General features: G+C 42.3%; 3 protein-coding genes and 2 non-coding genes across 5 annotated transcripts; all 5 read right to left on the bottom strand.

Annotated features, from left to right (window-relative positions):
* Window positions 1–104,989: 104,989 nt before the first annotated feature.
* On the bottom strand, window positions 104,990–105,066 carry Trnas-cga. The gene has a single exon. It is a non-coding gene; the product is annotated as a tRNA-Ser (tRNA).
* A 655-nt stretch (window positions 105,067–105,721) lies between these two features.
* LOC124710110 lies at window positions 105,722–131,177 on the bottom strand. The gene is made up of 6 exons (XM_047240896.1): window positions 131,052–131,177; window positions 126,175–126,229; window positions 117,346–117,410; window positions 117,215–117,250; window positions 106,040–106,163; window positions 105,722–105,893 (listed from the first exon to the last, which is right to left on the bottom strand). Exons 1-6 carry the CDS (start codon window positions 131,133–131,135, stop codon window positions 105,787–105,789), a joined length of 471 nt encoding a protein of 156 aa, XP_047096852.1. The 5' UTR covers window positions 131,136–131,177; the 3' UTR covers window positions 105,722–105,786.
* A 47,802-nt stretch (window positions 131,178–178,979) lies between these two features.
* On the bottom strand, window positions 178,980–203,205 carry LOC124709320. Its single transcript, XM_047240830.1, has 6 exons — window positions 203,086–203,205; window positions 195,712–195,778; window positions 189,824–189,888; window positions 189,701–189,736; window positions 183,037–183,160; window positions 178,980–179,168 (listed from the first exon to the last, which is right to left on the bottom strand). The coding sequence occupies exons 1-6, from the start codon at window positions 203,182–203,184 to the stop codon at window positions 179,068–179,070; spliced, it is 492 nt and encodes a 163-aa protein (XP_047096786.1). The 5' UTR covers window positions 203,185–203,205; the 3' UTR covers window positions 178,980–179,067.
* Window positions 203,206–241,648: 38,443 nt separating this feature from the next.
* LOC124740341 (potassium voltage-gated channel subfamily H member 8) lies at window positions 241,649–853,667 on the bottom strand. The gene is made up of 15 exons (XM_047248622.1): window positions 853,174–853,667; window positions 701,640–701,668; window positions 698,684–698,920; window positions 601,993–602,130; window positions 583,940–584,070; window positions 508,451–508,679; window positions 462,288–462,451; window positions 450,849–451,062; window positions 396,778–396,957; window positions 360,458–360,657; window positions 334,669–334,918; window positions 293,812–294,089; window positions 287,969–288,129; window positions 262,520–262,748; window positions 241,649–242,239 (listed from the first exon to the last, which is right to left on the bottom strand). The coding sequence occupies exons 1-15, from the start codon at window positions 853,665–853,667 to the stop codon at window positions 241,649–241,651; spliced, it is 3,525 nt and encodes a 1,174-aa protein (XP_047104578.1).
* Window positions 853,668–881,686: 28,019 nt separating this feature from the next.
* Trnat-ugu lies at window positions 881,687–881,761 on the bottom strand. The gene has a single exon. It is a non-coding gene; the product is annotated as a tRNA-Thr (tRNA).
* Between the last annotated feature and the right edge of the window lie 271,672 nt (window positions 881,762–1,153,433).

Raw genomic sequence — 1,153,433 nt, 5'->3', positions numbered from 1 at the left:
CGAACCCTAAATACCAGTGTCACAATGCGATTCAGTTACGAAGCCACAAGAAACCCGTTATCACGCCAAAACATCCTGTGCATACCAGCGAAACGACGGCTTAGTGAACAATAAACGCTTTTAACCAAGTCGCATTTTCTTCCACAGCTAATAATCTTTATCCTTAAAGACAGTACACCATTGTGGAATATTTGTTTCATGCGTTGTGACGGGGAGCCACGCGGAGAAGCAGAGACAGGTGCCGTGCCGCCAGCCAGCCGGTCGCGGGAAACCACTGCAACACGCCGACATTGGTGAATGGTTCGGCGCGGTTCGCGACTGCGCGGGCGTCACCCCAACACTCCGTCGCTGTTACAACGAGCAGGTCGTCGACCCCAGCGGTCGTTGGCACGCCGCGTTCCAGACGACGCTACGCAACAATTGCTTCGCGCCGCCCGCTCAGTACGACATTGTCGACATCCAACCGAACATTACCAACTACACTATTAAAGTACTAACATGAAAATGATTTATTGGACACGAAATTACGTGAAAAACATTTTTTCTTTAGTTTACTGTGTATAAACGCAAAATATTATTTTGATGGATGTTATTTGTTTTCGTCATATTAGTGAAGCAAACTGACACGAATGCCATACCATGGTAGAACATTTGTCGTGAGTAAGTGTGGAGACAATCTATTACACTACTGTAAAACTATTTAATGATTGACTTTCAGTGTGACACGGAACACAAACATTACCAGGAATGTGAAAGCGTGTAGAAAGTACATTTTCAACAAGGGGACTAAAAGTTTAACATTTTGTCATAAATAACCTTTGTTATCTGTGAACATTTGATAAATGCCAACTTTTTATGATGAACAATCAGACTGCGTTTTACTACACACCAGGCGAGATGACCATGGCTCCGGCGCAGTTTTACCAGGTTTCCTGACCGCACATAGCCCAATGGGGGAGCCAGAAAACTGTAATGACCCTGGGACTAGATTTACGGTCACCTCGCAAAGTGTGAGAAAACCATAAAGAGTGTAATTAAAACTATAGTGCAAAGAAGTAAACAAGTGAATAGTGAATATTCCAAATAAGGTGACAATCAATGACGAAACGGCCGTTAGTGGCAGCATATTGCCGAACATTCTTAACGTTAGTCAGTTGCTGCCAGAGGACATTGTAACGTCTCTTAGCAAAACACATATTACATGTGGTTAAAAGAAAGGGGAAAAGAATAATTGAACTGGATGATGGTAATTGCGTGGACAACGATTGTGTGAACTTCATGTAATAAAGAAAAAGCATTATGTGTCATGTTTTGTTATTGTAAACAATTATGTACTGATTTTTTTAATAATATCTGTGTCGGCGAGTACTGAAACCGCCATAGACAATACTGATTAAATATCAAACAAAGATGAGAATATGTGACTGCTATAAATAGTAGTACCAAACATTAATTTCTCTGTCGTCTTCTTGTAGTTACGTGAGTAGGAAGAGCCGGTGACGTTATATTGTACGCTTGCGTAGCATTCATTTGTCAAGATTGAGGCAGGGACGCCATTAGACATAGATTTGGAAAGGTGTGTGATAACTTAATCTGTTTAAATGTTTTGAATAGAGTTATTTAGTGAAAACTTGCATTATGATTTGTAATAAGCTTACCTGGCATTTTATCCCATCCCTTTAAGACATTTTCAGTTATTTAAATATTATTCGTGGTGCAGAGCTGCGCTACGAACGAACGAGCCGCTGCCGCGGCGCATTCAAACTGCGTTAAATGAAACCAATCATACCGCAAAGAAGAGGGAAGGTAATAGTGAACTAAAATTATTTCTTTCAGCTTCCGGAATTGCAGAGCAGAGCAGCAGATTTTATGATGTGTTTTACAGGTTGACGCGGGCTGCTGACAATATATTATTAACTGTGCAAAACGATAATTTTCCTTCGTAACATAAAAGAAATCTTGCTGTGCGTAGTTCTGGTCTGGCAAACCTTATAGTAAAAACATCTTTTTCTCTGATAATAGTTTCATGTTCTCGTGTTAGTCATGGAACTTATTGGTGTTTTACTGTTAACAAAAATCCACTGCAAAATGTTGATGTTGAACAAACATTGCGTACTGATAACGAAATAATTTTCAGTAACCTTCTCAATATCTGTAAAGTCAGGAAGATATGTTGGACTTTATGGCGAGTTACAGTAGCGAAAAAATGTTCCTTTACTAGAAAGCCAGATCCAGAACAATAAGAACATAATCTATTTTGTTTTGTTGAAAATAATGATCCAAAGAAAGTCACAGCACAGCATCACTAAAAGGTATTTCGGGGCTCTTTTCGTAGCAACACATTTTATCCATATATTAGTTGTTACGCGAGTAATAATAAAACAAAGCAAATAGTAGAGCCAGCGAAATACTGCATTCGTGAAAACGTGAGCACACGCCTAAAATTAACGCACAAACGAATTTCGGGCCTTCTACACCCAGTGGATTTTGATATACGAGTATCTGACAGTGAAGTGAAACACGAAGTTAATAAATTCCTGCATACCATGTATGGAACGACAGAAGGCTAACATCAGTAAATTGTTCAGTGGTAAATAACTTTCAAAACTAGTCCAAAAGTTAAAGTTTGAAGATCGTATAAGTAAACTTTGGGATTTTAAAACAGTTTAACCAAGAATCCAGTGTACTAAGAAAACACTTCAAATACGCTCCATTACAAAAGTTTCCGAAAAACAACTGGAAATAATAAAAATACATCTAGAATGTGCCTCAGTTGACGACATCTCCACTGAGTAGCTCGTTGCCGCGAAATGGAAATATCTACTCCCGTTTCTAGTGGCTCACTAACTAAAGAACAACAGATATTAAACAATTTCAAGGAGAAATTGACTGACAATAATGTTACAACTGTCCAATCAGACAAAGGAAACAGTTTTGTCTTAACGAACAAACGTGACTGTGTTATCAAAGTGAATGTTTCCTAAACTGCACCAACTCCCAACACATGTATCCTATAGCTCCAACACTTTATGACCTCCCTAAACTCCGTAAAGCTAACATCACAGTCTGTCCGTTTGTGTCTTCATTCTCAGCCCCATGTTATAAATGAGTTAAATGACCTGATCAAGACCAAAACCAAGCTTAAACCTAATCAAGATATTCTTAATTCAGCTGAACTAGTGAACAAGTTAAATGACACGGTATTCCCCCCCCCCCCCCACCCATTCCAAGCTAGTTTCTTTTCATGTTAGCAACTTATTCATTAATATACCTGTTCAATAGGAGCTGAATATTCTCACAGACTTGCTAGATGAATCAGTAGTTATCCCAGGTGTCCAGACGACGTAAGGTTAGCTGCACAAACTTTCCTAACACAAAATTATTTCCGTTGGAACGGCAGCATATACAAACAGTTGGATGATCTTGCTATGGGATGCCCTCCCAGACCAGTCTTTGCTGAAATCTTCAAGAGAAGTTTTGAAAAAAGAGTTTCTGACAAACTCTCTTTCAGGGCTGGATACTGGCTTATGTTTATTTATGTTGTGTTGTGTTTATGGACAGGTACTACCAGAAAAAATTAAAAAATTTCTCCAACAGCTAAATTGTAAATGTAACACTATAAAATTCACAATGGAGTTTGATGATGATCTCATAATTTATTTATGTCTAACCATGAACTCAGTGACGGGAGTTAACGAGCATTTCGCTCTCATTTAAGTATTTGAGTCAGCCTTCAGGAATTGTGAAACGAACCCTGTCGTCCAGGACCGCGTCCCACAAAGGGCGCAGATTCACCACGAGATGGGGAAACTCACAGGCGCCTATTTTTTATTGAGGCCTACGCGCTGTAGTGTGCGGGTGAGACAGACGAGAACCTACGTCACAGGGAAACCCAGTAGAAGACGTTTGTGGCCGGGGAGTGTTAAATATGGCGGGCCTAAGATCGGCCATAAAGGGAAACATTAATGAAAACTATTTAATTCTTCAGTAATGTAGGGAATGACGCCCCAGTAATTTTAATCTACCATCCCTCATAAAATTTCATTGTGATACCAATAAAACTTGTATATCGATCATATCTATAATAGTTTAGCATTTACTGTTAAAGTGAAATGCACAAGTTTTACAACAAAGACCTGAATGCTAAAATCTGGACGCTTTAGTTGATCTTAACGATCGATGTTTAAATTAGAAGGGCATAATTAAAATGTCACATGTCGTAAATATCAACTCTGTAACTTCACTTCTTTAAAACATACACTAGATTTAATTTATCAGTATTTTCAGTTAAGCATCAGATAATCATTTCCTCCACCAAAAACACATTGAAGGATGACAGCATGATAACTTATTGAATCATTAGGTAATAGAATATTTGTTGTAAAGTTCAGTGCCTAATACTAACTTTGGTTCTTTATTTATTTATCAGAAAGCACATTGGTGCCATGCTACTGGCCATGATATTCAAAGCTAAGAAGGAAACTGCACTGGTTTTATGCAAAAGAATTTAAGATTTATTACGTCATGGATATTATTGTTACTTTATTTAGAACATGAAAGTGGTCAAGTTTTGATTATTTAAGTATGTTAAAATTTAAAATAATGTAGAATAAGCTGTAGCCAACCAGATGGATAGCTTCGGGAAAAGGAACTGCCCTAGTCAGTTGAGCGAGGATATTCTGCGCGCGTGAAACGCGGCTGGAGACGGGCAGAGGGACAGTGCTGGGGCAGACGCGAAAGCAGGCAGTTCGGCTGGAGACACCAGACGGTACAGTTCGGACTGAGGCGCGAAAGCGGACCGTCAGGCTTTAGGCAGCGAGGAAGCGAAATAACTTGAAAAAGTTAGCGTTATGTGGTATCGCGGGAATTGGTCTCTGAGCAGTGAGCAGCCGCGCGCCTAGTGTGAACTCTTAACTTTTCGCGTAGATAACTTGTATTTCGAGATGGGATTGTGAATGATCGAACTGTGTCAAATGGATGTGCCCTGGAGTGTAATAGTAATTCTAAACACAACCTCTTTCGCTATTAGTTTTCTTTCTGCATAAACATTATTCGAATCAAATTGCAACTGTGTGACCCGTATTATTAATGGGTCGTTAATTTAGCTCTCGATATTATTATTACTATTATTATATGTTACATTAACTCCGTTTCATACAATTTCGCGGACTTGTCATCAGCCAGACAAGTTAACCAAAGAGTCACAAGTGTATAATTTAGGGTGTGTAATGCGACACGTGCGGTTCGACCCCCTGACGAGTTTGAGACGAGACATGTCGGCCAAGAGGAACCGCATGTGAGCCCGAACATCTTTGGGATGTTAGCTCGCAGCGATCATATTCATACTTAAACGATTTATAGGAAACCTACCACCACAGATATCGCTATACCTGCCAATTCTCAACAACCCATGACTCATAAACATGGTGTCTTTCATTCAATGATGCCTCGCCTAATATACATCCCCATGAATGAAGACGACTTCCAAATGGAATTAAATGCAATCAAACAAATAGCACCAAACAAGGGCTACCACCCGTCCTTGGCGGACTCCATAATGCAGAAAAAGCAGAGACTGTACGTGTACTCTCTTCTTTACACTATTCTCGACCTACCACCTCAAGATCGCAATAAGTGGTGCATACTTCCGAACTTAGAACAAGTGTCATTGGATGTAGCCAAAACCCTTAACTCCAGGAACTTATGAACATTATTTTATGTGCACAACACTGTTGAATACGTGTTGCCCAGCGGTACAGATAGCATTTCAGCTCTGAAAAAGAGTGGAACATATAAAATTACTTGTAGCTGTGGAAAATTCTATATAGGTCAGTCTGGCAGGGCAATACGCTCCCACTTTAAGGAGCACCACACAAGTTGGAAACTTAGAAAGGGAGACTGCTTTTGGAGACCACATGCTTAAAGAGGCCATAGTTTCATGGTGCAAAAAGAATTATAACACCACATCCGTAAAGGAACGAAGATAAACTTTCTTGAAATAATGGAAGTTGCAAAATGTGTGTGCATCTGCCCAACCGTAGTACGGTATGACCAAACACCGTCCCTTCCTCGTCATTCCTTATTACTCATAGTCTCATTCAGGCCACGTTATAAATCAGCCCTCTTACTCACATGCCTCAATTTTCCTTTATTTCTGTTCCCATAATTTCTCTCGTCGTGTTAATAAAAATTTACTTTGTATAAACATGTCTTCTTCACCTATCTGCTTAATCTCACTAGTATATCTTCCCTGTTCGTAATTGAGAACCTATTAAGGGCAAGCAACAGCTTTGAAACATTTCACCAAAGTTTACTATTAAATTTACTTCATTCTGTGAACAACTGTGTTAATTTGCACATAGTTCATTAGTTAATGTGTCACATATTTTGTCTTAGCTGTATAATCTTACATCGCATTTAGGCTTAAATAATTCCTCTCGTTTTATTCCTAAAAATAACATTAAAATTTTCATATCGGGAAATGAAAGTACACCAGTTCAAAATCACTGATCCTACAATATTCCACTGCATCAAATTTTTACCTTTGTACTTTATGATTGCGTAATATACAACGTCCGGTTTATGATATTGTAGAATTTAGACCATTGTTGTGTAGTTTTTAATTCATAATGTATAAAACATTCCCCCAAGAACAGAAGGATACTTTCTTTCCAAATAAGCAATGAATATATGCACTTATATGCGATGCATACAACACGTCAAAAATGATTTTATTTCTTCTAAGTATTACAACTAGAACTACGGAACTGGCTTAGGAAAAAGCACGTAGGATATTGGACCAACGTCCATAAACAAAAACATGGTAAGGTAATGATGCCCAAGCCGTGTTTTAAAAGAAGCTCTGTAATCCTCGGATTAAACAGGAAAGAGATCAAACTTATGACTGGGCTGATGACCGGCCATGGGAATTTCAAAAAACACCTACACACAAAGGGTATAACGGAAGAGAATCTGTGATGACGGTGAAGAAACTGCATCACACCTAATCTTCGAATGCATGGCATTGGAGAGTAAAAGATACAGAATCTTCGGGACAACTAGACCTGAAGAAACTGTCTCTAACAAAAAACTGGTAGAGGGACTCCTTGCCATGTTTAAGGGCTCTGTTTGGCTTTACTAGATATACAGAGAGCGATACCGCACAATAAACTTAGTAACTGTGCTGACAGTGGCGGGTTAGACCTGAGCTGTTTTAGCTTCCCTGTTAAAATCAAATTAAAAAAAATCAAATCAAGTATTACAAAATTGCGGAATACATATACAATACTTCAAGCGGACATGTTTTGTGCACTGTGAAACTATATTGAGTACGACAGTTGACAGTCCTGTTACTAACAGAGAGACTTCATTTCTGCAGAAAAAGTGACCGTAGTTAGCAAGGAGTCCTTAAAATCATTATATCTTGAGGAATGCTCCGTATATTTTAGCAGATTTTGAAACTGAAGGCAGGAAAAAGTAGTGTACTAGTATCTGCAACTTCAGAATTTTGTCACGGTTATAGACTCAAAACTATTCTGAAGTGTCCATAATAATTTTCTACGTAAATGGTCTGTAATCTTCGTATTCCCGGTCTAACGGTTAAAGCACACACGTCATACCCGGTGGACTCTGAAGTGCCCATACATCTTTGTCAGTTGAATTCGAAATTCGAGTGGTAATAAGACATAATTCTTACGATCTAACCAAGAATCTAGAAGAAGAGACGTCCTTCCACGAAACAAAAAAAAAAAAGTGACACTCATGAAAAATGCGCGATTTCCCTTTCCCAATTCTCTACACTTTAATATATCTACCGAAGGAATTCTGTTTTCTTTCCACACGTGGTCCTAAGTTTCAGGTTGATTTTAGATGAGAAACAAGTAACATACGTAACAATGAACTATGCAGGCCGTTCATGGACATGATTCCATATGAATGTGTAGATACAGGCATGGATCCCGCAGTCGTCCTTTTGTGTCTTTCACCTTCGACTACAGCGTTCTTTTACGTTCCATTTTATTTTCAAAATTAGACTGATCTGCAATGTACAAACAAGATGCACGAAAATGAGGGTTGCGTTCTTTGCATCTCGAATAACCACCTTCCTTCACGTACCACGCTTTATCTTTGTCTAATGAGGTAATTTTAGTTTCTGACTGTTCTTTCGGGAGAAGTGTTAATCCAATGTGGCATTATGACTTACAGTTTCTTCATGAGTATAGCTATCTTTCTGCATCTACATCTTCATAGATACTCCACAAGCCACCGTAAGTCTTCCTCGAAAATCCCTCCAGGGATTCCCATTCGAGATCCCGAAGTATCTCCGTGAGACTTTCGTGTTGTTCTAACCTACCGGTAACAAGTCTAGCAACCCGCCTTTGAATTGCTTCGATGGTTTCTCTCAGACCGACCTGGTACGCATCCAAAACACTCGAATAGTGATCCAGAACAGGTCGCACAAGCGCCCTATACGCCGCCTCCTTTGCAGGTGAACCACACTTTCCTAAAATTCTTCCAATAAACCTTAGCCGGCCATTCGCCTTCCCTGCCACAGTTCTCACATGCTCGTTCTACGTCGTATCGCTTTGCAACGTTACGCCCAGATATTTAAACGACTTGTCTGTGTCAAGCAGTACACTAGTAATACTGTATCCGAACGTCACAGGTTTGATTTTCCTACTCATCTGCATTAACTTAGATTTTTCCACATTTAGGACTAGCTACCATTCATCACAGCAAGTGGAAATTTTGTCTAAGGCATCTTGTATCTTCTCGCAGTCATTCAGCTTCGACACCTTACCGTACAACATGGCATCATCAACTACCAACGGATCTGCAGCCTGTAACATCGAGTACTTACTTGTTTCTAACCATATATCTAATGGATTATATGGAAATGGAAAAGGACATAAATGAAGATGAAATGGGAAATAATATAATGCATGAAGAATTTGGCAGAGCACTGAAATACCTAAGTCGAAACAAGGCCCCGACATAAATCTCCATCTGCCGAGGAAGCTGTATGGAATAGGTGAAATACTCTCAGATTTCAAGAAGAATATAATAATTCCAATCCCAAAGAAAGCAGATGTTAACAGTTGTGAAAATTACCGAACTATCAGTTTCATAAATCACGGTTGCAAAACACTAGCACAAATCCTTTACAGATGAATGGAAAAATTCGTAGAAGCCGACCTCGGGGAAATTCAGTTTGGATTCCGTAGAAATATTGGAACACGTGAGGCAATGCTGACCCTACGAATTCTCTTAGAAGATAGGTTAAGGAAAGGCAAACCTACGTTTCTAGCATTTGTATATTAAGAGAAAGCTTTTGACAACGCTGACTGGAATACTCTCTTTCAGATTCTGAAGGTGACAGGAGTAAAAAACAGGGAGCGAAAGGCTATTTACAATTTGTAAAGAAATGAGTTGGTAGTTATAATACTCGAAGGGCACGAAGTGGAAGCAGTGGTTGAGAAGGGAATGAGACAGGGTTGTAGCTTGTATATTGAGCAAGCAGTAAAGGATACAAAAGAAAAACTTTCTGTAGGAATTAAAATCCATGGAGGTTTGCCGACGACACTATAATTCTGTCAGACAGCAAAGGACCTGGAAGAGCAGCTGAATGGAATGGAAATGTTTTGAAAGGAGGATATAAGATGAACATCAACAAATACAAAACGGTGATAATGGAATGTAGTCGAATTGTATCAGGTGATGCTGAGAGACTTACATTAGGAAATGAGACACTAAAAATAGCAGATGGGTTTTGTTATTTGGGGAGAAAAATAACTGATGACGGTAGTAGTAGAGAGGATATAAAGTGTAGATCCTATGGCAGCTAAAGCGTTTCTGACGAAGCGAAATTTGCTAACATCGAGTATAGATTTAAGTGTCAGGTGGGTTTTTCTAAAAGTATTTGTATGGAGTGTAGCCATGTATGGAAGTGAAACTTGGACAATAAACACTTTAGACAAGAAGGGAATAGAGGCTTTCGACATGTGGTGCTACAGAAGAATGCTCAAGATTAGATGGTTAGATCACGTAACGGGACATTACTGAATAGAATTGGGCAGAAGAGGAATTTGTAGCACAACTTGACAAGAAGAAGGGATCGGTTGGTAGGACACGTTCTGAGGCATGAACGGATCACCAATTGCGTACGGGAGGGAAGCGTGGAGGGTAAAAATCGTAGGGGGAGACCAAGATCTGAATACGCTAAGCAGGTTCAGAAGGATGTAAGTTGCAGTAGTTATTCGGAGATGAAGAGGCTTGCACAGGATAGAGTAGCATGGAGAGCTCCATAAAACCAGTCTCTGGACTGAAGACCACAAGAACAACAATATCTGTACTATTTTAGTGTTGATCTCGATGTTTAATAACCACTTAGTACATGAAATAATCTTCTCGTGTGTAGTGTCGATGGCTTCAGTTAATGTTTGTTGTATATCTCCATAACAAGAAGTAGAACATTCGAGGTTTATCATCACCTACGTGGTGACACCGGTAGTACAGATCTTTTTATTTTTTATTTTTTATTTTTTTAAAAACAACGTGATGTGGCCACAAATGTGTTTCCATTTTTAAAAAAGTCTTGAAGCACCGATCTTCTTCAATGAGCACTATGCCCTTCCTAAGACGGCCACGGTTTCCTGATAATAGCCACTAAGCGTTCTGTAATGATAACTACTGATATCCACAGTTGTCCATCTCTCACTTACAAGCCCCAAGTCAGGAAATTTCAGTTTTCGCGGATTTAGATTACTTCTAGTTTCTATCGACAATTGTAAACTGGTTTGTGTATTTCAAGTGGATTAACTACAGGCGGAGAAAAAATTACGTCGTGTTTCGACATAACAAATCTGATCGTTGAGCCGTTGGTAACAATTTAATGCCTGTCAACAATCTGCGTAATAGGCCAAGTGACGATTCGTAATAAGAGAGGCAAAATTCAGTTCACCAAAACATCTCTCAGAAACTTTATTCAATAGGATATTACTGTACATGTACACTTTATACTTCCGCAGTCACGTTATTCTTCACCAAAATACAGATACAAGCTGCAGAATGCTGGAACGTGCTCTCCACTGATTACCTGATCCCAGAAGTCGTCAGTAACCGTTATAATTCTGCTCATGTGATAGATTGAGGGTGTACCTGGTTATACGCCTGAAGTAAAATCTATACCTATAACTAGAACATATTCTCAAAAATGACAAAGAACTTTATTTAGCCATAGCTATGTGTTAAGGATAGGCATATGAAAATTGACTTCCAATGTGTTGTAGTTATGATGTAGTCCAGAACTTTGCAGCATCTTGTTTTTACTCGTAGAATTGAAAAACACATTCAGCAATGGTAAACCGTAATATTTAAAGAACGTATCATGAAACAACTAAAAGCTTCTATAATAGGTATTTATATGTCGACAACCGGTCTGAGTCAAGCGTTCGTCTTCACGACAGGAATATCATTACTTGAGGTTAATGAAAGGTTCCTCGGTGTCAAGTACATACATTCTCGCACATCCATTGTCCTACTAATTTTCTATTAGCTGCCCAAACGGACAGTCCATTGCACTATTCCACGTATTGTCTCACCAAAGTCGTAAGATCTCGCCACTACAACTATCTATCATGTGTTGAAAGAAATTGTTACTTAAATTGGCGGTTGTCAATCAATTGAAAGTGTTTGTCCACCTGGATTTTCCTTCAGGTACTGCTCCGAATTGATTCGTGCTTTTCAGAAAAGCTATTTCGTTAAAGTCAATTTGTCGCCCAGGAGCGTGAATAATTATTTTAGCATGTATTCGTGTGAACTCAAGAAAGATGGCCGACATTATTACGAGGAGAATTGCCCAGGAGTGGGATCGACTTTTTGAAACTATCTATACATGGTTTAGGTTAGGGTCCTAGGTATCATACCCTGCAGCCATTTATCAAAGCAGGTCCTCGTTTTCAGTAATCGATGAAAAAGAATTTAGAGTGATGCTATAGGTCATCGGTCTCCAAATTCATGAAGTTCTGAGTGACCGCACCGTTTTTAGATCCTAATGTAAGTTACCAAAAGAAGTAAGGACAGAGATTAGAACTTTAAAAAAAACTACGTTTGTTTATTGCCTATAAACTTTCAATTGTAGTAAATGTGAAATGAATTTTAATTAAACTGTATAGAAAGAAAAGAAATTTAAATTTCATTCTACATAATAAAAGTGAAATGCAGTTAGTAACAAACTAAAAATTTTACAAAAACTTTTATCAAGCACTTTTTTGTCATGAGTAACTTTTTTAATGTTGGGAGACAGGTAGTGGCTGTTCATTCGAATTCATCTGTGCAAATGTTTATCAGTCTGTTTCTGTACTGAATTTTCTAAATTTCAGACTGGGAAAAGAAATTTCTCATCGACATGTCGAGCTGAACCTTGTATTCACTTTGAGAACATCCTGGACTAAAACAGGGGACTTTTTCTTTAGGAATAGAGGCCAAACATTTTCCGAGCTTGAAGAAAGTGATTTTAAATATCAATCATTTTGAAAATCTATCAGTTTCGGCTCCACTACACCAGGCCTTCTTGAAAATCAAAACGCTCCATGACACAATTGGAGATCGCTTCAACATCAATCTCTCTATAAAAGGCGATTTGAGAAACTGAACAACAATCGAAATGCTTTGAAAATTCTGGAAACTTTTGTTGAATTGACTTATCAGATCTGAAAGAATTGCCATTTATTGTGCTGTTTTAAGGAGGCGTTGAAGAGCCTTGCTTGTCGAGAGTTTGTTTCAAGCAGGCGAAGTATTTGTATTCACAGTGGATGAAATTTTTTCCCTAATTTTCATTTTTGAGAATGGGGCTTCATCTAATATTTTTCTGCCAGTGTCTTTGTCCTTAACAATAAGCTGCCAGTTTCGGTGAGGTCTGATAGAAATGCAAAATGCTGCAGCTAAACCAGATCTTCTAGTTCACGGAATGATTCGGCTCGATCTTTCAAAAATTCTTCTAAGGCAGGAAGCTACTTTTTAAAACGTTGTAAAACTCAGCTTCTAATAAACCAGCGAACTTCCATACTGTACTGGCAATCTACTTCCTCAGCCCGTGCTCTGAACTGCACGGACTCCAACATTGCTCACTGATTTCGTAACCGTTTTCATCGGATTATTCATTCTTAAAAGCTTGACACATGGTGATTGCTGAATTATTACACAATGGTAAGACATAAATTTCGGAAAGATGCTGTCTTTACAACACATCGCTGTGGATTCCTTCTCTCTGCCTACCATGGCAAGAGCTCCAACAATTGCTAAGCCCTCCAATTTCTTTGCAGGAATATTTTGAGACATGGTAAGATCTGAGACGCCCTGCTAAACCCGCAAGACAGGACAAGTAGTTTAAGCTGTGGAAAGGGGCCAAAATAAGCGGCTGTCAGTTACACTCGAACATACAACATTTTATTTGATCATTACAAGAGCAAAAAAAAATTGAAAAAACACAGCTTTAGTTTTGGGACTTAGCGGCTGAAAGCGCCGTACAATCTCATGCCTTAAGGGCAAGACCACTGTAATTTATAAACGGCTGAAAGCCAGTAACTTAAAGCTCAACCAAAATCAGAAATTTAAAAGGCAAAGCCTTATCTTAAAACACTTCCTGAATTAGGCTGAAGGCCCAAAAAATCTGACCCTTTAAGAGCAAACAACTTAAATTCAAAATCGGCTGAAGGCCCAACACTTCAGACTCAATAACATTAATTTTAAAGATGCTAAAGGCTTTATGTACAACAGTTCTCAAAGTAGGCTGAGGGCCCAAACCATCTAACACCTTAAGAGCTGAACAACTTTGATTCAAAGTCGGCTGAAGGCCACAAGAATCTGACACTTTAAGTGCAAAACAATTTAAATTCAAAATCGGTTAAAGGTCCAGCACTTAAGACTCAATAACATTAATTTTAAAAATGCCAAAGGCTTTGCGTAAAACAGTTCTTAAATTAGGCTGAAGGCCCAAACCATCTGATGCCTTAGGGGCAAAACAACCTTAATCTAAAAATCGGCTAGAAGCCATACAAGTACAAACAAGAAGAACAAACAAGAAAATGCAGTACACCCAAGGGCGCCCAGAGGTTCCAAGGGCCGGCCTGGAATTCAAACACTAACGCTCGCTGAGACAGGCAGTCGGCCCAACCATCGTCGATCCGACGACAACCCAACTGACAGACAGTCAACGGACCCACCAAAAAGATAACCTCTGCTTCACCTGACCAGCACACAACAGGGAGTTCGATGGAACAACATAGAAGGCATTGGCACCCACAACCAATTATACATTGAGGAGTCAAACTACAGACCGTGCTGGACAGCGACAACACGATGAGGAAAATACACTGCCTGAATTTACGTCAACGGCCAGGGTACGTAACCGGAACGTTAACGGCCACAAGGAAGAAGATTCCGCTGGTGCACATCAAATAACCAAGCACAGTTAAAATCCACCAGAAGGTGGCTAAAATTTGCCAACTTGGGAACACACATTGTTGCTCGCGGGAATATGAACGTGGACAGTCGTGACTTGCTGGTAGATTAAGTCAAAAATCAACTTTCATGTCCAGGATCGGTGAGCCACGATCCTCGTAGCAATGGGAACAGCACCACACACACCGACTGTGTTTGGACGCCGCCAGTGGCCTCGCCCAAACTACGCACCTTAGAGACTTCCTCGCTGCTCCACACCAACCGACCAAATATACGTCGGCCAATGAGACGACCAACTGAATGACAAACCAACGGTCGTCCCGCTCCAATCTCCCTCCGTCGGACAGTTCATGTGTGCCGCCAGCGGTCGGCGAGCACTGGCTGTCGGCGCCTCACCAGCGCTCCGTCCCCGACTTCACTGCTACTGCGCCCCGACTGCACTGCTGGTCCGTCCCGAACTGAATGCCAGACACACTGCGACCCGGAAATACTATCTGTCGCTCCAGAGATGGCACGACAGTGCACTTATCGATACGCGCTGCTGCAGCCGCTCACGGGCAACTATGGCAGGAAGTTAGTGACGCCAGTAAATGGAATAAGAAAACGAGACGGCAGTACCGTAATAGAAGATGACAAACAATAAACGGGATCTTTAACTATTAAAATTATGTCCTTTCCTGTATTGCAACCTATTACTGGCATACTCTTCACCAGCTCCTTCCTTATTTCGAAATTATCAAAAACCATTCTTGGAAAAACGGCCAACTGAGCAGTACCTACTATACCGGTCAATTTGTCAAGCTGTGAGGAAAAATTGCTGCAGCGATCAAATACAGCGTGAAGTAACGTCAGAACTCATAATCTAAACCCTCTTCATTGCTGTATTTGCAAAAAATTGTGCAGATTTAATTGTAGACATTATCACAGTGTTACGAAACCTCCAAATAATGAACCAGCACCTTCTAAAACTGCAATTTCGATTTACTCACGGTATTCGTACATTTCTGATTTTGTGAAATAATTTTTGAAATACGTAATGAAGCCTAAGTTGCTGCTTTATTCTTACCTATATATATATTGTTGAGCATTAAATTTGGATTTTAACTGCCTTGCCTGTTGTTTCCTTGTATCAGAATACAATGGGAAATCCTTTTTGAACCCAGCACAAACAAAGTGACGTTCTGCGTTCCATTTCCTCCCATTCCTTCTCCCATCTCCCTTGGGACGTTTTTAATGATGGATTTGTGGGAGAAGAGAGAGCCAGAAGATATATGCTTGTATACTGAACAGATTATGTGATCTCTAGAAGGCTATTTTAGAAACGATTATTTTTTCTGTGGGAAAACTGGAATCCATTTGGTCCAGCGAGTTTCTCACATAAATTATTTTAAAATCTCATTGTGACAAATCGACAGGGCACAACCTAAATTATGTTGAGATATACATTTCCGCTTTTGGAAAAAAACTGTTATTTCACTTGTTCTTGTCTTTCGAACTGGCTCATGGAATCATCGAAACCGAACGATACCGGTCTATTTAACCCACGAAGCCGTAAAAATAGTGGACATAAACCACTCATTGAAATCCGCTATGTGTACAGAACAAGCCATAAGAAGAATTGTAGTCATTGCATTACATCAAATTCACAACCACCTGGGGCTACACTGCAGAGTAGCCTTTCACCAGTGCTTACATCCAAAAACTACTACAGAAGCAAAATTAAGCTTGTCAGTGTTATTTTCTACTTCTCTAAATGTGAGGTCCAGTTTTCTGACGAAATTTTCCTGGCTCGTTTATTTATGTTTTCTCTTTCTTTTGATGTAATTAATATCATCTGTGTACCCTGAAATATGTAAATTTCCACCCGTAAAAGGGTTAAACTTGTAAAGTTTGCCGGCTGCGGCGGCGGAGCGGTACTAGGCGCTTCAGTCCGGAACCGCGAGACTGCTACGGTCGCAGGTTCGAATCCTGCCTCGGGCATGGATGTGTGTGATGTCCTCAGGTTAGTTAGGTTTCAGTAGTTCTAGGTTCTAGGGGAATGCTGACCTCAGATGTTACGTCCCATAGTGCTCAGAGCCATTTGAACAGGCATTTTTTTTGGAAGGTTTCTGCTCGGTTGTGACTACGACAGGCATATTAACATCGGAGTAAAATTAGAGGAATAGACAGTTGAAGGTAAAACGAGTAAGTAGAGAGAGAACAACAGCGTGAGCTCCTCCGGACATCGAACATATGAATGTTAAATTCTCAGCGATTAGGTACTGATAGTGAAAAATATATGTGTAAAAATGATGTCTGATTCCAGATAATTTAAGTTGGAATTCTGTAAGCGATTTATGAGTTTAGAAAAGCTGATGCGTGAACTATAACTAACGGATGAACGTGGCTTTTCACTAATTCCTTAATAATACTTTTGTGAAGGTATAATGCATCTAATTGCTTGATGTGTCATTTCAGATCATTATTGGATGGTGCCGCATTCAGTTGCGTGTCGGGTGTATCAAATATGACTGAAAATAGGTGATTGTGAGAACAATGAAAATATTAGTCCCACCTGTATATCCTTCAGCATACTGTTCTGTACTTATTTGCGCTTTCCAGAAAAACTGTTTGATTCGAGCCACTTTGTCAGCAATAATGTCAAATACAATTTTATTGTCTATTCGTCTGTGGCGTATGCTGGGATTGTGACTTGGGCTATCACTAAGCCGATTAGATTCAGACAATGGGGTTTCGGGTTCCGCTGGATAGGTCAGGAGTCCACTACACGCAACAAGCGGCTACACGGGTAGCAGGGGTTGTGTGGCGTGGGATGGACGATTTTTTAGGTTAGATGGCCTTGGGCAAGTACAGAAAGGGCAACAGCCTCAACGGGTGCGGGGCAAAGTCAGGACATGCGGGGACCAAGCAGCAATCGGTATTGTAATTGTAAACTGTCGAAGCTGCGTTGGTAAAGTGCCGGAACTTCAAGCGCTGATAGAAAGCACCGAAGCTGAAATCGTTATAGGTACAGAAAGCTGGCTGAAGCCAGAGATAAATTCTGCCGAAATTTTTACAAAGGTACACGCGGTGTTTAGAAAGGATAGATTGCATGCAACCGGTGGTGGAGTGTTCGTCGCTGTTAGTAGTAGTTTATCCTGTAGTGAAGTAGAAGTGGATAGTTCCTGTGAATTATTATGGGTGGAGGTTACACTCAACAACCGAGCTAGGTTAATAATTGGCTCCTTTTACCGACCTCCCGACTCAGCAGCATTAATGGCAGAACAACTGAGAGAAAATTTGGAATACATTTCACATAGATTTCTCAGCCTGTTATAGTCTTAGGTGGAGATTTCAATTTACCAGATACAGACTGGGACACTCAGATGTTTAGGACAGGTGGTAGGGACAGAGCATCGAGTGACATTATACTGAGTGCACTATCCGAAAATTACCTCGAGCAATTAAACAGAGAACCGACTCCTGGAGATAACATCGTCGACCTACTGATAACAAACAGACCCGAACTTTTCGACTCTGTATGTGCAGAACAGGGAATCAGTGATCCCTGAATATGGAAGTTAATAGGAATATAAAAAAGGGAGGAAGGTTTATCTGTTTAACAAGAGTAATAGAAGGCAGATTTCAGACTACCTAACAGATCAAAACGAAAATTTCTGTTCCGACACTGACAATGTTGAGTGTTTATGGAAAAAGTTCAAGGCAATCGTATAATACGTTTTAGACAGGTACGTGCCGAGTAAAACTGTGAGGGACGGGAAAAACCCACCGTGGTGCAACAACAAAGTTAGGAAACTACTGCGAAAGCAAAAGGAGCTTCACTCCAAGTTTAAACGCAGCCAAAACCTCTCAGACAAACAGAAGCTAAACGACGTCAAAGTTACCGTAAGGAGGGCTATGCGTGAAGCGTTCAGTGAATTCGAAAGTAAAATTCTATGCACCGACTTGACAGAAAATCCTAGGAAGTTCTGGTCTTACGTTAAATTAGTAAGTGGCTCGAAACAGCATATCCAGACACTCCGGGATGATGAAGGCATTGAAACAGAGGATGACACGCGTAAAGCTGAAATACTAAACACCTTTTTCCAAAGCTGTTTCACAGAGGAAGACCGCACTGCAGTTCCTTCTCTAAATCCTCGCACAAACGAAAAAATGGCTGACATCGAAATAACTGTCCAAGGAATAGAAAAGCAACTGGAATCACTCAACAGAGGAAGTCCACTGAACCTGATGGGATACCAATTCTATTCTACACAGAGTACGCGAAAGAACTTGCCCCCCTTCTAACAGCCGTGTACCGCAAATCTCTAGAGGAACGGAAGGTTCCAAATGATTGGAAAAGAGCACAGGTAGCCCCAGTCTTCAAGAAGGGTCGTCGAACAGATGCGCAAAACTGTAGACCTATATCTCTGACGTCGATCTGTTGCTCGAGTATCATGTCGTTTTTGGAAACCCAGAATCTACTATGTAGGAATCAACATGGATTCCGGAAACAGCTATATTTCAGACCCAGCTGAACACATAGTGCAGTTTTTTTTTAAAGTATGGCGAATCACAATATAGTGCTCTGACGTGTATAGACACAATGGGTTGCTGACGCAACTAACGCTACTACGTAGGTCTGAAAATGCTCCAATTTGATCGAAACTAGTCATATTGTAAAAATGTGCAAATGGGTCTGAAAAATAAACGATACATAACTTTTTTAACTTTTTCTTTTCTACAGAAAAAAGTACCAGCAAACTCGCAAGTGCAATTAAATAGACAGTTGATGAATTTATGTGATTGTGCTGTGTTACATAAAAAGACCACATAGTTTGGAACCAGTAATCATCTAATTAATATTTTGCAATATTACCATTTTTACTCTCAGGTCGTTGATTGTAAAATTTCACAGGTGTTGATGTTGTGTATTTGATGTTCATATGTGTGTCGTCATTGTAATTTTGACTGTGAACTAAAGATAAGTACAGGGCGGCGCACGAAATATGTTAGCATTTGTTTTTGAATATAAACTTTATTGTCAATACAATCTGAAAGGAACATATACTACAATGAAGAGCTGTCCATGTAGATTTGTTCTAACTCGGCACATGCTCAATATGTCCACCATTTCGTTTCCTAACTTCCTTCAAACTAACACTGAAGTTAGTGATTATCCTACGCCACATGTCTTCCGTAATTTCTCGGCAAGCTTGAAGAATAAGTCTTCTGAGCTCCATTAAATCACGTGGACGTTTCGGGAAATTTTTTTGCTTTGGGTACCCCCAAAGAAAAAAGTCACATGGATTGAGGTCTGGACTATTGAGGGGCCAATTTTTTCCGGCATTGAAGCGACCTGGGAACCTGAGTGAAATGATCAGCATGCCTAAATGCTCGTGTAAAAACTCCAACACAGTGTTTGCAGTATGTGGCCTTGCTCCATCTTTCATGAACCACTGCGTGTTGAAGGGGCAAGGCAGTAGCAAGAAGCTGTGGAATGAAGCTATTGCGAAGCATGCTCAAATAACGCTCGCTGTTCACAGTTTATTCAAAGAAGAAGGGTCCAATAAGTCCATGACTGGAAATTGCTGCCCGCGCTGTAATCCTGGGAGCATAATGTTGTCGTTCATGAAGCAATTGTGGGTTTTCAGTGGCCCAAAAGCTACATTTTGTTTGTTAACCACACCGTCTAAATGAAAATGCGCCTCGTCTGAAAACCAAACGTTGAGAGTTTCTTCCCTATCCTCCGCCCACTGAGCAAACAATAGTCTCTGCTGCTACTGTTCTACAGTGAGCTTCTGTGCACAGGTCATCTTGTATGGGTACATATGGAGGTCACTTTTAAGAATGCGTTGAATGGAGCGTCTGGATATTCCCAGTTGCACTGCTACCTTTCTACACGATTTCCCGGGACTTCTCTGTGCAGCAACTCGTACCGCTTCAATATTCTCTGGCGAACAAACAGGCTTAGGCCTAGGTCGCTTCGCTTCCAGTACTGTTCCTTCCCGTACAAATTTATCGTACAACCTGTGGATGGTCTTGCAAGGGACCCATCGTGTGTTAAATTGTTGTCGGAAACGCCTCTGAGTCACAACAAGGCTCTTCGTTTCATGAAAAAGTAACACAATTGCCGATCGTTTCTGTGTCGTCAGCCTTCCATTGTCAGCCATTGCTGCTTACTAGTGTCCTAGCGGCAGTATCGTGAATTACACGTCATTTCGTAACTCATTTGTTTTTCCAAGCTCTGCTGGTACTGCTGTAGAGACCCCAGCGGGATATCTAATGTGCGTCGTAAATTGTGAAAGAAACGATTGGTAACACATTTCGTGCGCCGCCTTGTAGTAAGAGAACATTATTAAAGAAATGGAAATGGTAAGAACTCCGATACTGTTACAGTATAGGTAGGTTCAACTTATGGAACAATCATCAATAATCCGACTTTGGTACGGGGAATTACAAGTAGGCCACACGTTTAAGATTTTCGAGACTAGCAGCTAAGTTTCTCCCTCGTACTCTCCTAGCGCCTTAACGCTGCGCCGCGTTGTTAATCCGAACAGTGAACGCAACGCTCGCGTCTACTCTTCCTCAAACTTGCTGCAGGCTAGTACAATAAATTACTGCACTTCCCTGCTCGTTCCCTTCCAGCTCTCTCTCGCTCTCTCTCGCTCTTTCTCTCTCTTTCTGTATCTCATCAACGGCTGCGCCTCAGTTTCCCCGTTTTACTACTCTCTCTCGTCCCGAAAAAGGACGGGGATTAAGGATTGTCCTGTGGGAGATGAAATGGCAAGTTGGAAATTAGTTTTACTGGTTTGCCTTCGCTAGCAGGAAGCAATCTGCGCCACTTTCGCAGTATTACGTAAAAGTTCGAAGAGGCTGTGTGCGTCTGTTTTACTATTATGACACTTTAACGTTTCCATTTACGTCGGAACTTTTTCGTACGGTTGTACTGAGTTTCGCTTATTCCCTGACAAAATTAAAATACTGATACTTTGGTGGAGAAAGGTATTACGACAAAGAAAAGAAATTATTCAGAATCTAGCAATTCTGACAGAAGTAAAATCCGAGGTAAGTACGACCGAATCATTATCGTATGAAATCTTCGAAGATAACACGATGTGGTTTAACATGTGCTTTTTCTTATGTCGCGTTTTACTTTGTCATCAACTCCCGCTGTAGTGCAACAACAATTAGCGATTGAGTGATATGGATTAGATGCAAACCCTCGTCGCAGATAACAAGGTTGGTTCAGATCGGCCACTGTTTCGAGTTTCTCTCTGTAAACTTTCTTCATAGCTTATTTGTGACCTGTTCTATTTGCCGATTACTGCAGATTCTTTTTAAACTCTGGTACAATTAAGTTAACGCGAGGAGGAATTTTCTATTATTGATATTCTTGTTTTCCAGGTTTTCAGTACTTTTTATAAGCTACAGCGACGCACAGTATTTCTCTGATTTTCCTTTCCGAAGATACTCCACAGACCAGACATTGCACCTGAAGTGAAATAACAGATAATTTAAAAATAAAAGAGAACAAAGAAATAAAAACGACATCATTCTACTGATTGGTTTGATGCGGCGATGCGGCCCGCCACGAATTCCTTTCCTGCTTAACCCTTTAATGTCATAACAGCACTTGCACCTTACGTCCTCAATTCTTTGCTGAATGTATTCCAATCTTTGACTTCCCCTACAGCTCTTACCGTATTCTCTGAAGTCTTAACTCGTGTGTTGTCATTCTGTCGCTTCTATATGTTAGTGTTTTCCATATTTCCCTTCCTTCGCTGATTCGGCAGACATCCTCCTTATTCAGTTTTCTACATTCTTCTGTAATACCCCACCTAAACACGAATTCTCTTCCGTTCCGTTCTTCTCACTGTTCATGATTCACTGCGATACAGTGCTGTGTTCCGCACATCGATTCTGAGCAAAATCATCCTCACATTAAGGCCTATGCCTGACACCAGTAGACTTCTCTTGGCCGGGAATGCTCTCTTTGCCTGTGCTAGTCCGCTTTTTAAGTCCTGTTTCAATCGTCCGTCAAGGGTTTTTCCACTTCCAAGGTAGCCGAATTCCTTAGCTCCACCTACTTCGTGATCATCAATTTTGATGTAAAGTTTGTCGCTATTCTCATTTCTACCTCTCATCACTTCCGCCTTTCTTCGGTTTACGCTCTGTCCATATTCTATACTCAATAGACTGTGCATACCATTCAACAGATACTGTAATTCTTCTTCACCTTCACTGAGGATATCTCATCACTGACATCACATCGTCCTGAATTTTAATTCCAGTCTTGAACCTTTCCTTCATTTCTGTCATTGATTCTTCGATTTATAGCTTGAACAGAAGTTGCGAAAGACTGCGCCCCTGTCTTACACCGATCTTTATTCGAGCACTTTGGTTTTGGTATCCAATTTTCTTTTTCTTTCTTGCTACTTGTACACATTGTATATTACCCGTCTTTCCCTATGGCACATTCCTATTTTCTCCCGGAATTTCGAACATCTTTCACCATTTCACAATAACAAACGCTTTTTCTGGGTTTACATCCTATGAGCGTATCTTTGTATCTTGATTTTTCTTCATTTCTTCCATTACCAACCTTCTCTTGTACCTTCAACTTTCCTAAAGGCTACTTATCGTCATACAACGTGACCCCTCAGTTATCTTTTCCATTCGGTTGATATTATTATCAACAGCTAGCACGCATGAGCTCTTAAGCAGACTGCGATATTTTTACCACTTGTTGGCCCCTGCTGACTTCTGACGATCATTCCATTTCCAATTTCTTCACATTTTCCTGGAGCTATTTCGCCTTGGCTGTCCTGTACGTCCTCTTTCTTTCATTATTAAGTCGCTTATTTTCCTGTATTCCTATCTTTCTTTCAAGATTTTTGTGCTTTTTCATATCGTTGATGAACTGAGGTATTTCTTCAGTTACACAAAGTTTCTCCACAGTTAACTTCCTTGTACCTACCTCCTTGTATGTCCGACAACTGTGATTGCTCTTTGTAGAGATGTCCACTCTTCTTCAACTGAGCTGCCTTACTGTGATACTCCTTATCGTAGTATCGACACCCTTAGCGAACTTCAAATGTGTATCATGATTCCTCAGTAGTTCAGTATCACACCTCCTTCCACGGGTGGTTTCCCGAAGGATTCTCTTAAATTTCAATATACTCTTCATCATTACTAAATTGTGTGCTGAGTCTATATTTGCTCCTGGGCACGCCTTGCAAAGCAGAATCTGATTTCGGAATCTCTGTCTATGTAGTAAACCAGCTGGAATATTTCTGTATCTCCAGGTCTTTTACAAGTATATCTCCTCAGCTTATGAATTTCGAACACAGTGCCCACTATTAACATCCGAAATTTGTTGCAGGACTCAGATACTATTTCTCCTCTCTCTTTCCTACCGCCAAGTCCATGTTGTCAGGTATCCCTTTGTTCTACTGCTTCCTCTCCAAATGCGCTCCAGTTCCCATGATTATTAGATTTTCATCTCCCTTTACATACTGAAGTACCCATTCAGTGTTCCCATTTACTTTCTCCACCTCTTCATCTTCCGCTTGCAACTTTGGCATGCAATGTCGAACATTCATGTGACCAGATATGTTTGTCTTAGATCTATTTCACTGACCCCCACTATATCTTTAGATTTCCCTGTTCAGGTTTTCTAGTTTTCCTGTTACGTTCAGACTTCTGACTTTCAGTGATCCGACTCGTGGAATGTTATTCCGAGTCGTAGAATGTCTTTCGTTGGTTATTCATTCTTTTTATGATAAACTCCCCCTTGGCTGTCCTCTCCCGGAGAATCGAATGTCGGCTACTCCACAATCTTTTACTAATGGAGAGATTATCATGAAACATTTTCCATTTACAGGGCACATGTCCTATGGATACTTCTTACGTGTTTTTAAACGCAGCGTTTTCCATTGTCTTCTGCCTCCTCATGGCATTAACCGTTGCTGATTCATCAGCCTTTTGATGGCATTTCTTGTGCAAAAGGCTACCAGATTACTCTGTAGCTCTGTCCGCCTATTGGTTCTCATTTAGAAAGTCGTTGGAATAAAAAGTGAGACTTCTTATGCTGGAAGTCCTCGGGCGCCATTACTGATGATTTTCGTTCAAAATTTAAGCAGTGGAAATTTTGATTACAATTCAAGGCCACAACCTATACACCGCAGATCACATAAGATGAAGAGACTGAATCGCGTCCGTATAAGGCGCTTCATGGTTTTCAGGGTCGGTCGTCGCTTTACACTATTTAACAGCTTCGCGTATGTGTCGGTGCTCCCGTAATTTCAAACTACGTACTATCGTCTTATTTGCTTGGAAGCGTGCTTGTAGTTTGCTTGAGTATCTGTATGTGTCATCGGACGTGGGGTAAATTTCTCTGAATGTAGGGACCGCTTAACCAACCCCCTTCGTAAAGCTAAGGGAAGCTGTTCTGGGTCGCAGAGAAACCGGCGACCGACGGTCGGTCGCTGTGCCAAGGTTGGTACAGGTAGAATGTGCATATTATCCATGGCAGTTTCCGGTCTGCCACAGAACACTGGCGGGGGAGCGAGCAGCTTCACTGCCCTGGAACTGTCGGAGAAGTAACGCCCACTTTTAGTCCTTACTGTTAGCAATATTATGTATGTGTAAATTCAGCTTAACTGAGTCACTAATTCATCTCTTATAAGGTTTCAGATATTGTAAATTAGCTCGGAATAACTTACATATGAACAAATTCATAGTAATTCGCGTATTTAGGAATTTGAAAGATCCTTTGTGGTCTATAACTCTGCGATAGACGGGCGTGAGGCAACTTGAATGTCATATTACAATCCCACTCTGCTCTGTGGAGGTTGATTTTCACTGTGCGTGGCTCGCATAGCCGATATCACTTGTTTGTTCCTGAGATTGTGTTCACGGTATTCTGCACTCACTAATGAACCGGTTTTCGCTTTTAAATAAATTCTTATGTCCTACACTTCGGATTTGTCTTATCTCTTTGTCGTGATTTTGTAGTTAATGGGCGTTTCCTTGCTGGAGGTAGCCATGGGGGTACTACTGTTTTACGGTAACTCCAAACTTCGGAAAAACTGTTCACAGTACGTAGTTTCTTTTCACTGTTTTGTAATTGTTATTCCGAATATTTTTACTATAAATTTCGATGTAATTTTGTTGTCCGAATACTCAACCATCGAGCCTAGTTTCTCTCTGATCTACTTTAGGTTTTGGTTCTTTCTTGAATTTCTGAATAACTACTTTCTCTGTGGTGAATAGTTAGTGTGAATGTGTGCGTGTGTAATTCGTATATCTCACTGTAGTTACAATTCTCAAACGGCCGCATCAACGATACATTATTCCCTGTTTTATTCTAGTGATTTATATAGTGCTTACAAATACGGCACGATAGTTCCGATAATTTGGAATTCAGGATGGCGCTCTTCGATAAGCTTTCGGTTGAAAATCAGAGCACAGGACACGTGATCTTGTCAGTCAATCACAGCACAGAATCAGAGCACATACACTTGATGTAATCAGCCAGTCACATCATTATATTTTCAATGCGCGAATACTAAACAGGATAATGTAGATATCCTAAAGTAATTAACGAGTACAAAGTGCACAGTACCAAGCTAAGCGATGCTACAGCATCCTTTAAAGGTGAGGAAATCGAAGGTACTGGTTTCGCCGAAAGGCAAGGAACTGTAGTCGCTAGTCGTGCTTGCACCATTCTTCGACAGAATTATTGCATCACCGATCCACCACGCGCTTCAACGAAAATGTGACACAATATTTCCTTCGGGCAATATTCTTGACGGAACATATACCCCCTTGGTGACGCACGAAATGTTCGGTCCTTCTGCTACGTTACTGGTGGTGGTACTTCTGACGCCCCCCCCCCCCCCTCCACGTTCTCTCCACCGATCAATCCGTTGGATCTACGAAGTTCGGACTATCGTTCTATTTAAGGAGTTGGATATCTTCAGTACCTGGAGTGTTGTGTGAACTGATGCAGTCGCTCATGGTCGTCGTCAAAGGGAAGATCTTTTGTTTGATTATTCTTATCAAGACTTCGTTGGTCCGAAATTCAACAAGTTCGAGGAAGCATGTTTTTCGACCACCGTTGGAGTAAACCGAACAAACAACTTGCGACTATTTCACGACCTATGTCGTGATTCCTTTTCCAGAGATTAGCCTCGTCTACTTCAGTGGCGATTACCGGTCGCTATAAGTATCGTGAATTTTTTATCAACCTACTCGATACACATTCCACAACAGAAGGAAGACCAGTCAATCACCGTACGCATAGACAAGGTGAAATTTTTGAAAAGTCTCACCGCCTTCGGACAACACAAGCAGACCCAACATTACCCACAAGTTGGAGACTTTTTGGATCGTCTTTCGCCAGTCACCCAACCACTGCACACTAACCATGCAACTATCCCTCCGCACATTCCGTCGGTGCCAGCAGCGAAAAGAGACGTCCTTCGATAAACGTTACATGGCGCAAGGCATCTAGGGCAGTCCATTGCCGTGGTAGAATGTGATGCTCCGTCGACCACGACCCTGGCTCGACTTTGATTGGTCTATGAAATGCAACTTCACCTAGAAGGCATGCACAGCTGTCTATTTTCAAGGCTGAACGACAGATAAGAAAACGACACTCGCCTTCGAATGGGTCCATATTCGACAATACGTCAGAACGCTCGATAATGTATTGACACTTGTGAGTTAACGAGCATTTCGCTTTCATTTAAGTATATGGCCGAAAGAGTCAGCCTTCAGGAATTGTGAAACTAACCCTGTCGTTCAGGACCGGGTGCCACAAAGGTCGCAGATTCACCACGGGATGAGGAAAAACAGGGTGTTCAAAATGGCTCTGAGCACTATGGGACTCAACTGCTGAGGTCATTAGTCCCCTAGAACTTAGAACTAGTTAAACCTAACTAACCTAAGGACATCACAAACATCCATGCCCGAGGCAGGATTCGAACCTGCGGCCGTAGCGGTCTTGCGGTTCCAGACTGCAGCGCCTTTAACCGCACGGCCACTTCGGCCGGCCAAAACAGGGTGTGTATTGAGGCCTAAGCGCTGTGGTGTGCGAGAGAGAAAGGCGAGAACCTACGCCATAGGGAAACCCAGGGAAGCATAGCAGTGTTAAATATGGCGGACCTAAGATCTGCCATAAAGGGAAATATTTACAAAAACTATTTAATTCTGTAGTAGTTCAGGGAAATAAGCCATAGTCATTTTAGTGTACCATCCTTCATAAATGTTCATGATTATACCAACAAAACTTGAATATTGATCATATCTATAATAGTTTAGGATTTACTGTTAAAGTGAAATTCACAAGTTTTGTAACAAAGACCGGAATGCTAAAATCTGAACGCTTTGGTCGATCTTAACGCTCGCGTTATTAAAATGACAAATGTTGTAAAAATCAACTCTGTAACCTTATTTGCTTAAAAGACATAGTAAATTTAAATTATCAGTATTTTCAGTTAAGCATCAGATCATCATTTCCTCCACTCAAAACACATTGAACGATGACAGCATGACACCTTATTGAATCATTAGGTAATAGAATATTGTTGTAAAGTTTAGAGCATAATGGCTACTTTTGTTCTTTATTTATTTATAGGAAAGCACATTGGTGCAAGGCTACTAGCCGTGACGTTCAAAGCTAAGAAGGAAATTGTACTGGTTTTATGTAAAAGATTTTGACGTTTATTATGTAATGGATATTATTGTTACTTTATTTAGAACGTGAAAGTAGTCAAGCTTCGATTATTTAAATATGTTAAAATTTAAAATAATGTGGAATAAGCTGTAGCCAATCAGATGGAAAGCTTCAGGAGAAGGAACTGCCCTAGTCAGTTGAGCGAGGATACTCGGTGCGCGGGAAATGCGGCTGGGGACGGGCAGAGGGACAGTGCTGGGGCAGACGCGCAAGCAGGCAGTTCAGCTGGAGACACCAGAGGGTACAGTTCGGATTAAGACGCGAAAGCGAACAGTCGGTCTTTAGCCAGCTAGGAAGTGAAACGATTAAGAAAATTTCGCGTTGTGTGGTATCGCGGGACTTAGTCTCTGAGCGGTGAGCAGCCGCGCGCCTGGTGTGAACTCTAACTTTTCGCGTAGATAACTTGTATTTCGAGATGGGATTGTGAATGATCCAACTGTGTAAAATGCATATGCGCTCCAGTGTAACAGTAACTCTAAATACGACCACTTTCGCTATTAGTTTTCTTTCTGAATAAACATTATTCTACACCATTTATGGGTAGTTAATTTAGTTCCCAATATTATTATTGCTGTTATTATATGTTATGGTTCAAACGGCTCTGAGCACTATGGGACTTAACTGCTGAGGCCATCAGTCCCGTAGAATTTAGAACTACTTAAACCTAACTAACCTAAGGACATCACACACATCCATGCCCAAGGCAGTATTCGAACCTGTGACCGTAGCGGCCGCGCGGTTCCAGACTGTAGCGCCTAGAACCGCTCGGCCACTCCGGCCGGCTTATATGTTATGTTATCTTTGTATTTCGCAAACTCGTCATCAGCCAGACAATTTAACCAAAGGGTCACAAGTGACTAATTTAGGGCGTGTAATGCGACACGTGAGGTTCAACCCTTAGACGAGTGTGAGGCAAGACATTTCGATGGAAAGGAACCACATGTGAACCCGAACATCTATGGGATGTTAGCTCGCACACTGGTCAAACAGTAGCGTCACATTTGACTCGTGCGGAGCTAGCAAAAGGGGTATGCTACGAACTAGCCACAACAACCTGTAACTCTACTTAAAAATTGATAGTTTCGTAAATTAATAAAATTATAACCTAGGTTATACCAATTAGTTGGCTCAATCAGTTGAAGCTGTGCTCCTAGTTTCCTGCCTACCACACCACTGGAAATAGTGACATACACTGGTGTCCAAAATTAAAGGAACAAATCGAAATTTTGCAAGGTTGTACTCGTACTACCATAAAACAGTATAATCAAGTGGTAGTAAAGCAGAAACAATATAAAGAATACTGAACGTAAACAACTGCAACATGCATAACGGTAGGCAAAAACGTTCTTCGTTTCTCCCAACTTAACGTATTTACACTCATATTCTGACAACTGGTTAATGCGTTCAGTGTGGGGTGAGACCACCTCTGGAGCAACACAGGTCTGACAAAGGACAGGGCGTTCTGTGGAGGATGTCATCAAACTCATGTTGAGGCAACAACGCCGAATCTTCCTGCAGCACAGTCCGTAAGCCTTGGGGAGTTGTTGGTGGATGCTGATGTGATACAACCCGTCTCCCTAGTGTAACCCAGACGTGCTCTATGGAATTCAAATCGGGAGAGCGAAGTCATGCCATGTGTGCAATAACTTCTGTTTCCAAGAAAATAAAACATCAAGCACTCGTGCTCTACGAGATCGACTATTATCATCCATCAATACGAAGTCTGGGCCCACAGCAACTCACAACAATCGTACATGAGATCCCAAGATCTCGTTACGATAAATGACAGCGCTTAAACCTTGCCGATTTAACCCTGCAATTTCTGAAGAGTTGTTTCAATGGTCAACATAATCCCTGCCCACACCATTAGGGATCATCCTCGATATCAGTCTCTTTCCCCAGTGGTTGGGTCCAGAAATCGTGTTCCATGTTGCTTCCAGATGCGAATCCGTCGAGAATCACTCTCCAGACCAAATCCGGACTCATCTGTGAAAAAAAACATTGGTCCATCGTTCGACCGTCCAGGTCACATGTTGACGGCTCCACCTTAGACGTTCCTTTGTGTGAAGACGCTTCAGAGGTAGACACACAGCAGGTCTCCTACAATAAAGGACTCTGCCGAAGCCTTATGTACATCGTTTTTCTCGCTACAATACGTCCAGCGGATGCTACGAGGTCAGATGTCACTTGCCGTGCGGTTCTAGGCGCTGCAGTCTGGAACCGAGCGACCGCTACGGTTGCAGGCTCGAATCCTGCCTCGGGCATGGATGTGTGTGATGTCCTTAGGTTAGTTAGGTTTAATTAGTTCTACGTTCTAGGCGATTGATCACCTCAGAAGTTAAGTCGCATAGTGCTTAGAGCCCTTTGAATCATTCACTTGCCGTGCAGTACTAAGGCGGTATCGTCGTACCCTTACAGCCAAATAACGGTGGTCTCTTTCCAGTGTTACACGCAGTCAGCCCCCTCCTGGTCTTCAGGATATAGTTTCGGTCTCTCGCCACATTCGAAAAACAACAGAATGATTCACATTAAGCCATCGGGCCATATCAGTTTGCGACTGTCCTGCTTCCGTTCTTCCCATGGCCCTCCATCGCAGAGTGCCTGGGAGGCGTCTTCTCTGCGCCATGGTACACTGTGACTGTGGGTGTGGGAGTACCCGGCAAACGCTATCCCGTCTGACAGGTTCCCTGACATCATCGTTGGCATGGTTCTCCGTTGACCAGAATGCCATCTTCCGTGCAGGACGCGATCGCAAGAACATCTATTGATAGTTTGTACGATTATATCGTGAATTAGACACAGGAAAAGGAAATAGTGGTTTGTTGTTTTAATTTTAGACACCAGCGTGTTTGGGAAAATATTCGTGACACGCATGATTATACTTTCACTGCTGCGACACAAATTACAGATAAGTCTGTACCACAAACATGTTTTTCGACTTTACATTCGTTGGCCTCGCCATCTCACAACCCAACTGTTAACTTCCATCCTAACCTAGACCTCGGGCTACGCTACAGATCAATATGCTACCACAACCCGGTTCTTTGTAGTAATTCAAGCTGTCCACTTGTATCCCAGCCTATCCGCAACCTCAGAAATCACGAAATGTTCGAAAAAAAAAACCGGAAACAACATAACAGCACTCCTGAAAATGTGACCTATTCACAGAGCAACAGCCAAATGTTTGTGTCAACGAAGAATATAAATGTCACTACTTCAATCCCAGTATTTTATGTTATGCTGTTAAGTCCAAGCTAAGCTTCTTCTTCTTCTTCTTTTTCTTCTTCTTCCTCTTCTTCTTTCAGTAAATCTGTCCTCAACAGATATGAAATGGACATCCTCCATGTAACTTTGTCCTGAGTACCCCTCTTCCTATGCAATATGTGTCCCATCCAAAAATTTTTCCTGTTCTGTACTAACCTCTTTAACTTCCTCTCCTACCCTTCCCTGCACCTCCTTGTTTTCATTCTTTCGATCCGTTTCACTTTCTACGCTCTTTTCCATAGCCACGTTTCAAAACTTTCTAAAGGTTTTCGTTCTTTCTGTCTGACTGTCCCTTTTCAGAACATAAAACACCACATTCAACACAGAAGATTTGGCGAAATTCTTCCTAAGTGTAATGGGAAAGCTCCTGTCTATCAGCAAACCTTTCACTCTCTGTCTCATGGAGATTTTGCATCTCACTTCCTCTGTACAACATCCACTATAAGTTATCAAGCTTCTCAAACAATCTGTTCCAAAATTTGTTCCATCTAGTGATTTACTAATCGTGTCATCTTTTTTCCGATTCTCATCACTTCGGTCTTGCCGATATTCACTTTCATTCCAAATTCCTTATCCGCACTTTCAATATCCTCTATCGTTACCTGGAGAACTTCTTCCCCTTTCCCTAGCACAGTCATATCGTCAGCGTACTTGATGGTTTTTATCCGTTCTCCTCTCACTACAAGTCCTTTTGCTTTTTGCAAGACCATATTCAAGAACTTTCCAGCATGTATGTTTAAAAATCCTTCTAACACAAAGAAAGCCCGTCACTCACTCTTTTAACGCCCTCCTCTCGAGTTTCAACTTCTTCTACTCGAAATACCACCTTCCGTCCCATATACAGCTGCTTTATCAACTTTCTATCCTTCTAACGTGTACTAACATCTTTCAGAATTTTCTACGACATACACCGTGCCGTGGGAAATTGTGAAATATTAGGAAAAAATAGCCAAACATTTCTCGATAACAACAATAATAATGTCATTACTTAATTCGCAGCAATGTAAGCTGTGATCTTACATCCCAGCCTAACCACATCCTTGAAAAATAGCGGCCAATATCTGTGGCAGCCAAAGTTATATGTGAAGGCATAGCTCTTCCTATTTCTGTAGTGTACATACACTAAAGAGCCAAAGAAACTGGAACACCTGCCTAACATCGTGTAAGGGCCCCGCGAGCACGCAGAAGTGCCTAACACGACGTGGCATGGACTCGACTAATGTCTGAAGGAGTGGTGGAGGGAATTGACTCCAGGAATCCTGCAGCGGCGTCCACAAGTCCGTAAGAATACGACGGGGTGGAGATCTCTTCTGAACAGGACGTCGCAAGGCGTCCTAGATATGCTCAATGATGTCCATGTCTGAGAAGTTTGGTGGCCAGCGGAAGTGTTTAAGCTCAGAAGAGTGTTACTGGAGCCACTCTGTAGCATTTCTGGACGTGTGGGGCGTCGTATTGTCTTGCTAGAGTTGTCCATGTCCGTCGGAATGCTCAATGGACATGAATGGATGCAGTTTATCAGACATGATGCTTATGTATGTGTCACCCATCAGAATCGTATCTAAACGTATGAGGGGTCCGATTTCACTCCAACTGCACACGCCCCACGCCATTACAGAGCCTCCACCAGTTTGAACAGTCCCCTGCTGACATGCAGGGTCCATGGATTCAAGACGTTGTCTCCACATCCGTACACGTTCATCCACTCGATAAAATTTGAAATGAGACTCGTCCGACCAGGCAACATGTTTCCAGTCATCAACTGCCCAATGTCGGTGTTGACGGGCCCAGGTGAGGCGTGAAGCTTCGTGTCGTGCAGTCACAAAGGGTACACAAGTGGGCCTACTGCTCCGAAAGCCCATATCGATGATGTTTCGTTGACTGGTTCAGACGCTGACACTTGTTGATTGCTCAACATTGAAATCTGCAGTAATCTGCGGAAGGGTTGCACTTCTGTCACGTTGAACGATTCTCTTCAGTAGTCGTTGGTCCCGTTCTTGCAGGATATTTTTCTGGCCGCAGAGTTGTCGGAGATTTAATGTTTTACCGGATTCCTGATATCCACGGCACACTTGCGAAACGGTCTTACGGGAAAATCCCCACTTCATCGCTGCCTTGGAGATACTGTGTCCCATCGCTCGTGCACTAACTATAGAACCACTTGTAAACTCACTTAAAGCTTGATAACCTGTCACTGTAGCAGCAGTAACCGATCTAACAATTGCACCAGACACTCGTTCTCTTATAAAGGCGTTGCCGACCGCAGCGCCGTATTCTGCCTCTTTCTATATCTCTATATTCGAATACTCATGCCTATACCAGTTTCTTTGGCGCTTGAGTGTATGTTCATCATTCCGTGTGTGCGCGCTACGAAAATGTCAGATTGTTATAATTGGCTGTCTATAATCCGTTCATCATAAGGATAAACCTGATGTAAATTTACACAGATGCAATGATTGCTCAGAAAATGTAGCACACGTACACTGGTGTTGTTACACTCTTGGAAGTAGGTCCTACTTATGTATTGGATATCTTATTGCTATGTTACGTTAAATTAAACTTTAAGATATTCAAATGTATTAACAGCCATCAACGTTTTTCTTAATCACTATGCTATTTAATTTTTATTTCAAAAATCGGGTACAGTCACAACCTCTGCAGCGTTGTGTTCTGAATGTCGAGCTGTTAATGCGCAGTATAAAATGGCTGAGGCTGCTTTCTGCTCCGTAGAGAAACACGTAGTTAAACAGTGCCGAGAAATAGTCCGTTCTCAATGTTTTTCATAAATTTCCGGAGATAATCGGCTTTGAAGGTTTCCCAGCGTTGTATATACTGCAGTTGATAAATTATCTTACGTTGAACGTGTAGCACAGTTGCTGGCGTAATGGAGTGTAAACCAAACGCAGTTGTTCGTGCATTGGTTAAAATCTCCCTATTATCTTTTTTTTTCCTCGTTCAATTTGAAATACCTACATCTCGTGATTATAAAGCTCATCATCATTTTTTATGAATAATGCGCGTCATCTTGTTTGTAATTACATATTGGACCAGAAATTCCTGTTTCCGCTTCAAATACAAATTCTTAATCATCGATGTTTTGTGGAAGACTGTTCATAAAAGTTGTTTAAATTAAGAAAACATAACAATTTAATTTTTAAGACAAAAATGAAAAACCAAATCCCCTTTATTTATATGTCCATCGTTTTTTACCACAGAGGTAGATGATTATCGTAGAAACATGAAAAACAATCATTTTCATAGCATCGAGCACATCATACAAATGCTGCATTTTTTAATTTGCTACTGTACCATTACAATATGAACCCAACGGAACTGCTATGGAGCCAAGATGCGGGATTTGGCCCGAGAAGTAACAAGACTGTTAAGCTGCCAGACGTCCAGGAACTACTGCACGCAGCTTTTTCACACGTCACTGCACGTCACTGGCGAACGCTGGCGGGATATAGAACGGCTCGTCATAAAAGAAGAAGAGAAAATGCTCCGCCTGGCTGACTTCGTGGATTCTGCTGATGATAGGCTCGTTATCACCGTAGCAGGTGACACTTCCAGAACTGAAATGTACTGTAAGGCAGGAGCTAAGAGATTACCAGACGACTCACTGTAAGTAATACCTTCAATGGCTTCAACATTTAACTTTACGGTGAAATCCTTCAGTACTCTCTTACGTTACACACAGCTTATGCAGAAAAGTTGCCCTGTGGCTAAGTCAGGAATTTTCATCATTCTTGTTTTTAATTACAATAGTACGTTAGCTAAAGTGCCCGCCCTGTTGGCCATGTGGTCTAACGCACGGCTTTCCGGGCAGGAAAGAGCGCCTGGTCCCCGGCACGAATCCGCCCGGCGGATTTGTGTCGAGGTCCGGTGAACCGGCCAGTCTGTGGATGGATTTTAGGCAGTTTTGAATCTGCCTCGGCGAATGCGGGCTGGTTCCCCTTATTCTGCCTCAGTTACACTGTGTCGGCGATTTCTGCGCAAACAAGTTCTCCACGTACGCGTACACTACCATTTACTCTACCACGCAAACATAGATGTTACACTCGTCTGGTGTGAGACGTTCCCTGGGGGGTCCACCGGGGGCCGAAGCGCATTATAACCCTGGGTTCGGTGTGGGGCGGCGGAGGGGTGAAGTGGACTGCGGTAGTCGTCGTGGGGTTGTGGACCACTGCGGCCGCGGCGGGGACGGAGCCTCTCAGTCGTTTCCAGGTCCCTAGTTAACATACAATACAGTACAATACAATACGTTAGTTAAAAATGATAACTTGTTGCGGTTTTGGTCTAGTCGTCTAAGGAGCGTATTATGGGAGATTTGCATGTATTATTTCATTCTGCTTAAAAATTAAATGACATTGCTCCTCTGCTCGTCGCTTTTTATATGTGAACTGCAATTGGCCACGTCACTGCAGGCTAGCTGTACCAGCTGACCAGCCAGTGCTGTCCAAGTTAAATGCGCCGGTAAAGCCGTTGTCCCGTATTGTCGGTAAGTCGATGTGCGCGTAACGCACAGCAGAAAACGTACCCTTATTATCGTACTTGACAGTACTCGAGACAGCTTGGCTACAGTCCCACGTGAAACGGAAATTCAATGAGGTTCCAGCAACCGCGTAAGAGTACACAGTGCAATGTCTACGTCAGGTTTACTCTTATGACGAACGGATTATAGATCACCTCTGCTGTGCTCGCTGTAACTGGCTGACTAGTTCACATGTCATGTGCTCGCTATGACTGGCTGACAGCAGCAAATACTGGAGCTGCCATTTTAATTCCAGTCTTTCACAAGCTAACGGACCGTATCTAGTAGATACCGTATTCATGCTCGCGTATTTCAAAAATATGCAGTTTCAATAATCTAATCCGTAGGACGCAAACCACGATTAAACTCTCAGCTTCACAGAAGTTGCTGCGGAATGTTACGAAAGATATAAACTATATCCTTTTGTAAAAACGCGCGCGATGGCCAGATCCAAAAAATGGCTCTGAGCACTATGGGACTTAACTTCTGAGGTGATCAGTCCCATAGAACTTACTTAAACCTAACTAACCTAAGGACGTCACACACATCCATGCCCGAGGCAGGATTCGAACCTCCGACCGTAGAGGTCCCGCGCGGCTCCAGACTGTAGCGCCTAGAACCGCTCGGCCACTCGGCCACCGGCACCAGATCCTGAAAGGACCTAAAGAATTAAAGTAAGGTCACAAAAAGTGGTATTCCCTCTCTGTAAAATAGCGCAATACCGGTAGATAGTTCAGGAACCTCAGTAAAGAAAGTAGATCAGTCGAGAATATAACACTTCTTGCAAAAATATCACTTCTGCATTTTAATCGTAAATAAACTGTCACAGCTCCGCAAATCGAAGATCGGAACTAATGCTGTTCACATTCAAGGTTAGAAAGGTGGAGTATCACAATCCATAGCAGAGACAACGGATGAATTTGAATCTGAAGTAGGGGATCCCTTTCTTCCATCACCTTTATGTTTCTTTATTTTTATTTTTTATTTTTTCTTGATGCCGTACACTCGTGTTAAAAACGCTGTTCGTTGCGGCTTTGCGAAAAGATGACTGCCGCGTGGGGTATCGTGGATGGAAGAAGGAGGGAGCGGACGTGGGGGGGGGGGGGGAGGGGAGGGTGCGGGTTGGTGGTCCTGTGGAAATACGGTGTTGAGTGCAGAGGACAAACCACGTTCTTCCTCAGGTGCGACGCCTGAGCATGATCGAAACGAAGACTGGCGGTATGTCTCTCACCGTCACCACATGTTCCACAGGCAACCTTTCGGCTTTCTGAGTCTAATAATATGCACTCGTATCAATCGTATAACCGCAGCTCCTGGCACGAATTATGCCGGTGTTAAATTAATTGCTAATTCCAACATCACTTGATAATTCAGGGTCATCGTTGGTCTGAGGCATGCTTTCCCCATCGCGCGCCGCAGAAGAAGGTTGGGAATACGTTACAGATTCAGCGATGCTCGGCAAGTTCGTCGGTATAGTACGGATCTCGAGAACACGACTATCCTCATGCGACTCAGAAGAGACGGTCTCCGTTTCGGGTGACGCATCGGAGGGGATGGTGGATGTTTTCGAATCTTGAACAGCACGGTCTAAGGCGCTGCAGTAATGGACTGTGTGGCTGGTCCCGGCGGAGGTTCGAGTCCTCCCTCGGGCGTGGGTGTGTGTGTTTGTCCTTAGGATAATTTAGGTTAAGTAGTGTGTAAGCTTAGGGACTGATGACCTTAGCAGTTAAGTCCCATAAGATTTCACACACATCTGAACATTTTTTGAACAGCAGCTGACATGCTATCATCCGGTCTAAACTCGTTGAGGGGAGAGGCATCCCCCAACGTAGACTTTCCAGTAGGGCGGAGAAGGGAAGAGGAATCGCCTTACTCTTCCCCATCTTGCGTCTGTCTATGCTTGTTTTTAATATGGCAACAAGGCGAAAGCTACAGCGGCAGAGTCCCTACGCGAGGTTAACGGTACGAATTCATTAGAGCCATCAAACAATGGCTCGCGTTGCTGCTCAGAATGGTGGTAAGGAACAATAACTGTCACTTGGGGGAACGAGGTCCGCTGAAATTAGGATTTTACAAAGTTCAATGTGGTTTTCAAGAGCGTGACAGGACACGGGTAATTTGTGCGGAATGTCCACTCTCATTACATACAGAACAGATACCTGCTTATCCAGTAAAAATTATATGCACCAGATATCCTGCAAATCAGAAGGGACATTCCCTTTTACCAACATGTCCACGGGATTAAACACCGCTATAAAGGTGTAAACGATTTGAGCAGTCCAGAATCCCTGCCGTATATGCTGTATGCCCCAAACTGAAGCCGGAAGGTTTTGAAGAAACTGTCGGCATCATCGCGCAGAAGATTAAACACCATGACGTTGTTATATTCCACTCTGCATTTACCAAATAATCACACTATTAGAACCATCTCAATGAACGAAAGGATCTTGCTCTCTGTGGCGCAAAAGCAGCCTGTCTACCTGAAGCGGGTCTAGAAACTTAGCATAAACTACCTACAATTCAGAACCTAAGTAAGTCGTGTGAACCTGCTCTGGAATTACATTACTAGTGAAACTTCCTGGCAGATTAAAACTGTGTGCCGGACCGAGACACGAACTCGTGACCTTTGCCTTTCGCGGGCAAGTGCTGTACCAACTGAGCTACCCAAGCACGACTCACGCCCCGTCCTCACAGCTTTAGTTCCGCCAGTACCTCGTCTCCTATCTTCGAAACTTTACAGAAGCTCTCCTGCGAACCTTGCAGAACTAGCACTCCTGAAAGAAAGGATATTTCGGAGACATGGCTTAGCCACAGCCTGGGGGATATTTCCAGAATGAGATATTCACTCTACAGCGGAGTGTGCGCTGATATGAAGCTTCCTGGCAGATTAAAACTGTGTGCCGGACCGAGACTCGAACTCGGGACCTTTGCCGGAGAGCTTCTGTAAAGTTTGGAAGGTAGGAGACGAGGTACTGGCAGAAGTAAAGCTGTGAGGACGGGGCACGAGTCGTGCTAGGGTAGCTCAGTTGGTACAGCACTTGCCCGCGAAAGGCAAAGGTCCCGAGTTCGAGTCTCGGTCCGGCACACAGTTTTGATCTGCCAGGAAGTTTCATATCAGCGCACACTCCGCGGCAGAGTGAAAATCTCAATCTGGATACATTGCTAGTGTTTACAAGTCTACGAACGTGGCTGCACATGCCGCGTGGACTTGTCAAAACTAAAACTGACGGTACCTGTAGGTGGAATGGACGACATCTACATCTACATTTATACTCCGCAAGCCACCCAACGGTGTGTGGGGTTGAGGGCACTTTACGTGCCACTGTCATTACCTCCCTTTCCTGTTCCAGTCTCTGGGACCGAGCGACCGCTACGGTCGCAGGTTCGAATCCCGCCTCGGGCATGGATGTGTGTGATGTCCTTAGGTTAGTTAGGTTTAAGTAGTTCTAAGTTCTAGGCGACTGATGACCTCAGAAGTTAAGTCGCATAGTGCTCAGAGCCAACCTGATCCAGTCGCGTATGGTTCGCGGGAAGAACGACTGCCGGAAAGCCTCCGTGCCCGTCGAAACTCTCTGACTTTACATTCGTGATCTCCTCGGGATGTGTAAGAAGGGGGAAGCAATGTATTCGATACCTCATCCAGAAACGCACCCACTCGAAACCTGGACAGCAAGCTACACCGCGATGCAGAGAGCCTCTCTTGCAGAGTCTGCCACTTGAGTTTGCTAAACATCTCCGTAACGCTATCACGCTTACCAAATAATCCTGTGACGAAACGCACCGCTCTTCTTTGGATCTTATCTATCTCCTCCAATCCGATCTGGTACGGATCCCACACTGATGAGCAATATTCAAGTATAGGTCGAACGAGTGTTTTGTAAGCCACCTCCTTTGTTGATGGACTACGTTTTCTAAGGACTCTCCCAATGAATCTCAAACTGGTACCCGCCTTATCAACAATTAATTTAATATGATCATTCCACTTCAAAACGTCCCGCACGCATACTCCCAGATATTTTACAGAAGTAACTGCTACCAGTGCTTGTTCCGCTATCATATAATCATACAATAAAGGATCCTTCTTTCTATGTATTCGCAATACATTACATTTGTCTATGTTAAGGGTCAGTTGCCACTCCCTGCACCAAGTGCCTATCCGCTCCAGATCTTCCTGCATTTCGCTACAATTTTCTAATGCTGCAACTTCTCTGTATACTACAGCATCATCCGCGAAAAGCCGCATGGAAATTCCGACACTATCTCCTAAGTCATTTTTATATATATTGTGAAAAGCAATGGTCCCATAACACTCCCCTGTGGCAAGCTGGAGGTTAACGTCTGTAGACGTCTCTCCATTGAGAACAATATGCTGTGTTCCATTTGCTAAAAACTCTTCAATCAGCCACACAGCTGGTCTGATATTCCGTAGGCTCTTACTTTATTTACCCGGCGACAGTGCGGAACTGTATCGAACGCCTTCCGGAAGTCAAGGAAAATAGCATCTACCTGGGAGCCTGTATCTAATATTTTCTGGGTCTCATGACCAAATAAAGCGAGTTGGGTTTCACGCGATCGCTGTTTCCGGAATCCATATTGATTCCTACAGAGTAGATTCTGGGTTTCCAGAAACGACATGATATGCGAGCAAAAAGCATGTTCTAAAATTCTACAACAGATCGACGTCAGAGATATAGGTCTATAGTTTTGCGCATCTGCTCGACGACCCTTCTTGAAGACATTTGGAACCTTCCGTTCCTCTAGAGACTTGCGGTACACGGCTGTTAGAAGGGGGGCAAGTTCTTTCGCGTACTCTGTGTAGAATCGAATTGGTATCCCGTCAGGTCATGTGGATTTTCCTTTGTTGAGTGATTTCAGTTGCTTTTCTATTCCTTGGACACTTATTTTGATGTCAGCCATTTTTATCGCTTGTGCGAGGATTTATAGAAGGAACTACTGTGCGGTCTTCCTCTGCGAAACAGCTTTGGAAAAAGGTGTTTAGTATTTCAGCTTTACGCGTGTCATCCTCTGTTTCAATGCCATCATCATCCGGGAGTGTCTAGATATGCTGTTTCGAGCCACTTACTGATTTAACGTAAGACCAGAACTTCCTAGGGTTTTCTGTCAAGTCTGTACATAGAATTTTACTTTCAAAATGACTGAACGCTTCACGCATAGCCCTCCTTACGCTAACTTTGTCATCACGGTGCAAGACAACGCCGCGGCAAAACTGAGTCACAAACAGGAGACGCTGATAGAAAAAAAATGATGCTACGCTCACAAGGACTCACACAACACTGAAAGGAAACAATGGAGCCCTCGTTGCGCTACAGCATAGGCGGGAACAGACAGAACCTACTGGTGCGAAGCAGGATTGTGAAACGCGCTAAGCCACTGTGCCGCCTGCGTCAGCTACTGCCGAGTATCTGTCCGCCCTGGGGTGTGTCACAGGGCCTCTCTCACCCCTAACTCACGGGACATTCTGAGTTAGTAGTGTAGCTAAACATTGCTTCTATCTGCGAGGACACACAGTTGTGCGGAGATTTAAATTGAGCATCTCAATAGAAATCGGAAAACTAAATTTGGTAACGTTTGCAAAAAAATGTTAAAATGTGTGTGAAATCATATGGGACTTAACTGCTAAGGTCTTCAGTCCCTAAGCTTACACACTAATTAACCTAAATTATCCTAAGGACAAACACACACATCCATGCCCGAGGGAGGACTCGAACCTCCGCCGGGACCAGCAGCACAGTCCATGACTGCATCGCCTTAGACCGATCGGCTAATCCCACGCGGGAGGTAACGTTTTCAATCACGCCGATGTTCACTCCATCATTCTCACGATGGCTTGCGGAAACTTGTATTACAAAAAAAGCCTCTTTTCGCTGAAGTGCTTTTTTCGAGCTGTGTTTGTTAATCGTTTACCTAGGGTGTTTGAAGAAAGTGTCACCCATTCCTACAGGAGGTTTTGTGGGCTGGTACTTATAATGACATCAAAGTTTATAAATAAAAACAACCCGGTGTTGTAAGCAAGTTATTAAAATTTTAAAATTTGCTAATCAGATGACCGGTTTCGATGGTGGTACGATCATCTTCAGACCATTAAAACTCTACGAATAGGGTAATACAGACTTTCAGAAGACAAGACTTAGGTATAAACTAATTAAGATAATAAAACTAATTTAAAGTACACTTCCATATCTACCAGTGAGGAAGGTTGGAGAGAGAATGCTGAGACACAGCCCGCAGTGTGGCACCGATCGCAGTCGAAACAGTTCGCTTGTGCCTCATTGCCATGGCAACCAGTTGTTTTTGTGATGCCAAGCTGTATACAAACACTTAAGATGATTTGTGACAGCTTGTCAAACTTTTTATTATCTTTTATTGCCCTTTATTTATCTGGTGGGCCAATAGCCACCCAACGCTAAATCCTGTGATTTTGCTGATTGAAAATGAAACAGTTCAATTATGTCTCATTGCCTAGGTAACCAACTGTCGTTTATATGATGCCATGCTTTATACATTCGTACTGATGCTTGTACATATTTTACTGTATATGTTCTGTCAATCAGCAAGAAGCAATATACCATCTTAGTTCTTGTTTCCTAAGTAACTATTTACATCTTAGTCATTTCTGTTATTGCCACTTCTTATAATTGTAATATATTAAATACTCATGTATACTTAATCAAACATATTTTATTAAATTGACAAAGGAATATGTTAACCGTATTTCTGTTTATAATGTTACAGATAAAATTTTGGCTTACGAAACATCACTTTCATAGTGTGTGCATGGGGGCTTAATTAAATATTTTTGAAAATAATTTTTATTTTTCGTGACTGTATGTCCGATTACGCTGTGTCTCGTAAACGGTTGGCCCTGACTAGTATTATTACGCTATCTGACTGCATAGAACCACAACAAAGAATGAAAGAAAATTTTCGTTAACACAATTAATTAATTAAGTCCCCAGCAACTATAAAACCTACGAAACCAAAGCACAAGTGTAATTGTTCTGTGTGTGGGAGTGTGACTCAACGTACACATCTGGCACGGTTCTTCTTCAATAAGGCAAGAAATTTTAAATATCATTTATGCTGAAGTAATTAAAAAATAGAAACACTATACTTGCGTAAGGAAAGCAGAAATACAATCTAATACAAGAACACAAGCCAGATGCTTTGTTGACTGAACCTGTAATGACGCATTATTCAGGACATTGAAATAATGAGAAAAAAAAGGAAAAGTAGTTTGTTACCTTAATTTACACTCCTGGAAATTGAAATAAGAACACCGTGAATTCATTGTCCCAGGAAGGAGAAACTTTATTGACACATTCCTGGGGTCAGATACATCACATGATCACACTGACAGAACCACAGGCACATAGACACAGGCAACAGAGCATGCACAATATCGGCACTAGTACAGTGTATATCCACCTTTCGCACCAATGCAGGCTGCTATTCTCCCATGGACACGATCGTAGAGATGCTGGATGTAGTCCTGTGGAACGGCTTGCCATGCCATTTCCACCTGGCGCCTCAGTTGGACCAGCGTTCGTGCTGGACGTGCAGACCGCGTGAGACGACGCTTCATCCAGTCCCAAACATGCTCAATGGGGGACAGATCCGGAGATCTTGCGGGCCAGGGTAATTGACTTACACCTTCTAGAGCACGTTGGGTGGCGCGGGATACATGCGGACGTGCATTGTCCTGTTGGAAAAGCAAGTTCCCTTGCCGGTCTAGGAATGGTAGAACGATGGGTTCGATGACGGTTTGGATGTACCGTGCACTATTCAGTGTCCCCTCGACGATCACCAGTGGTGTACGGCCAGTGTAGGAGATCGCTCCCCACACCATGATGCCGGGTGTTGGCCCTGTGTGCCTCGGTCGTATGCAGTCCTGATTGTGGCGCTCACCCGCACGGCGCCAAACACGCATACGACCATCATTGGCACCAAGGCAGAAGCGACTCTCATCGCTGAAGACGACACGTCTCCATTCGTCCCTCCATTCACGCCTGTCGTGACACCACTGGAGGCGGGCTGCACGATGTTGGAGCGTGAGCGGAAGACGGCCTAACGGTGTGCGGGACCGTAGCCCAGCTTCATGGAGACGGTTGCGAATGGTCCTCGCCGATACCCCAGGAGCAACAGTGTCCCTAATTTGCTGGGAAGTGGCGGTGCGGTCCCCTACGGCACTGCGTAGGATCCTACGGTCTTGGCGTGCATCCGTGCGTCGCTGCGGTCCGGTCCCAGGTCGACGGGCACGTGCACCTTCCACCGACCACTGGCGACAACATCGATGTACTGTGGAGACCTCACGCCCCACGTGTTGAGCAATTCGGCGGTACGTCCACCCGGCCTCCCGCATGCCCACTATACGCCCTCGCTCAAAGTCCGTCAACTGCACATACGGTTCACGTCCACGCTGTCGCGGCATGCTACCAGTGTTAAAGACTGCGATGGAGCTCCGTATGCCACGGCAAACTGGCTGACACTGACGGCGGCGGTGCTCAAATGCTGCGCAGCTAGCGCCATTCGACGGCCAACGCCGCGGTTCCTGGTGTGTCCGCTGTGCCGTGCGTGTGATCATTGCTTGTACAGCCCTCTCGCAGTGTCCGGAGCAAGTATGGTGGGTCTGACACACCGGTGTCAATGTGTTCTTTTTTCCATTTCCAGGAGTGTATATTGATGAAAAGCACTCTAAACATTACAATCTCTCCACACCGACTCGCTACTACCACATCTCAACCAGAACTCCTCAATATCACATCTCAGCAAGCACTCTCTGCTAGCACATCTCAACAAGCACTGACTACTACGAGTTCTGCCCACGCACTGACTACTACGAGCTCTCCCCAAGCACTGTGGAGGCGGCTGAATAATACTCTTTGGCGCAATCTCTGGCGCTGTGGCTCAGTGTAGCCACCTTTCATGCGTTATATAAGCTATTTTGATATATCAGGTATTTACAGCTTGGATGGCCTCGTACAGTCATATATGATGGCGAAGCATTTCCTCTTTATTTTAGCTCGTGTCAGGCTGTCACTGAGTCCATAATATCGCTGATCAGTAACGGCATGTATCGATTCAGGTGTCACCTCCTCGGTAATCATCTACATCCCGTGAGCCATCTCTGGGCTACATACAGGTATTACAAGCTCCTAGAGAGAAACACCGTATGTTACGGAATATTTATTCTCTGTTATAATTTTCAACAGCTCACATGTGATCACAGACTGTTTTTATTTAAAAATTTTATTTTGATTTTGATCGCTGTTTTCCCAGGAACAGTTTTCCGCAGGATATTCATAACGATATGTCCAGAAATCTATACCTGTTGAGATATTCGCCATTTGATTTCAGCGAGTAATGCCCATTTTATTTACAAATTAGGCATCTACAGAAGAGATGGCATAGTAACGTATCAATATAAGCATGTATTGGTAAATGCAAATCCTCGAGCATTCACGGAGGTGAGTCATCGGGATTGTTTCACGGTCAATGCATGGATAGGTACTGACGGTGACGGATCGTTTTACCAAACACTGTGCATCTGCGATTGCTGTGTGACGATTTGCAGGAGTTGTTGGAGAATGTTACACATACAGGCATACAATGCGGCACCAACCCGACGTGCGACAGTATCTCACCGCAAAGTATCATTCTCTATAGATTGCGCGAGGAGGTCCGGTAACATCGCTGCCCCATTCATAGGATCTGAATCCGTGTGATTTCTGTCAATGAGAACATTTAATGGCATTGATGAGTGACTAACCCATCGATAATGTGCAGATGTGATAGGAGAGCCTCAGCTATGCTCGTGAGACAGTCCTACTGGAGCCAGGCGTATTTGAAAGAATGCGTGCTTCTCTGATAAGAGGGGCTGAAAAACGTGTCAAGATGCGGGGTAACAACATGCAGCAGTCTCTGTACCGTCTGCTTCTGTCTGACAAGCAGAAAGGAATGAGAGGACAGATTGGATCATATCTCAATAGGCAATGGCTACCCGCCGTATTATAACGGGAACTTTTCTTCTAGTTTCAACAAATACCTTTTTGTAGGAATATGTGACGCCTCTTTAACACCCTGTACGTCAAATATCTTACAGCAATTCTCAACGCAAAGCTTACTATAACAGACTTTCTTTACAGTTGCTGAAAACTGCCTACAGAGGGATACTGAAATTGCATACAGAGGAGTGATATCACGCCATCTGGTAGTTTTTCGGGCTGCCACCATTTCTTCAGACTGCTCCGTTTCCGAGATATAAGCAAAAAACTCTAGAAAGTCCCATTTTTTTCAGTTTTTACCCATTTACAGACCGAAAATTTGGTCAAACTTACAACATTCGGATTCAGTTTCCTCGAAAACATATAGTAAGCGTGTGAAAAAACTTCTACAAGACTTTTCGCTATTTGATCTTTCTGAGGACCATTTGTACGTCCAGTGTTCTGTAGCTTGTAGAAATTGTATTAATATGTCTCCTTATTAATTAACTGTTCGATTTAAATTGCTTTGTGTTGATATTTTCTTTCAACGAACTTGTGTCGGGTGTTGCCCATCATCAGTGGTATCTGTTTTACACAAATTTGTAGTGCATAAATTGTAATTTTATTGTGATTTTTCAGTTCATTGTAATTTGACTTTCCTTATATGTATTCGTCTCTAGCATATCCCAGTGACAATATTTCATAACGATCACGTAATAATACAATTATATAATTTATATATACGTATACGTAATCGGTATAGGCAGTCTTTAAGATACACACGCAGTTGTCGTTGGCAATCCCTGTTCTTGCAAATATTATTTTTGGTGTACATCATACAATCCACATAATGCTACTTCTAATCTGTATTACCTTTGTTAACAGAACAAAACAATAAGTTGTCGTTTGAGTATACTAACTCATTTTTCGATAACTTTTTGTTTTTTAGGTCGGTCTGTTCTTTTTAAAAATGCCGTGTTATTTCGTCAACATTGTGAAAATTCCCATTTCTTCCGAAATGTTTAGTAAATAAAAAGAAAAGATAAAAAGGTCTGAAGAACATCTGAACCAAACTGGTACGAACCTGTTTTCATTTAGTGCACACGTGAAAGAACAAAACCACCCTGTCATTGTCAAGACAGAATGACTGTCGGTCCTACATATCACCGAAAAAGGCAATTTCCTAAATATTTTGGAGGAAATGGACATTTTCACATAGGCCTATACAACGAAACATACTGACATTATTTTAAACAAACAGACCGATGTAAAAAACGTAAAAATCACTACAAATTTTGTTAGTATATGGACAAAATTAAAATAGCACTTGAAAAAAACGAAAAATCTTCTGTATTATTTACCGAATTTCGTTAAGATTTGTTCTATACCAGTAAAAAAACACATGTGGCCCATTTGATTGACTCTGCTGGTGTAATTTAACGTGCACTTGGCGTCCAAAACACTAATGTGGTTCAGTCTTTGTATGCATATGACGCTTGGTGAAGTGAAGCATCACTGTTTTCGTAGTTATAATTGCATATTACGAAAATGGATCATATACAAGCACAGTAGACCCTCAAGTTAAATGCCACAATGTTGTTTCTACGCCTCGCCCAAACACACGAAGTCGCCCTCTCTCAGAATCTCCAAAACCGTAGAGACATTTTATGCGGTGCATCACTTAAAATACAAATTTTCGAGACACGCAAGAATAACTACGAAATCAATAATGCCTCACGCCATCAAGTTCCATTTCAGGGGAAAGAAAATAATGCATCATGTTCTGCAGTAGAAACATGTAACCGAAATTACTGAATGACTAATAAAACCAATGTACTTTAAACATGTCAAATATCTAAAAAAAAAAAGATTATTAACAGTGCTATTAGTGTCACTTTGAGACGATGGCAGCGCTCAACGCAGCACTGCACCAAATCAGATAGAAACGTACAGTTAAATCTTAATTTATCTAGTTTGGTTGTTTTATACAATTTAAATACTTCCAGCGCCTATACTAACTCTGGGGTTAGTGCCTGCTTCAGAAAGAACGCCACCAGGCGTCGCTAAGTATTTCAGCGTTTCTGGAAAACAGTCCGTAAATAAAAAGCCTATTAACACAGGAACAATTTGTGAATAATTAAAAAAAAACATGCGTGTTTGAGTTTGCTACTATTGAGCGGAAGTCATCAGTAGAAGTAATTTTAATACAGAATGCATGAATACTTTGCAGTTGTATCTATGAATGTTAGTTCCACATCTTCTCCTAAACCACTTAACCGATTTTAATCAAACTTGGTACACGTGTCACTTACTGTCTGTAAAGAATCGCTGTAGAGGTAAGAATCACCTACCTATCAAAGCGGTGGTAGTGGAAGGGAAGTATAGCCCACGATGAGCGAATACCAACAGTTTATTCATCTTATATATGAGAATGAGAGCAGTTAATGACTTGCAACAACCTTTAAAAGTAATTTCAAACTTGTATGATACTTTTTCTCGCTGGCAAGCCCCACAAAATGGTGAAAGGAAAATATTTTGTCGCTAAATAAATTTTCGTTGTTCATCAATAAAACTGGCACATCAAGCATGACGTTTCACGTTATTTCCTCTTTACTGCTAACTGCATTCGCGATATGCTTCGCAGTTAGTATTCACATATAGTACTGAAAGTGTCTACTAAACTACATTATTTTACGACTCATAGTTCAGGAGAAATATCACGTCAAAAACACTGAGATGCTTGAAAAACTATCTCATCCTAAACCACTGGATCGATTTAAACTTGATACACATATTACTTACTATCTGGAAAGAAATAATGTGTGGGTATTAACCAGCAATTCCGCATTAGGCTGTGGATGTTATCTTGGAGAGAAAACAGGGGAAGGAAGAGTTGGCAGACAGAGGGGGAGAAGGACAGAGAGGGGGAGGAGGAGATAGAGAGGTAGGGAGGAGGAAATAGAAGGGGTGAGAAGGAGATAGAGGGGGCAGGAATAGATAGATTTAGAGGTGAGCGGAAAAAATGGACAGAAGGGAAGTAGATAGGGTAGGGATGCGCAGATGGACAGAGGGAGTGGGAAGGAGGAAATGGACAGAGAAAGAGGAGAGTAGCAGATGAAAACAGAGAGAGGGACAGTGGTAGATGGACAGTGTGGCGAGTGGTGGAGGTGGACAGAGGGATAGAGAGGAAAAGAAGATGAATACAATGGGTGGCGAAGGAGATGGACAGAAAATGAGGGAAGGAAGAGAGGACCAATAGAACTGCAATAAATACATATCCAGGCAACGGTGAGTATCCAGCTAATATTGGGTAAAAATGAGTCACAGTATCTTGAATGAATTTGAGTGCGGCATTTGCGAATTGTGTGAAAAGATTAGAGATTGATCACAAAGATTTATTCTTATGAACAGAGTGCCTTTGGATCTATTTTAATCAAACAGAATTTACAAATTTCCAATTGCAAGAATTTCAGAGTGATTACGAAGGAGTTAAAAATAGTGGTCGCTACGAGACAAACTGTAATGTTAGGTGGACTTGGATGAGAGCTGTAGTGCATTCTACTGGGCGCTGATCAGGTTGCTATCGGCGCGGCCGTAAACCTACGGCAGGCGGCTGTCAGCGCCTCGTGACACCGCGTAAGTGGCGGGCAGGCCTACTGCAGCCGGCTGGCATATCCAAGGCGACACGTATGTGGTGGGCAGTGAAGTCTCGAGCACAAGTGTCTTTTTTCCAATCCCGTTAAGATGCTGTCCAGGTCGATTATTTTCGCGTCATCTACAGTTCTCTCCCGTGACATGACCTCTTGGTTACCTACGATTTTTCTTCCAGTCAATCAAACTTATTGTTCACCATACTTGTGAATTGTTCTGTGTCACATTTCCCATGGCCACACATAGACATTATTGTAGGTGGCATTAATTCACTGGGCAAGCTTCATGTCGACAGTTAAACATAGATACCGTGTGTTCTGCCCATTTGTCACCCTTTCCTCCTCCTCCTCCTCCTCCTCCTCCTCCTGCTCCTCCTCCTCCTCCTATGCTAAAATCTGCTTCCACTTCACTTGTTGGTAGGAGAGTTGTAGACTGGGAATTTTTCACGTCTGCTGTCAACGTTGAATCTCCCCCATATGGTACCATCGATGTGGTAGTTGAGCAGGTCACTAGAACGATCGTTTCTGCGGTGGAAAACACGATCCCTTGAGCTTTAGGGTGCCCCAGCGAAAGTCAGTATCTTGGTGGTCGCCGGGAATCACTGAGGTTATGAAAGAGCGTCGGCGAGCTCTACAGCGGCATGAGCGGCACCCTTTCCTAGAGCACCTTACAGCTTTGAAACGGCTCCGTGCCCGCGTTTCCAGCTTATAAAAAAACGGGAATAGTCGTGTTGGAAAAGGTACGTGTTGACCATTGGGTGCCATGCGTCACCTTCCCAAGTCTGGACGAAGATCAGACGTGTCTGTGGGTACCAGTCTCCATCAGGTGTTACTGGCATTAACATCAATGATGTGTTATCTACCGACGCAAATGCAATTGCCGAGCACTTGGTTGAGCACTATGGTCGAGCCTCCGCGTCAGACAATTATCTCCCAGCATTTCGCATCCTCAAACAGCGGATGGAAAGGAAAGCCCTCTCGTTCACTGAAAGTCACAGTGAACCCTGTAATGCTCCATTTACCGAGTTGGAGCTCCTCAGCGTCCTTGCACATTACCTCAACACAGCTCCTGGGCCACATCGGATCCAAAGTCAGATGATCAAACATCTCTCGTCTGACTACAGCCGAAATCTCCTTGTCATCTTCAACCGGGTCTGGTGCGATGGCTTCTTTCCATATCAATGGTGGGAGAGCAGCATCATTCCAGTGCTCATATCCGATCAAAACACACTTTATATATATAGCTGCCGGCCCATCAGCCTCACAAACGTTCTTTGTAAGCTGTTAGAACGTGTGGTAAGTCGGCGGTTGCGTTGGGCTCTAGAGACACGTGTCCTACTGGCTCCATGAGAGGGCGGTTTCCGCCAGGGTCGCTCTACCATTGATAATCTAGTTTCCATCGAGTCTGCCATCCGAACAGCTTTTGCAGACGCCAACACATGGTTGCCGTCTTTTTGATTTACGAAAGCTTATTACACTACCTGGTCACATCATATCCTTGCCACATTGTATGAGTGAGGTCTCTGGGGCCCGCTCCCGATTTTTATCCAAAACTTACTTTCGCTCCGTACTTTCCGTGTCCAAGTCGATGGCTCACATAGTTCCCCCCCCCATATCCAGGAGAATGGTGTCCCGCAGAGCTCTGTATTGAGTGATCTCTACTTTTAGTGGCCATTAACGGTATAGCAGCAGCTGTCGGGCCGTCGGTCTCACCTCCTCTGTATGCAGACGACTTCTGCATTTCGTACTGCTCCTCCAGTACTAGTGTTCCCGAGCGACGCCTACAGGGAGCCACCCGCGAGGCGCAGTCATGGGCTCTAGCCCACTGCTTCCAGTTATCAGTCGTTAATTCGTGTGTCATGCATTTCTGTCGCCGTCGCACCGTTCATCCAGAACCAGAACTTTATCTTAATGGTGATCCACTCACTGCAGTGGAGACTTATCGATTCTTAGGACTGGTTTTCGGCGTCCGATTAACTTGGCTACCTCACCTTCGTCAGCTTAAGCAGAAGTGCTGGCAGCACTACAACGCTCTCCGCTGCCCGAGCAACACCAACTGGGGTGCAGATCGCTTTACACTGCTACAGCTCCACAGAGCCCTCGTTAAATTTCGCCTTGACTATGGGAGTCTGGTTTACGGTTCGGCAGCGCCCTCAGCGTTGCGTTTCCTCGACCCAGTGCACCACTGTGGCGTTCGCCTAGCGAGAGCTTTTAGAACGAGTATGGTGAACAGTGTCCTGGTGCAGACCGGAGTCCCTCCATTGATGGTTAGGCGTGTACAACTGCTCGCCAGTTACGTTGCACATGTCCGTAGTTCTCCTGCGCATCCGAATCATCGTCTCCTTTTCCCAACCACGGCAGTTCATCTCCCGCGTCGGCGGCCCAGGTAGGGCTTACGATTGCGGTTCGCGTCCGATCCCTTCTGTCTGAAGTGGAGTCCTTCCCATTACCACCTCTCCTCGAGGTACATTCACGTATACCTCTATGGTGTACTCCTAAGTCGCGGGATTCTTCTGGACCTTTCACATGGTCCTGAGGACTCGATCAACCCTGCGGCTCTCCACTATCACTTCCTCTCGATTCGCGAGGTGTACCGTTGCCATGAAGTGGTTTACACCGACGGCTCGATGGGTGATAGTCACGCAGGCTTTGCGTATGTTCATGGAGGACATACTGAACAGCACTCCTTGCCAGATGTCGGCAGTATTTTCACTGCAGAGCTGGCGGCCATATCTCGTGCTCTTGAGCACGTCCGCTCATACCCTGGCGAGTTCTCGTGTGTACTGACTCCTTGAGCAACCTACAAGCTATCGACCAGTGCTATCCTTTGGTAGCGTCCATTCAGGAGTCCGTCTATGCCCTGGAACGGTGCCGTCGTTCAGTGGTGTTTGTGTGGACCCCAGGACACGTCAGAATCCCAGGCAACAAACTTCCTGACAGGCTGGCCAAACAGGCTACGTGGAAACCACTACTTGAGATGGGCATCTCCGAAACTGACCTGCGTTCTGTCTTACGCCGCAGAAGGCCTGGAGTTTGGTCCCTCCACTCCTCTTTTCAACCAACAAACCAACTAAATACCAATAATATGCAACGACCAGTAGCATTTCATAGTAAGTGTACTATATTACGTAATTCTCCGTAATTCTGTCTGGTCCGATGTTCACATAATCTTGAACATATTTAATAACTGTTCTTTACTGATTACTTTTCAAATGATGCCGTAGAAACTTTCAGTCGTCGAATCAGCTGTTAGTCTATAATAACATTACGTAGAAACATGTTCATAATATCATTTACTGAATACAACATGATATCATCAAATTACTTTGACTACAAGGGCGCCAGCTTACTTTTGTCATAAAAGTATAAATTGCGTTTACATTACTTTTGGTTTGAACCGACTGTCTGCAGTAGTAGCGCAACACTACATGAACAGCAGCTGCTGCTTTGTTTTACAATAATTACTTAATTAAACATCAACTGTAAATTTAACAGAATCTGATTTCTTTTAACCATTCGTTTCACTCATGACTTTCTCGAAATTTATGGTGAAAAGGATAGGATTCTGCTGATGGTTAACGACTTGGGATAACATAGTTCCACTGGCAAACTTTGTGCTTTGTCTAAACACACTCTAAAAGTTCCAAAAATCTTACTATTACTCTGGCATGCCTATTACACCAGCCAAAAATTACTGACTTTATTTTATTTTGCAAAGAGTTGTTTGTGGTGCGATGTAATGCTTATTATGACATTCATTATTGACAACAGACTGTCCTTGAATAGCGAGCAGACTGAATAAATTAGGTCCACATGGTATTCTCCATTAATTCAAAAATTACCTTCCGACCACGTATGGGGCTCATGCATGTGCTCGTACACTCATTTGCCTAGCCACATATTAAAACAAAATTTTCAGTGCAATCTTCATTCATCGTCCTCCAGAATGTTCATCCCTTTCAGCGCCCCCACACCCTCCAACAGATCTCCCTCGCCGCCCGTTCCATTTTACACCTTAAAATGTACGCCACCTATTCCAACAACCAGGCCCATTTCACCTTCTCCCGTCTTGACACCCTCGTCTAAATCCCTGTCATGGCGCGACAGCACCGTATCCTTTTCAACAATATCCGCTTCCTTCCCGCCAACAAGAACCTCTTCCTGCACACCCTTGCTACCCACCATGTGGACGCCTTCCTCCTCAATGAAACCTTCCTCCAACCCCACCACTCCATCCACACCTCCCCCTATCTCCTCCACCGCTCCGATAATCCCCTCCCAGTTGCGCGTGGCGGAGTTGCCATTGGTCACCACCGCCAGATCCCCGTTCGGCTCCAACCTCTCCTTCCCGACCCCACTGAACACCTAATTCTTAGTCTCTTCTTCCCCGGCCTTACCATTACCTGCGCCACCATCTATGTCCGACCCAACGCCCCTCTTCCTTTCGACTTCCTCTCCCACATCGACCGTACTTTCTCCTCCTACGTGATCGCCACCGACCTCAACATCCATAGTCGCTCCGCTGCCCAGTTACGGCGGTGGCATCGGTTCCTCTCCTCCCTTCAAGGCGACCTCATCCCCATCCCCCAGCACACCCGTCCTGAATCCAACTCCACTCCCGATGTTATCTCTCCTCCCCCAACCTCCTTGGTCGCATTACGGTGGATGTCCTGGAGCCTATTGGTAGCGACCATCTCCCTGTCCTCCTCACCGTTTCAGACGGTCGTCGCCCCCGCCCCAACCCTCGTAATGACCCTCCCCCTAAGTACATCCGTGACTATTCCCGTGCCAACTGGAATTCCTACCGGGATACCCTCTCCACCCAGGCCGATAGCCACCCTCTCACCTACCGCCATCCCGATGATGTCACCCATGCCGCCTCCTTTCTCCAGCAGACCTTGTCTGAGGCCGTGGAGGCCCACGTCCCTACTGTTGCCATCCACCCCCACAGTCCTACCTTACACCCACAGGCCGTCCTCCTCCTCCGTGAATCCCGCCGTCTCTACCGTGCCTTCCTCCGCACGCGTGACCCAGACACCCTACGCCGCCACCGACAACTCCAGCGACACATTCGTAATTTGCTCGCCGCCAATAAACGCCGGGACTGGCGACAGACATGCACCCATTTAAATGCTACCCTCCCTATAAACTCGTCCAAGTTCTGGTCCGCCTTCCGTCGCCTTACCGGAACTAAGCCCTCCCCCTACTATCCTCTTCTCCATGATGATCACCCCTTCCCTGACGCCCTTAGTAAGGCCAATCACTTTGCCTCCTACCTGTCCGATGTGTTTTCCATCCCCGATGATCCCCGGTTCGATTACTCCCTCTTCCCAGATATCCGCGATCGAACTGACACCTCTGACCCTTCCCTCGCTCCCGGTTTCCAGTACTTGGACAACATTGCACATACGGACCTTAATACTCCTATCACTACACAGGATCTCATTGCTACACTCCGCACGAAACGCAACACCGCTCCTGGTCACGATCGTGTCACCTACCGTCACCTTCGTGAAGCTCCTGTCTCTTATCTCTCCACCCTGGCCAGGCTCTACAATGTAGTCCTGTCCACCGCTTACTACCCTGACCTGTGGAAAACCTCCCGTATCCTCATGTTCCTTAAACCTGGCAAATCGCCGTCCGCCGTCTCCTCCTACCGTCCCATCAGCCTTACCTCGGTCTTCAGCAAGGTCCTGGAGTCTATCCTCACCCGACGCATCCACCAGCATCTCCGCCAGCACCGCCTCCTTCCCATTACCCAGTGTGGCTTTTGGCCGTCCCCTTCCGACGATCTTCTCCTTCACCTCACTCATCTCCTTTCCGAACAGCTCAATTCCCGTCGCTCCACAATCTTCCTCTCTCTAGACCTCGAACGCGCTTATGACGGCGTATGGCATTCCGGTCTCCTCTTCAAGCTCCAAACCTTCGCCCTTCCCATTAACTACGTCCGTCTGATCGGTTACTTTCTCTCCCGCCGTCCTTCCTATGTCACCACCCATAGCACAGATTCTTACACCTTTTTCCCCTCTGCCGGTGTGCCCCAAGGCTCCGTCCTCTCCCCCCTTCTGTACCTTTTGTACACGGCGGACATGCCGCCGCCGTCACCCCCCGTCCACCTTCTCCAGTTTGCCGATGACACTGCCTTCCTTGCCCTTGCCCCCACCCTGCAACGCTCCCAACGCCTTCTCCAATCCCATCTTGACCGGTTCACTGCTTGGTGCAACCAGTGGTTGCTCAAGGTCAATCCTTCCAAAACCCAGGCGATCATTGTAGGCAAAACCACCCCTTCCTTCCGCCTCCTTGATTTCTATCTCATTGTCTATGGCCGTCCCATTGTCCTCACTCCCACCCTTAAGTACCTTGGCGTCACCCTTGACCGTCGCCTCTCCTGGACTCCCCATCTCCAGACAATCCAAGCCAAGGCATGTTCCCGACTCCGTCTCCTCAAGCTCCTTTCCGGCCGTACGTGGGGTCTGGACCCCTCCACAATCCTCCACACCTATACATCCCTCATCCGCCCTATCCTTTTATAAATCCCTCCAAATCCTTGAACGCCATGCTCTCCGCCTTGCCTATCGCATCCGTCTCCCCTCCCCACGTGGATCCTGTATGATCTCATCCCCTTCCCCCACCTCCTCCTTTTCCTTGAAAGGATATGGATCCTGTACACCTCCCGTAAACTTGATCCTCCTCACCTGCTCGTCTCCCCGATCCTCTCCCACCCCCGCCCGCTGCCGCGCCTGTATTCCCACCTCCCACTCGGTCTCCATCTCTCCACCCTCCTTACCCTCTTCCAAGGTGGCTTCCGCCAGCTCCCTCTCCCTGATGATGTCCTCGTCCCCTCCATCTACCGCTCCTATCAACTTTGACCCTGCCCTGCCCCCCACTTCCGGTGTCCTTTCCTTTCGGCACCCTCCCTCCCATCTCTTCTCTTCCCTTCTTTTTCCTTTTCCCCGTCCCCTCCCTCCCCCCTCTTCCCCTGGGCTTCCTCTCCCCCCTATCTCCCCTGCCCGTGGCATCTCTACTCTCCCCTCCCACTCCCCTTCCTCCTCCTCCTCACTTGGCAGGTCCTCGGACTCGCACACGCATAGTGAACATTCGCACGCCGGAGATCATCGCCTTCTGTGTCTCGTGTGTGTGACGTCGTTTAGTGTTTTTGGTGTCCGCCGTCCCACTACTACGTTCACTTGTGCCGTCGGATTCATCAGTGTTCTGTGCGCCGTGCCAACGTGTTTTCAGTGTTGTTATCGTCACGTGTGAACGACTCCGTGTTTTTTGTGTCTCTGTGACCTCTCTCTTTTGCCCGTCACTATGTTAATTATCATTCTCTGTTCTTATACTATTGTAAACACTATGGCTGCAGAGCGGCGTAGTGTGCCACTGCCAGCCTACCTGATTTGTACAGGTATTAAAATAACAATAAAGTAAAAAAAAAAAGCAATCTTCATTCAGCATTTGCGTGGTGACATGTCTGTATCACACTATAAATACTTCGCAACCCCACTCTGCTCTCACTTGCACAACTGCGTGCGCTCGCGCCAATGATGTTATTGTTATATTGTAGGTATTCTTTGTGTTGCGTAAAATGCAGATACCCTGACACATCCAGCGTGTTTACTACATTATTTGCCATAATTATATCCTACTTATTCTTTCAATGTGCAGTGCATTTTCATAACCATTAACAACCAACAAAATTCATAAATACATAAATAGTTACAAAAAATTGTTTTAAACTCATGATGTATAGTAGCAAAAAAATAGGTGAGGAGCTGGGTTGTAGTGTTACACACGCCCCCATTTCGTTTGTTTGTATTCTAAATTATACATTCAATGGAACGCCCACCATGCAACACAGTGACCGGAGTTATTCGTATTTCATTGGTAAAGATCAAGAAATAAAATATAATTATCTTTGTACTACACTTCTGAGCAAACAGCTTGAGTTATTAACAGCAGACATAGCTGTGTGTTGTGTTGTGTAAAGCATGTAATAATTAATGATTTATACAGATAAATCCATGAAACAACATTCATCAATTATCATTATCCTAACAGATTCTGTGTAGCTGTTACATACATTATAGCTAGTGTCACAGTTTTATTACTCTTTCCATAGCAAAATCCTGAAATTTATTTACATAATCGTAACACCGTTATATACTTAACAGGTAAAGCAAATTTTACATTTCTGACTTTTATTGGACCATTATCCTCCGTATCGATTTTACATGAATTTCATCTTCCTAGGAAGAAAGGTAACTAGTAGTTAATTACCACCAAGTGAACTCTATCCATCTCTTTAATACTTCTGTAGTAGCATGTTTATTCCACTTCAAATCGTTCCGTACGCATGCTCCCAGATATTTTACAGAAGTAACTGCTACCAGTGTTTGTTCCGCTATCATATAATCAAACAATAAAGGATCCTTCTTTCTATGTATTCGCAATACGTTACATTTATCTATTTTAAACATAGCTGCGCTGCAGCAATGGTTCCACGTAAATCAGACTAAGGACAGCCGACCAATTGCAAAGGATAAAGTAATCTTTACCTAGGTTTCAATAGATATAAATCTATCTTCTTCAGAAGACACCTGGGGACAATGAACATCGTAATATATATTAAGGTATGAAACATGAGTCAAGAATAAAGTTTGACATATATTAGGAGAATATTGTATTACAAGATGTGAGAAAGATTCTTGGTACTTACAATATTATAACGGCATGAAGTGATATGTCCTTATCGTTTAGGCAAACACCTGCATAGTTACATTAATCATATAAAATATAGCCCTGACACCAGGGTTTGTCAAACAAATAAAATAGGTACATAGAAGTTGCAGAGCGCCTAAGCGACTGAGTAAAATCGGCCAGCGTAGTAGCACAGCGGCCAGGGCAGGTGGCGCTCATGTCGCGAACTATGTGCCGATAGGCGTACTGAAGTAACATTTGAAACATCAATTTTAAATGCGTTCTTAAATAGAGTGATAATAAATAAATTGGCAAGCATTTGACACTCCCGTTATGACATTGTGGGAGGTATAGGAACAATAACGTAGATACATACATCAAAAAGACAGGTGGCGCTTCCGCCGTGAGTTACATGCAGTGGTCTATATAGCCAAAATATAAAGTTATATTACCATATAAGTGAAGCCCATAGAACGTATATAAGTCAAACCATCAAGAACAATCAATAATGGCTTTTAAGAAAATTACGAGACCTGGTCTACAATCCAGTTACTACGTAATAAAGAATAAGAGAAAATTACATGAGGGCCGCTGTAGTGGCAGCCATATATCGTGAAAAGAACACATTATATAAACGATAGTAAACTGGAGGATTTGAAAGTGCATTATAGCTTCCTGAGGAAATAGACTACTGAGGTTACTAACATTAATGTCATATATTACACAGTATGGGTTTAAAGCCTTCGAAAAATTGTTTACAGGCAAGGTTCAACTGATCATTCAGAATATTGCCGTCTTTGAGCTCTAGATGTTTAAAAATAAATAGCTCTTCCCACAGATCTAGTCTCCGTCCTTTGACCTGTCTATGTAGGATAACCGTGTCTTCTAACTGTTTAGGCGTATGCCCAGTTAACAAGAGGTGTTCAGCAAAGGTAGAGTTGCGAATATTCGTTCCTTTTTTACCTAACAGATGTTCTTTATATCGTGTTTTCACAGCTCTGCCGGTTTGACCAATATAATAAGAGGGGCAGTTATCACAGGTTAGCTTGTAAATACCTGAATTAGAAAACCAATCGCTGGCAATCTCTACTGACTGTACAAGATTTCTTTTTAAACTGTTATCTGTAGAAAAGGAGACGTTACAGTTATATTTTTTATTCAGAAGACGTTTAATCCTATACGATAGGTTACCCAGGAAAGGGATGGAAATAAATTTTTTAGTTTCTGTGGTATCCGTGGGGAGAATATTTCTCAAAGTCGAACATTTTTGGGAGATTTTCTTATTGAGCAGGTAATCGATCATATTCTGGTTATACCCATTATTAACCGCAATCGCTTTGATGACATTCAATTCCTTTTTTTGATCCGCAGGTGATAAAGGAGTGGTTACCATTCGGTGAATGGCGGAATGAAAAAATGCCAATTTATGAGCTTTTGGATGGGTTGAGTCAGCAGGAATGACATTATCAGAGTATGTTTCCTTGCGGAAGATATTAAAATGGAAGGAATTATCTACTATAGAAATTGTTAAATCGAGAAAATTAAGTTCACGTTTATCATTTTGAAGTTCTTTTGTGAAGGAAATTTTTTCATGTAAACCGTTGAAAGTGTTAAAGAGATGCTCTAACTCATGATCAGTGCCATCAAAAGCAATGAAAATGTCATCAACATACCGTGCATAATAGCGGATTTTGTGGCATAATTCTGAACTTGAATTGAAGAACGTTGTTTCTAGGGCGTTAATGAAAACCTCTGCTAGAATACCGGCGAGGGGGCTACCCATTGCTAGACCATCTGGTTGTACATACATTTTCCCGTTAAATGTGAAGTAATTGTATTTTAAAATGACCTTGAGCAAACCAATGAGTTCGGCAATCTGAGTTTCACTTAATTTTTTGTGTTTAAGAAGATTCTCTTTTACAAGGTCTATGGTTTCATCAACCGGAACATTTGTGTAAAGGCTGACGATGTCAAAGGACACCAGTCTAGTGTCAGGTGTACAACTTATAGATTGAATATTGTGAATTAATTCCTTACTGTTTTTTACAGAAAAATTATTTTCAAAAGTGAAAGCATCTTTAATTTTAAAATGGAGGCGCCTAGCAAGTGTGTGATGTGGACTGCCTATACCATTCACTATAGGGCGGATCGGGTGATTTTGTTTATGCAGTTTAAACTGGCTTCTAAGCACTGGTGGTTTAGGGTTCATATTTATAAGCCCTTTCTTTTGGAACTTATTGAACAAGCTAACGGAATTCGTTAAAGTACGCCGGATTTCATTTTACAGTTCAGTAGTAGGATCTACAGTAACCTCAGTGATGTCGTTTTCCTCAAAAAACTTTACAGTCTTCTCTATATATTCATTTTTATAAGCCACGACCACGGTGTTCCCTTTGTCACTCTTAGTGATTAATGCGTCGTGCTCTGTAAGTTTATGATTAATGCTTTTTATTATACTATATTCGCCCGATTGCTTATTAGGAGATAATTTAATTTCTTTTTCTGTTATGTTGTTACATTCATAGGCACATTTGACTTGCTCCGTTTTCTCTAATTTCAGAGATTCTAAACCGATTTTTAGATCTACAATGAGATTACAAATAACTGGATATTTATCGAGTTTAGCAGGCAAGTTATATTTAAGGCCTTTACACAACAAGTCATTTTCGGCCTGCGTAAAAGAGATATTGGTTTTATTTAGTACTCTATCGTAAAATAGGTGCTTAACACTATTGTTTGCTGTATTATCACTTTTACTTGTGGTCCTATTACTAAACTTTAAAAGCTTTCTTTCATGTCTGGCCTTGATGATTTCTTTACGATTAGAGAGCCATTCATTAATACTATTCCACAGGTGGTCAATTTGAAAATTACAAAGATCTTTAAAGGCTTTAGTTAAAAATAGGTGTATACAGTAGGCTTCACTATTAAGGACATCTTTTTTCTTGTACAAATTTACTGTGCTCTCGGAAATGACTAAATGCACTAGCTTCTTTTTAATAGAAGGCACCCTGTTACACTGTTTAAAATTTACGTACGCCTTCACATAATCAGGGATAATGTCTTTCTCTAGGCACTGGTGATTAAAGTCAATAGCCATACCTGCTTTCACAATTTTTAATTTGATGTCCATATACCTGGATGCAGCTTTTGATACCTCGGCAGGCATGAATTTCAGTATTTTAAACATAGCTGCGCTGCAGCAATGGTTCCACGTAAATCAGACTAAGGACAGCCGACCAATTGCAAAGGATAAAGTAATCTTTACCTAGGTTTCAATAGATATAAATCTATCTTCTTCAGAAGACACCTGGGGACAATGAACATCGTAATATATATTAAGGTATGAAACATGAGTCAAGAATAAAGTTTGACATATATTAGGAGAATATTGTATTACAAGATGTGAGAAAGATTCTTGGTACTTACAATATTATAACGGCATGAAGTGATATGTCCTTATCGTTTAGGCAAACACCTGCATAGTTACATTAATCATATAAAATATAGCCCTGACACCAGGGTTTGTCAAACAAATAAAATAGGTACATAGAAGTTGCAGAGCGCCTAAGCGACTGAGTAAAATCGGCCAGCGTAGTAGCACAGCGGCCAGGGCAGGTGGCGCTCATGTCGCGAACTATGTGCCGATAGGCGTACTGAAGTAACATTTGAAACATCTATTTTAAATGCGTTCTTAAATAGAGTGATAATAAATAAATTGGCAAGCATTTGACACTCCCGTTATGACATTGTGGGAGGTATAGGAACAATAACGTAGATACATACATCAAAAAGACAGGTGGCGCTTCCGCCGTGAGTTACATGCAGTGGTCTATATAGCCAAAATATAAAGTTATATTACCATATAAGTGAAGCCCATAGAACGTATATAAGTCAAACCATCAAGAACAATCAATAATGGCTTTTAAGAAAATTACGAGACCTGGTCTACAATCCAGTTACTACGTAATAAAGAATAAGAGAAAATTACATGAGGGCCGCTGTAGTGGCAGCCATATATCGTGAAAAGAACACATTATATAAACGATAGTAAACTGGAGGATTTGAAAGTGCATTATAGCTTCCTGAGGAAATAGACTACTGAGGTTACTAACATTAATGTCATATATTACACAGTATGGGTTTAAAGCCTTCGAAAAATTGTTTACAGGCAAGGTTCAACTGATCATTCAGAATATTGCCGTCTTTGAGCTCTAGATGTTTAAAAATAAATAGCTCTTCCCACAGATCTAGTCTCCGTCCTTTGACCTGTCTATGTAGGATAACCGTGTCTTCTAACTGTTTAGGCGTATGCCCAGTTAACAAGAGGTGTTCAGCAAAGGTAGAGTTGCGAATATTCGTTCCTTTTTTACCTAACAGATGTTCTTTATATCGTGTTTTCACAGCTCTGCCGGTTTGACCAATATAATAAGAGGGGCAGTTATCACAGGTTAGCTTGTAAATACCTGAATTAGAAAACCAATCGCTGGCAATCTCTACTGACTGTACAAGATTTCTTTTTAAACTGTTATCTGTAGAAAAGGAGACGTTACAGTTATATTTTTTATTCAGAAGACGTTTAATCCTATACGATAGGTTACCCAGGAAAGGGATGGAAATAAATTTTTTAGTTTCTGTGGTATCCGTGGGGAGAATATTTCTCAAAGTCGAACATTTTTGGGAGATTTTCTTATTGAGCAGGTAATCGATCATATTCTGGTTATACCCATTATTAACCGCAATCGCTTTGATGACATTCAATTCCTTTTTTTGATCCGCAGGTGATAAAGGAGTGGTTACCATTCGGTGAATGGCGGAATGAAAAAATGCCAATTTATGAGCTTTTGGATGGGTTGAGTCAGCAGGAATGACATTATCAGAGTATGTTTCCTTGCGGAAGATATTAAAATGGAAGGAATTATCTACTATAGAAATTGTTAAATCGAGAAAATTAATTTCACGTTTATCATTTTGAAGTTCTTTTGTGAAGGAAATTTTTTCATGTAAACCGTTGAAAGTGTTAAAGAGATGCTCTAACTCATGATCAGTGCCATCAAAAGCAATGAAAATGTCATCAACATACCGTGCATAATAGCGGATTTTGTGGCATAATTCTGAACTTGAATTGAAGAACGTTGTTTCTAGGGCGTTAATGAAAACCTCTGCTAGAATACCGGCGAGGGGGCTACCCGTTGCTAGACCATCTGGTTGTACATACATTTTCCCGTTAAATTAAGTGAAATTTCCCAAAAAATTAAGTGAAACTCAGATTGCCGAACTCATTGGTTTGCTCAAGGTCATTTTAAAATACAATTACTTTACATTTAACGGGAAAATGTATGTACAACCAGATGGTCTAGCAATGGGTAGCCCCCTCGCCGGTATTCTAGCAGAGGTTTTCATTAACGCCCTAGAAACAACGTTCTTCAATTCAAGTTCAGAATTATGCCACAAAATCCGCTATTATGCACGGTATGTTGATGACATTTTCATTGCTTTTGATGGCACTGATCATGAGTTAGAGCATCTCTTTAACACTTTCAACGGTTTACATGAAAAAATTTCCTTCACAGAAGAACTTCAAAATGATAAACGTGAACTTAATTTTCTCGATTTAACAATTTCTATAGTAGATAATTCCTTCCATTTTAATATCTTCCGCAAGGAAACATACTCTGATAATGTCATTCCTGCTGACTCAACCCATCCAAAAGCTCATAAATTGGCATTTTTTCATTCCGCCATTCACCGAATGGTAACCACTCCTTTATCACCTGCGGATCAAAAAAAGGAATTGAATGTCATCAAAGCGATTGCGGTTAATAATGGGTATAACCAGAATATGATCGATTACCTGCTCAATAAGAAAATCTCCCAAAAATGTTCGACTTTGAGAAATATTCTCCCCACGGATACCACAGAAACTAAAAAATTTATTTCCATCCCTTTCCTGGGTAACCTATCGTATAGGATTAAACGTCTTCTGAATAAAAAATATAACTGTAACGTCTCCTTTTCTACAGATAACAGTTTAAAAAGAAATCTTGTACAGTCAGTAGAGATTGCCAGCGATTGGTTTTCTAATTCAGGTATTTACAAGCTAACCTGTGATAACTGCCCCTCTTATTATATTGGTCAAACCGGCAGAGCTGTGAAAACACGATATAAAGAACATCTGTTAGGTAAAAAAGGAACGAATATTCGCAACTCTACCTTTGCTGAACACCTCTTGTTAACTGGGCATACGCCTAAACAGTTAGAAGACACGGTTATCCTACATAGACAGGTCAAAGGACGGAGACTAGATCTGTGGGAAGAGCTATTTATTTTTAAACATCTAGAGCTCAAAGACGGCAATATTCTGAATGATCAGTTGAACCTTGCCTGTAAACAATTTTTCGAAGGCTTTAAACCCATACTGTGTAATATATGACATTAATGTTAGTAACCTCAGTAGTCTATTTCCTCAGGAAGCTATAATGCACTTTCAAATCCTCCAGTTTACTATCGTTTATATAATGTGTTCTTTTCACGATATATGGCTGCCACTACAGCGGCCCTCATGTAATTTTCTCTTATTCTTTATTACGTAGTAACTGGATTGTAGACCAGGTCTCGTAATTTTCTTAAAAGCCATTATTGATTGTTCTTGATGGTTTGACTTATATACGTTCTATGGGCTTCACTTATATGGTAATATAACTTTATATTTTGGCTATATAGACCACTGCATGTAACTCACGGCGGAAGCGCCACCTGTCTTTTTGATGTATGTATCTACGTTATTGTTCCTATACCTCCCACAATGTCATAACGGGAGTGTCAAATGCTTGCCAATTTATTTATTATCACTCTATTTAAGAACGCATTTAAAATTGATGTTTCAAATGTTACTTCAGTACGCCTATCGGCACATAGTTCGCGACATGAGCGCCACCTGCCCTGGCCGCTGTGCTACTACGCTGGCCGATTTTACTCAGTCGCTTAGGCGCTCTGCAACTTCTATGTACCTATTTTATTTGTTTGACAAACCCTGGTGTCAGGGCTATATTTTATATGATTAATGTAACTATGCAGATGTTTGCCTAAACGATAAGGACATATCACTTCATGCCGTTATAATATTGTAAGTACCAAGAATCTTTCTCACATCTTGTAATACAATATTCTCCTAATATATGTCAAACTTTATTCTTGACTCATGTTTCATACCTTAATATATATTACGATGTTCATTGTCCCCAGGTGTCTTCTGAAGAAGATAGATTTATATCTATTGAAACCTAGGTAAAGATTACTTTATCCTTTGCAATTGGTCGGCTGTCCTTAGTCTGATTTACATTTATCTATGTTGAAAATCAGTTGCCACTCCCTGCACCAAGTGCCTATCCGCTGCAGATTTTCTTGCATTTCGCTGCAATTTTCTAATGCTGCAACTTCTCTGTATACTACAGCATCATCCGCGAAAAGCCGCATGGAAATTCCGACACTATCTACTAGGTCATTTATATATATATTGTGAAAAGCAACGGTCCCATAACACTTCCCTGTGGCACGCCAGAGGTTACTTTAACGTCTGTAGACGTCTCTCCATTGAGAAGAATATGCTGTATTCTGTTTGCTAAAAACTGTTCAATCCAGCCACATAGCTGGTCTGATATTCCGTAGGTTCTTACTTTGTTTATCAGGCGACAGTGCGGAACTGTATCGAACGCCTTCCGGAAGTCAAGGAAAATGGCATCTACCTGGGAGCCTGTATCTAACATTTTCTGGGTCTCATGAACAAATAAAGCGAGTTGGGTCTCACTCGATCGCTGTTCCCGGAATCCATTTTGATTCCTACAGAGTAGATTCCGGATTTCCAGAAATGACATGATACGCGAGCAAAAAACATGTTCTAAAATTCTACAACAGATCGATGTCAGAGATATAGGCCTTTAGTTTTGCGCATCTGCTCGACGACCCTTTTTGAAAACTGGAATTACCTGTGCTCTTTTCCAATCATTTGGAACCTTCCGTTCCTCTAGAGACTTGCGGTACACGGCTGTTAGAAGGGGGGCAAGTTCTTTCGCTTACTCTGTGTAGAATCGAATTGGTATCCCGTCAGGTCCAGTGGACTTTCCTCTGTTGAGTCATTTCAGTTGCTTTTCTATTCCTTGGACAGTTATTTCAATGTCAGCCATTTTCCTTTTGGAAAAAGGTGTTTAGTATTTCAGCTTTATGTGTGTCATCCTCTGTTTCAATGCCATTATCATCCCAGAGTGCCTGTATATGCTGCCGCCATCAACTTACTGATTTAACGTAAGACCAGAACTTCCTAGGATTTTCTGTCAAGTCGCTACATAGAATTTTACTTTCGAATCACTGAACGCTTCATGCTTAGCCCTCCTTACGCTAACTTTGACATCGTTTAGCTTCTGTTTGTCTGAGAGGTTTTGGCTGCGTTTAAACTTGGAGTGAAGCTCTCTTTGCTTTCGCAGTAGTTTCCTAACTTTGCTGTTGTACCACGGTGGGTTTTTCCCGTCCCTCACAGTTTTATTCGGCACGTACCTGTCTAAAACGCATTTTACGATTGCCTTGAACTTTTTCCATAAACACTCAACATTGTCAGTGTCGGAACATAAATTTTCGTTTTGATCTGTTAGGTAGTCTGAAATCTGCCTTCTATTACTCTTGCTAAACAGATAAATCTTCCTCCCTTTTTTTATATTCCTATTTATTTCCATATTCAGAGATGCTGCAACGGCCTTATGATCACTGATTCCCTGTTCTGCGCTTACAGAGTCGAAAAGTTCGGGTCTGTTTGTTATCAGTAGGTCCAAGATGTTATCTCCACGAGTCGGTTCTCTGTTCAATTGCTGAAGGTAATATTTGGATAGTTCACTAAGTATCTAAGTATAATGCCACTCCATGCTCTGTCCCTACCATCCGTCCTAAACATCTGCGTGTCCCAGTCAGTATCTAGTAAATTAAAATCTCCACCTAAGACTAAAACATGCTGAGGAAATTTGTGGGAAATCCACTCCAGATTTTCTTTCAGTTGTTCTGCCACTAATGCTGCTGAGTCGGGAGGTCGGTAAAAGGGGACAATTATTACTCTAGCTCGATTGCTGAGTATAACCTCCACCCATAATAATTCACAGGAACTATCCACTTCTATTTCACTACAGGATAAACTACTACTAACAGCGACAAACACGCCACCACCGGTTGCATGCAATCTATCCTTTCTAAACACCGTCTGTGCCTTTGCAAAAATTTCGGCAGAATTTATCTCCGGCTCCGCCCCCCCTCCCCCTCCCCCACCCCCCTCCTCCGACTCGAGCTTTTAAGATAAGACATCAAAAATTTTAAAAAATCAATTTTTCAAAAATATGTTCATTTTGTATGGCACATGTTTCTGAAGAGTATGATACATAAAACACATGTGTTCGAGGAAGTGTAAGACATGTTATCTGGTCTTAAGTGTGCCAAAGTACAGTGCCACGCCTCTTCACACTGCATTTTTCTATCACATATCACTGTATTTCGCTCAGTGGAATTCAGATGTGTATAGATTTTGTAATGGAAACCATCAAATCTATATTCAGGACAGTGGAAATTAAAGTGTCCACTGGTGCCTCTCCTACTTCCAGTCGGTTGGTTTGACGTCATACCCCACTTAAAAAGAACAATTAATACTGGGTGGGATTATTTGTGACCAGGAGAATACGAACTCTCCAGAAAATTTGTTCTCCTTATTGCCTATTAGCTAATAACTTTCTCTTTTGTGTGACATAAAACTAAATATAAGGAACATAAAACCCGTAAAGTCAAGTGACAAGTAAGACAGTGCACATTTCTTCAACCTTTACGTCCCAGAATTTTTTTCACTCTAACCTTTCTACAGCTTTACAGGGTGTGCTTTCCTGTCTGCGAAAGAATCTATTGGCTCAAATGGCTCTGAGCACTATGGGACTTAACATCTATGGTCATCAGTCCCCTAGAACTTAGAACTACTTAAACCTGTCTTCACTAATTCTGTAACTATTCCTGTCATTGTCAAAACTTATTCTACCGTTAACTTCACTAACCCTACAAGAATCACCGGTTTAGTTACCCCGCGTATCATTTCCGGTTACGCGTTATTACATGTTCGTACAATGCGTTTTACGCGCTATTGCAAGAATAGAACTTGAACGGTTGCTAACCGGTTTCTGTACAACTACCCGTTAGTAGTATAGCGATCTGGTAAAAATTTTCTATCAAAATTCCATTTTCTTGCATACATCGAGAAGGTTGATACATAATGTTTCTTACCTGTTACTCCTGTTAGTTGTTTATTTCCACTCCGGTAGTCTGAATTAATGGATTTCGCTAATAATTATAACAATGCCTATCATTCGCACAATCAATAACAAAACAAACTGCGATTGGTATTCACCCCTTGGGGTTTATTCGTCTCAGATCGTACAGCCCCGACCCCTTTTGTTTTGCGGGAAAGCTTTTTATTTCTTAATGCGACGGGGAATCCGCTGCTAGAGGCATCACGTACACTGTACACGCATTCAAAAATCAACTTATGATTCTTTCAGAAATAAACTTAGAATTTGTTCAGATATGTTCAAAAACCAACAGGGATACGTTTTAATTCATGTGAATAATCGACAGACCATCCTGCGCTGGATTGTAGGTGATTTATGAATCAAGGATTCTTCTTCAAGAATGTGAATTTGGCGCCCCAGAAAATTTTCGCCCGTGGCAGATACCCCGGATTGCTTCTCCTATCTCCGGGCCAGATTTAAAACCTGATCATTATCGCTTGCATGTTTACTGTGTACAACGACGATCGGAATGTAAAAAATGGGTAACTGGTTTCATTGTAGTCTGCCATAATTCTGTATGCCAAAATTGTTTTAATGAATTTAGGTTGCTGAATAAAAACGGTCGCCAGCTCCAAAACGAACTTAAGCTAAACTTGGTAAATGACTACAATGACTCTGAAATCACGCAAATGCTGGGCTAGATTGATAATGCAGCAACTGATCAAAATACACTCACGCGAGCATAGATGTAAAGAACTCATGTAACATAAAAACTACAGGCTTTAATCTGGAAAGCAATGCTGTTAATTATACTCACGAAAACCACTTATGAGTAACGACTAACAACATTTCATAGAAACTGTACTGTATTACGTAATTAAAGACAATGCTGTCTGTTTGGATGTTCACATCTACATCTGTAACTACATATATACTCTACAAACCGCTGAGAGGTGCATGGCAGAGGGTACGTCCCATTGTACCAGTTATTAGGGTTTCTTCCCGAACGTTCACGTATGCAGTGCGGGAAGAATGATTGTTTGAATGCCGCTGTGCGTGCGGTAATTATTCTAATCTTAGCCTCACGATCCCTTTGTGACCGATATGAAGGGTATTGTAGTATATTCCTAGAGTCATCACTTAAAGCCGGTTCTTAAAACTTGCAAACTGACTTTCTCGGGACAATTTACCTCTATCGCAAGAGTCGTCAAGCTCAGTTCCTTCAGTATATCTGTGACACTCTGTCACGGGTAAACTTAACCTTTCTCCATTCGTGCTGCCCTTTCCTGTACACGGTCAATATACCCTCTTAGTCCTATTTGGTAAAGGTCCCACACATTTGTATGATATTCTAGAAGTAGTCGCACGAGTGACTTATAAGTAGTTTCCCTTATGGACTGATTTCACTTCACCAGAATTCTACCAATAAACCGAATTCTGCAACCCGCTTTAAGCACGATTGAGCATATGTGATCATTTCTTTTCATATCTCTACAAAGTGTTACACACAGATATTTCTATGAGTGGACCGATTCCAGCTGTGACTCGTTGATGTTATAGTCATAGGATACTACGTCTTTCAATTTTGTGAAGTGCGCCATTATACATTTCTGAACATTTAAAGCAACTGGCACCATTTTGAAATTTTTTTAAGATCTGACTGAATATTTATGCAGCTTCTTTCAGACATTACTTCATCATAGATAAGTTCGTAATCGGCAAAAAGTAAAATAATTATGAGTTAAATTCTTTAGCTGCAGATCTCAGTGAGAGACGACGGGAAACATCACCCAGCAAATTTTATAGCAGCATGCAGAGATGGTTTTATAAAGGGAATATCTGACGAGGCGAACATAAAATTCGTGAAAAGACATTTGGAAGGCAAGAAGCAATCGTGAGCAAATATACACAGTGATACGTTCACTACCTACGAAATTTTGAAAGCAGTTTCTCGAACAAGTTCTGGAGTGAAGCGAAGCAAACGCGACTGCAAAATGAGATTCTGAACGGGCCAACATTCCAATACCGGAACGGGTCGATGCGAGAATTATGAAAACATGAACTTGCGAGATTAAAGCATGTGAAACGTCCTTTGAGAGTGCTTAGCGAAATTACGTCGTTGAAAAGGCGGTTACCGGAAAAATTGCTGTGGGATCTAGTGCACAGTCCTAGCAACTAAATAGACGAATTTTTGGACTTTGTAGAAAAATTAGAACGGTCGCTGAAACTTTAAACCGCCAAGTAAGCAGACAAATAGTTTTCAGAGTAGAAATCCTAACTACAGTCCGACTGATTACTATGAAAGGCCTCCGGGAAGTTATCAATTGAATGCAAACAGCAGTTTCGTTAAGGGAAACGGTAAGAGGAAAACATCCAATGATAAATTTCAAAGGGATAGTGGGAACGGATACTTTGGCGGCAGGGAACGACAACAAGAACGTAGATTTGAGGGACCGGTACCTAGCGAAATGAACCAGCGTAATGGGAGATCGGGAAACTAAGTTCCGCCACACCTCAGGTCCGGAGATGCCAAAATAATACGACGCGAGTAAACGGGAATGTGATAGGTGTCAATAAATCAGCAGAAAGGCGTCAGAATATTGAAATAAAATTAGTAAGAGATGAGAATCAAATAGGTAAATTTTCAAATCAGATCGTACATAAAAGGCATAATCCTAAGATAATGAAAGATAACGATAAAGGCGATGACGAGGATTTAGGGCTAAATTATTTGTTTAATGAATGTGAGACGAAAGAGTGTTTGAATGTTAATACAATGAAAGATTCTATGTGTCAGGAGGAGGCTGAGGTGGAGCTGAATTTGGTGGGGTTAGATGGTACAGAAAATTCGAAAGAGGTACTAACCAGCGGTAACGATTATAGCGATGAAGGTGAGGATGTTCCAGTTGATATTGTGATGGCAAAAGTTGTTAAGAAGGTTAATAAGGGCGGCGTGTGTGTATCAGCGGATATTGATGAATTATTTTTGAAGCAAGGTAGTAATGGTGTTTTATGTGCTGAAGTTACAAAAGTTGAAGCTGCTGATAGTGATACTTCAGAGGAAGAAATCTGTGCGTATTTTTCTACTAACAGAGGTGAACACAAAATTCTGGATGGATCTGTGGATCTTGAATGTTTTTTTGAGAATGAATGTGGATCTGAATTTGATATGCGACCTGAAACTAATGTGGCGCACAAGCGTGTAGGAGAGGAAAAGGTATTACGCTCAGGTTCAAATCCTAACGCAGCGGAATTTAATGGTACTGTTGATTTTGAAATTTCTCAACGCTATAGATATACCTTATGTGATGTAACGGCAGAGGATGGTGAAATCTTATATTGGTGACTTGTCGACGGAGTTAGATGAGGTTTCATGTAGCGAGTTGTATGATGTATCAGCGGCTGTTGAAAGTGCTGTTTGTGAAGGTGTTTGTAATGACGTGGAAGTAAAAAGTATTGCTTAATTTCACGATAATGATGATGTAGCTACTAATGTCGATAATTTTAAGGGAGAATACAGTGAGTCTGATTCTAATATAGAAAGTGGTATTTGGACAGAACGGTATCATAAGGAGAAAATTGATTTTACTGTAACTGAATGGGGATGGTACGATAGGACATTACGATCGTTATTGCCTCCTTTGTGGAATTGAGAGAAATTTAAGATAGCGGGAAGTCTAGAAGAGAGAAGAAATGAAACTTGGGTGAAGGAAGAATTTAATGAATTATTTTGGGACAAGTACGAAATTGAGGGGTGCATCAAACATGATAGGTGTACTCTAGAGATGGCAGAGAAGGGACAAAACATCTTCTTCTTCTTCTGGTTCCTATCTGTTCCGGATGTTGACAGCCATCTTCGCAATGTTTTTCCTGTCACTTGCAGCTCTAAATAGCTCTGTAGATGCTTTAGAGGTCCACGTTCTGATGTTCTTAAACCGGGATACTCTTCTCCCTGGCCAACACTTCTCTTCTCTGGTAGTTTTCCTTGCAGGATGGTCCGCAGGAGATGTAATCTGCTGTTGTTCCACATTATGTGTCCCAGGTACTGGATCTTTCTTGCTTTCACGGTGGCCAGTACTTCTTTCTCTTTCTTCATTCTTCGTAGAACCGCAACACTTGTGACATGCGCTGTCTACGGTGTTCTTAACATTGTTCTGTACAGCCAGTTCTCAAAAGCCTCCAGCAGCTTACCCAATAATTCTGCCAGAGTCCATGTTTCAACACAATGGAAGAGGGTGGAAAATGCGTAGCAGGGTAGAAGTCTGATCTTCGTCGTCATTGCTAAGCCATGATTCTTGAAAAGGTTACTCATCTGATCGAAGACAGCCCTGGCTTTTCCAGTTCGAGATCTCACCTCATCAGAAAGATCCCACTGGTCATTTATTGCAGTGCCAAGGTACACGTATTTAATTACTTGCTTTATGTGATATTGGTCTATCTTAATGTGATATACAATTACTCTGTTTTTACTGATTATCATTGTTTTCGTTTTTTGTAGGATGACATATTCAGAACTTTTTTGTGCAAGCCTCTCTACAAAGTACTGCAAACTATCCTATCAGAAAATATTACTGCGTTGTCAGCATGTTGTTGGTATATTTTCCGTTTAAGAGCACTCCAATCTCTACTTCATGAAGAGCTTGCTTAAAGATGTGTGGGGATAATATACAGCCCTGCCGTACATCTCATAGAATGTCTATGTCTTCTATATTTTCTCTGTCCAGCCTCACAGAAGCCGACTGGTTCCAATATAAGTTCACAATTATACATAGGTCTTTAAAATCCAAGCCAATGCTTCTTAAAATGTCAGCAATCTTCTGGTGTTTTACTCGGTCGAAATCCTTTTGATAATCAATAAAGCAGACATAAATGTCGCAATTCACTCTCTAAACCTTTGAAATAGTACCTCAATGCTAATTAATGCTTCGCACGTGCCAAGTGGATTTCTGAAACCAAACTGTGTAGAATAAATTTGTTCTTCACAGAGATTGTAAATTCTCTGGTGAATGGCCCTTAGAAAGATCTTTAGCAGGTGACTCATGAGGCTGATGGTACTGTATTCACCACAAGTCTTAGCCCCGGGCTTTTTGGGCAATGTAATAAATTCGGATTTAAGCCATTTCCGTGGGCTGTTACCGGAATCTTAGATGTCACTGAATATTGCAGTCAACCATTTTAAGTTATCCTCACAGAGCAGCTTGAGAATTTCAGCATTCACATTGTCGACACCAGGTGATTTACTATCTTTCATTCCATTTACCGCAGCTTGTACTTCTTCCAGCAGAATTCTAGATCCTGCCTCGCAATATATTTGAAGATTTCTGGCCGGTTGTCATAAAATAGTTGTTCTATGTATGTTTTCCATGTTTCTTTAAGCTCATCTTGCTCAACTATTATTTTTCCTTCATTATTCACCAACCTGTTTCCTGTCCGTTTTCTGTAATTTCCTGTCACTTCCCTGACTTCTTTATGAATACTGAAACTATCATGCTTCAATTGTAATTTCTCTATTTCATTGCACTGTTCCTGTATTTCTCTTTTCTTAGCTTCTCATGTCCGTTTCCTAATCTCCTTGTTGATATTCTTGTATTCATTAGGTTTACTTTTCAGTTTCCTTCTTCTGTCCACCATTTTAAGTATCCCTTCAGTCATCCATGACTTTTTGATGATATTAGATTTCAGATGCTCTTCTTTATCTGATTCCAGTATAGAGTTTATCCTTTAATTTTAACTTTGGTGCTCAAGTTACCTGACAGAGACTTTAGTTTATTATTAAGATGGACTCCTACATTTTCTCGTATGGAAGATTTTTTCAGTTTGCGGTTATCATGCATTTTGACTTTTCTCTTTTGAACTCTCTTCATTCTGATTTAAAAGACACCAGCTAGGGGAACGTAGTCTGAGTTAACGTCGGCACCTGAATAGGTTTTCGTTGAGAGACAGCTGTTTCTATATCTTTGATTTATCAAGTCATAATCAATCTGATTCCGGGTCATATTTTCGTCTGAATCTCTTGGGGACTTCCAGGTGTCTGGGTGGTAGTGTGAAGAACGTTTTAGTTATTACGAATCTCCACTCTCCTGCAAATGTACTGAGTAGATCACCTCTCTCATTCCTTGCACCGAGTCCATAGGGACTATACTGTCGCCTACGGATCCCTTCCTATTTTGGCATTAAAGTCTCCCATAATTATTGGCAGATCTTTCTTCGATAGTTGTTGCAAAACATCTGAGATTTGGTAATAAAATTCAAATTCTTCATCACTATGGTCTGTTGTTGGAGCGCAGACCTGAATAATCTTCAGTTGTGCGGGTAGAGCACTTATTTGAAGTAACATCACTCTCTCTGAAACAGGTACACAATTAGTGACACATTCTGCGATTGCTTTTGATACTATAAATCCTACTACAGACTTATACTGTCCATTAGATGTTCCTGAGTAGTAAATTCTGTGTTCATTGATGTTACAAGAGCCTGAATCTGGCCATTGTATTTCACTAATGCCCATGATGTTAATGCTCATTCTTTCCATTTCTTGGATTGCATTGTTGATTTTTCCAGCCTGAGCCATCGTCTTCACATTCCATGTGCTTATCTTTATACTATATTTCAATGATAATCTCTTCTTTCTGACAGCGTTGCTCAAAGTGCCCCCCGCCCCCCCTTGAAACTCCGGAAAATTTGGTTTTGAACGTAGCCATTATGTGTAACTAGAAATACCCATAGTCTCTTTATTGTGGTGGTTTCTCGTTGCCTTCCACATTCTGATGCCGTTGACCAATCTGGTTCTTCCGCCTTCAGCGACGATTTCTCATCCCAAGGAAACAGAGTTGGTTCAAATGGTTCAAATGGCTCTGAGCACTATGGGACTTAACTTCTCAGGTCATCAGTCCCCTAGAACTTAGAACTACTTAAACCTAACTAACCTAAGGACATCACACACATCCATGCCCGAGGCAGGATTCGAACCTGCGGCCGTAGCGGTCGCGCGGTTCGAGACTGAAGCGCCTAGAACCACTTGGCTACCCCGGCCGGCGGAAACAGAGTGTTCTACCCTTACCCCCTCATCAACCCTCCAAGGAGGCCGTTGGCACTTGGCAGAAGGGGACCACTTACACTGGTGGTCACTCGGTTTTAGACGCAGTTTAACGTCATGCACGGGATACGGACGAGACTTAGAGAATGATTTATTGAGGGAACAGTGTTTAGAACGAAAAGAAATGATTAATGTTCAGTCTATCATTGAAATTAAAGTAAATAACGAGAAAGTAGACGCACTGCTCGATTCGGGAAGTAACGTGTCGGCAGTGTCGGAAGGTTTTGTACATAGGATAAAGAGTAAGAAATTAGTATTACAACCTGTAAACAGCGTAAAAATTAAAACGGCAGTTGGCCGTTTAAGTAAGCCGGTAAGGCAATAAGTGGTCTTGGAATTAAAGTGCGAGGAGAATCATTTTAGTATAGGATGCTCTGTAGTGAATGGACTTGTGAAAGATGTGGTGCTGGGAACAGATTTCTTATGTAAATACAAAACTTCACTTCGTGGGAAGGTTCTTGGATTTAGAAATTGAGGGTGAAAAACGAAAGTAAAATTTAAGAATATTTTAAGAGAGGACAACCTGTTTGCCCACGCCATAATTACACATGGTTGGGATGAAGAGAACAATATGTATGACAAGATAAAGGAAACGGTAGAAGCAGTCCAGCGTATATCGGAGGTAGATAAAAGGGAGTTATGTGAATTATTGTGCCGTTATGAGGACATATTTTCTGATCGTCCCGTTAAAGTAACAGACTTCGAATACTCCATTAAAATGAAGACACACGAGTCGATTAAGTGGAAGCCTTATATAATTCCTATTGCTGATCAGGAAGCTATCAGGGCCAGGTTAAGGGAAATGCTAGACTGCGATATTACAGAACACTGTAGCAGCGATTATTTTAATCCCATTGTAATTGTAAAGAAAAAAGAAAAATCGGTTAGAATCGTTTTAGACGCGCGTAAGATAAGGTAATTGTGAGAGAACTCGACCAGCCTGGTAATATGGAGGAACTGTTGCAGAACTTCAAGAACATAAAATTGATGTCTAATGTTGACTTGACCTCAGGATTTTGGCAAATCCCATTGGCAGAAGAAAGCAGACGTTACACAGCTTTCTTATTCGAAGGACGAAGCTACCGGTTTAAGGTCGCACCGTTCGACCTTATGATTTCAGTGGCAGTATTTGAGAGAGCGCTAAGCCATGTCTTCGGAGAACGCTTAATGAGTAAGTTGGTGATCTATGTGGACGACATTTTAATAGCGACGAAATCCTGGTACGAACACTGTAAATTGATGGAGGATGGAAGAACGAATAACCCAAATTTATGTTAAGTTATTAATGGAAAACTCATCTTGGAAATGGACCGAGGAATGTGTGTGAAAAAGAATTTCAGAACGTAAAGGATAAATTGTGTGCGAGCAAGATGCTCTATTATCCCGACATGACATTTCCGTTCGGTTTGTCGTCGGACAGTTCAGATTATGTGACATGCTGCGAAATCTTCCAAGAAAAACAAATCAACGAGAAGATAGAACACCGGAGTGTGGCTTTCGCCAGCCGCATGCTCAACAAACATGAACGCGGATACAGCTTATCAGAGAAGGAGCTGCTTGCAATCGTGCACCGATTCAAAAAGTTCCGTATATATTCTTAAGGTAGGGAGGTAACAGTGCTATCCGACCATAAGGCCCTTAGCTTTCTGCAAGACTGTAGAATACTAAACGACCATTTCATGCGCTGGGCAATGTTACCGCAGAAACTTTTTTACCAGATACGCTACATTAAAGGGACCGAGAATTGTATTGCGATGCTCTGTCGCGGCTACCCGTTGGAGATGAAGACAATGAAGGGGAGGAGACAAAGAACGAATTTCAGCTGCTGTACATGAAAGGGGTACCGGGGGAAAAGGTCATTCGTGCGGTCTGCAGGGATATGCGGAGAGTGCAAAATGATGAGCCTGAACTGAAGAACATGAAAATCAACTTTGACAGCAAGGGCTACGAAAAAATACCCCGCTATTTCAACGTACACAAGGGTGTGCTGTTTCGCGGAAGAGGCGAGAAGAAGGATCACTGAAGACTGTGCTTCCCAGACCAATAAGTGGAATAGCTGATAGATTACGTCCATGTAAGTCACGGTCATTACGGGGCCCAGAAATGCACCGAACTCATAGAGCAATACATCCACATTAACAACCTCGCCAGACGAGTACGTGCACAGCTGACTGCCTGTGATCGATGTCAGCGGGTCAAATACACTCCTGGAAATGGAAAAAAGAACACATTGACACCGGTGTGTCAGACCCACCATACTTGCTCCGGACACTGCGAGAGGGCTGTACATGCAATGATCACACGCACGGCACAGCGGACACACCAGGAACCGCGGTGTTGGCCGTCGAATGGCGCTAGCTGCGCAGCATTTGTGCACCGCCGCCGTCATTGTCAGCCAGTTTGCCGTGGCATACGGAGCTCCATCGCAGTCTTTAACACTGGTAGCATGCCGCGACAGCGTGGACGTAAACTGTATGTGCAGTTGACGAACTTTGAGCGAGGGCGTATAGTGGGCATGCGGGAGGCCGGGTGGACGTACCGCCGAATTGCTCAACACGTGGGGCGTGAGGTCTCCACAGTACATCGATGTTGTTGCCAGTGGTTGGTGGAAGGTGCACGTGCCCGTCGACCTGGGACCGGACCGCAGCGACGCACGGATGCACGCCAAGACCGTAGGATCCTACGCAGTGCCGTAGGGGACCGCACCGCCACTTCCCAGCAAATTAGGGACACTGTTGCTCCTGGGATATCGGCGAGGACCATTCGCAACCGTCTCCATGAAGCTGGGCTACGGTCCCGCACACCGTTAGGCCTTCTTCCGCTCACGCCCCAACATCGTGAAGCCCGCCTCCAGTGGTGCCGCGACAGGCGTGAATGGAGGGACGAATGGAGACGTGTCGTCTTCCGCGATGAGAGTCGCTTCTGCCTTGGTGCCAATGATGGTCGTATGCGTGTTTGGCACCGTGCAGGTGAGCGCCACAATCAGGACTGCATACGACCGAGGCACACAGGGCCAACACCCGGCATCATGGTGTGGGGAGCGATCTCCTACACTGGCCGTACACCACTGGTGATCGTCGAGGGGACACTGAATAGTGCACGGTACATCCAAACCGTCATCGAACCCATCGTTCTATCATTCCTAGACCGGCAAGGGAACTTGCTGTTCCAACAGGACAATGCACGTCCGCATGTATCCCGTGCCACCCAACGTGCTCTAGAAGGTGTAAGTCAACTACCCTGGCCAGCAAGATCTCCGGATCTGTCCCCCATTGAGCATGTTTGGGACTGGATGAAGCGTCGTCTCACGCGGTCTGCACGTCCAGCACGAACGCTGGTCCAACTGAGGCGCCAGGTGGAAATGGCATGGCAAGCCGTTCCACAGGACTACATCCAGCATCTCTACGATCGTCTCCATGGGAGAATAGCAGCCTGCATTGCTGCGAAAGGTGGATATACACTGTACTAGTGCCGACATTGTGCATGCCCTGTTGCCTGTGTCTATGTGCCTGTGGTTCTGTCAGTGTGATCATGTGATGTATCTGACTCCAGGAATGTGTCAATAAAGTTTCCCCTTCCTGGGACAATGAATTCACGGTGTTCTTATTTCAATTTCCAGGAGTGTATTTCACTACAACTCAATAAGGGGAAATGCAAAGTATAATAGCGACCAAGGTAGGAGAGTTACTGGCGATTGACAATTTTGGCCCACTGCCCTCAGGACGTGGCGGTATGAAGTACATATTTGTTGTTGTGGACCTCTTTTCTGAATTTATTAACTTTATCTTAAACGGAAAGCTAACAGCAAGACGCTGACAGCAAAATTAGAGAAGGATTTCTTTAAAAACGTAATCCAACCAGAAAGGCTGTTATCTGACAACGGATCTCAGTTTACGTCAAACGTTTGGAAAAAATTTATGAATGACCAGGATATAAAACACATTACGATATCCGTGTACCATCCGACGAGTAACCCTTGAGAGCGGTATATGCGAGAAGTTGGACGACTGTGTCGTACTTAGGCGAGTGATAGACACTCAAAGTGGGTGGAATATGTACGTTCATTTGAGGACGTCCTAAACAGCGTGAAAAGTAACGCAACTGGATATTCGCCCTTGCAGATGATGACGGGAGTCAAACCGAAATTTCTATTAACGGAAATTGTGGAGTTCCCGCAGCGCCTGGCTTAGTCGGGCGCTGAGAGGGAGCAGGCGGTAAAATCCCGTATGAAGAAGTTGGCAGCGGAAAGGAAAAAATCGCACAAGGGGCGGCACATACCTATTTGATACAAAATAGGTGACAAAGTCCTAGTACGTACAAAAGAAACGCCCAGCGAAGTGGATGGAGAAATAAAAAAGTTGTCTGAGCTGTACTATGGGCCATTTGTAGTGGTAGAATGTCCGCAAACTAATGCCTACCCACTCAGATACACTGTTTCAGGAAAACTTCTAGGATTAAGAAATGTGACAGAATGGAGACTGTACACTGAAAAGGGGCAAGTAGGTTAAAAAATAAATTACAATGAAGGTCAGCGTTGGCCGTAATATTGATGGTTTATTGATAGCAAAATCGATTTTCAATCACATAGTGATCATCTTCAGTGCTGTGGTGTACAAATTAAACTCATAGGCTCTGGTGTCAAGTTACTATTGTGATCCTTTCTCAGTTGTGGTTACTGATAATAACTTGATACCAGTGCCTATGAGTTTAATTTGTACACCACAGCACTGAAGATGATCACTATGTGATTGAAAATCGATTTTGCTTTCAATAAATCATCAATACCACGGCCAACGCTGACCTTCCTTTTAATTTAACAGATATGGTCGTTGTGCAGACAGCACTCCGTGGAGTCGCCAATCAATAAAAAATAAATGTATCTGTGCTTAGACTATAAGATTATTTGGAGGGCTAATCTGCAATGTTTTATTTCAGGATTTATTGTAGCTTGTTTGTTGTTTCGTCGCATAAGGATCTTTTTGACACAAGGTCCGTGCAATTATAAAGAGATAGTTTAGACGCACATCTGAGTGCAAGGTGAGATAACTCAATTATTTGGTGAACGGTATCAGGTCAAACATCAATGCACAGTATGCATATAAATTAGGTTTTTAGGGGTATATAAGGGACTTATTTATATGTATGTATGTGTTCGGCTTAAGGTTTTGGATGGTTTTATGTTTGTTGTAACTTCCAAAGTATAAGTTATGGGCACGCCGATTTGGGTGCATGAAGGTCGGAGAAATTTGGAAAATGAAAATTAATAATGCTTATCTAAGAAGACAAATGTATGTTTATCTTCTTATCTGAGAATATTTCGGGGGAATAAATTATTGCTGTATGGAGTTTCGATTTGTGTACACAGATTCACTGCACCGAATTAAACGAGTGGTGAGATTAGTTGCAATTATTTTGTTAGTTTTGAGTCTAAGGGAGTTATTTAAATTAAAAGAAAATATTAATTTGCCGATGAAGTCGATTGGGAATCTGTCACGAGATGCACGTCTCTAGAGGGCCTTGAATAACGTGTTAGAATCATCGAAGAATTTGCGAGCATCTTGCAAACGCTGAAATCAATTTTTTTACTGTGTAGTTCAGATCTATTTGCATCGATTCCAGTGGGGGAAGTGTTCAGTGCAGATCATGGGTGGTTTCGGAAAGTGTTTGTTTACCGGTATCTACACCCTATTCGATTTTCAACAGATTTGTTCCCGAAAAATGTTTTCGATGGACTGCAGGGCCAAACAGAATTTCGGCGGGGTACTCGGGTCCGAATCTGTAGAGCGCCTCTGGAGACTTTCTTGTGACGAAACGGTCCTGTGAAAGTGAGCGCAGTGGCGCTTATATTTCTACGGCATTTCGATAGTCAGTTAATTTGGAAAAATGTATAGTTTTATTTGGCATTTAATTAATATGCTGCAATTCATAATTTATATTAGGTATAATTTTCTTTAAATTTAAAGCATGCTGCATCAACATCACAACAAATAATCACACTATTGATGTGGCAGTTAGTGTATTTATGTTGTTGCGTTATAAATTTGTATCTTGTAAATTTGAGTCTACTTCGTAACATGTATGGCATGCCAACATGTTATGAAGTGGAGGTGTGTGAGTTAACGAACATTTCGCTCTCATATAAATAAATGGCAGAAGGAGTCAGCTTCAGGAAATGTGAAACGGGTCCTGTCGTCCAGGACCATGTGTCACAAAGGGTGCAGATTCGCCATGAGATGGGGAAATTCACAGATGTCTTTTGTGCTAAATGAGGCCTAGGGGCTGTAGTGTGCGAGTGAGACAGACAAGAACCTATGTCATAGGGAAGAAACATTTGTGAAAACTATTTAATTCTGTAGTAATTCAGGTAATGAAGCCATAGTAATTTTAATCTACCATCCTTCATAAATTTCATGGTGATCTCAATAAAACATGAATATTGATCATATCTATAATAGCTTACGATTTACTGTTAAAGTGAAATTAACAAGTTTTGTAACAAAAACCTGAATGCTAAAGTCTGAACGCTTTAGTCGATCTTAACGATAGACATTTCATATAGAAGTCCATCATTAAAATGACAAATGTTGTAAATATCAACTCTGCACCTTTATTTGTTTAAAAGATATTGTAAATTTAAATTATCAGTATTTTCAGTTAAGCATGAGATCATCATTTCCTCCACACAAAACACATAAACGATGACAGCATGACACCTTAATGAATCATTAGGTAATAGAATATTTGGTGTAAGGTTTAGTGCATAATAGTTACTTTCGTTCTTTATTTAATTATCAAAAAACACGTTGGTGCAAGGCTACTGTCCGTGACATTCGAAGTTAAGAAGGAAATTTTATTGGTTTTATGTAAAAGAATTTAACGTTTATTATGTAATGGATGTTACTGTTACTTAATTTAGAACGTGATAGTGGTCAAGCTTTGATTATTTAAATATGATAAAATGTTAAATAATGTACTATAAGCTGTAGCCAATCAGATGGACGGCTTCAAGAAAGGGAACTGCTCTAGTCAGTTGAGCAACGATGTTCGGCACGCGGAGGACGCGGCGGGAGACGGGCAAAGGGACAGTTCTGGTCTAGACACCAAAGGGTACACAGCTGGTGGAGACGCGAAAGCGGACGGTCCGTCTTCAGGTAGCTAGGAAGTGAAACAACTTAGAAAATTTCGCGTTGTGTGGTATCGCGGGATTTAGTCTCTGAGTGGTGAGCAGCCGTGCGCCTTGTGTGAACTTTCCGCGAAGATAACTAGGTGGAGTATTGGACTTGTATTTTGCAATGAGATTGTGAATGATCGAACTGTGTCAAATGGATATGCGCTCGAGTGTAACAAGAACTCTAAACACGACCACTTCGGCTATTAGTTTTCTTTCTGAATAAACATTGTTGTAACCAAATCGTAACTGTGTAGCCTACATCATTTATGGGTCATTAATTTAGTTACCGATACTATTATCGCTGTTATTATATGTTGTGTTAACTTTGTATTTCGCAAACTTGACATCAGCCAGACAATTTAACCTAAGGGTCACAAGTGTCTAATTTAGGGCGTGTAATGCGACACGTGCAGTTCAACCGCTAGACGAGTTTGAGCCAAGACATTTCGAAGAAGAGGAACCGCATGTGAGCCCGAACATCTTTGGGATGTTAGCTCGCACTACAAATGCTACAAAAGTAAGTTTGTCTTTCCTTAACCTATCTTCTATGAGAAGTCGTAAGGTCAGTATTGCCTCATATGTTCTTTCATTTCTCCAGAATCCAAACTGACCATTCCTGAAGTAGATATCTAGTAGTTTTTCCATTCTGCTGTAAAGGATTCGCGATAGTATTTTCCAGCCATAAGGTATTAAACTGATAGTTCGGTAATTTTCACACCTGTGAGCATCTGATTTCTTTGGAATTGGGATTATTATATTCTTCTTGACGGCTGACGGTATTTCACGTGTCTCATACATCTTACTCACTATATAGAATAGTTTTGTCAGGACTGCCTCTACCAAGGCTATCAGTAGCTCTAACGGAATGTTGTTTATATCTGGGGCCTTGTTTCGATTTACGTATTTAAGTGTTTAGCCAAATTCTTCTCACAGTGTCACATCTCCCTCCTCATCTTCATATATATCCTCTTCCATCTCCATAATATTGCCCTCAAGTACATATCTCTCATACAGATCGTCAATGTACTTCTTCCACCTTTCTGAAAAAGATGGTTCAAATGGATCTAAGCACTATGGGACTTAACATCTGTCCCCTAGACGTAGAACTACTGAAACCTAAGGACATCACACACATCCATGCCCGAGGCAGGATTCGAATCTGCGACCGTAGCAGCAGCGCGGTTCCAGACTGAAACCCCTAGAACCGCTCTTCCACAGCAGCCGGCCTCCACCTTTCTGATTTCCCTTCTTTACTTACGACTGGTTTCCCATGTGAACTCTTGATATTCATACAGGTGGTTCTCTTTTGTTCAATGATCTCTTTAATATTCCTGTAGGCAGTATCTATCTTACCCCTAGTGATATATGCCTCTACATTTGACCTCTGGCCATCCCTGCTTAGCCATTTTGCACTTCCTGTCGATCTCATTTTTGAGACGTTAGTATTCCTTTTTGCCTGCTTTATTTACTGCATTTTTATATTTTCTCCTTTCATGAATTAAATTCAATATCGCTTCTGTTACCCAGGGGTTTCTACTAGCCCTCGTCTTTTTACTTACTTGATCCTCTGCTACCTTCACTATTTCAGCTCTCAAAGCTATCCATTCTTCTTCTACTATATTCCTTTTCTCTGCTCCTGTCAATCCTTCCCTAACTCTCTCTCTGAAACCCTCTACAACCTTCGGTTCTTTCAGTTTACCCAGGTTCCATCACTTTAAAAACCTGCTTTTGCAATCTATTCAGTTTTAATCTGCTGTTTGTAACCAATAAACTGTGGTCAGAGTCTACATCTGCCACTGGAAATGTCTTACAAGTTTAAATCTGGATCCTAAATCTCTGTCTAATCATTATATTGTCAGTCTGAAACTGTCCGGTGTCCTCAGGTCTCTTCCACGTATATGACCTCCGTAATGATTCTTAAGCTAAGTGTTGGATATGATTAAATTATGCTCTGCGCAAAATTCTACAAGGTGGCTTCCTCTTTCATTCCTTTCCCACTGTAGTCTTACTGTGTTCTGGGGATGGCCTGGCAGTCAACGATTGCGTCATGAAGATGCGGTGGTCTACACTGTGTGCGGGCGTTGCGATGGTGTAGACTGCTGGCTTGCGGTGGAGCAGTCGTCGATGGTTGCTTGCTGACAGGACGTCACTGGCTGCTGCTCGCTTAGGCGTTCATCTATTAATTTTGCTTGGCTTCGTTTTCCTACTATCGAATTCCAGGCCCCATACTACTAAATTTTCTCCTCCCTTAACTATCTGAATAATTTCTCTTATCTCGTCATACATTTCCTCAATGTCCTCATCATCTGCGGAGCTAGTTGGGACATAAACTTCTACTACTGTGGTATGTGTGGGTTTCGTGTTTATCTGTGCTACAATAATGCATTCACAATGCTGTTCATAGCAGCTTACCAGAGTCATTATTTTTTTACTCTTTATTAAACCTACTCCTGCATTACCCCTATTTGATTTTGTATTTATGACCCTGTATTCATCTGACCAGGTGTCCTGTTCTTTCTGCCTCAGAACTTCACTAACTACCCCAATATAAAACTTTAACCTGTTCATTTCTCGTTTTAAATTTTCCAACCCACCTGCCCGACTAAGGGATCTGACGTTCCACGTTCCGATCTGTAGAACGTCAATCTTGGTTTTTGTTGATAACGACATTATCCTGAGCAGTCCCCGACCGGAGATCCGAATGGGGGAATATTTTACCTCCAGATGTTTTATCCAAGAGGATATCATCATCATTTAATCATATAGCAGAGATGCATGCCCTCGGGATAATTACGGCTGTAATTTCCTCTCGCTTCCAGCCTTTCGGAGTACCTGCACAGCTTGACCGTTTTGGTTGATGTTGCAAGGCCAGATCAGTCAATCATCCAAACTGTTGGTCCTGGAAATACTGAAAAAGCTGCTGCCCCTCCTCAGGAACCACACGTTTGTCTGGCCTCTCAACAGATACCCCTCTGTTGTGGTTGCACCTACGGTATGGCTATCTGTATCTATGAGGCACGCAAGCCTCCCTGCCAACGCCAAGGTCCATGATTCAGGCGGAGAGAGGAGGGGGGAGGGGGGGAGGATGGATTTTGTAAGAACATTTCCATATTCACTTCTGTTGACATTTTCCTTGTTATCACTGGCATAAACAAGCTCACAAATTTTACCCAATCATCGCACTACACCCACAACAACAATTATGAAATGAAATGCTGGTGTAGCTCACTGTAGTCTTACTGTGAGCTGGGGATGGCCTGGTAGTCGACGATTGCGTCATGACAATGCACTGGTGTACACTGTGTGCGGGCGTTGCGATGGTGTAGACTGCTTGCTTGCGGTGGAGCAGTCGTCGATGGTTGCATGCTGACCGGACATCACTGGCTGCGTGCTCGCTTTAGGTGTGTCCTCTACGTTTGCGTGTTTCGTCGGTTTAGACGGACGCTCTTAGGAAAGGCGCATGTTGTCCATGCTCCCTGCTACTCTTGGCAACACGTTTTCATTTTCCTGATTTATTGCGGAATTTCTTCCTTTCTGTCTGTTTTTCTGCCGCTTTCCGCGTATGACCATAGGGTCGCTTCGTGGAGTGTTTATTAGTGACTGCCGACTGTTGTACTTAGCTAGTGTGGCGATGTTTTGACTGCTTCAGCAACATCTGTTCCAGACCTGTTACTCAATGGAGTTATACCTAAAACCGTCACCTTAAGACTTACGTATTAGATTGGTGTAGATATTCAAAGTCGCAACTCTTGTGATCTACCTGTGCGTACAGCTATACCTTGCTTTGTTCTTCCTCGAACTTCTTTCTTCCGAGCAGATTTCTACAAATGAAGTGACTATAAAACAATATACTGCTTCTCTTCTTAAATAAAGTGTAGTCTTGTTCCAATTAACTTTGTGTATTCTCGCAAACTTTTACAAAACGTTACACGTTACATGGGAAACAAACTAATATTACTGTCTCAAAAATCTCTTCTTTACATTGTGTGAATAGTATGTAACAAATGGCTCAGCACTATGCGACTTAACTTCTGAGGTCATCAGTCGCCTAGAACTTAGAACAAATTAAACCTAACTAACCTAAGGACATCACACACATCCATGCCCGAGGCAGGATTCGAACCTACGACCGTAGCGGTCGCTCGGCTCCAGACTGTAGCGCCTAGAACCGCACGGCCACTTCGGCTGGCCAATAGAATGTAACAACGATCGCTTATATACATCATATTCGTTTTCCTTGGAGTTTCAGATCTTCCATGTTACCAGTGCTCCTTCGTTCCTCCTTGATCCACGGAGATTACAAATCCTCTCCAGCAGGTAGAATCCGCACCCGTTGAGTAATTTTTTCTCACAGTAGGTGGGCCGATATTTACCAACTGATTGCGATCATGCACATCTTTACTCTGAGCTCTATATTTGACGTGATCCAAATCCTTCCATAAATTGCACCCTAAAAACTAGCTATTCCGTTTGTGTACAGCACCCTCAGCGCTCAATAATCAGTTATATGTGTCCTTGGTATGCCTCTTCCCCGTTAGTGGGGTACCCGTCGACACCGATCCGCGAGAGGATACGTACGCACCAGTGGACTGCGATGCAGGGGCGTGCTCGGCAAGCAGGAGGATAGTGGACTGCTGGCCGCAGTATGGGCAGCTGGTGGACTGGGTTTACCTGGGACGCGTGAGCGCTCTGTTGGACCGAACGTAGCTGGAAAGCGGCGGCCTACCCTTTAGACTGTTCTTGGGGCCATGACGCCGGTCCGAGTTTAATAGTCAGCTATTGTGTTGCTGGAGAAAGAGAGACTGGTGGGAGAACCGTCGTATGACCACATAGTGGAATACACGGTGATCCTTACTGCAACGGGCAGTAATTTTGTTCTCAACTGAGGTGTATCCTACTGGCCGCGCGGGATTAGCCGAGCGGTCTTAGGCGCTGCAGTCATGGGCTGTGCGGCTGGTCCCGGCGGAGGTTCGAGTCCTCCCTCGGTCATGGGTGTGTGTGTTTGTCCTTAGGATAATTTAGGTTAAGTAGTGCGTAAGCTTAGGGACTGATGACCTTAGTAGTTAAGTCCCATAAAATTTCACACACATTTGAACATTTTGTGTCCTACTGCGTCCTGGTTCGTATCAGGTCTGTTTGGTATTTGTGATCGTTCCTCTGATTTACTGTTCTGATTCAAAGGCGGTAGTTTGTATTTTTCTATCAGGCTGTGTTTAGCCTATTTTCTGGACAGGCATTCGCGATTTGTGGCGAACTTGTGCTAGAGCTTGATTTTGTTCTCTACTCGCCACGTTACTGGGTAACTTGGCTAGGTTGTTTGCGTACGCAAGCCCGAGCTTTTTGTCAAATCTTTTTTTAAGTTGCATGTCTGGTATTCATTTATTCAGTGATTGCCAGCCTTCTTTAACGCATTGGGGTTTTGGTGATTTGCTAGATTAGTGTTTAACTTTTAGAGTGTCAAACTGATTTAAATCATTGACGTTTTGTATTTTGTAAGAATACTATTTAATGCTTTTACTGCTTGTCAGACATGTTTTTATTCATTGGTGTTTTGTATGTTATCAAAAATGTTTTAATTCCGCTTATACACGTGTGCTACAGGACAGATTAGCCATTATGTTTGCCTTACTTGTCGTATCTAGGAGAAAACCCTGAAAGGGGCCTCACTGTTAGCTTTGGTTCGTCTTGCGACATTCATCAAATTATTTTCCAGTGTGAACTCATAAATTTGTGGAAAAATAATTTATTCTGGAAGGACGGCAGGTCAGATGGTTCTAGTACATTCACATTACTTGTCATCAGGTGTTTTCTGGACTATCTGCCTGTGTTGTAGCTATCTTATGTTTTTTTCTTTTGCCGTTTCTGTCCGGAAATGTTGGATGATTTATGCCGTATATTTTGTCAGCTATTGCAGTTCTTTGCTTAACTGTAATCCCGAAAATGAAGCGTTTACCTTGCTTTGGTATTCTATATTTAGGTCGTACAAGGTACAGCAAAAGGAATCATTATAATTAACTTTCGTTATGATTTAATGCAAATGGTGTCCTCTAAATCCCGCTTAAGAGACGACCTGTAATATATGTTCAGCCTAGTATTTTAGTCGGACTTTGCGCCGTAAAGCACCCTGTGCTTATAAACCCGGTAACTTCTCTACCCGTTGAGGTATATTTAGATATAAGATTATGATCTCTCAAAGCAGTTAATAATGATTTTTTTATTTTAACCAAGCTTCATGTAAGAATCCTCATCAACTGGAAAACTAATTTGTATGTCCGCCGACCGTTAGTTCAGTTATTCTATATTTGTCTTAAATGTTATTTAAGTTCTCTGTAGTGAAATTCGGTTCACTTAAGGATGCCCTGTGTTGCTGTAAACTGCTCTTTATGGCTGAGTCATCGTGTTCTTTAGTGAAATTTGTGTGCGAAACTTAAGTATTTGAAATTATTTTGGCTTCGTTGTGGTAGGCATTTGTCATCTGGTCTTAAGCCGTTTGGTTTTTTGTTAAGTGTAATTACTTAAGTAGTTGATTTTATTGACCTGTAATTGTCTGTTACCGAGCAACGCAGTATGACAGTTAATAATTTGCCTGCAACTACTTAGTACTTTGATAATTTTATTTTCGCCCGCAAACGTTTGGCGATCTTTGTTCTTTTTTTAAGTTACGATCTTGCTCCCCTGCATTTCAAATATTTTATTTATTGGTGTGGTGAGCCTTGACTTTACTGCCTTATTCACTTCTCATCAGTGCTCCCACTATTATATTGTGTACTTTCTTATTTTAAAGAGTTCTGTTGTTTTTATTAGTAAATTGCTGTTTAAGTACATTTCTTTTGATGGTCCCAGAATCTTAACTCTCACCGACCAGTTCCAACCATTGGCGACTGTCCATCGCTGTCTACTGACCATCATTGTTCACTGACCATCACTGTCCACTGATCATTATTGCCGACTGACAGACTTCTCCACTGATTGTTTCACACACTCACCGTCATTGATCGCTAACCATTGTTGTCCACTGACAGTCACTGTCCATTGACCATCACTGTGTGCTGACTATCATTGTCCATAGACTATCATTGACCCACTCCCAACCATTTTCGTGTTTGAGATGGATAGCAAATGATCCGCAAATGATTGGAAAATGGCAAAACAGGGTATCAGGGTTTATCTGTTTGAAAGGTTGCAGAAAAACTTTCATAGTGAAAACGAATTGTACCCAATCTTAAGAAGGAATCTGACATGTTAGGGAGCTAGAACTTGCCAGTGGTAAGGTGCTGAGCATAAAAGAAATATCTTTTGAACGTATTTATTTATCTCAGACGCCGTGTTTAACATAGACAACTTATTGGCAACAGTGCTCAAAATTTAAATTACAGTTTCTATTATAGCAAACAAAATTTTAAAACGTAAAAAGCTGAGAAAATCTCCTCAGATCTTCCGCTGCGTCTCACTATATGATACTTGGAAATCGGTATTAGAAAGGCCAGACTGTGCACTCACTTTAATCATTAAGAAAAAAAACTTTCAAGATATCAGAATAGGCAGAGAAACAGATATATCGGTACAACCTTTAAAACAAGAAAGTGGGTATTAGAAAATCAACAGGCATAAACAATTATTCAAAAGAGCAACGAAGGACAAATCCTAAGTAAATAAGGGAGCTGAAACGCATGGATTAACGAGGAAGTTGTGACCATCTTGAGCTCGGCCCGAGCCAAAAGCTGTTCCTCGATTCAGAACAGAGTAAGAAAGAAAACATTCACAGAATTACATTAAAGTTGCGTAAAATATAAATGAGAAGTAGTACATTGACATTTTAATCTGAAATGACAATGAAAAATGCTAAAGAAACCTAATCCTGGAGAGTGGAAGCACCAGTAAGGCAGTTGAAGGCAAATGTTTCTAAATCAAAGTTATCTGACAATGAAAAATTTTAAAGATACCTAAGTGCAGAAAATACGGGCACCAGTTGTTCAAGTAAAAACTAATATTTCTATATCATAGTTAACGTGGAGAACAAGATGAAATGAAAGCCATCTTACAATTGAATAAAAGTTTAAATCTGGCATCTCCTTATTATTGTGAGGCTGATTCACGTGAAGAGATTCAGCTAAAATAATTTCCAGCATATAACCTTATGGCAAGAACACTAAATGAAATTCGGTAGCCAAAGCGCAGGTATTTTCGCGAACCACAGTGGATACCTTACAGCATGCAAGAAACGGTGCTCACCGTTATTCCTCCGTCACGCCTAGAATGATTGAAAACGGCGTATGTGACTATGTCTCCAACCCAAATACCAAAAAATAGGCCTATTCGACCTCCAGAGAACGACCCGCTACCGCACAGGCAGGGGCGAGCGTCGACTCTCCAGTAGGTGTAGGCACGCTCTGCACAGTCAACCTCGATCATCCAAACGCGGCGAGTGAGCCTCCATGACTAGCAAGCACAGGCTGCGATCCAGAGACACTCCTTCCCACACAGTGCATCTCCAGCAGACAGTATGCTAGTGCGAACTGCGTGCACGCCTAAATCCTGCTCGAGCGCATATACAGCTTAACCTCGTTCCCTTACAGAAAAGCAAGAGAAGATAGAGACGGGGAGCAGACCCTAGGATTTAACGGACAAATTAGGGTTCAGCATCCCGATTACCATACATAATTCTGAGCTGCCTTAACGACAGTTGGAGCGTCCGACACTGACAAGGTTAAACGTAATTAATTGACTTTCCTGTATTTCAGAAGCCACTTTAGCAGTGGACATGAAACTCTTACAGGACGTTATACTTTATGTTCTTAGTGTACTGAATAAAAAACATTGCATTTAAGCCGGAGGATTGGGGAAATTTTGTATAATTGTTCGTTTTTTTCAAAAATAACTTTAATTATAGTCAATATTATGTTTTTATTTCTGTTCAATGGACTCACTTTATCTATATTGCAACTATACGAAAATTTGTACACTTTAATCTAAGTGGTTTCCGAAGATTTAGGAATTTACGCAACTGAAAATAAGAGTTTGAAAAAAAATAGGTTCTAAAGTTTGAAGTGGCTGTGTTTACTCACTCAGAATCATCCAGCACCTTGCTGCGTATCATCCTTTCCATAATTTTTATAGGTTTCATTCTTTCCACTCTTCTGTACTCCTTAGTGGACATTTCTACTGCACACAGAGTTTTATCGCTGCGAACCTTGTCTATCTGTTGAAGCCCTCTGATGCAATTTACACTATGAATAATTCGCATACGCTGTGTAGCTTCCACCTGTAACGCCGGAAATGCATATCCTCCTATTTCCATCTATTGTACTATAATTTTTTTTTACTTATTTTGTTACCTGAAGATATCACATTTCTTTGTCTTTATATATTGTAATTGTTCCACTATTTGTATATATATATATATATATATGTGTGTGTGTGTGTATGTATATACATGCATTTACGTCGATGTATAATTGGTTTGTTTTGTAAATATTGTGTGGCCTAGGGAAAATCGTGCCATCGAACGATTACATCGATATGTCGTGTGCAGAACCAAAGTGCTTAGGATCTTTGGTAGTGTTAACTCTGCCGCATGGAGCACGGACAGAGGGAGTCTGGCTGGAGTAGGGCGGTGGAGCAGGTGTCTTGTGTGACGCTCCCGGGAGTTGCCGCGCTTTCGGGGTTTGGCAGCACGTAACTGCGCTCGACTTGCTATGAACAAGTGCTCATACCTCTTACAGCATTCGTTTTACCATATTTTAGCTTACCTGTGACTGCAGCTCAGCTTGGTACGTACTAAATTTTACTATTGTTAATTGTTCAGAATCATTTAATTCAAGTTCAAAGTTAAATCTTTTATTTCTAAATCGCGTAGATTCAAGTAGCTTTTGAAATGATTGTTGAGGTAGCCCAAGACTAACCTTATTTATTGAATTTCGTAGTGCTTCAGAAACAAAGTTCACTATTAATTACAGTCACTAAATTATCTTTCAATTTTCCAGTTTTATTAATTCTTTTGCTAAATTAAGTAGCAAAATTTATTACTTCTAACAAACATTCAGTTTTCACACAACACGTGTCAACCTTCAGTTGCCACGCTTTTAGTGCTAATTATATGTGCATTAATCTTTCATTTTCAGTTATTATAGTAGTTGTCCATAGGACTGGTGACCGTAATTTTCCCCAAATCTCAAATATCTAATTAACGCCAATTAATTGTTAACATAACGACCGCACATTTACTTTCTTTATTAATTTTACCCTTTTCTCAAAATTAATTTCCACCAATTTCATTTGCATTTTTCCTTTCATTTAGATGTAACCCTTTCCTCCTTCTTTACCGACAAATTAACTTCGGTGACGATTGCTTTTCCCAAATCTCCATTAGGTGCACACGGTTTAATTTTTCACTGTCATTAAGGTCTATAAGTGAGGGGGAGGTTACACACCCTACTACTATTGCCATCATTAAAAACAATAACTGCATCACGTAAATCCCATTTTTAGTGTTTTCTTTCCTACAAAAAGAATTTTGGCATGCAAGTTAATATGAGACTGTCGAAAGACTCATTTCGATTCTGAATCTGCCCATGTAGACACTTATTCAACAAGTCAGCATCTGCCATATCTTTTAAATGGTATTTATGACTTCCATGACTACTACGATGGAATGTTTCTAGTTGTATGAAGTGCTTGAGTATTGGGCGTTGCGTTACGTGCACCATGAATGTGGTACAGTAGGGCAAAGATTTACTATTTTGACTATATCTTCTTTTTAATATACGTTTATACCCCACATACAAGCACAGGATGGCGCAAACTATGTGTCAGAAAATATTTGTCTACTGTGGTTTAATTGTATGCCGTATTGATTCTCCTTGTTATATTTCATCCTCCTTGTTAAATTTCTAAAAATTCTGTAGCGTACTCATCGATATCTTAGTTTAGATTTCAGGAAGGAAGCATTAATATTGGAACAGCGTTTGTTGATGGTTAATACATTTTACACAAATTCTGGTCCCAATTTTGTGACAAGATGCACATTCAACATCATATTTGCTCCGAGAAAAGCACCGTCCGGAATGACCAATGCTCGGTGAGATTACAGTACTGAACTGCCGTGAAATTGTAATGGCAAAACTTAAGCATCCTCTGATATAGATTCTGCGTAATGTTTTCTTTGCTTTTGCATGTTGATGACATGTTTTGAAAGTAACGGATCTCTGTATGCTTCCAGGTAGGGCAAGTCAAGATGATCAGCCTCAGATGTAACGAGAATCTTTAACGAGTGCAAACCTTATTCAATGAGTAGCCCACTACATAAGTAAGACATGCAGCACAGCAGCTGAGGATGTCACTATAATCTCTCCAGAGAATAAATAAAGAGGAACTTAACCTTCTCCATCCAAAAATTCAATAGTGCCAACCTTGAAGGGCAAGGATGTGGATCGGCGATTTTTTAAAATTTTTAATGAGATGAGTAAGGCCTTTGAAAATGGAACAGTCGATACCCGTCATATCGGGGTCAGTGATGAGGCACACTTCCATCTGCATGGGTACGTCAACAAACACATCTGGCGCCACTGGGCTACTGAGAATCCACATGTTCCAGCTGCTGCTCCATCTCATCAACAATAAATCACTGTTTGCTGCACAGTCGGTGCACATCGCATTATTGTTCCCATTTTTATTGAAGGATTTGTTACAGCAGACGCGTACAGACAGGTACTGGAACACGAATTTGCACCGGTTGCGCGACGCGACGGAATGCTCCGAACCTGTTGATTCATGGAGGATGGAGCACGTTCACACTCCACCGCGGATGTCTTTGATTGTTTTCAGGAGATACTGACAGATCATATTGTTGCCCTGAACACCTTATCATTCACTGGAGGTGGTGTAGAATGGCGCCCTTATAATCCTGAGCTCAACTCGTGTGATCATTTCTCATGGAGTTATCTCAAGAACAGAGACTTTATAAAGATGCACCTGCATCACTCCAGTAGGTTGGTACCGTAGTTTCCGGAGAGGTTCCTCCAGATAGTCATCGCGGAATTCAGTTTACAGCTCTACTCACTCTTTGCTGCAGAACGAAAGCACTTTGAATACCTGCCTTATCAAATTTCAGGTTGTCTGCTATAGCACAAATATGTAACAAGAATCTATCAAACCATATTACGTTGTAGGCTCTAAATTTTTTCTATTGCACCACCTTGTACTTCATTTGTTCTTATTATTTGTATTCTGTTGTTACATTTAAACATCATATCATTTACGCCACAGTACAATTTTTGAGACTTACGTTTGCATTGTACAGCCGAGGGTAGGGACACATTTCACTCTGTTCCATTGTTACTGTTGACGTCTGGCTGCTACATTACACCCTGCATAAAGGAATTTGTATCTAGTTCGTAATTTGTCTTAGCCTTATGAAGTGAGTGATACATCGTAGGTAGTCATGTATAATACGTAGGTGTCCGAAAAAGGTGGACAAACTTTAAGTACAGGTTCTGTATTCAGAAATAAATAAAAAATATCGAGTAAACGTGGACTCTAAAACGAATGCTGTAAGAGGTATGAGCACTTGTTGATCTTTCATACTGTGAAACAGATCTCTTCCACAGCATGCTCTTTGATTTCATATGTTGGGAGGAGGCCGTATCGACCAAAATAAGATAAACGTTCAGTAAACATGTAGCCTAAATTGCATACTTTAAGAGCTGTGAGCACTTATTCATCTTAGATAATGTGAAACACATCTCTCTCACTGAACAGGTGCTCACAGCTCTTGGAATATGCATTTTAGACTCCATGTTTACTAAACATTTTGTTCTTCTTTTGATGCATTCTACCTTCTCGCAAAGAGCTTTCAGAAAAAGAGAGATGTGTTCCATAGTATCGAAGATGAACAAGTACTCGCATTTCTTAAGATATGCACTTTAGATCCCTTGTTTACTAGAATTTTTTTCTTGTTTTGCTGTAATGAACTTGTCCCTAAAGTTTGTCGGTGTTTCTTTGGGGCGCCCTGTATATTGCATCAAAAATATTATTGCTGTCCTACAGTGGTAGATTTTTTATATGTGACTTTATTTTAAAGGATTTTCCTATAGATATTGGACTACAGGCTTACAACCTACGCAATTTAGATGACACATTACGCATCCAGCGTTTTATATGTCTTATGTGTACGGTACCAGACGAATGCGATTCTCATAAAGTTGCTTTAGCCTCATAGGTTTTTAGGCAATATGAAATAAATCTATGTACAGCTTCTCATTAATATGTATGTACTCCTCTTACTACACTACTGGCCATTAAAGTTGCTACACCAAGAAGAAATGCAGATGATAAATGGGTATTCATTGGACAAATATATTATGCTAGAACTGACATGTGATTACATTTTCACGCAATCTGGGTGCATAGATCCTGAGAAATCAGTACCCAGAACAACCACCTCTGGCCGTAATAACGGCCTTGATACGCCTGCGCATTGAGTCAAACAGAGCTTGGATGGCGTGTACAGTTACAGCTGCCCATGCAGCTTCAGCACGATACCACAGTTCATCAAGAGTAGTGACTAGCGTATTGTGACGAGCCAGTTGCTGGGCCACCATTGACCAGACGTTTTCAATTGGTGAGAGATCTGGAGAATGTGCTGGCCAGGGCAGAAGTCGAACATATGTTGACCCAGGGATCGAGACATGGCTGCACGATCCGTTACAGCCATGCGGATAAGATGACTGTCATCTTGGCTGCTAGTGATACGAGGCCGTTGGGATCCAGCACGGCGTTTCGTATTACACTCCTGAACCCACCGATTCCATATTTTGCTAACAGTCATTGGATATCGACCAACGCTAGCAGCAATGTCGCGATACGATAAACCGCAATCACAATAGGCTACAGTCCGACCTTTATAAAAGTCGGAAACGCGATGGTACACATTTCTCCTCCTTACACGAGGCATCGCAGCAACGTTTCACCAGGCAACGCCGGTCAAGTGCTATTTGTGTATGAGAAATCGGTTGGAAACTTTCCTCATGTCAGCACGTTGTAGGTATCGCCACCGGCGCCAACCTTCTGTGAATGCTCTGAAAAGCTAATCATTTGCATATCACAGCATCTTCTTCTTGGCGGTTAAATTTCGCGCCTGTAGCACGTCATCTTCGTGGAGTAGCACGTCATCTTCGTGGTGTAGCAATTTTAATGGCCAGTAGTGTAGTATAACTATTGTGCAGATTATCTGATTTTCAGCAACTATTACACATATATGTTATAGTGGAGCACAATCTGTAGGTGTTATCTTTTACAGGTTTAATACTATCATAGACATACTCAGATATTTAATTATAATTGGCCTGGTCTAATTTAGTTAACGAATAGTGTGGTAATGATATGTCTGTTGTATCTATATATGGGTTCAAGATAGTGGACATCACAAAGCTGGTTGCAGTTCAATCTAATATACAACATAACAGCTGTTGTTCCGTTATCCATTATAAGAGGGATGTGCGGAAACAATGAATTAGCATTTTTCTGTTTAGTGTCTGTGATAGTATAAACCGTCACCATGTGCCCAGCAAAAGGAAATTCCAGCGGCTACTCGCCACGTCTGAAGAGCACGCGACTGTAACTAACGCATGTGCCGCCTTGGAGGAGCTGCGACGAGGTGCTTGTCATCGGCGGTGCTGTGGCCACCTGAATATGTCTCTTGCGTCAGCAGCGTGTTAAGGATACAGAGTGGAAAAATCGAAAATTTTTTATGACTTTATTAAATTCTACAGTCCTTCCTGATTACATTCATATATACATTATAGGGTTTCGAATGAAAAACGACCTATATATACCAAATTTTAAAGTTACGGTTATGTATGCCGCCACGCCCCCTTTATCTCTGTTATAGAAACCAGTATTATTTCAAAAATAACTGTGAACTTTCTGTTTCCAGCGATTGTAAGTATGCTACATTGTATATGTTGGTAACAGTGCAGGTTTCTAGTGTCTGTAAATGATTACCTTTGCTAGTATTTGCTTTTTTTCGCTGAAGCAGTTTGTTCACGTGTTACTGAATGTCTGTTGGCCAAGTGCTACATATATTTGTGGAAGTACATATCCTTTAGTGAGCAATAAATACGAACCATGCCACACATCAAGAATTTCAATAAAAGGAAATTCCGTGGTAACCAGTTTACAAACAAAGCAAGCCACACTGTTGAAAGTAACGTATGTATCAGTTCTTGAGGGAAGAAACTCCCACATGGCACGCCTCCTGGTGATACAAATTTTTGTTTTAACAATGACGCTGTTTGTAGGGCAATTGTTGTTGCTGATGTGGGCATCTTATCTTCTTCGATAAAGGAAGTGGCGAAATGTAAACAATGTGATGGTGTAGGCTGTCTGGAAATAAATGAACAGCAAAGTAGCAGGCAGGGTTTAGCGTCAAAATTAGTTGTTCTGTGTAGATTCTACAATAAATCCACCTCGAAAATGACTTCGAATATTGTGCATAATTCATATTACTTGAATTTGATGTTAGTGTATGCAATGTGTGCAATAGGAAAAGGAGAAAAGGTTGCTCAGACGTTTTGTGGTTTGAGCGACATTCCTCCTCCTCCCAGTACGTTCAGCAAGTACATAAAAATACTTTTAGGTACCTTGACGGTTGTGTCCAAAGCATCTAAGAAACGTGCAGTAGAAGAAATTGTAAATATTAGTGGAACCAGGGACATTGCTGTTGCACTTGTGGGACATGGCAACGTCGAGAGCATCGTTCCTTGAATGTTGTTGTAAGTGCTACTTCTCTGGAGAATGGAAAAGTTGTTGATGTTTAGTTCTTATCTAAGTGCTGCCAAACCTGCCATGGTAACACTGAAGGACATATTAAACATCAGTGTTCTAAGAATTATGGTGGTTACAGTAGAGGTATGGAGTGTGATGGAGCTCTAAAAATATTTCAGAGGTCGGTGCCCGTTTATAACGTTGGATATATGAAGTACCTAGGCGATGGGGACTCTAAAGCTTTCAGTGAATTTGAGTTCAATGTTTATGGTGATACCTTGACAATAAAACTGGAGTGTTGTGGACGTGTGCAAAAGAGGATGGGTGGCTAGACTGAGGATGCTACGAAGAGAAATGAGAGGAAAGTTGCTATCCGATGGAAAATCTTGGACTGGCTATTGCACGAACTGCACCTCTGAATGATGTTACATCAATTATAAAAGCTGTATGAGCCACATACTTTCATAAGTTCTTCACAGATGACCACCCTGTTCACGGACTTTGTCCTAAAGGAGCAGATTCTTGGTGTGGTTACCAAAAAGCAAAATAAAATAAATATACCATCAGAAGCATTGTCTTCCTGAGCCTGTTATGAATGAAATAAAGCCAATTTTTAGAGACCTGAGTGACCTGGTTTTGCTTAGTAAATATCTTCATGGGGGCATTCAGAGAATACAAATGAAAGTTTCAACCACTGCATATGGGGATGATCACTCAAGAATGTTTTTGTAGGATCAAATAGATTAAAAGTTGGTGTACTAGATGCAGTGATATGTTTCAATGATGGAGTGATAGACGGTTGGAAGTCCTGAGAGATTTAAGCATAAAATGTGGCTTTAATATGGAAGATCAATTGCTTGCATGTGACAGACAACGGGTGCATGAAGCTGAAAGATTCGCTCTTCAAGTTACCAAAGAAGCAAGAAGTGCTGAAAGGAATGCCAAGAGGAAGCTTGAAGATGAAGAGATGTTGCAGGATGAAGACTATGCTTCAGGAATGTTCTGAGGCACTGTTTAATAGGACTTTCACCTTCTTTCGCAATTTCGCGCAAGTTCTATTTTTCAGAATTCAGGTACAAATATTTCCTAAAGTTTATAAAGCATTGCTCTAATTTTTTTCTGTAACTTGCAATAGTCCATACTTATGTAGTAGACCTAAGCATTATTGGAGAATCAACTAAATTATAGAAAAAAAATTTATTAGGAAAAAATTACAAAAATTGAAATGTAAGATGTGATAATTTTTATCCTTGTAATATACGTAGTAGGTGAAATTAAATAGTCTAGTATATGAGCCATTATGTCATGCCTATCTGGTAAAAAATTGATAATAGGTGAAATTAAATAGACTAGTATCTGAGCCGTTATGTCATGTATATCTGGTAAAAAATTGGCCTACTTCAAATAAAAAACATTGGATTAAATGGTACCTCAATTTGAGGAAGCATTTTGGGAAAAAAATTGCATCAATTTCTTTGTAATTTTTTAATAAACCTAAGCAGGTCCAAAAATATTCAAAATACTTCTAATTTGTTTAGAAAGTGTGCTGCGTCGCCTGATACCAACAAAAAACCTGCAACATAATACATTATAAACAGTGCCTGAAAGAAATAGGTGCTGATTTTTACATAATATTGAGCCGCAAAAGTATCCTGTATCCTTAAGAAGAAGCATCAAGATTGCCCGTAAGGTCGAATATGACTAGCTAATGACGACTGTTAACCTGGGGGGAGACAGGCAGCGACTATCGAGCTAAAACCGATGTGTGGCGATCGTTTGAGCAGATGGGCCTGTGTGACCTGCGAGTAATTCTAGTTCAAGATTGTCTACATTTTGCTTATGTTTAGCCTCACCTCGTTCCTTGGTAGTAACTTCAGTGCTTGTTTGAAGTTAATTCAAGCTGGGCCTTGATCAGGTTTGTGCCTTGAATTAAATCTGCTTGTGTTCTTCACAGGTCATGTTAACTGAGGCTGGAACTTGGCCAGCCGTTATTTTAGACGGACTTGTATTTGTGTCTTGAAATTTTCTCATTAATAATGTTGCTACTGTCTGAACAATGGGATGGATATATCGTGTGTACCCGCGAATGGAACTGAGCCTCACTATCTTGAAGTGTTATTTTTTTCTTTCGATGGCGTTTTGGAAAATAAAGATGTTTTTGGAGGTGTGTACACGTCTCTCAGTCTAGCACCACCTCTCCCCAAAGACCAGTTCCGCTGCAGTGTTCCTACTACTCCTGGTGGGTTTATGAGGGGCCTGGACAACGGCAGATGACGAGTCATCACTGTGCAAGACAAGGAGATACCGCGTAATCGTCTGACACAATGTTACCAGCGCCTGACAGTCTGAAACGGAGCTCACTGTGGTTCTCCATTTGGCCTGCTGGTCGAATTGTGTAATATCCGGATTTGGTGGGCACTGCGATGTGCCAGTGGCGTGATGTTGGACTGCGTGGGAACGTGGGTGCAGGCTAGCACGTCGTCAACGTTCAGGTCGACCACGTCTAACCACCACAAGGGAGACTCTCCGTTTTGTGCACCAAGTACACCGTAACTCCTTAACGTCTGCGTCTGCCGCCCAAGAAAAAGCAGCGGACACCTTGCAAAACCCTGTGCCATCCCACACCATTGGTTGGAGACAATCAGTAGCCGAAACAGGGAATTACCACCCAATGCGAAGGCAGTCGTTAACACCACAACTGCAGCCGTTGGTGTAGTGCTGTGACCGGGAAGCATGGCCTGCTGATCAGTGGCGTCACGTTGTGGTCAGCAACGAATTGCAGATGTGCACTACCCCGGATGACCACTGCGCAAGTACGGCGGCGACCTGTGGAAAGGTCTCATTCTTGCAACGTTTCGGAGAGGTTCAACAGTATCACTCCTGGCGGCGTCATGTTGAGAGCCATTGGATGTAGCATCAAGTCACGGATCGTAGTGATTGAGAACACTCTGACTGCACGATGATACCTCGCAGACATCGTGCATACTCGGAAGCGTATCGTACTGCCATATTTCAACAGGACAATGCTTGCCCATGCATGGTACGTGTCTGTACGAACTATCCGCGTGATGTTGAGGTACTCCTGTGGCCAGCAAAACGCCAAATCTGTCCCTGATTTAACGTGTGTGAGACCAGCTCGGACGTAAACTCCATCACAGTGACACTATCCTGCATGTCACGGCCCAGCTACAACATTTGTGGTCCAACTTGCCGCAGGAGAGGAAATGCAAATAATTATTTTTGACTACCACAAACCATCGTTTCTATCTGTCATCAACTACAGACTGGTTTGATACGGGTCGCCACGAATTTCTCTCCTGTGGCAACCATTTTGACTTAGGCTACCAATTACATTCAGCGTTCTCAATCTTTTTTTTAATTTGCATCCTCTACAGCTCTGTCTACGATCATTGAAGTTACTCACTGCTGTCTTAACACATATCCTATTATCCTCTTCCTTCGTCTTATCAATGTTTGCAATACATTTGCCTCTTCACTGATTCTGCGGGAAACCTCCTTATTTCTTACCTTACCAGTCTACTTAATTTCCAAAAATCTTTCTGTAGCACTACATCTCAAACACTTCTATTCCTTCTTTGCCGGCCGGTGTGGCCGTGCGGTTCTAGACGCTTCAGTCTGGAACCGCGAGACCGCTACGGTCGCAGGTTCGAATCCTGCCTCAGGCATGGATGTGTGTGATGTCCTTAGGTTAGTTAGGTTTAAGTAGTTCTAAGCTCTAGGCGACTGATAACCTCAGAAGTTAAGTCCCATAGTGCTCAGAGCCATCTGAACCATTTTTTTTATTTCTTCTTTCTGGTTTTCTCTGGGTCTATGATTCACTCTCAGGCAGTGTTGAACTCCCAGCGTATGTATTCAGAAATTTCTTCTTTAGATTATGGCCTATTTTTCATACTAGAAGTCTTCTTTTGGCCAGAACTGACTTCTTGTGCTAGTCTGTTTTTTTATGTTCGCCTTGCGTCGTCCCTCATGAGTTATTTGGCTTCCCAACTAGCGGAATTCCTTCACTTCGACTAGTTTGTAGTCCTCAGTTTTGGTGATAAGTTACTCACTAATTTCATTTCTACCACTCCTCTTTACTTTCGTCTTTCCTCAATCTGCTATGTAGACCATATTCTATGCTCAGTAAACTATTCATTCCACTCAGTATGTCCTGTAATTCTTCCTTGCTTTCACTGAAAACACCAAGTCATCGTCGAACCTCATCATTAGTTTTCATCCCAATTCTACTCTGCATCTCGTGGTCTAGTGGCTAGCGTTTCTGTGTCTGGATCACGGGGTCCCGGGATCGATTCCCGGCCGGGTTGGGGATTTTCTCTGTCAGGGCACTGAGTGTTTGTGTTGTCCTCGTGATTTCATTATCATCATCCTTTGTGAAAGTGCCTAGAACGGATTGTGTAAAAAAAAAATTGGACTGCGTGAAAATTGGGACTGTGTACGGGCGCTGATGACCGCGCAGCTGAACCGAACATCATCATCATCCCAATTCTGAACCTTTATCTCATTAATGTCATTGCTTTTTCTTTGATGTAGAGATTGGTCAGTATAGGAGAAAGCTTACATCCGTCCTTTAAACCCTTTTTAATGCGAACACTTCATTCCCGGTCTTCCATTCTTATTTATCCTCCTTCCTTCCAGTAGTATTGCATATTACCGGACTCTCCATATACCGTACGTCAATATTTCTCAGAATTTCGAAAACCTAGGACCATTTTACAGCACCGAACGCTTTTTAAGTCGGCAGATCCTAAGAAAAATTCTTGATTTTTCTTGCTTCCATTATCAACCACAACGTTAGAGCTTCCTTTCCGGTGCCTTTAACTATCCAAAAGCTGAACTTATCATCCTACAAGAAATTCTCATTTTTGTTTTCCGCTCTTCTGATACATTACTATCATCGGTAATTTTTACGCATGAGCTCTTATGTTGACTGTACAATGGCTCTCGTCTTTATCTGCCCTTCTTATCTTCGAGATGGTGTTGATGATGGTTTTCAGAAAATCTGATGGTGCGTCTCCAGCCGTATAGATTTTACAAACCAACGTAAATAGTTATTTGGTTGCTATTTTGCCCTTTATGATTTTAGAAATCCCGAAGGAATTACCTTCCCACCGTATCTGATAGCACATCTTCCTAAAATCTGTTAAACTCTGACTTTAATACTGAATCGCTATGCCTACCATACCGACACCCCATCTGACATGTAGTCAGACAGTTCCTTCTCCCCACAGAGGTATTCGATGAACTATTACCACATGTACACCGACTCTTCTGCGTTTAACATTGAATTCATCTTGAACGCTTGATATTAACGCCTTTGCTTTTCATTTCAAGCAAGATATTTCCTACACACTGAATCAGTCCTTCCGAAAACCATTTTTCTATTTTTCACATTTTCTCTGCACCGTTTCATCTTAGCTTTCCTGTATTTTCTATTTATTTTGTTCCTAACTGACTTGCTGTGTTCCCTTCTTTTCGTTAACATTCTTGCACTTACTTCTTTCATCGAATCATCATCCCAGCAATACCTTAAAAAGTAAGTCGAAACTCACAGTTTCAAACTCGTTTTCCAAGACGTTTTCTTTGGCTGCGTAGAAAAAGTTTGAACGTCACTTACAGCTAGTTTCCACTTAGGTGCTCTTACTACTGTCCTAACTGTTCGATCCGTCTGGAAAGGATAGAGTGCTATAACGGCTTATGTGTAACTATTGAAATGTACAAAAATGCCGTCCACGGATTGTGCAGAGAAATAAATAGTCAACTGATTAGAAGAAATATTAAAATGAGTGTGAATTCCTAATGGACCAAACTGCTGAGGTCATCGGTCCCTAGACTTACACACCACTTAAACTGATTTATGCTAAGAACAACACATACACACCCATGCCCGAGGGAGCACTCGAACTTCCGGCGGGAGGGGCCGCGCAGTCCGTGACATGGCCTCTAAAACCGCTCGGCCACTCCGCGTGGCAACTGATTTGAAAATTCATAAAAATGCCTTCTGCTGTTCTAACGTAAACGTCAGTAACAACGGTTCCTCAACTCTGACGTGGTTGCACGATACCTTGCCACCGTGGACCCCTGGTATTTGTTACGTATCTGCTCTTTTTTCTCTACTTTAACCAACGCATTCAGTTCTGCTGACGGTCATTGTTGGTCACGTGGGGATAGAAGAAGATCCGAGATAAGATGTGGGGCCTGTCTCACACGCTGAACACGAAGAAGAGCAAATAAGAGGAAATCACTTGTTGAGTTGATATACAAAGTCAACACAGAAGTCAGTTATTGAATTGAAACTTCCTGGCAGATTAAAACTGCGTGCCCGACCGAGACTCGAACTCGGGACCTTTGCCTTTCGCGGGCAAGTGCTCTACCAACTGAGCTACCGAAGCACGACTCACGCCCGGTACTCACAACTTTACTTCTGCCAGTACCTCGTCTCCTACCTTCCAAACTTTACAGAAGCTCTCCTGCCATGTGTCCGCAATATCCTTTCTTTCAGGAGTGTTAGTTCTGCAAGGTTCGCAGGAGAGCTTCTGTAAAGTTTGGAAGGTAGGAGACGAGGTACTGGCAGAAGTAAAGCTGTGAGTACCGGCCGTGAGTCGTGCTGCGGTAGCTCAGTTGGTAGAGCACTTGCCCGCGAAAGGCAAAGGTCCCGAGTTCGAGTCTCGGTCGGGCACACAGTTTGAATCTGCCAGGAAGTTTCATATCAGCGCACACTCCGCTGCAGAGTGAAAATCTCATTCTGGAGTTATTGAATTATCCGTACGAATTTTCCGGTTCCTTCCTTCGGCGGTACGCCAGTCCTCGTAGGTCACGTACTAGTGATAAATGAGTTCTCTTGCTTTCACAATGAAAGGTGAACCCTACACATTTCACTTATCGTACCTCAGCTTTTTCATGATTATTTGTTGTACAGCTAAAAATCATATTCCCATGTCATTAATGACAATTTGTTGCCACTTCGTCGATATAAAACAATGAAACTGTTGAGTGAATCTGTATGGTAGTACGTTTATTATGTCGCCAAAATGTAAAAAAGTAACATTTAATTTGCTGAATTATTTATTACCCCAATAAACAAATCCACACACTGGATTAAGTATTGAAATCTACAAAGATCGATTATTAAAGATCGATGAAGATGATGAGCTGGCAGTAAGACCCTCGGCGGTGCACTTTTTGATCAGGTACGCTGTCATACACTGACCTGTCCCAGCTAAAAACAAAAGACAGAAAGAAAGAATATCTAAGTGATAACGTGATCATCTTATATACTTATAAGGTTACCAGTACATGCGAGCTAATCTATAGTGTATCACATGTTTCAAATATATGTGTTAGGTGAATTTTAATCATACTTACACTTCGACTTGCAATTTTCGATTATTTTCTTCACAGACTCGATACCAATCTGGGATATTTTTGGATAGTAACTTGTCAACAGAGATACAGTTCTTTCCACATTGATCGTTCCATTGCTGTATATCTTCGAAAGAAGAAAAAATGTGTTAAATTCTTTGAAACACCACAAAAGCAAGGTAAAGCAACAGAATCTGGTTTTTAACCCAAGGTTAATGTGTCGCAGGCCCGTCAGTATCGATGTGTAGTACCGAGACTATTGTTAAAGACGCATTTAGAATAATCTAAAACCTTTGCGTGATATTACTGCCAGTGACGCACGGAAGTAAGACATAAAGAGTGGAGTCGTCCATCGAGGCAATGGAACGTAAGACAAGAGATTTAAATTTTGAGTGAGAAAGTAATACAGAATATTCATCACTACTTGTCTCCATGTTTACTTGGACAATAAATATGTTTTGAGTATTGTGAGCCAAACATGACTTCTGCATCTCCTCCCTTCACTTACACATGTTTCTCCGTTCTTACACTATCGCCAGGGGCTTTCTCTACATTTTACCGCCATACAATAGCAGACAGTCTCATAAACGTCAAAAACAAACAGTAAAAATAATGAGCATAGCACGTTTGGCAATAGAAATGATAAATAAACCGACTCTAAGCAAAATGACATTAGCAAAGTGAAAAATAACCCAAACACATATAGTTTTATTATAGCCCTAAATTATGCTCTTCATTCAAAAAACAGTACTTTAAAAGATTTCTCCGTTAATTGCAGATAACAAACTGTATTGAAGGGAAATGTGTTGTGGGGAGGGCCCCCGGCGGGAAGACCTGATCGCCTGGTGCAAATCTTTTAAGGTGACGTCACTTCGGCGATGAGGATGAGGATGAGGATGATGAAGACGACACAAACACCCAGTCCTAGAGCGGAGAAAATCTCCAACCCGTCCGGGAATCGAACCCGGTGGGTTAGCATGACAAGCCGGCTCGCTGTCCACTCAGCTACGGTAAACATGCAACGGTGCAAAAAGGAAAACAAGAGCTGTATTTAGAAGAAATCTATATTCCCGCAAAATTAAATTTATTGTGGAAGTTAAAATATTCTGTGTGGAAATTTTAAAGACGGGTGACAAGAAGTTATAACCAAAAATATAAATGTTCAAGGAAAAGCTATAGGCAATAGAAGCTAACTCTACCGCCGGCGTCTTGGTGAATATAAGGGATATTGACAGAGACACTACTAAAAAAAAATGGCTCTGAGCACTATGGGACTCAACTGCTGAGGTCATTAGTCCCCTAGAACTTAGAACTAGTTAAACCTAACTAACCTAAGCACATCACAAACATCCATGCTCGAGGCAGGATTCGAACCTGCGACCGTAGCGGTCTTGCGGTTCCAGACTGCAGCGCCTTTAACCGCACGGCCACTTCTGCCGGCAGAGACACTACTATGAGAAAATACGTAACAAGTGGAGCGACACGTACATTGAGTAATGTTTTAAGAGCGATTATTTAAGCAGTCAAGTCTTTTTAACGCATGAGTCCTAAAACGAGTACAGCCGCACGACAGATTAGTGGAAGAACAACGGAACGTTTTAGTCAGTGTCGTCATAGCGCCACACAGGCATAAGTAAGTACACAAAGCCGCGCGAACGCTTGTGTCTTCTCGTTTTCCATTGTACATCGTGAGTGCCGGCCGCGGTGGTCTCGCGGTTCTAGGCGCGCAGTCAGGAACCGTGCGACTGCTACGGTCGCAGCTTCGAATCCTGCCTCGGGCATGGATGTGTGTGATGTCCTTAGGTTAGTTAGGTTTAAGTAGTTCTAAGTTCTGGGGGACTGATGACCACAGCAGTTGAGTCCCATAGTGCTCAGAGCCATAGCCACATCGTGAGTACAGGTAACAGCCCCGTGGCTACGGTACCGACTACTTGTGGATGCCTAGTAAGACTCTGTGAAGCGAGAAATTGATATGGAATAATTGTTATGTAGCATATTCTGATAGTTTAAACGATCAGTCTAACAACAAAATCTAGAAGAAGCGTACATTTTGGAAATCTCGCGCCGCTCAATATCAGAAAGAATGATGATGTTTCATTGCTTCCCCATCATCTGCACAAGATTTGGTTCAAATGGTTCAAATGCCTCTAAGCACTGTGGGACAACATCTGAGGCCATCAGTCCCCTAGATTTAGAACTACTTAAACCTAACTAACCTTAGGACATCACACACATCCATGCCCAAGGTAGGCTCGAACCTGCGACCGTAGCAGCCGCGTGGTTCCGGACTGAAGCGCCTAGAACCGCTCGACCACAGCGGCCGGCCAAGATTTCGTACGTGGACCATTCGCAGCTGAGATGCGTTTCTACCATGCGGCTGCCCGGTGGCGTCCCGTTTCCGCCAACATGCAGTGATTGGAGCTCTTGCACTGACTTGCCCGACCCTCTGTTGTGTGTTACCAAATACGATAATATCATACACCTGAAGATGGGATTTTAAAATCCCGAAACCGGTCTTGGTTTGAGTAAATAATTAATACAAATTAAGTAGATCTCTTAATTATTCTCCAAGGCCCTTCTCATTTGGGGACCGCGCCTACTCGTCCTCACCGATTTCCTCCAAATTTGTGGTGTATGCACGGCTTGGCCGGAAATGAAAGTAGCACAAGTTGGAGCCGCAGATGGCCAGGCGTTTCGAAAAAATAGCGTTTCTGATACGGGTCGGGCGATGCATACGAAATTTGTTTCAGTCTTGTGTTAACTAGAAATCCAGACCAGAGCTCTTAAATCTCAATGCTAGCCATCTAATTTCAAAACATCAAGGGTTTAATTTTAGTGCAGATGAATTCAGATATATATTCTGTCACATGCAATCAACAACGCGCCAGGGTATATTGCATATTCCATTAAAGACATTTTTGTTGGGTAATTCCCCGTTTTCCGCTGAAGAGTAATTTCACATAACCGTTAGAATTAATATTTCAAGCTACTGTATAATAAACATTTCCACTAAATACAATAATATTCCGTAGTGTTAATCCCCGGATTGGACTTAAAGGAAACGTACATCTTCGACTACTTTCCACATTCCACAGACCTGAGACAGTTATAGGTGGACAGAGAGATTCATGGAATACGAATAGTGATAACAAATATAAATAACAACGTGCGTACTTCAGAAGTTGTCCTGCATCTGTCGGTAAAAAGGAAGGAAGGTTAACTGAGATGTAAGCGTCTGGGCCGGCCGAAGTGGCCGTGCGGTTAAAGGCGCTGCAGTCTGGAACCGCAAGACCGCTACGGTCGCAGGTTCGAATCCTGCCTCGGGCATGGATGTTTGTGATGTCCTTAGGTTAGTTAGGTTTAATTAGTTCTAAGTTCTAGGGGACTAATGACCTCAGCAGTTGAGTACCATAGTGCTCAGAGCCATTTGAACCATTTGTAAGCGTCTGGTCTGTGCCTGGGATTCTGATAGTTACCGGGCGTGGTCTCCGGTACCAGCAGGGAAACGAGACCTGCTGAGGTACATTTAGGAAAACCTTCAAGTAGTCCATTACCCTAGTGCGCACCATTTCCGATACAACGCTATGATCACTGTTAAGCTTTTTTAATAACTTTGTTGTTGATGCTGTAATACTGTAATATACAAAGCGTCTTTTTAAAGTTAAGTACCGTTTTGAAATATGGCCGTTAGAGCTTTGCGATGGCTCGCGAAGTTCCTTCAGCTGTTGGATATCCACAAACGCCATTACAGTAACCTTCCCTTGCATTAACGTTTATCATTATTGCATGCTGTTACTGACGTGTCAAAAAGATATCTGTATCAAACTATTACAGAATGCGGACAGCGTCGGAAAGCCTGCACATGCTGAGTTTAAAAAATGCTTAGTTTCATAACAAAAAACGGTCGTTTACTTGGAGAAATGTATGATACACACTGTGCTACATCTCAATACATTTATTCACTGCCAGTTTCTATCATGCACCATCTTCACAGTGGAAAAATATCTATTGCGACAACTTCACATGGCGTAATGCTATTTAACGAGGAAAGTATAAGCCATTGCTGATTCGAAAAAGTAAAATATTGATACTTAACGGCGTAATTTTCATACGGTTTCAAATAAGCAACGACGTATATTTTTCTGATTAAATAGCATGTATGCCATGTGAAATTGTCAGTAAATATTTTCCGCTGTGAAGATAGTCCGCGACCGAAACCGGTACTGAATTGATGCAGCGTAACACAACACATTGTTAACGCTATTTTGTCGAAAGTCGACATGTTGAGAAACGTGGCTGTGGTACTTAAGGTTTATAATTTATATAAAAAACAGCTACCAGCCATATGTATGGTTTAAAAAGGTTTATTATCTTCAGACCATGACCGGTTTCGGATTTTTCTTTACAAATCCATCTTCAGATGGCAGATTACAAGCATTCTTAGTTGGACCTAGTTTTGTTTGTGTTATTAGTTTGCTGCAGAGCTGTGTAGTTCTGCCTGACAAAATATTCGTGCGTTTATGTTTTTGAACGCAAGCTTAATACACTTTTCAATATGCACTATGTGAGTGCTATTCCAGTCAATGGACGTCACTTTCAACCTCATCATCTTAATTGCACACGCAGCACACACGAATAACGTTTACAAAACGTGGCCCAGCTTCACTTTACAAACGAATGTAATGTGAAGCTGGGCCACGTTTTGTAAACGTTATTCGTGTGTGCTGCGTGTGTAATTAAGATGATGAGGTTGAAAGTGACGTCCATTGACTGGAATAGCACTCACATAGTGCATATTGAAAAGTGTATTAAGCTTGCGTTCAAAAACATAAACGCACGAATATTTTGTCAGGCAGAACTACACAGCTCTGCAGCAAACTAATAACACAAACAAAACTAGGTCCAACTAAGAATGCTTGTAATCTGCCATCTGAAGATGGATTTGTAAAGAAAAATCCGAAACCGGTCATGGTCTGAAGATAATAAACCTTTTTAAACCATACATGTGGCTGGTAGCTGTTTTTTATATAAATTATAAACAACACATTGTGTATCGTGCATTTTCCAAGAATATCGATGCTGTTGACAGTCCGCTGCAAAAAATTTTTTTTAAATCACTTAGCCAGTGCAATGACTTTCCTACAGATGTGCTATGTCACAGGGAATGGCCTACGTTTCCAAGTCAAATAATCACAGTTGACGAAACTTGGGCTGCTCGCGTTACCCCGGAATTAAAACAATAGTCCTCGGAAGGAATGCAGCAACGCCAAACTAATCGTTTCCCAGTTTGGTGCTTTGGTTCTTTCCCAATACAGCTACGACAATTTACAATTACAACACCGATCGTTTCTACAAGTAACTTACTGTGTTTTACCTGACCCTTTTAGACGAACGCCCTTTCTGTGGTTCCCTGGGACCCTCTAACCTAAAAAACCGCCCGGTCCCTTCCACATAGCACTCCCTACCCGCGCAGCCGCTTCCTGTGTTTAGTGGACTCCTGACCTATTAAGCAGAATCCGGAAACCCACCACCCGATGGCGCAAGTCAAGGAATCTGCAGCCTACACTGTCACAGAACCGCATGAGTCTCTGATTCAGACCCTCAACTCGCAGTCGGTTCTATCGACGATGCGGCAGATTGTGAGCTCCGCCTTAATCTCGCAAGCAAGACTCGCAATCTTTACCGTTTCCGCTAGGCGTCCGTAACCAGAGAGAATCTCCACCGATCCAAAGCGACACACGTTACCGATACCGACATGAGCCACCACCCGCAGCTGGCTGCACCCTGTACTCTTCATTGCATCCGGAAGCACCCTTTCCACATCCCGAATGACTTCCCCCCCCCCCCCCCCCGTATGCACACGGAATGCACACTGGCTTCCTTCCCCTCTTTGGCAGCCATGTTCCTAAGAGGCCCCATTACTCACCTAACGTTGGAGCACCCAACTACCAGCAAACCCACCCTCTGTGTATACCCGGTCCTTGCGGGCCGAGAAGCTTCCTCTGGAGAAGTGTACGACTGCATCCGGCTGTGGTTCGTCCGCAACAGATAACGCCCGAAACCTGTTCGTCAAACGAACCGTGGAGGCCCTACCAAAAACAAATCCAGCTTCCAGCGCTGCTGCATTGCAACGTTTTACTAGGTCACCTCAAAAACCTTGGGAGCAGAGTGTACATGAGAGCGGGGTAAGTCGATCAAGCGTACGGCGAATACTGGAGGCTGCAAAGTGGAAAGCATAAATTCCAAGATCACTTCACGCTATGAACGAGGACGACCCGGTTCGAAGGATGGAGTCCACGGCGCCGCAAGAGGTCGCTACAGCCGCGGACCTCTTTCCTTCCGCTCGACACGTGACTGCAAATAGAGCCAGCCATATCCATGCGCCAAGCAGTATTTAGGCTGGCGCAGGAGGCTGGAGAGGCAGTTCACGCCGAGCGAGCCCACTGGTGTCATCGTAGCCACCGCGTCGTCGTCCACCGCCGCCAGCGTACAGGAGCCATCCTCGCAGGGCCTCTACTCGTCCTCGTACTCAGGTGACGGCAACGTGGACTCCGCGCCGCTCTTCACGAGACGCCCGGGGCTTGGTTTGGTGAAGTTGTATGGTTACTACAGATAGTTTATGTTTGGAAGAATCTCCGATTTAGTTATTGGTAAGCTTGGAGGATCAGTCCTACCTCCCGAATATTGTTTTGTAAATTTTAAAGAAAGACTTTAGTTTAAATAAAAACGCTGTTACTCACACTCTGAGATTTTCCTATCCGCGGACGGCGGATATATTAGTGTATCTTCATAAGCTAGAAACATGGCTTTTACCTGTCATCCGAGAGGTGCTTGGAATGAAAGATTTTACCTCCAACAAGATGGCGGTCCACCTCGCTACTATAGAGATGTCAGAGCCTGTGTGGATGAAACTCGACCTCGACAATGGACAAGTCGAAAAGGAGCTGTTAAGTAGCCACCACGGTCTCTACACCTTACACCGCTTAACTTTTACCTTGAAAAATGATGTTTATCAACAGAAGCCATCTACACTGAACGAGCTACTAGAAATCATCGAGGCTTCCTGTGCAGCTATCACACCGGCAACACTTATACCCATAGTCGGTCAAAAGATCAGCGGCATCGACGATGTTTGCCTGCTAATGGGCGTCACTTTTAACACACAGAATTACCTTACCCTACGTGCAATAATTCTAGCGGTATATCATTTGGCTCCATTATTATCGACTGCCTACATTTTTCTGGCCCCCCTGTCGTGCTATAATATGCCGTGTGATCATTTCTTAACACAAGTGCCTGGCAGACATTCTTTTGGCCAGCCGGTAGCCAGCCGGCGGCGGGGCTGGTGGGGAAAGTATTTCCTCTCCAATGCAAGGTCCTTTGTTTGTGTAGAATTGTTGCGAAGGTAGCGTGAGATTGTCAGACGACGGAATACAGTGTATTGAATGAAAATGTTTAAAATGGAATAGCTAAATACAAGTATTCTGTCCGCTAAGGAGTATTCTTGTATGATTCTTACGTTTGTACAGAATCAGTGTGCGTCATAGGCAGATTATATCAAGTGGAATTTCCAGATGTTCAAGATCATAATCGTAGTACTATTCACCGACTGATAAATAAATTTCGCGAAACGGGAAGTGTTCTTCGCTGGAAACATAGTCTTGTACAGTACTCACAGAAGAAACTCTCGCTAATGTCGGGCATGCTCTGGATAGGTCTCATACAAAACCAGTTGGACATATTTTTCAGCGAGTGGTATTACCTATGGGTCTGTTGAAATGAAGTTACGGCCCTATAAAACAACTGCAGTATAAGAACTTAAATCGGGTGACCCTGTAGAAAGGTTACAGTTTTGTGAATGGATTTTGAATAGGGTCCGTGACAGAGAAATTGACCCTCACCTAACTTTCTTTATGGACAAATCGTGGTGCCTCCTCAGTGGATACGTTACTTCACAAAATAACCGTTACTGGAGTTCTGAAAATCCTGACGTACTGCTCTAGGCACCCCTGCATGTTCAAAAAACAGGAGTGTAGTGTGCTATTAGCAGTGAGAGAATAATAGGCCTTTTTTTTCAGGACTTAGTCAACAGCGAGAGATATGCGGGAAACATTTTCCGGCCTTTTTTTTTTTTTTTTGATCAATTAGCTGAGAGAGGATGAGCTTCCGTGGCCTTTCAACATGACTTTGTGCAGGCACCTACAGCAACTTCTCATTACAGGAAATTCATGACGGGTTTCAGGATAGAGGTATCACTAACAATATCCCCCCGATTTAACCCTCTGCGGTTTTTGCCTCTGAGCGGCCATTAAAAGAGGAAGTGTGCAAATCAAATGCACACACTTGAATGAACTTAAAGCTAGCATTCGTCAAGAAATTGCTGCCATTTCTCAGAGGGAACTACAGAGTGTAATGAGCTGTTTCCTAAGCAGATGTCAGAAATGAACAACAAAGGGAGGCAGTTGTAGCACCTCCTTATTTAATAAAAGGGGTAATTTATTTTTCTTTTTTCGGTGCTTGTTAATTATGTTAGAAATAACTTAGGCGACAAACTCTACTATATTTACTGTAGACCACCTGTCAACCGAGCTGCGGTCACAGCAGCCGCCATCGCCTAACGGCCGCACGCGGCTAAAGCAGTTGCGTTAACGAGTGATCACCCTGTGCGTGAGTATTGCGAGAATCTGTGTCATTGCTAGGCCAAGTGGAAATTCGTCTATATTGTTAGAACTTTATTAAACACATTTCGCAACAAAAAACTGATGAATGAAAGTAATGGTCAAATAAGGTGTTTAGTATCCAAGATCTTACCTTAAAGTAGCTCTACGCTGCATATATATATATATATATATATATATATATATATATATATATATATATATATATATATATATATATTACTTTGGAAAAACAGGATTGTTGTGAAAGAATTTTCTTACGAGTGCGAGTACTTGTGTAGACTGTACATAAATGAAGCACTCAAAATTCTTTTTATATTTAGAAGGACATGAAGAAGATAACCAAAATGTGTAATAGGAGCGTACAATTGGACGGATGTGTGAAACTAAAATTTCTTAAAGTACTACGACTTCTAGTGTATTTACAGTCCGTCGTTTGATTAAGCATGCGATGTGGTTGTGTAAATTTCATTTCTGAAGTTATCTCGTCACCGAGTGACGCTATCACGGTTACCAAATAACCCTGTGACGAAACGCTTCCCACAATTGATACATATGCTTTGTAACGTCATGGCACGCTCTCCACGCGGGGCTCTACTGCAGTGATTTCATTACTGAGAAAGAGACGCCTGGAGATAGAGCCATTTATCTCAGCTAATGGTCTGCAGTTAGTGACTCCAATCCACGCCTGACATGCTTCGCAGGAATCAGATTCGGTTATCTCGCGTATCCTGTGAGTGACTCATTGAAATGTACTGATTACGTTCTGACTACATCAGGGGCAAATGTAAAGAGAAATTATCCCATAATTTGTAGTACGAATAGTGCAACCTAGGCTAGTAAAAATTGGCTAAAAGAGGAATGTGATGGAATTGAAGAAGTGGACCGGAAGGGAAGATACGACTTACTATACAACAGAGGAAAGACTATGACATGGGATCAAAACAGATCAGGAAGTGCTCTTCTGTACATATTGAGTAAAGACGAAGAGATAGTGCACAAAGATCGTGACGATGTCCTCCAGAGATAGGAAGACTATCTAAAAGAGCTATATAGGACACAGATCGCAGACCAGAAACTCTGGAACTTGAATCACTCAACAGTGAAGTGATGACGAGAAAGTACCAACCATCAACTTTTTTACAGACAACTCTGTTGGGAGAAAAGTTTATTGAAGAAGGAAGAGAGCCATACATGTGCATCCTCGATCTAGAAAAGGCTTTGGTGGTTTGACACAAGATGGCGACTCTAATGAGGGAAAAGACAGAGGACTGGAAAACCAGAAGACTTGTAAACTCATTATATGTTAATCAAAAAGCCTGAGTTAAAGTGAGAGGAGAAAGTACAAACTGGATCGGACCTAGGAAAAGGAGTAAGACATGGATGCTCTCTATCACCTACCCTTTTCAACCTCTACTTGGAAAATATGATTGATTAATGCCCATTAGATGACAAAGGAGAAGAAATTGGAGGAAGAAGAGTAGGGTGTTTTGAGGTTTGCTAATGACATGGTCCTTCTAGCCACAGGGGAAGGAGAATTACAGAATTCGGTGGACACCATTGAAGCTAACGGAAAAAATTGTAGAATGAAAATCAACACAAAGGAAACGAAAGTATTGCACTAGGAGGAAATAGAGAAATAAAAATTATGCTGAATGCAGAAATATTAGAACAGGTACAAAATTTTAAGTATCTTGGAAGCAGGATAGACACCGACTGGAATTGCGCCACAGAAATTAAAACAAGGATAAAAATGGCAAAAGAGGAATTTTATAAGAAAAGGAAAATTTTCTGCAGCAGTCTGGACGGAGAATTCAGGAAGAGACTCATAAAATGTATGGAATGTTCTTCTGTGTGGCGCTGAAACATGGAAGAAAGAAAGAGAAAGGCTGGAGGCTTTTGAGATGTGGACATGGCGGAGGATAGAAAGAATAAGTTGGATGGACAGAGTAAAAAATGAAGAGTTACTGAGAAGAGTGGGAGACAAGAGACAGTTACTAGACGTAATAAAAAGAAGAAAAAGAAATTGGATTGGGCATATATCAATAAAGAATGACGGACTGAAAAAAACAGTTTTAGTAGGTTATGTAGAAGGGAAAAGGAAGCGAGGAAGGAAGAGATTTCAGATACTGGATGACGTAATGAACCGCACAACATACAGCAGCCTTAAGAAGGAAGCAATGGATCGTAGAAAATGCAAAGGACCTGCTAATATAGCAGAACACTGATGATGACAATGATTCGGTCTTCCAATATCTCAAAGCATGATGCTTCAGAAATGGTTCAAATGGCTCTGAGCACTAAGGCACTTAACATCTGAGGTCATCAGTCCCCTAGAACTTAGAACTACTTAAACCTAACTATCCTAAGAACATCGCACACATCCATGCCCGAGGCAGGAATCGAACCTGCGACCGTAGCGGTCGCGCGGTTCGAGACTGTAGCGCCTAGAGCCGCTAGGCTACCTCGGCCGGCGCATGGTGCTTAGCAGAACACTTACTGTCCCTCCGAGACGGTCGTAGCACTCCAGGTAGCACTGCAACAAAGCAGGGAGGGAGATACCGTTAGTTCTCCAGTTCATCTATTTTGATTAGCGCATAATTTTTAAAGACTTTCAACACCTATACTTACTCTGGCGTTAGCGTCCGATTCATCAGAAAGAATGCCACCGGTACTTGCTAAGTACTGCAGCATTTCTGAAACAAAATTGGTTATTCATCCACAAAAAAGCCTCTACATACAAGTACTGTTTGCGAAAAATTTAAAAATGTGTATTTGAGTTTCATTGTACTGAGTGGAACTCTTCAGCAGAAGCCCGAACTTCGGACATCCCTGTGAACACCGATACCACGTTGTTTAACGTTGTTACCAAAAATCTCAAAAAGTCTTGATCAGTTTACTTCATATTTTTACACGATTAATAAACGTTCGGACGGAGGTAGAAAATGTTGTTAGCAAGCATCTCGAAAAGTCCTTGACTTCATATTTTTACATTGTGCTCTAAGGAACATAGGTTATTTCTTTCTTTAAATAAACAGGGTGATTATAGTTGAAGTTCCAGTTTCAAAACACAGTAAAAATCTGAGAATAAGATTAAATTCGAACGGAATATTATAAACGAAGGGAGAACCTTTAGACCAAAAAATTAACTAAAGTTTCACCAATAATCGGCACTCTAAAGGGCAGAATATATGAAATAAAAGACGCAGGCTACATGGCTGTTCCTCAGATTGCGTCTGAGACGTGTTTGGCAGGCTCGCGCTCTGCTGTTAAAACAGTTTTACAAGAACGATGACTGTGGGCCAGTAGCTCTGAAGGAGTTTCGGTTACTCACGGTCACGAATGAAGGCGTTGGTCCGATGTCTGCAAAGGATTTGGAGAAAATGATTACGAAATTCGAAAAGACAGGTTCTTTTGAAATGCTATGTCACACAGGCCGCAACATTGCAGGAGCGATCGTGCTGTCCGTTATACATGGGTGTACGGAGAATTTCCCGAACTTTGGAATGTCTGTGAGCACGGTGCATAAAATTCTACGAGACATCCTGCATTGTTATCCATAGAAATTTACCCATGCTCAGGAGTTTCTTCATGCTGACCTGCCTGTAAGATAAACCTTTGCTCCAGAATTTCTTGCTCGCGTGGAACTAGGCAATGAGTGCCCATGGAACCTCCTGCTTACAGACCATTTCTAACTTCAAGGAAATGTTCATGCACAGAATTGCAAAATATTGGCAACGGAAAATCCCTTCATACACCAGTCGGTACCGTTTCATTCCGCAAAGGTAACTGTGTGGTGTTGGTTGGCGGCATCGTTTATGGAAGGGCCATATTTTTTCGAGGAGATGGATCCTCCTAGTTCTGTTACCTGTACCGTCACCGGTAAACGTCATGAGTGTCTTTTGAACACAGAAGTATTCCAACTCTTCAACAATGTAGATCTGTAGATAGGACAACTTTTATGCAAGATAGCGTTGCTCCGCATACTGCACAGCCATTGAAGCACTTGCTGCAGAGGCATTTTGGAAAGCCTAGAGTTGTCAAAGCGTCATTTTCGTGCAGCCTGGTCGTTCAGATCAATTGCTTTTAATCTGTGTTACTTCAGGCTATGTGGTTATCTGAAAGCTGCTGTGTTCATTGCTGCGACTGTACTGAAGGCACGCATTGTGGAACGCCCTCTGAATGTGATCCCTGAGGTACTTCTGTCGTGGAACACTTTGTTTGTCGAATTCAGATAAACTTGCCGCAGAAAACGATGTACAGCATATTGGACACATGTTGCGCCAGTCTCACAACATTTAAAAGCAGACTTCATTGTTTGTTTGTTTTTTTTTATTTTGGCTCAGGACAGTTAAAAACCAATTTTTCTCTTCCTATGTGGATCCGTCCTTGCCGTGGTTGATGAGCTTACCTAACCTAACTAATAGTACCACAACTGTCGAGTACGAAAGTTGCACAGTACGGGTGGTTCCATGTGCAACTCGCACCAAAGCCATCGTATTGCGATTCATCATTCATTTGTAGCCGAATCTATTTACCATATGTCGCTTACAGCGACAAGTAATGGGAAAATTTTCATTAAGTTTTTGTTTTATCCCATAACGTTTCATCTCTCTTCGATAATACTCCGTTCAAATTTGACGTCATTCTGAGCAGTGGTCTTTTTTTTACAGCGCTTTGGAACTGAAACTTTAATTGTAACCCCCTGTACGTATTATGTAAATATATAGCAAAAATTTCGAGGCGTTCTTGACCAATTTACTTGACATTTTTACACAATCCTTTAATTAACATTCAGAGGGACATAAGTTATATACTTTTATAATATGTATATATAATATATAGAAATGGGATTGGCTATAAAATGGCTGCTGATCTGGGCTAAACTAAAGGTTTTTACCCCTTGTTCCGAGCTGAAATGGGAACCGAGCACCAAGACTGCCAACCGTCATTCTGCACACGGCCTCTTCAAGCACATTTGCTACAGCACTTCCAGGTTGTAACGATAATAATAGATTGGTGCATACATTTGCAGCGTTTCTGTCTTGCATGATGGTATTCTGGTTTCTAGGGGTTAATTTATCGATTGTCATTTTTTATTTGTGCTTTTCTGTTGCTATTTGATTTTACATATATGTCATTTTGTTATTTGGAGATAGGGAGTGGAGCTGTGGACGCTAGAAAATGGAATTCCAAGTGGAGAAATCACAACGTTTCTGGCATATTCTTCTGTCTGAGTTCAGTAGAGGGGTGACAGCAGTGGAGGCAGCCAGAAACATTTGCACCCTGTCCATAATGCCATTGGTCAGAGCACGGTAAGAAAGCGGTTTACTCGTTTTAAGGAGGATGGTTTGCATTACTGGCTCTCCACGTTCAGGAAGACCTTCGGGGTTTGACGAAGATCGTTTAAACTCATTAATCGACAATGATCCACGTCTTTGTACTCTAGAACTGGCAAATGTGATGAACTGTGATCATTCCACCATCGTGCGACAGTTGCATGCAACGAGGAAGGTTCCAACACCGGATGTATAGTTACAGCATTCTCAGAGCCAAAATCACAAAAATCAGCGGATGGTCGTGTGCACATCTCTCCTTCCTCGTCAGCAACTGTTCCTACCATGTATTGTTACTGGTGACGATAAATTGTGTCTTTATGCTAACATACGGAAAAGAAAGGACTGGTTCATCTACATCTACACGGATACCCTGCGAATCACATTTAAGTGCCTGGCAGAGAGTTCATTAACCACCTTTCACAATTCTCTATTATTCCAATCTCGTATAGCGCGCGGAAAGAACGAACACCTCTGTCTTACCGTACGAGCTCTGATTTCCCTTATTTAATGGTGGTGATTGTTTCTCCCTATGAAGGTCGGTGTCAACAAAATATTTTCGCATTCGGAGGAGAAAGTTGGTGATTGGCATTTCGTGAGAAGATTCCGTCGCAACGAAAAACGTCTTTCTTTTAATGATGTCCAGCCCAAATCCTGCATCTTTTCTGTGACGCTCTCTCCGATATTTCAAGATAATACAGAAAGTGTTGCCCTTCTTTGAACTTTTTCGATGTATTCCGTCAGTCCTATCTGGTAAGGAACCCACACCTCGTAGCAGTATTCTAAAAAGAGGACGAACAAGTGTAGTGTAGGCAGTCTCCTTAGTAGATGTATTACATTTTCTAAGTATCCTCCCAATAAAACGCAGTCTTTGGTTAACCTTCCCCACAACATTTTCTATGTGTTGCTTCCAATTTAAGTTGTTCGTAATTGTAATACCTAAGTATTTCGTTGAATTTACGGCATTTAGATTAGACTAATTTATCATGTAACCGAAGTTTAACGAATTCCTTTTAGCACTCATGTGGATGACCTTACACTTTTCGTTATTTACGCTCAACTGCCAATTTTCTCACCATTCAGATATCTTTTCTAAATCGTTTTGCAATTTATTTTGACCTTTTGATGGCTTTATTAGCAGATAAACGACAGCATCATCTGCAAACAACCTAAGACGGCTGCTCAGATTTTCTCCCAAATTGTTTATGTAGATAAGGAACAGTGTCAAAAGCCTTCCGGAACTCCAGAAATACGGAATCGATCTGAAATCACTTGTCAATAGCACTCAACATTTCATGTGAATAAAGAGCTAGTTGTGTTTCACAGGAACGATGTTCTCTAAACCCATGTTGACTGTGTGTCAATAGACAGTTTTCTTCGAGGTAATTCATAGTATTTCAACACAATATATGTTCCAAATTCCTGCTGCATATCGACGTTGACTATATGTGCCGGTAATTCAGTGGATTACTTCAACTACCTTTCTTGAATATTGATGTGCCCTGTGCAACTCTCCAGTCTCTGGGTACGGATCTTTCGTCAAGCGAACGGTTGTATATGATTGTTAAGTGTGGAGCTAATGCATCAGCATACTCCGAAAGGAACCTAATTGGTATACAGTCTGGACCAGAAGACTTGCTTTTATTAAGTGATTTAAGTTGCTTCACTACTCCGAGGATATTTACTTCTACGTTACTCATGTTGGCAGCTGTTCTCGATTCGAATTCTGGAGTATTTACTTCGTCGTCTTTTGTGAAGGCATTTCGGAAGGCTGTGTTTAGTAACTCTGCTTTGACAGCACTGTCTTCGATAGTACCCACGTCAATATCCCGCAGAAAAGGCATTGATTGTTTCTTGCCGCTAACATACTTCACATACGACCAGAATCTTTTTGGATTTTCGGCAAGGTTTCGAGACAAAGTTTCTTTTGAAAACTGTTATAAGCATCTCTCATTGAAGTCCGCGCTAAATTTCGAGCTTCTGTAAAAGATCGCGAATCTTAGGGATTTTGCGTCTGTTAAATTTGGCATGTTTGTTTCATTGTTTCTGCAACAGTGCACTAACCCGTTTTGCGTACCAAGCAGGATCAGATCCGTCGTTTGTTAATTTATTTGGTATAAATCTCTCAATTGCTGCCGATACTATTTCTTGAATACAAGCCACATTTGGTCTACACTTATATTATTAATTTGGAATGAGTGGAGATTGTCTCTCAGGAAGGCGTCAAGTGAATTTTTATCTGTTTTTTTGGATAGGTATATTTTTCGCTTATTTTTGGAGTATTTGGGGATTACAATATTCAATCTCGCTACGACAACCCTGTGTTCACTAATCCCTGTGTCAGTTTTGATGCTGGTTATTAACTCAGGATTATTTGTTGTTAAGAGGTCAAGTGTGTTTTCATAACCGTTTAATATTCGCATGGGCTCATGAATTAACTGCTCTAAATAATTTTGAGAGAATGCTTTTAGCACAATTTCGGATGATATTTTATGCGTATCTCTGGAATGAAAGATGTATTTTCGCCAACATATCGAGGGTGATTTAAAGTCACTACGAACTATTATCGTATAAGTCGGATATGTGTTTTCTTTGAACCTTTCAGCAATTGTACCATCTGAATTGGGAGTTCGGTAAAAGGATCCTATTATTAATTTATTCCCGTTGCCAACAATGACCTCTGCCCATACAAACTCACAGGAAGTATCTACTTCTACTTCGCAAAGTCAAACTAGTTCTAACAGCAACAAACACGCCACCGCCAACCATGTTTAGCCTATCCTTTTGGAACACCAATAGGTTCTTCGCAAAAATTTCGGCTGAGCTTATATCCGGTTATAACCAGCTTTCAGTGCCTATAACGATTTGAGCATCAGTGCTTTCTAAAAGCGCTTGGAGCTCTGGTACTTTCCAACACAGCTACGACAATTTACAACTGTTATACCAATGGTTCCTGTATCTACGTTCTTCCTGTGTTCAGCCTGCACACTTTGTGACTGAAGTCCTTCTTGTGTTTTCCCGAGACCCTCTAACCTAAAAGAACCGCCCAGTCCACGCCACACAGCACCTGCTACCCGTGTAGCCGCCTCCTGCTCATAGTGGACACCTGACCTATTCAGCGGAAACCGAGACCCAGCCACCCTATGGCGCAAGTCGAGGAATCTGCAACCTACACGGTCTCAAAACCGTCTGAGCCCTTGATTCAGGCCCTCCATTCGGCTCTGTACCAGAGGTCCGCAATCGGTCCTGTCGATTATGCTGCAAATGGTCAGCTCTGCTTTCATCTTGCAAGCAAGACTGGCAGCCTTTACCACTTCTTTTAGCCGCTCGAAACCTGAGAGAATCTCTTCTAATCCAAAGTGACACACCATCATTGGTACCGACGTGACCAACCACCTGCAGTTGGCTGCACCCTCTGCTCTTCATGGCATCCGGATGGACCCTCTCCACATCTGGACTGACTCCACCAGGTATGAACACGGAGTGCACGCTGGTTTTCTTTTGCTTCTTGCAAGCCAGCCCGAACAAGGCAACAATTCCCCGTACAAAGACCTGCGCGAATCCACAAAAAATGGTGAAACAGTGACTGTGTGGTGTGCTACGAATTGCTTGCCGGAGGTGAGGCGTCTTGCTGATGCAATCCAAGAACGACCAGGAAGGCTGAGTGAAATGACGCTACTTCGCTAGACAAACTCTGCTAGACAAACAAAAAAACACTACACAGAGGTTGGGCTGGAAAGTCATTCCGCACCCACCTTATTCATCTGATTTTGCGCACTCAGACTTTCGCCTTTTCCGCTCTCTACCGGACAACCTTCAGGAAGCTTCCTCTCCGGATGAGAATGCGCTCCGAAACTTGGCTCGACAGTTCTTTGCATCAGAACTAAGTAATTTCTACAGTCGAGGAACCGAAACGTTACCCCACCGTTGGCTGATTTGTAAATAGTGAATGAGAATATATTTGTGACGACTCAAATCTCTTACGTGTATCTGTTGTGTTTACTAAAACTTACTGAAAAACGCTACGAAATTATGCACCAACCCAATAAATAAATAGGAAGCACTGTTAGCAAAACTCTTGAGAATTTCTTGAGTGATTTGCTTCAGATTTATACACGATACTCTAATAAACATTCAGACGGACGAAGGCGAGATACTTTTTTCAGAAACATCAACAAACAGGTCTCCTGTTAAAACCGACTGAGAAATGTTGTGTTGTGCTGTGAAAAGGTGCGATTTAATTTTCTTTCTCGCAATCAGTTTTCACGACAATACCATGTCATTTAAGCCATTAAACAAATTCTTCCTCTATTATGTATAATTTTAAACCAAAATTGTATACACAATAATAAGCTGTTTGGTTTTCTTCCTCGCAGTCAGTTTTGTCGGAAAACAGAAAAGTTATATTTGTGATTTAGCGGTTTAGGATTGGAATCTAAATCGTACGAAACTTTGTAATCTGTCATTGAAGCTACTGCCCTCATAGATCTAGCAGCTGGAGAGCCCAGATACCAATGGTCCTAACCGATTTAACGTATCATTTTAAGCGACTTAAGTTCCCAATCAAGGTTTCGTTTGCAATACAGAGAAATAGGGCTAAATGTCAGAGAGATGGGGGAAGAGCAAGTGGAGAGAGAGAGGTGGAGGAAAGAAATGGAAAAAGAGGGTGAGGGTGGAGTACATGCAGAGAGAGAGAGAGAGAGAGGGAGAGAGAAAGGTTGGGGGCGGGGGGGGGGGGGGAGGAGGATAATAACAAAAAGAGGGCAGGAGGAGGAGGAGGTAGGACATACAACCAATTTCCATTCATATTTCGTAGTTATTGTCGGGTTCGCTAGTCTCTGTACAAAATGAGCAAAGGGTTAATAAACATTAATGTTATATGATGCTGTTGTCAAAAGTAATATTTACGACAACTACCTTCTTCATCAGCCTTGCCATATGAATCGGTTTTGATATTGTGACAGTGTCAGCAACAGATTAGTGTTTCCGCGGAGTGTGAAAAATGTAAACAGAGAGGTGGTGTCGTCCTGTTCCACGCGGGAAATGGCAGACATGGCTCTGTCGGTGATGTTGACTGACATGCACGTGTCGTGTAGCTGAATGATATCCTCAACGCCTCATTCTATTTGAAAAAAATGTCCTGCAGGTTGTTCCAGGGAACTGCAAATGTAAGGTCGTTTGGAATAAGGAGGAGGGATCACTGTACAACGTCCTACAGTTCGCACAGCGGACATGGTGGGGAGTTTTGGGAAAATGACGCTGACGCCAGTAACTGGATCTGTTGTGGGCACACCTCACGCTCTTTCGAGACCAATTGTGCACGAGCAGTTATTTCATTCAAGTCATTGACGCCACACCTCATACGATAGCACTTAACGCAACCGTTTAATGAGCCCGGTATTATTTTAAGAGATTCAGTACCTTCGCCTGCACTTTCACTAGACCTTAGATATCTGGATGTGAAAACGTTTAATGCCATTCGTGTATTCATTACCCATAGACGACGTGCACACGTTACAGGAGTTTGCGTTTCAGATACACGTTCGTACGAGTTTGTGTTTCTTTGGGAAGAAAGATTGGTTGGTTGGTTGTCTTTGGGGAGGGGACCAAACAGCGAGGTCATCGGCCCCATCGGATTAGGGTATGATGAGGAAGGAAGTTGGCCATGCCCTTTCGAAGGCACCATCCCGGTATTTTGCCTGAAGCGATTTAGGAAAATAAGGAAACCTATATCAGGATGTTTTTTAACCGTCGTCCACCTGAATGCAGTCCTGTGTGCTAGTCACTGCGCCATCTCGCTCGGTCTTCGAGAAGAAAGGCTGAAGGCCTATGTTTATAGGATTTCCCTGTAAGAATATAGGACACTTTTTTTAACATTTTGTGGCTATTGTCTGTTCCCTATTATTTAAGCCTCCAATCAGGACATGTCTTATCTCGAAATAAATAAAGACGCTTAGTTAGTAATGACACTGTAAGTCGCTATAATCGCTATTTAATGGGACGACTTGTAATTAAAAACCTGTCAGAATATTAATTTTTATATGCAATAGAGACATTTAAAAAGCAAAGTTGCGAAGAAGACATTCATAGGACGTATTAAACACTTTACAAATGGCAACCTTACCTTGAGAAATGGGGTAGCTCTTGTTACATGTTTCTACCCAATGGAGCATGACATCCTGAAACACCGACAGACATCAAAATATTAGACTTTCTCATATACTAAAGTTAAGGCTGAATTTAGAAGCAAAGGGCTCTGTCAGGAAACGGGCATTCTACGTATGACATTAAATTCTACTGCAAACAAACAATCGAGTACAATACCTTAACGACTAAGTCTGTTTCGAATTATTTCAACAGCCCATGAATAATTCTTGACATAAGGTTCAGGCAAAACATATTGGGCGCCATTACTTTTGTGAATCTGCTACTAGTAGATTTCAGGAAGGACAAACTAAAATGAAATTTTTCGGGAGATAAAGATAAAAATGGTTGCTTTATGGTTTAATGACAACTCTAAATTGTTTCTAAAAAGTTATGTTTATTTTTACTATTTTGGTAGATTCTGATATGCAACAGATCATGAACAGCCGTATGGAATTCTCTGCTGGATAAAACCCTCCTCGAGGCTTTTCAGAGCTGCTCCTGCGCATTTTCTAACGTAATGTACCCTCCTTCGCATATATCGATGGGTTGGTGTCTTCTTATTTCTTGGAATCAGTGAAGAGGTGTCTTTAGTCATCTACTGTTCACCCCTCAGGTATCCTTTTTATTCTGATTACAGCTGTAATTACGCTTTACCTTCCAACCCATACACCGATCTTCCATTTTTTCGTATCTGTCCTGACAATTCCCAGTATTCATCTCTTCAGTGAATGCTAAGAAACACTCAGTTTTTAATGATTTTTCACACTAAAATACCATAGTTCACTGCACGTGATCGAGATTTTTTAGTTCATTACACATTGGAAGCTTCCTTTCTTTAAATTATTTAGTTATAGTTTACTAATATAATTTGAGCTCATTTATACTACCATTTATTTCTTATGCTCTCCATTCAGTATTAGAAGTCATCAGTTGTCATCCACAGTAAATAACAATAGTAACTTTATTCCGGTTTTGAAAATCGACAAGTAAATGCCTTCTTACTAAGCAGTATTTCCAATCAGTGTAGCGAGAGTCAAATTTCGTGGATTTTGCGAAAATAACGAAATGCAAACCGATTTCGATAAAACAGAGTTTTCATTACTTTGAAAAAAGGTCGATGGCTAGTACCTATTGTTACCACAAGAACGGTTAAGAACGTAACTACGTGGACCAAACATTACGGGTGTGAAACTGGCTTTTAGATTCTGGTAGCAGACAAATCAAAATCGATGAACCGAATAAAATAGAAGCATGACTTTGCTGAAGTTCATGATATCAACCGTCTGCTTTTGTCAACGATGTCATCAGAGTGGGTGGACATAACCGCCTCCTCGAAACCCAATATACATAACACAAGCACCGTAACATTAGTATAGTAATCTTCAAGACATCAAGTTCGGTGACGCGTCACACTGCAACGTAAAACAGACCTCGGGTTACCCTGCAGCTCAGTATATCACCACAACTGATATACTGTATTCACATTCGTTGGCTTCACCAACCTACAACACAACCTTCACCTTTCAAGTTAACCTAGATCTCTGGCTAGGTTAGAGACCAGTCTGTCATCACGATCCACATTCCAAAAAATAATACATAAACGAAACAAATATTGTCAGTGCTTTGTTCCCTTTCTGTTTCGCTGGTATGACGCACTCCACAATATCAATACGTCGCCCATTAAAGCCAACGCCTGGTATCGGTTCAATTGGCCCATTGGCAAATCCAAAAAATATAAACAAATAAGAAAAAATTTATTCTTGAACCAGGAATCAATTTTTTCTTATTTGTTTATATTGTTTGGATTTGCCAATGGGCCAACAATCATGAAAGAAGGTTGTACACATGGAAGAACCCTGAAGATACTAAAAGGTTTCAGATAGATTATATAATGGTAAGACAGAGAATTAGGAACCAGATTTTAAATTGTAAGACATTTCCAGGGGCAGATGAGGACTCTGACCACAATCTATTGGTTATGAACTGTAGATTAAAACTGAAGAAACTGCAAAAAGGTGGCAATTTAAGAAGATGGGACCTGGATAAACTGAAAGAACCAGAGATCGTACAGAGTTTCAGGGAGAGCATAAGGGAACAATTGACAGGAATGGGGGAAAGAAATACAGTAGAAGAACAATGGGTAGCTTTGAGGAATGAAATAGTGAAGGCAGCAGAGGATCAAGTAGTAAAAAGACGAGGGTTAGTAGAAATCCATGGGTAACAGAAGAGATACTGAATTTAATTGATGAAAGCAGAAAATACAAAAATGCAGTAAGTGAAGCAGGCAAAAAGGAATACAGATGTCTCAAAAATGAGGTCGACAGGAAGTGCAAAATGGCTAAGCAGGGATGGCTAGAGGACAAATGTAAGGATGTAGACGCTTATCTCACGATGGGTAGGATAGATACTGCCCACAGGAAAATTAAAGAGACCTTTGGAGAAAAGAGAACCACTTGCATAAATATCAAGAGCTCAGATGGAAACCCAGTTCTAAGCAAAGAAGGGAAAGCAGAAAGGTGGAAGGAGTATATAGAGGATCTATACAAGGGCGATGTTCTTGAGGACATTATTATGGAAATGGAAGAGGAGGTAGATGAAGATGAAATGGGAGATATGATACTGCGTGACGAGTTTGACAGAGCACTGAAAGACCTGAGTCGAAACAAGGCCCCTGGAGTAGACAACATTCCATTAGAACTACTAACGGCCTTGGGAACGCCAGTCCTGACAAAACTCTACCATCTGGTGAGCAAGATGTATGAGACAGGCGAAATTCCCTCAGACTTCAAGAAGAATATAATAATTCCAATCCCAAAGAAAGCAGGTGTTTACAGATGTGAAAATCACCGAACTATCAGTTTAATAAGTCACGGCTGCAAAATACTAACACGAATTCTTTACAGACGAATGGAGAAACTGGTAGAAGCCGACCTCGGGGAAGATCAGTTTGGATTCCGTAGAAATGTTGAAACACGTGAGGCAATACTGACCCTAGAACTTATCTTAGAAGAAAGAGTAAGGAAAGGCAAACCTACGTTCCTAGCATTTGTAGACTTAGAGAAAGCTTTTGACAGTGATGACTGGAATACTCTCTTTCAAATTCTGAAGGTGGCAGGGGTAAAATGCAGGGAGCGAAAGGATACTTACAATTTGTGCAGAAACCAGATGGCAGTTATAAGAGTTGAGGGGCATGAAAGGGAAGCAGTGGTTGCGAAGGGAGTGAGACAGCGTTGTAGCCTATCCCCGATGTTGAGCAAGCAGTAAAAGAAACGAAAAATTCGGAGTAGAGACGAAATAAAAGCTTTGAGGTTCGCCGATGACATTGTAATTCTGTCAGAGACAGCAAAGGACTTGGAAGAGCAGTTGAACGGAATGGACAGTGTCTTGAGAGGAGGGTATAAGATGAACATCAACAAAAGCAAAACGAGGATAATGGAACGTAGTCGAATTAAGTCTGGTGATGCTGAGGGAATTAGATTAGGAAGTGAGACACTTAAAGTAGTAAAGGAGTTTTGTACTAAAGGAGTTTACTATTTGTGGAGCAAAATAACTGATGATGGTCGAAGTAGAGAGGATATAAAATGTAGACTGGCAATGGCAAGGAAAGCGTTTCTGAAGAAGAGAAATTTGTTAACATCAAGTATAGATTTAAGTGCCAGGAAGTCTTTTCTGAAAGTATTTGTATGGAATGTAGCCATGTATGGGAGAGAAACGTGGACGATAAATAGTTTAGACAAAAAGAGAATAGAAGCTTTCGAAATGTGGTGCTACAGAAGAATGCTGATATTTAAATTGGTAGATCACATAACTAATGAGGAGGTATTGGCTAAAATTTTGGAGAAAAGAAATTTGTGGCACAACTTGACTAGAAGAAGGGACCGGTTGGTAGGGCATGTTCTGAGGCAACAAGGGGGGTAAAAATCGTAGAAGAAGACCAAGAGATGAATACACTAAGCACATTCAGAATGATGTAGGTTGCACCTGGGAGATGAAGAAGTTTGCACAGGATAGAGTAGCATGGAGAGCTGCATCAAACCAGTCTCAGGATTGAAGACCACAACAACAACAACCTACCCGAGTTATCCAACTAAGAGAAGAAGACCTAAAGCTTAACGAAGAATCCTAATCAAATGTTGTTTCTGGCTACTCCTTCGTCACTGAGAGGCGAAGGTTAAGTTAAAACGAATACTGATAAATCCACGGTCCGCTCGAGATTCGATCCCACGACCTCGCGCTCTCCATGCACGCACTTTAGCGCCCCCATCCCCCTTTTTTATCATTATTGCTGTCAGTGTTTGGTCTGATTGGACGTCACATGGCACCGGTTGAGGTTGATCGTTGAATACTTAAGTCAGTTTCTTTTTTTTATTATTATTATTACAGAGGGCAGACAGCTAGCGCACCGAACACATTGAGCTACAGTGCCGGCACCGCTAGATCACCAGCCCGACAAGTATAATGATAGTTCACCTGCAGGTTTTGGCGAATGAATTTGGGAGTATAGTACGGAACCCTAAAAATTAAAAACAAAAAATAAGCAGAACTGTTCACCTCATTAACTTCTTGGCTTAATCGGAAATGAACAAAAATATACGAAGTTCCTTAGTTTCAGTATTATGGAAGTATTATTTATCAGTCTGAGTTTTATAGGAGTTTTAATGTTTTGTCCAAATCTAAAATTTAGGTAGGTGTCTAGCTTTGTTGCGGTAACACCTGATATCTGATCTTGTTCATGGCCTTTATCTCTGGACGGTTGGGGCCACTGCTCTAACAGAACCTTCACTGCAGTGAATGAACCACTTACCAGAGAGAACGCAGTTGTGGCTCATTCACTGCAGTGAATGAACCACTTACCAGGGAGAACGCAGTTGTGGTTGTGCTAGCAGAAGCCCCTGCTACGAGCCAAAGGGCGCACACAGTCGTGAGGAAGACCGCCATGATGTTACGCTGGAGACTGGGCGCTGATCGCCGGCCCGGCTGTTTTCATGACTCGCCTCTACGACCCTGACTTGGTTCCGGAAGACACTCGTGCCCAACGCCATGGAGCGGCACTTCCGGCCCTCCTGTCCGCACTGTCGAGTGCGTTCCACCATTTATCACTCGAGATCATTCAGAATGCTCGCTCTGTTGGCACCAAGTGCTGTGGGCTGGCCGGCAGCTGCGCACAGATTCAGCAGTTGTCCTCACACAGCGTGCATCCGAAACCATCAACAAAACGTCGGCTGTACTTTCATACACATTATTTTCCCGCAACATACAAGTAGTTTCCTTTGATTTGTAGCAGAATAATTGAATTTGATTTAGTTTTATTTCTTATTGCTAATTACCTCTGTATCTGTATTGCGCTGAAAATATCCGCACAACAACGCAAAAGTTAACAGTTTGCGCTGTATTTTGTTCCTGGAAACAAACTTATTTCGTTCACTCATGGTACTTACTGTTGACAATATGAAACGCCTGCCTTACTCTTCCACCTCAAGTTTACATTTAGCAGCATTGGCTCCTGCCTCAGATTTTTTTTTTTTTTCCTGCAATGTTCGTGTGGATACTGCTGTGTTGGCTACTGTGCGACTCATCACTGACACAAACAAGGAAGGAGAGAAGGTGTGACGGCCGGCGGCAGGAATGCAAAATCATCTGTACAAGACGCTTCAAGATTAAACGCTTTAATTCTAAAAACAAAAGAACTTAACTTCTCTTGATTCCTGTGCCTCCTATATACTTTAGTCGCTATTACTACTCACAGAATGCATGCTAAGTATCGTCTTCCTATTAATACTGATGCTCTCAAAGTTTGTGACCGAACTGGGGCCGATCAGCGATGGGCGACTGGTTATATCGGCGTTGACAAGAAGCGCTAAACTCTTGTCTTACCGGAGGTGTGGCGCTGCCCACTCGTTCGATTGGAGCGTTGGTCAGCGCCTTCTATATACCGTTTCGCCGCGCTGCGCTGGTCGGCGTGCGGACGATGCCTTAGGACTGCACAGATAGCTTTTCTGATGAACAGCTGGCCGACATGGGCCTTGTGCATGGGTTTCTTGAATGCAATGGAACAGCACGGTGACAGCCACCACATATTAGTACTTTTGTACCCGTACATAGGTGCATACGAGAAACCAAATCCCTCTTTGTTAGAGTGGAAGATACTGACTGTGCGACACATCCTGCTAAATTTGCCTCATATTTTTCTGTCTTTTCCACATGATAATCTCAGTGATTATCAATTAACGGGAAGGGAGTGCCACCCAAAAACTGTAATTATTATCATCTCTGACGTTGGTGTTTTTCTACCTTGGCCACCATCGGAAGAATAACGGAAGGGTGAATGCTACATTTGCTCGCTAGCTCTAAGGTCAACTGGAAAGTGAAGCCTTTACTGACCCTCCATTCCAATCTCGATGGAGGCCACCTTTTAACCTCTTCTGTGATGCAGCTACAATCGACAAGATCTAAAATCAATAGGGATGCTTTAAGGAAATTTTTCCACCATGAGATTTTTAGCTACTTTCAGTAATCACAGTATATGGGTAAAATACTTAACGATAATACAAGCTTGATAATGTCTTTTTCTGCTCCTATCAACGTAACTCAGATTTTTTTAGATACCCCATGTTATTAATGAAAATGTTGTACTGAATAATTTATTAACTATATTTCTTTATGTGTATACACTACCTGCCACATTTCCATCCTGCCTGAGTATGATATAGGAGAGCACATAATACTGACTAGTCTGAAATTCAAAGTCCGTAACATGTCATAAATTATTGTCGATTTAGATATGCTCTTGTTACAGATACTTCATGTTTTATTAAAAATAGCCTCTCGTAATAAGGTTATTGTGATGAGTTGTATTTTATTTGTATTATTTTAATGCATGTTTTAACTGCAATTTCTATTACTTTATTGAATAAAACACTAACCATAAAAAAGAAATCAATAACCTTATCATGGAATTTGGGAGAAGTGCGATTTGGGCAGGGAGTTGTGCTGGCATGAGCTCAATTTTACCAACGATTTATTAAACGTAATTTATTCTTATTGGTCGTAGAAGAGTGATAATAAAACAGAACGTAATTTACGGCCCACCACAGTTCTCGAAGGCAGTGCTCAACAAAACAATAACAACATAAAACACCTTTAGAACAATGAAAAAAAAATCTTCAGAAGATTTCTTCCAGTAGATAGAATCGGGCCAACCATAATAACTTACAATATATGGCCCCTGGACAAGGCACAAATGTGGCCATAAAATTACCTTCTACAGTTAATTGCAGGGCAAAAAAACTGGAAGAAACCTGTCTGACTTAATTAAGGCTACTTACATTAGCACTTAACTAGATACAGATTTATGACCACTCCAATCAACAACTAGTTACTAAACCAAAGCTACTATCAACCATCTACAGCATTACCTACCCAAGTTTCTCAGTACAGTTACCCATACAGTGTGACATATAAATAGATCACAGGGTAAAATAATAAGTTAATTTTTGCTAAATCGGCATACGTAAAATTAGTCACCCTGTCAGCAGGGTACTAGAAAGATCAGCTTCCCTGCAATGGCACATAAAAAATCAATTACGCTAACGGTGCCTAAAATAACAAAATCAATATTGCTCTTGGTTTCAAAGAAAACACACACACACACACACACACACACCGTACCACCATACAGCATCCCTAACATGCCGCATTGTACGCACAGACCTTCCATATGAAATATTACCAGTCATCCTATCATTCGACCAACGACCTTGCCGCAGTGGTAACACCGGTTCCCGTCAGATCACCGAAGTTAAGCGCTGTCGGGCTGGGCTAGCACTTGGATGAGTGACCATCCTGTCTGCCGAGCGCTGTTGGCAAGCGGGGTGCATTCAGTCCTTGTGAGGCAAACTGAGGAGCTACTTGATCGAGAAGTAGCGGCTCCGGTCTCGGAAACTAACATACGGCGGGGAGAGCGATATGCTGACCACATGCCCCTTCGTAGCCGCATCCAGTGATGCCTGTGAGTTGAGGATGACACGGAGGCTGATCAGTACCGTTGGACCTTCATGGCCTGTTCGGGAGACGTTTAGTATTAGTTTAGTTTATTCTATCACTCAGTGCACCGCCATTACATTTCACTGCTGATTGTGTTACGTCACTTAACGAAACAAAATACTGTTGACGGCACCAAGTTAGTGCTTCTCTTGTAATCCAGAAGCCTGTCTGCATCTCCACTGGAATTTTCCCCTCTTGCCCTGGAAACGACATCAACCGTTCCTCTGGGTTATTTGTGTCCACACAGTAGCAACGCCCCACACTGACTGTTAAGAGGTCCAGTACAAAGTTCCTTAGCGTACCAACTTGGAGTAGGCTCCCTGTTCTTTGGCTCTCCATCAACTCTACGCTGCTTCAGGCCCATCATACCTTATGGAATGCATGGCATCAGGAGCGTCACATGCAGTCTGCAAGATAACTCCGGATGTCCGTCCCTTTCCGCCACTTGAATGAAGTCCACCATGTGCTGCCACTCATAGTCCAAGGCCGGACTGCTATGTCTGGCTTGCCTGTTGTCCAATTCAAGACTCCAGCCTGAGTGCTGATCATCCCACGACTCAGCCAGCATCGACACAGATTACGACTTGTGTGCAAGCACCAGCGCGAGAGTTGTGCTAATGCGGCACACCATCAGTGACATATTGTTTCACATTATCTGAATCAGACTGACTATTAACAGCAGTTTGCCAATTTTGTGTTGTAGAAACCTGCTGGTTTCGTCAAGCCAGGTTGGAGATCCATTTTCGTCTGGGAAGGAATTTTCTTGACAATTGTCTTTGTTTATAAGGGGAAGTATTAATGTCGATCATCCACAACCAGTTGGAGTCATACCTCGCGATGGAACTTGCAGACATCATTATCGAATACTGGCAAGCAAATGAATGAGACGCCCGCAGTACTCCATCAGTGCTCCATCGCTTGCATGTGAAACAAATGTTTCGCAGAATACTGTTGCAACCCAGAGAACTGAGGTCACATTGTGAACAGAAGGTGAACAGAAGGCCAAGCACAGAGTGTGGGTCAGTAGTACTGTTCGCGCCTTAATGAGCCATTGACATTGTGGTAGCTGTAATAACATTTATTTATCTTGTAAAGTATACAGAGTTATAAGTATCTTCAGAACTGCACTCAACTGTCAGAAGTAAACGCACATGGCACAAAGAAGTGCTGATGCCTCGTCAGATAGATGTGGTGTCGGCCTGCAGGCCAGTGCCACAGCCGCAAGCTGTGCAGGTGGCAGAGTAGAAACAAGAGGCTTCGCCTGTCGAACATTCTTCGCTACAGTAGAGACTTTCACCTCAGCACTCTAAAAGACAAGAAGTCTGATAATCAGGTGGAGACTGCCAACTATATTCCAGGAAGTTGGCTGTCATGCAACTACGTCCTGGTCACCCAACATGGATCGACAAAGACTGCGATAGATGTTCACAAATCGGCAAGGAGGCTGTGAGAACGCGCCACGCAAAGTCGGTGCACAGAGCACAGCTTTCAAGTCATACGCAGTGATCTGCACGGTGAAGGTTTGGCCACACCCCAGTGCTCTCATCCGCGATGTCCCAGTAGGTAGCAAAGACAGACCATGGCTGTGGTGTGCATCAGCTTCGCTGCGCCTCAGTGTTGAAGTGGGCAAGCAGGCATACGGAATGCTATCATTGATCAGTTTGTGACGGTTTCGCTGAAGCTCAGTTAGCTGTCATTGCCATTCTGTATAGTTCTAGAGCTGTTGACATAATGGCAGCATGACTGAATGTCTCTTTGAGCCATAACTGTATGTCTCTATGAGCCCTGAAGGCCTCGTTATTTAAAGGCCCAGCCTGCGAGTATGACGCAGTACCTCTGGGTGCATGAGCAAATTTGCCCTTGTTTATCAGATCCGTCACCTTTCCATACCTCGCTCTAGTAAATAAATAAATATTCTGGTTCACTGAGTTCGGTTCTTTCTGCCTATTTATGTTCGTTTCTTCAGTGGCGCTCAGGCCTTAAAGTTATGTAGTTCTACCTAACAGTGCCATGTTATGTAGCACGGCAAGATTTGCGTTTCTGCCTGCCTCTCTCTAAGGTTGTGTGATAATACATTGACGGTACGCCTTGTTGACATTAGTTTTGGTGTATCAACCCAGGGTAATCCTAACAACAAAATTATTCAGCTACGCAGCAATACTGTCGGGTAAGTATTACAGGAAACGTAGCTACACCTCTACAACCATAGCAAGTGCATACTTGACTCCTTTTCACTTTGGACATCATGTCGATTTCAGCAAGTGATTCATAGAATGCATTGCAGTCGATTCTCAGTTTTCTGCTTTTGTACTTTTCATGGGTGAAGCATGTTTCAGAAGAGACAGCTTGTTAAGTTGTCGCAGTATTCATGTTTGGACCGATAACAATGTCAGCGTTACAGCTGTGAACAGCCATCACCACAGGTTATCAGTCAACCTGTGAGCAACCATAATCAGTGATTCTGTACTAGGCCTGTTTCTTCTTCCTCCCCACTTAAACGCACCACTGTACAAGCTGTTTATCAGGAACATACTGCCCATGCTCCTGGAACACATCCTGCTTGTTGTTCGTCAGCTGATGTGATTCCACTATGATGGAGCCCCATCTCACTTTGGAGTCAGGATTCGTAGACACCTGGATCAGACATTCCGCGAAAATAGGATGGACAGATGAGGTCCCATTTCGTGGCCAGAATGTTCAACTAGTCTCATCCAGTTTTATTTCTGCTTGTGCGGCCATGTGAAACGTCTTGTGTACGAGATGTCTGTCGAGAATGAAGAGGATCTCCTGGCAAGTGCAGTGTGCAGTGTGCTGTCGTCCAATGGATAATGTGTAAACTATAATTAAAAGAGACACCAGAACTACGGAGCACATGAAAAGCGTATCTGTAAGTTATCGCCGGCCGAAATGGTCGTGCGGTTCTAGGCACTGCAGTCTGGAAGCGCGAGACCGCTACGGTCGCAGGTTCGAATCCTGCCTCGGGCATGGATGTGTGTGACGTCCTTAGGTTAGTTAGGTTTAACTAGTTCTAAGTTCTAGGGGACTAATGATCTCTGAAGTTGAGTCCCATAGTGCTCAGAGCCATTTGAACCATTTTTGTAAGTTATTGCTTCATAGATCTCGCGTGGTTGAGTTAGTAGAGTTTGAGGTTGTCTTCCCAAAGGTCCCACGATCAATCCCAACTGATGACAATTGCTACAGAACGGCACACGTATCTATACTCTATAGGTTTGCTGCTTTCGGCTAACGAAGCGAAAGCAGACTACCAAACGAACATTGGTATAAACTCCGAAAAGTCCTTTTGCATGTCAGGAAAATGTTCTCCCATGTAAGAATTGCACGCGAAACAGTAAAAAAAAGAAAAGACTTGTCATCATTCCAGACCGAACGCGGGACCTTCGCGACGACAACCTCAAGCTCTACCAACTCACCTATGCGATATCTACAAATCAACAACTCATAGATGCGCTTATCGTCTGCTCCGTAGCTCGGATGTTAGTTTTAATTACAGTTTACGGATGTTCTGCTGGACGACAGCACACAGCACGAACTAAATCGGTGATTTGGTTGATACTCTATTTACATACAAAGTTTGTTACCGATCTGAGCGTTGATATCTGGAAGTTTGGGTGTTAGTGTGTTCTAGTTTTGCAGGCGTTAGTGCTACGCTTTGCAGGAGATGACGCCCTTCTGACGGTGTGGGAGGGCCCTCGTCTCTGCAACAACCAAGCGACGATGGTTCTGCAAACCGCTCACCGAATCAAGAGTTACATAAAGCAGTCTGTACACATTTGCAAAATTGTCTCTCAAATGGTTGCTTTTTTCCTTAAGTGGTTAGTACTTGAAGAGATTGAAGGAAGGATTTTAGTAAGTTGTTGGAATCAAACCAAGAGCTAAATTCTAACCACTTACTGTCATTTTCTACCTGGACGTCCACTTCTCAACCTAGAAAACTCAACATCGGACGCTCTGACTGGAACGCCTACAGAGAAGATATTACTCTATCGATAGAGCCGCATCTCGACGCAGAAAACCACGACTTTGACGCAGCAGTGGAAGCGTTCAACGACGCAGTTACTGCAGCGCTGATGGCATCAACACCGCCGTCCAGAGGTCAACCGAAACCTAGAACAGGGCTGGCACAGGATGTACTTGACCTCATCAAAGTCCGCAACGGACTTTCGAAGGAATAGCACATCATGAGAGACCCTCTTCTCAAGTGGCGTATTTACTAGTTATGACGCGACATCAAAGTAGCAACATCGAATCACAAGAACCAACAGTGGGCGCTGAAACTCGAAGCCTTCACTCCCAGTCCTGAAGCTTAGGATACTGTGCGGTTCTTCATGAAGAGACGCCTAACAACTCGACCATTAGACATACCGAGTGGCGTGGCATACACTCCTACTGCCAAGGCCAACGCCCTCGCCGACGTGTTCCCAGCCAATTTCATCCCAGTAGACGAGCCGAAAGATGTGCAGCACACGCGAGAAGTAGAAGAGAATATCGCGGCATATCTGTCTGAGGAAGATGACGATAGAGAGACTGAAAGACTTCCAACCCGCTCCTCTAAAGAAGTATCTCGCTTCATCAGAGCCATGGACAGTAACAAAGTGTCAGGGACAGCTGAAATTTCCGGAAAGGAACTCAAGCAACATCCACAAGATGCATTCCTTCATCTCGCAAATATCTTCAACTTCATCTTGCGTCAGAAGAAGTATCTTGCTGCCTGGAAGCACGCTGTTGTCGTGGCTGTACCAAATCCTGGTAAGAATAGGAAGAACCCAAAACACTACAGACCCATCATCCTGCTTCCACAAACCAGCAAACTCTTCGAGAGGACCCTCATGAATCGCCTGAGGACAAATATTGATCGTCCGCAGCTACTTCCTCCAGAGCAATTTGGATTCAGGAGCGGCCACTCCACTGCACAGCAGTTGATACGCGTTTCTGAAGAGACGGCCTTCAGTAACAAGGAATACTGTGAAGCTATCTTCCTGAATGTTCCGAAGGCCTTTGACAACGTTTGGCACTCAGTGCTACTCTGGAAGATGCGAACACAAGACTTTCCAAAACCAGTTGTACATCTCCTCAGCTCCTACCTGCGAGGGCAAGAACTTTGCAGTGCGCATGGGTGACTCTCAATCGACGAACCGACCCATAGAAGATGACGTACCACAAGTATCGGTGCTAAGGTCGATCCTTTCCTCTTTACACGTGTCCGATCTCCCGAAATCGCCTTTACTGGAACGCTCGATCTATGCAGTCGACACGGCTATCTTTACAAGAAATAGGTGGCCGGAAGCAACGCACCGACGCCTTAATGTCGCCTACGTTGATCTTGAAGCATGGGCTCGACTCTGGAGAGTTCGTTTCAACGCTCAAAAGAGCCACGCCATCACGTTCACCCGGAAGAGGACTCAACCCCACGACCAGCAGCTACGCCTCTTTGAAGAAATCATCCCCTGGAAAACGGCTGCAGCCTAACTAGGAGTGGTCATGGATCGACAGCTGATACGGCAACAGCAAGTCACAGAAGCTCGCCGCAAAGTCGATCAACGACTAGGAGCGCTTTACCCACTCCTGAACGTGCACTCAGTGCTGTCAGTGAACAACGGACTTACGATTTATAAGATGCTCATCAGGCCTGCGATGGATTACGCTTGCGCTGCATGGGGCAATGTAGCCAATAGATACCTACGCCGACTGCAGACGCAACAAATAAAGGTCCTCAGACGAATTTTTCATGTGGACCCTCAGTCTCCAGCGTAGTACCTGTACGAAGCCGCTCAAGAGCAAGAAGTCCTCACAAGATTTCAAGACACCACAAGAAAATTATGCCTGCGGGTGACCACTTCAACAAATCTTCTCATCAGAAATCTTGGATCTCCCACAGATGAGGGAGACCTATACAGTTGACATATAACAATGCTAAGCAGGTGAAAACAAACAAAATTAAATCAAATGTGCATCAACAGAAGTAAGTTTTAAGGCCACAAAAAGAAGCCCTAAACACAAATAAGAAGCCCTTTATCTTTTCCTGCCCGCAGCAACGGTAGTAAATGCCTTCGGGTAAATCAACTAGAAGTATTCAGAAGAACATGGACTCTAGCTAGAGAGGGCGTTGGGATTGTCAGTTAACAAAAGCCTTTATTCTCGGAACTATGTCAACAGAATTCTTCTCGGTCTGTGACCAGCGAAAGGAACACCATGAGGAGTAAGTCCAGGCAAATTAGAAAAAATGAGAGAAAAAATTTATAAAGTTTTGAAACTTTGGGAAGACACTCTTAGGGGATGTAGAAGTAAAAAACCAGAAGTTCTCCCCCCCCCCCCCAATTGGGACTGCTTTCCCCTCCCCCACCCTCAATGTAATTTTTTTTCCTTTACATAAAATCATTATCCAAATCTTCTGTCAAACCTCTGGGAGGCACATGAGTGCAGCTTTGTCCACGACAGGTTTTGCACATTTTCTCTTGAGCAGGTAGTCGTTTCATGTGAATCGGGATGAGGGACGAGTTTGATTCCTTACAGCCCCAGTGTCTGGTATCCAACTTGTTCCCCAGCCATAGCTGGACTTGTTGGTAAACTGAGTAAAAGTGGAGGCATCCTGCAACAGTAGTGGGTGGCAGAAGAGAGAATATGACAGCATTATTTGCCTGGCCAACGAATAAATTAAAATATTTAAATTGAATGGCATTTAAGTTGTCATCGCCAGGACCCTCTGCTGTTTTTGTGTAGAGAGAGTATAAATTTCTCTCCTGCTTTTGCAGTTGCATCCGGAGAGGAACAGGATCGTTGAATATCTGTGGAATTTTAAGAAGTTTTGGATACCGGTTGAATAGTTGGAAAGCTTGCAGCTCTCCTTCCCCAAACGAGGATGCAGTGCTGTCGCAACCTCTTACTGCATGAGGAAACAGTATTGAATTCTTGCATTCATGAACGAGTGGGAAGTTACGTATATGTTTAGAATTGTAACACCTTGTTCTGATGCTACCTTTACCTTCCTTCATCAGGATCATGTCTGTGTTGTCTGGTGCAAGAGCGGTAAGTAGCACAAGAAGATCTACATGTTGACCCACTATAATCACTTACTGGTACAATTTGAAGCATTTATTGCTTTTGCAACAATTTAAACATACGCGTCGACATCCGCAATCCTTGTTTCAACACCAAAAATGTCTCGTTTTTACACAATCTTATTGCTGAGGTTACTAAGAAAGGCGGACTGTGATTCAACACACAAGTCTCGTCATTAAAGAAAATTTCTCGTGAGGTCCGCTTCATCGTCCGCCTTTGGCGTTTAATAGTTTTTATGTTCAGAGAACATTCTGAATATCCGTCAAGAACAACAGTAACATCATCTTTACATGTCTCTGAATATAGGCTATTAAGGTTTCATAAATGTCATCAAAAGTTCATTCTGCAACAAAGAACTTCGATTCATTACTGCCAATATTCCTTTCAGGTACTTGATTGAAAAGATTGTACAGCGACGACATTTTTGTTTTCCTCATCAACCCACTGCTGCCAAACAGACACATCGCTTCACTCGATAATTCGTAAATGAAGCAATCGTTTAAATCATCAGGTGAATCAAACGTGCACAGTATTCTCTGAAATAACTGCGTTGTATCTACTTATATTTTTTTCAAGCGTTACAGTTGGGATGCACATTGTCTTAACCATGCTGGATCGCTTAAGCTTTAGAGAACCAAATTTCGGCGAGACAGTTGTAAGTAGACTGTTTATGTGTTTGTATGTTGGCAGCGATATGTAGCGCTCTGTATTAAATCTCTGACTGCGCTGTGGCAGTCTGTAAGAGACTCTCTGTGGCTGGTCGGACTTGCAGTTGGAGGTGAACAGCCAGCAGTGATTGAGGTTGGAAGTGAGTAGTTAGCATTGATGGAGGTTAGAGCCCTAAAGTGTTTGCGCAAGCTGAGGATCTGGGACGTGTATCTGTCATGGAAATGTAATATTGTTGATAATTATATAATTTTAGAACTGGATGTCGTGGACGAATATATATTTTTTGAACTGGTTGTCACATTATTAAGGTAAAAACATTGTTTACTCTGCAACAAAATATTTCCTTTGTTAACCACATACCTATCAGTAGTTAGAGCCTTCAGTAGTTAGATTCTTTTATTTAGCTGGCAGCATTGGTGCTTGCGGCATTGCTGTAGTTCCTGTAATGAATATTTTTGTAAGGTAAGTGATTTATGAAATGTGTACGTTATTGCTAGTATTTCTTCTTATCCAGGGCCATTCTTTTGAGTTAATTTGAAACCAGTAAGATCGCGTTACCGTTGAATATTGTGGGTAATTAATGTATAGGAAAAGTTTGAGTTCTGTTAGTCAGGCCAAATTCAATAGGTTAGTGTTGTAATGATAAAGACCAGCAAAGTGACACTTGCATTCAATCTCACTCAGCAGTTCCAGAATAAAATAATGTAGAAGTTTCACCATCTCAGTGATCTCAGTTTAAGTAAAAGTTTAATTAAATTACGAAGTTTCACAGTAACTATTGTTCGAAGAGATTCATCACCAGCTGACGCAGCTTTGTAGCAGTTTACTTCCTGAGAAGCTACTAATCCAGATCCTAACGAATGCAATTGTTTCTTATAAACAAATGGAGATGAAATGTTCTGCAAATTTTATCGTTAATTTCTATCCTCCCAGTCCTCAGTTCAACATGTTGATCACTCGAAACCGAAAGTAAATTGCAGAACTGTTCCATAGCTTCATATATGTGATGGGCTATTGGTATACCGCAAACCCATCGCTTCAACACACTATCGGTGGAACCTCTTCCGTGTGAAACAACTCTAACACTCTTCAGGTTCTACATAAGCGTTTGTTTTATCGTCATGCCAGTCCACACTCCACATCAATACTTAAAAAAAAAAAAAATAGTGCGTCGAACCGTGAAGAAGCTGTCCTTGGTGAATTTACCGAACTCGGCGAGTTCCATGGTTTCTTTCAGTTTTTCCATGTCCTGGAGGTACAAATGACACGCCTTAGCATAAGGAAAGTGTCCAGTTGCATGGAATATTTGGGGCATAGCTCTCACACATTCTATGCGGAGCTCCCAATTCCCCATACGCTCTGCCTGGATGGAATGAAATGCCCAGATGAGAATCTGAATGTATTGTATACATAACTGGGAAGTTTTCCCCTCTTCGCTTAATATCATCCATTGTGTAGACAAATTTATGTTTCAGCTTTTAAAATCGCCGAAGATGCATTGTTTCCACTCGAATATAAATACAGTCTTTAATATGTTGCTTCTCCTCCTCCATGACTGTAATTTCCTCCAGTATTATGATGGAAAAAACATACATGACTGCAGAGTGAGCCTGAATTGCCCTCGTGTATGCACGACCAGAAAATATATCGGGAATAGAAGTTGCACCATATACAGTCTCCAAAAGTTGAGAGAGTCCATTGTCTCTCATTAAGAGTCCCATTGCTTGCAGAAAAGACATTACCAAGAGAAAGTCTCCTAATCGAATAGCTACGTTAGTGAATAGCCCATTCCCTCCATTAGCCACCACTGCAACTATATCTTTAGCTTTCATGTATAGTTGTTGATCAAACGCCACGATACATGTTTGCTGGGTGGTCTTCTTGCTCTCTGTGGTGGCATAAGTTCAAGCAGTTAAAGTAGTACTATAATCTGTGCACGGGTTGTTGGTGAATGGAAGTGCTAATACATTTGATTGCGTGTAAGGTTCTCCAGTTGTGATTTTCTCCATAAAACCTTGTTTCTGTTCTGAGTAGATACTTTGCAGAACAATTTCTTCAATTCCAACTCTATTCTGCCTTTGGAATGTTAGCAGACTAATTTTTTGGGCACTTGCTGTTTCAGTAGAACTCGGCATGATAGTTTCGTTACTTTCTGATGTTCTATCTCACTCCCAGGAGTCACACACCTGATCCCTGATTCCACCCATAGCATGGAATGTACCTTTTCCTGTCATTGTTGCAATACTAAAGTCATCATAATCGAAAACGAACTGCGGAAACGAATCATTTGATATTTGATTTCCAGAAGTGAACGGCAGAAGTCTCAAATAAAGCCACAGTGCTATATGAAGAGCAGAAACCCATATTCAAGACAATTTCAACAAATTTTTTCATCCCACTTTACGAAACAAGTACGCTGCAAGACCAAGTTGCAGTGGGAAGATAAATGAACGAGGAATGGTAGCTGACACAATCGCATGGGATATTGCCGTACATTTTTTAAAAAGGGGACTGATCACTACCTTTCCTTTTTGACAAAACCACACACTTCAAAAATTCGTGTAAAGTGTCAGGAATCATAACTTCAGAATTCTCTGTCAAGCCACTGATATCTGGACAATCGGCAATACTCTAATGAGTCACTCTTATTTTTTCAAGAATGACAGCTGGTGCTGCTTCTACTAATATCCTTCTCTCATCTTTTTTAGTAACCGCTCGTTCATTGCACCATTGATTCAAAAGTCTGTGACCTCTGCCACGAAAACATACAACTGGGAGATTTTTTTGACGTGACAAACAAGACCCCATCACCGAAGTGGTCAGTCAGTTTGTTTTTCAGAGTTTTTGTAGTCATTGTCTCTCTTTTTGGGAGACATTCATTAACCTTCTGCAGCAAATCGAGCAGCGAAAATTGACATTCCTCTGAACTAATTTGCATAATTCTTGAAAAGCGGCATCAAAGTTGCTCCCTTGATGGCGGGCTCTTTTTCGAACAGAGGAGGGATTCGACAATAATTTAGCTAAGGAATCTTGATGATAGCGGACTTCTGCAGCTACTAAACACGAAACACTGTTGATGCATTCGGCAACCTTTCTACCGAAATCATCATTGCGTTTCTCTGCTTTCTCAAGCAACGTATGTTTCACAGTTAAAGAGCGAACTTCAAACCCTCCACGGCGTTTGTGGAATGATTTTTTTTGTTTCCGGCTCTATGTCACCCTTTTCAGCACATATGAAAGAGTCCCTTTTGGAATTGAATGGATAAGAGGAAGACGATCTCAAATTTTTATCATCTGCTTGTGCAACATTCTGATTAATTAGTTTCCTTATAATACGTTCCTTAATATATTCACGTCGACATACTTTATGCACTTCAATCAGTCCAGCTTTCTGTCGAAGTTTATGAGCCCATCCTACTGATGATGCGTATGGGACTTTCCAAGCCCTTCATCACTATTGATGTCTCTCCTTCCGAAACAGATTTACCACAAATAAAAAAGGTATTAGGGACCAGATTTATAGTTTTCTCAGTCCAGACAAAAGAAATGAGACTAACTTTAAGCATTTCATAACACCACAAATAGATAAATATTATCACAAAAACAAAACTCTCTGGCACTACTTTGACAGTTCACCACATTAACTCAGCTGAACTGGACCAGATAGGAAGAAACGGCAGTCACTGTAGTAGTGATAGGGGAGCATTGAATGAACGGGAAGGGGAACGTTTCCATGTACTCCTGCTTTCAACAATACTGACTGTAAAAGAAATATCATGAAGTAGAATATATAGGCTATGAAATATTTCCGTACTTTTAATTACGCTTTTCACTTAAACACCTTGTTAAGTAACAAAAACTGTAAACTATTACGTTAACAGAACTCTTTTCCAATTCTTATACCTCAAATACCATTCGTACAAATGGAAAAAAAAAATGTATGCCGCACGGAATTAGCCGAAGGGTCTGGGGCGCTGCAGTCAGGGACTGTGTGGCTGGTCCCGGCGGAGGTTCGAGTCCTCCCTCGGGCATGGGTGTGTGTGTTTGTCCTTAGGATAATTTAGGTTAAGTAGTGTGTAAGCTTAGGGACTGATGACCTTAGCAGTTAAGGCCCATAAGACTTCACACACATTTCTCTTTTTTTTAATGTACACCATCTTTTTCTTGCACAGTTTTGCGAGAAATATATTTACTAAAAAGGGATCTGTTCGAAAAATAAGCCTCTTTTCGTATTAATTGAAAATATGGTACAACTTTTCTGTTTCTTATAACTACACTCCATATGAGTATTTTCCCGAAGTTTCAAACCTTTATACATTTTTTCCCCATTTGCTGATTTTCTTACTAATTTGCCTGGGGTAGAAGGCCACTTCCAATTATGGAAGAAACATCGGAATTTAAACACTCACAATGTGGTCACAAATCCAAAAGAATTTTATTGACTGTGACAATGGCCACGAAAATATACGCTTACATATGTTGAAACAGTCAAGTCAGTTAGCGTGAAGTTTTTATTGTCTGTCATCCGAAATCCAAATGGTGATCACTTTCGCGTGGAAAGTGGAGTGCTTTGTGCAGTGAACAGCTTTATACTATTATATCTATTTGATATACTCCACCTTTAAGCGAATAACTTCAATGACTGAAGTTAACCGCCAGTAACTTACCACTTCACTCTTCAGCGGTATATAAACGGTAACGTTCGCAAGTTCTAAAGGACCACTGCTAAGAAGGTAAGTGTGTATTACTTCAACTTTAATCCAGATGGTATAGAACTTCGTCGTCGAAAATGTGAAACAACTTATTTAAGAATATAATCACCTTTTTTCAGAGGAGTATGTTAAAACTGTTTACTAGGCAGTGTTACTTGGTGTCCTAGAATGAGCTTGTGTTACAGGGCTCCTGCGACAGTGAAAATGCAAATTTCAGGTAAGACACCTGAAAAGACCCTATAGTGTGACGTCGCACGCATAGCCTCCCTCCAGGCATGTGTTTTATAGTTATAATTGAAACCGTTCTCCTTGCGGCGATCGGGCTTGGTAAGTGAGGTTTAACGGAGAGGATTAGTTTCGTGCCTAACCTGGCCTTGTCGACTAAAACGGAAACGTTAACAGGTATTTAATTTTAAGTGAAAAAGACTGCTTTGAAAGGATGACAACTCATACTATTTACTTCGATTTTTGAGCCCTTAGCGCATTTGCTAACAATGGCAGGGCCCAGGAATACATATTTTAGCAGATAATTGTTGTTCCACTTTCACACAGAATTTTGCCAACGGACGCTGCTTAACTAGGAACGGCGATACTGATTGGTCCATTAATTTCGAAAATAACTTGATTAATCGCTGTCTGTTGCCCATAGCATTCGACAGAAAATGCAAAAGTCAAACTGATTTTTTATCAACGTGTGGTAACGGTTCATACATTGGCGCGCAAAACTTAAAGATGAAATGCAAAGCAACATAGGTCGATAAAAGTAGGACCATGGTCAGGAAGAGCTACTTCAGTATAGTCCAGAAGGTAAATGAAACAAACACTCAATGAGGCAATAATTACACTGAGATCACTGCGGTTTATGATGACCCCCTGGACAGTACAAAAGACTGGACATGGTTCTCAATAGGGTGTGAGATGACCACGGACGGTAATGCATGCTCTACAACGTGCTCCCACGCTAACCACACGACTGGTACGGAGTTGTTATGGGAAGATGTTCCATTCCTCCAACAGAGCGGTTCACAACTACTGAATCGTGTCTAGTGCATTTAGACGTACTATCATACGTCTCCCCAGCGCATATCACTCGCCCGTTATTGCATTTAGGTCGGAAGAATGGGCTGACCAGCCCATTTGGCAAATATCCTCTCGTTCCAAGAGCTCCTCCAACAACGCTGCTCGACGTGGTCGGACATAATCATCCGTAAAAAATAAGTCAGGACAGGTTGCTCCCCTTGAAAGATGGACATCGGGAAGGAGTACGTAGAGCGGCGACTGCAGCGTGTTCAAAGATTTGGATATCTGAACTCGCACGCAAAATTATGCTTCCCCATACTATAACATTTGGATCACCAAAAGATCATGTTCGACAATGTTCGTGCATGCATTACTTGTTCTCGCCCCTCGCCATGTGAGGGTACGACGAGAATCACTACTCAGATTAAACCTACTCTCATCCGAGAAAAGCACGTGACATAGCTCCTCGTTGGTCTACTCCCTAAGCTGTTACCACCATCGCATACGGTGTCGCCGATGGTGCGGGTGTCAGCGAAATACAACTCCACATAGAGACACTGTGCCACGATGGAGTGTGGTCACGCTCCTTACAGACTTGCTAAATTGGTTGCAATTGCACCCGCTATTTGAGTGGGTCCCTTCTCACCTACTGCACAACGTAGTGCTCATCTATCGCTATAGTTGAACGTGGTCGACCATATCCTCTCTTTCTGGCAAAGTACCTTTGGCTTTGACCGCTCCTCATGCACAATGAAACCATGTTAGGAGCAATAACAAACTCTTGGGCTATACTCGTCACACTTCGTCATTTTTTCGTCACTTTTCCAATGATTCTTCCCCGTGTGAAGACATGTGAAGGTTGCCTACTGGTCATATTGTAATGAAGATCACTGCCAAATTGTACCGTAACTCCTCGCTGATTGACGCACGCTGTCTTTTCTAGATCCTTCAACTGCCACCAGCTGCGGCGCCAGCCCCATTTGGCGCTACAGTTACACTGACCTCAACCCACGTGAGGTCTAGTTTTCTGTGCACGACTGGGAGGCCTCTGGCATCACGCTCCAGCACTTTCACTCGTTTTCTACGATTTGTTAGTACGTTCCGTTACTTTATCTACCACGTCCTTAAATTTTGCAGAGCAGTGAAATTTTTGGTGCGACTTGACTACATACAATGTTCCACGCGAGATCTGAACAACGACTCCCCTCGCCTTGCATAAAGGTGTCTAAATAGATGCGCTTAGGCATTGATGAACGGAACAACAACACTAATCCTGCTGAATACATCAGTGGTCTGAAAGTATTGATAAATACCAAAAAATTTACTGCGTCAGTCACTCTTTTTATTTTCCCATTACCCGTCTCGATTTTTCACAACATCGACTTCACATAGAAAATTAAGTAGTTACATGCTTGGTGTTAGGGCAGAGCGCAGTGTAGCACACAAAGTGTAAGGCAAGTTACGTTTCGTCCTTTACTGGTGACAAAATTGGTTTTTCAGAAAAGGCACGTTTACAGTTAAAAATGAATTTAAAAAACTAAATGTATGTGGATGGGTTGCAACAGAATATGTTCTTGTGCATGAGTGGAATTGAAAGTTACCAATGATAGATGCAAAATTAATTTAAGTTATTGAATTGTTACCGAATTCAGACATTTTCCTAATTATGAATGTACTAGCATTTTTCCCGTGGCCTTACCCACGCACGCGTATGTTACATACATTGCACATATCTCCTCCTCCCATCTCTGACTCTGTTCACATCCTTCTCCCATCTCTGCCTATCCCCACCCTCTCTCTACCAATCTGTTCCTTCTGTTCCTATCTGCTCCTCGCCCAATCTCTGACCATCTCCTCTTCTCACCGTTCGTTAATGCTGCAACTCATTGTCGTCGTTGATAAAAACTATCGCAAGAAGTTAAATAGTTTTTTATAGAAAATAACATTTGAAAACTGACATTTTGTGAGACCGTCTTCTTCTTCTGCGAGATATACTGGAATAAGTGAGTGTCAGGCTAGGGCTCAAGTTATACATTTTTGTTCCTTTACCACTTAACCATGCATTACGATACTCTATTCTTTCGCATTTAGTGATAATAATATTTACAATCGTGTAGAATGTATCAAACTGACGTATGTAGTGTTGAATTATGTATCTTTTTATGTGATTTATTCGTAAGTTCAGACTGTGTGAATGTTTCTTGGATGTGATCTAAGAACTTTATGGTAAAAGTGCATTCCATCTCAAATGATGAAAAATTCATTCAATTATTTCCTCCGGATGTACTGTACAAAACAGCACAGAAAACGAAGTTGCCTTAAGGGGGCAGGGGGGGAGGGGGGACGTTCATGAAAAACACACACTGTTTGAAAGATGCACCAAATCCACAATTTTGAAGATACGGAAATGAAATTTTGTACATTTACTCTTCAGATCATTGGACAATACATATATAACATTTTTACGAAATTAAAACATTTTGTTTTCAGAAAATACGATTTGTGATTCTTTCTTAGAAACAATTCAAGATATTTCTACAAAAATTACTCTCTTTGATCTCTTTGCATATCGTAAGTACAGTGTAGTTTTTTGAATATACTATACAAGATAACTTCATATTTTTTTAATTTTAATTCTATAAGTACAAAAACAAGTTCATGCAAAATTCCAAGCACTTGCCCATGTCTCATCTTACACTCAGAAATTCAAAATTTTCTATTGAGAGAACGTTTATTGGATGTACAGAAATGAATGTACCAAATTTCGTAATTCTATCTTTCATAGATTCTGAAAAACAAGTACAAAAACTTTAAAAAACATCATTTTCAGGAAAAGCAATTTGAAGTTCAAGCTAAAGTTTTTTCTTACATCACCTATTCAGAAGGCCGCAGATTGGCTCTTAGGGTCATTTTTCCTGTCGAGACTTCTCATCTGGTTTCTTGTTTTCCGCCTTGTTCTCTTTACAAGGTCTTGAACTGACTTTTCAGCTGCAGAGAGATACTGTAAATCTATTTTTTCTCAGGATGTCTTGAGTGAAATTTGCTATCTTAACTCAGCTCTCTCTAACGTCGCCATCCTCCTTACGTTCCCATCATTAAATACAAGAACTGCATCAGAAGTTGTAATTCTGGCAATGGTAACAGATGGAAAATGTGATTTTAGGACATTGCTTCTTCGTAACCAACGCACCTTGTTTGTTATTGTTGCTACGATACGGTTCAGAGCTACAGATCTACAAAATCAAAGAGTATATGAAGGGCTTATTTCAATAGTGGTATAAGTCCATTTTTGCTCATTCTGAGATGCAGAGTCCAAGAGTTATATGAACGCTGAAAAATCTGCAGTTGAGATATCAGAAATATTGAAGTGTATATACTTGAATATTTCTGATATCTCAACTGCAGATTTTTCAGCGTTCATTTAACTTTAGGACTCTGTATCTCAGAATGAACAAAAATAGACTTGTACCACTATTGAAATAAGCCCTTCATATATCATAGCCTTCTAGATCTTCCTGTCAAGTTTGATTGAAAGTAAGCCACTGAATCGTTGTCCACCAGGCTAGTATTGAAGTGGGCGTGTCACGGATTTAATTATCATTCAGGCACATCGGATACAATTTCATTATTGAAACTCTGGGAACTTATTGTCCATGAGTTTACTAATAAATAAAAGAGAAATTGAAAATTGACATTTTCTATTAATTTCATGAACATCCTCCCTTAACATTTACTACAATTTCGTGTTATAATCTCTACTTCAAAAAAGTAGGTATACTTTTCTGATGGTATATCACCATAAAAAACTGTCAGTTTGGAGCTACACTTATTACTGAATTTTTAGCTTTTCATGAAAAAAAAGAATTTTCGATGCAGGGAGAACACAAATTATTTTACGATTAACAAAATATTTCTAATCTGTTACGATAATTTGAAATAACTGATTTGACAAACGTAATAGATGACTACAACTTCTTTAAAGTGTGTATTGAAAGAAGCAATAATATTTTGACGATTTACACAAAAGCTGATTGAAGCAAAAACTACATCATTATGGAGAGAGCACTGTAGTCTATTCCATGATTTGCTTGGTTATACATATTTAATTTCTATTTTTATCTACTGCAATCTGCATAGAGTTGTTGCAGGTCTGGCGAAGGGAAAAATGTAAGCTTTGACTTCATTCTAATGATGGATTAACCCTCTCCGCACATGATGCTGTAAGTGTTTGTGGTTAAAAGTGCAAATAAAATTTACCACAGATAATCACATTTCTATAGTGCAAATATGTTTCAGACTGCATAAAGGTGTTATGCAGAACAATACTGTGAAAAGTTCCAAGTAGAATATAGCGCTCAGTGTAGTCACCCTTTACATAATTCCATTCATTAATAAGACGTGAAAATACCACGTAAGCTCACATTGCACAGCTATGGAAACCTAGATATACAGGGCAATTAAAAATGAATACAGCTATTACATTTGGCTATGACAGTTTAATCCTTAGAAATAGACTGAGAGAGTCATAGATAATATAAAAAAGAGTTCACAGTTTCGATTTCTGGGCAAACAAAAACCATTCGTGAAAGCATTATTTCTAATGATGTACTTCGCTTCACCTAGTTCAGAAGATTCGTTTTTCCTGTTACTGTTTATTATACAGCCACGCCTGGGAAAAGAGCTGAGTAGGGGACCAATTTAATCGACTTTATTTCGTCTTTATGTTGTATCACCGTCCTATGTTACCCTTTACTCACAACCGAATAACGATTACATCTCTGGTGTATGAATGTGTGGTTGAGTGAAAGTGCATGTGCGATTGTAGAATAAGACTAGCTTTCTTCGTTCTCATTTTTTTGGTTTATTTGGTCCCCAGACTTCTATTCTATTCAGACAGCGAAAATACATGTTTCATTGAATGCATAATTCCATGGAGAAAATAAATAAATCCAGAAGCGCGAGAACTCCACTGAGTTTAGCTTTCAAAGCCGGCTTGCGGAGTGACTATTGGAGACAACATTTGTTTAGCTCTCTGAAAATGTTCGTCTTGCGACTGGTCAGTCGGACCAGTGCACAAATTGTTGGATTTTCCACTAAACTTTTGTGCAACTTTTTTTCTTTTTTAGCACAGGAAACTGGTGTGTGGGGGGGGGGGGGGGTTGATGAATGGTCACTACCATTTTTAGCTTCTACCTTATTAGGTAAAGCGTTTGGTACCGCAATGTAGTTTTTCTTGAGGACTGGCTGTCTGTCTTCCTCACTCAGAGATGTTGCATCAGACCATAGCATCTGAGTAGTTCTAGAATGTTTCGTGATCTCTTAGTCGTTGTCTGACTGTGAGGTGAGTAACGTATGCTGCTTCTGAGTGGCCTTAGGATAAAATATTTTGCTTGGCATTCCTGTTAGATATTTAATTTTATCTGTGCAGTAGTTAAATTCAGTTATCAGAGGAATTGCATGGTTATATTTTGCATGTGTAAGTTTTATCGGGCATCAGCTTAGATTTTGGAATGCGGACTTGTTTTGTGTGTCTCCCTAAGTTATCATTTTTCCTTGTGCTCTATAGATTTTCTTGAGCAGGAAGAACGATCGTAAGGCAGGTTTGACGGCAACCGCTCACAGTTAACAGGAACTATTAGGATTTACTATGATAGCTGAACTTATCTTCTAGTGAATTCTTGTCACAGTTCTGTCGAATGTTTGAGTTTTAATGAGTTCACAACAACAACCACATCGTTTCATTCTGGCCACACGATCCTTTCTAGATACATTCAGCTGCATATGTGGCTACCGTCTGCGGAATGTGTTGCGAATACATTTAGTAGTAAGGAAGTAGTAAATTAAAACCTCAATCATGATGCGACAGTTTCTCACCCATCTCAGTGTTCCGTTTGTTAAGAAATCAATCCCCATAAGAAATCATAATATTAAGATGATTTTTGGTTTTTCAAATGAATGCTAAAATTCGTGGAGAGAATGCCTCTTGCCAATATATGTTCATTTTCAAGGAGTATAGTTACCTGTATGCCCAGTCCACGACTCCTTTCCACCTCTTGTGAGGATAGCGCTCCTGCTTGAGAAACATCTTTTTTATTTATTAATGAAACTAGCTGAGAAGCACGACATTCCCATGTATTTACTTATATCAGTCTTCCATAAGTTCAATTTCTCCTCCCTCTTCTCTTTGAGAGTCTCTTCCTTCCCCCTTTCTCTGTTCTTCTTCTTTAGCAACTTCTCTCTATCTCCCCCTTACCTCTCTCCATAAACGTCTTCTCCTCCCCATCTGTTTACCCATCCTCTCTATCTCTTTATCCATCTCTCCTGGCTCTATCTGTTCCCCCTGTCCCTTTCCTTCACCTCCACACTTCCTCTCTCTGTCAGCCTACTCCAGCCCCATACTCTGTCCAGTTTTTCCTCCCATCTGTTTGTCCATCTCCTTTTCCCTTACAGCTGTTCATCTCCTCCCTTTTCCCAACTATATCCATCTTCTCCTCTCGTCCCTCTCTGTCCATCCCACCATCTTCCCTTTCTCTGTCCATTTACTCATTGCACTCTGTCTGTTTCTCTCCTCCTCCCCCATCTCTCTGTCTGTCTCTTCCTCCCCCTGCCTCTGTTCATCTCTTCCTCTCTCCTTCCTCTGTCCATCTCCTCCTCTCCCCCCTCTCTGCCTGCCTCTTCCTCCCCCTGCCTCTGTTTATCTCTTCCTCTTTCCTTCCACTGTCCATCCCTTCCTCTCCTATCTCTCCACCTGTCTCTTCCTCCCCCTGCCTCTGTTCATCTCCTCCTCTTTCTATCTCCTCCTCTCCGTTCTCTCTATCCATTTACCCCTCCCCTATCTCTATCCATCTCCATCTCCTCTATCTCCTATTTGTGCCTATCTCCTCCTATCTTTTCTCTGTCTGTTCATCTCCTCGCCCTCCCTTCTCTCTCCATGTTATCATTCTCATCAGAATAGTAGGCTGGCGGTTCTTACCCATAGAGTATGTCTTTTCATATTGTAACCAATATGAGTACCAAATTTGATTGGAATATTTCCAGGGTGTTACGATGAGCTTCTTACCTGTGACTTTGTTCGCATACGCACATGTAAAATATATTTCATACATATTTAACCTATTCGACACGTATTTCTACAAATATTTCCTCTGTATGTCTAGAGAATTTCACCGTGCAGTTTCATTTTCACGTATTTTAATGTTTATGACGTCATATCTCCTGAACCATGTAGTGTATAATGATACTATTTTGCAAGTACTTCCAGTGGTAAATGCACCTACTGTCTGCGAAATTTGTTGTGAATAGAATTTGTAGTATAGATGTAATAAATTAAAGTGTCGTGCATGATGCGGTTGTTCCTCATGCATTTCAGTTTTTATGATCTCATATCTCCTGAACCATGGGTCGTACAAAGGTATATTTTCTATGTACATTCAGTGGCGTAGGTGGATACCGTCTGGGAAATGTATTTCGAATAGATTTAGTAGTAAAGAAGTAGTAAATTAAATCGTCAGTCATGATGCGACAGTTTCTCACGCATCTCAGTGTTTATGACATCATTTGTCTCGAACTATGGATCGCAATTGATGTATTTTTGTAGGTACATTCAGTGGCAAATGTGGACACTGTCTGTCAAGTTTTGCGAGCTGACTTAATAGCAACGATGTAATAAATTTAAAGGTCTTGCATGAAGTGGGAGTTTTTCACGCATTCAGTGTTTCTGAGGTCGTATCTCCTAAACTACATGTACAATAAAGTAGTTTTTTATGGTACATTAAGTGATATATGTGAATTTTCTCTGCAAAATGTGTTGCAAATACAGTTACTAATAAAGAAATAAGAAATTAAAAGGCAACAGTGAAAATGTAATAAGCGATTAACTTTTATCGTTTCATCATTTTGCAGTGATTAGCAGCGAGAAAAAAATTCGTTAAGGGTTGGAGTTATGTGTAAAGTTTGCTGCAAGTCTCTAAGTGCTATTCCCGCGTAATGGGCTACAATGCTTTTTCACTTCCACCCCAACCCTTTGATAGGTGAGTGGTTCTTAAACTAACAGCGATTCTTTGCAAACAGTAAATGATACGTGCACCAACTCTGGTTGAAAACGCACCACTGGTTTAGGAAGAGATGTGGAACATACATACATTTTTGTAAGTTGTATTGATTCATTCCTTAATCAGTCGTATAGAAGTCGTTTAGTCAGGTTCTGTTATACGCTATAGATATATCATTGAGCCAAATGTCATTGAAATGGTCAATGAACAAGGTGTTTTGGGAGTGATAGGGCAAAGCTGTCTAATAAACGTCATTCGGACAACTACTTTATTAAGATAAACCAACAAAGCGCTCATAAATAAAGTACAAAAGATATTGCGAAGACTTACAATTTAGTTTTAAATGCCAGCAGATGACAAATTCAATTCTTTTTACAATAATGTAAACGTGGGCTGTACACAAACATGGCACCAGTTCATAATACTGGATGCATTGTTCTACAGAATCTGTCGGACCCTTGCAGTAGCAGATAGTTCTAAAGCATGTAAATAAAATACATGTAACAAAAAAACAACAATCAAATCACATAGCGGGCAGCTTTTCCATGTTCCAGAAATAACATATTTCACAGCCTTTCCCCAGCCACATATTTAAAAGACCATTTCGTGATACTGATAAATAATCCAAACCCCACAATGAAGAAGAACACAGTGAAACAAGAGTAATTGTCCCTCACGGCCGTAGTTATAGATGTTTTAATGATAAACCACCAACAACAGGCCCTGGTAAACACAGCACAAGCCTAATATAGAGAAGTTCAAACTTGCATGGACAGAGGTGACCATGGAAGCAAAGGAAATGTATACGGCGTCAACTAAAACAAGTTATAAAAAATTCATGTTATATAAATCTTAAAACCGGATTCATAAACTGAGCAATATCAAACCAGCTGCACCACTCAAATGTATTGCCCCCTTTCAGCGTAATACTCAAACTTATAGATGAGCAGTTTAAATCTTAAGACAAAAACATTTAATTCTGACCCACGATCACAGGAGCAAATTATTATTTCACATGAAACAATGTATAACCCACTCTTCTCAAGTCTCTCAGTACCAGTAACGGTCACAAAGTGATAAAACGACTGCAACTCAGTGGGAAGTAAGATCCGGCAGGTGGCAGTAAACAGTTTGAACTGTATGTTGGAAGCAGATCCGTAGCACAAGTGCTCAGAAACGTACTCACCAAGTATAGGTCTTTTTGGCTGAACAGAGGCTTTCCCAAGTGGCAATGGGCACACCAGTCTCCCTCCGCTCGCAGTATGCCACCCGATGATTCTTTCATCCGATGCACAGCTGTCCTCTTGGGTCGATTCTAGTGTCCGATTCCACCTGCCGGCTTTGAACAATGATGTAAAACGTAAGACAAAGGCTCTACACAGAGACAATCTTTGAAAGCAACCATCATATTTTTAAACAATCCAATGTAGCAAACTATTAAATTGCAATCACTATTCACGTGATTAACTACTCAGCCACGAATTATATCGGAAAGATATGAAGGTAATTAAAGTAAATAAGAATAAAAAAGAGGAATACACATGTCTGAAATAAATTATTATTGTAATTTATGCGAGTGAGAAAAGTACCTAGAACCTCTATATTCATTACAGTACATCACATTGTGAAGTCGTAATATTGTGAAATAGCGTTTATTTACTACTAAATAATTATTGAATTAGCAGGTCTGTTGCGTGAAAGTGGGGATTTTGGGCTTGGAGAAACTAAAATGTAACACAACAACAGGAAAAATGAAATAAATAATGACATACATGAAAAATTAAGAAAACAGGAGCTTGAAATCCTAAGGGAAACGCCGGTACACAAGTGTTGAAAATACACAAAATGCCACAAATATTGGAATCGGTAACTAGAATCAAGCTGTGTTGGTCAGTTCTAATTATCTATTCCAACCATTGTACGATTCGTTATTTAGACCATTTTTGCAACAAGTGAGTGCACTACAGTGCTACATATTTTCTGCATTCGGTATTACTCTCTTAACTATTTTTTACTTTTTCGCAGTAGTTCAGTGATCAATTAGAACTGTACAAATCCTACAAAAACTGAGTTCACACATTTACTGCAATTGTGTCCAAAATTGTGAACCATCGAACGGTTGTAATCGGTAACTAGAATTGACCTCTTCAGTAGGTCAATTCTTATTATCGATTCCAACATTTCGATGGTTCATTATTTAGATCATTTTTCTAGCAGGTGTGTACACTGATATGTAATAGGCTTTCTACTTTTGTAATTGCTCTCTAAAATACTGGGAAAGGTGATAAATATTGGAATCGGTAACTAGAATTAACGTGTATAGATCAATTCTAGTTATCGATACTTGTTACTTTTTGTGAATTTTGTTATTTGTATACTGGCTTTTTCTTTATGATATCTGTGTCAGTTTCTCCAAATTTCGTGATACTCTTTCATATATGTTATTATTTGTTTCATTTTCTCGTAGTTGTGTTACATTTGAGTTTTCTTTCCCCCCCCCCCCCCCCCCCCCCCCCCCCCCCGCCCCCCCCAACCAAGAAAAATACCCACTTACAAACGGTAGACTCGTTGTTCAATAATTATTGTTATAAATTTACGTTACTGTATAATATTACGTCTACATCCCGCCCCACGCTGCAGTGAATGTTATTCAAAGGTTTTCTGTGCTTTTCCTGCTCACATAAATTACGGCAGTAATTTATTTCACGCATAAATATTTCTCTTTGGTTTTGTTTTATTTATCAAAACTATTTTCAGTTTGTGGCGTGTATTTCGTGACTTTAATTACTTATAAATGATATTTCAGGTAGAGCAAAAAATATATAAAACCAATTACCTATTGTCACCGTAACAATTCGTTTAATCTTAAAAATGATTATCCCGGCTAATATTTGTCACTCTGCTAAAGAAATCTCCACTTGACGTTGTGTAGAAATGTTGTCTGTAAAGTAGTGTGAGTGGCACTAAATTGCATATCATTTATCAGAATTTATACGACTGTTACCTAGAATGGCAGCACTTTTCTCTAGAAAATGGAACATTTAGTCACAAAATACTACCCACGCACAACACTAATGAATGTCTCCTATTAAAATATTTCGTGTAAATCGTCCGAAATAATTAGGCTTCATACATCAGCAAATAAGAAATTGATATTACGTAATGTACTGTTAGCACTATTTTTAGAGACTCAATCTGATTTGAATTCTGTCTTTTGAAGTAGATTCGGGACCACCGGTGCACATTTATTTTCTTTCATTTATATCCAACAACACTTATGTTTGTTAAAATTCTCGATTCGAAACTGTCACGGAGATATTTTTGCTAAGATGGCGGCAGACAGACGATAGTCAATTTGTCTACTGTTATTCTCGATTCCTTTTATATAAAGTTAATATGTTCAGATAAAAGTCTTTAAGCCTTTTGTTCTCTATTCTTTAGCATTTAAAATTATTCTCAATGAAAAATGTTTCATATTTTTTATACCAGCTATTAGTAAACTCCGCTGTAAGTTACTAGCGGTAATAGCTGCGCTCCTAATTGCGGATCTGAAAATTAACACTTAAAACATTAATTAAACTGGATTACAATTGAAATAAATATAAATCCACGACTAGACAATAGCGACTCTATTTTTAAATAATAATTAACAATATATACAGTTACAGGTCTTCTCTTCGCAGACCTCCACACGTCCCACGTCAGGACAGTTCGTCGGTTAGCACAGGGAGAACAACTGAACCACAATTATCACAGGTAACAATTAAAAAAGATTATAATTGTCGTTGTCTATGAATGTAGTACTCTGATAATAGTTTTAATTCACACAGAAATTAAATTATTACAGAAATAATGAAATAATTATCGCCATTTTTACACCATACAGCCTTTTTTATACGTAGTATCGATAATACTGTACTTGTTGAAGTTTTTACACTTAGCTTAACATCGTGGCTAGAACATAGTGTCGTGGATATTACAAGTTCGGTTTGGTATAATTCGTGTCTAAGTAAATAATAGCGTGAATTGTGATTGTAATTTTATCGTACGCTATATTCCTTTGTTTACGAATATCAACCATTGCTTTCAAATATTGCCTCTGTCTAGCGTTCTTACCTCTGGTATGACGTCATTGCTCAAACCAGACGAGTGGGATCGGACACTAGAATTTATCCACCCGCTTTGCTTCCTGTATGCCGATTTTGTGCACTCAGCTTGTCCGCTGGAAGTGTAGACAGCTCTCTTGTTGCCAGCGAGAAACTTCCTTCTTGACTGCCAGGCCGAGAGACCCTCACGCGAACCTGGTACATCTGTAAAATGCTCGGAACTCGCCACGGAGTCGTTGCTTGGTAACAGTGAAAGAGCGTATCCATTTGCAATATTGATAAGAGCCAGCACAGCTTGCTCATTGTATTCCGACGTGAGACGAGATTGCACTCAACGTAACTTACCAATAGAGAGGCATTGGCTGCTTTTCATAAGAAGCACAGTAGCTTCATACGGTCCGTTAGATACGGCGAAAGATGTATCCTGTATTTTCTATAGAACCGAACAGAATCAAATGATCAAAGCGTAATGTGAAATCTAATTGAATGAACAATGGACATATTTTACCTCGCGATGCATTCCACAACTTTTTTTTAATTTGATAATATCGAAATTCTCATCTGCTGTTAAATTTAGTGAAGTGACTGTTAGGTAAAATTTCTCTTGCAGGAGCTACTCAATTCTGTTTTGCATAAAACAGCGTGTTGAGACAGTTTTTTGTCTTATTTTTTACATGTGAATTCAAAAATTTGTTTTAAATGAATGTGAATCTTTAAATACCTTCAGTCTCAGTGAATCAATGTGGGAAGTAGAGTTTTCATGAGTATCAGTGTAGTCAATCAAGAGGAAAAATTTTTGATTAGGATTCCCTCTGAGTTTTCCCATAGTCTTATTTTGTGTTTCGATATGTGGAGATGCACTTTGTCTCAAGTCCGTACGTGACCACCGCTTTTCAGAATCCAAGTGCACAGTAGTATATCAGAGGAACGATAAAGAGAATTGAAGCACAGAGTAGTTGATTAGAGACGCTATGAAAGAAAATTGAAGCACAGAGTATTTTGAGAAGTCTGGAAAGAACCTGAGCAATGTGGAGAGTAAGATAGGGGAAATGATTGAGGTACAAAACACCAAATTAAATGCATATATTGCCGAAAGCAAAGACACGAGAGAAGAAATCAGGAGGAAGATAAGTCAAATCAGAGTTAGAAACAGTGTATCAGCTGCGCGAAGAAGTAAGCAATAAGGTAGCCGAAGAGGTGGCAAATCACGCGAAGGCAGTTGAAGGGATAGAGACTCGTGCGATAAATCGAAGCCCTGCGAAGGCGCTCTGCCTAGAGAATGGCAGCCGAAATATTCCTGGTTGAACCGTTGGGCCGACTCCCCAGCATCTGTAAAAAAAATTATTTCTCGGCTCGAGATCTCCATGAAAAACCTCAGAAAAATAACAGGATTAGATCATCACAGAGAAGAAAATGGCTACTCTCGCGTCCGTCGGCTGTCGTAATTTAATTTATTATTTACTACAGAAATTGATTGGTAATGGTGATTGTTGCCGACTCACGTGGCGGGCCTGAATCAAAATGATATTACATTCAATTTTGATTTACAATTAAATGCTTTTGTGAAGTTCTCTTTTTAACAATATTAATCTTCAGTGGAAATTATTTGTTATGTTAATGAACGTTAGACTCGCTGAATCTTAAAACATGAGCCTATAAGTTGAACAATGGAATAAACTTTTCATATTAATTTCCTCGGCTAGTCAGTTCACTTTAAAGCAAAAAATCTTTAGTTATTAATTACAATTGCGGCCCACACACGCGGGAGAGTATTTCTTCTTACCTCTGTTAACCATTGCATTGTAGTCGGAGGAGTCCTGGCTCTGACTCTCGGCTGTTGTACTGAAAATAAGAATCTTAAAGCTACGTATCTTCTGCAACGTCGGGCGGTTGTGGAGAAAAATGTATATTATGTTGATAGCGGGCGAGTTTTTCGCTTCCGCAAATTTTTATAAGTTAATGTCCCACGTAATGGCGTCGTTGGCTGGATCGGCTGCTGCGATTGTTGCACTGTAAATTACTCCAATGCAGGTTAATTCAAGGAAAGCGGACATGAAATCGGGATCACTTCTTATAAATTAAAAGTGAAAAATAATGTTAAATCAATATATTATCTGCTTAACTAGTATAAATATGCTTACATGTGCCAGCACTCGCAAGATGTTCGTCAACACGCAACCAAGACAAGAGAAGAAGTGAAGACGACTAAAAAATTAACAAAAGAGCGTATCTTGTCGTCTCGTTAGATCATTTTCTTTCGAGTGCTCTGTATATTTCTTTACCCTCGAAACTTAACACAGAGAAATTATTACAATTTTTAAATGTCCTTTCTTTATAAATACTGTTTTTTAAGTATTTTCTTAGTATTTCACTTTGGACTGTATACTACGGAAAAGTACCCGTGTATAACAATGGAGAATGTGAAGGGTTTGGGTACAAACAAAACAACAGTGTTCCAGGAAACAGGGAGGTTGAAGGTAGATGCGTTCTAAGGTTCTCATATACTTTTCTGCTGTTTTAAATAATTCACCTTTTCTGTGCTGGGATAAAGATGAATGAGCGAATTGTAGGAGTAGTGAAATAAGATCCTTGATTTTGTGTTTAGTTTTATGTCTGGTTGATTTGCTAGTCAGTCTGTTCTGCAGCGCTGGGGCATTCTTATTTGAGTGAGACCTGTTGTCTTTGAATCTGGGAGAAGCTATCTAGAATACTTTATTGTGGAGCTGACAACCTATTTATAATAATTTCTTGTTCTCTACATTGATGGAGAAGATTTTCGAGGTATTTTAAAGGTATGCTTATAATTCCTCTGTGATGAAAGAAGTTTGTAATTGTTAGAGTCTTCTTATGTTATACGTCTTTTTGTCAATAATCACATTCTAATTTTTTAGAAACGATTTTCTGTAAATTAAAACCCACCTCCATGATTCATAGTAAAGTTGTCGTGTGTGCATTGCTCCTTATGCCAAGCAAAGTCATAGACTGTTTCTGATAAACAAACAAAAATTTGGAATAGATCATTGATCTCTAGTTGCTGCATCTACTGATTTGTATTTGTTATTGATAACGTCAGTACTCCAGATACAAAAAAAAAAAAAACAGCCTGCTGAGCATGAGCCAGCTCACTTTTATTTCAGAGTAGATCTCACCTTGCGTCTTGAGCAAACAGCGTGTAGTCAGGACTGTCAGGTATCGTGTTCACTAGTACATTAATTTTTAGTGAACTGTGCTGGTAATTTCAAAGAGTTATTTTCTCATGACTAGAGCAGTAATTTATTTTTGTGAATTTTCCAAGTCTAACATTGCACTTCAGATCACGCAACGTAATGTACTTCAGTACTGAGTTTTAATTATATAGTTTTTCATTGAGCACAGAATTAGTTTCTTTTGGCATTCAGTTAGTTCATTTTTATTTGTATCAAATTTTGTGTTTCATGAAGTTTGATGAATTATTGCTCGACACTTCCCACATGCGCAACAGATGGCCAACCAACAGTCAGTTTTGCTCAGCAATTGAATACGTTATCTAAAGCACACGTTACAAGAGCAGAAGGTTTTTGAAATCAATGTGTTCAGTTCTCTCATATACAGACAAAATTTTTGTAGAAAGTTTACAGTGTGTGTCCTCAGTGTAACAAAGGTCAATACGAAGGGAAATGAAATATAGCAGATTATATTCATTTTTACAGTTACGTTAAAAAGGAGCAAAAGGGCAAGATAGAGATTTCAATACCCGTCCATAAGAAGTACAGAATGTACTGGGAAGAAAACTGATGAGAGAATGAAGATCATAGAAATCTCAAAATATGACCACAAACTAATCATGGCCGGGGCTCTCATGTACTGCCAATTTTAAAGGTTTTTTTTTCCTCACAAGCAGATCCGCTGGTATATATGGGAGAGTCCTTCCAGAAATATCGGTTCAGTAATAGACTATATTGTTCAAAATAAAAGTTCATAAGAACAAATGATGTTCGAGTCTACAGGGGTGCAGAATGTGGCTCAGACCGCTTCCTCTTAGGCGTAAAGATGATAGTCACATCCAAGGGCCAAAGACAAATTAAAAAGGCAAATAATGTCACAAGGACAGTGGATACTATGAAATACAACTTCGACACCTTGAAACAATAGTCTTTAAATTTCTTTATAAATCACCGTTGTCAAACAAACTGAGGCACTTAGAAGAAGAAACAGTGGAGCGTATGCACGAGGGCTATCCACAAAGTACATTACGTTTTTGGAACTAAAAATAAATAAAGTATTAGAAAATTTTTTTATTATATACAGATGAAAGCCACACTTAAATACTACTTTTCTACATAGTTGCCATTTAAATTAAGGCACTTACGTAGCGATGGACTAGCTTTGGAAATTCCTTCGTCGTATAATTCGGCCGCATGCGCCTTCAACCACGTGGTTACCTCTTTTGGGACTGAAAAGGTGTGATTTTTGTGGATTTCCTGGAAAGAGGCACTACAATAAACCCTCAAAGGTATTGTCAAACTCTGCACAACCTCAGAAGAGGCAATACAAAACAAGCGCAGGGAAAGTTGGGCTCAAAGATCTTGCTGATTCACGACAACGCCCGGGCCCACACGGCAAATGCCACTCGTGAAGTTCTCGAATCTTTTAAGTGGGAGTTGTTTCCTCAACCGCCGTACAGTCTCAACCTGGCACCGAGTGACTTCCACTTATTCCCAGCAATGAAGAAGTGGTTGGCTATGCATCGTTTCGGTGACGACGCACAGCTTCAAGAAGAGGTAACCACGTGGTTGAAGACGCAGGCGGCCGAATTTTACGACGAAGGAATTTCCAAGCTCGTCCATCACTACGATAAGTGCCTTAATTTAAATGGCAACTATGTAGAAAAGTAGTATTTAAGTGTGGCTTTCATCTGTATATAATAAAAAAAATTCCAATACTTTATTTATTTTTAATTCCAAAACGTAATGTACTTTGTGGATAGCCTCTCGTACCAAGTTATTAAAAAATGTATACATGAAGCTGCATTAGAAGCACTGGGGCAGCAAGAGGATGAAAGAAAGCGGGGCCCACAATAGTGGACTCAATGCATTGAAGCAAAAGTGAACCTAAAAAGGTGTTCTGTAATAATTGATTGAGAATACAGGACGAACATGATAGAGGCTTGTGTGTTAGAACGAACAGAGAAGTAAAAAAGGAGATCTGCAAAAGAAAAAGCGAGATCTGGGAAGATAAACAGAAGAATCCGATTGATGCATTGGGGAGGGGGGGGGGGGGAGGGGGAACGGCACAAATGTGTGTGTCAGCAGGGAAAATTATAGCAGGGCTGATGAAAGAAGTAAAAGAAAGAGCAAATCTGCCGTTTATAAGTGTAGTGGTGTAGAACAAGCATATTTTAGGCCTGTTAATAGAAGAAAGGACAGACTACAATGGAATCAAGTGGGAGATTCGGAAGAACCAGTAAGATGAATAGGCAGTGAAAATAACTACGAAAGAGGTGCAGAAGGCGGCTACACAAATGGAAATTGGGAAATCACCAGGGCCTAGAAACGCTCCAACAGAATTAATGAGGTATAGCTCAAGAATTCTGTATGAATGTTCTTGCAAGTTATATAATAAATTTATGTTGGATGAGTAGAAAATTCCAGAATATTGAAACTTAACGTATCTGAGCCCGATTCAAGGAAATAGGAAGCGCGAAAGTATATAGCAGTTATCGTGCCATAAGTATAAGCAGGCTTCTGAGATGATTTTAAAATCATCAATGAAGAAGTTTGTAAATCAAATAGAAGAACAAAGCAGCTATAGAAGAGGCAGGTCACGTGTAGATAACATCTTTACCCGGAGACAGATCATGAAGAAGTGACTGGAAGGGAATCTAACAAGTCATTTGGTTTTCATGAATCATGAGAAAGCATGTGACACAGTGTCACTGAAGCTATTGTTCGATGCGCTGTGCTCAAGGGAACTGCCAAAGCTTTATGTAAAAAGTATCATAAACCTGAAAAGTATCAGAAACCTCTACAAAACAGCAGACTGTGTTATTAAAGTAGGGAGGGAAATTTCTAGAGAAGCCTACAGAATAACTAAAGGACTGAAGTAAGGATGCGGTCTCTCACTCCCTTTAAGAAGTATGTACAGAAGACATTGGATCGGATCTGTGGTGTAGAAAGTTCATGGACATGGGGATTGAAGTAGCGAAACAGTGTATGTACACACTTTTCTATGTCATGACAAGGTTGTTGCACCAAACGATGAAGAGGATATATCCTACAAGCTTAGGAAGTTGTTGGAACGGTATAAAAAGTGGGGTTTGAAAGTTAATTTTCAGAAGATAGAATATCTGCGTTGCGAAGAAGAGGGAAATAACCTGGACATTGAAAGACATCTTAATAAAGTGTGTTAAGAGTTTATGGACATAAGTATACCCTGTAACGTGACGGAAGATGTAACAGAGTTATCTACTAAAGGATCAGGCAGAGAAGGGCGGCTATCTAAAAAGTAAACTCTCTATTTTGCTCCCCAAAAAATGAGTTTAAAGGTTCAAATGCATTTATAAAAATTCATCGTTGAACCAATAACAAGCTACGGAATTGAGTGCTAGGACATAACAGAAATAAATAAAAACAGACTTAGAGCTTTAGAAATGGATCGCTCGAGAAGAGCCTGTAGAATTTCCCTACTTGGCCACGTACGAAGTGAGGAAGCAAGAGAAAAGACTCAATAGAAGAAAGACAGCTGGAATGCTTTGGGCAAGTCAAAACATTGGATGAAGAGAGATGGCCCAAGAGAGTACTTCCACGGAAACCTCCTGGAAGGAGAAGAAGAGGAAGCGTGGCTAAGTGGTACCCAAAAGGCGCTGGGGTGAAGAGGAAGAGGACGAGGAAGAACGGCGAGATCGAGGCATTTGGCGACAGAGATACGGGATGAGGCAACAGCAGCAGGGCCGCCCGCGACGAGGAAGAAAGGATGATAGTTTTGAAATGAGAGTTGGCTTTGAAAAATGGTTGACCAGACACAAGAATGAGAAATCGTAAGTGAAATTACCAGAGAGCAGATTAAATTGCTACAGAATGTGAATCAGCAAGTTAATCAGCACGATGAGGCATTAAAGCAACGAGCAGAGTAGGTAGTAAAAGTTTTGGAGAGGCTGCAGTTGATAACCACTGTCTCTCCGTACAGATGAGGACTCCAGTCGCACTAGTTGCATCGCAATAAGCGACAGTGTGGAAGTCGAATTGCTGTTGTAATTTAAACAGAATGTTTTAATTTAAACAGAACCAAGCTGAGATAAATTAAAGGCATAGGGAAGCGTTTCATGAGCTTCAGTGGATAGTGGACTGAAACCAAAATATACGAAGCAATGCTATATTCAGTACAGGAAACAAGTGGATGCGTAATGAGTCAGCGGAACTCGATGAATTGCAGGAAAGTATACGTGAACATTGTGAGGTGCCCATGCAGATTAGAGTGAACGAACCAGGCGCGTATTTTGGCGAAGGAAAAACTTATCGTCACTTGGTGTCATTTTTAGTTCAGAAGCATACCTTGTTCACTGATCCCATGACTGGCCCACACGCGTTATGTGGCTGGATAATTTTGATGAAATATTGTCCAGATCTTGAATCCAATAGCATAATATAAATATCGTATGTGGACATTCAGTAGGATGCACTTAATCATGCGAGATTGTACGAAGTACCAACATTTGAGACATAAATATCTTTCTGAGTTTTTGTCTAAGAGCACCGAGCACCAGGCAAACATGAGCGTATTGATGATGAGATGTATAGTGAGAAAGATTATTATAATTCTATCCAGTATTTCAAAGAAATTGTAAGGCAAAACCAATAGCTTGACTCGCCGTATGGTCCAGCGGAGCTAGTGGGATATGCTTGACAAAGCATCGCCTTGCCTCCAATGTGAAACAATCACAGCTGGGAGGAGCATGAACAATTTAAGTGCTTTCCAATGTATATTACAAGAACTGGTCTGTGACCATGGTAACGAGGTACGTGCGCAGGAGCAGTAAGACAGAATTTTTTCGATTTCGACCCATCGTTCAGAGAGACGAAGAGGTTGGCATTCATTAATCAAACAGGAGTGGTAACAGGCAGAACAGTGATTCCACGAGAGCCCACTGGTCTCCAAGAGGCCCCTAGAACGACCAGCCTGACTTTGCGAGATGTGAGAGAGGAGAGAGGCATGACATGCCATCGGAGGTTGTAGAACTGCGGACGGCTGATCCAATAGTTTATGGGTCAAGCACAAATGAGGCCAGTAATACAAGGAACTGCCTGGAGATATGTAGAATAGGTAATAGTATAAATAATGAGTCCTTCCCATGTCAGATATTAGTTTTAAGGGAAGTGCTGTTAATACAGGAAGATGATGTGGAGATTCCGGGTTATCCTGTAGTTAGAGTAAGACTTAGTAGTATAGAAATTCACTGTATTCTTGACACTAGCAGTTGAGTGTCCATGATGAGTAACAGTGTCTTGAGGACTGCCTGTAGTAGAAAGCATGGCCTGATCTGCCGTTTCAGAGACACGAAAAGCAAATCGGAAGGGAGTTCTTTGCTGTATAAGTTTGACTACAGGGGATAAGGTACTGATTAAAGTCCATCGTTCATCCAGGAATCAAAAGTTCCCTTGTAACAAATTCTCTAATGTATACAATGAACTGTACTGGATCTGCAAAGTTCTTCATCCAAATGATGTTGAAGTTGTGACACTTTCCATGAAAAGATCTCAAGACATACGTCATGTGTCAAATATCAAGGAACTTCGAGAAAAGCCTGATGAGATGGCATCATATAGGCAAATATCTAAAATAGGTATATCATCTACATCATGCGGTGTCCATCATACTATAACGAGTTGTTGGAAAGTTATTAGCAGTTTTTTTTTTTTTTTTTTTTTTTTTTTTTTTTTTTTTTTTTTTTTTTTTTTTTGGAGGTGTGAATAGAAAGTTGGTTTGAAGTCGAAGACGAGTTGTGGTAATGGAATGTTCTTATGTGCTGTTTCCATTTGGGTGGTCGATGACTGGAGGATATCTGAAACGAGATTATGTTATGGATACGAAGAAAGGGTTTCATTGATTTTAACTGCCATTAGGGAAGAGAGAGATATGTTGATTTTTTAGTTAAGTTCGTGCAGATAGATGCAGAGATGAACAACATTTTGTAGCTGGGATAATTAGATTCATGCCAGAGCAGAGTTGAATCGTAGGATCGAAGAACTTTGAAAACTTATGACTAACATTCATGCTTTTTTTGTACCACCTTAGACAGAGTGAGCATGTGCGATGGGCCACTTGAGATAACCGCGACCACAGCACTCGAAGGTAAAAGATCCAGTAGTAATCAATAAATAGAATTAATCCATGGTGTCACGACGTGAGAACTATGGGATGTAAGCCTGTCCACATCTGTTGAGAAGGTATCAGGAAGAGTAAGGAACGTACATCATTGGAAAGCGTATAATACAAGCAAAGAAAGTTATTTCGACAATCTGCTAGCAGGTGTGAGTTGCTGTGGTTATGACAGTTGTGGACGTTTATTATAGAGTTTATTATTTTATGTTGCGTTTAGCCATAAATGCAGTTTCTTCTGAGTATTAACAGATCCGAAAGAAAGAGATACGTCAGATGAAGACAGAACAAGACTGCGAAACATACGAAAATGGATACAATATTTTGCTCTTATATTTTCTTTGTGTAACTTTTAATGTTGTTCAGTAGTAAAAGTTTTGATTTGTTTTTGATTTTGTTTTGTAGAGTATGATTCATCATGTGCATTTTAGATAGATCAGTTAGTTCTTGATTTTTTACATCTGGTAGAGGGCAAGAGTGAAGAACAGTAGCAACGACCATGTAATGGTAATGTAGTCTGTGACTGTTCATCAATGTGAAAGGTACAAGGAAGATATGACCCACTCCTGTATCAGCGGAAGTCAAGCATGTTGCAGTGTCAGAGTCTGCATATAGCTTTTTGTCTTGTTTTTCTTTATTTACGGTGAGTTACATGCTAGTGGTATTATGGCTTTCTCTAAAGTGGAGTCTCACCGTCCAGAGTCCTAAAATGTTTATTGGTGTACAACTAGTTTTTAGAAATGTCACGCATAACTCCACTCTAAAAGTAGTGTTTGTGAATGGAAGAATGAGAGTATGTCTTGAGCATGGGTTACAATCAAAGGAATATGAGAGAGCACTCAGTTTCAGCTTGTAAAAACTTTGTGATTTTGTTAGTGTGTATCGAAAATAGCTTTGAACATTCTGTGTAAATATATTCTTCTGATATGTACACTAAATATTGTATTCGTATGTTGAGATAAATTCCACATCGCTACGGCGAAGTGGCGCCACTCTATGGGACAACAGCAACAGAAGCTTCCACATGGCTCACGTCAGCTTCATTCGGTCGAGAAGAGCTGTACGGGGGACACATTGATCCCCGTTGGCGGCAGTCATGGAGGCTACTCCATCCCAATTACAGGGTACTGTTGCTGCTCTTAATGACAAGGGTCATTCCTACCTTAGTCTGTTGTTCCAAGGTGAACCTCGCTGGCGACATGCCAGCCACCAAAGGATGTTTCCTGTTGCCTTCAGATGCTGATGGGTCCTCCCATTGCTGATGCCATTGGCTCACCCCACTATGGGAATCCTCCTCATCAGAAGAACATACGACACCACTCTCTAGGTGAGGAACCAGACCTCAATACAATATTGTCTGCAGATGCAGATGGTTCCACAATGTTGGTCATGCCAATAAGAACTGGTTTATAAATCATTTTTTATGTTACATCAACACTTTACTAACAGGCCCATGTAATGGCACTGGTCTGAAATCATGGTGCAAGAAACAGACTCGTATTGGGTTGTTGTGGCATGCAATTGTACTTGCATCTTAACGTGACCACCGATGCATGTAATAAGAACATTGACTGTCCATGCCATCAGCGTCTGAAGCTTAGTTCATTAAGACCTAATGAACGTTTCATCACCCGTCTCCCACTTCCCTTTACAGTTCAGTGATATGTGTATGAAAGGTGCTGTCATGTGAAGAGAGTAGGACAGAAATTGCATTATGGCTCATAATGACTGTAAAAACTGTGTTGATTTTGTATGGTTTTCCTTTTGCGGGGTAATCAGTGAACTCTTATGTTTTGTGTTATTATCTGTTTACAAGTGTTTTTTTCTGCAATTTCATTCAAACGTGGACTATGTTTTTGTGAACTTTTTTTTTTTTGGGTTGTGCCTGTGTCCCGCAATGAAGCAGGGTTAAGTGAAGGGGTGGCTGGATGCCCTTCCTGCCGCCACCCCATAACCCCCGGTACAGAAGTAGTGCACCCCAACTGTTTGTGTCTAGAGTTCAAAAATATGGTTCAAATAGCTCTGAGCACTGTGGGACTTAACTTCTGAGGTCATCAGTCCCCTAAAACTCAGAACTACTTAAACCTAACTAACCTAAGGACATCACACACATCCATGATCGAGGCAGGATTCGAACCTGTGACCGGTCGCGCGGTTCCAGACTGTAGCGCCTAGAACTACTCGGCCACTCCGGCCGGCCTGTGTCTAGTGTAATCCATGGAATAGTGCGAATGTGTTCAGATGTCTGCGAGCCATGTAACTAAGGCGGGACGTGAGGCCAGCCCAGTATTCACCTAGGGGGATGTGGAAAACCGCCTAAAAACTACATCCACGCCGGCCGGAACACCGGCCTCCGTCGTTAAGCCGCCGGGCAGATGCGATCCAGGACCGGATCGCCTACCCGAGTCCAGGAAGCAGCGCATTAGCGCTCTCGGCTAACCTGGCGGGTTATGTTTTTGTGCACTAAGTTTAATACTAATTTTATGTTAAGTTTCCATAATTTGAAAACAATTCATTGTTAGAGAATCATTTTCACACTACCAACAGATTTTTGTACAGTGAAATATGACAACGTGCATGGACACATACATTGATATTTAGCCTGCTTATGTAGTGACTTAAACACATTTTTAATTGGTCATTATTAGTACCATGCTGAATTTATATAACGAAGAAAAAATTGTCAAATATTTGGTAATTGTAAATTTTTCTTATTTGTCTGCTATGCTATTACGCTGAAGAGCCAAAGATACTGGTACAACTGCCTGATAGGCACTTCAGTCTGGAACCGCACGACCACTACGGTCGCAGGTTCGAATCCTGCCTCGGGCATGTATGTGTGTGATGTCCTTAGGTTAGTTAGGTTTAAGTAGTTCTAAGTTCTAGGGGACTGATGACCTCAGATGTTAAGTCCCATAGTGCTCAGAGCCATTTGAACCATTTGAACCAAATGCCTGATATCGTGTAGTGCCAACGCTAGTACCCGGAAGTGCCGCAACACAACGCGGCATGGACTCGACTGATGCTGAGGTATTACTGGAGAGAATTAGCGTCATGAATCCAGCAGAGCTGTCCACAGATCCGTAAGAGTACGAGGGATGGAGATCTCTTCTGAACAGCACGTTGCTAGGCATCCCAGATATGCTCAGTAATGTTCATGTCTAGGAAGTTTGGTGGCCAGCGGTAGTGTGTAAACTTAGAAGAGTGTTCCTCGAGCCACTCTATAGCAATTCCGGACGTCTGTTGTCACTTAGTCCTACTAGAATCGCCCAAGTCCGTCGGAATGCACAATGGACATGAATGGAAGCAGGTGATCAGACAGGATGCTTACGTACGTGTCACCAGTCAGAGTCGTAACTAGACGTATCAGGGTTCCCATATCGGTTCCGGCGGAGGTTCGAGTCCTCCGTCGGGCATGGGTGTGTGTGTTTGTCCATAGGATAATTTAGGTTAAGTAGTGTGTAAGCTAAGGGACTGATGACCTTAGCAGTTAAGTCCCATAAGATTTCACACACATTTGAACATTTCTTTTTTTGGTTCCCATATCACTCCGACTGCACACGCCCCACACCAGTTTAAACAGTCCCCTGCTGACATGCAGCGTCCATGGATTCGTAAGGTTGTCTCCATATCCGTACATGTCCATCCGCTCGATACAATCTGAAACGAGACTCGTTCTACCAGGGAATAATCGTCCAGTCATCAACAGTCTAATGTCGATATTGACGGGCCCAAGTGACACGTAAAACTTTGTGTTGTGCAATCATCAACGGTGCGCGAGTAGGCTTCCGTTCCAAAAGCCCATATCGATCATGTTTCGTTGAATGGTTCGCACGCTGACACTTGTTCATGGCCCAGCATTGAAATCTACAGCCATTTGTGGAAGGCTTGCACTTCTGTCACGTTGAACGATTCTCTTCAGTCGTCGTTTGTCCCGTTCTTGCAGGATCTCTTCCCGGCCCCAGCGGTGCCGGGGGTCTGATGTTTTACCGGTCTCCTAATATTCACGGCACACTCGTGAAATGGTCGTAAGGGAAAATGCCCACTTCATCGCTACCTCAGAGATGCTGTCCAGCGACTATAACGCCACGTTCAGACTCACTTAAATCTTGATAACCTGCCATTATAGCAGCAGTAACCGATCTAACAATTGCGCCAGAGACTTCTTGTCTTATATAGGCGTTGCCAACCGCAGCGCCGTTTTCTGCCAGTTTATATGTCTCTGTATTTGAATACTCATTCCTCTACCTGTTTATTCGACACTTTAGTGTATAAGACTGAAGCAGGTCTCAAAATGCTCGTTAACATATATTTTCAGTGACACACGCTACGGAACATAGGCACGCGGAACATTGATATATGGTCTGGAGTACAACCTTTCATACATAATCAGATTGCTTGTTTCTGATCTTACAGCCGCGCGGGATAGCCGTTTGGAGTTAGGCGTCTTGACTCGGTTCGCGCGGCTTCGGAGGTTCGAGTCCTCCCTCGGGCATGGGTGTGTGTGTTGACCATAGCGTAAGATTAAGTTAGACTAAGTAGTGAGTAAGCCTAGGGACCGATGACCTCAGCAGTTTGGTCCCATAAGACCTTACCACAAATTTTCAAATTTGATGTTACACTCAAGGTACAGTTTATCAGTACGAACCATCGACCCCTCCTTGAACTGATGCATCAAGTCCCTTTCCTTCAGTGTGAATGATGATTAATTGTTGTTCTTTAATATTACGAAATGAGTAGCGTTTTATTCTGTTTGTAGATTGAGTACGGCCTGAGTGAGAACACGAACAAATCTCATTTGGAGAATATTTCACGATTAAATATTGTAATCGTTCTGCTTTTCAAGATTTTTTTGTGGTTTGTAATATCTGCTCTGTTAAAACAATAATTAAAAGTTTTGTAGCGGTCCACCAGGGCTAAGGTTCCCCCTTGCTTCTCATTACCGAGATAAAAGCGAAAACAGAAAGAAATCGCTAGATCCTGATATTATATTGTAATTACAGGCTCAGCATGATTTAACATAACTGTTTCCAAGCACACTGACGATAAAAAATTTCGTTCGGGACTCCAATTAGAAATTTCGTTTAATACAGGTAATCTGTGTAGTAATGAAATTCATTTATCAAGGGAATTGTGTGGCCAAATTTCGTGTGTGTAAATTTTATACTTTTTCAACTTATTTTAGGATTCAAAGAAAATGGTTCAACTGGCTCTAAGCACTAGGGTTCAAAATGGCTCTGAGCAATATGGGACTTAACTTCTCAGGTCATCAGTCCCCTAGAACTTAGAACTACTTAAACCTAAGGACATCACACACATCCATGCCCGAGGCAGGATTCGAACCTACGACCGTACCAGACGCGTGGTTCCAGACTGAAGCGCCTAGAACCGCTCGATTTATGATTCCTCCTTGTGCTCTACGGACTATCTCGGGCAGAGTGGACGGTCACAAGCCAGGCTTGACAGCAACTATTCGCAATTAATAGGAATTAGTTTCATTTACTTTGATTGGTGAATTTACGAGGGGGAGTTGGAAAATAGGTTTCCCATTCGACTGTGGGCAGAGTTGTGTGATATGGGCGAAAGACGGCAGGTGAACGGACACGTGCAAGACACGGATACACCATTGGGTAGAGGCCGACCGCGATCAATCAGATGGCGCTGTTGCAGTGCCTGTGCAAGGCGGAGGCCAGCCGCTCAGTCTTTTCCCGGAGCTATGGAGAGAAGGTGCGTTTTGGAGTCGTGGTCAAAGACGGAAGTGAGAGCTGTTATCCGCTATGAATGGGCACATGGAGAATGAGGCACAGAAATTCATAACCGCCTTGTTGAGGTGTATGGTTCAGATGTGATGTCGAGGCAAATGGTGCGGAGATGATACCATCAATTCAGTGGTGGATGTCAGCAAGTGCACGACATACCGAGACCTAGACGGACGCGCACGGCCACTACAGATGCAAATTCCAGGAAGCGAACCGGCGTATAACGATCGATGGGGTAGCGGCAGAACCTGGAATCGGACATGCGTGAGCTCACAAGATCGTCCACGACATACTTCGATACAAGAAGGTGTCAGCACGATGGGTGCCCAGCCAACTGACCCCGACACACATGGAACAACGCATGGCGTTCAGCCTGGAACAGCTCGTGCGTTACCATTAATCTGGCAATGACCTTCTGTTTCGTATCGTGACGGGGGATGAAACGTGGGTCAACCAATAGACGCCTGAATCGAAGGCCGCATCCATGGAGTGGAAACATCCGTCATTTCCTGTCAGGAAGAATTTCAAAAGCACTCCGTCTGCAGGTAAGGTGCAACTCACCGTTTTCTGGGACGCCAAAGGAGTTTTGCTGCTGGACTTTCTGGAGGATTCAACCATCAATGCTGCGTGGTACTGTGCCACTCTGTCGAAACTGAAAGAGGTGATTCGGAAAAAGCGGCGTGGCCTTCTCAGATCTGGCGTTCTGCTGTTGGATGACAATGCGAGACCACACACGGCGACGGCCACACAAAACCATATTGCAACTCTCGGTTGGGAGCGCCTACACCATCCGCCTTACAATCCGGATTTCGCACCAAGTGACTTCCATTTGCTTCCTGCTTTGAAGGAGACTCTCGGTGGAAGGCGCTTTGGCAGCAATGCTGACGTCAAACAAGCCGTTCAACGCTTCTTCCGTATTCAACGCCCTGATTTTTCCCTGGAAGGCTTTTTTAAGCTTATAAAGCGGTATGACAAATTTCTCAATGTACTTGGAAATTATGTAGAAAAATAAAGATATGTCTTACCTTTAATGTGTCACTGTCTTTTATTTTCCTTTCACACACAATTCTGACTACAGTCGACAGGGGAAGCTTATTTTCCAACTCCCACACGTATTTTCTGTCGCCTTCCTTTCCCAGTTGTTGTGAGTCTTTGATTTTAATACGTTCACATGAGAAAAAAGTGTACCATGCTTCCAACGACACGATCGTTTGTTGACAGAATAATATCGAGAGAGTCTGGTAAGATGTCAGTCCTCATAAACGTCGAGAAGAGAATCTCTAGAGTCAATAATTGTTCTTTTCCATGGAGCATAGTTCGCTAGTCATTTTCGTTATGTGTTTCCTATCACTGCTTTCCAGCTTATGTGATTAGTGACAACAGTGCTACTAAATGAAAAACGTCTTTTTACTTGTGTATCTGGACGAACAGACGTTGTTAACGATAAACAGTCATCCGAAATGACTCCGAAATAAATTCAGAATTTATGTAGAAAAATAAAGATATGTCTTACCTTTAATGTCTCATTGTCTTTTATTTTCCTTTCACACACAATTCTGACTACAGTCGACAGGGGAACCTTATTTTCCAACTTTCACACGTATTTTCAGTCGCCTTCCTTTCCCAGTTGTTGTGAGTCTTTAATGTAATACGTTCACAAGAGAAAAAAGTGTCCCATGCTTCCAACGACACGATCGTTTGTTGACAGAATAATATCGAGAGAGTCTGGTAAGAAGTCAGTCCCCATAAACTTCGAGAAGAGAATCTCTCGAGTTAATAAGTGTCCTTTTCCATGAAGCATAGTTCGCTAGTCATTTTCGTTATGTGTTTCCCATCACTGCTTTCCACCTTATGTGATTAGTGACAACAGTGCTACTAAATGAAAAAGTCTTTTTACTTGTGTATCTGGACGAACAGACGTTGTTGACGATAAACAGTCGTCCGAAATGACTCCGAAATAAATTCGCTGGGTACAAATAACTTGGCATCGCTGTGTTAGAAATAGATGAACTATCATATTGATGACATATGAAAAACTGTATCTGACCGGACTCGTATCCGGCTTTCCCATTTATCGCGAACTGTCGCGTTTAACCATTAGGCTATCGTTGCACGACTCCAGACCGAACAGTAGACCGTACATCTATACCCAACACAGTTGAAACCAAGTTATTCAGATTCAGCGAATTTATTTCGAGAAACTATTTTTTAATTTGTTTATGAAATTCATTCCCTGATCAGTCGTGCTGAAGTCATTTAGCGAGATACTGCGAGGCGTAACGAATAAATCGTGGGTCAGATCTCATTATATTATCTTACAGGCTTCAGACGACATTCGAGTATACCAATAAAGAGGCAGTGGCTGCTCTTGATAAGAAGCACAGTAGCTTCAGAAAGACCACTACGTATGGCGTAAGATGTAGGTCGTATTTTCTGTCGTTCTAGAGTTCAAAATTAAACAGAACATAATTAAAGGAACAATAGGCATATTTTCATTTTTAAACCAACATCTTTGCAATCATTGGATCGGTCACATCGAACATGACGATGCTGTGTTCTGCTCTTGGTCACCTAGATCTACAGACCTGACATCCATGATTTATTTCTGTGGGGATAAGTGGAAGATTTTGGGTAGTTGTGGCGGAAAACAATTCCAGAATTCAAAATGCTCACTTGTAATATGCTCGCGTCGGTGATTCTATGTATGCTGCAGAAAGAACGGTGTGAAATCAGTTGTGGTTTACATGCCGTTCCTGTGACCAATGAGGGTCGTATGGAACACCTATAAAGTGTGAAGAAATTGAAATACCGCTTACATTTTCTGTAATTGTCCATCTGCCACTAAGTGTTAAATAGATATAATCGTCCATAATCAGTATAATCTTCATTCTTATAATCATTTTGAGTTGCCCAGTACATTTCTCTCTTTTATTATTTGATAAGAGCTTTGTCACAAAGAGAAAAGGATTTATTTTAAACCGTTCTGATTGGGTTCAGTAATTTATTTTATTAATTCGATTTACACCTTTGCACATAACAGTAGACATACATAACCTTTTACCTTACGGTCGCATAACAAAATCATGAAGGCTATGCATTTCTCGGCGAAATGAAATGATGTGCTGCTGTAAATGAACTTACTGTGTTCCCCTCATCATGTATTTCTCTCTATTTCTGCTGTGTCTGTTTTGATTGTGCAACATATCTTTTACTTTTATCATTATACTACAAAATTTCTGCATATATTTTGTTGTCCCTGAAAGTAAATACGTTCAAGTGGCGAATCATGGACGCAACACGCCGCCCTCCCCCCTACTTTTCTTAAAATGTAATGTACGTCATAAAACTTCTGTAGTTTTTTGACACAATAGCTATAGTCTGTTAGGATTCTAACTGGGACAAGTTGAACAGATCATTTCCGCCAAGGCCTACCATCACTATTTGTGTTGTGTGACGAAAATACGTTCTGTAGCAGGTAAGTCGCAGTCAGGAGCGGAGCTTATAAGGATACAGTATAGATAATGAAGGCAGAGTGAAGAATTTTAAATTAGTAATCTAGAGATTAGAATTACAGATTATGCCGTAAAATGGTCTAGGTGCTAAAGCTAAATTCAGCATAACAGAGGAGTGCATTGAGCTAACTGTGTTATCGATTGGTTTACTTTCAGGTTTATATTAATATAATGGTATCTTTTTAACGCATCTCTACAACACGAAGAAGAAAGAGTAATAGAGAAGCTTGTATAAGGCCCATCTACTTCACAATTCCGGTTCACACTGTTTTCTTTCCTTTTTCACTTTAAATTAATGACAGTGTCATGAGAGAATCTATAGGTAGGTTATTTCATTACAATATTGTACCTTAAGGTTTAAGGCTTTAAATAATCTGTAAGATATGTTATTAGTCCAAATAATATTATACGACGATTAATTGTCATGCCAATCAATTGATAACACATACTACTACAGAAGTACATAAATAGCCATTAAATTACTTTTGTCTACATTTTTTTTATTGAGAAACTACATAACAATTTTCTGATGCCGGATATAACAGTGGTTGACAAGTCAATGTAACCTCATTCATGTTTATCAAGTTGAAAGGGTCCTCGTAAGGCAGTTATTCTGTTGTCAATGCATTTCTTTATCAGGTAGACTGTCATGCAGGAACCAGAACCCGCTGTGAAATAGAGGGGCAACATTTAATGCAAATTGGCTTAAACTTATAGTTAATAATAAAATAATGTAGTAATAATAAAATAATATAGCAATAACTCTGACATACAGAGGAGGAAATGATATATAGTGCAGAAAGATCTCAAACCCGGGCGGTATGAAAAAACTGCTTCATGATATACTTCTTGAAGTTTTTAATCTGAATTTCATAGTCAGTTAATAAAAAATTTCATTATAAAATTGTTCTGTATTTCAAGACAAAAGTTATCGTACACCGAACAAACCGGGTATTTAGTAGACATTTTCTCCTTTGCCTCTGTTTCTCTCTCTTTCTGTCTGCCGGTGCCTCACATATACTATGTTCGTGCACACAAACACAATCCAATAACTTTACAAGTAGCGTCATCAAATACACTGTGCCCCAAAAGGCAGAAGAATCAATAATAATCAACAGCATGAGGATGCAAAAGGCAATAAAAACCATTGCATTAAAGACACATAACGTCTATCCACAGAACATATAGTTTGTAACGGAAGCAGTTTCATGGTGATCTCTCCACTGCCAAAAGATTCCGGAATAGTCCCCGGGAGGGGGATGGAAAGGGAATGTAACCATGAAGAAAAGGATGACAACCAACGAAAGTATAACTTTTCACGAGTCGGGATGTGGAATGTCAGAAGCTTGAACGCGGTACAGAAGTTAGAAAATCTGAAAAGGGAAATGCAAAGGCTTATTCTAGATATGGTAGTGGCCAGTGAAGTGAAATGGAAAGAAGGTAACGATTTTTGGCCGGATGATTGTAGGATACTATCAACAACAGCAGAAAATGGTATAACGTGAATAAGATTCGTTATGAATATGAAGGTAGGGCAGAGAGTGTGTTTCTCTGAACAGTTCAGCGATAGGGTTGTTATTATCAGAATCGACAGCAAACGAACACGGACAACGATATTTCAGGTACACATGCAGAAATCGCAAGCTGAAGATGAAGAGATAGACAAAGTATATGAGGATGTTGAAAGGGTAGAAAGGGTAGAACAGTACGTAAATGGAGACGAAAATCTAATAGTCATAGGGGTCTGGAATGCAGTTGATGGGGAAGGAGTAGAAGAAAATGTTACAGCAGAATATGGGCTTGGGACGAGGAATGAGAGAGGAGAAAGACTGTAATAAATGTCAGCTACTAATACAAAATACTCTCTTCAAGAACGAGAAGAGGAGAAGGTATACTTGGAAAATCGGGTAATATGGAAAGATTTTAGGTAGATTACAAAATGGTCAGACAGAGATTCGGAAATCAGATACTGGATTGTAAGGCATACCTAGGAGCAGATACAGACTCAGACCATAACGTAGTAGTGATGAAGAGTAGGCTTAACTTTAAGAGATTAGTCAGGGAGACTCAATAAGCAAAGAAGTGCGATACAGAAGTACTAAGTAATGACGAGATACGCCTGAAGTTCTCTGAGGCTATAGATATAGCAATAAGGAATATCTCAGTAGGCAGTAAAGTTGAAGAGGATAGGACATCTCTAAAAAGGGCAATCACAAAGTCGGAAAGAAAAACTTAGGTGGAAACAAGGTAACTGCGTAGAAACCAGGGGTAAGAGAAGAAATACTTCAGTTGATCGATCAAAGAATGAAGTACAAAAATGTTCGACGAAATATTAGAATACAGAAATACAGATCTCTGAGGAATGAAATAAATAGGAAGTGCAGGGAAGCAAAGACGAAATGGCTGCTTGAGAAATGTGAAGAAATCGAAGAAGAAATGATTGTAGGAAGGACTCACTCAGCATACAGGAAAGTCAAAACGACCTTCGGTGAAATAAAAAACAAGGATGAAAACATTAAGAGTGCAACGGGAATTACACTGTTAAATGCAGAGGAGAGAGCGGATGGAGAAGATTTGTGTGATGTCTGATGCGGTAGAACAAGAAACAGGAGTCGATTTAGAAGAGACAAGGGATCCAGCATTATAATCAGAATTTAAGAGATCTTTGGAGGACTTCAGATCAAATAAGGGAGATAGGATAGAAAACATTCCATCAGTATTTCTAAAACCATTGGGAAAAGTGAAAACAAAACGATTATACACGTTGGTGTGTAGAATGTATGAGTCTGGCGACACATTTTCTGACTTTCGGAAAAATATCATCCACACAGTTCCGAAGACTGCTAGAGCTGACAAGTGCGAGAATTATAGCACAGTCAGCTTAACAGCTCATGCATCCAAGTTACTGACAAGGACAATATACAAAAGAATGGAAAAGAAAACTGAGGATGTGTTAGATGACATCAGTTTGGCTTTAGGGAAGGTAAAGGCACCAGAGAGACAATTCTGACGTTGCGGCTGATAATAGAAGCAAGACTAAAGAAAAATCAAGACACGTTCATTGGATTTGTCGACCTGGAAACAGTTTTCGACAGTGTAAAATGGTGTAAGATTTTCGAAATTCTGAGAAAAATAGGGGTAAGCTATAGGGAGATACGGATAATATAAAATATGTACAAGATCCAAGAGGGAATAACAACAGTGGACGACCAAGAACGAGGTGCTCGGATTAAAAAGTGTGTAAGACAAGGATGTAGTCTCTCATTCCTGCTGTTCAACCTGTACATCAAGGACGCAATGGTGGTAATAAAAGAAGGGTTCAGGAGTGGGATAAAAATACAAGGTGAAGGGGAATCAATGATACAATTCGCTGATGACATTGCTATCCTGAGTGAAAGTAAAGAGGGATTACATGATCTGTTGAATGGAATGAACATTCTAATGAGTACAGAGTATGGATTAAGAGTAAATCGAAGACTAACGGAAGTAATGAGCAGTAGCAAAAATGAGAACGCCAAGAATCTTAACATCGGGGTTGATGGTCACGAAGTAGATGAAATTAAGGAAGTCTGCAACCTAGGCAGTAAAATAACCAATGGCAGCCGACGAAAGGAGGATATAAAAAACTGATTATCAGTGGCAAAGAGGACATTCCTGGACAAGAGAAATCTGCTAGTATCAAACATTGCCCTTAATTTGAGGAAGGATTTTCAGAGAATACACGGCTGGAGAATGGCATATATGGTAGTGAAACATGGACCATGGGAAAACCGAACAGAAGATAATCGAAGCATTGGGGGTGTGGTGCCACAGAAGAATGTTGGTAGGTATTAGACCGATAAGATAAGGAATGATTAGGTTCTGCGCAGAATCGAAGAGGATAGGAAAATGTGGAAAACACTTACAAGGAGAAGGAACAGGATGATTGGGCATCTGTTAAGACATCAGGGAACGACTTCCACTACACTAGAGAAAGTTGTAGAGGACAAAACCTGTAGAGGAAGACAGAGATTGGAATACTTCCAGCAAATAATTGAGGACATACGTTGCAAGTGCTACTCTAAGATGGAGAGGTTGCCACAGGAGAGGTATTCGTGGCAGCCGCATCAAACCAGCCACAAAACTGATCACTCAAAAAAAAATCACTCTGGGTTATATCTCTGCAACAGCAGTAAGAAGAATAAAGCAGTGAGATATGATGAAAGTAAGTTTCGTAAGTGTCGCGTAGAGAAATGAAAAATACTGATCAGCATATACAAAAAAATGTAATTAAACTGTTAAAAGATCCTTACCAAAATCCTAACGTACATCATAATCAACAATATGTTATGCGAGGAAGAGAGAATTCACAAATCAGTAATCAAAGGAACAGATACTCAATAACGAACCTATCAGATTCTACGAAAACGCATGTCTACAGGCTGAGGAATAAAGGAGACCACTTGGATACCTGTTTTGGACTGTCATCACACGTACATGTGAGTACTGATGCTAAAATTAACAGATTAGCATTGTTACCGTATTAATAATACTTACTCATTGTAGTGCACTCTTCCACGATCTTCCTGATGTCCTCCGTGTGGTTTTTGCCACGCGCTATGGAGATGTCGGTCTCAATCTGCTCTGCAAGCGTTGTGTTCCATGTGCCATCGGTGTTTACCTGTGCATGAATGTATATCTGGAACTTCCACATGAAAAATTATTTCTACCATATTTCGTAAGTGAAAATATTCTCCTGTAATCAGGATATCATGGTGGCTGTCAAAATTGACTAAAGATGAATGGAGAAATGAAATAACAACGAGATTCGTGAAAATTCAGGGCATCTTGTTTCTATTGGTACCAGTCGGTTATGCAGTCTGTACTAATGAAACTCACAACAACGTGAAATAACAGCTGCATTTTACAGTCTTATGAACTATCTAAGTGTCATATTTTGGATGATCATACTGTCGATATCATACTTCGTTTCTGATAAGATTGGACGAAATTCTGGTCCTCATCTTGCCTTTAGTACAACTATGTTCACCTATGACATTACTTAATGAAAGATTAGCCACTGATTCAGTCACTTCATAATGGTACATGCAACACAATTCATTACACATTTATAAACGGTACCCACATTGTATTACTTCTTGTTTCCACAAAAGCGGTATTGAGATGAATACTCGTTTATGAAAGCTTGACAAGATATCAGCGAGAACTATGTCGAATTATTTTATTGATTTTTATTTGAGCCTAGTGATTGAAGAGCTACGTGACCAGTGAGTGGTAGCAGCTCCAGGCCACAAAAACTGAAAATGGCTGGAAGAGCAGTCTGCTGACCCCATGCCCTCCACATTGTATCCAATGACGCCATTGACAGAGGATGACACGGTGGTTGGTACGCCCTGATGGGCCTCTGGAAGGAGATCATGTTTATATTCACTACTGTGTTTATAATCATTACAGGTTCCAATCCATTCTACAGTTTCTTCAGGTCCGTTAATCAAAAGACATGGTAAATTTTATCTCACATAATTAATCTAAAACACAGATGTGATAAACAAGAAAGTGTAAACGAGACCTATTGTAGATGCAGAGCAACCTGTCAATTATATGTGATGTGCTTCGCATTCGAAAGTCTCTAATTTACACAATTACGATGACAGGGATTATAAAGGAGCACGGGCAAGAATGTTATGATGTGCCACTTTCTATATGTGGTACATCAAGAAGTTATTGTGCTGAATATATATATATATATATATATATATATATATATATATATGTGTGTGTGTGTGTGTGTGTGTGTGTGTGTGTGTGTGTGTGTGTGTTGTTGTTGTTGTTGTGGTCTTCAGTCCTGAGACTGGTTTGATGGAGCTCTCCATGCTACTCTATCCTGTGCAAGCTTCTTCATCTCCCAGTACCTACTGCAACCTACATCCTTCTGAATCTGCTCATTGTGTTCATCTCTTGGTCTCCCTCTACGATTTTTACCCTCCACGCTGCCCTCCAATACTCAATTGGTGATCCCTTGATGCCTCAGAACATGTCCTACCAACCAATCCCTTCTTCTGGTGAAGTTGTGCCACACACTTCTCTTCTCCCCAATCCTATTCAATACTTCCTCATTAGTTATGTGACCTACCCATCTAATCAAAAATAGGTGCCCTCTCTTTTCTTATCCATCCCCTACTGCCCCCCTCTCTCTGTTCATGCACTCCTCTATCCATCTCACAATCAGCCTTCCCCCAGCCATGCCCAACTGCACGTGTAGCCCCTGCAAAACAGATCGATAAAGCAGACCGATAGTAATGCAAAACATTGCACCTGTTGTGCAGGACATCCTACATGTTAGGGGCTGAAAAAAACCACACACACACACACACACACACACACACATATATATATATATATATATATATATATATATATATATATATATATATATATATATATATACAAACTGAAGACATTGAAATATCTCGAAAACTACACATCAAATCAAGAAAAGTTATAGTTCCAATTTGGAGGGGGACATCCAATGATACCACACTCGATCCCCTCTTCACCCCATGTACGTTGGGGACAGGACCCAACTTTGAAATCTTCAGTGGGAACCACCTCTTTGTATTGCAGATTGCGATTCAACCGCAAAATCTACACATGTTTTGTATGAAGTATTTTCTTTGTTTGGTCACAGATGGCGCTGTAATCGGAGGAATAGAAATGGGTACACAATCGTAATTTACGACATGCTACTCAATGGCACTTGAATATCCAATGGCATGTGGGACCCCACATACATGCTGTGAAATTCGGACAGGCCAGTATTTCATAACTTCTGATTCGGAACCCCATTCGTAATGTTCTATTTCTCTGACATATCGAACAGGAAACTACTTTACGCGCCATCATGAGCATGTAGCGAATTATGATGCATCATGACATAGAAGCTCTAAACATTTCAATACCTGCGCAGTGTTTTTTGTCTGCACACTTACTTATAGTTTGGAGAACAGACGCGTTTTTAAGAGAAAGCCCGCTCTCGTTCGCCCTTTTATAAGGTTATGAACGCCTTTATGTCTGATGGCAGCGTACAGACCAGCAAAAGAAAACCAAGCAAACTCATTGCAGTAGAAGATAATGAAATGGCTGTGCCATCAGCAGTGCACCCAAGCGGCAGTGTATCAAGAACTTCATGGTGTCGATTTCCACAACCAGGCAGTGTTTTGTGAAAAGGCAAGTAAACAAATGCAGACGACCCCCAAGTTCTTTACTGAGATCCTATTTTCCGATGAGTCTACATCGACAAAGCTTGGTAGTGTTAACGGGCATAACATGCATTACTGGAGTGCAAGACAATCCGCACTGCTTACGGCAAGTTGACCATCAACATACTCGGTCAGTTAACGTATGGTGTGGCATCATGGGGTACAAACTCACTGGTCCGTATTTATCAACAGCACGTTGAATAGGAAAAAACCGGTCAGTTAACGTACGGTGTGGCATCATGGGGTACAAACTCACTGGTCCGTATTTATCAACAGCACGTGGAATAGGAAAAAACATCGAACATTTATAGAACAGAAAGTACCAGTATTAATGTAGGATATTGCCCTTGATGTTCAGCAACGTATGCGGTTTCAGCAAGACCGTTGCCCAGCGCATTCAACAGTTGCAGCACGAGAGATATTAGACCGTTTTTCCGGTATGCAGGGAGGTCCATTGATCGTGACCGGACCAACTATCTCACGAAATAATCATCAAACGAAAATACTACAAAAAACGAAACTCGTCTAGCTTAAAGGGGGAAACCAGATGGCGCTATGGTTGGCCCGGTAGATGGCGTTGCCATAGGTCAAACGGATATAAACTGCGTTTTATTTAAATAGGAACCCCAATTTTTTGTTACATATTCGTGTAGTACGTAAAGAAATATGAATGTTTTAGTTGGACTACTTTTATCGCTTTGTGATAGATGACGCTGTAATAGTCAAAAACGTATAAGTACGTGGTATCGCGTAACATTCCGCAGTGCGGACGGTATTTGCTTCGTGAAACATTACCCGTGTTAAAATGGACCGTTTATCAATTGCGGAAAAGGTCGATATCGTGTTGATGTATGGCTATTGTGATCAAAATGCCCAACGGGCATGTGTTATGTATTCTGCTTGGTATCCTGGACGACATCATCCAAGTTTCCGGACCGTTCGCCGGATAGTTACGTTATTTAAGGAAACAGGAAGTTTCAGTCACATGTGAAACGTCAACCACGACCTGCAACAAATGATGATGGCCAAGTTGGTGTTTTAGCTGCTGTCGCGGCTAAACCGCACATCAGTAGCAGACAAATGGCGCGATAATCAGGAATCGCAAAAACGTCGGTGTTGAGAATGCTACATCAACATCGATTGCACCTGTGCCACATTTCTATGCACCAGGAATTGCATGGCGACGACTTTGAACGTCGTGTACAGTTCTGCCGCTGGGCACAAGAGAAATTACGGGACGATGACAGATTTTTTTTTTACGCGTTCTATTTAGCGACGAAGCGTCATTCACCAACAGCTGTAACGTAAACCGGCATAATATGCACTATTGGGCAATGGAAAATCCACGATGGTGGCGACAAGTGGAACATCAGCGACCTTGCCAGGTTAATGTACGGTGCGGCATTCTGGGAGGAGGGATAATTGGCCGCCATTTTATCGATGGCAATCTAAATGGTGCAATGTATGCTGATTTCCTACGTAATGTTCTACCGATGTTACTGCAAGATGTTTCACTGCATGACAGAATGGCAATGTACTTCCAACATGATGGATGTCCGGCACATAGCTCGCGTGCGGTTGAAGCGGTATTGAATAGCATATTTCATGACAGGTGTATTGGTCGTCGAAGCACCATACCATGGCACGCACGTTCATCGGATCTGATGTCCCCGGATTTCTTTCTGTGGGGAAAGTTGAAGAATATTTGCTATCGTGATCCACCGACAACGCCTGACAACTTGCGTCAGCGCATTGTCAATGGTGTGCGAACTTTACGGAAGGCGAACTCCTCGCTGTTGAGAGGAATGTCGTTACACAAATTGCCAAATGCATTGAGGTTGATGGACATCATTTTGAGCATTTATTGCATTAATGTTGTATTTACAGGTAATCACGCTGTAACAGCATGCGTTCTCAGAAATGGTAAATTCACGACGGTACATGTATCACACTGGAACAACCGAAATAAAATGTTCAAACGTACCTACGTTCTGTATTTTAATTTAAAAAGCCTACCTGTTACCAACTGTTCGTCTAAAATTGTGAGCCATATGTCTGTGACTATTACAGCGCCATCCATCACAAAGCGAGAAAAGTGCTCCAAGTAAAACATTCATATTTCTTTACGTACTACACGAATATGTAATAAAAACTGGGGGTTCCAATTTAAAAAAAAAAAACGCAGTTGATATCCGTTTGACCTATGGCAGCAGCATCTATCGGGCCAACCATGGCGCCATCTGGTTTCCCCCTTCAAGCTAGACGAGTTTCGTTCTTTGTAGTTTTTTCGTTTGACGCTTATTTCGTGAGATATTTGGCCCTGTCACGATCAATGGACCACCCTGTATAGCAAACACAGTCTAATACCGTATATATACATGTGTGTGTGTGTGTGTGTGTGTGTGTGTGTGTGTGTGTGTGTGTGTGTGGTGTGTGTGTGTGTGTGTGTGTGTGGGTGGGTGCGTGTGATAATTGACGGTCTGTATATAAGTTTGTGTTCAATGTCATTACCAATATTTTTGTTTTCACAAAAAAGTGAAAACCATGAATTTAACTCTATGATCAAAAACAAGTTATATAAGACTTAAGGAGGTTACCACTTATTCAAACAGGTGTGAGGTATATATCCACTCAGCATTCTATGAGAGCACATTAAATTTCATGCACGTAATGTAGTGAAGTTTAAGACTCAATTACAGAACTTTCTGTTGGGCAACTCCTTTACTGCACTGAAAGGCGTATTCACAGGAACTCTTAAATTTAATGCTGTAGGTTAATTTATGACTACAGTAATGTAAAGACAACATTAAATGTGCTACACACGCGGACATAAATGTCACTACATCCGGTCGACGCAAAAGAATGCGATATTAGCATGTGGTAGGACGGGAATTGAGCATTGTGACTCGTCTCTGGGAAACAGGTTTGTCATAGCATGACATTTAGGCTCTCAGATGGCGTTCTGCTACGAAAGTTATGCTTGTGTGCGCCAAGTGAACACAATTGGGTCTTACCCAGTGACAGACAGGTACGAGACTAAGCACCATGATTATACCATTTGATGGCCGACTTCTTGGACGCATCTTCGTAATGGAACATACAGCTTTTTCTGCAGTCCGGCTGTATGTTGAATTAAATCAGCAGGTGTTGAGCTTCCCGCCACGTAGGTTCGGCTCCATTTGGTTCAGTGTGGACTGGTGACAAACATGTCACTGAGTCGTTTTCCAATGTCCAGAGCCCATATGATGTTATATTCCCCAGAAACGTATTCAGGAACTCTTTGATTATTCCTTGCCACACGTTTAGGCATCATACCACGATAAATTTTCTAAATCAGAGACGATATGAAGGTACATAATTTTAATTATTTTTACATTGTCAATATACCTAAACCTGTACTGTCTCATTCATATTTGTACTTACTGGAGTCACAATTTCTACAATAGCATTTTTTGCTGGTGGGGAGAGAGGTCTAAGATCTCTCTTCTTTGTGGAGTAGAACTGTTGCTCTAACATAGGCTTCGGCCCACTGTTAAAATAAACATATCACCTCATAGGCTAAAAACGTGTGTGGCTTACATATACCACCTGAGGAACACACTTTTTTTCATCACGTTTCTGACTGGTCTGACGTGGCATGCCAAGATTTCCTCCTCTGGGCTAACATCTTCATCTAAAAGAAACAGTTGCACCCAGTGACTTCAGTTGTTCGTTGGGTGTGTTCCAACCTATATCTTCCCCTAAAGCTCATGCCCTCTGTTGCTCCATCTAGTACCACGGAAGTTATTTCCTGACCTCTTAACACATGTCCTATCATTCTCTTCATTCTCCTAATCAGTCTTTCGCACAAAACCCTTTCTTGAGGGAAGGAAGGGGACCAGCCACATTTCTCACTTTCTTACTTTATTATAGGGAGATTTAAAACTGAAAAAACTACTTACCGTTCCCTTCTGACGTTCCATGCATTCTATAAAGCACTGGAATAAAAATTTCCCCTCTGTTAGTCAAGAGAATCCATTTATTTTTATCTTAAATGAAACTGTGTAGCAAACAACTTTACTCACCCGGGCGTTCTCATTTGTTTCATCCGGTAATGTGCCATTGTTCAACATACGTAGAATCAGAGTTGCTGAAACAAATTTAAAAACAATACTTCAAAGAAAGAACAATCGAAATATTAACAATGATATAGAAATATAACAAAAGTATCTTCCAAGATGAGTCCTTGTACGGAATTGCAATATGTACGTGTATTTCATCATAATTTCATTTAATGTATTTCAGAGATCAGAATATTATTTAAAATTTGTGCTGATGAGCAATAAAACAATGTAGTTGGTCCACTACTATTTTTGCCAGTCTGGAAAATTTCTAAATGACCAAGGGAATGTACATAATCGGTGTTATGTCTTGTTTAAAAGATGAGATTTAAGAAGGATTTTTCGATTTATAAGTCATCTTGTATATCGTACGAAATTGGAATACCCGTGACAATCATTCAATAGTGTAGAAAGACTGTCACCGATTAAGTCAGAAACGCTAGCTAGAATACGAATAGGTCAGTTAGCATTTAGCACATCCTCAGAGAGTAAAAGAAATCAGAGTAACATAAGAGTGATATGAATGTTTCCTACAGATGGTCCCTTAATTACATGAAAGCCTATCATCCTGTTTGAGCAGGAAAAACTGAAGATCGTTCGAACGAAACGGGAGTACCATTACATGCAGTAATGGAATCGGATTACTGTACTCCGATAGTTCAACAACATTCCTACCACTAGATCGAAGCACAGATTACAGCAGTATCCGAATAAATCATCGACAAGTTCACATTTTCTCATTATTGGTATTCGACATGTACACAAAGAGAGGTAGGCAAAAGATTAGCAGTCTCCGTTGTCTTCTCATCAGAAGATAAAAAAAAAATGCAAAATGACTTACACCCGATATCTGAATGATACGCAAAGTGACCATCGTCCCTCTGTAAGGAAATATACTGAGTCATCCAAATATGCACAAAAAGAAAACCATTAAAATTCAATTACAAGACAAATCACACAAATTTAAAGCTGTCAGATCGACTAAATAGCTACGAATTATAATTATGAACAATTTAAGTTGGAGCGATCGCGTACATAACATTGAGGGGAAGGAAAATCAAAGACTACGTTTTATTGGCAAAACACTTACAAGATGAACAGGTCTGCTAAAGAGACTGCCTACGCTACGCTTGTTCGTCTTCTGCTAGAGTATTGCTGTGCCGAATGAGGTATTTACCACGTAGAACTGACGGAGGACATCAAAAAAATTCAAGGAACGGCAGCTCGTTTTGTATTATCGCGAAATAGAGGAGAGAGTATCACGGATAGGATAAGCCGGTCTGGCTGGCAATCGATAAAACAAAGCCGTTTTTGGTTCCGACGAGATCTTCTCACGAAATGTCAGTTGCCAGCTCTCTCACCTGAATGTAAAAATATTTTATTGTAGTCAGCCTACACAGGAAGAAATGATCAACGTAATAAAATTAGAGAACTCAAAGCTCGTACAGAAAGATTTAAGTGTTAATTTTTGTCACGGGCTTCTACAGAGTGGGAAGGCAGAGAAATAGTCTGAAACTGGTGCGAAGAACCCTCTTCCATGCTCTGAAGTGTGAACTACAGAGAAGTCATCTAGATGTACACTATGTAGATGTCTCTTGCTGTCAGGAAAACTGTAAGTAGAGTGATTATCTGATAATGTGCTGATGACATAATTTCGACAAATATAAAGTGAAGAAGCATAGGATGATAACGTTCGCACTCGACCTCACGTTGCAAGATTCTAATTCACAATATTTGGAAGCCAAGGGGTGAACCCCAGCACCTACAAGCCTGGATCGAAGACATTTTTCCACTGGAGTGACTTATCATTTTTTTGCCTCCTTCCCCCGAAAAATTTTTTCCACTCAAGTGACTTATCGTTTTTTACCCCCTCCCCCATTTTCCCTTGTACACCACCCTGTCAGTTTTCGCTTCTGTGATACACCCTAGCACCCCTCTCCACTTGGCGCCCAAGCGACGGTTTGTGTCACTTACGAATTAAACCGGTCGTGAGTAACCGGTAACTAGACAGATTACCATTGTCAACGGATACATTCAAATCTATTACACGCTGGATGCTGGTAACGATGATTTTTGCGTCGGACAATCCCCTGGCGCTGTTAGAGAGAATTTCGGTACATGTTAGTACCGGCTTTACATCTTACTTTTCCAGATTTCACCGTGAGCAGCAGTATAGAGCACTAAATTCTAGAATCACCAGTCATATACACTTAATAGTTATCCTTTTAGTAGTTAAGATTCAAATGGTCCTGATTCTGTTTCAACAGGTATTAACCACTCGACCGAATATCGAATCCAGTTATCTTAGTGCACTACTGGCCATTAAAATTGCTACACCAAGAAGAAATGCAGTTGATAACGGGTATTCATTGTACAAATATATTATACTAGAACTGACATGTGATTACATTTTCATGCAATTTGGGTGCACAGATCCTGGGAAATCAGTACCCAGAACAACCACCTCTGGCCGTAATAACGGCCTTGATACGCCTGGGCATTGAGTCAAACAGAGCTTGGGTGATGTGTACAGGTACAGCTGCCCACGCAGCTTCAACATGATACCACAGCTCATCAAGAGTAGTGACTGGCGTATTGTGACGACCCAGTTGCTCGGCCACCATTGACCAGACGTTTTCATTTGGTGAGATATCTGGACAATGTGCTGGCCAGGGCAGCAGTCGAACTTTTCCTGTGTCCAGAAAGGCACGTACAGTACCTGCAACATGCGGTCGTGCATTATCCTGCTGAAATCTAGGGTTTCGCAGGGATCGAATGAAGGGTAGAGCCACGGGTCGTAACACATCTAAAATGTAACGTCCACTGTTCAAAGTGCCGCCAATGCGAACAAGATGTGAACGAGACGTGTAACCAATGGCACCCCATACCATCACGCCAAGTGATACGCCAGTATGGCTATGACGAATACACGCTTCCAATGTGCGTTCACCGTGATGTCGCCAAACACGGATGCGACCATCAGGATGCTCTAAGCAGGACCTGGATTCATCCGAAAAAATGACGTTTTGCCATTCGTGCACCCAGGTTCGTCGTTGAGTACACCATCGTAGATGCTCCTGTCTGTGATACAGCGTCAAGGGTAACCGCAGCCATGGTCTCCAAGCTGATAGTCCATGCTGCTGCAAACGTCGTCGAACTGTTCGGGCAGATGATTGTCGTCTTCTAAACGTCCCAATCTATTGACTCAGGGATCGAGACGTGGCTGCACAATCCATTACAGCCATGCGAATAAGATGCCTGTCATCTCGACTGCTAGTGATACGGCGTTCCGTATTACCCTCCTGTACCCACCGATTCCATATTCTGCTAACATTCATTGAATCTCGAACAACGCGAGCAACAATGTCGCGATACGATAAACCGCAATCGCAATAGGCTACAATCCGATCTTTATCAAAGTCGGAAACGTGATGGTACGCACTTCTCCTCCATACACGAGGCATCACAACAACGTTTCACTAGGCAACGCCGGTCAACTGCTGTTTGTGTATGAGAAATCGATTGGAATCTTTCCTCATGTCAGCACGTTGTAGGTGTCGCCACCGGCGCCAACCTTTTGTGAATGCTCTGAAAAGCTAATCATTTGCATATCACAGCATGTTCTTCCTGTCTGTTAAATTTCGCGTCTGTAGCACGTCATCTTCGTGGTGTAGGAATTTTAATGACCAGTAGTGTACTTTGTTGTCTCCCTAAATCAGTTAAGACAAATGTCGGTATAGATCCTTTAAGAAGACCATGACCACATTCTGTCCAAATTACCAGGGTGTGCTGAAAAGTAATACCTCCGGATTTTTTATGTGAAAACTCTTTAAATCTTTGAAAATGAAACAAATTTTATCAATATTGTACATCTTTGTTCTTCATGTATATATGTTTGCAGCCCTCTGCCTGTAGAGGGTTCCGAATTGCGGCTTGTAAGGTGACAGTGCATAACGTAACTATGTCGGTGCGTGGGACACGGCGTGTTGCAATCGAGTTTCGAATTCGACGAGTTCGTTCGCACATGGAGCAACCTCTGCTTCAGTATGGCAGTGGGAGACCATACACGACCGCTGCGACATCTTCATCAATCTGACGCCTTGCGTTCACTGTCGTCGATAGTCTTCCGTACAGCCCCGACTTGGTCCCATTCGATTTTCATCTTTTCCAGACTTCACTCTGATAACGTTGAAGAGGTGCAAGCAGAGGTGAGATTGTTGCTCGGTCCTCAAAGTCAAAAATTCTTCAGTGATGGTATCAACAGACTGGTCTCTCCTTGGGAGGCATGTTTTCGCTGCCAGGGTGACTATGTCGAGAAATAACTAGGTAGACATGAAGAATAAAATGTATAATATTAATAAACTTTGTTTTATTTAAAAAGGTTTAAAAGTATTCACATAAACAATTCGGAGGGATTACTTTCCTGCACGCCCTCGTATTCCCAACTGAACTACTGCTAATGATTTCAATGATAACGGATCATTAACGTCAAGTCTTCCTTCACAATAATACCCCCAGGTTAGAAATGAAAATTCAGATGACATTAAAAAATGCTGGGAAGTTTGTAGCAAAATGTGGAAAAGCGATAACATCAGTAGGTTAACAATGTGCCATTTCCAAAAGTCCATCCTTCTTGTAATCATCACTCCTAGTTATAAACATGGATCCCTACGAATCGACATTAAGAACATTCATCCGAGAGAAAGTCATAGTGGATGACGCCTGCTGTTGACTTCGTGGATGCGCTAGCGTTAGAGTAGATTAATTCAAAAATTTTCTCTGAAAGCAGGAAGATGACACTAATGGTGGGCTATTTTGGCCATACTGTGAAAAAAAACTGTCCTGGGAAAGCACGGCATGTTACAAAGGCGAACAATTAAAACGAAGCTGGTAGTTTACGACTGCATCGAGTAAATGGTATTACAAGAGATACTGGCACTGCAATTGATGAAGCGAAGGAAGAAGTTGGGGTGGAACTGAATACATGGACGATGTTTCCAGAATGAGATTTTCACTCTGCAGCGGAGTGTGCGCTGATATTGCAGAAGTAAAGCTGTGAGGACCGGGCGTGAGTCGTGCTTCGGTAGCTCAAATGGTAGAGCACTTGCCCGCCAAAGGCAAAGGTCCCGAGTTCGAGTCTCCATCAGGCACACAGTTTTAATCTGCCAGGAAGTTTCACATGGACGATGTTATACTGACGGTGTTACTCTATCGCGACGTTGAAACAACTACAAGCACCGGAATGTGTAATTACACTGCGTCAAGCCGGCCGGTGTGGCCGAGCGGTTCTAGGCGCTTCAGTCTGGAACCGCGCGACCGCTACGGTCGCAAGTTCGAATCCTGCCTCGAGCGTGAACCACTGCGTCAAGCACCTTTGCCAATTAGCAATGCACCAGAAGCTACAAAAGATATGAAAACTTTCTGCTGCGGACTCTTTTTTTTCTAGATGAAATTTTCCACCATATACTATTAAACGATGAAGAAATATATGATGGGAGCGAAGATATGATCGAAAAAGATCTCACCATACAGACGTAATCAGCGGTTTAACATCGAAACCACGGCTACTGTCACACAATATGAAGAAAATAAGGAAAACTACTTCAGTAAGGCCTCCAGCGTCCTCTGAGGGGAGTTCCCTCTGAAGTAGGTGATTTCCTTGCACGGGATCGAAACAAAACCCTGACATCTCGTTCTGGGTGTTTCTACGTCCGTCAGAAATGTGGTGCGCGCTGCTTCCAATGAGCTGTAATTACCTTTAAGGAACAGTGGCAATCGGTGAGCGAAATAATGCAATCGCAGTAAACAGGACAAATTTATATGTTACTACACTTCATAATACATAAGCTTACCCAATGAAATCGGATATGTCTTGTTGCAGGTAGCGATCGATTCATTGAAGTTGCTGTGACCCGTAACCTGGAACGAAGCAAATCAAAATTCCTGTATGAAAAAGAATCATCTAGACTTTGATGTTTTAACACTTTCTGGTTATTTTATTCTTATCATTGTTCTAATTACTTCCAACTTAACAATATAATTTTTTTTTTTTTTTTTGCTTTCATGATGTCGACATCTAAGCAACTGACACTCACAACTGTTTTATTCTGAGACTTGAGCTTCTGCTGGCGTTTGGAAAGTTCTAGTAACTTACGGGAATGCAGCCAATTCTTGTAGAAGTAAACTCCCGTTGCTTTCTAGGCATAAATGCGACGCTGTGGATTGTAAAATAAACCTTCAGTGGACAAGTTTCACCGATTTTAAAACCAAAATACGGCAAATGAAGAAAGACAGCACACATCTTCAGCAACCAGCGCGATCACACAACCAGAGCTATCTAACGACAGACGTTACTTATAGCGAAACAGTAACCAACAATATGTGAGCAGTTAGCATTGACTCTGTCCCACTATTGTATATGCAGGCAGAGATCAGGATTTCAAGCACATACACTGTGTCTCTGTTTGTAGGGTCACTTGCTCGATTACTCTCAACAGGTACTTTAATTACATTATCTCTGTAAATGGAGGTCCGTGCCAGCATCTGTGGATTGTTGCATTCCGTATCATGATTGTACAAAGACAATTGCAGATTTTCCCGGCTCTTGTATGCGTATGTGACGACTACTCTCTGTACAACGGTACTGCATGTCTCAAACGGATTGACCGAAGTATGACAGGCCACAACTATAGGGGTTTGATAGACACTCGCCATAGACAAACCAAGGCTACCATTTACAGACCCTAAAAGGGTCTTAATCTCATACGGTGGTTGAAGAACACATTTCACATCTTGTTCCTTCAGAAAACGTCCAGTCCTATTGCAAATACTGATCGCGTAAGCCAAAAACACGGCAAACGTACGTGCCACGTTATTGTTCTCATGATTCACTCATTTATAGGATGTCTGCTCACATTGAGATGTATCTTCAGCTTGATACTTGTTACGATCCGGCTCAGCGTGGAGGGGTTCTTGGCACCATGTTTCATTGAAATAATATCACTTGAGGCCCTGGTAGTTTGTCAGAAGATTGGCTCGGTGCGGACTAGTTGCGGGCGAAAAACAATATCCTAATTGCATATTGCATACCTCTGCTATTTACGAGATACCCAAGTTGTGTACCTCTATGAATACTGGACATTCGAGATCCGTATAACACATTTTTCTTGCCACTGTGGAAAGTGTTCTTTTCAAGAGTCGCACCTGTTACATCACTGTCAAGACATGCTTTACATGTGTTTTTACAGTATAATCATCGCTATACTTCACCGCCTGGAGTTCGATGGAAACCAAACGTGTATCCCTCTGTCACACGTGTTACCAAACAGCGTTGAAGGCCTACTCCACACTGTACTGCAACTAACCAAGGAAGTGTACAAGCCTAATATGTTTACGGTTACCCGTGTAACCGCAACTCGGCTGTTTGTTGCACTGCCTCCAGTGGATGCGTAACTACACTGAAGCGCCAAAGAAACTGGTGTAGGAATGCATATTCAAATACAGAGATATGTAAACAGGCAGAATACGGCACTGCGGTCGGCAACCCCTATATAAGACAAAAAGTGCATGGCGCAGTTGTTAGATCGGTTACTGCTGCTACAATGGCAGGTTGTCAAGATTTAAGTGAGTTTGAACGTGGTGTTATAGTCGGCGCACGAGCGATGGGACACAGCATCTCCGAGGTAGCGCTGAAGTGGGGATCTTCCCGTACGACCAATTCACGAGCGTACCGTGAATGTCAGAAATCCGATAAAACGTCAAATCTCCGACATCGCTGCTGCCGGAAAAAGATCCTGCAAGAACGGGACCAACGACGACTGAAGAGAATCGTTCAAAGTGACAGGAGTGCAATCCTTCCGCAAAATTGCTGCAGATTTCAGTTCTGGACCATGAACAAGTGTCAGCGTGCAAACCATTCAACGAAACGTCATCGATATGGGCTTTCGTAGCCGAAGGGCCAATCGTGAAACATGATGACTGCACGACACAAAGCTTTACGCCTGGCCTCGGTCCGTCAACACCGACATTGGACTGTTGGTGACTGGAAACATGTTGCCTGGTCGAACGACTCTCGTTTCAAACTATATCGAGCGGACTGGAGACAACCTCATGAATCCATGGACCCTGCATGTCAGCAGTGGACTGTTCAAGGTGGTGAAGGCTCTGTAATGGTTTGGGGCGTGGGCAGTTGGAGTGTTATGGAACACCTGATACGTCTAAATACAACTCTGACAGGTGACACGTACGTAAGCATCCTGTCTGATCGCCTGCGTTCATTCATGTCCATTGTGCATTCCAACGGACTTGGGCAATACCACCAGGACAATGCGACACCCTAAACGTCCAGAATTGCTACAGATTCGCTCCAGGAACAATCTTCTGAGTTTAAACACCTCCGCTGTTCCACAAACTCCCCAGACGTGAAGATTATTTAGCATATCTGGGATTCCTTGCAACATGCCGCTCAGAAGAGATCTCCACCCCCTCGTACTCTTACGCATTTGTAGTCATCCCTGCAGGAGTCATGGTGTCAATTGCCTCCAGCACTGTTTCAGACACTGATCGAGTCCATGTCATGTCGTGTTGCGGCACGTCTGCGTGTTCGCGAGGGCCCTACACGGTATTAGGCGGGTGTACCAGTTTCTTTGGCTCTTCAGTGTACAATGTGTCAGCGGAAGTACTAAAATTAGATTTTGATTATTAAAGTCGCTTAGACTGTATGGCCTTTGACTCATATTTACAGGATAGTTACTATTACACTTCCTCCTGCCGCGGTAGTCTAGCGGTTCTAGGCGCTCAGTCCGGAACTGCGCGACTGCTACGGTCGCAGGTTCGAATCCTGCCTCGGGCATGGATGTGTGTGATGTCCTTAGGTTAGTTAGGTTTAAGTAGTTCTAAGTTCTAGGGAACTGATGACCAAAGATGTTAAGTCCCATAGTGCTCAGAGCCATTTGAACCATTTTTGAACTATTACACTTCCACTACCTGAGAGAGGTCTCATGAAAAACGAGTGATCGTAATTTAATGCAACTTTTTGAAAACGTTTGCGACGACATGTCAAAGAGAAAAATTGAATAAACCATTGAAAGAAACGCATTTTAGGTTCCACAAGAAAGAGTAAAATGGTTCCAATGGCTCTAAGCACTATGGGACTGAACATCTGAGGTCATCAGTCCTCTAGACTTAGAACTACTTAAACCTAACTAATCTAAGGACTTCACACATATCCATGCCCGAGGCAGGATTCGAACCTGCGACCGTAGCAGCAGCGCAGTTCCGGACTGAAGCGCCTAGAACAGCTCGTTCACAGCGGCCACCATGAAAGGGTAACATTTGTTAACTGCGTAACATGATATGCTCCAGGTTACAAATGTTGCTCAATGTGACGACCATCTGCATCCACGACAACCTGGAACCGCACTAGAGGTTGCTCTGCTGCTGCCCGAAACGTCTCATTCGAACTTCACAATCATGTTCTTCAACCCCGGTGAGGAAAGACGACGTCTCCGTATTCCCTTAATGCATCGATGCTCGCGAAGAGTAGCAGCACTGTTGCTGTAGTTTTGATAAAACAGCTTCGCTAACAAAGCCCTGCTCACCTTGCAGCTACCCACGTTTCCTCTTTTTTCCTTAGGCGAGCGCAAAGCCAGCCCAAGATCCACATTAACAAGCTGGTCCATTTGACAAAAAGTTTACGCAATACCACTTCACTTGCTGCAGCCAAACGTCAATAAATTGAACAATATTATTGATAGTCAAGGGACCGCTTAAGCCTCCAAGTTCAGTGTGCGAGTAAAATCTTAATGCGTGGCAACGCAGTCTGACCACGATTCCCTGCAACGAGAGCGACGTGAAAATGCTATTAAATAAATATAAACCGTGTGGTTATAATGAAAGCACAGCTACCCACAGTGGTCCAGTGTGGCCTGTGGTTACCATATGACAGCGAAACTGTGTAGGTGGGTAGGAATTCTGATGCGTGAATTTACGCTGGAAACACAATTAGTTCCAGGTTTGGCCAACAGGTGCAAATCTGGCGCTTTGAATGCAAGAAAAACGTACATAACTTTTCCACATGGTGTGAATTACGAACGGGACAATGGCAGGATAGGTCAAACAAGCGAGAAACTTATAATGTTGCTTTTGTTATTGTCCTCCACTTAACGCAGTTTTTCAGTATAAGCACCGGAGATGTCGACAAGACGCTGCACCCATGAAACGAAGTCTCAACAGCTGCTCGCAGCAGGTCCAGTGGATCTGAGCAACGTGTTCCAGTACATTGGCCTACAGATCAGGTAGAGACCGAACGTGATCCTAGTGAGGGCATTCTTTCGCAAATCCCCAGCGCCAAAAGTCGCATCAGCTGATGTTGCGGTATGCGTCTGGAAAACCTCTGGAGATGACACGTTTCTGGAAGGTTGCGTTAAGATATTTTAATGAGCGAGCAACGTGGGTGTTGTTCCATCTCGTATGAAAAGTGGTTTGCATACAGTTGTGCTCTTCCAAGTCAAGAATCACATTCTGTGCAAGGAGGTCTCGATTACGTAGCGACGTCACGTGACACCCGACGGTTCCTCTGGGTGTATCTTTTTCAAAGAAGAAAGAGAACAAAAGGGCTTGTGCATCCACACCACACAGTCACATACGAAGAGTGGAAATGGCTCTTCGTGCATAACGCTTGGTTTGACACTACCCCAAATTCGGCAATTTTGTGTATTCACTACATCCTTTACTATAAAATGTGCCCCGTCACTGCATAGAATATTTTCCGACCATATGTCATCAACTTCAGTCCGTGCCAGAAACCAAAGAGAAAATTTAGAACGTTACTGCGGATCTTGAGGTTTCAGTTCCTGCACCGTCTGGATCTCATATGGGTACGGTGTGATGGGTACGGTGTGAAACAGAGCGCAGAACTTCCCATACTGTTGAACATTGGATGGATTATTGTCGTGGCACCGCACGAACACTAGCACTACTCGGGTCACGTGCTGCATGATCAGTTACAGCAGCAGCAACCTCGCCAATAACTTCCACCGTGATAGGACGCGTGCCTCTTCCAGGTGTTAAACCAAGCTCATCCGTATTCTCGAACTTCATTATTATCTACTGTAAACCGTTTAATGATATTGAGCCACTCCTCTGACTCTCTCAATGCAGCACTACAAAAGCTGTCGTATATACACTACTGGCCATTAAAATTGCTGCACCACGAAGGTGACATGCTACAGACGCGAAATTTAACCGACAGGAAGAAGATGTTGTGATATGCAAATGATTATCTTTTCAGATCATTCACACAAGGTTGGTGTCGGTGGTGACACCTACAACGTGCTGACATGAGGAAAGTCTCCAACCGATTTCTCATACACAAACAGCAGTTGACAGGCGTTGCCTGGTGAAGCGTTGTGATGCCTCGTGTAAGGAAGAGAAATGCGTACCATCACGTTTCCGACTTTGATAAAGGTTGTATTGTAGCCTATCACGATTACGGTTTATCGTATCGGGACATTGCTGCTCGCGTTGGTTGAGATCCAATGACTGTTAGCAGAATATGGAATCGGTGGGTTCAGGAGGGTCATGCGGAACGCCGTGCTGGATTCCAACGACCTGATACAACTAGCAGTCGAGATGACATGCATCTTATCCGCATGGCTGTAATGGATCGTTCAGCCACGTCTCGATCACTGAGTCAACAGATAGGGACGTTTGCAAGACAACAACCATCTTCGCGAACAGTTCGACGACGTTTGCAGCAACATGGACTATCAGCTCGGAGACCATGGCTGTGGTTACCCTTTACGCTGCATCACAGACAGTAGCGCCTGCGATAGTGTACTCAACGACGAACCTGGGTGCACGAATGGCAAAACGTCATTTTTCGGATGAATCCAGATTCTGTTTACAGCATCATGACGGTCGCGTCCGTGTTTGAAGACATCGTGGTGAACGCACATTGGAAGCGTGTATTCGTCATCACCATACTGGCGTGTCACCCGGCGTGATGGTATGGGGTACCATTGGTTACACATCTCGGTCACCTCTTGTTCGCATTGACGACACTCTGAACAGTGGACGTTACATTTCAGATGTGTTACGACCCGTGGCTCTACGCTTCATTCGATTCCTGCGAAACCCTACATTTCAGCAGGGTAATGCACGACCGCATGTTGCAGGTCCTGTACGGGCCTTTCTGGATACAGAAAATGTTCGACTGCTACCCTAGCCAGCACATTCTCCAGATCTCTCACCAAATGAAAACGTCTGGTCAATGGTGGCCGAGCAACTGGGTCGTCACAATACGCCTGTCACTACTCTTGATGAACTGTGGTATCGTGTTGAAGCTGCATGGGCAGCTGTACCTGTACACGCCACCCAAGCTCTGTTTGACTCAATGCCCAGGCGTATCAAGACCGTTATTATGGCCAGAGGTGGTTGTTCTGGGTACTGATTTCTCGGGATCTATGCACCCAAATTGCGTGAAAATGTAATCACATGTCAGTTCTAATATAATATATTTGTCCAATGAATACCCTTTTATCATCTGCATTTCTTCTTGGTGTAGCAATTTTAATGGCCAGTAGAGTATAAGACTTTACAGTAGCCGGCCGGAGTGGCCGTGCGTTTCTAGGCGCTATTGTCTGGAACCGAGAAACCGCTACGGTCGCAGGTTTCAGCCTGGAACCGGGCAACCCCTGCCGTCTCAGGTTCGATTCCTGCCTCGGGCATGGATGTATGTGATGTCCTTAGGTTACTTAGGTTCGAGTAGTTCTAAGTTCTAGGAGACTGATGACCTCAGATGTTAAGTCCCATAGTGCTCAGAGCAATTTGAAGCGTTTGAATAACGAAATAAACACATTGGCCCCAACTAGAGTTCTGAAGTGAGCATTTAGAAATTCCTGACTGTATTACATTTGAACAACCCGCTTTCGACACCATTCTTGGGACTCGTGTGTGTCCACAATGCTGAATGTTTCACAGTACACTAGCGGTTTTTCAAACAACTTTTGACTTGGCTTAAAAGTTTTATGAGTATCGTACCGCGTCATAATGTAAAAAGTTTCGGCCACGTTTACAGTGGTCTTCTTCTGGGTCCATCCCATCAGTAGCCACTATAAACGTGGCCGAAACGTTGGTTTCCCACTGCAGTTTCCTACATATGTTACGGTACGACACTCACAAAACTTTTGTGCAACTGACTCTGGCCGCGGAAGCCTACGCAGTACCTGTACTTCGTAGCGGTCAGCAAGCTGCGTGAGCACCCCAGTCGCAGCCGCCAGGCAGAGCGCAGAAGCCAGCAGCAGCGTCCCAGCGTTGGCCGCCATCTCGTCGTCCCCGGCGGCCGCAGAGGCAGACGCGTTTATACTCAGGCGCTGGAGCCCTGTTCTGCATCACGTGAGCGTTTCTCCCGGAACTAGACCCTCCAGCCGGCGGCACTCGGAAACGCTATAACCTGAAAAAGCTACAGCGCAGGTCAACCCGCTTTGTGTGCACCATTCAGTGTGAATCGCAAAAATGTACGTTTGCTGCTGATGTCCTTGTCACTGCACTTCCCCAGCCACCGAACAGCCAGTTCCCTTATTTGCAGAGTACTCGTGCTAAATAAATAAAATGTATAAGATGCGATAAAAATGTTTTGGTTCGAAGGCAGTGCAGTCCAGAATCGACATGCCAGTCAAGCAGAATCGCTGCGAGCATTGAGGCAATCATCCTACCGGCGATCCAGGTTGAAGATACCTCTTTGGTGAAACATCTTGCCGCGCGGGATTAGCGGAGCGGTCCGGGGCGCTGCCGTCACGGACTGTGCGGCTGGTCCCGGCGGAGGTTCGAGTCCTCCCTCGGGCATGGGTGTGTGTGTTTGTCCTTCGGATAATTTAGGTTAAGTAGTGTGTAAGCTTAGGGACTAATGGCCTTGACAGTTAGGTCTCATAAGATTTCACACATATTTGAACATTTTTGAAACATCATGTCCTGCTGTGTGAAAAAGTTCGTAACTCCATGCTGCACATCCTCGTCCGACAGGAATTGTTAGCCTTATAGGCCTTTTTTTAAGAGATCGAGGGCTTGATAATCGCACAGGGAGAGATAAAGGCTATAGGATGGCTGCTTCAGTGTTGCCAACTTCAGTTGGCGTAATTTCTGCTTTAAGATTCAAATGGTTCAGATGGCTCTGAGCACTATGGGATTTAACATCTGAGCTCATCAGTCCCCTAGAACTTAGAACTACTTAAACCTAATTAACCTAAGGACATCACACACATCCATGCCCGAGGCAGGATTCGAACCTGCGACAGTAGCAGTAGCGCTGTTCCGCACTAAAGCGCCTAGAACCCCTCGGCCACAGCGGCCGGCACCACATAATCACTCGTCTACACCTGGTACTACGTTGCATAAACGCTACAGCAACGCCCTCAAATGGAACCTTTTTGATAACCCCCATATATACATTCGGACATGAAAATAAATTCGTGGATGAACATATATTTTTAGAATGTAATGAAAGTGTAATTTCCTTAGTTTTTCTATAGTAACTGCCACTTCTTACAGCTCATTCTAATCAAGCATTGCGTTTCGTTTCCTTTTCCTTCCTTTCCTGTCGTTTCCTTCGCCTACCTTTCATTCTCTTTCCCTGCCTTTCTTTTCCATTCTCTACCTTCTGCTCCTTTCCTTTCCCTACCCTTTCTTTTCTTTACCTACCTTTCTGTTCTTTGTTTCTCTATCCTTCTTTTCCATTCTCTAGCTTTCTGTTCTTTTCTTTACCCTACCTTTCTTTTCCATTCGCTACCTTCCTGTTCCTTTCCTTTTCCTACCTTTTCTTTTCTTCACCTATCTTTCTGTTCGTTTTCTTTCCCTACCTTTTCTTTTCTTTACCAATCTTTCTGTTCCTTTTATTTTCCTACCCTGTCTTCCCTTCCCTTTCCGTTCCCTACCTTTCCCTATCTTTTGTTTCTTTCCTTCCTCTATATATCTTTCCCTTTCTCTCCCTTTTTGTTTCTTTCCTTTCCCTACAGTTCATTTCCTTTTCTCACCTTTCTCTTCCTTTTCTTTTCTTAAATCTCCTTTCCTTTCCCTCTCTTTCCTGTCCTTTCCTTACCTTCCTGTTCCTTTCCCTACCTTTCCTTTCTCCACTTCTTTCTCTGCCTTTTTTCTTTTTATGAAGCATTCCTTTCTTTTGACTATATTTGCTCTTCTTTCACAACCCCTCTTTTCCCTATATTTTTTTCTTTCTCTTTCTTTCCCTTATCTTTCCCTTCCCTCTTCTTGGATACGTATGCATAACAGCTGTATGAGGTGTGGCAGTATTGTTTTAGCACTTTGAAACTATTGTGTAGACCAGTGTTCTGCAACTGGTGTCCCATAGCACACTGGTGTGCGGTCATAAAGTTAACAGTGTGAGGCAACACCTACATATCACTCTTAGAAATTAAGGGATTTCGGTTTTAGACATGTCGCGAATGTTTATAGTTTTAAAGAAATTACATCTAATTTGTTACCTTCAAATTTCATGTAAGAAGGTCCTAATTTATTATTTAGAATCTGTTATATGCTGATAACAGTTATATTTTAATATAAATTAAATGTGATTTATTTACTCAATATTGTTCTTATACAAGGTGTCTGGGCTAGAGATATACAAAAACATTAGTTTATATTTCAGTACTTATTAAAGTTTAGGACTTTATTTGAACAACATTGTACATAATAGCTGAAATATTTTTATGCATGTAGGTACAAATCGACATGGCCATTGTTTTTGTATCTCAGTAGATACCAAAATGGAATTCCACCTCTCGCCACATCTTCGTAATCATGACAGGTGTTATGACCTTTACTGCAGTATAGATTCGTTGTCACAGATCTACCAGATCTCGACCTCTTGTTCTGTAAGCAATGTCCTTGATAAACCCCCATCCACCGGAATCCAGCGAAGTGAAATCAAGAGACCAAAGGGGCCAGCCAGTGGGACTCCCCTTCCAATCCAACGCTCAGGAAACATGTCATGGAGAAATGTAATAACGTCCTCATGATAGTGGGGTGGAGTACTATCCTGCTGCAAAATTGAAGCGGGCGTCATCTGTGGAACTGCATAGTTCACCAACATGTCGAGAAGCCTGTCACTGTCGAGCTTGTGCCATGCGACTCAGTGCTGTTCACGAAATGGTGAGGGTCACATCTTGGACAGTGTCTCTGTCGCCTGCGTATTTACCCAACAACATAAAATGTCAAGTTCTTTCGTCATAAGCATCTGTTTATGTGTACCTCTAGCCCAGACACTCTGTACTTTGTTAATCTTAAATTCATTGTATTCTCGCCAGCACAATTGCACCGGTTCGCCACTGTGGTGAGAATCGCTGCACCCTGAAAAAACTGTAAATTGTATATTTTTTAAAGCTGTTTCCAGCTGCATCCAGGAAATAGAAACCAGCTCAGCAGATGTGCTACTCAAGTAAGCCACTTTGCAATGTTGTTAACACTACATCAAAACACTCTGGACAAACGCATTTCATGACACCTGTCATGGCCAAGGTGAATAGAACAGCTGGCACCACAACACAGAGTGAAGAGGTGTGAAGTAACATTTTGCCACTAGGGGTACTTGCATTCTACCGCGAAACTCACAACTGCAAACTTAAGTTGGCCTAGCAACCCATGCTTGGGGCAGAGTGAGCTAGGGAAAGCTGACAGGACAAGTATATGACAATCCCACTCATTCCCCTTGCCCAGTAGGACTGTATCAGAAGCGTAGCTATAAGGGCGTAAATAATCGAACGTAGGACATGAAGGCATTCAGTTATGTCGCCATTCTGTCTGCATCCTGAAGCAAAGAAAGTGATGGTGTTCTTTAATAAGAGAAACCATGGCTAAAGCCTAGTTTACACGACGACATTTGGTTACACCACTCGTTGCGTAGAGTGAGTTGCACGCAAATGGTTTCATAATTGACTGTAGACAGGGCGAAACCACTATACACTTCAGTTTCGTCGTTTTATGGGTTTCTGAGTCGTGTCTGAAATGAAAGTTTTGGCACCTGCAGGTCGCACGAGTTGCGGTGGAGATAAGGCTCGTTGCGTGGAATCGCTGCTTAAGAAAAAAAATGAGAAACGTGTTTGGATTCGTGACTGGATAAGGAAAACACGTAAGCTCGGTTGCTCAGCATCCTTACTGAAATAATTTTTAACTGAAGACCCAAGAAGTTCTTTTAAGTATCTTAAAATGTCACCAGAACTGTTAACGTTTCTTCTAAATAATTATGCGATAAGGAATAAAGATATTATAATGCATGAAGCACTGTCGCCAGAACTGAAATTACATATCATATTGCATGCATTACAATGGAGAACATTCGGCATGCTATAAGATGCGGTTTTAGTTGGTGATGACGCTTTTTCATTAACACCAATAATCATTAATAGTAATAATTATTAACATTAACTGCAGTAATTATTCGAAGCAGGCCGCATTAAGATGAGAATGGTTTGCAAACTACTCTCTTGAAGGTAGATGTGTACAGTGGCAGTATTTCAATATTCATACATATGTGAATGGGGAGCACTGCTGCGACGTTTTAAGTAGACGAATAAGACTGTAGCTTCTTTATTTGTGTAGCCTTCCCTCCGGTCAACAATATTCCCTAAAAAAAAAAAAAAAAAGAGTCGGCCAATTTGAACGATGGGATTTTAGTCTTGTAGACAAGAGCATTTCTACAGCTAGAATTACATTTGCTTGTATTTTTCTTAATTCAGTTGTATATGCGCTCATAATTCAATAAATTTAGCCCTGCAGCTCAGATATTATAAAACTAACTGTGTTCTGATCGCACGTGACGGTCTCAGGAGCAGCAATATGTTGCTTATTTTTGTAATCAGCATCAATGAAATCCCACAAACACCTATGCAAAGCATAGATATTCAAAAGCGAACATTATTCTCCGTTCCCCACTTCATATTGCAGTTTGTCTACACTCTACGAACACACATAACCTCAGAACTCATTCAACTAATGTCGCCAAAGTTGGAACACTCCGACGAGTTGCGCAAACGTGCGGCGCTTACGCGCAGTGGCCGGTAGCGGAGTTGCCTGCAACCTAGTGCCGTCGTGTAAAGTAGGCTTAATGCTTGGTGATGAAGAGCTACTGGCTGGCTGTCCACTGATCAACTCGTCAAGTTCTGGCATGAGGCTCGCCATACCTGTGGCAGAATAGCTGTGGGTCTTGGGATATTTCACAAATGTGTAGAGCTGATGTGTAGCCAGCCCTCCCCTCTGAGGGACTTCAGCCATCAGACTGCAGGGTGTCTATGAGGTGGCTGGAAGAGGCACGCCCTTGTGGGCTCCTAGCCAACTAGATGTCATTGGCCATCGTCCTGGTCGACTCCTGGAGGGTGACTGGGGCATTGCAGCTCGGCATTTGGCAATTGTGCCATCCGTCACATCCAGTGCATAACGTGAGGACCAAGGACCACACGTGTGTACAGGGTTGCCTAGCCAGCACAACTGTCTTGGCATACGTGGCACCTTGGTAGCTGCCAGCCACAACCCAGGACAACAGACGTCACAGGCTCCATCTGTGTGTCAGCACAGAGCAATTTCATGTGATAAAAAACTAAAATTCTCGTTAGCAGCAGGAGCACGAGGAACTCCTTTGCAGATTTGAGACTTTCGAAGTCACTCATGTTCAGCACATTCTAAGTCAGGGGAAAATAAGGCAGAGTTGTGAATTGCTTTTTCTTCTTTTGATCTGTCTGTAGCCATACTTATCAGTCCCTTTTCCGATAAATTAGTGACTAATGTGTCGGTGTTCATTAATGATGTTACAGCTGCCATTGCAATGAGTAGTTGGTCAGACGAAATAATCCTTCATGTGGCTAACTTGTGCTTAACAGGGATAGCCAAGACATAAGTGTTGTACTTTGAGACCCTCAGTAAAGCAGAATGGTTTCAGCAGTTGGTCGCTGGACTATGACAACACTACCAGAAAGAAAACAGCACACTGTTTTCTTATTAGAAGCTTAGAATTTCGTCTTTGAAACGTAATAAGTCATTGGAAGTTATTTCAACAGGATTCACAAAGTCAACACAGACAATGGGCCTACCCAGAACATGGGGGTGAATAAAATGTTACTAGAGGAAGTAGAAAACAGAGCATTAGATTTTTTCCATCGTGGAATACCCACAGAAATGTCACGAAGAGCTTGCATTGCGAGTCTAAGTGATTTAACAGTAGCTCTTAGAATTTCTGTGCAATTACAGGGTATAGATTTTGCCACAAAGCAACGGATGGATCACTGTGTATTCGCCTCAGCGGAAAAATGTTACTGGTATGGACATAATGTCTATATGCAGAAACAATGTAGGCAACTGGAACATTAATTTTGTAGGAAAGTGTGCCACCGAGCATCAGCTTGTTGGAACAGGATGCACGAAAAGCAACGTCAGGAGAAGCAGCCATTAAACTCGAATGAGAATGCTTTGACCATCAGAAACCAGTCCTCACAGACCGTAAGACTGCACAAGTTAGTGTACAGGTGGAATGCTCCTTAGTGGAGATAGTGATTGGTGTGGAACAGACATTTATTGTAGACGTGGGGGCACACATATCTGTCATTAGTCTGGACCTGGTGAGCACGAGAAGACTTGGCCACCATGATACAAGATAGATGGGGTTGAGACTGACAGCGTTGAGTCGTTGAATACGACAGTACTTGAGTTTATTACTGGGAAAACTGAGTTTACTGAAGATATGAAAGTTTTACCATGTCTGAATGAAGGATATTCAGTGATTCTCACTCTGTATTTTCTAGACAAACACCATGATAGGCTCTTCTCTGGTAACACACAGTTGAACTCAGTAGAGCTTCGTTGCAGTTGAGTGATACTGTTGCAAATGAAGGCATGTCGCAAGGCTAACCTTAAATGAAGATGATGGCAACCAAACAGCAGTCGAATTCGTTAAAGATTGATCAACAGCATAAAATACCGACAGATACAAGAAAATTAATGTAGTTTTCAATGGGTAACAATTTGCCTTGTGGTGCTTTGTGTATGATTGAGCCACTCTCAAGTAATGAAGAGTTGGATGATTCACATTGTTTTGTGCACAAAAGTATAGTGCACATAGTGATGTTAATATGGAATATGTGGCTCCAGTTGGCATAGATAATTTTCGGTGAAGTTAGTCTGTCGACAGGTGTAGTTATAGCTGCTCTAGAAGTATTAGAAGAAGAAAACTTCAGTAGGTTGAGTCTGAATGTAAACCATAAGCAAGCTGTTGACACAGCTAAATTACACGAGAAGATGGGTCACTTGAAGGGCAGTAATCACACAGCTGTGGAAGAAGTAAAGTGGAAGTTTAGTAGCTTGTTTGTACTGCTGGGTGGTTACCAGCAGCTCTGATAACTGAATGCTGTATACTAGTGGAGGATAGTACACTGACTCACAGGAAACCATATTGCATAGCAAGATTTTTGAAGCCATTGATAGAGGAGATCACAGAACAGAAAGTATGAGGTGGGATCTTAGAAGCTAATGACACTCCCTGGAGCGTATATATACTGTCCCTTAAAATAATTTGTTGGAATGAAGAAATATATATAGCTGTGATTATGGATTTTTGAATGTACACATAGTTACAGATGCTCATCCAATCATATTATGGAAACCTTGAGTAACTTCGGTCAGTGTCGTTACTTTACTGCAGTGGATCTCTAATGTGGTTGTCATCAGTTAGAAGTAGCATTTGAGGATCGACCTAAGGCAGTGTCTACGGCACCATGTGGCATGCACACATTATCAGTACAAGTGGACGCCTTTCAGTTTAAAAAAATACACGTGCTACTTTTCAGCAGTTCTGGAGAGTTAAAGCCTTAAACCTATATAGTGTATTTAGATGACATAATAGTTTATACAAAAGATATAATAGAGCATGTAAGATGATTGGAGGATATGTTTAGTAGATGATGGTCAGCATATTTGACACTGAGCTTGGGCAAGTGTCATTTTGATCAAACTCGAGTTAACTTTTTTGGATAAATAATTAGTGAATGTGATTCAACGTTTTCCAACACCGCAAACAACCAGTTAGATACAGCTATTTGTCGGTTTGGGGACTAGCACAGTAAGTTCATAAGGGATGTCTCAAAAATAGCTGAACTCTTAAACTCTCGTACAGTGCTTCTAATGCAGCAGTCGGCTGTATTTTGAGTCATATGGTTAATGAAGAGTAGCATCAGGTAGTGCATGCTTCAAGGGAGTTAAACTAAATGGAACTAACAACTCGACAATTGTGAAGAAATGTTATTGGTCTTATACTGTATTACACATTTCTGGTGTCACTTTTGTGGTAGAAGGTTTGAGGCTGCTACTGATCATGTGTTCCTGAATAGTTGCTTGGTCTGAAAGGCCCATTTAGTCGTCTGAGATGTCAGGCTTTCAATCTTAGTGAATCTGATTATGAGATCATCCATTAACCCAGGCAGAAAACACACAAATGCAAACATATTAAGCCACACAGTGGCCATGATGATTCCACTGAGCAAGAGCGTGTTGGAATGGTTACAACCACAGGAAGAGTATAAAGACTATTAGGCTTTCAAGTCACAGCTGCAAGGTCATGAAATGCAGACCACAAGTTGTGGTTCCCCAGCAGGTTTTCGAAAGGAGGTATTTCAACAGGCCTATGACCACTTGTTGTCAGGCCTGAGTGACGAAAGAGCAAAATATAGGCGTGTTGTGGAATAGTTTTGGTGGAGGAATAGGAAGCACAACTTGGAGCAATATGTCAGGGGTTGTGAACCTTGTTTACAAAGAGTGGATATTTCACATTAGAAAATCCCTTTGCAGGTGTTACCAAAGGTGTTGAAGTAATTTCCAATTTTTGGGCTTGACATTTGGGGTACATTCAACAAAACACCTGCAGGGAATAGGCATGTGCTTATCTTTATCAACCATTTTTCATGGTTTCTAGCAACGTTAGCAACTCCAGACCAACAGACTAGTACTGTGGCACAGGCATTAGTTAAAAGTTGGATATTGAAGTTTGGATATCTTAGTCAGGGGTCAGGGTATGAACTTTGCTTCAGAACTTATGAAACTGCTACACTACGTGTTGCGTGTTCAGAAATTGGAAACAATCCTCCTCCAACTTTAATCCAATGAAAGAATGGTGCACATTCATAAGATCATTTTGAAATTGCTAAGCTTCTACATGATTGCTAGATATGATGACTTGGATACCTATTTTCTATATGTGTTTTGTGCATACAAATAAAAAGCTCATTTGGGGACAGGCTTGTCACCATTTGAGGTAGTATATGGAATGAAGATGTCATCCCCTTTAACGTTTTAAGTCCTGAATTGGGATCAGATTGCGGATCAGTAAAGAAGTTTGCAAAAAGAGTAATGAGGAAACGTACAAAAGGCAAACACAAAGGCTTTGGAATGCCTAGAACAGGTAGGTAAGTGGGCAAACTACCACATTATTGTGTAGGGCAGTGGGTATTAGTCACTAATTCCTATACAGTCAAGGAAAAGATGAGGGAGTTCTGAAAGAAATATCACGGACCATATGGAGATGACCTTGTAGGTTAATGTAAAGATATTTGTCCTTCCAAAACTTCTATTGTTCATATCAGTTGAACGAAACCATTTTAAGGTGTAGCAGCTGCGGTCCCGCACTTATCTGCGACTAACCCGCGATGCAAAGGCGCAATAAGCTGAAAGAAAGACTCGCCAGCAGCTACACAGAGAAAAGTACATACATCAAAAAAAGTTTTGCATCATCTCGGTTCCGAGAGTTTCGGAACTTGTACAGAAAATTGGAATAGAGATCAATATAAACACCATTTCTGCCCTTTTTATTGCTCATGAAAACCGCACATTGAATGTTGTACCACCATATAGCGAGACCTTCAGAGGTGGTAGTCCAGATTGCTGTATAGGCCAGTACCTCTATTATCCAGTGGTACGCCCTCTTGCATTCATGCATGCGTGTATTCGTCGTGGCATACTATATACAAGTTCATCAAGGCACCGTTGGTCCAGATTGTCCCACTCATCAACGGCGGTTCGGCGTAGATCCCCAGAGTGGTTGGTGGTCACGTCGTCCATAAACAGCCCTGTTCAATCTATCCCAGGCATATATGATAGGGTTCATGTCTGGAGAACATGCTGGTGACTCTAGTCGAGCGATGTTGTTATCCTGAAGGAAGTCTTTCACAAGATGTCCACGATGGGGGCGCGAATTGTCGTCCATGAAGACGAATGTCTCGCCAATATGCTGCCGATATGGTTGCACTATCGGTATGAGAGTGGCATTCACGTATAGTACAGCCATTACGGCGCTTTCCATGACCACCCAAAACAGCAGGTTACCTCCACCTTGCTGCACTCTCTGGACAGTGTGTCTAAGGCGTTCAGCCTGACCGGGTTGCCTCCAAACATGTCTCCGACGATTGTCTGGTTGATGGCATATGCGACACTCATCGCTGAAGAGAACGTGGTGCCAATCCTGAACGGTCCATTCGGCATGTTGTTGGGCCCATCTGTACCGCGCTGCATTGTGTCGTGGTTGCAAAGAAGGACCTCACCATGGACGTCGGGAGTGAAGTTGCGCATCATGCAGCCTATTGCACACAGTTTGAGTCGTAACACGACGTCCTGTGGCTGCATGAAAAGCGTTATTCAACATGGCGGCGTTGCTGTCAGGGTTCCACCGAGCCATAATCCATAGGTAGCCGTCATCCACTGCGATAGTAGCCCTTGGGCTGCCTGAGCGAGGCATGTCATGGACAGTTCCTGTCTCTCTATATCTCCTCCACGTCCAAACAACATCGCTTTAGTTCACTCCGAAACGACTGGACACTTCCCTTGTTGAGAGCCCTTCCTGGCAGAAAGTAACAATGCGGACGCGATCGAACGGCGGTATTGACCGTCTAGGCGTGGTTGAACTACATACAACACGAGCCGTGGAAATGACCGTCTGTCGAACCCCCTCCGTCCAATAGGCGCTGCTCATACATGATTGTTTACATCTTTGGGCGGGTTTAGTAACATCTCTGAACAGTCAAAGGGACTGTGTTTGTGATACAGTATCCGCAGTCAACTTCTATCTTGAGGAGTTCTGCGAACCGGGGTGATGCAAAACTTTTTTTAGTATGTGTATATGAGATGCTTTGTGCTCTTAGGCCACATGTGCATTTATGTTGTTAGACTCTTTGCAATGTTTTATCGGTGTTAGATTTATTGTTGATTTTTTATGGATATATTTTACATTGTGTTGTGTTTTGATGGATGTAGTGTTTTCATGTCATTGTCCTACGAATTTAACTCTTTTCTCTTCATTTGCATTTTTAACTATCATCTGCCCTTGATCACAATCTATAATTATATGGTTTTCGGCTTCCAAAATTATTTTGACATATAATTTTTGGTATCACCAGAAATACACTTTCAAAATCCACATTGCCAATTTTAAAACACAAGAACACCTGTCTTTTAATAGGTTTACTTAACTTACCTGTAGCACTGATAATTTTCAGTCCTGATACTGACACATCAGCTATCTCATTCTTCTCCAACAAATGTTTCCAGAGTACTTCTGATATGCCTGTTACTTCACTTCCCATATCCAACAATGCACTTTCCTGAACCCCATATAACTCTACATTTATTAACGGTAGTCTTTTATTTTCAATTGGCTCTATATAAGGTTCGTTAAGTAAGTCCTGTTCTACAGCTTCATGAGTCCAATCCGCTATCATTCCCTGTACTAACCTTTTAGTCTTGTCCGGAGGTTTTTTTCTCCTCCCCTGTCTGTACTGTCCTTGCAGTATTCGTTTATTACTACCTATCTGTTTTAATTCATCCGACTCGAATTTTATTGTCTTACCTGGCGATTCCTTCCTCCTACCTTCATCGAATTCCTTTGCTGTTCTTTTTTTCTCCTCGTCACTCAAAAATACTGCTTCTACACCTTCCTCCTCCTCTACTTCTTCATTTGTTTCGTCCTCACTATTTGCTACACTCTGTGTGTTTTTCTTTACTAAAAATGTATGTATTTCACCTATTCTATTAACTCTTCTCCCTCATGAGTTGCTAAGTTAACTTCAACCCCTTTGGTTTCCTGATTAATTATTAGGGATCTTTCACTATTCCTGAAGTTTGAGTTCGCCTCTGTAAAACTGTCCTTTACTACTTCTACCTCTTTTTCCATTAATATTTCATGCAACTGTTCTTTCTTGTGTACCGCCTCATCTAACTTTTCGTTAAGTTCCTGTCCTTTATCAACTTCTATTATTTCTTCTTCATTACTAACAATACTGCTATCACTGCTACTATGATCACTGTCACTAGCTATTTCGTCTTCTTCTTTGCTACTTAATTATTATTACTTTCAACATTTTCTTCAATAACTTCAATGTCTACCTGACATCTATCTCTCATTTTCTCCTTCTATTCCTAAAATTCTCACCTTTTTGTACTGCATATTCTATGACTTCCACTCCTGACCGACATAACTCCCTTGACCAGTGATCATAACTTTCATTTTCCTCAGTATTGCTCATTCTTTCTCTTATTATACTACCTACCTCTCCATTCACTTTACCACCCTTTTTACTGGAACTAATACCCCCTCATTAGGTACACTTGATTCTACAATCCCATTAATATTTTCTTCCTGCCATTGTTCTTTTAGCACAACATCATCTACATCAACCTCATACCTAATTCTCCACTTCTTGTATCGGTTCAACTCTTTTTCCCTGATATTTATTGGTAATATTTGTACCCATTTTAACTAAGAATCCCATTCCTTTTTACCCCACTGCTTGATGTCTTTTTCACACTATCTCTATCCTTTATGCCTTTTGTAATTTTTTGCTCAAAATGGCTTTGAGCACTATGGGACTTAACATCTGAGGTCATCAGTCTCCTAGAACTTAGAACTACTTAAAGCTAACTAACCTAAAGACGTCACACACATTCATGCCCGAGGCAGGACTCGAACCTGCGACCATAGCGGTAGTGCGGTTCCAGACCGAAGCGCCTAGGACTGCTCGGCCACACCGGCCAGCTATTTTTTTTTTGCTTTTTTTTTTGTTTTTGTTTTTGCTGGTTTACTTTGTATCATAATTGGGGCCTCTCCTTATCACCTGCTTCAGCTTGGTCCTTCACTGTTGTGGCCCTCCATTTTCCGATTCACTGTTTTGGTAACGAGGTCTGGCATGATTACTATATTGCCTTGAGCTCTTTCCCCTCTTCCTCTCATCACTCTAACATTCTAATTCCCTTCATTATTATTATTGTTGTTATAATTTTGGTTGTAGTAAATCTGTTATATTTCTGTTTTGGTTTGGGAAGTGGCTTTCATTCACCCTATTCCAAACATCCATTTCTCCTACTCATCTCAAGAATGTAGTTCGGTTACAATCGCCTAAGCTCACATACCCTTGAACACTCCATGGTAGCTTATGGTGCAACACATGCAACGGATGTTCTCCTGTCACTAAACCTTTAACATGTTCCACCTTCCTACATAGATCCTCACAATATGTCCACATACTTCTATCTTGAGTATATCGATATGATGGTAGATTTAAAAATTCTTGATTTCCTTTACTTTGTTTACTCTTTGACCAAAACTCTTCCTCGAATTTGGTCAAAAACTTGTCCAACGTCTCACAATTCTCACTTGCCTTGACAGCATCTCCTACCAATTTGGATTCCGCTATTACAATTCTGTTCTTTTCAATCATTTCTTTGAGAATCAACCTCCTACAGGCGTTAATAAACCTCATAGGATGGATGCTGCCTTTTGGGTCACATTTGTCCAACTCGGTTCCTATTTGATTTCTACATCCCCCTCCTAGTGGTAAAATGGTTTGTAAACCTTTCACACTCTCCAACCCTTCAATATGTTCGACAATACTGTTCGTGGTCATCTGTAATGCCTGTATTTCTTTCATATTAAACTCTGTGTATCCCTTCAGTATTGTCTTTACAAATTTTATCTACTTTTTCAGTAATGGTTTCATGGCCTTGAGCTATCTTATCTAATTTCTTACCAATATCTACAATTTCACCTTCATAAGTAGTTATTCTGCCTTCCACAGTTGATACTCTACTTTCTATTTCAGTGAATTTAGCTCGGAATGCCTCTACTAATTTTTTTATTTTCCTCATTAATTCTTTTCACCAGTGCTTGGCCTAAAATAACATTCTGCTTATTTACTTTGCACTGATTTATTTTTGTCTTCCATTGATTAGTTCAGCCTATCATGCATTTTCTCCATTGATGCATTTACTTGGCTAAAACCCTTAGTTATCATCTCCACCATTGCCGCTAAAGCGCTACATGGGTCCCCCTCAGACCCTGTCGTTGTATGCAAACCACTGTCTTTGTTCACAAGCAGATCTACTGACCCTCTTTGACTTCCCTCTTCTATTTCGTGAGTGAACTCACTTTCGTCCAACTTCCGAAGTCAGAGTGTTTCATTTTCACTACTTCTGATCTTTGACGTACTAATTTGGGGACCTGTATCACCTGTTTCTTTGGCCTTCTCTGACCTTTCAAACAACCTTGCGTCTAACGCACCCTCTTTCGGCTTGTCACCCATCTTGAATTTATTATATCAGTGACTAAACAATTACTTCTCCATCCAAAGATATTTAAGTTCGTGGACACTAATTTCTTAAAATTAAAGTCCTGGCCTTACGGTCGACATGTGTGGCGGTCATGCCCTCCCCAGGATTATTCCATCAGTACAGCTTAATTATTATTTTTACTCATTTACTTATTATCTATTTTCATTACACACTATCTACAGTGTGTAAACTTTTAGATGGCAGAACTCTTCCTAGTCCTGAATCGGTAGGAGTCGGTAAACGTCGGGAGGCTTCGGTAGGCTCGCAGTTCCGACTGCTGCCAACATTACGTAGCTGACTGTGTTGTACAAGATAGCCACTGTCGTCTGCTTCGTTATTGTTTTGCGCTGTACTGTTCTGCGTGTTTTTATTGTGCAGTTGTGCTAAACATTATCATTATAATCAATAGTTTAACATTATCAGAATGAGTGAAGAGGCAGTTGCTTGTCCATCTCAGGAGTCGCCAACAACCCCTACGGGTAGGTCTACATTGCGGGAAAAAAAAATAAAATAAAATAATACGAGCAGTGGGAATCGAACCCGGGTCCACTGCATGATAAGCCTTTACCTAATCAAATTAATTGCTCTACGTATGCTGCCTGTTGTAACATTGTCCATTAATCTTTTTAGACGTTCGGAGAACAACTCACCAAAGTTTCATTGCAATCGGATGAATGGTTTGTGAGCGTTTAGTAGAGAAACATATATACATTCATTTATATATATAGATTTTAATGTACATGACGATTTCAGTTTCGTTTACGAACATCGTTTAAAGCGAGTTTTACTTCCAAGCCTTTCGTCTGCTTTCGTGTAAGCATGACGCGCAATTTGTAGTGCCAGCACTGCAACTGCTGGTAGGCGTGCCTTGTCTCCCCCCCCCCCCCCCAACGGCTCCACCCCCTCGCCGGCCAATGCTTGCTTCCTCCTCTCCCCGCACTCCCCCACAACTCTGCCGTCTTACAGTTAACACACTGTACATATTCGAACGGGGAGTACAGTCCCCACTTAAGGCTAGCAGTACCGTTTCTCTTTTAAGGCGCTAGACGCCTCTAACTGGCTGTCTCCACTCCCTGCTGCCCTCTCTCGACTTTGTTTTATGTTAATACTACCGCTTAGCGTCATCTTTTTGCTGCTAGATGGCTCGCCCTGGCTGCCTCCAGCTATCGTATTGTAGCGTCACATACTCATCGAGAAGAGACGGCGGCAGTGCAGCGCATCGGCCCACACACCGTCCTAGCGGCAGCACACTTGTAAAACCGCGCGCCGCATATCGCGACCGAGCACAAGCAAACGCAAGTAACCAGAACTGTCACCGCCCGTCCCTATAACTTAAGATGCTGCCCGTAGTTTCTGTTTTGCAATTTACTGTTTTATACTTCCTACTTTCAATGTTTCCACATTCTGACTGATAATATTTAATGACACTTCACGCAGTTCTAGGTCCTCTACATTATTCCACTTCTGTAATATTACGATCTTTATGTCTGTCATTATTTATACATCCACTGTTCTAAGCCTATACTTTTAACATTTTTCTCATAGAATTTTGTTTTTATACCTTCATAGTGACTACTTATGACTTTATACGTCCGAAGTTTCACAAATTGAATATCTTCACTTGCTTATTCAGTTTTCGATACCTTATTTTCAGTTTAAAATCTACTATTTTATCTCACTTTTATAGTTTTATGCGTCCATTCTGGTACCTTAATAGAAGGTTTCTTAATACTGATTTTTTTAATTTAGTGTAAGACCCTCTATTATCGAATCCATAACATCCAGAATGATCGAAACACGTAATCGTATTAAAAAGCGCGCAATTGAGACAGAACAATAAATTAGAAATTTCTTAAATATCTAATCGAAAATTATCTTCATGATCCCTATTGGAGCGATTGTAAGAGGTTGTAGTATATTCCTACACTCATTATTATAAGCTGGTTCTTCAAACTAAGTTTGTAGACTTTCTCAGGATAGTTTCTACCTATCTTCAAGAATTTATCAGTACAGTTTTTTCAACATCACTGTGACACTCTCCCATGGATCAAACGAACCTCTGACCATTAGTGCCGCCTTCTCTGTATATGTTCAATATCCCCTGCTAGTCAGAGTCCCACACATTTGAGTAGTATCTAAGTAGGCGTCACATGAGTAATCTGTAAGCAATCTCCTTTGTATCCTGACTACATACTCCTACCAATAAACCAAAGTCTGCTGCCTACTTAATCCATTATTGAGCCTGTGTAATTGTCCAGTTTGATGTCCCTACTGATGTTACTGATTCCAACTATGACTCACTGATATTATACTCATAGGATACTATGGTTTTTTTTTCATTTTTCGAAGTTCACAGTTTTACATTCACGAACTTTTAAAGCAAGTTGCCAACTTTTGCACCGCTTTGAAATCTTATCAAAGTCTGACAATCTTTTTGCAGCTTTGTTCAGATTGTAATCCAGTGTAGACCATTACATCATCTGCCAAAAATCCAAAGTCACTATTAATATTCTCTGCAAGGCCAATAACATACAACAGGAACAGAAAGAGACTCTACACACTACCCTGCGGTACAACGGAACTTACACTACTGCCCATTAAAATTGCTACACCATGAAGATGACGTGCTACAGACGCGAAATTTAACCTACAGGAAGAAGATGCTGTGTTACGCAAACGATTAGCTTTTCAGAGCATTCACACAAAGTTGGCTCCGGTGGCGACACCTACAACGTGCTGACATGAGGAAAGTTTCCAACCGATTTCTCATACACAAACAGCAGTTGACAGGCGTTGCCTGGTGAAACGTTGTTGCGATGCCTCGTGTAAGGAGGAGTTTTGCGTACCGTCACGTTTCCGACTTTGATAAAGGTTGTACTGTAGCCTATCGCGATTGCGGTTTATCGTATAGCGACACTGCTGCTCGCGTTGGTCGAGATCCAATGTATGTTAGCAGAATATGGAATCGGTGGGTTCAGGAGGGTAATACGAAACGCCGTGCTGGTTCCCAACGGCCTCGTATCACTAGCAGTCGAGATGACAGGCATCTTATCTGCATGGCTGTAACGGATCGTGCAGCCACGCCTCGATCCCAGAGTCAACAGATGGGGACGTTTGCAAGACAACAACCATCTGCACGAACAGTTCGACGATGTTTGCAGCAGCATGGACTTTCAGCTCGGAGACTATGGCTGTGGTTACCCTTGACGCTGCATCACAGACAGGAGCGCCTGCAAAGGTGTACTCAAGGACAAACATGGGTGCACGAATCCTGTTTCTGTTTACAGCATTATGATGGTCGCATCCGTGTTTGGCGACATCGCGGTGAACGCACATTGGAAGCGTTTATTCGTCATCGCCATACTGGCGTATCACCCGGCGTGATGGTATGGGGTGCCACTGATTACACTTATCGGTCACCTCTTGTTCGCATTGACGGCACTTTGAACAGTGGACGTTACATTTCAGATGCGTTACGACCCGTGACTCTACCCTTCATTCGATCCCTGCGAAACCCTACATTTCAGCGGGATAATGCACGACCGTATGTTGCAGGTCCTGTACAGGCCTTTCTGGATACAGAAAATGTTCGACTGCTGCCCTGGACAGCACATTCTCCAGATCTCCCACCAATTGAAAACGTCTGGTCAATTGTGGCCGAGCAACTGGGTCGTCACAATACGTCTGTCACTACTCTTGATGAACTGTGGTATTGTGTTGAAGCTGCATGGGCAACTGTACCTGTACACGCCATCTAAGCTCTGTTTGACTCAATGCCCAGGCGTATCAAGGCCGTTATTTCGGCCAGAGGTGGTTATTCTGGATATTGATTTCTCAGGATCTATGCACCCAAATTGCGTGAAAATGTAATCACACGTTGTGGTGTGTGTACTGTAAGACCTTCGGTACACACACCATCAGATTATTTGACTTGTCGCTGTAACGAAGTAGGCGAGTGTCAGCACTATGTCACGTGGTCTTATTGTGGCGTGTTTATCTTCTGCCGTTAGGTCAGACGATAGAAATGCCACTTGCATGCTTAGAGTAGCAGATTGACGGTGACCAATTTTAAACAGAACTTGATTAATTTTCACACACATTTATTAAAATAATAACAAATATGGAATTACTTTAATTGATTCTGGATGATATTTACAACTGACAATCTGAAGTTCCTTTGGTCTTGGTACGTTAATCTTGTTCTCACACATCTCTGATACTTGACAAAGTGTCTATTCATTTATCTTCATGGCTATGTACAGGAATATGGTAGTCTTATCAGGCGCAGACTGAAACTTGACTATAGACTGGTACAGACTAATGCAGACTGACTAATCGGAGGTCTGTACACTCGTTATAATACCTCGCACATTCATGTATCACTGCACAAGTGTGATCCGCGAGGAGAAAAAGGTTCTACGTTAGCAGCAATCTCATTGGCTGCGTTACATATTAATACGCGGATCGGCGGAAGCAGAATTTGGTCCGTCTCTAAGACAGCGCCATCTCGTAGTGCGGAGACGGACGAGTGCTGCGTTTGCGCTGTTGTGCTTAGCAGGGCGCGCCTATTGGGAAAATTGTGTACGCACTGACTACGCGGAACTATGTACACAAAACATGTCAGTTCTAACATAATATATTTGTCCAATGAATACCCGTTTATCACCTGCATTTCTTCTTGGTGTAGTAATTTCAATGGCCAGTAGTGTATTTCCACATATGGCGATGCCTCTCCTTCCCAGATAACGTGCTACAGTGTCCTCCCTACCATGAAATCCTGAATCCAGTCTCAAATGTCAGCTGATACCCTGTGTAATCGTATTTTTTATACTAAGAGTTGTGTGGTACTGAGCTAAAGTCTTTTCAGAAGTCGAGAAATACTGTGTCTGCCTTGATCCATGGCTCTCAAGATGTCATGGGAGAAAAGTGTGAGTTGGGTTTCACGTGGTGCATGTTTTCGAAATCCGTGGTGGTTGGCATGGAAGAGCTCGTTGTGTCTGAGGTACCCCATTATGTTTGAGTGCAGAATATGTTCTAGGATTCTACAACAAATAGATGTCAAGGACACTGGACAGTAGTCAGATGCGATCATGCTTTCTTCCAACTACTGGGCAAAGTTTTTCGTTCGAAGGAACTATGATAGAGTATGGCTAACAAAGACGCTAACTCACCAACAAATTGGCTATGTAACCTTATAGGGATTCCATCAGGTCCTGCTGCTTTGTTCAGTTTTAAAGATTTCAACTCTTTCTCAACATCACTCACGATTTCAGTGGTACAAAAATTAAACTGGGGCAGTACTCCTTAGTTCTTCTTTGTAAACGAACATTTGAAAACGGAGTTAAGCATATATGCTTCTACTTTGCTGCTCTCGATTTCAGTTCCTGTCTTGTTCGTGAGTGAATGGGAATTAACGTTGGCGTCACAAACTGCTTTTACATACAACCTGAATGTCTTTGGGTTTTGTGAAAGATCTTTTGACAGTTTTCTTTGCTATTCGCTGTTGCTATAACTGTAGCTGTCTCATGGTCACTGATACCAGTTTAGATGTGGACTTCCTACTGAGAACAGGTCTGTTTGTTGCAATCTGAGCTAATATACTTCAATCATGAGCATGGTTCCAAATTATCTGTTCTAGGAAAGCATTTAGTAATGTTCCACAGGATGTCCTGTCACACTTACCACTAACAAAACTAAAAATATCCCAATTGATTGATGGATCTCCTCCAATGACTGCAGTATAATTAGGGGAACTTGTGTGCAACGTAAGTGTGGTTTTCTCTAAACTTTTTAGTTACGTCAGGAGATAAGTCTTGTACGCAACACAAGGATTCAATTACAATTTAATGCTCACCACTGTTCTTCAGTCTATTGTAGGATACAATTCGTGTTGAATCAGTTCCAGCACTTCAATATTTTGTTTTTGTGCTTATGTACATATATGGTTGTTTTAATAAAGGAAAAAAAGGTAAAAAAACTATTATTAAGTCTTACCTAAATAACGTCACGTGCAGCCCATTTTTTATCTCTGTAGTTTCATCTTGCTTGTCTACAGCAACTAAAACACCACCTCCATTTGCGATTTCCCTGTCCTTTCGATATATGGTTCAATTTTCCCCAACCTATCAACTTCAGGTACCCCTCAGGGAAATGGCAGAAAAGTACAGGAAGGTATCTGTTATGTATGAGGCGGAACTATGTGCCTCATGGAAAAAGGGTGACCCGACTGAGTCACGCAATTTCACTCTTAGTCTGATCACGAGTTGTGGCTATTAATTGCACGCGTTGATCACGTAGGCTGACGTGCGGATCAATGAACTATACTTGACGGGATGTATCTGGAACATCTTAAGTGATTAGAAAGTTAGTAGACAGGAATACCATTTAATATTTTTCTTCAATTCAGCATCAGCGGTGAACGTCGATCTTGACCTTGTACAATAATATTTGCAAGTGCAGTTATAGGCTGAACTGCGAATACTTCTTTACAATTCTGATTGCTTCACACATATAGATCAATTGTCAATGCATAAACTGTATGTGGCGCCTTGCTAGGTCATAGCTACTGACTTAGCTGAAGGCCATGTTAACTAGCGTCTCTGCAAATGAGATCTCTGAAGCTATAACAAGTGAACCATTCCTATTAAAGTCGTCTGTAAAACTGGCCAGTGCGCTAGCTTGTCTCGTAAGACCAGCCGAGTGGCGGCGCTCGGTCTGCTAGCGTCGACAGTGGCGACTCGCGGGTCCGATGTGTACTGACGGACCGCGGCCTATTTGAAGCCTACAACCTAGCAGTTGTGGTGCCTTGCGGTGACACCACAGTATCTGTGCCTGTTATTATATGAGATTCTGTGTTTTTAGGAATTCTTAAAATTCTGGTACTTTGTTGCAAATTATTTGGCAATTCTATACTAGAATTTTAATAGTTCCCCTGTGGAAGGTATTTCTCTGGATTTTACAGTGGCAGTAATGGGTTTTCTACGGCTGTCGTTATCTGGACTGGATGGAGAGTCATCTAATGTCAAAAACACTCGTGTGCACACCACCCACATTAGCTGCCTCTGATGTGTACTGCGTACCTAACCCATCTTTTGGGACCCCACAGCTCTCAACCCTATGACATAACTCTAGAAAGTAACAACCTAGCTTGTCACAAAACCTCTGGAGCCGCTGGTTCAAGTCTTCCACTGGACTCAGAGGGCCATGACCAATTGTGGGGACAGTGCTGCACATTTTGAGCTTCATTGAAACTCCGTGTGCAAGGCTGGTATTGTCAGTCTTCTGTGCTAGTTTCTATAATGGTCCAAGTGTGACTTGGAGCCCAGACAGGCATCATTTGTTCCAATGTGCACCACAATCTGCGGTTGGTTGCACCCTGTTCCTCCGCTGGATGCCAGAATAACCTCTTCAGCACGCTGAATGAGGCCTCCAGCGATACACATTGAGTGCATATGGTGTTCCTTCCTGTACTTTTCTGCCGTTTCCCTGAGGGGTACCGTTATTCACCATACATCTTAACTGCCAACAGTTAATAGACTCCTGCCGTATTGAATTCACTGGCTTGTGACACTGGACATAGCATGTTTCCCGTCGGATGAAACGAGTCCTATTGGCAAAGTTTCGGTTTCAGTGGAAGAGAGAACCCGGAACCTGCAGATCAGTCGAATATTTGCAACATCCTGAGTTCTCCCTCATCCCACTCTCCCTTGTACGGAATGCCAAGAGCCACCATTGACATGCCTTTCACAGTCAACTGGATGAATAACAATGGGTTTTGTATTTACTGCAGGGAGACACAGGTGAGGACAGTACCTGAGCTACTTTTGGTATCTGTAGTACACAACTCTTTATAGCCCTCCCAACATACCAGATCACAGTAGCTTCTAATTGCTTGACAGCAATCAGGGCAGTTACTAATTAGCAACCAATTCATTCCCTGCCCAAGAAGAGCAAACACGGTGGGGCTGCGATATGCCTAATGCAATATTTTACATAACAGTAAATAAATAACTTACACTATGTACAGTATTATACAGAACACAAAACAAATCACTTTATACTAAGCTAGCTGATTCTCCTTATGAATCTGACACGCAGCAAGTATCACCAGCAGCCTTTTGGAACCAAAATGATTTACAGACAAACATAAGATATCTTTTATGACAACAGAAAACTTTATACAAGTTTTAGAGTTTCTCTGAAACTTTCTTCAGGTTATAGTCACTACCAAAATTCCACAGTAGCATTATTTTACCATAAATGCAGGCAATGTACTCTCCTGTTAGACGAGAGAACTATAGTGACACAATATGTTTCTTATTTACAATAAGCCCCAACCATAAATCACAAACAATGATTAATTATGAAACAAGTTATGCAACACCCTCCTAATTTACAAAAATCTTTGCAAGCATCTGAAATTTCTCAAAAATATACTTTTTCGTGTAAATGTATAATGAAATTTGGGAACCGTTAACTGTGAACAAGAATACTGTGACCAAAGCACAGTTAAGTTTACAGCTGGCAATGTAATGCTTCAGTACACAATACATCAAGTTCCTGAAAACCACAGGTTATGTTTACAGTTGACAGTTTAATACTGCACAATATGTTATGACTCCATATGAGTTTTGATAAAATCAGCACAAAAAACACACATTTTATGTCCCAAGTTTTGTAAAGGAATTTATGAGATGCACATGATGTTACTCCAAGACAAAGGAAATGCCGAGAGTTCGCTTCCATATGTAAATATAAGTAAAGAAACTTGCGAATTGCACCGATTTTGCCACTTAGTTATTTTTGTGTCCAGTTTTACACTAGGGTAAGGTACCAAAGATGAATCAGGCAACTTCAGTATGTCTCACAAAAACTATGTGGAATGCAGTGGCAGCTGATTAGAGGAGACAAAAAGGATGGGGCCTCCTCACTTTTCTGCATTAGAAGTGGTAGTAGTTGCAGCTATAATTATTTTTACAGTAAAACTCTATGCACTTCTGTCAGTGAGTACGAAATTCGTTAGCTTCTTGAGTAATTGCTTCTATACCGCCATCACTAGACAGCAAGTCAAAGTGCGAAAGTTTAACGCTAACCTAAAGCAGACAAAGGTGCAAAGCATATCGCCATGAGGCCAGACATTTTCCAGGCCGTCTCTGAAAGCTCAGTGGCCACGGAAAATGTTACGTCGCTACTAGAAACTGGAGAGGAGATACGGGCTGCCTTCACCATCCTGCGGTGTGTCTCCGTGCCACAGGAGGTCAGTTGCCTTGGTGTCGCCTCCATACGTTGCCCTTAATTCACTATTGATAATGCCTTACCTTGCAAAAGTACTGATGTAACACTTTCAAGTCATACCATCATTACTGCCTTGCAAGAGCAAGGACGTAGCCAAAGGGAGGATCCGGAGGATCTGCCCCCAATCATTCAATGGAATAACACACGGCCATTGGCTAGGAGTGAAATTGAAAAGCCGGCCAATGTGGCCGAGCGGTTCTAGACACTTCAGTCTGGAGCCGCGCGACTGCTGCGGTAGCAGGTTCGAATCCTGCCTCGGGCATGGATGTGTGTGCTGTCCTTAGGTTAGTTAGGTTTAAGTAGTTCTAAGTTCTAGGGGACTGATGACCTCAGATGTTAAGTCCCATAGTGCTCAGAGCCATTTGAAATTTAAAAATATTTTTATTTTCAATCACGCGATGAAAATGGGATATGCACTATTGATAGTCAACAAGCTCATCAATCCGTTCTTCCTTGCAGTTAAATTTAATGTGAGATGTGCTGTTTGTTGTGTGCTGTTGTGATAATTTCTAATTAGCATTAATTTTGTAGCAAGAAAGAGGAAGAAAACCGGTTTTGATCCGTATACCAGAGTTTCAGTAAGTGAAGAAGTTTTATGCACTGCTATAACAGCCTTATTACCTATCTACAGTAGTAATGTTAGCGCTTGAGTCTTTAGTTGGAGACTGCTAGAACTTTGCTGTTGAGATATTTCAGTGTTTCACAATGCAGCGGAACAAAATACATCATTAGAAATAATACTAAATTGAAATCAGTGCGTCAAAATAGATTTGGTTTTGCTCGTGACGTCCAAATGTCGCCTCGAACACAGATTATCGCCCAAACGGCAAAATATCACCTATGTGGCCACGTGGGTGCTACTCAATTAAGAAAACCATTCCTGATATGGAATAGTGTGCAGGGGTTTGTGCAGAGCGAAAGGGGTACGTGATGACAGCACGTTCTATATTTCGTTCGTTTCTAAAAGATTTTTTCAGCAGGCTGCTTGAATTCGTCACAGTCGACTGCACGTTGTATCCATCCCCCCCCCCTCCACCCTTTCTACCAGCACCATCACCTTTCGTCTGAAATCTAATTACGCCCTTGTAAAACTGTAATAGCTGTGCCTGGAATTCCATGCACAATTAAATCTAAAAATATGTATGCATTCATGCACAATCAAATGAACAAATATGCACAATTAAAGTAAAATCATGGAATATGAGAATGCCATCTCTTGTAATATTCCCTTTAATTTTTTTTTTCAAGAACAATGTACACCAGTTTTCCATATTGTCCACTCGCTGGGGTAGCTCTGCGCATTTATTTGAGGCGCTGAGTTGACTTGAGACGAATCAGTAGATTCGAGAGGCGAGTTGGTTTTCTGTGATTTCTTTCCCTTTTCAATTTAGACAAATGCTGATATTGGTCCCTTCTATGGGCCGCAGCCAATTCCTTCCGAATTCCTTACTTTCCTGAGAGACTCCAATTCCCTTAAAGATGCACCCTCTCTGCTTAAATGAATAGAGCTGTATCAAAGGACCCAAACACCTCTTCGGAGACCTCTGATACGGAAAGTCATACGATAACTAAGTAATAATCCACATTCTCTTTATTTAGGCTCAAACGTTTAACTGCCGGTTGTTCTGTAATGCAGAAAATGATCTTCCTACTTTGCACGAAGTGACAGATGCATACTTCAAAGAGGAAAGTTGGGGTAGTACAAAGTAGAATAAATCCAAATTTCTTGCATGTTGGCCACGAGAAATTTTTCTACCTTCTGTGTCGAACATAACGCTATCAGTTCTGTTTATTCCAACAGCCCTGTCGGCAATAATGACGGTGTCCCAAACAATCCACACTCCACCATTCCTGATCACTTACTTGCACAAATCGGGATTGAAACAAGAAGAGCGTAAAATGGTCTTGGTGGCTGAGGGGGGGACTGGAGCATGACTGCTTCTTAGTGGTTTGCCAAAATACAGCTCTCCTAAATATCGAGATTACATCTCTGTTTGGTGAGAATTCCGAGAGCATTGACGAATAAAATAGTTTGTCGTTCATTATGGAAGCTCCATATTCCTTTGACACCACGAAGGAACTATGAGAATTGCACGGAAATCACTAGATGTGATGCACATGTACAGAAAAATAAATGATTATAATTTCAGGAATATTAGATGAATTATTCCAGAGAAAGAGTTTCACAAATGGGGAAGTCAGGGAAGTCAATAACAAGTTTTTCTACTTGCGTCCCTTGTGCAAGCAGTTACTCAGCTTGACAGACTGACAGAGGAATATCGTGTCAAATTAGGTCCACTTGAATGTCAAAATCCCGAGCTGGTTGGAGGACCTAGCCCATAATGCTTCAAATGCTTCAGATGTTCTTAACGGCCGGGGGGGGGGGGGGAGGGGTGGGGGGGGAGAGAGAGAGATCTGGCGAACTTGCTGGCCACTGTAGGGTTTGACAAGCACGGCGACAAGCAGCAGAAACCTTCGCCATGTGTGGGCGGGCATTACCTTGCTGAAGTGTAAGCCCAGGATGACTTGTCGTGAAGGGCAACAAAACCCGGCAAAGTGATGCTGCTATGAAAATAAATGGCACACCAGATTATTGCTCCTGGTTGTCGGGCCGTATGGCGGGCGACTCTCGGATTGATATCCCACTGACGTCCGGTGCGTCTCCAGACACTGGCCACTGGCCATCAAGGCACAGTTCGAAGTGGACTCATCACTGAAGGCAATTCTACTCCATTCAATGAGATTCCAGCCGAAAATCTCTCTGGAGACTCCATAAAATGTGGAATGGAGTTTCCATAACGAACGCTTTATTATTTATTTCTCGTTCGATCTGCCAGATACATTTTACAAAGAACAGATAAGATTAATGTAAATCACAATAAACGTTTGGAACTTACAATGTGAAAACAAATTATATCAGTTACTACATTACAATTATGCCATGCAAATTACTCTACTGGCCATTAAAATTGCTACACCACGAAGATGACGTGCTGCAGACGCGAAATTTAACCGACAGGAAGAAGATGCTGTGAAATGCTAATGATTAGCTTTTCGGAGCATTCACTCAAGGTTGGCGCCGTTGGCGACACCTACAACGTGCTGACGTGAGGAAAGTTTCCAACCGATTTCTCATACACAAACAGCAGCTGACGGGCGCTGCCTGGTGAAACGTTGTTGTGATGCCTCGTGTAAGGAGGAGAAATGCGTACCATCACGTTTCCGACTTTCATAAAGGTCGGCTTGTAGCCTATCGCGATTGCGGTTTATCGTATCGCGACATTGCTGCTCGCGTTGGTCGGGTTCCAATGACTTTTAGCAGAATATGGAATCGGTGGGTTCAGGAGGCTATTACGTAAAGCCGTGCTGGATCCCAACGGCCTCGTATCACTAGCAGTCGAGATGACAGGCATCTTATTCGCATGGCTGTAACGGATCGTGCAGCCACGTCTCGATCCCAGAGTCAACAGATGGGGACGTTTGCAAGACAACAACCATCTGCGAGAACAGTTCGACGACGTTTGCAGCAGTTTGGACTATCAGCTCGGAGACCATGGCTGCGGTTACCCTTGACGCTGCATCACAGACAGGAGTACTTGCGATGGTGCACTCAACGACGAACCTGGGTGCACGAATGGCAAAACGTCATTTTTTCGGATGAATCTAGGTTCTGGTTACAGCATCATGATGGTCGCATCCGTGTTTGGCGACATCGCGGTGAACGCACATTGGAAACGTGTATTCGTCATCGCCATATTGGCGTATCACCCGGCGTGATGGTATGGGGTGCCCTTGGTTACAAGTCTCGGTCACCTCTTGTTCGCATTGACGGAACTTTGAACAGTGGACGTTACATTTCAGATGTGTTACGACCCGTGGCTCTACCCTTCATTCGATCCCTGCGAAACCCTACATTTCAGTAGGATAATGCACGACCGCATGTTGCAGGTCCTGTACGGGCCTTTCTGGATACAGAAAATGTTCGACTGCTGCCCTGGCCAGCACATTCTCCAGATCTCTCACCAATTGAAAAATCTAGTCAATGGTGGCCGAGCAACTGGCCCGTCACAATACGCCAGTCACTACTCTTGATGAACTATGGTATCGTGTTGAAGCTGCATGGGCAGCTGTACCTGTACACGCCATTCAAGCCCTGTTTGACTCAATGCCCACGCGTATCAAGGCCGTTATTACGGCCAGAGGTGGTTGTTCTGGGTACTGATTTCTGAGGATCATTGCACCCAAATTGCGTGAAAATGTAATCACATGTCAGTTCTAGTATAATATATTTGTCCAATGAATACCCGTTTATTATCTACATTTCTTCTTGGTGTAGCAATTTTAATGGCCAGTAGTGTACATTATTGCATTACATGGAACAAAAATCATATAAATTGAAGACCATTAATTACATAGTAACATTACGATTATGGAGCCATTTCCTGGCATTGTCCGTTAGCTTGTGGAGCGACATCACAGAGAGCCGTCTCTGAAACCATGAATGTTACAAACCGGAAGATGGTCCACTGTTTGCACCTCACCACAGTCACAACACGATCGTCTGCATAACGCCATTTGGGTGTCTGCTGCCTGCATCGTCCAACTCCCATGCGAAACCTGTTTGGAGCCGACCAGTGTTTCCTGTTGAGATTGAAGCCTTCAACCCTTTTGGTTGGGTCGTGGATTAGGTAATGGTTTTCCATGACGCCTCTTCTCAGACACTGCCATGCATTCTACCATTCAGCATCGAGACCCTCTGTGACCAATGTTCTGCTTCAGACGATAGGTTTCCTGGACTTCAGTCCCGTGGGTCCTCCCATGTTGGTATGTATGGGTAGCCTTGGGTTTACTTCAATTTTTTCTACTATGTCCTGGGTTGCTTTCTCTCTATGTATGGAAGCAGGACCGATGTTTGCCAGCACCGGAAGCCACTCAACAGGGGTTGGCCTGAGAGTGCCGGTGACGGTTCTCAGAGTGGCATTTAGTTGTACATCCACTTTTTTGGCGTGCTGGCTTCTGATCCAGACTGGGGCACAGTATTCTGCAGTGCTCTACACCAGTGCCAGTGCAGCAGTTCGTAGAGTGGCAGCATCACAACCCCAAGTGGTGCCTGCCAGTCTGTCAAGCAGCTTATTTCGGGTCTTTAGCTTTTGGGCAGTATCAGTTATGTGTTGTCTGAAAGTCATGCTGCTATCTAGCTTAATACCGAGATATTTTAGGAAATTCTCGTGGCTGACAGCTTTACCATTTATAACTAGGCGCAGTTCCCTTCTCGCTTCCTTGTTGTTTAGATGCATGACTGTGCTTACTGTTTTTGTCACATTGATTTTTAGATGCTATGTGTCATAGTATTTTTTCAGTGTAGCTAGATCTTCATTTAGTGTTGATTCCAGGTTTTCAAACGAGTTACTTTGCGCTGTAATAGCTAAATCATCTGTGTAGGAAAATTTACGTGAGTGCAGATCAGGCAGATCTGCTATATAGATGTTGAAGAGACAGGGAGCTAAGACTGATCCTTGCGGAAGACCATTTTTTAGGGTATGGCACTTGCTGGTTTCACCATTTAATTTGACCCTGAACTTCCTTTCGCTCAGCATGTTGTTCATGAGCTTCAGCGTTGTTTTGCTTTAGACTATCTTTGCCAGTTTTAACATGAGACCATTTAGCCATACAGTGTCGTACGCTGATGTCAGGTCAATGAGGACTATCCACGTTTTCTTCCTTTCCTGAAAGCCTCGTTCAATGTGTGTGGTAAGTGCCAGCACCTGGTCGCAGCAGCTTGTTCCTTATCTAAAACCTGCAACCTTTTTGTTGCAAACCGGGTTCGAGCAAGTAAGTTATCAGGAATGGATGCGTGGGGATTGTTTGAGACACCGTCATTATTGCCGATAGTGCTATTGGAATAAACAGATCTGATAGCGTTTTCTTCTACAGAGAATCTAGAACAATTTCTGGTGGCGAAATTACAGCGTATCTGGAATTATTGATCTTTATGCTATCCCGAATTTCCCCATTTAAGTATGCATCTGTCACTTCTTGCAATGTAGAAAAATCATTTTTTGCATTACAGAACGTCCCAGCAGATAAAAATGTGAGCCTAACTAAGGGGAATGTGGATTATTATTTAGTTAGTGTATGACTTTTCATATCTGAAATACCCGAAGAGGTGTTTGTTCCTTTGATACAGCCCTTTTCATTTAAGCAGAGAGGCTACATCTTTAAGGGAAGTGGAGTCTCTAGCGAAAGTAAGGAATTCGGAAGCAATTGGCTGTGGCCCGTAGTAAGGGACCAATATCAGCATTTGTCTAAATTGAAAATGGGAAAGAAATCACAAAAACCATGTCAAAGTTGATGGCGGATGGATTCAAACCAACTCGCCTCTAGAATTCAGAGATTCGCCTAAACTCAGCACCTCATTGCACAGAGCTATCCCAGTGGGTGAAGGATTTGGAAAACCGTTTGTTGTGTATTTTTTTTTTAATAAAATCAAACGCATCACAACAAAAGATGGGATTATGATATTCCATTTCTTCTTTAATTGTGCATGGTTAATCATTTGATTGTACTTAAATGCATGGACGGTATATTTTAAGGCTGAATTGTGTGTGTAATTTAATACTATAAGGGCGTAATTAGATTTAATATTTAATGTCTAGATTTAGTATTTCAGAGCTCCTTAATCAACATCACAAACTGATGAAATCAGACACAACAATGAAGTGAAAGATATGAGAGATCACGGAAATTCTAATTGATGTCGCAAGTGTTAAGTAAGATGGGATTAGATTCAGAGGTCATGATGATACAGGAGATTTCTTGAATCCAGGAAATTCAGTGCCGTTTCGAAAAGTGTGCTGAACAGAAATGAAGCTTTGAAAGCACACTGGGAGAAAATGGGCTGTTTCTGGGGATTTTCAGAATCTGTACAGAACGAGCTGATTGAAAGTGTAAGTGAGTCGATTTGCGAATATATACATTAAATTTTGGAAAGAGTCTTACGCTGCATTGTGAACAAAGCAACAGACGTTTTGGGCACCACAATTTTCAATTGTTGATTTGTTGTGCAGCTAGTGTACGGCAAAGGCGACATTTAGAAATATTTTCATGGTTTTCGTAATGTTAGTAATGCTGCTTTATCCAATGTGTTTTAGTAGCGCGTTTCGTAATTATGATATGAAGAACAAACTGGTGGCTGAAAGCTGAGACGAAGCCTCCGTTCTGGCAGGAGAATTAAATGGCCTGCAAGCTGAGGGTAATAACCACAAATTCTTTTTACTCACTGTTTTGCACATCGGTTAAATTTAGTTTTGCGGCAGAGGTGTTCTAGTATTCCTGCTTTCTTCCTCCGGTCTTCCAAATGCACGGCAGTTCTCGACAGTATTGCTGGTAAACGTACTCCTGCGAAGAGTGGAACGAGACGGAACTTTAATGTCTGCTATTCATGAAAATCGTTGGGGAGCATTTGAAGTTCTAAATGAAATATTCGACAGTTCAGACCATAGTTCAATGACTACAAGAGACGCCTGTGGTTTCAAAAATAGCCCCTGACACTTACTTTTTTCTTCTCTCTTTTTTAAAGCACGTAGGCTACTTAAACACTGAACTGCTTTTCAACACTCTTCAGGAAAAAAACAAACAATGATGCACTGTTTTGCAATAATGCTGCCTCAGAATGAATAGCTTATGCGAAAAACAAAAAAATGGATATAAGTTGATCAACTTATTAAATTCTACGAAATGCTCGACCAACTAACAACCTTAAGTCTCCATGAATAGGCCTAGGGCTCAAGTGATGGATGACTAGACTGACAATACGCTGATGTCAAAATTCAAACAGGTGTATTTCGAGGTATTGGATTATAACACAACTGCAAAGTTTTCACATTGTGATACATTGCTCTTCCTTAACTTAGCCAAATGCGGTGCTACTCAGTTCGCCGATTATGCTCAGAATTTCCTTGTAGACGATGTGGATTGATTATTACAAACCAGTGACGCCACCTTCACTTGCAGTTCCGTGTAGAACTGAAGACTGTATTGTCTTCTCAGCGTAAAGGAACATTTCACTCTGTCAGTTTGAGCGATGTAATCAAAACAATGACAGAATGAAGCAGACCAACTTCTTCCTCAGGTTTTCAAACTGTTTTGTCTAATTGCAACCATTCCTGCAACAAGTGCTTCAGTTGAAAGGATTTTTCTTGCCATAAAAGTGTAAAAACGTATTTGAGGAATGGTAGGCATATGGCCCATGATCACTTACCAGCTGTCGCTTGTACCTTACTAGAAAAACCAGTACTCCGAATATTTGAAAGCAAGACACATCATACGATGATGTTACCTAAAGATTCGGGAAGAAGAAAGATCATCAAGCTAACTTGTTTCACAAATAACAACACACAAACACCAACTATATCAGTTCATTTGTAAATAAAAGTGAGTGTCATTATTATTATTATTATTATTAGTAGTAGTGGTGGTAGTAGTAGTAGTAGTAGAGGTTGCGGTGGTGGTGGTGTCGTCATCGTCATCGTTATCGTCGTCATTCGAAACGCGTACAGCAGAAAGCAAGGAAAGGGGACTTTCCAGTATGTTTCCTGACCTCCCCAGAATTCATACGCATCATCCACTACTGGCAGAATGTAGAGCACATGGCAAAAACTCAGCACCCTTGATACCATCTGGTGAACACTCACGTCAATGTGTGCTTTGCTATTAAGTACCTATAACAAATGTCAGATTGAAGAAGCACAGTTTTATTCACGGTGATTGTTACCACATGGTTTCTGTGATGATAGTGTGCAGATGCAAATTGCCAAACATTCTGCTACTGGGAAAGGGTGTCCACTGATATAATAGGAGAGAGAAAGAGTGTATTACATGTTTACCATGTCAGTGAACCAGTGAGCTGTTTTATCACTTGTATTGTATGTATTCCAACACTCATTATCAGTTCTTCTTATTTTCATGCCTATATGTATCACTATTTCACTAGACCACCTTCCTCCCTCTTCCTTCATTTTATGCTACCATCTGCCAACTTCCCCTCATGTGCACTTCCTACGTCATCCTGCAACAACACTTGCACTACCCATTCCATTGTCAAAAGTAGACTGTGTGTGTGTGTGTGTGTGTGTGTGTGTGTGTGTGTGTGTGTGTGTGTGCGTGTGTGTGTGCGTGCGTGTGTGTCAGCACTGAAAAAAAACTAAATTTGAGAGCTGAGCTACAGAGCTCACACCCACATTCTATTATTTATAAACTATTTTGTAAAGTCATTAGTACACCACTGGGCACTGAAATATACACTGATGAGCCAAAACATTAAGACCACCTGCTTAATAGCTTTTTTATCCGTTTTTGGAATGAAATACATCACTGATTCTACATAACAAGCACCCAACAGTTTGATGGTAGGTTTGTGGAGGCATGTGGCATTTGATCTCTCTGCATGGGTCATGTAATTTGCATAAATAATGGGCTGTTGATTTGCGTACGTGGTGATGGTGCCCGATAGTGACTCAGACGGGTTCCATAGGATTTACATCAGGCAAATTTGGTCACAGAGACATCAGCATGAGTTTGCTCTAATGCTCCTCAAATCACTGTTGCATGGTTCTGGCTCCAAGACACAAATGATTAAGTTGCTGAAAGAAGACATCCATCATGGTAGACATCAAGCATGAAGAGATGCAGGTGGTTCATAGCTGTCAGCATGTCTTTGATTATTGCCACAGGTCCCATGCAAGTGCAGGAAATGTCTCCTATAGCATAATAATGCTCCCACCAGCCTGTGCCCATGGCAAGCTGCACATTTCAAGCCACCATTCACCATGATAATGGTGTTTGTGGAGACAACCAGCCACCTAGTGTAGCAAAAATGTGATTCACCCAAAGAGCTGACACTTTTCTGTTGGTCAACGATTGAATCTGAATGGTCTTCTGCTTACTGCAATCGTAATTGATGATATCATTGAGTCAACATGTGAACATATTGGGGTGGTCTGCTGTGGAGCTCCGTGTTCAACAATGTATGATAAATGGTTTGCTCTGAAACAATTGTGCATGCACCAGCATTGTGCTGTTTCAGCAGAGATGCTACAGATAACCATATAGCCTACTTTACAGAGCAAACAAGCCTCTGAATCCCGTGTTCTGTGAAGAGTTGTGGATGCCAACCATTTAGAACTTAGCGGTGGTTTAACTGTCCTTTTGTTTCTTTCCATAGATGCTCATGACAGCAGCACATGAAAATTCAACCAGCTTTGCCGTTTTAAAGATACTTATTCATGAGCTCTGCGTAAAAATAATGTGCCGTGCATCAGAGTTGGTTATCTCAATGGACTTCCCCCATTTGCTGCCCATATCTTTACTAGTCTTATCCCTCATCTGTGTCTGCTCTGGTTACATACTTTTGTTACTGCGGCATGTGCCCATAACGCCACCAGGTGGCATCCATTGTTGCGGTTATATTTGGAGACTGTAAGGAATGCAGGAATAACACAACAAAGAATATTTTTTTATAAAATATTGATCTTTATTCAAAGAACAATTTAGTGTTAGCATGGAATATATATTTACAAGAAACAGCTGCTAAGTAGAAAGTTATAGTATAACAAAATAGTAGCTTTTGTCAATAAAATATACTCATTTTCTTGTTTGAAAGCAAAACAGAGAACACATGCTCTCTTCATACATAACTCAGGACATTTCATAGAACTGCCAACAATATCAAAGTTCTCAGTTCCATGTACGAGATTGATGTAGAAGATATATATTTAAAACACAACATGTCATATACTTAATTTTTGTTCTAAGACATTTAGTTATTTACATAATGGAATGGTGCAGTTTATTTGTCTTTCTGTCGAAGCAGAATTTAACAGTTGATTTAAAATCTTTTAAAGTATTTAGAGCTTTCTCTTGTTAACATGAAGGAAAAGAAATGATGTACACAAATAATGAACTAGGTTCCAGGCAATAAACTTTTCAACAGGGTAAGTAACAGTGATATGAATTTAGTACAACATTTCAAAATAGTTATTTACAACTTTTATCAGGATTAATTTTGATCATGGTTTCTATTCAGCAGATTTTGTACAAAATATGTCACTAATGCAGAAATATTCAGCAAAGTGAATTGTTTTCATGCAAAACACAAATATTAAACCCTTAACCAGTTCAAAATGTTATAATTCTGCTTCTCAGCAGCAGTCTGAAAATATAATAGAGTCAAAATAATATAGCTATTATATTTTGATACTTTCTAAATGTTCATAGCCACAATATGGTAACATGTAAATAGACTCTGGTAAGTGCAATAAAAAAAATATATTCCACAAACATGGAACACTGTTGAAAAAGACTGCTCCGGAAGAGAGAAACAGCTTCAGTTTAATATTGTGGTACAAAGGGAATGTCATTTTTAGACAGCTTACCAATGACAAATGAGATTTCATTCAGTCTTTTAATATATATTCAGCAAATTCCTCTACAACAGAAAATAAAAGTCCAGAAAACCTGGACAAGCAGATTATTTGATAGGTATAATTCATAACAGCACCATATTTGAACTAAATTTACAAACTATAGAGAACATTATTTATGAAAGGATTCATTTATTTATTAGGTCACCAACAAAATAATTCAATCTAAACACTGGAGTGGGGAGCTTTAAGCACTAAATGACAAATTTACTGTCATCCACAAAGTTGCTAGGTGGGTTGACAGTTGCCTGAAGTATTGAATAATATATTAATCAATGGTACTTTAAACAGTGCAGTAAGTAAATAAAATAAGGTGTAAATATCAGTTTTATCTACTTTGTGTTGAGGAAATCCTAAAAGTCTATTTTGATTGAAGGTGTCAGATGCATGAAATTAGAAATATCTTAAAACACAGGTAAGAAATGTGTTTAATATGTACAGATCAATTTTATCATTTCCTCTGAGGCTTCACTGGCAAAGGATACGTACCATAATTAACACTTAGTGTTACATTACATGTGAAATTTTGTCCTAAGATGAATGCTGTAAACTGCGGAAAGAGTAAATAAAAGTCATGTGGTATTGGTAGCTACTTAGATCAAATTGTCTAAATAACATGAAGTAAGAAGTATGAAAGCACTGCTGACAACAGTAATTCAGGAAAATAGGACAAAGTGTTAGTTACTGTGAACACTTCAGAGATTCAACAGCAAACCACTGCTGACAACAGTAATTCAGGTATACATGTTGATGTTGCAATCTTGGGGTAGCGTCTTTCACTAGTAACTAAAATGTTCTCAGTCTCAGGTTTGAAACTAGCTACCCCTTAAATTTTGAATAACAATCATCAGCAATGCCAGCTAGAGACTTATGCATAAGAAGTCACCTTCCTTGTGCCAACAGGCTTGTGAAGGAGGGCAGAGGAGTGGGCAGAGGATCAGAATACCAGCTCTTGTTCTGTGAAATTTCCCCTGAAAGGCAGAAGGATCAGCAATGATCAACAGCATGAGAATGCAAAATGCAATGGAAACCACTACATTTCAGTTGTATAATGTGTATCCACAGGTCATGTAGTCTGAAACTGAAGAAACGTTATGGTGAACTCCCTGTTGGCAAAAGATTTTGGATTAGTTCCCTGTTTGGACCTTTTGGAGGGACTGTCAATGGACAGGCGACAATGAGAAAAATGTGGAATAGTCAATGAGGCTCAGTCTAGATATAGTGGGGTTCAATGAAGTGAAATGGAAATAAGAGAAGGATTTATAGTCAGAAAAATATAGGGTAATATCAGCAGCAATAGAAAATATGTAACAGGAATAGAATTTGTCATAAACAGGAAAATAGGACAAAGTGTTAGTTACTGTGAACACTTCAGAGATGGGATTGTTCTCACCAGATTCAACAGCAAACCACTGTTGACAACAGTAATTCAGGTATACGTGTTGATGTTGCAATCAGAAGATGAAGAGAAAGAGAATGTGTATAAGAATACTGAATGGGTAATTCAGTATGTAAAGGTGGATGAGAATCCAATAGCCTGGGAGACTGAAATGCAGTTGTAGGGGAAGGAATAAAGAAAGGGGTATGAGAGAATATGGGCTTGGCAGTAGGGATGAGAGAGGAGAAAGACTAACAGAGCTCTGCAGAAACATTCAGATGGTAATAGTGAATCCTCTGTTCAAGGAACACAAGAAGGGGAGGTATACTACGAAAAGACTTGGAGCCTTTAAAAGGTTCCAGCTGGATTACATCATGGTCAGACATAGATTCTGAAATCAGACTTCGAAGCGCAACAACTATCCACAGATATATACTGAGATTAGTGTGGAAGGAAGTGGGATAATGAAGTACTGAGAAAGGATGAGATGCTTTTGAAGTTTGCTAAAAATATGGATACTACGATAAGAAATACCACCGTAGGTAGTTCAGTTGTAGAGGAATGGCCATCTCTACAAGGAGCAACCATATATGTTGGACATATAAGGGCAGGTATAAAGAAGAACATACTACAATGTTGGGAGAAATACACCAACGTAAATCACCAAGGAATGAAGCAAATAGGAAGTGTAGCGAAGACAAGGTGAAATGGATGAAGGAATGAACCTAGAAACAGAAAAAGAAATGATTTCTGGGAGGACTGATTTGGCATATAGAAAAGTCAAAACAACCTTTGGTGGAATTAGAAACAAGAGTACACTGGAAATTGTACTGTTAAAAGCAGAGAAGATATCAGATAGCTGGAAAGAGAACACTGAGAGCCTCCAAGAGGGGGAGGAATTGTAAGGGAGGTTGGAATATATCCAACAAATAATTTAGGACATAGGATGCAGATGATACTCTGAGATGAAGGGGTTGGCACAGGGGAGGAATCTGTGACAGGCTGCATCAAACCAGTCAGATGAAAGATGTCTCAGGAAAAAAATTGACAGTGTGAAGCACAGCATTTTAAATGTAAAAATAAATTATTTTATTCTGCAAAATAAAATCATTGCTATGATCTGTCTAAAATGTCTGTAGGAGTGTCACATGCTTTTATACCATTTATTTTTTTAAGAAAACCTACTGAATCACAGTATCAGAAGTAATTAGCAATGAATAATTATAAACATGTGAAAGATCTGTAATGTTATTTATGGTACAGAGTTACGAAAAGAACGGGTGGCAGCCAATGATTTTAGACCTGAGTGAAATTTAAGATCAGTGCAATCCATCTGGTTTGTCAGTGCTGGAGATCGCAATATTTTACATGTAAATATTTGTGACAAGGTAAATTAGATTCCTTTCTCGTTGAGTAACATATCTTTTTAAAATCAGAAGACTGACAGTAATAAATAATTATTTTTATATACAGACTTACAATGTTCAACATTAGGCCAGTTACAGTAAAGCTTCATTTCCGATTCTGAAGTGACTGTCTTTCTGAGAAAATGTTAAGTACCTGAACTGAAATTATAGAATATATTGATGGAAATATGTTACTGAACATTAAAATACAAAAACTGACTTTTTATAATGTGGGCATTTTCTGTTACACTTTATTTTGGATCAAGAGTATTTTTTTTTTCAACTAACCAGTTAAACTGGCAAATAATTAAAATTAAGGGGTGAGACAGATTCGAAACAAACTGTAAACATTCAAACATACCAAGCAACTCACAAGTTAAAATATCATTGAATGTCTTTTTCTTGAATTACACATTACTTTTAAAGTATAACTTAAACAAATTAAAAACTATATCGCAGTTGATCATTATGTACAAGAAACAAGAGTAAATTAAGCCTAAATAAAAGTAGGCATCTATCAAAATTCAAGCAAGCACACTGAAGAGAAATGTACTTGCATTTTGAAGAACTGGAGGATATGGAGAGCCACAGCTCAACTATCAAAAGACTGGAATTTCAAAGATTGTGATGAAGAAAAGGGGTTAGCTGCTTGAAAAGCAGCTGCAGTCACACCTTCCACATCACCTGCACTGAACCTATTCCGTTGGGAATCCACAGCTGTCCGTGTGTGGTTCCAGTTGCTAGGTGTCTGCACGGATCGAAGATCACTTTGAGTTATAATCCCATTCTTATGATGATTTCTCAGAACACATGTACCATTTGTCTGTGGAGCTCCCAACATCCTCTCCTGTGCACTACTACTTCTTAGCACTGCTTCAGCATCAAGTCCAAGTATCAATAGAACTCTGTGAGGATTCTGAAGCACAAAATTCTCAAAAATGTCTACAGGCATAGAAGTTTGTGTTTCCTTATCTGCAAGCCGGCTCAATCTCATTGGCATTTCTTCAGTTTCCCAACAGAACATGTCAGGGGGATGTGATGAACTGCGCTGTATAATACTGCCATCCAGGCAGTTGTATGGCAAATTGGGATTTGAGTGTGCTGGAAGCGGATGAGGATAGCGTGTCGCCACTGTACTGCTACTTGATGCAAGCTCTTGCAGAGCTTGAATAGCATTTCGAACCTGTGCACAACATACAAATATTTTCTATCATGCCATAAGTCTGACAATACTATTGACAACTAATGAATGAAATCAAAATTTTTAGAAATATATCATAAAATTAAAAGTATATGATCATGTCATTCAGAATTAGTTAAATACATGTTTTACATGGGGCAGGTGCTGAAACATGAATTACTCATAATTGTATGTTGGATAAAACAGCACTTTCTTCTATTTCTTCCAATATTTATTGGAAAAAACATGTTTGGATGGAACTGTATACATAGTGGTTATTATGCTCCTACTGAAAGAATTTCTGCTCTTGCTGACCAACATTTAACATTAATTGCCTGAAACCTAGCCTCTCACATCAAATATACTAACAACTTCTTCCAGTGAGTCTCCCCCATCCCCACCCCTTTACCTCCTGGATCCTTACTCATTGCTGTTGATTGCCCCCCATACACAAACATCCCTCATGCCAATAGCCTTGCTGCTCTTGAATACTACCTCTCCCTACGCCAACCTTTTAATGGACCATATAGAAGAAACCTTTCTAGTCTCTTGAAATCCAAAACCCTTGTCTGGTTTAGATTTGTTAATAGTATCTTCATGATCAGGACTCAAGAGTCAAGACACCACATCATTCCTCCCCAACCACAAAACCTCTTTTGTCCTCTTTTCATGCTCCATTTCAGACCAACTTGCCATCTTCTTGGATGAACCACACATTTGTGGCGGCTCTGTCCACACCTCTGCCCATATTAAACACACTAAACACCATCAGTACCTACAGTTTTTCATATTTCATCCCTTCCACACCAAAAAAACACTCCAATACAGCCTGCCTGTGGATGACGTATCTGCAGTGATGAGAACCCCCTTGCCCAGTGTACTGAAGGTCTCTACAAGGCTTTCACAGACCGGCATTACCCCATAACCTAGTCTGCAAACAGATATCCCATGCCATATCTTTGCACATCCCTAATCCACCCACCACCCAAGAATCAGTGACAAAAGAGTACCCCCTCATCATTCAGCATCACCCTGGACTGATGGGCATCCTACCCGAGGTCCTTCCATCCCTCTGAAAGTAGTCCACTGTCACCCAACCAAACTACACAACATCCTGGTCCACCTCTACAACACTCCCACTCTCAGTTCCCAACCTCTTGCCACAATGATCGTACCCCCATAGAAGACCCCCGTGCAAGACCTGGCTAGGCTACTCAGTCAGCACTTCCTACTCCACTTCTGTCACAGGATTATCCAATCCCATCAGAGGCACCCATGATAGTAGCCTTGTCATATACCAACTCTACTGCAAGCACTGCACAGCTTTTTACATCAGCATGACAACCAACCACAATGAACAGCAATGAATGGCAACCACCAAACTGTGGCCAAAAATAAAATTTTGCAACATTCAGCTGAGTACAGCATGCTTGATTTCAATGGCTACTTCATAACCTGGGCCATCCGCATCCGTCCCTCAATCATCAGCTTTTCTGAACTCGCAGATTTGAGTTATCCTTGCAATAAATCCTTTGCTTTGTAATCTTTTGCTTCTGTAGCCCTCCTGGCCTCAAGCTTCATTAATCAACTGTTCCTGCACCCTCCACCCAACAGTGCACTCTTCATCTGTCTTGCCACCCCCTCCCAATCCACACCTCCATGTCACCTTCACCATGCACTATACCTCACTAGCTCCCATATCCATGCATCATGCATCTGGCCTGCACACTTGCCACCACTCCTTTCTGCATTCCTAACCAGCATACCTCCCTTCCAGCCCCTAGCTACTCACTCAACACCTCTACTGGCATTCAACCTCCCTTCCTCTACCCACCTCATCCAACACAATAGCCACCCCACCCCAGTAGTCCATCTGCTGAAATACAGTCCCAGTATTGTCTGTCCAATTGGTTCAATGTAGGGGCGTGGGTGTGTGTTGCATGTGTGTGTTTCATGTATATATTTCTACTCTACTTCAACAAAGAATTTATTACGAAAGCTAGCAAGTTTCCTTTCACTTTTTTTGGTGACTCTCAAGGATTCAATGCTTTTGCAATTCGCTGAGTGGTCTCCTTTACTTCTAAATTAATTACAATCTGGAAAAGGTTTCCTTCTATTTATTTTTGAATTTTATGCTATAACATCAAACAACTTGTGAATGTCAATTATTTATAATAATCCACAAGAATTGCCCTATATTTTAAATTAGTTAAGCCTGTAAACACTGGAAATTATCTAGGAATTTCAAATGTGTACCTTTAACAACATATAATGTTAAAACAACAAAAAAATGCTGTAAAATAGAAAATCCAGGATGGAATGTAACAATACGAGGGAAGGAAAGTTGCTACTCAACATATAGTGGAGATGCTGAGACGCGATAGGCACAATAAAAAGTTGACACAATCATAGCTTTTGGTCATTAAGGCCTTTGTCAGCAATAGACACACATACATACACACACACACACACACACACACACACACACACACAAGTGCAACTTGCACACACATCTGCAATGGCCAAAAGCTATGACTGTGTGAACTTTTTATTGTGCCTATCGCGGCTCAGCATCTCCGCTATATGGTGAGTAGCAACTTTCCTTCTCTTGTATTGTTATATATATAAAATCAATAAACTGGATTTGAGTTAGGTACTGTTAGAGCAAATAAAATGCAGATATTTCTCATTTATGTGATGTCACATAATTCCAAATATAACCGTCAGCTTGGTAGTATGTCTAAGTATGGCACTATTTGCAACTGTATCAGCAATCACTGACTGACTATGCCTACCACATAGTTCCTGGATAGCTGTGACCATCACTACCAACACCAGAATCCTACACATTAACATTCCCCACAGTTTTGGCCATGCCACCATTGACTGCTACCTCTCACAACATTCTGGCAATCCCAAACCTGCCACCTCAGACTCATATATCTGAGTGCCTGTGACAGTAACAAAAAATCTTTTCGTTTTGATTAATGAATAATTACAGAGTCATGTTACAATTCATTACTGTAAAGAAAGTTCTCTTTGAATGTCTGTATCCTTCTACCTACCTTTTCTTCACTAGTCACATCAGATATAAAAGAGAAGTTCAAAGGTTCTCACTGTAGTTCATGCAACAGGAGCAGACACAGATGTAAATTTTTCTATGAACAAAAATGCCATACTGATATTGTTTGAAAGACTTTTAATAACTCAGCTACTGCTATATTTGTTGTCTTTAAAATAACAGTTCATTATTTCAGTATTTAATTTTGAATTTACATGTCAGAGTATTTCTGATCCACAACATCACATCCAAGATTAACAAGGAAAAGGGAGGAACAAGGGATATTATAAACTTGTGGCTATGACAGGATAGTAATATGTAGTCTTCAGATTATGTCCTGTACTACATAAGATTGAAATGGACAAACTGATTTTTGCAGAAAGCAAAAATTAAAAGAACTTCTTAGTGCTATGGCAGCAACTACTGTAGACAAAATATGTCCTCTGATAAAGTTAATGTGACATCAGTTACATAAGGTCAGATGCTAAGTGAAAGATTTAAGGAGCAAAGTGTAATTTTATCCACAAATTTGGGAATGTTGTTTAAAGAAAGGAAAATGTACTGTTGATTGGAATATTACACAAGAGATTTAATGAAGTCACACAACACTATTAGTTTGGTGAATGGCTTAATGAAGGCTTGTATTCTACATCTGACAAGTATAAATGAGATACAGAGGTAGCTGTTAATGAAGTCATCACTTCAAAACTTAATGTGATAAGTACAGAATAGAATGTTTGTGTTAATATTGTTGATGAGAAAATAGAATCAGTTCTATGGACATCAGAGAATTTTTACAGTAAATGATGCAAGCTGTAAAGAAAGAAAGAGGTGAATGATATAAAATGGAACATACAGCAAGAGAGTGGTTAGACTCATCATTTAAATCAATTTTTGATTGTAAGTAGGCAGTGCAATGGTAACACTATGAGACCAAGAGATCCAAATAAGCTATTTTGTGCTGGAAAACATTTTCCCACATACTTAAAATAAAGAACATTATGATAAGACATAGGTAGTTTAATATATTTTTACCAGGTAAGAAAGATGAAAAATTCATTTTTTTGTAAAATCATTGAACACTGTGTTCCCTCAGACATGGACAAACATGCAGAAAATAAAATTTATTGGAGGATATATGCAGTGAGAATCTACTTTGTGCAGAACCAAAACCTGTGATTGATATCAGGCCTATGAAGATTTTCTACGTAATAGTTGTCCCATGGACTGTAGGAGAAACTGCAAAAGGAAATATTAATTCCTTATACTTACAACTGAAAGACAGGAATTTTAAGCAAATATTGCTAAAAGTGTTTCAGTAAAGTTAAATATTGAGACCAAGATTTGCACAATCTGACATATTGCATGTCAAAAGCTGACAGATATTCAGCATTAGAGAAAGTTGATAACTCCCCCTGATAATGAAGATAAGTAGTTTGTACTTGTTCTAGTGAAATACAATGGCCACAACTGCAGATTGCTGTAGAAACTATATGGGGATTTAATGAAGCACCTAAAATGTGTATTTTTTTGTTCTGTATCAGGTGTTTGGCATTTGGTTATATGTTTGTATGGATAGTTAAAATTTCTGAAAGCCAATAAGAGATTTTTGCTTTTATTTGAAATAACTTTTCACACCTTACGAAGTTGATACTGTAAGATAAAAATCCATAAATAAAGGTTACTTTATTATTTATGTAATATGAATTCACAGAGTCACTTTTTCTACAAAAACTATAATTGATCATGGCTTCAGTTATACGATAACTGTTAAATAACGCTATACATGTATTCAAGTTTTAAACCATGATACTAGTCAGGAAAGTTGAATTTGGATGAATGTGTAAAAGACCAATTTCCAGAACTAAAAATACTGTTTTATAAAAGAATATAACATTTAAACAATGGGAAGTCCAGGTTGGAATCTCAATAATTATGAAAATGACAGTTTGCTTCTAACCATAGAGATGATATAATTGCAGAGAGACACAATGAAAACATTGTTATACTCTGAGCTTTTCCTCAAAGCCTTCTCCAGAAAAGAAAAGAAAATGCACAAACAAACGAACATACAAGCAGGTACTCCTCAGACACACATGATGCCTGTCTCTGGCTGCGCTGGCTAGACTGCAACAGTTGCATTGAACAAAAGTAGCAATCTGGAGAGGGAGGCATAGCAGGGTATGGGTGAGAGGAGAGAAGAGTGCTGTCTGGTGAAGCATGGAAGGGCTAGAAGACTGCATGACAAGGCTGCCAGGAAAAGTACTGAGAGACTTTGGGGAAGGGGGGGGGGGGGGGGGGGGGAAGGGGATGGAGTAGGGGGCGGTAGCGTCGCAGATATTACACGACTGCAGATTTTTGCAGTAAGTTTTGTTACATTACGGCAAGCTGTTTTGGAAGCCTGCTGTATAGTAGCATTCAGCAGTGGTTGACTTGTGGCCTGCTGCATGCTTCATAGCCGCACCTGTCGCTATAGTGGACCATGAGAATGTACACTGTGGTATGTACTAAAAACACTTATTCACCTCATTTAAGAAACTAAATAACTATGTTAAACATTATCTGTTTTATTCCAAATTTGGTACATGACCTTTGGTTATTCAGAAGAACTTTGTGTCAAAATTTGATACTGCTACCTATAATAGTTTTGGAGCTATAAAAAAACCATTAAAAAGTACCTAACTGACACTTAAGAAAGTAAATTCAGATAGGAACAATAACAGTTTATATTTCTTTTATTATTTGAAAACAGTAATAGCACTCTCATTGTGCTGATTTATTTTATAAAGATTTTCAATTCTAAACCTTCGATAATTTTTCTTTCGTAATGAAAATAGCAGTTTAAAAGTTAATATTTATATTTTGTGTTAAGGTGAGAGTAAATGAGAGTGCATGTGAGTGTGTGTGTGGGACATAAGTCAAGTTTCAATTCTAGATTGTATTACACCTTACGTAACTAGCAAGTATTCCGCCTCCAGGGTGTCATGAAAACTGTAAATCCCCCTATCTGGTGGATGATGTATGTCTACGAGTGTTTGCTTTTGTAATAAGGCAGCCAGAAAGGTAATAAGAGGATAATCAGTTCTAAAGTATATTTCAAGCATAGTTTTCTCTTAGTTTTCATTTCATTTGGTTTGATGTAACATTTTGTTAATATTTGCAGCATGAAATGACGTAAATGCACCTACAAATGTTGATTGGAGTAAAACAGTTTAAGTGTGAATATGATCTTGAAAGATTGATCTGATTGGCTGTTTTATTTGATCAACCAATGAGAGTAAAGTCTTTTCTGCACATTGGAATTAGTTATATGCCCTGATAGCAATGGCATTCAGGCAGTCATGGACTAGCTGCTAGATGAGAAGGTCATGTTAGACGTGTCCAAAAAAGTTATTTGTAAAATGAAGAAGTGACTGTTATTTCACATTTGGTTTATATCGGCATGCAAACAGATGCATTTACAGACAGTTCTGTGAAGTTTGGGAGATTTTGGAGTGTTGATTGTAGAGTAAACCGTGTGTGAAACTGTCATCCTTTGTGAAGAATTCTGCACTACATAAAATTTTTTGGCAAGCAACTTCCTTTGAAGAATCAACTGAAAAGGACCGAGTGTGAAACTCATCTCGTAGCAGAGTATTGACTCTATTAATCTCATAATATTTCAGGTTGGACCTAGTACACTCCTGGCTGTCTTGCATGTGATATAAGCTGCATGAACTAGTAATAGATGGGCTATCGATGTAAATGTGGGATTGTTGACACCATAACTAAATGACAATAAAAAACATTAGTATCAGGAAGCGGACATTTTCAATGAAGGAAGGAAGCATCCACTTTTGCCTGTTATTACTAGAAATTTACAGGTTTATTTTGTTACATGAGTTACGTAGACTATGCAATCGTAAGTATGGATGATGGTTTTCTTCAACGCTGCTTTTAACATTGTCTGCAAAGTACCCACGAATGCAGAGCAACTGATGGTGAATGAATGCTGTACTGAGGTAGGTGTACATTAATTTGCAGCTTGCTTCACTCAGTGCTAGCAAACTTTTTCACACTTCTTCGCCGCAATTGGTGCATCAGCCAGAAATATAGAATACAATATAGAGTTTGGGAGAATAGGAACTGTATATGAAAAAGTAGCAGTGTTTAATTGGACTCGTAAGGTGGTCACACATGTGTGAAAAAAGGAACTGGAATGTAGGACCAAAGACATGTGTGCAATTGAATGTGCGTCAAAAATACGACAACAAGTGGAACGAGGCGACGAGTGAAACGAAGTGGCAGACTTTGGCAGTGACAGTGGAGCTATGGGAGCTGATGTCATGCTGGGGCAGTTGCAGCCGGAAGGGAAACGGGGGCCCATAAGCTGGCATAGGTGAAGTTTGGTGGACAGAACCGCTGTATCACCTCGCTGTGCAGATCACAAGGAAGAAAAGAGAAGTGTTGTTCTACTTCATTGTTTTGTGTGTGTGTGTGTGTGTGTGTGTGTGTGTGTGTGTATGTGTGTGTCTGCGCCAAAAAACTTTGCATCATGGCAGGAAGTAATCAGGAATTAGTAGATGAAAAACTAAAGGTAGATGATTCCAGGATTGGTAACTTCAGTTTTTATATATCACAAGCAAATGACAGTGGTTTGCCTGAGTCGATGCCTTCTAATTCTGGTCTAAAAAATGAATTCAGAAAGGTGGAAGCCAATGTTAAATATCTCCCTGTAGCTATTCCAAAAGCAAATCAGGAACCAATGTCAGTTGTTGAGGAACCGAAGGACAGTGTGTCGGAAATGTTGGTGAATATAATGGCAAAAATGAATGGTTTGGGTTCCAAAATTAAAATGACGTTAAGTTCTGATATTGATGATAAAATAAATAAAATGGGTACTAACCTTAATGCTAAAATGAATATATTAGTGTTGGAAATAAACAAGTTACACACTGAAGTTGTCGAAATGGAATGCAAAATGGAAAGTAAAATTTCGAATTTGAGGGATTCATGGAAAAATGACCTGACTTTGTTTAATAATAATATTAAAGGCGAAATTAATCAAGTAAAATTCCAATGTAAAACTGCTATTGTAACAGTGAAAAGATAACTAACTTCACAAATTGAGCAAGTTGCTGAGAACAACCAGCAGGTAGAGCAACAATTTCATTCAGAAATAAGTAAAGTTCAGGAACAGATTCACAGGGTAGAAAAGTACTGTGAGGAAATTCATATTGTTTTAGAAAATAAAATCAAAGAAGGAAAAGATATGTGTGTTAATTTTGGTATCAAGCTGCTGGTAAGATTACTAACGCTGAAAATAATGTCCAGCAATTTAGTACTAGAGTGAATGAGCAACTGTGTAACCATGAAAGTATACTAACAAAAGTTGAACAAAATGGTAATAACAATAACATTTGTGTAGTGTCTAATGGTGTTGTGGAATCTTCAGAAACTGCTTATGTTATGCATCGCAAGTTTTTTAAATTTGATCCAAATAAGAATGTTCACCCTAAAGAGTTTTGGAGTGATTTCAAAGATGTGTTACCTAAAGTGCGGAATGACAAGCAAAAGATTTGATTCATCACCTCTAATCTAATGTGAGAAGCTAGAATCTGGGGTAATCGAGATTTAGATAAATATGACAGTCTAGTGGAGTTCCAACAAGCCTTCTTTGAAGAATACTGGGGAAAGAGGAAGCAGATGGAGGTGTTGAGTAAATTTTGGTCAGGGGAAAAATACGATCCCAAGAGAGACAGTATCAAAAGGTTTGTACAAAAGTGTGTGACTACCTTGTCAAATTTAAATGCAAAGGTAGAAAACGAGCAGATCATTATGGGTATAGAGAATAATTTGCCATTCTATTGCCAGAATAAGATCATTTCGGGTTCTTGAGATGATATTGATAGGTTTATCCACTATTTAGAAAGAATATAAAACATTTTGAAAGAGGAGGAAAATAACAGAAGAGAATACAGGCCTCTGGCAAGACCCAATGACAAAAGGACATAAGTCAATGTAAATAGAACAGGCGTACAAAGAGGCAATGGTTACCGGGGTAGGTACAGAGGGAGAGGAGGTATTGCTGGAAGTAGGTTCAATGACAGATTACATTATGGTATTTTGATTGCAGTCAGCTGCGAGCCGTATGATGTAATAGATGGCCGCTACTCATCAGGTGATAGAAAGGTCAGAGCCAACAACATCGCACAGCAGGGAAATATGTAGCAGTCTGTGATGATGCTAACGTTTGCAGACTGCAACCACATAGACTAAACCCGCTAGCAATGCCCTTTGTAAAGAAGGCACCTACTAAACAATGTATTGAATGTGATGTTAATGAAATCAGAAGGGCAGAGGAGAGTGATACTGAGAAGCAATTTATTTCTTTAGAAAAGGAAATAGCATTTCATGGAAAGGAAAGTTCTAGTAAAGATCGGGACCGATGACCGTTGCTGTCTGGTCCCTTAAACCCACAAACCAACCATCTAGTAAAGATCACTGGAACCATGCTAAGAAGGAACTTAATACAGAAGGTAAAGACTCAGGTGAGGAGGTGGGAGTGAATCAGCACTGTGAAACCGAAGTGGGGCTACCTGTAGACAGTGGAAGTAACACTATGGGAATATGAGAGGATGTTGTAAATAGCCTGAATCAAGTAATTTTGGAGAGTGAGGATGAAGGGATGGAAGGGGAAGAAGTAGTAAATTATTTAAATGGTTCTGATGACACCTTGGATGGGGTTGCAGAAACAAAGATTATTCTGGAGGGACAGAAGTTAGAGAAATGTTTTGATTTGTCTATAAGGGAACAGATAGTAAAAGCCACCACTAATAAAGAAGTGAAAGGGGAGTCAGTTAAGTTGAATGTACTTTCCACAGAAGGGGTAGGCTTTGACAGGTGTGAAGTAATGCAAGATTTGTTGGAAGAACCTGAGTCTGTAGTTAGAAGAGAATATGTGGGACAACCTATTGTAGAAGTAAATATTTTTGAAGAAAGGGTTTCTTGCTTGATAGATACCAGATCGGACGTTTGCGCAGTGTCACAGAATTTTGTGACTGCTCTTCCAAAAAGTAAACAAATAGTGATAATGCCTGTGAGTGGGTTAAAAATTGTGGGTGCCACAGGTAAAAGCAAGAAAGAAGTAAAGCAAGAAATATTGTTACCAATCACTGTAGGTGGGACACAGACAGAACTGAAGTTTTTGATTATCAATGGACTCCATGTGGAAATATTAGTAGATGCCAATTTCTTAACTAAATGTGAAGGGTGGGTTAATTTTGGAACTAATGATGCAGTGGTTAGGATAAAGGGAAAACTGGTAACTACTCCACTTACAGGTAAAAGGCATAGTGTAAATAATGAAGGAAGTGATACTCTGATCCGATACTGTAGGACCGCCAAGGTTGTTGAAGGCTATAATGAATACAGCGAGAGGAAGGAAGTGGATCCTTCTGAGGTAGAGAATGTCAGAATTGGGATCAATGAAAAATTAGAGGAATTCACTGATATGATGAATGTACAAAGACAAGATCTGAGGCAAATTTTACATAGGCATTGTGAAGTATTTTCAGACCAGCCTGGATTGGTTTGGAACTATGAGTGCTATTTAACTGTGAAAGAAGATGCACATTTTTTCCAAAAACCTTTCGCTGTTCCAGAAGTGCATAAGGAAGCTGCTCATGATTTGATACAGAACATGCTCAAATGGGGAATAATAGAAAAAGCAATTAGTGTATACAATAACCCATTGGTTGTAGTGCCCAAGAAAAATGGCTCAATTAGACTAGCTTTGGATGCCAGGGCATTAAATAAAATTATCTTACCAGAAAGTGATAGACCTGAAAACGCAGAAGAATTATTACAAAAATTTAACGATGCAAAATTTTTTACTTCTATGCATGTAACTTGTGGTTACTGGAATCTGCCTTTGGCTAAAGAATCCAGAAAGTACACAGCAGTCCTGTTTGAAGGACGATGTTACCAGTATAAGGAGTACCCTTTGAGTTGAACATCAGTGTGTGTGCTTTTGTTAGGGCAATATCTGAGGTCTTAGGTGATTAGTTATTAAGGCAAATAACTGTTTTCATGGATGATGTATTAGTTTCGACTCCCACTTGGGAAGAGCATTGCATATTGGCAATTAAAAAGGGGGCAATGAAATTGAAATTAGACAAAACCAAATTTGTAAGAAAGAAATTAAATTTTTGGGACATATTGTTAGTGGTGAAGGGATTATGCCCAATCCAGGTAAACTGAATGTATTAGAGATTATGTAGCCCCAATTACATGTAAAGAGCTAAAGGATATGCTTGGCGTTTTTGGATATTACTGAAAATTTGTACTGGGTCAGTTATTTAATGAACCTTGTCTGAGGGAAATTTTAAAGAAGAACATGCCTTATAAGTGGACCATTAGTGTCAAACAGCTTTCAAAAAACTTAAAGAAGCACTGGTGAACAGTCAGATTTTGAACCATCCTGACTTTTCAAAACCTTTTTGTTTAGGATCAGATGCTTGTGGTTACGATCTAGGGGTGGAATTGTTCCAAATCAAAATGGTTTATGAAGAACTGGTCCACAAAACGATTGCCTTTGCAAGCTGGTCATTGCAACAAGTGGAGAAAAATTATAGCATTTTGGAACTGGAAGCATTAGCCATTATTTTTGGATTGCAGAAATTTTAGCAACACCTTTTAGGACACAAAGTTATGATCTATACAGACCATGGTGCTCTAACATATTTAGATACTTGTCAGCTTAAACACGGCAGACTGAGAAGGTGGTCTATGTACTTACAGCAATTTGACTATAGATGAAGCATATAAAGGTTTCTAAAAATATCATGGCGTGGGGTGGATCCATTGAGAAACAGGAATTGTGATGAAATTTTGCTGGCGGTTATTTAACCGCATGAAGAGGGAGTGATTAAGTGCATCTGCGAGAATCTTAGATGGGAGCAAAACTAGGACAATAATTTGAAATTAGTAAAAAGCAGGATAGGTCACCCCAACTTTCCTAAGTTAGCTGAATATTACCAGATGCACAGAGATATACTTTTCCGAAGAACAAAGAACTCGTGACAACTGGCGCATTTGCTTCCCTGAACAACATGTGGATTTGTTGATTGATTTTATACATGGGAAGTATGGGCATTATGGAGCCCGTAAATGTATTGTTAAATTGAGTCAAGTAGTGATTTTTGATAACATGTGGCAGCAAGTGCAAAAGAGGCTAGAATACTGTGACCGATGTCAAAAGTTACGAGCAAACAACAGAATTGTGCAGGGACAGATGTATTCTGTGGAACCTCAAAACAAATTAGATTTAGTAGCAGTGGATCTTTTTGGCCCTTTGCCGGTCTCAAGAGGAGGCTGTTTTACTAAGTATGTTAAGTTTTATCTGATTAAAAAGGCCAATGTTAAGGTAATAGTCAGTAAATTGGAAAAGGACTATTTTGTAAACGTTGGGGTTCCAAGAACAATTTTGTCAGATAATGGGCCTCAATTTATTTCTAAGTGTTTTGAGGAATGTTTAAAGAAGAAAAATGTGGAACAAATTAAAATTTCGGCCTATTTTCCACAGAGTAACATGTGTGAAAGAATCATGAAAGAACATAATCATCTCTGTAGGACACACTGTCATAAGAAACACTCTGTCTGAGCTAGCTACTTGGAATATTTTGAGGAAGTGATTAACAATTTGAGACACGAAGCCACTGGTTTTGCGCCAGTAGAATTACTGGGGTGAATTAGAGCTTATAATCTCCTTTTTGATTTAGTGGAATTTCCTAAACTCACGGAAGTAGTGACGGAAGAAAAGAAGAAGATAGCACTTGCCAATATTAGAAAAAAGGCTTTGGAAAGGAAAAGAAGGCACAATGTGAGGGTGAGTCCTAAAAGTTTTCAGATTGGTGATCTGGTGCTCATAAAAACTAAAGAAAAATCTAAAAAACTTACACCTGAAACTAAAAAATTTACGGATGTATATGTGGGACCTTTTAAAATTATAGCCAAACCCCATGCTAATGCCTACCGATTTGAATATGTTAAGTCACATAAATTAATTGGTTTGAGAAACATAACTGATTTAAAGAAATACATACTGAAGGAACCATTAAATAACAGTAACTAAGAAGCCTCAAGGGACATGCATTCATTACGTTGTCGGGTGGTTGACGATCATCAGGCACCCGACTTGTTGACAACATTATTTTCCCTTTCTTTTCATGTTGTCAACCTTCCTCTTCTTCATTCAAAACTTTAGCTATCTTCTTTCCTTCTTTCCTATCAGTAAATAGTGTACTAGTGTAGTACAAAGCATACAGAGAGCTAGTGTCCCAGTAGAAACTAAAACAACTAACCAGAAAGAGAGAGGAATGAAAAGTATGCTTTAATGTGATGATACAATAATATGGCAAGAGATTTTTAGAAGCTTTTGTGACATGTAAAGATGTTGTAAGAGTAATGTGTCAGAGGCAAGAGCATATTGCCTGCCTAATGAGAAAAAAGAAAACAAAGATGATGTGACTTACCATACGAAAGCGCTGGCAGGTTGATAGAAACACAAACAGACACATACATACACACAAAATTCAAGCTTTCCAAACAAACTGTTGCCTCATCAGGAAAGAGGGAAGGAGAGGGAAAGACGAAAGGAAGTGGGTTTTAAGGGAGAGGGTAAGGAGTCATTCCAATCCCGGGAGTGGAAAGACTTACCTTAGGGGGAAAAAAGGGCGGGTATACACTCGCACACACACACATATCCATCCACACATATACAGACACAAGCAGACATATTTAAAGACAAAGAGTTTGGGCAGAGATGTCAGTCGAGGCGGAAGTGCAGAGGCAAAGATGATGTTGAATGACAGGTGAGGTATGAGTGGCGGCAACTTGAAATTAGCGGAGGTTGAGGCCTGGTGGGTAACGGGAAGAGAGGATATATTGAAGAGCAAGTTCCCATCTCCGGAGTTCGGATAGGTTGGTGTTGGTGGGAAGTATCCAGATAACCCGGACGGTGTAACACTGTGCCAAGATGTGCTGGCCGTGCACCAAGGCATGTTTAGCCACAGGGTGATCCTCATTACCAACAAACACTGCCTGCCTGTGTCCATTCATGCGAATGGACAGTTTGTTGCTGGTCATTCCCACATAGAATGCATCACAGTGTAGGCAGGTCAGTTGGTAAATCACGTGGGTGCTTTCACATGTGGCTCTGCCTTTGATCGTGTACACCTTCCGGGTTACAGGACTGGAGTAGGTGGTGGTGGGAGGGTGCATGGGACAAGTTTTACACCGGGGGCAGTTACAAGGATAGGAGCCAGAGGGTAGGGAAGGTGGTTTGGGGATTTCATAGGGATGAACTAACAGGTTACGAAGGTTAGGTGGACAGCGGAAAGACACTCTTGGTGGAGTGGGGAGGATTTCATGAAGGATGGATCTCATTTCAGGGCAGGATTTGAGGAAGTCGTATCCCTGCTGGAGAGCCACATTCAGAATCTGGTCCAGTCCCGGAAAGTATCCTGTCACAAGTGGGGCACTTTTGTGGTTCTTCTGTGGGGGATTCTGGGTTTGAGGGGATGAGGAGGTGGCTCTGGTTATTTGCTTCTGTACCAGGTCGGGAGGGTAGTTGCGGGATGTGGAAGCTGTTGTCAGGTTGTTGGTGTAATGGTTCAGGGATTCCGGACTGGAGCAGATTCATTTGCCATGAAGACCTAGGCTGTAGGGAAGGGACCGTTTGATGTGGAATGGGTGGCAGCTGTCATAATGGAGGTACTGTTGCTTGTTGGTGGGTTTGATGTGGACGGACGTGTGAAGCTGGCCATTGGACAGGTGGAGGTCAACGTCATGGAAAGTGGCATGGGATTTGGAGTAGGACCAGGTGAATCTGATGGAGCCAAAGGAGTTGAGGTTGGAGAGGAAATTCTGGAGTTCTTCTTCACTGTGAGTCCAGATCATGAAGATGTCATCAATAAATCTGTACCAAACTTTGGGTTGGCAGGCCTGGGTAACCAAGAAGGCTTCCTCTAAGCGACCCATGAATAGGTTGGCGTGCGAGGGGGCCATCCTGGTACCCATGGCTGTTCCCTTTAGTTGTTGGTATGTCTGGCCTTCAAAAGTGAAGAAGTTATGGGTCAGGATGAAGCTGGCTAAGGTGATGAGGAAAGAGATTTTAGGTAGGGTGGCAGATGATCGGCGTGAAAGGAAATGTTCCATCGCAGCGAGGCCCTAGACGTGTGAAATATTTGTGTATAAGGAAGTGGCATCAATGGTTACAAGGATGGTTTCCGGGAGTAACACATTGGGTAAGGATTCCAGGCGTTCGAGAAAGTGATTGGTGTCTTTGATGAAGGATGGGAGACTGCATGTAATGGGTTGAAGGTGTTGATCTACGTAGGCAGAGATATGTTCTGTGGGGGCTTGGTAACCAGCTAAAATGGGGCGCCCGGGATGATTGGGTTTGTGGATTTTAGGAAGCACCTTCAGCCCCACTCCCAGATTCAACCAAACAGCCCTCGTCAAAGATTTACTGTCCTACACTCGTACTCTCTGCTGGAAATATCACTTTGCCATGAAGAAAAATGATCCTAATCCTACTCCTATATATATATATATATAACAAAGATGATGTGACTTACCATACGAAAGTGCTGGCAGGTCGATAGAAACACAAACAGACACATACATACACACAAAATTCAAGCTTTCGCAACAAACTGTTGCCTCATCAGGAAAGAGGGAAGGTGAGGGAAAGATGAAAGGAAGTGGGTTTTAAGGGAGAGGGTAAGGAGTCATTCCAATCCCAGGAGCGGAAAGACTTACCTTAGGGGGAAAAAAGGACGGGTATACACTCGCACACGCACACACACACACACACACACACACACACACACACACACACACATCCATCCGCACATGTACAGACACAAGCATACTTTTCATTCCTCTCTCTTTCTGGTTAGTTGTTTTCGTTTCTACTGGGACACTAGCTCTCTACTAGACATTGTGTGTGTTTGTGTGTTTTTTATTGTCTCCTATCAACATACCAACGCTTTTGTTTGGTAAGTAAGAGCATCTTTATTGGCTAGAGGTAGTTGCAGTAACGAGTAATGAAGAGCTACAGTGATTGGCCAGGAGGTTCAGTAATGTTCCATATGGAATATTGTATTTTTTCTGGAATATTGTGTATGTGATGTACAGAACCAAAGAGGTGGCATGGGTTATGTTCAGATTTTTCTACAAGGACTTTTGGTATTCTGTGTGCCAATAATGATGAATATTCCTTATATAATATGTGTCTAATGTGTATTACTTAAGCCACAGAAGCTGGCGTAAAGTACTTTCAGTCTGTCAATCATGATTTCATACAAGGTGTGATCAAAAAGTAATGGGAATTTTTTTTAATTTCTTGGGTTTTATACATCCAATTTTCAAATTCTTTTATCTTGTTGGTACACATGTTCCTGGTGCGCATTTGCATTTTCAGCTGTTTTGAATATTTAGTTTATTGTTGACAGACAGAAATATTATAGTGTTTTCAAGTGCTCATTGAATTTTTACCTTTGAAGTAGATGGAGCAAAAAACTTGCATCAATTTTTTCTTGAGAAGTGCAATAAAGTGCAGTATCAAATTTGTAATGTTGGCTGTAGCTTTTTTGAATAAAACAATCTGAAGAAAAGACCAGAAATGTGGCAAAATCACTCTTGGAAACTGCATCACGATAATGCTCCCACTCATATCTTAATGATTATTCATGATTTTTTGCCAAAAAACAAAACTTATGTTACCTTAGCAACCTTATTCACTGAACATGGCCCCCTGAAATCTCTTTCTATTCCCGTGGTTGAAGAGAATCATGAAAGGATTTTGTTTTGTCATCATTGATGAGATAAATGGAACTGCTGAAGGAGCTGAACATGATAATGAAAAATGAGTTCCAGAAGTGCTTCCAAGATTGGAAAACGCACTGACACAAGTGTACTATATCTTAACAGGATTACTTTGAAGGGAGAAAAGGTGATGTTGATGAATAAATAAATATTCTTTAACAAAAACAAAAATTTTTGTATCATTTTTATCACATCTCATATGTTTCTCTTGAACAAGGTAAAAAAGAGCAAAGTTCATTTTCAAGACATTCTCATGTGAAAGCTAGTGAGAGTTATTACAGTATATTAAGAAGTGTGCTCAACCCTATATCAACACACATTTATTGAAAACATCTTGAATTAAGGATGCTGACTTCAAGATTAGTTTTTCAGTTACTGAGTGAAGAGTTTCATGAGGGACAGTGCCTATGCCTTTTGATGCCTGGACTTCTCAGTGAGTAAAACAGTGTGTCCAAATAACATGAGGAGCCTATTTATGGATCAGAACTTGCATTCCACACTATGGCTTCCATCTGTACAAACACCTACACAATTTTCCAGATTAACATTGCTTCCTTGCATTAAAGAGCTTAGTGTTTCAATGAGGTCTGTTCATTTTGTTCCAAGAGATATTTTGGTTCAGAAAAGATCTTCATGGAATTTGTGGTCATGTACAAAATATACATAAGACATTACAGGCACATCATTGTTGTTGTCTGTAGCTTCTTCCAAGTGAAGGGCATAGTCACCATTACCTTTGAGGTTTTCAAACAATTGATCATTAACTTTGTCAGCCATATTGAATATCTGATGATCAATAGTATTGTCTAACAAAAGGCACACTTCCAGTTGCGTGACAGCTGACTCATCTACCTGCTACATGATAGCCAACTCTGTAATATGAAAGAATAACTTTTGTAGCTTTTTTTTCTTTTGCCTGTCTAATTTCTTTTAACTTGTGGGAAAAGTATTCTCACATTTTGTTAACTGAACTACTGTGATTTGACTCCAGATGCCATTTCATTTCATAAGAGGCATTTTTTTCATGACAGTAAATTAAGAAGTATGCTCAGCCCTATATCAACACACATTTATTGGAAACATCTTCAATTAAGGATTGCTGACTTTATAATGAAGATTACTTCTGCAGTTACTGAATCAAGAACTTCATGAAGGGCAGTGCCTTAGAAGCAAATGACAGAAGATTATCATTCTTTACTTCAAACAGCAGTGCTTGTAAAACTGAAATTCAAGTAACTGTTGTCATACCTCCTGAATTCTTGTTTGTCCACATATTCTGAACTAAACAAAAAAAACTGAAGTATCATAATTAATCTTCAAAATGTCTGTTACTGAATAAAAACTAGTACATTTCAAATGCCAACTACTACAGTGCCATAATAACAAGACTCACATGCTGCTGGCCCACTAGATATCACCACTAGTGCACATGTTTTTCCTTTATCAGAAAGCAAATAAACCAAATTATACTTTTATGAAACCACCACAATACCGCTACAGAAAAACCATGGTGACTCTTGAAGCCACAATGCACAGTTTGAAAACTCCAGCCTTAAATGTAAATATCTAGGAGAAAGATCAAGTTTTATCAGTGGCATGGACTGCAGCAGTTACAACCAAATGGTTAAGATGGTGAGGGACAGAAAAGGACGACTGTATCAACAAGGCAATGCCTTTGGTATTTGATTATGGCACTGTTGTTTTCAAACTTTGGTTCACTATTGACAACAAACTTTTCTAATGGAGTAATGTACTTTACTGTGAGGCTGTTTTCCATTTGCTTAGAGAGTTGTCTACAAAATGTTCTAGACTGGACACCACATATTATCCTTATGATGTGATATGTCTGCTTGTGTCTGTATATGTGTGGATGGATATGTGTGTGCGTGCGAGTGTATACCCGTCCTTTTCCCCCCCTAAGGTAAGTCTTTCCACTCCCGGGATTGGAATGACTCCTTACCCTCTCCCTTAAAACCCACATCCTTTCGTCTTTCCCTCTCCTTCCCTCTTTCCTGATGAGGCAACAGTTTGTTGCGAAAGCTTGAATTTTGTGTGTATGTTTTTGTTTGTTTGTGTGTCTATAGACGTGCCAGCGCTTTCATTTGGTAAGTCACATCATCTTGGTATTTAGATTTACTACATACCTCTGTTCACAAAAAGTTTTTTCTTCAGTTATGAGTTACCACAGAATATAATGTCATAGGAAGTAAATAAAAATAGGAAAACAGGCACAGTAAGTCAACTTTTTGACATCTTCATCTTCAAAAGCTGATGTTATCCTTGATGCAAAAGTTGCAGAGCTGAAGAAGATTTTTAAATGACTTCTAGTTCAGCATCTTACCACAGTCATATCCTACTACAAATAAAGCTAGAAACCTGTGAAAGAAGTCATGTCATATGTTAGGTAAGCTGTAATTTTTTATGTCCATTTTTGTGAACATATTTACTTAGCAGCTGTCCACCCGAATGAATGAACGCTGCCAAATTGCAGCCAAGAGAAAGTTGACTACCCAGTGCATGCTATTGAGCACTATATGTTCAGCTTCAATAGCTGCTCCAAAACCCATGCCATCTGGATTCTTAAACCCCTACCCGCTTCCAAATATCATCTTCTCTTAATTACATAAATGGGACATTGCTCTTACAACACATCCTTCGATCCCATAATTCTCCCATCCTGAGAGTTCCAATCTCCAGTAGTGTCCATCTCACACACACTTCTACTTCTGTCCCCATCCCCCCCACTTCACATCTGCTCTTACTCTTCACAGTTTCCATCTTTCTCTGTCCTATCTCCCACTCCATCTACCCTCCAATGCTCTACCAACTGACTCCTCTACTTCATTGAGGGCCACATGAAAATTCCCTTTCTTCAGCAGGGGGAGTTCACTGAGGTCATGCTACTATTCAGTTCCTTTGGTGCACCTCCTCCCAACCATCAACCATCCTTCCCTCCTTATACCTGGCTCCTCTCATCTCTCACTAATTTTATCAGACACAACCCCTCACCCCAAATTGATCTGTAACACTAAGACAACGCAATATGACAAGACGATGTAGCTCTTTGTATGTCTGTGTGTGTGTGTGTGTGTGTGTGTGTGTGTGTGTGTGTGTGTGTGTGTGTGTGTGTGTGTGATTTTATTATTATTGCAGTTCCTAGAAATGGGGTGAGAACCTACAAATAAGGTCCCAGATATTGAAATCCATATCTAAGTGATAAGCAAAGATGGCAGAAAGTGTGGCTGGTAGCAGTTTTCTTAAATTAGGAGATAATTAATTCGATTATAGTTGTGGTAGATAAATAAAATCATTGTGGTTTTTACTAATTAATCTAAGAAAGTATTCTGTACCTCCTGGCTGAGAGTTGCCACGTCCTGGTGCAGTGATGAAACTTGATTGTCAAGCCTCTCAACACTGGTTTTAGTTTGCTCAACTTCTCCTCTGAGCTCCAGGTTTAGTCCTTCCAGAGAACCTGATTTCTGGCTCAGGCTGCTGATGAGGGGTGGTCTTTGCCTGTCCCTGAGCACAGCCACTCTCGATCTCATAGTACGAGTTGTCACTCCAGCATATTCCTCCACCCTGGAGAACAAATATTTGATTATAGTTTCAGCTAAAAGCTGAGCTACAAATTTTTTAAAAACATTGTTGTGATTATAAAACACTACAAATAAATCTAAAAAACTGCAGACTATATTAAAGCTTATTTCAGTACTGAAGACTATTTTTAAGAAGGCAAAGAAAATAAAAAGAGAAAAGATGAGTCATCACTACAAACACAGCTGCACGCAAGTGCGTGCACACACACACACACAGAGAGAGAGAGAGAGAGAGAGAGAGAGAGAGAGAGAGAGAGAGAGAGAGAGAGTGCCTCATGACATACTTTAGAGCTATACCACTCACAACCGACACTTTCACTGTGCCAAATTCCAAAGAGACTTTCCTATCAACCACTCATGACCACCACATCATAAAAGGTAAGGTATTTCAGATAATGGCTTCATTCCAGAGATAAATTTTTCACTCAGCTATATAACTCATCAGCAGTGTAACATATATGTAAATTGTACATCTGATAATAGAGCTCTTTGCCCAGAATGAGTCGCAGTCTGTGGCATAAACTCTGTTATTAAGAAATTATTTCATGCTGATCATACACAATTAACAGGAGAGCATCTGTCAACTTTGCTACAATACGATTGGAAGACAGCAAATCCTGAAGTTGTGAGGAGTTATACACTTTGTATAGTGAAGCACAATCTGAAAAAACTTCACACACTGTACACATGAAACTCATTTATTTCAATGGAGCACAGCCATTTCAGTCTTCTTGGTCCTTATCAAGTACAGAATAAAGGATACTTACATTACAAAACCACCAAGTGTGTTATATGCAGTCAAATTTCTGAAAAATTGTCATTGCCAAATGAGTGGAATGCTTGTGAAACTGTTGCCAGTGTGCCACAACAGTATTGAATAATATATGAGCTGACATTTGGAATAATCAGGTCTACTGCTGGATGTTTGTGTCGCTGTGGCACAATATTTCAGCCACATAACTCATTGCCTACTTCAGGTGCTACCTGAGACTGCCATATTGTAGGATCTTGTCCAGTATTTATGCCCAGAGGGCGCTGGGTGCCGTCTGCGCCCACCTGGCGCTGCTTGTAATGTGTTGTCTCTTCCCCGGTGCTCCCTCGGACGTCCGCGCCTGACTTGGTTGCCATCTGTGGCAGCTGTCTGAGGCCCGTCCTGGGACAATGCTAGGGAGTGTGAAGGACGACCTGGGGCTGCATAAACCAGGCCAGCGTGGAAAATCATACATTGGCCAGACAACCAGGACGGTGGACATCAGGTGCAAAGAACACCAGAGGCACACCAGACTAGAACAGGCAACAAAATCTGCCATAGCGGAGCACTGTCTGGAGCTCGGTCACTCAATGGACTACAACAACACCTAAATTGTGACACAGAATCCAAGATTTTGGGACAGTGTCATAAAGGAGGCCATCGAGATCAAGGTCACAGACAACCTAATAAACCGAGACAGTGCTTACCAAATCAGCTCAGCATGGAGTCTGGCTCTGCAGCTTATCAGCGCCCAACGAAAGGAACCAAGAAACTCTTCAAGAAGTAGTAACATCGCAGGAGCAGCGCCAGGTGGGTGCGGACCGCAACCACAACTCCCAATGCAGGATGGGCCTCTGACAGCTGCCACAACTGCAGATGATGGACAAACTGAGCGCAAACAACCGTCGGAGTGCCAGGGAAGTGCCAACACCTCAGGAGCAGTGCCAGGCAGGCGCGGACCGCGAATGGAGTGCCCAACAAAGGACGGGCCTCAGAGAGCTGCCACAGATGGAGACCAAGTGGGTCGCGGGCATCCGAGGGAGCACCAGGGAGAGACAACACTTTACAAGCAGTGCCAGGTGGGCGCGGACCGCAAATGGAGCGCCCTACACGAGAAAGGCCTCAGACAGCTGCCACAACTGCAGATGGTGGACGAGGCGGGCGCAGACATCCATGAGAGCACCAGGGAGATGCCAACACCTTAGGAGCAGTGCCAAGTGATCACGGACCACGAACGGAATGCCAAACGCGGGTCTGGCCCCAGATAGCTGCCACGACCACAGATGGTGGACGAGCCGGGCGCGGACATCCATGGGAGCACCAGGGATGGGCCAAAACCTCAGGAGCAGCACCAGGCAGGCACGGACTGCGAATGGAATGCCCAACACTGGACGGGCCTCAGACAGCTGCCACAGATGGCGACCAAGTCGGGCGCAGATGTCCGAGGGAGCACCAGGCAAGAGACAACACATTACAAGCAGCGCCAGGTGGGTGCGGACAGCAGAGAGAGCACCCAGCACCCTCTGGGCATAAATACTGGACAAGATCCTCCAATACGGCAGTCTCAGGTAGCACCTGAAGAAGGCAACGAGTTACGTGGCCGAAATATTGTGCCAGAGCGACACAAACATCTGGCAGTAGACCCGATTATTCCACATGTCAAGATCTCGCAGGGAAAGCCTGAAGCTTGAAGAGTTACAATATATGAGCTGTTTGCTTAGACAAATGCGGGGTATCATGGAAATGGGAGGCAGACAAGTAAATTTCAGGGCTGGTATTATTGCAATTGTTGGGTGGGTTACACATTGCCGAGCTGCAACAGAACAACTTCAGAATGGAATCTATGTCCATTTCTAATCAATTGCAGGGCAAATATGTTTCTTCTAAGAGATGTACATCTGTTGCACTAGTGACAGTGGCCCCTCATGACATGTAGATTCAGAAAGTGATTCCTTTTTTGTCACAAAAGAGGGTCAGCAGAACATTCCTGGCATTGTGTAAAATTTCTTTGGTCTGAGTGATGAGAAATGACATAATTCCCTACTGACTCTCTTCATTTCTAGTCTGTGGTCCAAATTTTATCCATGGTAGCAAATCTTGCATCTTTTTGTTCAAAGTAGGACAAAAGTATCTCATGCATGTCAAGATTGCTGTTTCAGTCAAAAAGACAACAGTCAGGCACACATCTTGCTGATGTTTTGTGAACTTGGAGCACGACATGCAGAAGGGTGCTGAGTCATGGACACTGTTTAAAGATTCTGCAGTATCACTACATGATTTTGCCTCATGGTGGCTCCAATGAATATGGTGTTACATTAAGTCATGATGAGAACATGACTGACTCAGATAAGGAGCAGCAACCACAGATTTCACACCATTTGTTAACTTTCAACTCCACTTGTAGGCTTGCTGCTATTGACAAACATGAATCACTACATTAGACCTTCATCTGTGATGATGTTTCACATTACCAACATGCAGATGCCAGACAACAGAACACTGTTTGTCCTTCATGCAAATTGTTAGTGGAACAGCCATCTTTACATTGTCCCTGTGCTGATGTTAGTGCATTTGCAGAATTCTGCCAGAAAGCAAACAGTAGGCACACCTTTACAAATATGCATACCAACTTACAGACTAGCAGCATCATTTTTCACTTTTTTCATATGTTTATGTTGTTTTTCTATTATTTTACTGCTCTTAGACGGCAGCAGGGATTCAAAATATGCAAAACCAGTCAGCAACCCCACTCACAATTAAAACACAATTAACAGCAGACTACTGCCTTCATCTGACATGACTACAAAGAATGCCATAAGCAGAAAGAAATATGACCAGTCTCACTAAAAAGTATTCATTTCCCTTGGAAAACATTCTGCCTTGATATCTTCATACCAGGACCAGTTTATTTCATGTCATCAATCACAGTTAATTATTTTGGAATTATGTGCAATTCCAGAAAGCAGAAACATAATTATCTTTTAGCAGAATATGCAGTGGTTAGAAATTTTAAAATATTATGTGTATTATGGCTATGAGAAGACCAATTTGTTTCTTTGTGCTGATAACTGTATGGCACAAAATAAGAACAACATCATTACATAAAAAACAACAATTTTTCCTGCCAGTCGGCCATACAAACTTTTGTTGACTGGGCCTTTGGCCTTACAAAATGAAAAAACCATATGACATGTAGTTCTTGGGCTGATATTGCCAGAATGATTGAAAGCAATACCTCTGAATCACAGCTTAATGAATCTATCCCAGAAGGAAATGAAAGTGGCAGTCTATTAGCATATGTATATGACTGGCAAGACATGTTTAATTCCTGTAGCTGGAAGATAACATCTCTGATCACAGTCTTCAACCACTTTTTATGAAGGACATAACAGGAACAACAATGTGTCAACAAAAACTGAATTGGGTAACTGTGTGTGTAAGGATACTTGAAGATAATACTCAGAAATTGAATCTGAGGCATGACTGAAGAAAGTCAAACAATGTTTGTTTGGGGATACTGAAGAGTACAGTACTGCATGGAAGAGACATATGATCGCTTGTACGCAGTGCCACACATCTCCTGAGGTGTAATGTATGTTTTATGGATTATGATGATTAATACCATGTTAATATTATGTTTTTGTAAGTATAATAGAGTTGTGTAGTAATAATTAGTAATGCAACTTTGAAAATACATGAAGAATTCCTTGTTAAGGTTACAGACATCTAGTTTTCACAACACTGAAGATGATTTTAAGTACTGTTACATTAGACAACAAAAGAAAAATGTGATTTTTCCAACTTAGAGTAAAATTTCATGCCTTCGGATTTTGTTGTTGGAAGTTCATATACCAAGTTCACTGAAATGAAAATGGTAAGCCAGAACATGTGCCACTGTAGGGGAAAATGAAGGTGTTGAGACTACTGACTAAGAATTGCTTTGGCAGGAGTCTCGTGTCTCCAGGCACAGGTAGCGATGTGTAGCAGCAGAATAAATGACATTCATAGTGAGTACGTAACTACATAAGATCTTGCTGGCATTGTGGTGGAACTTTGCAGCATCAGACAAGTTTGTCCAACTGAAATTTGCTAGTATACAAAGAAGATGTTTGTAAACAACTGAATGTCACTCACATAAATGCATGTAAAGACAAAGTGACTAAAACATCAGTGAAGAAGCGAATGCCCAGGTCAATCCAACACTAATTAAAAGGATGAAAATCCAACATAAATGCAGAGGATGGAAATATTATTACAGCAACAGATAAGTGGTACCAGTATTCATTTGATGACCTGTCTCAGAATCTCAGTAACATGAATGAAAGTGAAAACACAATAACCCATGAATGTGTGAGACTATATTCATTATGCCCCACTCTTACATAAATAATGTGCATGTAGTCATCTTTTATTACATTAATGCTTTAAATTATGACTATTTATATTTCTGTCACAAGCGCTTTATTGACTACCATCAGCAAGGGTAATATCAACCCACTTTTTCATATTCCTTGACTTGTTAAGGTCTCATTAGTTGACAAGGTGCTGGTAAATGTCACAGGCAGGAACAAGAAGAAGACTGCTAGCAAGTGAGCTTTCAGTCAAAAGGCCTTCTTATAGTTAGATAGTCCACGTGCGCGTGCCCACACACACACACACACACACACACACACACATATTCATGCAAGCCCAACTCTCATATGCATGACTACTATCTCAAGGTAGTGGTCATATGTGTGTGTGTGTGTGTGTGTGTGTGTGTGTGTGTGTGTGTGTGTGTGTGTGTGTGTGAGTGTGTGTGCATGCTATCTACTTTAGAAGAAGGGCTTTTGGCCAAAAGCAACACTTGTTAGCAGTCTTTTTGTTGTGTCTCTCTGTGACCCAATGTCTCTCCTATGTGGTCAATAGCAATCTATTCCTTTCACAATATTGTCATTGTTCTATCCTGAATTTTCATCCTGAATTTTCCATTGCTTAGTGTTATCATACGTTAGGAACTGATAATGTGTGAAATATTTTTTTCAAAAAATTTAGACAATGCTTCTTTTACTTGGGGTGACTTTGTCCCATATGTTCAAATTTGTTCACAGTAAGCCAAAAATGCACTGAGGCCATATTGAACCAATCAAATCTGATCTTATACTTAATATATTGTTACTCAAGTTTCCATGAATCATTTAATTTCAAAAAATGAGTTAAATAACTAAAATTTAAAGAAATTAAATAAACAAGGGAAATACTAATTAGTTGATTTGCATGAGGTCACGCATTTCAAAAGCACAACACAATTTAAATGTTAACAAAACGATTGGACAAATCTATCCACTTCACAAAAAGAAAAAAGATTGCTTTAGGAGACTTTTTTGGGTTGCTTTATACTGCACAACATTCTCTCAGTAATAAATAATTGAATCTGGTCTTTGAGGCACCTTCAACACTTTTAGTCTTTTGTCCATGGACTCAACAACAAAGCCAGTGATATTAAACTTAGAAATTTGTTCCTGGATACTTTTCCCAATTAAAAAGGAGCATCACAAAATTATCAGTAGCACAGTCTTCAGAGTTTACTTTCACACTAGAGCTCAAGCTCTTTTTCTTTTTCTTCATCTGATTCTTCCAGTGCCACATTATCAGGATCACCATCTTCTGAGCAGACTTGCAAATTAACTCTCTTATGTCTTTTCTTCTTGGGTTTCAACAATGAAGAAAACATGGGTGCCTCACCTGCAAGCAGTTCAAGCTCTTTAACCGAGATGATTTTTACAGCTGGTACGTTCTAACTTTCTCCTCTTTTTAGCATCAGTTGAGGATATTAAATGGACACTTATTTTTTCCCCAGCTTTTCTAAGAATGCTTCACCTACCATATCAACATCATTTTTGTTCTCTGGCAAGCTTTCAAGAAGCTTTTGCTGTGTAGCTGGACAATACCACACTTTTCAAGCTTAGAGATAAGGTTTTGGTCCCTTTTAAGCCCTTCATCATTTCAGTTAGTGGCATGACAAACACTTGTCAACCTGATGAGAAATAATTGTTGTTTACAAGAATAAGAAATTTTGAAAATAAGCACTGCTAGGTAACAAAATGAACACAACTTAAGCCTAGGGTTATTCAGGTCAAAGTTACTTCAAAACAAGGGATGATGTTGTCCCAGTGTAAAATATAGTCTTTATTTCATACCAGAATGTTCTCATTTTACAATTAAATCTAAACATACGAAGCAATAACAAAAACACCTTACTAAGATTAAAATTACTGCTATAACAGAGGAACAAACATCACTGTTCCCCCTCAACTAACAGACCTGTTGCAACAGCAGATCCATGAACTATGGAGACAGTGCACCAGCAACATTGCTAGTCCTGCTATCTACCATTTAAGTCAGGAAACAAAGTATTCATTGACATAGGTATAAGCTGCATGGCACATACTCTTTTTTTTCCATCTGGATCAATGTTATCCACAAAGTGTCAACATTACTTCCAATTTACTCAGCTCATCAGAGACTGATGCAACAATGCCTTCTGCATATGTTTAGTATTTTTGTATGTGCACTCTTCATGGCTGCTGCTGGTCACAAAGTGTCTATTTCAGATACAAGTATGCGACATCTGTGACACTCTGTTACAACATGCTGTCTTAATAAAGGGGCATACAATTAAAATTAATGTTCAGCTGTGATGAATAAAACACATTTTAAAAAGCATTTTATAATTTAAATGCAGTATCATTGAGTCTGCATCCTGATTTCTTTATACAGCTCTTTCTTTTTGACAACAGGCTGCATTAATAAAAAGTGTTCATAACTGGAGCCCAAAATATCTTGAAAATGAGCAACTACATAACTGAAGAGAACTGAGTTTGCAACTAACTGTGTGCTATAATGGGTAGGGGATTGCCTTTCATCACAGAGTGACAGTAGATGAAATATGTTGCAAGCACAACGAATCCTCCAGCCTGTATGTAAAATATATCCCATTCTTATTCGAATGACCAGCATATATGTCTGTTGCAATAATTTAGTGAATGCACGCTGATTGCAATTTTTTATTTCAAATAGAAAAATAAATGTAAAAGTGAAAAGATTGAAAAAATTCTGTCACATAAATTATCCCAATTAGAGAGTCACAAGGTGCTCAGTCATTTAATGTCACTCTTTAGCAGCTAAGACAGCAATAAATAAAAATAAATAAAGATAAAAAAAACATGAATCTGTCCTTTCATGGGATATAAAATCATAATGTCTTCAGATATTTAAACTGATATTTATGAAGCTGAATACAACCTCATCTATCATACTACCTCCAATATTTCATTTTCGTATAGGATTTCCAAGCAGGTATGAGAAAACGTTAGACTGTTTGGTCTAAAATGTAGAAAATTTTCTTTTCTTTTATTCATCAGTGTGTTTTTTTAATGGAATATTTGTAAAAGCTACCTATGTCTTACAGTGAGCATCTCATTCTTTTATTGGTCACTTACAAGCTGTTTTCCATTTTCACTTTATATTGATCTATTGTGCAACTGGCAACAAGTATTTCAATTTTCAAAAACAAATACATATTATTTCTGCAGAATGGTGCATTCCTACACATCTGCAGCATTTTTGAAGTCATATTGGTGATTTCACTCAGTACAAGTTATCTATAATGACAGTGTAAATTCCTGGGTGGAACAATATGTAAAATAAAGAAAAGACAACCACTCAGCTATGGCTGACTGACAAGTGGCACAATGAAACAATCAACATATTATAATAGTTACATTATATACAGAGCTGTTGCTCTGTCTTTAGCAAAAATACCTACACAACCACACAGACAACCAAACACACATTTGAGACCACAGTGAACCTTGGCTACAAGACTGAAGGTCTGGGTGTCAGTTGGTGTGGATGTGTATGTGTGTACTATTGTTAGCTTGAAATCAAGTGTAAATATTGTATTTTGTCTCCTCCTTCTAATGTTCTCAAGAGCAACTCAGACTGGCTTCTGTAAAGACTTTTCTACTGAGAAAACAATACACAATCTCAGAAACTCACTTATGGTAGAACTAAACAAGGGAATTTATCCTGTTGGCACTTACTGTAATTTTTCCAAGGCCTTTCTTTGATTGTGTAGATATAAATTTTTACTAACCAACATTGGAATTGTGTTTAAGTCACTCCCATTGCATGGATGGAGTTGTATCTTAAGAACAGAGAATAGAGGATCACATTCACAAAGGATATAATAGAAATCAGTGTAAATTTGGAGTGAGTGAATGTGGTGTACTGCAAGTTTCAGAGATTGACTCACTCCTGTCTCTGGTCTACATAAATGATTTAAGTGGGACACTGGAGGACTTTTCAAAAGCTTAGATGTTTTTTATACCACCAGTGTACTGATACAGTGCCCAAATACATCCACATCAGACATCACGAGGAATAGACTTAAAACTGGTTCCCACCAAACATCTTAATCCTTTATATTAAACAATGGAAACTCCAGGTAAGGATAACAACAGTGTAGAAAAAGACAGATTTCTACTTACTGTAAAGAAGACACATCAAGTTGCAGACAGGCACAATTAAAAGACACTTACATACAGCTTTCGGCCACAGACACACACAGGGAAGCACACCTCATGCCCAGATGACCGAAAAACTCCAATGGGGTTGAATGCTATCTGGCAGAGTGTGCAGAGGGTAGAATGTCAACAGATGCAGTGTGGGGCAACGAGGTGGGGAAAAAAAGGAGCAAAAAAGGAGAGGAGTGGGGAAGGATGGGCAGATGCATTGGCAGAGGGCTGCAAATAAACAGTGTAGGAGACAAGAATGAGGATAGGAGAGTGTGCAAACTGTTGGATGGAGGGTGTGCAGACAGTATGTTACCATAGGTCAAGGCCGGGATTATTAAGGGAGCAGAGAATGTGTTGTAAGGATAACTCCCATCTGTGAAGTTCAGAAAGGCTGGCAGTGGAGGGAACGATGCAGATGGCTTGGGTAGTGAAGCAGCCACTGAGATCATGTTTGTTGTGCTCAGTTGCATGTTGTGCCCCAGTGAGATTTGCTTTGTTCTTGGCTACAAACATGCAGCTGAACACAAAACACTTGGTTTCAATGGTTGATGAACTACCCGAGCCATCTAGATCTTTCCCTCTATCACCAGCTTTTCTGAACTGCACAGATGGGAGTTATCCTTGCAACACATCCTCTGCTCCTGTAATAATCCCAACATTAACCTATGGTAACTTACTGTCCGCACACCCTCCACCCAACAGTTTCTGCTCACCTCTATCCCTATTCTCATCTCCCACCCCATTTATTTGCAACCCTCTGCCAATGCATCTGCACATCTTTCCTCACTCCTCTTCTGTTTTGCTACTTTTTCCCCACCTCCCTACCCCAAAACCTCCTGACACTGAGCCTGTTGACATTTTAGTCCCTGCACACTCCATCAGACTATTTGTCTCTCTCTCCTTAGCCATACACCATCTCTTCCCCTTCCCTGCCCCCTCCAGATTGCAACTTGCATCCCATGTGATTTTGCATTCCAGCCCAAGATGCTGGAGATGGTGGTTTTGTGTGCGCTTGGTTTTTTGTGTGAATGGTGTGTACTTCTCTTTTACTGAAGAAGGCTGTGGCCAAAAGCTAAATGTAAATGTCTTTTAATTGTGCTTGTCTGCAACCTGATGTGCCTACTTGATGGTAAGTAGCAATCCGTCTTTTCCTACATTGCTGATAGTACTTTATATTATAAAGATTAATACTGTGAAATTCTAAACAAGTGAAAATGACTTACAGGTACTAGCAGAGATCAATGGCGTACACTGGAGAATCCATATGTGAATTTCTTAAGCATCCAAGTGGATAATGGAGTAAGATGACATCAGAGCATGGATAAATTAACCAACAAACACAGTTCTTCCTGTTCTGCACAAAAAAATTTCTCTCGCTGTATTGACCTGGAGGTAGGATTGCTTGCACACTTTTCAAATTTTCACTTAGTATTCTCCTAAAGGATAATCTACTGGGGCATTGTAGCTAAGGAACGTAAGGTAAAGCAAAGATGGTATTTTTTCTACAGGAGGGTGCAGTAAGAATGTTATGTAAGAATGTTATGATGAATTGATAACTACCGAATTTACTCGAATCTAAACCACACTTTTTTCCAGTTTTTGTAATCCAAAAAACTGCCTGCGGCTTAGAATCCGAGTGCAAAGCAAGCGGACGTTCTGAAAAGTTTTGGTAGATGGCGCCACAACTAACTTCTGCCGTCGAATATATGTAGCTCTACACAGGGATGCTTTGCAGGAAAAAAGACAAATACTGGCGCAAAAACCTCTGCGTCAGTACATAAATTAAAAAAGAAAAAGTAGAAGAGGAGCGTTTTCCTCCGCCCCGAGTTTCAACCACTGCATTTCATATATTATCCAACGAAGTAAATAGAAGTTCCGTATTGTTCAGCTTCGAATGTAGCAGCCTTTCAAATATTCCTAGCAACACAAATTAATTTCTTTATACAAAAATACCAACAATGCACAAGGCTTTAGCATTGTTGCACGAGTTGACACGCTGGTACTCATTAAGACTTCACGTAACGGCACCTATTGCTTCGTGGAATTTTGTGAAGTGCTTGTTGGTGTTAGTGAACCATAATGAAGCGCTTTTATTATAGTCCAAATTCAAGAGGGGAGTTACTTCTTTTGCAGAACAAAGTTCTAATCGTGCTGCAGGTCTATGAACAGGATTGATGAGAGCAACGCCAGGCGATGACGACTGCAGAGAGACAAATTATTTGAACGTTCAAGTCGCAGGAAAGCATTTAGTGCGCCTAAGTGTGGCCAGTATCATGCAGTAGAAGTGATTTTAAATGAATTTGTTAGGGAACAGCGTCAGAAGTTCCTGCCTGTGAACGCCGAAATTTTAAAAATTAAGGCACATGAAATTGCTAGCGAGCAAAAAATCGAAAATTTTAAGGCTAGTCCCAGCTGGATTGATCTGTTTATGAAGCGCTGGGGTTTTTCACTTCGGAGGCGAACTTCAGTTGCACAGAATCTGCAGAAAAATTATGAAGAAAAACTTGTGGAATTTCTGTGCTTCATAATTAGGCAGCGCACAGAAAAGCAATACCTTCATGGTCGGACAGGAAATGCTGACCAAAAGCCCGTATATTCTGACATGCTGTCAAACGCTTGATGCCAAAGGAAAGACAGACATAAGTGTTCTTACATCAGAGAGTGAAAAACAGTGAATGTCCGCCATGCTTGCTTGCACAGCAGATGGACATAAATTACCCTTATTCATAGTTTTCAACTGAAAGACTTTACCGAAATTGGAAGTGTTTCCAAAAACTGCAATTGTACGAGCAAACGAAACTGGGTGGTTTTCGGAGGACATGGTGCTGGAATGGTTTAGGCGTGTGTGGAATCGTCGTCCTGGCGCCGTACTTGGTTTACGCAATCTGTTGGTATTAGATGCGTATGAAGGCCATACAGCACCTGCAGTAAAACGAAATTTAGAGGAAAGCAAAACAGACGCCGCAGTAATTCCAGGCGAGATGTCAGTTCTGCAACCACTTGACATCTTTTGAATAAACCATTAAAGGACAAGCTCAAACGCTTGTACATAGACAACTGACACCAACAGGACGTGTAAAATGCGCAAGTGTGCCAATGGATGTATGATGCATGGAAGTATGTTCCAAATCAGACTGTGCAACAAGCATTTAAAAAATGTTCGATATCCAATGCACTTGATTGTACGGAGAACGATGTTCTGTATGAAGGAATGAGCAACGAAGAATCGAGTGACAGTGATTCAGAATCATGACTGATATTTTAAACATTTCGTATGAGATGTATTACAAATCTAATAAAATTTTGTTTAAAATTTCAGCGTTTAATTTCTAAGTTATTTTCATTCTTATTTTATAAGTGTTGCTACTCTGCAATGAACTGGATAGAAAAGCGTGGATAGCTGCATCAAACCAGTCTACGGACTGAAGACAACAAAAACACACTCTGCATTTGAAGTTATCACTAAAAATTTACTACGAAAAATCTGTCTGGCAAGACTGTTTGGGATGTATGTCAATATGGCCAACTCTACATTCTGAATTTTTTCCCAACTGTGACAAGAGATGGTTGCTAATAGGAACTTTTATGAAGTGTGAATCATATGCCATATATTCTTTTGTGTTTGCTGCTATCTCATTTAAATCCTGTCTGCCTGATAAATTACGAAACTAGAGTGAGACAACAGCAAGCAAAAATATACATATCATGTCGTGTTTATATTCTTATTATTCTTATGCTGAATAGTGATACAGCCAGAAATGAAACACGGCAACTGACTATATTTTTAAATCTAAGATGACTCTAATTTCTATACAGAATGTAATGTACTAAAGAGGCGTCTGCGAAGATTTTCAAACGGAGAAAAATTTTCGCTAAACTCTCGTTCCGAAACATCTTCTCTCATGTGCAGTCTATTTGGTTCTTGTTGATCATTATCAGAGAAAGCAGCAGTGTAAGTAACAACAAATAGCAGTGTCTTGCCATTGTTTCGCTAATGAGACAATTCCTCTCTTTTTTTTATTGTAAGCCGCGGTAGCGCGCACAAAATCAAGGCATGCCGCGAGCGGCGACAGGTCGTAAACACTCATTATCAGAATGCGACAAACAATGCATGACACAGTGCAATAGTGCATTTTCAGCTTAGAATGACGTAAACACCTATAACAAAGAGAACGGCACTTATCAGTTCTAAGGAAAATAAGCAATGGATTCAAACCAGACGAAGCATATGAAAAAGGAAGGGTACCTGTGTAAATACGGATGGAGCGCCTGACGTATAGCAATGGCTACCTGGTAAGGCTTAATTGCTAAGCTTACGACTCGAACCAAACTGCTGTAGCTGCATCTTCATCCATTCAACCTAAATGGTGTCTCATGTTACAATGGACCAACTTCGTTTCGATTCGGAGGTGCGATCTAAAACTTTTCTCTCCCCTTGAATTTAGAGTCTCAAATTTCAGGTGCAGCTTAGATTCGGGATTTTTTTTTTCCTTCATTTCGAATCTCATTTTTCAGGTGTGGCTTAGATTCGAGTGCGGCTTAGATTCGAGTAAATACGGTAGGCATTCTTGCTTTCTCTAAATCATCAAATTTGGTCATCTTTCCAGTAGCATCAGCAATGACAGAGTCAATGCTGTGTACCAGTCCAAAGACTTCACTAAATCATTCAGTCAGTAGTAATGACAAGTGGTGTGTACACCGGGCAGGGATGTAATCAATGCAAACTTATGACTTAATGGGAATTCCTTATTCATGGGGAACAACTGCAAGACCCAATCCCTAGCATGAAGAGGTTCAGTGTGTTACCCCTCCCTTTTAGCCTAGGAAGACATGCTGATTCCTTCAGTGTAGTACACATCCAGCTCAGAACATCTAAGGACATCACAGACCTGTTATTACTGAAACTTGTGCGGGTGGACGACACCTGTCCCTTTAAGAAGAAAAGTAATTGCTGATAGCTCGAAGGAAGTCATATGACTAGTTAGCAGGTTAGTCTCATTCATTATCGGAATTAACCAGACAATTCTACAGAAGTCTGCAGTAAGAATATTGTGATAAATCGATAATCAGTCTATGGTTCAGAATGGAGTTTGAATTCGGGTCAAAAATTCTATAACAGGTTACTGATAGAGTCATCCAGAAAGTTGAAAATACTCAGATATTAAAAAACAAAGTAGTCACCAATTCTATAATTATCAGAAAAGTTGTAATCAGGGCTTAAATTCCACATCACTCTAATGTTTATATTAAATAGGTTTTGGAGTTTCCAGTATGTAAACAGCTGGTAGTGTTCTGCATTAAGTTACTTAAATTCTTCATTTGACCTAATGACTAAAAACAGCAGTTGAATATTAGAGGAGGGGGAGCAGTAGCTTTTTCAAAAGTGAATGGATTTTTCTTGCAACAGACATAAATATATACAGAGTAATTTAAAAGTAATTTCCTTACACATCAGTATGCTTATATTAGAATTACTAAGAATTTTTCACTAGTATACATTACAGAAGTAACTCACTTCAGCTGCTTCTGCCTATTAATGTATAACTTGACTCATTCCATATTCCTGAAGAGATGTCTTCATGATGGGATTTGCAGAATGAGTGAGTGAATCAGTTACAGAATAGATACAAGATACTGACACATTGAGCTTGAATACCGGTAACAAGAAAAACAGAAACTGATGGAGGAAGACATATCAGAATTATTTTGTAGTGTTGAGAAAAAGAACTTCGTTGGCAATATTTTTGCCTGTTCATGTTGGAAGCAGAGTTTTGTAATATTCTAATTTGTGGCTACACTGCTAGGACAGTTTCAAATTGTCAAAACAATTATATGGTGGCCCTTTGAATGGAACAGAATATGAAAAATTTATATTTATGTTGTGGAACAAACTATAATTTCAAGCAAAGGAAAGTTTGTATAGAAAGGTTGTTGTGCCTGTAGTAAAAATGTTTTAACCAATCAGTGCAATATTTTAATTACTCTGGATGCTGTATCTTGCCACCATTTTAATAGGATTCCTATCAACTGAAATACAATGATAGCCAAACACAACAACACAATAGACCACTGACTGTACTCCCTCAAAACAAAAGTTAGAAGTTCCTTATTGAGATGCGTCTGTATTATTTTGATCTTGAAGAAATTTGTGAATTCTAAAAAATGCTCAACAAATGTAATAATTGCTTATGGTTTTCTCTCTAGCATAAATATGTCTTTGAGCCTTTTCCATTTTCCTTAAATGAAATGTCATCAATGAAATTTGCCTGCTATATTACAAGAAAGTCATACGTATCTCAAAAAGGAAGAGAAAGATATAAAAACTACTGCAATACAATGGAACTGGCTTGCAACACTGAACTCAAAAAAATTCATAGTAATAAAAGAACATAAGATTGAAGAGCTGAATAAACTGGTACACCTGCCTAATATTGTGTAGGGCCCATGTGAGCATGCAGAAGAGGTACAACATGACACACCATGGACTCAACTAATGTCTGAAGTAGTACTGGAGGGAATTTACACCATGAATCTTGCAGGGCTGTCCATAAATCCGTAAGAGTATGAGAGGGTGAAGACGTCTTCTGAACAGCACGTTGCAAGGCAGCCCATATATGTTCAATAATGTTCATGTCTGGGGAGTTGAATAAACTGGTACACATGCCCAATATTGTCTAGTGCCCCTGCGAGCATGCAAAAGAGGCACAACATGACACGCCATGGACTCGACTAATGTCTGATGTAGTACTGGAGGGAATTTACACCATGAATCTCGCTGGGCTGTCAGCAAATCCGTAAGAGTATGAGAGGGTGAAGATGTCTTCTTAACAGCATGTTGCAAGGCAGCCCATATGTGTTCAATAATGTTCATGACTGGGGAGTTCTGTGGCCAGTGGAAGTGTTTAAGCCCAGGAGAGTGGGGAGCCAATCCGTAGCAATTCTGGATGTGTGGGGTGTCACATTGTCTTGCTGGAACTGTCGAAGTCTTTCGGAATGCACAATGGACATGAATGGATGCAGGTGATGGGGCAGGATGCTTACGTATGTGTCACCTCTGAGAGTTGTATCTAGACATATCAGGGGTCCCATATCACTCCAACTGTACACACCCCACACCATTAAAGGGCCTCCAGCATCCTGAACAGCTCCCAACTGACATGCAAGGTCCATGGATTCATGAGGTTGTCTTCATACCCGTACACCTCCATCTGCTCAATAAATTGGAAACAAGACTCGAATGACCAGAAAACATCTCTCCAGTCATCAATAGGCCAATACCAGTGTTGACAGGCCCAGGTGAAGTGTAAAGCTTTGTCTTATGCAGTCATTAAAGGTGCATGAGTGGGCCTTCAGCTCCGAAAGCCCATATTTAATGATTTTTCGTTGAATGGTTTGCACACTCACACTTGTTGATGGCCCGGCATTGAAATCTGGAGCAACTTGCAGAAGGGTTGCATTCTGTCGTGGTGAATGATTCTCTGCAGCCCTGGTTGGTCCTGTTTTTGCAAGATATTTTTCTAGGTGCACCAATGTCAGAGATCTGATATTTTACTGGATTCCTGATATTGAACGTACACTAGTGAAATGGTCATACAGGAAAATCCCCACTTCATCACTACCTTGGAGATGCCGTGTCCCATCGCTCATGAGCCAACTATAACATCACGTTCAAACTCACTAAATCTTGATAACATGCCATTTTAGCAGCAGTAACTGATCTATCAACTGTGCCAGACACTTGTTGTGTTTTATAGGCATTGCCAACTGCAGCATCATATTCTGTCTGTTTACATATCTCAGTATTTGAATACATAAGCCTATACACATGCTTTTGGCACTTCAGTGTATAATATTACTAGGATTATCAACTACAATTACACTGTTTTGGACACAGTTGGAACCCTGTTACACAACACTTGTAAGTGACCTATTTGTGGGATAAATGATAATTACTTTTTATGTTTCAACCAAGAAAAAAGAACTAAGAAGACATTGAATACATAAATAAATGTAATACATTACTCAACTTTTGAACAACTCAGTGATTTCATCTGTATATCATAACAAGCTTACATTGAATTTCAGATATACAGAACATTATTTTTTCATTTTAGTGAGGCTTTTGTAACCGCTCATGCAAGTGCAAAATGTGATTGAATTCTAAATGAATATATTAGCTTGAATTTCTCACTTTACTTTACATGCACTTCCACAGGGTATCAAAAAACAATGTGCTATTCTGCAACTGAAGACTGTTTACTTGTAGGCCTGCCAATAACCACAGATTGTTCACATTTTTGCTGTATTATTGGGAACCAATAAGTGTAAATAACTACTAATGTATGTAACTACATGTTCTAAATTACATCTAACTTACAGAATTGTGGTGTAAGATAGAGTTTTAAAAATGATTCATACTTTATTACAGATATAATAGTGACTTAGAAGGAACCTTACTTCTGTGCAGATTCTTGATGGTTACTATAATAGCAAATAAGTGCAGTGTGCGATTGTTTTACAGTGCAGCTGCACTGTAGTAAGAAATGCCATGCAAGAATAAATCACATCCAGGTTGCAAAGCATACAAGTATGTTTTGTATTATCTATGTCTACAGCTATCAGTATCACAATTAGGAGGATATGTGATAATGAAAAATTGGATAGCAATTCATATAAACAATGGGAACTAATCTCATGGATAGATGTAAAAACCTTCAAATGAAGAAACTTTTGAAATGAACACTTTAGCTTCCAAAAGTCTTAAAGTGTGTAAAAAGAAAGATAAATGGCATTCCAAAACTTCAAATAATGTACAAGTATTTTGAAAAGTAAACAAATTTTCTCTAAAAGATAAGAAACATGAGAAAAGAAATTTAGTGAAAAAGAAGATCTAGGCAAAAGTTATGACATAGTGCCATGTTTGTACATCTGCTGCTGAAAACAAAGGTGGTAATCCACAATGAGATTTTCACTCTGCAGTGGAGTGTGCACTGATATGAAACTTTCTAGCAGATTAAAACTATGTGCTGGACTGAGTCTCGAACTCAGGTAAATGCTCTTCCAACTGAGCTACTCAAGCACAACTCATGACCCATCCTCACAGCTTCAATTCTGCTAGTATGTTGTCTCCTACCTTCCAAACTTCACAGAAGCTCTTCTGCGAATCTTGCAGAACTAGCCCTTCTGGAAGAAAGGATATTGTGGGGACATGGCTTAACCACAGCCTGGGGGATGTTTCTAGAACAGGATTTTCACTCTGCAGCTTGAGTTTCAGTCCAGCACACAGTTTTAATCTGCCAGGAAGTTTCAAAGGTGGTAATGTCACAACTACCCCATAAGTTAGTGGGAGCCAAAGCGGAATATTATTTTAGTTCAGATGCTGCTAAATATAAATACAATGGCTGAACAATAGCATGCCTGCCTATTGTCATTATACCACTAATATCATTAAAGGAAAATATTGCACATATTACACATATCATTTGTTCTTCCTAATTCAGTTTTCTTTTAGTAGAAATAAATATACAGAGACATTTAATGAAACTATGAAACTCAAAGAAGTGTGTATTTGTTATGTAGTGTAAAAAAATCTCAAGTTTACTGGCTGTTGATAGCTACAAATAATGTGCAGTAGATCAGCACAATCTGTGCAAGTTAAGAGGATTGTTGTATTAATAATCATCAAGTGCAAATCATAATATGTCAAGCAGCAAAAGTTTTCCTTCATTTCCTCAATGCAGTTCAAGAAATAAATGAAAAGAAAAAAAGGATAATAAGATCTAGTATATATTTATTAAATCATACATGAGCAGAGTAATCAATGTGATCTGAGTTACTGTCCTCATTGCCAACTGTATCCTTCTCTGGTTACAACATTTGAGTCGCAGGATACAGTTACAACATTTGAGTCACAGGATGCACTAGGTTGACTGTAGTGCCAGGACAAGTCTCAGTAATTGATGCATTTTGGAGATTAACAGTTTGTGGTAGAATGGGAAAGTACTCTCTGCCATGTAATTCATAGTCATTTGCAGAGTACAGATGTAGATGTAAACATGATCAACAGAATGCCATTGAACTGTGGCTCACCACATTAACACAGGTCGCCACACTCACCCCTTTGCATCATTTAAAAGAGCAAAATAGGCAATCAGAAACTCCTGTTTCGTTGTGGTTTGTGGAGACAGGCTGATGGATATCACATACCAAGTTATTACATAATATCAATGTTGCATTCAACAACATGTCCTTAGTGCAGACCAGAAGTTTGGAGGTCCAAAGTCAACATGAACATTCAGTTAATGAACTTTAAATTGCACTCTGACTACTGAAATATATTAAAGTCCTGGTGTCACTTGTCTTGTATTAGCTTTGGTTCTCAGTGCAACCTATGTCTATATATACAACTTCATCCTGCAAAACTCTGAAAAGGCATGGCATAGGGCACTTCTCACTGTTTCTTTCCTTTACATTCATGTGTGGTGCACATGTAGAATTTACTACTTAAATTTCAATGATACAGATAGCTGTACTGTAGGTGCAACCATGACAGAGGGATATCTGTTGAGAGGCCAGACAAACATGTGGTTCCTGAAGAAGGGCAGCAGCCTCTTCAGTAGTTGCAGGGTAACAACCTAAATGACTGATGATCTGGCCATGTAACATCGACCAAACAGCTTTGCTGTGCTGGTACTGTGAATGGCTGAAAGCATGGGGAAACTACAGCCATAATTTTTCCAAAGGGCATGCAGCTTAACCATATGGTTAATTGATGACGGCGTCCAGAGGTAAAATAGTCCCCCATTCAGATCTCCAGGTGGGAACCACTCAGGGGGATGTCGTTATCAGGAGAAACAAAACTGATGTTTTACGGATCGGAGCATGGAATGTCAGATCCCTTAATCGGGCAGATATGTTAGAAAATTTAAAAAGGGAAATAGATTGGCTAAAGTTAGATATAGTGGAAATTAGTGAAGTTTGGAGAGAGGAGGAACAAGATGTCTGGTCAGGTAAATACAGGGTTATAAATACAAAATAAAATAAGTGTAATGCAGGAATAGTCTCAATAATTTATTAAAAACAGGCACACAGAAAAGTTCCTACAAACAGCATAGTGAATGTATCATGGCATCCAAGACAGACTCGAAGCCTAAACTTACTGTAATAGTGCAAGTATACATGCAAACTAGCTCTGCAGGTGATGAAGAGATTGAAGAAATGTGTGATGTAATAAAAGAAATTATTCAGATGGTTAAGAGAGATGAAAATTAATAGTAATTGGGAACTGGAATTTGATAGTAGGAATAGGAGGAGAAGAAGAAGCAGTAGGTGAATATGGACTGTTGGTAAGGAATGAAAGAGGAAGCTGCCTGGTAGAATTTTGCACAGAACATAACTTAATTGTAGCTAACACTTGGTATAAGAATCATGAAAGAAGGTTGTATACATGGAATAGGCTTGGAAATACTAGAAGGTTTCAGATGGATTATATAATGGTAAGACAGAGGTTTAGGAACTAAGTTTTAAATTGTGAGACCTTTCCAGGAGCAGATGAGGACTCTGGCCACAATTTATTGGTTACATAGTGTAGATTAAAACTGAAGAAACTGCAAAAATTTAGTAATTTAAGGAGATGGGACCTGGATAGACTGAAGAACCAGAGGTTGTAGATAGTTTCAGAGAGGGCATTAGGGAATGATTGACAAGAACAGGGGAAACAAAAACAATAGCAGAAGAATGGGTAGCTTTGAGAGATGAAACAGTGAAGGCAGCAGAGGATCAAGTAGGTAAAAAGATGAGGGTTAGGAGAAATGCTTGGGTATCAGAAGAAGTATTGAATTTAATTGATGAAAGGAAAAAATATAAAAATACACTAAATGAAGCAAGTGAAAAGGAATACAAAAGTCTTAAAAATGAGATTGACAGGAAGTGCAAAATGGCTAATCAGGGATGGCTAGAGGAAAAATGTGAGGGTGTAGAAGATGTATCATCAGGGGTAAGATAGATACTACCTACAGGTTCATTAAAGAGACTTTGGAGAAAAGAGAAGCACCTGTATGCATATAAAGAGCTCAGATTGAAAGCCAGTCCTAAGCAAAGGAGGGAAAGCACAGAGGTGGAAGGAGTATATAGTGGGTCTATACAAGGGTGATGTACTTGAGGGCAATATTATGGAAATGGAAGAGGACATAGATGAAGATGAAACCAGAGACATGATACTGTGTGAAGAATATAATAGAGCACCGGAAAACCTAAATCCAAATAAGGCCCCAGAAGCAAACAACATTCCATTAGAACTCCTGATAGCCTTGGGAGAGCCAGCCATAACAGAACTCTTCCATCTGATGAGCAAGATGTATAAGGCAGGCAAAATACTCTGAGATTTCAAGAAGAATAGAATAATTGCAGGTGTGAAAGTTACCGAATTCTCAGTTTAATAAGTCACAGTTGCAAAATACTAACACAAATTCCTTACAGATGAATGACAACACTGATAGAAGCCGATCTCCCAGAGGATGTTATTCAATCTGTGTATTGAGCAAGCAATAAAGGAAACAAAAGAAAAATGTGGAGTAGAAATTAAAATCCATGGAGAAGACATAAAAACTTTGAGGTTTACTAATGACATTGTAATTCTGTCAGAGACAGCAAAGGACTTGAAGAGCAGCTGAACAAAATGGAAAGTATCCTGAAAGGAGGATATGAGATGAACATCAACAAAACGAAATGAAGACAATGAAATGTAGTCAAATTAAATCAGGTGATGCTGAGGGAATTAAATTAGGAAATGACACACTTAAAGTAGTAGATGAGTTTTGATATTTGCAGAGCAAAATAACTGATAATGGTCAAAATAGAGAGGATATAAAATATAGACTGGCAATGGCAAGGAAACCATTTCTAAAGAAGAGAAATTTGTTAACATCGAGTACAGATTTAAGAGTAGGGGAGTCTTTTCTGAAAGTATTTCTATGGAGTGTAGCCATGTATGGAAGTGAAACATGGATGATAAATAGGTCAGACAAGAATAGAGTAGAACTTTCAAAATGTGGCGTTACAAAAGAATGCTGAAGATTTGATGGGTAGAACACATTACTAATGAGGAGGAGAAGAGGAATTTGTGGCACAGCTTGATGAGAAGAATGCATCAGTTGGCGGGACATGTTCTGAGGCATTAAGGGATGACCAATTTAGTATTGGAGGGAAGCATGGAGGGTAAAAATCAGTCAAGGGAGACCAAGAGATGAAACACTAAGCAGATTCAGAAGGATGTAGGTTGCAGTAGTTATTCAGAGATGAAGAGGCTTGCACAGGATAGAGTAGCATGGACAGCTGCGTCAAACAAGTCGCTGGACTGGAAACCATAATAACAACCACATGTGTGCTGTAGTTATTTTAATCTTTTTTTGTATGTATGAAGCTGTATTTCTAGACTCCTTCAAGATTCCTCCCTTCATACTAGTTCTTGAAACTTTAAAAGTTGGCTTTAGTGAGATAGTTGGTGTTTGTCTATAAAATGTCTGCAAGTTCAGGGTTTTCACCATTTCTGTGATGCTCGCCTCTGAGTCAAAAAATCTGTAATTATTAATGGTACCCATTTTTTCTATGCATTCAATATCCCCTTTCAGTCCAATTTTGGTAGGTGGTAGGGGTCTCACACACTTTAACAATATTTGTGAATGGGTTACACAAGTATTTGTAGCCAATTTCCTTTGCAGAATGATTGCATTTTTTTCAGGATGCTACCAATGAACCAACATCTACCACCTGCTTTACTTAGCATCCTCTTGGAAGTTCAGTAATCCAAAACATGGACACTGTATGGTACATAACTCTCTTCAGTGTTGGGCAGTTCTGCTTAATGAGAATTGATTTTTGTATGTCATTACCTTTGGTTCCATGGCCAAGTATCAGTTGGACTTCAAATGGAAAGCTCGGGGGATTCACTAATCAGTCTGTTCTTTTATCACTTACAGCATGATTTGTTAATATGAGAAATGCCTAGTTGCACTATGTTTGCAGTTCACATTACATTGTAGATCTGGGTATAACTGGATGGGTAAGTTGTTTCCAAGATCAGAGCAAGACAAATGCAGTCATCTCCAATAGGATCATGTTTAGAAAGCAACTGTCGGATGGAGGAAAGCTTTTATCACTTTCTCCAATATTGTCTTGAGACAAGTTGCACATGGAAAAATTGATTAGGACTTTGTGTTCCTTATCGTTCATAATGCTGTGCTAACAACACTGCAACAACATGCCCATGCTAAAATTTCAGTGAAATGTTATGGTTTTTTCACCTTAGTTCGCTCAGTTGCTCAGATTTATACATAACACAGCACATAACCTCTTTTTCTGTGAGACAAATGTTAGTCACAATGTACAAATAATGAGTCTTCCTATCATACAAAATGCTTTGTTTCAAAATAATTTCCATTATTTTGATAAACATTCTGAATTTATGTTTTGAGTTTTGTTGTTTTAAGGACACATTTTCATTTACCAAGTTTGTCTCTACAGCCAAACCGTCAGCATGTCTAATGAATCATAGAAGATACATGCCACCCACACTCCCATGTCCAATTGCCAGTACAGCAGAGGGTTCTTATTGGGTCTATTTAGTCTCACAATGACAACAAAGAAAGTTTGAAGAACTAGTAGTAGCCCTTATTAAAGGCTGACACCAACCAGGAGAGTGGCAAGCTGACTTTATTTCCCTCCAAAATGTCTGTCCAGTGACACTTGAAGGAGGGAATGAAACAGTAATCAGTCAGGAGGCCAACATTATGTGATGATAAGGTAAGAAATATAATTTGGTTTTATTTACACCCATCAAAGCCAGGCTCACTTCATGCACTCAACAATGAACAGTTGCTGCATCATACTGTTGACTGGTACTGTTGAGAAACGTGATAACTTCTCTTTGAGGAGAACTGCAGCATCATTACAGCTACATTGTTGTAGCATCTCTATTTCATTTGCAAAAGAATGTGGAAAGGCAACCAGTCTAATGTAGCTAACTCATGGGTGGTGTGTAATAGACATATGTAACAACATAAAAAGTCAAAATCGGATAGATAAAAAAAATTGTCAAAAATTGATTGTTTTCATTGTAACATAAAAAGTCACTTGTTTCTGGGTGAGCTACAGCCCTTTCTCCATTTGAAATACATAAGCTGACATACACATGTGTGTTTGTGGGATGGGGGGGGGGGGGGGAGGGGTGGCAGCATGGAGGGAGGGGTGGCAGCATGGAGGGAGGGGGGGGTGGCATGGGGGAGGGGGTAATTCCTCTAAGTTCTTTGGGTTCAGCTGGGATGTAACTTCTATACCACAATTCTTCTATCCTCCACAACACCTCATCCCACTATGCATTATTCCTTCCTTTCCTACATAGAAAACTACATTTTCATGGTGCTTTGTGCCTCTGCTTGTGAAATTAGTTTTCAGAAATAGAAATAGTTGCATTTTCTTAGGTGACTGAAGCTTTGTTTACCCATTTAAGTCAGAGTCTGTACTTTAAATTTTAAAGTGTGCATATAAATTCCTGAAATCAATTCTTATCTGTGCTATTGCATGCTGCAAATTAGTAACTGATCTAACATGCACTAGCAACATACGACATGTATTTCCTCTATAAAAAAACATTAAAACTTCATATTCATAAAAGACTGATGAAATGATGTGAACAGACATAATGTGCTTTATCTAATACTAATCACTATATCTAAGCTAAACAACATACATTTTCTATATATTTATAATTTACCTCTGATTAAACTTTGCATGCCGTGGACTGCTGCATAAATGAAGAAGTAATTCATTATGATAATGAGTACACAATATTATTTTATTTTTCAGATGAGTACAAGGTATTACTGTGAATATTCTTACCTTGGATTGAATTTTGTATGTCTTGGACTGCTGCTTGAATGAAGAGGTGATCTATTGGGAGGAGATAATGGTGAAGTTTCTCCTTCTTCAGGTATATTTTCATCATCCTCGCTTATAGATGGAAGAGTCATTGACGGAACTCCATTTATTTCTGATTCTTGCTGTATAAACGAAAAAGTAGTTCTATATTTGAAGTTAGGGAAGAAAAAAAAAAAGGGCAGTTTATTGACTTCTTATAAATCTGTATGGGCGACATTCATGAAGTTCATATAATTGAGTATCTGAATGCATCCAGATGTCATTAAAGTAATCATATTTTTCATTCTTCATTTATATAGTTCTCTCTTTAATCATTCAGTGCCCTATTGTAGTAATGTATAAGAAAGTAAAATGGACAATTTATGTTTAATGAACCATGAACAATTAGGTCCTTAGAGATAGAGCATACACTCAGATTAGGATGGATAGGGAATGAAATCGCTCATGTCTTTTGCAAATGAACCATCATGGTTTTGGCCTTATGTGGTTTTGAGAAACCATTTAACATCTAAATCTATATGAGCAGACAGGGATTTCCAATGCTGTGGTCCTGAACGTTCCATTTGCTTTACCACTGTGTCCCATCACTAAGTAGAAAGAGAATATTCATGAGTAAGTAACTGATCACAGTTGAAACTGCAAGATATTGTGAAAAAATTGTTTGAGGCTCAAAAATAGAATATGCAGGTACTCTAAAACACAAAATGATCTTTGAGGGGTGAGCACATGATGAACTTCATGCATTCTCCATATATATGCTTATCCATGCAACTGATGGAGAGTTTGTCACTGATGCTGGATCAGCATTTGAAATGTTGCATGTATATGAATAAAGTCCTGACTGGATGGATCAATCATTTTTTGACAGCTATTTAAAAAGAATGGATGAAGCATCCATTGGACAACATTAAATCTGTGCAAGAACATGAAGTGCAACAAGATAGAATAGTTTCATCTGCTGTAATACCATTCCTAACATAAATAGTCCTTCTTTTCTTTTCTGCTCTCTTTTCCATATGCAGTACATATTCCAACATATTTGAAACCTTCCAGTTTCTTCCCAATTTCTATTTTATTTTTCTGAACACCATTATTCAATGTGTAGTTTACAGGCTGCTGATAATAACATACACATAGTGTGTGTAAAAACATTTTTTTTAAAGAAAAGTTCAGAATTTCTGATTCATGAAAACTGTTTGCACTTGCAAATTTGACCTCACTAATGATGGTTTGTTTTAGGAGTGACATACCTTATTTGAAGAACATCTTCTTTTTCTGAAAACTCTGTATTTACAAAGCTTTACTTATTCAGTATTACTGAATTTGAGAATGTTGAAATTGTAAAATGAAATCTTTTAGCAAATTCAGTGATACTGCCTTGTAGCCTGAATTTTGTGTTTCCAAAAATTTATACTTCTACTAAAATAATGTATTAATTAATGAAATATTTCAATTAGAAAATATGAGTTTCTAAAAAAAATCTTGGTGACCTTTGCTGGATCCCACTCCAAAATGCCACTAGCTACATAAAACAGAACCTGCCATTTTTAAGGACATTTAACCAACTGTTTCTCACAATGACTTCAGTGCCTCTTTACAGGATATATGTATTATCTATCATTTTTATATTATTACTGAAAAGTAATAACTTTGTAAAGTACAGTAATTTTGTAAAAAGAATATTACACATTTTTAAAAAAATAGGTATTATGCACCAAGCCACAGTCAACATTTCTCAAGCTAACAGTGAGATATATTTGTACAATCAGTCTGTGTTTAGCCTTCATCATCCAAGGCACCTTGTCAGTGGGTTGTTAAATGTTAAAGGTTAAAGATTGTACAGAACTGGAATATTCCACAGATAAAATATCCAATGGCGTTGCCTTGTTTTATTAACTAAAGACACCACAAAATAAACATGTTTTTTAAGAGGTTCATTGTCAAAGCCAAATACTTTTGTAGTATTTCTTTTTGTAGTATTTCTTTAATACGTGCTAGAAAATTCGTGTATTTTAATTGAATGTACAAGGAGAAGGAATAATTAATATGTATAGTCCAGCATTATCTTTTTTCACAGACATTAAAAATTTCAGAAGTATAAATTTATACTATCACAACAAATTACTTTTCTAATAAATATATGATGCATGTCCAGAAACGAAATACTGTTTTGGGAAAAAAATACCCATGAAATCATTTTTCTGTTTTCAAACCAAATTTTTTTTTCCAAGAAAGAGCATTTCTTAAACCATTTTTCTGTGTAGCTGCCACCATTTTTCTGTTGTCATAGTGGGAAATCAACTTTTTTATGCCCTCTTCACAGAAAGATGGCACCAGCAAAGGCAGCCACTGCTGAACTCTGTTTTTTGCATTGTCATCACTGTCAAAGCACTCTGCTCCAAAATCGTGCATCAAGTTTGAGAACAGGTGGTACTCAGGATATGCAAGATAGATGCTGTACAGAGAGTGATTGAACTGCTCCCAGTCGAATTGTTGGGTAAGGTTTTGAGTGACACCAGGAGAACGGGGATGTGCACTGTCAGGAAGCAACACAGTGCCTTGTCTGAGCTTTCCACAACTTTTGTTTTGAATTTTGCATCAAAGTTTTCTCAATATTTCACAGTGTTTTACTGCATTGATGGTTTCATGTCTGGGAAGGAAATCAACGAACAGCAAATGACATGAAAACAGTATTCAGCAGTGACTGTCTTCACAGGCAGCATCTTTCTGTGATGAGGGCATAGAAAAATTGGTTTCCTGCTGTGGCAAATGTCTGAACAATGGTGGCAACTATATAGAAAAATAGTTTTAGTTTAAGAACTGCTCTTTCCTGTAAAAATAATTTTTGGTTTGAGAAAACGTTTTATGAGTTTTTCTCCAAAAAAGTACTTACTTTCAAGACGTGCCTCTTACTTGATACTCTTTTTTCACTAAAATCCATTTGATACACCTAAAAAGGCAGGGAAGAACAGAGATTAACATTACACTTACAACAAGATTATTAGTGAAGGAGCACAAACTTTGATTTGGCAGAAATGTGGAAGAAATAAGTTGTGTCATTCTTAAAAGAACTATCCTGGCTTCTTTTTAAGTGATTTAGAGAAATCACAGAAATTCTAAACCCAGATAGCCAGATGTGGATTTCAACAGTACTACTGCCGAAAGTAAGTCCAAGGTCTTAGTTGCTGTTCCACCTATATACAGGGTGTTTGTAGAGGAAAGGTCAACATTTTACACAGTGACAGTATAAGTAATTCTGAACAAAAAATATTATATGAACATAGGTCCACAAATGCTTCGTTTGGAGGTACGGGTATTGAGAGGAACTATAATTCTGCAAAACTGATGAGCACAATGTGAACATATATGCAATATAACTGTACCATAATGTGATTTTCTTGAAAACAATGTTACAGAGAAGTACAGTTATGTTATACATTTTTAAATACTGTTTATTTACTTTGCATTTAGTACATAATGTATTTACAACATGCATGTTACTTGCGTTCAGTTGAAAAAGATGTATCACATCTTTTACAAATGGCTTTAACACTTATCATACAGATGTTGTACAGTTCACAGAACAGGTTTGAATATCCTGCCATGAACATCGTTGCACTTTTGTGCTCTAGTGGTAACATGTTGTGTTGCTTGTTCAATTGCCTGTGGTTGCTTCCTAATCAATTCAGCAGTGTCCATGATGCAACGAAGCAGTTTATCTCGTGTATTTACTTTCACTTTGTGAACCTCTGATTTCATCCAACCTCATGAACAGAAATCTAAAGGTGTAAGGTCAGGTGATCCTGGAGGCCAGTTAATAGCACCACTATGGCCAATCCAGCGATAAGGGTAGGTGCGGTTGAGATGGTCCCTCACACGTAAGGTAACATGTGGAGGGCACCGTCATGTTGAGATGGTCCCTCACACGTAAGGTAACATGTGGAGGGGCACCGTCATGTTGAAAGTATATTCCAGTTTGTTTGGCTAAAGGAATGTCTTCCAATAGTTCCACAAATGAATTTTCCAAAAAATGCAGGTAACTCTCTCCTGTCAGTCACTGATTGATAATAAATGGACCTATCAAAAGGTTACTGATCATGCTGCACCAAACATTTATGGTAAAATGAACTTTAAATTGCTATCCACTGAAGTGTACATATTTTCCCATGACCATCAATGATTACTGCGTGTGTTGTTTATTCCATGTCGTGAAAACTAGGCTTCGTCAGTGAATCGTATGTATGGGAGCCAATGACTATTCTCAATTACCCAGTGACAGAATTGCAGTCGTTGGGCATTGTCACAAATGTGGAGATTTTGGATACGCTGTATGTGAAATGGATACAGGTTTTCCACATGTAAGGTTCCCCATACATGAGTCTGTGGGACATTCATATGCAGGGACATTCTTTGTATGCTCATACTGGGACTTCACTCAGCACTTGCAATAATTCCTTCCTGTTCTTGTAAAGTTTGTTAACGTCCACGATTGGACAAAACATGTCTACTTGGTAGAGAGTCTGTTGCACACAAAGGTAATCATCAAGTTGGAAAGTGCCTGTGGTATTTTTCTCTTCGGCGGTAGCACTACCATCACAGAAGCCATAAACATACACTATATCTGTGTACTCCTCAATACTGTAGATGTGTGGCATTGTCAGCAGCACTTGTATGAACACAGTTAACACCACACACTACACAGCTAACCAATCCATCGCCGGTACACAACACAATTCGGCTTACACAGCACAACTGCACAAACAACGGGTGATTGTACTACATATGTCACATGACCATAATATGTGGTAGGTTGTATAGCATAAAAATGGCATGTACCCATGCATTGTTTGCAAGAAAATCACGTTATGGTCCAGTTGTATTGTGTATATGTTCATGATGTGCTCATCAATTTTTCAGAATTAAAGTTCCTTTCAATACCCATACCTCCATAATGAAGCATTTACAGACCTATGTTCATACATTTTTTGTTCAGAATTACTTATACTATCACTTTTTAAAGTATTGATGTTTCCTCCCCAAACATCCTGTATACATAGCGTTTGTCAGAATTTCCACATTTATCAGGTTAAACAATGTAAAAAGGAAGGTTTACCAAATATTTTTAAGAGATATAAAGATATTTATTTCATAGCATCCATATGCCTTTATTTAAGTCAGATTTTGCATCCTCTCTTCCCTCCCACTGTCACCCTAGTCCTCTTTACTTTTTCAGTTTCTCTGTTAGATCATTACTGAGAGGGCCCAAATCTTTGCAAAATTATCTGACTGACACTTTGCTTCTGCGCAAGTAATCTTGGAGTCCTTGTGATAACTGTGTGACTCTCTCCATGACAGACCATTGATAACACAGGCTAGTACATGTACCACTATCCTATAGCATGATACTTTGAAAGTAAAAAAAATAGTTACTCAGCAAGTTGTTTCTCAAGTAATTCCCCCCAGATATAAAAAGCAATGAGACAATTGCAATATAATGGAACATAAGTATAAAGTTTTATTTCACCTTAAAGTTTTGATAAAGCTGACAATGTTTCTAAGTATTTTGTTAATTATTTACATTTTTTAATTATGATTTGGGAAAATCTGCATGATATTTAGTTTATCTTGTGTCCTCTCACAATTATTTATCTGCATCTACATGACTACTTGGCAATTACTACCTGGCAGTGTGGTCATTTAAATGCAAACTCTTTCTACTGGATTTCATAAAATGATCACCACTTTAGGAAAACCATGTGAACACTAAAAATGTAATTGGTTAAATTAACTTGAATGGTACATACCTCTGCTTCATAGCCTTCACGGAGGTTGTACGTCAGGTCATGCTGAATATCATTTGCAAATTCTTGCTGATATTCAGGGTATAGTCTCAAAACATCTACTAGGCCTTGCATATTAATACACTTTAAATCACAGTAGGTGAGTGCTTTTACATCACAGCTTGATTTCACAACCACATCAGTGCTAGAGGCTCCACCTCCTCCTCCTCCACCACCACCACTTCCATTGCCCGAAGGCTGCAGGTACATAGAAATATCACAGCCAAACAAATCACCTTTACCTGAAAAAAATTACAAAAGGTCATAGACTAGGTACCAGTTTCTGCATTGATGTTCAGAAATTATGCTTGAATTTCTAATTAACATTTTGATTAAATTGTCACCTATGACTTGTGTAGCAGATCTGATGTTTTTAGAACTATTCGAAGTATATGGCTATCAACAATGAAGAAAAAGATAGATTGTTACTTACAATAAAGAAGACACAGTAAGTTGCAGACAGGCACAATTAAAAAACGCTTACATAAATCTTTTGGCTGCGGCCTTTATCAGCAAAAGAGAAAGACACACCATTCATACAAACAAACAAGGTTGCTTGTGCATGTGAATGGTGTGTGTTTCTCTTTTGCTGATGAAGGCTGTAGCTGAAAGCTTTATACAAGTATCTTTTAATTGTGCCTGTCTGCAACTTAACACATATTCTTTATGGTAAGCATTCTGTATTTTCCTACAGTGTTGATATTCCTACCTGGAGTTTCCTCTCTTCAAAGTATATGACTTTATTTTACAGTAATATTGGGCAAATAATTCAGGAAATCTTGGAAATGAATCATATTTCTAACTTCAACAATTGTCGGAAAAGCTCTTGACGGTATTGTTGCTATCAGTGAAAATAAATTGTTTTAGGTCCAAATTAGTTTTCATTTCTAGATTTCAGGAAATCTTTTGACATGTTGCCCATTGCAGGCTTGCAATGCAGATACAACATATGGAATACTTTCCCAGCTAGCAAAATGGCTCAAAGATTTCTTAAGTAATAGAACCCAGTATGTTGTTGGTTGGTCGGTTGTTTTGGGGAAGGAGACCAGACAGCGAGGTCATCGGTCTCATCGGATTAGGGAAGGACGGGGAAGGAAGTCAGCCATGCCCTTTGAAAGGAACCATCCTGGCATTTGCCTGGAGCGATTTAGGGAAATCATAGAAAACCTAAATCAGGATGGCCGGACGCGGGATTGAACTGTCGTCCTCCCGAACAGTATGTTGTCCTCAATGGCAAGTAGCCATCAGGGACAAGAGTATTGTCAGGGGTGCCCCAGGGAAGTGTGATAGAACTGCTATTATTTTCTACATACATAATTGATCTGGCAGACAGAGTGGGAAGCAGTCTGCAGTTGTTTTCTGATGATGATGTGATGTACAGGAAAGTGTTGAAATTGAGTGACAATAGAAGGATACAGGATGACTTGACAAAATTTCTAGTGGATGTGTTGAATAGCAACGTAGAAAAAAATGTAAGTTAATGCATATGAGTAGGGAAAACAAAACCATAAAGTTTGGATACAGCATTAGCAGTGACCTGCTTGACAAACTGACATTGTTTAAATATCTGGGTGTAATGTTGCCAAGCAATATGAAATGGAATGAGCATGTAAGGGTTGTGGTAGGAATGTGACTGGTTGACTTAAGTTTATTGCAAGACTTTTGGGAAAGTGTGGTTCATTTGTAAAGCATATATACTCGTGCAACCTATTCTTGAGTACAGCTCAAGTGTTTTCGATCCATACCAGGTCCGATTAAAGGAAGAAATTGAAGCAATTCAGAGGTGGGCTGCTAGATTTGTTACTTCTAGGTTTGAACAACATGCAGATGTTATGAAGTTGAACTGAAATGGGAATCTCTGGAAAGAAGTTGGTTTTTTTTTTAAGGGAACTCTATTGAGAAAATTTAGAGAACTATAATTTGAAGATGACTGCAGAACTATTCTACTGCTGGCAATATACATTTTGAATGAGGACCAAAAAGCTAAAATACAAGGCATTAGGGCTCATACAGAAGCATATAGATGGTCATTTTTCCCTCTCTTTATTTGTGAGTGGAACAGGAAGGGAGGTGGCTAATAGCGGTACCGTACAGGGTACCCTCTGGTATGCAGTGTACATTGGCTTGCAGAGTATGTATGTAGATGCAGATTTATAGATCTTGTACAGTTTTGGACTAATATGGTGTCTGTGGGGAACTCCATTCATCTGCATAACTTTCTTTATGATTCAAACGTTGTTCTTTATGTTGATCAGATTTCAGTGAAGACATGTCTCAATTGTTTTCACAAGTGGACTTCCCTCTTGTCAATTCCATTCAATTCCTCTATCAGTTTTTCTCTATTTACTGACGAGAATGCTTTCTTACAATTTACAGAGACTGTATGGTACTTAGCTCTGGTGTATCGGGGTACCTGCTATCTGATCTGTAAGTGCTTCACTAACTGTATTGTGCTCCTGTCTTTTGTTGAGTATTTTCGTGAATACTTTGAAGGAAGTGTTTTCTAGCAACACTACTCTGAATGCATCTGCTGATGCTCTGTCTTCCTCTCCTTTGTACAGGTATTTATTGCTGCTATTTCCCAGTTTTCCGGATTCCTTTTTCTGTTTGTAAGCACCTGTTCATCAGCTCCTTCCACAATTCCTCCATATGAACATTGTAGATTTTGAGATGTTCCATGTACATGTTGTCATGTTTCTTCCTTCTTTTATTGCTTGTCTGAGTTCAGCACATGTTACTAATTCAAAGTTGTGCATAGTTTCTGTTGCTTCCATTTCATGTACCTTGTCTTTTTCCTGTTTATTCTATATTTCTGAGAAATGTGTTTCCCATTTCTTCATGTGAATTTCTCCTGTTATAGGTGTGACATTCTTTCTCATTGCAATGAATGAGTCTGATTTTTCATCTACTGCTAATTTTCTTGCCTTCTCCTCAATTTATTCTGCTTTTTTCCTTTTCATTGTAGATTTGTATTTTCTTTTCGTATATGGATACACAGTTAAATCTGCCAGTCTGTCTTCTTTTTTATAAAATTTTTGCTATTTGACTGTAAACTGCACATGTATTTCACACAGTCATGCTTTTGGTTTTATAGCCATTCTCAAGCACATGATGAAATGTTACAATATATTGAAAAAAAAAAAAAAAAAAGAATCTGGTCTCATACACATTGTTCACAACAGCTGATGCACAGAAGAGATGAATGATGGTCGTGGGAATATACTGACTGTTAAATATGCCATACTGTGTGTTAATGGTTATTCATTGCACAATGACATAATGTTCTTCAATATATTTTCACATACTGTAATATGATAACTGGTCTATAAGACCAGAAATATGTTTTTTTAATGATGGTTTGTCACAGATAGGTCAGATGCATTGTGACATTTCAACATGACTTGAGAATGGCTATAAAGCTGAATTTATGATTATGTGAATTAAATGACCATTTTACACTCAACTGGCAGAAATTTCTTTCAAAAAATTCTACATGTCTATGGTTCCCCATCAAGCAAAAAATCATGTCTGTGTTTTTGCTGTGTACAGTGTGTGATGAAGCAAGCTGGGATCTCTTTACTTCCTCTCTTGTTTTGATATCTGCCTCCTTAAATTCATTTCTTCATTTCCATAAAAGAGGAAGGCTGGCCCTCAGTCTTAAGGAATAGAGCACCAAGTCTAATTTTTAGTTTTGTGTGTGTAAGTAATTTCCTAATGTATTTTGACTATTCGTAGTTAATTTCTTTTATTATAGGGTGAAATCAGTAATTGTTTCATGACTTAGATTCTATTGTTGACCTATAAACAAATAAAAACTCTGTACTAATTAAAACATTTGGAAGAAGAACTGCTAGGATTCTTAAAGTACTTATTTGGCTCTATTCAAAAACATATCGGCAAGGCCAGCTCTTAATTAATTCCAAAATAATTACGAGGTTTGTCAGAAGTATTACTTGCATAACTATATCGATTAATTTCATTATTTAAACAAATAATTCAACCTAACCTATGTGATAGAAGAAACTGTTAAAATGAAGGAATTTTTCGATGTATTCAGTTAATTGAATGAGTTATGTTTTAATTGTAATTTCTGTAAATTAAACATCAAACAATGTATAGTTTCAGTGCCTATTATTGCAGGGATATATAAAGGACCAATTTTTGGTCCTGAGACAGTCACTCCGTGGCCGATTTTCAGAGGGAAATTATGTACTTTCCAAGTAACAACAATGCATCATCTTAACCATGGAGTTAGTGTAACATAAATAGGCCATGTTTTAAAACAATGCCAGTGTCTGTTCAATTTATTTGAGAAATAGTGTCACATGTACCTTATTATTCTGCAAGAACTGTGAACTATGTGGTTAAGTGTTTACTGCTCATAGACGTTCAACAGCAAACTATTGTAGCAGTATGCTGATGTTTGCCTGCAATCTATTAATGAGACTTAACATTTATCAGTAGTGAACTAGCCATATAACTGTGCAATATTGGGGGGTTGTGAACAGGGAAAGTAAAGAACTGTGAAATGCAACTGTGCAACTGAGGACTATCAATGAAGAAATAAAGCAGACGAATGTCACAAGTGCTGAAGGGTTTCTTTCCTTTCCCTAAAGCATTCTTGGTCAAATCAGTTTGCTCTTGCCTTCTTCTTTTGATTTTCATGGCTTTGTTTAATACTTCTGTGGGTATTTTCAGAGATTCTTCCAGTTGGCATTCCTCTATTAGTGCCATCAGTCTTTCAATGTTATCTCTGTTTTGCTCCATAATTCCTTGTTGTATCTTTTGGGAGTAGATATTTGATCCAGTTGTCCATTCCTCGGTTGTAGTGATTCAATGTGGAAGCTCTTTATTATGGGTATGTGTGTCCTAATGGGGCCTGCTGCTAAGAATCATAACCCTCCTTGTTTGTATAGCACTAAATTTCCTACTTTATAAAACACTAAAATCATTGTACTGGTTCCATTATGTGCAATGTAGGTTGGTATTTTCATTTTATTTGCTAGCTTGAAACTTTCCTCTTCTAGTGTTTCTAGCAGTAAGCATGAGCATTCATCTTATCAGACCCACAGTTATGATTTCTGGCTAGTATAAGATTTGTGTTGTATTTCAGTTTTTTGGTGGCTTTTGATACAATATCTATTATGATTTCAACCTGTACAGCTGGCTGTATATACACTGTCCAGTCACATTGATGTGACCATCTGTCAGAAGCTAGAATAACCACCTTTTGCAGCACGAACTACAGTGAGTCTCTGGAAAGTACCAGTAGTGACGTGGAGCCATGCTAACTCCAGTGTCATGTCCAGCAGCACTAGATTTCTCAGTTGATGATCCATGGCATATAAAGTCTGATCCCACAGATTTCTGACAAGGTTTTGTTCTGGAGAGGTTTGTGGCCACGAGAGTATGGTAAACTCATCGTAGTGCTCTTCGAACAACACACATACATTGTGAGCTGTGTGACTCATTGCATTGTCCTGCCACAGTGTTGACAAATAAACTGCCTGTGGGGCTGGAGATGGTCCAGAACAATGGATGCACCCTTGTGCTGATCCACTATGCTTTCTAGAATGACGAGATCCCCCAGGGAATGTATTCCAGAATGACCCTTCCAATGATTTTTGCAGGGTGTTTGCTTTCAGATGTTTCATGCCATACAAGCCAATGGCCACCTGTCTGATGGAGCATAAAAAGTGATTCATTTGAAATGGCCACCTGTTGCCTATCGGTGGATATTCAGTTGACCAAAGCAGTGTCACCTTTCTTTTATTTCCTTCATTACTTCTTCACTGTATGGTTTGAACAGCAGGGTTGAAAGATTACATCCCAGTCTTAAATCCTTTTTAATCTGAGCACTTAATACTTTGTCTTCCACTCTTGTTAGTCCCTCTTGGTTCTTGTATATATTATATATTACCCATCTCTCCCTATAGCTACTCCCATTTTTCTCAGAATTTCGAATATCTTGCTCCATTTGATATAGTCAAATGCTTCTACCATGTCGACAATCCAATGAACGTGTCTTGATTTCTCCTTAGTCTTGCTTCTATTATCAACCGCAACAAAACAATTGCCTCTCTGGTGCCTTTAACTTTCCTAAAGTCAAAATGATCATCATCCAATATATCCTCAATTGTCTTTTCCATTCTTCTTATATTATTCTTGTCAGCAACTTTAGTGCAAGAGCGGTTACGCTGATTGTGCGATAATTCTCACACTTGTCAGCTCTTGCAGTCTTCAGAATTGTGGGGATGATATTTTTCTGAAAGTCAGATGGTATGTCACCAGACTGATACATTCTACGCACCGACATGAATAGTCATTTTGTTGCCACACTCCCCAATGATTCTGATGGAATTTTATGTATCCCTTCTGCCTTATTTGTTCTTAAGTTCTTGAAAGCTCTTTTAAATTCTAGTTCTAATGCTAGATTCCCTATCTCTCTTAAATTGACCCTGCTCCTTCTTCTATCACATCAGACAAATCCTCGCGCTTGTAGAGGTCTTCTATGTACTCTTTCCACCAGTCTGCACTCTCTCTGCATTTAATAGTGCAATTCCTGTTGCACTCTTAATGCTAGCACTCTTGCTTTTAATTTCCCCAAAGATTGTTTTCACTTTTGTATAAGCTGAGTCAGTTCTTCTGCCAATCATCTCTTTACATTTTTCGTGCAGCCTTTTCACATAACTTCCCTGCATTTGCTATTTATTTCATTATAAAGTGACTTGCATTTTTGTATTCGTGAATTTATTTGAACATTTTTGTACTTCCTTCTTTCATCGATCAACAGAACTATTTCTTCTGTTGCCCATGGTTTCTTCACAGTTACATTCTTTGTACCAACAATTTTCTTTCCAGCTTCTGTGATCACCTGTTTTAGAGATGCCCATTCCTCTTCAACTGAACTGCCTACTGAGATATTTTTTATTAGAGTATCTACAGTCTTGGAGAGCTTCATACGTATCTCTTCATTCCTCTCATTTTGTTGACATTCCTGACAAGCATTGTTGGTAGATGTTGAAGGGCGTCCTGAGCAAGTGTCATCTTTAACTTCTGTTCGGCCATTTTAAAACCATTTGAAATATTTGTAACACCAAGTACAGCTTAAGCATTCACCACTGATAGCTTCCTGCATCATTTGGCGTGTCTCTGTAAAGGTTTTCTTGAGATTCACGCAAAGTGTGAGGCACAATTTTCTACTCAATACAGCACTGAACGATAACTAACAAACATATAATAATGAAACTTCCACCAGTTACACAATAAACATGGGCTTGTGCAGGGATGCCAACCAAACTTTGACGCAACACACCATTGGGGCAAAATTATGAATGTTCCAGAATTATTTGAACAGACCTCATATCTAGAGTGAGCCTTAGCGTTTCCCTTTTCAAATATTCCAGCTTTACTATGTGTTCAGACTTCTGACATTACATGCCCCGACTCACGGAATGTTATCCTTTTGTTGGTTATTCAATCTTTTTCTCATTGTCACCTCCCCTTTGGCAGTCCCCTCCAGAAGAGCCAAATGGGGGACTAATCCAGAATCTTTTGCCAATGGAGAGATAATCACTTTTCAATTACAGGGCACATGTCCTGTGGATTTATAAAATGTGTCTTCAATGCAGTGGTTTCCATTGTCTTCTACATTCTCATGCCATCGATCATTGCTGATTCTTCTGCCCTTAGGGACAGTTTCCCACTCCAAGGGCAAAAGAATATCATGAAGCTCTGTCCGCTCCTCTGAACCTCTTTGACAAGGCCATTGGTGAATGAGGGGTGACTTCTTATGCTGGATGTCTTTGACCACCACTGCTGATGATTTTTATTCAAAATTTAAGTGGTGGTGGGGTTCGAACCTGATATCGAGGACATTTTCATTACTGATCAAAGACAGTACCCCTTTTTTTTTAAATCTAATTTTGTTTGCTTTCGTTCATTGCATCTGCTCGGGGCGGATGTCATAAGACATCCATTGAAGTTCGTTGTTGATCAGTTAACTCAGTTTCTTTTTATTACAGAGGGCAGCTAACCCTCTGACCGAACATGCTGAGCTACCATGCAGTAGACAGCAGGTGCTAATGTTCCATGATAACGTGTTTATCCTCTTATTTGTGTGCCATTCTCTTTTCTTGTTGGTAGGTTTACTGTCATTCCCCTTCAGTATCCTCTTTTTATCTCCAAAAGTTGTGTCTTCTCTCCTCCTCAGTGTCCTCTTTGTATCTCTGAAAGTTGTGTCTTTTGACAACTATTCCTTGGGGTCACAAGTCCACTCTTTGTTGTGTCTTGTAGATAAGGTGATCTTGAAGGTCTTTGTGAGAACACAGCTCCATGAAGTAACATCACTGGTGGTCCACCTGGTTGCCAATGACCTTGCTGCAGTGGTAACACCGGTTCCTGTCAGATCACCGAAGCTAAGCACTGTCAGGCTGGGCTAGCACTTGGATGGGTGACTATCCAGCCTGCTGAGTGCTGTTGGCAAGCAGGGTGCGCTCAGCCCTTGCAGGGCAAACTGAGGAGCTACTTGACTGAGAAGTAGCGGCTCCACTCTTGTAAACTGTTGTAGGCCGGGAGAGCGGTGTGCTGACCACATACCCTTCCATATCCACATCCAGTGATGCCTGTGGGCTGAGGATGATGTGGCAGCTGGTCGGTACCATTAAGCCTTTCAAGGCCTGTTCAGAGTTTAATTTTTTAGTTTAGGTCCACCTGGTTCCTGCACAGGAAACTCTTTGCCAGCACTCAGTCTGATGAAATTGTCACACTCAGTTGTTTACACTGTTTACATTTATATCATCAATAAAAGGTGTTACAAGTACATGGATCAAGTGATTATCCATTGTAATTGTCTCCTACACTGTACAGATCTACATTGTTGACTTCCAGTGATCATGATCTCTTTCAAATTTCAGCATTCAAGCTATTGCACAGCAACAATGCTACTAGATTGTCCATGTTATGCTATGAAATCTTCTCTTTTTATAAACACTTCTCAAGTTACATCATCAGCTGTAAATGGGTAACACCCCATAACACCCCAAATGCAACTCATGTGATAAAAAGTGACAGTGACACTCTCCTGGACAGTGCTACATTAATGTGTAACACTGCCGAACAGTGGAAGATAACAAACAATTTACTTTGTGATCTTGCATGGGATCCTTTTCTCTTTCCAAACTTGGTTACATGCAAACCATGTCAATCCAACTGATTTGATTCATGCTTTACTGCATTAGAAGAGACATCCATGCCAAGCACAAACATAATTGCTCTGAAGCTCATGCAGTTGGCTGCATCACTTCCCAAGCATCATATTGTACTGCCTGTTCTACCACTATGAATGTCACCCTGGCAATCTTCCAGCCACAGGATGCACCTCAAATTATTGCCTTTCAGGCCAGATTGACCTACTTTGTGTTTTGCCATTGTGGATAATATCTTAGCATCAAATAACATCAGAAATGGCACCAAATTCATCATTTTATGAAGCCACTCGGGGGAACATGGAGACACAGAAAGTGATATCATCCTTACCCTTTTTCCCCAGCAGACAACAAATACAAGATGATGAAAGTTGTGCTACTCTGCTATCTCTTCTGCTTCCTGGAACAACAAATCCATCACATCATTTATGATGAAGTTTTAAGTGACAGGACCCCATTGCAAGTATGCCATCACCTCTGCATACAGATTGACATACATTTTATGCCTGACCACATGTTATGTGCTCTTTTTGTTGTGAATTAGAATTTCAACAGATGTACAAGTGATGGCACATCAGTTACAAGCTGAGCCAACCCTACCTGACTTCCATCAATGGTGATGTCAGTATTCCCAGCCAGAGTGATGAATTTCACATGACATCAATAAATTCTCATCTCCATGCCATCCACACCTGTGCCTGTGCACAACATGGTCAACTGCATCACACTTGCATCTCCCCAACATTTTTCAGACCACTCTGTGCCTGTGTAGAATCATTTTTGTTAGTATCATGCAATATATGCCAATTCTGTCTGCAACTGCAATCCTCCAGGCAGTTTTTCAAACTACACCCAGCTGGAGTTTTAAGTCACCTTGATACCCACGATATCAGCAACAGACTGCATCCAGCCAATCACCTTCATGATAACAGACTTTTTGTACATGACCATGCATGACTTATTTCTTACACAAATCCCTGCCCTTCCACAGACACATTTGATGCTCACTGGCTCCTTCACAAGTGCCTTCACATCATGAACCATATGCAACATCTTCAACAACTCTAGTCTGAAACACATGGAATGAACTTTCACCTTTGACATGACAACAGTGTCATCCAACACAGAATCCAAGATGTCAAGTGGAAACCCCATGCAACACAGCAACACCTCAATCAGCTACGTCAATCACCAACATTTGTTGCCACCACTTTGCTGATACCTGTACTGCCATTCATGGAGCTGCTTACAGCACTACTTTTGGATACCCCTACAGTGGTCAGTACTGCACCAATCACTTGACCACTTGCAACTGAGTCTTTGTGTGCTGTTCTACCAGAAAAATTCAGAGACTGTGCCACTATGAATGGAATAGTGGACAAGGTCATCACCACTTCCAACTCCTGCCCCTGGTGCACCACAGACCACATCAATTACCATAAGGTCTGCTTAGGGCCACCAAAGCAGCAGTGGACTAGCTCTTACAAGCAGGGATAGTTCATCTCTCAGACAGTTCCTGGGCTTTTCTCATAAAACTGATCACTAAAAAGAATAGTTCCTCAGGTTGTGCAGTGATTACAGACTCGTCAATGCTCATACCATTATGGACAGATACCCGGTACCAAACATGCTGGACTTCACCCTTTATTTATTGAATGCCTCTGGTTTCAGTTTCATTGACTATAATAGTCAAAGAATGAACAAACATTTGCTTGGTGTTAGAAATATATTGACAGTGTGCTTTACAATAAATTACCCCTATCAGTAGGAAAAATAGGAATGCATTTAGGAATAAAGTAAAAAGATCTTACTTACACATTATTTTTACATTTATGATGCTTACCTGAAACCCAATGTTGTAGCAGCTCTTGTACTTTTAGTCTACAGTGTGACTGTACTGTAGTACGACTACCCACATGTCCTGATGGTATTCACAAAATATCCATTATCATGTCTTTCAGTATGTTCGAATTTATGTTCCTGTCTTGCAGGCTTAGGAACATGGCACAAACAGGCAATGTTTTATTGAAGTTTTTCTCTTCAAAAACTGATTCTGTAATGCCAGTCTTGGTGTCATTTTAATTTTCTTACTGAATGTGGCATTGATAACCACCTCCAACAAAGTTTTGACACCCTCTCTCACACTGGCAATGTAATCAGTGATGACAAATGTCAACTTCAACTCAAAGAAATTGTCTTCCACAGATACATTGTCAGCACATCAGGCATCTATCTGATACCACAACATATAGACACTATCCAACAACAGCCTCCACTACATGAGCATCAAGAACTATGACAGTTCTTAGGTGTGACAAACTTGTACAGAAGACACCTTTCATACGCAGCCTCTCTGAATGCACCCCTAACACAAGTCCATGATGGAAGAATACCACCAGCCTATCTCAAATGTAATCTCACATGAATGAATGATATGAGGTCTGCTCTGAAAGCATTAAGGCCTGCCTTATCCAGGCTTTCACCTCGACACACCCCTTCCTTGATGCATAGCTCATTGTAACAGCAGACATGAGTGACACTACTATTGGAGCTGTGTTACAACAAGAGTGGAAGGGGTAGGGGTTGGGGGAGGGGGGGGGGGGGTGTTGCATGCAGCAAGCACTCCAATTCTTTTCATGTGAGCTCACATTGTTACAAAGCAAGTGGTCTGCATATGACAAGCAGTTATTGGTGCCCCACAAAACAGTACACTACCGATTATCTACACCAATCATCACCCTCTTGCTGACTTTATTCAAAACCCACCCAAGGACAGTTTCCCCCTGAGGGTTTTTGCATTTAGACTACCTTGTCCAGTTTACCACACATGTCCACCATATCAAAGGCATGAAGAACATTGTAGCAGATTATTTTTCATGCAGCAGTGCTCTGTCATATATCCTTGACTATGGTCAGTTCAAGGCACAACAGCACAATGAACAACTACAAGCCATCATTTATAACATATCCACTAACCTACAGACTGAAGTTTGCCCTATCCTGTTGCTGACCCACCCTATACTCTGTGACACTCCCTCTTACCTCAATGACTCCACTACATAATATTCAATGAGCTCCACAATTAAGCATATCCAGGCATGTGCATTAAGCACACACAGGCATTCGCCAAACACTTTACTAGTGATGGACATTGATGTGGTCAAATATCAAGAAAGACTGTAAACTTTGGGCTCAACTTGTACCACGTGTCAAAAGTGCAACATCTCACACCATGAGCAACCTCACATAGACCATTTCCAAATCCTGGAAGGATGCTTTTAACATGTACATATTGACATGATCGGCCCACCACACATCTCCAACGTCTACTCCTATCATCTCTCGCTGATCGATCAGGTCACAAATGGGTTGAAGCAGCACCTATAAAAGAGATTATGGCCAAATCTACCACCGTAGTATTTGTTGAAACATGGACTTGCACTTTGGCTGCCCCACCGCAACAGACCAGAACAGACAGATCAGATTTGCTCTCTTCCTCAAACTGTACAATATGAGAGGCACTAGCTCTAGCATACCATCCTCAATGTAACAAGCTGGCCCTCCAAGCAGACTTCATGCTCCAAGAACCATCACCTATGTCACCAGACCTACCAGACTTAGTTGCAGATGTTGAGGATCATACAGCACACCTTCTTATATTACCATCCCTTCCAAATTCATTGCCAAAAGCCTTTGTTCCCATAGCACAAGGGATGATACAGTTCAACCTGCCCTACACCCTGACTACTCAATCCCCTACAAATTGCACTGAAAAGATGCTTGAACCTTCCACGCATCAATTAATGGAAAAACTACAACCATGTCTGTCAACTAACTCAAATTCACGGACGCTTCAACATGCTTCACCAGATGACAGTACATGTCAAGCACCTCCCTCTCCAACACTTGCCAACGCTCTCACTAGCAACTCAGCACCATCAAGCTTTATATTGAGACTGGAAAGCCATAACTTCTTCCCCAAGGACCTCCACATCAAGCTAACAGGCAGCAATCTCCTTTGCAAAGGCCAACCACCAGACTGCTCTACCACATGGAACTTCTGCAAGACTGTAAAACTATCACATGACGTCGATACTGCCACCCTCACATCCTGCACTTTCAGCAGAAGTCACTAGTACCACCCAGCCCTGGTGACACATTTTGCTCTGTGACCCCCCCCCCCCCCCCCCCCGCCCCCTCCCCTGTGCACCCCACATGCAAAATGCACCACACTTCCATGCTATGGCTGGCCCCACCATATATTGGTCTGCCTCCACAATTACCACATCTATGCAATCTGGGGTATGTTACTGCCTGTGCCTCAACACTCCATGCAGCCTCCCTCACTGCACTCTACACTGGAGGGAGGGCTCTGTGGGAACACTGTTACACAAAGTAACACTGCTGGTGGTCAACCTGTTTCCCACACAGGAAACTCTTTGAACTCTTTGCCCAGCAATTGGGCTGATGATTTTATCGCATTCAGTCATCTGCACAGTGTATGTTTATATTTCACTAGAAGTGCTACACAGAGTACATGGATCAAGTGATTATTCATCATAATTGTTGTCTCCTATCCCTGTGAATTCAAACCTTTTTCTCTCCTCAGGCATGCAGTTTTTCACATTCTACATTTCCCCCAATACTGCTTCTCTCTAGGAATTTTCTTATACTGTTTGTGTTTTTGTGTTTTTTTTTTTTTCTGTAGAGCCAGGCCATCTTGTCTGCTACTTCCAGCTCAGTCTTCTTTCTTGGATCCTGTGATGAATTTAATCTATCTTAGGCTTTCTGTCTTCTCCTTTCTCCTCGGTATATTGTTTCCCAGTCCCTTTCCTTCTGATAGTTTACTTCTGTTTCTCATTTTCTCGTGGGCCATTTCTTCTTTTCTTAAAAATTATCCACTGGTGTTCTTCTCCCCACCCCTGTGTGTCTGGGTAGGATTTGGGTTCATAGTCTTTTTGGGTCCTTCATTTCTGTTCAGTCTTCCCTTGTTCCCTTCTTTCCATCATTCCCTCTCTCCTCTTTGGTCTAGTGTCTCTCTTGTTGGATACATTCACCTCCTTGTTGGGGTTTATTCCTTCTGATATGTTGGATTCTCTGTGTAGTGGTTTCAGTGATTTTTGTGCTGCTTTCTTAATTTCTTCTTTTATTATTTTCTTGATGTTGTTTGAAATATGGTTCATAATATATTGTAATTTCTGCAGCTGTGAGTGACATAAGAGATGAAGTATATGTCTCTTGATGCTCATTGGTGCTTGACTCATCACTGTTGCTGCCACTTTTCTGTTCTATTCTGGTAGCTCTTGACAGGTACTGGTTCTTGCTTGTAGCTTCGTGTGTTGGCTAAATAGGGTTCTGTGCCTGTGTGTGGCTTATGTGAACTGCTGATAGAGGTCTCAAGGCAGTGATTGATGCCCTGCATTTCACAGTTGTCATATCTGTTTTGCTCTGCTCTGGTAGGCGCACTTGTCCCATTGGGCAGCTGTCTTCTCCCCTTTCTTTATTTCCCTTTGTTTTCCTTCCATAACTTCATCTCTAGGTTCCATGTTTTCCTTACTTTTTACTTTTGAAGTGTTCTTGATTCAACACTTCTTTAATGCCTGATAAACAAAATATTCTTAAGTGCTATGTAATCAGATTTGTAATAGACTGAGTATTTTTTAATCAACACAAGGCTTGTAATGCTGAATAATACAATGTATATAAGTATAATCGACAAACTTAAATCATACAGCATTGACAAAATGATTAGCTTATGTGTCATAATACTCTAATAACTGAGCACAGCACAGTTCATTAGACTAGAGCTACAATTCACAAATTAGTTAACTGCAAATTAGCAACAATAAATTTAAAATTAAAACACAAAATCATAATAGTACAATTCAGAGCGAGTATATACCATCCATTAAAATTATCCATTTAGACATACTATAGTACAGTCACACTGTTGACTGGAAGTACAAGAGCTGCTAGAATATTGGGTTTCAGGTAGGCATCATAAATGTAAAAAGGATGTGTAAGTAAGGGTTTTTTTAATTTCTAAATGCGTTCCTATTTTTCCTAACTGATAAGGGTAATTTATTGTAAAGCACACTGCCCATATTTCTAACACCAAGCAAATGTTTGTTCAGTCTTTGACTATTAATGTGAATGCCTGCAATGAAATTATTATTATGATCTTGAATAGATTTAGTGGTCTCAAACAAATGCAAATTCTTACTAGCAAATGTTACAGTTTCTAATATATAAATGCTGGGAGCAGGTAGCACTTTCAATTCCCTGAAAAGAAGCTTAGCAGAGATGCTTCATTATCTTCAGTGGCCTTTTTTGTATCCCATAAATTTTACCAAACACTGATGTCCCAACTTCGGTTTCCATAAGAGAGATTCGAGTGTACTAAAGCAAAATAAACTTTTTTTAGGCTTCACAGGACTGACCAAGAATCCAAAAGTCACACCACAGACTACTCAATTTCTTTACTAGCTTCTCTTCTAAATATTACATTGTAAGTTATTGTCTATTCACACTCCAAGGAATTTAACCTCATTGACTCACTCTATTACTTCATCACCAATCAGTATGGGCTCCATGGAGGGAGGATGATTTTTGGAGGCACTGAAAAGCATATGAGCAGTTTTGTGTCTCCAGAAAAATTAGCCTGTTGATACAATCTGTTCTTACATTCTTAACAACCTAAAGAGATGGATTTTCCAAAAGGAGATTCGTGTCATCTGCAAAACAATACAGGTAAGGTGTTAGGTAGATTTGCAGATAGATAATTGAAAATAGGAGGAAAAGTAAGGGCGTTAGAACTGAACCTTTAGGGACATCACAACAAATTGGAGATTCATTGGATAGAACTTTAATAAAATCTTTGTTCAAGAATTGAACTGCATGCTTCCTGTTAGTGAGATACAGTTGAAAACCACATACTGTGGTTGTCTCTAATGCCAAGTAACTGGTCTTTCAAGTAGCACAGAGTGAGTGACTAAGTAAAATGCTTTAGTCAGGTCTATGAAAAGACCAGAGACAGAATGTTTATCATTAAAGAACTCAGAACTTGTTCAGTTGAAGGAAATAAAGCTTAATTTATGGACTTTTTTTTTCTGGTATTTTGTGAGCAGGAAATGTTTATAAAGGATTGAAATTACATGGCAATACATTACTTTTCTAGTACTTTCAATATGGCAAAAATAATAGAAATTAGTCAATAACTGCTGACATCATCTGTGTCTCCTTTTTTGAACAGATGAGTAACTTAAGTACTTTTAAAAACACCTGGGAAAAAGCCTGCAATTAGGGAACTGTTAATACATCAGAAAGAGGAATTATACTTTTAAGAACAATATTTTTAATACAAAATCATACATATCATTAATGCTTGATGAACATGAGTTGCTACTTCCTCTGACAATTTTCAGCATTTCTTCTTGTGTTACAGGTGTTAGAGACTGTGATGTGTCTGATTTTATGAATTCAGTGGGAAAGGCAGTGCAGTGAAGGTAATGTGTGATGAAAGATTAGAAGCAATACTTGAAAAATGTGCATTGGAAATTTCACTTATCTCCTTTGCATCTGATGTTTTAGTTAAATTATGTATTAAATGATTTGAATCATTCAATGTAACAGAAGTGCAACCCTTCTGCAAATTGCTGCAGATTTCAGTACTGGGCCATCAACAAGTGTCAGCGTACAAACCACTCAACAAAACATCATCAATATGGACTTTCGGAGCTGAAGGCCCACTCTTTTACTCTTGATAATTGCACAACACAAAGCTTTATGCCTTGCCTGGGCTCTTCAACACTGACATTGGACTGTTGATGACTGGAAATATGTTGCCTAGTCAGATGAGTCTCGTTTCAGACAGTATTGAGCGAATGGACGTGTATGGGTATGGAGACAACCTCATGAATCGATGCACCCTGTATGTCAGCAGGGGACTGTTCAAGCTGATGGAGGCTCTTTAATGGGATGGGGCGTGTGCAGTTGGAGTGTTATGGGACCCCTGATATGTCTAGATATGACACTGACGTGACACATCCATAAGCATCCTGTCTGATCACCTGCATCCATTCATGTCCTTTTTGCATTCCGACAGATTTGGACAATTTCAGCAGGACAATGCAACACCCCACATGTCCAGAATTTCTACAGAGTTGCTCCAGGAACACTCTTCTAAGTTTAAACCCTTCCACTGGTCACCAGACCCCCCAGACATGAACATTATTTAGTATGTCTGGGATGCCTTGCAAAGTGCTGTTCAGAAGAGGTCTCCACCCCCTCATACCCTTATGGATTTACACCAACAGTGCTCCTGAAAATAGCAATTATTCTGGTGGGATTACTAACAGTGTTTTCCATATTAAATGTAGTCATAAATTTGCTTATATCAAATAAATTTAGTGATACTCTGGATAAAGTAACATTTAAGTCACTACATAAGATAATTTTGTTTCCTTTTGGACTGTACACATTCATAACACACTACAGGTTGCTAAAATCATTGAAAAAATGTTGATATGTGATCAGCATACCTAAAGAAGGATTACTTTATAATGAGTAAGTCCAAACGCACAGTGTTAAAAGTGTTTGCCACCATTAAAATGATTTGTTTTGTTTCATTTACAGAAATTAACCCTGTTTTTGACAAGAATTAGGCAACCAACAACCCCTTTACATACCTAACTGCCTGTAGCTACTGCTAATTGCAAAATTTTGTAACTTAGAAATTAATCATCCTTGAGCCACTGCTCAGTGACAAAGATTACAGTTACATTATATTATGAATAACACATGAGCAGAGCACTTCAAATTCCAAAGAAAAATAAAAAAAATTCTTACAGAGTAAGTATTCTGATAATAAATAGATGTGTTATTTGTGGATTTAGATTCTACTGGGTTCTTATAACAATTTATAACAGGTAAAAAGTCTTTACTTTAGTTTGTGCACAATATGATTCAGAAGAGTTATTTTATGAACTAAGAAAGGTAAAAAGTCTTGTCATTGTGCTCTGGTGTTTGCAGGGGTCTGAAATCCAACACTACAGTCTTTCAGAGATTTGCTACTTGGGGAGTGGCAGAAAGACCATCTACATCAAGCATTCTAAGGGGAAATGGCACTAATTTTGAGGTTCATCTTCAGGCTTGGTTTGCTGAGTGTCTAGACAATAATAGTGACATGGAAGAATCTTACAAAATTGAAAGCAGTCATAGCTCAAATTCTGAGCAAGACTTAGATAATGTGCCAGAGATGGAGTATAGGCCTACTGATAGTAGTAATAATGGCAGCAATGATGAAAATACTGTGAACTGAATGGTGACTTACATGTGTTTGATGGAAAAAATAAGTGTTTCAAGTGAAGGAAGGAACAACTTCCATTGAATGTAATGACAAGACACTATAAAATAATTGTTTAAGTCCCTGGACTTCAGCCAGGCTAGTAGTTTGGGAGAAAATTCAGAAGTTTTTGGAAAATATTCTGTCAGAAATAATCACATGGACAAATGCAAAAATATCAAACTGAGAACAAATTATGAGAACCATGAGAGATTGACTTGTCTTCATGATGTTGACAAGACTGAACAGCAGTCATCAGGAATTAGCCATTTCCACACCCTGCCAGTGGATCACCACATTGTGTACCATGATTTGTCACTCCACACAACATTTTCCACTGTTCAATCATCCAATGTTTACACTCCTTGCACCAAGCAAGACATCGTTCGGCATTTACCAGCACAATGTGTGGCTTATGAGCAGCTGCTCAACCTTGAAATCCAAGTTTTATCAACTCCTGCCTAACTATCATAGTACTTGCAGTGGGTCCTGATGCAGTCTGGAATTCCTGTGTGATGATGTGGATAGATGTCCGATTATTACACATTTTGACCCTCTTCAACTGTTGGTAGTCTCTGTCAGTCTACAGACAAAGTCAGCCTATACACTTTTGTGTTGTATGTGTCCCTTCACATTCCCACTTTACTATCAGATTGGAATAAGTGGACCTAGGGATATGGAAATCTTGCGTACAGATGTATGACACAAGTGACACCCAATCACCTGACCACATTCAAAGTCTGTGAGTTCTGCAGAGCGCCCCATTCTGCTATCTCACAATGTCTACTGACTACTGAGGTCACTGATATGGAGTACCTGGGCAGTAGGTGGCAGCACAATGCGCCTAATGTGAAAAACGTATATTTTTTGGGGCTGTCCAGATACTTCTGATTACATACTGTTTGTGTGTGCTGTCTGCACTTATTTTGAATCCATCTGCCTAAAAACTTCATTTCCAGGGAAAATGAGATTTTGTTGGAGTTTATTGTCACACTGATGTTGCATGAATCACCTTTTAAACAGAAATTTAGGAGCATTGATTCATGGTTGTTTATCAGTAGTTTATTCCCCTCAAAGCAAATGTTTAGCTCTGCTGTCATTTTATTTTGAAGCTACAAACAGCTGACTTTACATTAATAAGGATGTTACTCAATGTTTATATCTAAATTATTTATATAAAAGAGAAAGAGGATTGACTCAAGAATGGATCCCTGAAGGACTTCTTTTCTTGTAGAATTTCTGCATCTGAGAAACATATCCTAGTATTTTCCTTTAGTTCATGTTTTATTTGTATTTCTGCTTCCTATTTGTCAAGTACAATGTGAACCATGATAGAGCATGCCTCCAATGCCATATACTTAGAGCTTGTCCAGTATGTCATAGGATTTACTTAAGTCTAAAAAAATGCTAGTAGCACTTCGTGTTTTGTCCGTTGCTTGAAGGGCATTGTGTATAAAACATAGATGGATCTAGTTACTGATTTATTTTTCCTGAATTCATGCTATCAGTGTGAATTTTTTCTCTAAAAATTGCATTAACCTATTGTACATTAATTTTTCTGTGATTTTACTAAAGCCTGGTAATTAGGCATGTGTCCTTTCTTATGAATAGGGACCACATTAGCAATTTTTAAACATTCTAGAAATGTGCCTGACAGAAAAGATCAGTTGACCATATTTGCAAGAGGCAGTGAAAAATGTTACATGAGGCATTCAGGTCTTAAGAGGTCTTAAGAGTTGATGCAACATGGATGATTCTACATGGAGTTGCCCCACAAACATAGACTGAAGAGGAACATGACTGCTCTTTGTCTGTTTCTTTCTAGTATGTGTTTTGTCATTGACTATTAAATTATTTGTGATATCTGCATAACAACACCTTAGAAGATTTGTGATGTGTTGGGAATCAGTTACACTCTTGTTCTCATTGGTCAGAGCAACATTTTCCATTTTAGGAGACACCTTTTTTGCTTCCTTCTTAACTACTATCCATATTGCTTGACTTTTATTAACTTACTCTGCTGTGAACTTAATACTGGCCATTTTTTTACTTATGTATCTCTCTTTTGCAGATTTGAATGTATTTGTGAATGCAGCTGTTCAGAAATGGAGGTATGCTACTGTTTTCCTATATCTAAGTAATTCTCTTTTCCTCACACTTGAGGTTTTGATACCTGTCATTATCCACCTCTTTGCTTTTCGAGTTGTGCCTCTTATTACTTCTGTTTTGAGAGGGAATGCAATTTCAAAGTAATCACTAAAGATGCTAGAGAATTCCTCCAACTTTTTGTTGGTGTCATGTAATAATAGGCAATTGAATGTTTCTAAATTATGTGTATTGAAACTTCTTGCTATTACAGTTCATTTGCAGTTCTGAGTGGGCAGCAAGCAGCTTTAAAGGGTAACAACCTGAGCTTCATGATCATTAAGACATACATTTTGCAGTACAGTTTTTATTCATAAATATCTGATACAGGGCAATGACAGCAGTTTCTGTGATTCTTGTTGGGGTTGTTATACTCTGTTTTAAGTTGAAAATATTTGTGAGGTTGAGCACTAGCTCTTTTCTTTTGTTGGTTCCAAGAAAATCAGTGTTGAAGTCCCCTGTCAGCACTATTGATTTCTTGTTTATATGGAGCACATTCAGTACATATTGATGACTATTTAAAAATGACTGAAAATTTACTTTAGGTACACAATAAATACATGCTACAACTATATTTGCCACAATGACTTCAATGAGTGCCAGCTCAAAGGCTCTTTCCAGATTGAGATGTTGAAACTTATTAATAGATTTATATTTTAGATCTTGCTTGATGAAACTTTAATAACTGTTTCTACAGAAATAATTTGCCAGTGTGTACCATGGCATAGAGAAGGAGACAATTTGGTCAATATTTAGCCAGTGTTCTGTAATGCACAGAACACTGATAAAATGGAGTATTTAGCAAAATCTCTACATCCAAAATTTTGTTTGTTATTGACTGAAAGACCTTTGTTGCCACAATTTATTTGATTATCAGTATTGATTTCTACATTAACAGTGGTGTTCCTTAAGGGCATTTTTATATGATCACTACCCTCATTCTTGTTTTGCAAGGATTTGTCCATAAAAATCATTTGTGTTGGAACTTGGAGTCTTCTTCTGAGTTGTTGGAGTCTGAATCTTTTCTTCCAATGAGCTGTGGACCACTTATACATAAGAAGGAGATGACTGATATTTTGGTGAACAGGGAAGAGGTGAACATGAATCTGTTTTCTTTGATATTGTGTGTCTTATCTTCAATTTCATGATGACACATCTGCTTATTTTTCCCGCCACAAGCTGCTTCTCTAGCTCATTTAAGTGTAGTCAGTGTGTAGTATGGAATCTATGTCCTACACCACTGAGATTAACACCTTCTACATTTTCATATTGTGTGCATATTTTTGAGAACAATATGTTTGAAACATTTACCTCCTTGTTTACACACAACCATGGAGGTAGGTCATATCGGTGTAGAATAGTCATTAACAGGACATTTATTACTCACTTGTTCTAAACATTTCTTTTGTTTGGCAGTGGCTTTTGCTCCTCCAAACAATGAATAAAATCATTAGGAGTTAAATTACTGACTTCATGCAAATGTCTGAGTTTTCCTGTTTCAGGCATGGGAGCACCAGCCTTAACCAGTGCTGTTGCTTTTCCAACTACTCTGTCATTGATCTGAGTTGCAATCCCATGACCTTGACTGTCAGCAAGAACAATAAGCATTCTGTTACATTTTTGTATTCTGCCTGGACTGTACATAAAATAAACCAACTGTTTTCATCAATGGAGTGACAGGTATTCAGTATGTCCTGTCAGATATAAAACAAAGTAGTGTGTAGAAATTTCTAGCCTTCCATCAAAAAAGGTAAAGTTGTTTTCATCTGGCAGGAGGGTGACAAAAGGTTACTGAAATGCCAAAGATATTCTTCTAATTGGTTATTTCAGAGAACAAAAAATGACTGTTGAATATGTCTGCCATGCTTATCACCTGTACTAGAACAAAAATACCTAGAATAGGTCAGGATTTCAAAAGAAAAATAAACATCTTTCACTGGGTTAATGTGCAAGTTGACAAATATTCTTTGCCAATGGGGAACTTAAGGCCCTGAAGTATAAATTGTTTGAATATCTGCACTATTCAGTAGATCTGTCATCCTCTTCCAGTTATTCTTGCATATAACTAAATAGGTGGCAAGAAAACATTTTGAGTTTAGTTGCTAAATACTGTCTTTCACCAAGTCTTTGGAGGGTGAGTTTCATTAAATACATCTAAGAAACAGTTACAGACTGTGTTAGTATGTTTGATGAATTAAGTGCAGGTGACTAGAGACTATTTTATAGCATTTAGTTCATAACAAAATTAATTCTAATTTAAACGATGGAAAATCCTGGATGGAATGTAACAATATTATGAAAAGGAAAGTTGCTACTCACCATACAGTGTAGATACTGAGTCACAGATAGGCACAACAAAAAGACTGTCACAGATAAGTGTTTGAGCAGCAAGACCTTTGTCAAAAATAGATGACACACACACACACACACACAGACACACGACTGCAGTCCGTCGACTGAAGCCACACTGCAAGCAGTAGCACCAGTGCATGATGGGAGTGGCAACTGGATGGGCGTAATGCGCAGGCTCAGGCAGGGGGTAGACGTATCGTAGGGAAGGGGTGGGGGACGGTGAATTACTGCTTGGGAGCACGCAGGTACGAAGTGGATGTTGTGTTGGGCAGCGTGTTCAGCGACAAGGTGGTCCACTGACAAACTGTGGCCATTCATGTGGACAGACAGCTAGTTGGTTGTCATTCCCACATAGAATGCAGCACAGAGGTTGCAGCTTAGCTTGTAGATCGTACGACTGGTTTCACAGGTAGCCCTGCCTTTGATGGGATAGGGGATGTTTGTTACTGGACTGGAGTAGATGGTGGCGAGAGGATGTATGGGCTGTTCTTGCAGTTAGGTCTATTACATTAATATGAGTCATGAGATTCAGGGGTAGGGGGCAGAGGTTGTGTAGGGATGGACAAGTGTAAAGTGTAGGTTTGGTGGACGGCAGAATACCATTGTGGGAGGGGTGGAAAGGATAATAGACAGAACATTTCTCATTTCAGGGCACGACAAGAGGAAGTTGAAACCCTGGCAGAGAATATAATCCAATTGCTCCAGTCCTGCATGGTACTGAGTTACAAGGGGAATGCTCTTCTGGGGCCAGACAGTGAGACATTGGGAGGCGATGGGAGACTGGAATGATAAAGCATGGGAGATTTGTTTTTGTTTAAGGTTGGGAGGGTAATTATGGCCTGTGAAGGCTTCAGTGAGACCCACAGTATATTTTGAAAGTGACTGCTTGTTACTGTAGATGCAGCAACCACAGTTGTCTAAACTGTATGGAAGCAATTTCTTGGTATGGAATCGGTGGTAGCTGCCGTAGTGGAGGTATTGCTGGTGGTTAGTAGTTTTGATATGGACAGAGGTACTGATGTAGCCATCTTTGAGTTGGAGGTCAACATCTAGGAAGGTGGCTTGTTGGGTTGAGTAGCACTAGGTGAAGCAAATGGGGGAGAAGTGGTTGAAGCTCTGGAGGAATGTGGATAGGGTGTCCTCACCCTTGATCCAGATCGCAAAGATGTCATCAATGAATCTGAATCAGGTGAGGTATTTAGGATTCTGGGTGTTTTGGAAGGCTTCCTCTAGATGGTCCATTAATAGGTCAATAGGCAGGCATAGGATGGTGCCATGCAGGTGGGATGTTCATAGCCATACCCCGCATTTGTTCATAGGTAATGCCTTCAAAGGAGAGGTAGTTGTGGGTGAGGATACAGTTGGTCAGGGTGACTAGGAAGGAGGTTGTTGGTTTGGAATATGTCAAGCATTAGGAAAAGTAGCATTCAATAGCAGTAAGGCCATGGGCATCAGGGACGCTTGTGTAGGGATGTGGCATCAATAGTGACAAGCAGGGAAACGTGTGGTAAAGGGACAGGAAGTGTGGACAGTCAGTGGAGGAAATGGTTGGTATCTTTTATATGGAAGGGCAGGTTGCAGTTAATAGGTTGAAGATGTTGATGTATGAAGCAGAGGTTCTCTCAGTTAGGGCACAGTAACTGGCCACAATGGGATGTTCTGGGTGGTTGGGTTTATGGACTTTAGGAAGCAGGTAGAAAGTAGAAGTATGGGGAGTGGCAGGGGTGAGCAGAGAGATGGACTCTAGGGGGAGGTTCTGGTAAGGGCCTAAGGATTTGAGGAATGATTGGAGATCCTGCTAGATTTCTAGAATGGGGTCATTGTTTGCAAGGTTGGTAGGGGGATCTATCTGACAGCTGGTAGAGTCCTTCTGCCTGGTAATCCTTGCAGTTCAAAACGACAATGGTGGACTCCCTGTCTGCTGTTAGGATTATAAGGTCAGGATCAGTTTTTAGATGGTGGATTGCACTGCAGTTCTTTCTGTGCAGATAAGGCTAGTTTGCAAGTTGAGGTATTTGGGAAATGATGATGAGACAAGGTTTAAGGTTAAGAAGTTCTGGAAAATTAACAGTGGGTGATTTGGGGGCAGTGGGAGTTGATCACAGTTGGATGGAGGAATGAACTGAATTAGACAGGGTTCAACATTGGTGCTTGGTTGAGTCTGATTGGTAGGTTTGGTGGCGAGAAAATGTTTCTACTGTATGGACTGGAAGAAGGAGACATGCATGACTGAATTTGGGAGTGTGGCAAAAGATGAGGCCTTTGGAAAAGACTGACATTTCAGTGGGGCTAAGGTTTCTGGAGGAAAGGTTCATGACTATGTTTTGGGTCTGTTTAATTTCTGGATTCTGTGTGATGGTGGGAGGGAGTTTTTAAGGGCGGGATAAATGTAGCAGGTCTGCAAGACAGGTTTGTCAGCTATGAGGGGATGTGGGGAAGGTTTGGAGGTTGTTTTAGAAGTGATGGGCAGTGCTACTCCAACACAGGAGTAGGAAGTGAGCGGGGTGGAGAGCTTTCTGAGGTGACATTGTGCATATTGCTCTAGTTTGTGTTGTATTATGGGTTCCAAGATTTTGGGTTGCATAGCAGGATAATTTTGCGGATGGAGAGAAGGTACTGCAAGATGGTTTGGGCTTGGTTGATATGGTTTTGGAGGACTATGTTGGTGAGGGCTAAGGATTGACTAAATGTGAACAGATGGAAGTCATTGTGGAAACAGATGGAGGGCTCTGTGGAAGGAGGGGTGGCAGCCAGAGACGGGTAATTTGATGGTAAGGCTATTTGTGGCGATTGCACAAACCAAACAAAAATGCAGGAACAGTATGTGGGACTGGGTTCTGGTTAGAGATAAGTAAACTTTTCTATATTGACACAGAGGGAAGCAGCAAGGATCAATGGTGGTGGAAAAATGAGAAAAATTATGTAAATAACGTAGAATTATGTACGAAAAATTGGCAGAAATATGCCCAGATATGTGGGAAAAATCAAGAGAAAGATGAAGTGGATGCAAAAGGGAGTAGCAAGATGAAATCTAAGGGAGTCAGTGACAGCAAAAGATGAAAACTCACTAACATTGGTGTGAAATCACTATAAGTTCGAAGAATAGCACGTCTGAGGATGGATAAGAGTGAAGAAGCTGGATGGCATATGTGACTGATTGAGTATAATAAACTAAAGAAGGCAGAGGTAAACTAGGGTAGGGGAGGACCTGACATGGAAAGAAATGGAAATGGTACTGGCACTGGACAAGATGGAAGTAGAAAAGGCATCAAGCACAGACAAAGTAAGTGTCAAAATAAAGGCAGTAGAGGAGGTTGAGAAACAGCGGCTGTATCATGTGATGAGGGTGGTGTAGAATGAGAAAACTCCAGAAGACTGGATTCAAGAAAGGGAGTAGGAAGGTTGGTTGGTTGGTTGATTTGGGAGAGGGAGAGGGGAGGAGTAGGAAGGATAGTAGAGACTACAGAGGTGTTACAATGATACCACACTGTGCCAAGGTAGATGAAAATATCCTAGGGAGTAGAATATGAACAAGGGTTCAAGAACAAATTGAGAGAGGTACCGCATGGCTTCAGACCTGGGAGGACAGCTGTTGATCTCATACTTGCAGTGGAGGTAGCTCCAGAAGCAGCACTATAAATTTGAGGAAGACCTTATGATGGCCTTTCTTTATGTAAAAAAGGCATTTGATAGCGTAGAAGAAAGGCCTGAGAAGCACTAGAAAAGAAGGGAGTGAAAAATGAGACAACAAGCAGTGTGGAGGAGATGTACTGTGGAAGTCTGAGTTGTGTGAAAGTGAGAAATGAAAGGATGGATTGGTTCTAGCAAACAAGTGGTGTGAAACAGGGCAGTGCATTCCTGCCTCTCCTTTTCACTGTGGTCATGGATGAAGTAATGAATAAGGTGACAGAAAAAAAAATGGAGAAGACACGATGAAAGCAGTATTGTTCACAGATGCCATCATGATCTGGAGAGACAGGGAGGAGGTGATTCAGGAACAGCTGGATGATTGGGAAGAAACTGTGAGACAGTATGGAATGAAATTTAATGCAACCAAATGTGAGATCTTGGTCACAACTAAAAATAAAGACAGACCAACTAGCAGAATAAGGATTGGAGGTGAAAATTGAAGAAAGTGAAAATTGTCAAGTACTTGGGAAGTGTGAGAGTGGAAAATGGAAGAAATGAGAAAGAGATCAGTGAATGTGGTGAACAGGGGAAGCATTCCTGCCATGTGTCAGGATCCTGGTTTGGAACAGAGACATCCACATAAAGGCAGAGTGTGGCCTCAGCAGCCGGAGACTGTGGTCATGTGTGTGAGATATGCATTTGCATATATATGTGTGTGTGTGTGTGTGTGTGTGTGTGTGTGTGTGTGTGTGTGTGTGTTGTTGACTTCCGATTAAGTTCTTGTTGGCCAAAAGCTCACTTTCTGACAGTCTTTTTGTTGTGTCTGTCTGCATCTCAGCATCTCCGCCATATAGTGAGTAGCAACTATCTTTTCATAACATTGTTACATTCCAAAAATGCAAAAAAGTAGTATACCACATGTCAATACTGGCTCATGCATCTGAAACCTGGCCAATGAAGAAAGGAGCTGTAACCATGTAGCAGGTGTGTGAAATGAAGTTCCTCAGAAGTAGGATAGGAGTAACAAGGGAGGTAGGATGAGGACTGAAAGGGTAAAGGATACAGTGAAAGAGAAACCCTTGCAGAGCAGGATAGAAACACCAATGATAAGATAGTATGGGTACTTGAAGGGAATGGAAAACAAGATACATGGAATTGGGATGCAAAGGAAATGACCAAAAGGAAGAATGAGGGAAACATGGCTGAATTGTGTGAGGGGTGTGTTGAAAAAAGAGGCAAGAACTGGAGCAGAGTGAACACGGAAAGTGTGGGAAAACAGGACTACATGGCAAGGCTTATGTTCCAAACAGACCCAGTTTGGGACTGGAAACTGTTCAAGATGGTGCTCATGCTAAAGTACTTATAACAGTTACTACCACTAGAAAAAGTATAATTTATATGGTTTGTGTAAGTTATAGACTGCCCAGTTTCTCTAATAAATTAAAAGAAATATTAACATAAAAAATGAGATTTCTAAATTATATCATTAAATCTGACACACTTTTAGATTTCCATAAATAAATTCACACTGAAGCCAACTGCAATCAAAATTTTCTTTCAGAGATTTTTTTAGCAGATATTGAAAACTGAACAGGAAATTTTGGTTGCATCACTTCTAGGATTTCTATAGCAAAGTATGAAGGCAGTAAAGGATCAAATAGGCAAAACGACAAGGTCCAGTAGAAATCCTTGTGTAACATACATTATATTTGTTTTACCTAATGAAGGAAGAAAATATAAAAATGCAGCAAATTAATTAGGCAGACAGGAATACAAATATCTAAAGAGGAAGGCCAAAAAAAGTACAGAATGGCAAAGCAAGAACTGCTGCAGAAGAAATGGAAAGCTGCAGAAGCATTTAATCTCCATCAGTATTCTGCAAGCCAGCTGGCTGTGTGTGGCCGAGGATACTTCTGGTACCACTGTCTAATCCCTCTTCACTGTCCCATTTTTGCTAATGGAAAGAATAATTGTTGGTAAATCTATGTATTAGCTCTAATTTCTCTAATTTTCTAATTGTTGTCAGTTGCCAGGATGTGTGTGGGAGGAAGTAATATGTCATCTAACTCTTCCTCAAAGGCATTCTCTCAAAATTTCAATAGTAAATCACTCTGTGATGTGCAATACCTTTCTTGTTGTGTGCCATTGGATTTTGTGATGAAACATACTGCTCTTCATTCTCTCTCTCTCTCTCTCTCTCTCTCTCTCTCTCTCTCTCTCTCTCTCTCTCTTCTATTAGTCCCATATGGTAAGGTTCCAGAGTGATGAGTAATACTTAATAATTGGTCAAAAATGTCTAATAAGCCACTTATTTCATGGTACTTGAATTAAGATTCTTCCCACAAATTTATGTCCAGCATCTGCTTTTCCTACTATTTGTTTTATGTGGTCATTCCACTTCAGGTAGCACTGTTTAGTTACTTCCAGCTATTTTGCAGTAGATACTGTTTCCAGAAATTTGTAATCAATGGCATAGTTTTGCATTAGTGCATTTCTTCTTCTGTATATGTGGAATATGTTACATTTACTTACATTCAGGATCAGCTGCTGGACCCTGCACCATTCATCACTTCTCTGCAAGTCCCGTTGTAAATCGCTACAGTCCCATGGCATTGATAGCTGGCCCTGATGCCTTTACACTACTCAGTGACTGAAGTTGCTTTTCGACTCTGCAATCATGTATCTCAGTATACCATTTCAATGTTTGTATGATGACTGAAAGGAGGAACTGTATTACTTACATTCCTCCAAAGTGAAACAGTTTCACAAGACCAAATTCAGTATCTCTGTCATCTTCCATTTTGGTGCAAGTATGGTCCCTGACTAACTGAACAGACGATTCCAATCTGTTTACTGACCTTATGAAAGACCAAAACCTCTTATTGTTCTAAGTCAGATCAGTTGGCAAGAGTTCCCTTCCAAAGTCACAGAACATTTCTCTCAGTGCTCTCTTTATGCTTCTTTTTTCTTTTATTTGCCATCTAAATTTTGACTTTTCTTCAATCTGTGATGAAGCTCACTCTGTTTACCTAGCAATTTTCTAACACAAGTTTTGAACCATAGTGTATGTGTGTTTCCCCTCCTTAAGACCTTGTGTGGTGTACACTTGTCTAAGGCTTATGAATGATGCTTTTGAATTTTTTTCCATTTATGCTCTACATCTTCATTTACAGCACTGAATATTGATGTTGACTATTCAGATAATCAGCAATTAGTACCCTGCCACTCTTGATAAGCAAACATATTTTTCTAGCTATCTTAACATTCCCTGTACATGAAAGACTGTGGGAAGCTATCACCTATAGTATAGTTAATGGAACCTTTGGAGAAAAGGGAAAATACTGTATGAATATTGAGATCTAACACGACAAGCCAGTAATAAGCAAACAAGGGAAGGCTGAAATATGGAGGGAATATGTAAAAGGACAGAAATTTGACAATGTTATGGAAAAACAAGAGGAAGTACATGAAGATGAGAAGGGAGATGTGGCAGTGTGAGATGAATTTGATAGAGTACTAAGGGACCTAAGGTGAAACATTCTCTCAGAGTTACTGAGATCCTTGGGAGAGCCCAACATGGCAAATCTTATCCTCCTGATACACAAGTCATAAGAGACTGACAAAATACCTTCAGACTCCAAGCAGACCGTAACAGTGTCAATTACAAAGACGTAACGTGGCTTTCATTGCAGTTGACAAAAATTTTGTCTCTATTGAAGTTGAGTGTGACAGTGAAGTCATCTGGTCATGTATAACAGGTGTAGATGAAACCAAGTTAATTGTTGAATGTTTTTACATGCCACCCAGTTCTGCTGTGACAACTCTAGAGTCATTCAAAGAACATCTACAATCAATAGCACTTAATTACCCTGATCATGCAATACTGACTGGAGGCGACTTGAGCCTGCTAGGTGTAGACTCAGATGTCCATGGATTTATTGCAGGGGGTACAGACAGACAGTCATGCAGAATACTTCTGAACATGTTTTCAAATTGTCTGGAGCAGCTAGCTCAGAAGCCCACACACAATGGAAATATCTTAGATCTTGTAGCTACAAAGAGGTCAAACCTTAGTGACATTGTCAGTGTAGAAATGAGGATTAGTGATCATGATGTCATTATAGTATCTATGATTATGAAAATTAATAAATCAGTCAAGAAGGCTAGGAGAGTGTTTATGCTAGATAGAGCAAATAAGTAATATTAACATCTCACTTAAACAGTGAATTGTCATCACTTAGTTACATTAAGATGGATCTAGAGGAATTATGGGCAAAATTTAAGCAGATTGTAAAACATGGTCTGGAGAGTTATGAGCCTAGTAAGTGAATCAAGGATGGAAAAGATCCATCATGGATTAATAACAAAATTCAGTGGATGCTGAGCCAGTAAAGGCTGTTATGCTTTTGGTTCAAAAGGGAATGCACAAACGACAACAAGCAAAGGCTGTTATGCTTTTGGTTCAAAAAGGAATGCATAAACAACAACAAGCAAAGGTTAGAAGAGATTTGTGCATCTATGAAAAGATCTATGTCCAAAGCACACAACAACTACTAGTGTCACACCTTAGCAGAAGATGTGGCAGAGGACCCAAGAAAATCCTGGTCATATGTAAAATCACTAAGCGGGTCTAAGACTTCCATTCAGTCCCTTGTTGACCAGGTTGGTGTGGCCGCTGAATATGGCAAAATGATAGCTGAAGTTTTAAATTTCTCATTCAAGATATCATTTGCATGGAGATTCATACAGACATATCATCATTTGATCATAAGACAGATTCCCGTATGGACAAAATAGTAATAAGCATACATGTCATAGACAAACAACTGAAAGATCTGAAAGCAAATAAATCACCATGTCCAATGGAATCCCAGTTCGATTTCACAAACAGTATTTTACGGCATTGGCCCCTTACCTTGCTTGCATTTATTGTGAATCTCTCACCCAGAGCAAAGTGCCAAGTGACTGGAAGAAAGTGTATTTGACTCTTAGTATATAATAAAGGTAAAAGAATGGACCCACAAAATTATGGACCAATATCCCTAACTTCTGTTTGCTGCGGAATCCTTGAACATATTCTCAGTTTGAATATAATAAACTTTACTGAGACATGAATTGGCATGGTTTTAGAAAGCATCACTTGTGTGAAAGTCAGCTTGCTCTTTTCTCACATGATATATTCAGAACTCAGTGATTGTTTGCTGATGAAGCCATTATGTATGGTAAGATGTTGAAGTTGAGGGCCTGTAGGAAGATATAAGATGACCTAGACAAAATTTCCAGTAGTTGTGATGAATGACAGCTAGCCCCAAATGTGGAAAAATGTAAGTTAATGAGGATGAGTAGGAAGATCAAACCTGTAATGTTCAGATGCAGTATTACTAGTGTGCTGCTTGACACAGTCAAATCATTTAAATATCTGGGCATAATGTTGGAAGGCAATATGAGGTGAACGAGCATGTGAGAACTGTGGTGGGGATGGTGAATGGTTGATTTCAGTTTATTGGGAGAATTTTAGGAAAGGAGATCACATATAGGATGTTGAGTGACTTATTCTTGAATACTGTCCAAGTATTTGGGATCCATACCAGATCAGACTGAAGGAAGACATTGAAGAAATCCAGAAGCAAGCTGATAGATTTGTTACAAGGAAATCTGAACAACATGTAAGTGTTATGGAGATGCTTTGGAAATCCCTGGAAGGAAGGCAATGTTCTTTTCAAGAAATATATTGAGACCGAATGATTCTACGGCTGCCAACATACGCTGCACATAAGAATCACAAAAGTAAGATGCAAGAAATTCGGACTCATACGGTGGCATACAGACAGTTGTTCTTCCCTTGCACTATGTGTGAGTGGAACAGGAAAGGAAATGACAAGTAGTGGTACAACATACCCTCCACCATGCACTGCATGGTAGCTTGTGGAGTGTCTACGCAGATGTAGATGTACTGAACCATTAGTTTAATAATGCATGGTTGTAAGATACTTCCACAAATTGATATGAGATCTCAGGCTTTCCCGGCGAATGTGCTGTATCCAAAATTCTCGGGTGTCCAGCAGGATCCGTTCGTTGAAGTTCCATGATACTTCGGCGGATAACCGTTCCGCCATCATCAGGTGGTGCTGATGGAATGATCTGTCTGCGCTGTGTCCGTGGTATTTATGTCCGCGGGGTCCCAAGTCGTAACCCGGCGCGGGCGGCCGGCGGGGCGCCGCGTGGTGGGAGGGGTGGGGGAAGCTGCAGCCACGCCCGGTGGTAGGTGCCGTCCATCTCTGTCTGCCGTGGCGGAAGGATCTCGCGTCTGCTCATGCCGTTGCTCTTTGATGGTGTTTAATAACGATTTCCAGGCCTTGCTAAGTTGAAACCCGGTCTCCCTGTTGACGAGGTTATCTGTTACTCGAATTTCTATGGCCTCCTTGTAGATACTGTCCCAGTAGGCACTTGTGGCAGTCAGGATTTTTGTCTCTTTGAATTTCGCTGTGTGTCCGGTTTCAATGCAGTGTTCTGCTAGGGCCAAATGGCTGGGTTGGCGTAAGCGGGTGTGACGTTCGTGTTCGTGTTCTTTGCATCGGTCCTCGACCATGCGAACTGTTTGGCCGATATAGGATTTGCCACAGCCGCACAGGATTTTGTATACGCCTGCTTTCTTCAGCCCTACGTTATCTTTTGCCGTTCCTAGTAGGTCACGAATCTTTGCTGGTGGCTGGAAGACTGTGTCAATCTTGTGTCACCTTAACAGTCTCCCTACTTTTGACGACACATTGCCAGCAAACGGCAGAAAGGCCAGAGCTTGCTTTTCTTCTTCGGGTTGTTCTTCATCTCGGTTCTTGCTGCACTTCTGTTGTCGCAAAGCCCTTTGGATTTGGCGGTTGCCATACCCATTCTTGCGGAACACGGTCTCCAGGTGTTTGAGCTCCGTTGTCAAGTTCTGTTCATCAGAGATCGAGTGTGCTCTATGTACCAAGGTGTTGAGCATTCCATTAAGCTGCGCCAGATGGTGGCAGCTGGACGCATGTAGGTACAGGTCAGAAAAGCAAGCTCTGGCCTTTCTGCCGTTTGCTGGCAACATGTGGTCAAAAATAGGGAGACTGTTAAGGCGACACAAGATTGACACAGTCTCCCGGCCACCAGAAAAGATTCGTGACCTACTAGGAATGGCAAAAGATGATGCAGGGCTGAAGAAAGTGGGCGTATACAAAATCCCGTGTGGCTGTGGCAAATCCAATATCGGCCAAACAGTTTGCACGGTCGAGGACCGATGCAAAGAACATGAACGTCACACCCGCTTACGCCAACCCAGCCACAGTGAAATTTGAAGAGACAAAAATCCTGACTGCCACAAGTGCCTACTGGGACAGTATCTACAAGGAGGCCATAGAAATTCGAGTAACAGATAACCTCATCAACAGGGAGACCGGGTTTCAACTTAGCAAGGCCTGGAAACCGTTATTAAACACCATCAAAGAGCAACGGCACGAGTGGACGTGAGATCCTTCCACCACGGCGGACGGAGATGGACTGCGCCTACCACTGGGTGTGGCTGCAGCTTCCCCCACCCCTCCCACCACGCGGTGCCCCGCCGGCCTCCTGCGCCGGGGTATGACTCGGGACCCAAATACCACGGACACAGCGCAGACAGATCATTCCATCAGCACCACCTGATGATGGCGGAACAGTTATCCGCCGAAATATCGTGGAACTTCGACGAACGGATCCGGCTGGACACCTGAGAACCTTGGATACTTCCACAAATTATTTACAGAAGAATGGAAAGGCCAGTAGAAGTAGACCTCAGAGGAAGATCATTCTGGGTTCTGGAGAAATTTAGAAACACATGAGGCTACCAACTTACCTTAATAGATAAAATGGAGAAAGGCAACCCTACAGTAATAGCATTTGTAGGTTTAGAGAAGTATTTTTACAATGTTGACTGGAACACTCTCTTTGAAATTCTGGCGGAACCCAAGTGAATGAGACAGTCTGCACACTGAACTAGCAGAAACTGGACTCAAAGAGAAGTTTGGAAAGGTAATTAAAGTTCACGGAGGAAAAAAAAACTAATGACACTGTAACTATGCCAGAGACAACAAACAACTTTGAAGATCACTTGAGGAGAATTGATAGTGTCTTGAAAAGTGTATGTGAGATGAGCATCATCCAAGGTAAGACTAGTGTGATACAGTGTGATACAATTAAGTCATGTGACACTGCGGGAATTAGATTAGAAAATAAGACACTATAAGTTGTGGAAGAGTTTCATTGTTTGGGCAGAAAAATAACTGACAGTGGCTGAAGCAAAGAGGATATGAAATATGAACTGACAATAGCAAGAAGAGTGTGCCATGATGAACACAGCACCATTCCAGTGATACTGGCAAGGATTTGAATTTCCTGCCAGCAGTACTGAGCAATGTTGCCAGATCAAATAGAGGGTGTAGCTCTCCCTAGACTACACCATTACAGTCATGAATATTATGTGCTGACTGTTGTCAAAAGATGCAGTGTAGCTACTTTAAGGCACCTTCTAAGAAATGTTCAAAGGAGTTATGTCATGTCAATTGGTACAGTGCGTAACAAAACAGGTGGATTATTTCCAGTTGTTATGTCTTTCTTCCACCCAAAATTAGTACTAACTTTTCCCAAATTCTATCATGCCTTCACTTTATGGCATGTGTGGAGTAAACAAAAGTCTTGAGTATTGACTCACGGCTTATCCAACTTAACTTTATTATCTATTACATTCCTTTGATTACCAGGAGTTAGTGTGCCAGCTAGTTTGACTAAAAATTGTGCTAACTACAAACTATCAGCAATTCAATAAAATGATTTATTACTTTATATGGGCAAATCTTACAGCATAATCAGTGGCAATTGTCCAACTTTTTGATGCATTAATCACAATCCTTCAATAAGTGCACCCTTAGTCACATGACAGTCATCTGTACAGTAATCAAACTCTCCCCATACTCAGTGTAACATGTACTCCATGATGGTCTGTAGTACATAACCTCAGTCTTTCACAAACCCCCACAGTAAGAGATTACAGACTGTTAAATCTGGCAGTTGAGGTGGCCAGTGGAGAAGGTTATTGTCTGCTGTTGCAGCACATCCAATCCAGCACTGGCAAAGAACACACTTAAGAAGTTCTCATACATTCCTGTGAAAATGGGTGTAATTTCTTATGGAGCACTTTCTTATGGAGCAAGCAGTGCAGTGGCTCTACAATGGATGTGGCATGGGGAATGAACAATCGATAGCAGCTCAGCTGACGTATGACAGACTTGAGATGGGATGCATCTGTGAGATCCAGTAATTTTTGGATGGCAGACACATGTCATGGCGTATGCTATATGCTTGGCATGCTGAAGACATGTCCTACATACTCGATCTGGCAGATGAAAAAAGAACCAGGATTACAATGAAGGTTCACTGCCATGAACATGGAGAACAGCATTCTTTGGAGACAAAACATTACTCGATGCCTAACGTCTGTCTTCAGTGATAAGAACGTCACTTGTTCCTGATCTACCAGGGACATGTCACACGTATTCTAATCAGTTTAAAAAAATCCTCGTTGCCACTGCAAAATATGTCTGTTATCCCTCATTGGAAGAGAGTCCCAGCAGGAGTACAATAGCTGTTTTATTATCCTTCTGAAAAAAAGATGTTCATCACAATTTATAATTACAAATTAACTCTGTTCTTCTATGGTTCTAAACAAAATACAATTCTGTGGATTTGGCTTCAACTAACTCCCTGGAGCCAGAACTAAGTTCTGAAATGACCAACACTTGAAGAGATGTTTTCCAACCCTGAAGCCTTCTTCTCAGCATTACACTGTTTTCATGAATGGCATGTCACTGAAAGCTTAAGTGAATGAATCAGCCAGTTCTAGTTGATGGGAAATGTCGGCGGTGATTCCTGGATTTCCTTAAACAGCTATTCTCCAGAAAGAGATGTGCTACCCCCTCATCACTCATGACTGGATATAGGCATGGTCTTGCAATGCAGCCAGCAACCACTTGCTGTTGCTTGGCAAGAGACCTGGTGGTCCGTAGCTTTACATGTGCCTCCTAGTAATTCGGGGGTGTATTTAAAAATCCCACATGGCTGTTATGACATATGCATCATACTCCTCTCCTGATTTCATGAACTGTCAGTACCACCTCCCTATGTTATTCTTGTGTGACAGGTCTTTCCTAAATGGTACATGAAACTCACACTGCAATGCAACTGCCGTTTGGAACACCTCAAAATGAAGCATGGAGAAAGCCTTTTCTGTTGCAGCACCATCTTGGAAACAGATGCTTCATCTGCACAGTAAACATGACAAGCAAGGAGCGGGCAGCACATCAAGAACTTTGACGGTTGCTGCCTCTTATGATGCAAGGTTTACCCATATAAAGTAATAAATCAGTTTACTATTACTTTTTTAAACTGCACCATACATTTATAAATATCAAGTATAAATAAGTGAGGTATTCCTACAGCCAATGACAAAAGTATGTTTGCAGCTCTTGGCCTCCATCAGTTTCAGTGTAATTAGCTTCCTTAATAAAAATAATGCTACCAAAATAGTATACCATATTCAGACAAGCTAAGCAGTGTAATTTAATAACAATTATCATTGTATCTAAAAGTGTTTTCCAAAATGAATGTCACTCCCTAATTCATTTACTCAGAAATGTAAATCTGTAATTATAATTTATGAAAATCTAGTGAACAACAATTCAGTCCTAATTATTTTAAACTGATATACGTAGACTATTGGAAGCCATTTTATGCCAGTCTGCAGAGAGTTTGAACGGAGGAATATCAGAAAATATGGACAATGTAACCCAGTTGAATTGGTACAAGTTAGAAGTTGGAAAATGCAACAATATTTATCTAGGATTTAGTGTCTGGGTGTTTATTCAATTACCTAATGACTGTTTTAAGTTGTTAATTGGACTGTGAATGTGTAATTAGTATCACGCACAGTATCAAACTTCTATAATTATCATCTACTCTGGCAATAGGGTTAAACTGTGAACTGTGTTGTTTCCTACAGTTATTAACTGTTCACATCGTTTTTGTATTAATATGACCATTAGATTTCAAGGACAGTGATTTAAGAACTTCATACAGAGATTGTGTTAATTGTTCGTTTGCCAGATGTGAACTTCTATGTCACTTCAGTGTTTGGTTATTACACTTGAACAATCACCTTATAGGACACCAACTATGTAGTATGTGGCTAGCTGATCATCTGTATAGTAATTATATTACAAGAAGGAAAATTGCCACTCACCATATAGCGGAGATGCTGAGTTGCAGATAAGCACAATAAAAAGACTCTCACAATTACAGCTTTCAGCCATTAAAGCCTTCATCAACAATAGACAGACAGACAGACAGACAGACACACACACACACACACACACACACACACACACACACACACACACACACACACACACAACTCACATGCACTACTGCAGTCTCAGGCAAGTGAAATCGCACTGCCTGTTGCCTGAGACTGCAGTCATGTGTGTGTGTGTTGCGTTTGTGCGCGTGTGTGTGTGTGTGTGTGTGTGTGTGTGTGTGTGTGTGTGTGTGTGTCTGTCTGTTAATTGTTGATGAAGGCTTTAATGGTAGAAAGCTATAATTGTGAGTCTTTTTGTTGTGCCTATCTGCGACTCAGCATCTCTGCTATATGGTGAGTGGCAACTTTTCTTCTCATGATACTGCTACATTTCATCCTGGATTTTCTACTGTATAGTAAATGCAATTGATGAGACTTGATAAGGCAATACCAGTAGTTAAGGCAGCATCTAAGTGCAAGTAAAGTCTCTGAACTGCAGATATAGTGTGGACCACATTACTAGTAGTATGTTGTCCTCACCACCAACTTATCAGCAAATTTTGATTGAAGTGCAGCTACCGATGGGATACTTGTACAGGTAACTACAAGTGATACATTATTATTTGTTATTTGAATTGTGTTCCAAGGTCAACTGCTAATACAAGGAAGTGAATCTTTATTTTATGGAGGATTACCTCTTGAAGAAATAAATTTACATTGTCTCATTAATGAGTTTTGATCCATCTATTTTAATCATATACATAAATATTATATACATGGAAAGTTTTATATTGTTAACTTCTTGTGCTGGTCAACAGTGTTGACTGTGATAAGACTTCTCTATTTATAACATTTGGAGTGTACCTTATACAGAGTTAAGTGGCTGCCAGCTTGATTTTGTACTGTGCAGGGGTTTTTAATAAATACTGTGAAACATAGTACATGTAATTAGCTCTTTTCCACCTCTCCCCTATTGCTCTGTAACACAAAGTGTTTCCAAATAAGAGAAATTTCATAACTTGTAATGTAAATTTAAGCATTAGGAAGTCTTTTCTGTAAGTATTTATCTGGAGTATAGCTTTATACCTACATCTATAACTATACTCTGAACTGCATGGCAAGAGGTTACTTCCCACTGTAATAGTTATTAGGGGTTCTTCTCATCGCATTTGTGTAAGGAGCATCGTAAGACTGCATGTTGTAATTAGTATAATCTCATCTTTGCTACACCTATGGGAGTGGTAAGTGTGGGGTTCTAATATATTCCTGGATTCCTAAGTTAAAGGTAGGTCTTGAAACTTTGTAAGAAGGCTTTCAAGTTATAGTTAGCATCTATTGTCTATCATCTGCAAGGTCAGAGTTTCTGTACCTCTATGACCTCCCAAGGGTCAAACCTCTGACCACTCACACTCCCTTTCTTTGTATTTGGATCATACTCCCCTTCTTTGCATTTGGAAGTTAAACATGGACAGTAAGCAGTACGTACAAGAAGAGAATAAGAGTTTTTTGAATGTGGAGCTATAGAAAATTGCTGAGGATAAGATGGGTGGATTAAATAACTAATGAAGAGCTACTGAACTGAACTGAACTGAGGACAACAGGAACTTGACAACACAAAGGGATTTGTTGTTGAAAGGACACCTTCTGAAATATCACAGAATTAGAAAGTCAATTCTTGAGAGAAGTACGTGTGTGAGGAGAGGGGAGGTGGGGGGTGGGGTGGTGGTTAAATGGTATAGAGAGAGACTAAAGCTCCTCTTCATAAGCCATGATAGACTAATGTGGAAACCTTCATCAAACTAGTCTTCAGACTGAAGGGCACCATAACCATCACTACCGTCACTATCACCACCACCACCACCACCATCACCACCACAACAAAAACAACAACAACCACTAACCAGCTTTCTACAGCACTTAGTTCTGTAGATTAACACTTAAAACATATTTTTAATCTAAATGGCTCACATGTTCATTAACTTTATAATTTAGTTTTGTATTCAGAAGGATGCAGGGGTGTCCATGAGATTAAGTTAAGAAAGTATCCTGCAGTACATAACAAAACCATAGACACAAGATTTGCTCCTAGACATGTAAGTATTTTTGCAGCCTGTAAAAATAGTTTGATAGTTCATAATCAGATATTGAATTTTAGTGATTTACTGCAAGTAACATGTGTATACATTCTGATTTATAACTTTGTGCTGACTGCTGTAAGGAAATTCATCTTCTAAATGAGACTGTGACTAAAATGTCTCCGGACGGTGTGGCCGAGCGGTTCTAGGCACTACAGTCTGGAACCGCGTGACCGCTACGGTTGCAGGTTCGAATCCTGCCTCGGGCATGGATGTGTGTGATGTCCTTAGGTTAGTTAGGTTTAAGTAGTTCTAAGTTCTAGGGGACTGATGACCTCAGAAGTTAAGTCCCATAGTGCTCAGAGCCATTTGAACCATTTGAACTAAACTGTCCAAACACAGGTAGAAAAATTCTATGTAGCAAGTGTCAACAGAGTCAAATAAACTAAAGGAGTAATAAAAAATTGTACCTTTTGAAACAAAATGTTCCTTCACTCGGCACCTTGTCCCACTTTAGCTCGCTAATTCACTGTGCTGGGTGACTTTCATTTAATCTCTGTTGAAGAACATAATGTCTTTCAACCTAATCTCTCTAGTGCAAGGTGAAGGAACTTCTGGCTGCAAATGCTAGTGTTATTTTTATTAACTTTGTGTTTCTCACTGTAATGTTCATATAGAAGCTCAGACTGAAATATGTCACAAAATACATATACTACTCACCTAATATTGCTACAACCATATCATTCTGTACAACTTCCATGGAACCATTACACAGGTAATATATATATTGCAAAGCATCTCCTTTGTGGATGAGATATTCACCAGGAGCACAGAAATTGCCTCTTATGTGGAGTGACAATAGTTTTAAGCATCCCTGTGATGCAGCCTCAAAGATAGGTAACTGCAGTATTTCACGATGAAGATGCATTGATACATCACCTCGGAGTTCCTCTGGGAATTCTTTCAGTGTCTGGAAATAAGTAGAAAGTTATTTATGATTTAACAATAAAAAAGATTAATAGAAAAATCATTTTGTTGCCACAGTAATGAACGTTATGATCAGTTTCATTTGATTCTCCATTTCTGTCACTCACGACCTATCCTCCTATTAAAGCATAACTACCTCATCCCACATAATGAGTGATTTGCCTCATACAATCATACCTACACCTAATCCTCTGATTCCTTACCTCCATCACCCCTTGAACTACAGTTTTCAATAATAGCTCTTGTCTTAATATATGCCCAGTCATTCTGTCTCTTCAATATACTGTGTTCTTTATCAGCTATTTTTTTCCTGATTTACTCTTTTTAGTATATCTTTATTTCTTTCTCAGCCAACGCATCTGATTCCTGCTGTCTCCTGCACAGCACATTTCAAAGATATCTATTCATTTCATTCCTGTTTTTCCTGTAGTCCACATTTCATGTCAGTGCAGAGCTGTGCTTCAAATACAGCTTGGTATTAACCTTTTTGTGATATCAAGGTTCATATTTTTGTGTTTTAATTGCTGTTTTCTTATTTAATTTATATATTTTTTATTCTTACAGAATGTCCTTTTCCCTTATGCAGTCCTTGCTGCAAAGTATTTCTTACCATCTTCAAACTTCACATTTCTTGCATCTGAGATGGTGAAATTCATCCCTCTCCTCAGGAATCTCTTGTTCAAGTTTAAGATTAGCCACCTGCAATACTCAACTGATGTGCACTCCATTACATTAGTTCTGCTTCTTTTTATTTGCATTTAACAACCATCAGCTAGCACATGCTCCATTTCATTAAGCATTCAACACAGTTCCTCTTCACTTTCAGTGACTGCTGCTATGCTGTCAGTGAACTCTACCTCCTATATTTTTTTATAGCTGTGACAAACAAGTCACAATGAGAGTCATTTACATTCTTCACTGCCTCTTCAGTATGTACATTAAATATCAGTGATGACAGTCCTCCAGAATTGATTCAGGGTTGCCACTAGTTTCGCAAGTGAAGTTCCCTGATATTTCCCTTATTTCCAAACAAGTTTTAGCATTTTTCCCTGACAAATTTTTAGTTCTTGAGAGTAAGTAAAGACATAAATCAACAAAAAATGTAAGGAATTCTGTATTTTTAAATGTGTGAACAACAATCTTAAGCACTAACATCAACATCTTTTGTAATGAACTGTTTTTAGATCGATAAAGCAAACCAAATGGTACATACATTTCAGTAAGACCACTGGTGTTACTATATTACAATAAAGTGAAACACATTTAGTGACAAGAATACTCATTTTGTTGGAGTCATAAGACAGATTTAAGATACCTTCAGAAATAACCTCAGAAAAAAGTAGACCTCTTGAAAGAAGAGTATAAAGCGGGGAAGAGTTGTGTAACCCAACACTATAGGTGACTGTCAATAAAATGTTGGTTCTACTATGTTTGTTATTGTTGGTTATTACCCACTGTGTTCTGTCTATTATTCTATGGGTATTGTGGGATTTTTCTTTCAAGAGATACACGAGTACATAGCTTACAAAATGCCAGTGCCTGCCACAATTTTCTTCTTCTTATCGTCCGTACTTTTTAATACACTCCTGGAAATTGAAATAAGAACACCGTGAATTCATTGTCCCAGGAAGGGGAAACTTTATTGACACATTCCTGGGGTCAGATACATCACATGATCACACTGACAGAACCACAGGCACATAGACACAGGCAACAGAGCATGCACAATGTCGGCACTAGTACAGTGTATATCCACCTTTCGCAGCAATGCAGGCTGCTATTCTCCCATGGAGACGATCGTAGAGATGCTGGATGTAGTCCTGTGGAACGGCTTGCCATGCCATTTCCACCTGGCGCCTCAGTTGGACCAGCGTTCATGTTGGACGTGCAGACCGCGTGAGACGACGCTTCATCCAGTCCCAAACATGCTCAATGGGGGACAGATCCGGAGATCTTGCTGGCCAGGGTAGTTGACTTACACCTTCTAGAGCACGTTGGGTGGCACGGGATACATGCGGACGTGCATTGTCCTGTTGGAACAGCAAGTTCCCTTGCCGGTCTAGGAATGGTAGAACGATGGGTTCGATGATGGTTTGGATGTACCGTGCACTATTCAGTGTCCCCTCGACGATCACCAGTGGTGTACGGCCAGTGTAGGAGATCGCTCCCCACACCATGATGCCGGGTGTTGGCCCTGTGTGCCTCGGTCGTATGCAGTCCTGATTGTGGCGCTCACCTGCACGGCGCCAAACACGCATACGACCATCATTGGCACCAAGGCAGAAGCGACTCTCATCGCTGAAGACGACACGTCTCCATTCGTCCCTCCATTCACGCCTGTCGCGACACCACTGGAGGCGGGCTGCACGATGTTGGGGCGTGAGCGGAAGACGGCCTAACGGTGTGCGGGACCGTAGCCCAGCTTCATGGAGACGGTTGCGAATGGTCCTCGCCGATACCCCAGGAGCAACAGTGTCCCTAATTTGCTGGGAAGTGGCGGTGCGGTCCCCTACGGCACTGCGTAGGATCCTACGGTCTTGGCGTGCATCCGTGCGTCGCTGCGGTCCGGTCCCAGGTCGACGGGCACGTGCACCTTCCGCCGACCACTGGCGACAACATCGATGTACTGTGGAGACCTCACGCCCCACGTGTTTAGCAATTCGGCGGTACGTCCACCCGGCCTCCCGCATGCCCACTATACGCCCTCGCTCAAAGTCCGTCAACTGCACATACGGTTCACGTCCACGCTGTCGCGGCATGCTACCAGTGTTAAAGACTGCGATGGAGCTCCGTATGCCACGGCAAACTGGCTGACACTGACGGCGGCGGTGCACAAATGCTGCACAGCTAGCGCCATTCGACGGCCAACACCGCGGTTCCTGGTGTGTCCACTGTGCCGTGCGTGTGATCATTGCTTGTACAGCGCTCTCGCAGTGTCCGGAGCAAGAATGGTGGGTCTGACACACCGGTGTCAATGTGTTCTTTTTTCCATTTCCAGGAGTGTATATAAACTACTTTCGCAGTGCCAAAATGTGCTAGAATAAATAAAATGTCTATAAAACACTGTACTGTACAATGTATGTGTGGGGAGAGAGTTTCAATTCCTGAAATCCATCACCTGAGGCCTCTGGTCTGCCGAGGAGCACCACAGTCCTGGGTCCATGGATAAACCATGAAAATCGGCTGAATTACACCACACACACAGACAGACCCAGCCTGCGGTCAGATCGGTGAGACTAGATCTGTCACGCAGGGCCCGCACATTAGTGGGAAACTATGGGCTTCAGATTGGTAGGCCCAATCCATTAGAAATACCCCCAGAAATGGCCTGTGGTTTTGGCTCATCATGAAAGTCCACTCATATGGCCACCTATTCTCGTGTCATGAAATGAGACCACACTCATCACCCATGCAACAGATAACTTGTGTACCGTATTTACTCGAATCTAAGCCGCACTTTTTTTCCGGTTTTTGTAATCCAAAAAATCGCCTGTGGCTTAGAATCGAGTGCAAAGCAAGCGGAAGTTCTGAAAAATGTTGGTAGGTGCCGCCACAACTAACTTCTGCCATCGAATATATGTAGTGCTACACAGGCATGCTTTGTAGGCACAAAGATAAATACTGGCGCCAAAACCTCTGCATCAGTAAATAAATTAAAAAAAAAAAGGTGGAAGACGAACTTTTCTCTCCACGCCAAGTTTCGACCACTGCATTTTCATACATTATCCAACTAAGTAAATACAAATTCCATATTGTTCATCTTCGAATGTAGCAGAATTTCAATGTACTACGAAAATCTGACTGGCAAGACTGTTCAGGATGTTTGTCAATATGGCCAACTCTACATTCTGAATTTTTTCCTACCTGTGAGAAGAGATGGTTGCTAATAGGAAACAGATGAAATGTGATTCACATGCAGTATTCTCTTCACCATAAGACTAATATGAATATAAACATTTTGCCATGTATTCTTTCATGTTTGCTGTTATCTCATTTAAATCCCGTCTGCCTAATAAACTACAAAACTAGAGTGAGATAGCAGCAAAAGAGGAAGAATATACGTATCGTGTCATGTTTATACTCGTATTATTCTTATGCCTAATAGTGATACAGTCAGAAATGAAGCACGGCAACTGACTAGATTTTTAAATCTAATATGACTCATTTCTGTGCAGAATTTGATGTACCAAAGAAGCAGCTGCAAAGATTTTCAAATGGAGAAAAATTTTCACCTAACTCTTGTTCAGAACATGTTCTATCATACGCAGTCTATTATTTGGTTCTTGTTGATCATTATCAAAGAAAGCAGCAGTGTAAGTAACAACAAATAGCAGTCTCTTGCCATTGTTTTGCTAATGAGACAATTACTCTCTTTTTTTTAAATTTTTTTTATATTTTAAGCGGCGGTAGCACGCACAAAAGCAAGCCATGCCGCGAGCGACTACAGGCCGTAAACACCCACTATCAGAATGGGACAAACAATGCATGACACAGTAAAGTAATGCATTTTCAGCTTAGAGTGACGTAAACACCTATAATAAAGAAAACAGCACTTATCAGATCAAAGCAAAATAAGCAATCGATTCAAACCAGACGAAGCACGTGAAAAAGGAAGGGTACCCGTATAAATACGGATGGAGAGCCTGACGCGTAGCAGTGGCTACCTGGTAAAGCTTAACTGTTAAGCTTACGACTCGAACCAAACTACTGTAGCTGTATCGTCATTCATTCGACCTAAATTGTGTCTCATATTACAATGGACCAACTTTGTTTCGATTTGGAGGTGCGGTCTAAACCTTTTCTCTCCCCTTGAATTTCGAGTCTCAAATTTCAAGTGCGGCTTAGATTCGAGTGCGGCTTAGATTCGAGTAAATACGGTAAATACTCTGAGAATCAATGAGTATAGGTAGAAACTCACCTTGAAGGTGATTGCTGAGCCACAGACAAGTACATAGAAAAGACAACCGCACTCTCACAACTAAATATTTGGCCATAGCCTTGTCAGAAAATGAGAGTGCACACACATTCACACAATCACTCAGATACAACTCATGCACACATGACTGTTGTCTCTGGCTGCTGTGTCAACAAGCTCTGAGAATCAGATCCAAACAAACCACTCCTCACGCCTCCCTGCCTCTCATTGGCAGCTGCTAGGCTTGCAGCAAGTAGTGGTGGCAGCACTGACTGCAAACTGAGGGGAGGATGGGAAGGGAAGAAGTAGTAAGAATGAGGGAGTAGGGAAGCAGCACATGTAATCAGCTGTGTCCAGCCAGCGATGAAGCATGACATACCAGTAAACGAACAATTTCATGCTACTGAGAAAAAAAAAAAAAAAAAATTTTCCAGTGTTTTTTTCAAATTTCCCTGATATTTCCCTGATATGTTTGAAATTCCCTAACATTCCCTGATTTCCAGAACTTTTGGCAGCCCTGTGATTACTCTAGTCTCCTTGAGTAAGTAAAGTGGATTATCATTCAACCTCTGTAGTTAAACACCACACTTTTTTTTCCTAAATGTGCACTCTGCTGTTGAACCTGTAAGAAAGTATCCATACCTACTTTAATAAAATAGTCACAAAAATTTAGCTGAAATTGAGAGTGTGAGAACAGCATGTTGGATACTGCACAATGAATAATGTTCACAAGGAGTTAAGAAAAACAACAGATTTATTCAAATAACTAAACTACAACAGAAGCATTGAATGATCCCAAATTAATAGTTCTTAGCAGAAGTCACTTGCTCATATGATAACACTAAATAAAAGAGATGCACATTAAGAATATTGTCCTTGGTGCTAATTCACCCCAAAAGTTAATGTTCAACACACATTCCACATGAGTATTGGACACAGACCATAGTCACTACCTTGTCACAAAGTATTCACCAGCCTGAAAATGATTTTCACCAGCATGAGGTGCAGAATGCAATGTCTCTCATGGCACAAATGGCAAGAGCAAGACCTAAAGAAAAGGGACAAAATTCACCTTGAATATATTGGTCATGAAAGGCAGGAGCTCAAAATTCAGTTAGTATCCACATCGGCACAAGTGCTTGCTGTTTGGAGGGAGTGCTTTGCTGTGTGAAACAGTGTTTTACATGCTGAGGTGCATTTCAGTAGTAGAATTAGTGCAGCATGGGTGAGTCTCAATACTTTGCAATAAACATTTTGGAGACAAATCATCATCTTGTGGCATGTCTGTCACAGTGTGTGAGTGAGGTCGAACTCTGATGATGCCATTGTGAGGGGAAGATCTGAACTGAGTATGAGATTTGGCCAGCAGAACCCTAGTGAGGTCCGCAGCTACTGTCTAGGTACTGGTAATCAGTGTCCATAGTAGACAGGTGTCTGGTTGCATGGCAGATGTGAGAGCTGTTGGCAGAAACAGCCACACAAAGAAACAAACTGAGTGTATTAGCAGATGAGTAGAGGAAAATACAGTACAGGCCTTGACTTCTCAGGCAACGTGTGGTGATGGGCCAATGCACATCCCCCGCCCCCTTTCCCTCTTCCATACAGTCCATTGTGATGTGGTGCAGGAAACTGAAAATGGGAAATACATGTGATGACAAAGGTGATGGCTACTGTGATGGATGGGACATCTGGTATTGGCATTGTCTTGGACCAACAGTTTAATTGGTCCCCACCATGGTGAGGAGGTAGCTACAGAAATTGGAGGAACATAGAGGACTTACGATGTCTACATTAACATGGAGTGAAGCAATGCCTGACATCTGGGAAGATGGCAACGTGGATATGGACATAACAGCCAACCTCAGCACTCTGACAGGTAAGGCAAGTGAGGCATATGTCTTGCAGTCCCTCTGAATACTTGGCCACACAAAATGCTGCATCAATAGATTGGTGGAAGTGTGTAAGCCAGGGTACACCAGGTTGTGTAAACAGCTGAATGCGGCCTTGCGGAAGGCAGTAGACAGAAACAGGCAGGGTGAGAATGTGGATATGTTGCACCAGATTCTGCAATGAGAATTGGGGACTGACATAAGTTTAAGTCTAGAAGCAGTACCCAGATGAAGGCAGGTGAGTTCTGGGTCATTCCCTGGGCAGTGCTGGGTGCTTCACAGTCCTAGTGACAGTGCAGATGCAGCTGATGCAGTCATTGATGATTTTACCAATTCCAGCACCATGGTGTATGTCAGTGATAAACTCTGCATGAGCAACTGTTGCTGGAACTGACATGGGGAGCTCTAGTCAGTGTCTTTTGAGAGGGCAAACATTATAGGCTTGTGGATAGTGAAGGCAGTGAAGTGACGGTCCTCTACCAACAGCCGAAAGTGTAACGTAGATGGTGAGGAGCTCTCTGTTGTTTGTGCTCCGGTGCTGCAGGGTGACAGAGAGATTGCAGGACGAAAAGCAAGTGACTGCCATGTGGTGCTGATGTGCTGATTCAGGGCAGCCCTAATGGCTATTTGGCTGTGTTAGCCAAGACAGCAAGTGGGGCTTTGGGGTGGATGTGGACGAGCAGGGTAGTGTCTGACAAGTTGCGCTGGGCAGCAGGAAAGCTGTCTTCCATTTGTGGTGCACATGGTGTCCACCACACTGTTTTTTTTTTTTTTTTTTCATTTCAATAGCAGTGGCAGAAAAAGATTACTACTCTAAGGAACTGGTGAAGGCCCTTGAAAGTCTTGGGCTTTGGAAAATCAAGGATGGCTTGCACCTTGGCAGGCGGGGAAGTGAGCCAATTGTGGAGAAGGTATGCCCCAAGAATACCTCCCTCCTGACATGGAAAATGCCCTTTACTGTGTTGATGAAGATGCCAGTGTAATACAGACATACAAAGATTATGCAGAGGTGCTCTCAGTGTTCTTCAAGTGTGCCAGAAAAAATGAGGATGTCGTCCTAGTAGGCAGAACACCAATGCAAGCTTTGTAATATGCTATCCGAGAAATTCTGCTATGTTTGGCAGCATTACTGAAGGTCATAAAGATGCTCTTTTACAGGCTGAAGGGTGTTATGATCATGATCTTTCACCTGTCCTCAGGTGCAACAGGAATCTGTGTGAAAGCTTTGGTGCAGTCGATCACGCTGAAGATTGCAGCTCCAGCCAGTGCATTTTAGATCCATAGGAACTGCAGCATGTACTGGTTCAGTGCAGTATGAGAGAGTAATGGCTGATAATCACCATCTGGATGCCAGGAGCCATTATTCTTCTTCACAAGGTGAAGGATAGATGCCCACAAATTCTTGGAAGAATGCAGCACACCAATGGCAATCAGCTTGTAACACTCTGCCCTGATGAGAGTTTGTCTGGTGGTAGGAGCCATGGCCACCAGAAGACAGGTGGTCCAGGCATGGTATTGATGCAATGAACCTCTTGATGTGCTGGATGTGCATGTGACAGCATAAAACTGTGCCAGGAGGTCCTAAATCTATATCTACATGATTATTCTGCAGTTAACGATAAAGAGCCTGGCAGATGGATCACTGAACTGTCTTTAAGCTACTTCTCTACTGGTCCACTTAAGATATGTCTTGAATTCAAAGAATTAGTATTGGCAGCAATTGAGAAATTTATACCAAATAAATTAACAAACAATGGAGTTGATCCTCCTTGTTACACAATACAGGCTAGAAAAATGTTGCAGAAGCAACCAAAAATGCATGCAAAATTTAAACAGATGCAAATTGTCCAAAATTGGTGATATCTTACAGTAGCTCAAAATTTAGCATGGACTTCAATGCAAGATGCTTATAATAGTTTCTAAAACAAAACTTTGTCTTGTAACCTGGCAGAAAATCCAAAAAGATTCTGACTGTATGTGAAGTATGCTAGTGGCAAGGCGCAATCAATGCCTTCTCTGTATGAAGCAATGGAGATACTATTGAAGACAGTGCACCCAAAGCAGCTATTGAAGACAGTGCTGTCAAAGCAGTGTTACTAAACACAACCTTCTAAAATTCCTTCTCCAAAGAAGACAAAGTAAATATTCTGGAATTTGAATCAAGAGCAGCTACAAACATGAGTAACATAAAAGGAGATATCCTCATAGTAGTGAAACAACTTAAATCAATTAACAAAAGCAAGTCCTTCAGTCTGATTGTATACCAGTTAGGTTTCTTTCAGAGAATGCTGATACAATAGCTCCATACTTAACAGTCTTATACAACCGTTTGCTTGATGAAAGATCCATACCCAAAGAATGGAAAGTTGCTGAGGTCACACCACCAATATTCAAGTAAGGTAGTAGGAGTAATCCACTAAATTACAGGCCCATATCATTGACATTGATATGCATTGGGATTTTGGAACATATATTGTGTTCAAACAATATGAAATACTTTGAAGAAAACAGTCTATTGACACACAGTCAATATGGATTTAGGAAACATTGTTCTTGTGAAACGCAACTAGCTCTTTACTCACAGGAAGTGTTGAGTGCCGTTGACAAGCGATTTCAAATTGATTCCATATTTATGGATTTCTGGAAGGCTTTTGACACTGTACCGCACAAGCAGCTTGTAGTAAAATTGTGTATGTATAGAAAATGGTCTCAGTTATGTGACTGGATTCATGATTTCTTGTCAGAGAAGTTATAGGTAGTATTAATTGATGGAAAGTCATTGAGTAAAACAAAAGTGATTTCTGGCATTCCCCAAGGTAGTATATTAGGCTCTTTTCTGTTCATTTATCTACATAAATGATTTGGGGGACAATTGGAGCAGCAGTCGTAAGTTGTTTGCAGATGGTGGTAGTGTTGGTAAGTTCCTATGGGACCAAACTGCTGAGGCCATAAGTCATTTGCAGATGAAACTGTCATTCATCAATTAATAAAGTCAACAGAAGATCAAAACAAATTGCAAAATGATTTAGAAAAGATATCTCCATGGTGTGAAAATTGGCAATTGACCCTAAATAACAAAAAGTGTGAGGTCATGCACATGAGTGCTAAAAGGAATTCATTAAACTTCAGTTACACAATAAATCAGTCAAATCTAAAGGCTGTAAATTCAACTACATATGAAGGAATTACAATTAAAAACAACTTAAATTGGAAGGAACACATAGAAAATATTGTGGGGAAGGCTATCCAAAGACTGCATTAGAAAATGTAACAGATTTACTAAAGAGACTGCCTACACTATGCTTGCCCACTCTCGTTTAGAATACTGCTGTGTGGGGTGGGATCCTTACCAGATATGATTGATGGAGTATATCAAAGAAGTTCAGTGGAGGGCAGCAGATTTTGTATTATCATGAAACAGGGGAGAGAGTGTCACTGAAATGATACAGGAGTTGTGGTGGACTCATTTAAACAAAGGCATTTTTCATTGCGGCAGAATCTTCTGATGAAATTTCAATCACTGACTTTCTCCTAGAAATGCAAAAATATTTTGTTGATGCTGACCTACATAGGAAGAAATGATCACCATAATAAAATATGGGAAATCAGAGCTCGCATGAGAAGATATAGATATTCGTTTTTTCCGTGCACTATACAAGATTGTAATAATAGAGAATTGTGAAGCTGGTTCCATGAACCCTCTGCCAGGCACCTAAATGTAATTTTCAGAGTATCCATGTAGATGCAGATGAACAGTGCATGGGAAAAACAAATGCTTAAATCTTTCCATGGAAATTCTCATTTCTCTTATAACCATTTCTCCCTATGTAATTGGGAACCAACAAAATATTTTTGCATTCAGTGGAGAAAGTTCATGATTGAAATTTCATGAGAAGATCTTGCTGCAAAGAAAAATGCCTTTATATTAATGACTGTCACCCCAAACCCCAATTCAAGTATTATATCTGTGGCTCCCTCTCTCCTATTTCCTGATGATGCAAAACAATCTGCCCTTCTTTGAACTATTTCAATGTCCCCTATTGATCCTATCTGATGCAAATTCCTCACCACACAGCAATACTTCAGAAGAGCACAAAAAAGTTTAGTGTACGCAGTCTGTTTAGCAGACCTGTCTTATATACTAAGTCTTCTGCCAATAAATCACCACCTTCAGTTAACTTTCACCACAAAATTATCTATGTGATTGTTCTAAGTTAAGTTATTCATAATTGTAATTACTAAGTATTTAACTGAATTCACAGCCATTACATTTGTGTTATTTATCACATAACCAAAATTTAGTGGTTACCTTGTGTCCTTAGTTCTGACTCCCTAAATATAAATGCTCTAACCATGTTCCACATGAGTAGGGGACACAGAACAAAATCACTGCCTTGACACTGAGTATTCACCACCACGAACACAATTTTCACCAACAGGGGACACGGAACTGAATGTCTCTCAAGTTAAAAATGGCAAGGGCAAGAATCAAGGTAACAGACACAGTTATTACATTAGGCAATTGGCCATGATGGGTGGGAACTTGATACTTGGTTGCTGCCTACATGGGTGCAAATGCTTGCCAGTCAGAGGGAATGTCTTGAAATGGGAAGCACTGTTTTACATTCCAAGCTGTGTTGCAAGAATAAATGTAACACAATGTGGGTGAATGTCAATACATTGCAATGACCATCTTGGATAAAAACTGCCTCATCATGTTGCATATCCACCGTAGCACATGTGCCAGATCAAAATCTGATGTCACTAGGAAGGGAAGATCCAAATTGTGGACGAGGTGGTGCTGGTGGAAGAGCAGCTAGGTATGGAGCTATTGTCTAGGTAATACCAGTCAGCAATTTTAGAAGACAGATCTCCAGCTGCATGGCAGATACGAGAGCTTTCAGCGGAGGTGTGCACACAAAGAAAGAAACTTGCTACATGAGCAGATGGCTGTAGTGAATTAGGCAAATATGGAACAGGGCCACAGTGCAAAGGCCAGTGTGTGGAGAAGTGTTATCACAGGCTCAGTACTAAAATTGCTTTCAAGTGCTTCCTCTTCTCCTAAAGCCAAACTGGTTTTTTCCTAACATACTTTTCTCTTCCATTTTTGGGTATTTTTGATGCGAGTGACATTTGACTAATTTTCACATCTATCTGCTCTTGATTTATTCAAGAACCTAATAACAACGATCTTTTCAAAATCTGATGGAAAACAATGCTGAGCCACATAATAATCCATTTATGAGCTTGGAAAGTTCTCACTTTGCATTTTGCTCTGAGAATTCTGTTGGTGTTCCTTCAATGCATGGACATTTGTTCCTTCTGATTTTGTTCATAACTTTTGGGTATTCATAAATAAATATTAAATCTCTCCTATCAACTTCTTGCACCCTGTTCTCATTTTGTGATTGGTGTAATTTGTTCTGGGTTGCTATAAAGCTTCTCCATTCTCCAAATATTGTTTCCAACTTTTCAATATATTTTTCCTCGCATTTTCAGATACCAAAAATACTCACTTTCCCTCATATAGCATTAGCTTATGTTTTTCTGTTTGAAAAATTTCACATTTAGCAACTTTTGGTGGGCTTTGTGAATCTCTATGGAATAAGAAATAATTTCCATATGATAGTACTTATGATTTTGCCTCTTTTCGGGTATATGTCTTGTAGTTAAAGAGAATTGTTCTTTTGTCTGTAGTAATTTTGTGTGCCCTGCATTTTGCTATAATTTGTGTTAGGTGTGCAGGACAATATGTAAAGTCAGTCAGCATCTAACAGTCAAATTGTAAACTCCTCTGTGCTGCTCTTAGCTCATTAACATCACGTAATCAGCCAGTCCATTTATGTGTTGCTACCTGTTAGTTGATTCATGTGCACTTATCACAGTGTTACCTGATGAGTAATTTGGCCATCAGGAAAGCATATTACTTATCTAGATAGTGTGAGTTTGAGTATTAATCTGCCATAAATGAACTGTGTGATATTGAGTATTTAAATGGATTTACTCACCTGATACATGTATTGAAACTGTTGCTTTTGACAAAGCTTATCATCAAACAGTGACATTGGTTGGAAATTAACAAGAAGAAATCAAAAATTAATTATTGGAGTGTGGTGTACATTACTTCCCATATGTTCATAATGAACTTTCACAACAGGAAGAACATCCACATGGAGTGCCAGAATAGCTACAGGGAATAGAATACCATGTGAACAGACTTACAATCTGATGCCTTCTTTGATTCTCTGGAATCTTGTACACTTATTTCTTAAGGGGGTGACTAACTCACACTGAGCACAGAATTCTGTGAATCTTTGTCCCTGCCCAAAGTAAACACTCATTATTTTATGCAACCTATCTGCACTGAAAACTGTATCCATCTCCAATTACGATATATTTTACAGTTAGCTAATATCATCACCTACTTCAATTTCCCTGTCATCCATAGCTGTGGTTGGAATATATACTTACATTAGGGAATTTTATTACTCATGAGTTTAGTCTTGCACGTTTGGTGTGAGAGGTTTCTGACATTACTCAACAGATATGAAAAAAAAAAAAAAAGTTTTAAATTGCATTAACTGCTGACCTTTTTTTTTTGAATACAGTAAATATCACATTGCTGCTCATGAACAGACTCTCAGAGAGATCAGAAAGGATTAACAATGTAAAACACACATAAAGAATTTGCCTACTCATAATCACCTTCTCTCACAATTTCATAAGTGTCTTACTGACTAAAATGTGCCATATAAAACAGTAATGAACCAGAATGAGATTTTCACTCTGCAGTGGAATGTGCACTGATATGAAACTTCCTGGCAGATCAAAACTGTGTGCCGGACTGAGACTCAAACTCGGGACCTTTGCCTTTCGCGGACAAGTGCTCTGCCGCTTGCCAACGAAAGGCAAAGGTCCTGAGTTCGAGTCTCGGTCTGGCACACAGTTCTGATCTGTCAGTAAGTTTCAGTCATCAACCAGTTGGTATAGATAACATAGATAGATCAAAATATATGGCAACTATCAAGGTAAACCTCAGAGAGGAACATACCATCTGTAATGATGAATCATCAACATTATTACAATGTGCTCACGAACAGAACACAGAACTGCATATGTTTTTGTTCCTAACTTCTAAATTTAAAAAAAAAATTTGTTCAAAGACATGAGTAAGACAGACCAGTGGCTCATAATAGCTAAAACTGATCCAAATTTCAAAGAAGTCTAAACTAATCCAAATTTCAAAGAAATCTAATATAACACAGTGAGAAGCAGCTAAATTAACAATATGTAATGGAACTTGTTCTACCACTTCTTCAATGTACTTGTAAAAAAGTAGTACAATTTGCTTTGTTATATTTTTACCCAACATAGTTTAGTTGAGGAATATAGTTGTCTAACTACAACATAATAACTGTAGCTGTAAGTAGAAAGAGAGTAAAAGTTAAAATTTAATATGATTTTATTTAAAAAACTTCGCACTCAGTCTACAAACACAAAAGGTACTAAGCAGCACTAGACTGCTGCTAACATGCAGTTAAACAATGAACCATGCGTAGATAAAATGACATAATCCACTGCAATAGAATCAGCATGGCCATTAATTTATCCATGTGAATAATGCTATCAATAAAATCATGTTAATTATCAAGCTTACAAGTGTCAACTACTGTACTATACTCAAAATTATTTGTGAAGCCCTGCCTTGCAACAAACCAAAGTTTTTACTAAAGAGCTACAAGGAATTTATTTCAACAGGCTGCACAGATTGTTATGGTTGCCCCATACGGGGATAAGCCAAATATTTCTCTTAGTGGAATTGTATCTATTGATGTAAACATGGGGTAGGTTGTTGTCGTCATTCTATAGATTTCATCACTGATAATCTTCTGGAGCCTGATTTTAAGATTGCACAGTGGTTTAAGTGGTAACATTAGTTGTACATTGCCATGATACTTCCTGTATAGCCTCCTGCCATTTCACTGATTTTGGTTCCCTGGAGATTGAGATATGTGAAGCTGTGGGCCTGGGAGTACAGAGACAAAAAGTGTAGAAATTCTTTTCAGATATCATAAGCTGTAAGCACTGAAAGACTAGAACATGGAAGCTTTGTGATACCTGGCATTGTGCAGTCAAGAAGTTTAAGGGGACAAGAGAGGAAACTCTTTTCTCTAGAATATCAGGGACTGAGATATCATATGACTGATGGTTGTGTCTTTCTAGTGTGTCATTTTTACAATACATTTGACATGGGTGCAAACAGTGGGAGGGATTAACCTGGAAGGGGGCTCTTGGTCAAAGATCTGTTCAGCAGAAAATGATCATTATGGATACACAATGTATTTTTGCTGAATGTGGTCAATATAGTTTGTGTCACCAAATGCAATCCTGCAAATGTTATAACTTAGAAGCATTCTGTGTATGATCTACCATACAACAGACCAAGTTTTGCAACCAAAGCAAGTGAGCACTGAACAGAAAGGGAAGAAGGTCTAATCAGTCTTGATGAAGCCCTGATGTGCATCTAGGGTGACCACTGCTGTTGCTCCAGCCTAAGGCATCCAAACCAATACAAAGATATCAAACTTGAAACTTCAACTTGACTTACTATTGCCACATACATAATTCACATAAACTGGAAATACGTGTTCATGAAAACAGACCAATGAGAAAAAATTAACTGTTGGTAATATAAATTAAAAGATTTTATTCACTACATTAGTACAGAGAATCTGTTAATACTCACCAAGAAAATAATCGTGCTATTTGTTCCATTGTCTAGTGCAATACCTTCTAAGAATTGTATCAGAAAAAAATTTAAAAAATAAAAGCAACAGAAAAAGAAACATATAATGCAAATGCAAAAGAAATGCTCAACATCACAGAGAACCCAGAATGAGATTTTCACTCTGCAGCGGAGTGTGCGCTGATATGAAACTTCCTGGCAGATTAAAACTGTGTGCCCGACCGAGACTCGAACTCGGGACCTTTGCCTTTCACGGGCAAGTGCTCTACCATCTGAGCTACCGAAGCACGACTCATGCCTGGTACTCACAGCTTTACTTCTGCCAGATGTTTTAACATCACAGAGATTTGTAATATGAAAAGTGAGATAACTGATAAAGTGAGAATCAGTAACTATTATTGTGGTGTATCAGATTTCTAACTATATATGGAATGGCTTTCTAATTATTTAGTTTTGTTTAAATTTATTGTGGTGTCTCACAGACCTGGTACTTTCACCATTATTTACAAAATTACATCACTTTTTGATTTACGTAGTGGATAAGCACAAGAAAAGAATAGTTGCTGCTCACTGTATAGTGGAGATGCTGAGTCGCAGATAAGGACAACAAAAAGCCTGTCAGAAAGTGAACTTTTGGCCATCAAGGCCTTCTTCAAAAATAGGTAACACACACACACACACACACACACACACACACACACACACACACACACACACACACACACAAACTGAACTCATACACACATGACCACAGTCTCTGGCAGCTGAAGCCAGACTGCAAGTACCATCGCATCATGGGAGAGGCAATCAAGTGGTGGGGTTAAGGAGGAGGATGGGGCAAGGAGGTGGGATCACAGGGTAAGGGTGGGGAACAGTAAAGTGCTGCTTGTGGCAGTGTAAAGGAATGATGTGGAGAGAGTTTAAGGCAGCTATATGCCACTGGGAGGTTAGACTGCGGGCAGGGGAGGTGGGGGATTGGGAAAGGAGGACTGTGGGTGCATTGGTGGAGTAGAGGCATGTGTAGTGCTGGAATGGGAACAGGAAAGGGGCTAGATGGGTAAGGACAATGTCTGGCAAAGTTTGAGGCCAGGAGGGGTATGAGAATGTAGGATATATTGCAGGGAGAGTTTCCATCTGTGCAACTGAGAAAAGCTGGTGTTGGTGATAAGAATCCTGTTGGCATAGGCTGAGAAGAAGTCACTGAAATGAAAAACGTTGCATTGGGTGGCATGCTCAACAACGTGGTGGTCCAGTTGCTTCCCTGCCACAGTTTGTCGGTGGCCATTCGTGCAGACAGACAGCTTGTTTGTTGCCTGCCCACACACAATGCACCACAGTGGTTGCAACTTAGCTTGTAGATCACATGACTGGTTTCACAGGTAGCCATGCCTTTGATGGGGTAGGTGATGTCTGTGACTGGACTGGAGTAGGTGATGATGGGAGGATGTATGTGACAGATCTTGCATCTAGTCTATTACAGGGAAAAAGCCACGAGGTAAGGTACTGGGAGCAGAGGTTGTGTAAGGATGGACAAGGATACTGTGTAGGTTTAGTGGTCAGCAGAATACCACTGTGGGGCGGGTGGGAAGGATAATGGGTAAGGCATTTCTCATTACAGGACATGAAGAAAGGTACTGGTGGAGAACATAATCCACTTCCTCCAGTCCTGAGTGGTAGTGTGTCACTAGGGAAATGCTCATCTGTGACCAGATGACGGTACTTTGGGAGGTGGTGGCTAACAGGAAAGATAAGGTTAGCAGGTCACTTTTATTACCATTATATATCAGATCATGCACATTTTCCATCTTTTTTATGTATATATGATGGTTTTCCTTATCTTTCCTAGGAAAGATAAGGCATCTGAGATCTGTTTTTGTACAAGGTTAGAAGGGTAATTACAGTACATTTCAAGAGGGACTGCTCATCACTATAGGTATGACAGCCACAGGTGGCTAGGTTGTGTGGAAGAGGCAGCTGTCAAAGTGGAGGTATTGCTGATGGTTGTTAGTTTTGAATTGGACAGATGTACTGATGCATTGGTGCTACAGAAGAATGCTGAAGATTGGATGGGTAGATCATATAACTAATGAGGAAGTGTTGAAGAGGATTGGGGAGAAGAGAAGTTTGTGGCACAACTTGACTAGAAGAAGGGATTGGTTGGTAGGACATGTTCTGAGGCATCAAGGGATCACAAATTTAGCATTGGAGGGCAGCGTGGAGGGTAAAAATAATAGAGGGAGACCAAGAGATGAATACACCAAGCAGATTCAGAAGGATGTACATTGCAGTAGGTACTGGGAGATGAAGAAGCTTGCACAGGATAGAGTAGCATGGAGAGCTGCATAAAACCAGTCTCAGGACTGAAGACCACAACAGCAACAACAACTGATGCAGCCATCTTTGAGGTGGAGGTCAACAGCTAGGAAGGTGACTTGTTGAGTTAAGTAAGACCAGTTGAAGTGAATGGGGAATGTGGCTAGGGTGTCCTCACCCTCGATACAGATCACAAAGATGTCATCAATGAATCTGGAACAGGTGAGGTGTTTGGGATTCTGGGTGTTTAGGAAGGATTCCTCTAGATGGCCCATGAATAGGTTGGCATAGCACAGGGTCATGTGGATACCCATTGCCATATTCTGGAGTTGTCTATAGATAATGCCTTCAAAGGAGAAGTAATTGTGGATGAGGTATAGTTGATCATTGTGACTAGGAAGGAGGTTATTGGTTTGGAATCTGTGAGGCACTGGGAAAGGTAATGTTCAATAGTGATAAGACCATGAGTGTTAGGGAAGTTAGTGTAAAGAGAGGTGGCATAAATAGTGACAAGCAAGGCACAATGTGGTAAATGAACAGAAACTGTGGTTAGTCAGTGGAGGAAATGGTTGGTATCTTTTATATAGGAGGATAGATTGCAGCTTATAGGCTGAAGATGTTGGTCTACGAGAGCCAAGGCACAGTAACCAGCCATAATGGGGCATCCTGGGTCATCAGCTTTATGTACTTTAGGAAGCATGTAGAATGTAGGAATACAGAGAGTGGTAGGGGTGAGGAGAGAGATGGTCTCTGGGGAGATGTTGTGGGATGAGCCTAAAGATTTGAGGAGAGACTAGAGATCCTGCTAGATATCTGAAATGGGGTCACTGTGGTAGAGTTTGTTGGTGTATGAATCTGACAGCTGGCAGAATCATTCTACCATGTAATCCTTGCAGTTCAAAATAACAGTAGTAGAGTCTTCGTCAGCAGGTAGGATTATAAGATCAGGTCTATTTTTGGATGTGGATGTAAGGTCACACTGCATGTTGAGGGTTTTGGGAAATGATGGTGAGGCAAGGTTTGAGGTTAATTCTAGAAAGTTACCAGGGGCTGATTTGAGGGCAGTGGAGGTGGACCTTGGTTGCCTGGAGGAGTGAACTGAGTCAGGCAGGGTTCAACCTTGGTTTTTAGTTGAGTCTGACTGGTAGGATTGGTGGTGAAAAAGTAGGGACCAGGAGAAGGAGAGAAGGTCCTGCATGATTGAGGTGGTCAATTTGACTGACTGTGACTTATCAAATAAGGCAATGGAAATCTCGAGTAGAAGATCAAAGTGTAATCTTCTTACAAAAAGTGTTGATAGGGTTGTGAAAAAAGTGATGGTCGAAGTGTGGAATATTTGTGAACAGAAAAACAACTAGTACATGTTTGTTTATGATTACTCAGCTTTTCTAAAACCCAGTCAGTTATATCTAGATGGCTGAATTTGATAACAGGGCAAAATGTGAGGCCTTTGGAAAGGGCTGAAACTTCTGTGTGGCTAAGGCTTTTGGAGGAAAGAATCTGTTTGGATGCTGGATTCTGTATGGTGGTGAAAGGGAGTTTTTGAGGGAGGGGTAAATGTGGTAGGTCTGCAAGGCAGGGTATGTCAGCTATGAGGGCATATGGGGGAGGTTTGGAGGTTGTAGAGGTGATGCACAGTCATAGCCCAAGGCAGGAGTAGGAAATGAGAAGGTTGGAGAGCTTTTTGAGGTGGCATTGTGCATGTGGCTCTAGTTCCTCAAGGGTCAGAGTTTCAATGATTGTTATGGGATCCAGGAATTTGGGATTGCACAGCAGGAGAATTTTGCAGATGGAGGGAAGGTATTTCAAGGAGGTATGTGCCTGACTGATATGGTTCTGAATGACTTTGTTGGTGAGGGTTAAGGTATGGGAGCATGGATGGCAGCCAGAGATGGGTAATTTGTTGGTAAGATCAGTTGAAGTGATTCAATGAGCCAAGCAACAACACAGGAGCAGTATGTATGTCTGGGTTATGGCTAGGGATAAGGAAACTTTTCTGTGTTGACACAGATGGAAGGAGCAAGGATCCATGGTGGTGGATAAAAATATGTAAAGATACATAAATTATGTAGAATTACATCCAAAAAATTGCAAAAATACTCCCAAACACATGGGAAAAATCATTACCTCCCCTACCTGGTTGCCTGTCCCATCATGCATTGCTGCTCACAATCTGGCTTCAGCTGCCAGAGATTGTAGTCATGTGTGTGAGTTGCTTTTCTATGAGTGTGTTTGTGTATGCTGTCTATTTTTGACGAAGTCCTTGTTGGCCAGAAGTGTTTTCATTGTGCCTATCTGTGACTTAACATCTCTGCTATATGGTAAGTAGCAACTTTCCATCCTTGATTTTTCACTGTGTGATAAGTACAAGAAACCTCCATAAATGTCACTATCAAAATCAATCTTTTCATTAGTTTCAAGGATGCTCACTGTGTGATTGGTTCAAAAATTCAAATTCTGCCACAGTCATAATATGGTTCTTTTACAGCATATTGCAGGGACTTTCCCAGTAACGCTATTGTTTTGTTGATACCAGCTGTAAAAAATGTCTTATCAGATTCTCAGAACATTAACATTCAGATGGTGTCATGCAGCAACTCATACAAAATTCTGTTCACAGCCCTACGAGACTGACCCAGAATGGATGTTTTGAGTTTGGCATTTCCTATATGACTGTTTGGAATATACTACAGAAATATTGCATTTTAAATTATAAAGATGTTGGATTGTGGAAAATTAAGAGAAAAAATAGCTTAACATGGTGTTTTGTGCTGAAATGTTAAATTAGTAGGCTGATACTGTTGGAAACACAATCTCTAGTGATGACACAACTTCCCATGAAAGTAGTAATGAGAACACACACCGCTGTAGGATGAGAGGCTGGGAAAATCTATGGCTGTCTTTAAAATATGTTTGTTACAGCTGAAAACTTAATGATTTTGGTACCTTAAGCAAGAGCAAATTTTATGGCCATTTCCTTTTTCAGTGGTGATAATTTAAGGGTTAAATACATAGGTATGCATAAAGGCTTTTAGTTTAAGAGATTATTGAGTTTAACTGACAACTCTAAATACCATTTTAGAAACATATACTATCTTAATGAAACTAACAATTTCTTCAGTGTCTTATTTTCTTCAAGCTAGGCCCATTGTTTGGTACTCTTTTTCACTGGACCTCTTGATTTTAGTTTTGTTGAGAGAGATGTATAGAAATTTTAAAAAAATAAAAAGTAAATAAATAAACTGAGCTGAAAGTGCAGAAGGAATCACAGCACAACTTATCATGTGTGGAACATGGAAATTATTTCAAGCCTTGACCTGATGTATAAATAGTTAAATGATGCTTTTGCACCAAATCTGTTGAAGGATGCCTGGGTATGGGTATTATCCATTTACAAGAAAAGGAAGTAAACTAAATTGTGCAAATTATGGAGGCATTTTGGTGACAAGTACAATGAGTCATTTGTATGAAAGGATTCTCACAAAGCTAATGGAGTTGCAATACTAAGATCAACAGGAAGGAGAGCTCTCAGAGTTCAGAGGTGGTAAGATCTGCACTGGAAATTGCTTGAAACAAGAAATATAGAAAAGACCAAATATCAACCAAGAATATTTGATAGGGTGAAAATCCGCAAATGAGATGCATATTTATAGAATACTGATCCACTTGAGTCGCCAGTAATTTTCTTAGTTTATTCCATGACTGGTTTTGAAGCTTAAAGTTACAACTCCAGGTGCCACCAACTGCAAACAAGAGGAGGAGCTACTAATGTATAAGTACTATGTGGTTGACATACTAAAATGAAAACTACTGTTGTGAAAAGTGATATACTCACATAATTATGGGAACATACTATCTATAGTGACTCCTTCTACTACACACAGGCTTAATTTCCGTATCGCTCCCCTAGTCCTAGTTTATAGCCCCTATTAATACTCACTTATTATGTCTGGTATTGTGAGGAAGCAAAGTCCTGTCTTATATGTGTACATTGTTTCTCCTGTTGCATTTATCATTTTAAGCCTAACTATGCTTTTTAAATTAATATGTTTTTGCTCTGTAAGTATGCATATATACATGGGCCCAAACCTGACAGTCAGGCATCATCCTCCTACCACACCTCACCTCTTGTTGTCTTATTGCTCAGTTTTTCATCATTAACCAGTCTCCTAGTTGCACTTTTATCATATATATATATATATATATATATATATATATATATTTAATCTGATGTACTCTGTCATGCTGGCTGTTAGGCGTTTTTTTTTATTGCCCATGTTTGTAAGTTATTTTATTACTCTTATATTTCTAGTTTTATTTTGTATTGATCAAGTGGACTATACTTTTGTAAGCAGATGGGCCAGTCAACCCCTGATTCCTGCTGTTTTGCAGCTATTTACTTCAGTTTCCCACCTCATTGCCACTGATTCTGTAGCTGTTGACCCCACACATGAGTTTAGTTATTTATTTACAGTATTATTGAGTTCATTTATGTCCACAATGTTTCCTAAGTTAGCACTTTTGTTTCAATCCCAGTGATTTGTTTGACTTGGGTGTGATCCCCCATGACTGACTGGCCCAACTATTGCACATTTATGTTACCATAATGATGTGAGTACACCACTTTCCTCAACTGTAACTTTCATTTTAGTATGTCAAACCCATAGTATTCATACTTTAGTAGCCCCTCCCCCCCCCACACACACACACGCACACTTGGTTGCAGTTGGTGGCATCTGAAGATGAAGCTTTAAGCTTCAAAACCCTTTGTGGAATAATCTGAGAAAATTACTGGCAACTATCTTATGGATACCATCCAAGATATGCATCTAATGTTTGTAGACCTTCCTAAGACACATGATGCTATACCTATACAAAGGTACAGGATTTGTGTATCAATTATACACTTTAATAAAGGGTCTCAGAAATTTGTATACAATTTAACATCAAGAATAATAGTTGGTAATAGATTATGTCTAAAGTTTCCTCTGAGCAAGGGTTTACATCACGGGTGTTGTGTATCACCTACATTGTTTAAAATATATGTAGTACAACCTCTAAGGTAATGCAAAAGGAAATTCAGAGGAATGGGTATAGATACAGGTAAACCCTCTTCTACACAAAGCAATTTGTGGACGATCAATCTGTGACAGTAACAAGTTGTAAAATTGTGTCAAAGAACCTACAGGAAGAATGTAAGTCATGTGGCTTACAAGTTAACACCCAGAAAAAAAATATCTTCCAGTAGGAGCAGAAATATATAGCATCCAACCTGATACAAAACAGGTTGCAGCTTCCAGTAGTTACATATATGTAGGAGTGGAATTTGATGCCACAGATAAAGATGGCAAAGAAATTAGAAAATGAATAACTTAGGCTAGAGGACTGACCTCTTGTTTAAATGGAATCCATGGGAATAGAAAAATAGAAAAGAAACAGAAATACACTGGAGTGACAAAAGTCATGAGATATCTGCCAATATCATGTTGGTCCTTCTTTTGCCTGACTTAGTGCAGCAACTTGATGTGGCATGGACTGAACAAGTCATTGGAAGTCTCCTGTAGAAATAGTGAGCCATGCTGCTCCTGTTGCCATCCAAAATTAAGAAAGTGTTTCTGGTGCAGCATTTTGTGCACAAATTGACCTCTCTATTATTATTATCCATAAATGTTTGATGGCATTAACATCAGGTGATCTGGGCAGCCACACAATCCTGTCGAATTGTCCAGACTGTACTACAAACCAATTGCAAACAATTGTGGCCTGATTACATGGTGTGTCCATGCAAATTCCATAGTTGTTTGGAAAAAATTAAGTCCATGATGGCTGTGTATGGTCTCCAAGCAGCCAAACATAACCATTTCCAGTCATTGATTGGCCCAGTCTGACCAGAGGTGCTAGTCCATTCCAAATAAACACAGCTCACACCATTATAGAACCATCATCTTACACATACCTCATAGACAATTTGGGTCCATGGCTTCGTGGGGTCTGCACCACACTTGAACCTTACTATCATCTTTCACCAACTCAGATTGGGACTCATCTGACCAGGCCATTGTCTTCCAGCTGTCTAGGGTCAAACTGATGTGGTAACAAGCCCAGGAGAGACACAGCAGTTGATGTCATGCTGTAAGCAAAGGCATTTGCATCTGTATCTGCTGCCAAAGACTATGAATGCCAACTTTTACAGCACTATCCATTAGGACAATGCGGCAAAATTTCCGTGAGGACACATGCGTCTTACATCCCACATGGATTTCTGCAGTAATTTCATGCAGTGTTGCTTGTCTGTTAGCACTCACAACTCTCCACAAATGCCACCACTCTTGGTCATTGAGTGAAGGTTGTTACACACTGTTGTGTCCATGGTGAGAGGGTAACGCCTGAAATCTGATTTTCTTGGAATGCTCTTGACACTGTGGATCTCAGAATATTGAATTTACCAATGATTTCTGAAATGGAATGTCTAATGTGTCTAGCTCCAAGTACCATTCACTGTTCAAAGTCTGTTAATCTGTGTTGTGCATCCTCAAGCACATCAGAAATCTTTTCACATGGATCACCTGTGTGCAAATGAAAGCTCTGCCAATGCATCACCCTTTTATACCACGTGTAAATGATAGCACTGCCATCTGTATATGTGTGCATCACTGTTCCATGACTTTCATCACCTTACTGTACATTATCTATGAAACTCAAACTGAAAATTCATTGTTGCATGGGAAAGAGACATGAAGGGTGTGGAGAATAAGAAGAAGAAGTTGGAGACCACTGAAATGGATGTGTTCAGATGGTCACTGGGAATATACAGAAGAGAGAAAATATGTAACAAAGAGGGTGGAAGGTTCTTTAACAACTGATATCATATGTAAACAATGTAGTATGCTTATTTGCAGCAGGTGGGGGACTTTATCTTACCTAAGAGGATTACATTCTTGATACCGCAGTACTGCAGAAAACATGGAAGGCCAAGAAAAACTTGGAACAAGGGATTGCAACAGCAATGAGATGAAGTGATTTAAGAGAAGATCAATGGGGCCATAGAGAATCATGGGAACTGGGCATCGGACAATGACAGAAGGTAGTTTGAAACCCAATATTACAATAAATATTCTGCAGCAAATTCAGCTAGAAATAGATTCAGCTGATATTACCAGATCTGGTAATGGCATTTGATTAGAAACTCAACATTTTTTGGCTACAGTGTTACAGGTCTGTGAGATATCACAGTAAATTTGAATACAGTTATAAAGTTTTATTGCCCTAACTTAAGCTTCAGTATATTATGAAACAAACTTTCTGTTTAAACACTGATGACAAAATAGCAAAAGTTATGAAATAAAACATTTAAAAGAGTGTTACAAAATTAGTAACTTGATTTTTAAAAGAGCACATATTTAAAACACAATAACATGCAGTTATTGCTGTATGGTACATTCTTTATAACTCATAGTAAAATCAAGTTCTCTAAATTTCCTACAAATATCAAAAAAGTAATACACTGGACAGAAGGGACTTAGTACGTGCACTGTTCCAAATATTACTCAAAATATAATTTAGCATACAGTTAAATAACTACTCTACACTGGGTGCAAACAGAAAGTGAACTTCAAATTATTAACTAAAATCTGTTGCACCCATACACACCTCTCTCACCTCATGTATATCAATTCCATGATTTAGAGACCACATTGTCTGAAAATAGTCCTGCATTCGTTGTTTCATTTCCTTTGGAATTTGGTGAAGGGTTAAGAAGTCCTTGAGATCTCTCCATTTGGTTTGATAAAGGGATCTCCGAGAATACATTCGCTGAATGATAGCCGTCACATTTCCAAAAACCACGGCATGCATCAAAGCTGCACAAATGCAAACAATCTATATACTGACCAAAGTAATTAGATTTCAGTATGGTGCTATGTGATTAAGAACTGAATACCTGTCATGTTGAACTTCTGCTTCCTTTCCTGTTGGTTATTTGTTTACAATTTATTTTATAATACATGTCTTTTTATAATACCATGGCTCAGCCAACAAGAACTCTGCCATATGAATTCATGCATGCATACTAATGTTTCCTTGAGATCATATGAAAGATAAGTCAGCAACAAATAATGCTAAATCCTTGAAGAATTTTGTTGCAGGGTAATTAGGCTGTGGTCCAAGACATATTTATATATCTAAGGTTTTGTTTCCTAATGCTTAAGACATACGCAGAGGCTATAAAGACTTGGACAGCAGTTTCAAAATTAAGTTTGCTGAGAATGGACCACAGCATAATGCCCATAAAACAAAATTCACTAAGGATGCTAATGTTAATCAAGATAATTCAACAGAAAAGTGATTTGATTAACTGTGTGTGCATGGTGGTAGTACTCACTGAAACAAGGGAAATATGTCCAATAGACATGGGCCCAGAAATGTATAATTCCTGCAATGATCATATGTTTACAGGACATGTTCAACGTGGTGTTTATTCATAACGCTGCACCTCTGTGCCCTCTGGCATAGGGAGTGGTGCACGTTTTGAAGTATGCCTGATTGTTGTTGTACCTGATGGCATGCATTGAGGCCATGACTGTGTAGTGTCCACTCAATGTTGATTGGTGTAGCCTAGACCAATTCCTTCATGTGTTTCCATAGCCAAAAGTCTTGGGGATTGAGGTCTGGGGAATGAGCAGGCCAAGATGTTGGGCACCACTGACCAATCCAGCAGGCCTGAAATGTCTGTGTCAGATGTTTGTGAACACTGTGGCAAAAGTGTGCTTGTGCGCCATCATTTGTATTTGCTGCTGTAATGGCACAGTGTCCAGCAAGGTAGGCAATACATTAATGAGAAAGTCCAGATAATGCGCCCCAGTTAATCTTTGTGGTAGTACGTATGGTCCTATTAATCTGTTGCCAAGTATTCCTGCCCATACACTGATTGAGAATTGGTGTTGATGCCCTCTTTCCTGTACTGCTTGGGGATTTACATCTGCCCATACATACTGGTTATGGAAATTCACAACACCATCTCTTGTGATCCCGGCCAGATCAGTAAATAAAATCTTGGATGTGAACAGTGGCTCTACAGCATGCTTTTGCAACAGCTATTGACACAACCTCCATTTGCCATGATGGTCCTGTGGCCTTAGGGCTTGAAGAAGCTGTTGATGATACAAGTATAGCAATTGTTCATGAAGTACCCCCAAATATAAGAGTGAGACATGCCTTCTGCTGCTACTAATCAACACATACTGGTCCCAGGGGTTTCTTACATCGCTTGTAGCATATGCTCCTCTATTTCAGATTTTCAGACTGTGTGGGGCCTTCCGCTGTCAGCCTTCCAAGGTGCACCAGACACTGGAAATGTCTGCTGAACAGCTTGTCTCAGAGCACACTGTGCTGTGGCTATTTTTAAGTGTAGAGGATATGGTCTTGCAGGCTATGTCCATTTGCTAAACCATAGCAGAATATCATATCCACTATTTCACTTGTCGAGTAGTTGGCTTCCATTGCTGACAAATAGTGGAAGAGAGAAAATGTAAATGTACTACACCATTTGTATGAACAAACGGCACAATAACAGTAAACAAATAAGTGAATCCACATTTGGAAGAAGGTAAAACACCATGATATGTACCCTGGGTTGACAGTACTGTACAATAAATCACACAAAATTGATGAAACTCTTCCCATAAACATGTATTTATCTCAGAAAGATAATGTTTCCAGACCCATGTTTATTGGACTTTTTTTTCTTGTTTTGATGAGTACTACCAACTTCAAAGTGTTCAACACTTTATTTTTTTTTGGGGGGGGGGGGGGGGGAACCCTGTATAATGATCACTCTGAATGATTACAGAAAGTGGAACAAACTAACAGATTTGCACAAAACTTACTTTCACACATTTTCAAAGGGATCTTCTTCAGATGCATTTGCACAAACCAACTTAGTGGCATCTGCACAGAAGATCTCCTTGTTAATGTTGTCGAGAAGCATATGTTATACAGTCACATCCAGTTGATGTGACTTAGGTTGGTGTGGATAATTTCTGTAATTTTTGGTTAATAAAGAAATCACTTGTGGACTATAAGATAGGTGGTGAAGTGTTTCTATTTTCTCTGGATTCACTCCCTTTGAGCAATGGAAGGCACATTCCAATATATCAATCACCAGTTACTATTCAGTCCTCTTTAAGTGAGAACGTATTTATGTGGCCATTAGCAGAAAACAAGTGCACACCATTCTGATTCACACTTCTTCACTTTTCTCTGATGAACATCATTGCAGAAATCAACTCACATGATAGCTGCTTTGTCTTTGATCACACTGGCCCGGCCACATTTTACCACTAATCATGGTACTGAATACTGATTTTGTTGCTAATGAGTCTAGTGGACATCATTTTCAATTATTCCCCTAATAAGAGATGAGGTTTATTCCATAATGGATAGTACTGGGTGAGTGGATTATGTCAAATATGTACAAGTTTGTAAAGAAACAAATAATCTTTTAATATCAAATACAGTCAGTAAAGGTACTTACATGTAATCAACATCTTTAGTGAAAATGAGTCATTAAAATGAAATGTTGCAGTCTCCAAGCCATCAAATAAAATGATTACTTCTTAATAGAAACAGTAAACTTTCCAACCACCAGTGTACAACAAAATATACAGTACACTGCCAAGCAAAAACTGTGAAGTACCCTGAAGAGAATGAAGATTCAAAATAAAACTTCTTGGGTTGAGAAGGTATGTGATGTTATTCCAGTGATTACTAATTTGAGTCAAATTTACAAAGAACTTTGCAATATGAGTACACTTATATAAGTTTGATGCTGCACCCTCTGTGGCTTGAAAGCATGGACTTTTTCAGTTGGAAAGGGCATTATAAAGCCATTGTATACTCTCCTGAGGCAAGTTGACCTATAAGTGTTGTAACTGGTTCTCGATATATTAGAGACTGACACTGTGACAGAGTTGACATCCAAGCTGGTTCCACACATGTTCCATTGGAGACATATCTGGAGATCTTCCTGGCCACAGGCTAGCTCAGCAATAAGTAGATATTTCATAGAGGCGCGTGGACAAGCATTATCCTGTTGGAAAATGGCTCCATGATACCGTTGCGTGGAAGTAGCACATGAGGACGCAAAAAGGCCATGATACTGTTGTACTGTCAGAGTTTGCCCATTCACTACCAGCCCTGACATGAAGTCATAGCTTACAGCTTCCCACAATACACCATTAAGAGTAACACCACTGTGCCTGTCTAAAACATTGTATGAATAGGAATTCTACCAAGGTCATCAACATACTCACTGATAATGGTAATCTGAGGTAGTGCAGAGCAGAAATTCATAGCTGAACAATTTGTGGCACAATTCATGTGTTGTCCTTACTTCCCTGGTCATAGCACCACTCGAAATGCAGCCATTTTTGTCATATTAATAACAGCATCTTACACACGAGATGGTAATTCTGTAGTCTGGCTGCTTTTAGTGCGTGACCAATGGTGTGGAATGACACAAAATGCTGCAGGGAGTCCCTTGCTTGTTCTCAGATAGCAGGTGCAGGAACAAAGGAGTTATAATGTGCTTGGTGCACAATATGGGAATTCTACCTTGTGGTGATCAGATGCGTTCATCTGGAATCTTGACAATGAGTATGTCTGCCCTCATGTTCCCATCGAGTCTAACATTGGGTCACTGTCACATCCCAAGGCCCCACAAATCTGTGCTTGGTGCACAATATGGGAATTCTACCTTGTGGTGATCAGATGCGTTCATCTGGAATCTTGACAATGAGTATGTCTGCCCTCATGTTACCATCGAGTCTAACATTGGGTCACTGTCACATCCCAAGGCCCCACAAATCTGTGCTTGGTGCACAATATGGGAATTCTACCTTGTGGTGATCAGATGCGTTCATCTGGAATCTTGACAATGAGTATGTCTGCCCTCATGTTCCCATCGAGTCTAACATTGGGTCACTGTCACATCCCAAGGCCCCACAAATCTGGATATTGCATGTTCAACAAACTGTCCAAATAGAGACCCACAATGAGGTTCCTTTCAAACTCAGTCCAGTACACGACATCTCTGTGTCTTTCAATGCAGTCACTCAACATCTGATGCTCTTTACATTCCTTTATACCATACTACACCTGGTAACAACACAAAACATGAACAGCACTAATACATTATGGTGGTTGTTCTGCCTGTCACACAGAATTGCAACTCTAATCATTTATATATCCACTGATGTGTAAATGTATGAAGTTACAATGACATCTGGTCATGTATTCTGGATGCTTCGCTTCTTTTGTCAGGCAGTGCAGCTGTGTATGATTATCCTTGGCATATATTTGCACAAACCATCAATAGGCATTATTTCAAAAGAAACACCTCTAAGAAGATTAAAAAATCAATCAGGTAACTAACAATTGGCAATTCTGCTTTCTATGATTTGATTTCTGACAAAGTATTAAAATCTACCAGAGCTATCGTAAAGCTATTTTTGTAATCAGTCACTGACTCCATGACTGATTTGAACATGATGTAATAACCCATCTATGACACAAGAGATACTGGTATGCAAACTTCACCAAGTTACAAAGTAATTACACTCATTTATTCTTCCTGGAAGTTTAGAAAGTGGCCTATGGTAATTTTCTGAGCATAACATGTTAACTGCCCTTATAATTGACTTTTGTAAAGGATTCTCCTTAGTTGAAGCCATACAGAACCTCAAAGGTGAAGTTCCTTCAGAACTAAACCAGACATGCTGTTGGTAGATTCTATTTGGGGAAAAAAAGGCATTAATCATATCACTATTGCACAGATGCAGTCTCAACTTCACAACAAAAAGCACTGAATGACTTAATCATCAGAGTGAAACTAATCTCAGAATGGGGAAGATGACATGTAAATTCTGACAATAACTAGTACCAGGTCTGTCATGCTCTTAACCTATGTAAATGATCTTCAAATGAATTTAAAGGAAAATTCAAAACTCTAATGTTTGCTGATGAAACAAGCATGCTAACCAAGAGTCCAAACTCAGATGATAGCTAAACAAACCTTTGACAGGTCCACAGTAAACAGTTTTTCTATATCTTATAAATACATATTAAGATATGCTATTTCGAGAAGCAAAAATTATATGTAATACATGTTCCAATGTAGCAACTCTTTTAAACACTAATATATCTGCAGATGCTACATGTTATCAGTGGTTGTTGCATTTAGTTGACAGTTCATGGTGGCCTAAGAAGGTAAAGGATAGATTGTGAGTACATAAATTATAGATGAAGATTACCTGGAAAGTGTTTCTTTTCTTTATTATTGTCCTTTTCTGGTAAGAACCAACAGAGAATTCATTTGATAATTTCGTGTTCTTCTTATAAACTTTCACGAGAATGCAGAAAGTGTGACTTACTAAGCATTTATCCTAATTCAAAAAAATTATGCTATGGACATCACATTATAAATGTGCATCTAAAAATCTTTTCTTATTAAAAATATACCAATAAAAAGTGCAGTATGTTTCTTAGCATTCATAATAAGGGAAGATGAGTCATTTTTGTACTTGTTTTTAAGCTGCTGTTTTAATTTTTTTCTTCTCAGTTTTATGCCTGTTTAAAAAAATGAATAAAGAAAACAGTAAAGGCAATAGTTTTACACAAGAAATGTTGATGCTTTACTAACTATTACTTGTTTATGTTATTTTTTAAGTGGGCCTATGTTTCACTATGGTATGTTCCCTGCCAGTGGTAGGCTAAAAATTATTTAATATTTTCCTCAGAAACACTAAAAAACTCCTAAAATGTAATACTGTGTCTTTAAATGGGTAAGATAATTAGTAATTACAATGCAACAGAGATCTCCTTAACAAGAATTTTAGAGTTTACTTTAAGAAATTATCACTAGATAAATTTTAGGGGATCAATGATCAATTGAACTAGTTTACAAGGGCCTGATCGTATTTAGGAGTTAGTAATTTCTTTATAGTAAATTATCCTTAAGCTTCTAGTTTCCTGTGAATGCCAGCACTTCCACAAGTATGTGGCATCGATATAAATATTGACCCGCAAACGAGGACTCTCTCTCCACCTGTGAGTTCTTTGGACAAAATGTTTGAGATGATTCAGCCTGTTTATGTGACTTTGTTGTGACTCGCCGATCATTCAAAGACCGCCGCACAATTACGCGCATCATCTACGTGCGGCACTGTCTGCCAGCCATGCAGCAACTGCGCCACCTAAGTGGCTAGCCGAGCAGCGGCCGCTAGACTGGAGACTTCTCCACACAATGCTTTCGTCATGGTCTTGGTAGCCAAACTAACTCTCTGGACATATTCACCATGTCTCCCATGACTGGATTTTCTCCTATTGAGTACAATCCACGTACTACACCCACGTTACATGAGATGTTCGTCTCACCACAATGGCTGTTTGCTACACCTCCAGACAGAACAATGCACTCAGAACATGTATTGCCAGACTGTGTCCATCACTGTGTGCAGTTCAGGTCAGACGATATTCAGAAGTGTTTCTTGCAGTCGTAATCTGGACGCAAAGCTTAGGTTGCCTCCACAGCTGAACATTCATTCACGGCATGCTCCTGCGACCATTACTGTGGTGCCATGTGCAACTCTGCCATTATGGCAACGTGTAAGATCTTTCAATCAACCATCTTCCACACCTGTTATGACTCCTGTGATTACTAGCCAAGGACATATCATCACTAATAGTGCACCACGGGCATACCCCAGGACTTCTCTGCATGCTGTTGACCATAATAGTGCAAGTTCGGTTTACAGTCCAGCACCTGCTGCTAGTGTTGTGCAACTGATGGATGTATACTCCCACCCCCATCCGGTGATTTATATTACTGCACAACAAACTCTGCCACCAGTTTCCACAGCACTGGCTGTGCCTGCTGTGATCGCCTTCTACATTTCCTCCAGAGTTGGACATTTCAGCACGACGCCCCTGGCTGGAGTATCAGTTTTGGAGTCCCTGGCTCCTGCTGCCATTACACCTCTTCATTCCATGGTACTGACCATGACTGCCATGATGGCCTTCCATGATGCAACAGGTATGCTCAGTGATCACACACATGGCAATTGTATTAAACATAGTTTTGCACCTATACCACACTCTGCCTTTACGCCCGTTTTCTCCACAGGACTGCCCATGTCTGCCATGCTGGACTGTTGTGCTACCATTCCTTGGCCAGAATGGGATTTCACAGTTCACAAAGACAATTTGGCGTTCCCGGAGGTTCCTAATTCTCCTCCGTCTCCTCCCCCTGGGCGCCTAAGGAAGTTACCATTGCTGTCAGAAGACAACCCTGTGTATGGTTCGCTTTGATAGAGCACATTTTCAAGCTACACCAAATTTCCAAGGACAACTCCAGGTTCCTGTGCCTCATGACACACCTTCACCACCACTCAGACATGATCTGTGACCTGCTCCTCTCTCTGCCACAAGCTCCGAAGTATGACTTCGAGAGGAGGACAATAATTGAGCGCCTTGCCTGTTCTCCCCAGGAGCTCGTCGTAAAAATTATATTTGAAGAACACTTTGGGGACTAGACACCATCGCAACTCTGGCGCTGCCTATGTGTGCTGGTCGATGAGCATACTGTGCCATATATAATGCTGTTGGTGGTGTGGTCTGCTAAGCTACCCACCGATCTCCAGATACACCTGCTACCACATTCCGTTGAGTCAATCAGATCGTGCTTACTGATCGCTGATCAGTTGTACTCTCTCCTGTGACAGCACCAACCTCCATGTTCTCTGCCACAGTTTGGTATGCCTGCACCAGAGATTCGCATGTTTGCTGGTAGTGGCAGGGCTCCCCCTCCACTGCTCCATCCTCCATGAGATGTGGCAGCCTGCACTCACACTCCGCACTCTCCAAACATTCTGGGATAGTGCACACCCTGTACATGACAGTATACCTACCCAAAGCAATTAATGACGACAGTTCGCCCCTCTTGCTAAGTCTCCACCTCCGCCACATCCAGCTCACCCATACTGCTGGTATTACAAGGTCTTCAATGAGGCAGCACAGAAATGTAGATCACCTTGCCAGCACCTAAACGCTTTCCGCAGGGCACAGTAGACGCCGAAATCTGCGGGGGACCAGACAGGCATCCCCCTACGCGGCACTCTGTACATTCCCCCATTTTTCCCAACGGCCGATTGTACGTTATAGACATTTCTTCCAGACTCAAATTTTTGGCCAACATGGGTGTGGACGTATCTATATAATCCCTACATCGTTGGCTCTGCCCGCATCTTCTCCATCGCCTTCGCTCCTCTGAGCAGTCAACGCTTCAACCTTTAAAACTTCGGGCTCAATGAAAGTTAAAAGTTGGTCAGTGCACCCGAACGCCAATCCCGCTCTCACACACGCGACACGCACACCTCCTCGCGTGTTGATAAACAACCCCACTCTCCCGCGCGCCAGCCACGTGACTCAGCCAACACCTCCGTTTCTCGCGCTCACGCCGGCTTCCACGCGCACTAGTGACAGTCGACGTTCGCCACGCGTCCCTGCTCGCCACTTAGTGCGCTCACTACCTGTCTTCCGGTATTCGCGGCAACACGCGAGCGAGCCAAACATTCGCATTGCCACTCCCTACACTCTTCAATGGTCATGTTTCGACCCATGGGCTTACTCCCCACACGACGGACATGTTTGTTAACCAGGAACCTCATGTGCCGCATTCACTATTCTCCGTCATGGGTGGGACAGTGCATAAGATAGTTACTACTGTCGGCCCTCCTATCCGGCACTAAGTCGGACGCCTCAATTGTATTAAATTATGCATGACACGACAGCAAATTAATGATCTGTTAGCTGCAGGTATACTACAGCTGATGGACTATAATTGATCGTCCCCTAGTCGCCTCGCTACCAAACATGACAGCTCATTTTGTATGTGTGCGGACTACAGACATTTAAACGCGAGGTCCATAGTAGATAATTACCCAGTGCCGAACATTAACGACTTCACCCACATGTGATCGTGTGCCTTCATCTCCAGTGTAATTGACTGTAAACGCGCCTACTATCAGATACCCGTGGCAACGGAGGATATACCCAAGACTGCAATTATCACAAAGACTTCTGGCACAAAAAGTCACCCTCATTCTGCCAACGGCCTTGTCAAAGAGAGCGGATGAGCGGACAGAGGAACAGGGCACTCTCTTGTCCTAGGGATGGGAAACTGCCGCTAAAGGTGGAATAATCAGCAACGATCAACGGCATGAGTATGCAGAAGACAATGGAAACCACTGCATTAAAGAACATAACATGTATCCACAGGCCATGATGATGATCTCTCCATTTGCAAAAGATTCCGGAACTGGCCCCCTTTCAGATCTCCTTGAGGGGACTGCCAAGGGGGAGGTTACCATGAGAAAAAGATTGACTAATCAACGGAAGGATAACGTTCTACGAGTTGGGGCGTGGAATATCAGAAGCTTGAATGTGGTAGAGAAATTAGAAAATTTGAAAATGGAAATGCAATGGCTCAATCTAGATATAGTAGGGGTCAGTGAAGTGAAGTGGAAAGAAGACAAGGATTTCTGGTCAGATGAATATAGGGTAATATCAACAGCAGTAGACAATGGTGTAACAGGAGTCGGATTCGTTATGAATAGGATGTTAGGGCAGAGAGTGTGTTTCTGTGAACAGTTTCTGTGACAGGGTCGTTCTTATCAGAAACGACAGCAAACCAACACCGACAACGGTAGTTCAGTTATACATGCCGACGTCGCAAGCTGAAGATGAAGAGACAGAAAAGGTGTATGAGGACATTGAAAGAGTAATATAGTATGTAAAGGGGGATGAACATCTAAAAGTCACGGCGGACTGGAATGCAGTTGTAGGGGAAGGAGTAGAAGAAAAGGTTACAGGAGAATATGGGCTTGGGACAAGGAATGAGAAAGGCGAAAGAGTAATTGAATTCTGTAACAAGTTTCAGCTAGTAATAGCGAATACCCTGTTCGAGAATTACAAGAGGAGGAGATATATTTGGAAAAGGCCAGTTGATAAGAATAGATTTCACTTAGATTACGTCATGGTCAGACAGAGATTCCGAAATCAGAAACTGGATTGTAAGGCGTACCCAGGAGCAGATATACACTCAGATCACAATAAACTAGTGATGAAGAGTAGGCTGAAGTTTAAGACATTAGTCAGGAAGAATCAATAAGCACAGAAGTGGGATACGGAACTACTAAGGAATGATGAGATACGCTTGAAGTTCTCTAAGGCTTTAGATACAGCAATAAGGAATAGCTTAGTAGGCAGTACAGTTGAAGAGGAATGGACACCTCTAAAAAGGGCCATCACAGAAGTTGGGAAGGAAAACATAGGTGCAATGAAGGTAGCTGCGAAGAAACCATGGGTAACAGAACAAATACTTCAGTTGATTGATGAAAGGAGGCAGTACAAAAATGTTCCGAGAAAATCAGGAATACAGAAATACAAAACGCTGAGGAATGAAATAAATAGGAAGCGCAGGGAAGCTAAGACGAAATGGCTGCGGAAGAAATGTGAAGACATCGAAAAAGAAATGATTGTCGGAAGGACAGACTCAGCATACAGCAAAGCCAAAAAACTTTCAGTGACATTAAAAGCAAGGGTGGTAACATTAAGAGTGTAACGGGAATTCCACTGTTAAATTCAGAGGAGAGCGCGGTTAGGTGGAAAGAATACACTGAAAGCCTATACACTGAAAGTCTATTCACGCTGGTATGTAGAATGTATGAGTCTGGCGACATACCAGCTGACTTTCGGAAAAGCATCATCCACACAATTCTGGAGGCGCAAGAGCTGACGAGTGCGAGAATTATCGCACAATCAACTTAAGAACTCATCCATCAAAGTTGCTTACAAGAATATTATACAGAAGAATGGAAAAGAAAATTGAGGATGCGCTAGATGACGATCAGTTTGGCGTTAGGAAATGTAAAGGCACGAGAGAGGCAATTCTTACGTTGCGGTTAATAATGGAAGCAAGACTAAAGAAAAATCAAGACACGTTCATAGGATTTGTCGGCCAGGAAAAACCGTTTGACAATGGAAAATGGTCCAAGACGTTCGAAACCCTGAAAATAGTAGGGGTAAGCTATAGAGGAGATGGATCATATACAATATGCACAACAGCCAAGAGGGAATAATAAGAGTGGACGACCAAGAACGAAGCGCTCGTATTAAAACGGGTGTAAGCCAAGGATGTAGCATTTCGCCCTACTGTTCAATCTGTACATAGAGGAAGCAATTATGGAAATAAAAGAAAGGTTCAGGAGTGGAATTAAAATTCAAGGTGAAAGGATATCAATGATACGATTTGCTGTTGTCATTGCTATCCTGAGTGAAAGTGAAGAAGAATTACGTGAGCTAATGAGTACAGAGTGTGGATTGAGAGCAAATCGAAGCAATACAAAGGTAATGAGAAATAGCAGAAATGTGAACAGCAAGAAACTTAACGTCAAGATTGATGGTCCAAAGTAGAGGAATTCTGCTACCTAGGCAGTAAAATAACCAATGACGGACTGAGCAAGGAGGACATCAAAAGCTATAGCAGAAAAGGCATTCCTGGCCAAGAGAAGTCTACTAATATCAAATAGCGACCTTAATTTGAGGAAGAAATTTCTGAGAATGTTCGACTGGAGTACAGCATTGTATGTTAGTGAAACATTTACGGTGGGAAAACCGGAACAGAAGAGAATCGAAGCATTTGAGATGTGGTGCTACAAATGAATGTTGAAAATTATGTGCACTGTTAAGGTAAGGAATGAGGAGAAGAAAGGACTATCTGGAAAACAATGATAAAGAGAAGGGGCAGGATGATAGGACATCTGTTATGACATGAGGGAATGACTTCCATGGTACTAGAGGGAGCTGTAGAGGGCAAAAACTGTAGAGGAAGACAGAGATTGGAATACATCCAGGAAAGAATTGAGGAAGTAGGTTGCAAGTGCTACACTGAGATGAAAAGGTTAGTACAGGAGAGAAATTAGTGGCGGACCGCATCAAACCAGTCACAAAACTGACAAAAAAAAAGAACTTTGTTCCAGTACCGAGTTTTGTTTCATGTACCTGGACGACATACTCGTTTTCAGTAAGACAGCCGAGATCCGAGGAGCACGGGCATCACTTATCCACGGTACTGAAGACCTTAGAGTCGAACGGTGCAGGAGTTAACAAAGATAAGTAACAAGTACGGCAGACGTCTGTGACCTTCTTCGGCTACACAATATCTGTCGACAGTATACAATCCCAGAAGCTCGTGTGCCGACCATCTCGTCTATGTCACTCCCTTCGATTTACAAAGAACAGCGCCGATTCCTCTGCGATTCTACGAGGCTGTTAAACATTTCCGCCCTGACGTTTATGTACGCACCTTCTATATCCTCACGGACCACAAACCACTCGCAGACGCCTCCCGAAACCCTCCGAAGGACCCGCCCCTTCGTTGTTTCCGTCATTTTGACTTTGTGTCTCCGTTTATGACAGACGTCTGCTATATAAAGGACGCGGATAATATCGTTGCCGATTTTTTGTCACGCATCAATGTAGTATCCAACACCATCGACTTGTGTAATCCAGCTACTCTTCAGGCAACAGACGAGGGCACCCAAGCACTCCTTACAGACACCTCGCTCGTGTTCACCAAGGCACGATTCCCTAGCGTCGCCGACGAAGTCTGGTGCGCTTCTTCAACTGGGCACTTACGACCGGTGTCACCTGCTCCCCCACACCATCAGCTTTCGATGCCTTACACAACCTTGCACACCCGGGCATTCGTGCCTCTACCCGGATCAATACCGAGGTCTTTATCTGGAAAGATATCAAAAGAGATTGTATCCCTTGCCAGCGCAACAAAGTCGGCCGCCATACGGTCCCCCGCTGGGTAAATTTCGCATTGATCCAGGACGTTTCAGGAACGTCCATATCGATCTCATCGGCCCCCTTCCGCGTCTTCTATTGATCGCTTGTCCCGATGGGTGGAAGCTATACCTTTGCCAAACATCACGCCCGAGACGGTTGCCAAAGGTTTCGTCTGCTCTTGGATCGCCCAGTTCGGCTGCCCTGCCACAATCACACTCAACCAAGGCCGGCAGTTCGAGTCGACACTGTTCGCTTTGCAGTGTTGCATGTGAAGTACCCACCTCGTACCACCCGCAGAGCAACGGTTATGTGGAACGGTGCCACCGTACTTTAAAGACCAACCTCATTTGCCATAACTGCCTTTGGTCGGAAGCTCTATCTTGGGTTCTTTTAGGGATGAGATCAACGCACAAACCAGACATCCTGGGCACCATTTCAGAGGTGGTTTACAGGGAGAGCCCCGTGCTTCCAGGTGAACTAGTCCAGTCCACGGCTCAGGAGGATTCTCCCTTCTCAGACTTCATTAGCTGCTTGCGACGGCATTTAAAGAACATTCGCCTCTATGCACCGGTTAGCCATACCCTGCTGGTCTCGTACGTGCCCGCTCCTCTTCGAGACTGTTCCCACGTCATATTACGGGACGACACCATACACCAATCTTTTTAGACCCCCTACAAGGGTCCCTTCCAGGTTCTGCAACGTGAGGATTCAACATGTGACATTCTCGTCAAGGACACCCCACAGTCAGTTTCACTGTATCGGGTCAAACCTGCATTTGTGGACTCCGATTCTCTGGCATCAGGCTCTCCCAACACGGCTGAATACCTAGGCCCCTCCCATGTTTCGGACTCCTTGAGTGATAAGGCACAAGTCACTCAGGCCCGTGGTCCCTAGTGACTCTCCTTTAGCTGATTTTTCAGACAATTCAAGTGACTCTTCGTTCGTAGATTTTCCAACCCACGCCACACCGCTGAGTTCGACCCCCCCACGATCGCGTTTCACGCCTCAGTTTCGCCGCACCGCGTGGAAGACGTCTCGCTGGTAGTAGATAGCGGCCACGTCCTCGTCCTTCTGATGGACTCGAATCCTCCACTATCAGACGAGCGCCTGGAAGTGCAGCACTACAGTGTTTCGCCCTCCCTCAGCACTGCGACCCCGCCCTCCTACGCGACTTCATTTCTCCACTCGGCGAGACTCGAATCGTTTTCCCCACTTCTGTTCTTCTCCACATTTCGGTCCACCGGCTTTCTCTCGATCCGGCCGTCGTCTCGGCCGACCAAGCCATCTGCAGGACTTCGTGATGGACCTACCACTTCGTGTTCCACCACCGACTTCATCGTCGGACGACGTGGATGTTCCAGTCATCCAGCTCCCGGACCACAGGACGTCCCTGATTACGACGCAGACTTTACGCCCCCCAGGACTATATTGCTTCCCCAATTTATACCTCCCGAGGAGATCACGAAAGTAAAATTAGAGAGATTCGAGCGCGCACGGAGGCTTTCCGGCAATCGTTCTTCCCGCGAACCATACGCGACTGGAACAGGAAAGGGAGGTGATGACAGTGGCACGTAAAGTGCCCTCCGCCACGCACCGTTGGGTGGCTTGCGGAGTATAAATGTAGATGTTGACTAATCACAAGTACTCCGTACCGCGAGGTGGGTGAGTGGGGGAGGGGGAGGGGTGGTGGCTGTGGCTCGCGAGTTCTTTGGACAAAAAGTTTCAGTCTGTTTACGTGACTTCTTGTATATACACGTGTAAATGCTTGTGCTAAAATATACATCGATATCGAAATATGAAGTGGAAGTGTTTCATTTCGGGACAGTAACCCATCACATCCCCACAAGTATAACACCCACATAATCTCGTGATATTTCTTTGCAATCTGGTTCGGTATCAATGTTGGATTCATAAAAGTTACCAAAATGAATGAATTACAAATTGTTGTTAAAGACCTCTCATCAGTTCGGTATGGCATGATTTTATTTTCAAAATGCCAACACATTCACACAGTTTTGTTGTCTTTTTAAAAACAGATTTCACTTTGAAAAGATCAAAAACTGATTATATTATGTCATGGACTTTTAATCTGTTATTGGTGCTGTTAAACTGAAGGATGTTCGTGGCGTACCTGCTACAAATACCGGTAACTGAGAACTTTTTACGATTACACTGGGTACGCCCTAGCTGTCAGTAGGACTAGGAGCTTTGTTCGGAAATTTAATTACATTTCTTGAACCGACATTGATTTAGTTATGAGGTTTATTATGAAATAAACGAGGTGAAATAGTTACATGCTTCTCACCACAATAAATTCATGGATATCACTTATAAATCGCAGACAATACCTCTATGGTTACGTATGAATAGAGTCCGAGGAAATCAATTAATGCGATTGTTTCCTGAGTTTTACCAGACAAGCAGTGGGCCTATACGATGGGGTAGCTATGATATGAAGCAGGAGGAAAAGAAAAAGTGATAGAAGGAGGAGGAAACGAAAAAGTGATAGAATACAGATTCTTCTCAAATTTAGATTACCACTCTTTCCAGCGTATTCTTATGGTTTAGGTAGGAAGATTTAAACTCGACTTTAGGAATAAAAATCTGCCTAGACATCAGTGTGCATCATTGCGTGACTACTAATAATGCTTTTATATTATGTTGACAAGATGGCAAAACCACGAACAATGCAAATGGGCAGACACAAGACCCAATCTGATGAATATTTTCGATTCTTGCCAAAATTTTGACGCTCCCTACATTTTGGCGTCCAAGGCGACAGCCCTGCAGTTTGCCTACGTGGTAGAGCCATTCTTGTAATGTATAAAAACGACCACAAGTATTAATGCAAGCATGATAAGTGATCATGATCAAGCAATTTATGCAAGCATGCACAAGTCTCTTTCGCCACCATAGCCGAAGAAATAGCACTTTGTTTTTCGAATATAATATGACAATGCACCGTCTGATGAGACTCGGGTATACACTCCTGGAAATGGAAAAAAGAACACATTGACACCGGTGTGTCAGACCCACCATACTTGCTCCGGATACTGCGAGAGGGCTGTACAAGCAATGATCACACGCACGGCACAGCGGACACACCAGGAACCGCGGTGTTGGCCGTCGAATGGCGCTAGCTGCGCAGCATTTGTGCACCGCCGCCGTCAGTGTCAGCCAGTTTGCCGTGGCATAGGGAGCTCCATCGCAGTCTTTAACACTGGTAGCATGCCGCGACAGCGTGGACGTGAACCGTATGTGCAGTTGACGGACTTTGAGCGAGGGCGTATAGTGGGCATGCGGGAGGCCCGGTGGACGTACCGCCGAATTGCTCAACACGTGGGGCGTGAGGTCTCCACAGTACATCGATGTTGTCGCCAGTGGTCGGCGGAAGGTGCACGTGCCCGTCGACCTGGGACCGGACCGCAGCGACGCACGGATGCACGCCAAGACCGTAGGATCCTACGCAGTGCCGTAGGGGACCGCACCGCCACTTCCCAGCAAATTAGGGACACTGTTGCTCCTGGGGTATCGGCGAGGACCATTCGCAACCGTCTCCATGAAGCTGGGCTACGGTCCCGCACACCGTTAGGCCGTCTTCCGCTCACGCCCCAACATCGTGCAGCCCGCCTCCAGTGGTGTCGCGACAGGCGTGAATGGAGGGACGAATGGAGACGTGTCGTCTTCAGCGATGAGAGTCGCTTCTGCCTTGGTGCCAATGATGGTCGTATGCGTGTTTGGCGCCGTGCAGGTGAGAGCCACAATCAGGACTGCATACGACCGAGGCACACAGGGCCAACACCCGGCATCATGGTGTGGGGAGCGATCTCCTACACTGGTCGTACACCACCGGTGATCGTCGAGGGGACACTGAATAGTGCACGGTACATCCAAACCGTCATCGAACCCATCGTTCTACCATTCCTAGACCGGCAAGGGAACTTGCTGTTCCAACAGGACAATGCACGTCCGCATGTATCCCGTGCCACCCAACGTGCTCTAGAAGGTGTAAGTCAACTACCCTGGCCAGCAAGATCTCCGGATCTGTCCCCCATTGAGCATGTTTGGGACTGGATGAAGCGTCGTCTCACGCGGTCTGCACGTCCAGCACGAACGCTGGTCCAACTGAGGCGCCAGGTGGAAATGGCATGGCAAGCCGTTCCACAGGACTACATCCAGCATCTCTACGATCGTCTCCATGGGAGAATAGCAGCCTGCATTGCTGCGAAAGGTGGATATACGCTGTACTAGTGCCGACATTGTGCATGCTCTGTTGCCTGTGTCTATGTGCCTGTGGTTCTGTCAGTGTGATCATGTGATGTATCTGACCCCAGGAATGTGTCAATAAAGTTTTCCCTTCCTGGGACAATGAATTCACGGTGTTCTTATTTCAATTTCCAGGAGTGTATTTCCGCAAGGGCGGAGATGCGGTATGAGTTTTTTTTTTAATCGGTCAGGAGTCTCACAAATTGCTAGAAATAATGGTCCGTAATCGTGCTACATCTCATATTTAACACTGTCCAGCTTAACGGGAAATATTGTGGCTTCGAAAATCGTTTTGAAAAGTGTTTTATTGTGAGTTTTTCCCATACAGTATCTGGAGTGAGCATTGCATTCTGCGCACATTCTCACATTAAGCTGGAATTGTCAGCATTTCAAATGGTTGCACTCATACAGGTCATTAACGAACCCTCACGTCAGGTTACGTCACGGCAGATTTTCGCCTCGCTTACTTGTGTTGTGATAGTCGGTTATGTGCTTTTGTGACCTCATAATATTTATTTTTATTATTATGCTTTGTTTTTGTGGAAAAAAGCATCTGTTCCAAGAAGATTTGGATATTTTTTCCACTGAATGGTCTTACACAAATGAGCTCTGATATCTGAAATCAAAAAAATTATTTAGATTTTTATTTAGATTTTACAATAATAGAACAGATCTGACACTCACAATGTACATAAAAAGAACATAAGTAGACGAAGCAATTTCCATTTTATAATGTTTTATGTGAAAGGGTCAGCCTTAATGAAAGAGAAAAAGACAGTTATTTATGGCATTATTAGCTACGCAAGGAAAAAAATGGACAAGGTAAACAGGCTCCATTTATTCCTGTATAGCAATTTTTTGACGTGTTTGTATGTACATACTGCCCCTAGAAAATAAATGTCAATGTTTTGAAATTTTATTTCACTTCTTAGTACTTTACCAAACGAAACTGATAAAGAGCCTACGTTATGAGGTATGCTTTGGCCATTAATAAACTTTGAACCTTTGTCGCCTCGATTCCGATACTATACTCTGATGTTTTGTATCACAGATGGTAAGTCATAACCTTGCTGTTGCTTTTTGTTTCTGGGTTAAGCGAACATGACGGACAATGTGATTACATGCTGACATGACGGTTCCGTGATGCCCGTTCATTTTATTCATCAAAGCTATGGACCCAGGTTATTCCAAACATAGAATGCAAATTATGCAAATGATCAGCTTTTCAAATCATTCACAGAAGGTTGGCGCCGGTGGCGATACCTACAACGTGCTGACATGATGAAAGTTTCCAACCGATTTCTCGTAAACAAACAGCAGTTGACTGGCGTTGCCTGGTGAAACGTTGTTGTGATGCCTCGTGTAAGAAGGAGAAATGCATACCATCACGTTTATGACTTTGATAAAGATCGGATTGTAGACTATCGCGATTGCGGTTTATCGTATCCGACATTGCTGATCGCGTTGGTCGAGATCAAATGACTGGTAGCAGAATATGGAATAAGTGAGTTCAGGAGGGTAATACAGAACGCCGTGCTGGATCCCAACGGCCTCGTATCACTAGCAGTCGAGATGATAGGCATCTTATCCGCATGGCTGTAACGGATCGTGCAGCCACATTTAGATCCCTGAGTCAACAGATGGGGACGTTTGCAAGACAACAACCATCTGCACGAACAGTTCGACGACGTTTGCAGCAGCATGGACTATCAGCTCGGAGACCATGGCTGCAGTTACCCTTGACGCTGCATCACAGACAGGAGCGCCTGCGATGGTGTACTCAACGACGAACCTGGGTGCACGAATGGCAAAACGTAATTTTTTCGGATGAATCCAGGTTCTGTTTACAGCGTCATGATGGTCGCATCCGTGTTTAGCGACATCACGGTGAACGCACATTGTAAGCGTGTATTCGTCATCGCCATACTGACGTATCACCTGGCGTTATGGTATGGGGTGCGATTGGTTACACGTCTCGGTCACCTCTTGTTCGCATTGATGGCACTTTGAACAGTGGACGTTACATTTCAGGTGCGTTACGACCCGTGGCTATACCCTTCATTCGATCCCTGCGAAACCCTACATTTCAGCAGGATAATGCACGACCGCATGTTGCAGGTCCTGTACGGGCCTTTCTGGACACAGGAAAAGTTCGACTGCTGCCCTGGCCGGCACATTGTCCAGATATCTCACCAACTGAAAACGTCTGGTCAATGGTGGCTGAGCAACTGGCTCGTCACAATATGCCAGACACTACTCTTGATGAACTGTGGTATCGTGTTGAAGCTGCATGGGTAGCTGTACCTGTAAACGCCATCCAAGCTCCGTTTGACTCAATGGCCAGGCGTATCAAGGCCGTTATTACGGCCAGAGGTTGTTGTTCTGGGTACTGATTTCTCAGGATCTATGCACCCAAATTGTGTGAAAATGTAATCACATGTCAGTTCTAGTATAATATATTTGTCCAATGAATACCCGTTTATCATCTGCATTTCTTCTTGGTGTAGAAATTTTAATGGCCAATAGTGTATATTGACAACAGAAAATCAATTCTTCTCGTGTGAATGGTCACTCCAGAGATATTTATACTCTATGGGTTTTTCGCGGGGAACTGCGTCATTGTCTCAGCGCAGTGACGGTTTGAAACTGTCTAGCAGTGAAGGTATATAAGCAGCCTTACGGAACACTGCTGAAATATAACCCCCCCCCCCCCCCTCCTCCATCCCCGTTCCCCATTCCCAGCCCCTCCTATCTTTGTTCCGTCGCTTTCTCCAACAACAGTTACTGAGCTGCAGTAAGGGACCTGACGCTCGAATTTCGGCGTCAGTTCCCAGTATAGCACAAATATGGCACTAGTACGCCTGCCCGATGCTGGACTCCAGTTCTTACGAGAACGCTGTCTAACACAACTCCGTAACATCATTCCATGGACAAAGAATACCCCCGATCACATCCGGTGTCCCGAGATATGCGGATACGGAAACTTGCGGGCATTTGAGATTTGTCGATAACGGACATCGGTAGCACATGCTGGTAGTGTTGTTGACGCAATACTCAGAAACTTGTGAACTTGCTCCCACGTGATCAACACGGGTACGTACTATGTGCTGATCAGTTGTTTGCACGGTTGCCTATTCAATTATAAAAGGTTACACGTCTCAAAGGAACCTTGTCATCAGGTTAGAAGATCCCAGTCACAAACGGGTGTGGTTAGCACTGACAGCGGGACAGCGATTAATATCTTGATTCATCAACTTTTTAATTTATTCTTTACGCAGCCCACAAACTTCCACAGATATGAAGTTGGACGACAGAATAGAGAGAACTGATAAAAGATTACAAAGTGCTAGCAACATTGGGTCCTGGAAAAGAAGACATTCCATTTCAGGAGCTGATTATTGCCTTATTATAAAGTTTATTTTTTGACACAACCTCTTTTGTATGACACAGTCATAATCAATCCCGACCGACAACGGCCATCTTCAGATTCTACGGACGGCTCTTGGTGAACTTCATGTGATGTCAAACTGGACTTAAATCTATTCACAAGTAACGCATTAATAAGATTAGAAAGCCATCTGTGTCTACATCTGTATTCTGCAAACCACTTGTGAAGTGCCTGAGAGAGTGTACATGCGACTGTACCAGTTATCATTCATGTATGAATCGCAGGAAGAATGATTATTTAAATGCCTCCGTACATTCTTATTAACCTAATCTTATCATCGCGATCCCTATGAGGATTATTGCATACCCCTAAAGTCATCTTTTAAAATTGTTCTTGAAACTTAATACATAGGCTTTCTCCGGATTGTTTGCATCTATCCAACAGTCTGCCAGTATAGTTTCTTCAGCATCTCTGTTACGCTTTCTCACAAACTGAACAAACATGTGACTATTCGTACTGTCATTCTCTGTATACATTCATTATACCCTGTTAACCCTATCTGGTACAGGTCTCATACGCTTGAACAATATTCTAGGATGGGCTGTATGAGTGATTTACTAACAATCTCCTTAGTAGACTGATTACATTGTCCCATTATTCTATCAGTAAAGCGAAGTCTTTGCATGAATGTACAGATTTCAGAAGTCTGAGATTATTATTAACATTGTCTCCATTGTCATTAATAGGCTATGTAACATGAATAACAAGAGTCCCTGCACACTTCCCTGGGGTACACAAAGTTATCTCTACATCTTTTGATGATTCCCCATGCAAGATAGCTTGCTGTATCAACCCTACCAAGAAATCCTCAGTCCAGCTACAAATTTCTCTTGATACCCCATACGTTTGTTCTTTTGATAATAAGTGTAGATGTACTGCTGAATCAAATGGGTTTTGGAAATCAAGAAATACTGCGTCTGCCTGAGTGATTTGATCCATAGCTTTCAGTATGTCACGTGAGAAAAGTGTAACTTGGTTTACACATGATCGGTGTTTTAGGAATGCATGCTGGGTGACATGGAGGTCATTCTGTTCAAGATGTATCATTATGTTTGAGCTCAGAATATGTTCTAAGATTCTACAACGATTCGATGTCAGGGTACTGGACTTTTTTTTTGTAAATCACTTCTACGAGCGTTCTTGTAAACAGGCGTGCCCTGTGCTTTCTTCCAAATACTGGGTCCGTTTTCTTGTTTGACGGATCTATGGGAGATTATAATTAAAAGATTGTCTAACCTAGTCGCAAATGCAACTACAAAAAAATGCGTATTTTGTTTTTTCACCAGACGCTTTCCGCTTTATTGACGTAGTCTGTAGTCTGTAATTAAGTTATTTACTTATACATTTTGATTTGTTTTAAGATCGAGAACAGTTCGTAAACAATATGTTCGTTTTTACTTATGGTGATTTCCTCTTGATTCTCGCCTACATCGGAAAATGCCGTCTTTTAGCACATCGTTGATGTTTTCTTCTTTAGGCACTGATCGTTGTAGTCTGCTTTTAGTTGCTCGACAGAAGTATGCATTTCTTATGTTTTGCCCAGCACACTTTTCCGCACGCCACTGTTTTATGTTTGTTTTTATACTTCTAAGTAAGTACTGCGGTTCGTGTTTTGTAGCATTGCCAACATAACATTGCCATTTGCTTGTCTTTGACCTACACATTTTTTAGCTTATTTGTTTTTATGTGTGTAATTCTATTTAATTACGTTGCTGTGTATTTATATGCTGTGCAAGAGTAGTGAACAAATAGTGATGTACTTTTTTTTGCGGGGGAGGGAGAAGCTATGATGAGTGGACATAAGTGTATAGTAGTGTGATGAAGTGTGAGTTGTAGGAGAAGGTGAGGAACAAGAAGTCGTCAGTTATTTTAATGAGAGTCTGGTTTCCAATGTTTATTTGGTCACTGAGCAAGTGTTTGTTTTCTGTTAATACTTTTTGTATGTGGACATTTCCTTAGAAAGGGAGGAGGTGTCTCTTTTACCGATGCTTCAGTATTACTTCGTCATTGGTGTTCTTGTTTTACATGATCTGCAAATGTTGAATGTTTTGTACCGTTTTTAAACGCTCTGTCGTGTTCTTCCTATCTTGTATCTAATGTCCCGCCAGACCTTCCAATGTATATCTTTTCAGAATCTCTGGAACTGAGCTGATAGACACCAAATTGATGGTATCTGTCTCGTTTTGATTTCAGTTTTGGAATGTGCTTTTGTATTGAGTTGTTTGTTTTGTAAGCAATGTTTGTTTGGTGATTCAAAACGTAACTGGACTATTTTTAGCTATACACTATACATCAAATATTGAAATAGCCTTGTTTTTGAATATGTTACATATTTTATATGCGAGTTTGTTGTGGTAGGCCATTGCATGCCATTCTTTGTAGTAGGGCGGCTTGTATGTATTGGTGTGGTATCTGTTCCACTCATCTTCTCAGAGGTATGAAAATTTCACTGTGACAGTCGTCCTGGGTTTTCCTTTGTGAGGGAGCATTTGAAAACTAAGGTAAGCATTTTCGATTTTGCTTTGCAACCTGCAGTTTCAGTTCCTGGCTCGTCCGTGAGTGTCTGGACAATAACTGTGGCGACACTAACAGCCTTTACAAATGACCAGAATTTCTTTGGGTTTTGTGAAAGATCGTTTGACTAAATACTGCTACAGTAATAACTGAAGGCTTCACGCGTTGCTCTCTTTACAGCCAAACGCGTTTCATTCAGCATCTGTCTGTCTATAGCCCTATGCTTTGTTTTGCACCAATTACGCAGTTGTCTCTGATTCTTTAAAAGTTTCTTTACAGTGAACTTATGCCATTGAGGTTCCATCTCATTATTAACTGTTCTGCTGGGTACATAATTATCCAGTGCATTGTGAACTGTTCTTTTACATTCGATGCACAACTCCTCTACATGATCTTGTCCTTTGATAAAAGTTTCAAGTTCCTTATTGAGACATACATATTGCTTTTTAATCTGGTTTATTGAACGTATACAAGGTGTTTCAGAATTGACGGTCAATAACTCATACATGGAAATTACAGGGCAAGAGTCGCTAAAAAGATACAACAAACATAGGTCGGCCGATCGTCCGTTGCCGAGATATCACATTAATTCGAGTTGGGGACCACCTGTAAAGGCCTCTGGATACCGCGGTATTTACATTGGTATTTCAGGGTCTGGGATTGACTATCTGTTTACGCTTGTGCAACTATTTCCCTTTCCCCCTCCGTTCACTGTGCCGGCCGGCCGGGGTGGCCGAGCGGTTCTAGGCGCTACAGTCTGGAACCGCGCGACCGCTGCCTCGGGCATGGATGTGTGTGATGTCCTTAGGTTAGTCAGGTTTAAGTAGTTCTAAGTTCTAGGGGATTGATGACGTCAGAAGTTAAGTCCCATAGTGCTTAGAGCCATTTGAACCTTTTTTTTTTCACTGCGCCGTACCGGACTCAGTTACGAACGTGAAAGTACCATGGATAGATGCTACACCAATGAAGAGTACGCTGACATGCACTGCATGTATTGCAAAGCGTATAGCAGTGCCCTTGAGGCTGCACGTTTGCGTGAAGAAGTTTCCCTTACCGCGTGCAGCCCGACAGGCGTACATTTAGCGGTTACATTAGGGCCTTAGAGAAACAGGGAGTTTCGCACACCATGTACGAGAAGGTCGAACCAGATCGATAACACCTCGTGTTGAGGAAAGGGTGTTACGCATTGTACACGGGCATTCAAGTACTTCAGACAGGAGGATTGCTACCGAAGAGTGTGCCCTGAGTCATAGTAATGTGTGGCGGATTTTACATCGGCAAGTACTGTATCCACATCATCTGCAGTGAGTGGAAGCCGTCAACAATGCAGGCTTCCCTCCTAGAGAGAAATTCTGCTAATGGGTGCAACAACAGTGTACCCTGAATCCCCTATTTGTAAGCAGTATTCTCTTCATGGATGAGGCTAAATTTACCCGTGACGGTATTTTCAACTTCCATCAACTGTCACATTTGGGCTGATGTCAGTCCTGATGCAACACACTATCACGACATCATCAGCTTTATTCGTTGAACGTCTCCGCAGGACTGCTCGGAGACCGCATATTGGACCACATTTCTTACCACACAGGCTAACTGGACAACAGATTCCACATGAGATTTCTACGAACTGTACTCCCAGATGTACATGTTGATGTCCCACTGAACCAACGCATGAAAATGTGGTTCATGCATGACATTGTTCCAAGACATTTCATTTCCGAGTGCGCCGGCTTCTAACTCGGTCGTATGGTCAACACTGGATAGGTTCAAAAATGGTTCAAATGGCTCTGAGCACTATGGGACTCAACTTCTGAGGTCATTAGTCCCCTAGAACTTAGAACTAGTTAAACCTAAATAACCTAAGGACATCACACACATCCATACCCGAGACAGGATTCGAACCTGCGACCGTAGCGGTCACGCGTTTCCAGACTGCAGCGCCTAGAACCGCACGGCCACTTCGGCCGGCACACTGGATAGGTAGAGGAGGGCCTGTGTCAGCTCCAAGATCTCTGGATTTAAATCCCAAGGATTCCTGTGTGTGAGATGATGTCAAAAGTCTGGTCTGCGCTACCGAGGTCAACAATGTTGAGGAATTACGCTTGCGGATTGAAGCAGCCTTCCAGCATTTACAGAATTCCCCAGGACTGCCTAAGAGAATTCGCAACTCATTTCAGAGACAAGTTCAGCATTGCATTCAGACGCATGGACAACATTTCGAACACCTATGTTAACGTTTAGAGATGCTGTATGCTTCTACATAGTGATGAACCGCCACAGACAACATAAAATGTGATTTGCGGTCCCATGTTTATTGGAGCCTTTTAGCTACTTTTGGCCTGTACTTTTCATATGTGAACTACTGACGATCACTTCTGAAACACTTTATATATGTTTCTACTGGTTTCAGTTGCCATTCGTATTTTGGTAATCGTTGTTGCCACAATTGTGCCTTGGTTACTGGTATCATGATATCCGTTTCAATGTAGACATTCTCAAAGAGGTCAGATCTATTTGTTGTCATTAGATCTAATATTGAGAAAAAATGCCGCACCTGGCGGTCAGCACGCGATTCCTCACTCCAGTTCAAGACAAAAGTCGTGCCCTTGGGTTTAACACAAACACGATAAAAAAAAATTGCTCTGTCAGCGCTGTGCGTGGCGCGTGGTCAAGAAAAGGTACAACGAACGCTTCACTCTACCGGGGCTATCCCATTAGCTCAGTGAGGAGACCCAACGCCATGGGTAACAGAGGTCTACATCTGACGTTTCCGCTTGAATTGCTCGGTGGATATAGTTCCGCGTAAGTCCTGCAGATGTCAATACAGCCCCTTTGGACTGAGGGGGCAACCGCACACTACTTCCATGACACTTGTTCGAGCGTCGCACGCTCGTATAGGCCGGTCGTCTACTATAGTTACCCGAGCATCGCTCAATAGCGCACTGTCGGATCACGGCGCGTGAACTTGAGATGAAGGAGTGCGATAGGGAAACATGGTTCGAAATAATACAGGGTGATTCAAAAAGAATACCACAACTTTAAAAATGTGTATTTAATGAAAGAAACATAATATAACCTTCTGTTATACATCATTACAAAGAGTATTTAAAAAGTTTTTTTTTTCACTCAAAAACAAGTTCAGAGATGTTCAATATGGCCCCCTCCAGACACACGAGCAATATCAACCCGATACTCCAACTCGTTCCACACTCTCTGTAGCATATCAGGCGTAACAGTTTGGATAGCTGCTGTTATTTCTCGTTTCAAATCATCAATGGTGGCTGGGAGAGGTGGCCGAAACACCATATCCTTAACATCCCCCCATAAATAAAAATCGCAGGGGGTAAGATCAGGGCTTCTTGGAGGCCAATGATGAAGTGCTCTGTCACGGGCTGCCTCGGGTAGTTTGGTTTTCAGCCTAGTCAACAGCGCCTCAAGCAAACAAATGTACAACTAAATGAAACTTTATAGCTCCCTTAATTCGCCGACAGATAGTGCTTAGCTCTGCCTTTTGTCGTTGCAGAGTTTTAAATTCCTAAAGTTGTGGTATTCTTTTTGAATCACCCTGTATATCCTAAGTGCGAAAGATGGTAATTGTAACAATGTTTTGGAGAGATTTTCATTAGTGACAAATGAGGATGTCGGCTACATATACTGCAGCAAGTGCTCTGCTCTCCAGTCTTACATATCAGCCAGCAGACATCTGAATGCACATATCTGCAGAACAAGGCAAAGTGCATGTTTGGAAGCATTAGAAGTTTCGGTGAAAGCTACAGTAATTGAAAAGGTAAGTAGGAATCTGTGCCAGGGACTTTCGTTCACTTGCGATAGCAGTAACTGCAGCAGGCTATAAATATCAATTCATAATTGTGACGTGTAGATATTTCCAACATTTTACCTCACCCTTTGATGATATCGCGAAACACTGAAAGACAATCCGATGAAATACGAGCGAGTATGATGCCCAGCATTATCCAGGACATAGGCACGAAAGCATGAGAATGTGCGGCAGATATATGGATTGATACATGTCGGGAAATGTGTTACTTATTATTGCGCACTTTGCTTATCAAGATTAGTCCCTAAGAAATATGGCAACAATCTATTTTCCTGAGAAGATAAAAAATATGGCGATTTCATTGAAAAATACGTTGAGGAAACATTATTCAAATTTTTAGGAGTGAATCCTCAGAATTTTAATAAGGTTTCATTTGCCACAGACCAAGGCGCTGCAATCCTTCCGGCATTATGCCTCCATTACAGGTGTTTTGAACACAGTCCATGAAACCCATGTTCGACGACGATTATATGATAAATGGCTTTGAGTGGTTTATTTCACGAGTTACGGTGCTAACTATGGTGTCCGTTTCATGAGGAAAACTGGTGACGAGAGTTGGATGTAGACACGCTCGAAGCAAGAAACGGAGAGTATATGGAACAGCGTACTTAGTACGCTTTTTGCACTACAGCAGCATGACAAAATCATCGAACTGCTTCCGTAGAGGCATCTCTGAAAACTGATTATGACAACAGCACTGCAAAAGGACTCGTGACATTTTTAAAGCCAGTCAAAGATGAAATAAGAATGCCGGCAGGCGATAAGTTTCCAACAATTCAGTTTGTTTTGTTACGGGTGCACAAACTGAAACGTCATTTTATTGCAGGGCCCGAAGATACAGAGATAGGTTTAAACTGCGGAAGATACGCCACGCGTCCAGTAAATGAAAATTGTGCTTAATTGCAAAACACTGGTTACATTGTCACCGGTATCTTGGCAGAACACTACAACGGGCCTATTATCATCTATTTACTGTAGATATTACGAATGCCGAAGCATCGCTGTCTCCGCTTCGCAAACGAGAAAACTGAAATTCCGACGTTGCACAGAATAGTAACAATTCTCTGGTCGCCCATCCTGTTACTGGAAATAATGTCTGTTTCCGACAGAGATGAGAAATTAAATACTGCGCATAAAATGTGTGATGAAGTATCAGTTTCTGATAAGCTAGAACAAAATTATAACGTAGAAGTTATAACTGTTACTCTGTTGTTGTTATATCCGTAAATATTTATGTATGTCCGATGGGAAAATGTCGGCCGCACGCAGCGTCCAAAAAAATGAAGTTCCTGTTTTCGGACTGACTAGATTGCGGGCCACGTCGCACTCAATCTACCGACGAAGTTGACTTGTATGTAACTCGAATAGATAGTCTTGACAACGAAAATAGGCTAGATAAGTGAAACCATGACCGTAGTCTCTTTCCCAAACTATCATCTTTAGGAAGAAGAACGGTTTTTGTTCCAGCCTTAAATGTGACTAGCGAAAAAAATTCAGGATGCATGTCGGTCATGACGTCGGCTTGACCCAGACACTGCGTAGATGTTAATGGTACCGACGCCAAATAGGGTGAGGGCGATACCCCACGCAATGGGGAGGTATGCGACATCCTCTGCAGGGAGTCCGTTGCGTAGGAGGATGGCGACGCCACTACCAATGTCGGAGGCGAGAGAAAACGTAGGCGTTGTGCCCGATGGGGACTTGGAAGTCAGCGAAGAACACCTCCTGTAGGAGTGCAATAACAACATCCGCAGAGCAGATGGTGTCTCGGAAAATAGCCAGTTTGTGAAGGGCTCGGATGGTGGCAAGATTAATTGTGGCGACACGATATAGCTGTGTGCGGTCCCATGCAACTAATGGAGAGTGCGTCATGTAAGCATCCTGCAGGCGTAGACCCACCGGGTCTGTCGCAGCGGTCATGGGTACTGGCAGGACGCCGTTTCAGGCGCTCCCATGGGACGCTCTCGCTCAGACACGCTGGTGGTCTGATCCGCTCCTTCTTCAACGTCATCGACCCAGGATGCTGACCCTGAAGTCACGTGACCGTCATTTACTGCCGGAGCAGGGGAAGCAGGCGCTGTGACAGTAGCTGTGGACATCTGTCGTCCTCATGTACTGGCAACATTGAGTTCGTGTTCTGGATTGAGAGAGGATTCGTTACAGGAGAGGCGTCAGGAGTGGTCATACCTTGTGACTGGACGCAATTTGGAAAGTCACCATCAGACACCGGTCGCCATCTCGCAAGGTCATCTGGAGGAGAGCGTCATCGGAGGGTGTTCGTCGGCGTTTCTTGCGCTTCCTGGGCGACTCCCTTTCCTAATGTGTTGTTTCGAATCATAATGTGGTCGCCCATCATCCGACACTACACCCATCTGGATAAAGGCAGCAGTCGGCACGACATCTAGTTCGACGTCCGTGGTTCGAGCAGGGTCGTCCGCCACGGTCCTGAGAGTAAATGTTGCCGCAGAGGGCACTGGGGGTGACGCCATGCTGGTTTCGTCGGCATACTGTGGCGCGGTGGGTGGCGTTGACGAGGCTTCAGGCGTATGCTTAAGTGGCGTGGCAGGGTTCCGTGCTACAGGTAGGTGACAGGTAGGGACGTGAACGTCGATGCCTGCCTCACTTCACCCAGCGGTGTTGTACCAAACGTCGGAGTAAACATTTGGACCGGACATGTCCTCCCTGGCACGTTCGTGGCTGGCCAGCGTACATGACGATGGCCCGTATACCGCCAATCATCAGGTACGATGGAACGTCTTTCGTCAGCTCAGTTTTGATCTGCCGGTCGTTCAAATGGCTCAAATGGCTCTGAGAACTATGGGACTTAACATCTGTGGTCATCAGTCCCCTAGAACTTAGAACTACTTAAACCTAACTAACCTAAGGACATCACACACATCCATGTCCGAGGCAGGATTCGAACCTGCGACCGTAGCGGTCACGCGGTTCCAGACTGAAGCGCCTAGAACCGCACGGTCACACCGGCCGGCGATCTGCCGGACGCCATTTAACACTGGGTAGATCGTAAATGTTTGCCACTTGTCCGCGAGGTGACCGAAAACGTGTCCATACGGCTGAAAAGCGGCAGTGACCACTTCTTGAGGCATCTCGAACGGGAGCTTAAAAACTTACAAAGTTCGGAGATCGAATCCCGCATGGTCCACTGTCACTGCACTTACGTGTCCATCAGAGTGTTTAAATTTTTGTCCGGCGGCGTGTCGTTGGACAACTTCGGCGCATAGCTTCTCCGTCGACATCTTGGTGTATACAACGCTTCCCGTGATGGAAAAATGTATTCCGACCACGTCTAGGGGATTCAAACGCAGATCCTCTCCTATGAACTGTTCAACTTCAAAAGCTCTTGGTCACGGATGTTCGCCCTGAAACGTTACTGTGATCATTGCACGGCGCTTAGAGTGCGCCTGAGGTACGGTAGTAGTGGATTCTAAACACGAGTACCGCGACGTGGAAGTAAACAACGCCGAGAGCAGAGTGCTGAAAGGCGCGGGGCAGTTCCGCACGCTACGAAGGCCGAGTCGACTGACAAGAACTAGGGAACGGACGTCTAGCCGCGCGGGGTAGCCGAACGGTCTGGGCGCCTTGCACGGTTCGCGCGGGTGCCCCCGTCGGAGGTTCGAGTCCTCCCTTGGGCGTGAGTGTGTTGTCCTTAGTGTAAGTTAGTTTAAGTTAGTGTGTAATCTTAGGGACCGATGACCTCAGCAGTTTGGTCCAATAGGACCTTACCACAAATTTCCAAATCTACGGACGTCTAGAAAACGGAATTGGAACCTGATGAGGATTCGAACAATAGCTCCATGGTGGATTTGGGACTGATGTTACTGCAGTCTACTAAGTGAATTGTCACGGCTGGTACGGTAGTGGGATGTGACACAACTTCCTCTGTACACCCTGGTGCACTGCCAGATGTGACAGTATTGCTAGCTCCTCTTTTCCATACATTTGTTTTCAAAGTGAATCGGACCTGATTTTGCTAGGTAAACATTTGTCTTGAATCTGGATGAGGAATCGCGTGCCGACCTCTAAGTGCTGAAATTTTTCTTCATCCTGTATTTTCATCATTAGTGGGGCTCCGAACCATCTGTCCTAATTAATTTTCAGAGAAGCATCTGTTCTAATTAATTTCCAGAGATAAATTTCAGCAATGTTTCACAGGAGGTCTTTACAAGCCCACCCATAACAGAAATATAATTATCCCAATCGATCGTTGGATGTTTAAAGTCTCCTTCGATGCTTACAGTATGACTGGGGGACTTATGTACGAGCGAACTGAGATTTTCTCTAAGATTTGCCGTTAAATCAGGAAGTTAACCTGTTGGTCGATAGAAGGATCCAATTACAATTTTATCTCCACCCTCGATACTGAGTCTTGCCCAAACAATCTCGCATGCAACTTTAATTCAAATAGTTCAAATGGCTCTGAGCACTATGGGACTTAACATCTGAGCTCATCAGAGCCCTAGAACTTAGAACTACACTACTGGCCACCGTAAATGCAACACCAAGAAAGACAAGAGGTAGCACAACAAGATTTATTTTGTAGATAACATGTTGACCAAGTATCAAATGATTACGTTTACAGACGTCTGTGACATGTGGTTCCTGTCAGAATCAGTAGCCAGAGTAGCCGCCATTGTTGGAGATCACCGCTGCCACACGTCTCGGCATTGAGTCAAAGAGACGTTGGATGTGTTCCTGGGGTACAGCAGCCCAAGCAGCTTCCACACGTTGCCAAAGATCATCTGGTGTGGCAGCTGGGGATGTAATCTGGGTCACTCGTTGAGCAACCATGGACCACATGTTTTCTATCGGCGAAAGATCAGGAGAGCGAGCCGGCCAGGGAAGCAATTCAATCTGGTTATTGATGAAGAACCTTTGGACAATGCATGCCACATGTGGTCGCGCATTATCCTGTTGAAATATGGCTGTGGCCGAGCCCTGAAAGTAAGGAAGGACAACTGGCTCCAGCACCTCGGATATGTAGCGCCGGCTATTTAAAGTACCGGCAATGCGTACTAGAGGCGTGCGAGACTAATATCCTATGCCGCCCCATACCATAATACCCGGTGCAAGACCAGTGTGGCGGTGCATAATGCAGCTGTCCAGCATTCTCTCTCCACGGTGTCTCCACACTCGAATCCGACCATCGTGGTGCTGCAGACAGAAGCGTGCCTCGTCAGTAAAGACAACGTCATTCCATTCTGCCGTCCACATCCGTCTGTCATCACACCATTGGCGACGGAGACGTCTGTGGTTCTGCGTCAATGGTAGACGAAGCAATGGACGTCTTGTGGACAGACCACTCTGCTGTAAACGGCGTCGAATGGTACGCGCAGACACTGGATGATGCGTTACAGACACAATGTGCTGTGCTATGGTTCGGGATGTCACTGAGCGATCCGTCACTGCCATGCGCACAATTTGCCTATCAGCACGTGCAGTGGTGCACCGAGGTGAATGCGATCGACCACGTCGGTCCGTCGTACCCTCCTGCATCCAACGGTCACATATCCGCATTACAGTTGTTTGGTTTCGTCCAACACGACTAGCGATTTCTCTGTATGATAATCCACAATCTCGGTAAGCCACTATCCTTCCTCTGTCGAGCTCGGATACTTGATCAAAAGATGTTTCCTGTTGTCTACGAGGCATAACTGATCGTCTTGTGAAACAACCACAAGGTAAACACACGTGCCGAACGTACACTCGTCGAAATCGCCAAGCCTTAAATGGCGCTATGAGGTGGCGCCACAAGCGCGCGTGATGTGCGTCTGCGCTGAAATTCTAATCAGATGCATATCTCATCGCTGCAAACCCATGGTGTAAATTTCACTTGACTCGGATGCTTCCTTCAGGGTGTTGCATTTACGGTGGCCAGCAGTGTACTTAAACATAACTAACCTAAGGACATCACACACATCCATGCCCGAGGCAGGATTCGAACCTGCGACCGTAGCAGTCGCGCGGTTCCGAACTGAAGCGCCTAGAACAACTCGGCCACAGCGTCCGGCTCAACTTTAATTTCTGTCGTTTCAGTATAGTAGGGAAATGCGGTTTACAAAGGAGACTGCTTACAAATCACTTGTGTGTCAGCTCTCCCACTATTTTTGTAGTGTGTGGTACCCATAGCAAAGAAGACTAACAGGGGATATCGAACGTATACAAAGAAAGGGTGCACAAATGGTGGCAGGTTTGTTTGAATCAGGAGAGAGCATCGCGGAAATGTTGAAAACTTGATCTGGCAGAGTCTCGAAGACAGGCAAAAAATTATTCAGCGAAAGCCTACTTAGAAAATGTCAGAAAACAGTATTGAGGAATCTAGAATATTGGTGGCCGAGCGGTTCTAGGCACTACAGTCTGGAACCGCGCGACCGCTACGGTAGCAGGTTCGAATCCTGTCTCGGGCATGGATGTGTGTGATGTCCTTAGGTTAGTTAGGTTTAAGTAGTTCTACGTTCTAGGGGACTGATGACCTCAGAAGTTGAGTCCCATAGTGCTCAGAGCCATTTGAACCATCTATAATATTCTTCAGATCCTTACGTATCGCTCTCGTAGGTATCGTGGAGATCAAATGAGACTAATTTTAGCGCTCACTAAGGCATTAAAGCAGTCATTCTTCCCTCGCCCCATTCACGAATGGAACGAGAAGAAGCATTGACATAAGGCACCTTACTAAGTACCTTCTGCCAGGGACAACTTTACAGTGTTTTTCAGAGCATTTGTGCGGAAGTAGAACTACTGTGTTGCGAGCTGGAAGTCTGAGCATACCTATTGCAGTGACAAGGCACGAATGGTCTTAGGTTGTTTAAAATTACTGAAATTTTATCAGCAAGAATAAAAGAATTTCAATAAAATTGAAAACTTTTCTCGTTATCCTCCAGAAGTGAGATGAATGCCGCAGGCTCGCTTTTCTGTTGGTGAGTCCTGCCCAATTAAAAATGTTACAGCGTCCAGCTCTGTTGATCAAAAGTTAAGCATGAAAGTAACTTTAGTTTGCTTTGTCAGAGCCGAGCATTATAGCACGATGAAACTTGGTCCATACGTTGTAAGAACTGTTACAGTGTGATACAGAAGGTGATTGAAGAAGATAGGCAGTGAGATGTACAGGTGTGACACATTTAGTGAAAGAGAATAACCGCAACTCAGTCACCGCGACTTATGATGGTCCCCTGGACATCACAGCAGCCTGGATCTGGTTGTTAGTAGGGTGTGTGATCACAACCGACAGAAATGCGTGCTGTGCAACGTGCTCGGTCACGATGTTGATAAGAGGTTCTTGTAGTGAGGGTTAACATCTAGCGAAAGGTCATTGGTACATGTGGACATGCCGCAATACGTCTCCCTAACTCATCCCACATGTGCTCTATGGGGATTACGTCGGGAAAACGGGCAGGCCAGTTCATTCGCCGAATATCCTATCGTCTGAAATGCTGCTTCGCCTGGGTTATTCGACGTGGGCGCCCATTGTCATCCATAAAAATGAAGTCAGGGTCGAATGCACCCCTGAAAAGACGCCGTCGGGGAAGGGGTACAGTGTCAGAATAACGCTGACCAGTGATTCGGTGTGGTCCCTATGATCTTGGCACCATCGCAAACGGTGCCGCTGATGTGCAGGTGTCAATGGAAAACAACGAACTGATCGTCAGGCAAAGAACCACCCCAATGCAGTCACCGTGTTACTAAGGATCCCGAGATTGCGTGGTTTGCACTCCTCTTAAATGTGATTGCAATTGTATTCGCTGTCTGACATGGAAACAGTGCTATGAGCAACACCTGGGCTACAATCGTCACACTTCGCCCTTCTTCCATTTCCCCAATGATTCTTCCCCATGTGACGTTATCCAGATGTTGTTTCCGGACCGTTTTGTAATGAAGAACACCACCACGCTGCTCCGCAACTGCTCGTTGATTGACTCACTCTGTCTTTCGCCACTCCTTCAGCTGCCTCGTATCGCGGGCGCAGCCCCACTTAGAGCAGTATTCAAACAAACAAACAAAAAAGCGTGTGACGAGGGCCTCCCGACGGGTAGACCACTCGCCTGGTGCAAGTCTTTCGATCTGATGCCATTTCGGCGACTTGCGCGTCGATGGGGATGAAATGATGATGATTAGGACAACACAACACCCAGTTCCTAAGCGGAGAAAATCTCCGACCAGCCGGGAATCGAACCCGGGCCCTTAGAATTGACAGTCTGTCGCGCTGACCAATTTTTTTTTTCTTTACATTTTGTTCGATATAGTTCGTTGCGTTTGGTCTGGGCGGACGTCACAAGACATGCTTTCAAGTTGATCGTTGATTCCCTGACTCAGTTTTGTTGTTAGAGAAAGCACGCAGCCCTCTGACCGAACACGCTGAGCTTCCGTGCCGGCATCACCCAGCTACCGGGGGCGGACAGTATTCACACTGACCTCATGCCATATGACGTCCAACTCTCTGTGCATCACTGGGAGACGTCTGGCAATACGCAACTTTCATTCATTTCCACCGAGCAGTTAATATATTTCGTTACTTTATGTAGGTAGTTCTTAAGCATTGCAGAGCATTTTATCTGCGTGATACTTAAGACTCAGTAACTCTTATTTTAATAGCTAGATTAAATATTGTCCATCTCTGCAACAGATGAGACTTGATGTTACGAAGGTGGATCTGAATTAGAGTGGGTAATAATCACGACTTAAAAGCACAACCCTCTGTATCTCATTTCGACAGACATCCAGAAAAGGAGGATACCGAAACGATTATTTTCAAAAGAAACCATCACAGTCAGGTCTCATCTACTTTATACACTTTTCTAAAGGTGTACCGCGCATAATAAGTAATTTGGGGAGGAATATAAGTATTTTGGTTATATCTTTTATTTTGCTTGTTTTGTAATTCCGTTCACAGAATCTTTTCCAGCACAACTTGTCCGTTATCATTTAATTACACGAAGTATTCATACGCGTACGGACTGAATACATGGCAGGCAGTGATTGCTGACAGCATACCTCCTACGAGCATGGTGCATATGCTGAAGATCTTCTCGACGCTGGTGTTGGCGGATACATTGCCGAAGCCGACGCTGGTGAGGCTGGAGCACGTGAAGTAGAGCGCCGTGATGTACGACTCGGAGTGCGAGATGTTGGTCACCGGCACCTTCAGCCGCTCCGCCATTGTGTGGATCCAGCCTGCGGACAGACGCAGAACAATGCTTTGTCATGCGACGCTCTTAATACGCACGAAGCATCATGTATTTTTTGTCAGTACGGAGCAGTCACGCGTCCAAGAACACTGGCAGCTACTTAGTGCAAGAAATAGGTCAGCCACATCAAAATAACAGAAGATTTTGAGTGAATCTGCGAAGACGTGCAAGGTTATAGTTTTCTGTCTTCTTTGAAGCCTTTATAAACGGACAAATATGGCGGATCGAACTAGTTATGATATTATTGAAGGACGTATTCTATGATTAAGAAAAACAAAGGAAAATCTGACTTAGAATATTTGGGTGAGATCAGGACTGCTCCTTCTCCTCCCGAAGACGTGTTCCGAGCCTTATGCACAGTGGCATAAAGAATGATGCGGACGTGCACAGTGGCTCCTAGCACGGTTTGCATATTCCACTAAGAACTTGTAAACATATAAGAAGCAACCGAATGATACATAAAACGTAGAAAAAAAGTAAGTAACTTTTTTATTATTTCAAAAGTCATTGCCATAACCGTTTTTCCCACTGTGGAATAAGACGGTCAGTGCCACTGTGGTGTCACCGCCAGACACCAAACTTGCTAGGTGGTAGCCTTTAAATCGGCCGCGGTCCGTTAGTATACGTCGGACCCGCGTGTCGCCGCTATCAGTGATTGCAGACCGAGCGCCGCCACACGGCAGGTCTAGAGAGACTCCCCAGCTCTCGCCCCAGTTGTACAGCAGACTTTGCTAGCGGTGGTTCACTGTCTACATACGCTCTCATTTGCAGAGACGACAGTTTAACATAGCCTTCAGCTACGTCATTTGCTACGACCTAGCAAGGCGCCATATTCAGTTACTATGTCTTCTGAACAGATAATATTGTGAATCATGTACCGTCAAGAGCGACGTTCATCATTAATGGACTAAAGTTAAGTATCAAACTAATTACGTCCGCTTTCTGAATTCTAATTCCTTGTCATGTTTCAGACCTCACGTCAGTATAGTTGTTCCCTCCTCACGCCAGTCTGCGTGAGATAAAACGCGTGCATTTAGGTCTCCAGTCGTAACACAGTGTTGGCTCTTCTACCAACACAATAGCCTTCTTGGAAAATGTTTGTGGTTGCCTACGGAACCGTGATTGCACCAGGCGTGCAGCTGTTCGTCCGAAGCAAATCGATGACCGCGAATGTCTTTCTTCAGGACACCAAAAATATGTAAATCGCCTGGGGACAGATCAGGACTGTGTGGAAGTTCTGCAGCGTAATCGAAACAACCTTGCAACATGTGGATTGGCATTATTCTGCAACAGAATTATATTGTCCTTCAAAATTCCTGGGTGCTTGCACTCGATGGCGCACTTAGGTTTTTGCAAATTGTCCACATACCACTGTGTGTTAATTGTGGTGCCGTGTTCCAGGTTGTCAATAAGTAGCGCGCCATTGAAGTCAAAGAAAAAGGTCATCAAGTTTCCCGGAGCTGGCATGCTAATTGTTGCGGCTACGCTGTGGAAGTTCGCTGGGTAGCCGTTACACATCCTCCATACAGTCCATATATCGCCCCATGCGATATGCAAATTTTTGGAGTCCTGAAGAAAGACAGTCGCTGCCATAGATTTGCATCGGACGATGAGATGCACCTCTCATTCGGGAGGACAACGGTTCAAACCCGCGCCCGGCCATCCTGATTTAGATTTCCTGTGATGTCCCTAAAACCCTTTAGACAAATGCTGGGATGGTTCCTTAGAAAGGACCGATGAACTCCCTATTTGGTCCCCTCCCGCCAAATCAACCAACCAACCGAAGAGAAGCATGATGGGTACAGTCATGATTTCGTAGGCAACCGCAAACATTTTTGCATGAAGGCATTGAACGTCTTGTCTCAAGGCGCGGTAAATGTAGACTCAAAGACAAAAAAGAAGGAAGGAAAAAAAGAACCGACGCACCACGAAGGAATTATGAGAATGGGCCGGAAATCGGTAGATGTGATGTGCATGGAGGGACAAATAAATGAATACAATTTGAGAAAAATTGGATGATTTAGTCAAGAGAAAGAACTTCAGAAACTGAGCACGTCAATAACGCTTTCGTCCACATCGGGCCCTTATGCAAGAATTTGTGCGGCTTGGCATTGACTGTCAGTTTTGTTGGGGGTATCATACCAAATTTTGTCCAACTGGCACACTGGATCGTCAAAATCCCGAGTTGGTTGGAGCACCCTGCCCATAACGCTTCCAACATTCTCAATTGGGGAAGATCGGTGATCTTGCTAACCAAGGTATGGTTGGCAAGCGCGAATACAAGCAGTAGAAACTCTCGTCGTCTGCAGGTGGGCATTATTTTGCTGAAATGTAAGCCGAGAATGGATTACCATGAGAGTCAACAAAATTTCGCGTAATATATCTTAGGCGTAGCGCGACGCTGTAAGAGTCTTGCGGGTGACGACTAAATGGGCCTGCTTTAAAAAGAAATGGCACCTCAGACCATCAAGCCTAGTTGTTAGGCTGTATGAGGGTAGCAGGGGAGGGAGGACACTCAGCTGGTATTCAACCACTGTCTGTGGTGGCTTCAGATTCGTCTTCACTGGTCATCGAGGCTCAATTAAAAACCGGACTCATCACTGAGACAATCGTCCTACAGTCAATGAAATACCAGGCCAAAGACATGTCCGGAGACACCCAGAACAGCGATGGGATAATCAACCTGACTGTCGCTCGCCAAACGGAGAGATGATGTGGCGTGCCATTTACTTTCATAACAGGACCCGTGGCACCCTTACAGTTCAGCGTTACGTCAATGATATTCCACGCCCCCTTTTTGTTGCACTTCATGGCAAACCAGCAAGATAACGGCTACCCGCACACGGCGAGAGTTTCTACTGCTTGTCTTCGCGCCTGCCAAATCCTAACTTGGCCAGCAAGTCCGCCGGATCTCTGCTCTGTTGAGAACGTTTCGAGTATTATGAGCAAGGTCCTCCAACACACTCGGGATTTTGATGATGCAACACGCCAGTTGGACAGAATTTGGCACGATATTCGCCAGGATAACATTCAACAATTCTATCAATCAATGCCAAGCCTAATAACTGGTTGCATAATGACGAAAGGTGGACCAACGTTTTATTAACTTGTTCAGTTTGTGACGCTGTTCCTCTTGAATAAATGATTACATTTTCTGAAATTGTAATCATTTGTTTGCCTGTCCCTGCACATCACATCTACCATTTTCCATCCCTTTCGGACAATTCCTTCGTGGTGAATCGTTTTTTTCTCGTTGAGGGTGTACGAGGGTTCACTGAAAAGCAATGCCTCCACCTTCGTAACTCTTCAACAGTTGGCAGCATTGGTATGCGGCAGGTACTGACTTGTTCTGTATCCTCTTCTCTACAGCCCAAGTTGGCAGGAAGCCTTAGCATTGAACGGTTGTGTTGTTACAGTGTAAAATATGGAACCCTGCGCAGACGGTCAGTCAGTGTGATTTAAGAAACGTGCAGTCAATGAATTCTTGAAAGCGGAAGGTGTTACCCTAGAGGAGGTTCATCGGAGAATGAAAGCAGTTTATGGCCATTGTGTTGATGTGAGTACTGTGCGTCGTTCCCTACAAGGGAAACTCCCCATCGTATCATCCTCAGATTTAGTCGATAGCTCATCAAAAACTGGACATAGATCAAGCATGAAAACAGGAAGAAGGTGTACTGGTCTCTGGAAAAAAGAAGAAAGACAGAAACAGAGAACGGTGGTGTAGAGCTCGTGTGGTCATGGTGTTGGCCTGCGAAGGGGGAGATCCGGGTTCAAATCACACTAACTCAAATTTTTTTCTTTTTTTCCCCACAGAATTACGAACTTTCCGTCCGGTCATTGAGGTGTCTGTTCACTGTATTCAAATTTATGTATGTGTCGGGGCGGAATGTCAGTTTGCAACAGCGACGTGTAACGAAGGGACCTTCCAGACGTACGTACCTCCTATTTGTTCTACACTGATACCACATATTACGCTACTGGCGTTCTGTTTTGGAAGTTTTGACTTTTGAATTCCTTCGTTGTAATACAGGTCACACCCATTTATTATTTGTTTTCATTTCTGTGAGAGGTGTATGCGCCATCTCGCCTGCTCTCACTGTTCATCACAGAATATGAGTCATGCGGTAAGAACATATCACGGTCGCAACTACATGTGATGAATAGTGACGTAAGCGAGATGCCGCATAACTTCTCACAGAAATGAAAACAAAAAGTAAACGGGCGTCACCTATGTTACAACGAAGGAATTCAAGAGTCAAAACTTCGAAAACAGAAACAAATGGTTCAAATGCCTCTGAGAACTATGGGACTAAACATCTGAGGTCATCAGTCCCCTAGAACTTAGAACTACTTAAACCTAACTAACCTAAGGACATCACACACATCCATGCCCGAAGCAGGATTCGAACCTGCGACCGTAGCGGTCGCGCGGTTCCAGACTGTAGCGCCTAGAACCGCTCGGCCACTCCGGCCGGTAAAACAGAAACAACTGTCTCTCTCTCTCTCTCTCTCTGTGTGTGTGTGTGTGTGTGTGTGTGTGTGTGTGTATGTCTACCCATCTCCTGTGGATGATTAGCCCTCATTGTACAGCCAGTGATGTCGAGAAGCTGAAAAAGACGACGGGTGTGATTTTCAGAACGTCCACACCACCGAAGAAACTAATGACAAAAGCTGCCGTTCATCAGTGTGATTCGGGAAATTGTATAGTGGAATAGGTAAGTGAGTAACGTCTGTTTACGGTAGTGCATCAAATGTAAGAAAGTAATTCCCGTAGTTTGCTATCTTTTTATTTATTTTAAAATAAAATCCCCTCGGTTCGTCATCTGAAAATGTGAAGTAATTCAAGAAGAGATGGGTATGTTTAGGTACACTTTAGAAGAAAACTGGTACGTATCCACAAACGCTTAAAATGGAAGTGGTACCCGCACGTTGACGTAGTGAGGGCACAGAGGATGGCAAAAGAACGCCGACCGCAGGCTTCCTTCAAAGGGTGGAAGAGGAACTCGTTTCCGACTTCAAAAGAAGCTGTTGGAAGTGAGCACTTAATGCATCAAGCCTCCAGCTATGGGCGGACCTCTTTCTCAAGGATACGCTAAAAGGGGCCACCATAACGGAAGGAAAGAAAGCATTGCCGGTCACAGGTCTTTGAAGAACCTGCAAACTTTTTTCCCGCAGCTCCTGCGCGAGCGACGGTGTCGGCGGTCGAGTGTTAGCTTTCCTACTGCACGGAAAATCCAAGAACTTTCACCAAGTGCAGAAAAATTGTAATATAGAGGGCAGGTAACATTTCCTCAGGTTATAGGGTGTTCCAATAATAATGCACAATTTAAATTACGCGCCATTTTCGTTGCAATGACAACGCTTGATATCACTCAGATGTCATCTAGAAAATGTTAGAGTTTGTAAAAGTGAATCGATTTACCACTGAATAATACATTCTCATCTTTAAAATTTGTTAGAAATACTGGAAAACTTTGGAAATTGCGTACAGTTTTCGTTCTGAGCTACGTATCCGATTCGTTGACAATCCGACGAATACTTTAAGAATTTGAGAAAAGTGCTTACGTTAATGACCTCAATAAATGAGAGAATTTGTCGACTTGGAAAAAGCCGTCAGCAATGTAAAATGGTGGAAGATATTTGAAATTATTACACAAATAGGGTCAAGCTATAGGGAGAGACGGGTAGTACACGTTATGTACAAGAGCCAAGAGGAAATAATAATAATTGGCGAAAAAGAACGAAGTACTTGGATTAAAGAGGCTTTAAGACAGGGATATAGTCCATCATCCCTACTGTAGTATCTATATATCGAAGAAGCAACGACGGAAATAAAATAAACGTATAAGAGCGGGATTAAAATTCGAAGTGAAAGGATATCATCGATAAGATTAGCTGATGACATTGCTGTTAAAAGTGACAATCAAAATAATTACAGGATGTATTGAATCGAATAAACAGTCTAATGAGTACAGAGTATGTGTTCAGAATAAACAGAAAAAAGGAGAAAGTAATGAGAAGTAGCAAGTACTAGAACAACGAGAAACTTAATCAAAATATCCACGGGTGTGCTGCCGGTCAATAGTGTCCAACGGGCACAATATTTCGGCAATCATACATGTCGCCATCATCAGGTGAACTGACGGACTGAGCTCCTGTGAACGTGCCGGCACGGAGATCCGTACGCTATGGCTGCTCAGAGGGAACTGGGTTCGGTCGCGGCGGCGGCCGATTTAAATACCCTCCGCCCGCGGTACGCTCCCTCCGCCGTCCGCGCCCCGCGAATTTCGATGGACTCTCTAACAACGCTGTCCCAGTATCTCGACGTCTGTACCAGAATCCTCGTGCGGTCATATTCCATGGCGTGATTTTCCGACAAGCAATGTTCAGCGACCGCCGACTTGCTCGGATACATCAGTCGAGTGTGCCTCTGGTGTTCACGGCATCGATCCTCGGCGGTACGCATCGTCTGACCAATATACGACTTGCCACATTGACACGGAATCTGGTACACGCCGGCCTTCCTCAAACCGAGGTCATCTTTGGCGCTCCCCACCAGTGCACGAGTTTTATTTGGAGGACAAAACACAGTTTTGACGTCGTTTCCTTGTTTACGAGGGTACCCCTGTGAGAGTCACTAGAATTGATAGTAGTTTGACGAGAAGACCACTGAACTTTTTAGGCATGTCTTGACTTCCACGTATTTTCTTTTTAATGGAGAATACTACGAACAAACGGAGGGAGTCGCCATGGGTAGCCCACTCTCACCGGTGGTAGCGAATTTGTACATGGAGAACTTCGAGTTGGAAGCCCTGTCGTCATCCGTATGGAAACCTACTTGCTTTTTCCGTTACGTGGACGACACGTTCGTCATCTGGCCACATGGTATGGATAAACTCCTTGACTTCCTTACACATCTAAACTCCATACACCCCAACATCAAATTCACTATGGAGACTGAAACGGAGGGTAAATTACCATTCCTTGACGTCTTGGTCAAGAGAAGGGCTGACGGCACCCTAGGTCATGGGGTGTATCGGAAGACTACGCACACTGATCTGTATTTGCACGCAGACAGCTGCCACCACCCTTCACAGAGGAATGGGGTACTTAAAACTCTAGTACATAGGGCGCGCACTATCTCTGACGCAGAGAGTCTACCCCAGGAATTGGAACATCTGAGAACTGTATTTCGAGAAAATGGGTACTCAGAGTGGCAGATTCAACGTGCTCTCCGCCCAACCACTGCAGGACAACCTGTTGAGATGGATGAAGTCACGAGGGAGGAGGTAGGCACTGCATTTATTCCATACACTCTCGGGGAAAATCGCCCGCATTCTGAAGAAACACCGGGTCGGAACTGTGTTTTGTGCTCCAAATAAAACTCGTGCACTGGTGGGGAGCGCCAAAGATGACCTCGGTTTGAGGAAGGCCGGCGTGTACCAGATTCCGTGTCAATGTGGCAAGTCGTATATTGGTCAGACGATGCGTACCGTCGAGGATTGATGCCGTGAACACCAGAGGCACACTCGACTGATGTATCCGAGCAAGTCGGCGGTCGCTGAACATTGCTTGTCGGAAAATCACGCCATGGAGTATGACCGCACGAGGATTCTGGCACATACGTCGAGATACTGGGACAGCGTTGTTAGAGAGGCCATCGAAATTCGCACCAATGACGACCTCATAAACCGTGACTGTGGCTATAATCTTAGCAAGGCTTGGGAACCAGCGATTGGGTTAATCAAGAGTAAATCGAGCAAACGTATAGTTGTGACGACCACGGCGGACAGAGCCATCACACCGACGTCATCTCAGACGCCGTCGCAATCTGTTCCACCGCGCGACCGTGGCGCGGGGCGCGGACGGCGGAGGGAGCGTGCCGCGGGCGGAGGGTATTTATATCGGCCGCCGCCGCGACCGAGTGGCAGTCAAGGGTTGAGCTTGCTCCTCTTACTCGCACACTGTCAGTCATAGGCCCCCGCTTGTACGGGTGACACACTAGGGGTATATACGGCTTTGCTTTTATTAAAGCATCGGCGGGAACCCAGTCAAGGTCTGCAGCAAGGACTTACGGCGGGCAGGATATTTTTTGGCGACGCCCGACAGCAAAATTGTCGTGTTTTCGTCTTCCAACTGCGGTATGTCGATCTCCAGTGGTGCTTTGGGGTCGAAGCGGTCAACCGCTGTCGACAAAAAGCGCATCTTGTCGTTGCCGCGGGCCGCGTCGTCGGCCGCCTCGAGCGCCCCAGCTGCCGCAGAGCCAGGCACTGCCCCCCCCCCCCCCCCCCCCAAGGTTAGTGAAAATGTGGGCCAGGACCTGGGAGCCGGCCGCGGAACCGCAGAGAAGGTTTCCGCCGCCGCCGATCAGACCACCGCGTCCACAAACACAGTAGGGCCAGCAATGCAGCCGGGATATCTAACGGTGTCAACGAAGGCTGTAACTGGCACCCCCCTGGCAGCAGCCCCACTTTCCGCCCCGGACATGGCAAGAAACACACCAAAAAACGCAGTCATACACAGTACGCCGACAACGAAATACATTGTCAGTACTTGCGATCCTGCCCCTCCTAACCTCGTCCTAACTCCGCTCCTGTTTGCCAACGCCACCGGCACACTCCCCGAGTACATTGCGTCCATGAAGAGTGGCAAGCAGATGACCCGTCTGCCGACAAAAATCCTCCCCAAACCCAACCCCTCGTCTCAGTCTTCCACCCGCTCCAAATACCTTAAATCCCCCCCACTCAAGTCCACCACATCCAACCAGCGGCGTGTAAGAAAGGACAGGAAGGAGAAGCACTCCAAGAGGAAGAAGAAATCCACCATCCCCACCCCAACCACTTCCACACCCTCTGAGGAGCCAGCGCCCCCGACAGCACCTGTCGTCGCACTGGGAGGGGACCAGGAAACACTGGCACTGGAAGGGAACCGCGTAACCGGGCAGGATTCGGACGGTTTCGTGCTGGCGAAGAAAACGTTTCGCCAGCCGAAGCTTCCGCCAGCCCGGGGAGTGGAACCCACCCCGAACAGATTTCAGGCGGTTGCTGATGAGCCAGAGACAACAGAAACCACAACACAAACACAGAACCAAGTCGCCCACCACCTCCCCCCCGATTGTCGCAGAGTTGGCCCAAAGCTATGAAGAGCTCTTCGAGCTGCTGAAGGCAGAAATCGGGGGAGGCAGTTTCCAGGCAAAACCTGCTGGTGGAGACAAGATCAAAATCACACTACACACACTTGAAAACTACACCACAGTCAAAACACTTTTTAAAAACAAAAACATACCACACTACACGTTCCCCACAACAAAAACAAGGAATAGAAACATTGTGATAAGAGACCTCCCAAGACGAGTGTCCCCCAAGGCAATCAAAACAGACTTGACTGCCCAGGGGTACGTCGTCACGGCGGTCCAGCAGATGGGCAACATCAACAGCAAGTGGCCACTATACCAGGTCACACTCCCAGACATCCCCCAGAACAAAAGGGAGATAAAGATGGTACTGGCTGTGCCTGTCACGACTGAACCGCTGCGCCGTAAGAACAAGACGGTGCAGTGCTTCAGGTGTCAGGGCCTGAATCACATCACTGCCTACTGCACCATGCCAGTAAGGTGCAGGAAGTGCGCAGAGGCCCACGACACAAGAACATGTGCTCTCCTACACACGGACCCACAAATAAGGTGCGCGCAGTATGGCAAAAACCACACAGCGGGTTACCAAGGTTGTGAGGTCCACAAACGACACACACAACAGGCAAAGAGCGCAAAGGCCGCCCCCCCTCCCCCCACACAAACAAAACACCATAAACCCACCCAGACACACAAGAAAACAAAACATGACAACACACACGGACAAGGCCTGGGTGAAACCAAGGCCGGACACACCGAGGGTGACTTATGTGGAAGTGGTTTCTCCTCCGAGGAACCATGAAAGCGTAGCCCAATCATCACAACAACAGACACTACCACGAGAACAACACCGGGAAATACACAGCAACAACGACCAGGTCCACCAAGACGGAGGAAGCCCCAGGCAACCCCACACACACTCCCCCCCCATGGATCAGTTGTTAGGCATAATGGTGCAGACCATGAACCTCGTCATGGAAATGATGAAGGAATTCAGGGAAGCCCAGAAGCAGAACACACAGATCCTCGTCGTCCTTCAGGCAACAGTCCAGCAGTTGCTCCCCTCTGCGACTTCCTCAGTAGTATCAAAACCCCATCATGAATAGACGACCGAATATTCAAGGCCTGACAATGTGCGTCTTTAACGCAGACGGCATTGTTAATCAAGAGGTCGAGTTCCGAGAACTCATGAAGGAGTTCTCCATCGACATATGCATGATGGGGGAAACCCACCTAAAATCGGGAATAAAAGCGACAGTTCCCAACTACATTAGCTACCGTAAAGACAGGCCAACCCAAGGCGGAGGAGTGGCCATATATGTAAAAAGAGGGATCCCCCACCACCAGGTATTCTTACCAGCTACCAACAAAATCGAAGCAGTGGCTGTGGAAGTAACCACTGCCACCGGACCCCTAACAATTGTTGCAGTCTACCGACCCCCACATGACCAGATAGATGAAGGAGACATAGCTGCTCTAGGGCAAATTGAAGGCAAACTCATAATAGGGGGAGACTTCAATGCCAAACATCCTGATTGGAATTCTAGAGTAACCTCAAGAGCAGGCGCCAAACTGCAACAACTAGCGCGCACCCACCACTTCGAAACATGGGGTCCAGTCGAGCCCACACATTTTCCGAAAAACGGAAGCAGGCCCGATGTGTTAGACATAGCTCTCACTAGGAGGATCGCAGGGTTCGTGGCCGCAAGGACAATCAACAGAATGTCCTCCGACCACAACCCAGTGATTCTGGAGGTCGATGTGGGAGAATGGGTAGCACTCCAACGATACCAGACGTCGTACAAACGAACAGACTGGGAGCGATACCAAGAAACTGTCGCCTCTGATATCGCTCGCGCTCCGCCACCCACTGCTGAAACAGTAGAACAAGCGCTACAAGACCTAACAGGCACCATCTTGCAGGCAGCGGAAGAAGCCACCCCTCCACAAAGGGACGGCCCACCGCCGCAAATACAGCTCCCGGAACACTTGCTAGCTCAAATTCGACACAAGAACAAAGTGGCAAAAGAGTGGAATATCACCAGAAATCAGGCCACCAGGAGGCTGCTCAATCGTCTACAGAGAGATCTGAAGGTAGCGCTCAATGAACACAGAAACCAGCAATGGCAAAACCGCCTCACAGCTCTCAAAGTAGACGATCATACACTATGGCAAGCGACCAAACAGTTTACAAAACTACGCGCTAGGATGCCGCCACTGCATGGCGAGCGGGGACTGGTCTACAGCCATGCTGGAAAGGCCAACGCCCTCGCCGACTCCTTCGAGAAGCAGTTCCAAGCGGCAGAACCCCAGGATGAAGAGCATGAAGAGGTAGTCAGTCGTCAACTGGCCGTCTTCCTCAATGCCGAGGAGGACCCAGAGGACGAACCCATACTTTTTGCCCCCGAGGACGTGGCAAGAGTAATCAGGTCCCTCCCTTCAAAAAAGGCGCCAGGGCACGACAGTGTCACAAATCAGTTAGTCAAAAAACTCCCACCCACAGCGATCACACACCTCGCGAACGTCCTCAACGAGATTACTCGTTCCCGTGTTTTCCCAGCTTGCTGGAAACATGCGGAAGTGGTCGCGATACACAAACCAGGGAAAGACCCTCTATTCCCGCAGCACTACAGGCCGATTAGCCTCTTGCCAACTCTCAGCAAGATCTATGAGCGCTTCCTGCTAAGACCCATACAAGAACATATTACCAGAGACCAAATTCTGCCGGATTTCCTTCCGGCAGAACCACTCTGCCCCACAACAGGTCATGAGAATGGTTGAAGCAGCCACAGAGGGCTTCAACCACAGAGGCTACTGCGGGACAGTGCTACTAGACGTAGCCAAAGCCTTTGATTCAGTATGGCATAGAGGACTACTCTACAAGTTGTACACACAAGGGTTTCCCGGGAGCATAGTTCAGCTCATTAAGAGCTATCTCACGAATAGGACTTTCTCCGTCAAAGTAGAAACTGCCACCTCCACCAGAAGGCGTATTCGTGCCGGGGTGCCACAGGGATCGGTCCTGGGGCCCGTATTGTACAGTTTGTACACTGCGGACACTCCAACGGCCCCCCTGGTGCACACTGCACAGTACGCTGACGATACAGCCTTCTACACGAGAAATGCGAACAAGGACCTGGTCATCCGTAGGCTACAAAAGGTTTTAGATGACACAGAAACTTGGGCCCGTCGCTGGCGCATCACGATCAACTCCGAGAAGACGCAGGCAATGCTGATTACCCGCAGGCTCGGAAGGCGCGAACCTCCTCAACGTCCCCCCCTCCACCTTCACCTAAATGGAATCCAACTCCCCTAGCGCAGAACCGCCAAGTACCTTGGCGTAACCTTGGACTCTCGTCTTACGTGGAAACCCCACATAGACGAGGTCCACAGGAAGGTCTGCGCCAGAATGTCCATCCAATACCCTATCCTGAACACAAACAGCTCCCTTCCCTGCCCAGTAGCAGTAAATGTTTACCAGGCCCTGATCCGGCCAGTAATGGAGTATGCGTGCCCTGTCTGGGGATATGCGGCAAAGCAGCACCTGGACAAACTCCAGAGGCTGCAGAACCGCGCCCTCAGAAGGGCACTGCACCTACCTCTTGGATTCCCCACAGACGACTTTCACGCCGCAGCCGAAATCCCACTCCTGAGAGAGCGTTTCCAGGATCTGGCAAGGGCCTTCTATGAGGGTTCTTCCAGATCCGGAAACGCGCTCATCCACTCCCTAGGTCGATATGACATGTCCCGCGATAAGCATAAGCGCCCTATGACGATCTTCGACGATTAAGTCGAAGAGAAAATCCCAATACCCAATCCCTAATCCAGTTCCCTCCCATATAACACCAATCTTTTCGCCTACCTCAGGCAAGTACTAGACTCACTCACAACAAACATCACAAGTCACAGACACCAAAAAACTATAGAAAAATCACACACACACGTTCACAGGGGAGTAAAAGCCGAAAGGCTACAAACTCCCCCACACACACTTCCCCAAAGAGGGGAAAGTAACAGATGTGAGCAGCAGCGACCGAACCCAGTTCCCTCTGAGCAGCCATAGCGTACGGATCTCCGTGCCGGCAAGTTTACAGGAGCTCAGTCCGTCAGTTCACCTGATGACGGCGACATGTATGATCGCCGAAATATTGTGCCCGTTGGACACTATATGACCGGCAGCACACCCGTGGATATTTTGATTATCAAATACGCCGGGAGAAACTCAAGAATCACAACGAGAAACTTATCATCAGAATTCGGAGTCACGGAGTGATCAAAGTTAACGAATTCTGCTACCTAGGCAGCAGAAAAGCTCATGGCAGACACAGCGGGGGGGGGGGGGGGGGGGGGCACAAAAAGTAGCATAGCACTAGCGAAAAGGAAATTATTGGCCAAAAGAAGCCTATTAGTATCAAACGAAAGCTAATATAGTTCTTAATTTGAGGAAGAAATTACTGAGAATGTCCATTAGGTGCACAGGTGGTGAAACATGGACTGTGGGAAAACCGGAACAGAAAAGATTCGAAGCATTTGAGATGTGGTGCTACAGAAGAATGTTGAAAATTAGAAGGACTGATAAGGGAAGGACTGAAACTCTCCGCATAATCGGTGAGGAACGGAATATATGGAAAACACTGACGAGAAGAAGGGACAAGATGATATGACATCTGTTAAGACATCAGAGAATAACTTCTTTGATATTAAAGAGATCTGTAGAGGATAAATACTGTGCGGACAGACAGAGATTGGAATAGGTCCAGAAAATATTTGAGGATATAGGCTACAAGCGTTACTCTGAGATGAAGGATTGGCACAAAAGAGGAATTCTTGGCGGGCCTGATTACTCGGGCAAAGGCAGAAATACCCGAGCCTCGACTGGTCGTCTATCATAAGAACTTAATCTGTCGAAGAGTAGCATGCAGCGAATTCAAACAAAAATTTTCAACTAAACCATTGCCATGTCCAACTGACGAAACAACTGCTGACAAACGACAATTTGGAACGGCCTGAATTCGTCGATTGGGTGATGGGAAATAAGCTGTGAATGGCAGTTTTGGGAGGAATTGCATTTCTAACTGGACAGCTACGTCAATAAGGGTAACTGCCGAATTTATAGAGATGAGATTCCTCGCGTAACACTTCAATACCCCAGATAGGCAAAATATGCCACTAGTATGTTGCGATATGACGCCTTCTGAGTGCCAGGAAATCACGTGTTTTTTAGAACAAACCAAACTGAGTGCATTAGGAAAATCGATATAGGAACGTGTGAAAACAATATTAAAATTTTTGTAAAAAGAGGAAGAGTTCATCAGCAAACTTTTGGCGGACGTTTTTCAGACATTGATTTGCACATATAGTGATTAGTTAACGGGTGAAATAAAAATGAAAATATTTGTTATCATTTCAATATACCGAAGTATTTTATTCAAAAGTTAAGTTGTGTATTTTTATTGGGACAATATTTATGATAATAGTTTAGTCCCACAGCGTAAAACGTGTATTTCCAAGAAAAGATATATATCGTTTAGGGCACGGCTTATTAACAAGTGTCTCTGCTCTTCTTAGCGCCTGGTGAAAATTATCTTTGCTTGAAGAACAACGTTTGTAATGCAAATACTTTGTATCACTGACAGTTGTTTCCGTTTTCAGATATCTGTTGTCATTGTAACACGAACACATCAAGTCACTAGTAATTTCAATTTTTTATAAATAATTTTTCACCTGTATTTTGTGTATACTTTGTTAATATCTATGTTAACTTGTTGTCCAGGTATTTTCTCTGCGTGTTTTGTAAACTGAAATATTATGTAGTTTCGTGGTCCATGTACAGGATATAACAGGAAAAGCTGGAGTTCTTCTGTGTTAGGGAGGCAGAAGCGTGCCAAAAGAGAAGCGGAGGTTGGGAAGTCAACGTTCCAAATCAGAAGAAAGAACTAGTCGTTCGTTAGTCATCGGGCCTTATACAAGCCTGTGTGGATGCAGGGATGAATTACTTCAGTTCCAAGGAATTAGAACCTCGGACAGATATTGGTTCTGCTTTAAAGATGTGGTACTCTAATACCATGCTCCATGGCAACTGGTAGTTGGAGGGAGAGCCACGTGTTACCATTGGAAATTCTGAGGATGTGTCTACGTAATAATAGCCAACACCGACGCAGTTCTTTGCATCGTCGCCTCTAGGAAATATGTGGATCAGTGTATACTTTAAGCTTTTGTGTACGTATTGACAACTTACCCTTTTATTGAGACCGTCTTTGATACAAGTCCTGTTATGTATGATAAGATGCGTGTATCAAAGAATGTCAGAGATTAGTACAGGTAGTTGAAGTTCTTGAGAAATAATTTGGAAAGGTGATCTATTGCAAAGTTCAATTAAACCTTTATGACCCCAAGTCGCAGCCCTGCTTCCCTCCAGCAACAGAGGGTGGAGGAGGCAGCGTGCACACCCAGTCGAAGGGAGTTCACGGGCAACAGCGGCTGCAGAGGTCCCTAACAGCGGGGGACTATGTTTCACGTCACTCATCATGTGTGACAAATAGTGTGAAGCTTTAATATCACTACGTACTAGTATACAAGGTGAGTCACGTAAGACGTAACACCCCTTTTATTTCGTGATTGGATCGAGATATCGAAAATAGGTTTCCGACCAATCAAAATAGGCCAAGGGGCACATACTTTGGTATGTAATAAAGAGTCTTAACTCTTATACCGATCCAGATATTGAAACAAAAGTGATTTTTAAAATAGAATGACACACTTTTCTTAGCGGTATCCGAAAGCGTTTGAAAAGATGAGTACAGAGATATAATGCAAGTTACTGTTGAGGCTGAAACTTTTCGCAGAGGAATCCGACAAATGAACTAAAATTGGAACGCATTACGGCCAGAGTTAGCTATTACAGTGCAAACACCGCCAAGACTGCTCTGATGCTATGCTCCGTCGATATACGCAACGAGAGCAGGCCTATGATAGGAAGATAGATTTTCGTTTTCTGCACGACATAGTGACAGGGTCAGCTATGATTTTTGTATGCTAGCTTCTGGAGTGTTAGGTGCGGCTTAGGAAAACTATTTCAAATGTGTGTACGTTTCCAGGTTTTTGTGGAAACAACTACAGTTTCAACAGGCAGTTTTCCATTTACAACGTCCCTCTTGCTGCTTACTTTTCAAAGCCGAAGCAGAAACGTCGCTCAATCATACTTCATAATAATAAACAGCCCTGTTCAAGAGAAAAAAAGTTTTACAACACCCCGGTTCCCAGAACTCCTGAAGAAAGACGTTGACTGTGGATATTGTATCAGAGACATAGTCCCATTGACTGTTAAAAGATGTCACTAAACCCGCCCAAAGATGTAAACAGCCATGCATGAGCAGCGCCTATTACACGGAGGGGGTCCGACAACCGATCAGTTCTTGTCATTCCACCAGGAAGGAGCTACACGGCTCTCCTTGTCTGTAGTTCAAGTATGCCGAAACAGTCAATACCCTGTTCAATCGCGTCCGCATTGTTACTTTGTGCCAGGAAGGGCTCTCAGCAAGAGAAGTGTCCAGGCGCCTCAGAGTGAACCAAAGCGATGTTGTTCGGACATAGAGGAGAGACAGAGAAACAGGAACCGTCGATGACATGTCTCGCTCAGACCGCCCAAGGGCTACTACTGCAGTGGATGGCCGCTACCTACTGATTATGGCTCGGAGGAACCCTGACAGCAACGCCACCATGTTGAATAATGCTTTTCGTGCAGCTAAAGGACGTCGTGTTACGACTCAAACTGTGCGCAATAGATTTTATGATGTGCAATTTCACTCACGATGTCCATGGCGAGATCCATCTTTCCAACCACGACATCATGCAGCACGGTACAGATGGATCTCAAAAACATGCCGAAAGGACCGCTCAGAATTGGCATCGCGTTCTCTTCACCAATGAGTGTCGCTTATGCCTTCAACCAGAGAATCGTCGGAGACGTGTTTGGAGGCAACCCGGTCAGGCTGAACGCATTAGACACACTGTCCAGCGAGTGCAGCAAGGTGGACGTTTCCTGCTGTTTTGGGATGGCATTATGTGGGACAGATGTAAGCTGCTGGTGATCATGGAAGGTGCCGTAGCGGCTGTACGATAAGTGAATGCCATCTTCCAACCGATAGTGCAACCATATCTGCAGCATATTGGCAAGGCATTCGTCTTCATGGACGACAATTCGCGCCACCATCGTGCACAAATTGTGAATGACTTCCTTCAGGATAACGACATCGCTCGACTGGAGTGCCCAACATGTTTTCCAGACATGAACCCTGTCGAACATGTCCGGGATAGATTGAGAAGGGCTGTTTATGGACGACGTGACTCACCAACCACTCAGAGGGATCTATGCCGAATCGCCGTTGAGGAGTGGGACAATCTGGACCAACAGTACCTTGATGAACGTGCGGATAGTATGCCACGACGAATACAGACATGCATCAATGCAAGAGGACGTGTTACTGAGTGTTAGAGGTACCGGCGTGTACAGAAATCTGGACCATCACCATTGAAGGTCTCGCTATATGACGCTACAACATGAAATGTGTGGTTTTTATGAGCAATAAAATGGGCGGAAATGCTGAATGTGTTGATCTCTATTCCAATTTTCTGTGCAGGTTTCGGAAGACTCGGAATCAAGGTGATGCAAAACTTACTCTTTCCCTGTTTGTGGTAAAAATCTTCTATACGGAGCCTCTTGAAACCCCAAAAACTTCGGCTCCGTCGATTACGAAAGAACCTACCGTACCAGAACAACAATCTGCTCGCGTTCGAATTCACTTAGCTATGACATAATGCACTCAAAACTACACAGAACACAGTTCTGACCACAACCGACATGTGCAATGCACCGAGCACACTGCACAGGCGCCGTCTGTGGTCGAGTACAACAGCGCCACATGCAGGTGTGGCTAGCAACTGCGTTTATTTTTATGCGTGCATTTCTTGCGGTTTTCAGTATTTTGTTGTTGTTGTGGTCTTCAGTCCTGAGACTGGTTTGATGCAGCTCTCCACGCTACTCTATCCTGTGCAAGCTTCTTCATCTCCCAGTACGTACTGCAGCCTACATCCCTCTGAATCTGCTTCGTGTATTCATCTCTTGGTCTCCCTCCACGATTTTTACCCTCCACGCTGCCCTCCAATACTAAATTGGTGATCCCTTGGTGCCTCAGAACATGTCCTACCAACCGATCCTTCTTCTTGTCAAGTTGTGCCATAAACTCCTCTTCTCCCCAATCCTATTCAGTACCTCTTCATTAGTTATGTGATCTACCCATCTAATTTTCAGCATTCTTCTGTAAACCACATTTCGAAAGCTTCTATCCTCTTCTTGTCCAAACTAGTTATCGTCCATGTTTCACTTCCATACGTGGCAACACCCCATACATATACTTTCAGAAACGACCTCCTGACACTTAAATCTATACTCGATGTTAACAAATTTCTCTTCTTCAGAAACGCTTTCCTTGCCATTGCCAGTCTACATTTTATATCCTCTCTACTTCGACCATCATCAGTTATTTTGCTTTTTCTTAATCTAGCTTCTGAAATAAGTCGTAGGGTAAGTATTGCCTCACGTGTTCCCACATTTCTACGGAATCCAAACTGATCTTCCCCAAGGTCGGCTTCTACCAGTTTTTCCATTCTTTGGGATTGAAATTATTGTATTCTTCTTGAAGTCTGAGGTTATTTCGTCTGTCTCATACATCTTGCTCGCCAGATGGTAGAGTTTTGTCAGGACTGGCTCTCCCAAGGCTGTCAGTAGTTCTAATGGAATGTTGTCTACTCCCGGGCTACTACTGCTTAGCCATTTTGCACTTCCTGTCGATCTCATTTTTGAGACGTTTGTATTCCTTTTTGCCTGTTTCATTTACTGCATTATTATATTTTCTCCTTTCATCAATTAAATTCAATATTTCTTCTGTCACCCAAGGATTTCTACTAGCCCTCGTCTTTTACCTACTTGATCCTCTGCTGCCTTCGCTACTTCATCCCTCAAAGCTACCCATTCTTCTTCTACTGTATTTCTTTCCCCCATTCTTGTCAATTGTTCCCTTATGCTCTCCCTGAAACTCTGTACAACCTCTGGTTTAGTCAATCCAGGTCCCATCTCCTTAAATCCCCACCTTTTTGCAGTTTCTTCAGTTTTAATCTACAGTTCATAACCAATAGATTGTGGTCAGAGTCCACATCTGCCCCTGGAAATGCCTTACAATTTAAAACCTGGTTCCTAAATCTCTGTCTTGTCACTATATAAACTATCTGATACCTTTTAGTATCTCCAGGGTTCTTTCCGTATTTAAGGGATAGATAACATTCCATTAGAATTTCTAAAATCATTGGGGGAAGTGGCAACAAAACGACTATTCACGTTGGTGTGTATAATGTATGAGTCTGGCGACATACCAGCTGACTTTCGGAAAAGCACAGAATTCCGAAGACGGCAAGAGCTGACAAGTGCGAGAATTATCGCACAATCATCTTAACAGCTCATGCAGCCAAGCTGTTTACAAGAATAATATACAGAAGAATGAAAATGAAAATTGAGGATGCGCTAGATGACGATCAGTTTGGCTTTAGGAAAAGTAAAGACAGGAGAGAGGCAAGTCTGACGCTGCGGTTAATAATGGAAGCAAGGCTAAAGAAAAATCAGGACACTTTCATAGGATTCGTCGACCTGGAAAAAGCGTTCGACAATGTAAGATGGTGCAAGATGTTCGAAATTCTGAAAAAAGTAGGGGAGAGCTATAGGGTGAGACGGGTCATATACAATATGTACAACAGCCAAGAGGAAATAATAAGAGTGGACGACCAAGAACGAAGTTCTCGTATTAAAAAGGGTACAAGACAAGCAGGTAGCCTTTCGCCCCGACTGTTCAATCTGTACATCGAGGAAGCAATGATGGAAATAAAAGAAAGGTTGAGGAGTGGAATGAAAATTCATGGTGAAAGGATATCAGTGATACGATTCGCTGATGATATTGCTACCCTGAGTGAAAGTGAAAAAGAATTACATGATCTGCTGAACGGAATGAACAAGTATGGACCGAGAGCAAATCGAAGAAAGGCGAAGGTAATTAGAAGTAGCAGAAATGAGAACAGAGAGAAATTTAACATCAGGATTGATGGTCACGAATTAGATGAAGTTAAGGGATTCTGCTACGTAGCAGTAAAAGAACCAATGATGGACGGATCAAGGAGGACATCAAAAGCAGAATAGCTATGGCAAAAAGGACATTCCTGGCCAAGAGAAGTCTACTAGTGTCAAATATCGGCCTTAATTTGAGAAAGAAATTTCTGAGAATGTACGTCTGGAGTACAACATTGTTTGGTAATGAAACATGGACTGTGGGAAAACCGAACAGAAGAGAATCTAAGCACTTGAGATGTGATGCTACAGACGAATGTTGAAAATTAGGTGGGCTGATAAGGTAAGGAATGAGGAGGTTCTACACAGAAGCGGAGAGGAAAGGAATATGTGGAAAACACTGATAAGAAAAAGGCACAGGATGATAGGACATCTGTTAAGACATGAGGGAATGACTTCCATGGTACTAGAGGGAGCTGTGGAGGGTAAAAACAGTAGAGGAAGACAGAGATTGGAATACATCCAGCAAATAATTGAGGACGTATGTCGTAAGTGCAACTCTGAGATGAAGAGTCTGGCACAGGAGAGGAATTCGTGACGGGCCGCATAAAAAAAAAAAAAATTCCCCTTTTTCTGGCTTGCACACCTGGTTCGGACTTTACTGTTCTTGTGCTGGCAGCATCGGGAATGTGTTAGTTTGTGCCATCAGTATAAGAACAGCTTTTCGTATGTGCTTACTGCTACACCTTGTATGTGGAATTCGTCGACTACCACATTATATGTAGCTGAGGGTGTTGTTTTGATAGCTTTGAAATGGATAACTACTAGAGGGAAGCAATAAATACTGTTGATTGGCTATAGAAACTAAAAAGGAAGCAAAGAGTTTTTAATTTTAGCAGTAAAAACATTAATCCATTAAGTCCCCATTTTCTCCATCTGTATGGTAACAACAAGAACATATATAACTGCTATCAGTTTTGATGCCTCCAATTTGGTGGCGAAGTGGAAACGCACTGCACACTGGGCTCGTATGCTGGAGGGCAGTAGTTCGAATGTCCTTCCTGTCATCCAGATTCTGGTTATATGTGGTTTCTCAAAATCGCTTAAAGCAAATTTCGGGAGGTTTCGCTCGGGAAGGGCACACTTGTTTTTCTCCCCCATCTCAGTTTGCGCTCAGATTGGTGACCTACACGTCGACGGGACGTTAAATGCCAATATTTCTTCTTCCCTTTCTATACTAAAATCTTTGTGGTTTCTTCTTAAAGTACTTTAACTACCTCTTCATTTTGTTATATTTTAATTGTGACACAAGTTCATGGTGTGCTGATAGCTCCTACAAGCTACTGCAACTTTAAAAATTTTAATAAGCTCATTTTCGGGGAAAATGATATAAGAGCATAAATTGGAATAAGTGAGATAGTATCTGTGTCTTACATGTTATAGAGACAACTTTATTTGTTTTAAAATTATTGTAAGTGTATATACGAGTATGGGGTTTGTGTTGGAGTAAATGCGTTCGTACCATATTCTCCGTATGAAGCAGTTATGACACTACCAATAATGTTTTAACAGTATATCCTTTCAATCTAAACTATAACATTAATTATCAACCGAATTCGGGATGCACAGCAAGATTGCAAGAGGTCGCTAGACACCCAAGGGACACTGCTCCGATCTTGGTTTCGGATCATTAATCAAGCTCAGAGTAAAAGGTCTCGTTTTTTCGTGTCTCCGCTTTTCATTCTCGTCTTCCATCTCTCGGAGGAAGAGGAAGAGGCACACCACAGTGGATATTCTCCGCATGCGAGAGACGCCGGTAATATTTCGCAACGCTACCAGCAAGCAGAAATCGCCGCATCATATTTCAGCCAGCGTATCGACATCGCTCCTTCTCTGGGAATTTCAGGCGTTGCTCTTTCGCTGTAGTAGCATGTGATAAAACGCGCTCAGAGGCCTTCATACGTTTTTCGGTCATTATATTTAGCTATGTTTCACCGGTTACATGGAACTTCTTCGCTAGTGTCAAGACGAAATAAAATACATATTGTTTCATTCATACAGTTCTAAGTGCAGGCTTGGGCAGAAGTTAATTATGGACTCTGGGGAAAACAAAAAAAAGGAGAATCGAAGTGTATGAGAGTGGATCCTGAAGAATGATGGTGAAAATTAAATGGACTGATTACACAAGAAATGAGGAATTCTCCGCAGACACATTGAGGAAAGAATGATGGTTACAATTAAGTGGACTGATAACATAAGAAATGGGGAAGTCTTCCGCAGACCCATCGAGGAAAGAAACATGTGGAAAACAGTGACGAGAAGGAAAAAAAAAGAATACAGAGTTTGGGACGTATCCATCAAATAATTAGGCTCTAGCGCTATGGGATGAAGAATTTGCCAGAGAAGAGGAATTATAGGCTGGTTCGCATCAATACAGTCATAAGACTGACGAAAAAAATGTAAGTTATAGTTGATATTATGATACGATGTCAAACCTCTTACGTTCCGTAATACAGGATGTATCACAAAGTATAGCGAAAATTGACCACTGATGAAAGTATACGATACCTACACCAAACATGGGCCCATAAACCAGCCGTTTGAGATAATCGCAAATGTGTGATTATGAGTTGCTACTGCCTTCAGCATGAAATATTGTCGTACTTAGTACAAAAATTCTTGAAATGTACACTTTGATAAAGCTTAGTCTAATTGGTCTCGATGTCAGCGATGGCTCATGACTGGAAAATCTGTACATTCATAGTAGGGCATCAGCATACTTTGCTACTGATGTAAGGCGACATCTAACAAGCTATCCAAGCTGGATAGGTCGAGCAGAGCCTGTATCGTGACGTCCGAGATCGCCTCAATCCCACGGGTTTTTCTGTCTGGGGTCATCTTATAAGTGAATCCTAAAACACTCCTGTTGATCCAGTTCAAAAAATTGAGCAGCCCCATTGTAGAGGATGTGTAAAGATTCACAAATTGATCCGAGAGTGAAAGAATTCATATCTCGCTGTGTAGACGAGTGCAGTATTTCATCCAAAGGCGAGGACGACAGGTAGAACAACCTCTTCATTTATTATGTTATCAGTCCACTTACAAGCATACGGTAGTTATAATCTATTGAAACAAGTCGATGATTTAGGGTCCGTCGATTCACTGACCGACTGGTTTCGTATTATACATTTTACGCAACCTTGTTAGAGAAAGGATGGGGATAGTACAAAATTGTTAAAGCTTCCTTGGCCACTTGTCAACGAATTGCCTGTTGGCTTCTGTTAAGAGTTCTTCGGCCGACCTTCGTTTGATAATTTTTCTGAAGAGGCCAACAGGCGATGGGAATAATCGTAAATGAGATGAAGAATTGCATGATGAATAATCTCTTGCAGCATCCCAGATTCCGTGTATTATAGCAATGGGTCAGCAATTGTAATCGTTCGTAAATAGTCTGACACCTTCTTGTCAGATTTTCATATGGACGCATTCCGACTTCCTTGAAAGGCTTTCTATCTCTTGAACCCAGCCAAAAACAGTCGGCACCCCTCGTTTATCGAATGTTCACAAAAGATCAGCTACGCCTACCTGGCTAAAGGGGTTTAGTCTTTAGAAACAGCTAGTTTGGCGACGTGTGTGGCGAGTCAGCGGCACGATGGCGCGAGGAGCCATGACAAGGCACGCGTTCCCATTTTTCCTGCCCGAAACAAGTCGGTTACAATTCGAGGAGCTCTAATCGCAATACAGCTGGCGCGAAGTGCTTGCTTGGTCATGCACTAATCGGAAAAGTAAGGAAGGAGGCTCGGTTCCCTGGCAAAAGTTATTCTTCCCGACCTATTCTTCATACCGTCACCTTGGCGTCGACCACACTGCAGCCACACCTACACACGCGATGGCTGTGCGGTGGGACGTCGCTGGTGGTCCCTTTCCTCTGCCGCAAAATAGTTACTGCCGCGACAGGCTGCCGCTGCACAATTCAGTAGAAAACAAACTTTTCCACTCGTCACAGTGATATCTGACTGGTTACTCACTATACTTCGCCGGGAAGAGGACAGACGCTTCTCGTTTCCTCGCCGTTAATCTAGGAAGGTGATTCTGATCGTATTAATGCCGTGTGCGACCTTGGGACAAGTCATGACCTTGTTAGGATTATGGAGTATGTCAATATACACTGAGACCCAAAGCAACTGGTACACCTGTCTCAGAACGCTTAGGACCCCCGCGAACACGCAAATGTGCCGCAACACGACGTGTCATGGACACTTCTAATGTCTGACGTAGTGATCGAGGGAACCAACACCATGAATCCTGCAGGGCTGTTCATAAATCCGTAAGAGTACGAAGGGGTGGAGATCTCTTCTGAACAGCACGTTGCAAGGCATCCCAAATATCCTCAATAATATTCACGTATGGGGAGTTTGGTGGCCAGTGGAAGTGTTTAAATTCAGAAGAGTATTCCTGGAGCCGCTCTGTAGCAATTCTGGACGTTTAGGGTGTCGCATTGTTCTGCTGGAATTGCCCAAGTCCGTCGGAATGCACAATGGATGCAGAAGATCAGACAGGATACTTACTTACATTTCGTATGGCGTTCAGTTCGTAAGCAAGCAGCAGTTTTTGGAATGTTCCGGGAGAGTGTTCACAGAATTCTTCATCTTGATTTAAAATTTCATCCGCAAAAACTACAGATGTTCCAACAATTGAAGGACAACGTTTACCGGTTACGATTAGGATTCTGTCAACAAATGATAACAAAAATAAACTATGGCGCTGACTCAGATGAGGCACATTTTCATCTCACTGGTTATATTAATAAACAGAACTACTGTTACTGGGAAAACACAAATCCTCATGGCGTTCATGAGCACCCTTTACAGGCTAGTAAAGCGACAGAATGGTGTGGTGTTTCATCACATGGGATTATCGGACCGTATTTTTTTGCAAATGAACAGGGAAACACAATAACGGTCAATGCCGATCGTTAAGTGGAGATGTTGCGAACTTTCGTTACACCTGCATTGAACAACTTTCCAAATGTTCAAGAAGCATGGTTTCAACAGGACGGAGCGACATCACACACTGCACGGCAATCAACGGCACATGTGCGAGATTTGTTTGGCAACCGTGTGATCTCACGATTCGGTTACATTTCCTGGCCCCCTAGATCGCCAGATCTGGATGAGTTAAAACAGAGAATTAGGGATGCAGTTCACAGTATCCCAGCTGAGATGTTTCAGCGGTCAATGAGGAATCTCAACAGCAGATTTCTGGAATGTGTCCCGTTTTTCTGTGTCACCCTGTATCGACAGTTATGGTGAGTACTTTTGAAATAATAAACAGTTTACTTACTATTGTTCCATCTGTGTCTTTTTCATTTGACTGTCCCTTGTACAACACGACGTGCTCAAGTTGTTCACCACTAATCTTGTAAACAGATACTAAATGTTTTTTTCTCTTTGTTATAGACATTATCTTACATATATTGTCATTTACGCAGAGATGCCACTCATTACATCACGTGTAAATTCTGTCCAAATACACTCCTGGAAATTGAAATAAGAACACCGTGAATTCATTGTCCTAGGAAGGGGAAACTTTATTGACACATTCCTGGGGTCAGATACAGCACATGATCACACTGACAGAACCACAGGCACATAGACACAGGCAACAGAGCATGCACAATGTCGGCACTAGTACAGTGTATATCCACCTTTCGCAGCAATGCAGGCTGCTATTCTCCCATGGAGACGATTGTAGAGATGCTGGATGTAGTCCTGTGGAACGGCTTGCCATGCCATTTCCACCTGGCGCCTCAGTTGGACCAGCGTTCGTGCTGGACGTGCAGACCGCGTGAGACGACGCTTCATCCAGTCCCAAACATGCTCAATGGGGGACAGATCCGGAGATCTTGCTGGCCAGGGTAGTTGACTTACACCTTCTAGAGCACGTTGGGTGGCACGGGATACATGCGGACGTGCATTGTCCTGTTGGAACAGCAAGTTCCCTTGCCGGTCTAGGAATGGTAGAATGATGGGTTCGATGACGGTTTGGATGTACCGTGCACTATTCAGTGTCCCCTCGACGATCACCAGTGGTGTACGGCCAGTGTAGGAGATCGCTCCCCACACCATGATGCCGGGTGTTGGCCCTGTGTGCCTCGGTCGTATGCAGTCCTGATTGTGGCGCTCACCTGCACGGCGCCAAACACGCATACGACCATCATTGGCACCAAGGCAGAAGCGACTCTCATCGCTGAAGACGACACGTCTCCATTCGTCCCTCCATTCACGCCTGTCGCGACACCACTGGAGGCGGGCTGCACGATGTTGGGGCGTGAGCGGAAGACGGCCTAACGGTGTGCGGGACCGTAGCCCAGCTTCATGGAGACGGTTGCGAATGGTCCTCGCCGATACTCCAGGAGCAACAGTGCCCCTAATTTGCTGGGAAGTGGCGGTGCGGTCCCCTACGGCACTGCGTAGGATCCTACGGTCTTGGCGTGCATCCGTGCGTCGCTGCGGTCCGGTCCCAGGTCGACGGGCACGTGCACCTTCCGCCGACCACTGGCGACAACATCGATGTACTGTGGAGACCTCACGCCCCACGTGTTGAGCAAATCGGCGGTACGTCCACCCGGCCTCCCGCATGCCCACTAGACGCCCTCGCTCAAAGTCCGTCAACTGCACATACGGTTCACGTCCACGCTGTCGCGGCATGCTACCAGTGTTAAAGACTGCGATGGAGCTCCGTATGCCACGGCAAACTGGCTGACACTGACGGCGGCGGTGCACAAATGCTGCGCAGCTAGCGCCATACGACGGCCAACACCGCGGTTCCTGGTGTGTCCGCTGTGCCGTGCGTGTGATCATTGCTTGTACAGCCCTCTCGCGGTGTCCGGAGCAAGTGTGGTGGGTCTGATACACCGGTGTCAATGTGTTCTTTTTTCCATTTCCAGGAGTGTATTTCTGCAGTTCCTTACGACTGTCCATCGAGGAAACTTTTGTGTACAGAACACCTTGTCAGCGAACGATCGTACAGTGCTGCTGATCCTATCTTATATATAGTTTGTATATACTTTATTGAAAACATTAAGGCTCTGTTGCGCTTCCTCGGGGCACACCAGATGTTGCTTTCCTTTCTGTGGTATATTCGCCGTCCAGTACTGGGTTTCGTTAGTTATATATTCCTCAAGCCAATCGCATGTTTGCGACGACATTCCGTATGGTCACGTCTTAGTTAGTAGTAGAGAACATGGCACAGGGTCGACACGGAATCTACGTATTCGCCTCCGCTGCATCTCTCTGATGGTGTAGTGTGATGCTGCACTGGATAGCAATCACGTAATGGAATGTGCGCCTCTTTTGTGATGCATATGGATCGGCATATTTGATCGTACAGGAGCCGTCCTACTGAACAAGTACAGTACCTGTAATGTAGGGAACGACCTCATGCGTGTAGAGTCACCCCCTCGCTGCCTAAACTTTAGTCTAGGGCTCTAGGGCAAATGATGGTACCCGTAACATCGTATACTGACACAATGAATTTAAAAATGCTTGAAAACTTCTCAGTTTTGTTTCGTTTTTCCTATCTGAGTGTGATGTACTTTTAATCATCCTAGTACACGCGCCCTATGAACAATCTAATTAGTTGGCTTGACGTACCGCGCACGCACCAAACGTCACAGCGTCTTGTAGACATGCCAGCTGGCATCGACGCTGCAGCCAGAACTGCAAACATTGGCCCACCGTGCACACTACCAAGGGGGCGACTGATGTTTGCCCCTAAGTCCTTGCTACTCATTTTTCGCACGCACACAGGGCATTTTCCTGCCCATTACACTCATTACTTGCAGTAGACAATCTTACGGAGTACCATAAGAGTGCGTGCAATGCGTGTGCATCCGCACAGAAGAAGGTCAATGGCCGCTTAGCCTTAACTACATGAAGATGGTATCTGTTCTTTCGGACATGTCCGAAAGAATTTAATAGGCAGGAGCACTACGAATGCAGTGTATGGACATTAAGTTGGGAATGTGGGTGTGCAAGGGATAAATCCCTGCAGTCGCACTATCCTATGAGTCCTCAGTGGCTCAAATGGATAGAGCGTCTGCCATGTGAGCAGGAGACCCAGGGCTCGAGTCCCGGTCGGGGCACACATTTTCAACCGTTCTCGTTGATGTATATCAACGCCTGTCGGCAGCTTAGGGTCTTTATTTAATTATCATTTGATTCCAGAGAACTGCACGGTCACCGATGGTATATGTTATTTCGGACATGTCTGAAAGAACAAATACCATCTTCATATCTATTCAAAGGTAGCCGGACACCTGTTAGTGGAAATGGGTGTCCCCCTTTGCCTTTACGATGCCTTGAACTCTATTGGAGACACTTTGAACGAGGTAGCGGAATATCTATTGAGGAATGACAGCCCATTCGTCCTCAAAAGCCGAAAAGAGAGTAGGTGGCGATGTTGGACACTCGGGTTTGGAGCAAGGTTCCAACGCATGCCAGATATGTCACAAAAGATTCCGGCCAGGACTCTGAGCAGACCAATCAATTTCACGAATGTCGAAGAACCATTACCTCACGGAATGACGCTCTATGACAGGGTGTGTTGTCATACTGATACAAACTATCACCTTCTCTAAACTCCTTTTCTACTGTACTCAGAACACAGCCCTGAAAATGTGCTCATATCCTTACGTATTTAGCATTTTCTTAACTATTACCGTACCATAACACCACTTTCTCCGTACTTCGCTTTTGTCGTTACACAGGATGGCCGGTAAAGTTCTCCAGACATTCGTCAGTACCAAACTCTTCCATCAGATTTCTGCAAGGTAGAGTGCGATTCATCATCACTGCATATGAGTCGATTCAAATCATAGAACTTTCCTGTAGCGTCGCTCGTTACTTCATCTCTGGCTTCACTAAGCATCGACTACAGAAATGCTTGGCTTATGAGGAGCTGGCCGACAGTTCTACCTCATTCTTTTTGACTCACTACTCACAGTCTTTGTGCTACCTGGACTGCTAGTAAATGAAACTCATGATGGATTCCTTCCGCCGATTTCTTGAGATTCTTTACAACCATCCTCCGCATTGTTCGACGGTCGCTGTCCGTTAGTATGCGAGGTGTGTGTGGCCCTGGTTTACCTGCGGTTCTTCCCTCCCGTTTCCACTTCGCAGTTGGCTTGGGAAGCTTTAGAAGGGTTGAAATGTCCTTAATGGATTTGTTACTCAGATTATATCCAGTGAATTTTAGGCCTATTAAAATTACTTGATAGTTGACACTTCACGCTGCGGAGCTGGTTTCGTTCGATCAAAAAGCTGAACGTTACGTCCAAGTATTCCCCGTTGTCACACTGCCACAACAAATGGTCAGTTCACTTCCAATTCCATGTGCGGCATTCTTCCTTGATGTGTTTGGATTCCGAATCCTGGATCTGGCTCTTTTATTTCGCACTTCATAACACATGATAAGCACGCCAAACATATACTCTCTCTCTCTCTCTCTCTCTCTCTATCTCTATCTCTCTCTCTCTCTCTGTCACTCATACCTCTCTCTCTCTCTCTCTCTCACACACACACACACACACACAAAACTATGCTAACTTTATACACACTTTTCATACACAGCACTAACCAAACACTAGTGGATCGTTCCGCAGAAAATGCGGTTCAGAGTGACATATGCAGTTACAATAATCACAAAGCTTGGCTTACATTTGTAAGTATCGCACGATATTGGGTAAAGCCGATCTTTTTGAAGAAAAAAAAATGGTTCTGAGCACTATGGGACTTAACATCTGAGGTCATCCGTCCCCTAGAACTTAGAACTACTTAAACCTAACTAACCTAAGGACATCACACACATCCATGCCCGATGCAGGATTCGAACCTGCGACCGTAGCGGTCGCGCGGTTCCAGACTGAAGCGCCTAGAACCGCTCGGCCACACCGGCCGGTTTGAAGCAACAACTTAGCGTTGTGGCCAGGTCGCCATAGTCATATATATAACAACCCAGCCCTACGTCGTGGCATAGCGTAGCCGTTATGGTATCAGCCTGCCGGGAAAGGTAGTTGTAGGTGCAAACTTTAAAATGTTTTGTCTCTAAACCTAATCAAAAAACTTCGATTATTATTTTTGTTTCATTAATTGGTTCAAACGTAATTCTTTCATTTCTCATTCTTTGCCACTTCATTTTCATCATAGTATTGACTTTTTTATTTCCTTTTACTTTTATTCCTATCACTTGTTTCTCGTTTTGGAATCTCCCTGTGTCGTCTACAATCTATAATCAAATGCCAGTCAGGACTGCTCATCGTTTGGTAACACGGCGTGTAAGTTTGAGGATAGTTTCAATTAACTATGATAGCGGGAAACTATGGTTTTCATTTAGCGCTGACACTAAATTTTTTCTGTCTTGAGGTTGCTCTTAAAGGTTAGCTTCAAACGTTGTGAACAAACTGATCGTTATTTTAGTTTTGCCGAGAATGGCTTACCGCCGATTTCTTGGACGCATTGCACAATACGAGGCTATAGTTGGGTCAGGACATGAGTTTTAAATTGAGGGCTGCAGAATGTGTCGTCTGTCGCAGTTCAGTCATTGGTCACTTAAAATCAGTTTTCGACCGAGCACCACGCATTGCCGTTCATACTTCGCGGCGGCCACTTCCAACATTGCTCAGCGTTACAGATAAACAGCATTTGTGACGTTACCCGCCGTTTTTGCGTGTCGCGTGTCGCCTGTAACCGAGCAGCTGCCGGTAGCCGATGTGGCAATACTGTAGCGGCAAATGACAAACGTCACATCTGAAGTGATATTAATCGGAATATAGACCACCTCCAGGGTCACTGAGCTCTCATGGGCGACGCATTCTGCTGTTATTGCATCGCTGCTGACTGTAAATTACTGCCGGCCGTAGTGGCCGAGCGGTTCTAGGCGCTTCAGTCTGGAACCGCGCGACAGCTACGGTTGCAGGTTCGAATCCTGCCTCGGGCGTGGATGTGTGTGATGTCGTTAGGTTTAAGTAGTTCTAAATTGTAGGGGACTGATGACCTCAGATGTTTAAGTCCCATAGTGCTCAGAGCCATTTGAACCATTTTTTTTGTTAAGTCCCATCGTGCTCAGAGCCATTTGAACCATTTTGTAAATTACTCCCCGCCTCCTTTCATACTGGCGCGTCCGCCTCACGTGACATCCAGTGATCAATTACATTTTACATAGTGTGGTGTGCGTACTGTAAGACCTTCGGTACACACACCATCAGATTATTTGACTTATCGCTCTAACGAAGTAGGCGAGTGTCAGCAATAAGTCTCGTGGTCTTATCGTGGCGTGTTTATCTTCTGCTGTTAGGTCAGACGATAGAAATGCCACTTGCACGCGTAGAGTAACAGATTGACGGTGACCAACTTTAACCAGAACTTGATTAATTTTCACACACATTTATTAAAATAATAACAAGCATAAACATAACTTAACTTGGTTCTGGATGCTATTTACAATTGACAATCTGAAGTTCCTTTGGTCTTGGAACGTTAATCTTATTCTCACATATCTCTGATACTTGACAAAGTGTCTATTCATTTATCTTCATGGCTATGTACAGGAATATGGTAATCTTATTAGGCGCAGACTGAAACTTGACTATAGACTGGTGCAGACAAATGCAGACTGGTACAGACTAATGCAGACAAATGCAGACTGGTACAGACTAACGCAGAATGACTAATCGGAGGTCTGTACACTCGTTATAATACCTCGAGCGTTCAGGTATCACTGCGCGAGTGTGACCCGCGAGGAGAAAAGGTTTTACGTTAGCAGCAATCTCATTGGCTGCGTTACATATTAATACGCGGATCAGCGGAAGTAGAATTTGGTCCGTCTCCAAGACAGCGCCATCTCGTAGTGCGGAGACGGACGGGCGCTGCGCCTGCGCTGTTGTGCTTAGCGGGGCGCGCTCTATTAGGAAAGTTGTGAACGCGCTGACTACGCGGAACTATGTACACAACACATAGTGTGTCCGGATATTTGATTATGTAGTATATACGACCGAAACGTTCCGCAACGTTCTGCGAATGCACAAAAGAAGTTGCACGTGACTGAGGAACTTAGATGTGGTTCATAATGAAGAATTCAGTTAATGCAACGGAGCAGGGTCGCAGTGGATTCGCATTCTGGAGAACGACAGTTCAAACCCGTTTCCACCCATCCGAATTTATGTTTTTCGAAATTTTCCTAAACCGCTTAAGGTAAATGCGAGGATGGTTCTTTCGAACGGGCACGGCCGCTCTTTCCTTTCCCGTCCTTCCCCAATCCCAGATTGTGCTCCGTCTCTAAGGGCCTCGATGTCGACCGGACGTTAAACACTGTTCTCCTCCTCTTTTCCTCAGTCAATGTTCAGAACGATTTGGTTCGATGGTTTACGAAGCTGTACGCAGATGCGGCGGGGTTCAAAAACCTACCAAAGGCTTTCCGCAGCTACTTCAATCAGTTTATGTAAGTGCTGGCGACGGTATTTCAGCGAAATCACGGGGAATGCCCTACTTAAACGTTATCTAACCTTCTGAATATCCGTCTCTAGCTACATATGTCTTTGTTTACTCACGCTTTTATTTCATCTAGCAAGATTACGACATTCGAGATCTCCATTACATCTAATCAAGAATCCTTAGTAAATCTGTTTACAATTAGCATTACTATGTGGACAGTGTATGAGCTATTGATAATAATCATAATAGTAGCAGTAGTTTTTGTTGTCGTTGCTGTTGTAGCGGTGATAATGTCACCGTTGAGCGCACCTCAATCACACAGTAATAGTAACACTAGTAGTTATAGTGGCGAATACATATAATACGGCAGTTTCGGCTGTTTTCACATTTTGTTGATTAATTTATCGTTGACGTACGTGGAACGAGTGTAATGGTAGCTTAGCAGGAGTTCATTTGCACGTGTAGGCAGAGAATCGGATCTAGATACGTAACTGGTCCGTCGAAGTTCTGTACGTCGTATGTCGAAAGAATGTCACACACTAACAAATTCCTATCCTACTTCTAGTTTGTGGATGATTGACACCCCGTATTCCATTTCCAATCGGAAATAAATAGCTCATTTCGTTGCGGGAGTAATGATAAGAAAAGAACATTATCGAAATGACTGTGGAAGCCGTGAGTACTGAAATTAGATGGAAAACGTTACAGGGAAAAAGAAAACAGAAAAATGAGTGCGAAGCAACGAGATGGGTACCATTATTTGAAGAGAGAGAAGTCACTGTAGAAAGACTGGGAATATATTTACAATGTTCCTGCGTTCTTGCTACAGAGTTGACGTTAGTGAAATTTAAGATGAATATGTGATGGTGAAAGTTATTCCATGGCTCCCAGCGAAGAATCTTCGTTTCTTATTTATAATCCCGACATGATGTCGTAGAAGCTAGTTGTAAGATTGGTTGGTTTCGAGAGAGTAAGAGTACGGTAAGCGGATGTTTGCGTGCGAGAACAGGAAAAGTAAGCTAACACCAGAAAATCAACAGATTCACGTGCCTGAAGACGTGTCAGCCGAATTCGAGAGAAAGAAAATATTGCGAGGGGTGTTGACAATTGAATCAAAACAAACAGATCGACTTACTTCAACTCTGACACAATATTGACATTTCCAAATTGCAGTGGCTCCCTGTGAAAACTTTTTCCATCTACTATGATAGCAGACGCTCCGCGCTGATAGGAACAAGTGACGGCGGAAACTTAGTGTAGAGTGACACAGTTCTCGTACGCCGCCGGGTGTAGTTTTACGTCTGTCCGATGTTATTTCACAAATTCTTCCAATGAAGAAATTCACGGTTCTGTATACTTTGTGTTTCCTAAATACCAATGATAGACTTTTAGCTTTACCAAACAATTAAGTCATGTATTCGGAACCAGAAAGGGAAATGAGTATAAGAGGAAAACACACGAATTAGAAAGAAAAATTTCATATCCCGGGATATATTCCGATAAAAGATGGAGAATGTTAAGATCTAATGGACATTATTTTTTTCCTATTTTTCTGACTGAATGCATCATAAGTGAAAGAGAAACGACGCGACCAAGGAAGTAAAGCATCAGTCACTTTATAAGCATCACCGGGAATCACGCTCGCAGATCAATATTTTGTTACATATCCCCGGACATCTAGGTGGGTGAAGAATCTCGAAGATATAGGTAATTTCTTTCACATTTATTCCACATATTCGCTTAAGTCATTGGTAAATAGAAAAAAACTTAATTTTTCTTTTGTTATTGACATTTATTTGAGGTATTGTGCTTCTGTAACTCCAACCGAAGAGGTGAAATAACTTTCTTTCCGATGTCGGAAGTAGAGACAGAGAGAGAGAGAGAGAGAGAGAGAGAGAGAGAAGACAGTGAGAGGCAACGAGATGGGAACCACAAATATAAACGAATTACGTCGCAGAGTATAAGCATACTAACAGTGCATAATAGATTAATAGATGAAAAACATGTAGGATGTCGGGGTGTGTGATAGACAATGACCATATTCTGCGGCCTGCTGAATGTTTATTGGTCATGATCACACGGAACAAAACTCGCAGCAAAAGCCCATCCTGCAAGGGACAGGAAAGGGCAGAGCCCTCCTTCGCCAACAACGGTTTGAAGCATATCAGAACACGGAATGGAACCTGACTAGTAGCAAGTGTATTCAGACATTTGTCACGAAATCTCAAATAATTAAATAATTATAAACTACAAAACTAGCACAGAACCCTCCATTCCCCTTCTAGCTCCGATCTTGATATGCTCTTGAACACCAGAACTTTTGTGTATTTTTCGTACACGAATGGTTCAAATGGCTCAGAGCACTATGGGACCTAACATCTGAGGTCATTGGTCCCCTAGAACTTAGAACTACTTAAACCTAACTAACCTAAGGACATCACACAAATCCATGCCCGAGGCAGGATTCGAACCTGCGACCGTAGCGGTCGCGCGGTTCCAGACTGAAGCGCCTGGAACCACTCGGCCACAGCGGCCGTCTTTTGTATACGTAAATACATTACCAGTATTAATTTGTGCGGAGCGATATTGTATTGCACTGTACTGAACTGGGGACCTAGAAACGACGGGGAGGCTTCGTCCCCGCCGTAACCCTCAGTGGTACACAACCCCACAACAGGCTACAGCAGTCCACTCACCCCACCGCCGCCCCAAGCCGAACCTAGGGTTATGGTGCGGTTCGGCCCCCAGTGGACCCCCCTCCCCCCTCCCGGGAACGTCTCATTCCAGACGAGTGTAGCCCCGATGGTTGCGTGGTAGAGTAATTACGGTGTACGCATATATCGTGACTGCGCAGCAATCGCCGACATAGTGCAGCTGAGGCGGGATAAGGGTAAATAATCAGTCAGCATTCGCCGAGGCAGATGGAAGATATGTAAACTCTGTCGATCTCGCTTGTAAAACAAATGTGTACGAAGCAGTAGCTAGTTGGCTGAAATTTATGAAGTTGATGCGGAAATATTTTTATATTCGACAGTTTGAAATGTGTTTTACTCAATGAACATTGGGATAAACTATTAAAAGTTCTTGCCACGTCAAATCGGGATAAAATCTCAAGCTTTCGACGATAGTCTGCATCGTCAGGAGCAAATGACTGTCTTCACTGCTTTTTTTTTCTTCTTTATTGTAATTTTAATCACCTCATACAAGGCGGGCTGGCAGCAGCATATTACGCTGCTCTTCAGCCTTGAGTGGTACAATAACATGACATATAGGTGGCACACATAATACAATAAAAACGGCGGGCAAAAAATGTAGATACGAAAAAAAAGAAACATGAAGCTGTTCATGCTGGACGAGAAAAAAACACTAACACTTGTTGACATGGCGCACAGAACACGGATGACGGCGACGGCACACGTGAAGAGTGGTGGCGTGACGGCGAAAGAACACTAAACACAAGACAAAGGCACACACATGAGACACTGATGGCGAGGGTGGGAGAGGATGGGCGAGACAAGCGGGTGAGGAGGTTCGAGTTTACGGGAGGTGTACAGGATCTGTATCCTTTCAAGGAAAAGGAGGAGGTGGGGGAACAGAATGAGATTGTACAGGATCCGAGTGGGGGAGGGGAGACGGATGCGATAGCTGAGGCGGAGAGCATGGCGTTCAAGGATTTGAAGGGATTTATAAAAGGTAGGGGGGCCGAGATCCAGGCCGGATGGGCGTAACAAAGGATAGGGCGGATGGGGGATTTATAGGTGTAGAGGATGGTGGAGGGGTCCAGACCCCACGTACGGCCAGAAAGGAGCTTGAGGAGATGGAGTCGGGAGCGTGCCTTGGCTTGGATTGTCCAGAGATGGGGGGTCCAGGAGAGGCGACGGTCGAGGGTGACGCCAAGGTACTTAAGGGTGGGGGTGAGGGCGATAGGACGGCCATAGATGGTGAGATAGAAATCAAGGAGGCGGAAGGAAGGGGTGGTTTTGCCTACAATGATCGCCTGGGTTTTGGAGGGATTGACCTTGAGCAACGACTGGTTGCACCAAGTGCTGAACCGGTCAAGATGGGACTGGAGAAGGTGTTGGGAGTGCTGCAGGGTGGGGGCAAGGGTAGGAAGGCGGTGTCATCGGCAAATTGGAGAAGGTGGACGGGGGGTGACGGCGGCGGCATGTCCGCCGTATACAAAAGGTACAGAAGGGGGGAGAGGACGGAGCCTTGGGGCACACCGGCGGAGGGAAAAAAGGTGTAGGAATCCGTGTTGTGGATGGTGACGTAGGAAGGACGGTGGGAGAGAAAGGAGCCGGTCAGACGGACGTAGTTAATGGGAAGGGCGAAGGTTTGGAGCTTGAAGAGGAGACCGGAATGCCACACGCGGTCACAAGCACGTTCGAAGTCCAGGGAGAGGAAGATTGCAGAGCGATGGGAATTAAGCTGTTCAGAAAGGAGATGTGTGACGTGAAGGAGAAGGTCGTCGGAAGAGAAGGACGGACGAAAGCCACACTGGGTAACGGGAAGGAGGCGGTGCTGGCGGAGATGCTGGTAGATGCGTCGGGTGAGGATAGATTCCAGGACCTTGCTGAAGACCGAAGTAAGGCTGATGGGACAGTGGGAGGATACGGCGGACGGCGGTTTGCCAGGTTTAAGGAACATCAGGATATGGGAGGTTTTCCACAGGTCGGGGTAGTAACCGGTGGACAGGACTACACTGTAAAGCCTGGCCAGGGTGGAGAGGAAAGAGACAGGAGCTTCACGAAGGTGACGGTAGGTGACACGATCGTGACCACGAGCAGTGTTGCGTTTTGTGCGTAGTGTAGCAATGAGATCCTGTGTAGTGATAGGGGCATTGAGTTCCGTGTGTGCAATGTTGTCCAAGTACTAGAAACCAAGTGCGAGGGGAGGGACAGAGGTGTCAGTTCGATCGCGGACATCCGGGAAGAGGGAGTAATCGAACTGGGGATCATTGGGGATGGAAAAGACATCGGAGAGGTAGGAGGCAAAGTGATTGGCCTTACTAAGGGTGTCAGGGAAGGGGTGATCATCATGGAGAAGAGGATAGTAGGGGGAGGGTTTAGTTCCGTTAAGGCGACGGAAGGCTGACGAGCACTTGGACGAGTTGATAGGTGGGGTAGCATTTAAACGGGTGCGTGTATGTCGCCAGTCCCGGCGTTCTTAGCCGATGTCTTCACTGCTGCTGTGTTGGCCTTATATAACCCGTGGACGGCTTCTGATTGGTCGGCTTGTGATTGGTCAGTCATTACGTACTGCTGTCGCAGGCGGTGTCAATGTGTGCGCTGGTGGCGCCACCGCTTCCACTGGAACGTAAACCTCGGAAGGAATGTCTCTGTTGCTTCACTGCATCGAGCGCTCGTTTCCACGCACCGCTCGGATAGTATCCGCTATCATGGTTAAAGTTCTTCTCGCTCATTCTCATTTCAGCAGCCACCTTAATAAAACAATCCCAGTATGTGGAGGTATGAGACAAAATTTTAGTTTCATCAGACAGTATTTTATGTTTGTTCGTGAGGCTATGCTCCGCAATTGCCGATTTCTCCAGTTCTCTAGTTTTAATATGCCGTTGGTTTTCGGCACAGCAGTCGCAAACGGTACGAATGGTCTGACCTATATAACTGCTTCCACACTCACAGGGGATATTATAAATTACAGGGACCCTGAGGCCGAGACTGTCCTTAACAGGGCGTATCATATCCTTTATTTTCTTAGGAGGATGAAAAATTGGTCTTATACCCCATCTACCCAGGACTCTTCCTATTTTGCTGGATATAGCGCCACAAAAAGGAAGAACCGCAGTCCTGTGAGTGTGCACCATTTTCACGTTTCCTTTTCTTGGAGAACGCCGCCTTTATATCGCGTGCACCATAGCCGTTCCTTCGGAACACGTACTTCAGATGGTTTATTTCGGACTTCAAGAGGTCCTCGTCAGAAACCGTTTTTGCTATACATACCAACGTGTTCAAAACGGCTCTCTTCTCAACAAGGTGATGGAAACTCTGTGCATTAAGGTATAAACTGGTATGCGTTGGCTTACGGTACACAGTGTGGCCGATACGCCCGTCCGCCTGTCATTGTATTAAAACGTCTAAGAATAGCAACTTTCCTTCCTTCTCCATCTCGACAGTGAACCGGATGTTCGGATGTATGCTGTTCATGTGTTCCATGAATTGTTAGAGAGCTTCTGTGCGGTGTGGCCAGACCATAAATGTATCATCAACATAACGATAAAATAAGAATGGACGGAGGGGAGCCGAATTTAATGCACGTTTCTCAAAATTCTCCATAAAAAAGTTAGCTAATAATGGAAACAACGGAGAGTCCATCGCCATACCTTCCGTCATTTCATAAAATTTATTACCATACAAGAAGTGGATGACATCACAAGCCGGAACAACTTTATAGTTTCAGGAGGAAAAAGATCCGCCAGCATTTTCGAAGTGTCCTCCACTGGAGCTTTTGTGAACAGCGATACAACATCTAGGCTGATTAAAATGTATTTGGACCAACTCTAATCAGTTTCATTTTCTCAGTGAACACCTGGGAGTTTCTGATGTGATGTTCACACCGGCCGACTATAGGAGTCATCAGCTTTGTTAAGTATTTGGCCAGCTTGTAGGTAGGAGAAACAATTGCGCTGACAATAGGTCTCAAGGGAACATTATCCTCCTGGATCTTCGGTGGTCCGTACAACCTGGGAGGTCTAGGAGCTCGGACTCTGAAATTTTGCGTAACATCGTCTGGTAGACGGGAATTCTTCAGTAGCTCCATGGTTTTTCTGCTGTACGTCAAACTTGGGTCCAGTTTAAGACATTTGTATGTACTGCCCTCCAACAGAGATGTCATTTTGCTATTATATTCGGCAGTATTAAGAACGACGGTGGCATTTCCTTTATCAGCTGGTAATACGACAAGACCTTCATCTCTCCGAAGTAAACGAAGCCCCTCCCTCTCCTCTCTACTGATATTATATCTGCGAGGCTTAGCTGAGGCCAAAATGTGACTGGTAATAAGTCTCACTTAGTCGGCGTCGTCCTGTGCAAGATACCGCACAGCCTGTTCTACTCCACTGATAAAAACCACGATGGGTATAGTACGTGGTGTAGGAGTAGGGCAGAGAGGGCTCCCCTGTCAAGATTTTTGTCCAACAGGTTGACAACAGTGCGTGCTGTTTCATACTATGACTCCGATCTTTGCATAGCTGGAAGACGCTCAAATTTCTTTACTTGTTTAGCCGATGTATAGCTAAGATGAGCTCTTTGATGAGCAGCCGTCGTCACATCGACCCATTCCCAGTCAAATGGTGAGAGAACTGTAGATAACAAAAGATGGCAACTATATTAACTTGGTGCGTTAAAATCCAGTTCGTACCTTTTGTGTCGTAACCTTTCTTTGACGTTCGCCCGGCTTGTCTTCCGTAATATATTCTTCACTCTAATCGACTTGGTATGGTGTTTAACTACAGCAAACTTAGGCACAATCTTCTTATCGCGGCAGCGTTGCAGAAATTCCAAATTACTCCGCAACTGTGTATATTTGACGCGCAACTTCTCCAGTTGACGCATAGTTTGTAGAAGCTCATAGAGAAGGTAGAAATGTACCACGGAACCAAAGACTGGAAAAACACTATCAGCAATGACATTCTGAAACCATCGACTAGTTTCCAATGACCTGAAGGCCAGATGATTCGCTACAAATGTGCGAGTGTAAAGGTGAAGACATTACTGGTACAATTTTCACGAATGACGAATCATGACTGTCTTAACATAAGCTCGCCTACAAGTGAGTACATCGAGGATTTTGAATATTTTAGGAAGATAACTTCCCTGGTCTTCGAAGTTACGTGGAATTATTCTTCCAGTAATGATAAGTAAATTAAGGGAGAGTGCACAGTAGAGGGAGACCACGAAAAAGTCGATTAGAGTGCTTCACAGGAGAAGACGCAATGACAAACTACACTTCTTCACCGAAATAATTGACGTGGAATCTGAAAGTAATTCAAGTTCACCTGGCTTCGTGTCTTACACACATCTCATGCATCTTCATGGAAATAAATGATTGCCGAATCTGAAAGAAATTAAAGTTCGCCTGGCTTCGTGTCTAATACACATCTAGTCATACGTTCTAGTCATACGTTAGGTCGTGGTAAGATAACTTTAGTAGGTTTCCAATGCCGTTCACAGATGAAAAGTTGTATTGCAAGAGAATTGTGTAAAATTTTATGAAAAATTTTGTGCAAAGACTGGTAGCTTAGTTAACGCTCAAAATAACCAAATATAATATTTTGTGAAATACCTCACAATTGATAATTTGGAAAGGCCGTTATTAAAACACTATTTTTTTCTTCTGTTATTATTGTAGCTGCAATGACAATAGAGGTCACCAACCGTTTATTTTTCTATACTTTTATCTGGTGATTCATTCATGGCTACTATTGCTAAAGAAGGAAGACAGAAGACAACATGTAGATTTGTCTTATATTTATTATAGCACACAACGTAAAAGAAAAACTGATACCAAAATATTGTCACATTTAATTATTACTCTTCATAATTTTACCTGAATGATCCTTCGTTGCTGCCATTCCTAAGCAGGAAGATTAGAAGCTGTAGAGGGTTGTATCTTATATTTTGTTATACTGTACCGTGTAAAACAAAGTAATATTATATTTGTTGTTGGAACAATTTGTTATAACAACTGTTAACTACTTCTGTGTTGCGAGATATGTAGTAAAGACCTCCCTACATGAACCCAGCCCTTAGAATAAAGAAACGTTAATCGTTCCCTTCCTTCCTGCAATTCATTCATTGCCCATTGTCAGTTTCGTAGGTTAACAAAAACTAATATAATGTTATACGAACAGCACACAGCATATCTTGAACTGATGTGTTCAAAAAATGGCTCGAAGCACTATGGGACTTGACATCTGAGGTCATCAGTCCCCTAGATCTAGAACTACTTAAACCTAACTAACCTAAGGACATCACACACATCTACATCTACATCTACATCTACATTTATACTCCGCAAGCCACCCAACGGTGTGTGGCGGAGGGCACTTTACGAGCCACTGTCATTACCTCCCTTTCCTGTTCGAGTCGCGTATGGTTCGCGGGAAGAACGACTGTCTGAAAGCCTCCGTGCGCGCTCTAATCTCTCTAATTTTACATTCGTGATCTCCTCGGGAGGTATAAGTAGGGGGAAGCAATATATTCGATTCCTCATCCAGAAACGCACCCTCTCGAAACCTGGCGAGCAAGCTACACCGCGATGCAGAGCGCCTCTCTTGCAGAGTCTGCCACTTGAGTTTATTAAACATCTCCGTAACGCTATCACGGTTACCAAATAACCCTGTGACGAAACGCGCCGCTCTTCTTTGGATCTTCTCTATCTCCTCCGCCAGACCGATCTGGTACGGATCCCACACTGATGTGCAATACTCAAGTATAGGTCGAACAAGTGTTTTGTAAGCCACCTCCTTTGTTGATGGACTACATTTTCTAAGCACTCTCCCAATAAATCTCAACCTGGTACCCGCCTTACCAACAATTAATTTTATATGATCATTCCACTTCAAATCGTTCCGCACGCATACTCCCAGATATCTTACAGAAGTAACTGCTACCACTGTTTGTTCCGCTATCATATAATCATACAATAAAGGATCCTTCTTTCTATGTATTCGCAATACATTACATTTGTCTATGTTAAGGGTCAGTTGCCACTCCCTGCACCAAGTGCCTATCCGCTGCAGATCTTCCTGCATTTCGCTACAATTTTCTAATGCTGCAACTTCTCTGTATACTACAGCATCATCCGCGAAAAGCCGCATGGAACTTCCGACACTATCTACTAGGTCATTTATATATATTGTGAAAAGCAATGGTCCAATAACACTCCCCTGTGGCACGCCAGAGGTTACTTTAACGTCTGTAGACGTCTCTCCATTGATAACAACATGCTGTGTTCTGTTTGCTAAAAACTCTTCAATCCAGCCACACAGCTGGTCTGATATTCCGTAGGCTCTTACTTTGTTTATCAGGCGACAGTGCGGAACTGTATCGAACGCCTTCCGGAAGTCAAGAAAAATAGCATCTACCTGGGAGCCTGTATCTAATATTTTCTGGGTCTCATGAACAAATAAAGCGAGTTGGGTCTCACACGATCGCTGTTTCCGGAATCCATGTTGATTCCTACATAGTAGATTCTGGGTTTCCAAAAACGACATGATACTCGAGCAAAAAACATATTCTAAAATTCTACAACAGATCGACGCCAGAGATATAGGTCTATAGTTTTGCGCATCTGCTCGACGACCCTTCTTGAAGACTGGGACTATCTGTGCTCTTTTCCAATCATTTGGAATCCTCCGTTCCTCTAGAGACTTGCGGTACACGGCTGTTAGAAGGGGGGCAAGTTCTTTCGCGTACTCTGTGTAGAATCGAATTGGTATCCCGTCAGGTCCAGTGGACTTGCCTGTATTGAGTGATTCCAGTTGCTTTTCTATTCCTTGGACACTTATTTCGATGTCAGCCATTTTTTCGTTTGTGCGAGGATTTAGAGAAGGAACTGCAGTGCGGTCTTCCTCTGTCAAACAGCTTTGGATAAAGGTGTTTAGTATTTCAGCTTTACGCGTGTCATCCTCTGTTTCAATGCGATCATCATCCCGTAGTGTCTGGATATACTGTTTCGAGCCACTTACTGATTTAACGTAAGACCAGAACTTCCTAGGATTTTCTGTCAAGTCGGTACATAGAATTTTACTTTCGAATTCACTGAACGCTTCACGCATAGCCCTCCTTACACTAACTTTGACATCGTTTAGCTTCTGTTTGTCGGAGAGGTATTGGCTGCGTTTAAACTTGGAGTGGAGCTCTCTTTGCTTTCGCAGTAGTTTCCTAACTTTGTTGTTGTACCATGGTGGGTTTTTTCCGTCCCTCACAATTTTACTCGTCACGTACCTGTCCAAAACGCATTTTACGATTGCCTTGAACTTTTTCCATAAACACTCAACATTGTCAGTGTCTGAAATTTGCCTTCTATTACTCTTACTAAACAGATAAACGTTCCTCACTTATTTTATATTCCTATTAACTTCCATATTCAGGGATGCTGCAACGGCCTTATGATCACTGATTCCCTGTTCTGTACATACAGAGTCGAAAAGTTCGGGTCTGTTTGTTATCAGTAGGTCCGAGATGTTATCTCCACGAGTCGGTTCTCTGTTTAATTGCTCGAGGTAATTTTCGGATAGTGCACTCAGTATAATGTCATTCGATGCTCTGTCCCTACCACCCGTCCTAAACATCTGAGTGTCCCAGTCTATATCTGGTAAATTGAAATCTCCACCTAAGACTATAACATGCTGAGAAAATTTATGTGAAATGTATTCCAAATTTTCTCTCAGTTGTTCTGCCACTAATGCTGCTGAGTCGGGAGGTCGGTAAAAGGAGCCAATTATTAACCTAGTTCGGTTGTTGAGTGTAACCTCCACCCATAATAATTCACAGGAACTATCCACTTCTACTTCACTACAGGATAAACTACTACTAACAGCGACGAACACTCCACCACCGGTTGCATGCAATCTATCCTTTCTAAACACCGTCTGTACCTTTGTAAAAATTTCGGCAGAATTTATCTCTGGCTTAAGCCAGCTTTCTGTACCTATAACGATTTCAGCTTCGGTGCTTTCTATCAGTGCCTGAAGTTCTGGTACTTTACCAACGCAGCTTCGACAGTTGACAATTACAATACCGATTACTGCTTGGTCCCCGCATGTCCTGACTTTGCCCCGCACCCGTTGAGGCTGTTGCCCTTTCTGTACTTGCCCAATGCCATCTAACCTAAAAAAACCGCCCAGCCCACGCCACACAACCCCTGCTACCCGTGTAGCCGTTTGTTGCGTGTAGTGGACTCCTGACCTATCCAGCGGAACCCGAAACCCCACCACCCTATGGCGCAAGTCGAGGAATCTGCAGCCCACACGGTCGCAGAACCGCCTCAGCCTCTGATTCAGACCCTCCACTCGGCTCTGTACCAAAGGTCCGCAGTCAGTCCTGTCGACGATGCTGCAGATAGTGAGCTCTGCTTTCATCCCGCTAGCGAGACTGGCAGTCTTCACCAAATCAGATAGCCGCCGGAAGCCAGAGAGGATTTCCTCCGATCCATAGCGACACACATCATTGGTGCCGACATGAGCGACCACCTGCAGTTGGGTGCACCCTGTACCCTTCATGGCATCCGGAAGGACCCTTTCCACATCTGGAATGACTCCCCCCGGTATGCACACGGAGTGCACATTGGTTTTCTTCCCTCTCTTGCTGCCATTTCCCTAAGGGGCCCCATTACGCGCCTGATTTTGGAGCTCCCAACTACCATAAGCCCACCCTCTGCGACTGCCCGGATCTTGCAGACTGAGGGGCAACCTCTGGAACAGGACGAGCGGCCATGTCAGGCCGAAGATCAGTATCAGTCTGAGACAGAGCCTGAAACCGGTTCGTCAGACAAACTGGAGAGGCTTTCCGTTCAGCCCTCCGGAATGTCTTTCGCCCCCTACCACACCTTGAGACGACCTCCCACTCTACCACATGTGATCAGCCTCAATGCGGGCAGTATCCTGGGCAACCACAGTCGTAGTCCGATCGGGGGATGCGTGGGACGAGCTGGCCGTCCCCGACAAACCCCCATCCGGACCCCCACAATGATGCCCATTGGCAACAGCCTCAAGCTGTGTGACCGAAGCCAACACTGCCTGAAGCTGGGAGCGAAGGGATGCCAACTCAGCCTGCATCCGAACACAGCAGTTGCAGTCCCTATCCATGCTAAAAACTGTTTTGCAAAGAACGTCTGAACTAATCTACAGAGAGCGCAAACAAATCAACAAAATTTAAACGGTTATTAAAATACAAGATTGCCTAGTAAATGCAGTAATGCTGCTACTTGCGCACTGCTGACACTGCTCGGCGGCGGAAGGAGACTACGCGAATTTACACTATTCAGGTACTAAAACGCGATGCTACACTCTCAAATACTATAATACGCCCGAAATTTATGAATTAAACAATGCAAGTACCAAAAACACGCAAAGAAATTAAGAATTAATCTATGTAACAAATGAGTGAGCTAGAAGTATACGACTTGCTGCTCAGCTGCTTATCCAACGGCGGCAGGGGGGCAAAAGATCGGCCGAATCTTCCCCGCCACACTCACAGATTGGTGTGTTACTACATCCCACTGGATGCAGATGTTCGGCATATGGACCATTACCTGTTAATAAGTGTATTGATAGGTGCCCTATACCTGGAGTAGGGGCAACTTGGCGCATACTGAGCCTGTCGTGAATGCATGGGAATATGCTGCTACCCGCCTTGCAGTGCTTCTAATATCCCAGTCAGACTGCTGTTCATCTAACTTCCAGGCTCGTATGGGGTCGTATGCGTCTTTCATCTGTAATATGTACTATTGTGATCTCGTAAACAAGCTCACATTGTTCACACTCCAATGACTACAACGGTGCTCTGTAACGTACTACGATATCAATCGAACATATCCCGAGAATCACCAGTAAACCCATGATAGGCGTAGCGCGAAAGGCATACAACCACTTGAAAAGAGCTACACAGTCGGTAATGTACAGCAGTGCTGATTGCAAAATAAAGATTTTTGATTTAACAATTGACAGCTAGTCAGGCAGATTGTTACTATTCCGAAAACTGTGTTTTAATAGCTGACGTTTATTTTTCCAATGACCGGCTTCATATCTTCAGGACAGTGTTGCTGCATTCAGTAGCCGCATACTTCACAGGTACACGTGTTGTCATACTCCAGTTGCTGCAAAGACTTATCTCCGTAGAATGAACCTTGAAATGCACTTCACCCATGAAGGAGGTCCATACAAAAATAAATCACTTCCGCTCTATATTTTTGTACTCCTTGTCAGTCTGGGAACTTGAACAAAATGGATTAACGGAAGAAAGAAAAGAGATGCGTCAGAAATTGGTATGACAACGCATGTGTTTCTGTGTTACAAGTGTTCTTATGCCGATCTAACGATGGCTATAGTTCTCAGCAGAAAATGGTCATTCTAAAAGAAGAACCATTTACTGTCGTCAGACAAAGTAACAGAAGATAGAAGAAATCCAATACAATGGACAAAATGCTACGAGATCCGTTATTGCGCTATTTTATTAGGGGGAATATACACTATACCGGTTGGTTCTAATTAAAGCGCAGCTACTCACGGAGATCCAGTGTGGGCTGCAATTATCGTATGCCAGCGAAACTTGGTAGATATGCTAATGCGTTAATGCGGGACCGATTTACACTGAAAAAATTAGTTCCAGTCTTGCCCATTAGATGCAAATCTGGCGCTGTGTTGCATCTCGGTCTCCGGTGCTTATAGTGAACCAACCGTGTATCAACATTATGCTTTTCTCACTTGTCTGTCCTTTTCTGGCCACGGGCTGTTCGTAATCCATAACATATGGAAACAGTTCTACGTATATGTATTTCCTGCATCTTGCACAAGGTGCTGGCCAAAATTGGAACTAATTTTTTGCAGCGTAAATAGGTTCTACAGTAACAGATTAGAATATCTACTAAGTTTCGTCGCTTTACAATAATTTTTGTCCACACTGGACCTTGTGTGTAGCTGCACTATAATTTCTGTATAACCACCCAGAAATACTTATTTATTTGTCATTTTTATACCAGCTGTACTAACACAAAATAAGCTACTGTCATTAACACAGACATGCCGAAGTTAGCTACAGCTAAAGCATTGTATAAATATATTTGCCATGCAATAATCGAATGAAACTATGTATCACATTGTAAAAATGGAATACTTAATGTATGAACGTTCTAATGTAAATTAAGGACTATGAAAGAAGAAATTTGAGAAAGAATAATACGTTGACTCCTACGACAGTCGGTCACGACTGTCTAATAGCTATTGGCAGACATCAGAACTGACTGTACATGACACGAGCACATACGACTACCCATTTGGATATCGAGTCTAAATCACCTTCTATGATAGACAAGGATGCCTCATTCTATGCTGCCGGAGTTTATCAGTAGTAGGGGCGGGTGAGAAACGGCGTTCTATTCGCTTGACAAACCATGACTAGATGTTTTCAGTGATTAAGAGATCTGGAGAACGTGAAGGCCAAACCAAAAGTCGATCAAGGTAGATCACGACGTACCTCATTTTTATCTTGCTTCATGATAACGTCATGGACACCTCGAAGACGGGCCACAACAGGCGGTTGCTGCCCGAATTACTGGCTGTTCGAACCGGTCGTGTTTTATAGCCTATGGCACAACATACCATTACTCGAGATGGTGGGTCATATGACGCTGAAGACTGAAATTTTGAAACTTTCGTTTATTACGGTGCATCCACATATCGATACGTTCAACATGATGCTGTATTCAGAATCGGGACTCCTCTGAGGTTTGGCTCCTGTGTTCAATGTTATTATTGGGCGGTATCAGACCGCCTCTCTCTGCTGCAGCGTCAGAGGAAGCCACAACAGCAATATTCATGATGAAAGTCTGTAGTGCTCCAGGCATCGTCACACTGTCCGAGTTGATAATTGAATCGCTGGAAAACGGATCCATTTCCGAACTGAAGTATGTGACGTTACTGTAAGATCCTGCATGGACGGGCGAAAAATTTCTTTTCTCTCGGGCGCTAGTCGCGTGGAGCCGTTGAGATCCTGCATGGCACTGAAAATGGTGCACCTGAAACCGTTAGTTTCACATTTGCATAAAAGTCGTGGAATCCTATCCAACACGAGTAGCAATATTGCGAAACGGTAAAGTGCAGTTTCTATGGACCATGTCCTGGATGTCCTGGTAGGTGTTTCTCCTTTTTACACGATGCATAACATGAACTTCTCATTAAAAAATAATATTCAAATTCGATTTCTCAATAAGTAGCTCATTCATTATACGCAGTATAGGATGTGAATCGTGATGCTTCTTCATACCTCGTCAGTCCAAAAATTTCGAGACTAGGTTAATAAAAAATAAACGGAAATTAAGGGGCTGCTGTCAGTACTTCATGTGTTCTACGTAGTCTCCTTCCAACTGAGTACAATGCACGGAACATTCATACAAACTTGTGGAACGTCAGAAAAGTCATACTTTCGGGACGTTATTCAACTCGCGCATCACATTGACATCCAAGTCTCATTACCCGTGATTATTTCTTCCACAAAAGAATTGTCCGCGTTCGGCATTTTAGTCAAGTCGCGGCAGGCGTCCACACACAACTGCTTTTGCTTAGAATTCAAGGTGTGCAACGTTCTGGAGAATGCCTTTAACACTAGATTTAGAGATGCTGCATCACTGTCATTTGTGACACAACGACGTTGACACACTACGGCCGCACGTCCACTACGTAATAGTGCCTTTTAACAACTGACTGGTCGAATGCACATCTATTGTTTACAGTAGTTATCTATGGCTGTTACAGTAGTTACTCCGCTGGCGTCCCATGTACGCCATGAATAAAATCCGTCTCGGAACTTCTTGGATGGTCGGTGTAGCTTTACCATCGTTTTAAGTCACGACTTATATCCATGTTCTAAAAGTAATATCGCCGTTTGCTTCGCTTATAGTTGTCTATTTGAGGTGTGCTTCAGTTCTTGTGACATCAACGAGTCTGAAAACCTTAAGCTCACCATTTTCTTGTTTATAAATAGTAAACTCACAGTATCGCACTTCTCGGTTCGTAGTTAGATGAAGGCTACCGCTAGAGTTTTTCACGTAACTAATGTAACCGACCTGCGTCTTGAAGTCTCTAGCTGAGCTTGCGAAAGAAATTACATGAACTGTCTTCTCTCTCCTCTCCCCTGTCTCCCCCCGGTATACAGCTGGCTGGCACTATTCAGTCGAAATGATCCAAAAATTTACCTCCCAAACCATCGCCGATTCACGTACCGCAGCGCTTTTGTCGGCTGACGTGTCTGCGAGGCGTGAAGGCAGAATGCACGACATAATGGCCTCATCTCCCGGAAGCTTCACATCTGTCTTGCAGCCGTGAGAGCGCTTGGGCCAGATGATCGATGGCGGTTGCTTGCTGCTACACCACTTCCTCGTGGGAAGCCGGACAGATTCACCTCCACCACCAGCACTGCCTGACGGTATTTGCCCGCTTTCGCGGATGATTCACGAGGGTAACATCTTGAAATCACGTAGAAACGTATTTTTCTCTCAACACGCCGTTGTAAGAAAGACAGACCGGCTGAGGGAAAAAGATACTGCACTCAGTGATAAGCTGTTTCAGCCTCAAATACTAAAGCACAGCCCTGTATCAAAAAGCAAAACACACCAAACAGAATCGTGAAAATCAGCTCATACAAGTCATTAACAACGAATAAAAGTTACCAATCTGAGGAGGAACTCAGATATCAACAAGGTAGTGATTGAAAGTGAGCTACAGAGCAGAGGTTCGGTATTATATGTATTATCTGCATTCACGAAGACGCTAAAGTTAAGTAACTAATTAAGAGATGGGAGAACAGCACATTTGAATTTCACTGTGTAAGTAAAAGGATAACATCTACGATGTGATCTCAAGTGTTTACATATGAAATATTAGAGTGCCTGTCATGGCATTTGGGAAATAATGTGACGCTCACACAGTAGTTATTGTCACAAGGTGTACATTTCTACAGAAAGTAGTTCTTAGTCATGTCTGAAGAACAGTGCAGATATTGCTTTTGTTTATTTTGAACAACAGCTCAATGTAACAGCGTGGGAGAATTTCAGTTTTTTAGAATTTGCTTTGAAAAACTCAACAATAACATCTGCGATTTGCATAAGACATTATCTGAATACAGACGACTGAACATAGAAGTACAGAACTTCAAAATAAAACATAAAACGGTGGATAGTATTATCAAGAGATTACTTCCATAATTTTTAAATAAAGTACTTTTACCACAACGTATTTATTTTACACAATTTTGTAACGTATTTAGTTAATTGAAACTAATAAAAACATGTCTAATGTTTTGGATAAAACTCGCATAACAGAAAGAAACCGTAACTGCCAATGGTGTACACGAAGGAATGAAGCTACATGGTAGATTACAACTGGCCAGGTCATCCCATTACGAATGACGTGCTCTGAGTATTGTTTGCTAGAAAGCCTGCAATACAGTGGCATATCTGTTCCAGAAGTCCATGAGCACATATTTTAATCAGAAATAATACATCAATACATCTCAATAACCATCAGAGAGTTCGTAGTATGTAATATTCAGAGAGAGCATCAATAGGAGCTATTAATTCAGTTAAATATTTCACCAGTATGTACGTACTGAGGGTAAATGTCTGATTTGACTGGATACGCTGGCAAACAATCACAAATTTCTTACGGTGTCGCCAGAAGGGCCAGAATTCTCTAGTAATGTCCTTACATTTCTACTGACACTTGTCTGATGTTCTGTAGTCCCGCTTTCGTGTTATCTTTTCCGTTTGGCCTCAGCGGTAGCCTATATTTTATTTGTCCGCATGGCCTGTGATGGAGGATGCACACACTACAGTTATCAACCAAATCCCTCCCTCCCCACTTCTCCATCAAACTAGCGTCAACTGCGACATACTTGAGAAAGAGCGATTATACTCCATGACTTCTGTTTAACGACTGCTCTCGGAGTTTTAGTATTGCCATGATACACGTTTCCCTTGCTGCTGTCCCACCATGATTTCTGTGATGCTCTTGCACCGACTAAGAAAAGCTCGTCACTAATAGCGAACTGTCTGCATGCCGTAAACTGATCTCGATAAAGATCCCAGACTGACGTATAGTCAAGTACTGGAAAAGTTTCTCAAGCTACCTACTTCGTGAATGAACTTCAGTTTTCTTCTAAGGAATCTTTGCCAGGTATGTGCCTTTCCAATCAACTAGGTTTTTGTGATTGCTCGTCGAATCTCCTCCGGATGCTCAAGGTTATGTGATTTTCAAGCGTAGAATTTAGTCGTATTGAGGCTAAAAATCCCATCTTTGTACAAAATACAGACTATCTGCTTGTCGTTACAATGATTGTCTGATGATGCCAACTTCCTGTATGCAATTGCGTCTTCAGCAAATATCCCCAGAGACAGAGAAGCAGCGATGTTTATATAGTCGTCTATTAGCCTCAATCAAATGAAAACGATGCGGATTGATAACGTAAGTAGGCTGTTTACTATTTCAAAACTAGTTGCTATGACTGTTAATTCATTTATCCCACTGTGAAACTAGACGGTCAGTGCCATCGTGGATAATGTGTGTGGTTGCTTGAAAAACAATGATTGTACCTCGGCATTCTCGTCTTCGTCCGGAGCACGTCGATGGTCACGAATGTTTTCTTAGGGGCTCCAAAAATATGGAAACCACTTAGGCAGGGATCGGAGCTGTGTGGCAGGGATTCCCAGTGAAACTTCTGTAGGCTACAAGAAACAACCTTAGCAATATACAGCATCTACCGTAGCAGTGACAAAAGGGGTAACGACGCGACGAGACTGTCCTGGCCGACAGTTGTCTTTCAGTGACGTCCAGCCTTTACGAAATCCTTTATTCCAAACAAAAACATGCGCATAAGTAGGACGCACACGCGAATCGCTGACCTCACGTAGAGCACGTCTAACAGAGAAATGACACGGCGGTGAATGTTCGCGCTGTTCCTTCCTAATTTTCAATGGAGGCCTCTTCTACACACACCTACCTGCGTTACCAACGGCCGCACTACGCTCGTTATAAAATCTGCCTCGTTTTCATTTGACTGCCACTTGTATATAGAGTCTCTAATCTTTAGTGCCAACAGTTCACAGATGAGAAAGAAGGTCTATAAACCGAATACGTGTCTGAAAATGAATATTTAGTTTTTTTATTGATATAAATAATTTACTCGTTATAGTAACAAGTTAAACTCAAAGCAACTATTAAATGTAAAGGCCGCTAATTTAAATGAATGCATTGAAAACGTGCATTAAATTTTGATATGCTTTGCTCTGGCTTTTGTGTAATGAGACTGGAAGCTATGATACAACTAACTACTTCCTCCTTGACTTCTACTAGAACTGCATACACCAACGAATTCATGTCATCACAAAGGGAAAAAATCCGTGGGAGTGCTATCTGGCGATCATGCTGACCAAGGGGCAGGAATTCCAGTCGAATCCAACGATTATGTATCTGTCGTTCAGGTGGTGACGGACGTTAATACCGAAGTAGGAAAGTGCACCGTTATGTTGAAAACACCTGGTCCAGGGAACGACTAAGTTTACTATTTATTTATGACACGGCATAAAATAAGAGTTTTGGAATCGAAAAAAATAGCTAGACATATAGAAAAAAGGTACTAAAATATTACTTACAACACTTCATCACAGATCTCCACATAATATAACGCAAATGATAGTAGTTATTGGCGAATACTAAGGATTTTTATGTATTTTGTCACTCCATTCGTCACTGTCAGAAAAATTTCGAAAGGGCTCTTGTGGGCACGTATTGGACATGAGCAACTATTCGTCGTTCATCACGACAGTAACAAGATGTTGTTGTCTGTATGGAATTACTTGTAATAATTTATAAAGCAGCCCATGCATCCAAAGTGCGTCACATGCTTAACTTACATCACCGAAATCAACTGGTGTTTTCTACTTCATTGATACCCTCTGGTGGTGCTAAGGAGCAGACCTCGAGACAAATATCTAAAGCCGACTACTATGTGATCGTAAAGGATTTGGACAAGGTATGTCTTCCTAGAACGGTAAAGGTTTTGTCACACTTCCCTAAGTTATATACGACCTTATATTTATTTCCAAGGGCGTTTGCCAATTGAGAATAACATGCCATTGTACAAGGAGACTACAATCCAGTTGTCTGATAGTCTGGTTTTTACTTCTTATGTAACTCGGGGTTACCTTCACATATTTGCAGCGCGTCTGTTTAATAATAACTCACATTAAACTACTGTGATTCCGGAGAGACTTTGCTTAGCTATGTCCGATTCGTAATTATCTCAGAAGCGCTACATCCATATTTGTCAGAAGCGACCTGAATTGTCAACGCTTGCGACTAGGAAGTGGAAGGAAAGCGCTGGCTCGCACAGTAGAGCTAGCGGACGACTCACCGAGGTCCCAGTCCTTCTCGTTTCGTAGCCGCTCCTTCTCGGCGATGACGTACCAGATGCAGGCGAGCCAATGTGCGACCAGCGTGAAGGAGAGCATGAGCAGCGTGAGGATCATGGCGCTGTACTGCGAGTAGCGGTCCATCTTCTGCAGCAGCCGCGCCAGACGCAGCAGCCGCGTCAGCTTCAGCAGGTGGATGTGGCCGTGCCCAGAGTCCTGCGGGGAAAGGTAGCACGTCTAGGAACTCGCGTACCAGTCTCTGTAGCAGTAACACCAACACTGGTGAGGCAGGGTGAGGGAAAGGAATCTGTGAGGTTTTTTTTGAGCGAATCATCCGCGTATTGCCCCACTCAGGGAGACCCAAAAAGTCAGAGAGTTGAACTTCTGTGCAGGCACAGGTGAGGACGTTCTCTGCTGAATCGGCAATGGGAGTAACATGTGGAATAAACTGCAAAGAAGAAGACACAGAATGATGTTAAGACGCCAAGTCCTTTGTACTTGAGGATATTGTAGCGGATAAAAACTGCAGTGAGAGAGAAAAGTTGGAATACATCCAGCATATTGTCGAGGACGTTGAGTGTAGGTCCTACTCTGAGATGAAGAGGTTGGCACAGAAGGGGAAGCTGTGGCGTGCGTCATCAGACCATTCAGAAGACACTATAAGAGTTTAGAAGAAGGGGTGGGATGAGATGGGAGGACATGTGTTGAGTTATCAGGGAATAAATTTCATTGTATTAGAGGGACTCGTAGAGAGCAGAAACCGAAGCGGAGCACAGAGATTGCAACACACCCAAAGAATAATTGATGACGTTGCTTATAAGTGCTGAGACGAAGACGTTGTCACAGGAGAAGAATTCGCAGCGAACCGCATCAAACCAGTCAGAGAGTGATGAAGAAAGTAAAGGTGTGGAGAGTCAGTCTAGTTTGAATTTTCAAAATGTGGAAACTCTTTTTTTGTGTCATAAATCTTCTGAGAGGTAATTATTTCATTGGAAATAGTTATAAACGATATTCACTTTAAATTTTAATCTCACTTCCGAACATTTTATGTGGAAAATTTAACTGGAGTATTTCATTTTTTCTTATTCATAAGAATAAATTTGTTTTCGAACTGATTTTTTATAGTTTTTCCGCGTTTGTTATCCTAACAATCTACCTCTGTAAACAAAAAGATTAACTCGATAAGTCCCATGTTCAAATGAAAACATGAACCTGCGTAAATTAAAACAACTTAATTTCTTTCTTTTTCTTTTTCCTTTTCTTGCGGAAGTGTAGTACTGATCATAATGGAAGACATTTGTTGACCATTTTTTTAAATATATGTAAAATGAATGTTAATCTCAAAACGGCTAAGCAGTGCCAAGGGGCAGACACCTTCCACGTTGCCAAACCATATAATGTGTTGATGTGGACAACAATAAATTAGAATTGTTTCGCCACGTTCTGTGGAGAATATTTTAAAGCCTCCAGAGCTATTCAGACTAAATCTCATTGGCTGCTACGGGTTAATATAGAGGGATGCGCAGAGCGCTTCAGACCTGACAAGGAACGATCACCAACTCGACCTTATATTTTAATTTAAAAAATGCACACTAGGAGGATATCAGCCCTTGAAATCGATATCGCTCGAAAATTTGGGCCATACTTCTAATAGTACACAGTTATGACCTTCTGAAGGTACAACTCTTACAGTTTCGAGGGCACTGGGTGTTTGTCACTCGCTCCACCCCACTGCAGCCGCCTAATGGCCCAGTGCGAAGTAATGTACAGTGGAGTGAGTAAGAGGCTTGCGAAATACTGTTTTGAAACTGATAACTGCTTTGTTCATTGTGTCAAAGATCGCGGTTTTTAATCTATACTTCGTGCCAGATGTGTGTTTGCCTTGAATATTTTTATGTTGCGATTTGCAAATGCAGCGCAAATGAGTGAGACAAATGAGAGTGTCATTAAACAAGTAGCGTAGTTCTTCAACATGAATGACACGATTAAATTGCAAATCGAAAATCATTAACTTCATTTCGTAATAATTCTTCATTTGCTTAGGTATATTCATTTTGATTTTAAGGCGTATGTTTATTTGGCTACAGAATATAAATACGACAATATTGTTAATGTACGAGTAATATTGAGCAAATATGTGTGTGACGTTGACCTATTACGTAATCATACTAGTTACTATTTTTCACGTAGAATAACATATGTTCTCGGACAAGATTTCAGAACACGCTGGAATGGTGCGCCCATCTCAGCCCCTCCTCTTTCCCCGCCTTCAACATCCTACAAATAGAAGGGCTCTTGTTGTCATTCCGCTGTACAGTACTTCACTCTTGGGCAATAGGTGGCTGCACTGGGGCGGAGCGAGTGACAAAGAAACGGTACCCTCGAAAATGTAAGAGTTGTAACTTCAGAGGGTCATAACAGCGTACTATCAGAATTATGGCCCAAACTTTCTCCCGGGATCGATTCCTGGAGCTGATATATTGCAAGTGTGTTATGCTCTTCTAAACATATGAAGTCAAGTTGATCATGTTTCGTGCGATACACCGTCGTTAGTGAAGTGTCCTTGCAGTGGAGTTAATTTTATTGGTAATAAAACAGTTGTGACGAATACTACATATCAGAAATATTCATAAGATTTAAATCAACATATTTCGCTGGCACTAATTCAGTGATCTTCGACTGCGACTTATTTATTTGTCATATGAGCTCAATGCGGACGGGCATTATCTTGCGTGAAGTCGATAGCATTAACCTACACGACGAGGACAGCATTATGTTGCATGAAGAGGACTTCATAGCTTAAAAGTTGCACGTACTGTCTGACAGGCGTATCTCATCTCTGCACTTATGAATCCTAACAATATTCCTACAATATCCAAAATAATACTTCTCAATATCAGAAGCATATCGGAATTTTTCCAGAGGTTCCCGCTATTGTCATGGTTACCACATTCCGTCCAGGCCAGAATCATTCTACGAATTGCTGTGGCACAGTCCTCCATTCACTCACGGCTCAACCTCGATGGTGCTGACCCTGGACACTTCGACGTCCGGCTTGCGGACCAGCCCCTATGAAGCTCATATACCCAATTGTTCGGGCAACTGTAACTCCTGAGGTAGCCGTAGGTGCTGCAGACCATTTTATTACTTATATCTTTAGATTCATCCTGCTCTAAATCCAGACATCGGTCCTCATGGCCGTCCACGTGTTGGCCTACTTACTGTTCTCGTAGTGGCTGCCAAGACAATGACACTACAATCATTGTAGAGACTGGATTTTGTATTTTATATGTGTCAGGACGACCGAACACTAAACTAGAAAACAGAGTCCAAATGGCAGTCCTTTGTAAGTCCTGGTCGTAGCGAAAGAGGAAACACGAGTGAAATGTTATGGGCGTAATGAATGTAATATTTGAAACACTTCCAGTACAATAAATAAAAATATAAATTTCAGCGAAGGCACTGATGGTCTCTTTTAATGAGTTCATGATCGCTGTAAGACAATCGCAGTACGTCTTTACAGATTTTCGAAAGGTTTTAGATTCAGTAGCACTGCAACGTGTACCAATGAAAATACGTTTGTCTGAAGGAATGAAGGAAAATTAAGAGAGTGTCAATAGAACGGAGCATATGCTCGCATTAAGGAAGGATAAGAAGGAAAATCGGCTATACTCTCTTCAAAGGAACTGTTCCGAAATTTGCTTAAAGTGATTTTAGTGATATCACGAAAAACTTAAATCTGGATGGCTTGACGGGGATTTGAACAGTTGTCCTCCCGAAAGCGACGTTTCTGTGGGATCTATAATCGTGTTTACGCTGTCTCTGAGCTATGAATCTGTTATAAGTAGTGGGCATTCCGTTCCTATGCAGGGAACACAAATTCAGTTTGTAGAAACTTTTGATCTTAACTTATGGTGAAAGTACACCTTTTATTGGCTCAGTTTTTCGCATTTCCCGATTGTGGTCAACTCTGGAAACTCTGATAATTATCACTTTCTGTTTTCCCCTTCTGAACTGTTTCAAATGGTTATACCTTGAGAAAGAATGACAATAGAGCATATATGTAAATGTTTTATAATCAGAATGTTCCATAAACTTCTACTAGCTAGAGTTTTGCTGAAGAAAGAATTCCTTATTAATATTCCATATTTATCGATGGATTTCACAGATATAAATGGTCAGACGACTGTAGTGTAATATCAGCAGAAGCGAAAATGGTGTAACAGGAGTAGGAGTGGTTGTGAATAGGAAGGTAGGGTAGAGAGAGTGACTTCCTGTGAACTGTTCAGTGATACGGTTGTTCTCGTCAGAATCGACAGCAAACTATCACCGACAACAATAGTTCAGGTGTACACGCCGACGCCGCAAGCAGAAAATGAAGAGACAGACAAAGGATATGAGGGTAACGAACAGGTAATTCACTACATAAAGGGAGATGAAAATTTAATAGGAATGCGGTTGTGAGGGAACAATATGGGCTTAGTAATAGAAATGAGAGAGGAAGAAGATTCTTTTCTGCAATAAATTTCAGCTAGTAATGTTGAATGGAATGACCAGTCTAATGAGAACAGAATATGGATTTAGAGTAAATTGAATACAGAAGAGAGTAACGAGAAATAGCAGAAATGAGAATACCGAGAAACTTAACATCACAGTTGGGTATCACTGTTTGCACGAGGATAAGGAAAATAACCCGTGATAAACGGAGCAAGCAGGACCTGAAAACGACCCTAGCGCTGGCAAATGCAGCATTTGTAGCCAAGAGAATTCTGCTAGTATCAAACATAGGCCTTGAGGAAGAAATTTCTGAGGCTGCACACTTGGAGCACAGCATTGTGTGGTAGTGAAACTCGGAGTATGGAAAACGGGAACAGAAGAGAGTCGATGTGTTTGAGACGTGGTGCTACAGAAGAATTTTGAACATTAGGTGGACCAATAAGGTAAGAAATGATGAGGTTCTCCGCAGAATCAGCGAGGAATAGAACGGACGGAGAGGGGACGAGATGATGAAGGCATCAGGGAAGGACTTCCATGGTGCTGGAGGGAGCTGTAGACGATAAAAACTGTGGAGGAAGACAGAGATTGGAATACACCCAGAAAATGATTGAGGACGTATGTTGCAAGCGCAACTCTGAGATGAAGAGGGTGGCGCAGGAGAGGAATTCGTGGCGGGCAGCATCAAACCAGCCAGAAGAATGATGACTAAAAAACGTTACACAGGCGGTCCCGAAAATAAGGAGAGCTGAATAAGTTTACCGAAGGGTTGTGGGTAGTGATAAATGTTATTATGGAAGAGAAGTTATTGGATATCCAGACGCTACGAACAGGCGACCCAAGGCAACGTTTACAAGGGCTGAACTTCCCAGCAGGCGTCATCCGTGAAGGCTTGATGATGGAACGCCCCAGTGGAGTGTGACATGCCGCTTAAGTTGGCTGGCACGCTTAGCTGTTTGTCCTGGTAACTAGTTGCGACAAGTTACTGAACCAGCTACGAAGTGATAGTCAGCGCTTACTCAGCAGCGTAGCCTTTACTAAAACTTGCCGTATGACACCTTAGCCCTGTTACATAGATCACGTTGTCGATATTGGGGGATCCTCTACGAAAGCACACCATATGTTTTCGATGGATAGCAGAATATTGGCCTGGAGATACCAAAATCTATGTGAATAGTGAGCGAATCGCTAGAAAGTGTTTGGAGACGAGTAGTTTTAATATCAAATTCATGACCAGGGTTCTTACAATATCATTCACGAATGGAGAGAGGAGAAATTGGCTCTGAGCACTATGGGACTCAACTGCTGAGGTCATTAGTCCCCTAGAACTTAGAACTAGTTAAACCTAACTAACCTAAGGACATCACAAACATCCATGTCCGAGACAGGATTCGAACCTGCGACCGTAGCGGTCTCGCGGTTCCAGACTGCAGCGCCTTTAACTGCACGGCCACTTCGGCCGGCTAGAGGGGAAATTGATTGCTTTTATATGTCTCTACGAGCTCCTATTATATTAACATCGCCTCTAGGGAATTGTCGCGAGGAACTGAAGAATATTCGACGTTTCCGTCATGAAATCTATCGGAAGTTTTTCAAGTGATTTTATACTGCTTTCGAACAGCTGCCTCTTAAGATTTTTCATAATTTCCGTAACTCGCTATCGGCAGTCTAACAAGTCACCCACCATCCGCACTACGCTGTGAATATATTAAAGCTGGCCGGCGTGTGAGACTCACAAGCATTTGTCGTGCATCATTGTAGGTTATTTAAGAGATTTTAGTTCTTGATTTGAATACATTTTGTAGTAAATATACGCATTAGTACCTATTATTTTTTAAAAAAAGTAAAGCTTTTTGAAAAGACAAGTTAAGTTTTTAGGAAATAACTCGTGTTATTTTGAAATTACGATACTCGTGATCGAGGTCTAAATTTTTCCGAGTGATAACTTTTGTGAAAGTTTGTCAGAAGTCCTTGTTTGATTATATTTTGCAGTGAATACACCCATTAGTGCCTGTTACTGCCAGACGAGTGAAGACTTTACATTTTACAGTGATGTTTTACGAAATATCTCGTGTTCATTTTGAATTTCCAGTGCTTCCGATCTAAGCTTAATTTTCCACGCAGTCGTAAGCACACTGCGTTCGCATTAGGGAAGACAATTGTTCAAACCCGCGTCCGGCCATCCTGATTTAAGATTTCCATGACTTCTCTAAATCGCTTCAGGCAAATGCTGGGATGGTTCCTTTGAAAGGGTACGGCCGACTTCCTTCCCCATCCGTCCCTAATACGATGGGACCGATGACCTTGCTGTTTGGTCCCCTCCTTCAAGTCAACCAACCAACTTAATTTACGAGCTATCGATTCAGAATAATTTAGTCAAAAGTGCTTTCTACATTATATGCTTTAAGTGAACGCTAATTCATTCCACTGTGATACTATACCGAAACTTTTAAAGAAAAGGGGTCAAGCGAGTTTTTACATTTTTACCGTTTTTTACAACTGTCAACTCCACTGAGCACGTAAATGTTGCACATTCCCGCACATTTACATAATATAGTACACATGAGGTTTCTTAATTCTTTGAGTCTTCCTTTCAAAATCTTTACCTGTGCGTGGGAGTATAGGAATTGTTATACGGTATGGGGAATGAGATGTACTGTGTACCTTGTGGGAAATAATTTTATGGGGGAGAACGGGTACAGTACGGAGGTCACTGGGAATGCCTGAGAAGTTCTCTCCTGGAACTGCATGATATATCGTAGGACTAATTTGACTAACGAACAAGGAGGGAAAATCTGTGCCCATCAGGCACATTTGGAGGCAACAAGAAAAGAGCTGCTATGGATTAGGGAGACAGGGAGGTGGAGGGTGACTGGGAACTGGGAAGTGACAAAATAGTTGATGAAGAACAGGACTCGATCTGAGAGTTTCGTTGTGTATACAAGAAGTAGGAATCAGCAGCTATCAGAGTTACAGGAAGTGTCGAGGTACCTCAGGTAGAAGGTGTAGGAAATATGCAGCAGACTCCATCAGTTATCAGGAAGATTTCCAGAATGAAAAATGTTAGGAAGAAAAAAGCACCGATGCTAGGAATTAAGGCGAGACGTGAGCCCGCAATTGAAGGAAATGCTTGGGCCAGAGTACCAGGCCACCAACGTTTTCAACCCTGGTGCATGAGTAACTCAAGTGTTAGAGGACTGAGGGTTTTTACATAAGGGTTCAACAAGGGCAGATGAAGTAATGGTAATGGGTGGGGCAAGAAACTGGGAATGTGATATGAGTGTTAACCTACACAGGATAGCATGAAAGTTTCTTTTATAATTTGCCAACTTCTATAAATTACGTTTCACTTGTCTACAAACCGAGAGTAGCCTTTGTTGTCGTATCTGCGCCCACTGGTCGATTTTCTGTATACTCGCTCCTGTTCCTGCTATACCACTTCATCTTGGCTAAGATCTTTCCGCCTAGAGTGTGCTCAGCCAGTGGAGATTGAGGGCACTGTTACGGAGCATGACTGTCAATTTTGAATGGGAAGAAAGACTTCCTCTTCGTTCTATTCCGTTCGAGCCTGTTATGAAGTGATGGTGTGTTTTTGCTTGTGTGTGATATGGAGTGTTGATGAGAAAATCGCACTGAATGGTACTGAGAAAGGTGGAGAACTATGTATGAAACCAGCATACGCTTTGTTTCATGAAATGACACTGGGAATTATACACATCATTTCTCGACGCGTTTGCTCTGGAGCACAAGGTGATGTTTTTTATACACGTAAACTTGGTGAGGCTTATTGGAAGGGTAATATTTAGGGGTTATAAAGCAGAATGAATAGCAGGGTGGTTCTGGTTGTTAAAATTACTGTGGGACAGTTTCCATTCAGTTTGCACACAGTATTTGATCGTAATCGAGTCTAGCAAGCTGATATTTCGTAGATATATTTGTTCGGCCGCTTTCCCTTCGGGAAGAGGACGTCTCACAAGTGTTTTGACAACAGTAGGTTGACCTGCAGTGTGATGTGAGCCTGAAGGACCGCTTTCTTATGCGTAAAACTTTGAATGACTTTTACAGCTATTTACCACAAGAGAAGTATCCTGTTTTGCACTAGCATGCGACCAAAGGCCTCTCAATGTTTGGTTCCACATATATTGGTGAGGGCTTTTTCTGCCTTTTAAAGCTTGCTAAAACTACATCTACGTCTACGTGATTACCCTGCTATCCACAATAAAGTGCCTGGTAGAGGGTTCAATGAACCACCTTCAAGCTGTCTCTCTACCGTTCCACTCTCTAACGGCACGCTGTAAAAACGAGCACTTAAATTTTTCTGTGCGAGCCCTGATTCCTCTTATTTCATTGTGATGATCATTTCTCCCTATGTAGGCGGGTGCCAACAGAATGCTTTCGTAATCGGACGAGAAAACGTGATTGAAATTTCATGAAAAGTTTCCGTCACAATGAGAAACGCCTTTGTTTTAATGATTGCCACTCCAATTCACGTATCATGTCTGTGACACTATCTCTGCTACTTCGTGATAATACTAAACGAGCTACCCCTCTTTGTATTTTTTCGATGTCTTCTGTCAGTCTCACCTAATGCGGATCCCACACCGCACAGCAATACTGCAGAACAGGACGCACAAACGTGCTGTAAGCAGTCTCTTTAGTAGACCTGTTGCACCATCTAAGTGTTCTGCCAATGAATCGCAGTCTTTGATTTGCTCTACCCACAACATTATCTATGTGATCGTTTCAATTTAGGTTATTTGTAATTGTAATCCCTAAGTATTCAGTTGAATTTACAGCCTTCAGATTTGTGTGACTTATCGCGCAATCGAAATTTAACGGATTTCTTTAAGTAATCATGTGAATAACTTCAAACTTTTCTTTATTCAGGGTCAATTGCTACTTTTCGCACCATACAGATATCTTATCTCAATCCTTCTGCAATTCGTTTTAGTCATATGATGACTTTACAAGATGGTAAATGACAGCATCATCTGCAAACAATCAAAGATACCTATTCAGATTGTCTCCTGTGTTGTTAATATAGATTAGGAACAATAGAGGGCCTATAAGACTTACGTGGGGAACACCGGATATTACTTCTGTTTTACTCAAAGTCTTTTCGTCTATGTGACCTTTCTCACAGGAAATCACGAATCCAGTCGCACGACTAAGGCGATGCTCTATAGGTATGCTTTTCGTTAGAAGACGCTTGTGAGGAACGGTGTCGAAAGCCTTACCGAAATCTAAAAATATAGACTCAATTTGAGATCCCATGTCGATAGCACTTATTACTTCATTAGTATAAAGAGCTAGTTGTGTTTCGCAAGAACGATATTTTCTGAATCCGTGCTGACCTATCGAAATCTAAAAATGTAGAATCAATTTGAGATCCCATGTCGATAGCACTTATTACTTCATTAGTATAAAGAGCTAGTTGTGTTTCGCAAGAACGATATTTTCTGAATCCGTGCTGACCTATCGAAATCTAAAAATGTAGAATCAATTTGCGATCCCATGTCGATAGCACTCATTACTTCATTAGTATAAAGAGCTAGTTGTGTTTCGCAAGAACGATATTTTCTGAATCAGTGCTGACTATGTGTCAATAAATCCTTTTCTTCGAGGTACTTCATAATGTTCGAATACAGTGTATGTTCCAAAACCCTACTGCAAATCGACGCTAGTGATATGGGCCTGTAATTCAGCGGATTACTTCTGCTTCCCTTTTTGGGTATTGGTGTGACTTGAGCAATTTTCCAGTCTTTGGGTACGGATCTTTCTGTGAGCGAGCGGTTCTATATAGTGGCTAAATATGGAGCTATTGTATCAGCATACTTTGAGAGGAACCTGACTGGTATACAATCTGGACCTGAGGCCTCGGCATTATTAAGTGATTTAAGCTGCTTTGTTACACCGAGGATATCTACTTCTATGTTTCTCATCTTGGCAGTTGTTCTTGGTTGGAATTCCGGAGTATTTACTTCGTCTCCTTTGGTGAAGGAGTCTTGGAAAACCATGATTAATAACTCTGCTTTAGTGGCACTGTCATCAGTGACTTCACTGTTGTTATCGCTCAGTGAAAGTATTGAATGCGTCTTGCCACTGGTGTGCTTTTTGTACGATCAGAATCTCTTCGGGTTTTCTATCAGATTTCGAGATAGAATTTCGTTGTGGAAATTATTAAAAACATCTCGCATTGATGAAGTACGCGCTGTATTTAGAACTTCTACAAAACTTTTCCGGTACTGGGAATTTTGCGTTCTTTTAAATTTGGCATGCTTCTTTCACAGCTTCTGCAACAGCGATCTCACCCGTTTGTGCACTATGGCGCATCAGTACCATTACTTATTACTTTGTGCGGTATATATCAATTGCCGTTGATACGATCTCTTTGAAATCATTCCACATCATTTCTAAGCTTACGTGATCAGATCGGAAGGAGTGGAGACTGTCTCTTAAAAAGGCGTTAAGAGAATTTTCATCAGATTTTTTAAATAGATGTACTTGGTGTTTCTTTTAGAGTATTCAACCTAGCAGCAACTGCCTTGTTGTCACTAAACCCTGTATTCGTCACGTTACTCACTATTTGTCCAAGATTATTTGTTGCTACTCGTGGATGGACTTAGTAGCCTGCTGTTCCAGGACACCTGGACAGCTGCGTAGTCTCGCGTCACTTCGAGAATGTGTAGTAATAAAAATTGTTTTATGTTATGCGGTGACTTCATATCTGAAAACTTTTGTAGTACATCAAGTAGAGATTTGTGTCAGTCTCGCACTAACGTCACACACAGTGACTGATAGCTTGGAGTCAGCGTATATCGAATGTGGTTACATTTTAACACAAATTGTGGTTGAAAATAAACATGCATATAATTTCATTTACAGCTGAAACTACTCACTCTTCTTGGTTCAACAGATAGCGGTAGTAGTAATGTTTCTGCACTGACCTCACCGCTGTAGAGGTCGGAAGCGTAGAGCAGGTCGAAAGGCAGAGCTGCCAGCAGGTCCACGACGAACCAGCTCTTGAGGTAGTTGAGGGCGATGGAACGCGAGTTGGACACCACTTCTCCCTTGCGGTTCACGTATGTCGTCCGGAAGTTGAGGATGATATCTGTGGAAAGAAGAGATTAACGGACGTAATTTTCTTACTCTTTAAAGTTGCCTAACTGTATCACACTTCATGAGATTTTAATTGCCATCACACATTAAATTAGTAGCGCCTGATACATATCGTCTCGGGAACAATGGCAATCGAGAATTTCGAGGTAAAAATGTGTACATTTATCACTGGTAATGGTTTCTTTGAAGATGTCATCTATCGTTCGAAATTGCTTGCTTACACCTGAAAACGATAACTGGCGATCTTGGAATCCAATGAACCAGTAGTTTTAGTGTGTAATGATGGTACACATCTTTACACAAGATGCACACATCTTCACACGAGATGAACCTGTCGACATAGTACTGGTTTACGAGATGCCGATAAAATACTGTTGTTTCCCATGAAGAATACAAACTTCCTGGTCCTTTGTCACCCCTTTTATCTGACGGAATATTAAAGTTCCTCCCCGTCTTGTGCTGTGTAACCTTTGACTCGCGAAAGAGTCAATATGGATAAATATTTTTAATCAATATTTCAAGCAGAGCATGTTTCCTGAATAAACTGAAAGTTTGTGTTTCAAATGACAGTGCAGTACTACCCCTACATACTACATAAAATTTAAGAGAGCGACGGAAAAGTGGTCGATGAATTCTAATAATTTCATTTTGCTAAAAAGAGATGCCTGGTTTCAGGAAAGAAGAATGTCTAATTCTCCCTTTGGAAGCCCTCAGCGCGTCCCCCTCCCACTCAGCCGTCGCCTCTCACATTTCTCCCACCCTCGCCTTGACCACAGAGATCCACTGCCATCGACCGCAGAATTCCGGAATAAGGAATATTTATTCGCGTTTTCAACAACCTTCGTCTGACGCATGTCGTTACCAGTGTGAATCTTCCTGCTGGACGTGTAATCGATCATCATGTGGATGAAGTACAAGAAATTCTCTGTTAGGTATAACATAGTTCACCTACATCTACACGAAGAACTTACTGCAAGTATCTGTGGTACACCTAGGCGAATTACACCTAGCGTAGCTTGTACCTTCCTTTTTTTGTCATAGGCGATTGAAACATTTGCATGGAATCGATCCCGAAATTGTGTGTAGATAACAACCAATTTGTTAAATGTGCAGCCGACGCACTATCTCACCTCGCTGCTCGAGGCGACAAAATACACATACCTGTGTCTGTTTTACGTCACTCAAACTAACTTTCGCTTGAACCTACTACATGAGGTATGCCACCTTTTTAGTATATCTAATGTTCTAATCTGATTTCTTTGTGCAAAAAAAAGTCTTACCACGCAATGTATCATTTATGCCTCACACATCATCGTAATACTCGCGCTATGAAAGATCCAATTTCCTAATTGTAATTTCTTTTAAAATTTTTTCTCGACAGAAGGAATCGAGTATTTCGACCACTTGCAGAATTCTATGCTGCGACCTTAGTACAGTTCTCACAATATATATACCAGCGGGTTTAGTTTGTGTAGGTAATATGTATTTACAATTGGTTACACTTTAATTACAGTTCCGGCCGGTGAAACTGCAGCAGCGGGTAGGGTGGCAAATAAAGAAATTTTGTTTATTGCGCTTTGACATTATAGTAGGCAGAATATGTGAGTAAATCTTCAGGTGCTTTGAGGATGTATGAAGTAGCGTCTTTGACTAGTAATCGGGGTTGAACCCAGACAGTGCTTAAATTTAAATAAAAATCATTAGCGGCCGAAGAGTTCTGGCATAAGCAGTCATCCTCGTTCTGCCAAAGGCCTAATGAAAGAGGGCGAAAGAGCGGAAAGGTGTATACGATACAGTCTTATTCTCTCGGTGGGAAACTGAAACTCCCCCCCCCCCCCAAAAGCAGAAGAATCAGCTACGATCAACTGCTAGTGGGTGTAGAAGGAAATGGAAACCATTTCATTAATGACAGTTAATGTGTCTCCACAGGTCATGTGAGTGAAAAAAGTGTTATGATGATCTCCCCACTGGAAAAAGGTTCCGGATGAGTCCCCTGTTATGGTCTCGGGGGATGTCCGCGAGAAACAGATTGAATAACCAACCAAAGAATAACATCCTACAAGCTGGAGCGTGGAATATCAGAAGTCTGAATGTCGTAGATAAGATAGAAAATCTGAAAAGGGAAATGCAAAGATTCAGTCTAGATACAATGTAGGTCACTGAATTGAAATGGAAGGAAGACAGAGAATTCTGACCAGACGAAGACAGAGTGACATCAACAGCAGCAAAAATGGTATTGCAGTACCGTTCGTTACGAACAGGAAGGTAGTGCAGAGAGTAAGTTACTGTGAACAGTTGAGTGAAAAGATTGTCCTCATCAGAATCGCCAGCAAACTATCTCTGGCAACCATAGATCAGGTGCACATAACGACGTCACAAGCAGAAGATGGAGGGAGGGAGGGAGGGAGGGAGGGAGGGAGGAAAGGGAGAGAGAGAGGGAGAGAGAGAGAGAGAGAGAGAGAGAGAGAGAGAGAGAGAGAGAGAGGTAGGGAGGAAGGGGGGGAAGAGAAAGTATACATTGATCCTGAACGGGTAGCTGAGCATATAAGAGGAAATGATAATATAATCACCACTGGAGATTGTAACAGAAGACGGAGAACATGAAGTCAGTAATGGGAATGAGATCCTGAACGGGTAACTGAGCATATAAGAGGAAATGATAATATAATCACCACTGGAGATTGTAACAGAAGACGGAGAACATGAAGTCAGTAATGGGAATGAGAGATAAGAATGACTAATTGGATTCTGTAATAAATTACAGCTTCTGATAGCAAATACTCTATTCAGATACCACAGGAGAAGAAGATATACTTGAAAAAGGCCCGAGACAAGGGAAGATTCTAACTGTGTTACCTCATTGACAGAGGTTTCGATATCAGATCTTGATTGTAAGGCGTACGCATGAGCATATAACGAATCAGATCGCAACTTAATAGTGATGAAGAGTAGACTGAAATTTAAGAAAATCGACTGTAAGAATCAGTGTAGGAAGAAGTGGGATACTAAATTTCTAAGTAAGGGTGCGACTGAAGTTTTCTAAGGCTGTAAGCAACTGCTATAATAATACCACACTTTGCAGTTCAGTTGAACGGATAGTTCTAAACAGGGCAATCTTAGGAGTTGGACTGACTGACATTTGTACAAGGAAAGTAAGTTTCAAGAAATCTTCGGAAACAAATGAAATACTTCAGCTGAACGACTAATGAAGGAAGTACAAATAATAAAGAGAGGAATACAACCATATAAATCACTTATGAATGTAATAAATACGAAGTGAAGGTAAGCCAAGGCACCGAAAACGTGAAGAAATCAATGAAGAAATGATCGTCGGAAGAACTGATTTAGCATACAGCAAAGTCAAAATGACCTTTGGTGAAATTGAAAGCAAGTGTGTTGACATGTTACAGTGCAATGGGAATCTAACCGTTAAATGTAAAGGAGAGGCCAGATAGTTGGAAGGAGTGCATTCAAAGCCTCTGCGAAGAAGAGGGCTTAACTGATGACGTGATATGAGCAGAAATGGGGGTCGATGAGGAAGAAATTGGGATGCAGTATTAGAGACAGAGTTTAACAGAGCTTTGCAGGACTTGCGATCAAATACGGCAGCTGGGATGGATTCTTTTACTATTTCTAAAGTCATTAGGGGAAGTGGCAATCAAATGACAGTTCAAGTTGTGTTATAGAATCCACGAGACTGGATACTGGAGACTACGTATTTCTGTATCTGGTAATTTTCCTGAATTATAGTTTTTGTGGGGGGTTGCTGCTGCACTACGGACTTTTTAAGTCGGTGTTGACGTCTGTTGATCTGTGATTCATGTCCATAAGTTAGAACGACAGCCGTTGCTTTTTAGTGGTCATCTGTGTTCTGTGTATCTGATATTGAAGTTTCTGCTTGTCTGTCTTGTATAAATTGGTTGTCAGTCCTGACACATCAGTTGGTAAATACCATATTTGTTGTGTTTGTCTATTTTTGTCCTTAGATTCTATGTACTGAGTTATCTGTTCTGTAGATGTTATTATATAACATTTTTTGAGTGTTTTGCCTGTCTTGCAGGGTACGTTGTTGTAAGTGAGTGTGTACCATTTGCTTGTTGTTGTGGTGATTTCTCTTCACGTGTACTTGTTTGTATGTTCAGCGTGTCTGTGTTTGTGTGTTGATGATTTTGAGTTGTAGGTGGTCCCTTTATTATTTTTTTAATTTTGTGATTCAGTTTGTCTACACCCTATAGCCATTTGATTAACTGTCTGTAATTAATATTTGTAGTTGTCGTCAATGAGAAGAATTTTATTCACTCTGTGAACCATGTGTTGGAAACCGGTTTGTTCATACGTAATCGGGTGAATTGAGTTTAATTGTGTGTCGGTGTACTGATAATGGCGTGTTTCCTGAATATGGAGAATTGGTGTCGATTGTTATGTCTGTTTAACAGACTCAAGAGCTTGTAAGGATGTTTCATGGTAGGTTATTGGCGTTTATTGCGCTGGTTCCGAGATAAATGGGATTGCGCAAGCAAGCTTAAGCGGCCCGCCAGGAGCAGTGTCGCCAAAAGTGTTCTTCGTTTTGTTTCCTAAAACCGAACAAGAGAGCGGTAAAAAAATTGGACGTGAGGCGGTAGGAAGGATCAAACCGCATCCAAAGGCTGAGCTTCCTCGTGCACTGTCATCTACGGTACGAGAACATGTGACTCTAATAAAATGTATCGGGTGTACCTCTTGAATTTTGCGCGCAAAACGGCCTGATTGGCTAACTTCAATAATAGTTAACTCGGAAACGGCGCAATATACCGAACTTTTTTCTTAAAAATTAATTCTCAGCACAACCTACCCCGAAACAGGCTTAGAAGCCTTTTGACCACCTTGTAGGTGTACTTATGGTCTGTAGGTGGGCGAAACCTCGAAATGCATCTTGGCTAAACAGTTTAAAAGCGTGTCTGGTTGCTGTACTTTAAGTTATTCAATCCGTAACCGTAGTGTTATCAAGAATATGTGTCAACTGTCTTTTCATTTGCTTGATTAGAGGACTTGAGAGAATACAGCTGACATCTATTAATTTTCAGCCCTATTAATGAATATTTTGCGTTATTCATATTACCTATTTAGTGAACTACCTGTATCACAGAAACGATAACAGCAACACCACCAGAGGACGTCACTTACCCGTATTAGCCCTCCCGACTCATTTTATCACAAGACGCAATTCGGTCAAGATTTCATAAGACATAATTTGTAAATTATCTAATAGTTCATTTTAAATTATTTCAGTCACTTTTCTTTTCATGTGAATTAAATACAAAGCTAATGATGTTGAACGAAACAAGCTCGAAACGCGTCGCAAAATACTAAATCGTAACAAAATAATGAAGGTAACTGGCAGCAGTGCAAAACAAATAATTTAACAGACTTCATCATGCTCATGTATCGTCAAATACAATTTTTATGATATACATGGAGAATAAGTTTTATAGTAGCTACCCACTGGAGTCTCCCAAATAACAATGTCGTACGATTTAACTCAGTTTCACTTTATACTGTTCGTTTGTAACTACTTTGAACTTTATGTAGAGATGATGCACATCGCGTGAAACTTGAACCTTCTTCGTTATGCTCTCCCATATTTCCTATTACACAGTCTGTGGAAGATGTGAGGCGAAGTTCTTATGCGTGACTCACCTTTCCGTCAGTCTGCACTTATTTCCTGCGACCACTGCATTACTGTGACTTCAACACTTGGCATCGCTATCTAATTTTGGAGTAATTTAAATTCAGATTCAGAACACTTATTCATCCGACCTGGGGAAAGAGAGGACGGAGAACAAATTTAAAGGTAATTGCGACAGGACTCTGTGAAACCTAATTAAACCGCGGAGATTGCAGTACGACGGGAATCTTCTTAGGATTATTGCTGCCGTGGTTGAATTAACTACTTTCTGTATGACAAGTGAAACGCGCGGAAACTCATCGCAATTTGGGTAAAGTTGAAATTAATTTGCACCAATAAAATGAGATGAAGTGGTAAGCTGAATAAATCTAAAAATAGCTGAGCTGACCACATATAAATGTAACATTGCAAATGGAAAAGTCATTTATTTAATCCAGACGTCAGTCTCTTTTTGCTAGCATTTATCCCATCGCAAAGGTTCCGATATTTTAATGATTTGGCGTATTTATTTTATTTTTAAATTTGTCGATGGATGCCCTTCCTCTTGCTGCAGTCGCTAGTTATCCTAATGAAGGGCACTCGTGTGCGCCGCCTTTTTGCGAATTTTATGAACATTGTTGTGTGTGTTGAAATTCTAGAAAACTTTTACGTGCCTTCTGGAGTATATTAATAAGTCTAGCAAAAACGTATGAAAAAGCGGTAAATTTTGACAATGCTTCTCAACATTGTTCTTACACCGCTTTTGTTGGAAGCTTCATATGAACACGACTTGCAGTAGTTAAGCGTCAGCCACTTGTACTTGTTGTAAAAGCTTAAGGTAGAAAGTATGTGCTTCCACCTCTCGCAAAATGAGGATATGTTATGCGCCCAGGAACATTGCCAAACACGATCGTTTTGCTGGTCCAGGGTCGTAGTGTGGAGGGACAACGTTGCGTGGGCGTACTGACCTCCAAATCTTTGAACATGGCACACTCACTCACCAACGTTACTGCGACACTGTATTACTTCCCCATGTGCGCCTTTCTAGGGCTGCGTTCGGTTCTGACTTCATTTTTAGGATTTAGTTCCTCAATCGGTGAAAAAGGAACACTTTTAGGATCACTTAGTTGTCCTGCTGCCTCCCTGCCTACCCATCTGTCTGTCTATCCGACTGATCAAAACTTTTTCTGAGAAACAGGTAATAGTATCACGTTGAAGATTATGTCACATATTGAGGTCTACGTTCCCTTGGCGATTTAAACAAGTTAAGCTTCTAAGTCGATACGATTGAAAGATGTGAAGTTAAGTGATTCGTGATATATTGTTTCATTTACTTGTTAAATTCTACTTGTTTTCTTGGTCGGTCTCTCGTCCGCAGCTTGCTCGTCTGTCTCCCGTCCGCATTTGTTAGGGAGTTAGTGCCTGTCTGTCTGTCGGTCTGCCGTACGTTAATAGCTGCCTCTGTCATGTTTGTCGGATTCGGTGTTAACGAATTTATTTGTTGAAGTGTAACGGCCGAATACCTGAAATATGTTTTTATCTTGCCTATCATCTTGAGAGGTGGTATATGTGTAATGTAGAGCGTGTTTGTATATTTTATGTAAGACTACATTTCATGGGTTTTAATTTAAATGGTCATTTTAGGATATAAGGTTGCCATCTTTCCACCCTAAGAGATTTTTTTTTTTTTTTTAATCAAGTTGCATCTTCGGTGGCAAGTTAATTTTTTTTTAATGTTAGTGTTTTGTACCCATTTCCATCTCTCCTACGGGGTGCATAGTTTATGTGCTTGTATGGGTTGTTAAAATTTGTAGTTTAAGGTAATCTGATGTGTTGCAGATTTGCACCAGTGTAGTCTTTCAGAGGTTGTTGTGAGTGGTCGTGACTACGGCCGTGTCAAAAGGCAGCGGCAAGGTTCTCAGCCAGAAAGCTCATACTGCCTATATTTGTTCTTTCTGCATCTGAGTAAAATTGTAACTTGATATTTTGAGGGTGCTTTCTGCTTACAATTTTAAATCTGTTAAAAAAAGGGCTTTTAGGAATAAAATTTCCATTTGTTGAAAGAAATTTAATTTGTTTTCATCAGTTACCCACTGGCAACTACTTCCACGCTCACATAGTGTGATTAAATGTGTTAATGTTCATGATGAATCGCTAGCAAATAAAGTAAATTCTCAAGAAAAGGTTTTGAAAGTAAATTCACTGTTCGCGGTGACTACAGTGTAATCATCGTCTTTCAATAAAAGTGTCATTTCTGTTTGTCTCATTGAATATTTCTCTCATTTACTTTCTGTTTAGTACTGTAGCAGTTCTTTCTATGTAGGGTCCAAGTTCCGTCGAGCAACTTTACTTGGGAGTGACACATCAAGCGAAAATTACTTTCGTCATTAAGCTTTCCACACCAGTGCACACCGGGTAATATGATAAGCGTGGTAGAAAATGGAGAAAAAATCGAGTTTCAGGCTGCTGTTAGATATTTTCATTTTGGAAGATTCGGCTATTTCGAAGATGAAAAGCGATGAGTTTATGGAATCTTTCAGTCCAAATTCTAGGGAAAGGCTGCTTGATGATGCTAGCTTATTAATACTGTTGCTTTATCGCCGTGCGGAGTGGCCACGTGGTTTGAGGCACCATGTCACGGATTGCGGGGCCCCTCCCTCCGGACGCTCGAGTCCACCCTCGGACATTGGAGTGTGTGTTGTTCTTAGCATAAGTTAGTTTAAGTTAAAGTAGTGCCTATGTCTAGGGACGGATGACCTCAGCAGTCTGGTCCCTTAGGAATTCACACACACATTTTTTTAGCTTTATCAAGGATAGTATAAACTGTTAATTATCACCTGGGAAAATTAGATTATTCGATTAATTTTTTGTTTGTTTGAAATTCTAGCTGCACAATACAGCAGCACGCCGCTACAGGAGCAAAACATAATGGCAGAGCCTTTTGATAAAGTAAACTTCCGTGATGTAATTCGTTTTCTGCTTTTGAAGGGGGACAACCCTACAAAAAGCCATGCTGTCTTGACAGAAGCGTAGAATATTAAGGTAACGTTATGTAATGTGTGACACAGAGGTTAGGTGGCCACAGACACTTTCTTTGTGGTCAAACAAATCTAAAGAATGAAGAATCGGGAATTACAAGCGAAGTGGAGGCCCTGGGCCTCAAAAGATCGGCTTATCACAATCGAAGCGACTGTAGAAAAAGTGGAAATTGCTCATGGATCAGTTTTCGTGATATTGCGCAATATTTTGATGATAGAAGTCGCCTCACGCTGTGCTCTGCGCTTGCTCACACCATTTCAAAAAGCCCACCGAAACGAGATAACAGGGGAAATGTTGCAGCTATGTCAGGATTCTTTAGCCGCGCAATCAAAGTGGAGAAGTGCTCGATATATCATTATGATTCAGAGATAAAGGAGCAAAGCAAGCAATGGAAACACATGGTTTCACCACCGTCGAAATAGGTGACGACACAGTTATCATCATGCAAAGTGATGAGTTTTTTTTTTTTTTTTTTACTGCCCTGGTATGGTGCTAGCAGATGATGCTCGTAAGCGGCAAACCCTCACAGGAGCATCCTACCAAACTCTCCTGATGAGGTTACGAAAGGCTGTCCAAAAATTCGTTTTTTCTCTACGATGCCGCCATAGGGCCTTCTGCACAGGGCACCATCGCATGTGTTGCTTCTTTGGGCTACCAAATTTTGTACCACACCCTGCATTCTCTCTTTACTTAGATGAAGAAAACATTACTGGGCAGGCATTTACAGAATCACTACGAGGTGATTTTCAAGTTGATGGGTTTCCATAACAGCCAAAATGTAAACTTCAACAGTCAGTCTCTGCTGCGTCTCGGCTACCCGGCAAACACCGCGCAGCGGGTGGCATACTCAGCAAGCTGACAAGAGTGAGCGCTCTTCTCGACAGAAGGCGGCAGCAGCATCGCCATCAGAGGTGGATGGTCCCGCGAACCTACTTGCTTCCGCGGAGTCACTGTGCGCGGATAGTTCAAACAGTATCCTGGCGCCTCCATCGTATTTAGGCCGGCGCTCAGTCGTGCCAGTACAGTTTGCTCAGAGAGAGCTCCTTGTGTCAAGCGATGACAGCAGTCACAGTCTTCCTTAGGAACCATCGCACCTGGTCGAGCTTCGACGCCTGTTATCCTATGAGAATCGGCCGCTACGTGAAGCAACCAGTTCCGTCGTTGGATTCCGCCAATGTCTGGCTTCTACTGAACACATTCGTGTTGGGCTCTTAAACTTTCAATTTCTACTGTACTAATGATAGTGACTTCAACTCTGGTTATTTAGCCTTTTGCCTTACTCCAATTAAGAGTAAAATGTCTCTCTTCGTGGAGACCAAGATTGAACAGTGAACTTCGAATTGCGATACTAACTTTAGAACATTCGTACTGAGTCCAGATCTCAAACTTTTAATTATTTCAGCTCTGGCCATCTGCTAGTCAATCATTTATTTCCTCTCTTTCTGTAACTTTAAGAGAACCAAACGAAATTTACGTTATTCGCAATTCAAACTCCCGAAAGGGGACTTAAGCTAAGGTTCAACTCGTATTATTGCTTTCGAACTGAGAAGCGTACTTTTTATGTGTTCGTGAATAATCAAATGAACTTCTTATGCATTGTTTACCTGGGATTTAATCTCTATGTACCGCTACTTAGGCGACAGATATCACTCTCCACCAAGTTATTCGTCATCGGGAAAAATTTATCGCCTTGAAGGGTATATAGGTAGAAAAGGAGCAACACCACCATAAAGTTTTCATGTATACAGTTCGATGTATTTTCGAGTAGATAATGAAACCCTTATGATTAACTTTTGTACTATTCCTGAACGTTATATAAATAAATTAGCTACTATGAAGGGAGAGGGGGCTTCCCTTAACATCTCCATCCATCTGCTCATAAAATTCACCATTAAACCGAAAATAAGGTGCCAGATGCTCAAATAAAGCTGTGATGTTTTGGCAAACTGTTGGCCACTAAGTGACAAAGAATCCTTTAAAGGTTAATTGGTATGTTATGAAACCACGTCAAAAGTCACCAGCACATCCATACTATTTAGCCTGATGTTGCTAAGTCCCTGAATAAAATCCGTAGAATTACGATTGTGGTGACTACATTTTCCTACCAACGGTTTCAATAATAATGTTAAATATACTGCCGGAAAAAGGTAGTACACCAGGTAAGACGACGTATATGGCATATGCCAATAGGGAGATATTAGATGTACTGATGATGATTTCAGCGCCGTCCGCCAACAGGTACCGTAGTGGCATAGCTACCAGAGCGCCATCTGTGTCTATCCATTAATAGGGAATGTTCACGGCCAGAAGGCACAGTGTGGTGCAGACATGAGTAGAAAGCAGTTAAACATGCCACGAAGACGCGCCGTTCTCCCCACAGTCAAATGAGCGTTTTTGTAAGGGGTCAAACTGTAAGCTTCTGAGTGGAGGGATAGCACTTTCCGAGAAATGCAACAGAAGTTGGACGTGCTGTGTCAGTTGTGGAACGAAGCTAATGTCAGTGATTACGTGAATATTCTCACTTGTCGAAACGAGATTCTAGAAGTCCAGGCAACACAGCCGCCCGTCAAGATTGTCGTATTGTAAGGGCAGCAATGGCAGATCGTACAGATACCACAGCCCAGGTAAGATGGCTTGCGAGCCCATACGTGTCAACGTGGACTGTTGCGAAGTGGTTGTTAGCAGTGCGACTACGTGCATGCACACCTCTAGCGCGTCTTACACTCACGCCACAGCATCGACGTGTAAAGCTTACTGATGCCGTCGGAGGATCACTTAGATATAATGATACGCCATGGTCTTCAGCGATGGAAGCAATTTTGCCTTCACGCAAGTGAATGGTTGTCTGCGGGTAAGACGTATAGCTGGTGAGAGCTGTCTCGTAGAGTGCATTCGTCCAAGGCACACTGGCTCCATTCCAGGCCTTTTGGTCTTGGGCACGGTAAACTACAACTTTCATTCCAGAAAGAGATTTTCACTCTGCAGCGGAGTGTGCGCTGATATGAAACTTCCTGGCAGATTAAAACTGTGTGCCGGACCGAGCCTCGAACTCGGGACTTTTGCCTTTCGCGGGCAAGTGCTCCACCAACTGAGCTAGCCACGCACGATTCACGCCCCGTCCTCACAGTTTTACTTCTGTCAGTATCTCGTCTCCTACCTTCCAAACTTTACAGAAGCTCTCCTGCGAAACTTACAGAACTAGCACTCCTGAAAGAAAGGATATTGCGGAGACATGGCTTAGCCACAGCCTGGGGGATGTTTCATTCATCTTTGGTGTTTCTGGAGGAGACGCTAACCAATGCTCGGTACGCGCAGAATGTTGTTAGACCCATTGTTTAGCCGTTTCTACAACAGCAAGGTATAACAGGATAATGCTCGCCCACACGCACTGCCGGTGAAACTCAACGTTCCCCGTAAGAAGTGCGGCAACACCCCTGCCCAGCAAGATCCTCGGACGTGACTCCAATCGAGCACGTATGGGATGTGACGGAACGATAAATGGCTCGTGCCACTCGTCAACCAACAACTCTTACAGAACTACGGGAAGAGATGGAGCAGGTGTGGCTTAAAGTATCCCAGAATAGCATTCGTCAACTGTCCGATCGACTGGATGCCAGGGTCAGCGCCTGGATTGCCGCCTGTGCAGGCATCGCAACGTACTAATATGGGTGCTTCAAGACTGGTCGATAACTAATACCTCAGAAGCGCTTGTTCTGTTGTTCTATAAATGTAGTCATTTCATGTACTCCATATGCGCTGCTGCAACAATAAATCTTGAATGAATTTGAAACTTCTGAAAGGGTGTACTTTATATTTTCTGTCAGTGCATTTGGCAGAACGATTCGTTGGTGATCCAGTACTGCTCGTTACTGACCGCACAGACAAATCCTCTAGACGCTCTTGCTTATCCATCTTGTAAATTTTTCTTCTTTTCTTTTGTTGGGTCATCAGTCCTCTGATTGGTTTGATGCGGCCCGCCACGAATTTCTCTCCTGTGACAACATCTTCGTCTCAGACTAGCACTTGCAACCTACGTCCTCAGTTATTTGCTGGATACATTCCTCTACAGTTTTTGCCCTCTACAACTCCCTCTAGTACCATGGAAGATATTCCCTCACAGTCTTAACAGATGTCCTATCATCCTGCCCCTTCTCCTTGTAAATGATTTCCACATATCCCTTTCCTCTCCGATACTGTGCAGAGCCTCCTCATTCCTTACCTTATCAGTCTACCAGATTTTCAACATTCGTCTGTAGCATCACATCTCTGATGCTTCGATTCTCTTCTGTTCTGGTTTTTCGACAGTCCATGTTTCACATCCGTACAATGCTGTGCTCCTGACGTACATTCTTAGAAATTTCGTCCTCAAATGAAGACTAAAGTTATCTTGGCCAGGAACGCCCTTTTTGTCAGGGCTATCTGCTTTTGATGTTCTTGCTCCGTTCGGTGTTGGTTACTTCGCTGCCTACGTAGCAGAATTCCTTAACTTCATCTACTTCGTGACCGCCAATCCTGATGAGTTTCTCGCTGTTCTTGTTTCTGCTGCTTCTCATTACTTTCGTCATCCTTCGATTTATTCTCAATCCATATTCCATACTCATTAGATAGTTCAATCAATTCAGCACATCATGTAATTCTTTTTCACTTTCACTCAGGATAGTAATGTCATCAGCGAATAGTATCACTGATACGCTTTCACCTTGAATTTTAATTCCTGTATTCCCATCATTGCTTCTTCAATGTATAGATGAAACAATAGGGGCGAAAGACTACATCCCTGTCTTACACCCTTTTTAATACGATCACTTCGTTCTTGGTCTTCCACTCTTACTATTCACTCCTGGCTGTTGTACATATTGTATATAACCCGTCTCTCCCTATGGTTTACACCCTTTTTTCTCATAATTTCGAAAATCTTGCACCATTTTGCGTTGTCGAACGCTTTTTCCAGGTCGACAAATCCTACGAACGTGTCTTGATTTGGCTTTAGACTTACTTCCATTATCAAGCGCATCGTCAGGATTGCCTCTCTTGTGCCTTTACCTTTCCGAAACCCAAACTGTTCGTGATCTAGCACATTCTCAATTTTCTTTTCCATTCTCCTGTATATTATTCTTGTCAGCAACTTGGATGAAAGAGCTGTTAATCTGATTGTGTGATAATTCTCGCACTTGTCAGCTCTTGCAGTCTTCGGGATAGTGTGGATGATATTTTTTCGGAAGCCAGATGGTATGTCCCCAGACTCATACATTCTACACACCAAAGTGAATAGTCATTTTCTTGCCATTCTCCCGATGATTTTAGATATTCTGGTGGAATGTTATCCATCCCTCCTGCTTTAATTGATCTGAAGTCCTCCAAAGCTCTCTTAAATTATGATTCTAATGGTGGATCCGCTGTCTCTTCTAAATCGACTCCTGTTTCTTCTTCTTTCACATCAGACAAACCTTTCTCCTCTTCATAGAGGTCTTCAATGTACTCTTTCCACCTGTCCGCTCTCTTCTCTGTATTTAACAGTGTAATTCCCGTTACGCTCTTAATATTAACACCCTTTTTTTAATATCACCGTAGGCTGCTTTGAGTTTCCTGTACGCTGAGTCAGTCCTTCGACATTCATCTCTTTTTCGATTTCTTCACGTTTTTCATGCAGCCATTTCGCCTTAGCCTTCATTCACTTCCTATTTATTTCATTCCTCATGGACTTGTATTGCTGCATTCCTGAATATAACTGAAAATTTTTCTGTTTCCTACTTTCATCGATCAACTGAAATATTTCTTCTGTTACCCATGGTTTCTTCGCAGCTACATACTGTGTACCTATTTTGTTCTTTCCAAATTCTTTGAGTGCCCTCTTTAGAGACGTCCATTCCTTTTCATCTGTACTGCCTACTGAGCTACTCCTTATTGCTGTATCTATAGCCTTAGAGAACTTCAAGCGTGTCTCGTCAGCCCTTAGTGCTTCTGCATATCAGTATTGGGTATTGATTCTTACTAATCTCTTTAATTTCAGCCTACTCTTCATCACTACTTGATTGTGATCTGAGTCTATATTCGCTCTTGTATACAGTAACTGACTTCGTAATCTCTGTCTTACCATGATGTAATCTATCTGAAATCTTCCCATATTACCCGGTCTCTTCCAAGTACACGTCCTCCTCTTGTGATTCATGACAGAGTATTCGCTATTACTAGATGAAATTTATTATAGAATTCAATTAGTCTTTCTCCTCTCTCATTCCTTGTCCCAAGTCTATATTATCCTGTAACCATTTCTTCTCTCCTTTCCTTACAACTGCATTTCAGGCCCCATGATTATTAGATTTTTGTCTCTCTTTACGTACTACACTAGCCTTTCCACACCCTCATCTATTCTCTGTCTCTCTTCATTTTCAGCTTGTGACGTTGGTATTTATACCTGAACCATCGTTGTCGGTTGGTTTGTGGGATTGAAGGGAGTAGACTGCTACGGTCATCGGTCCCATCGTTGTTGGTGTTGGTTTAGTGTCGATATGATGTGAGACATTCCTGTTGATATTTTTTCTCAGTTTACAGTACAGCTGATACTCGTGATAACTAAAAATATAGAGAGTATTTCCTGCATTTCAGTTAACAGAACTGCGATGAGGACAACGTAGTTCACTGACGTCAGGTTAGTCTGACGTATGCACAGCAGTCCTTTTAGTTCTTGTTATTCTTTCTACTGGTTTAATGGGGCCCATCACGCCTTTCTCTCCTATGTGATCCTCTCGTCTCAGCGCACCACTTACACCAAACGTCCTCTGTTATTTGTTTGGCCTATTCCAATGTCCGTCTTCAACTACAGTTTTCGTCTATTGTAGCTACACATATCCTTACGTCGTGGCCCTCTTCTAGTCGTTTTTCCCTTTCCTCGCCGATTCTGCGTTGTACCTCCTCATTTCTAATCCTATCAGTTCATTGAATTTTCAGCCTCGTACAGCCACAACTTCCTACTTTCGATTGTGTTATTTACCCGTTTTCCTAAGGTGTATAATTTTCTTCCGCACACTGCTGTGCTCGAGATGTACAGTCTCACAAATTCCACCCTCATCTTAAGTGCTATGCTGGATACTAGTAGACTTATCTTTGTAAGCGTGGTTCAATATAAACGGAAAGCTACAACGTCTTTCTTTGACAAAACGATTGCAGATAAATCACTGGGTAATTGGTAGATGACTTTTTAAACCAACGTTAGACTGATTCTTGACTTATTCGTCTGTCTGGAGGCGTTATCCAATTGAATTAATGTAAGGAAAGGGAAGATTCAGTGAAGCGCAGTGCGATTGGTTGCGGGCTAATCAACGTGACAGCGTCCCAGAAATGTTTAACAAAATGAAGGAACGGTTGCAGCCTGTGGTCTGATCGCGTGTATAATCATCAGAGGCGAACCAAACTCAAATAGGAGACGCTAGATAAAAAATACATTGTACATCAGGGAAAGAGCATCTATTAAAATTCAAAGAGGAGACATTGCAAGACAAGAATCATATGCTGGTAAGACTTCAAAAATAGGACCTGTAAGAATGCATACCGATAATAGCTCTTTCTACGCTCCAACCGCAAATGGAATAGGACGGAGGACACAAACAGACTGACGTCGCAGAACGTTATGACTACTGCCCACAGCGAGACTGAATGCTGCTTGAAGGCATTGCGCACACGTGTTGCATTAAGGAAAGTAAGAGTATATGAGCCAGCAGAAACGAATGGGGAATCATCCCGGTGAGGAAACGGGCCGAAAATGTGGAAATCCACTGACATGAGCGACTTTGACAAACGGTCGGTTGCTGTAACCCAGCGCCTGGAAAAGAGCATATCGGAGTGGTTGGCTGTACGGGCTCCACTATCCTGAGCATTTATGGAAAGTATGCATCTTCGTGACTTCGCTGCGCAAACACTGCTCCATTAAATGTCGAGCGTGCAACCGCATAAATTCCGCTTCTTCTCTTTTTAATATTTCTGCCCACACCGTTCGGCTATCTTCAGAGTCAACCGAAGGACTAACGCAACAGCTTTTTTTGTTTTCGTTTTTTATCAAGGTTATTTCATCCACTACGCCTACTGCCGGATACCATGACTTTTCCAAGCTAAAACTGGTAGCTCTATTAACTGAATTCATCACAAAACGAAATTCAACTTCTTATTTCACATCCGAGGTCCAAAAGATAAATTAGAGGCTAAGATTTTGAAACTTTCGTACAGCACAGCGTGACCAGCGAGAATGCAGTGCTCCGTAACGGTCGATTTATGCAGCTGTAAGAGCCGGGTATACCTGCGGTACGTCTTTCATGGACTGCACGAGTTCTCTGCCCGATGTATGAAAGGCCACACTCGCAGGGGATCTCGTAACATCAGCCTCCTGGAGCATCAGATCATCTTTAACGTGACCCAGGAGTGCTGCTGTCTCGTTGGAGGCCGAGAAATAACTTTTACTCCGACGAACCGTCCTATTTTCGACGGATTCCCACATACGGCAAAAAGCCGTGAATTTAAATGTTTCTGTATCTTTTCTTGCATCCCATATGCCCACCTTTGGTTTGCTCATAGCGCCTTGTGTATCTCCGTTGGAGAACTCCCGTTGGCTTGGAAAACCCTCATTAAGAGTAGAAGCTCATTCTCCAGACTGCCCTCGTAATCATTTGCACGTCAATATAAATTCGTATTCGTTATTTAATATTGACTGGCGACTCCATAGAGTGCTGTGTGCACAACGACCATATACGTGACATCAGAAGGAAGGTCAGCGTTGGCCGTAATATTGATGGTTTATTGACAACAAAATCGATTTTCAATCACATAGTGATCATCTTCGGTGCTGTAGTGTACAAATTAAACTCATAGGCACTGGTGTCAAGTTACTATCAGTAGCCAAAGCTATGAAACGATCACAATAATAATTAGTTATTTAATAACTAACTTTTGAAACGTACTAGCGATGTCGCCATGAGTAGTTCCTTTTTCCCTTGGTACGAAATTTGTTTCTGCAGGACGTCGAGGAAAAGACCATGGAATCTGCTACCATGAAGTCCACAGTATTTTTGAGATAATTTGACGAGATGTTTATTGTGTGGCTCCATTGTGAAGATATATTTCATGAATTTTTCATTCATTTGATTCCATCGATACACAAATCCAGTTTACAGTGGAAATCGAAAAGGAGGGTTGTACTCCATTTTTGAATGTTAATGAGACTTAGGGACATGAAATATACATCTATATCACACTCAGTTAAGTCACCTAATAGCGTGTCGCGGCGTGTACTTCTGGTACCGCTAACTGATCCCCCTACCATGTTCTACTTGCGATTGGCGGGTGGGAAGAATAATTGTCGTTAATCCTATATATTGGCTCTAATTTCTCGAATGCTCTTTTCATAGTCATTAAGCGAGATGTATGCAGGAGGAAGTAATATGGTTTTTGTCTCTTCCCGGAAAGGCTCTTCCGAAATTTCAATACATGATGCACAATTCCTCTCTTGTATCTTCTGCCAATGGAGTTTATTGAGCATCTCGTTAACACTCTCTCGCCGGCTAAACGATCGCTTGACGAAACGTGCTGCTCTTCTTTGTAACTTCTCTACTCCATACGTCAGTCCGCCGGCCGCTGGTGGCCGAGCAGTTCTAGGTGCTACAGTCTGGAACCGCGCGACCGCTACGGTCGCAGGATCGAATAGTGCCTCGGGCATGAATGTGTATGATGTCCTTAGGTTAGTTAGGTTTAAGTAGTTCTAAGTTCTAGGGGACTGATGACCTGAGATGTTAAGTCCCATTGTGCTCAGAGCCATTTGAACTTACGTCAGTCCTTTCTGGTAAGAGTCCCAGATTTATGTGCAATACTCAAGAATAAGACAAACAGGTGTGTTGTAAGACATTTATTTAGTGGGTGAATTACATTTCCTTAAGATTCTTCTTAAGAATCTGTCTGGCATCTGCTTTACCTCTCATTCGTTTTATGTGGTCATTCTTCTTAAGGTCGCGTCCGACGAATATTCATAAATATTTTACGGTGGATAGTGTTTCTATCAATTTGTCGTCAATAATGTAGCTGTACAGAAGCGAATTTCTTTTCCTATGTTTGCTCCATACGTTACTTTTGTTTACGTTCAAGGACATGCACCTTTCATCAATTCTCTAGAGGTCAGGGTCCAAACAGATACTGGCTTCTAGCGTTGCTCTTTGTTACAGACAACCGTATCACCTGCGCACAATCTTACAGAGCATCCCTCGCTTTCTAGTGGATCATTTATATACATTGTATACAGTGAGGGTCCTACAGCACTTTCTTCAGGTGTTCTGGAAATTACTTTTACATCTGTCGATTTTGTTCCGTTACGAGTGATTAAGAGCGGCTTGTTGAGTTCTACCTGCAAGAAGGTCTTGAGTCCAGTCGCACATTTGTTGAGATACCCGACAAGCTCGTATTTTTCGCACTGAACGACAGTATACTGGAAGGTGTCAAATGCCTTGTGGAAGTCAAGGGAAACGGTACCAACCCGAGTGCTGTTGTCTACAGTGCTAGGGATCTCGTGGAAGAACAGAGTGAGCTGAGTTTTGCAAGATCTCTATTTGCGGTATCCATGTTGACTTTTATAGAGGAGACTTTCATTCTCCAGAAACGTCACAATTTTTGAGCATAAAACATGTTCCCTATTCTAGAACAGATTGAATTTAATGAATAGGGCTCCAGGTACATCGGAAGCCTATGTATCATTTCATAGCTAGGACACGTCTAGATTTTCAACTGTAGTTTCTTTTGCTTCTATCAAGATATCACATTTTTTGATAGTTGAAGACCTTTTTCAAGTTCTTGAGCTCTGTCTGTGTCGTAAGACGCTAACTACGGTTAAAATTAATTGTCTTTGCAACAATTTAAATTTCTCACAAAGTCTTTATTTTTTGCTGTTTTCCATGCAAGAATTCACGTGCACTGTGTCACTCCGTCTTCAGGCCACGAGTGGCCTGCCGGGACCATCCGACCGCCTTGTCATCCTCAGTGGAGGATGCGGATAGGAGGGGCGTGGGGTCAGCACACCGCTCTCCCGGTCGCTATGACGATCGAAGCCGCTACTATTCGGTCGAGTAGCTCCTCAATGGGCATCACGAGGCTGAGTACACCCCGAAAAATGGCAACAGCGCATGGCGGCCTGGATAGTGACCCTTCTAAGTGCCGACCACGCCCGACAGCGCTTAACTTCGGTGATCTCACAGGAACCGATGTAAACACTGCGGCAAAGCCGTTGCCAATTCACTTGCACGTTACATTTAATTTCTGTGTCATAAACTGATTTGTTTGGTATCAACGACAAATAGCAAATCATTTGCGTTACACCAGAATATGATTAGACGACGGTTGGAGACAGAGTATAATTTGCATAATGATCTGTTACACAAGAATATGTGGATGTTTCCGTTTATGTAATACATTAGGATACTATCATAATGGATTCAGTTTTCTTGTTCGTATTATGAGCTTCACATTGAATCAACTAGATTATATCATTTCCTGCGAGGTTCTTACAACTGGTGTTCAAACGCGCGTGGCATATACCATTTGAAACACAAGTACTCCAATTTGCATTTCATTTAAGCTCACTTATGGTGAAGGAAATTATATAGAACTTGGTGTTCTGTTTGTCAATGAAATATGGTGTCATATGCAAAAATATTATTCACGTTAACAGAAGCAAATTACCAACGTTATTGTGGGTGTAGTGTTCACCGTTATCTTTAATTACTGTCGTGTAACCCGTTTTCATGTACAAGCGTTGCGGAGTACATTGGTATACTTGAACTAAATATGATCTTACTGAGTACTGGACCATATTTGTGACTGGAATCAGGATTTTCCTCTGCTGTGTCTGTGGAACGCGGAACAACATGTACTGTCCTAAATTGTTCGATTTATTATATCGTTCGAAAGGCGGCTGGTTCATTCGATCACGCGCAATAGCCTATAGTATTCGTATTTTAATAAGTGTAACGTTTGCAGACGTGGAAATTTACATTTTAAAGATGTGTATAAATGCGTACCTGAGGCTGCTATCATTGTAACGCTGTGACATTCGTTGAAGTGTAAGCTTGCAATTGATCCACAACCCTGATTACTTATAGGAGTAACATCGTAATGAATGAATAACAGCTTTGTCGCATGTCATCACTTTATGGAATACATACTGGGGAGGCTTAAAGTTTAACTCAGGAAATTGGTATACAGTCTAGTGATCTCATGTTTTGTACCACTATCTTCCTTTCCTTGGTGGTCAAATAAAGACTACGAAAATTTCTTTCATCAGCAATATTTTAACTGGTAATCTCTAATATTTGCGCTACCGTGCAAGCGTCAGTAAGCCTTCCGACGGAGCACAAGAAGATGTCTATAACAAACCGCTTGTTCATTCACAGAGTTGATACGTTGTGATGGGTCAGAGGTAGGACACAGTTCAAAATCAAGATTAGTTCCTTGGTAAATTAACCAGTCTATTGTACAGGGTGTTACAAAAAGGTACGGCCAAACTTTCAGGAAACATTCCTTACACACAAAGAAAGAAAATATGTTATGTGGACATGTGTCCGGAAACGCTTACTTTCCATGTTAGAGCTCATTTTATTACTTCTCTTCAAATCACATTAATCATGGAATGGAAACACACAGCAACAAAAGTACCAGCGTGACGTCAAACACTTTGTTACAGGAAATGTTCAAAATGTCCTCCGTTAGCGAGGATGCATGCATCCACCCTACGTCGCGTGGAATCCCTGATGCGCTGATGCAGCCCTGGAGAATGGCGTATTGTATCACAACCGTCCACAATACGAGCACGAAGAGTCTCTGCGTCAACTGCACGAAGAATTGCCTCGTCCATTGCAGGTGTCCTCGTCGTTCTAGGTCTTCCCCAGTTGCGAGTCATAGGCTGGAATGTTCCGTGCTCCCTAAGACGCCGATCAATTGCTTCGAACGTCTTCCTGTCGGGACACCTTCGTTCTGGAAATCTGCCTCGATACAAACGTACCGCGCCACGGCTATTGCCCCGTGCTAATCCATACATCAAATGGGCATCTGCCAACTCCGCGTTTGTAAACATTGCACTGACTGCAAAACCACGTTCGTGATGAACACTAACCTGTTGATGCTACGTACTGATGTGCTTGATGCTAGTACTGCAGAGCAATGAGTCACATGTCAACACAAGCACAGTAGTCAACATTACTTTCCTTCAATTGGGCCAACTGGCGGTGAATCGAGGAAGTACAGTACATACTGACGAAACTAAAATGAGCTCTAACATGGAAATTAAGCGTTTCCGGACACATGTCCACATAACATCTTTTCTTTATTTGTGTGCGAGGAATGTTTCCTGAAAGTTTGGCCGTACCTTTTTGTAACACCCTGTATTCTTGTCGCTATATGATTAATTTCTGTAATACAAAGCCAAAACCCACGATTGGAAGAAAAAGGAAATGTCAAATAAGAACAGGAGGAAACGTAGCGCTAAGTAGCGACTAAGAACGTGTTTAACACTTAATCGTGATGAGACAGCAAAATGTGATGAAATTGAACTCAGAGAAGAAAAGAAGGCAGAACTACCAGTACTTCAAGGGATGAGTAAATGAGTGACTTCTATGATGTTACGGGGAAAGTTATCCCATAGTCTATTGCTTGCAACACTGAAGGCTGGCGTAAACATTACGATGATTAATTTACTTTTATGAAATGAGAATAGAGTTTCTATAAGTCTTATTGATGTGAGAAAATTAAATTTGGGAACAGATACTTGAAGTTATGATTAACGAGTTTTCGGTCGAGCCGTTTAGAATACGGTAAATATGACTTCTTACTGTACGTCATCAGGAAGCTCTCTGTAGGCAGTTTCAATCCGGCGCGTGTAAGTGGTCTCTCATAGAAATTTAGGGAAAGATTATCATGCTGTGAATTGTTATTGTGGATGCAGAAGATCGAAATAGTCGAACATGGGAGCTGCTAGGACATGTACCGTTTTCCTTTTGATGTTGTTGTTGTGGTCTTCAGTCCAGAGACTGGTTTGATGCAGCTCTCGATGCTACTCTATCCTATGTAAGCTTCTTCATCTCCCAGTACCTACTGCAACCTACATCCTTCTGAATCTGCTAAGTGTATTCATCTCCTGGTCTCCCTCTACGATTTTTACCCTCCACGCTGCCCTCCAATGCTAAATTTGTGATTCCCTGATGCCTCAGAACATGTCCTACCAACCGGTCCCTTCTTCTTGTCAAGCTGTGCCACAAAATCCTCTACTCCCCATTTCTATTCAATACCTCTTCATTAGTTATGTAATCTACCCATCTAATCTTCAGCATTCTTCTTTTGATATCATTGGATAAAAGGTTTCGTGTTCTTTTGTAAGAAGTGAAGTGAAGTTTGTGTTTCTTAGCAAGTCGTGGAGTCCAGCTCGTACTTCCTGGCACACACAGTATTTTCAGTCCAGTTTGATTGTTCACTCAGTATTTCAACGAGATCTCTAAGTGAAGACTCTCTGGGCTTTCTCTGTTGTTTGCAGAGATTTTCTAAAGCGATCCAAGCAAAAGAAATATGCTGAGTCTTTGACAATATATCAGAAATTCTGTCTTTATGGGTTTCTGCTTAAGTCAAATTTTGTTGGCTTGAACATAATTGAGTTTATAGGTAGGATTAGAACGTCAAGTCTGGCGCTGACATGCAATTGAAGATGATTTTCGTTAATATTATAATTACAGTGAGAAAGTACAGAGGATATGCCGTTTATGTAAAAGAAAAATAACAGTGACTCTAGTACGCCTGTGGGGCGCCTGATGGTAGCCACGTTGATTTCTCATTTATTTGTGCTGGTTATGTTTCACTGGTCAAAGACATTTTGCAAATTATTCCTAGCTGTCTAAGAGGATCAAAAGCATGTGTTTGTCTTTTTCTAATTTTTACGATTAGCGTTCTAAATCTAAACTATTTTCGTAGTATTTACTTATGAGGAATTTAATTCTTTTTCATTGCACGGAATCTGACCAGAAATGAGTTTATGATATTAACGATGATGATGCGCACAATATGGACCACGCTCCTCTGCCAGCTACCCCTGAAGTAAAAAAGCGGACGCACACGGGGTTAATCCCGGATTCTGCGACGTGTCCGTCACGAGGAAATGATTAACAGCATCAACGTGCTTCCTCGATGACGTTCCCAGAGGCCTCACTCGTTCATCGCCAGCGTCTGCTGGCCTGTTGCAGGGTGCTACCGCACTCTTTGTTGACAACGAGACAGGCCATGGAGATGCAGCTTTGAGGCAACATTATGAACTCACTCTGCAAGTGACTGACCGTCTCACTGAGGAAGTGTCAGTACGTTTAAAACCACTGAAAATAATTCCCATATTCAAATGTCACCAAGAGGATAACTGCCCTGATTTTTGAACCGACGTGTCTACTTTCGAATGCGCGAAGTTGTCAGAGGAACGTCAGTCAACAAAAGGTACAAACATAATCCAAGAATAAGCTAAACTATCCTGTGGCAAATAAATGCGGTCTTAGACAAAGATACGTACAGACGACTCAAGCCCTTATCTTTGCGGTGGTAAGCTTTGAAACCGCTTCACGTGACGGAAGACAAAACGCCGAGTCTCTGTCGTTACGGGTACATGAAGTGGAATCAACAGTTACAAAGTTTTTCTCATTTATAGCTGAAATCAAGCACTGATTTTAGAAAGTGAACGATTTGTTGTATTAGTGTTACCTAATGTTTACATTTGGCCAGGTAAAAAGGAAACAAACAGTTCGAACCATTGTACTGATAGTCTTTTTCCTTTTTAGAAGCTACAGATTAACAATTCAGCGATTTCCTATGTTTGGTGTGCATGATAGTAATTTATTTCACCGCTGCCACAGAAGTAGAAGACAAAAAGCCAGTTTGACATGAACATTTCGTTTTCTGACGATTGCTCAGCAGTACGTGTGTGACTTTTTTTTTTTTTTTTTTTTTTTTTTTGCTTTTATAAGAAGTGACATCTGTTTCTGTACATAATGTTTAGGTTTGTGTTTAATGACGTTTGGATAAATTAGTGCAGAGGTCGAAACATTATCCATATAAGAAGCGAAACAGATTATAACACATTTTGTAGTTAGAGACTAATATTCTATTTTCTCAAAATCTTCGTCATTCATCGAGTTTTAGAGCCACGGCCAATGTTTGTTTATGAGATAGCAATATAATGACCCAAATGGTTGAATTTTATTATTTTGACACAAATAAATACTCTCAATATAAGACCGTTAAAATTCGCTAGGCAACGATATCTCTCAGCTTCAGCCTGTAAATCACTGTTTTTATCTGGAAAAATGTGGTCGAAAATTTTTTTATGGTTTCGAAACAACTTTACCTGTGAAATGTAAAATTACTTTCTCTCACATATCTTTCGGTTCAACCAAGTGGTATACAATATTTCACCACTGTAATGTAGAAACATTTGCTGACCACACTAAAATAAAGTTAACAGCATTTCACAAGTCACCTGCAAACGCATGCTGCCACCAGTCAGCTGATTGAGACGATGCTTTTAATTTGTTGGCCTCATGTGAGGTCTATGATTGTAGTGATAAAGAAAACCAAACTAAGCATTTTTTAAAATTGTTTCAAAATCTCAAAGACCAACAAATATAAAATGCTACAGTTAATCTGTACTCTGCAACTCAGTGAGACAGACGCATAGTTCTGTGTAACCACTGAAATTCCAAAGCTGAGACCGACTACTGGTCAACTAGTGAGATGATATTAATGAGCAGTTGTTAGAAGAAATACCTTTGGGAAGATCTTGTTGCAATATCAAGATAAATTTGTTTTTGTGGTACGATGATTCGCAGAGGAGAATGCCTTGATTGGAAAACTTCAACATTTTTACAGCCACAGGATATTTAGATTTCCTATAAGAAACTCTGCTGTTCGAGACTCTTAATGTGTTACGTACTTTAGTACTGGTGGGTCCTGTCAACGAGAAACTAACTCAGCGCTCGACACCTACCGAAAACAACTGGGGAAACTGTCGAAATATCGGCAAAGAGACAACTCTTCTGGAAACCCAAGTAAGTCAGAAGGACTGAGACTACCATTGTCTCTTTATCCTTTTCCTTAATTGAGAAAATGCAAATTATGACGTGAAGCATCAGTGGTAGGAAACTTTCACACCAACCGAAAAATGATCGGATCAGATGAAATGTAACTAGTATATAAAGATAAAATTTTGGTTCATTTGTGCCATCACACATAACATGGCATCGTGTCATTTAGAATGTAATATTCTGCAATCTAGTGATGCTTGTTGTCCGTAAATTCAGTCTATATGTCTCAGATCATGAAAGGACTACTTTTTTCCAGCACTGGGACAGTTCAGAAAGACGTGAAGCAATTATTGCTGTTAACGTCCCACTACAGCGCATGGTCGCCACCAATGGCCAACAGCGCTTTATACCCGAAGTTCTCGGAATTATTAAGCTTTCTGACGTGTTTCTACAGTTCATGTTGTTGCTCAACAAGAAATGAAGTCTCCGGATTTGGGACAGTCAACGAATGCATATGGCTAGCTGCAGTATGTCTTCCAAGAGAACTTAAAGCATGGATAAAACGACTCATGTTCAAAGAGCACTCTGGTTACGCATATTGAGTGATAGCTTTCTCTGTAGTATAGTATTTCCCAACTAAGTCTTAACATTACCGTCCACAATGCGAAAAGAGTCTTCAGTGACACATATGACAAGAAGGAATGACAAATGTCATGTATATACCTCCAGAACACCGTAAAACAATTTCAGATGATTTCACGATGGAGATTATGATGCACCATTTATCCAAATGCGTGATTTATTTAATTTGGAAACACAGCACGTTTCTTTAGCACAGGGTCCTATTATCAGGTTCTAAAAACAGGACGTAACTTAGCATTATTACACATATTAACATACAAGTATTGAAAATATTTCATTATTGCACATGTACTATTACGTAACTTAAAATTACTATGTCATCAGGCACAATCCAAGATAACAAGCAAGCAGCAGATCAGCATTGTCCAACATCTGAGACTCACTATTACACGTATTACGGTATAAAGTTCGTAATTATCGATGGCGCTTAACGCTCTCACAGACTTCTGTTTATTATCAAAATTCCGCTGCCAATCACTCACCAAAGTTGGTGCTATCTTGTTAAATATACTTCAGTGCTACCAATTATACGTCTGGTCACTTAAAAGCCTTTGAACGTCTGTATATCATGTTACAGCAAAACCCAAAAGAAATCTTGACGCCATGTCACAACGTTTGCATCCACTGAGACGTGACAGAGCAAAATATTCACTGATATATCATCCCATATACGGAACCGTTGGCAACCAATCGAATCCTCATGACCAACGCTCGATTCACGTCCCAAAACGTACTCACCACTTACATTCTAAATCACAAGCAATATAGTATGACTCTATTTCTTCTGTGCTATTTCGTTTTACTTGCTTATTGTTTCTGAATGTGCCCAATGGTATAATAATTTTATGTTACGTAATACTACAGGGACAATACAAATTCCAATTACATAAATTTTAGTTCGTGCAATAAGCCGAGGTAATGACGGGTGTTTTCCTTGTTTTATAAAATTTGATAATTATATCATGTCTACCGGACAAATGTTCTGTCGTTAAATCTAAATCACACATATGGCCAACTGCTAACTGTTCCGTCGTAATCTCCGTACTGATATCGTGATACAGTTGTACTATGACTTCAGAGTAGACAATGTTCAGATGTGTCTATCTATACAACCATGCTGTGCTGATTCCTACCCAAATATTTGGCCTACCATCATGATGTTTACAAGCTTCGAACACTAATTTTAGGTTGTTGTATGTTCCACTTTTTTATAGTAATGCTAACAGTTTGTCAGGATCACCAATAAAACACCAACGCTGAGAAAAAAAATACGTAAATTCAGTGAGCTCCTATTTTAGTCATTTCTCCTCTTCCTCCATGTTCCGGCCCTGAAGTGTCATCCTATTTGAATGACTCCGCAATGTTCATGTATTTGCATTCCATTCTGCCGTCTATGGCCGACTGAGACCGAGGATCAGTATTTGACTATCTTAGTAATCGTAGACTACGGTAGTTTTGCTAGTAGCTTTGGTCAGTTAAGGTCATTCCCGTATTACCTATACTTTAAGTGTGTTGGATACCTATCAGCCTTTACCTCATAACGATCGCTTTCGTTACATATGTGAATAGTGTAGTGTTAGGTTCCCCTAAAACCGGTTGCGGCGAAGCCTTTAGAAACTGAGTGAGGATATGCAACAGGGTCAGAAAACCTACGGGACGTTTTTGTTCTACATAGTTATCCTCCTGTCTGTAACTTAAAAGTAAACAATATTTATAGGAAAATTGAAATTATTGGTGTTTAATTCAGGTTTTATTCGAGAAACTGTTGATTTGCAAAGTGAAAAAAAGCCAAACAAACATCGCTTTGATACTTCGTCCCACTTATATAAAAGATGTTTCTGTTATTCGTAAACAACTTTCGCATTTATCAATAATAGCTCAAAACTCTTGCCTTTCTTAACTATGAAGGAAGCTGTATAGAATTCAACAAGATATTATGTTTGTGGATGTAAACTGTAGTTGCCGCAAAGTGACTGTTTTGGTTAAATTAAAGTGTAGAAGCTACAGAATCAAATAATTTTTATTACTTATAAATTGCAATTTATATTCTGTAAGGATATAAAAAACACAACAGACTGACAAAGGATGATGTGAGGCTGTGTGCAAAAAGTCGTGATATAAAGATTTTTGTCAGGAGTTCGATGAGTTAACAAAAGGAAGAGAAGCCTTCAAAATCACGTAGCTCTTCAATTAGCTTAACAAGACTAACATCCTGAAACTCCATTGACAGGGAGAAAGACTCTGAGAGTGACGGCGATATGTGTGGCAGACAGAGACATCTTGAGCTGCCACGATTTCAAGTGTCGTGGCACACATATTACGTGGATATGGCCGTTGGCTTTCTACAGGAAATAAATACCAGGCTCTGGGGGTAGATCGGCAGTTAGTTGTACACGTTCGCTACACCGATACCCGAATACAGCTGTAGCCTTAGTTTTGGAAATCGAGATTATAATTTCGAACTCTATTAGATTTAGGGTAAAGCCGGCCGGGGTGGCCGAGCGGTTCTAGGCGCTACAGTCTGGAACTGCGCGACCGCTACGGTCGCAGGTTCGAATCCTGCCTCGGGCATGAATTTGTGTGGTGTCCTTAGGTTAGTTAGGTTTAAGTAGTTCTAAGTTCTAGGGGACTTATGACCTCAGAAGTTAAGTCTCATAGTGCTCAGAGCCATTTGAACCAATATTTAGGGTAATAGATGACTTACGGTTCATTCCAAGCTGTATCTGCGGCAATCGATTTAGCGTAAATCTTTGTGTCCACGCTGTACATGATTAGCGACACTTACCTGCCTAGTCTGTATCCGGCTCCTTCACCTGGGGTACAGAGGCTCCAAGCGGTACACCTTTCTCTTTTCGGTTGCCAGCATGGTAGGTGCTAAGCGGTCAGATGTGACATATGGCTAGCGCCCTAGTTCCGGTCTGGCCTTCGGAGGGCAACATGTTTGCCACCCTACTCTGCATCGCTTGCCACGTGGACGTGTTTGATATCGTTCTTCTCACTGAGTATTTATGTGGGCTGCACGGCCGGACAAACAGAGTCGCCCTCACAATTAATGCCGGCCGCACCCGTTAGGCCCAAGTTCCTCAGTTGCAGTTACGATTGGAGGAATGGCACGACACGGTTGTTCTACACCCACAGCTAAAACTTCAGAATTTCCAGTTCCGTCGTTAGCAGCGTCAAGCGGAGACGATTGCAGGGTCAATCGGCGGGGCTATTTTCGGAGTTGACGCCCAGCCTATGCTGAGAGCCAGCGGACAACAGTCTACAGCTAGTCTTCGACAGTCGAGAATTCATCGTTCTGCGGCGGGACTTAGTGTTTCTCGGAAGTGTCTACAAACCGGATTAGGACATTGATTCAGAGTTGTACCTGTCAAATATTGTACTTGACGTGGATCTCTTCCAAACGAGAGTTAAGTACTGTCTGTAAATGATTCCGTAATAAACAGTGGGAACTTTGAACAGCCAGTTAGCAGTTGTGTATTCGTAGCCATCTCCGTAGATCTCATATAACCACTTTTACACATGTAAAGTATTGTAGTACGCTGATGCCTGTCCTGTTAAAGTGTATCCTGCATTAGAGAACAGTAAGGGAAAAATACTCCGAGTGGCAGTAAGACAGCATACGACTCAACTACAGGGGTAAACAGTATGTTCCATAATGAGTCCCTGACCTACCTGAGGCTTTGAACCATCTTTATGCAAAGTGAGCCCTAAAAGTGACCACCGGCAATGGACATTCATGAACCTCCAGTACTTGAGTACACACCTTCCGTTTCAGTCGTGTATGTAGTTCGTGAGATCAGATCTTTTACCTCTTCCTGTAGTTCTACGATGGCTGCATCACGGTATGTTGAATCATCTAAGTGCTGTACTCAGCTTCTGATGAAATTTTTTGTTTGGTACTTTAAGGTGTGACTTTACGGATCAGGCGAAGTGGAATTATAATACTTCACACGTTTCAACAACAGAACAATTAGTGATTTCGTAGCCTCACAAAATTGGCACACCAGCTTTTAAATTTCCAAAGAGAGCCGTAAGTCGAATATGTCTCTTGGCCATTTGTGATAAAGAGCTCTTACCAGCTTGGGATACGTGAGGACACCTCGCCTTTTGCGGTAAAGTTTCAATTTATATATGTTCCTTTTACTCTGTGTGATTAGATCTCAGAGGAACTTTTTCACTACTATGTAAACCTGGCCCGAACACTGCCTTTGTTGATGAAACAGTAGGTAAACTTCTTTTCGCTGGCGTTTCGATCCCTGAGAAAGCCTTTCTATATGATTAAACGAGTGGAACGATCACAGACATCTACAGATACACACGCATCCAAGCACGCACATACACGAAAATAATGCCAGATTTAATGGGTTCTCCAGAGTTGGATTCCAGTCCGGATCTTTGCTTTCCGAGAGCACCCCTTTTCTTCCAGCTGATCATGTAAGCACACCTCGTGACAAGATAAAGAACCTTCGACTTAACTCGTGTCCTATTTCTCTGGATCAACATGTAGGTTACAGTAAGACGTTGAGGGACTGTTAGATGTTGCATACCTGTTTGGCTTTAGAAAACAATAGACAGGAAATACTGGGATAACACAGAAATGTCATATGATTTCTCGAACTAAAAGAAATCGGCAATGTAAGGTGGCGCAATATATTGGAAATTTACAAGAAACTAAGAAACAACAGAAGACTCAAGAGAGATGCTTCGATTAAAAATGGCGTAAGGTAGAAATGTTCTCTTCTCCTGTATTGCTGAAACTGTATATCGATGAAGTAGTGAAGAAAATAAGAAAAATGTTTCGATAGTGGGATTAAAATTTTGGATGAAAGGATATCAATCATAAAATTTACTGGCTTCATCACTGTTCTCTGAGGAAATGTAGAAAAATTATAGGGCCTGTTGAATAGGATGAAGAGTCTACTGAGCACAAAATGTGGATTTAGAGCAAACCAAAGGAAGTCAGAAGTTTTAAGGAATAGCGGAATTGAGTTTAATGGGAATCTCAGATCAAATTTGGGAACCCGCAGTGGAGGAATCAATTATGATTCCTTGAAAGCAAAATATGACGAGCAAAGAGGATATAAGAAGCAGACTAGCACGGGTAGCAAGTGTAGGCCTAAGATGAGAAAGAAGTTTCTGAAAATTTTCATTTGTGCTGTAGCATTGCATGGAAATTAATCAAGGACTGTAGGATAACAGATAAAGAAGAGAGAGAGAGAGAGAGATTTGAGGTGGTGCATAAGGAAGATGTTGAAAGATAAGTAATATAGTTGAGACATGAACTCTCGTAGGAGGCAGGCGACCATGGCTTATTATTATGTAGTACTGTGTTGGACCTGAATAGGTCGCTTCAAGAAAGTAATGCAGGCGGTGAAAAATGACTTTATTATTCAAACTGCTCAGTTGACACGTTTCGTATTTATTTCCGTCATCAAATATCCAAGTGCACGGAAGGTCACAGGATACGAGGGTTACTAGATGTATATGTAACAAAAGGGGACAGACCTTGTAACGGTCGTATCTTGTGATCCTCTGTGCAGCTGGATATCTGATAACAGAAATAAATCCGACCGTGTCAGATGAACAATCTGAGTAACAAATCATATTTCACCAGGTGTATGACTTTTTTGAAGCCACCTTTTCAGCTCCAATACAGTGCTACATTATAATTAAAATTAAGTTGGCTGATAACATAATGAATGGTGAGATTCTCAGCAGAATCGACGAGGAAGGGGATGTACGGAAAACACTGAAAACAGGACTGGAAAAGGTGACAGGACGTATTACTTTCGTAGTAGCAAAGGAAGCTGTAGAAGGAAAAAACATGGGGGGAGAGACACGTATTAGAGTATATACAGCTTAAATAATTGGAACATTTGTTGTAGATGCTACTCTGAGGTGAACAGAGTGGTTCGAGAGAAGGAATCGTGACAGGCCACAGTAAACCAATCCCAAGGCTGATGACACAAAAAAATGACCACGGCCTCACATTACACTACTAATATACATGTCTTATATATTTCAGCATTACCCAGCTAAGTAAGACTAGGTACGGCTCATATCTATCTCTCTACAAATACCACCTTGAACGTCAAATTCAAGCATGCTTTGTACTTGGTAGTCTTCCCCCCAGAACAAAGTGGCTTAGGAGGCATTGCAACAACTGGTGTTATTCTTAAATTTAGCTCGTATTTGCTACGACCAGTAGATTTGCAATTCCAGAATCTTCTTCGGCACACTGTAAGACGTTCCACATATAGAAAAAAACAAGGAAAACTTTAGAATGACCGAATTCTGTCCACTGCAGATGTTGACATTCACCAAAAGCTTTTTAAAGGACTGAAACAGGGAACCTTCAGATGAAGAAGGTGTTTGCTCACTTCAGTACAGTTTTGCTTTTTGGTTCCTAAAAAATGGTTCAAATTGCTCTGAGCACTATGGGACTCAACATCTAGGTCATCAGTCCATTAGAACTTAGAACTACTTGAACCTAACTAGCCTAAGGACATCACACACATCCATGCCCGAGGCAGGATTCAAACCTGCGACAGTATTGGTCGTGCGGTTCCAGACTGAAACGCCTAGAACCGCTCGGCCACAGCGGCCGGCTTTTTGGTTGCTGCAAAAGGAAGTGCGAAAATGAAAAATAAACTGCATTTAACAGGAGGCATTCATAAAAGAGATATAATTGCCCAATAACGATTACCACAAAATGTGCAAAACGAAATAGGGAAAATAGGAAAAAAGTAAAGCACTGCCAGGCTCATCAGATTTATGGTTTCATTATTCTTCGACAGAGCGCTATCTGTGCAATTACCATCTTCTTTTAAACATGCATGCGTAAATGAACGATTTTGAAACGGCAATGCAGTCTGACCACCAACGTTCCGTTCAAGCGTAAAAATTAAAACGCACTAAAACGAAACGCGATAAAAAAGGCATCATTTCAATTTAGCAGTAACAACATGAATATGTCGAGTAACACGTTCTGCAGTTATTGGATGTTGATGTTTATACTGTCACATAAAACAATCGTGTATGCGTTTTCTTAACTTGATTTAGCTAAATAAATTTAAAATTTTGTCAGAGCTACATTTGAAAGTAATATGAATATGTTATTTCATTTCTCACAAAATTTATAATTCGGAGACACGCGAGCGTGGACATATGAGATTGGTAACAGAGCATAGTAAAGAGCACTTCTTTTCAAACAAAGAAATTTATTTACCAGTAGCACCTTGAATCAATGCGTCGGTCTGGAAAGTTTACGAATTTTTTCAATAAAATTGTTCTGGATTGGTCCGCATTGTCAATATATAAGACTACCAACGTTTCGGTCCCTGTTGCCAGTCTCCTTATTCAGGAAGAAAACACCCTGAAGAAGGTCATTTGCAACAGGGACCGAAACGTCCTAGTTTTATCCATTGACAACGTGGTCACAAACCCAGAAAACTTTTAGTGAATATGGCAGCGATCGCGGAAGTCTTTTTTTTTCCTCAGAAAAGGAATATGTTTCCAACTCTGAACAGTAATAGTTTATAGGGCACGTAACGTCTTCATTCGACGAAAACGTCTTGCAGAAGCCACTTTCTTGAGGCCAATAAAAAAAAGTTAAATGCTGTAAATAGTTTTAAACTAAAGCTAATTATGCTGCTGAAAACAAAACGCTATTTTGTAGAAATCTACTAGAATTACCAGTTTACCCTAATATGGAGTGCTATACAAGTGAAGTAATACAAAAATGAGGTTGTTGACGAAATGAGAGAGCTATTAGAAAATTTCCCAGACTAACGGATGTTAATCATGGTAGACCTCGGCTGTGAGAAAAGGTTTGTCGAAGAAGGGTCCCGAAAAATTAAATTTATAGTAGACAGTTCCGCATCTCTATCGGGACTGATGTTGAATGGCCTTTAAGAAAAACCAAGTACTGCTAGTCACGAAATCCTTTTGTTGCTCACTCGAAAGTGGACCCATATCAGCAGCAGGTACATCGCAAATATCAAATTACGTATACTGATACACTGAAGAACATGGGGTTTTCAAAAAAGCCAGTTTAATATTTTTTTAAGTTGTTCACCTCATTATAAAAATGAAGGAATCATTCTGTACTAAGCACTTCGTTGTTCAAGTGATTGATTTAATGTTTTAAATCCTCAGTTGCTTGCGGTTTAAATTTCCATGTAGCGACATGTCAGTAATTTCAGTTCTTAATTTAATTTATTCCTGGAAGTAGGTTTGATGCTCTTTCAGAAGACAAACAGGACGTCACCTATGTTCTGAGATCTACGACGCTCTTTAGCCATTATCATTGACGTCCGGAAGGCATCAAAATTCGTTGGAGGTGATGATGCAATAAATTTCCGTTGCAATCTATAATCATTACGTAGTTTGAAATATTTACGTTTCTTGTGTTAACTCGAAAAATTATAGTTCCTATAATCCATAATCAGGAGTAATTTGCTTCTGAAATTATGTCCCTTACTGTTGAGAAAGGTGAGCTCGTAGAAAGGTATGTTTTCTTACGAAGTTATGTTTTAAGTCTGGAAAATCTCGAGAAGAGAGAAGAAAAATATAACGGGCTAGGTCAAGAAATTTACCAGAGAAACTGAAAGGCACACACCTTGGATTTATAATGGCGTTAATTGTTGTTAGCTGCAATACACAATAGTATAGTAATTCATTCAGTGAGTAATCTACATGTTTCTGTATGGCTGAAACAGTTCGCAGATATGGTATGCTAACGGTTAATAGGTTATTGTTGGATGCAAAAGCTAAGCTGTAATTATAGTTAAAGTAAGTCCGTAAAATTGGTAAAATAACGGTCAATATAAAAATATACCTACCCACTTAGCATGGATTCATGTTTTATGGTTTCATAGACGTGAATTTCTATGTGATCGAGCAAATATAGGTTTTTAACATTGTGCTAAATATGGAGTACTGCTAGCTCATTTTGGATATTTTTGTATACGTGTACCGCTTCTGGAGTTTAAATCTGATGGAACCAATAGGAATATACACCCACAAAACCATAATCAGCTCCCATGACATGCTGAACGAAAAAGTGTATTTTGTTAACCATAATTAAAATGAAATCGTATACTATTCTTAAATACAGTTCCGAAAACTGAAGATCCATCAAATGTCAAAGGATGTTCCCAGTACCTTCTTTGGGAAGTGTTACGTTTGCTCACTTTAGTTTCAATTTTGCAATTTTTTTCAAATTTTCGGTTTCAAAAATGTAATACATAATAGGCCCGTGACACAAACTTCTCTAATACATTTCGATCAAGAATAGGGATCGTAACATAAGAAGCAAATTACGCGTGGTGATCGACCTGCATGGACAGGAGTGCACCACGTAACACAGTAATGAAAAAACATTTTTGAGCACAGACGTTGCCTATTGTACTTTCAACGTTTTCATTTAGTCACTTCCGCAGCTGCGAGCTATATATAAAACTGTTTAATTCCTTTCTAAGGAAATGATGAAAAGACAAAAGACATGCTTCAGAAATAAGTATCTCAGACAGCCATAATAAAGAGTTTTAAGAACGAACTTGCATAATGTAATAGAGAATTGTTGCAGTGTAATACCGTTTACTTTCCTTTCTCTGTTTAACTTCAATCAACGTTCTTGAATGTAATCGTTTTGAGGGGAAGTCACTCTGCTTTTTTCTACTTTTAACCAGTTATATTTCAGTGATTTTGCATCACTACTTGTTTTTCTTGTTACTGCATATGGTGAAGATACATAAACTGTTATTTTTTTCAGTTAAAATTTACAAAATGTGTACACTATTCTCACATTTGATGGAATACTTTGCAACTTTTCTTACCTGCATGTTCTTGTTTGATAGCTTACAACAATACAAAGAAAGGTCACTGACGACATATGAGTGAGCACTGAAACGTCGATGGGTAGAGTAAAGAACAATCCACAACAAACTGCGTTGTCCTTAAGGCCGTGACAGCAAAGTATATCATTGTTAAGAAACTATTCACTGAACTTCGCTTTAAGCAGTGGGATAAAAAAAGGTAATTACTGCTACACTCAGTCTGAACACATATTGTTTCTATTTTTGAAGTCGCTATAAAGCATTCTTTTTAATTATTTGAGTAATTTTACAAAGGTCCACACACCTATTAACATGGGTATTTATTGTGCTATAAGCGTTAAAACGTAGTCAGTAGTCTGCAATCAAACACATTTTCAATCTAACAACGTTTGCTGTCGTGAGATACTGAATCCTAATTATTTGTTTTGCTGTATATAAGTCCATTTTGCGGCTTACGTCAGATATTCCCACTTTTTAACTTATTTTAACTCTCACTTGCAGCAGTACATATTTCTTGCTGTAACGACTAAACTTTGTACGTTATTTTGCACGTGCAGTGTTGACAACGTAACTGCTGTATGGCTCTAAGTTGTTTCTTGTTTATGTTTCAAGAGAACAAGAGAACGTTTTGAAATAAGAATTCTGCGTACAGTTGCCTCCTATTCTGCTCGACGGCTTGCAATACAATACAGGAAACTGTGAAGGACTTGGATGAAGCTTTGGATGAGCATTCCAAGTGGGCAGCGAATACTGTCGCTCTGTGCCGGCGACTTCCGCTTGCCTCTATACCCATAAAAAGTTTCAGGATGTACTTCCACAGGATGTAAAAAGTCAACTCGTGCAGTCACTCGTTCTATCGAACCTCCACTGTTGTGGCGTAATTCAAAATAAGACGAGTAGTGGAAACACAGGACGGTGAGAGCTAACCGTGTGTACTTGTGTGCGTTATATCTGAAACATCTGTCGATATGACAACGCCAGTGCTTCATATGCCAAGTTAGGGTGGTTGCAGCCAGAGAAGGACGTTATTGCCACCCTCTATGGCTGCTTCACCAGCACATCATTGCATCAGAGATTAAACACTTCCATGCCGTCATAATCCAAACACAACAGCACTACAGTGCTAGTAACGTTGATACAAAGCGGGGCAATGACAATCATAAAGCAAATATTGCATTATATCTACAGCAACAGTTTCCGAAGTTGACATTTTGTCAGAAAGCTATCCCAAGGAATTTCGCAGAATGAGAAGAAGTGACAGATGAAATATTAGCGTTTCTGCAAGATGCGTTAGTGGAATGTGTGGTGTCCTATACGCCTAACTGTGCGGACAATGTACGTGAGGAATACAATGATGATGATACGCGCTTGACAAGTGAATATGATATTGAAACAAGTGTTTAGTCATGTAATTCATCATCCTTGTCGAACACGGAGCCACAAATCCCGTCTCCAGTGGAACTCAGTAAAGGACAGTGTCTAAGGAGTTGTTGCGATACTCGTCGACTAAGCAGTTCAACTATGCTCCGTAACCTCAAGATGTGCTCACCAGTTGATACCTCCAGTCCCGCCGCTGTTTCATTAGGAGCCAATATTGTTGTTGCACGGTAGACACTATGTGGGGCGTCGAACTCCATAAATATCATTCACCTTTTGCGAAGTCGCGCTCAAGGGGTCCCTTGCTAGTATCAATAAGAGAAAACGGCTTTAGTAAATTTACGTCTTTAAGGGTTTGTGATGACAAAACGAAGAAAACAACAGGAATTTTCATAAATTGCTGCGTTTCAGATTGGTTTTTCCTGCTATATTCGATGTTCATTTTATTTATTTATCTGTTTACTTATCTATGTATAATTTCTTTAACCTGGTAAGATTAGGGCGATGAGGCCCTCTCTTACGTTTAACCAGGCTTTGTACATATTTTGTGTTACATACCCGTATATTTCAGTAAGCATGTTATTATATTTAGAAATTAAAAATTAAAATAGTACAGATAAAAAAAGCACATACGCACAGTTCATATTGGTACATGATCAGCAGTTATAATTAGTAGTAACGGCAATGAGGGTTTTTAAACTTATGAGAGGACCAGTGCCTGTAAGAGAAACGGGTGGAGGAGAGAGAGAGAGAGAGAGAGAGAGAGAGAGAGAGAGAGAGAGGAACGTTATATACACAGTTAATGAATACGGCGGAAGAGAAGGTGGCGTGACTCGTAGAGGAAGGAAAAGCGAAAGGGGAATAGACAGGAGCATTGGCTTGACTATTTGACGTAGGGTAAGTTGGCCATGTAAGTTAATTTTTGGGGAAAACGTAATGAGGGTGAAAGAAGGAACTCCTTCAAATTTTTATTGAAAGTAGCAGGTCATTGAATTATGTACAGAATTCCGGGCAATTTGTTCCAGAAGTAGGCAGTAGCTTGCACCTGTGGGAGGCATTTCTTTCTATCTTACGCTAATACTTCTGGTTTCCCTACAGCTGTCGTAATCTGGATTGGATGGCGAGTCGTCTAATCTAAAAAGCCCTAGAAAGCACCCGAAACACGGTCAGCTACCTGAGTAGCAGACTTTCATGTTAAGTGCACACCTGTCCCATTTAGGGGGACCCTATAGTTTTCAACCCTATCGCACAAGTCCAGGAAGTCGCAGCTCAGCTTGTAACAAATCCCTGAAGTCACTGATTGAGTCCGTCCACTTGAGTCATAACCAGATGGCGATGATCACTTCTCGGGAGAATTCTGCAAATTGTGACTTTCTTTGAAACTTTGCGCGCAAGGCTGGTCTTCTCTACCATTCGGTGGAGTAATCCAAGTATGACCTCGGAGACCAAATGGCAGGAATCATTTGTTCCAACGTGCGCCATAATCTGTAAATGGCTGAAACCTGTTCCCTCAATGGTTGCCGGAATAGCCTGTTACACATGTTGAATGAGGCCCACAGGCATATACGCTGAGTGCACCCGTTGTCCTTTCCCATCAGTTGCTGCCATTTCCGTAAGGGGTGTCATCATTCGCCATAAGTCTGAACTGTAGGCGGTTAACGGACCGCTACCCTTTTGCATTTGCCACCCTTTGACACTGGAAAAAACAGCTCAAGTGAGTCCCTCTGGCTCAGTTTCAGTGAAAGACAGCATCTGGAACTTGTTGGTTAGGGGGTTAGGTATAACACCCTAGAACCTCCATGGTGTCTGTCCGTTCTGAACAGGACAGCTACCTGTGCCATTGAAACGTCACCCACAGTCAAATGGGCAAGTAATGACACATCCTATACTTTCTGCAGAGACGACAGGATACACGGGAGAGAATAGTGCTTGAGGTATCTTTATACCCGTACTACAGGTACGTGAGCCGGCCGGTGTGGCCAAGCGGTTAAAGGCGCTACAGTCTGGAACCGCGCGACCGCTACGGTCGCAGGTTCGAATCCTGCCTCGGGCATGGATGTGTGTGATGTCCTTAGGTTAGTTAGGTTTAAGTATTTCTAAGTTCTAGGGGACTGATGACCTGAGAAGTTAAGTCCCATTGTGCTCAGAGCCATTTACAGGTACGTGATGGTCGGAAGCTATTAGAACACAACAATTCGCAGCAGCTGCCAATTGTTTGACAGTGGCCAGGCCGTTTTCCAGCTGCATACGAATCTCAACCAACTCACTCCATGTTCGCGTACAGCATTCACAGCGGGGCTCCATTCTGGCTGGTGCAATATATTACAGGATAGTGAACCAATAATTTGAAACTAAATACTCTGATTATCTTTTAATCTGTTGAGCTAAAAAGTTACTAATTCCCTATAATAATTGAAGCAAATACACAACAGATAAATCTGGGATAAAGATTACTAGTTTCCCAAAACATTTTGAGATTAATTATAGTTGTTAGCCAACTCGAAAATAGAGCTAATGTACGATGAATGTAGGTAATATATACTCATCTATAAGCGAAAACTAGATATATTACAATGTGTTAATTACAATATCTGCTACAATAATTAAGACATAGGCGCCGATTTACTGCATATTAGATTACGCACAGACAACGGTAACTTCCGAAAATTCTCAAAAATGCATGTTTATTTGGATTAATAAAAATTAAATTGAGCGGTGATTTGTTCTTAGGCAGCAACTGTGAATCACAAACGCAGATGTGCTACGAAATAAATTTTCCGAAACACCCGTACCGGCAGTTTACGAAACATTGTTTTGTAGGCATCCGAAAATTCTCAATAACAACTATAGAATGAAATTAGGCAACGATTATTTTTAGCGAGGATAGCCTACTGTTGTCACAAATTTTAAAATATTACAAATAAGCTTACGTAAATGTAAATGTCGTGTGACTAGGGCCTCCCGTCGGGTAGATCGTTCGCTGGGTATAAGTCGATTTGACGCCACTTCGGCGACCTGCTCGTCGATGGGGATGAAATGATGATGATTAGGACAACACGACACTCGGTCCATGAGCGGAGAAAATCTCCGACCCAGGTGGATATCGAACCCGGCACCTTAGGATTGACATTCTGTCGCGCTGATCACTCAGCTACTGGGGGCGGACATAATAAGCTTAAGCCCAAATTTGACGTGCCAGCGTGAGTTTATCGCGGTACTAGCAAATGTTTTAAATTTCGCAGTATATCACAATCCAAATGGGAACTGATACACTCAACTAAAGATTATGCAGAAGCTACACAAACAGTAAAATATTTGAATATCGAATTTCAAATCGGACGCGAAGTTGGCTTTTACATATACATAAACGTGTGAATTGCACGGATTTTTCACTTAAATGTTTCTGTGCACTATCGTGTCAAAGAAGAACATGGCAACGTGGGTTTATCTCAGTCAAAATCTTGAAAATGTGCAACACGAACGAAGTACGTATTCTGCCTGTTACTGCTAACACTGAATCTTCTTTTTATTTTTATTTGGGCCTTTGTCCCATTTTAACACGGGGTCGGCCTTGTTACTACCGATTTAGCGATATTAGTGTCAGAGGGTGGCCGGATGCTCTTCCTGTTGCCTCCTCGTACCCTGTGGAACGGAATTAGTGCACCCAGCTGTCTGTGTCTAGTACAAGCCATGAAACAGTGTGAATGTTTTCAAATGTCTGAGAGTCGTGTAACTGTGACAGGACGCGGGGACCAGCCCGGTATTCACCTAGTGGGATGTGAAAAACCACCCAAAAACCATATCCAGGCTGGCTGGCACACCTGCCCTCGTCGTCAGTCTGCTGGGCAGAGTCGATCTGGGGCCGGCGCACCTACCCGAGTCCAGGAAGCAGCGCATTAGCGCTTTAGACTAACCTGGCGGGTTACAGCTACCATTGAATGTTTACCAGAACACATTTCATTCTGTCGTTTCGCTTGGAAATGTGCAGAACATCTTCAGAGTTGTGGTATTTGTACTTCTGCTACGGTTGATGCCTCTATGATACTTTCGCACCTGTTTATCCATTTTTTAGTTCTTATCGCGGCCAAAGATGATGATTGTCAGAAATTTCTGTACGATTCTCAAATTCGATAGATCATTATAAATATAGAGCACATTGGAATTATAAACAACAAGGAGGTATGTGAGACGAGATTTTTATGAACATAAAAATTTATAACTGTATGGTTGTAATACTAATTGGTTGAACTTCCTTATTTGCATTTATTATATTTTAAAATGAAATAATTATTGAATTATGCGAGCAAATGCGAACTATGTGCAATGATCTAAGTAGGCAGGTATGAGGCCTGTGTAGCTACTTGCATCATACCTTTGGGTGTAAAAAATCTATTTCTGTTGTCGTTAGAAATTGAGGTTGTGAACTGTCATGTTTTATATTTAAAAAGGTCCTAATTTACAGAGGATAATGTATAGTACAGGTCTAGTTAAGTTTTCTGTTAACATATCCTGTAATGGAGCCATACTTAGAAAAGTTTATTATATTTTGTGTTATACTTAATTGTTACCTGTACACCGGCGAGAGCGAGATACTCCATGGAAGAAAATCTATTGTGGGTGACTGAGAAGAGAAAACGTATGATAAGTTCGTCCTGTGTTAAAAGTTACAGCATTATACTGAGCTCCAGCAGCGGCTTATATGGAACGAATCGACTACAAAAAACACTAGAGGTGCTGCTAAAACGTTCCAAGCCTGCACAAGTCGGCTATCTCTTGGAATGCCAATTATTTGTCAACCGTAAATCCACGATTCTGTAGAGAATCGAGGTTCTGTACATAAGACAGCTTCAAACGTATAGATTACTCTACAAAGGAGTTCATGTGTTAAATATTTGACTTGAAGCATGTATAGGAGAAAAAATTTAGAAAAGGTTTAAAATTGCTTTTGAAGCTCGTTGGTAGTCGCTAAGTGCTCTCATTTTCAAACGCTAGATGAATATACTCTGGTAATCTGCGCTCAGTTTTAAGCAAAAGCCAGTTTTTCTACGCATTTTAATGTTTATGATATCGTATTTTCTGAACCATGTTTCGTAAAATATTATAATTTTGCAAGTACATTCAATCAACTATGTGGAAAATGTCTGGAGAATGTGTTTTTGGATTGGTTTCATCTTGAAAGAACAAAATTTTGTCATATTTCTACCCACACGTGTACAGCTGAAGTTGTAGCATTATCATCACTTTTTATTTTTTTATTATTTATTATGTTCATTATTATGTTTCTAATTGTTTAGCAGTAATTGTGTAAGAATAATGGCTGAAAGTTTTCTGAACGAATGTAGTTTGAATGACGAAGCAATTAATAGTTGCGAGAGCAGAATACCATGTTTTCTATAATAGATTTCCTTTCATATAAATGGCAATTGCATCAACTTGAATTAGAAATCCTCCACAACTATTTCACAATAAGATAACACTTGTGAAAGATTATCACTGTTGTGATTGTGTGCTATACCTTGTTTTGTATCTTATACGTAAAAAAGTGGTGTCGACGCGTGAATGTATGTGAATGTGGTTTCATAGCTCTACGAGGCTCCTTGTTGCATACATGTGATATCAGTTCAAGAGTACGTATTCTTTTAAGAATGTCATACACTATCCTTCCCTTGTAACCACATGAGAGATTATTTTTAATTCTCTAATAAATCGGAATATGCACAAGAAAAACCTTTGCAGTATTTAACTTATATTTTCGATGTTTTTTGTACTGTGTTTACTCGTGCATCATGAAAGCAAATATCGCGGCAAAGATACTCATAGAACGTCCAGTTATAGTGTTCCAGATAGTGATTCCTAGTTCGAAAATATGCAGTTACTCTGCAAATGGTGAAAATTAAGGCACAGATATTTAACGCACCTGTATACAACAAATAGGTTGCTATACATGGTGGAAGATTTAACCTCGTATGAGCCCCGTGTTCACTAGCTGGGAACGAGATGAAAACTTGATGAACCATAGACTATCAGACTGGTTAACACGTTATATATGACCAATTTCTTCTGAGTGGACATCACAGCCTTAATATATCTGAAGAAAGTTGAGTGTTCCACAGGACTGTACTTTCAGATTGGAGGGGAGGGTATTGTACCTTGGAATACTTTTCAGACATTCGCCTCCAGCCAGCGTTCTAACAGAATATGAGGGTACTATTAGCGATTCATTTGTTTTCAGGCCACTGTATTTTCCAAGGTATTACACACAGAAATATGACTGAGAAATGAATAGAGCCGTAAACTCACCGAGGTTTCATTGTGCCTACCAAGTGCCGTTACGAGTGCAGTACCTTGACAAAATGGTGACAAAGCAAGAACAGTGTTTTCGATCTGCGAGCTAATATTCAGCGACGAAACAACCTCCCACTTATCTAGAAAGGTTAATTGTCACAACGTGGCAATGTGGGGCACTGAAAATTCTCAAATTTTGTCGAATAAATGAGATTCGCCGAAGGTTAATGTTTTCTGTGCAACGCGGTCGAAACTGTGTGGGAAAGTTTCCTTCTGTGAGAAGAATGTGACGGTTCCTTCTTACCTTGATATGTCGGACTTGTGGTTGTGTCCACAGCTGACTGTTGAGTCCAAGAATTTCATCTTCCAACAGGACAGAGCATCCCCCCCCTTCCCGCCTCATTCTCCCACCCCCTTTAGAGCATCGAGTCTCCTTCCTACCGAAACGGCGAACTTCAGCGTCGCTGGATTGATTCTAGTGGTGAAGGCGATGTTGTTGTGTTCATTTGGGCATCCCAGGTCACGTAACGTAACGCCTTGAACCTTTCCCTACATTAAAGACCGTGTTAACATACATGCACTGCCAACAATATTGGAACAGCTCAGAGAAAGCATCAGTGCTGCTACGAAGGCGCTACATGAAGAATGGAACGAACTTGATTACCACTCGGACATATGTCCGTAGGGACACTCAATGATAATTTGTTGCAAAATGCAAACTTTATGAGTTTAGGGCTATATTCATGCATCAGGCATAAATGTATGTGTAATACTTTGGAAAATATATAGCACTGAAAACTAGTGAATCTTTTATAATGGCCCTGTATTTTCTTATTCCATTTTGAAATGACAGCATTCTCTTTGTGTGTGTTGCAGTTTTTTTATGAAATTGAAAAAGCTACTCCGAAATAACGAATTTTTTTCCAAATGAGAAAAACTTTTCCAGAATACCTCTTTGTCGCGTACCTAGGAACAAATATTCTACACAAATTTGAAAGTGTTGCATTTGGGAAACTTTATTTGGAAATATAACGTGTTCCACGGTAAAGAGACCTTCAATTTCAAGGTTTAAAATGGTGTGCAACTAACAAATTATTGCTTAACTAGTATTAAAAATATACTTAACATTACTCATGAAGCTCTGTAATCGAAGAACTAATAATATCCTCAAATAGCTTTAATATATTAGCAGCACTGAAATATGTAAAATTTGAACTTAAAAATGAACTTCGCCCGTAGGACCTGATGAGCCTTCCGGCACTGACCGACCACCTTGTCATCCTCAGTCAATGGCGTCATTGGCTGCAGTATGGAAAGTCGTAGGATCACAACTGTTGTAAGTTTCTTGATGAGAAGCCGCTACTACGCGATCAAGTAACTCCTGAATTGGCATCACGTTGCCGAGTGCACCCTGTCCCAGACATCCCATCAATGAAAAATTACTGGAATTACCAGGAATCGAACACGGGTCCTCCACATGTCAGACAGCTCTGCCACCCAATCAGCCACGTAGGCAGATACTTAAACATGTAGAAGTCATAATATTTACAAGCACGAAAAACGACGTAATCACATGTACAGTAACAGCAAAAGCAGCAGAAAATGCTGGTAACTACTTATAGTAGTCCCCAGTAAGCATTTCTTCGTATGATACTAAAATCGGTCATTGGATTGTAACACCGGCCAGGAATCATCATGTGTTCCTAGGATGCTGTCTTCGAGGTGCAGCACTGTTATCTACTGCTACGCTCTGCTAGTATCGAATGTGTCTCATTTTCAAGTGCATCTATAACAGATGTAGATAAGTTATTCAGATCAAACAAAAATTTCGTGCCACGCGTGAATAGCATGGTCGTCAAAGTGCATGATCTCGCAATGAATTGCCACCAACCACATTTGTTTATGGTTCTGCAACACGTGACAGACGCTAGAAACTAGTAGTGCACAATAAGGGACAATTTAAAAATACAGCTCCCTCTCAATGCATGTGGCTGATACATGAAACTGAATTGAAATATAAATTATAATCTGTTGGACTATGCTAAACATTGAGAATTCAGATTAAGGAGGAGGCACTTCGGACTACTCACCAATGATGAAGAGCGCCTCGACGACGACGTCACTGACCATGGAGGGTCGGTCCGGATTGACGAAGCTGGCGTTGTACGGTACGACGACAGCGACGTAGAAGGTGGCGATGAGAATGAGCCAGTCCCAGCAGCTCTTGAAGACGCCGTAATGGGAGAGTATGAAGCGCGACTTCTTGAGCGCCGCCGTCTTGTACTCGGGCAGCGGGGCCGCCGTCGGCTGCAGCAGCGTCTGCACACCAATGCACTCTGCTGCACCTCGCTGCCAGCGTCCAGCAGGGCCTCAAGGCAACCCACACCACACCACAACACACCACAGCACATCACAGACTACTACACGCTACTAGCCACCCACACAAAACAAGCAACTGCCACTACAATCACAGACAATGTGAAGTGTGTCGTACTAGTCCATTAGTAATGCGTCAACTGGGAAAACATTCCACGATGAGGAAAAAGACAGAGGTCTTAGGGTGATCTGCCACACAGTTTGACCCTGTCAGCAACCTAATACGCAATAGTAATTTAAAAATGAAACATTCATTGTTTCTTCTTTCCCTTTATTTTTACAAAAGCCCAGTGAATAAAGAAGTATTACGGTTTCCTTGCTTTATAGTTCCAGAGCAAAGACTGAGAAACTGATGGCGTGCAACGTTCATACTAACACTAAAATTAAACTCCGCCCGAACGGGTCATGAAGGTCCAGCAGTAGCGACCGGCCGCCGTGTCATCCTCAGCCCACGGGCGTCACTAGATGCGAACGTGGAGGGTCATGTGGTCAGCACACCACACTCCCGGCCGTATGTCAGTTTACGAGACCGAAGCCACTACTTCTCAGTCAAGTAGCTCCTACGTTTGCCTCACAAGGGCTGATTGCACCTCGCTTGCCAACAGCCCTCAGCAGACCGGATGGTCACCGATCCAAGCGATAGCCCAGCCCGACAGCGCTTATCTTCGGTGATCTGATGGGAACTGATGTTGCCACTGCGGCAAGACCGTTGGCTCATACTGACACTAGGGTACAGCAAAATAAGCCAACATTTCTGTCTTAGAGAACTGAGGACAATTTTATTGTCAGCTTTACTGAAGCAAGAGTAAATGAGATGACTTATTTATGTGAGAGGAATGTGTTCGCGTTTCGCTGACTACATATGTCCTTAGAATTTTTTTGAGAGAAGCTTCTGATAATATGGGAAACATTTAATTTTCGTTAGTGATGGTAACATTAGAGCTCCTTCTCCCATCGGGCCATAATTTAATCGAATGCCTGATCTTGTCACACAGGCTATGTATTTCTCGCAAGGATGCCATCCCTCCTTCTGAAATCGAAAATAAATTTTGCTAGAATTCTTAGAAATTATTTCAATATTGTAATCGTCTTCATACGAGGCACTTACACTCGAAAAATCGTAAAATAAAAGCTATGGGGTCACAACTCAATCCATATGTTTCGTACTTTATGTTGTTGGGTGTTTCCTGTACAGATTAGCATTGGTTTCTTTCGCGTACAGCCAAATTTTTGTCGCCATAGCCGAAAAATGTAGTTCATCCACAGTTTGAGTATGATGAACAAGAAGAGATAAATAAGAAATAAGTTTGGACACGAAGACTACTGTTTTAGGAAATAGGGATGTGATGAAGAGCAAAAGAATGGATGTACCTATCCTGAGAAGTTTCTTATATTTTTTGCCAACTTTATTCACATAAACTAGGACAAACAATAATTCCTTACAATGGCAGGGTGCTCACATAATTCGAAATAATCTAGATTCGGGCAGTTCAACCGCTTATCATCAGAATTTAAGATACTTTAATTTATATCCCAATGGTATACTTGATTAATATTGACAAGACAATGTGAATTAAAGCGTTCACATGTACTCCCATAGAGAAATTTCTCGTTATAAATCTTGCGTATTCCGCTTATACGAGGGAATGTCAGTAAGTAAAGGAACTTCTTTCCACTCCATAGGTTGACGACAGCATCGTCTCAGATATAACATTCCTTGCCTACACGTTTACTATTGTGTGTTAGCTATGTTCGTTCAGGGAATATTTCTGTTCCTAGTTGTTTCAGAGCAGTTTATAATAAGTGGCCCATTGTCCAATAACGAATGAGGAGAGTACTTCTTTTCCAGTGAACTGAGGGGACTAAAGCTGCGGTCATTAATCGGAAACTACAGCTGCAGAACCGTAATAGCTGTATTACTGAAAGGAAAATCAACCACTAGATAAAATGTTTTAAAAATGACATACATATGTCTGTGATGAAAAGATTAAAGTCCAAAACGGACAGGAAAATCGAAACACCTCCGCAAATGATTCGTGATGATCGTTGTGCAAGAAGTGATGTCATTGCTCATGAGTTGAAAGTTTATCACGATTCAGAATTTGCAGACGTTCATGAAGCTCTAAATTACTGCAAAGTTTGTACTCGTTGGTTATCACGTCCACTGACTGACTAACATAGATAGGAGCGATTGGTAGTATCGAAAACAAATTTAAGACATTTTTAAGAGCAAAAAGAAGTTTCTCAGTGAAATGGAACAGATTGTGAGACGTAGGTTCATCACTACGAACACAGGGCAAGCTGCGGACCATGGTGTGGAAACATCTACCGTTACCTGCAGAAAAAAGTTCAAAAGCAAAGCTACTGCAGGAAAGGCGATGGCGACAGTGTTCCGGGATATTAACGGTCGACTGTTGATCCTTTACACTCGCAAAGATGAAACAATGACTAGTGATGACTGTGAGAGACTGCGAAATCTAAGATCCAAAGTCAAAGCGAAAAAGCTAGGCGACGTTCTGCTTCAATATCGTACCGTCGCTCACACAGCTGGGAAAACATTCCAGTTTATTCAAAACATTGGTTCTGAGCTGCTGGAAGACCCAGTTATGACTCAGCTACAAGTAAATTTCAGCCTTTCGCCGACGAAGGAGCACCTGCCTGAATCCAAATTTTCGTTGAATGACGTGGTTGTGGAATCAGTGCAAGAATGGTAATGCATTGTGCAACAAAACTCTTCCAGGACGGAGTTAGAAAGTATGACGAGAGATGGACCAAGTGCGTAGTGGCTGCAGGAGATTGTTGTTGTTGTTGTTGTTGTGGCCCTGAGACTGGTTTGATGTAGCTATCCATGCTACTCTATCCTGTGCAAGCTTCTTCATCTCCCAGTACCTACTGCAACCTACATCCTTCTGAATCTGCTTAGTGTATTCATCTCTTGGTCTCCCTCTACGATTTTTACCCCCCACGCTGCCCTCCAATGCTAAATTTGTGATCCCTTGATGCCTCAGAACATGTTCTACCAATCGGTCCCTTCTTCTTGTCAAGTTGTGCCACAAACTCCTCTTCTCCCCAATTCTATTCAATACCTCCTCATTAGTTATGTGATTTACCCATCTAATCTTCAGCATTCTTCTGTAGCACCACATTTCGGAAGCTTCTATTCTCTTCTTGTCCAAACTATTTATCGTCCACGTTTCACTTCCATTCATGACTACCTTCCATACAAATACTTTCAGAAACGACTTCCTGACACTTAAATCAATACTCGATGTTAGCAAATTTCTCTTCATCAGAAACGCTTTCCTTGCCATTGCCAGTCAACATTTTATATCCTCTATACTTCGACCATCATCAGTTATTTTGCTCCCCAAATAGCAAAATTCCTTTACTACTTTAAGTGTCTCATTTCCTAATCTATCACCCGACTTAATTCGACTACATTCCATTATCCTCGTTTTGCTTTTGTTGATGTTCATCTTATGCCCTCCTTTCAAGACACTGTCCATTCCTTTCAACTACAGGAGATTATACAGAGAAATAATGTTACTTGCAATGTTGTTTCCCCACTACAAATATTCTTTTTTAAAAATGCATTTACTTTTTGAATTGCTCTCGTTCTAGCGATGTAATTTTTTCCCAGTTGTATATACGGGAGCTTGCTATAGCTCGGTTGAGAAAGAAGTAGAATTAAAAACTAATAATAGTTAGGCATTCTACAAGGATAAAATATGACATGGAATTTAACGCGGCAAAAACTTAGGTCTTCTACTCATAACAAGACAAGATGAAACAAACATTTAACCATCTTCATAGACGAAGCCAATTTTTATGTACCCATTAAATCAAGTTCGACGCGTAGGTTGATAAAGTGGTAGTAAAAGCAACAATATAACATAATATTATGAGAAATGGTCATGAGGGCAAATTCACCGGTTGTGAGGTTTGGAGCCAGTTTGAAGCAGCAAAAAATTTAAGGCCTTTTTTCATTTTCTTTGTAGGAAGAAACTTGAATGTAGATACTATGTAAAGGACAATTTCATACAGAATAGAAAGTTCATGGCATACGAACCAGACCCTGGCCTGCGAGGGTGGTACTAATATCTGGGTATGGTCTCAGAGACAAATATCTAGGCTGTTGAGAGAAATTAGAGTCGGCGAAGGAAACTCAAACGTCATCAACACGAGAGACTGTGTATAAGAGTTAACGCTGCTTGCCTACATAAAATGGACGTGGGACAAACAGCGATCAGTGCCAACGGGGGGATGAGAGGACACCGAAAGTTGATGTTGATTAAGTTCTGAATTTTTGTGGTAACTCCGGTTCTGGAGACCGTAAAGGTAGCGTAAGAGACAGCTGTTACAGTACAGAATCGTAGCTTTCGAATTCTTGCAAAAAATATTGCATGTTTATACAAATCACGTCAAACGAGGGCAAGGAAGAGATGAGATGCGACGACGAAGCCATCGAAGATACTCTTGTAGCTAATTCTAGAGAACTGCATGCAGGATAAGATTGTGAAATCTAGGAACAATTGATAGTGGTGAAATATCATCAATTAAAAAACCTTTTTTACCTTCCATTACGTTGTAGGAAGTAGCCGTTTGCGTCTATGATTCAGGAAAACAAGAGGCAGAATATAGCAGTAAAACGATAACGTCTATTATTTAGTGTGATATGGTGTTACATAGTTCACTACAATTTAGGCAAGCATATATTAGAAGAGTTCTTTATGATTACTAATATAGGAAGAAAAGACAAGCGCAACGCATACAAAGATATTTAACAAGCCCCAAGACCCTTGTAAAAATAAAATTAGTTCAATACGAATTTTGTAAAGACGGGTAACCCATCACTGATGTGAACGTCGCTACCACTTAGTAAACAGAAGAATTTATATTGTCGTATGAAACATTCTTGATATCGTGTATGTGCCCAAAATAAGTGATATTTCTGATTGCTGATTTAGTAAATGTGGCAAAAATATCACTGGCCTTTGTGCATAATGCACGGACTGATGCTCGTCAGCAGATCTCTTCTGCTAACGACGAACGAACGAATGAAGATAGCTTGATACAAAAATGCTTCTATATGGCACCTTCGCATTCCAAGTAGTCATTGCCACACGATAAAAAAAACATAACCTGCAAAAGTAAAACAGAAAAAGATGTAGAAAAGAGTACTCGTGGCCTATTCTCAGAATATCCAGAAATAACTTTATGGTATGAACTCAAATGTTTCACGACATATAAGAAAAATTCGTAAGTAATCAGTCTTTTTCCTAATTCGTCCCTAAATGTAATTCGGAAAACTTGTGACAGAAGTCATGTCACAAAAGTTTGGTAACGACAGGTGTAAAACTAAGAATTCTGATGTGTGAAATGTGACTACGACGGCTATCCCAGTCAGCGGTCAGATTCACTAAATGATACTTTTTTGTTTTCCATTTACTTCCTGAGCTAGTCACAAACAAACTGGCCCCCCTCGAATTTATTATGTTTCTCCTGATGCGAATTCCGACAAATTACGATCTGAATTTTGGGCCGTGTCCTTTAAAGCAGGTGTGTGGTTTCTAACTGTGCAAAATGTAAGATCCATCGTCAATTGCCCATTACCTCTCAGGGACATACCTTGATCCACCGAGTCCAGGTAAAGGTACTCATAACGGCTCTTGTTAAAATAATGAAACTAAGATTATTACTGATGGTAGGAGTTCATGATGACCTGCTTTAAATATCGACCAAGAAACATGGCCTTAATTGCTTTGCTTATGATTGTACTGCAGTGAATTCGCACAAGTTACGATTCCGATTACGAGGTACGTCCTTTAAAGTATGGATGTGTTTTCTTATTGTGCAAAGTACAAGACTGATCGTCACTCATTCATTGTTTATCAGTGACATATCTTTTTAGCGAGTGCAGCTAGTGGTTTCTTAGCGGCTCTCTCCAAAATAATGAAACTAAGCTTATTATTCGTCTAGTAGTAGTTCATGAAGATCCGCATTTAACTTCCACATGAATCCCACATTTTCACGTCTTAAGCATGATAATGGTTGTGTTTCAAACGTCCGTCGTGTAAAGTGCTCGATCCATTGACTATATAAAAGAATCAAAGTCGGCGAAGACTTGAGAGCATTTCACTGTGTATGATAAGTGTCAGTGATTTTTCGAAGTGAATGTTGTTCAGAATCATGTGTTGTTCCGCACAGCCACTAATTTTCAATGAAAGTTTGAACATAAGACGTTCGTCTACGGCGAGTAAAATTGATTCTTTATGCTATATTTCTAAGATAATGAATTGCATGTCAAAAATTGTCCTTGGAGTTTAAGTACTCTGGTAAATGCAGCAGTGCTTCATCATAAATCAGAGCACGGTAGGGGAAACCTGTCTATCAAGGACAGAGCGCAACAGCCAGTTGCAGTACTGACGCTGTGCCATAGTAACTGAATTGGTGGGTCACTGAACCATGGGTCCGCTTTGGGTCTGTCTTCAGCTCTATGAGATGTTAGTGGCATACCAGTATGAAACACTATATGGAGCAGCGACTATCTACCAAGGCCGCTCCTCACTCGTCTCCTAGGACTAAAAGCAGATACGTCACCTGCGAAAGTCCGACGAACGGGTCAGACTGTATGCGGCTGTCGGATCCTGTCCTCGTGGTTCTACATCTACATCTACATATATACTTCGCTATCCACCAAGCGGTGTGTGGTGGAGGGCACAATTGGCGCCAGTCATATTTCCTCGCCTCTGTTCCACTTGCGGATCGCGCGAGGGAGACACGACTGTCTGAACGCCTCAGTACGAGCTCTAATTTCTCTTATCTTTGCGCGATTTGAAAGTTGGTGGTAATAATATGTGCTCTACATCCTCGGCGAAGATCGGATTTCGGAATTTAGTGAGCACCCCCTTCCGTTTAGCGCGTCGTCTATCTGCAAGTGTGTCCCTATTCAAACTTTCTGTGAGATTTGTAACGCTCTCGCGATGGCTACACAGTGCTCGGCACAGCTTGCGACATCCGTGAAACACTCTGTGTTGTACTGATTTGTGTGCATAGTCAGTTTAACGGGTACGAGAAAAAGGTGAGCAATAAAAAAGGTGTCGGGGGGGGGGGGGGGGGGGCTAGACCCCAGAGCGCATTTTCATCAACCAACAACTCAGACTGGGTGGTGAGCCACAGTCGACAACCACCTCGACGGAATCTACTGCGGGTGATACGATGACACACAGACTGTCGAAGGCGTTGTTGACTAGAAAGGTGAGGGTTCGGGTAACTTGTGATTACTATTAGACGTGGTCGTGTAGATCCCAAGCTCCGAATTTGAGAAGCCCTCAGATCTGGACTGAAACAGCTGTTGAACCTTGGGGGGATCTTGTAAAACTCTTATAGCCGAGGAAGACAGTGCTGTATGAGGACTGCTGGCACGTGGAAGTTCTTGGAAGGCACTGCGTGAAAGGATATTGGAAATAATGGACTGAGCAAATTCAGGGAAACGAAGATTCGTGTCCTTAGCAACTTGCATGAGCTTGGATTGTTGACTTTTGGGGAGCAAAACTGGCCATGTTCCCTGTAGGAGGTAAAGTACATGGAGCGAAAGGTTATTTACAGCACGTACAGAAACTAAACTGCGGTTGCGATAGTTGAAAGTCATGAAAGGAAGACAGTTGTTGAGAAGGCGGTGATTTTGTAGTCTCTCCCCGACGTTATTCAGCCTGTACATTGAGTAAGCAGTAGAGACAAGGACTTGTATGAGGAGTTGAATGGATGAGATAGAATCTTGATAAGAGTACTTTGATGGACACGTATCACCCAGTGTAAAAACAAGTCTAATGGAATGTAATCGAATTAAATCAGGCGATGCGGATGGACTAGATTAGGAAATGAGACACTAAAAGTAACTGATGAATTTCGCTATTTTGGCCGCAAAATAACTGACGATGGTGAAAGTAGAGAGGATATGAAATGCGGACTGGCAATAACAAGAAAAACGTTTGTGAAAAAGAGAAACTTCCTTACGTCTAATATAACTTGATGTATCAGGAAGTCATTTTTGAATGTACGTGGACTGCGGCCTTGTCCAGAAGTGAAACATGGACAATAAACAGCCCAAACAAGAAGCTTCTGAAATGTGGTGGTACGAAGAATGTTGAAACTTAGATGGACAAATCGAGTAACTGATGAGGAGGTACTGGTTAGAACTAGGGTGAAACAAAATTTGAGGAATTCATTGATAGGACTCATCCAGGAATCGTCAATTTGTAGTGAATGGAAGGGTATTTGTGTGTGAGGGAGGGTTGGGGGGGCGAGTGGTTGGTGATAAAAATTTTAGAGGGAGACCAAGGCTTGAATACAGTCAGCACGTTCAAATGGATGTTGGCTCCAGTTGTTACGCAGAACTGGAAAGGCTTGCACAGTTTAGCGTAGCGTGGAGAGCAGCATCAAATTAGTCTTAGCAATGAATGACTGCAACAATAACAACAAAAACAACAACAATACCTTTGCAGGAATCATTCTAGCATTTACCATATTTAGGAGAACCACGGACTCTAGGTGGTCAGGCAATGGTTTGAATCATCGTTCTTCCGATTTCGATACCAGCGTTTCTGGCGAAATGAGGGAGCTCGGGCAATGCCTTCAGGCCACGGGGCAACTCCGACTATTATGCGCTCGAACTTTGCTACAGGAACTTTGGGTAAATATTACTAACACGAACCTCAGTAACCCAGCTACGTAAACTAATTTTTATTTAGGGGCAATTTATCTGACCACTTTGTGATCACAGTGCAGGTTAGTGGACATACAATATCAGATGAGATAGGTAAGGATTATCATCAGTGTGGAGGAAGAATAAGACTACATAGAATTAAAAACGCATCATATGGTTTATTACTGAGAAGTATGGAAATTTACTTTGTTGTTCAAGTAAGTTAAAATAACATTATAGCAATCGAAGGAGTCTTAGAGAGAATAATAAGTCCGATTTATTTACTTATTTATTTTTTTAATTCCACAGATTTCATCCAGGTCTATACATCAACATGCTCACATTCTGGTAATGAGACAGACCACTACGACGAACTACACAAGGTGATAAAAGACACACAAACCCACTACATGGTGATGACGGAGGATTTTGATGTGAAAGTAGGGCAAAAACGAGAATATTAATACAGTGAGAATCTTTGGAGATGATAACAGAAATGAGGGAGGTCGCCATGCGTTAGTAGAAACTGCGGAGGAGAACAGTATGTTTAACCTTATCACATTCGAATGGCTCTGAGTACTACGGGACTTAACACCTGAGGTCATCAGTCCCCTAGAACTTAGAACTCCTAAAACCTAACTAACCTAAGGACATCATAAACATCCATGCCCAAAGCAGGATTCGAACCTGCGACCGTAGCGGTCACGCGGTTCCAGACCGAAGCGCCTAGAACCGCTCTGTCACAGCGGCCGGCCTACCACATTCGTCCAAAATGAAATACAAAGTGAAACTGGCAAGTACCCGACATAACCAACCGCGAGATTATTCTGCTTGAAACTTTCGGATGAACTATTGAAGATTCGAGGCAACACTACGCCAGCCGGTCGAGATCTTATTTTAATTCTGAATAGCTCCGAAGGATTGCCGATCAAGTTCACTTTTTCCCTTTTGTTTTGCATTTACGAGGAGTTATCTGATTAACAACTTGTTATCCAGAACTATGTATTTGCGGAGACCAGGGTCAATTTTTGTAAGATTACAACCAGACAATGAAATATGAGTAGAAGTCACAAGGAGTAGGCCGTACGGCTTGCACCTCTTAAGCGCAAATTCACAAACGAATTGTCAAAGGACAAAATATGACCAGGCCATCTCTTATAAGAGTACATCAAAATATGTTCTTATTCCGTTCTTTTGATTTCCTCCGATTACGTTCCGTAAATACCAGCTCATCCCTTTAACAATTTCATACAGTTAACTACGTAGTCTCTCATACCGTTTAGAAACACAGGTAAGACATTAGTTGTAACTTGTGTTGTGTGACGTTGCATTTGTTGTGCATCCCATACACTACGCTCCCCATCTTAAGGAACTCTCCATCTATTATGCGGCAGATCTAATTTTTTAGATGCTTACATTTCGCTTATTAAACCAGACTGAGAAGATTTCTCTGATGCTTTGTGATAGTTACAATTTGCGGTGGCCATTTGCCCGCATCTCCAGCTTTCTGAAGCTCATACTGCATGATTCGCTACGAACGTGAAGGATCCAATGATTTGTGATATTCAGCAAATATGTTGATGGACGTTACTGCTGGTTACTTGTATCCTACAGTCACCGTTATTATTGCCAATATCCTCGTCAAATCTGTTTTTAATTTACTGTTGAAAATTATGGACTTGCAAATTCCTTTTCTGCTCTTGATTGCTTCTCAGTTAAAAATAATGTCGTCTCCACCCAGCAGAATGTTTCGTTTCTCGGCAGTTTGTGACAAATATTTCACGGTGTGTGTGGGAATATGATTGTTAATGGCGTGTTCTCATTCCACACAAACAGACGGTTTTCTTTGTAAATATGACTGCAACGTTTCCTGCATTCCGTTCACAGTCACTCGGTGTATATTGACAAAGTTAATCAAACAGTTGTGGGGTGACAGAAGCAGAGGAGGCAAGTCATTGTATTATACCAGAAAAACGTGCGGGTTGCCGAGTGTTTCGTTGCACAGCTGTCGGAACCGTGGCTCAAAAAATTTCACCTAATTAGGTAAGCTTCGAAATAAATATTTATAAATAACTACTTCCAGTGAGCGTGTACCATTGAATACTAGTCATGTTAATGAATCCCTGTAGTATTGTTCCTTAGTATTAATGCCTCAGAAGATACTGTGGATTTATAATCAAGTTAGGTCTGTGTTTCGTCAAGTGTGAAGATCATTTCGGTCTACACCATACGTTCTTTTTACAATCTTAGTGAAAATGTTCAAAGACTTTATTCGAAACAGCAAAGCTGAGTTGATTTACAGAAGAAAAATATCTCTTGCTGTTCAAGGAAGTTTCCTATTGCTTACGAAGTACGTACACTTTTCATGATCTATCGCCTTTTTCACGCGAACATGAGCTTACAATATTTCTTCTGTAGGTAAGTGTATTATAAGGGGAACAAATAAAACGACCGAAAGGTTGAAAGGGTAGGTGAAAGTGCACGCTCGTTATTAGTTTCTTTTACAGCAGCATCTAATTTCATCTGCCCCCAGGAATTACAGACACTGTAAAATCAAGCTAATACAGAGCGCCAGATTTTCAACTTGCTAAAATCACTCTACCACATTTCATGCATTTTGCGGATAAAAAAAGCTTTACATCTGCTTTTGATAGAGGAGGTTTCTAATTGGTCACATGTTTCCAGGCTCTGACATTGGGGTTGGTCACACATCTAATGTTCTCGTGTTTTAGCTACTACAGGAGAGGGTTTTTTGTTGATGTCGCAAGAGTTAGAAAAAAATCTAAGAAGAAAAAAGAGAGGGTGAGGCACTACAAAAAAATCTGAATAAGTTTTGAAATAAGTTAGTTTACAACAATGAAAAAGTAATGTAATAATAAGTTGTATACCTGAGACATACCTCGATGTTTTGCCGTCAGCTGTTAAAAGAGAACAAATGCGTTGGCAACATCATTCTCACATTAACATTTCTCAAACATCAGATACAAAACAGACTGAAAATATATACAATAAATTCACTTTAAGGGTTTGAGCAAAGAGAATACTGACGTCAAAACACTTCTAGTATTGTGACAGAACTTTATGATATACCCAAAAGTCATGTCTTCCCAGAAGAGCGGAGTCATTGAGAACGACTTCTGTATGACGGAATGTTGAAAATCCATGGAAAGATTACAGGTGTTTCAGTCATCATCCTGTTTCACAACATCTTATTTGAAATTATCGCATTCGCTAATGAAAATAAAGAGTTCTGAAACGGGATATTACGACTCTGAAATAATGTAAGATCATCCTGAAGTAATTTAAGGTCGCCTTTTGTACTTCCTGTTAACTTAGTTCTGGAATTTTCTAGGCGGAAATCAGTAACATTAATGCTGTTATTAGAAAAGATATTCAGTGGCACATTTCACACTTTCCGTCGTTAATAAGACTAAAGAGACAAAAACAACAAAATCTGAAGGCATAAAACTCGGAGATAACTTATTAGTCCAACAGTTGCAGCTTTTATTAATCATTTACTGTTTGAAGTTAACACTATATCTTATTTGTTTAAAGTGATAGCTGATCTTATTAAAAAGTAATGACCCTGCAAACCTGAAACCATCTGGTCTGGTTGGAACTAGGATGGGTGGTGTTACATCACACGAAGTATTTAGGGCTAGAGGTTAAGAGCCATAGTTTGGTCTCAACTGTTTTATGGCTGTACTGTATATCGTTCAGTTTAAATAACTTGGATTATGTTCACCCTGAGGCATTAGATTGGCGACAGGGGACTTCAGCACGATCCCTCCATCCAGCCCCTGAGTTTAGGCTAGGGAATCGCCTGTAACCATCCGGCAGACGTTTTCCTGGTGTGACATTGTAAGTTTTGGTCAGTCCCCCCAGTCTCTGGTCTTTAATCTTTTTGTCTGACCAACGGTAAAACGAATGTACGTAAACCACAGAAACGCAACAAGGCTGTTTGTGATCAGAACACACCTTCAGAGCTCGTTGTGGGAAACCTGTAAGTGTTGACACAAGGTCGGCACAGATGTCCTCTGTGGTTAGTACTGAAAGCAAGGCTGTTTTTGAACTTGACAAATTATAAGTAATCTTGTACAGCATATTTTATTTTTAAGCAAATCTCCCAAAAATTTTTGGGTGAGCACCGAAATTTAACAGTTATTTACACTGATGAGTTCCAACGGTGCCGTATTGTCGGTTAATCAGAAGATTTCCTTGACATTGTCTTTAGGATTAGACTACCAGACGAAGTTACATCATTGGATCCAGAGCTCAATACAAACCTAACGGTACTGCAGCAAATGAAGTACAACCGATGGAATAAGGTTTTCGTCCGCCTTGAGTCCCTATGTGCTAACAGATGGTTCAGGAAATACCCATAGCAGGCAAAGTGGTCCAAAAAATAAAGTCACAAGACGTCAAGGGAAGGAAATTATACTGGGTACCGGACAATGTGGAAATACTGGGAAACGAGTAACATCACACGGGAGCGACGGATACAAGCAAGAAAAGTAATCTACCTTGTCATGCTCCCCCTTAACTACTATTGACTCGTTGCCGAGGAGCAAATGTGTGTCAGCGGTAGTGGGAAAATGTATGGCTGGAGGAAAAATTAAAGTTGGTGAAATTTACACTTTAACCATGGTGATTACCGTTGCAGTTACCACTAAGAACAGGACACAGACACACAGCCGCTTCCTCTGGCGGAAAGGATCCAGTAGTGCTTGTGGCGTAATAGTGTCGGTGCGCCACGTGTTACATGATTTCATTTTGTTTTCTGACAAGAAGACAGCAGTTTTTCTCGACACCTAATCTTCCACTGTGTTACATAACAGTGATACAAATGTGTAAAATGTTTTAAAGTCTGAATTGTTTGCTGGACGCCTGCACAAATTGTTGGGTAGGTTATAGTAACGTACCTCAAAGTAGCTTGTTCATCCTTTATTAGTCAATGATCAAACCAGCCACAATATATATATATATATATATATATATATATATATATATATATATATATAGTTTTACAGTTTTGATTGGAAGTTAATTACGCATTATATAAGGTCCGCCTGGGAAGTTCGTGTATGACCACAAAAATGAAGGACATAAGAGTTACAAACAAAACACTTTTATTAGCTCTCAAAGTCATCACCATTCGCTATAAGACACTTCTGACATGTGTTTTAAACCTGTCCGAAACTGACAGCAAATGGTTCTTGTGGACTCACACGATCACCATGGTCACTTGTTTTGGATATCCACAGTGTCTGCGAATTTTCATGAAGAATAGTATTTATCAGGTTACCTTCCATTCAGAAGGCTGTTGCACGCAGCGACTGGTATATTGACTTCTAAATAATGGATTTCAGCCATCAGTCGTCCTTTTTAAATTTTATTGGCAGATCTAGATTTCAGCTAGAAACTAGCCATCCTCAATGCACTATCATTTTTGATCAATGCATGTAATGCCTGTTGGTCGGGCTTCATCCACAGTTCATAGAATATAGTATTTACCATATACTTTCTTATTTTCAACTCTTATCCTCTCAAAGACGGCCACCGATCATCTGCAAGCGTCCTGTCGCATTCGTCCGTAGTTTTCTGGGATCGTGCGTGTTGATCCGAATGCGGCTCAAACTCGAGACCGTCCTTCTCATCTCTAAAGCGTTTCAACCACTCAGCTACACACTTTTGTTCAGTGCTTCATCACCTTACACTTTCACTAACATTCCACGAGTCTCCGTCTCCATTTCCTCTAATTTGAAGCAGAACGTCGTGTAATGCGTGGCTCCATTTTGCAATGACACAAATACGACGGCTGCTTGCAGGATATCGAAGGCTGTCTTTAGGAGTGAGAGCAGAAGCGTTGAAGGTAAGCAAAGACACTGTAAGCACAATTATTAAGGAACGTTCGCAGACGTTGCGGATATCCAGCAATGCGTGACCACGGAACTTCGAACGATTCCCATAAAAAGCCTTTTCTGAAAGTTTGCAACTTAACTACCGATTTCAGAAGTACGTTGTAGCTAATGGTGATTACTTTGAGGGTCAATAGAGGTATTTTCTTTGTAACCTTGTTTCCTTTATTGGCTGAGGCCATATATCTTAAAATGGTATCCATATTTTTATTGAAGCACTTGCAAAATCCATGTATACAATTGTTAACCAACATTTACTTGTACTCACAGTGGCTGCCTCTTTCCATGTTTTTATTAGCAGTGGCTGCATCTTTCCCTGTTTTTATCAGCAATCAGACAGCCAGGTGTTCAGGAAGCAACTTGTTGCACTATTCAGCTAATTATCGTTTTATTTAGTATTACGTCACACCATATCACCATATCACCACCACCACCAACACCACCACCACCATCATTTAAGTGCGACGAAAAGGCATGACCGTTCTTGCGGATGTGCACGCATTTATGAGTGCTTTTTACTATTCATTTTAAAATGTTGATAAAGCATCCACTATTGTCATTGACGGATTGTCTCTCAAGCCTACAATATGCGTACATGCACCATTGTCCCAAGAAGATACGACGAAAGACTTTATTTTCACATAGTATTAAGTTAATATTCTGCAAGAGTGCTGATAACCATATTGTTGAGCTCCCTAAGAAACCAACCAAATAGGATAATACAACATTCAGTAAATAGTGCCTAGTACGATGCGTTACGCACTTATGATGTACAATGCTATATACAGAATTGCTGGTTCAATCCCGCGTCCGGCCATCCTGATTTAGGTTTTCCGTGATTTCCCTAAATCGCTCCAGGCAAATGCTGGGATGGTTCCTTTGAAAGGGCACGGCCGGCTTCCTTCCCCATCCTTCCCTAATCCTATGAGACCGATAACCTCGCTGTTTGGTCTCTTCCCCCAAACAACCAACCAACCAACAGAATTGCTATTTCGTTAAGGTTACAGTCGATGGATGCAAAAGACTTGCGTCCATAATTTTTATTAATTCTGAAACATCAGTACGAGGTATTTCAATAGCGAACAAAAAGTTTGGACGAATACTACAGTTTAGAGACTCTGACGCCGCCTAGTTTCCGCTTTACCGACTGGAATGTCATCAACATCTGTAAGTGATTTGATTGCTGTTATTGTTGTTGTTGTTGTGATTTTAATACTGAAGACTGGTTGTTGCAGCTCTCCACACAATCTTGTTTAAGCCTCATCATCTCCAAATAACTACTGTAACCCACATCCATTTGAACCTACTTACTCTACACGCTTCTCCATCTGTCTCTGAAATTTTTACCCCTCTCCCACACTTCCCTCCAGTATCAAATGATTCTTTGGTGTCTCAGACTGTATCCTATCAACTGATCCCTTCTTGTAGTCAAGTTATGTCAAAAAATTCATTTCTCCTCATTTTGCTGAGTATCTCCTCACTAGTCACGCGATCTTCCCATCCACTTTCCAGCATTCTTCTTCAGCGGTACATTTACCAAGCTACTGTTCTCTTCTTGTCTAAACTGTTAGCCTGCCGGAGTGACCGTGCGGTTCTAGGCGCTACAGTATGGAACCGAGCGATCGCTACGGTCGCAGGTTCGAATCCTGCCTCGGGCATGGATGTGTGTGATGTGCTGAGGTTAGTTAGCTAAAATTACTTCTAAGTTCTAGGCGACTAATGACCTCAGAAGTTAAGTCGCATATTGCTCAGAACCATTTGAACCAAGCCATTTCTAAACTGTTTATCGTCCACTTCTCACTTTCTTTCATAACCTCTAGACAAATGCATTCAGAAAGGACTTCCTAACACTGAAATCTATACTCGATGTTCACAAATTTTTCTTCCTCAGAAATGATTTCATGCTACTGCCTGCCTACATCTTATATACTTTCTACTTCAGTCATCCTCAGTTATTTTTCTGCCCAAGTAGCGAAATTCGTCAACTATCTTTAATGTCTTATTTCCTAATATAATCCCTTCAGCATCACCTGACTTACTTCGACTACCTGCGTTTGCCTTTCCTTGTTTTGCTTTCGTTAATTTTCATCTTACATCCTCATTTCACGCTATTTTCCATTCGGTTCAACTGCACTTGCACATCCTTTGCGGTCTCTGACATAATTACAATATCATCGGCAAACCTCAAAGTTTTTATTTCTCCTCAGTGAACTTTAATTCCTTCTTTGCATTTTTCCTTAGCTTCTTTTACTGCGTGCTCAACGTACTGATTGAACAACACCGGTGATAGGCTATAACATTGTCACAATCCCTTCTCAACCACTGCTTCCCTTTCAGGCCCTTCTACTCTTATAGCTGCGTCTGGTTCCCGAACACGTTGTATGTAACGTTTCCCTCGCTGTATTTTTACACCTACTGTCTTCAGAATTTCAACGAGTGTATTCCAGTGACGACAGTAAGATGCAGTATTCGTATAACTCCAACTCTCTAACAATGTAGATTATACTGGTAGTAATAAAACATGTGTCACACGTGAGACTCATGTTGTATTGCAAACAAGCAAGTAAAGCCCTCAATGATGTAGTTTTTTAGCCTTCTCCTCCGTATGTGCAAGTAAGTGTTATAATAAAAGGGTATTCAAGATTGAAACCTACCTCTTGTTTCTCTAGAAATCCGAGCCCCTATGCTACTTTCAGCTGTTCTGTGTAGTACTGACCTCATATACAATGAAGAATGTATGTGCAAAAGCAGGAAAGGCAGTTGGGAAAAATCCGTTACAACAAAGGCTGAAATATATACTTCAATATCTTTTTGCCACAGTGGTGTCTGACATTACTGGAAACAAATCTGTGTGTGCCTGTCAGATTATTTCGGAAAACAAAATGGATACATGACACTCTTTGATCTTTTTCTGTTACCTCTGTTCCAGTCATTGCACTTGAGAAATGCGGGCAGTTTGGGACTGAGAAGGTTGTGCACATACAGAATTTTTGTTTGCGCTGTGTTGCAGCAGCTGAACTAACACCGTCAACGTGATAGATGTTCGCTGCCCTGCTATTGGTTACTAAATGCATATTGCATTCGAGAACTACTACAGAGCTTATATAATCAACGATGAATAAGTGGGTGATAAGACGCCAGGCGTCTAGTACCTTCAAAACGGATCATTCCCACGTCACCATTATTATGACACAGGATTTACTATGATGTTCCATAGAATCGGCTGTTTGTAGGTGCTTCTGCAGAATCCCGAGGCTCGTTACATAGCGGTAGTTGCTGTTAAGGAGACTGTTCGATAATGGGGTAGTTGTTGTCTCTGGCACCTCCGGGCCTCCACAGAGGCGCACTTGCCTAATTGCTACAATGTTGAGCTAGCCAATCTCGAATCGCCAGACTGGACGTGCTGACTAGCTGGTTAATGCTCTCAAGGGACCTTAGACCACGCATCAACAAAATCAGCAGCGTTTTTACACTCAGCATACGCTGAAACGAACGAAATATGCACAAATGGTTTTTAGACGATTTCATTGACTGTCTACCGGAAGTTGAAAAACAAAGAGCATAATGTAAGAACGAGCGCAAAAAGGTCAACTATGTGAGAAAGGGAGCAGATGCCTGCTGTAGCTTCAGTGACTGGAAATTTGCACGCAATAGTGAACTCAATGAGTATTATCAGGTTAAGAAGTAGTCTAAAGAACTTGCTAAAAATGAAGTAAACAATGTATGAAGAAAATGATAACAGATGGTCCATATATGTCGTCGTATACACCTCTTTATATGTCTACATCTCGATAGACACAAATTTGTTTGGGAGAAAGAAGAAAGATCATGTCTGTATAGAAGGTGTTCTCTCTCGCTTCATACCCAAAGTGACAACAATTTGTTATAACATCAACATCGAATTATGAGTGTAACATAAACATTTTTGACGAACTTAAACATCTTGCCATTGTTCGGCCAACATAATTTCCCGTTCATTAATAATCATAACTTTCTTATTTCTTGTGGTCACAGGATAATAAATTAATGAATATCACAGTCATGCAACACACAGATTTTTTGCATTTCATTGTCCAAATAGGTTTCGGTTCTAATGAACCATATTAGTCTTTGGTAACCTAAAGTCATGGTGATATTTTTTAAAGCGTATACAATATATCATCAAAAGTATGCGGACACCTGGCTGAAAATAACTTACAAGCTCGTGGCGCCCTCCATCGGTAATGCTGGAATCCAATATGGCGTTGGCCCACCATTAGACTTGACGACAGCTTCCACTATCGCAGGCATACGTTCAATCAGGTTCTGGAATGTTGTTTGGGGAGTGGCAGCCCATTCATGATGAAGTGATGTACTTAAGAGAGGTATCGATGTCGGTCGGTGAGGTCTGGCACGAAGTCGGCTTTCCAAAACATCCCAGAGGTGTTCTGGAGGATTCAGATCAGGACTCTGCGCGGGCCAGACCATTACAGGGATGTTACTGTCGTGTAACCATTCCGCCACAGGCCGTGCAATATGAACAGGTGCTCGATCGTGTTGAAAGATGCAATCGCCATCCCCGAATTGCTATTCAACAGTGGGAAGCAAGAAGGCGCTTAAAACATCAATGCAGGCCTGTGTTGTGATAGTGTCACGCAAAACAACAAGGGGTGCAAGCCCCCTCCATGAGAACACGACCACACCATAACACCACCGACTCCGAATTTTACTGTTGGCACTACACTCGCTGGCAGAAGACGTTCACAAGGCATTCGCCATACCCACACTCTACAATCTGATCGCCATATTGTGTATCGTGATTCGTCACTCCACACAACGTTTCTCCACTGTTCAGTCGTTCAATGTTTACGCTGCTTACATCAATCGAGGCGTCATTTGGCATTTAGCGGCGTGATGTGTGGCTTATGAGCAGCCGCTCGACCATGAAATCCAAGTTTTCTCACCTTCCGCCTAACTGTCATAGCACTTGCAGTGGATCCTGATGCAGTTTGGAATTCCTTTGTGATGGTCTGGATAGATGTCTGCCTATTACACTTTTCGACCCTCCTCAACTGTCGGCAGTCTCTGTCAGTCAACAGACGAGATCAGCCTGTACGATTTTGTGCTGTACGTGTCCCTTCACGTTTCCACTTCACTGTCACATCGGAAACAATTGACCTTGGGATGTTTAGGAGTGTGGAAATCTCGCGTCCAAGTGAGACCCAATCACCTGACCACGTTCAAAGTCCGCGAGTTTCGCGGAGCGCCCCATTCTGCTCTCTCACGATGTCTAATGACTACTGAGGTCGCTGATTTGGAGTTCCTGAAAGCAGGCGGCAGCACAATGCACCTAATATGAAAAACATTTGTTTTTTGGTGTGTCTGGATACTTTTGATCAAATAGTGTGTCTACATCTACATACGTACATACATCTACAACATAATCCTCAAGCCACCTAATGGTGTGTGGCGGAAGGTACTTTCGATACCACTATCTGATCCCTCCAACCCTGTTCCACTCGCGAATAGTATGTGGGAAGAAGGATTGTCGGTAAGCCACTGTATTGGCTCTAATTTCTCGAATTTTCTCCTCGTGGTCCATATGCGAGATGTATGTGGGGGAAGTAAAATGTTGTCCGGCTCCTCCTGAAAAGTGCTGTCCCGAAATCTCACTAGCAAATCTTCCGTGATGCACAACGCCTCTCTTGTAACGTCTGCCACTTGAGTTTGTTTAGCATCTCTGTAACGCTCTCTCGCCAGGTAAACGATCCCGTGACGAAACGCGCCGCTCTTCGTTGGATCCCTATCAGTCCTACCTGATAGGGATCCCAGATAGATAAATAATACTCAAGAATCGGGCGAACAAGCGCCTTATAAGCCACTTCTTTCGTGGATGAGTTACATTTCATTAAGATTCTTCCAATGTATCTGGGTCTGGTGTCTGCTTTTCCCACTATCTGTTTTATATGGTCATTCCACTTAAGGTCGCTCTGGATGGTTACACCTAGATATTTAACGCAGATGCTGTCTCCAGCTGTTCGTCATCAATAGTGTAGTTGTACAGCAGTCGATTTCTTTTCCTAATGTGCAATATGCTACATTGGTTTATGTTCAGGGTCAACTGCCAGGGCGTACACCATTCATCAATTCTCTGCACCTTATGGTGCGTGGCGGAGGGGTACCTTGTACCACTATTAGTAATTTCCTTTCCGTTTCCAGTAGCAAATAGAGCAAGGGAATAAATGATTATCTCCATGTCTTCAAACGATCCTTAATTTCTCTTATTTTCGTTGTCCTTACGTGAAATGTACGCTGGCAGCATGGAAATCGCTCTGCAGTCAGCTTCAAATGCTGGTTCTCTAAGTTTTCTCAATAGTCTTCCACGAAAAGATTGTCGTCTTCCCTCCAGCGTTTCCTGTTTGAGTTTATGAGGCATCTCCGTAACACTAGCGTGTTGGTCGAACATACAGGTAACAAATCTAGCAGCCCGCCTCTGAATTGCTTCAATGTCTTCCTTTAATCCGACCTGGTGGGGTTATCAAACACTCGAGCAGTACCCTGGAATAGTTTGCACTATTCTATACGTGGTACCCTTTGCAGATGAACCACAGATTCCTAAAAGTTTACCAATAAACCCAAGTCGGCAATTCGCCTGTTCTGCTACCGTCCTTTCCTGTTCGTTCCGTTTCATACCACTTAACAAGTTACACATATATATTTTATTGACGTGATTGTGTCATTGTTCTGAAACTATTCTGTAATATCCTACGACAGGCTGCAGTGAGCGTTCATGTGCAAAGAAGAATGCTGGTTTTAGTAACTGTCCCAATTTAGTGCTGCAATGAACGTTATTACAGAATTACGACTAAAAGCTGCAGCTGTAACCTGCCTCAATGTTAAATATTTTCTTTCTCTAAATTGTTTAGGAGTATGCATGATATGTTGATTTCAACCATTACATAGACCATCGTGCTTCCAGTTCGCTATGTAACTGGTATTATGACTGCCCGGTGTGTTAAAGGCTATCTCAATGTAACTCAGGTTTTGCGGCTCTACGTGCACATTTTTGATACTATGAAGCTTATACAGAATTACTCAGTTGCACATCTGGTAGCATTCGTATGCATGCGAAACTGGGTGAGGCATAAATTTATTCCACCATCTTGTTTCTCGCTCGTAAGTGGGCTTCGAATACGAAAAAGTGTGTATGTGTGTGTGTGTGTGTGTGTGTGTGCGTTTAAATGCGTGATTTTCTTACTCCAAAAGTAGAAAGGTGCGTGGGGGAAGGAAATTCCAATAGGACAGTTATTTTCAATATTCGCAGTTTCTAACTGGTTTCACTGCTCTGTGAGGTATATGCGTAGATCAGTTCCTTATCTTCTGCTAATGCGTTTTGACTGCGGAAACAGTCAATATGTGGTACCAGGTATTGTTGAACTTCGGAATCTGGCGCTCTGTTTTCTGAGGATGTGGTTACGAGATTACGATGTTCCATAGACATAAGGTGTTTTCATTTTTCACTGGTGTTCGCTGCTCTGAATATTTTGCTTTCAAATGTATGTAAGTCTTTTTTCCTTTTGTACTGATTTATATTTGTGGCATTTTACTGGCACGCACTTGCTTGCTCAAATTTATAAATATTTTAATCGAATTTTTTTATTCTCAACTAGAGTGTATTGGGTGTCCGGGCTGCTATTTTTAAGCCTCCACCACCGATGAATGTTGTAAAATTGTATGAACAGCAATTTAATTTTTTGTGAATGTGTAGCATTTGTTTTTATTTCTTCTGTGATCTGATTAACTCTTTCATGATATCAGTCATAGATATCGTATTAGTTTCTGTGTATAAACTGGCTATGATTTGTGATTCTCATGTGTTATTTAGTTTGTCTGCAGAATTCAGTCACCAGTATTGTAGGTCTAAATGAGAATAGTTACAATAAAGAAGCATTCCACTTTGTACTCTGGCATTTTACTTGTAACACAGACCACAAAATTGTTTTAAATTGCGCATTGTAATATAGTGTCCGACATGAGAATAATTTACAAATTATGAAAAGAGTCAATTTTATAAAAAAGTCATTCCTCTTATCACAAACTGATTGTATAAATAATTTTCAGAATAACAGAAAACATCCACCATAGAATGTGCAACGTCATACGAACATGATTGGCAGATATAAATAATTTTCAGAATAACAGAGAAAACATCCACCAAAGAATGCGCAACGTTATACGAACATGATTGGTAGATATAAATAATTTTCAGAATAACAGAGAAAACATCCACCAAAGAATGTACAACGTTATACGAACATGACTGGTAATAAAGAATATAAACCTTTTGCTGGTAACTTGTTATGGCATGTCCTAAATGATCAGGAATAGCTTGGCTGTGAAATCGTTGTCTTCTCTGACATTATTTAGGCTGATAACGACCCTGTAAATGGACTGTACACACTCTCTCTGAGATTGCCTCCTGTAATTAGTCTACTAGCTGTAATGATTATATAACATTTGTATCCATCTACTTCCTCTATTTTAGTGACCTGCTTCATTTTAGTTCACGCAGTAGGTTGTGAAAACTTTGTGCAGGTGACTAATTCTAACTGCTGTAACTCATATGAAGTTGGCATCACAGTAGGCATTGAATTCAGAGATTCTTTCTTAAGGTCATAATAGATCGATACAGCGTGTAGAAAATGTGAAGGCAGAGATTCAAGTAGCTTGAATGGGATTCTTTGGATGAATGGAGACACTGTTTTCACAAAATCGGGTAGGTGTGTAACGTATCCATATAATTCTGGCATAAGTACATGGCTGAGTTAATGGATCCTATACAGTCATTTTTCTATCTATCAGCACGCGACTAGAGTAGGAAATGTACTGATGCGAAGTAACCGCCGCCTTTTGCTGTATCGTGGCTTGCGAAATGTAAATGTAGACAGTTTTCATTATGCAGCTTCTTCAAGTAGCCCTGCTGCGCGTGTTTCGTTCGTACGGTTAAACTGGAGTAATATCCCGTCATAAATATTTTTGTTCTATTTAACGCCAAAGATGTTTGATTTTTTAAAACTTTCCTTAGTAATTAATCGAATGCGGCTAAGGTAACAGAATTCATTTCGCTGCTTACAATGACTACTAACGTTCAAGGAAAGTAAGTAGTCGTATTCATCTTTTGGATTCACAGCTCTTGCATTTCTTCCGTGATTGCAGTTAAAATTATTGGATGTAGGTGAGTTCGGTAAATGATATTTATTTTGGTCAACGCGTGTATAAAGAAAACTACCAGCTATTCTTTCTGATTACTCCACTTTCATTAAACTGAGGAGGAATAACAATTATTTTACATCGTCATGCAATTGTATAGTTTGTTTGGATATTTATTTACTGAGTTTTGTAGTTGGGAATCTTACTATTTTTTGTAATAATTTTCGGTGGAAGCAAACCGATAGAGTTTGAGCTCAGTTCTCTTTTTCGAAGAAAGAAGACATCATTCCTTCGCCAAAATTAGCTAAAAAATAATTTTCAGAGTGAAGCAAGCACAAATGGTCCTGTGTGAATTAAGCTTCAGGAGAATTCACGTTAAAAGAAGTGTTTCATAGGCATATCTATAGCGTCGTAGTGCAATGGAGGAATAAACAAAATACAAACGAAGACGTGAAAGGCCACGTGAGATAAAAAAAAACTGTATCAAAATTTATTAATAAGCGTATAATGATAGCTTGCTGACGTTCATCGTCGAATCACCGAGGAAGGGAATATATGGAAAACACTGACAAGAAGAAGGGACAGGTTGATAGGACATTTTTTAATGCATCAGAAATTATCTTCCATGGTACTAGATGGAACTTTGGAAGGTAAAAGTTGTAGAGAAAAACCGATATTGGAATACACCCAGCAAACAACTGAAGACATAGGTTGCAAGTGGTACTCTGCATTGAAGAGGTTACATAATGGAGGGGAATTCTTGGCGGGCCGCATTAAGCCATTCAGAAGACAGCTGACTCAATAAATAAATAAATAACAGAAGAAGAAGAAAATGTAGAAGAAGATGGTCTGACTACAGTTTATTATGCAGTGGGCTAAATACCTATCATCGATAACAATTGATTTTTCTGATTTTGTGTAAACATCCTTCGTTGTTGATTGCAAATTTATAATTTTAATCCTTACACAGAATATGTATCATCAGCATAAAATACGAAAAATAGTACAGAATGCCCCAAGAGGAAATCTTTCACTTTCAACAGAACATTCCTACCGACTGAGCTATCCAAGTATAACACAGCTTCATATCTGCTAAACCTTACATTTATTTCCCAGATTTCACAGAAGTTTTCCTGCATGGCTTGCTGGACTAGCATCAAAGGCAGAAAGACTGAAGGGGGTTGCCTAATTTGTATCACTTTTGAAATTATATTAATTTTAGGCTAACCATTCGGTTGCACAATTATCTAAGCAATGTTATCCTCAACTGCAATATGTTGTTCTTGGTATCTGATTTTTCAAAAAATGGAAACTCTCTGAAAAATAAAGAGACGACACTTAATTTTCCAAACGGTTGATAGTGGTTGAATTAGGAATCGGGTTTCGTAATTTGTACCAGTTTGTGAATAAATTGTACCACCCGTACAAACTATGCCTCTGACTTAAAGGAGTGTGATAGATTGAGTTCAAGGAAATTTTGTACTTTTAGTTCTTATATCACCATTTGCTGGCGTTGTAATGCAAGTGTTCACTCTTTTTCCCAACCATGGACACTTCGCATCAATCCACATTTTGCAGTTCACGCATCTGATCATTTCTTCTTCTAGATCCAGCACGCACAAATTGCTATATCATTTCCGTGCTTTCCTAATAAAATTTTGTGATGCCTTCCTCGCAGATTCTCCAAAGCAATTCCTTCCCACATTGGAGCTGTAGCTTTAGATTCCTTCTCCTTTCCTTCCGTTAGTTTCTTTTATAATTTTTTTGCGTCGTCTGTTCGTCAGCTCATTGGCTAGGCATTGAAGGTTTGCTTGTAGCTTTCATAACTTCTCTCAGATTCGGCGATAGTGTTTGGATGGACACCTTCAGCCCACTTCTTGCCTACCATGGCATCATCTGCATCGAAATTACGAGGCATTCCATTATTTTCTGCAATATCGTTTGCGTTTTATTACGTCCGACATGCTTAAACCGAAAAACATCTCTTCAAATGTAAGAATATGCTCTTCCAACTCGTTTTCAGCTGCATCGGAAAATATTTTCCTACGGTGAAAAACTTTAATTTCCTATTTCTTTTTGTTTTTGTTTTCAGCATGCCTCGTCATTGCTGGCTTAGGCACATTGTTTATGCATCCACATTCTGTTAATCCCTGATCCTCATTTAGATATGCTGTTACAACTAGCTGAAATTCATTTGTGCTCCGCTTTCCGTAACGGCTTCCTGTTACCGTAGTGGAGCACAAAATAATCATTTAATTAGTAGCTTAAGATTAAAAAAAGCATCATACCACTTATAAACACTCTGTCGCACTAAAATACTAAATGCATGTTTCAGAGGTCAACGTACGAGTAAGTTTCTTAATTTTTCAGGTACAAAATAGCGGTACCTAATAGGGACGCTGCCATTTTCTATTTGTAACGAACGGCAACGAATACCGATTGACAACTGTCTGAAAACGCAGGTTATGTCATGTGTACACACCCATAAATAAAAATATTACCTTACTACAGTGGTCCTGTTAGTCACGTACACAAAAAGTTAAATGAAATCTCCGAGGGCCTGCTGAAAAATAAAGCCTCTGAATTTTTTATGTGAAAACTCTTAAAGCTTTTTTAAATAAAACAAAGTTTATTATTATTCTGCATCTTAATTCTTCACTTCCTCGTATTTATTTCGCAACATGGTCACCCAGGAGACAAACGCATTTGTCTCAACGAGAGACCATTTTGTTGATTCCGTCACTGTAAAATGTGTGACTTTGTTGACGGAGCGACAACCTCACCTCTACTTGAACCGCTTCATACCTAACAAAGTGAAATCTTCGAAGCTGTTCTTTATGTTTTGGAAACAGATGAACATCGTATGGGGCCAAGTCGGGACTTTATGGAGAATGACCGATGGCAGTGAATCATAGGCGTGGATTGTTGCAGATGTCGCAGCGCTCCTGTGTGATCTGCCGTTGTCATGCTGAAGGAGGGTGTGTCCATGTGTGGACGAACTCTTTCTGCGGTTATAAACTCGATTACAGCAAGCTGTTTCTCACACACTGACGTTACATACTGTACACTCAGCCATGTTACACACTACAGTTCGGAGCCCTCTACAGCATCAGAGACTTGCAACTGGAGTCAGCGATACTGAAAAGTCGACCGAGTAATACGCATGACATGTAATAACTTAATCTACATAGAGAATAGAATAAAAAAATTCAGAGGCATTATTTTGAAGCACGCTATCGTTTAACTAAATCAACCCTGTCTCCAGACGGTCTGATCCTCAACACATAGAACCCCAGCTGACAATATGGCTCCAAGAAGCAAGCAGTTCGCGTTAACGTTACTAAGGGTCTGACAGTATGGGACGTACGAATTTTATCTTACGAGTAGTAGGACAAAGGAGGACTAGCATCTCTGACTAGTAATTTAAACGTCCTATGTCCTGGGTTCGAGTCTCGCCACTGCTTAAATTCTGAATAACACTCATCAGAAATGGTGGTGGAATACTTACGCCGTAAGAAGGCACCCTCATTCTGCCAACGGCCTTGTCAAAGACGGCGGGTGAGCGCATAGAATTGGGGGCACTCTCTTGGGGAGGGAAATCGCCCGAAAAAGGTGGAAGAGTAAGTAATGATCGACGGTATAAGGATACAGAAGACAATAGAAATCACTGCATTAAAGACAGACAATGTGTACCCAAAGAATATGTTGCCTGTAACTGAAAAAGCGTCATTATAATCTCTCCATTGACAAAAGATTTCGGACGAGCTCGCCCATTCAGGTTCCCGGGAGCGACTGCCATGAGGCAAGTGGCCATGAGGAAAAGAGTGAAAAACCAACGAAAAGGCAACGTTCTACGAATCCGGGCTTGAAATGTCAGAAGTTTGAACATGATTGGCAAGTTAGAAAATCTGAAAAGAGAAACGCCAAGCCGCGCGGGATTAGACGAGGGGTCTGGGTCGCTGCAGTCATGGACTGTGCGGCTGGTCCCGGGGGCATGGGTGTGTGTATTTGTCCTTAGGTTAATTTAGGTTAAGTACTGTGTAAGCTTAGGGACTGATGATCTTAGCAGTTAAGTCCCATAGGATTTCACACACATTTGAACATTTTTGAACAGAAATGCCAAGGCCCAGTCTAGATATAGTGGGGGTCAGCGAAGTGAAACGGAAAGAAGAAAGGGATTCCTGTTCAGATGAGTATAGGTAATGTCAAAAACAGCAGAAAATGGTATAACGAGATAAGATTTGTTCTATATAGGAAAGTAGAACACAAGTGAGTAAATGTGAACATTTAAGTTACAGGCTTGCTCTCATCAAAATCGGTAGCAAACCAACACCACAACGATAGTTCGTGCACAGATGCAGAAGGTGGAGAGACAGAGAAAGTATATTGGAATATTGAACGGGTAATTTAGTACGTAAAGGAACATGAAAATCCAATAGTCATGAGGATTGGAATGTGGTTGTAGGGAAGGAGTAGAAGAACAGGTTAAAGGAAAATATGGGCTTGGGACAAGGAATTGAGTTTCGCAATAAATTTCATTGAGTAATAGCGAATACTCAATTCAAGATTCACTAGAGGAGGAGGTGTACTGGGTATCGTCGGGAGATAATGGAAGATTTCAGATAGATTTGCATCATGATCAGGCAGAGTGAAGATTAAGAGGCTCTTCAGGAAGAATCAATGCTTAAAGAAGTGCCATACGGAACTCTTTTTCTAAGGAATGAAGGGACCCGCTTTAAGTTCTATGAGGCTATTGATACTTCGATAGTGTATAGCTCAAGAGGCACATCATTTGAAGAAGAAGGACACCTCCAAAAAGAGCAACCATAGATGTTGGAAAGAAAAACGTTGCCACATGACAGGTAGCTGCGAAGAAACCATAGGTAACAGAAGAAATACGTAAGTACACTCCTGGAAATTGAAATAAGAACACCGTGAATTCATTGTCCCAGGAAGGGGAAACTTTATTGACACATTCCTGGGGTCAGATACATCACATGATCACACTGACAGAACCACAGGCACATAGACACAGGCAACAGAGCATGCACAATGTCGGCACTAGTACAGTGTATATCCACCTTTCGCAGCAATGCAGGCTGCTATTCTCCCATGGAGACGATCGTAGAGATGCTGCATGTAGTCCTGTGGAACGGCTTGCCATGCCATTTCCACCTGGCGCCTCAGTTGGACCAGCGTTCGTGCTGGACGTGCAGACCGCGTGAGACGACGCTTCATCCAGTCCCAAACATGCTCAATTGGGGACAGATCCGGAGATCTTGCTGGCCAGGGTAGTTGACTTACACCTTCTAGAGCACGTTTGGTGGCACGGGATACATGCGGACGTGCATTGTCCTGTTGGAACAGCAAGTTCCCTTGCCGGTCTAGGAATGGTAGAACGATGGGTTCGATGACGGTTTGGATGTACCGTGCACTATTCAGTGACCCCTCGACGATCACCAGTGGTGTACGGCCAGTGTAGGAGATCGCTCCCCACACCATGATGCCAGGTGTTGGCCCTGTGTGCCTCGGTCGTATGCAGTCCTGATTGTGGCGCTCACCTGCACGGCGCCAAACACGCATACGACCATCATTGGCACCAAGGCAGAAGCGACTCTCATCGCTGAAGACGACACGTCTCCATTCGTCCCTCCATTCACGCCTGTCGCGACACCACTGGAGGCGGGCTGCACGATGTTGGGGCTTGAGCGGAAGACGGCCTAACGGTGTGCGGGACTGTAGCCCAGCTTCATGGAGACGGTTGCGAATGGTCCTCGCCGATACACCAGGAGCAACAGTGTCCCTAATTTGCTGGGAAGTGGCGGTGCGGTCCCCTACGGCACTGCGTAGGATCCTACGGTCTTGGCGTGCATCCGTGCGTCGCTGCGGTCCGGTCCCAGGTCGACGGGCACGTGCACCTTCCGCCGACCACTGGCGACAACATCGATGTACTGTGGAGACCTCACGCCCCACGTGTTGAGCAATTCGGCGGTACGTCCACCCGGCCTCCCGCATGCCCACTATACGCCCTCGCTCAAAGTCCGTCAACTGCACATACGGTTCACGTCCACGCTGTCGCGGCATGCTACCAGTGTTAAAGACTGCCATGGAGCTCCGTATGCCACGGCAAACTGGCTGACACTGACGGCGGCGGTGCACAAATGCTGCGCAGCTAGCGCCATTCGACTGCCAACACCGCGGTTCCTGGTGTGTCCGCTGTGCCGTGCGTGTGATCATTGCTTGTACAGCCCTCTCACAGTGTCCGGAGCAAGTATGGTGGGTCTGACACACCGGTGTCAATGTGTTCTTTTTTCCATTTCCAGGAGTGTATATCGACTAAAGAAGGAAGCACAAAAACGATCAGGGAAATTCGGGAATACAGAAATACAAACCACGTAGAAATGAAATAATCAGGAAGTGCAGGGATGCTAAGACGGAACAGCTGCATGAAAAATGTGAAGAAATCGAAAAAGAAATGATTCCTGGAACGACTGACTCAGCATATACAAATGTAAAAACAAGCATTGGTGAAATTAAAAGCAAGGACCATAACATTAAGAATGCAATGGGATTTCCACCCTCAATTGCTGATGAGAGTGAGCATAGCTGGGAAGACTACACTGAAGGCTTCTACCTAGTGGACGACTTGTGGGATGAACTGGATACAGGAAGAAATAGGAGTTTACAGGCAAGAGACAGGGGATCTATTATTAGAGCCAGAATCTAAAAGAGCTCTTAAAGACGAGCAATCAAATAATTCAGAAGTGATAGATAACAGTCCATCGTAATTTCCAAAATTGTTGGGAAAGTGATAAAAAATGGCTTTTGACGATGGTGCGTAAAATGTATGAGATTGGGGATATACCATCAGACTTTCGGAAAAGCATCATGCACACAATACCGAAGACTGTAAGAGCTGACGAGTCAGCTTGATGGTTCATGCATCCAAGTTGCTGACAAGAATAACAGACAGAAGAATGAAAAATAAAACTGAGGACGTTTTAGATGACGATCAGGTTGACGTTAGAAAAGACAAAGGCTCTATAGAGGACATTCTGACGTTCCGGTTGATAAGGGAAGCAAGACTCAAGAAAAATCAAGGCACTTTTATAGTATTTCCCGATTTGGAAAAAGCGTTCGACAACGTAAAGTGGGGCAAGGTATTCGAAATTCTGTGAAAATACCGGTGAGCTATGGGGAAATATAGGTAATATATATGTACAAGAAGCAAGAGAGAACAATAAGAGTGGAAGACAAAGATCGAAGTGCTGCGATTAAAAAGATTGAAAGACAGGGATGTAGTCTTCCGCCACTACTTTTCGATCTGCACGTCCAAGAATCAATGCCAGAAATAAAAGAAAGTTTCAAAGGCGGAATTAAAATTCAAGGTGGATGAATATCAATGATAAGATGCACTGATGACAATCATGAGTGAAAGTGAAGAACGGTCTGTTGAATGGAATGGGCAGTCCACTGTGTAAAGAGTGTGGATTGAAAGAAAATAAAACTAAGATGAAAGTAACGAGAATTAGCAGAAGTGGGAGCAGCGAGAAATTTAACAACGGAATTAGAAATCACGAGGTAGACGAAGTTAAAGAATTCTGCTACCTCTTCTCTTTCGGGTCATCAGTCTTCTGAAGGTTTGATGCGGCCCGCCACGAATTCCTCTGCTGCGCCAACCTCTTCATCTCAGAGTAACACTTGCAGTCTACGTTCTCAGTTATTTGCTGGATGTATTCCAATTTCTGCTTTCCTCAACACTTTTTGGCCTCTACAGCTCCCTCTAGTACGCATGGAAGCCTTCCCTCATGACTTAATAGATGTCCTATCATCCTGTCCCTTCTCCTTATCAGAGTTTCCCACGTATTTCTTTCCTCTCCGATTCTGCGCAGAACCACCTCTTTCCTTACCTTATCAGTCCAACAAATTTTCAACATTTGTTTGTAGCATCACACCTCAAATGCTTCTATTCTGTTCTGTTCCGATTTCCTCACAGCCCACGTTTCACTGCCATACAATGCTGTACTCCAGACGTAAATTCTCAGAAATTTCTTCCTCAAATTAAGACCTATGTTTGGTACTTGTGGACTTCTCATGGCTAGGAACGCCTTTCTTGCTGTTGCTGGTTTGAATTTGATGTTCACCCTGTTCCGTCCGTCGTTGGTTATTTTGCTGCCTAGATAACAGAATTCCTTACCTTCATCTACTTCGTGATCATCAATCTTGATGTTAAGTTTCTCGCTGTTCTCATTTCTGCTACTTCTCATTACTTTCGTCTTTCTTCGATTTACTTCCAATCCATATTCTGTACTCATTAGATTGTTCATTCCATTCAGCAGATCCTTTTCACTCATTTGTTAAGCAGCTCGGGCTGTTCTCATCATCAGATGACGCCCCGATTTGGGATTGGTTTTAATACTGATACTGAATCTTGTTGTACAAGTTCCAAACCTTTCTGATACCTTATGACGGCAGCAGTCGAAAGAGTGTAATAAATTACGAAATTTTTATTAGGAATGTTGATGATTTTATTAACAAAGTATTCCTGATATAAGAAATTCATTTCCTCTATTAACAAATAATGAATATTGACTATTCTCATACTATTGCCTACTTGCATTGAAAAGACTGGTAATCAAAATATATTTTAATTAAATGAGGCACATCGTATGGATACTAGGCATATTGTCACGGCTCTTAGCGCCCCGTGTTTATCTTTATAATAGCTGTACCGTCCGACAAAATTTAATTGCGACTGGATTTAATTAAACTTGCTACCGGTAAAGTACATGAAATGCATTTCGGAGTGTGGGCGGGAGCTTACACAGTCAGGGTGCAGAGGCAGTCTTCCATAAGCGAATATGGTTGGCTCAGCCATGTAATGCTACGTGTGAGCGTTCAGTAATTACTTTCAAGTGTCGATATAGCGTGGGATGCAGAATGTTAACCTACGGGAAAAGATAAGAGCCAAAGCCGGGTGTAACCCATGCGGAGAGTAAAACACTAACGTTAGTACTGACCGGTCAGTATCGAATCCGTGTTAACTCACTTCTCCACAAGCATTCACGCGAGGACACTGTTATCATGATATGGTCATTCAGTAGACAGATAATACAAGAAAATGAAGGGTACTTGTTTTTTACAGCGAATGAAAAGGGTATACGATTTTTTCTTCAGCGTTGGATGCGTAACATTGTAGCCATAGGGAAACCACGGAAAGTAGCAGCAAATGGGTAACGAATCAGCATTTACGTCGTAGTGCATTCTGCCTTCAGAAAAAAAGACAGAGACCAGAAAGAAACCGAAGATAATAGTTATGATGATAATAATAATAATAATAATAGTATATGCACAACTTCAGAATAAAAACCATTTTGGTTGCGAAATTATTTAATGTCATTGACGTGTTTCACTCTTTTGCGGCATGATCACATCGTGTTAAAAATAATAATAGAAAATAGAAACAGCAGTTTTTGAATATGTAATGACGAATGGATTACATATCCAGTTACTGCTGTCTTTATTTTCCATTTTAACATTTTCGCTACCTGATGACGCCCCAAAAGAGTGAAACGCTTCACTGATGTTAAATAATTTCGTAACAAAGACTGTTTTTGTTTTAATTCTGAAATAATTCGGATTTGGTTGCTGTAGCACCCAGCCACAAAGGAATGGAATAATTTTATATGCGCAACACTTCCTCATATTCCATTTTAAATCACACGCCAGCAGCTGGAAGTATGCACCATTACAAGCAAGCAGTCGCTCCTTTACATCTACATATATATTACCGACGCATCTCGAAGCCATCTTGGAGTAAGTTTCGGAGGGTACATCTAGTATCACCATCATTTTCGCATCCTCTGTTCCATTCGCGAATGAGCTCTAATTTCTCTGATGCTTTCGAATGTGGTTATTTCACGTTACATGTGTGTCAGGGAGAAATACGTTACCTAATTTCACTTCAAATATACTCTCCCGTTCCATGATACACAGCTTGTTGCTGTAGCGACTGCGAGAGGCGTTTGTTGAGCGTCCCTGTAAAGTTCTTGCGATACCCTAACGAAAGTGCCGTTCGTCGTTTAGGGAGTAAGGAGCTTGCGGGAGGTTCCCACGCTGGTTAGCAGAGGCGGTTGGTCATCTGGTGCTTTCAGAGCCTGTGAGATGAGGTGCTGACGCAGAAATCACTCTTGACGTCAGCAAAGAGACACGTAGTACATTTCGCAAATGAGACATTAGGAGGAGTCTACAGCTCATAAATACTATCTTTCAATAATTTCACAATGCCAGGAAACGTTGATATTAATAAATATATGAATAACTTTGGGACAATCGAAGATGTGCGATCTTACACAAACTATACCGATTGTACACTCAAGTTACAGACTGTACGCCATAGTCGGCAGTCGTTGCTAATCCTTTCCATCTAGTTATACAGTACACCTTGCTCTACTAACATTAGTAGTTAGTTTATAATCAGTGTGAAATGTTCATTTTACGGTGTTCATTTTACTCTGTTTTTTAAATAAACGCACCATAAAGGCAGCCCGTGTAAAAATTATTTGCGCAAAAAAAAACCTTCTTCCCGCCTCATCATTATGTAAAGTATAGATAGTATTACTGCACTTTCAGAATACGACTCATGGGGTAAACTGAGACATTTCTGGAGGTTTAGTACGAGTGGGAGGGTTCTTGCAATCGTTCGAAGAAGAGTTTTATGAGCCACTTCTTTCGTGGGTAAATTAGCTATATTTCCTTATGATTCTTCCAATGAATCTCAAGTTGGCATCTAATTTTCACTCAGTTTCTTTTATGTGGCCGTTCAACTTTAGGTCTCCCCGGACGGTTATTCCTAGGTATTTTATGGTTGTTACTGTTTCCAGTCACTTTTAAACTAGAGCGCACTGGAATAGTCGTGTATCTCTGTGCCCATTCAGGCGCTATATGTTTACACTCAGGGTCGACAGCCAGTCCACACAACCGTCATCGAGCCTCTGGAGGCCTTTCTAAATTTCTCTACAGTACCTGGAGACGCCACAGACAGAGGTATTTTTACCAACCTGACTGTCGCCCGCCAAAAAACCCGACAACCAGGAATGATGGACTGAGACTTCATTTATTTCATAGCAGGACCCCTTTAGTTATCCATGGCACGCTTACAAGACAGCAGTATGTGGACGATTTTCTGCGTCCCCGTTTTGTCGCCCTTCAGAGCAAACCATTCTGGGCTTACATGTCAGCAAGATGATGCCCACCCGCATACAGGTAGAGTTTCTACTGCTTGTCTTCGTGCTTGTCAAATCGTACCTTGGCCAACAAGGTCGCCGGACCTATCCCCACTAGAGATGGTTTGGAACGTTATGGGCAGGACCCTCCAACCATCTCCGGATTTTGACGATCTAACGCTCCAATTGGAGAGAATTTGATACGATATCAGTTAGGAGGACATCAACAACTCAATGCCAAGCCGAAGAACACCTTGCAAAAAAGGGCCAGAGGTGGACTAACCCATATTGACTTGCTCAGTGTGTGAAGCTCTTTCTCTTGAATAAATTATCCGAGTTTTCTGAAACTGTAATCAATTGTTTTACTGAACATGTACATCCCACCTACTGATTTTAGTCCCAGTCGGCTAATTGCTTCTGGTGCTTCGTTTCAGTTTTTCCTTAGTGTGCATATTGTAAAGGGTAATGCCATATATTGCAAAGAGTAATGGCACTGTAACACGGCCTTGGGATACTCCAGAAATTTTTACATCTGTCGATTTCATGCCGTTAAGAATAATGTAATGAGTTCTTTCGCTTAGAATCCAGCATGATTTGTCTACGTCGCTCTATATTTCAAGGACGAACAGAGGGAGTAGCATCTTGCAAGATCCATTTATCCATTTGGTTTTTATACTGATTTTTTTCACCAGTAACGCCATAAACGTGAAGACAAGCCATGCTTCATAATTTTACAGCTGATTGACGTCAGCGGCATAGACCGACAATGAATTGCCGAATTATTTTTCTGTTAAAGATACTTATTTCTTTTACTATGATTTCTTTTATATTACTTACATTACGTTCAGTGTAATCGACATTGAGTATCCAGCGGAGACGACAGCTTATGTACTGACTTTTACCTGTCCGCTTTATTATAAAAGCGCTCTTATTAACTGGAGCTTATAACTGTTATTTTTACTTTCATGTACTTTAATATATGCTTAAGACTGTACAAACATAAACTGACCCGGCTAGTTATGCGAATGAGATGGCTACAGGCAACGAAAATAATAATTAGCATTACTACGTTCCCAGGAAGCATATATATCATTTTAAAAAAATGCTTAACCTGAAGCAGTTCGAAAATCCGTGCTTGACAAGAGATTGGTGGTGTAGATTTTCTGTTGAAGCATGAGGTACTCGTATGTGGAGGAAAAGTCTCTGGAAAATGGGGACCCGAATAATGCCTACAGGAGTTAGTGGGTTGCACTTAGAAACCCTTACGAGAATATTTTTCTGCAATTACTCGTTGTAGCACACAGCCTAGTTCCGGCATTCTGAGCTGTGCCACTTGGGCAGTTTCTGGTCAGGTGTCTTGCCTGCAACTCTGTTGTATCTGTGACAAGTGCAAGAGTGATGTACTGTGAACTTTGTGCTGCTGCTGTTATTGATGACGATTATGGTGATGGAATACGTTGACGGCACGTGATTGCTGAGCTTGAATAGCACCAAGGGGTTTGTCGAGTTTTACATCCATATAAAGCAAGAATAGAGTTCCGGTAGTTGATTGTTTTGTCACAATAATGCTACAATATCGAAGCTCTTTAGATGAAATAATCTTCAGTGAGCTTGAGCTGGCGTCGAGGAAGGTGGCGCGGTAGTCAAAGACATTGCACACGAACTCGGGAAGCAGTTCAAGTCGGCGTTTCAAGTCTCCGTCTGAACATCCATTACTTTCGCGATTTCCCTAAGCCGATTCATGCGAATGCCGGGAGGGAGAACGAACGAAGACTAGCGTTTAACATCCCGTTCGCATCTAGTTCATTAGAGAGGGAGCACACGATCGGGATGTTTTAAGGATGAGGAAAAAAATCGAGCGTGCCTTTTGAAAGGAACCATCTCAGGATTTTCCTGGAACAACTTGGGAAAGTGACGGGAAACCTAAATATGGATGGCTGGACATGGAGTTGAACAGTCGTCCTTCTAGAATGCGAGTCCAGTGTGCTAGACGGGCCGAGCGGGGTAGCCGCGCGGTCTTGGGAGTCTTGTCACGGTCCGCGTGGCTCCCGTCGTCGGAGGTTCGAGTGTGTGTGTGTGTGTGTGTGTGTGTGTGTGTGTGTGTTGTCCTTAGCGTAAGTTAGTTCAAGTCAGATTAAGTAGTGCGTAAGCTTAGGGATCGATGACATCTGCAGTTTGATCCCATAAGACTTTACCGCAACTTTTGTGATAAATGGTGTGCCACATCGTTTTTGGCAAATGCTGTGATGGGCCCCTTGGAATGACAAGGTCTTCCTTTTTCACATCTGTGAGCGAGTCTGGTTGTTTTGTGAGTTGTACTGATGTTTGAGAAAATATTGTCCTCATCATTCTTTTGCTCCTGAGTGAGAATTTTTAGGAATTCTATTGCAAAAATTTTGTCGTGTATAACTGATGGCGAAAAATTTCTGTTACTGTCTGTTTGTTAGTGTTTACCATATCGGTGATTATACGACTTTTCAGTCTTGGTCTTTCAAGGGCAGAGTCTTTCAATTTCTGCAGTCACGGACTAACCAGAGGCCAGCACATTCATTTGCGAACTCTGACAGTTGCCTGAGACTGCAGTCGTGTGTATGAGTTGCGTTTGCGCGTGTGTGTGTGCGTATGTCTGTCTATTGTTGACAAAGGCCATTGACCGAAAGCCTTAAGTGTGAAAATCTTTTTGATGAGCCTATCTGCAACTCAGTATCTCCGCAATAGGGCTAGATATTATATTTTGTAATGACGCATCATTCTTATTACTGGCCACTGATTCTTCTTCATTTCTACACGTTCTAAACGTACAATGCTTAAAGTTCGGAAAAGTAAGTGAGCCGTGTTCGGGGTTATGTCTATTCCTGTGCTCGCGGAAACTCTTTGCCTAGCATTGCTTAGCGACTGTTTTCTTGACGCCTCGAGTGGTTGCTCCTTGGCTGCTCGGGAAGGGATTTAAACACACGCGCCGCTCACATCATCATGCTGTAGTTTGGGTGACTTTGTGTAGCCTCTAATAGTACAACAGCTTGTACTTGGGAGCCGTAGTTCTCGCTCGTAGGGTCTACACCATTTATGTTTACGTAAGGGCGGAGCATTCGCCTACTGGAGAGAAGCAGCTTTACCCTGCTGGTGCAGTGACGGGCGACATTGTGTAGTAGGACTTCGGACGTGTTCCTGCTGCCTCGGCTGGTGGACGTGTCACATACACTGACAAGCCAAAACATTATGAGCACTGTCCACAGCGTTGTTGGATGCTGCCTAGTGGCGTTGCAGGCACATGACGCGGTAAGAAAAGTATGTAAGCAGAGCAAACACGGACGGAAGACCACCGTGGCGAAGACATGGGTTACAAATGGGGAAATCCACTGAGATAAGCGACTTTGACAAAGAGCAGTTTATTATTACACAGAGTCTGTGAAAGAGAGTCTCGAAACCGGCGAAGCTGGTCGAAGGTTCACGTGCTACTGTGGTGAGAATCTACGGAAAAAAGGTGGTGATGATGATGTTTGTTTGTGGGGCGCTCGACTGCACTGTCATCAGCGCCTGTACAATGTCCTAATCTTTACACAGTGTAATCTGTGCACTTTCACGAATGATGATGAAACGATGAGAACAACACAAACACCCGGTCCGCGGGCAGGGAAAATCTTCAGCTCGGCAGGGGGAGCCCGTGATCCAGAGACAGCAACGCTAGCCACTAAACCACGAGCTGCGCACGCGGAAAGTAGTAGGACAGTGAAACTACCACTCACTGTGCCATCGGGATTCGACGTTTTTGGTACACTGTTTCCACAGTATAACTGTCTGTGTCTCGGAGCGAGAATCGTGCTATAGTGGTTTGAGGAGCATTATAGTGAACTTACGTTGATGTCTAGGCGACCAAATTCGCCTGATGTAAATCCTATGGAACACATCTGGGTCCCTATCGGGCGTCATCACCACTTACGCAAATCAGCGACCCTTTATTTACGCGATTTCCGTGACCTGTGCGTAGACATCTAATGCCACATACCTTCACAAACCTACCAACAAACCTTCGGATCCTTGATACGAAAAATCAACGATGTATTTCGTTCCGAAGCAGGGCAAACAAACTATTAAGCAGGTGGTCAAAATGTTTTGGATCATCACTGCACACCGTTCATGATTCGCCTTGGCCTGATACAGGAACTACGGTGAGCACCAATTCTTGCAGCCGTTAAGTATCGGTCACGATTAAAGAGACACCATCCCCTTGAGCAGTCACTTCTGAATATAGTTTGCTCTTCTGTCAGTGAACTGGTAGTTCAACTGGCCGTGTCTGGAAAATGCCTTTATTTGAAGCATCAACCTGGCCATAAGAACATGCTTAAATCAAATATTTCTTTACTTGTGAGAGGGTTTCAAAACTGACACTTAAATGTCTGTCATTTCCTGAATTTAGGTGCCTTTCTATACGCATATTTTTATTTTATTTTCGATACTAGTGGGGCAGGTGCACTTGTAGTTTACCTTCATCTTTCTGTTTTGGTTTGGAAGCAGTGTACTGCCTGTCATTCACCTCCTGAGTAAATTTTATCCGTGCTCTGTGTTTTCAGAGCCAACCGTCTTGCCGCTGTGATAACACCGGATCCAGTCAGACCACCGAAGCTGTCGGGCTTAGTTAACACGTGGATGGGTGGCTGTCTGGATCTACCGTGCGCTGTTGGCAAGCAGATTGTACTCGGCCCCGTGAGGCCAAGTGAGGAGCTACTTGACTGAGAAGTAGCTGCTCCGCTCACGAAAACTGACAACGGCCGGGAGAGCCGTGTGCCGACCTCATTCCCCTCCATATACGCATTCAGTGATGACTATCAGCCGACGATGACATGCGCTCGGTCCGTTCCGTCGGGCATTCCGAGGCTGTTCGAACGGAATTTGAAGTTTCAGAGGATATATTTTAGAATTTTTCGAACAAGTGTACGTCGCGAATGCTTGGGATTTTGTTACTCATAAAAGACGTGTACATTGTTTTCAGTTTTATGTTCTCTATGTTCGCGGATGTTAGTGAAATGCAATTACCTTCAGCTGCTCCACAGCTGTCTATGTAAATTTAATTCTTTTACCTGTGCGTTTACGTGTTTATTGTTGCTACAGTCTATGCAGCCGGCTTCACAGACGTATACATTATTTCCATGGTCAGTAGTCTGCTACTGTTTTTGATATATCATCTTGTTTCTTAGAACGCCACGATTTACTTTAAAACTTGGCCTCTTTGGCGAACGAATATTACTTTTTTGTGATTTGAGATGTACCTCTGTGGTAAAGAAATAAATAATTTTCTTTCAGATATTATTTTATTTTCGCTCAGCACATTATCACTCCCAGATCGTAACTCCTTACCAGTTCAATAACAATTTTATACAAAAATTTCATTGTAAAATCCTTTCCCTCGGAGAAACAATGTTTATGGAAGTTCTTTGCTTATCAGTCGGGTAATATTGAACGATTTTCCACAGATACAAGTAATTAATCTGAGAGAACATTTGCAACGTTTCGCCAATTACGAAAGCCTTGGTTAATGAAACGAAATCTGCATGAGGCGCGTGATTTCCGGTGCAGATTATAAATAGCGCAATCGCGTCCAGGAAATGAGCTTCAGAAAAACTGGAACGTGAAGTTAATCTCTGTGGCACGCCGCGTGGCTTTACTTGTTTTTCCTTTTGCCGCTTTCATGGCGGAGTCTTAGTTGGAATATTGATGAGAATTTTGCTCAGCTGAGCATCGGAAGAGAAATTCACATTTGTTCAGGAAGAACAGAGATGTGTGTGAGAATGTGTTGCTTGGATTGTTCCACCTTATTCTTGCCAATATCAGTGATTATTAATGTTCGTGGAAAACAATGTCGAACTGCTGCCTCAATACAAGACTTTCTCGTCGACTCCAAATCGGAAAGTTCGAAGCTTTCTCCTCTCAGTACCAGCACCATGTAAGACAAGGAGCAATAGAGAAGCAAATAGTAAAAACTATCATACGTACAGTGAACTGCTTATTTTCTCGATTAATGAAGATCGCCTTGTATAAGAATCTTCACACTGGTTCTCATTTCACCTCGATTATCCAACTGGTCTCAGTAGTATGGCGTTGGATGAACGTTTTGTCACATGACATCAACAATCTTGATGGTTATTCCATCACGCTTCTCAAATGCATTTCCTAGGGCGTTCTTGGTCTGTAGTTAACAAAAGGCCGTTTACATCACTGTCTTTACATCCATAATTCCAGTCCAGATGTTACGTACCTGTTCATGTGAAATCCAGACAAGCTCAACAATCTCAAGAATCCGAGTGTGAATGACTTCCTTACGATAGGATGAATTTTAGTCAGTACTTCTTAAGTGAAAACATAAATCGGTCATCCGGGAGGTGGTCGTGTGGGTACCCATTAACAAAAAAGTTTTGGATAGTACGGAAGAGTCCATGTAAAATCTCTTCAAGGTATCTGAGTTTTGATACACGATTTTAACAGAAAATAATCACTGCAAGATACTCTTGTGTACTACATCATGTACCGCTGGCTATTTGAAGTAACTGCCTAAAGACACATACACATTCCAAAGGCCTGAATATTTTAGAAAAATCATCACAGAAGCAATGCTTTTGAGACTTTATGTCACGAGAATTGTCCGTTCAGCCACGTATTTATTGGTATTAATCTACTAACTCTAAATTTCGGTTTACAACCCACCAAGGTACTTCAGTGGATTTAAAAACTCTGCGTACTCTGCAACGGGCCTCCCAGTGAGTCTGACGACAAGGCGTCTTTGATCACAGATTGTCTAGTTTTATCAAATGGACCATTAAACCTTGAACTGATGAGAGAGCGTTTGCTCGAAACTACATAATCCATTTTGGTCAAACAGTGAATACACCTGTTTTTAGATTCAAGACTAGCAACCGATGTTCGTGATAGGTTTCAAGTAGCCACTGATAAGTTGACAGCAAAGTTTCTAACGACATCTATGGGGAGCAGTAATAACATTTACTTCGAACAGCGCGTATTCGGCAGCAGACTAAAAGGAGAAGAATTCGTTTTTATACCTGAAGGCTGTGACAGGTATTTTATAAGAGATGATTACATCTGACAATTTTATCTGGTGATACTGTCTGCTTCAGTACGAGTACTCGGTCAAACATGAAATTCTGCATTGTCTGACGGAAGCAGTGAACATAATCGGTTGTCAGAGTAAATTCTTACACCAGCAGCAGATATGTGAATGATTAGAATTGCAATCCGGCGTCCAAAATGTATTAGTGTTGTTCACGTTGAATGTTGCTGCTAGGCTTACTAGGATGTACAAGAGGCGTCAACAGCGTCAAAAGTTGAGTGATCCTTGTGGAGACGCCGCATACTCGTGTGAGACGGCGTTATCGGCACCTGACGGGAGTCTGAAATGTGCCTCATTGTAAGTCTTCATTAGGGTGGTTGAATCGCACGATGTGCAGGTTCGTGGGGCATCCAGAGGTGACAGTGGTCAAATGCTGGACTGAATGGAAACGTGAGAGCAGGTATACCCTTCATCAATGTCCGGAACGACGAGATCTGAGCACTGCCATGGAGGATCGCCGTATTGTGCACCAAGCACATCGTAACCCCTTCACATGTGCGCCTGCTATCTGACAAAAAGGAATGTGCTCCTTGCAACATTCTGTGTAATCCTGGACCAGACTAGCAGCAACAGAACAGTCCATGTGTAGGCGTTTGTTAACACCACAACACAAACCATCGGGTTTGGCTTCACGTCACGGTTGGTAGTGATTGAGGAAACTGTGACTGCACGATGGTATGTCACGGAACTTCTACATCGTGTGTTATCTTCATGCGACAGTCTCATCGTTTCAGTTTTCAACAGGACAACGTTCGTACACACATGCCAAGTATTTTTAAATAACTGTCTGAGGGACGTTGAGGCATTCCTGTGGCCAGCAAAATCCGCAGATTGGTCCCCCATACAACATGTGTCTTACAAGGAAAATGTCTTGTAAGACATTTTCATGGGGGACCAATCTGCGGATTTTTGATGGCCACAGGTGTAAGACAAGTGTTGTAACGGCGACCGAAACGGTCGCAGGGTAGTAGTGACGGAAACGCGGCGGGACCCGCGGAGCGGCCCGCGAACAACAACACAACGGGAGAGGACGGACACGAGCAACGGAGGACCTTACGACACAACAAGAACGGACAACAGAGTAACGAACCAAACAAGACAACCACGTCCACTGGAATAGAAACACGAAAGTCAATACGCTGTCTGAGGCGAAATGTCCTGAGACGCACGCGATGTTAAGACTGACTGGCTGAGAGCGAGGCGGGCGCTTAGGTATGCTATCGGGGGCGCCGCTATTGGCCGCTGGGACCACGTGTTCCACTGTGGCGCCCTCAAATTAAAAGCGGGCCAGGAGACGCGCCCGCCTCCTCTTCAAGCTCCAAACCTTCGCCCTTCCCATTAACTACGTCCGTCTGATCGGTTCCTTTCTCTCCCGGCGTCCTTCCTATGTCACCATCCATAACACCGATTCCTACACCTTTTTCCCCTCCGCCGGTGTGCCCCAAGGCTCCGTCCTCTCCCCCCTTCTGTACCTGTTGTACACGGCGGACATGCCACCGCCGTCACCCCCCATCCACCTTCTCCAGTTTGCCGATGACACCGCCTTCCTTGCCCTTGCCCCCACCCTGCAACGCTCTCAACGCCTTCTCCAATCCCATCTTGACCGGTTCACCGCTTGGTGCAACCAGTGGTTGCTCAAGGTCAATCCTTCCAAAACCCAGGCGATCATTGTAGGCAAAACCACCCCTTCCTTCCGCCTCCTTGATTTCTATCTCACCGTCTATGGCCGTCCCATCGCCCTCACTCCCACCCTTAAGTACCTTGGCGTCACCCTCGACCGTCGCCTCTCCTGGACTCCCCATCTCCAGACAATCCAAGCCAAGGCACGTTCCCACCTCCGTCTCCTCAAGCTCCTTTCCGGCCGCACGTGGGGTCTGGACCCCTCCACCATCCTCCACACCTATAAATCCCTCATCCGTCCTATCCTTTGTTATGCCCATCCAGCATGGATCTCCGCTCCCGCTACCTTTTATAAATCCCTCCAAATCCTGGAACGCCATGCTCTCCGCCTCGCCTATCGCATCCGTCTCCCCTCCCCCACACGGGTCCTATATGATCTCATCCCCTTCCCCCACCTCCTCCTTTTCCGTGAAAGGATACGGATCCTGTACACCTCCCGTAAACTTGATTCTCCTCACCCGCTCGTCTCCCTGCTCCTCTCCCACCCCCACCCGCTGCCGCGCCTGTATTCCCACGTCCCGCCCGGTCTCCATCTCTCCACCCTCCTTACCCTCTCCCAAGGTGGCTTCCGCCAGCTCCCTCTCCCTGATGATGCCCTCCTCCCCTCCATCTACCCCTCCTACCAACTTTGATCCTCCCACCCTCCTCCTGTACTTACTCCTCTGGGCACCCTCCCTCCCTTCTCTCCCTTTTCCCTCCCTCCTCCTTTTCTCCCCCCTCGTCCCCCAGGCCTCCCCTCCCCTGTCCCTATCCTCCTGTCCCCGTCTCCTAAGTCGTGGCATCCTCTTTTCCTCCCCTCTCCCCCTCCTCACCCCTGTTCCCCTCTTGGCAGGTCCCCGGACTCGCACACGCTCAGTGGACATTCGCGCGCCGGAGATCACCGCCATCAGTGTATCGTGTGTGCTGTCATGTTTAGTGTTCAGTTTCGCCGTCATGCTCCATTGTTCACCAGTGCCATCGTCTTCTTCAGTGTTTGTGCGTCGGGTCTCCAGTTCATAGTGTGGATTGTCATCAAGTGTGAACGGCTTCTTGTGCTTTTATGTTCTTGTGTCTCCTGTTTTTTCCCGCCGTTTTTCTCAGTGATGTCTCTTCTTTGTTTATCTCCATGTACTCTCTTCGGCTGAAGAGCGGGGTATTATGCTGCTGCCAGCCTACCTGGTTGTTCAGGTATCAAAATTACAATAAAGTAAAAAAAAAAAAAAAAAAAAAAAAAAACCAGCGCGCACCGCCACAGTTTACGGCGCGATGGTGCAGAGACCTCTATGGGTCTTTGACGTCCATGACGTCTGGCGCGGATTCAAATTCCGTGGCGCGCGGTACCAGAACAAGGATGTAGCCTTAGCCTCTACTGTTCAATCTGTACACCGAGGAAGCAATGATGGAAATAAAGGAAAGGTTCAGGAGTGGAATTAAAATTCAAGGTGAAAGGATATCAATGACACAATTCTCTGATGACATTGCTATAATGAGTGAAAGTGAAGAAGAATTACATGATCTGCTGAACGGAATGAACAGTATAATGACTACAGAGTATGGATTGAGAGTAAATCGAAGAAAGACGAAGGTAATGAAAAGTAGTAGAAATGAGATCAGTGAGTATAGCAGACTATCATTGGCATAAAGGGCATTCCTGGCCAAGAGAAGTCCACCAATATCAAATACCGGCCATGAGGAAGAAATTTCTGAGAATGTACATCTGGAGTACAGCGTTATATGGTAGTGAAACATGGACTGTGAGAAAATCGAAGCATTTGAGATGTGGTGCTACATACGAATGTTGAAAATTAGGTGGACTGATAAGGTAAGGAATGAGGAGGTTTCAAGCAGAATTGGAGACGAAAGGAATATGTATGTGGCAAACACTGGTAAGGAGAAGGGCAGCTCGATAAGACATCTGTTGAGACATGAGGGAATGACTTCCATGGTACTTGAGGGGGCTGTAGAGTGCAAAAACTGTAGAGGAAGACAGAGATTGGAATACATCAAGAAAATAATTAAGGGTGTGGGTTGCAAGTGCTACTTTGTCTGAGATGAAGAGGTCAGCACAGGAGAGGAAGACTGATGACAAAAAAAAAAAAAAAGCCCTGAACGTCTGGGACCAACTCGGACGTCAACTTCGTCCCAGTACCAGTATCGATAATATTAAGGACCAGTTACAATTGTGGACCAGTTTGCTGCAGAAAGGATACAATGGTTTTGTAACATCATACTGATATATGAGTTCACACTGATACGTTATTTGTAAACATGACGCGATTTTGTAATCACTGAACGTTCCACATCGTCTGAATTCGTAAAATTTCCCCCTTCCCTCCTAGGCGCTTCAGTTTCTTTGTCAGCCGGCCCAGAGATTTGGTTTGGCTATAAGGGAAGTTCCATAACTCCTCTCACCCACATTACAACGCGGTACGGTAAAGTTGAAAAAGAACAGGTGGATCTGTAGTTTACGCGCTGCTCGCTTAAGTACAAGCTCGAAATCTAATGCGGGGTGTCTAACATATAACCCAAGCGCTGTGATTCAGGAGGACAGCAATCCGAATCCTTGACAGATCATCCAGATTTAACTTTTCCGTAATTTCCCTGTATCACGTAAGTTAATTGCGGGGATTGTGCCTTTAAAAGGGCACGCCCCCTACCTTGTCTTCCTTCAAGTGCTGTGTCTGGCGTTCGACACCGGGGAATCAGGCTCTGATCGCCTTATGCGCTCCAGCTCCTTCCTCTGAATGTGGTAGATCAAGCACGGTTCTGTTAATCAGAGTAAATGAATTCGACGTTGGAATTAAAAATCATACTTGTCATTTACATCAAGAGTCACGGCGTGAGTGAAAAGAGAATACTACGTGATCAAAATCATCCCAAACGGATCTATGTAATACGGAATAGACCACTAGATGACTCGGAGGGGGATTCACCACCATAAAAGGACACGGAGAGTATTGTCAATAGAGAGACAGTAACAACCGGATTGATCGGTTAGGAGGGCTCGGCGACTTCGAACGTGGACGTTACCTGGATAAGAAATCCATCAGGGACATTTCAATCCTTCTAAAATCCAAATTGACTGTTATTGATGGTGAAGTGGAATCGCTAAGGAACAACTGCAGCTAAACCGAGACCGAGAATTATCGAGCATTACGGATGGTGGTTGTGAAAAATTTATTGAAGTCAGCGGAAAGAATTATTCGTGAGTTCCGAAGTGCTGCCAGCCGTCCAGGTAGCCGAATGGCTGTGTGTAAGAAGCTAAAAACAATGGGATGCAATGGTCGAGCAGCTACTCATGAAGTAATATATTTCTTCAGTCAATGCAAAGCGACGCTTGAGGTGGTGTAAAGAGGCACGCTAGAGGATGTCTGGAATTGAGTTACCTGGAGTGGTGGCAATTCAATGGAAGGGTATGGGCTTGACGAATACCTAGAGAACGTTACCTGGCATCAAGTGTTATTACAACAGTGAAGTACATAGGATTTGATGCTAACGTACAGCGCTCTTTCGTAATTAAAGTGTGGTCCCATTATTACAGTTACGAAAACGGTAAGTGCAGATGGTTATGAACACATTTCGCAGCACTGCGTACCAAGCACAGTAGAGGTGTTGATTCTATCAGCGTGTCAGTGCCCTCTGTCACGTAGCAGAGGTGATGCTTCGTGGGCAACATAATTTGTGAAATGGACTGGCCTGCTCAGAATCCTGACCTGAACCCAGTGAAACACCTTTGGGATGAGTTTGAACATCAAATTCGCTACAGACTCTAGCGTCCAACATCACTTTTGGCTCTTGATGTATGAGCTAGCATTCCTCTGCAGACATTCCGATACCTCGTTGACAGTGTTTTCAGGACAGTACAAGTCGTCATAAAGGCGAAGAATGAACACATTGCAGATTAGTGTCCACTAGAAGGTGTCAGGATACTTTTGATCCGATAGTGTACAGATTACAATTTCAGTACGCTATATACGCATTACGACTTCAAGTTTACATATTTTCGATATCTGTAACACTTAGGTTGGAATTTAAACTTCTTCATTTATTTTGGGAGTTGTTAGAATGGAATAGTGAGTCATCAGTTTCTGTTGGATACCATTATCTATAAAAGGGATTATATTATAATTTAACTGTCCCTTTTTGTTCTACTTTATATCTCGCATGTAGTCGACTGTAAAGTTTTTTGATGTTGCATTTTTTCGCTATGATCATGAGTGTGGGAGGGTTGGGTTGATTTGAGGGAGTGACAAAACCGAGAGGTCATTGGTCTCATTGGATTAGGGAAGGATGAGGATGGAAATCGGCCGCGCCCTTTCAAAGGGACCATCCCGGCATTTGCTTGAAGCGATTTAGTGAAATCACGGAAAACTTAAATCAGAATGGCCGGATGAGGAATTGAATCGTCGTCCTCCCTAACGCGAGTCCAGTGTGCTAACCGCTGAGTGTGGGAGACATCGATGTTTTATTGAGAGGCGGCTTTCATGTCTAAAAAGGTCCGTGGTTTTCCTTTTGTTACCTCTAAGTAAGAATTTAGTCATATAATTTACACTATGTCGGCTAATAAAAGCTTTTTTTTTGCATCTTCTTTAGGTCAACTGATTTGTAACCTGAGGATGAAAGTACATGGCAGCGTTACTAGAACTAGTAAGAGATCAATAAATCTTGTCACTGCAACAGCACTTGTGGTCTTTATTTTCTTTACATGGATTTCTACCTTTGTGGTTGCCCCACTCACCAGAAACCATGGGAGGGAAAAGCAACTGAAATCGATCAACACAGGAATTGGACCTGAGGGTTAGCAATACGATTCTACGTAGGGTATACGGAAGAACTTGCTTCTCTTCCAGCAACAGTGTGCCGTATGTTGCTGGAAAAACGAAGCACTATAAGAAAGCTCAGACCATTTCCGTTTTCAAGAAGGGTCTGAGAATGGACGCACAGAACTGTACATCTATATCTCTGACGTTAGTCTATTGTAGTTTTGGAACGGTTTTATGTTCGGCTATTATGACATTTCTAGACACCGAAAATTACCTCTGTTCCTAAAACAACTGTCGTGCGAAACCCAGTTCGCTCTGTCATCCACGAGACTCAGAAAGAAGCAGATACCGGCGCCTAGGTAGATGCCGTGTTCCTTGACTACCGGACCGTGTTCGATGCACTTCCCTGTTGCCGCCTAATGTTCAAAATACGACCGTGCGGAGTACAAGAGCAGATGATTGATTGGATTGAAGAGTTTGTAGCAAGCAAAATGTAGCATGTCATTCGCAACGGAGAGAAATGTTCAGATATAAAATTAACTTAGGGGAAACCCACGGGAGTGTTACAGACCCATTACTTTTCACTTTGTGACCTAGTGAAAAACTTCGTAATTTTTACGAGGCTTCGCGCAGATGATGCTGTTTCACACAGAGAAGCCACAGGTTTTGCGAAGTGAAAGAAAGGCAAGAAATCGACGCTTGGCGCAAGGACTGGTAACTGACATTCAACAGAAACAAATGTAACGTGTTGAGCGTAAACAGCAGAAAGACCCTTTATTGTATTATTACACAACTGGACAATGATCACTAGAAACCGTCACATCCATAATCGCACGTAAAGCAAACGACAGACTGGGTTTCATTGCGAGAATCCTCAGAATACGTAGTCCACTCACAAAGGAGGTTGCTGACAAAATCCTCGTTCGGGCACTACTTGCATATTCCACGACAGTCTGGGAACCCTACGCTACAGGACTGATAGATGAAATAGAGAAGATCCAAAGAGGAACAGCATGTTTCACAACAGTTTTATTTAGTTTGGGCATGAAGGCGTCAGGAGATGCTCACTCAATCCCAGTAGCAGACGCTGGAAGGGAGGCGTTACGAGTCACGGTATGAGTTACTACTGAAATTCCGATAGTGGACCAATATATAACTTGCTCTATGTGTATCTCTCAAAAAGAGCACGAAAGTAAAATTAGAGAGGTCAGAGCGAGACTTACCATCAACCGTTCTTCCGATTGGTCATTTACTGTTGGAATAGGAAAGGGGTTGAACTGATACTAGTACGAAAAGAACCCTCTGTCACGCTTTGTAAGGCGGCTTGTGGAGTACAGACCTAGAATAAGATGCGGATATAGTATTCATGTACTCCAATAAGTACAGTCGCGCTTCATCAGAAAAAAATAGTGTGTGAGAATCGGCCTCTACATCATTCGAGGACCGCAGTAGCCTAGTGACACCGAGAACCAGTTTTTTAGTTGCTCAGTTAATGAAATGTTGTTATTATGTATTGTTTCGCTTTGGGTTTGCACACAGATATGTGGGGAACTCCTACTTCCTTGTCAGTCTGCATTGCCAAATGGTGCGACAACTTTCTCGGGCCTCTTTCCATGGGCGCTCCTACCTCATCTACAGTCTAGTTTAAATTAGGTGACATCTGGCGTTTAAGGTGCAAACATGCGACGTTGGTGCGTAAGTACTGCCTGCAGGCAGCGGTCACTGCGACTCGCCCTCCGGCGATAGAAAATTCGCTTTAAAGTCTCTATTTTCTCCAAGAGTCCAGCAAAATTCATATACAATATAAATCTCTGTAGTATCTCTAAGCATGCCCAAAATCTGTTCTTCATTTTAATTATCGTCAGACTCACGTTAATTTTTTTTGAAACGATGAAACTTCCGTGTTCCAACAGCTTCAAACCTCGCGTCTTATATCTTAAAAGCCATTGAACTCACGCTATTTTTTCCCTTGATTTTCAAAATATCACTCTTGGCGCTGAATCTACCCAAATTTGCATATTCCATTATGTTTCCTGCATGCAAGGTTCTGAAAACGGCGTGTATATGCAATATTTAACCAGTAACAAGTATGAAGTTTAAAGTCTCTGTCATCTACAAAAGTCGTGCAAAAGTTCTGAAATTCACGTATGGTGTCTCTACGAGTGTCGAAACATTTTATTGAATTTTAATTCGGACCGGTTATACGTTTATTATCAAAATGGTAGAAATGAAATGAAATGAGCTTATGGCATCGTTGGCCGGGAGGCCCCATCCGGGGAAGTTCGGCCGCCGTGTGCAAGTCTTATTTCATTCGACGCCACATTGGGCGACTCGCGCGCCGGTAATGAGGATGAAATGATGATGAGGACAACACAACACACAGGTCACGAGCGGAGAAAATCTCCAACACGGCTGGGAATCGAACTCAGGCCCGCTTGCATGGGAGGCATGCACGGTACCACCCAGCTAACCAGACGGACAAAATGGTAGAAATTTCTATTCAGGAAAGGTTTCTTTTTTATCACTGCTTATCTCGACAATTATTGAACTTACAGAAATCAGATGTTCAATTCGCAAAAGAGAGTCATGTAGCTGGAGAACGTCTCAAAGAGAGATCATGATTAAATCGGGTAATTCCGTAGAGAATTAGAAACACTGCTTCCATGTGAATAATGGAATCAGAATCAGGTAAATTACTTCTCACAAACGTGTGTACAAACAGTTTTCTTTTAGTGGTTCCCTTCATGACATTGGACCGGGAAGGGGGGGGGGGGGGGCGAAATTAGCACACATTGACATGAACTTCTCAATGATTTGCAAAGCGTAGGCGTAGACTAGTGCAAGTAAGTCCTCGCGCTTTTCTTTTGAAGAAATTGTAATCATGGCTTCCCGCGGCATTTTAGAGCTCACAGACAACGTGAGAAAGGTTAGTTTTATGTATGGAGGACAGCACAAAGGGCGTATGCGGATTCGACCCTTAAACTATACCCCTACCTACTCATACTTTTGTCTCATTCGGACGTCTCCTCTTTACAACCAACTTTATGAGGTGCCGTAAACTATATGCTTTTAATCTTGAAATTCATATTGCGGCACAGTTCTCACTCAAAAAAGTAAAGAGAGAGACACAATGTCTCGGTTTACTCGAAGTACCTCCACTGTGTGGGATGGCATCAGAATTTAACTGCGCGTTAATTTCGTTATCTGACTACGCCCAATATTGCATTCCAAATACTAAAAAAAAGCAGACGTCAGTATTTCCTGCTTTACAACTCAATGCCTCAAGAATGAGGAAACGGAAATATTTTGAAATTATTTCTATTATCGACAAAAAAAAGATTGATTGCCCCCCCCCCATTTCTCACCTGAGAAATGCGATTAACAGACAAAAAATTCATAGATAATGTGGTCGTCCGAAATAATGAAAGTCAGTTCTATAATTGTGTAAATGATTGCTGTGGCATGCAATTCATATTGTCATGACCGAGCGCGGTGGTGCAGTGCCTAGCACACTGGACTCGCATTCGGGAGGACGGCGATTCAAACCAGCGTCCGGCCTCCTGATTTAGGTTTTCCGTGATTTCCCTAAATCCCTTCAGCCAATGTCGGATCGTTCCTTTGAAAGGGCACGGCCGATTTCCTTCCCTAATCCGATGGGTCCAATGACCTCACTGTTTGGTCCCCTTCCCCAAAATCAATCAACCAACCAAACGTATTATCATGTCTCAAATAAGCACCGTTGGTGTTACATTGAAATGTTAGATGTGCACTCAGCTATAACATTAAGAACTAGAGATTATTTTGTATGTGCTATAAGGGCAGAGCTTGTCACTGAGTCTGTACTCTAGGATTCTCCGTAACATTCGAGAATTTAAATTAAGGGGCCGGCCGATATGGCCGAGCGGTTCTAGGCGCATCAGTCCGGAACCGCGCTGCTGCTGCGGTCGCAGGTTCGAATCCTGCTTCGGGCATGGATGCGTGTGATGTCCTTAGTTAGGTTTAAGTAGTTCTAAGTCTAGGGGACTAATGACCTCAAATGTTAAGTCCCATATTGCTTAGAGCCATTTGAACCATTTTTGAGATAAGGAACAAAGTGACCATGTATTTGGTAAAATGCTACAATCGGACTAAAGGAAAACTAGGGAAGAGTGTTCAAATGTCTTGCTCTTAGTTACAGTATGCACTCTACCACATTGTACGTTTCATCTTTCAATTTTATTTTCATAGTATGATCACTAATACAGTACTGTATTTTCGTATATTTGCAACAAATATTTCGTTCCTTTCATCAATGCTATTTTTCGATTGCCCTTTCGGCGTCAATGAACTTATCATACATATACACTGAGCAGCCGGAACATTATGGACACCGACCTACTACAGGTATAAAACCGTCGAGGCAATAGAAACATCGCGAAGCGAGGAATGACTGTTAGACACATGCACAGTGCATGCAGTATCAGTCAGCGCGGTGTCCTTGCGTAGAGGGGAGAAGGGCGACTTGTCGGGTGTTCAAGTAGTGCTGTGATGAACGTCTTCAACACGTGGCGAAACCAATGTGAAACCACGTCCAGACTTCGCCGGGTTGGGCGACCACCCTCATTAGAGATGCCGGACGTCGTAGGCTGGGCAGACTGATGAAACAGGACAGGCTGCGAACTATGGCGGAGCTAACACCAGACTTTAATGCTGGAAAGAGTACAAGTGTGTCTGAACACGTAGTGCACCTGCCACTTCTGACGGCGGGTATCCGCAGCCGACGAACCACGCATACGCGTCAACGTTAACACCACGACATAGGCAACTACTAGTGGAATGACATGACAACCGGCGCTGGACGTTGGCGTAGTGGCAGAGCGTTGCATAGTCTGCTGAATCCCGATACCTTCTTCATCGTGCCTATGGTAGGGCGTGGATCCGTCATCTTCCAGGGAAACAGCTCTTCGACTCCTGCATTGCGGGACGGAAACAAACTGGCGGCGGCTCGATTACGCTCTGGGGAAAATTCGCGTGGCCGTCCATGGGTCCAGTGGAACCCGTGCAAGGCACCAAGAGCGCCAAGGAATATCATACACTGGTTGAAGGCAAGGTACACCCCTTCATGAGGATGATGTTTCCCGACAGCAGTGGCATTTTTTAACAACATAATGCGCCATCTCACAAGACCATATGATGGTTCGAGTAACACAGTGGCGAGTTCCAATTGATGTGCTAGCAACCCAACACCCAAGATCTGAACATCTGGGATGTGATGGGACATGGGGTCAGAGCTCATCGGCCCCCTCCCCGGAATTTACGTGAGTTAGATGACTTGTGTTTGTGCAGATATGGTGCCATCTTCCTCCAGCGAACTACCAAGACCTCATTGCTTCCATGCGACGACGCCTCGCCGCTGTTATCAGTGCCAGAGGTGGACGTATCGTGTATTAGCTAGGTGGTCATTATATTCTGGCTGATCAGTGTACGTAGAACGCAGTGTAGTCGAATTAAATCAGGCAGTGCCTTTGGAATTAGATTAGGATGTGACACACTAAAAGTTGTCAGTGAGTTTTGATATTTGGGCAGAAAAATAACTATGGATGGATGAAGCAGAAGGGATATTAAATGCATCCTGGGAATAGCAAGAAAAATATTTCTGAAAAGGAGAAGTTTGTTAACATTTAATACTAATTTAAATGGTAGGAACTTCTTATGAAGGTTTCAGTGTGTAGTGTAATATTGTACGGCAGTGAAACGTGGAAGAGACGGGAAAGAATAGAAGCTTTTGAAAAACGGTGCTACAGAAGAATTTAGGAAATGAGAAGGGGATACCGAACAACTAATGACGAGGTACTGTACCGAACTGACGAAAAAGAAATTTATGGTGTGACCAAATGAAAGGGTCCGTTGATAGAACACATTATAAGGCCTCTAGGGATCGTCAATTTAGTAACGGAAGCAAGTGTGGATGATTAAAACTGTGGACGGAGACTCAGGTTCTCACACAGCAAGAAGCTTCAAGTGTATGCTGGCATGCAAAGAGAAGAGACTTGCATAGAACAGACTAGCATGGAGAGTTGAATCAGACCAGCGTTCAGATTGAACACCGCAATAACAACAACAGCAACAACAACAACTCTCTAACTAAATGAGAGGAGCTCCAGAGTTTTGATGGCAGCTGTTGAGCAAGACCGGAATATCGACATTTTTTGAATAGAACAAGCCAGTCAAAAATTATCACACGTTTACGTCAGATTGTGGAATTAAAATTCATAGGTTGATGCAGAGGTCCTTTCTTACCTAACTTGTAATTTTTTTGCTGTGGTTTCATGTAAACCACGAAGAATGAATGACGTTATCCTCTTCCACATAACCGCACTAGGATGTCTCATAAACAATCTGTTCACAAACATGTTGTAAAATGATATACTAATCACTAATTTAAAGTCATTTTTGTTCCATACCATTGCCGGTTTCGAACTTTTGTTCATCATCGGACGGCTGCATTGCAGCATGAACTGCTAATCAGACACTGATTGATTGCTTGCCATGGTGCCCTACAGTGAAAATATACCAACTGAAAAATTTTCATAAATGAAATTTGGAAACTGCTTAGTGGCTGTTTAACACCAGTATTTACAGTGAACGTATCTCGAAAGTTTACAAGACTTGAGTTTTTGATGTTTTCCGCGTACCATGTAGTAGTAGTGTGAGAAACGTGTCTCATTGTTATAAACCTAATCATGAGAACGTAGAGTAATAGATGGGTCAGCGTTAGCACATTTACAACGAACAGCTCTATAGGAAAGCATTGTTAGTTATTTCAGTTTATTCGTTGTGGAAGTTGTGAGGTGACATGTTTTTATTTGCAGTCTTTCACATCTGCTGACAGCTTACAAAACCGCTACAAGGCAAAGATATACATTGCTTACATCAGGCGTCGGACATGGGGTAGAAATGTAAATGTCGGTGGCTAGGGCCTCCCGTCGGGTAGACCGTTCGCCGGGTGCAGGTCTTTCGATTTGACGGCACTTTGTCGACTTGCGCGTCGATGGGGATGAAATGATGATGATAAGAACAACACAACACCCAGTCCATGAGCGGAGAAAATCTCCGACGCAGCCGGGAATCGAACCCGGGCCCTTTGGATTGACATTCTGTCCCGATGACCACTCAGCTACCGTGGGCGGACGGAGATGAGGTGAAAGATATTTTTCCGGCGATAATACATAACTAGTCGACCGGCGGCAAAAAAATAACGAACAATAATTATCATTTAAAGATACTTATAAATTAATGTTTTAAATGTAAGTACCTCTTATGCTTAACATACGTTGCATACATACATTAGCAGGAACACGTAAGGCATATACTAGTATTTGTGTTAGAAACTGTCAGAGTTAATTTTGTGTCCTAGAGAGAATAGATTTTGTAAGCTTTTTAGGAAAGCATTCTCAGTTATTTCAGTTTATTCGTTGTGGATGTTGTGTGGTGACATGTTTTTATTTGAAAATATTTTTATTTGTTCTGTCCGCATAGCGAAGGTTCTGTAGGTCGTTTTCACTGCTTTTTAGAGAATGTTTCTCTTCAGCAACGTAAGCAGCAAAATGTGGAATTGTTTAAGCTGTTAAGCCACGTTGCTTTGATGTGCTCCTTAAATCTTCTCTCAAAGCTTCAGCTTGTCTGCCCAATGTAGTATTTTGGGCAGGATTCGCACACTGGTTTATATATACCAGACTTCCTCTGGGGATGTGTGGAAGTACTTACACTATGAATAGATTTGTGTTGCAGCTTATTGTTTATGAAGAAACTTATTCCGATATTTGTACTTTTGAAGAGACTAGTTATCTAATAGGATGAGTCTCATAGAAAAGCCTTCGCAGTACATTTGATTTTGGGGTTAGCAGCTTATATTGGGACCAGTTGGTTGGTAGATGTGTTGTGTGTGTCTTTTATTTTGCTAGAAGTTAGTCAATAAGGGAAAAGTAGTGACCATTACTCCTGGCTACTCTCTTAATAATATTAATTCTTTTGTGTTGCTCTGTTTTATCAATTTTGATTTTAGTCATGTAGTTTAGTATTGCTTTGACACTTGCTGTTTTATGTTGATATGGGTTACAAGATCTCTGGTTGATACTTTTCATCTGTGGTTTTTTGTTCCCTGGATATGCCCAACTCGTGTTTCTGATTTTTATTAATAATTGTAATTCAAAGAAATATATGATTTTATTGTTTACGTCTTCTACAGCAAAGGTGGCTCTTTTTGTGTGTTGCTGAGTTGATTTGTAAGGGATTATATTTCATCTCACTGAATAAAATGGTGGTATCTTTACTCCAAATAAAATGCTGTTATCATCAACATACCTCTTGTAATAAAGAACATTGTCACTGAACTGACTACTAGTTGAGGAAAATTGATGCTGTAGGTTCATTATGCATATATCAAGTTAGCAGGCCACCTAGACTACTACCCATTGCCAGGCCATGCCGCTTTTTCCACGATTTATTATTGAGACTAAAATAATTATGTAACAGGATGAATTCCAACAATTCTATCTATTTATATACTTCTGGTAAGCTAAACGTTATAAATTTATTCGGATTATTTTTTATTATTTTAACAGTTTCTTCAACTGGTATATTTATGTATAATTGATTGTTGGCGGGGGTAAATTTTGATGTTGGTGGTATACGCGTATTTGTAACGTATTGTATCAGTTCATAGGTGTTTTTGACGGTGTACGCCTTTTCGAAGGTTAAACTGGCTGCATTTAGGTGAATCAGTTTTCTGATGACCTTCTATATGGGACTGTGTGTGGAGTACACAATGGGAGGTAACAGACAATATGGATTGTGAATTTCGGGTTGTACACAAAATGGTGGTTCATAACAGTTGAGCCATATGTTTCAAACTATATTAGTAGAAGTTACATTTACTTAGCACATTTTAACAAGCACTGAAATTTGTGAGTTGGATCAGTAACTATTTCGGTGATATTGCTGCTGCTGAAAACTTCAAAGGATTTGTCAGTGTAGGAGTTGCCTCTACCTGCCTTTACTAAGAGACCCTAATTTTTGGATACTTAAAAGTTTATTTCTTTGATGATTTTAAGTTCATGACTGTTACGTGATATGTTATTAACTAGGTGCCTGCATATAGCACTTTCAACTTTAAAGGCAATTGCATTCGTTCCATTTGAATTCACTTTTGATTCATCCCATATGATCTTTGTGTATTCAATTATTTTTTTTATGTTTTCACTGCTTAGTCTAGAGGCAGTGTTGTGTTTTAGACTTTTGTTCAATAGCTGCATTTCTTTACCATCAAAGGTAATGCTTGTTGAATCGATGGTTCTGTTTTTAACTTTTTGTTGTGTCCAAATATAATATTGCTGTGTGCTAAACAGGTCATCAGATTTCTTTTGAAGGAAGAGAATATTGCAGGGCAGACAAACTGTTTCCAAGGTGTGAATGGTAACATTGAAGTTGATTATTAAAGTGCTCTTTCTTTTTATAAAGAACTTCTACTTCAGCGCAGCTTTTTCTACCCAATATGGTTTGTCAACTTGACGTTCATAGCTGACTTCATTAGCTTAATTTTATAGTTCTCGAATGCATGTATGTCCCTCATTCCCTGGCTAGTTGAATATATAGCTACTTTTTCGGTAAGTGACTTTCAACGGCTCCATGGTTGTATTACAAGATAAACTATGTGATCAAAAGTATCCGGACCCCTGGTTGAAAATGACTTACAAGTTCGTGGCTCCCTCCATCGGTTATGCTGGATTTCAGTATGATGTTGGCCCACCCTTAGCCTTGATAACAGCTTCCACTCTCGCAGGCATACGTTCAATCAGGTGCTGGAAGGTTTCTTGGGGAATGGCAGTCCATTCTTCACGGAGTGCTGCACAGAGGAGAGATATCGATGTCGGCCGGCGAGCCCTGGCACGAAGTCGACGTTCCAAAACATCCCAAATGTGTAGTATAGGGTTCAGGTCAGGATTCTGTGCAGGCCAGTCCATTACAAGGATGTTATTGTCATATAATTACCCCGCCACAGGCCGAGCATTATGAACAGGTGCTCGATCGTGTTGAAAGATGCAGTCGCCATCCCCGAATTGCTCTTCAATAGCGGGAAGCAAGAAGGTGCTTAAAACATCAATGCAGGCCTGTGCTGTGATAGAACACTCAAAACAATAAGTTAATGCTATTTTATCAAACACTGACATATTGAACCCGTGGCTGTGTACAATCATATAGGTTGACTCTTACACAGAAGATTACAGCAACCAGCCACATTTTACAGTGCTATTTATTTATTTAAACAGCGCCGTTATCGGTTTCGAACCAATAGGTTCATCTTCAGACTGCTAGTTCACGATTTAAATTACATTTCGTGTTTTGTTTCTCCACCTGACGAAACTTCCTTGAGGTGGCGATGCCAACGAAGACTTTGCTCTATTACGTTCCAATGCAGATTGCTTATCATCTTGCAACATCGAAAACTGTATAATGCACTTTTGTGTGTATATATATATATGCACAAAATGTAACATATCACTCAAACACTTAGAAGTTTCACCTCAGAATCGTATCTAAATTTTTATTTACATAATGATAAATATGTGGTAATTACGCAAAATTTCTCTAGCATACAGGCACAACTAATATTTAACGAGCGGCCCAAGAAATCGAAGCAGTTTCGCACAAACTATAGTACAAGTGATTTAGAAATATATATGGTCAGTGTTCGTAACATTTTACCTACTGAGAAGATTTATTTATAGGGGCAGTATATATATATATATATATATATACAATAATATATACGGTATATTTTGCAGGTATTCCAGAGACCTTGTAAGGAGTAAAGCGTTAGGGCGTTTGTAAAAATTTACAATGAACAATACACCATGCAGGAAGGAGAGTGGAGAGAATGTGGGAACAAAATTTCTGGCCTGCAGGACCAAAGAGAAACAAACAAAACAATCGATATGCATCTCAACGTACAGAACTTAAGTTCCTTATGAAACCTTAATTCCGTATGTAGCGGACCCCGTATTAAATTATAAGTATAATGCTGCATATAGGAATATCATGTCCACAATATTATTACGTGGCAGCTCTAGATGTTGTCCAAATGTTTATCTTCATGATAACATACATGTTTAGCACACACCAGTAGTAATGTTTCCTCGTAATCACTTCCAACACTCGTCATTCTTTAAACCTGAGTAGAGACTCGTTCATTCTAATAATTTCTCTGTCAATTTCTCTTAAATTTTGCCGTGCGCTGATTTCCATCCATTTCCACATTATAAATAAGGTAAATTTATCTGCACCGTGGATTACGAAAACTTATTTCCTGACGGCAGTATCTCGGAGGTACGACTTTGAGATGTGATCAGGCGGAATTGCAAAGAAAGAAAATCTCTTCGACAGAATTTCTTGTTTAGAATAGCCCGATCTGTCTAAGCATCGCCTCAGAGGAAGTCAACATTGACAAAATTCTTTGGTATGCATTACTACCTTCTATTCCATATACGCGTAATAGTTGCCATTACTCTTCTTTGGATGTGAAGATGCTACGCGCCACTTGATTAATTAATGTGACATGTGACATGCGACCCAATCTTCGTGTCATGGTTCCTCAGCTCTGCGTCATTATGTGCGGGTAGATGGTCAAGTGAAATGTGATAAGAGGTAGTTGTAAGTACGTACCAAAATATACATATGTTTTTAACTGTTACAGAATTATGTGGCAAGGATTTAGTTCACGGTAATGGTTTAGAAAAAGCTATAGGATTATAGGACGTGGTAATAGGAAGAGTCACTGAAGATAAAAAGTGTAGGGGAAGAAAGAGATTGGTATATATCGAACAAATAATGGAAGTAGTTGGACGTAAGTACTACTTTGAGACGAGGAGTATGGCACAACATAGGAAGTTGTGGCGGTCCAAATCAAACCATTACGAAGACTGATGACGAACACGCACATGCACAAACACGTCGTTATTTTGCTACACCCTAATCTGACAATATTATATCGAGGGCAGCTGTAAATGTTGTAAATATCGGCTGACGATTCTAGGAGTATAGAGAAAAGATCAATCTACAAATTTTTTGTGAAATTTCTTATGAAAAATATGTCATCATTGTCTTGCTGTAAAGGAAGTATGTTGTATATTTAATAGGGAATTATTTAACCGTGCATTTGAAGAGCCAACATAATTTATAGCCGTGAACTGAATTCGGATCAAAGTTATGTCGCCCAGGTAAGTTCTATATGGGCTGCGTTTATTTGCAAATAGATATTTTAAGTTAATGTGTGTTAATATCACAAGATGGATGAGAAATTAATATATAAATCATCTCATGTAGTAAACGAATTTTTGTGACAAAATGAATTTGACATGTGTGTGTCCTAGAACAACAGTATCAGCTATAAATACAATCCTGGAAATTGAAATAAGAACACCGTGAATTCATTGTCCCAGGAAGGGGAAACTTTATTGACACATTCCTGGGGTCAGATACATCACATGATCACACTGACAGAACCACAGGCACATGGACACAGGCAACAGAGCATGCACAATGTCGGCACTAGTACAGTGTATATCCACCTTTCGCAGCAATGCAGGCTGCTATTCTCCCATGGAGACGATCGTAGAGATGCTGGATGTAGTCCTGTGGAACGGCTTGCCATGCCATTTCCACCTGGCGCCTCAGTTGGACCAGCGTTCGTGCTGGCCGTGCAGACCGCGTGAGACGACGCTTCATCCAGTCCCAAACATGCTCAATGGGGGACAGATCCGGAGATCTTGCTGGCCAGGGTAGTTGACTTACACCTTCTAGAGCACGTTGGGTGGCACGGGATACATGCGGACGTGCATTGTCCTGTTGGAACAGCAAGTTCCCTTGCCGGTCTAGGAATGGTAGAACGATGGGTTCGATGACGGTTTGGATGTACCGTGCACTATTCAGTGTCCCCTCGACGATCACCAGTGGTGTACGGCCAGTGTAGGAGATCGCTCCCCACACCATGATGCCGGGTGTTGGCCCTGTGTGCCTCGGTCGTATGCAGTCCTGATTGTGGCGCTCACCTGCACGGCGCCAAACACGCAAACGACCATCATTGGCACCAAGGGAGAAGCGACTCTCATCGCCGAAGACGACACGTCTCCATTCGTCCCTCCATTCACGCCTGTCGCGACACCACTGGAGGCGGGCTGCACGATGTTGGGGCGTGAGCGGAAGACGGCCTAACGGTGTGCGGGACCGTAGCCCAGCTTCATGGAGACGGTTGCGAATGGTCCTCGCCGATACCCCAGGAGCAACAGTGTCCCTAATTTGCTGGGAAGTGGCGGTGCGGTCCCCTACGGCACTGCGTAGGATCCTACGGTCTTGGCGTGCATCCGTGCGTCGCTGCGGTCCGGTCCCAGGTCGACGGGCACGTGCACCTTCCGCCGACCACTGGCGACAACATCGATGTACTGTGGAGACCTCACGCCCCACGTATTGAGCAATTCGGCGGTACGTCCACCCGGCCTCCCGCATGCCCACTATACGCCCTCGCTCAAAGTCCGTCAACTGCACATACGGTTCACGTCCACGCTGTCGCGGCATGCTACCAGTGTTAAAGGCTGCGATGGAGCTCCGTATGCCACGGCAAACTGGCTGACAGTGACGGCGGCGGTGCACAAATGCTGCGCAGCTAGCGCCATTCGACGGCCAACACCGCGGTTCCTGGTGTGTCCGCTGTGCCGTGCGTGTGATCATTGCTTGTACAGTCCTCTCGCAGTGTCCGGAGCAAGTATGGTGGGTCTGACACACCGGTGTCAATGTGTTCTTTTTTCCATTTCCAGGAGTGTATTTAGGATTAACGTGGTAATGAAGGACTGTGGTATATCATTTTGAGAATTTTTCACTTGGGTAATTAATTCTACATAAGAAGTTCAGTCAATAAGTAGATTTAAGTGAGGACGCCGCTATCACTGTCCGACCGCGGTACATGGGCATTTAAAATGCTAGCCCCTACAAAAAATTTCCTGTTCTCAATTTGTGAAATGACATGACTCACGTCTTTCGCGCCAACGTAGTTCAGAAAAGTGTGTTCATATTTAATTACAGTACGAAATTCTCCGTTAGTGGGGCTGAGAACGAAAAGACAATTTCCCGCACAATTTACGAACACAAGGTTTGTATCTTTAAATTTCGGGTTTGGGAAACTTCAGAACTATTTTAACTCACAAGTAGGACACTGAGTGATTTCAGTTGCTGTAGTCACTTTAGAAGCGACCTGACTATGAAAGAAAATGACGACAGCATATGCAAGATCAACGTCAAAACTAGTTTTGTCATGTCATCTATATTTGTTTTACTGTAGCAACTGTGAGCATGCGCGCGCGCGCGAGTGTGTGTGTGTATGTGTGTGTGTGTGTGTGTGTGTGTTTGTGTGTGTGTGTGTGTGTCAAAGGATATCGCCTTGAAACACGAAATACTGTTCCGCAGTCACGCAGCTTACTTTTAATGACTTTAATGTCTATTAATTCAACTTGTTTTATTTATAAATACTTCATATTGAAAGGGAAGGAGTAGACAATAAGAGATTAGCAGCTGTAACTGTACAAAATAGTAAATAATTACCATTAGTCGTATCTTGTTTCGAAAATTTACAATTAGTAACTTAATTGACACAGATGTCTTTGCCATTAGTGTGGATGAAATAAAACACGAAACTAACATGCACTTAAATTGTGATATAAATTTGTGCTTGGAAATATGGAAGTCAATTAACAGCCGAGAACTAGGAGTAGAGTCTTTGATTACCAATCAAAACGCCCTCGGTCCCGGCTTCGAAACCTGCTACCACTGAAATTTTGATTATAAATCATCGTTGGTGGCCGAAGACTTCCAGCATAAGAACTCAACATCATTCTGCTAACGTCCTTGTCAAAGAGGGCGGAGGAGCGGACAGACTTTCAGGGCACTCTCTTGTCCTTGGGATGGGAAAATGCTCCTAAAGGTGGAAGAATCAGCAATAATCAACGGCATGAGGATGCAGAAGGCAATGGAAACCAGTGAATTAAAGATACATAAAGTGTCTCCACAGGAACCGTGGACTGCAACTGAAGAAGTGTCATGATGATATTTCCATTGGCAAAAGATTCCGGGATAGTCCCCCATTCGGATCTCGGATCTCCGGGACGAGACTGCCAAAGGAGAGGTGGCCAACAAAAAAAGATGGAACAACCAACGAAAGGATAACGTTCTACGAGTCAGTGTGTGGATTGTGAGAAGCCTGAGCGTGTTAGGTAAGCTAGAAAATTAGAAAAGGAAAATGCAAAGGCTCACTCTAGATATACTAGGAGTCACTGAAGCGAAATGGAAAGAAGACAAGGAATTCTGGTCAGATGAGTATAGGGTAATATCAACAACAGCAGAAAATGGTATAACGGGAGTAGGGTTAGCTATCAATAGTAAGGTAGGGCACAGTTCCTGTCAACAGTTCGATGATAAGTTGTTTCTTATCAGAATCGATAAAAACCAACGGTGACAACGATAGTTCAGGTATACATACCAGCGTCGCAAGCTCAAGATGACGAGGTAGAGAAATTATATGAGGACATCAAAGGGTAATATAGAACATAAATGGAGATGAAAATCTAATATTCATGGGGGACTGGAGTGCAGTTTTTGAGAAAGGAGTAGAAGAAAAGGTTACAGGACAATATAGACCTGGTACAAGGAATGAGAGAGGAGAAGACTGAGTTCAGTAATAAATTTCAACTACTAATAGCGAATACTCTGTTCAATAATCAGAAGAGGAGGAGGTATACTTGGGAAAGGCCGGATGATACGGGAAGATTTCAGTTAGATTACATCACGGTCAGACAGAGATTCCGAAATCAGATACCAAATTGTAAGGCGTACCCCCCCCCCCCCCCCCCCACGAGCAGATACAGACTCAGATCACATTCTAATAGTGATGAAGAGTAGGCTGAAGTTTAAGAGATAAGTCAGGAAGAATTAATACGCAAAGAAGTGGCATACGGAAGTACTAAGGAATGACGAGACACGCTTCAAGTTCTCTATGGCTATAGACACAGCAACAAGGAGTATCGCAGTAGACAGTATAGTTGAAAAGGAATGGACATCTCTAAAAATGGCTATCAGGGAAGTTGGAAAGAAAAACATGGGTAAAAAGAAGGTAACTGCGAAGAATCCATGGATAACAGATGAAACACTTCAGTCGATCAATGAATGAAGGAAGTACAAGAATGTTGAGGAAGATTAAGGAATACAGAAATGAAATAAATACGAAGTGCAGGGAAGCTAATACAAAATGGCTGCCTGAAAAATCTGAAGGAATCTAAAAAGAAATGATCGTCGGAAGGACATATACGAAAGTAAAAAACACTTCGGTGAAATTAAAAGCAAGGGTGGTAACATTAAGAGTGCAACAGGAATTCCACTGTTGAATGCAGAGGACAGAGCGGATAGGTGGAAAAAGTACGCTGAAGGCCTCTATGAGGCGGAAGATTTTTCTGATGTCGCAGAGGGAGAAACAGAAATCGATTCAGAAGAGATAGTTCATCCAATATTAGAATCATAATTTAAGAGAGCTTCGGAGTTCACTCTTAGCAACACCAACGCATTTTCAGAAACGTGTATCACCAAGGAGAACTTCATGACGATGACAAAAATATTTAAAAAAATATAGATTTCGTTGATTGTTGTTTTCTTTTGTTCAGGATGTACATTTTAGATTTGTGAATAAGTAGGGTCCTGAACCCGAAAACATTGATTATGACATTCGTTGTGAAAAGTCACGTCCGTTACTGAGACTTAAATTTTTAGGTTCAGTTTAACTGAAAAATTTAGTACATTTATGGAATCTGGTGGAAGACTTCATCCAAAACAATAAATGCTTTTTTCACAAATTTTAAATCGAAAGTACCTCACTACATTCCAATATTTTCATAATGCGGGCATAAATTACTCCTCTTCCTCTCTCCCCCCCTCCGAACCCCCCCCCCCCCCCCCCTTGTATCGCGAGGGTTAATATTTTGAAAGTAATAACACATGATTCATGTGGTACTGGTAAGTAGTAATCTTGGGGTTATGGGGAGCAAAATAGTGTAAGTTCCTGTATGTCTACTAATTCCTCTTCAGATACTTGTAAGAAACCTGGATAAAGATAGTAATCTCTCAAGGGACAAATAAAATTTCAGTGGCCGTTGAAAAACATGGTAGACCTATCTTTTTCTCTATGTGATTCTTGCCTTGCTATGCATTTTGAGACTGCTGAAATTGTCCTAGGGGCGTTTGGTCCATTACTTCCCCAGACTTTCTACATTATTACTGTAGCCGATATTTGCGTCGCGAGAGAACAGTAACTGTACTGGCATTTAAAATAAATCTCATTTATTCATTTATTCTTCAGTCTCAGTTGCATAGTTTTTAATACGTGACACCTTTCAGTCTCTCTGGATCGTCTTCAGATGTTCGTAGTTGCGTCAGCTAAAAGTCATGTCTGTATCAGACCCCACATCAGAGTACTAATTGATTTTTCTTGTCATTAGAGAAGTTCTCCGCAGTCAATTTTATGACATACGTATGGCAAAATAACAAACACTATGGCATTGAATACATTGTTTAAAGTTAGAAAAGAAGTGGAGAATAAAAAAGCTGCCCACTGAACGAGGTGCAGGTTGGCACATTTAAAATAAAAAGAAATTCACTGCTAGTACAGTATGATGCAGTGTGGCATTTGCAAACGTGCCTCTTTTTTCTCCCCAATTGACGTTGAACTTGTTGTTTTTGTCCCTGTTCAGGCGTATTACGTTAGAATTCCTGAAAATAGATTCTTTTATTCGTAAAGCATTTGGCCATTGTAATATGCAGAAGGTAAGCTGTACGAAAGGCACAATTTTCAATTGTTTTGTAATGCTGTTTTATAAGAAGAAACTGAAGTAAGTGGCTGCGGTTCAAACAAAACATTTCGTGAAAATAAAATGATTGTGGCATGCTTTGCTTACATTCCTGTAGATGGAGCATTTAATTTCATTATTTATGATTAATTCGCAAATAATGTAGCAACTATTTCTCAGGTAACAGAAGTCATAATGGTACAAGAACGTCATCACGTATCTAGTACTTAAAACTCACCTAATAAATTTTTAAAACCTCCAGATGGCTCTGGATGGATGTAGATAGCTGTGTATATCTCTGATGTTTCGGCTGATATTTGGCTCTGTGTACCTGAAGTCAGTCGAAAGAAATACTGTTCAATATAGGTTTCGTGCGACGTTCAGTGCCTATGGAAAGCGTTGGTTTACTCCTACTGCAAACAAGATAATTTTTAAAGTGGAATTTTACGTGCCCATTAGATAGAAGGAAGGAAGACTATGGTCGGCGTCGAGATCGTTAGAGACGGAACAGAAATTCGGGTTGTTTCAAGATGGGGAAGGAAATACGCCACACTCTTTCAAGGGAACCATCGCATTATTTGTCTGGAGCAATTTAGGGATCTCACGGAAAACCTAAATCTGGATGGTCCGATGCGCATTTGAACCGTCGTCCTCCCGAATGAGAGTCTGATGTGCAAAACAGTGCGCCACAAAGCTCGATCATTTGACAGAGCGATCTCATAATATTCTACTGAGAGATTTGTTTTATCCCTAAGGGGCAGTAGAAAAAGAAGAATCAACAGTCCTCCGGCGGCAACAGCACCACCCGGCCTGCGCTGACTGCTAGCACCGTAAACAGCGCTGCCCAGTTGCTACTGGAGTACTTTGTGATTCTCCATGTCCTTCTGTTCCTATTAATAGACTTGGTTAAAAAAAAATTTCTCTGGAGAACGTGGGAGCGCTCCATCGCATGTGTTCGTAAAATTATGATGAAAATCATTTCGTTTATTAACGGAAACAAAGAGACACTATCCGTCGACAATGGGAGTTGCATGAAAGACGTGATTAGCAGAATTTGTTTGGGCTAACTCCGGATACACATTGCGAAAATGAAATAGCAAATATCCCCCGATACGCCGAGGAAATGCGTCCTATGTGGGATGCTGTATGTGAGATCTTTCTTCTATAAGTGAAGCTAGTGAAGTTCCGCTTCCTCATCTTCACTCTAGCGCCAACAAAAACCACCACGTACTGCTGTTTCGCTGTACTATCTTCAGTGGATGAATCGAAGCATAAGCTGAGGGTACAGTAAAATCTGCTGTCTCGTCAGTTACACCACTGGCCATTAAAATTGCTACACCAAGAAGAAATGCAGATGATGAACGGGTTTTCATTGGACAAATATATCATACTGGAACTGACATGTGATTACATTTTCACGCAATTTGGGTGCGTAGATCCTGAGAAATCAGTACCCAGAAGAACCACTTCTGGCCGTAATAACGGCCTTGATACGCCTGGGCATTGAGTCAAACAGAGCTTGGATGGCGTGTACAGGTACAGCTGCCCATGCAGCTTCAACACGATACCACAGTCCGTCAAGAGTAGTGACTGGCGTATTGTGACGAGTCAGTTGCTCGGCCACCATTTACCAGATGTTTTCAATTGGTGAGAGATCAGGAGAACGTGCTGGCCAGGGCAGCAGTCGAACATTTTCTGTATCCAGAAGGGCCCGTACAGGACGTGCATCATCCTGCTGAAATATAGGGTTTCGCAGGGATCGAATTAAGGGTAGAGCCACGAGTCGTAACACATCTGAAATGTGACGTCCACTGTTCAAAGTGCCTTCAATGCGATCAAGAGGTGACCGAATTGTGTAACCAATGGCACCTCATACCATCACGCCGGGTGATACGCCAGTATGGCGATGACGAATACTCGCTTCCAATGTGCGTTCACCGCGATGTCGCCAAACACGGATGCGACCATCATGATGCTGTAAACAGAATCTGGATTCATCCGAAAAAATGACGTTTTGCCATTCGTGCACCCATGTTCGTCGTTGAATACACCAGCGCAGGCGCTCCTGTCTGTGATGCAGCGTCAAGGGTAACCGCAGCTATAGTCTCCGAGCTGATAGTCCTTTCTGCTGCAAACGTCGTCGAACTGTTCGTGCAGATGGTTGTTGTCTTGCAAACGACCCCGTCTGTTGACTGAGGGATCGAGACGTGGCTCCACGATCCGTTACAGCATGCGGATATGATACCTGTCATCTTGACTGCTAGTGATACGAGGCCGTTGGGATCCAGCACGGCGCTCTGTATTACCTTCCTGAACCCACCGATTCCATATTCTTTCAACAGTCATTGGATCTCGACCAACGCGAGCAGCAGTGTCGCGATACGATAGACCGCAATCGCAGTAGGCTACAATCCTACCTTTTTTCAAAGGCGGAAACGTGATGGTACGCATTTCTCCTCCTTACACGAGGCATAACAAGAACGTTTCGCCAGGCAACGCCGGTCAAATGCTGTTTGTGTATGAGAAATCGCTTGGAAACTTTCCTCATGGCAGCACGTTGTAGGTGTCGCCACCGGCGCCAATCCTGAGTGAATGCTCTGAAAAGCCAGTCATTTGCGTATCACAGCATCTCCTTCCTGTCGGTTAAAATTCGCGTCAGTAGCACGTCATCTTCGTGGTGTAGCAATTTTAATGGTCAGTAGTGTATTTTCTGCCACAGCTGGAAGCAAATAGGCTTCCACGAAAATAAGTTGCAAAATTTTAGACTACCCTTAAAGTACAATTAGTACCTCTTAGAGTGTGATCACCGTTTGTTTAAACGTTTCAGTACTTATACATCCCGAACTGTCTATCCGAGACTGACTTCAGGCAACGACAGTGATTATCAAAACGAATTATAAGCAGCAATTACAATTAATTTCAGATAGCTTTATTTTAGTTTTCATTGTGATATAATTGTACATTATAGCTAAGTTTACAGTCCTTAAGTCTAATTATTTTTGAGTGACCAATCACAAAGGAAAGCTCTCAGAAATAATGCTTTCTACTCTTGTGTGACCCGAGGAGAAAAAGTATGCATTAGCTTTGCATTGAGAAGGCACCTGCCATTGGGCCGGTTTTTCAGTTTTCGGTCGAAGACAACAGTACGCATTAGGAATAATACTCTTTCAGCAGAAAGCTCTGATCGAACCACAAGCTTGAAACAAACTTTGGTTTTCCCTTCAAAAATTGATGAAACATGAAAAATTTGCTTCTTTGCGTTATGATTGGCCACTAGGAGTTTATGTTATGAGATCTATTTAATTTTCTCTTTACCAACCTCTACTTAAACGGTAATTATTGTCTAGAAATTATATACGAATATGACAGTTGTGTATCGAAAAATATGTTTTACTACTAGTTAAAGAAATGCTACATGGGATATTGCGATGCAGACACACAGGTAAGAATATGTATTACAGCATGCCAATTTAAATAACTACTTACTTTTAAAATAATACATTATTTAACACAAAATATCAGATGCAGAGACTTGTCATAATTTGTATTCTGTCTTGAAATATTGTATCACTTTTAATCACAAGAATTTAATTATCTAGAGGAAAGTTGCAGGATTTTGTTTAGCCATTACGTTACGAAATCATGAGTTTAATCAAGAATTTGAGAGTAAAATAAATTTTTAGCTCTGACATATTTTTCATTGATAGCACAGGTTTAAATTAACTACGGTTATGGTTGTAATATATAGCCGTGGGAAAGTTTGTGATCAGAACTAACAGCTGAATCTTAATGCTCCTAACTCCAAAACACTTTGGCCATCTGTCGGTCCACCTCTAAAACCTTATTCGTTTTGTCAATCTTCTATTACACATCCAGAGACTCTGAGAGGGACGTGACTACCCTATTACATCACTTACAGCTCGTCTAGCTTTCGAGTGTGATGAAAACGGAAAGGTATTTTATTTACTAACAGCTGGCCGAATTAACCTTACTTATTAATGTGACTCGATAGTCCATGAACGTAAAATAAGTGCAAGACGCAGTTTATGATAAGTCTGGCGTTTGTTTAAGGAGACTGAAAGCCTACCAAACATTTATTACACTGCTAACTGAGTAATTGTCACATTCAGGACGTTCAGTGTTGAAGGATCGCTTTCATGTGATTATGTTTTTGAAAATAACCTTTTGGTGAAAATAGGGAGTCGCGAGATTGTAGCCTGACTCAAGGTGGAATCAGTTCTCTTAAAATAATAAAGTACGAGTAATATGTTACTTCAATAAAGGAAGTGTAAATTCATCCACTATTAACAAATATATTTCGAATAAGGGATACTTTATTGATCAGAGATTATTTTAAGTGACTTTCAAGCCTTTGCTTTCACGTTGCGGATTACGGCACAGCGATATTATTCAATAAATACTAAGGCCAAGTTCTTGGTTACGTGGAAGAAAATCGCTGGGTATTATAGCACTGACGAGGCGAAATTTATAATCCTAGAGCTAGTGCATATTCAGGTAGTCGTTGAGTCGTTGCAGTCGAATGGAAGTAGTAAAAATCTAGAGGAGTGGAGTTAAGCTGAACCGAAATGAATAAAAAATATGATATTAATGTAGATAATGAGAACGCAGTGTAAATATTGTAAGGAAAAGGATATTAACTCATTAATACGAATGGAAAGATTGTGATAAGCAGTTATTAAGTAAGTAGGACTTGATTAACAGCAGGCTGAAGTTAACAAAAGCGTGTGAATAATAATTAACGGTAATTCTCGTGTAAGGTGTTTCAGGTAATTTTCGCGAATTTCGGGGTGAGTGATTCAGAATGACACTAACCCGAGTGAAAATGATACTATAACAGTAGTGATGCGTGTGAGAGTGAACTGGGAATGTTTATTGTATAAACATTGCTATGTACAGGGTGAATCGCCTAAAACTTACACCGCAAATATTGCGGAAATGGAAACTGCTATTGATGTGCGCTTTTCACAGAACGGATTAGTAGTCAAGGGAGTGTTCTGTTAGGCAATCAAATGATTTAATAATACTTCTAAAGTATATTTTTGTGCAAAAATACACTTTTTTAAATGGAGCAATGGCTGGTGACATCAACAAACTAAAATTAGGGTAAATTAGAATGTCAGCAGTGTTTTTGCAGGATTATAGTGCGAGTCCTTTATGAGATATCGTATTTTGAAAGATTCCATACGAACGCTTGTAGACTACCTGCCTGAGCACACACTAAAGAACAACACACGTGCGTACTCAGTTATGTGGATTCTCATCAGTAACGAGACAATTGACTGCCACATACCGTGTTCAAAGTGGCCACCGGCTGCAGCAATACACGCCTCCAGTATGGTTGGGAATGAATGCTGCACAAATACTAGCATTTCAGCGGAGATATCTGAGCAAGCTGTAGTACATCGTAGCATATCATCGGGTGTATATGATACGTCCTCGTAGATAGCGTCTTTCAGCTTTCCTCACAGAAAAAAGTCTACAGGCGTCAAATACAGGGAACGGGCAGACCAAGGTGCAGGTCTTCTACGTCCTATCCAACGATTTGGAAGCATTCCGGTGAAGACATGCTGTAGTACTCCGTGCGCTATGGGCTGGACAGCCTTCTTGTTGGTACCACAGGCACCGCCTAGTCAGCAGAGGAACTTGTAGCATCCGTGGAAGACGGTCTGTTAGGAGACTGCGATACTTGTGAGCGTTCAGTGATCCGTCTATGAGCGGATAAATCACTATCCCACACCACACGTTTACACTCCATGGACGCCAACGTTCTACCTGACGAAGCCAACGCAGTTCTTAGCAGACCAATAGTGCATGTTTGAGTGGTTTATCTTACCATGATTGGTAAATGTGGCGTCATTACTGAACAAGATGCGTGATACACCTGGAGTATCTTGTCTTAATGTTCATGTACAGAAGTTAACACGACTCTCATAATCGCTTCATGAGGCTCCTGATGGAGAGACAGTAATATGGATGGAACCTATGTTGATGGAGTATGCGTAGGGCACCTGACAGATTCATGGCACTTCCTTGTCCGACTGTGTGGAAGCTAACGTGCGGAGAAACTGCAACAGCAACAAGAACATTAATTTCTCCATCTTCTGTCGTCACCTCTTTGCTTTTCTGTTACGTTGTCTGGGTATCTACCACTTTCAAGTAACTGGTTGAATATTGAAGCGTTTGATAAATAACTGCCGAGATGGTTGACGTCTATTGCGATATCTTTCGGCACACAACGTAGAAGAACGAACTGCATTCTCCCTACACTCTCTATACAATATGAGCATATCGGCTTTTTCTGCATTGGAAATCTCATCGTCTATTCACGACCTACTGCTAGGATCCTCACACACTAAGAATTCGCAGTGCACTCAGGAAACACGCAAGCACACTCAAGCTTAACAACATCGTACCTAGCATCCACGCAGGTTGAATGGCACGAATAGTGTCGATGTAGAGACTTTTCAAAATACGATATCTCGTAAACGACTCCCACTACAATCCTGCAACAAACACCACTGACATTCTATTTTACCCTACGTTTAGTTTCTTAATGTTCATATTCATTGTTCCTTTTTTTAAAAGAAGTTGTGCTCAGAAAATACACTTTCTAAGTGTTATTGTAATCTGTTAATTAGCTAAAATTGCGAGCCTCTGTCAGCCAGTTTGTTCTGTAAAAGCCGCATATCAGCAGGACTTCCCATTTCCGCACTATGTGGTGAATTGCAAGTTTTAGATGATTCACCTTATACAGCTGTTTTTCTTGTTCTGAATTACTGAATATAGATTATATAGGCTGTCTGAAATGAAATGAAAGAAAAACTATTTTTAACGCGAAACAGGGTGCGTACTAGGCCTGCGGTCACAGCTCTTAACCTTCCCATGTTTTGCCGGCCGAAGTGGCCGTGCGGTTAAAGGCGCTGCAGTCTGGAACCGCAAGACCGCTACGGTCGCAGGTTCGAATCCTGCCTCGGGCATGGATGTTTGTGATGTCCTTAGGTTAGTTAGGTTTAACTAGTTCTAAGTTCTAGGGGACTAATGACCTCAGCAGTTGAGTCCCATAGTGCTCAGAGCCACTTGAACCACTTGAACCTTCCCATGTTTACCTCTATCTGAATTCGTCCCTCTGAACTAAATAATTATGATTGTCTTTAATTTAATTTGCTACTGATAGCGTCCATGAAACACCGATCGAAGTGTGGTGGAAGATTACAAGGTGTCTATTAAAGTGTAGCCGTGACGGTTTAATGACACGCGTCCCACACACTGCTCGAGTGCGTACTACATATGGAATGACTAGGCAGTTCCTTGCGCTGGTTAAATGCTGTGCTGGAGTGACGTCACTGCTGTTCTTGTTAACATGCACTGTGGAGTGATCGGGACTGACTGTCCTGGCCATTAGAAGGCCGAACAAATCCTTGTGCCGTAGTTATATCCTTGAAATGTTTTTTAAGAGGGAAAAAAGTAAGAAAAAGTGAGTCCTCAGTATAATTACCTCACAAGGTGCAGAACACCGCTTGGAATTCATGTCGCATGGAAGCAATGGAATGTAACACAAACATGTTGAGCCCACCAGATAAAATATCAGTGAAAGCACAGTGGTCGCTTTGGAGCGCTGTAGATAATGTAGAATCAAGGCATGAGAGTGACGTGATGTGTATGTGCCAGTTGATTGGATGGTATCAGCGCAGAAAAAGGAATCTACGTGAAGATGTGATAGGATGGAATGAGCTATTTTGTTTGGACGTTACCAGATCTTATGGCGTATCAATGCGTGCTGTCCAAATTGTCTATTACGAACTGTTTACCACTCGCAGTCATGTAATGCTGCGCAAGTAGAGTGGTTGTAAAAAGATCTTAACGGGCGCGAACCGGAGATCACGTCTTGTCAATGATAATCGGTTTCAAACCCAACAGAATCGCTTCTGTCAGTGAATAAAGGCCCACCTCAATCACTTTGTGAGCTAACATTCCGAAGTGAACTGCATGCAGAGAGCGTTTGGAGTCAGTATCTCCAACAAGGCAGTTGCTAAGAAAAACACAGAAAGCTGGGTGTCTTCAATGGGCCAAAGAACACAGAAACTGTAGAGTAGCTGACAGTCGCGACTTCGTCTGTTTCCACACTCTGCTAGGTATCGAGTGCATTCTCGGCCCATTGACGCGTTTGGAGGGCGTAGGTCACGCTGCAGGTGGTTCTATGGAGCTTTTGGGCAGTCATAACTTTGGCTCATGAACCAGGAAGTTTGTTCCTCTTTTTTCCTTATGAAGAGTGCGCTATGGACATTCCCTGGCTGACAAGAGCCGCGTTCACAAGGCTCGAGCATTTGTTCCTGCTATGATGAACACTCAGGTAACTTGTCATCCCTCGACTGGCTCAGTGAATCCTTCGATCTTAACCTCACGGAAAATGTGACAATCATCACTGGCACAGCTCCATAGCTCTGAACGATATAATCAGCAGTGAGCTGAAACTTGCGGATTGTATACCTCTACCCATTGAGGACATTTTCGAGGCCAGAGGCCGTGTTACACGGTATTGAGGTATCTCGTGGGTTGGCTAACTTTTTCTTTTGTCCGGTGAACTAAGTTGTCGTGAAATACACTCCACAGTTTGTGTGTCGGTGTGGTTTCCCAGCTACGGCAGAGCGTTTGGCTGGCTGGCTGGCAAGCGGCGCGCGGCGGTACTCACGTTGTTGAGCTTGAGCTTGGTCTTGATCTTGTCCTGCTTGTAGTGGCCGGACAGCTGGTAGAGGACGGCACGGCTCCTGCGGCGGCCGTAGTTGGCGGGCGGCGCCTCGGGGTCGGCGTTGCCGTTCGCGTCTGCGCAGAACAGGCCCGCGCTCAGATTCAAAACTGGCCACAGGCACAAGTCCACACACAATGAGACGGAGCGTCTACGTTTCACACTCTACAAACTAGCATTATGATTTAGGATAGCAGCAACGGTGCCTTCATGGAACACACTCGCCACTGTCATTACAGCTACATCATTTACCAAATTATCTCGCGGGAAACGTTAGATTTTCGTTATGGAAACAATAGTAGCCTACCACAGTTATAACTTTTATCTTTCTGCTGATGTACCAGCGTTACGTAACTAATGCATCTGTGCCAAGTAGCTACGAGGATATTCCACCAACACGCAACGGCATGGAGGTGGAGTAGATTATTGGCCTCGATAGGGGCAGAGCAAAGAACGCTGATCTGCGCGGCCGCAGATGCCACCGGGAGGAGCGAACCCGTTGGTTTCTCGGGAGCTGTCTAAAAACGCACCACGTGGCCCGGAAACCAGTCCACATGCTTCATACACTACTGGCCATTAAAATTTCTACACCACGAAGATGAAGTGCGACAGACGCGAAATTTGACCGGCAGGAAGCAGATGCTGCGATATGCAAATGATTAGCTTTTCAGAGCATTCACACAAGGTTGGCACCGGTGACGACAGCTACAACGTGCTGACATGAGGAAAGTTTCCAACAGATTTCTCATACACAAACAGTAGTTGACCGGCGTTGCCTGGTGAAACGTTGTTGCCTCGTGTAAGGAGGTCAAATGCATACCATCACGTTTCCAACTTTGATTAAGCTACGAGGATATTCCACCAACACGCAACGGCATGGAGGTGGAGTAGATTATTGGCCTCGATAGGGGCAGAGCAAAGAACGCTGATCTGCGCGGCCGCAGATGCCACCGGGAGGAGCGAACCCGTTGGTTTCTCGGGAGCTGTCTAAAAACGCACCACGTGGCCCGGAAACCAGTCCACATGCTTCATACACTACTGGCCATTAAAATTTCTACACCACGAAGATGAAGTGCGACAGACGCGAAATTTGACCGGCAGGAAGCAGATGCTGTGATATGCAAATGATTAGCTTTTCAGAGCATTCACACAAGGTTGGCACCGGTGACGACAGCTACAACGTGCTGACATGAGGAAAGTTTCCAACAGATTTCTCATACACAAACAGTAGTTGACCGGCGTTGCCTGGTGAAACGTTGTTGCCTCGTGTAAGGAGGTCAAATGCATACCATCACGTTTCCGACTTTGATTAAGGTCGGATTGTAGCCTATCGCTATTGCGGTTTATCGTATCACGATATTGCAGCTCGCGTTGGTCGAGATCCAATGACAGTTAGCAGAATATGGAATCGATGGGTTCAGAAGGGTAATACGGAACGCCGTGCTGGATCCCAACGGCCCCGTATCACTAGCAGTCGAGATGACAGGCGTCTTATCCGCATGGATGTAACGCAACGTGAAGCCACGTCTCGATCCCTGAGTCAACAGATGGGGACGTTTGCAAGACAACAACCATCTTCACGAACAGTTCGACGACGTTTGCAGCAGCATGGACTATCAGCTCGGAGACCATGGCTGCGGTTACCCTTGACGCTGCATCACAGACAGGAGCGCCTGCGATGGTGTACTCAACGACGTACATGGGTGCATGAATGGCAAAACGTCATTTTTTCGGATGAATCTAGGTTCTGTTTACGGCATCATGATGGTCGCATCCGTGTTTGGCGACATCGCGGTGAACGCATATTGGAAGCCTGTATTCGTCATCGCCATACTGGCGTATTACCCGACGTGATGGTATGGAGCGCCATTGGTTACACGTCTCGGTCACCTCTTGTTCGCATTGACGGCACTTTGAACAGTGGATGTTACATTTCAGATGTGTTACGAGCCATGGCTCTACCCTTCATTCGATCCCCGCAAAACCCTACATATCAGCAGAATAATGCACGACCGCATGTTGCAGGTCCTGTACGGGCCTTTCTGGATACAGAAAATGTTTGACTGCTGCCCTGGCCAGCACATTCCCAAGATCTCTCACTAACTGAAGTCGTCTGGTCAATGGTGGCCGATCAACTGGCTCGTCACAATACGCCAGTCACTACTCTTGATGAACTGAGGTATCGTGTTAAAGCTGCATGGGCAGCTGTACCTGTACACGCCATCCAAGCTCTGTTTGACGCAATGTCCAGCCGTATTAAGGCCGTTATTACGGCCAGAAGTGGTAGTTCTGGGTACTGATTTCTCGGGATCAATGCACCCAAATTGCGTGAAAATGTAATCACATGTCAGTTGTAGTATAATATGTTTGTCTAATGAATACCCGTTTATCATCCGCATTTTTTCTTGGGGTAGCAATTTTAATGGCCATTAGTGTATGAAGCACTCCATTAAGAGTACGCTTGTTATCTCCCGTAGGGTTGGATTTCAGTTCGGATGCAGATGGGCGTGTTTTGTACTTGTATACTGCTTACGACGGACTTGGTATCTTTTCTGGAATTTTCCGCGCGGGGTAGCCGCGCGGTCTTGGGCCTCTTGTCACGGTCCGCTCGGCTGCCCCCGTCGCAGGTTCGAGTCCTCCCTCGGGCATGGATGTGTGTCGTCCTTAGCGTAAGTTACTTTTATATTAAGTAGTGGGTAATCTTAGGGACCGATGACCTCTGCAGTTTGGTCCCATAAGATCTACCACAAAATTTTCTGGAATTTATCTGTTTGCAACTTCCAGGATGAAGTCGCCCTTCGCCAACTCCGGGCATGAATCGTTTAGGTATGAATGTGTTCTGCACCAGTATGAACTTTACGCCGAGCGCCTCGTAGCTGGATTCGAGTATAGTGTTCGTTACGAACAACTTCATTTTCTCTTCTCTCAGTATTGCTTTCAATTTTTCCAATACCTATTTATATTTTTTTTGCCTTTCTTTTGTCGTCGTTGTTACTGATTTGTCATTTATTCACCTTGAAAGCATTCTAAACTTAGTATTCCAATTCTAAAAATGTTTGTTTCTGTTTTTTCTATTCTTTGAGGCTTTTCTCCTACTTAATCATTTTTGTAACCCATACTGTTGGTAAGTACTTTCTCCAGTAATACTGGTATCTTTCTTTAGCGTTTTCAGATACATTCGGCAGATATGACCGGAGAAAATTAACCTTCGCTTTGTCACAACTTTTGATATTTCCTGTATATTTTACGGTAATTTTTCACATTACACATTACTCAACCATATGTAATTTGTATTGCACCTATTAATTTTTTAATAGTCCGTTTTTTAGATGCCTCTAGATTTTCCAGCTCATACTTCAGCATTCACATGCATATAAACATTCTGCTGTTACCAAATGGTTCAAATGGCACTGAGCACTATGCGACTTAACTTCTGAGGTCATCAGTCGCCTAGAACTTTGAACTAATTAAACCTAACTAACCTAAGGATAGCACACACACCCATACCCGAGGCAGGATTCGAACCTGCGACCGTAGCAGGCGCTCGGCTCCAGACTGCAGCGCCCAGAACCGCACGGCCGCTCCGACCGGTTGCTGTTACCACTGTGGTATAGTAGTCTACTTATGTTTATGCAGATATGCATTTCTTGTAGTACATATCTATATTTAAACTGTATTATCTTTGATTTTATTAAGTCTTATATCAGTTGCAAAATTTTAGTTGATTGTTCTGTATGCTTTACTTCATTTATTTATATTTCATATCTCTTCGCTGTTGCTTACGAGGTACAGGCCTATTCTCAACTGCTCTCTCTCATATATTACAGCCAAGCTGTCGACCTGCTGTCTGTCAACAGCGTAGGACACATTTGGACAAACTTTCTTAATAAGTTTAGTTTAACTGAGGCCAATGGTGATGTTAGAATCCAGTTCGATAGCGTAGCTGTGTACATGAATGAGCCCTTGAAAAGTGGACGGCAACCCCGAAACTAGAGGCGGAAAAAATAAAAGAAATATAAATAAATGAAATAAAAATAAAATGTGTCTATGGGACTTCTGTTTTCAAGACTAATACATTTTCCGCTACGAACCTACAAGTAAAATTGTGTATCGAAAATACTGGAGAAGATCACGTGAAATATTAGACTTTAATGGTGTCGTAACCAAAATTATGCTCAGCGGAAAGCAAGTTATGGATAAAGAATTAAAATCGCACTAACATCATTTAGATTTGATAAGTTTTCTTACCCGCTGATCGACAAGGAGACGTCTATCGTATCAGAATTAATATCGCTGTGTAGTCACATCATGATTTAGAACAAGTAACATTTCTATTCAGAATTCAGTCGGTCCGAGGTCTTGATAAAAGCAGTATTATTTTTTTGGCAGGACGTCTTTGGAAAGGGCTGGAAAGCGACCATATCCTGTTATAACTGGTTCTGTCATTTATTTATCTTTTAATTTCCAATTACTGTGTCATGTTGGACAGAAATACGGACACTGACGCAGAAAATGAAAGAAAAGCTTCACGAACTCGAAATTGTGTGTTCTGGGGAAGGAGTTTCAAGAATACAGAACTGGTCAGGGAAAGGAATGACCGGTGAAAATAGATTCAGTATTTGTACAGTGAATAGAGAGGAAACAACTAGAATGGCATTGTCACGTAAGACCTACAGATGGAAAAATACATCTCGGAAAGTGTGGATATGGGACATGGAGACGTCCAGGAAGGCGGATGACAGATAGACCTTGGAAGCACTGGAATGTAGGAATTACAGAGGCTAAGCAGAAAAGATTGCCGACAGATGACACTTTGGTTATGGCGTGCAGATTGGGTAGCCGTGGACGGCCAAAGACACTGTAAAACAACCGCCTCCTCTCCCCTCCCCGCTCAAAAAGAAAAAAGTATAAACAGGCTACACACTTAATTCATCCCTTAATTCATACCTTGCAATATATTAAAAAAAGTGAAGTGCCGTGTTTGGAGTCCAACTTAGACTGCATAGCCTCATCTGACCATCTGAGAATGGGCTGGGTAGGTAAGGACTTACCACACCCAACAACAAGATGCCAACGGGGTACCATAAGCGCCTTGATTCGGGACAACACGTTGTTGCCAAAGTCAACTTTAGTGAACAAAATCGTGTGGATTAGAGGGATCACATGCGACTACCGACGATTGTAGCGGAGGCTAGGTGAGTCACACCGCAACAGTTCCTCACGTAGCCAATGTTGGAGAGCGACTAGCAAATAGTCATTCCATCCAAAATCGCCTCCTATGTGTGAGATGCCAAAATCTGACATTCGTTCCTCTTAATGGTTGAGATGTGATACTGTAGTAGGATATTGCAAATTATATGGACGGGTAATCGGCGAGGAATGGAACCAGAAGAATACTGACAAGAATCTGGGGTGTGTTAAGACATCAAGGAAGAGCTTCCATGAGTGGTAGTAAAAGTAGCTGTAGGGGATAAAAACTGCAATGGAAGACAATAATGGAGGATTCAGGATGCTTTTGAATGAAGAGATTTGTCGCAGGAGAGGAAATCGTGGGACGCTGCGTCAAAATACTCTCACTCCAAAGACTGATGATAAGGGAAAACGATAACAGACAGCCACGGATTTATAAAAATAAAACAGTGTAGATATGAAGTCTCCAGAGATTGACTTTTAGTCGGTCAGGAGAAGCTTGCAGAAGTTCGTTGACCGTGCTCTGTCAGCAAGTGGCACTCACACACGACAGTTCAGACTCCTGGCAGCAAGTTCTTGCTGCCGACAGAAAGTGACAGAACGTCACAGTCTGCAGGAGTCCTTCACACACGAAATTCTACTAGATACAGTTCCGGCAGCCACATCACCAAGTGTTCGCGAAGCTCTAGTTCACACTGTGACAGCCTAGTTAGCAGAAAGAAGGAAGATTAGGAACCCGAAGATAATATACTTACACTATGATGGACTTGAGAAAGCGTTCAGCAAACGCTTCAGCAAGAAAGATGTTGATTCTGTGAACTCAGGCAGCATTTATAAGCTCTACATCAGAAGCAGCACCGACGTCAGTCAGTGGACGTATTTTCTCACTCAGAGCGCAGCTGGCTCTGGAGGAAGAATGGCAGGTAATTGTTTAATGTCCTGTCGATGCCGATGACATTAGAGGCAAAGCACAAGTTCGATTTTGGAAAGAATGGGGAAGGAATCGGCTGTAAACTTTTAAAACGCACTTGCCTTAACCGATTTAGAGAAACCGTAGGAAAACTAAATCTGGATGGAATTGCAGACATCTGATCAGACCACCTTATTGTATGTCTTGTTTTCGTCACGAATGTCAACAGGAACTGTTATTGCTCAGTCCAACAGTGAAATACACTCTAAAAAAATGAGAACGTACCACGAAGAAATTATTCGAATGCAACAGAAATCGGTAGATGTGATGCTCATATACAGACAAACAAATGATTACAATTTCAGAAAAACTGGATGATTTATTCAAGAGAAAGAGCTTGACTAATTGGGAAAGCCCATAATGCGTTGGTCCACCTGTGGGCATTTTGCACGGTGTTATTCAGCTTGGCATTAATTGATAGTATTTTGCATTCCAATTTCTGCCAATTCATCCCTACGTCGACGATATTTTATGCTTCGTTTTGTTGCCCTTCGTGGAAAGCAATCCTGGCTTATATTTCAGCAAAGTAATACCTGTCCCCACACGCTGAGAGTTTCTACTGCTTGCCTTGGCGAGTGCCAAATTCTACCTTCGCCAGCAAGGTTTCCGCATTTCTCCACACCTGAGAACGTTTGCGCAATTATGGAAAGGGTCTACCAACCATTTCCGGATTCTGACGATCTAACGAGCCAGTTGGACAGAATTTGGCACGATATCCCGTACGAGTACAGCCAACAACTCTGTCAAATCAATCCCCAGTGGAATAACATCTTGCAAGATGCCCAGATGTGGATCAATGCATTATTGGCTTGCTCAATTGGTCAAGCCCTTTTTCTTGAATAAATCATGCAGTTTTTTCTGAAATTGTAATCATTTATTTTCCTGATCATGTGCATCTCATCTACCGATATCCGTCCCATTCGGCTAATTCCTTCATGATGTGTATTTTTTCCCTTAGAGTGCATATTGTCAACAGTAATGTTACTGTAACACCCCGTTGGGATACTCCAAAAATTGCTTTTACATCTGTCGATTTCATTCCATAAAGAATAACGTACTGACTTCTGTCTCTTAGAATCCAGCATCCTTCTTCTACGGCGCTCTAAATTTCAAGGATCAACAGAGCGAGTAATACTTTAAAAGATGGGGAAGGGAATCCTCCATGCCGTTGACTTGACGCGGCAGGGTCATGTAAATGTTAGCCTACACGGAGAACGTAAGTTAGGTTGGACGAACGGCACTTTGGAATCAACTCCTCCAGATTTTGAGTCCTTTGTCTCAGCGGCTGCATTTCGAGTTCCAGCAGTACTGAGCTTATTACAGAGTAGCTGGTTAGTTTCGCTACGAATAAGAACAGGACACTGCTCTGAAAATATTAGAGAGACCACCACCATTATTCAGTAATGACAAACAGAATGTATGTAAAAGTTGAATAAGGAGGGTCGAAAAATGAACCCTATTATTTTCACCGACGACCACAGCTGTGGTTGCGAATCTTTGACTCTGTTTTCAACGAATAATAAATAAAAAGTGACCTGTAAACGGGAATGAACAGGGAGCAGAACTGTAACGCATTAAGTTGGTTCAGTATGTTATCGTGTTTCACTAAACGATTATATAGTGCATACACCTCATAAGGTATTGCATTTAGTCGATCAGACGTCGATCAGTAGTGAAAACGCATACAGGTGAAAGTGTATCACTTGAAGGTGTGCTACAATAGCAGCAGAAGCGGTCCAGCAAACATTGATCCCGAATGCCTGTTTACGATCCGCTGCTTACTTCGGTATGATTGTCCCAGTTATTACGAATAATCCGCTGGATTTCTGTCGTTATCATATCAAAATTGAACTGTACAACACTTCCGTTGACGCGGATGAAGAATTGCAGAGCGAATTGTGGACTCTTGTCTTTGTTTATGGGATGATATGGGAGTGTTTTAAAGAATCTGTATTTCAGTGCAGGGACACGCCTAAGGGAGAGATTAGCAGTCAACCGGATTGATAGATCCATTGAAGAAGTTTTAAAAGGATGATGAAAAATGCCTCGTGACTGCTCTTCAAAGCAGAAAATCAAAACGTCTTATCAGTTTATTTACACATAAAAGTTTCTCAAAGAATATATTCAAAGACAATAAATTTGTAAAAGGGACGGTACAGTAGAAGGTATTCGTTAAATAACCGGAAGTCAAATTCAAGGAATGAAGAGAACAGTGGTGACGTGGGCTCCAGAAAAGCTGGTAATGGAAACAGAAATTACTTGAATCGAACCTGTTAAAATTTTATACAGTTTCTATATCTTATTATGCTATACAATGCCTCGTTTCTGACACTGCTTCTTCCATTATCCACACTGATGGGGAACGTAATACACCGTAGATTTTGGTTTCCGTGTGATATTCGGTATCGCACATTTCAGAGTAATTGGTCCTCACACGTTCATTTAGCACAACTGATATTCGTTCATTTTAAGCTGCTGAAATTTCTCTAATTGTTAGCTACTATCGCGGCAATGACAACATAGACACTTATAAGCAAAAAACAGATTTGGTAACTTCCATGATACTGTAGTTGAGAGCCCAGTATCTACGATGAGTAATGTTACAAATCTCTGACTAGAACTCAGACATTAACGCCTAATCAGTTTCTTCGCCTACACTCTTCAGATAAACACTTCCTACACTAGCCGATAGAAAGTTATTCTATCCACGTCAACAAAACATTGTAATGGGAGACAATTTGCTTGTGGGAAAGTTTAATTGTAAGGAAGGAAGCACTATATATTTACATTACTATTTTAAGAACTGCGCTTTGTTTAGCGATAATTTTTGTTAATTTATTATATTAGTGGCAATCGATATTTTCGGTGTTCTATGAAGACACAGTTTGCTATATACACTACAACCAAAAAATTTCAATTATCCACAAAATACTATGCTATTTTATGGTTAATCGATACGTGCTCTTTCTTTCGACTGAAGAAATAGGAACACTTAACGTGATTTTAATGAGATTCTGACATATTACCTCATATTGACGAAAATTTCAATTTTATTTCATTAACTTCTGCATGCAGCATTGCAGATCGTGACAAAGTGGAGCGAAAGTTATAATTTAAGTTTTAGTGAAAGGTTTATCTGCATTTTCATGAAGAAAATTACATTTATTTTATCAAACAATTGGCGTTAGGCAAAACACGCACGTTACGCACAACTTTAATGTTTTACACAATTTCTGTAAAGTGAAAATCTTTACTGCATACTTTTCCGAGTCGTGTAAAGAGCGTTCTCGGACAGCTCATAAAATGTATAGCACTTTTTGCATTTCATAAAATGCTTACTATGACTTCTGCTCTCATCGTGAATGTGTGAGTCACTAACAAAGATTAATAAACTTATTGAAGATCTGCACACCAAATACAAGAACGTATTAGTTGTGTGGCATGATTTCAGGTTGTTATTGTAAACAAAAGACCTTGGCATTAATTATTTACTAAACCACCGTCCAACCAAAAAAGTAGAAGAAGGATTTTCATCTGCAAAATTATCAATACTTTTTGGAGCCAACGTTCACGTACCCTGCATCGGCTGATTTTTCTGTACACATTGAATTTATAGGGTGATTTTCCACTGGGCGTGGAAAATCAAAAAACGTACAGATGTTTCTACACGTTTTTGGCAAGAGAGCAGCCTCTTTGGACACTATTTGCAAAGAGTTATTCGTGTTTATCTGAAACTTATTTTTAAATATTATAGATAGAGGCTCTCTGTCTCATAATTTTTCATCATCAGTTGCCATGTTTTGAGCTGAACTGTATACACATGACTTCATGTGCAAATTGCAGACCTACACATTTTATGATTACATATCTTCATGATTTATAAGTTAATAGCTGTCCAATCGAAAAGAAATATACAATCAGTAGGAAGTACAAGAAATAAGGGACCGTGCGACAATAATAAACGACCGAGCGAACTACAAGGATTTTTCACTGAAGTGCACTGATAAGCCAAAACATGATGACCACATGCTTAGTAGCTTGCTTGTCCATGTTTAGAACTAAGTATATCGCTGATTTTGCCTAACAGGGACTCGATAGTGTGCTGGTAGATTTCTGAAGGTATGTGCCATTAAATGTGTACACACGTGTCATGTAATTCGCTTAAATAACGGGCTGCTGATTTACGTAAGGGGTGGTGTTGCCCGATATCGACCCAGATGTGTTCCATCAGGTGAACTTGGTCGCAGCGACCTCAACATGAGTTTACTCTGCTCCTCAAACCACTATAGCAGGCTCTGGATCAGAGACACGGACAATTATACTGCTGAAAGTTGACATCTCCGTCGGGGAAGACGTGAAGCATGAAAGGATGCTGTCAGAATGTCTTGGATTACTACCACAGGTGGCATGCAAGCGCAGAAAAATGTCTCCCTTTGCATAACACTGCTCCCACCAGGCTGCGTCCGTGGCGCGCTACACGTTCCGAGCCGTCGTTCACCTCGTTGACGGCTTTCGTGGAGACGACCATCGACCTCTTGTGGCAAAATGTGATTCACCCGATGAGCCGACACGTTTACATCGATCGGTGTTCGAATGCTGTTCGTTTCGCGCCCACTGCAATCGTTACTGACGTTGTCACAGGATCAAAATGTGAATATGTAGGGATGGTCTACTGTGGACCTCCGTGTTCAGCAATGTCCCATGAACGGTGTGTTCCGAAACACTTGTTCGCGCACCAGCATTGTGCTCTTTCGGCAGAGATGCCACAGATCGCCATCCACCCAACTTTACAGAGCAAACAAGCTTACGACCTCCACATTCTGTGACGAGTTATGGACATCTTGACATTTAACGCCTATTGGTAATTTCGCTGTACTTCTCGCTCTTTCCGCCGGCCTGTGTGGCCGAGCGGTTCTAGGCGCTTCAGTCTGGAACCGCGCGACCGCTACGGTGGCAGGTTCGAATCCTGCCTCGGGCATGGCTGTGTGTGATGTCCTTAGGTTAGTTAGGTTTAAGTAGTTCTAAGTTCTAGGGGACTGATGACCTCAGATGTTATGTCCCATAGTGCTCAGAGCCATTTGAACCATTTTTTCTATCTCATTCCGCATAAGCTCACGACAGTAGCACATGATCATTCGACCAACTTTGCTGTCTTCGAGATACTGGGTCACAGGCTGGTAATAACAATCTTCACTTTGTTAGTCGATTATCTCAACGGATCTCCGCATGTAGCCCACGTTTTCTCTAGCGTGATTCCCCGTACATCTCGGCTCTGCTTACGTATTTTTGTTACCGCGTCGTGTGCCCACAACGCCACCAGGCGCCGTCCAGCGTTGTGGTGGGCAGTGGTCATAATTTTTTGGCTGATCAGTGTAAGTACGACGCATAGTACAAAGGTAACAGTATTGTATCATGCACTGAAAATTCAATGGATGCAAATTTCGATTCTGGAAACGGGAAAAAATCTAAGAATGGAAAAAAGTTACAAAGATACTTTACTCCAACAATCTTCATGTTTCATGTACGTTAACCTTCGACGCTCTTTCATTCGATACAAATGTCTCGACCCAAAGATGAATGTATTTCTGTTACAGTAATAAGTCATAATTTGGCTCTCAGGACTATTGTCCAGAGGTAGTACTGCTCAGGCAGGTGACTAGGAGAGCAGAGCGACTCAGCTGTCAGTTCTCGCGGGTAGGGTTTCCTGAAGAAAGATTTGGGTACCGGACGGCAGTGTACTGTGGCGTTGGTGCCTGGCGAATACACGCGGCTCGTTGCGCGGGAACCATTTGGCGTCCTATCGTGACAAGCTCCAGTTGCACGAGCAAAAGCCTCCTATTCCATAGGCCTCTTGACTTTGGACAATCCGGTGATGTTCTAGCACAGATGCGCTGATTGTCGAATGGCAGCCGAATTAGGACCAATGTACAACGAATACCCTCCTCCTCGTACCGAAGAGCCCTACCGCGCTGATGGGTTTTGTTTTGGTGCTCCTATTTACTTTTGCACAACGTCCTGACGTAATGGCGCAAATAATTCTATCCATTGTCCTCCTCTACTTTGAAAAGCATAATACTGAATTCATTGTGATGACTTGGTGTTCAAATGCATATCACTTCTGGGGAACAATCGTCGCGCAACAGCTTATCGACAAATTTGTACCTCATCAATAGGTATTTGTGACTAGAAAATGAACATCTGGTGCCGCCCATTTCGAGGAACTGTAAAGGACCTTTAGAAACCACGTTAACATTGTACAATATGTGTCTGAAACGAAAAGTTATCTATCGGTCTGCATTACTGGTATTAACGAGCGGCAGTACTACGTGTGCACCTAGTGCGAAAAATGTTCAAAGATGAAACTTCCTGGCAGATTAAAACTGTGTGCCGGACCGAGACTCGAACTCGGGACCTTTGCCTTACGCGGGCAAATGCTCTACCAACTGAGCAACCCCAGCACGACACACACCCCGTCCTCACAGCTTTACTTCTGCCAGTACCTCGTCTCCTACCTTCTTTCAGGAGTGTTAGTTCTGTAAGGTTCGCAGAAGAGCTTCTGTAAAGTTTGGAAAGTAGGAGACGAGGTACTGGCAGAAGTAAAGCTGTGAGGACGGGGCGTGAGCCGTGCTTGGGTAGCTCAGTTGGAAGAGCACTTGCCCGCGAAAAGCAAAGGTCCCGAGTTCGAGTCTCGGTCCGGCACACAGTTTTAATCTGCCAGGAAGTTTCATATCAGCGCACACTCCGCTGCAGAGTGAAAATCTCATTCTGGAACCATGTTCAAAGATGCTAAGCTCTCAGTGGAGTGGTACATGTTGAGAAATTCTGGGAGAGACTGGAAAACAAACATATAGACTATGGGAGAGGCTGTGAATGTAGACGTAATTAAGACTGTGTTGAGAGTCACGTGGAAACAGGCGGGACACGTAACGAGATGAATGAAAGATAGATGGACCAAGTAAGTTCCTTCCTGAACTCCGGGAGATAAGAAAAGACATAAAGGATGACCTAATGGAAGGTCGATGAATGGCATTAAGAACACGAACGTTCAATAGTGATGCGTATACCTGTAGAGCGCAAATATAGAAGTCATTATACAGCTGTGAATGTCAAGCTTCTGACAACGATGCAACATGGGAATGACATTACAATCATTGTCAAGTCTTTGAGTTGTAGTGAAAGTATTTTGTGAACAGCTGTTTCGTACCCCAGAAGCTTCTGCAGATGAGAAAATAGAGGAGGTGACATCAGAAAAGGGAACCAACTGCATACATACCAGAGGTCCACGCTCTCAATAGAATCCATTGATTACGCTGAGTGCTGACCAGCGTGTGTCCTCTTGAGAACTTCAGTTATCGTGAGAATTTGAGAGATTGGAAGAGAATCTCGAAAGATGGAGGTTGATCAGCATTTTATCTCCAGCACACGAGCATTAGCTGAGGTATGAAAAATGTGAGGAAGGTAATTGGCTGTGTCCCATTCTTCCAGGAATTTTCATTGGCGGGAGACTGGAACGGTGTGCACTCATGCCTGTGATGTCCACTGAGGAGGTACTTGACCGAGCAGTAGCGGCTCCAGGTCACGAAATCTGACAACGACCTGGAGAGCGTTGTGCTGACTCCACATCTCTTCATACCACCTCGAAAGACGCCATAGGCGGAGGATGACACGGCTGCCGGTCGATACCGATGGGTCCGCCATGGCTTGTGGACCGAGATTCGGAGATTACGTTATGGAATATATAAATCAGAACGGCTAGCCTTAGATTTGGGCCCCGAATATCCAGACCCACTTCTCAATACACCGTAACCACTGCACAACCTCGCTCGGTAATGATCCTGACGGACTGCTACTGGACGCACGTGATGAATCACACAATGATGGTGTGAACAATATTGACAAGGCAGACGTATTCCTTTTTTTTGTAATAAGAAATTCGTAACTTTATCAGTGTAGCTACCTAATTTTGCTAAGCACATCTGCGATGTGAGTGATCAGCAAAGTCAATTAGTTTATTAAACTCGGTATTCCGTAGCGGCTCCATCTATTTACTTTTGAGAAGATGTTCCCGTATCCTCTTCGTGAGCATTTGGCGCCACCACTGTATAAACGCTATACGTTTCTGCTTCCGCAAAGCAAACAAGGCCATTTCAGTTCTACGGTGCAGCGCACCTCACCGTAACGGCTCCACAGGTGGTTTGGCGCTCTGCGCTCCACCAACAGGTAGCCCACACTGCCGGAGCGCCGGGGGTGACATCATGCAGAACAGTGGCGGAAGGGGCGAGAGGTGACAAACACAGATACTCATGCACATCAGTGTTAACAGTAAACATGAAACAACAGTTTCCAGTTTAGAAACAACAAGAATCACAAGCAAAACAATCATGCGTTTTTATGTGGAGAAACATTTATCGATTTTTATTTACAGCTATCGTCCCCCTGGATCTTCACCTAGTATATTGAAACCAATTATCACAAAAATGAGTTACATATCAGCAACTGTGTTAGAAATGTGGCGTTTTAAATACCACATATGCATTTAGTGAGATGTTGTGTTATCTGCAAACACAGAACCTTTCATAACTCGTTTAAATGTCGGGAGGAATGTGTATCTCCAACAAACCGTTGCTCTCTCAATGTGCAGAGCAGTTCCATTCTCAGAGACGTTAATCTATAGAAACTGTAAATTTATATTGTTTGGAGTTCGTTATGAGTCGTCTGAATGTTAATATTGCAGACTTCTTCTTTTAGTTACAGTTTTGCAGAGAAAGTTACCTATAATAGTTCAGTAATAACAGATTTTCTTAGATTCTCCACAGTTATGTAGTGCCGCTATTACTAATTGTTTCCTTCTCATTGTTATATTGTATACTTTCACAGAAACACTATTTAAAAAAAATTAAAGGATGTTTGTTTACGACTTGCAGGAAATTATGATGAAGGAAGCTTGGATTGTACACTCTCATCGACACCGAGAGTATTGGAGATGGAGCACAAGCTCATTACACAACTTACCTTCTTAGCGCTGATCACCATTGACCCAATGGCGATGGTCGTGTGGTGACGTGGTATTCTCTCCTCCCACATGTGTCTTCACTGTAACTACTTCGTCCTCTCCACCTATGTAGTATTGTCTTTCTTCTCCAGGAGTTTCATGAATAAATTTATAAATTTTAATCGTTCACACCGTACGTTATGCTGTTTGGGAATTCTGTTGTCTTCCAAACTCTTTGATTCCATACGATAATACGTGTATTTTTCAAATTCAGCCTGACAAACAGTATCTGACTACTGTTCTGGGTTGCAGGTAGTACCGAACTGTCAATAGTTAAGAAAATCGCTTCCATTGACGGTTAAAGCATAAAGAGAATGGAGAATGAACGAAATGTGCGCCTGCCATATTTTATTTAATTTGCTTATGAATGTCCGCTTTTTGCCCACAATCTCGTCTGATTAGTGTTACATTTCCTTATATTTTTTCTTGATCTCTATTCCTATGAACAATCTCTGCATTGTTCTTAGTAATCCATAAACGACATTATTCTCTATCCAATCTCTGCTGTTTCATTAATTAAAAATGGGTACTAACAAATATTCAGGTACATTCCCCATCTGGCTGTCGCTGCTGTAAGGAAATATTTCCAGGTGCTTTTCTTTGTGGCTCTTATAACTTCACTTCCGTACTTCATATGATCATTTATTGTGAATACCGTTTTGTAACATCACTTTCTAACTGTTGTAGTAATTTTTTATTGCCGTGTTATGGCTTGCTCAGTTTCATGCAGTGAAATGGTCAGTGGAGGTTGAGCAAATTATTTCGTAAATAAAAGGCAATTGGTTAGTTTGGGCTGCATTTCAAGTCTTTCGTCTGTATTTCTTGCTAGGTAAGACTTCGTTCAGTTCTTCATATCTTTTTCACATTTACTTTTTAGAACGTTGACAGTCTCGTTCTTTCGATCATTTTTGCTTTGGATTACCCGTAAACCAAAGCTACACAAAGTAAACTTCCCACTATCCCTCATAATACCCGTTCCTCTTTGGAGCAAGCCGGACCTGTCGATTACTTCACTCTGCTATGTTTTAATTACCTCACTGAAAATCCGCATTTGCACTTTGTAGACGAATATGGGAAGAACGTACGACAGCAAAGTAATTCTATTTTAGGAAACACAATTCTTTAAGTTCTGCATGTGTGAACATATATTCTTTCAAATAAATGTTTAGCCTTTTACTAAATAAACCTGAAACACTCTAATGAATCTGTTGGTCGTAACTCTGTTATATGGTTTTCGAGGCATTTTCATTCGCTAACCGTCTAATCTACGTATTATTCAAATGTGGATTTTTAAATTTGAAAATTCTTGATGCACGGAGTTCAACATTTTAAAAATAATTTTTGTTCGGTTTTAACCGCTCGAGCTTGATAACATCCTTTCTCAGTAAATGCAACTATCGGTAACAGCAGACGATGCTTGAGAATCAGGTTCCACAGTAAAAAATTGGTGATGAAACAGTAACAGTTTAGGCCCGAATGGGAGCTATTCATTTATGTGGTATGAGATTGTAAATTTTAGCTCCTGGCAGTTTCCAGAATCTGTTCATAGAACCGACTTTCTAGCATTTCTTGCGGAACACATTGTCTCAGTACTTGCTTGATATGCCACTAGCACGTCAAAGCAAGTGTTTCATGCATGAATTCACTCCTGCACAGTTCAATGTGCGTGATAGAAATCACTCCAATTCACTCCAACCTGATATGTGGGTACATGCGAAAGGTCGATCAGTTCTTTAGCTTACGCGCATACCTATTTTAAACCACTGGGCTTCCTCCTGTGTGATTATGGTAGTTTGGCGGATTAGCTTTATCCTTCATTGAAGAGGCCCCTCGTCTTGCATGAGTCGCGGAAGAATGTGTGTAAGGCAACGCATTATGCCAGGCGAATTCGACAGTGCTCGGTACCCACTGCAGTGGGGAAGCGCAGCCTGCATTTGAGCAGCGAGTGAAAGGCGATACCTTAAAGGAATTTGACTTCATTAAGTCAACGTGTTTCTTTAATAATATGTATGTTTTATCACCTTTGTGTAAGATGTCATGAACCTAGCCAGTGTTGTTCAAGTATGTCATGGCAAATTCGCGATGCGAATCTGTGGATGGAATGACGAGTGTGACTTGAATATGTGACACTGTGATTGTGAGAGAAGACAAGAATATTTTTCGTATATTGTAAATGGACGTATGATTGTAAAAAAAAATAAACCAAATAAGACAGTTAAAATATGGAAAAGTAGATACTTTCAACACAATTGCCTGAAATCTTGAAACTCGTTCATAACTTTCAGAAAAACAGTAAGATAATGAACACTTGTTTCAGTTAATATGACAATCTCATAGCTCGAAAAACATTTGAGGACCCTCATTGATATAGCGTTTTCTTATTGATTTTACGAGGGAAATTCGATTCCTAAATATTTACCGCTACTTACGATACACCCAGTGTAATGTGTTAAGACTCAACCTTAAGTCATAATGAATTCCCTATGTTGTAAAGAAATATATTGCGACGAAACATTTCTTTTTCGATGCTTCTTTGGGTTAACAACGAAATAAATATGAATTAACTGTAACTGTAGAAGAAAATTAAAAAATAATTTTACTTTCAGAAATAAGAAAGAACAGAACAAATGGTGATCTTCAGGCAGGCAGAGAGGCGCGAGGTAGGGCTTCGACTCCAGGCAGGGACAGACGAGCAGAGGCGTCAGGCAACATGCGGGGTCTGTTCTGGGGTGGTCGCATGCCCAGGCAGGCACACCGACAAACGCCACTGAGGTGGATGCGACTCACCGCTGTCGTATAACTCACATATCTGCAACTCGGCCATCTTGGTGTGCGTGATGTCCTTGTGCGACGCGAGGAAGAGCACCACCTCCCTCTTCTCGTTCTTGATGGGCACAATGTCCAGCAGGCACCAGAATGGTGTTCCTGAAAATAGAAGGTAGCATCACTTCAGCTGCTGTAGTACATCTGTGGAAAACGCATGATGAAAACCAGTGGAGCAATAATCCCACATTACCGAATATTTATCGACAAAATGTGACATGTGAACCAATCAAATACTTGTGCAGCCCTTACATTCCTGTATTTAAGGGGAGCAGGGAATGAAACAGTGAGACCTGGGTTCTGTACCCCTTGGACATTCGGCTGTACCGCAACACATTCAGACTGCCCGAGACTGTAACTGGCATTACAGACGACATATCCACTGTTGGTAAACAACACATACTTAGTGGCAGACTTACGAAAAGCTCCGCACAATGTAGTGGCGCCAGCATAACTACAGGCGGCGCTACAATCAGGGAACTATTTTACTGCACCTGTTACGTGAGGCCTGAAAACCGATCGTGTACTCATCCGCCGGACATGCTTATAACCAGCCGCCCGAGACTGTACAGTCCTTCACCGGCGGCAAAACCTGCGGATTAGGGCACTACGAAAGATTCTTGATTTGTCTTTCAAATCTTCAACGTTCTACCTTTACGATGTAGCGTGAGAATTGGAAGTTATCGACTGATTTAAGAACACTACCCAATCTTTCAACAGACAGACAAACTGGTCCGCTAACCCCCTCATTCGCCGCTTAGCTGGAACCCATGATCCTCGAGACCTCTAGAAACGTCCAGGTACCTTACCGCGCAGTGTGTAAGAGACCACAGTTGGTGGATCTGGCCCAATACTACCTACGCAAACCCGACACCATACAGAATAACGACATATCCTTACATACTTAACTCCTTCCATGTAGATGCAGCAGTAAATGCCGTCAAGGTAAACACTCCACTCCACCAGGCTGGCCAGAGTTCCCGAGCGGTTCTGGGCGCTTCAGTCTGGAACCGCGCTACCGATACGGTCGCAGATGCGAATCCTGCCTCGGGCATGGATGTGTGTGATGTCCTTAGGTTAGTTAGCTTTAAGTAATTCTAAGTTCTAGGGGACTGATGACCTAAGATGTTAAGTCCTATAGTGGTCAGAGCCATTTGAACGAAAAGGTTCCAACGTCTGTGCATGGTACAGGGCCAAAATTTGACTGACCCACGACTCAGTTGTATCGCGAGACTCGTATTGATATCAGGCGGCTTCTGCCCTCCTCTACAACGATCCTAAGGCGTCTTACATATCCTGCATTCACCGGCGAAGAGAACCGGACGCCAATGGTCAGAGTGCCGTTCCAGGTGTCCCCTTCTTTGAGCACCATGGGACTGTGAGGTTTGTACAGTCTGAAACGGACGTTAAGAGTCCAAATTGATCGTATGGATACCATCGTGTACGCTTTTTCCACGTAGCTCTCCCAGTCACCAGCAGAAAAGCATGAAAAAATTGACTGCCTTCTCCTCGAGTTGCCTGAGAGCCCTAATTTGTCGGTAGCGGTCACTGGGTGGTGTTGCTGGCAAAAGGCTATCACTGCGAACTAGATATTCCTCGAAACTTCCTGGCAGATCAAAACTGTGCGCCCGACCGAGACTCGAAATCGAGACCTTTGCCTTTCGCGGGCAAGTGCTCTACCATCTGAGCTACCGAAGCACGACTCACGCCCGGTACTCACAGCTCTACTTTTGCCAGTAAGTTTGGAAGGTAGGAGACGAGATACTGGCAGAAGTAAAGCTGTGAGTACCGGGCGTGAGTCGTGCTTCGGTAGCTCAGATGGTAGAGCACTTGCCCGCGATAGGCAAAGGTCCCGAGTTCGAGTCTCGGTCGGGCACACAGTTTTGATCTGCCAGGAAGTTTCATATCAGCGCACACTCCGCTGCAGAGTGTAAATCTCATTCTAGATATTCCTTGTTTTTCATCTACCGATAGCCGAAAAATGTTATAATGACGTCACTATGGTTTGCGTTCCAGCCGGCAATATCTTGTGTAGACAAACCCTGCTTCCCGCAGCGTGACAACATGCGCGCGATCTAGGCTTAAAATAAGCCTGAGAGGCTCGTTGACAGACACTGACTTTACAAAAGACTGCAATAACCTGTTCGTAGCACATCCAGTAGATCTGGAATGCATTTAAAATGTTGTTCACCATTTTTTAGTTAATGTAATTATTTCTGGGTGACAAAAATTTAATGTTTTTCCATGTAAACATTCTACGTCATTTTTGTTCCTTCTGTACAAATAATATCTGAGCATGTTGCACGTCATTTTGTGTGTGCTTGCGACGTTCATTTGTCACCTGAAGACAGCCTAAGAAGCCGAAAGCCGCCGGTACGTGAGCTAATAAATATGATTTTGCACAACATTATGAAATGTTTCCATTTAATATTAAAAAATGGAATTTTTTTACAAGCGCACGGAACACATTTATGAACAGAAAGTCCTCCTGCCGGAGGTTCGAATCCTCCCACGGGCATGGGTGTATGTGTTGTTCTTAGCACAAGTCAGTTTAAGTTAGTTTAAGTAGTGTGTAAGACTAGGGACCGATGACCACAGCAGTTTAGCCCCATAGGACTTCACACACATTTGAACATTTTTTGAAAAGAAAGTGGCATCTATCAGAGCGATTCTGAGCCACTACAGCAGAGCGAGAAGGCAAGAGGCATAATATGTGTTCTAAAATCTAACACGGAATGAAGAAATAGAAAATGAAGGGGACGGAGATGACAGAAAATATTATGGAAGCGATACTTAGAAGGAAAGGAAAATAAGCAGCTGTACGTACGGACTAGTGAACTGACTGACAAAATGAGGAAACAAGGCTAAAAGTTTACAGGCCAAATCTGTAGCATGAACAACAAGAGCTGATTCACCCGATGTTCCTGATTCAGCATAATTACGGCACTAAACCTTCGTATGAAAGCCTGAAGATAAAGTCTGTGAGTCGCAAGCACTCTCTGAACTATCACTGAGCATAATCCACAGACAAGAGGTAACAGAATATCGTTCATGAACTGGATTCTGACATGCTCAGTTGATCATCTCTAACGTCACACACCGAACGAGGTGACACAATGGTAAGCCCACTGGACTCGCATTCGAGAGGACGCCTGTTCAAATCCGTGTCCAGTCATCTGATCTAAGTTTTCCGTGATTACCCTGAATCGCTCCAGGCAAATACCTGTCTGATTTCCTTCCCCCTCCTTTAAATACTTCGAGCTTGTGCTCCGACCCTAATGACCTTGATGCCGACGGGGCGATAAACCCTAACCTACCTCCCATCCTACGTTCCGAATTATACAGGTCTGTTGAAACTGTAAAGAGTTACTAGGGTCAAATGCGTTTCGATTTATTCTAAAGCATCTTCCGTAATCACTGTAACGATATGTTCCACCTCCTAATTATGTTTGCTAGGATCATGAACTGTTCTCATGCTTTAACTTATTACTATAAATAGCTCAAATGGTTCAAATGGCTTGAGCACTATGGGACTCAACTGCTGAGGTCATAAGTCCCCTAGAATTTAGAACTACTTAAACCTAACTAACCCAAGGACAACACACACATCCATGGCCGAGGCAGGATTCGAAACCGGGACCGTAGCGGTCGCGCGGTTCCAGACTGTAGCGCCAGAACCGCTCGGCCACCAGCGGCCGGCACTATAAATAGCATAAGATTCTACATCTACATCATTACTATGAAGACCACGTGAGGGTATGGGGCGGAGGGTATTTCTGGTACCACTAACTCATCGCCCCTTCCCTGTTACACTCGCGATTGGCGCGTGGGGAGAATGGTTGTCAGTAAGGCTCTTTATTAGCTCTAGCCTCTCGAATTTTTTCAACGTGGTCTTTTCGCGAGATATATGTGGGAGAAAGTGACATGTTGTCCGAGTCTTCCCGGAAATTACTCTCTCGAAATCTCAGTAGTAAAGCTCTTCATGGTACACAACGCCTGTCTTGCAGCGTAGGGAACTGGAGTATGATGAGCATCTCTGTAACGATCTCACGACGACTAAACGATCTTGTAACGAAACGCACCGCTCTTCGTTGGATCCTCTCTCTGTCTGTCTGTCTCTCGCTCTCTCTCTCGCTCTCTCTCTCTCTCTCTCCTATCGCTACTACACGGTAAGGTTCCCAGACTGATGATTGATACTCAAGAATTGGTCGAACAAGGGCCCTGTAAGCCACTTCTTTAGTGAATGAGTTACATTTCCTTAACATTCCTTCTATGAATCTCTGCCTGGCGTTTGATTTTCCTAATGTTTGTTTTAAGTGGTCATTCCACTTAAGGTCACTCTGGATCGTTGCTCCTTGATATTTTACGGTGTGCTGTTTCCAGTAATTGGTCATGGACTTCTTCTCCTAAGTTTGCGCATTATGTTACATTTATTTACGTCCAGTGTCAATTGCCAGAGCCTGCACCATGTACACTACTGGCCATTAAAATTGCTACACCAAGAAGAAATGCAGATGATAAACGGGTATTCATTGGAAAAAATATATTATACTAGAACTGACATGTGATTATATTTTCACGCAATTTGTGTGCATAGATCCTCAGAAATCCGTACCCAGAACAACCACCTCTGGCCGTAATAATAGCCTTGATACGCGGTTCTAGGCGCTACAGTCAGGAACGCGCGACCGCTGTGGTCGCAGGTTCGAATCCTGTCTCGGGCATGGACGTGCGTGATGTCCTTAGGTTAGTTAGTTTTAAGTAGTTCTAAGTTCTAGGGGACTGATGACCTCAGCAGTTAAGGCCCATAGCTCAGAGCCATTTTTCCATTACAGACATTTGCTAATGTGGAGAAATCGGCACCCCGGAACACATCGTCTGGAACTTTGCCGTTAGATAATATCTTACCGACCAAGATGGGAACGCATTTCTAAATGCATAGGTCTGTAATGTAATAGAGAGTGAGGAACTGTGGCATAATCTGAACTCGCTCACAGCTATCATCTTACGAACTGCAAGTCTACATGGCTGAGAGACAATCAGGAAGAGGCCTTACATCATGATAACGAGTCGAGCCACCTAAAAGAATTTTCTGGAAGCAGTGAGGAGATAACCCTAGGGGAGAACCGGGAAGGAGTTTCTGAGACACGGACAGCCATCTCCCAATCTCTACACCTTGGGTGGTAACGGCAGCACAGACCCTGTGAATCCTTAGTTCCACCTCAGCGCGCAAGGCGGCTAACCATCAAGAAAAAAGAGAAATCCAGTTTCGTTCTAAGGCCAAGTACAGCAGCGGTGCCTTCTGGATTCCGGATAAACAGATATGTGTGTGGTAGGTGGCAAAATGGTGGTATTTATGCTTGTTTCTAGTGTAATTCTTCATGCTATCCCGTCGATCTGTTGACATCTTGGATATTCAGGAATCCAGCCGGATATTCGCGTCGTTCTCACACGATATTTCAACAGCGTGCCTCCATGTCTTCTTCAGGTGCTACCTGAGTCTAGTCCTTGGCTCGATCGAGTCCAGTATTTATGCCTGGAAGGAGCTGGGTCCGCGCCGAGTCGAGTGTTCCCTCTGTGGTCCGCGCCCGGCTTCAATGCACCCCTCCAATGGCGGATGTTCCGACTGCCGTCCGCGCACGTTTTGACCGTTCCCAACGGTTGTGGACGCCCAGCTCCATCCAGGCATAAATACTGGACTCGATCGACCCAAGGACCAGTCTCAGGTAGCACCTGAAGAAGACAGCGAGGCACGCTGTTGAAATATCGTGCAAGAACGACCCGAAAATCCGGCTGGATTCCCGAATATCGAAGTTGTTTCTAGTGATTGGACCTATTACTATTTTTCTTTTGATATAGATATTCTATATAGATTTTTCCCTTTAAGCATCACAATGCTTGAAATTATGGTAAAATATTATGTCCTGCACTGATATCAGTACATGTGCAGCAAATGACTCTGAGCACTGTAGGACTAAACATCTGAGGTCAGCAGTCCCATAGAACTTAGAACTACTTAAACATAAGGACATCACACACATCCATGAGCGAGGTAGGATTCGAGGCTGCGACCGTAGCGGTAGCACGATTCCGGACTGATGAGCCTAGAACCACTCGGCCACACCGGCCGGCTCATGCGCAACATTCGGTTTGGTCTTTTATAAAGACAACAGACTAAAAGAAAATAGCTAAAAATCTACGAATATCACATCCGAAAGGATTAATAATTTAAGAGCAGTTATGTGATGCACATGTTCACAAAGTCTGATAAATATCGGACAGCAGTTTCATGATGTAACACTTTCCGCTGGTGTATTTTAAATCATAAAACTAAATTTTGGAGCGTGATAAGTAACCCCGGAATCTTCCATGAAGAGAGACGAGTATATGCGAGCTCAAGCAAGTGTCAGGCAGGCCTCGTGGTACTGCCCCAAGCCCGATGGCTATGCGCATGGCGCGGCAAAGAAAGGAAGATGCGTGCCGCGACACAGAAAATCGAAAGAGGAGACAGGTGGTGTCGCCGTGCCGCCTGGAACACCCCGAGAGCTAATGACAAGCAGCCACAAAGCGGAGCCTGCAGAACGATTGCTGGCGGTGGGTTTAGCCCTGGCGGCAAAGGGGCCCATTGTGAGCGACACAACCGCAGCTCGCGTTGCACGGGCACGCCAAAGGGCGCAGCGCGGCTTGGGCCGAAAAAACACGGCCGCGTCACGTTCGCTGTGAATTTAATCAGCGACGCGCCGTGTCGATCACGTATATGGTGGCTCTCTTTATGCTGCCCAGCGTGTGTCAACCGGCTGGCAAATCACGCGTGACAAGGCCACCGGTAAACTCGTTGCCGCGCTCCCTCTCTCGTCCCGCGGGGGCGCTTTATCAATAAAAAATGCTGCTTGCTACGGCTTAGAGATCAAAATATACAAGTCAGTGAGAAAGTGTGGGTAGCACTATCAGCCGACCACTCATATACGTTTATCAGGTAGTACAAATATCGATCTGAAGTAGCTACGTTGTACTGGTTTTGGAGCCGAACGGTAGTAGTTACTCATGCACCGTCTCATGCAGATTGCCATCGGGTGATCGGAACAGAATGAGGTTAGCCCTGTAATTTAATTATAGTTTGGGTCTGTTTTCAAAGTGTTGTGAATGTCAGCGGAAAAATACTCCTATAGGGGTATAAAAATCCGAATGTGTTCCTGTTTATTTAAAAGACTGCCTGGAAAGAGCAGAAAACCCTGTAGGTAGGGCAACCACAGCCATGAGTAGTCAACTTGGGTATTAATAAATAGCTTCAGCTGTATTTAGCCCTTTATAATTGGATCACTACCGGTTTCGTGACACTTCACCTAGCCCATCGCTTAAGTCACTTATACTCATACATTCCCAGCTGTCCTTTTGTGGTGGGCGTACTGTAAGACCTTCAGTACACACACCATCAGATTATTTGACTTGTCGCCCTAACGAAGTAGGCGAGTGTCAGCAATATGTCTCGTGGTCTTATCGTGGCGTGTTTATCTTCTGCCGTTAGGTCAGACGATAGAAAGGCCACTTGCACGCTTAGAGTAGCAGATTGACGGTAACCAACTTTAAACAGAACTTGATTAATTTTCACACACATTTATTAATAATAATAACGAGCATAAAAATTACTTAACTTGGTTCTGGATGCTATTTACAATTGACAATCTGAAGTTCCTTTGGTATTAGTACGTTAATCTTATTCTCACATATATCTATGATACTTGACCAAAGTGTCTATACATTTATCTTCATGGCTATGTACAGGAATATGGTGATCTTATTAGGTGCAGACTGAAAATTGACTATAAACTGATACAGACAAACGTAGAACTCGTACAGGCTGGTACAGACTAATGCTGACTGGTCCAGACTGGTGCAGACAAATGCAGACTGACTAATCGGAGGTCTGTACACTCGTTATAATACCTCGCACGTTCATGTATCACTGCGTGAGTGTGATCCGCGAGGAGAAAAGGTTCTACGTAAGCAGCAATTTCATTGGCTGCGTTACATAGTAATACGCGGATCGGCCGGAAGCAGAATTTGGTCCATCTCTATGGCAGCGCCATCTCGTAGTGCAGAGACGGACGAGCGCTGCGCCTGCGCTGTTGTGCTTAGCGGGGCGCGCTCTAGTGGGAAAGTTGTATACGCGCTGACTACGTGGAACTATGTACACAACACCTTTCTTCCTCACTCATCGTGATTACCTCTTTTTGTCTCTCCACAGCCACAGTCCCCTTCGTTCTGTCCTATTGTTACAGTGTGCTATCACTGTCACTGTCTCCCTCTTGCTCTCCCTCTCTCCCTTACTGCTAATATACCATTCATTCCTTCCTATCGCTATCTCTCTTCCTCGTTGTCATTCTCATATACTTTGTCTCTCGTCAACACTGACTCTCAACCACTTCCACGTCCTCTTTCTCTCTATCCCTAACCCCCTCCTGCCACTGTTCCTTCACTCTTATCATTAGCACTATTCCATCGCTGTTAGCTATGTTCCACTGCCACTGTCCCCCTCTCTTTCTTGCATACTGCCATTGTCTCTTTCACATTTGCAAAAACAGATTACCATTACTTTGTTATTACCTCTGTCTTCATCTTTCTCAGCATAAAATTGTCAAGCATGTTCACATGCTAAAATTATTGAGAAAATTTTCAAAGTAGTTTAGGAAGGTAGAATGAGGCAAGTGGTACCCCACTTCGAGCCAGTCTTTTAAACAAACAGGAACATATTCACATCTTTTGTGCTCCAATAGGGGCATTTTTCCGTTGGTTCTGTTCTTTTCTCTGCTGCGGTAGGGCATGTAAATCATATTAAAAGAACTTAATGGGTTAATAAAATTTTGATATTCTATTTATGCAATACTGAAGCGATGGAAAATTAATTTCAATGCTCAGACCGGATTTTACACACAAAAAATTTTGTATGTGCTTCAGTACTACAACATCGGGTTCCCATATAATAATGGAGACACTTACCAACGTATTTCTTCGCGCTACGTCACACCGAATTTTACTTGCGTATTTCATGTGTAAAAGTGTAGTAATTTTGAACCTCTTTGTCTCGAAAACGGATAAAGATGTAAATTTTCATGGATTCTTGAGATTTGGATTTTAGGAATACATCAACACATCACAAAAGTTACAGCCATTTGCTGTGCATAGCTGTCTCGTAATTCGCAGCTAGGTTTTGGTACCGAAAAATACAAGTTTATATGATGTTTTTCCATCACGAATAAATATTTTTTGAAAATGAGGAGAAGTTTCTTCTAGATAAATGCCTGGAGAATATACTGTTAAAACTTGAGCAATTTTATGCCCTTGTTTATTATTTAGATTTCGCCTCATACCGAATTTTACGTGTTTGCATAACCGTCTTGGGACCCTCAGATGGAATTTGGGGACCAAACAGCTGAGGTCATCGGCCTCTAAGGTTACACACTACTTGATCTAAATTAAACTAACTTACGCTAAGGACAACGCATACATCAATGCCCGACGGAGGAATCGAACCTCCGACTGTGGAGCCGCGCGAGCCGTTACAAGGCGCCCTAGATCGCGCGGCTACCCCGCGCGGCTGTAATATTCATATATTGACCCTGTACTGCAAGATAGCGACACTAAGACTATCCCTCTGTTGGGTACGCAAATGGTTCTTACACGAAGCACTTGACTCTACTTCTTATCACAAATAGAACCCGAGGTATGACCACTAGAAAATCCTTATTTCTTGCGCGGCGTTTTGGAGCATATTAGAAAACAGTAGAGGAAACAGATGAAGATATCAAGAAAATTTTCTGGGTTTTCGAGATAGGGATCTCAGGACTATATCGTAAAAGTTTCTATCCTTGGCTGCGCATAGCTGTTCTGGAATCCCTACCTGTATTTTGGACTGATGGTGACAGTAAAAATTTAGTAAAAAAGCCATTGTTATGGGATTTTACTAGGAGTCAACCATGAACTAACAGTACCTCCATAAGTGTGACCAAATGCAAAAACAACCAACCGATTTGCTCCATTTGCCTAAGCAGGAGGAATTGTGTAACATCCATACTTTGACACTAAGAGTATCCCTCTGATGGGTAAGCAAATGATTTCCAGCCCAAGCGCTATGCAATACACTTGACCCTAGCTTTTTATCACCAATAGAACCCGAGGTATGAGCTCTGGAAAATCCCTACTTTTTGCGCGGCATTTCGGAGCGTAATAGGTGTATCCACTAATCAGTTTGGTTTCGGAGAGCATCGCTTGTGCGAAACTCAGCTTGCCCTTTCCTCATGTGATATACTGAGAACTATGAATGAAGGACAACAGGCAGTTTACAAATTTCTAGACATCCGGAAAACATTTTACACCATGCCCCACTGCAGGCTGTTAATGCAGGTACGAGCACGTGCAATATGTTCACAGATATGCGAGTGGCTCGAAGACTTCTTAAATAATACAACCCAACATGTCCTCGACGACGTGTGTTCACCAGAGACAAGGCTGTCGTCAAGAGTGTCCCAAGGAAGTGTGATGAGACCGCTGTTGTTCTATATATACATAAATGATTTGGCGGTCAGGGTGGGCAGCAATCTGCGGTTGTTTGCTGATGATGCCGTGGTGTACGGTAAGGTGTCGAAGCTGAGTGACTGTGGGAAGTACAAGACGACCTAGACAAAATTCCTAGTTTGTGTAACGAAAGGCAGCTAGATCTCATAGTGTAAAAATGTAAGTTAATGCGGATGAACAGGAAGAACAAACCTGTAATATTCGGATACACTATTACTTGTGTCCTGCTTGACACAGTCAAGTCATTTAAATATCTGGGCGTAACGTTGCAAAACGATATGAGGTGGATCGAGCATATAAGGAAGGCAAATGGTCGACTTCAGTATATTAGAAGAATTTTAGGAAAGGGCGATTCATCAGTAAAGGAAACCGCATATAGGACGCTGGTGCGACCTACGAGTACATAGAGCATACAGAACACACTGTAACTCAAAGATTAGAAATATGAATCAACGATGACAAAATAGGTGACATGAATGGAGAGTCATCTAAAATTACTGAAATAATACCTAATGTGTCCGAGAAAGAGTAAAAAAAAAACATTCATGTTAGACATTAATGTAGTAATCTATGGTATCTGAAAATGGTGCATTTAGCTATGCGCAAATTCTCTCAGACAAAACTGTATTTACATCGGTATAGGTTTCGAAAAACAATCTGGCGGGTAGAAGTATTGGCAAATGGCTCTTAATGTCCGGGAATGCTAACTTATATCCTTCACGAAAAGCAAATGGGTGGCATTTTCGACTATCTAATTAATGAGTCACAATTAGAATCAATGATATCATACAAATTATTGTTACTGTAGGTGTGCAGTTTTTTGAAGTGGAACCATCACGTAAGACTAGTGATGTTAGTGTTTAGAAGCCTTAATTGGCAGACATAATATTAAGTATTCAGTACCATGCGGTTCATAGTAATTCAGAGTATGTACCTACGTAGACAGTGACATTAAAGATTTTGACGAAAAATTCATCTGTTTTTCTGTTGGCATTACATGTAACAAATGTTAAATAATGAGATGTACACGAAAGAAAAATTGTTGTGAATATTATAGGATATGGGTTCCGCCTTTCTGCAAACAGTGTTTTCTGTTACTCAAAGATGTTTCAGCAACTCTGTGCCATCGTCAGTATGTTCTTGCTTACTAAAAACTGTAAAAGGCAAATATGTTTTAGGTTATAACTGATTTAACAAAGTGAGGCGTACAGAAAGTCTTTGTTCGTTTTGCTTCTTACCTTGATTTTACATTATATGTTTTGCAGGACCAAGTATAAGGTGCCCTGCACTTATAACTTGTCATCTGCAAACAAAACGATGTAAATGTAAACCGTCGTAATCAAGATTTCGTACCTCCAGTGACTGTTCTTTTTTATTATCTTCTTCCACACTTACTTTTAGTATGGTGAAGGGATTGATCAGCTTGTAGCCTACGAGTTAGGAAACAAAAGGCAAGAGTCCTTTTAAGAGGAACTGGCAAAGATAAAAATGTTAAGAATCTCAGGTGAAGACGCTGCCTCAGTAGACAGATCGGCATTCAGTTCCCCCATTCCGCGCTCTCGGGGCAGGACACTGGGATCCCGTTTTTGTAACTTTCTTCAGGCCTCACTTTGTTGATCAGTTATAACCTATAACATTTTCATTTGTTACAGTTTTCAATAAACAAAAACCTGCTGATGATTGTACAGAGATGCCGATACATGCTTGGGTAAAAAGAAAAAGCAGTGTATTTGCAAAAAAGTGGAACCCACATGGTATAATTTAACTGTTATTGCGGGAACAAGGACAAGAGCTGCAGATCCAAAAGATGAATACGGTCGTGAATAAGTAACATCTGGAAAGGAACATAAATTAGAACATATACAAATTATACATAGTTGTTTTGACAGCTCTTTCGAGAGGTGCTCAGTAAATGTGAAGAATATATGCAAAACTGTCGAAAATTGCACTCACTCATCAACAAGACTGTTAGCCATCAGAAATTGACGAAGAATACTATATCTCACAGCCAGGCTCTCCTGCAAAGTTTGTGCTTCATAATATCGGAATACTGCCTTTCACATATCTGTCACTCACAAGGGGTCCATGAACGGCAGGACAATCACATCTCTTTAGCTACCAGTCACAACCCCTGTAAGCTGGAGTAGAAGTTACAGAACTGATTCTCCAATAATTGACATCTATCGGAAATATTGATTGGAAAAGGACTCAGGCGAAACACATTTTTTCTCATCTCGGCGCAATTAAACTCTTTGCTGCTATAGCAGTAGCCATGTCGCAGTGAAAGCTGACAGTTAAGCGACATACAGATGTCTCTGATGCGCACTATGGGCAGGCTATTATGTCCAACAGCAAGAAGTCATTATTTCAGTGATGAAAGCTGTCACCGACGTGGTTATGAACACCCAGCGAGCTCGGCAGTACCTTATAATATGATGGTTCACAGTACTCTCACCTGAAATAACTCCAGCGGGGCCATGTTTTCTGAATATTGTGTGCTCTGCTAGAATTTATGACTGGAGAACGTCGAGTAAGACACCTTAGCGACTTATCCAACAATGTGTTCAGTCGATACCTATTTTTATTCGTGTTTTGTTGGCGTTTACAGTTTTACATGAATAGGGGATTAGTGGTTACATAAAAGACGGATGGGGACCAATTTTAAATTTTTAATTTTTTTAATCAAGTGAGCTGTTCCTTGGTTGCTTTCTTGTCTTGATTTAATTTCATTTCACAGCTATTTCAACTGTGAAACATGTGTCTCAGGTACTTAAAGTGGTCTGTGTCTTTGAAAATCACAGGGATTAGAGGTCCATTTCGCAGACCACCTTGTAGGTGACTACAAAGACCGTTTCTTCTTCATACAGTTGTAACCACAATTTTAGTGCAATATTTCTGTATAAGAGATGCATCTCCGTGAGAAAAATGAGTGTTTTAGTCTATAGTCGCAGTTTCTTTACCATCCCTGCTACCATGTGAGAGAGGTTTGTCTGTTTGGACTTATTAACATAATTTCGTCTGCACGTGTAAGGCACACGGTGGAATTTGATTCTTCTTAATTGCTGATTTTGGAATTCTGTATCAATCTTTGCTAACATTATATCGCAGAGCAGCAATGCCTACTTTCTGTACGCCAGCTTTGACTTAGAAATACTTTGACTTTTCACTGCTGATACTAATTTGCAGTATAAAGTCTGTAAATTTCTATCTTGAAATAGTGGTCTTTCGAGATCGTACAGTGTTCACATTGTGGACATTGTAACGATACGTGATGATAGCCACGCACTTGTTACTAACCTGCCGTTATATTTGCTACTCGTGTACAAAAACTTGGTTACTCAGACTCGTAATTGAAAATATTTGCTTCTTGAGTATGAGGATGAAAAAAAAATCTGGTTTTACAATCATTGTATTTAAATATTGAGCCACTCTGCTCTATATGAGACCATTACAGTTCTCCGTTGTCACTAAAGTAACTTCTTCTGACAGTTAAAAACAAAATAACGTCCAGGACAATATTCTTTTGATTTTTAGTTGTTTTTATTTTGGTCCTCAGCCCGTAAACCGATTTAATGAACCTCCCCACGCTAGTCTATCTCTTGCACGTCCCATCGTATTTACGTCCAACATCATTTGATCGTGGTTAATGTATTCAGCCTTCTTCTCTTCCTGCATTATATTAGCCCCCACAGTTATCTCTACAGCTTAATTAAATACACCATGATGCTTCTGTATTGTGTTTAGACAAGAAAAGAAAAAAAAGATCTTTATTTTCCCCAGTCGATTCAGTATCGCCACAAAAAAAAAAAAAAAAAAAAATCGTTCAAATGGCTCTGAGCACTATGGGACTTTACATGAAGTCATCAGTCCCCTAGAACTTGCAATTACTTAAACCTGACTAACCTAAGGACATCACACACATCCATGCACGAGGCAGGACTCGAACCTGCGACCGTAGCGGTCGCGCGGTTCCAGACTGAAGCCCCTAGAGAGGTAAAAATTGACACACATGCTTGGAATGACATGGGGTTTTATTAGAACCCAAAAAAAACAAAGTATTGCTAGACACGTGAAAAATGTCTTGCGCGCGTCGTTTGGTGATGATCGTGTGCTCAGCCGCCACTTTTGTCATGCTTGGCCTCCCAAGTCCCCAGACCTCAGTCCGTGCGATTATTGGCTTTGGGGTTACCTGAAGTCCCAAGTGTATCGTGATCGACCGACATCTCTAGGGATGCTGAAAGACAACATCCGACGCCAGTGCCTCACTATAACTCCGGACATGGCTTTACAGTGCTGTTCGCAACATTATTCCTCGACTACAGCTATTGTTGAGGAATGATGGTGGACATATTGAGCATTTCCTGTAAATAACATCATCTTTGCTTTGTCTTACTTTTTTATGCTAATTATTGCTATTCTGATCATATGAAGTGCCATCTGTCGGACATTTTTTGAACGTTTGTATTTTTTTGGTTCTAATAAAACCCCATGTCATTCCAAGCATGTGTGTCAATTTGTACCTCTCTATCTACATTATTCCGTGATTTATTCAGTTTCCAAATTTATACTGACTTTTGATCACCCTGTATATATCGACATCAACGTACATTCCGGTTGTTTTGAATACCACAAACGTTCCTACTCAAAATTAGGTGGGCATTCACATTATTTTGTGCAATTCACACGGTTAGGTAGTGTATTCACCATGATACGTGCAGCTACCAATACCGGAGAGTGTGATTGGTCTTTTCTCCCGTCTGCAATCACTTCTGACCGCTCCTTGGCCAGACTAAAGGCACAACTTTTACTGTAAGGCTCGAGCCACTATGACAGCGCGTTACCCACGTCATTCAATGTGAGCCTGTATGAAAAATGCCTTTTAAGGTCTGCTTGTTGGATGTAATTTTCTGTCTTCGCACTGTGCCTCTTTTCTTTCCGAGAAACTGCTCTCCGCTGTAAATATTCCCTCTGTTAAATGGAACTTACATGTGCTTCTCGCTACCAGACGAAGACTCGACCTACTCTCAGATCCTTTACATTACTTTGCAAATCCGTGAGCCGTGTAATGTTCCACACCAGGCTTCAAAGAGAATTCATCACTGTTATAGATGCACAAAGAACAGTTATGAAGTAGTGATGAAGTAGATTTCGCTGTCCTAGAGGCCACTTGCTTTCTTTGCGTAATCATTCGACCTCCGGCACTAGCGAATTCGACGAATTCTTATTAGCGTTTTGCATCCGCGACATATTTTCACACCTGTCAGCACCTGCTTTCTTTAGAATTGGAATTATTGTATTATTCCTGATGTCTGAGGATATTTCACCTGTCTCATACATCTTACTCACCAGATGGGTTTTGTCACTGCTATCAATAGCAGTAACGGAATGTTGGCTACTCCCGGAGCCTTGTTTAGACTTTAGTGCTTTGTCAAATTCTTCACGCGGTATCAAGTCTCCCTTCTCATATTCATCCACGTCCTTTTCCATTTCCATAATTTTCCCCCCAAGTACATGTCACTTATACAGACCCTCAATGTACTTCTTCCACCTTTCTGGCTTCCCTTCTTTGCTTATGACTGCTTTTCCAAATCAGCTCTTGATATTCATACTGGTGGTTCTCTTTTCTTCAAAGGTCTCTTTAATTTTCCTGTAGCGTCGTTCTCAGATGAGTGCTTACAAGCAGTAAAAAACATTTTGAGCTGCTGGTATTGTGAATCATCAGATAAAGTGCAAACTAACTCGCGAAATTTCCTCTACGAAACCTCCGTTCTTCGAACTGGGCTCTTCCGCTTCTACGAAATTATTAAGTGACATCGTTTTGACTCCATTAAGCTGTTTTTAGTAACTAAAACTCTATATTTCTCAGCTGATCTGGTTATTTTCAAGTGATTTTACACACAGGCGAAACACAGCTTGTTCTGGTCTTCAGTCGAAAGAGTGGTTTGATGCAGCTCTCCACCCTACTCTACTCTGTGCAAGCCTCTTCATCTCCAAGTAACTGTTGCAACATATGTCCCTCTGAATCTGCTAACTCTATTCATCTCTTGGTCTCCCTCTACGATTTTTACCCCCCACGCTTCCTTACAGTAGTAAACTGGTGATCCCTTGATGCCTCTGAACGTGTCCTACCAACGAATCCCTTCTTTTAGTCAGATTGTACCACAAATTTCTCTTCTCCTCAGTTCTGCTCTGCACCTTCTCAACAGTTACGTGACCTACCCATCTAATCTTCAGCATTCTTCTGTAGCACCACATTTCTAAAGCTTCTATTCTCTTCCTGTTTAAACTGTTTATCGTCCATGTTTCACTTCCAAACAAATACTTTCAGAAAAGACTGCCTAACACGTAAATCTATACTCGATGTTAACAAATTCCTCTTTCTCAGTAACGCTTTCCTTGCAATCGCGAGTCTACGTTTTATATCCTCTATAGTTCCGCCATCATCCTTTATTTTGCTGCCCAAATAGCAAAACTCATTTACAAAACTCATCTACTACTTTAAGTGTCTCGTTTCCTAATCTAATTTTCTCAGCATTATCTGATTTAATTTGACTACATTCCATTATCCTCGTTTTGCTTTTATTGATATTCATATTGTATCCTCCATTCAAGATACTGTCCATTCCGTTCAACTGCTCTTCCAAGTCCTCTGCTGTCTCAGACAGAATTGCAATGTCATCAGCAAACCTCGAAGTTTTTATTTCTTCTCGCTGGACTTCAGTTCCTACTCCATTTTTGTTTCTTTTGTTTCCCTTACGGTGTGCCCAATACACAAAATGAATAACATCGGGGATAGACTACAACCCGGATTGGATTGGATTGGATTGTTTGGGGGAGGAGACCAGACAGCGAGGTCATCGGTCTCAACGGATTAGGGAAGGAAGCCGGCCGTGCCCTTTCAAAGGAACCATCCCGGCATTTGCCTGGAGCGATTTAGGGAAATCACGGAAAACCTAAATCAGGATGGCCGGACGCGGGATTGAACCATCGTCCTCCCGAATGCGAGTCCAGTGTGCTAGCCACTACGCCACCTCGCTCGGTACAACCCGGTCTCATTCCCTTCTTAACCATTGCTTCCTTTTCGTTCCCCTTAACTCTTATATCTAACACCTGGTTTCTTTACAAATTGTAAATAGCCTTTCGATCCCTTTATATTACCCCCGCCACCTTTAGAATTTGAAAGAGAGTTTTCCAGTAAACATTGTCAAAAGCTTTCTCAAAGTCGAAAAATGCTATAAACATAAGTTATCTCCCCCTTGACGTATCTTCTATGAGGAGTTGTAGGGTCAGTATTGCCTCGCGTTGCCCTATATTTCTCTGCAATTCAAACTGATCTCCACCGAGGTCTGCTTCTACCAGTTTTTTCCATTCTTCTGTAAAAGATTCGTATTAGTATTTTGCATCCTTGACTTATTGAACTGATCAGTAATTTTCACACCTGTCAGCACCTGCGTTCTTCGGAATTGGAATTATTATATTATTCTTGAAGTTTGAGGATATTTCGCCTGTCTCCTACATCTTACTTATCAGATGGAAGAGTTTTGTCACTGCTATCAATAGCAGTAACGGAATGTTGGCTATTCCCGGAGCCTTGTTTTGACTTAAGTCTTTCAGTGCTTTGCCAAATTCTTCACGCGGTATCATGTATCCCTTCTCACATTCATCTACGTCCTCTTCCATTTCCATAATTTTCCCCTCAAGTACATGTCACTTATACAGACCCTCAATGTAATTCTTCCACCTTTCTGATTTCCCTTCTTTGCTTACGACTGGTTTTCCATATGAGCTCTTGATATTCATACTGGTGGTTCTCTTTTCTTCAAAGGTCTCTTTAATTTTCCTGTAGGCAGTATCTATCTTACACCTAGTCATATATGCTTCAACATCTTTACATTGGTCCTCTAGCAATTCCTGCTTAGCAATTTTGCACTTCCTCTCGATCTCATTTTTTAGGTGTTTGTATTCCCTTTCGCCTGCTTCATTTATTGGATTTTTACATTTTCTCCTTTCATCGATTAAATTCAATATTTCTTGTGTTACCCAATACTTCTACTAGCCTTCGTTTTTTTGCCTACTTGCTCCTCTGCTGCCTTCAGTATTTCATCTCTCAAAGTTACCCGTTCTTCTTCCATTGTATTACTATCCCCTGTTCTTCTCAATTATTCCCTAATGCTCCCTCTGAAACCGTCTACAGCCTCTGGTTCTCTCAGTTTATCCAGGTCCCATCTCCTTAAATTTCTGCCATTTTGCAGTTTCTTCACTTTTAATCTGCAATTCATAACTAATAAATTGTGGTCAGAGTACACATCTGCCCCTGGAAACGTCTTACACTTTAAAATCTGGTTCCTAAATTTCTATCTACCCAGTATATAATCAATATGAAACCTTCCGGTATCTTTAGGTCTTTTCCTCTTCTGTAACCTTCTCTCATGATTCTTAAACCAATTGATAGCAATGATTACATTATGCTCGGCGCAAAATTCTACCAGGCGGCTTCCTCGTTCATTCCTTTACCCCAGTCCATATTCACCTACTACTTTTCCTTCTCTTTATTTTCCTACTATCGAATTCCAGCCCCAATATTTTATTTTCGGCTCGTTTAACTACATTAATAATTTCTGTGGAGCTAGTTGGCATATAAACTTGTACTACTGTGGTTGATGTGGGATTCGTGTCTATATTGGCTACAATAATGCGTTTACTATGCTGTTCGTAGTAGCTTATCCGCTTCCTATTTTTTTACTCGTTTTTAAACCTACTTCTGCATTACCACGACTTGATTTTGTATTTATGACCCTGTATTCTTCTGATCCGAAGTCCTGTTCCTCCTGCCACAGAACTTTACTAGTTCAACAGTCAACGTCTATCTTCAGGACTTCTGAGAACCGGGGTGATGCTAAACGCTTTTTGATGTGTGTACAGTATAATCCTTGTTGTGCGCAGTCTCTGTGTCATTTGACCACATCCATGTTGCCTCTCTCTGGAGGCAGGCCTTTGGCCTTGCTGTTTTGTGCCCTCTGTGTGTATGGATATCCCTTGATTCTGGCAGACACAGTACCAGAAGAGCTCTTTTATTGAAGAAAGGTTTTTTTTTTTTACCTGTGCCAAACTACTTTTGGTATTGCCGTATTAATCACAAGAGCTCTAATGTTCAAAATATAAGACAGCAAGCAGCGAATTTCCTACTATACAGTATTTGTGGATGTGCAAAGTAGCTGGCTTGCACGCTACCCACCGATATTCTCAAAGCGCGTCGTATCTGACGCAAGCTATATGGACAACACCAACTGAAGAACTGAAGCAGGTGAAAAACAATTATTAAAAGCATTCATTCAGAATGAAACACTCAGTATTGAGTGTTGACTGGTGGACGGCACTCTTGCTTATGTCCTAACATTAATCTAGCCTAACACTGTGATACAGAACTATCTACACTCCTGGAAACGGAAAAAAGAACACATTGACACCGGTGTGTCAGACCCACCATACTTGCTCCGGACACTGCGAGAGGGCTGTACAAGCAATGATCACACGCACGGCACAGCGGACACACCAGGAACCGCGGTGTTGACCGTCGAATGGCGCTAGCTGCGCAGCATTTGTGCACCGCCGCCGTCAGTGTCAGCCAGTTTGCCGTGGCATACGGAGCTCCATCGCAGTCTTTAACACTGGTAGCATGCCGCGACAGCGTGGACGTGAACCGTATGTGCAGTTGACGGACTTTGAGCGAGGGCGTATAGTGGGCATGCGGGAGGCCGGGTGGACGTACCGCCGAATTGCTCAACACGTGGGGCGTGAGGTCTCCACAGTACATCGATGTTGTTGCCAGTGGTCGGCGGAAGGTGCACGTGCCCGTCGACCTGGGACCGGACCGCAGCGACGCACGGATGCACGCCAAGACCGTAGGATCCTACGCAGTGCCTTAGGGGACCGCACCGCCACTTCCCAGCAAATTAGGGACACTGTTGCTCCTGGGGTATCGGCGAGGACCATTTGCAACCGTCTCCATGAAGCTGGGCTACAGTCCCGCACACCGTTAGGCCGTCTTCCGCTCACGCCCCAACATCGTGCAGCCCGCCTCCAGTGGTGTCGCAACAGGCGTGAATGGAGGGACGAATGGAGACGTGTCGTCTTCAGCAATGAGAGTCGCTTCTGCCTTGGTGCCAGTGATGGTCGTATGCGTGTTTGGCGCCGTGCAGGTGAGCGCCACAATCAGGACTGCATACGACCGAGGCACACAGGGCCAACACCCGGCATCATGGTGTGGGGAGCGATCTCCTACACTGGCCGTACACCACTGGTGATCATCGAGGGGACACTGAATAGTGCACGGTACATCCAAACCGTCATCGAACCCATCGTTCTACCATTCCTAGACCGGCAAGGGAACTTGCTGTACCAACAGGACAATGCACGTCCGTATGTATCCCGTGCCACCCAACGTGCTCTAGAAGGTGTGAGTCAACTACCCTGGCCAGCAAGATCTCCGGATCTGTCCCCCATTGAGCATGTTTGGGACTGGATGAAGCGTCGTCTCACGCGGTCTGCACGTCCAGCACGAACGCTGGTCCAACTGAGGCGCCAGGTGGAAATGGCATGGCAAGCCGTTCCACAGGACTACATCCAGCATCTCTACGATCGTCTCCATGGGAGAACAGCAGCCTGCATTGCTGCGAAAGGTGGATATACACTGTGCTAGTGCCAACATTGTGCATGCTCTGTTGCCTGTGTCTATGTGCCTGTGGTTCTGTCAGTGTGATCATGTGATGTATCTGACCCCAGGAATGTGTCAATAAAGTTTCCCCTTCCTGGGACAATGAATTCACGGTGTTCTTATTTCAATTTCCAGGAGTGTAATATACAGACGCTCCGTATAGACTGCTGTATCTTGAAGTTTAGAGAACAGTTAGAGTCTTGACACTCGCTGTTTATTGTCCAATGACTCGTTTATGATAGCTAACAGTGACAAAGATAATACGGTTGGCCTGAACTGTAGATTGGAAATGTTAGTGGGCGAACTGATGAACCACAACTGTGGAACAGTTGTTGGGCGAAATGAGACCATAACTGACAGAACTATTCCTTGAGTATCGGTTTATCCGTGACTGGCGGAGTTATGTTCAGTTATTCTATGTTTTGCGTAATGGGAAAGTACAGTAATTCGAGTTATCGGCGCCTTCTGTGGTAGCTGACTTAACTAAACGCTGATGTATCGATCTGAAGGTGTCGTGCTGGAAGCATAACTAGCAGCGACTGCTTGGAACTCTTGTGATGTTACTCTCTACCAAATGTCTGCGACCACAGTAGATATCATCGCCGTTTCGGCCATCCATTGTGATATTACATTCTTGACAGAAATATTCTTTCAGTTCTTTCATTCCTGAGTTTCACCCAATTTTTATGTCGAACTGATCTTTACGCTTCTTTCTGCCATTCATCACCTGCATTTTCTTTGCTTCCATGCTAACCACCATATCTGGCAACAGGTCCTTTAAGTCTCCCTTGCATCCGGCCAAAAGGGCGTTGTTTGTGTAATGAAATCTTGTCATTGTAGCAGTGGCACTAATTTTCACATTCCTAGAAATAATGTTTGAATATTCAATCAGGGTGGATCTCGCACTTCACACTCTTCAAGAGCGACCCTTATGTGGAATACTTTGTGCATTAATTGCAATCTATAGACAACGGTACGAGATACTGCAGAAAGAGTATTTGTAATGTCTAGCATTCCATCAAAGTGTCTTCAGGATCGCATCAGGTTTATCAATGGAGATCAGATGGAACTTCGAGAACGTAGAATCTACAGACAGAACGTTGAGAGAGTGTGAAACTGTTGTGTAGTCCGATATTCTTGTGTGAGAAGATGGTGCTACCACTGCTCAAATGGCTCTGAGCACTATGGGACTCAACTGCTGAGGTCCCCTAGAACTTAGAACTAGTTAAACCTAACTAACCTAAGGACATCACAAACATCCATGCCCGAGGCAGGATTCGAACCTGCGCCCGTAGCGGTCTTGCGGTTCCAGACTGCAGCGCCTTTAACCGCACGGCCACTTCGGCCGGCGCTACCACTGCAAAGAGAACACTAGATCATTTAACTTTTTCTCTTTACAGCGCAGAGCCGGCTAACATACCGTAGGCCTGTGCTCCCTGCAGTGGCTTCATTCCATTTACAGCTTCCCGAAGAGCTTTAAGGCGTCCTAAAGAACTGTCAGCTTTTCATGCGTTCTTTCATCTTTGAGTTTTTGTTCTCACTGTCAAACGATATTTCCTTTCCTTCTCCAGTTTCAGTTTTAACCGGGTTTTTTTTTTTTTTTGCTTTTTTAATTTTTTTGGTAGGTAATCAGCATCTTTTTAAATTCATTGAAGCATTTATTAACAATTCTGTCAACAGTTGTCGTATTTATATTAGGCGACTAATTCGGAATTTTACAGGTTTGTTTTCAAGCCTAGCCTACTAACACTCCACTGACAGTGCCTGAGCTCAGTAATAAACATCAAAGTGGCAGCACATGCTTTACAAATATGTTTGTTTGTGTCGAGCCACCTAAAATAATGCCGATCCTCTTTAGCTATAAGGCAGATTTATACAGTTTCACAGTTTACCTAAAGTTATAGTTGTACCACACCATAAGGGACCAGCTCCCAGATTCTTATTGGTATCCCCAACTTCACTTAAACTCTCCAATATAATGCTGTTTATTAATAGTGCTAACAGTATCGAAGGATTAACTATCCAGAATCAAGCATTTTAATGTGTAGAACTAATGCTACATAGTGTCTCCTGTCTCTCTGTATCTCCTACACGTCCGTACATCATTGCTCTGGTTCACGCCTGGACACTTCCCTTGTTGAGAGCCATTCCTGGCACAAAGTAACAATGCGGACGCGCTCGAACCGCAGAATTAACCGTGTAGGCATGGTTGAACTACATACAATACGAGCAGTGTAACTCCTTCCTGGTGGAATGACTGGAAGTAGTCGGCTGTCGGACCCCCCTCGTCTAATAGGCGCTGTTCATACTTGGTTGTCTACATCTTTGAGCGGGTTTAGTGACATCTGAGTACAGTCAAAGGGACGGTGTCTGTGATACAATATCCAGAGTCAACGTCTATCTTCAGGACTTCTGGGAACCGGGGTGATGCATTTTTTTTATGTGTGTATTTTCGGTAAGCATCCTATCTTGTCTGGCTCTGCTCGTTTCTCTTCTATCCAATGCAGCTGGAAGTACGTTAACCAGCAACTCTTTTTCTGCATAAATGTGCGAAAGATCCTTTTCTATCCAACGATGTTGGCCCACCAATTGTAGCCACAGGAATTTTAACCAAAAATCCCGCTTCTTCAGCACTGATACGGGAAATATCATTTACTATCCAATGACGATGGTGCACCAAAGGCAGCCACACTTATTTTAACCAATAACGCCACTCAGCCTCCATAAGCGCGGAAAGCTCGAGCTTCTGTAAAGTTTGGAAGGTAGGAGACGAGATACTGGCAGAAGTAAAGCTGTGAGACCGGACGTGAGTCGTGCTTCGGTAGCTCAGATGGTAGAGCACTTGCCAGCGAAAAGCAAAGGTCCCGAGTTCGAGTCTCGGTCGGGCATACAGTTTTAATCTGCCAAGAAGTTTCATAACAACGCACACTCAGCTGCAGAGTGAAAATCTCATTCTGGAAACTCGAGTTTTGTTTGAGAACCCGACCCTGATCTTTGACAGTGTTCAGCTTACTGTGGACACCACAAGATCTTGAAGAAGATCCCGACAGAAGGGTGGAAACGTCGACCCCATAGAAAAATATGATGCTCTCTAACAACACAGAAGATTTTACCTTCATTCTTTATAGTTGTTCTCCTTTGACAGAGATCTCCTGAGGATGGTCAGATTGTGAGTGGAATCAATGTTCTAAATAAAAATAAGTGGAGCTACGTATTGCATGATGCAGTTCCTATAGTCTGATTAAAATTACTTGTTAGTTAACCTTTCATGAGTTGGATGTGTCTCCCTCCAATCAGAGCGCTCACAGTCACGTCCGATTTGCTCAGCTTTACCAAACAGCACAACAAACTGTTGGTTCATACCGCGTTCCTTGTCTGGCTTTTTATCTTGTTATGTTTGGATCCTAAATACTGCTTCCGGTCCTTTTATTTCGCGTTTCATCACACACGATGAACACACCCAAAATAACACACATAGAACGATGACAACGAAATGAAGCACATTTCGTACAGACCCCCAACCAAAGACTGCTGGATGCTTTAGCACAAGACGTGGTTCGAATCCACACATTCACTTATTATCATCACAGAGATCGACTTATAATAGGTAAATTCATATAACATGGTGTTAAATCGAATTTTTTAAAGGCAGGAAATGAACGTCGCGACTGGTTGAAATAAATATAACAATACAGTTCGATCGTCTTTCCTAGCGGAATGGTAATGTTACAGTTTGAGATGCAGAAGATGGTGAGTTGGAATCCCTTGAGGTGATAATATCTTAATTTTTAATCTTCATCGAAATGTCTTTCATTGTTATTATTTGGAATTAATTGGTTCAAATGGCTCTAAGCACTATGGGACTTAACATCTGAGTCATCAGTCCCCTAGACTTAGAAGTACTTAAACCTAACTAAGTTAACTACATCACACACATCCATGCCCGCGGCAGGATTCGAACATGCGACCATAGCAGGAGCGTGGTTCCGGACTGAAATTAATTGGTATAAATGTATTGTTTTTAGTTTTAGGTATTTGTCGCATCATTTTCTCCATGGTTTTGACTTTTCTATTTGCTCTTATTTTTTTCCTGTCATTCTTTTTTTTCGTTTGAAATATGCCTGTGTCGCCTATAACCTGTAAATGGGTTCCAACGGCGGCTGCTCATTCGTCGGTATCGCATCAGCTTGCGTCGGAAAAGCGAGATGTCACAGTTCGCTTTTAACACCGAAAACGAATTTTTCCTCTTTTAGTTTGAGCGTGTCCGCAGCTCGTTGTCTTGCGGTGGCGTTCTTGCTTCCCGCGCAAAGGGTCCCGGGTTCGATTCCCGGCGGGGTCAGGGATTTTCCCTGCCTCGATATGACTGGGTGTTGTTGTGTTGCCTTCATCATCATCATTCATCCCCATTACGGTCGGAGGAAGGCAATGGCGAACCACCTCCGCTACGACCTTGCCTAGTCGGCGGTGCGGGTCATCAGCATCGTTCCCTATGCTCCTCGGTGTATGGGACCTCCTCATCATCATGAGTTTGAGAGTACAGGTAAGCTTTAATAGTCGTCAGCAAGGCGAGGAGGATTAATAGTTCTAGTACAGGTTGCTGTCTGCCTTTTTTTCAGATACATTAAGAGAATGTGGTTAGATTAGGACAAGAATGCAAATTCAGGGCTACAAAACGTGTCGCGTGCCGCAGTTCAGTCATTAGCCATTTAAAATTAGCTGTGGACAGAGCATCTCGTTTTCCCGCGACACCTGATAGCAGCAGCTTCCAACAGTGTTCCGCGTTACATGATGAGCATTTCAGAACTTGTGAGTGAAGTGTTTCACATTGCTTGCGCCTCGCCAAGTAGTAGCCGAAGTGGCAACACTGCAGCGTCAAGTGACAGACGTCAACTATCCAGTAATTTTTAAGGGACTATAATCTTCTCTCACAGTGTTTGTCCAGTCTCTGCGGGTTTTTTTTCTTTTTAGTATAGTTGCGCTGCTATGAAAATTATTCCTACAACCGGGAATTGAAGCAGCTTCATCTTATCGCGTCGCCACGACCTCGCTCAGGCAGGAGTAATGGCAGCAATATTTTGTCATCGCTGGTCCGTTTCTCGGACGCGAGCAGAGGTCGTGCAGGCGGTGCGCCGTTCAGCTGAGTGACAGACAGGCCTATCACGGCGGCTCGGGTTGACGGCCGTGCGATGGGCCTCCGCCGGCTCGCCCTTATCCGCCGCCACGGCTTCCGGGGGCACACGGCCCGACCCGACCTGCGCTGCCACACTGGCACCCCTGTGCCGTACTGGCAACGTAGCGTGGCGCCATCTCTATCGCCAGCGCTGGAGCAGCAACATAGTGCTTCCCCGTGAAACGTCTTTCGCACTAGTTGTCATTTCGTAGGCGAACTTGCTCTTCTATTGTTTCATGTTATATTGTTCTAGCACATTATCTTCTAAATGACCGATTTTATCGCTGCACTGTACTGCTCTATGCATTTCTTGACAAATTTCCACATTTAGTTGTAGTTGTTGTTATAGATGTGATCTTATATGGCAAAGATTGAACCGATGCCGCCTTCTACCCTACAATTTGCTGTTGAAGTCACGTCATTTCTGCTAGCTACTGATTTCGTTTCCTTTTTTTTCCGGAGCGAAGCCTTTCTATTATAGGAGAGACTGCATTCCTGCATGTGTTTTAATGTTTTATTTTACGACGTTTTAAATGAGCACCACAATTCCACAGCTACTTTTACGGATGGATATAAACGGGGCGGGGGGGGGGGGGGGGGCTCTATTGGTCGCTCTGTTGTTTTTCCGTGGCGTGTCCTCAAGGTCCGCTGCCTCGAGACTTCACGGAAGAATGATACGCGATCCTCCGGGCACCGGAGCACGTGAGACGTTCTCCAAGTGCTACATTCCTTGTCTGTTTCGATTCTCTAAGTTCCCTTTACTCTCCACAACGATTGTATACAGCAGCGAAAGCTGTCCAGGATATCCAGGACGCCCTCCTTCAATTACAGCGGCTAGGGAAGAAAGGGTCCTTTTACTGGGTGCTTAGAGTGAAAGAGCAGATGTAGCAACCAAGCAGAGGTGTTGTGAGGCTCCGTTAGCCCTGTTCAAATGGTTCAAATGACTCTGAGCACTATGAAACTTAACATCTGAGGTCATCAGTCCCCTAGAACTACTTAAACCTAAACAACCTAAGGACATCACACACATCCACGCCCGAGGCAGGATTCGAACCTGCGACCGTAGCAGTCGCGCGGTTCCGGACTGAAGCGCCTAGAACCGCTCGGCCACCGCGACCAGCCGTTAGCCCTGTGTGCCATCCTCCAGCATGGTGTCGCCTCCCAGTCTTTTGTCCATGGCAGGACGAGCGGCTGGGAATGACAGACAATAAGCTCCGTCTAGTAAAGGCCACAACACGCCAGTGGCGTACCTCCTTCCAGTCAAGTCGACGGGACGAGGTCCTCCTTACTCGTCTTCGCACAGGGCACACAAACAAACGACGCATTGCTTCTTACTCCGGTGAGAGTGTGGTGCTCGTGGCGTACAGATCAATGGGCGCCACATTCTGTTAGAGTTTGTTTCTAAGAACCTTCAACATCGCAGCGCGTCAGCAATAGTAGGTTAATATATTAAAAAACTAAAACCCCCTCGATTGCGAGAAAAGCACCTAGTCTTAGTCGTTAACCCAGGTTACGGCGTAGATAACTACACCTTCTTCAGAACAACAATAAAACCCACAAGTGCCTAAGAAGACCTTTGTCAATGATTAAAAGAACACGATAAGTATACATTTATAAACGAAAAAGAAAAGGAAAACACAAACAGTACGTATGTACTAAGTCAAAACCACTACTTAACTTAATGGTGTACGCTCCACCTCACACCGGCCTATGTTCGATGGGCCATGACCCGCCATAAACTGCAGCTACAAACGGTAGCTCACTTACAAGCCTGACCCTCTATCTATGCACATGCGCAAGACAAGGGAAGTTACCTGAATGCGCATGCGCATACGAATACGAGAAAGTTTATTCATGGGTCGGGGCTAAATAGCCTATATATTCCCAACCGTGGATCAACGTATATCAAAAAATTAAATGGATAGAACAAAAGACGAGCTAAATAGGAGATGAAACCTAAAAATAACTGCACACGGTTGCTTATGCTAGTAAAGAAACTTATATGTGAAGCTACCTATGTCAACAGGAGGAACTCTTAAAAACTATACCTAAAGCCAGCAGTTAGCCTAGGGTGGGGGGGGGGGGGGGCTGAGGGGACGTAATCTAAAGACGCCGTGGTAATAAAGATATAAGGATAAAACGTGAGGTGCTCAACGGGCTAAAATCACCTTCATAGTAAAAGGAAAATGAGGATAAAAAGAAAGAAGATGAACAGCTTGACCAACCGCGCTCGCCAATCAGTGCGCGCATGTGATAATCACCAGATCATCAGATTTGCAAGTATGAAGAACAAAGTAAAGGCGCGAAACCTTCAAAAAAATTTCTATTTCTTAGTAGGAGCTGGTCATTGAGGATATTGTCTTTAACATGTTGCAGATGCTTAAAGATCTGCATTTCTTCCAAAACATCCAGTTTTAAGTCCTTAACCTCGGCATGAAGTAACTCGATATTAACTGGAGGTCTCGGCGCACGAGCCGTTTGCACAAGGTGTTCCGCTTAAGTAGAGCCCTTAGTACCGTCACCCCTTTTAGTAGGAATATGATCTTTATACCTGAGACTCAGAGCTCGTCCCGTTTCCCCGATGTAAAATTTTGGACAATCCCCGCATGTAATTTTATATACTCCTGATTGGGAAAGTTTATCGCTCTTACTTTCCAAGGAATGAATTAAATTCCTATGTAAACTATTATTGGTAGAATAGGCGACTCTGAAATTACGGGCTCTGAGTAAACGCCCCAAATTGTAACTTATATTGCCTATGTAAGGGATAGATATCTTTGCCACCTGTTTGTCATCTAACGCATTCCCTAGGGTGGAAGACGTAATACTATTTTTATTTATTTTCTTGTTATACATCTGTCTTACCAACTTAGGCCTGTAGCCATTATTTACAGCAATATTCTCATGACCAGTTCATTTTCCGACCAGCAGGCGGCGGCGAATTTGCCGACGGATCTGCCCTCTATTTTAGGTGAGTATAAATGAATGTGGTGAGAGTTTTATGGTTTTGTGACTTTTCCAACACTTTTCACGAAGTTCTAGGGATACGTTTTCAACATTTAAACAGACCGACTGTCTCACCCACGATGTTTGTAAGTGACAAGCAAGTCACATTTCACCATGCCTTTCTTTTAGCTCTTCTGTCGTTTTATTTCTGTTTTAATTCCATGTATAGCACGTTTTACACTTGCTCCGTTGTCTTGGGGAGTGTGTGATAAAGCTAGCTATTTTGTGGTCAGTGCGAGTAAGGTCGGAATGAGTGCAAGAGTGTCATTATATCGGTTTCATCCTCTCTGTATCACAACATTTTTGTCATTTTATCCACATTTGTTTCTTTTAATGTGTGTAAGGTCGCACGTAACCCCCCTCCCCACACACAAACACATACAAAAACACACACACACACACACACACACACACACACACACACACACACACACACACACACACACACACACACACACACAAGCCTGCCTCCTACAACTGACTTAAAATAGGCCCTAAGTGCCATAATAAGGTATTTTTAGGTTGTATGTCAAATGAGATGTACATGACGAGCCCAATAATGAATGAAAGTCCCAAACTGTCATGAACGAAAATGTTTGTAACGGTTTGAGTGGAAAGAAACGACAAATTGAAGGAGAAGGTAGCAGCACTGGGGGAAAAGCTGAAGAGTGGAGGAAATAAATGCACAAGTTCAAGCAGTAAAAGTATTCCTGCAAAGGCCAGCCCAGCACAGGAGGTAAATCTACCGATCGTTATCCTACACCGCAACTGGTCAGAATGTTTGTTCCTGAGCTACCAAATGCTTCGTTCAAGAAGACATAAACGACATTGAGAGGAATCGCGGCAAATAAAGCCATTTATCGTCAGTAACATGAATGCATCTGCCTTCTGTTATTTCAACAAAACAGCTGATTCTAATGTAAACACAGCAGATCTAAACATGTCCAAAGTGCAGTGGCTATGGTTGGACGAACGTAAGCCTCATGCTATTAGGACCAGGAGAAGCTTAAATGAAACTGACGCCTGGGAAGGTACGCCTATTTTGAGAAAAGTGTAAGATTACAGGCCTTCAAGAAAATGCAACTACTGGCCGTAGATGTAACGGGCAACATCTGTGAAGAAAAGAAAGACTTGACTGACATCATGCAGTGCTCACAAATAGCGACCAAATACAGTTTTACAAAAGTGGAAACAGTTCTTACTATCTTTTTGCTGAGTATTGAACCACGGCATTTGGATCTTTTCACAGCATTTCCGCTTTCAGCAAGTTTTTCATACTTCTACAATAGTGTTTGTAATTTCCTTTGGATATTAGATCCACACTATGCTTAACACTCAAATAAAACACATTAATTATGTAGTGAAAATATTACAGTTAATTACACAGTACGCTTAAAACTCATTATCCTCAAATTCATGATTTTGGCACTTAGAGCTCTTTTTATTTCAAGTCTTCAATTGTTGTTCTTGTTGTTATTGCTGTTGTTACCTTCAGACCACATATTACGTTGATGCAGATCTCCACGATAGTGTATTTGTGCAAAACTCTTCGTCTCCGGATAAACACTGTCAAGTTACATCCATTTGAACCTGCTTTATGTATTCATTCCTTGGTCTCTCTCTACAATTTTTACCCTACACACTTCTCTCTATTAACCAAATTACGATCCCTTAATCCTCAGGATGTGTCATATCAACCGACATGTTATTTTAGCCGAGTCGTGCTGTAAATTTCATTTTTCCCCAACTTCACTCTGTACCTCCTCATTAGTTACTCAAACAATCCGTCTAATCTTCAACATTCTTCTGCAGGATCACATTTCAAAAATATTTATTCTTTTCTTGTTTGAATTGCTTATCGTAGAGGTTTCACATATCTACTAGACTATGCTCCAAAAAAATACCTTCATGAAAGGCTTCCTACCATACATTGTTAACAAATTTCTATTTTCAGGAATTCTTTCCTTGCTGTAGCCAGTCTGCATTTTATATCCTCTCTTTTTCGTTCATTGTCCGTTATTTTGTGTACAAATAGCAAAACTCATAGGATAACTTTTAATGCCTGGTTCAAATGGCTCTGAGCACTATGGGACTTAACATCTGCGGTCATCAGTCCCCTAGAACTTAGAACTACTTAAACCTAACTAACCTAAGGACATCACACACATCCATGTCCGAGGCAGGATTCGAACCTGCGACCGTAGCGGTCGGGCGGTTCCAGACTGAAGCGCCTAGAACCGCTCGGCCACAGCGGCCGGCTTTTAATGCCTCATTTTAGAATATAGTTCCCTTAGCTTCAACTGATTTAATTTGACGGCATTCCGTGACTCTTTTTTTACTTCTGCTGATATCCTTTATTTATCTCTTTTCAAAAGATTATCCATTCCGTTCAACTGCACTTTCAAATCCTTTGCTGTCTCTGACAAAATTACGTCATCGGTGTAGCTCAAGGTTCTTATTTCTTCTCTCTGAACCTTAATTTCTAGAACACAACACTGTCGCAATCCATTCTCAACCACTGATTCACTTTCGTGTCCTTCGACTCTTGTAAATGCAGTATGGTTTCCCGCCACTATTCTTTATCAATTTAATACCTCAATGCCTCCATCAACCTATAGCGTGGCGGTAGATGTTTAACTGAACGCCTAGTTCATTCCAGTCCTATCCGGTCAGTTTTTACTTTCACTCACTTAACAAAGCAAGAGATTCATGTAAGCAGGTAGCCGAAAACAGTCTTACACCATTGCCTGTTGACATTCGGTTTCAGCCCACGAAATTATTGAGCTGCATACTTTCAGCTCTTGATGAATACTACAGTGAGATATGCATTTTGGTAAAAATTCTTCTCCTGTAAATAAACACTTCCTTTAACATTTTTCTTCTCACAGCAAATGTTAGTTTTCGATTCGGAAGTATAGGCCAGCTACACTGTTCATCACTAAGAACTTTGTTAACTATGAGGTGATTACTTCAGAGTTATTGTGCTCGTTATAAAGTGGAAAATTCTTAAAGTATTCCACACGCTAAGCACTGCTGCTTCTCGACAGCACATAAAAGTCGAAATCTGAGATGAATTTAATCAGTTTCCCTCCTCCGGCCGTGGTGGCCCGCCGTTCTAGGCGCTTCAGTCTGGAACCGCGTGACCGCTACGGTCGCAGGTTCGAATTCTGCCTCGGGCATGGAAGTGTGTGATGTCATTAGGTTAGTTAGGTTTAAGTAGTTCTAAGTTCTAGGGTACTGATGACCTCAGATGTTAAGTCCTATAGTGCTCAGAGCCATTTGAATCAGTGTCCCTCCAAGTCTCATTCATACGTCACATGATTAGTCATTTACGAAAGTCATTGATAAATATATAGTTTCGCCCGTGATACATACAACACGTATATACCAATAGAACTATACGAGCTACCACGAATTCTCTCAGCGATGACTCTGAACTCTAGCTATATCTGATTGCAGCCAACCGACACGTTTAAGTCTCATGGGGACCCGTATAGGACTCCTCTACGAATCCTTCGCTGTCCAGGAGCTTTCCAAACAATGCTTGCGGGTGCGGACGGCGGAGGAAGCGGTCCTCTGTGTCACAGTGCCAACCCAACTAAATAGCCTTTTGCGTATCCGGGTAGACAGATTTCTTGAAGGAAGTCATTTTTCGAGTAGGCCATCATTACGAAACAACCACTTCATGATTTAGCTATTACCTAATTTAGCGTAGTTGGGCATTATGAAAAACGCGACCCTTATGCGAGTTTTGTTGCTTTGCCGGTATACAACACAAGCACTCGGTTCAATGTCAAGATTCTGACCACGCCATTTTCATTTTAAATACACTCCTGGAAATTGAAATAAGAGCACCGTGAATTCATTGTCCCAGGAAGGGGAAACTTTATTGACACATTCCTGGGGTCAGATACATCACATGATTACACTGACAGAACCACAGGCACATAGACACAGGCAACAGAGCATGCACAATGTCGGCACTAGTACAGTGTATATCCACCTTTCGCAGCAATGCAGGCTGCTATTCTCCCATGGAGACGATCGTAGATATGTTGGATGTAGTCCTGTGGAACGGCTTGCCATGCCATTTCCACCTAGCGCCTCAGTTGGACCAGCGTTCGTGCTGGACGTGCAGACCGCGTGAGACGACGCTTGCTTCATCCAGTCCCAAACATGCTCAATGGGGGACAGATCCGGAGATCTTGCTGTTCAGGGTAGTTGACTTACACCTTCTAGAGCACGTTGGGTGGCACGGGATACATGCGGACGTGCATTGTCCTATTGGAACAGCAAGTTCCCTTGCCGGTCTAGGAATGGTAGAACGATGGGTTCGATGACGGTTTGGATGTACCGTGCAGTATTCAGTGTCCCCTCGACGATCACCAGTGGTGTACGGCCAGTGTAGGAGATCGCTCCCCACACCATGATGCCGGGTGTTGGCCCTGTGTGCCTCGGTCGTATGCAGTCCTGATTGTGGCGCTCACCTGCACGGCGCCAAACACGCATACGACCATCATTGGCACCAAGGCAGAAGCGACTCTCATCGCTGAAGACGACACGTCTCCATTCGTCCCTCCATTCACGCCTGTCGCGACACCACTGGAGGCGGGCTGCACGATGTTGGGGCGTGAGCGGAAGACGGTCTAACGGTGTGCGGGACCGTAGCCCAGCTTCATGGAGACGGTTGCGAATGGTCCTCGCCGATACCCCAGGAGCAACAGTGTCCCTAATTTGCTGGGAAGTGGCGGTGTGGTCCCCTACAGCACTGCGTAGGATCCTACGGTCTTGGCGTGCATCCGTGCGTCGCTGCGGTCCGGTCCCAGGTCGACGGGCACGTGCACCTTCCGCCGACCACTGGCGACAACATCGATGTACTGTGGAGACCTCACGCCCCACGTGTTGAGCAATTCGGCGGTACGTCCACCCGGCCTCCCGCATGCCCACTATACGCCGTCAACTGCACATACGGTTCACGTCCACGCTGTCGCGGCATGCTACCAGTGTTAAAGACTGCGATGGAGCTCCGTATACCACGGCAAACTGGCTGACACTGACGGCGGCGGTGCACAAATGCTGCGCAGCTAGCGCCATTCGACGGCCAACACCGCGGTTCCTGGTGTGTCCGCTGTGCCGTGCGTGTGATAGTTGGTTGTACAGCCCTCTCGCAGTGTCCGGAGCAAGTATGGTGGCTCTGACACACCGGTGTCAATGTGTTCTTTTTTCCATTTCCAGGAGTGTAGTTACAATAAACTACTTTATGCGTTATATGTGGACAAGTTGACAAAACCCACATAAGGATCTCATTCGTTTTCTTTATTGCATAAGGATTATATGTCTGCCATAGTTGTGCCCCTAAATCAGGCTCGTCCAAACTGTGCCCCTGGGGCGCTAGCGCCCGCGATCGCCCGCAGCCAGCGCCCCGGGCGAATTCGCTTGTTGCTGCAGTGGCCGAGGCGTGCCGCTTAGCTGGCCGTGGGGACCGCCCGAACGTCAGCCGATAGATATATTTGTTCGCCCGTTTTCCCTTCGGGCAGAGGACGTCTCACTAGAGCTAATTGAGCTACAGTGCCATATCCGCCTGAAGGACCGCTTTCTTATGTGTAAAACTTTGGATGACTTTTACAGCTGTCTTCCACGAGATAAATATCCTCTTTTGCACATGCACGCGGGCAAAGTTCTCTCAATGTTTGGTTCTACGTATATTTGTGAGCGCTTTTTCTCTCTTTTAAAGCTTGCTAAAACTAAGAACCGTTCATTCCTTGGCGATATAAATTTGACCAATTCTTTGAGGTTAGGAGTCTCACGGAATATTGTACCAAGCCTAGACAAAATCGTTTCCTCGAAAAAGAGAAACGTGTAAAATGTTAAGTGCCTTCTTTAACAATGTTGACTGTAAGAATTAAAGAGCTTTATAACCTTATTTCTATTTTAATAAGTTTCCAAACTTGGTCTGTTAAAATTATTACGTACAAAACAGCAAACTAAGGACCCGATTTCTAAACTCTGAGAAGGGATACATAAAACTGTAGCACGAAGTATAACAAAAAATACTTACTTGTAACTACTAACAGTAAGAATGAGACTCTATATCCCTTACATAAAATTAATTTTAAAATAGAATAATTTGTTTACGTTAGATCTGACCGCGGGACAGTCCAGCGCAGAGCAGTGCTGTGCGGTCTCACTCGCTCTGCAGCCCTCTCTCTCTCTCTCTCTCTCTCTCTCTCTCTCGCTCTCTCTCTGTCTCGCTCCTATGCCCACACTAGCGACACACGGTCGCGGACGGGGCGCTGAACTACACTGCCTTGCGCCCGCGGGGCGCGGGCGCGCCCGCCGGGCGCAATTCCTGGATTAGCCTGCCCTAAATACTACAGCTGCGCGAAGTCCTTATTAGGGACGCGTCACGTGTCGCTTTTTCCACACTGTGGAATATATGTTCCATGCATTACTACTTTTTATTAGGATGTATACCTTGATACTATCCAAGAGGGCCAAATTAGCTTATCACCACATCACAAAATAACGTGGCTACTACGAGATAAAACAGCCTAAGCAGAAAAATGGCTTCCCTCAAGACCCGTGGTTAGAGGTGTCTACCGTAATGTAAGGTCTCTAGCAGCTTCCCAGTTGGGAATTTTGTCACGATAGAGAGTGGTTATTCAGTAACGCTGGTGTAAATTTACGTGTCTACATTAATAAACATAGATACTAATAATTTTTAACAGGAGCTGGCTATATTTTTCCGCCTCCATACTGACTTATTGAAACCAGTCATTACGTCAATAAATTAAATTATAAAGTTGAAAATGGGTACGGTTTCATTAACTGACTGTTTGAATGTGTTGCCAAAATTTCTAGGCTCTAGTCAACCTATCACGTTTTTCCTCCTTTTTCTTGCTAAAATTTACATTTTACAAATAGTTTTGAAGGTAAGAAATATATCTGGAAATATGTTTCTGGACAATGTTATAAATCATAATTACACTTACTATGCAAGTTTTAAGTTTGTAGCTGCTCTTTGCTGTCACCAAACTTTAGATAAAATTGAATTATTCGGATATTACTTACTGCATCGCACTAAAGCTCAGAACACTTTACTTCTACAGCAATCTCAATAGAAAGAGCGACAGACTTTTGTAACGTATTATTACCGCGAGTTGCTGGGCACAAACATGTCTCTTCTTTTAATATTGTTGTGCTATTAATTTTCTTTATTTCCAGATCAGTTCATTTCATTTATTATCGGTTGTACTCATCAAATTTTAGCATCTGTCTGTAGTACAATACTCAAAATGTTTCTGTTGTAGAGTACTTGTTAATCGTCCACGTTTCTGTCCTATATGATTCTCTACTACAAATAAATACTCTTAGAAAAGATTAACTTACACTTACAGTCGTATTTTCTTGTCATTGATCGTTTACATTTTATATCCTCTGTATTTCGGCCATTGTCATCGAGTCCTCCGTCGGGATGAGTGTGTGTGTTGTCCACAGTGTAAGTTAGTTTAAGTTATATGAAGTAGTGTGTAGGCCTAGGGACCGATGACCTAAGTAGTTTGCCCCGTAAGACCTTACCACAAACTTCTAATTTTTTTCACCTGTAGCCGTTTGCACTTCGTAGTTGAAAGCTGCCAGAAGCGCTGCCAGGTGTCAGGGATTTCCTTGAGTCGACTGTAGGCGTTTCTTAGTAGTAGAGAATAAATTTATTGAATTTTCATTCATCATGCGAAAATTTTCCATGCATCTCACTGTATATGGCATCCTAACTCCTGAACTACGGCCCGTACAATGACATATTTGTACAGGTACGTTCAGTGGCATATGTGTATACTGTCTACGAAATTTATTGCGAGTAGAGTTAATAGCACAGAAGTTATAAATTTAAACGTCATGCATCCTGTAGCAGTTTTTCAGACATCTCAATGTCTATAACGTTATATCTCCTGAACTATTATAGATAGATGGTTCTTACACGTACAGTGATTGTTGCCTGATTACCTGACAGTAAGAGATGTGTGAAGCGAGTCTGATAGAAACGGGTCCAGTGATTCAGGAGGAGGAGGAGATTAGTTTTTAACGTCCCGTTGACAACTGGCTCGTTAGAGACGGAGTACTCGCTCGCATTAGGAAAAGATGGGGAAGAAAATCGGTCTTGCCCTTTCAAAGGAATCGTTTCGGAATTTCGCTGGAGCGATTGAGGGAAATCACGGAAAACTGTAATCAGGATCGCCGGACGCAAGTTTGAACAGTAGTCTTCCCGAATGGTAGTCCATTCTATTAGGAGGAGATGTGCAACATGCATACAAACATACATACATCCACTTTTATGGTGTGTATGGGTTTTTTCCTGTGTGTCTAACGAAACGAGGAAAAATGTTGACTTCCTGGTCCTGAGTGGTATTCCCGAAGTTTATTTTTTTCTCATTTCTATTATAACGCCTAATATGAGCGGCTGATATTCGTTAATTTTATTTGCAGCCACGTCTACGCACATTTTGTGCATCGTCTAGAATCTCCAACTTCCTACTTGCACGATTTGTTAAAAAAAAAAACACTCTTGTTCTCTGTGACCGTGGGAACAGTCAGAATCGATAGTTAGAGACACATATGCGCTCAGCGTTACCATGTCACTCAATATGATTCTGCGAAATCAGACTTTGCGTTAGCACGCCGCCTGCAGGAGAAGCAGGCGGTAGAGAGTAGTAGCTGCAATGGAGAACCGGTCCTTTGTGCATATATAGCTCCGTACCCGCTGTGATTGCCTTTGTTATTGCATTGTGCATTCAGTGTGATGTCTGTTCCAGGTGTGATCATCTATAGTGGTTAAGCGCTCCAAATACTCCCTTTACAGATCAGGAAACCAGACCAAAGCAATTCTGAATAGAGTTTCGGCGCGCTTTTGTTGCAGACAAACCAATGCACATGCAGACAAAATATTTGGAGCTTTAAATCAACATACGTTCAGTTCAAGAGGCGCATACACAGGGTGTTTCAAAGTCTTTTCGAAAAACGCAAGGTGTGATAGACCACGTTATGGCTAACACCATATGTTAGAGACAAAGTGTTTGGCTACCCTTCCCGCAGACGTTAAGCGTCTTTAATTATTGATTATGCCCCTGAGAGGCGTCAGAGCGAAGGCACCCTGCCGCATTCATATGCAGAGGGTGTTGTCTGTAAGACAGTCATCTGCTTCGCGTAAGTGCCTTACACCGAACACCTGAAGTACATGAAATGTATTCGCGATTGCGAATAAGGACATTCATCAGCTGTATAATGGAATAACAACAACGAACATTTGTGCATAACCGGGATTTGAACTTGGATTTCCCACTTATCGTGAGCTATCACCTGACTATTTGGATAACCGAGAAGGCCTCACGGCCACACTCAAACTTCCACATGTCGACAACCATCCGTCTACAGCCATTATGCGTATTCCCGTACAGGCAAGAAAGTAGCTTGTCCAGTACCGGCGGATAAATACCACATTGCAGTACCTCTACTATTCCGAAATACGATGTCCGAAGGAACTTTGCATTGTATTTCGGAATAACACAGGCACTTCCATAGCGAGATTCTAAAATAGGTTTCTCCGCTTAGAGACACTCATTATTAAGATTTCCTGATCGAAAACCACTCTTACAAATTTACTGGGTAAGTAGTATGGAGATTCAGAGTACCTGGTTTGTAGAGTATACTAGTTCAGTAAGAGCTCGTCCTTCCAGGACAGGCGAATTCGATAAAAAGCCACCTACTGTCACCAAAAATTGTCAGCGATCATTTTGTCTCTAAAAACAGTCTGTCTACATAAAGTTGTCTATCACCCGTGTATATCTATCGCTAAGACTTTTAACGGCCATGCATAAGACTGGTGCTAGAAACCAAATACGAATAGAAGGAGGAAGAAATAGCATATCACCTTTAAATGAAAGATTGCTTCTCAACATACACAAATACAAAAATGAAAGGAAGGGAGAACGAATCGATCAAGATCTTCTGAAGGGACCGTTTCGGCTTTCACCTGCAGGGTCGTTAGAAAACAACTTCAGACTTTAGTCAGGATCATCTGACAGGGAGTAGTTCCTTTCTCTTCCAACTCATACATTTTTCTGCTCAGTTTTTCGGGGTTACACAAAGAATTGCAGCGTTATTGCTTATGGAGGCAAATTTGCTAATGAAGTGTTGCACATATCAAAGCAATTGTGCATTGAACACATTTGTGTGAAAAACTGAAGTGAACAAAGGAATATTCTAACTGAAAAGTAAATGCTTTTTTATGAGAGCCAAGAAGATCGTTACACAATTCCCTGTAGAACATATTCCAGTAGAAATGCATTGGTTAATTGATTTGACAGGGCCAGTTGCAGAAACTTCCCTTAACTTCATAAACAGACTGGCAAGCCGTATCTTTCGAACTCCAACCCCTTCACAGTTGACACAAATAATCATGACTTATGCACTAGACGATACTGTGATGAACAACTTTCGTGGTTATATATTCCTGAAATTATGTCAGAAAGGGGACGATCTGCAGTGTAATAAAGCTAGAATATAAAAATCATCATTGATAGTAAAGCATTTATTTCGATAACCGGTTTCGGTATCTGCAGTAGATGGATCCAAGTTCACAGGATAGAAAATTATCTGTCGATACGCTTGGAAATGTAGCATATCTCATGCTCAACAAATTCGCGTAATCTCCTCCATCTGTGCTAGGTATCATGCCACATCACGAATATACATGTGAAGATCATCAAAACCAGTGGATACCGGCATGTCAAATTTAAAATAGACAATACATACAGCTATAAGGATAGTGCGCCGAATACAAGTTCTCATCCTCCCACAACAGATGACTACAGACATAAACAGGATAAAGACAACTATTCCATAAGCCCACGACGTGGCACTGTGGTAGTATAATTTGGAACCGTTTTGTGTAAAGCAAATGAATGAATATACAATACTAAGTAAATGTTAATACGCTAATTAACAGAAAGACCGTCGGGAAAACCATTATTTGTATACAAATCCTAATCCAAACCAGTAACGATAGTGATCTTGAAACAACAAATTTTTATTGCACATTCAATTGAATATAAAACTGGTTCATATAATCAATATATGACGTAATCCGGTAAGTAATCAAGTCAAAATTTCTTCCCACTGCATAACATACATCGATTAAACAGGCTCTAGATTGTCAAATTTGTGTTTGGAACAACGAACTCAGAAGCTAAATTTCCTAAGTATTCAGACTGCCTACCAAATAAGGGCAATGTACACACTTGTAGTGGTATCTTATATATCAGAATACTAGAGTATGATCTCCAGATACATCGATTTATGTTGCTTGAAGTGTTGGTGAATTTCTGTTATGGCTAGACACCGAATGGGGGCATTAACCATCTTAATTTGCGTCGCAGATATAGTGTAAGTCCATAGTGTGGGAATGAGACCACGTATGTAAAGGGACCTGTGCTACACAATTAATTTCGTTAAATGTAAAATTGGTTACTCTAGGTTTAGGAATACCGTTTAACAGACTATAGATACAGACCGGAAGCAAATGTCTGTGATAATCTAATATAAATGCACTGCTGTAACTACGGAAGAAAATTTTGTTCCTTTTATGCATGTTCTAACTATAAGGAAAGTGTAAACGTTTGCTCTGAAAAGAATGATTGATATGCATATCATAGCTTAATAAGTAATTCAGTTACTTCTTATATTGTGCTGGAACGTTGACTGTTTAACTACTACTGGTTGTTGAGATACACGCATGAACGTCTAGATTTTCTTCCATAGTGACATCTTCCATTAGATTACCATAGACATTTACTTCCGATCGTTTTCTCTATTATGTTAAACGATATACCTAGACATCTAGTAACAAATTTAACATGTAACGAAATTTATTGTATAGTACAGTTTCTTTTACGTAATTGGTCTTATTCATACACTATGAACTTACACTACATCCGTGATATAAATTAAAGTTGTTGACGCCCGCATTCGATGTGTTTTCGTAACTTAAATTCACTCAAACATAGAGAGACGCATTATGATGTAACTATACATTACACCCTATTGACAGTCGCGTGATACACGACTTCTACAATAAGTGTACATATTACCATTTCTTGATATGGAGTCTGAGTACTTCGAAGATTCAGTTACTGTCTTCGTCGTTCCAGACACAAATTTGATAATTTGGAGCTTGTTTCATCGATGTATATTTTACAGTAGGAAGAATTTTTGACTTGATTACTTACTGGATTGCATGATAAATTTATTACAAACACTAATTTGACATATAATAGAATGGGGTCTTTTAACAATTCCTTAAAACATTTTATAAAAATTTGTCTCTTTAAGAGCACTATGGTTTCTGTTTTTAATTAGTTTCTGTTTTTAATTAGCATATCAACAATTACTTCGTATCTAAATTCGTGATGTTGTTTTACAAAAACGATTCCAAATTGTTCCACAACTGTGCCACCTGGTGGCTTAAGGAGTAGTTGTGTCTTTACTCTGAATTTCAGTCTGTAGTCAGCTGTTGTTTGAGCAATAGCATTTGCATTCGGCTCATTATCCTCATGTTTGTACATTTTGTTAATTTTAAATTTGTCATACCAGTATCCAGTGATTTTGATGGTCTTCACGGGCTTATTTTTGATGTGACACGATACATAGCACTAGCACAGATGGACGAGATTATGTGAATTTGTAGAGCATGAGGTGCGTTACTTTTCCAAGTGTACAGATATTTCTTTTGCACTTTATTATACTTCTCTATAGCTTAATAAGTAATTCAGTTACCAATAACCAGTGATTTTGATGGTCTTCACGGGCTTATTTTTGATGTCACACGATATATAGCACAGATGGAGGAGATTATATGAATTTGTAGAGCATGAGGTGCGTTACTTTTCCAAGTGCACGGATATTTCATTTTGTACTTTATTATACTTATCTCGTAAACTTACTACCGTGTCAACTGGGTTCTATCAGTTGTAAATCCGAAGTAGTCTTACCGAAATCAGTTATCGAAATAAGTCCTTAATTAGCGATCTTGGCTTTTTGTACTTTTCCTTCTTAGTTTTTATCCTTTGTGGTTATTTATTCGGTAAACGGTTGTCTTTGTGGACTGAGACTTTAGCGTTCATCATTAGACATAGTTTAGAACTGCAAGTGTTTTTATCGTGGTGCGTCATATTGGTCATCGAGGAGAATTTCTGATCCATCTTCCAGCAAATTACTGGAGCTGTTTTCCATCATGGTAACACCGGATCAAATGCTGTGGACAGTTTTCGATTTGTAATAAGGAAACATAGGCGGTGTAAATGAAAAAAGGTATCATTATAGATTCAAACGGAAATTGCAAATGGAAAAATAATGACTCGATAAACATAGTGATACTAACGCGTCTAATGCGATCGTGTTGAAAATTATTGGAAATTTGAAGCCAGAGGAGAGTCAATGATCCCCCCACTACTGACTTTAGTTGTGGCTGATTTTAGTTGTGAAGAGGTGTGTGTGTGTGTGTGTGTGTGTGTGTGTGTGTGTGTGTGGGTGGGTGTGTGTGTGTGTGGGTGTGTTTTCAGGAAGCGGTATAGGGAAGCGGATTGGCGTGGAGACGTGACGGCGTCGTGTTTGAACGTGCCCATGGCCACACAATTGATGAAGTTGCCCGAGTTGTTGGTGAATGAAGGCAGACTATCCAACGCGTGTACAAAGAATGAAGTACCACTGGTAGCGGGCGTAAGGTTGTCGTTGAAAGATGGTAACCAAGACTGACTGGAGACGAGTATCACGCCTTGTCAGTGACATTTGTTTTCGGACCAGATTGTTGTGGGCTGGGAGCGTCCACTTTGATGAAAATCTCGCTGCCGTTGAAAAAAGACTGCGCCTCCGACCTCCACTTCGTGTTATAAGGCGTCGACGTTCAACAGCTTGACACCTGCTGGTGTCGTACAACCACTTTCCATAAGTTGTTCACGACAGCAGCAGACAAATGGCATCGCCTTTACCGAGATGATCCCTCCCAGGCGCCGGACCACAACGACCTGCCTCTTGTCAACTTCGCTTACTTCAGTGAATTTCTCCATTCTCCATATCGTCAGTAGAATCAATGCCCACCTGTCTCTGCTACACTCATATACTTTTCTTACACGTCACGTACCCGGAAAGCCCCCAGACGATATTCAATCTCACGATTGCCTCGTCAGTGTAATTGGGTTTGTAAATTGAACTATGATTCAGATGCGGCATGCAACTGCGAGGGCGTTCGATAAGTGATGCTACACATTTCTCTTTTCTAAATGCAGGTTGGTTTTATTCACTATACCAGTACACCCCACACTTTTCGTCATAAAAACCCTGCTTCTCAGCATAGTCTCTGTTCAGTTCGACGACCTTACGCCACCTTACAGGGAGGGTCTGTATGTCACCATGCTACCACTCTACTGGTCGACGTCGGAGCCAACGTCTTCTTTCATCAATAACCCCCCCGTCATCCACGTACTGCTTCCCGCAGAGAGCATCCTTCGTTCTTGGCTACTCAGAATTGTGTGAGGCCTTGCGTTGTCATGGGAAAGGAAAAATTCGTTCGCTCGTTGAGGAGACGGACACGCTGAAGTAATTTCTTCAATTTCCTGAGTATATCACAATACACTTCTTAGTTGATCGTTGCACCTTGAGGGAGAGCATCAACGAGATAAGCCCTCCAGAGTCCCGGAAGACCGCTGCCATGACTTTACCTGCTGAGGGTGGGCCTTCGAAATTTTTTCACCGATGGACAGGTGGTGTAGCGCCACCCCATGGATTGCCTTTTGTTCCCGGTTCGAAAAGATGAATTCGTCTTTCATCGCCTGTGAGGCTGTTCGACAAAAAATTGTCGCGATCTGGATCGTAATGAGCATGCAATTCGGCACAGACGGTCCTTCTTTGCTCATTATGGTCTGCTGTTAGGCGGTGAGGAACCCTGCGGACAAACTCCAACTTCTGGATAAATGTGTCAGCACTACAGGCGGAGAGGTTTAGTTGAGTAGCGAGATGTTTGTGACCCATGAATCACCTCGAATGAGAGAGATCGCACGTTCCGACACTGCAGGAGTCACAGATGTGTGCGTCCGACTTGAAAAAGGGAAATCGGACACGTTTCCATGGCTTTGTTGCGATGATGACAGACGCTTCGCCCAACGAGTCACCGTGCTTTTTTGACTGCCAGGTCTCCGTAGACATTCTGCAAGTGACTATGAATATATGTGATGCTCTGGATTTGCGCCGAAAGAAACTCATTGACAGCTGTCATCCGTTACAGACGCCATTTTAAAGGCAACGTATAGCGCCACCACGTATCGGAACTTTAAGGAACTATAGAGGTTGAAGCGAGAATACTGATCGATGTCCCACAACAAAAACGTATTTTTTCAACCAAAACTGGCCGAGAATAAAGTGATCAGCATTACTTAGTTAACCTAATAGTATTTTAATCACAAAAGCAGAGAAATTATTTTAAGGTAAAACGCTTGCTAAACATTTTCTGTTTCCTGACCAATTATCGAAAATTGCTCTACTCTGAGACATGTAGCATATTTCCACCGTCTGCAACAGATAAGGTAACACAGACGCGATAGTGGTTATACACTGACGCATCTGTAACTAGATCACTGGAGAGCAATACTGCACGAGAAGCGTAACGATGCTACACCAAGCCCCCGTCTCAACCACCGATAATTACGTGTTATTGATGGCGCTATAAATTGCAATACTGTACGCATGCAACCTATATCAGTGAATACGGCAAACAATACAGCACTCCGAGGAAGCAAACACATCCAGTGTAATCCTGTGTATTGTAAAACGAGAAACTACTAAGCGACAGGTTTCAGAGAAACAGAGCAGCTTCGTTCGCCTTACTTAAGAACATCTGTGCGGTACCAAAATTTATTTAAGAACTATTCCGTTCCGTGGGTACAAAGTAATGCAGGTACCTTATAATACATTGTGAGCCATTATGATCATTTGTTTAATAGCCTGTTTGTCGGTCATCGTAAAGAAATAAATCACTGATTCTGCGTGTCAAGAATCCGAAAATTTGTTGGTAGGTTTGTGGAGGTATGTGGCATTAGCTGTCTACGCACAGATCATGCGTTTGGCGTAAATGACGATCGCTGATTCGCGTACGCTGTGATGACGCACGATAGCGACCATAGGACTTACATCAGGCGAATGTGGTCGCCGAGACATTATTCTGAGTTCACTATAATGCTCCTCAAACCACTATAGCACTGATCTGGCTCCAAGACACAGAAGTTATACTGCTGGCCCCATGCGAGCGCAGGAGAATGTCTCCCATAGCATAATACTGCCTCCACCAGCCTGCATCAGTGGCGCGCTGCACGTTTCGAACCGCCGTTCACCTCAACGAAGGCGTTTGTGGAGACGACGGTCGATCTAGTGTAGCTAAAATGTGATTCACCCGAAGAGCCGACACTTTTCCATCGATCAACGGTCGAATCCTGGTGGTCCCGTGCCCACTTCAATCATATTTGACGGCGTCGTTGAGTCAATATGTGAACACGTGGGGGTGGTCTGTTGTGGAGCTCCATGTTCAACAATATAGCATGAGCGGTGTGCTCCGAAACACTTGTGCATGCATCAGCACTGTGTTCATTTGGCAGAATACGACAGATCACCATCTATCATACGTTACAGAGCAGATAAGCCTACGAACTCTACGTACTGTAAAGAGTCGTGGAGGCCCAACGATTTAGCGCCAATTGGTAGTTTCACTGTCCTACCTCTTAAGTAGATTCTCGCGACAGTAACTCGTGAATATTCGATCAACTTCGGCGTATCTGAGACACCTGTTCATAGGCTCTGCATAGTAATAACTGCCCTTTGTCAAAGTGGCTTATCTCAATGGATTTCCCCAACTGCATCCCACATCTTCGCTACGGTGATCCTCCGTCCGTGTCTGCTCCGCGTCGCGATGGGGAGTGGTCATAAAGTTTTGGCTGATGAATGAAAGTTGACAGTAGAAACAATCATAGGTTATAGATTTTCAGTTTATTTATAGCGCGTTTCGCCCTTTTAGGGTGTCATCAGATAGTCTGAAAATACACAGGAAGGGCAAAGTTATAAGTAGGTCATATTCCATACTACTAAGACGATTTGATAGCATAAATTCGTAAAAGAGATAAAGCATAAAATCTTGGAGGCTTGCGGTAAAATTAATACCGGAGCCACATGTTGTATTCAAATTAATGCCAACAGCATGTGTCACATCAAAAGGAATACCAGAACGGAAAATACTAGAAATAAAGGGCAAGTAAACGTAATTTAGACGACGAAAACATAGATCCAAAGACATATGTATGAAATCTAAGAAAGATTCAGTTATCTTAGGTACGAGGACAAAACCGGTCATAGCAGTAGAGAATACGACCATGCCTATGTAAATGTTCGCTGCCCCTACACAAGGTTGCGTCATCGCTCCTTCCACTCTGGTAGATAACACACAAATAACGTAGATGCAGGTACATTGGCTGGAAAGGTAGTTAGCGCAGAAGGAAACAGAAGGCGCTGCACTGCATGGCGTAGTAAGCGTAGAAAATGATTGAAATTGAACAGACAAAAAAGAAAACTGCCAAACTAGCGTAAATCCAAAAATCGGTAAACTGAGGACATTAATACGTTGTAGTTCTTCCTCTTTCACTTTTTGTGCTTCATGAGCCTTACGTATTCAGGTTACTTTTAAATGCGTACACTTAAGATCATGCTCACATACGTGCTTTTACGTTCCATTCATTGTTTTTATATATTTTTATATGCTGGGTATTTGAAAAAGAACTCCCGAGTTTTAAGAATAAATTAAATGGAGAAATTAATGAAAAATTACCTCACTGAGTGCGTATCATGAGAGAGAATTCCTTCAAGTTTTGTTTACTGTTAGTAGACTTCGTCTTGGGATCCATTTGTTGCGCTGCACACGTCGAGACGATATTCCACCTCTCGCCACGTATTCACCAACATGTCAGGGGTAACTGCCCCAACCGCCGCGACAATTCTTTCTCCGCAAATGATTGGTGTCTCTGATCTTTCCACTCTACACAACATTTTTTATGCCGCCCCTAAAGAAAATCTCCAGTGGGCTTCGTGGTGGCCAAGGTATTGGGCCAGCCCTGCCTGTCCACCTTCCTGGAAAGCGAGTCCGCCTCAATATCGTCCATTTGGGGAAAGACGTACTCCGTCAACACCTCACAGTAAACGTCCCTATTAATTGTTTTTCCTAAAAAAAATGAAAGGTCCAATCACACCATCTTCCATCAAACCACACCAGACATTAACTTTGGGAAAGTCTCGTCGATGCTGAATAACTTCATGTTGATGCTCTGCCCCCCAAATTCTGCAGTTTTGACGATTAACTGTTCCACTAACATGAAACGTATTTAGCACCTACACCTGCTGTTCTCCATCTTTCCGAGTCTAGTTATTACCACTGGTTGGTCCTTTTCTTTCGGACGCCCTTACTTTTTTTGTACTTCCTGTTCGCCTCATATTAGCGATTTCTCACTTTTCTTTGTATAGAATTTTTTATATATTTAGAACAGTACACCTCCTGTTTTCCGCCCTTCCGCTTCTAGTTTTAGCGATTTATTACTTTTCCTTGCATACCCCAATGATAAATCTTATTGTTCCGGAATCTGCTCTTTTCCACTTTACTATACCTGCTGGAATGCTTGTTTGTTTCGTTGAGAGTTGATACCGCCGTGCAGAGCCTTCTGCTTCCTTCTACGCTAATATCCTAGCCCACGCAGCTGCATCTATGTTACTTATATGTCAACTGCCAAAGTTGAAGGAGCGGTGACGCACCCTTGTATGGGTGTCATGTATATTTATGTGCGCATGGTCGTATTCACTACTGCTGTGACTGCTTTTGTCCTCGTATCTAAGGTAATTGGCTATTTCTTACATTTCATGCTCATGTGTTTCGATCACTCTTTTCGTCGCTCAGATGACATTTATTTATTCTTCATTTCTAGTATATTCCGTTCTGTTGCTCCCTTCGATGTGACATATGCTCTTGGTATTAATTTTAACGATACATATGCCCCTGGCACTTTAACCTCTTTTCGAAATTTATGCTATTAAATCGTCTTAGTATTATGGAATATGATCATGCCAGCTAGTTACAACTTTGTCCTCCCTGTGTAATTTCATATTATGTGGTGAAACCCTACCCGAGCGAATTGCGTAATAGATAAGTTACAGATCTGCAATCTACGAATTTTTATGCGACCAAAATTTATGGTTAGAAATCTAGTTACAAAATGTGACAGACTGATAATCGAAGTACGGTATACACATTCTTCCTAGACTCTCTTCTAGACCGGATGAATGACGCTCTTTCCCCACACATTGACCGTCGTGAGGATCAAATCGGTGTGTACAGAATAGGCAGTGCTTCCAGTTGGAAGATAAAACGTTGTCAAAAATTTTCCTACCATTTGTTCTGTTGTTTTTGTGGACTGAGAAATACATTTTCCGAGAGTCCGAAATGATATAAAGAACCACTCATTCTAGTGCATGCATTTCAAAGTACTCAGGAGGTGGTTCGAATAGTCTTCCGAAATATCCTAAATGGCTCAGGGCCACTTCTTCAGCAATGGTTCCTTTGAAAGCCGCTGTTGTTTTCCTCCGCATCCTTCCCCATTCCGAGCCAGTGCTCGGTCTGTAATAATCTAGTCGACGACGAGACGTTAATCTCAAATCTTCCTTATACGAGGGTTGGAACTTTAATAATGGCAACTATTTTTTGCAGTTCGTACAAAATAGATATGTGTTTCAAAGTTTTACTGACGTTCAAAGTAGTCACCAGCATTGTGTATAATCCGTTTCCAGCAGCGCCAGTTTTGTTGACAGTTCGAGCGGCGCGGTCTATTGCCCGACTAATATGTAGCAGCTCTGAAGCGAATACCGTGAAGTGTTTCCTTTAGTTTAGAAATCGAGATGAACTCACGAGGGCTTAAGTCAGGCGAGTGTAGTAGGTGGCATAGCACTTAGCAGCCCCGTCAGTCAAACAAATCAGTAACAGCTTGCACTGTACGTGCTTGAGCATTGTCCTGCAAAATAATGGTCAGGTCCTGCAGAAAGTGTCATCAGTTATGTCTCTATGCTGTTCGTTTTTGAAACACAACCTACGACCAGCTTAGAGACAGGAGTGATGACACTTTCTGCAGGACCTGACCATCATTTTGCAGGGCAATGCTCAAGCACGTCAGGACAAGCTGTTATTGATTTATTTGACTTATGGGGTTGCTAAGTGCTATACCACCTACTGCACTCGCCTGACTTAATCCCTCGTGAGTTCAGCTCGATTTCTAAACTAAAGGAAACACTTCACGGCATTCGCTACAGAGCTGCTACAAATTAGTCGGGGAATAGACTGCGCCGCTCGAACTGTCAACTTAACTGGCGGTGCTAAGAGTATCCTACAACTTCCACATAGCTGGCAACGGATTATACACAATGCTGGTGACTACTCTGAACGACATTAAAACTTTGAAACAAGTGTCTCTTTTGAACGAACTGTAAATTAATAGTTGCCACTATTAAAGTTCCAACCTTCGTAAAGTTACTGTCTGCGCAAAAGTCGCCTTGTCATGCGTACTGCTTTGTGTTTACCGACATTTGGTGCCTCAGTCCCAGAGATATGAAGGAGCTGCGTGTTCATGGTAGCTGAATAGCTACAGTTTCTGCCCTCAAAAGTGGTGGAGGGAGAAATAGCAAGACAAACCCACCGGATTCAGCACTGTACGCACGCAAACGCAACTGCTCTATTGCTTATGTAGAATGACGCTAACCGATGCATTTTCGTATTGACTAAGCTTGCATAAGTCGGTGATCATTTGCTGCGCTAAATTAAATATGTCCCGCAAATAAACTGCTCCTTTGCTCATGTAGATTTATGCTAATCGGCGCACTTTTGTAACCACTAACAAGGGGAGGCCGCCAATTGTGAAATTCAGATTCGATTCATACTGCGCATAATTAAAGCTCATGGCCAGAAATGTAATGTGGCAAAGCACCAAGATGCACTTCTCAGCCGTTGTCGAGAAAATCGACAGTTAAAAGAAACCGTTGCGGTGAAATACTCTCTACGATTAGTAATTTTCTACAGCGTGGTGGTGCAGCGGTAAGCGCTATGACGCTGTAGAAAATCATTAATCGTAGAGAGTATTTCACTGCAACGGTTTCTTTTAACTGTAGATTTTCTCGACAATGGTTGAGAAGTGCATCTTGGTGCTTTGCCACATTACACCTCTGGCCATGAGCTTTTATTATGCGCAGTATGAATCGAATCTGAATTTCGCAATTGGCGGCCTCCCCTTGTAAGCTTGTATGAGACGGTGAACATTTGCTGCTCTAAAATAAATATGTCCCGCAAATAAACTGCTTCATTGCTCATGTAGAATCACGCTATCCTCCGATGCATTTTCGTATTACTATGCTTGCATAAGTCGGTGAACATTTGCTGCACTAAAATAAATACGTCCCGCAAATATCGTTTATAGTATTTTCAAAGACGCGCTATATTGTCGTTAATATATAATCACACTGCCCATATGTGTGTACAGTCAGGAAAATATCCTTGCAGTAGCCGGACGCTTTGACGTTTTCTGTCATCTGCTTCAGCAGCCTTTGACTTAAACCACAGAGTATGAATACAGGTATCTATGGTACGAAAAAGTCCCATTCATGTCACTAAAATAAAGCTGTAATCGTCAAGTAACTTCAATAATACGCTGACTATTTACCTTTTATACTATGAGCAAAACATTGTTGTCACAAATACTTGGCTTGTTTTCACACATTTGTTCATTAGCAATAGCAATGGTGAATAACTAATTGCCACGGGTGCAAATCTAAATAGAGGAGGATAATTTACTTTTCATAGGTAACTTCCACAAAGGTCTCATTACAGTTATTATACCAGTAAGAGGCATTTCCTGTGTTGAAAAATAATAGACACACAATCATGATAATAATATAGCTACGAAACCACATAGACTACGCCAGAAGCGGAGGCGTTCAACCGGTTTTCAACATGAGGGAAAGCTGCAAGGTTTTCAAATAATAATTAGACACTTTGCTGTCAGTACCTTTCAATTTTATTATGAAAAACTTTCATTAATTTTTCTTAAATTTACGAAGGATATGTGACGCTAAATAAAATACCACGTACTGTTCCAAGACAACCATTAAACATGCCCTGTTTAAGAGACAAAACACATCCTGGTGCACAAATAAAGAAAGAATTAATTTGCTTCTTACAAAAGGCCTTTTTCTTGAAAACTATTACAATATACAGGGTCAGGCAGCTAAGTCATAACACCCCTTGTATCTCCACAACCGTAATAGATATAACCGTTCGGACAGTGAATTGCAGGGACAGGGGCTACTTTAATACATTTCATGTTTGTGCTATTTTTTTATTACATAGATATGAAGCTATCTTTGGTTTTTATAATGGAAACCTATGTCAAATTTTAGCGTAACATGATGGGCTTAAAAAGACGGTTTCAAATATGTGTATATCATAATATTTAGACGAATAGTTTTTAGGCACAGATATGGTCTCGTATCGTGTTCGTCCTTCGAAGCAGTGTTGTCCAATGAGACCTTTCCTATTATGTAGAGTCTATGGTAAACGTCGCGAGTCCGTCCTTACACAAACACGCCCATTTACCCGACAATACTAATACGTACTGCAATACTTTGCGCAAAAATTAACTGATGATGTAACGCAAATATTCTTCAGTTATTTGAGAACTGTGATACCAGAATATTAGACAACATACAGTATTAAAATACTACAAGATGTTAATACATTTTAAGTCACAGAAATACAAATGTAAATGAGGAGGCCCTTACTGGTCACAATTATTTCGTACGTATTTGTTTTTTATTGGAAAGTATTTACTATTGATCACAATATGAAGCAAATACACACAAAGATGCAAAAGACATACTGTACATGATATCAAAACTTTACTGAAGCATTTGCTCAAAATGCTTCCCCTGTGCTGCAAATCACATTTGTAGTCGCCGTTCGAATGACTTGTGAACGGCTGCGAGGGTGTCACGTGAGATATCAGCGGACGCTTCGATGATGCGTTGCTTCATATCGTCTGGCGTAGTTGGTATTTGAGCATACACTTTATGTTTGATTGCTCCCCACAGAAAAAATCGAGAGGGGTCAAATCAGGAGACCGGGCTGGCCACTTCAGCACGTCGTCCTATGCAACAATCCGGTAATTTTCCATTTAACAGCTCTGTAGCCACACAAAAAGAGTGAGCAGGACAGCCGTCATGTTGGAACCACATGCACTGACGCGTAGTTAGTGGTACCTCTTCCAGCAAAATGGGAAGAACGTTTCGCAGGAACTGTGCATAGGTATTGTAATTTAGTATACCCGGAATGACGTACGGCCCCACAATGACATTTCCGACGGTGCCGCACCACACGTTAACATTACACGGTTGCTGATGCAGTACATGTCGAAGCCAATGAGGGTTATCTATTGACCAGTAACGCATATTATGCAAGTTTACATTACCGTGGTTGGTGAAAGTCACTTCAGCAGTAAAAAAACGTTGGATCATCTTGTAGGCGCTCCAGAGCAAACCGGGAAAATTCCTGGCGCCGTTCGAAATCCACACCGGAGAGTGCTTGATGTAATGAGAGGTGAAACGGGTGAAATCTATACCGGCACAATATGCGTAGAACACTTCTCTGACTTATTATCACACTCCTAGGCGATACGTCGCGAAAATACAGTAGGGTCGTTATGCCCCAACGCTAGAACGCCCTCTTCATGTACCTCGCCAGTTGCAGTTTTTTGCCTTGTCCTCTGAATGGCGTTCCATGATTCCGATTAAAGTAGTTTCTTGCAAATACGTGCAAGAAGCTGGCGCGTAGGACGCTCACAATCAGGATACATCTCTCCATCTCGCTTTATTGCTCTCACAACATTTCTTCTGCGTTCACCATACACTAGAAGCAAATCAAACTTTACTTCGTTGGTGTACATGTCTGCTCCAAGAAACTGTGACGGAAATGTGATGTCTCATTACCCCAGCAGCATATTTATACCCCTCTCTCCACTCCAGCATCACCTTGCGGCGTTATCGAGAAGCAGGAAAACAACGCCTTCCCTGTTAAGTTCCTCAGTGGTCAACAGGAAAGCTCGCATTGGACAACGCCGCTTTGAAGGACGAACACGATACGAGAACATATCTGTGTCTCAAAAGCTATTCGCCTAAATATTGTGATATACTCATATTTGAAACAGTCTTTTTAAGCCCATCACGTTACGCTAAAATTTAACGTAGGGTTCCATTAAAAAAACCAAAGATGGCCTCATATCTCTGTAATAAAAAAATAGCAGAAACATGAAATTTGAAGTAATCAAGTAGACCCCGTCTCTGCGTTTCACTGTCCAAACGGCATCTTTGTATCTATTACGGTTGTGGAGATACAAGGGGTATTATGACTTAGCTGCCTTACTCTATATATACAGATGCTGCGAAAAATGGCCAACACCAGAGATTTATAGCATCGTAAGGGTAATTTAATTGAGTTTATGGCCATATATTTATGTGACAACTGTTAGATAAATCCGAAGTCGTGGGTGTGTGCTGCCAGTCACTTCGTTGAAAGTATATTAATTTCAAGCACTTGAGATAAGATGTATATATTGGCAGTCTTGGTCGTTATCTTATGATCACACACATCTCCAGAACATTATGCATATTTTAAAGTAATCACAGTAGGAAAGTGTAATAGTAATATCTACGACGTGGAGGATAAGTAAGTGCGATTAATATTTTACGGGAAGATGAAAGAAGATTAAGACTTCATTATTGGGAAATAAAAACAAAAGAATTACGTACCTAAAAATATTTTAATGTGGAATGGAAGATCAATTTGCTGCATCTCATAGCTCCACATTCGATATCTTTCGGGACGCTTTCACTTTGACGGACTAGGAAGCCATTTCACATCGCAGTCACACCGCAATTTGTTAAAAAAGGGGCTCAGCGATTTGATGAATTTGCGGTGGCTACCCATTCTTTTTCTACAGCAAAAGCACTGAGACATCTGACTTATGACAACTGTCCTTGCATTTGCCTCTTCAAAAGCTGTTCAAATGTGTGTGGACTCTTATCGGACTTAACTGCTAAGGTCATCAGTCCCTAAGCTTACTCACTACTTAACCTAAATTATCCTAAGGACAAACACACACACACCCATGCCCGAGGGAGGACTCGAACCTCCGCCGGTACCAGCCACACAGTCCACGACTGCAGCGCCTAAGACCTCTCGGCTAATCCCGCTCGGCTCTCTTCAAAAGCTGAGTATATTACAAATACCGAATGCAGTTGGTGAGATGTTTATGAGACCTGTGAACCAAAAACCACCGAACTTTTGAGAGGAATCTATCTGTCCTAGCGGTGTAATGACATTCATAATGGGCAAAGCACTTGAGGGCAATCTTTCCGCCTCATAACAGCGCAGCGGCAGCCGCCGAGCCGAGAGGACGCGCAGCAGAGCAGCAGCAGCACTTGTCTGATGAACTGCAAATTAATTTAGTCTTTGTTTTTTGTTCACGTGTTTCTGCAAAGAAGTGAACTGTACGTGTTTGTTTTACTGTGTAGACTAGTGGTTATAAAATTAATTAGAGTTTTTGTTTTTGCGTAAGTCTTGTGAATATCCTTGTGTAGGGCGGCTTCCTAGAGTAAATTTTCCCGTCGCCAGAGACTCCGTCACGCCGCTAAGTTTTAATTTTTTTGCTAGTAGGCAGCGGGCAGTTTAGATCAGTGTATTCTAGTTTAAATATTTATCTCGAGCAGTAACTTTTCGGCAAACGGTATTTATAATAACAGGTATCTGTAAATACATCAACTTCAGTGGAGAAATTTATTTCTTTTTAATAGTTTGAGGTCTCAGAGTACAGTAAGAAACTGCACAGCAACTATTACTGTTACTTTATTCTCCTTTGGTATATTTTCAAACTCTGTAGCGCCAGCTCGCGAGTTCCTGTTCTGGCGAAAAACTGCCAAGTTACAGAGCAGCCAGAAAGAGAACACTTCAAGTTAGGTTGTGGAAGGCTAAGGATTTCGTGTTAGGAGTTTGAAGAGTGCAGATTTGTTGCTCGCTGACTGGCGGGGAGAACCTTGTGGTCTCACAGAGAGATGTTTCTGCCTCAGTACTGTGAAGAGAGAGGGTGCCTAACTCAGGGCTTCCAGTCATTATCGTCATTGCCTTCAGCATTACACAAAGAGTATGCTAGGATGGGTTATCGTTGCCACCTTTTATTACGGAGGGAAGCGATATTAGTTCACTTCCTCCAGGAGCCAGTTATTCTGTTTAATACTTGGGAGCCGGCAAGTTTGCTTTCAGTATGCGCTCTGGCAGTCTCATTCGTGTTCGATCCTATTTTTCCATGTTCTTCCTGTAATTTAGTAACCATTTATTCTCGTATTATATTCGTAATTTTGTATTTATCATACCCACCCATCTGCTACAAGGTTACAGTTGAGGACCCCATGTCCAAGCATTCACCGAGCGAGGTGGCGCAGTGGTTAGCACACTGGACTCGCATTCGGGAGGACGACGGTTCAATCCCGTCTCCGGCCATCCTGATTTGGGTTTTCCGTGATTTCCCTAAATCGCTACAGGCAAATGCCGGGATGGTTCCTTTAAAAGGGCACGGCCGATTTCCTTCCCCACCCTTTCCTCACCCGAGCTTGCGCTCCGTCTCTAATGACCTCGTTGTCGACGGGACGTTAAACACTAATCTCCTACTCCTGCTCCTCCTCCTCCAAGCATTCAGTTGTTTATCTCAGCAGGTAACTCATGCGTTTTACGTTGCGTTAGCAAATCTCATTGTTATAGGGGCCACATGTTTCTACACTACTGGCCATTACAACTGCTACCCCACGATTAACCGACAGGAAGAAGATGCTGTGATATGCAAATAATTAACTTTTCAGAGCGTTCACACAAGGTTGGCGCCGGTGGCGACACCTACAACGTGCTGACATGAGGACAGTTTCCAACCGATTTCTCACACACAAACAGCAGTTGATCGGAGTTGCCTGGTGAAACGCTGTTGTGATGCCTCGTGTAAGGAGAAGAAATGCGTACCATCACGTTTCCGAATTTGATAAAGGTCGGATTGTAGCCTACCGCGATTGCGGGTTATCGTATCGCGACACTGCTGCTCGCGTTGGTCGAGATCCAATGACTGTTAGCAGAATATGGAATCGGTGCCTTCAGGAGGGTAATACGGAACGCCGTTCTGGATCCCAATGGCCGCGTATCACTAGCAGTCGAGTTGACAGGCATCTTATCCGCATTGGTTGTAACGGATCGTGCAGCCACGTCTCGATCCCTGACTCAACAGATGGGGACGTTTGCAAGACGACAACCATCTGCACGAACAGTTCGACGACGTTTGCAGCAGCATGGACTATCAGCTCGGAGACCATGGCTGCGGTTATCATTGACGCTGCATCACAGACAGGAGCGCCTGCGATGGTGTACTCAACGACGAACCTCGGTGCACGAACGGCAAAACTTAATTTTTTCGGATGAATCCAGGTTCTGTTTACAGCATCATGATGGTTGCATCCGTGTTTGGCGACATCGCGGTGGACGCACATTGGAAGCGTGTATTCGTCATCGCCATACTGGCGTATCACCTGGCGTGATGGTATGGGGTGCCATTTGTTACACGTCTCGGTCACCTCTTGTTCGCACTGACGGCACTTTGAATAGTGGACGTTACATTTCAGATGTGTTGCGACCCGTGGCTCTACCCTTCATTCGATCTCTGCGAAACCCTACATTTCAGCAGGATAATGCACGACCGCATGTTGCAGGTCCTGTACGGCCCTTTCTAGAAACAGAAAATGTTCGACTGCTGCCCTGGCCAGCACATTCTACAGATCTCTCACCAACTGAAAACGTCTGGTCAATGGTGGCCGACCAACTGGCTCGTCACAATACGCTAGTCACTACTCTTGATGAACTGTGGTATCGTGTTGAAGCTCCATGGGCAGCTGTAACTGTACACGCCATCCAAGCTCTATTTGACTCAATGCCCAGGCGTATGAAGGCCGTTATTACGGCCAGAGGTGGTTGTTCTGGGTACTGATTTCTCAGGATCTATGCACCCAAATTGCGTGAAAATGTAATCACATGTTAGTACTAGTATAATATATTTGTGCAATGAATACCCGTTTATCATCTGCATTTCTTCATGGTGTTGCAATTTTAATGGCCAGTAGTGTACTATAGATGAGACGATCCCTTCTCGCATTAAAACATCTGTGTGTGCATCCCTGATAATGTCACCAATAAAAATTACCATTTGTACGTTTCCTTTGTATTACATTATTATTTCCGTTTATTAATTTGGTTGATCATATGAGGTGCTTCCCTTCAGTGTTGGCCACCACAGATTGCACTTCAGCATCGAGGGCAATGCAGAATAGCACAACCGAAATCGCACAAGAGCACTGACAAACGAACTACTGATCTACTTGCTTCATACGGAAGTTCGTTCGCTTAGTGGAAGCAGAGTTTTACAACGTTTTAAGGAGTTATTTTTTTGCATTAGTCGAATTTAAGAAAGAACGAGGTAAGTCTTTGCGGGACCTGGAAGATTGGTTTAATCACATACATCAGAGAAAAGTTAAGTATTCTTAACTTGCAACTTCAAGGTAAGAATAAAGACAGTGGACAGTTTCGGAAGGATTTAAGATATTGCCTTATTCTCAAAAAATCTGGAACTATAGAGGAATATTCTCATCCGAGATGAATAAAAACGTTTCGCCTGTTTGAAACAAACTCTTGACAAGCAATTCTCTTCAACTCTTTACAACAGCAGACAATACATTGAGATTCTTTCAGATTTGAAAGGTCAATTCGACAAACACTTCCGATATTTGAAAATCATTTCAGTTATTGTAGAATTTGTCAAATTGCTTTTTTAGAGAAACGTGCTGAAGAGTCCTTTACTCGTGTAAATGAGCATTTTCATTTTCCATAATACAGTGCTGCAGCGGAGTTGGAACCGACTCATTTTCAAATTTGATTATCTTTAGAATAGATTTCTTCAAACTCTGCAAATATTTGGACTCTTTTTCCTAAAGCAAAATACCTAATTTTGGTCGAGGCAGGTCTCAAACTCCAACCATGCTCAGGTCCACGTATCTGTGTGAGGTTGTTCTTACAACCATTCAGTTAAAAAAAGTAAAAAGAAATGGCTGAGGAACTTTTGGACAACTGTATTCCAATGACAGTTACTACTTATTCTCCCAACATAGAACATGGACAAAGAAGAGAATCATATTTCTCATTATAGCTGAAATAAATAAATAAATAAAATCTGTCCTTAGCGCTGTTTTGTCGAAAGCTGAAATGCTGAGAACTGTGATTGTAATACTATAAGGTTTATAACTGAAAAATTAACTAGTCACAACAGAGTTTAATTAGATCAAACCTTGGCTGATTTTGGATTTTTTGCAATTTCAGATGGCTGTTACACGCCTCGTCTTTTTTTTTCTTTTTTTGCTGGGGCCTCGTTCTGCATCTGTTATTGATTTGCTGTACTAGGGTAGACAGAAGTTTTCTGTTCACTATTTAATAAAGTTTACGATATACTTGTTTCTTATGGTTTCTATCAAAGAATTTATGGAAACTTTTTAAAAAATAAAATGTGATTAAAACTTATATGCTGCCTGCTTCTCTGTCAAACAGATGCAAATAGTACGGGAGTTTTCACCGCATTTCATTATTTAATAACTTTAAAACCTTTTCGTAGGTGATTTGATAGAAGTGATATGATACAAATCTATCGTAAACTTTACCAAATACTAAACAAAAACCTTTCTGTCTATTCTAGTGCAGCAAACCAACAACAGATACAAAGCGAGGCTCCAGGAAGAAAACAATACGAAACGCATAACAACCATCTGAAGACGCATTTGTAAAAATTCCCAAACCGGTCATGGTTTGAGCCAAATAAACCTTACCAGAATGAAATTTTCACTCTGTACTGGAGTGTGCATTGCTATGAAACTTCCTGGCAGATTAAAACTATGCGCCGGACCGAGACTCGAACTCGGGACCTGTGAAGTTTGGAAGGTAGGAGACGAGGTACTGGTGGACGGGTCGTGACTCGTGCTTGGGTAGCTGGGTTGGTAGAGAACTTGCCCGCAAAAGGCAAAGGTCCCGAGTTAGAGTCTCCGTCCGGCACACAGTTTTAATCTTTCAAATAAACTTTATTAACCGATACCTGTGGCTGGTTACTGTTTCAATTATAAACCTTATCTCCTCTTACAGTTCTAATTTATTACTAACTACACTTCAGTTTCTTTCTTACGTGCATTTCAGTTTCACGTTATTTTTTCTATATGCAGTTTAGTCAAAAGTCATCTCCCATTTACTAGGAATTAAGTTTACAGCCAATAAACATATGTAAGATTTTCTTAAGAAAAAATAACTTATGACTGTCCTAGTTTTTTTTTTGGTAACCCATAGTAGCATTCAAAACGTTTGGTAACTCAGTAGCATCATAGTTCTGACGACCACTGGCTTAGACAACTGACACGAGTGATTCTCGATGGATAAGTATCCACCGCGTGCCCCCCTGTCTCTGATTTTCTGATTTTTGAAATAATAATCAAAGTCGTTTGACGGTTCGAATAAGGCCGAGAGACTGTCATTATGCACAATGCGAAGTGTAGCTGAAAGTCACTGCTATTCTCATTTATAGCTTAAATCAAACACCGATTTTAGCAATTGAGCTGTACGCTATATTAGTATTAATGCTACAGAAATGCACTTAACATAGTTTGGTGAAATTCTCAGTTTTAATGTGATGATAACCATCCTCTCATTTGGAAGTGTGAAAATGTACGAGTAAATAAGTATTACCATCGTGTTCAGACTAGTTCTTTCTACATATAATATTTACAATGGCGATAATTGTATATTCGTCAGTGAATTTCACCTTTTTTTGCTACAATGTGCGTCATCTTATTCATAATGGAGTGACAGACTATATACTAGTTTTGTAGAAATTTCTTTGGACGATTCCTCAAAGTAAGTGCAAAAGTTTTTTACTCTATTATCTTAAATCACATACGCTTTCATTCATTGTGTCCTGTCATTGTTATTAACTCCAGTGCAACTGCTGAAACAGTGTTGGACTTGAACAATAATATGTCAAAATACAATGAGTATTTAGAAAAAGGTTGCAGTAAATCAGATAATATTAACATAATCACCTCATTATAACCGTCATTCATCGACTTTTAGAACTGAGGATCAATATAAATCTTAGCTTTCTGGGCTGATTATCAATACAAGTTTAGGAAATTTTGATACTAACCGCTGAAAGGATTCACACCACGTTCTACGGATGAAGTTTTCCACGCAGTTTCCGACTATATATGCCGTGGTAATAACGGTTCTTACCCAACTATTATTGGGAAGATTTGTTTTACAGACTAAAAGAAATTTTATCTAAATGCAGTTTCAGATAAAGTGAAGCTATACATTGAAACGATTGAAGTCATTGGGTGTGTTGTTTTTTCCTAGTCATATCGATAAAAGTTCCGATAAAATCTATGTTACTTCACACTGTCGAACGCAGTTGCCACTTCTTGCCACTATCTTTGAAACAGCGGCTTTAGCTTTGGCACATAACCTTATTTTAGTCTTATTCCAGACCCAGAGGATCCATTATCAAAATATTCATGTGATATATGTTTACTGCATATGTGTGTTGGGCATTTTGCCTTATAAATACTGTATATTAATGGAAGGGCCGGAACCTTTGTTCATAACTCATCAGTAGGAAACTGTGACGAACACTGATACCTACACAAAAAGAAAATACCAGAGGGAGTATCTGCCCGGACACAAACAACAACGAAATCAGTCTGATTAGTATTCAATAAATTTCCGTAGTGACTTAGAGATCGATGCATACAGACCATCAATAATTAATTTAAAATACCTGTGGACAAATAGATGTTATTAAGTAGAAGACCATTAGCGTCTGTTCGGTAATGATATCATTTGTTATCTGCAGACTGTCAGAATACCACGATCTTGACAAAAAAAGTGTTAGGAAATATGTGCTAGTAAAAGTGTGCAATCCTTAAAAAAGCTATGCCTGTGAAACGAATTATTACTTCCTTTCACATTTTTCTTTGTATCTGATTCAGTAATTTCATTCAATGCAGTGACGTCATGTACTGTCGGTTACATCTATTGCCTAAGGACTTTGGTGACATTTGATACCAACAACCGACATGGAATACGAGATTACTCAAAATGTCACGTGGTTTAAGTGCTGTTCAGAAGGCGGAGAAGCTTACAGGACAAGCATCTGCACATTAATTCTGTAAAAGTTCCAACTCCTAAACCTGGTGACCTTTACAGGCGAGGTCGAAAGCTGTTAACCTTTAGTAGGCAAGCATTTCTCCTTGGATATTTTGAAGGAGAAGCAAAAATTGCCCTTTAATGATATCTCAGTGATAGCACCATCATACCAAGACAGGAAAGGAATCCAGAATGACCGGCGTGGAGGTGTAGAAAGGTTAGTTCAGGCTAATCGTGACTATCTCGATCAAATAAAATACATTCACATCGAGTCATTAGAAATTCTGAACTCCGGCTGCATCGACTGAAACTTACATATTCAGTTTGATGCAAGTGGGCGTGTACTCAGGTTCAAGACAGTATGCAATTTACCTGATGGCATGTCCATGCGCTGAATAATTCTTGGGAATCTGGAGAATTTGAATACAACATTTTATAGCTAATGGAGTTTTTGGACGAGGAAACGCGTGAGACACATTGCACAGGACATCAGAAGTTGCGGATCATATTCTCGCAGAACATTGAATACAAACTTGTGCAATAATTCGTACCTCCTTTAATGAGATACAATCCATCGCAGCACAGGACGGTTAGAACTAACCATGAGAAGTTGTGTGACAACTGCATTTCCAACATCCGTCATTTGAGCATGCCAGTTCTTCATGCAGTCAGTTAAAATGATTGCAGCCGGAAGAGTGTCCATTCTCTCTATCTATTTCATCGGCTCCCCAGTTCGCATGGCCCCTAGTACCTCGCATCAGCAAATGTGTACAAAATGCGAAGCTCTGTTGAATTTAAATACGCTGAAGCATTTTTCATGATGAACGAATGCGCTCCAGTTGTAATTGACAAATACTTTGTTTGGATAAAGTATTATACTCGACCTGGGTTTCAGGATGTAAATCTCATCTTCAGGTGCTACAACACCGATGGAACTGGAACAGATTTATTCATCAAGAAGGCCGGCCGGAGTGGCCGTGCGGTTCTAGGCGCTACAGTCTGGAACCGAGCGACCGCTACGGTCGCAGGTTCGAATCCTGCCTCGGGCATGGATGTGTGTGATGTCCTTAGGTTAGTTAGGTTTACTTAGTTCTAAGTTCTAGGCGACTGATGACCTCAGAAGCTAACTCGCATAGTGCTCAGAGCCATTTATTCATCAAGAAATATGTCTCACAGAATATATTACACTGAACGTTTTCTTTTGCCAACGTAATGTTCCCTAGACAAATTAATACCGTCAAACAGTAAAACAAATGCTCTCATCTTTCTGCAGTTACGCTTCTGTGTATTTTCGTTTCTCAGTCACTCCATTCTCCTTGTTGGTTGTGTTTTACAATATTCCTCCTAGTCTCGCTTATTCATATTTCTTCCAATGTCCACTGCGGCCAGTACCCTCATTTCACTTCCAACAGTAGGTAATTTTCCTTTGCCACTCTAATTTTCTTGAAAGAATATAAACTATACTTCCGTTCTGTTCAAGCTACTACTGTTTCATTATTTATTTTAAAATTATTTCTAACTGTTAGATTCCATTATATTCTCTGTACTTTCGTTCAGACTTCTGCAACAAACGAGGGGCGTTCAACAAGCAATGCAAGACATTTTTTCTCCGCAAAAAAGGAAAAAAAGCAGAATTTGCTGCAAGACATCTTGGAATATACGCGCTTCAGCCCCTATAGTTTCATGGCGTTCCTATAGGTAGTAGCTTTGCACGTAGCCTTCAAAATGGCATCTCTTACTGAAGCGAGGTCGAAGCAAGGAGCTGCCACTGAGTTTCTTTGCTCGGCAAACCAGAGCTTCTGTAAAGTTTGGAAGGTAGGAGGCGATTTACTGCAGAATTAGCGCTGTGAGGACGAGGCACGAGTCGTGCTTGGGTAGCTCAGTCAGTAGAGCACTTGCCCGTGAAAAGCAAAGGTCCCGAGTTCGAGTCTCGGTCCGGCACACAGTTTTAATCTGCCAGGAAGTTTCATATCAGCGCACATTCCGCTGCAGATTGAAAATCTCATTCTCGAAACACCCCCCAGGCTGTAGCTAAGCCATGTCTCCGCAATATCCTTTCTTTCAGGAGTGCTAGATTGCAGGGTTCGCAGGAGAGCTTCTGTAAAGTTTGGAAGGTAGGAGGCGAGGTACAGGCCGAATTAGAGCTGTGAGGATGGGGCGCGAGTCGTGCTTGGGTAGCTCAGTCGGTAGAGCAATTGCCCGCGAAAGGCAAAGGTCCCGAGTTCGAGTCTCGGTCCGGCACACAGTTTTAATCTGCCAGGAAGTAACATCCCCCCGGCTGTGGCTAAGCCATGTCTCCGTAATATCCTTTCTTTCAGGAGTGCTAGTCCTGCAGGGTTCGCAGGAGAGCTTCTGTAAAATTTGGAAGGTAGGAGGCGAGGTACTGGCAGAATTAGAGCTGTGAGGGTGGGGTGCGAGTCGTGGTTGGGTAGCTCAGTTCACAAAGGTCCCGAGTTCGAGTCTCGGTCCGGCACACAGTTTTAATCTGCCAGGAAGTTTGGTATCAGCGCACACTCCGCTGCAGAGTGAAAATCTCATTCTGGAAACATCCCCCAGGCTGTGGCTAAGCCATGTCTCCGCAAAATTTGAACATTTACTAATTGTGTTCATGCCATATGTAGTTTAATTGACCTGCCCTAGTTGCATTTGCCTGTATAAGTACTATAAGAAAGTAAACACAGAAGTATTCTTGTGTGAAGGGAGAGATATATACATATCCTTTCTTTCAGGAGTGCTAGTTCTGCAAGGTTCGCAGGAGAGCTTCTGTAAAGTTTGAAAGGTAGGAGACGAGGTACTGGCAGAATTAGAGCTGTGAGGACGGGGCTTGAGTCGTGCTTGGGTAGCTCAGTTGGTAGAGCACTTGCCCGCGAAAAGCAAAGGTCCCGAGTTCGAGTCTCGGTGCGGCACACAGTTTCAATCTGCCAGGATGTTTCATATCAGCGCACAATCCGCTGCAGAGTGAAAATCTCATTCTAGAATGTGAGTTGTATTTTAAGGTACGACACTAAACTTCGATATGGTAGCAATCTTCTTGTTGTGAAACGTAAACTGTTTATAAACACGTGTTTCAAGCGAGTCGCTCATTCAAAAGCTCGTACCGCCCTAAAAGTCTGAAGTAATAGTTTCTGATAACTCTTTCTTTATTTCAGAATAGATTAGGGTGTTTCACCGTCTGATGAGGATGCCCTGTGGACCAGCCGCGCGGGGTAGCCGCGCCGTCTTTGGCGTCGAGTCATGGTCCGTGCGGCTCTACCCGTCGGAGGTTCGAGTCCTCCCTCAGGAATGGGTGTGTGTTGCCTTTAGCTTAAATTAGTTTAAGCTAGATTAAGTAGTGCGTAAGCTTCAGGACCGATGACCTTAGTAGTTTGGTCCCATGAGACCTTACCTCCTTTTTCCAAATTTTTTCCCTGAGGACCGTGCAGTACCTTCATTATGTCTGTTAAAAAAGATGAAGAATCCAGAAGAATTGAGCCGATGTCAGTGTAACTTCGTACACGTACACGTGATCGGTGTGTGTGTAAATGAGTAGAGTCACAATCCTCTGCGACAAGCAGAATTGCAGAGAGTGTCCGTTGGTGTTATTAGTGGATAAACCTGTCACCAGGCCTGGGAGGGTACATTAGAGGGGTAAACAGATATGAACATCTTCGTATGTGAACGTGAGTGTATGTACGCAGCGCCGTTAGTCTGTCTCTAAAAAGCCAATCAATAATTACATAATTTTCTCAATCACCGTTAAAGCGATACTTATATTCTCGAATAGATACGCACGTTGACTGTAGAAATAGATGATTTCAGATTTTTACCGTACTTTCAAATCTCTCCCCGAAATTAATTTATTTTCATCTACATCCCCGAAATGCCAACAGGGCCATGCAAACTTTGAAAATAGGCGTGGCCGAGACTTATCGCTTTCCCTGGCACCTGTTGCTGAGGAGTGGAGTCGCGTGTTGCTGAGCCCTAGCTACTGTGTCGCTGTAGACTCGTTTCGTGCTTGTCACCACTTGCGTGACTACCTGCGGTTTACCAAATTTATGGTGGACACACCACTGCTGTTGTCTCATGTTGAGTGAACAAGAAAGAAGATCTTACAACATCTCTTTTACTTTGATGCTTCTGCTTTGCTGAAATAACTTTCGTCAGTTTCCCGTAGGAAATTAAATGCATATCCCATTTCCACCTGTAACTAGTGTAGACATGCGATGAATGTAATAATGCCGCAAATTATACCTCTGAAATTACTGCACCTAAAAGAAGGATGCTATCGTGTGACGCCATAAAGGTGAATGAATGGATTGAGATATGCTGTAGCTTAATATTGCATTAAGTCCTTGTTGACGCTAGTACGTAAAACTAATACCGTTCGGCATTGTTACGTGAGAGACAGAAACACAGCCTCCCAAATGAAGGCGTCGAATGGCACCGTCCCTTCGCAAAGTGTGACGTCTTTCGGTCCTACTATGCAGAAAATGGTGCGTTTGGAGAATCAATAGTTGCCATACAGTCGCACAAGAGTACTTCCTCCGTGTACGTGTTGTGGCGTCTGCATGAATTATTTCAGTTTGAAATCCGGTGAGAAACCCGGTGCTGGCACTCAGCGTAACCCTCTCGATAACACCAACGGTCCTCCCGAGGAAAAATTCGATGAAAGGATCAAGCGTATTCATTCCGTGAGGCATTGAGGAGGGTTGCATTTTAATCCAGGATCCTGGAGCAAAGTCATTAAGAAACATGCGCCACCCCAACTCTTCCTCTTGACGACCAAGTAACGGCGATGTAAATTTTTTCGCTGCCACGATATCAACCGAGACGCTCTGAGCCCACTGCCACATCGCAGTCGTACGATACTAGCCTCTCCTACGGAGGACCTGTTGAAGCTTATTGCAATATACAACAATCTGTAGTCATATTATTGTCAAACCTTGCTGACATAAATACAAACGACGGTTTGCGAAACTCGCTGCAAAACATAAGAATGATTTAATCGGGTGCTGAGTGGTATCTACTGGCAAGCTGATCTGATCACGCTATAGTCTGCCGAGATCTACGGCGTCAATCTACAGTGTCGGATCAGAAGAATCTGGACACTTCTATGCAATGCATATTTGACCACTTGATGTTACGAGAGGAGGAATCGCCAGTATAAAATGAGGCGGACAGTGTTATGCCGACCGAAGTGGCCGTGCGGTTCTAAGCGCTACAGTCTGGAACCGAGTGACCGCTACGGTCGCAGGTTCGAATCCTGCCTCGGGTATGGATGTGTGTGATGTCCTTAGGTTAGTTAGGTTTAATTAGTTCTAAGTTCTAGGCGACTGATGATCTCAGAAGTTAAGTCGAATAGTGCTCAGAGCCATTTGAACCATTTGGACAGTATTGTGTCGTCAGCAGACAAGCAGTACCAGGAGAATGTGTCGGCCAGAAGAGCTTAGTGACTTAAAACGTGGGCTGTAGTCACTGGATGTCATCTGAGTAACAAATCCATCACGGTCTATTGAACCCTTCTAAACTTATCCGATTACTGATGCTTTGGAGTCCAAACGGAAAGGAAAAAGTACAGCTAAACCAAGACAAGGCAGACCTTATGGACTGACGGATAAGGACCATCAAGCACTGCGGAGGATGGTTGTAAGAAATCGCATTATGTGAGCACATAAGGGATCGCTCGTGAGTTCCAAAGCTCTCCCAGAAATCTAGCTAGCACAGTGATTCTGCGTAGCATGTTAAAAAAAGAGGGGTGGGGGGGTGCGCTACAATGGTCGATCTGCTTGTTTAAGCCCTACATTACTGTAGTGCATACTAAGCGACGTTTGAGGTGATGTAAGGAGCGAAGCCACTGAACGGTGGATGACTGGAAAGGAGTAGATTTGGAGTGATGAATCACGCTACACCTTGTGGTGAACCTGTCGAAGATGTTGGATTTGGCGAATGCTCGGAAAACTACCTGTCATAATGTTCAGTGCTAGCAGTGAAACACAGAGGTTCAAAAATGGTTCAAATGGCTCTGAGCACTATCTGAGGTCATCAGTCCCCCAGAACTTAGAGCTACTTAAACCTAACTAACCTAAGGACATCACACACATCCATGCCCGAGGCAGGATTCGAACCTGCGACCGTAGCGGTCGCGTGGTTCCAGACTGAAGCGCCTAGAACCGCTCGGCCACAACGGTCGGCAACCACAGAGGAAATGGTGTTACAATATAGTGATGTATTTCGTGTTTGGTGTATGGTCCCATAAATGTACTAGAGAAACCGCGAAGTGCGGAAGGATATGGACAGATTTTAGAACATTGTGTGGTGTGCACAGCAGACGAACAGAGAAATCATCAAACAAAAATCGGCCGAAGAACCCAAAGACAGAAGTTTACAGGCAATTTCTCAGTAGAGGAACGGTTGGATATGATGACTGACACGACACGAGAATGCACCGTGTCATAAAGCAGCATCTGTGAGGAAGCTTCTCATGCAAGATAACATTGCTGTAATGAACCAGACACCCCGGAGGTCCAGCCTGAACCAAGTGAACATCTTTGGGGTGAGTTAGAATGTGGATTTTTCTCCAGACGTCAGCGTCACTATCATCTCTGGTTTCGGCTCCTGACATAGAATGGGCTGCCAGAAACTCAAACACCTCATTAAAATGCCCCCATCAGAGTCGATGTCTACATAAAGGCAAAGGGGGCGGACAATTTGGATAACATAATATTTGAATAGGTACATTTCCCGAAGGAATGTCTCTATGGCAGCATGTGTTTTTGAGTCATTTTTAAACCTTATGCTATCTATAAATACGCTTTGGAGGTGACTTATTTAATTAATTTCCTCAGATTATCTTAGTTAATTCCACTTATCTCTTACATTATTTTAGTATGTCTTTGAAAATTGATTATAGGCGTCTCTATCCGTGCATATTTCTTTATGTATGTATGTGTCGTAGAAAAGATAGGAACTGTTGGTGGCACGGATGTACACTAGACCTATAGACATTTTGTGAAGAAGGCGAATTATGCCCTAACTATACCGGCCATTTGACCATCTTCTTCTGTGCGGATGCACAAAGAGTGACCGAACTCTTACGGGAATCGGCGGTAAAGCCGCGAGTAATGAGTATGATGGGCAAGGGCACTATGAATATAGTGCGCGACAATAAATTGCTAATGTGGGTCTCACGGGAAGTGCGCCAGAGATAGGCCCCTGCAGTCGCACTATCCTCTGTGTCCTCGGTGGCTTTCGCCGCCGTGCAGTGCGGACGTGTTGTTGTATCCGCCTGCGGAGCGCGCGCGCTCGCTGTTGTTTGCATTTCAGCGGCCGTCACTTACGTGCAGCAGAACCATGGCCATCCGTTTAAGAAAATCAACACTACTATTCAGCTTCTGTAACGACTACGCACGACCAAAGGCCTTGGAAGTGGATCGCTTCCTACGTGACGTTGCTAAGATCTCAGCTTCCGACATCTTGGGCATCCATTTGTCCATATTAAGCAGTACGGTGTACGTCAAGGTCGTCAATGACTCAGTGTGTGAACGAATACTTTGTGACACCAAACACGGATTACACTTTTGCCACGCCGACGGAAATGTCGGTGCGGTCACTGTCGACCATGCAGGCTTGGAAATGCGCACCATACGCCCGTTCGAGTTCACGGCGGAAGACGTTATCGCGGCTTTTCGCCCCTATGGCACTGTACATGGCCACACTCCCAAACGCTGGGCACAATTCCAAATGTACCCCGTTCTTAACGGTGAACGACAGATCACCATCGATCTCCATCGCCACGTGCCATCTTACCTGCAAATCAGCGGCTGCCGCGCGGTCATCATATACGACGGCCAACACCGGGTGATGCAAAGAAGATCACCTCAGATCTGAGTGTCTTCAGCGACGAATCAGCCAATTGCCAGTCGCTACTGTGGCACCTCCGACGACGGTTTTACCGATCACCTACGCGTCGGTGTTCTCTTCTCCATCCACCGGCCGCCGTCCGTCGGACCACGTACCAGTGACCCTTACCTGTTGCTACGGATACGGCCGGGGACGAAACGTTGCGCTCACAGCCTGACGCTACTCCGGCACGTCTACCAACAGCGACGAATTCCGATCCCCATCCGCCCGATCATATGGACGCCCCTTCACTTGATGTTCCCACGATGGCCGTCCTTCCAGAGCGCCACGACTCCCTGCTGTCTTCCGACACTGAGGGACGAACGCGCAAACAACGTTCACCTAAAAAGAGCAAGAGGAGGCGCCGTACGGTCTCGGAACGAGACGAATCACCTCCCCCTGATGCTCCAGAGGCCGTCCGACCCGACGAGGCCGCGGAGAACATACACAACGATACGAATGACGACAACATGACGCCGAGTGTGGCTGTGTCGGTGCCTACTCTGCTGGACTGCCCAGGCGCTCCTGAACCAATGGACTGCACGGTTGCGACTGTCACCTAGGCGCCCTCCGTCCCTGCGACTGAAGTGGAACGTACGACCATCACAACGACAGCCCATACAATGGCGTGGGGTGAGGACGTCGACACGCTGCGGACAGAATTACCCCAGACGGAAGCCTCGTTGCGCCGCTGATAAAGCCGTCAGGTGGCGTACAGCACGACTGGCCGTTGCCTCGCCCCTGTTCATCCTCCGCTGGTGGAGTTCTCCTCCACGGCGGGGTACGGCTCCAATCTACCGAGTAGCGACGATCAACACTAACACCGCCGGCCGGAGTGGCCGAGCGCTTCTAGGAGCTACAGTCTGGAACCGCGCGACCGCTACAGTCACAGGTTCGAATCGTGACTCGACCATGGATATATGTGATGTCCTTAGTTAGGTTTAAGTAGTTGTAAGTTCTAGGGGACTGATGACCTCAGAAGTTAAGTCTCATAGTGCTCAGAGCCATTTTTTTCAACACTAACACCATTAGTTCACCCGTGAAACTTCAACTGCTGCGAGGGATGATATGGGCATCGAACGTCGACATCACACTACCACAGGAAGTACACTTGGCCACACTTCCAGACGTCGCGGGATATAACACTTACCCTTCTCCTGGTGACCACCTGGGTCGTTGCGTTGCCATCTACGTCCAAGAAGGCATTCCAGTGGCCGATATCACATACCTTCCATCCGCCAGAGGCATGGCCGTCACCGTCATGGGAACGCGTACTGTCAAGCTCCGTCAGGCTCCACCCGCTGAGGTGACAGGGCACTCTTCTATTCAGAAGAAATCGCCCCTTTGTTTCTTGGATGCTGCGACCATTGCCTGCTTCGGGGTGATTTTAATTGTGTCCTGCACCCTAAGGATCAAGTGCTCCACTACAACACCTGTCAAGAACTGCGTCTTGTCGTCCGAGACCTGTTGCTCCGCGACACTTGGGAAGTTCGGCAACGCGACGCGCCTGAACATACCAGACGAGTCACTCCGCGAGCCGCCTTGGTAGGTGTGACGTCTCTCGGGAACTCACACCTGCAGTCCAAGGGACAGAACTTTGGCCCTTGGCTTTTCGGACCTCTGTGCCTACATCTGCAACATTATCCTCCCCCAGCAAATGGTTTGGTGTAGTCGAGCACGGTGGAAGCCAAACACCTCCCATTTTCAGAATGTCTTCAAAGTGTTACCGAGACATGGGCCATCTGTGAACCTAGCTTACCTAAGTACTGCACGATCTTGACCTGGTGGTTGGAATGTGCCAAACCTGCCATTCGATGTACCTTGATTCAGTATGGCAAGGAAGTAGCTACGTGGCGCCGGCACACTACCGACTATTTCTATGCCGTCCTCCGCGACCTAAACGCCTAGCCGCCCACCCTTGACACCCATAGGGATCGCAGCAGGATTGAGGTGCGAATTGTAACACTGAAACGCTGTAGACTGCAGGGGGCGATGGTGCGAATTCGATGTTAAGATTCGGCGGAACAAGAACATCCACCATGCATCATATCACCTCCGATAGGAAACATCGACGACAACGACTCATCACCGAGATCTACACCTGTCGCGCCCAGCAAACCACTAGCCAGGCTGAAATCATGAATGCCTTTGTAGACCACTACCGCACAATGTACCAAGAGGAGACTACCAACAACCACGCGGAGGAGTCTGTGTTACCACACGTAACTCGCACCCTCACCAGCGAGGAAGCGGACGAGCTGATGGACCCAGTTACGCGTGACGAAGTCCGCGATGTAATTAACAAAGGTGCTCTGAATAAGTCACCTGGTGTCGGTGGATTGCCGATAGAATTTTATCGCGGTTTCCTCGCACTAATGGCGTCACGGTGGACGACGATGTTTCATGAACTGATGACGATGGGGAAGGCCGTACCGACGCCCTTTGTCACGGGAATTGTTATACCCATCCACAAACCGACACCGGGTGTGACGACAGCACATTACCGTCCCCTGACTCTACTTAACGCAGACTATAAAATTTTTACACGCCTACTGATGACGTGATGCTGCAAGGTCCTGCCTAGCATTCTAGCCCCGGACAACTACAGGTGGCTCAGTTAATATACAAACGGCCACAGGAGAATGTCTTGATTTAATTGCACTGGCAGCGACGTGCAGACTCCGCGCCACGGTGGTTGTCATTGATTTTGACAGTGCATTCGACAAGGTGCAGCATCGTTTTCTGTTCTCAGTGTTGAGCCGAACGAGTTTTCCACCCGCCTTTGTTGTTGTCATCCGGCGCCCGTACCACACCGTCGAATCGCTGATTCAGGTTAATGGCCTGTGGCGGGACCAGTGACGATCCGGCGTTCCTTACGGCAAGGCTGCCCACTTTCGACCCTACTCTGAGCCATAAACCTAGAGCCACTCATCGAGTCTGACGAGCCACCTTGCTGGTCTCACTTTGCGACAACACAGTTTTCGATGTCGTGTGTTTGCGGACGACCTCCTCCTCTTGGTCCGCTCACGGAATGAAACACAAACGGTGCTTGAATTGGTATTAACGGACGGAAGTGCAGTGGGCAGTAACATGAATGTGGCAAAATCCACGGCGATGTCCATTGGACGCGGCCTCTCACACGACGACTTAGCACCTCTCCCGTGTGTACAAAAACTACGATAACTTGGTATCATTTTCACCTCCACTGTGCGCCGCTCCGCTGCCATCAATTTTCGGTGTGCCCTCCAAATTACGGTGCGACAAAATCTCCATCGCCGACTCGATTCTTTACAACGTGTACAATAGCTCAGTCAACATGTGCCATCCAGAACGGTCCGCATCGCACACGTCCTCCCGCTGCCATCAACTCCTGGACGCAGCTTCCAGGCTGCTTTTGGACACTTTCTTACGATCTGTACGCTCTTTAAGGTCCGCTACGAAACGCTCACCCTTCCCCCCTCGAGCGGGAGGTCTCGGCCTTGTCAATGTGCAACTCCGAGTAGCGTCCTTGTCCTGCGCGGAGCTTGCTGGAAATTCTTGTGCTGGCGAACATAACGCCACCAGTTACAGTCGGACACATCAAGCACCATCTGACGCACATTTTTGGTTTCGTCGTCGACTTCAGTTGTGCTCAAACACACTTACCTGCCACGCGTTCTCCTCAACCTCAAGATTTTTACACCCCACTGCTTCGTTACATATCCAGCAACAATATCGAACTCAGACATCGGTCCAAGCGGTGGCCCATGGTTTGGCGTCATATCCACCAGCTTTTTCTTCCCTCCAAAGTCCGGGCAACATGGCACCATGTGGCAAGTGGAAAATTCGCCACAAATCAGCATCTTCACGCCATCGGACTAACAGACTCTCCACTTTGCTCCATTTGCCACTTCATGGGTGTGACGTCCACCAACTGACTTGTGCTGCCACCAGTGACGTCTGGAAACTTGGCCGACAGTTCGTTGCCTGTTAACTCCGCTTTCCGCCGGATTCGATTGACCCATGGACTTTTATCCATCCTGAGGATACTTATTTCCCCGCCACCAAAAATCACGCGATTGTATGGGTCAAGGGATGGACGATCACCTACATGTATGGTGATGGCGACATATCACGCCTTGACTTCAGGCAGTACTTACAAACCGCCCACAGTGAAGTTTAGCGACCGCGTTACCGCGCCTTCTTCGCCAATTACCTTCACACGATCTTTACATCACCCCCGCTCAGTTCGATAGTGCCACACGCCGACAGCACACTCGCCCCCTCTGCTGACATCTGAGACCCTCCGTGCTACTTTCTATATCGTAACCCACAGTGGAGTAGGCGCATGGACACGCGCTTCCTTCTTTTATGCACTATACCCGAACATAGTTATTCCACCAACTCTACTTCTATTGCTTCACACCTCTTAGCTTACATCAATATTATTATTATTATTTTCCTACAACTTGTTAATATAGTCCGGCCAAATAGTAGATATACCTTGCAAAAGGTGGGGTAGAAGAGTTTATTTTTTCAACTCGTTCATATGGTTGGAAAGATTATAAAACCGAGTTTTTCCAACAAAATTTCGCTTGGGAAAACTTTCTGCGGTCAAAAAACTTCGAAAATTTCGGACTTTTTTCAGTTTTTCAAAATATATCAGTTTCATTTGCTCCTATCGCTTTAACGTCTATTTTATTTTTTAAAGAGCACAAAATTCTCTACAAATTTGATTCTTGCCATTTTTTTCTACTCCCAATATTTAAGGCGCTACAGCGCTTCAAATTTTGAGCATAGTGTCAAGATACCTTATTTTTGAACACTATTTTTTCAGTTTCTGATTGTGTAGTATAAATACATTATACATCATGTTATAAGTTGGAATTTACCACCTCACTTTCAGGTATTCTATTTCTCTGTATGCAACATGAGGATTGCTGGGCACCAAATTATCATTAAGAGACATAAACACACACACACACACACACACACACACACACACACACACACACACGCACACAAAATAAATTGTCTCAGGAAACTGAACTATTATTAGCTGCAAAAGGCAACCTAATTAGTTAGGTAATTAGTCTTGTGTATAACAGCCACACAGCTGACATTAAAAATAAGTAGCTTTATTACAATTAAAATGTATTGTCAGTTACTAAAAAATGTTGACAGTTCTGGGTGTGTAATACTTGTAATATTGCACTTAAGCGCACTTGAGACAGATATGAGCATCACTTCCAACGTTTTGATGGGCCAGGTTCCTAAGTGCCACCAGAAATACCTTGAGTTACGGATTCAGGGTCTGTACATACAGTTGATCCAAGACTGACCTCTTCTTTAAACAGCGAGTCAGCCTCAGCAAGTTCGTTGGTTTCGTCAGCGGTTTCCTCAACATCCTCCATAACATCTTCTTCACTGTCTTCATATAAAAATTTAGGCACGTTTTCACAGTTGACCCCAATACATTTCTTGCAAAATGAAGAACATTTCAAACCCACTTTTCTGTAGGAGCACGCTCCGCCACAGTTCAGCTTGCATGAGCATTAAACAATGTGAGGAAGTGCTTCAGGTGCTGGATCTTGGCTCATTATAACGGGTATTGGACCGTGGTCACTGTGATTCCAGCCCCATTTCTCAGGAGGTTCCTAGTTTCCCATCCAACTTTGGAGTTGCTGGTAAGTCCGCAACGAATGATGTTGTGCAGCATCTTGTGTAAGTGGCAACCGTGCAAGATTCAGTTTGCTTTTTGTGGCAGACTTGGCGAATAGCTGGTACCGCAAATGGTCTAGTGTGTGGTAACTGCTGACACCTCCACTATACAATGCGATAGTAACCTGTTCTCCTGCAGTTATTATTTCTTCACGGGTAGCATGTGGTTTATTGGACGTGCAAAGCGCTGGGGTTAGGTGTTCATTTTTCGCAACAATATTGCAGCACTTAGTTTTTCCTTGACCAAAAAAAAGCAGATGTTGTATCACATCCGCTAAAGGCGTGAGTGAACAGAATATATTCACTGTCAAACTTGTAAGATGCAGTGGAAAACCACTTGTCTTCTGCATTTCCTCTTCCTGGCTTTAAGAAAAATAAGTTTTCAGTGCCTTGCCCCAAAGCGGTCATGAGCACAAGCAGGTCTACATCTTCTCCTACAATGACAACACTTCCAAAATCTTTGGTTCTTGAAATGGCAGATGTTACTATTATAACGTCAGCATCTTCTTATGCCTGATGCACTTCAATGGTACACTCCAGAAATTCCATTTTAAGAAGTGTGATCAAACGCATCTTGTTTCGTTCGTTGTACAAGAACTTGTCCTGAGGGACTTGGTTCACCATCTCTGATTCAAAATGGTTCAAATGGCTCTGAGCACTATGGGACTCAACATCTTAGGTCATAAGTCCCCTAGAACTTAGAACTACTTAAACCTAACTAACCTAAGGACATCACACACACCCATGCCCGAGGCAGGATTCGAACCTACGACCGTAGCAGTCCAATGGTTCCGGACTGCAACGCCAGAACCGCACGGCCACCGCGATCTCTGATTCAACCACAACGTCAACCGAAGAATGTTGTTTGGATCTACGAATCCTCTCAGCACTCTTTGTGCTACATTTGTCTCCCTCACATGGATACCCATCAAATACAATAGCAAATTGAGATTCATGACGCTGCAGGTAAGAAATATAGCTTTGAGCTACTGACTTGAAGCAAACATTTCGAGTCCAAGTCACTTTGTGGATAAGGTACCATCCATCAATGACAAAAAATTTACTCGGTCCACCTGACTTCACAACTTCCACTGGAACGAAGGCATTGTAGAATGAAGATTTTGTTCCTTTTCGCGTGCCTTTTTCTGAGAATAGGGACATTGGGTAAGGAGCAAATTCATATTTCAGAAACGCTTTTAACTCTTCTTCACTTTGTTTCATTAAACAAATCCTTTGGAAAAGAGTCAACAGGATCAACAGGAGTAATTTTAGTGCTCCCTGCTTTTACAAAATTGAACGCAGAAGGGAGAGTCACGACTTTATCTTTTCTACGGAACTTTACATCGTGGAAATTGTCACCAACTATTCTTTGCTCGAAATTTGAAAAAAATGGTATTTTTTGACGCGCTGTAGCGCCTTAGATACTGGGAGTAGAAAAAAATGGCAACAATCAAATTTGTCGAGAATTTTGTGCTGTTTAAAAAAGAAAATAGAAAAGCGATAGGAGCAAATGAAACTGAGGTATTTTGAAAAAACTGAAAAAAGTCCGAAATTTTCGAAGTTTTTTGACTGCAGAAAGTTTTCCCAAGAGAAATTTAGTTGGCAAAACTTGGTTTTCTAACCTTTCCAACAATATGACCGAGTTAAAAAAATAAAATCTTCTACCCCACCTTTTGCAAGGTACAGGCTTTTTTTCTGACAGTTTCACTGGACTAATAAACGAATTGCAAATATAAATCAAAAAGCGACTTTGAGGCAGTGATTCAGGAATGGGAGGGGGGAGGCATCGCCGCCAGGCCTCGGGTTTCCACCCCTGCCCGCCTTGTGTCCACCTGCTCGTAACTGACCACTCTACTCTTTTTTAAAAAAAAAGAAAAAGGAAAGATGGATAGAGCGTCTGACATGTAAGCAGGAGATCCCGGGTTCGTGTCCCGGTCGGGGCACACATTTTCAACTGTCCCCGTTGACTTATATCAGTGCCTGTATGTAGCTAAGGGTATTCATTTCCTTGAAATGTCATTTTAACGAGCTGCATGGTCACCGATGGTATCTGTTCTTTCGGACATGTCCGAAAGAAGAGATACCATCTTCATATATATGTGTCACTGATGTTTGAAAGTACAGTTGTCTCAATTATGATCGTATGATAGTGTGCTAGAAAGTATATAAAATTAATAAAACATCTGAAAAATTTTATGAAGAGAGCAAGTAAAATATAAGTAAGTTGTAATTACAGATTCATACTCCCATAACATATAGAGCACAGCAATTCGTCTTCAGGCCACAAGTGGCCCATCGGGACCATCCGACCGCCGTGTCATCCTCAGCTGAGGATGCGGATAGGAGGGGCGTGTGGTCAGCACACCGCTCTCCCGGTCGTTATGATGGTTTTCTGTGACCGGAGCCGCTACTATTCGGTCGAGTAGCTCCTCAATTGGCATCACGAGGCTGAGTGCACCCGAAATATGGCAACAGCGCATGGCGGCTGGATGGTCACCCATCCAAGTGCAGGCCACGCCCGACAGCGCTCAACTTCGATGATCTCACGGGAACCGGTGTATTCACTGCGGCAAGGCCGTTGCCCTCATAACATATAGAGCATAGCATTTATTATGCATTATTTTTATGTATCTTCCATCGGACCGCTGATGATGAGCATGTCCTCGACACCGGACCGGTAAACCAAAAAATATAAAAAGTTGCTTCAACTTTCGATGGGGATATTTTTGCAGAATTTTCGATAGAATTTTTTTTTATCGATTTGTTCTTTAGGAATGTATAGTAGGTTGAACCTAAGCAATCTTTTGAAGCTGGGAATGTTATTTAGTTGTCAGATTTAGTGAAGGAGATCATGCCAAACGTGGGTACCTTATGCTGAAAGCAGTTTTGAAAAGGCGAGTGATTGATAGACGGTGACAGAAGGTATTTTTCTGTGATGGGGATGACAGTTTCTGCTGTGTTGTTTACATAAAAGTGTGAAGGTAGAGGGAAGATGCGAGGAGCTGTTTATGTCGATAAGACGGCAAGGGAGACAATGTGTGTGCAAATTTCTGCATTTGCCTGAGGAAGAGTTGTTGAAATAGACTGCAAGACAAAGATCTTTTTGGAGTGCGGAAGTTCATTAAAGCTAAGCACAAGATGGTTAAATACGATCAGGAAGTGGAAATATATCGTACGCACCTGCACCAAGAGACTAGAGTTTCCTTGAGAAAGATCTTGCAGTCTAAGATCGCTGTAATCAACAACGGAAGTGTAACCGACTGTTCAAATTAATTTTTATTGTGAAAAGAGAAAAGGTTTTTACATTTTGGCTGATTCGTTACTGCAGACTGTAGCTATTTTCTCATCGCATTTTAGGTTCTTGTCTGTTATTCTAAATGTTCAACATGATAATGAAAACCTATTGGAAGTATAGAATGAATATTTTCGGGAGGCAGTAGTACGTACTTAGGAGATGATTTTGCTATAATATTAATATTAATCACTTCTGTATTTATTGAGCTATTGAAGCAATTACGCTTTCTTTTAAGGAATGGTGCACATTTTTGTTTTTAAATTAGAGAGCTTATTGAAGGAAGAGTTCAATGCCTCTGCTCAGCAGCTCTTCAACTTCCTTAAAAGGACATGATGCCGTTTTCTAGAAGACTCACTTTAGTTGTATCTATTGATACATAGTAGTTGTGTATATTACACATACAGCGAATCAGTTGCTCTGTTTGCCTAAGTACCTTGTCAAAACTTTGTACCGATATTTTGAGCTGTTTGATGAAATATTTGCGATTTATATGTCACAAGGCACTACTTGTATAAAGTTATAAGTATAAATTCTGGAATTTTATAATTATTATCTAGTTGGCGAGCGGAATAGATAATAGATCGCTGAAAAACTCGTTTCGGAACGGCGTGTATATTTTGGCTTTTGTAGATGGAATATTCCGTGATTATATCCTTGGGTATACATTACGGAAACTGATATCGTATCAGTCCAGGAGATTTAGATACGAGAAGACTTAGGGCATTACACGATCCTACGTGGCTATCTCTCGCATATGCACCTAAAGCCCTGTAATCGGTTTGCTTACCTAAACCAGTCTCCACCGCTTCTCACCTAGAGCGCTAACACACACACAACTAGGATTGTCATCACTATGTTCTCGGTCTCCTATCCTCTGATTGAAGTTTCATGAGGAATTCACCTACAGCTTTAGCTGGTGGCAGACTTCTGAATAATATACTTGGTAATGACATGTGGTCGTCCGTCCGTGTGGCACTTGAAATATCAATGAGTAAATATTTAGTTCTCATTTATTCGTTAGTTCAACATGTCAACAGATTTTTTAAGTAAATAAAACATCACGATTTAGCGAAATCTCTAGCATAATCAGTATCCTGGAAATGTTTCTGATTTCGTGAATACATTAATCACTAATTCCCAAAGATTCTCACAATATCCAGATGCACAGAACAACTGACCCGAATTAGCTCATGAATTCGATAGTATGTTTTGCGTAGATTTCTTTGTGACTATCGCTTTCAAATGCGTTTGGTAAGTTGTTTCGTTGTGAAACTTTCTGGCAGATTAAAACTGTGTGCCGAACCGAAATTCGAACTCGGCACTTTTGCCTCTCGCGGGCTAGTGCTCTACCATCTGAGCTACCCGAGCACGACTCACGACTCGTCCTCTCAGCTTTAATTTCACCAGCACTTCGTCTGCTGTCTCTGCAGGAGAGCTTCTGTGAGGTTTGATCGGTAGGAGACGAGATACTGGTGGAGTTAGAGCTGTGAGGACGGGTCGTGAGTCATGTGGCGGGGCAGCAGTGCGCACCGCGCTCGGCCGTCCACGTCGCTGCGCGCGCCGAGTGTTTATTTCCACTTCACCGCGCTTGTCAGTCGAACAAGGTATAATGGCCAACCCTTGCAGGAAGAGCGCGCTTAAGTTCACCTTTTCAAATGTATTTGCACGACCCGAAGCATTGGCCGTCGAACGCTTTCTATGCGTTGACCCCCGTGACACCCATCGGCATACACCTATCGATCATTAGCAGCATCGCTTACGTTGACTTCCGACGCTGCGTACAACGAGATTATTCAACGGATGCGACATGGACTAAAATTTCGACACACTGACGGCAACGTCGGGCCTGTGGATGTGGACCACACAGGACTTGGCCTCCGACCGATCCATGTATTCGAACTGCCTAAGTGAAGGACGATGAAGTCATCGCGGTGCTAAGCCCGTACGGAAAAGTCCGGAGTCACGCAGCCGAGACGTGGGCACTGTTTACGACGTATCCAGCGCTTAATGGTGTGAGACAAGTTTCAAACGGCACGTCCCAACGTACTTTTCTACAGACGACTGCCATGCGGTGGTCATTTACGACGGACAACCTCGAACATGTTCCGGCTGTGGCCAATAAGGCCACGTTCGTAATGAATGCTTGCAACGCCGCAACAACGCCACGGCGACACGAACGCCGACAAACCCTAGCCACCCTTCCAGTCACCTATGCGACGACAATGCACGTCCAGCCCTCACAAGACGCAGATCATGTGCGTCTCTCTGTACTGATACACGCGGGGGCGTCCCAGCAGCTTGACACCGAACATGACTTACAGCAGGACACACCCATGCTAGAAGAGCACAAGGATACCAGCGACAGTTTTATGGAGACTGACGACCGCATCATAGAACATCACAAGGATACCAACAAGGGTTTTATGGACACTAACGACCTTATCATAGCACCCGCAGCTTTTGTAACGGGAAAACACGAATCTCTTCCTTCCTCAGACACCGATACACATTGCCGCGGTCCGCAGCTCGTGGTCGTGCGGTAGCGTTCTCGCTTCCCGCGCCCAGGTTCCCGGGTTCGATAGCCGGCGGAGTCAGGGATTTTCTCTGCGTCGTGTTGACTGGGTGTTGTGTGCTGTCCTTAGGTTAGTTAGGTTTAAGTAGTTCTAAGTTCTAGGGGACTGATGACAATAGATGTTAAGTCCCATAGTGCTCAGAGCCATTTGAACCACATTGCTGGAAGCAAAAGTCGCCCAAACGATGAAAAAAACGCCATAAGACATCAGAATCGGCCACTGAGCCCCCTCCGCATGACGAACAGGTGGCGCATAAATCTCACGGTGTACACGATAACCCTTTTTCCTCTGCCACGGAGACGCGTCATCCACAAGACGATGAGCCGTCTAACAGAGATCGTGAGCAAGACCCGCCCGCAGAAGCCATGGAACATAGCAAGCCCATCGTCACCGAAGCAATTGAGCCGACTCGGCAGGCGCTGCCACCTCTCACCAATGTTGAAAATGATAGACACTTCTCATGGTCGGATGACGGGGATTTGCTATCTCCACCCGATGCGGAAATGAGATCTGTTCCTCCGTTAGACCAACACTAAAATTGTGGGAATGTTTCTAAGGCGACTCCTGCGATTAACATGGACTTCCACAATACACCAGCTACGTACAGCCGGCCGGTGTGGCCAAGCGGTTAAAGGCGCTACAGTCTGGAACCGCGTGACCGCTACGGTCGCAGGTTCGAATCCTGCCTCGGGCATGGATGTGTGTGATGTCCTTAGGTTAGTTAGGTTTAAGTAGTTCTAAGTTCTAGGGGACTGATGACCTTAGAAGTTAAGTCCCATAGTGCTCAGAGGCAGCTACGTACATATCGACAGCACGGATCCCGCACCAGGCATACCGAATAGGTACCATCAACACCAATAATATCGGCTCCCACGTGAAACTTCAATTGCTCTGCGACACGCTAAGAGCAGCATAAATGACATGGCATGCTATAAGAACCGAGGACAGCAACTTGGTGCATGTCTTATGGATACGAGACGTACGGCGCCCCGGTGGCTATGGAACACACAGGCGCAGCTATCGTCCTCCGAGAAGGGATTGCAGTTTCCGATATTGAATAGCTCCCAGCAGTGGCCATGGCAGTTGAGAAAATCAAAATAATAAATCTCTACGCCCCATCGGGCACAGATAAACGGTGGAATCGCTCGTATTCCAGGCAGAAGATATCACGCCTTTATTCCTCGGCAGATACGATCACCTCATCGTAGGTGGAGATTTCAACTGTGTTATCGAGCGTACTGACTAATACCCCCATTTTACCGCATGTCCGAGAACTCGCTTCCTTGTCCACCGCTCGGGGCACACACATACCACGAGCCACTCCGCCAGCCAACTCGATATACTGTATATATACCTGACGCTCTCAGACGTTCACCGCGAAGTAGAACGTTGGCCGTCTGCCTTTTCGGGTCATGACATCTACATCTGTATCAACCTACGTAGACAATCTATATGGCGCAGTTCAGGACCTCGAAAACGCAACGTCACGCTACTTCGGGACCCTGAATGTCGACAACAGGCCACCGACATGTGGCACGCTTGTGTTCAACGCATCAAGCGTCACGAGACCGTACTGCAATAGTGGTTACTGTGCGCCAAACTGGCCATCCGACGCATCTTGACATGCTATGGCAGAGCCAAAGCCAGGTGGAATCACCACACAACAGATTTCTACCAAGGCAACCTTCACCAGCTACGTACATATCGGCAGCACGGAACCCCAGTCAGGAATACCGAATCGCTACCATCAACACCAATAATATCGGCTCCTATGTTAAACTTACTCGAGCTCAAGGACCATTCCCCGTCCCCTGACCATCTAAAAGGAGCTCAGCTCATCAAGGCAAAGATTTTAGCCCTGACCAGGTGCCATTTGAAAGGAGTCATTATGCGAACATGCGGCCAAGAAAGGATTAACGGTGAAGAACCTTCTATGGATCATATTGTTCAAAACGTTTGCCGACGCCGATAAGCCTTATGGACAACTTTAGACCTACTTGATGGACGACATCTGATTTCGCAACCTTCCATTGCCGATGACTTCACAACTCACTACTCTCTATCAAGAAGTATCTGCCGGTACAGAGGCCACTGCTGAGGTTGCCCGCTGCAGCATCCCTCGTGACTGCGGAAGTGACCACCCACAACGTCCTTGGCGCTGTCGCCAAAGGATCACTGAATCGGTCTTCCGACCCGGATGATTTACCGCTCGAATTTTACAGAACCTTCCAAGATTTGATGTTGCCACGATGGAGATACATGTACTGCGAACTTTTGTCAAAATGTCCAAATGTGTGTGAAATATTATGGGACTTAACTGCTAAGGTCATCAGTCCCTAAGCTTACACACTACTGAACCTAAATTATCCTAAGGACAAACACACACACTCCTGCCTGAGGGAGGACTCGAACCTCCCCCGGGACCAGCCGCTCAGTCCATGACTGCAGCGCCTAAGACCGCTCGGCTAATCCCGCGTGGCGAACTTTTGTCCGGCGCAGCTGTCCCGCCATCAACGTTAATGGAAGTCTTACTCATACCAGTCCCGAAACCTACAGAAGGAACACGACTCGATAGTTATCGGCCAATCACGTTACTCAATTATGACTTCACACACCTTCTAGCTGTGCGACTTAAAAATATAGTACAAGAAATGGTTTCCCACGAACAAACATCTTTAGGCGACGACCATAATATACGACTGGCCTCAGTGAATATCGAGATGTGATCGTTGTGGCAACACACTCACGACTGACAGGTGCTTTAATGTCCATCGACTTCAATCAAGCGTTTGACCGTGTCAGTCATGCATTTCTCAACGCTGTGATGGACCGGATGGCGATTTCCCCAACGTTCAAGCAGCTGATTATGCAGATGATTAAGCGACTCCTTCTAGGGGCAACGTCAAGTTTGCCGCTGTGGCCGAGCGGTTCTAGGCGCTTCAGTCCGGAACCGCACTGCTGCTACGGTCGCAGGTTCGGATCCTGCCTCGGGCATGGATGTATGTGATGTCCTTAGGTTAGTTAGGTTTAAGTAGTTCTAAGTATAGGGGACTGATGACCTCAGATTTTAAGTTCCATAGTGCTTAGAGCTGTCAAGGCATCTCGTCAACGGCAGACTTACGGAACCTAAACGGATCAAACGCTCAGTCCCGGTAGGTTGCCCACTGTCGACGGTGCTTTATGCCATTGCGATAGAACCATTCACTTGTGGATTACGGTGACTCTTGGCAGGTTTTCCACTCCGGGATCATGTGTTCCGCTGCCGAGCCTATGCGGACGACTTGGCTCTCATCGTACGTTCAGCAGCTGACGTAGAAGCTGCGATGCAAAGGATTATCCGTTACAGTGCAGGGTCAGGCAGCCCTACGAACATCGCAAAATCATGGGCCCTGAAGATCGGCCGTGGCCTTCCCACAGACAGCGTAGTTCCATTTCAACTGGTGGATACACTTCTCTGTCTCAGATTGGCGTACACGCGAGACATTCACCGCTCCTCGGCGATCAGCTTTCGGCCGCTTCTGCAAAGCATCCGGGCAAACATACAGAATTACCTACTACACCCGCTGAATATGTGCCAGAATCACATTCGTTAATGCTCATCTGGCAGCCCGGGTACCCCACATCGCGCAGATTCCGCCCATTATTGCGACAATGGCGGCCAGACTACAGGTGGCTTTCGAGTATTTTATGTATTTCGAACACATCTTCAAAGTCCAGTATGATGGCCTCCCCTTACCGAGGCGGGATAGTGGCCTCAATCTGGTTAACGTGAGACATCAGCATTTTACACCAATACTATGCTCCGGTAACTGAAATGGTAAAAATGCTAGTTTTACTGGAATGTTGATCACCTGTTTCGAGACGCCCACTGACGTCTTTGGCATACATTCCACCTCCGATGTCGCACATCGACCGTTTCTTTTTGGATTACAGCTATAGATGCACCAAGCTCCCCAGAACCCGGAAGACGACCACTCACGACATATACTGCCTTCTCCGAACGTAGCCACCCCTAAACCGCGTCGAAGCACGTTACCCCAGGGTTTCATGGCCTACAGTGAGGAAAACGACCCATCAACCATACCACGCCACTGACAAAACCGCGACGCGTATCTTCTAGTCAACGGCAAATATACTACAACACAGAAACTGCATCGCATCGCACTGGTGGACTCACCCCTGAGCCTCAAGTGCAAGGTCGAGGATATAGATTTACACCATTTTGAGTGTGGAGCAGAAGCTGCTGTCTGGATCTTCGTACAGAAGATTGTGGCCTTCTACCTCCAAGCACCCCCACATCACGACTCTCCTACCATGCAGATATATCCTGATAAGACGTACTTTTCATTGTCTAAGTGGCACGACATACCATGGATCAGTGGCATGGCTATCAATTACCTCTTCCAGAAAGACATCGTCGATCCGGCGGACTTCTGGACACGTCTCCAAGTACACCAGCCACCACGCCCTTCGCCGACATCGACACTGTCGCGCTGGAGCTCGAACCTCGACGAAATGTTCCAGCCAATACTGGGCGATAACACCTTCCCCTTCTGATGATCAATGATAGAATGGACGTTGTTTTGAAGGCGCGACAAAGTGGAACATTGCGCAGCAAGTCTTCCTAATTTCGTACAGTTCTCTTTCATCCTATATTGTTTTTTACCTTACACATTTTTATTCACGGATAGCTTTGTATCTGCTGCCTACTTGTTTTCTTTCTCATGCGCTCCCCTTATAAAGAAAAGTAGTGATGTTAATGATGCTGATTCACATTTACAAGAAAAAGGCGGATGTTGAGGAAGAACGTTGTCTTTTATTTTTAACGAACAGAGATTTTTATATGTTTTCTCGTTACCTCCAAAATTTTGTTCATGTAATATGTGGCTTTACCGTTCTGTAGCCGGCCGCGGTGGTCTAGCGGTTCTAGGCGCGCAGTCCGGAACCGCGCGACTGCTACGGTCGCAGGTTCGAGTCCTGCCTCGGGCATGGATGTGTGTGATGTCCTTAGGTTAGTTAGGTTTAAGAAGTTCTAAGTTCTAGGGGACTGATGACCTCAGATGTTAAGTCCCATAGTGCTCAGAGCCATTTGAACCATTTGTTCTGTACAAGGAAGAAAATAAATAAATATATAAATAAAGGAGTCGGCAGAGCACTATAAAAAAATAAAAAGTTGGTTTTATAAACATGGACAACGCGTCTACCTATTAAAAAAAAAGAAACATAAATAAAAAAGATGAACAATCCTGTTGGAAGACCATCCGCAACTGAGCATTATACCAGAGTTTGAAAATATCGCTTCAGTTGTAAATTTGTTTTATTATCACGACCGGTTTCGGGCTCTCATAAGCGGACGGCGCTCGGGGGTCGCAGCACAGTTGCGACACCTGAGGATGAGCTTATGAGAGCCCGAAACCGGTCGTGATAATAAAACAAATTTACAACTGAAGCGATATTTTCAACCTCTGGTAAAAAAGGATGGTCGAGCACTTGCCCGCGAAAGGCAAAGGTCCCGAGCTCGAGTCTCGGTGCGACACTCAGTTTTAATCTGTCAGGAAGTTTCATATCAGCGTACGCTCCGCTGAAGAGTGAAATTTCATTGTGTTTTGTTGTCATTACTACGAGTATAATTGTAGTGATCGGTTGCACCATATTTTCGGTTTTGCTGTTTGAATGTAATAATCTATTATCTTCATTACTTGACTATTTATTCTTGACTCATCTTTGGAGTCTCCTGCTGAAGTTTTGCTCACACGTACATTTTTAAATTGACTCAGCATCTACGAAAAAAATAACATTTTCCCTTAGTATGGCGTTTATGGCCTTACTGTTTTAATATAAGAATGCGCACGTTTGTCCTTCTTACTGGACATCACTAAATGTACTCCTGATTTCGACCAGCAACGTGTTTATAAAGATAGGCAACTAACAAAATTATTCTCGAGACGCTTATTGGCAATTACATGTGAAAAATAATTGTTCGTAAAGTATTACTACCGGAAGAATTTCACATTGAAATAGGCACGATCCCAAGTCATAGCGAAGGTACTTCATTTTAAATGGAACATTCGCAAGTTGCCCATTGTTTTTACATTGTTATTGTAAAGAATATTTCTCTGCTTAAAGATAGATAGCACCCCACACGGGGTGTAGGCTAAGTTCGCTGCTTTTAGCATCCTACCCAGGATCGATCGCGGTCCTGTGGCTTGGAGCAGAGTGGAAGGCCTAAACGAGATGGAGTGCAGAGCTGCAGAGTTCCCTTTCAAAGATGAGGCACGTACAACATACAATAGGCGGAGTACGTGTGGCACGCATGCTAAGTTTTTAAGTTAGAGGAACCACCCCTTGGAGTCAGAGATGAAATGCTCGCCGAAATCGAAAATATATCAACCGCATTACTCTCCCAGAATGCTCGTCCCCACAAATACATAGTGTATGGGCATTATAACCAATAACGCGCTCTAATTCTGGAACCTTACCACAGATACTTCTGTAGTTTACTAATATCATCTTAAGCGTTTCACCTAAAGTGAATAGCAACGACATCCTATGATCGAATTGGAATATTTACCGGAAGAATAGGTTAGTTACCACTGGTGGCGCCGTATTTATTGCATTAAAGATTTCAGTAACATCCAGCGAGGTTATCACATAATCCGAATGTGGATTAATCTGGATGATATTAAGTATCAAAGGAGGATCAAACATGGTAATCGGATGTTTTTATAGACCGCATGCGTCAGGAGCTGTATTGATTGAGTGCTTCAGAGAGAACTTTGAGAATTTCGTGAATAAGTTTCCTTATAATGCGATTTAAGTAAGGGATCAATCAACCTGTCAGATATAGATTGAGAGAGCCATGCGAATCAAAACTGGTGCCAGAGATAGGGATTCGTGTGATACTGTCCTAAATGATCTTGTCTGAAAGTTACTTTGCGCCGACAATTAGAGAACTCGAGAAAGAAATGTCTTAGACTTCCTAACTACAGACAGACCTGAACTTCTCGAATCATTGACGTAGATGAGGGTATCAGTGGTCATAAGACTGTGATAACATCTGCGTCTACTGGTATTACCAGGAATTTAAGAAATTCCATGAAAACATTTTATACTTGCCGGGAGTGACATGATAGGCTATAAATTGCACGGTATGTGATTAGTCAGCATCAAATATTCAGTGCTGAGATCGAAGATGTGGAGCACAAATGGAAAAAAAAATTCAAAACCAACGTTCACTACGCCTTAGAGAAGTATGTTCCGAGCAAGGTCTTAAGGGATGGGAAAAATCCACCGAGGTTTAAAAGTCTTGCTAGAAAACTGCTACATAAACAATGAGGCTTCATCACGGATTCAAAAGAGGTCAAAGCCTATTTTACAAATGAAAGCTGGACGAAGCGAAAATGAGCGTAAGGAGAGCAATGAGAGAGGCGTTCAAGGACTCTGAAATTAAAATTTGACTACCGATCTGACTTAAAATCCGAAGCGGTACGTTTCGCGAAATGACTACAACGATAATATTCGAGAAATTATAGCTGCTACGGAAGCTTACAGAAATAACTGTACCTACGCGGCATTCGCTAATGGAACAGGGAACGGGGGGTTATTTTAGTGGTTCCAGAAATTCACTCCGCCGAATACCGAGAGGTGGCTTATGTATTAAAAAAGAAGGCCTCATAAATCCAATATTTAGTCGGTGGACGCTGTAAACACGTTGTCCGAGCTCAGTGTCTCAGTCTAATGACTTCACACCTCTGTACAATCGAGGAAGGCTATGAACATAGATTGTGCGATGGAACTTAATGTTTCGGGCTAACCTTTGTTCCAAGTGTTCTGCCTGTCTTACTTCCCACGGAAACGTTGCCAGTGACATGTGCGTTCCTCAGAAAATTGGCAACTGGAACAAAGTTTAAAAATACAAACACTCTCGTTTGCTCAGTTTGAAAAGAGGGGTTAACTATTATCAGTTGGTTTCATTACGTAAACTTACTCAAATGATGGAGATTTAATTCCTGCTCGGATCGAAAGAGTAGATGTGCCTAGGTGTAATTAGAAACACAGGTCACTCACTGGCAACGTGATAATTCTTTTAAGTTTATGTGCCAAGAGATTGGAGAAATGTATGATGAAATTTAATTGTGGCAGGACAGTCTATGACCGCTGCTTCATCTATCACTGAATGATTTGACTTAATTCTGGGTGTGTCTCTCTCATAGCGCTTATCCCGCCGTTCGGGGGCCGTTTGTATTAGGCAGAAAGAGGTGGCCAGTTCAAAATTTGCCTAAAAGAGCAAGGAAAACCGCCTAAAATCACACTCAAGCTGGCCAGTGTACCACACGAATGGTAGTTAATCCACGGCGCAGGTGCCATCCAGTCTTCGTTTATTCCCATGTTCCGCAAATTAGAGCGCTGTGTGTTAAGCTATACGGTCATGCTCTTTCGTAAACATCCGTATAATGATGGGGAATTAGTCTTGCGTATGTGATAAGTGAGATACGTGTCAAATGTTGACCTCGAACTCAGTTTCCGGATTACAGAATTTTCCAATCATGTTGGTGGAGATTATTCGAATTGCAGGCTACCCGCGCTTATTTTCCAGATTTTAAACAAGTAAAAGACTCTATCTCATCAAAAGTGTCAAGACATCTATGACGGTCTTGAGTTTGCTGGGGACACTTTCAAAGAGTTGCTTCAATATCTGTTGACCATTCTGCCTCAACAGTCGAAAAGAGAACAAGTAGTGATGCCGGACACTGGGGTCCAGAATGAAGTGGCCATTCTGCCTCATCCCAAAGGTATTGCATTAGGTTCATGTCGGGACTCTAGTCAGACCGGCCCATTTCAGGAATATTTTCCCAAAACCAGTTCCTCACATATGCCGCTTTTTGCCAGGGTGCACTGTCATGCAGACACAAGCAATAATCGCACGTGAGCTGTTCCTCTACTGTAAGCAGCACACAGTGCTAAAAAATACACTATGTTGTCAAAAGTATCCGGACACGCCCAAAAAATATACTTTTTCCATATTTGATGCATTGTGCTGCCACCTACTGCAAGGTACTCCATATCAGCGACTTCAGCAGGCCATTAGACATCACGAGAGAGCAGAAAGGGGCGCTCAGCGGAACTCACAGACTTGGAACGTGGTCAGGTGATTTGGTGTCACTTGTGTCATACGTCTATACGCGAGATTTCCAAACTCCAAAATATCCCTAGGTCAACTGTTTACGATGAGATAGTGAAGTGGAAACGTGAAGGGAGACGTACAGCACAATAGCGTACAGGCCGACTTCGCCTGTTGACTGACAGAGATCGCCGACAGTTGAAGAGGGTACTATGTGTAATAGGCGCACCTACCCAGACCATCAGGCAGGAATTCCAAACTGCATCAGATCCATTGCAAGTACTATGACGGTTAAGCGGGAGGTGAGAAAAATAGGATTTCATGGTCGAGTGGCTGCTCATAAGCCACACATCACGCCGATAAATGCCAAACGACGCTTCGCTTGGTGTAAGTAGCATAACATTGGACGATTGAAAAATGGAAAAACGTGCAGTGACAAATCACGGTGCACAATGTGGCGATCCGATGGCAGGGTGCGGGTATGGCGAATCCCCGGTGAACGTCATCTGACAGCGTGTGTTGTGCCAACAGTAAAATTCGGAGGCGGTGGTGTTATGGTGTGGTCGTGGTTTTCATGGAGGGGGCTTGCATCCCATGTTGTTTCGCGTGGCACTATCACAGACTGTAGTCTTTCACCCGTACTGTTCAATCTGTACATCGAGAAAACAATGATGGAAATAAAAGAAAGGTTCAGCAGTGGAATTAAAATTCAAGGTGAAAGGAAATCAATGATACGATTCGCTGATGACATTGCTATCTTGAGTGAAAGTGAAGAAGAATTGCATGATCTGCTGATTGGAATGAACAGTCTAAGGAGTACAGAGTATGGACTGAGAGTAAATCTAAGAAATGTGGCCAAGAGAAGTCTACTAACATCAAATATCGGCCTTAAATTGAGGAAGAAATTTCTGAGAATATACGTCTGGAGTACAGCAGCATTGTATGGTAGTGAAACATGGACTGTTGGAAAACCGTAACAGAAGAGAATCGAAGCATTAGAGATGTGGTGCTGCAGATGAATGTTGAAAGTTAGGTGGACTGATAAGGTAAGGAATGAGTAGGTTCTGTGCAGAATCGGAGAGGAAAGCAATGTGTGGAAAACACTGATAAGGAAGACAGGATAATAGAATATCTGTTACGGCAGGAGGGAATTACTTCCATGGTACTAGAGGGAGCTGTAGAAGGCAAAAGCTGTAACGGGAGACAGAGTTTGGAATAAAGCCAGCAAATAATAGAGGACATAGGTTGCAAGTGCTACTCTGAGATGAAGATGCTAGCACAGGAGAGGAATTCGTGGCGGGCCGCATCAATCCTGTCAGAACACTGATGATTAAAAAAAAAAAAATCACAGCACAGGCCTACATTGATGTTTTGAGCACCTTCTTGCTTCCCATTGTTGAAGAGCAGTTCTGGGATGGCGATTGCATCTTTCAACACGGTCGAGCACCTGTTCATATCACGGCCCGTGGCGGAGTGGTTACACGATAATAACATCCCTGTAATGGAATAACCTGCACAGAGTCCTGACCTGAATCCTATAGAACACCTTTGCGATGTTTTGGAACGCCGAATTCGTGCTAGGCCTCACTGACTGACGTCGATACCTCACCTCAGTGCAGCACTTCGTGAAGAATGGGCTGTCGTTCCCCAAGAAACCTTCCAGCACCTGATTGAACGTATGCGTACGTGAGTGAAAGCTGTCATCAGCGCTGAGGGAGGGCCAACAGTATACTGAATTCCAGCATTACCAATGGAGGGCCCCACGAACTTGGAAGTCATTTCAGCCAGGTGTCGATTTTGATCACATAGTGTATGTGCATACCTTTACAAATTTAGTGTTTTCTTAAGTTCAGTAAGGGCACGACGGTATAGCCACGAAAATCCCCATACTGTAACACAGCCTTCTCCGTACTTCACTCTTGACACAACACGTGAAGGCAGGTAACTTTCTCGAAGCTTTCGTCAAACCCAAAACCTTCCATCGGATTGTCACAGGGTATACAGTGAGTTACTACTAAAAATCACTCCGTTCCAGTAATCCAGTGATCAGACGCGTAGCTCTTTATACCACCTCAAGCATCGCTTAGCGTTGACAGCAGAAACGTGTGGCTTATGGGGAGCTGCCGACCGCTGCCCCTTGTTATTTCAGTGTAAGGACAGTCATTACGCTTGATGGACTTCCGGTAACATTTTGGAGCTCATAGCTGATTTAATGCTATATTTTACAGCCAGTCTCCACTATGCTCGAGGGTCACTGTTCGTCCGTAGGTGAAGTCTGCCTGGCCTTGGTTTAAGTAACCTTGTTCCTCATAGCTTCCGCTTCACAATCACATCACAAAAAATCGACTTGTGCAGGTATAGAAGGGTTGACGTATCCCTGATGGATCTGTTACTCAGGTGACATCCAGTGATCAGTTCACGTACGAAGTTCAAATGGCTCTGAGCACTATGGGACTTAACAGCTATGGTCATCAGTCCGTACGAAGTTACTGGACTCTCCTATCAGACTTTTTCAGCTGTTACCGCTTCCCTACTGATAACACTATAATTCTCTTCTCCTTTTATAGTGGTGGCTGCGCCTCTCGTGACATCTAGTGATCAATTCCGTATCACACATAGGCGACCGGATATTTTTGATCAGATAGCTTACAAAGACCGAAGTATTCTGTTATAATTAGAACGAATATTTTTTTATTACAAATTTCTAACTGTGAACGCTTAGACGAGGAAACCACCCACGAATAATAAATAAAACAATACCTATGAATCGGTGTATAAGCAGCTATGTGGTGGGTATACAGTGAACAAAGTGTATTCGGTGAACGAAGAAGTGGGAGTGGCTATCAACGGATTCGCCATCACGGTCAAAGAGGCACTCAAATGTGTTGTGATATATTATTCGAGAGTACAGGACAAAAGTCATTTGATTATCCCGAAGTTTCTCCTTGGGGAAAAAATGGATGATAAACAAAAACAGATAAATATAGGAAGATTATTTCCCGAAAGTGAGTTAAAAGCAAGTGCAACGAAATATAGTGTGAGTAGCTTCTATCAGCCCATCTCCTTCCCTCCCGCTCTCTTTTCATCTCCTACTCTCCCCTTGCTCTGTCCATTTCCTCCCCCCTCTAGCTGTTCATCTTCTGCTCCCGCCCCTCTTTGCCTATCTGTTCCTCCCCGTGTCTCTATCCATCTCCTTCTGCCTCCTTATTCAGTTCATGCCCTTCTATCCCCCCCCCCCCATTCTGTTCACATCCTCCTCCCCCTATCTGTGCCCATCTCCTCTTTCCCCCTCTATGTCGGTGCATGTCCTCCTACCCCCTTCCCTTTCTCTCTCCACGGTATCTGCATTATCCCAGTAGGAATCTGGTGGTTCTTACATCCAGTTTTTACCCATGTATTTGTCCCCGTACTAACATGTCATATATGTGTGTGTGAAATCGTATGGGACTTAACTGCTAAGGTCATCAGTCCCTAAGCTTACACACTACTTAACCTAAATAGTCCTAAGGACAAACACACACACCCATGCCCGAGGGAGGACTCGAACCTCCGCCAGGAGCAGCTGCACATTCCATAGCGCCCTAGACCTCTCGGCTAATCCCGAGTGGCATATGTCATATATATTTCATACATATTTAACATATTCCACACGTGTTGGTACAGGTATTTCACAAGTACCTCTAGTGAATTTAACCCTGCAGTTTCATTTTCACGTAGCTCAATGTTAATGACGCCGCATGTCTTGAACTATGCGTCGCACAATGATATATTTATGTAGGTACATTGAGCGGCATATGTGGATACGATCTCTGAAATATATTGCGATTAGAGTTAGCAGCAGAAAGTAATATATGTAGCAGCAGTTTCTCAAGCATTTCAGTATTTTAAGTCGTATCTCCTGAAATGTGACGTACAGTAATAAAATTTTGCTGCTGCATTCAATGGTATATGTGAGTACTGTCTGTAAAATGTGTCACTAATGCACTTAGTAGCAAAGACGTAATAAATTAAAACGTTATATGGCAGTTTAAGTAAATGATGTAGTAAGCGATGAACTTTTTTGCTTTCGTTATTTTGGGCGGTTTATCAGCGAGAAATAGTTTTGAAAAGTTCGAAATTATTTGTTAAGTATGTTCCCAGTGACGAAGTGCTGCCGCGCAGAGTGGCCGCGCGGTTTGAGCAGTCATGTAACGGACTGCGCGGCCAATCCCGCAGGAGGTTTGAGTCCTCCCTCGAGCATGGATGTGTGTGTTGTTCAGCGTAAGTTAGTTTAAGTAGTGTGTAGGTCTAGGGACAGATGACGTAAGCAGTTTCGTCCCTTAGAAATTCATACACACACACTAAATGCTCTCATTTTCAAATTCTGGATTAGTAAATAAGTTCAGATTTCCGCGAACGGCTACCTCCTATACTGCTCGACGGTACTCCAATACCATATCAGAAAACAGTGAAGAACTTGGGTGTAACTTTGGATGAGCATCTCAACTGGGCGGAGAATACAGTCGCAGTGTGCCGAAAGACGTCTGCTTGTCTCTATGCTCTCAAAAAGTTTCGGAACATATTTCCACAGGACTTGAAACGCCAGCTCGTGCAAGCACTCGTTCCACTATTGTGATGTGATTCAACAAGGCATGAGTAGTGAAAACAAAAGACGGCTAGAGCTAACCATGAAGGCCTGTGTGCGTTACACCTGCAACATTCGCCGATATGATCATGTTAGTGCTTCATACTCCGAGCTAGGGTGGCTGCGGCCGGACAAATTGCGTGACTACCACACTCTATGTCTACTTCACCGACTCCTCGTCGCGCAAGCACCCCAGTACCTTGCTTCAGAGATTAAAAACCTGTCATGCCATCATAATCGAAACACGAGGTCACTCTTATTTGGTATCCTAACTGTGCCCACTCACAAAACAAAAACTTTTACAAACTCCTTCTCAGTTGCCGCTATCCGCCTCTGGAATAAACTGCCCCTTACCTTGCGCAAAATTCAATCTCCTGCTGCTTTTAAGATGAAGTTGAAGCATTTCCTACTATCATCCTCATAAAGTTCTCCACAAAATTAATGTAGAAGGCCAATCCTCTCATCTGTCAAATAGCAAAGCTAGCGTCTCCTATCTTGCTCCTGAGATGCCTTCCTCTTCATCTATCTCTATTAGCCACGCAATCTTCTTTTCCTTTATATTTCCTTAATTATGTTTCATCATGTCTCTATTCTTCTCCTCCCTTCACCATGAGTCTCCCTCATACTCCCTGCTGCCAGCACTCCTATCTAAAATCTGTTCTCTTCAATAATGTCTATTTATAACAGTACTTATGATCTACGAATATAAACTCTATATGTATGTATTTTTCCAGGTGTACCTTGCTAATTGTTTGTTCCACTTTTTGTACTAGATGTAGTTTAACATGCCTACTAAAACATATGAATGTAAAATAAGTAGAATGCCTGGTTAGATGTAAGAGAGGGCCTGATGGCCCAAATCTTGCCAGGTTAAATAAATCAATAAATAAAAAAAAAAATATTGGTATTCACACGTTGTGAACTACACTGATTTTTCACCGTCATACGCACACCTTTGATACGTAGCGCGTTCTTACCCCTCAGCAGAGATTTGCACACAGTAGGTCATATGTGTACTGAGTTTGATTGAAATAGATCCGGTGGCTTAGGAGATGTGGAACATACATACAAACGTACATACGAGTACATACATACGTACACTCACTTTTGTAATATGTGTGGATTCAAGAGTAGTTTTGTAAACAAATGCTAGTTTGCGGCGAGCAAGTATTGAAGTGGGGTATCAAGTGTGATATGAAGCATTTTTTATAAGTACAGTAAATTACAGCTTCCGACAGAAAACACGTGTAATTTGGATTATCTGTGTATTTCGCTTATCCTTTCAGTCTCGGGTCCGCAGTAGCTCGAATAATAGGGAGTTTTCAGTAGGAAGGTAATATGAGTTTCACGAATCTCTACAACGCAATGCAGCTTCAAAATAATGTGTGAATTTCAGGAAACTGTTCACAGGTAAGACGAGCAAAGGAAGCGGCGAACAGTGTGAACATGTTTCTTGCCTCCATTTACAGGAGTAAGTGAAATTAAAATAGGCTGACTGGAGAGCGAGCAGGCAGCGGACTGACCATTCTTCTTGTAGAAGATGACCTCCAGCTTGAGCTCCGTCTTGGCGTCGAGCGCGCGCTCGATCTGCAGCTTGTGCTCGTCCGCGGTGTCCGGTCCGTAGAGGAACTTGCAGGCGCAGCCCTTCTGCATGATCTGCGCGCGCGCCCACCCCGTCAGCTCGCAGAAGCCGTCCGAGCAGTACACGATCGGGTACAGCGCAGGCACCTGCGCGTTGCCCAGCACGAAGTTGCTGTCTGAAACACAGCGCACCCAAACAAAACAAGTGAGCTACGCTGCAGTATCCAGCAATCAAAGGAAAATGCTAACACAGTTTAAAAGCATGTTTGTAGCAATCACAAATATTTGTTTCCTGATGCATTTGGTCACTAGCTGCTCTCGAAAGACATAAAATAGTATCTCGTCCATGTTGTCGCTAATAAAATACGAGTTTTGCACTCATGATATGCGTTGATGCTATATGTAATGGAATTCGTGAAATTTTGTAACGTACAGTATTAACACGTTCACGCCGGCGCTGAAAATTGTTTCTCACCACCGGGCGGCGCCCGTATTCATCCTCTCATTTATCTGGTGGAGCTGATTTTCCCGTTTCTCACCGTGAGGCGGTGGTCGTATTTAGACGCACTACACTGCTACCTAAACATATAGACATTTTATTATGAAAGCCCGATTCCTACAACGAGAGGTCTCACAATATTATTTTACACTAAACTAATCACAAATTATGTGATAGCTCACTTACTGAAGGGTTTATCACGTGTAGCTAATAGGTAACACGTCAAGGTTCAAATTGGTGGTGGTAACATAATCGGTAGAGTCGAGCGTGGTACACTCCGTCGATGGAAGGATCGAACGGGAGCAATCGGTGGCACACTTCGTCGTTAATATTTATGTAAATTCTGTTTACAGGTGCATATGTTGTATGGAATGTCAAACTTGCCTGTGAAGACATTGATCAGTTACCGCCCAAAAGAAACTAATTTGTTAGAATCAATATCTGCGATGAATCCGGAATCGAGACAGGCACAGTTCAAGTCAGAGAGGTCAGCCACAAAGATCTGTGTTAAAGTTGCAGTATCTACAGTAACGTCTCCTCTCTCTCTCTCTCTCTTTAATGGAATTTGTGAAATTAGAGCAGTTGGAATTAATCAAGAAATAGCGAGGAAAGAAGAAACCAATGTGTTTCTTGTAGTGTAATCAGTGCTGGCGGGGGTGGCCAAGCGGTTCAATGCGCTACAGTCTGGAACAGCGCGACCGCTACGGTTGCAGGTTCGAATCTTGCCTCGGGCATAGATGTGTGTGATCTCCTTAGGTTAGCTAGGTTCAAGTAGTTCTAAGTTCTAGGGGACTGATGACCTTAGAAGTTAAGTCCCATAGTGCTCAGAGCCATTTCAAAAATACAAGTGCTACTAAAAGAGAAAAAGAGAGGCCATGGTTTCACAGTTTAGACTGTGTGTTGTGGAATAAACGTGTTGATATAAATTACAAAATTCCAGTTTCAATGCACGTCAAGGCGTAGGTGTAAAGAAAAATTCGCGCCCACACACCGAACTAGGGTTCAATCAGACTATTTTTCAGTTTACAGAACAGCAGAATTATTTGGACAATGTTCGTGCGCAGCAGATGAGCTGATGTAATAACTGTCATTTTCCCCCAGTTGCAATTAATGGTCCCGAACGACAATACTGAACAGCGGATTCACTGTCAAAGGACGTCTCAGTGAGGAAAGCCTTCACAGGAGAGTGTAGGAACATTGGTCTTGAGTTGTCGCCTAGAGAAACCTGCCACACCCACGGTATATGAAAAACAACAAATAAATGCGTGTAAGTGCTGTATCCAGCTTTCATTACCGATCCACGAGATGGAGGAAGACTTGCAATAAATCACAATCAGTATTTACCATACAGAAAAACAAAAAGACAGTTTGAACTATGGAACATATATTCTCACTGTTCCATATCAGTGTAACAGTAATTCTCGCTGTTGTGATTTTGTAGATGGCTTACTACGTAACAACGAGAGATAGTCAAGAAATTTATCCGTGATAAAATGTGTTAAATTAATGTTAACAACCAGGTAACTTATTACGCGAGTGAAGTCGAACTCATTCAACTGTTAACAATCAGGCAAGTTTATTATGCGAGTGAAGTCGAACTCATTCAACTGCAAACAACAATGCAACTGCAAACATATTGCTAGCAAATTCCATAGAACGTGACATACTACATTTTTTTAATTGGATATATGGATGAAAAAAGTAGACTCAGTAAGAAATAAACTTTACGGCGTATGTAAATCCTACAGAGGGAAATGAATACAGGCCATGCAGATAAACAGATATAATTTTTAAGGTTCTTCCTATAATGTGTATGGCTGTGTATGTTGTATTCATTTTGTATGGAGTTATTTTTAAGTTGTTCAATGCTTCTATTAAAAGCATGGAAGAAAGTCGCGCGGGATTAGCCGAGCGGTCTTAGGCGCTGCAGTCATGGACTGTGCGGCTGGTCCCGGTGGAGGTTCGAGTCCTCCCTCGGGCATGGGTGTGTGTGTTTGTCCTTAAGATAATTTAGGTTAAGTAGTGTGTAAGCTTAGGGACTGATGACCTTAGCAGTTAATTCCCATAAGATTTCACTCACATTTGAATATGGAAGAATATTTTTGGTGACAGTGGATGTAAGGCGAGAGTGCCGAAATCCACTCTCTTAGACAAAATTTTCTGTCCTATGAGCGCAGTGTTGGTTGCTGGTGAACAGACTGTTGACAGGCTGTAGACATTCAGTAACAAAGAACACGTGAGCGAGACACAATATATGTCTGCTAGCAATGTTTTACAAAGCGCAGATGTATCGAATAGCTGCGTCCGTAATCAGTGGTTTTAGTTATTTAAGGGCATTCCAATACAAAATTTGTTGGTTGACGACTTAAATCCTGTTAAAATGTCGTCGACAGTTATGTGTGCAGTATGTGAGCGGCGTAAAATGTGCCTTAAACGCAAAAACACATTTAACTAAGACTGAACTAGAAGACGAATAATCACGTATCTGCCAACAGAGGAACCTGAAATTTTCAGTACTACATAGCCACTTTCGTGGCGGAATTTTTGAATAGCTGTATGTATTAAACAATAGGGCATTCACACCGGGTTGTTACAATCTAACACTGTTCATTTAAATAACAAAACGCAAACTAATATTTAAATGCTCTTACCAAAGGAAGCATTTACAAAGAGATGTGAACCGTATAAGATCCTCTGGTAACACGCTGCTCGAAGCTCTCGACCTATATTATTCTGATGCTTATAGAAGGCAGGATAATGCTGTGAGCGCGATGATTTGGATTTGGAATAAATGTAGGCACACGGGAAGCAATAATCGGCTTACAATTAACTCTTGAGAAAACATTAAAGAAGGGCCAAGACACATGTATTCCCTTCATCGACTTAGAAAAAATATTTGACAGGGTAGACCGACGACATCTTTTTGTCTGAGAGGGACTGATATAGAGTATAAGGACAGAAAGGGAGGCAGAGACTGTGTGGAAAAGATATGACGGTGATAAGGTGTGGAGAACGTCAAAAAGAAGCTACTATTAGGCAGCGTGTATCAAAGAGCTGTTCACTCTCTCTTATCTTGTTCAAAGGATAATTCCGAGCAGTAGATGGAGGCAGGGAGAAACTTTGACCTGAAGGAGGAATTAAAATTTATGGTAAGAAAATCGACATCCCGAGATTTGCAGAGGATATCGCAGAGTTAAGTGAAGATGCAGAACAATTGCAAGCAATGCCAGAGCAGAAGCAAATCATCCTCAGCTCTTCCTGTAACTTAAAAATTAATAAAGGTAAAACAAATATCTTAGTGCCGAGTAAACAAAATACCGTTGCCCAGTGCTCACTTAACAATGAACGACTGGAGACCTAGGGAGCAAAATCACATCAGAGGGAAGTTCAAAGAAGAATATTGCAATCCGAATCCATCAGGCAAAAGCTGCTTTTAACAAGGGAAGAAACCTTTTCACATTCAGCACCATAGACAAACATTTCCGGAAAAACCTCATAAAGACGTTTTTTTTGGAGTGTGCTGCCGTACGGAAGTGAAACACAGACAACCGGAGAAGCAGAAAAGCATAGAATAACAGCTTTAGAGATGTGCTACCGCAGAAAGCTCAAGATTTCCTGGGCATACTAGATATCAAACTAAGAGGTGCTCCACAGAGTGGAGGAAGAGAAGCCTTGTTGCCTGAAGGCAGTCGAACACAGAAGGGTCACCGTAGGTCGGCTACCTGCTGATAAATGATGGTATCATTAAAATTATCATTGAAAGGGCAGTGAAAGTGAAAAATACAAGAGACAGACCGCGACTACAGTACATCAATCAGATCATGGAGGATACCCGTTGCACCGCACATACCGCTCTCAAAAGGGAGGCCGAAGACAGTAATGCATGGCGAACTGATGCTAACCAATCTGATGGCTGAAGACCAGAAGAAGAAGACGGAAACGGAAGAAAACGGTGGACGCGATACTTGGACGAGATGTTTGTACCAATTAATTTCATGTCTTTTTCAAGGTGGCTAGCGACCAAAACACGTAAGGAAACTGATACAATATTTGTGGTCAAGAGAAGTACAGTATATAATTAAATTTTACAACTTTGAATATGACTTTGCATTTCATTTTTCGTTTATACAATAGATTTTGAAATAAAATGTCTCTCAAGGCAACGAGACAGACCGCTACTTATCTTGCCATAAAATACGACGGCGATCCTAAAATTACAATATTTGTTTACCTGTGTAGAGGGAAAGGGCGTCGGCGTGGGAGAAACGTTGTTTCACTGCATGCCACTAAATTCCTGGAAATAGCGACAAACACTAAACATCTCAGAGTATGCGTACGGAATGATCTAAAGTGCATCGAACTCATGAAAGAAATCGCAGTTAGGCAGATTCAGGACTGAGATTCTTTCGTATTATTAGCATTTGTACTCAACATATCGTAGTTTACTCACTTATCGGTAATCAAAAAGCATCGACACACTGCAAGTCCTAGAACGACTACCTAATGTTTCTACGCCATTTACTGGAACCTCAAACCATCCAGCAAAGTCTCCCAAAATATCACGATGTATAATACCGAAGGCGGTAGTAATCTTAACCCAAAGCCCAGGCTTGACACAGCTTCATACTAGATTTGCAGATCGAATCACGTTCCAACTGTAATAGTGCACTCGGTCTCTGCCAGTAAAATCACATTTCTACAGGGAAAAGATGAAATTGCCTGTGTTTTAGAGCCCTGATTTTTTGACCATCGAAACTCCTGTCAGCTTGTTTTTACATAAAGGAGAAATGAAGCCTCAACGTAAGCGCGCCCACACACACACACACACACACACACACACACACACACATTCACACAATGGACGGACGGACAGAGAGAGACAGAGAGACACACTGTATAATTCATTAAGCGAATGTAAGTATATATGTCACAGTACAACGCACTGGGCCGTGTACGTAATCTGTCAGGGCCAAATGTAGGGGCAATATAGATGAAACGAAACAACTGGCAAAAGAACAAAAGGGGCAGCTATCAGGCCCACCGCAGTTGCGAGACAAAAGCTGGGGTCGGTCTGTCGGCGGCGCGGATGTATCACAGATGAAAGAGATCCGCCGGTGCTGAAAGAGATCCGCGATGGCGGACACCGCTAAGCTGTTTGTAGGACGCGCTCTGATGCGAGGTCGATATAACTGCGCGCCACCTGCAAACAAAGGGCTCCAGCAATTTGCTTAAATGTTTGCCGTCGGGCCGAATCAGTTGCCGCTTGCCCGCGCTCTTTCGAACACTACAAACGCGCAGCGTACAGTGCCTGTGGCAGTATTTGTTTCCGGCCAAGTTCAAATGATGTTAATACCCAAAGGACTGTAAGACTTATTTATCCTGGCTATTAATTTTATTATGTAGTTGTGAAAGCGCGTTTCGAGGATAAATTCTGTTTCATGGAAACTACAATTCCCTTTAAGAATTAATTTGTCAGACACAGTCCTTTTAATATGTACAACAGCCAAGAGAGAATAATAAGAGTGGACGACCAAAAGTGAAATGACGACCAAGAGTGATTAAAAATGCTGTAAGAGAGGGATGTATTCTTTAGCCAATACTATTCAAGCTGTACATGAAAGAAGCAACGATGGAAATAAAAGAAAGGTTCAGGAGTGGTATTAAAATTCCTTTCAATGATACGATTCGTTGATGACATTGCTATCCTGAATGAAAATGAAGAATAATTACATGATACGCTGAATGGAATGAACAATCGCCGGCCGGTGTAGGCGTGCGGTTCTAGGCGCTACAGTCTGGAACCGAGCGACCGCTACGGTCGCAGGTTCGAATCCTGCCTCGGGCACGGATGCGTGTGATGTCCTTAGGTTGGTTAGGTTTAATTAGTTCTAAGTTCTAGGCGACTGATGACCTCAGAAGTTAAGTCGCATAGTGCTCAGAGCCATTTGAACCACTTGAATGAACATTCTTTGATGAAAACAGAAGATGGATTGAGAGTAAATCGAAGAGAGACGAAAGTAATGAGTAGTAGCAGAAATGAGAACAGCGAGAAACTTAACATCAGGATTGATGGTCAGAAAGTAGATCAAGTTAAGGAATTCTGCTACCTCGGCAGTAAAATATCCAACGAGAAAGGAGCATGGATGACATCAAAATCAGACTAGCAATGGCACAAACGGCGTTCGTGGTCAAGAAATCTACTAGTATCAGACACAGGCCTTAATTTGAGGAAGATATTTCTGAGAATGTACGTCTGGAATATAGCATTGTATGGTAGTGAAACATGGACTATGGGAAAACCGGAACAGAAGAGACTCGAAGCATTTGAGATGTGGTGCTACAGACAACGTTGAAAATTAGGTAGAATGATAAAGTAAGGAATGAGGTCTGCGGAGATTCGAAGAGGAAAGGAATATGTGGAAAACCCTGACAAGAAGGGGCATGATAATAGCACATCTATTAATGCATCTGGGAATTACTTCCATGGTGCTAGAGGGAGCTGTAGAGAGCAAAAACTGTGGAGGAAGACAGAGATTGGAATACAGCCAACAAATAATTGGGGACGTAGGTTGCAAGTGGTTTTCTGAGATGAAGAGGTTGGCACAGGAGAGGAATTCGTGGCGGGCAGCGTCAAACCAGTCAGAATATGGCCGAAAAGAAAAATACATCTGCGCTAATGTATTGCTGTTTTATACGTTGTGTATGCGATATTACCGCCATCTGGGTACTGGCATTTAACTATCCAATGACTTGTCGCCTCAGTGTACAGAAACTGTAGGGCATGCTGCGACATCTTACATATTAAGCGTAAGTCACGCAGTGTCACTATCTGCAGATGCTGGTGGGTCGTATTCTCATTTAACACGTTGACTACCAGTCGACCGAAGGCACCCGCCCGTTTGTACCACGCCTGGGACGGCTTGGCGGTGAAACATCCGTCACTACTGATATGGAAGTCAACTAGTTATGGGTACACAGTGCCTTAAATTACGTAATGCTGAGGGATACGCCGGCTGTAGCGCCGCTGCGGTCCCCCATGCTGGACACGCTTCAGCAATGGAGGGTACAACATTAGACGTGATGACTCTTAGGCACCGTGACATTCCTATGAATCCACCGGTTGCCTGGAAAACAATCTCGACTACGCGCTAGCACTGATCCGTCACCAGGGATAACTGTTTGCTACAGGCGACTTCAATGCGAAATACGCAGCGGGGAACTCCAGCCGGACGAACATCCATGGGCGCCGCCTCCTCCACGTTGCAGAACACACTGGAGATCATGTCACTTGCCCTGACGAACGCACTCACTGCGTGAGAAATGGCACACGACCAGACGTCCTTGCCGTCAGCGTTTCATGGGTTTTTCCCGATTTCAACTCCACAGAAGTGCTCCTTCAGCTACCCTCAGGCCATATCCCAGTGGTCTATGGATTGCTTAAGAACCTGCACAGCGGGAAAGTTGTCTCAGTCTGAAAGCCGCGCGGTCTGACGCGCCCTGCAAGGTTCGCGCAGCTACCCCCGTCAGAGGTTCGTGTCCTCCCTCGGGCGTGGGTGCGTGTGTTGTCCTTAGCGTAAGTTTAAATTAGATTAAGTAGTGTGTAAGCCCAGGGACAAATGATCTCAGCAGTTTGGTCCCATAGGCACTTACCACCACCATCAGTCTGAAGGGACCGACTGCATCGTTTCCATGAGGATGTCCTCTGCGACGTTCAGGAGCGATGGCCAATCGACGTCTAAGACATGGATGGTATGGTGACTAGCATTACCGCCTCCGTCATGGGTGCTCTAACAATTGCAATGTCGTTCCCCAGAAGACTTGATTCCACAGTTCCATCGCTGCCACAGGAAGTTCTCGCCCTGATCCGTGACAGTAACCGCCTCCAGAAGTGGCGAATCACCCAGGGCCCTGTGACAAAGAATGAGCCCAATCTCTTGCACCACCAGATACAGACTGCCATGATAGAAACCTTCTCTGGCTAGACGAGATCACTAACTGGAAACCTGAGGTCACATCATGGAACATGGCCCGCTGCTTCCCCTAGACCTCCACCTTTCCACACTTTAGATCTGGCTACCCAGGCTACAAGCCGCAGGATAAAGTGAATGATCTTGTGGACACATTTGAAGCCTACTGTAGATGGGCCACATGATGTTCCACATGTAAAGATGGTTAACGGCATGCTGACCATGTACTTCAATGCAGCGGATTGACGCCAACGCTTACCTTAAGGACCACATCCCAGCTGTTACTTCGCAGGAAATTCAGTCCTCTTTTTGATTTATGCCCGACTCCAAGGTACCTGGACACGATGAAGTCAGGCCCTGAGGTTGATTCTGAGGGAGGCTCACGTCTTTATTGCGGATATATTGACTCGCTTCACCCACAATAGGACGTTCCCTTACCTATGGAAACACACTCTCAACGTTTTGCAAAAACAGACATAATGTCTGAAGGGATACCGCAATCACAGGTTATACAATGTTACTTATAATCCGTCTTGATTGCAGAAATGTTTATTCACACGGCCGGTTTCGGTTCCTCTAGGACCATCTTCAAATCTGCAATTTCGGTTATAGGAATAATCCGTCCATACACGGCAACCTTCACATGATGCGTCAATCCAACCAGTCAACAGACTGACAAAAGGTTGATATTGACAGCTCATTATAACGCAGCTACAGTATTTATTGTGTTACGATATTCATACTACTGCACGGCTTGATCCTTTCAAATGAAATTCACGAGCAGTAGATAGTATGATCATGTGAAAAGTATTTCTCGATCACCAACAGCCCGCACTATGCTCGAATAGGAAGAAGGCATGTAGAGAGGCAGAGGACGAATTAAGCAATTTAATAGGGAACATAGAAATGAAACAAACAAAGAACACGTATTTTCAAATCAAGTCTTCTCAGCCACAAAAGAAAATATATTTAACTCAGTTTAAGAAATATTTGCAGAAATTATTTACACCTTTTTACTGTTCACCAGGGCACATTGCTACGAGACAACAACCTGAACTGCAGTATTTGTCCGCCATGTATACATTGTCACACAGGCACCACGCTGTATGTCCTTGTTGTGGAGAGCCCACACTCGTTCCCGGTGCGCGGTTTCCCTCTTGAGGAGGATTCGCCTCGCTCCGAACGAGTAGCGACGCTCTTCGCAGGTAACGGGCTACAGCGCTCCGCACTCTTAGCGGAAAACCAAAACAAAGTGCCGCAGAGTCGCAGGCATAAGCATAAAGTTCCAGCAGGGAAAGTTAACTCCTGCAACAGCAGACGCCACTTCATATCAATTTCTTCGCGAGGAAACCGTCCGTTGTGTTCATTTTTTCCGAAGAATTTGTATTCTGTTTAGAGAACGAAATTACTGATAAAGGAGTTTTCTTCCTTTATCTCACGCCAAGCCTCCGAAACACAGGGGTGGACAAAGATAAGGAAAGCCAAAGACACAATACATTACTATGCTTAATACGGTGTACGAAAACGTTCGACGTTGAAAACAGTAGATGTAAATATGAACCTGATCACGGAAGATGCTGACGGCAATATGGAGAGCGCTTCTAAACTGATGTAACTATTAGTTCAGTCCACGAAAATGAAAAAAGTTCGAGTAGAGGAAAAAATTTCATCTAGTTGCAAATTTTTATTCAATGGTGAGAGGAAGAGCGATGAACAAAATAGTAAAAATCGTGATGGATGGCCGGCCGGGGTGGCCGAGCGGTTCTAGGCTCTACAGTCTGGAACCGCGCGACCGCTACGGTCGCAGGTTCGAATCCTGCCGCGGGCATGGATGTGTGTGATGTCCTTAGGTTAGTTAGGTTTAAGTAGTTATAAGTTCTAGGGGACTGATAACCACAGAAGTTAAGTCCCATAGTGCTCAGAGCCATTTGAACCATTTTTTGGTCCTGATGGATGGGGTGTGAGCATGGGAGTGGGGCCGAAAGCGCGTTTTTAGCGAAAATGTTTCACAGTACAGTACAAAAAAGTATGACTCTTTTATTGTCTAGGGTTAATAAATTCAGTGTTACACGTAATGTAAAATCGCAGATTATTGAAAATAATGTTTTAATGATAGAAAATTAATGTTCATCATTAAATGAAGGGGGTTAAGAATAAACGTTAAATGAGTGTACCACATGTACGTGAAGTAGAGCCGTATTAAGGGATGAATTATATACTGGGGAGCTGCGCGGGGTAGCCGTGCTTTCAGAGGCGCCTTGTCGCAGTCCGCGTGGTTCACCCTGTCGGAGGTTCGAGTCCTCCCTCGGGCATGGATGTCTGTGTTGCCCTTAGCGTAAGTTAGAGTAAGTAGTGCGTAAGCTTATGGACCGATGAGCTCAGTAGTTTGGTCCCATAATACCTTACCACGAATTTCCAATATTCTGGGGTTGCGAAAGGGGCTGGAGGCGGAGGGTAGAAGCGTGACGAAAGGTTGGTCTACCAGATTGTGGTCACGCTCTTCCCACCTTCGTAGATCTGCAAGCTCTCCTCAAGAAGCAGCTACCGGTTATTTCAGAAACTCGTACTTACCCTTCCTGCGCAATCACGGCTGAGATTGTTCATTTTCCACAATGTGGTTTACCACTACATGGAATACAAATATGACTTACTAATAATACTAATGCAAGAAACGTATATGGGCAGAATCTGTGCAAATCTTTGCATGTTGTTCCACACGGCAAGAGGAGATACTGACTACTAATCACCCCGTACGGCAGCTGTAGCCGGAGAAGCAACTTCCTCCCACCACGAGTGAAACTTGCTTTCGAGTTTACAGGCAGACTAAACCTCCCCATCATTTTATGTTCAGTACCCTTACGTGAGCAGAAAAAATAACTTCTCTGAGCTCGTCTTCATATAGAAGAGTTATCCTCAGGTTATTGAGCACTTATTGCCGATTTTCATCTGGTCTTTTATGTAAATTAAGTTGTATAAACAATGACCGAGGGATCACAATTTTTAAGTGTCATGTTGTTAGTGACTTTTGTAATACTGGTGGGAATGGACTGGTAAGCATGGCACCTTGCTCCTGTCTATCACTGATAGCATCTTTGGAAGATGTGTAATTGCGTCGCAGTTACTTGATGCTGAATCAATTCATGACCTGGAAGTTACTATACTTCTCTTACCATTAACTGTGTTCCTACTGAACTGCATAAATGTTTTGCATTCAGGAAAGAATCACAGTCCAGCCTCAGCTCACCCAACGTCTTGTGCGGTAGCGTTCTCGCTTCCCAGACCCAGGTTCCCGGGTTCCCGGGTTCGAATCCCGGCGGGGTCAGGGATTTTCTCTGCCTCGTGCTGACTGGGTGTTGTGTGCTGTCCTTAGGTTAGTTAGGTTTAAGTAGTTCTAAGTTCTAGGGAACTGATGACCATAGATGTTAAGTCCCATAATGCTCAGAGCCATTTGAACCATTTTGAACCCAGCGTCTGAAGAGGCCCAGAGGCTTAAACTGGCTCCCTCTGCAAAAGAAGTGGGTCACCTAGGTGTTATGGAACTTCAGACCTTCATCATAAGCCGACAAAAGTATTGCAGCAAATTATTGACCTGGACGTAACATGATCAGTCTCATTCCATCAGAGATATTCACACCCATCTCGCAAGATAAATGGCAATTTGTCGTAAGCGACTACGCTCAGTGCAGCCCACTGTATAAGTACCAGACGGCACTTTGGAGAGGGAGCCAATTTAAGCTTCTGGGCCTTCTCTGATGTTGGGGGAAGTGAGCCTGGAGTGTGATGCATTCGATACCCCCCATTCTGTGAATAGTATTCCAGCCACTGATAGTGGAGACAATGACACTCACATTGTAGAATAAATACTAGCTTTACGCTACACTTGGGAAGGCTCTTACGTGTGGTAGACGGTCGACAGTTCCAGCTTTTGAGCTTTCCTCCGTAATAGCTTACTTAAAAAATTACTCACTTAGTGAACTGCAGGTAACTCCACTATTCAACGCGAGCTCAGTGAAGCTATTATGTTCAAATGTGTGAATTCCTAAGGAAATAAACTGCTGAGGTCATCGGTCCCTAGACTCACACACTACTTAAACTAACATATGCTAAGAACAACACAGACAGGCATGCCCGAGAGAGGACTCAAACCTTCGGCGGAAGGGGCCGCACAATCCGTGACATGGCGCCTCAAACTGCGCGGCCACTGCGTGTGGCAGCTATTTTGCCTACTCAACTAAGAGAACTGGGCAAGAAAAGGCGAGAAAGTACAAAGAAATGCGTGCTCCACTCGTGGTGGGAGATATCGCCACGAAAGATTGCTGTAGATGCTGAATAGGATGACTAAGAATCAATTTTCCCCTTAGCAGTGTAGAAAAGTGTCCAGAGGTTTTCATACAAAAGCGTGCTATATGAGTAATACCTCAGAATTTTGTTATTCTGTTTGTAGGACCGGTTGAGGTATGCATATTACTCGCTCGACTTCCCAGCTTCACTGCCGCATGTTGCAACGCTTTGCCGCTAGAGGGCTCCGACTTGTACAGTGTAACTTGTCGGTGCGCACCATATCTATGTCGATGCGTGAGAAATATAATACGGCAATCCAGTTTGACGAATGCAAAGAGTTCATCTACATATGGAGCACTCTCTTCGTCATAATAACAATGCTATAACACACACGAACGGTGCAACATCTGTAACAATTAGACGCGTAGTGTTCACTGTCATCGATCATCCTCCGCACAGTTCCGACGTGGCTTCATTCGACTTTCATGTGTTTCCAAAACTTAAAGAACACCTTCGAGGATTTCACTTTGACAGTGACGAAGCGGTGCAGGTGGAGGTGAGGGTGACGCTGTGGCTCTGCCAACAGCCAAACAGTCTACAGTCATGGTATCAACAAACTAGTGTCTCGTTGGAAAAAATGTGTTCGTCGCCAGGACAGCTATGCTGAGAAATAAATATGTAAACATGAAGAATACAGGTGTAGAATGTTAATAGACTTTTTTATTTTCATATAAAAAATTTGGAGGCATTACTTTTCAGCACGCTCTCGTAGAATCTGTGCATACGCGTTTCTTGCGTTAGTATGATCAGTAACTGGTATCTGTATTCCGTGTGGTGTAAATTCACTTCGTGCGAAATAAACACATTTCTGGTGGGTCTGTGCACTGCGCCGCCAGTGAGTGATAAGGCGAGCTGCGGAGGGGTCGGTGAACCAGCCGGTAGTTGCTTCTTGTGACTCAGTGGGGGAGAGAGAGTGGGGACTCGCTTGCTCGATCTTCCGTCTTTTGGCAGACCTATGAAGGTGGGAAGTGCATGACCACAATCCGGCGAACAACCTTCCATCACGCTTTGACCCTCCACCCCATCCCCCTGCCCCCACCCCTTTCCATTCCGTTACAGTCCCAGAATACAACGTATCCCCCAATATTGCTTTACTACACTTACGTATGCCTCACAAATTTAGTATTTGTTCTTAACCCACTCTATTTAACAATAAATACTTTTTAAATAAAACAAACGTTATTAGCATTTTAAATCCTTACTCTTCGTCACTAGATGTTTATTTCTCAACTTAATCACCCTGGCGACGAACAAATTTCTCCAAGCGAAAGACTTGTTTGTTGATACCGTTGCTGTAGAAGGTTTGACGTTTTTGACAGAGCCATAACCTCACCTCTGCTTGCACCGCTTCATCATTGTCAAAGTGAAGTCATCAGAGAAATTCTTTAAGTTCCGGAAGCAGATGAAAATCGGACTGTTTGTTGCACATGTCACAGCGCCCGCGAGTGACATGACGTTGCCGTGCTTAAGGACAGGGGCTCCATACGCGGATTAATCTTGGAACCTGAGATTTCAGTTTTGTCAGGGTGTCGTAGTTCCTTACAAAATTTATGGTAGTTCCTTTAGGCATGGTTTCGAAATTCACCACTCCTTGAACATTCCAGAACACTGTGAGCATGACTTTGCTTGCTGATAGCAAGGCCTTGAACGTTTATGGCATCGTTGAAACCAGCTTTCAAGACCTGTTACAGTACTGTTAAGGAACGCATCGCCCTCGCACTCAAAAAGCAAAAGAAATTCTTGACGTAAGTCCAATCTCCTCCTGTCTCGTGTCAAGAAGGATCATTCGAGGTATCCACTGCGCACACATTTTTGAAAACCGTACTTCTGCCATGATGACGTGTACAGGCTCTCGTGAAATATCACACTTACCTGAGAGCTGTGTTTGCCTTCTCCAACGATTTTCTCTGATGAGTTCAACTCGTTTCTGATGACTATCGTCGGTTACCGTATACGGTCCTCCACTCCGAGCTCTGTGACACACGATGAAGTTTGCACCACCGTTTCCGTCATTATGAGCACGAACCAACGTCATATATTACTGAGGTCAATAGAATCATCACCGTAAACAATCTCATTGTTCTATAGATTTCAACTGAAGACACGTTTTCTGCTGTTAGAATACAACATGCTGTATCTCACGCAACAACATAGTTACGTTACACAGCGACATGTTACAAGCTGCAATTCGGAACCCTCTCGCGGCACAGGGTTGCAACTTGCCTCAGCGGAGCAGAAAAATCGACAGACTAATATGCTTGACATGTAATGCCTTAACCGATATTGAGAACAGAATAAAAGATCTGGAGGCATTACTTTTCATCATGACCTGTTGTGGTTCTTCAACCATAAAATTAAGGGCGTTATATACTACACTTCTGAGACGACCCTAAAAAGGAAACTACAGAGGATTAAGATCACTTGATCTTGGAGGCCAAGGTACTGACCCTGTTGGACATATCCCTGCTGGACCTATCCACGAAGGTCACATTGGAGCGTTGAAAGTCATACTGACACTTCGTAGATGAAGTATGATTATACCTGTATACCTAAATTTATTGATGAGGTAGATAACTGTTTGTCTTACAGCTGCGGCTAAATGTACTTATGCCCCATCACTGAGATGGCTTCACACACCAGCTGCGAAATTTGCCGATGCCCACCATGCATGTAGGACAGTCACAAACGTTACACAAGGAGAACATATTCGAAGAATACAGCAAGATATCTCCACAGAAAGCAAAGGTACCCTAGTCCTTAAAATCCTCTTGGAAGAGAGTATTCCACGAGATAATCACCTAGTACTCCTAACCACACGTTAAATGAGATAGGTTGTAAATCAACAGCAGGTGGGTTTAAATCAGATTTGAGAGCAGTTAGATAGAGATTTTATAGAAAATTTAATGTTTCAAATAGTTTCAATACTTTCAATACGTTCCAAATATTAACTAGAATCTAGGCGCGCAGTCCGGAACCGTGCGACTGCTACGGCCGCAGGTTCGAATCCTGCCTCGGGCATGGATGTGTGTGACGTCCTTAGGTTAGTTAGGTTTAAGTAGTTCTAAGTTCTAGGGGACTGATGACCAAAGCAGTTGAGTCCCATAGTGCTCAGAGCCATTTGAACCATTTTTTTATTAACTAGAACAATATTACATTCTGAAGTCAGTGGCGGCTCGTAAATCCTCTTTGGCAATTATCTCGCAAACAGTGTGCAGAGCCATGGATAATGGAATATGTTTCCTTCTGTCATCGTTACTTTCACCAGTGCCGGGTTTCGCTATAAATATTTATACACCCTGCGTATATCTGAGTTAGCCCGTCTCTCAACTATAAGCTATCGTAGATCTCTCGAACAAAAAACCGTACCCACGTGTTGGAAGAGAGCACATGTCACACTCGTTTACAAGAAGTGATCTGCAAAACTACTGTCAAATAGCGTTGGACATTAATTTATTGTAGAATCTTAGAACATATTCTGAGCTCAAACATAATGAGCTGGCTCGAACAGAATGGCCTCCTCCATGCAAACCGGCATGTATTCCGAAAACATCCATTACATCCATCACGTGAAACACAGATCGCACTTTTCTCACATGACATACTGAAAGGTTAGGATGAAGGCACTCGAGAAAATGCAGTGTTTCTTGGCTTCTGAAATCATTTGACTCAGTACTACATCAACGCTTTTCATCAAAAGTGCGATCGTATAGGGGATCAAGCGAAATTCGTGAGTGGATTGAGGATTTCTTGGTAGGAGGGAAGCAGCAAGTTATCTTGTATGGATCTACAGGTGTGGAAGTAACTTCAGACGTTCCGCAGAGAACTGTGTTTGATTCCTTACTGTACATGTTGTATGTTAATAACTTTACAGACAATATTAACAGTAACTTCAGACATTTCGCAGATGATGCAGTTATCTATAATGAAGTATTGTCTAAAATAAACTGCATAAATCTTCAGGCAGATGTTGATAAGATTTTAAAGTAGTGTAAAGACTTGCAACTTGCTTTAAATATTCAGAAATGTAAAATTTTGCTCTTAACAAAACGGAAATGGGAGCATCCGACGACTATAAAATCAATGAACGCCGGTTCGAATCTGTCAATTCTTAAAAATACCTAGGTATAACACTTTGTAGGGATGTGAAATGGAATAATCACATAATCAATCAGGTGCTACACTTCGCTTTATTGGAAGAATACTGGGGAAATCGAATCAGTCTATAGAGGAGATTACCCATCCTCGAATATTGCTCAAGTGTGTGGGACTCGTAGCAGGTAGTACTGACAATAGGTAATGAACGTATACAGGATGTTTCGAAATACCCGTTACGAACTTCTAGGGCTTGTTGACGTTGGGGAGTACATAATATTTTTAATAGGAGCCCATGTCCGGAAACGTACTTTTTCCGTTATACGACGGTTTCAGTTCAGATATGTAATTCATCGACTTCTGCTTGAGGAACTGAAAGACACTTGACACAGTACAGTTATTAGGTAAGAATTCGAAAGTAAACATAACTAAGCATCCATTTATCATCTAAGCACACTCGTTTATGTTAACAAGTAAACATAACGCGTTTACATTATTCCGGAACGAAAAAGAACCTACTCCGTTACAGATCTACGAAGCATGTTCTGGTGTACACACTCCATCCCAGCTGGTCTCTCTTCAATTTCTGGTTCTGTGGTCAGAAGTCGTGCTATCATATCTTTCTCTTTCCCTACAAGAATCTCGTAAATTAAACACTTCATACGACACAACAAGAAGTAGCGCACAGAAATCTGGCGATTCCTTCGAATTGTTACCTAACAATTGTACTGTGTCGTGCCTAATTCAGTTTCTCAAGCAGATGTAGATGAGGTAAATATCTGAATTGAAACCATCGTAGAACGCGTTTCCAAACATGGGTTCCTATTCAAAATATTGTGTACTCACTCGCTCTGCAGGTCCTAGAAGTTTGTAACGAGAATTTACGAACACTCTGTGTAGAAAAGGGCAGCGCAACTGGTCACAGGATTGTTTGACCCCGGGGGGAGTGGCACAGACATGCTGAAGAAACTAAGATTGCGGACTGTTCGAAAGTACACGCAGGGTATCCTGAAGAAGCCTACTTATAAAATTTCAAGATCCGGTTTTAAGTGCTGACTTTATGAGTATATTAAAAACCCCTGCGTGTTGGTCCCGTAGAGATACCGAGAACACGAGTAGACTATTTGTAGCAAACACGGAGGAAATTAAACAATTCTTCCCGCACTCCATACAAGAGAGGAATGGAAATGAACCCTAATAATATGTACCGTAAAACGTACCCTCTCCCACGAACTTCACAGTGGTTTGGGGAGTATAGACGCAGATGTAGCAGGACAAGTGACCGCTCACACGCAGTGCACAGTGGCTGCGAGCGTGGCGGCTATTTCTGGCTCTGTAGAGCCGACGTCAGGATCGGCCGCTCGCTGGTGAAAGTGCGATCCGATCAGCCGGCCTAATTCTTGCAAAAATCCGGTCGGAGTTGGGAGGCTCTTAGCGGGTCGGCGGTGACCCGCCTACGCCGTGGCGACGCCGGCGCGGCGATGGGCCGGGATTGGGGCGGCCAGTCACCACCCCCGCGCCAGTTTGCAAACAGCTGCCGGCACTCTATAGACGCCCACGCGCGGTGGCGCGGCTCTGTGAAGTGCCTGTGGCTGCGCCCATCGGCGCTGGGTTTTGCCCGGCCGCTAATGAGATTTCGTACGCGCAGGTAACGAGAGAGACCGCTGTGGCTCTCTGTTAATGACGTCACCTCCGTGTGGTTGCCACGGAAAAGCAGTTTTCGTTCTGTTGGCGATTTTATCCAATACACCCGGCAAAGAATGTTAGCGCCTCACCTTTGGAACACGACACCTTAGTCGGGTTTCAATTATCGATACACCGAGCATATTCGACGGTGCTTTCTTTTGACTATTCAGTACATCGACATCTACATGACTATTCTGCAATTCACATTTAAGTGCTTGGCAGTGGGTTCATCGAACCACAATCATACTATCTCTCTACCATTCCACTCCCGAACAGCGCGCGGGAAAAACGAACACCTAAACCTTTCTGTTCGAGCTCTGATTTCTCTTATTTTATTTTGATGATCATTCCTACCTATGTAGGTTGGGTTCAACAAAATATTTTCGCATTCGGAAGAGAAAGTTGGTGACTGAAATTTCGTAAATAGATCTCGCCGCGACGAAAAACGTCTTTGCTTTAATGACTTCCATCCCAACTCGCGTATCATATCTGCCACACTCTCTCCCCTATTACGTGATAAACGAGCTGCCCTTTTTTGCACCCTTTCGATGTCCTCCGTCGATCCCACCTGGTAAGGATCCCACACCGCGCAGCAATATTCTAACAGAGGACGAACGAGTGTAGTGTAAGCTGTCTCAGTAGTGGAAAGAAAAGCCGTCTCAGCTATTTTGCGACTTGGATGACATACTGTTCCTCTTTCAAGCTAAAAATGCTGGAATACTTTCTTTACTTTTATTCCTCTGTGTATTATACCCTCCTCCATAGTTAAACTTTATTAAGAGGATATATTTAGATTTCGAATAGCTTTAAAAGCTTATTATTTTATATACAGCACCTTTTTTACTATTTAACAGATTTAACTAGTTGCATCTTCCTAATAAACCAGATTACTTTTAGCAACAAGAGTAGAATTACTGAGAAGTTAACTTTGGTTTTTTAAATTAATTTTTTTTCAGGAAGATTTAAGTTCGATTTCTTAGTCACACAGTTTTTACCCAGTAAAGCAACACGGAACGGTGATTCAGTTCACCTTCGTGCGGAAGATCATCGCTTCCCAGGTGGTCTGTTCCTTTCCGTTTTGACAACTCAGCTCATTTGAAGGAGATTGCGAAGCAGGAAGTACACGTCAAAGGAACTGGACCAACAGAGGTCATTTTGGGGAGACAAAGATGGGACTAAATTGGAGGATTAATGACCGTAATATATGTATATACACACATCAAAAAAAGTTTTGCATCAACTCAGTTCCGAGAGTTCCGGAACCTGTACAGAAAATTGGAACAGAGATCAACATAAACATCACTTCCACCCTTTTCATTGCTCATGAAAACAACACATTGCATGTTGTACCACATCACAGCAAGATCTTCAGAGATGGTGGTCCAGACTGTTGTACACACCGGAACCTCTAATACCCAGTAGCACGTCCTCTTGCACTGATGCATGCCTGTATTCGTCGTGGCATACGATCCACAAGTTCATCAGGCCATTGTTGGTCCAGATTGTCCCACTCCTCAACGGCGATTCAGCGCAGATCCCCCAGAGTGGTTGGTAGGTCACGTCGTCTACAAACAGCCCTTTTCAGTCTATCCCAGGCCTAAGGTTCATGGCAGGAGGACGTGCTGGCCACTCCAGTCGAGCGATGTCGTTATCCTGAAGGAAGGCATTCACAAGATGTGCACGATGGGGGAGCGAATTGTCGTCAGTGAAAGCCAATGCCTCGCCAATATGCTGCCGATATGGTTGCACTATCTGTCGGAGAATGGTATTCACGTATCGTACAGCCGTTGCGGCGCCTTCCATGACCACCAGCGGCGTACGTCGGCCCCTCATAATGCACCCCAATACAGCAGAATACCTCCACTTTGCTGTACTCGCTGGTTGAAGGCATATGCGACACTCATCGCTGAAGAGAACGTGATGTCAATCCGGAGCGGCCCTTGTTGCTGGGCCCATCTGTACCGCACTGCATGGTCTTGTGGTTGCATGGACATCGGGAGTGAAGTTGCGAATCATGCAGCCTATTGCGCACAGTTTGAGTCGTAACACGATGTCCTGTGGGTGCACAAAAATATTATTCAACATGGTGGCGTTGCTGTCAGGGTTCCTCCGAGCCGTAATCGGTAGGTAGCGGTCATCCACAGCCCTTGGGTGGACTGAGCGAGGCATTCCATCGACAGTTCCTGTCTCTCTGTATCTCTTCCATGCCCTCTTCCATCGCCTGGGTCACTCCGAGACGCCTGGACACTTCTCTTGTTGAGAACTCTTCCTGGCACAAAGTAACAATGCGGACCATCTAAGCATGGTTGAACTACCGACAACACTAGCCGTGTACTTACTTCCTGGTGGAGTGACTGGAACTGATCTGATGTCGGACGCTCTCCGTCTAATAAGCGCTGCTAACGCATGGTTGTTTACATCTCTGGGCGGGTTTAGTATCATCTATGAACAGTCAAAGGGACTGTGTGTGTGATACAATATCCACAGTCAACGTCTGTCTTCAGGAATTTTGGGATCTGGGGTGATGCAAAACTTTTTTTCATGTGTGTATGTTGTTAATCCTTCTTGAGAATCTAGAGTATCAGTGATATTTGCCTGTCAACAACATTGGTACTGGCAAGATACCACACCCACGAGTTCCAAGGCTGTATCAAAATCTCTAAGCAGTTCCTAGGATTAGCCCGGACATGCAAAAAGAAGCAAGCAGGGACTTTAGTTTCTTTATCCAGAGATAGAAGATACAGTAAAACATTTTTTGTTTACTTACAAGGGAACCTCCCCATCGCACTCCCCTCAGATTTAGTTATAAGTTAGCACAGTGGATAGACCTTGAAAAACTGAACACAGATCAATCGAGAAAACAGGAAGAAGTTGTGTGGAAATACGAAAAAAATTACTAAAATATACAAACTGAGTATTCCATGCGCAAGATAGGCCACATTCAGGACAGTAGGAGTCGCGGAGTGCCGTGGTCCCGTGGTTAGCGAGATCAGCTACGGAACGAGAGGTCCTGGGTTCAAGTCTTCCACGGAGTGAAAAGTTTAAATTTTTATTTTCAGTTTATGTGACAAACTGTTATGTTTTTTTGGGAGTGATTATCACATCCACAAGAAAACCTAAATGGGGCAAGGTAGAAGAATCTTTTTACCTATTCGCTAAGTGAACAAGTTAGGTGGGTTGACAACATATTCCTGTCATGTGACGCACATGCCGCCACCAGTGTCGTATAGAATATATCAGACGTGTTTTCCTGTGGAGGAATCGGTTGACCTATGACCCTGGGATCAAATGTTTTCGGTTCCCATTGGAGAGGCACGTCCTTTCGTCTACTAATGGCACGGTTTTGCGGCGCGGTAGCAAAACACAGACACTAAACTCATTACAGTGAACAGAGACGTCAATGAACGAACGGACAGATCATAACTTTGCAAAAATAAAGAAAGTAAAATTTTCAGTCGATGGAAGACTTGAACCAAGAACCTCTCGTTCCGCAACTGCTCGCGCTAACCACGGGACCACGGCGTACCTTGTATCCCATTCACCTTGATGTTGTGTATGTTGGGCATAGACTACTATGTTTGTATATTTTACTAATTTTGTTCATAGTTCCATACAACGTCTTCCTGTTTTCTCGATTGATCTGTGTTCAGTTTTCGAGGCCTATCCACTGTGCCAAGTTATAACTACATCTGAGGGGGGTGCGATGGGGAGGTTCCCTTGTTAGTACAATATGACTACAATTTACGTTTTATATTTGCATGCAGTAATATTAGTCCATTATGCTTGGGACAGATGATGAACGCGATGTATGTTCTAATGGGAAAAGATACATTTTACTGATATAATTACAATTTAACGACTTCCGGATTTTTTTATTTCGTTTGTACTGTACAGCCTTGCAACTTACCGAATATCATGATTCTAAGCTACTGGGAAGTACCCTACAGGAGGAGGAGATTAATGTTTAATGTCCCGTCGACAACAAGGTCATTATAGACGAAGCACAACCTCGGATTAGGGAAGGGTAGGGAAGAAAATCGGCCGTGCCCTTTCAAAGAAACCATCCAGGCATTTGCCTGAAGGGCTTTAGGGAAATCACTGAAAACCTAAATCCGGATGGCCGGACGCCTGTTTGAACCGTCGTCCTGCCGTATGTAAGTCCAGTGTGTCCTAACCACTGCGCTACCTCGCTCGGTACTGTATAGGTTTTGATAGGTGAGTTTTTGAGTGTTAATATATGTAACGCTAATGGCTGTATATTTTGTTGCATTGACTTAGAAAATTAAAATTTTTACACCATAAAGTGACCGCAGACTTCATTACGTGCCGTAAATCTTTATATTTCTACCAGTTCCTGAGAAAAAGGTTTCCTAACAGTCGGACAGAAAGACAGACATTCAGACAGACAGAAAGACCAACAACAAAACGATACTCTAAGGCTTCCGTTTTTGGAGACTGAGGCACAGATCCCTATTAAAAAAAATAAAAAAAATAAAAAATAAAAATAAAAAATAAATAAAATTTCAAACAAACATTACTAAAACTCACTTGGGCGATGGTGGTCTACCCGAAGGTACCTGGTTGGAAAAATTTTCATTGGTACTATTTAGCTGAGGAGCGGAGGAGAGATGATAAAGTAATGACCAGATAATCAAACTTTGAGCTGACGTACTGGATGTCTCATAAGCAGTCCAGGGACATTAAAGTGACCACTGCCGACTACCCATGTTCAACGTCAACATGCAACGTGCAATAACCACTGAAAGACGGCAGACGGGAGGGGGGTGTGGCTGGGGTGGGGTAGGGTCGGTGAGGGACAATCGGAAAGCAGTACAGTCCTTGTCGCATTACGGAAACGAAGCGATTTGTCTGACGTCAAAAAGGGCGTGTTAATTGGCTTTAAGAAACGTCTAGCGGGTAGCCTTGTTTAAAGTGTACCGTGCACGGAAAAACGACGCTACACAAAACCGGTGCAGACGCAACTGTGGTGCACCACGGGCCATTACAAAGAGGCGAACGACGGCTGTGGACACGTGTACGGGCGAACAGATGTTGAGCTGCTGGCTGTCAAACGAACGAAGGGGCTACCAACAGTGTCTCCCCAAACACCGGTCAGCGATAGTTGCTGCGTATCGGCCTCCACTACAGGCGCTTGGTTCATGCATCCATGCTGACTGCTGTTCATCAGCGATGTAGGCTGGAATGTACGCGCCATTACCGCTGACTGGCGACAGGTGGCCTTTCCTTATGAATCACGCTTCATGTCGAACAAACAGCTGTTGGAGTGGACGGCGTGGAACATCTGGAAGCAAAGAGCGCTAGCCGGAAAGCGTTGTTGTCTGAGAAACGTTTTCTAGACGGAATTCCCTGGTCCGGTGGTCTCGTCATTCTGAAAGGCACAATGGATCAAAGCAAGCATGCATCAATCACTGAGGGCCACGTCTCCCTCCTCTCCCCCCCCCCCCCCCACACACACACACACACTTGCAGTTTCTTCTTTTCTTGGTACAATAGCTTCTAACAGCATGGCAATGCAACGTGTCACTCAGCTCGCAGTGTACTTGCGTGGTTCGAGGAGCACCAAGATGAGTTTGCCGTATTGCCCTGGTCACTAGACTCTCCGGATTTACACCCAATCTAGAATTTGTGGAACCATCTCGATCGAGCTGTTCGCGCCACGGGTCATCAACTGAGAAGCCTTTGGTGGCTGGCTACGGCGCTGGAGCCGGCATGGTTCCAGATCGCAGTTGGTACCTCCCAGAAGATCACTGACTCTGGTTCCGAACGTCCGCGTTTCGAAAGATGGTTATTCGTGCTTTTCTCAGGCGCTCACATTAATGTGACTGGACCATGTAGTTTGATGGCAGGTGACACTGTCAATAGTGATCCATCAGTCTGATTGAGACATCAAGCCGGTCAGTTTTGTGGTATTAGAGAGGAATAAGCTAAACGCCTATTTCTTATTATGCTTTCCAGTCTTGATGTTAAGCTGTTGTCTTGCATATGTTATCCCTCGTGATATGGTGGCCGAGCGGTTCTAGGCGCTACAGTCTGGAACCGCGCGACCGCTACGGTCACAGGTTCGAATCCTGCCTCGGGCGTGGGTCTGTGTGATGTCCTTAGGTTAGTTAGGTTTAAGTAGTTTTAAGTTCTAGGGGACTGATGACCTCAGAAGTTAAGTCCCATAGTGCTCAGAGGCATTTTTTTGAACCTTGTGATACGACGGTAAATACGAAACATATTTAGCTATATAATCAGGAAAAAGTGGACTCTGACATTATGACCTCATTTGCACTTAGCGAGCTCTAACTTCATGCGGATAAATAGAGTATCACTAAGATCAGAGGCATATTGTTGGCTCAGAACACATGCAGACATGTTATTATAATAGAAGGGAGGAAATGGAACGGAACTTTAGTACGTTAAGTCAGAAATAACCTCTTGAAATCAAATGTTTGTGGCTAGGACATTGTATAGCTGATAAATATCTTTTGTAGTAAATAGGGTAGTAGTAGCAGTAGTAGTAGTAGCAGTTGTTGTTGTTGTTGTTGTTGTGGTCTTCAGTCCTGAGACTGGTTTGATGCAGCTCTCCATGCTACTCTATCCTGTGCAAGCTTTTTCATCCCCCAGTACCTACTGCAACCTACATCCTTCTGAATCTGCTTAGTGCATTCATCTCTTGGTCTCCCTCTACGATTTTTACCCTCCACGCTGCCCTCCAATACTAAATTGGTGATCCCTTGATGCCTCAGAACATGTCCTACCAACCGATCCCTTCTTCTGGTCAAATTGTGCCACAAACTTCTCTTCTCCCCAATCCTATTCAATACTTCCTCATTAGTTATGTGATCTACCCATCCAATCTTCAGCATTCTTCTGTAGCACCACATTTCGAAAGCTTCTATTCTCTTCTTGTCCAGACTATTTATCGTCCATGTTTCACTTCTCTACATGGCTACACTCCATACGAATACTTTCAGAAATGGAAATGGAAGAGGATGTAGATGAAGATGAAATGGGAGATACGATACTGCGTGAAGAGTTTGACAGAGCACTGAAAGACCTGAGTCGAAACAAGGCCCCCGGAGTAGACAATATTCCATTGGAACTACTGACGGCCGTGGGAGAGCCAGTCCTGACAAAACTCTACCATTTGGTGAGCAAGATGTATGAAACAGGCGAAATACCCTCAGACTTCAAGAAGAATATAATAATTCCAATCCCAAAGAAAGCAAGTATTGACAAATGTGAAAATTACCGAACTATCAGCTTAATAAGTCACGGCTGCAAAATACTAACACGAATTCTTTACAGACGAATGGAAAAACTAGTAGAAGCCAACCTCGGGGAAGATCAGTTTGGATTCCGTAGAAACACTGGAACACGTGAGGCAATACTGACCTTACGACTTATCTTAGAAGAAAGATTAAGGAAAGGCAAACCTACGTTTCTAGCATTTGTAGACTTAGAGAAAGCTTTTGACAATGTTGACTGGAATACTCTCTTTCAAATTCTAAAGGTGGCAGGGGTAAAATACAGGGAGCGGAAGGCTATTTACAATTTGTGCATAAACCAAATGGCAGTTATAAGAGTCGAGGGACATGAAAGGGAAGCAGTGGTTGGGAAGGGAGTAAGGGTTGTACCCTCTCCCCGATGTTGTTCAATCTGTATATTGAGCAAGCAGTAAAGGAAACAAAAGAAAAATTCGGAGTAGGTATTAAAATTCATGGAGAATAAATAAAAACTTTGAGGTTCGCCGATGACATTGTAATTCTGTCAGAGACAGGAAAGGACTTGAAAGAACAGTTGAATGGAATGGACAGTGTCTTGAAAGGAGGATATAAGATGAAACAAGGATAATGGAATGTAGTCTAATTGAGTCGGGTGATGCTGAGGGAATTAGATTAGGAAATGAGGCACTTAAAGTAGTAAAGGAGTTTTGCTATTTGGGGAGCAAAATAACTGATGATGGTCGAAGTAGAGAGGATATAAAAACTGAAAAGGCTGCTGCCCCTCCTCAGGAACCACACGTTTGTCTGGCCTCTCAACAGATACCCCTCCGTTGTGGTTGCACCTACGGTACGGCTATCTGTATCGCTGAGGCACGCAAGCCTCCCCACCAACGGCAAGGTCCATGGTCCATGGGGGCGAATAGTAGCAGTAGTAGTATCTAAATGGAACGGAACGGCCCCATACTGTGCCCCAAAACGTAGTAAATAAAATTAACGAAACAAGGCAAGTAGCCCCTATGTGTCAATAATTACATTTATTATTTTCATTCAGTGAATAAAATGTAAAGACAAGCTGTTCGGAACCGATTTGACTAGGCGTAGACGTTTATTATTTGTGAATGAAGGACTGAAGAGTGGGGCGGGTGGCGGGCAACGAACCAGTTTACCTCACCTACTAGGCCTGCCACCTAACATTAAGTGTCTTAAAACACGAGCAGAGGTGCCACCACCTCTATATAGCTTTCTAAAGTACACAAGGAGTTAATTCCTCCGACAACCGTATTTAGTAATATTACGATACCTACATACCAGTTGGCAAAATGCCTAAAATGTATTTTCAGCGAATATGTGGTGCAGTGCGAAAACCACATTCACAACTCCGCTTACTTTGCACACCGCCTCAGTCAACAGCGGCTTCAGGATATGGATATTATGGTCAGTTTCGATGTAATCTCCACTTTTTGATTCCTTGCAGATTATCATGGTAAGGTTCGATGATTGTTTCACAGATCTCGTTAGACACATTAAGACATCAACTTGTTTGCTTTTCAAACAGATGACGTGGCGACGGGCAATAATCCGTTATTACCTGTTGGGACGAAAGTATACATGGAATACTTTTAATGAAATGCACTAGAATCATCCAAGTTGAAACCAACGTGTTTCTATCGGTACTTCGACAACACGTTTGTGGTATGACCGCATGGAACGGAATAGCTTCGAGTTCCTGGAACATTTAAACTTTATCCATAATAATACAAAATACGCGATGGAAAAGAAGACCAGCTTCCTTTCCACAGTGTGTTAATAAAGATGTTACGGTGTATATAGGAAACCTACACACACTAGCATCTATGGATCCATCACCATCATTCACAAAGAAATACGGTGCTAAATATCCGCCCCTGGTATCTGAGTGGTGAGCGCGACAGAATGTCAATCCTAAGGGCCCGGGTTCGTTTCCCGGCTGGGTAGGGGATTTTCTCCTCTGAGGGACTGGGTGTTGTGTTGTCCTAATGCCCATCATTTCATCCCCATCGACGCGCAAGACACCGAAGTAGCGCCAAATCGAAAGACTTGCACCCGGCGAACGGTCTACCCGGCGGGAGGTCCTAGTCACACGACAACTGAACGATGCTAAAGACTCTGGTGCATAAAGCTCGGACACTTTCAGACAAGGAGAGACTCGCCTAATAATTACACCTACTAACAGTGTTCCGAAGGAGTCGGTCCTGAGATCTTCAAGTTGAACGGGCTATGCTATTAAAAACAAGAACGCCTGAGAAAGAGACTGACACTGAGGTCGAGGAAGAGAAGCTAAAAGTCACTTATCTACCTCAGCTGTCCGATTACCCGGGAAGACTGGTAGACATCTAGAGTATTTCGCTCTCTTCAGTTAAGATAAAAGGTATTTTTTATAAAGAAGATGTAGCTCTCCGATAAACGCGCGTGTACTGCATTACATGCGAATGTGGAATGTCTTACCCTGGGTATACTATCAGAACAGACGAGCAGTGATGGGAGGAACATCGACGACAGCCGGTCGAAGTGGCCGTGCGGTTAAAGGCGCTGCAGTCTGGAACCGCAAGACCGCTACGGTCGCAGGTTCGAATCCTGCCTCGGGCATGGATGTTTGTGATGTCCTTAGGTTAGTTAGGTTTAACTAGTTCTAAGTTCTAGGGGACTAATGACCTCAGCAGTTGAGTCCCATAGTGCTCAGAGCCATTTGAACCATTTGAACCATCGACGACACACCAGACTAAAACAAACATGGAAACCGGCTGTCGCGGAGCATCGTCTAGAAACGCTATGTCTCTGGGATAGCATGATTAAGGACTCTACAGAAATAAAGATGCCAGAAAACCTAATAAACTGAGATGGAGTTTTCAATTTAAATGACGCTTGGGGTCTGGCATCCTATTTATTAAAATCTCACCCTTCATCACATCCACTAGAGCTGGAAAAAGCTGAGAGAAATTGCGTTTCACAGGATATCAGCGCGAGCTCAACACAAAAGAGCATCAAAGGGCGTAATAATTGTCAAGAATCGAACTCGGCAATAAATAGCGACTTGAGTCCAATAACAGTTCAGAGGCTGGTTGGATTCCAGATAGCGAGTACACATAACAAAAAAACTCGCAACACCTGAAGAAGACAGCTGTGTCGGTCATCGAAATATTGCGCATAAAGTGGAAAAGAATAACTCGACAGAAAACCAGGAAGACAATAATTACACTGAAGGTGCCTTTAAATTATGAAAAATTGCTTTCTCTAATTCAATAGTTTTAAAAAATACTATCGCCTCTCATTGCCATTTCTATATCATGCTGGGAACCTCAGCTTATGGATAATAGTGTAGGTCTTTTGTATTATCTCTTCATGTAAGGCACCATGCGATTTGGAAATTGATACACAACTCTGACTATAACAGAAGAACACAAAACTATTTCACCAGTATACTCCTATTTACGGGAAATACTGTTGTTCATTTATAGACATGATGCAGACAATGTCTTGAGGTCTAAGGCATCTGGAGTTGGTATCAAGACACCAGTCGATTGTAATAAAATGGAACACCTACAGCCGTCCTTACGATGTTGTTATACGGCTTCCAGTTTCGGTGTTTCAGTGCACCATCTTTAAGCCGTAACTGAGGTTCAGGGGGTTAATGCCTGAAGATGGTGCACTGAAGCATCGAAACTGGTAGCCATATAGTAAATAACATCTAAGGATCGTTGTAGGTGTTCCATTATATTACATAAGTGAACGGCCGAAGTCACTGGAACCTACAATTAAAAGGCTGGGCACATATAAATTAGTGGACTGTCTCTTCGGTTTCGTTACTTTACAAAGTACAGCTTGTGTTAGATGTCACCGAAGCGCCGCGCAGGGTAGCCACACGATCTGAGGCGTCTTGTCACCGTCCACGCAGCTCCCTCCCCCCCTCTCGGAGGTTCGAATCCTCCCTCGGGCATGGGTGTGTGTGTGTGTGTGTGTGTGTGTGTGTGTGTGTGTGCGTGTGTGTGTGCGTGTGTGTGTGTGTGTGTGTGTGTGTCGTCCTTAGCGTAAGTTAGTTTAGGTTAGATTAAGTAGTGCGTAAGCTTAGGGACCGATGATCTCAGATGTTTGGTCTCATTAGACCTTACCACAAATTTCCAAATTTCTCAGAAGCTTTCAGCAGCGACATATTCGATCTCATTTCTTTTGTTGCATCATAGATTCTCGTAGAAGTCTCGTAATATTTTGAACATTTTATCCTTTCGTGGATTAACGAACATTCCCAAAGACGCTTGTTCAGCCGATATGTCATTATTGTACAGCCGTCCTGATCGACTACATGTGGTCAATGAAAAATAACATCATCGCTAAATAAGTGAGACATTATATGAACAAGAAGAGTGAATTGGCCACGTCTGTACAGACAGTCTACCAAATGACAGTTGTGAGCAAATGAGACCTTGGAATTTCTGGTAAACAGTGTAAACACGTGTGCGAAATTTTAACAGTTTAAACAATTTAAAACGTTGTCCAAGTAGAGAGCTGAGTTCTCTACCGTCCCACTGAACTGCAATGGGGCATTTTCTTTGATGGATATATTTACTGTTTAATCACTGGAACACAATAAAGCAAAAGTACTGTAAGGGACTTGTGCTAAGCAATGTCAGCGATCTGCAAACTTTCAGTGGGTAACAGATCTTCATCTGACCGTGGGCAACTGCCCTCTGTAATCCACCACCTACCGAACATAAATCAGAGCAAATTGAGCCCGTGCTTCCAGTCTGCAGCCATCGAATGAGAAGGTGCTATGTTTAAAACACTGAATTCGGTTTTGGGAAGAACGAGGTACAAATTCCAGTCGCGGATTACCTAAATTGTTTCAGGCGAGCGCCTCAATGAATTCTCTCAACGAAGATACCCCCACGTCCTTTTCCACTCTCGTCTAATACGAGCATGAGGTCTCCAATGATTTCACCGTTGAAACGTAATAATGGTTTGGCTTTTCCTTTGTGTAGCCGCATACCAGTAGATGTAAGAAACGTTTGGCCGCACCTACCTTTATTGTTTCAGTTAAAATCTCCAGTGACTGTATAAAGTCATGTTGCACTCAGTTGCAACCGATATTACCGATCAGAGTTTCACCAGAATTACAAGTATTACTGGAAGTACCTCTGTTTTAGCTACGGTTGAATGTTCCTGACTCTTTCGTAGCAGGACGGCAGAGGTAGTTATTACATCGCAGCTTCGCAGTGGTAGCTAGCCGGCAGTGACTGACGAGGGGGCTTAAAGACAGCTCTGCCACCATGAACGTTGTTGCTATTACTGGATTTAGAGCTCAGTGCCCGCACGTTAGATTTCTCAGCCGGTATGATACAATTATAAAAAAAAAAGAAAATGACAAAATTGCATTTGAAAATTAGAAAATTTCCGATCGTCGTTAGTTAAAACACATTGCAATCTCATTATCCTTGTTCTGGAAGCTAAGTTCATAGCGTGACCATCAATCCTGATGTTAAGTTTCTCGCTGTTCTCATTTCTACTACTTCTCATTACCTTCGTCTTTCTCCGATTTACTCTCAAACCATACTGTGTACTCATTAGACTGTTCATTCCGTACAGCAGATCATTTAATTCTTCTTCACTTTCACTCATGATAGCAATGTCATCAGCGAATCTTATCTTTGATATCCTTTCATCTTGTGTTTTAATTCCACTTCTGAACCTTTCTTTTATTTCCATCACTGTTTCCTCGATATACAGATTGAAGAGTAGGGGCGAAAGGCTACAGCCTTGTCTTACACCCTTCTTAATACGAGCACTTCGTTCTTGATCGTCCACTCTTATTATTCCCTCTTGGTTGTTGTACATATTGTATATGACCCGTCTCTCCCTATAGCTTACCCCTACTTTTTTCAGAATCTCGAACAGTTTGCACCATTTTATATTGTCGAACGCTTTTTCCAGGTCGACAAATCCTATGAAATTGTCTTGATTTTTCTTTAGCCTTGCTTCCATTATTAGCCGTAACGTCAGAATTGCCTCTCTCGTCCCTTTACTTTTCCTAAAGCCAAACTGATCGTCACCTAGCGCATTCTCAATTTTCTTTTCCATTCTTCTGTATATTATTCTTGTAACCAGCTTCGATGCATGAGCTGTTAATCTGATTGTGCGATAATTCTCGCACTTGTCAGCTCTTGCCGTCTTCAGAATTGTGTGGATGATGCTTTTCCGAAAGTCAGATGGTATATCGCCAGACTCATATATTCTACACACCAACGTGAATAGTCGTTTTCCTGCCACTTCCCCCAATGATTTTAGAAATTCTGATGGAATGTTATCTATCCCTTCTGCCTTATTAGACCGTAAGTCCTCCAAAGCTCTTTTAAATTCCGATTCTAATACTGGATCCCCTATCTCTTCTAAATCGACTCCTGTTTCTTCTTCTATCACATCAGACAAATCTTCACCCTCATAGAGGCTTTCAATGAATTCTTTCCACCTATCTGCTCTCTCCTCTGCGCCGGCCGCGGTGGTCTCGCGGTTAAGGCGCTCAGTCCGGAACCGCGCGACTGCTACGGTCGCAGGTTCGAATCCTGCCTCGGGCATGGATGTGTGTGATGTCCTTAGGTTAATTAGGTTTAAGTAGTTCTAAGTTCTAGGGGACTGATGACCACAGATGTTAAGTCCCATGGTGCTCAGAGCCAGTCTCTCCTCTGCATTTAACAGTGGAATTCCCGATGCACTCTTAATGTTACCACCGTTGCTTTTAATGTCACCAAAGGTTGTTTTGACTTTCCTGTATGCTGAGTCTGTCCTTCCGACAATCATATCTTTCTCGATGTCTTCACATTTTTCCCGCAGCCATTTCGTCTTAGCTTCCCTGCACTTCCTATTTATTTCATTCCTCAGCGACTTGTATTTCCGTATACCTGATTTTCCCGGAACATGTTTGTACTTCCTCCTTTCATCAATCAACTGAAGTATTTCTTCTGTTACCCATGGTTTCTTCGCAGCTACCTTCTTTGTACCTATGTTTTCCTTCCCAACTTCTGTGATGGCCCTTTTTAGAGATGTCCATTCGTCTTCAACTGTACTGCCTACTGCACTATTCCTTATCTATAGCGTTAGAGAACTTCAAACGTATCTCGTTATTCCTTAGTACCTCCGTATCCCACTTCTTTGCGTATTGATTCTTCCTGACTAATGTCTTGAACTTCAGCCTACTCTTCATCACTACTATATTGTGATCTGAGTCTATATCTGCTCCTGGGTACGCCTTACAATCCAGTATCTGATTTCGGAATCTCTGTCTGACCATGATGTAATCTAATTGAAATCTTCCCGTATCTCCCAGCCTTTTCCTAGTATACCTCCTCCTCTTGTGATTCTTGAACAGGGTATTCGCTATTACTAGCTGAAACTTGTTACAGAACTCAATTAGTCTTTCTCCTCTTTCATTCCTTGTCCCAAGCCCATATTCTCCTGTATCCTTTTCTTCTACTCCTTCCCATACAACTGCATTCCAGTCGCCCATGACTATTTGATTTTCGTCGCCCTTTACATACTGCATTACCCTTTCAATATCCTCGTACACTTTCTCTATCTGTTCATATTCAGTTTGCGACGTCGGCATGTATACCTGAACTATCGTTGTCGGTGTTAGTCTGCTGTCGATTCTGATTAGAACAACCCGATCACTGAACTGTTCACAGTAACACACCCTCTGCCCTACCTTCATATTCATGACGAATCCTACACCTGTTATACCTTTTTCTGCTGCTGTTGATATTACCCGATACTCATCTGACCAGAAATCCTTGTCTTCCTTCCACTACACTTCACTGACCCCTACTATATCTAGATTGAGCCTTTGCATTTCCCTTTTCAGATTTTCTAGTTTCCCAACCACGTTCAAGCTTCTGACATTCCACGCCCCGACTCGTAGAACGTTATCCTTTCGTAGATTATTCAATCTTTTTCTCATGGTAACCTCCCCCTTGGCAGTCCCCTCCCAGAGATCCGAATGGGGGACTATTCCCGGATCTTTTGCCAATGGAGAGATCATCATGACACTTCTTCAATTACAGGCCACAAGTCCTGTGGATACACGTTACGTGTCTTTAATGCAGTGGTTTCCATTGCCTTCTGCATCCTCATGTCGTCGATCATTGCTGATTCTTCCGCCTTTAGGGGCAATTTCCCACCCCTAGGACAAGAGAGTGCCCTGAACCTCTATCCGCTCCTCCGTCCTCTTTGACAAGGCCGTTGGCAGAATGAGGCTGACTTGTTATGCCGGAAGTCTTCGGCCGCCAATGCCAATTATTTATCAAAATTTAGACAGTGGCGGGGATCGAACCCAGGACCGAAGACGTTTTGATTATGAATCAAAGACGCTACCCCTAGACCACAGGTCCTTTCTCATCGCCCGGGAAGGTGTTTATTGCCGAACCTTCTCAGAGGTCGGTTCTTTGAGCACTGTCTGTGGCCCCTTGGTTCTTGTAAGACATGTCTCTTCTAAACGGAGGTCTGATGGACAGTAGTTCAGTGTAACGTTCCTTCAGTCCACGCCTTCTGCGGGTATAATCTGCCTCAGTACCCTTTAATGGGCTTATGTAATGCTCCTTGTGTTTTATTACTGTATTGTTTATTACAATACCTTGTAATGCCTACATTAAATGTTATATATTTCTAGCTGATAGTTCTGGTCGCCTTCTGGAATAAGTCTAGCAGTGTAGCGTTCAGTGGATGTTAAACATCAACGTATTTCACCCGTTTGGTGATCAGGTTACTTATCTTTTTATTTTTTTATTAACCATTGATATTGTATTTTCTGTTTTACAGTAGGTTTCTAAATTTTTTATATTATTACCGTTCCTGGCGCGTAAGGCCTTCAGCCGTGATTGTGGTCACTTGCCTTAAAATTCTAATTTGGCATTTGTATTTATGCAGTAAGCCTTTAAAACCTTATTTACTTCCATTCCTGGTGTTTGATGCCTTCTGCTCTGTTTGTGACGACTTGTCTCTAATATTTCAATACCTGTAATTTGTAAGTTTCAGCGAGATTTAAACAATTCTTAATTTATTGCCATTCCTGGCTTGTAATGCCTTCTGCCCAGATCACAGTGGCTTGCTTTAAAAACATTAATTGCTCGATCTGTATTTAATGGTGATTGCTAAATTGTAACTCACTGAAAACACTTTTATTTACACAGTTGTTTGTTCCTTCATTGATAACGTGTATTTTTTATTTATTGTTGAGCCTGGAATTAATGGTTTAAAATAAATTGTGTGTAACTGCAAAAGGCAACAACCTACGTCCTCAATTATTTGCTGGATGTATTCCAATCTCTATCTTCCTCTATAGTACCCTGGAAGTCATTCCCTCATTTCTTAATAGATATCCTGTCATCCGATCCCTTCTCCGTATCAGTGTATTCCACATGTTCTTTTCCTCTCCGAGCCGGCCGAAGTGGCCGTGCGGTTAAAGGCGCTGCAATCTGGAACCGCAAGACCGCTACGGACGCAGGTTCGAATCCTGCCTCGGGCATGGATGTTTGTGATGTCCTTAGGTTAGTTAGGTTTAACTAGTTATAAGTTCTAGGGGACTAATGACTTCAGCAGTTGAGTCCCATAGTGCTCAGAGCCATTTGAACCATTTTTTCCTCTCCGATTATGCACAGAACCTCCTCATTCCTTACCTTATCAGTCCACCTAATTTTCAACATTCGTTTCTAGCACCACATCTCAAATGCTTCAATTCTCTTCCCATTTTCCCAAGGTCCATGTTCTGACTTTCCTGTATGCTGAGTAGTCATTCTTTTTCGATGTCTTCATATTTTTCCTGCACCCATTTCGTCTTAGCTTCCCTGCACTATTTATTTCATTCCTCAACGGCTTGTATTTCTGTATTCCTGAGTTTGAAGTATTTCTTCTGTTACCCATGGTTTCTTCGCAATTACCTTCTTTATACCAATGTTTTCCTTCCCAACTTCTGTGATGGCCATTTTAAAAGATGTCCATCCCTCTTCAACTGTACTGCGTACTGAACTATTCCTTATTGCTGTATCTATAGCCTTAGAGAACTTCAAGCGTATCCCACTTCTTTGCGTATTGATTCTTCCTGACCAGCGTCTTAAACTTCAGCCTACTCTTCATCAGTACTATATTGTGCTCCTGGGTACACCTTACAATCCAATAACTGATTTCGAAATCGCTGTCTGGACATGATGAAATCTCACTGAAATCTTCCCGTGTCACCCGGTCTTTTCCAAGTATACCTGCTCCTCTGGTGATATGTGAACAGAGTATTCGCTGTTACTAGCTGAAACGTGTTACAGAACTCAATTAGTCTTTCTCCGCTCTCATTCCTTGTCCGAGGCCCAAATTCTCCTGTAACCTTTCCTTCTACTCCTTCCCCTACAACTGCATTCCAGTCACCCATGACTTAGATTTTCATCCCCCTTTACATTCTGTATTACACTTCCTCTATTTCTTCATCTTCAGTTTGCGATGTCGGCATGTGTACCTGAACTATCGTTGTAGAGGTTGGTTTGCTGTCGATTCTGAAAAGAACAACCCGGTCACTGAACTGTTCACAGTAACACACACTCTGCCCTATCTTCCTATTCATAACGAATCCCACTCCCGTTATATCATTTTCTGCTGCTGTTGATTTTACCCTATACTGATCTGACCAGAAATCTTTGTCTTCTTTCCACTTCACTTCACTGACCCCTACTAAATCTAGATTGAGCCTCTGCATTTCCCTTTTCAGATTTTCTGCTTTCCCTACCACGTTCAAGCTTCTGACATTCCACGCCCCGACTCGCAGAACGTTATCCGTTAGTTGACTATCCAATCTTTTTCTCATGATAACATCCCGCTTGGCAGTCCCCTCCCAGAGATCCGAATGGGAGACTATTCCCGAATCTTTTGCCAATAGAGAGATCATCATGACACTTCTTCAATTACAGGCCACATGTCCTGTGGATACACATTACGTGCCTTTAATACAGTGATTTCCATTGCCTTCTGCGTAATCATGCCGTTGATCATTGGTGATTCTTCCGCCCTTAGGGACAGTTTCCCACCCCTAGGACAAGATAGTGCCCTGGACCTCCGTCAGCTCCTCCGCCATCTTTGACAAGGACGTTGGCAGAATGAGGGTGGCTTTTTATGCCGGAAGTCTTCGGCGGCCAATGCTGATTATTAATCAAAATTTAAGTGGCGGCGGAATTCGAACCCAGGACCGAAGACGCTTTGATTATGAATCACAGGCGCTACCTTCCCCTTTTTTTTAAACAAAGTCTCATTTTGTTCAAAATTGTTCTCGTGTTCGTTGCATTTGTTCGGGACGAACGTCCCATGACACCCGTTCAGGTTCACTGTTGATCCTTTCACTCAGTTTTTTGTTACAAAGGGAAGCTAACCCTCTGACCGAACACGCCGACCTGCCGTGCCGGCGTCCCCTAAACTACGGTTACTTACGTTCTAATGGGTGTTATTATACAGATTAAGCTGAAATTCAAATTTCAAATGTATTCTGAAACTGTTCTTTCTCAGTGATTAACAGTTCATGTGTTATTCTCATACATAAATTCGAATACCTTTCACAGACAAATCACACAGTTCTACTGAGCCCCTATTCGTGAGCAATGATATGGTTTTCCTGACTCGGTCAGTGCAGCGCTGCAGATACAAACGAAATTAAGTTTATAGCACGCACGATTCGGCTTAATTTGTGCACTAACACGGGGACGGCCTCAGACACGTCCAAAGTATTTGGCTGATAGAACGAAATTTTCACTCTGCAGCGGAATGTGCGCGGATATGAAACTTCCTGGCAGATTAAAAAAAACTGCGTGCTGGACCGAGATTCGAGCTCGGGACCTTTGCCTGTCGTGGCCAAGTACTCTACTTGAGTTCGAGTCTCGGTCCGGCATACAGTTTTAATCTGCCAGAATGTTTCGATTCGGCTCATATTTAGCAGGTCGCATGTGTACAAGCAGAATAAAAGACCGTCAGATTCCTTGGCTTAACACCCATCCCCTCCTGAAGGGACTACCCCTAAAAATATTCAAATGTGTGTGCATTCTTAGGGGACCAAACATCTGAGGTCACCGGTCCATAGGCTTACACACTACTTAAACTAACTTGAATTAACTTACGCTAAGGACAACACCACACACACCCTTGCCCGTGAAGGACTCGAACCTCCGGCGGAAGGGGCCCCACAGTCCGTGACACGGCGCTTCAATCCGCGCGGCCACTCGTAGTGGCACCTCCCCTAAAATTAACGAGCCGCCACGCACTCAAAACTGGAGGGTTCGATACGTAATCTAAGACTGAACATTTTCCATCATTATATATGGAGGTACAAACGCATATTTTCCTAGAAAACGAGGAGAGAATCTTTTTCGACAGCCACTTATATTCCCTTACGGTCAACGCTGTTGAACGATTGCGCTGCTGCCATAGCTCCCAAGGCATCTGACTGCAGATAACCTGTGCTTTATTCCCAAATGCATCTTCCATTTTTTAAAATCTGTATTTCTTTCTGACCTGAGTCTTTTAGGAATTGGGGGGGGGGGGGGGGGGAGGGAGGGGTAATAAAGTACGTAAGGGATAACAACAAGGTATGAAAATAAATTTCTCAAACGACTTGGATTAGTAAAGAATTAAAAAATTAATCCTGACTGCTTTATAATAGGCCTCTCACTCAGTCTGTTACGAGGGTGAGTCAAATGAAAACCTTAAACATTTTTTAAAATATTGTTTATTGTGCAAAAGTGGTACAAAGCTGCATCACTTTTCAACATAATTTCCCCCACGCTCAATGCAAGTCCTCCAGCGCTTACAAGTGCATAAATTCCTTTAGAAAAAAATTCTTTTGGTAGTCCGCGCAAACACTCATGCACCGCGTGGCGTACCTCTTATTCAAAACGGAACTTCTTTCCTCCCATTGCGTCTTTGGGTTGTCCAAACATATGGAAATCACTTGGGGCAAGATTTGGTATGATGGATGAGGAAAACACTGAAAATGCAGGTCTGTGATTGTTGCAACTGTTGTACGGGCAGCATGGGGCCTTGCATTGTCATGTTGCAAAAGGACACCTGCTGACAGCAATCCACGTCGCTTTGATTTGATTGCAGGCCGCAGATGATTTTTTAGAAGATCTGTGTATGATACACTGGTGACAGTGGTCCCTCTGGGCATGTAATTCTCCAAGATGAAGCCTTTTTCGTCCCAATAGAGAGTCAGCATAACCTTACCTCCTGACGGTTCTGTTCGAAACTTCTTTGGTTTTGGTGATGGGCAATGGCGCCATTCCTTGCTCGCTCTCTTCGTTTCCGGTTGGTAGAAGTGAACCCAGGTATCGTGCTCACTAACATTCTTGCAAGGAAGCCATCACCTTCTAGTTCAAAGCGCCGATGAAGTTCTTCACAAGCATCAACACGTCGTTCTCTCATTTCAGGAGTCAGCTATCGCGGCACCCATCTTGTAGACACCTTGTGAAACTGGAGTACATGAAGCACAATGTGGTGTGCTGACCCATGACTAATCTGTAAACATGCTGCATTGTCATTCAGTGTCACTCGGCGGTTTTCCTTCACTATGGCTTCAACTGCTGCAATTCTCTGTGGAGTCACAATTCGTTGTGCCTTATCTGGACGAGGAGCATCTTAAACTGAAGTCATATCATTTGCGAACTTCCTACTCCATTCGGAGACTTGCTGCTGTGACAAACATGCATCACCGTACTGAACCTTCATTCGTCGATGAATTTCAATAGGATTCACACCTTCACTACGCAAAAACCGAATAACACAACGCTGTTCTTCCCTGGTGCAAGTCGCAAGTGGGGCAGCCATCTTTATACTGATACTGCGGCGGTATGTGTGCATCTGCACTATGCTGCCACCTAGAGGCCATCCTGCACGCTGTTTGTAGCACCGTTACCAACTTACAGGGTAACGGCGGGAAATTTTGATTTGTTATTACAAATTTAAGGTTTTCATTTGACTCACCCTCGTACATGTCGTCGGTTTCCATGGAACAGTAAATGGATGGAACTTGTCAAATAAACATCCTAAGGAAATATACTAGCGGCACCAAGAACATCTAATGAATGCAGTCTTCGCGCAACTACAACGTTCCTTCGGAAGATTCGGTGGGAAGCAGGCTTGGTTCACATTCGAAAATAATCATTTTTCGTGATTAATTTTGATGTTTTACACGCATACGATATAACTGCCTAAAACATCGGTGCTGGAAATGAGTTATGCTGTTAATACTTATTGCATTTATGCGGTTGTGCAATGCGCGATGGGTTTCCAGAAGCAATTTTGAAGTCTTGCCTAGTCTGCACTCAGGTGTGCTGTTTGGCGGTATTACTGCCACGGAAGTAGGTTGAGATTTGTCATCTATAAACATAATACCATATGTGACGGTATTAGTGGCTGCAACCCACGAATACAATATCAGACAAAACTAGTTAACAGAGACTTGTGGCATTAAAACAGAAAAAAATACCAATGAAAAAACATGCAGAATGCATCAGGGAATCGAACACAGCTTCTGTGCTGCGCAGCTAGATGCCTTGGTCGCTACACCAGTGAACACTTTCGATGAGCAGTGTTTACCTTATGGGTACATAAGTGGTCACAAAAGTTTCTTTCCTTTACTTCTAGTCAAATATGTATTTTAGGACACCATAAGTAATGATGCAAAATGCTCAGTTTTCAGTTATGTATGACTACCGCAAATTTTGAGTGGATTGGGCGTCTTGAATTTTATGGCTGGTTTTACCAAAAGCAGAGCGGTATTGAACCAAAATATTTCAGAGACTTTCATTTTAAGTTACACACAAACGACCTGCCAAGTATGAGACGAATCCGTTGGCCATTTCTGAGGCTTCCCCCTGTAAGGGGGAGTCACACGCTTACAGTCACCCCCCCCCTCCCTCCCCCAATAATTCCCTTTTACCACTTATGAGGGACAGTCAAATGAAAACTGAACACCTACCACAACGTGACCATGGAATGGTTATATTCAAAAGTAACACCACGCGAATTAAGACATTTATCCTACTTGTGGTGTACCGGTAATGAGATAGCACAGAAGGAGAGTCTGCGACAGATGGTACCAGAAGTAACGTGGACGACAGACCGCAGCAGATACTGCACGCAAACCAATCACGCTGAAAGCGAGAATCATATACTCGTACCTCGAGCGGCAGCATCACCAGGAAGAGAGACGCGCGCTTAAGTAACAGTGCACGAGCAAAAGTTGTCACCTCCAAGTTGTAAGTCTGTTCGAATGACTTATCCATGGTGTAGGGGTAGCGTCTTTATTTATCAAAACGTCCTCGACCCCGAGTTCGAAACGCGCCACCGCTTAAATTCTGAATAAAAATCATCAGCAATGGCGGCCGAAGAATTCTGGCATAAGAAGACATCTTCATTCTGCCAAAGGCCATGTCAAACAGGGCGGCAAGGCGGACAAAGATTAAAGACACTCTGTGTTCTTGGGAGGGGGTGGGGTTTGGGGAGTGGGGGCGGGGTGGGGCACTGCCACTAAAGGCAGAAGAATCAGCAATGATCAATGGCATGAGGATGCAGAAGGCAATGCAAACCACGGCCCATTATGTGTATCCACAGGATATATGACCTGTAACTGAAAAAGTGTCATGATGAAATCTCCATTGGCAACAGATTCCAGAATAGTCCCTTATTCGGGCATCCGGGAGGGGCTGCCAAGTGGGAGGTGACCATGAAAAAAAGACTGAATAAGCAACGAAAGAAAAACGATGTACGAGTCAGGGAGTGGAATGTCAGAAGTGTGAACGTGGTAGGGAGACTAGAAAATCTGAAATGAGAAATGCTAAGACTCCATCCGATATAACGAGGGTAAGTGAAGTGATATGTGAAGAAGACAAGGATTTCTGTTCAGACGAGACGGTGTAATATCAACAGCAGCAGAAAATGGTATAACAGGAATAGGACTCATTATGAATAGAAAGTTAGGGCAGAGAGTGAGTTACTGTGAACAGTTCAGTGGTAGGGTTGTCCTCATCACTGTCGACACAAACCAACACCGACAACAATATTTCATGAAGATCCTGCTTCCGTGGGGATCCACAGCCTCTAAGTGTTTACTAGAAGGATACATAAAAGAGACAGGGGATTCGGTATTAAAGTCAAATTTAAAAGAGCTTTGGAAGACTTACGATCCAATAGGGCAGAAGAGATAGATAACATTCCGTCAGAATTTCTAAAATCGTTGGGGTAAATGGCAAGGTAAATGGCAACAAAACCGCTAGTCACGTCGGTGTGCAGAGCGTATGAGACTGGTGATATGCCGTTGACTTTAGGAAAAACATTAGGCACACAGTTCTGAAGATTGCAAGAGCCTAAAAGTGCAAGAATTGTCACACAGACAACTTAAGAGTTCATGCATTGAAGCTGCTGACAAGAATAATAGACAGAAGAATGGAGAAGAAAACTGAGGACGTGTTAGATGACGATCAATTTGGCTTTCGGAAAGGTAAAGGCACCAGAGAGGTAATTTGACATTGCGATTGATAATGAAAGCAAGACTGAATAAGAATCAAAATACGTTCATAGGATTTGTCGACCTGGAAAAAGCGTTCATCAATGTAAAATGACGCAAGATGTCCGAAATTCTGAGAAAAATAGGGTAAGCTACAGGAAAAGACAGGTGATATACAAAACGTACAAGAGTCAAGAGGGAATAATAAGAACGGGAGATGAAGAACGAAGAGCTCAGATTAAAAAGAGTGTAAGACAGGGATGTAGTCTTTCGCCCCCGCTGTTCAATGTACACTTCGAAAAAGCAATTATGGATATAAAAGAAAGGTTCTAGAGTGGAACTAAAATAGAGGTGAAATGATATCAGTTATAATATTCGCTGATGGCATGCTATCCTTAGAGCAAGTGAACAAGAATTGCAGAACTTGCTGAACTGAATGGTCTACTGAGTACAGAATATCGATTAAAAGTAAACGGAAGATAGAAGAAAGTAGTGAGAAGTAGCAGAAATGGAAACAGAGAGAAAGTTAACATCAGGTTTGGTGATGACGAAGCATATGAAGTTAAGGAATTCTGCTACCTAGGCAGCAAAATAACTCATGACGGACGGAGCAAGGAGGACGTAAAAAGCAGACTAGCAAAGGAAGAAAGGGCATTCCTGGCCAAGAGATGTCAGCTAGTATCAAATGTAAGCCTAAATTTCAGAGAGAAATTTCTGAGAATGTATGTTTGTGCACAGCAGGATACAGTAGTGAAACATGGACTGTGGGAAAACGGGAACTGAAGAGAATCGAGAATTTGAGCTTTGGTGTTGTAGAAGAATATTGAAAATTAGATAGGCTGATAAGGTAAGGAATGAGGAGGTACTTCGCAGAAGCCGCGACGAAAGAAATGTATGGAATACACTAAGGAAAAAAAAAAACAAAAACGGACAGGACGGTAGGACACTTAATAGGATATGGTACTGAAAGGAGCTGTAGAGGATACTGTAGAGTAAGAGGGACATTGGAATATATCCAGCAAGTAATTGAGGACGTAGATTGGAAGTGCTGCTCCGAGATGTGGAGTGTGACACAGGAGAGGAATTCTTGGCGGGCCGCATCATAACAGTCAGAAGACTGACATGTAACAAATAGAAAAAAAAGTCAGTCCAAGCCTTGTTATGGAGTTGCTGCTTAACATCCGTCACGTCTTCAAGTCGTCGAGTAAGACAGAAACAGTGTTCGATAGATGGAGAATGGTTATTCTTCAGTAGATACAGACCCCTGAATAGAATTATCGTGTATGGACAGAGGTCGCCTGCCCAGGGATTTAACTGTGTACTGTTAGTTTGGAACCGTTGTCCCACTAATACATCAAGACAGATGATTAGTTTTCTTCCGACTTGAACTCAGAGAACATTATTTAGTCGGTGTTCATGGTACTGTAGTCAACGCAAGAGAGATAGGCTAAAGCTGCATTCTGCAATTGCTGTGACTATCGTTATCAAAGTTGAGTGATATACTTCACTATTCAGTAGTCTGTGTTACCTGCAATGTGTGTGTGCTGCCCTATCACACGTGAATCCGCCCTACCAGGACATCTAAACCAGTCTTTTTCAGAGGCAGCGAGAGTTTCATCAAAATGGATGCTCCCCGTACACGACACGAGTTCTTGTTTAGTAGGACGCGGTCGGCTGCTGACGGAATCACAACCACACCCACCCTTGCACTTCCTCGTCCGACTGAAACCACCGTCCATGCATGTCTTTCTTCAGGTCTCCAAGGAAGTGAAAATCACATGGCGAAAAATTCGGGTTGTAAAGAGGATATATCATTGTTTGTCAACCAAATCACTGGAGCTTATTCTTCGTCTAATTTGCCATGTGGGACCTACAGTATTGCGGCAGTTCAACAGCAAACGGCAATTGTTGTTGTTGTTGTTGTGGTCTTCAGTCCAGAGACTGGTTAGATGCAACTCTCGATGCTACTCTATCCTGTGCAAGGTTCTTCATCTCCCAGTACCTACTGCAACCTACATCCTTCTTAATCTCTTTAGTGTATTCATCTCTTGGTCTCCCTCTGCGATTTCTTCCCTCCACGCTGCCCTCCAATACTAAATTGATGATCCCTTGTTGCCTCAGAATGTGTCCTACCAAGCGATCCCTTCTTCTAGTCAAATTGTGCCACAAATTTCTCTTCTCCCCAGTTCTATACACTCCATACAAATACTCTCAGAAACGACTTCCTGACACTTAAATCTATACTCGATGTTAAAAAATTTCTCTTCTTCAGAAACGCTTTCCTTTCCATCGCCAGTCTACATTTTATATCCTCTTTACTTCGACCACCATCAGTTATTTTGCTCCCCAAATAGCAAAATTCATTTACTACTTTAAGCGTCTCATTTCCTAATCTAATTCCCTCAGCATCACCCGATTTAATGACTACATTCCATTATCCTCGTTTTGCTTTTGTGATGTTCATCTTATGTCCTCCTTTCAAGACACTTTCATTTCAATTCAGCTGCTCTTCCAGGTTCTTTGCTGCCTCTGACAGAATTACAATGCCATAGGCGAATCTCAAAGTTTTTATTTCTTCTCCATGGATTTTAATTCCTATTCCGAATTTTTCTTTCCTTTCCTTTACTGCTTGCTCAATATACAGATTGAATAACATCCGGGAAAGGCTACAACCCTGTCCCACTCCCTTCCCAATCACTGCTTCCCTTTCATGCCCCTCGGCTCTTATAACTGCCATCTGGTTTCTGTACAAATTGTAAATAGCCTTTTGCTCCGTTTATTTTACCCCTGCCACCTTCAGAATTTGTAAGGGAGTATTCCAGTCAACATTGTCAAAAGCTTTCTCTAAGTCTACAAATGCTAGAAACGTAAGTTTGCCTTTCCTTAATCTATTTTCTAAGATAAGTCGTGTTCCAACGGTATAAACAGCCTACATCTCTCCCCCTAAAGAAACCCGAAGCTGATCACACAAGTTCCGGTGAAGTCACGATGACATTCTTCTTCGACTGAAGGTGCCATTTCTCGTCATTTTGCTCGAGCATGGAACTACAATCAGTTTGAAGCCCTATGAAGACACTTTGAAGAAACCATAAAGCCCAACGCCCAGGAATGCTGTCTGCTGCTCTACAACGCCCGACCTCAGTCTCCCAATCGGACGAATGCTGCGCTTCAGCGATTTTGTTTGGGTAGCACTGCAGTATGGTCCACCGTATGATTTTCACATCTTTGGCGACCTGAAGAAAGACGTACGTGGAGGTCGGTTTCAGTCGGACGAAGAAGTGTCGGAGTGGGTGCCGCTGTGGATCCGTGAACGGCCGACCACGTTCAACGAAACAGGGACTGATCGCCTCGTCTCCCAGTGGGATAACTGTCTTAATGCGTGTGGTGAATGAAACCGTTCCATGGTCCGGTGTTGTGAGTGTTCGGATTTCATTTCAGTGCCCACCATACAAAAACTTTGTAGCTTCACATACCATCCCATACTTCTGCGAGCGAGACAGCTCCCATTGCTGTACATTGGAGGATACCGACCTACCACCTCTTCGCGGCAAACACGGCACAAATGCAATGCTAACAGCGAACTATGTATATGTACGACATGTAGCTTACAATTCTGTATAAAATAAACGACGAGTGGAAGAAATTTCATAAAAAACACTACGTCTGTGATCGGAGGATAGTAGTACATATTACATGGGCTGCAACAGCGAAGGAGATAGATGAAGAAGCCGTATAAAGTGGTCTTACGGTGTTAAGCTGCTGGAATTCTGTATAACATACGGGAACAGCAAACCTTTTGGACGTCTGTGCAGATGACACTGCCTTCGATGGGGATGTTAAAATAACACTCATGTCCAAAACTTAAGGGCGAAAGTAGCTGATCAATGAGACGAGCCGAAATGACAATTTTATTCAAAGTAGATAATTACACAGCGATCTATGATAGTCCCCTGGACATTACAAAAGGTAGAGCATAGATTTCAATACATGTAACGCCTCCAACTGGACTTACAAATTTCTCTACAAAATTAAGGTTTATCAATATTTCATTCGACAATGAAAATTATTATTTTTATCCTTTTCTCCAGACGTGAATTTTTATTCTATGACCATCAAAGGAAGGCTGTGTGATGTAGTATCAGTGAATATAACATCTTTGATGGACGATAGAAAGCTAGTACCGACTATTGTTCCCTCCCCTTCGGCGTCTTGAGAAAGCATGTAAACGTCTACTTTAATCCGCTAGAATAATTTCATTAGTTAAATAATAATTAATTCAGATAATGGCGTGTTTTATTTCATGGAGTTTGTCGCGGTATCGTATTGATAAATGTTAACAAGAACCTTATTCTAACTTATGAAAATTTGGTAGCATTACGTTGACTAGAGCATTCAATTAGATCCAACACCCACAGGTCGAATCTTCTTAAAGTACAAATCTTGTTCTAAAAGTAAATTTACTTTTCATGCAGCAGATATCAATGAGATCTTTTCTAAGGCGTTGTTCATTCAGCGCGCTAGTTTAAATTTCACGCGCTTAGTAAACTACTGACCTGTTGCTAACGTTGTATTTAATGCCTGGCCAAGAATAGCTGGACAAAAATTACACAAAGTTTTCAGCGCAACTTTCAATGAAAATAACCAGTTAAGGAATCATTTTAAATTTTAGCACTTCTATGTCTAACTGAAGCCTAATTAGGTACTCTGAAATTATGTAACGGGACTGCTAACTATAACATTTCCTCCTTCCCGTAGCTTAAATAGAAATTAAAACTTTAATAGAAAAAAATTTGTTTCCTCATTCTCCTACTTACGGAAATGTTATATACGAATGCGATGGATGTTCTCATGTGCTGACCACAAAGTTGGCAAGGAGTTCTTTTTGTAGGGCGTTAAATTCATCCACCAGCGAGACTGATAACTGTTGGATGGTGCAGTACTAACATATCCCACACACGCCCGATGAGACTGAAGTCGAGGGAAAGGACAGGCAGTCCGGAGAAGGAACACACTGTAACGATAACTCAGACCTGTGAATGTTACTTGTTCTACGGACGGGAAGGCGTGCCGGTCCCCGGCACGAATCCGCCCGGCGGATTAGCGTCGAGGTCCGACGTGCCGGCCAGTCTGTGGATAGTTTTAAAGAGGTTTTCCATCTGCCTTGGCGAACGCGGGTTGGTTCCCCTTGTTCCGCCTCAGTTACACTATGTCGGCGATTGCTGCGTCTACACTTTCTCCACGTACGCGTAAACCATTGGGGTTACACTCGTCTGGTGTGAGACGTTCCCGGAGGGGTCCACTGGGGGCCGAAATGCATAATAACCCTAGGTTCGGTGTGGGGTGGGTGGACTACTGTAGTATGTTGTGGGGGCTATGTACCACTGAAGGCTACATCGGGGATGAAGCCTTCTCCGTCGTTTCTAGGTTCCCATTGCCATACAATACAATACAATACGTGTTCAAAGATTGGAGTTCAATATGGGCGCTGTTTCTTGATGAGGGTCTCTTCTCACCTGTTACACAATGTAGCGGTCACAACGCTGAGAGCAGTAACATACTCCTGTGGTACATTCGCCATTTTTCGTCGTTATTCCAGGTTCCCGATGATTCCTCCACCTGTGAAGTCAATCAGGATGCTGTCTCCGAACCATTTTCTAACGAACGCTAGCACAGTGCATCCCAAGTCCTCCCTGATTGAAAGACGTTGTCTTTTCCCGTTCCTTCAACTGCCTCGTGTTGTGCTGCCAGGTACATTTGGCCCTGTAGTCACGCTGACGTCAACTTCCTGTGGACGACTGGGAGACTCCTGGTTAAACACCTCCACACTTGCATTAATTGATACACTGAGATAAAAAACCGGACTTACCACCATCTTGGGATATATGAGTTATTTCTGTAGTTCTTTCCACAGGATTTCGCATATGTTGGTTGTAAATGGGACTTGCTGAGTGACTTTTTCTTCGTATCTAAACCAGCGTTGAAACTTCGTTTCGTACAGAAGGAGGTCTTGTCACAGAGACAAGTCCCTATGTTGCACGAAAGAAGTAGAGGCGTTATGGCAGCACAATTGCGACATACAGGAAAAGGCTGAGAGATTTCAAAATGGCTTCGATGATGGAAGCGTCAATCGTATCCAGAGACGATTTACGCGAATTTACAAGGAGGAAACGACGCCCTGCATTGTGGAAGAGAAATATAATAAAACAAAAGATCATGGGTTGGAAACATACCAGCTGCAAAGAAATATACTTCCTAAAGGGAAGACAGGTGCAAATTGCAGATAAATAGTCATGTCGTGTTCATTGTTTACACCCTCTGTACATATTGCACTAACAGCAAAAAAAAAAAAAAATTGCAACACCAAAAAAAGATTAATGTAGAGTATGAAATTTCGTAAATACATTTGTCTAGGTAACATATTTAAGTGATTAAGATTGCATGATCACAGATTAATGTGAGCATGGGATTAGCCATTGAAAACATGATGTTGGTACATTAATAAACGGTATGACAACCAGAATATTGAATGCTGAGTCTGCAAGTGAAGATCAAACGGATCGCTGTGTTAAAAAAAGTCTTTGGATACCAGTGATTGTATGCCGGCCCCTATTTCTATTGTATAAGAGGTCGGATCCTTCCTACAAGTAGGTCAGGGGCCCTGAAGATAGCGTAGTGTAGGGCTGAAACTGCTAGCAAAAATAAATTAAACTGAATTACAGTGCCAACTACCAAGAATCAAAACAAATGTTGAAGACAAAATGTATGTAGTTTTTTTATGTAGAATCTGATTCTCCAAAAAAAAAAAATGGGGTTCCCATTACAAATTTAGAGTTGCTTCCCACCCCACCCCCAGGGGGGGGGGGGGGGGTTGGGGTGGTGTGCTAATTTTAGCACCAGCAGATGTCACCCGCGAAAACAATAAACTTTGGATTCTACACATTTTTTCGTGTGAAGCTTATTTTTAGAGTTATTCTAGTTCGTCAAATTAAAATGTACACTCTGTATACTTGCAAAATGTCATAAACTGCCATGAGCTGCTGGACAACTTCTTTGTCTACAGTGCACAACTACTTTCATTCATGTGACCACCACCAGATTCGTAGAAGCATTCACAGCATCACGACAAGCGCAATATAAAATAATTATCGTCAGATAACAAAACCAGGAATTACACACTGTATTTTCTCGTAATCCATACATATTATAAAAATGGAAGTGTGTGTGTGTGTGTGTGTGTGTGTGTGTGTGTGTGTTTATCCTTCACATCTCCTCCTAATCCACTGGAACGATTTCAACAAACCTCGGTACACGCATCTCTTGCTGACGTCATAAACAATGAGACACATGAAAAACTGCCACATCACGCATAACGTTTAAAATTATTACTTCTGCGCTACACCCACCATTCGCAGTAAAGTTTGAATACAGTATCCACATATGCCACTACATGCACGAACAAAATTATATCACGGTATCAAAAATAATTCATGAGATTATATTTCATGAACACAGAGGCTTGAAAAGCTGACACATTGTGTATGATGTTTAAATTTGTTACTTCTTTGCTACTGACTCTATTCTGAGCATATTTTGCAGGCAGTATCCACATATGCCGATAAATATAGCTGCACAAATATACCACTGTACGACTCTTAGTTCAAGAGATACGACATTATACACACTGACGTGCGTTAAAATATGCCGCACCATGCATGAAGTTTTAATACATTTATTATTTGCTACTAAGACATTGAATTGAGTCAAGCGAAGGAAGTCCCAGACAACTGGAAGCTCTTTTGAGTGCTTCTAACACCTGTGAGACTGTGTTCTGATGTATCTTCTTACCACATTTGTGCAAGGACGCTCTGTGAGTGGTTTAGGAATTTGGTGTTACACCTATGGCTTGCTATGTAGGAAGATACCGTCTCACACAGGCAGAGTTCAGAAGAGTGCAGCAGTATGGACAGTGATGTAATCAGACAATGATCTCAATGTCAGTTCCACTACACTCCCTGTAAAGGAAACAATATCGCTAACAGATATTAGTGTACGGGTTCAGGCGTAATTATATGTTAACAAAAATGAATATCTTAGATTTTCGTCATTAAGGTTTATTTTTACTCTAAGTATGACTTCATGGCGTAGCAATGTTAGCAAAATCACGTACATGATGGTAAAATATTAATACTTGTGTTTACAACTGTGGAGCCACATTCCTAACTGTTATAAGGTTCTTTAATGGTAATATGGGCGATTAGCACGATTGGGGGTCGATAAAAATACAAACAATTTAAATACAGTTCGGACAAGAGATAGCAATTACGTTAAAATGCACCATGAAAATACCCCAAATCGAAACGGGGTCGGTAAAGAGCAATCAAAAAGAAGTACACAATTGAAGCAATTCATAACTCTACAGCGGCTTATCAATTCTTTTCGTTAGATCGGACATCTCGCATTTCTGTTTCAATTAAGCCTGCCAATTAGGTGTTCTCAGTGTAAATTGAATATCACTTGCTAGCGTAGCGCAGATGCGTGTGATTACCTTGCGTTGTCAGCGGCAGCGCTGGCTGTTGGCACGATCTGTGAATCTGAGAATCATTTCTAAATCTCTCTCGTCTGTTTAACACCAGTCGGACACTTTTCCTACATTTTCAGTGAAGCCGAGACTCCTATTTATTCCCTAGCTAAGTTAATTGGCATAGTACACACTATTTGGCTAGAATAGCGCGTACGTCGTTGCCCTCAAATTGCTCGTAAGCATTAACTGTCAGTGCTCGGTGCGATTCTCCGTAGTAGGAGACTTTGCTGTTTAACTCCTTACGAACTAAGACGATCCTGTGAACAAGTGCTTACATAATGGCTCTCGTAATCGTCTCAGCATGGCGCGAGTCGCCTTGCTCAGAAACTTGGAGATTTTTTGCAAGAGATGAGCCAATTACTCTGTCTGCAATTTGTCTATATCAAAGCTGATAGCCAGACATTTTCTTTCTGGGCAGATAGGGCATTCGTACTTGTTATATCTCCAGCCACTAGAGCTTTTGTGGCCTATCACAGGCGTCGTTTCTTTCGTAGGGCAGAGTTTAACTTCTGCTGTGTAATACTGAAATAAACAGGTTTTCGTTTCATGTGAGTTCTTAACACAGGTGGCTACTGCGAGTCACCAATGTTTTGAATTGGGTTTGTCCGGATTTTTATTGGCGAACTATGACCGTATTCCTGTAAAAAGGCTTTCTGAAGGGTCATCTTTAAAAGCAGGGACAAGGACAGCTTTTGCTGGCGGTCTATGCAGTGGCTGTGGCATCTCATTGTCTCCGCTAGGTATCCTGTGGCGAGAATTCCAGCCTCGTGGGTCGGAGTGCAGTTGTAAAATTTTCATTTCCTTCAGAACTGTGTCTCGTAGCTCTGGTCGGGGAAATTATTTGCGTATAATTACTAGAGTGAGTGTTAGTGGTTTATATTCACGAAATGTCGGTTTTCTTATACTTTCGCTTCGCCTATCAATAAAATTCATAAATTTTCACATAACTATGTCATGTGACATAGCGAGTTAACTGGAACTGTTTCATGAAGTCGATGTAAGATGTGTTATTTGTTTGACACCTTACAAGCTTTCAACAAAGAAGCGCAAAAGGCTGTTGCGAGTCGCAATGCAAAACAGGAAAGACCTAAAAAACAGGCAAAAACATGAGATGGCTCTGAAGGATCCGTCTCAATAGCCTCATGACTGAGCTGTACCTGCTTGAGACAGTGATCCGAAGTTCTTAAAGGTCGATGGCATGTATATTTCTTTTCTGAGCTTGAGTAGCTTTTTGGGAAGCAACACAACCTCACTGTTTAATTGAGCATCTCCACTCACGACTGGAACTCAACACGTTGATGATGACTACTTCTCCAGCAGTAAACAATTCCTCCTTGCAAACATTATTAAGTGTGCTAGTTGAAAATGCTTCGTCAATCGAGAGCACTGATCTTCTACAGTCTGACTGCTTGTGATGTCCCGTCCGAGAATAACATTATAACTACGTTCGTACAACGACAAATTCTAAGGTCTGTGTTCCCTTATTGATGCATGATTCTGTCGGATGGACGCATTTCCCATGTGCGAATTCTGACACAATCACTTTCGTAGCACGGAACGTAGTCTTCGTCAACTGGCGACGATAAGCAGTAGACCTTACAGAGAAAGAATCCCTAGTCGACTAGCGCCCGGACAGTTGCCATCAATGAACACGTCACTGAGATTTTCGGACATCTTGGTGACTGTCGTCCACGGAGAATTTTCATCTGTAATAGTGTCATTGTTTTACTGAATTTGGTGACTGGACGAGAGGTTTTATAGAGCGGCAGGGAACAGCTATGCTATGTTAGGGAGAGACCGATATACGGTGCTGGGCTTTGTCGCACATGTCTATTATTATCGGCTGCAGTTCACTGGTGTGAAGAGAACTGTTGTGATGGTTGACAGCTGGCAGCATAGTAGACATCGAAAAGTTGTCTTCTTTCTATACAGCGACGTACAATATGTCCAGAGTGTCCACAATGGAAATATACCGCCGTATGGTCTGTTCCTCTGCGGGATGTTGACGCTACGCTAACCACTGCACCACAATGCATGTACCACAGCTAAGTACAATTTTTTAAACTAATTCTAATTATCTATATTGAAATAATCTCGAGCTTCCATGATTAAAGCGGCCATACGGTACAAAGAGTTTGACATCCGCACCAAACGATCAAAGACCTGATGACAATTCAGTGAATTAAATACTGTTATCTGAAATTTATCTGAAGTGCTTAACAGCACTGTAACCATATTGGATTACCAAAGCTGCATAATCCAGTAGCAGGCCACAGCCAAACGTTTGCTCTCAGGTTGTATTTCAGAAATTTTATCTACGTCAGCTGTTAGCTACCCCTTTGCTGGACATGGAGAGTATTCATTTTGATCAAACGCTAACCCGACGCTACAATAAACGACACAGGCATTTTCACGCCGTTTGCAACGTCAAATGAAAGCCTGTCCATTTCAGTTCCTATTGAGAGCCCTAATCTATGTGCCTATTTATGTTTCAGAATTTGTCGCTTTTCTAACATTAGCACGTAAGGTTTAGAAAATGCAGTTTGATAAATTATTATCTTTCAAAATTTTTGACAGTTTTCTTTTCAGACCTGTTGTTAATTTAGTCATTCACGGCTTTCTATGTAATGAAATGTGCCACAACCGCTCTATCCAACGATAATCCTGTGACAATAAGCAAATAACCATCCGTGTCCAATACTTTATACTTTTTTGCTGTTGGTGGCTACACAAATTCTTGTCGGTTGTATAGAAATTGCCAATAGCTATCAGAGAGACACAGTAAAGAGTTCTTATGTCTGGGAACAGATTATGTTTTATCCACACGAAGATTCATTTGTCTATAATGTTTACACATCCGAATGTCAATACTATATTTATGGTCATTAGCGCTTGCCGTAAGGCACGCATTAGTGAGAGACTCATAAGTATAGAATAGTTCAGATCATCACTGACAGCCGGCCGGTGTGGCCGTGCGGTTCTAGGCGCTTCAGTCTGGAACCGCGTGACCGCTACGGTCGCAGGTTCGAATCCTGCCTCGAGCATGGATGTGTGTGATGTCCTTAGGTTAGTTAGGTTTAAGAAGTTCTAAGTTCTAGGGGACTGATGACCTAAGATGTTAAGTCCCATAGTGCTCAGAGCCATTTGAACCATTTGATCATCAATGACAATTTATTTTTGGCGTGTGGGAAGGGGTGGGAAACAAATGACAACACAAGAGAATCGTTTCTTTTTACGGTTCCGAACCTCAGTCGGTAAAAACGGAATCCTTATAGGGTCACTTTGTTTTCCCTCTGTCTGCTTATCCGACTGTTAAAAACCTTTTTCTCAGGAACTGATAAAAGTATCAAGTTTAGTCACATACTAACGTCTACGGTTCTTTGGTGGTATTGTAAACGTTAGCTTCTAAGTCAATGCAATCCAATCAATGTTACATATTTTGATAAGCGAAATCTATTTAATTAAAACCTACACGGTTTTTCTCGTTGACTTAGAATCATGAAATTTGGCAAGAAACAATACAGTACAAGTAGAAAAAAAAGTCAGAAGCTTGATAATTTGCAATTGTATCACACCAAAATATATTTCTTTTGTCTTTTGTTATCTGAAGTCAAACTTGAAATTAAATCATTCTGGAACGTCTTTGAATCGCTGGGACTGATATTTTGCCAGTATCATCAATAATAGCCCAAAATCGTCGATATTCTCTGTTCCTGGAGTGAACGAACTTTCTATTCAGTATAAATAAGTTTTTCGCGGAATTCTCAATGCGCTTTTATCCCCGCATTTATGAGTTGTGGGCATGTCTGGTATACGGTACGCAACAGGTCTGACCAGTCGGCAAATTCGCCGTTGTTTATGTTTTTCTTCATCGAGAGCCTTGTGTATGTTACTCCACTTACCAGTTACTCCACTTGCCAGTTACATCTTTTACGACATCATACAGATTCTTGCCATACTGGACAGAGTTGTGTAGTCGTTTCTGTTATGTTATCATGCATTTATTCAAGTAGAGCAAATATTTTAAAACATATTGTAAATTTATTTGGAAATGCATTCAAAAATATTTGAACACTATGATGATTAATGTATCACGCACATAATTGTATGATTTTCATCTCGTGGAAAAGAGTGTATGCACTATTTTATAAAGCGGCTTGTAACAATTCCAAGGAAATACCTTACTCTTGTCTTCTTCGATACTGTAGGAAGGAAAGGGTTCGAGCATCAACAAATACAGCTTTCCTGCCGAAGCAAGAAAGACGTAGCAAGAAAACTAGCTCAGGCAAAGGGCACTTTCTTGGCTAGGAGAAGTCTACTAGTATCAAACACGGACCTTAATTCGTGGAAGAAATTTCTGAGATTGTACGTTTAGAGCACGTAGTTGTATGGCAGTGAATCACGGACTGTGGGAGAACCGCCAAAAAAGAAAATTTAAGCTTTTGAGATTTCGTGCTATAGAAGGATGTTGAGAAGATCTGACAAGAAATGAGGAGGTTTTCCGCAGAACTGACGAAGAAAAAATGCATATAAAAATATAAAACACTGACAAGTAGCAGGTACGAGATGATAGGACATTCGTTGGGACATCGGGTAATAACTTCCATGGGACTATAGGGAAGTGTTGTAAGTAAAAAATGTAATGGAAGACAGAGATGAGAGTACATCCAACAAATAACACTATAGATGTACACTCCTGGAAATTGAAATAAGAACACCGTGAATTCATTGTCCCAGGAAGGGGAAACTTTATTGACACATTCCTGGGGTCAGATGCATCACATGATCACACTGACAGAACCACAGGCACATAGACACAGGCAACAGAGCATGCACAATGTCGGCACTAGTACAGTGTATATCCGCCTTTCGCAGCAACGCAGGCTGCTATTCTCCCATGGAGACGATCGTAGAGATGCTGGATGTAGTCCTGTGGAACGGCTTCCCATGCCATTTCCACCTGGCGCCTCAGTTGGACCAGCGTTCGTGCTGGACGTGCAGACCGCGTGAGACGACGCTTCATCCAGTCCCAAACATGCTCAATGGGGGACAGATCCGGAGATCTTGCTGGCCAGGGTAGTTGACTTACACCTTCTAGAGCACGTTGGGTGGCACGGGATACATGCGGACGTGCATTGTCCTGTTGGAACAGCAAGTTCCCTTGCCGGTCTAGGAATGGTAGAACGATGGGTTCGATGACGGTTTGGATGTACCGTGCACTATTCAGTGTCCCCTCGACGATCACCAGTGGTGTACGGCCAGTGTAGGAGATAGCTCCCCACACCATGATGCCGGGTGTTGGCCCTGTGTGCCTCGGTCGTATGCAGTCCTGATTGTGGCGCTCACCTGCACGGCGCCAAACACGCATACGACCATCATTGGCACCAAGGCAGAAGCGACTCTCATCGCTGAAGACGACACGTCTCCATTCGTCCCTCCATTCACGCCTGTCGCGACACCACTGGAGGCGGGCTGCACGATGTTGGGGCGTGAGCGGAAGACGGCCTAACGGTGTGCGGGACCGTGGCCCAGCTTCATGGAGACGGTTGCGAATGGTCCTCGCCGATACCCCAGGAGCAACAGTGTCCCTAATTTGCTGGGAAGTGGCGGTGCGGTCCCCTACGGCACTGCGTAGGATCCTACGGTCTTGGCGTGCATCCGTGCGTCGCTGCGGTCCGGTCCCAGGTCGACGGGCACGTGCACCTTCCGCCGACCACTGGCGACAACATCGATGTACTGTGGAGACCTCACGTCCCACGTGTTGAGCAATTCGGCGGTACGTCCACCCGGCCTCCCGCATGCCCACTATACGCCCTCGCTCAAAGTCCTTCAACTGCACATACGGTTCACGTCCACGCTGTCGCGGCATGCTACCAGTGTTAAAGACTGCGATGGAGCTCCGTATGCCACGGCAAACTGGCTGACACTGACGGCGGCGGTGCACAAATGCTGCGCAGCTAGCGCCATTCGACGGCCAACACCGCGGTTCCTGGTGTGTCCGCTGTGCCGTGCGTGTGATCATTGCTTGTACAGCCCTCTCGCAGTGTCCGGAGCAAGTATGGTGGGTCTGACACACCGGTGTCAATGTGTTCTTTTTTCCATTTCCAGGAGTGTAGTTTGCAGGTGCTACTCTAAGATGAAGAAGTTGCCACGAGAGAGGAATTAGTGGCGTGTTTCATTAAACAAGTTAGAAAATTTATCATTACAAAAGAAATAAAACTTATTTAAAATTGAGGACCACGTTGATAAAACTTTTGGATTAAGACAGGATATGAGACACGTGTAAACTGAAATCCGTCTATTAACATGATGTTGAAAGTCAGTTCATTCCAATGAACTTCCTCTCATCTCCATTTCCTCATCGCTCTATAGCAAATAACCGGCAAATGAAACTTAAAATCAAGTGGTGGAGTGTTGCATATGTAATTTACGATTTTGGCTTTCGAAACTTATATCGTTTCTTTTCGAGCATATTCTCCACGAGGTTCCTATGCTACGTCGACGACACATGGAATTAAATATGTTTCCGAGCGTCTATTGCAGCACAACTGATCATAATGACTTCATGATCTCTAAATTGCTTAACGTGATGTTTTACGGTAATTAAACAATTTCATTTCGGAGCTGCTGTCTATATCACAAACCGTCATATTCATATGGGCGTAGCGACCACCGATTAACAACCACGACACAGATAGTATTACGTCATTTAGTTGAATACCAGTGGTGCAAAATTATTTTACGTAATTAACAGTTCAGTGTAATATTGACACGTCGTCACTGTAAACGATGTATTCCATATTATTTGAATAGCAGCGGGCTTTTGATGAGAGCTGCACATCTCCATTTATTTGACATTTGTGATAAATGTGGTTCATATTAAAGCATAACAAAGAGAGTTGCTTAAATTTCAGGCAATCCGTTTGTATAACGGTTATACGAACCACGAAGAGAGCAATACATTAAATGTTCCTTCTGGCATGAACACACGGTTAATCGTAGTGCTACAGTATCATTAAACAGAAAACTTAATGCAAATACGGTTGACTACAAGCGAGCAGTTGTTCTTATTGTATTCTTTTCTGCTGATTGTTTGCATTTGAATAACTGAATAGTGGAACCAAACATATAGCCCATAACTACTGACGCAGTAAGACAAATCCAAATAATGAACGTGACAAAAAATAAGTCTTATAAATCACTTTAGGTATTTCAAAATGTAGATGTCAGACACTGTATCCACAGTCCGCAAGTACTGTCGAAGTTAGGTACCGTCACTATGATGTGAGAATTATAATTACTCGTATTTGTGTGGCAGCGCTAGCAGTCATAGTGGTCCCACACAGGCTGTGTCGTACAGTCACACAAGCAACAAGATACAGCATTACTTCGATGATGACGACGACAACAACAGCTGATACATTAAGGCGACACATCTTCGATTCCGTCCCCTCCTCCTCACCACAACAGGCAGTGGATCAACGTATCAATGCATATAGTTTGGATACTATAATTTTATCCTTTTACTTTAATTAATAAATCTTCATGGTCAGATAATATATGTTCTGAATGGAAGAAGGCCTGATGATACGTAAAATATTCCAGAAGGGCATTGTAGTGCATTGACCAAAACATACTACTGGAATCTTAAGTGAACCGTATCAACGGTGGTCAAATTCTTTAGTAATCTCGGAACGGGTCTGGTGGTATTGACAATGCTGGTTTTCTTACTCAAACGCGAATGAATTCCATTATATTAGTGAGACATTTGAGTTAGGTTGAATCAGTGAGAATGTTGATAGTGAAGCAGCAGAATAATGAAGACGATATGTTGAAGGGAAATTTGTTAACATCGAGTATAGATTTTAAGTGTCAGGAAGTCGTTTCTGACAGTATTTGTATGGAGTGTAGCGATGTATGAAAGTGAAACGTGGACGATAAATAGTTTGAGCAAGAAGACAATAGAAGCTTTCGAAATGTGGTGCTACAGAAGAATGCTGAAGATTAGATGGGTGGATCACATAACTAATGAGGAGGTATTGAATAGAATTGGGGAGAAGAGAAATTTGTGGCACAACTTGACTAGAGGAAGGTATCGTTTGGCAGGGCATATTCTGAGGCATCAAGGGATCACCAATTTAGTACTGGACGGCAGCATGTAGGGTAAAAATCGTAGAGGGAGACCAAGAGATGAATACACTAAACAGATTCAGAAGGAAGTAGGTTGCAGTAGGTACTGGGAGGTGAAGAAGCTTGCGCAGGATAGAGTAGGATGGAGAGCTGCATCAAACCAGTCTCTGGACTGAAGACCACAACAACAACAATGTAATGCTGGGAGAAACGTAGTGAGAAAAGGAATGTTAAATACTACTACTGGTGAAGTGATTTACGATATGATGCTACTAAAGAAGCAGTATTCTGACTAAGAAGGGTTCCAGTGATTAAGGTAAGAACGACGTGTGAAATGATTGTCAAATAAACAATGATTATTTTACTCATTACGAAATCCTGAATATTGGCAACTTCAGTACATCATCTGAATCGAAATTAATAATAATAATAATAATGAAACTAATTTTATTTTGAAATAAGAAGTAGATACTAGGCAGACAATCACAGCTCCGAGTCTTACACTTACATTGGCTATACATTCCAAGCACTGCTTAACACATCTGAAGGATCAATTTTCAGAACCCATTAAGTCTCACATTGCATCGTCGAAGCTTTAAATTTGGCTCAAAGGTGCCTAAAACATTTCTCTGTAATGGTGCAAAAGCGTGGAATTCTGCGACGTAAATCACAGACTCGGCGACGCTTCAAACAGCAAGGTGATGAGACATGCGAAAAGAACGACAGAGCTCAGAAGTCCATGTGACTTGCAAGTTGGTTAATTATGTCACATTGCCACCAAATTTCACCACAATACGGCCCAACGCCACCGTGAACGCTTCACACCCCCTCTTACCAACATTTCCTTAATCCGTATGACTCCTGTGCGATGTAGTTTTTTCGTATGGGTGGCCGAGGGAAACATTTCAGACCCTACGCCGCTCAGAATCGACCGAAAAGGCCTAAGAGGGCAATGTACACTTAAGAGCCAAAGAAACTGGTACACACCTGCATGTTATCGTTTGGAGCTCCTGCGTGCACGCAGAAGTGCCGCATCGCGACGTGGCATGGACTCGACTAATGTCTGAAGTAGTGATTGAGGGAACTGACATCATCAAACCTGCAGGGCTGTCCATGAATCCGTAAGAGCACGAGAGGGTGCAGATCTCTTCTGCGCAGTACGTATAAAACTTGTTCCATAATTTTCTAGTTTAGTAGTGACATCAATCTTATTCCTTCAGCATTCTGTACAAATATTGTTAACTATCCGAAAATATCTACAGCAGTCCCATACCTTCCGCCATTGTTCAATTTGACGTCCACCTCTCTTCACTCCTTGTGCCGTTGCCTTACTGTTCCTTCCAGCGGTTTAGCGTCACTGCCTCACCTTACAATGGAAGACACAGCATTCTATGGTAGTAAAGTAGGAAAACTGTTGGGCCTCCCCACTATTTACTCGAGGAGAATTTTAGATTAGTTCACATGGCAAGACGATAAATTGAAAACGCACAAGTGCGGACAGCATGAGCATTGGAGTGATGCTAAGGTCAGAGGATTATTTCTTGGGACACAGCATACGTACAGCGGGGTCGCGCAAGATGCCACCTTGCAGTCGGACGGCGGAACACACGCACTTCGCCGCTGACTTACAAATATGACATGGTGGACTATCTAGTCGAATACTGTCACAGGAGAGATCTCACGCGCACGTAAAAGGCTAAGCTGCATGCTGCTACAGGTCGTGTACTGAAGTGAGCAAGGCGAATTATTGATACGGGTTCATTTCAACTTATTTAACACAGAGGTCGTTGTTACCGGGGCACCTAGGTTAAGAAGTTGCTTAAACCCTGTTGTCTCTTGTGCCACAATCGTTACAGATTACAATTTTATACTGTCGCACTGTTTAAGGTTACTTCTAAATATTACTGTTAAAGGTAATGTTTTACTGATTGGCGTGAAGTATAAATTCGTTCCTTTGTTGTCTAACATTGCAGAAAATTTGAATGAATAGTGGTTGTTTAGGTTTTGAAAATCATGGTTATAGAGGATCCCGGGTGATCTGTTGTCCCCATCACTTTTGATGTTAACTATATTCGCTACATTAACTTATTTTAAAATGATTGGGTTTGGGTCATGGAAATGGTGTTTGCATTTGAACATGTGCCAAGCGTGACGCGGATGCCGTGGCTAGAGGTAGCATGCGATAACAGAGCACTCGTTTACAGACACGTATCAAGTGAGCAAAGCAGTACGTTATGAGTTAAGGGAGTCGAGCGCGTCTGGGGTGGAGCTTCAGTATCGCGGTGTTTTCACACGCGTATTCTGCCGCTCGGGTTGACTTGTGTGTTTGACGAACGGATATGACATTGTCTCCTGAGAGCTACACGGAACGGACGAAGGTCGGCTGTATCAGATCGCCTCCGATTTGAATCTGGGGCGTCGTTTACACTATCAGGGCTATACGGAGACAGCACAAGCTTCAGCAGAGGATGACTGATTTGTGTCACGCTGTCGTCCCGAGACTATTAGACACTGAGAAGGAGACCATTCGGCAATCGGGATTTTTTATAATTTTCTATATTTGTGATGCCTTTTCATCCATTCATAATATTTAGAGTCGTTTACGTATCCAAATTCTTTTAGTTACAGTAATATTCAGCAAGTGATCACGCAGCAGTTATTTTCCAAAACGCACATGACCTGGCAGGGTTAATAAAACAGTGTCCTATGGATAAGATTCTTAAACGCCTCTTCTTCAACAACTTCCTCCCTATTAAAAAAAAAAAATTACGAAGGCGCCGCTAATCTCACTTGACTGAGTTGAATAAATCGGAGCAGCAGGTTTCCAAAATCTATTCGTGTCACAGAAATGCCGCTCGGAAACCGGTATTTGATACCGTTAATAAAACAGATTCAGGCTTAACATGTAAACAGGACAGCTAAAAACGTTTTCGGGTTTGGAAATTAGATTTTCGTTTTCTGCAATTTGTGTCGAGTGTAAACATGGTGTTAGACGGGCACTGTGCCGGCCGCTGGTGGCCGAGCGGTTCTAGGCGCTTCAGTTTGGAACTGCGCGACCGCTACGGTCGCAGGTTCGAATCCTACCTCGGGCATGGATGTGTGTGATGTCCTTAGGTTAGTTAGGTTTCAGTAGTTCTAAGTTCTAGGGGACTGATGACTTGAGATATTAAGTCCTATAGTGCTCAGAACCATTTGAACAGGCACTGTGCTACAGTGATCCGCTTGAAAGAATACCGGAGTGTACGTCAGTCCTGCCTTACTTCCACCTCACCGTTTCTCAGGCGTAAGCCCGACAGTGTTACCTCCATTGCGAGACCACCACTTTCCTTTGCTGCGTAACACCTATAGGGCGCACTACTTAATCGCTGCTCACCAGCTTTCTTTAATTAATAGCTATCCAATATCTTAGTATGCTGAGGTGCCAACAGTCATAGGGACAGCGATATGCACTTATACAGATGACGGTAGTATCTTGTCTAGAAGATGTAAAATGACAGTGCATTGGCAGACCTGTCATTCGTACTCAGGAGATGTATCTGAAATGGTTTCCGACGTTTATATGACCGCACGACGGGTATGACCAGATCTTTAATGCAGATTGGAAGTTGGAGCTAGACGCATGGGACATCCCCTTACGGAAATCGTTGGGGAATTCAATATTTCGAGATACACAGTGTCAAGAGTGTGCCGAGAATACCAGACTTCGGGCATTACGTGTCACCAAGGACAACGCGGTGGCCGACGACCTTCACTAACGACCGAGAGGAGCGGCATCTGCGTAGAACTGTCGATACTAACAAACAAGCAGGACTGCGTGAAATAATCGCAGAACTCAACTGGTTCGTATGACTAACGTATCCCGTTAGGATAATGCGGCGGAATTTGGCGTTAATGCGCTATCGCACCAGACGACCGACCAGGGAATTTGCTAATAGCATGACATCACCTGCAGCACTTCTCCTGGGCTCGTGACCGTGTCGGTTGGATACTAGACGACTGGAAAACCGTGGCCATGATCAGATGACTGGATCCTCTGGTCTAACTGAACAGTTTATTGACAGAAATTGGTTATATCCGGCAACTTGGAAATCATTTTCAGCCATTCATGTACTTCCCAAGCAACAATGCGTAATATCGGTAACCACAACAGTTTGTGATTGGTTGGAAGTCCATTCTGAACAATTGGAGGGAATGAATTGATGATGGTGATGTTTGGTTTGTGGGGCGCTCAACTGAGCGGTCATCACCGACCGTGCAAATTCCCAATCTGTACACAGTCCAATCTAGCCACTTTCACGAACGATGATGGAATGATGAGGACAACACAAACACCCAGTTCCCGGGCAGTGAAAATACCGAACCCGGCGAATGATTTGACCTCGCAGAGCGCCCGACGTGAATCCCGTCGAAAATTTATGGGACATAATCGAGAGGCCGATTCGTGCACAAAATCCTGCACCGGCAACACTTTCGCATTTATCGGCGGCTATAGAGACAGCATAGCTCGTAATTTTTACAGGGGACTTCCAACGACTTTTTTGTCCTCGCCACGTCGAGTTGCTGCATTACGTTGGGTAAAAGGAAGTCCGACACAATATTAGCCCTCTGCTGTTCAAATTACTATTTACTGCAGAAAAATATTTATATGCACAAAATGTTAAAGAATAATGTATTTAACACATATAAGGTGAATGTTTGTTTTCAAAATTCTTTATATTTTCAAAATAGGCTAATCACTCTGGGGTCACAGTGGGCAGTTGAACTTCTTGTTCAATCTTGTACGAATATTCGAGGATTTCTATTACACGACAAGAATACAGCTGCGTGTTACAATAAAATTGGAAGCAAGGAAAGAATACTGGGAAAACAATTAATTGCAGGCAAAAATGCACACAATACATAAATTTAAAAAATACAAAGATAAAAAATTATTTTAGTGTCATCATTTTTCAGGTTTATTTTTAGCTTTTGATATGAACTATTTAGTATGAAAATAAAAAAAAAATAGAATTTCGTGTACAACATTTTGTACAACACACTTTTGGTGCACCATTATATTCTGGCTTTCTGCAACGTCCTCTTTTTTCTTAAAATTGACGCCAGTGGCCCATTCCATCCTTCCTCACGTCTTTTATAGGCACTGGTGCTGCTGACCCAATTTTCTTCTTCGATTGAATTACAGTTTCAATTGAAGAATACTACGTCTTCCCCTTTTTCTCTGTCCACCCTTATTCTGTTTGCAAAGATAAGCAGCAACAGTAGCTTTGAAGTCCAATAGGCTGAGCTGATATAGATTTCCCACCTTACATTCTGTACAGTCTCTTCTGTATAGTAGCCAAGCATTGACTAAAGTCAGATCAAGCAAGTGTAAAACAAGTCTCAAATACCACTTCTGTGACCGGATCTTGATGAGATACAATGCTATCAGCGAGTCCAACACCACCCATGCACTGATTGTAATAGTGAATATTACTGGAGCATTCAACATTTAGTTTTTCTTTCTTTCTACAGTCCCATCTCTCCACTATTGACGTTAGATGAGCACCAGCAAAAGTACTAAGCAAATGAACAGGCTTGTTGTCATATCATTTTACTGCACACAACGTAACGCCATCAGTTCTACATAAATATTCCTCATAACTCACTCGACCGCTATTTTTCATGTCTTTGTCAGACTTGAACGTGCAACCTTTGAGCCGATTAGGTCTCACAGTTCCTAAAGATTGAATACCCATTTCTTCTAGTTCAACTGCTAAACGAGCTCCTGTGAACCAGTTATCAAAATACAGTTTTAGAAACATATGTCTAGGTATCACAGAAGCCAACCGAAGAACGTTTCCACTCACACCGACATCAGGCAAGGAAGGGTCATGCTTCACATTCCCTGTATATATCTCTAAATTATGTTCAATTCCATTTGAATCACACAAGACAAATGCTTTCTAACCCCATTTCTAGGTTTACTTTTCACATAATTCTTCAGGCTATGTTTTCCCTTGAAAGGAATCATCTGTTCATCTACTGAAAACTTTTCACTCATGGGGATACTTCGAAAATTTCCAACCAATGACTCTTATACAATTTGTCAGCTGGATCTATTTTCGCTATCGTTGAAATGGGGTACTAATTTTAGCTGCGGCCACCTATAGCGGCTAGTTATATCAGCAACAGCTGGAATCCGAGTAGCAGTTTTCAAGTACATACGAGATGATGGAAGTCCATGAATGGACACGTACATACAACAACCAAAAAATTGTTCAATTTCATTTTTATCAGTGTTTATTGGTTTAGAAATGTCTGTGTGTAGTGCATGTGACTTGGTTTGAGAAGCAACATTTTCGACGGTTTTTTCATCTAACAACTGCCTGAAACAGGTCATATGTTGACGAGGCTCTTCCACTGCACAAGGGAGAGATGTCTTCCATAGTTGAACAGGACAAATAATGCGATGGGTTGTACGTCTCCAGTCCTTATTGACTTGAACTTCATCACTAATGTTCTCGTTATCACTTTCATTATGCACAAGTACACCATTATCACTGTCCTCTGCACCATCATTATCACTATCGGCTATAACTATATTACCGTGACGATTTTCTGCTATCTCAGTATCGTCCTCACTATCTGAAGCTAAGACAGATTCTTCTGTTTCATACCCAGGAATAGGCCTAACTTCATATTCTTCACCTTTTTTCCGTTTTCCGTAAAATTTCTTGAATCCATGACTCTGTAACGAAGTAGGGTTTTGATTCCATTATTGCCTAACGTTACTTCAGACAAACGGACCTAAATTCCATCATAAACAGGCAATATTTATACTTATATGAATTCCAGTGTTTTAATAATGAAGAACGATACTTATATTTATTAATAAGTATTTTTGTTTCTTGAAAAGTGAAAATAGAACCACCGTAAATAATAACTAAACTAGCACCGGCACAGAAAGCCGATAAATGAGTGCAGCCCAACATTCAATGCTACCTACCAGAGATAATATTATATTGGTGTCTGTGCAAAGAACCTAAATATCAAGCAGCTATATTGTAGCACTCATGTCACACTAGTTAATAAAGGAATAACGCTCTTAATGGGAAATATAGTAATGAAATTTGACGTGACTTCGGGCTGTAGAGGGTTAGGAGTATTCCACGACTTTTGTTGCCTCAGTGTAAAATAGTCATGAATGATTTCAGTATTTGCCAAACTGGTTTAATTCAATGAATTTTGTATTTTTTTGAAGGCTGTGTAACGCTTCATGTGGTTGTCAAACTAGTTTTATTTGTTGGTGCCTTGTATTTTATTAGAAGAGTATTTAATTTTGCTCACACATGCATCTTACAGGAAAGATTAACCATTATTAATGCCTTATTTACCGAATCCACTGGCAAACTGTATACTTTAGCTGGTTTCATGGCATTCATCAAAACATCTTGTAATGAAAACTCATCGTACATCTCGGTAGAGGTATGTATAAGGTAAGCTGAGTCTGTTAAATCCGAATCTGCGTAATAACTGTCTTGTGATTTGTTTCTTTGTCTTTTCCACCCTTGAGTGATTCCTTCTCCATATTTGGTCGGCTATTGCCTCTGCTTAAGTGTAAATCCCGAAAATTAAACCTTTTCCTTGGTTTGATGTACTATTTTTCAATCATACATGGTAACGATAAAGAAATCTTTATAACTAAATTTCTTTGTGTTTTAATGCCAGTGGTTTCCTTTAAATCCGGCTTAAGTAAATCTAAGCAAAGCCATCTACAGACGGCCTCTAATATAAGTTCAGCATGGTGTTTTGGTCGCCTTTTGCGCCGTACAGCTCCCGAAGCCCCGTAACTTGCCTGACCGTGGAGGTGTGTTTAGACGTAAGATTATGATTTCTCGAAAACTTATTAATGAATACCAACTACCAATTTGTTTGCATGGCCACCGGCTGTTAATTCAGCTATTCTGTACTGCCTTAAATGTTATTTAAGTTCCATGTAGCAGAATTCTGTTCACTTACGTTTAGCCAGTATTGCTGTAACTGCTCTTATGGGTGAGACACCGTTTTATTTAGTGAAATTAGTATGATAAACGCAAATACTTCGAATGAATTTAGCTTTGCTGTGGTAGGCATTTGTTATTGGGCCTGAAGCCGTTTGTGCAGATTCTAAGTGTTAATGTTTACCTGATCAGTTGATGTTCTTGTAATTATTTGTTAACGAGCAACGCCATACGGCAATTAACTTTTTATTTTTTTTACTGCAGCTACTTTGTACGTAATTGATTCCAATTATTTCACTTTGGACCACCGACGTTGGGTGATCTTTGCTGCTTTTTTCTTTTTAAAATTATCAACTTGTTCCCGTGCATTTCAAGTATTGTGTTCAGTAATGTGGTGAGCCTTGACTTCAACCACCTTATTCACTAGTCGTCAGTGATCCCAGTATTAAACTGTGTACTTTCTAATTGTAAAGAGTTTGATTTTAACAATAAACTGCTCTTTGGGTATATTTTGTTTTGTGGTATAAGTAATTTACTAATCCCCAGCCATCTCCCTACTGCTTCAACAAGTATATTTGCTCTTAATACGAAATTTTAAACCTGTCCTTGTACGGCCGTGGTGATGTTCTTTGACAGACGTTCTAATAATAGGCCATGCCAGAAACGCTGTAATAAAAATGGTTTGACAGCAATGGGCTCTCGTTATTATCGATAAACGGCCGTGGTAAGAATGTGGTCGGTTAATTTATCCACGAGTGGCTTCCTCGACAGTATAATTTTTGCGCAGGATGTCCCTGCGCCTTATTTAAATCTTCCTGTCCAAGGAAGCTAGGATTCACTTTTCACTCTTGAAGGATCAAGAATGATTTCAGATCTATTTCACTACGATATTTTCCTCTAGATACACAACACATTTCGATAGCAGCGTTAGGAGCAACTGTATTGACCCTTACATAATTTTCAACAGAAACGAGGAGGAACGTAGGAAAAGAAATCATGTAGTATAATATTTAACTGAAATTATGCAAGCAAGGTAGGGAACACGTGTCTAATTTATTAAAAGTGAACTGTCTGCATTTACGTGATAGTGTTGCGTTTCGTCAGAAGCGTGCCTGGCACGCTGCGCTTCTGTGGTATGGTGGCATGTCATTAATCATAGGGTATGGCGTGTTTGCCACAAGGAATGTACTATGCAAATGCGCACGCACACTTACTGCATGTACTTTGGCATTTTCGTAATAGAATTTGTTGATAAATACGTTATACTCCTGCCCTCTTCTTTAAAGTTATTCCAAAACGAAATTCCTGAGTCGTTTGTTGATAACAGCTACCGATGTTATCAGCATTTTCTTTCATTTTCGCCATATCAACCCTCTGGAATAATGTTACAATACTGTAGATTTTAATGTAACTTCCTCTTGGGGTTGGAATACATTCATAACATCAACCAATAGACATTTCATGGCCCAAAATGCTATATTGATTGATGTCCAATTAACATTCCATCCGTTTCAGAGCAAAAGTGCTCCACCTGCGAGCACAATAAAAGCATGTCAATATCAGCCTAAATCATTATCCTCGTGAATTATGATTGCATCAGTAACGGGACTGCGGATGTAAATTGATTGGCGCATGCTTCCAAGGTGCTCTAAAATAGAGAAATTTGATTCTGAAACCTATGGCATGTAATTTTAACATAAAAAAACACGCCTGAGAGAAAAAAAGGATAAGGAGAAAACTATTTGTACATCTATGAGTAGAAATTTTGTCTTTCTTATAGATATGTTCAGCTATTTTTGAGGACGAGGAAAAGCAAGTTCTTACTGCCTGTATTTTGTGGACTAAACAGAGGCAAGGCAACACGAAAACACGTAACTTACGTGGCACACCAGTATGACACTGCTTAGTATGCTTGGAATCATATGTGAGAGCAGAAGACGCGAGTAAAGTTGTTCTGGCATCGTTTTCTGTGTGTTTGCGCGATGTTATTCAAGGCTTAGAGAAACAGGATGACACTCTGAACACATCTGGATGAATTATAGATAGATCGTACAAAGATTAGAGGTCAGGCACAAGACCATTAGTTGGACAAGAAGATCAATGTAATTTTTGCAACTGTCGAAAAGGTAGCAAGAGAGAAGAAACGTTTTATGGTACTGTAAGCAAATTCAACCACGTGCTATTACCCATTTATCATGCGATAACTTTCTGACAAAATCCTACCAGTACACAATCTATCCGAGTTAGATAACTTACGGTAACCTGTCGATCACATCCTCAGACTGTACTTTGTCAGCTGCAAGAGGACACCTTACGACACTGCCAGTATTGTGGACATCAGCAGTTACTGTGGAGCCAGTCTTATAGTCTGGGGCGGCTTAATGCACTGGTGTGCAAAATTAAAGGCGAAAGTAACTTTAGCATTATGTGTCACTGCCAAGTAACACAGCTCGATGGAACTTGGACCCTACTGTACTAAGAAAACTGCTACAATGTGGTACAGAATGTAACTGAACGAAATATCCAATGAGACAAACAGAAAGTACACTTTTAATCAAAGACAATAATTACACTGTCACCGCGATTTATGATGGTCCCGTGGACATTACAACAGGCAGGAAATGGACCTCAAGGGGTTGTGAGATCACTTTGGACGCCAGTGCACGTACTACATCGTGCTTCCATGCTGGACTCAAGATTGGTAAGGAGTTGTGACAGGACGTACCATTTCTCCACCAATGCGACTGACAACTGATGTATGGTCGCTGGTGCGTGTGGACATATTGCAATACGTCTCCATAATGCATCCCATGCGTTCTCGATGGGATTTAATTCGGGGAAACAGGCCGGAACTTGCATACGCCGAATATCCTCGCATCGGAAAAACCACTCCACCCGCCCTTTTCGATGCGGTTGCGTATTGTTATCCCCAAAAATAAAGTCAGAGCCGAATGCACTGCTTGAAAAATGTTAAAGAATGCAGTTTCACTCTAACGTTGACTGGTGAGTTTACGGTATTAAATGATTTGGAGGTGAGTACGCCCATGCAACATTATGATACCCTACACCGTAATACCTGTACCACCATAACGATCACCTACGACCATGCAGATGTACCCTCATATGGCGAGAGGTGCAAACACTCAATGCACCCAGGAACATTATCCAACAGTATCATTTTGCTGGTCCAGGAGCGATGGCGTGACGAAGCATTATGTTGTCTGGGCGCACTAAACTCTGTATCTTTGAACGCAGTGCACTGACACTGCTTCCCCATATGTTTACAGGGGTGCATTCGGCCCTGACTTCATTTTTATGGCTGTGAATGCCTGACTGCATCGTACAGCGCAGGTGAAGGGGCTCTTGAAACGAGATGATACTTGGCGAATGGACTAATTCGCAGATTCTCTCGAATTAAATTCGAGCACATGTGGGATGAATTGGAGATGTATTGCAGAATATCTACATGCACCAACGACCGTCTAACAGTTGTCAACCGCGCTGATGGAAGAATGAAACGCCCTACCTCAAGAAGTGACTATGTTACTTGGCAGGGACAAATCATGGATAAGCTACCTTCTTCCCTAGGTTTTCATCACCAGTGTATTGAGAGGACATACGCCACTGTGTCAGTTTAATGGTGTAAATACACTTAGGTTACAACTCTTCGATTACAGCAGCCGACCATCCGTGTTAGACTGAAACATGCGGAAATTCTACGTCTAGAATAGCCACTTCACTTCCGTAGCTTAAATCAGAATGGGCAGGCATGGGACGCTCTAAGATACTCGTAAATCAGCTCCAACGGCACTACTAGATTCCATTGCTGACTCCCCTCCCATACGGCACTTGCTCAACAATGTAGAGCTTCAGAATTCAGGTAGGGCAACCTTAGTGCAAACATTTTCTTCATGCCTCATGTTGTTTGATTTGTTTCCAAGATCACTTAACTTGTGGACGCGTAGGAGCAAAAGGGGAATTGTAGGTCACTAGCTCACTTTCTGCCTCACCCTCCAGCTGAGCCAAAAGCTGAGCCAGTTATCCACAATCCCCCTTTTGCTCCTACTATACTACACTCCTGGAAATGGAAAAAAGAACACATTGACACCGGTGTGTCAGACCCACCATACTTGCTCCGGACACTGCGAGAGGGCTGTACAAGCAATGATCACACGCACGGCACAGCGGACACACCAGGAACCGCGGTGTTGGCCGTCGAATGGCGCTAGCTGCGCAGCATTTGTGCACCGCCGCCGTCAGTGTCAGCCAGTTTGCCGTGGCATACGGAGCTCCATCGCAGTCTTTAACACTGGTACCATGCCGCGACTGCGTGGACGTGAACCGTATGTGCAGTTGACGGACTTTGAGCGAGGGCATATAGTGGGCATGCGGGAGGCTGGGTGGACGTACCGCCGAATTGCTCAACACGTGGGGCGTGAGGTCTCCACAGTACATCGATGTTGTCGCCAGTGGTCGGCGGAAGGTGCACGTGCCTGTCGACCTGGGACCGGACCGCAGCGACGCACGGATGCACGCCAAGACCGTAGGATCCTACGCAGTGCCGTAGGGGACCGCACCGCCACTTCCCAGCAAATTAGGGACACTGTTGCTCCTGGGGTATCGGCGAGGACCATTCGCAACCGTCTCCATGAAGCTGGGCTACGGTCCCGCACACCGTTAGGCTGTCTTCCGCTCACGCCCCAACATCGTGCAGCCCGCCTCCAGTGGTGTCGCGACAGGCGTGAATGGAGGGACGAATGGAGACGTGTCGTCTTCAGCGATGAGAGTCGCTTCTGCCTTGGTGCCAATGATGGTCGTATGCGTGTTTGGCGCCGTGCAGGTGAGCGCCACAATCAGGACTGCATACGACCGAGGCACACAGGGCCAACACCCGGCATCATGGTGTGGGGAGCGATCTCCTACACTGGCCGTACACCACTGGTGATCGTCGAGGGGACACTGAATAGTGCACGGTACATCCAAACCGTCATCGAACCCATCGTTCTACCATTCCTAGACCGGCAAGGGAACTTGCTGTTCCAACAGGACAATGCACGTCCGCATGTATCCTGTGCCACCCAACGTGCTCTAGAAGGTATAAGTCAACTACCCTGGCCAGCAAGATCTCCGGATCTGTCCCCCATTGAGCATGTTTGGGACTGGATGAAGCGTCGTCTCACGCGGTCTTCACGTCCAGCACGAACGCTGGTCCAACTGAGGCGCCAGGTGGAAATGGCATGGCAAGCCGTTCCACAGGACTACATCCAGCATCTCTACGATCGTCTCCATGGGAGAATAGCAGCCTGCATTGCTGCGAAAGGTGGATATACACTGTACTAGTGCCGACATTGTGCATGCTCTGTTGCCTGTGTCTATGTGCCTGTGGTTCTGTCAGTGTGATCATGTGATGTATCTGACCCCAGGAATGTGTCAATAAAGTTTCCCCTTCCTGGGACAATGAATTCACGGTGTTCTTATTTCAATTTCCAGGAGTGTATAAATGTCCAAGTATAACTCAATATTAATTCAAAAGAATGTATTTTTTACAAATGTGCATATAAGAAAAATGAATATTAATGCTTTTTATGAAAGGTGCAAGTCAAATAAGCAAAATAAAGTTGATACAATTTTTATAAAAAATGCAGGTAAGAAAATAAATGGTGCACATAAGAAATTGAATAAATGAATTAAGGTTCAAGACAATGTTAAACAAAAATGTTGTAAATCCTTTGAAAATTTCACGTAATGAATTCCAGATCATGAAATTCAGTACCGTTATTATTAAGTTATTTCATCTGCTTGTATCTGAATTTCACCTGTCATCTTGAAAAAATTTTACGTTCCTGTCAGTAATCAATTTAGAATATCTATCTGGCAAAAAATTTTTAAAATCATTATTAAGCTCTATACAGGCTTTTTCTCAATATTTAGATTTTAAATATTCACATGCAGTAACATTATATAAAATGTTGACCTCTAGTTCACTTATATCTTTTATCTCTTTCAGGGAACTTATATCATTGAGCTTCTTCATTAGTCTCCATTTATTTAGAGAAAAATTAATTTGTAATGTCCATATGGTAATATATATATTTTATTTTCAAAAACATAGTTTTTACTATCATGAGGGCTCAATGCTTTCTTATTTAGTTCAACTGTGTAAATTTCATATCTTTCACTGCAAATCGTATCAATTCTTCTATAGTGTTCTCTATTGTTAAGCAAACAATCCTTGTACTGTTCTTAGCTTATTCTGTTTTTGACACCACATTTCTTAGCTCCTTTAGACTTTTTCTCTATTTTATCACCAACTATATAAGAATACATTTTTTATCTGAAACCACAAAATTCTTTCATTATTTTTCCATTGCATTCATCTTTCATTTTTCCTTAAACTTTCTTGTTTACTTGTTCAGTTCCATAAATATCATCTACTGGATAATCACTTGTATCAAAGTAATAAAGCATTGACTTCATGTCTTCATAAAAAGCTTCAGTCTGTATATTGTAGATGTAAGTATTAGTACCTTAATAACACAACTCAATATTTCTCCCTATGTTGGTTTTATTGTTCTATAGTGAAAATCATACATTAGTTCTTTAGATAAATCAAGTATACTCATTCTGACATAGATGAGCTTATTAAATGTGATTTTTGTATTTTTCATATGAATGGCAATAAGATTTTCATTAAAAATAGTTCTTCTTTTAAAATTTGGATTTGCTATAGGTTTATCACATGTGAAAGTAATTTTATGTCTACTGTGTTTTGTATATTTTAGATTTTCTTACAAACACACAATTGTTTATCGGTTTGTAGAAATCTTGTTCAAAATCATTTTTGACTTTAGTTAGCATTTGTGTATTCTAGTCTATATATGTCTTCAGTCAATCAGATTGCTTAAATTGTAAGACTCTGTGTATTTTTGTGAGTTTTATTACAAGAAACAGACACTGTTTGAGGTTTCTATAATGAAGTACATAATTATGCTTGTCAAGCAGAGTAGTCATCAACTAGCTTCCCTTATTGTTAGGCACAATTTTATTTTCAGGTGCAAGTGGTAAATATTTATGTAAATGACGTAGTTTTTTTGGATATTCTAAATCTACTTCAAAAATATATCCATTTTTAACAGCATCTGATATATCACTGATTTTTGTAGAATCGAAAAATCTGATTCTTTCCAGTCAAATCCTCCATATGGTAAATATTAACTCACAGCATAACCATATAAACTGTTTGCATCTAAATAAGCTAAATAATTCGATATATTTTTAATGTTTCTTGTATAATGACATCAATTCAATGTACAAACTTTATATTTATTATGTCTTGACTGTTCTTCAGGAGTTAATGATCTCACTTCTTCATTTTCAGAATAGATTCTCCCAATGTCTTCAGCCTCTTTTTTATGCATTATTTAAATTTCTTGTTACTATTTGGTCCTCTGTAAACAACACAATCTTTATAATGTCCATTAACATACTTGATATAACAACAGAACCCACTTGGCTCATGTGATTGATATTTCATCATATATGAATTATATGAATTTTGTGGATTCAGTTGACAGTTGTACATTGTAAATAGTAAACATCCAAAGTGAAAATAAATAACAAATGGAACTTTTTGTGTATGTTGATAATTTTCAAAATTAACATACGACACTTTCTATGGCAGTTCTACTTTTAATGGTTTGTTTGTCAAACAACAGGTTTGTGATTATCTAATTTTTCTTTGCTAGTGAAATGGAGTAAACGCAAATAACAAATAAATTTTGGTTCTTTGTGCTTAGTAATTTACTGGAAACAAGTCTAGAAAAAAAATTTATTTAACAATAGTGTGAATTACTTCCTTCCTTCAAATGAACAAGATTTATATGTTTCTCTTTTTCACTTTTAGTAATCTTTAATGGCTACACTTGATAATTTTGATCAAACGAATAAACATTAATAAATACATTAATTCTATTATCAGTTTTTGGAATATGATCAATCACTATAGAAAATTCAAAATTTGCAATTTTCTGATCAAGACCAAGACCAACACATCTATATTTCATTACTCTTTCTGAATTTTTATCTACTGGATACAATGCAGATTTTATAGCCCACAGAAAACACTTTTGATATTTATTTTTCGCATTAATATATGCTTCTTGTTATTTGTTTCATCTGGTAATGCAATGTAATCTTCTCAGTGGAACATATCTGTTAATTACTAATTGTAAACCAATAATTCTGTTTAATGCCCATCCAGATCCATATGCTTGAAAATCATCCATTCTTGATAAAATAATTTGTTTAACAGTTTTAAATTTTTTAATTAATTCTCTTTCATATGTGATCATAAAGTTTTGTGTTTGAATACTGTATTACATAATATTTCCAACTGTTGGTATTTCATACTCACAACAAAGACTTAAATTCATCTTCAATCAGTGATGTATTCTTAGTTTGTCTTTTACATTTTTCAGTTTTACTCCAGTTAATAAATGATAAAGTTCAAATGAGTTAGTATTATTTTTGAAATTTACTGTTTGTAATCTGTTTACAAATGCAGTATCCACTACATATTCCTTAACTGTTTTCCTGTCTCCTGGTTTCTCAAATAAATTAGTGTAAAATGGGAATAGTTTTTTTCATTAGTTCTAGATTTGGTTTTGCAAATACACCAGTAGAAAATGGAAATGTTTCTTTTAATGGTTTATCTTTAGTTTTCTGTTTTGCAAACATCAGTAGAAAATAGAAATATTTCTTTCAAGGGTTTATCCACTTTAGTTTCAAAAATTTCATCATCACTGTTAGTGTTATGATAATGTAACTTTTTCCAAAGACTGGTCTTAAGGGGGAAACCCACATCCAGTGTGTCACGTCTAACAATAACTGCAATTAGGTCAGATTTCTTTAAGTTACTATACCCTCTTAAATTATTTGTCTTACAGTAATTGTGAAGCTCTCCATTTGGCCTCTCCAATAAGCATCTGTCAATTGCTCTGTTTGGCCCTTCTACACTCCTGGAAATGGAAAAAAGAACACATTGACACCGGTGTGTCAGACCCACTATACTTGCTCCGGACACTGCGAGAGGGCTGTACAAGCAATGATCACTCGCACGGCACAGCGGACACACCAGGAACCGCGGTGTTGGCCGTCGAATGGCGCTAGCTGCGCAGCATTTGTGCACCGCCGCCGTCAGTGTCTGCCAGTTTGCCGTGGCATACGGAGCTCCATCGCAGTCTTTAACACTGGTACCATGCCGCGACAGCGTGGATGTGAACCATATGTGCAGTTGACGGACTTTGAGCAAGGGCGTATAGTGGGCATGCGGGAGGCCGGGTGGACGTACCGCCGAATTGTTCAACACGTGGGGTGTGAGGTCTCCACAGTACATCGATGTTGTCGCCAGTGGTCGGCGGAAGGTGCACGTGCCCGTCGACCTGGGACCGGACCGCAGCGACGCACGGATGCAAGCCAAGACCGTAGGATCCTACGCAGTGCCGTAGGGGACCGCACCGCCACTTCCCAGCAAATTAGGGACACTGTTGCTCCTGGGGTATCCGTGAGGACCATTCGCAACCGTCTCCATGAAGCTGGGCTACGGTCCCGCACACCGTTAGGCCGTCTTCCGCTCACGCCCCAACATCGTGCAGCCCGCCTCCAGTGGTGTCGCGACAGGCGTGAATGGAGGGACGAATGGAGACGTGTCGTCTTCAGCGATGAGAGTCGCTTCTGCCTTGGTGCCAATGATGGTCGTATGCGTGTTTGGCGCCGTGCAGGTGAGCGCCACAATCAGGACTGCATACGACCGAGGCACACAGGGCCAACACCCGGCATCATGGTGTGGGGAGCGATCTCCTACACTGGCCGTACACCATTGGTGATCATCGAGGGGACACTGAATAGTGCACGGTACATCCAAACCGTCATCGAACCCATCGTTCTACCATTCCTAGACCGGCAAGGGAACGTGCTGTTCCAACAGGACAATGCACGTCCGCATGTATCCCGTGCCACCCAACGTGCTCTAGAAGGTGTAAGTCAACTACCCTGGCCAGCAAGATCTCCGGATCTGTCCCCCATTGAGCATGTTTGGGACTGGATGAAGCGTCGTCTCACGCGGTCTGCACGTCCAGCACGAACGCTGGTCCAACTGAGGCGCCAGGTGGAAATGGCATGGCAAACCGTTCCACAGGACTACATCCAGCATCTCTACGATCGTCTCCATGGGAGAATAGCAGCCTGCATTGCTGCGAAAGGTGGATATACGCTGTACTAGTGCCGACATTGTGCATGCTCTGTTGCCTGTGTCTATGTGCCTGTGGTTCTGTCAGTGTGATCATGTGATGTATCTGACCCCAGGAATGTGTCAATAAAGTTTCCCCTTCCTGGGACAATGAATTCACGGTGTTCTTATTTCAATTTCCAGGAGTGTATTTATAGGAAATAAGAAATATTACATTTGGAAAAAGTTAACTTCCAAAATTTAACTCTTCTGCTTCCTTATTTAAGAGATACTTAAGTTAAATACAAGGTCTTTTACTTTCTTATTCTTCATATGTTCTAAAGTAGATTTTTTACTTTTACTATTATGTTTATCTTTTTGTGAAGGATTTATATAAAAACAATTCAAATCTTTAATTTCCTGAGAATCTTTACATTTCTTTGTATATGAATCGGTTTCCTGCTTTTCAACATTTTCCATTCACAGTAGTAGTTTCGAATGTTATTCACTTGGAATCCGCCATAAAAGTTCTTGGTAATAATATTTAGCAACATTTTTTCCACATACACAAGGAATTCGAGTTTCATTGTAATTTTTTGCATGGTATTTATTTACACATGGTCTACATGTCGCTCTGTAACCATCTCTGGTGTATTTCTGTGATGTAAAATTATCAGTTGACTTCTCAGTATTACAATGTTTGCCAAATTTGTATTTTATCAAGAACAGTCCCAGAAGGCTGCTTTCAGCTGATGATCATCCATTCACACAGAAAGTAATTTATTAGATTTGTGGAAAAGTAAAATTTTCTAATGTCCTTAATGTATCTTTCAATAACACTTAAAATACATCATCATCATCATAGGCATCATGAACAGACACTAAATCATAATCAATTTCAGTGGCATTACTTTGTTCAATTTTTTTTTCAGTAGCACCTCTACACACTGGACAATTATGTCTTTCATTAAACCATTCATTAATACATAATTTGTTTTTACAAATTGATGCTTTTCACTATCTAAACATATAGAACATCCAGTATCATCAGGTTGTTCAATTTGTTCACAAGGATTAAATTTTTCTTGTAAGAATAAATCTGATATTACTTGACATATTAAAATACTTTCCCAAATAAGTTTATCACGAAATCCTTCTATAAAATCTTCAATAATTCTTGTGCATATGATATACCTTCCCCATTTACTTTATCTTGAAATTCTCTAATAAATTCTTCAGACATTACTTTGTTAGATGATATATCATCCTAATCTAATTTATATTTTATATTCCCTAATAAAATCTTTTGTCATTTCTTGTGTATATGATGTCTTCTCGAATTTTCTTTATCTTGAAATTCTCTAATAAAATCAACAGTTAATTGTTGGTTACATGAGACTCCTTCCCAGTCTAATTTATCTTGAAATTCTGTGATAAAACCTTCAGTCAGTTTTTGCCATTATGATATACTTCTCCAATTTACTGTATCTTGGAATTCTCTAAAAATTCTTCAAATAATTGATAATGTTATGATAAGTATTCCCAAGCAATTGCAGTTTGCAGACTTCCAGATTATTTAGGCTCACCATTTATTAGAAAGAATTTTTATTAGATTTGTAAAAAATAAAAATAGATGATACAGTTCGTAAATGGAGCTGACTGTATGTCTACTAATCAACAAGCTTTTATACAACAATAACTGAGTGTTAATGTTTATGGATGAAAATAATAATCCATGCACCAGCTAAAGCAGTCTTAGACTGTGTCATGGTTTAAAGCAAAACACATTGCTGAAATTCTTGTATATAAAAATACTGATCAAACCATCAGAGTAAATGTAGAAGTAGACGGTAAAGCAAGATGAAAAGATATTTCTAGACCCCTACCCAATAGGGGTCTAACTTATAACGAAAAAACAACTGCACTTATTTCTCAATTTCAAAATCTAAGAAATATTTTTCTAGTAAAAGTTATTTCTTAATAAATGGAGCCAATTGCAAGCACATCAGCTGCAGCTGATTGTAGTTCAGAATCATCTATACTGAATATTTTTGTATGTATTCAAAAGGAAATTTATCAATTAAAGTTAGAAAGTTGATTTAAAGATATTTGGTTTCCTTTGTTTGAAGATAAAAATGTATTATTAACATTTTGTTATTTTTATATGATATTCCTGTGGTCAATTATTTGACTGTGGCAAATTTTAGACAAAACAGAAATCATTAGGTTAAATTTTTGAAAGATAATATTTGCCTAGAAAATGGACATAAAATACAGTTCGAATATACAAAAGTATTGGGACTCCGTTATAGAGGAAGCGGCCGAGATTCGTTTAAACAACAACAGTTTCATCAGACACCAGGGATACACACTCAGCAGGGAATGGGGGCGGGCGTTGGACATCGAAAGAAAGCAAAGATAGATGCGCGACGCGGGAGCGGCAGTTTCAAACGTGGTGCCTGCCCCTGGCGCCACCTAGCGTCACTGGTGCTGCCACGGGCAACAGCTCTGCTAGCTGCCCGGGTCGACTTAGGCGCGCGCGCCACAGTGGGTCGATCTGATTGGCTGCTGATGATATTATGCCTATATAAGCGAGAAACGGTAGCAGCCCTGGCAGTCAGTGAACTCCTGACGACGATGGCGGAGATGACCATCGAAAGCTCGAGGATTTTCTTCGTACTGAGGCGGCAGGAAAACCGAGAACATTTTATTCATGTATGCCGTCGCGGAAGACTCCGAGGACACATGAGTACCAATCATTTTTATGTGCACCTTTTATTTTAAAAAATTAAAATTCATCTTCCTTACGTGCAACTTTGTAGAAAATATATTCTTTTGAATGAATATTGAGTGAGTTTGACTTGAACGTAAGTGAATTAATAGAAAGATTTTCTGTAGCCGTGTTTGTTGACCATGTGATACGTAAATAATCTCGTATCTCAGCTTAGCAGCCATAGCCACGGGTTTGGTCATATAATTTGAATGTGAGCTGTAGAACATATCGAAACACAGTTTTTTTAGTTACAATATAAGTGGGGACGAAAAAAGGTAGAAGAAGAATATTCTTAAACATTCTGTCAGTGGGGTGTTCAAGAGAGATAGAATGGGAGCTCAACTGGACAAAATTAGGAACGATTACAAATATGCTGTGCTGTAGACTGCTCAAAACATTCAGTAAACAAAACGGTAAATATTAAATCTGAGAGAACAATGAGCATTACTTTGCCAGTAACCAACGTATTTCACAATTACGAGAGCAGCTACTCCGTATTTTATACACTGTTCAAAACAATTAGTGGGACAGGTATATCAATGTCCGTCTTGATACAAGCTTTACCTGCGGTCTTACTACATGCCTTGAGATCCTGGCTTTCACCGCAGGAAAGAATTAAAAATCATTCACCATCTGATGGCTATGCCAGGGCCTACACGGTGAGCGTCACGTGGGGCGTCCTGCTAAGCCTGGACATTGAAGTAAGGGACTGAGTCCCGATCTAAACACCATCGTGTATTTGTGGGACGTGATTGACAGATGTGTTCATGGTGGTCCTGTTCCACTGCAGACTCTCCAAGAACTGCCGTTGGTTCACAGTGAAGAATGGGAACGAATAGTGCAGGCTGATCTCTGTAGATTTATAGGGTGCATGCCACGTAGGCTCCACGTAGTGATAATAGCTTACGGGGCCATAAACGTTATTCAAACTCACCAAGTCCAATGAAGAGCACCCAAGAGGACGGGAGGAATGATTGTTACCGCTTTGTTTTCGACACCTGTGGGGTAGTTCATTTCTTTTTATGTAAACGGTCCAGGATGTAATGATGTTTTGTTGTGCACTTAATTTGTAAAAGATAAACATAGCCAGTCGTCGATTAAATATGGGCAGACGTCCATAAACATGTTCCCTGCTTGTTTTGAGCAGAGTAAACATGAACACGAACCTGCTTATAGCGAGAATTTTGACAACACACGAGAACAAACAGAATAAATATTTTGCTCTTTACACCGTCTGCACGTGTCGACAGCGTATGAAGTATACACTCCCTGAATCTGAAAATCGGACATACGTTCGCGAAGGCGCACTTCATGCTGTACGACAATAGGTAAGTACTCGTTGTGTAAACCCTCCCAACAGATAATGTATTCATGAACAAGAACATGTTTCAATAAATCACACCAAGTTTGTAAATTAATCCTAGTGAATGCTGTATTTATTCCGCACCAGTATGTAAATGATTTTTCACTGCGAGAACGATATGAATTTTAGAAATTGTAGCGAGAGCCAAAATCATATTTCAGGCTTGGCACTTCGTACGTAGAAAGTCTGTTTTGCATGTGATCATAAAGTACCCAACTTTCTAACAAGCGGCCATTAGCATATTCACTCAACGTGCGGAAAGTTCGAATTTTATGTGCAATCAAATTACCACAGTAAAAGTAATGGACTATCTACTACAACGTATATTCAAAAGTTGTGACTTAAAAAGCTACAACTTGGTTTTTAGGACATTTTCTGTCACGTACGTTTCTTTTATTTTTTTGTGCTTTCTGTACTTTGAATAATACCTAAGTTATTGGTGTTCGTTGCATATTGACTAAATGGTTGTAATTTCGTACCTACAATGTCCAGTTTTTCTCACAATGAACAGCATATTACAAATCATGCAGTTACATCGAACGTTTTCGGTGAGATAGATGACGGTATAACACATTTAAATCGCGGGAATTTTATGTATTTAATCGCTTTCCTCTTTATGAACCATCTTCAGATACTTCTGTATGAATTAACCAGTGCGTCTCCTACGTCATTTTCTACTGATGGCACCAGCCATAACTTGCGATTTAGGATGACTTTTTTGCCGTAAACAGTGTTTGTCTTTCCACGTTACAGTACGTCACTCAAATGCGCCTCGGATCGCCTGCCCAACGACCAGACGGCCCTCAGCGAGACAGGCGAAGGGCGCTGCGACCCTTGCGCTGGCTTGGTGTGCTGCGAGCACGTTCAATGGCATCAGGAGGCCGTGTACGTGACAGGCGTGCCAACATAACAGCGCGCCGCTGCGCTCTCGTCCGCGGCTGGCGTAGCCACTTCTGGCTCTCTGTTCTGGCCTCCCACCTCCCATTCTGTCTTACGGCGTACTGATCCTCTTGCGAGTGCTATTGTCTTCCAACAAATATGTAATAGAGAGTAAACGATATAGAGGACTTAAAAGTTTAATTTTTTTCCTCTCCATAGTTTTTCGGCTAGTTTTAGTCCCTACCCCACTACTTTCTATCTTGTGCCAATGATTATATCTTTGAGTTCTTACAACGCTCGACATTCTCATTAATCTGTTTATCACTTTCTAATATTATTCTGCCACTTATGACACTAAATGCTTCCATTTCGTCTTGTGTTATTTCTTTTTCACCACTCTTTTTGGCAGTACTTCTGTTTTGTTCTTAAGTGATGGCCACCTGTTACCGACTTTTGGGACGATTAGGACATCAATGGATCCATACGACCCTGGAGGAGATGCTGTTCTTCGCATTATGCGTTTGTTCTGTACTTTCTGTCTTAGATTCCTGTTATCATCGTTCTTCTATGTAATTTCTTCAGCGTAGACATGCAGGAAACTTTTAACCTACGTTTCGTTTGTGGTTCAGAGTTATGCAAAGCGCTTCAGGAGGAGCAGTAAATATTTTAGGAAGTGGCAAATAAGCTAATTCGAAAAAAAAATTTATTCGGCATTTGTCCATTTTTAACAGAGTTCGATCAAAAGTAATGTCGCCGAATTTTTTATGAGACAACTCTTAAGGCTTTTCGGATAAAACAAACTTTATTAACATTCTAAATCTTTATTTTTCATGTCTACATATTTGCAGTTCTCTGCCACTAGAGGCTCCGAATTGTGGTGGGTAACATGGCTGTGTAACGTAACTACATCGGTGCTTGAGAAACAGCATGCTTTAACAGAATTTGGAAATTGAAGATTTCGTCCACACATAGAGAGCTCTCTCCTTCATCACGACACACGAACGCTGCGACATTTGCAACAATCCGACGCCTTGGGATCACCGTCATCGATCGTTCTCCATACTATCCCGATTTGACCCCATCTGATTTTTATCTGTTTCCAAACTTAACGCACATCTCCGAGAATTTCACTTCGATCGCGATGAAGCGGTGCAAGAAGCGGTGAAGCTGTGGCTCCGTCAACGAAGTCAAACATTCTACAGAGAAAGTATCTACAAACTGACCTCTCATTTAGTGAAATGTCTTCGAGGGCAGGGTAGTTACATTGAGAAGGAAATATATAGACATGAGGAATAAACATGCATAATATCAACGTTTGCTTTATTTAAAAAGATTTATGAGTTTACACGTAAACAATTATGAGTAATTACTTTTCAGCCCGCCCTCATAACTGGTTACAGAGATATAGCTGATTACAAAAATAAGTTTCCATTTCGCGTGTTAGTACTCCAACTAATATGGATTTATTTAACTTTTTTTTTTTAATTTCAAACTGTGAAGTAGTGCTAATCACCAGTTTGAATAACTGAACTGAGTTTTCTCTTATGATTATGATTGTATTTTTCTGGACAACTCCACTGATCTTTTTAGCATTTCGCCGTGCTTACAAATCCTGAGCATTTGGATAAGATATTTGTGTGTGGGTTCTGTAATCGAAACTCTGCTGATGCTGCTTGCAGAGAAAATAGTACACGATTTCCTAACTGCAGAGTAACAGATTGTTAATAGTTTCCTTGAGTTTTCACTGAACTGCGAGAGACCTGTACAGCGTCCAGAAGTCGTATCTCATCTGTATATGCAAACGAAAAGAGTGTGGACGAAGTGGATGGCATTACTTAGCTGTTTAGAACATAGTGCTTCAAAGAGCTCACGCACAGTTTCTCCACTTGTCGGTGACCCACATACAAAAATGTGGGGTGTATTATATTAACAGAATCTTCCGTCGGTTTTTGGTGGAACAACATTATAATAAATGAAAAGCACCAGTTTGCTTTTGTTCTACAATATTACTGTTATTGTTAACCGGTTTTCGGCTTACTAGGCCATCTTCAGCCATTTACTGAGTACTGTCACCAAAGAAGTTAAAAGTTAGCAAACAACGTTGGCAGAGAAGTAACACATCTAGACTGAAGTAGAAACATACAGTAAGTCACATCTTTGCAATGAAAAAGTAAAAACTGAACAGTACATAAATAACAATGGAGTAGACAGGAAAACCTTTAGCCCAAAATAGGAATAGCATGCCTACATAACAGTTTCTAGTAACAAACAAAACTAATAAAATAAAATGAAATTAGTACTAGACAAGGCTGCAGCACGAGGTATGAAACATGGAGAGTGATACACAACCAATTAAAGAGACAGTTATCAATGTACCTGCAGAATACATAAGGAACTTAAGTAATATCAGTAAGATGAACAGAAATAAATAAATGTAGGCAAATGGAAGTGTTTGAAGGAAGCTACAGTTTCAGAGTGTGGTGGTACTGCATTTTAACATTAACATTATAATCAAAGCAGTGGTTGTGTAACACTTTTCATTAAATAAATGAGCCAAGTAAAATATGAACAGTATTTGATGAGACAACTACAAGGGGTGTTAAACACATACAGTAATACAAGTACCAGTGAAAAGAAAGCCTTAACTATTGAAACTACAGTATATGTGGAATACAAAGACAACTTTAACAAAACAAAACAACTTAATGAATACTGGAAAATGGGAATATGTTGGAAGAGAGAGTGTGGGAAGTAATGAACAACAAAGATGATTATATGAAGTTTAGGAGAGCTGTGTCTGGTCATTTAGGATGTCTGGTCATTTAGGACGAGATCTGGACTGTGAGCAAGATGTTTGTTAATTTCCAGGGCTTCCAGCAGGTTGAGTTTATGGCCTTTGTTTGCTAAGAGAAGTACATTGGACACTGGCTGGTAGTTGCGACCCTCACTCAGTACATGCTCACCAAATGCATAGTCTTAATTCTGCAACCTCGAGCTGCGTTCATGTTCAGCCAGCCTAGTGGGGTGTATTAGGTACGCACGAACTCTGAGATTTCGTTTACAGCGGGTTCAACACTTTGAGAAGGAGATGGAGCTTGGTATTGGAATTTTATCACTGGATAATGAGCAAATCGCCGACTAACCTCATGAATACTGCTTACTTTTGAAGCCGCTTTCTTACGGGACGCTATCAGTACCACTCGCAAGTCGCATCGGTAATCCGACGAAAACTCATATGCCTCTTTTGGGATCAATGTCCAAGAACGCTTCTCTCTAAATGTTTGATTTGGCATAGTAATCAATTGATTAAGCGTGTTATATTACCGCGTCGTCTTACAGGGCCGGATACCTAGATTTCCTTGAAGTTAATGGAAGATGTTCATTTGGCTTCACTGGAGAGTATGTCCGTCCATCACGATGGGACTCCTGCACCTCCATCTCGTCAGGTCGCACGTTACTCGAACCTTCAATTCAACAGACAATGTATCGACAGAAATTGTCACGTTCCTTAGCCATCAAGGTACCACTTGAAACTTTTATTTACGGCGATAGTCGAAGGGCGAGGCCCACAACGAGAAAGTAAACACAAGAGACGGGGTGATCGGGTTATGAATAGTGCTAGCCTTCATAAAAAAACGCCAAGACGACCTCAAAAAATGTACTCATTGTGCTGTGAAGATAATGTAACACTGTATTAAATGCGGAGGTGAAATTTATGGAAATCGACTTTGAACTTAATCATTTGCTTTGGTTAATGCGAGTACCTTGGGATTACTGGAAACTTGAATACCACCGGTCCTTTGACCAATCACTTCACGCCGGAAACCACTATTTCCACCGTATCCAACATGGCGAGCAAAACATCGACATAATACCTGCAAAACTACAAATACCACGCTAACGAATACACTGACTAAATCCAATGAGATTAGCGGCACAACCGCACAGTTAGGATTCAGGCCAGAACTCTGTGCAGGACAGTTCATTTCAGGGACGTTATTGTCGTGTAACCGCTTCGCCACAGGCTCTGCATTATGAACAGGTGCTCGATCGTGTTGAAAGTTGAAGTCGTCATCCCCGAATTGCTCTACAACAGTGGGGAACAAGAAGGTACTTAAAACATCAATGTAGGCCTGTGTTGTGATAGCGCCATGCAAAACAACAAGGGGTTAAGCCCCTGTATGAAAAACACGACCACACGTAACACCATCGCCTTCGAGTTTTACTGTTGGCACTACACACGCTGGTAGATGACGTTCACCGCACATTCGCTATACCCATATCCAAATCCAGCCATCGCATCGCCACATAGTGTACCATGATTCGTCTCTCCACACTACGTTTTTCCACTGTACAATCGTCCAATGTTTACGCTCCTGACACGAAGCGAGGCGTCGTTTGGCATTTGCCGGCGTGATGTGTGGCTTACGAGCAGCCGCTCGACCATGTAATCAAAGTTCAAATGGCTCTGAGCACTATGGGACTTAACATCTGTGGTCATCAGTCCCCTAGAACTTAGAACTACTTAAACCTAACTAACCTAAGGACATCACACACATCCATGCCCGAGGCAGGATTCGAACCTGGGACCGTAGCAGTCGCGCGGTTCCGGACTGAGCGCCTAGAACCGCTAGACCATGTAATCAAAGTATTCTCTCCTCCATCCTAACTGTCACAGTACTTGCAGTGGATTCTGTTGCAGTTTGGAATTCCTGTGTGATGGTGCGGATAGATGTCTGCTTATTTCACATTACGACCGTCTTCAACTGTCGGCGGTCTCTGTCAGTCAACAGACGAGCTCGGCCTGTACAATTTTGTGCTGTACGTGTCCCTTCACGCTTCCAATTCACTATCACATCGGAAACAGTGAACTTAGGGATGTGTAGGAGTGTGGAAATCCCTCGTACAGACGTATGACACAAGTGACACCCAATGACCTGACCATGTTCGAAGTACGTGAATTGCGCGGAGTGCCCCATTCTGCTCTCTCATACTGTCTAATGAGTGGTGAGGTCGCTGATATGGAGTTCCTGGCAGCAAGTGGCAGCACAATGCACCTGATATGTTTTTGGGGGTGTCCGGATACTTTTGATCACATAGTGTATCAGTTCACTTCGTTGCACAAATGAATATAAGATGTATTTAACTTTGATAGATTTCTCTGTCACAAGAGCACTGGATATTTACAACTGTCACGGACTATCAAAGTATCGCTTCATGCAATAACTAACAAACTGTTCTTTTGAGGTACAAAATGGAACATGTATGAAATAACGTATCAGAAATCTTAATTGTCACTGTTCTAATCGATGTTGAGTGCTTTGCTGAGGTCTCGAACTGAGGTTGAGCTCTGGAATGGTCGAAATTATACTGATCTCAGCAAGAGAGTCTTACTGTTCTGAGAAGGAGGCTTGGTCTTCTGGAGCGCCTCCCACTAGTGGTTGCGGATTGCAGCGAGAACTCGGTAATATTTGTGGTGTCGACTCTCGTTGCCCGCTTTGATGCGGCACTGCAATCTCTGGACGATACTATATAGAGATTGTAACCTCGCATTGCACGATTCCACAATGCCGTTACTTTTTTCACCACACATTTACTTTCATGCACTTAATTAAATCTGAGGACATAAAATTTCTGATCAATCACCTCAGAAGAACACAATATCTCTAGTCCTAACAGCAGCCGTCTCATTCACAAACACCATCCCAACAGTCGACCGACCGGCCGCCGTGTCATCCTCAGTTCTTAGGCATCACCGGATGCGGATACAGAGGGGCATGTGTCAGCACACTGATCTCCTGGGAGTCGTCAGCTTTCTGACTGATGTCGCTACTTATTCACGCAGCTCTTCAGTTGACCTCACAAGGGCTGAGTGCAGCTAGCTTGCCGACTGTATTGGGTGGACCCGAACGGTGACCCAACTGCTAAACCTAGCCCGACACCGCTTAACTTGCGTGATCTGACGGGAACCGGTGGTGCCACTGCATCAAGGCTGTTGGCATTTGGAAGCACACATAGAATCGAAATTAATAAAAAAAGGTAAAGTTATTATCAGTACAGATTAGTATGAACACAACAGTTCTCCTGTGGTCCTGTTAGAGGTGGAATGTCGTAGCCTGTCTCCGACCTGTCGTAAATCGAACTGAATTTGGTCGGGGGATAATGATATGCAAATGAGGTTGCCCCACACGTTTCTGTAGTTAAGCTCTTAAGGAGTGGGGGAACAAATAACTTCATCTCACCACAATTCACTCACATTATGTTCTGACGTGTGTGGATGAGGCGTGTCGGCGCGACGTGTCTATCATCTCTGGTCACCATTGTGGAAGGTGGTTGGCAGCCGGCAGTCTTCATGTCCAGTGTTCCCCGGCTCTGAGGCTCCACGAACGCCTTGCACTTCTGGCAATTCCTTGGATTGACCGCGGATCTTACTCGAGATATTTACATCCGTGATCTGGCACTTTGTCACTAAGCCACATTAATTGAAATGAAATTACATCTACAAAAGGTTCCATTTCGCAACAGGTATTTCTGTCTTTATAATGTCGTGGCTTCTCCGCGAGTAAGACAAATTCTACACGAAATTCACTAAAAGCCAATCGTTCAGACTGAGGTCCGGTAGGAAAGCGTTAATCTTGAAACTTCAGCCCGAAGTTTGCTACCAATGAGAAGCGTACCACACGAATACTGCCGGAGATAAATCGAGCTACAAGTCTACGCAGAAACCAAACGAGAACAGAAAACGCAAACAAGAAAAGTCTGCAACTCCTGTTCCTCAAACGCGTTCGTTGTTTTACTTCAAACTTTGCAGAATTTAGAGCCCTCTTCCTCCAGGGAGTTCTTCAACATTCCGTCACTGAACTCTTAAACTTCATATTTAAATGCTTCGAGATTTTTTGCTGAAGATACTAATTTGAACAGTACCGCTCGAACTGTGTCTAGGCTTCAGTTCGTCGTCGTGTAATGCTGTAGCCTCCAATTCCGACTTACAAATGATTTCGTTATTAGAAAGAACAGTTCTGAGTTGTAAACTTCTCCGCGGTAGAGAGTGTTGCAGACGCCATCAGTGCACCTCATGGATACCCTACAGTACAATCACGCCATTTGTCTGACACGCTGAAAACGGCGTCACCAAGCATTACGCTCACTACAATACCGTTTATTACATATGCACTCTTACATCAACATAGTCTTTGCTAAAACCATACTCGGTGAAGAAGACAAACTGTCGAACGGGAATGTGAAGCAAAACTACACCCTCAGTGATTCCACGAATTAGCGTGACCCGTGGTCAATTCATACCGAATTTGTTAGCAAGCGAAATGAATTCAGAAAGAAAAATACTGGAGTGACGGAAAGCAGTGAACAACTGGCAAAGAATTATGGGACAATTGTTTTCTAGACGGAAAATGATATTCGTTAAACTTTACGTATTTGTGTTTTTAGCATACGAAGTTCTTTGTATAATTTTAAGGAACTCATTTGAAATAAGAAGTAGAGAGACTACGAACTGTGGTGCTATACATTACATAGTAAATGTGCAAGAAATGAAGCATTTAGCTACTGTTGAAATTGTAAGGAAATCCTATACTTTGCTCTTCGTAGCAAAAGGCGTGGGGACAAATTGGACTTGTTTAACATTTCCAGCAATGAAGTACGAATATTTTAAGAATAAAAGTTCGTCACTTGTCTACATTTCGGGTTTTAGGTTTTACTTCCAATACAAATCGGTAGTGAATTCTAAAATTTAATATGTCTGTGTTTCGGTTTGTAGGTTTCATTTCAGAAGACTATCGGAAACAAAACCTAAAAACTGAAATAATGAAAGTTGACGTACTTTTATTCATAAAATATAGAGCTCCTACTGTCTATCTGCAACACGAAGTCAATAGGTATGCTTTAAAAATGAAACAAGTGATTCATTTTTTTGCCTCTTTGGCGCAAATGCCTCTGACCACCATGGGACTTAATATCTGAGGTCATCAGTCGCCTAGAACTTAGAACTACTTAAACCTAACTAACCTAAGGACATCACACACATCCATGCCCGAGGCAGGATTCGAACCTGCGACCGTAGCAGTCGCGCGGTTCCGGACTGTAACGCCTAGAGCCGCTCGGCCACCGCGGCCGGCTTTTGCCTCTTTATTACTATGCTCTACTCACGAAACATGCCGCATACATCTGTAGTCTTCAAGTTTCTTCAGAAACAGAGTGATCAAAGTTTCATCCGCCTCGCCATATTTGTACAACATTCTGTCCCGCGAGCAGCAACGAAAGATGATCTTTGGTTGGGTAGTTGGCACGGCAGCGCAGCAAACGGCTCGGTTTGTTGCTTGAAGTTGCGAGGTGGCTGGGGGCTGGGGTCGGCTCTCGGGTTGTCATACCCAACCTATTTTCCGACAGGAAATGTTGCTCGATCGGTCTGTCAAAGAGCCTACTCACACCCTATCTGTCTGTCGGTGTGTTGGTCGTTTGAGATTATATATATATACACTCCTGGAAATTGAAATAAGAACACCGTGAATTCATTGTCCCAGGAAGGGGAAACTTTATTGACACATTCCTGGGGTCAGATACATAATCACATGATCACACTGACAGAACCACAGGCACATAGACACAGGCAACAGAGCATGCACAATGTCGGCACTAGTACAGTGTATATCCACCTTTCGCAGCAATGCAGGCTGCTATTCTCCCATGGAGACGATCGTAGAGATGCTGGATGTAGTCCTGTGGAACGGCTTGCCATGCCATTTCCACCTGGCGCCTCAGCTGGACCAGCGTTCGTGCTGGACGTGCAGACCGCGTGAGACGACGCTGCATCCAGTCCCAAACATGCTCAATGGGGGACAGATCCGGAGATCTTGCTGGCCAGGGTAGTTGACTTACACCTTCTAGAGCACGTTGGGTGGCACGGGATACATGCGGACGTGCATTGTCCTGTTGGAACAGCAAGTTCCCTTGCCGGTCTAGGAATGGTAGAACGATGGGTTCGATGACGGTTTGGATGTACCGTGCACTATTCAGTGTCCCCTCGACGATCACCAGTGGTGTACGGCCAGTGTAGGAGACCGCTCCCCACACCATGATGCCGGGTGTTGGCCCTGTGTGCCTCGGTCGTATGCAGTCCTGATTGTGGCGCTCACCTGCACGGCGCCAAACACGCATACGACCATCATTGGCACCAAGGCAGAAGCGACTCTCATCGTTGAAGACGACACGTCTCCATTCGTCCCTCCATTCACGCCTGTCGCGACACCACTGGAGGCGGGCTGCACGATGTTGGGGCGTGAGCGGAAGACGGCCTAACGGTGTGCGGGACCGTAGCCCAGCTTCATGGAGACGGTTGCGAATGGTCCTCGCCGATACCCCAGGAGCAACAATGTCCCTAATTTGCTGGGAAGTGGCGGTGCGGTCCCCTACGGCACTGCGTAGGATCCTACGGTCTTGGCGTGCATCCGTGCGTCGCTGCGGTCCGGTCCCAGGTCGACAGGCACGTGCACCTTCCGCCGACCACTGGCGACAACATCGATGTACTGTGGAGACCTCACGCCCCACGTGTTGAGCAATTCGGCGGTACGTCCACCCGGCCTCCCGCATGCCCACTATATGCCCTCGCTCAAAGTCCGTCAACTGCACATACGGTTCACGTCCACGCTGTCGCGGCATGCTACCAGTGTTAAAGACTGCGATGGAGCTCCGTATGCCACGGCAAACTGGCTGACACTGACGGCGGCGGTGCACAAACGCTGCGCAGCTAGCGCCATTCGACGGCCAACACCGCGGTTCCTGGTGTGTCCGCTGTGCCGTGCGTGTGATCATTGCTTGTACAGCCCTCTCGCAGTGTCCGGAGCAAGTATGGTGGGTCTGACACACCGGTGTCAATGTGTTCTTTTTTCCATTTCCAGGAGTACATATATATATATATATATATATATATATATATATATATATGTGTGTGTGTGTGTGTGTGTGTGTGTGTGTGTGTGTGTGTGTGTTATGTGCGTGTATGTGTCCCGAGGCCCACGAGAAAGACAGGCCGCGGCGCGTACGTCGCGAAGGGGGGCCTGAAATCGCTTGCTCGCTCAGCTGAGCAGAGAAAATGGGTTTTCTAAACCTGTTACATCGCAGCTGGCCGTGTACGTACCAACGAGAACTGCGTCTTCCACATGATATTATGAATTCTGAATGATTAACAATACTACAACAAAATTCAGTGTAAGATCAATACTCTATATAAATTGTATAACGACTTGTTTATATCATTTAGTCTCTTCTGGTTGACTGTCCTCATTTCATATAAGAAGTGATGTCTTATTCAGCTGATAATCATTTTGACATGATTTTAATCTGATTGTACCCCAGTGCAGCCGTAACAAATTATAAATACGTGCAGCGGCCTAGCTTTCTCGTAGGCCTCGGTGTTTCCCTTAAGAACGCGACTTGTTGAATTCGAAGAACTTTTCACGACTGTGTTTCGAATTTTCATGAATGTGATGTGAGACTCAGATTTTAAGAACTTCTATATTAATTTCGTTTAAGGTTGTTGATGCTACATTCAGTTTACTTGTAAATAATAGATTTCAGCTATCAGTCGTCATTTCAAATTTTATTGGCAGATCTAGATTTCAGCTAGAAACTAGCCATTGTCAATGCACTATCATTTTTTATCAATGCATGTAATGCCTGTTGGTCGGGCTTCATGCACAGTTCATTGAATGATAGTGCACTGAGAATGGCTAGTTTCTAGCTGAAATCTAGATCTGCCAATAAAATTTAAAAAGGACGACTGATAGCTGAAATCTATTATTTACAAGTCAATATAACAGTCGCTAAGTACAACAGCCTTCTGAATGGAAGGTAACCTGATGACATTCAGTTTATATAATTTTTCGCTACATTTTGGAAACTATCAAAAACTCCTGCATGTTGTGAAATGTCAATCACAATAAAAGCATCATTAATTTTCACTGTCAAAATATCTTTTGCAGTTGCTTTCAGTTCCATTATTAACGCTTATGTCATGGTATGCATACATCATGTCCTTGCAGTAACGTTTGTTTTATACTGGAGTAGTTTATGAAGCATAGAAGAGATAAAAAAATCTTTATTAGTAAGAATTACGTATTTTCCCTTTTAATCACAGTTTTCAAGAAATGATTTTTTAAAGGAATTTTGATTGATATACTCTTCACACACCGTTAGTAACACAAATTCAATATTACGTATATTTATTTCACATTACCACTTATCCGTGCGTATACGTTGTCTCATTATACTTCTCAAGTTATTCGTAGACACATGTTTCATGGAACCATTAGCGAGTCTCGCTTCTATGTACTGAATTATCACCATACAACATTACAATGCCTGCAGCCTATATCCGTTCCCATTGTGGAACAACGAAATCACGATAAATATGTCGCCTTCACTTGTGATGATGAATCCGATGTTGGCTGCGGTTTACAGTAGAGACCATTTTCACTTTTATCGTTTTGTAAACACGAAAAACTGAAGATTTTGCTTGCTTTTGAGCCAAGCACAACCACCATATTCTTCAAAGTTAACAATTTAGGCTACACTATCCACAAAAATCATCGCTGTTCATTTTGCCTCGTGAGGAATGATTGCCAGTGAACGGTATGTAGTGGTTCAGAAGAAAATCTATTGCCACATGGGAAGCGTTGGAGTCACTTCATGTTTCACGTGAAACTGGGACGAGTCGTAATGTACGTCAGCCGTTTTACCTCCCGTGATGGATGCTTCGGTAAAACTGTGATTGCTTTGGGCTAGTCCGTATTTACATGGATCGACCTCAGTTCTGAAAAATAATGTAGCTGCCGTATGGCATAATGTGCTGGTACATTTATACCACGTCGTCCTGCCGAGAAGGACATTCCTATACTTTCTTCCTAGAAGATCTTACGATTTCGGGAACACACAGTACTACTTGTCGACTACATTTGCGATTAATTGTGAACTTTTTTCAGTATTGACTGCGTTCCAAATAAAGGGACCATTTGCTGCAAAATTCTACGAGGTGGTTCAGCTGCTCCTACCAGTGCCGCTTTATGCAGCCCAGAATGAGACATGGAGGCCTCAAAAATTATTCGCGCGATTTTCATATTCTCTCACTCCCTACTTGCAAACTACAGGAAAAGTGATCACGACCTTCTTGTAGGAACATTAATGTAGTTAAATTTTGTATTCGGGTAGGTTTTCGCTGGAGGCCGCGTGTTTCGAGTTACTCAAGAAGAAAGTACTAAAGGGATCTTCAAAAGCCCCACCACCTCCTCCCACCCCACGTTCATCCCTCACCAGTCACGATTTCTAACATCTTGCTCATGGCACAACTTCCTGCCACTGAGAAAAATATTTGGCTCCAGGAATTGTTTGAGATATTTGAGCTTCCTTGATCTATTGATTGGGCTTTTACATCACAAGTAAGTTGGCTATTTAGATAACATTATGAATTTAAATGTGCCCTTGAGGATAATGAGAGAAAAACATCTGTAAACGTTACGCTAAAACTAATTACGTTGACAATTCGACATAAGCTTATCCCTTACAAGCACAGTAGTTTCATGGTCAGAATGCCTGATGAATTCAACGATTCAATTGTTTATTTTATGTCGTTAAAATTCACAAAATTGGTATGTAAATTTACACAAACGTCAATTTTACAACGTGTAAGTGCCAGACTAAACCTGTGGCGTAATAACGCGAGTTAACGAAGACCAAAAAGGGTCGAATGCAGGGTGTAAGTCGTGGAATCGCGAACTCTTGTTCAGTGGAAGGAGTACGTGCTCTGAGCAATGTAATAGAATTTCTGACTTGGGGCGGCTGAGTGTGGAAGTGGGGGCGCGTTTGTAGATCACTTATGTACTTTTACTTTGAATAACTCAAACTACAGCCTCTTGCAGAAACGCATACCAGTAGAAAATTTAACTACATCAAATTTCCTACAAAAAGTCCTGTTGGAGTAACTGTTTGGGCTTAGCCTGCAAGAGAATATGAATACCTCGCGCGTTGTTTTTGAAGGCCAGATATCACATTGTGGGTTGCATAAAAGGACGTATGTAGGGGCAGCTGATTCACACTCATAGTTCACCGTTCCCAACTTGTTTCATTTTGAACTTAGAGAACCCTCTGTATCAGGTGCAGGGAATGGGTGACATTCAGCGCAGATATGCACCTGCATTGTCTAGCAATGCTCCAGACCCAGTCCACGCACCTGCGTTATCGACAGAAATGTTGAACTGGAGAGAGAGTGATCATGCGGCTGGCAGGCATATATTATACTCGTAGAACCGATTGAGATGGTGAAGCCGTCCAGGTCCGGGACATATTCGGGAAGATCGGACTTCAAACTCCCGTTGTGACCCCCTCGATTTAGGTATTACGTGGTTCCCCATCATTACTTGAACTGAATGATCGGAGTGTTACGTTGAGAAGGCAAGATGGCCGCGGTGGCCGAGCGGTTCTAGGCGCTACAGTCTGGAACCGCGCGACCGCCACGGTTGCAGGTTCGAATCCTGCCTCGGGCATGGATGTGTGTGATGTCCTTAGGTTAGTTAGGTTTAAGTAGTTCTAAGTTCTAGGTGACTGATGACCTTAGACGTTAAGTCCCGTAGTGCTCAGAGCCATCTGAACCATTTTTGAGAAGGCAAAGGACATTTCTCCATCCTAGATGAAATCAAACTTTTAACGCACTGTTTCTAATTATTCCGTCGTTGGCGAGACCTTTAATTCTCACTTCCTTTTTACCTCTACCGCTGGTTTTAGCGCTTGTGTGCTGCGTGCGCTGCCGACGCGAATGTGGACTGATAAGCGTGGTTGATAGAACGGCGACAGCTGTGTTCTATTTGATCCTCACGGCAACACGTAAGATATTGTTACGCAGTTTCTCTACAAAAGCCCGTTTTTTAGGATTTATTATTTCTATATGTTCCTTTTGCAAAGAAAAAAAGTGCTTGAGCACATTGTACTGCTTTAAAGATCAATAAACTACTAATGTTCCCCTACAGCTGGAGCTATACTTCTTTAGTAATAGTTTTGAAGTAGAATAACTGTAGACTTCTCACTCTAGTTTCGTATCAGTTATTAATTAAAAATGACTTATGCATTTACATGAGAGCAGAGGAGGAATGGACAGGAAAGCAATATAAGCACAGCAATATAACGACCACAGGGCGAGGCAGGAGGGGATTGGGGAACCCGTAAACTTTGGGCAGACTAAGGCTACGCGCCGTGCGCTTACTGAAGAATCTTCTGAAAACAGAACCTAATTAACGCGGCCACCGTAATTTCTCAGCAGGAGTTTACTTTCCGGAGAGAAGCCCGTAAACATACTCCAGATTGGCTGCTACTCATTGCACCAGGCATGCTTCCTCTCCACCGTTTCAGTTAAGTTTTTAACTATTCTTTTATGCAATTTTCCTACATTTGCTCGTCTATATTACACTGTGTACCTTACGGTGTTCGGCTGAGATTACTTTCTGCGTTTAATTTATTTTCTCATTTTCTATTTCGTTCGCATGATGCATATGCTTTTCGTGTATCTACTGACTTCTGTTCCACTATCTGCTTCACGGTGTATCGTGGAGGGTACTTCAGTGTCATCTATTTCCTCCACTCTCTATCCCATTCGCAAATGATACGGGGGAACTACCTTATGGAAGCCCTCGTAAAAGATTTTCTATGATTTAGCTGCATGGTCGCAGGTTCGAATTCTGCCTCGGGCATGGATATGTGCGATTTCCTTATTTTAGTTAGGTTTAAGTAGTTCTAAGTCTAGGTGACCTCAGATGTTAAGTCCCATATTGCGTAGGGCCAGAGCCCTTTAACTGCAATTGTCACGAAGCGAGATGAAAGAGCGAGGAAGTAAAATATTGCTTTGTTTTCTTGGATCGTAAGCTCTCGGAATTTTATTGGTAAACCTATAGGTGATGAACACTGCTTTTCTTACAGGGGCCCGCAGCTGCAATTGGTGAACATCTCTGAGACGCTGCAGAGATAATTAAACTGCGCAGGTTTCCTTAGATTTTCTCTACGTTTAATTCTAAGCGTTGAGGGTCGCAGATTGACGGCCGATTAGTCGAGCAAGGATTTCGTAAGTTACCAATTACGACGGTGGTCACCTCTGCAGCCGAGTGGTCAGTGCGACTGACTGCCATGCGGAGGACCTTGGTTCGATTCCCAGTACTGCCAGGATATTTTCCTTGGTGAGAGGTCTGGAAGAGGGTGCACACCACCTCTTGAAACTAACGGAGGAACTGCTTGGCAGAGTAGTAGCTGTTCTTAGTCGTGATCACTGACAACGGCCGGGATAACGGCGTGTTGATCGCACGCCGCTCCACAATGCATTCGATGACGCCACTGGAAAAGTGTGATATGGCGCTTGATCCATACCGATGGGCCCCCGTGGGTCTGTGGACTGAGTTTTATGGTTATTTCGATGGTAGTTTACATATACTTAAGACTCTTCCACTGGTTTTTAACCTAGCAACTGCTTTCTCAACTTCTAGTTTTAAGCGGTATTGTTTACGTCGCTCCGGGTGTATATTGTCACATAGCCACGGCTGTGACTGTTTCCAGTCAATAATCAGATGATGCCTATTTGTCACCATTATGCTACTTTTTTATATTAAAAGTCAACTGCCAGTCCTTGCACTAAGTGTCTACCACCTGTAGGTCTCTCCACATTTCCTATGAATGCGTTGTAGCGCCAATATTATACACAAAAGGGTCATCCGTGCACTGCCTCCCCTTGCTCCAGCCGTTATCCAACACATAACTTCTATTTTCCGTACCTTTGTCTTTCGCGGGCAAGTACTCTACCAACTGAGCTACTCAGATACGATTCACGACCCATCTTTAAAGTATTGCTTCATGAGTCGTGCTTGGGTAGCTCGATCGTGAGCAGTTACCGGGGAAAAGGTCCCTAGTTCGAGTCTTGGTCAAGCACACAGTTTTAATCTGGCCGAAAATTTTGTATTTATCATGGTTAGCAGTGGTTCTTCACTGATGAGTCGATACGTTCTGACCACCTACTTCTTATCGAGTTACTTCACTTTTGGAACGCAATACAGCAGCGAATATGCGTGACAGGGATTCGAAAAGTCTTAATAGTGTTCTGGACGTGTGTGGCATTGGTCACGTAATTCCTGTAAAGTACGGGATTGTAGCTTGTGGGCGCAGAGATGGCTTCCAATAAGGTCCTAGATATGTTCCATCGATTAGTCACCCTGCTGGAATATCACTCTTGGGACAGAAATTAAGCATGACGGATACCTGCGGTCAACAATAATGTTGACGTAACCCATAAACCTCGACGTGTCCTTGATTTCTGCCATGGATCTCATGGTAGCCCAGGTGAATTTCCTCCACTGTTTAACGACTTTTCCCGGTCTACGCTCTTGGCGTAGTTTATATTTCTAGCAGCTGTTCTCCTTCATGATGATGTTTCGAGACACGTAGATCGACCAGATATAGCAATAAACCTCCCAGGCGACACATTCCTATTGATCCACGGTCCAGTCTCGATGATCCCGTCCCCACTACAATCGTAACTGACGATATCATTTCACCAACAAGGAAACACTTGGGGGTAGTCTGCTACATAGCCCCATATTCAACAATATGCGCTGTTCAGTGTGAGCCAGAACGTGTCTGCACCAGCACTGTACTCTGCCGTCAGATCCGCCACAGACAGAGGTTTACAAATTCCCCTTCCAGCCTGCCTGCGCCTATTCCCGCCGCAACCATTAAAGCAGCTCAACCTGCCGATCGGAGACACAAGAGGGCATGTGTACTGAAGAACAGCGCTTAAGTCAGGCCACTTTGAGTTTCTGAATATCTGGAAAGATTCACGGGACACTTTCAGCCTGCTGCACCTCACAACAGGTTGTGCTGTCAGTCCAGCGTGACTGGAGAATCGTCAGCTATGTTTGTGCACGTAGTTTCACTGCAACTCAGCTATCTTAACAGTGGGAGTAGTAAAATGAACAAACCAAACTTAAAAGGCGATTGGGGACAAATTGTGAATTGGGGAATATATGTTAGTCACGGTACAGAGACCTAGTCCAACATGGGAAAAATATTCGTGTGTCTACGGGGCAGCTTCAAATAAATCGGTTGATGTCTCACAATGAAAATTGTGTAAATAGTCACTATACACTCATTGGGGAGCACCGAGTATTTTACGACATGTTTGTAAGTCTGTACAGACGTTTCCTCATTCCATATTTCTTTTTAAACAGGACGAAGATTTAGTGGTTGGCAGTTGTACGGAAACGTGTGCTGAGGACCTGTGGCCGTTTAGCAGTATTCAGGGTAAACATTAAATGAAATAAGAAAAATATGTGCGTCAGTTGATATCAAAAACCACATTCTGAAGGTATTCAACACAGTGCGAAGAAAGTTTAGTATGAAAGAAAAGTTTCTTCTGTCACATACGTACTTCTTAGAGCAACGTAATGTGAAAATCGAATTTCGTGTTTCCTAAAATGCATTTGTGGAATTGAGAGTGAAATGTTTTGGCTACTTAGAACGAATTCAGCGAACCTGCGATACACATAGCGGGAAAAGCAATTAAAATTGTTATAACGGGGTTCATATTTACCTGAAACACACAAAGGGTACAGAAACTAGACTTCGAAACCGTACTTTAGTTGGTCTTGAAGAGTAATAGATGTCTTCAGGTTCTTAAGTGCTAAGGATCACGACTTTCAGGATTGGTTCTTCTCATTGTATAAGATATGTATTAGAGGTAACCTGATGATGGCCCGAACTGAGAACAGCCAGTACTAGTCGTAAGAAGGTGAAGCTGTAGAGAAAACCGTTGATATCGAAATAAAAAGAAAAAAAAGCCCGAAATACGCCGTAAAGAAAAAAGGACACAATCCATAATTTCTGGCCTACAAAGACCAAAAGTGAAAATATATACTATGCTTGGTCTTGTCTTCTGGTACTCGGGTGAACAACGTCCGAACCCTACTTATAACACTACAGTGAATGCGTGCAGTGTAAACTGTTATGTGGGGCAGCACCGGGAAGACAGCCAGGTAGGCAGGCAAGCAAGCAAGATTCTTTCAGCGGACTTGTGCTGGGCATAATTTGGCTTGGATCGGAGTAGAACAGGCTGTCCGTTCGCCTGATAACGTGTGGCAGCTTGTCTGCTTGGCTAACAGACAAGCACGGACATGTTAAGAGCGGAATGTGTGCACGTCTAGCCACAGACTGTCTCTAGACTTGGCTTACAGAGCTACCAAGCGTCCGACTTCTACATCTACACCTACACAGATACTCTGCAAGTCACATTTAAGTGCCTGGCAGAGGATTCATCGAACCATCTTCACAATTCTCTATTACTCCTGTCTCGTATGGCACACAGAAGAATGAACACCTATATCTTTCCGTATGAGCTCTGATTTTGCTTATTTTATCTTCGTGATCGTTCCTCCCTATGTAAGTCGATGTAAACAAAATATTTTGGTATTCAGAGGGGAAAGTTGGTGATTGGAATTCCCTGAGAAAATTCCGTCGCAACGAAAAACGCCTTTCTTTTAATGATGTCAATCCCAAATGCTGTATCATTTCTATTTCACTCTCTCCCACATTTCGCGATAATACAAAACGTGCTGCCTTTCTTTGAACTTTTTCGATGTACTCCGTCAGTACTATCTGGTAAGGATCCAACACCGCGCAGCAGTATTCTAAAAGAGGACGAATAAGCGCAGTGTAGGCAGTCTCCTTAGTAGGTCTGTTACATTTTCTAAGTGTCCCGCCAATAAAACGCAGTCTTTGGTTAGCCTTCCCCACAACATTTTCTATGCGTTCCTTCCAATTTGAGTTGTTCGTTCTGTGATGAGTCGTGGACGTCCACCATCTCGTCGCCTACTCCTGGTGTCACTGTCCATTAACCATTTTCCGCAGATGCTTACAACAGTACGCGAACAGCCGACCAGTATCACCGAATCCGGGGTGTTTCTTCCGAGGCGTTGGGCGACAGCAATATTCCCTTCATCAACTAGCTTGTATCAGAGAATATCACTATTTGCGGCTCATATAATCGTCCGCAACGCCACCAGGTGTCATTCAGTCTCTCGGTGGGCACTGCTTGCAATGTTTCGACTCACTCTCATGCGGTACTCCTTAAGCCATTTGCACATCTGACACTTCCGTTAGTAAGTGTCTGCTAGTACGCCTTCAAGCCTATTACGTTGGAATTCCCTAGCCTTATATTTTGTTCACTAGGCGACAGCGATGGTATGTGGAAGAAAGATGCTCAAATGGCTCTGAGCACTATGGGACTTAACTTCTGAGGTCATCAGTCGCCTAGAACTTAGAACTAATAAAAACTAACTAACCTAAGGACATCAAACACATCCATGCCCGAGGCAGGATTCGAACCTGCGACCGGAGCGGTCGCTCGGTTCCAGACTGTAGCGCCTAGAACCGCACGGCCACTTCGGCCGGCTAAAGAAAGATGCCACAGAGATATTACATATATTATTTGTCTTATCAACAATTAAGAAATCATCACTCCGTAGCTTATGAGTCTTTCTGTTTCCATTCTTCCGATATTGGGCTTCAGGTAGCTTGAATTTGGCTACTGCTAAAACACGGCTCGCAGAGAGTATTTTTCATACCTGCGGTTATCACCGAGAAACTGTGTTTTGAGGAGTGTTACACGTACAGTATCGTGAAATGTGATATAAAACAATCACGCACATTTACTGAAGATTTCCGAAGGATCTGATGATGAGGTACGGATTTAGTGGCCAAAGGATCCTGAAGGCATGTAGATTGTGTGGTCTGTCTAAAATGCGCGAAGAAGGTGTCCCTTGGAAATTAGTCGTTTGTCCAATGAGATACCCGACGTGCAGCCTGCCGAAATATTTAAATTATTGGCGTGCTTGTAGTTCACTGTGTAAACCAAATTTCTGTCATCACTTTACTGACGACAACAATGGTGGATATTCCCTGTACCTTGAAATACTGTGCAAGTCACTGCGACGTATACACCGATAATTTTTTTAAAGTCTGCGTTGCAAAAGTGTCCACAGAGACCACAGACTCTATGTTTACATTGATATTCGGCAGGTTTGCACGCGATGCATGGCAGAGAGTACCCTGTGCCAGTGCTAGTCAATCCCTTTCCTGTTACACTAGCAAAGTTGAGCGAGGTAAAAACGACTGTCCATATGTTTCATTACGATTCGTGATTTCTATTGTTCTCAAGATCGTTACGCGATGTGGCACAAAGCAAAAGTCGACAATTCGCATTCCGCGTAACCGATCGTATGGGCTGGTTCCCTCTTGTATCGCTTTGCCGTGTTATGCCTGGATTTAATTGAAGTGACTTTATAAAGAAGCACATCATGAATACTGTATTCTAACATTAGGTGATTGTTTCTTCTATTGATATGGATTAACTTACTTTTTTTCAAATTTACAACTACCATTCGTCACACCGAATATAAAGTCCATCCAAGTCTTCCCGTATCCTCCTACAGTCACCCAACGACAATTCTGTATACTGCACATCAGCTCCATCAGCAAACAGTCGTTTATTGCTGCTCGTTCTACTCGTCAGATCGTTTACGTCAACAGACAACAAGAGTGGCCTATCACATATCCCGGCGCATTGCTGACGATATATTTGTCTCCGATGAACACTCGCTATTCAGCACAACGCTCTGGGAACGAACAATCCGTACACAATCTGTCGTAGGATGAAGTAAAAAAATCCCTTTATTCTCTTTCCATAATTGTACACATTCAACTTTAAAAGCTATTTGAAACCGTATACATCAGCAATACATCATAAGAACAATACAAGAGTGCATAACTTGACACAGTCAACACTCCAACCATAGATAGGTGGCCATTATTGTTCTTCACTTTTAAACGCATGACAGCAAGTATATCTGGTATGTACTGAGGTGACAAAAGTCATGGGATACCTCCTAATATCTTGTAGCACCTCTTTTTTCCGGGCTATTGCAACAACTTGACGTGGTGTGGGATTAACAAGCCGTTGGAAGGACTCTGCGCAAACATTCAACCATGCTGTCTCTGTAGCCGACCCGAATTGTGAAAGTGTTGCCGGTGCAGGATTTTGTGCACCAGCTGACCTCTCGATTATGTCCCATAAATGTTCGATGGGATTCATGTCTGGCGATCTGGATGGCCAAATTATTCGCTCCAATTGTCATTTGTCCAGAATGTTTTTAAATCAATCGCATGACATGCCGCATTCTCATCCACAGAAATGAAGTTCATAAATGGCAGCAAATGGTCTCCAGATAGGCGAATATAACCATTTCCAGTCAGTAATCGATTCAGCTGGATCATGCTACCCAGTCCATCCATGTAAACACAGCCCACACCATTATGGAGCCACCACCAGCTTGCACAGTGCCTTGTTGACAACTTGGGTCCACGGCTTCGTGGGGTACGCCACACTAACCCTACCATAAGCTCTTACCAACTGAAATCGGAACTCATCTGAACAGGCTACCATTTTATGGTCGTCTAGGGTCAACCGATATGGTCACGATCCCATGAGAGTCACTGCAGGCTATGTCGTGCAGTTAGCGTAGGCATTCGTGTCGATCATCTGCTGCCATAGCCTATTAACGCAAAATTTCGCCAACTGTCCAAAGGGATACCTTCCTCATACGTTGCTCATTGATTTCTGCGGTTAGTTTTCGCAGTGTTGCTTGTCTGTTAGCACTGACCACGCAAACGCAGCTGCTCTCGGTCGATAAGTGAAGGTTGTCGGCCCCTGCGTTATCCATGGTGAGAAGTAATGCCTGAAGTTTGGTATTCTCAGCACGCTCTAGACACTTTGGATCTCGGAATATTGAATTCCCTAACGAAAAAATTGGTTCAAATGGATCTGAGCACTATGGGACTTAACAGCTGAGGTCATTAGTCCCCTATAAGTTAGAACTACTAAAACCTAACTAACCTAAGGACAGCACACACAAACACACACACACACACACACACACACACGCACACACACACACACACACACACACACACACACACACACATGCCCGAGTCAGGATTCGAACCTGCGACGTAGCGGTCGCGCGGTGCCAGACTGAAGCGCCTAGAACCGCTCGGCCACTCCGGCCGTTTACCCTAACGATATCCGTAATGGAGTACCCCGCGTTCAAAGTCAGTTCATTCCCGTCATGCGGCTATGATCACGTCGTAAACCTTTTCATATGAGTCACCCGCGTACCGTACTGTTCTTTTATACCTTGAGGTCACGATACTACCGCCATCTGTCCTGTGCATATAGCTATCCAAAAACCTCTGTCTCCTCAATGTACTACGCAACTCCAAGAAGAAACTGGTTAATTGCTGCACTAGATACGTGTGTTGTTATGCCTTTGATTGTGAAAGCGTATAGTGTAACCAACCTCCTACAGTTTTATTACACGTGTGATCGTACTAATGGATAGATTTTAATATTCATACTGCTCTGATGAAATGTAACAGTCCACTGAAGAGCCTTTCTTAAGTGTCCAAATTACGAACAGTTTACATCTGATAAGAGTGTTTTAACTGCTAACAGAGACCGTTTGGTGTGCACAATTGCGTGGAATCTGGCTATGTACGGACGACCATGGCTGCTGAGCTGTCTGTATTCTCGCGACATCCCAGCCATCCCCCGTTCAAGTACTAATAGGAAACGCATATTGACCCCCAACTGTGAGAACGGCTGTGTTTGAATACATACGACTACAGGTGATCGACATTTCACTACAAAATCTCCGAGCTGATCGAAGACATCAAAAATGGTTCAAATGGCTCTAAGCACTATGGGACTTAACAGCTGAGCTCATCAGTCCCCTAAACATAGGACTACTTAAACCTAACTAACCTAAGGACATCACACACATCCATGCCCAAGGCAGGATTCGAACTTGTGACCGTAGCAGCCACGTGGTTCCGGACTGAAGTGCTTAGAACCGTTCGGCCACCGCGGCCGGCTATGATCGAAGACGTCACGAGGTTCGTAATTTCCGACTGAATTTGACACACCTTTGCTCTAGTTACTATATTTTGCTTTCATTCTTTTTTGTATAACTTATGAAGATAAAAGATGCGAATTAAGTCCCAAAGTGTTATACTAAACTGAATACAATGCGACAGATATATTGCCGATAATCTCTTCAGTGCAAACGGAGTCCATCAAAACATGCAACGGAAACTTATAGTTGGGAGTCAATCTGATACAGATATTGAAAATTTCCTAAGTGTGTCTCGTTGACTCAGTGGTAAATGCCATGTTAAAAATCCAACGACCTGTGCTTGGAATCCTAGGTGGTTCTGTGATCTATTCTATTACGTTTTGCTTGTTTCATCTCTGGCAATTTTCACATGAATAAAACCTACTCTGTGGTTCAGAGTGCACGTTAAACTGTAGGTCCACCTACAGTTGGCTGAGCAAGTCAGTTCAGAGCAGGCCAAGGACGTAACACTCGCATAGGATCACGCCTAGTGAAGTATTGCGGTGTTCAGTCGTCGGATTGAAGATACATTTCCTTACTTTTTATGTTTTATGAAGCCTGTAAGTAGTGGAAAAGGATGTAGTAAACTATATGTACCAGCTAGAGTTCCAGCCGAGAAGGAACATCTGATGCTACACGTATGCTAGTTATAAACATTCACTATAGACATTAAACTGTAATTTTCGAGTAGTTTGTCTTAAATCCGTTTTCAGGGTAGTGACATAATTAACTTAGTGACATAATTTACTTAGATGACATAACTGAGTAGTTATTAACCATTAATTTACCGTGATTATTACATGCGATTGTTTTATCAACACTTTCAGTGGCTGCCTGAAGTATTACAAAGAGCAATAATGCCATTATTCCTGCTGATCTTTATTATGTGGGTATTGGTCTGTGGTCTAAGGCAATATTCTGCACCTAACGTTTCGTTTTCTACTATTGGAGACATCATCAGAGGCTGTAAATACGCTTCTAGTCCTTTGACTTCATAAAATTCAGAAATCAAAACTGTATTTCATTTTTCTTTGGCTGGTAATGACATCAGAACGCTAACACTACTGATTCGTGTAATGGGGAGAAATCGGCACTGTTTGCTTCATTTACCACTAAGATCCACAGCTTGTATAATTTGAATCCTCCTTTTCTGCTATAGTTTTGTTTCACTGATCCCAGAGTATGATCATCTGCTACCGATTTACCCATTTTCCCAGACGTTTGGTTCTGAGTCCTTCGAGCCGGGTGTTATTGCTTCTTTCACTAGTTCTTATGTGCACTTGGCAGCACCTGCGAGGGATTTTTTATACTCCTGGTGTGTTTAGAGGTGCGCTGTTCAAATGCTAAGGTTTCCGCGTGCTGTGGACGACACGATCGTTGCGCGGATACGTAAAATAAATGGGCTTGTTAAACTTGTTTCAATTTAAAAATATTAACTGCGCCTTTATAGTCTCTGGCGATATCTCCAGTATTAGGAGAAAACTGCGCTACACACGGCCTGATGTCTGTATAAGAAAAGTCATTGAGAACCTAAGTACTGGTCGTGAGAGAATACCCGGCATGAGCTCAGGTGATCGACACAAAGGGTAGGGTCACAGAGGAGACGTCAGTGGAGTAGGGCGATACAGAGAACGTAACGCGACGGCAGTCATCCAGGGTAGACGCGTACGGCGCGTTTGCGTAGAGGAGAATTTAAGTAACGTCGAACCACTCTCTGAAAGAGCAACCTGACTGCGCGCCTGCATGTGTAGGCAACAGCGGCTACAACTATGTTTATCTGACGGCGGTTCGCTACGCTGTTGGCGGTGCCCTGTAATGTACTACTCACTGACCAACAACGTTAGGTTGTACAGCCCTGCAATTGGGACTGCAAAAGGTATCACTTGACTCTCTCCTCACTGTTGGGACTGTGTTAAAAGACCGATATGTGAACTCGAAATGCTCTCTCTCTCTCTCTCTCTTTCTCTCTCTCTCTCTCTCTCTGCATTTATTCATACAAAACATATTAGAAAACACGTTCTTAGCGATGAGACACCCCAAAACACTCATAAACTAACCTTAATTACAACAAGTGACAGTCCAAAAGTTCTGAGAAGACGGATTATTTTACATATATCGTACAGTAATTCTTAGTCAAAATTAAATACTTGAGACAATATATGGAGTTACAAATCTGTACGGCAATTGGAAAAAAGGTTTTCGCTCTCGAAAAGGTTTTCCATCCACGTGCTGAACGTCGCTCAACGGCGAGTGGCTCTGGAAACTGGATATTGGACGAAACAGTAAAAACAACGCGATTAACGGCAACAAGCACTCTACGGATATCTCAAGATTAACAGCGAATCACCAGTAATATCATTGTTCTCGTAACACATTAACAGCTACGTGTACACATATTTGAACTTTAAATGGCATGACCAACGTCGTCATTCTGGACCTGAATTCAAACCCAGCACATATAGCCATTGCTAACGAAGATAAGCTTTGTTTGTGCCTTATTGAGACCCGATCACTAATCACAAAGAGACGAGGAGTATAGACGTTGCACCAGTATCAGTTATCAATTCAGATCCTGAAAATAAATGACGAAAATGTTTGTACTGAACTGGGAATTCTGTCATGACAGTTACCTTCCTGGGAACTACCCACAACGACGTTTAATATGGTGTCATTCATAAGGAACAAGGTATGCTCATGTTTAAATCTGAAATGCCATAATTTAAAGCTCGTGACAGGGATGCGAACCCAGCACCTAATCGGATTGTTAACGAAGTACGTAAAATCAGAAGTTAAATATCAAATGCTTTCACCTGCAGCGAGATTTTTGGAACCTTAAATGACGATAGAGTTGTTTTTTCCTGACTGGGACTCGAACCCAGCATCTAGCGCCGTCGTTTTCTACCCAGGAACAGACGATAAATAGCTATTGTTGGTTCACCAGTAGCGAGATGTGCGCATGTTTAGCTAAACATCAGGCGACGAAAAGTTCTGTGCTGAATGGAATTCAAACCCCACACACGTGGTCATGAAGACACTTTAACTATCAAAGTCTTTTCCAATAATAGCTAGAAGTGGCATGTTTGTACTTTTTATGATGTGATGGAAAATACTCTGCTGGCTAGAAGTTGAATCCACAACATATCGTCGTTGATGATCACAACGAACACAACGTCAAACACAAATCCGTTTTCGCCAGTAGGATGGAGAGGATTGTTTGAACTTGAAAAGATGTAAGGAAACGTTTGATCTTGTAATGTTGTGATAAAAATCTCATCATGTGGCTGTGAGTTGAAACGAACACGTTGCAGCAGACAACGCACGAATAGGCGTTGAAAATGCAACTATTTTTCACTAGTCGTTCGGAGTGAACATGCTAGGGCTTGAAATGAAATAATGAATATTTTGTGGCGATCAGGATTCGAAACTAGATAGATGCCTTTCGAGGAGGCCTAGAACAGTGCAATCTTGGGGAACACAGTGAAATCGAATTCGAATACCAGTCCAGCACCACAATTTTCAGTGTCTCAGTTTCAAATAAAGTAAGAGCCTTGTGAACTTACATGGCCATAGGTTCATTAAATGCAATACGTTTCTAGTTTACGACGGCTTGCTGCTGACAGAGTCTCTGCCTTCCGGGGTTTCTCCATCTGTCACAGCTCAAACGAATGCCGCTCTGCCCCAGTTTGCAGCGAGGGGATGTTATCTTTACTGCGGATATTGAACTACGGAGCTTACTGGTGTTGTGCACTTGGCGTTACTAGGAGTGAAGGAGAGTTCCTTGTGTGTGTTAAAAATCGACGCCTGACGTGAGACGTGAACCTACACGTTTTACACATCAATACATGATTAATCCACCAGACCACAGAACCCCCTGCCAAGCACATAATTATGAATTGCAGAGTATTCATTTAGATGTTGATGCAGATGTCAAGGGGCGGGTAACAGGAAGGAGGGCAGGTCTGGGAATGCATAGAAGTGCAGAAGTGTAAAATATAAGCCTGAAATGCTTGCAAAGTATTGCTTACTTAGATGTGTACCACAGTTCGTTTTATCTTATGACCGAGAGGTAAGGATGGACTGTTTTCAGAACGAAGAAAGGGTTATGGGGAAGGGGAGATCAGAGAATACGGTTTCATAGGTGTTGAGAGGAATGATAGAGAGTAAAGACAGCAGCAATTAAAAGAGAAAATGTGGCGTCAATAGAAACCGCTAGGTTTGTTTAAAAAGTTTTGGGGGAATGAAATAGAAGGCCACTTGCGGCGACAGTGTCAAAGAGAGAGAGTGTGAGAGAGAATAGAGGAGATATTAACAACGAGCAAACATAATATGAAATCGTTTGCGTATTCTGTGGAGGACGTGGCCGAACGGTTCTAGGCGCTACAGTCTGGACCCGCGCGACCGCTACGGTTGCAGGTTCGAATCCTGCCTCGGGCATGGATGTGTGTGATGTCCTTAGGTTTAAGTAGTTCTAAGTTCTAGGGGACTTTTGACCTTAGAAGTTAAGTCCCATAGTGCTCAGAGCCATTTGAACCATTTTTTTGTGTGGAGGACGGAGGGTGTATTCATAGATGGAGGGGCAGAGAGAGATGTATTTGAAATAACAAAAACTACTGTGACAGAGTCCATCTACGCTGATTAGTTTGTAAGTATCTAGACAGGGTACAAATGAAATCAAAATAGAATATTTAACAAACTGTACATTCAAAAGAAACCCACTTGAATTAAAAAGGCAACTCAAAGGAATACTAACACATATTGTATCTTTTCTGTTGCCACGTGATCTTCCACTACCTCCCAATCAGGAAAAATGACGAAAAAGAAGACATAACAAAACATTTTAAGGAATCGAATATTTTATCCAGAATCCTTTATTATTTTGTACTTATATCATGTGTCTTGGCGTAGAATGTAAAAGCCGTCGGATGTAACAGCCTAAAGAAGCAACTTCCTTCCAGGTTTCCAGGACGCAGTCCCAAAGAGCGTCCGCAGTAGTTGGTTGGTTTCGTGGCCAGTTCTCTGTTAATGTTCTGGCGACCTCAGCCCACATGTTTTCCATGGGGTTCATATCAGCCGCCCGTGGCGGCCAGTCCATGACCTTGACGCCAATCGTGGAGAGCCGCTGGTGAACAAATGCAGACTTGTGAATGAGAGAATGGTCCTCTTGCAATGTGCCGTCCCTTCTGCGTACAGCATTCGCACTGACGGAAGCATCACATTTTCCAGTATGTGGGCATACTGCACGCTGTCCAGAGTTCCTTCTATCTTGTGAAGAATTTCCGCCCCTCTCGCAGAAACCCAACTCCAGCAGGTAACAGATAGCCGACCCCTTCTTCTCGTCGTGGTTACATATTCGCGTCGATGGCGACTCCCTTGCGGCCTGTAAACGATTCTTGAACCGCCGTTACTAATGGAAAACACCTTCTCATCAGTGAAAATGACGTTGTCCCATGACGACATCAGATGGAGCTCCGCAAATGCTAGCCGGTATAAAACGTTGTCTTCGCTGAGCTCTTGATTCACGGTGGATCGTCGTACATGCAGTCCAGAGTCCCTCGGCCTTCGGCGAATCGTGTCACTGCAGCCGGGGTAGTTGGTCTCCCACTGCAATTGCTTTGCGTTCAGAAAGGGATTTTCCCTGCTCCTATTGGTCCCTGTCTTCCTGCTGTGAGCTCACTCTCTTCCTGCCTGAGCCAGTAGCCCTGTTGGTGGTCCCTCTTTCAAGGCAGATTCCCACCATCTCGTTGCAGTGGTATGTGGTACGCCATACCGTCTGCCAGCTTCTCTGATGGAACATCCTCCTTCTTCAGTGAGAGCGACGACTCTATCTCGAATAGACCTCTCCCAGTGAGTCATTACGGCAGACAGCCTGATGTGTATTTCTGCTTGCCGCTCTTATACTGATGCCAGGAGAGGAAGTAAACATATTTACGTCAAACGGAGCGGCAGAGGCAGAGGCATGAGGCGCAGACGTGCTGGCTCGTCCCGGGCTGTTGGCCCACCAACGCCACCGCCAGCTCGCTCACTTCTGTCTCGCCTCGGCCAGCATGGCTGGCGCGTAGCTCGCGAGCCGCGGCTAGTACAGACGCGGGCCGCATGGCCACGATCACCCCTTGAAGGATCAAAAGTTACTCCTAACCCACCCAAGTCTGTAGTAAAAACCAACGCCGCTACAGCTATTATGCTATAACAGGTGCAAGCACGCCTACAGTTGACGAGTCATTCAAATATTTGACGAACAATACGTTCAAAAATACATTCATTTTAAACATAGCTACCACAAAATATTTCATCTAGTTAGCAATAGCATGACGTAGGAAACTATTCTTTTTTGTAAGCGCTCTGCATTAGACGTAGCCTTAAGAAAACGTGTATTCAACCACGACAACTAAGCGGAATGTAAAAGTAAACAGGTTTGGCGGCAGCTTCTCCAAATAATAGTATATACGTAGTATATAATACACATTTTGTGAACCTATAACATGTACTCAGTGTCTCTGAAACAATACGTGCTGCACGACGGAAATTACTTTCTGCTGAGGCACTTCGTTTACATCTCAATGATACACGACTACTAGAGAACATTGCTCTTTACGACAGTCAATCCACTTGTAAATTAACACCATGATATCGCAGGTATTAGGCAACGCGTTACTAGCGATGAGAAAGGCCTTAACGTTTGCAACCAAACATGCTACTCCTAGCTACTACTGAATAAGAATTTTATTAACAACGTGTCTTCATAACCATGTGTGCGGCGTTCGACTCTCAGTCAGCATAGACGTTTTCGTCGCCTTATTTCTAGTTAAACGTGCGCACATCTCGCTAATGGTGGACCAACATTGGACATTTCTTGTCTGTTCCTGGTTAGACGACGACGGCGGTAGGTGCCGGGTTCGAATCCCGGTCAGGCAATACAACTTCAGTCGTCATTTAAGGTTCCAACCTCACTCTGGTGACAAACTGTGATATCTACATTCTGATTTTACGTACTTATTCAACAATCCGATTAGGTGCTGGGTTCGCATACTTGTCACTAGAATTACATGATGGCATTTCAATTTTAAACATGTGCATCCTTTGTTCCTTGACAAATTAACAATATGCAACGTCTTTCGAGGTTAATTACCAAGAAGGTAATTGTCATGTTAGGGTTCCTGGTTTCGTACAAACATTATCGTCATTTACGTTCAAGTTGAGAATTGATAACTGATGCTGGTGGAAACGTCAATATTTGACGTCTCTTTCTGCCTAGTGATCGATTCTCGATAAGGCACTAAGCTTTGCTTGGTTAACAATGGCTTTACGTTCTGGGTTTGCATCCGAATCCAGAACGAAGGCGTTTGTCATGTCATTTAAAGTACAACTTTGTGTACAAGTAACTGTTGATGAGCAATGTAAACAATGATATTACTTGTGATTCGCTGTTAATGTTGGGATTTCCGTAGAGTGCTTGCCGCCGTTAATCACGTTTTCTTTTAACTGCTTAGTATTACATAAAGTTGATGGGAAACCACTCCCCATTGAACGTTGAACGACGTTCAGCAGGTGTTGGGTAAACCTTTTAGACAGAAAATAACTTGTTTCCAATTGCCATACAACTGTGTAAATCCATACATTGTGCCAAATATTTAATTGTGCCTAAGGATTACTGAACGATTTGGTGAGAAAATTAGTTGTCCTACAAAATTTGAAATGTCATTGTAATTAAGTTTAGTTTACAAACGTTAAGGACTGTCTGATCTCTTCTGTACTATCGTGGTGTTACTTTGCATTTGAACGGACTGTCATAAAGACCGGTGTTCTCTAGTAGTTTCTAGCGGTACCCATTGTGTATCTTACAACGACTGTACTGTGGAGGGTTGCGATGATGTGCAACACAGATATGCTATGTTGATTGCATACTTTCAGGTGCAGCCTACACGTTGGAATTCAGGCGTAACCCACTTTTTTTTGCTGTCGAGTGTACAAATGCTCATGAGTTGCATTTGTACCTTCGGTTTGACAGGTACTCTTCATTGATATGTGCAGCTATTGCAGTTTTACTGCTTGTATTTAGGAGTCTTCGGGGCTTTAATTCTAGCTCTGTTAAAAGTCATGCAGTGATTGAAAAATAAAGATTTCTGCTTCAACGACCAATGCTGACCCTATTGTTGCTATTAATTTATTACACAGTTTTTAGCTTTCAGTGATGAGACGGTAGTAGAAAATGGAAGAGAAATTCTTCCTTTTTATTTTTCAAAAAGGAAAGTGTATTATCTTGCATTGACGATACTGTATGATACAAGAACACATCACACATATAAATAGGTGCAGTAAAAGAAGAAGCCTACCAGTATCTTCACTTAAATACTTAGTTGCGATCGAACATCGTAAAAAATCTGTGTGGAGCGAAGTAGTGTACCACTAAGTGGTACCAAAGTAGTGGAACGTAGTTCCTACTACCTCGGTTTCACAAAAAGACTAACGATATGAATCTTTGATCTCTGGATCCATCATATCACACCACGTAGTAGCACCGTCACAGATATAATGGCTACAAAGACAAGCCATAAAGCAACTTTTGTTAGTTCTTCTTTAGGACTTCCTGTTCAGGATGTAATGTTCTTAATGTACTTAGTGCAACAACCAGAGAAACAATTCACCTAATAACTTACAAAAACTGAAAAAAAGTTTCTGATTATGTCGTCAAAAGAACTGTTCAGATGTTCCATGTTTGGATAGAGGCACTGAACCCACATCAGACGGTAAAATCCAGGAATTAAATCTCAGACATATTGCATTGTGTAACAAACACACCCCTAAGTGTTCTGTCAAACTAAAAAGAGCTTCTACTCCGTGGCTGACTACACAACTAAGTCAGTAAATGAATGAACGTGAGCCTGCACATAGAACATTGAAGTGAAATCGAACACCAAAACTGTGTTGGATATACAAGACGGTGTGAAACAAAAGGAAGCAAAACGAGCGTTGCGCCAAAATCCGGCATTTCCCTTTCTTGTGCGGAGCTTGTTGAATCCTGCAGCACTATGGAAAAAGAAAACTGGGCAGCGTCGGCATAGGAAAGACAAACGATAGTACCGTTTCCCAAGCCTATGCGGACGAATTACAACAGCTCTCAGTTCTCAAGTTACGATATCACCCACACGGGAGCACATTCTCGAGAGACACGCATTTTCCTTGAAACCTACTTCTATCCAAGCAGTACGGGAAGCAATCATGAGAATCTTTTCTGATATAGGAGCTAATGATGTGGTGAGCATAGGTACTACAGATAAGGCTGAGGCTGTGATTAAAAACGTTGTCGATACTATTGTTCCAGTTGTTCAATGTCTCTTGTTAGAGATACATATCCTAAGGAATGGATGAAAGGTTTAATTCAGCAGGTGCCCAAGAATGATACCCCAAAATCACCAGGTAACCATAGATCGATCACCATATTCTTCACAGTACCTAAAGCCCTGGCGTATAGTAACCACGAATAACTGACGGATTATCCCAAAACACGTAACATCCACGTCAAAAATTAAACAGGCTTCGAAAACAGTATAACACTGCTTGATATCATCAAGAAGGAGTAGAGGACCTCGGTGGAGCGTGACGGGCGGGGAGCAGTCATTTTGAGCGGCCACTCGCTGTCGGAGTTCTCACAAAAGTAGCGCGTTGTTCGGTGGAACTGGCAGCCGTCTGGGCAATGTGCGCCGTCTCACGGAGTGTTTTGGAGTGTAGACTCTGTGTGAGCTGCTCTGCTGGCTACTAACCTTACTGATGAGTCATTTTATTTGAACATAACTGGTTCGGAAGTTATTCTTCTGTTCTGCCCTTTAGTGGTTGCAATCAAAACTCCCGTGCCCGCAGTGTATGTGTATTCCTGCACCACGTCAGCGTAGTTATTTGATTTGTCTTAGCTGTACCCGAACTTTTATTCCCCTCCAGCGTGCCACACTCTAAGGAGCTTCCGACTTGGTAATTAACTGTCGGTAATTGTAGTTTCGGAACTTCTACCTCTAATGTGTGAAGGTTCAAAATTGCTCTGAGTACTATGGGACTTAACTTCTGGGGTCATCAGTCACCTACAACTTAGAACTTCTTAAACCTAACTAACCTAAGGACATCACACACATCCATGCCCGAGTCAGGATTCGAACCTGCGACCGTAGCGGTCGCGCGGTTCCAGACAGAAGCGCCTAGAACCGCTCGGCCACTCTGGCCGGCAATCTGTGAAGAATCTGGAAGTTAAAGTTCGAGGGTGGCTCAGTGTAATCTTAATACTGTAAATTTGTTTGAATCTGAAGAATTTTTACTATTATTAAAAAAAAACTATGAGTAACCTTTCCATATTTCCATTGTGAACATTTGCTTAAAGTTTTATTTCCATCTGGAAAATTTGTTTAAGCTTTGAGAAGCTTTTAAAAAACCTTTTTAAAAGGTGCCTCAGGATAAATTCGTTCTGTTTTAATCCACCTATTGAAGGTGGTTTACAATGAATTAAATTAAAATTTGGGCAGATTTTTATGCACCCTTTAGAGGTGAAATGTGCTTTTTGTGATGTTTTTTGTTTAAACTGGATTTTAACGTTTTCCTTGTGCTCTGGTTAGTGGTACTGTTAAGTGTCTAAGTTCGGATCACTTGTTCACTGGCGGATTATGATGTAGTAATTGGTTGTTGGTGTATTTAGATCACCTCAACTTATTTATGTGCTATTGCTGAAGGTATTTCGCACCTAGCCCGACGCTTAGATCTGCTAAGAGGACCAAGGCGCCATCAGGAAGTTATACATTTTTCTTAACCTTGTGGGGAAATTTTCCACTAGCTAAATCCTTAGCGAGGCTATTGAGTTTGCAAGCATGTTTCTTTTCAGGTATCTAGAATTGCTCAGTTTTACTGCATTGGAAAACTTTTAGTATTTTTGGGTTTCTACACAGACTCTGCTTTGATTAAGGTTTCTCTGCACATTTGTTTTGAGCCTGTTTTACTAGTCAGATTGCTGAGCCTGCCTACATAATCATATTTTGCTTAGCTGTTTCAAGTTAAATCTTGGTCTCAATTAAATATTTCTCCTGAATCTTGCCTGTAACATTCAAATTGCTGGACTTGTGTATACAACCACAAGTTGCTTAATTGTTCTGCGTAAGTCCGCAGCTCGTGGTCGTGCGGTAGCGTTCTCGCTTTCCACGTCCGGGTTCCCGGGTTCGATTCCCGGCGGGGTCAGGGATTTTCTCTGCCTCGTGATGACTGGGTGTTGTGTGATGTCCTTAGGTTAGTTAGGTTTAAGTAGTTCTAAGTTCTAGGGGACTGATGACCATAGATGTTAGTTAAGTCCCATAGTGCTCAGAGCCATTTGTTCTGCGTAAGCTGCCAGCGTATTGTGTATCGGCAAATGAAAGTAAGTTTTTGCTGCATCCTCGACGTGGGTTTGGCCCGTGTCCTGCTGTCTTACCGTAAATCTCCAGCCACATATCCCCGCGCGCCAGCACGTTGCTTTCTGTTATCGGCAAAGGACGCCGACCCCGCATTGAATCCGCTGGACGTGGTTTTTAGGAAGTTTCGACCATTCAAAAAATGGCTGAGCACTATGGGACTTAACTTCTGAGGTCATCAGTCCCCTAGAACGTAGAACTACTTAAACCTAACTAGCCTAAGGACATCACACACATCCATGCCCGAGGCAGGATTCAAACCTGTGACCGTAGCGGTCGCGCGGTTCCAGACTGTAGCGCCTAGAACCGCTCGGCCACCCCGGCCGGCTTCGACCATTCGATTTGGAGGTGAATAGCGGGCTGCTAGCCACATCCCGCCTCAGTTACACAATTCGCAAAATTAATGTAACACCCGCGTGACGAGGCACGATAATGACCAGACCGGAAGCGACTTAGATGACACTGAAACAAGTAATTTCATATAAGACATACTGGGCTGCAAATGTCGGGAAATACCCCAAAAGTTGCAAATGTTGAACATGTGACGTCACCAGGTGATGTACGTTGCCGGCCGGGGTGGCCGAGTGGTTCTAGGAGCTACAGTCTGCAACCGCGCGACCGCTACGTTCGCAGGTTCGAATCCTGCCTCGGGCATGGGTGTGTGTGATATCCTTAGGTTAGTTAGGTTTAAGTAGTTCTAAGTTCTAGGGGACTGATGACCTCAGAATTTAAGTCCCATAGTGCTAAGAGCCAATTTTTTATGTACGTTGTCGCACTTGCAGCGGTTGTCTGTTGCACTATATCATACCAACCGAAGTCAAGTAATCTCGTTGGTGTGGGTCTGTGCCAACGTACGCTGCTTTAGCGCTTGGGATTCAGTATTCGATTCATGCGTGTGGAAGGTATTTTTTTTTTTTTCACTGCTTGAGACAGTCATGTGCTTAAATTGAGATATTACTTTATTAATTTATTTTCCTGTCTCGTGGTCACTTGTGATTTATTGCATAGTGCTGCACAACAAGAACCTACCATGTGCAGCATTACCAGTAAAAGACCTACGTTTTCTTTGCTACATAACGTCGACAAAAAAAAAGAGAGAGAAAAGGAAAGAAACGCACAATAAGAAATGCTTTTGCTAGGTTTCAGGAAGGACAATAATCTTGCGACTTCTACATTTGCAACAGTTCACATCTACGAAAGTTGTTCGGAAATTGCACCGTTTGCTTGAATGCAAATACTGCATCGCTCAGTCATCCATTCACGCACGCTCTGGAAAATACTCTTTATATTTTGGATGTGACCTCACATGTTGGACAAATATTTACAAGCTGCTGAGCGCCGTATCTAGAAAACGATATATCGTAGCTGCTTTGTAGTTGCCACAGTCGGATTATAATGTCTACCTAACTATGCTATCTTATTAAGCAAAGGAGAAAAATGATTCATGACTGACGATGTAAGACAAAGTGCATGGAAAGGCAATGATTTAGGCCGAAAATAATATTGGCAATGGCAAAAATTTTAATTTTTTTACATCTTTACGGGAAATAAAACCAGACTCAGAGAAGGTGGCACATTTTGCTGAAGGAGGACTGGAAGGAAGGAAAAAAAGGCAGAGAGAGTAAAGGAAATTAGTTCGCAGCTTTGTAACAGGTTTTTGGAATTTCCATGTCTGCTAGCTATTCTGGCTAATCGGTGTGAAACAGACGTTATGTGCAGAGCAAAATGTCGAGAGTACACGGACTCCACTGGAAACAGTGGTTGTGGCGGCAGGTTGTAAATGCAGAGCGACGGATAAATGGCGTCGCTTAGTCGTTTAATGAGAGGCCGACCGCGTTATCGGCGGCGCGCAGGCATTACGCGAGTTAGGAGCCGGCCACCGCGTGCGGTGCGGTGCGACCACGGCTGGCCAGGTCCGCCCTCCGCATACAAACCAGGCCCTCCGACCTGGCCAGGGTAGTGCTGGGGCGGGGCGCTTAGCTTTCCGGGTAGGTGCAGGGGGCAGAGGGGGAATCCGGTGCTGCAGGCGCGTGATATGCATGCCTATCCGCGGCACGTACCCACCAGGTGAGTAATTTGTGCCCTCCCTCAGACGCGGGCACAGCCAGTTATAAGCGCAAATTTCTATCTCATTTCTCTTCAGAAACCTTCCCCAAATTCCTGGGAGACTAAACACCTGTTGTTGTTGTGGTCTTCAGTCCAGAGACTGGTTTGATGCAGCTCTCCGTGCTACTCCATCCTGTGCAAGCTTCTTCATCTCCCAGTACCTACTGCAACCTACATCCTTCTGAATCTGTTTTAGTGTATTCATCTCTTGGTCTCCCTCTACGATTTTTACCCTACACGCTGCCCTCCAATACTAAATTGGTGATCCCTTGATGCCTCAGAATATGTCCTACCCACCGATCCCTTCTTCTAGTGAAGTTGTGCCACAAATTTCTTTTCCCTCCAATTCTGTTCAGTACCTCCTCATTAGTTATGTGATCTACCCATCTAATCTTCAGCATTCTTTTGTAGCACCACATTTCGATAGCTTCTATTCTCTTCTTGTGCAAACTATTTATCGTCCATGTTTCACTTCCATACATGGCTACACTCCATACAAATACTTTCAGAAACGACTTCCTGACACTTAAATCTATACTCGATGTTAACAAATTTCTCTTCTTCAGAAACGCTTTCCTTGCCATTGCCAGTCTACATTTTATATCCTTTCTACTTCGACCATCATCAGTTATTTTGCTCCCCAAATATCAAAAATCCTTTACTACTGTAAGCTTCTCATTTCGTAATCTAATTCCGGCAGCTTCACCCGATTTAATTCGACTACATTCCATTATCCTCGTTTTGTTTTTGTTGATGTTCATCTTATATCCTCCTTTCAAGACACTTTCCATTCCGTTCAACTGCTCTTCCAGGTCCTTTCCTGTCTCTGACAGAATAACAGTGGCGTCGGCGAACCTGGAAGTTTTTATTTCTTCTGCATAGTTTTTAATTTTTCTTTTGTTTCCTTTACTGCTAGCTCAATATACAGATTGAATAACATCGGGGATAGGCTACAACCCTGTCTCATTCCCATGCCAACCACCGCTTCCCTTTCATGTCCCTCGATTATTATAACCTAGCACATGAAAATTATCTAAAACCAAAGAATACGCGTTTCGCAATTAATTCCAGATAGGAAAACACTGTACCTGATCTCCCTCTACTTGGTGGGCCCATGAAGTGCTGTAAGTGATACGTGGCTGGATTTCACTTTGACATTCAGCTACGACATGACTCCTACTACTACTGTAGTTGCTGATACGTTTACTATCGTGGTCTTCAGTCCGAAGACTAGTCTGACGCAGTTCTCTACGCTGGTATATAGTAAGCAAGCTTATTCAATTCTGTTCAACTATCGCAACTCCCCCCCCCCCCCTGCCCCCCTGCCCCCACCCCACTCACCCTCCCCGACAACCACTTCTATACCTCAGCATCCTCAGGCTAAATCCTCTCAACTACTACACCTGCTCGGTCTCACGAGCAATACTTGAGTGGAGGGCTGGGATTTATTGCTGTCGCGATACTTAAACCACTTACGATTATGAAAAGTGTTGAAATAAAAAGGTGCGAAACGTTGCTACAGCCAAACCGGTTAAAATTTGCGTATGCCGCTTTGAGATATTGTAGTGAGACATCTACGGACACGAATTTAGTGTTATCACCTCCCCTTGAAGAATTCAAAGCTGCGCCCTCAGCAAGTAAGGTGAAGCTGACCTCCTTTTTCGACGTATGAGGTCGACATTCAGGGAATTCCATGAGCACGGAAAAACCGTTAACAGCGACGTGTACTGTTACACTCCATAGCCTACGCAATCAATGAAGAGGAGACGGCCTGGGCTGCTCACGTACGGAGTGATCCTGCTCCACGATAAAGTGCGTACAAGGTCACACGAAGTGTAGTGGCTATGTTCAAGTGGGAGCTGCTTGAGCATCCGTCCTACAGCTCGAACAAGTCGCCCTGCGACTTAGAATTATTTGGTCCGCTAAAAAAACATATTAAGCCCTTCAATTCGGACAACGAACTGAAGGTCACAGTGAGAGGCTAGCTCCTGTCACAGGCACGGGAATTCTCGTCTACCCACGATTCCGACATGGAAATATAGGCACCCATGGTCGACCGGCAGAGGTAGGGCGGCGCCGGGAACAGATCCCACACAACGCCGGCCGAGTGGCCCGTCCGACAGACAAGTTGGTCTCGTAAGGCGAGCGCCACGTGGGTCGACCGCTTCTACTAAAGTCACGTATTTTCGAGCCTTTCGACTCTCGGGACTCGTTAGCCATATCTTTGCCGCGATGGTTAGACGGGATTCGGCCTTAGACGCGTTCAGGATTAATCCCACGGGTGGTAGCTTCGCACCACCAGCCACTTGGCCAAGTGTGTGAACCAACTGTCCGAACCTGCAGTTCCTGTCGTACTGAGCAGGCTATCGCAGAGACACAGTCATCAATAGGGTAAAACTGAGCTGTCTCAGGAAGGTCTAAACCCAGTTCACGTTCCCTATTAGTGACAGAGAACCCTTTGGTTCGTGAGACAGTGGAAAACGTGTCCTCAGGTCTCTGGCGTTTACTTTTGAATAAACACTTCAATTATACCAACAGTTTTGTTTCGTACCTTTTCTTTTGAACACCTCTCATCAACACACATGTCAGGGACCAGAAAAAACAGCAGAGTAGGACAATATAGTCAGATACAAATTACCGCTCAGCAAGGCTTGAGATTATAGCCTACGTGTTTCCTAACGTACACAGTAATTGACAAAAGTCAACTACATACATGCCTGAGCGTAACCTGATATGAAGATGAACAACTACATACATTAGTTCCATCACAATTCAAAATTGTCTGAAGCCCCTAATTATGAACTATAAATAACAACCACGACAGTTTAAAAAGAGAAAACAATTACAACAACGCTAATACTATAAAAGACCTCATCTCCAAGTAAATACCCCTGTGACTGGCCTATTTAACAACTTCAAAACCACTGACCAGCAACTAAACCTAATCTGGAAACCCACTGAAAAACAAACTGTTACTAAAACTCAGATTTAAAAAGCGAATATGGACACCAGATTGTAGTGAAGTATTATAAAAATTTTTCTAAATTAAGCTCATTCTATTCCTTGTGACTGGGGTGACAAAAATCGTGGGATACCTCATAATATAGTGCCGGAACTAATTTTTCCCGGCTTAGTGCAGCAACACGACGTAGCATGGACCGAACAAATTTTTGGGCGTCACCTACGGAAATACTGAGCTATGTTGTCTCAATAGCAGTCCAGGATCTTGTGCACAAACTAACCTCTCGAATATGTCCCATAAATATGTCATGGGGCTCACGTCGGGCGATCTGGGTGGATATGTCATTCGCTTCAACTGTCCAGAATGTTCTTGAAAGCAATCGTGAACTATTGTTGCCCGGTGACATGGCGCAATTTCATTCCTAAAAGTTTTATCGTTGTTTTCATGATGTCCATGAATGGCTGCAAATGGTCTCCAAGTAGCCGAACACAACCGTTTGCTCACAATGATCGCTTCAGTTGGACAAGAGCACACAGTCTGTTCCATGCAAACACAACCCACACTATTATGGAATCACTACCAGCTTGCGCAATGCCTTATTGTCACCTTGTGTCCTTGGCTTCGTGGGGTCTGTGCTAACCTCTAATCCTACCACCAGCTCTTACTGACTGAAATCGGGACTCATCTGACCAGATCATTGTTTTCCAGTCGTATAGGGTCCAATTGATACGGTCACGAGCCCAGGAGAGAAGCTGCAGGCGATGTCCTGCTGTTAACAAAGGCTCTCACGTCGGTCATCTGCTGGCATAACCCATTAACGCAAAATTTCTCCACACTGTCCTACCGGATACATTTGTCGTACGTCCCACATTGATTTCTGCGGTTATTTCACGCATTGTTGCTTGTCTGTTAGCGCTGACAACTCTGTGGAAACGCCACTACCCTCGGTCGTTAGGTGGAGGCCGTCGGACACTGTGGTTTCCGTTCTGAGAGGTACCGCCTGATAGTTGGTATTCTGACACTCTCCTGACACTGTGGATCTCGGAATATTGAATTTCCTAACGATTTTCGATGTAGAATGTTCCACGCGTCTAGCTCCAACAAGCAACCCGCGTTCAAAATCTGTCAGTTCCGCCGTGAGGCTGTGATCACGGCAGAAACTTTTTCACATGAATCACCTGAGTACAAGAGTCACCTCCATCAAATGCACTGGCCTTTTATATCTTGTGTACCGACGCTACTGCTACCTGTATGTGTGCATATCGTTAACCCACCACTGCTGTCACTTAATTGTATATCACGATCATTGTCACCCTGTTGCTACTTGCTAACACGCAATTGAAGAAGATTTTTGCAGTCAGAGGCAAGTCCCTTCGACGGATATGCTTTTACGGGCTCGAACCCGCTTCTCATGAATAATGCTAGTGCTGATGGACTTGTACACGGTAAAACGACAACGATGGATTATCAGCTCACCAGACTTAATAGCCGCGCGGGATTAGCCGAGCGGTCAAAGGCGCTGCAGTCATGGACTGTGCGGCTGGTCCTGGCGGAGGTCCGAGTCCTCCCTCGGGCATGGGTCTGTGTGTTTGTCCTTAGGATAATTTAGGTTAAGTATTGTTTAAGCTTAGGGACTGATGACCTTAGCTGTTAAGTCCCATAAGATTCCACACATATTTGAAAATTTTTGAGACTTAATAGTTGCCAGGCTAATTCGTGCAGCACTTGAAACCTCATAAATATTTAAGAACGACTACAGCAACGCCAGCCACAGCTTAAAAAACATTAGACGGATTCCTCTCGAGGAAACGTACGCAACCACAACAGCATATCACCAAAAGTGATTCATTTTTAGTCCCTATTTGTATTCCCTTAGCAACAGCAAAGACTAGTACATATATATATATATATATATATATATATATATATATATATATATATATATATATATATATGCAGCTAATTATTTACAGGACGCACAAAATAGATAAGATGTTTCAAAGTCCACCAGCATTGTGTATAACCCGTTGCCAGCGATGTGGAAGTCGTAGGATATTCTTAGCGGTGGCAGGTGTGTTGACAGTTTGAGCGGCGTGGTCTACTACCCGATGAATATGTATCAGTTCTGAAGCGGATGCCGTAAAATATCTCCTTCGCTTTAGAAATCGAGTTGAACTTACGAGGGCTTAAGTCAGGTGAGTGCACTAGGTAGTACAACACTTATCAGCCCCATCGGTCACACAAATCAGTACCTGCTTGAGCACTGTCCTGCAAAATGATGGTCAGGTCCTGCAGAAAGTGTCATCATTTCTGCCTCTATGCTGTTCATTTTTGGAACACAACATACGACCAGCTTAGAGACAGAAGTGATGACACTTTCTGCAGGACCTGATCATCATTTTGCAGGACAATGCTCAAACAAGTACTGATTTGTTTGACTGATGGGGCTGCTAAGTGTTATACCACCTACTGCATTCTACATCTACATCTACATCTACACTTATATTCCGCAAGCCACCCAACGGTGTGTGGGGAAGGGCACTTTACGTGCCACTGTCATTACCTCCCTTTCTTGTTCCAGTCGCGTATGGTTCGCGGGAAGAACGACTGTCTGAAAGCCTCCGTGCGCGCTCTAATCTCTCTAATTTTACATTCGTGATCTCCTCGGGAGGTATAAGTAGGGGGAAGCAATATATTCGATACCTCATCCAGAAACGCACCCTCTCGAAACCTGGCGAGCAAGCTACACCGCGATGCAGAGCGCCTCTCTTGCAGAGTCTGCCACTTGAGTTTGTTAAACCCTGTGACGAAATGCGCCGCTCTTCTTTGGATCTTCTCTATCTCCTCCGTCAACCCGATCTGGTACGGATCCCACACTGATGAGAAATAGTCAAGTATAGGTCGAACGAGTGTTTTGTAAGCCACCTCCTTTGTTGATGGACTACATTTTCTAAGGACTCTCCCAATGAATCTCAACCTGGCACCCGCCTTACCAACAATTAATTTTATATGATCATTCCACTTCAAATCGTTCCGCACGCATACTCCCAGATATTTTACAGAAGTAAACTGCTACCAGTGTTTGTTCCGCAATCATATAATCATACAATAAAGGATCCTTCTTTCTATGTATTCACAATACATTACATTTCTCTACGTTAAGGGTCAGTTGCCACTCCCTGCACCAAGTGCCTATCCGCTGCAGATCATCCTGCATTTCACTACAATTTTCTAATGCTGCAACTTCTCTGTATACTACAGCATCATCCGCAAAAAGCCGCATGGAACTTCCGACACTATCTACTAGGTCATTTATATATATTGTGAAAAGCAATGGTCCCGTAACACTCCCCTGTGGCTCGCCAGAGGTTACTTTAACGTCTGTAGACGTCTCTCCATTGATAACAACATGCTGTGTTCTGTTTGCTAAAAACTCTTCAATCCAGCCACACAGCTGGTATGATATTCCGTAATCTCTTACTTTGTTTTCAGGCGACAGTGCGGAAGTCAAGAAAATTAGCATCTACCTGGGAGCCTGTATCTAATATTTTCTGGGTCTCATGAACAAATAAAGCAAGTTGGGTCTCACACGATCGCTGTTTCCGGAATCCATGTTGATTCCTACATAGAAGATTCTGGGTTTCCAAAAACGACATGATACTCGAGAAAAAAACATGTTCTAAAATTCTACAACAGATCGACGTCAGAGATATAGGTCTATAGTTTTGCGCATCTGCTCGACGACCCTTCTTGAAGACTGGGACTACCTGTTCTCTTTTCCAATCATTTGGAACCTTCCGTTCCTCTAGAGACTGACTTAAGCCCTCGTGAGTTCATCTCGATTTCTAAACTGAAGGAAACACTTCACGGCATTCGCTTCAGAACTGCTACAAATTGGTCGGGCAGAAGACCGCAGCGCTCGAACTGTCAACACACCTGGCACTGCTAAGAGAATCCTACGACTTCCACATCTCTGGCAGCGGGCTGTACACAATGCAGGTGACTACTTTGATCGCCAGTAAAACTTTGAAACACGCATCTATTTTGTACGAGTTGTAAATAAATAGTTGCCAATATTAAAGTTCCAACCCTCGTACAAAAAACCACTTCTGCCAAATCTCAAAGGCAATCACGCTACCGACCAGGGTAGCGCAAATGTTAGCACACTGGACTTGCATTCGGGAGGGCGACGGTTCAAACCCGCATCCAGCCATTTAGGTTTTCCGTGATTTCTCTGACGTTACGGCTAATAATGGAAGCAAGGCTAAAGAAAAATCAAGACACTTTCATAGGATTTGTCGACCTGGAAAAAGCGTTCGACAATATAAAATGGTGCAAGCTGTTCCAGATTCTGAAAAAAGTAGGGGTAAGCTATAGGGACAGACGGGTCATATACAATATGTACGACAACCAAGAGGGAATAATAAGAGTGGACGATCAAGAACGAAGTGCTCGTATTAAGAAGGGTATAAGACAAAGCTGTAGCCTTTCGCCCCTACTCTTCAATCTGTACATCGAGGAAGCAATGATGGAAATAAAAGAAAGGTTCAGGAGTGGAATTAAAATACAAGGTGAAAGGATATCAATGATAAGATTCGCTGATGACATTGCTATCCTGAGTGAAAGTGAAGAAGAATTAAATGATCTGCTGAACGGAATGAACGGTCTAATGAGTACACAGTATGGTTTGAGAGTAAATCGGAGAAAGACGAAGGTAATGAGAAGTAGTAGAAATGAGAACAGCGAGAAACTTAACATCAGGATTGATGGTCACGAAGTCAATGAAGTTACGGAATTCTGCTACCTATGCAGTAAAATAACCAATGACGGACGGAGCAAGGAGGACATCAAAAGCAGACTCGCTATGGCAAAAAAGGCATTTCTGGCCAAGAGAAGTCTACTAACATCAAATACCGGCCTTAATTTGAGGAAGAAATTTCTGAGGATTTACGTCTGGAGTACAGCATTGTATGGTAGTTGACTGTGGGAAAACCGGAACAGAAGAGAATCGAAGCATTTGAGATGTGGTGCTATAGACGAATGTTGAAAATTAGGTGAACTGATAAGGTAAGGAATGAGGAGGTTCTACGCAGAATCGGAGAGGAAAGGAATATGTGGAAAACACTGATAAGGAGAAGGGACAGGATGATAGGACATCTCCTAAGACATGAGGGAATGACTTCCATGGTACTAGAGGGAGCTGTAGAGGGCAAAAACTGTAGAGGAAGACAGAGATTGGAATACGTCAAGCGAATAATTGAGGACGTAGGTTGCAAGTGAAGAGGTTAGCACAGGAAAGGAATTCGTGGCGGGCCGCATCAAACCAGTCAGTATACTGATGACAAAAAAAAAAAAAAAAGATTTCTCTAAATCACTTAAGGCAAATCCCGAGATCGTTCCTTCGAAAGGGCGAGGCCGCTTTCCTTCTCCACCCTTCCCTAATCTGAGCTTGTGCTCCGTCGCTAATGACATAGTAGTCGACGTGACGTTAAACACTGATCTCCTCCTCCTCCTCCACAACCACGCGTTGACGGCCAGCCGCACCTACCACAGCGCAAGCTCCGTCCGACAGTCTCGCCGCTCGCTGGCCGGCCGGCCGCAGGCGCTCCCGTGGCTAACACTAGAGGGCATTGCCCGCTAATCCAGTACGCAGAAGTCTGATGCAGCTGGTCTTTTAAATTAACACCGAAGCCCGACACGGCCGAAGGCGAAAGAGAAACTCGCGGAAAGGGCCTTCCGTCACACAGTCTATCCGTTCTTTAATCAAGTTCTACCGTTAGTTTCTTCTCTGTGGTTTCGCCTAGAGATCGCAGTGTCAAGTCTACAACGCAAATCGATACCACACACATTACCGAGGAATCGCTGCAATCCGCAACGACGTATGAGAGGCGCTGCTGAAGATCACACATCTCCCCCAGTACAGCAGCACTCTCGGGTGAGCACATATACAGAATCACAATGTAGGGCCAAAGACTGTTAAAGTTTCAGATGATCTTTTACTGTCGTAAATGTCAAACATTGTACCTCAAGAGAAGAGTTTCTTGCTGAGTGGATCAACTGATGCCTTCACAGTCAAAGACGATTGTAAATTATTAATGTAATAAACTGAACTAGTGTCGGATATGGTCTAGGTAAAAACGAACCATGGGCCAAAGCACTCAAAGAACCTACAATTGTGGCCGGACCATTTTAGTCTCGTCTGGTGACATTTTCTCTCTGATTCGAGCTACTATATCTTCATTAGTTATCCAATCTATCTAGTCTCAACATTCTTCTACAGCATCACAGTTAAAAATCTTCAGTTCAGCCCTCTGGCTATTACTGTCAGGATTAAACTATATTTTTATTTTATAGTGTTCACTACAACACGGTTTCAGGGGTGTAGTCACTCTCAAGCGTCTGAAATACATATGAGACGTAACATAATTAAAATTCAAGACACGAAACAATCACTGGTTGTTTAGTCGACAGAATAAATAAGGCAGAAGTAAAGCTGTGAGGCCGGGGCGTGAGTCGTGCTTGGGTAACTCAGTTGGTAGAGCAATTGCCCGCGATAGGCAAAGGTACCGAGTTCGAGTCTCGGTCCGGCACACAGTTTTAATCTGCCAGGAAGTTTCATATCAGCGCAGACTCGGCTGCAGAGTGAAAATCTCATTCTGAGAATAAATATGGTATGTTGCCATTCTGAGAAATTATTACTATTAAATTAACGTACTTCGTGTTTATTTTATTCTTTGCAGGCCAGCCATACGGTGCTTCCAAAACTGTGTGATGTAGACAGGTTCGTTAACTTTAATCCCCGTATGTGCGTTAACGCATTATACTGCGTGAGTCCACCTATTGTTTGTAAGCTAAACAGACAGTGCTTGCTTGTATGAACGTATTTCAGACACTTGAGTGTGGTAATTCAGTGGAGACTACATACCAGTGAACACTATAAAATAAATCGACGGTTTGATACTAAAGTTACAGCCAGTGCGGCAAACTGCTCTCATTAACGAAATTTATCAGAACCGGGGGCCGACTGCAACTAAAATAGTTCCGTTTCGCTTCTGTAAAGGGCTACGCCGGCCGGGTTGGCCGAGCGGTTCTAGGCGCTACAGTCTGGAACCGCGCGACCGCTACTGTCGCAGGTTTGAATCCTGCCTCGGGCATGGATGTGTATGATGTCCTTAGGTTAGTTAGGTTAAGTAGTTCTGAGTTCTAAGGGACTGATGACCTCAGAAGTTAAGTCCCATAGTGCTCAGAGCCATTTTTTGTAAACGACTACACTCCGAACAAATAAGTAAATAGGTAAAGTTCCGTGTTCTGGCCATAGACGGGACAAACAGGCCCGACCGTTCGCCGAGTCATCCTCTGCCACTGGCGTCATCGGATACGATACAGAGGGCATGTGATCATTGTTGGATCTGCTGACCTTGGAACTGCTATTAATCACTCGAGTTGCACGTCAGTTATTGCTTTACTTCGGACATCGCCTGTTACTTTCCTGCTCAAGAAACGAAACTCAGCTACTACTTGTTATGTGCCATTACGTAATCTAATTCTCGCAGCATCAACTAATTTAATTGTACCACATTCCACTACCTTTGTGCTACTTTCGTTGAAGTTCATCTTATAATCTCCTTGCAAGACATCCGTTCTTCTGAAATGATCTTCGAAGTTCTCTGCGGTTTCTGTAAGGTTTACAGTGACGTTGGAGACTTTTATTGCCAACTACAACAACTTAGAAGTTTATTCGTCTTCTTCCAGAACTTATCCTCCTTCCACACATCTCTCTGTTTTAGATCACTGCTTTTTCAGTGTCCAGAATGAATAGTATGGGAGATAAGTTGGATCCTTGAGTAAACTACTGCCACTCTTATTTCATTCGAGTGCTATAACTGCTTTCTGATCCATGTACAAACTGTAGATAGTCCTTCGCTTCCTGTAATTTATACTTGTTGCCCGGCCTGGAACTGTGATTGCTATATTATTCTTGAAGTCAGGCGGTATTTCTTCCGCCTCATATATCTAGCATATCAGCTGGAATAGGTTTCTCATGACATGTTCTCGAAAATATATTAATAATCCTGAAGGAATGTCTTCTGCGGCAGGTGCCTTCATTTAATTTAGGTCTTTCTGTACCCTGTAGGATTCTTTTCGCGGGATCGCATCTCCCATTTCATCTTCATCTACTTCCTATTCCTTTGCCATAGAACTGTCCTCAAGTTTTGTTCAATTATATTACCCTTCTAACTTTCAGCCTTCCCTTCTTTGCTTAGTACCGTCTTGCCAGCTGCGCTCTTGAAATTCATTCAGCTGCTTCTCTCTTCTCAAAGGCATCTTAACTTATCTCACTCTCAAGCTATCTTCTTCAGACATCTTCAATTTTTTGGTCCTGTCCTCCTCAGTTGCGCGTAATACTACGGTATGTTGATGATTTTCACTTATGGACCGTCTGACAGCAACTGAATAAAACACAATTTTAGTGCCATACGCGTTTCGCCTTTATTTTCTGCAAGGCATCATCAGTGGCCTGTAATATGTACATATGTTAGCTATTTTATTTACATTTTTTGTCACTGTGCCTATAGGTTATAAACAGTTCTGGTGGTTGGTATTTCCTATTAAGTAGTAATATTTTGAACTGTACTTACAGGAGCGTAATATGTAAGAAACTGTCTACGCAACCTGTAAGTACAGTTCAAAATATTACTACTTAATAGGAAATACCAACCACCAGAACTGTTTATAACCTATAGGCACAGTGACAAAAAATGTAAATAAAATAGCTAACATATGTACATATTACAGGCCACTGATGATGCCTTGCAGAAAATAAAGGCGAAACGCGTACGGCACTAAAATTGTGTTTTATTCAGTTGCTGTCAGACGGTCCATAAGTGAAAATCATCAACATACCGTAGCTTCTTCAGCTTTGTATTTCTCCTCTAGCTGTTCCTACTTTGAAAATTTTTAATTTCTAACAGTTTCATTCTTTTGACGCCTGTATTTACTTTTGCCTGTTTCGCTTTCTGCACGTTCACATTTTATCCTTTCGTCTATTAAATCCAATCAATGTATCTTCTGTTATCGAAGTTGTGTCTAGACATACTCTGCTGCCCTCATTATTTCATATCTCAATGCTGCCCATTCGTCTTCTGTTGAGTTCACTGTTTATAGTTGTCTGGTTCTCCCTATGAACATGTCAGCAACTTAATAACAGTCGGCTATATCTGAAGATTTGCTGTTGTAGTGCCATGCACATTCAACTGGTAAGAAAACATCAACCAACTCTAATATAGACTGCAGGACGGACGAAGAGCTACGAATTGATAGTGACAACCAAAAAATAATTGTGTTGCTAATGATGTCCATTCATGTTCTCTATTCCTGATACAGAATAGTTTTGCATGTTACGGTGTGGGAGGCGTAATGTTGAATGGTCGTAATTGGCCTCTGAAACTAGGAACACGTTACACCTGCCGGTTAGCCTTCCTGTGACTATATACTCCTACTCTATTAGCGTCTTTTCGGGGGTCAATTCAGCCTTCGCTTTTCTTATGGATGATAATGTGCGACTGCATAGAAATACTCAAGTGGAAGAGCTCTTGTAACGAGAGAATATGCGGTGAATGGACTGGCCTAACAGTTTCCCCGACTTAAATCCCATCGATAACGTGTGGGGTGCATTGATGAGGCATTTTGCAGCACCTTCACATACATCAACAACCATCCGCGCCGATGGAGGAATGGAGTGCTCTCCCAAAAAAACCTCTTACTAACCTTGTGGCCATCGTGGAAGCACGTTGCAGAACACGCACCGCCGTCCGTGTTGATCACATTCCCTTTTGAGAACTATTTTCCGCCTTCTGTAACGTCCAAGGAACCATCATAAATCGTATTGACTTCAGTGTAATGACTGCCTTCGAATGTAACAGTCATTTCTGTTCATCTTAATTCCGCAGCTCGTGGTCGTGCGGTAGCGTTCTCGCTTCCCGCGCCCGGGTTCCCGGGTTCGATTCCCGGCGGGGTCAGGGGTTTTCTCTGCCTCGTGATGACTGGGTGTTGTGTGATGTCCTTAGGTTAGTTAGGTTTAAGTAGTTCTAAGTTCTAGGGGACTGATGACCATAGATGTTAAGTCCCATAGTGCTCAGAGCCATTTGAACCATTTTTTTTTTGTTCGTCTTATTGCGTACTTTCTTCAGTTACACTCGATGCTTTACTGCAGTAGTTCTTTTTATGTGTGTACCAATTTTCATCGAGGTATGGACATGGCAGTGCCGCATCATGGGAAAGTTACTCTTGCCCTTAAGTTGTGCACACTAGTGGAAATATTTTGTATTGTATTCACGTATTTTGCTACTCAGTTTTGAAACAGGTGTAGGCGTTTGTCGCCATTTGTTAGATGTATAAAGCTATAGTTTAGTAAGGTGACTTTTACTTTTCTTACTTACGACGCTTTCCCATTTCATTCATAAGAAATGTGGAAGACAACCATTATCAATTTTGTTTTGCTCTACACCTATTTCTAAAAATTTCTAGGAAAATAAACTGAAATTCATGTTTTTTGGTGTATGATGAACAAAGTTTTAACTGAATATAGTTCGGTTAGAAGGAAATAAGATTGGTTAGGTTTCATGGTGAACGATTTTCCTATATTTGATAAAAGTTCATGGGCGTGAAATTTAACACAGTAAAATGAAATTTACTTTTATCTGCAAAAAGTAGTCCGCTTAATCTTAAAAATGTAATACTTGTTGTGTCTCAACACGCTTTGTATTTAAATTATGAAGTGGGATAGAAATTGCTCATGCTCCCATTACTCATCTTTTAAAAGACCTGCGATTTCACCACCGTTGTTTAACTTTCGTGCCAAGGAAATAAAAAACTACGTAAATGAACGTTGAGAAGAGATCACTGCAGCAGGTTGCAAACGACTTAGCTCTTCTTTCAGAAGCTGAGAATATGGTTCAGTAATAGATATAACTGAATGTAGAACTATAGATAGGTACTGTTGACCTAGAAGTTTGGTCCCTTTAATCATCCAACCAACCAAGCAACTAAACAGGAGGATAACGACTGGTGCATAAATCTGTGAAAGACAAAGTAATAGAATAAGAAATGTAATTGCTTTAATGAAGGAGGAATATTAGTGAAAACCGTCAGCCAGTGTGGGAAGCCGACCTGAACCAAAGAGCTCTCCGGTATGAAGTACTGGTTCAGTACATATTTTACATATCTATAAAAACGAAGTGCCATGAAGAAATTAATCGAATTGGGCGGAAATCGTTAGGTGTGATGTATATATAAACAACAAATGGTTACAATTTCAGAAAACGTGGCATTAATTGATAGAGTTGTTAGATGTACTCCTGCAGGATATTCAGCCAAGTTCTGTACAGTTGGCGCGTTAAATCGTCAAAATAAAAAAAATAAAAAATGGTTCAAATGGCTCTGAGCACTATGGGACTTAACATCTGAGGTCATCAGTCCCCTAGAACTTAGAACTACTTAAACCTAACTAACCTAAGGACATCACACACATCCATGCCCGAGGCAGGATTCGAATCTGCGACCGTAGCAGTCGCGCGGTTCCGGACTGAAGCGCCTAGAATCGCTTGGCCACAACGGCCGGCGTCAAAATACAGAAATGATTGGAAGGCCTCGTCCACAATGCTTCAATCGTTCTCAGCTAGGGAGACATACGACGACCTTCCTCGTCAAGGTGGGGTTTGGCCAGCACGAAGCCAAGCACTAGAAACTCTCGCCATGTACGAGCGGGCGTTATCTTGCTGAAATTTCGTTGGAATCTCATTGACTGGAGTAGATGAGTGACGAGTCCCTGTTCCAACTGAGTCCTGATGACTAACGAAGACGTCTCTCGAGACGCTGTGGAAAGCGATGGGATACCAACCCGGCTGTCGCCCGCCATACGGCCCGACATTTCATAGCAGGACCTCTTTGGTTGTCATCCGCGACGTCCTTACAGTACAGCAGTACGTCGACAACACTCTACGTCCCATTTTGTTGACCTCCACGGCAAATAATTCCGTGGTTACATTTCAGAAAAATAACGCCCAACCTCACAGGCCGAGAGTTTCTACTGATTTTCCTCGTGCTTGCCAAATTTAACATTAGCCAGCAAAGTTGCACGATCTCTTTCCAACTGCGAAAATTTGAAGCATTAGGGGCAGGGTCCTCCAACCAGAGTGAAATTTTAACGATTTAACGCAGCAATTGGACAGAAGTTGGTACGAGATCTCCCAGGTAGGCATCCAACAATTTTACAACATCATTCTGTGCCAAGTCGAATAACTGTTTGCATAAGGGCCAGAGGTGGGCCAACGCATTATTGACTTAAATTTATGAAGCTTTTTCTATTGAATAAGTCATCGAATTTTTCTGAATTTGTACTCATTTGTTTGTCTGTAGATGTACATCTACCGATTTCCGTACCATTCAGGTAACTCCGTCGTGGTGCATATTTTTTGGTTTTTTGTCGATTGTACGTAGACCTAGCGGAGTGCGTAATTAGAGTAGATGTAGAAACAATACAGTTAGACCTCAACCTTCAATGGAAGGGAACTCTTGACCACAAGATAACTTGAGCAATAGAAAGGATGTCGAAAATTAAGTGGACATACAGAGTATAAAATGAAATGCGCTGGGAAGGTGAGGCAAAGATAGGGACAGAACAGCAGAAACAGAGACAGGACAGCGGGATAATTATGGCTTTCTGGTGTAGTTAAACTAGCAGTTAAAGTAACTACTGAGGCATAACACTGACTGTTACAGATTAGAACAGATTTATCGTACCACCCCCAACAGCATATCACGTGGATGTGAAGTATTTAGCATACATCAGAAAGTGATCGAGATCATAATCATACCGAAAGAAGAGAAGAGACGGTAAGTAGTAACATTCAGACGGTGGGGCAAAAAAAGTGGCCCTGAGGAAAGAGTTCCAGGGTACAAAGAAACACAGCAGAAGAAAGGAAATACAGTACTAACTAACTATAGCAGATGTTCAAAATGACCACAATTCATCTCTTGGCACTTCTGGACTCTGGTCAGAAAGTTGCTGAAGGCGGATGGAACCTGGACTGCTGGAATTGTTGCAATCTGATCCGAAATGTTGTGCAGTAGTTTTTGACGTCTATGAGGGTTGTTGCGATACACCTTAGACTTGAGGGCTCCCCATACAGAGTTATCGCACCCTGACAGATCAGGTGACATGGGTGGCCAGCTAGGGCTTAAAGCTCTGTCAGGCGTGGAGAGTGTGTAAATGTGCTCCGAGGTTCAGCCGGCTGTATGGCCAACTGTTGCATCCAATTGGCAGTAACTGTAGGTATTTTCCTTCTACATTAATATGTACTTTTCCGTCCCTTAACAAACTAATGTTGGCTGCGAAACTAAAGAAATTGCTTGACATGTCTGACATTCTCTCTTAGCTCACCCATCACAAGTAGTAATTCTACGTAGCACGATTTCTTGTCAGTTTTCTAGACCATGTCCCTGTAAATATTGTGCTTCATCGAAACATCGTTTTTAATAGAAATACAATGAAACTTCCTTTGACATAGAGAGCTACACAGCTTGAAAGTTGCTAAGGAATAACTGCCAGTTGATACGGAACAACTGATAATTGCTAGGAGATACCCGGTCCATGATAGCAAAAGGAAATGTGGAAGGCGAGATGCCTCAAGTGCAGCGAAACCTGTACACGGACGCACTGTACACAATCGACAGTCCATGCAGTACTGTGTGTGACGAAGGTTGTTGTGGAACCTATTAGTACGACATCCTGTCTGGTACGGCAACATGTCTGCAAGACACCATTTGAGTGTTTACGATTGTGGACGAACACTTGGACGGCTCGAAGCTGATCAAACTGTCACTGAAAAAATGAAATGAAATGAGCGTGTGCCATATTGCGGCCACAGTAACGGGTGCGTCCAAAGGTGTCATCTCGCTAATAAAAAAAATGGGAACGCTAAGCGAAAGCATGCCGGTGGTTGCAGACGGTTGCTCTAGTGGCGAAAAGGAAAAGAAATATCATTCCTAGGTGGATCGCTGCAGGTCTTTGAACCACAACCGGTAGACGTATCTCTGCCGGAATCACTATGCGGCGATCCAGTCAGGTTGGTTTGTATGCTTGGAAGCCTGTTCAATGCATCCCACTAATCGACGAGAAAGAGCCCGCTGGTGTAGGGAACATATATTGGTTGGGGGTCAGAGTGAAGTTCTGCGACGAAACCCGCTTCCCCGTGGGAAGTGATAACGAGCACCGTTTATTGTGAGAGGGATTTGAACACGTCACTCACCACAGAATGTTCATGGACGTCACCTGTATGGCCTGGGCGTCACAGTGTCGGCAAGCATTATGCATAACGGCCAGAAACTGCTGCATACCTTTGCATGCTGTACCGTTAGAGCGCAGCGGCAGTGCAAAAAAGTTATTACGGGTCACGTCCGCCTGGTTTGCGGCAAGTCTCAACTTTTCTTAATTGGTGACAATGACCGCCCACACAGGACAGCTGAGCTGTTGAACACAGTGGAAAATCTACATCTACATGGATACTCTGGAAATGACATTTAAGTGCCTGGCAGAGGGTTCATCGAACCAACTTCACAATTCTCTATTATTCCAGTCTCGTGTAGCTCGCGGAAAGAATGAACACCTATATCTTTCCGTACGAGCTCTGATTTCCCTTATTTTATCGTGGTGATCGTTCCTCCCTATGTAGGTCGGTGTCATTAAAATATTTTCGCATTCGGAGGAGAAAGTTGGTGACAGGAATTTGGTGAGAAGATTCCGTCGCAACGAAAAACGCCTTTCTTTTAATGATGTCCAGCCCGATTCCTGTATCATTTCCGTGACACTCTCTCCCATATTTCGCGATAATACAAAACGTGCTGCCTTTCTTTGAACTTTTTCGGTGTATTCTGTCAGTCCTATCTGGTAAGGATCCCACACAGCGCAGCAGTATTCTAAAAGAGGACGGACAAGCGTAGTGTAGGCAGTCTGCTTAGTAGGTCTGATACAAATGAAGATATTAAACGTAGAACGGCCAACGTAATCCACGGACCTGAACGCCATAGAGAATGCGTGGGATGCTGTTGACAGTCGTGTTCCTCATCGAACGTCCCTCCCCGAAACGTGCAAGAACTGCGAATAGATTTCAGAGAGGATTGGGACAATTTCCCCCAAGCACTCCTCAACAGTTTAGCAGGTACAGGTGTCAGTTACAGTGTCCGGGAGGGCATATTTCTTACTGAGAGCCCGGTATCGAGATTAATGTGGGGAATCTGACCTGTGTCAAACGTGAGCTTTATTTGTGTCTGTTATCCTGCTTTCCCACGTGGAGAAATATGTACCAATTTTCTTTATAAATCTACCACTCCACTTATGTTACATACATTCAGTACTTCATGTCGTCCATTATTGACTGTGATTATTCCCCTCCAGCAATGTCTCTGTTCCTTAGGAATCGTCAAGCAGTGAACGTCAACTGGGAAGCGTACTAGGTTATCGCAGAACCTCAGGAACGAGAAACGCTGCAGCCTGAACTCTATAGACGCAAGTCATCAACTGCGTCGTTGAGTAAGCGAGTGCTCCTCTGCGGAGCGTTGTTTTCTCAGGAAGGCAGGCACCTCCTTAGGTACAGCCTGGATGGGGCGGAGCGGCTCTGTGGGAGGGAGGGCAGATACGATTACCCGCGGCGGGGAGTCTGCCCGCAGCCGGCAACTGGATTACCCCTGAATTAGCTCGTTAGGCGCCAGACGACCGGGGGACGGGAAAAAAAGCTCCCCGCTACGCCCTAATGCAGCGCCCCTGCCCTTCTCATCCCATCCCGGCCGTAATCAAGATTCTCGTTAACGCACTTCTGGCGATAAACTTGGCGGCATTTCCCTGGAGCGAGGAATTGTCTCCGACGGAGCGGGTGTGTCACCAAACTGGCGTCTTCGGCGACTGAGCGTGCTAAGGGCACATAAAAATCTCAAAACCCTGACTACTACCTGACACGTGGCAAGGCTGCATAAAAAAAGGAATGTGTTTCCACAGTCTCTTTGTCTTTGTCGTCAGGCTCAAGTGATCAGTGTAAGTTGCACTGCATGTGCTCGTATCATCCTAAAAATTCATCAATATATCTCAGTTTACAAACTTCAGGATGAGCATGGAAATAAGAAAATGACTGGAGAAAAGGCAATTAAATTTTTCTTAAATAGACAATGAAGTGACAAAAGTCAACGGATACCGATGGGGGTAGTATCGCGAACACGAGGTGTAAAACGGCAGTGCATTTGAGAAACACTCATTTGCACACAGCTAATCCACGCGAAAAGTTTTACGACGTGATTATCGCCGCACGACGGGTTTTAACAGACTTTGAACGAGGAATGGTAGACATAGTTAGACGCAGTGACATACCATTTCGGAAATATTTAGGAAATTCAATTTTCCGATATCCAGTGTCAACAGTGTGCCGAAAATACCAAACTTCAGGCGTTACCTCTCACTACAGACAGCACGGTGCTCCACGGCCTCCACTTAACGACCGAAATCAACGGCGTTTGCGTAGTTGTCTGTGCTAACAGACAAGCAGCACTGTGTGAAATAACCGCAGAAATCAATGTGGGATCTACGACGAATGTAACCGTTATGACATTGTTGCAAAATTCGGCGCTAATGGGCTATGGCGGAAGTCGACAGACGTTAATGCCTTTTGTTAACACCACGATATCACCTGCAGCACCTCTCCTGGGCTCTTGACCATATCGGATGGACCGTAGATGATTGAAAACCATGAACTGGTCAGACCCCATGAAGCAATGTAACCAAGTTGTCAACAGGGCATTGTGCAAGCTGGCTGTGGCTCCGTAATGGTGTTCACTGGGTGATCTGGTCCAACTGAATCAATAATTGACAGGAAATGGTGTTCGATTACTTGGAGACCATTCATGGACTTCAATTGTTATGGGTGACAATGCACAATGTCACTGGGCCAAACTTGTACGTGATTCATTTGAATAACTTTTTGAGCAATTCGAGCGAATGATTAAGCCATCCAGATCGCCCGGCATGAATCCCATCGAGCATTTATGAGACAATCGAGACGTCAGTTCGTGTACAAAATCCTGACTGGCAATACTTTTCGTAATTTTGAACGGTTGTGGAGGCATAATGGTTCAGTATTTCTGCTGGCGACTTCCAGCGAGTTGTTGAATCCATGCCACGTCGAGCTGCTGCACTACGCCAGGCAAGAGGATGTCCAATACTGTATTCGGAAGTATCCCGTGACTTTTGTCATCTCAATGTATCACGGGTGTGGACAGGGAGAAATACACTATGTGACCAAAGTATCTGACCAAAGTATCCGGACACTTGCCTTAAAATGACGTACAAGTTCGTGGCGCCCTCCATCAGTAATGCTGAAATTCAGTATGGTGTTGGCCCACCCTTAGCCTTGATGACAGCTTCCACTCTCGCAGGCATACGTTCAGTCAGGAGCTGAAAGGTTCCTTGGGGAATGGCAGCCCGTTCTTCACGGAGTGCTGCGCTGAGGAGAGGTATCGATGTCGGTCGGTGAGGCGTGGCATGAAGTCGGCGTTCCAAATCATCCCAAAGGTATTGTATAGAATTCAGGTCAGGGTTCTGCGCAAGTCATCCATTACGGGGATGTTACTGTCGCGTAACCACTCCGCCACATGCCGTGCACTATGAACAGGTGCTCGATCGTGTTGAAAGATGCAGTCGCTATCCCCGAATTAGTCTTCAACAGTGGGAAGCAAGAAGGTGCTTAAAACATCAATGTAGGCCTGTGCTGTGATAGTGCCACGCAAAGCAACAAGGAGTGCACGCCCCTCCATGAAAAACACAACCACAGCATAACACCAATGCCTCCGAATTTTACTTTGGCACTACACACGCTGACATATGACGTTCACCGGGTATTCGCTATACCCACACACTGCCATCGGATCGTAACATTGTGTATCACAATTCGTCACTCCACACAACGTTTTTCCACTGTTCAATCGTCCAATGTTTACGCTCGTTACACCAACCGAGGCGTCGTTTGGCATTTACCGGCGTAATGTGTGGCTTATGAGCAGCCGCTCGACCATGACATCCAAGTTTTCTCACCTCCCGCCTAACTGTCATTGTACTTGCAGTGAATCCTGATGCAGTTTGGAATTGCTGTGTGATGGTCTGGATAGATGTCCGCCTATTACACATTACGACCCTCTTCAGCTGTCGGCGGTCTCTGTTAGCCTGTACGCTTTTGTGCTGTACGTGTCCCTTCACGTTCCCGCTTCACTATCACATCGGAAACAGTGGACGTAGATGTTTAGGAGTGTGGAAATCTCGTGTACAGACTATGACACAGGTACTCAGAACTGTCGTGTGATTATGGCCTCCCGTCGGGTAGACCGTTCGCCGGGTGCAAGTCTTCCGATTTGACGCTACTTCGGCGACTTGAGTGTCGATGGGGATAAAATGATGATTATGAGGACAACACAACATCCATTTCCTGAGCGGAGAAAATGTCCAACTCAGCCGGGAATCGAATCCGGACTCTAAGGATTGACATTCTGTGGCGCTGACCACTCAGCTACCGGGGGCGGACTAGATGACACAGGTGATGACACCCAATCACCTTACCACGTTCGAAGTCCGTAAGTTCCTTGGAGCACGCCATTCTGCTCTCTCACGACGTCTAATGACTACTGATGTCGCTGATATGGAGTACCTGGCAGCACAATGCACCTAATATGAAAAACGTATGATCACATAGTGTACCTACAACAAATTTCTCATGAACTTATTCTCCTCGAAACGAAAGACAATGCTAACAACTATAGTGGTTTTGACTAATAGTACAATCACAACCTCAATAAGCTTTATAGACAATAATAATTTGCCAAATTGTAGTACGCTCTCTCTAAGACAGGGATAGTCGTACCGTACCTGCAATCATGTCGATGGGGTATCTGTGAAGAGGCCAAAGAAACATATGGTTCCTGAAAAGAAGTGTGAGTTGTAGTTACTGGGGCAACAGTCTGTATGATAGACCGATCTCTCTTTCTAACATGAGGCAACAGCGCCTTCATGTTCCAACAGCATGTGTTACACCCTTCCCATCCCGTGACGTGTATGTGGTCGGCTGCACACGTTCGAAAACAGCGACAAGTGGAAATCAGTAAGATGTAAATCAGATTACAGAGTCTGGAACGTTTGATGACGAATAAAATGTAATTTATCTATCAATTTTGTTTCGAGGTACCTAAACCATTAAAGAAGTATCCAAGATAAATGAAGCTTTGTGATTAATATTTCTAACATACTGAGGAATCGAAATCTGGAAACAGGTTTCAGCTGCCGTTATTCTGAGGGGAGTTAATTATTAACAGAAAGTGGTGGAATCCGTTAAAAACAGTTCAAGTTTCAAACGAGTGGTTCCTTGCTTGGCGGCAGCGTAGAAATATAGTGGAAACCACCGTTTCGGCACTTGGAGCTGAGCCCCGTTAGGAAACCGGTCTGACCAAAACGACCTGGACACTTAATATGCAGGCTATGGCCCATCACACACCCACGTAGTTGGCAATGGTGCTATTTCTTGTAGTTAGGTCATAGGAGGTCTGACTGTCACCACGTCCGCCCAGCCTGCGTGAGCTCCGAGACCGAGAAGCACCTGCAGCCTCGTCCACCGTTTGTTACTGCGTCTTGCTATAGGCATTCACCCCTATACAATAGTAACCACTAGTTCTTCATTTCTTTGCACAGAACAAAACAATGTTGTTCGATATCCAAAATGAGATTTTCACTCTGCAGCGGAGTGTGCGCCGATATGAAACTTCCTGGCAGATTAAAACAGTGTGCCGGACCGAGACTCAAACTCGGGACCTTTGCCTTTCGCAGGGAAAGTGCTTGGGTAGCTCAGATGGCAGAGCACTTGCCTGCGAAAGGCAAAGGTCCCGAGTTCGAGTCTCGGCCCTGCACACGGTTTTAATCTGCCAGGAAATTTCGTTGTTCGATATGTTTAGTCATTTCATTCGCTTGAAGAGTGAAAGTATCAAGCGCTTCGACTACAAACCAATGGCGCCGGCCATGCGGTAAGGTTGATCAAAGTCTCCTTCAGCCTTCACCTTCGGTCTGCTCTCCATGATGCGGCATTCTCCCTTCTATTTGATCTCATTTGTCTGTATCTAATTTCCATTCAATTCGTATTTTCTTTGTCGTTTTGTCACTGCATAATGTCAATAAACACCACCCTCCGTTCAATGTTCTTACGTTCTGATTTCAGAATATATAAACTGACGAAAAAAAATCCCGGCTGGTAGAGTTTGCGTGAGATAAAAAAAAAATTGGTAGGTGTGTTTCTACATCTGATACACGACGTCAATTCAAATTTCACGCCAGTCGCGTAAGAGTGTCGCTAATGGTGCCACTATGAGGATGCAAATCAGGTTTATATAAATACGCGCTGTAACGATCGTGAGCCTTAGTTACCTCTGTGATTGGACATAGTGAGTTGATGTTAATTAAGAATGTTCTTAAGACGACAAAGACGTTATTATCGACACCTCACTCAGTTTGAACAAAGCCTTGTAATGGGTGTAGGGGAAGCTGGAGGTTCGTTCCACAATACTGAGGAAAGACTTGACAGGAATGTAACCACTGTACTTGACTGCTTTCAGCTGTGGTCACCAGAACGTACGGTCGCAAGAACAATAGGCTTCGCACGGTAACATGGCGCTACCGAGAGGGAGTACCGTCGTGTTCGGGTATGGCTGTGGAGCATCATATTGCGTCTCCAGAAGCATCCTTTCGAGCTTCAGTTGGCTCCACAATCACGACGAACTGTTAAAATCAAAAGTGAGGGTTGATTGGGGAGGACAGAGTAGAGGTCTTTTGTGTTTTCTGATGAGAGCTGGTTCTGCCTCGGTGCTAGTGACGTCCGTTTGACTAGAAGAGAGACCAAACTGGCTGTGGCACAGACACACTAGACCTACACTGGGTTTTTTGGCCTGGGGTCCGATTTCGTATGACAGCTGAAGTAATCTCGTGGTTATCCAAGCACCCAGACTGTAAATTTGTGCGTCAGTCTGATGATTCGACCTGTTGTGCTACCATTCATAAGCAGCATTCCAGGAGGTGTTTTCGAACAAGATAAAACTCTCCCGCATGCCGCTGTTGTGACCATCATGATCTACAGAGTGTCGACATGTTGCCCTGTCCTGCTCGGTCACCAGATCTGTCTCCAATCCGGCACGTATGGGGCGTCATCGGGCGACAGCTCCAGCGTCATCCACAATCAGCATTAACCGTCCCTGTATTCACTAAGTGCAACACCTAAGGAACTCCATCGCACAAACTGATATCCGGCACATGTACGACTAGCTGTATGCACTGGTTACACTGGTCGTTACTGTATCAATATTTCACATTTGCAACAGCTCGTCTCGCGCTTACATTAACGTGTGATCTTACAATGTTAATCACTTAAATATGTTACTTACAGAAATGTCGAGGATAATGGAATGTAGTCGAGTTAATTCAGGTGATGCTGAGGGAATTAGATGAGGAAATGAGACATTTAAAGTACTAAAGGAGTTTTGCTATTTGTGGAGCAAAATAACTGATGATGGTCGAAGGAGAGAGGATACAAAATGTAAACTGGCAATGGCAAGGAAAGCGTTTCTGAAGAACAGAAATTTGTTAACATCGAGTATAAATGCCAGGAAGCTGTTTCTGAAAGTGTTTGTGTGGAGTGTAGCCATGTATGGAAGTGAAACATGGACGATAAGTAGTTTGGAGAAGAAGAGAATAGAAGCTTTCGAAATGTGGTGCTACAGAAGAATGCTGAAGAGTAGATTGGTAGATCACATAACTAATTAGGTGGTATCGAATAGAATTGGAGAGAAGAGACATTTGTGGCACAACTTGACTGGAAGAAGGGATTGGTTGGTAGGACATGTTCTGAGGCATCAAGGGATCACCGATTTAGTATTAGAGCGCAGCGTGGAGGGTAAAAATCGCAGAGGGAGACCAAGAGACGAATACACTAAGCAGATTCAGAAGGATGTAGACTGCAGTACATACTGGGAGATGAAGCAGCTTGCACAGGACAGAGTAGCATGGAGAGCAGCGTCAAACCAGTCTCAGGACTGAAGACCACAACAACACACAAATGTATTCCCAAAATTCGATTACTCTACATTAATTACTCTCTGAAGGTGTGATGTTTTTCCGTCAGTGTGTATATTTTTATTACTCCTAAATCTCTTTCTTCTCACTGTTGTGAAATCCTAGCAGCTTTCACCACTATCCAGATAAATCCGGGACTCCGCCTGACACTATTACAGCTGTGCGAGACACCTAGGGTATGGTGGCGTACTATGTTGGTACCAAGAATAGATGAAAGCAAGAAGAAACAACAACCACATATTTCTGAAAGACACGCATCTACAATGTGTGACTCTTTGTTGATGGCATCCTCTGTGTTAACAATTACTTAGGTAAGGAGACTCCTATATGGAACTCTGGACGGGAACTACTCAGGGAATGTTGTCATCAGGAGAAACCAAATGAGCTTTTTGCGGGTCAGAATGTGAAATATTAGATGTCTTAATCGTGTAGACCGGTTAGAGAACTGGAAAAGAGCAAAGGATATGCGGAAGTTGCATAAAGTGGAAAATTTTGAGGTACAGGGGCAGGAAGGAAATGACTTCTGGTCAGGTCAGAAAAGGGCTGTAAAAAAGGCGACAAAATTAGATGATGGTAAAATAGGAGTAGGGTAAATAATGTATATGAAAACTACTATGAACAATACAGTGAATGCATTGGAGCTGTCCAGATACATACAAAGGCAACACCTTCTACGGTAGTACAGGTTTAATGACAACTACCTCTGCAGACGATAATGAGATTGAAGAAACGTATGATGACACAAGAGAAAATATTCACCTATTTATAATAGGTCTGTGGAGCTCGACAGTAGAAAAAGGACAAGAAGCAAAAGCAGTAGTCTGACGAAGAGGAATGAAAGAGGAAGGAGCTCGCTAGAATTTTGCACAGAGCACAATTTAATTATAGCAGATACTTTAAGAATAACAATCAGGAAAAAACACTGTATACGTGGAAGAGACTGGGTTTCGGATAGGTTACAGAGATTTCAAAAGCAGATTTGAAACTACAAAACTTTTCTAGGGGCAGATGTGGACCTGATCATAGTTTATTGGTCATGAACCGAGATTAGATAAGAAATTGCAGAAAGTTAGGAAAATAAGGAGATGGACTCTGATAAATTAAATGAACCAGACATTGGTCAGAGTTTCAATGGTAGCATTAGGCGAACACTGATTAAAACAGAGGAAAAGGACACAATAGATGACAATGTGTAGCTGTCAGAAACGAAACAGTGAAGAAAACAGACGAGCAAATGGACAAAAAGACAATATCCAGTAGAAATTCTTGGTTAACATTGGAGATACTAAACGTAGAAAGAGAAAACGTAAAGATGCAGAAAACGAAGCCGGTTCAAAGGAATGCAGATCAGGAATGGATAGAGAAATGATGTAGAAGCGTGGATGACCAGGGGAAAGACAGGTGCCCTCTACAGGAAACTTAAAGAGGCCATTCAAGATAATATAGAACCACCAATACGAATATCGGCGCTCTTAGCTACAGGAACGGAAAGGATGTCCATAACTACTATGTGCTCATTTCAGGAGGAACGGGTCGCATGGTGGATGATGCTGATCTGAATAAGTCTGCTGAAAAACACAGCTCACTTTGAAATGAACGTCGGTTGACATGGTTATGAAAACGTTGATCCTTTATGGAGAAGGGCGAGAGTCATCTCACAACTAGCTTTATTTACGGATTTTCAGAGCAGAAGTCGATATGGAGCGTCGTCCCCACCGGAGCATCTTATCTTTGGATCTCCATCCAAGCGGAGTGTCTAAACTAAAAGATCCGTTGGTTCTTTGCGTTGTTGACGATATATCTTTCCATTTGTGCTATGCGGTACATTCTTGATAGATCAAGCGTTTGTCATACTATGGAAACGACCATGATGATGGTATATTAAGCATGAATTATCATCTTTTATTTTATCAAACAATTATTGACCCTGAAGTGAAATTTAAAAAAATCAACTGATAATCATATTACTGAAACATATTTTCTTATATGCTTCGTTACAGTTTGTTATAGGAGTTTTTGTACTTATCATCCGAATCATTCCCCGCAGTATCTCAGTATTAGACTGAGAAAGCAGTGGAACCCCTACGACAAACTATATAAGAAAACATGTTTCTTTCTGCGGAGAAAGAGTGTTGCACTAAAAGGTGTAAAACCTAATTAAGTCGCAACAGAATAAGACCTGTGACTATACAAACCTGCTAATCGCATTCTGGGTGCTTTATCGACAACCAGAGACCAAAATAATATTTACAGAATCCTTAACAACAGTGGAAGAGCTTGGTGAAGCAGATTCCCTGATCTTAGATTTCCGATAAGAGTTTGGTTCTTAATCGCCCTGTTGTCTGATGAGTGTATGATTTATCATTAGCAAAGTGTGGTTGGCTCACAGAGGGATCTGCAGATAGAAGATGATACGTTTCTATGAACAGAAATTGTTCATCGTAAGCAAAGATAATGCGGGGTGTGCTCGAATTTAGTGTTGTAGGACTACTCATGTTCACACTACATATGAGGTGCCTTTAATAATAGAGTAATCAAAGGCGCTCGTTTTTCTATGCAGATTCAGCTTAAACGAAATATGTTCATGGATTTGTTTCGTAGAACACTGTTAGCGGAGAACCACAATAAAAGTGTGGTTTAAGCGATATTTGATGTGCGCAGTCAATATACCGACCGCATATTAGTTGGTATATACAGCACAGGGATGCATACTGGGAATAACCAGTATATGCAATAGTGGCTTATTATGAGTGCTGTTTGACAGTACTGTGAAGAAATCATAGTATCGGAGTAAAGCTGGTTATTTTCCCTATTTCGCTGGCACAATCATTAGGCACACCTGGGTTGTACCAGACTAAAATGATATGCTCCATCCATTCGGTACATCACACTACAAATCAAGAAAAGTTGCTTCTTAATGATATTCGAAGTGACTCATTCTCGTGACAGAGTCATGTGAGGAATCTTTGCTTAACTTCGTTTACACGTCACCAAAAAGAAATTGAGTCTATTTTCAAAAACCCAAGATAAAAGATTGTTGACGACTTTCGTGAGAGACACCCGACATATATGCAACCATACTAGTAATGTGAGTGTTCTGTTTGCTGACGATACTGTCATTTACAGGAAACAGTGTTAAAAAAGTAACCACAGGATAATTCTGAGTGACTTCAACAAATTTTGAGTAGGAAAAACACTGACAGTTTTCTTTGCATGTGGATAATGTGTAACATTCGGGTAGCTTTTGAGCATAACATTACGGACCCAATAAATAGATTAAAATTCGAACTGTTAGATCGCGAAATGACATCAAGTATAACGAAACCTCATAAGTCAGTTCCTGGAAGAGCAAATGGGGTATTTTGATACTGCAGTATTTCTGGATTAGTGAACCACGTTCGCCAATGAGGTGAACGAAGGTGTATTTCATTTCTCTGGGCATGAAATAAGAGAAGAAACAGTGTCTGTAGACGCAGTATTTTTCCATACCCATTGTCTGAGACAGGAAATTCTGTGAAGAATATTCGATGTAAGTAATAATTACGGTATTTTGTATCGTATTTTTTCTGGATGTATCCCCGTAGCTGCTTATGAAGGAGAAGATACTTATATCAAGGACGTAATATCACGATGAAATTGAGGAATCTACCTGTGCCACTATAAGGAACGTTGACATCTGTTATGGACGAACTAAATCGTCACCCCCTTCTCTATTACTTTTCAGGAAAGAGGCAGATGTACTTCAGAATTCTGTTCTATCTGACAATATAGCAATGATTCCGAGAATTCAGGATTTCAAGTCCCCCAACGCTGTAGACTTTACTTAAATCGCTATGGATGATGTTATGGGTTGGCAGGAGAGCCAACACCGGTTTTGAGAGGAAGCCGAAAGGCACGCGCTTTAGCTCACGCAGGCTGGCGTGAGGTCTGGAACAGGACAAGGAAATTAGACTTTAGCAAAAAACGTACGTAGCTGCTGGAATACTTAACTTTAATCCATAATTGGTGAACATCGCTCTTGACGGTACATGTTTTACAGCATCAATAGTAAGAAAAGAAGAAGACCTTGGTATTTTGCCGAAAGAGGTAATATATCTACTGCACAACATGACGTTTTCTACATTTCCATAAATCAGTGAATGTGGAACGTAGGAAACTTGTACGGAATGCAATATCTACATTATTTAAGCTACTAAATAAGCCACTACAACAGTAGCTGCGTGGAAAACTACACAGACGTGATAATAAAACGTCAGAAGCAAAATTAATCTGTTCCGCAACACAGCAGAAACCAATTCCACGATTTTGCTACATCTCAGTCACAAACGGAAAGAATTTACAATCCATTCGCTTTTGCAGTTAAAGTAATTACATTTAAAATTACATGCTTGTACTAGAAACCTGAATAAAATGTAAGAACGTCCGAATCATGAGACTCCAAACTAAACTTGCGTATCAAGGAAAGTGTCTATAATAGCAATAACAGACAACAGAAACGTATGCTTCTCATGCATGAAATATTGGTTCGCATTCTCCTTCTTTCAGCGTAGTAAGCTGTAGTTATAAGCATATTTAAATGTATTTCATTACGTGTATGTTGTAGCTTCTGTCAGTATATCTGTCAGTTTAGGCTATTTTTACATTCCTGTCTCCTGATCATTTAGTAATACTTGGAACGCCAAAATATAACGATTTTGTTAATTAAGTAGGAACGTAATTAAAAACAAACATAAATCTTACGGCTGGCTTTCTTACCGCGAGGGGCGTTAGTGTCGTTCCAACTGTCACCGGTAACAACTTTCACAGAACTGTGTGTCACAGCTGTACTGTGTATTTCAGACTGTGCTCTAACGCTGCAATGTGGACCAAAATGAATAAGTCGAGCAGAGTGTGTGCATTACCCTCTTTGATCATCCCACCTGAATCTTTTAGTCTTTTCTGTCTGAGGTTTTCTGAAAAGTGAAGTGCACAGTACTTCCCTTGATACTATTGAAGAAATGTGGCAACGAACTGCAATATTTCAAAAGATACTTCAGATCCAAGATCGCATTTAAATATTTACTTTGCATTGATGGCCGGTTTCAGTAGTACTTTGCTGTCATCTTCGGATATGCACTACGATATAGACACACACTGCATTTGTAAACATATTTTCTATGCCAGTGATGAAATACGTAAGTCTAATGTTTTAGATATAAATAAAATATCTTTTTCAAAATTATGGCCTATATTTTGACAATGTTGAAAATTTAAAGAGTTTGTAAATGGCAAGCTCTACCATCGGGTAGATCACAATCAGTCACCGTGTCCTGAATAAGAATACTATTTACGAGCATGCTGACATGCAACTTCCGTCACTTTCCAGTGTCCAGTGGCACCGCTTATTTCATCACCTCAAGCGTTGTTTATCACCGACAACATAAATGTGCAGCTTATGAGGAGTTGCTTGAACCTCGTATCCCATTCTTTTTAATTCCCCACGCACTATCGTTGTGCTAGCTAGGCTGCTGACACCAGTTTGTAACTCACGAGTGATTCCTTCTGTTGATGTTTTAGGGTTCCGTTCCTCGATCGGTATAGGTCCCCTTCGTTGTGTGTCTGCCTGTCTGTCCGAATTCTAAAAACCCTTTTTCTCAGGAACGAGTAGACATATCAAGTAGAAATTTATGTCACTTACTATGGTCTACAGTTCCTTGGTGGCGTAAAAAGAAATAAAGGTTTCAGGTCAATGGAGGCCATTTACGTCACATGTCTTGATACTCGCAAACTCACTCATCAGAAACCTATAGGGTATTTCCTGTTGACCTAGTATCATGAAATTTTGAAAGAAGCAAGGTTTCACAGCAAACCCAAAGGAAAAATCTGAAAAATTGTGATTTTGTAATTGTATCACACGAAAAACAAGAAATGTTGTCATTTGTTATCACACTCTGTCCGTCTGTCAACAACCCCCTTTCTGAGGAACGGGTGGACATATCAGTCTGTAACGTGAGTCACATAACGAGGTCTGGCCGTGTAACCAGTGTTAGCTTCTAGGTCAATGCTGCCAAAAGATACGGCCATTTATGTGACATAGCCGGCTGTTGTGGCCGAGCGGTTCTAGACGCTTCAGTCCGGAACCGCGGGACTGCTACGGCCGCAGGTTCGAATCCTGCCTCGGGCGTGGATGTGTGTGATGTCCTTAGGTTAGTTAGGTTTAAGTAGTTCTAAGTTCTAGGAGACTGATGACCTCAGATGTTAAGCCCCATAGTGCTCAGAGCCATTTGAACGATTTGTGTGATATATTTTGACACTAGCAAATTCATTCATCAAAACTTATAGGGTACTTCCGGTTGACCTAAATTATTAACTTCGGCAGGAAGCAAGGCTTAATGTACGATCAAAGGAAAGATTCCAAAAATTGTAAAAAAGTAATTGTATCATACGAAAAAATATTGTCATTTGTTATCAGTTTGTCTGTCTGTGCCTCCGACTAGTAGGACCCCTTTTTCTCAGTAGTGAGTGCATGTATCAAGTTGAAATTACTGTCACATTCTGATGTCTATGATCTTTTGGTGCAGTAGAACACCAAGTTTCTATGTCAGTGCAATCAAAAGGTATGGCCGTGTATGTCACACTTTTTTTATTCGTAAATTCCTAAATACCTAAAGGTAACTTCCCGTTGACGTAGAGCCATGAACTTTGACAAGAAGCAAGGTTTCATAGTACAACAAAAGGGAAAAAATCAGAAAGCTGTGAATTTCTAATTGCGTCACAAGAAAAAAAATATTTCTTTGGTCAATTGTTGTCTGACTTCAAATTTGAAATTTAAACATTCTCGAAAGTCTTGGAATCCCTGGGAGTGATATCTTGCCAGTATAAATGTAGATAACGGGATAAAATGTTCGAGATTCTCTATCCTCGGAATGCATGAACTGTCTATATGCGTCATTAAGTTTGTACGAAAACCTCGGTGCGCAAGTTATTCTCGCACTTTTTTTTTTTTTGTTTTATTTTTTTTCAGTCACCATCCGCAGTGGTAGCACTCACTACATGAGGTCTGCCTGGTCATATCATGATTTAGCTGAGGTTGTTCCTTCACGTTTCACACCACCAACATTCGACTTGGGGAGCTTTAGAATGGTATAAAATTCGCTGATGGATTCTTTAGTCAGTTAAGTGCCACTGACTAAATGGTTAAAATGGCTTTGAACACTATGGGACTTAACTTCTGAGGTCATCAGTCCCCTAGAACTTAGAACTACTTAAACCTAACTAACATAAGGACATCACACACAAACGTGCCCGAGTGAGGATTCGAACCTGCGACCGTAGCGGTCGCGCGGCTCCAGACTGTAATGCCTAGAACCGCTCGGCCACTCCGGCCGGCTAGTACCACTGACTAGTCGACGTTCGAAGTCTCTGCGTTCTCCAGACAGACCCGTTCAGTTATTACCGCTTCTCTACTGGCAGCACAATACTCGCCACCACCGTTTGACGGATCAGCCTCTGGTTGCCAATTCTGCAATACATAGGGGTGTCCAGATGCAGTGTCAGGCCAAAAGACCTTCCGTATGTGGAGAGGCCGCTGTGTGAGTTGTGGTGGGGTTAGTAATGTGGAGTGGTTATCAATCGACAGTAGATACCTGCCATATTCAATAGGTGAAATGTCGTGAGCTTCGTGCTTTGTCTGTGTATTCGTAACGGTGGTTCTTCGATTACTACTCAGTGAGCATTTCGCATTCGGTTGGGACTTGATCGAGATTATTCTGTTCTTGAAAAAAAAAATTATTAGAGCTCGGGTGTCGTACTATAGACCGCGAGGTTCTGCACTGAAAATTAAATCTACTGCTCAACCTCCGACTACACCAGGAAATGTGGCGCATGTCAGAGCTTCTGTCCAGCACACTGCAAAACGTTGAGCACTAAAACATGATGCTGCTTTGGAATTATCTGATAGGAGTGTCAACAGAATCCTGAAAAAATTGCTTCATATACACCTACACTAAATGACGGTTACCTAAGTTTAAGTGAGAGAGATTTTGAATCTCGCAGAGCTGTGTGTGTGAGGAAATTTTTCAGAAATATCGCCCTGAAACTGTTTTGATTTCTTCTGATGAAACACACTTGCGCTTGTCAGGTACTGCAAATAAGTAAAATTTCCCCTAATGCGGAGCAGGAAACCCTGTGGAATTTCACCAGCAACCAGTTCTCAGCCACCGTGCGACTGTCTGACGCACCGTTGCTGACTTCGGTGTTGGGCTACGTATTTTTTTGAAACAGCTGGCTTAACGATACAGACCTTCCTCCGACCTAAGTTAAACCAGTTTATCCGGGTCCACGAAGAGGGAGAAATCTGCTTCCACAACAGCTCACACTTCTCGGCATTCTCTAGATATTTTGAGAGTTTCCTGGATATCTTCTCTCTTCGTGAGGAGAAATCGCCTGGCCCTCAAAGACGCCCGATTTACCACCTTGTAATTCGAAGATTCAAGTGAACAAACATGTCCCTACAATTACTTAAGGAGGTGATCACCCGGGAAGTGGCGGCCATTCCACCGGAAAAGGCACGAAGAACTACGGACAACTTCCAGTCAGTGTGTCAACAATGTAGGACGCCACTTACCGAACATAATTTTAAGAATCACCTATTGTATAATGGTATAGTACACTGAAGCGCCAAAGAAACTGCTATAACCAGGGGTATTCAAATACAGAGATATGTGAACAGGCAGAATACGGCGCTGCGGTCGGCAACGCCTATATAAGACAAGTGTGTGGCGCAGTCGTATGATCAGTTACTGCTGCTACAATGGCAAGTTATAAAGATTTCAGTGAGTTTGAACGTGGTGTTATAGTCGGTGCACGAGCGATGGTAACCAGCATGTCCGAGGTAGCGATGGAGTGGGGATTTTGCCGTACGATTATTTGACGAGTGTACCGTGAATATCAGGAATTCCGGTAAAACATCAAACTCTGAAATCGCTGCGGCCGGAAAAGGATCCTGAAATGACAGGACCAAATATGACTAAAGAGAATCGTTCAACGTGGCAAAATTGCAACCGTTCCTCAACTTGCTGCAGACTTTGATGCTGGGCCATCAACAGTTGTCAGCTGTCGAACCATTCAACGAAACGTTATCATATGGGCTTTCGGAGTCGAGGGTCCACTCGTGTACCCATATGATGACTGCAGGACACAGAGCTTTGCGCCTCGCTGGATGCGTCAACACCGACATTGGACTGTTGATGACTGGAAACATGTTTCCTGGTGAAACGAGTGTAGTTTCAAATTGTATCGAGCAGATGGACGTGTATGGGTATAGAGACAACCTCATGTATCTGTGGATCCTGCATGTGAGCAGGGGACTGTTCAAGCTGGTTGAGGGACGTGAGCAGCTGGAGTGATATGGGAGCCCTGATACGTCTAGATACGACTCTGGCAGGTGACACGTACCTGTCTGATCACCTGCATCCATTCATGCCCTTTGTGCATTCCGACGGATTAGGTAGTTCCAGCAGGACAATGAGTTAGCCCACAAGTCCAGAATTGCTACAGGGTGGCTCCAAGTACACTCTTCTGAGTTTAAACACTTCAGCTGGCCACCAAACTCCCCGGACATGATCATTATTGAGCATATCTGGGATGAAACTTCCTGGGAGATTAAAACTTTATGCTGAACCGAGACTCGGACTCGGGACCTTTGCCTTTCGCGGACAAGTGCTCAACCAACTGAGCTACCCGAGCATGACTCACGCTCCGTCCTCACAGTTTTACTTCTGCCAGTATCTCGTCTCCTACCTTCCAAACTTCACAGAAGCTCTGCCAAGAAGTTTCATATCACCGCTCACGCCGCTGCAGAGTGAAAATGTCATTCTGGAAACATCCCCCAATCTGTGGCTAAGCCATGTCTTCGCAATATCCTTCCTTCCAGGAGTGCTAGTTCAGTAAGGTTCGCAGGAGAGCTTCTGTGAAGTTTGGAAGGTAGGAGACGAGATACTGGCAGAAGTACAGCTGTGAGAACCGGGCGTGAGTCGTACTTGGGTAGTTCAGTTGGTAGAGCACTTCCCCTCGAAAGGCAAAGGTCCCGAGTTCGAGTCTCGGTTCGGCACACAGCTTTAATCTACCAGGAAGTTTCATAACAGAGCACACTCCGCTGCAGAGTGAAAATCTCATTCTGGCATATCTGGGATGCCTTGCAACGTGTTGTTCAGACCCACTCCCTCACACTCTTACGGATTTATGGACAGCCCTGCAGAATTCATGGTGTCACTTCCCTCCAGCACTACTTCAGACATTAGTCAAGACCATGGCACGTCGTGTTGCGGCATTTCTACGTGCTCTAAGGGGCCCTACACGATATTAGGTAGGTGTACCAGTTTCTTTGGCTCTTCACTGTATTTGTCATTCGCAAACAAAAATATTTTCTCTGTACCTTTGTTTACTTCTGAGCGTATGGTGTGTGTATGTAAGACAACCAACAGGTTGATTAATGACACCCCACGCGTAGTCGGATGTACGTTTTGCTGACGTCTCTGGAAATGGCTGTGAGGGTGAAATTCGGCTGACGCCTGAGCCTGAGTGGCGGCGGTGGCCCGTGAGCCGGCTGGGAGGTTTTACCATCGACCGGCTGTGCCTGCGGCTGCCGAGGCTGGCAGTAGCCAAGCCATCACTGTGCGCCCACCTGTTGCTGGTGCAGGGTCCCTTGGGAGCGGAGCAGGGCGGAGTGCTGGGGCAGCGGCGCGGCCGGTCGCTCGGACACGGCGCGGGGAGAGTGCAGGCGGCCCGGGCAACCCTCTGAGCCCGGGGAGAGGGCAGGGCCCGGGAATGCGAGAGCCGCGACCCTGCTGTAGGCCGAAACGGCGCGACACTCTGGTACGGCGGCTCTAGTCCAGCTGAACCGACGCAGTATACCTTATTCCAACCCATTCTACTCACTACCACGCGCACAGACAAAGAGAGGGGGAGAGAGAGAGAGAGAGAGAGAGAGAGAGAGAGAGGAAGGTGAAACTTAATGGCGCTTACGTTTAATTTGATACCGAAAAGAAGGTGCACCAGAAGCTAATATGGAGCGACGACTTGGTGCTGGAAAGGCGTCTGACAAATTCAAATTGTCATTAAAACGAAACATACATCAGTATTTAAAATTATCAATTCGATCACAGACTCGCTTTTTGGGTACGCCTTCTGTGGATCACAGTTTTAAATATGGCTGACAGAAGCAACCGTAAACTAATTCTCAATAAATGAAGTTTACAAAAAATGGTTCAAATGCCTCTGAGCACTATGGGACTTAACTGCTATGGTCATCAGTCCCCTAGGACTTAGAACTACTTAAACCTAACTAACCTAAGGACATCACACACATCCATGCCCGAGGCAGGATTCGAACCTGCGACCGTAGTGGTCGAGCGGTTCCAGACTGTAGCGCCTAGAACCGCTCAGTCACCTCGGCCGGCCATGAATTTTACAGCCAACCGGTTGCTTTAGTTTAATGTAAAAACATACACTAGGTTTCGATACCACTAAAGGTATCCTCTTGATAAGGAAGTCACCTATAATGTTTAAACACATTATAAAATAAACGTCTAAAATTCTTAATACGAGTACGTCGAAATACATTGAAAAGGAGAACATGGAATATAACTGTTATTTACTAGAAATACATGACGTTTAAATTGTAAACATACACGATGAGCCAAGAAGCTCAAGTCAAACAGCAGAAAAAGTGAAAGAAATTCCTCCGTGGAAAGAGTAAAAATTGTTAAAACAGGTACATCGTTAAAAGAGCAGATATTGGACTGAGCATTTGGCAACCAGTTCCGACGCCAAGTAAACATGGTGTAGTGCGCGTCACTTACTTGGTGCTAGTAGCGTGATAAACGCTCAACAGTATGAAATACGTAACTGTCGCAGCATTACGTCAGTATGATACATATGCAGAAGTTTTAAACAAAATAATTGTAGCTGGTACAAAAAAGAGGCTGTGTAAAAGATAATTTTTATAAAAATGAATACGGAAATAACTAGCAAAAATGAGCAAAGCTATTAATTACAAATACGCGATGAGAAAAGAGAACTACTGTAGAGGATTTTTTATCAGCTGTTACAACATGCAAAAAGCGGGAAAAATGCTTTTCATAACCACTTCAAAACTAAGTATTGTATACAGTGCCTTCTGGCCTACTATCACTAAGCAAGTGCAGAGTCCGTGAAGGAAAGAGAGAAAGAACGATTCCGAAATGGAAGTGAATGGAAGCACGAACCAAAGCATAATAAAGTTGCGAGCAAAGCTTAAAGGCGTTAAAGAAGCTTTTGTTCCGCAACTTCGGCTATTCGTTTAAGACGAGTCCATCGTTCCTGGGCATAAGTCTAAAGGTCTCAAGTTCTCCTCAGACACCAAGTTTCCACCCTTTCTTCTTTGTAGAACCATCATTTCGTCTACTCGTTTTGGATAGTGTCGCGATATTAATAAATGCCATGCGCGCGTAGAATTATGAACATTAATACCTTTCCTCCTTATACCTTGTGTTACAAGCTCTATCGGTTTGTTCGATATAAAACACCGGGCAAATACAGCAACTGATTTTAAAACGCCTGAGCTTCATAAAGGGTCATTTGACATTTTAAACTATGGATAATTTTTTTGTAAACTGTTATTTGTGGAGAAAACAGCCGTGTAGCCATATTTTTAAACTAAAAGGCGCTGAATCCAATATCATAAATTACATAAGTAAAGTTAATCAATATCCTTATCCAGAACCTTACCTAAAGTAATGATTCTTGTATTATTTTTCGCTTCGAAATTTTTTCCCACTAATGAGGATTAGTAACTGTGATAAAGACCACAGCTTCAATTTAATTTCTTTATTTAGTTTAGTTGGTGATAGTGGTGTCACTACGGAACGTTGAACGGCTGAATGAAAGAAAGCTGTCTTATGGGACTGAGAACGTGTTGAATCGGAAGGCACAATCTGATCAATATTCGTTGCCTTACGGAAGACATCAAAAGTTATTTTATCATCTACTATAATCAAATATAGATCGATATAATTTTAATTCTCATTCATAATTTTGTAACTCGCAAGCTAAACTGATTTTCTCATTAAGATTATGAAATGTTTCGAAGAGTTGGGTAATCCCATCATTAGTTCCACTGTTTATAAATAAGATATCATATACGTCCTTAGAGTAACACTGAATGCCTAATTCTGTGACAGTATAACTTCTGAAAAAATTTTCTTCTCGTGCATTTATAAAATTGTCTCTTAGAAGACCTACCAACGGATTAAGCATTCGAAGCCCATCTAGTTGCGGAAACAGATTTTTTTTAAGAAATATCCAAAATATTTGTATTTGACTACCACTTTTAGTAGCAGTGAAAGGTCCATAATTTGTTCTAATGTTATACCTTTTTTCAAGGCACGCAGATTTTTCTCCATGATTTGTACAGTTGTTTAAACTGATTCATTAGCGTAGAAATTGGTAATATCGAACGATATTAATTTTGTACCTTGGTTACTTTATAAGTTTTAATTTTATTCACCAAGATCTGACTCCTGTAGATTATATGTCCCAGTGGATATTTAGCAAATAACTTTCAATTAAATAGTTCCCAGAAACTTGCAACTAAATTGAACTATTTCCTTTTAAAATTTTAACTCACCTGAAACTATTGTACCAAAAAACAGTAAAAGCGTGATGACCATTTACGCAATTAAACTGCTTGATCAGAAAAACCGTAAAACCATAATAATCATTTCCAAAACTTAATATAAGAGGCACTATTTTCTGCTAACCATGAAATAATCTTAATAATTAAATAATTTTTTACAATTTATGTCCACGCTTCGTACACCAGGCATCGAAAGTATCTTAGAATCCGTATTAGATGATCGAGAAATGTCTTCTCCCTCAGCAGGTGACTGTGCGGTGTGCAGTATCCAGTCACAGAATAATCGGTATGATATTCCTTGATGGCACTGTGTCTACCAAATGGTACGTGAAGATTTTGGAAGGTGATTTCATCTCCATTATTCAGAGCAACCCCTATTTCGACGATATGTGGTTTCTGCAAGATGGAGCTCGACCCTATCGAGGCAGGAGAGTGTCTGATGTCCTGCAGGAACACTTTGAGGACCAAATTTTGGCTCTGAGGTACCGAGAGGCTACTGGCATGGGCCTCGATTGGCAGCCATATCCTACGGATCTGAATGTGTGCAATTCCTTTTTGTGGGGCTATATTAAAGACTGTGTACAGTAATAACCCCAAAACCATCGCAGAGCAGAAATCAGCCATTCAGGAGATCATCGACAACATCGACGTTCCGTCACTTCAGCGGGTCTTGCATAATTTCGCTATTCGCCTGCGCCACATCATCGCCAATAACGGCAGGCGTATCGAACATGTCATGTCCTAAATCCGAATATCTGTAGTGACGTTGAATAACGCGTGTTCACGCCGTAATTTGTAACTAATTTACGTTTTTTTCATATAGTTCAATAATTGTCACTCTGTATCTGGATACCAGAATATTGTCGTTCGGGATAATAAACATGGTCCGTTGTACCATCCAATTGTTGTGTTCATAAGTGTACGTCTGATAAATTGGTATCTAATGAAACACACGCACATCCACCGTACCTTTCCATCCACGAGATCGCGAAGGATGTAAATAGCCGAGCTCATTTTGGTACAGTGTTTCCTGATTTCCAGAAAACCTTGTTTAGTAAACAAAATACGTGTTTGTGAAACATCGGAACATGGCCAGAAGTGGATGTTGCGTCGTGGGCATTCTAATCAAGTGTGACAAGACTTTTAGTCTTCCCAAAATTCAGGTGTACATAAAGTCCGGGAACACTTTCAGTTATTTATTGCACAAGAACAAAAGATTGTACAGATATCATGCATATGACATTTTGAAGAGAACCACTGAAAGTTTTTTTTTCACATATGCTGCCACAGCGTAGTTTGGTAATTTACCGATAGTCAGCGTTAGTCGCAAACAAGGCGAGTTCAGGTACGGAGCGAGCTTTTTGTGTGTTGGAGTTCGACAAATGGCCTCCCCGATCACCAGATCTCACTCCGTGTGACTTTCTTCTGTGGGGACACATTAAAGATCTGGTACATGAACCGCCTCTAGCACGTGATGTAGCAGAGCTGCGGGAGAGAATACGGGAAGCAACTGCCACAGTCGACGATGCCATGCTAGGACGCGTATGGCAAGAATTCGATTACCGTGTTGACGTCTGCGGGGTCACACATGGTTCGCATATAGAATGTTTGTAAAAAAATTTTCAGAGTTTATCTTCAAAATGCAATATTTATCACATCTGTACAATGTTTTATTCTTGTGCAATAAATAATTTAAAGTGTTCAAATGGTTCAAATGGCTCTAAGCACTATGGGGTTTAACATCTGAGGTCATCAGTCCCCTAGACTTAGAACTAAGTAAACCTAACTAACCTAAGGACAGCACACATCCATGCCCGAGGCAGGATTAGAACCTGCGACCGTAGCAGCCGCGTGGGTCCGGACTCACGACGCCTAGAACCGCTCGGCCACCAGGGCCGGCAATTGAAGTGTTCCCGGACTTTATGTACACCCTGAGAAGGATTCCCATTCCATGTACCGCTTGATAAACGATGCAGCTCTATACGGAAAAGTCACGTTGTCATAAGTTTACGATGGCTGAGGGGTTCTAGACGCTTTATTCCGGAACCACGCGGCTGCTACGGTCGCAGGTTTGAATCCTGTCTCGAGCATGGATGTGTGTGATGTCCTTAGTTTAGTTAGGGGACTGACGACCTTAGATGTCAAGTCTCATTGTGCTTAGAGCCATTTGAACCATTTGTCTCGGTGGAAGGATTGAAGCTGATCCTCACCACAAATAAATCTATTATAGACCCAATAGCGTGAGTTGACGAAAATCGAAAACGATTAGCAATCAATCAGTCACTGTTGTCAGACACAACCGTCAGATAGGCAGGAGTGATACATTTAAGATGATACGTTCGCAAGGCTTTTGTCTTGAAGCCAGATTTTTAAGATTTTCGTGAAGCTCTCATCGAGACCAAACAAACTGAAATGGGAGAAACTATAAGAAAGGCGCTCCGGGAGAGCATTGTTCTCAAAATTCCGCACAACCACTTCCCAATACGAGCATAGGAATACATTAAGACCTCTTAGTTATGTGTCATGCATGTAGGGGTCAAAGTAAATCGCACGTTTACTGGGAGGACTGACAACGTCTCTACCATCCGTAAATTTCACAGGCAGGACAGAAAATTATTCTAGTAGACCGTGTACCCTTCGCCACACTTCGTGCAATGGTTCCCAGAATGATTACATATACATCTACATCTTTACAACGTAAATCTCGCTAAAGTGCACGACCGAGGATAAGTCTCATAAGGCTTCCTTCTCATTCCATTCGCATACGGGACGCGCCAAGAGTGATTGCTTAAATACCTCTGTACGCTCAGTAATGTATATAGTCTTGTTTTCATAGTCTCTGTGATTTATAGGGGGTTGTAGTACACTTCTGGCCATTAAAATTGCTACACCACGAAGATGACGTACTACAGACGCGAAATTTAGCCTACACGAAGAAGATGCTCTGATATGCAAATCATTAGCTTTTGAGAGCATTCACACAAGGTGGCGACGTCTACAAGTGCTGACATGAGGAAAGTTTCCAACCGATTTCTCATTCACAAACAGCAGTTGACCGGCGTTGCCTGGTGAAACGTTGTTGTGTTTCCTCGTGTAAGGAGAAGAAATGCGTACCATCACGTTTCCGACTTTGATAAAGGTCGGGTTGTAGCCTATCGCGATTGCGGTTTATCGTATCGCGACATTCCTGCTGGCGTTGGTCGAGATCCAATGACTGTTTGCAGAATATGGAATCGGTGGGCTCAGGAGGGTAATACGGAACGTCGTGCTAGATCCCAACGGCCTCGTATCACTAGCAGTCGAGATGACAGGCATCTTATCCGCATGGTTGTAACGGATCGTGCAGCCACATCTCGATCCCTGAGTCAACAGACGGGGACGTTTGCAAGACAACAACCATATGCACGAACAGTTCGACGACGTTTGCAGCAGCATGGACTATCAGCTCGGACAGCATGACTGCGGTTACCCTTAACGCTGCATCACAGACAGGAGCGCCTGCGATGGTGTACTCATCGACGAACCTGGGTGCACGAATGGCAAAACGTCATTTTTTCGGACGAATCCATGTTCTGTTTACAGCATCATATTGGTCGCATCCGTGTTTGGCGACATCGCGGTGAACGCACATTGGAAGCGTGTATTCGTCATCGCCATACTGGCGTATCACCGGGCGTTATGGTATGGGGTGCCTTTGGTTACACGTCTAGGTCACCTCTTGTTCGCATTGACGTCACTTTGAACAGTAGACGTTACATTTCAGATGGGTTACGACCCGTGGCTCTATCCTTCAATCGATCCATGCGAAACCCTACATTTCAGCAGGATAATACACGACCTCATGTTGCAGGTCCTGTACGAGCCTTTCTGGATACAGAAAATGTTCGACTGCTGTCCTGGCCAGCACATTCTCCAGATCTCTCACCAATTGAAAAACGTCTGGTCAATGGTGGCCGAGCAACCGGCTCGTTACAATACGCCAGTCACTACTCTTGATGAACTGTGGTACCGTGTTGAAGCTGCATGGGCAGCTGCACCTGTACACGCCATCCAAGCTCTTTTTGACTCAATGCCCAGGCGTATCAACGCCATTAATACGGCCAGAGGTGGTTGTTCTGGTGACTGATTTCTCAGGATCTAGGCACCCAAATTGCGTGAAAATGTAATCACATGTCAGTTCTAATATAATATATGTGTTCAATGAATACCCGTTCATCATCTGCATTTCTTCTTGGTGTAGCAATTTTAATGGCCAGTAATGTATATTCTCAGACTACTCCAATCTGAGATCTTGTCAGTATTTTCTATAGACCATTATAGGTAACTGCATCATCTACGAATCATCCGAGGTTTCTATTAATATTGTATGCCGTGTCATTAACTTTACACCGAGGGGACAAAAGTCATGATATACCTCCTAATACTGTGTCGGAGCTCCTTGTGCCCTGCTCAGTGCAGCACCTGGACGTGCCATGGACTCAACAAGCCATTGGAAGTCCCCCGCAGAAGTAGTGAGCCATGCTATCTCTGTAGGTTTGTGAAAGTTTTACCAGTGCACGATTGTGTTCGAACTGACCTCTCAACTATGTCCCACGTCGGATGATTTGGGTAGTCAGATCATTCGCTTGAGTTGTCCAGAATGTTCTTCAAAGCACTCATGAACAATTGTGGCCGGGTGACATGGCGCATAGTCATCCATAAAAATTCCATCGTTGTTTCGCAGAATGAAGTCCACGAATGGCAACAAATGGTCTCAGAGGAGCCAAACACTAATCCACTTCCAGTCACTGATCGGTTGAACTAGACCAAAGGACCTAGTCCATTTCATTTAAACACAGCGCACACGTTTACAGAGCCAAATCAGCATGCACAGTGCTTGTTGACAAGTTGGTCCATGGCTTCGTGTAGTCTGCCTCACACACGAACACTACCATCAGCTGCATCCCATCAGCTCCTATCAAATTGAAACTAGGGCTCATGTCACCAGCCCACGATTTTACAGTGGTCTAGGGTCCAACCGATATAGTCGGGAACCCAGGAGAGGCGCTGCTTGCGACGTCGTGCTATTAGCAAAGCCACTGGCGTCGGATGGCTGCTTCCATAGTCCACTGAGGGCAAATTTCGCAGCACTGTCCTAACGGACACGTTCCTCGTACGTCCAACATTGATTTCTGCCTTTATTTCATGTAGCGTTGCTTGTCTGATAGCATTGACAGCTCTACGCAAACGACGCTGCTCACGGACGTTAAATGATGGCCATCTGCCATTGCGTTGTCTGTAGTGAGAGGTAATGATTTAAATTTCGTACTCTTGGCACACTATGGATCTTGGAATATTGAATTCTCTAACGATTTCCGAAATGGGTTGCCACATGCGTCTATCTCCGGCTGCCACACCTCGTTGAAAGCCTGTTTATGTTTGGCCATAATCATTTCGGAAGCCTTTTCCCATGAATCACTTGAGCACAAATGACAGCTCCGTTTTATTTTTCCTTTATTGAATTTCGTTTCCTCCCCGTAGGGCGCGGGCTGGCAGCATCTTAGTACGCTGCTCTTCAGCCTACAGAATTTGTTAAAACATAAGAAGATAAGAAAGAATAGAAGCAGGCGATAAAACGGTGACTTTAATTGTCAAACGGCGGAAAATTGTGGAAAGTTAAAGCATAAAACAAAGGGTGGGCGATACTAATAAAATTGACAGGAAGCAGACAGGTAAAACAGTAGACACACCGGTTTATGTTCGCAAGAGATATAAAAATCACACCCAGCGACAGTATGATGTCCGTTCGCAACACTTCGGTAAAGACGCACAACATTTAACAATCACTGGAAACACAGCACTAAAAAGTCGGCACGAAGACGATACACCACAGCCAAGGGTAGATTGGGGGGGGGGGAGACCTGGACAGATGAGAGGAGAAAAAGGGGGAGGAGAGGAAAAACGAAAGGGGGGGGGGAAGAACCGACGGAGGGCGAGGACTTATGGGAGGGGGGGGGGGGGGACAGCTCCGTCAATGTGCTGTCCTTTTATACCTTGTATACGCGACACTGGCGCCATGTGTACATCTGCATATCGCTATCCCATGACTTTCGCCACCTCAGTGGACGACATGAACAGGAAGGATCTCAACAGTTTTCTCACGGGCACGCCTGAGTATAAGTTTCGATCTGTCGATGACTCACCATCCATGATTACATGCTTCCCCTTTCCTACCAGGATATACTCGGTCCAGTAGAGATGTAGACAAGTTCGATGTGGTATTTTCAGCGTCAAAAACAAGAACTGGTTGGTTAAAATAAGTTTTTGAAAGTCATATGTAGTGCGGTACCGTAGAAGATTTACTCGTACATCTGTCGAGTATTGCCGTAAAACACTGTGAAGTCTAGTACGCGGAAGCTTCATAACTAAGTGGTCCACAAGGGAGTCAGGAACAGCATTGCCGGATGGTCGACCGGCTAAGTTGCTAAGGACCTCTGGGATTAGGCTAAGCCTCTGGTTGGGCCTGCTGCCGTCTCAGGAGGAACAGCGGCAGCTGGATGCTGTAACAACACGCCGGAGACTCAAAGGCCACAGCGCGGCTGTGTAAACAATACCCCTGGCTTTGCTGGATTGCGACTGTGAAGCTCCGCACTGCCTTGTAGGCAGTAAGGAAACCGACAGCCCATGTGTATTTGAATTGCAGTAATATGTTAATGGGAGATCTCGGCGAGATCAGAGTGTTTGTCACGTTAATTTCCTAGTGTGTTCCTTGGAGTATTTAATGTAAATGCAAGTGTGTTCTGTAGTCCTATTCACGCCTGTTTTAGTACACACTCATTATTAAAGGGGTAGGCCAGTAGCACATTCGATTTTGGAACCGAAATTCGTAATTTTCTTTCAATGAAACAACAAACAAGTTACAAAACTGACTTTAGACCTTTATTGTATACCCTCAAGACGGTACTATGTATTTTTTAAGCAAAAAGCTTGCAGCCAGAGACACTACTCCCACTAACCGCCCTTGTGAAGTGTGCCCTCATGAATTGTGAGGGCGGTTAGAGGGGGCTCTGAACGCCACAATTTTCAACCTAAAAAGAAAAAAAAAAATCAGAAATTTCTGTGATTGTGATGATATTGTCGGACGTAGTTTATAAGGCGGCGGCGGTTAGTGTTTAACGTCTCGTCGACAACGAGGTCATTAGAGACGGAGCGCAAGCTCGGGTTAGGGAAGGATTGGTAAGGAAATCGGCCATGCCCTTTCAGAGGAACCATCCCGGCATTTGCCTGAAACGATTTAGGGATATCACGGAAAACCCAAATCAGGATGGCTGGAGACGGGATTGAACCGTCGGCCTCCCGAATGCGAGTTCAGTGTGCTAACCACTGCGCCACCTCGCTCGGTCGTAGTTTATAAGGACTTTTTTAAAATAAATCGTTTTTAACAAAATGGCAGACTCTGAAATGAAAGTCAGTTTTTGGACAAAAATATCAGTTATGCAAACGTGCAGCAAAACTCAAAATTAAAACGTAATGCAAAAATCTTACGTAGAACAGCAGAAAAAAATGACGACTCACAAGCAACAAAAAGATATAACGTAATAGGATGTATATTTCATGAGTTCCGCCGATTTGAAAAATGTTGCTTTCAAAGGAAGAAAATACAAGTGTTTACAATTTCTAATTGTGTTTTTTAACACTGGAATTGACCATACTTTTAGTCGGCAATGCGAGCACCTTACAGTTGGCCTTTTCTCGCTGATTTTCAGGGAATTGTGTCGATGAACTGGCTTCCGCTTACTAATCGAAGAGATTTGTGCACGACTGATACTACTTTCCGAACGTTTTCTATCTGTATAAATGCGTTTGTTTGTCGTTTTCAACCACTCACGTTTACTTCCTGTAAAAACAAGCGAAATGACAAGCAGATGCGAGACAAGCACGTGCTTTGTTTATCATAAACGAATCATGTTGCTAGGACAAATCTTTTTGCGAATAGTATTTTAGTTGTTACTAATGTCCTCCGTGAAAATATCCAAAACTGACTGTTATAGTATTACATCGGTGCACTTGAGCATTCCGATGTATATGCAAATCGTGGTTTCAACATGTTTTTTTAACATTTATGGCACCCTTCATGTGAAATATTAAACTCCTTAACGAACATTTGCCAACAAAAAAAGTAGGTTCAAAATTTTAAAAAAATCTATCCTTGTCTACCCCCTTAAATGACTGCTAAATTGAATATCTAATATTCATAATTATCACTAAGTTTTTCCTTAATGAAACGTGTTTCTCTGCGTTGGTGGTAACATCTTTTGATTTCCAATCTATGTCAATATCTTCGCAAACAGACTGGAATTAGCGGCTTGAAGAAACTGCCAAAGATTTTATTCTCCATATTTTAGAGGCAAAATTTACTCTCTCCTGCTCCCTGCGCTGATTACCTATCCTACATGCGTTAGCAATGCCCTGATAATATTCTCTGAAGAGTTTGCTGCAGATATTCCATTATTTTCTTTTCCATGTCCCCGAGCCGTACATTCCCTCTGCACGTTCGAGAGCTTCTAACATTTTGCAGCCTTTCCATCTTTTTGTCCTGTACCGTTTATTCTATAAAAACCAAGTTTGAATATTCTTGAACGATTTTTGTGCCATTAACGCTCCCCTATCCCGGTAATGTTTTCTCCCGTAAAGTACTGTCCTCTTTCCGTGTCTTAATAGCCTTCGTTTTATATCTCATCCACTCACATAATGTTCACCATCCTTCTGTAGCACGGATTTTCAAATACTTTCATTCTCCTTTTTTCAACTTTTACCGTGACTAGTGACTAGAGGTACCCGTGGTCTAGGGGTTGCCGGCACGGTAGCTCAGCGTGTTCGGTCGGATGGCTACGTGCCTTCTGTAATAAAAAAATAAAAAAACGGAGTTAATCGATCATCAACGAACTTAAACGGGTGTCTTACGACGTCCGCCCCGAGCAGATGCAACGAAAAAAAAAAAAAAAAAAAAAAGAACAAAATGAGATTAAAAAATAAAAATAAAAAAAGGGGTATAGTCTTTGATACATAATCAAAACCTCTTCGGTCCCGGGTTCGATCCCCGCCACTGCTTAAATTTTGATAAATAATCAGCATTGGCGGCCGAAGACTTCCGGCATAAGAAGTCAGCCTCATTCTGCCAACGGTCTTGTCAAAGAGGGCGGAGGAGCGGATAGAAGTTCAGGGCACTCTCTTGTCCTAGGGGTGGGAAATTGCCCTAAAGGCGGAAGAATCAGCAACGATCAAAGACATGAGGATGCAGAAAGCAATGGAAACCCCTGCATTAAAGACACGTAACGTGTATCCACAGGACATGTGGCCTGTATTTGAAGAAGTGTCGTGATGATCTCTCCATTGGCAAAAGAGTCCGGAATAGTCTCCCATTCGGATCTCCGGGATGGGACTGCCAAGGGGGAGGTTACCATGAGTAAAAGATTGAATAATCAACGAAAGGATAACGTTCTACGGGTCGGGGCGAGGAATGTCAGAAGCTTGAACGTGGTAGGGAAACTAGAAAATCTGAAAAGGGAAATGCAAAGGCTCAATCTAGATATAGTAGGGGTCAGTGAAGTGAAGTGGAAGGAAGACAAGGATTTCTGGTCAGATGAGTATCGGGTAATATCAACTGCAGCAGAAAATGGTATAACAGGTGTAGGATTCGTTATGAATAGGAAGATAGGGCAGAGGGTATGTTACTGTGAATAGTTCAGTGACCGGGTTGTTCTAATCAGAATCGACAGCAGACCAACACCGACAACGATAGTTCAGGTATACATGCCGACGTCGCAAGCTGAAGATGAACAGATAGAGAAAGTGTACGAGGATATTGAAAGGGTAATGCAGTATGTAAAGGGGGACGAAAATCTAATAGTCATTGGCGACTGGAATGCAGTTGTAGGGGAAGGAGTTGAAGAAAAGGTTACAGGAGAATATGGGCTTGGGACAAGGAATGAAAGAGGAGAAAGACTAATTGAGTTCTGTAACAAGTTTCAGCTAGTAATAGCGAAAACCCTGTTCAAGGATCACAAGAGGAGGAGGTATACTTGGAAAAGGCCGGGAGATACGGGAAGATTTCAATTAGATTACATTATGGTCAGACAGAGATTCCGAAATCAGATACTGGATTGTAAGGCGTACCCAGGAGTAGATATAGACTCAGATCACAATATAGTGGTGATGAAGAGTAGGCTGAAGTTCAAGACATTAGTCAGGAAGAATCAATACGCAAAGAAGTGAGATACGGAAGTACTAAGGAATGACGAGATACGTTTGAAGTTCTCTAACGCTATAGATACAGCAATAAGGAATAGCGCAGTAGGTAGTACAGTTGAAGAGGAATGGACATCTCTAAAAAGGGCCATCACAGAAGTTGGGAAGGAAAACATAGGCACAAAGAAGGTAGCTGCGAAGAAACCATGGATAACAGAAGAAATACTTCAGTTGATTGATGAAAGGAGGAACTACAAACATCTTCCGGGAAAATCAGGAATACAGAAATACAAGTCGCTGAGGAATGAAATAAATAGGAAGTGCAGGGAAGCTAAGACGAAATGGCTGCAGGAAAAATGTGAAGACATCCAAAAAGATATGATTGTTGGAAGGACAGACTCAGCATACAGGAAAGTCAAAACAACCTTTGGTGACATTAAAAGCAACGGTGGTAACATTAAGAGTGCAACGGGAATTCCACTGTTAAATGCAGAGGAGAGAGCAGATAGGTGGAAAGAATACATTGAAAGCCTGTATGATGGTGAAGATTTGTCTGATGTGATAGAAGAAGAAACAGGAGTCGATTTAGAAGAGATAGGGGATCCAGTATTAGAATCGGAATTTAAAAGAGCTTTGGAGGACTTACGGTCAAATAAGGCAGAAGGGATAGATAACATTCCATCAGAATTTCTAAAATCATTGGGAGAAGTGGCAACAAAACGACTATTCACGTTGGTGTGCAGAATATATGAGTCTGGCGATATACCATCTGACTTTCGGAAAAGCATCATCCGCACAATTCTGAAGACGGCAAGAGCTGACAAGTGCGAGAATTATGGCACAATCAGCTTAACAGCTCATGCATCGAAGCTACTTACAAGAATAATATACAGAAGAATGGAAAAGAAAATTGAGAATGCGCTAGGTGACGATCAGTTTGGCTTTAGGAAAAGTAAAGGGACGAGAGAGGCAATTCTGACGTTACGGCTAATAATGGAAGCAAGGCTAAAGAAAAATCAAGACACTTTCATAGGATTTGTCGACCTGGAAAAAGCGTTCGACAATATAAAATGGTGCAAGCTGTTCAAGATTCTGAAAAAGTAGTGGTAAGCTATAGGGAGAGACGGGTCATACACAATATGTACAACAACCAAGAGGGAATAATAAGAGTGGACGATCAAGAACGAAGTGCTCGTATTAAGAAGAGTGTAAGACAAGGCTGTAGCCTTTCGCCCCTACTCATCAATCTGTACATCGAGGAAGCAAAGATGGAAATAAAAGAAAGGTTCAGGAGTGGAATTAAAATACAAGGTGATAGGATATCAATGATACGATTCGCTGATGACATTGCTATCCTGAGTGAAAGTGAAGAAGAATTAAATGATCTGCTGAACGGAATGAACACTCTAATGAGTACACAGTATGGTTTGGGAGTAAATCGGAGAAAGACGAAGGTAATGAGAAGTAGTAGAAATGAGAACAACGAGAAACTTAACATCAGGATTGATGGTCACGAATTCAATGAAGTTAAGGAATTCTGCTACGTAGGCAGTAAAATAACCAATGACGGACAGAGCAAGGAGGACATCAAAAGCAGACTCGCTATGGCAAAAATGGCATTTCTGGCCAAGAGAAGTCTACTAATATCAAATACCGGGCTTAATTTGAGGAAGAAATTTCTGAGGATGTACGTCTGGAGTACAGCATTGTATGGTAGTGAAACATGGACTGTGGGAAAACCGGAACAGAAGAGAATCGAAGCATTTGAGATGTGGTGCTATAGAAGAATGTTGAAAATTAGGTGGACTGATAAGGTAAGGAATGAGGAGGTTCTACGCAGAATCGGAGAGGAAAGGAATATGTGGAAAACACTGATAAGGAGAAGGGACAGGATGATAGGACATCTGCTAAGACATGAGGGAATGACTTCCATGGTACTAGAGGGAGCTGTAGAGGGCAAAAACTGTAGAGGATGGCAGAGATTTGAATACGTCAAGCAAATAATTGAGGACGTAGGTTGCAAGTGAAGAGGTTAGCACAGGAAAGGAATTCGTGGCGGGCCACATCAAACCAGTCAGTAGACTGAGGACCAAAAAAAAAAAAAAAAAAAAAAAAAGTATATACAGGCTGTTCCAAAATTATTCGTTCAAAGTAATGCAGGAAGTAGAGGACATACAATCAAATATATTTAGTTATGACATATATGGTCCCCGACGACAGTTCCTGATGCTAGGGACTATTTACAAAGAGCATGCTAATTACAGCAATGGCATTCATAGGATCTGCTGGAACGTGCAGCCATTGCGCTGTATCCAAGCAGTACATCATCGGACCATTGATAGCTATGTCCGTTCGGAGATTCTTGTGATATCCGTAATGGCACTAGTGTCCACAGCAATTCCAGCGACGAGGTCTTCTTCTTGTTCCACAACTGTTTCATACACCACTTATTTCATATGCCGCCACATGAAAAAAAAATCCAGATACTCAAGCTCAGGAGACCTAGGTCAGCCGGCCGGAGTGGCCGTGCGGTTCTAGGCGCTACACACTGGAACCGAGCGACCGCTACGGTCGCAGGTTCGAATCCTGCCTCGGTAATGGATGTGTGTGATAGGTTAGTTAGGTTTAAGTAGTTCTAAGTTCTCGGCGACTGATGACCTCAGAAGTTAAGTCACATAGTGCTCAGAGCCATTTGAACCATTTTTGAAGACCTAGATCACTAGGACACAGAGCCACCTCGGCCGATTCAACGGTTTCAGAAGGTGGCTCTCAGATGGTTCCTCACAGTTATGCAGAAATAGGCTATATTTCAGAGGTACATTCTCCAGCAGTTCTGCCAGCACACGTTCCACAAAGATGGGGTATCTAGGTCCGCTGGGGTGGAATGGAAGAATGTGTGGTCCAATTGACCTACTACCGAGAATGCCGGCCCACGCCTAATCAGCGAAACGCTGTTGATGAGCAAGAGTTCGAGTACCTTGTGGATTCACATGTGCCTAAACAAGCGAACTGTAGCCACTTACACGTGCTTTGAAGAGTAAACAAAGCCTTGTCGGTGTACAGGATCTCGGCCGGGAACAAGGGGTGTAGGGCAGTCCGTTGTAAAAATCGTTCTGAAAACTGCAGGCATTGGGGAAGATCTTAGAGTGCTAGTGCTCCCACGCCCTGAAGATGGAAGTGATGAAACTGCTGGTCATGTACACATTCCACAGAAGGCTGTGTCCGACACCAAGAACATGTGCAGTTCGTTGCGTCCTTGTAGATGGAGTGTCTTCAACATGTCGCATAATCCCGACTTCCATTTCGGGAGTTGGTACTATTCGATTCAGTTCTGTCTCACGCATACTACGGAAAGTGCCTGTTTCACACAGCAGACGATGGAGCGTCCTCATGTTTGGTGTTTTGGAACCCATCGACCGGGAGAGCGTTGTTGATACTCTCTCTGTAGCTTGTCCATTTCCATTCACAGATGCGTATGCCAGATGCATGTCAGCAGTTTTACCACATGTAAACCGCTCTATGTTCACCGTAATTGTCACAAGGCGGTAATGACTGCGGCAGACTCGATTTGTTTACAAGAAAGTCACCGTTGTTCTCATAAGGCGGTGAGGCTTGCGAATGGATCGATGCATTTTCAACCAGATCTCAGAGCCAACCAACCATACACACAGTAGTTTTGAATGCCAGTACACACTTCCAGTCAGCGACACCGACACAACACTTACGTCAGCACCACAAAGAAAACGCTGGCTATCGTTAGAAGTTTACCTCAGAAACATTATGTTCCTACCAAAAATATAATTGATATCCTATACCTCCTGCGTTAACTTAAATGAGTAGTTGTGGGATACGCTGTATATTTTCACAGCGCGTACGAGCTGGCGACCTAAACGCACTGTGATGTCACGCAGATGTCCAACACCTTGTCGCCTCTTGTGGTTTCACCGTCCTTCGACCACTTTCCTTAGACCCTCACGACAGTAGGAACTGAACAGCGGACCAGCTCCGCCGTTTCTGATTTGCCAATTCCCAGGTGCCGGCCCATAACGACCTGCCGCTTGTCTAAGTCGCTTGTGCCAGTGGATCTGCGACCCGTATCATGATTGGAATAATTCTCCATTTCTCTCAGATCATCTCTTCTCTGTAATCGCCTCACAGTTAGCTGTCAAATAATTCCAGGTATTCGGAGAATCTCACAAGTTGTCGTTATTTGCGTATAAGATTGTGAACCTTGCTTGAACTACGAACTGTTTGAGTTCAGTCGCATGATTAATTGTTATGATCAGGCTGCGAAGAGTGTGTGCGAAACCTTCATCATATCTCCATGCGTGAGCTTCAAGATAACAAAATCCACTTCACACAGTCGTTGCTGTAATCCATCGGCGGTTTCGCGCAGCGAATACCCGTATCCTGCAATTGGAGCATAGAGGTTGTTGAAGCCATGGCGCGATAGAATATGGGATATTGACGAAACCGAGATAAAAAAATCTTAGCAATGCTCCTTCAACTAGTACACCCACTGTGAGACCTGCTACGGTGATAGGGAACCTAATGCTGTGGTGAGTATTCCACAAGTGCAGCCTACAAGTGTAACATCTTCAAAAAGAGTGCGAACTAAAACCACACGATTTCCCACTTAATGCATAGTTTGTGCAGCAATTTTCTCTACAAAACGTACGTGTTAATCCCATTAGAGGCCCAAACTGTGTGTGACGTTTATTTAACGCTCGGAGAATTGCTGTTGTGTATCATCAAGGAAGGTATTCTGTGATTTGCGTTGAAATACTTTGTCAGTGTCCTCCAGGCCTTCTGAAACGAGAAAGGTTATCTAGTGCAGTTTACAACTACTTACCATATACTAGATGCACAGTATCTCTATTTACACTCACCTACCTATTTTTCGAGCAACCGAGAGCCACAGAACGCTCCTGTGTTGTACTGGTCTCACGACTGGTTTGATGCAGCTCTCCATGCTACTCTATCCTGTGCAAGCTTCTTCATCTCCCAGTAACTACTGCAACCTACATCCTTTTGAATCTGCTTAGTATATTCATCTCTTGGTCTCCCTCTACGATTTTTACTGTCCACGTTGCCCTCCAATACTAAATTGGTGATCCATTGATGACTCAGAACAAGTCCTACCAACCGATCCCTTCTTCTGGTCAAGTTGTGCCACAAACTTCTCTTCTCCCCAACCCTATTCAATACGTCCTCATTAATCTTCAGCATTCTTCTGTAGCACCACATTTCAAAAGCTTCTATTCTCTTCTTGTCCAAACTATTTATCGTCCATGTTTCACTTCCATACATGGCTACACTCCATACAAATACTTCAGAAACAACTTCCTGACACTTAAATCTATACTCGATGTTAACGAATTTCTCCTCTTCAGAAACGCTTTACTTGCCTTTGCCAGTCTACATTTTATATCCTCTCTACTTCGACCATCATCAGTTATTTTGCTCCACAAATAGCAAAACTCCTTTACTACTTTAAGTGTCTCATTTACTAATCTAATTCCCTCAGCATCACCCGACTTAATGCGACTACATCCATTATTCTCGTTTTGCTTTTGTTGATGTTCATCTCATATCCTCCCTTCAAGACACTGTCCATTCCGTTAAACTGCCCTTCCAAGTCCTTCGCTGTCTCTCACAGAATTACAATGTCATCGGTGAACCTCAAAGTTTTTATTTCTTCTCCATGGATTTTAATACCCACTCCGAATTTTTCTTTTGTTTCCTTTACTGCTTGTTCAGTATACAGATTGAATAACATCGGGGAGGGGCTACAACCCTGTCTCACTCCCTTCCCAACCACTGCTTCCCTTTCATGCCCCTCGACTATTATAACTGCCATCTGGTTTCTGTACAAATTGTAAATAGCCTTTCGCACCCTGTATTTTACCCCTGCCACTTTCAGAATTTGAAAGAGAGTATTCCAGTCAACATTGTCAAAAGCTTTCTCTAAGTCTACAAATGCTAGAACCGTAGGTTTGCCTTTCCTTAATCTAGCTTCTAAGGTAAGTCGTAGGGTCAGTATTGCCTCACGTGTTCCAATACTTCTACGGAATCCAAACTGATCTTCCCCGAGGTTGGTTTCTACTAGTTTTTCCATTCGTCTGTAAAGAATTCTCGTTAGTATTTTGCAGCTGTGACTTATTAAACTGGTAGTTCGGTAAATTTCGCATCTGTCAACACCTGCTTTCTTTGGGATTGGAATTATTATATTCTTCCTGAAGTCTGAGGGTATTTCGCCTGTCTCATATATCTTGCTCACCAGATGATAGAGGTTTGTCAGGACTGGCTGTCCCAAGGCTGTCAGTAGTTCTAATGGAATGTTGTATACTCCAAGGGCCTTTTTTCGACTCAGATCTTTCAGTACTCTGTCAAAATCTTCACGCAGTATCATATCTCCCATTTCATCTTCATCTACATCCTCTTCCATTTCCATAATATTGTCCTCAAATACATCGCCCTTGTATAGACCCTCTATATACTCCTTCCACCTTTCTGCTTTCCCTTCTTTGCTTAGAATTGGGTTTCCATCTGAGCTCTTGACATTCATACAAGTGGTTCTCTTTTCTCCAAAGGTCTCTTTAATTTTCCTGTAGGCAGTATCTATCTTACCCCTGGTGTGATAAGCCTCTACATCCTTACATTTGTCCTCTAGCCATCCCTGCTTAGCCATTTTGCACTTCCTGTCGATCATCAATTAACTTCAATATTTCTTCTGTTACCCAAGGATTTCTACTAGCCCTCGTCTTTTTACCTACTTTATTCTCTGCTGCCTTCACTACTTCATCCCTCAAAGCTACCCATTCTTCTTCTACTGTATTTCTTTACCCCAATCCTGTCAATTGTTCCCTTATGCTCTCCCTGAAACTCTGTACAACGTCTGGTTTAGCCAGTTTATCTAGGTCCCATCTCCTTAAATTCCCACCTTTTTGCAGATTCTTCAGTTTTAATCTACAGTTCATAACCAATAGATTGTGGTCAGAGTCCACATCTGCCTCTGGAAATGTCTTACAATTTAAAACCTGGTTCCTAAATCTGTGTCTTACCATCATATAATCTATCTGAAACCTGTCAGTATCTCCAGGCTTCTTCCATGTATACAACTTTCTTTTATGATTCTTGAACCAAGTGTTAGCTATGATTAAGTTATGCTCTGTGCAAAATTCTACCAGGCGGCTTCCTCTTTCATTTCTTCCTCCCCAATCCATATTCACCTACTACGTTTCCTTCTCTCTCTTTTAGTACTACCGAATTCCAGTCGCTAATGACTGTTAAATTGTCGTCTCCCTTCACTATCTGAATAATTTCTTTTATTTCATCATACATTTCTTCAATTTCTTCGTCATCTGCAGAGTTAGTGGGCATATAAACTTGTACTACTGTAGTAGGCGTGGACTTCGTGTCTATCTTGGCCACAATATTGCGTTCACTATGCTGTTTGTAGTAGCTTACCCGCACAATTATTTTTTTATTCATTATTAAACCTACACCGGCATTACCCCTATTTGATTTTGTGTTTATAACCCTGTATTCGCCTGACCAAAAGTCTTGTTCCTCCTGCCACCGAACTTCACTAATTGCCACTATATCTAACTTTTACCTATCCATTTCCCTTTTTAAATTTTCTAACCTACCTGACCGATTAAAGGATCTGACATTCCACGCTCCGATCCGTAGAACGCCAGTTTTCTTTCTCCTGAAAACGACGTCATCTTGAGTAGTCCGCGTCCGGAGATTCGAATGGGGGACTATTTTATCTCCGGAATATTTTACCCAAGAGGACGCCATCATTATTTAACCATAGAGTAAATCTGCATGCCCTCGGGAAAATTACGGCTGTAGTTTCCCCTTGCTTTCAGCCGTTCGCAGTACCAGCACAGCAAGGCCATTTTGGTTAGTGTTACAAGACCAGATCAGTCAATCATCCAGACTGTTGCCCCTGCAACTACTGAAAAGGCTGCTGCCCCTCTTCAGGAACCACACGTTTGTCTGGCCTCTCAACAGATACCCCTCCGTTGTGGTTGCACCTACGGTACGGCTATCTGTATCGCTGAGGCACGCAAGCCTCCCCACCAACGGCAAGGTCCATGGATCATGGGGCTCCTGTGTTAAGTGTAATAATATTTGACAACGGATAACATTGCATTAGTGGAACACGGGCCGTCGCGTGGCCGGGTTGTCTCCTAACTTAATAGCTCAATATTGTAGCATTCTCTACCATGATTGACATCAGAGTTCAGCTGAGGACTCAAACAAGGGAGGCAGCTGTAAATGGTTCAAATGGCTCTGAGCACTATGGGGCTTAACATCTGAGGTCATCAGTCCCCTAGAACTTGGAACTACTTAAACCTAACTAACCTAAGGACATCACACACATACATGCCCGAGGCAGGATTCGAACCTGCGATTGTAGCAGTCGCGTAGTTCGAGTCTGAAGCGCCTAGAACCGTTCGGCCACACCGGCCGGCCCAGCTGTAAATAACTATATTGAAATGCCGTTCCTGTGTGGGTAACAAGCACGTAATGAGCCTCAAGGCATACTGTTTCAACATCTGTTTCAAATCTGTCTCAAAATGCATTTAACGAAATATATTTCGGTAAACGTTATAGTCTTCTCATGTAAATTACTTACAAGCAGTGGATTAAAAAGAATTACAGTAAGATTGGAGCCCAACGTCTCATTGTCGGCAGTGTTATTAGAGACGGTGCAGGAGTTCGGAAAACGAAGAATGACGAAAGAAACCGGCTTTGTCTTTTTGAAAGCGACCATCCCCGTGTTGCCTTAAGTAATATAGTAGAACGACGGACATAAATCTGGATTCCCGGACAGGGATGCGAACCGCCAACCTCCTGGTCTTTTTTTTAAAGTCCCTTAACAAAAATCGGTTCTCCGAGGTCTTCAGTGACTCACTAGGTCGTCTTCAAGCACATTGTACATCATGAATAAATGATAGCCCTTTACTGATCTGCTGGTTGAAAGGAAGCTACCATTTGATTTTACAAAACTGAAAGCCACTGAGGGCACCAATTTGCAAACGATTCCACAAAAGAAATTTTATAATTACGGACTCAGAACAGTTGAGTGTTTGAGGACTTCCTCTCACATATCCGCAGCAGAGGATGACACTGGTTTATAAACAAGTTGATTCCGAAAGTAGTAATTGTCCCGTAACATAATTTCTTCTTCAACGGTCGTGTTCACTTGGAGTTCAGCTCATCGTGGATGCGTTTGTAATCACGTCTCAGCCATATCTTTTTTAGCTCAAGAAGAAAATTCAATCGGTTGAGTTCTAAGTTTGATTACTGTGTAGTAAACGCGCACACCTGCCTGATATAAAACTGATGGCAGTCAACAATTAAGTACTTGGTCCTCGCGTTGGCAGGGCTGGCTTATCGCAGGAGTGAGGAACAACTGAGGAAGACGAATCACCTTGAAAAGCGCAGGTTGTGGTAGCCGTACACCATCTGCGGCGGCTTAGGCCAGGAATGATTTTTATCCCCCTCCGGCATGAAACTAGCGCGGAGATCCGCCGGTGATGGATCGGCTCATCAAGCTGCGATTATTTCCGTGAGAAAACCAAACAGTAACAGCTCTGCAGAGAATATCGTCCGAAAGCAAACATTGCTGCGTTCCACTTCCAGAATTTTTTCTTTATCGCTGTAAGTCCCTCCAAATGAAACGTTGATTAGAAACGTAATGATTCACACGATAGAAACCGAACTCCAATCGCTTCGGAAATGCTTTAATTGTACTCTAGGTCACATCAGTTCTATTTCTTTTATTAAGATTTTTAAAAAAATTAAAATACTTCGTCTTTCGATGGCAGTATTGATCTTCAATAGCGATGAAGCAGGGAAAAATGTGTCACTTTTGAAATGATGATCGGTTGTCCGGAAGCGAAGCTAGTCGTGTTGTGGGATAATTCTGCCAGAGGAATACGACAACCTACAACCATTATTTATACGATGTAACAAACTGATTCGTGATGAATGTCGTGTTTATATTGGTTAACAGGCACCCTTTGGCTTTCTCTCTACTTACGTGCACCAGCGTGCACTGTATATCAGAGAGCTGTACTCCCCACGTTTTTGGAACGTCTAGTGCATGATTTTCGTGTAAGTTTCATACACATTTTTCTGTATGAACACAGAACGAAGAAAAAAATCACAGATAAACCAATGAGCATCAACATAAATATTTTCCACCGCACTCCATAGAGTGGCTTGCAGAGTACAGACGTAAATGTAGATGTGGGTCACGATTCTCACAACTTAAGGGCTCTATTAATTCTCGTAAAGTATTTTTACGTCATGATGATGGAGAAGGACAAATGAATCAGCTTGATATAACGATGCCTGGTATTGGATGTACTGAGTTACAAGAGAAAAACACAAAAAGTCAATTTTATCGCTGGTTTGCTGAAGAAGACAAAATCAAAGAAGGGTCATTTTTGTAGTAATTATATTTACCCGTTCATCTTGGGCAAGGTATGGGTCCTTTATTGATTTATTTATGCTTTTACTTCTCTTTGTGATGTTAGGTCCATCAGGCCTTCTCTTACATCTAATCACATTCCTCTGTGAGCGAAGTCTTCAATTTGTATAGTACATGAGGAATATATAATACTAGTAATAATGTAATAATAATAATGTCAATATCAATAGTAATGAATATGGGGAATTTAAGAAATGTCAGTCTTATAATGATTAATCAATTTTCACTTAACGTTGTCATCAAGAGTAAGTAGTGATGTTAAGTGGTGTTAGCTAACAAAATCGTGTGACAACAGTACAAAAGGAGACACTGAGGAAAAGTTGAGTGGTCAGAGAAAGAGCAAAAAATAATAGGGTAGGATTAACTGATGGGATAGGAGTAAGAGAATGGAAATAGAATGGGGCGAGCGAAGCATAGATACAGGAAGTGGTCAAACATATGAAAACACCAAAAATCCAAAACATTACCAAGTCTAATACTGTGTATGGAAACGTTTGGCATTCAGAATAGCTCCCAGTCGTCTTGGAATGGATAAATACAGTTCGTGGATAATTTTCAAGGGAAATGTATACCATCCTTTCTGCAAAGTACTTCATGTAGCGATGATGTAAGTGGATGGCGTTCTCGCGCCCTTCTCTCTGTGGAAGATCAGAAAGGCTCAAGAGTATCAAGTTCTAACGCCTGGTGGTGGCCAGAAGGGATGTGAATATTCATCCTCTTGCTCACGAAACCAGTCTTGGACATTGAGAGCTGTGTGAATAGAAAACTATACCATCGACCTGATCATCCAAAATCGTCACATAATCCTTGGCAGTAACGCCATATCGCAGGGTAATCATGGGGCCCATCGAATATCACGAAATGGCTGCTCAAAACATCACAGAACTCCCACCCAGTTTTGCTTTTGGAACGTAAGTGCTGCCAGAAGTTGAAACAGTCTGCAACAAGTCTCATCCGACCAAATGATTTTCTTCCATTGCTCCACAATTCAAGTTTTATGGCTTCGGCACCACATTTACCTGTTACGGGCGTTTGTAACACTCATGTGTGGTTTTAGAATTCCAGTTAGTCGTGCAAGTCTCTTTTTATGGAACTCTATTCGTGTTGTTTTGGCCGTGACGGCTTCGTGAGTGCTACACCTATCTCTGCAGTGACTTTTTCAGCTCTTGTCCTCTTCTTTCACGTCACAATCCTCTTCAGTGACGATCTGTCACATATATTCGTCAGCGTTGTGACTCAGCAGTCGATGTTTTTCCGCTTCCCCTGTATGCGGTATAAATATTCGATCGGTGTCTCTTGAATCATCAAAGACTTCGGCTACCTTGGCTACGGAAGAACCCACCATAGGAGCACTGACAATTTGCCCACGTGCGAATTCTCTTCGTGCCGACCTAATGTACTCGTAACCACATTGTTCGGACCACGACTGACACTAGCAACTTATTGAGGTCATTGCATAGGTGTCGTTTGTGGTGAAATAAAACAGCACAACCTGCCTATTTCGCTAGCATGCTTTTATTTTCAAGCAAGCATTTTTCACGATGTTTGATATTTTTGTCCAACATCTGTAGATAACAATATGACAGAAGCACTGGTCACCTGTTGGACAGAAACAAAATAGCTAGGATATACCGGGAAGGAAGCTATGCCGATGATAAAAGACAAAACTTTTACGTCCACTTCATTGCAGAGTCGTTTTGGATAAGGCACAGTTTACAGGATAATTTATCACACTGTCTTATGGCTGGAATGTAGGAGGAGGTGGCGAAAGATTTCGTGTTATTCAAAGATGTAGCTAAGATGCTTAACGTAAACGATTTGCTAGTGCAGTTATTGAATGATAATACATATTTGATATGGGAGGACAGGTATTTTGGAGCCCAGTAACTGAGACGCCAAGCATGTGAAAGTCATACCACCAACTCGATCGTATCCAACCTAAATGGGTATAAGAAACGCTGATAGAATCAAACAACCGAACTCTGCACACATAACTTACGCAAGCGTTCATCGTTTCCTCCAGTTCTCTGGAGTTTTCACTTTGTGTCATGTTGAACTATATCACAGTATCGTCCCATTTTGCACATCTTCCTCGTGAACATTTAAGTTGTTTATTTCGTTCTCCTGTAGTTAATGCATCTGAAATCATATTGTGGAGTCACGTGGAACGTGTTACATGCGGTACACTCTTTGACACTGAACAGTATCTCCTGTTAGGAGTTTTCGCTGACTGTGACATTCTTTGAAGAACGCAGCGATTCTACGGTCGTGTACAGCAGAACTCCACTTTGTGATGATACATGCTATATTGAATCTGAGGGGTGCCATTTTGAACATATATATATACTGAATGTTGCTCCAAGCACATATGATTATTAAAAAAATATGTCTTTTTTAATTTTTTATCTTCATCAGCTGACAATCTACAAAGTTGATTTTTTCTGTTTTCGCTTGTAAGTTTCGACTCCATCCACCACATATCAGGGATGACCCCATATCAGGGATCGCTATTCCAAGCCCTCATTTGTCTTTCTCGATCATCATGACGGATACATCCTGTATGAGAAAAATAAAATAGTGGAGTGCATAATTTTAAAGACTCTATATCTACATTTACATTTGTACTCTGCAAACAACTCCACGGCGTGCGGCGGAGGATATTTATGTTGATGCTGATTAGTTTATCTGTGAAAATATTTACGCGTTCTGTGTGTGTACAGAAAAATGTCTATGAAACATATTTTATGGATTCGAAGTAGCAATTTGCGGAGACACATAAAGTGCTGAATGGACATACGAAAGATGACCGTAATGGATTCCGGAACAGTTTCGCTGCTGAAGAAGAGAAGACGCTCCGCTAACGAGCGGCAGAGCTGTGGGATGGAACAGAGAGAGCATCAGCTCAGAATTCACACAATTTCATTTCACTAAAACATTCATATATGTAGCTCAAATTCTCCACTTTATAACACCTCCTTACCATTTGATTTGAGATGATATCGTGTTTAACTTAGGAGTTGTGACATTCGTCTTGGCGTCTGATGTTGGAAAATACAAGGCGAGGCCGATATTATTTGTTTAGCGTTGTTAGTGCTATCGAATGGTTTTGGATATCTTCGTAGTGGTCTAAAGCCGTTTTCCGGGAAACGCCCTAACTCTATGGACTTCAGCACAGTCAGGGCGTATTGAAAACCCTGCCAGAATTGCACTGCTGCTGACCGAATGCTTTTTTTGTCTCATTTTTTGGGCTTCGCGGGTGGACCGTCTTGTTCTTCAATCGCATTGGCTGGAGACCAAGTTATGTACGAGTGCCATCTGTCAGGCAACTTCATGTTTCGTGGGTAAGTACAAGCTGTGAGACACATACCGAATGTAGACAGTCATCGTCTTCTTGCACCATCACGACTAAATTTTCTAAAGGAACTTACAGTGTACATGGACATACGGTTGCGTGCTCCTGCTAGCAATTCCTTGTTGTCCGTTGGGGCCAATCGTATCTGTGACAGTATTTGGTAGCCAAAGAGAATTGAAGAATCTAATGATTTCTTCCGGTGGACGATACGAACTGCTTACTCATCAATTACTGATCTACAGTGTGAACAACAAAACAAAACTGTGGTATGAACTTGATCTGCACCGTACCCTGAGTTGTAGATTATACTGGAATGTGACACACTGGTTGTGAGTTGGCGAAGCCAACTATTCTGTGCGCCAAAAATGATTGTGGTGACAGATTGATCTGTAGCGTAGCCTGAGTCCTAGGTTAGGTTGGAAAGCGTGAAAATGTTTATGAGTTGACGAAGCTCACGAATGTGAACACGAAAAATGATTTTGGTAACAGACTGATGCGTAGAGAAACTAGAGGTCTAATATCGTCGTTGCAATCATCTACGTATGCGTGTCTTTTATTAATTTGCCGGAACTTCCAAATCCCGAGCACAAAATACCGGCTTCCTTCATGTATGGTGTGTGATCACCATCGACGCCAGTGCGTGCACTGCGGCGTGCTCTCATGCAGACCATAAGGATGGTAAGCAGTCCTTGTGGTAGGTCGATCCATTCCTCAACCATCGCGGATCAGAACTGCTGTATCGTCGTTTCGGTGCATGTCGACTTGCTGCAGTACGTCTCTACAACACAGCCTACATGGCCTCGATGGGCTTTAGGTCGGCGCAAGGGGCAAGCCACTTCATTCGCCAATTATTCTCTCAGCCAAGAGCTCCTTCATCTACGCAATTGGATGCTGTAGTGTGTTGTCATTCAGGACCGAACGCGTGAATGAAAAGACGCATTGGGGGAAGTAGTAGAACGTCACAACAACGTTGACATGCTTGTGTACCGTGTTCAAAGATTTGGAGGTCAGTACACCAATGCAATATTTGCATGAAGATGGTATCTGTTTTTTCGGACATGTCCGAAAGAACAGATACCAACGGTGACCATGCAGTTCTCTAGAATGAAATGATAACTAAATGAAGACCTTAATCTGTCGACAGGCGTTGATATACATCAACGGGGACAGTTGAAATTGTGTGCCCCGACCGGGACTCGAACCCGGGATCTCCTGCTTACATGGCAGCCGCTCTATCCATCTGAGCCACCGAGGGCACAGAGGATAGTGCGACTGCCTGTGAGACCCACATCCCGAACTTAACGTCGACACACTACATTCGTAGTGCCCCTGCACATTACATTCATTACTCGTGGCAGTCAATCATACCGAATACCGTAGGAGTTCGGGCAATGCGTGTGCATGTCTGAAAGAACAGATACCATCTTTATATAGTTAAGGCTAATCGGCCACTGACCTTCTTCTTCTGTGAAGATGCACACACATTGCCCGACCTCTTACTGGACTCGGTATGACTGTCTGCCGCGAGTAATGATTGTAACGGGCATGGGCACTACGAATGTAGTGTGTGGACATTAAGCTGGGAATGTGGGTCTCACGGGGAGCGTGTAAGGGATAAATCCCTGCAGTCGCACTACCCTTTGTGCCCTCGGTGGCTGAGATGGAGCCGGCAGCGTTACTTAGCGTGCTCGGTCAGAGGATTTAGCTACCCTCTGTAATAAAAAAAAAAAAAAAAAACTGAGTGAACAGATCAACGAACAATGTAAACGGCTGTCATCGGACGTCCACCACGAACAAATTCAACGAACAATATAGAACAAAATGAGAACAAAAAAAAAGATGGATATAGCGTCTGCAATGTAAGCACGAGGTCCCGGGTTCGAGTCCCGGTCGGGGCAGACATTTTCAACAGTCCCCGTTGATGTATATCAACGCCTGTCAACAGCTTAAGTTCTTTATTTAATTACCAATGCAATATTTTTCCTACCTACATCATATCAACTGAACCACAGAAACAACAATGTTCGACGACGTTCCAGGATGCAGCATATATCCTCTCCCTGCCCCCCCCCCCTCCCTCTCTCCTCTTTCTCATCATATGAGGGTACGTAATGCACACAGGAACATGTCGAACATGGTAGTTTTGGCAGTCCAGGTGTTCGTGGGCGTACTTGTCTCATGATCTTTGAACACGGAACACTCAGCGGTCGGCGCTCTTGTGACACTATACTCTTCCGACATGTGTGTCTTTTCAGAGGTGCCTTCGGCCGTGAATTAATTTTTATGGGTGACAATGTGTGACCGCATAGTTCTGCGCACGTGGAGGAACCCTTGGAATGACAGGATATTCGGCGGATGGACTGACCTGCCGGTTCCGCCAACTTAAATCCCATCGAACATTTGTGGGATGCGTTGGACAGTCTTACTGTGGCGTATACACGCAAAAGCGACCCTCCGACAGTTGTGAACCCTATATCACAAGAAATCCTTGCCAACTTCGCGGTCAGCATGGGAGCACGTTCCAGTGGATTTTCTTTGAGTAGAAGTGTTATATCTGTTCGTCTCATAGCGTATTTCTTTCAGATACCTCCTTGCCGTACTGTACTGTAGTGTAATAGTTCTTTCTATGTACGGGCAGGTTTCTTCGAGGTACATTACTTGACTGTGACAAATTATGCGAAAACTACTTTCATTCTTAAGTTTCTACGCCAATATATTTGGCCCCACACACCACAGCCCCTCCAGATCCTGCTTGTGGTCACAAAAGACCTCGTAGTGCTACCCGAGATCTAGGTCCGTTGTAGGCAACGTTCACTCCAAGTTTCTGTCTGACAACAAATAAACGCAACTTTTTGATTTGTTCAGTTGTTTCTAATTTGGGACAGAGCGGGTAGTCGTCAGCTTTCGTTCCAAATGTATTTAACATAAATTTCTTTTAAATAACTAAACTCGAAGCTATTTTTAGAGAAGACCAGGATCTGCAGAATATTAGCTGCAAAATATGGACAAAATTAAATCCTGACTATTTGTTTTGGTATCGCAAGTCAACTATGAAAAGTTGCGTTAAGCTAAAAAGCTTGTATTTGTGCAGCTCCACCGAAAGCAATTCCAGAACTAAAAATGCTCATTTCTAATGCGTTCGCGTTAGTGGCTCCACATTTGCTTCAGAATGAACGAAATGGATTGTTGTTTATATGTTGTCCGGATGGCCGAGTGTAATGATACAGCACATCTACAAAATATGTGAAAAAGTTTTTGGACATTCTTTTAGTTTCTCTGTATTTTTTATTGATGTATCGCTGTGTATTAAATAGTTATAGCCTTTTGCAGTCGTTAGAAATACATTTAATAAGTACATTTAAAAGCATATCTGCATAGAAAACAAGGCAAATAGTTATGACCAACAGTATTTTGCAAACTTTGGGATATCTGCTCACGAACATTTCTAACAGTTGTCGGACTTAACCTTTACGCCTGACAGAAAGTCTAGCCATAGTTGTTACACTTATGTAGAAGAGAGTTTTTCGCGTCCTAAATTTTTTTGAATGTATGTATCAAGACAAACATGTTTCCTTTTCGTTTTCTCTTGTAATAATCACAAGGAAAAAATACAGAAAAGTGGGTTCCCTAAATGATACTGCGATTTTATTGTGTGGAGTTATTATGATTGTGGATTCTTTAATGCCTTTGGATTCCTTATGTGATTACATTTTTGTTACTGGACACAACTACTGTTTATATCTAATTCAATTTATTTTGGCTTTCTCTCCTCTGAGTTATTTAGTTAGATTAAATACTGGGTATTTCTGAATGTCCTTTTGAAACTACTAAGATAAGCAGAGGCGACTTGGTATATTACGGTTTAAACATATGACCATGTCCGTAAATATGTCCTATCTTTGCTGCAGGAACAAACAGCCAAAACATCGTATTCTACGGCTTTATATCTATACAAGTGCTACACTTATTTCTAGAAATTAATCAATTTAAAATCCCAGTAGTACGACCAGGATATTACACGTAATAGATTATCGTAAACCTTGGCTAAACTTAATAAATAGTTAAGTATACGATGTAAACTCTTCCCTTAAATACACACGATGGCAGATAGTCTTTATTCTTTCACCCATGTTGTATGTTTTCACCTTTTTACTTCTAATCTGTTCAGTATTATTATTGTTATTGTTTATGTTTTTGGTTGTTGTTCCATATGGCGATTCCTATATTAAGGTGTAATTGATACACAGTTGACGTAATTTGATAGCTTCTAAGTTTTATTTTCAGACAAATATACGTGCTTAATTACTGCTAAAACTATTATGCATCTTACGTCACGTCTCTGCGGAAACTGACTTATTTGAAACTATATATCAATTTTTTAAAATGAAAGCGGGCGACTGTGTGTAAAATAAATAAACAGTAAACAAAATTCGAATCTACTTTTGAACACATTATTCAGAAGGATAATTTCAAGTTCATTAATTGTATTTCAGCTGCAGGGGGCAGTAAAATGAAATGGAGGCTCGTTCACCAAGCTATAATCTATGTACATCAGATCCTTTGGTTTATTATAGATTGATTTGATTTGTTAATCAGAATTCTATAAGGGCCGCGTGCTAAATTAAACGCATATTTGCCTCACTATCATTCATACACGTATTCTGAAATATACTCGTAATAATGAGATACTAAAGTTGACCTTTCTATTTGCAGATGAATAAATAATTATTACAAAATCAGATAATGATTTACTAATGTCAATCCACAACCTGCTCTATCACAAAAACATGTATTTTGGAATATCAGTACTTGATAATAAGGTGTAGACGTTAAATGGGAAACAATTACGGAGGGCAAAAGTCTGAACTGGTTACAAACGAATCGCGTATTATAAATTACTGCGAAATTGACTAGGAAATTAAAACATTCTCTGGTTTGTGTGTGACAAGGGAACCTTAAATGGTAAAGCCAGTGGTGGGTCACTAATAAAATGTTACAAGACCGTTATAGCTTTCATTACATTGAGGAAAGATTTGAACCCTGACAAAAAAAAGTACAAAGGATCTACGCACCAGAAATTAGGTACACTATAGTATACAGGAAGAAATTGCACCACATCAGACAAGGTGTCTGATGTCGAAAGAACGGCCAATAAGGGATATGCAAAAATGGTGTGTAATTAGCAAGCTATAGGAAAATGCAGCAGAGGAAGAACACAGATATATGGGAAGACCAATGTTGATGGAACAGTCTTAACATTCTAGTCATCGATGTTAATGATCATCATAAAGCGTTATGTAATTCCACGCGATCTTAGAAGTGAAAGATGAATATGGAAGGCGTTGTATAGTAATCTGTAGTACATAGTTTGATTTTGCTGAAAGTCAAGGAAAAAGAAAATAAAAACAAGCAATATATATTCTAAAATTTCTGTGAAAGAATTTCTGTCTATTAAAGAGAAGATAATTATGTTGGTTCCGGAAGATAACAGAAATTGTAACAGCACAAGTTCAATAAGCGAAACTCTGGTATGAGAATTACATAATCATATTTGAGCCGGGTTAATTAGGCCTTTGAACTCGAAAATTACACCCTCAGCTTTCCTGCTTTCCTCGTGTATCATTCTTTCTGCGACAGAAGATTAACTACAATTAGCGCTAAGCTGACGCAAGCCTCTAGTCCTGCAAGAAGTTGTATATCCCTCGTGGCCTTAGTTTCTCTGGACGACATGGTAAATCCACACTCTAGGACAAAAGGCTTATAGCTTAGACGAATTACGTGTCTTGGCTATCGTCACATTTATGATCTTACGCTCACTACTCGTGTACACGAGGGTTGCCCAGAAAGTAATGCATCACATTTTAGTCTTCAACAGTTCCTTATAGGGCATAATGAGAATTACACACACGAAAGAAGGGTTTTTTGTCTACACACCCTATTTTTCCACGTAATCTCCACCCTGCTGTATGGTCTTCTTCCAGCGCGAAACGCGGACGTGTATGCCCTGTCGGTACCAATCATTGTCCTGGTGGTGGAAACAGTGCTTCACTGTGTGAATCATCTCCTCATCGTCCTCAAAATTTCTTTCACGAATTACATTCTTTAATCTGTCCTCGTGAATGACAACATTAGCTGGCTGCAACATGTCAGGTGTGACAGCCGTGGATGGTCTCCCCGACCGCCGCAAATCGTGGAGCTCCGAAAACCCCCTTCTGATGACCTCACCCTCCGTGCCCAGCGGCTAACTTCTTTGCACATAAGTTTATGAATATTCCCCACAGTTTCCTTCTATGCAGTGATAAATTTAATGACAGCGCGTTACTTGTAGCGTACATCAACTATAGACGCCATTTTGAAACTGTACTGCAACTAGGCTATCTGTAGGAAGTGACGAAAACTTGGTGGACTCACTCAGGAGACTATAAAAAATACATACGCACTGTTTCCCACTCGTTCCATTGTCTTCGGCTGAGAAAAAAAAAGTAATGCATTAGTTTCTGGGCAATCCTCATATCTGAGACCTATGAAGCAGTGGTTAAGAAACTGAATAATAGATATGATTAATATAAAAATATCTGTATCTGCGTTGAATGAATTTGCTCAATTTCTGTCTGCATCGATTGCGTCGCCTGTGGCGCCAATGTTTTCAGTACGCCGGTACAGTCTTCTGTACAGCTGCATGAGAGAGCACTAAGGCACTCACATCAAACGAAAATGTTTTCTCTTATACGTCCAGACAGTCGCATTGTAATCGTAAAGTGATAACATTTTCGCCATAAACTTTTCAAGCGGTTTTTACTTGTTCATCATTACTTTGCACGCCCAAAGAGCAAATAAGAAGCAGTTTTCTGTTCCGATGTCTTAGGAAAAGAGACATGGCTATTTTTGAAGGTGGAGTGAACTAGACCTGCGTTGTCTTAAAACTGTTAATCCCAAATGCGATAGAAGCTGACAGGAAGGAACGACGCACTGACGAAACTTGAAGGCAAAGTGCCTGTGTTCTGTGTACGAACCGTACAGTGACTTAATGTATAGTTGTGGCATATTAGCCCATCCTGAGAGCTGCCACATTTGTAATGCGGAATTCTCCGGAAACAACCAAACGCTTGGTTTACAGCGACACTCACAAATGTTAGAATATGCTAAAAATCCCGTTTTTACTCTCAGTTCCACACAATAACGTTACAGATACCTACAAAGCTCGTAAGAGTGCTATTTTGTTTCATGGGTCTGAAAAAGGAAACCACACTGAAAATCAAAAAAATATTTTCCGTTCAGCGCTTAGCTACAACTTCCTGCTCGTTCTGTCTGCACCAGGCGGAACTCCAGGAACTTTCCACTTATAGGGAGACTCTATTCTGCTAAGCATCTTAACGTGCTAGTAACTGTCTATTCCGAACTGAAAAGTGCGACGTGACCCGATACGTGGGCATACTAAAGACTTTGCGCAACACACCTGCAATAAGCGTTATCGAACTTTCATTGTGGTTTTAATTTCGCAACCGAAAAAAAATATCCCTCGTAAAGCACAAAACAGTACAAACAAGACCGTCATACGATTTTCAACAGTTAAGTGGGTCATGAATTACAAGAACATGAAATTCTATATATTTCGATGAAAATTTAGCTGCGTATGCTGATGACTATTGAAAGGGCGAAAGAAAAAGCCGCATGTCCTCATAGCAGCTACAGCAAAATTATGGAAATATGGATCAGATATCTGGCAGCAAATACACCCTAAAGATAAATGTAAAATAATTTCATTCGTATTTGTACGCCGCTCGGAAAATAAAAGAGAACAGTGTGATTTACGTCTCACTATGGATTGAAAAATGACGTACATCCCACGCTGGAAAATGTAACCCGACGGCGCTTTTCCGTGAATTACTTTCATCTTGTGTACATACAGGAATTGTACAGTTAAGTGATATCAGGGGAAATTTCATACAAGAGTCAATAATTACAAAACACGATATACTGAACCAGAGTATGATAACCCTTTACCCTTAGAATATCGTTTATTTCGAAAGAAAATTAAAACCACATGAAATCAAACTAAATAAACGTATAAATTCACTGCACCTGTGAAGTCCTATGTGTGTACCAGTCGATATTCATGCTCAAGTGCATTATTATGGTTCAAATGGTTCAAATGGCTCTGAGCACTATGGGACTCAACTGCTGAGGTCATAAGTTCCCTAGAACTGAGAACTACTTAAACCTAACTAACCTAAGGACAACACACACATCCATGCCCGAGGCAGGATTCGAACCTGCGACCGTAGTGGTCGCTCGGTTCCAGACTGTAGCGCCAGAACCGCTCGGCCACCAGCGGCCGGCTGCATTATTATATTTATGTTAAAGTTTATTTTCACGTTGATATCCGTAGTGATCATCATCTGGTTCCGCTTAATTACACTTACATTTCAGTCGAGAGGACAAATTCCATAGCGATAATATTTACAATCTTAAAAAGTACGAGTACTTTTCCGTGCAGTCCTTTATTAAGAGTCACCTATATTTCCTTAATAAAAAACGTGGCTATACATTTTCCTGGTGTAAATGTGGCTTGCGCTCAGACTACGTTTAAGCCTGAAATGCACTGACGGAAAAAAACCGCAGTACCATAAAGTAATTAGTGTAGAGTGATGAAATTTCGGGAAAACGTTTGTGTAGGTAACATGTTTAAGTGATTAACAATTCGGGCTTCACAGGTTAATGCAAGCGCGAGATAGGGCACTGAAAATGTGAAGTACTGGTTCATTAATAATATGTGTAACTGCCAGGATGTTGGGTGCGAGCATCCAAACTTGCATGCACTGGCGCCGTCTTTTCAGTTTGTGGGGCGTAGTTCCATACCTGTTGCTCTTGGTCGGGCAACACAGGGACGGTTAACGCTGTTTGTGGACGACGCTGGTCTTGTCATCCGACGGTGTCTCATACGTGCTCGACAGAAGAGCAGGCCGAGGCAACATGTCAACACTTAGTAGCGCATGTTGTGTTACAACAGCGGTATGTGGGTTAGCATTCATGATGATGAAGTCCGATACTTCTTGGACAGAGCGTAGGGGAGCGATACGGAAGACCCGCACCGCCTTACTAGGCAAGATCCTAGTGGAGGTAGTTTGCCATTGCCTTCTTCCGACCGTAATAATGATGAATGATGATGATGAAGACGACACAACAACAGCCAGTCATCTCGAGGCAGGAAAAATCCCTGACCCCCGCCGGGAATCGAACCCGGGACCCCCTGCTCGGGAAGTGAGAACGCTACCGCGAGACAACGAACTGCGGACTGGTTAGCATTGCCCCGATGGGAAACATTCCTGGAATGCTGTTCATCAATAACAGTACAACAGGTCAGATCATCAGATTCAAGTACAAATTTGCAGTCAGGGTGCGTTAGATAACCACGAGAGTGCTCTTTCTGTCATACGAAATCGCACCACGTACCACATAACTCCAGGTATAGGACCAGTGCGTCTAGCAAGCACACAGGTTGGTTGCAGGGCCACAACTGGCCGCCTCCTAACCAACACAGAGCCGTCACTGACACCGATGTAGAACCATCTCTCATCATAAAACGCAACAGACCACCACCGGACGCTCCAATGAGCTCTCGCTTGAAACCACAGCCACAAATGGCGGTGTTTTGGGGTCAGCGGAATGCAAGCTACAGGGCGTCTGGCTCGGAGCTGTCTTCGAAGTACCGATTTGTAACAGTTCGCTCTGTCACAGTGGTGCCATCTGTTGCTCCAATTTCTGCTGCAGATGCATTACAGTACGACAGAGCCATACGCCGAACACGATGGTCTTCCCTCTTGGTCGTGCCAGTTAGCCGTCCGGAGCCCTGTCTTTTTGCGACCGTACGTTATCGTGAGCAACGTTGCCGGCAATCGTATACAGTGGCTACATCCCTGGCAAGTCTTTCTGCAATGACGCAGAACGAACATCCGGTGTCACGGACCAATCACAAAACCTCACTCAAACTCAGTAAGCTGTTGACAATGACGTCGTCGGCGTCTTAAGGTCGTTCTTGACTGTTACGTATTAATTCCCTACGTCAGGTCTCACAAGTAACTAACGTTCACGACAGTTACAGCGTGTATTCTCAGAAAACCTATTTCGCAACCTCATAGAGGCGCTACTAGCGCCACTCTTATGCTACTGGTTAGTGTATGTTTAATCCCGATTGCGATAATGCTCTTGTACTGTGGTCTTGAGTGCTGCTACCAAATCAGAGAACGCCATGTTATTCATTTCCTAGTCAGTATTCGGAAACAAACGAGGAACAATAAATTAGTGCTGGGTCACACTAGGAATAAATGAGTGCTGTCGCTCAGCATCACAATCCACTGATATCTGTTCATCTGCAGTCACAATATCGAACCTCTGACGTCCTATATAGATTTTTATTTATTTATTTATTTATTTATTCTTTGCCCATGGACTCCAGCTGAAAATCCAGCTGCGAGTATTGGGTGTGTCATACAATAGGCTATTAACATCAAACTGGATTTCATTATATATAAATGAAACAAATAATTGAACAGAAGTTGTCTATAAGCATACAAAGGTATTACATGTTTCACATTGTATATACACACAAATCCGAACAACATACAGAAATGATAATTTTTAAAGGTACATTTCAGTAATGATATAACATATTTAAACACCATCTTAGTACTCACTCAAACTGTGTATACATTTCTTTGAGAGATATAGTTTCAAATGATTTTTAAAACATTTTACGTCTGTTTCTTTTTTAATGATTTTGGGGAGTTTATTAAACCTTTTGCTTGCTTCTTCAGGGGCAGTCATAGACAGTTTTAGATTTCTGTTTATCATGTAGTAATTTTCATTATCTCTTGTATTGTGTTTGGAACATCTTTATTTAGGAGGTGTTCATCGCTTGAACTTACCGCCATTATGCTTTGGTATATGTACAGTGAATATACTGTCATAATATTATAGTGTACAAAAGCTTGTCTACAGGTCTGTCTTGGTGGTATATTTGCAATGCATCTCAGTGCCCTTTTCTGTAGCTGCGTAACTGCAGCAGTTATAGCTAATAGAGTATAGCTTCTGAGGGGTCTCATTAATCAATCTCGTTGTGCTGAAAACGTGTTTGATAAATCTATTGACATTTGCCTTTTCCATTAACTACTGGCTCATAATGCACCTTATCTGTCCCTCCTCCAGTTTTAATAACATTCTGCAATACCGAAATCAACTAACTTCCAGGTAATATTTTTTACCCTCTAAATGTGATCGCTCTTGAAGTATTGTTATACCTGAAGCTACGCCCGGTACTAGCAATAGCGGGAGCGTTAATATAACAGAAATTAATAGGAGTCGACGCCACATATTTGCAATTCATAGCAGTGATACGACGCGGTGCTTCATAAATTCTGAATGCACGTTTCGGGTTGTCAGCGTACACGTGCTGTTAAACTATTCACTAATTTATGCGCATTGCAGATGCCACCGTATGACTGCCAGGATAATCGTAATGGAAAACTGGGAATAATAAATGCGGAACATCAAGAGGTTTGCGTTAAAACGTCCGTAAAACTGGACTGGGGCTGTTTAAATGCCAACAGGCAGTCATACTAAAGTATTGTAAGATTTGCAAATGTATCAGCGGTTCCTTGAATCGCGTGGACAAGTTATATCGCATAAATTTAAGGTAAAAGGAAAGCAGTGTTAAAATTACTTAATAACTAAAAGAAAGAAAGGGAAACACGGTAAAAATACTAACTGTGGAAGATAAATTATAGTAACTGAACGATTACGATATATAGAAGGAAAAATAACAAAGGATGGCTGCAACAGAAAAAATTTGGGCGCAATAAGAACCACAAAAAGATGGAAATTAAAAATAAATGAGGAAATACACCAAAACTTTAAAAAAAGAGGAACGTCCAGAAAAAGAAGAGATAATTTTTGGACTTTTAAACAGAATGAGTGAAAACTCCATAAATATTAGGTGTATGTATGTACGTGTGTGTGTGTGTGTGTGTGTGTGTGTGTGTGTGTGTGTGTGTGTGTATGTATGCATGCTCCATAACTCCTTCAATACCACTAGAGCGATTTTAACTAAACTTGATACACACATCCTGTGCTCTTTTGTAACAGTCGCTGTGGGGGTAAGAACTACCTACTATCATAGTTCAGGAGAGATGGCGTCGAAGACAATGAGATGCGTCAGAAACTGCTACATCACGTATGACGTTTACATTTATTACTTCTTTCCTGCTAATTCTGTTCGCTAAATATTTACCTGACAGTATCCACATATGCCTCTGAATGTACCTACACATATACATCATTGTATGACCGATAGTTCAAGAGATGTGACTTCTTAAGTACTGAGATATGCGAAAAAATTTCCCAACATTCGCGAAGTTTTACTACATTTATTCTTTTTTAATAAGAAACTCCCAGTCTAATCAGTTTAATGAAATTCCAGAAATCTGAAAGCGCTTTTGATAGCTTTCAGCTGCGAAGCGCATGCGCCTGTAGGCAAAAACTGCAGCTGTTTATAGAGTTGGGAAGAGGCGTTGCCTATGGAGACGTTTAAGAAATAGATAGGCGAAAAAGCTGCGCCTAGAGTACAGCAGTTGTTTGGGGTCATGTTTCTTAATTTGAATACTGTACTTATACGTTAGTACATTATACGTATGTTTTTGTACGACCGTTTTATTATTTCAAAGATGTTTTTACGAATACACAGCGATGAATTTTTTTCAATACTTCATTACAAAAATGGTTAATTTTTTATTTCAGTTTTCCATAGAAAATTGGCAAAATGAATACCCAGAAATTGCCCAGTTTGTCAGCTATTAAGTTATAAAACAAACTTTAAAGTATCTCTGGGAACAGAACTTAAAAAGCAGCTGTGTTCTAGAAATAAAAAGGTTCAGTAACTTAAGGAGAGCACGAAAAATGTGAGTTCTCACTCTGTTTCATGAGTTAAAATGAATCATGCAACATTTTTATTTTATTTTGAAAAAATATGCATGGTCCGTAATAATAATATTTTTTAAATTGCAGAAGTAATCTATATCAAAAAATAATTATTGTGTCTGATCGTACAAACGTTTTTTTTTTTTTGTAACCCTCACTTTTTTCTTAACTGACTTACTAAGCATCTCCTCAGAAAAATAAACACTGTGGATAAAACGTTAACTGTAACTTTCACTCTACGCTGTCTTAGTAACCAAGGTGTTGTTATGACCATCAGCCAGAGTGTGAGAGAAAAACTGTCGCTTCGTATGTCTGTCTATGAAACGGAAAGTACCATATTTACAGAGAAGCATTTTCATCACGTGATCAAAGAAGACAATTGTGGATAAATGTTGAAACTATCGGACGATGATACTAACAAATGTCATTGTAAACTGCTGACCGGAAATATTTTAAAGCAGTAGATATAAGTGGAGGATATACACTGCGAAGATCAGTTCATTTCCACGAAGAACGAACAAACTGTAATTCCTGCAACCTCCAAGAGAGGGAGAGAGAGATACAAGTGGAAGGTCAAGAACGACACGTTCGTGTTACCACCACTACTATTCTGCTTGCAAGTCGAAGAAACAAAGAAGTGAAAGAAAATTTCTGAAGAACAACAAAAGTGCAAGAGGAACACATAGTCCATGTGGTTGGATGTAATGAGATTTTAGAACAGCTGTTGCAAGGACAAGGCAACATACTTAACGAAAAATATGGCTAAAAGATGAAAAAAGGGAAGACGAAACCAATGAAAAGTCGAAAACAAAGAAAAAATAAAAGTAAAATATCCTTAGTATCAAAATTGGAAACGACACAGTAGTGAAAGGAGTGAAATAATTCTATCTGTGATCTAAATTGTTCAACAAGGCCAAAGCAACAAAATAACAGGCGTAGATCGGCAGGGGCGAAGAAAGATTTCGCCAATAAAAGAACTCTGCTGGTCCAGAAGCTGATACAGAAGTGAGGAGAAATATTCCTAATAGTGTACGTAAAGTCTTTCACATTAAATGGAAATAAAATGCACGACATCAGTCATTTGGAGGAGAAGACCATTTTAAGTGTGGTGTTGTTGAAGAATGTTAAAAATTAAATGTATAGTTAAAATACGAAAAGAAGAAGTTATGAAAAGAAGTCTGTAGGAAACCCTTTACTGGAAGAAGAGACAGGTTGATGGTACAGCCCATACGAAATTCGGGAATACTTAACATGCTGCTTTGAGGAGCAATTAAGATGGAAAACAAGAGAGAGAAGATATCCCCATCAGTAGCAAACAGTATTAATTGCTAGATCACTGAGGCGGTCTACAGGCGTGCATAATGGTACGAAAAGACATGCAGTGAAACTGCTTAGCTGTGTTTTGTAAAGAGCACTTGGAACCACAACTGAAGTTGCTTCGATCAGCTTGTAAGATAACTGAAGTCAAATTTCACTCTATGTGTGGTAGAGAGAGAAATCTGGGGCTAATAGACATTAGGAACGTATTAGCACACAGTTTTTATTTTATTTTGCTTGTTCAGGTGGAATTTGTTAGTTGCTGCAGGGTTCGTAGCAGGCGGACGGCAACTGTGACGTAGTTCCCTGGACGGCCAGAAAGCGTGGGATCTCATCTGGGCGGCCTGGAAGTTTCAGAAACAAGAGGGTCGGTAACAGACAGATTTAGGCATAATTGTCTGGATTTTTCCAGCTGGAAACCCGACGCCCAACTAAACCACGTCGGGGTTCGTAGAGCTCCGTATTATACCAGAGGGGCTAATATTTCACGTAACTCACTGCGTGAGTACTTAAACTCAGAGGCAGTCTTCTGACAATAACCGAAATCAAAAATTGAGTTTTTAGACCAAAGAGCGTTACGTTGGTAAGCCTTTACTCAACAGCCGTTACCTCGGACTTACTCCCGTTTGGTAGCAGTTCGGAATTCTATCAGTACAACTGGTGGTTGGTCCTTTAATTTTACAATTCTTAAAGATTTGTACAACCGAATTCATCGCTGGAAAGGGGAACTAATAAAATGCAGGTGCTGACAAAGAAGTAAAGGTTGAAATTGAAATCAAAGCTCAGCAGTGGATGGTGTAGGCTTCACCCACGGTGTGTCGACGGTACGTATGATTAAAATTCTCACAGTATTGTCCTCATATTTCAGAGTGTCTCACGTTAAAAACACTCAAAACGCTCAGAAACTGCAGCACATAGACTGTCCGTTCGTTCTTCAGTCGGCCTCAAAAACGCCGATGAAAGTAAGCTCTTATTTTATCTCTCACGGAGCTGTAGAGTAAAAGTAAGTGGTAGCTGCCGAAACATCGTCTGTGTTTCATTCATTAAAAATAATCATGTTGCTGTGTATCACTGCAGTAATTTATTCTCACAGTTGTTTTCTCACTCAAAATGCTCTGAAAATTTTCGTATGTACGCACAAAGGCAGCGAAAATGATTTCGTCACATATTCAAATGACGGAAGAATGAAGTAATTGAACGAATTTTAGCTATGGAGATGTCAGTTTCGAAAAAAAGGGCCCTTTGTTAGGTTTAGAAGTATCGGGTTCGTATAAAATCCCAAGTGTGAAAGAAGATCAGTCTGCAAAAGATATCGCTTACAACACAGTCGTGTTTTCTAGAACATTGCTTGGATGTGTGTGACGGGTACCAAATAAGTCAAACTGGGGTACTCAACATGTAAATATGACAGCAGGAATGGCTACAGGATTGTCTGACTTATGGGAGAAAACCACGGCGATGCTGAGGAAACTAAATGGGTAGACGCTTGAAGTTAGACGCAAACTACCCCGTGAATAACTAGTTAAAAAGGTTTCAGTAACCTGTTTTTAATGGCGATTCAAGTATTATAGAACAACTACCTATTTATGACTCTCGTATGGGCCCGAAGTCAAGTATAGAATAATTACAGCGCGCATACAAGCGTTTAAGTAATCATTCTACCAGTTTCCAATCCCCGAATGGAATAAGAAAACAACACAATAACTGCTACAATGGGAAACACCCTCACCCATTCATTCCATTGTGGTTTGCAGAATGTAGATGGAGATGTAAACTAAGAAAAGCTTGGTCGTGCACTTTCTGCTTTTGTCAAGGTATTTTCATTGTCTCAGAACGACAACAGTCAGGCGCATCGAAAGCAGTTGCACTGTTACACTCGGGGCTTCGTGTGAATTTTATCTGCAGCGGATCCAGAATTAGGTTACTAAGTAGAAATTTAAGCATAACCTGTTTTATGACTCATAATCAGCACAGACTCAGAAAATATTTTCTTGCGAAACATAACTGGCTCTGTATACTCACGATGTAATGAAGGTTCTCGACAAGAGATCTCAAGTTGATCCCATCATCTAAATTTTCAAGGGGCCTTTGGTATCGTCTTCAAAAAAGCACTCCGTCATCAGACCACAAGTGGCCCATCGGGACCATGCGACCGCCGTGTCATCCTCAGCTGATGATGCGGATGGGAGGGGCGTGTGGTTAGCACACCGCTCTCCCTGTCGTTACGATGGTTTTCTTTGACCGGAGCCGCTACTATTCGGTCGAGTAGCTCCTCAATTGGCATCACGAGGCTGAGTGCACCCCGAAAAATGGCAATAGCACATGGCGGACCGAATGGTCACCCATCCAAGTGCCGGCCACACCCGACAGCGCTTAACTTCGGTGATCCGACGGGAACTGGTGTATCCACCGCCTCAAGGCCGCTGCCATCGTTCTTCAGAAGCGAATTCTAATTATATTACTTGCCTGTGGTGTATCTCCTCAGTTGTAAGATTAATTTTCTGATTTCATATCAGGAAGGTCATATTTTGTAGTAACTGACAGGAAATCATTAGTAACACAGAAGAGATATATGGGGTTCCCCAAGGAAGTGTTGGAGGCTCTGTGCTATCCCTGATCAATGTAAACAGTATGAGAAGCTGCGAGCTAACATCCCAAAGATGTTCGGGCTCACATACGGTTCCTCTTCATCGAAATGTCTTGGCTCAAACTCGTCTAGGGGTTGAACCGCACATGTTGCACTACACGCCCTAAATCAGACACTTGTGACCCTTTGGTTAAATTGTCTGGCTGATGGCAAGTTTGCGAAATACAAAGTTAATATAACATATAATAACAGCAATAATAACACCGGGAAGTAAATTAACGACCCATACATTGTGTAGGTCACACAATTGCGATTTTGCTACAATAATCTTTATTTAGTAAGAAAACTAATAGCGAAATTGGTCGTATTTAGAAGTACTATTACAATCGAATGCCTATCCATTTGACACAGTTGAATCATTCACAGTCTCATGCAAAACATCATACTCCACCTCGATATTTACACGAAAAGTTAGAGTTCATTCCAGGCGCGCGGCTGCTCACCGCTCGGAGATTAAGTCCCGCGACACCATACAACGCGTAATTTCTAGCTGCCTAAAGGCCAACTGACCGCTTTTGCGTCTCAAAACAAACTGTCCTCTTTGGTGTCTCGGCCAGAACTGCCCTCTACCCGTCTCCGAACACCTTCGTTCAACTGATTAGCGCAGTTCCCTTTCCTGAAGCCGTCCATCTGATTTGCTATAACTTATTCTACATTATTTTACATTTTAACATATTTAAATAATCAACGCTTGACCACTTTTACGTTCTAAATAAAGTAGCAATAATATCCATTACACGAAAAACGTTAAATTCTCTTACATAAAACCAATAAAATTTCCTTCTTAACTTTGAATGTCACGGCCAGTAGCCTTGCACCAATGTCCTTTCTGATAAATAAATAAAGAACAAAAGTAACTATTACGCACTAACTTTACAGCAAATATTGTATTACCTAATGATTCAGTAAAGTGTCATGCTGTCATCTTTCAATGTGTTTTGTGTGGAGGAAATGATGATCTGATGCTTAACCTGAAAATACTGATAATTTTAATTTATTATGTCTTTTAAGCAAATAAGGTTACAGAGTTGATATTTACAACGTTTGTCGTTTTAAGGATGCGCTTCTATATGAAATGTCGATTGTTAAGATCGACCAAAGCGTTCAGATTTCAGTATTCAGGTATTCATTACAAATCTTGTTAATTTTACTTTAATAGTAAATCCTAAACTATTATAGATATGATCAATATTCTAGTCTTATTGGGATCACCATGAAAATTTATGGAAGATGGCAGATTAAAATTAGTGTTGCTTGATTCCCTGCATTAGTACAGAATTAAACAGTTTTCATAAATGAATTAAACAGTTTTCATAAATGTCTCCATTTATGGCCGATCTTAGGTCCGCCACATTTAACACTGCTACGATTCCTTGACCGCAGAAGTCTTCTACTGGGTTTCTCTATGACGTAGGTTCTCGTCTGTCTCACTAGCACAATACAGCGCCTAGGCATCAATAGACAATAGAAGCCTGTGAGTTTCCCCATCTCGTGGTGAATCTGCGCCCTTTGTGGCACGCGATCCTGGACGACAGGGTTCCTTTCACAATTCCTGTCGGCTGAATCTTTCGGCAATATACTTAAATGAGAGCTCAGTGCTCGTTAACTCAGAAAGCCCACTTAGATGATTCGCAGACAGTACTGTCTTTTACCGTCTAGTAAGTTTATGTAGACTTGTCATGTTAAGGAGAGCGCTTCTGAAGAAGAGAAATTTATTAACATCGAGTATAGATTTAAGTTTCAGGAAGTACTTTCTGAAAGTATTTGTGTGGAGTGTAGCCATGTATGGAAGTGAAACATGGACGATAAATACTTTAGACAAGAAGAGAATAGAAGCTTTAGAAATGTGATGCTACAGAAGCGTGCTGAAGATTAGACGGATAGATCACGTAAATAATGAAGAGGTACTGAATAGAACTGGAGAGAAGTTTGTGGCACAACTTGAGTAGAAGAAAGGATGTGTTGGTAGGACACATCCTGAGGCATCAAGGGATCATTAACTTAGTATTGGAAGGAAGCAGGGAGGGTAAAAATCGTTGAGGGAGACCAAGGCATGAATACACTAATGTATTCAGAAGGATGTACTAGGTTGCAGTAGGTTCTGGGAGATGAAGAAGCTTGCACAGGATAGAGTAGCATGGAGAGCTGCATCAAACCAGTCTCTGGACTGAAGACCACAACAACAACAATTTTATTAGAACATCAAAAAGAATTGCAAACTTATTAAGACAGGATGTGTATATAGTAGGATGAAGTAGTTAGCCGCGCGGGATTAGACGGGCGCTGCAGTCATGGACTGTGCGGCTGATCCCGGCGGAGGTTCGAGTCCTCCCTCGGGCATGGGTGTGTGTGTTTGTCCTTAGGGTAAATTAAGTTAAGTAGTGTGTAAGCTTAGGGTCTGATGACCTTAGCAGTTAAGTCCCATAAGATTTCACACACATTTGAACATTTTTTTGAAGTAGTTATTGGCCCTAAAAAACAAAAAGGGTAGGTCCACCATATACACTCTAAAATCCGTTAAATTTCGATTACATAGTAAATAATACAAATTTAAAAGTTATGGATTCAACTAAATACCTGCAGATTACTGTTACAAACAACTGGAACCATCGAAAAGAAAATGGTGTGAAAAAAAGACTGTTTTACTGGCAGAACACTCAGAAGATAGAAGAAATGTACTGAAGAGAGTGCCCACATCCCCTTTTGGGGTGCTGCTGCGTTGCATTGGATCCTTATCAGATAATAATTGTCGGAAGTCATCGCAAGATTTGGAAGTACGGCAGCTCTTTCTGCACCATCGGGAAATTGTGTCACGGGTATGATAAGCGGGTTGGATTGGCAACAATTAAAACAAAACGCTCCTCTCTCCTCCGAGTTAGTAAATATTTGACTCCCACCTATGTCGGGAGAAATGACCATTGCCATAAAAGAAGAGAAATAAGAGGTCACACAGAAAGATATTTTTCCCACGTCTTAGACGAGATTGGAACGGTCGAGAAACGGTCTGAAAGTAATTCTATGAACCCTAAGCCACATCAAAGAGTAGTTGTATACTTGTAGATACAAATGTGACAACTATTTTTGTTAAACGAAAAGTGTTAGACAGAAAGAGCAAGTTAAATAAAAGCTTCTGCTGCAGATCTCCATTACTCTGTAGCATACCTTACACAACTAGACTAGGCACTGTCAAAGTGTGTTATTTATGGGCCTAGGGAAGTTTATTTTTGGAAAGCCAGGAATCACGGCACGCAGTTGCTACTTGTTTTTTCATCACATTATGCTACACTCAGACAGTCGTGTAGTTTCGTTATCTACGTCGTCGCTTCTCATCTTGTCTGTATAGCGTATTTGTGTTTAACAAACACTCGCTCGTGGACACACGCAAGCGCGCGAGCACACACACACACACACGCACACGCACACACACACAAACACACACACACACACACACACACACACACACACACACACACACAGAGAGAGAGAGAGAGAGAGAGAGAGAGAGAGAGAGAGATCCGGGCACGGCGAGATATACGATAGCAGGCGAGCAACACAGAGGGACGATTAAATAGGCTGGTCTCCGGGGTAGTTCGCCCTCTGCCGTCGGCTGGGCAGTAATTAAATGGGGGCGCAGACGGGAGTAGACAGGACGGCACAACGACGGACACCTCTTGTCCCAGTGGAAATCCACAGCTGGACCTTACACCTGCTCTCCATCCAGTGGATACGTGTTCCCTGCAAACGGCGGACAAATTGGAGCAGAGCTAGGCAGATAGCACCACGACTACCGAGCACGTCGCTGGAGTATTCAATGTCAAATGTGGGGGTTTAAGTCTCACCGGTTCTGATTAAACCCTTCTGCCTTCGTGATGATGTTTGGTTTGTAGGGCGCTCAAGTGCGCGCTCATCAGCGCACGTACAAAGTACAAATTTTTTCACACTCCAATCTAGCAACTGTCACGAATGATGATGATGATGATGATGAAATGATGAGGACAACATAAACACCTAGTCCCCGGGCAGAGAAAATCGCCAACCCGGCCGGGAATCGAACTCGGGACCACGTGATCCAGATGTAGCAACGCTAGCCTCTAGACCACAAGCTTCGGACTTCTGCCTTCGTGATGCTCATTATGTGCTTGCACGAGTCAAACGCTTCAGCAGACGTTACCATGGGAAGGACAAAATTCACATGGAGAGAGACGAACCGTTGTACTAATTGCGAGTTCTGTCTGCATGGGGCAAACCGTGTACGAAAACGGGAATTGTGGGTTCGTGTATGGGTGGTTTAGAGGATTGGTTTGCGTTCGAGGGCATCAGTACTGGTGCCTAGCCACAGGATCTCACTCTTTCCATCGTTCGACGTTCAGTACTTGCTTTCAAGCCTTTTCGACACAGTTATCTCATCAATGTATATCCCTTAAAGCTCAACTAGGCCCTCTTGGTGGAGTCGGCGAGAGCGAGCAATCTCGTTCTGTTTTGAAGCAGAGGGTGAACGTGATTTCCTCGTTCCTAGAGCAGCACCTGTCACATATTGTGGCTATAGTTCAACGTCTACGAGAAAAATATCTCCGTACCACTTAATTTGGAAAATGATAAAAATAGCGATCGAAAGGAAGGAAAGAAGACTAAGATTTGGTCTGTTGACGACAAACACTTTAGAGGAACAGCACAAGCTTGGATGGGAGTTCGGATGAGGAGAAAAACTACCTCTGTGTTTTCAAAGAAATCCGCTAACACTTACCTTTAACGATTTAATGAAATCATAGCTATCGAAAGGTGCAGTATTTAGTCAACTATTGCCAAAACACTAGGAGCAGAATACATTTCACGTTAGCCACGACGTATTGAATCTTATCGTGGCTCGTCTCTGCCGGGCCCAGGATCACAGACGGAACGAGGATACACTTTCGGCTAAGGGTAGTCTTTTGGCGCCTGCAGAAAGGCACGTAGGCAATCTGCGAAATCGGATACTGGCGTGAACAAGTACGTGTCGTGGCGTCGAAACGCTTGCGTAATTATTCCATGATTAATTTTGTGTTATGTGGAATGCTATAATTTCCTTTATGGCGACTAAACAGAATCTTGTAGGTCATTGGCTGACTCAAGTAAAAAGACGTGAGCGGTGTTTCGATAGGAAGTCGAAAGCGTGACATAACGCCTTTGCTTGTGTAGCTAAGTCAACCTCTTCTTCGTGTCCCGCCAACGAGACTGCGCACTCTCTACCACGGCGACTTAAGGAGGTGCATGAGTTCGCGCTCAGTCGTTTACCGCGGATAACTGCAACGTGGCCATTCAAGGATAAGTGCTGCAACATAGACGCTTTAAGCATTTGCAGAAGCTGAATATCACTTTTCAGCGTCTGTGTGAGTCTTTATTTTACCAACTTACATGCCCGTGAAACAACTCGCTCACATGAGGTGGAAGGAGGCCTTCGAACTATTGTATATAGAATTCATGCCTACTGAGGTTACTGAGCCACAGCTACTGGCGCTTGTTTCAGGAACACATTAGTCTGTACGGCGCACCAACATTTGTTAGAAGCTATGCGTAGGGTTCTTTATACTATGTATGTTATATTTTTTTGAGGTTCAGATAACTGTCATTTTATTTCGAGAGTTTTTCTGCGTCAACTTGGCTAACATACATGGCTAGAAATGTTTATGCCACTATTCCTCTGTCTATCGGGTTACAGCGCAGTTGGTAATTTATGAATTTTATTTGTGATGGTTTGAGTAATTCATTTTGTACTCAGGATTAATCTACTTGCTATTTTAATTGAAGCCTTGCGGGCGTTTTGTATAAATTTTAGTCACATTTTTATAGAACTAGCCTGAGTAATTGCAATTTCAAGTCAAACTACCTACGTAGGTACATTTTCTTTTGGCTGTGATTTGTATTCTACTGAATTCCCTGCATGGCTGTTTTACTGAGACAACCGGAAACTATTTATGGGAGTTCAAATAATATTACTCCGTTTTGCATAAAAGTAATATTTAATCTCGGCTCATAGTTGATCATTGTCAATTCAGATCCGTTGTGCTTACAGTTGCTAATTCATATGTTACCAAAATGTTTATTAATGCATCATGTAATTTTTTATGTATATGGGTCACAAGAAATATTTTTTCTGCCCGTTCTAGTGGTAGTTGAATTCATAATGTGCTTCACTGAGCTCTAAGCAGTGTGACTATTTCAAGCCGCAACTAAGAACTGCTCAAATTTCAAATATTAAATTTTCATTGCTGATATTCTTGCCCTCATCTGAGTGTTAAACTCAAATAACTGTTCGCTTGGACAAATTTTTCTCCGGGTGACGTGTTTTTGCCGGCCGGTGTGGCCGAGCGGTTCTAGGCGCTTCAGTCTGGAACCGCGCGACAGTTACGGTCGCAGGTTCGAAACCTGCCTCGGGCATGGATGTGTGTGCTGTCCTTAAGTTAGTTAGGTTTAGGTATTTCTAAGTTCTAGGGGACTGATGACCTCTGATGTTAAGTGGCATAGTGCTCAGAGCCATTTGAACCATTTTTTGACGTGTTTTTTGTGGCCTGGCACTTTACCACTGGCAGTTTTTTCCGTGTTAGCGTATTTTATATAATGTCGATAATATGCGTAAACTTGTATTTTGAGTGGACTTAGATCAACGTAAGGGCTTGTTTATGAACACAAGAGCAATTTAGCTCCGTGTTAATTATGAAATGTTAGACTTCATGTCCCTTTACATTACAAACAGGTTCTTTGTATCAGTTTCATTGAAGAGAGGCAATAGCACATCGAGAGGACACGTGGCTCATAACTTCATGGTTACGTAAGTTATTACAGTGATACGTGTACCCGGTGGTAAGTTGCTTGGAAATGGAGTCTATAAACAGTCCGATGCCGAATCAGTACAACAGCAAACAACAGGTCAAGCGAAGAAACAGTTTAATAAAATCGTAAAAACGACAAGGCAACTTACAAGTATCAGACGCTAGTGTAAGTTCTTCTGGAGACGTTCTGTCACACACGATTTATTAAATTTATTTTACTATTGCTCCCTTCGTTATATCTCAACATATAATTTGTACACGAGTAGTGTCCTTAATACTTTTTAGCTAGTACAATTGACGACTACTATTATGTTTAACGCAGGAGTCCACTTTCTGTCTACAGTTTAACTGCGTTGGAGCTGAAAATATACATACACTGACGAAGAGAATAGCAACACCAAAAAAGAGTTGTGCGACATACACAAAACTTGGTAGGCGAGTTTCTATATCTGGAAGATAATGTATATTGAAATTTCTCATCTGTCGAATAAGAGAGGCACTGGTAGTTCCTCTATGAGGATAAAAATCAGATTTTCTTTAAATACATGCTGCAACGTTGTGAGCATTAGTTGCCTCTGTGGAGTCAATGTCAGCTAAGCCATTGTCAACAGCTGACTGAGTTTGAGCGAGGTTGTGTGATAGGGCTATGAGAAACTAGGTGTTTGTTGTGCGATACTGCGGAAAGACTTGACAAGCATGTAGCCACTGTATATGATTGCTGGCAGCGGTGGTCACGAGAATGTTCGGTCTCAAGAAATGAAATGAAATGCCGTGAGGCTAGGGCCTCCCATCGGGTAGACCGGCCGCCTAGTGCAAGTCTTTTGAGTTGACGCCACTTCGGCGACTTGCGTGCCGATGAGGATGAGATGATGATGATGGTTAGTACAACACAACATCCAGTCCCCGAGCGGAGAAAATCTCCGACCCAGCCGGGAACCGAACCCGGGCCCCTGGGCATGAAAGTATGTCACGCTGACCACTCAGCTGTCGGAGCGGACTTCGGTCGCAGGAAGACCGGGTTCCGGACGGCCATCTGGCACTAGCGAGAGGGAAGACCGCCGTGTTCGGCTTATGGCTATGGCGCGTCGTACTGCATCTGCAGCAGCAATATGGGCAGCAGATGGAACCACAATGACACACCGAACTGTCACAAATCGATTACTTCAGGGACAGAACCGAGCCAGACGCCCTGTAGCGCACACTCCACTGATACCAACCTATCGCCATCTGCTACTTCAGGATGTCATGCGAAAGTTGTTGTGTTTTGTAGTAAAAACTAGTTTGCCTCGGTGACAGTGATGGCCTTGAGTTGGTTAAAAGGCGGCCAGTTGAAGGCCTGCAAGCAGCCTGTCTGCGTGACAGCCACAATGTTCCTACAACTTGACTTATGGTCTGAGGTGCGATTTTGTATTGCACTCTCGTGGTTATCCAAGGCATCCTTACTGCAAATCTGCAAGTCACTCTGGTGATTCGACATTGTGCTGCTATTCATGAACAGCATTGGTTCAAAATGATTCAAATGGCTCTGAGCACTATGAGACTTAATTTCTGAGGTCATCAGTCCCCTAGACCTTAGAACTACTTAAACGTAACTAACTTAAGGACATCACACACACCCATTCCCGACGCAGGATTCGAACCTGCGACCGTAGCGGTCGTGCGGTTCCAGACTGTAGCGCCTAGAAATGCTCGGCCACCTCGGCCGACATGAACAGCATTCCATGGGGTGTTTTCCAACAGGATAACAGTCACCCACAGACCGCAGTAGCAACCCAAAATGCTCTAAAGAGGGTCAACATGTTGCCTTGGCCTGCTTGATCACCAGGTCCGTCTTCAGTCGAGCACATATGCGACATCATCGGTCGACAACTCCAGCATCATCCACAAACAGTATTAATCGTCCCTGTATTGAACCGGCCAAGTGCAACAGGCATGGAACTCCATCCGACAAACTATATCTGGTACCTGTACAAGACAATGCATGCGTGTTCCCACGCTTGCAATCAACATTATGACGGCTACACCGATTATTAATGCACCAGTGTTTCACGTTTGCAGTGTTTAATGCCACGTTTACATTAACATGTGGACTTGCAATCTTTATCATGTAATTATGTTACCTAGACAAACGTATTCGCAAAATTGCACTACTCTACATTAATTACTTTTTGGTATTGCGATCTTTTTTCCGACAATGTATGTGGTCACACGATGATTTTAGCCACACGTTGGAACAATAGAACAATAACACTTAACTAAAAGCTTATACAGAAAAGGAACTATTATTTTATTATTGTACATCTCCTTTCTTGTGTGGTATAGCAGTCGGAAAACTGGAAGGCAAGGAGAAACTCCGTCTCTCTTGCAGTGAAACATAATGTATTTTTGGTCAGAAATGCACTTATTTTCCGACGCAACCTCATTTAGAACATTGTACAACTAGCTTTTTATCCAGAAAATCGTTATTGTTGCTATATTGCCATTTTGGAAAGTCTGTAAATTATGCATGTACGAATGCCATATACTCGTACTGTTCTCAAAACGATATCCAGCAACATATTACTTTAAATGTGAGAAATGTCATAGATAAAGGCTGCCAACTATAGCCAATAGCATAGATGATCTCTACGAGAAATCACTCTGTGGATAGCCCTAATAAAAAGCATTTCTTTTCTTGCGTAATAAATATCTATTTCCTCATATTTTTGCTTTTTAATCGTCCAGCTTAGATAATTTTCGTTGCTTACCATTTTATAGATTATCAACAAGAAGAATCCGTGCCAGGAAATACTAGTCATAACCTCTTGTAGAGGTAAAAGCCATTTCCTTTCTCGCTAATTGGATTGGTGCTTGGTTTCTGGTATCATGTGGACGACCAGCCTCTTACGTCATGGTTACTAGTGGACGTTTCTCCAGCTGTAGGTCTAAATGTGCCTCATTTTTACCGGTATAATAAAAACTGTGGAGGAAGTCAGAGATTGGTATACATACAGCAAATAATTGAGAACGTCGGTTAAGCGACAGAAAAATAAAATAAAAAAGTGCTACCCCAATAAGTGAAATAGGTTACGGTGAGATATAGTGGGATCCTATTGCCTAAAGCGGATGAAAATTAAAGCTGACATCATATAGCACGATACCAAGAACAGAGCTGACTTCCAATAAGTGTAAGAACCGGTAATCGCACTATCCGATTTCGGATCAACGCTTATGCTGCTGAATCACTTATAAAGCGGAAGAAGTAACGAACCCATTTTAACGTTAATGCACAAGCTTTTGCTCCACCTCTAATAATAACGTCGTCGACTTGACGTTAAATGGCAATCATTTTTTGTTTCTGAATGTGACGAAATTGACATTTTAAAAATACGTCTTGATACCGCCAGACAATCAAAAATGCTGAGCTAGTTCGGGCATCGAATTCGGCTCATTAACATTCCGGGGGGGGGGCTACTTAGAACCGATTGAGCCACACAAGCGACGCCCAAATGAAACGCACAGTCCAACAGCTCCTCTCTCCCACTCCAATATGAGTCACAGCGCACATTCCACTATAGAGTGAACGATTCATCCAAAAACATATATTGTACTGGTCTCGCCCGCTGTCCTCCTAAGTCTTATAGTAGAAACCTTGCATGTCTTGAAAAATTTCAGCTGAAATACCAACCCTAGCGTTTCACGAATTTTATGAGTTAGCGAAACTTGGTGCACGTACACACCAAAAATTCGTATGTAAACGCTTAGAGTAGCAACTCACGGAGATGTTACAACGGCCACCAGAGTGCTCAAAAAATGGTTCAAATGGTTCCGAGCACTATGGGACTTAACATCTGAGGTCATCAGTCCCCTAGAACGCAGAACTACTTAAACCTATCTAACCTAAGGACATCACACACATCCATGCCCTAGGTAGGATTCGAACCTGCGACCGCAGTGGTCGCGCTGTTTCAGACTGAAGCGCCTAGAACCGCTCGGCCAGAGCGGCCGGCCGACCAGAGTGCATTAATGCTTTTTTTGCTTCGTATTGTTACCACAGGTAGGATATATAAGCGTCGAATGACATTCTTCATGGAAGTGCTATAGGCCCTGTCTTTATTTTTCTTCTTTTGAACCGTATAAACAATTTGGGAGACAGTGTGTACAGTTCTCCCAGACTGTTTGCAGATGATGCTGTTGTCTGCTGTTTAGACAAGATATCTGTACGATTTGAAAATTGTTAACTGGCCCTGAACGATAAAAAGGACGAGGCGCTTCACACCGTGCTAGAAACAGTTCGTTAAATTTCGCGATAAGTAATACAAATTTGAATATTGCCGATCCGGTTACAAAAAGCTGACATTGGTACCATAATTTGGAAAATGTTGTGGGAAAGATAAACCGAAGACTTTCTGTAATTGGTAGAACACTTAGAAGTTGCAACAAATACTCTGTAAAGGCTACCTATAATACGCTTGCCCGTCCTCTTCCGGATATTTGCGGCGCCGTATAGGATCCTTACAAGATACGATATTTCAGTGCCTCAGTTATTCTAAATTACTAACCAAAGTTTATTTGGACATGCATTCATACCCAAAGGAACAAGCACTGCTGCGGCTAAAGCCGTTATGAAACAGATTAAGTGTACTCGCGGTTGCGAATATGGACAGCATTCAGCAGTAGAATGGAATGACGACAATGATCGTTTGCTCCGGACCGGGACTCGATCGCGAATTTCCCGCTTATCGTGGCTGTCACCTTACAATTTGGCTATCCGAGCACAAATCACGGTCAGATCCAAACCTCCATATGTCGCGAACCATGCGTCTACGACCTGTACTCTTGCATCGATTTTGTATATTCCCGTAAAGGTGAGACATGTTATTTGGAAGTCGCTTGCACATTGTCGGCGGATAAATACGACATTACAGTGCCTGTGTCATTCTAAATTACGGTGGAAACTTCCTTTGGATATGCACGCATGTCCGCCGACACCGGGCAAGCGACGTTCAAGTAAAATGTCTCACCTGTACGGATGTACGAGTACCGGTTGTGGACGCGTGGCTAACGACATGTCGAAGTGTGGGTGTGGCCGTGACTCGTGCACGGATAGCCAGATTGTAAGGTGACCGCTCGACATAAGCGGGAAATCCGCGTTGAGTCCCACTCTGGTACCAACATTTACTGCTGTCATTTCATGCTAAAGCTGATGGTTATCCATATTCGGAATTGCGAATACCTTTAATACTTTACCAAATAGGATTGACGGTGGACATCGAAGAAGTTAAGAGAAGGGCAGATCCTTTTTTACTGTCGCAAAAGAGAGGTGAGAGTGTTATGGCTATGATCAGCTAGCTGGGGTGGCAATCATTAGAAAAAATCCGTTATTTGTTGGAGCAAGATCCTTTTACGACATTTAAATCAACGTCTTTCTCCTCCCAATAAGAAAATATTTTACTGACTTCCTCATACATAAGGAGAAATGGCCATTGCAATAAAATAAGGGAAACCAGAGCTCGCAGGGGAAGATTCAGGTATTCATTTTTACCATATCTATCCGAGACTGGAACGGTCGAGGAAGAGTCTGAAAGCGGTTCTGGGAATCCAGAGCCCATGACTTAATTATTAAATTGACAGTAGTGATACAGATGTAGATGTAGATGTAGCTGTCTGTTGATCACTGTGAAGGGCAAAGAGATCTCGGTGTTTCGCCTCACCGGCCGGAGTGGCCGTGCGGTTCTAGGCCCTACAGTCTGGAACCGAGCGACCGCTACGGTCGCAGGTTCGAATCAGTTCTAAGTTCTAGGCGACTGATGACCTCAGCAGTTAAGTCGCATAGTGCTCAGAGCCATTTGAACCATTTTTTTGTTTCGCCTCAAATAGCATTAACAGCACCTGACAGACTTTTAAAGGGGCCTTACTTTGTATCTTCATTGGGCCAGCAAGATCGAACCGTGCCACATCCTGACTTTTGTTCAAAGTCGCATTTGGGTATTGAAATGAACCAGTGGTAACAGGTGAAAATTTGTGCCGGACCGAGACACGAACCCAGATTTCCCACTTTACGCGAGCAGTCGCTTTAATTGCGACAGACATCCGAGCACGTCGCATTTCTCCCCAAATTCCTAGCATGTTGCACACTACTGACGTAGCATCGTCGACCCATGAACATCGTAACCGCTGATTACTGTTTCCTGTAAGAACTCGGGCGCGGTGTGCACCCGCACTGAAAGAAAGAATCGTCCGGATTTGTGGGACATTCAGATACTACGGTAGCCTATTACTGGACTGCATGTAAACGTGAAGGCAGGCGGACTCGGCGTCAAGTTTCCAGTCGACCACATTTGATTACCAAAAGGAAGGAGCGCTGTTTTGTGCACAAAGCGCATCGTAACCCCTTCACATCGGCATCCGCCATGCGAGAGCATATAATGAACTCCTTGCAACACCGTGCGTCATCCAGGACCACGTGACGGAGACCAGCAGCAGTCAAGCACATGAATTACCGTCCCAATCATTAAGCTGCCATTAACAGGACAACACAATCGGGCAGGCATGGGGCGGCGCCTTGAGTGGGAAGCACAGACTGCTAGTGAATAGCGTCGCATTTCGGCTGTCTTCAGCGATGAACTACCCTGGATGACTGTCGTCGGCGAATATGGTGACCATCAAGGGAAAGGTCACATTCTATCGAAGTTTTGCAGAGCCTCAGAGGTTTAAATCCTACCTTCATGGTGGGGTAGCCAACGAGTATGATTTCAGGTTACAGATGGTAATGTTTAGGGAACCCCGACGACACAACTTTACTTCATGGACATCTTGTATCGTCATTGTTACCTCTCATGCGACTGTACCGTTGTGCTACTTTTCAACATGTTAATGACTGTCTAGACATGGCACTTGTCTCTATGAACTGTCTGCGTGATGCAGAGGCAGTCCTGTGGCCAGCAAGATCCCCAGAACCGCCCCCAACGGATCATGTGTTGGACCAGCTCGGTTGTCAACTCGGTCCTAGTTCGAATATGCAGACCAACAATTGTGGCAACCGGTCATTTACATCCCGCATATTCGAACTAGGACCGAGTTGACAACCGAGCTGGTCCAACACATGATCCGTCGGGGGCGGTTCTGGGGATCTTGCTGGCCACAGGACTGCCTCTGCAATATGACCCAGAGGTGTCAATAAACCATGGTGGACAATACCAACAAGAACTGCGAGCTACTTTATTTATCACCTACAGCTGGCATTCAAGAAAAACGGATATACTAATAAGGAGGACTGATCCAGCACTCCATCAAAGAGGAGAAGAAATTAACTATCAAATCGGGATGTTCTGGCCAAGTTGGGGTCGGAACGATCTTTTGACACACCAAGAAGGTTAATGAATGGTTCAAATGGCTCTGAGAACTATGGGACTTAACATCTGTGATTATCAGTCCCCTAGAACTTAGAACTACTTGAACCTAACTAACCTAAGGACATCACACACATCCACGCCCGAGGCAGGATTCGAACCTGCGACCGGATCAGTTGCGCGGTTCCGGACTGAGCTCCTAGAACCGCTAGACCACCGCGGCCGGTTAATGAATGTTTAAGAACGGCAAAAGATGCACGGCACCGCTAGCAACAGCTGGGAATATAAGATTCCGTGCAGTTGCGAACAAGTCTATATTGGCATTATGAAAAGAAGTGCAAATACCCGCTTAGCCGCACGTGAAAGGTTCTGTCGTCTGGGTCATACTGAAAAATCGACGGTAGCAGAACATGTTTTTCGAGATGGAAACCACGAAATAAAATTCGATGATACGAGCATTTGGCAAGCACATCGTATTACCATACGTGAATGTGTACATAAACAATAGAGCTTCATTAACACCATAATAATTTTAATGCAAAAGATGAAGTTATGAAGTTAGATAAAATTTGATATCGATTTTGCTTCAGTAAAAAGACAATCAATTATTTTTAATCGAGACTGATGACGCCATCTGGAGATAGTCGTGCACTATCACGTGACATATGGCTGTGCCCTCTATGTGCCCCATAAATGCGAGAGCCCCTCGAGCCTTAGTGGTCTACATCACCATTTATGGCCATCCTATCACCCTCACTCCCACCCTCAAGAATCTTGTCGTCGCCCTTGACCGTCGCTTCTCCTGGACCCCCCCTCTCCAGACAATCCAAGCCAAGACATGCTCCTGCCTCCATCTCCTCAAGCTCCTTTCTGGCCTTACATGTGGTCTGGACCCCTCCACCACTCTACACACCTATAAATCTCTCATCTGCCCTATCCTCTGCTACGACCACCCTGCATGGACCTCCATCCTTCCTTTTACAGATCCCTCCAAATCCTAGAACGCCATGCGCTCCGCCTCGCCTATCGCATCTGCCTCCCATCCCTCACGTGGATCCTATATGACCTCATCCCATTCCTGCACCTAGTCCTTTTCTCGAATGGATATGGATCCTCTACACCTCCCACAAACTTAATCCCCCTCACCCACTTGTTTCTCCCATCCTCCCCATCCCCGTCTGCTGCCACACCTCCATTCCCACATTCCACCTGCTCGGCATCTCTCCACTCTAAATACCCTCGCCCAAGGTGGCTTCCACCAACTCCCCCTCCCCAATGATGTCCCTCATCCCCTCCATCTACCCCTCCTACCAACTTTGATCCCCCCCATCCAACCCCCATGTTTTTTCCCAAGGGCTCCCTCTCCCCCAATTTCTCAGTCCTCCCTTCCCCCTCCCCCCTCCTCTCCCCTGGACCTCCTCTAACCCCCTTACAGTCTTTCCTCTCCCTCCCATCTCCCCTACCACTGGCATCTACAGCCTCCCCTCTCTCTCCTCCCCCATCTTTCCCCTTTTTGGCAGGTCCCTGGACTCGTATACATATAGTGAACTTCGGCGCGTCGGAGATCATCGCCTAGTGTTTGTGTGTGCCGTCGTGTTCGTGTTCCAGTGTTCCAGTGTTTCATCGTTAGTGCTCCAACGTCCACGTGTGTCATCTCTGTCATCTCTGTGCGTGTCCACGTTTCTGAACGTATTTATTTTGGACACTGTGCACGTGAACGGCTTCGTGTGTTTTAATTTTGTATGTCTACGTTTGTATATCCACCATATCTGTTCTGCAATTGTTTCCTTTTGTACGATTAATCTTATCTGTGGCTGAAGAGCGGCGCAGTATGCCGCTGATGGTCTACCTGTATCAGGTGTGAGAACAACAATAAAGAAAAAAAAGAGCCTTAGTGGCAGTAGCCGTTTCACCTCGGAAGATGTCTCCCGCAGTTGGAGATAATATGTTAGGACGCAGTTTTATACACTGACCAAGTCCTCTCAATCTCCAAGTTTTAACAGAAGAAGAGTAAGGCTGTTAATAGGCTACTTTTATGAATACCTTCCACCGTTCAAAGCTGTGATTGAAAGTACTGTTTATAGGCACTACGTATTGCGATTACAGCTCTATTTGCTAGCAGCTTTTGTAACTAGTATTTTGACTATTTTTTTTCTTTTTAATTCATCGGTCTTCCGGCTGGTTTAATGCGACTCTCCACGCATTCCTCTTCTCCGCTATCCTCTTCGTCTCAGAGCAGCACTTGCACCCTATGTTCCCAATTATTTGCTGGGTCTATTCTGTTTTTACCATCTATGGCTCCCTCTAGCACCATGGAGGTTATTTGCTGATGTTATAGCACATGTCCTATCATCCTGTAACTTCTTCTCAAAACCGTTTTCCATATGTTCCTTTCTTTGCCGATTCTGTGGATAGCATCCTCATTTCTTATTTTCTTCCTGATTTCCGACAGTCTTCTGTAGCACTACATCTCAGACTCTCTTCTGCTCTAGTCTTCTTACGGTCCATGATTCGCTTCCATGCATTGCTGCGCTCTAAACCTGTATCTTCAGAAATTTCTTCCTATTTCGATACCGCTCCATAAAATCTGGGCGTCCCTAGATCGACCCACGGTAGAGAGCCTTACTTTCGGTTGCTGCGCCGAAATACTAAGCCTTTGATATCCATTCATTTAATTCAGTCGACATAAAAGTTATCTGGGTATGGTACCCCGTCATAATGTACACTCCTGGAAATGGAAAAAAGAACACATTGACACCGGTGTGTCAGACCCACCATACTTGCTCCGGACACTGCGAGAGGGCTGTACAAGCAATGATCACACGCACGGCACAGCAGACACACCAGGAACCGCGGTGTTGGCCGTCGAATGGCGCTAGCTGCGCAGCATTTGTGCACCGCCACCGTCAGTGTCAGCCAGTTTGCCGTGGCATACGGAGCTCCATCGCAGTCTTTAACACTGGTAGCATGCCGCGACAGCGTGGACGTGAACCGTACGTGCAGTTGACGGACTTTGAGCGAGGGCGTATAGTGGGCATGCGGGAGGCCGGGTGGACGTACCGCCGAATTGCTCAACACGTGGGGCGTGAGGTCTCCACAGTACATCGATGTTGTCGCCAGTGGTCGGCGGAAGGTGCACGTGCCCGTCGACCTGGGACCGGACCGCAGCGACGCACGGATGCACGCCAAGACCATAGGATCCTACGCAGTGCCGTAGGGGACCGCACCGCCACTTCCCAGCAAATTAGGGACACTGTTGCTCCTGGGGTATCGGCGAGGACCATTCGCAACCGTCTCCACGAAGCTGGGCTACGGTCCCGCACACCGTTAGGCCGTCTTCCGCTCACGCCCCAACATCGTGCAGCCCGCCTCCAGTGGTGTCGCGACAGGCGTGAATGGAGGGACGAATGGAGACGTGTCGTCTTCAGCGATGAGAGTCGCTTCTGCCTTGGTGCCAATGATGGTCGTATGCGTGTTTGGCGCCGTGCAGGTGAGCGCCACAATCAGGTATGCATACGACCGAGGCACACAGGGCCAACACCCGGCATCATGGTGTGGGGAGCGATCTCCTACACTGACCGTACACCACTGGTGATCGTCGAGGGGACACTGAATAGTGCACGGTACATTCAAACCGTCATCGAACCCATCGTTCTACCATTCCTAGACCGGCAAGGGAACTTGCTGTTCCAACAGGACAATGCACGTCCGCATGTATCCCGTGCCACCCAACGTGCTCTAGAAGGTGTAAGTAAACTGCCCTGGCCAGCAAGATCTTCGGATCTGTCCCCCATTGAGCATGTTTGGGACTGGATGAAGCGTCGTCTCACGCGGTCTGCACGTCCAGCACGAACGCTGGTTCAACTGAGGCGCCAGGTGGAAATGGCATGGCAAGCCGTTCCACAGGACTACATCCAGCATCTCTACGATCGTCTCCATGGGAGAATAGCAGCCTGCATTGCTGCGAAAGGTGGATATACACTGTACTAGTGCCGACATTGTGCATGCTCTGTTGCCTGTGTCTATGTGCCTGTGGTTCTGTCAGTGTGATCATGTGATGTATCTGACCCCAGGAATGTGTCAATAAAGTTTCCCCTTCCTGGGACAATGAATTCACGGTGTTCTTATTTCAATTTCCAGGAGTGTATAAAACTACTGCTGCTGGAGAAAAACCAACGTTTCGGCCACGGTTGCAGCGGCCTTCTTCTGGGTCAAATGGTGCGTTCTAGCTACGCAGTGTCCTTTATTTTTAGTTGTTACTGTTCACTGCGCTTGTCATTACGTCATAATTTTAAAAAGGTAGGTAGTTTTATTGGTCACTTAAGGAAGAAGGAGAGGGAACTTTATTTTAATAGGTTATTTAGGTGGAGGGAGAACGTAGCCTCTGTTGTGTATTGGCACTTGTGTTATGTGCCGTCGAATTAGAAGTTGGCTGCTGTTTACCAACTGCTGGACGTCGGCCGCGCGGCGGCAGTTACTCGCTGGTAGTGCTCGTGCCTCGTGTTGTCAGTGCGGTCTGATGGGCTCTGATTGCTGGCAGCCAAGATGGGGCAAGCCTTAGTCCATCCTCCCTGTTCATGTTATTAGGGTGTTTAAGTATTTCGATGGCCTCTCTGATTTTGCGTTTCGTCATAACCGGCTGCTTGGCCAACACACAGGCTTCGCTGAATTTTATTTCTTTTCCGCAGTCTTGCTGATGTTCTGCCACTGCAGATTCGTTGTGTTGCCCTGGACGAATATAGCGCTCGTGTTCCCGAATGCGCGTTGCTATTGGCCTACCAGTCTCGCCGGTAAGCCTCTCCACATTCGCTTTCCACCTTGTAAACGCCTGCAGTGTGTAATGCATCCAACTTGTCCTCAGTGGAGCCTACCACGTCCTGGAGCCTGCGACCACTATAGAAGACAGGCTCCGCCCCAACGCAGCGAAGGTGTTTGCCTATTCGGTCAATAACATTTTTCACATAAGGTAAGCGCACTATTGGCTGCAGTTTGTCTATTTCTTGCTTATCCTTCTTACTTGTGTTCGTCGACAATGCTGTGTGGATCGACTTATGACTGTTGCCATTGGCTAGAAACGTTATGCATAGCCTTTTCAGCTCCGGTGTAATGTTTTGAGCATCACTTAAGAGCTGCGCACGGATTGCCGAAGAACGGATGACAGAGTTCTTCTGCGCTGGGTGGTGGTAGGATTGGGCGTGCAGATACCTGTCTGTACGTGTAGCCTTCCGATATACTCTGTGCCCCAGTGTTCCTTCCGTTCTCCTGTATACTTCGACTTCTAGAAATGGAATTGCACCTTTCTTTTCTACTTCGAGCGCGAAATGTATCTTCCCGTGCATATTGTTCAAATATTCGTGAAACTTGTGTAGCTCCGATTCACCGTGAGGCCGTACAGCGAACGTGTCGACTATGTATCTAAACCAGCATCAGTAGTTTTATACATTATGACGCAGTACCATAGTCAGAAAACTTTTATGTCGACTGACTCTGGCCGCGGAAGCCCTCGCGATTACATTTAATTCATTTCACGCCGATTTGAGATTTGTTGCACGCAGACATCAGGGCATTGCAATTTTAATGGCCAGCAGTTAGTGTATAGATGGTGTCCTTTAATAACTTTTATGAAAGGACAAATCTTTCCACTCTAGTTATTATGACAAAGGTTAGGCGGGCAATGGGAAGAGTGCCGGTGTGTAGACTGCGCTGCGTCGCGACCCTCAGCGGATATTAGCAGGCGGAGAGTTGCCAGCGGCGACGTAGCAGCAGGAAGTGGCTGCATCCTGCCGACAAACACGGAGACGCTCAGGTAATTGGCCACTGCGGGGAGCAAGTTCGTTCAGAGTGGCGGTGGACTAGAGGACACCTTACTAGGAATGGCGCTCTTATTTTAGGGTACTGCGTAGCCTGCCATTTAACTTTCCACGCAGGAACCAGTGCAAGCTGACACTTTCATTTCCTGGTTAGTAACTATGACACCTCACAGACAGTGAGATCACTTCATTTTCTAATTCTCAACTATCTTTCTGTCGTGCACCAGCACAAAAGAAAGGAACAGATGGCCTGGAAAACTTTTAGGCACTTCAGTCCGGAACCGTGCGACTGCTACGGTCGCAGTTTCGAATCCTGCCTCGGGCATGGATGTGTATGATGTCCTTAGGTTAGTTAGGTTTAAGTAGTTCTAAGCTCTAGGGAACTGATGACTTCAGTGTTAAGTCCCATAGTGTTCAGAGACATTTGAACCATTTGGAACTTTTAGGACTCGCTGATTTTTTTAGAAGCACTGCTGAACTCTTTAGTGAGTCTGTAAACAACCGTAACAAACTGTCGTAAACACCAATGTTCTGCCTTTTTATTTTAATTCTCTCTGTGGGACCTAGTTATGAGTCATGACAGCATTATGATAGAGCGGTGAAAGAAGAACTATGCTGTCGTAACTTTTGAACCTCTCTACATAAGCACCATCAAGAGAAAATAAGTATTGCTGGGACAGATAGAGTCACAGTGGGAAACGAAGCAGCAGTGAAATGTTAAAGAAACCATCCACATGAATGGCATGCAGTGATTTATCAACGCCACATGTCTACTACGACCGGTTGGAGAATAGAACCCCGCATCTCGTTTTCAAAACGTTACAGTCTTTCACTACCACAGTCTCACTATTCTCATTAGAATTTCTTAAATATTTCCGTATGTGTCATACAGCGTCCTCAAACATTTTCTCTATCAGGAGTCGGAGCACTTCGACTAAACGGCGTATCGTGTCTGGAACCATCTACTTTTGAACTCAAACAAAATTTTTCCTTATATTAGCTCAATAGTTCCTCCTTTAGCTTCGATTTTTTGAAACGGAAACTGATTCCAGTGCTATGGCAATGTACATTATAATGCTCTTAAATTACTTGGTAACTCAATTACAACGAGCATAGTGTTAAACATTAGCTGGTTACTCCTCAGAATTTCCTCTCGCTGCAGCTGCAGCATTATACTATCTGATCGGATTTTACTTACTGGACGGAGGTTGCAGTCTCCAAGCACTAAATATGCTTCTAAAAATAACGAGTACTGCCTGTCGTGGGGGACATAGTGACTTTCCTCTCGCTGCAGCTTCAGCATTATACTATCTGATCGGATTTTACTTACTGGACGGAGGTTGCAGTCTCCAAGCACTAAATATGCTTCTAAAAATAACGAAAAATGCCTGTCGTGGGGGACATAGTGACACAGTCCTCTTATTTGTGGAATATTGCAAGTACAATATTTATACAATCTACTGTTTTTTATCGGCTTCAAAACATGTTTCATCGATAAACGATACGCACATCACTGTTGAAGCTAGACGTATTGTGTTGAAACGTCTTACTGAAGTACTTGTCACCGCATTCATATGAACGAAATTTCACGGTGATTATGCAGTTATGAGTGTGAAATATTCCTCTGTTTCCATGTAGTTGCTCGTACTTCCCTACGAAAATATGAACATGCTTACATCAGTGCTGCTATTCGTTCCGTTGTGCGCGTATCGCGTTTGTGTTGTCTGCGTCCCCTTGTTAACTTCACCTCGCTCTATGGTGGTGGATAGGTGTGATCAAAAAGTCTTGTCCTGATTATAACAATTTATTACAGAATAACCGTTTGACATAATAATTTGCATGTTATGTCGTTACAAGGGTTAGTGTTACTAGTTTTGTTTTAAGACCACTTACGTTAGTAAACCTCAACGTGTGCTCCCTTGCTAGCTCGGAGAATGTCGAGGCGGTATTCCAGTTCCCGCCAGGTGTTTCGTAACATGTGTTCTGTCACAGTACCCACAGCAGCTTGTATCCTAGCCTTCAGTTCGTCGACGCCAGCAACTGGTGTGATGAAGACTCAGTCCTTGATATAGCCCCAGAAAAAAAAGTCAAGGGGCGTAATGTCTGGAGAGCGGGGTGGCCAGGGTGTTGGACCATTCCTTGCATCCTCCGATCCAGCTAACTATGGGGCAATAAACTGTTGCAAAACGCCTAAGTAAATGTCACCGGTAATGGATTTTTCCGCGAAGAAAAACGGTCCAAAAATCTTGTTAAGCATGAAGCCGCACCAAACATTCACTTTTTCGCTGTCTCGCTGTAACTGTACATTAGCATGCGGAGACTCTAACCCCATATACGGACATTATGCCTATTTACCATTCCACTGACATGAAAGGTGGATTTATCGGTAAAGCATATGCGATTTAAGTAATCGTTAGCACCATCAGTCCTGTTGAGAATCTCAGTTACAAGTACAGCGCGTGTCAGCAAATTATTCGGCTGCAAGGCCTGCACGATTTGCACTTTGTAAGCATGCAGCCTAAACTTTTCATGAAGGATCTTCACCACATTTGCTTGCAGTATTTGAAGTTCACGGTATGCTTGATGAGTTGATGTAGAGGGAATCCGTTGAAACGATTGCCGAACACGGTACAAACACAAATCACAGTTTTTGCGTGCCCAGGGCACTGTGAGAATTGTGACGTACGTGAATGACATCCTGCAACTTGTAGCCATACACTTTCTGCACAACATCCCAGACGGTATTTTTTCAGGAAGATAATGCACGACTACATGTAGCTGCACGATCACGTGCTTTATTGGTATCACAGGATGTCAGCCTTTTGCCCTCGCCCGCCAGACCACCAGACTCGTCGCCAATCGAAAATGTGTGCGATATGGTGAAACCCAACGCTAAGCAGCACAGACGAACTTCGGAACCAAGTGAATGCAGCACGGATGACTGTACCACAGGACGCTATTCGCATGTTCTACGCGTCGATGCCATCAAGAATGAAACAAATTATCAGTGTCGATGGCGGACCCTGTGCTTGCTAGGCAGCAGGACACATGCTGAACCGAGGTGACTGAAATGCTAATCATTTCTGCAGAAGATGCTAATGCACAAGACCTCTGAATATGAACGTCCATTTTCTAGTCTTTCAAGATGGTTTTTTCCTGAACTCCAGTGCATTTTCGACAGAAACAACGTTATTAAAGCTGACGACATGGTTTGGTGAATCATCAGGTATGACTTGAGGTTGATTCAGGGAATTATAACGGGACAACGGTACGCCACCGACATCTTGAGTTCTTATGTGTTACCTCTCAGGAGAGTATCGTAGTGCCATTTTTCAACACGGCATCTCTGTCTAGAAACTCTCTGCCGGACGTTAAGATACTTCCTTAGCTAGCAAGAAGAACAGACCTCTTCTCAATAGATCATATGTGTGACCAAATCGGTCGTCAATTCCTTCCCAGTATCAGTATCTAAGTAATCCAGGAACAGTTACAACTGCTGTGGGCCATATTGTTTCAGAAGAGGACTTCTTACTCACTAAGATAACACCAAATACGCTCCAACTCGTGTGGTTTCATTTTGCTATATCCTCTCACCCAGTGTGCTTCACTTTTTGTCAGGCCGTGTAATGAGATTAAAATGGTTTCCGTTGCAGGTAAGAGACGATTTTATAAACATGATCATGAGAATTCGAAAACTTTGGGAGGTGTCACCACGAAAATAGTCAAAGCTGCCTGAAGGAGTACTGCCAACTGAAAAGTAGTATCTGATTGGTTCCTGTCGTAGGCTTCAAATCATAATTAGTGGAGTTTTAGCCCGCTGGCTTCTTGTCAGGCGATTGTGGGTATTCCCGCAAGAGGTGAATCCAAATCCAAGCCATCTCATTGCCAGCTGCGAATATTCTCTAGAGTGGGAATGTCGTGAACTTCATAGAATTTAATCTCTTATAGCCATAAACAAATAGAAATACAGATACATATACATTAGTCTTTTTCGCCTGGGACACACTGTCTTAGGATTAAATTAATAGTTGATTCATCCCTTGGTTCCAGGCAAGGTTTTCCGAAGGTTTTCCTAAGCTGCGAGGCAAATGCAGTGACTGTAAATCTCCTCCCAAATTTTTCCAGTTCGGACTCCCTCTACTGCACTTACAACTCGTCTAGTATTTGGTTAAAAAACTCTGCTCTACCAACGTGTTAGAGCTCTAATAGGTCACTCTACCTTTTGGGGGAAGAGTTTTTCTTAACAAAGTGAATCACACGAAATTCCGACAGGCGTATTTTTTTCTTTCACATCCGATGCAACGCTGCACTGTGACGATTTAGGGCGTGAATTTGTGGACGCCCTGTATGCTACTGTTTATAGATGCAATCTAACGTCGTTTGATTTTAGGACAAGGACAAGCCAAATTGTTGCCTGTCATTTAATAGGCACAAAGAATTTAATCTTTAATGAAAATGGTTCATTTGTTACCAAACCATTAACAGACTAAATCGCTAAATGGTAGTCCTATAATTAGGATTCATTTCCCTCTTTCCTTAGAAAGTATTTTCTGTGGGAATTTATTTGTTGTGTTCGGACGAAGCAGTTATGCTTAGAGTCCTTGACTACTTCGTTATCAGAGTGGTACATGGCTTGAAAACTGGGACGAGGGCTATAGTGAACCACATTGCCGTATGAAAATGGACCCACGACGCTTGCAAAGTATATGCCGTCAGGGCAGATGCTCAGCATTCGATGGACTGTGAAGCTAGATAACACATTCACGTACTTGCCACGTACCTCTGAATGTGCCGGGCCTAGCAAGGCCCCCTCGTCTGAAGAACTGTGCGATACTCCCTAGAAGTACTGCGCTTGTGTTCGCCATTCAGTACTGCCGTTTGTATCAGGAACGATCAAAAAGCTACCGTTTTATAGAGTGCTCCGATGCGAGAAAGTAAGCAGCGACAAGAGATTAGTGTGTCATTCGAGCCTTTCCAACACGTGTGCAATAAATTCGGAAAACTGACTTTTGGCGACGTTATTATCTAATGCGTCCAAACAGGACCAACCCGATGTTATTCTTTTCTTTGCTCTCAAAGGACAAACATCGATAGACATCCATCGGACAATGAAGACTGTGTCTTGTGCAACATGTCTGTCGAAAATCACTGAAACGGCCGGGAAAACTGCAACTAGAATTGCTGCTGCTTCAGGATAACGCACTTCCCCAAATCTCTCGTGTCGTAACGCAGAAGTTGTAGACATTCGAGAATCCGCCCTATACTCCTGATCTCTCTCTACGCGACTCTTACGCCTTCGGTTCCTTAAAAAGAGGCCTCGAGGGGTCGATGTACAGCAGGCAGTCGCGGACGTTTTCAAGCTGGAGGGCACAGTGTTTTGCCAAACGCGTATCCTCAACCTGTGCGTCGATGAGCGTAATTTTTTAATAGACATGTTATTATTCATCAATCTAGAATTGTATTTACAGTACTACGCGTTACAACTATCAGCCTGCTACGGAATGATTGGAAAAAATGATGTGACGATAAGGAAAAGAATAGAAGTACGAGTACAATTGCCACAATATTGTAAGTGGAAATATAAACACAAATAACAGCGCATTACATATTATTGCTCTGTACAACTAAGCAATGATCGTTTTTTGTTATTTTGATATTATCTCGCATTACTTCTACAAATTTAAGTCAAGCAGTTTTCCTTATGCAATCCTGGCAAACGAATGTTCTCTCAAAAATATGCCTGTCTTACAACAAAACTCGAATAATTGGCACTCCAAATCCACGTTTGCAACGGCTCTTACGATCTAGTGCTCTCTAAGTGACTAGCTTTTAGCGTGTCGTGTGAATGGACTACCTGCACCTGTCCGTGATGAAATAGGTGCACACTCAGATATGCTGTTCCGAGACAGTTGCAGAGAGGAAATTTCAGCCGACAAATAACTGTACGGCTCTTTGACTTCAGGAGGTATAAATTTTTGGTTAATAACAGGATTAAAAGAAAGTTAGGTAATTAATTTTCTGTTTGTATGTATCTACATGCCTGCTCTCCTGGTGGACAGTGAACTCCCCATGGCACAGTACCACACCATGCGGCCAAGGGAGCTATAGTCAAATGCATGAGTCCAGTAAGTGGAGCATTTCACGGCAATGCGTGTTCAGTGGCTGTGTGGCGAAGACATTCTGGCTTAGTCAGACAAGTCTGAATAACGAAGAATTAATTGACGAAACATCTTCTATGAATAACCAGGGATTATAAGAGAAGCTGAGGCTCTGGTGCAGTCATCAACAACATGTACCCCATTTTGAACATAACAAATGCCAGTGTCAACTGGGTTTCACTACTGATGACATTAATGCAAGAAACCCTTTGAATCGAGGAAGCAGCGAAAGTGTTGCAACTATGTCAGGCCAATATGGATCACCACGGACGAATGCTGGGTGTACGATTGTGACCATGAGAAAAAGGATCAGGGGAAACAACAGGAATGTGTGTATACGCTGTTGTGTTCGACTTTGGACATAACCAACGGGCGACGGGCAACGGAGTGGTGTTGCAACTGTCGTCGTACGGACGCCGGACAGGAGCAGAAAGTATTAGGGAACGAGTAACATAGCAAACAAAAGATTTACTTAATTTGTATTTTTCCAAATGTATGAAGATTCATTAAAAATGATGAAAGGAGATATAAGAGTCCAGCTCACACGACAGTGCCGACAAAGATGCTGGAGCTGCGACTAGGCAGCTTCTGCGTGGCGTCCTGTAATGATGCGGCTTCAAGTGCGAGAGGGGTGAGCGGCTGCCGCCGGCCGTCCTGTACTCCGGTGGCAGAGGGCGCTCCTAGGCCACAGTGGCTTCGGCTGTGGCTCAGCAGGCGTGCTCCATTGGGTCCGCCGGATCCCGCATGACTGCTATCAGTGTTAGACAGAAACATATAATTATGTTGCGAACTTAACGGCTATGGGGTGGTATCTAAGTGTGTTACCTCATTCACCACCACCGAGAAAGGAGAAGAATCGACCGCCATACATGTATGGTGATGGTCAGCGCTTTTTGGGATTGTGATGGTGTGGTACATGTAGATTATGCCATTGAAGAGCAAAACATCTTAGGAGCATAGCACCAAATCTCCAGACTAAGTTACTGGAGGCTATCAAAACGAAGTGTTTCTGGAAGACGGCCGGCCGCAGTGGCAGATCGATTCTAGGCGCTTCTGTCCGGAACCACGTGACTGCTACAGTCGTAGGTTCGAATCCTGCCTCGGGCATGGATGTGTGCGATGTCCTTAGGTTAGCTAGGTTTAAGTAGCTCTACACTACTGGCCATTAAAATTGCTACACAAAGAAGAAATGCAGATGATAAACGGGTATTTATTGGACAAATATATTACACTAGAACTGACCTGTGATTACATTTACACACAATTTGGGTACATAGATCCTGAGAAATCTGTACCCAGAACAACCACCTCTGGCCGTAATAACGGCCTTGATACGCCTGGGCATTGAGTCAAACAGAGCTTGGATGGCGTGTACAGGTACAGCTGCCCATGGAGCTTCGACACGATACCACAGTTCATCAACAGTAGTGACTGGTGTATTGTGACGAGTCAGTTGCTCGGCCACCATTGACCAGAGGTTTTCAGTTGGTGAGAGATCTGGAGAATGTGCTGGCCAGGGCATCAGTCGAACATTTTCTGTATCCAGAAAGGCCCGTACAGGACCTGCAACATGCGGTCGTGCATTATCCTGCTTAAATGTAGGGTTTCGCAGGGATCGAATGAAGGGTAGAGCCACGGATCGTAGCACATCTGAAATGTCACGTCCACTGTTCAACGTGCCATCAATGCGAACAAGAGGTGACCGAGTCGTGTAACCAATGGCAACCCATACCATCACGCCGGGTGATACGCCAGTATGGCGATGACGAATACACGCTTAGAGTTTGCGTTCACCGCGATGTCGCCAAACACGGATGCGACGATCATGATGCTGTAAACAGAACCTGGATTCATCCCAAAAATTACGTTTTCCCATTCCTGCACACAGGTTCGTCGTTGAGTACACCGTCGCAGGCACTCCTGTCTGTGATGGAGCGTCAAGGGCAACCGCAGCCATGGTCTCCGAGCTGATAGTCCATGCTGCTGCAAACGTCGTCGAACTGTTCGTGCAGATGGTTGTTGTCTTGCAAACGTCCCTATCTGTTGACTTAGGGATCGACACGTGGCTGCACGATCCGTTACAGCCATGCGGATAAGATGCCTGTCATCTCGACTGCTAGTGATGCGAGGCCGTTGGGATCCAGCACGGCGTTCCGTATTACCCTCCTGAATCCACTGATTCCATATTCTGCTAACAGTCATTGGATCTTGACCAACGCGAGGAGCAATGTCGCGATACGATAAACCGTAATCACGATAGGCGACAATCCGACCTTTATCAAAGTCGGAAACGTGATGATATGTATTTCTCCAACAACGTTTCACCAGGCAACGCCGATCAACTGCTGTTAGTGGATGAGAAATCGGTTGGAAACTTTCCTCAAGTCCGCAAGTTGTAGGTGTCGCCACCGGCGCCAACGTTGTGTGAATGCTCTGAAAAGCTAATCATCTGCATATCACAGCATTTTCTTCCTGTCGGTTAAACTTCGCGTCTGTAGCACGTCATCTTTGTGCTGTAGCAATTTTAGTGGCCAGAAGTGTAAGTTTTAGGGGACTGTTGACCTCAGATGTTAAGTGCAATAGGTATCAGAGCCATTTGAACCATTTTCTGGAAGATGTTAAAGGGGGTGTCTCTGCTACACTACAGTGTCCCAGCTTATTCTGAATGGGACAGAATCACGCACGCTGCATCTTTGGGATAGATAATATTACCTCACCACACCACACCTTTTCTCCTGATATGGCACCCGGTAACTACTTCCTCTTTCCTCAGTTGAAGGAACCATTTTCTAAATGACGCTGACGTTATTTTCTGGGTACAACGCTTTCTAAATAATCTAAATGCAGACTTCTGCAGCCGAGATCTTTGGTAAATCATCCGTCGTTGGAAAATTCCTTGTCGCATGGAGGGGTGAACAATTAGGAAAGGACTGATCGTGTCACTAGATTTCGTGGGCACAGCCTGACTTTCTTTCGAGTTAATAATTAAAGAATTGTGTCTGCCCTCGTAAAATGGCTTTCTGCGTTACCTTTTTTCCTATCCGTATAATACATTTTTCCTGTTTAGTCCCCTGATTTACGCCTATTTCCTAATACATACTAGGTAGTTCATGAACGGAAATTGATCAATGTACTCTGCACACAGAAGCGAAGTGATGCTGTCGCCGCGGCAACATGGCGGCGCGCCAGTGGCTACTGCGGCGATCGCAGGCGCCGCCCCGCCGTCGTTTTACGAGCAGAGTTACTGCCCAGGGTCGGCCTGGCAGGGGACACATCTGCAGCGAACGGGGAAGGGCGTCCCGCCATACACCCCGAGCATCAATCTCTCCAGCACCGGTCACGTCCGCCGAATGTTCTACCACTTTCTCGTCAGCGAGCCCTCAAAGTCCTTACTCGATTTTGATTTTCTTCACCACAGTGCTTCGCTGCGCAGGTCACCTCTTTGCCCTCGTCATCCCGAGAGAAAAGCGAAACAGGAATCTTCCTCAAGCGTGAACCGGCAAGGAAGTGACGAGTTTAATGGCAATCTTTTACGATTCGCTCTTCGCAAGCCCTGAGACACGACCAAGACGTACAACGTCCTTATCTTGCTGTATAGAGCCCCTTCCTCCTTGCATCTTGCCCATTACCGATGAGACATTCGTCATGTGTGCGAGTGAATAGAGACCATACGAGGGTGGAGCGGGGGGGGGGGGGAGGAGAGGGGTGACGGTGGTGTATGGCTGTGTTGATAGAGCCACGACGAGTAGAGTGCAACCATTGGTTCAAATGGTTCAAATGGCTCTGAGCACTATGGGACTTAACATCTGTGGTCATCAGTCCCCTAGAACTTAGAACTACTTAAACTTAACTAACCTAAGGACATCACACACATCCATGCCTGAGGCAGGATTCGAACCTGCGACCGTAGCAGTCGCGCGGTTCCGGACTGCAACCACTGGAAAGATTCAAATTTCCTCTGGTACGGGTTCTGTTGGAATGAAAAGCTACAAAGGACTTCAGTCAGATTCATCGAAATAATCTTCTATATATTTCCAGCAGCGAGGAGAAAGAGAATCACGACTGAACCATCAACTCCTGCACCAGTATCATACATTACAACATTACCTCATACATGTCCACAGTCCTCCTGCGACCCGACGAAGTCAACATATTATTCTCACTGGTCGGATCAGAAGAAGATGGGCGGTATGCAAAAATGAAACTGTGACAATGAGTCGCAAATGTAACGTAAATTTGCATGACAAATGGCCTGCATGGTTTCATATTGTGTTTTATATTCCTTACTTAACTAATATGATTACTTAATACACTCCTGGAAATGGAAAAAAGAACACATTGACACCGGTGTGTCAGACCCACCATACTTGCTCCGGACACTGCGAGAGGGCTGTACAAGCAATGATCACACGCACGGCACAGCGGACAAACCAGGAACCGCGGTGTTGGCCGTCGAATGGCGCTAGCTGCGCAGCATTTGTGCACCGCCGCCGTCAGTGTCAGCCAGTTTGCCGTGGCATACGGAGCTCCATCGCAGTCTTTAGCACTGGTAGCATGCCGCGACAGCGTGGACGTGAACCGTATGTGCAGTTGACGGACTTTGAGCGAGGGCGTATAGTGGGCATGCGGGAGGCCGGGTGGACGTACCGCCGAATTGCTCAACACGTGGGGCGTGAGGTCTCCACAGTACATCGATGTTGTCGCCAGTGGTCGGCGGAAGGTGCACGTGCCCGTCGACCTGGGACCGGACCGCAGCGACGCACGGATGCACGCCAAGACCGTAGGATCCTACGCAGTGCCGTAGGGGACCGCACCGCCACTTCTCAGCAAATTAGGGACACTGTTGCTCCTGGGGTATCGGCGAGGACCATTCACAACCGTCTCCATGAAGCTGGGCTACGGTCCCGCACACCGTTAGGCCGTCTTCCGCTCACGCCCCAACATCGTGCAGCCCGCCTCCAGTGGTATCGCGACAGGCGTGAATGGAGGGACGAATGGAGACGTGTCGTCTTCAGCGATGAGAGTCGCTTCTGCCTTGGTGCCAATGATGGTCGTGTGCGTGTTTGGCGCCGTGCAGGTGAGCGCCACAATCAGGACTGCATACGACCGAGGCACACAGGGCCAACACCCGGCATCATGGTGTGGGGAGCGATCTCCTACACTGGCCGTACACCACTGGTGATCGTCGAGGGGACACTGAATAGTGCACGGTACATCCAAACCGTCATCGAACCCATCGTTGTACCATTCCTAGACCGGCAAGGGAACTTGCTGTTCCAACAGGACAATGCACGTCCGCATGTATCCCGTGCCACCCAACGTGCTCTAGAAGGTGTAAGTAAACTACCCTGACCAGAAAGATCTCCGGATCTGTCCCCCATTGAGCATGTTTGGGACTGGATGAAGCGTCGTCTCACGCGGTCTGCACGTCCAGCACGAACGCTGGTCCAACTGAGGCGCCAGGTGGAAATGGCATGGCAAGCCGTTCCACAGGACTACATCCAGCATCTCTACGATCGTCTCCATGAGAGAATAGCAGCCTGCATTGCTGCGAAAGGTGGATATACACTGTACTAGTGCCGACATTGTGCATGCTCTGTTGCCTGTGTCTATGTGCCTGTGGTTCTGTCAGTGTGATCATGTGATGTATCTGACCCCAGGAATGTGTCAATAAAGTTTCCCCTTCCTGGGACAATGAATTCACGGTGTTCTTATTTCAATTTCCAGGAGTGTAGTTTATAGCTTATAATAATGAGGAATGATTATCAAATTCATTATATTAACCAATGATTAGCGTAAAATATATTTTATTTTCATTATTACTGTTCCACAGTGGCCTTCAACCTTGTGTATCTATGGGACTATTGTCGACCCGTTGAGAGAAACGGTCTTTCAGAACTGACATCTACAAATTACTGCTACAGCTGTTGTGTGTGTGGTCAGTAACGAATGACTTGTGTGAAAATCATAAAACCCCGTGTAAAAAGAAAAAAAGGAAATCTGGTTATATGTGGGTTGATAAACAGGTTACTTTGGCTGTCTTGGTATCTTTAGCAGAATTCAGGTAATTCATTTACTTCTGCTTGGAAAACACAGCTAGTTTTCTTTTTGTGGTGAAATAGATACGAAATTATAACAGCTATTTCGTTGTTGTAAAAGGGGTTCTTCTTATTGATAGACGGATATTACGTACGAGCAGTGGGAGAATCCTCGCGATTCACGATTTCTTATGTACTCTGAATTTCACCTACTTCCTCATCTAAAGAGATTTAAGGAAGGAAATTATAATGGACTTAACGAGGAGGTTGTCACAGCCGTAAATTGATAGAGGGTATGCCTTCCAGGATGGAATCTACTCAGTGGCTTTCTCAGCCTGTTTGGTGCAAGAAGGAGTGATTGCCATAATAACCTTTGACAGTTTATCCAGTTATGTGAAGACTCTCCTCCTTCACAGCAGCAGTTTTGAAAGTATACTACTATCATGTTATCGAGAGAATCTGAATCTCTCGATAACATGGTGGTGCTATGAGAGAATTTCTCATGGAGTTAAGTATAAATTATGCTATTTATAATAAGTAAAGGAAACTGAAGATTTGTGTAAAAGGCTATAGTGTATATGGTAAATGTTTTGCCTTATTTTTGACTGACAGAGGGTATTACAAATGGGATGTAGTGTACAGATACGCGGCACAAAATCTTAAATCGTGCGACGACAAGTCGGACACAAAACGAAGTAAACTGAAGATTGTAAAACTTTAAATTATTGAAAATATCTCGTGGGGCCTCTGTAATTAACTGTGAGAACTGTAATTTGTAATGAAACGAAATAATAAAAAAACGCAAAAGACCCTATAAGCAACTGTATAGAATCTATGTAGCGATGTAATTGTTCTTTTACTCGCTGGTGCAAGAAACCAAAAAGACCAGCGTTATTACATACACTCTCTGTCCTAGCCTTGAAGAAAACGAACGCTACGGCAGCCATTTCACACTGTAAGTTGTGAATTTTAAATAATATATTGTAATTTATGCCATTTGTGCATTTTTCTTTCATGTATATAGTGACCTTCATGCAGGATTAAAAATAAGGTTTCTTTTGAAGGTGTTCAGTACGATGGATAAACAACAAGAACTACCGAACAATCGACCATTCTTGGCAGACATCTTGCGTAGGAATAAAAAATGGCTTTGAGCACTATGCGACTTAACATCTGAGGTCATCAGTTCCCTAAAACTTAGAACTACTTAAACCTAACTAACCTAAGGACATCACACACACCCATGCCCGAGGCAGAATTCGAACCGGCGACTGTAGCGGTCGCGCGGTTGCAGACTGAAGCGGCTAGAACCGCTCGGCTACACAGGCCGGCCCTGCGTAGGAATAATTTCTTTATAGTTTCATTACGCTCCGTTATCAATGGACGCTTTAAAAGACTCGCATCATTATTAGTAAAGAAGAGAAAGTGCATAAATTAATTTATTTCGTATTAAAGTAAAAACTAGAAACTTTCAGTTCAGTACAGACATTGGCCGCTTCTCGGCAAAACCAAAATTATTCCATTTAGAAAAGGAATCGCTTTCGTTAATTCAAAGGTTTTTTTAATTAATTTTCGCTACGGTAAAGGATATTTTTATGTGATAACACGAGATATAATACCTGAGATTACGTTTACGTTTTTGTCTCAATGAACGCTCCACGTAGACATCAATTTCCACAGATTCTAAAAGCGCCTCACGCAATCCTATATTAACAAGGCGGTGAGTCGCGTGCTGTTAAATAACCAGAGCTCAGAGAACTGTTTTACGTATGTATAGATTCCGGTTCCGCATATTATCATCATTGTTTCTAGTGTCCGCTCCACCAAATAAATGCACTATTCACGCTGTTGCTGGGCCTAAATATCATTAAAGTTAGGAGTTAGGATTTTCTTACACTCTTTTCGCCACATCCGTTGAGGACACTGTAAGTATACTTGGGACGGTGTCCAGACCTGCGTAGTAGCGGTACGGTAGTTGACTTGATCCACCTCATAGCGAGAAATCACAGTTGTAATCTTCAGAACATGCAGGTAATTAAAGAACTATAGTATTATAATTTTGCTAAAAGACGACTAGGTCTCAAGATTATTTCGGTGTTAGTGATTCGGGCCTGCATGTAATTTTAATCTGTGAACTATTACAGTTCATGATAAAAAGTGACCTACTGTCTTACAGCCAATCTTCTTGAGCAGGTTACGAAAATTCTCTGTCCGAGACTCTGCTTCTGTTTCCGTATAATTAGCCTCATGGGTCTCACATTTTGGATACTTGTCTTCACAATTGACGCGAAACGTCGAAACTGGTGGTGTTTCGTCATTAGTCTAATCCGCTATTTAGCTGCTAATGCTCCTGATACTTATGCATGGACAATTCTCATAGCTAGTTTCCTACTGTGCTAAGATGACGCCATAGTATTTCTATCACGTCGTATGTCGAGACAGAAACAAATGTTTAGTACTTAAGAAAAGTAAACGTTATCAAAACTGAAAAGAAATATGAAACATATTTCAGCGTGTCCTCGCGGTGTCACGAGAGGGAAAAGCGCACAAAGCACAGAATTACGAAAATTGCGGTCTACGCTCCACAACCTCATCAGAAGAGTAAACAAATTTACCGGCCTTTGTCAGAGCGTTCAAAAGGCTTGAACAATTAGCACAAGCGGCAGGGCCAGCGCTGGTGTTGCAAGGAAAATATTTACCGCGAGCAAGCGCCAAATATTTGCCGCAGTTAACAGTTGGCTAGCCTTGAAAGCGATTCAAACAGACCCTGTCCGTTGGGTACTGGCTTTGCTACTTGTCATTCACGTGAAACCTATTATCCCGTAGTGAGATTTTCTCCTTCAGTGAAATGTAACCTACAGACTGCAAACATACGCTATTTCTCACAGGTATTTTATATTTGAGAGCTAGAAGAGAAGATTCCTCTATGCGGCATAAAAACGGTCTGTCATTTCATTTACTATTTTTCCAAGTAAGTAATTTTCAAAAGTATGCAGTTTTCCTACGTACAGTTGCCATAACTTTTTCGTTAGACTCAAAAGGTTTCCGAGCGACAATACCTTTATATATGGGCCCAGGCGAAATCAGATACATTGATGAACCAAAATACTATGACCACTGACCACCGCGAACCTGAACGCCGGCTAATGGCATATATAAGCGTATAAACTGAGTAGAGACGAAAGCACACACAAACACATACACATTCACGAAACTTAAATTTTTATCTGGGACAACGGACAACAAAAAATGGCTCTGACCACCATGGGACTTAACATCTGAGGTCATCAGTCCCCTAGAACTTAGAACTACTTAAACCTAACTAACCTAAGGACAACACACACATCCATGCCCGAGGCAGGATTCGAACCTGCGACCGTAGCCATCCCGCGGTTCCAGACTGAAACGCCTAGAACAGCTCGGCCACAGCAGCCGGCCAATGGACAACATAAATTAATATATTTTCAATACTTTTGAGAGACAAAGGTTTTCTGGAGGTTTACCTTGGTTGCATGGCGAATGGTGGATTTAGAAATCCTCTTTAAGGAGTACCCCGCAACTGAGATTGTGTGCCATTAACCGGTTCAGACGTTTAGGAACATAGTGTTGACCATTACAGTTAGTGGTTTATAAGCAGACGCATAGTCTCGACGCAACAGCAATGTGTCTTGTCGTTAGTTCGTTTCTGCTTCAGCTTAAAGAAAGTCAGTTTCATCTCCTCTCCTCTCAATATTCCTCATATCGTTCGATCACGCACATAAGTTGTTGTAGATTGACCTCTGATAAATTTCTCCCTCTCTGAGGTTGTGGTATGTAGATGGATCTTTGGTGCAATAAGCGGTTTGGCGCGGCTGTATCACAAGATGGTAATGTTATCTCTGACTGACAAATCCGCCAGTGATCTTTTCTAAAACTGCAAAAAAAAAATAAAAATAAAAAATGGTTCTAATGGCTCTGAGCACTATGGGACTTAACATCAGAGGTCATCAGTCCCCTAGAACTTAGAACTACTTAAACCTAACTAACCTAGGGACATCACACACACCCATGCCCGAGGCAGGATTCGAACCTGCGACCGTAGCGGTCGCGCGGTTCCAGACTGAAGCGCCTAGAACCACTCGGCCACACCGGCCGGCCTATAAAACTGCATGGAGAACAGTAGATTTCGTGCGTTTGTACTTGCAGACATGTAGTTGTTAGACTAAAAAGTTTCGTTCGATCTGTTACACGAATAAAGATTATGTACTTACTTCCGATGACAATATGAACCGTAATAGATTCTGCTGTAGCACACTGTCAAACCAGAACAATGTCGTAATGCTTCACTGGAAGAAGCATAATAACCAGAATAATTCTTTCTTTCACGTAGGCCTGTGATACGAATTATACCATGTCTTTTGGAGCTTTCTCCCTGCAAAAAGTTATTGTTCAAGACATAATTTGTGTGGCTCGCATATTTCTTGTGAATGTCCAGCCCGAAATTGACAAGAATTTACAACACTAATCCCGAAATGCATTATCTATCACCTTTTCACGTATCTCTGTTGTAAAAATAGACCGTATGTTCATTATCCAATCAAAGGTATCCAGATACCTATTAGTGGGCATTTATATGGGGTTCGTCCACCCTTCGCTTGTACTCTGGTGGTGACACTTTAAGTGAGGCGCTAAATGTCTCACCGAGCGAGGTGGCGCAGTGGTTAGCACACTGGACTCGTATTCGGGAGGACGACGGTTCAATCCCGTCTCCAGCCATCCTGATTTAGGTTTTCCGTGATTTCCCTAAATCGTTTCAGGCAAATGCCGGGACGGTTCCTTTGAAAGGGCACGGCCGATTTCCTTCCCAATCCTTCCCTAACCCGAGCTTGCGCTCCGTCTCTAATGACCTCGTTGTCGACGGGACGTTAAACACTAACCTCCACCTCATCCTCCGCTAAATGTCTATGGAGGGATGATAGCCCATTATTGCTCAAGAGCCGAAACCAGAGATGGTAGTGATGTTGGAGGCTGGGTCTAGAGCGAAGTCGACGTTCTAACTCGTCCCAAAGCTGTTCCACTGGACTAAGGAAGGAACTGGGCAGGCTGGTCCACTCAGGAATGTTATTATCCAAAAACCGATTCCCTCACATCCTGCTTTATGACAGGTATTGTCACACAGATACGAATAACAATAATCTCCAAACTATTCCTATACGGTATACAGTGCACAATACTGTGACATGTGTTCATATCCTTCCGCATGTAGAGTTTTCTTTAGTTCAATAAGAAGACTATACCCCAAGCACAAAACCACCCTAAAAAGATAATTCACTGTGGCGCTACGAGTACATATCGTGATGTTCTCTAGGCATTCGCGAAACGAAAAGAAAATGGAAATTAGCAGAAGGCTTCGTAAGACGGGAGGCTCCTATCCCGGGAAGTTTGGCCGCCTAGTGCAAGTCTTATTTTAGTCGACACCACGTTGGGTGAGTTGCGCGCCGGTGATGAGGATGAAATTATGATGAGGACAGCACAACACCCAGTCTCCGAGCGGAGAAAATCTCCAACCCGGCCGGGAATCGAACACGGCCCGGAAGGCGAGCACGTTACCACCCAGCTAAGCGGGTGGACTCGCCGAACGGGAACACATCTATCAGATTGCCAATGGGTACAGAGAGATTGATCACTCCAAATCACACGTTCCTGTCATCCACTGTCCAATGGTGTCGCTCTTTGTGCACCACCTCGCTTGGGACTGACCACTCTACCCCACTTATTTTAACTTCCTACGCACAATCGTTGTACTAGCTGGACTGCTGGTAGTAATCTGGAACTCTCGATTCCGTCCGCTAATTTCATGTGATTTTTGACAACTACACTGCACACAGCTGGACGGCGTCTGCCCGTCAGTAGTCAGTACATGAGGTGTGCCTGGTCTTGCTTTATTTATTGTTGTTCCCTCGCGTTCCCACTTCACATTCACATCACCAACAGTCGATTTGAGAAAGTTTAAAACGCGCTGAAATGCCCCTGATGAAGTTTTTTATTCACGGGATATCTAATGACTAGCTCTTGTTCGAAGATATTGAGTTCTCCTAATTGACAAGGAAACCTGCCCACTTCCTTTTATTCTGGCGCGACCGCCTCCCGTGACATCTAGCGGTTAATTCCGCATTACATTGGGGTGCTGGGATATTTTTGATCAGATAGTATACATCCCAGCACTGCAAACAGTCCTCTTGAAGAGTCGACGCTTAATGTTCCTAAGCATGAAATTGAAATGTGTGGTAAGTTCCTATGGGACCAAACTGGTGAAGTCATCTGTCCCTAGGCTTACACTCTGTTTAATCTAACTTAAACTAACTTACGCTAAGGACCACACACACACACACACACACACACACACACACACACACACACACACACACACATGCCCGAGGGCAGACTTGGACCTCCGACGGGGAGCGCCACGCGAACCGTGGCAAGGCGCCCCTAGACCGAGCGGCTACCCGCGCGGCTTCCTGTGCATGAATGTCTCCTTCTTGCAGTATCTCACAGGCACTATTTGCGTATTCGTTGCGGGGTACCTAACACACAACACTTTTGAACTAGTGTTCCGAACACTGCATAGCGGTTTCAGCTCCTCAGAGACTACTATCTCGACACTAGCGGCGCACTGCTGCGAAAATATTCCGATAACCTATTTATTTCGTTTATTTATTGCTCTACATCTGACTCTGCCGTCCTCTGACTCTAAGGTGCGTCGTTAAATTCCATACATTTCACTTTCGTATTGAACATATAACATTAATATCTACAACTAGATTCTAAAGCTATATTAACAGAAAAACAGGAAAGAGAGAAAGTAGGAACTGAGAAGTGAAACTAAAAGAAAAAGCCGCCACCAAATTTCCCCTGTCCTTAAACCGTTCAAATGATAATCAGCGATTTCGTAAATGCTCAAGTTTGTTGACTATTCATTTCATTACATCTAAGTTCTTTTCGTATATATTTAGGGCTCAAAATTCTCGTAGTCAAGATCACAAATAAATATTATTGTGGTTACTAGTTTAATTTACACAAGTGCCATCTTCAGATTATAAAAATAAAATACAGTCTTCATTAGTGTAACTGCAGTAAAGGCAGTAAAATTTGTTTGCAATCTTCACTTCCATGATTTATAATCCTCAGTATATAAAAAGAATAGGACAGATTACTCGTCTTCAACGTTGACAACGTCAACTATTAAATCTAATTTAATTCCTATGTTAAACTACTACTAGATGATTTTGCGTGCCTCTATAGAATTCGAGCCTTCCCATTAATACTTTGGCTCCTATAACAATTTTTAATGCACTTTAAACAAATTTTTCACTCTGTAGGAACGTATTACATCATTAATCAACCTCTTCACCAGCCTCCAATTCCGACTCATCATCGACTTCTTCTGAACTTAACGAAGTCCAGTGACATTTGCTTCTCACTATTCCGTTGTTGAATTCCTTCTCGGGATTGACCTGCTGCAGTTCAAAAATGGTTCAAATGGCTCTGAGCACTATGGGACTCAACTTCTGAGGTCATTAGTCCCCTAGAACTTAGAACTAGTTAAACCTAACTAACCTAAGGACATCACAAACATCCATGCCCGAGGCAGGATTCGAACCTGCGACCGTAGCGGTCTTGCGGTTCCAGACCGCAGCGCCTTTAACCGCACGGCCACTTCGGCCGGCCCTGCTGCAGTTCTTCTTCTTCTAACCGTAGTCACGGAACAGTGAAATCAGTGCGAGTGACCTGTGTTCGCCATATGTTGACTTTTGTGAAGTGTAACATACAGAAAAAAATTAATGACATCCAGTTTTCCGGCCGATTTCAGGTGTTCACCTCCCACATCATTTATGGAAAATGCCTCGAACTGATTGGTGATAAATATTTAAAACCCAGAGAGGGGTAATCGGCACATGCCTTATTTCTTCCTTCGGGAACCATTTGTGCCTCACTATTGTGTCCTTTCACCAAACAAACACTCCATTACAGTCCTCTCCTGTATTATAATCAGGGTGAAGTGAAATTCGCACACTCGGGCTTCGCAGTGTGACTCCTCATATCCCAGTGATAAAAAAGCCTGTCAAAAAATTTCGTCCTGTGAGAGCATCCAGCAGAAAAAGGACATTAAAGAGTGGCAGTCTGGCAACACTGTAACCACATGTATGATAACTACCTTTGTCAGCACGAATTAATCGTACTGTACACTTGGGTACAGTGGATAGACTTTTGGGTTATCACGCAAGAGGTCGATGGTTCGATCCTGGGTTGAGACATACCTTTTTTATTAGGTAAATGTAGTCCAGGTGGTTCGGTACCTGGCATCTTAATCGTCAACAGCGATTGCAGCGGGTACTGTAGAAAACATTAGCACTTACATACTACAATCTTAGAAATGGAAGATTGGTCAGTTTGAAAGAAGCCCTTTCCACGTCGTGTGCGTGAATTTATTCGCACTACTTCATCTACTAGATGCGAAACCTGTTTCCTTTGTACCATCCTCCAATGGCCCAATAGATTAGTGCCAACTATTATTCTTGCCTCGTTCAGATCCATTACATTTTACTGGGACCTAATGTTACCAGTAGGACTAGCAATGTGCTTTGCGAATAATGTCGAAACTCTGTTACTATTTGTATGTGTTAACACCACGGTACCTTGCCTTTCAGCATTGAGTCTGGTAACCGCATGCTGTTTAGTACGTATCTCAATGCATTCTGTGAATGGTTCCAACAACAGGAAGGCAATGGTGACTTTGTGAACACCGTAAAATGATCGGATCAAGCAGCATTCACTCGTGAAGATGTCTTCAGTATGCACAATGCCCACCATTGGTCTGGGGTTAACGTGCATGTCACCCGCGACCTTGGATATCAAATTCGTTTTGGTATCAACGTTTGGGCTGGAGTATTGGGCGACAGGTGTTTGGGCCTTTCCATGTTGCCTGACTGGTTGACTGCACGAAGGTATCATGCATTCCTCTCAAACTGTCTGACTGATGTGCTGGAAGATGTACTACTACATCTTCGGTAGAGGATATGGTTCCATAATAATGTTACACTTCCACACTCTGGAATTAATGTTCAACACTACAAGGTGCATTCAAGCTCTAAGGCCTCCGAATTTTTTTCTCCGGACTGGAAACAGATAGAAACATGCGCATTGTTTTAAAATGAGGTCGTGTTCATTGTCAATACGTCCCAGAGATGGCAGCACCGTACGGCAGATATAATTTTACCGCCAGCGGCGAGAATGAGAACTGTTTTAAATACTTAAAATGGCGACGTTTTCCTTACTTGAACAACGTGCAATCATTCGTTTTCTGAATTTGCGTGGTGTGAAACCAATAGAAATTCATCGACAGTTGAAGGAGACATGTGGTGATGGAGTTATGGATGTGTCGAAAATGCATTCGTGGGTGCGACAGTTTAATGAAGGCAGAACATCGTGTGACAACAAACTGAAACAACCTCGGGCTCGCACTAGCCGTTCTGACGACATGATCGAGAAAGTGGAGAGAATTGTTTTGGAGGATCGCCGAATGACTGTTGAACAGATCGCCTCCAGAGTTGGCATTTCCGTGGGTTCTGTGCACACAATCCTGCATGACGACCTGAAAATGCGAAAAGTGTCATCCAGTTGGGTGCCACGAATGCTGACGGACGACCACATGGCTGCCCGTGTGGCATGTTGCCAAGCAATGTTGACGTGCAACGACAGCATGAATGGGACTTTATTTTCGTCGGTTGTAACAATGGATGAGACGTGGATGCCATTTTTCAATCCAGAAACAAAGCGCCAGTCAGCTCAATGGAAGCACACAGATTCATCGCCACCAAAAAATTTCGGGTAACCGCCAGTGCTGAAAAAATGGTGTCCATGTTCTAGGACAGCGAGGGCGTAATCCTTACCCATTGCGTTCCAAAGGGCACTATGGTAACAGGTGCATCCTACGAAAATGTTTTGAAGAACAAATTCCTTCCTGCACTGCAACAAAAACGTCTGGGAAGGGCTGCGCATGTGCTGTTTCACCAAGACAACGCACCCGCACATCGAGCTAACGTTACACAACAGTTTCTTCGTGATAACAACTTTGAAGTGATTCCTCATGCTCCCTACTCACCTGACCTGGCTTCTAGTGACTTTTGGCTTTTTCCAACAATGAAAGACGCTCTCCGTGGCCGCACATTCACCAGCCGTGTTGCTATCGCCTCAGCGATTTTCCAGTGGTCAAAACAGACTCCTAAAGAAGCCTTTGCCGCTGCCATGGAATCATGGCGTCAGCGTTGTGAAAAATGTGTACGTCTCGCCAGTTTCATCGATTTCGGGTGAGTAGTTAATTAGAAAAAAAAATCGGAGGCCTTAGGACATGAATGCACCTCGTATTTTGACAGAACATTTCCAGAGAAATGGCTCGGACGCGGAGGTTCAGTTGCATGGCCTCCATGTTCACCTTACCTAAATCCACTGGATTTCTTCCTGCGGGGCACCTGAAGGAGCACTTGTGCTCTACACCGCCGAAGAATGTGCAACAATTGCTAGCGAGTGTTCATGCTGCTCATATTACTGTGGACGCAGCTTTAATGAGAAGGGTCCAGAGCTGTATGAGCCAGTTAGATGCGCAATGTCTGGACGTGCACGGAGGTCGCTTTGAGCGTCTGTTGTACTGAGGATAACGTATTCTGTTGTGAAGGTCATGCAGTCATTAATATGGAGATTGTTATAGTCACTGGTTGCTAATGTACGACATCTGAGCGCTCATATTACATGCAGTATAAATGACAAGTAGATGTTGTGTTATTGTACTGTGCTATCATCTTTAGCATCTCGAAATTGATATTGCTTTTGTATTATTCTGTCCTACGACAGGTTATTTGTTTCAACTGTCTGTTTCTTATTTGTCTAACCACGTGTTTGTTATGTTTAGCGTTACAAAGTGTTGCAAATTTAGGATACATGTGACCTAAGAAACAGTTTATATTACAGTATGAAATGTCAGAACGAAATTAGCAAATAGAAAAACGCGTTCTAACCCAGGAACAAACCCTCGACCTCCTACATGCTAACCCAAAACCTTATCCACTACACCAACTGTAAAGCACGACTAATTTGCGCTACAGAGATAGTTACAATACATGTGGTTACTGTATTGTCAGATTGCCACTCTTCAACGTCCTTTTTGTGCTGAATGTACTCACGGAACGAAATTTTATGACAGATATTGTTTTATCGCCATCATGTGAGGAGTCGCGCTGCCAAGCCCGAGTGAGCGAATTTCGTTTCATCTTCTATATACACACACAATACGCTGAATGACTGGTTTAGGGAAGAGTATACATGGTGGAATAGCAAAATGAGCACCTAAATGCCTTTTGTTTTAGAGATATTACGGTATATTTTTAATTTGAGAATATTTTTGTTTCCGTTTTATAAGGAAAAGGAAAAGAATAAATGAATGAGTCTCACATTTTATAACGCTGTACATTAATACGTCTTAAACTAAATCAGTTGCATTTCATGGTATTTTAATCTTCTAGTACGCTAAATAACAACGTTAATCATTTCTGCGATAAAATTTAAATTCCAACCAACAACAAATGTCAGCAGTTCCACTGCGGACTAATTGTATAATGTGAGACAAGATTTCTCGGAGTCCCAAATGATTCGTGAACTTTGAATATGCTCAAAGGCACGAAACTGTTCAAATGTTCAAATGTGTGTCAAATCTTATGGGACTTAACTGCTAAGGTCATCAGTCCCTAAGCTTACACACTACTTAACCTAAATTATCCTAAGGGCAACCACACACACCCATGCCCGAAGGAGGACTCGAACCTCCGCCGGGACCAGCAGCACAGTCCATGACTGCAGCGTCCCAGACCGCTCGGCTAACCCCTGCGGCGGCACGAAGCTAAAACGAAGGAAGTTTTATCTATCACTGAAATACAGCTGAGAGAACAGACGTCGTACGAAACTAGGGGGAAACATGTATGGTAAAAATATCCGTGAGATACGGAGTGCCAACTAAAACGATGGAAGAGTTCCCATCTGAACAGTAGAATCCGCTGATAATTATAAGTTATGAGTGCGTCACTGGATGAGTCTAGGAGTTCGGCATGCTTTTACATGTACAGAAAGCAGCACTGCATCTTGAGGCCACGAGTGGCCTACTGGGACCATGATTCACAATTATATCAGTTCAGAATACATCCTTGAAGAATATGGCGCCTTGCTAGGTCGTAGCAAATGACGTAGCTGAAGGCTATGCTAAACTGTCGTCTCTGCAAATAAGAGCGTATGTAGACAGTGAACCATCGCTAGCAAAGTCGGCTGTACAACTGGGGCGAGTGCTAGTGAGTCTCTCTAGACTAGACCTGCCGTGTGGCGGTGCTCGGTCTACAATCACTGATAGTGGCGACACGCGGGACCGGCGTATACTAACGGACCGCGGCCGATTTAAAGGCTACCACCTAGCAAGTGTGGTGTCTGGCGGTGACACCACAACACATGCCTCTGAATTGAGCATGGGCCATCACACACAGTCACAGGTCTCTCCCCATACCAGACGTAAGACACGTGCGCCTACTTGCGTGTGGGCAAGCACAGCCACACGGCGACTAGCCGAAAGGCGCACAGGTGTAAATGCACCTTTAGAGTGTGCTCTCCTTGCATTTCCGTGTACTTTTCCTTTTGTAGTACCCAAACTACGCATTAGTACCAATCTATTTCGAAGACCGAAAGTTTCCGTCACTCCTATGGCTTTTCGGCGTCTGTTTCCCTCACTTCGTGATTGTTTTAAAACAGTGGATAGTACAGCATATACTTCTACATTTACAGGAACAACATTTGTTTCTGGGAACATGTAGTGTTGTTATGGCGGCAAACTTTACGATCGGCTGAGTGTTGTGTTTTATTAAACAGATCTCCTTCGACTATGATTTATTTTGTAGGTGACTTGATGAGTAGTTTCCAGGCTATTGATAAGTGTTATGTCACCTTGTGTTGTATAAGTTTCACCATCTTCTCTCTTACATTCGACGTACAACCTGCCCAGTTGTCTTTTTCTGATTCCCAAGTCATACAGTTACGCCAAGGAAGAAACTGGTCGAACGTTTGGCTAAAGAAGTGGTCGCTCACCCAACATTCTCTTCGAAGACCTCAAACATAGGTCTGAGGGTGCAACTAAGCCCTCTACTTACTCAGAGATGGAACAACATGTAGGTACTAAAGTAGCACTCCGTCTTCAGGTCACGAGTGGCCTACCGGGACCATCCGACCGCCGCGTCATCCTCGGTGGAGGATACTAATAGGAGGGGCGTGGGGTCAGACCACCGCTCTCCCAGTCGTAAGACGGTATTCTTGACCGATGCCGCTACTATTCGGTCGAGTAGCTCCTCAATTGGCTTCACGAGGCTGAGTGCACCCCGAAAAATCGCAACAGCGCCTGGCGGCTTCAACGGTCACCCATCCAAGTGCCAGCCACGCCCGACATCGCCTAACTTAAGTGATCTCACGGGAAACGGTGCATCCACTGCGGCAAGGCGAGGCGACTAAAGCCACTTCTAATACATTTCACATAGTCAAGGCGACTTTTCCTGCTAGCTGGCACTCACCACCCTATGTGGCATCCATATCGGTCATACCAGATGAACTACCAGTTTCAGTATGTGTAATGAGCACACAGTAGCTCACATCCAGATGGAATACCCCCTCCTTCCGGCTCTCCGCGCCAAGCATTGTTTTGGCGCACGATCTTCGTACATTTGAAATGATTCTGCGTTTCCTCCTAGAAAGTTGTTTTTACTCTTTGAAACAACGTTTAAAACTGCAAATGGCGGGCGCAGGTTGTGGCCGTGTTTAGGGTGCCGCCTGCAGCATGCTGGGTCCAGGATATTGGCAGGCTCTTCCACCAGTCCCCTTGTCACCTCTTTTCACTGTGTTTTTAGTTACATTTAGGTACCGTTAGCCATTTTTTTGGCGCATCAAGTTTTAACATTTTAGGAATGCTCGTTCACACACTACTCCGATTACTGCAAGACCTTTAACATTCCATAGCTTGGTACTACCTACATGGAATAGTTCAATCTACATCTACATCTACATTTATACTCCGCAAGCCACCCAACGGTGTATGGCGGAGGGCACTTTACGTGCCACTGTCATTACCTCCCTTTCCTGTTCCAGTCACGTATGGTTCGCGGGAAGCACGACTGTCGGAAAGCCTCCATGAGCGCTCGAATCTCTCTAATTTTACTTTCGTGATCTCCTCGGGAGGTATAACTAGGGGGAAGCAATATATTCGATACCTCATCCAGAAACGCACCCTCTCGAAACCTGGAGAGCAAACTACACCGCGATGCAGAGCGCCTCTCATGCAGAGTCTGCCACTTGAGTTTGCTAAACATCTCCGTAACGCTATCACGCTTACCAAATAACCCTGTGACGAAACGTGCCGCTCTTCTTTGGATCTTCTGTACCTTCTCTGTCAACCCGACCTGGAACGGATCCCACACTGATGAGCAATATTCAAGTGTAGGTCGAACGAGTGTTTTGTAAGGCACCTCTTTTGTTGATGGACTACATTTTCTAAGGACTCTCCCAATGAACCTCAACCTAGCACCCGCCTTATCATCAATTAACTCTATATGATCATTCCACTTCAAATCGTTCGGTACGCATACTCCCAGATATTTTACGTAAGTAACTGCTACCAGTGCTTGTTCCGCTATCATATAATCATACAATGAAGGATCCTTCTTTTTATGTATTGGCAATACATTACATTTGTCTATGTTAAGGGTCAGTTGCCACTCCCTGCACCAAGTGCCTATTTGATGCAGATCTTCCTGCATTTCCCTGCAATTTTCTAATGCTAAAACTTCTCTGTGTAATACAGCATCATTCGCGAAAAGCCGCATGGAACTTCCGACACTATCTGCTAGGTCATTTACATTTATTGTGAAAAGCAATGGTCCCATAACACTCCCCTCTGGCACGCCAGAAGTTACTTTAATGTCTGTAGACGTCTTTCCATTGAGAACAACATGCTGTGTTCTGTTTGCTAAAAACTCTTCAATCCAGCCACACAGCTGGTCTGATATTCGGTAGGCTCTTACTTTGTTTATCAGGCGATAGTGCGGAACTGTATCGAACGCCTTCCGGAAGTCAAGGAAAATGGCATCTACCTGGGAGCCTGTATCTAATATTTTCTGGGTCTCATGAACAAATAAAGCGAGTTGATCTCACACGATCGCTGTTTCCGGAATCCGTGTTTATTCCTACAGAATAGATTCTGGGTTTCCAGAAACGACTTGATACGCGAACAAAAAACATGTTCTAAAATTCTACAACAGATCGATGTCAGAGGTATAGGCCTATAGTTTTGCGCATATTTCCATGAGTGCGACTGCCACCTTGGCGAGAAGGCTGTCTGTGGTCTCTTGCGGTCTGCCTCTGCCGGGTCAACACATACGCTCTGGAGAAGCAATGGGTCAATTGTGTTTATTTATTTTCTCTTGCACAGTTCAATTTCCTTTCCACTTTGCCATGTGTGAATGATTAAGCAGGATAATATGAGCATTCTTAAACTTCATTGCATTGGGTGCACAGTAGGCTATTTCATAAAGCTTGCTGTGGTTCTGCCAACTCAAATTGTGGTAGGTAGTGCTGGAGCGAGAAGGGTTAGTCAGTGACAGGGCGGACACCCGTCATTGAATGATAGGGCGGTGCAGTTGATAACAGCCCCCCCCCCCCGCCCCGCCATCCTATCACCGAGAACAGCCCAATGCTGTGGAACAAAAGACTTTCGAACACTCTTCTGAGGCCGTTGGTAAGTGAAGGACGTATTATGTATTCTCCTGTAGTAGCATGCACAAAAGTTCACGATGAGATGTAATTTAATCTGAGATTTAGAACTCATTCTTTTAGATTATTGCATAGTTAGACAGGAATTGCGCGATGTAGTATAATCATTAATATATCTCATAAGAATGCGCAGAAAGAGTGTAATTTTCAGTGATGTGCTTTGTGTGGTCAGGAAAACCGTTACTCTTCCCCCTCTGCCGCTGTGGCCGGCCGTGGTGGCCGAGCGGTTCTAGGCGCTTCAGTCCGGAACCGCGCGGCTGCTACGGTCACAGGTTCGAATCCTGCTTCGGGCATGGTTCAAATGGCTCTGAGCACTATGGGACTTAACATCTACGGTCATCAGTCCCCTAGAACTTAGAACTACTTAAACCTAACTAACCTAACGACAGCACACAACACCCAGTCATCACGAGGCAGAGAAAATCCCTGACCCCGCCGGGAATCGAACGCTTCGGGCATGGATGTGTGTTATGTCCTGAGGTTAATTAGGTTTAAGTAGTGCTAAGTTCTAGGGGACTGATGACCTCAGATTGTAAATCCCGTAGTGCTCAGAGCCATTTGAACCATTTGAATCCTGTGGCTGTAAAACTACGATGCGGCGATCTGATCCAATTGCAATGTGTTTCCATACCGCATTTCTCTTCATACTGCGTTATTAGCGCTGCAATTTTCGTGATTCGATGGAATTTTCTTTGTAAATGATAGTTAACACCCGGGCCTTCAGCCACCCACATGCTGCTTGCTTGACTCCTATTGCTCCATGACTTTGTTTAAGAGACGAAACTCGCGGTGCCGAGTATTTTGATGAATAACTTGCATCTCAGATTACTCTTTTTCTCGTAGCTTCCTTTGCAAACGATAGCCAAACATTCAGGCCTTCAGTCACCCACCTAGTAAAATCCGGCCGTTATAATCGAAAATCCAAGCGGCTCGCCAGATACGTTTGGAGTCAGTTGTTACACCGTATGTAATAGCGCACGAGACTGCTCAGCCGTGGGCTCAGGTTCGATCCTTGCTCCCGTCGCATGTCTAATTTTTGTGTCTCTGTCTCGTTCGCCTTTACGAAACTAAACGAAAAACACGTTTGGCAACACTCTTTTTGGGGGGCCGCTTGAATTTTCATGCTCTGCGACCTGAATTGCTAACTTCAGTGGTAATTACGACACTGTACTATTTACTCGCAGTACGTAAAGTTTCTGTTTCTGCTATCCGTCTTGATGCTGCAGTTTTAATTGCCATAAGTGTAGTATTTCTGCGGTAAATGTTAATTCTGGTGTACTGTTACGAGCGCTACGTTGCTACACTGTGTAGCTAACCGTTCGCTCGTGACTTCCCAGGACGCACGGCTCCTTCACAAAGCTGATCCCGGTAGTAATACATCAACTGGTTAATACTTGATTGAAAACTGTATTTCGGGTTCTCAATCCATGAAGAGTATGGATACTACACCTTGTGCGTTGCCACTGGTTCAAGAGACAGACTCTCGGCAGGTAGACGAGGTAACTGCTTATCCCGCGACTCGCCACGTTGGCTTTCCGCGTTGCGCTAAGCGTCGTACACACACACACACACACACACACACACACACACACACACACACACACACAGAGAGAGAGAGAGAGAGAGAGAGAGAGAGAGAGAGAGAGAGATGAGTCTTCCACAGACGGCCAGGGATTCCTAGCGCCGTAGGCGAGACGTAGAGGGAGCGAGGCTGTGTGCGGCCACAGCCGTCGCTGTCGTGTTTGCGTGCCCACCACAGGCGCCTGCTGCTCTGTGGACTGACACACAGACAGCTGTTTACGCGCTCCCCTACGAAGCTCGCTAATTCTCGAAACGGCAGCGCCATTCTCCGCGGATTACTCCGTCCTCAACCGTACAGCCCGAGAAAGCGATACTGCTGGCAAGGACAGCCAACACTCTGTCACGTCGAACTTCTACGCGAAGCGTAATGAGATGGCCATGTACTTGGAGTAACACTGACCTGTTCATGTTTACCACGTAATGCTCAAAGCAACTGCGAGGAAAAGGTGCAGCGATTATTGAGGTCAAAACTCGCCCAACAACGGAGTAGTTACACCCATTTAAACTTTGTAGCCATTTTCAATACCTCGCTTGATCAGTGGCGAGGCGTGGCTTATCGTCATAATTCACTGCTGACCACTAAAACTGCAACATTAAAAAAGAAAGCAAGACAGGATTTTTTTTTATTTCGTGCGTACACATCCTATTGTAGGAAGACTACATCATTAAATCTGTAGATCATTTGGGGGTGTATAGGGAGCGAATATTAGTACTCAGAGCTAAGACCTCTAGTGGTAACACTGTATCTAAACCGGCTGGGTATGGAATCGAACAGAACCACACACTTTGACACTTCATAAAAGAATCGGATCGTGCTGAAAATAACGGCTACCTGAAACAGAGATGATGGTGTTGTGTACGCAATGATATCCCCATATCGTCACATCAGACTTCCGGCCTGTATGACGATGGCGAATGCTGTCTGGCGACTTGCATCCTCCACTGACTCTGGAATGCGGATACATCCATCGTAACGCTGCACAGAGGAATGGCAATCTACTGAACAGAGGACGTGATGCGGCTGATGTTTCCACTGCAGTTGTTGGCTGCTGCCACGTCAATGGAAGCCATTGAAATGGTCACCTTGATACCATTTCGTAGGCCTCCATAAGTTGCCACACTATCAGGGTGGATGCTTGTCTTACTGAAATCAGCTCCATTTCTTCACATAGGTGATGGGGCTGTATGATCGTGCACGGCAAAGCCAACAATATGGCTCTCGTCTGGGCGCTAGTCGTACGAAGTCATTGACATCCTGCACGGAGGTATGGCCCACACAAACCCATCGACTCCACAGTCACAGGGCGGACGACCGACACCGACCGGTACGAGTAACAACATCGCAGAACGATACACAGCAACATCGATAGGTTAGGATGCAGTCGCTGTCCAATTCCGGTACTTGATTGTGGACTTTTCACCTTCTTTACAAGAAACATAGCACGATCTTCTAACAAACAAACACCCAAGTCATGGAATAGCGATATGCATGGATACAGATGGCGGCATTATGGCGTACACAAAGTATAAAAGTATGACGTATTGGCGGAGCTGTCAGTTTTACTCAGATGATCCTTGTGAAAAGTTTTCCGACGTGATTACGGCTGCACGACGGGCTTTGGCAGACTTTGAACACAAATTAGTTGTCGGATACAGACTCACGGGACATTCCATTTCGGAGATCCACAGTGTCAAGAGTGTGGCGAGAACAGTAAATTTCAGACATTATCACTCACTACCGACAACCCATTTTCCGACGGCGTTCACTTCGACCGAGAGCAGAAATGTTTGCGTAGACTTGTCGGTGCTAATAGACAAGCAACAGTGCCTGAAACAACGGCAGAAATCAATGTGGGACGTACGACGAACGTATCCGTTAGATGGTATGTCGGAATTTGGTGTTAATGGGCTATAACAGAAAACGACCGACGCGAGTGCCTTTGCTAACGGAGCACGACCCCACGGGCAGCGCCTATTCTGGGATAGTGACAATGTCGGTTGGACGCTAGACGACTGGAAAACCGTGGCCCGGTCAGATGTGTCCCAATTTCATTTGGTAAGAACTGATGGTAGTGTTCGAGTGAGGCGCAAACCCCACGAACCACGAACCCAACTTGTCAACATGGCACTGTGCGAGCCGGTGGTGGCCCAATAATGGTGTGGGCTTTGTTTACATAGAAGGGACAGGGACTGCTGGTCCCAGTGATGCGATCATTGACTTGAAATGGCTATGTTAGGCTACGTGGAGACCATTTTGAGCCATTCATGGTATTCATGTTCCCAAACAAACATCGAATTTTTATGGATGACAATGTGCCATGTCACTGGGCCACAATTGATAGTGATTTGTTTGAAGAAGATTTTGGACAATTCGAGAGAATGATTGGGCTACCCAGATGCCCGTCTTCAATCCCACTGAACACTGATGGGACATAATCGAGAGGTCGGTTTGTGCATAACATCCTGCAGCGGTTACACCTTCGCTATTATGCACGCCTATAAAGGCAGCTTGGCTCAGTATGTTTGCAGGGGACTTCTAACGACTTGTCGAGTCTGTGCCACGTCGAGACGCTGGACTACGCCAAGCAAACGGATGACCGACAGGAATTACAAGATATCTCATAACTTTTGCCACCTCAGTGTATAGACGCCTTCTGAATGAGAAACACGCCACTTAACCTTTCGTTACAAAAGAAAAAAGAAAAAAAACTTGATGATGTAACTCCTACAAACCATCTGCGATTGCGGTCAAATGCTATTACTTTATCTGTCAAAACATGTATCACACTTCATGTCAATTTGACATTTGTTATATACCACCCTCATTCTGCTGCAATTTTGATCTCCATCCTGATATAGAGCTTCGGAGGCTAGGCTTTGCCCGTCAGAAACTAGGATAAAAGGGAAGTGATATGTGGGGAACAGCTTCAAAAAACCATAGATTCATTTGTCGGTGTTCACGGGTCCAGGCGAGGTGTAAAGCTTTGAGTCACGCAATCATTAAGTGTACACGAGCTGGCCTTGCGCTCCGAAATCTCGTATGGATGATGATTCGTTGAACGGTTCGGACGCTGACATTTGTTGATGGCCCAGCATTGAAATCTGCAGCAAGTTGCGGAAGGATTGTGCTTCTGTTACGTCGAACGATTCTCTCCAGTCGTCGCTGGTCCCGTTGTTGCAGGATCTTTTTCCGGCCGCAGCGATGTCGGAGATTTGATGTTTTACCTTATTCCTGATATTCACGGCGCACGCGTGAAATGATCGAATGGAAAATCGTCACTTCTGCGCTGCATCGGAGATGCTGTGTGCCATCGCTCGTGCTCCGACTACAACATTGCCTTCAAACCCGCTTAAATCTTGACAACCTACCATTGTAGAAGCAGTAACCTATCTAAAACTGCGCCTGATACTTGTTGTCTTATATAGTATTTTTCTTATTTTCATGTCTCTGTCTTTGAATAGCATGCCTTTACCAGCTTCTTTCGCGCTTCAGTGTACTATCCGTGCCACTATGAGTGTACACATTAATGACTCTGAATGAGGAAATAAAACGTCATGAGTTACTTTATCAGATGTTGAAAACAATTTTTTAAATATCTAGCATAGTTTTAAAGGTATTAAGATCTCAAGCTGTAAAGATAATTTATTGACACCACGCATGTCAATACATTGAAAGAAGTGAAAACTTTCACACCGTGGACGCTGTGAGCGAATGCTGTTAAACTGATACTACTGTATTTTCACGCCTGTGGTGTATATTTGGGAGAAGAATGGTGTGAGTGCCTTACGCTACAGGAATTTCTCAGGTGGAGCTCGGAACATAGCATGCGATGAGGAAATGTCCCTGCACGTGTGGCGTACCACCATATTTTGGACTTCAGGAAAGGTCGAACCATTGGCATGAGGGACATGGGAGCATCATATCGACAGATCACGCGGTCAGTGGGCCCAAGTGCAATGACAGCAGAACGACTGACTACAACATGAAGTAAGGACAAGAGTGTGATAAGAAGAGTGGACAAAACTCCCTCCACAAGAGCTACGTAGGGTTCATCTACTGGCTCTGATGATAAGAGGTGGAAGAGCTGAAGCTGGAGCACAGGTTGTAGACGCAGAGTGTCACCACGACATGTCAGGAGCAGGTTAATCTATGCTGGATAGATATTTTGAGTTACCATGCATTGTTATTCGCTAACACTGGAACACAGGCAACACTGTGCGTAACCGGAAACAACAACAGCAATCTCACGTCTGTTCGTGGTATTCAGATAGTCTCCAATGTGTCTGCAGATGACATGGTGAAAGGTCGCAGGAAGTAGTAGATTTCGAGTCCCAAGGCTGTCCAGAAGTTGGCGTTATAATGTAGGGAACTTTGAAATGTGACATTATGACTGATACTGCAGTTATTGAATGCTCTCAAGTATGGAGTAAGAATGATAAATCTTGTTGTCTTACCCTTCATGAGAAGGACACCAAATTCAATATTACATACAGATAATGTAAGTTCACTGCAGTTCACACGACAGGGGTGTTCGGATAATTGACTGACCTGCCCAGCTCCATGGTCTGTCGGTCATTGAGCATGGCTGTAGTGCGACGGGAAGACATACAACTTCATACCAATTTCCAGCCAGCAGTCTCGATGAAGTGACACAGCATGAGTTTCAGGCATGGCAGGACGCTCCTTACGATGATATGCGTAGGATATTTGCAACCATAGGACAACAAATACAAGAGTGTATTTGTGCCCGTTGCGGTCATACCTCTTACTTGTATTAATGATGGGCCTCATTTCGAAATAGAATGAAAGTTGAAGTATTTGTTGGTCGTTAGGTGATGAAAATTAGCACGCAGTTTGATAGCTGTAGAAGTTCTGGTCCACTCTTCACTGTCGGTAAAGATGAAACTATATATTCGCTTATTAGTTTACAATTGATGAAAATCCATCACACTCCCTTCAATCTGCCTTACTGCCTGACTCACCTCTTAGCTGGAAGGAAATAACAGGTTCAGTATCACCGTATGTGGAGTTGTGAGGTCTACGCACGAACGTTCGACAGGTTTTCCGGAGTCTTGTACAGTATTCACTTTCCATATCACCTCTAGAAAAGTGTACAGAAGATTTTTTTGCAAAATATAGGCTTCACCATTTCATTAGACACGACCAGAATCGAGCAACAGGTCTCCCTGCCGCCGTTGGATAAGCAGCTGCCAGCAGAAAGTCGTATACTCATAGTTCACTTATTTGTTACATAGTTTAATTCTTAATTTCTTTGTGTGTTGTTAGTACTTGCATTGTTTAATTCATTGTTACATAGTTTAATTCTTAATTTATTTGCGTGGTTTTGGTACTTGCATTGTTTAATTCATAAATTTCGGGCGTATTATAGTATTTGAGAGTTGTAGCATCGCGTTTTAGTACCTGAATAGTGTAAAATCGAGTAGTCTCCTTCCGCCGCCGAGCAGTGTGTCAGCAGTGCGCAAGTAGCAGCATTACTGCATTTACTAGGCAATCTTGTATTTGAATAACCGTTTAAATTTTGTGTCGATTTGTTTGTGCTCTCTGTAGATTAGTTCTGACGTTCTTTGCACAACAGTTTTTAGCATGGATAGGGACTGCAACTGTTGTGTTCGGATGCAGGCTGAGTTGGCATCCCTTCGTTCCCAGCTTCCGGCAGTGTTGGCTTCCGTCACACAGCTTGAGGCTGTTGCCAATGGGCATCACTGTGGGGGTCCGGATGGGGGTTTGTCGGGGACCGTCAGCTCGTCCCACGCATCCCCTGATCGGACTACGACTGTGGTTGCCCGGGATACTGCCCACTTTGAGGCTAATCCCTCACCTGTGGTAGGGTGGGAGGTCGTCTCAAGGTGTGGCAGGGGGCGAAAGACATTCCGGAGGGCTGAACGGAAGGCCTCCCCAGTTTGTCTGACGAACCGGTTTCAGGCTCTGTCTCAGGCTGATATTGATCTTCGGCCGGACATGGCTGCTTGTCCTGTTCCAGAGGTTTCCCCTCAGTCTGCAAGATCCGGGAGGTCGCAGAGGGTGGGCTTACTGGTAGTTGGAAGCTCCAACGTCAGGCGCGTAATGGGGCCCCTTAGGGATATGGCAGCAAGAGAGGGGAAGAAAACCAATGTGCACTCCTTGTGCATACCGGGGGGAGTCATTCCAGATGTGGAAAGGGTCCTTCCGGATGCCACGAAGGGTACAGGGTGCACCCATCTTCAGGTGGTCGCTCATGTCGGCACCAATGATGTGTGTCGCTATGGATCGGAGGAAATCCTCTCTGGCTTCCGGCGGCTATCTGATTTGGTGAAGACTGCCAGTCTCGCTAGCAGGATGAAAGCAGAGCTCACCATCTGCAGCATCGTCGACAGGACTGACTGCGGACCTTTGGCACAGAGTCGAGTTGAGAGTCTGAATCAGAGGCTGAGACAGTTCTGCGGCCGTGTGGGCTTCAGATTCCTCGACTTGCGCCATAGGGTGGTGGGGTTTCGGGTTCCGCTGGATAGGTCAGGAGTCCACTACACGCAGCAAGCGGCTACACGGGTAGCAGGGGTTGTGTGGCGTGGGGCAAGTACAGAAAGGGCAACAGCCTCAAAGGGTGCGGGGCAAAGTCAGAACAAGCGGGGACCAACCAGCAATCGGTATTGTAATTGTAAACTGTCGAAGCTGCATTGGTAAAGTACCGGAACTTCAAGCGCTGATAGAAAGCACCGAAGCTGAAATCGTTATAGGTACAGAAAGCTGGCTGAAGCCAGAGATAAATTCTGCCGAAATTTTTACAAAGGCACAGACGGTGTTTAGAAAGGATAGATTGCATGCAACCGGTGGTGGCGTGTTCGTCGCTGTTAGTAGTAGTTTATCCTGGAGTGAAGTAGAAGTGGATAGTTCCTGTGAATTATTATGGGTGGAGGTTACACTCAACAACCGAGCTAGGTTAATAATTGGCTCCTTTTACCGACCTCCCGACTCAGCAGCATTAGTGGCAGAACAACTGAGAGAAAATTTGGAATACATTTCACATAAATTTTCTCAGCATGTTATAGTCTTAGGTGGAGATTTCAATTTACCAGATATAGACTGGGACACTCAGATGTTTAGGACGGGTGGTAGGGACAGAGCATCGAGTGACATTATACTGAGTGCACTATCCGAAAATTACCTCGAGCAATTAAACAGAGAACCGACTCGTGGAGATAACATCTTGGACCTACTGATAACAAACAGACCCGAACTTTTCGACTCTGAATGTGCAGAACAGGGAATCAGTGATCATAAGGCCGTTGCAGCATCCCTGAATATGGAAGTTACAGGAATATAAAAAAAGGGAGGAATGTTTATCTGTTTAGCAAGAGTAATAGAAGGCAGATTTCAGACTACCTAACAGATCAAAACGAAAATTTCTGTTCCGACACTGACAATGTTGAGTGTTTATGGAAAAAGTTCAAGGCAATCGTAAAATGCGTTTTAGACAGGTACGTGCCGAGTAAAACTGTGAGGGACGGGAAAAACCTACCGTGGTACAACAACAAAGTCAGGAAACTACTGCGAAAGCAAAGAGAGCTTCACTCCAAGTTTAAACGCAGCCAAAACCTCTCAGACAAACAGAAGCTAAACGATGTCAAAGTTAGCGTAAGGAGGGCTATGCGTGAAGCGTTCAGTGAATTCGAAAGTAAAATTCTATGTACCGACTTGACAAAAAAACCTAGGAAGTACTGGTCTTACGTTAAATCAGTAAGTGGCTCGAAACAGCATATCCAGACATTCCGGGATGATGATGGCATTGAAACAGAGGATGACACGCGTAAAGCTGAAATACTAAACACCTTTTTCCAACACTGTTTGACAGAGGAAGACCGCACTGCAGTTCCTTCTCTAAATCCTCGCACAAACGAAAAAATGGCTGACATCGAAATAAGTGTCCAAGGAATAGAAAAGCAACTGGAATCACTCAACAGAGTACCTGACGGGATACCAATTCGATTCTACACAGAGTATGCGAAAGAACTTGCCCCCTTTCTAACAGCCGTGTGCCGCAAGTCTCTGGAGGAACGGAAGGTTCCAAATGATTGGAAAAGAACACAGGTAGTTCCAGTCTTCAAGAAGGGTCGTCGAGCAGATGCGCAAAACTATAGACCTATATCTCTGACGTCGATCTGTTGTAGAATTTTGGAACATGTTTTTTGTTCGAGTATCATGTCGTTTTTGGAAACCCAGAATCTACTCTGTAGGAATAAACATGGATTCCGGAAACAGCGATCGTGTGAGACCCAACTCGCTTTATTTGTTCATGAGACCCAGAAAATATTAGATACAGGCTCCCAGGTAGATGCCATTTTCCTTGACTTCCGGAAGGTGTGGCTGGATTGAAGAGTTTTTAGCAAACAGAACACAGCATGTTGTTCTCAATGGAGAGACGTCTACAGACATTAAAGTAACTTTTGGCGTGCCAGAGGGGAGTGTTATGGGACCATTGCTTTTCACAATATATGTAAATGACCTAATAGATAGTGTCGGAAGTTCCATGCGGCTTTTCGCGGATGATGCTGTATTACACAGAGAAGTTTTAGCATTAGAAAATTGTAGCGAAATGCAGGAACATCTGCAGCGGATAGGCACTTGGTGCAGGGAGTGGCAACTGACCCTTAACATAGACAAATGTAATGTATTGCGAATACATAGAAAGAAGGATCCTTTATTGTATGATTATATGAAAGCGGAACGAACACTGGTAGCAGTTACTTCTGTAAAATATCTGGGAGTATGCGTACGGAATGATTTGAAGTGGAATGATCATATAAAATTAATTGTTGGTAAGGCGGGTACCAGGTTGAGATTCATTGGGAAAGTCCTCAGAAAATGTAGTCCATCAACAAAGGAGGTGGCTTACAAAACACTCGTAAGACCTATACTTGAGTATTGCTCATCAGTGTGGGATCCGTTCCAGGTCGGGTTGACAGAGAAGGTAGAGAAGATCCAAAGAAGAGCGGCGCGTTTCATCACAGGGTTATTTGGTAACCGTGATAGCGTTAGGGAGATGTTTAGCAAACTCAAGTGGCAGACTCTGCAAGAGCGGCGCTCTGCATAGCGGTGTAGCTTGCTGTCCAGGTTTCGAGAGGGTGCGTTTTTGGATGAGGTATCGAATATATTGCTTCCCCCTACTTATACCTCTCGAGGAGATCACGAATGTAAAATGAGAGAGATTCGAGCGCGCACGAAGGCTTTCAGACAGTCGTTCTTCCCGCGAATCATACGCGACTGGAACAGTAGAGGGAGGTAATGACAGTCGCACGTAAAGTGCCCTCCGCCACACACCATTGGGTGGCTTGCGGAGTATAAATGTAGATGGAGATGTAATGAGATCACGGACGACTTTCGCCTCACAGGAGAGAAAAACTGTATTTGCATCGGTGCGTCAACATGACGGCGTCGCTAATGTCAGTAATTATGAGGCTCTTCTATTACGTCATGTCGCTGCAAGTGCGGACGGATGCCGCACGGCTGGTGGCCAGCAGTGCTGTCATTATTTCGGCGGACGTGAAAATCCCATGTCGTGTTGTGCCTTGCTCGCGTGAAAATTAATACCCTTTTCACGAACTGATCCATCATTTCGCTAATGAAAGAGCGCATTGGAACCGGCGCGGATTGGAACGAATGACGCAGCTCCGATAATACTCTGCTGCTGCCACATTGTCTCCACATAACAAACAGGCGCTCTTCTTGTGTTAATGAAGTCTCAGGTAAGTCCACATGCTACCGAAACAGGGACGGTTTCACTCCGGAGTGCCCTTCGACTTCAGATACGAGGTTCGTTCGATAAGTAACGCAACACATTTTTTTCCTAACAGCCGGTTGGTTTTATTCAGGATTCCAATACACCACATTAGTCCGCACCCCTGTTGCGTCAATAACGTCACCATCACACACGCACTGCTTCCCGTCTTCATTGGGTGAAACAGACGGAAGTCGGAAGATGCGAGATGTGTTCCTTAGGATGGATAAGGAAGAACAATCCAATGATGTTTTGTGAGCGTACAGACTTGTGTGAGAACTTGTGTTGTCATCTAGAAGGAGAAGTTCGTTTGCATTTTTTTCCCTTGTTGACCAACACGCTGAAATCGTTACTTCAAATTTCTGTGGGTAGCGCAGTACACTTCAGGACAAAATACAGAATAACCCCTTCAGAATCTCACGACCTCGTTTGCATTTTTTTCCCTTGTTGACCAACACGCTGAAATCGTTACTTCAAATTTCTGTGGGTAGCGCAGTACACTTCAGGACAAAATACAGAATAACCCCTTCAGAATCTCACGACCTTACCGACTGAGGGTGCGTTTTTGAACTTATTCTTCGGAGAGGAGATGGTGGGGTATCACTCCATGGATTGCCCCGTTCTGTTTCCATTTTTTCTGTGACGATGTTAGACAAAACATTGTCACAATCAGAATCGTAACTCACAAGCATTTCCGCACAGATGGCTCTTCGTTACACTTTACGGTCTTCTGCTAGCCGTCGGCCGAAGTGGCCGTGCGGTTAAAGGCGCTGCAGTCTGGAACCGCAAGACCGCTACGGTCGCAGGTTCGAATCCTGCCTCGGGCATGGATGTTTGTGATGTCCTTAGGTTAGTTAGGTTTAAGTGGTTCTAAGCTCTAGGGGACTGATGACCTCAGTAGTTAAGTCCCATAGTGCTCAGAGCCATTTGAACCATTTTTTTTTTTCTGCTAGCCGGTGAGGAAGCCACTGGGCACACAAATTTAACTAACCCGAATGGTGGTCAATTGTGTCAACAGTACCAACAGAGACGTCCAGTTGAGCAGTGAGGATTTTGATTGTGATCCGTTAATCAGTTCGAATGACAGAGACCGCACGTTCCAACGTTGCCGGAGTCACAGCAGTGTGTGGCCGGCGGGCACGCAGGAGATCGGGCACGTTTGCCCGACCTTGTTGCGATGGTGACAGATACATCGCCCGACGACTCACCTTGCTTTTGTTCACTGTTGGGTCACTGTAGACACGCTGCAAGCACCTATGAATATCTGTGATGCTTTGGTTTTCCGCCAAAACAAACTCAGTGACAGCTGTCTGCTTCGAAACGCATGTACACTACTGGCCATTAAAATTGCTACACAAAGAAGAAGTACAGATGATAAAAAGGTATTCATTGGACAAATATATTATACTAGAACTGACATGTGATTACATTTTCACGCAATTTGGATACATAGATCCTGAGAAATCAGTACCCAGAACAACCACCTCTCGCTGTAATAACAGCTTTGATACGCCTGGGCATTGAGTCAAACAGAGCTTGGATGGCGTGTACAGGTACAGCTGCCCATGCAGCTTCAACACGATACCACAGTTCAACAAGAGTAGTGACTGGCGTATTATGCGAGCTGGTTGCTCGGTCACCATTGACCAGGCGTTTTCAATTGGTGAGACATCTGGAGAATGTGCTGGCCATGGCAGCAGTGGAACATTTTCTGTATCCAGAAAGGCCCGTACAGGACCTGCAACATGCGATCGTGCATTATCTTGCTGAAATGTAGGGTTTCGCAGGGATCGAATGAAGGGTAGAGCTATGGGTCGTAACACATCTGAAATGTAACGTCCACTGTTCAAAGTGGCGTCAATGCGAACAAGAGGTGACCGAGACGTGTAATCAATAGCACCCCATACCATCACGCCGGGTGATCCGCCAGTATGGCGATGACGAATACACACTTCCAATGTGCGTTCACCGCGATGTCGCCAAACACGGATGCGACCACCATGATGCTGTAAACAGAACATGGATTCATCCGAAAAAATGACGTTTAGCCATTCGTGCGCCCAGGTTTGTCGTAACCGCAGCCATGGTCTCCGAGCTGATAGTCCATGCTGCTGCAAACATCGTCGAACTGTTCGTGCATATGGTTGTCGTCTTGCAACCGTCCCCATCTGTTGACTCAGGGATCGAGACGTGGCTGCACGATCAATCACAGCCATGCGGATAAGATGCCTGTCATCTCGACTGCTAGTGATACGAGGCCGTTGGGATCCAGCACGGCGTTCCGTATTACCCTCCTGAACCCACCGATTCCATATTCTGCTAACAGTCGTTGGATCTCGACCAACGACAGCAGCAATGTCGCGATACGATAAACCGCAATCGCGATAGGCTACAATCCGATCTTTATCAAAGTCGGAAACGTTATGGTACGCAGTTCTCCTCCTTACACGAGGCATCACAACAGCGTTTCCCCAGGCAACGCCGGTCAACTGCTGTTTGTGTATGAGAAATCAGTTGGAAACTTTCCTCATGTCAGCACGTTGTAGGTGTCGCCACCGGCGCCAACCTTGTGTGAATGCTCTCAAAAGCTAATCATTGGCCTATCACAGCATCTTCTTCCTGTCGGTTAAATTTCGCGTCTGTAGCACGTCATCTTCGTGGTGTAGCAATTTTAATGGCCAGTAGTGTACGTTACAGAAGCCTTTTTGAAGGCTATTCCGAAATTGCCAGAGAAAAACTGCGTTGCATTACGTACTGAGCACCCCTCGCACTTATCCAGTACTTAAAGACCAATGCAGTGATAGTTATATGTTAATACACTTCTGGAAATTGAAATAAGAACACCGTGAATTCATTGTCCCAGGAGGGGGAAACTTTATTGACACATTCCTGGGGTCAGATACATCACATGATCACACTGACAGAACCACAGGCACATAGACACAGGCAACAGAGCATGCACAATGTCGGCACTAGTACAGTGTATATCCACCTTTCGCAGCAATGCAGGCTGCTATTCTCCCATGGAGACGATCGTAGAGATGCTGGATGTAGTCCTGTGGAACGGCTTGCCATGCCATTTCCACCTGGCGCCTCAGTTGGACCAGCGTTCGTGCTGGACGTGCAGACCGCGTGAGACGACGCTTCATCCAGTCCCAAACATGCTCAATGGGGGACAGATCCGGAGATCTTGCTGGCCAGGGTAGTTGACTTACACTTTCTAGAGCACGTTCGGTGGCACGGGATACATGCGGACGCGCATTGTCCTGTTGGAACAGCAAGTTCCCTTGCCGGTCTAGGAATGGTAGAACGATGGGTTCGATGACGGTTTGTATGTACCGTGCACTATTCAGTGTCCCCTCGACGATCACCAGTGGTGTACGGCCAGTGTAGGAGATCGCTCCCCACACCATGATGCCAGGTGTTGGCCCTGTGTGCCTCGGTCGTATGCAGTCCTGATTGTGGCGCTCACCTGCACGGTGTCAAACACGCATACGACCATCATTGGCACCAAGGCAGAAGCGACTCTCATCGCTGAAGACGACACGTCTCCATTCGTCCCTCCATTCACGCCTGTCGCGACACCACTGGAGGCGGGCTGCACGATGTTGGGGCGTGAGCGGAAGACGGCCTAACGGTGTGCGGGACCGTAGCCCAGCTTCATGGAGACGGTTGCGAATGGTCCTCGCCGATACCCCAGGAGCAACAGTGTCCCTAATTTGCTGGGAAGTGGCGGTGCGGTCCCCTACGGCACTGCGTAGGATCCTACGGTCTTGGCGTGCATCCGTGCGTCGCTGCGGTCCGGTCCCAGTTCGACGGGCACGTGCACCTTCCGCCGACCACTGGCGACAACATCGATGTACTGTGGAGACCTCACGCCCCACGTGTTGAGCAATTCGGCGGTACGTCCACCCGGCCTCCTGCATGCCCACTATACGCCCTCGCTCAAAGTCCGTCAACTGCACATACGGTTCACGTCCACGCTGTCGCGGCATGCTACCAGTGTTAAAGACTGCGACGGAGCTCCGTATGCCACGGCAAACTGGCTGACACTGACGGCGGTGGTGCACAAATGCTGCGCAGCTAGCGCCATTCGACGGCCAACACCACGGTTCCTGGTGTGTCCGCTGTGCCGTGCGTGTGATCATTGCTTGTACAGCCCTCTCGCAGTGTCCGGAGCAAGTATGGTGGGTCTGACACACCGGTGTCAATGTGTTCTTTTTTCCATTTCCAGGAGTGTATTTTCTATCATTAAAGGAATGGTGTAATAGAACCTATTATGAGCCAGTTTTTACTGTACAGCACATATGCAGTATCTGTAAATGGAAGGATACGTACAGCTCATTCTACTTTCATATTCGCCATCCGAATTACAGTGTATGGTGGGGTGTTCATATTATAGTAAGCTCGTTCTCATCCACTTTTCTATTCCATGGTCAAACTAGAAGAATGACCTTTGATTCCCATCCGTATAAGACCAAATTTTGGTAATTGTAATTTCGTGGTCATTGCGTTAGATATGTTAGTCGGAAGAAGTAATGTGTTTTTTGATTCGTTGTGAAACGAGGACTCTAGGAATTTTATGCATTAGGCACTCCAAGACGCAAATGGATTTCTCGCTGATTCACCGACTGCAGACTGTTCAGAATTACTACGACGGTCTCGGGAGGAAGTACGCAGCCGTTCTTGGAAATTCCTCTATTTTGTGTTATTAGTATTTAGGAAATGTCCCAGACTGTGGAACAGTACTCACGAACTGGTTGAATGACAGTTTCACAAGCATTCTTTTCCGGTCGGAAATACACTTCTTAAGAAAATGTTTAACATGTTCAAATGTGTGTGAAATCTTATGGGACTTAACTGCTAAGGTCATCAGTCCCTAAGCTTAAACACTACATAACCTAAATTATCCTAAGGACAAACACACACACCCATGCCCGAGGGAGGACTCCAACCTCCGCCAGGAACTTCTTAAGAGTAGAAGACATGTGGCACAGGGTATCCTCTCATCGTCATACAACCAAATCCTGACACCCCACCGTACACCCTCCCGCCAGAGATTCGAATCCTCCCTCGGACATGGGTGTGTGTGTCGTTCTTAGCATAAGTTAGTTTAGGTAGTGTCTAAGTCTAGGGGCTGATGACCTCAGCAGTTTGGTCCCTTAGGAGTTCACACACACACACCCCACCGTACATACGTCCATCACAGTCATCTCCACTCGAGAGATACACTTAAGAAACAGCTCTCATACACCGCGAGGGAAGGGGTTTTTATGCTCAGAAGAATAAAATCCTTTCTGATTAGGTGGCTTAACCCACCCTTTGCCAAATGACTCATTCTTACATTCGTCAGCACTTTCATTGTAAGATGAATACAAGTTATCTCCTCCTCAGGGCTGGAGTTATGAGATCTTGTCACATATCGCTTTCTAATTCTTTTCACAGGTCTCTAACTGCTTTTTTTTCAATTCGTTCTTTAACATGATGAGCTCGGCTTTGCTAAACTGACCTCTTTGCTTTCGAAGTAACTGTCATATACTTTTATTGAAACGTGCTGGGTACAACATTTATCTAGCATGATGTCACAATATCTCACAATCTTCGCATGTTTCAGAACATATTTTCCTTCCAAGAGTTGATTGGAGAGCCCTGTCTATAATGCTCCAAACGTTTTCAGTTGCGGAGAAATACGACGACCCTGCTGGCTGAGGTAGGGTTTGGCAAGCATGGAGACAAGCATTAAGAACCCTCACCGTGTGCGGGTGGGTGTTATCTTGTGGAAATGTAAGCGCAGGATGGCATGCCATGGAGCACAACAAAACAGGGCGTGGAGAATTCTCCACGTACCGTTGTGCTGCAAGGACGATAACCAACGAGGTGCTGTTATGAACAGAAATAGGATCGCAGAGCATGACTCCTGGGTGTCAGACGTTATGGCGGGTGACAGCCGATTTAGTGTGCCAACTCTCTCCGGGACATCTCGAGGCACGTCTTCGCATGCCGTCGGAGCTCAGTTGGAAGCGGGACTCATCACTGAAGGCAATTCTGCTCCAGCTAGCGAGATTCCAGCGCCGGGAGCAGGAGTGGAGTTTTAGTAGATAACACAAGACCGTAGTCCAGTACAAAATCAGTATTTTTAAAGTGACGGTGATGAAATAGAATGAATGGAATAAGGGTATATGAGCCCAACCTAGAGTAGAAATTACACTTTCTAAGATATAGGAATACAGTCGTCAACATATAGTGATAACAGAAGATTGTGGGCTCCCAGAAATAGAGTAGAATTATGAACAAGTTCGGAGAAATATGGGAAGAGTGAAAAACAACTGACAGGAAACGTTGTCAAGAGGAATAGTCTGGCCGACCAGTGTGGCCGAGCGGTTCTAGGCGCTACAGTCTGGAACCGTGAGACCGCTACGGTCGCAGGTTCCAATCCTGCCTCGGACTTGGATGTGTGTGATGTCCTTAGGTTGATTAGGTTTAAGTAGTTCTAAGTTCTAGGGGACTGATGATCTCAGATGTTAAGTCTCATAGTGCTCAGAGCCATTTGAACCATTTGAAGGAATAGTCTAATATTTTTCTCGTAGGTATATGCAGAAATATTACACAGGATAGTCGAAAGAAAGGAGGTTTAAGAAATAAATTGACGACGACTATGCTATGTCTTAGGAACGATATTCACGAATATTGGTTACTTACAGAGATTAGGTGGAAAGGTTCCGGATGTCTCACAGCAATGCACGAAAATGAAACGTGCGAATACAACTTACGCGTAACTATTGACTCTGTATTTTTTGAACGTTGATGGAAGGAACAGAGACCATTTACTCTCATACATCTTCATCCCCCCCGTTTGTGGTTTCTTTGTTCTTCTAAAACAGGTATATTCTTCCATGCATTAGCTGACTTAATGCTGTGCCTTAAATTATTGGCGAGCGTGTGACATCCTTCAGCAGTTCATCACCAGCGCTTATACACATATAGAGGGTGAAAATTATTGAACTGTATGAAAGAACAACGTAAATTAGTTACAAAACTACGGCTTGCACACACTTCATTCAACAATTAAACGTCACTATAGGTATTCGGATTTGGATTATGATATGTTCGATATTCCTGCCATCATTGGCGATGATGTGGCGCAGGCGAATAGCGAAATTCTGCATGACCCGCTGAAGTGTCGGAACATCGATGCAGTCAATGACGTCCTGAATGGCTGCTTTCAACTCAGCAATCCTTTTGGGGTTATTACTGTACACATTGTCTTTAATATAGCCCCACAAAAAGGAGCTGCACATGTTCGGACCCGGAGGATATGGCTGCCAATGGAGACCCATGCCAGTAGCCTCTTGGTACCCCAGAGCCAGAATTTGCTCCCCAAAGTGCTCCTCCAGGACATCAGACTCTCTCCTGCTTCGATGGGGTCGAAATCCATCTTGCGGGAACCACATATTGTCGAAATCAGGGTCGCTTTGAATAATGGATATGAAATCATTTTTCAAGATCTCACGTACCATTTGGTAGACACTGTGTCATCAAGGAATATCACACCGATTATTCTGTGACTGGACATTGCACACCACAAAGTCACCTGCTGAGGGAGAAGAGACTTGTCGATCGTGTAATGCGAACTTTTAGTCCCTCAAATGCGCCAGTTTGGCTTGTTGACGAACACTTCCAAATAAAAGTGGGCTTCGTCGCTAAACCAAACCATATTCACATCAAAGTCCTGTTCGTCAACTCAGTGGACAACAGTGTTGGCGAAACGCAACCGCTGTTTCACGGCCCTGGGGCTTAATGGCTGATGGGTTTGAATTTTGCATGGGAAGAAATGCAGGTCTTCAACAACAGTTTGTCAAAGTGTCTCCCAGATGATTCCTGTCTGTTGTGCAGCTCGTTTGATCAGTATCCTAGGGCTGGTTTGAAGCATAGCGCGTGTATTCACGATGTTTTCAGGCGTTTTCACCCGTTTTTGGACGACCGACATTGTCAGCACTGTTCTCACTAACATTACCCGTTCTCTCAAACTTGCGAACCAAATTCTTGATTGTTAGCTCATTTGAACCGGTTATCTTCATCTTGAACTCGGTCGCAAACTTCCTTCGAGCCGCAACTGGGCTGTTATTGTTCGTATAGTGGACCTCGGCGTCCACAAGCGCTATACACTCAGGCACACTGTACCGTGACATTTTCACGTGCAAATGGCCAATGACAACAAGGGCCTTGCACATGCGCATACTAATTCCCATCATGCCACGCGGCCAACCGCATTAGTTTGAACGTCCTAACGCAAACCGTTCAGAAGCTACGGCGATTTTATTTCATATATTGCAATAGCGGCCACCCAGTATAAACGTAAATCGTAAAATCCGCAAGATCACAAATGTACATTTACACAGTAGTCGTAAATACGTATCTTTGTTTGTACTGGTTCGATTTGATGCATGGCAACTGAATATTTGAAACAGGCACACCTCAGATTTTACCCGTTTTATGTTACAAATAAACATATACACGGCTTCTCTGCTAGCTGAACCAACCCAGGTGGCACATTGCCACGAAACAGTGTTAAACAGTGTCTGTAGCAGATGGTGACAACTGACATGCACATATTTCATATGAGACCTCAACGCCATCTTTCCTATTTTAGTCTTTCTGCGGAAATACTCCAGTAATGTAATCATTATTTACAACTGAAGCTACCCTTTAACTAGTTTTACTGTAGGATGAAGAACAAATTGAGATATGAATAAGCATATAATAATTTTAAAGTGTCCCTAGCAGGATGTGAAGTCTTTTGGCACGGTAAATCATTATTTATGAGTATTTGATTGTACTGGATTTCCACAAAGTGGATAACATGGATGACATTAAAAAAAACAATAAATACGTTTGAAATAATAATTTAGGGTTGTCGTATTACAATTTCCATTAATTCAGTGTGTGCGACGGTTGTTTCTTATGCTAAAATTTTCCTTTGTCGGGCGCTGATGAAAAATTATTGTATTCCTCCTCTTTTAATAAAATACAGCGCTTTACGTGTATCCCATTGTCTTACCGAAGAAGTTTTATAGCATGCATCGTCAGTTAATAACACAATCTGTGTGATGCGTGACTTAATGAAAGAGATGCAATTCGGTCTCCAAACAACTACCCATCAGATTCTCTGGCGCAGATTAGTAGAAACAATTTCTTGCAAAGACTCTTCTGTAACCGTGAACAACGCACACATTTGCCTTTCAATGTACAGCAAAGTAAATCTGACGTGTGGATATGTGAATTCCCTTTCGTATTTCTACAGGCGTTAGTCTACGAATACTGTCATGCCAACATGAATTCAATCTTTTTCGTATCCTTCTTAGTTAGTGTTCGTAATGTGTCTTATTATTATCCTTTCTTCTGTTCTTGTAACCTTGCACTGTCATCTATGCTCATATCGGTTCGAGATGTTCATAATGCCATTTTTTTCCCTCTAAGAGTTTCTAATCATGTCTTTATCTGCTCTTAACTAGAAGTTTCACTAATTTCTATAGCCAGTACAATATCATTGGTTCTTTTGCAGCTACTTTCACATGTTTTCATTTCCTCATTAAATCATACTTACATTACATATATTGTGAATTTCGTGTAGTTAAATAACTGAATAGTTTCTTTTAGTCACAGAAATGGCGCTTTCTAGGAATCGTATTTCGTTCTTTTGGTCAGTATATTTCGTAGATATAATGTGCACTGAGTCTTACAGAAATAGTACGAAAATGAATGTTAGTTATACCAACTTCTCAGAATTTTTGCCATAACCATCATAGAACGTGTGCGATGCTGCTTTATTCTGAATGTCGACTCTGGCTTCTGTGTGTTGATGAAAGGCACGAGCTACAGCCCGTTAGAATACCAACAGTTGCCTTTGATAATTATATCTCACTACCAAATAACTGACCAGTTTGTTTCTTTCTCCATCCCTTTCTACGTGAGGTTCAAATCTTTATAACATTTCTTAATTTCACGAACAATTGTTCACCTAAGAGCGAAGGTTTATTAAACATTCCTTACTTTCTCAAGCCTCCGTCGTTCTGTTACGTAGCCATTGCGAGAGAATTGCCGGGTGCAGGCTTGCACTGCAGTTTCAAGGCGAGGGCGTAGCTCAAATCAGGAGAGAGGGTCCACCCACGTAACAAGTGCAATCTCGAATCGCAGCACGTGCCATTCGGCAAAGTGGTTACGCTTTACGTAAGCCGGGTGCCTTGCGTGCTGAATGTTACCTAAAGGCCGGGATCCCGCCAGTCCCGAGGGAGCCTCCGAAAAATCGTAAGTCTGAGGAATGGCAAACTGCTTTCCTCTGCTTGCCTTATTCTGAAGACGCGCACAGCACAGAAACAATTAGCTTTAGCTAGAAAACAAATTTATCTAATGCAGGAATCCCAAAGTGCACGTGTGCACTCGTAGAAAATATTTATGTCACTAGACAAAGAGTTACACTGTACCGTGCAGTCCAACTAGTCGGAAAGCATAACTTCTTACAATACAGTCAGTCGTAAACACAGATAGCAACCAAGTGCACAACGCTACCCGACCCTACATAGCCAATTACCGGCTGCCGCTGCATGCGGCGAGTAACTATCACGAAGGCATGTTAACCATCTGTTAGCTGCAAAGACTTCTGAGAGCGTGGAAAAGGCAAATCCTACTACTTGACAGCGGGATTGCTCCTCAGATTCACAGGGGCCTTTGGTGCCACGTCAGCAGATGCTCTGCTGGTGATACCTGGCATCTACCTAGCAGACATTACGGAAATATGAAGTGCAGCTTCCCACTGGTAACGTAAAGGGGATTTAAAGAGTCCCACGAAACTCACAATGAATAATAACAAACAATGTGACTTCTGAAATTTTCCCGACGTATTTCTTCTTCTAATAATATCCGGGTATGCAGCCGGATCCCGTCGACATTCTGCCACGATATTTCGGCCCAGAGAATCGGAATCAGTGGAAATACGTCTTGCCAATAATCTTATAAATCGTGACAACGGCTTTCAGCTGGATAAAAATTGGAATCCTGTTATTAAAATTATACAATCACAGCGGAATCGACAGTGTCATTAGATACTCAATGACTAGATGAACCTTTATTTTCACCACCGAGGGCAGCACGTACAACTCGGCTATGCTGCGCATGTCAACACCTGACGCATGCGCTGTAGGATGCCAGTACATTTCGCATGCGCGAGATTCGGCACAAATACCGCGACTGCACCTGGGCTCTTCAGTAGTTGTGTAGTCACCTGATGATGGCTGGACGTCTCTGGGCCGAAATATCGTGGCAGAATGTCGACAGGATCCGGCTGCATACCCGGAAATTATTAGAAGAATAACAAACAATGCCTAACTGCATCGCTGAGGGTGAGCGCACGACAAAATGGTTCAAATGGCTCTGAGCACTATGGGACTTAACTTCTGAGGTCATCAGTCCCCTAGAACTTAGAACTACTTAAACCTAACTAACCTAAGGACATCACACCCATCCATGCCCGAGGCAGATTTCGAACCTGCGACCGTAGCGGTCACGCGGTTCCAGACTGAAGCGCCTAGAACCGCACGGCCACTACGGCCGGCGAGTGCACGACACACTGAATTCGACAACAACAACGAAACTGGCCGGGGAGTCCAAATCTTTTTCAAACATTCGCGAAAACTTATTGTAAGAATAATACGTGTTGCTCGACCCACGATCATTCTGCAGGTATCTGTTTAAGAGCTTAGGCAGTTTGACTATTGCTTCACAGTGTATTTACTCCTTCATGAAGTTTGTTGTAAATAATTCATTGAAGTTCAAAAATAACAATGTTGAACGAAATTACAATACCAGAAGGAAGAATAACATTCGTTATTGGATTTAAGGCTATATTTAGCACAAACAGGGATGCAGAATACTGTAACCAAACTTTTTATCACTTACCCACTGATATAAAATGCCTGACATGCAGCAAAGTAAACCCGTATTGCAATTAGCGATCCAGCCAAGTTCGAACAACCACTGTACGAAATTTTGTGGAGTTACAAATGGTGGACGACAATAGACAATGCTACTAATATCATTTCCAGCATGAAAAATACAAATATGAACGGGTAAGCCAATTAAGAAGACTTCTTCCTATAACTCGTAACATAATCCTCCCAGCGTGAATGTAAATGACTATGTGCCAGTGAGTACATTTAAAATTGTCGAAGAGCAGACTACGAACCTTGTGTTAGTGAATGTGCTCATGCAAGCGAGGTCAAACGGTTACACAAGCCAGAGTCGTCAGTACCCCACGTCTCACAACGGCACAGCATCCAGTGCGTCCTTTGTGACTGCAAAGAGGAGATAAACGATTAGGGTGGGGAGGGGGCGGGAGAGGGGGTGCATAGCACGTGGTGTATCGTGCACTGTCGATGATTTACCACAAAAAAGGAACAATAACTTTCTGTTACCTCACTCCAGAACACTTAAGTTTACAAAGTGGCGAGATTCACTTTTATCTGTTGTTCTCTGCCTTCTGCCCTATTATTTAGAACCATTGTCAAAATGTCTCTTATTCTTAAATTTCATCTGTCTAGTATTCAATCTTCTTTTTAAACATTTATTATCTTTTTCTATTTTTAAACTTCGCTTTCTGCACAGCAAATATATTTCTTATTTCTGTTTACCCACTCATGTCTCCTTAACTATGTTTCATTTACCATGGTACTCAATTTATTTCTGTAAGAATACTATGCAGAGTTGAAGGTGTTTCCCCTAAAACTTAAAGTGGTTTTCCCTAAGAATTATAACATGTGCATTTTCATTTTCTTTTGATTTCTGACCTTAAATTACTAATTGTAAAAATTGATTTTTGCTGACCGACTTGAATTGACACCTTTTTATTGTTTTACAGCATTTCATCAGCAAAATGATCGGATTAATTTATTTAGAGAGTTATTAATTCGCTGGCACGGTCTCACACGTTCCCATACACAGACGAGATTTGGGAGTAAATTTATGCCACCATAATCATCGAGAGACGCTATGTCGTTATGACCGCTCACTTTCTTTTGCCCAATGAGGCATTAAATTTTGAAAGTTTTGTGCAAACTTTCATGGTGCGACTGCAAAGGGAGGAATGATTGTGTGTGTGTGTGTGTGTGTGTGTGTGTGTGTGTGTGTGTGTGTGTGTGTGTGTGTGAGAGAGAGAGAGAGAGAGCTCTGGCTCTGAGCACTATGGGACTTAACATCTGTGGTCATCAGTCCCCTAGAGCTTAGAACTACTTAAACCTAACTAACCTAAGGACATCACACACATCCATGACCGAGGCACGATTCGAACCTGCGACCGTAGCGGTCGCGCCGTTCCAGACTGAAGCGCCTAGAACCGCACGGCCACACCGGCCGGCCAGAGATTTTCTCTTTCTTGCCAGTACACATACATATGCTCTCTCAACTTTTATTATTACTAAGATACAATATATTCACAATTACTTACTATTTATTGCTAGTGTCATTTATTGCTAGTGTTATTATTGTTACTATACTGTAACAACTTTCCAATAGATTAAAACGTGCTAAAAGTTCAAAAGTATCTAAAATACGAGCGATTAACTAATATAGTTCTAAAGGCAGCACTAAATTTATACAAACTTAAATGCCGCACGTGGTACCATATTGATAGGAAACGAGATCCCTCGGAATTCTGGAGAGGAATAAATTGGAATGATTAGAACTGGAATGTCAGACACGACTATCCTATATGAAGAAGATTAAGCATGAACTGTAATTCAATTCCCGACTTGCTCTTTGGTTTCCTTTACTGCTTGACTATGTACAGATTGAATAAAATGGAACATAAGCTAAAAGACTGCCTCATTCCCTTTTCAGTTACAAGATCCATTTTATGTCCATTAACTGTAATAAATGCCGTTGAAGACAAGCTGTAGACATATCTATTTTACCACCAATAATTCATAATACAGAAAGGCAATTACAAGGAAAAAACGCTTAAGTTTTAGCGATGATATTGTGATTCTATCATAGGAGACAAAATACTTGTAATGTGACCTGAATATAATGTGTACTGCGCTCCAATGATGAAATATAATGAGAAAAGCAGTCAAAGTGTAGGTAAGAAGAGAAATGTAGCGAAATGCTCCGTTAATAATTACTTAGCCTTGACTAATAGAACTTCGGAAAACGATGAATGTTTGTTGCTCTCCAATTGGTCCTGATTTGAAAAGCACAACACTGGTATCTCGTGGTAGTGAGCACGAATGGGTCTGTGAATGCGTTTGTATTAGCTTAGAGCGAATGTAACATATACGTTACGTGTTAAAGGGCCATTAAATACAATAACACATTAAATCCTATACAAATAGCACGTAAGGCAAGTAATGAACCGCACACTCTCATTTACGATTTAAACCAATTTCATAAATGAACAAAAAAAAACTGAATACAAGCATTGTCTAGGTTATATGTATATATATATTTTAAATAATTTGGCGACCACATTGTAGATTAAATCCATACCGACGTCAGGCTAAATGAAGAGAAAGGATGGACAGGACTTTAAATCCTCACTTCAGATACATCGACGACTAGCATCCCACCAAAATGCGAAAGAAATAATAAAAATGGACGGTTATAGAGGAGGGCAGAGTTACAGCAAACCAATCTGAAGATTAAAACAACAAATTCTGAAATTAAGGCTTATTAGAAAGAACAGAAAGGGAAAAATACCCTTGGAGTATCCTCTATGGAATTATTTTACCTGCTGCAGATTATGTATTTTTTGAAACATACGCATTATTTGATGAGGAATTAGGTATCTGATATTTCGAAATCAATCTCACACAGAACAATATTGAGTGAGGAATCCGAAAGTCAAACGCATGTCACGATGAACACAGAATTGCAGAGTATGTCAGTAAGCAACACATATCCGCTATTGTCGTGAAGTGTTGCTGTCTCTTACCTTAAAGATATCAAGTTCTACGCTCAGAATGAATAAACGGCACATAAAGAAGAACTGTACACTCAATATATTTTATTTAAATATCATCAAGTGTAACAAAACACTAGTGCTTGACTCAGTTACTGATGAATCGTCGGTTGCACGAGTTACGTACAGGAGAAATATATAGTAAAATTCACAAATAAAACAATACTTTTTCTGTCTTTTTTGCCTCACGGCCTGGTCAAAGCCGCAACCACACAATGATTCGATTTTGTTGTGGTCCAACAGTCTGTGAGCGCTGCAAGATAATGCATTACTTCTTTGTTACAGGGTATTTCTTTCTTTCTATGTAATGCAATTGTAGTACATTAAAGAGAAATACTGAAAAAATATGTCCGTGTGAATGTTCCAGGAGAGTTTCAAGAATTAATCAATCATTTTCTGGGGTTCAAGTGATGAAAATTCAGACCTCTACACCTTTTGGATTTCGTTAACGGTTGTTAAGTAAAGTTCTCTAGTCATAAAAAAGACGTTTGAGAATTCGAAGAAAATGGCTCTGTATATACTGCTGGCATTGTGCAGATTTTATTAAAAATCTTCCATTGGCTGGTACTGTGATGAACGTTAATGATGTAGATGAATTTTTTGAATTTATTGTTCAAACATAGTCTTTTGTGTTATTGGTGTTACTATATTAAGTTTTCAGTACATTACTTTGTATAAAATGTAATATTTATGTAAAATGTTTTCATAATTATTGAATGTTTTGTAACATTTCGCTAATGTTTTCGAACTGTAAAATGCAGGCTAAGTTCCATCAGCTTTGGTGGTGAAATATCTACCTTCTCTAAGCATAATTGCCTTTTTTTTTATCGGAAAGTCATCTATTTGCATGATCTGACCGTACAGCGTTAAACGCAGAGCGCTAAGTAGGGATACAGAGAAGTGAGCCGAATCTTGGGCGAATCCGCACAACGGATTAACGACCATGGCTAGAACACCAGCCGGCCTGAGTGGTTTTAGACGGTTTTCCACGCTCGTTTATGCAAATGCAGGGTTGTTCCCCCATACATGCCTCAGAGAAGACAACTGACAAAGTTGAGACTTTACACAGACAAGTGGTATATACGATTTTCCTTGCTTAGATTACCTTGACGACTGTGGCGTCAGGAGGCGCATCGGATAATAAAGTTAGGCAAGAAAAAAAAATTGCTAAACCCCGTAGTAAGCGGGATAAACGCAAGGGAGAAGGAGAAATTGTTATTCATTTTCACATTAACACACGTTTATAATTTTTTTTATTGGGAACTGCAAGTGAAACCAAATTCAAAGGCTGACCAAAGAATTATTTCTGTGTAAAACGTGTAAATAAAAAATTGAATTTTATCTCAATATGCAAAAGGTACAGTATTCTCGTTCTCCTCCAAAATTTACAACAAAATCTGATCTATTTCGTTTCTGTAGTCGTCATTTCAATTCCATTCTGATGCAAGAAAAATAACTTTGCACAAAAAATTAATTTGGTTGGAAAACTGAGCGTCAAAAGGAATTTTTACCTATGGAATACCGTGACGAATAAAACAAATTTCTGGGGAACTCAGGTACCGAGTAATACTCGTAGTTTGTGCTGAAAGGTGAAATGGTGAACATGAAACTGTAAGACAACGCAACGACTAGAATACGGAAATAGTTATGCTTGAAGTTGGGTAGCACTTCTTCCCAAATTTAAAGTTTGTGAGTCCTAAGTAGTCTTGACCTTTGGGAGAAAGAGTCAGAGTGAGTTTGCATCGATATTGGATATAAAGTGATAATATCACCACAATTACGCAAGTCTCATTTCGTGCCGAATATCGGGTGCAGAATATAAACATGGAGGGTACAATGGCACATTTGTTTTTCTCATGGAGTTATCTTTTTTAAAGATGTTCATTAATCCTTCACAATTTCCCATATAATAAAATAAAAATGCAGTATCAGTGAAACAGAAGAAGTTGTGATAAAAAAGGACTTTTTCTTGAGGTTCTGAAACAATATTTTTTGTCTATGAACTATGTTTCGGCTTAAACTTCATCAAGTCTCAGATGAATCTCGTCGAAGCCCACAAAATAAGTTTATGACACACAAGGTATTATATAGTACAGAAACTGCCACATTTACTAATGTAAATTTTCTCTTACACGCGTATCTTGTGAAAAAATATACGAATATAAAACATTGATTGTAAAATTTAAAACAATGCTCATATTTGTTGTGTACAAACTAACAAGGGGAGGCCGCCAATTGCGAAATTCAGATTCGATTCATACTGCGCATAATAAAAGCTCATGGCCAGAGGTGTAATGTGGCAAAGCACCAAGATGCACTTTTCAGCCGTTGTCGAGAAAATCGACAGTTAAAAGAAACCGTTGCAGTGAAATACTCTCTGCGATTAATAATTCTCTACAGCGTCGCGGCGCAGCGGTAAGCGCTCTGGTTCGTAATCTGAAGGTCGCTGGATCGAATCTCGCGCTATGCAACCTTTTTTTTTTAGTATTTGTTTCTTATAATTCAAATATATATATATATATATATATATATATATATATATATATATATATATATATAATTCCCAGCAATCAGTTGCAACAATTATGCATATAGTAAGTTGTTGAAAGTCGTTTGTCGTGGAAAAACTGGCGACTTCGAACATCATTATGTTTTCCGCAAACAAAGTTGTATTTCACAAATGTTATTAATTGTCTTCATAATGTTAACCACGCATAGTTAACGGAAGACGTAGAAACGATATTCCGAAACGAATACGTATAGCGTAAGTCAAACGTTCGAATTAGAATAGAGACCCCACGAACACAAATTTGCTGTGGCAGGTATGAAATATAAACTCCGTTACTCGCTCGTTACACTTGAATGACAGATGTTGAATGGGCCGAAACGAGCCGCCGCATAACAGCGTAGTTGCCTGCTAACTTCGAAAGAAGGTAGATGCGGTCCCTAGCACAACTTATAACATTGTCGAAAATCAGTGCGGACGGAAGAGCTTTGGTACACCCTGTTAAAAAAAACGGAAAAATGGAGGCGGTATGATTGGAGAGCCATCCGCCTTCACCAACATGCATAAGCAATTCATTAATACTTTATATATATATATATATATATATATATATATATATATATATATATATATATATATATATATATATATATATATTTGAATTACAAAAAACTAAAAAAATTGCATGTCGCGAAATTCGATCCGGCGACCTTTGGATTACGAACCCGAGCGCTTACCGCTGCGCCACTACACTGTAGAAAATTACTAATCGTCGAGAGTATTTCACCGCAACGGTTTCTTTTAACTGTCGATTTTCTCGACAACGGCTGAGAAGTGCATCTTGGTGCTTTGTCACATTACACCTCTGGCCATGAGCTTTTATTATGCGCAGTATGAATCGAATCTGAATTTCACAACTGGCGGCCTCCCCTTGTAAGTAATATTGTGATTCAGCACATTTATTTGATCAGTTTTGTTCTATATGTACTACTTTTGTTCTATTGAAACTTACCAGAGAAGAATAATCAAATTGTGACTAGTTTAAAACTATGCTGGGGTTCTCTGCTTATTTATTTCGTATATTGTCTGTAATGCCCCTTTGATACTTTTGTAACTGCATGGAGGAAATTGTACTTGGCAAGAGTAGTTTTCTCAGAACGTATTCAGCACAATCAGTTTTGTGCAGTCTCCAATTCTTCCGGTACGCAGGCATTCTGGTTATCAATTTTCCACTACTGATCAACATATATTTGTCCGTTACCACTGGTACTGAACAGTGAGTTTGGTATTCTCTATTTCTTCTCTAAAAAGTGTTTCGGAATTACTTAGTTTAAGAGTTTTATTAACAGTTTTTGAAATTTTGTGCAGTTACTGTTATGGTGAACCATTTCTGACACTAGAGGCAGGTTCGAGTGGTCAGGCAACTGCAGTTACATAATTTCACTGTAGATTATCATCGATGTGTGTGAGTTTAAGTTATGTACTCACTTCTAAAAAAAAACCATGTGCTGCACCAACAAGCAGAACCTGTATGATTGTGACTTACCAGGTATTATTATTGTAATTGGAAACTCCGTTAATAATATACACCATAGATTACGCAAATAATCCTTGTTAATTCCTGCTGAAAACAAACATTGTGGTTGTACTGAAGGATGGCGGAAACACGAAAAGCAAATATTTACCTGGCTGCCTGTTGACAGGCCTTCCAATAATTTTTCGGTTCTATTCTGCTGATTCAGACACTAGAAACTTATAATTGATACATCTGAGATACCGTGTTCCCTTTCAGTTCTGAAGAACTGGTCACAGAAGTTGCCTGGAAGCAATGACCCGTAACCGGTAACTCCGGAACTTGTAATTGCCTGTTGCTACTGCAGTTGAGTTTTCTGTTCAACCGAGACCAACTGGTAAGTTACAAGCGCCTGACTGTCAATCTTGTTTGCTTTATTAAGAAAATCGGGGCATTTCTTTAGCAGAAAATCCCAAGTCCTTTACTAGGAATTACTTATTCTCTGGTTCGAAAACTCTGGAATGAAATTAAGGGAACCTGTGACATAGTGAAGCCTTATGTTTGTCCAGGAGAAGTGTTCGGACGTTGTAACAGGCAGTATAGACTACTGCCTGTGGGCGACGGGTATTCGGGTTAGACCACCGGACCGGCACACAGTAATATCTAGGCATATACAATGAGAACCCGGGTTCGTAAAACGATTTCTACAGCTTCTGGCATTTATTCCTTTTATTCCTGTTCTTTTCAAGGAGTGTCCATTCGCAATGGTAGTGTCTGTATAAAAGTATCATAAGCTTATTTTTTATACCACTCGCTTTCAATGATATTGTGGAAGGGAAGTGTGTATCATACATAGCTCATATGGGTTATACGACCAACATATACGCACTGCTTACGGTTCACTGTTACTTTGGACATAGCCGGCCGCGGTGGTCTCGCGGTTAAGGCGCTCAGTCCGGAACCGCGCGACTGCTACGGTCGCAGGATCGAATCCTGCCTCGGGCATGGATGTGTGTGATGTCCTTAGGTTAGTTACGTTTAAGTAGTTCTAAGTTCTAGGGGACTGATGACCACAGATGTTAAGTCCCATAGTGCTCAGAGCCATTTGAACCATTTTTACTCTGGACAGTAGATTCAACCCAAAACGTGTACGCCTTACTCTCGCTGATTTTAACTGTAGTCCATTGGTGACCTGCTTAGTTTGCCAACTTGCAAGAGAAAAGCGACATAGACTAAATTTTTGTGAACACGTTAAGATAAGGTTCTGGACCCGGAGCATGAAATATATTAACTAGGATTTGACGTAAATTTTTGGTATATTACTTCTGCTGAAAAAAACATGTCACGTGATACATGCACGTAAGTTAACTAAACGGTGAAAAGAAATGACAAACGAGATGATAATGTTATTGAAAATAGGAAATAGAAACATTCGAAAACATAGCGCCAAGGGAGATTGACATAAAAGAACATTTTCTGGGACGGCAATAAAATAAAACTCATGCTAAGGCCTTGAAATGTGGGTACAAGTGATACCGTAAAGTTGGAATGGCTTCATGAAGAAGTTATAGTCATAAGAAAGGAAGGTTATGCGTTTTGCATTACGCTTTTGTTAATATACAGTGTTGTCAGAAGCGGCCTCAAATGTTTATAATGGTGTTGCAGGATAGGTTGCGCTGAGAAAGAATCGTTAAGAAAAAAATTTGATACCTAGCGTCGTTTCCAAGTTTATTAACGCTGACCTCAGCCTATCAGCCCGTTTCGCATCCAAATTCAAGTTGCACGTACATACAGTTGGTGTCAGCTGTTCTCATAGCGCATATGATAGCGCACAGAACTGCTCATCCTTTGACTCGGGTTCGATCCTTACTACTGACCCATGTTCAGTTTTTGTGCCATAGTCTTGTTCTGTGTTGGGAAACCAAATAAAGCACATATTCGGCAACACAGTCTTTCTCTCGAATGCCGGTGCAATGGCGTGACTGACTAACTTCATTGCGATTAACTTGGAAACGGTGCACTGTATCTAATATTTTTCTTAACATTTATTGCTCAGCGCAACCTAATGTCCCTTACAAGCTTCTCAAACACTTTCTGACCACCCTGTAGTAAGGTAATGTCACTTCGAGTCGATCTCCCTTTGACTGCTTTCTTAATGACGCAGTACTTTTGAAAATCATTGCTATTGATCCCAATACGCAGTTGTCACATTTCTTCTAATTGTAGATGTTTTAATAAATCCACATAATGCAACTCATTATTCTTGCCTTTTGTGCTGACTGTGAAAATACAGAAGTAAACCGTAACTGTTTACAACGTACCATGATAGTGTATGTGAAGCCGAGGGGAATAAAGTGGCACAGGACACTTATGGTCTGCAAATCCGGGAAAGTGTCTCAAAAGTACCTTTAAGGCCACATAAGCTACAATGCCTGCGCCCCTCGCGGAATTTTGGCTTGAATCGTGCTTACAAAATATTAAATTGAGATTTGCCTGTATTTTATCCCAACATATTCTGGATTTAACAGCATAAAATTAACAGTCGACTAGCTTGGTTTGCCTGGTCTTCTTACTACGACTCTACCGTGCTTGTAAAGGTTCACTTTAAATCTAATTGTAAACGTAATTAACTTTTGCGTAACGCTTTCAAAAGTGTTTTTTCTTTCATTACTCTCAAGAAAAAGTTTAAATTAATCACGTTAGGGCAGTAGCTGACTAAGCCGTTAGCGTAAGAAAGGAAGAGCATGTTGAAAATGAGGGGTATAGCGCATGCGCTGTATCTGAAGGTCGTTTGTAAGCCAATTTGAGTTCTTTTCCCAGCTTGATAGACGGAAAACATCTTACACCATATTGTTCAGCTCGACTTACCCTACAAGACTGTGGTACGGTTAACGTTTACAACCTGTAGATACATCTGTTTGAGTAATTACAAGCGATTAATCATGATAAAGTTAATAGCAAAAGTTTCTGTTAATAATTCTGTTCGTTTGATTTCTTTTGAGCTGTTGTTTAGCTTTGCATGACTGTGTGCATTTCCAAATGCGAGAGACAAAATGTATGTGCTTGCGAGAATACAACATGAAATTGGCCTTGTTTTATAATCTTTCTAAAAAGTGTGCAAACTGATTAAACCCTGTACTTAATTGTTAATCTCTATAATTAAACAAAGTGATCCCTGTGCGTTAATGATCTGCGTAGTAGTGCTGAAATGGTCCTTTGCGTTGATAATTTTCGTAGCAAACAGATTCTGAAATGAAAATATGTTACCTTCTTATGAAACCGCTTGGAAACGCGGCGCTTGCTGCTCTCCGAGCAGTTGTGGAGAGCTTAATGCAGTGCTCCAGACAACAAGTAAACCATTTTATGCAAATCATTGACTAGGCCACTCCTTTAAATAAAAATTACTTGGCTCGAGGATGTGCATAGTGCTCTAAGGTGAAATACTTCTATAACAATGTTTATAAATTATCTGATGTATTATTATTTGTACGCAATTCATTTTACAACACTCATTACCACTGACAAAAGGCAACATCGTTATCAACCTCTTACTCTCACAAATCTTAGACAAATCATTAATAAACATGAAAAATACCTTACAGTGAAAATTAATCAATCTTTAATGATGTAAGAGGTATGCGATGTATGCGCTGCCTGCAACAGGGAAGACTTAGGAGAGTCTCTGACCTGAGAGCAGTATGTAGTTAGTTGTTGCTTGTCGCTAGTCTTCTGTAGTATGCAGTAGTCTGCAGTAGTCTGCGTGAGTCGGCAGTAGTCTGCGTGAGTCTTCAGTAGTCGGCGGTAGTCTGAGCGTGTCTGCGCTTGTGTGCAGTCTGCTCTGGTCGGGACTCTGGAGGATGAGTATTATTGTAGAAGGTAAAGAAGCAGCCTTGCGCATATCTAGTAATGTATGTTAACTGTCATCCAATTTCTTTTAAGAAAATGCCCCAATAATAATTTTTATAATATAAAGTAATTTTTTTTTAAAAAAAAGGCATTCATTTCAATTTACAGATTTTATTCAATGGATTATCTTTCCTTTCATGAATCACAAAGCATAGGCCAGCATTGAACGGAGCTGTGCCGAATTTTTTTTATGTAAGAGCAGATATATTCGCAGTTTTTATTGAGGTAAGAATTTTTGCTTTTTTTATTCAGAATACAGGGCCGAGACGCGGCGCTGCTGTCGTCATAAAATTTACCAGGTTACTGAATTTTTTTATTATTTTGGTGTTTAGGAATTTTTCTTTTTCGAACTTAACATTAAATGAGAAAAGAATTTTGCAGGAACATTAAATGTGAATGCATTTGTGCACAGAGATTATAAATGGGAGCCAATTTTGTTCAGAGGTTACAATACACAAAAATTCATTTTTTTAATTTAAATATTTCTGTGGGGAGGTTACACTTGGTTCATATTTTAATTTTAAATATTTCTGTGGGGAGGTTACAATGAAAACTATAAAGTTCCCTGATAAGGATGTCTCATACAAAAATGTCTAAACTACACGCGACTGCAATGCCACAATATAAAAAAATGTGACCTCCATTCCTCTTCATTCACTTTTCTAATATCATTACATCTCATTTCATTCTAAATTACTACTCAAATCTTTCTCCCCCGTTTCGCAGTATTCAAACAGAAATGATTTTAAAATACAGATGTACTTTAAGTCTACAATGCCACAAGCCTCTGCTCGGCGTCTTTCTGACAATCTCTAACGATAGAACTTCCCACGATCCTCACTGCCATGCATCGATGGCTAAAGGAAGCACATACTCCATCTACCAAGACCAAATACTGGGCGCGAATAATAAGTGAGTCCTAATATCATACACTAAAGCGCCAAAGAAACTGGTATAGGCATGCATATTCAAATACAGAGATATGTCAACAGACATAATACGACGTTGCGGTCGGCAATATCTATTATAAGACAAGTGTCTGGCGCAGTAGTTAGATCGGCTACTGCTGCTACAAAGGAAGGTTATCAAGATTTAAGTGAGTTTGAACGTGATGTTATAGTCGGCGTGCAAACAGTGTGACACAGCAACTCCTAGGTAGCGATGAAGCGCGGATTTTTCCATACGACCATATCACGAGTGTACCGTGAATATCAGGAATCCGGTAAAACACCAAATCTACGACATCGCTGCGGCCGGAAAAAGATCCTGCAAGAATGGGACGAACGACGACTGAAGAGAATCGTTCAACGTGACAGAAGTGTAATCATTCCTCAAATCGCTACAGATGTCAATGCTGGGCCAACAACAAGCGACAACATACGAACGATTCAACGAAACATCATCGGTATGGGCTTTCGGAGCCGAAGGCCCACTCGTGTACCATTGATGACTGCACTTCACTAAGCTTTACGCCTCGCCTGAGCCCGTCAACACCGACATTGGACTGTTGATGATTCGACACATGTTGCCTGGTCGGACGAATCTCGTTTCAAATTGTATGGAGCGGATGGACGTTTACGGGTATGGAGACAGCCCCATGAATCCATGGACCTTGCAAGTCAGCAGGGGACTGGTGAGCTGGTGGTGGCTCTGTAATAGTGTGTGGCATGTGCAGTTGGAGCTTATGGGACCCTTGATTTGTCTAGTTAGGATTCTCACAGGTGACCCATAGGCAAGCACCCTGTCTAATCGCCTACGTCCATTTATACTCATTTTGCATTGCGAGTGGATTTGGGCAATTTCAGCAGGACAATGAGACAACCCACACGTCCAGAATTGCTACAAAGTGGTTCCAGCAACACTCTTCTGAATTTAAACACTCCCGCTGGCCAGAAAACTCTCCAGACATGATCATTATTGAACATATCTAGGATGCACTGCAACGTGCTGTTCAGAAGAGACGTCCACCTCGTCGCACTCTTATGGATTTTTGGACAACCCTGCAGGATTCCTTCCAGCACTACGTCAGACGTAAATCGAGTCCATGCCATGTCGTGTTGCAGTACTTTTGCGTGCTCGCGGGGGCCCTACATGATATTAGGCAGGTGTACCAGTTTCTTTGGCACTTCATTGTATGCGAGCGACCGATCCGCTTCCCGCCCTGTGAAATTATTTGTTTAACATTTGTGCCTTATGGAACGTTCTGGGAGTTACTTCATACGGAATATCGTAATTTTGTAGAACATTCTTTGCATGTATTAGGTCTAGCACACACTATTGAGGCTGCTCAGTTGCGCCTGTACTATCGTGTGCACTCAATAAACGTGTTTTCAGAGTTAATTGAGTTGTTCTCTATACTGCTCTCGTAACTGCAACTTGACGCAGGAGTCTACGTGACAATATATTATCTCGTATATCACTTTGTTCACTCTGGCTCCTTTTAATACGAAATCTCATTGATGTACTACTTTTCTGAGATATTATTTTGTGGTCTAGTGTGTGCGACTAAACGTGTGAGATTTTCATCAATTTGGTATTCCTGGTGTTCCACATGGTATCGTGAGAACTGGTGCGTGGTGGGATATCGAAGCTAAGTAGTCATGGAATGTTTATTTAGAAAACTTTCCTTCTCTGTAAAGTGCACAGTGTGACCTCTTTTCGACTCGGGAGGACGGCGCTCAAGTCCTCGCCTGGACATTAGGTATTCTTGTTTTCCTCAAACCTTTTAAGTTAAAATGTGGGCATCCTCAACCCACATAACGCAAATTATGGGATATGTCCTTTCAAATGGACACATAGATTTCATTCCCTGACTTCCACAGTTGGATCGTTTGGTCTATTCGTAGTGACCTTATCGTCGACTTGATGATAAACCCTAAACTTCCATTTTGTTTCTGTGGTGTTATTATAAAATATCCTACTCATCACTGAATGATATTCCACTTCTTGTATTTTGTATTTTATAGCCTTCGTCAGCTTTACCTTTATAAAAGCACCTTTAATAGTCAGCATCGTAACTATTGTTTATCATATCGTCGGTGAATTTTACGATGTCAGCAGGAAGCCGCCACATTTATTCTCTGGCACTTTTCCACTATTACAGCCCATATGATGCAACAAGGCGCATTGGAACTGCAGTGTGACCAACAAGTCACACACGTTAGCTGGTTACCTATACAACCAGATCCTTAGGTGGTTTTGTTAATTATTATCTAACGGTGGAATATTAAACTGTCCGCTCAGTTTCCATATGATTAAAGTCGGTTTTGCTAGGACCACTTTCCATTCAAGACCTCGGCAACGTGTAAAGAGAGCTGAGATAAACACACACGTTATTCAGCAGACTTCGCCGGCCAGTAATTAGTTATTTGTTCAATAGACAAGATTTACGAGCAGTGTGGAAGGTGGAGGAGGAGGAGGAGATTAGTGTTTAACGTCCCGTCGACAACGAGGTCATTAGAGACGGAGCGCAAGCTCGGGTGAGGGAAGGATGGGGAAGGAAATCGGCCGTGCCCTTTCACAGGAACCATCTCGGCATTTGCCTGAAGCGATTTAGGGAAATCACGGAAAACCTAAATCAGGATGGCTGGAGACGGGATTGAACCGTCGTGTGTGGAAGGTTACGTAAATATTTATATGGCTACATGCTGGCCATTTACATGTTTTTTCCCGCAAAAATGACTAATTACTTCAAGAAATCCTCTATGATATAAAAAAAGTTGTTAAGGAGAAAATGTTTCTGTTCTCTGTTATGTATTTCATTTCCACGGACAGATTGTTAAAGACATTTATAGCTGCATTTTTCACTCATTTCTGTACCAAACCAGAGATTCATCAAACAGTAAAGGTGATCATTTTTCCTTCTAATGTACTTGTAGATTTCTCTGTTACTCTCAGACTCATATGGAGTATCGTTGTTAAATTTCAGAAATGAATAAATGTAATATGAGGCTGAACTGCTCCAAACTGCTGAATGAGATGCCTGCAAGATGTATGCATTTTGTCCCCACACGTAATTCTAATTACTTTCTTTTTTCTTAAGTGAGGAGTTGCCAGATTATTATCCCACAAGATACCTAGAAATGACTGGTATCAAACATAGACCCTAATTTGACGAATACATTTCTGAGAATGTACGTCTGGAGCACAGTATAATGTAGGGCAGAGATGCGCGGATTGTGAGTAAAACAGAACAGAAGAGACTCGAAGTGGCTGAGACATGGTGCTACAGAAGAATGTTGAAAATTATGTGGACTGATAAGACGAGGAATAGGAGGTTATCCTTATAATCGGCGAAGAAAGGAAAATGTGAAACACACAGACAAGAAGAAGGGACAAGGTGGTAGGTCATTTGTTGAGGTGTCAGGGAACAGCCTCCATGGTACTATAGTGAACTGTAGAGGGTAAAAACTATAGGGGAAGGCAGAGATTGGAATGCATCCCGCACATAATCGAGAACGCAGATTACAAGCTCTGCTCCGAGGTGAAGAGGTTGGTGCAGGAGAGGATTTCGTGGCGGGCACATGAAACCATTCAGAAGAAGGTGAAGAGAAATATACGTATATCATTGAGTCAAAATACACTACTGGCCATTAAAATTGCTACACCAAGAAGATAACGTGCTACAGACGCGAAATGTAACCGACAGGAAGAAGATGCTGTGATATGCAAATGATTAGCTTTTCAGAGCATTCAAACATGGTTGGCGCCGGTGGCGACACCTACAACGTGCTGACATGAGGAAAGTTTACAACCGATTTCTCATACACAAACAGCAGTTGACCGGCGTTGCCTGGTGAAACGTTGTTGTGATGCCTCGTGTAAGAAGGAGAAATGCGTATCATCACTATTTCCGACTTTGATAAAGGTCTGATTGTAGCCTATCGTGATTTCAGTTTATCGTATCGCGACGTTGCTGTTCGCGTTAGTTGAGATCCAATGACTGTTAGCAGAATATGGAATCGGTGGGTTCAGGAGGGTAATACGGAACGCCGTGCTGGATCCCAACGGCCTCGAATCACGAGCAATCGAGATGACAGGCATCTTATCCGCATGGCTGTAACGGATCGTGCAGCCACGTCTCGATCCCTGAGTCAACAGTTGGTGACGTTTGCAAGACAACAACCATCTGCACGAACAGTTCGACGACCTTTGTAGCAGCATGGACTATCAGCTCGGAGACCATGGCTGCGGTTACCCTTGACGCTGCATCACAGACAGGAACGCCTGCGACGGTGTACTCGACATCGAACCTGGGTGCACGAATGGCAAAACGTCATTTTTTCGGATGAATCCAGGTTCTGTTTACAGCATCATGATGGTCGCATCCGTGTTTGGCGACATCGTGGTGAACGCACATTGGAAGCGTGTATTCGTCATCGCCATACTGGCGTATCACCCGGCGTGATGGTATGGGGTGCCTTTGGTTACACGTCTCCGTCACCTCTTGTTCGCATTGACGGCAATTTGAACAGTGAACGCTACATTTCAGATGTGTTACGACCCGTGGCTCTACCCGTCATTCGATCCCCGCGAAACCCTTCATTTCAGCAGGATAATGCACTATCGCATGTTGCAGGTCCTGTACGGGCCTTTCGGGATACAGAAAATGTTCGACTGCTGCCCTGGCCAGCACATTCTCCAGATCTCTACCAATGAAAAACGTCTGGTCAATGGTGGCCGAGAAAGTGGCTCCTCACAATACGTCAGTCACTACTCTGGTGGTATCGTGTTGAAGCTGCATGGGCAGCTGTACCTGTACACGCCATCCAAGCTCTGTTTGACTCAATGCCCAGGCGTATCAAGGCCGTTATTACCGCCAGAGGTGGTTGTTCTGGGTACTGATTTCTCTGGATCTATGCACCCAAATTGTGTGAAAGTGTAATCACATGTCAGTTCTAGTATAATGTATTTGTCCAATGAATACCCGTTTACCATCTGCATTTCTTCTTGGTGTAGCAATTTTAATGGCCAATAATGAATGAAGAATATGTTAATGATTTCTCTATCCTCAAAACTGGCAACTATGGCAAATGCAGCCAAGCTTATGATCTTTGGCAGATCTTCTATATGGTTTTTCCAATGCAAACCTTTATCAGTGTGCACTCCAAAGAACTTAAGACTATTCTACCTTGTTTATCATTTCAACCATACTAGGTTAAAAGGAGAACGAAACTGATACTGCAGATCTGGCTGAGTTGTGTTTTTTCAAAGCTAACCCCTTTGTGTGTAACCCTTCAGTAATTACCACAGTAACATCTTTACTGTTTACTGTGATGATACTTCTCTGTTCGGCTCCAGACAGAACTAATTCTTGCAAACAGAACTAATTCTGCCTCCAGACTGAAATATAATGGGCGCACTAGGGATTAGGAAAGCGCACAGTGTGTGGCAGCGCATTCCGAGGAAAGCCAATAGTCCAGAGGAGCGCTGCGGGGATGGGGGTTGCGCCTGAGGCACGGCGGTAGAGAAGAGGAAGACGTCTGCCCGGCCGTCCCAATGCATGGCAATCGCGGGGTGAGCTACAGGCGTGGGAGAACACTGAGCCTGCGTCTCGGAGGCCAAGACGCAGCTCGGATAAACGGCATCTGCTGCAACGAGGATCAATACGCCCTCCTATTGCCTGTCTGACCTCCTGTCTAGACCCTGGGAGAGGCCGTAGAGAGAACTGTAAGTAAAAGCAAGGCACGTTTGGGGCTCTTCTGCTTTGCAAGGTGGAATACCATAACGATTCTGGAAACTGACGCAAGAAATGAGTGGACTGCACGAATGTAATGTGTTGGGCAGCAGGAAGTGATTAAAACTGCAGAGTTGTTGGGTGGCAACAAAGGCGAGTCATCAAACTAACTGGAAACATGAAAATATAAGCTGTATTAGGAAACTTTTTGAACTACCTTGATCTCAAGCATTGATCTGATAAACGATTTTAATTACTAGAACAATTCGCAAATCTGTGTCGAGATTTCAGATGCAGATGTTATACGAAGTAGGATTTCACGGCTGGTATTTACACCCTTGGTTATTCCTGTTTTATGAGCAGTACACCGTGGTCTAAAGCATCTATCGGTGCCTACTGCTACAGACACCCTTGGTGGATAAAAAAACGTAGGTTGTTAATTTTCAGACCAAAACAAGCTCTGCAGACCGAACAGTTTACAGGTAAGATCAGCACAAACTCAATAGCACACGTCGGCGCACCTCTGCGACTCTTGCCAGTGGTCGAATGACGTCATGACACGACGGTTCCATGGTTATGTATTAGCAGTTGAGTTTGTTGAGCTTTTAGAAGTTTAACTGTGCCTTTATTACCTCCAAGAATGTTGACGAGCTAAGGTGATAAAAAGTTACACACTGAACATACAGTGAGATGACAAAAGTCATGGGATATGTAACGTCTCTTAGCAAAAGACATATTATGTAATAAAGAGAAAACATTGTGTGTCACGTTTTGTTCTTGTATAGAATTATGTACTGTTTTTTTTTATTTAGATAATATCTGTGTCGGCGAGTACTGAAACCGCCACAGACGATACTTATTTAATATCAAACAAAGATGAGAATAGGTGACTAGTATAAATAGTAAAAAACGAACATTAATTTCTCTGTCGTCTTCTTGGAGTTACGTGTGTAGGATAGCCTGTGACGTTATATTGTACGCTAGCGTAGCATTCTTTTGTCAAGATTGTGAGACGGACGCCATTAGACATAGCCTTGGAAAGGTGTGTAATTAATTGATTTGTTTAAATGTTTTGAATAGAGTTACTTAGTGAAAACTTGCATTATGATTTGTAATAAGCTTGCCTGGTATTTTATCCCATCGCTTTAAGACATTTTCAGTTATTTAAATATTATTCGTGGCGCAGAGCTGCGCTACGAACGAACGAGCCGCTGCCGCGGCGCATTCAAACTGCATTAAATGAAATCTATCGTACCGCAAAGATGCGGGCAGGTAATAGTGAAGTAAAATTATTTCTTTCGGCTTTCGGAATTGCAGAGCAGAGCATCAAATTTTATGATGTGTTTTACAGGTTGACGCAGGCTGCTGATAATATATTACTAACAGTGCAAAAAGATAATTTACCTTCATAACATAAAAGAAATCTTGCTGTGCGTAGTTCTGGTCTGGCAAACCTTATAGTAAAACCATCTTTTTTCTCCGATAATAGTCTCTTGTTCTCGTGTTTAGTTGTGGTACTTATTGGTGTTTTACTGTTAACAAAAATCCACTGCAAAATTTTGATGTTGAACAATCACTGCGTACTGTAACATCAGTAGTGATAACAAAGTAATTTTCATTAACCTTTTCAATAACTATAAAGTAAGGAAGATATGTTGAACTTTATAGTGAGTTACAGTAACCAAAAAATGTTACTTTAATAGAAAGCCAGATCCAGAAGAATGAGAACATAATATATTTTATTTTGTTGAAAATTAATGATCCAAAGAAAGTCACAGCACAGCATCACTAAAAGGTATTTCGGGGCTCTTTTCGTAGTAACATATTTTATTTCATATATTAGTTGTTACGCGAGTAATAATAAAACAAAGCAAATAATAACAGAGCCAGCGAAACTTACTCAATAGCACACGTCGGCGCACCTCTGCGACTCTTGCCAGTGGTCGAATGACGTCATGACACGACGGTTCCATGGTTATGTATTAGCAGTTGAGGTTGTTGAACTTTTAGAAGTTTAACTGTGTCTTTATTACCTCCGAGAATGTTGACGGGCTAAGGTGATAAAAAGTTACACACTGAGCATATAGTGAGATTACAAAAGTCATGGGTTACCACCCGATGTTTGTATGGGATCTCATTTTTCCCTGCGTAGTGCAGCAACTGAACATAGCATGAACTCACGTTACTGGAAATCCCCTGTAGAAATACTATAGCCGTCCATAATTACGAAAGTGTTTCCGGTGCAGAATTTTGCGCACAAACTAACCTATAGCTAATATCCCATTAACGTTAGATGGGGTTCATATCTGGAGCGCGAATCGTCACAATGTTCTTCAAACCTTACGCGAACAGTTGTGACCTGGCCACGTGGCGCATTGTCATCCATAAAGTATCCATCGTTGTTTGGGAACATGAAGTACATGAATGGCTGCAAAAAGATCTTCATGTAGCCGAACATAACCATTTCCAGTCAATGATCGGTTCTGTTGGACCAGATGACCAAGTCCATTCCATGTAAATAAAGCCCACACCATTATGGAGCTACCACCAGCTTGCGACACTTCTTCTTGAGAACCTGGGTCCATGACCCAATGGGGGCTGCGTGACAATCGTACCCTACCATCACCTATTACCAACTGGGCTCATCTGACCAAAACCTATAGCTAATATCCCATTAACGTTAGATGGGGTTCATATCTGGAGCGCGAATCGTCACAATGTTCTTCAAACCTTACGCGAACAGTTGTGACCTGGCCACGTGGCGCATTGTCATCCATAAAGTATCCATCGTTGTTTGGGAACATGAAGTACATGAATGGCTGCAAAAAGATCTTCATGTAGCCGAACATAACCATTTCCAGTCAATGATCGGTTCTGTTGGACTAGATGACCAAGTCCATTCCATGTAAATAAAGCCCACACCATTATGGAGCTACCACCAGCTTGCGACACTTCTTCTTGAGAACCTGGGTCCATGACCCAATGGGGGCTGCGTGACAATCGTACCCTACCATCACCTATTACCAACTGGGCTCATCTGACCAGGTGTCCCAGTCGTCTAGGGTCCAATTAACATGGTCGCGAGCACAGGAGAGGCGCTGCAGGCGATGTCGTTCCCTTAGCAAAGCACTCGCGTTGGTTGTCTGCTGCCATAGGCCGTTAACGTCAAAATTCGGAGCACTATCCTAATGGATATGTCCTTCGTACGTCCCACAGGTTAATTTCTGCGGTTATCCCTTCACTGTTAGAACTGACACCAAGCAGACGCCACTCCTCTAGGTCGTAAAATGAAAAACGTCGGCACTGTTGCCTGTGGTGAGAGGTAATGCCTGAAATTTGGTTCTCGGAACACTCTTGACACTTTGGGTTTAGGAATACTAAATTCCATGACGATTTCGGAAATGGAACGTCCCGTGAGTCTAGCTCCAACAACCATTCCGTGTTCAAAGTCTGTTGATTCCCGCCGTGCGGCCATAATCACGTCGGAAATGTTTTCTCGTGCATCACCTCACTGAAAATGACAGCTCCGTCAGTGCACTGTCCTTTTATACCTTGTGTGTGAAACAAACGACACCTGTATGTATCCTTATTGCTATCCCATGACTTTTGTCATCTTAGTGTACTTTACAACGCGATCTAATGCCCACAAAACAGTAATTAACACGTATGAACACTTGTACGTGTTATGCCAAAATTAAAGTGCTTGTGAATAGTGACAAATAAATAAATAGAACAATAAGAATGTACGGAGTGATCACCATGTCAAGCCCGAACGACCTGCCCGGAGGTTTGTTGGAACAGGGAAGTATGATTAGTAGCCGAGAAAGTGAGATATTGTAAAACGTGACAGTTCAAGCCGTATAGGGCTTTTGCTAGTACAATGATTCGTGTTAAACCCGCCTGCTCGGAAACGTTTTCGTATTTAATATCTCTATGTGGGTGGAAATGTGCCAAGACTCTCTCAATACACTAATCTCACGTACTAGGAAAGACACACCTTTGACTAGTAAGGTCATATCTGATCGCTTTATTATGAAGCGGAGTCCTACTGACCAATCAGGTGACGCGAATTAGCTGGGCCATAGAGACGAAACATTACGAGGTGGTCATGCAACTTTCAGCAATTCATTGTCACAGAGTTACTTGCTAGTGCGCTTTGGCGTAATATTCTGCTACATGATTTTCAGCTCTACAGATGCGTTTTCTTTTGACAAAGGCTAAATCTGCTTCCCTCCCCATGAACCATGGACCTTGCCGTTAGTGGAGAGGCTTGCGTGCCTCAGCGATACAGATGGCCGTACCGTAGGTGCAACCACAACGGAGGGTATCTGTTGAGAGGACAGACAAACGTGTGGTTCCTGAAGAGGGGCAGCAACCTTTTCAGTAGTTGGAGGGGCAAGAGTCTGGATGATTGACTGACCTGGCCTTCCAACATTAACCTAAACGGCCTTGCTGTGCTGGTACTGCGAATGGCTGAAAGCAAGGGCAAACTACGGCCATAATTTTTCCCGAGGACATGCAGCTTTACTGTATGGATAAATGATGATGGCGTCCTCTTGGGTAAAATATTCCGGAGGTAAAATAGTCCCCCATTCGAATCCCCGGGCGGGGACTACTCAGGAGGACGTCGTTATCAGGAACAAGAAAACTGACATTCTACGAATCGGAGCGTGGAATATCAGATCCCTTAACCGGGCAGGTAGATTAGAAAATTTGAAAAGGGAAATGGATAGGTTAAAGTCAGATATAGTGAGAATTAGTGAAGTTCGGTGGCAGGAGGAACAAGACTTTTGGTCAGGTGAATACAGGGCTATAAACGCAAAATCAAATAGGGGTAATGCAGGAGTAGGTTTAATAATGAATAAAAAAATAGGAGTGGGGGTAAGCTACTACAAACAGCATAGTGAACGCATTATTGTGGCCAAGATAGACACGAAGCCCACGCCTACTACAGTAGTACAAGTTTATATGCCAACTAGCTCTGCAGATGATGAAGAAATTGAAGAAATGTATGATGAGATAAAAGAAATTATTCAGGTAGTTAAGGGAGACGAAAATTTAATAGTCATGGGTGACTGGAATTCGAGAGTAGGAAAAGGGAGAGAAGGAAACATAGTAGGTGAATATGGATTGGGGCTAAGAAATGAAAGAGGAAGCCGCCTGGTAGAGGTTTGCACAGAGCATAACTTAATCATAGCTAACGCTTGGTTTAAGAATCATGAAAGAAGGTTGTATACATGGAAGAATCCTGGAGGTACTAGAAGGTATCAGATAGATTATATAATGGTAAGACAGAGATTTAGGAACCAGGTTTTAAATTGTAAGACATATCCAGGGGCAGACGTGGACTCTGACCACAATATATTGGTGATGAACTGTAGATTAAAACTGAAGAAACTGCAAAAAGGTGGGAATTTAAGGAGATGGGACCTGGATAAACTGAAAGAACCAGAGGTTGTACAGAGTTTCAGGGAGAGCATGAGGGAACAATTGACAGGAATGGGGGAAAGGAGTACAGTAGAAGAAGAATGGGTAGCTCTGAGGGATGAAGTAGTGAAGGCAGCAGAGGATCAAATAGGTAAAAATACGAGGGCTAGTAGAAATCCTTGGGTAACAGAAGAAATATTGAAGTTAATTGATGAAAGGAGGAAATATAATAATGCAGTAAATAAAGCAGGCAAAAAGGAATACAGACGTCTCAAAAATGAGATCGACAGGAAGTGCAAAATGGCTAAGCAGAGATGGCTAGAGGACAAATGTAAGGATGTAGAGGCTTATCTCACTAGGGGTAAGATAGATATTGCCTACAGGAAAATTAAAGAGACCTTTGGAGAAAAGAGAACCACTTGTATGAATATCAAGAGCTCATATGGAAACCCAATTCTAAGCAAAGAAGGGAAAGCAGAAAGGTGGAAGGAGTATATAGAGGGTCTATACGAGGGCGATGTAATTGAGGACAATATTATGGTAATGGAAGAGGCTATAGATGAATATGAAATGGGAGATACGATACTGCGCGAAGAGTTTGATAGGGCACTGAAAGACCTGAGTCGAAACATGGTCCCGGGAGTAGACAACATTCCATTAGAATTACTGACGGCCTTGGGAGAGCCAGTCATGACAAAACTCTACCATCTGGTGAGCAAGATGTATGAGACGGGCGAAATACCATCAGACTTCAAGAAGAATATAATAATTCCAATCCCAAAGAAAGCAGGTGTTGACAGATGTGAAAATTACCGAACTAGCACTTTAATAAGTCACAGCTGCAAAATACTAACGCGAATTCTTTACAGACGAATGGAAAAACTAATAGAAGCCGACCTCGGGAAAGATCAGTTTGGATTCCGCAGAAATGTTGGAACACGTGAGGCAATACTGACCTTACGACTTATCTTAGAAGAAAGATTAAGGAAAGGCAAACCTACGTTTCTAGCTTTTGCAGACTTAGAGAAAGCTTTTGACAATGTTGACTGGAATACTTTCTTTCAAATTCTAAAGGTGGCAGCGGTAAAATACAGGGAGCGAAAGGCTATTTACAATTTGTACAGAAACCAGATGGCAGCTATAAGAGTCGAAGGGCATTGAAGGGAAGCAGTGGTTGGGAAGGGAGTAGGACAGGGTTGTAACCTCTCCCCGATGTTATTCAATCTGTATATTGAGCAAGCAGTAAAGGAAACAAAAGAAAAATTCGGAGTAGGTATTAAAATCCATGGAGAAGAAATAAAAACTTTGAGGTTTGCCGATGACATTATAATTCTCTCAGAGACAGCAAAGGACTTGGAAGAGCAGTTGAACGGAATGGACAGTGTCTTGAAAGGAGGATATAAGATGAACATCAACAAAATCAAAACGAGGATAATGGAATGTAGTCGAATTAAGTCGGGTGATGCTGAGGGAATTAGATTAGGAAATGAGACACTTAAATTAGTAAAGGAGTTTTGCTATTTGGGGAGCAAAATAACTGATGATGGTCGAAGTAGAGAAGATATAAAATTTAGACTGGCAATGGCAAGGAAAGCGTTTCTGAAGAAAAGGAATTTGTTAACATCGAGTATAGATTTAAGTGTCAGGAAGTCGTTTCTGAAAGTATTTGTATGGGATGTAGCCATGTATGGAAGTGAAACATGGACGATAAATAGTTTGGACAAGAAGAGAATAGAAGCTTTCGAAATGTGGTGCTACAGAAGAATGCTGAAGATTAGATGGGTAGATCACATAACTAATGAGGAAGTATTGAATAGAATTGGGGAGAAGAGGAGTATGTGGCACAACTTGACAAAAAGAAGGGACCGGTTAGTAGGACATGTTCTGAGGCATCAAGGGGTGACCAATTTAGTATTGGAGGGAAGCGTGGAGGGTAAAAATCGTAGAGGGAGACCAAGAGATGAATACACTAAACAGAGCCGTCGGCTGTAGTGGCCGAGCGGTTCTAGGCGCTACAGTCTGGAACCGCGCGACCGCTACGGTCGCAGGTTCTAATCCTGCCTCGGGCATGGATGTGTGTGATGTCCTTAGGTTAGTTAGGTTTAAGTAGTTGTAAGTCCCATAGTGCTCAGAGCCATTTGAACCATTTTGAACACTAAACAGATTCTGAAGGATGTGGGTTGCAGTGAGTACTGGGAGATGAAGAAGGTTGCACAGGATAGGGTAGCACGGAGAGCAGCATCAAAGCAGTCTCAGGACTGAAGACCACAACAACAACAAATCTGTTTCTTCTGATCGAGGATTTCGAGCATGTGCAATGATTAATAATGGTCTTTCATCGAGTCATCCGTGGCTGTAGGTTCACTTTCACGTTCAGGTTCGTTTAACCTTTCCCCTTATTTAAGATTATCACGGGGACGTGAGATTATGCAGGGTTCCTTCTTGTTCTGGTTCTATTGTTTTAATTTTATTTTTTATTTTTTATAATACGTGGTATTGTACAACCACATGGTCCTTTGGAGAACATACTACTGAATGTTTCTGAATCTCGTGCTTGATTACTGAATCATTATTTTTCATCCACAAGTCATAAATTATTATGTTTTTCATTCCACTGCCCATATGTTCACTTATCCTTTGTCTAAGTTCGTAACTGATTCGTGCGCGATTCTCCGAGCACATTCTGTCTTCAGCGGAACTGCTAATCTAATAAACTGTTATGGATTGACAAAGTATTTTTTTCTTTGCTTGCATATTACAGCCACTGGAAGGTATGCGTGAGCTACTGGGAACTTCGATTCACGTGCTGTCATCATGATTCATGATTCGTCCTTTTTTAGGATAGGTGTTATGCTATACAAATAGAAGTCTTCCTCTGCATCGGACACGTTCTCTCTATATATAAAGAAGAACGCGTTCACACTTCAAAATCGCATTACTTAAACACATGTACAGTATCCCATTACGCAAGTATTTTCCGTTCAATCATGAAATTCGTGGCACGTACCAAATATTTTGATCAACAGAAATCAGGTCGCGTTGTTATTCATTCTTGTTCAAGAAAGGGAATATTTTTAGAACTCAAATACTGAAGTCACACCAGTTATGTACTCAGTTTGAATCCGAAAAGAAAGTAAGAGGTTTTGAGAGTGTGGTACCAGCAAAGAGAAGAGGGTACTACACAGAGAAGAGGGTACTACACAGAGAAGAGGGTACTGCACAGAGACAATGGAGTGCTAGGCAATGGGACCACAGCAAAATAGGCCATCATCTTGCTTATTTGGCTGTAGCAGTCTACAGATTGGTCCAAAGTGCTGCCTCTACATTGCAGCACCACATCACGTGAAAACCGTCACCTAAACCTTTCCGACTACGTGACCACGTGGCTGTGCTGTTTATGAAACCGGCCACAGTTGAAGTTAGCTTCATCAGTGCGATGTATTTACTATTGGGCCAGATCGACTTTCGTTTTGTAAACAAGATACGCGGAACGGTTTACTGAGTATGACAATAACCATGAAAGCGTACGCTCTCTTATGTGTGAACTTGTCTGCGTTTCCTTCCGTTTATTGAAGCGACTTCTATTGATCAGACCATGCTTAGGACTCAGGCGCCACTGGGCACTTGCAGTACTGTATTTTCGGCCGAGACTTTATTCGACGGTTCCTACAATGACGACTACACACGTATTACACCAAACTATGCAGGCTGTAATGTAGCGGGTTGAGGGGAGTAAGGGACAAATAGTGGTTTCGGCCACCATTGCCAACATCGAATTTGTATCCTGTTTCCGTTTAAAATTTAAGCAAATGGGAATATGAATAGGAAACTCTAATAATACTACTAATAATAATAATAATAATGCCGTACGACCTACCAGCGTGGTGTCAGTCTTCGGCAACTTGGATGTCGCTGAGCCAACAGGAACCAGCGTACTCAGACGCTCACCCGTCCAAGGACTCAGCGGACTCGAAGTTGATTAAGTTCGGTGATTTGGCAGGAACCGGTATTTACATCGAACCAAGACCATTAATGGAAATCATAGTGATTCTTTCGCAATGTAGTATGAACGTTTACGGAATTTGGTCAACTGTGGAAAACCGACAAACACCTCATTGTCACTCCCTTTCCCCTTCCGCAAAGTATTAGACTACCAGATGTCGTCGCATTCATTCTATTCGGAAGTGGATCAACTTCCTGTTAAACAGGCTGTTATAGATATTACGCTCTGTTGTTGTTGTTGTGGTCTTCAGTCCTGAGACTGGTTTGATGCAGCTCTCCATGCTACTCTATCCTGTGCAAGCTTCTTCATTTCCCAGTAACTACTGCAACCTACATCTTTCTGAATCTGCTTATGTATTCATCTCTTCGTCTCCCTCTACGATTTTTATTATGCTCTATGGGCACGTTTAAGAACTGCGTGAAATTCAATGAAAATTTCTTCCAGGCCTAGGATTCAAACCAGACACATCTGTCTAGAATACCTTCCCAAAGCTGTACCTGAGATCTATAGCGCTGGATCATATATTATTTGGTGGACTAAATAATTCAGCACACGATATTGCACAGTGCTGCCTTCAGTCTTTTTGCTAGACACTTCGTCGACGAAATGTTTACGAGATATCATCCTCATAAATTTCGTTATGTTGGAAGGTGCTAATCCGCTTGTCGACCTCTGAAAAGCCCTACCTCTAAGACGGATGATGCGTCAGTCAGTTGATGGAAGAAACACGATATTAACTGTGCTGAACTGGCGCTAATCTCAACTTCCCCTTCTGCATTTGCGCCGCACCAGTAGAACATGTCAGCGACAGTCGCATCTTCTAATGATTAGTTAGCCAAAGGAGATGGTTTAAAGAGAAAAAAATCCTGCAGAAGCTGGTGTGCGATTATGTAAAAATTCATTTATTCAGTCTTTCCAAAATATTATGTTGTAACACAGTGTCTTGGCCTTTAAATAATGACACGCTGGGTGTGAACATCTCCGCGAGCTGTAGAGTGGTACTGTTCAAAGGTTACCGAAATGGTAGCGCATATCACTACGGTTAGAAATGGAAGAATTCCAGCCGGCACGATAGCTCAGCATTTTTGGTTAGGGTACAGGCCATATTTTTCTAACACTTAGGTATGTTCAAAGTCTTCTACGTGGCAGGCGAACATTCTTAGACCGTGCAATATGCCGTATTCCCCCCCCCCCCCCTTCCTCTCTCTCTCTCTCTCTCTCTCTCTCTCCCCATTCGTTTAGTCAATTCCATCTCTAAGTGACCCTATGAACTAAAGCGCGCTAGTTTCTGCTGCCCTGCACTTTCGCCCACAGACTTTCCTTGCTGGAATTCGTTACTTGTGCGATACCATCGATCCCTCTCATCCTTTGCCGCGCTCTTCTGTTCGTGCCTTCGATATTTCCCAACACTAACGTCTTCTCCAGAAAATCATGTCTTTTCATTATGTGGCAAATGTAAGTAAGTCTTTGTTTCCGTTATCATACCTTAATTAGAAGAAAGAGATGGCACTTCTTCAAAACATAAGATCGCTTCTTCCTTCCTGATTAGACCTAAACATATTGACTCTCTGTTTGCTTGGCCCAGCGTCTGGTCACGAAGTATTTAGCCTATATGAGAGTCCCCATTGTGCATTGAAATAATTTTGTTCACCAGGACACTAGTTTAAAATTACAATTTGCTTAATTTTCTAACTTAAATGCTAGCTCAAGATATTAAAAGTTTGATTAAAATAGCTGTTACGAGATGACTTCAAAAAGTAAATTACACGTGCTGTCCCACGCTGAGGTCATTGCACAACAAGAGTGGTACATTGTCAGAAAGACTACGTGTTCTGGGTTCCCTGCAGACATAGTTTTGCTGCGGTATGCATAACAGGTGCATATCAGCGTGGGAATGAAATGTCACGATAACTGGACACGTACTCAAATTTTGAAGTACGGGGAACAGTACGATTATTACAAGAAAGCATCTAATTGCACGCACATATTCACCATAAAGGCCTGACGATGTGTGGACAAAATGAAACGTCACGTGCAACAGTAGTGACATGGTGCCAACAATTTGACCAAGGCCGCACAGAAGTGACTGATTCTAATCAGGATGGAAGATCATTGGCGTCGACCATAGACGACAATATCAAGGAAAACGTGGAACAGATTAGCAACAACTGCAATTTTTCTGTCGATGAGAATATTCATACACAGGTTGTCGAATTGCTTCGTAACGGAGGAGCGGGTTTCTGTCGTCGAGGAGTTGAGCGAATGATAGAACGGGAGGAAGGGGAGGAGCAGATTAGTGTTGAACGTCCCGTCGACAACGAGATCAATAGAGACGAAGCACTAGCTCAGAGAAGGTAAGGATAGCGAAGGAAATCGACCTTGCCCTTTCTACCATCCAAGCATTTGCTTTGATGTGGTTCATCTGTAAAGGAGACCGCTTATAAAACACTAATACGACCTATTCTTGAGTACTGCTCGAGCGTTTGGGATCCCTATCAGGTCGGATTGAGGGAGGACATAGAAGCAATTCAGAGGCAGGCTGCTGGATTTGTTACTGGTAGGTTTGGTCATCACGCGAGTGTTACGGAAATGCTTCAGGAACTCGGGTGGGAGTCTCTAGAGGAAAGGAGGAGTTCTTTTCGTGAATCGCTACTGAGGAAATCTGGAGAACTAGCACTTGAGGCTGACTGCAGCACAATTTTACTGCCGCCAACTTATATTTCGCGGAAAGAGCCCAAAGATAAGATAAGGGAGATTAGGGCTCTGTTTGGGAGTGTAACAGGGAAAGAAGATGCTAGTTGTGGTACGAGGTACCCTCCGCCACGCACCATATGGTGGATTGCGGAGTATGTATGTAGATGTAGATGTAGAACCGGTTTAGGGAAATCAAGGAAAAACTAAATCAGGATGGCCGGACGCGAGTGTTGATAGAACGCTCTGTTCGTTATTTAGAGAAACTTAGTGACTATGTAGAAAAATAATGTAACGTCTCTATGTCACTTTGTAGTTTAATAGACGTCGCTTGGTTAACCATAATAATGTGTCACAATCTTTGGGGCAGGATTAATAAGGTATGCCTCTTCGGCGCAAAGTGCTTCTTCTGGGAATGAATTACATGTAGTCTTTAATCATGATGACATAACCCAGATACATCCGATATAAATTTACTTTTGTGACATTCAGAAGCTATTATTCCAGCTTATAGTGTTTCTATCGACAAGGTGTTCGGAAATTGCCGTAAAAAACTTCTAGGACTTGTAAAGGTGAGTTAGTATATAATATTTTGAATAGGAACCCATGTCCGGAAACGTATCGTTTCCGTTCTACCATGGGTTCAGTTCAGATGCTTAACTCATCCACTTCTGCTTGAGTAACTGAATTAGGCTTGACGCAGTAAAATTATGAGGTAACACTCTGAAAGGAAAAATAAGGAAACGTCTATTTATCATTAATCACACTTGTTTGTATTAACACTTAAACATTCCGTGTTTACATTATTCCAAAACAAAAAAAGAGCGCAGCATATTATACCTAGAGAACAGTACTGACGCATTACAACTGTGGCTTGATGTAGCGACCATCAATGTTGTTGCAGACATTGTACCTACGAAGCATGTTCTGGTATGCACTCTCCATCTCACCTGCAGTCTCTTCAGTTTTTAGAGCAGCACCCAGAACTCGTTCCAGCAGATCTTACTCTGTCTCTAAAGGAGTCTCGTAAATTAAACTTTGCATACGACCCCACAAGAAGTAGTACATGTCATCCTGTCTATCCTATTGCATACCAGAATAGGCAAATCTGGGACTTTTCTAAATTAGATCGTCGTAGAATGGTAACTCTGCGTTTCCGGACTTCGGTACATAGGCAAAATATTATGTACTCATCCCGCTCCACAAGTCCTAGAAGTTCGTAACGGGATTTTCCGAACACCCTGTGTAGACGATTGTAACTGGACTAATTCTCGAAGTTGAAAGAAGCCCTCTTTGGTAACTGAGGTATAGTGCCAGCGTAGTATTTTAACGTGTGACGTGACCCAACAATACGTAACATCCATGGAAGTCGGGGAGCTGTATTCGAATGCCGGTGGTGAGCAATAGATGCAAGACGAGTACTTGAGAGCCACAGCGTTATTGGTAAAAAGATGGAGTTGCATGGCCTGTGCGGTGACCCGCCGCGGCCGAGTTGTTATTTCTCTCGATAGCCGCCTCCAGCTCCACCTCCAGCTCCGCCGCCCCCTCCCCTCCCACCTCCGCCTCCAGACATCGGGCCGCGCCGGCCCCGAGGCAATGCTGACGCAGACGGCTCGGTCGCCCCGCGGCCGGAACTAAATTGGAGCCGGAATTGGATTGCGCAACGGCAGAATGGATCCGTGTGACGACATAACGACGCGCCAGTGGGCTGCGCCGTACACCAACCCATAGGCTGCCCCGTCCATGGTGTGCCTCCCTACTTGTTGCGCATCTCCAAATAGCGGTACCAAGCCTATTATCTCAACTAGCCCAGATGGGCTAAGTACTATTTCTTCTCGATTTTCTTACTTTAATCTGTTATGTTTAGTCTGACCACAGCGTTACCTTCGTGAAAAGTCTCGCAGAGACAGTAAACGTGTTGTAACGCAAATGCAGAGTAACCGTATTGTTACCATGGAATTAGGTTTACGAAGTTGCAAGAAGAGTGGGGCGCGCTTATGCCAACTAGCAGCGAAGTGGGTACTAGATTTCTTTATTGACCTTTTGTTGGAATACAGAACAGACATTAGCAAGGCAAATTGTCTTGCATTAACAAGATATTGAGATTTCATCTGTCACTACAGCCATCTGCTACCTTAAATTGAATTCCTCTAGAGACACTTCGTGAACTAAAATCGCAAGTGTAGCCATCTACTGACTATTCTACGTTACCAAGAGAATTATATCAAAACTAGACATGATTGTCTTAATGGGATTTCCGCGATCGTTCTTTAAATTAAAATATGGCATTTCAGTCTTTGATCGCTACTTTTTATTTTCAATGACCGGTTTCAGGCTAGCAGCCCATCTTCAGATTATATATTGCAGTTACAGAGTAACTTGTCAGAACAGAACTATCGGTTCACTGTCATGACTGTTACTCTGTAACTGCAATATATGATCTGAAGATGGGCAGCAAGCCTGAAACCGGGCATTGAAAATAAAAAGTAGCGATCAAAGACTGAAATGCCGTATTTTTACAAGAGAATTATGTTTTCTGGCTTGATCGTTCCTAGATTTCTTAATGTGTAATATTTAGCATAAATGAGTTTGGTTTTGTGAAAAATACTAAATGATGAAAATATTGCGTACATAAACTCATACTGATCAGCCAAAGCATTATGACGACCGACCTAATATCGATATCAACCCGTCCAGGTGATAGCAGCGTCGCCTGAAGAGGAATGACCGCTAGTCAGACACATGAACGGGGCATGCAACATCTGTGAGCCTGCTGTCCGTTTGTAGAATGTGAAAGGCGCGCATTCTATCTGAGTTTGACAGAGGGCAGACTGTGATGGCTCTGAGACCCGGTACGAGTATTTCAGAAAGTGCACGACTTATCGGGTATTCGAGGAGTGCTGTTACGAATCTCTTCAACACGTTGCGAAACCAAGGTGCAACCAAGACCAGATGTCTTAGGGTTGGGATGCCACCCCTCGTTACAGATATTGGGCGTCACATGGTTCAAATGGTTCTAAGCACTATGGGACTTATCATCTGAGGTCATCAGTCCCCTAGACTTAGAACTACGTAAACGTAACTAACCTAAGGACATCGCACACAGCCGGCCGGAGTGGTCCAGCGGTTCTAGGGGCTACAGTCTCGAACCGCGCGACCGCTACGGTCGCAGGTTCGAATCCTGAATCGGGCATGGATGTGTGTGATGTTCTTAGGTTAGTTAGGTTTAAGTAGTTCTAGGGGACTGATGACCCCAGAAGTTAAGTGCCATAGTGCTCAGAGGCATTTGGACCATCACAAACATCCAGGCCCGAGGCAAGATTCGAACCTGCGACCGTATCGGACGTCATAGGCTAGACAGATTGGTAAAACGTGACAGGCAGCGAACTGTGGTGGAACTATCATCAGACTTTAATGCTGGGCAGAGCAAAAGTGTGTCTGAACACATAGTGCACCGAAAACCTCCTGACAATGGACCTCCGCAGTCGACGACTCATGCATGCGCCAGTGTTAACACCACGACATCGGCAACTACTACTAAAATGGGCACCTGACCATCAGCACTGGCGTTGGCGCAGCGACAGAGCGTTGCCTGGTCTCATGAATCCCGATACCTTCTGCATCATGGCGTTAGGAGAGCGCAAATCCGTCGTCTTCCAGGGAAACAGCTCCTTGACACCTGTACTTCGGGACGCAGACAAGCTGGTGGCGGCTGCGTTATGCTCTGGGGAACATTCACCTGGGCATCCATGGGTCCAGCGGAGCTCGTGAGAAGCATGTTTTCCGATAGTTGTGGCAGTTTTCAACAAGATAAAGCGCCATGTCACTAGGCTAGGGATGGCGAGCTACAATTGATGTGCTGGTACCCAAACTCGCCAGATCGGCACCCAGTCGAAAACATCAGTGATGTGATTGAACGTGGCGTCAGAGCCCATCATCCCCCTCCCCGGAATTTATGGGATTTAGCTGATTTGTGTATTCAGATGTTCTACCAACTCCCTCCAGCGACCCACCAACGCCTCAAAGCTTTCATGACATGAGGCGTCGCCGCTGTTTTCTGTGCCAAAGGTGGACATACCGGCTATCATGTAAGTGGTCACAATGCTCTAGCTGATCAGTATATTCTGCAGTTGTGACATTACTGTCACATATATTCATTCTTTCCATCATTTTATTTAGAGTGCACTTGGTACATTTGCTAGGAGGAAAGCTGTCCATATTTCTCAGTAGGAAGGCGTTTTGGCTAAAAAAAAAAAAAAAGGCTCTGAGCACTATGGGACTTAACATCTATGGTAATCAGTCCCCTAGAACTACTTAGACCTAACTAACCTAAGGACATCACACAACACCCAGTCATCACGAGGCAGGGAAAATCCCTGCCCCCGCCGGGAATCGAACCCGGGAACCCGGGCGTGGGAAGCGAGAACGCTACCGCACGAGCAAGAGCTGCGGACGAAGGCGTTTTCCCAGTGTGGTTTCTGTGTCCTCTTTGCCAGTAGGAGGTGATAAGTGAATCTGTGAAAACATTACAGCACCGACCGTAAAAAGGAAGACTACGCATTAGGGTGTCACTTTCACCCCGTCAGGATCTTGCATTACAGCAAATATTCCGCATCAGAGCGACATATTTGTCGTTGAACGACAATGAACTACCTTTTTTTTTGTTGTTACTTTGTTCTGCATTGGTGCAGGATCGACTTGATTATTCATGTGACACTGCGGAAGTCTTCTAAATGTTTATCAACCGTGTAACTTGGGTGCCAGCCCGCAATTCATCTAGTGGGGTGTGGGAAACTGCCTAAATACCACATTCAGGCTGGCTGGCACACCGACGTTCATCGTTAATCAGCCAGGCAGATCCGACCCAGGGCAGGCGCAACTCCTCGTACCGGAAGTTGCACCTTAACACGCACAGCAATCCGAGTGAGTGATAATGAATGATGAGGAATAAGAAAAAAGAAGGTGATGAAATAAACAGAAATAGAAGAAATGGCGACTGTAGAACTTTGCTCCCTCTTTTGTGCACCTTTGTCTAACATTGGCCGACTGCTCATCAAATATATCTTACATAATTTGACTCACAGTACTGAATATTTGAGACTTAAAAGATAAATACCTGAGCTAGAACACCAGAAACTGAATAAAAATGATTTTATAACATGGAAATATTTTGTGAGAAGGTGAATCTGCGTTCCTATCCGTGCGCCTGTTATTGCCAACAAGAGCTAACTACCCCACTCCCTACCTTGGACGTCTCTAAAGCTTCGAATTCGCCTCCTTCTGCAGAAATGATTCGGTATCTTCATCACAATCACAATGCAGTGAATCAAGCGTTATGATACATTAAAGAAGAAAGCAGGTAGCACAAATTTGCTTAAGTGAGAGTTGATTACAACCCAATAAAATATGTATACATTTTGGTAAAGAACCAGAAATACATTAACAATGAAGCTCTTATATAAAACAAAGTAAAATGGGCACTGAAAAAGTTAGCAAAAGCGCCTAGATGCAAGAAAGTGCAACAGCTCGATCAATAAAGGAAAACCACACAGAGTGTATAAAATGAGGAAATAAAACACGTAACTGAGGGCGAGTGAGAGAGATACTTTCCGATGACACATGGCAGCAGAACGTGGCACAGTAGCTCAGTGGCACTGCAAAACATGGCAGCACTGGATAAGCGTTACTGTTGACCTTCCTCACTTGCTGTGTAATTCAACAATTATTCTCATAGTCTCTACCGAAATATTATTCTAGTAACTAGTATACGTGCAGTAAGCTGGTGAACTATAATAAAGAACGGAAGTATGCTGAAGGTTGCAATGCTTACTTGACTTAGCTGAGAGCGCGCGTTGTGCGTCACGCGTGAATAAAAAATGGTTCAAGTGGCTCTGAGCACTATGGGACTTAACATCTGCGGTCATCAGTCCCATAACTAACCTAAGGACATCACACACACCCATGCCCTAGGCAGGATTCGAACCTGCGACCGTAGCGGTCGCGCGGTTCAAAACTGAAGCGTCTAGAACCACTCGGCCACACCGGCCGGCCACGCGTGAAGAAGGTCCACCGTTTACTCACATGAAATAAATGTGTGAAACTTCTTGAACTATTGCAGGCCTCCCAGGGTTCCAGAAGTTTCCATCGCTGGCGCTATCCCGCTTTTTGGCACCAGAAAACATGTGGAACCACCTATGATGTGATTTGATGGCAGTCAACTGGCCGCAGTTGTCGAATTGCACAGGTGAGAAAGGGTAGTGTGGCAACCTGTTAGCGAGGCTACAATTACGAGTAAACATCAGTAAAAATACTGAAACGACCGACTGTCTCTCTAAGCCGAGCTGTAGACGACTACCCCAACATTTCAAAGCTAAACGTATCGTTAGTGAAATAAATTAATCTGACAATTTCACGTTCATGAAGGAGTTAGAGTATGTTAGCATTCGCTTGCAGGGCACTTTCGCTAGTCAAATGATCGACTCCATTCAAGACTGACACGGATTACGAAACCGACATCTCAGCGTCTGAAGACTGTAAAAATTCTTTGAAGCGGACTATTCTGACGGCAAAACACAGAATGAACATTAATAAAAACGTCAAACTAAAAGGACGGATTCTTGTCTGGAAATGGAGAAAAGAAGGTCCTGTGAACTTGTGTCCTGAAATGCTTCGTTGCATCGCTGCCACGGTAGATAGCGCTGGCGAATGACAGTTCCTCAGACCACGGGCCGTGTCTTTTTTGTGTGTTGCAGGTGATAGTGATAGTATCAGCTGTCATGCAGGATAAACATAATCGTTTTTTGGCTGCAGTTTGTCGGCTTTATTAATGTTCACCATGTGTAGTACTGAAGAAAGGTATTCAGATACTACAGCCGCAGAACGCCTTCTGGGGTTTGTACGCAGTTGTTCACTTATAGTGTTCAACTGCCACCGATCAAGTTTGAGCCTTTCCCCAGTGACACTGAGCACTGGACTCGTTTCTGTCAACATTTTCAATCCTATACCGAAGCAGGTCCGATTGTACATAAATTTAGAGTTTTATAGATAAATTACAATGATAGGTGGTAGAACACACATGTATGTTTGTTTTAAAAGCACTTTCAATCGGTTTGAGTCATTCTCGCCGTGATACTGTATCGGTCTAATCGACCGCAAGTATTCGGTGAACAAGAAACTGGTGACAGTAATTGCACTTACAGCAAGTATCGTTATTCTCACTCAAACCTACCCCCTCCTCTTTCTCTCTCTATCTCTCTCTCTCTTCCTGTGTGTGTTTTTTGATGGGAGATGAGCGCAGGCGCTTGGCGATAAGTAATCTACAGTTCCGCTCGCAAGTTGGACGCCTCCTTTGGATGGCGCCAGTACGCCGCCGGCTTGTAACTAGCCTCAAAGGCCAGTGCGAAGAGGTGGCAGGCAGAAGAAAAGCCCCCACGACTGGCCATTCCTCCACCGTGGCCGGTATCACCGTCCTCCAGCACCAAACCCCACCACAGAGTCTCGTGCTGAGAGATTACTCGGTGATGTTACTGGAATGGCGCACAGTTTCTTTGGCTGCTTCCAAACCACTACATTCACGGGCACCTCTCTATGACGCTCTCCATTTTGCTCTCATCTGAGACTTTCGAGACGCATGGCATTTCTTACTGCTGCGGCTAACTGCTGCACTGATAAGTTAGAAAGGACACATTGTTCGATGTGAGGTCCGCTAGTTATGCAAAACATCGTTTTTCTCAGTACCCAAACATGTTTCGGCACCACTGTCCCATCATCAATGGGTTTTCGTGTTTATTTATTCTGCAATGTGAACATTTTTGTTAAATTATTATTAAATTATGTGCATTTTAGTTCAAACTACAGATCGTTTCTTTTTGTTAATAGCTTTACATTTGGTGTGCATGAATTTTCTGGATCACTTGTGTGTTAAGTACTACAGGTAGATTGTCATCTGCAACCAAACGATGTTGATGAGAATGTTTTTTGCTGGAAGTTAACCTATCTTCTAGAATGTAATTTAGTTTTTCGCGATGTTTTCGCGCCTATTTTCGTATTTACTTACGTTTTCGTGTGGCAAGCACTTCCATTCTCCGCATCATGCTGAGATGTTGTAATGCACACGTAACTATAACAAGTATTTTCCACAAATAACGTAGTAAAACATTTTTCACTACACGAGAACACAGTGTGACTGTGGTTTGTTTGTGTCCCAGCTCAGTTAGTGTTCGTTTGCTCACCAGACGGTTCGGTGCCAAATTTGAATTTTGTTTGCCTTTTATCTTTGTGTGTGTGTGTGTGTGTGTGTGTGTGTGTGTGTGTGTGCGAGTCTGTGTGTGTTGTCTTTTATACACACACACACATACACACACACACACACACACACAAAGATAAAAAGCAAACAAAATTCAAATTTGGCGCCGAACCGTCTGGTGAGCAAACGAACACGGACTGGGCTGGGACACATAACAAACCACAATCACACTGTGTTCTCGTGTAGTGAAAAATGTTTTGCTACGTTATTTGTGGAAAATACTTGTTATAGTTACGTATGCATCACAACATCTTAGCGTGATGCGGAGAATGGAAGTGCTTGCCACACGAAAGCGTAAGTAAATACGAAAATAGGCGCGAAAACATCGCGAAAAACTAAATTACAGTCTAGAAGATTGGTTGACTCCTAGCAAAAAACTTTCTCATCAACATCGTTTGGTTGCAGATGACGAGCTACCTTAGTAATTAACATAAAAGTGATCCAGAAAATTCATGCACATCAAATGTAAAGGTATTACTTTTGAATGCATTATGGGAACAGCAGTGATCAATAAAATTGTAAATAATTACTATTAAAAACAGTCTTGATCACAATTTATTTTATAAGGTGACCGGTTTCGACCACTGCTGTGGTCATCTTCAGACCATTGAGTGGAAACCCCTTTCTGTTGGAGAATCTCCAACAGAAAGGGGTTTCCACTCAATGGTCTGAAGATGACCACAGCAGTGGTCGAAACCGGTCACCTTATAAAATAAATTGTGATCAAGACTGTTTTTAATAGTAATTATTTAAATGTAAAGGTATTTACAAAAAAGAAACGATCTGTTGTTTGAACTAAAAGTGCACATAATTTTATAATAATTTAACAAAAATGATCACATTGCAGAATAAATAAAAACGTTAGCTCACTGATGATGGGATAGTGGTGCCGAAACATGTTTGGGTACTGAGAAAAACGGTGTTTTGCATAACTGGCGGACCTCAAATCCAACAATTTTAACTGAAAACTCGGCCAGTGCAAGGAGCTACAAATCAAAAGATGGATAGAAAGGACACGCCGAAAGGATGCAGTGAGTCAGGGCTTGTTAAAAAGGAATTTTTGTAGCATACACGAAGTCATTACTGCTAAAAGATCAGATCATAATCAGTTTCTATAGACTGGTTGAAGGTAAAACAAAATGGTCTATTCTTCCTCTCTCTACCTATCGTTCATGCACCATCCTTCTCTCTACTAAACAAACACGTGGGTTGTATGAGAATGTTGTTTCTTGCGGCGATGTCCTTGGATACATGTTTTTCGTTTTTCTTGCCGCCACAGATTAGTTTGTATACTCCCAGCTGTCATACTAACAGGCAACGTGGTACTTTCGTACGTAGTTAGTCGAGCTACGTCACGAAGACATTATGAAGCCCTGGAACTTTCATATGCTATCAGAGATTATGCCGATGTATGCTGTGAAGGAACATTATTAACAATGATTCTATTAGACGGAAGCTAATACATTTCTCTGTAGGGCTCGGTGCTTAAAGGCTGCATAGAAATAAGCTGTGTTTTCTCCCGTGCAGTGGTATCAGCACCGATACTAATGTTCCTCCAACACAGATATCGACATAATCTCTGATAGTAAATGGAAATCTAAGCTCCATGGCTTCGTGACATCTCGGTGACGTAATTCGACCATCTACATATGAATGTACCATATGCCTATCAGTATGACAATTAACTCCGAATGATGGCTCAGTGGAAGTAGTTCAGTGCTTGAGTATGCAAGAAAACTAACAAGGGAAGAAAAAAGAGAAACATTTATCCAACACGCAAAATGACTGACGCAGAAAACAACGAAGAAATTATAGCATTACCGCTTGATATTTCAAGTACATACATGGGCAGTTTTTTTGTCCTTTCCTTTTTAATATCATATTTTGTTTTGGACCATATACTCGACTCATTCGTTTGAGTTCGCGTCCGTCTTAACATACTATGCTTTAAATTTATATATTTTTAATTATAATAATGGGTTACTCAGTCACCTGCACGTAGAACAATTTAATATTTTGTTCTCCTGAAAAACGTTTATTACTAGCCGATCCTCATCAGAGAACAGTCAGATGACATAATAAGGTTGAAATCGACTAGTAATAAATATTAGTTTGAAAAACGAATTTTGTTTGCTTTTCGACCTTAAACATTATTAAGTAAATCACATACCCACGCATTTGATGAGAATGATGCGTAATTCAGGACCAGCGAACATGTTTACGGAAAACGTTATACCCTTCTACGACAAAAGTATTATAAGTAATTTGGGTTGTAAAACAATTTCCTTCAATTTTGCACGCATTTCACAGTCATATTCTTAAATGTGGCTTTTTCTTTGCCACTCTTTGGAAACTTATTACAAGACTTACTAGCAAAATATACTTCAGTAGAACCGCCTTTGCGGACTTCGACAGCGATCAGAGATTTCATGCAGCAGCTCGAATGCTTGTAACCTTTCGGCTGCTTTTAAAATAAAAATACGTGGGATGCAAATACGTGCCGCCATTACACATTTAATTATTGAAACCAGAATTTCACATTCATTTAAAGCTTTATCATTACTTACTGTATGTTGACAACAATCAAACAAATCTTAGTGCTATATTGAGCAACATCAGTTTCATAGTCGTATAACATTAGCTAAATCCATAATCAAACCGAATTTTGCATCAAATATGTGATGCAGTTTGTTGTACGTAAATTTGGTAATTTGGAAGAACGCTTGCAAGCGATATATATCGAATGCGCGACTGACACGGAGCTGGATAAAGCGATGATAACTAAAACGACAAAAGATGGACGATATGAAATTTCTGTATAGCCTGCTGAGAATGTCCGTTTCAAAAGATCGCTGTTTCAGAAGAATCTTTCTTTTTTTTTTTTTTTAATTAAATCACCATGCTACGTGGATAGCTGAAGAGAAGAGGAATAACACATTCACAGGAAAAGCCAGACTGTACATATGATTACTGCTCGATACAGTCGCAGCTGTGTGTGAAGAACAGTAATCATATTTACAGTCTTGCTTCCCTTCCGATGGAGTATTGCTTTTGACAATAAAAACTGGGCCACTTGCCTTCACCTACCCACCTACCTAGCCCACTGATTTAATAAAAAAGAAATCATTTGAAACATTGATCATTGAAAATGGGAATTGCTTGGCACGACAGCCGCTTGGCCCATTGTATGTATGGAGTGTAGAAGCTTAATACAAATGTAAATGAGCTCGTCTTTCGGAGTTAATTGTGCAGCTGTACTTTGTAGATATAATTTAAAAAAATCTCCAACATTGTAAACGCCATGTCTGTTTTTAAATATATCAAGTCGATGCAGTTGCTATTGTATTTTGATATTAACACGAGATATTACTTTCATGTTTTATTGAAGAAGTCGCTCGCTTCACGGCACATTGCGTGCCGATCATAACGATCGCACCTTCGATATTATCGTTTGCAAGCGTTCTTCCAAATCACCGTACATTTTATTCGAAGATAACACCCGAAAAGCAATAGGCTGCAAGTCATATCTCACCGCAAAAGCTTAGAGTTTCACGACAAAAATCTGATTAGCTCGTCAGAGTAAAGTTTTTCCTACAAAAATAATAATTCAACTTACAGAGTTCGAGAAAGGTACATTTATGCCAGTTTCTTGCAATAGTAGAATTAAATTCAACAGCCCTAGTTATATGTTGGCAGCAGTGTTCTTTGTACTATCTGTACGTACAGTTCTCGTCTTCGAACATAGAATCTCAGCGCCCCTTCGGATTCCTCCCATCTGCATAGTCTTTGAGGCAAAGACTACGTGTTCAGCACAATGTTACAATGCATCATTATACACTCCTGGAAATTGAAAAAAGAACACATTGACACCGGTGTGTCAGACCCACCATACTTGCTCCGGACACTGCGAGAGGGCTGTACAAGCAATGATCACACGCACGGCACAGCGGACACACCAGGAACCGCGGTGTTGGCCGTCGAATGGCGCTAACTGCGCAGCATTTGTGCACCGCCGCCGTCAGTGTCAGCCAGTTTGCCGTGGCATACGGAGCTCCATCGCAGTCTTTAACACTGGTAGCATGCCGCGACAGCGTGGACGTGAATCGTATGTGCAGTTGACGGACTTTGAGCGAGGGCGTATAGTGGGCATGCGGGAGGCCGGGTGAACGTACCGCCGAATTGCTCAACACGTGGGTCGTGAGGTCTCCACAGTACATCGATGTTGTCGCCAGTGGTCGGCGGAAGGTGCACGTGCCCGTCGACCTGGGACCGGACCGCAGCGACGCACGGATGCACGCCAAGACCGTAGGATCCTACGCAGTGCCGTAGGGGACCGCACCGCCACTTCCCAGCAAATTAGGGACACTGTTGCTCCTGGGGTATCGGCGAGGACTATTCGCAACCGTCTCCATGAAGCTGGGCTACGGTCCCGCACACCGTTAGGCCGTCTTCCGCTCACGCCCCAACATCGTGCAGCCAGCCTCCAGTGGTGTCGCGACAGGCGTGAATGGAGGGACGAATGGAGACGTGTCGTCTTCAGCGATGAGAGTCGCTTCTGCCTTGGTGCCAATGATGGTCGTATGCGTGTTTGGCGCCGTACAGGTGAGCGCCACAATCAGGACTGCATACGACCGAGGCACACAGGGCCAACACCTGGCATCATGGTGTGGGGAGCGATCTCCTACACTGGCCGTACACCACTGGTGATCGTCGAGGGGACACTGAATAGTGCACGGTACATCCAAACCGTCATCGAACCCATCGTTCTACCATTCCTAGACCGGCAAGGGAACTTGCTGTTCCAACAGGACAATGCACGTCCGCATGTATCCCGTGCCACCCAACGTGCTCTAGAAGGTGTAAGTCAACTACCCTGGCCAGCAAAATCTCCAGATCTGTCCCCCATTGAGCATGTTTGGGACTGGATGAAGCGTCGTCTCACGCGGTCTGCACGTCCAGCACGAACGCTGGTCCAATTGAGGCGCCAGGTGGAAATGGCATGGCAAGCCGTTCCACAGGACTACATCCAGCATCTCTACGATCGTCTCCATGGGAGAATAGCAGCCTGCATTGCTGCGAAAGGTGGATATACACTGTACTAGTGCCGACATTGTGCATGCTCTGTTGCCTGTGTCTATGTGCCTGTGGTTCTGTCAGTGTGATCATGTGATGTATCTGACCCCAGGAATGTGTCAATAAAGTTTCCCCTTCTTGGGACAATGAATTCACGGTGTTCTTATTTCAATTTCCAGGAGTGTATGACTACCACAAAATCAAAATGATTGCTCCCTTCATATAAGGTAAGAATTTCGCAATCTCTCTTGCATTTATGTTTCTGTAAATGGTAACATAAATTGATGGCTTACTTACTGAATTGAAATTGTAAAGACATCTTAACTTTCTGTATCCTGCAGCAGTTATCAATGACTGCAAGACTATTTTCGAAATCCGTTATCTGTCATGCTGTACGCGTGCCTTGCTAAAATAGGCACAAATAGTAAGCAAAAGTGTAGATTATCTTAAAAAAACTTAACATTTCACTTACGATTGAGAGAAATACTTTGTCTTATTTGAGTTAAGTGTCTCTATGATGAGCGTAATGTTAAATACTGGTCGGTGGTGCTTCTAAGCAGGTGCACGGCAGTGTAGATCGAGAAATAAGTACTGTAGCATATGTTACATGAGTTTATGATTAAACAGTACTTGCATAGTTCCTTCAGACTTTGTCAGTCAGTCGTGATTTGTCTGAAAATACGATTTCTACATTGATGAAGAGGAATCTGCATTGTCTGCGATGTTTAATTTTAAGAATTATGCTTAGTTCAAGATTTGACTAACACAACATTTAATTTTGAACTAGTTACGAAAGAGTTTTTTTTTCCTTCTCCAGGAATTGGAAACATACAGTGTAGTAGATTCATGTGGTGACATAATCAGGGAGTTATTTTTCGTTTTAGTGACACACTGTAGCTACCATGTTGTAGTAAGACAAAGGATCTAAATATGAGGATCTCTAGCCAGCACTCTCAGACAGCTGCAGTTCGACATCTACATCCGCAGCTGCACTATGTGATCAATAATATCCGGACACCCCCAAAAACATACGTTATTCATATTCGGTGCATTGTGTTTCCACCTACTGTCAGATAATCCATATCAGCGACCTTAGCAGTCATTAGACGTCGTGTGAGAGCAGAATGGAGCGCTCTGCGGAACTCACGGACATCGAGCGTGGTCAGGCGGTTAGGTGTCACTTGTGTCATACGTCCGTACGTGATATTTCTGCAGTCCTAAAGATCCCCAGATCCGCTGTCTCCGATGTGACAGTGAAGTGGAAACCTGAATGGACACATTCAGCACAAAAGGTGGCGATCCGATGACAGGGTGTGGGTATGGCAAATGCCCGGTGAACGTCATCTGCTAGCATGTATAGTGCTAACGGTAAAATTCGGAGGCGGTGGTGTTATGTTGTGGTCGTATTTTCCATGGGTGAGGGGGGGGGGGGGCGGGGGGCGGCGTGTACTCCTTGCTGTTTTGGGTGGCAAACGCCTACCTCGTCTGTTGACTGACAGAGACCGCCGACAGTTGAAGAGGGTCGCAATGTGTAATAGGCAGACATCTACCAAGACCATCACACCGGAATTCCACACTGCATCAGGATCCACAGTAAGTACTATGACAGTTAGGCGGGAGGTGAGAAAACTTTGATTTCATGGTCGAGAGGCAGCTCAAAAGCCACACATCACGACGGTAAACGCCAAACGACTCCTCGCTTGGTGTAAGATGCGTAAACATTGGACGATTGAACAGTGGAGAAACGTGGTGTGGAATGACGAATCACGATACACAATGTGGCGATCCGATGGCAGAGTGTGGGTATGGCAAATGCCCGGTGAAATTCGGAGGCGGTGGTGTTATGTTGTGGTCGTATTTTTCGTGGGAGGGGGGGGGGGGGTTGTCCCCCTGGTTGATTTGCGTGGCACTATCACAGGCTTACATTGGTCTTTTAAGCACGTTCCCACTGCTGAAGAGCAATTCGGGGATGGCGATTGCATCTTTCAATACGATCGAGCGCCTGTTCATAATGCACGGCCTGTGCCGGAGTGGTTACACGACAGTAACATCCCTGTAATGGACTGGCCTGCACAGAGTCCTGACGTGAATCGTACTGAACATCTTTGGGGTGTTTTGGAACACCGACTTCGTGCCAGGCGTCAGCAACTGACATCGATACCTCTCCTCAGTGCAGCTCTCCGTGAATAATGGGTTGCCATTGCCCAAGAAACCCTCCAGCACCTGACGGAACGCATGCTTGGGAGAGTGGAAGCTGTTATCAAAGCTAAGGGTGGGCGAACACCGTATTGAATTCGAGCATTACCGATGGAAGGCACTGCGAACTTGTAAGTCATTTTCAACAAGGTGTCCAGATACTTTTGATCACATATTGTACCTGTACGTCCCTACTCTGTAAGCAATCATACGGTGCCTGGCGGAGAGCACCTTGTACCATTACTAGTGATTTCCTTTGCTGTTGCACTCACAAGTAGATCGAGGAAAATACGATGATCTATACTCCTCAACACTAGCTCTAACTCCCAATATTTTCTCGTCGCGATCCTTATGTAGTATGTACGTTAGTGATAGTAGAAGCGTTCTGCAGTCAGCCTCAAACAGAAGTTCTGTAAATTCTCTCAACAGCGTTTCACGACGAAGACATCGTTTTTCCGCCAATGATACCCATTTCAATTCGCGAAACATCTCAGTAATACTCGCATGTTGGCCGAACCTGCTTCTAACAAATCTAGCAGCCCGCCTCTGAATTGCTTCGCTGTATCCTTTTAATCAGACCTGGCGGGGATCCGAAACAATCGAACAGTACTCAAGAATGCGTCGCACTAGTGTTTCACACGTCGTCTTTATCGCACACGAGCCACACTTACCTAAAACTGTTGTATACGCGGCCTCCTTTGCACATAAGCTACACTCCTCTACAATTCTCGCAATAAATCAATGGGGGAGGGAGGGGGACAGTGGGGCAGGGAAGGAATTGGCAACAAAACGACTATTCATATTGACGTGTAGAAATATATTGTATAGTGATATACCATCCGACTTTCGGAAAAACATCATCCACACAATTCCGACGATTGCGAGAACTGAAAAGTACGAGACCTATCGCACAATCAGCTTAAAAGCTCATGCATCCAAGTCGCTGACAAGAACAATATACAGAAGAATGGAAAAGATTTTGCGCCTTCCCTTCTACCGTCCTGACGTGGTAGTTCCATTTCAAATCACTTTGCAACTTTACGCGTAAGTGTTTAAACGACTTGACCTTGTCAAGCAGCCCACTACTAACACTGTATTCGAAAATTACAGGGTTATTTTTCTTACTCATCTGCAGTATCTAATATTTTCTACATTTTGAGAGGAGCTGCCATTCATCACACCATATAGAAATTGTGTCCAGATCATCTTGTATCCTTCTAGAGTCACTCAACGACGATATTTTTCCACATACTACAGCATCATTAGCAAACAGTCGTAGGTTGCTGCTAACCCTGTCCATCAGATCTCTTACGTATGTAAAAAATAAGAGCGGTCCTGTCACACTTCCCTGCGGCATACCTGACGATACCTTTGCCTCTGATGAACATTCACCGTTCAAGAGAACTTACTTTTATAATCTAAGAAGCCTTCGAGCCACTCATATATCTAAGAATCTATTCCGTAAGTTCGATCCTTCTTAACAGTTTGCGATGGGGCGCGGTATCCAAGACCTTTCTGGATTCTAGGAATATGGAATTAACCTGTTGCTCTTCATCCATGGTTCAGAGTATATCATGTGAGAAAAGGAAAAGCTGAGATTCGCACGGCCGATGCTCTCTAAAACTCGTACTGATTTGTGGACGTAATCTTTTCTGTCTCAAGGACATTTATTATAGTCAACATCCAATGAAAGTGAGATCGCTGGTTGGCAGTAATGATTTAGAGAGAGGTATTTAGTTAGGAAAGCGCAGACCATGACTCATTTCGTAAGCATTCACAACCGATGAGTTCGGTAGGTACTATAGTAAACTTCCACTGACTCAACTCCGCTAACAAGATAACGCGATGAACAATTGTTGGATTAGCAGGTAAACTCCCAAGAGGAAGTTTGTTTCCTCAGTCCAGTAGTCAGCTCTGATCTATCACGGAATGTTTATTTCTGCGGCAGTTTTCTTCGCTACGGTGGTAGCCATCCTCCCCTGCTCTGAAGCCTGGTATATGAGCAAAATGATATGTGATTTTCAGTTGGCTAAAATCTCGTGTAGAAGTTAATAAGCTAATGAAACGTATAACGAATAAAAGAAATAAATATTGTTGGAATACATATTTGTCTCTTTAAGCCTTTATCTGATGCTGAATTACAATTTTTTTTTAAACAAAGTTCCTTCTATTTCTTTCGAGCATATTCAGAAATATTCATAAAACTTCAGTTTATTCGATAGTGCTGAAAATATTTCTTTATTTTTGGTATATCCATGTAAACATATTTGTGTATGTTTCATTACGGGAACTCATTGAGCCTGGGTGTGTTTGTCATGTAAACATACTGCTCTCTATGGGTAAACAGTGCCAACTGTACGTAGCCAAATGATAAATGATAGCAACAACGCGAATTAAAATAAATTAGGGCTCTTAATGCTCGTGCAATGACTTATGTAAACTATTGTCGTTCCAGATCAACATTATCAATTAGATACGTCAATAAATTTTAAACTATCAGTTAGCAGATAATGTTGAACTTGATATAATTACCAAATAACGATATGTCATGTTTGGGACGAAATATTTACACCTAATACTGCTCGTTTTTATTGACTCACGAGTCTTGTGTTTTGGGAGAAAATTTACCAAAATGTTGAGGAATTCACTTGTTAAGTAGCACATCCAAGTAGTCATTAACTTAATGACACATCATGTATAACGTACTTTTGTTGAAATAATGTCATTCTGCACTGATTACCAATAAAAACTTAATTTTCTTTCGTTTCGTATGCTATCCTTACAGTGTCTTTTTTTTCTTCACTTTGGCATGTTTCATCCAGTTCGCCAATAAGTTGCTTATAGTTTCTTCATTTATTTAAACTGAAGGGTAAAAGGAACTTGACTGATGGAATGTTTCAGAATGACAGCGAAGTAAAGATCTGCCAAGGCCTACTAAAGAATTCTTGCAGGGACGCTACGGTGTTACGATAACGTAGACTGTCATGTGGCCATTTCGATCGTCTGTCATAAAACTTGTCCGCTTCTTTCTATGAAGAGGTCGGCACAGTGTTGCGTGTGAAACATCACTGGAGACAGACGGAGACTTTAGTCGGAAGGATATATCAAATTTAAGATGATGTCAGCATTTCGGCATGGCATATTACAACAAGTATATCAATCAACGACATACGCGTGCGCCAGTGATGCAAAGAGCATTCCTAACATTTACTGTAGTTTTGCTCGTTTCCCTTCAGCATTATCTTCATTAGCAGTCGTTCAACATGCAGTAATCCATTAGTCTACGGTCTTTGGAGAAACACTTTCAGAAGCCGCGGAGCGCTGTTTCGACTTCCGTGTATGTTTGGGTTTAAATGTTTTACACTGTGGCATCGCCGTACACGAAACTTTATCAATAAAGACACTCAAGTCCAACACACGTGATTAAATGGGTCCTTTGAACAAGAGGTATCAAAATGTAACAAAATTCAGGTCAGTAAAAAATTTTGTACTGTCAGACACGGAGATAAGAAAACGAAACACATAGTTACTGAAGGAATAATTTTTGAGTGATATTTCCCATCGATAACGATCACAGTTTATGACTTACGACGAAGATAGTGAATCAAACAATAATGCACATGTTGCAACAGATGTCTACTACTAAAGAACGAACAATTGTGTAAAAAATCAATTTTTCCAGCCATCAGGGAATTATAGTTCAGGTACACAAAATTTCGCAGTATATTAAACTAATGAAATCATTAGCACGTAAGGACGCTGCAAATTGACTATGGTCTAAATCAGGTGTACGTAAAGCTTCGCCACAATTTTAGAAAAACTGAGCGTCGCTTCCATGGTGAAGCAACAACATTAAGTTTAAAGGTACATCGAAGAGCTGCTATTAGAAAAGTAAGGTAAGGGTATTAGAATTGCTAAGAATTATTTCGTATTTGAAAAGAAAGTGTATTCGAAACAAATTATCTGCTGCCACGTTTTATGAAGATATCATGTGTTTCAGATGGAACAGTCGTTTACGAAGTTTCTTGTGCTCAAACACTGCTCTGGCTGTGATGATAAAATCATAGCAGATCACAGTAGATAAGGCTTCTTCCAAATGGTGGCATTTCTACAATGCATGGTGTTCCATTATCAAGAGGAGCGATAGTGATCAAGCTGCTCATCTGACAGTGCACTTCTTATCGGCAGAGTTCTTGGGTCTCAGATGGATAACTGGTCTTAGGCACACTTTTTTTAGTTACCTATACACACATTCACCATAACGACGCAGCAGAGGAGCCGTGTGAGGAAGACAGCCACCATAATAGCAGTGGAGTACTGTCTAGCTGAGTTGTCGAAAATAGCTGCGTTACTGAGCAACAAATATGTCTATAGACAACCTTTGCGATGTGATTGATCGTTGCACTCCTGAACCTCCTAGGAAAGTGCCACTGTGTTTTGCCTTTAACACGCGATAAAGGACACCTTGTCAAGCAACAGCTCCCGAATCTCCAGAAGGCAACCCTCGAATCTCTGAGTACCTATTATTGCATACTACTTGGATACCTCGGTACCTCATATGATCGCAACTTGATGGCAAAATTCGAAAACGTATATCTCTCAGTGTTAGATGGCCCTCTATCAGTCGTGGAACACAACTACTTGTCAATAACGAGATTTTTATTTCTCCACACAGATGCACAAGAAGATTACTGTAGCGTAATAAATAACAGTACTTTCACTTTCAGTGAGATTCCGACAGCATATTAAAGGTATCACAAATCAGTTCCTTAGTTCTATGTACTTTTCGCTTCAAGTACTATGCCTTATATCAGTGACGTAGCATGAGATACATAGCTTGTAATAACCTTCGCACAGAGGAACTTCTGGCTATGTACCAGCATTGTTTATTGGCATTGTTGAACAGTACAGAAATGTTTCAGAGGAACCGACATCAAATTCTTACTAACTCAAATTGTTTTAAAATTCTTACCATTTTTTTACGTCTTTCATCAATTTATAAACCAGTCATTGTTCAAATGTATGGGAATGACCTCTACAGAATCATCAACACCCACACGACTACACTACCGCTACCACCATCACCTCCATTACCTCCACCACAAACTGCCGTCAACATCATCATCGTATGCTTCATGGCCTCTGTTGCACTAAGTTCCCGCGGTTTTCTTGCACCTCAGAAATATGTCATCACAGTTCATTGTGATACTCTTCTATCACAGCCTTCACATCGAATAAAACAACTTAGGCCTGAGATTACCACGTCATTCAGACCGTAATGGCCGTAATAATTCGATTCGAGGAAAATATCGTCTACAGCGGTCTAAGAGATTTATCATTTTCATTAAATACCATTATAGAACAGTTAAAATTGTGGTTTTCGAAGCAAGTGTGAAACGAACTTATAGTGCATTAGTAGATTAATATTTTAATGTCTTCATATCTCTGTTCCACCTCAGAAACAAGTACGTGAGTATAGCAAGATCGAAACAAAACTATACTTTTAAATAAGCGGGCAATGACAACGTATGGAAGCTATAAGCGGAGCACAGATAAATGGAGTATCATTCCAGTGACGACGTGGACGCAGATTGGGAAATTTTTTTTTTTCCAATTTATTGGTTTTCGGGCTGTGCTCATTCAGCCATCTCGACAGTAATTTCAGCTACGATGACACGAAAGTAAGGATAGCATAACACCCAGTCTCGGGCGGAGAAAAATCTCCGACCCCGCCGAGAATCGAACCCGAGTCCCTTCACTTAGCAATCTGCCACTCTGACCACGCAGCTACCGAGGCAGAGAAAAATTACGGTATACCCTGACTTACGCGAATTTGACGAAGACAAGGCTGCAATGGCCCGGTGCCAGGGAACAAGCATCTCGGAAACGGTGAAGTTTGTAGGCTGTTCGCGTGCTACTGTTTTGAGAATCTATGGAATGTGCTTGAAAGTCGGTGAAACTAGGCTTAGGCGACAAGCTGTTGGTTTTCCACGTCTCAAAAAATGGTTCAAATGGCTCTGAGCACTATGGGACTTAACAGGTGCGGTCATCAGTCACCTAGAACTCAGTACTTAAACCTAACTAACCTAAGGACATCACACACATCCATGCCCGAGGCAGGATTCGAACCTGCGACCGTAGCGATCACGCGGTTCCAGACTGTAGCGCCTAGAACCGCACGGCCATCCACGCCTCACCACGGAACGTTTAGGTCGGAGGCTTGTCCGCTCTGTAGAGCAGGATAGGCGGCGATCTGTGGCAGATTTTGGGACGTAAACATTTCTGCTGCAGGCGCAATTGTTTCGGAACATACCTTTCAGGGCACACCACTGAACAGTGAGCTACGCAGCAGATGGCCCATACGTGGTCTCACGTTGACACAACGACATCGTCACGACTGCAGTGGGTATGTGTTCAAAATGGTTCAGATGGCTCTCAGCAGTATGGGACTTAACTTCTCAGGTCATCAGTCCCCTAGAACTTAGAACTACTTAAACCTAACTGACCTAAGGACATCACACACATTCATGCCCGACGCAGGATTCGGACCTACGACCGCAGCGGTCGCGCGGTTGCAGACTGTAGCGCCTAGAACCACTCGGCCACCGCAGCCGGCGGTATGGGTTCACACAGGTCGGGAAAGGTGTCGCGTGATCGTACGAACCAAGACAAATGGTACACATGGTTGATGGTCGCGTGCAGATACGCTATGATCCCGACGAACAACTGCCCGAAACTTGCACGCCTCCACTGACGCAGCAGGTGGGCAGATAGGGCAGTAGTACGCTATAGCGGCCATTCATCAGGACCTCTAAGGAACCTATGATAGTAATGGAAGGCACCACGACAAATATGGACCACGCGAACATTATTGCAGACAACCTACGTCCCCCGTAGGCGATGGCATCAAATGTTCAAATTGTTGTGAAATCTTATGGGACCTAACTGCTGAGGTCATCAGTCCCTAAGCTTACTCACTACTTAACCTAAATTATCCTAAGGACAAACACACACACCCATGCCCGAGGGAGGACTCGAATCTCCGCCGGGACCAGCCGCACAGTCCATGACTGCAGCGCCTCAGACCCCTCGGCTAATCCCGCGCGGCGAGATGGCATCTTCCAACAGGATAACCGTCTTGTCGCAATGACAGAATCGTGCTACAGTTGTTTGCGGAGATGGTAGTGAACTCACGTTTAATGCCTTGGCCACCAAATTCGCCTGACTTGGACCCAATGGAGTACAACTAGGATGCTATCAGGCGCCGGTTTCGAGGTCACAAACCATTGGTCTATAATGTAGGGGAATTGCGTGAATGGTTTTTTCGGACCTTCCCAAGGCCGCTCGTAACTTCTGTTGTTTACAATCGCGTACAACCGGTAGGTAACAAACCACAGTGTCCGAACTACGGGCCGGACCCTGATGAGGTGATGGCAGCGTGTCTACATATTTATTGGTACCAGCTCTATATCAGAGAAACCGCTTGCATCGTACGTGCAATGCCGTGATTATTCAGTACTACTGAAATAAACTTTCCCGTTGTTAATGCTTCCTGACGTCTTCTGTTGCGTTATGTCAGCTGCTGTCTGCAAACAGGACTTAGTACGAGCAGGTCACAAAGGCCCATTGGTCTAGCTGTGGTTTCAGTAGACGGGAAAATGAGTGGACGTGTGTATAAAAAGATACAGGAAACAAAGCGCTAATGAAATTGTCGCAGCAATTTTGTATCACTTCTTTTCCATCTCTGCGAGATAACCTACCTCTCCACAAAGCATGGACTGTTACTTTGTTCGTTCGAAAGAAATCTAACGGATTTGATGAACACCGCTCAAAATCGTCGAATACATTTGTGATGAGATGTTGCACCCGTTGCTTACTGAATCAATTGCTCAGAAATCCTGTACCAGTTGTTTATAGAGCTTTGGGAAGAATTGATGGAAATTCCGGGTTCAGTGCACCAGACACGTTTCGGCGAATAATATAGAGGTGGTCAAGACAAATGTTGCAAAATGCTTTATTGTCAATACTGGACATAACAGGGAGAAAAAATAATTTTGTTCTGTCACATACAGTGATAAGATAACAAAACTTGATAAAAACAAACAAAAGAACAAAATCTTCCAAAAGATTCTATTGCAAACACTACAGTTCCTTCCCACTGTCATCTTGCATAAAACTATGTGAACCAGTTTACCTTCCTAGTAACTGACATTTTTGAATGCCTTTAGGCAAACCCCTTACCATACCGTCGAGACAAGCATGCGGGATATTATCCCTTTCTCCATCCCTATGATGCTATGTAAGATCTCTGGCGCGACAGGATAATCGAAAAAAGCTCGTTCTAGCATGGTCCATGGATTCTCAATGCAGCTAAGACCTGGAAAATACGGATGCCATTCCATCCGACTGATTCTATGGTCCACTAGCAATATTGTGAAGATGAGGGCGTCCATTGTCGTCCAGCAACGTTTATCCCTCTCCAATATGTTCAACAAATGAAGCCGCAGTGCCGATAATTCACACAAGTCATTCCCCCCATGTACCGGCACAGAGGGTATTCTAAGGCCATATATGATTCCTCCCCAAAACATGACTGAACGGCCTTGATAAGGATCTACGAAACAGTCAGGGTGTAAACGTTATCCTCATTGTCACGAAAGGCAGTATTGATACGGTCTCATCAGAGAAGAGCGTTATATCCCACTGCTCCGCAGCCCACGAAGAGTGGTTTCGTGCTAGTGCAACACGAGCACCTTCCGTGTCCACTTCCGAGGGGCTCCCCAACGCATCCTGTCGCTAGAAACTCGCTACAGATTCCAGCAAAATTCGCTGCGACGTCTACCTTTCTCATTCCCTGCTCCGTTAGGTTTACTATACGGAGCCTTGAACTACGTTACTGTTGTCCGAACGAATCTGAAGCAACACAGCTATCTTAATGACATACGGCACAAGTACTGCAAAGCAGTGCGGTTGCCACAGGCTACAAGTAGTGCTCGCTCACGGTAGAAACATGGACCATTTTCCCTAGACTTACGTTACAGACAATCCGATGGATTGAAATAACTTATTCTTGGATCATAACACTCAATATTAAAGTTTAGGCAATAAGCAACATTTATTTTCACCACTGTGTGATGTGCTGTGATAGTAGCAAAGTTCTTTATCCTGACTTAATTCTAACGTCTTCGGTACGAACAATATTGGGTTTCTAGAGACTTCCGGTCGCGCGGTTTAAAAATGGCTCTGAGCACTATGGGAGTTAACTGGTGAGGTCATAAGTCCCCTAGAACTTAGAACTACTTAAACCTAACTAACCTAAGGACAGCACACAACACCCAGTCATCACGAGGCAGAGAAAATCCCTGACCCCGCCGGGAATCGAACCCGGGAACCCGGGCGTGGGAAGCGACGCAGTTTAACATACCAGTAGAATACATCAGTAGGTGTCCGGGAAGACAACACCAGGAGCATGTCTCTTCGGTAAGGTGAGACACCTTCTGCTGTCGATATGTGGCTTGCAGTCGGAGTCGTAGGTCGACCTCCGTACCGCGCTACCCATTAGCATTAGCAGTAAGGTCAACGCAGGTGGAGTAATTATTAATGCCGCTCTGCTGGGAGACGTCTCAGTCACGGTAACGAGCCACCTCCGGCACAAAGCAGCACCGCTGCAGCCTAATTGGCGTGTTGTTCCAACTTTTTTATGTGGCCTTTTTTCTCGTTTCCTAACAGCTCGACCTTTCCCGGAGTTAAAAGGTTGAGAGTAAGAACGCCACTGCTTATCTTCTTAAGTGAACTCTTAAATAAGCTGCTGTTACTTAATAATTATAAAATGTTGAAAGGAAAGTCGCATAAGGAGCGTCCATTGGATGTCTTTCATGAACCCAGTTCGCTATTTCGACTATTAATGGAATAGAATACTTCAGTTTAAATTGATCGATGACATTTGATGACATTTCAGTATTAATCTCTTTCTTACTTACTTTCTTCCACTGAGTAATCTCCAAACATCTTCCGAGAGTTTTGCAGTCTTTCTATACGCTACCATACTTCTTTATTTCTCTTTTCGATAATCTACATCTACATCTACATCTACATGTACATTTATACTCCGCAAGCCACCCAACGGTGTGTGGCGGAGGGTACTTTACGTGTAACTGTCATTACGTCCCTTTCCTGTTCCAGTCGCGTATGGTTCGTGGGAAGAACGACTGCCGGAAAGCCTCCGTGCGCGCTCGAATATCTCTAATTTTACATTTGTGATCTCCTCGGGAAGTATAAGTAGACGGAAGCAATATATTCGATACCTCGTCCAGAAACGCACCCTCTCGAAACCTGGACAGCAAGCTACACCGCGATGCAGAGCGCCTCTCTTGCAGAGTCTGCCACTTGAGTTTGCTAAACATCTCCGTAACGCTATCACGCTTACCAAACAGCCCTGTGACGAAACGCGCAGCTCTTCTTTGGATCTTCTCTATCTCCTCTGCCAACTCGACCTGGTACGGATCCCACACTGATGAGCAATACTCAGTATAGGTCGAAAGAGTGTTTGTAAGCCACCTCCTTTGTTGATGGACTACATTTTCTAAGGACTCTCCCAATGAATCTCAACTTGGCACCCACATTACCAACAATTAATTTTATATGATCATTTCACTTCAAATCGTTCCGTACGCATACTCCGAGATATTTTGCTGAAGTAACTGCTACCAGTGTTTGTTCCGCTATCATATAATCATACAATAAAGGATCCTTCTTTCTATGTATTCGCAATACATTACATTTGTCTATGTTAAGGGTCAGTGGCCACTCCCTGCACCAAGCGCCTATCCGCTGCAGATCTTTCTGCATTTCGCTGCAATTTTATAATGCTGCAACTTCTATGTATACTGTATATATGTATGAATGTGCACCAGGAGGTACCTAACGGGTTACCAAACACTTCTTTCTTCGCAGTTTCTTTTTACTGTGTCTAAATTACGTATTTTAATATTCTACTCAATTTTTAATACCTTACTGCAAGCATTGTCAGTAGCTTTCTAGGTACTTTGTCTCGCTTTCCAGAAGCAGTGTCTTTTACATCGGAATATGAAGTTATTCTTGCGTATTAGAAGTTCACGGTGGATTGAAGCGATACATTTATGTACTTCCACTGTGAAAATGTTTAAACAACTCCAAGAATTTTTTTTATTAGTTCAGTAGTTACATGTAGAAAAGAAACACGTCATATACCTTGTAGAAGGTGGACAAAAATTTGGAAAAACCTGTTAACAACACATTAACGTGACCAATAATAACCATTAGCATTCAAAACAGCTTTCAGTCGTCTCACGACGGATAAATACAGGTTCTGTACGATTTTCAATTGAATCTGATCCCATTCTTCCTGCGAAATAGTGACAAGTTCTGGTAACGATGGAGGAGGTGGAGGACGCACCCTTCTGTTGAAATTAGACCACAAACACTTTGTAGTATTAAGACCCGTTGAGATGGGCAGCGGACATGAGACAGTTCATCCTCATGCTCACAAAACTAGTCTTGGGCGATGCGAGCTCTGTGGACAGGGGCCCTGTCACTTTGGATGACACGATGACCCTTTGGAGAAGAGATTTTGTACAATGGGATGGACCTTATAAGCGAAAATTGTCACATAGTGATTGGCAGTAACGCGATCTTGCGCAGTAACCTTCGCTCCTATGTAGTACCAAGATATAGCTACGCAAATCGTCACCGAATCCCAGCCATGTTTCACTCTTGGGACTTAAACACGACCAGAAGTTTGGAACCGTGTGATGCAAGACTCATCCGAACAAATGACTTTCTTTCATCGCTCCATAGTCCAGGTTTTATGGCTCCAGCACGATGTTTTGCTGTTACAGATATTTGCATCACTTATAATGGTTTTTCAATTCCTGCTAGATCTGCAGTTCCCTACGTCTGGAGCTCCCTTCGTGTTGGTTATGACAGGGTTCACGTCCGTAACATTCAGCAGTGACTTCTATAGATGTCGTCCCCATATTTTTCGTCGTAGTCCTCTTCAATGACCGTCTGTCACCATCACTCAGCACACACTTTTGTCCTAGTTGGGACTTAGCGGATGGCGTTTTCCCGCTCTCCCTGTACGCGAAATAAATTTTTGATACGGTGCCACTATAGACACTAAACACATCCGCTACCTTGGTTACGTCAGCAGCCACGATACGAGCACCAACAATTTTCCCGCGTTCCAATTTACGTAGCTCCAACCTAAGCACTCATAACTACACGTAACGCTGTTCTGATTACGACCGACCCTTCCAAATTTATGTGGACATTGCACAGGCGATAAAATACGAGTACAGCAAAGCAATTTCCAGGCTGGCTTAGTATCTGCTTTATATTCGTACGTCCACTTCTCGCGATGGTTCTAAATTTTTTCCAACCCCTGTACGTTTTACGTTAAGCTAGCAGGTGGAATGCTTGACTGTTACTTAAAACGTCTTGGTACCAACAAACAATAATTCTCCTGACTCCTAAATTCTTTGGGAAATATGTCATTGACATGGAACCAAGCAATACCTTGAACTATACAGAAGATATGCTGTCATACAAGGATACTATATATATTTCCAAGGAATCCAAAGAATAATTGAAGGATAAGTGGGCTTTAGATGGCCTATCCGATGTACAAAAAGTTATAAAAATGGTAGATGGTGAACTGATGAAATCTCATTTCTTTTTTCATACGACTTCTTCAACGTTTAATGCTTCCAGAGTATATTAAGGCTGGCTTCATTGCCTTAAATGTCATGTCTTAGTTACCAATTCAGAGCGCTATGGGAACCTCACTCTGGCAAATAAGGGGAACGCCTTTTGCCTCATATGTGGTAAGGCCGTCTTTGAAGAAGTCTGGAGTAGATACTGCAGTGTCTACTGTGAAAAAAAGGTTCAAGAGCTAAAAAAGACCAAATGTATTAAGTATGATGAGCGAACAAGATCTATAAAACATTGAAACCTCCTATTGTCACTATTTTGTTAGATTAAGCTCTGAAAAAGCCTGTTCAGAAACGTAATGCCCCAACAAAAACGAAGGCTGTTACTGTCAGCACTAATATGTGCATTTGTCAATGCAGTTGTAAAGGAGCTACTATTATGGAAGCTATTTCTTCCCCGAGTACATCTGAACAAGCCATGGTCGGCAACACTGTTGAGCTTCTGGCACCTCAAAAGGGAGGATCCAATAAGCAGGCCAGCAGTGCTACTATCACTGTAGCAGTGTTTCCTCCAAAGTCTTCCCTGGCAACCAAGCTACATGGGAAGCATCAGCCGTACAAGAAGAAAGATCGTAAACTGTCAGATCACATAGATCTCATTTTATCTTTCGGCTCCAACGACATAGCTTCAGAGACTATGGAATATGAAGTTTGCTTGGAGGAACAATCTTGCTCCACTACTAACCCTCCAAACGTCACTCGATCACAACCCCGGAGCAATGTCAGGGTGAAGGAAAACTCTCACTGATACAGTTGTTAACGTACTGCAGTGGAACATCAGTCGGTTCAGAGCGCATGAGGAGGAATGGAAAATCTTAGCGCAGAACTGTCCCAAGCAGCAGCAGACCGTTTTCAATGGTACTGATGCCCATAAGCTACAGGGATATGACCTCCATTGCAAGGATGATCTGACTGGAGAAAAAAGCCGAGATAATGGCCACTGTATTTGTCAATAACACGCACATGTACTTTATGCCCGGTTACTGCCCAGGAAGTAGTTCCCGTTGCAGTTAATGTGGGTCAAAGGATTACCATATGCTCTCTGTACTTGCCACCACAGCAGGCTCTCGAAAATATTGTAGACCAACTCCCCCCACCATTTCTCCTGCTGGGAGACTTCAGTGCCCGTAAAGCTGTATGCAGATTTCACTCTTCTTGCCCCAGGGGTCGATTTATAGAGAGCTTTATAGTGTCTCAGGAGCTGTGTATGCTCAATATGGGCACTTCTACTCATTTAAAAGCTGCTACTTGGTCATCACCATTTGTATATTTTTCTTCCTACTTTGAAGCCCTCACCAATTGTGCTCAGTGGGAGATTACTAATAACCTTCATTCCATTGACCCATTCTCACTCTGCATTCAGTTACCAGTTGAAGCAATGTTTGAAAGACAGCCACCATGACAAACGATCTGTTCTGCCAGCTGAGTGTGTTTGAACACTGAGGCAGCATTCAGGAATGGGTGGACTACGTCACACGCATGATCCAACATGCCGCCGACTTACTTATCCCACAGTCTCCAGGCTATCTTAGAGAGTAGCCTATACTTCGCTGGACTCGTGAGTATCCTTCAGCAATCCGGGTCGAACGTGTGGATCTGCGACGCTTTAAGTGTCACCCAACAGGATACATCACAGCCTTTCGAGTAGCGAGGGCGAAAGCTCGAAGCATCATAAAGGAGAGCCAGAAAGCCCCATTTGGTCTACAGAAATATGTGGAACCATCAGGACTTATAGCAGCAATGCTGAAACAGGAACGTCTCCCAACAATGGCTGAAGACATCCCCCAGACAACGGAACAGCATTTTGCGACGATTATTGCCACTGCCAACCACGGTTCAGCGTTTCACCGCTACCGTCGCACCATGAAGAGGGGTGAGTTGGCTTTCAAGTCCAACAACTCTGATTCCTGTAACTGCCCCTTCTCCGAATGCTCCCGGTCGCGACAAAATCCGATACAGCAAGCTCCGACATTTGCTAACAACATCAAAAGGAACCCCCTTAGAATGTTTTAATTTCGTATGGCGGACAGGAAAATTTCTCAACTCGTGGAGGGACGCAATTTTGGTACCTCACCTCAAATTGGGAAAGTGCCGAACGTGTCTCAGTAGTTAAGGGAGAGTCGCTGTAACGAGCTCTCTAGGAAAGATCCTAGAGCGAATGGTCAACCGACCGTCGTGTGGTGTCAACGTTAGAGACCAGGCTGCTCCATAGTCACTCTCGGTGTGGATTCAGGAGATATTCATCCACCGTCGACAAACTGACCCTGCGAGAGACGGCTGTGCAGCAGGCTTTCCTAGGTAAACAGGGTTCGACATGAGAAAGGTGCACGACGCTACTTAGAGACACAGTATTCTATGTTAGGTCCATCCATCATCAATGCTTTCATTGCCAGCTCTCCATCTTCATTCAGTCCTTCGTACCTATGCTCTTTTTTAGGTACAAAGCTGGTGATGTGCTGTTGAACAGTTCTGAGCAAGAGAATGGCGTTCCCTGGTGAAGTCTCTTAAGTGTTACCTCTTTGTCATGTTCAGAACCAGTATAACATTAGCAGTAAGGAGACCTGTACACTGCAGTTTCCATGTGGACGATTTTACAGTTTTATATTCTTCTTCCAATGCTGTAACAGCGAATCATCAGTTGCAAATTACAGTTAAGAAATTATGAAAGTGGGCAGTCAAGACGGGTTTTACATATTCTGCAAATAAATGTGCGTTTGTGTGTGTGTGCGTGTGTGTTGTGCGTGTGCGTGTGTGTGTCAATTTTAATCGTTCTTCTAGCATTTTTAATTTCCCTGGTTCGAATATGAGAGACACATTGTACATTTTCAAAGACTCGTGGGTTTTCTGAACCTCATTTTTATTCCAGACTGTCGTGGTTATCACACCTGAAGTACCTGAAGTCTGAATATCATGAAGTACCTTAGTCCAGATCTAGCGCATGCGTTCCACTTGTGTAGAGCTTTCGTGAGATCGCGGCTGACTAACGCTGCACTTCTTACGGGTCGGAATGCCTTTTTACTTGAGGATCAATGACGCTATCCATGGGTGAGGGATCAGATTGGTCACGGGTGCTTACAGGACCAGAGCCACACGCAGTCTCCGTGCGAAGGCCGTGGAACCGCCACTCACAATCCGACGGCACCTACTCGTATTGCGTCAAGCATATAAGATCCTTGCTGCTTCCAATTCACCAGCATAGCTTACCGTTGTCCGTCCAACTATGGGATGCCTTTTGTCCAGTCGTCCACGAACAATACTGCTGTTTTGGATCGGCGTGAAAATAATTCTAGAGTGAACTTGGTGTCGCGGAAGTCCAACTCCCAAAGCAGAGTTTTAACCGACTGTACAGATTTCCAGTGCAGTTTCTTTGTAATGCTGTCGAGGAGGTGCTGCACTCCTGCGTCCCTTTTCAATGCCATATTTTATGAAATTTTAAATAAGCACCACAACTTATAGCTATATTCACCGACGGTATAAACAGGGGGACTCCATTGCTCTGTTATTTTCCCTGATCTTGCCCTCAAGATCCACCTTGGGAATTCACCTTGTTTGATTCCGAATTGCATGCCGTCTTGAGGGCGTTGGAGCGGATGAAATGAGTCGCTAATGCTAAATTCTTCGTCTGTTCCCCTTCCCTGAGTGCCCTTACATCTCTATAACACTTGCACCCAACAGATGAAGTTGCCTAGAATAGCAAGTACGCTCTCCTCCACCTGCAAAGACTGCTGGTTGCCAAGTCACATGCGTATTAAGTGAAACAAAATTGGAGACGTAGCAGCCAAGGAGGCATGTCTACATCATCAGGTAGTTCAGTATGCCAAACCCGTACATACTATCGGCCGGCCGGGTGGCCGAGAGATTCTAGGCGTTACAGTCTGGAACCGCGCGACCGCTACCGTCGCAGGTTCGAATCCAGCCTCGTGCATGGATGTGTGTGATGTCCTTAGGTTAGTTAGGTTTAAGTAGTTCTAAGTTCCAGGGGACTGATGACCTTAGAAATTAAGTCCTATAGTGCTCAGAGCCATTTGGACCATTTGAACCTACATACTATCACTTTGCTGGTCAGGCGCAGAGTCATGCCTGGATGGGAAGAAGAGTGGCTGGAAGTGACAGACAATGAGAAGCGTATAGTGAATCCTACAACGCTGCCGCGGCGTACCTCCTTCCATCCACGCGGGCGGGTTGAGGTACTTCTTACTTGTCTTCGCACTGGACACAGCCACGCGACTCTTGGCTTCTTGCTCCGTCCAGACGACCTTCCACTGTGTGGTGCTTGTACCGTACGAATCACGATGCGCCACAATTTAGGACGCTCCTGCACTTTCACACCAGAGAGCAACATCTCATTTGCCCGCAGAACTTGCCCTGTACTTTAAAAGATAGTCAAATGAATGTCACGTGACTTTTAAGGTTTTGTGAGTTGTCCAACTTGTTCCTGAAAATATAAAGTATTATTATGGTCGCTGAATCATCCAAATTTTTTGTAAGTGGTCATCAGCCCGTCACATTGCCCTGTCTTGTCATTTTAGCTCTTCTCTTGTATTGCTTGCATTTCAGTAATCAGTTTTTACGACATTTCACTGATATTTCGTTACTGTAAGGGGTGTGAGAGGATGTGATTTGCGTGTGAGGTTGGTAGTGAGTGAGTGTAAGAGTGGCTGACTTGTTCGTATTCAATTTATGACCTTTCTAGCCATTTTCACCACATTTGTTCGTACTAATTTTCGTGTGTGCGCTGACATCATCAAACAACACACACACATTTCCCTTATGTTTTCTATATTTCCTTCCGAATTTTCCCTCTCCTGTTCCCTCTTGCACAAGGAAGCCGTTTATACGAGTAACAAGGCGAGATAGCGTGCGGGCCACGCGATACCAGTTTACTTGCTCCATATCTGGAGGTGCAATGAGAGGCTTCAGTAAATACTTGATGGCAGTTGACGTGGGGATCCGCGGACGGTACGGTTACGACCGCAGTAAACACGAAGACGAGATGAACGTCGTTTGGTGCCGGTAGACGTAAACTTGTGACCACGCGGGTCCTCAGAATATGCCATGAAGCATGCGAAGTCCATGAATACGTTATGTTTCTAGGACGGAAGCTGTTCAAACGGTTCAAATGGCTCTGAGCACTATGGGACTTAACATCTGAGGTCATCAGTCCCCTACACTTAGAACTATTTAAACCTAACTAAACTAAGGCCAGCACACACATCCATGCCCGAGGCAGGATTCGAACCTGCCACCGTAGCAGAACCACTCGGCCACAACGGCCGGCACGGGAGCTGTCTTTCGGAACAAAACTTTCTCTTCAGTTCACTCGTAAAATATACTGCATGATTCCGACAAACTGACATCACACATGAGGCTACACCATGGACTGTATGGGTGTTTCAGAATGCGTCGATACCTGATACCTGATACCTCAGATCCACCTGCAATATTGATTCATAAATGTGACCGTTTCATGTACACCATATGCGCTGTTGGAACAATAGATCTTGAATTAATTGGAAATCTCTAAAGGGCGTTCAATGTTTTTTTCCGGCAGTGTACGTCAGAAACACTCAACGGAATTCAAAAGAAAAGTCTTTTGCACAACTGGAAGAACCCGATCGATTAATGCGAGCACACCGCTTCCACATGTTGCCCAAAAGTGAAGAAGGCGTTGCGTAGCGTTTACTCTTCTAAAAAAACACTGAAATACCCACGGCGTGACTCCACGCTCGTTATCCTCTCGCTGTTCGATGTTACGATCACGTGACATACTGAAAGCCACGGCTGAAGGTAGTAATGTAGGCGCAGTATTTCTCGATTTCCGAAAAGCGAGAGTTTTGGGTGTATCGAAAATTATTTTTAAAGAAACTGCTAACTATTTGTAAATGACTTTCGTGATCCGCAAGGATGAAGTACTACTGGTTGCGAAGTTGTTGCTACTGTAAATCTGAATATTTGTCATAACATTTTCTGTATTGAAATTGGTCTTCAGCATTCCGTTTTGTTATGACTTTTGCTGAACCTTGATAGTAGAGTGATTTAGTTGCCCCTACCTATGGATTTCATTGAATCCACAGCGCCATCAAAAACACAGTGCAAAATTTCCATACTCTTTCGCTAACTACTTGCAAACTATCAGTCCTACAGAAAAAATGAATGAAGCCATTAAGTAGGATATTTGATGTATTTAAATTCTGTACTGGAATCTGCTTTCGGTGGAGGCCACGGTTTTCAAATTATACAAGAAAAACGCGTTTGAAGGTCACTTTTACATATTTTTCTTGAAAATTCGAAAACTATGACCTCTAGTGAAAACGGGTCCCCGTACAAAATTTAGCTACATTAAATTTCATAAAAACACGTCCTGTTAATTTTTTCTGTAGGACTAACAGTTTGGACGTAGTGAATGAGAGAATAAGAAAGTATGGCACATGGTATCTGAAGCAAAAAAGCCATAGGAAGGGGCCGCTGAATAGCCCCGTATATTACGTAAAAGTATATAGGGTGAGTCACGTAAGACGTAACGCCTCTTTTATTTCGTGAAGGGTTCCTTGTATTGAAACGATGTTGTAGGCAAATAACAATAAGCCTCAGGAGCATGTATGTTGGTATGTAATAAAGTATCTTAACTCTTCCATCGATCGAAATATTGAAGCAAGTATGATTTTTTACGTAGAATGATACGTTTGTTTTAATAAGTACAGTGATATAACGCTTGTTAGTGTTGAGGCTGAAACTCTTCGCAAAAAGAAAATCCGAGAAATGTATTAAAATTAGAAACCAATGAGGCCAGAGTCAGCTATTGAGATATAAACACCGCTAAGCATAGTTCACATGTGACACTCTGTCTTTATTTCCAGCTTATGTTGCTAAGACTAAACTTCGTTTCCCATATGGCACAGATACAGGACCAGCTATCGTTTTTGTATGTGGAAGAAAAAAATAAGCTATGTACTGGTGCATCAGACTGGGCTTAGGAAAACTTTGAAATGTTTTGCTGCTGAGTTGTTGAAACCGGAAATAAAGCTTGTCATTCATGCTTGATGATGTTAAACAGACCTTTCCAAGAGAGAAAGATAACTACTGTGGTAACTTCCTTAGATTTGAAAAAAAAAGAAAACAATCGTAATGCCTGACTTGTCTTTACCTGGAGATTCCTGAATGCTTACTGAAGTGAATCATCCGCTACCGAACAAACGAAATAATAAATAGTACTCGACTAAGTAATTAAACGGAATGCACTTTAAATAAACTAAACAGTTCATTTAGAATGACTGATGACATGACACTCGCAAAGTTAATAATTTTCATAACGAACCGTAGTTTTACACTTAATTTAAGTACGTGTTCAAATTGTTTACCAACGACTGCAAGGCATATTTGCAATCGCCATTCGAGAGACGGATAAACAGATGAGAGAACTCGTACATTGGCTGATATGCCCTTTGTATGCTGTGGCGATTCTGCGGTACATATCGTCTGACGTAATTCGGGCTTCAGTGATCCCCATACAAAGGAATCGAGAGCAGTCAAATCAAGAGCCTGGCGAGCCATCGTACTGAAGCTTTCCGTTGCATTCAATGATAACGAAATTTATCACTAAGTAATTGCGTTGCAACACAAGAAGTGTGAGCTGGGTAGCCGCCGTGTTAATACTACATACACAATCGACTATGCAGTAGTACTTCTGCTTGAAGAACGGATAGAAAGTTCCTGAAAAAGTGTGCGTACGTATTTCTATTTAAAATCCATGCGATGAAAAAGATCCTACAATGGAATTTCCTATGATGCCACACCGCAGAATTATGCTAGCGGTAGCTGTTGTTGTACCAGTGCTTGGCGAATCCTGTGTTAATTTTTAGCTGCCCATTAGTGCATATTACATAAATTTGCATCAATGTGGTTCGCAAACGCAGCTTCGTCGGTAATCGACACACGCTGGAAAAACGTAGTGTTGTCTCTCAATCGACATAGAGCAAACTGACAAAATTCTATACGACTTCCCAGATCGCGTCCTCCGAGTTCCTGTTGTAATACCAAGCGCGTCTAGGCGCTTCAGTCCAGAGCCGCGCTGCTGCTAGCGTCGCAGGTTCGAATCCTGCCTCGGGCATAGATCTGTGTGATGTCCTTAGGTTAGTTAAGCCGTCGGCACACGGACCGTGCTGTCGAACGTCAACGTTGAGCGTGCCAAGTTCAACGTGCTGCTGAACGCTCTGGAACGATGCGACTTGTGCATACGGTACGTGGGCCCCAACGGGGTATACGCGATCGCAACGCGCACCAGCGGTATTGAGGGATGTTTCTAGCTCGTAAATCACACTGTTTACTCAACGGGCGCGCGTAAAATTCCCACGTTAGCTTTATTAAAACACACATTTCCTCCATCGTCCACGAAAAGGAAAGTACCATCTCCAATCAAAAAGGACACAGACTTATAAAAATTCCATTACAAACAGTGCAGTACAAATTTGGAATACTTCTCCGCATAAGATAAACATTATTTCATCACTCCCACTTTTTAGTAAAACCCAAAGGTCAGCCTCACTTGATCACTGTTCCTACCCAGCAGCAGAATCTTTGCAACATGTGAATTACGAAGCGCAAAAGAGAAAGGAGCAGAGCTGTCTTGTAGATTAAGCAAATCGAACAAAGTCACCCCTCAAAAAAGGTGAATTTATATTTACATAACATCAAATAATGTAGCATATACTTATATTAAACTAATAATAGAGTATCAGAACCTAATAAAAACGCAAATGTTACGAAAAAAAATTTGGAGGTGTTGAGACGCGAACCACGCTACTCATTACGCTAAACCAACAAGGTGTCATTGTACTTAATCATATGGTCTTAACCCTTTCAATAAACTTTAATCATACATAACTATGTTACTAATGGAAATTTAATTATAACAAATTGTACCAAGGACAATGCGTTTTGGGTGGAGCTTCAGTGCGTCGCTGTCTTCAAATAGCCTGTTCGCATAATACGCAAGTTACAATAATTCTTCTGCCACGAATATAGTGTTTCTCATTATTTATTAGAAGAAATCACACAACTGACAACGGGTTTTCCAGTGATTTTCAATTTGCTGGTGCTCAGAAACGGCATATATACATATAGGCTTGAAATGAATGCCAATATGGCGCCTCACATCTCTATACTGAAGGGAGTCGGCGTGCGTGTGACGTAGATGGCGTTCTGCCATCTCACTGGTCAACGCTCAGACGCACGCTCAGAATATCTGACATGCCAGATATTGCTCTGCACGTACCGAAAGACTCCCGAACGTGCTATTCCACGCTATGACGTCAGAAACTTGGCACGCTCAACGCTCAACGTTCGGACGCACGGTCCGTGTGCCGACGGCTTTAGGTTTAAGTAGTGGTGGTGGTAGTTAGTGTTTAACGTCCCGTCGACAACGAGGTCATTAGAGACGGAGCGCAAACTCGGGTTAGGGAAGGATTGGTAAGGAAATCGGCCGTGCCCTTTCAAAGGAACTATCCCGGCATTTGCCTGAAACGATTTAGGGAAATCACGGGAAACCTAAATCAGGATGGCCGGAGACGGGATTGAACCGTCGTCCTCCCGAATGCGAGTCCAGTGTGCTACCACTGCGCCACCTCGCTCGTTGTTTAAGTAGTTATAAGTTCTATGGGACTGATGACCTCAGATGTTAAGTCCCATAGTGCTCAGAGCCATTTGAACCATTTGAACCTGTTGTAATAACAGATGATAAGGGTGGGAATTATGTCGATGCAAGATGCGAATAACACTCCTCTAGTTGAGCCAACGCGCCTTGCCACTACATCGAGTGTGACCATTCGCCGTACAAACACAGTATGTCTGCCTTCTCCTCACTGGCGTACGTGTCTGCATACCAGGAACTTTGAAGCAGAAATGACCTGCCGATATACGACACACAGTCCCTGCTGGTTGTGCAGTGCAGACAAGTAAACAGTCGACAAGGTAGACAACCCTGAGCGAGTCTGTGCAACAGCCGATTCCGGCAGACTTGACTTACAGTCTTAGAATATTTCCCGCATTCTTTTGCGAAGAGCTTCAACCTCAACATTAACAAGCGTTCCACTAAGTCTTGAAGTAACTCCTAATACCGTGTCAGAGTTCCTTTTGTCCGGAATACCGCATTAACTCAGTATGGCATGGACTCAACAAGCCACTGGATATCCCCTGCAGAAATATAGCCATCCACAATTGCGCAAGTGCTGCAGGTGCAGGATTTTGTGCACGAAAAAACCATTTCTATTATGTGCCATAACGGTTCGATGGGATTCATGTCGGACAATCTGGGTGGCCGGATCATTCGTTCGAATTGTCCAGCATGTTCTTCAAACCAATTGCGAACAATGGCAGGCCGTTGACATGGCGCATTGACACCCATAAAAATTCCATCGTTGTTTGGGAACATGAAGTCGATGAATGGCTGCAAATGGTCTGTAAGTAGCCGAAAATAATCATTGCGAGTCAATGATCTGTTCAGTTTGAACAAGGAATCCAGTCCACACTGTTACAGAGCTTCCACCAACTTGAACAGTGCATTGTTGATAACTTGGGTCCATGCCTTCGTGCGATCTGTGCCACACTCTAACACAACCATCACCTCTTTCCAAATGCAGTAGGGGCTCATCTGACCAGGCCATCATTTTCCAGTCGTCTAGCGTCCAACCAGTACGGTGACGAGCCGAGCAGAGGCGCGGCAGGTGATGTGCTGTCAGCAAACGCACTCACGTCGATCGTCGTCTGCTGCCATAGTCCATTAACGCCCTATGTCGCCGCACTGTTCCAACGGATACGTTTGTCGTACGTCCTGCCTTGGTTTCTGCGGTTATGCGTTGTCTGTTAACACTGAGAACTCCCCGCAATCTCTGCTGCTCTACGTCGCTATGTGAAATCGGTTGGCCTATGCGTTGTCCGAGGTGAGGAGTAATGCCTGAACTTTGGTGTTGACGGCATACCCTTGAAACTGTGGATTTCGGAATACTGAATACACCAACGATTTCTGAAATGAAATGTTCCTTGTGCCTATCTCCAATTACCCTTCTGCGATTAGTCTGTAAATTCCCGTCGTGCCGGCCGGAGTGGCCGTGCGGTTCTGGGCGCTACAGTCTGGAACCGAGCGACCGCTACGGTCGCAGGCTCGAATCCTGCCTCGGGCATGGATGTGTGTGATGTCCTTAGGTTAGTTAGGTTTAATTAGTTCTAAGTTCTAGGCGACTCATGACCTCAGAAGTTAAGTCGCATAGTGCTCAGAGCCATTTGAACCATTTGAACCTTGACATTTGTCATCTCAGCGTATTTCACTGTACTTATCTTTGAACTGCTTTCGGATGACGTTAAGAAAAGAACATATATCTGTTTATGAAATCACACTTCCTTCACTATATTGATCGATGCAAGACTTAAGACTCTTTGTCACATACTAAGGTACAGGCCCTTAGCATTTGCTGAAAATCTAGTTTCGGTATATGTAGCCTTTCACGAAATAAAAGTAGTGTTACGTTTTACGTGACTCAAGTGTTTATAAGGCTGACTGTTATTTTTGTATAATGTGCGTGAAATATTAGAGAAACATATTTTTTAACCACCAGTTGTAAGATGAAAGATTTATTTTCTTATTGCCAAATGTGATGAAAATCTGGAGATTAAACTGCATTGCGATCACCTATGGTGAAATTGATCTTGCAATGAAGTGGTAGTGTTCAGATTGTAAGTAGGCTGTTTAGGTTTTTATGTTGGTAACGCCACGTAGCGCTCTGCATGAAAATCACTGTTTGTGCTCTGTGCAGTCTGTGGCTGGTTGGACTCGTTGTTGGAATATTCGCTTGTGTAGTGTTGGGCAGTTGGATGTGAACAGTGCGTAGCGTTGGGCAGTTGGAGGTGAGCCGCCAGCAGTGGTGAATGTGGAGAGAAAGATGCCAGAGTTTTGAGAGGTTACTATAAGCGGACAGAAAAAGGAAATTTGTAAAGATGGATGTCATGAATTGATTATATATATATATATATATATATATATATATATATATATATATATATATATATATATATATATATCAATTCATGACATCCATCTTTAAAAATTTCCTTTTTCATATATATGTGATGACGTTTGAACATTATTAACCCTAGGATGCATATACAGGGCCTCCGAGCCCCTTGTATATCTTCATTTTTAAAAAATTCTGTAATTCTTTGTTTGATTTCAAACTGCTTTCCAGTACTCTTTCACTAACACTGTAACATTCCTGCTATCAAGTCTGAACGAAATACCTTTTTAGGTTTTTTGTATAATTCAATACGTTTACCCATACACCGTGAATGCAAAAGCAGGGTTTCAGAAGCCCTCACACATTTATAAATGTTCTTTAGCCTATATTGTCTTCAACATTTGTTTGGGAGCAAACAACAATAACTGTAGTGGTATTTCCAGCAACAGGAGTGCCAATAGCAGCAGTAGCTGTAGTAGTAATAGTATAACTAAAAAATAACACACATATTGGCGATGTCGGTATATTATTGATCTTTTTGCTATCAAACGTTTTATTATTGCATAGTATTGTTATCCTGTGCTGCTCTTGTCAGCTTCATTGTTGCCATAGTTAGTTTGTTGCTGCAAGGCCCATATTGTTATGAGTATGACTTGTTTAGTGCTGCACAAGCTGCTATTCGAGAGACACGCCTTTTGCTATGGCTTCGACACGCAAAGCAAGAGAGTCAATAGGTGCAAATGTAGTTAATTTTGGAAGTGTTGTGGCTCAGTGGTTTGAAGAAGATGATTCTTGCGAGGAAGGAAATATTTTTGAAGATGGAAGTAGTGAAGAATCAGCCAATGAACCAGCAGATGTGAATATTGAGGCAGACGACAGTCCTTCCGATAATATTACTTCATCAGAGTCTGAAAATGGAGAACCACCACAAAAAGGTATAGAAGACCACACGTACATTAGTCGGAATGGAACGATTTGGAAATTAGATCCTCCTGTAACCTTTCGTACGCCAGTCCATAATATCGTAAAGAAGACACCTGGTCCAGCCCGTGGTTTGAAAACCTGTAAACCTAAGGATGCCTGGTACTATTTCATTCCCAAGGAAATACTAGAGGAAATCATCAACTGCACAAATATTGAAGGCAGAAGAGTGCTATACCTGGTAAAACGTGAAAAAACGTTTCGCTTGCTGAAATGGAGGGTTTTCTCGGTCTTTTACTGCTTTCTGGTGTTGAGAAGAGTTGGGATGTCCCTATTAGAGAATTATTCTTGGATGAAAAGTCAAATCCTACATATAAGGCCACCATGTCAGTAAATAGATTCGAGGATATACGGAAAATGATTAGATTTGATGACAGGCGTACCCGTGAAGCTCGATCTGCAGATGACAAACTTGTAGCTTTTCGCTATGTATGGGAACTATTTCTTGACAAGTGTAGAAATAGAATGATTCCCAATGATTCGCTCACAGTTGACGAACAGCTAGTCCCATTCTGTGGTAGATGCAGCTTCACCCAGTATATGCCCTCTAAACCAGCCAAGTATGGCATAAAAATATTTTTGTTATGTGATGCTACATCTGCATATGCTTTAGACGGAATTGTTTACACTGGAAGGAAGCCCCATGAACGTGTTAAGAAAAATATTGGATTGAACGTGGTGAAAGATCTTGCTAAAAGCATTGAAGGATCATCAAAAAATATTACTATTGACAACTTCTTTACTAGTGTGCAGCTGGCAGAAGAGATGCTTCAGAAGCAAATTACAGTGGTGGGAAAAATTAAACAAAATAAACCAGAAATTCCTAATGAGATGAAACCATCTGCCTCAAGAGCGATTCATTCCTCTTTGTTTGCATTTAGAGGAGACATTACAATGGTGAGTTATGTTCCCAAAAAGAAAAAGTCTGTAGTTCTCATTAGCACAATGCATCACGACAGAAAAATTGATGAACTCATGCAAAAAAGAAACTAGATATAATAAAGTTCTATAACTCTACGAAGGATGGAGTAGATCAAATGGACCAGAAAATTCGTTATTGCACTTGCAAGAGACAAACAAGAAAATGGCCATTTGCATTATGGATGAATATGATGGACGTCGCAGCAGTGAACAGTGAAATTTTATTTTCCGCCCAACATCTGACATGCCATAGTGGAAGAAGTGATAAAAGGCTTTTGTTCCTAAGAGATTTAGCAGAGGAAATGGTAAGACCACTAATGGAACTTCGTATTCAGATCCCTAATCTTCCAAAGAAAATCGTTGATGCCATGCAAAGATGTGGTGTTCAAAAAGATGTCATATTGCCGAACCAACTACATGTTTCAGGCAAAAGAAGAAGATGCAATTATTTTCTATATAATAAACACAGGGAAAGTGCTATGACATGCATTAAGTGTAGAACCAACATTTGTAAGGAACATAGTGGCGTTCTTTGTGCTTCTTGTTTGTCACATGTTGAAAACCATGAAAAATGCAATTTTATATGAACAATGATTAATAACTCTTTGTCAAAATATTGCCTATATACATAATATTGTGAATAATGAGTACGTTTTAATTGAAGAAATTGGTTGTAATAATGTTATAAAATGTAAACTGCAACCTATAAGTGAAGTAATAAAATTATTTGTATATGTAGTATGTAAATGGACGTAACTAATAAAAATTCACTCTAGAGTTTTTAAAAAAATTAATAAAATATTAATCAGGTCCACCAGATCCTGTTACTGTATCTTAGGAATCTTTCAATATGACAATAAATTTGGCAGAAATAAATTTAACTCCAAAGATTGATTATATGAAAAGAGGAAAACTTTAAATTAGGGCCGGGCCTTGGAGGCCCTGCATATGCATTCATGTGTGTTTTCGGCACCATGCATCCTAGGGTTAAGGTAAATACATCGTTTGTTCTCTATCAAAATCTTTCCTTTTCTATGCCTATCAGTAGTTAGTGCCTTCAGTAGCTAGAATCTTTTATTTAGCTGGCAGTATTGGCGCTCGCTGTATTGCGGTAGTTCGAGTAACGAAGATTTTTGTGAGGTAAGAAATTCATGAAAGGTATAGGTTATTGTTAGTCACGGCTATTCTTTTGGAGGGATTATTGAAAGTGAGATTGCGTTGCGGTAAAAATATTGTGTGTCAGTTTAGTGACGATTAGAATAAGTAAAGACAAAACTGTTTGAGTACCTTGAGTTTTGCTCAGCTGTTTGAAAATCAAATAACGTAAGAAGTTTAACAGCACAGTCTTTAGGTATTTTCCTGAGGGCACATTTCAAGATTACATGTTTTTGGCTTTAGTCCAGTAAAAGCACCAGTACTCTCCACTTCCCCACACCCACGCTCCCTACCTTGTTAGTGTGTTGTCGTAGTTTGGGACTTTTTTCCGGGATAGTGACAGAGAAGCAATCTGTTATTTACGTAAACGATCTAGGGAAGCCGTCAGAAATAATAATTGTGGTAGGCGAGATTGCGGACCAGCGGTCGTTAATCCAGCTTGAGGATTATTTTCTGCTCTCGCTTACCTCACTGCTTCGTAATCTAGCTCGCTGTGCGTTAAGTTATATTACCAGGACAGCAGTAGGAAGCCCGCCCGGCTAGCCGCGCGGTTTAATTCGCTGCTTCCCTCGCAGGAAGGCTTGCCGGTCTCTGGCACGAATCCGCCCGGCGGATTAGTGTCGAGGTCCGGTGTGTCGGCCAGCCTGTGGACGGTTTTTAAGGCGGTTTTCCATCTGCCTCGGCGAATGCGGGCTTATTCCCCTTATTCCGCCTCAGTTACACTATGTCTGCGATTGCAGCGCAAACAATGTCTCACCGTACGTGAACACCATTATTACTCTACCACGCAAACATTTGAAGTTACACTTGTCTGGTATGAGACGCTCCTGGTGGGGTTCACTGGGGGGCCGAACTACACAGTAACCATGGGTTCGGTGTGGGGCGACGGTGGGATGGGTGGACTGCTGTGGCCTATTGTGGGGTTGTGAACCACTGAGGGCTACGGTGGGATGAAGCCTCTCCGTCGTTTTTAGGTCCCCAGTTTAATACAAAAACAATACAGCAGTGGGAGACACACAACCCGATAAAAGAGTGAAATACGCAGAAGATATAGTCGATTGCGAATGTAATTTCGTAACTTTAGCACCATCGGCGGGTTTGTAAATGATTGGAACTGAAATTTTCTGTGGCAAGTATAACGGGCACCAGATGTAGTAGTGCTATTTGTGTTTAGTGTTGTTAACAGGCCAGGTAGGATACATGAGGTGTGAGAACAACATCAAATGTTGAGTGATCTTTTTGAAGAACATGTAGGTATCGCGTACCCGTGTGAGGCAGCGTTATCAGCACTTGAAAGAGTTTGAAAGTTGCCTGACTGTGGGTCTCCACTTGGCCAGCTTATAGAATCGTGTAATTACAGACTTTTTGAGGCATTCGGACGTGACAGCGGCCTGATGCCGGACTGCATGGAATGTGAGGGCACGTCTGCACGTCTGCCCACTACAAGAGGGTATCGCAGTATTGCGCACCAGAAACACATCCGCGAGCAAATAATGGATTCCTTGCAACATTCTGCGTCGTGCCCTGCCATTGGTCTGAGCGTAACAGGTACCAGACTAGGGAATTACAGTCCCATATGTGGACTGCAGTTATGACGGCAGCACAAACGACTACGTTTTCAGTGGTGCCCTGACCGTGGAACACAGGCTGCTGGTGAAGGGCGTTGCTTTGCGTTCTGCGGTGAATCACTGTTCTCAGCTACCCCGGATGACCGTCGTCGGCGAGTATGTCAGTGAGCAGGGGAGAGCTCCCATTCTTCCAATGTTTTGGAGAGGAACAGCAGTGTTACTGCTGGCGTCATGGTGTGGGGAGCCATCGGGTATCAATTCAGGCAACGGCTGCTAGTGATTGATGGAAATCTGATAGCACAGCGTTACGTCATGGGCACCCTGCCTCCCCGTTTAGTCTCATGCACACCTTCATGTTGCCACTTTTAAACAGGACAATACTGGTCCACAATTGGTACGTGCCTCTAAGAACAGTCTGAGTGCTGTTAAGATAGTCGTGTGGCTGTCAAGATTACCAGATCTGTCGCCGATAAATCAGCGCGACCATCTCTCACGTCAACTCTGCCCCAGTGCAAGTATTTGGGACATGGAGGACCAGTTACATCAGTTTTGGACCAACTTGCACAGGAGAGGAGACAACTGCTTTGTGAGACCGCTCCCAAGCGAACCAATGTGCATATCCAGACCAGAGAGGGTGGAACGCCATACTGACAAGGAGGCTCATAGTGCAAAGTCCTTCTAAATGTGACTCGATTTTGTAATCACTGAAATAACATCACATACAATCTCAAACTGCCATGTTCCATCTAGTTGTCACCTCCCCATCTGGGTACTGCTTAGGCAGTACGAACACAAGTAATATTGAAAACTTATTTCTAATCCAAACAAACGTAAATACATATCTCATACCAAATCAAAGTGTATGACAACTTTGTTGCCAAAATGTTAAAATTGGATAATCTGTCTTACACGTGGTGACAATGCTCGCATGCCTGCTCCCCACGTAATAAGATGTAAAACTGTTTGTAGTCGTCGAGGGTCAATGTGCTTAGTAATAGAACATCTGCATCAACACTTACTGCCGAACTGACTTTTAAAAGTAGCAATATTACGAAGGAAGATTGGAAATTTGTGGTATGGCTCTATGGGACCAAACTGCTGAGGTCATCGGTCCCTAGGCTTACATAGTAATTAAACTAACTTACGCTAAGGACAACACACACACCCATTCCCGAGTTCCCGAGGGAGGACTCGAACCTCCGGCGACTTAGACCGCACGGCTACCCCGTGCGGCTATTACGAGGGAGTTCAATAAGTAAGGCAACACATTTTTTTCAGAAAGAAGGTTAGTTTTCTTCTGGATTCTGATACACCATATTATTCAACTGTCTTGTGGTTACAAAACCGTATTTTTTAACATAATCTCTCTCAGTGCGACGCACTTACGCCACATTGCTTGGAGGGCCTGTACGGTACCACTCTACTTGTCGACGTCAGATCCAACGTCCTGCTGCATCAATAACGTGCCCATCGTGCACGTACTGCTTCCACAAGAGTGCATCTTTCATGGGGCCAAACAGATGGAAACCAGACGGTGCTAGATCCGGGCTTTAATGTGAATGAGGAAGAACAGTTCAATGAAATTTTGTTAGCTTCCCTCGAGTGCACAGATTTGTGTAAAGGCCTTGCGTTGTCATGGAGAAAGAGAAGTTCGTTTTCGTGGTGACAAACACTTTGAAGTCGTTTCTTTAATTTCCTGAGTGTAGCATAGTACACTTCAGAGATGATCGTTGCACCATGAGGGAAGATACCAAACAGAATAATCCCTTCAGAGTCCCAAAAGCCCATCGTCGTGACTTTACCAGTTGATGGTGCGGCTTTGAAAATTTTCTTCGGATGATAGACGGTGGGACGCTACTCCATGGATTGCCGTCTAGGCCCCGTCCAAGTAATAAGCCTATGTTTCAGCGCCTTTGATAATATTCGACAAAAATCGTCACGATGAGCCTCGTACTGCTCAAGCTGTTAAGGTCTTCTGTGTTGTTGCACACAACTTCGAGTATCCCAACTGATGTAAAAGTGTGTCAGCACCACCAACTGAGACATCCAGTTGAGCAGCAAGGTGTGTGATTGTGATCCGTCGATCATTTCCCTTTAGAGTGTCCGCACGTTCCAACAGTGGGGGAGTCAGAGCTGTGCGCGGTCGGTCGGCACGCGATTAGTCGGACAGGTTGCGATCATCACAGATGCCTCGCCCAACGATTCAGTGGGCTTTTCTTCACCAGCTCTCCGTAGACACTTTGCAAGCAACTTTGAATATCTGCGGTGCTCTGCTTTTCCGCCAGAAGAAAGTCAATGCTTGAAGCACACCTCTGTTAAAGACGGCATTTTGAAGTCTACGTATTGCGTCGCCACTTCATGAAACTATAGCGGTTGAAGCAGGTGTGTTCCAAGATGTCCCACAACAAATTCCGCATTTTTTGACGGAAATTGGCCACAAAAAGGATTGCATTACTTATTGAACGCCTGTCTAACTTGCAAAAGATCACTGTGGGATACTTATTGAACGCCCCTCGTACTTGCAAAAGATTAGATTGGAATACAACCATTTTACGGCTAAAATGGTGCCCCTGCAGAATGACGGTTATTTAGGTATTTATTCAGTATTCAGGTTTATTTGAAAACTGTCAGCTTGAGATATTTTGATAGAAAGTTGCTATATACCTCTAAAATGTGTCGCAGTAATGCGGTTAAGTTTGCGAGTAGAACGGCCTGCTCGTATAGCTTAACACGTGTCGCGCCAACTTGTGAGACAGGGAAGTGAGGCAGACAGCTACGGGTCGAATACGCGCGGGGCGTTAACGACCGTTGGTGGCACAATGATCAGTCTTGAGTTCAGTTGTAACCATGTCTTCTCAGCTCGTTAGGAAAGTTCTGGAGTGGTCCCCAATGCCCGCCATAGTAAATCTGACAGAGTAACAGTTAAAATACAGTAACGCACACAACGAAGTTTAATGATGAAATCTTATAAGTCTTAGGATGCGTCGCAGTCTTCTTCGAACTTCCTCAAGTCAGCAGTATAACGCTGAATAAGATCCCCGTAGAGTGATAGAAACGTCGAACGGTGAAATAATTACCTGATGAACACGACGAACGTTGTACCATCAATATACACGGCACCGGAAGCGTGTAGACTCGCACTGTACAAACTTTACTGTCTAATACGTGGCGCACATGACTTCTTTCCCATAGGTTAACTGTCGACTCTGGAAGAGTATCCGATCGCAAAGTGAAAATAAATTTGCAAAAGCATGAGAACAAAGGTCCTCTACGACGGGTCTAGTGGTAGGAAAGAGAGAGGGTACAGCATTCATCGATTTCAGAATCACAGTATCGTCCTTTAAAGTGAATGTAATAAATTGTCTTGAGAAATAATCGCTTGCACTTTTTCTCACACAGTATCCCACGAACCATGGATGAAGAGCAACAGGGAGATTCCGTATTTCTACATTTCCGGAAAGCGTTTGCACGGTACGCAAAAAAATGGCTCTGAGCACTATGGGACTCAACTGCTGAGGTCATTAGTCCCCTGGAACTTAGAACTAGTTAAACCTAACTAACCTAAGGACAATACAAACATCCATGCCCGAGGCAGGATTCGAACCTGCGACCGTAGCGGTCTTGCGGTTCCAGACTGCAGCGCCTTTAACCGCACGGCCACTTCGGTCGGCCCACGGGACGCCACTGTAGAATGTTAAAGAAGGTACAAGTGGACGGCGTGGGTTCTGAGATACGTCAGTGGCGTCTTAAGTACGTTCTCTTCGACGGCGAGTATTCATCAGAGACAATTGTATCGTTAGGAGCGCTCTTATTCGAACTAATATTACAAATGCGAAAGTAACTCTGTCTTTTTTTCAACGTATTCACTACGGAACCGCTCACCCGATTTCGAGGAAATTTGACACGGAGATAGATTCAATATTGAGGAAGAACATAGGCTACCGAGTGTGTGCAGTACAAGATATTTGTGGATTAGAAGTTGTAGTTCTCCCTTTAAACTGAGTATCTTTCTCTCACTGTCGTTGGCTACGAGTATCTCTCTGTCATCGTCCCCTTTTCTTCTAAGTAATTTGTAGTGTACCCCACTGGCACTGTCTCCACGCTCTCACCGTCCCCGCATCTCCGCTACTCTCTCTCAGCACACAAAAGTGCGAATATGTTAACGTTCTAAAAGTTTTGGTGAGGATGGCGGAATGGGAACCGAGAATACTGGTTCCCTGCGTCTCTGCCAGAACGTTTTAAAGAGAAGCGTGTTCGCCTTTGTTGTGCTCCGAAAGGAGCATTTTTCCTGAAACTTCCTGGCAGATTAAAACAGTGTGCCGGACCTAGACTCGAACTCGGGACCTTTGCCTTTCGCGGGCAAGTGCTCTACCAACTGAGCTACCCAAGCATAACTCACACCCCGTCTTCACAACTTTACTTCTGCCAGTACCTCGTCTCCTACCTTCCAAACTTAACAGAAGCTCTCCTGCGAACCTTGCAGAACTAGCACTCCTGAAAGAAAGGATATTGCGGAGACATGGCTTAGCCACAGCCTGGAGGATGTTTCCAGAATGAGATTTTCACTCTGCAGCGGAGTGTGCGATGATATGAAACTTCCTGGCAGATTAAAACTGTGTGCTGGACCGAGACTCGAACTCGGGACTTTTGCCTTTTGTGGGCAAGTGCTCTAGCTGCAGAGTGAAAATCTCATTCAGCATTTTTCCTGTATATTCCTTCTTTTCCCTGCTAGAGCAGGGTGTGCTACTTATATAAAGGTAAAAATTTTTCAGGGGTTATTGTATACACAGTGCCACAAAATCTTTTGCTTAACATTTTTCTACGAATACTTTGCCCATCGATCGAAACTCGTGAAAAACGCCCTAATTATGTTTTGTCCGTTAAAGGAGTAAAAATATTATTAGAAATATTTTACTGAATTTTTCCAGTTATACGTAACTTTTGGCCCATGATCACATTTTGATCCTGTACTGTAGTATAGTTACACTATGCCCGTTCTTCCCGTAGATTTACGAATGGTCAGTAGACCAGGACTATCCAAAACACTTAAACACTTACCTCTATGATCAATAGGACCCGATATATGACCCCTGAAAAATCGCATTTCCGCGCTCGGATTTTTGAAACACGAGTGGACGGACCGAGTACATGAATTATGTATTCTACGTAATACGATTCAAGGGAATCATTACAATATTTATACACTCCCCAATGGATTTAATCCAGGTTTCGATATTAATATTACTAAATGCGGAACTAAGTTTGTTACGTTTTCATGCCTAAACCGCTTAACCGATTCGTGAAATTTGGTGTGGAAATAGCTTGAACACTGAGGAAGAACAGATGCTACTTTAGAAAGGAAAGAAAAAACAATCGCGCCCCTGAGAGGGTGAAGAAAGGAAATGGAACATATTTTTTACATCAGTGAATATGTGCTAAACAATATTAGATTTGTTGCATAATGTACACGTTGTATAATTCAATTGCACACTCCGTAAATCAGACATATGAGGGCCGTAGAGGTCATTGCATGTGAGGCAGCTTTCTTTCTCACAATCACTCATCATAATACAACTAATGCTATGTGAGGGCAGCCGCGGTCAGCAGCAATTGCTCTCTGTCAGGGGGAGTCAAATGGGAACAAAACAGAAACTGTTTATTATTTCAAAAGTAATCGTCATAGTTGTTAATAGGTTTATCACACTGAGACAAAACTGTCAACGCCTTCAAGGGAAAAATATTTGCGGTTGGCCATGGAACCATGTTTGCGCCCCGACCTGCACCTCTTCGTCCGAAGCTTATCGACGGCCACCAAAATCTTTCTTCAGGGCTCCAAAGAGATGGAAATCATATGGGGAGATATCCGGACACTATGGAGGATGTGGGCGGACCAACTTGTTGCCAAGGTTGTTTCAAATACGTTCCAGACGTTTCGCTAGTAATTCCTTATTCAGCTTCCATACTGTCCCGACCCCTCTCTTCGCAATTTTCATAATTTTGGTGGCCTGAACAATTTCGGGCCGTCAATTTGATCGGATGAAAAGGTGGACGCCTGAAAACAGTCATGGTTCATCAGGGAACCGCAAACATTCTCCCATGAAGGCACTGACCGTCTTGTCACCAAGTGTGGTAGGTGTCGTAATAGTTAACCGATTATTTTGAAATAACATACTGTTTACTTACGTTTTTCCATCCGTCTCTTGTATATAAATGAAGTGACAGACAGGATGAGCAGGAGTCAGCGCTGTTTCCTGAGAATACTGTGGTGCAAGGGAAGGTGTCGTCGTTGAGTGACTGTAGGTGAACAGAAGACGAGTTAGACAAAATTTCTAGTTGGTATGATGGATGGCAGCTAGCTCTAATTGCAAAAAAAACCGTAAGTTAGTGCAGATCAGTGGGAAAAACAATACTGTAATATTCGAATACAACATTAGTGGTGTGCAGCTTGACACGGTCATGTCGATTGTGTATCTAAGGGAACTTCGCAAAGCAGCGTGAAATGGAACGAGCATTTAAGATCGATAGTAGGAAAGGCGAATGCTCGGCTTCAGTTGATTGGGAGTGTAGAACACCATTGCAAGCCCGTCTTGAGTACTGCTCGAGTGTTTGGGAGCTGCACCAGGTCGGATTAAGGGCAGACATCGAAGCAGTGCAGAGGCCGGCTGCCAGATTTGTTAACAGTAGGTTCGATAGCCACGCTAATATTGTGGAGACATTTTGTGAACTCCTGGGGGAGATGATGACGTTAGTTCGTCCAGACACACTGTGACCAAAATGGTACTGAAGCAGAGGATGACAGACTAAAGACCGAAATACTAAACGTCTTTTTCCAAAGCTGTTTCACAGAGGAAGACTGCACTGTAGTTCCCTCTCTAGATTGTCGCACAGATGACAAAATGGTAGATATCGAAATAGATGACAGAGGGATAGAAAAACAATTAAAATCGCTCAAAAGAGGAAAGGCCGTTGGACCTGATGGGATACCAGTTCGATTTTACACAGAGTACGCGAAGGGACTTGCTCCCCTTCTTGCAGCGGTGTACCATAGGTCTCTAGAAGAGCGTAGCGTTCCAAAGGATTGGAAAAGGGCACAGGTCATCCCCGTTTTCAAGAAGGGACGTCGAACAGATGTGCAGAACTATGGACCTATATCTCTAACGTCGATCAGTTGTAGAATTTTTGAACACGTATTATGTTCGAGTATAATGACTTTTCTGGAGACTAGAAGTCTACTCTGTAGGAATCAGCATGGGTTTCGAAAAAGACGATCGTGTGAAACCCAGCTCACGCTCTTCTTCTACGAGACTCAGAGGGCCATAGACACGGGTTCCCAGGTAGATGCCGTGTTTCTTGACATCCGCAAGGGGTTCGAAACAGTTCCCCACAGTCGTTTAATGAACAAAGTAAGAGCATATGGACTATCAGACCAATTGTGTGATTGGACTGAAGAGTTCCTAGGTAACAGAACGCAGCATGTCATTCTCAATGGAGAGAAGTCTTCCGAAGTAAGAGTGATTTCAGGTGTGCCGCAGGGGAGTGTCGTAGGACGGTTGCTTTTCACAATATACATAAATGACCTTTTGGATAACATCGAAAGTTCACTGAGACTTTTTGCGGATGATGTTGTGGTATATCAAGAGGTTGTAACAATGGAAAATTGTACTGAAATGCAGGAGGATCTGCAACGAACTGACGCATGGTGCAGGGAATGGCAATTGAATCTCAATGTAGACAAGTGTAATGTGCTGCGAATACCTAGAAAGAAAGATCCCTTATCATTTAGCTCCAATATAGCAGGTCAGCAACTGGAAGCAGTTAATTCCATCAATTATGTGGGAGTAGGCATTAGGAGTGATTTAAAATGGAATGATCATATAAAGTTGATCGTCAGTAAAGCAGATACCAGACTGAGATTCATTGGAAGAACCCTAAGGAATTGCAGTCCGAAAACAAAGGAAGTAGGTTACAGCACACTTGTTCGCCCACTGCTTGAATATTGCTCACCAGTGTGGGATCCGTACCTGATAGGGTTGATAGAGGGGATAAAGAGGGTCCAACGGAGAGCAGCGCGCTTCATTACAGGATCATTTAGTAATCGCAAAAGCGTTACGGAGATGATAGATAAACTCCAGTGGAAGACTCTGCAGAAGAGACGCTCAGTAGCTCGGTACGGGCTTTTGTTGAAGTTTCGAGAACATACCTTCTCCGAGGAGTCAAGCAGTATATTGCTCCCTCCTACGTATATCTCGCGAAGAGACCATGACGATAAAATCAGAGAGATTAGAGCCCGCACAGAGGCATACCGACAATCTTTCTTTCCACGAACAATATGAGACTTGAATAGAAGGGAGAACCTATAGAGGTACTCAAAGTACCCTCCGTAACACACCGTCAGGTGGCTTGCGGAGTATGGATGTAGATGTAGATGTAGAACACTATCGAAAAAAAATTAGGAAACTGGAAATTGAAGCTGAGTGCAGAACGATTCTACTGCAGCCAACGCACCTTTTTCGTAAGGACCACGTAGATAAAGTAACTGAAATCAGAGCTCGTAGGACGGCGTACATGCAGTCCCTTTCCCTCTCTCAGTTTGCGAGTGGAACAGAGAAGCAAATGACAGCGTGATAGAAGGTACCTTCCGCCACACAACGTACAGTGGCTTGCAGGGTGTGTTTTCAGATGTAAGAGAAACAAGATAAAAGCTCTTTAGCGATTCCAGGGTAGTGTGAAGGTGGTCGAAGGAAGAGACTGTTTACCACTGTAGCAGCCATGTAAGATAACTCTCGGAATAAGGCAGAGCTGTCGGTAGAGATTCAGCTGCAGGTAACCAGTAATGCAGCTGCAGACAGCGGTAGCGACGGCTGCCTTGTCACAAGGAGTGGCCGCTTTGCAGCGCCGTTGTACCCCAAGGACTAATTACACTGAAGCAATTACGGTGGTGACTGCTCCACCTGACGCTATATTCCAGAGAACGCGCCAGACACTTCCATTATCCGCGATTTCCAGACACATCACTCTGTTGCGCACTTTTATCGGGGGTTGGTGCATTTAATGTCACGCGTCAAGTGGAAACGAACTGCCTTTGTACCTCCACGCCGCGTAGAGCGTTACACGTGACGTGTGTCCCGTAACTGAATTGGAGTCTGCGTGAAAAATTGAAATACGGGGCGATAGTTACCACTGTCAGCTTTGAAAAAGGAAGAGAGGAAGATTTAACGTTCCGTTGAAAGTTGACAAGTTCATTAGGGACGGAGCACAGGCTCGGATTAGGGAAGGAAATCGGCCATGGCCTTGAAAAGAACCGTTCCTGTGCCAGACTTAAGCGATTTAGGGAATTCAGGGAAAACCTTAATGTGGATGGCTGGACGGGGACGAGAATACGAGTCCGCTGTCAACTCTGAAGGGGATATCTGGTTACTCTGCAAACAGTTACTGTGAGGAGGTAATAATTTAATGTGTTAAAATTCAAATCACCACTACGAAAAGGACCTTGCTCCGTCAGGAAGAAAGTTTTGTGTTCTAGTTACCGTCGACGACGGCGTGATTGGAGATACTAACACCAGACAGGACTGAGGAAGGAAAACTGTCTGGCGCTTCACAAGAGGGACGTCCCAGTATTTTTGTTACGAGATGTAAATAGATCACTAAACACCTTAATGTGGGTGTCTGGGTGGTAATCTGAACCAACATCTTTGAATGCATCCTCATCTACAAAATATACTCCACAATCCATTGAACAAGGGCGTGGTGGAAGGTACATCGTACCGGTATTATCAGTTTCTTTCCCATTTCCATTTGCATATAAAATAGGGGGAAAATTATGTCAATATTCCCTAATCTCTCTTAGCTCCTTTTCATGATCCTTACACGACATACGATATGGTGACACGATATTGGCCACATATTCTTCAACAAATACAGGGTAGCTACGTTTAGTCAACAGCGTTTGGCAGATACTGCGTCGCTTTCTTCCAAGGATTCCCGTCTATGTTGTGACCATTTGTGCTACATCGTAATATGCGACATACCATTCTGGTACGATCCTAGCAGTACGTGTCTCACTGGAACATATTTTTAGAATTCACCGTGCCTTGAATGGAAATCCAAGAATCAAGTGCTCAGATTACAAATGGTGTTAGACAGGGACGGAGTATATCGCCCCTATTGGTCCATGGAAGAAGCAATGACGGAAGCTAAAGAAACATATGAGAGTGGGATTAAAATTCAAGGTGAAAGGATATGAGTGACATTATCCGCTGATGACATTGTTATCCTTTTTGAAAATGAGGAGTAATTACTGGATCTGTGGAATGGAATGAACTGTCTAACGAGTACAGAATACGCATTGAGGCTAAACTGAGGAAGGACGCAACTATTGAGAAGTAGTGGAAATGAGAATAGCCAGAAACTTAACATTAAAATTAGTGATCGCAAAGTAGACCAAGTGAAGGCATTCTATTGCCTTGAAAGCAAAATAACCCTTGACCGGAGAAGAAAGGAGGATATAAAATGCAGACTACCAAAGGCAAAGAGGACATTCCTGGCCAAAAGAAGTTTACTACAAACACAAGCCTCAATATGAGGAAGAAATTTCTAAAAATGTATGTTTGGAGTGCGGCACTGTATGGTAGCGAATCATGGACTGCGGGAATACCGGAACAGAAGAGACTTTGATTTTGATAAATGATGCTACAGAAAAATATTGAAAATTAGGTGGACTGATAACGTACGAATGGATAAGGTTCTTCACAGAATCGGCGATGGAAGAAACATGGAAGACACTGAGAAGAAGAAGGGACAGGATGACGGAACATCTGTTAAGACCTCAGGGAATGATTTCCATGCTTCTAGAGGGAGTTTGAGGTACACTCAGCAAATAATTGAGGATGTAGGGTGCATGTACAACTCTGAGATGTAGAAGCTGGCACAGGAGAGAAATTCGTGGTGAGCCGCATCACACCATTCCGAAGAGTGACGACAAAAATGTTTCTTGGGTACAATTTCTTTTACAGATAAATTACACTTTTCCAAACTTATTCCAACTAATCCAATATTCGTCTTCTCTAATATTATTTTCACATGTGAGTCACATTTCAAGTCCCTTTTAGTATTACCGCTAAATACGTACAAAAGACGTTGAACGATGATATGAAAATCGGATACTAGTGCGTTTTTTCTCATTTTTGAATTGAATACTCTTACGTTTATCAAAAATTTAAAGAGGGATGTCATTTATTACATGATGCGGAAATTTTATCCAACTTTTTCTGCAATTCCTTACGACCATCTGCCGACGATACATTTCCGTAAACAGCAGTATCTTCAGCTAACTATCTTGTAGTGCTCCTGACTCTGTGAAGTAATTCGTTCAGGAATACTGAAAACGTCAGAGATCCCAGGACGCTTCGCTATGGCACATCCGATTTTTATTTACTTTCTGTGGAGTATTCGCTGTCCTGTATAACGTACATATTGGAGGTGGAAAAAATAACTTGCCTGACTACCAGTTATATTAATTGCCAGTAGTGAATGGCGCCACTTCGTTTTCGCATTTGCATCATTTGAGACATGACCACAGACAAACGAGCAGAGAGACGACACATCTACAAGGAAAATTACAGCTGATGAAAATATCTGATTGCGCGCCCTTCTGTTTATCGAATTGTGTAATTTGGTATCGTGTTATCTAACGACGTAGAGCGACCGCGAGGTATTCATGCGTCTATGGAAATAACCGTCAGTAGACGAGTAGAAGCTATTTTTTTGTGGCAGATACTTTTCGCTCACAGTTCTTTTTCTCTGAGAGTTAAGAGCTACCACTATGCACTACCTGTAAGATTGTCACTGTGTCCTGGACTCCAGTAGGACGTAGTAGACGATGACATTTCCGGAGAGGATACATATCGGAATGAGACAGGTAATTTCGTACTTCTGCAGAAAGAATCAGGGCTCATCAAGGAGTTTACAGAGTTTCCAGGCAACTGTATTATATTGTCTCCTTTTCTTGTAGTTCCGGAACTGGTGTCACAGAAGTAACGACATCTGAAGTGTTTAGATTTAGACTGATGCAAAAAATAGCAACACCAAGAAGGAGTTGTCCGACATAAACGGAAGTTGATAGGCGTGTTTCTGTATCTGAAAGATGATGTCCATTCATATTTCACGCCAATCATATAATAGCGCCGCTAGTAGCGGTAGAGTGCAAATCAGGTGTTTAAATACACGCTGTACTGGTCGTGAGCGTTAGTTTCCTTTGGGAATGGCCATGGTGAGTTGATGTTAATCAAGAAGGCCTTTAAGGGACAAAGACGCTATTATCAACACCGCACTGAGTCTCAATGAGATCGTGTCATAGGGCTACGAGAAGCTGGATGTTCCTTCTGCAAGACTGCAGAGAGACTTGGCAGGAATGTGGCCACTGTACGTGATTGCAGGCAGCGGTGGTCGCGAGAACGTGTGGTCGCAATAACACCGGGCTTCGGACCGCCATATGGCACTACCGAGAGGGTGGCTTGGTTGTCAGTATGAAGGGAGGGGGGGGGGGAGCAGTGGGGAGAAGGGTCCAAACTGTTCGGTCATCCGTCCCTTGTTCCTATAAAGGAAGTCCACAAAGGAAAGCATAAAACAAACGAGACTTACTGCACAAAATCAGGAGAAAAGAAGAACCACAATAACTAGAGAAGGGCAAAAGACACTACAATGGACAAAATAGGACAAGGAAACGACAGAGAGACGCAAGAAACAGAAATGAGGAATCAAAACAAGACAGCAAATGACCGTGGTTGATCACGAGAATAAAAAAGGGTAAGCCAGCCACTCCGCAACACATTAAAACCTCCAGCGTAAAACCACTAGGGTAGAGAACACAGGGTGACAAAGGACATGTGCGAAAACTTAGAACAATAAAACCCACCTTCGCGTATAAAGCGTAAAACTAAATCAGCCTATGAGGGGTTGTCAGCTAAAATTAACGGTAACGAGTCTGGTAACAGAAGATTACGTCCCAAAGCAACAAATGTAGCATAGCGCAACAGAATGTGGGCCACTATCAACTGGCCCCCGCACCGACACTGAGGCAGGTCTTCACAGCACAGTAGATAGCTATGGGTCACCCAAGCGTGGCCGATGAGGAGCCGGCACAGAATCATAGAGGCACTGAGAGGGGACTTCCACATATTCGTAGCCTCCTTTATGCCACGCAGTTTGTTGTGCATAGTGACGTTATGCAATTCCGCATCCCAAAGCCGAAAAACCTTGTGGCGTAATACCGAACGCAGGTCGGTTTTGGAGATGCCGATCTCCAGAAGCGGTTTCCGCGTAGCCTGCTTGGCCAGCCTGTCACCAAATTCATTGCCTGCAACTCCGACGTGCCCTTGAGTCCAGACGAACATCGCTGAACGACCGGAGTGTTTCAGGGCACAGACGGACTCCTGGATGGTCGCTACCAAAGGGTGGCGAGGGTAACACTGGTCGTTAACTTTAAGGCTGCTCGAGGAGTCACTAGAGACAAGGAACGAAGAAGCCTAAATGGATATGCTCAGGGGCACGAGATTTGGCCACCAGCTCTGCAGTGAAAACACTGCTGCCATCTGGCTAGGGGCGCTGTTGAATACGTCCTCCGCGGGCATAGGCGAAGCCAACGTGACCGTCGCCCATTGAGCGGTCGGCGCAAACTACTTCAGAGCCCCGGGACGCGTCAAGAATCGAGAGGAAGCGACAGCAGAGAGCCTCGGGAGGAACTGAGTCCTTAGGGCCATACAAAAAGCCCAGAAGAAGCTTCGGCCTAGGTATACACCATGGAGGTGTATGCAAATGGACCCAGAGGGGAGGTGGTAAAGGAAAGGGCTCGAGTTCACACAAAAGGAATCGGACGTGAATCACGATCTTAATCCCTGACCTGAGCCGCCCATGTGGGAGATGAACCGCCATGGTTGGGAAAAGGAGACAGTAACTTGGATGCTCAAGAGAGCATCGACTACTCAAGAAAATACTGTCTTTTATTCTTAACATATATTTACGTCGCATTTCAAGTTCTTTATGAGGACGCATACAGTATATTCCTGACAATAGTATAACTTTACTCTCTATTTTCTGAGTTTTAAATATCAAACACATTTCGTACATTAACATTTCAGTATACCAACGAGTCAATCCCGTTTGCACATCCAGTTTTGTTTTGCTTTACCCCATTTGTTTCGTATGCACAAACATTCAGATTTCACAGTGATAATACATTTTGTGAGGGAATGCTCCATTTAAAGAATTCCATCACCTAATTTCACTCATCATAATCAGTGACCTTTAAAAAGCCTGCAACTGGGTCAATCATGATTTAAATACTAAAACACTGCATCAGTTACGTATTTTTCCATGCATAGCACGAGGAATTTCGAAAGTTTATTCTCATTATCAAGTGCAAATATTTACATTGGTATTTCTGCACAATGAAGGAGGCACAATAACTTCAAACCACATAAAAGACGACAGCATGGCAAGAGAGGCAGAACATCACCGGAAACAACGAGAAGTTTATATAAAAGATAATAATGAATTAATTTAAATATTTTATTAATTAGAACAGGATGTTTAACAAAATACAGGAAGCAATTATCGTACGCTTTCCTATAGTTTTTCTCATCGTCGAACATTAAGCTTGAGAGTTATTTGCTGAAACTTGGAATCTATGTGCGACTAAACCTCTTACTTAAGAATGTGTCTTATTACCATTAAGAAAAAACCCTTGGACAATTACCCACGGTGTTTCGAATCAGCAAGTTCGTCGGGATATTCCGGACGTATGCTAATGTGGAGAGACGGGTCATATACAATATGTACAACAACCAAGAGGAAATAATAAGAGTGGACGATCAAGAACGAAGTGCTCGTATTAAGAAGGGTGTAAGACAAGGCTGTAGCCTTTCGCCCCTACTCTTCAATCTGTACATCGAGGAAGCAATGATGGAAATAAAAGAAAGGTTCAGGAGTGGAATTAAAATACAAGGTGAAAGGATATCAATGATACGATTCGCTGATGACATTGCTATCCTGAGTGAAAGTGAAGAAGAATTAAATGATCTGCTGAACGGAATGAACAGTCTAATGAGTACACAGTATGGTTTGAGAGTAAATCGGAGAAAGACGAAGGTAATGACAAGTAATAGAAATGAGAACAGCGAGAAACTTAACATCAGGATTGATGGTCACGAAGTCAATGAAGTTAAGGAATTCTGCTACCTAGGCAGTAAAATAACCAATGACGGACGGAGCAAGGAGGACATCAAAAGCAGACTCGCTATGGCAAAAAAGGCATTTTTGGCCAAAAGAAGTCTACTAATATCAAATACCGGCCTCAACTTGAGGAAGAAATTTCTGAGGATGTACGTCTGGAGTACAGCATTGTATGGTAGTGAAACCTGGACTGTGGGAAAACCGGAACAGAAGAGAATCGAAGCATTTGAGATGTGGTGCTATAGACGAATGTTGAAAATTTGGTGGACTGATAAGATAAGGAATGAGGAGGTTCTACGCAGAATCGAAGAGGAAAGGAATATGTGAAAACACTGATAAGGAGAAGGGACAGGATGATAGGACATCTGCTAAGACATGAGGGAATGACTTCCATGGTACTAGAGGGAGCTGTAGAGGGCAAAAACTGTAGAGGAAGACAGAGATTGGAATACGTCAAGCAAATAATTGAGGACGTAGGTTGCAAGTGCTACTCTGAGATGAAGAAGTTAGCACAGGAAAGGAATTCGTGGCGGGCCGCATCAAACTAGTCAGTAGACTGATGACCAAAAAAAAAAAAAAAAGTAGAAAGAGGGGAAAACTGACTGACTTGGACAATAAATTCCAGCTATTAAGCGAATACTCTGTTCATGAATCACAAGAGGAGGAAGTACACTTCGAAAAGACAGGGAGACACGGGAAGATTGCAGCTGGATTGCATCACGGTCAGACAGAGGTATCGAAATCAGATACTGGATTCTGAAGCGTATCCAGAAGCAGATGTAGACTCAGGCCACAATTTAGTGATGATAACAGGTAGACTGAAGTTTAAGAGTATCATCCGGAGGAATCAATGTGGAAGAAACTTGCATACTCAAGTATTGAGAAATGATGAGACGCATGTGAATTTCGCTGAAGATGTTGATACTGGGCTAGGGTATACCAGAGTATGGAGCCCAGTTGAAGAGAGGTCGAAATCTGTAAAAAGAGTAATTGCGTATATTCGAAACACAAAGATAGGTGCTAGGAATCTTGGGAAACAGAAGAAACACTTCAGTAGATCAATGAAAGAATTACGATACTATTCAGGGGAAGACAGTAATATAGCAATATAAATGACTTGCGAACGAAATAAACAGGAACTGAAGACAAGCTAAGGCGAAATGGCTGCAGGAAAAATGCGAATAAATGGAAAAGAAATGATCGTGGTAAGGACTCACACAGCAAATAGAAAAGTGAAAACTATTTTCGCTGAAATTAATACCAAAGGCAGCAATATAGTGCAATGGGAATTCTGGTGATGAATGCAGAGGACTCAGTGAACCGGTGGAAGGAATAGATTGAAGAACTCTGTGAGGTAGAAGAATTGTCTGATGACGTGATAGAAGAAGAAAATGGTTTCGATATGGAAGAGATACCTTAGAGCCAGAATTTAAAAGAGCTCTTGAAAACTTAAAGTCAAATAAACAGAAGGGATAGCCAACTATTTCATCGGAATTTCTAAAATAACTGGGAAAAGTGTCAAACAAACGACAATTCAGGTTGGTGTGTAGAATCTGTGAGACTGGCAACGTACCATCAGACTATTGGAAAAATTTCGTCCACACAATTCTGAAGAAAACAAAAGCAAATAAATGCAACATCTATCACAGAATCGGCTTAAGAGCTTATGCATCAAAGATGCTGACAAGAAGTGGCAAAAAAGAGAATAGCGTGAAGCTTAACATCAAAATTGAGCAAGTCGAAGTAGACAAAGTTAAGGAATTCTGCAACCTTGGAACCAGTATAACCCATTACGGACGAAGCAACGAGGACATAAAAAGCAGACTAGCACTGGCCAAGGGAGTCTGGTGGTGTCAAACATAGGTGTTAATAACAGTAAGGAATTTCTGAAAATATACGGTTGGAGTACATTGTAGCACGGTAGGGAATCATGGACTTTGGTAAAGTAGGGACAAAAGAGAATCGAAGCATTTGAGTTGCGTGCGACAGAAGAACGTTGAAAATTAGGTGAGCTGGTAATCTAAGGTATAAGGAAGTCCTCTGCAAAATCGGCGAAGAAAGGCATACTTGAAAAACGCTAGCAAGACGAAGGGATAGGATAACTTCCACGATACTAGAGGGAGCTGTAGAGAGTGAAAGCTGTAGCGGAAGACACAGATTGAAATACATCCAACAAATAACTTAGGATGTAGTGTTCAAATGCTACTCTGAAATGAAGTGATTAGTGCAGGAGAGGACCCATTTAGAAAACTGATGACTCAAAAGAAAAGGAAAATGTCAGTATGCAGGTCTCAGCCCCACTAAACTTCGAATACGCCTCGTTTTGAAGTCTTTCCACCGATTCCCTTCGGGCGGGATAAATTTGAGGGCTATGAGTGCAGGGCATACATATTCATCTTCTCCTACCCTTTATTCCCCCCGCCCCCCACTCTCTCTCTCTCTCTCTCTCTCTCTCTCTCTCACACACACACACACACACACACACACATGGACACAGAGGGCGTGAAGGGACGTGCGGGAGAGAACCGCACGGCTACGACGTCACACGCGGCTGGTTGACAGGGTAGCACGCCCTCCGTATTTCACGGTCGACAGAAATAGTTTCCGTTTCATGTCCTGCTGAGCCTGGCCAGGTATGTCTGGTGGCCGTCCACGCCGAAGCAAATATTTGTGGCCCGTACCGTGCCAGACACAGAGACCGCAGCAGCAGCAAAGCACATCGTTTCGGCAGCTTAACGCCGTGTCATCTGCAGCAGCATGAAATGCAGTGCGGCGACTCGCGGCCTGCAGCTTAATGAGCCGCGGGCTCCGCAGTCTGGAGCGGCGGCCGGGTTAGTAATGGCGTGCCGTCCAGTGGCCCTAATGAGAAACGGCAACACCTTAACGACCACTGTGAACAGTGCGGCCCTGCCGCAATACGTGATAAACACCTACCATTATCTCGACAGGCCAGGGGGTGCCCGGAACTGATCGGGCACATCGACCCACTTGTGACGGCACCTATCGGTTACTGCTAATGTAGTTGCTCTTCCAAATAGAATCCCATATGTGCAAACCAGTTGCGTCTTTACCTGCGGTTATTCGTACTTTAGGTACATGGCCTGTGCACAGCTCTGTTTAGAAAGAATAAATCGATGTAGTCGTGAGATCGAACAATGTACGTCTGCTTTTACGTCCCGCAGACAATTCGTTGCAAATAATAAGTTGTAGCTGTGATCCTGCAGTCAAATAGTTAACAAAATACACAATAGTACAGAATAAAAGTTAAATGAATAATTTAATAGCAAGGATTCTATTCTAACTTCTGTAATTGCCGTAAGCGACAGAGAATTATGTTGAGTAATGTTTATTCAAGAAAGGACATCACAAATAAACGGGAAGAGGTCCTACGATATTCGATAAAAGTACCGACAGAAAATACGCTTATCAAACTGCAGTAAAGTTACGTTGAGAGTGTTACAAGAATGATAAGAAATTCCCAAACTAAATACAGGGTAGCGCACGAAATGTGTTACCAATTGTTTCTTTCACAATTTACGACGCACATTAGATATCCCGCTGGGATCTCATCAGCAGAGCTTGGAAAAACAAATGAGTTACGAAATAACGTGTAATTCACGATACTGCCGTTAGGAGACTAGTAAGCAGCAATGGCTGACAATGGAAGACTGACAACGCAGCAACGATCGGCAATTGTGTTACTTTTTCATGAAACGAAAAGCCTTGTTGTGACTCAGAGGCGTCTTCTACAACAGTTTAACACACGATGGGTCCCTTGCAAGAAGACCATCCACAGGTTGTACGATAAATTTGTACGGGAAGGAACAGTACTGGAAGCGAAGCGCCCTCGGCCTAAGCCTGTTTGTCCGCCGGAGAATATTGAAGCGGTAAGAGTTACTGTACAGAGAAGTCCGCCGGCCGGTGTGGCCGAGGGGTTCTAGGCGCTTCATTCTGGAACCACGCGACCGCGGTCGCTGGTTCGAATCCTGCCTCAGGCATGGATGTGTGTGATGTCCTTAGGTTAGTTAGGTTTAAGTAGTTCTAAGTTCTAGAGGACTGATGACTGCAGATGTTAAGTCCCATAGTGCTCAGAGCCACACATAGAAGTCCCGGGAAATCGTGTAGAAAGGCAGCAGTGCAACTGGGAATATCCAGACGCTCCGTTCAACGCATTCTTAAAAGTGACCTCCATATGTACCCATACAAGATGACCTGTGCACAGAAGCTCACTGAAGAACACAAGCAGCAGAGACTACTGTTTGCTCAGTGGGCGGAGGATAGGGAAGAAACTGTCAGCAACGTTTGGTTTTCAGACGAGGCGCATTTTAATTTAGACGGTGTGGTTAACAAACAAAATGTACGCTTTTGGACCACTGAAAACGCACAAATGCTTCATGATGATGATGATGATGTTTGGTTTCGGGGGCGCTCAACTGCGCGGTTATCAGCGCCCGTACAAATTCGCAACCTTTACTCAGCCCAACCTTGCCACTTTCATGAACGATGAAGAAATGATGAGGACAACACAAACACCCAGTCATCTCGAGGCAGGTGAAAATCCCTGACCCCGCCGGGAATCGAACCCGGGACCCCGTGCTCGGGAAGCGAGAACGCGACCGTGAGACTACGAGCTGCGGACAAGTGCTTCATTAACGACAACATTATGCTCCGAGAATTACAGCGTGGGCAGAAATTTCCAGTCACGAACCCTTTTTCTTTGAAGAAACTGTGAACAGCGAGCGTTATTTGAGTATGCTTCGCAATAGCTTCATTCCACAGCTTCTTGCTACTGCCTTGCCCTTTAACACGCAGTGATTCATGCTAGATGGAGCAAGGCCACAATGCGTTGGAGTTTTTACACGAACATTTCGACATGCGGATCATTTTACTTAGGTTTCCAGGTTGCTTCAATGACGGTCAAAATTGGCCCCCCTTTAGTGCAGACCTCAAGCCATGTGACTTTTTTCTTTGGGGGTACCTAAATGAAAAAAATTTCCCGAAGTGTCCACGTGATTTAATGGAGCTCAGAAGACTTATTCTTCAAGCTTGCAGTGAAATTACGGAAGACAGTGCCGTAGGGTAATCACTAACTTCAGTGATCGTTTGAAGGAAGTTAGGAAACGAAATAGTGGACATACTGAGCATGTGCTGAGTTAGAACAGATCTCCATGGACGGCTCATCATTGTTCCTTTCAGATTGTATTGACAATAAAGTTTATATTCAAAAACAAAATGGTAACACATTTCGTGCGTCAGCCTGTAGTCATCAAAGATAAGCAATAAGCAAGTACGTTCCACAATCACGATGCACGGAATATTTCCAGCTCAAAACAGTTCAGAGTTGAGCATAATGTTTCACGAATTAACACTCGCGAGATGACGAGTAAAAACTCACTGTCTGTCCTCAGTCCCATAAGACAAGTGGAAAAAGTTAGAATCGTAGTCTGGAGCACATTCAGACCTCACGAAATACGAGGATTGGAACTTAAATAGTGGCAACTATTTATTCACAACATATATAATAGAGTTACAGGTTTGCACCTGTTACTGTCCTTCAAAGTAGTCACCAGCGTTGTGTAGAACCCGTTGCCAGCTATGTGGAAGGCGTAGTATACCGTTAGCAGAGCCTGTTCTGTTGATGGTGCGAATGAAGCGGTCCAAAGTTATGGTGATTCTCGTGTACGACTGTGATGGTGTTATCCTAAATCATTACCTTCCTCCACGGCAGACCGTCAATGCACAGTACCACTGTTCGTTTTTGGAGCATCACCTGCGACCAGCTTTGCGATAGAAGCGGCGACACTTTCTGCGCAACCCACCCATCATTTTGCACGAAAATACGCGGGCGCATATAGCGCAAGGTGTGGCTGCTATGTTCGCTCAATGGGACTGGGACTAACGCTCTTTATATTGGTTTAGTAGCTTCCATCGCTGCTATTTTCTTGCCTAAACTGTTCCTCTGTACCCGCTGCCTGAGCTTTGCGGTACTTGCACCATGAATCAGCACCAGGTGAAAAAGGACCATGTATGGGTGTATATTGAATGAATAATTTATGGAAGAATGCAGCCCACAATGCTCTTTTCATCCCTTCTAGGTCATATGTATTGTTTGTTATTGTCGTTCCATAACATCGCTGGAGTTCATTTATAATTTTGTCTGAAGTCCTCTTTCACCATTCAGAGTCTCCACAAAATGCACATGCAATACTGTCGTTCCTCTTTACACACTGCAGCCAACCTCTTAACACGATCACTAACATGAATTCAAGGTATAAATAGCAGGAAACCACTGCCTTCGAGAGTGAATAGTTCCAGAGATAGATATACTTAACGAAGTCATGGAGAATGAGTGGACTTTTTTTGTACATGCTCTATTAACGTTGAAATGATGAAAACTACACTTCCAATATGAATTAACCGACAAATTTTGCGTCAATTTATTCAGGACAGATAAATATTATTAAGAGATAATAATCGGGAAAGTCGCTTTTCGACCAATTTCCCCATACATACTCCCCTTAAGGGGGACGTTGATGAAAAACACACACTATTTCAAAAATGCACCAAATCCACAGTTTTGGAGATACGGCAATGAAATTTTGTACCACGCTTTACAGGAAAGTAACACATTTACATATAAAATTCTTTGATTATATATATTCAACTTTTTTCAATGAAATTTGAAGTTTTTTTTTTCAAAAGGTAATGTATGTTCCTTTTTCTCAGAAAGTATGCGATGGATTTCTACAAAAATTTCTCTGTTTCATCTCTTTACATGTTCTAAGCTTCTCTCATGATGTTTCCGTAATAGCTCAAATAGGATAATTTTCATAATTTTTTAATTATAATTCCAAAAGTACAATTTTAAATTCATGCAAGATTCCAAGCACTTTGCCACATATCTCAGCTTGCAATCAGAATTTCAAAATTTTCTCTTTAGACAACGTTTATTACGTTTACAGAAATATGTGTACAAAATTTCATAATTCTAGCATTCATAAAATATGAGGAAAAGGTACATATACTTTAAAAAACAAACTTTTCAGGAAACGCAATTTAAAGTTCAACCTAACTTTTTCCTTATGTCACTTCTTCAGAAGGCACCACATTCGTACTTTGGGTCGTCTTACCTTTCAAGGCTTCTCTTCTGGTTTCTTGTTATCTGTCTTCTTTCCTTTACCAGGTCTAGAACTGACTTTTCAGCCGTGCTGTTAATCTATTAATCTCAGGATGTCTTGAGCAAAATTTCCTATCTTGAAGCCCATTCCTTCTAATACCTTCATCCTCTCGATATTCCCATCATTAAATACAATAACTGCATCATATGTTGCAATTCTGACAACTGTAGCAGATGCAAATGCGTTTTTAGGGCATCGTTTCCATGTGAGAGAATTTTGAGGCTCATTTGGATTTTGGGTTTTGCCGTGAGCACACTTTTTGAGGAGTGCAGGATCGGCCAAAGATGATCTATAAAACCAAAGAGTATGTATCACGGCCTTCTAGATGTATCCCGCACACGTTTGGTCGCAAGTAATACACAAAATCTTGTTCACTGAGCTGGTATTGAAGTGCTGCTTCGAAACGTGGTTGTGGCAGGGAGGCCACGTCCCACTTTCAATTAATTTTAAGTCACTTCGTATGCGATTTTATCATTGAAACTTTGGGAACTTATTGTCCATGAGTTGTACTAACAAATAAAAAAGAAATCGAAAATTGACATTTTTGGTCAATTTCATCAGCGTCCCCCCTTAAGGGACAAAGACTCCATTATCAACTACTCACGGAATTTGGATGAGGCTACGAGGAGGTGAATGTTCCTTATGCGATACTGCAGAAATATTTGATCGAAATACAGCCACCGTACATGGTCGATGGCGGCGGTGGACACGGTTCGGTCGCAGGTAGACCGGGCTCCGGGAGCCAATTGGCACTACCGAGAGGGAAGACCGTAGCGTTCGGCGTATGGCTCTGGCGTATCGTACTGCATCTGCAGCAGAAATTCGAGCAACAGTTAGCACCACAGTGACACAACTAAGTGTTACAAATCGGTTACCTCCAGGAGAGCTCCCAGCCAGACGCCGTGTAGCGTGCATTCCACTGACCCCAGTCCACCGCCATTCGCGACTTGAGTGAAGTCGAGCGAGAGCTCACTGGAGGACAAGATGGAGCTCTGTTGTGTTTTTTGATGAAATATGGTACTGCCTCGATGCCAATGATGACTGTATGTTGGTTAGAAGGAGGCAAGTCGAGGCCCTGCAGCCAACTTGTCTGCGTCCGAGACAAGCTTGACCTACGTCTGGGGTTATGGCATGGGATGCGATTTTCCTATGACAGCAGGAGAACTCTCGTGGTTATCCCGAGCACACTGACTGCAAATTTGTACGTCAGTCTGATGATTCGACCTTTTGTGCTGCAATCAACGAACGAGGATTGTTTTTCAACAGGATAAATCTGGCCCCAATACAGCTGTTCTAACCGAACATGCCCTACAGAGTGTTGACATGTTGCCTTGGCCTGCCTGATCACCAGATCTGTCTTCAGCAGAGTACATATGGGACATCAACGGACGACACGTCCAAGTACAAACAGTATTAACTTTCCTCTATTGACCGACCAAGAGCAGCAGGAATGAAGCTCCAGCCCACAAACTGACATCCGGCACCTGTACAGCACAGTGAAAGCACGTCCGCGTGTTTGCATGTAACATTGGGGGTTGCACCAGTTGTTAATGTACCAACATTTCACATTTGCATTGCCTTATCTCGCGCTTACATTAACCTTTGATCTTGAAATAACTTAAATACCCACATCAAACTGGAATACAGATCAACATGAACTTCATTTCCGCCCTTTTTGTTGCTCATGAAAACCAAACATTGGATGTTGTACCACCATAAAGCGAGACCCTCAGAGTTGCTGGTCCAGACTGCTGTACACGCAGGTACCTCTAATACCCAGTAGCACATCCTCTTCCTTTGATGCATGGCTGTATTCGTCGTGGCATACTATTCACAAGTTCATTAAGGCACTGTTGGTCCAGATTGTCCCACTCCTTAAAGGCGATTTGGCATGTTCGATAGGATTCATGTGTGGAGAACATGCTCGCCACTCTAGTCGAGCGATGTCGTAATCCTGAAGGTAGTCATTCATAAGATGTGCACGATGGGGCGCGAATTGTAGTCCATTAAGACGAATGCGGCCCGCCACGAATTCATTTCCTGTGCTAACCTCTTCATCTCAGAGTAGCACTTGCAACATACGTCCTCACGTATTCCAATCTCTGTCTCCCTCTACAGTTTTTGCCCTCTACAGCTCCCTCTAGTACCATGGAAGTCAGTCTCTCATGTCTTAGCAGATGTCCTGTCATCCTGTCCCTTCTCCTTATCAGTGTTTTCCACAAAAAAAAGGTTAACTGTCCGTAGGAGGATGGCCGTTATGGCGCCTTCCATGACAACCAGCGGCGTACGTCGGCCCCACATAATGCCACCCCAAAACAGCAGGGAACGTCCACCTTGCAGCACTCGCTGGACAGTGTGTCTAAGGCGTTCAGCCTGACGGAGTTAACTCCAAACACTTCTCCGACGATTGTATGGTTGAAAGCATATGCGACACTCATCGGTGAAGAGGATTCCAATCCTAACCGTTCCATTCGGCATGTTGTTGGGCCCATCTGTACCGCGCTGCATGTTGTCATGGCTGCAAAGATGGACCTCACCATGGACGTAGGGAGTGAAGTTGCGCATCATGCAGCCTGTTGCGCACAGTTTGAGTCGTAACACGACGTCCTGTGGCTGCACGAACAGGATTATTCAACGTGGTGGCGTTGCTGTCTCGGTTTCTCCGAACCATAATCCGTAGGTAGCGGTCATACAATCCAGTATTAACCCTTGGGTGGTGAGAGTGAGGCATGTCATCGACAGTTCCCGTCTCTCTGTATCTCCTCCATGTCTGAACAACATCGCTTTGATTCACTCCGAGACGCCTGGACACTTCCCTTGTTGAGAACCCTTCCTGGCCCAAAGTAAAAATGCGGACGCGATCGAACAGCGGTATTGACCGTCTACGCATGGTTAAACTACAGACGACACGAGCCGTGTACCTCCTTCCTGGTGGAATGACTGGGACTGTTCGGCTGCCGGGCCCCCTCCGTCTAATAGGCGCTGGTCATGCATGGTTGTTTAGTGATATCCCTGTACAGTCAAAGGGGCTATGAGTGTGATACAATATCCACACTCTACGTCTATCTTCAGGAGTTCTTGGAACTGGGGTGATGCAAAACTTTTTTTTGATGTGTGTATATTATGTAGAGAAATGTATTCTCAGAATTCCATTACTGTACATTAATTTTTTTTTTTTTTTTTTGTGTTGCGATTCCTTTTCCATCAGTATATAAAATGAAATGTCTTGACTGATTCATTGACTCATCATCGTCCAGAACAATGAGGATAGAAACTTGAAATTTTGGAGGGTGTTGGTTGTTATTGTGTTGGCATGGTTTAAGAAGAAATTTTTCGAAATTCTATCCTTAAGGAGGCATCGGCCGTGCCGCAGTGGTTACACCGGTTCCCGTTAGATCACCGAAGTTAAGCGCTGTCGGTCGTGGTCGGCGCTCGGATGGCTGACCATCCGGGCCTCCATGCGCTGTTGCCATTTTTCGGGGTGCACTCAGTCTCGTGATGCCAATTGAGGAGCTACTCGACCGAATAGTAGCGGCTTCGGTCAAGAATACCATCATAACGACCGGGAGAGCGGTGTGCTGACTCCACGCCCCTCCTATCCGCATCCTCCTCTGAGGATGACAAGGCGGTCGGATGGTCCCCATGCGCCACTTGTGGCCTGTAGACAGAGTGATTTATCCTTAAGGAGGTCAAATAATAGATGAAAGTTTTCTGAAAATACGTCGCTATTAATGCAATTTTGAAGCAAGAACTACGAAAAAGGCATAGATTTCCCAGATTAAACATAAATAATTGCTTCAGCTTTTTTGAAGCTCAGCTCCTCAGGTCAAATAGTGGGTGAAAGTTTTTTCGAAAATAAATCGTTATTAAAGAACTAGTAAAGCATTCTAAAGCTAAATCGAAGAAGACTAATATCTGACTTCTGGGTTCTAAATAAAAATAATACGTGTTTCACTGTTTTCGGAAATTCAACACCTGTTGTTGTTGTTGTTGTTGTGGTCTTCAGTCCTGAGACTGGTTTGATGCAGCTCTCCATGCTACTCTATCCTGTGCAAGCTGCTTCATCTCCCAGTACCTACTGCAACCTACATCTCTTGGTCTCCCTCTACGATTTTTACCCTCCACGCCGCCCTCCAATTCTAAATTGGTGATCCCTTGATGCCTCAGAACATGTCCTACCAACCGATCCCTTCTTCTGGTCAAGTTGTGCCACAAACTTCTCTTATCCCCAATCCTATTCAACATCTCATTAGTTACGTGATCTACCCATCTAATCTTCAGCATTCTTCTGTAGCACCACAGTTCAAAGGCTTCTATTCTCTTCTTGTCCAAACTATTTATCGTCCATGTTTCACTTCCATACATTGCTACACTCCATACAAATACTTTCAGAAACGACTTCCTGACACTTAAATCTATACTCGATGTTAACAAATTTCTCTTCTTCAGAAACGCTTTCCTTGCCATTGCCAGTCTACATTTGATATCCTCTCTACTTCGACCATCATCAGTTATTTTGCTCCCCAAATAGCAAAACTCCTTTACTACTTTAAGTGTCTCATTTCCTAATCTAATACCTCAGCATCACCCGACTTAATTCGACTACATTCCATTATCCTCGTTTTGCTTTTGTTGATGTTCATCTTATATCCTCCCTTGAAGACACCATCCATTCCCTTCAACTGCTCTTCCAAGTCCTTTTCTGTCTCTGACAGAATTACAATGTCATCGGCGAACCTCAAAGTTTTTATTTCTTCTCCATGGATTTTAATACCTACTCCGAATTTTCCTTTTGTTTCCTTTACTGCTTGCTCAATATACAGATTGAATAACATCGGGGAGAGGCTACAATCCTGTCTCACTCCCTTCCCAACCTCTGCTTCCCTTTCATGCCCCTCAGCTCTTATAACTGCCATTTGGTTTCTGTACAAATTGTAAATAGCGTTTCGCTCCCTATATTTTACGCCTGCCACCTTCAGAATTTGAAAGAGAGTATTCCAGTCAACATTGTCAAAAGCTTTCTCTAAGTCTACAAATGCTAGAGACGTAGGTTTGCCTTTCCTTAATCTACCTTCTAAGATAAGCCGTAGGGTCAGTATTGCCTCACGTGTTCCAATATTTCTTCGGAATCCAAACTGATCTTCCCCAAGGTCGGCTTCTATTAGTTTTTCCATTCGTCTGTAAAAAATTCGTGTTAGTATTTTGCAGCAGTGACTTATTAAACTGATATTTAGGTAGTTTTCACATCTGTCAACACCTGCTTTCTTTGGGATTGGAATTATTATATTCTTCTTGAAGTCTGAGGGAATTTCGCCTGTCTCATACATCTTGCTCACCAGATGGTAGAGTTTTGTCAGGACTGGCTCTCCCAAGGCCGTCAGTAGTTCTACTGGAATGTTGTCTACTCCCGGGGCCTTGTTTCGACTTAGGTCTTTCAGTGCTTTGTCAAACTCTTCACGCAGTATCATATCTCCCATTTCATCTTCATCTACATCCTCTTCCATTTCCATAATATTGTCCTCAAGTACATCGCCCTTGTATAGACCATCTATATACTCCTTCCACTTTTCTGCTTTCCCTTCTTTGCTTAGAACTGGGTTTCCATATGAGCTCTTGATGTTCATACAAGTGGTTCTCTTTCTCCAAAGGTCTCTTTAATTTTCCTGTAGGCAGTATCTATCATACCCGTAGTGAGATAAGCCTCTACATCCTTACATTTATCCTCTAGCCATCCCTGCTTAGCCATTTTGCACTTCCTGTCGATCTCATTTTGGAGACGTTTGTATTCCTTTTTGATTGCTTCACTTACTGCATTTTTATATTTCCTCCATTCATCAATTAACTTCAATATTTCTTCTGTTACCCGAGGATTTCTACTAGCCCTCGTCTTTTTACCTACTTGATCCTCGGCTGCCTTCACTACTTCATCCCTCAAAGCTACCCATTCTTCTTCTACTGTATTTCTTTCCCCCATTCCTGCCATTTGTTCCCTTACGTTCTCCCTGAAACTCTCTACAACCTCCGGTTCTTTCAGTTTATCCAGGTCCCATCTCTTTAAATTCTCACCTTTTTGCAGTTTCTTCAATCTACAGTTCATAACCAATAGATTGTGGTCAGAGTCCACATCTGCCCCTGGAAATGTCTTACAATTTAAAACCTGGTTCCTAAATCTCTGTCTTACCATTATATAATCTATCTGCAATCTGCCAGTACCTCCAGGCTTCTTCCATGTATACAACCTTCTTTTATGATTCTTGAACCAAGTGTTAACAATGATTAAGTTGTGCTCTGTGCAAAATTCTACCAGGCGGCTTCCTCTCTCATTTCTTACCCCCAATCCATATTCACCTACTACGTTTCCTTCTCTCCCTTTTCCTACAACCGAATTCCAGTCACCCATGACTATTACATTTTCGTCTCCCTTCACTATCTGAATAATTTCTTTTATCTCATCATACATTTCATCAATTTCTTCATGATCTGCAGAGCTAGTTGGCATATAAACTTATACTACTGTAGTAGGCGTGGGCTTCGTGTCTATCTTGGCCACAATAATGCGTTCACTATGCTGTTTGTAGTAGCTTACTCGCATTCCTATTTTTTTTATTCATTATTAAACCTACTCCTGCATTACCCCTATTTGACTTTGTATTTATAACCTTGTATTCGCCTGACCAAAAGTCTTGTTCCTCCTGCCACCGAACTTCACTAATTCCCACTATACCTAACTTTAACCCATCCATTTCCCTTTTTAAATTTTCTAACCTACCTGCTCGATTAAGGGATCTGACATTCCACGTTCCGATCCGTAGAACGCCAGTTTTCTTTCTCCTGATAACGACGTCCTCTTAAGTAGTCCCCACCCGGAAATCGGAATGGGGGACTATTTTACCTCCGGAATATTTTACCCAAGAGGACGCCGTCATCATTAACCATACAGTAAAGCTGCATGCCCTCGGGAAAAATTACGGCTGTAGTTTCCCATTGCTTTCAACCGTTCGTAGTACCAGCACAGCATGGCCAGATCAGTCAATCATTCAGACTGTTGCCCCTGCAACTACTGAAAAGGCTGCTGCCCCTCTTCAGGAACCACGCGTTTGTCTGGCCTCTTAACAGATATCCCTCCGTTGTGGTTGCACCTACGGTACGGCTATCTGTATCGCTGAGGCACGCAAGCCTCCCCACCAACGGCAAGGTCCATGGTTCATGGGGGCAAAGATTCAACATCTAAGAGGGTGAAAGAGAGGATGAAAATTTTTATGGAAATATTTCATTATGAAAGCATTTTTGAGGTTAAATCTATGATTGTATTTTGATTCTAGATTAGAAAAAAAAAACGTGTTTCAGTGTTTTAGGAAAATCAACCCCTCAAGGGTGTGAAGTAGTTGATGAAAATTTTTTATGAATGCTAGTCGTGCTACATTTGAAGCATTGCACTTTGTGGAGCAGAAACGTGGACCATGAGAAAGAAGGAGAAAAAATACTTAGAGAGGTTTGAAATGTGGTGCTGGAGGAGAATGGAAAAGATCAAGTGGACAGATCGCATAAAAAATGACGATGTACTGCGAAGAGTGGGAGAGAAGGGAAGTATTCACGTACAATTCTTCAGAGAAAGGCCAACTGTATTGGACCTGTACTTAGACACCAGGGACTCATACATGATGTCACCGAAGGGAAACTCAGAGGAAACGCAGGACGAGGAAGAAGAAGAATTCAACATCTGGACGACATGAAAGATGGAAGGAGATAGACTGAAGGAAGAAGCTGAAGACAGGGAACAGTGGAATCAGAAATCCTCCGTACGAAGACATGGACCTGCCACTAGGCAGAATACTACATAATAATATAATAATAATCGTTGTAGTAACACATTTTAAAGCTAAATCTATGAAAACTGATATTTCACTTCTCGGTTAAAAACAAAGAAATACGTGTCACGGGTTGAAACTTTATGAGAATTATCACAACTCTAAAGGCAGAATTAAGAAAAGCCTCCGACTCCAACTCTAGCGTGAATAGTATAGAAACTGTTGCAATTTGATTAAAGAAAATTAAAGAAAGTCTGTGCAGGCCCTACATTCCACGCGAGCAAAGCAGCGAGATTAAGCAGGTATTTTATGTAATTATTGACTGAATTTTAAAATGTAAATGCCGTTATAATCTAGTCATTATGTCGTAGACTGTTATGTTAAAGATTTGACACAGTAAGACAAGTAATACAGTTAGAATCTATGTGTATGTTTTGAGGCAGCGAGTCTCATGGTGCAGAAATTATCCAGGATATTTTCATCAAGTATTTGGAGAATGATAGTGATTAGCGACTTCCAACAAACTTTACGCATAATTCCATACACTACTTTTTCTCGCTGACGCTCCTCACAAAATGTGACAGGAAAAATATTTATCGCTAGCTACATTTTCTTTGTTCAAACAATAAAACTACAGCATCAGGAACGACACCAATTTATTACTTCTTTCCTACCAACAGTATTAGCAAGACATTTTGCAGACGGTATCCACATATACCAATGAATGTACCTGCAAAATTATTTCATTGTGCGCCACATAGTTCAGGAGATATGGCTCGTTAACATTGGGATGAGTAAAAAACTGGCTTTTACTGGCTGAAAACGGAACCAAAATTACCCATGTTATACTCATCCGGTGTTCGATAGTGAGAATGCTCAGTGACTGCCAACAAACTTTGAACATTATTTCAAACTTTTTCAAAACTTCTTCTGGCTTGCATGTTTATTGTCAAATATTTAACACATAAACTGATTTGTAATTGGACGTCTGAAACTGTTTAATGTGCGGGAGTTCGTTCCGTACAGGATCGGTGATGGGGTGATGGGGAGAGGGTAAGGAGTAGTGATTCACATTGACAGGGACCCCTTGATTGCGAGGTCGCCAAAGGCCAATGATGTTTGCCGCATTCGATGCCGCACATATCGTCTGTCATGCAACCACAATACTGATTGCTAATGGCAGCAGCGGGCGGGATTGGAGGTATCTCATGGTGAGCACAACATGAGGCTACAGAGCGTAGTTGAACTGCTTAATCGCTGAGCAACTCACAACAGTGCTGCAGTGGTAGTGGCGTTGATACAAAGCAGAGCAATAGCAACGATAAACAATGCAAACATTGCATTATATCAACAACAACAGTTACTGAAGGTAACGTTTCGTCATAAAGGAGCCCAATGAATTTATCAGAGTAAGAAAGAAGTGCCACATGAAATACTGCGTTTCTGCTAGATGTATCCATGGAATGTGCGTTGTCGTATACGCTCGACTGTGTGGACAATGTACGTGTGAGTACAGTGGTGACGATACGTGCTTAACAGGTGAAAGTGACTCTCAAACAGGTGACGAATCATGCAGTTCATCATTCTTGTCGGACAGGGAGCCACAGACGCCGTCTGCAGTGAAACGTGGTAAAGGGCAATCGTTGTTCAAGGAGCGGGTATTAAAAATAATAACATTAATGGTAGATCATCCGCAGCATAGTAAAAAACAATCATGAACAGATATCGATTAAGTCCGCAGCAGTATGATCGTGTAGTGCTTAAGAAGAACTACGGATATTCGAGAGAGGACAAAGTGCACTCGTTACAAAAATTGGTGTTCGCGAGTTTCAAAGTACTCATTGCAATTTACGGGATTTGCATGATAGTGACCTACTACGTTACGCACGTCTTATTGCGCGTGACATAGATTACAGTGATTTCAACGGAAGCAGTGGATGATTGCTTGACTTCAAACAGTGTCACAGAATTTGGAAAGCGTAAGACAAAGAAATTTCAAACAAAGCGTAAACTTGACGATGCGTAGCAAACTGTGTAATCGGCCCGAAAATTTGTAGACGAGATAGACAAACTTACCACCTTGTTCATTAATGAATTTATTTTCAATTCCGACCATTCGGGATTTAAAAAATTTGAAAAGGGAATGCGTATGAAAGGAATCCTGGAAATTATAGGCATCACGAGAGTTGTATCCGGATCAACTAATATCAGTTCCTTAATGCATTTGTATACAATTATGTCGACTGTTAATCTGTGTGGTAAATTGTCCGGAAAGTTATTTATTGTGCTGCGAGAAGTTGGAGGCGCTCTACCCCTACGATTCTTTCTCGTGTGCATGATCTTGGAAGCGCAGTAGGGAATATTTACGTCACAGCAAGCAAAAGTGGGAAAATAGGCGTAAAAGAACTACAAATATGATATGAGTAATGTTGTTGTCCAATAGCTGGTCAAAATAACTTGCTTTTGTTTGATTCCTGGTCTGCGTACAAAAATCATAATCCGTTAGCCCAAACTACTCCGCATGAAAAGTGTTTGACATTGCACTCCATACCACCTGGAATCAGTGGGCAAATTCGACCTCTGGATGTTTGCTTTTTCCTTGTCTATAAATAATATTGTCTCGCTATCTGCAGCAACTCCTTAAAGGATAGCCCATTTTACGATAAGCTCCACGCAGACAGTTTCGCATTCGATTATGTACCATCACATTCCTTCCGTTCTCATCAACCCGTTACACCGTTACGATTCCACATGCATTTTTTATGAGTGGATGTCTAGCTGAACATCCTGCATGGTTTGTAAATTCCAAAGAATTCGCCTCCTATCCTGATGGTGTGAACCTTTGTATCACTGTAGTGCACCGTTTTCCATTCGGTGCTCATGGTGCAAGTTAATGATTTGTTTTGTACATTTTTTCAACGTCGACGTTGTCCATTTTGTGACGTGTAATACAAACACCCCACAGAAAATAGTTCTCTGCACCTTCTGGATATTCGCTTTCTGTTGCCCTCCTAATGCACATGGTGAGTCACCGGAAGCTAATACTTTTGATAACTGTTAACACTTTCAGGTGGGCCTTATTAATCATTGAACTTTCGATCTCGCACTCAAAGGGTTCCTTGTGAGACGTCCAATCGACAGCAGAACCAATAGAAGACCAGCTCACTCTTGACAGGGGCTGAGAATAAAAAATACCGTGACCAGTTCGTACCACTTTATACGTTGCGTTCTAACTTGTGAAACAGGGAAAGTCCAAGTTCAATCGAATTCTCGCATCTGATTCTCAACAGTCATTATGGCTCGTGGTCAACCTGAGTTTGGTTTGGGGCGGGTTTCACTGTTGTGTGGTTGTTCTCCACTGCCAGCTGAAAAAAGACACATCCACCATGTAATCAAAACACAAAAACATTGTCAGGAATATTTAGTAGTTCCGACATAGTAGCGACAAAATCGATAGTAATCCAGGAAAGGACTCTTTATTTATTTCAGTTAATTAATTTCATTCTGAGACGACCATCTCCAAGACCCGAGTGCAAATAATTTTTTCAATCGCTTCGAGCTCACATGTGCATATACGGTACAGTCAAAGAATGTATAAGCCAGAGGTGCTTTATGTACAACAACTGAGATAATGTGGCTTATTACTCTATGACCGTACCATATTTGCAAGTGTTGGCTCTGTGCCATTCAGAGTTCTTTCTACTCAGATCTTAAACATGGTCATGAGAGATCAACGTTAAATAATTGGTGTAAAATATTGTGGTGTCGGACTGGAATTAATAAAAAACACAATTGGTGGAGAAAAGGTGGACAGCTTTCCCTCACATCATAGGTGTCATTGACGATGTTGCGACAAGAATGGTCAGAAGTAAAATAGAGATAAGTAGGTGTTCATATTGTGTAACGGGAAGGGATAGATTTTGCCTTGTTTAATGTACTGTTGTGACACAATACCAAAACCAAAATGAATAATTAACCCGCATTTGAGAATCCATATGTTACAACCACCCGTCACTACCCCCCCCCCCCCTCCCCTCACTCCACTAACCACCTTATATCCCTTACCGCTATGAGCCCAGCGCACACAGTGCAAATTAAGGACCTTAACTAGGAAAAGCTTAATTTATCATCACTTATAAATATGGTATTCGTTACTTTTACATTTATTCTTTTCAAGCAATTGCAAGATACGTCGAGGGACTGCTAATAAATGTTTATTTTCTGTAACGTTCCTCTGTCTAATGAGATTTTGTGACGAAAACAGATCGGAAAGGGTAGGTAAGAAGGGTGGGGGTGGTATACCCAGATCCTTCGTTAGCGCTGAATTTAGGGCAGAAAAATGAGTTGATGAGGAAAGGAACTGCTGTCCGTGTTGCGTCTTCAGCGCCTCTTGATAGGACATAACTGTAATGAACTTCTGAATATCTGCCTGAAGCGCTTCAGAGAACACAGTTTTATAAGAAACTGTGCTAACGTTAATTCTATGTTTGGTGGAAGTATACAGATGTCGAATATTTTCTTACTATTGAAACAGATGTATTGGTCCTCCTAAAAATATAATCACACGTGATATGAGAAAAAACAGGTCCCTCTCAGTCTGAATCAACACGATTTGTTGTACTCGGTGGCCACTTAACAAACAGGAATAATTGTATGATTCTGCGCGTTTCTTCGAAGGTGACGGTTCCTTAATTATGTCTCATTAGAAAGAGACGCAGACTAGAATTTATTCCCGTTGGCCTATGGAAACTAGTACACTATATTCTGATATCAAAACAATCTGTGTGGCTAGTCTATTAACTCAGGCAGTTGCGGTACGTATGACGCAGAATCTTATGTAGTAATAGAAAACTAGTTGGGTTTCACATATCCGTCCGGTACATTTGCAACAACACAGCGTCCAATATAAGATGCACTGTCTCGTATAAACCACATCAGATTTTTATTCTATTAATATAAATATCAGGAAATGATGGTGATGGATGCTGACACTGCACTTGGAACGTCCTTCAAAAGATCGGCTATTTTTAATCGGAAATGAAATCGGTTCTGTATCACGAAATTAAATTCGATTGACTGACTAATTTTAATCGAGAATGATGTCATCCGTTGGAGATGAATTCTGACCTCCTTGAGCTTTCGACACAGTTGTCAGGGCCACGAGCTTTAACCCGATAGTCTTAACAGAAGTAAACGCCGTTCCAGAAAGCCTTCACTATATTATGAATTGGTTCTCTACGTATTACTTTGAATTGTTTAAGAATGCTTTAGGTCAAACTTTCTACATATGAGTCAGAAAATGTAACTATATAATAGACCAATTACTCAGGCATATGTTACTAAACATACGAGGACTATTCGGAAAGTAAGTTACGAGGGCTATTCGGAAAGTAAGTTCCGATCGGTCGCGAACTGGAAACCACTGTGAAACTTTGAACAGATGTGTTGGACAGTGTCTCTAGTATGCCTACGTTGCTCTTTTAAGTTTTGAGTTTACAGTGAGCACGTAAAGATGTCTACGAAATAGCGTCTTCCGATAAGTGTGAAGGTCTCGGGAGAGATTACGCCTGGTGTCATGTGGCCCACATAACACAACTGACGTGCGGTTCCTTCTCGTTGACAATTCTCGGCAGAACTCTGAAGATTCTCCTGCATTCTTGTCCATGGGAAGTGTTTGATCATCCACAATACAGCCAGTGACTGGCTGTCCCTGAGTTTATCTATGCTCGCATGAACCCCTATCTCTGAGGACAACATTTGGCACAGTCAAAGCAGAGTATTGGCGGAAAGCGCAGACAACTGCCTTCTATGACGAGAGCATTGGAAAGCTGGTACAACGCTAAGATAAATGTGTAAGACGGAGAGATGATTATTTTGACAAGTAGCCCGAAGGTGTAGCAAACTGTCGCAGATAAAACATTTATAATTTCCACAGAGGTTTCCATTTCGTGTTCGATCGGAACTTACTATCCGAATAGCCCTCGTAAATAATATTTGCAAAAGTATGACTATAATGATCGTTGTCGGAAGTCAGCATAAACCAGCTACGTTCACCACTATTGGCTTCTTCGCTATCACTTATGAGACCTACAATCCAGTGACACAGACTGGAACCCATAATTGACTTCCATAACTGAAACTGTATTCGTCATTGGTAGCAGGATTCGCTGGGATCCAGGATGTTGTTAAATGTGATCTACCCTGACGCTGGCTCGTTAGGTCAGTCTTTAGATCAGAGGAAGGCAAGGACGTAACAATCCTGAGAATACTGTATATAACAGTGTGTTTGACATTGCTTCGGCCTGGTGGATTTGAAAGATATATTCAAGTTAGCCAAGATCGCAAGCCATTCTTTTTATTACTATGACCGGTTTCGGCAGATTTACGCTATCATAGAATCTTGTGACATTATTAGTTGACGGAACATCACTATGTGACTTGCAGTACTGTAACAACTAGTAACGCTACAAGATCCAATGATGACAGCGTACATCTATCGAAAACTGTGAAAGTAACAAAAAGAATAAGCGATCTTTTCTAACTTAGCCTCCAAGAATAATATAATTCTTAAAATATCAAAGAATATACAGTAATGTCCAATTCAACTTTTCATTTGATGACTGCTTTAAGTACTTACTGAAAATATATGGTTACTTACTTACAAGTTACTTTATTTTTGTTTCTAGTATTGCGGTGTAAAGTGAGCAACTAGCTTGTTATTGTGGCCACTTGAGGAAAACACGTTTTTTTTTTACCTAAATCCCACATATAAATCTTCAATCACACCTCAGCATATATATAAATTGTGAAGTAAATCTTTCTCTTGTCTTGCACTACAAACAAAGGGTGCAATATAATGATTTAGTCGTTATTTAAAAAATTGCTTCACGTGCTGCGAAAACGTTAATACTTCATAAGTGAGACAAGTAGATAACTCTTTGAAATATGTGAGACAGAAACGCACTCTACGTTAATACTTTTGTATTGCCTTTCCGCCTGGAGAACGTCGAGTCTCAAGGTGCTGATGATTTTTGTACAGACACACCTTCCACTTCCATCTACGAAGTGACAGCCCTTATTCAATGCTATACTTGTGCCGATATTTGGCTAGAAACACCATACCTCGTCTTTGTAGGAATATCTTTGAAATCGGATCTGCTTCGCAGTGCAGCGTATCATGGTACTGCTTTCTGCCAACATGTGTTCTCCGAAATGGCGTATCATCACTTAGCTTGTGTTTGATCAGTTGCTTGCTTGTTTGCTTGGCTAACGTGCTTCATAATATATATTGTTGTCCTGGAAATTGCGCGTCTCTCGATATCTCGTCACTCACGGTGTCACTCAAGCTAAGGTACACAATGTACAGTAATGTCCAACGAGTCGCCTGTCGTCCACCGCTCTCGCCGCCTCTCCATCTTCATGTCCCACTCCTTCCACTGAAACAAGTATATTGTTTTCGCTGATACGCTGATCCGTAACTGCGCTTGTATTCCATATTCAGTTCTGCATAACTCAGTTTGGTGCAGAAATAGAATTGTGAGCACGTCCAAGTCACCTCCATATTCGTGGAAACCAGACAGTTCGTCTCCTGGGTCTGGAAAACAGTTTTGTCAGCAGCGTATAACAGGAAAGGGACAGGTAGATGCTGGTGTAAAATTCCTGTTAACTAAACTTCGTGAAAAGGTACTAGGCTAAATCCTAGCCATATCCTTTGTCTCTCATGGACTGTCATTGCTGATGATGCCCCGCGTGTAAGTCAAAGATAAGTCTGTAGGACTCTTGTTACCATTTGAGAGGACCAGCCAACGTGCTGCGTCCGGGTTTCAGTCTCTATCTTCATCCCATACTCTCAACATTAACAGTGCACTCCAACTGCCAAAGTACTTCTTCAACGTGTTAGTCGAACCGTTGATTCATAGACCATAAAGTCTGTAGCAAAATCACGTGAACGCTCTAACTCTATCGGTGTATATACTGCGCAAGCCGTTGTACAGTGTAAGGGTACACTGAATCAGCAACTTGAGTCCTTTCCAACCGCGAACGGAACAGGGAAAAAGCGGTTGTACGCCTCTGTGTGCGTCCTAATACCTCTTCTCTTATCCTCATGATCACTACGCGAAGTATACGACGGCAGTCGAGGAACTGTTGATCAGTCTACAGCGCGTTTTTAAATTTAAACTGCAGAGCTTCGTGAGAACAAAGCCTCTTTTCTCGGGAATCTAAGTTCTGTGAGCGCCCCTGGTACGCTTTAGAATGGACTGTAGAGACTTGTTACTGCCGTGCTGACAGTGAGTAAATTCTGACGATGACTCTTGTCACGCCCACTTGACAAGGACGCCAGGCAGGCTGTAGTGTACATAATAGTAGTGTCCGTCATGCAATTTCCTGAACCACATTCCCATAACAATTCGATGAGATGTAATTATCCCATGCAGCCTCCAGTAGTGGAGAGTGTTGAATCACAGAAAAGTTCTCTGATTTTCGCCTGTTATAGAATTTTAATATATTTTCTGATCACTGTTTCCAATGGTGGCATTCACTTTTTATGTGCTGCACTATTTTTCCGAAATTACAAAAATAACTCTACAAAATCAAGGTTTTACCAAATGTGAAAACATTATTCAAGATAAAACATATTCATGTACCTAGGAACAAATATTCTATACAAATTTAAAAACGTTGCTGTCGAGAAAATACTGTATATAGTGGTCTGACTGTTATATTATTATGCCACTACAAATAAGTAAGTGACATCAAATTGAGCAAAAGTATTATCAAAAAACAGTTATAATAGTTCAAGAAGTAATTCCAGTAATTTTTTTCCGAAAACAGGTTGGTTTTATTGAGGATTCCAACACATAGTATTATTCCCCACTCTTTCTGCTGAAAAATCCTATGTTCCAACATAATCTCCGTTCAATGTAGCGGCCACACGCCACCTTACTGGAAGGGAATGTATGCCCACATAGTACCACTCTACTGTCCGCCTCGATAGAAAAAACCTTTTCTTGACGTTTAGCTTAATTCTTTCTGGTAATTTAGTCAGCAACACCATTTTCTGTTGTATTTCTTTAACATCAGCATAACTGCAATGATCAAACTGTTTTTGTTTAAATCATTTCTTGTATAACATGTGTACATGGTGAGTATATGTACTTAGTACGTATTTGGAATGTGTAACACTGTTTCTTTAGTAAATGTTTTTATACATACAAAAAGATAGCTGAGTGATCAGCGCGACGGACTGTCAAGCTAAGGGGCTCGGGTTCGATTCCCGGCAGGGTCGGAGATTTTCTCCGCTCAGGGTCTAGGTGTTGAGTTGTCTTCCTCATCATCATCTCATCCCCATCGACGGGCAAGTCGCCGAAGTGGCGTCAACTCAAAAGACTTGCACCACCCGACCGGTCTACCCGACGGGAGGCCCTAGCCAAACGACATTTCATTTCACCACTCTACTGGTCGACGTCGGAGTCAACGTCTGCTGCTTCAACAACCTTCAAATCATCTACTTATTGCTTCAGCTGAAGTGCATCCTTCATTGCGCCAAACAGGTGTAAGTCGGAAGGTGCGGGATCTGGGCTGTAGACGTGGGAGCCAGCAGGCACGCGCCTTTGAGTGGCCCAACTGGGGACGAGTGTGTCGGCACTACCAAGAGATGTAAAGTCGACCAGCGAAGTGTCTGACTGCGATCCGTGGTCACCTCGAATCAGTGGCAGGAGTCACTGCCGTGTGCAGACTGCCGGCACGTGGGATATGGGACAGGTTTGTGCGAGGTTGTGGCGGTGATCACAAGCGCCTTACCAAAAGACTAATCGTGCTTTTGTTCTCTGCCAAGTCTCCGTATATATTCCGCAGATGCCTATGAATATCTGCGATGCTCTGCTTTTCCACCAAAAGAAATTCGTTGAGAGCTCACTACTTGGCATGCACCTCCGTCACAGTCCGAAGCGGGGATATGCCACGATGTCCCACAACAATTTCCCCATTTTTTCACCGAAATTAGCCGAGTCAATAAATGAGCTGCATTACGTATTAAGCGTCCCTCGTACATCTTGAAAACGACGATATTGGAAACTAACACAACTTTTCCATTTTCAAGGCAGTTGAAATCGTTAAGATATTAACGACATTCAGCTATCTTACAAAAGTCATGTTTCAGGGTAAAAGACTTTCTTCCGTTTAATGTACAAGATGGTGCACCACCAACGAAGTACCAAAAAACCATCAACACGTTTTATAACTAGTTTTAAAAATAAATAGAACTGGAATAAAACTCTGTAAATGAAGAATCAACAATATATTCTAAATAGCTTTAACATATGATATAGAATTTAAATACACTATGTGATCAACAGTATCCGAACATCTGGCTGAAAATGACTTACAAGTTCCTGGCGCCCTCCGTCGATAATACTGGAATTCAATATGGTGTTCGCCCACCCTTAGCCTTAATGACAGCTTCCACCCTCGCAGGCATACATTCAGTCAGGTGCTGGAAGGTGTCTTGGGGAAGGGCAGCCCATTCTTCACGGAGTGATGCACTGAGGAGAGGTATCGATGTCGGTCGGTGAGGCATGGCACGAAATCGACGTTCCAAAACATCCCAAGGGTGTTGTGTAGGATTCAGGTCAGGACTCTGTGCAGGCCAGTCCATTACAGGGATGTTATTGTCGTGTAACCACTCCGCCACCGGCCGTGCATTATGAACAGCTGCTCGGTCGTGTTGAAAGATGCAATCGCGATCCCCAAATTGCTCTTCAACAGTGGGAAGCAAGAAGGTGCTTAAAACATCAATGTAGGCCTGTGCTGTGATAGTACGACGCAAAACAAGGGTTGCAAGCCGTCTCCATGGAAAATACTACCACACCACACCATAACACCACCGCCTCCGAATTTTACTGTTGGCACTACACACGCTGGCAGATGATGTTCACCGGGCTTTCGCCATACCCACACCCTGCCATAGGATCACTACAATGTGTACCATGATTAGTCACTCCACACAACGTTTCTCCACTGTTGAATCATCCGATGTTAACATTCCTTACACCAAGAGAGGCGTCGTCTGGCGTGATGTGTGGCTTATGAGCAGCCGCTCGACCATGAAATCCGGGTTTTCTCACCTCCCGCCTGTTATAGTACTTGCAGTGGATCCTGATGCAGTTTGAAATTCCTGTGCGATGGTCTGGATAGATGTCTGCCTGTTACATATTACGATCCTCTTCACCTGTCGGCGTACTCTGTCAGTCAACATACGATGTCGGCCTGTACGCTTTTGTGCTGTACGTGTCCCTTCACATTTCCACTTCATAATCACATCAGAAGCAGTGGACCTAGGGATGTTTAGTAGTGTGTGAAACTAGCGTACAGACGTATGAAACAAGTGACACCCAACCCCCTGACCAAGTTCGAGGTCTCTGAGTTCCGCGCAGCGCCTCATTCTGCTGCCTCACGATGTCTAATGACTACTGAGGTCACTGATAAGGAGTACCTGGCACTAGGTGGTAGCTCAATGCACCTAATATGAAAAACTTATGTTTTGGGGGTGTCCGGATACTATTGATCACATAGTGTGCTTAGAAATCTAAATATTTACAAACGCTCCACAAAATACAGTCCCATGTCTAGCAACGAAAAACTGTATGGGCCTTGATGGTAAAGCCTTCAGTCTAGCGTTTAAAACTCTTAATTCTAAAGTTACCGGTTTCAGAGACACACAGTTGAAGGTGTTACCATTAACTGTTATGTCAACATCGAAGATGGATGTACAAATGCAAGAGAAACTGTAGAAAATGGCGGTAGATGCTTATGGCGGGGTCTCGGGCGCATTTTTTATGTGTTTGAAAAATCAGTTACTAGACTGAAGCACCGATCAAAAAACATCCTGTGTTCCTATGTACACTTCGCCTAAACCTTGAGACACGCTACGGTGGACTGATGAAAAGGAAGCAACCTCGATTTAAGAAAAAGTGGCTATTGCAAAGGCTGTATTGTCAGCTCATCTTCTTCCTTACCATCTCGCTCAGTTATGGTACACATGCCATCGATTGAAACTGGAGCTGTGATGAAACATTGTGTGCAAAACGTCTTGCAATCTCTAGCTTTCTTTAGCAAGAAATTATCACCTTTTCAAGCAAATTGGTGAATGTATGATCGCGAGCTCTATGCAGCATATGCATCAATCGAAGTTTAGGTGTATGCTTGAAGATAGAGCTTTTGCATTACTAGCTGACCAGAAGCCACTTGTGTTCACTTTCCATCAGAGGTCAGACAAGGTGTCATCGTACAAGTTACCACATCTGGACTTCATTGTGCCGTTTACTTCAGATGTTCAGCACTTTGGGTGGCGGGCGGAATGGGCCAGGGTGCACTGTCTCGCATTGAAGCCGTCATGAAGGAACTTCGCAGCACTTGTTAGTTCCCATGAAAGAGTCAGCTAGCTGAAGGCACGCTTTGAACCATCGTCAGGTTACTACTGCTATGCTTCTGAATACTGAGCTCGAACGTATCGCTATACTACGATGTACCAAAGCCACACGCGCGACTTTTCGCTACCGCAATTTTCGCCAACAAGCAATTTCATCTTTTCACAGCGTCTCTCAACCATGAGTGAAGGTTACTGTACGACTGGTGAAGACGACATTTAATTGGACATATATGCTCGCCAGCTCAATGCCTGTCAATGCGCAAAGTAAGTAGGCACGTAAGAGCGACTCTCGGTACCTTCACTCCAACGAATCACTTCCCACTATAAAAGGCATATCAATATTGCCTGACAGCAAGTGAAATTTTATTTTGTTGACCTGTATTGTATACTATGAAAGACGCAACGCCAGCCACGACCTTTTCCCGTGAAGGGATTCCGCACTCCACTATTTCGCTCCTAGTCACTACTGATCGGGACAAACAATTCAAGACGTAACAAGTTTCTTGTGGTGGCCACTTTCACAACAGTTTTGTATTAATTACAGTAGTTAAAAAGAAAAATGCCCATTTCCATGCTACACATCAACCTTTTTTTTTAAACTTGTGCAGCCAGACGCGATTCGCCTTAGTTACGAGTCTTCTTTAATAAGTGTCTTGAAATTTACACGATTTTTCCATTTCTATATATAGGTTATCGTTTGTACATATAGGTTATAGACTTAAAATAGTTCATCGTAGTTTTTATAATAAAATGCACAAGTACGTGCAGATCACTGTATAATTCATTATTTGTAAGCTTAACAGCTTTCTCTTGCGTGGCAAACTGGTAGAAAGTTTGCAGGTTTCTTTGTGGTCATTTTGTTAAAATATAGTACTCTGACATTTGCTGTGTCTAGAGTGTCATTTGTTTCTGTAAGTGTTGCCAAATTCTTCAGTTTTTGCTTTTATTTTTCTGTGACTGTAAGTATGCTGATGTAAGTTGTGTGCTTGTGTTTCTTTTACTTACTAGTATTTATTATTTATTTTCACACACACACACACACACACACACACACACACACACACACACACACACAGCACAATCAGTACACTTATAGTCGCAGAGGAAACTATTGAAAGCAAAACTTGAGAATGTTGGCAACACTTAGAAAATGGCAGTTAGAGTGCTACATTTCGAAAACAGTGACCAAAAGGAAAAATCCATACTTTCAAGCAGTTTGTCACATGAGAGAGATCTGTTTCGCTTACTGTACAAAAAAGTACTTTCAGTTTTACTATCAAAACGTCAATGAACTGCCTTAAATCTATAAACTAGGTACAGAGGAAAAAATTGTGTTAATTAAATGTCTGTCTCAGGTGCAGAGCTTTGGACTGGCAACCTACCTATTTCTCTATTAGGCCTCCGGACAGACTTCAAAGAAGATCTCAGCGCAACAGTGAGTCAACTAGTATATGGGCAGGTATTTCGATTGTCGGGAGGGTTCGTAACTGACACATCAAGCAGTATTATTGAAGGCAATGTCACAGATCCACAAGCACCGTCCTCCGACGTCCTAAGAGTTATATACCCAAGGACCTATCGTTTTCTCCGCCAACATATTATTCTAAAACATGTCCAACCACAATACGATGGTCCATGAGCGCTACTGGCACGATATGACAAAAAGTTCAATTTCGATTTCAACAGCTCATCCTTCCAACTACGAGTAGTCTTCCACCACCATCTTCCGTGCCTCCAAGTGAATCGCAAGTCACATCTCGTTTCAGGCGCCGCGAACGTTTGAATGCCAAACTCCTTGGATACTGGAGGGGTGGGCGAGGGGGGTGATGAATATAGTGTTATAAACACTGAATCATGGGATAAGTATTCCATGTGTGCAATGTAAACTCTTTGTCCTCCACGCTGGTGTAAAGCTCGTTTCACAACACTTCGTGGCCGCGTGGGATTAGCCGAGCGGTCTAAGCCACTGCAGTCATGGACTGTGCGGCTCGTCCCGGCGGAGGTTCGAGTCCTCCCTCGGGCATAGGTGTGTGTGTTTGTCCTTAGGATACTTTAGGTTAAGTAGTGTGTACGCTTAGGGACTGATGTCCTTAGCAGTTAAGTCCCATAAGATTTCACACACATTTGAACATTTTGAACAACCCTTCGTGCAAACGTGACGTCATTTTGACGTGATGCGCAATATCGATTACTACATAAACGGCTATCGACTTTGTGACAATGAACAATACGAATATTTTACTCCTCGATTCACTCGCAGTGATTTCTGCTGTCCTCTTAGGTTCTTGCCTAACTACACCTTCGTAAAACGCCATACATTCGGAAATAGAGAGCCATCATATATTTGTGAAAAGGCCGAATACGAAATTTATTGTTGCTCGTTTATGTCGTAGCTATTAAAGCTGTCCTCTTAGGTTCCTCCCTAAACACACACTCTAAAATTATAAAATCTTTATTTCATTCTTTGTTCTCATATTAGTTTCATAAGAAAGCCCCAGAACGTCTTAACAACGCTAACATGAAAAAAAAAAAAATTGCCAATGGCCAGATCCGAACCCATGCCTTTCGATTCCAGAAACCACGACATTATCCATTACACTAGCACTTAATTATGTGATAAACGTCTTGGTTATAACAGTCTCTCTTATACGATGCTTTAACCGTCGATAAATCAATATGTGACATTTAATTACAGCAATAATTATAGTAAATCATTCCAAGAATGATGTGTTTTTATAAATATCTGAAGTGTTAAGAGAGGCCCATATCAAACGCTAATGAAAGTCGTTAGCAGATCATGCAGTCGTCGATATTGCGTGTGACGTCAAAATGACGTCACGTTTGCAGGAGGTGTTCTGAAACGAGTGTTACCCTTCCACACTGCCTCTGAGTTAAAAACAAATATACAGACGTTCTTAGCAGACTTACGATTACAACTGCTCGTTGCAATCAACAGCTATGTTGTGCGCTTAAATAAATTGCTTTTATGCACGACACTTTTCTTTGGAGAGTAGCACTGTCAGCAAATCATCTCAGGGTAACTGACATGGGAAGGTAAAGGATTACTGAATATTTAGAACATTAGAGGTTCTACAGTGACAAAAAAAGTCGCAACGCAAAAAAGTAATTACTGTAGATTAATAAAATTTTGGGAAAAGATTTGTCTAGGTAACATGTTTAAATAATTAACATTGCACAATAACAGATTAATGTAAGCACGAGATAAGATTTTGCAAGTGAGAGAAGCTGGTACATCAGTAACTGACGCTTCCACTAGAACGTCGAATACAAGTATGCAAACGTGCATGCATTGTGATGTACACATGCCGGATGTCAGCTTGTGGGATGGAGTGCCATGTCCGTTGCACATGGTCAGTCAGTATAGGGACGTTAATTGCTGGTTCTGGATGACGCTGGAGTCGTTGCCTGATGATGACCCAAATGTGTTCGATTTTGAGAAGACTGGAGAAAGATCTTGTCATTAAACAGGCCAATGCAACATCTGGACACTCTGTAGAGCATGCTGGGCCACAGCAGCGATATGCGAGTGGTCGTTATCCTGTTTTAAAACACTCCCTGGAATTCTGTTCCTGAACGGCAGCACAACAAGTCGAATCACCACACTGACATGCCAATTTGTAGTCAGGGTGAGTGAGATAACCACGAGAGCGCTGCTGCTGTCATACGTAATCGCATCCGAGACCACAGTTCCAGGAGTAAGTCCGGTGTGTCTAGCACGCGGACAGGTTGGTTGTAAGCTCTCATCTGGTCTGCTTTTAGCCAACATACGGTCGTCTCTGGCGTCGAGGCAGAACTAGCTTTTATCAGGAGACACAACGGACCTGTGTCCTGCCCTACAATGAATTCGCGCTTAACATCATTGAATTCACGATGACTGTGATTTGGGTTCAGTGGAATGAACACTACAGGGTGTTTGACTGGGAAATGTTCGTGAAGTAACCGATTTGTAACAGTTAGCTGTTTCCCTGTGGTGGCAACTGCTGCTCGGATTGCCGCTGTAGATGCAGTGGGATGCGCCAGAACCATACGCCGAACACGTCTTCCCTCTCGGTAGGGCCGCATGGCCGTCTGTATCTCGGTCTCCTTGCTATTGTACATTCTGGTGATCACCGCTGCTAGCAATCGTGTACAGCGGCTATATTCCTAACAAGTTGTTCTGCACTATCGCAGAAGAGACGTCCAGCTTCTCTTAAAACACAGTGAGCTGTGGAAAATGGCGTCTTTGTCGCTTAAACGCATTCTAGACTAACATCAACTCACCACGTCCTACTGCAAAGAGTCTAGAACCACTCTTAACCGACTGGTGTGAAATCTGAATAGACATCAGCTTTCAGGTGTAGAAACACGCCTACCAAAAGTGCTTCAAATGGGTCTGAGCACTATGGGACTTTACATCTATGGTCGTCAGTCCTCTAGAACTTAGAACTACTTAAACCTAATTTACCTGAGGACATCACACACAACCATGACCGAGGCAGGATTCGAACCTGCGACCGTAGCTGACGCGGTTCTGGACTGAAGCGCCTAGAAACCGTCGGCCACCGCGGCCGGCTAGGCGCTACAGTCTGGAACCGCGCGACCGCTACGATCGCAGGTTCGAATCCTGCGTCGGGCATGGATGTGTGTGATACCCTTAGGTTAGTTAGGTTTAAGAAGTTCTAAGTTGTAGCGGACTGATGACCTCAGAAGTTACACTAGTGGCCATTAAAATCGCTACACCAAGAAGAAATGCAGATGATAAATGGGTATTCATTGTACAGATATATTATACTAGAACTGACAAGTGATTACATTTTCACGCAATTTGGGTGCATAGATCCCGAGATATCAGTACCCAGAACAACCACCTCTGGCCATAATAACAGCCTTGATACGCCTGGGCATTGAGTCAAACAGAGCTTAGGTGGCGTGTACGGTTACAGCTGCCCATGCAGCTTCAACACGGTGCCACAGTTCATCAAGAGTACGGACCTGGCGTATTGTTACGAACCAGTTCCTAGGCCACCATTTTCAACTGGTGAGAGATCTGGAGAATGTCCTGGCCAGGGCAGCAGTCGAACATTTTCTGTATCCAGAAAGGCCCGCACAGGACCTGCAACATGGAGTCGTGCATTATCCTGCTGAAATGTAGGTTTCCGCAGGGATCGAATGAAGGGTAGAGCCACGGGTCGTAAAACATCTGAAATGTAACGTCCACTGTTCAAAGTGCCGTCAATGCGAACAAGAGGTGACCGAGACGTGGAACCAATGGGTCCCCATATCATCACGTCAGGGTGATACGCCAGTATAACGATGACAAATACACGCTTCCAATGTGCGTTCACCCGCGATTTCGTGAAACACGGATGCGACCATCATGGTGCTGTAAACAGAACCTGGATTCATCCGAAAAAATGACGTATTGCCATTCGTGCACCCAGGTTCGTCGTTGTGCACACCATCGCAGGCGCTCCTGTCTGTGATGCAGCGCCAAGGGCAACCGCAGACATGGTCTCCGAGCTGACTAGTCAATGCTGTTGCAAAACGTCGTCGAACTGTTCGTGCAGATGCTTGTTGTCCTTTGTAAACGTCCCCATCTGTTGACTCAGGGACCGGGACGTGGCTGCACGATCCGTTACAGCCATGCGGATAAGATGCCCTGTCTTCTCGACTGCTAGTGATACGAGGCCCGTTGGGATCCAGCACGGCGTTCCATATTACCCTACCGAACCCATCGATTCCATATCCTGCTAACAGTCATTGGATCTCGACCAACGCGAGCAGAAATGTCGCGATACGATTAAACCGCAATCGCGGTAGGGCTACAATCTGACCTTTGTCAAAGTCGGAAACGTGATGGTACGCATTTTTCCCCCCTTACACGAGGCATCACAAAAACGTTTCACGAGGCAACGCCTGTCAACTGCTGTTTGTGTATGAGAAGTCGGTTGGAAACTTTCCTCATGTCAGTACGTTGTAGGCGCCAACCTTGTGTGAATGCTCTGAAAAGCTAATCATTGGTTAAATTTCGCGTCTGTAGCACGTCATCTTCGTGGTGTAGCAATTTTAATGGCCAGTAGTGTAAGTCCCATAGTGCACAGAGCCATTTGAACCATTTGTAAACAGGCACAATACGGCGCTGTGGTCGGCAAAGTCTATATAAGACAAGTGCCTGGTGCAGTTGTTAGATCGGTTACTACATGTACAATGGCAGCTTATCAAGTTTTAAGTGAGTTTGAACGTGGTGTTATACTTGGCGCACGAGCGATGGTACACAGCATCTACGAGGTAGCGATGAAGTGGGGATTTTCCCGTACGACTATTTCACTAGTGTACCGTGAATATCAGGAATCCGGTAAAACATCCTGCAAGAATGGGACAAACGACGACTAAAGAAAATCGTTCAAAGTGACAGAAGTGCAACCCTTCCGCAAATTACTGCAGATTCCACTGCTGGGCCATCAAGTGTCAGCGTGCGAACCATTCAACGAAACATCATCGGTATGGGAGTGTACCCTTGATGACTGCACGGCACAGGGTTTGCGCCTCGCCTGGACCCGTCAACATCGGCATTGTACTGTTGATAACTGGACGAGTCTCGTTTCAAATTGTAGCGGGCGGATGAACGTGTAAGTGTATGGAGACAACCTCGCGAATGCGTGGATCCTGCATTTCCGCAGGGAACTGTTGACGCTGGTGGAGGCTCTGTAATGGTGGTGGGCGTGTGCAGTTAGAGTGATATGGGACCATGATATGCCTAGATACGACTCTTGACAGGTGACACATACGTAAGCATTCTGTCTGATCACTTGCATCGTTCATATATGAAGATAGTATCTGTTCTTTTGGACGTCTTAAAGAACAGATATCACTGGTTGTCTTGCAGATCTCGAAGAATGAAACTACAATGAAATCCAGACCTTTAGCTGCTTACAGGCGTTGATAAATATCAACGGGGACAGTTGAATATGTGTGTCCCGACTGGGACTCAAACCCGGGATCTCCTGCTTACTTGGCAGATGCTTTATCCGACTGAGCCATCGAGGACACAGAAGATAGTGCGACTGCAGGGACTTATCTCTGGCACGCTCCCCGTGACACCCACATTTCCAACTTATTGTCCACACACTACATTAGTAGTACCCCGGCCCACTGCATTCATTACTCGCGGCGGCCAATCTACCTATTCCAGTAAGAGTTTGAGCAACGTGGGTGTATCCTCACTGAAGAAGATCTTGACCGTTAAGCCTTATCTATATGAAGATGGTAACTGTTCTTTCGTAAATGTCCGAAAAGTAAATGCGGTTCACTCTTGTAGACCACTATATACATTTAATCCAACCGCAGTATCTATTTTCGCTGACATGCACCCTTTGCAGGTTGCAGTCGACCCCTCAGGATTGATATAGACCACTTTTGTAATCACTGTGCTTGAAGAACAGTACCCCCCCCCCCCCCCCCCCCCGCAATTCCTCCTGATAATTGATAATCGACACCCAATTTGAATTGTGCAGATACAACAGTTTTAATTTCGGAATTCTAGTGTACCGGCATTTTTCCAATTATTTTTTTTGTTGGATCTGCTGATTCAAAACGTTCCTAACAAAGTAAAATACCAAGAGAATATATTAGTAAGTACCGCTACAAGAGGGAAACCTTGTGAACTTACGTTCCGTATATTACGAAAAAACTGACTAAAGCATAACCAAAAAGGTGTGAACCCTTTCATGAGGAAGTGAAGGGTTTAACCCATGTATAAAGTCATAAAGTACTTCAGCCGGTTCATAAACATGTGGAAGCCATATAAAAAATCCGAGCTATACAAAATTAAAAGATATTTCATTCTCAAAAACATAAATTTTCAAAAATTTCTGCCAAATACAACCCACAGCGTCACACCATTTAACAATTTATGCTAGAAAGGAATATTTCAAGAACGGTCAAAGCAGCATTAAGAGGCTTTCACAAATTAAAACCTTGTGTAAAGTCCACTCCTGGCCTCGCGACTTGTGACACATCAGAATGCCTTATTCTGGTCACCGGTGCGTCTCAATATCTTCGAAACCATTCTTCCTCTCATTAACGATGACGGCTGTGAACAATTCATCGCATGTGTGTTTAAAACTCTCACTTTAGTCCAGATCAGTTACTCAAAAATCGAGAAAGGATTACTGGCTATCAAATTTATACGTTTCCTTACAAGTTTCTGCTCATAACGGACCTTAAACCATTAGTTTCCCTATTCGGTACCAAGAACTGCCTTCCATAAAAGTGGCACAATGCCTTCAACACTTGGCCCTTTTCCTTGGCAATTATAGTTATTAAGTTCACAGTCGGCTGAGAGCACACCACGTTAACCTCGATCCCCTGTCCACATAACCTATGTGACCCGTTCCCTCTTCTGACTCTTGGGAAACAGTGCTTCCAAGTAGACGACATCTTCCAAAACTACGTACGATAGCATGCTGTCACGCATGTGTAGCTGTGAAGGATATAGCCGAGGAGCCTATTACCACACAAGTTATGAAACACTTTTGCCAAGTTTGACAGGAATACCTCCCCCCTCAATCCCCGAAATCTGCACATACTTTGACTTTAAAAAGCAGTATCCAAGGAGAGCTGACGCTGATATCGGACACCGACCACCGCTAGGGGGCATCCCACCGATACTGTATGAATGTGTCATGAGCCTCCGGAGGCTGGCTGCTGGGCGATGGCAAGAGTGAAGGCGCTCGCGAGGCGACATACCAAGTCGCTCAGCATCACACACAAGATGATGACAGCCCGCTCCAGCACCCCCGCAATGGTTCCAGACATGTCGAAAGCAGTAGCGCCCATGGGAGCCTGTCCATGTGGACATCATTGGCCCTTCCTCAGAGAGAAGTGGCTCACCGTCATAGACTGATTAAATACCACAGAAAGGGAGACTACAATTATTCGATGGTGAAGAGGCCCTCACTTTTCATACCTTATGTATCATGAATTCTGCCCACCGAGTGGCATAATGCACCACTCAACCTATAATGGTAAAAATAAGCGGTTCGTCCGCACCTTGAAGGTACACATGCGATAGATGCTGTCAGCCATACTCAATGCCGAGTTCCTCATCCAGGTCCTGCTGTCCACAGCACTCGTATGGAACTGCTGCATGAGTGCTGTCAGAAGATCATCTGGACCCTGCTGAGGCCTGTAACGTACCTACGTCAGCACATTTGTCGCTCATGCTATTCGTTGGGCACAAAGATCTATGTACTTTCGGGAAGGTCACTGTGTGGATGCCAGGCGATATCAGAGCCGCCTGTGGCCGACAACTGATCATGCTGGTACGACACACCAAATGGGCTTAGCGGCTTCCTCCTCGAGACAGGCGTCACTGCCACCAGAGAAGGCTCAACTTTAGATGCCTCGCAGACCCACATTGCCATATTCAACATCTTTTGAGCTGCTTGTCAAAATAATGGGACACTTTTTCACCTCCTGCGTCACTGATAGGATACGAGTGCAGAGGTTGGAAGCAAGCCAGGTGCCGCAGTGGTTAGCTCACTGGAGTAACATTTGAGAGGACGACAGTTCAGATCCTCGTCTGGTCATACAGATTTAGAATTTCCATGATGTTTTTACATATCTTCAGCGCTGGCAAGATTAACTGTTTCCCGACAGAACGTGGTTTTTCAGGTTTTGCTTCAAGTAGCGAGGTATTGTAAGGCTCCCGTAAATCAGCTGTTTGTGACGTCCTGTTTATGATAAACTCAAATTAATTTCTTTGAGGAACGGCACAATTCAGAGATTTATGAAAATAATAACGACTCTGAAAGCAACTTGTGTAAGTACCTACCAATGACCAGTTTGTCCACACAGCGGGACGAGACATCTGTACCTGGCGATGAAGCATTATCATTGGCATATGTTCGTTTTGTTATGGGTCAAGAAACCCACGAAGAACTGCTCTTAGCGAGAATTATGATGTTAGAAGCTAAACGTGAATCAATACTTAATATTCTGAAAGATTATTTCATGGAAAGGTAGAGCTCTTTATCGAATAAAATATCAGTGGCAGCAGATAGAGCATTGGCGATGTTTGGGCGCCATCGTACGCTTACAGGCTATGTAAAGCAAAACGTATCCGGCGTGTTGACAATGCACTGCTTCATCCACCAACAACATTTAATTGTAACAATACCTTCAATTTCACAGAATGGTTCAAATGGCTCTGAACACTATGGGACTTAACTTCTAAGGTCATCAGTCCCCTAGAACTTAGAACTACTTAAACCGAACTAACCTAAGTACATCACACACATCCATGCCCGAGGCAGGATTCGAACCTGCGACCGTAGCAGTCGCGCGGTTCCAGTCTGTAGCGCCTAGAACAGCTCGGCCACCCCGGCCGGCTCAATTTCACATTAAAGCAGTAAACAAAATTCGAAGCAACGCTTTGTATTCTCGTATATTTGCGCAGGTGTGTAAAGAAAATGTCGATAGCTTTGATCTATTATTCCTGCACACTGCAATACACCACCTATCAATAGGCATATGTTTGTCAGGATTTTTCTCTTTGAGACAGTTTAAGAGTTTCTGCATACTAAGGAGACAGTTTTATAGAAAAAAATAATCAGGCTGAAACCAGAAATACATCATTTAACATATTTGTTTACTAAATTTGACCTGCAGTTAGCTAGTGACAATCTAAATCTGATAAAAATAGTCCACCATTTCAGATTTTGTTACGAGATTTAAACTAATGCAACGAAACGTTTGATATGCGAATTTTCCCAGTTTCCCAGTTTATTACAGTCTAACTGCCATGATGGTGACATTTTAACCTGCGCTCAACATTTTAATGTTCTTCACAAGATTTTTAAACTGGCTTTGAGAATGTTGTGGCTACGGAATTAGCTAATTACACAGTGATACTGAAGAAAAGATATCGTACTACAAGATGAAGTGACCAGAGTAAGCACCTACGAAGATCTTAACCTTTTCCATCCTGAGAGAAAATTTTTAAGCCTTTATCTGAAATGGACCAGTTCCAGTGAATTATGACCTGTGGAATCAGATAAAAAATACTGAAATAATTCCCAGGGTGACTGTTTTTTCAAAACGTGACTAGCACGATTGTGCTAGTTAGGTTTTATCACAGTACAAATAATACGTATTTTGCTGCTCAAGAAGTGCTTTCCTTTGTTTTCCTTTCAAGGTCTTTGAATATAGGGTATTACAAAAGTGATAAAACATATATTGTTGCAAAATAACCTACTCTCTCTCTCACACACACACACATATTAATTTTTAACATAGACTAAACGAAAGCAGTTTTTTTTCCTTGGACATGTACAAATATTGGTCACATTTGACGCAACGCGACATAGCTCAAAATTGTCGTCGTTGTCATGGCTGAAGAGCTCACTTACATAGGAATCCTACAAAATAAGTATTATTATTTCTTCATCTGTTAAGCCTAGAAGTTAAGTGGATATTCTATTTTTATATAAAAACCAAAGCAGTACTGTTTGTTCATAGATCTTAGTGCAAATATTTACTGTACTGTCTGCATGTGAAAGTGAGGTTAGCGTCAAAGGTTGGCATCAGTAACACCTGAGACGCACTAATGTGCCACTCCAAATATAAACATTTATAAAATCCAACTGGCACTTCATGCACTTGTTTAGAAACCTTACGTACGTAAATGAAACATTCTCAGTTAAAAATAATGCAGCGTTGACTTAAATAAATGAAATGGAGGAAATACATCGTATTTACCTCACGGACGCGTGGCGCTGCCTTCTCGTCGAAGTTTGAACCGTCTGCCAGGCACTTAAATGTGATTTGCAGAGTATCCATATACATATCATCATTGTTTGGAATCATGATGTCTATGAGTGCCTGTAAATGGTCTTAAAGTAACCAACCATCTAAACGGCCCAGCGCATTCCATGCAAACACAGCCCACACTATTATCGAGCGAGTACGAGCTTTCATAGTGCCTTGTTGCCAACTTAGGCTTATGACTTTGTGAGGCCAACGCTACACTCAAAGCATACCATAAGCTCTCACTAACTGAAATCGGGGCTCGTCTGAGCAGGCCACGGTTTTACAGTCGTCTAGAGTCCAAACGATACGATCAGGAATCCAGAAGAGGCGCTGCAGCCAATGTCGTGGTGTTAGCAAAAACGCTGTGTCGGTCATCTGCTGCCACAGCCCATTCTCGACACCCTCTTTACACTGTCGATCGCGGAATACTGAATTCCCTAACAATTTCCAAAATGGAATCTCCCAAGTGTCGCCCCAGCTACAATTCCGCTTTCAAAATCTGTGCCGCCATAATCACGTCGGACACCTTTTCACAGAAATCACGCGAGAACAAATGACAGTTCCGCCAATGCACTGCTCTTTTATACCTTGTGTACTCGATACTACCGCCATCTGTATACGTGCAAACCGCGATAGCAAGACTTTTGTCACATCAGTGTAAACTACAGCTGTTGCTACCACAATTTGATGATTTCTGTACCAATGATAATTGATCTGAGTCTGTTATCTTCACACAGGCGCTAAGTTCAAATCCTCATTGGCAACATTACCCCTCCTTTGGTGCAACATCACAGGTGTCAGGCCAGGATACGTATTGAGTGAACACTCAATAAAATTTAGTCTGACACATTAATAATATGTTATTATTTCATTCGATGTCTCTTGATTTTGCTGAAAGGTATGAAAACAGTCGTTCTGCTGTTCATGGAACATTAGGATGTTCATATACCTCATCGACAATTGTGGATTATTATCTTTCTTAATTTTTTGTTTGTGTCCATGGGCGTGAATCGAAAATTATGGAGTATCCTGTGAAAGCTTTGTTTCAGAGCCAGGTACTCATATTTTATGAAACCGTGGTGTTTAAATGAGTCTTCGAGTAGATAGCTAGTTTAGTTATTGCTGTTTTTGTGAAAAAGATAATGAATTCATTTCCCTTATGGTTCTGTTATTCTGTTGAACAAATAACTGAGATATAAGTAATACAGAATTATATATGAAAAACTATCTTATAATTAACCAGAGAAGTAAATTTGTTGAAAAATATACGCCTTATACCTTCCGTTATCAAGTTACATTCAGATTTAGAGACTATATTTTTACAACCTTATATATATTTGTTTTTTTACATATTCTTGTTCGTTTACTCGTCTTAGATAAGATGTGCTTAATCTGGTACCTTTTCTGTAGACTACAACTTTAACATCCGTATATAAGACAAGGAAGGGGAAAATATTATTCATGTAAGAACTTCTTACATTATTCGCCTACAGCACATTCCTACTTGTGGTGAAAGATATTTTAAAAAAATGCTTTGGATGCAAAACTGCTACACACACACACACCCACACCCACACATACACACACACACACACACACACACACACACACACACACACACACATATATATATATATATATATATATATATATATATATATATATATATATATATATATATATATATATTTCACCAGTAGCAGGAATGTGCTGTAGGCGAAATATGTGAGAAGTTCTTACATGAACAATACTTTCCACTTTCTTGTCTTGCTCTGACTAAACTGTCGTCAAATTAGGATAGTTGGTGCGGATGAGGAATCCTACATTCTCGAATAGGGCATAAATTTCTTAATAACAGTACCATTGTCGTCAAATTAGTATATTTGGCACGGATAAGGAATCCAATATTCTCGAATAGGGGATAAATTTCTTAATAACAGCACCATTTCGCTCGGATTATCGATCTGCAGTTAAACAAGTAAATGTTGAATTTCTGCGTGTGCAGTCAACATCATTTTGTTTGTTCCAAATGACATGCTGAACATGATTCACCATTGTTTATCACTTTGCTGTGGATTGATCTTTCCTGCAGTATAATGAAAATTCTGCCGTATTCATCTTTCTTTGGGTATCTGTTGCCCGGTTGATACTCTACTGCAGCCCTATAGTATTTTGCGAGTGAGATGAGTTACTAATAAATGTTCGCACTGACACATAAAGTACATTTCTTATGAAAAATAGACGAGAAAATTCCGAACAGTCTGCTTTTGCCGTTTAAGTTAAAGACGCGGTCAGGTCAGAGCGCTTTACAGAGCAAAAGGTCCGGGAAAATTCTTCGTCGAGCCGTGGTAAGCCTGTCGCCTTTGTATTGTTTGCTTTCTTTTCCAGCGGAACACAATGAGTTTCCTTCGAGGTACCAGCGAGCCTCCTTCCTTCAAAACTGAAAGCGACGGCTACATCTCAGCCCACCACAGTTCCTCAAGAGAAGAATTTTTTTCTGTCCTCTCAACATCCTTTCATAGCACGACTCGGAAGCAGATTTAACCAGCGTCACATTTATTTACAGAAGGCTATCTAAAAAATACTACTTTGTGTGCTGTAAATATTAAACAAGAATGGAGAAACTAGTTGCTGAAGGTAGCTATCAAAACAAGTGAAGCGCTTTAAATGATTTCCTCCTGATTCCATCACTGGGAAATTTTATTCGTTTTTAAAATTGGTAGTACGTTATGAACAAGCGTCTGCAATAAAGAAATTATATTACTGGTTTCGATCCTAGTTTTAGTTATTAATGATAATGATACATACACAGTATTACTAGCAGAAAGCCTGACTGGAACCAGAAGCGAATGGCAGCAAAATCTGAAATAGCGATTGGAATACACTAGGGACAGGCAGAAATCAATTCATGGGAGTGAGAAGAACTTTGTAAAATCTAGCAAGTTTGACAGATTGCGAATGTGGAGAGGTAAGCGATAAGTGTATATCGGGCACGGCACGGGGATGCTCCTTTTAATACGTCACAAGGCCGGCCGCGGCGGTCGAGCGGTTCGAGGCGCTTCAGTCCGGAACCGCGAGACTGCTACGGCCGCAGATTCGAATCCTGCCTCGAGCATGGATGTGTGTGATGTCCTTAGGTTAGTTAGGTTTAAGTAGTTCTAAGTTCTAGGGGACTGATGACCTCAGATGTTAAGTCCCATAGTGCTCAGAGCCATTTGAACCATTTGAGCCAATACGTCACAAGTCTCAGAAAGTGCAGTGCCTGAACGCTTCAGAGTAGAACATAGCACATACATTTCAAGGTCATGCTGTGACAATAGAAGGAGGTTTCAACCTTTTGACTGAATTATGAGAATCTCATGCGATTAAATACGGCTTCAGGAACAAGGATTAGCTTGACCTGTTCGTACAAAAGAGCTAAGGATCGAAATGACAGATGCTGAAACAAGTAAGGCTCTTTCATTGCGCAAATTTAATTTGCTACTTAACCATTACTTACTTCAGCATCTGCCGTTTAGGGTTCGTGTAATGACTGAAAGGAGGTACTGTATTAAGATATAAAGCGAAACATTTTCCCAAGCACGGATTCAGTATGTTGTCCTTTCCAGAGCCACTACACAACCGTATAAATGATTCTGATGCATTCATATAACACCAGATGTGCCACTGCTTTACCTGGCATAAATCACAGCTCTTGCGACGAATCAGCAAAACATCGTGTGGATGGAGTTGCAAGTCAACTCGGTAGCTAGATGCCATGCCCCACAATTACGCATGTAAGATCAGTTTTCATCAAGCTGGCGTTGTGGAAGCCGTTGGATATGGTTTCTGAAGATGTGATACCTTTACAGTACGGGCAGGTCTGTGACATTGATGATATATTGGGAAAACTGAAGCATGGCGTCATGGTAGTTCTACGGTCAGCTATCGCGCCTTGGCTTAGAGTGCAAAAACGTTAATGTTGCAAAACGGCAATGGATTTCGCCAACACAAATACCAAACTGGAGTATTCACTCTCGGTCATAACCAGCCACTAGCCGAAAAGCAGTCCAACCGAATCTCAGGTGAACCATCCAGCTCCTGTCACCAGATTCTGCTAACAGTATCTTTGCGGAGTCCGAATGCTGCCAACTTGGCACCTTTCCACTGGTGGGTCACTGGGTGGTCACCTTTCTGGCAGACAAGCGTAATAGCGTGGGCAGTCTAGCTGCCCAGCAGTCATTGACTCACGTAGGCCAACACTGACACTGTCCACAGTCCAGTGTTAGCACACGCGTCCATCATCAGCCACACCACTGGCTGTAGTTTAATCCCCCTTCCCCGGTGTGTCTTCCACCAAGCTGCAGAAGCATGCCAGCCCAGCAACCAAGGACGCTTTCTGGCGCCCATCACCGGCCGCTGACGCCGCCCTGAGTCAGCATCTCTGCTACTGTGCTGTCTGCAGCATGTCGACGTCTGCACGAATCGCATCGTTGGACAAGCAACATGGCGCCCCTCTGGCAAACTACTAGTAACCACGACATGCCGCATCGGTTGTGGCCACCTACGTCACAGGAGCCATTGCTGGATCTGTAACTTCGTCTCCACTGCGGTAACTGTTATTGACTAAATCAACCAGCGTTAGTAATGCCTGACATTAGGAAGCATTATGTCTCTTGTTAAAATATTAAAGATCTTTTAATGCTTTGATTCCGTTTACATAAGACAATTATAATATGAATAGTATCTCCTGCGGTCGAGATTCGGCCGAGTTAGCGGATCAGATCTGTGATAAAAATTGTCATTCATCTTAAAGTGAAAAACTCCACGTAAACTATGTCTGAAATTTTAGCCTTAGACCCATAGTAAATGCTGTGTTGTAACTACGAGTATTTCTGAAATATTTCTTTTATTTCTCTGTAACTGTTCGATCATTTAAAGAGACTCTCTGATTCACTGCGTTTAAAAATAAATTTTGTGTTAGTGGCAGCAAATTACCTCTTCCCGTATCACAACACATTGTGAATGCAGTCATATCGCGTAATGTAAACTCAGATGTGAAGTACTTTGCATTATAAAGACTGCACCGTGAATTCATCAAACCCCAATTACAACTCTCGAAATTATTTGGAATTACATTCAGTGCACATTTCAATTTACCTTTCAAAATAAAAATAGGATTAACATTATTATCGTCCACGTTATTCCTATTACTCTGTGTACGTAAAACTTGTGTGCTTTCATGTGTGATTTCTACCGAAGTGTCTAACCGTTACGTAGGACAGATTTTGGTAGCACTCCTATTTTCCACTTTTCATAACTGGGATTCACAGTCACGTAAAATTTTTTGAAATACGTCATGTTTGCTCCAGTGACTGTAACACTTTATATTTCCACTACTGCAATTTCGGCCTTAGGCCAATATCAAGTGCAGGTGTTTTGGCTTTAAGCCATGTAAACTTTACACACACTGACACATTTATATGCCGTTGTTATTAGCTGTTATATACGGATGTATATAACATATAAATGTGTCAGCATGCATAAAATTGACATGGCTTAAAGCCAAAACATCTGCACTTGATAGTAGTCTAAGGCCGAAATTGCAATAGTGGAAATAAAAAGTGCAACAGTCACTGGCGTAAATATGTTGTCTTTCAAAAAAAACCCTTATTTTCGATGTTCACGTATTAGAGACCTTAATGCGTGATAGAGAAGATATCATAAGAGTTACGGATATGTAAGCATCAATTTTCTTTTTACCGTTCTTAACGACTACGAACGAACGTCATTTTTTTCTTACTGCACATCTGTGGCAAAGTACCTTTTGAAATATGTATGTTTTACAGATGTACTTGTATAATTAATATTAAAAATCACTACTTCAGTTTTCGTGTTCACGTATTAATGTAATGATGATTAGCTAGTTTAGGTTGTAAGTAAGAACCATCTTCAGATCATACGCCTTGAAGACAAAGTATCATTAAATGACATGCATTCGTGCAGAAAGGAACACGAATAAGAAATTTAGTGCTGAAAACAACAACTAAACCGAGCCAGGTTGTACACCATACGCACACGAGGTGCAGGACGAACAAACAGGTTGCATTAAGAAAATCACTTAACGATTAACTCGCAGCTGTATAAAAGGCAAGTTCAGTGAAAAAAATAATAAACTTTTACGGAATGACATAACAGTTGAGAATGGTTTTACACCCTAGTTGATAAAATAGTAGTCAGCCATTTACCTATCAATATTTATATAAATAAAAATGTAAATCAGGTTGAAATCTTCATTCTGGAGTGTGCGCTGATATGTAACTTCCTGGCAGATTAAAACTATCTATCGGACCGAGACTCGAACTCGGGATCTTTGCCTTTCACGTGCAAGTGCTCTACTACGAGTATTCTGCAACTTTCGCAGGAGAGCTTCTGTGGAGTTTGGAAGGTAGGAGACGAGGTACTGGCGGAAGTGAAGCTGTGAGGCAGGGCGTGAATCTTGCTTGGGTATCTCAGATGGTAGAGCACTTGCTCGCGAAAGGCAAAGGTCCCGAGTTCGAGTCTCGGTCCAGCAGACAGTTGTAATCTGCCAGGAAGTTTCAAAAATGTAACTGTTCGCTTGTTCAAAATCGTAAATCTCCAAAAGTTCTTCACCTATTACTTTGAAATTAGGTCACAACTTTGCATTAGAATACATGCATGGTGTTATATACTTGTTTTTAAATATATGTTATCTATAAATAATTATGTAATTCATAAATATGTAATTTATTATAAAATGATCTCGGAAAGCACTCTGCTGCTTTACTTACAACTTTTAAACAATTCTCTACTGAACATTCGAATGGATATAGTGAAAAGTTGTTAAGAAACAAGAAGGCTATACTTACAGCTCATTAGCTAATGATTAGAATACAACTACGAAATTTGAAAGTGCAGTAACAATGTGCAAGGCTCAAGGTCTGAGAGAAGTGGGGAGGAAATGGAGATATAAAGCGGAAAGGAGGTAATTGACCGAAAGAGGGGATTGCAGACAATTGAGAGGATGAACATAGAACGGGGGGAGGAGGTGATGGTCAGAAAGTTCAGAGAGATTAGGCGAGCGAGGGGCAGGAGGAGATAGATGAGGGAGTAGAAAATGGACGGAGAAAGGGGGAGGAGGTGGTGAACATACAGATGTTGAAAGAGGAGGAAGTGGACAAGGTTGGGGTGGAGGAGAGGAGGGTTGTGGAGAAGAAAAGAATGAGGCACGTGCTCAGTTCTCATAAGTATTAGAAGTGTGATTTCTCACTTCGCCTTTTCCATTTCACCAGACTGATCCACAGCATAGAGTGGCTGGGAACAGCTATCACAAATTGTGAAGAAAAACTGTTATTTAATATAGTTTTGTACTTATTAACTATCTCATAAAGTTGTTGACCGATATATCTTAGACTTTTACATGATACATTAACGAACATTCACATGATACTTTTTTTTTTTTTTTTAATGGACTTGTAGTCCGGGGTGATATGTTACAATACAGCATCACCGCTCTATTGCGGTCTGGCTGTGTTGGTGAGGCAGTGGATTTCCACAGGGCAGTGACTGCGTCACTGCAATTCACTTTGGAGGTGTGGCGGTGGGACTTGTAGTCCCGTACCACCCTCTGACGGTGATAGTGCTGCATGGGTCAGGCGGAAAGATTTTGCCTAACGTGGGCAGGTGAAGGTGTGGCGGTGGGACTTGTAGTCCCGTGAGCGATGTCACATGATACATATTTGTAATGATAATGTACAGATTTTCCGTCAAAACAGACTGCGAGAAAGGAAATGCTCAGCGTGAAAATTAGCAGTTTCGTTTTCTCTCTCGCAGTTTAAACTATGATGGCACAGCATTCGACTTATTTAGATTGTTTGCCTGTCAAATAACGTCTCAGTAAACCATTGTTGTCACACATGTAGCTGCTGGAGAGGCTTATCTCAAAATCTGTATAAGAACGATACTAAATTAATTACTTAATGAACATTTCAAGCGATTTTTCTTGTCGTTTGTGGTCATCCACGAAAGGAAAATCTTGCTGCCTCTGAAGAAGTATAATGAAGGTGTCGTGGCAGGACGGATGCGTGGGTACTAGGGCAGCATATATACAATGAGACTAACAGAGAATAGTGAAGTATATTACTCAACTTTGATAAAGATGGTCACAGCAACTGGAGGATGCAAGGTTAACACATCTGTCCTACAGTTCCGTGAACACAAACTAAATAATGTTATCTAACTAAAGTAGGAAGAAAACTAATCATCTGTCATGATGTACTACTCGAAGAACAGTTCCAAACGAACAGTACTCAGTCAAATCACTAAGCAGGCGGTCTCTATCAATATACCCTAATTTTATTCACTTTTCTTTTTCTACTGAAGACTAATCTCTGTGACTCTATGGGCCAATGTTACCACCTCACGCGACAGTTAGAAGGCAGGACGAGCGATCTGCAGGAACTTCCAATCAAGACTTGGACTGATTTACAGCTTGCTACTGATAATTTCTGTTCGTGTACGGTTAGTTAAGCGCATGTCTCTCTACGTGGTGGCGCAGAGGCTCCACGGGGCGTGATTCTCGCCGACAGCATGATTGGTTTGCGTACGGCGATGTTTCTACTGTCGACGTATTTCCACTGTACTTCTTGTACCAACTTCCGCAAATTCTTCTTGTGTAATGTCTCAGTAGACTATAGTTTCAGGTCCCAATAAGGTTTGGTTTGGAATAACAATAACCAAGGCTCCAGGTCAGACAGAGAGGAGAAAAGGATATGCAAGAAAGGAGGGGCGGGGGGGGGGGGGGGGTGGAGGAGGGGGTGGTCAGAGAGAGAGAGGGGGGGGGGGATTTTTGGTTGTACATCCCATTCCCATAGATATTTAGCAATTGCGAAACACTGCCGCGTTCACAAGTAATACATAAAACGACCATTATTCCGTATCTCATCGACAACAAAACGAAACGCTATTATGTACAGGTGGACTGACTTGACTACCGACATTCGTCGTCAATAGATTTGCTAGACACTAGACTGAACAGCCCTGAACTTGCCTTTTATACAGTTGTACGTTAATGATTGATGCGATTTTCCTGATACAATTAGTTAGTTCAACCTGCGTCTTCCACATATGTTTTGTACAACCTCTCTGAGCTTTGTTGTTGCTTTTAGCACCAAATTTTTAATTCCTGTTGCTTTCTACATATGTGCACGTCACCGTATGATTATTATTACTGGTACATCAAACTATGGTTGAACCCACATTTTATATGTTCGTGATCTGAAGATGGTTGTTGCTTAAAACCGAAACTAGCTAGTCAACATATTTTAATTGTTTCAAGTAAATTCTATCCTTAGTTTTTCTGCAAAATTTTAATCAACCAGCATTATTTTCATGAAGGATCACTGCCTGAAACCTGTCACCACTGCATGTCAGGCACGTCCCGACCTGTCACAGCTAACTCCACCTTCAGGCACAGTGGTGGCTCACCCCGGACACTATAGGCTTAATATTCTTGCAATATTTCATCAGATCGGCAGGGAAAATGTTACCCTCGAATCCTTTCCAATTTTCCTGCATTTTCTTTCCTTACTTACAGTTACGATTCGTTGAGTTGTTTGCGAACAAGACTAACTTCATTTAAACCTGCGATGCGGTAACTTTTAAGGCATCTATTGATCCAAGGAACGCATTCAACACAGCCTTACTCGGTACATACTTAAATTAGAATTAGGGACGAAAGAGGAGGAGGTCTTGGCATTTTTAGAACAGGCTGATGTTACTACAATCATTGTAGGGTAGAATCCCAAACAGGAAATGATGTTCTCCAATAAAGGACTGGTGGGGCTCCGGTCTCTCGCGGATCAGAGAAATGGTCTAGCGTTAATGCGCTTCCCTGGTAATCGAATTGTTACGGGACCAAATCCCGGTTGGACCACGGAGTTTTTTCAGTCTGTGTTTTAATCTCGTAGTCACCTTTCAAGTCGCCAGTATCGTGGCTCAGATTCCACCTTAAACTGAGATCTCCTTTTTTCGGTTGGGTAAGACTTGCAGCAAGTTATTGAGCCACTCTAAATTATTACTTACGAGGGTTATTCGAAAAGTAAGGTCCGATTGATTGCCAAATTGAAACCACAGTGAACATCAGAAATGTTTTACTTGTAACAATTAGCTACACCTTTCAGCTACTTCTCTACGTAGTCGCCGTTCTGACTTAGACTTTTGTCATAGCGTTGTACCAACTTTTCAATAGCCTCATCATAGAAGGCAGCCGCCAGTGCTTTCCGCCAATTCTCCACGCTGGCCTACACCTCGTTGTCTGTGTCAAAATGTTGTCTTCAAAGACAGCGGTTCATGTGACCAGAGATGAAACTCAGGGGGAGACAATTGCGGACTGTATTGTGGGTAATCTAACATTTCCATTTGAAAACGATGCAGGAGCATCTTCATTGCCCCTGCAGAATGCGGCTGAGAATTGTCGTGAAGACGAAACAGCACGACAGTTATGTAATGTTGGCTGCATAGTTTTAGGCGAAATTTCTCACCAGGCCCTCGTACTTGGCGGCAGACACTATTTTCTAGACATCTTTACGCACTCACTGCGAGCTCAGAAATGAGAAGAGCGACGTGATGCTAACTGGGGTTATACTAGAGACACTACCCAACACATCTGTGCAAAGCTTTATCGGATTTTCATAGTCGTTTCCATTTCGCGACCGATCGGACCTTACTTTTGGAATAACCCTCGTATTATCGTACTGAGTCCATTGTATTCAGACAGAGTCTAATCATTGAAATGAATAACAATGGCAACTGCGGAGTGAATGATAGGCTGATGCCTGTACTGTGAGATGAAAAAGTAGAGGAAGCGATAGTGAATTATTCAAATGTGTGAAGGAGATAAAGGTTATGAGGAGTAGAATAGTAAGTATAATTGTTGTAACGAATTGAAGAGATAGAAGAATGGAAAAAATGAGAAAGGTGTAACAAATGTAAAGAATTCATTATCAATGAGGAAACAAAGGAGTAACATAGGAAACGGAAGATATTTCTTGTATCTAAAAGTACTGCAGTGAGACTGTATGACAAAGAATGTGGATATAAAAGAAAGGAATGAAAACTCAGAATTTGAACACTGGAAACATTGGAGAGAATTCTGTTGCAGAATGAAGCGTGAGAGGCTTTGCTTAATCCAGGAACATGTTTCACTGCAATTGTGACGTCTCCAGTGCCACTTTTTGTGACTATGGAAATTTCGGGGTAAAGGGGAAAAACAATAAATCTGTCACTGCGAAAACATTTGACGAAGCTAATCAGAAGGAATGCCAAGGAAATATATTACGAACGTTGGGCTTTGAGATATATAAAGGAAGAATTTATCGAATATAAGGCATACAATACATTCGCATGTCCTGTGTCAAACAACTGATATAAAAAAAATTAAGGCCCAGCCCTACAGCAGAGGCTACTACTTTTATGTGTCGTATTTACGTAGTGATTAAGTGGATGACATGTAGTAGACAGAGTCAACGACTCCCACTTTCACTGTAGGTAGTGTGATTTCATGTTCTAGATCTTCTGAAGAAGACGGTTTTAGAACCGTCAAAACCACGGTCAATGTTTAACAAACGTGTATTTTGCAAGTGGTTGGCTGTTGTTTCTAATGCACTGAAGCTCGTTTCTGATATATTTGTATGCTAATATTATGTAGGTTAGGAACACGTTGAAATCAGATTTTTTATTGTTTAGATTAAATATGTGCTTTCCTCCATTATGTGTGTCCTATGGCAGCCTAAAGGCACCCACAACGTAAAGAAGGTAAAGTCATATGTCATCCAAACAACAAAAAAGTTAACGTCGACATTTTGCTAACCTACATAACGTTTTTATGTGCATATTTAAAAAATAATAAACGAAAAAATCCACTGGAGACGTCACAACTGAAGCGAAACATGTTTCGGGACTAAGGAAAGCAGAACAAAAAAATAGTGTTCTACTAAGATGGCGAATCCTCTTTAAGTCATTATTATTATCTACGAAAGTGGGAACAAAACTTAAAATTCCATTATGCCACAAAACATTTCTTTAAAACCTAGTAAGTTCGGCTGATGTATACCTAAACCTCAACGATGGTTGCGAAATTTTCGTTGTCCTTTTGCAACTACCTAGCTGCCTAACTTATCAGAATAACCTGATTCGAGAAATTTAACTCGTTTGACTACAGGAGAACGTTCATATTAGATCAACCCGCGTGCAGTAAGTGCACCATATTTTAGACTGGATTAGTTAGGATTTGTCGCCGGATTAGGTTTTTTCAGGCACCTCAATAAATCCTCGAGGGTGCAAGATCCAGTTGAACTTTATGGAAAACTGCACGGTAGAAATATAGAGGGATTTACACAATGTAATATTGCGAGATTCATTAGTAGAGCTTGAAATGTTGTATTTCAGATTATTTACCACGGCGCGACAAAGAAGTTTGCTCATTTACACAAAGAACATTTAGTTTTCAGTTGTTACTCACCAACCGGACGATTTTCTTACAGCAGAAAGGAGATAAGCGATGGACGTGATGTCTGTACTCACCTGTGAAAACACAAAAATCTTAGTTAACCACTGGTTTCTACTGCACGTGATGGACAAAAAGGCAAAAGACATCTTATGTAACTATGTCAACAAGTAAACTAATTCAAAAGGCACTTACTATTTTAATTTTACACCTATATTCAACACGGGAAAAGTTCTCCCTCGCTTATTCTCAAGCAGGCCACAATGAACTAATTATGAAACGTCTCCCAAACTCATTCTCACTTTTTCCGAATCCATAACATGGTGTCTGCTGGATGATTATCCTGCGCTTTCCTAAAAGTTCGGATTTCGTTCAAGTGACAGATGAAGAATCACCACTATCATGTATTTAATTTATGCACTTTCTCAGTGACAATAACAGCATCAATAATTAACAGTTTCACCTACTACTGGAAATTAAGAAAGTTTTTATTGCGAAGGAAAATGTGCATTAATTTCAAGCGTAAAATTTTCTGTTTTACTTGATGACAACTTCTATGTCACTGCCGAGAAGCCAAATAGCTTTCCAATAAATCTACCTAATCAAATTACATTAATGTATAGTTTCAACGAGTGTGTAAACTGCCTAAGTAAGTGGTAGAAGAGCATTACCCCAAAAATTTAGAAACCTGGGTGGAGGAGCATCACTCCCAAAATATAGAAGCCTAAGTTCGAGCGTCATTTGACACAAATCTCTTTCACACAATGTTAGTGTAGCTAAGAGTATCTGTGAAATCTATCATACACTGTAACATAGTAATCCCTTTGTGATATTCTTCCTCTGGTGAGTTACAGTTGTGCACGGTAACGGAAACTCTCTATGATAATTGTAAATAATGATTCGGCTCTGAACTACAAATTTTTCAATAATTTTCGAAGACAACTAGAATGTTTATGGGGAAATCGTGAGCTAAATACGTTCAGTGGTTCTTTAATACTAAGAGTAGACATGTTTGAGTACTTTCGAACATGGCTCTCTCAAGAACAGAGACCACACATGGAGATAAAATTTCGCATTGAGGACGCCCGTAATGACTTCATAATATTTAAGAAAATTCCTACAAATACAGACCTAAACTTAAATCTTAGAGATCGATTTGTAAAATGCTACATCTGCCCTGTACTTCTGCACGAGTGTGAAGAAAGGACACTGAAACTGACAACAGCAAGAAAGATCGAGGTATTTGAAATGTCCATGTACCCCAGAATCCTTAAAATACCGTGGACAACAAGAGTAACTGACGCCAAAATACTGCGATAATACACACACAGCAATGGACAGGATTATCAGTTGCAGATCAGCTAGTACATACAACAGTTAACAAAATAACGAAGCATCGCTTGTTTCATCGTCAAAATCCATTAAAGGATAAGTAGGAGAAGAAAAAACTACATTATACATTATCTTTAAATTTGAATTGTATGAACTTACGTTTAACAGAATAACTTTTTTGGAACATTTACGACATGTTCAAAGATTGTAACAAGAAATTATTTAATGTGTACCTAACACTTGAGACTCATACCTTGAGTATTTATTGAGTCTACTTTACGTTAATGATTTATCTTTTGTACTGTCGCAAGATGCATATTTCCATATATATTTGCATAGGATACACGTATGAAATTTAAAAATACTGATTCTCTTCCAACAGTAAAATGATACAATACTCAAACACTGAAATACAAGTCCATAGTTTTAGGTACTTGGAGTTACAAATGTATCACAGCCTCAATTTATTGACAAACCTAAACATAATGAGGCGCCACAGTTGAGCTAATTTGTCGGACGCATAACTGCAGCTATAGGTGATTAAAGAATTAAGTATTCACCACATTTCAGCATATGTGACGTTTTTTCTTTCACTAATTACTTACAAAACTATTTAGAGAATCTAATGGAGATAATATTTTCAGAGCAGGAAAGTGTAACATAAGAGCTATATCTGCTGTTAGCCCTAAGATATTTGACAGATATTTCTTTAAATGACCTTGATTGGTAGATACGTTTATTGATATATATTTTCGTTATCAACATTTCTCGTTTCATAAAAAGTAGCATGATTACAAAATGACGACAAAAACGAGCTCTGTAAAATCTTGTACGTTTTACCGTTAGCACAGAAAGGAGTCGCATTCGTGGTAACCTGCTAGAGTATATCACCATAGTGACAAGGATTACAGAATTTTGTGAGGTTCTTCAATAACAAAAGCCGTGTGCATCTTCTAATAGCCACTCAGTTTTTTTCTCCTTGAGATCCATGCAGTGTGATTGCTGTCAACTAATTATCTAACCTGTAATTTTTCAGTTGGTGCACTTAGGAATTTCGACTGAGGTCCAGAATACAGTTTGAAAATATCGCTTACTATATATATATACTGAAAATTTTAGCTTTCCTTGATGCGATTCTCTGTGATGCAGTCTCACTTTAGTTTCAAATAAGCCACAACACTTCTATCTTGTGAAGTATTTCAGTTGACAGTAGTACTTCGCGTTAAGCACATGCGGGACAGCAAAAGTGTGATAAACCTTACAATGAAATTTATATTTGATTAGGTACATGTATAACATCAAATCGCTGCTGAAACTTGGTTACCTCTGCCACTGAAGTGGCCGGAAATAAGACAAATAAGTTTTTGGAATGTGAAGAGCATTATTATTATGCCGTGAAGGAGAGAACGCAATAATGGTCAGGGACTAGTGCGAAAGAGAAGATTACTGAGTTTACTGAATAAACTGTCGTTAAATTCACAAAGCACTAGGGAAATCAGAAAATTTGTCAGTAAAACCAAATCAGAAAATAAGAATACATACGTAGGCAAAACTATTTAGTTTGTGTTTGCGTCTGACGCTGTCTTTGTCACCTACACAGCATTAGTAGGCGGGGAGTGTGACAATACTTTGAGGAACGGATTTGTTTCGTGTCAAGCTACGTCAAGCTTGTGGGCACCTGAACATGATGGATATCCCGGCATGCTTCCGTGCACGGCCTTTGAGTAGCAGCTGCAACTCATCGCTCAGCAAGGTAGGTCAAACGTTTACCCATTCCGCGTTTACGCATGCTGCGTCATTTGTCACTCCTACGACCATCCGTCTGCGTGTACGGTTAGCGACGAAGACAAATTATTTCCTTGCGGTCATGGTGGCACTATTATCTGCCGAAATGACTCTTTCTTTGCAAGCTTATCACATTTGTTATGTGGATGTATAATATAAAATGTATAATATATATAGCATATTATGCTGAGTCACTCCCTAATATTTACAAGTTTAAACCAAACTCATTTTACAGTGAACAGTTATACATAATCATGCATATACTACTAGCAGGTCGTACTTTAATGCAAAATGCAGAGAAATGTCTTGAAATTATAGGGAAGTTGACGTAAATATCCATTTCAGCCAGACCATCAAAGTTGTCCCCCCATCTTCGTGTAACTTAAAATTTTTAGCTTCTATTTAAAGAAAAGCGATATTTTGTCGCACAAGGTAAAGGTGATTTTGTTCATAAACCTCCCACTGAAGTCATCTACTACACATTATCATGTGTAGTTGCGATTAGCTACCGTAACTAATCAAAATGGGATAGATCAAGTACGTCTGTGCAGGATACCATTTGTGAGATACTTTGTATGTTATTATAATGTACACTACTGGCCATTAAAATCGCTTCACCTCGAAGATGACGTGCTACAGACGTGAAATTTAACCGACAGGAAGATGCTGTGATATGAAAATGATTAGCTTTTCAGAGCATTCACACAAGGTTGGCGCCGGTGGCAACACCTACGACGTGCTGACATGAGGAAAGTTTCCAACCGATTTCTCATACACAAACAGCAGTTGACCGGCGTTGCCTGGTGAAACGTTGTTGTGATGCCTCGTGTGAGTAGGATAAACGCGTACCATCACGTTTCCGACTTTGATACAGGTCGGATTGTAGACTATTGCGATTGCGGTTTATCGTATAGCGACATTTCTGCTCGAGTTGGTCGAGATCCAATGACTGTTACCACAATATAGAATCGGTTGGTTCAGGAGGGTAATACGGAACGGCGTGCTGGATCCCAACGGCCTCGTATGTCTAGCAGTCGAGATGACAGGCATCTTATCCGCATGGCTGTAACGGATAGTGCAGCCACATCTCCATCCCTGAGTCAACAGATGGGGACGTTTGCAAGACAACAACCATCTGCACGAACAGTTCGACGGCGTTTACAGCAGCAGGGACTATCAGCTCGGAGATCATGGCTGCGGTTACCCTTGACGCTGCATCACAGACAGGATGGCCTGCGATGGTGTACTCAACGACGAACCTGGGTGCACGAATGGCAAAACGTCATTTTTTTGGATGAATCCAGGTTCTGTTTACAGCATCATGATGGTGGCATGCGTGTTTGGTGACATCGCGGTGAACGCACATTCTAAGCGTGTATTCGTCATCGCCATACTGGCGTATCACCCCGCGTGATGGTATGGGGTGCCATTGGTTACACGTTTCCGTCACCTCTTGTTCGCGTTGACGGTACTTTGAACAGTGGACGTTACATTTCAGATGTGTTACGACCCGTGGCTCTACCTTTCATTCGATCCCTGTGAAACCATATATTTCAGCAGGATAATGCAAGACCGCATGTTGCAGGTTCTGTACGAGCCTTTCTGGATACAGAAAATGTTCGACTGCTGCCCTGGCCAGCACATTCTCCAGATATCTCACCAATTGAAAATGTCTGGTCAATGGTTGCCGAGAAACTGGCTCGTCACAATACGCCAGTCAGTACTCATGATGAACTGTGGCATTGTGTTGAAGCTGTATGGGCAGCTGTACCTGTACACGCCATCCAAGATCTGTTTGACTCAATGCCCAGGCGTATCAAAGCCGTTATTACGGCCAGAGGTGGTTGTTGTGGGTACTGATTTCTCAGGATCTATGCACCTAAATTGCGTGAAAATGTAATCACATGTCAGTTCTAGTATAATATATTTCTTCTTGGCGTAGCTATTTTAAAGGCCAGTAGTGTAGTATTCTGCCTAGAGACAGATTCGTGTTTTCGTACGGAGAATTGGAGATGCCTATATTCCCTATGTTCAGTTTGTCCTTCAGTCTGCTGTATCTCCTTCCACTTTCATGTCATCCAGATGTTGAATTCTCCTTCTCCCTAGTCCTGTATTTCCTTTGATCTTCGTTTCGATGACGTCGTCTATGAGCCGCTCGTGTCTGTTTTCGATCCAGTTAGTCATCCTCTGAAGAATTGCATGCGGAATAGTTTTCCTCTCTCCTACTCTTCTCAGTACATTGTCACACAACAGTCCTCTTGATGTCCTCTGTTCTTCTCCAGTACCATATTTCATCATTTTCCAGGTTTCTATTTCTCCATTTTTCTCATCTTTGTCAGCAAACGTCCCAAGTACTTGAACTGCATTACATTCTCCAGTTCTCGATTGTGGACATTTCTGCCGTTTGGATATGCTACTACTTTATTTTTTGCTCATGCTGTTTCTATTCTCGAATAAGTTGGCTATTGTTCGGAGAATAAAAGCAGTGTACATCTTCGAATTCCCTCTCAGCAATAAAAAGGAGCATGAGAACAAAATCACTCACATATATTTTTGTTCATCTTTCTGTTCTTCTTGTGCTAGTTTAGAGCACGTTTCTAATGTTGCGTAGATGCATTTGTTTTGTAATCTTTTTACTGATAACGATTTCAATTTGGGTGTGTTCGATGTTAGACATCAGTTTACGAAATGAGAGGTATTTGTTTTGGGATAAGAGAAACGCATGATTTGAGAATCGACGGCGACAGAAATTCTTTGCAGGTCAGTAACATTTTTTTCCTGAGGTCCACTCGTCCTACAGTGCCGGAGGAGCTGCCTTTCGTAGGTCAGGAAAAAGTGCTGCTTCTTTTCTTGGATGTGCTTTGTATAGGTGGTGGTGAATGGAACGGCTTGGCAAGTCGTTAATGAAACATCTCCGTTTACAATAGTCTTTCATTCATTTTGATGCGGAAACAGGATTCCAGCAGAAGTGAGGCTGTTTTGCCCGGCTGTGCCTTCGGTGCCTGCCAGATGATTAGCAGCTGCTTGGCAGGCTGGCCAACTCGTGGTCGGAGCGTACCATATTCGGGAGGATGGTGTTGATCATTAACAACCAGTCGAAGACTTCAGCGATGTCGAAGGCACTCAGTAACCAATGTATAGAAAGAGAGAGACAAGGCAAGTCCTAGCCCAGGCTCAGAGATGCAAGGCACCAGGAAAGTGGCCGCCAGCAGCAGATATTCACCGTCAGGCGGCGCACAGGTGCGAAGTCTCCAAGTTGTCTGCGTATGCGACTCAGCTCAGGCGGATGATTGCTGCTACCGCAGGCGAACGCCTTGGAAGATGACTGGGTGGTTCTCGTGGCACTGCAGCGGCCTCCATTTCGAACTCAGCAGCTGTTGACGGTGGCCTGCATCCTATATGGGCAGACCTAATGGCCAGTACAGGGAATAACGGCTATTGTACAGCGCTGCAATCGTTCGGAAACTGCCAACGTAAGGGTTTCACTCGTAACCCCCTCAGGTGCTCACAGTCATTTGGAAGAACCAGAGTATAGCGCTGTCTCTCAGTCACGTTTTGTTTGCCTCTGAGATCCGTTGATCTGATGTCAGTTCTCATTTCATGTAATTATTACAGATTTACACAACAAACTATGGCGTCTAGGCGGGAACAGCAGCCAGTCAGTGACCAATATAGCCGCCCTGAATTAAAACTTTTCTCTTCTGTTTTTACCGTTATTTAGGTGAAGAAATATCGACGACTCATAAGAAGAGGGTATCTGGAGGCTTTCAGTTGTTTTTTATCTCGAAACAAAAAAAAGTACTTTACGACCATTGTTTCCTTTTGTTGCCGACATGACAGTTAAAATCTGCGACGCGCAGAATCTGAGCTTTTCAGGAGCTGTAAATTTAATAGCGAAATCAGATTGGCTGGAATGAGGTGGATATGTGGTTTCTGCAGACGATTTTCAACTCTGTGGTTGAGATCAAGCGCCCAGGATTTGCAATGTGGGCCCACGAACACTGCGAAATGGTTGGTAAGAATGATAATGACTATTTGAACGAAAGCTTACCTTTATTTTTCTCAGTATTAATAATCAGTTTTTCTTCAAAAAATAAATAATAATCATATTATTCAATCGCTTACTCTCATCATGTGGTTTGTACAATAACTAAGTCCTTTCTTCTCCCAGTACACTGAAAATTAGGTGGACTGATGAGGTAACGAATTATGAGGTTCTCCGCAGAATGATTCAAAAATGGCTCTGAGCACTATGGGACTTAACATCTGTGGTCATCAGTCCCCTAGAACTCAGAACTACTTAAACCCAACTAACCTAAGGACATCACACACAACCATGCCCGAGGCAGGGTTCGAACCTGCGACCGTAGCGGTCACGTGGTTCCAGACTGAAGCGCCTAGAACCGCACGGCTACACCGGCCGGCTCTCCGCAGAATGGATGAGGAAAGGAATATATGGAAAATACCGACAAGAGGAAAGGACAGGCTAACTCACATCTGTTAAGGCATCAGGGAATAACTTCCATGGTAGTAGAGGGAGCTGTAGAGTGTAAAAACTGTAGAGGAAGACAGAGATTGGAATAAATCCCTCAAATAATTGAGGACATAGGTTGCAAGTCAAGTGCTACTTTGAGATGAAAAGGTTGAAACAGGAGAGTAATTCGTGGCAGGCCCCATCAAACCTGTAATAAGACTGAGGACTAAAAAAATGTAGCTAAACAAAATAAGAAATAAAACACTTCTTCAAAATTAAAACTAGTTTTCTCAATTTATTTAGCACTTCTTTGCTTCGTGGACATTATGACCTACCCCATCAGGCGCAAATGGGCACTCGGAATTTTTCAGATTATTCATTATATAAATGAAAACACAATTAAATGAAGGCCCTAAGCTGTCGACAGGCGTTGATATACATCAATGGCCAGTTGAAAATGTGGGCCCCGACCAAGACTCGAACCCGGGATTTCCTGCTTACATGACAGCCGCTCTATTCGTCTGAGCTACCGAGGGCACAGAGGATTGTGCGACTGCAGGAATTTATCTCTTGCAAGCTCCCAGTGAGACCCACATCCCCAACTCAATGTCCACACACTACATTCGTAGTGCCCCTGTCCATTACATTTTTTCCGACATGTCCGAAAGAACAAATACCATCTTCATATAGTTAAGGCTAACCGGTCATTGGCTTTCTTCTTCTATGCTGGATGCACACGCATTGCCTGAACTCTTACGGGAATCTGGTTAGATCTTCTACCGCGAGTATTATAGATCAGAAACATTATTATTTTCGATTCTCGTCAAGGAGATTTCTGTATTTTGGTTGACAATCTACAAGGGCTTTAAGATGTACAGGGCTTAATGCCATATAGTTACTATATGCCGGGCGAGGCTTCAAAGCTACCCTGTAGGGAAGTTACTACGAAAAGCTTGGCACAGGAGTGGAATTCGTGGCGGGTCGCATCAAACCAGTCAGAAGAATAGCGACTTAGACAATAAAGAAAAACGCTCCCTCGAGTACCATGCCAGTCATTCGATGTTGTCTTAACAGATGTTCTCTCATCCTGTGCCTTCTTCTTGTCAGTGTTTTCCATATATTACTTTCCTCGTCGATTCTGCGGAGAACCTCCTCAGTCCTTAAGTTATCAGTCCACCTGATTTGCAACATTCTTTTGTAGCACCACATCTCATATTCTTCAATTCTGTCTTTTCATGTTATCCTATAGTTTATGTTTCACTACCATGCACTGCTATGCCCCAGATTTATATTCTCAGAAATTTCGTCCTCAAATTAAGGCTTATGTTTGTTGATAGTAGTAGACTTCTCTTGGCTAGGAATGTCAGTTTTCCATTGATAGTCCTCTATTTTTGTCGTTCTTGCTCCATCCATCACGGGTTATTGTTCCTCATAGGTAGCAAAATTCCTCAACTTCGCCTAGTTAGCGATCCCCAAGCCTGACAAGTTTCTCGCTGTTTTCATTTCTCTATTTCTCATTACTTTCGTCTTTCTTCGATTTACGCTCAATCCATATTTTATATTCGTTACACTGTTCATTCTGTTTAACACATCCTGTAATTAAATTACAATGAAATGAACAACCTTAGCTGCATACAGGCGTTGACATACGTCAACGGGGACAGATGAAAATGTGTGCCCCGACCGGTACTCGCACCCGGGATCTCCTGCTTACATGGCAGACGCTCTATCCATCTGAGCCACCGAGGACAAAGACGATAGCGCGACTGCAGGGATTTATCTCTGGTACGCTTCCCGCAAAACCCACATTCTGAACATATTGTCCCACACTACATTCGTAGTGCCCCCGCCCATTATACTCATGACTCGCGGCGCGTTGCCGATTCCCGTAAGAGTTCGGACGGACACTGTTTGTGCATTCGCACAGAAGAAGAAGATGGTCAAGTGGCCGGTGAACCTTAACTATATATATACTAAGATGGTATCTGTTCTTTCGGACATGTCCTTGCTTCCATCATGAACGCCGGCCGGAGTGGCCGTGCGGTTCTAGGCGCTACAGTCTGGAACCGCGTGACCGCTACAGTCGCAGGTTCGAATCCTGCCTCGGGCATGGATGTGTGTGATGTCCTTACGTTAGTTAGGTTTAAGTAGTTCTAAGTTCTAGGGGACTGATGACCACAGCAGTTAAGTCCCATAGTGCTCAGAGCCCATTCATCATAAACCTAAACGTCAGAATTGCCTCTTTGGCACCTATACCGTTCCTAAAGTTAAACTCTCCATTTTCGTTTCCATTGTTCTGAATATTATTCTTGTCAGAAGCTTGTGCGATAATTATCAGGCTTGTCGGCGGTGGCTATCTTCGGGATTGTGTGGATGATATTTTTCAGAAAATCAGATGGTATGTCGCCATGCTCATACATTCTACCACAAACGTGTATAATCATTTTGTTGCCACTTCCCCCAGTGATTTTAGAAATTCCGATCTCATGTTATCAACTATTTCTGCGTTATTTGATCTTAAGTCATCCAAAGCTGTATTAAGATCTGACACCAACACTGCATCCCCTATCTCTCCCTGTCCACTCCTATTTCTTCTTCTATCACGTCGTCAGATAAGTCGCCCCCTCATACAGGCCTCCAATGTTCTCTTCCCACTCACCTGCTCTTTCCTCTGCGCGTAACAGTTGAATTCCCATTGCACTCTTAATGTTGCCACCCTTGCTATTAATTTCAATAAAGGTTGTTTTGACTTTACGCTGAGTCAGTCCTTCCGACAATCGTTTATTTTTCGTTTTCATTACGTTTTTTATGCAGCCAGTTCACCTTAGCTTCCAGTTCGCCTTAGCTTTCCCGCACTTCCTCTGTATTTCGTCCCTGTATAACTTGATTCCTGTATTTCCCTGAACACTTTTGTACTTCCGTCTTTCGGCGATCAACTAAAGTATTTCTTCTGGTATCCATGGTTTTCTCGCACCTAGTTTCTTTGTACCTACGTTTTTGTTCCATCTTCTGGTATTGCCCTTTCAGAACTACCAATTCCCCTCCAACTGAACTGCCGAACGAGATATTCGTTTACGCAGTACATGCAGCTCCAGAGAACTTCAGGCGTATGTCCTTACTACTTCCTTATCACAATTCTTGGTGCGTTGACTCTTCCCGATTACTCCATTAAACTTCAGCCTACCCGATTACTCCATTAAACCTAAGCCCACTCTTCGTTATTACTAAATTGTGATTTGAGTCTATACCTGCTAACGCATACGCCTTACAGTCCAATATCTGATTTCGCAAACTCTGCCTGACCATTATGTAATCTAACTGTAATCCACCCGTATCTCCCGGCATTTTACAAGTATGCTTCCTCCTTTTGGTATTCTTGAACAGAGTACTCGCTATTACTAGCTGAAATTTATTGCACACCTCAGTCAGTCCCTCTCTTCTCTCATTTCTTCTATCAAGCCGATATTCTACCGTAACACTTTATTTTGCTGCATCCTGTACAACCGCATCCCAATCTTCCATGAGAGTTAGATTTCCATCTCGCTTTATGTACTGGATTACCCATTATATTAGGTCACATAACTCCGCTATCTCTTCATTCTATGTTTGAGTCATCGGCATGTGTAGTTCAACTGTGTTAGTTTGCTGTCGATTCTGATGAGAAAAATCTTATCACTGAACTGTTCACGACAGCTCACTCCCTGCCGTACATTCCTATTCATAAGGAATCCTACTTCCGTTAAACCATTTTCTGCTGCTGCTGATATTACCCAATACTTGTCTGACCAGAAATTCTTGTCTCCTTCTCCACTCCACTTCACTACTACCGACACATCTAGATTGATCCTTAACATTTCCCTTTTCAGATTTTCTAGCTCCTCTACTACGTTCGAGCCTGTGACATTTAACGTCTCGACTCGTATGTTACGCTGTCGTTGGTTATTCAGTCTTTCTGTCACGGTTACCTCTCCCTTGGCAGTCTCCTCCCGGAGATCCGAATGGGGGACTAGTGCGTAATCTTTTGCCAATGGAGAGATGTCCATGACACCTTTTCAATTACAGGACACATGGCCTGTGGATGCTCACTATATGTCTTTAATGCAGTGGTATGCATTGCGTTCTACATCCTCATGTCGTTGATCATTGCTGATTTTACCGCCTCCTAGTGGCAGTTTCCCAGCGCAAGGTAATAGAGTGTCCTGAATGTCTATACTTTCCTCCGCCCTCTTTGACGAGCCCTTTGGTGGATGGGAGGTGGCTTCTGACGCCGAAAGTTCTCCGCTGCCACTGCTGATGATGCTTTTGCGAAATTTAAGCTGTAGCAAAAGGCAAAGGTCCCGAGTTCGAGTCTCGGTCGGGCACACAGTTTTAATCTGCCAGGAAGTTTCATATCAGCGCACACTCCGTTGCAGAGTGAAAATCTCATTCTGGCAATGTGCGAGTACGTAAATGGTTAAACCGCCGAGTGTCTTTCAGTCAGGTATGGCAGTTATTTAGATGACTTTCGAATTAACGAAGTAATGAAATACATACTAATTACCGATGCAATTTCAAATTTCTTCTGTGTTTGAGATTACAGAATTAGATGATGATGAAATACGCATAATACGTATTTATATGTAACACCAAACACATTTCTCTGGCGGTATTTAACAGCCATTGCCACATAAGATGCATTACTGGACCCAGAAGAAGTAAATGACTACTTTCTAACGTCAGTGAACGAGCTGAAAGACCACATTAATGAAAATATCACCTGTGCTTTAGAGCTTCTTTGTGCTGAGCCACATGAGAGCTATGTCTTCCAATGGAATGTTGTCACCGCAGGGATGTTATAAAAACTGTGTCAAGGTTCTAAGTCGATAGATGTGCGGACTGTTATTGCTTCTCAATCTATGTAACTAAAAAATAATACATCTCTTCTGTCAACCTCTTTCCGTCATCTTTAATATGTGTTTACACTCAGGGGTTTTCGCTGATGAACTCAAAGTTGACAAAATAGGGAGATAAGCATCTTCCCCAAAACTACCGACCAATTTCTACTGTCCATATTTTCTCATAGTTTTCCAGAATCTAACGAAGAACTAGCTAAACAACTGTTTCAGAGAGCTTGATTTCATCTTGTGGGGCGGCTGGTGGAAATGAAGGTTGCTATTATTTAATGTTTAGTTTGTAATGTAGATGCATTCCTTGCCGTTCTAACCATATGTGGGGCGGCGAGTGGAATTAATTGTTATATAAATGTTTGAATGTAGAAACCAGTCCTATTATTTATGCTGTCTTTTGCCGTTCTCAACACTGGCTCTCTAACTACAATATTGGCAACCAGAAAGTGATTAGCAAAACGTGAAGCCTGTAATTAGAATTCCTAGTGCCCACTTCATCTGAGAAATACACTTATAGCTCTGAGGAATTAGGAGATTGTCTGGGATTCATAATCAAAAACGATTTTCTAAAAATAGTTCAGTATATTCTAAAAGTCACAGATAAAAAAAAGAATCCACACAATCTAACTAACAGAGCAGTTCAGAGTCTAATGCGCTGATGCAACTATAACTGTCCAAATTAAATGTTTAAGTGAATGCTCGCCACAATTTGATGATTAGGTTCATCAAACGCCACGCTAAATAATGGTAGAATGTCTGTCCCGCGACGGCACGTGAAAATACGACATACGCAAACTTAAGATAGATAATAAAAATCATACCAGAATTAACACTTCACTCGAAAATGATTTCATGGTTACGCGTATACCGAGTAACTTAATACGGCATCCGAGGCTGTTTATAGCAATGCTACCGACGCGGCGCGATTCCTGACACAGACGGTGTGCTATTCAGCGTCTGGAGAGAACTGGGGCCTTTCGTCCCCGCACAGCGTTCTTATATATAAAGCCGCGGTGCGGACGGCTAAGGGAACGCCTGATCAAATCGGCTCTCCCGACTAGCCGCTGGGCTAGTAACGCACCACTTTAAGTTACCGAATAAATCATAGCTTCTTTTGCTGATGGCAGATAACGTTCTCAATTAAATGTGCAATCAGCACACACGTAAGTAATCATAATAAAAGTTTGACGTGGTTAAGTTAAGTATTTTGGGCGAGAGAATTAATTTAATTACACTGCACGCAGTAGACAAGCTCTGAACTTGCCCTTTGGAGATACGCTATCGCTATAGTTTTATAGTCATTCAAATGAAACTTCTCACATATTTATGGTTATAGCGGATCTCCATTCAACTTCAGTTTAAACATCCTAGCCTTATCTATAGCCTACTTAATCTATCTTGCTTCCTTAATTTTTAAGACAAAAACCAGAAAATCATGAATTTCAACTAAAATATTAATTTGCGAGATCCAAAGTACTGTTTCTATTAAATTATTATGGAAAAGGAATCGAAATATAAATTTTTAAATCTGTAGCTCTTTTCTGTTGCGCCAATGATTTTTACAGAAAAACGTCCAAATTTCGAAAATGGTTAAAGTTATCGAACTGATATTCAACACATATTAATTTAGTATTACTCCTGACATGCTAGAAACATTTTAGGTTATTTACTTGATTTTTAAAGTATTGCGCAACATTTATGACGTCAGAGCTAGTTACAGCGGACTGGCTGGCACACAATGGAAAGACTGATGTGAATTTACTACGGCGTGAGTAGGCTGCTTCCCTACAATCTCCAACTCACAGTTTTGATTCCAAATGGCAAAAATACCACTACTGCTCTCACTGAAGTTGTTAGCCAGGTGTCGAAAGGATTTAAGCGTTAAGTATCTGGTATCAGTTGACAGCAAGGCCTTCGAGTGTGCTTAATTTAAGACTCTAAGTGAAAAATTGGCGTATTATAGCATACACAACCCATAGTTAGCTGTAACAAGTAATATCAAACAACAGGAGGCAGTTTGTATTAGTTAAAAATAGATTATCCTCTTTGAAGGAAGTTTGGACTACAGCGCCACATGTGTCGGTGCTGGATCCCTTTCTGTTCTGCAGTGAATTGGTTTTCTTCCAATGAATTCCTATGTAATCCTGATAAAACAGAGAAACTGATTCTGGGTTTACGGAAAGTTGTTGTGGTCTTCAGTCCTGAGGCTGGTTTGATGCAGCTCTCCATGTTACTCTATCCTGTGCAAGCTTCTTCATCTCCCACTACTTACTGCAACCTACATCCTTCTGAATCTGCTTAGTGTATTCATCTCTTGCTCTTCCTCTACGATTTTTACCCTCCACGCCGCCCTCCAATGCTAAATTTGTGATCCTTTGATGCCTCAGAACATGTCCTACCAACCGGTTCCTTCTTCTTGTCAAGTTGTACCATAAACTCCTCTTATCTCCAATTCTATTCAATACCTCCTCATTAGTTATGTGATCTACCCATCTAATCTTCAGCATTCTTCTGTAGCACCACATTTCAAAAGCTTCTATTCTCTTCTGTCTAAACTATTTATCGTCCATGTTTCACTTCCAAATGTGGCTATACTCCATACAAATACTTTCAGAAACGACTTCCTGACACTTAAATCTGTACTCGATGTTAGCAAATTTCTCTTCTTCAGAAACTCTTCCTTGCCATTGCCAGTCTACATTTTATATCCTCTCTACTTCGACCATCATCAGGTATTTTGCTCCCCAAATAGCAAAACCCCTTTACTACTTTAAGTGTCTCATTTCACAATCTAATTCCCTCAGCATCACCCGATTTAATTCGACTACATCCCAGTATCCTTGTTTTGCTTTTGTTGATGTTCATCTTATATCCTCCTTTCAAGACACTGTCCATTCCGTTCAACTGATCTTCCAAGTCCTCTGCTGTCTGTGACAGAATTACAATGTCATCAGCGAACCTCTAAGTTTTAATTTCTTCTCCATGGATTTTAATACCTTTTGTTTCCTTTACTACTTGCTCAATATACAGATTGAATAATATCTGGGAGAGGGTACAACCCTGTCTCACCCCCTTCCCAACCGCTGCTTCCCTTCCATGCCCCTCGACTCTTATAAATGCCATTTGGCTACTGTACAAACTGTAAATAGCCTTTCGCTCCCTGTATTTTACCCCTGCCACCTTTAGCATTTGAAGGAGAGTATTCCAGTCAATATTGTCAAAAGCTTTCTCTAAGTCTACAAATACTAGAAATGTAGGTTTGACTTTCCTTAATCTATTCTCTAAGATAAGTCGTAGGGTCAATATTGCCTCACGTGTTCCAGTATTTCTACGGATTCGAAACTGATCTTCCCAGAGGTCGGCTTCTACCAGTTTTTCTATTCGTCTGTAAAGAATTCGCGTTAGTATTTTGCAGCTGTGACTTATTAAACTGATATTTAGGTAATTTTCACATCTGTGTACACCTGCTTTCTTCGGGATTGGAATTATTATATTCTTCTTGAAGTCTGAGGGTATTTCGTCTGTCTCATACATCTTGCTCGCCACATGGTAGAGTTTCGTCAGGAAAAGTATATCAGTAAAACTGTTAGGTTTTGACACTGATTCGAAATTAAAGTGGGGGCAACATATTAGCCATGTCTGCAAGAGAACAGTAAAAGAATATTAACTCGTGTGCAAACTGATAGATGCTGTCACTGTAGAGTATCTGAGGGCTTCCTGTTTCGGGGTGTTTCAATTGCACGTTTTCTATGGTGTACTGCTATAGGGGTATTCCTGCTATGTCAGACAAATTCTAATACTTAAAAAAATCGTAATAGGAGTGATCAGCAAATTTAAACCTAAGGAACATTTCCGTCTTTTGGCAGAGAGGCTAAACACTTTCGCAACACCAGAGGCAAACCGAACCTCGATATACCGAGACGCTGACTCACAGAGACTGAATATTCATAGAAAATAACATGCTTAAAACTTTTTAGCAAACTTCCAATATCAGCTTGGGCAACAGCCTATAATATGTATTTTCAAAGGTAAGACATATGACTGGTTTTTTGAACACTCATTTTATAAGATAGCTGATCTATTTCAAATAAATATGATTGATATTAGCACTTAAGGATATTTCTAAACGATGAGAATTAAATTGTAAAAACTTCACTCTGAAAATTATTCTTAGTTGTATATTTAATGTTACACTGTTGGACAGTGGTGAATGAACTGAGTATTGAATACTGTATTGGTTCACTAATTGGTACTACCTAGGAAATTCAGAAATTCAGACGCAAACTACAGAAGTGGAAGGTTGGCTTGCTGGTAAAAGAAAACAAAATTGTTGATTACAGGACTGAATGGAGAAGATGAAAACGCTACCATAATTCTTCATCGACCCCTGCAATTGATACGTTTTATTGCTATGGGGTGCTATACTATGCTGAGTGCTGTAGCCTACTGACAAGTGAGTTGACCATAAGCTGCGAGTTTATTTGTCGCATCCCTGACCTACAGGAGTGGCGCCACGTCCCCGAACAGTGCATCTTCGCAGATGAACGGGCGGATTGCTGTTTGGATAATTAATTGACCAGTAAATCAACATCCATGTATATTCATTAGTTGCTGTAATTGGAAACCGCTATTGCCTCGTTCTCAACGTTACGCTCTAACGTTAATTGGGAACGCGAACGTTTTCGTCTGCAAACAAACAACGAACATACACACACACACACATACACACACGACATACACAAACACCCCCCCCACACACACACACACAGAAACAAACAGATACACACACACACACACACACATACACACACACAAACGCGCGCGCGCGCGCGCGAATGGGTGCGCGCGACGGCACAGATTCGTACTTTCGTCAACACTGTCTTCTTTTGATATGAAGTCTCACATCTTCAGGAAACAACATTGAGGTTACAAAAGTCATAGGACAGCGATATGCACATATACAGATGGCGGTAGTATCGTGTACTCAAGGTATAAAAGGGCAGTGCATTGACGAAGCTGCCGTTTGTAACAGTTCGCACATCTATCGACTGAGAACCTTGACACAGATTTTATAACATCCTTGGGGTGACAACATTCCATTAGAAGACATACCTCTCATGTGGCTCAGCACAAAGAAGCTCTAAAGTACAGGTGATATTTTCATTAATGTGGTCTTTCAGCTCGCTCACTGACGTTAGAAAGTAGTCATTTACTTCTTCTGGGTCCAGTAATGCATCTTGTGTGGCAATGGCTGTAAATAGCGTAGAGAAATGTGTTTGGTGATACCTATAAATACATATTATGAGTATTTCAGCAATGGTACAATCTAAAATTTCATCATCATCAAATTCTGTAATCTCAAACACAGAGGATATTTGAAATTGCATCGGTAATGAGTATATATTTCATTACTTCGTTAATTCGAAACTCATCTAAATAATTGCCATACCTGACTCAAAGACCTATGTAAAAAGGTTTCCAACGTGATCATGGCCTCACAGCTCGAATTAACAGAGTTAGAACACGGAATGGTGGTTGGAGCTAAACGCATAGGTCGTCCATTTTTGTCATCGCTAGGGAATTCAGTACTGCGAGATTCACACTGTCAAGAGCGTGACGGGAATACCAAATTTCAGGCATTAACGCTGACCACGGACAAATTAGTGGTCGACGGCTCTCACTTAAAGACAGAAAGCAGCGGCTCTTGCGTAGAGTTGTCAGTGCTAAGAGACAAGGAAAAATGCGTTATATACCGCAGAAATCAACGTGGGACGTAAGTCGAACGTTAGAACAGTGCTACAAAATCTCCCGTTAGTGAGCCATGGCAACAGACGAGTGCCTTTCCTAACAGCTCGACATCGCGTGGAGTGCATCTCCGGGGCTCGCTCGTGACCACATCAGTTGGCCCCTAGACGAGTAAAAAACTCAGGCCAGTGTGGCGCAAATCCCACAGATTCATGAATCCTAGTTGTCAACAAGGCTCTGTGCGAGCTGGTGGTGGCTCCATAAGATGTGGGCTGTGTTTACATGGAACAGATTGAGTCCTCTGGTTGTGTTCGGCTACCTGGAGATCATTAGCAACCATTCATGGCCTTCATGTTTCCAAACAACATGGAATTTTTTGGATTACAGTGCGTCATGTCATCGGGCCCCAATTGTTCACGACTGATTTGAAGAACATTCTGGACAATTCGAGGGAATGATTTCACCACTCAAGTCACCCGACACAAGTCCCGTAGCATATTTATAGGACATAATCGAGAGGTCACTTGTGGACAGGATCCTGCACCGGCAGCACTTTCGACATTACGTATGGTTATAGAGCCAGCACGGCTCAGTAGTTCTTCAGAGACTTCCAACGAATTGTTGAGATCGTGCCACGTCAAGTTGCTACACTACACCGGGCAAAAGGAGTTTCCAAATGATATTAGAAAGTACCGTACGACCTTGGTCACCTCAGTGTAGGTCTTGAACGTAGACAAAACAGGCAGGTCCAAATGAATACTCCTCCAACAGTCTAACAGTTCCAGCGTATAATCTTCAGACGACGAAATGGGTGGATCACAAGGTATATAGACGTTACGTTGTTACGACATTTCCCATTCTCATTATCGATCTACTATAACCTCCATGAATAGTAAAGAGCCAGTAGGTAGGAATGGCCACAAGCCACTTCGAAAAACATCTGACATCTGAAACTTCATGGCAGATTAAAACTGTGTGCCGGACCGAGACTCGAACTCGGGTCCTTTGCCTTTCGCGGGCAAGTGTTCTACCACCTGAGCTTCCCAAGCACGACTCACGCCACGTCCTCACAGCTTTACTTCTGCCAGTATCTCGTCTCCTACCTCCCAAGCTTTACAGAAGCTCTCCTGCGAACCTTGCAGAACTAGCACTACTGAAGGAAAGGATATTGCGGAGACATGGCTTAGGCACAGCCTGGGGGGGGAGGGGGGGTTTCCAGAGTGAGATTTTCACTCTGCAGCGGAGTGTGCGGTGATATGAAACTTCCTGGCAGATTAAAACTGTGTGCCGGACAGAGACTCGAACTCGGGACCTTTGCCTTCGCGGGCAAGGAGAGTTTCTGAAAAGTTTGAAAGGTAGGAGACGAGATACTGGCAAACGTAAAGCTGTGAGGACGGGGCGTGAGTCGGGCTTGGTTAGCTCAGCTGGTAGAGCACTTGCCCGCGAAAGGCAAAGGCCCCGAGTTCGAATCTCGGTGCGACACACAGTTTTAATCTGCCAGGAAGTTTCATATTACCGCACACCCCGCTGCAGAGTGAAAATCTCATCTGACATCTATTTCGGGCTGAAGAATTAATGCTGCCTCAAATGTTACGGAGGTCGTTCGATTATGCATATACACTCCATGAACTATTATAACGATGATAGTAACTGAGGTGTACTGACCACACAAACGGGACACAGAGCTAGTCAGTTGAGCTACTTAAGACATAAAAGACCTTCGTACTAATGGCTAAAAGACGTTTGTGCTACAGTGATAACACGAAGAACGTTTCAGACCTATGTATCCAAATCACAATTTAGTTTTTTCTTATCGCAAGAGTTGACGTAGTGGTTAAGAGCAGTGAACCCGTATTCTGTAGGAATGGGATTCAACTCCCGGACTGTTAATGCTGATTTATGTTTTGACAGATTTCTTTGACTGGATTAACGCGACTGCCGGGCTGGTTACTTGGAAATGAAAATGGCCAGTTTGTTACCCCGTCTTTCTCCTGTCCGAACTTCAGCTCTGACACAAATAACCTCGTCGTTCATAAGACACCTACTCCTTGTTTTGATATTTTCTGGAACTACTGCGAGCTGAAATGAGAGATTCTACCAATCTCGTGAAGTATCAAGGAAATGTGTAGTGTTTACTGACAGCGTGCTTCAATTCAAGTTCAGACTTCATTGATTAACTAGTCGAGTACCCCAGGTTGCCCCGATATTTCTTTATTTCAAATATAGTCGTTTACCTCCTCCTTTCCTTCTCTCTGTCCTTCTCCTCAGCAATCACTCTGTCCAAGCCCTTCCTCCCCCTCACTGTCCACCTCCACCCCCCCCCCCCCCCCACACACACACACTCTGTCCATCTCCTCACGACATTCTCTCTGTCTATCTGCTACTCCCTCCACTCTTTGCCCATCTCCTCCTTCCACTCCCTCTGTTGATTTCCTTTTTCCTTTCTATGTCCTGCTTCTCTTCTCACCCCTCTCCGTGTCCATCTCCTCCTCTTCCCTTTCTCTGTCCATTTCCTCGGCCCATTTCTCTGTGCCGTGCAATGACACAATTTTGTAGGTACATTAACGGCATATGTGCATACTGTGAACTAAGTGTATTGCGAATAGAGTTATATAAATTAAACCGCCATGTGAGATGTGAATATGAACATTGAAAACGCAATAAGCGATAAACATATCTCCGTTCATTTTTCTGTGTGGGACATCACTGAGAATAAGTTTTATAGTCTTTCAAATTACGTATAAAATTTGTTGCAAGTCACTACGTGCTATCGTTCTCAAATACTGGATGAATAAAATCTGGGTTCAAAAATGGTTCAAATGGCTCTGAAAACTATGGGACTTACCATCTGAGGTCATCAGTCCCCTAGAACATAGAACTACTTAAACCTAACTAACCTAAGAACATCACACACATCCATGCCCGAGGCAGGATTCGAACCTCCGACCGTAGCAGTTGCGCGGTTCCGGACTGAAGCGCCTAGAACCGCTCGGCCACCGCGGCAGGCTTAAAATCTGGGTATTCGCGTGTTGTTGCCCACACTTCTTTTCACGTCCAGTGCAACCCTTTTGATAGCTAGTTGGTTCTTACCCAACGCAGATTCTTTCCAGACAGTGCCGCACGGGGTAGGCGCGCGGTCTTAGGCGTCTTGTCACGGTCCGCGCGGCTCCACCGTCAGAAGTTCGAGCCCTCCCTCGGGTGTGTGTGTCATCCTTAGTTTAAGTTAGATCAAATAGTGTGTAAGTTTAGAAACCGATGACCTCAGCAGTTGTTCCCATAAGACCTTGCCACAAATTTCCAAATTTTCCAGGCAATAAGTGATGCGTACACCAAGTTTGGTAGCAATCAGTAGAGTGGTTTCGGAGGAGATTTATATACATACGTACAGACACACATGCATACAGTTTCATGATATGTATGGATATCTTTCATTCGTGACCCGATTGTGATGAAATGAAGCCTATAGGGTGCCCAAAGCTATACTCGTGCTACCCGCGAAAACTGCATGAAATTTCGTCTGGTAGTTTTGGGATTTGGGTGCTTAGGCAGACAGACAGACAAGAAAACTTCAGTAAAATTTTTGTTTTCCGTTACCCAATTTTGATGAAATAAAAAGCCCATACATTGCCCCAAGCCACCTCGAACTTACCAAGGAAAACCCCATAGAATTGGGTCCAGTTGTTTTGGAGACTATCGTGTTCAAAGGCAGACAGACAGACTCGACGGTTTTATATCTCTATTATTACTATAGGTATAAATGTTACTGGAACAACCCGCCATGTTAGCCGAGAGTGCTATGTGCTGCTTCGTGGACTTGGGTAGGCTCACCGGCCCCAGATCGAATCCGCCCGGCGGATTAACGACGACGGTCGGTGTGCCAGCCAGCCTGGCTGTGGTTTTCAGGCGGCTTTCCGAAATCTGTGTGAAATCTTATAGGACATAACTGCTAAGGTCATCAGTCCCTAAGCTTACAGACTACTTAAATTATCCTAAGGACAAACACACACACCCATGCCCGAGGGAGGACTCGAATCTCCGCCAGGACCAGCCGCACAGTCTATGACTGCAGCGCCTGAGACCTCTCGGCTAATCCCGCGCGGCTACTTCGAAGTTAGTTAAGGACCAAGACACAGCAACTTTCAGGTTCCAAGTAAAGGAACTAATGAAGAGTATTGACGCGGCTTATCATCTGAACATTTTAAAGATTACTTTAAAGTATGGTCTAAGAGATGCTTATCCAAACATCTAAATAGATTAGAGGATGTTTACCACAATGCCAGTGACTGCAGCATATTGTGAGCGCAGTTTCAGCAAATTCAAGACGACGAAAATCTACTAAGATCGGTATGTATAAAAGCAGACTGTCATATTTAACTGTCTTGTTGACAGAGTACGGCACAGCTGCTAAACTTTAATTGAGTGACATAGTCAATGAGTTTAATTCACTCAAAGCAAGGAAAGGCAATGTAGAGTTGTAACGAAAACAGTTCCTGGAAATGGATGTCTTCTCTGCCCGTAACTGTAGCACTTTTTACTTCTACTTATTAATGTATGCATTATTAATAATTTTTGTGGAATAAATAAAATTTGTTCTTTATTATATGACATACTGAAACCAATATATAGTTGCAGCTATAAACAACAGCATATAGATTTGGTTTACTTTCAGTCTTTTCACTAAGTTCACACAATTTGTAACTTAACTGACACATTTAATTTGTTGGGTGCAATATTTTTGCAGGTAAAGTTTTCCAATAGTGCGTTTTGAAAGACAATGCAATTTGCTAAGTCCATTTAGAAAATATGGAAAGCTAGTTTTACGTGGGTATGGTGAGGAAGGGTGGAAGTAACGAGGAGAGGGGTGGGGTTACTTAGGTTTGCCAGGTGCCAGGTGTGCAGGATAACCTCAGTACACGAGATCCGACAAGAGCGATTTTAGGTGAAATAAACACACAAATCTATTACGGAGGCTGATGTCAGGGTGAGATTTGTACGATGGGTCATGAGTTTGTTCACAAAGACTTACTGGATTGTTCTCCTCGAGGGGTGGTGAACTTAAAATCTAGTGGAAGGACATAATGGACTTGTTTGGAAACAAGGAGAGAAAATCATTTATAATGACTCGAAAATAATATATAGGACATGGAAAATGCTAATAATGATCAATGAAGTCACAAAGTCAGTAGCATGCATGATTGAATTTAGGGAAGCGGAAGTTAAGTAGAATGTTTACAGATTGTTAGAATTACCAGTTCTGAATTGCGGCAGTGAGAAACGGACTTTCAAACGAAAACCAGCAGAAGCATCTCGGTGTCCAATGAAGAGAAGCCTGTTGGAAATTACTAGGAAATATATGGTTACAAACAAACGGCCCAAGAAACAAGCTGGAGTGGAAGGCGTAACAATGATTGCAAAATTAATTTGATGAACGGGGGAGGATAAAATAAAATTTAGTTTCTGGAATTCAAGGATTAAGACGTGCTGGAGACGACGCTTTAATGGAATGTAGGTAGATTAAATTAGAAATTATGCAGGAGGAAAGTGGATGAATACTCTAGGGAAAAAAACGGCACGCCACGACGGAATTGTCAAAACAGGATGGAAATCGGTACATCTGGTGTGCATGTACACAGGTCACGAAAATTGATAACAGCCGTGAAACGGTGTGCTGACCACAAGCCCTCCGTATCCGCGTCTGGTGACACCTAAGGACCAGTTGTTCCCTGTGTGCCTTCAAGGCCTCTTCGGTCGATGTTTTTTTTATCTACACGTACAGAAAAAAAGATTCCTATTTCAGAAAAATTGAATGATTATTGAAGAGGAAGAGCTTGACAAATTGAATAAGTCAATAACGTGTTGGTCCGCCACTGCCCCTTATGCAAGCAGTTATTCTTCGGCTTGGCGCTGATTGATAGAGTTGTTGGGCGTCCTCCTGAGGGATATCGTGCCAATGTTTGTTCAATTGGCACGTAAGATCATCAGAGTCCCTACGTGATTGTAGGACTTCGCCCATAATTCTCCAACAGTACTGAAATGCGGAAAGATCGGCAGAGGTAGTGTTTGGCAAGCACGGAGACAAGCAGCAGAAGCCATCGCCGAGTGCGGACGGGCCTTAGCTTGCTGAAATGTGAGGCCAGGATGGCTTGCCATGAAAGGCAACAAATCGGGGCGTAGAATATCGTGGACGTAACGCTGCGCTCTAAGGGTGCCGCGGATAACAGCTAAAGGGGCCCTGCTGTGGAAAAGAATGGCACCGAAGACCATCACTCGTGGTTGTTGGGCCACATGGCGATAGAAAGTAAAGTTGGTATCCCACTGTAATCTGCGACGTCTCCAGACACGTCCTCGGCCTGGAACCTCATTGACTGGAGCAGAATTATCTTCAGTGATGAATCCCTCTTCGAATTGAGCCACGATGAAATAAGTGAAGATTACGCCCCTCCCAATGTAGATACATCTTACTTTTTGCAGAAGTTACCCCATGTGGCGATATAGTACTTAATTTGATTGAAGATCATCTTACATATCAAATAACTGCCTGCAGTTACTGATTATAACGAAAATAATTACATAGACGTTTCAATGTATAAAATTTTTACGACGTTGTACTGGCTGTTTGTTTCAATCGTTGTCAGAGATAGCGTGGCTGTACACAGCAGAATTTACATGAAGACTTTAAATAGGAATGTTTTGGGCGATGCAGCGTTGTTGTATGCTGGTAACCGTGTTTATAATACTACGTGTGTCCTGAAGGTTGTAGTCGAGGTACCGGTACCGATCGTCATTTTCCAAAAAGTAGGTTAATGTTAAATTTGACTGAGACATGATATATAAAATTCGTGAAAATTAAAATAAATGTCTTTTTTTTAATTTTTATAATTTTTATATTTGATAATTAAAGCCAAACTTACATAAGGTCCAGAAGAGCACTAATGCGTTATTGACTTGCTGAATTTTGAAACTCATTTTCTTGAATATGTCACTACATTTTTCAGAAACTGTAATTATTTGCTTGTCTGTACGCGTACATCAGAGCAACACATCTACCGGTTTCTGTCCCATTCAGATAATTCATTTGTCTTGCGTTTTTTTTTCCTTGGAAATAACACAATTGATTTTTTGTCCAAGTTTTCGTAGCCGAATGAAGAGTGGGACAAGGTGAAATCGATCGGATATCACAATGATCAGCATGACATCTAGTTTTGAAAAAAAAAAAAAAAAAAGAAAAAGAATTACTTGAATGTAATCGTCGTAATTAAGGAAAATTTAATTAGTGATTTGAGGAAATCTGAAATATTAATACTTCACCAACTTCAAAAATGTCAAAATCTTCATCTGCTCACGATCCACTTATTTCGTGCACGAAAACTTACATTGGTATAGAAATAAAAATGGTAGAATTATTTCTTTCATGTTGAAAAAACACAATAGATGTTAACTTACAGCATTAATGGAAACATATCTGCGTTTTCTTGGTCTGTATACTCCTAATAATAATAGAATAGCGATCGATATTTAAATGTTTGATATTTCATGCCTCCTGAGCAAAAATTCAATATAAATAACATTGGAAATAGAGGCCAAATGTTTTGTGAATGGTTTAGGATAAGAGTAATGAACAAAATAGATTAAGGAAACATATGGCGTGCCTCTTTTCCTCTACGCCATTTCAAATACCTCTTTTATTTCTTAATTCTAGACAAACAATTTCACATAATGTTTACCCGTTTTTTTAATTTTTTTTTTTTTGTTGATATTTGTTTACGAAAAGCAGCCTCCGTCTAGAGGGATGGCTCGATTTTATACTATAAAACGGTGACAACATAAAAAAGTGGTTTAACGTCGCATCGACGACGAGATCATTAGAGACGGAGAACAAGCTCGCACTGCGTAAGACTATCGGCAGTGCCCCTTGAAAGAAACCAACCTGGCATTTGCATTAAGTGATTTAGGTAAATCACAGTGACCTATATGTTAACGGCAGAACGAGAATTTTAATCGGCTTCTCCCAAATACGAGTAGGAGTCTCACTTTTGTGCCACCTCTTTCTGATGTTGGAGTCGAGAAAAGTGTGTTTGATGTCTTTTAAACAGTTGAGCACTTAGAATAGTTGCTTCAGTAAATCACTTCAAACAAGAATTTGGGTGGTTCTTCTGTTAAGTTCACGGCCATTTCATTAGCCTACTTATTGTCCCATCTCCATTCATCTCGATAGAGTGTGAAAGAGAAATGGTGGTAGCACTAGAAGCGCGCTCTTCCATCACCGTAGTCTGACTTCGCTGTACAAACGTAGACGAGGAGGTAGAAAACCGTCTACAAGGGAAATGAAGCTGACGAATCAAGCAGTATTTTTCCTATTATCCCTTGACGCTTTTATCTAAACATTCCTTTCGAAACTAAGGCCACACATAAGGTTTAGTGCGTCACCTTTATGCAAAATAAATAAATAAAATAAAATAAAATTGTTCAAATGGCTCTGAGCACTATGGGACTTAACATCTCAGGTCACCAGTCCCCTACAACTTATAACTACTTAAACCTAACTAACCTAGGGACATAACACATATCCATATCCGAGGTAGGATTCGAACCTGCGAGCGTAGCGGTCGCGCGGTTCCAGACTGAAGCGCATAGAACCGCTCGGCCTCCCCGACAGGCTTTATATAAATATCTACGAATATTCGCTGGAGTACGTAACGTAATTTGGAACTGTATAAAAAAAATAGAAAGGAAAAAAATTCTTCTATTGCTGGAACTGAATCTAATTTAATTTATGAAAGTGGAAAAGAAAATGCAGACTTCCATTTCCCGTACGCCCTAGAACTGAAAGGGAAATGGAGAGTACCTATTCCACTGAGACTAACCCCATATTTGAAATTAATGTTGCCTCGTTCTCTGTCCCCCTAGGACACCTGTGCTGCACGTAGGTTATTCAAGTTACGCTACTGTGAGAGCGTTGGTTATATCGTTTCGAGTCACGTCTTATGCCTTACACTAATTATTTTCCTCATGATATAGAACTCATTTAACATAGCACCTTGAATGTGGTCCTTTATGTTCGCAGAGAAGGACGTGTGTAGGTGGACTAATGGGTACCCTGTCCCCTTTATTACCATCCTGCTGCGGCAGTTGTCTTTACCTCAATATGTCGCAAGCAGTGTTCTAGCTCTCTAATGGCGAACGGCCAGCACCAGAAGCGTTTAGTTTAGGCATTTTCTTACCCCTGTTTCCAAATTTGATGTCGTCACGATGATGAAATAAAGACAAAAACGATACAAAAGTTAAAATATGTCAATGAAATCAATTGTAATAATATAATATACATGTCTCCTATTGCTTGATAAGATGTTGTAACTCTTTTTACTGTTGTGATGTTATCTTTGTGTTTTTAAAGGATGGAAAAACAATTGGCTCAAAAGGAGTGAATCTGGCAATTTTACGTCTTCTAATCCTTACCGTTAAATGTGGCAGTAAGCCAGGCAGCAACGTAAATAATTGTACTTGTATTTTATTTTGTGTTATTCCTGTGTAAATTTTAAGTTTTTTAGAGACCATAACTGCTTTACTATGAATGATACGTATTACGTAATTCATATAGAGGGTGCCAGACAGCCAACCTATATTTTCTCCGCAAAGCCTACCTTCATTATACAGTAGTTTCGAATGAACAGTCACAGGAGCCCGAACACTGGGGGACTGATATACTACGGCACGTACGAAAACTCTGACATGCTGGTATGTAATCTAATACATAAGCGATATAGGTTACGCCATGAATTGTAACTTTTTATACTATCGCCTGACTTTGTACTTGATGTATTTTTTAGCATTAATAATGGCTAGTTACTAGCCGAAATCTAGGTTTGCTGTAACAAAGGCTGAAAGGAAACGACGACTGATAGCTGTTCCCCATCATTTTGAAAGTCAATCACAGTCGTTGAGTGCATTATACATTACTAATGGAAAGGTAACTTGACAAGGTTGTATTGCAACACTTAGTAAATTAATGTTATCATTCGTGACACTTTCGCACAGTATTTTTGTGATTTGTGACGAGACATTCTCTAGACCTCGAAGCGACAACACTATAATACAAAGTCAAATAATTAATTACAAAAACATCTCCAACATTCATTAAGAAATGTCTTTCTGCCTTCTTCTTAAAATGCTCTCCCATTTTATTTCAGAATAGCTGTTCCACACACCACAAAGCTTCATTTGCAATAATTTTGCAGATGATGGTTTAGGTGCTTCATTTGTGACAAGTTCTGAAGCAAAATTTTCCTAACAAATCTTTATCAGAAACCCATTGTAGGCTTTCAGCAAAGTCTGAAATTTACAAACGCTCTTATGTGGTAGCTACCATTGGTCTCATTATCTGTCTAGCCGATCAGCATCACATTTGACCCGAGAATGTAAAGAGCAGCACGCCACTTGGATCTCTCGGCCATGCATCGCTTCGAAACGCAACTTGTGGCTGCAAATGGACGAGGCGCCGACGTCGAAGGGGAAGTGTCGGCAATGTACCACAACAGTGTGCGTGGTTCCACTTGTTGAGCGGAGTTTGCAGGGCCTCTGCAGTCAATGTAAAATAAGCCAAGTTTCTGTATCTTCATCTCTGGATTCAATACAGATATCAATCTAAAATTTTTACTGGTAACTTAATCATGTTATTTATGTCTACTGAAGCAGAATTAAAAGATAAGATACAAAAGAAACAAAGATATAATTATTTCATTTTTTTATAAATGTATATGTAATATGTACATGTACATGTGAACTATTAGATTCATTCCTATTCAAATCATTACCATGATGTACTTCAGTGGGTACAGTATGTTATAACAAAACAGCTCACTTAGTTTCATGTAGCTATAATAAGTACTTTTTTGTACATAGCTATACGAATTATTAATAAGTAGCTATTTAGAGAAAATCGCGTTTAAAGTTTAAAGTAATAAAAACTCACTGATATTTTTAACGTAAGGCTTACAAGCACCCAGCAGCATAGACAGCATCAACTTCTTTGTCATCTCCTTCTATAAAAGCTTTTCCCAACATCTTATCTAAAATTAAATCTTCCGTTTGGTTGACCTTGCTTCTTTGGTGGCGAACTCGACTGCACACTGAGCGTTGGCAAATCTTAACTTGTCTAGTAATTTCAACACCTTTAGAGTATGATAGCCTAGGACTATTTTGAAATGTGTTAGAACTCTTATTTTCCCCATTTTCTTTCATTAGATGTTAATACTAACTCTCCAGTTCAGTGTATATAAACATACCCTAACGTTTTTGAGTACTCATTGAGATTCTCTATCAGCCCATGTGGACACTTTTGGGGGAAGTCTTCTTGAGCTAGGTCACTAGAAATGGATTTGCTAGCTCTCATAACAACTGAAGGAATAGAGTTCTTGTGTTCAAAACACACACTTGGAATTTTGTCATTCTGGAATTTACACGATCATTCAGGAGCAAGTGAGCGAAGTGAATGTATCGGTTTTCTGTTAATTGAGAGTTTGTGGAAGTATGAGGCTCACACAGCCCCCTTCATACTTTTTAAATCATGTCCGTTATTTCTCATGGCCATTCCTTACTACTACTGAAGCCGTTCTATTGTTTTATCAGTCGGTCGATCCATTGGTGGCATGCCATCTGGTTATGCGAAGAGCCTATACCCTTTTGCGCACGTCCAACGCATTACAGTTCCTTTATCTGAACATTTTCGATGGATTTCATTCAACTACACAGTTATAGACTATAGGAACACCATCACCAAGAAAGTGTGTGTGCCGGACAACACTTTCTTTCGGTAATCACCTACATATTTTGCTGCAGCATCAGCTCACATTCCTCCACTGCTTCCTTCATAGCTTCTTTGATAGTTTTCATATTTATTTTTTTCTATTTTTTTCACAACTGTTATATCAATGTTTTGCAGGTGCCTGAAAATCAATTATTTTGCGTGTGCCTATGCTTATAATTGTGGCAAGAAAGCTTTTCAAGAAGTGGCCATGCTTTTACCATGTCCAGTCAAACACAGTACGTATATCAATGCTGCCTTCGTTCATGCAGCCTTCATTGATACTGAACCAACAGATTCAACAGCTTCTCCTATAAGTTCAGTGTGATTCTGAATTTTTGTAGGTGCCGTTGGTAGATTTATATATGAACAGAAACATCGAACTACACTAAGGCCCTCAACAACTGCTCTCATGGCATTGAAGAATCTAACTTTAAGCCCATGATGGTTGTTCTGGCATTACTTTGAAGTAATAAATGATTTCCTGCCGTTGACGCTGCATGTAATTACTATTATTGCTTCAAGTCTATTTCTTGAAGATATCTTCTGTCGTCATTTTTCCACTACAATGATTACAGCACAATGAATCCAACAACAGTTGACTTAAAACTCTGATGTCACGTAAGGCATCACTTAAACGAGTAATACTATTCACTGAACTTTCCTCCAACAATTCAAGTTCTTCAAACAGTTTAGATAATTTTGTTCCAGTTGCACTGGTGGAGAACACATTTCTTTCGGTGTCTGATGGCACATTCAGATTACGTAATTTTAAACTGGTGGTGGGATTCACCTCGTGTAAGAGAACGATTTTACATTTTCTAATATGTTGGTTGCCACCAAACTTGCGTTTCTTAAAGAGACTGGCACTTCTAGATATGTTTACGTTACGAAAAATTGCACCATATCATTTCGAAAGATACTATTTCACTCAGAAGTTATTTACTTCCAAACAAAAATCAGCCAAATGGTAAACATGATCTAAAAAACAGTGCGGCCATCACTCTGCGACGCATATTTTACACCGATAGGTGAAAATTACAGGCTTGTATATGTCGCAGTTTCCAAGATATCCACATCTAAACACATGCCACGTCCGAAAGTAGGTAGTTAAGAGTTCCGCAAGTAATTAATACAATAAAATTAAAAATAAAATACTTCTAAAACACAGGAAAAAATATTTTTACGCCATTTTGAGCAAAGAAGAGTGAATAATATTGTAGGACCTGTTTCGTGAAATGTCAAAAATTTCGATTCCCACCCCCAACCCCCCCCCCCCCCCAACTTATCACGGGTGTGTCAAATGCCCGTGCCACGCTACTTCTGTGAACACTGCGTCTGATAACGGACGTATGCAATCACTGCTGAAACAGACTTAGCCTTACTCGACTGTCTTTAGGCTAGTGCGCTAGTTGCGGCGGTGAGGAGACATCTGAGTCGCCGTGTGCGATACCTCTCGAGCTGTCGACGCCGTCCGGTGTCCATGGTGCTATTGCACCTTCTGATGCTTTTGACCTGACTAGCCTGCCCTCACGACGATGTGGAAGGTGTGCACTAAAAGGAGAGGTATTTAGTAGGCGGGCAGAAACTGAGTTCACTGGCAGTACGGCAGGCCGTGTGCTATTCAACAACGTTGCCCAACGCGTAAAATGCACCTAACTGGGCACGAGCCACAGTAATTCACTTGACAGTGGCCGATCTTTCTGTAAGTACCAGACTTCTTCAGACAGAGGGTTTGCTCGTTAATAGCAGCTCCGCTGCTAGGTGAGTGATGTAGTCCTCCAGGGAAATAGCGGCTTGACTGAAGAAGTAGACAGACTTTGCTTGTCTGGGGCTCTCCTCCAATATATGGATGAAGCACAGCTGGCAGATACAGAACACACTAGATGTAGAAGACAACAAGTCGTAGTTCACTTTGGTACCAATAAAAGGTGTCGTCTGATTAGCCAGGCCAACGTTTCACTAACTGGCTGAAGTGGTGAAGACTGCCAGTCTTGCTGGCAGTTTCAAACGGTACCTCGCAATTTGTACTACTGTTTGCAGGAAAAGTTGTCTCCCCTCTAGTTTCGAATCAGATGCTGAACTTAGGCCAGTGGCTCCGTACATTTAACGACGTTCTAGGGCGCACATTTATGGACCTGTGTTATGGGGTGAAGATCTTAATGGACTCACATTCGCCAAATTGTCTGAATTATTTATTGTTCAACAATTTCTCGACTTCACTGTAATGCCATATTTATTACTATTGTATGGTGAATTCAATATATATTGTACGTTATTGACTGTATTGAATTTCGAAGGTACGAAGAAGTCTAGATTATAAAATAGTGAAATATCAATTGCTCATGCAGAGATAACTAGCGTACAAATTTGATCAACCAAAATGTCTTTGGGTAAGCACAAACGTATTTAATTTAGGAATATCGATCATCATATGATGATGTCAGGCTTAAATTCATGTGTCCGTCTACTGAAATATATGACGGTTAGTTATGAAGTCCATTCGAGGGGCTGTATCGGTATATACCGTACGCGTCTGTTTTACGTTTAGTGTCCTTGTAGATAGCACCAGTAATTCGTGGGAATTCAGACTCGCCTCTTATGCACACAGTTGTTATTTTTAATACGCAGGTATGCTTCAGGACTTTTGTGCCTCCATAAGTTGGTACGTCTCTTCAGTTCTGTAAAATGCAAACATTTTTTTCTTTTTTTTTAAAAAAAAATGGGTATTGTCATGGTATTAAGCCTACACCATTTTATGTCTGTTTTATCAGTATCTTAACTTTTAGCATGTTAGGTTTTGTAGGACCGTATTTACATCATTGTATACCTTGCAATCTATGAGGTAATGAAGCTACTGCGAGTCCGGCCGGCGAGTTGTCAAATCACTTCACCCGTAGACGTAATTTTACGTCACGAAAATGTTTCACGACTACTTACAGCTCTTATTTTTATAATATCTGTGCTCATAAGCGTGCTAATCTTTTGCGGCAATACACGCACAAACATCGTATACGTTTCTGATGAATTATACTTGGAAGCTACAGTCTTTAACTCTCTCTCTCTCTGTCTCTGTCTCTCTCTCAATGTGTATGTGTATGTGTATGTGTGTGTGTGTGTGTGTGTGTGTGTGTGTGAGTGTGTGTGAGTTTACTGTTTCTCGACCGTTCTGAGTAAGTTGTTGTGTAGCGTCTTGCGTGGATGTGGCGTGTTTTGTTACTTGCCTGCATTCATATGCTGGTAGTCATGTGACGTTATTATCGTCATTTGTGACGGAGCCTTTACCTCTACCATCTCCATGGTCTCTGCCATCGATTCGTCTTCCTCCGCTGAGAGCGAACATATAAGACAACATATTATTTTTTTCAACAGTCATCTCGCCTAATGACTGCTAATATATGCGAAAGGTGTGATGACAGTCTTTCTGGCGTGCCTTTTGCGAATGGAATCAGTTCGCTCCGCCATACACTGTAACACGGCCTGCAGGGCAAAATTGTAAGTACAGAGACGACAGTAATATTAGCTATGTGGAAGAGGTACTAGGACATTTACCACACTGGCACGAAATATGGAAGGATATTAATTGTGAGGCTACTAACACGGAATGTAACAGTCGAAAAAGTAAAGGAAGCGCTATTTTTGAACTACAAGTAGAATAACGTCAGTTGACACTTCCAGTGGAGTAGTATATCGAAGACTTCTTCTAAAAAGGTACTTTAGTCCACTCCTTTGTAAAGACTTGCAGTGAACTTCCTATCTTACACTCATAGTATTCCTTAATGGAGGAAAATACATGTTTGTAAACTAAATTTAAAACTCGCAAGTCGCGCGGGATTAGCCGAGCGGTTAGGGCACTGCAGTCATGGACTGTGCGGTTGGTCCCGGCGGAGGTTCGAGTCCTCCCTCGGGCATGGGTGTGTGTGTGTGTTTGTCCTTAGGATAATTTAAGTTAAGTAGTGTGTAAGCTTAGGGACTGATGACCTTAGCAGTTAAGTCCCATATGATTTTACACACATTTGAACATTAAAACTCGCAAATACTGTTGTTTGTGATGTAACAAAGTTATATTGCCCACGGCACGTTACCTGAACAGCTGATCTCTTGTCAGACAAGATATGTTGGTGGAGATTGCAGGGAATGTCTGTGGTTCAGTGCAGTGCTCGAAAATTATCATCGTCCTTCAATTTGGGTTACACGTGCCTCGGGCGATACCACATTTTTAGCCGCTTGTCGGGAGAATTAAGTCTCTCATTACTGAATAAAGCGCCAGCTGAAGTGTAAAATGTTTTTCTCTCCGCGCCTTTAAACTTATCTGTTTTCTCAAGGAAGTTGCTTGTGTTGTAAAACTTCAAATTTCCATTCAAAACCCTTAAATTAAGGGGTTTTGCCGTGAAAGCATAGTCAGTGTTTGAAGGGCGCATTAAAGATAAATAATTTGCTTATAGAGCTTTAAATAATGATGGTTAATGTTGCAGCTGAGCTCGTCTGTTTCCAACTGGCTGCCAATGAATAATTTCGATGCTAATTAGAGACTGTTTTACTCGTGTCTTCATTTCATATTTATGCGTTAAGTTAATTATTAAACTCAAAAGACAGGAAAATGTTAAATTATAAGCAACAACAGTGTCTGTCTTGTAAGAAAGAGCAACGGAAATTAAACTACGTAAGTGTAGCTTTTTGTAAGAAAACAATTTCAGTATGTCAATCTATCATAAAAGATCCTTAAGGGATTTCGGTTTATAGCAGACTTGTGGTTATCCATGTATGATGCGTCTTCTAACACTATAAACTAGATTAATGCATTACTTTTACTTTCGTATTTATCTTCGTATTATGTGTGAAAAGAAAATGAGTTTCAAAAGGCGCAATGGCAGAGAACTGCTATCGAAGAAGGACATTGTTCCACCGGACTTTATATTAAATTGGCTTCATTCACCACTACCCTCCTTCGGGCACGGCACTTTGTCTAGTGCATCCATAGCAACAGATACGGATACATGCACTTGAGAACGGGCCCCGGCTGAAACAGGTAGTGCTGAATAAAGCCGTGTAATATACAGCCTTGTGGGACAATTCTTTCTCCAAATAATCGATGCTGAGGTGACCATCCATATGAAAAGTAATTGCTTTTGAGTTACTGCATAGACACTGCTTCTTAAAACGGAGCAGTTACGTCGCGTAAAACTGTATTTACGGAAGAAAAGCGAGTACTGTAGAAGACTTGGGCAAGAAAGTAATTTGGCATAATTCCTGTAAAGACATCATTACACTTTCTCCGTGAACAGTGAAGGGTGTTTTCTTGTTGGGTTTATACAAAGAGAATGATATACTGAAAACTGCTAAACAATAACTAGGATCAGCAACATTAGATGTGAGTTTCGAACAGGACTACCATTAAATGTATTAATAAAGACATATGGAACTTACTTCAATGTTTTAAAGGAATCTATTTCGTTTGGTGTACGATTTCAGTGCAGCTATCATATAATTTATTTTATGTATGAGAAAGACATACTGGAACCTCATTCAAATCCCTACCCGCTCATTCTGATTTTGGTTTATCATTGATTTTCTTTATTTAAGACGAATGTCGAAATGACGTGTTTCAACATTGCACGGCGAATTAATGTTCCTGTCTTTATCAAATACAAGCTTGTGTGCCCTCTACAATAACGATGTCGTCAATGGGACGTAAGTCCTAACGTTTGTTTTCCACTCGGTTAAAATATCCCACTAAGCTTTTGGTAAAAAATTCCAATTCAGACATGAAGTTTAGTTGAATAATGCATTCCCAGTGAATAAAAGATCCCCATTCGTTTGAACCCGAAAAAGGAACACATTCAAATAATTTATCATGTAGGTGCCGAATAGTGAAATAATCAGGGGTGAAATCAACCTGCACCTGAAGTCGAAAGACTATGTACAAACAAAAATAACTAAACACATTATCCTCCAAAAAGGCGCCTTAAATAGAGGTATAAACGGATAATTATATTTGTTACCCAATGGTTTGTGAACAACTAGTAACTTTTGTTAGTATTATGCATCACAAGAAATTTAGAGGCAAAAGAACTGGACTAAAAATAGATACTGTACATAGGGAGCCTATACACACACAGCGATGCCCAGACCTATTGTAATAGCTCTTTTAATCGAGCACTATACGTTGTAGGTAAACTTTTGAAGATAAATTGAGAGATGAACCTCACATTCCCTGGCATCTTCTGGAAAGTAGAGGTACTGAAATTATTGTATGTAAAATGGAACGAAATTTACGGTATTCAGATCTAAAACCTGAAGGTTTATGGTCTAGAAAAGATTTTATTATGGCCTGCTGTGCTTATTTATTGAATAACGGAGTAACGTGCCTGGCATATTTCATTGATCATTTCTAATGGAAAAAGTAAAATTACCCTATATTATTTAAACAATGGAAAAAGCAAATAACAGAAAATCTGTAGAACAGTATATGTCCTCAAACTGTCTTTGCCACTCTGCAGCAAGGAACATGCGGAAAACTATAATCTGGACTTGTAACAGCCAAATCCTTACGGCATTCTATTCAGGCACAAGGAAGCTTATTTTTTTTTTTTTTTTTTTGAAATTAGTGCCGATTAGCAACACCTGCATCACCTTCGTCTCCATAAACCCATATCGACAGCCGATAATCGATTTAGTGTTGAGTACTTTGTAACTAGGAACTAATGATTGTAAATTAATATTTCGATTTTCGTCGACATAAAGATCTTGCACATTATAGCGACAACCAAAGTACTAACAAATGATAAACGTCACGACGGACAGTATCAACATACGCATTAAAATGGGATACAAAATTTGTAAGTATCTTAGTTCCCCTTAATATTCTGCTCGGATTTCGTGTTCAAATGACTTTATATACCCTCATAGAAAAACCTACCGTGGACACGTCACAGACTATTATGTGTGTACCATATGTACCAGCAATGTCGATCCAAAAACATGAGCAACTTGCAAAACTGTGCTTAAAGAGCAAATCTCGAAACTCCTGAACGAATCATTGAATTCTGAACATTGCTTCGTTATTTAAAAATACCCATCTTAGAATTCTCTAACGATTTTTTTCAACTCTAAAGAGTTTGGTACTCTACATGACGTGAAGGAGGTAGCGTTTTTCAAGCCACTTAACTTGTTCCTCTTGGATGCACTCAAAGCGAAATCAGTGTCAAAAAGAAACCGTGAGTCGCAACAATATCATGTTCGGTATGAACACTAGTATCATACTACAAAAGAAATCACTAAGGGTAAATTACAACACCATGAAATAATTTGTAATTTGTTCCTGGTAGGTGGAAAGAATTTTCACGTCAATGGGAAAACAATAAGTGCAAAGTGCAATCCGAAACAAAGACGCTTCTTTCGTGCCGTGGCGGCCACAACAACGTTGAATTCAACTTGAATTTCCCGCCGGCGCTGTCACTGGGTGATGCAGGCATTGCTGTTATCGCTTTTGCCCCAGGTTTACACAGGTCAGGTCAGGTCACACTCCCATGGTCCTTGGCGATGGTAGCAATTCTGAGTATTTATATAACGGCAGAATACATAGTGTTTATCGTTTTCATTAGTGAGAGAAAATTTCTGGTGTCGAAACCTTTGAAATGGGATGCCATCCTGCACTGAACTGTAGCAGTCACTAGGCAAAATGGATCAGGCTACAATGATTACACTAAGCAATCCGAGAGCAAAATATTACAACACTGCAGGAGAGTAAATGGAAATTAATTCTACATCCCACATAGTGTGAGGTAAGTAATTTGCTGAAGAGTATAAGTGCGTGTGTTTTGTTTAAGTTTCACTCTGAGGGCTGACAGTACGATACAAATAGAGCTGATGAAAGGAAGCTATTAAAATGTAATGCAGTGCATTTAAAATTGGAATCAGTATTTTGAAATTTCAGTGTGAACCTTGTGCTATAGTACATTATTTCGAACAAAGATTTAAACTGAAACAGTTTAAAACAAAATCGGTACTCAACGGACTGCCTACAAAAATGGAGTGCCTAAAAACAGCAGAGTGTTACAAGGTTTTGGCTAGAGGTACAACCAGTAAACTGTACTGTTCATGCTAAAGATTTGGTTACTGCATTGACAATATTGTTTATTTTGTGTTCCGCAAAAGTCTGTATCTGGAGTTTTAATTTTGTAAGCTGTGCTTCCCATTCTTCCCGTCATTTAGCCACAACAGAATGAGTCATGAAGAGTATTAGAGTACTATGCCTATAGACCTGTTGTTGGCAGTATGCTTCCGCTGTTTGCATTAAATGTGCAAACGTGTATAAATTGTCTTGCGTTATTAGTGAATGCGATGAATATGGCACCACTGTGTTGCCCGCTGTTCCTGAGAAGACGTATCATATATGTCTGAGTTACCTCCTGCTCTTGTTACTTTACAGATGACGGTTGCGTACTTCATGACGCTAATTTTGTTTAGGAAGATAGGGAACTTCTATCCATTTAAGGACATCACGTATTGAAAAGTCACCCGTTCGTCACCTGAAGATGTCATGAACCTTGTCGTGATTAAAAAGATCATTTTGACGCAGCTGTTACAGTTTTCTTCAGTTTAGCCGACTGTGGATGCCACTTGTACCGAGAAATTTGTAAGCGAATAGTTTTTTCAATTCTCATATTTTTCACCCCTCTATTCCTTTATTGTTTAAGAACTTGAAGAATATTGACTCGAAATAGTTCGTTACAGAAAACAGGGGTTGGGAAAACATTTTCAATGTCAGAAGGTTTTAAGTATTTTGGGAGTCGGCGGACTTTAGAAGTAACGACACGCGTGCATGACTCCTATTTATTCCTTTTTAAATATGGACTTCACATCTGGGATATTTGGGCTCACAACTACTATGGATGTGCGAAACTCCAATCAGGGGCGCCATCACAGGCTAATTCCTCTACACAGGTGTGTGTAATACATAATGCTATTTGCATTACAAATTTTCTTAAGGTGAAGTAGATTGATAGTGCCTAAGGGAATAAAATTAACTGATAGTGAAATAGTGAAACAAAGTGATTTTTCAAAATAAAAAAGCCTACACAGGAAAATGGCCAACTCAAAGAAATACACAATGGCCGCGGACCCATACATGCAAAAGACTATCGATATTTTGTACTTTAACCATTTGTATTTTTAGAATAGTTTAGTTTGTATATTCATTACTCTTCAAAGGAATTTGAGTGAGACAGCGTTGTGCATTTTGATTTGTTTGAATGTTGAATTCTCAATTTGGAGAAAATATGGCCAGCCGGCATCATTAAAATATGTATCTCGTATAGAGTTTAACAATTAATGAATTATTTGGAAATTATTGTAGATTGTATTACAAGCAATCATCTGAAATAACATTTACGAGCGGCATCTTTCTTCTTGTGATGAAGATTTAATTAAGTTCTTTATACGTTCATTGAATCCAGCTTAGAAACCATGAGCTCCGACAGGTTTACATGCATAGCAGTTTCCGTAAAATGGTGCTGCATGTTGAACTGCATCATTTAATTCACACGTCTACGGAATTCCTATGAACGTTATGCTTATTACACGAAACTAGTATGTTGACTATCAGTACCTTTTTGGCCAGAAAGGTCATCATTTACATGGGACATAACACATGGATTATGTAGTGACTGCATACAGATAGAATGCATTCACTAAGTTATTAAAAGCAACACGATTTACCTGAAAATTTGTGTTTTCCGTAAGAGAGAGAGAGAGAGAGAGAGCGAGAGAGAGAGAGAGAGAGAGAGAGAGAGAGAGAGAAAGAGAGAGAGAGACATATATGTGGAAGGTGATGTGGGGAAGGGGGGGGGGGGGAAGGAGAGGGAGCTATCGGAAGTGTTGCATTTCTGACGGTGTTGTAGCTATTGTCACATTCCCTATGACACCATCGATTATGCACGAGTGACGTTGTATATCGCGAACTACAGCACACAGCGAGAGTTGATGGACCGGAAACGCAACGTTCTGCGTGTCGAGTTCATGACGTCACTGTCCGTATTTAAACGTTCTACGTAATTACTTTACTCTATTTAAAGCGAGCGTTTATCAGCGTAGCTATGCGCTGTGCATGCAGCTTTTTTAAAACTTTTTGCGCTGCACATGTAATTAAAATTTATTATATCCAATTATAAGGGACAATGTGATGAAATTCTGCGACGAATACCGGATGAACATAAAATCACACAAAATGTTGGTAACAAAATCCTATATAACAAGATACTAAGCAACTTCTGTTCTATGCTTGACGTGGTATTACTTTCTTTGTCGGCACAATGTCTGTATAATTTTACAGTAATTTACCTTGCAATTTTTTGAAAGACGTAACTTCAGTTCTCCTTATCTGTGCGGTTTCAAAGATGCTGACTGTACTCAGTTGTAGCTTGTGTTACTTTCTTCTAAGCTAATTAATACCTTCTGCGTACGTCGGTGATTTTTGCGAATGATGCAACGGGAATGGAAAACCGCTTGCATTTAGCATCAGCGTCACGAATTTGTGTCGTCGAGTTGTTCTGGTTTAATAACTCATCCTCTTTTAGGACGCCGATGTGGCTACGAAATAGCGCAAAATGTATAGTTAGTTTTGGCTTGCAACTTTATCTGTATGGTTAGAATGAAACTCATCTATTATTGTTTAGAAAATACAGTAATTTACATCTGATATTCCTTACATGGTTTTCCTTTAAGCAGTCTTTTGCGGCGCAGTCTTAGGCGTCTTTTCACGGTCCGCGCGGCTCCCCCCGTCGGAAGTTCGAGTCCTCCCCCTCAGGCATGGGTGTGTGTGTTGTCCTTAGCGTAAGTTAGTTTACGTTGGATTAAGTAGTGTGTGGGTTATGGACCGATGACCTCAGCAGTTTGGTCCCATAAGACCTTACCACAAATTTCCAATAAGCAACCTTTTATTTTTCATATTAATTCGACTACGTTTGCTGAAATCTATGTTTTTTAGTTCTTCTTGGTAACCATGCCTCATCTCCACTATCGAGTTCTTGAAATTATATGTTTTGTAATAGCCGGCCGCGGTGGTCTAGCGGTTCAGGCGCTCAGTCCGGAACCGCGCGACTGCTACGGTCGCAGGTTCGAATCCTGCCTCGGGCATGGATGGGTGTGATGTCCTTAGGTTAGTTAGGTTTAAGTAGTTCTAAGTTATAGGAGACTGATGACCACAGATGTTAAGTCCCATAGTGCTCAGAGCCATTTGAACCATTTTTTTGTTTTGTAATACTTGAGTAGTAGGTCAACGAATTACTACAGAATGACCTCTAAAGCGACCAGCACTGCGTATTTGGCAGCTACTAGAAAGGCATTTACAGTTTTCCACTCACTCAGATTCTGCAAGGCCTCAGCTTTTGTACTACGAACTACACCGTAAATGTACCAAGCGACTGTAATTATAGTGCAACTACTCTCGTAGGTCCAATGTGGACTGTAATTATCTTACGGCGGAGAAACTTGGTAGTTATACCAATGCGGTAATGCGGAACCGAAATTCATTGGAAAAAAATAATTCCAATTTTGCCCATCAGATGCAAATATGATGCTGTACACTGTTTGTACACGCTGGGATATACACGTTGTCATTTGACAAGCCATAACGTGAGACAACAGTATGGCTATTAGAACAGACCTGCTGTCTTATGTGCACAACAACAATTACATTGCTGCATTGAGAGAGTATCACCGACTGAAAGGTCTGGGTTGAGGCCCGATGTCATTGAATGGTTTAAAGAAGATGGTAATGAAACTCGAAAACACGTGTGAGTTTGATGTGGCAGCTAGAAGGGGAGGGCGTCCTATCCCGGTAGAACTTATTGACGAGGTTGCTATGGCTTTAACTGACCACGACGCAGCACGAACCCCGTGTAGTGCTAGTGCTTGTGCAGTGTCACGAGATTTGCCCATTCCAACCACTGTGAAAATCCGATTAACCTTTGCACAGATCTGTTGGGCAGTGTCTCTAGTATGCTCATCTATCGCGCCACGTCACTCTTTTCAGTGAGCGTACAGTGCGCATGTAAAGATACGTTGATAAAAAGTGTCTCCGGCAAGTATGATAGCTTGGTGAGGGATTACGCATGATTTCATACGGCCCACACAACATGTGCTTCCTTCTTCATGACTGTTCTGTGCAGCACTCTGCAGGGACAATGAAGACCGCTTCTGCAGCGTTTTCGATGGATAGTGTTTGATGACGCACAATACAGCCCATAATTGGCTCCCGCTGAGTTTCATTCCTGCTCACATGAACCGTTGGCTATAAGGACAACATTTTGTCTCAGAAAATGCGACGTAAACCATCATAGTGAGTTGGTGGGAAGCGCAGACGGCTGCTTGCTATGGTACGGCGATACGACCAATGTCTAGGTCGGAGCGGCGACTGTGCAGGGAATTAGCTGGAACGTTTAGGTAACTGTCGCTAATAAAACATTTTTGATTTTCACAGTGGTTTCCATTTCGCGACTGATCAGACATTACTAACAGTTTGCCCAATCTGTGCATAAAGCTCCCATAATCCAGTCCAGAAGAGAGGAGCTAACACATAGAGCTAAAACTGTTTCTGGCAAGGACCACTGAGACCACAAAATCTGACAGGTACACGTCGCAATATGTTTGCTCGTGTAGTATGCGTCTTGGTGTACGTTTGAACAATTATTTTCCCATATTTCTCCAACGTCGTTTAACCATCATTGGATGTTCTAAAGCGATTTCCGAGAAGTCTTGTAACATACAACCATCACATTTTTATTTACTAGGCAATATTTGTCTTGTCCTACCATATTTTACACAGTGATTTTGGCTGAGTTAAATAGTTTTAACTTTTGGAAAGATAAAAGAGGGAAGGGAGACCGTTCCGCAACAACTACGGCCCGAAGATGGCGCACTGAAGCGCTGAACCTGTTTGCAACAAAATAAT

Source organism: Schistocerca piceifrons, chromosome 1, assembly GCF_021461385.2.
Source record: "Schistocerca piceifrons isolate TAMUIC-IGC-003096 chromosome 1, iqSchPice1.1, whole genome shotgun sequence".
NCBI classification, from domain to species: Eukaryota; Metazoa; Arthropoda; class Insecta; order Orthoptera; family Acrididae; genus Schistocerca; species Schistocerca piceifrons.
The sequence above is the reverse complement of the archived record's forward strand: the minus strand, read 5'-3'. Positions and strand labels throughout refer to the sequence as shown.

Coding starts and splice junctions, on each gene's coding strand:
- LOC124710110 (XM_047240896.1), bottom strand. CDS start 131,135: ATGGCGGTCTTCCTCACGACTGTGTGCGCCCTTTGGCTCGTAGCAGGG. Junction 117,411..126,174: donor GAGCTACCCCATTTCTCAAG/GTAAGGTTGCCA, acceptor ATTTTGTTTCAG/AAATGCTGCAGTACTTAGCA. Junction 105,894..106,039: donor CGAAAATTGCAAGTCGAAGT/GTAAGTATGATT, acceptor TTTTGTTTTTAG/CTGGGACAGGTCAGTGTATG.
- LOC124709320 (XM_047240830.1), bottom strand. CDS start 203,184: ATGGCGGCCAACGCTGGGACGCTGCTGCTGGCTTCTGCGCTCTGCCTG. Junction 189,889..195,711: donor GACATATCCGATTTCATTGG/GTAAGCTTATGT, acceptor AATTTGTTTCAG/CAACTCTGATTCTACGTATG. Junction 179,169..183,036: donor GGAAGAGTGCACTACAATGA/GTAAGTATTATT, acceptor TCTATTTCACAG/CGGGTTCTGGTTCCTGCATG.
- LOC124740341 (XM_047248622.1), bottom strand. CDS start 853,667: ATGGGTTGGAATAAGGTATACTGCGTCGGTTCAGCTGGACTAGAGCCG. Junction 451,063..462,287: donor CCGACCTCTACAGCGGTGAG/GTCAGTGCAGAA, acceptor CTTTCCCCGCAG/GACTCTGGGCACGGCCACAT. Junction 294,090..334,668: donor TATGGTTGTAGCAATATTAG/GTGAGTAGTATA, acceptor AATTTTTTTCAG/GTAAAGGTGATTTGTTTGGC.